This window comes from Schistocerca cancellata, chromosome 2 (genome assembly GCF_023864275.1).
Source record: "Schistocerca cancellata isolate TAMUIC-IGC-003103 chromosome 2, iqSchCanc2.1, whole genome shotgun sequence".
In the NCBI taxonomy this organism is placed as follows: Eukaryota; Metazoa; Arthropoda; class Insecta; order Orthoptera; family Acrididae; genus Schistocerca; species Schistocerca cancellata.
Genome location: NC_064627.1, coordinates 258,386,548 through 259,539,980, shown reverse-complemented (window position 1 = coordinate 259,539,980; position 1,153,433 = coordinate 258,386,548). Strand labels below are relative to the sequence as shown.

The window sequence follows — 1,153,433 nt, the reverse complement described above, 5'->3', positions numbered from 1 at the left end:
ATAGGTGTTTTAGTATTATACCTTTCATGAACAAAATTCAGCCGGCCAGAGTGGCCGAGAGGTTCTTGGCGCTTCAGTCTGGAACCGCACGACCGCTACGGTCGCAGGTTCGAATCCTGCCTCGGGCATGGATGTGTGTGATTTCCTTAGGTTAGTTAGGTTTAAGTAGTTCTAAGTTCTAGGGGACTGTTGACCTCAGCTGTTAAGTCTCATAGTGCTCAGAGTCATCTGAACCATTTTTGAACGAAATTCAGATTACTAAACAAAAAAAGACCTACTGAAAATAACGCAAACAAATTGAATCGTGTTTGATGCATTTGAAATAACTATTTTTCTGAAACAATTTTTCCTCCAATATGTGCCTATCTAGCAATAACTGAAAAGGTATAAAGAGCTAATTACCGCCCTCTCCGCGTGCCCGAATAGCCTGCGTTACGCGCTCTTTGTTGCCTTGCTGCCATTGCCGAACTAATTCCCCCAGTTGTCTACGGACATGGTCACAAGCTAGGTTACACAGCAGCTAAGACATTGAACTCTCATTCGCGAAAGCAGGGAATTCAGGGTTGCCGAATGTTTTCATACATCGTCGGCGGGATGATTTAGTTGGAAAGAACACTGTCAGTTTATCGTTCGATTCTTGTGAGATCCGAGCTTGTGCGTCTTCGTTTAAGACCCTGATGTGGATGAGTCGTTAATCACTATCTTCATTCCTTTTGAGGTGCTGGGAGAAGAAATAAAAACTTTGAGGTGACGACTTCGTAATTATGCCAGAGGCAGCAGAGGATTTGGGAGAGCAATTGAAAGGAATGGACCGTGGCTTGCAGGAGGGCATTATATGCATGTCAATAAAAGCGAAAGAAGTGTAATGCAATGCAGTCGAATAAAATCAGACGATGCAGAAGAAATTACATTCGGAAATGAGATACTAAAAGTTGTAGGTGAGGTGTACTATTTGGGCAGTAAAATAACTGATAATGGTCGAAGTAGAGGATATAAAATATAGACTGGCAACATCAAGAAACCCATTTCTAAAGAAGGAAAACTGGTTAATCTCGAACACAGATTTAAGCGTTAATAAGTCTTTTCTAGAGGTATTTGTCTGGAGTGCATACGATAAACAGTTCAGACAAGAAGAGAATAGAAGCTTTTGAAATGTGCTGTTACAGAAGAAAGCTGAAGACTGGATGGGTACATCATGAACCAATGACAAGGTAACGAACAGAATTGGGGAGTAAAGAAATCTGTGACTTTAGTTGACTGAAGAAGGGATCGCCTGACAGGATACATTCTGGGTCGTAATGGGTGCACCAGTTTAATACTGGAGGGATATGTGTGTAGTAAAAAGATATGCGTGTAGTAAAAATCGTAAGAGGAGATCGAGATGATGAATTAAGCTGATCCAGAAGGATGTAGGTTGCAGTAGTTATTCGGAGATGAAGAGGCTCGCACAGGATATAGTAGCATGCTGAGCTGAATGAAACCAGTCTTCGGACTGAAGACAATGACGACGGCGGCGACGACCCCCCCATAAAATGTCTCTTCATTTAGGAAACGCTCCACATACGGATTTTTTTCTATCTATTCGCCCAGTCGTGCTTCATATGTCTACTCAGTTATCATTACATCTCCTTCCATCACGATATTTCAAGACAAGGAATGTTAAAATAGAGGTAGGAAAATATTTTTTGTTAGAAAGGGTGACAAGATACAAATTGTAGAGCATATAAGCAGTCATCATCACATGTGGAGAACAAATGGGTAAAACTCAAAACATTATACAATATATGTTACATAAGTATGCACTGAGCAAGGTTATGAGGGATGGAAGAGACCCACTGTGCTTCAGTTTCTCCATAAAGAAAATCGCTGCGAAATCAGAGAGAGCTTGATCTTCCACTTAAGCGAATTTAAAGCGTCGTAGACAAATATAAGTTGAACGATGCCAAAATACGTATGAGGAGAGCCATGGGAAAAGCATTCAATGAACTGCTAAGTAAAATTTTGCCAAGGGATTTGTCTAAAAACGTTAAGTGATTTTGGTCTTATATGAAGTCATTAATCGGATCTAAATCATCTATTGAATCGCTCAGTAACCATAGTGCCACCAAAACAAGACGGCAGAGAGAAGGCTGAAATATTGAATTCGGTCACCCGAAACTGCTCCACCGCAAATTATCATAACATGGCTCCTGCCTCGTTCATCGCATAAATGCCCAATCGGCAGATACTTTGAAAAACTATCGCTGAAGAAAGTCAACTAAAACGGCTCAACAATGGAAAGGCAGCTGAACGGGAATCTCATGACCTACAGCAGGGGTTCCCAACAAAATTTTCTCGAGGACCCTCTCATCGAGCGTGATTGGTACCTTGTCATATCAAGTATCAAGTACCTAAAAAGCCAAATTAAGAGTCTTTTAATACATTTTCTATTTTTGGTACTTAGAAAAAAAACATTGACATATTCATTAATGAATAAATATTGAGCTTAAAACTGCTCATGCAGGAAGCGGCCAAAACAAAAAATCTGTTATCATACGAAATATATTTAATATATTTTTTATTCTAATAGCATCTTGCGGACCCCTCTGGCATAGCTCGCGGACCCCTGGGGGTCCGCGGACCACCTGTTGGGAACCACTGACCTAGAGGATAACGTTGGAGACTACGTGAAGCCATTAGCTGACGATGGTATCTATGCAAGGCTGAAACGTCAGACTGTTGCGAAACGCAGGTAGATCTGCAAAGAACGGGGGACTGGCCGTTGGCGCTGAACGTAGATAAGTGTAAAATAATGGACATAAATGGGCGAAGAGATCCACTGCTATTAGATTATACTACTGGAGCCCGTAAAATACCTGACTAACCACCCGGAGAGACCTAAAGAGCAATCAACATATAGAAGTAGGGAAGGCCCATGCCAGAATGATATTCACTGGCAGAGTCCTAAGAAGCCAAAGAGTCTACGGTAAGTAGGGAATTTAGATAATAGTTTTCAATGCATTCCTCACTGTGATGCGTTACTGACGTAGAACTTTTAACATTAAGAGCCATTTACACATTTTTTACGAATGTTGTTGATGATCGAGGTGTCGTAATAGTTATACCACTGACACTATAATTGGGAGGAGCAGAGATACGATCTTTGTCCAGTTACCCTGTTTTACGTTTCCCGTCTATACTAGTAAGCGCCTAAACCGCTTTCCCAATTTCAGTTGCACGTTGCCTATCTAACGCCTTCCACGGGCAACGAAGATTATTTCCTTAAAATGCTGTCATAAAGTACCCATTAAGAGGTATAATATTATATCTAAGGTTTACCACAGTAAGTACACACATCAAAAAAAATTTTGCATCACCCCGATTCCCAGAACTCCTGAAGATAGAAGTTGACTGTGGATATTGTATCATAGACATAGTCCCTCTGTTCAGAAATGTCACTAAACCCGCCCAAAGATAGAAACAACCATGCATGAGCAGCGCCTATTAGACGGAGGGGGTCTGACAGCCGATCAGTTCTGCTCATTCAATCAGGAAGGAAGTATACGGCTCGCGTTGTCTGCAGTTCAACCATGTCTCGACGGTCAATACCGCGGTTCGATCGCGTCTGCATTGTTACTTCGTGCCAGGAAGGGCTCTCAACGGCCGAACACGAAATGAGCAAAATAGACGGGGTCCAGATTAGGCCTCACTAATCCCAGCACACGAACTAAACAACTTTCCATTCAGGTAGAAGAGCGCAAACCTGACTGGGGCTTCCCACCTAAAAGATACGACCGGCAGCGCCTCCCTAGACCCAGTACGCTTGTTTCTGCTTTGTTCGCGTCCGCCCGTGAAGAGCACGTAGTGGCGAGTTTCAGCATAAAGTTTTGTTAGATGTATAGGAGAGTTATCTGAATATGGAGGACAGTGTAATGACAATGTTTAGTGAAAGGGGTCAGATATTCATTGTATACAAAAATTTCACCTTTAGATGCTATAGGGAGGTGAAATCGACTGGCGAGCAGGGCTGGAGATGCTCTAATAATAACTGCAATGCAAAAAATTTTACATTAGGGTCCGCAGCTCGTGGTCGTGCGGTAGCGTGCTCGCTTCCCGCGCCCGGGTTCGATTCCCGGCGGGGTCAGGGATTTTCTCTGCCTCGTGATGACTGGGTGTTGTGTGATGTCCTTAGGTTAGTTAGGTTTAAGTAGTTCTAAGTTCTAGGGGACTGATGACCATAGATGTTGAGTCCCATAGTGCTCAGAGCCATTTCAACCATTTTTTTACATTAGGGAATGATCAAGTTTTGTCGAGGTGCGATGGAAATCGTAGTCATGATCCATATTTAGTGCAAGAATTAGGAAGAAAATCAGTGTCGAATTCAATAAAATCGAAAGCTACATGTGATATTGACGAGCAACCGGCAAAACTCACTAACGAGGAGGTAGAGCACCAGAGCCATTTGGTCAACATCTTTGACTCATCGAGATGAAACATACATAAGAAACAATATTGTCAGAACAAGGCTTTTGGCGGTCAATTCTATTAACACGAAGACAATAAAAAATGAGGAGTTTCTATTGAAAAATGATCCTGACTCAGGTTTGATAATTTTTTCAACGGAGTCAAATCTTCGTTATTTACGAGGTGCATTCAAGTTCTAAGGCCTCCGATTTTTTTTCTCATTAACTACTCACCCGAAATCGATGAAACTGGCGTTACTTCTCGACGTAATCGCCCTGCAGACGTACACATTTTTCACAACGCTGACGCCATGATTCCATGGCAGCGGCGAAGGCTTCTTTAGGAGTCTTTTCACCACTGGAAAATCGCTGAGGCAATAGCAGCACGGCTGGTGAATGTGGGGCCACGGAGAGTGTCTTTCATTGTTGGAAAAAGCCAAAAGCCACTAGGAGCCAGGTCAGGTGAATAGGGAGCATGAGGAATCACTTCAAAGTTGTTATCACGAAGAAACTGTTACGTAACATTAGCTCGATGTGCGGGTGCGTTGTCTTGGTGAAACAGCACACGCGCAGCCCTTCCCGGACGTTTTTGTTGCAGTGCAGGAAGGAAATTGTTCTTCAAAACATTTTCGTAGGACGCACCTGTTACCGTAGTGCCCTTTGGAACGCAATGGGTAGGGATTACGCCCTCGCTGTCCCAGAACATGGACACCATTTTTTCAGCACTGGCGGTTACCCGAAATTTTTTGGTGGCGGTGAATCTGTGTGCTTCCATTGAGCTGACTGGCACTTTGTTTCTGGATTGGAAAATGGCATCCACGTCTCATCCATTGTCACAACCGACGAAAAGGAAGTCCCATTCATGCTGTCGTTGCGCGTCAACATTGCTTGGCAACATGCCACACAGACAGCCATGTCGTCGTCCAGCAGCATTCGTGGCACCCACCTGGATGACACTTTTCCCATTTTCAGGTCGTCATGCAGGATTGTGTGCACAGAACCCACAGAAATAATGCCAACTCTGGAGGCGATATGTTCAACAGTCATTCGGCAATCCCCAAAACAATTCTCTCCACTTTCTCGATCATGTCGTCAGACCGGCTTGTGCGAGCCCGAGGTTGTTTCGGTTTGTTGTCACATGATGTTCTACCTTCATTAAACTGTCGCACCCACGAACGCACTTTCAACACATCCATAACTCCATCACCACATGTCTCCTTCAACTGTTGATGAATTTCAATTGGTTTCACACCACGCAAATTCAGAAAACGAATGATTGCACACTGTTCAAGTAAGGAAAACGTCGCCATTTTAAGTATTTAAAACAGTTCTCATTCTCGCCGCTGGCGGTAAAATTCCATCTGCCGTACGGTGCTGCCATCTCTGGGACGTATTGACAATGAACGCGGGCTCATTTTAAAACAATGAGCATGTTTCTATCTCTTTCCAGTCCGGAGAAAAAAAATCGGAGGCCTTAGAACTTGAATGCAAGTCGTATGTGAAAAGGACAGTTCTAATGGATGGCACATTTGATTACGCTCCAAAATTTTTCTACAATTATTTACGATTCATGGCTACAGCTGTGGGATGCATATTCCACTGGTTTTCTGTCTTTTGAAAGATAAAAAGACGGCAACGTACGTCAGTGCTCTGGATTGTGTTAAACAGGAATGTTTAAACAAAGGAATGTGCTTCGAACCAAAAATTTTCGTGGTCGATTGTGAAGCATCCACGGAGCTGTTAATTCAGTCTTTCCCGAGAGTGAAATAGTTGGCCGCCGGTTTCATCTGTCCGAAGCTTGATAAGTTTTCTTTCTTTTTGCCATTTTTTTATCTTATACTAACACAGTATAGTTTCGCTTGGAACTCTATGCAATGTTGACTGTTTTTCTTCCTGCAAAGACCACAGATTCTTTTCCGACGTGAAGGTCTACACATAGTTGTCTACAGTGTTCTATGGAATGATTATTTAAGGCTATTTACAAAATCACAGAGAACTGGATGATTGAGTTTATTTCTTTGTTAATTGTCCACCACCGAATTGTAGTAACAAATCTGAAAAACGCGCCCATTCATTTTACTAAAAAATACTGTATAATATTGGGTTTGCATTCGACGTTAGTTAAATGACACTAATAAAAGCCATTAGTTCTGTACATGTTTTCAAATACTGATTGCCTGCATCAGTAAATGTTATAATACACTGATTAGAAAATGTTACGAGAAGTTTGTTAGTATTTATGGATGGCATTAAGTACTTTCATCAGTTTTCAAATGAATACCGTCTAGTGAAACTGTAACAGCCTGTATTTTCCAAAAAACTTCTTTGCTCACGAAATTATGTGAATCAGTAAAAGTTGCATAATGGATTAGTGCTAATTACTAGCAAAACAGTTGTTCGAAATTTTTCCGCTCAGTTGTACTGAAAATTGTAGGTTTTGGAATCTCTTTTTCTTCTTTCTTTGACAGGTGGCGTAAAATTAAGACACTTGGACTTTACAAGGATAAAGAGTGTGAAAAAGGGAAATGGCTTCACTACTGCTTCTCTTTAATGTACGTAAAATCTGAAGAGGTAGGGAATGCGTTTTGTGATCTTATGAGTATCATGCCAGAAGATTCATTTACTGACGCTGTTCTCCGACTATATATCGAAAAATTATATTGACGATGAAAATGCATCTTTCTCGCCTTCTATTTGGGCAGACGAATCCTCTGCACTTTGGAGAACGACGAACGCATGCGAGAGTTTTCATTCTCGTTTTAATTCATTTTTTGAATCAACTTATCCTAACATTTATAATTTTGTGAGCACTTTGAGAAGAGTGCAAACAGACACATTCGAATGAATAGCGTTGGCTGTAGTTTCTTACCAAAAACGGACAAGAGAACAAGAGAGAGACAAATACTCATCGATAGAAAAATTGTGCAATTGAGAAATGGTGAAACTAACTGACTGCACTTTTTAAAGAGTGTTTCCTACAAAATTTGTTTTTCTGTAAGTTCAATAAAGTTCCCAAATAAAAGTATTTGCAAAGGAACCTGCAGGTGCGGAGTTGTAAGCTGCTCAGTTCATGTATTGGCGGTCAGGACCGTTTGGGGCAAGTTGCTCACATCGTGTGTTGAGCAGGTAAAAGTTGCTCAGTTCGTGTGAGTCGTTCTCAACAGGGGAAGTGTCCAGGCATCTCAGAGTGAACCAAAGCGACGTCGTTCGGACATGGAGGAGAGACAGGAACGGTCGATGATATGTCTCGCTCAGGCCGCCCAAGGGCTACTACCTGCAATGGATGACCGCTACGTACGGATTATGGTTCACAGGAACCCTGACAACCACCCCACCATGTTGAATAATGCTTTTCGTGCGCAATAGGCTGCATGATTCGCAGCTTCACCCCCGACGTCCATGGCGAGGTCCATCTTTGCAACCACAACACCATGCAGCGCGGTACAGTTGGGCCCAACAAAATGACGAATGGACCGCTCAGGATTGGCATCACGTTCTCTTTACCGATGAGAGTCGCACATGCCTTCAACCAGACAATCGTCGGAGACGTGTTTGGAGGCAACTCGGTTAGGGTGCACGCCTTAGACACACTGTCCAGCGAATGCAGCAAGGTGGAGATTCCCTGCTGTTTTGGGATGGTACTATGTGGGGCCGACGTACGCCGCTGGTGGTCATGGGAGGCGCCGTAACGCCTGTACGATATGTGAATACCATCCTCCGACCAATATGCAACCAATCGGCAGCATATTGGCGAAGCATTCGTGTTCATGGACAATTCGCGCCCCCATCGTGCACATCTTGTGATTAACTTCCTTTAGAATAACGACATCGCTCAACTAGAGTCGACCCGTCGACCCTTCCCCCTTGCTCATCCTTCTCCTCGTGATTCGCACAAAGGATGAACGGACAAAACATGTTTTAAGTCTATGTCAACAGATTCCACACTTTGAAGTACACGGAAACAAAGCGGGGCCGAGAGGCCGACTACAGGGGAGAGAAATAATGACGGTCGAACTTAACTGCGAAATTATTTCCTGTGTCAATATTTTGTCTTAGAAACACTATAGAATACGTACCTTCTCTTTCTTTCACACTATCAGGTATCCACTCTTTACATGAAAGCAGCAGATCACTCCGCCTTTGCCAATTTGTCACGTGAATTTTTACTCTCACATCCTCATCCATTGTAAACGTAGTTACCAGTTTTGCCTACGATAGCGATTTCTCTTTTGTTTGGTTTCCAGTGTGAATCATCGTGACCCTTCCTTGCTTTTGTTCTCATTTATATAAAAAAACCAATAATGCTATAACGCACACTTTAACGATGAATTGATTCTATCTATACGGCGTTAACGAAACCATGGCCTGTTCGCCAACTGACCTACTTTTTAGTTTTCTACTCAACGCATCATCCTTACGGTTCGACTCCCTGTAAACCAGACACCAGCGGGTAATTCTCCAGCATGAACGAATTTCTTCGTATTCAAAAAGCGACAAAATGGAGTAGAACGAAAGATTTAATGACACTTAAGTGAACGAAAAATAGAGGCGAGGGAAATAGGTCGGTTGTGGGGAAAAAAAAAAAAACTGTACTGCAGTTCGTTGACAGTTCATGCGGCCTTTCAAGTTATTCTTCGACGTACGCAACCTAGCATCGACGTACGCAACCTAGCATCAGCCGGTACCTGAAATCACCTAGCAAATATTTTCAACTGGGGGTTACTTCTGGCCCACTCCAACCCTGTTTGAGATATCTGAAAAAGGACAACGTTCTCCAATAGCCCGCCCTGTTCAAGTTTTGCAAATTAAGTACGTAAAAAAAAATCCGGCGACAGTATACCCTGTTGATCGTTGCTATGTAAGGGCGCTCATACCAAAGGTTGTGAGGGGAAGGGGGGAAGGACGAGACAGGAGGTATGGTATATTTTCGACATTTTGGAAAAAGTATGGTGACTTTTAAATAGACTTGACAGAAAAACTGCGAACTTTCCCTAAAAGGCTGGGGGGTGGGGAAGGGAGGGGGGAAGGGTCGCAACCGACCCTTACCCCAGCGTAATGGTGCCCTTGTTACTAGGGCTGGGGCATGGTTATGGAAATGAATTGCAAGAAATGTCAACGTCTGCTTGAGCACCAACAGATAGAAACAATGTTTGAAGTTACTCCATGCACCATAGCAATATCCTTTACAACGCAGCGCACAAAATTTTCAGATGAGATCCCTCTTCAGGGGCCCTATTCATTCTACACTCCTGGAAATGGAAAAAAGAACACATTGACACCGGTGTGTCAGACCCACCATACTTGCTCCGGACACTGCGAGAGGGCTGTACAAGCAATGATCACACGCACGGCACAGCGGACACACCAGGAACCGCGGTGTTGGCCGTCGAATGGCGCTAGCTGCGCAGCATTTGTGCACCGCTGCCGTCAGTGTCAGCCAGTTTGCCGTGGCATACGGAGCTCCATCGCAGTCTTTAACACTGGTAGCATGCCGCGACAGCGTGGACGTGAACCGTATGTGCAGTTGACGGACTTTGAGCGAGGGCGTATAGTGGGCATGCGGGAGGCCGGGTGGACGTACCGCCGAATTGCTCAACACGTGGGGCGTGAGGTCTCCACAGTACATCGATGTTGTCGCCAGTGGTCGGCGGAAGGTGCACGTGCCCGTCGACCTGGGACCGGACCGCAGCGACGCACGGAAAGACCGTAGGATCCTACGCAGTGCCGTAGGGGACCGCACCGCCACTTCCCAGCAAATTAGGGACACTGTTGCTCCTGGGGTATCGGCGAGGACCATTCGCAACCGTCTCCATGAAGCTGGGCTACGGTCCCGCACACCGTTAGGCCGTCTTCCGCTCACGCCCCAACATCGTGCAGCCCGCCTCCAGTGGTGTCGCGACAGGCGTGAATGGAGGGACGAATGGAGACGTGTCGTCTTCAGCGATGAGAGTCGCTTCTGCCTTGGTGCCAATGATGGTCGTATGCGTGTTTGGCGCCGTGCAGGTGAGCGCCACAATCAGGACTGCATACGACCGAGGCACACAGGGCCAACACCCGGCATCATGGTGTGGGGAGCGATCTTCTACACTGTCCGTACACCACTGGTGATCGTCGAGAGGACACTGAATAGTGCACGGTACATCCAAACCATCATCGAACCCATCGTTCTACCATTCCTAGACCGGCAAGGGAACTTGCTGTTCCAACAGGACAATGCACGTCCGCATGTATCCCGTGCCACCCAACGTGCTCTAGAAGGTGTAAGTCAACTACCCTGGCCAGCAAGATCTCCGGATCTGTCCCCCATTGAGCATGTTTGGGACTGGATGAAGCGTCGTCTCACGCGGTCTGCACGTCCAGCACGAACGCTGGTCCAACTGAGGCGCCAGGTGGAAATGGCATGGCAAGCCGTTCCCCAGGACTACATCCAGCATCTCTACGATCGTCTCTATGGGAGAATAGCAGCCTGCATTGCTACGAAAGGTGGATATACACTGTACTAGTGCCGACATTGTGCATGCTCTGTTGCCTGTGTCTACGTGCCTGTGGTTCTGTCAGTGTGATCATGTGATGTATCTGACCCCAAGAATGTGTCAATAAAGTTTCCCCTTCCTGGGGCAATGAATTCACGGTGTTCTTATTTCAATTTCCAGGAGTGTATTTGTATCACTAAGCACTAGGCATGTAGAAGCACAGCGAACTCCACATATTCAATACTGCATTCATTTGGTGCCATACTTAGCACGATAGGAGCACATTCTAATCAGAGGAAAATATTTCTCTGTCCTACTGACCAATTACGTAAGGAAAGTCATGCAACGCGTCTAAAGACGCAAAAAGACCCGACAATCTCTCTTTACATCACTATCAGACAATTACTGCCACAACCGTCAAAGGTAAAGATGAACCAACTGACTGTCCAAATGCAATAATCATGAATGTAGATGTAGGAGTTACTATGGATTCGTGCGATGGTACTAATACCAGGGCCCTTAAGGGAAATCAATTCCAAAATTCTCATGTGGCCCACTTCTAAGAGAATTTTCAGTCAGTCTGCTATAATGACCTCTGATGATTAACAGAAAAGACAGTTTCGATCTGGAAAAAGAGATAGGCGATTCAGTTCGCAAAATGCTCAATTGCAGAGAGATGCTAGCGGCAAAACGTTGTCCATCATCAAGTGCAGATTTACAGCACACCTCTCAAGACGAGTGACAAAACATTACTTCCTTTGACACACATTTACGTAAAGTAAAATCTGAGTAATTCATTCTTATATAGGCGCTGTCGCACCCTCCGCCACACAACCCAAAATAGCTCATGGAGCACAGAGACGGGTGGCGATTTTAGCAGCTTCATGGCGCCAAACTGCTGCTCTCACCAAGAGCTTCTTAGCGGATCATTACTAATCTGATTTTCCTCCGAGCCCTAATTAACTCACCAACACCAGGCGGCGGTCACTGCTAATCGCATGCGGGTTACGCCTGGTTTCAAGAAACGGAGGTTCGCATCCGCGCGGTACTCGTCTGCCGGCCTACCAGGACACCAATGGCGTTTATACGACCTTTTTCCCGAAAGTTTATATGAGCGACTTGTCGGCCCAGATTTACAAACCGTCTTACACGACAAGTTTCATCTGAGCTAGCATTTTTCTTTGCTTAGGCTAAGCTCCACAAATTGGTACAGCAATACCGAAATAGATGCAATTTCGAGGTATATGCAGTACACAGAGTGGTCAGATCAAGTCTGAAAAGCTTGTAAGGGAGTTGCAGGGTTGGCTGTGCTGACAAATAACTGCTAAGAATAAAATTCGATACGTTGCACCGTTTCAGAGTCAGTCAGCATTGAAATTAGCCAATCAGTCCGTTGCGCGCGCAAATTCAAGCAGTGCGTCGGAGACGCCAAACGTTTACTTCGTTCCGTTGCCTAAAACCCAACAGGAAAGCGATAAAAAAAGTTATAGACATGGGACGGTAGTATGGATGGAACTCGTGCCAAAGGCTGAGCAGTCTCGCGCGCTATCATCTACCCTAAGAGAACAACTGACACAAATTGTATCTGGCTGGCCGCTTGAACTTGCGCGCGCAACGGCCAGATTGGCTAACTTCAGTACTAACGAACTCGGAAATGGTGCAACGTATCGAATTTTCTTAATTATTTCGCAGCACAATCTACCTGCAACACCCTTACAAGCTTTCTGGCGGTTTCTCATCACCTCGTATACGCTAGGATATACTACAGCCTCGTGTCCGAATTGCAATCAGGTCCAGATTAGTGCGGTTTCCAACCTGGGAAACCCTCGAAACTCTGGTTAAAAATACAGGAAGATCACGCCTTAACGTTCCATCGATGACGAAAGGCATCTGGTACAGAGCACAGACTCGAGGATGGGAAAGGAAACAGACCTTGCCGCTTCGAAGGAAACCAATCAAACAATTCCCTTAATCTTTCACTGAGTTTGGACCACACTCTTCATCCTATCCCATAGAGGTATAAGAACTACTGCACCAACATGATTGTATCTGTGTAGAACAGAAGAGAATAGATAGCTGTACAAGCTGTGAAACTCAAGAAGGATCTACAGAACCTAAACACTTACAATCATCTAGTTTCATGGGTCCTTATCAATATGTACATTTTCTTTTCGGTATCTTCATTAAAAAGTTTGGTAACCGACTTCAGATATATTCCATATTTATGTTCATTATGCCAGTTTAAGTGTCTGAATACTTACACTAGGACTGTTAAGAACGGTTTTGGCGACATGGAGTGTCTTGACCTGACTCCTGTTTCAATTCTGAAGTCTCTTTTACCCTGAAGTGTAAGGGAAACTGTAGTACTGACGTATAGATATTCTTCCGCAGACGTAAACTGAGTCAGTGCCTTGATTCTCAATTGCTGCTAGTTTCAACTTAAACTGCACAGAGTCAAAAACTGTCTCAAAATCAGTGAATACCAAGCAAAATAACTCATCCCCATTGCTCCGTTCTCTTATTTCGTTCACGGAGAGCAAGTGGTCTACTGTGCTACATATTGTGTATTTCTTACGTTACCTCACTCGTTTGCTTGATTAAAATGCAATGTAATGTATTGTTACCTATTTTGATTATTATCTTTTTGTGGGACCAGCTTTCGAACTGATTTGATGTGGTGTGTCGCAGTTTCCTTTCCTATGCCAATCCCTTCATTTGAGGGAAGCTGAAAGCGAACATCCTCAATTATTTGTGGTATATATTCCAGCTCCTCTCCTTCCCTACAATTGTTGCCATCTACAGGTCCATGTAGTGCCAAGGGGGTTATTCCGTGATGTAACACGTCCCATCATCCTTTCTCTTCTTCTAGTTGGGTCTATTACGTGGTAACCAATTCTGATGTTACGTTTGTCGCGAAACATTTCTGCTACTCCTGAGTAATTTCAGCTGTCTACGGTTTCCTCTCGATCCATATTTTGTGCTCAGTGGACTGTGTATCCCATTTAACCGGTGACGTACATCTTTCTCACTTTAACAGAGGACAGAGGCGTCATCAGCGAATTTTATCATTGACATCATTCCACCTTGCATTTTAATTCCAGTTCTGAACTTTTCTTTCCTTATTCGCTTCTTCGATACAGAGGTTGAACGGCACAGGAGAAAGACAGTATCCCCGCCTCCTACGCCTTCTATAATCGGAACATCTCTCTTTGCGCTCCACTCTTCTAATACTCTTTGGTCTTCTAAATATTGTGTGTTACCTGTCTTCCATGACGACGATTATTATTATTATTATTATTATTATTATTATTATTATTATTATTGACTTTTTTTTCTCAGACTTAAGTCTGGTTAAAAATGGAAAGTGACGCGGACCTCGGTCAAGCGTGACTTCCTTGTAACTGTATGGTATATGTTATATTGCATTTAGGAACTTTCGGGTAATTGAACATGTATCAATAATTACAGATTTTTGTAGTTGTATATATATGTTTGGATGTAGCTGTATTGCATTGATGTACTGGTGAATATTGTGAGGTATGACTCCTGTAGTTGATAGTATAATTGGGATAATGTCGACTTTATCCTGATGCCACATGTCCTTGACTTCCTCAGCCAGTTCGATGTATTTTTCAATTTTTTCTCCTGTTTTCTTCTGTATATTTGTTGTGTTGGGTATGGATATTTCAATTAGTTGTGTTAATTTCTTCTTTTTATTGGTGAGTATGATGTCAGGTTTGTTATGTGTTGTTGTTTTATCTGTTATAATCGTTCTGTTCCAGTATAATTTGTATTCATCATTCTCCAGTACATTTTGTGGTGCATACTTGTATGTGGGAACGTGTTGTTTTATTAGTTTATGTTTTATGGCAAGTTGTTGATGTATTATTTTTGCTACATTGTCATGTCTTCTGGGGTATTCTGTATTTGCTAGTATTGTACATCCACTTGCGATGTGATCTACCGTTTATATTTGTTGTTTGCAAAGTCTGCATTTCTCTGTTATGGTATTGGGATATTTAATCATATGCTTGCTGTAATATCTGGTGTTTATTGTTTGATCCTGTATTGCAATCATGAATCCTTCCGTCTCACTGTATATATTGCCTTTTCTTAGCCATGTGTTGGATGCGTCTTGATCGATGTGTGGCTGTGTTAGATGATTCGGGTGCTTGTCATGTAATGTTTTCTTTTTCCAATTTACTTTCTTCCTATCTGTTGATGTTATGTGATCTAGAGGGTTGTAGAAGTGGTTATGAAATTGCAGTGGTGTAGTCGAGGTATTTATATGAGTGATTGCTTTGTGTATTTTGCTAGTTTCTGCTCATTCTAGAAAGGATTTTCTTAAATTTTCTACCTGTCCATAATGTAGGTTTTTTATGTCGATAAATCCCCTTCCTCCTCCCTTTCTGCTTAATGTGAATCTTTCTGTTGCTGAATGTATATGATGTATTCCATATTTGCGGCATTGTGATCGTGTAAGTGTACTGAGTGCTTCTAGGTCTGTGTTACTCCATTTCACTACTCCAAATGAGTAGGTCAATATTGGTATAGCATAAGTATTTATAGCTTTTGTCTTGTTTCTTGCTGTCAATTCTGTTTTCAGTATTTTTGTTAGTCTTTGTCTATATTTTTCTTTTAGTTCTTTAATATTTGTATTATCTATTCCTACTTTTTGTCTGTATCCTAGGTATTTATAGGCATCTGTTTTTTCCATCGGTTCTATGCAGTCGCTGTGGTTATCCAATATGTAATCTTGTTTAGTGTGTTTTAACTTGACTATGCTATTTCTCTTACATTTGTCTGTTCCAAAAGCCATATATATATCATTGCTGAATACTTCTGTTATCTTTAGTAATTAGTTGAGTTGTTTATTTGTTGCTGCCAGTAGTTTTAGATCATCCATGTATAGCTAATGTGTGATTTTGTGTGGGTATGTTCCAGTAATATTGTATCCATAATTTGTATTATTTAGCATGTTGGATAGTGGGTTCAGAGCAAGGCAGAACCAGAAAGGGCTTAATGAGTCTCCTTGGTATATTCCACGCTTAATCTGTATTGGCTGTGATGTGATAGTAGAGTTTGTTTGGATATTAAGTGTGGTTTTCCAGTTTTTCATAACTATGTTTAGGAACTGCATCAATTTAGGATCTACTTTGTATATTTCCAATATTTGTAGTAACCATGAGTAGGGTACACTATCAAAAGCTTTTTGGTAATCAATGTATGCATAGTGTAGTGCCCTTTGTTTAGTTTTAGCTTGATATGTCACCTCTGCATCTATTATCAGTTGCTCTTTACATCCTCGTGCTCCTTTGCAGCAGCCTTTTTGTTCTTCATTTTTAATTTTGTTCTATGTTGTATGTGTCATTAATTTCTGTGTAATGACTGAAGTTAATATTTTGTAGATTGTTGGTAGGCATGTTATGGGGCGGTATTTAGCTGGGTTTGCTGTGTCTGCTTGATCTTTAGGTTTCAGGTAAGTTATTCCATGTGTAAGTGTATCGGGGAATGTGTATGGGTCTGCAATGTAACTGTTAAATAATTTAGTTAGATGTGAATGTGTTGAGGTTAACTTCTTTAGCCAGTAATTTGCTATTTTATCATTTCCAGGGGCTTTCCAATTGTGTGTAGAATTAATTGCTCGGGTGACTTCATGTTGCAAAATTATCACTTCAGGCATTTGTGGTATCATCTTGTATGTGTCTGTTTCTGCTTGTATCCACCCTGCATGTCCGTTATGTTGTACCGGGTTTGACCATATGTTGCTCCGGAAGTGTTCCATGTCTGTTATGTTTGGTGGATTGTCTATTTTAATGTGTGTGTTATCTATTGTCTGGTAAAATTTCTTTTGGTTTGTGTTGAATGTTCGGTTTTGTTTCCTTCTATTTTCACTTTTTTTGTATGTTTTAAGTCGTTTGGCCAATGCTTGTAATTTCTGCTTCTTTTCATCTAATTGCTCTATCGCTTCTTGTTGTGAGATTTTACCTAACCTTTTTCGTTTTTTGTCTGATATTTCATTTCTTATAAATTGTGTTAGCTGTCCGACGTCTTTTCTCAGTTTTTCTATTCTGATCTGTAGCCTGTGTTGCCATGCTGGTTTTGTGGGTTTCTTCTTTGTGTTGGTTGGTTCTGATTTCTGCCTAGTGCTCCTATATAAACCAGTAGTTGTAACTCTTCCATAGTTGTATTTTCATTTATTTTGTTGTGTATGATTGTGTTGATAGTTTTTATTGTTGTTTAGACTTGTGGGTTATTTGGCGGTCTATGCAAGAATGGTCTAATGTCTGTATTTGTGTCTTTGTATTCTATATATGTCAGCTGAAATTTTTCTTCTATATCTAACACGTGTCTCTCTTCGTGTTCTATTTGTGCTTGTTCTGGTGGCTGTCTTAAGATTTCGTTTTCTACTGAGTGTTTAATTGATGCGTGTTGTTCTCGGTTTGTTTGTTCTGGGATGTTTGAGTCCATTACCGTATTTTCTTCTTCTTCTTCTTCTTCTGACTGTACATTATTTTGTTCCAGTATTTGTTGTACTTGATAATTCTGACTGGGGTATCACGTTATTTTTGATTATTACACGGATCTAATCAGCTAGTCGTTGTCCTGTTAAAAATTTTAATTCTGGGTATCTGGTAATAAATGTTGTGTATACTTGTGATCTGTATCCAGTTGTGTTGGTTCCTAAGTTTGTTGCTTGGTAATAACAGAACATGAGGTGTCGGTTAACTTCATCAGACCATCTCATCCTCTGTCTTTGTTTTCCTTCTAGGGTGGTTGCAGGAAGCATGTCCTGCAAAACACCTCTATTTGGATTTAAATCATTTTCCGTGTGGCTAGCAGTGTCGTTACCATTGTGGGCGGGCATAGGGTTCAAGCGTCGTCCCCGACCATGACAGCGCTTGTCCGAGGCTTCTTTAGTTCTGTCCTGAACCAACTAATCACACTAAAAGGGGGGTTAGCCCTATTAGTGGTTTGTTCTTTTCGTCGCCTTTTACGACTGGCAGAATATACCGGAGGCCTATTCTTTTCCCGGGCCTCCACGGGGTTTATTATTATTATTTCAGTCCGAAAGCCTCTTCCTCTCTGCCCAAGTACTGAACCATACAGTATCCCAAACCTGCTTCCTTAGCATGTTTTTACAGTTTATATCCCCTCTTCTTCCTGTAACACACTAGCGCCCGTAACCAAACTGACGATTCCTTGATGCCTCGGGATGTGTCTTAACGTCACTCTTCTTTTTATCAAGTTGAATCGTAAGTTTTGATTTGATACCATCTCGTTAGTAATCCGATCTACCTATTTCATCTTCAGCATTCTTTTGTAGCATAACATTTAAATAGCTTCCAGGCAGCTCTTGCCTGAACAGCGTATCGTCCACATTTCACATGTACATGGCTACACTCCAGACAAATGCGCTCAGTAGGATTTTAACATATTTCTACTTTTGAGAAACTTTTTTGTTTTGCTATTGTCAGTCCGCATTCTATATTCTCATCGTCAGATATTTTGCTGTCAAAAAGAAAAATTCATCTACTACTTTTAGTGCCTCTTTCCCAGTCGAATTCCGCCAGTATCGTCAGATTTATTTTTCTGATACATTCCAGTATCTTAACTTCCTAATAGCATGACAAAATTTATGAATGAAAATATCCATATTAGGCTCACTTCACTTATTACCATACAATGCACGCTTTCACGGCTGATATTTGCGTCCTTCGTGAATTTTGTTTAATGGGCATTAGGCCGTGGTCCCAAGGTGCATTTCTGTAGCTACCGTGTCGTCTCCTACCCGAACAGTTCACACGTATCCACGCAACTGTTGGGCCATAACAGCATCAGACCGCTCACTGCCTAAGTTTGCGGAGTCACGCCGACTTGTTACTATGGAGCTTGTAGTGGAGAAGAGTTGGTGCTGTTTGCTTTACTCAGCATTAAGGCCCACAACTTGTCTAAATTCATTCCTTTGTCCTTTCTGTTAAAGCTGGTTTTGAACTTTTGAATTTTTATGACCTATGTAGAAATAAGTCTTCCCCACTGTATGCTCTGAAGATACCTCCTCAAGGACTTCGGGATTTTAACTGCGTCGTCACAGTACTCATTTTCGCTAGTGAAATTCATCATAAATAACCCATGAGAAGAACAGAGATGTACTTGCCTACAACACTAGAGAGAAAATAACCTTCTTATCACTGTTAAAATCTTGAGTGGCTCAGAAAGCTGTTCAATGAACAGCAACAAAAAATGTTGATCATTTGCTCAATAACATAAAATGACCGACAAAGAAGCAAGTCTTAAATCTAAATTAAAATCATCTCTCCTGTACAACTCCTATTACACTGACGAATTTCTACTTAGAACGGGTACCCAGTAAAAAGTCCAGTTTTTAAGTGTAGTTGGAGGAGTAGGAATAAAATGAAAATGCCTTAATTAAAGTCAACACTAATCCTGTATACATCCTGTAAACTGACTCGTTTCCTATCATTTCGATAAAAAATTGTTCAAATGAGCTGTAGAACATGTAACTAAGGTACCTCGGCGCGACTCCGCAATCTTATGCAGCGGTCGCTGTCGACGTAATCACCAACGTATGAACTGTTGGCTTGCTGAGCTAGCTTAAGTTTGGATCTGAGTCTTTATATCCTCTGATGATATCTCCAGTTAGAAGATGAAACGTAACGCACAACGTTATACGTTGCACCACGACCTAATGCGCATCAAACAAAATTGATCAAATTCACTATGTTTACATAAAAGACTTGCATAGTAATAGAATTGTTATTCTAATTTATATGCTGCGCCAGTTCTGTGTAAGGGTTGATGATACCGTACCAGTTTCGGTTTTATTGTGAAGTAAACAAAGTGAAACGCTTTCGTAACCGACATCTCGCGTTCCAGAAATGCTTTCAGTGGATTATACCATTACGGAGAGTTGCGGCGACGCAACTGCGAAGAGTCGGGAAGAGGACGGACAGGAATGCACAGTGGCGCCACAGTCCGACCGGTGGCGAGGTCACACGAGACGGCGGCCGGGTCCTGCTGTAAACATCTGCCCACGAGCGCGACCAGACAAAGGTACCACAGCTAGTGCAACAGCAGGGGGATCCAGACAGCCGCACTGGCCTATGGGCTCGGTGTCCGAGGCTGGGAACGAGACGACCCCACGCTTCTGTTTTCCAGACAAACTGAAGGAATCGTGACCCCTACAGGAAAACTTTTGGTCATCCTTGCTCTCGATGATCCCGTGCCCACTACAATCGTAACTGACTATTTTGTTGGGTCAACATGGAAACACGTAGGAGTCATTTGCTACGGAGCCCATTTTCAAAAGTGTGCGCTGAACACTGTGCACAGAAACACTTGTCTGCACCGGTATTGTACTCTTTCGCCATAGCTGCCGCGGATTGCCGCCCATCCCACTTACCAGATCAGGCACGCCCGTGACGTCCACGTTCTGTGATGAGACGTGGACGTCCTTCAACTACCGGCTGATGAAAAAGTCAGTGTAAATTTGAAAACTTAATAAACCACGAAATAATGTAGATAGATAGATAAAAATTGATACACATGCTTGGAATGACATGGGGTTTTATTAGAACCAAAAAAAAATTGTTATACGCGTGAAAGATCTCTTGCGCACGTCGTTTGGTGGTGATCGTGTGCTCAGCCGACACTTTCGTCATGCTTGACCTCCCAGGCCCCCAGACCTCAGTCCGTGCGATTATTGGCTTTGAGATTGCCTGAAGTGGAAAGTGTATCGTGATCGACCGACATCTCTAGGGATGCTGAAAGACAACATCCGACGCCAATGCCTCACCATAACTACGGAAATGTTTTACAGTGCTGTTCACAACATTATTCCTCAACTACAGCAATTGCTGAGGAATGATGGTGGACATATTGAGTATTTCCTGTAAAGATCATCATCTTCGCTTTGTCTTACTTTGTTATGCTAATTATTGCTATTCTGATCAGATGAAGCGCCATCTGTCGGAAATTTTGTGAACTTTTGTATTTTTCGGTTCTAATAAAACCCCATGTCATTCCAAGCACGTGTGTCAATTTGTACCCTCTGTCTACATTATTCCGTGATTTATTCAGTTTTCAAATTTATACTGACTTTTTGATCACCCGGTACTTTCGAGTGATGTTCACGATATCTGCACGCGAACAGTCTACCAGTTTCGCCCTTTCCGAGACTATCGTTTCCAGGGCCGGGCAATAACACTCTGCTTCCAATATCGTCGCTAGAATGATTCCCCATTAGTCTCTGCTCCGCTTATATACTCTCCTTACCGCGTCACGCTCTCGCAATGTCACCAGGCAGCATTTAATCCCGCAGTGGGTAGTGGTCATAATGTTCTGGCTCTTCAGTGTATGTTCTCTTCCTGAAGATATTGGTTTCAGGGTGTTCAACGGCATGGTTATCTACGCCTTGGCAGAATGCAAACTAATTAACGGCATCACGAAACCATCTCCAGTAATTATAATTATCTACGGTGTGCTCGGGCGATAAAGCACTTGTCTGGAAACCGACAGTTCGCTAGTCTGACCAGAGATTATTCAGATTGCGTTTTAACCTAACGTTCACCTCTCATCTATATGAGAAGTCGTCAGAACGCGTCTCGTGTTTCAGATTCCACGAGAAACTGTAGGTCCCCTTTCCCCGACTGGGTAACTGGGTTAAGTCAGCGGACACGCACGTTGTAGAATGGTGCTGTTGAACGATTTTGACTAGGCCATTGAGGCACACGAAATAAATAAATAAGTACATAAAATACGAGAGAGCAGCTTCAAGTCACGGGTAACATTACCAGATTAAAGGAGGGTTTTAACAATGAAACTGGCCAACAGCCGTGCAGTTGAGATGTTACGTCTTCGAAGGAAGCACTTGAGATGCGGTTTAGAATTCACGGCATCCAGGAGCATATGGTCCAGTATGGCAACATCCTTTATTTCTGAGAGATGCATATGGGACCTGAAAATGGCATAATGGAATTCCGAAACCGGTAGTAAGAACAAAATAAAATAACATCTCGACTGCACGGCTGTTGGCGAAATTCACTGTTAAATAGCTGACCAGCTGCTGTCCCAGGTTCACAATGGATCATCGGATAATAAATGAAGGTTCGTCGACCACAATTACATAACCCCAAGAGTTTTAGCATTTTTACACGCATCCATTACCTTATTAATTTCTTCTATCAATAACTATGTGCACAAATTGACAGTCCATTGCACTGTTCCCCTAACTGTCTGACCATAGTACAGGTATCATGAAGGAGATGATGTGAGTGGCGTGACAGTATGCAGACAATAAAAAAAGAAAACTGAATGAAGAACAGAAAGCAAACAAGAAAACAAGTAAATTAGTCATTACAAATAATACATGGAGGAGGGCGTAATTACTACGACAGTTTCTAAGTTATCCAAGTTGATCTCAGTGGCTAGGGTACCCTAGGTCCAGTTTTCTTCAGGAATGATTACCAAGACTCAGTTGTAGATCAAGCAGGTGGCAGTCTTCTGTTTATTGGTAGAATAATGCTGAAATGTAATCAGTCTACAACGGAGATGGCTTACAAATCAATTGTGCGATCCTTTCTGGAATACTGCCCAAGTGTTTGGGACGTCTAACAAATAGGACTAACAGGGGATATTGAATGTAGAAGGGCAGCACGAATGGTCACAGGTTTGTCTGACCTGCGGGTGAGTGACATAGATGTTTGCAGAGCTAACTCGCAGATACTTGAAGTTGAAGGCAAACTATCCTGAGAAACCCTACATACAAAGTTTCAAGGACCGGCTTTAAATTAAGACTCTAGGAATACACTACCACCCCATAGCATCACTCACAAAATGGGTCAAATGGCTCTAAGCACTATGGGAGTTAACATCTGAGGTCATCAGTCCCCTAGACTTAGAACTACTTAAACTTAAGTACCCTACGGGCAGCACAGACATCCATGCCCCAGGCAGGATTCGAACCTGCGGCCGTAGCACCAGCGCGGTTCCCGACTGAAGCGCTTAGAACCCCTCGGTCAATGCGGCCGGGGCAACATTCAATAAGGTTCGTGCCACCAAGATTAATTATAGCACGCAGAGAGGTAATTTAACAATCATTCTTCTCGTGTTGCATACGTGAATGGAACGGGAGGAAGCACTTATAACTGGTACAATGGGACGTATCCTCCGCAATGCACTTCAGAATGGTTTGCACAGAATAGATACAGATGTTGATGCAGGGGCGCCTAAACGTCTCTGGGCTAGGGCTACGCATTCTATAATTTCGGCCCTACCAGTCTCTCTCTCGATAGACATATCAGGTCCGAAGGTATTTCCCTTCATTTGTATGTTTGTATCGAATCTCTAAGTTTGACAGCAGAGCAGAAGTGAATTTTACTGCACACAACACTGTGACTTCAGCACAGGCATGCTGCTCAGGCCACAGCAGTGGCACTGTAGTAGCCGCAGCAACAGCAGCAAGCCAGACCATGCGAGTTCAGCTGGTGGCCTTTTACGTTTCCCGCACCGGCTGGTTGCTTTCGCAGCAACGAGCAGCTGCAGCACGCTCCTTTTAAGGGCATGCGTCGCACGTGCGTGCCACACACGTCCACAGCTTGCTGCCATTGTTCCGTGTCTCAAAAACGGCCGCACACTTGCTTCACGAATCGTGCATATAGTTTGCTCTTCTCCTCCTCACACATTATTTTCGTGCTTGTTCCTGGAAGTGTAGATGCCGTTCCCGTTTGAATCACGTAGACGTCTTCACTTCTCGCCAGACTTCTGTCTCTACAAATATTACTATTAAATGAAGTCTTGCAGTGACTTCATGTCGTGTGATATCATGTATACCTACATCAGAATAGTAAGTGCAAAGTGACACAGTGGAGCGTGGAAAGGGGGAAGGGGGTGTTGTCGGTTCTCCGTTACGAGCACGCGCAATACGGCTACAGTAGCAGTAGCTATAAAGTTATGTATTGAATAAGTTCACACGATTCCCCGTGAACGTACTGTACAAAGCTTGTTTTGCAGTATCCTAATAGTTCTACCACTTTCCCAAGCAACTTCACAGTTTGCTTCACACATTCCGCAAAAGGCACACACTGCACTGAAAAATCATGTATGAACAAAAGTACAGTTACGTCACAGAACGCAATCTATTTCGTCCGCAGCTAAACCCACGTCCACACTTGACGTAGCACACCGCAGAGCTCCGCAAAGTGCGCAAACATGCGGCGCATAACTGCGCAAATGCAGCATAGCATTCGTCGGTGCTTAGCAATGTTCCAGTGTGCGCGCGCCCGCGTCAATACCGATGGAAAACGTGAAACGCCTTCCAGAGCCGCGCACAACCGAATACTTTCTTTGCTGTACCGACACTCCGCGAAACTAGTTCGTCGTTCCGCAGAGCGGCCCGGTTTGACGTCCACGCCGGTCGCACCCAGCTGCGCCGCAATTCTTTTCTTGGCTCTTCGCAGCGCGGCCTGTGTGGATGCGGGTTAGGATAGTAGAGCGACATTGACAACTGTGCATATGACACAAGGGACGACCAAAATCGTAATCTGATTGGTCGTTGCTGTGGGGGCTGTTCTGACAACAAACTACCTATCACTCACTTTGTTAGGATAAAGGCAGAGCCAGTTCGAGAACATTTTTCCACATAACCAACATATCACCTGTGCTCCCAACCACCTTTTACTTCACCCTCAACCATTAGTTCCGTTCATTTACATCTTGGTGAGACGTTTACAAGTCTTGTGGGCGTGGAAATGAGTTATTTCTGCTACTAATTATGATATACCCATTGTATAAATTTTGCTCTAGGTGCGCCTCTCAGCCCATGCCGCTGCTTGTGTCGTTTGGGCCTTAAACCGGCTTGGATACAGGCACAGTTGCGGATTCACGCCACAGTGGTCTTTTCTTCCTTTTAAATGAAAGAGGTAACAAATTTCGTGATGGAAAGGATGGTAAACAAAATCTGTGTACGGGCGACAGGACGTGCAGCAAACAACATTACCATTTCAGCAAGACGAAAGCAAAAAATTAATTAAAAAAGCCAATTTTAAGTCTTGCACAGGGCCTACAATTATCTGAAATTTACCATTGAAATCTTTCACTATTCGTATACTAATCGAGACATCTACATCTACATCTACATCTATACTCCGCGAGCCACCTTACGGTGTGTGGCGGAGGGTACTTATTGTACCACTATCTGATCCCCCCTTCCCTGTTCCATTCATGAATTGTGCGTGGGAAGAACGACTGCTTGTAAGTCTCCGTATTTGCTCTAATTTCTCGGATCTTTTCGTTGTGATCATTACGCGAGATATATGTGGGCGGTAGTAATATGTTGCCCATCTCTTCCCGGAATGTGCTCTCTCGTAATTTCGATAATAAACCTCTCCGTATTGCGTAACGCCTTTCTTGAAGTGTCCGCCACTGGAGCTTGTTCAGCATCTCCGTAACGCTCTCGCGCTGACTAAATGTCCCCATGACGAATCGCGCTGCTTTTCGCTGGATCGTGTCTATCTCTTCTATTAATCCAACCTGGTAAGGGTCCCATACTGATGAGCAATACTCAAGAATCGGACGAACAAGCGTTTTGTAAGCTACTTCTTTCGTCGATGAGTCACATTTTCTTAGAATTCTTCCTATGAATCTCAACCTGGCGCCTGCTTTTCCCACTATTTGTTTTATGTGATCATTCCACTTCAGATCGCTCCGGATAGTAACTCCTAAGTATTTTACGGTCGTTACCGCTTCCAATGATTTACCACCTATGGCATAATCGTACTGGAATGGATTTCTGCCCCTATGTATGCGCATTATATTACATTTATCTACGTTTAGGGAAAGCTGCCAGCTGTCGCACCATGCATTAATCCTCTGCAGGTCTTCCTGGAGTACGTACGAGTCTTCTGATGTTGCTACTTTCTTGTAGACAACCGTGTCATCTGCAAATAGCCTCACGGAGCTACCGATGTTGTCAACTAAGTCATTTATGTATATTGTAAACAATAAAGGTCCTATCACGCTTCCTTGCGGTACTCCCGAAATTACCTCTACATCTGCAGATTTTGAACCGTTAAGAATGACATGTTGTGTTCTTTCTTCTAAGAAATCCTGAATCCAATCACAAACCTGGTCCGATATTCCGTAAGCTCGTATTTTTTTCACTAAACGTAAGTGCGGAACCGTATCAAATGCCTTCCTGAAGTCCAGGAATACGGCATCAATCTGCTCGCCAGTGTCTACGGCACTGTGAATTTCTTGGGCAAATAGGGCGAGCTGAGTTTCACATGATCTCTGTTTGCGGAATCCATGTTGGTTATGATGAAGGAGATTTGTATTATCTAAGAACGTCATAATACGAGAACACAAAACATGTTCCATTATTCTACAACAGATTGACGTAAGCGAAATAGGCCTATAATTATTCGCATCTGATTTATGACCCTTCTTGAAAATGGGAACGACCTGCGCTTTCTTCCAGTCGCTAGGTACTTTACGTTCTTCCAGCGATCTACGATAAATTGCTGATAGAAAGGGGGCAAGTTCTTTAGCATAATCACTGTAGAATCTTAAGGGTATCTCGTCTGGTCCGGATGCTTTTCCGCTACTAAGTGATAGCAGTTGTTTTTCAATTCCGATATCGTTTATTTCAATATTTTCCATTTTGGCGTCCGTGCGACGGCTGAAGTCAGGGACCCGAAAAACACAATTACCAGAAAAATTACCATGACTAAGAAGATCTGCTTCCTGTGTTACTAACAATGGCAATTTTTGAAAACAAAAAAATATTTTCTCTAAGCACAAAAGAGGGAAAGCTGTCTACACCACCATGCCTGGTCTAAACACCGCCGTGTTTCACTAGGTATGGTCCTACGCACTTATTAATTGATTTGCCCAGCCATTTGAAAGTTTAAGGCGAACTACGAATCAACTAGGCATTTTTCACAAGCTCGAATGACTGCCTGACGTGAAAGAGCGATGTGTTGAGGATTTAAAAAAATACTGCGAGGGCTAACTGAGAACTGAACCTAAAGTTTTGGAATTGTACGCTAACACCCACTTAGCCATCTAATACAGGACTAAAACAGAACCGAATAAATCTTACTGATACATTTCATTCAGAATGCTCCCACCGGCGGTTTAGTTACGTCACATTATAAAGGTTTCTCACTCTCCAGAAAGTTTGCTTGCTTTTACGTTAGCTTTTGGCTTAGGATCGATTAACAAATTTACACAAATTGTAGTGCCGGGAGCACAATGTTATGTATTAAGAGTGGAATATGTAGACAAGGAGACGTTAGCATAAGAGAAAGTTTTAAGCAGCCGCATCATGTGTACTCGATGCTGTTGGATTCGTAGATGCAAATCGTTCTGAATGCTGCTAAATAACAGATGCCTTGGTAGAAGTTACACGAGGATGAAGCAAGCAACCGTCAAAATCGCTTAATCGACGCTGTAAAATCATCGATGCGAAAATTATGTGATAATTTTTTCATAACGCGGGACCACAGTCATATGTCTTAAAAGGCAGTACCGCCATTAGACTTGTTTATAGTGTAAATAAACAACAGTCTAATGGCGGTACTGACTTTTAAGAAATACGAAAATTGTTTTTTTCATACGGCGTATTAACGAATAATATTCAATACGACGATTTTAGTGGTACCTAGGGTACACCGAAAGTAGTAAGCAATGCTTTGTGATCTAATACCTTCGGTAAAAAATGTATCAACGTGTTTTCGCAAATACGTTGTCATTCATTCGCATCTATATACTTGTGGTTTGGTGCTGCCGTCCTTGTATCCCTTAGCGTATCTCAGAGACTGCTTTATTCGCTGGTTTTTCTTCTTTTCTATTTATTCTTCACATACATCTGACACTGGCAGCCCGTGGTTTAAATAGTGATATCAGTGTGGACTTGTTAACAAAGATAACGAGTTTGTGTGCAGATCCGTAAACATAGGGACAAAGGCAACAACTAAGCCGATGGGCTATTTCCAGAGACTGAGATCATTTAGTTAATTTTACGTGTCTGATGTTTCAGTCCTATCCTCACTTCGGCGGTCATAACCAGAGCGACAAAATTATTTACTGTGTAACATGTGACTCAATTATTTTCGAAGGAAGGAGCGTCGGTATATTTTAATTAAGTTTCGACAACGTCATCACAGGAATCCGTCCTAGCATTCGTCTGACGCTATTTGCGGAAAACAAAATGCCAAATGGCGAGGAGGAGATTAGCGTTTAATGTGACGTCGACAACTAGGTCATTAGACTTGAGCACAAGCTCGGATTAGGGGAGGAGGGAAGCGAGGATGTAGGAAATCGGTGGTGCTCTTGCAAAAGAATCATTCCGGCATGTTGCCTGAAGCGAGTTAGGGAAATCACGTAAAACCTAAATCAGAATGACCGGACGTGTGTGTGAACCTTCACAACCTCCAGAACCACTAACTACTGCGCTACCTCGCCAGGCGCCAAACGGGGAATTTAGTTCTGCTCTTGTGTCTTCTTCACTGTGCACAGTAATTGCTCTCTATCTTATCCAGACAGTAGAACTTAGTGATGACTGCGTAGAAGGCTTATTTCAGGCACTCTGCTTCACTGAAATACAACGTTTTGGCTGGTTGCTCAGTCCCCCGGCTGTCGCGGCTGGCAGCTGCGGCTTTCAAATACTAATGAATGAACTCTTAACATACAGAAATTACATTTTGTCACTTGCCTACATCTAAATGTTGGTGCTATTCAATGAAGAAATATCACACTGTCTTCGTATATGTCTAAACCTTTCTTACGTATTTCTTCATATTAGAACCATACCTGGTGTCTCTCCTAAGCGCCGTCGGACGCTTTTTCTGTGGTGCCTCGGGAGATACACGCAGTTTCCCTTCCGCAGAGGGAAACTGGAATGAGCCCAAACAAGTACGTCTCCATGCACCGCTCTAGCCTGCGCTGACTGCTACTGCCATTCAGAAGCTCTGCTTAGTCGCTGTTGGAGTACTGGTTTTATTCATCGTATTTTACCGTCCCTGTTAGTACACACCTATGGAACAACTATCGCACTAGACCAATGTGGGACCCTCTATCGAATGGGCACGTAAAATTCGGTTTTAAAAATAGCTTTGTTTGTAACGGGAAACAAACCGACGCTTTTCGGTGACACTGGGCAACGCACGAAAAATGTGATGAGCTGTGTTTGTTTTCAATGTGTAGCTGGAGTCAATCCAAACACGGAACAGCAGATATCTGCCGAAACACAAGAGAAAATGCGCCTGAAGACTCTTAGGAGAGAGATCCCCGGCGTGCTCGTGAATCTCTACCTGCATGAAAAGTAGCGCCAGTTACGATGCAACAATCATCAAACGCCCGAAAAAGGAATCCTATGTCTAAATAGTTTTCAGTGGTTCGCTTGGAGTAATTCCACTTGATCATGGTTACTGCTTTCTTAAATACGACAGCATATGACCACTTCTAGCAATACTTTCAAATCAGAACAAACGGTTCATAGCTGGAAATTTCATTAAGAATGGGCAGTTAAAACTGAGACCAAATATGATTAATTTAAGAAATGGAAAGTCGTCTCCTGTGACAGCTTGACACTCCCGCACCTCTCCAATAATATTATCCAGTATCAGATTAACGTGACTAAAATGAAATCCCAGCGTTTCATTCAGCCTTTTAAAGAGCCAGTTTACATGTTAACATTGCCTGTGATGCCTCTTCATAATCCGAGACTGGCACAACAAACTGCTGGACCTACGAACGCAGCTTCTCTCAGCAGTTTTAATCTCTTACTGCTGGCATATACCCGCCTAGTGAGGTTCATTGTGATGGATCCATGCAACTCGATTAGATGTTAAAAAATTCCGCTTTTCAGAAATCCTTTTCTTGCTGTTGGCAGTCAGCGTCTGGTATCCTCTCTACTCCGGTCTTCTTCAGTTATTGTGCGGCCCAAATAACAAAACTCATCTTCTACTTTCAATGATTTATTTCCTCCCCATATATTGTTAATATATGGTGAGGAAATGTTCAAAAATATCTATATTACTAATCCGCTATCCCAGAACGCAATATCAGTTGCAGGCACCAAAAATTTGGTTCAATATTTTGCGTAATTACTGGCCGAATTTAAAAATTTAAAATGCTGTCATAATCTACTCCTTAATAGGTATAATATTATATTAAACATTAAACACAATAAGACAAATATTACAGTTAGAAACTGTGTCTCTTGAGGCAGTGTAAGTGACGGCAGGCAAATATCCGGACTTTATTCGTCCATCATTTGAGAATGAGAGCACTTAGCGACTTCCAACATTCACGGCCGTTCGATTCTTTAAAGGATCTAAATAAATCAACAAAAATATATCTGAAGTATTGAGTGATTAACATTCAACTTAATTACAACTGGTACTAGCTACTTCTGAAAAGGTAGGGGGTCTGCGGACGAACTACAATTGTACTTGCACTATTTTACTTTGCCACCATTAGTATGTTCATGCTACGGAATTCTCGAGTTTACGCATATCCACGTGGATGACAATTGTATTTTTATACAGATTCCCTTAGTTGCATTTTAGCCACACCTATTTTCTACTATGGAGAAACACTAATTATTCAACTTTGCTCTTTGGGACTACTGATAAGATACTCCGGAGTATCCATTTGAACTTAAGGACTGAAACCTAAGAAGTTGCTTTTATAATATACGATGTGCAATTAAATTTACTACAGTACATAACATTTATCTTTTACAGTTGTTTGCAAAACAGAATCTAATTGTCTGCATCGCTTCTCTACCTGGTCGCAAGGACAGTTGAAAACGACAAGATCATGGGAACTTCCTTCCAAACATTCACTAACTTTATAGTTCGAAGTTAAAGGGACCTAACAACAAGTTCAAATAATTGAGAGTTCGTTTTAACGGAGCAAGGATGATACAGGAAACATTCGAAATAAAAATTCGAAGAGCTGTCTCCACAACATTGGTATTTCTTTACCAATAAGCATTCAAAACATGAGAACTCGCCTCCCCGAATCTGCTTCCGCTTTGACACTTCAGCCATCTGATCTTTCTGTTTCAGGAATGTTGATTGCACGGATGAAGGATTTCCGAAAATTTTCGCTGCATCCTCTTTTACACTCCACATCCCACGACCTAAATGAACTCATGTTGTGTGGACGTCAAAATACATATACTTCTTTTGGAAACTATAACAAGTTATGCATTTTTCAGAAAACCTAGGAATGTTGTGAAGTACTCAAACTTACCTGAATAATTGGCGAAGCAATTCAAATTACCTGATGTTACATAGCCACTGACTCCGAATTATGCAGTGGTTGGAGAGTGGTCTGACAGTCGCTTCGAGTTCTAGTGTTAGATCCAAAACACACACGAGTGGACTTCAAATGGACGTTACATATTATAATGGCAGGCCAAGTAACTTTTATTGAATGCTGCACTAGATTTCTAAGGGGCAAAAAGCATTTTTCAACATCGTCACCAGGTCACCAGCTCTCTGTTATGTTAACGGCAGTCTGTATGTTCTACCAATCCTTTCTCGACGATAGAAGTCCGCTCCTGGTCGGGGAGCTATTCTAGAATAGTTGTATGAACTTCCTCATCGTTGGAAAATCTGCCCCCCCCCCTCCCCCCACCACTAATGTTCTTTCAGACAACCAGAAAGATGGATAAAGAATTTCAACAATGTACACGAAGAGACCATTGTTGATAATCTTAATTGGTCAGTGTGTCGACAGCGATCGAAAATGGAGAAAACCGAGTTCGTTGCCGTTATTAAACATTTTCTTTCGAAGGACTGGACTGCCGCACAAATCAAAATAACTGTATGAAGCGCATGCAAACTCTGCACCATCATTCACGATCATTTACTTCAGGATAAATGAATTTAAATGTGGTCAGACAAGATCCGAAGACGAAGCACGCTCCGGCCCTCCAATAATGTCACTACAAAGGAAATCATTGACAAAGTGCACGATATCGTAATGCATGACCAGCGTATAAAATAACATGAGATTGCTGAGAGTGTAGGCACCTTAACTGAGAGAATGCCCTGCACGGAAAACTGGCTGTGAAGAAGCTGTGTGCCAGGTAGGTGTCGCGATTGCTCACAGTCGACCAGAAGGGCATCCGGCACGACATTTAAACACAATGTTTAATCGCAATTCGCATAAAGTTTTGCGCTGATTTGTGACTGTTGTTGACATCTGGATCCGTCATTACACACCAGAAACAAAACACCATTCAAAACAATGGACAAAGGCTGGTTATAGCGACCCGAAAATGGCAAAGATGTTTGTCATTTGATAAGGAGATGGTCACTTTTTTTTGGGGGGGGGGATTCCCAAGGAATAATCCTCACCGATTACTTTGATAAGGGCAGAAACATAACTAGATCCTATTATGCTTCATTGCTGGATTGTTTGAAACTTTGTTGGCTGAAAAAGGAATAACGTTGGCACGAAAGAAAGTGCTGTTCCATCAGGAACATGCAACAGCCCACACATCAACGATAACAATGGCGTAAAATGCATGAATTGAGCTTTGAATTGGTTTCTCATCATCCACCCTATTCGCCAGATCAACCCCAAGGGACTTCTTCCTTTTCCCTAATTTGAAACTTTGACTTGTCGGGAAAATTTTTTCTCAACGAGTATTTTGCAGAGAACTTGTTTTTCTGATGGGTTGTAAAGTTGGAGGATCGCTGGACCAACTGCGTATCCCTCAAAGAACACTTTGTCGAGAGCGAAGATGAGTTTTTTAAGAAACGATAAACTTTTTCTTGCTTTTCTGGCAGAGTTATCAAACCATCTCGAAGTAGAGGGGATATAAAATAGAGACTGGCAATGGCAAGGAAAGCGTTCCTGAAGAAGAGAAATTTGTTCAGATCGAGTATAGATTTAAGTGTCAGGAAGTCGTTTCTGAAAGTATTTGTATGGAGTGTAGCCATGTATGGAAGTGAAACATGGACGATAAATAGTTTTGACAAGAAGAGAATAGGAGCTTTCGAAATGTGGTGCTACAGAAGAACGCTGAAGATTAGATGGGTAAACTGATGAGGTGGTATTGAATAGAATTGGGGAGAAGAGGAGTTTGTGGCACAACTTGACAAGAAGAAGGGACCGGTTGGTAGGACATGTTCGGAGGCATCAAGGGACCACAAATTTAGCCTTGGAGGGCAGCGTGGAGGGTAAAAATCGTAGAGGGAGACCAAGAGATGAATACACTAAGCAGATTCAGAAGGATGTAGGTTGCAGTAAGTAGTGGGAGATTAAGAAGCTTGCACAGGATAGAATAGCATGGAGAGCTGCATCAAACCAGTCTCTGGACTGAAGACAACGACAACAACAACAACAACATCCTCGAACTGTCTACTGTCAATGCGCCACTCTTGTTGCGCAACGGCCATAGGAAGGGACGACATGTGACTAATTTTCCAATGTCCCTACGTACGGTCTCATTTATTTATGGAAGTCCCTTTAGGGACTTGACAGCTAGTTCGATTTATAGAGGTTCGAATTAGCACGAGTCAACTGTATATCACACTTTTGATTTTCAAATCAACACCGGGCCGATAACAACCCTACCTTTTCTCATATTACACGCTGTACCCCGGAAACCCCAGCACCTAACGCTGGCAGACGCTGCACAGCGGACGGGACTCTCGCTACTACGGCACGTCAGTCCGCTGCTCCGCTCCGCCCCGGCCCGCCCACTTCCGCCGCGCCCCCGCTGTCTCCAGCGCGGCCCACGTGTTGGGCTATCTTTGCCTCCTGTCTCCGCTGCTGCGGCAGAAGCTACCCCGGCCACGGGCCGCGCGAGTGTTCGCTGTCTGCTGGCCAAAACGGCGAGGCGACGTGAAAACGCACAGGCCCAGCTGCCATCCTCTGCATTCCCTGCGGCAAACAGCGTGCAACCCACATGCTGCACTTCAATGTTCCTATGATCCACAATGGATAGAGGTCGGCGCGGATGTAGATGATTTATTATTATTATTATTATTATTATTATTATTATTATTATTACTACAAGTCTAGTTATATTTGGCAGTGAACTTCGCTTTTTCTGAAGCCCTGATTCCCTTCATTCTTTGTGAGTGGGCCTGCTTAAGTTCGTCCGTCCACTGGGCACCGCATTTTCTTTTTGGGTGTTCGTCTAGGTATGACTCGTTCATCATCATCTTGCGGAAGATGATCTGTCACAGGCGAATTCGTGTATCATTTCTCGGAACTGATGGTGGTCTTTGGCATTTCCCAACCAGGAGGGCATTGTGGTTTTCGTGTTCGAGAAAATACAGGTACATTTGGAAGCCTGTTGCCGTCCACCTTTCAGCTTTTCCATTTATGCTTCGTAATGGCTTGCTAGGTGAGTCCTTTATGTTACACAGTCACTTCTCTTTTCCTCCAAAGGATCCTTTAATTTTCCTACACGTTTCGTCTATATTTCCTAACGTTGCGCATGCGTTTACAGCTTTTCAGCTCTCCTCCAGCGATTCCTGAATTGCTATTTTCCACTTCCTATCAATCTCATTATCTGCACTTTTGTATTCCCTATTACCTGCTCCATTTTTATATTTCCTCATTTTATTAATTTAAATGACCTGTATTATTGTTGAAATCAGGCTAACAGCTTCCACTGGAACTGAACTTTTAGTTCCAGAGTTAAGCACTATCCAGTATAAATGAACACTTGCTTCTATTATTTTAAAAAACACTGTACGTCACTAGAGAACGGGCAGCATCATGATATGCTATAAATCCGAAATACGGTACAAAGACGTAACTGAATGTTGACAGTATCTGACCTTGGGGTAACACAGGCATTTTTTTTTTCACACGTAAATAAGCGACAATTGCTGCGCGGAGTGGCCGTGCGGTTTGAGGCGCCATGTCACGGATTGCGTGGCCACTCCCGCCGGAGGTTCTAGCACGCGCGCGCATGTGCGTGTGTTTTTAGCACACTTTTCAACATTAAGCAACAACTGTGCAGAGTTTAGTTCCAGTGTCCAGGGTCATGACCTATGTATAATTACGTAAATGTCTGTACGCCTAATCTCAACATGAACTTGAAATGGCTCGAAAACCAATGAATGAAAATAAAACAGTATTTCTTGTGCGACTGTTCAACCGCATAATCATTCACTTGCCCACTTAGTTCCTCGAGATCAACGACAGATTTTATGAAATCGACAGGCATTTTGTTGTAAAAGGCTCCATGCACGCGAGCTCGCTCCGTATTTCTTCGTACGTTTTAGCAGAACATGAGAAATGTTGGAGCCACGCACATGACGGCAGTGAAGCAGCGATATGGCCGTCATTGTGGGAGATATGAGCAATGTACAGGCGTTCGCAACTCTAGCAACAGCTGTCGTCAACATGTCACTGATGCAGCTAGTTTGGCTGTGGAATAATTTATTGAAGAGGGTGAATGAATATCCCGAAATATGGGAAATATCTTTTAAGGAACACCACGGTAGGATTAAGAAGGGTGAAGCATGGTTTACTGTATGTGAAAAGTTTTGTGAGGGTTTTGCTGCGAAACCCGAAATGGAATAAATTATGTAGCATGTATCACTGTTAAACATATTTCCTTATGTTCTAGTGTTGATCGAATGGGGCCTGTTGAAAATTGAAATAGCCCCAATCAGCAAATGCTTTACTTTGCGAGAGCCCTTTCTTCTGAATGTACAAAACTTCAGTCAATTGTAACAACAAAATACATCGTTATTTCAGATGATTTAGTGTAATCACTGCTTAACTGAGATGCGTGCTTTCTTCTGACTGCGTCCGTACTGGCTGCCTTCCGATCTAGTGCAGCTGCGCGATTATCGCTGTGATGTCTGTTCGTGTACACTGAAACAATGTCCGACACTGCGAGGATGCGGCTGGTGCTCATCTGCACCGAGCTAAAGCTTTCTGAGACTTCTCGTCACCGTCAGCCATTTGACATCCTCCAGACTTCTCCACATATGGACATTATTTTTAGATTACAGTACTTCAATAATGATATTCTACATTAGTCCCTATGATTTTCAGAGGTACAAGTCCACTGTTACAAACAACGCGAGTGTTTCACAGTTACTCCACTTCTTCATGAAACTGTAAAAGAACTATGCAGGTGTTAATTTTACGAAAACGGAATCGCAGGTAACATTTAAAGAACAATATACAGTCACTGCATTCGTTCAACGATGGATTATTTGTGGTTTACATCCGTGAAAACATTCACATTTGCACTTTTTCCAAATAAAATGAGACATTTGTTTGGTCTGCAATGCCTGCCTTCCACAAAGTCCTTAATAGCCGTTAAACATTGTTCAACTTGACAAGATATCCAACCAACCCAGCCAATTAGTTTCCTGAATGGATACACACAAAGATCACAAGACCGACCATCACAGAAATGGTTAGTGGATATTCCATCACTTGATGGAGTGGTCTGTTTAATACCATGTAGTCATTTGCGGGGGGGGGGGGGGGGGGGGTAATAACGTATTGTTGTCGGATGCAGTTACAGTTTTATGGTGTATTGGCTTCACTGATGGTAAGTGAAGAACTGTGACTGACCGATAATCAAACCTGAATCCCTCTTCTTAATCAGGTGTGCTAACTAATTGAGCTATCCAAAGCAAGAGGCGCGCAAAGAACGAAAACCACCAATTTGTCATTGGTTGCTTTCCATTTCTTTCAAATACCACCAAAGGAGTACCTCTAAGCATTTGCTGCGATATTCGTGACGACAGTCTAGCTTAACCACAATGGAAATGGTTGTTGGGTAAGCCGAGAACCTCAGTCGATCTGTGCGACGTCTTCACTAAAAGTGTTCCCGGCTGTAGATAAAGTGTCTGGAGTATAAGAGCTGGAGTATTCAGTATACACTTTTACTTTGCTAAAAGAAAGCAACGGCAATCAGGAACGCAGGTTCCCGAAATTAAATAATAAGTGGAGGTTCAAAAAATTGTAATGCTGCAGTATTATACATGATTGCACAAAAAATGGAAATATCAAAATACAACACGTGACAATACCTAATGCGGTGTAGGAAAGCTGGTGGCATTCGAAACAGCTTCTAGTAGTTTAGGAAAAATACAGCTACTATAAGGTCTTCAAGGGAATCTTTCAACGTTCTCCCTCCAAAATAGAGGCTAGTTCAGGCAGCGATAATGGAGGTTGATATCATGACGTACACTTCCCTCCCACAGCAGGCCGCAAACGCTCAATAATACTGAGATCTGGTGAATCAATGGAGATGCGACAATTCTTCCTTGTGCTCACTTAACCAATTCTGGGCGCTGCGAGCTGTGTGAACAGCGACCCTGTCGTCTTGGAACACAGCGTCACCATTGCTGAACAAACACTGTACCATAGTATGAACTTGATCAGCCAAAATGGTCTCTCAGTCCTTGGCAACAATGAGACATTGCTGAGTAACCACGGTGCCCGTGGAATACCACGATATGACAGCCAAAATCATCACGGAACACCCGACATGTCTCACTCTTGGGACGTAAAACCAGACAGAAGATAGAAATTGTATGAAACGAGACTCATCCGACCAAAAGACTTTCTTCCATTGTTCCGCAGCCCAGGTTTCATGGCTTCGGCACCACGTTTTCCTATTACGGGCATTTGCATCACTGACGTGTGGTTTTGGAATTCCAGCTCGCCCTGTTAAATTCCCAGCTTATGGAGTTCCCTTTGTGTTGAATTGGTGGTGATATGGTTCGCGAGTGCGACATTAAGTTCTGCAGTGACTTTTGAAGCTGTTGTCCTCTTATTTTTCATCACAATTCCCTTCAGTGACTGTCAATCACGGTCACTCACAACAGAGACTTTCGTCCGCGTTGTGACTAAGCTGACAGTTTAGCTGAAATGTTTTTCTGCTTTCCCCGTACGTATAAATCTTCGATTCGGTGCCTCTTGAAAAACAAAATACTTCGGCTCCTTTGGTCATGTAAGCACCCACCATACGAATCACAGATAACTTGGACATGTTCGAATTCACTTAGCTCCGACAAAATGCACTCACAAGTACATAAACAGTGTTGTGACACGACCGACACTTGCAACGTACTGAGGACATTGCATAGATGTCGTCATTAGTCAAATACAAAAGCGCAACCTGCAGGATTGGCTAGCATCTGCATTTTATTTCAGCAGGCATTTGTCGCGGTGTTTCGTTATTTTTGTCCAGCCGCTGTACCTTAACGCTAACCGCGTGGACACCCGTAAATAGCCCTTAATGACAAACAGAGAGCATAATTGTAGTCTCATCGTCACCGTGCCAATGACGTTGGACATATATTTTTTCTAGCTTACGGGTATTTAAAAATAAGAAAAATAAAGTGAGCACATTTTCAATAACTCTACGGACAGTAATGTCTCTTACTTCTCTGTTCTTAGAGCGCAACAGCTTTTTAGAAATGAATTCCACATCCACCCTCTCAGTACATTTCGTTCATATCTCGTGAAAATACAAACTTTTACGTCCCGGTACATCAACTCAATGCGCGGAGAGTAGAAACCACATATTTCACTATTCCGCAGGAATTTTTCGCAAGCTAGGCCAACTCGTTCACTGCCTGAGACGGCTTCTTTCGCTTTTAAGGACAAAAAGTCATCGCCTGAAAGGTATATCTATGCTGTAGTGTGTATAGGGAAGCGTCTGGATTTGAGACATCTCTGAAAATGGTTCGTGGCTTGACCTACTGTGAGAAAGTTATGTTGAAGATGATCTAATTCATCATTGGACGCTTTTCCGCTTTCTTTCAGCGCCCTTAAGATAGCATACTTCGAAACATTTCTACGGCTACATGGTTACACAAGGAGTGTTGTCTCTGGTCAACAGCTGAGGCAGGACGCCAGGACTGACTTTAATCTTCACGGTAACAACTTTCGTTTTTGGATTCATGGAAGCAATAATACACTGTGGTCCTTGAATTAAAATAATTCCTAAATGCCAAATGCAATCGCTCAATGCACTAAACCGCACACATCCGTATTCTGAGATCTTATAGAACAAAATAAAATTATCGACGTGAAATATACTTTTTTTTTCATCTTCACTTCCTACGGCGATTGAATAAGGTGAAGAGAACGAAAATGAAGAGCCCTTCACGATCTCTAAATATTTCACACTGTTTATAGTTGCAGCCGTAGATTTCATTAGATGACGCTATCGCAGTAAGTCTTGGAAGGGAGAGAATGGAGCAGAACTATTTTCAAAATGTTTTGTGTCAACCTCGTAAAACACTGGAGTCAGACGTGACGAAAATGTGGTGATACACAGTTTTCCACCGCTACACGACGGTACCAACCGGTTACACAAAGGTGACTATCGAGTGTGTGCCAGTGTGCTGTAGATACGACACATGGAACTTCCTTGAAAACTGGCCAAAAATATAAATGACAAAAATTACCGTTCATACATTAAACCAAGTAGTTTGGTTTAAAACTGATGTGCTTCACATTGTGATTCTTCATGTAGTAAACAACGATATGCAACAATGCACAATTTGCACTCAAAATCTTCAAACATTTTTTCCCGATATTTCATTATCTGGCATTTACTGGACATTAGGGCTAGTTTTTAGCGAGAAAAAACTGTCAATGGAGAACATGGGAAAAACATCTGTAACGTTTGATGGTGTACACTGTACAGTCCAGAAATTAAGCAATGGTAGTTTCATTAATTTGTCGGTATACAACCAGGGTTGTGTGTTCCATCAAAATGTGCCTATCTAAAATATTAGAAGTTGCGTTTCAGCAATCTGAAAATACCGAATCTAATTTTCAAGTCTAAAAATCTGAACTTCTAGTTAGCTATCAGTGTTTTACAATGTGTTTCCGTGTTCGACCTGGAAATCTCACACATCGGGAACAGTTTTCCTCACAAAAACGGTAGGTCCTCCGCTAACGCAGTAACAACCTTTTTGATTCGAACACTGTATTTTTGACGCGCACTTTACTCAAGATACGGGGATGTAGCTTATCTGTCAATGAATCCATTATCTCCTCAGGTATTGTGTGATAAGGCACGCGAGAAAGCTCCAGACTGCTTGGAACCACACAACACTGACGGAAAAAATTCGGAACACCAAGGAGGAGTTGAGACGCACAATCTAAACTTGGTACGGTGTTTCTACATCTGAAAGATACTGTCTATTCAAATATCGCACCAGTCGCATAAGAGTGGCGCTAGTAACGCCACTATGAGGATGCAAATCAGGTTTGCTTTAAATACACGCCGTATCGGTCGTGAGCGTTAGGATACTCATCTTTGAGATTGGACGTGGTAGCTTTAAGGCGACAAAGAAGCCATTATTAGCACATCACCGCATTGGAACGAGGCCGTGTAATACGGCAACGAGAAGCTGGATGTTCCTTCTGCCGTACTGCAGAAAGACTTGGCAAGAATGTAGATAATGTCCATTACTATTGGCAACGGTGTTCGGTGTATGGTTCGGACGCATCGTTACTGCATCTGCAGCAGCAATTTGAGCAATAGTCGGCACCATAGTGACAAAGGAACTGTTATAAATCCGTTACATCAAGGACAGCTCCGGGCCAGACGCCCAGTAGCGTGCATTCCACTGACACCGAACCACCGCCATATGCATTTCAGTGGTGTCAAGGGAGAGTTCAATGGAGGGCAGGATGGAGGTATGTCATTTTTGATTATAACTGGTTTTGCCGTGGTACCAATGGTGGCCCTGTGTTGGTTACGAGGACAGTTGAGGGCCGGCAATCAACATATCTGCATGTTAGACACTCTGGACCTACCTACACCAGGAATTATGGTCTGCGGGTGTGATTTCGTATGACAGTACGAGCACTCTTGTGGTTATCCCACGCACCCTAACTGCAAAGTTGTACGTCAGTCTTGTGATTCCATCTGTTGTGCTGTCATTCATGAACAGCATTGTACTAGGTGTTTTCCAACTGAATAACGCTGGCCCACATACCGCTGTTGTAACAGAACATGTTCTACAGTGTCGACATGTTGCCTTGGCCGGCTCTATCACCAGATCGGTCTCCAATCCAGCATATATGGGACATCATTGGACAACTGTAGCATAACTTCCGGCACCTGTACAACACAATGCATCCTCGTTTGCATGCTTGCATTCAAAATTAGTAACCGGCGTAACTGTCAGAAAGTACCAGCAATGGCTTCCTCGCGCTTACATTAATCTGTGACCTTGCAATGTTAGTCACTTACATATGTTATCTAGAAAACAAATGGTTTAAATCGCTCTGAGCACTATGGGACTTAACATCTGAGGTCATCAGTCCCCTAGAACTTAGAACTACTTAAACCTAAGTAACCTAAGGACATCACACACATACATGCCCGAGGCAGGATTCGAGCCTGCGACCGTAGCGGCCGCGCGGTTCCAGACTGAAGCGCCTAGAACCGCTCGGCTACAACGGCCAGCCCTAGAAAACAGTATTTCAGAAATTTCATTATGTTACATTAATCATTTTTTGGTCTTGCGATTTTTTTTCCACCACTGTAATTGCCAGTATGGAAATCCGAACTTTTGTGGAGTTTAGTATGATGAAGAGAGCTTTATCTCTCATGAATTACATGGAAAATAAAAGAGTGATGTAATACTTACGATTTATAATACATTAGTCTTTATATCCTCCTCAAAATGTCTTGGACGTCCTTTTAAAATCAACGGCCGCGATATCGGTAAAAACGCTACAGTAATTTTCTTCATTTTCACAAGAACTTAGCAGAAACAAAACAAATGAGGTGGTGAGACTACTTACAATATGAGAATGGGCAAACCACAGTAGTGTGTGGTGGTTTTACTCGTATGGATGTCTTGTCACCATGTTTCACATCGCCTGTTTTAATAAGAAACGTGCTTCTCCAAATTAACAAAGCTTACATGTTTCACTACGTCACAGCATGTATCGCAAACACAAAAGGCATACATTTTGGAAACTATGCTCCACTGAAGATGATATCTATGCGTAACATCGCACCATGATAAGATACCAAAGAAACGACAACTTCTATACAACTCGTAGGTCTGGGTACAAGATAACACTTTTTTCAACTGATTGTATTTCTCACTCTTTTGAACCGCATAATGTTCATCTTATAAATGTGGGAAATACCATTTCATGAGAAAGTACGCTTACCTCTTTCCAACTTACAATTCTAGTTTTTACGGAGCGTTCATTCTTTATATTACATCGAAGGCCAGGATTGAGAAAAACCCGAGTGTTAAAAAAACTAAGAGGTTAAACGTTCGTTTGTTGGGATTTTTTCGTGTTAACAAATAGCGTAATTTAAATTCTTATTAATCATTTATTCAAAACACTGAACCATTCTTACAATTACTTTATTCTAAATATGTCGAAAATGTAACAGAGCACTCTGAAGAAGTCCCTGCTAACATCAACAAAATCTTGGACAACGTTGTAATTTATAAAGATGCCACTAATCTTCAACAACTGTCAGAAGTTTAAGAGTCTTGGGCCTCCTCCAAGCAGACAGCACAAATATTGCACAGCCTGTCTAACACTGGATCGATCTTTTAGAAAGTCCTGTGAAGGCCCCTATAATAAGCTAACTTTAAAAAAGAAGGAACTAGAACTCTTTCACTATCCTGCTACTATTCTGCATCCAAGATTCAGAAGAATAACTGCAGAACAAGACGGAAGTTCAGCGAACTGGCTTATAGAGATGCATCCAGTGTGGATTGCAAGTATTATGGCTTTTAGGATTGCTGATTCTGATTTTTTTCCTCCTGCTATATTTTCTGACGCAACTATAACACAGATCCAGCCATACAAATTAAGGAAGGTAATGGAGCTGAAAGAAGCAATAAAAAACATACCAGCAGGATTTGTTACTTTTGTGAAAAGCCTCATTTCTTGCCCTGCTACCACAGCATTCATTGAGAGAATCTGCTCTACCTAACGGCTTGTTTGGTCAAAATTAAGAAATAATTTACGAGAGAACTGAGCTGAGAAATCCGTAAATATAAATTTCTGCACGATTCCAAAAAAGGACTAAATTGTACTTCAGAGTCATTACGATAATACTATTGTTTTTAGGTGTAAATGTAATTTAACTGTGCTTCTCATAGTGCAAGAAAAATTAAAACACCATATTAATAAGATAACATCTTTGACAGTAAATAGTTGGCTCCTATTAATGTCATGGCTCTTTTTAATTTGTATAAAGCTAACTACGTAGTTAGCCTTATGTTTTTTAAAGTTTATTGGGTCGGCTTAAATGGCAGCCATTCAGAGAGAGAGAGAGAGAGAGAGAGAGAGAGAGAGAGAGAGAGAGAGAGAGAGGAAAATCGCTACCCAACGCTAGCAGCTCGACGTGTGAACGCTCTAAGATTAACACAAACTGAAACAGCGACGACTAATAACATACCTGTGTTACAACACTTAATCTAGTGACTAGATTGTAGTCGAACGATTCCCAGTGAAGAGTATGCGCGATATTCGTAGGTGAGCATACAATATGACTCCCTTCCGTGATGATACTGTTATACACAGGATATTTGCGTGGTGACGATACGAATATTCGGTAATGACGTACAAGTGAAAATGTATTAATGTGAGGTAAGGAACCATGGCCCGGGAAAGACCGAGTTGGACGTCCAATGTCAAACGTTTGTGGATACACACTGCCAGTGCTCTATTTCACATGATTGTCGTGCACCTATGTGGCTCCAATTCAGCACTTTTGTACGTGTACTTTTCCTTCAGACATTCCCCAACATGTGGATACGAACAGAAGGCCTTATTTTGTTGTCATGTGCTCCGCCTTAACTGATTTAATTTTATTTTCTTGTGGAATTCGATTACTCGATAAATAGTACAATTCTCAAGGCTGTCAATTCAACTAAGTACCTGCGTGTTAAAATTACGAACAACTTCAGTTGGAAAGACCACATAGATAATATTGTGGGGAAGGCGAGCCAAAGGTTGCGTTTCATTGGCAGGACACTTAGAAGATGCAACAAGTCCACTAAAGAGAGAGCTTACACTACACTCGTTCGTCCTCTGTTAGAATATTGCTGCGCGGTGTGGGATCCTTACCAGGTGGAATTGACGGAGGACATCGAAAGGGTGCAAAAAAGGGCAGCTCGTTTTGTATTATCACGTAATAGGGGAGAGTGTGGCAGATATGATACGCGAGTTGGGATGGAAGTGATTAAAGCAAAGACTTTTTCGTCGCGGCGAGATCTATTTACGAAATTTCAGTCACCAACTTTCTCTTCCGAATGCGAAAATATTTTGTTGAGCCCTACCTAAATAGGTATGAATGATCATCAAAATAAAATAAGAGAAATCAGAGCTCTAACAGAAAGGTTTAAGTGTTCGTTTTTCCCGCGCGCTGTTCGGGAGTGGAATGGTAGAGAGATAGTATGATTGTGGTTCGATGAACCCTCTGCCAAGCACTTAAATGTGAATTGCAGAATAGTCATGTAGATGTAGAGTTACGTGCAAAGTTTTGTTTACGTCACAGCTGTCGAAACAGGACGATCTCTCGACAGAAGTTCGCGCTGCTTCTGACATGTCCGGAAAACCTTTTGGATTATACGAAAAAGTACGAAAGAACTTACTCCCGATATCATGACAGCATTGAAGATGGATGGAGAACGGGCAAAACTTTGAATCACTTTTTGTTAATACAGCATCTTGTAGAAGGTACGCAGATAAAATATTTTAGTACAATGTGTCTTTTTCATCTTTAGCAGACGAACAGCAAATCTGAATTTTTTTCATTTTCGACTCATACGTTACCGGATCTTTAATTCCTGTCTTAAATTCATACATTCGCCCTTCTAACGTTATCCATGACGTCATGTCACATCATTTAAGCATTTCCATCTAATAGTGTGTGCAACTGAGATATCGCTAAATGGTCCCAAATTTACAACTGCCAAACGTGGAACAGGCTAACCAACTAATCCAGAGGGCAAAATGAAAGCCGCTACCACGCATGTATATTGCTTCGAAACTCTGGGCATCGTCGTTCATTTTCTCATGAAATGTAGATTACAATTATGTGCTCCTTGTTCTGACTGAACACGAGTAAAGAAGTTTTATAACTGTACCCTGTCTGTCGTACTATATAAATCGTAATAGGTACAGTCTGCCAAATCGCAGCACTAGCTCCAACTTCAACCCCTCAAAAGGGGTATATGTCTTTCAAGATACTGTTAATACCATGCATAAATAATATTCATTAACATCCCCCCCCTCCCACACACACACACACACACACACACACACACACACACACACACACACACACACACACACAATAAAGCCTAATCCTACATGAGACAGAAGACAGGAAATTTGCTCAATTAACCCTTCGAACGAATAAGTTCTTGACTCTTGTTACAATATTTTTGTACGGTCCAAACTCAACGGACAGTAATTTGTTTGATCGAAATGTTTAAGAGCTATAATGTTTTCGAGTTGGGAAGAATAGGTGTCGACACGGCGCGTTGAATAGTTTTCCGTCCCTTTCGTTCAGATAGTAACCAAAACGCAAACAGCGTTACGTCGTCTAGCCGCGACTGAAGACAATTACAGAATACAGTCTTAGGTCTGTAGGCAGGACACAATTGAGCCTCCCTCTCAGACAGTTCATGACAGATTGTCCGTTTTCTTTGCTGTCATAACAAGGAACTTCGGATTATACTGTGACAGCTGTAGAGGATCGCCGCGCTCACCTGGAGAGTCGCAACCAAGGGGAAGTCTGTCAGTATCTCTGACCCCGATCTTGTGGCTGTGGACATTCCCATCAGCGCCCCGGTCTCTGTGCGACAGCATCAACGTCGGAAAAGCTAAAACCACTATCACGAGCGCAAAATTCCTACAGAATTTTGTTTGGGAAAACAGTTGGGACAACATCACGCCAGAGCTCCGAATTCTGATCCAAATTTCTATACGAGTCTAGGCATCGTGTCATTTCGCAAAAGCACAGAGCACTTTGTACATAAACAGAGCTGTCCATATCAGTTTCTGTTTTTTGTCATTAACTGTACCAAATTCACAGTATTATAACTAAGATCTCTTTTAAAAGTGCGGGTATTATGATGATGCAAGGTCTGTTTTAGTTGCACGAGACCAATGCTATGTAAGTCTGACATGTTTATATCAATCAAAAAGTTTGTTATCTAATTAGCCTGAATCTCTTGATTCCTTTTCTTTCGAATTGCTCACTTAGAAAATGATCAACGTACTGCATGAAAGCGTTTAGATGCTGGCAGATACTGTTTGAAATAATCTTACATGTGTATCAGGGCGCTGTTTTGTTTTGCACTGTACTGGGAACAGTACTGTTTGAAAGCAGTACTCTGAAGAACAAATACTGGATGTCCTTCCGATGATTGCCGTATCGTGCTTGACGAAGATACGTTGACTTCGTGTGTTTTGTGGCTCTTTTTCCACTCGATCCGGCCGCTTAACATGGTAACACTGAAAAGCTGTTGGAAAATTTAAAGCAAATTACTGTCAGTCAGATGAAGTATAAGTCGAGTGAACAACAACAAGCTATTCCCTGACAAAAGTTATCTTAAATTTAGTGCAAAATCCTCAAGCTGACTTCAGCCTACTAACCGACGTCGGACGACTCGCATGAAATGAGAAGCACTAAAGACAGTAGTCGTTACAAATGAAATCTGATAATATAGCTATCAATCGATTCGTCTTTGATATACCCCTTTCAAAACATGCTACTACAGAACACTTTCTTTTCCCGGGATGAGCAGTATTAACAGCATCTTCTCAGTCCAATAAAGATGTCAGAAATGTAATAAGATTCTTGCAAAAGATTCCCGTGTGCAGCGACATTACTTCGGCTTTGGGAACGAGCCCAGTAGTCAAGAAAAATTGCGTCGAAGCATTCCACAGCATGGCTAATCTGCTATTTGTCAGTAATTGTAAACACTGTCGACAGAAGTTTTTTCGCGAGACAAACGTTTACAGTGTGTGTAAACATATTTACATGTAGACAAACACTTCGTTTCTGAGCGCATTTGCAAATAAAAAATGGGAAGTCAATGAGTATTCAAATGTCAAGGTGTTACATACACATGTACAAACATGTGTAAGTAGGCTGTTTATGTTTTCTTATTGGCAACGTTACATAGCGCTCTGTATGAAAATCACTGGCTGTGCTGTGTGCAGTATGTGGCTAGTTTGCATTGTTGTCTGCCATTGTAGTGTTGGGCAGCGGCAGCTGGATGTAAACAGCGCGTAGCGTTGCGCAGTTGGAGGTGAGCCGCCAGCAGTGGTGGATGTGGGGAGAGAGATGGCGGAAGTTTTGAAATTGAACTGCTATATATATTATGATTATTAAGGTAAATACAGTGTTTGTTCTCTATTAAAATCTTTCATTTGCTAACTATCCCTATCAGTAGTTAGTGCCTTCAGTAGTTTGAATCTTTTATTTAGCTGGCAGTAGTGGCGCTCGCTATATTGCAGTAGTTCGAGTAATGAAGATTTTTGTGAGGTAAGTGATTTGTGAAAGGTATAGTTTAATGTTACTCAGGGCCATTCTTTTGCAGGGATCTTTGATAGATTGCGTTGCGCTAAAAATATTGTGTGTCACTTTAGTGAATGTTTGAGTACGTTCAGTTTTGCTCAGCTGTTTGAAAAGCAAATAGTGTAAGAGGTTTATCAGCACAGTCGTGTATAATTGTTCTAAGGGGACGTTTCACATGTTACAAACACATTCTATTTCTAATAGGATATAAAAGTGATACATTTTCTTGATACACAGATGTAAACACATACGTGTTGTGATATTTACATATGCTGCACCTAGAAATTGTGTAACCACTGCTAGTAACAATAAGCAGTTCTGTTTTTTGTCTGAGTTTTTACAGATACAACTGCATTTCTACCCAGTTATCACCTCATAATATACCAAGGTACTCTTAACAGAACCAATAGTAACCTGTTTCCCAAGACTGAAGTAAATCGATCAAGAACCTGAAGATGAGCCCCCAGAGCTCGAAATGCATCGTGTTTCGAAGTAAAAATCGTAATTAGTGATTGAAAACGGAAAAGCGTGTATTTTTGATTGTCTGTGTTATTCGGTTGGGTGCAGTCTTGGATTCGCAATAACGTGGATAATCTGGAGCTAACTGCATTTGAGAATAACTATACGACGATTAAGGATAGTGTTAATCTAGTTTATCTGCATGTAGATCTCTATGTTTTCAACCTGTGCGGAGTAACTGATCGGTCACTACGCTAAGCAGCTATCTTCCCTCGGCTCGCTACGGACTTCCGTAAAATTTCTATCCTGTGATAGCAGTCGTCTATAAATAACAGTATCAGGCAAGGGTCACTACCAACGGTGGCCAGTGTGAAACTTTTTTATAAACTGCGATCAGTACAGTGCCGTAATGGCTGCGGCGCCAGTATTTTCTGATACGGAATCTCCACCAAGAATAACACCGTCCAGATTCTGCAATCGCACAGTTCCCAAGCGGAACCCTAACTCTAGTAACTGTTTCATGCAAATATTGTTATCGATCAGACACTGCCGCCATATTCTCCTGCTTTTCACGCAGGTCTTTTAGAGTTTCGTGTGATTTAAAATTTGCTCAGGGAGGAAGCAATCATGATACACAACTTTCTGAAAGACAAAATTCCGGTTTGCGTAGCACTGAGCAGGGTCGCCGCAAAAACAGTTACAAAGGCAGACTAATCCTAATGAAGAATGCACGTATGCCTTTGGAAACTGACAAACGCGTTTCCATATTGGCTTTTCCAAAGCCCAAGGAAGGCTCTGCGCGTCAACAAAAATTTAAGTAATGGGGCTTGCGAGTCCACTGTGTAACCGCACAACGTAAACAAAACTGGTAGTTTACGATGAATATTATACTTGTTCGATATTAGCTCTGGACTGCAAAGTCGCTAGGGCCAACCAACAATATAATGCGTTATGCGCCCACGCTTAAAGAACGAAACAAAATAATCTCTACCGTTTACATGAACCGATTTCGATAAAATTTAAGTTTATCACCTTCGTCTCAACCACGCGTTTATCTCACGATTAACAAACAAGCACATATAGATATTTCCCCTAAGATTATCTGTTTCCTGCAGCTGTTGATTGAAACAGTTAACACAGAACTAAAAAAATGCCGTGAGTAATCTATTTCTCTAGATCACTGTCAAGTCTTAAGCCATGATACCTGAATTAGTTTCTGAGAGCGAACGGAGAGTCGTCATATTTCGTACTGGGCGTCGGCGTGACAGCTGAGCGAATAATAGCACGACGCGCGATTCCAGTGAAATTCATTGCCGCCTGATGGTCGTCTGAGACTGAGTCGAGTGTGAGCAGTAGCATGCCAACGTAGCAAGGGTGTGCCAGGGTCTACTTTAGCGTTTTCACAAATGAACAGTAGCTGTAGAGATGTTATGGTCTTCACTACGAAGTCTGACGCTACTCTGCCCGGTACATGCCTCTTCATCTCTAAATAACTTATTGCAGCCTAAATCTATTTCAACTTGCATGCTGTATTCATCTTTTGGCCTCTACAGTTTATACCTTCCACCCTTTGCCTCCAATGACTAAACTGACGATTCATGATGTCTCAGAATGTGTCATATCAACTGATCCCTTCTTTCAAGCGAGTTGTGCCATAAATTTTGTTGCAGCAGACTTTTAATCGGGGCAGCCACAGCCTGGATATAAGATTCTGAAGATAAGAACGCTTCAGCTGTTTAAGTCCTGCACAACCAGTTTCGCAGCATTTTTATTTTCGACAACCGCTACTTAGCAAAAATTACTGACTATCTACACTAGGTCATCCCATTCTCTTTTAAAGATCCGAACACGACTTTATTTTATGTGCGCGTTCATCCCGTATATATTTTCATTTTAGTTACGCTTTCTAGCTTTACATGAGTTTTTGTCTATTAATTTGTACAGACTGCACCCGATGATGCAGCTAAAGTGCCGCGTAACCGGCCATGCTTTTATAAAGGACTTAGAGCTGAAGCAGTCTCATCTTCAATATCAATTTTGTTCTTCCTAATTTGTTTCAATATCTACTAATTAGTTAGTTGATCTGCCCGTTTAATACTCTGGCTGCTTCAGTAGCGCCACACTTCAAGATAATCTATGCGCCCTTGACTGAGCTGCTTTCGTCGACGCTTACTTCCGTACAAAGCTACACTCCAAATAAATGTCTTTAGTAAAGAGTTCCTAACAAATTTATATTAGATGTCAACAAACTTACTTCTTTCCGTAATTCTTTTTGTGCTAAAGCTGCGTTTCATTTTATTTCCTCTACTTCGGCCATCAGTTTTTTATTGCCCAAAAGTGCAAAACTCGCCACTTTTAGTGACTCATTCTGCAAAACTAATTCCCTCAGCATCGGTTGACTTAATATGTCTACTTCTCGTTGCCCGTGTTTTACTTTCGTTAACGTTCATCTCAGAATCGCTCTTCAAGACACTATCCAGACCGTTCAACAGCACTTCCTTTGTCTCTGCCAAAATTACAACGTCATCGGCATGCCTCATTTTCTTTCTTCTCCCCGAGCTATAATTTCTTCTCCAAATTGTACTTGGTTTTCTTCACAGTTTTGTCAGTGTACAGATTCAACAACACTGGGGACGGGCTGCACCTCTGTCTCACATCCTTCTCAAACACAGTCTCCAACTCACGTCATTCGATTCACATAACTGCCGTCTGGTTTCTGCACAAATTTTGAATAACCTTTCACACTCTGTATTTTATCCCTGCTACCTCCAGAAATTCAAAGAATTTAGTACCGTCAACAATTTCAAAAGTCTTCTCTAAATTTACAAACGCTATGACATAGGTTTTCCTTGCTTTAACCTCCTAAAACTAGTCTTACTATCAATAGTGTCTCGCGTGTTCGTATATTTCTCCGGAAGCCAAACTGGTATTTTCAGAGATCGGCTTCTACCAGTTTTTCCAATCTTCTGTAAATAATTCCTTTCAACATTTTGCAACCATGACTTATTGAACCGGTAATATTCACATCTGTAACCACTTGCTTTCTCTGAAATCGTAATTATTATGTTCTTCTTGTACTCAGAGTATTTTTCGTATCTTGTAGGTCTTGCACGCCAGCTGGAATAGTTGTGGCGTGGCTGGCTCGCCGAACAATTTCAATCAATATGACGGAATGTCTCTTACTCCAGGTGTTTTGGTTCGACTAGGCATTTCCAGTCGTCTGTCACTTTTAGTGACAATATATCTTCCACCTCGTCTTCTTGTACCTCCACTTTCTATAATTTTGCCTTAAAGTTTATTTCTGCTGTATGGTTCTTCCATACATTCCTTGCATCATTCAGCCGTCCCTTCATTGCTTAATGCTGGTTTGTCGTCTAAGCTCTTTATGTTCAGACAGCTGCTTCTCTTTCCTCCCAGGGCCACTAATTTTCCTATAGCCGACATCTATCCATCTCTAGTTATGCATACTTCCACATCCTTAAATTTCTCGTTAAGCGATTCGTGCTTTGCTGTTTTGCACTTCCTGTCAATTTCACTTTTAAGATGCTGTATGACGATACTGTTTTAAATTTTGTCACCTGAGGTTGTTAAATATTGGCAGAGTATTCTGTTCATACATAGCTTTAAATAAATATTATTGTAACAAAACTGAGGTGTCACACGGATGTTTCCGTCGGCTGACTTCTAGATTTTCATAACACAGCAATGTAACAAAAATTCCTCGAATCGCAACGTTCCACCCTCTATTAACCATATTCAGAACTGACGGTATAGAACTGGTTTGCATGATTTCGTCCTGTTCCTGCTTCATTAGACGATTAAATTGGTGGAAAACGACCATAATCGTTATTCCGAAAAACGTTAAGTTTTGCATGACGTAACTCAAGAGGCTCGCCGTTTGACTTACCGGGGGGAGACAGAGGGGGGGGAGACAGAGGGGGGGGGAGACAGAGGGGGGGAGACAGAGGGGGGGGGGGAGACAGAGGGGGGGGAGACAGAGGGGGGGAGACAGAGGGGGGGAGACAGAGGGGGGGAGACAGAGGGGGGGAGACAGAGGGGGGGAGACAGAGGGGGGGAGACAGAGGGGGGAGACAGAGGGGGGGAGACAGAGGGGGGGGAGACAGAGGGGGGGAGACAGAGGGGGGGGAGACAGAGGGGGGGGAGACAGAGGGGGGGAGACAGAGGGGGGGAGACAGAGGGGGGGAGACAGAGGGGGGGAGACAGAGGGGGGGAGACAGAGGGGGGGAGACAGAGGGGGGGGAGACAGAGGGGGGGGAGACAGAGGGGGGGGAGACAGAGGGGGGGAGAGACAGAGGGGGGGGGAGACAGAGGGGGGGGGAGACAGAGGGGGGGGGAGACAGAGGGGGGGGAGACAGAGGGGGGGGAGACAGAGGGGGGGGAGACAGAGGGGGGGAGACAGAGGGGGGGAGACAGAGGGGGGGAGACAGAGGGGGGGGAGACAGAGGGGGGGGAGACAGAGGGGGGGAGACAGAGGGGGGGGGACAGAGGGGGGGAGACAGAGGGGGGGGGAGACAGAGGGGGGGGGAGACAGAGGGGGGGGGAGACAGAGGGGGGGGGAGACAGAGAGGGGGGGAGACAGAGGGGGGGAGACAGAGGGGGGGAGACAGAGGGGGGGAGACAGAGGGGGGGAGACAGAGGGGGGGGAGACAGAGGGGGGGAGACAGAGGGGGGGAGACAGAGGGGGGGAGACAGAGGGGGGGAGACAGAGGGGGGGGAGACAGAGGGGGGGAGACAGAGGGGGGGAGACAGAGGGGGGGGAGACAGAGGGGGGGAGACAGAGGGGGGGGAGACAGAGGGGGGGAGACAGAGGGGGGGGAGACAGAGGGGGGGAGACAGAGGGGGGGAGACAGAGGGGGGGAGACAGAGGGGGGGAGACAGAGGGGGGGAGACAGAGGGGGGGAGACAGAGGGGGGAGACAGAGGGGGGAGACAGGGGGGGGAGACAGAGGGGGGGAGACAGAGGGGGTGGACAGGGGGGAGACAGGGGGGGGAGACAGGGGGGGAGACAGGGGGGGAGACGGGGGGGAGACAGGGGGGGAGACAGGGGGGAGACAGGGGGGAGACAGGGGGGAGACAGGGGGGAGACAGGGGGGAGACAGGGGGGGAGACAGGGGGGAGACAGGGGGGAGACAGGGGGGAGACAGGGGGGGAGACAGGGGGGGAGACAGGGGGGGAGACAGGGGGGGAGACAGGGGGGAGAGAGAGAGATCATTGGACATATCCAAAAGTGCAGTACATTCGATTTCACTTGAAGATTTAGCTGAGAATAAGATCTGCCCCTGAAGGGTTTAGCTCAATTTTGATCGAAGCTCAAAACCACGGTCTTGTCAACTGGAGTATGGAAATGCATCTGTCTAGGTGTTCCAGGAACCGAACCCACCTAAAAAAAATGATCGCTTGTTTCTTTAATTACATGTCGTCGCTATTGATTTACAGAATCGAAGACCAGTCAATGCAGAATGATAAACAACATTTTGTTTGTTACAAATCAGAAAATGAAACAACCGAAAACATCGCATCAACGTTCAAAAACCATGCCAGCAGCTACAGGCAACGTCTAACAACAGGTTATAAGGGGAACAAAAGTTTGACGTTTCATTGCCTTATTCATCTGATTCGTCGCCCAACGACTTGCTTTTGTTCGGTTATACCAAAACAAAATATTCGTGGGAAGAGATTTTCATCACTTCAAAGAGTGGTTGTGTCGTTCCATAACGATATTGCTGAGGTGAAAGCATCATGATGGGGGGAAAAAAAAAAATTGTTGCTGAATTCCTTCAAACACATGCAAAAACATACAAACTTTAAAGTTGAATATTTCAATTCACAATAAAAAGATATTCGATTATATGATTCTATTGTTAATCAAAATCCTCTCCTTTAAAATTACACTAAGAGATTTACGGAATCATGGAAACCTTAAATGTGGATGGTCGGACGGGGATTAGAACCGCAAATGTGGATGGTCGGGCGGGGATTAGAACCGCCATTCTCTCAGATGCGAAAGAACTGGCTTACCACTGCGCCTCCTGGCTCGGTTTGATGATACGAGGAATGTAGTTGAATACGGTAGAGGCACAGTGTCTGATATCGCTACATGGACTCCCTCAGAAGATCTAATTAAATCAGATATCGGAATATCACAGGCATCACATAAAAGAATCACAAGTCTGATGCTGTCCTTCCTCTCAATCACAGAGAAATATGTTTCTGTAGCTGTATGAAAGACTATTTACTATGTCTCAATCATCTGGTCGATGTCTACTTCTATTACGCTCTCGTCAAAATTAAACAAAGAAATATCTAGTGTATTCGACTTTCATGATATGGCACGCCAAAAATTCTTACTAGTTATTTCCTAACATATAGTCTAATATATCTTTCATTTTGCATGTAACGGTATTATCTTGCAGCCTTCAAGATTGTTCACATTACCCTTACTACTACTTGCTGACAATGTAGTGATTTCGATTGTCCTGCTTGCATTAACACCTACTGATCTCTGCAAATTCAAAATTCCAAGTGCTACTTTTTCATAATAACCAGCATCAAAGTTTCAAAATGATACTCAGCTCGACTGAGTGGCCCAACTTCGTGCCTCATATACCGCGGTGCCACGCAAAAAATGCGATTATCCTTGGAATTACGAGTATGTCGTCGGCCTTGAACGAAAGTGAGTAACCTTACTTGCCGCCTCTATACCCTTTCAATCCTCTGTTCAACGGCTAAAGTTAAGTCCCTGACAGTATCACTGACGTGTGCGAACAGAGAGCGTCCCACATCTGACAGCCTTCTTCGCAATGTGGACAAAGTGATGACGCAGGATGTGCGCAGATGGAAAACATGTATTCCAATATGCACAGATTCTCCGGAAAATAGGCACATGTTGTACAAAGTGATAACAGCCAGCACGACACGATCAAGTTGCGCGGTCTCGCTCTAAAGCCGTATGTGTTTGTGAGAAGTACCGATAGGGTATCACTTCCACTGACGCTGAACCCGCGCATTGGAGCGTGGACGCGATGACTCTTGCATTTGCCTGCACTCCACACTCGTCTGCTAATCTCATTTTCATACTATAACATGAAGACGTCGTCACTACCGATTCATTCTTCACGTAGGCAGGAAGGCAGATAACGAGAAATAAAGAAAGAAAGAAAGCAGAATCAGACGTGGTGAAAGAATCTCTCTTGTAGCAAGTTCGCACTATTAAGCTGACTGTATTTGACACATTATAGGTACAGGTATTCTCTATTAAATAATCACATATTCCATATGGATGGTGGAGGTCTGAGAGTCTTATAACTACGGTTCACACCTTCCCACCAACCTATTTCACTCTGAAGTAGGTCCTGTGGAAGAGTTTACGTCACTTTTTAAAAGAAATGTAAAGAGGTAAAAGCGACCAAAGGTGTTACGCCATTTTTGCTGGAAGCTCTCTAGCTACAAAATATTCTTTTTTTGTAATCCACATGAGAAATGGCCGTAGTAAAACAAAGACACAAAGTCTAAATTCAATTAATAACCATTCCAAATACAGACACTTAAGTATTAACGCAAATTTCCTACAGCAGTCGTGTGTGGGCATGCACGTACGAAAGAACTCCGTAAAAATGAATTTTCGAACAACAAAAATAATAATACCTGTTAAAAATACGTAAGCATTGCCGGAGCTTTAATCCGCCGGCTTGAAATAAAAATTTTACAATATTTGCGATTCGAACACAAATTCATGGCAGTTGATTGTGTTCTGGAAACAAGCATTACAGCTTGGAGAAAGAGCAAACAGACGGTCTTCCAAAAATATATTTTGAACGGATCGAAGTCACTAATTCTTCGACTTATCAGAAATTATTAACCTGAGTACCGGTTACGCATAAATAAATTCTCTTATTTTCGAGTGTTGGAACAATTCTACCCAGTGAGGAGGACTGAATCATAACCTTCAACTTTGTTTTCTTTCGTAATCCGAAGTGTACTGGTCTAAACCCTTTTCAGGAATTATCTTCGAGTGGGCCAGACCATTTTGCCAAAGTTAGTCGAAATCTGTCGCTCACATGATCTGACCTATTCTTCGTAAGTTGAGCACATCACACTAAGTAGGTGTATGTGAAGCACTGGGCACAAGTTAACTGAAGAATCGACATTTAGAAGTACACCAGTAGCTCCCGATTCTTCACAGACTAACTCCCGTGTACAAAATGGCTTCGCACGAATTACTTCACAAATTAGTTAATGTGATAGATATTTTACGTTACGCATGTAAGCTAGAACAAGAGTTAAAAATGTTTGAAATAATACGTAAAGTTTGTTGGAAGTTGCTAAGTGCTCTCACATTCTCAAATACTGCATGAACATGTAGCGTACATCACATTATAGAAATGTTGATTGGATTTGTTGTTGTTCTTAGGCAGGCTTTAACAACTACAGCGGCAGTAGGGCGATCAATTCTCTTTAAGGGAAGCGGAGGGCAGGAATCAAAACTGACATCTGTATACAGATGAAACAACGAGGGAACTAAATGGTATCTCGATGTGGAGGTCGTCACGAGCAGAAAATCATTCCAATAACACGCACGTAACCAAAAAGAGCAAAAGTTTAAGATGCGCGATGCAAGTGTACATGTTGGACAATTAAATGCTAAATTTGGACAAGAGGTGGAGGAATTTTGCACCGCGAAAGTAGAATAGTTAAGGAACAGAACGGAAGAGAGAAACTAGAAATGATTGCGCATGCCAAAAAAGGCTTGTCTTCGAAATAAACAGCTGGTAACATACCAAAAGATAAACTCTGAGACCGGAAATAGGTTCCCGAAAAGTTGTATTTGGAGCACAGCTCCGGGGATGCGAAATGTGGGCATTGTAGAAGACAGAAACGAAACGGTGAAAAGCTTTTGAAGTGTTGTGTTACACGACACTCTGATCGGCTGTATTTATCTAGCAACGAATGAAGACGTACTGCAATGAGCCAACGAGAATACGAGGTCAATAAACAACACAATGAACAGAAGGGAGAGAACGGTTGTTTACTAATTACTGCAACGATCGTTGCTAAAACCTGAAGTTGAAGGATATAACGGCACACCTACTAGGGGAGTACGTTGAAAGACTGCGAGGGACTGCCTTATTTTGAGGTAGCACTTTGTAACACAATTTATATATCATACAGAACATCTTATATGTTCCATAAAGAGCATTTTGATTGTGCTTTGTGGTGGTTTTGATTGTAGGAGCGTCTGATGATACTTTGTAGAAAACTGGGTGTCATTTGACGAATTCAATGTGCGACGTAGATAAAAACAAATGATTCTCCAGATGAAGGGTGATGAAAGAATCGCAGAGGCAGGCCGAGCGTCAGGTAGATGGCCGATGATGTGGAAACAGCAGTTTGCTGCAACGAAGAAGCTGAGAAGTGACAGGAATAGAGAACTGCATGAAAACAAAATTAGGATTCGGTGACCAGAAAGAACACACACTGTGCCGCTCTAGTTTTGTACGGAAGCGCAGAGCACTTCAGGCGCTAGGTTAAAGCGGCCGCCGCTGGCGAAAAGGAGAGTCTGAGGCACGGTTAGTAGTAGCCCAAATAGTGTAGGGGGGCGATCGATAGCCGGAGCAGAGCAGTGGGTGCCGTGTCCCAGGCCAGTGAGGGGGAGGCAGGAAGCGGCAGCCTCTACAAATCATGCCCCTCTTCTCTCCACTCCACTTCAGTAATCTGCCTAACAAGGTAATGCCGCCGCCGATACAAGGGACTCCATCCGGGGACGCTAGACAGCAGGCGCGCGCCTGCCTGCTCTTCAAACGCCACGTCAATGAGCAAGTAGCAAATGTCCAACTACATCTACGTTTATACTCGGCAAGACACGTTACGGTAGGTGGCGGAAGATATTTCTAGTACCACTATCATTTACCCCTTCCCTATTCCATTCGCGAATGGTGTGTGGAAAGGCAGACAGCCGACAGAACTCCGTATGACCTCCAGTTTCTTTGATTTTTCATCGTGATCATTTCGCGTATATAAGCAGTGGTACTTGAGGGAGCTGTAAAGAGTAACAACTGTAAGGGAAGACTACCGCCGGCCGATGTGACCGAGCGGTTCTAGGCGCTTCAGTCTGGAACCGCGCGACCGCTACGGTCGCAGTTTCGAATCCTGCCTCGGGCATGGATGTGTGTGATGTCCTTAGGTTAGTTAGGTTTAAGTAGTTCTAAGTTCTAGGGGACTGAAGACCTCAGATGTTAAGTCCCATAGTGCTCAGAGCCATTTGAGCCATTTTTGAAGACTACCATCGCATTAAACCAGACACAGGAGGTGGAAGTAGTATGTTGCCTGATTCTTCCTGGAAAGTACACTCTCTGACTTCCACCAGTAAATCTCTTCATTAACTCTCTCACGCTTATTGAATGATCTAGCCACAAAACGTGCCGCTATCGTTGAAGATCTGATTCTCTCTCTCTCTCTCTCTCTCTCTCTCTCTCTCTCTCTCTCTCTCCCTGATAATGGTCCCACATTGATGTGTCGAATAAGTATTTCGTGAGTCACTTGTTTCGTTGATTCATTCTATTTCCTTAATTTCATCACAAAGAATCTCTGCCTGGCATCTGTTTTTCCTACAATTACTTTCATGTGGCCTTTCTACTTTAGGTCACTCCAGATGGGTACACCTGGATATTTTGTGATAGTTACTGTTTCCAGTAATTTTTCGCCAACAGCGTAATCCAACAGTAGTGGATTTCTTCGACTATTTAGATATGTGAAATACATTTGTTTTTGTTCAGGGTCAGCTCGCCTGATGGGACTTCCAGCGTAATCAAAAACAAAAAAAAAGTTCAAATGTGTGTGAAATCTTATGGGGCTTAACTGATAAGGTCATCAGTCCCTAAGCCTACACACAACTTAACCTAAATTATCCTAAGGACAAACACACACACCCATGCCCGAGGGAGGACTCGAACCTCCGCCGGGACCAGCAGCACAGTCCATGACTGCAGCGTCTTAGACCACCGGCGTTATCCATGTCCATTTTGTGGAAGCAGAGTTTAGCACAGACTTGCACCTTTTAAAATGGTTGCAGGCATTAGTTAACTCTGATTTTCAAAAAAGGTATAAATTGTTACATAAAACTTCTAGCGGAGATTATATATATCCTATAACGTTCCCTAGGATATTTCCGAAATCACCTTTACAGATGTCGATTTCGTTCCACTACGAACGTGTTAAGTTCTGTCTGTTACAAAGCCTTCAATCCAATCACAAATCTCGTCCGAAACTCGATAAGTTCGTACTTTGATCATTACAGTACGGGATTGTATCCAATGCCTTCCGTAAACGGAATTCTTGTTTATTTTAATAGGAGAGATTTTCATTCTTCGAAAAGTGATAAGGCGCTATCATCGAATACACTGATCACCCTGAACATTATGACTAACGACTTACTATCGATATAAACCCTTCCAGGTGATAACAGCGTTACCTTGCGAGGAATGGCTGTTAGTCAGACACAGGCACGGTGCGTGTAGTGTCAGTGAGCGTGTAGTGTCAGTGAGCGTGTAGTGTCAGTGAGCGTGTAGTGTCAGTGAGCGTGTAGTGTCAGTGAGCGTGTAGTGTCAGTGAGCGTGTAGTGTCAGTGAGCGTGTAGTGTCAGTGAGCGTGTAGTGTCAGTGAGCGTGTAGTGTCAGTGAGCGTGTAGTGTCAGTGAGCGTGTAGTGTCAGTGAGCGTGTAGTGTCAGTGAGCGTGTAGTGTCAGTGAGCGTGTAGTGTCAGTGAGCGTGTAGTGTCAGTGAGCGTGTAGTGTCAGTGAGCGTGTAGTGTCAGTGAGCGTGTAGTGTCAGTGAGCGTGTAGTGTCAGTGAGTAGAATGGAGAAGGCGCGCAATCTGAGTTCGACCGAGTGCAGACTGTGACGGCCCAGAGGCTCGGAACGAACATTTCGGAAACAGCACGACTTGTCGGGTGTTCGAGGAGTGTTGTGTTCACAACACGTGGCGAAACAGCATCCACACGTCGTGGGTTGGGCGACCATCCATCACTACACATGTCGGACATCATAGGCTAGGCAGACTGGTAAAAGAGGACAGGCGGCAAACTGTGGCGGAATTAACATCAGTCTTTAATGCTGGGCAGGGTACAAGTGTCTCTGAACACACAGTGCAACGAACAATCCTAACGATGGACCTCCGCAGCCGACAACCCATGAATGTGCCAATGTTAAGACAGCGACATCGGAAACGACTGAAATGGGTGCATATAGTATCGGTACTAGACGTTGGCGCAGTGGCAGAATGTTGCATACTCTGATGAATCCCGATACCTTCATCATCATGCCTATGGGAGGTCGCGACTCCGTTTCCTTCCAGGTTAAGAACTACTCCACACCTGTTCTGCAGGACGGAGAACAGCTCACGGCGGCTCCATTATGCTCTGGGGAACATTCACGTGGGCATCCATGGGTCCAGTGAGGCTCGTGCAAAGCACCATGACTGTCAAGGCGTATCATACACTTGTTGCAAACAACGTACAGTCTTCACGACGATCATGTTTCCGACAGCAATGGCATTTTACAGCAAGATAATGCGCCATGTCACAAGGCCAGGAATGTGATGGAGTGGTTCGAGGAACACAGTGACGTTAGATCCAATTGATATGTTGGCCCCCAACTTACCAGATCTGAACCCGATCGAATACATCTGGGACATGATTGAACGAGGCGTCACGGCTCATAGCTCTCTTCCCCGGAATTTATGGGAATTAGGTGACTTGTGTGTGCAGATGTGGTGCCATCTCCCTCCAGCGACCTACCAATGCCTCATTGCTTCCATGCCACGACGCTCCGCCGTTGTTGTTCGTGTCAAATGTCAACATATGGGGTATTAGGTAGGTGGTCATAGTGTTCTGGCTGATCAGTGTATGTCCCATAATTATACGACGGAGTGACGTTAACGATCCTTAAAACAGGAATGATTATGTTCCTTTCCGTCGCTTGATCCACAGATGTTAAAGTAATTTCGAGAGTATAGGGAGGGAGGAGTCATGGCCGCTACTATTCAGGATATATGTTGTTCTAGACCACACCTCTAGCCTACGAGACAACACAGCTGCTGGAAAACCATCGACAGCGTTCCACATCCCTGTACCAAAACGAAGACCCTTAGTTAGTCCTTGGGCCCATATCAGTTTCACAGGATTGTTCAACGTTCTGCTAAGCTGTGCTGTGTTTCAGGGTACCTGTATTTTATCTCAGTATTACGCCTAGATCAAAATAAAATGATTGACACTACGGCACGTTTGCCATAGGAAAGGTGTATGATGTTGCGCGCTCGCTGTTGCCCGAGCGTATAATGGAAGCACGACTAAACAGCAGTGAAAGCTAGTAAACTGATGGGCGCTTCGACCTGAAATGGGTAACGTGAATACACTAAATCGATGTCTCCGCTATTACCTTACATTGCCCATTGCAATACAATCCCGCGATCGTTTCAGCTTGGCAGATGACAAAATTGCTTTGTTATCAATTATGTTATCGGTTTCCAGTACCAAAACGGAACTTTTTCATATTGTAAACTGATATCTCCAACGCGGTGCCAAAATATGGACAGCCTCGAATCGTCCAGAAGGTCTCGGCATTCATATATCCATGAACTGAAAAAACCGTGTGCCAATATTGAATAACTAAATACTCAACCACACCACGAAGATGCCTTCTACGCCAAATATTACACCACCACCACCACCACCACCACCACCACCACCACCAGCAGCAGCAGCAGCAGCAAAAATGTCGACGACGCTGCCAACGCTTTTATGAAATACGAGGTGAGCCTTTCACGAGAGGACACGTTGATTTAGGCATACCATTTTAGATCCCAACGCTGTCAGCGATGTGAAATATCAGCACTGATTTGTCACAGGTAACTTCTGTTGCAGCCGGAAAGGTTCAGTATTACTTACCAGATGGCCTTCTGCACTACTTCATTTGCTCTTGTCAGTTTCAGGACAAATAGGTGTAGCGAAGTTCACTGCAACTTCCAACAGAAACAGACACTAATACGACAGCGACATGTTAACACACTGATAACGCGTTATGCCTACATGACGCTACGTATGCAGGCGGAAAAGCTTGAGACTGTAATAGCGGAACGGATGCCTAAGCACAAGCTCCATGCTGTGTTTAGTCGCGTTCTAACAAGGGTACCAAACTGCCTGCGCAGAACGGGCATTTGACGACTTGCCGAACAACTCCTTCACTGCTCCAGCCGTAAACTTTCGACATGTTTCGCAATTAAACATGAATTACTAATCAAACCAACGGCGATATTCTTTCCTCTCTTCGTAAGATTAAAACTCCTAATCTAGGGATAATTTAACGTTCATATTCTACTTACCCGCAAGGAAAAAAAAATCACCCTCCACCCTTTTACAAAATAGACTCAGTTTAGATACGTACATTATGTTAACTGACACTGCACGTAGTAATGTACGTTGTCGCCACTGAATTATTTATTGTACTATCATACGTAACATTACCTATATTGTTAACCGTCTGCTCACTTTGCTTAGTGCACATGAACTTGGAGTTTTTCGCCGGCATATCCTTCACTCTAGATACAACACTACGTGACGCACCTGTCTGAAACAACTCGCATGACGTACAAGAGAAGAACTCTAAACGTCAATGAGTTTCATAGGACGGTGAGAGTGGTTTAAGTAGCACTCTGAAGACTACAATGAGAGTGGAATGAAAAACTGCATCCCCAGCCTCATGCAGTCTCTAAAAGTTAAGTATAACCAGGGACCTCCCCCCCAAGAACCATGGACCTTGCCGTTGGTGGGGAGGCTTGCGTGCCTCAGCGATACAGATAGCCGTACCGTAGGTACAACCACAACGGAGGGGTATCTGTTGAGAGGCCAGACAAACGTGTGGTTCCTGAAGAGGGGCAGCAGCCTTTTCAGTAGTTGCAAGGGCAACAGTCTGGATGATTGACTGATATGGCCTTGTAACAATAACCAAAACGGCCTTGCTGTGCTGGTACTGCGAACGGCTGAAAGCAAGGGGAAACTACGGCCGTAATTTTTCCCGAGGGCATGCAGCTTTACTATATGATTAAATGATGGCGTCCTCTTGGGTAAAATATTCCGGAGGTAAAATAGTCCACCATTCGGATCTCCGGGCGGGGACTACTCAAGAGGATGTCGTTATCAGGAGGAAGAAAACTGGCGTTCTACGGATCGGAGCGTGGAATGTCAGATCCCTTCATCGGGCAGGTAGGTCAGAAAATTTAAAAAGGGAAATAGATAGGTTAAAGTTAGATATAGTGGGAATTAGTGAAGTTCAGTGGCAGGAGGAACAAGACTTCTGGTCAGGTGACTACAGGGTTATAAATACAAAATCACATAGGGGTAATGCAGGAGTAGGTTTAATAATGAATAAAAAAAATAGGAGTGCGGGTAAGCTACTACAAACAGCATAGTGAACGCATTATTGTGGCCAAGATAGATACGAAGCCCACACCTACTACAGTAGTACAAGTTTATATGCCAACTAGATCTGCAGATGAAGAAATTGAAGAAATGTATGATGAAATAAAAGAAATTATTCAGATAGTGAAGGGAGACGAAAATTTAATAGTCATGGGTGACTGGAATTCGAGTGTAGGGAAAAGGGAGAGAAGGAAACGTAGTAGGTGAATATGGATTGGGGCTAAGAAATGAAAGAGGAAGCCGCCTGGTAGAATTTTGCACAGAGCACAACTTAATCATAGCTAACACTTGGTTTAAGAATCATGATAGAAGGTTGTATACATGGAAGAACCATGGAGATACTAAAAGGTATCAGATAGATTATATGATGGTAAGACAGAGATTTAGGAACCAGGTTTTAAACTGTAAGACATTTCCAGGGGCAGATGTGGACTCTGACCACAATCTACTGGTTATGACCTGTAGATTAAAACTGAAGAAACTGCAAAAAGGTGGGAATTTAAGGAGATGGGACCTGGATAAACTGAAAGAACCAGAGGTTGTACAGAGTTTCAGGGAGAGCAGAAGAGAACAATTGACAGGAATGGGGGAAAGAAATACAGTAGAAGAAGAATGGGTAGCTTTGAGGGATGAAGTAGTGAAGGCAGCAGAGGATCAAGTAGGTAAAAAGACGAGGACTCTTAGAAATCCTTGGGTAACAGAAGAAATATTGAATTTAATTGATGAAAGGAGAAAATATAAAATGCAGTAAATGAAGCAGGCAAAAAGGAATACAAACGTCTCAAAAATGAGACCGACAGGAAGTGCAAAATGGCTAAGCACGGATGACTAGAGGACAAATGTAAGGATGTAGAGGCTTATCTCACTAGGGGTAACATAGATACTGCCTACAGGAAAATTAGAGAGACCTTTGGAGATAAGAGAAACACTTGTATGAACATCAAGAGCTCAGATGGAAGCCCAGTTCTAAGCAAAGAAGGGAAAGCAGAAAGGTGGAAGGAGTATATAGAGGGTCTATACAAGGGCGATGTACTTGAGGACAATATTATGGAAATGAAAGAGGATGTAGATGAAGATGAAATGGGAGATACGATACTGCGTGAAGAGTTTGACAGAGCACTGAAAGACCTGAGTCGAAACAAGGCCCCAAGAGTAGACAACATTCCATTGGAACTACTGACGGCCTTGGGAGAGCCAGTCCTGACAAAACTCTACCATCTGGTGAGCAAGATGTATGAAACAGGCGAAATACCCTCAGACTTCAAGAAGAATATAATAATTTCAATCCCAAAGAAAGCAGGTGTTGACAGATGTGAAAATTACCGAACAATCAGTTTAATAAGCCACAGCTGCAAAATACTAACACGAATTCTTTACAGACGAATGGAAAAACTGGTAGAAGCCGACCTCGGCGAAGATCAGTTTGGATTCCGTAGAAATGTTGGAACACGTGAGGCAATACTGACCCTATGACTTATCTTAGAAGCTAGATTAAGGATAGGCAAATCTACGTTTCTAGGATTTGTAGACTTAGAGAAAGCTTTTGACAATGTTGACTGGAATACTCTCTTTCAAATTCTTTAGGTGGCAGGGGTAAAATATAGAGAGCGAAAGGCTATTTACAATTTGTATAGAAACCAGACGGCAGTTATGAGAGTCGAGGGGCATGAAAGGGAAAGCAGTGGTAGGGAAGGGAGTGAGACAGGGTTGTAGCCTCTCGCCGATGTTATTCAATCTGTATATAGAGCAAGCAGTGAAGGAAACAAAAGAAAAATTTGGAGTAGGTATTAAAATCCATGGAGAAGAAATAAAAACTTTGAGGTTCGCCGATGACATTGTAATTCTGTCAGAGACAGCAAAGGACTTGGAAGAGCAGTTGAACGGAATGGATTGAGTCTTGAAAGGAGGATATAAGATGAACATCAACAAAAGCAAAACGAGAATAATGTAATGTAGTCAAATTAAGTTGGGTGATGCTGAGGGAATCATTTTAGGAAGTGAGACAAAGTAGTAAAGGAGTTTTGCTATTTGGGGAGCAAAATAACTGATGATGGTCGAAGTAGAGAGGATATAAAATGTAGACTGGCAATGGCAAGGAAAGCGTTTCTGAAGGAGAGAAATTTGTTAACATCGAGTATAGATTAAGTGTCAGGAAGTCATTTCTGAAAGTATTTGTATGGAGTGTAGCCATGTATGGAAGTGAAACATGGACGGTAAATAGTTTGGACAAGAAGAGAATAGAAGCTTTCGAAATGTAGTGCTACAGAAGAATGCTGGAGATTAGATGGGTAGATCACATAAGTAATGAGGAAGTATTGAATAGGATTGGGGAGAAGAGAAGTTTGTGGCACAACTTGACCAGAAGTAGGGATCGGTTGGTAGGACATGTTCTGAGGCATCAAGGGATCACCAATTTAGTATTGGAGGGCAGCGTGGAGAGTAAAAATCGTAGGGGGAGACCAAGAGATGTATACACTAAGCAGATTCAGAAGGATGTAGGTTGCAGTAGGTGCTGGGAGATGAAGAAGCTTGCACAGGATAGAGTAGCATGGAGAGCATCAAACCAGTCTCGGGACTGAAGATCACAACAACAACCAGGGACAGATGAAAATGGAAAAAAGACTGAATAACAGATTTCTCCAAAACGAATATTGGGCGGTTTGTGTAGGAAATGAACATTCCCCACTTTGAAAAAAGGCTGAAGGAAGATTAGGGTCTAACGCACCATCGACGAAGAGTACATTAGAGACGGAGTCCAAGCTCGGACAGGTGAAGAATCGGCCGTGCACATTTGGAAGGAACACTTCCGGCATTTCACTTTAAGTACTTTAGGAAAACTACGGAATACTTAAATATCTACAAGTTCGGATATAGTTTTGCACCATAGCCTGCCCAACTGCAAGCCCACTGTCTTACTGCTGCGCTACACTTCAATCTGATTCGAACAGACAAGTGACTCAAAGGTAACTAAAAACTCTGCATCCGAACCATAATGCTTCATGTTGTCTTTCAAATTCACCGCAAGTAATTGTACAATGGATGGTATTCCGTATCAAGAAAATCTGTTTCCTGCCCTATTCCATGCGCATATGAATCGATGGAAGTTTTTCTTCACTGCTTGATCAAAACTATCCGGACACTTTTCGTGGAATGTGTCCATCCTTCGCCTTTACGGTGGATTGAAGGCTACTGGGGGCACTTTTAATGAGGCGTTGCATGTCTGTGGAGGAATGGTAGCCTGTTCAAGAGCAAAAACCCAAAGAAAGTAGTGGTATTGGAAGCTGGTGTCTGAAGACAAAACAACGTCCTAACTCATCCAAAGGTGTCCCATTGCGCTGAGGTCGGGACTCTGGGCAGGCCAGTACATTTGATGGATGTTACTGTCCTAAATCACTGCCTTACAGATGCTTTTTGGCAGGGTGCACTGTCATGCTGACAATCATCGTTTCCAAACTATTGCTCTACTGTACAATACTGTAAAATTCATCCTATAAAATACTATAAAATTCATGTCCTTCGGCGTTTAGCGTTTTCTTAAGCGAAATAACGAGTCCATGCTCTAACAACGAGAAACACCCTATAACATCATACCACTTTCATTGCTGGCACTACACAAGACGGCAGATAACATTCTCTAGAAATTCTCCATCGGACTGCCACACTGTATAGTGTTATTCATCGCTCCAAATCACTTGCTTCCGATCACCCACTGTTCGGTGAGGTCGCTCTTTACACCACCTTAAGTCTCTCAGACCACAGAAATGTTCGGCTTATGCGGAGCTGCTCGATCGCTGTACCCTACCCTTATTGCCTCCCTAGGCACCGTCGTTGTGCTAGCTGAACTGCTGGTAGCACTTTCGAACTCACGAGTGCCGCCTTCCGCTGGTATTTTACAACCCTTTTTCGCGATGCTCGACGATCCCTGTCAGCACACGAGGTCGGTCCGATCGTGATTTAGCTGTGGTTGCACCTTCGCGTTTTCACTTCACAGTCGTATTACCACGACTTGGGAAGCTTTAGATGAGTTGAAATGTCTCTGATGAATCTGTTTAGCAGGTGACGTCAGTGAGTTCTCCTGACCGACCCATTTCGCTGTTGCTCCTCCTCTATTAACACGATACTCTCCGTCTGCTTTTATACTGTCGAGTCGCCCTCTCACATCTGGTGGTCAACTGCGCATTATTTAAGGGCGTCCGGATACTTTTCCTCAGACAGTGAATACGACTTTCTAATGCGCACAAATCTCTTCTTGGCCTTATGATCCCCGCAACAGATATATGATGTAGGACGTAGCATAGTTTGTCTTCCTCGAACAACGGCTCATTAAATTCACCCAGTAAGTTTTCACAAGAACGTCGCCTTTCTTCGCAAAGATTATTATTTAATCTGTTGGAGGTTTTGTATGGGATATACCGATCTGTTAGATTCAAGTCAGTGCGATATAACGCACGGCATGGCAAGCGACATCTGCTGGGTAAATATAACGTTACAATGGCTCGCCTAATAATGTGTCCATGAGATACACGATTCAGTACAACGTAAAAAGAAACGAGAGAGGCTTGTACGTTGACGTATTTATTCAGACAATTTTTCAGCAGGTAGCTCCTCTCCTCATGGTATTTTCGGGAACAATTGCTCTCCTGTTGGAAAGTCAACAGACTTGCAGAAAAAAAATATTGAGGAGGTAAAAGAATTCGGCGCAGTGCCACTTCGTGACCGACGCTTAAGTGCAAATTGCGTGACTTCCTCTCGACAGCCACAAAACGATCGTTTTTATCCGTGCCATCTTTCTGGAAAAGGGGTGCAAGAAATACGAAGGATTTTACATTCCAAGCGCGAAGCCAAACAAGACGACGGCGCGCCGCGGAGCGCGCGAGTTCCAGAAACAGGTTGCAGACAGCAAAACACGACGGCTCCGTCGCGACCTGGCGACTAGCGAGGCAGGTTCGCCCGGAAAGGCAGCAGCTGAGGACTCAGTTCAGCTGGCGTTCCCAGCCGGTGTTCACAACGCACCTCGCTCCCTGCAAGATACGGGCAGTCTGATTCGGTATTTTTCTGTTTGATGTACGACCTTCTCAATGCCAGTGGCTCTCTCGTCCTGAACTAGCTACTGACAACGTTCGTTCAAACTTTGCGAGTAGCATAGTAACACAAACTAAATTACTTCTTTCATGGCTCCTATCCGTCACTATTAAATTAATCACAAAAAATTATTATATTATTGCTCGTATCTGCCTCAAATCTTTGGTACTCACAGTACTGGAGAATAGCGTGTATCAGTGAACTTAATACAGTGCAACGTAAAACGAGCCATCCATCAGAAAAGGCTAAGATGAGCCGAGCATATGGCACGGATGGGTGATATACAGGTACCGAAGAAGATACTAATTAGAAAAAGCTGGAGGGCAACGAGGGCGCTGTCGACCAAAAACAGGATGGAAGTGGTGTTTCACATCTACAGAGATCAGGGTAAAGGAAATGGATAGCACTAGCCCAAAAATCTGGAAATACAGCAAAGATCTACAATGAATTTTACAGGGGTAACTGAATTCCCTTTAAAGACGCTGAAGACATGTAATAGGGATCAAGACGGATAAGTTTAGCTTAGGAACTCATGTCCGAAAACCTAAGTTTTCCTGCTACCCAAAAATACAACAAACCTTCAAATGTAGAGCATTTTCGGCACCACTAACTAGGGTATTACGTCCTTCATTCGCCCATCACCTGATATCCCATGCCGACTACAGGCTTGTTGACATGGCATTCAGTGATCTTCTGTTATGCTTATGATCTTTGTTCATACAGTACTACTGTACAGTATTAATCATTCACTACAGTTCAGAACGCAAGCTCTATGTATATTTCATTTCTAATGTGTTGCTGTTGACCAACATGAACTACCCTATACGTTTATGGAATACGCCGACACGATATTTTTAAGCCCAAGCTAGGTAAATTCTGCGGGCTGCTCGTCAGTTGTATGCGCAACGTTTTCCACTCCGCAAGACACCATCGTATTCCCTCTTTGCGACGATGTATCGGCGGGCCTCTGAGATGGGTATGTTCACCATTATCAGGGCCGAATGTGGTGCTCCACAGCAGCGCCACATCCGAGTCTGAAGCGCATGAACTCCACGCAGCAGAAGAGGGCGCGATGAAGAATACCGGAGACAACAGGTAGACTGAATGTGGATAACCAAACTGTCTGGTGTGTTCTGCATGAGCAGCAAACCTTACCCATACAACCTCCCAGAAGGTACAGGCAATGTAGCCACAGGATTCTGCGTTATGAGCCCACTTTTGCACTGTTGTGTGGACAGTCATATGAGGGCTAATGAAAACCCGCATGCATGCCCCCCCCCCCATCCCCTCATGGGTTTCAGGAACGATTCGGCGTGAAAAATTGGGCAGAGTTCAATAGTTATGTGACCAGGCCATACCTTCTTCTACATCTCACGAGTGCCACGTACTTGAGATTCCTTGATGGCGTACTGCATGGGCTCTTGGAAGATGTGGCAATACATGTGTATCAAAACATGAAGTTCCGGCACGATGGCGTATCAACTTCTTTTTCACGTGCAGTCTGAGATCATTGGACCTATGATTTCGTCAACAGTGGAGAGGTCGTAGTGGCTCGATTGCTTGGCCTGCACATTCTCCCAACTTGAACCCGCAAGACTACTAACAGTCGGGCTGGATGAAATCTTTGATTTACGGGCCACTGTGGCATCCTAGGAAGAAATACTGCTATGGATTATGCCTGAAGTGGATGCTGGAGGACCAGGGAATAGTGATCGTGTGTACCGAAACATGAAACGAAGGCACTGTATCTGTGATGACATTGACGGTCTTCACATTGAGCCCTACCTGTAAGTGGACGCAGACGACAAGCAGCAGGAGTCAGAGAGAAACTGTGTTGTGGCATTTTGCATGTAGCAGGAAATCAGTACGTTTTTGGACATGAGATCCTATGATAAACTTAACCGCCTTGGTCCCCAGTATGAGTGCTCATCGTCTGCAAAGAGTGTTTAGTTACACTCTGCAGAGCTGAAGAAAAATAAGAATGAGGAAAAGTGGCAGCGCAAAGTTCCTGGATTAAGTTATAAGCCCGGTCGTAGTGTCTTCAATGTCGCATGGAGTGCAATCGTGTTGATTATGATCCATCCGCCGGATGGTGTCGTTTAAGTTCACTGCTACTCGAGAAAAGTAGATTATGAGATGGCACTAGATTATACCCTATTCCTACTCTCTCCCCCCCCCCCCCAATCTCTCTCTCCCCCCCCAATCTCTCTCTCTCTCTCTCTCTCTCTCTCTCTCTCTCTCTCTCTCTCTCTCTCTCTCTCTCGTGCGAGCGACTTCATCTCTGCATGACCACTGCACCCTGCATCCATTTCTTCACGCTTACTGCAGTCAAGCTTAGTTCTCCCTCTACAGTGTTTATCTCCCCTTCTAAACTTTTTTCTCCCCAATTCGATGCAGTACCTCTTAACAGTTACTCGATCCATCCATCGAATCTTCAATATTATTTCGTAGCACCAGATGTGCATAGTTCTCTTCTTGTCTTAAATGTTTACCGTCCACGTTTCACTTCCGTAGTTCTAGAAAAATACTTTCAGAAAATACTCCTTAGCATTTAAATTTTCTCTCTTTTTCAGAAATGCTTTTCTTACTACTGTCAGTTTGCATTTTATGTCCTCTATACTTCATCATCAGTTACAAATAGCAACACTTATCTACATTTTTAGTGCCTCTTTTCAAAATCTGATCATATCAGCATCCCCCGAATTACTTCGACTGCATTCCAGTACCTTTATTTTACTTTTGTTGTGGCTGTTCTCATAACCACTTTTCGCGTTCAATCCATTCCTTTTAACTGCTCTTACAAGTCTTTCGCCGTCTCTAGCAGAATTACGTCCTCGGCAAACCTCAAACATTGGGGATAGACTACAAACCTGTCTCCCTAAATGCAGCCAGGTTTCTGAACGTGTTATAAATTAGATAACTCTTTCTCACTCCGTACTTTACTATGATTGCATTCAACTGAAACTAGGAAAATCAGACACGATGGATTATCAATGATGCGTTGAATGTTCCTCCTGAAGCAACGACAGCATAGTGAATCAAAAGAAGTGGATGGTAGCGTATCCATTCTCAGTGAAAGAGTGGCCTTCCTTCTCAGGAGATATCAACAAATACGAGTGATCTCGCCTGATTCGACTGGCCGCAGACAGCGAGGCGAGGATGCCAGCAGCTGGGGGCCCCTCACACAATGAGCGCTATTCAGCGCCGCCCTGCTTGGAGCGTTTCGCCATCTCCCATTCTACGGCCACCAACTCGACACGGCCAGACAACTGTCGTTTGTGTTGGAGACTCTTTTATGTTCCCTTCACCTCCCTGACCGTGCATAAATTGTACTGTTTCCTTTTGTCGGTGCGCCTCTCATCTACACCAGTTTATCATTCCAAGGCACGTTTTCCGCTAACACAAGCATTCCGTTAAGAATGTAGAGTTCGCCGGAATGCCGGAAATTCCAGCGACCGAGCGACAACTGCTCAAGTACCGCCGTGGACGCCTTTCGGTCGACTGGCTTCATTAAACATGTTTCGTAAGTAAAGGAAGCAGTCATCTACCCGAAGACTGATTTGAACCCCACAGTACTTTACCTGACATTGCCTTAATCAAAAGAATGTGCTGTTAATCCCCTCTAGGCCGACAACCAATAAAATCAGCTATAAAAATAGTAACAGCAGACCCACAATTTTAATGCGGAATCTAAAAGCACACCGGAACAGAAACACTGGCGGCCTTCCTGTTAATTCTTGTGAATTGCTAGGGTCAATCAGGGATCGAATCGTGAATATCAGAATTACCAAACTGGCACTAGTTTGATAGCAGGTGATTAAAATTAAACTGGAGCTATTCATGAAGGTCCCGAGTGGGCTGTAATTATTGTCTGGCAGCGAAACTACGAACACACGCTAATGCGTTAATGCGGAACCAATTTACGCTAAAAAAAATAAAAATAAAGTTTCCAATTTTGGCGCTGTACAGATTTTCGTCGATGTCTGCAGTGCTCATATTGAAAAAAACATTATGTAAGTGGCGGTTAACGATAAAACCAACATTATGCATCTCCCACTTGTTTGACCTTTTCTGTTCCCATCCCGTTCCAAATCAAAATGTACATTTCTATGATTTTACACTCACAGCGTCAGATTTGCACCTGGTGGCCAAAACTGGAATTAATTTTTTTCCAGCACAAATCGGTTCCACATTAACGAATTAGAATATCTATCAGTTTACCTGCCATACCGTAATTACAGCCAACATTAGACCTCTGTGAGTAACTGCACTTTAATTATAATCACCTAGTACATAGCTGTATTTTTCTCAAATCAGTTACATTATCGTTCATAGTCAAATACCGGAATTTGTGCTACTACTTACGTCCGAGTCACAACCATTTGCGCACAGTTATGCCTTCATTATATTCTTTACCCCAAGACAACAATCAAATGGGGAATAGCCCAGCAGTGGTTCATAAATCTGATCTAAAATCCGCACTCGGGTCCACTAATTTAGTAGAAAACTTTGTTCAGGAACGCTTTTGACAAGATACAACGGCCCCACTCGGAAAGAAAAAGATTAGAGTTTAACGTCCAGTGAACAATTTCATTCAAGACGGAGCACACACACCTGAGAAGGGTTTAGAAGAAATCGGCTAGCGGACAAGTTCATCTACGCTATCAAGGACGAACTCGTCTCCACCCAGATACAAGGTGAAGAAGTATTCTGCTGCGTATCGTCAACGTCGGAATCACGATAATGAGGCAATAGACGCAGTAAAACCGCGTATGAGGAAACCACTGAGACAAAGCAGGCATCCCGCTGCGGCTAACGCTATAAATGAGCCATGGATCGTTAATCTGGCCACTAGACCACCGTGTGCCGCCTCCTAATTGATCAAACGAAACTAGAGAATACTCCCTCGTTCCACATTGAGAACTTTCCCCTGACCCATGACTTCCTCACGCATAAAGCAGCCACCACTTTTTTGTGCCTATTGTGCTATCATTTGATAGACTTGTGATCTGGACGCCGAGGAGAGCACATCATGCTGTTTAAATGGAAACTTCCGCTCTGTCTTGAGCACTGGACACTGACAACGATAATCTCTTCTATTGGAACGGTACTAACATTATACCTGAAGTCTCAGGAGCCAACGTGATGCTTTTCTGAGCTGATTTTTAAGCACTATACCATCTATACCGGAACCTTGTTCATTACTGTTTAATATGCTTGAAGAAGCTTTATTGTTTACTCTATCTGTACAACAATTTTACTTCATTATTATTTCACATTTTTCTATTTCTACTGAAACTCGGAAATTTATTGAAAAGGTGCTAACGATAAGATCGTCGAGTGCGCTAATACCAAGCACAACTAATAAAAACCTGATCGTTTCTTTCGTACTTCCAGGCTGTTAACCAGCTCCCACCAAGGTCTATAAGAAATAAAGAATTCTGCAGTAAATGTTTGTGTACTCCCGCAACGAATTCTGTAAGAATGCGTTGCATATTTGCGTGTCATATCAAAGAAGTTCTGTACTGATCTTGCTCATAAAACATGCTCAACATCCTGCTAATAGCTCTCGGAAGACATAACGCCGTCAGCTTACCAAGTGACTACGAATTAAGCAATCGTTTTACACGGCACTCGATTGCTCGAAGTGGCTTACCGAATCCCCCATTTCTATTTTAATGCTGTTATCTGCGAAGAGTCTCAGCTATTCGAATAATACTACGCCAAATGTGTCATTTGACTTTCAAGGCAAACCAAATAGATCTGGAAAATACGCTTCTTTAAAAGATCCCGGCAATGCTTCGTTACTCATTTTGCTCATTACAGGAATGTAGTTACGAAGTGTGTCCATGTGATAATTATCGTAACAGTAACGACCGCTTCATATAAGAGACTGGCAGGATTTCATTTCCTGAACGAAGGAAATATGACAGCTACAGGCACCCGCGTTTAAATATGAGATTTACATGATGGAAGCAGGTAGCAGATCACAGGAGGATGAGAAAGTATACCTCCGATCTTCGACTATTTACAATCAACAGCGAAGCAAGCAAGCGACTATCGTTTGCTTGCTGCTAACTGGTGTTAAAGATTGATTATGCAATTAGTAACGACTATATTACCCGATGAATACAGCTGCATTGCAGTTTCCAGAAACTTCATGAAGTCTTCGCTCTCAGACAGGTAGTAAATTTCAAGTTCGACGTTGTAGAATAAGTGGCCCTGCAGCACTGAGGCTGTTTTATAGGAAAGCAGTGGAATGTTTGTACCTGGAGTGCACAACGAACCCCTTAGGAGTTGGTATTTGTGTTCGTTGGCGACGCATCGATCGAAATTCAGTTCGTGGATGGAAATTTCGTGCAGATCGGTCTCTGGTACGTCTACGTCACTTTCAGTTCTGCCCAACTCACCAACCTGCTTGCACAGAGGCAGCATAAATTCAAGTTATCTCCTCAGCATTTGGTAGGACCGTTTGTTTCGCTGCTGCTATAAATTCGATGAGCCGCAGTGCTACCACGTCGCACGGCTGGCATCTTTCCCAGAAGCAATCCTAGTTACACGCGAGCAACAAATCGTCCGGAGACAGTGACGTCTTTCTTACGTTTCCAACTCCTTTTTACTCTCCTTAAGATTACTGCCTTTCCGCTCCGATTGCTGAAAATTCTCGACGCTGGAAAGAGACTTCCTCAACCTTATACATGTGAGCGCTATGGAAAAGTATAAGCTGAGATATTCAAAAGAAGCCCAGATTCGGGACTGACGCCTAATACGACCTTTGACTAAGATTCGAATCCGCTACACCTCCTGTTGCAGCGCCACAGTGAAGCACTATGAAAGTCGTAGCTATTCGCCTTGAAGAGAGAAATCTTGGGATTGTACAGACTTATTGCAGATGTGCTGGATTAATTTCGAAACATTAGCGCAGTCTGTCATTTGTGGGAAGCACATATTGTTGACAATTATCCGCCCCCCAAATGGACACGGAAAAATCTGTTTTAATTACCCCAAATATACTACTTTGCATGCAACCCAGTATACGCCCGAGTTAGGGTCGATTCACACAGGACGCCACGGAACGGAAAGTAAAAAATTATATATATATATATATATATATATATATATATATATATATATATATATAACACACACACACCTTGTTCATGTGCTAGCTGTTGTCTGTAGTATACACTGTACAGAACTGCGAAGGTATCAGCCAATGCCGTAGACAGCAATCTTGCAATTCATGGATCTACGTTCATTGTTATGTTCACAAAACCGAGCTCACTTCAGAACACAGAATTTATTTTTGCTGTTTATTTTCACATAAAGTATTTTTCAAAAGATATTTCTATTAACCTAACAAGAAAACCACAGAATATTTTAGAAAACATTAACACGAATAAGAAACATATCTCCAGAAAGCAGGACGCGAGACGGCAAACTTGCGGTTCACAGTTCGTGTCTGTCCATTGCATTGCGGACTACAAATGCCACTTACGGTGCATGCCTCTTATCTAAATATGTCCCAAACAGAAGGGTCCCGTAAAGAAAAAGGGTTCTTAACAGTATTACTGACGGACAACTAAATGGTTTAAATTGCTCTGAGCACCATGGGACTTAACATCTGTCATCAGTCCCCTAGAACTTATAACTAACCTAAGGAGACCACACACATCTATGCCCGAGGCAGGATTCGAACCTGCGACGTAGCGGTCGCGTGGTTCCAGACTGAAGCGCCTAGAACCGCTCGGCCACACCGGCCGGCGACGGACAACAAAGCGGTAAGACATGGGCTCCGTTTTTACGGATTGAGACGCCCTGAAAACGTAGCAAACCTGTCGCGTTTTCGAGAATTCCTCAATGTGCCAATGCTTTGAAACAGCAGATATCCATAGCACAAGGGTGAAAAATAAAACCTCACAATACGGACTTTAACTACAAACGTTGTAAGCCAATATGGCGTCTCCCAGGTTCTGCTTGTGATGTAATTGGCTGGGTTGCTCTCCACGCTGTGAAAAAATCTTATTTGACTACAAATGTTAATGGTGTTAAGACAGCAACCAGCCACAAATTTGCTTTCAGTTCCTTTATTCAAAGGAAATCGTTACCGGTTTCGAATCATTGTGATTCATCCTCAGACGGTTTACATGCACACACAAAAACAGCACCCCAGACTATATCCTTAACTAACAGACAGAGTTAGCTAACACCCCTTTCGTGAAAAATTTCCAAAAATTACTTTCCAGCCTCCAAAGCAAATAATATTAATACACCTATCTGCGGATCAAGTAGCAAATTTACATGTTACTATAATTCTCATGATGCCAAATGTAATTAAATAATATACTATTTTACCTATACAGTTCTAAATATATATATAAAATCTTTATAATTAATTTAGCAATATCAACTCAAAAATTCAATGTCTCTGTACTAATGTAAAAGGCATTACAGTTGTGTAAATGAATATATGATCCTTTTCAAACATACGACATCATTGTCAAATGTTACGATATATCATAGCATCTGTGATACTCATGTTTGTAAGCTCTTTATATGTATAAAAAGATGTGGTGCGTGGTTGAAATGATCTCAGTGACAAATCTAAAGTGTACAGTGAGAACTATTTACGTGTGCAACAACGAGGATGCAGTGGGAATGCATTTACATCTGTTGGACGAATGTTATGAAAACAAACACTCGAAACCGACGTTTCACATATCACATGCAACGAAAATCTGTAACGCAACCATCAGTGTGTGGCGTGTTTATAATTATGTTTTATGTATACTTTAGGTCAATCACTATGTAAAAACACACCACATGTCATAAAGAAAGCATGTAAACCGTCTGAGGATGAATCACAACGATTCGAAACCGGTAACGGTTTCCTTTGAATAAAGGAACTGAAAGTAAATTTGTGGCTGGTTGCTGTCCTAACACCATCAACATTTGTATTCAAACAACAGTCACGGTCTCCATCATGTCATCATATGACAAAATTGCATCTTATTTGACTGTTTCTGCCTTTCACGTTTGGGAATGATCCGCAACGTGAAATCCCAGGATGTGATGTTACAAGGATAGTCCAGCTGCACATCCACGTTCGCTTTCACGTTGCGTGAAAGGAGGGCCTTACACGTTTGTGACATTTGCTCTGGATCTGTGTTATGTGGAACAGTGTCGGCAGCTGCGGTCCAGCACGCCAGGGCGCTCTGCGCTCTCGCGCTGAGGCACTGGCAACACGGCCGTTCCGGTCGGCGCTTCCCTTTCGTTTCGTTTCAGCCGCCGTCTGCTCCCCCCGCCGTGGACCATTCATCACATCTCTCACAATAGGACTTGCTCGCCAAGGCCGCCGGACAAGGGAACAACTTGTAGGAAGCACCACTTCCAACCCGCGCTCGCCACGACTGGTCTGGTCTGCTTACGTTCTGTTTTTATTTCGTTTCCTCCGTCGCCACGCCACGCATGAATTAATTCGGAGGCGCCGCCCGACGCCGCAGGTACCAAACCTGACACGACCGGCGAGATAAACAAGACGGTCGGCGAGGGGTAAGGGCTTAGTGGAAGGGAGAATCGTGCCGGACCCAGTCTTCTCGGCAATACTTTACATCGCGCATACCGAGGAGGGGGGAGGGGGGGGGGAGGCGTCCGACGACGCCCACTGACCTGTGGCACGTTTTCACGCTTCGCTCCCAAGATTTCAATGTAGATATCCGAACTTGCTCCACGGAACAGAAAAAGAACAAGCAACCACGAAGAAGACAAAACGCCTGCTGTCTATTAAATGGTCGAATTCTGAACTTGTTATCGGATCTCTGAGACGTGCTGTTTTATCGTCGTCAGCTGTGTTAAGCACATTCGACGGCATTCATCGACTTTTATTTATAAATTTCGGGTCGATTGGACCTCTGTTCAATGACACAATCGCAGAAGATGGTATAATATATAGAGAACTCATTAAAGCAAAAACAGAATATAAAACATGGAATTATGAAACGCATGAATGAAAACATTATTATTATTATTATATTATTATTATTATTATTATTATTATTATTATTATTATCATCATCTTTTTCTTTCCTTTCTCAGACGTTATGTCTGGTTAAAAATGGAAAGTGACGCGGACCTTGATCAAGCGTGGCTTCCTTTTGACTGTACGGTATATGTTACATTGCATTTAGGAACTTTCGGGTAATTGAACATGTATCAATAATTACAGATTTCTGTAGTTGTATATATACGTTTGGATGTAGCTGTATTGCGTTGATGTACTGGTGGATATTGTGTGGTATGACTCCTGTAGTTGATAGTATAATTGGTATGATGTCAACTTTATCCTGATGCCACATGTCCTTGACTTCCTCAGCCAGTTGGATGTATTTTTCCATTTTTCTCCTGTTTTCTTCTGTATATTTGTTGTATTGGGTATGGATATTTCGATTAGTTGTGTTAATTTCTTCTTTTTATTGGTGAGTATGATGTCAGGTTTGTTATGTGGTGGTGTTTTATCTGTTATAATGGTTCTGTTCCAGTAAAATTTGTAGTCATCATTCTCCAGTACATTTTGTGGTGCATACCTGTATGTGGGAACGTGGTGTTTTATTAGTTTATGTTTTATGGCAAGTTGATGATGTATTATTTTTGTTACATTGACATGTCTTCTGGTGTATTCTGTATTTGTTAGTATTGTACATCCGCTTGTGATATGATCTACTGTTTCTATTTGTTGTTTGCAAAGTCTGCATTTATCTGTTGTGATTTTAGGATCTTTAATAATATGCTTGCTGTAATATCTAGTGTTTATTGTTTGATCCTGTATTGCAATCATGAATCCATCCGTCTCACTATATATATTGCCTTTTCTCAGCCATGTGTTGGATGCGTCTTGATCGCTGTGTGGCTGTGTTAGATGATACGGGTGCTTGCCATGTAGTGTTTTCTTTTTCCAATTTACTTTCTTCGTATCTGTTGATGTTATGTGATCTGAAGGGTTGTAGAAGTGGTTATGAAATTGCAATGGTGTAGCCGATGTATTTAGAGTGATTGCTTTGTGTATTTTGCTAGTTTCTGCTCGTTCTAGAAAGAATTTTCTTAAATTGTCTACCTGTCCATAATGTAGGTTTTTTATATCTATAAATCCCCTTCCACTTTCCTTTCTGCTTAATGTGAATCTTTCTGTTGCTGAATGTATGTGATGTATTCTATATTTGTAGCATTGTGATCGTGTAAGTGTATTGAGTGCTTCTAGGTCTGTGTCACTCCATTTCACTACTCCAAATGAGTAGGTCAATACTGGTATAGCATAAGTATTTATAGCTTTTGTCTTGTTTCTTGCTGTCAATTCTGTTTTCAGTATTTTTGTTAGTCTTTGTCTATATTTTTCTTTTAGTTCTTCTTTAATATTTGTATTATCTATTCCTATTTTTTGTCTGTATCCTAGATATTTATAGGCATCTGTTTTTTCCATCGGTTCTATGCAGTCGCTGTGGTTATCCAATATGTAATCATCTTGTTTGGTGTGTTTTCCCTTGACTATGCTATTTTTCTTACATTTGTCTGTTCCAAAAGCCATATTTATATTTATTATTATTATTATTATTATTATTATTATTATTATTATATTATTATTATTATTATTATTATTATTATTATTATTATTATTATTATTATTATTATTATTATTATTATTGCCGTCAAAATTCACGACTTCCTGAAAAAAAAAAAACAACGTACCAATAGGACAGGAAGGTAACAGGCGAAGATGCAAGGGCACAAAAGATCAGTTCCTTATCGAGAAAATGATTCTGGAAGTCTTATTTGTAAATGACATGGACTGACTATAAAAAAGCCTTTGTCTCACTGCCACGCAGTTGGATCACAAAGTGCCTGGAAACCATCGGGGTCAGTAAAAACCTCAGGACATTCACAGAAAATCCGACGAAGCACTGAAGATAGCTTACTATTCGTCGAGAAACAGTTACGCACTAGTCAACATCAAGAGAGGCTCGTTGTCCATCTATTGGTCATCATCGCCTTGATTCCATTGTCAAACATCTTACAGGAAACAACCCTGGGCTATCTTCGGGAAATTTTCAGAACATATCCTACCTGCTGTACATGGGTGAAGTGAAGCTCTACGGAATATATGAAATTGAAATCAAGGCTTTGACAAATAAGAGTTTAAAACTTCAGCATGAAATCAGTATGGATTTCGGCTTAGGCAAGTGCGTCACACTGGCACTGTAAAAGGGCAAAATCTCAGAAAGTGAAGGCGTCGCAGTGCCTAATGGGCAAGCCATCACGTGCCACCGGTCAGAAGCTACAAGCATCTACGTTTATGCAGATGGACAACATCAAACACGGGAATGTAAAAGATGAGGTCAGCAAATAGTTACGCCATCAAGGCATTCACTATCTGGGACATTCCCGTCATCAGATAAACTGTAGTAATCGTTATCTTAACGCAAATAAACCTGCGTTAATCTGAATAAGAAAACTCACGCTAATTCGCCATGCACTTCAACCTCACAGCAATGTCGACAGACAGTAGTTGTCCAGAATAACAGTCGGTAGAGCACTCTTGCAAGTGAGGGAAGCATGCAGTAGAACTCTTTGTGAAAGATACCCACTAAACAGTCCTGACTGGAGTCAAAAACAGAAAGGGTCTCAAACAGCAGCAAACCGAGAATCAATACCAGATAGCTGCACTCCAACGCCAGACTATCCAGCCTATGCACTGAAGGACTACATGGGCAGTTTAGGCGATCAAGACAATAGCTAGTGGAAAAAAGAAAAAACCCTGGTCTTGGCTGATCAACTGATCCTAAAAAAGGAAACTGGAGGACTGATTTTTGCCGCACAGGAAACAACCACCAGAACTTACGCAATCAAAGCCAGAATGGTGAAATTAGCTGGAGATCCAAAATGCAGACACCGCAAAGAAGCTGATAAAACAACTGACCATATCTCGAACCGGTCAAGAAGAACACTCAGATGAATCACACGCAGAGGCAAATGTGCCAAAATCACCATATGCCACTGGAAAGGGACTGGTGGGACAAAATAAGTTGTGAAAAACGAACAAAACCAAATTAGTGTCGGACTTCCTGCTTCAGACAGAGCGAATGCTGGAATACAATATGTCAGACAAAACAAGTGTAGGGAAAAAGTGTTTATCATTGACGTCTAAGGCAATTGCAGAATCGACCAGAAACAAGTTTAAATCCTGCCAGATACGGGGACTTGAAAATCGAACTACAGAGACTCCGGCGTATGGGGTCCTAGTGGTTCTAGGCACTCTGGGAGCCAGAAGATTTTGGCGGGCACTTGAAAACAATTGGCGCTGATAAAAGAAAATATCCATCTTCCAGCTACAGAAAGTAACATTAATGAGTCTGCTCGAATTACCTTCCGAAACATCACGATGACACAGTCTATCGACACTGACTGGTAATAGAAACGTCCTTGGTCCCAGATTCTAATCCAGCCACTGCAAAAATTATAAATAAAATCATCAGCAAAGGCGGCCGACGATTTTTGGCAGAAGAAGTCACTCTCGAAATGCCAACGGCCTTGTCAAAGGCGGCAGAGGGACAGACAGGTTCAGGGCACACTCTTGCCCTGGGATGGGAAAACGCTCCTTAAGACGAAAGAATAAGAAATGACTAACGGCCTAGGAATGCAGAAGGCAATGAAAACCACAGTATTAAAGAGACACAGTGTGTATCCATAGGGCATGTTGTCTGTAGCTGAAAAGGCGTCACGATGATCTCTACATTGGCAAAAGATTCAGGATTAGTCCCCATTCGGACCTCCTGGAGGGGACTGCAAAATGGAGATGTGACCACGAGAAAAAGATGCGGATTTTTTTTTTTGAGGGGGGGAAGGGGGGGTCGGTAGTTCGAAAGTGGCAGGGAAGCTACAAAAACAGAAATGGAAATTCAGTCTATAGTGGGGGTCAGTGAAGTGAAATTAAAAGAAGAGTTTTTCCTGGTCAACGGCTGCAGAAAATGGTATAACGAAGAGGATTCGTATGAAGAGGTAGGTAGGCCAGAGTGTGAATTATGTGAAAAGTTCAGTGATAAGGTTATTCTGACCAAATTCGACAGTAAACCAATGCCGACAACACCAGTTCAAGTACACATTAGTTCTATTCGCGAGTGGAACAGGAAATGACTAGTAACGGTACAGGGTACCCTCCGCCTCGCATCGTAAAGTGGCCTGCGGAGTATACATCTAAGATACTCGTATCTTGCATGCTGAATATTAATTGGATTAGACACACAGCAGCATATTCCGAAGAGCGAAAACGTCATGGCATGGATTATCCGAGTCACTAACTAGGAGTCATCCTGATTCATTGATAAATAATCGCAGACTACAACTCACGGACAATTGTGAGAAGGGGGTTCTAGATTTGCGTATCTGAAAGAGGTTCATTGGGATGGAGATGAGGGGCATCCAGAATCACAGGAATATACGCGGACTGTTCCTCAACACGATTCAGTCACAGGAATAAACGTGGGCTTTTCCTCAATAAAATTCTCACCCATGGATTAATGCGTTTCACGCGTATGATTCAACAGTGGTTTTCTGCTGCTTTCATTGGTGAGAGATAGTGGTAGACCTATCAGAGACCCCACCTCACTGCGTGTTCACATCAACCACGCGAGAACACTCCAATAGCCCGAGTGGTGCCTAGTTGACTGGTAGGTTGGAGCCAGCATCTCATTAAGGTCAAGCGTAATCGTACCTCGTCGCTGGAGTTTTCCAGTGCGTACCACGAAGCATCAATCTGGGAGTCGTTTTTCCATGGTTGGAGCGTCCAAAAGCGATCTTTCTGCGCCCATGCTAATCTCTTGCCAGATTCAGAGAGCAGTAAATTGTTGAGGCGATAGCGGTAGTCAACGGCGATCCTGCGGCTGTTTACTATGGCGGTCGGAGTTTTTCTCGACCAGAGATACCCACAGTGCGCCCTCAACACGGTGGACATGGAACACCAGTTTGACATAAATGAAGGTAGACAAGAATTTGAAATTCGCAACTGTCGACTATCACTATAGATAAGATGCCACAGTAAAATCGTGCATGCCTGTCCTAAAATAACGAGATTCTGATGTGCTGGTCACACAGCGCATCCCGGTCTCGCCTAATGAGCGTTGTATACTCCACGAGGGTCGACGACCAACTCGCCTATTTCCTGAGTGCACTGCAACTCATTAAATGCGTTGAACATTATTTTTGAAGCCATTTAGCCAGTCAGCAACGTGACTGAAGAATAAATAGCTTATTTTTTGTCCCACTGGCATTCTGTTTTGTTACGATAACACATGTAATGGAAGATAGATTATAAAGCAAAAAGTTTCAACTTTTATTTCCGGCTGGCAAAAAGATTTTGCTCTCTCTCTCCCCGTGTGCCATTTTCTGTTCTTTCGGCTGCGCATATCAAAAGTTATATGCTGCATGTTGCTTCGATTTCCATTTTTGAAATGCTGGACCCATAAAATTTCCTAAGTAAGCTGGTGCGCAGGCATTAGAAAAGCAATGCAGTAGACACATCTTTGTTCACAAAATGTAACAGTTTATGTGTGATGTATTACGACAGAGAAAGGAGAGTGTGACCACTGGAAACAATACCACAGGTTACACCAAAGTCGTAACACAACAAAAATATATAAATCCCCCTGATAATGCGATGTTAAAGTGAAGTACACTTAAGCACTATGAACGTTAAAGGAACAAGGACTCGGGAGTAAGTCTGATTAAGAGAAGGAAAGCAACTGGGTGGGGCATATGCTGCATGGAAAAGGGATTCTTACAACAGCTCTCGAAGGCACGGTGGAAGGACCGAAAAAAATAGGGACTAGAATATAAACGCTGGATGAAGTGAAAAGAGGAAGACACCAGACTACGAAGCACTGCAGTTTTCTTGGAACAGGATCAGATGTAAACAGAAATGGTGTTAGGAACCTGCCAATAGTGAGAACACACGATGACGATGATATAGTAAGTACCCTATCATACTCCTATGGGTACACGTGAAGATACTTTAACATCTGACGATTCCTCTCCGTAGGAACGACGTACTGCATTTATCTGATAGCACCTCAATCTTTATGACTTTCAGAAGCAAAATAGTGTGCAGACGCAAAATTAACCATTATTAAGTTATCTAAACATCAGTAACATCCTATACTATTAAAAATGTACCAAATAACAAGTCACCGTACACAAGTAATTATCAAAACTGGAGAGGTAACAATTTTAAATAAGCACAACAGCAGAGCTATGAAGCCTCTCAGGTACAACACAACAAAAAACAATTTAGAACCTTAACTATACGATTTTGTTTCAAATTATCCTATACTCTCACCAGTGACGACTTTGTGATGATCTTGCTGAAACACGTGTTTTCCTAAAGCAGTTTGCGTAAGGAAATTACTAGTATACAACTCAAGCCCTTTTCACGGATGATAACTGAACATTCTCTGGAATAATTACATGAGATTAATGTCTTTTACTGATGTTCGGTTCTATCTTATTTCACTTTTTATGTGTAAGTAACTTCCACTTTGAGTCGTGCTTTTGTGAAATGACTCAGCCCACAGACGCAGCAAGATAACAGCTTTTTTCCCTTGAATTTCTGTGTCCATAATAGGTTGAATGAAGGAGGCTGCAGACGCAGAATGTTTCATGCAACGAGAACTTTCCCTCTACGGCCTCTATTATTGAAGTTTGCAAAAATTCCATCTTCAGGTTATCTTTTATAGATAACTGAATCAATCTAGTTTTAACACATCACTGCTCCGACTGATCTTAATAGCTGTACTGCAGGTACAACCTACAACCGTAATCTGATACGAAAAACCAAACACGTCGTAATTGCCGTAAATAGAAGCACACAGATATAGCAAGGCACTGGCGAGTTATATTTAACGACACTCGATAAAAAAATTAGTCACCCCCAGAGACATTTCGCTACTCCTATGTAACATCGCCTCCAGTCTTGTTGTGGCCTCAGTTTGATAATGTAGACATTCTACACGTTTATTCTGGTACGTCATATCCAAATGAACCCATTACTTTTTATTAGATCCCGCAGAGCTAACATAGTGCCGGCGTTGTTGACCGCTACGTTTCTAAATAGACCCATGCATTTCCTATGTGATTTGGCTGGCCAGTCGATGTGCGATAGGATGCCTGAATGCTCGTCATACTAAAAACGCGTGCATGCAGCCCTTTGAAGATGGATTTTATCTTGGAAGACTGTAAAGTCCACCAAACTCTTCATGAATATGTAGTAGAAAGGGAATGTCTAAACCAACTGGTTCATGTTCACGCGACATGAATAAGTGGGCACATGACATGGCACAAAAAAAAGCTCAAACATCAAAGAAACCACCTGTATACCCTTCAAACCCTACACACTGTGGCTTAAACCCCATATTTGGCCGTAAGTGCATTGCACGACTAGCATCATTTGAAACGAGGCAAAGTCCTAACTCGTCAAACAACACTACAAGCCATTACTCAGCTGCTGTCAAATTATTGAGACGTTTGGTCCACTCAAAATATGCAGTTTTATGTGGCGCTGTGCGTAATACCCTTTTCGTGGAAGTGCCCGAATCCAAACACCCATTGTGTGCAATGTTTGCTCGGACACTGGTCAAGATGGGCCCACACACACTGACCGATCGTCACTGATCAGTCGTGGCATTGTCACTTGACTGAGTGGTACGTCATTTCGCCTACACCCGATGGACAGTCCACATTGATGCATCAACAAAATAGGGTAACTTCATTCACGGTGTTGTCATCGGCAAGTCCTAACGCGATAGCTCCTTTCTGCAATTCCGTCATGTCTCCACTTTGGTCCTTTTTATTGCGTTGACTCCAAACAACCGACCGGCGCAAACACCATTTCCGTACCACGACTCGCGTCAGCGGTAATGGGTCACATCAAGTCCTAGTACCAGATCAACATCACAAACAGCGCTCCAAATACCTGGGAGAATGGATTCAAACTGGGCTGACAAAGTGAAGCAACGAGAGCACGAACGAACAAAATGAATTTAACGTACAAAGTATGAACAACTACTACAAAAAGAATAATTACATCAATACAAAATTGAGACACTAATCACCCCTGAAGCCTTTTACGCAGCAGAAACTCTTAACCTAGTAAGAACAGGAATACTTCAGAGATTAGAACTGCTGGAACGAAATATTCTCAGAAACCGCGAAGACCAGAAGATGGTCAATTTAGAAGACGAGCGAACCAAGAACTGTATACCGAGATATAGACAGTGTCTCTAACGTCAGGAAAATGCGTGCATTCTTTTGACACATCCTTAGAATGGGCCAGAACAGGTTAACAGCAAATAATACCATTTCTGGTGAGCAAGAGAACACAGTATTCTGGCGGGATCCACGAGATACAAAGGGATCTGCAAGAAATGAGAACATGTGAATCAAACACATACCGACCGGGTGGTTATAACTAAACTGACGCTGTTCCGAGTGCAATAATGCGCGGACTGTATACATTGCAGGATTCAGACATCGTAGGTATATTCATTAATCGGTGCGCTCGAGGAGCACGCTGGAGAGAAGAAAAAAGTGCCACTTTCTACCAACAGGAGAAAATACAGCGCTGTAAAGAGCCAGAATGTGAAATGTTTTCTGTTCCGAGGTCAGTGTGCTGTTTGTCGCTGGGCGATGACCGTTGATTTCTTTGGTATAAAGGGTTAAGAAAGTTAATTTTTCGTACGGAACGCAATGTCTACTGAGATGGAAGACTGTGCACTGATGGTAGAGTTGTTTTACCAGAACGGCAGCAATAACAGCGAGGTCGTGCGGGAACATCGCAAACAGAAAGAACTGCGAAGAGGCCCTTTATCAATAGGCTACATCTACATTACTCTGCAATTCACATTTAAGTGCTTAGCAGAGGGTTCATCGAACCACAATCATACTATCTCTCTACCATTCCACTCCCGAACAGCGCGCGGGAAAAACGAACACCTAAACCTTTCTGTTCGAGCTCTGATTTCTCTTATTTCATTTTGATGATCATTCATACCTATTTAGTTTGGGCTCAACAAAATATTTTCGCATTCGGAAGAGAAAGTTGGTGACTGAAATTTCGCAAATAGATCTCGCCGCGACGAAAAAGTCTTTGCTTTAATGACTTCCATCCCAACTCGCGTATCATATCTGCCACACACTCCCCTATTACGTGATAATACAAAACGAGCTGCCCTTTTTTGCACCCTTTCGATGTCCTCCGTCAATCCCACCTGGTAAGGATCCCACACCGCGCAGCAATATTCTAACAGAGGACGAACGAGTGTACTGTAAGCTGTCTCTTTAGTGGACTTGTTGCATCTTCTAAGTGTCCTGCCAATGAAACGCAACCTTTGGCTCGCCTTCCCCACAATATTATCTATGTGATCTTTCCAACTGAAGTTGTTCGTAATTTTAACACCCAGGTACTTAGTTGTATTAACAGCCTTGAGTATTGTACTATTTATCGATTAATCGAATTCCAACGGATTTCTTTTGGAACTCATGTGGATCACCTCACACTTTTCGTTATTTAGCGTCAACTGCCACCTGCCACACCATACAGCAATCTTTTCTAAATCGCTTTGCAACGGATACTGGTCTTTGGATGACCTTACTAGACGGTAAATTACAGCATCATCAGCGAACAACCTAAGAGAACTGCTCAGATTGTCATCCAGGTCATTTATATAGATCAGAAACAGCAGAGGTCCCAGGACGCTTCCCTGGGGAACACCTGATATCACTTCAGTTTTACTCGATTTGCCGCCTATTACTACGAACTGCGACCTTCCTGACAGGAAATCACGAATCCAGTCTCACAACTGAGACGATACCCCATAGGCCCGCAGCTTGATTAGAAGTCGCTTGTGAGGAACGGTGTAAAAAAAATTTCCGGAAATCTAGGATATTATCATGAAATATCAAGAAACAGATGAATTAGGTGGTGCAGTAGGGAGAGGGATGTGCCCCATTCCCATGGCAGTTGATTATCGTAACTATAGCCCGACACGGAACATATGCCTCAATTTCTGCAGCCAGTGCTCAAGCTGTGTCATGAGAATTCTCTCCCCCTTGGTCAACAGTTCAGAAGATTTTGTGGCGCATTTTACACTGGTATCCCACAAAATTCAGGAGGTGCAAATGAAGTCCCAAGATAGGCTACAACACCGTGACTTTGCCCTTCGGTTTTTGGCATGCCTGGAAATGAATAATACGTGGCAGGGGATTACTCTTTGGACGTATTTACAGAATTGTCTCATATGCGGTTCTACTCCACAACGTGTTGCGCAGGAACATTCAATGTTCTCAACTTATGTGACCGTATGGTGCGGCGTCACAAGCTCCTTCACTCTGTGCATTTTTCTTGGAGGAGACACATCTCGTGGGCCTGTTAGGTGTATAGTGACATCTGCATACTACACAAGCGTCCTTGTACAACACGCGATTCCAGTTTCGCAAGAACGCAACTGTGTCCCTACCACTATTTTCGAGCAAGATGGGGTGACACCACATGTCGCTTGTCAGACAAAAGATTTGCTTCAAGAAACCTTCGGTTACGACCTCATCGTCTCTAGGCAGTTTCTAAATGTGTGGGCTTCCAGATCCCCCAACTTAAATCCATAAGAGTTTTCTTTGTGGAACTATCTAAATGATCAAGTCTATCAGGGACGTATCCCGACTCTTCCTTCAATCTAGGGATGGCATACGACGACATATCGCTCTGATTGTACGAGATATTCTTGATATATAATTCCAATGGCTCACTGTACGTTGGATCGGCAACTGCTAAGGTTACACGATAGGTCCTGTAAATTTAAAAATTATATGTGGTAAAAATGAAGATATCTATTGGAAGTAATAATCACAGTACATCTTACACTTAAAAAAAAAAAAACTTGTACTGAAAATGATCACACAGTGACCGAAACCTGTAAAATATAGGATTTCAATATTTATGACCGATGCTCCCATTTATCCAAAAAAATATATACCGGATATGCTGCTAGCAACTATCGACCATGCCGTGTTACGGATGCAGCAGGTTGCTGAAGATCATGCTGAATACACGTTTGAACTAGTGAACACGTCCTAATAAAAGTGTCAGAACCACTGTTACAGTGTGTTAGATCGTTCCTCTCCTTTCCCAGAACCAACACCACATTCTGAGTGCTTTCAGTGCTATATTTTCAACTGGTGGCAGAAAGTGGAACTACTTTTTTCAGAATACTCCGACAGCGCACTGATTAACGAAGACACCTACGATGTTTCAACGTCCTGCAATGTATACAGCCCGCACTACAGCACTCTGAACAACGTCAGTTTAATTACAACCACCCAGTACAACCGTGTGATTTTTAAATAAAAAGTTTAGGCTTCCACAGGTTTAGAGAGCAGAGCTACACCTTCGACAAACTCGTGGACAGAAAAGCAAAGAAGACAGATAAGTATGAGAATGAATGTGTTGGAGAAAAACAGAAAGAAACGAAGCTGTCGCGAATTACTGTGGTCCTCAGATGGCTAAAACGAAAAGACGAAGAAAAGTTCAAAAACTGCCTTCGTGATCAGTAGTGCACTTTCATTAACAAAAATATTTTATGTTGGACTTAATTTCAAAATCTATCTCGTGAGACAATGTCTCATATGAATCTAAGTAGATCCACATTTTCACTAAAACCTAGAATTTTTTAACGATAAACGCTTGTTTCTAGAGTGACTTATGAGGATGGAAAAAGCATAACTAACACCAAGTCGCATTTACTCTCATCTCAATGCAAAACATGTCATATCACATACAATTTTTCCAGCAAAAAATTTCAAAGTAGCTTTGACGTATTACATACCAATGTTTCTTATATTCCATGAAGTCTGCAGGTATACACACCCCCCAGTAACTACAAATAATGTACACGCCAGTAGATTAACTGTAGTGTAGTCAAGTTTCAAAACAATGTCCAAATTGTACAAAAAAAAACACGTTTACTTGCTTCAGACATTCTTTGAACGGGGAAGACAGTGATTTGATTTTCGTGAGACAGACGCACTGACCGACACATTTGATCGCCCACAGCCTTCTGTTAATCCACCTCAGAGTTCCTAATATTTCTGAGTACCGACAGCTTCTCGGTAGAAGAGAACACCAACAAGAAAAGAAGGGCATAGACAACCCTTCCGCTTAAATCTGCTTGTATTACTGCAGTGCGACTCTTATGTCCTACCAACCACCAAAAGGTTAAGGAGGGTGACTGACATATTATCCGGTTGGCAGGTTGGCGGGTGAAGGGACTAATAGTGAGGTCTTCAGCTCCTCGGTCAAAAACACGTCGGCTGGAATTAGTTATGTCTGCAGAAATTTGAACGAACTATGGAATTACGCAGGAGTGGTAAAATCGAGACACTGAAAGCAATAATGATGACAGGAGGAGGAGATTAGTGTTTAACGTCCCGTCGACAACGATGTCATTAGAGACGGAGCGCAAGCTCGGGTGAGGAAAGGATGGGGAAGGAAATCGGCCGTGCCCTTTCACAGGAACCATCCCGGCATTTGCCTGAAGCGGTTCAGGGAAATCACGGAAAACCTAAATCAGGATGGCCGGAGACGGGATTAAACCGTCGTCCTCCCGAATGCGAGTCCAGTGTGCTAATGATGACAGAGTTGACAAATAACTAAAGGAAGCGAAAGTATATGAAATGGTTCGGTATGCAGATCAGAAAAATGACGAGGGCTCCCCAGGGTTCATCTGTATCGTGAGAAAAATCTCACCCGCATCCGACCCAAACACATTACTGGCTACGACGGTTACGCAGTAAATCATGCCTTCTACTCGGGAAGACACGTAATATTAAAAGTGAGAAGGCTACATCCGTAATGAACAACAGTTGAACCCACGGTAACAAAATAACGTGATGACAGAAATAATCTTCTCGATAGATGGGTGCGGGCCAGATGAGTTTCCCCCTAGACCTGACGGAGACTTTTGCCAAATGAGTTCATATCGTTGCAAATTGTATAAAGCGTAATTCAACATTATCTAAAATACAGATTCCGGGTTGCCATATGGAATTTGAATTGGGATCACACATACCAGGGAGAAACGGCAGATACCCAAAGTCTCAGCACGCTAAAGAAGTTTCGAGCACAAAACAGCCACGAAACCAAAGCCTAGGGTACGATACTCTGTTACGCAAGACAGTCCTCCGTACTCGACGGATCAGCCACTGCAGGTTCGCGTGGTAAGACGTTTGCCCCTGTTTGTTTATTTCAGGATCTCGCGAAGGTCGCGAAGCGACTGCGTCTCCTGCAGCCGTCGCATCTCGTCCGTGCGAGGAGTTTGCACCTCCTTTGAATATTCACACAGAGATTAGATAGCAGCTGCCCTTGCGCTGGATTCTGTCGCTAGAGAACCTCCGTACTGGGCGAGCTATCGCAACGGAAGCAGCGCAATTATGACGTTCCAAGTACACACTTTGATTTCTACGACTTATCGTACCAGATAGACTGAAAAAAGGCACTACTATTTTTACAGCAGCTGCAGATTTCGAGAAAGCTTTTGACACTATTGACAGAATTATACTGTTAGAAATTCTGATGGCAACAGCGATAAAATATAGGGTGGCGGACGATAAGTCACCCGAATGAATTTTGATCCTACAAGTATATTACTGGTCCAATAGTATTCAAATTGTGCGCTTAACTTCGTGCAATTCATGGAAATTACGCCTGATTCGTTGCGAGTTCATCGTTTCCGTTGTGAGTCCGCCGTTTCAGTTTGCAGCGATGGCTGACAAAGGACGGTTGACCGCCGCACAAAATACGAATATAGTGTTACCGTTCGTGACGACGAACAGCGTTACACTGACACAGAGGTTTCGTGCTCCGGCACACGATGGGCTCCCAGCCCACAGACAATACGCAGATTACATAAAAAATCTGAAGATACTGGATCTGTTTTGGACACGTACCGTACGTTCGCCGCAAAACACTGAAGCAGTTCGAGTGGCTTTGACTCTTAGTCCGAGTAAATCAACAAGAAGAGCCAGTGCCGAGTTGGTAATTTCACGCCGATCTGTACAAAGAATTATTCAATCCGACCTTCACTTGTATCCATATAAGATGACTGTGGCGCATAAGCTCACTGCGAGAGATAAGGAGCTATCAAAAAATGGCTCTGAGCACTATGGGACTCAACATCTTAGGTCATAAGTCCCCGAGAACTTAGAACTTCTTAAACCTAACTAACCTAAGGACATCACACACACCCATGCCCGAGGCAGGATTCGAACCTGCGACCGTAGCAGTCCCGCGGTTCCGGACTGCAGCGCCAGAACCGCTAGACCACCGCGGCCGGCGAGAGATAAGGAGCGGAGACTGCAGTTTGCAAGGTGAGCAATCGAGCAAGACCAAGAGGCAGTGTTACACAACACATTGTTTTCTGACGAAGCTTATTTGTACGTGAACGGTGTCGTGAACAAACAAACCGTTCGGTTCTGGGCACGTGAACCTCCGCGAATAATCCACACGAAATACATCAACGGGGAGAAAGTGTGCGTATGGGTCCGATGTCAAGCCATTTCATCATACGTCCGTTCTTCTTCTTCTTCTTCTATGCTACAGTAACCGGTGAACGCTATTTATACATGCTGCGAAACCAATTCTTTCCTAACTCATGACCTCATGTCTTCCACTGCAGAGACAATGGTTCATGCAGGATGGAACACGTCCCCATACTGCCAACGTTGTGCTTGATTTCCTACACCAAATACTTTGACGTAGGGTATTGTCAAACAGATTTTCTAAACATTATGGCCGGCCGCTATGGCCGTGCGGTTCTAGGAGCTGCAGTCCGGAACCGCGGGACTGCTACGGTCGCAGGTTCGAATCCTGCCTCGGGCATGGATGTGTGTGATGTCCTTAGGTTAGTTAGGTTTAAGTAGTTCTAAGTTCTAGGGGACTGATGAACTAAGATGTTGAGTGCCATAGTGCTCAGAGCCATTTGAACATTATGCAGGAGGAGGAATGTGGCTGCCCCATAGCCCGGACATTAACCCATGTGACTTCTTCCTTCGGGGGTTCCTTAAAGAAAAGGTGTACCACAGAAAACCGGAAAATGCAGTACAACTTAGGGCCATCATTGTGGTGTTATGCTGCGCCATTACAGAAGATTTTTGTTGGAGAGTCGTCACAAATGAACGTGTGCGACTTGAATAAGTTGTAAACCAAAACGGCAGTCATACTGAACATGTTATTCATTAGGCTGTATTTCCAAGGTGTATTCTTTACTTCTACATCAATAAATTACAAATCTTGTCAACAACAAACGTGTTATGCATGAAACAAAATCAAGTGACTTATCATGCGCCACCCTTTACATATATCCAAAATTTATATGCAACATCAGCCAGACTACAGCTTTAAGAGTCGAAGAACAAGAAAGGGAGGCAGTAGTTGTGAAAAGGGACTGATGATTGTAGACTATCCTTCATGTTACTCAATATATACATAGAGCAAGCAGTAAAGAAAACCAAAGAGAAATTTGAAAAGGGAATTGAAGTTCTGGGAGAAGACATACACTGAAGCGCCAAAGAAACTGGTATAGGCATGTGTATTCAAATACAGATATTCGTAAACAGGCGGAATCAGACGCTGCGGTCGGAAACGCCTATATAAAACAGGTTTATGGCGCAGTTGTTAGATCGATTACTGCTGTTACAATGGCAGGTTATCAAGTTTGAGTTAGGACGTCGTGTTATAGACGGCGCACGAGCGATGGAACACAGTATCTCCGAAGTAGCGATGAAGTGGGGATTTTACCGTACGACCATTTCACGAGTGTACCGTGAATATCAGGAATCCGGTAAAACATCAAATCTCCAACATCGCTGCGACCGGAAAAATATCCTGCCAGAACGGGCCCAACGACGACTAAAGAGGATCTTTCAACGTGACAGAAGTGCAAGCCTTCCGCAAATAGCTGCAGGTTTCAATGCTGGGCCATCAACAAGTGTCTGCATACGAACCATTAAACGAAACATCATCGATATGGAATTTCGGAGCCAAAGGCCCACTCGTGTACTCTTGATGACTGCACGACATAAAGCTTTATGCCTCGCCTGGGCCCGTCAACACCGACATTGCACTGTTGAAGACTAGAAACTGGCCGGACGAGTCTCGTTTCAAGTTACACTGATTGGAAGGACGTGTACGGGTATGGAGACAACTTCATGAATCCATGGACCCTGTATGTCAGGAGGTGACTGTTCAGGCTGGTGAAGGCTCTGTAATGGCGTGGGGTGTGTGCAGCTGGATTGATATGGGACCCCTGATACGTCTAGATACGACTCTGACAAGTGACATGTAAGCAAACATCCTGTCTGATCACCTGCATCCATTCATGTGCATTATGCATTCCGACGGACTCGGGCAATTCCAGCAGGACAATACGACACTCTACACGTCCAGAATTTCTACAGAGTGGCTCCAGGAACACTGTTTTGAGTTTAAACGCTTCCTCTGGCCACCTAACTTCCCAGACATGAACAGTACTGAGCATATCTGGGATGACTTTCAACGTGCCGTTCAGAAGAGATCTCCGCTCCTCGTACTCTTACGGATTTATGGGCCGCCCCGCAGGATTCATGGTGTCAGTTCCCTGCAGCACTATTTCAGAGATTAGTCGAGTCCATGCCACGTCCTGTTGCGGCACTTCTGCGTACTCGCGTGGGCCCTACACAATATTAGTCAGGTGTACCAGTTTCTTTCGCTCTTCAGTGTATAAACTCTTAAAATTTGCCAATGACATTGTAATTCTGACAGGGACTATATTGGAGCTGGAAAATAGGGTTCAAAATGGCTCTGAGCGCTATGGGACTCAACTGCTGAGGTCATTAGTCCCCTAGAACTTAGAACTAGTTAAACCTAACTAACCTAAGGACATCACAAACATCCATGCCCGAGGCAGGATTCGAACCTGCGACCGTAGCGGTCTTGCGGTTCCAGACTGCAGCGCTTTTAACCGCACGGCCGGAAAATAGGGTCTTGAAAATAGGTTACAAGCACTAAGGTGATGTTGAGTGAACTAGACTAAGAAATGTGACACTAATAGTAGATGAGCTTTGTTTGCTATTCGGGGGAATAAACTGTGGACGGTCAAAGTAGTGATGATAAAATATGAAGACTGGGCAACAGCAAGGAAAGCATTTCTGCGTAATGAATACGAATTAACATAGCATATAAATGTTAAGTATTCGGAAGTCTTTTCTGAAGGTATTTATACGGAGTGTAGCCTTGCACGGAAGTTGTATGTGCACGACAACTAGTACAGCCAAAATGAGAAGTGTTTGAATTACGGTGCTACAGAGTAATTAATGAACTATTGATCGAACTGGGGAGAAAAAAAAAACTTGTGGCAGAACATGGAGGAAAGTCTCTTCCTAAGGCATCAAAGAATACTTGCTTCGGTAGTTTAGGGGAGGGAGACCACAGCTTGACTACAGTAACCAATTTCAAGTGCATAAAAGTTGGAGTACTAATGCAGAGATTGAGATGCCTGCACAGGATAGACTTGCGTGGAAAGATGTATCAAACAAGCCTTAGGGCTGAGGAGTGTAATATTAATAACATTTTCGACGCAACATACCACCAACTCATTGAAGTTGTTTCGTTAGAAGTTTTGCACCAGGGCACAGAAGTTGTATGCAGATTGCCAAGTCTTCGCGATCGCGAAGGTTTTGCAGTCCGAAGAAAACCTTCTGTCTGGTAAGATGGCAAAGGTGCAAGAGACGTTTAGCAAGTAATCCAACATATTTTATGGAAACAGGTTGGTTTTTATTCAAAATTCCAATACACCGTATTATTCCCCTCTCTTTTGGTTCCTAAACCATATTTTTTAATAACCTCCGTTCAATGCGACGACCTTACGCCACCCCACTGGTGCCACTCCATGGTCGACGTCGGCGCCAATGTTCTGCTACAACAACAACAACAACAACAACAACAACATCCAACAACCACCACCACCACCATCCACCACCACCACCACCATCCACCACCACCATCCACGTACTGCTCCACGCTCAGCGCATCCTTCACGAACCTAAACACTTGGAAGTCGGAAGGTGCAAGATCTGGGCTGTAGGGTGGACGAGGAAGGACAGTCGAATGAAGTTTTGTGAGCTTCTCTCGGGTGCGCAGACTTGTGTGAAGCCGTGGAGAATGAAGTTCGTTTTGCATTTTTGTGGCGGCGGACGCGCCGTAATCGTTTCCTCAATTTCAGGGGTGGGGGGTCGGGGGTGGGTTGTACAATATATTTCCGAATTCATCGTCGACCGCGAGGGAGGGTATCAAACGCACTAATATCTTCAGAGTCCCTGACGACTGTCGCCATGACTACTGGCAAAGGGTGTCAGCACTATCAACTTGTGCAGCGAGATGTTTGCGACCTGTCAATCATCTCGAACAAGAGTGACCGCACGTTCCGACATTGGAGGAGAGAGTTCTGTGTGGCTGGCCGACATGCGGGAGATAGGACAGGTTTGCGCGACCTTGTTCCGAAGATGACACACGCCTCGCCCAATGACTAGCCGTACTTTTGTTCACTACCAGGTCGCCGTAGACATTCTGCAAGCGCCTGTGAATATCTGTGATGCTAAGGTTTTCCGCCAAAAGAAACTCAAGACAGCTCTCTGCTTCGAATGCACCTCCGTTCAGAAGCCATTTTGAAGCTACTTATAGCATCCCGAGCTAACGGGACTTTATGAAACAGCAAGAGCTGAAGCGGGAATATTCAACTATGTCCCACAATAAATTCCGCATTTTTTTCAACCAAAATTGCCGAGAAGAAAAGGTGTTGTATTACTTATTGAACGCTCCTCTTATGTAGCTACAATCATATCAGGTGGACAGGTAGATTCTGTCTTCCTAGATTTCCGCTCGACAATGTATCGTTATGGCGACTGATGACCAAATTACGCTTGTAGGAGTTCAGTGCGTAATGTATCTCCCAGAAAGCTTCAAATCAACAAGCACTCTGCTGCAGAATGAAAATTCTGTTATGGACTAGAAATCTTTTCAATGTGGTGTTACAGGACATTGACAAATGTTACATGAGCCGATCGAATAAAGATCGAGAAATTCCTGGCACGAGTCAACCAAAAAATGCTCAAACAATTTAATGAAACGAAGAAAACAAGTGGTCGATGAGAGTCGCAGCTGTAAACCGTGGTTGAAGAAATGGTGGAAGGAAAGAACTGTAGCAGCTGGTCTCTTCCTAGTGCGGCAGATCGTCGATGAACTAGAATGCAGCAGTTACGCTGAAACAGAGGGCGGCTTCAAATCTTTCTTTGGCATAACAACGAAAAACAACAACAAAATACGCATGCGTGAAGCAAATCTTTCCCTGTACTTTATCATTTAACGTCCAACATACACCACTAAACCGTCCGTGTAGCGAAATTCCAGAGCAGATCTCACGCAAGACTAAGACGCAGTATCTTTCGAAAACAATTTATCAATAGGCTAAAATAAACCGAAACATGCAGAGCGGTACTAAGAAATATACGCTTACGTTTCCTAGCCAACTCTAGCACTTTTACTACAAATCTGCAATTGTACAAAGAAACTACTTCCACTACCAGCAGCCCTGGAGTTAAATATTCTCGAACGCTTCGTTCCTATAAAGTGTAAGACTTCACAAGTCTAAAAATTTAGAACTACGCAAGACTTATCGATATGTCATTGACTTGTACAACTTTGATACACTTAACTGAGTCACCTGGAAACAAAGTGAAGTTTGGAGAGGTAACTTTAAGCTCAGAGTGGTGGCTGGAGGTGGTTCGAGTCCCATCTTGACGTACAACTTCAATCAAATGTTCGTCGTCGCGGCGTGTACTTCTGTATAGTGTAGAAAAAATAATGTGTGGTTCTTGCCAATATTACACACACACACACACACACACACACACACACACACACACACACACACACACAACCACGCGATTTCAATGACACTTATGAAGTTGTATAAGTTCCTGGAAGTGAAAGGGGAGGGCGAAACATGTCAGGTCTTTTTTCAAGAATTGTCTCTGTATTAGGCTGTACTGATTTAGAAAAATCGCGGAAAACCTAACTCAGAACAGCATTACGCGTCCAGTGATAATCAATGCACCATTTCGTCCGCTAACTTCAGGTTCAGTGGGTTGGCGCTATCCACCTACACAACTGGAGTACAATTCTTCAGGGTTTTCAGAAAAACTTATGGTCTGGTTCGCTTTTAATTATGGAAACATGTGCAATCATTTATCCACCTTTTGTACAAGGGGCAATCAAAAACAGAACACCAGCAACAACAGGTACACGGAATGGTTCCATTCAGAAGTAATCACCACGCGCGATAGGACGTTAATCCCACTCGGAGACGAGACAGTCAATTCCTGTTTCGTAGAACGCCGTCGGATCCACAACCGCAAACACTCTTGCACTTCCTCCTCCGACTGAAACAGACGTCCATACATGTCTCTCTTCAGTCGCCAAAGATGTGAAATCGCACGGTGAACAATCCGGGCTAAAAGGAGGCTGTTGCAGTGTTTCCCAATCACATCGCCTTCGTTCGACTGGCAATGAGGGGGGCGTTGTGAAAAAGGATGATTCCGTCCTGACAGCATTCCGAAAACCCGAGGGCAAACGACAAAGCTAACAGTGGAAACATCTTACATCTCCCCAGTCAAAGAACTCCAAAGCTGTTCCAGTAGCGTCACGACGACCTTCCCCGACTGCAGGGGCCCTCCGCTCGAGTTCCTCTAGTGTGAAACCACAATGAATGCGCAGCGCTATGAAGACACTTTGCAGGAAGTGCGACGCGTCTTGAAGTCGCCCAGGAATGCTGTCTGACGAAATCATCTTGTTAGACGATAACGTCCGCCTCCCACTCTGCCAATAAGAGGAAGGCCACGCGTCAGCTATTTGGTTGGGAAACACAAACATCCTCCGCGGAGTCCCGAACTCCCCCAGTGTGATGTTTGCATCTTTGGCCACCTGAAGAAAGAGTGCATAAACGTCGGTTTCATTCGGACGTGGAAGTGCAAGAGTGGATGCATCTGTGGACCGGTCAGCAGCCGACCGCGTTCTACGGAACAGGAACTTATCTCGTCTCCCAGTCGCACTTTCTGTAAAGTGTCTTCATAGCGCTGCACACTGATTGTGATTTCACACTCAAGTAACTCGAGAGCAGAGGGCCCTTGCAGTCGGAGGAGGTCGTCATAACGCTACTGGAACAGCATTGGAGTTCTTTGGCGGGGGAGATGTGGGATGACGTTTGCCCTCGGGTTGTCGGAATGCTGTCAGGATGGAATCATCCTTCTGCACAACGCTTGCCTCCTCATAGTAACGCATATTTTCAATTCACTGCAATACGATGACACTAATTTTCTTAGGCTTTAAGTTCCAATACAATAAAATTTTCTTGACACAGAAAATCTTCTGCTCACAAATCACGGATTTACAAATCATCGCACGTGAGAAACTCAACTTGCCGGCAGGGAAGCATGTAGATTCAATATTCACATACTTTTGGAAAGCGTCTAACACAGTGCCCCTCTACAGACTTAACGAAGGTCCGAGCGTACGGAATGTTGTCAGACATGTAAATGACTCCAAGACTTCTTAATCTAATACACTAAAGATGGGTGCGGGTGAGCTGTTACGTTATTGCGTCATCGTAAATTTTACTACTCCGTATTTTATTCAAAGGCAATCACAATTTATAGTTTATGCACTAACTCACTATAACATCTCCAATGGTATGTTACATTCAAAATAAGTAAAAAATGTCCAGTTTAACACCCTATACTGACACTACCAGATTGGCGGGAGCCTGATTTGGTACCAACGGCAACCGTAAATTTTACGACGGTTTAGTAACAGAGTTAAGCAATAGAACCCAGTATGCTATTATCTGCTGATGACGCTGCAATCCAAGGTAAAACGCCATCGTTTAGTGACTGAGAATACAGGATGACTTAGAATTCTTATTTGATATGATACATGTGCAGCCTGCTCTAAATACAGAAAAAAACGTAAGTTAATGCAGATGTGGGAAAAACAGTCTCATAATGTTCAAATACAGTATTAGTGATAAACAGCTTGATAAGTTACGTCGATTAAATATTTAGGCATAAAACTGCAAAGCGGTATTAAATGGAACGAGCATATAAGGTCAGTTGTAGGGAAAGTGGCTGGTCGAGTTCTTGTTACGAGGAGTGCTCAAAAATTCCACATCTGATACTCTGCTCCCATCGCCGTTTTCACTTCCGGAAGCAGTCTTGAAATGAAATGGCTCTGAGCACTATGGGACTTAATATCTTAGGTCATCAGTCCCCTAGAACTTAGAACTACTTAAACCTAACTAATCTAAGGACATCACACACATCCATGCCGGAGGCAGGGTTCGAAGCTGCGACCGTAGCAGTCCCACGGTTCCGGACTCCAGCGCCTAGAACCGCACGGCCACCGCGGCCGGCTGAATAGTCTTGGTACGCCTCTTGCTGGTTTGCGCGAAGCGCAGCCTGAGAATTTTATTTTATCTCGCTCGCCTATTTGTGCAAATCTTCATCCTGTCAGCGGGGTTTTCAATTTTGGAAATAAAAGGAAAGTCCGCAGAGGCCAGGTCTGGAGAGTACTGAAGATGGAGCAGCGAGTTCGTTTCTTGTGCAACAGTCGCGCACCAACAGGGATCTCGCCACATTTCAGGCCTTCTCCTTCCCACACTTCGTCGCAGGCGTGGGAACACGTCCCGATAGTATCATCGATTAACGGTTAGTCCCTGTGGCACGAATTCGTGATGAACTAATCCTCCACAGTCAAAACTATCAACATGCCTTTGCAATTTGATGTGGCCTGACAAGCATTTTTTGGTCTTGGAGAACCATTCCCGACCCATTATCAAAATTGAACCTTGGTCTCAACATCATAGACCTACGTTTCATCACCAGTTATTACTCTCTTAAGGAACATCTCGTTCTCATTTGCGCGATCCAAAAGCTCTTCACAGGCGGCAAACAATGCATTCCAAAGTGCTCTATCAGGGTTTTATGACATGATCCAACTGTAAAGTTACATTCTTCTGCAATCTCTTGGACAGCCAGTCTTCGACTGGCACACACAATTTCGTTGAAGTTCCTGATACAAGCGTCGTCGGTAGACGTCGAATGGCGGCGTGAACGAGGTTCTTTTTTAACTTCTGTCCGACCAATTTAAAACCGCGTGAATCATTCGTAACACCGAATACGGCTTAAGCACTCATCGCCGTAAGCCTCCTGCATCACTTGGTCTCTCTGTATAAAGATTTTCTTGAGTTTCATGCAAAATTTAATGTAGACGCGTTGTTCTTCTAACTCTGCCACTCGAAATTCGCAAGCTGTGCGACACAACGTTCTACTCAATACAGCACTGAACAATTGCTAACAGACATACAATACAACTGGTTACTACACATTAAACACACAGGCTTGTGCAGGGATGCAAACTGCATTTCACTCCACCACACCACTGGCGCGAAATTACGAATGCCCCGGAATTTTGTGAACAGACCTCGTATTGGAGAATTCTAAGAAAGTGTAGGTCGTCTATAAAGGCGACCGCGTACATAACACTTGTACGACTCATTCCTGAGTACTACTCGAGCGTTTCGAATCCCCGCGAGGTCGGGTTAAAGATATCGAGACAATACAGAGTCGTGCTGTTAGAATTGCTACCGGTTAAGTGCGATCAACACGCGAGAATTGCGGAAATGCTCCGCGAACTCAAATAGGAAATCCTGGATGAGGAAAAATTCTTTCCGCGAAGCACTACTGAGAAAGTGTGGAGACTCGGCGTTTGCGACAGACCGCAGAATAATCCAACTGCCTACATACCACTCGCGTAAGAACCGCGAAGGCAATGTAAGACAAATCACGGCTCGTTCGGAAATGTAACTGTATTCAATAGTTTTTCTCTCGCTCCACTTGCTAGTGGAACATAAACGTACACCTGTCGTTGGTCCCTCCATTCGGACAACAGGGTGTATTTGCGGTCATTTGTTACATATCCCGACAGAGTTCCATGGTCCAGTAACGACATTCGTGGCCCATGTCAATCGGCGGGCTCGAGTGTCAGCAAAGGGACACGATTTGCTTCCTGAAAATACAATCCTGGTAGAAATGAGTTCATGACGCCCCACATTCATATCAGCGGCTATCTGACACCGAACATCGCCCTGTATTGCTCTTGCGGAAGCGACATGACGTCCTGTTGGTCTGTTTGTGCTTGTGAAAACTGTGATACTGAAGATCCGCGTTAGACCATGTTAACCTTAGAATCTATCATTCATATTTATCTCTAATATGGTATGACTCACGCCTTTTGCACCGATCGTCACCCTACATTCAACGTCGATTAACTCGCGACTTGCTGCGATGTTAACAACATTGTGTTAAAGTTCCTTTATAACTGTGGTTACGAAAAATAAGTCAACTATTGTGTTCACATAATCATCGTACTTATTCAAAATAGTCTTCTGCTGGACCACATAGCTGAAATCGTTTTAAAAGTGTTTCGCAACAGTAACTGTAGTCCTTTTTTGGAGTTGCATTTAGTACATTTCTCGGACGTCCTCAACTGTGTTATAACGGTGTCTTTTCATTGCCAATTTCACTTTGGAGAACAACCAGATGTAGGTTGGGGCCTGATCTGGCCGTTACAGGACAGTGATCCATTTGCTGGCAAAAAACTGGTGAGCAATCTTCCCTTTGTCGGCTGGGGTGTCTTCATGGAGGAGCAACCAGGGACCTGTCCCTGATTCGACGACTTCTCGCCCACAAACGCTGGAGAACTCAGAACTTTATGTTGCCTCACTGCTTCACTGCCATTTTCCGACAAGTGTCCGACATTAACTGTTACATTCACGGCCAGGCTCCCTGCTACAGTTTTCGAAACTTCAAGGATCATAACGCCATCTCGTCACGAGATAACAATGCAGTTTGCAATTTCACACAAGCAATCTGACTGGCAGACAACCCAAATACCGAGTTTAAACTCGTGCCATACACGGCAAATCTTCAGATAGGAGAAGTTCTTCATGTGGCTCTTTGTAGTTTTGCTTCGGAACATTCTTTATTTAGTCTATATCGAAGCTCTTATTTTCCAGCGAGAGTTTGCCCTTATTCTACACATCCCTACCGAAACTTTTTTCTGGTATGCTGGCTCCCAGTATATTATAGAACAGCCCAAAATCTGTTAATAAACCATTGACGGATGGCAGGAGAGGGAAACCTGAGTCACACAAGCAACACCACCTATAATGGATTTTTTTCCAAGCCTCGTCCGACGCGTCGTCTGCAGTAACTCAAGCATACAATTTCAGTATCTTCCGCTCCACAGCTTCTATTTGCTTATCGTAGAACGCCTTGTGGTAACAGTAGAGCACCTGCAGACCTCTCATATTCTCCTATCCAGAACTATCACTCGCAGAACGCTGCAATGGACGGCCAAATCTCCGCTAGTTTTAAACACAGAGATGATGGAAAGATATTTCATGGCCACGTATTTGGCAGAGAGATCGGGTGAAGTTCTCTGCAAATGCAATAGCAAACTCGAATCCACATTAAAGCACAGTCTTACAAGTAGCTCGTCCGCACTAGCAGGCTGTAATGCAGTGCTGCGCAGAAATAATGGACACGAAGGGAGAATATATTTTCCCCATTGTGGGACTGGAAGCGATAGACAAGTGTACCGAGGCGACCACGTTCTCCCGACCTCATTCTTACGGATTTCTTTAGTGTGGGGAAAATGAAGCGTCTGGTGTACGAGACAGCAACACTCTCTCCAGAAGAGCTGGTGGCTCGTTTGGCTGAGGCTGCAGCAATTATTCGTGAAGCACCTGATTTTATTGTGTCTGTTGCACAACCATTACTACGCAGATGCCAGTTGTGCATTGGTTAAAGCACGGCTTACTCCACAATATTGCTAAAATAATATTCATCACTGATAGTCTGAACACTGTTCTAAAGATCACTAGCATCAAAACATTCCTGAGCCCCTAACTGAGAAACTGTGCACCTTTGTAACATTTTGGTCACACAAAGTGTCAACATTTTTTTTTTACATCCTGTACAACAGTCGCGGCTCTCAATAAATATTATTTGAAAAAAATAGTATTACACCACTCTTTTTCTCAACCCAGACTTTTCACCATAGATTTTTTAGCTGATTTGTAAAACAGAATGTGCCAATCTATTACGATCTTATCAAGTTTAGTTGGCTTCATTAGACAAAAAAATATATTTTACACTCATTTAACCAAAAAGCTGCTACAACAAAAAATATATGAACTGTAATGGAAACTATGAAAGCTAGAACTATTTGCAATACAGGGCCTACAGTCATTAAGACAAAAATCTGACAATCCTACAGCAATGAAACTGGAAATGCTTTTCATGCTAAACATATTTTGCCTGGTATACAGGCAGAATGTGATTTATGCCCCAATCATTAACAATACACTTTGCATTCAAAAGATGTAGTGAGACAACGAAAAAACTAAACTGCAAACAGTGTCTAAAGTAACAAACCAAAGCACAGCTTTTTTCACTAATGAGGGGCAAGTACCTGACTTAAATGTAAACAGACAATCTGAGAATATCATGACATACAGGAACAAATGGACTGCTAGAAACACTTATAGAAAAGAGGAGCAGTATGATAACATTTGAATACAGGCAACAGAAGCTGTGTATGGAGTACTGATGACCCTAGCAACGGACATAACACTGGGAAAAAGAACTACATATGTCAATTGATATCAAAAGCAATATCAGCTGCCCAAAAAAATTAAACTGCCCATACCTCCCAGCAGAGATAAATGACATATCATTACTACTCTTGAACTTAAATAGTTTTTCCATTTAGTCTCAATTTAGCATCTCGTTTGCAGAAGGTATGTATAGTTATAAAAATCAATCTACATATGCCATCTGCAGAGTTGCAGCATATGCTTCACATCTGTAGCAGGTGTTCCGTCATATGCAAAGTTTCTCTGATATTGGTTCAATCCACTGGTACTTGAAAGGACCTGTTGTGGAAACTATAAATGTAGATTAAAATCTCAGCCTACAAACACTCAATTTTCTTCACACAATTCAGCTCTAAAATCAATATGCAGCCAATAAAACACAAAGATATGTAGTCCTATAAATATTTTAAAATACATTATCACATGTCACTACAAGCACAGAAGGCTGCATACAAACTGCTCACAAAATGTTAGATTAATTTATTACAGAATGTAGCTGACTTTGCCTGTTACACAAATTTCGATTCTCATACGTGTGAATGAACCAGATGACAGTGATCGTCAATGTTTACCCCACCAATTAAGAAAAATTTTTAATGGTTAGGAAATTGCTGTTTTACCGATATTCAAATACATAAAACTTTATAATCTACAACTACATATGAGAAAGATTTCCGTGAGATAACAGGGGAAATACAAATGTGATAAACACACATACAAAAATTTTCAATAAACGTGCTTCTCACTACGTCACAACGAGAGAAGTCCACAGGCGTTGCCCTTTATCTGTGTGCTATTCAATCGTAAATTTACATTTATTCTTAGCCAGAATGTTCGAATCTCTCCCTCAAAGTTTCTTTGATAAAAAAAAATCAACGTTAAAAACTGCGAACACACAAGGACCAAAATTTACAAACTAATTAAATGATCACAATGGCACTTGACGGATAGTAATGCATACGCCTCGTGTAACAGATACTAACTACTGTTAACATAAGAAATTTTACAATCAAGAGATTTTGTTTTCTTCTTTATTGATTGCTAGTCTCTTGCAATAAACAAACGAGTTCTGCACCATATACTCTACAGTTAAAGCATGTAGTTTAACGCTAATCTCAAAACTACATGTTGGTCTTTAATAATGATATAAATTAAATCCAAAACATTAATCGTCAAAGGACAAACAACGAATTACACATGGTTGGGCGCGAGTACATGAGTGAAATCAAAAAGTTCCTGACAGTGTAAACAACGGGCATTACACAATTAATATGGCACGAAAGACATCGTCTGGAACGCATACCAAACTGAATTATGCAATTCGTCATACTTTAAACTGCTAATGCTATTTTTCATTACTGAAGCTTGTTTCTAGTTGTCATACAGCAAAGTAAACACCCGACATAACGATGAGTAGAAGAAGCGCCATCATCTAATGATGAACATCAAACGTATGTTTATAATATCTTTTGATAAATCTGTTGAAAATGTATCAGTGCACTCACCATTTTCACTCTGTCCAACCAAAACACCCACGCCAAGCAAGAGCCCTACATTGCCGCTCCAACCGCTACTCCGACCCATCGCGGCCATCTTCTCTTCTACTACATTGTATCTCTGACGTCACGCCTGCGATGTCGTAATTCTGTACCTGAATTTGCACCGCGCTCCAAGAACAGACGGCCGTCTATGAAGTATATGATACGTTTATCGGTCTACAATAAGAAAAATAAACGAAATGTGACTTTGAATTTGAACGTAAAGATGAATAATTTTTTCTTTAAAATACATATTAAGTTAGTCTTGTGACAAAATTTGGACTTAAAAGCTTATAAACTAGGGCGCAAACGAAATCTGAAATTTTGTCGACAGAGTGTCTATTAACAATGAATTTGTGGTACACTATGAATTCTCTGTTAAGCATGTAACACAGGAAACACACCGAAGGCGGATTCTTTACATTTGAGCAGATATATTTGAACAGCTCGATATAATTAACTCTGAGCTGTTTTGTTCCTAAAGTTTGCACATCTTTCGAAACTACCAGTTTAACTTAACATTACACGTTATATTGTAAGGCCTACACTCACTGCTCCTCGAACATCATCAGAACTAGAATTTTAGTTGTGATTTTCAGATAAACCACTGGTTATTTCGTAGTATTGATATTTAAACAGCGCTCTTTCCTCGTAGGCGCAGTGACATCGATATCCGCAGTCAACTTAAAAATCGAGATACACTTATATTTTATTGTAATTTTTGGGCAAACAACTGTCACTTGTCCAGCACTGATATTTAAACAAAGCTTGGTGTATTTACATACGTTGTGTCATTGTTATCAGACATTAATTTAGAAGTAGTGATACTTTACTGTTAAAATAACTGTCTCGTAAGTTACTTTTTGCGAACCGGATCGAAAGACTAAAACCACCGTCAATGAGCTCAGAGTCCTACAAAATAAACTGCAAGCAGTGAAGTTAAAGACTGAACTGATATAGACTACTGTTCTCAGTTATTGACAGTATGATTGCCATGATTGTTGCACATAGGCGTGAAAATGACATTATTGTTAATGAAGTAGGTTTTGGTATCTTAGTATCGTGGCAACAACCAGAGTGGATTTAGATCCACTAAGCAGCAAGCAATATAAGGAGGCTTTAGAATGATAATAAGTAAGCGAAATACCAGAACCCGAGGAAACAGAAGAAACATGCGTGTGTTAGTCCGGTAACGCATTTCAATGTAACATTAACCAAAATTTGAAGGTGCAGGTACCAAGGCTAGGGATCAGTAAGAACGTAGGAGATTAGAGTTGGTTATAGACTATAGGTATTAGAAGAATGAGGTGCTCAAGAAAAAGACAAATGTTTCTGGTGAAAGTGTGTGGGACCCATGCTGTAAAACCTAATCTGGCAGATACTTGAAGAAGCACGCCAACTACCCCTCCAAAGACTGTTACAAGAACAGTAAGAAATCTAGGAATACATTACTGCCTCCAAAGTCTCTCCCCTGCAGGGACTATGAAGACAAGAATAAACTAATCAACATGCTTAGCAGCATTTAAGCTGTTGTTTGCCGCACATTCCATACTATACACAAATAGAACAGGAAGAAACCCTAATTAATGTTTCACTGGGAAGTACCTTGTGCCATGCCCTTAACAGTGGTTCACCGAGAACGGATGTAAAGAAACAAAAGTTATATTTGATGGAACCCCTAAATTTTATTTTATGTTTTTCTTAATTATTTACACAAAGCACTTACTTGGGTGTTGTAGCTTCAGATTCCAAAGGGAACTCGGAATACTTGTAGCATAACATATTCTGAATTGAAAATGACATCATCAAGATTAATTTAAAGTTAATTATTAAGGGCTCATGCAAACATTATGGTAGTACGAATGCAGCCCTACTGCGAATGCTGTTCTTGGGCATGAGGTGACTTAGCTGCTGTTCATGAGCTATTGAGATATGACTGTTGCTCCGGTACACCTACTAATCAGTGTGGTTTTCAAGCAGTTTTCCATGCTCTATTAGGTGAATGCTCTGCTAGTTCCCAATCTCTCCCTCTGAAAATACAATATACTAACACCTAAAATACAATATCACACAGCATAAAATTTACATGACTCATAGAGCACACACAACTGCCCTCCCTCAGTTTCTTAGCTGATGACAGTGGCGATAGGAAGGGCATCTGGCCACAAAATTGAAATAAAATAAAGTTGCCACATCACGAAAACAATAGTCACCATATGATGGAATATTTGCTAGGAAAGAGGGAGATAAATGTGACATTTGAAATAATTTTTAAATGGAAACGCAAAAAAATGGGTACACTTTGAATAAGTTATCAATTTGGAGATTTTAGTCTATAAATAAATGTTTCATTCCAGTGTGGCAATATTTAGAAAACTGCAATAAACAAAATGAGGTCAGATTGTTTTGCTGGTAAATTAGGTAACAAACAGGTTGAACACAAAAAGAAAAAGCAAAGAAATACATTTACAAAATACCAAAGGTCAAATAATATCCTAGAAGAAAATTCAGTAAAGGCTCTGGATGTGTATGAAATTTCTCCACACTCAAGGCTATGTTTCTGAAGAAGATTTAAATAAAGTGGAACTCATTCAGTACTTTGATTCATGCAGTAAAGCTTACACATTTGCTGGCCAAGACCTATCTCTTACAATTACTGTACTGCTTCCATTTAGAATTATTCGACAGATCAGGTTTTAAAGGAGACAGCTGCTGCGAGATGGCAGGGAAGATGTGTCTGGACAGAAAACCAGTTGGCTAGAAGTTCAAGATGTCATATCACATCTTTTCTATCATGGAAAACAAAGTGTCTTAACATAGTAAATTCAGAAGCTAGATTCAGGATCAGAATGTCACAGTGGGCAGGATCTGATTATAAATGTTAAATATTGTTTGTTCAGATGTCATACAGAAAAGAAATAACCTTCAATTTTTTGTAACATCCTGCAAGATTTTATGAAACCATAATATTCACTCTCTGGTATCTGTGGTATTCCCCACATCCCTGTGTTAAATTTCAAAGATTGCAACTCAATAACAAATTCACGTGGGCAAGGTATACCAAAAAATTGCTGAAGCGCCTAAGCAAGTCAGTATTTGCAATGAGAATGATGTCAGATGTAGGAGATATAAATATAAAACAAACTTGTATACTTTCATTCTATTTGTCACTTGGGATCATATTCTGGGTTAACACATCAAACTGAGCAAAAGTTTTTAGCATGCAAAAACATGTAATAAGACTCATTTGTGGTGTAAATTCAAGAACATTGGGTAGAAACCTGTTCAAGGAAGTTTGTATTCTAGCCACTGCCTTTCAGTATATTTACTCCTTAATGAAATTTCTTGAAAGTAATAAGTCTCTATTTCCAACTAATAGCTCAATACATAGTATCAATAGTACGAGACAGGAAGTGAAATTGAGGAAAGCAAAGCAAAAGTTGAAATGCTTAACTCCATTTTCAGATGTTCCTTCAAAGGAAAACTGAGGAGAATTGCGCCAGTTTAATCCTTGCACCACTGAAAAGATGAATGAAGTAAGTGTTAATGTCAATGGTATTGAGAAACAGCTGAAGTCATTAAAATGGATCAAAGCTCCAGACCCTGATGGAAACCTTGTCAGATAATATACTGAATCTGAAGCTGAGTTAGCACCTATTCTAACTATAATCTGCTGTAGATTCCTCAAACAAAAAACTGTGCACAGTTTTTGGAAAAAGGAACAAGTCACACCCATCTTCATGAATGGTAGTAGAAGTGATCCACCAAACTACCATCCAATAGACCCCATATCAATTTGTTGTAGAATCTTAGAACATATTCTGAGTTCAAACATAATGAGGTATCTTGCACAGAATGACCTCTTCAGTGCCAACCAGCATGGATTTTGAAAACATCAATCTTGTGAAACAAAACTCTTACTTTCCTGATATGACAAACTGAAAGATTTCGATTAATGCAGTCAAGGAGATCCAGTATTTCACAATTTCCAAAAAAGCATTTGACTCGGTGCCACACGTACACTTATTTTCAATCCTACGACTGTATGGGGTATCAAGTGAAATTTGTGACTGGATTGAGGACTTTTTGGTAGGGAGGACGCAGCATTTTATCTTGGATGGAGAGTCATTGCCATGTGTAGAAGTAACTTCAGGGGTGCCCCAGGGAAGTGTGTGGGGACCTTTGCTGCTCATGTTGTATATTAATGACCTTCCATACAACATTAATAGTAACCTGAAACTTTGTGCAGATGATGCAGTTATGTATAATGAAGTACTCTCTGAAAGAAGCTTCATAAATATTCATTCAGATCATGATAAGATTTCAATGTGGTGCAAAGATTGGCAACTTGCTCTAAATGTTCAAAAATGTAAAATTTTCCACTTCACAAAATGAAAAAAAAAACATAGTATCCTGTGACTCTAATATCAATGAGTCCCTGTTAGAATCAGCCAACTCATATAAATACCTAGATGTAACACTCTGTAGGGATATGAAATGGAGTGATAACATAGGTTCAGCTGTGGATAAAGCAGGTGGTAGACTTTGGTTTATTCATAGAACACTGGGGAAGTGGAACCATCTACAAAGGAGATTGCTTACAAATCACTCATGCGACTGGTTCTAGAATATTGCTCAAGTGTGTGGGATTCGTACCAGATAGGACTTACAGAGGGTATTGAATGTATACAGAGAAGGGCAGCACGGAAGAGCACAGGTTTGTTTAATCCATAGGAGAGTGTTACAGAGATACTGAAGGAACTGAATTGGAAGACTCTTGAAGATGAATGGAAACTATCCCAAGAAAGTGTATTAACAAAGCTTCAAGAACAAGCTTTAAATGATTACTCTAAAAATATACTATAACCCCTTATATATTACTCACATAAGGCTCATTAGGATAAGATTAGGAAAATTAATGCACACACAGAGGCATTCTAACCATCATTCTTCACTTGCTCCAAACATGAATGCAACGGGAAGAAACCCTAATAACTGGTACAGTAGGATGTACACTCTGCCATGCACCTCACTGTGGTTTGCAGAGTGTAGATGTAGATGTGATCTAGAATACTAGGAATAAGAACAATCAACATAAAGACCAAAAATCACTTACCTTGGTCCAAAAAGGGATCCACTATTCAGGAAAACACATTCTGAATAAATTGCTAGCAACCATTAAAAGACTTGGTTTCAGATTAAGCAGAGTTTGATAGACTTTTTTGAAGGCTACTCTTCTACTCTATAGATGAATATTTTAACAGATACTGTTAGGCCAGCTTAAGTAATAAAATCTGTTAGATTTCAATTTTGACAGGACTTAGTCACAACAGTTAACATTAGATATTTTGTATGATAAATTTATTAAAAGTGCATAACCATGTTACATTCTGACAATACATTAATTCTGTAAATATTGGAGTTCCAGGTTACAGTAATGTATTCATGTATTTTGACACTCTCCTGACAAATGATCAGGGAAGTGAGTATTATATTCAAATGTTTTATGTTTTTTATGTTACATTTTCTGACTTGTTCCACACCCATGAGAATCATCTCATTTTTGGGTCTTTGGAACGAAAACTGAAGCTAATGTAATCCGGAAAAGATTTAATTCTTCTGGCATAATACTGTTGTAAGAGAGTTCATGAGACTTTGACTCGTTATAATTTGCTTAGAATGATTAGGTCAGTCATTGCAATTTATGCATTACAATCTCATACCAGAAATGTAAAACACAGTTTAGATCATCCTATATTTCCTGAGTGATCAGAGACACTTCTCCTGTTGCATGTAAGAATCACCAGCTGCAACTTATACTAAATAAAGCAAACCTGGTGAATCAATTATTCAAATTAATGTTGAATTATTTAAACTTTATTATGTTGCTTTCTTGATATCCTACATAATGAATAATACCCTGCAAAGAATGTGGCTGAACAAATTTTGTGGAAGAAGAGAAACAGAAAACAGGATAAATGGATAAGTAGATATATGTTAGGAAAAGTTTTGCTAGTTTCAGATTTGACAACAAGGTTGATACAGTTAGGATGATATTATAAAATAACAATCTAGTCAGTTACTTAAAACTTCCCAGCAGATTAAAATTGTGTGCCAGCCAGGGACTTGACCCACCAACCTAACCTTCTGTGGACAATGCTAGTACCTTTTCCCTACTTTCAAAACTTTCATATTTTGCTGAACTAGCACTCCTACAAGAAAGGATATTGTGGAGAAATGGCTTTGCCATACCTGAGGGTTGCAGTGCTTCAGATTTTAGTGAGCAGCACTGCCCTTGTTTTGTGCTTGAAGCCATAATAGTATTTGATTTCATTATGTAATTTTATTTATGTAATGAATGTACCAAAATGTGGTTGTTTTTCAGCCTGTTTCATGTTTTACAAAAGAGATCCTGGCAGGTGATTCATCAGTGTTCCACTGACGCACCAAAATGGCAGTGTGCGTCACTAATCAGAAGAATGCCAACAGTCCGCAACAGGAAGAATATTGGGTAATTGTTATCAGCATCATGTCTGTATATTATTAAAATCTTGATGTTTGAAATGAATATCTGAAAATGTATCAGTTCAAAAATGGTCTCAAGTTTGTGTCATCATTGTATATCATGTCAACATCCTGTAAATAAAAAGAGTTTTATTTAAGTGTGTCTTAATTGCATCTGTTGCTTAACATAGTCACTGTACCAATGAACAAGACTAAGATTGTTAGAGTTGAACTTATTTCAAGATACTGTTTAAAAGCCAATAATTAACACATTGTTTGAAGGATAGAGCTTCTATTTTAACCTTTTGCTGAACAATGAATGCTACTTTGAAGTTATTAGTGAGCAAGTTAATTTGGGAATATTAGTTGAGTCAAAATATATATACTGAAATCTGAATTAAGGAGAAGCATATGAATCAGAATTTTCAGCCATTAGAAGGTGTGATTAATTAACTTCCTAGAAGTGATTCACTTTGAACAGTTTTATTTTGTCGCCTGAGTGAAAATTTGACCTTGGTGGTCATTCAAAAGTAATCACTGGGAAGTAGGGCTACACAAACTTTACATCTTAAAAACAGAAATTGGAGTTCACTTCGTATTAAAGAGGATATAAAATTATTTATAAAGAAATTTTTGTACGAAGTGTGGTCCTTCCAATTAACATGGTCATTTATATTATCAGAAATAGACTTTGAAGAATATTAATTAAATTTGGTACATCTGAAGGAAGAGTGCAACATCTTAACATATCCTGAATATATTTGCCTGGTTCTGTGTGTTATTGAAGGCGAAAAGCATTCAGTTATTCAGGTCATATTGAAGGAGAGGGTATGCAACCAGCGGAAGATAGTGTCATGGCTAGTAACAGGATGGGACATCTCAGGATTGTTTGCAGAATGACTCTTTCACTGTGTTGTGGAGTGTGCACTGTTTGAAGCATTCTGGCTGATTAAAATCCATTAATTGTAGAGTGCCTCATATGGAGATATGGGGCCTTCCATTATCTATTTGAGACCCATGGTTGAATCAACAATTGGATTCTTTTAAGGAAAGCAGAGGGTATGGATTAAGTGGGACAGCCAGAATCCTCTATGAATGACAGAAGTTAGAGGACGTTGAATAACAAAGATGTGAAACATATATCATCTAAGTGAGGTACTCTTAATATTGGATGCCCACATGGTTCTGTGCTTGGTCCCTTATTGTTCCTATTTGTTATTAATTATCTCCCAATGCCTATAAGCTGTGTGACTCATTTTAGACTACCTGGTGACAACACAAATCACATGGTTAACTACAAAATTCTTGAAGATAATGCAAGTACTTTCTTTGCTGACCGTCTAAAGGGACTTCATTGAAATGGACTGTCAATAATGAGACAATACTTAGTCCATTCATTTTCATGCGAGTAAAATATCTCCTGCAAAACCCAAAGAAGGTCTGGCCATATTTGAATGCTGTTACTGGTGCCAAAGTTAGTGTCTTGAAGTTAATGGACAAGATAGAAACTGAAATTGAGGGTAGGAAAGCAGAAGCAGAAATGTTTAATTCTGTTTTCAGATGTTCTGAAATGTTTGGTTATTTTTTCAAATGTTCCATCCTAAGGAAAATCCTGAAGTAATACCCCAAATTCATTCTTGTACCACTGCAAAGATAAGTGAAACAGATATCAGCCCAGGGGTTGGAAAAAGAACTACCATACACTATCCTTGACACCCATTTGTTGTAGACTCTTAGAACATATGTTAAGGTAAAATGTAATAAGGTATCTTGAACAGAATGACTTCCTACTTGCCTACCAGTGTGAATTCCAAAACTATTGATCATATGAAACCCAACTCACACTCTTCTCACATGACATCCTGAAAGTCATATACATGGTGGGGCAAATAAAAGAGGCCAAGATGAGCAGATACCATTGGGTGTGAATGTGTGCATATAACCACACCTTGTGATGGATGCATGATGTGTACACCCGCCATATGATCCGCACAAGTTCGGAGCACAGTGCGGGCTGTGTTAGTGTGAGTGGAGCAGTGCAGAAGGGATGATGGTATTCACATTGGAGCAGCAGGTGTTCGTTGTGGAAAGTTACATGGCAACACAGTCACAGAAACAGGGAGGTTAGTTGTTCGCTGAGAAGGCCAGTAGAGAGTGCCATGCAATGCTTAGTCAGAAATTGGCATCAGACAGGATCTGTTTTGAACAAGTCAAAAAACATTCCAAAATGTGCCCACACAACAGAAAATGTGACTGCAGTTCACCAGAAAACACTTCAGAATCCCAACAAACCAATCCAACACCTAGGCCTGTCACAAGGTACTGGCATTTCATTTTGATCATGTGGACAAATACTCTACCTGGACCTGTACAGGCATCCCTACTGATTGTTATTCATGCGTTAAAAGTACCAGATGCACCTCAATGCCTCCAGTTTTGTAAGAGACTTTTCTCTGAGATAACAATGAATGACTTGTACATGGATGTGCTCTTTATGTCTGTTGGAGCCTGGTTTCACCTTAGTGGTCATGTCGGCTCACAAAATCACAGGTTCTGTGCAGCGGAGAATCTGCGTAACTTCCATGAAACACCACTGCATGGTCAGAAGGTTGGGGTTTTGTGTGCAGTGTTTGCATGTTGCATTATCGGTCCCATCTTCTTTCATCACACACTGACATCTGACATTGGTGTGTTACAATATTAACACTTTGAAACCATTTGTGGCAGCATTACAACTGCCCATACAGCCAGCCAAAACTAGGAGCACATTTACGCAATCTTCATACCTGACACAGTTATTAGCAGGAGTCAGTCTGGTTGCAGCCCTAACTGGTCACCCAGGTCACCTGATCTGTCAATGTGTGATTTTTTTGTGTGAAGAGCTCTCAAGTCTAAGATGTATCACAAAAACCCTCATAGTCTTCAAAAACAGCAGCAGAATATTTTGGATGAAACTGCAGCAGTTTTAGCAGTCCAGCTTTGATCTGCCTTCAGCAGCTTGTTGACCAGGGCCCAAAAGTGCCAAGAGATGAATGGTGGTCACTTGCAACACTGCTATAGTCAGGTTAGTACTGTATTTCCTTTCCTCTGCTGTGTTTCTTTGTACCCTGGAACTCTGTTCTCCAGGCCACTTTTATTTTCCCTACCCTTTATTAAGGGAGTCAGATAGAAGTAGAGTTCATTGACTTCAAAACGGCATTTGAGGCAGATTCACAAACAATTTTGCATATCATAGTAAATATGATCATATGGGATATCAAGCTAGGTTTGTGACTGGTCTGAGGATTTCTTGGTTGGGAGGACACAATATGTTATCCTGGATGGTGAGTTATCGACAGATTTAAAAGCAACTTCAGTGTACCCTGAGGGAAGTGTGTTGGTACTCTTGCTGTTCATGTTGTATATAAATGACCTTGCTGGCAGTATTAAAAGTAGTCTCAGACTTTTCAAGGATGATGCAATTATCTGTAATGAAGTAAGATTCATAAATATTCAGTCAGATCTTGATAACATTCCAAAGAGGTGCAAAGATTGGCAACTCACCTTAAATGTTCAGAAATGTAAAAATGTGCATTTTGCAAAATGAAAAAAAAACATAGTATCCTATGACTACAACACCAGAGAGTCAATAGGTCAAGTCACACAAATACAAGGGTGTAACAATTTGCAGAGATATGAAGTGGAATGATCACATAGTCTCAGTGGTCGGTAAAGCAGGTGGCAGACTGCAGTTCATTGGTAGAATCTAGGAAAGTGCAGTCAATCTACAAAGGAGACTGCATACAAAATACTTGTATGGTCATTTGTAGAATATTGCTCAAGTGTGTGGGACCCATGCCAAACAGGACTAGCAGAGGTACTGAATGGATACAAAGAAGGGCAGCATGAATAGTCACAGGTTTGTTTAAAACATGGGAGAGTGTCACAAAGAGGCTGAAAGAGCTGAACTGGAAGATTCCTGAAGATAGACACAAACTATCCCATGAAAGCCTAATTAGAAAGTTTTTAGAACAAATTTTAACCGATGAATCTAGGAAAGTACTACAAGCCCTATGTACCACTTCCACAGGGATCGTGAATGCAAGATTAGCATAATTATGACATGCACAGAGGCATTTATGCACACATTCTTCCCAAGCTCCATACATGATTGAAACAGAAAACAGCCATAATAACTGGTACAGTGGGACATACCCTCTGCAGTGAATTTCACAATGGTTTGCAGAGTGAGGTGATGCATAACGGACTAATCACAGGTTTCATAATGTTGTTGTTAATACTTTTTATAAGACTAGATATTTTGCTGCATAATATTTATTTCAGATAAGTCTCTGGCAGTTTGGTGCTGGCCATATATGTGTGCACATGAGCTACCCAAAAGTTACAGTAGCAGCATTAGAGTTGGTCAGTAGATGCATTCTGGAGATTTACCTAATAGAAACAGCACATACCAACAGAGTTTCTGTGTTCTGCTAATGTTCATTTAATACTGAATTAGTTTGTGTGTAATAAAAAAAGACATTATTTATTGTACTACTGACTTGAAATGTTGAAGTACATACATGATTGAGAACAGATATGTTGTCTCAACCAAATAATATCTTGACAGTAGAAATTTTTATGAAAATTTATATGTATATCCAAACTTTAAATGGAAAACATTGTAATGGAAAGGTATATACAAATATTTTACTAAAATGTGAATACACTGACTTCAAGAACAAAAGACTGAAATAAGGTTAATTTAGTCAATGAGCCTGCACAGTGAGAAAACTGCATATCATAATTTGTAATTAAGTGTTACACCAAGATTATTACACACTGAAACCACATTTAATTCACACAGAGTTGAGGCTTCATTTAACGTAACCCTCAATACCTAATTAATTTGGAATCATCTAAGACCCTGGGCATGCATTTTGACAATAATCTTTAGTGAGCTGATCACATTCTTCAAGTGCTACAAAAGCACTATTTGTGATTCAGCTATTTGTGCTATTGATGCTGTCAAAACTGTACTAGAACCATCCCAAATCACTGTTATCTTACTGCATCATATTCTGGGAAAAATGTCAACATCTGGAGAAATGGATGGTTCCAAAGGAAGAGATCCCTCCTGGTCATTCAGAGTAGTGGACACCATATAAAGCCATGAGATACAAGACCAACTTGCAGAAGTGGGGCCTTCTTGTGGAGTCAGTTTTTTGCAAGGGAGGTGCAGTGCAGACTAACAACCATCTACTACAGTGTTCTTTATCTCCAGCCACATGCACCATGAGACACTTGATGAGGGCAACACCAAATGAACTCAGTGTGGTCAGTTTCTGGTGAACTAAGGTATAAACTGATCCAGTGGTTGATTTTCTTTTGTTGATTATATGCTTTGTAATTCTGACACGATAACAAATAAAATATTCTCGGGGAACTAACTGCAAGCAACAAAGATTTGCACTGCCTAAAGGTGGTTAAACAGTCATTTCAGTGTTCACACCTAGACATTCATACAGAAACCTCTTTACAACATTAGTGATTCTGACAGTAATATCCCAATGTGTGTACTTAATGAGATGTTTCATTCTCAAGAATTAGTTCCTGGACATTCATACAGAAACCTCTTTACAACATTAGTGATTCTGACAGTAATATCCCAATGTGTGTACTTAATGAGATGTTTCATTCTCAAGAATTAGTTCCTGTACAAATCAAACAATTCATGTTAACAGCCACAATACAAGAGGAAAGCTTGACATACACTATGAACTAAAATATCTTAATATGGCGCAGAAAGGAGCGCATTATGCCAGCACAAAATTATTCATTCAGTCACATTTCATAGTTTGTAGATCCCATCATGGAGGAATGCCATCAGGGATTTGGAAAACATCAAATTATATATTAACAGACAGAAGCAAACAGTGCTGGCTATTTCTGTGTAGTATATTAAGAATACACCTACACCTACATCCACACTCTGCAAATCACCACAAAGTGCATGACAGTGGGTTTTCCATTTGCACCATTTATTAGATTTTCTTCTCACTTCAATCAAGTATGGAGTGAGGGAAGAATGATTGCTCTGTGTGCACTTTAAACATAGGAGAGAGGTCTTTTGGAGACAGATAAATCTAAGTGGAGAGGAAAATCTGCATTATATTTTTTGTTATTTCACTAGTCATTCTTGTTATCAATCAAAACACAATCAAATGCATAAAAGAATTTAACTTTGTTTGTAATACTTGTTATTTATGTCTTTTTGTTTTTAATGTACTTATATAATTCATTTTACAACTATTCTTTGTATCTTACGTATATGATCAAGTGTGATTTGCTGTGTTGAATAAATAAAATATATGCCTACATATCAGTATTGGGGCAATGCTAGAAAGAACAGCCAGTCAGCTGACTGCTGTGGGATGCAGTGCTATACTTAACATCCTCAAGGTACACATCAGTCTTGTTTCTGCTATGTCATGCAAGCACAAAATGCTGTACAGCTGTAGACATGAGACACAGAATAATAACTCTCAGCCCCAAAACATTAATAACCCAGCTTGTTTCAATCATCATTTGTGCTGTATTATGGAAGGACTTTCTTTTTCAGTCATATTCGAAAGGTGTTTTGAGAAGGTAATAATAATACTAATTGCAAGATGCAATAAGTTTCTGAAAGTGGTTGCTGGAAAGATGGAACTGAGATCTGTACAAATTTATTATTTATTTTCTACCAGTTACAGTCATAGTGATCATTTTCACAGGAAGAAAAGAAGAATTATTGAGACTGATGTATTGGCAAGTTGAACTGGAATATTAGTGAGGTGACTGTAATGAGAAATTACTTAGATAAATTTCTTAAAAGCGATTCAACTCTCCATTGGATAAACTGAAAATCATCATATTTTAAAGTGTTTAAAGAACCTTTCATGATTTCTACAGCAGTACAAACTGTCTTCACTATGATTAGTGAGGATGATCACTATGGATCCCTCTGGTTAGGCTTCCTCTTGGCTTTTTTAGAGTCAGCAGAACTACCCAAAACACAAATTAACCACGTAGAAGCAGAAGTTATTTGTTACAGCAGCCTTATTAAAGGTATTTAGATCTTCAAACTGAAATTGTTAGAGCCAGGTCTAGTGAAGCAATTAGAAGACCAAGTAGTGGAGTATGGAGAGAGAGAGAGAGAGAGAGAGAGAGAGAGAGAGAGAGAGAGAGAGAGAGGGGGAGAGGGAGAGTTAGGGCTTATTAAGTAAGGCTGGTTCAGGGCACATGGGTGACATGGGTGTGGATATTTTTGTAAGTGATCTTAATCTACCAGAGCAACTTACAGAAATAAATAGTGTGTGTTTAATGGTGTTGCTAGCTTACCTAATCCACTGTTAACCCTCTTTCAGTGGGTGGGAGAACTACCAATAGAAGAATTATTGAGACTGATGTATTGGCAAGTTGAACTGGAATATTAGTGAGGTGACTGTAATGAGAAATTACTTAGATAAATTTCTTAAAAGTGTTTGTGATTGTTTTGTACAGGACAGGCTTATGCATGAATTAATAAACAAATGTTATTCATGCATACAAGAGGAGAACAAGCCATTTTCCCACTACCTAACCAAAATTTTGACTTGCATGAAGTCACTGAGAATAAATGTTTAGGAGAAAGAGATTGCCCAGAATGTAACTGAAGACTTCAAACCAGTAGATCACTCTAGGATGATATTTCTGCCTTGCCCACAGAGCATCAGTGAGTTGGAGAGTGTGAGTTTGCAGACCAAGAGTATTAGGTTGGGTGACATGAAGCAAAGTTGCAAGGTATTGGATCCCAGTTTGGAAGGCAAGGGCATTGAAACAGAGCAGTAGGGACATTTGTCAACAATTTGTTACTGTTGTAGTAAGACCAGTCACTCGGTTTGGCAGTGTAGAGAGAGAAAGGCTATTTGATATAAGGGACAGTGGGTACGAACCATTACGGGAATCACTATCCTGCAGTGTAACTGTGTGATAGCTTATATTTGTGAGCTTCTTACCATCCTTTGCACTGGGGTTAACAAGGAACCTGTGGGTGCTTTAGTAGATTCTGCAAGTGGAGTGTCAATTATTGATGACAATTGTTATAACCACTACAAAACCATCTGCAAATTTCCCAAGTTACTGCCCACTAACAAAAAAAAAAATTGGAGTAGGAATTAAAATCCATGAAGAAAACATAAAAACTTCGAGGTTCGCCGATGACATTGTAATTCTATCAGAGACAGCAAAGGATCTGGAAGAGTAGCTGAACGGAATGGACAGTGTCTTCAAAGGAGGATATAAGGTGAACATCAATAAAAACAAAATGAGGATAATGGATTGTACTTGAATTAAATCGGGTGATGCTGAGGGAATTAGATTAGGAAATGAGATGCTTAAATTAATAAAAGAGTTTTGCTATTTGGGGAGCAAAATGACTGATGATGGTCGAAGTAGAGAGGATATAAAATGTAGACTGGCAACGGCAAGGAAAGCGTTTCTGAAGAAGAGAAAATTGTTAACATCGAGTATAGATTTACGTGTCAGGAAGTCGTTTCTGAAAGTATTTGTATGGAGTGTAGCCATGTATGGAAGTGAAACATGGATGATAAATAGTTTAGACAAGAAGAGAATAGAAGCTTTCAAAATGTGGTACTACAGAAGAATGCTGAAAATTAGATGGGTAGATCACATAACTAATGAGGAGGTATTGAAGAGAATTGGGGAGAAGAGGAGTTTGTGGCACAACTTGACCAGAAGAAGGGATCAGTTGGTAGGACATGTTCTGAGGCATCAAGGGATCACCAATTTAGTACTGGAGGGCAGCATGGAGGGTAAAAATTGTAGAGGGAGACCAAGAGATGAATACACTAAGCAGATTGAGAAGGATGTAGGCTGCAGTAGGTACTGGGAGATGAAGAAGCTTGCACAGGATAGAGTAGCATGGAGAGCTGCATCAAACCAGTCTCTGGACTGAAGACCACAACAACTGCCCACTAATCAAAAATGTCTCACTGCTAATTTGTCTGTTTTAGACTTTCAAAATTTTTTGCATGTAAAGCTTCATATGTGAGGATTTACTTGGAGGATTTTGGTTTTAGTGGCTGACATATTATCTACTTCTATTATTCTGGGTTGTGATTTCACCCAGAAGGTAGGATGAGTCATAAGTTTGTTTTTAAATTTTTCCCTGGTCAGAATTTTGCCTGTTGTCAAAAAGAGTCACAAGGGAAGTTCAGTAATGTTGCAAGTGAGCTTGTAAAAATTCCAAGAAGATTTTGTTAAAGCATTTACCTGAAGGAAAATCAAAGGTGTTCTATTAGGTCCACCAAATGTTTCCAGATGTGCGGACAAACAGATTATGTGTCACTAAACAAAACTGAATAGTGGATACAGCTCACTGACCAAGACCCAGTCAGGCAACACCTTATCGGCTACCTCCACTCAAAATGAGGGAGTAACAACAAATTATTGATAATATATTATCATCATATCCCTTTGTCTGAGGAATGGAAGGTGGATACTGCATTCTGTATGGACTGGGACCTTTATGAGTTTAATATTGTTCCCTTTGAGATGTCAACAAGTGCAGCCATACTATTGCAATATTTAATAAATTAATATTTAAGTTCTTGTATCACTACACAGACAATGTATTGACTTTTAGTAAAAGTTTTGCACAGCTTTTGGGGCATGTTGGCATGTTTGTGAGAAGTCAGATTAGTGGTGCAACCATCAAAGGTTAATTTAAACAAGCTCACACAATGGCAACTGCAATGTTTCCTCTGCCCTAAAAGAGTAAGATAGTCGCAATATTTATGGTGGGGGTAAAGTTTTTTCAAAAGCTCATACCGAATTTTGTGCAGATGGCAGCCTCATAAAATCAGCTACGAAAGGCTACAGGTTTGAGGAGTCAGAGTCACAGCAGGTGGCATTCAAAGCAGGTGGCATCCAAAGTCCTGTACTTGTAGTCCGGGATTTTTCTAAGCCTTTGTCTGCCAAACTGATGCCTCCATGATAAGAGTTGACACTATGTTATTACAAATGGGTGAACATGAGAGGAAGCCAATAGCATATGTTTCTGATGTCTTGTCACCAACTGAGAAAAAATATTCTGTATCTGACAATACCACAGAAGGAAAGTTGCTACTCACCATATAGCGGAGATGCTGAGTCGCGATAGGCACAATAAAATGATTCACACACTCATAGCTTTCGGCCATTATGCCTTTGTCAGCAGTATACACACACACACACACACACACACACACACACACACACACACACACACACACACACGTGCACGCTAACGCAACTTGCACACACTTCTGCAGTCTCAGAGAGCTGAAACTAGTTTGTAGTAATTTCAGCTCTCTGAGACTGCAGATGTGTGTGCAAGTTGCATTTGTGTGTGTGTGTGTGTGTGTGTGTGTGTGTGTGTGTGTGTGTGTGTGTGTGTGTCTCCTGCTGACAAAGGGTTAATGGCCGAAAGCTATGAGTGTGTGAATCTTTTTATTGTGCCTATCACGACTCAGCATCTCCACTATATGGTGAGTAGCAACTTTCCTTCTCTGGTATTGTTACATTCCATCCTAGATTTTCCATTGTTTGATTTTATTCTGTATCTGAGTTAGTAGTGTTAGCTGTTCTACTTGCCTTGGAACGTTTTGTTTTACCTAGAGCACAATCCAGCCCTAAGTTGAGTTCTAGGTAGACCATACAAAATGGGCAGAATATCAAGGTGGGCTGTAATGATCTCTGGCTTCCACTCTGATGTGAAACTTATGAGAGAAACTGAAAATGTGGTTTCGGATAGTCTAAGTAGTACATTCTGTGAATAAGAGAATGTGGAAGCATGCTGGGTCCATAAAACAAAGGTCTGCGGGTCATAACCACATTCTGCTACAATTGATATGGTATAGTGCCTGCATGTAGTAAGTGTAACATGCTGGTCTTAAACAATTTATTAATAAAAACAATCACAAAATTTCATTTTGCTGCAAGAACTAAATTACAATCAGCCAAAGTGGCATAGCTTAGTAACCAGATGTATTTGGGTGGAATTAGTGACAATGCAAATAAGTCTTCATCTACAAAAGCACCAAAAGGCATTTACAAATGAGTAGCAATTACTTCCAAGTTTTACCGACTAAACTTCAAAACCGGTTTTTCAAGCTCATAAGTTACAAATGTACATGAATACTTTTACATAGATGTGTACATTCAACCAACTTTGATGTAATACTGGCTCTAACAGCAAACTAAATATTTAAAAATAATTAAATGCGACAACTTTAATGAAATAATATGTTGACATCAAAATTTAAAAACACTTTAAATAAATAATGCTTTTGGTAAAATATTACATTCTTTTAATGTTACCTGAAAGGCACATAGGAGCAACACAAGTAACCAAAAGAAAAAACATTACGTTCAGCACTAATTCACAGTCCCAGGGCAGATTAAGGAAAATCTTCATTTTTCATAAGGCCGTAAAACTTATAAACTTATGCTTGACACAAATGTACTAAATGTACTGTTTTATTCAAGTAAGCAACCTCATACCATACCAAACATATGACACCAGCTGGGTCAGGGCCACAACTGAGACAAACAATGCCATGAAGAAACCAAATGCTTGAATAATAGTGTTGCCCAAATGCCGATCAGGTACAATATAACATTCCAGTCACACTAACATGTCCCCACAGCAGCAACAAACATACTGAACAGCTGTTACCAGCAATAGAAATACTGTTGAGCACCATCAACTAGCAAACAAACTCCAATGCATATTGCAGGCTTATTCCAATGGCAGCCACATTTAACACCATGCTAGCACATGACCATCTCTCTGGAGAGAGAGAGAGAGAGAGAGAGAGAGAGAGAGAGAGAGAGAGAGAGAGTTCATTTCCTTGTTGTCCAAACTAAGTCCTCAGCCACAACAGCACATGCAGTGACACTTCTCTGTAATCGATAACCAGAGTCATTCCCACACTGAATCAGTTTCCTAGCCTCCTTCATGCATCATGGTACTGGTGATTGTATAGACTGAATCTACACATCTCTTACAGTCAGCTCCAAAAAGGGCAAAAATGGTGGGTAATGGTCATTAGCAGGTGTTGTAAAATACAGGTGACAATGACAAGTCTCATCTCCAATTAGTCATTCTCACGATAGTAGTTGATGAAGAAGTTAAGAGTGTACTCTCCATGGTGACAACCATTCTTGTCATAAAGTAACAGACACCTTACTGCGTGTGGTGGAGGGTACTTTGTGTACCTGTGTCACTCTCCCCCTTTTCTGTTCCAGTTACTAATAGTTTGCAGGAAGAATGATTGTTGGTAAGCCTCTGCATGAGCTCAAATCTCTCTAGTTATGTCTTCATGGTTTTTGTAAGATACATGTGAAACACAATGTGATGACAAATATCTCTCTTGCATTTGCAGCCACTGACACCGGCTGAGAATATCTATGATGCTTTCGCACTTACTAAATGAACCTGTAATGAAATGAACTGCTCTCCTTCAGTTTTTTCCACTTCCTTTATTACACCTATCTGGTACAGATCACAGACTGATGAGCAATATTCAAATAATAGTCAGATGAGGGTTTTGTAAGGTACCCCATCTGTATGTTGGACTTCACAGCCTGATGATTCTTCCACTGAATCTCACTGTGGCATGTGCCTTACATGTGACTAGATTTATGTGTTCATTAACTTTAAATGACTCAGTATGTGTAGTCCTATGCATTTTATGGATCTGACTACTTGCAGTGATTTTTTCTGTGATCATGTAATTATACAATAATGGATCTTACTGCCTGCTTTTATGTAACATGTCACATGTGTTTATGGTGAGGGACAACTGCCAGCATTGCACCAAGTGTCAATCTTCTGCAAGTCTTCCTGCATTTCACTACAGTTTTCTAGCATTGTGACTTTCCTGTACACAACAGTCTCACCCATGAATAGTCTCAAGGAACTTCTGAAGTGATCACTAGATCATTTATATATCCTGTGAAAAATAATTATCCTATTTCACTCCCTTAGCATAAGAGCAAAGTTAATTTTACCCTGGAAATTTCTCTTCATATTTAACAGACACTCTTTAGTCCAATCAACAGCTGATCACTTATTATATATGCTTCTATTTTGTTCATTAATCAGCAGTGAGGCACTGTACTGAACATGGGAACCACATAGGTACCATATCTACCACTTTCTGAGTCTTGTGGGTGAACATAGAGAGCTAGGTTTCATACTATAATTTTTGAAACCCATGTTGTTTCCTACAGAGGAGTTTTCCAGTCTCCATAAATTTCATAATACACAAGCATAAAATATGTGCCAAATTGCTACAACAGACCAGCATCAAAAATACAAGTGGTGGTGGTGGTGGTGGTGGTGGTGGTGATGATGATGATGATGATGATGATGATGATGATGATCGAATTTATAGCTCCCAGGTTTGTGACCTTATTGTCATGGCTGGAAGTCCATGTGACAGTAATTTATGTCAGATGGTTAAAAGTGAGATGAACCTCAAGCAGCTAAAAACTTTAGCCAGTCACTCAAGGGCACTCCAAGAAAGGTCATTATAGTCAGTACAACTAAACTGGGGTGAGAAAATGAATACAGTATGGAGTAGCCAGTTAGCCAGTAGCCCTTTAGCTTAAAGTGTTAGACAAATAAAATACATACACAAAAAATTTAAAATGTGTGAGAGTGCAAGAGGAAGGCTGTAGCTGGATGCCACTTGGGGCACGGGCCACAGTGAGAAGAGCTCACCTCACATTCACCATGGACATCAAACATTGAGATGCATTAAATTTTATTCTAAAATCCAGTTTCCCATAGGAAAGTGTGACTTTATTAGCTGCTATCCCATCAACCATGAGTATCTGGGGTAGGAGGGTAGACAAGTTTGTGGCTCATCACAGAACAGTTACCAGGGAACATTTAGCAAAAATATGGGCTACTGTGAGGTGTATACCACAGCAGCATAAGGGGCAGTCGTCTTCATGCAAAACGGACCGTGAGTATCTCTGAAGTGGCCAATACACAGTTGGCTCAGTACAATGGTATCTTTTTGAGAGGTCTAGAGGGAAGTATGTCATATGTTTGGTGCCCCCTTGATCACTCATAGCTTGTTGAGGGTCATGGTAGTCTGCATGGTAGTCTGACATTCCACTCCTCAGGTTTTCAAGATTTGATGTCACAGTAACAATCATAGTTTGTGCCCAATGCTCTGAGTGCAAGTTTGTCTCCTGTGGTTGCCTCTTTAGCTAATTTGTCAACAAATTCCTTATCAGACTACCGATGTGGCTCAGTGTCCTGATGAATATTCCAGGGCTGTGGAGATCAGCCAGCTCATGGAGTCACTACAAGCCAGAAAGCTCTTTATGATGAGAGTTTTACTGTACGGCAGAGCCCGTGATATGGTGACCTACTCTCCAGTGTATACACTGCATGCATTCTGCATAGAATATGTCTCAGGCTCCTTGTGCATGCACAAAAGTATAACCAACCCTGTCATAGGTTTGTGATTCATCCATGTACATGTATATCAAATCTGAATAGCCATGGAGAAATGAAAGGAATAGGAATCTGAGATTGGTTGGATCAGCTTTTTTCGTTAGATCCACAAAAGAGACCCATTCAAATCAGAGGACTGGTTACATACCACAGGGGACGCCAAGAGGGAACTATGAATGTGGGTAAGAGGGGGCAGTTGCATGTTCTTGCACAGAGCTTCCAATCATATCCTGTCCATTTTTGGGTGATTCATAAACAGTCTTTACTGCTGGTTATGAAACAGAGTTGAGTAAGCTGGATAGGCAGACAATGGGATGTCAGCTTCCTACAGGAGGTTTTGTGCAGGACTCATACAGAATGCTCCAGTTGCCAGCTGCACACCAGTATGATGGACAGAGTCTTACAAGCTCCGTACTTGTGGTGCTGCCAACCCATAAGCTACACATCTATAGTGCAGATGGGATACGATCAAAGCTTTGTAGAATTGCAGGAAAAATGTGTGGTCTGTGCCACAGGGGGTGTTACTGAGAAATCTAAGAGTATTCAGTTTCCTCATGCAATCTGCCTTGAGCTGGTATAGTTATGGTAATCATGTTAATTTATTGTCAAATAAAAGGCCTAAGAATTTCAAAGTTTCAAGGCCTTGAAGTAATTGGTTATCAAGGTAAAGTTCTGAGTGTGGATGGACAGCCTTGTGTCTACAATAGTTTATTATGTAACAATATAATGAAAAGAATAGTTGCTACTCACCAGATAGAGGAGATGCTGAGTCACAGAAAGGCACAACAAAAATGCTGTTGGAAAATTAGCTTTCAGCCAACAAGGCCTTTGTCAAAAGCAGAGAACACACTCATGCATGCACTCATGCAAACACAACTCACACATACATGAGCACAGTCTCTGGGCAGCTAGAGCCTGATCTGGCTCTAGCTACCAGAAACTGTGATCATGTGTGTGTGTGAGTTGTGTTTGCATGAGGGTGTGCATGTGTGTAAATTTTCTCCTTTTGACAAAGGCCTTGTTGGCTGAAAGCTAACTCTCCAACAGTCTTTTTGTTGTGCTTTCCTGCAACACAGCATCTCCACTATCTGGTGAGCATCGACTATCCTTTTCATTATAGTGTTACATTCCATCCAGGATTCTCCATTGTTTAAAAGAGCATTATGTGAGATTTCATGAGAGCAACTTTATATCCATGATTCAGGGCCCAGTTTCATGCTTTCTGTATGGCCTCCTTGTGATGCACAACAATGTAAAGAAGTAATACAGGCAAAGGTCATCCACATATGGCAATGATGAGAGCGTGGGCCCCACTGCAGCCACAATACCATTGATTGCAATGGCTAAGAGGGTTATGCTCAGAGCAAATCCCTGAGGGGCCTCAGTTTCCTGTATGTATTGGTCGCTGAAGGCTGAGCCTATCTTGTTACGGAACAGTCAGAGAGATAGGAAATTCTGGATAAAAGCTGGCAAGCAGGCCCAGAAGCCCACTTATGCAGAGTAGATGGGATGTAATGGCACCAGCTGGTAACATATACCATCTTCAGGTCAAAGAACATAGCACTCAAGTTTTGGAAATGCTCAAAAGCATTGTCCATTGCAGATTCCAGACTCATCAGGTGGTCTGTGGTGTAAAGAAATGCCCAAAAGCCACTTCAAATTTGCAGTAAATGTCCTATGGCTTCCATGCACTAACACAGTCATTGGTCGACCATTATTTTTAATAAAATCCTTAGCCCATTTGTTAGAGACATTGGTCAATAATTAGTCAAAATTTGAGGGTGTTTCCCTGGTTTCAGGATAGAAATAATAATACCATCTCATCAACAGAAGGGAGCAGGGAGAGAACTCTCCTGCTCGCCAAATGTGATTGGAAAACCCAAGTATGTGTTTTATGCTGTTGTTGCTAAGGTGTTTAACCATTTGATTATGGGTTTTATTGGGTCCAGAGGCTGTGTCACAACACTCTGCTAATTCACTGTGGAACTCCATTTCAGTAAATGGAACACTGTATGATTCAAGTCCTTGTGTGTGGAAGGATAAGTAATTTGACTACACCAGGCATTTCTGAGTCAGGAAATTAGAATGGTAGTTAATGTATGTGAACAGTCTGGTGAACTGTGCCACAAAACATTCAGCAATGACCGCAGCTTTGGAACAGATTTTATCATTGATGGAGATACCAGGAACTACTGTGGACAAATGACATCTGCAAATGCAGCATATTTTAGTCCATACTTGAGATGATGGGGTGTGGGCTCCTATAGATGATGCATACTGTTCCCATCACTCCTGCTTTCTCTCTCTCTCTTTTTTTTTTTTTTTTAATTGAAAGTAGAACTGTGCCTTCACTTCACTTTAAGTCTCTTGAAGTCTATTAAATGTTCCACAGAAGGATGGTGCTTGTGTCACTGAAGTGCTCTTTGATACTCTCTGGTAGCTGCAGTTATTTCTTCGGATCACCATGGTACAGGTTTCTGGCAGAAGCTCCTGAAGAATATGATATCATTGGATCTGTAGTGTGTGTAAGTGTGTCATTAGTATCTTATGCTGCTCCTTCCTTTGATGTCCTTCTCTTTACTGGTTTCAAAGTTGCTTTATAGGTGAATGCTTGCCAGTTGGCTTTCTGAAGTGACTAATGTGGTTCATGTTCCTTCAGGCGGTGGTTCGAGAAGGTGCGAGTGATAGGAAAGTGGTCACTGTCATGGAGGTGGCCATGAACCAAATGTGAAATGCCTAAGCTGCAGACTCTAAGATCTATGGCTGGGTATGTCCCATAGGCCAAACTGAAATGTGTTGCAGCTTCAGTGTGAAGTAGGCAGACTTCCAAATCTGAAATTAGTTGTTCTATTACCTACACGAACTAGATGTGATTTCACTGATCCACAGAGGATTGTGGACATTGAAGTCCCCCAGGAGAAAGAATGGTGTACACAGCTGTTCCACTGTTTTACCAACTTGTGATATGGTACGGCTCAGTCTGGAGGTAGATTGACATTACTTACTGCTAACCTTGCTGCCAGCTTCTAAGGAGTGGTCTGAGGCACCTGTTCACTGAAATTGTCAGAGCACATGAGCTTGCAGACTCCTCCAGATGTTCCACAGAAGGATGGTGCTTGTGTCACTGAAGTGCTCTTTGATACTCTCTGGTAGCTGCAGTTATTTCTTCGGATCACCATGGTACAGGTTTCTGGCAGAAGCTCCTGAAGAATATGATATCATTGGATCTGTAGTGTGTGTAAGTGTGTCATTAGTATCTTATGCTGCTCCTTCCTTTGATGTCCTTCTCTTTACTGGTTTCAAAGTTGCTTTATAGGTGAATGCTTGCCAGTTGGCTTTCTGAAGTGACTAATGTGGTTCATGTTCCTTCAGGCGGTGGTTCGAGAAGGTGCGAGTGATAGGAAAGTGGTCACTGTCATGGAGGTGGCCATGAACCAAATGTGAAATGCCTAAGCTGCAGACTCTAAGATCTATGGCTGGGTATGTCCCATAGGCCAAACTGAAATGTGTTGCAGCTTCAGTGTGAAGTAGGCAGACTTCCAAATCTGAAATTAGTTGTTCTATTACCTACACGAACTAGATGTGATTTCACTGATCCACAGAGGATTGTGGACATTGAAGTCCCCCAGGAGAAAGAATGGTGTACACAGCTGTTCCACTGTTTTACCAACTTGTGATATGGTACGGCTCAGTCTGGAGGTAGATTGACATTACTTACTGCTAACCTTGCTGCCAGCTTCTAAGGAGTGGTCTGAGGCACCTGTTCACTGAAATTGTCAGAGCACATGAGCTTGCAGACTCCTCCAGATGCCCTTTCGACATTAATGTGACTTTTATAGTAATATCTGTAGTTTTCAATAGTAGGGAAATGGGTTTCTGAGAACCTTGCCTCCTAAAGTGCCAACCCGAATACAGAGTAAGTAGCACTTAACTGACTGAGTTCAGCCAGGTGGCAATGGTAGCCAGTACAGTTCCACTAAAGGAATGTCAGCTTGGGATCTGAGAAAGCAGCAAAGGGGAAAATGGAGTATGCATTACTTTGCTATTGAGTTGTGTTCTACCTGAACATGTGATTCTAAATCAGTATTCAAAGGCTCAGCCTCTGGGGTGGCATGGGGGCCAGATTGACAAAGGAGTAGAATTCAGTTTAATTTTTAAGTTTTCTGCTTGTCCCTGCAAGGTTTCAGTTTCTGTGAGGAATTTCCTGTCTTGACTTTAAGGATGAAGAGGATCATTCTTTTCCATGACTCACAGCCTGTGGCTCAGACAGCCACTGGTTGGTGGTAGATTGCTGGTCTGTTTTGTCCTTGGAAGGGGGCACCTTGGCAGGCATCCTCATGCCTGATGATGTTGGAGGAGAGCGAGACATCTCTAGCTGCACTGATAGAGTGGTTACCACTGGTGCTGTGGCTGAAAAGGTTGAGGGAGCTGATGTGTATCCCCTCCCAAACTGGAAGACAGGCGTTCACATGTGGATAGGACAAGGAGTTGCTGTTTGAGACCTTGCTACAGCACTAGGTGTACATTTTGGCACAATGTTTGCAAAGATTATTAAGTCTTCTTGTGCTAACAGCCAAGTCAAAGCTTCATTCTGTGGCAATGTTTTGACAAATTTCCTTTTTTTCACCTTCAGGTGAAGTATTGGGTTCATGTCCAGTTTGTATCTTTATAGCTACTAGATCACAGGCTCTTCTGCCTCATCTGCAATGGCTGAGCCAATCGTGTGCTTTCAGAAGGGGTGTCATGGACAGTGGTTGGGGTGAATCATAGGCAGTAGTGAAGGGGACTCCCAGTGTGTCCTACATCTACATCTACATCTGCATCTACATATGTACTCTGCAAGCCACTGTATGATGTGTGGCAGAGGTTACCATGTACCATTTCCTATCCTGTTCCGCTCATGAATAGAGTGAGGAAAAAATGACTACCTACGAGGGTTGGAACTTTAATAGTGGCAACTATTTATTTACAGCTCATACAAAATAGATGTGTGTTTTAAAGTTTTACTGACCTTCAGAGCTGTCACCAGCATTGTGTATAACCCATTGCCAGAGATATGGAAGTTGTATGATACTCTTAGCTGTGCCAGTTGTGTTGACAGCTCATACAAAATAGATGTGTGTTTTAAAGTTTTACTGACCTTCAGAGCTGTCACCAGCATTGTGTATAACCCATTGCCAGAGATATGGAAGTTGTATGATACTCTTAGCTGTGCCAGTTGTGTTGACAGCTCAAGCAGCACAGTCTATTGCCCAACAAATTTGTAGCAGTTCTGAAGCAAATTCTGTGAAGTGTTTCCTTCAGTTTAGAAATTGAGTTGAACTTATGAGGGCTTCAGTCAAGGGAGTGCAGTAGGCGGTATAGCACTTAGCAGCCCCATCAATCTAACAAATCAGTAACAGCTTGCGCTGTATGTGCTTGAGTATTGTCCTGTGAAATGATGGTCAGGTCCTGCAGAAAGTGTTATAACTTCTGTCTCTATGCTGTTCATTTTTGGAACACAACCTACGACCAGCTTAGAGACAGAAGTGAAGACACTTTCTGCAGGACCTGACCATAATTTCGGAGGACAATGCTCAAGCACATACAGTGCAAGCTGTTACTGATTTGTTTGACTGAGGGGTCTACTAAGTGCTATACTGCCTACTGCGCTCCCCTGACTTAAGCCCTCATAAGTTCAACTCAATTTCTAAACTGAAGGAAACACTTCACAGAATTTGCTTCAGAACTGCTGCAAATTCGTTGGGCAATAGACTGTGCTGCTCGAACTGTCAACACCAACTGGCACTGCAAAGAGTATCCTACAACTTCCACATCGCTGGCAATGGGTTATACACAATGCTGGTGACAGCTCTGAAGGTCAGTAAAACTTTGAAACATGTATCTATTTTGTAAATAAATAGTTCCCACTATTAAAGTTCCAACTCTCGTATATGCCCTCCATATGAGCCCTAATTTCTCATATCTTATCTTCATGATCCTTACATGAAAAGTCTATTGCAGCAGTAGAATAATTCTGCAGTCAGCTTCAAATGCTGGGTCTCTATATTTGTTCAAAAGTGTTCCTCGAAAAGAACATTGGCTTCCCTCCAGTGATTTCCGTTTTAGTTCCCAAAGCATCTCCATAATACTTGCATGTTGTTCAGAACTGCCAGTAACAAATCTAGCAGCCATCCTCTGAACTGCTTCAATATCTTCCTTTAATCCTACCTAGTGTAGATTCACACTAGTTTGCTATATGCAGTCTCCATTACAGACAAACCACATTTTCTCAAAATTCTCCCTACAAACTGAATTCCACCATTTGCCTTCCTTACCACAATTTTCACTTGCTTGTTCCATTTCATACTGCTTTGAAATGTTATGGTCAGATATTTAAACAGTGTGACTGTGTCAAGTGGGACACTACTATCATTGTATCTGAACTTTACAGGATTGTTTTTCCTGTAAATTTACATTAATTTACATTTTTCTACATTTAGAGCTAGCTGCCATTCATCACTCCAACTAGAAATTTGGTCTAAGTCATCTTGTATCCTCCTACAGTCACTCAGTTTCAGCACCTTCCTGTACACCACACCACCATAAGCAAACAACCACAAACTGCTGCCCACCCCGTCCACCAAATCATTTACAGTCTGTTAAATAAGAGCATGGTCAGCATTACACACAGGTGGTGAAATACTAGTATATCACCTTAGTTCTTTCACATAAACTAAGGGGACCTTTATCATTCATGCAATGTCCATAAAGCATTAGTTTAGTTTAAATTCTTGAATGATGTACACAAGAAAAGACACGAGTGCAGCTTACATGTCACATTTATCAAAGATCTTTGATGCTGCATGCCAAATGTTGGTTCATCGACAAAAATAAAAACTGGATACTACAGGAGGACAATGATCTGAAACACTGCAGCAAGCTTTGCAGCAACTGGAAAAAGGAGAAAGGTGTGGAAGTACTGGATTGGCCATCACAGTCACCTAATGCTAAGTCTATTGAACATGTGTGGCATAACATCAAAAGGAAGTTGCAAGGAAAAAAGATCTTCATTTTAAACAGCTGTCAATGCAAATTTCATATATTTGGAGGTCTCTTCACATGAACATGTGGAAAACTTGGTTTCAAGTGTGTCTCAGAGATACCAAGTAATTATCGATGCTGTGGGTGCTTGGCTGTATTATTAATTGTAATTGCATTTTCCTTTTATTCATACATGATGTATGTATATGTTTTAGTTTGTTGTCAAATACATTTTTCTGCTGATTAACCTAACCATGGTCATACTTAACAAAATGTATGTAAATAGAAAATAATAGTGGTCCTTGTAATAACTTCAAGTTGAACAAAAATGTTTCAAGGAGGACGCAATACATGAAAGTCACAGATCAAGTAAACAGAGTAAGATGTGTGTACACTTTAACAGTCAAATCATTGCTGAGTCGAAGTCTAGTGGCTGCTGGCTGGCTGGCCACTTAGGAGGCGCTGCTGCTGCATGGCTGGCAGACAGTGCCGCATGTAGAGGACGCGCGTAACTGCGCGGCGGCACTTTGAAAGATCGGTGAGTCACAACAGTCCTATCACAGTTCCTTGGTGCACTCCTGATAATACCCTTGTCTCTGATAAACGCTCACTGTTGAGTATAAAATACTGGATTCTATTACTTAAGAAGTCTTAAGAAGTCTTCAAGCAACTCACATATCTGGGAACCTGTTCCAGATGCTCAGACCTTTGCTAACAGTCTGCAGCGGTACACTGTGTCAAATGCTTTCTGGAAATGCAGAAAACTGTAAACTCCCCATTGCCATTCACCAATAGTTTCCAGTATATCATGTGAGAAAAGGACACGCTGAGTTTCACATGAGTGACGCTTTCTAAAACCATGCTGATACACTGACATAAGCTTCTAAAAAAAAAAAAAATCTTTTTAAAATTCAGAGGTAGAGAGAGAAGATGTAGGCAGAGAATCTTCATATTTAAGTGTATGCCCGTCACTTGCAGGCACCAGTTGACATCACAGCAGCTGAGAAGAATGCTCCACCTACCATCTTCGAAGGTTGCCATGGGTGTAACAAGTCTTATTGTATTTTATCCTTATAAGCATTTTGTCATATTTTATTGTCAATCTAGTAAGGTTTCTGTTACTTTCTAAATTAAATTACAGGTCTGATGATGGTCATGTGATATGACCAAAACCGTCACCCATGTTCTTGTAGCATACGTGGTGCGAGGAAGACTGACTTTTAAAAAGCAAAAGAAAGAAAAAATTTTTAAATCTTTTTTGATTGCTGTTCCAAAATTGTTTATTAAAATTGTTATAAGCTTTACAGTCTCTATGAAATTTATTATATTCAGACTTAGAGATGGTTTAGAATTATGCAGCAAACTGATGTTAAGGATATTAGTCTGTAATTTTGAAGGGTCCATTGTTTTACCCTTCTTATATGCGGGAGTCAACTGTACTTTTTTCAAGTCACTTGGGAGTTTGCACTAAATGTGAGAGTCATGAGAAACGGAAGGTAACTAAGAGGCCAATGCCATAGAGGATTCTTTGTAAAACCGATTTGGGACCTCATGACTTACTTGTTTTCAACTCTTTCAGTTGTTTCCCTACACCAGGAATGCTAATTAATATGTCATCCATATGGCACTCTGTGCGATAGTTGAATGATGGTTTGTATGATACTCCTGTGTAGATGATTTCATAAATGTAATATTTAAAACTTCTGCATTTGTTTTGCTATCTTTGTGTTGGAGGGTCCTGGAATTGCCTTCTGGTGCTGCCTTCTATTCCATCTGCTACCTTCACTGCCTTCAGATCAGAGCACTCTTGATGTATTCTTGATAGTGCTTCACCACATGTGGAGATCAGCTGGAAATGTCTATACTGGTTGACAAGACCATCATGGACCTGTATCTCTACTGCCTGTTCGGTCTCCATTGCCTGTTTGATCTCCACTGCCTGTTTGCTGATCAAGTCCCTGAATCCATTCATTTGACACAACACCTCTGTCTGTTCAAAATCAAACATATCAACTTCATTGAAGCTATGCTCTGCCACTGCAGATTTGTCCATTTGCCTGATGTGAAACTTCTCACATGTTATGAGTGGCATTGTGAAATACACCATTGCATCTGGCTCATATATATTGCTTGCCACATTCGCTGCTGATTTGAGGTGTTCATATCCTAATTTGTCTTTCAGTGAGCCAAGTATATTTTTGATTTTAGCTAATGAGTGGAAAATGGTTTTAATGTTGTTTTTGTCCAATATCCTGGCAATATCCTTGACATTAGTAGGGAGCCACTTCAATGAAGATGCTAGGGAACTGTTCACCATACACTCACTACCACCTGCCAACAATGTCATGGAAAGTTCTGCCACCAGTTAGAAAGAGTCGCTATGGCAAGCATCGCAAATCTATGTATGGAACACTTCGAGGAAACAGCTCTTAAAACAATACACCACAAACCGTACACATTCTACCTACATGTGGGCAACACATTCATGGTGTGACCACACGGTGAAGATAATCATGGTGTGGCCACATGGTGAAGAGAACCTGCAGGAATTTCTTGCCACATTAACAGAATACATGACAAAATAAATTTCACCATGGAGGTGAAGCAATGAAATCTGTACTCATCATCCTGGTGCACAGGATGTGAGATATATGCAACTAGGAGAGTCTGCCCACCGAGTTGTAGCATTTGATGGAAACCTTTCACAAGAACAGCTACTCAGAGACACAGATAAAACATATTCTCCAGTTGAGCAAGAATAAGAAATAACATACAAATGCATGAATGGATGCATGAATGAAGAAGAAAGAAGATGATATGGAAGAAGATTTATGGCATTTGGCATTCCTTCCATATACTGGGCCGACCATGGTCAAGATTGCCAGGATATTGGAGGAAAACAACATTTACACCATTTTCCATTCATTGGCTAAAATAAAAAATATGCTTAACTCAATGAAAGACAAACTATGACTATAGGTACATGGAGTCTACAGTATCAGTTACAAAAGCAATAAATTGGCCAAATGCAGTGGTGTATTTTGCAGCAGCACCAATCACAACATGTGAGAAGCGTTCACCTTGGCCAAATGGACAAATCTACAATGGAAGAGCACAGCCAATGAAGGTCATATGTTTATACTGAACAGATTGAGGTGCTGTGCCAGATGAACAGGTTCTGGTACTCAGTCATAAAAGTGGCAGCAGAGATACAGGTCCATGATGGTACTGCTAACTCAGAAAGCTGATTCCAAATGAGTGTCACATGGGATGTAGCTCTAGCAAGAATACTTCAAGAGGGCTCTGATGTGAAAGTGACAAAGGCAGCAGATGGAACAGAAAGGCAGAAAGGCAGCCAAGAACCTCCAACGTCCCAGGAGAACCCCCCCCCCCCCCCTCTCTCAACTGTCTGTGACACCTCTTCCAGAGGCATGTGATTGGCCCAACCATTGCACACAAGGCAGAGGAGTCTGCAGTCCAGTGTCTATAAAGATACATTCTGGACACGAACCTGACAGATTGCCCAAACATGATGAGTAGCAAACTTTTCAAACATCGCTGCAGACACACCTAGACTCAGCTGATAGCCTAAAAAGATTTCATCATTGAAATTCATTGTATTCCCATATAGTGTTTGTAAAGGGTCATTCAACTTTTTCTTAGTGCATTGAAAAGATGGTGGTCAAACATTTTCTTGTCTTTCTTCAAAACTAAACATATTACTAAATGAGTGTAGTAGTATTCTGGACAGTTTACAGTGTTGGCACGACCGCTTATAAGGGTGAGTTTGATCTATTTCATTGCAGACTGTCTGCCCTGATGCCCCTCACTCTGATGAGATGCTCTCCCCATGCATGCCAACTGGCTACGACAAAGGCTACATGGGAGTAGCCACTGCCCGAAGTCCCAGAGCCCCACATTGCACAATCATGAGATCACCTCGCACCCCCCCCCCCCCCCCCCTCCCCTCATGTAATTGGCTATTCCACTGGATTTCTTGTGTGAACTTGGATTTTTCTGTGAAAGTTAGGAAAGTGGAGCTGAACTCTAAAGGGGGACCATAAGTAATTAAGCCAAGCAGTTGAGGGAGAAGTTGTGAAATGAGCTAAAACTGACAGGTATATTAATAATAGAAGAGTCATCAACATAAAAGCTTAACTGAGTGTAAGACTCCTTTTAGTCACCTCTTACAACAGGTAAGTAGTACAATTACCACCAACAATGCAGAGAGTGTCAGAGATACAGACTTACAGGTTTGTGTATGTGTTTGGTGAACATTTTTGAAAATGAGAATCACCTGCATTTTTTCCAATTACTAGGAATGCTTCATTCCTACAGTACACTACTGGTAGAAGACAAGCAAGTTCTTTTGCATACTCTACATAGAATCTTGCTGGTATCCTGTCAGGTCCAGTGGTGTTTCCTCTGTAGAGCGATCTCAGTTGCTTTTCTGTCCTGCACTCACTTATCATCAGTTTGGCATTCATTCACTGATTTAAAGGAGGACCCATAGTATGACTTTCCTCAGTCAAACAGTTTTCAAAAAAGGTGTTTAGTATTTCCACATTCTCAGTGTCATCCTTTCTTCTGATGCCACTATGGTACAGAGTGTTTGGCAGATGGCTTCTAGCCATTTACCATTTTAACATAAGACCATTACTTCTTAGGATTTTCTGTCAAGTTGATATATAGAATATTACTTCTGAATTTGTTGAACACTTTATACATGGTTTTCCTTTCTCTAATTTTGGTTTTGTTCAGTTTCTGTTTGACTGTGGGCCTTCAGAAATGTTTAAATTAGTAATGAAGTGCTCTCTGCTTTCATAGCAGCTACCTAACACTACTGTCAAACTATAACAGGTCTTTTTCATCCCTTTACTACTTTGCCTGGCATGTACCTATCTAAGAAATATTCTTAAATACTCATCAACTTTGTCAATTAATGCTCAACATTCCAGTCCTGGGGATAAATTTTTCACATTGGCCACTCAGGTAATCTGATATCTTCTTCTTGTCACAGTTGCTAAGCATAGATATCTTCCTAACTTTCTTTACATCACTATTTACAGCCACATGCAGTGATTCTGTAAGTTCCTTGTGATTACTGATTTCCCATTTTAAGCTGAATTGAAAAGTCCAGGCCTGCTGGTTATCAAGGAATCTCATATGTTATTTTCATAAGTCATTTCCCTGGTTAGCTGCTCAAGGTAATTTTCAGATAGGGAATTACAACAACTTCACATGAATTCCTGTTTCTTTTACTCACATTATCACTTGACCCTCCCAGTCTATAGCTGCTAGATTGAAATCTCCATCTAACACTATTACATAAAATTATTTAATTGGATAGATAAAAAATCTACTCACCAAATCTAGATTTTTTATTTACCCACTTACATAATTTTATCAATATTTGATTGTTTTCATTGTCATAACACTATTACATGATGGAAATCCATGCAAAATTCTCTTCAAGTCTTCCCTCAAATGTTCTACTGCTATTGCTTCTGAGACAGGAAGTGTATGAAAGCATCTGATGGTCATGTTTAGTCCACTTTTAGTATTTATCTCTATCTCAATTATTTTGCATTCGGAATCTGTAGTAACTCACTAGATATATATTTTTTTTATGTAAACACACCTTCTCTGCTGGTGAACAACCTCTCTTTGCAATATACATTCCAATCAGAATTTTGAAGTTCATTGCTATTGACATCTGGCTTCAGCCAGCTTTCTGTCCCTAGTATTACTTGGGGGCTGCAACCAATTACAAGTATGACTAGTTCTGGGACTTTCCCATACATTAACTAATACTATATTAAATAATGGAGACTCTGGGTAGGAACATCAACAATGTAGGAAAAGACAGCTTCTACTTACTGTAAAGAAGACACGTTAAGTTGCAGACAGACACAATTAAAAGACACTTTCATAAAGCCTTAGGCCACAGCCTTCATCAGTAAAAGAGAGACATACACCATTCATAAACACAAGCAAGCACCCCTCATGCACACATGACTGCCAACTCCAGCATCTTGGGCCGGAATGCTGGAGCCATCTCACTCTGATTCAGTTCTTTACAGCAGCTCACCTCTCTCTGCTCTCTGGTCCCAAACTGTTCACAGCTCCACAACTGTTTCTGATGTTCCTCTGAATCTGGACAACATTTTATTTGTTTTCATTCACAGTGTATGGGACACTACAGATAAGGAGCTCCTGCGCAGCAATATAAATCACTGCTCTGCCAAGTACAAAAGTAGAAAAGTATTGTAAATAAATGTAGAATTTTCCTATGCAATTGCATCTGCAACTCAACACGTCTTTGTCAGAACCACACAGAGAACTGTGGTATACACCTGTGGTCCATGCTATAAATTGGTAACTGGAGGAGGGAGGGAGTGGGGGGGGGATGGAGGAAGAGGAGGAGGGAGAAAAGTACAGCAAGGGGGCTGAGAGAGGGGAAAGAAGGCAGGGAAGGGGAGTTGTAGGAACGTCATGAGTTTAACAGATTTAGTTTCAGTAAAACTTTCTAGTAACTTGCATAAAAAGCCTTGCACTAAAATTGTCGATGTTGTGGTCTTCAGTCCTGAGACTGGTTTGATGCAGCTCTCCATGCTACTCTATCCTGTGCAAGCTGTTTCATCTCCCAGTACCTACTGCAACCTACATCCTTCTGAATCTGCTTAGTGTATTCATCTCTTGGTCTCCCTCTACGATTTTTATCCTCCACTCTGCCCTCCAATACTTAATTGGTGATCCTTCGATGCCTCAGAACATGTCCTACCAACCGATCCCTTTTTTTAGTCAAGTTGTGCCACAAACTCCTCTTCTCCCCAATTCTACTCAATACCTCCTCATTAGTTATGTGATCTACCCATCTAATCTCCAGCAGTCTTCTGTAGCACCACATTTCGAAAGCTTCTATTCTCTTCTTGTCCAAACTATTTATCATCCATGTTTCACTTCCATACATGGCTACACTCCATACAAATACTTTCGAAAACAACTTTCTGACACTTAAATCTATACTCGATGAATTAAAAAATGATTGAGATATGATATCTATATAGTGCAAAAAGTGGCACTTGACTCTAAGTGATGAAAAGTGTGAAGTTGTCCACATGAGCACTAAAAAGAATCTACTAAATTTCAGTTAAACAATAAACAACACAAATCTAAAAGCTGTAAACCCAATTAAATACTTAGGGATTGCAACTAAGAATGACTTAAATTGGAATGATCACATAGGTAATGTTGTGAGGAAAGCAAACTGAAGACTGCGATTTACTGGCAGAACACTTAGAAAATGTAACAGGTCTACTAAAGAGGCTGCTTACAGTACACTTGTCTACCCTCTTCTAGAGTATTGCTGTGCAGTGTGGGGTCTGCATCAGATAGGATTGATGGAGGACATGGAAGAAGTTCAAAGATGGGCAGCTTGTTCTGTATTATCACAGAATAAGGGAGAGAGTGCCATGGATATGATACATGAATTGGGGTGGCAGTCATAAAAACAAAGGTGCTGCAGCAGGACCTTCTCATGAAATTTCAAATACCAACTTCCTCCTCCAAGCATGAAAATATTGTTTTGGTGCCCACATACATAGGCAGAAATGATTGTCACAATAAAATAAGAGAAATCAGAGCTCACATAGAAAGATTTAAGTGTTAGTTTTTCCGATGTGCTGTTCGAGAGTGGAATAGTAGCAAAGTAGCTTAAAGGTGGCCCAACAAACCCTCTGCCAGGCCTTAATTGTGACTTGCAGAGTAATCCTGTAGCTGTCAATCCAGATGTAATAAAAATATTAAAAGTGTAAAACACTGAAAGTATAAAAAAATAAAAGGTATAAAACAATTAAGTAATAAAAATGGAACTATCTGCAGCAACCAAAATTATGGGTAACAGGATGTGACAGTTACAGTTAACAGTATTTGCTTCTGCTTCATGATGTTGTATGGAGCACAATTCTACAGTGTGTGTGGATGCTAGTCTGGACGCTAGCTTGCTGCTACAATGTATCGCTGCTGTCCCTTCTCAGCTAGTGGGGCTATTGCTCATATGTGAGCCATGTCATTGTGGGTGACTGGAAAAGACTATGAAAAACACACTGTTGATAAAATCGTTCTGATGATTTAATGTGCTCTTGTAAATGGTAAATCTCAGTTTTTTGCAACACTGTCAGGAGGTGTCCCTTAGGTTCACTGTGTAGCTCTCTCAAATGCATGTTGTAATAAAACTAGTTATGGTGAGATAAATGTACTAACCGATCTAGTATCATATGAAATGACCGATTCCAAATTGAAGACGCAAAACCCAGAAATCCACAATGATGTAGCTATACAAAAATGTATAAACATCAACATGTATATATATATTATATATAATGAGTATGGCCTTCTTCAAAAGGTAAACAATTACTTGTACTTTATTTATATAAGTATGTTAAAAAGATGATTTTGCACAAATACATCGCTATATGATAGTATTTTCTTTGATACATTTTGTTAGAGGTAAATGTTTGTCTTTGGGGTAGTGGATATCTTTGTCTTTGGGGTAATGGATAGTACAAGATGGAAGTGGGAGGATGGAGTACAAGTTGTGTGTTGCATTACCATCTTGGATGATATTCATTTGCACTGCGAAGTGAAATGACTGAGATTATAGTACTCAGCACCAAGAAGTTCACCAGCATTCACATTATTTAATAGAATGAACCCAAATATCCTCCAGACCAGTATAAAAAGTTGTACTTTAGAATGGACTATGAGCCTTCAACTTACAACAAAGAAGAAGAAGAATAAAATATGAGTATTATAAAAATTGTTTATTCAAAGTCTACTGTTGCTATATCTCTCTGCAGTGTGTCACTAACTCAGCATGCCAAGTGCTGTGAAAATGTGATCAGCCAGCCAAATTAGTAACTTATTTCACAAATTAATAAATCAACTTTGGGCTACAAGAAGGTGGTGATGGTCAGAATATGGTGTTGTTGTTTGGGATTTTCTGAAAGTAAAATATGAATTCTGCGCTGGGCTATTCTCCATTTCCAGATTAAATATGTGTATAGTGTCAAAATTTTGTATGAACAATCTGCCAAATGTAAGCAACATGTACAAAACAGCAACAATAACAGCAAAAGGAGATCACAATTACCAAGAAGAAAAGAATGAAGAATAAAGAGTGAGGTGTACAATTAACAACACTGATGCCAACAATGAAGTTAAATATTGGAAACATTTTCTTTATTTTTTCCCCTCTTCTTTCCTCTTATAAGTGAAGTGTTTTGTTGAATAGTCATTAACAACAACAGTCATTAAACCGGATTCTGAAATAATGGGGAGTAATATAGATATAGGAGACTAAAGAAGTGTTGTGGAACAAGAACAAGAAAGATTTAGCCATGAACAAATAGAACTGAAAAACAGACACCGAAGATTCATGTACATTACTGAAATGAGTTGATAATAACAACATAAGTACAATGTTGACACTGTTAATAAAAATGAGTCATCAACAGCTTAAAAACAGTAAGGATCACATTGCAAAAATTAATGAGAAACTTGAAAATCATAAACAAGAAAATAAGAACTAGTTCAGAGAAATTGGCCATTCAATAGGAGAGTTATTTGATTACATCAGTAGAAATACAGCTCAACTAAACTATACCAATAAAAAAATTGAGAGGTTATATGGTCGAGTAGAGTTATTTGAGTCCAAAATGAAAGAAATTGAACTTAAATTTAACACTGAAGTCAAAAATATCAAAGATGAGATCATTGAAGATAGGGAAAAAAAAAAGAAAAAGAAAAATTACTTTTGAAAAAGCGAATTAGGAAATAAGTACTATTGACAAAAATGTAAACAGCCAAATTTTGACTTTGGAAACTACTGTTGACACTAAACTGGCACTTGTTGAAAGTAGTTTTGTTGAACACTTGAAGATAACAGACCGCAAATTCACAGAAAATGTATTATTACATAACAACAAAACCAGCACCCTAGAAAGTAGTGTTTCCATTCTGTGCAAAAGAATGATATAGTAAACAGAAATCTTGTGCACAATGTTGGTACCATGTTTTGCAACATTCCAGTGAAAATCTTTTCAGGTTGATGTAGTTTACATCCTATAAATTTTCTGCAGCATTGCAGAGATAATTTTGTGTCTAATAAGACTGATATTATGAAAATCAAATTTGTTAAAAAGTTTCAAGAAGGTGAAGCATTCACTTGGGATAATAAATATACTAATGATGACACAACGTAAGCATATTTTGAGAAAGGATTTTTAGACAGATTTTGGTTGGAGACTCAACAAGTCAGAATAAAAAGTGAATTTCTCAATGGGCAAAATTAGAGGGAAGGGTGTATTAGTATGAATCAGTTTTGAAAAAATAAACTTAAAAAATGAGCTCATTTGAGCAAACCTTTTGATGGACTCACTCAGATCTATGCCTTAAAAAGGAAGTTACCAGCTGAGGTACGGAGGCACCTAGTCTATTAGACAGACAACATGATAGACCAGTTTTTGAAATATAAATAAATTAGATAACGTTTTGGAAAAAAAGACAGGGAAATACAACCACAATAGGCACACACATTTTGAAAGAGGTAGTAATCAAAATTGGCACAGTAATAATCATAATGAGAGGGAACATAGTAACCCCAATGGTAACAATATCATCAGAAGGAACATAATTGAGTAAAGGACAAGAATTTTCATTCTGGAGAGCAACATTGGAACAGAAATTGGAATCAAAGTGATAATAGAAACATAAGGAAACAGGATGATGTATTAATTCAGGAAACAAAAAACTAACTTGGGCTCCATCATCAGTCTGCAAGTTAGGAGCTCATCAAACAAATAGCAGATGGACCAGAAATTACGCATATACTGACACACAAGAAAAATGTTCTAGTGAAGTGATCAACAGCTGTCTTAAATATGTGTACTATCCTGTTAATATTATATCTGTTGAGAAAAAACACCGCGTGGGATTAGCCGAGCGGTCTAAGCCGCTGCAGTCATGGACAGTGCAGCTGGTCCCGGCGGAGGTTCGAGTCCTCCCTCAGGCATGGGTGTGAGTATTTGTCCTTAGAATAATTTAGGTTAAGTAGTGTGTAAGCTTAGGGACTGATGACCTTAGCAGTTAAGTCCCACAAGATTTCACACACATTTGAACATCTGAACATTTTTGAGAAAAAAGTATGTTCACCTGGTAAGGCAAAATATGCAAATAAGATAACTGAGCACACAGAAATTGGAAAAGAGAGTACAGAAGAAATTAATTTATCAGAATTCTATAATTGGGTAGATACATGTCCTTTGTTAAATGCTGAAGTAACTGATTTTTGTTATGATTTAGAATTCAGATACTAATCGAAGAACCACTTAAGAAAAAAGTGAATACTGTATTAATGAACAGCAACTTAAGTGAAACTGGGTATTTAAACAGTAATGAAGCAGGGAATAATGATGTTGGAAATTTGTGTTGTAGTACTGATGATGTTTGTAGTATTATTGAATATAATAAATTGAAGGTAAGTGATGAAGAGTATGCTATTGAAGAAGAAAAGTATTTTGTTTGTTTTAAAGAAGAACTGGAGACATTAGGTATTTGTATGGAAATGTGTAGTAGTGGTTACAATGCTGCAGAGGTATCCAAGGACACTGTTAAAGCATTAAGGAATGTTAATTATGGTATCGCAGGAAATTCTTGATTTAAGTACTGGTAAAGAGCCATGCATAGATGATCATACTAATGCTATTACCTGTTATACAGTGATAGTAAGCTGTTTAATGTTATGAATGAGAATGAATCTCTTGTATATAACACATGATTAAATAGTGAAGCTATTGAGAAAGAGGAAAGCTTTAGAATCACGATAAAAAAATCTATATTTAACTTTGTGTCCAGACATTTTACATTCTGTCACAGACAAAAGAGTTCAAGTTCTGTTTTCAAAGTCTGAACATTGATTTCCAGGTATAGAGCTACCACATCATCTTTCTTTTCCATCCACACATTTTCCAAGAAAAGCTATTTCTTCATGCCTAGTTGGTCAAGTATTCGATATCTAAGTCCTTGGACAGCCCTATCAATGACTTCAAAATATTCCTGCTTGTAAGTTCTTCAAGTGACAGAAATTCATGTAGATCCAGGTCCTTGGACAACCACTTAGGAAGTTGCAGCTGTTCTAAGTCAAGCTCAGACATCTTAACATTACATTCTTCATCTAAGGAAGAAAAATTTAATTGTCCTGAGTTTCCTAAGGTCCACCATTAGTAATTTAACTGATAAATAAACTGTTCTTTTTTCTCCTTGGAAACTTGTTCAAGATTTATAGAAGCTCAATTACTTACTTCCTCATTATGAAAACAAGGTATGATTTGTCAACCTCAAAAACAATAAGTACACCATTGGCTCCTTTGTATTCTTGTTCTGTTAGTCCCTTCAGTGTCTTGAGGCCCAAAGGATATCTGTTCAAAATTTCATTGATTTGTGACCACTGGCATAGCCTAGCCACCTAGTATGATGTACAGGCTCAATCCTGGCAATGTTACTGACAGGCCTTCATCCACATCTTCATTAACATGTATGAACTTGTCTATTGCTTCTGTGTTTGAAAACAATATTCGTAATTGATAAGCTCATTTCATGGAGTTTTTGTCAGTTCTCAGAATTCTGCAGCTCGTTTCAAAAATGACAGGCTACAGTAATGAGTGCCACAGTGTTTCAAATGTGCCAAAGCCTGTTTGTCAATTATAACTGATCGAGTCCCTTTATGAATGCCAAGCGTTTCCTGCTACGTCATATGGCTACCCCCAGAGGTTACTTACAGGCAGCTGTAGTCTAGGAAGAATATCACAAGCGAGTACAGCTGTGTCTGTTCCACATACATAATAAGTTTTATAGAACACTAAAAAGCTTTTACAAGGTTCTAAATTGTCATTAGATCATCTTACACAAAAACTAAGTTGTTCATCACTTGAAACATCCATTGTGTCATCACAAATCACTGAATCCATCAAAGGAGTCACTGATCTAATTTTTTTTAACTGTACTGTTAACGATTTTTTTTTACTAAGAATTTCAGTTAGTTCATTTTGTATTTTTGGATGGGTGAACTTCGTTCTCTTTGGAGCCACAATTTTGAAGATGGCTTGTCTTCACTACAGGGTTTTAACAGTTCCATTAAGTTTCCTTTAGAGTTTGCGTGTCTTCTAATAGCCAATACTTGCCTGGTAAGATATTTAAGACTACTAATAATTATCATCAATGATTCTAAAGACATTTATTGTTACTAAAATTTCAGTTGAGACAGTTTCCCTTCAGTAGGTGCTTTTAACTGACTATGGCTCAATACAGCATGACAGTGGGCTGCAATCTTCTTGTTTGCTTTAAATTTTTAGATATCCTTTCTCCAGTTCTTAAATCCTTTTCCAATAAATGCTGTATCTGTGCAATAAAACAAGCTTACTCCTTGAGAATCAAGTCCAACTATGTGAAGCCAATTAAACATTCTATATCAACTTTTCTGGAACCTAAGTACTTGGCCTGGAAGATATTGCACAAGGGAACAATCTGGTGTTATTCCAGGCTGTTGTGGAGAGGGGGGAGCAATCAAAACTAGTGTTAGGCATTACGAACTCTTCTGCAGCTGCAGAAATGAATTTCAGTCTCTCAGCTGTTGATTACCGTGAGAGTGACAGGAGCTCTTCAGATTTTCCTTCGGGTGAAATTTCATCAGTATTCTCTTCCCTTACATTTGTCCTCTAGCCATCCCTGCTTAGCCATTTTGCACTTACTGTCGATCTCATTTTTGAGACGTTTGTATTCCTTTTTGCCTGCTTCATTTACTGCATTTTTATATTTTCTCCTTTCATCAATTAAATTCAATATTTCTTCTGTTACCCAAGGATTTCTACTAGCCCTCGTCTTTTTACCTACTTGATCCTCTGCTGCCTTCACTACTTCATCCCTCAAAGCTACCCATTCTTCTTCTACTGTATTTCTTTCCCCCATTCCTGTCAATTGTTCCCTTATGCTCTCCCTGAAACTCTGTACAACCTCTGGTTCTTTCAGTTTATCCAGGTCCCATCTCCTTAAATTCCCACCTTTTTGCAGTTTCTTCAGTTTTAATCTACAGGTCATAACCAATAGATTGTGGTCAGAGTCCACATCTGCCCCTGGAAATGTCTTACAATTTAAAACCTGGTTCCTAAATCTCTGTCTTACCATTATATAATCTATCTGATACCTTTCAGTGTCTCCAGGGTTCTTCCATGTATACAACCTTCTATCATGATTCTTAAACCAAGTGTTAGCTATGATTAAGTTGTGCTCTGTGCAAAATTCTACCAGGCGGCTTCCTCTTTCATTTCTTAGCCCCAATCCATATTCACCTACTACGTTTCCTTCTCTCCCTTTTCCCACACTCGAATTCCAGTCACCCATGACTATTAAATTTTCGTCTCCCTTCACTTTTATTTCATCATACATTTCTTCAATTTCTTCGTCATCTGCAGAGCTAGTTGGCATATAAACTTGTACTACTGTAGTAGGCGTGGGCTTCGTATCTATCTTGGCCACAATAATGCGTTCACTATGCTGTTTGTAGTAGCTTACCTGCATTCCTATTTTCCTATTCATTATTAAACCTACTCCTGCATTACCCCTATTTGACTTTGTGTTTATAACCCTGTAGTCACCTGACCAGAAGTCTTGTTCCTCCTGCCACCGAACTTCACTAATACCCACTATATCTAACTTTAATCTATCCATTTCCCTTTTTAAATTTTCTAACCTACCTGCCCGATTAAGGGATCTGACATTCCACGCTCCGATCCGTAGAATGCCAGTTTTCTTTCTCCTGATAACGACATCCTCTTGAGTAGTCCCCGCCCGGAGATCCCAGTGGGGGTCTATTTTACCTCCAGAATATTTTACCCAAGAGGACGCCATCATCATTTAATCATACAGTAAAGCTGCATGCCCTCGGGAAAAATTACGGCCGTAGTTTCCCCTTGCTTTCAGCCGTTCGCAGTACCAGCACAGCAAGGCCGTTTTGGTTATTGTTACAAGGCCAGATCAGTCAATCATCCAGACTGTTGCCCTTGCAACTACTGAAAAGGCTGCTGCCCCTCTTCAGGAACCATACGTTTGTCTGGCCTCTCAACAGATACCCCTCCGTTGTGGTTGTACCTACGGTACGGTACGGTATGGTATACAGTCCTTAGGGATTCAGAATTGAGATATGGTGATAATCTTGTTAATACATATAGACTGGATGTTATTTTTTTACAGATATAATCAGCTTGCTGCTTCCATGAAAGTCGATCATCTATGCATAAATCCAAGAATTTACAATTTGTACAGGTTTTTGGTAGCATTTCATCAGTCACAGTATTTTGTCTGTTTGTACTACTTGGTTTAAAATTAATAATGTTAGTTTTTTCTACGTTTACTTTTAGGTTCTCTCTTTCAAAGTGAACTCTTGCCTTTTCAATAAAGTTATGTATCTCTTCAACTAGGCTGGGCTCATTGTCTGCATAGCAGACACCAGATATATCATCTACACACACAGTGATCAATTGCTTATTGTCAAGAGAACTTGGGAAATCATTTACATAGCATATGAATAGGACTGGACCTAAAATAGAGCCCCGAGGAACACTGAAATGTATATTTCTTATACTTGACCTTCTCCTCTCCAGTATTTCTCCATTTGAGTGTAGAATCTCCATTCACTGTTGCCTACACTTTAAATATGTTTCTAGCAATTGCATGAGTTTTCCAGACACCACTCTGCAATTTTTGATAAGAGCACATCATGATGTACTCTATAAAAAGCCCTTGAGAGGTCCAGGAATACTCCTACTGCTTGGGATTTTTCATTTATATTTTCAAGTACATTATGGACAAATTGTTCTGATGCTGACATGGTACTTCGATCTCTTCTGAAACCATGCTGGAAATCACTTGATACATCATCATTGTTGTAATGTTCCAATGTTTTTTAAATATTATTTTCTCCATCAGTTTGCTGAAAGTTGAGATTAGGGTACTGGATCTGTAGCTCAGTAGACGATTTATTTCCCCCTTTTTGTGTATTGGTTGCACTACAGACAGTTTCAACTTGTCAGGGAACACACCATCTTCGAGAAAACAGTTTATTAGATGAACTAGTGGTTTCATTAGTTCATGTTCACATTTCTTCAATAGATATAGAGAAATTTCATCTCATCCTACTGATTTTTTGTTTCTGAGGTTATCAATAAGTTACAGAATGTCATATATGCTTACTGTGGCTAGTGTACTGCAGTTCTGTTTGTTACAGGACTCGAATGAGTGATGTATATCTTGTTTCATAGAGACATCATTTTCAACGGTATCTATGAAGTAGTTATTAAAAATATTGCTGACTAGAAGAGGATCAGATATATCTTCATTATTCTCAGTTAATTGTACATTATTAATTTTAGTTCCTGTTTCATTGTTTCTGATTTTATTTACAGTTGACCAGAAAGTTTTGAAACGTTATCTGAACCTCATATCTGTTGGCTGATTCTTTCTGATTTTGATCTTGACTTCTTTGTGGTACTTATATTTGTACTGCTTGTATAGTTCTTTATGTAACTCTGAGTTAGTCTGTGTAAGCTATACATGTATTCAATTTTTTCTTTCAGATTTTTTGTTTTAAAATCTAATAGCACAGGTTTTGATTTTGAAGGTTGATTTTTCTGGATACTCACTTTTTTTAATGGCATGGCTCTATTTAAGTGCTCAGTCATAATTTCTGTGAACATCTTTCATTTATTGTTGACCCCAATGGTAGTCATAACTGATTCCCATGATTCCTGGCTTAAACTGTGTCTTAGTGTAGCAGCATTGTTTGCAGATAATATTCCCCTGCATTCATACATTTTTCTTGGTCTGAATTTGATATTACATTTTAGCACTAGTGTTTGGTCTAAATGATCTGAAAGGTGACCATTTATTACATCTGTTGAGATGACGTGGTCATAATTTGTGATAACATGGTCAATTTAACTACTATGTGTGTTAGCTATTCTGATGATTACAAGTCCAAGAAGATCTTTAGCCACATAAGACAGGATACAATCTGTAAAACATTTCATTTCCTGACCATCATGTAAAGTGTTGACATTCAGATCTCCCAGTATGACAAGATTTACACTTCTACAGCCTCACACTAATTTACCTAAAACTTCATCAAGTGATTACAGAAAAGCATCGAAGTTTCCACAGAAGGATCTATATACACCTACAACATACAAAGGAACAGTCCAAATGTGATTTTAAGAACTGCAATTTCAAAATCTCTGTCAACACAGAAATTGTTCCCCCATAGCACTTTTTCCGTGTGGTTATGAACTTATATTTTGTTGAGTAGATGGCAACACCACCACCCGTATTGTGTTTCTGCAGTAAAACATAGCTAGGCTATAGCCTTCTAATTTGGAATATTGAATGTTGTTCACTGTTTTATTGTGTTCTGTAACTATTACTACATGTGAAGATAGTAGTCCTGTGATAAATGATTCAAAAGCATCTTTTTACCCCCCAAACCCTGTACATTATAATGCATAAGTGACAAATTATTGTCATGTGGACTGACTTCTGCTTGAGGCACATATGAAATACATACACTTGCTTCTAGTGTTGCGACGGTGGAAGGTTTTATTGTCTTTAAAAAATATCGCTCTTGTTCTGCCGATGCATTGTTTTACTGACCTGGCATTTTGTGGTTGATTCTCCCAAGTATTCATTATTTTTGTCCTTGAGAGGGATGGCCTCTGTAGCTCAACACTACACATTCAATTTGCGGTTCACTATTCAGATTGGCAAGTGTGTCATTTTGTTTTTTGCTACATCATTTGTTCCTGCTAAGAACATGAAAAAGTCATTATTTGTTGCTGCTGTTTTCATGTCATGGTTCATGGAAGTCACTGCCTGAAATTTTGCACTGGTTTCACTACGTTAGTTATATTGTGACTGCTTCTAGACTGAAATTCGGCTGTTAAGTTCTGTCCTTGACCGTCTGCAAATAGGTTTATTTTGCATGTTTTCTTGGCTGATGATAACTGTTTTTCAGCCTTCTGGTACTTGGACATTGCATGGTGGCACTGTTTGTTTTGTCTTTTTTGTCCATATTAGTCAATAATCTAACTTGAGGAACACTTGATTTTGATTCACTGTTGACGACTACACTCATATGGTTGATTTTTTTTTTCTGTGGTTGAAAGTGACTCTGTCATTCTTAATTTCTGACGTCCTTTTTCTTTCCATGTGATTCAATACAGCATGTTGAAATATGCACTCTGGGTTGTATCAATACCAGCACCTTCACTTCAGAAGCACATCCGCTTCTGTGCTGTTTCCATACTTTCTTGAATAAGTAATGCTAAAAGTTCTGTTTTGTTCATATTATTTGGATGACATCATTGTGTCCAGATGAACACCGGAACAGTACCTCAAAAATTTAGAATCTCTGTTTCAAGTTAAACTGATGCAGGACTCAAGTGCAATACACGAATGTTCATTTTTCAATACCAAAATTGAATAATTGGGACATCTTTCTGATGCCCACAGTGCTGATCCCCAGACTGGGCATTAGAGCTCATCCAGAGATTATCTTCTCCTCAAAATGTATGAAAACTACAAGCAGCTCTTGGAAAAGTAACCCACTACATCAATTTCAATCTGAACGCAGTGCAAATTGCTGCTCCTTTTGCATCACATTAAGAATAAAAATGTTCCTTTTGAGTAGACTGTTGAATGTGAATGATTTCAAAAGTTGAAAAATTCATTGCTTGGTTACCTATGTCTTGATTGATTTTGACCTGCAGAAACCAATAGTGATTGCAGTTGATGGATCAACACATGGGGAAGGAGCAGTTCTGTCTCACGAAGTTGGACATACTGAATATCTCATAGCATTCATGTCTAAGATGATGAATAAGGCCCCAGTTAACTGCAGCCAGTTGGAAAAGGAAGCCTTCACCTTGATATATGGCATCATGAAATTTTATCAATACCTGCACGATAGAAAATTTTCTCTCATGACTGATCATAAGCCACTGACTCCTGTTCTTCACATGAAGAAAGATGTACCTGATCGTACAGCACAGAAGCTGCAACACTGGTCATCACATATTTCAAATTACCAGTATGGAATTATTTTTCACTCTACAGCATAGAACACAAATGTAGACATTCTGTCTCACTTAAATCTTATCTCCAAATCGATCAATCTGATTCACAAGCACTGCAAGTTTTTCCCATTAATTTTTGTGGGAATGCACAAGCTACTGAATAGCATCAGTCACTATGGTCAATTACTAGGTTCACATGACTTGGTCTTGTAGTCTGAAATCAATTTCAGATGCTATATTGCAAAATTACCATTTTCAATGCAACATCTTCTCTCTTCAGAATGGCATAATTTTATTGCATACTCTCAATGAACAAACGTGCATCATTAATCTCCCATCACTGCAGTAACATCTTGCCACAATGGACCACTGGTTCCCGTCAGATCGCCGAAGTTAAGCGCTGTTGGGCTGGACTAGCGCTTGGATGGGTGACCATCCGGTCTGCCGAATGCTGTTGGCAAGCATGGTGCACTCAGCCCTTGTGAGGCAAACTGAGGAGCTACTTGAGCGAGAAGTAGCAGCTCTGATCTTGTAAACTGACATACAGCCGGGAGAGCGGTGTGCTGACCACACGCCCCTTCATATCCACATCCAGTGTCACCTGTGGGTTGAGAATGACACGGCGACTTGTCGGTACCGTTGGGCTTTCATGGTCTGTTCAGGAGGAGTTTTTTTTTTTTCAGTAACATGCTTTGAAACTTCTACTTAGTAGACACAGTGGAATTGTTAACACTAAGTAACTAGCACACCAGCATAGTACATGGCGTCAACTTGACAAGCAGACTATACAGATGACTGTCCACTGCTGCACATGTGCTGATGACAAGGCAGCATTGCGCCAAGGATTTTTCAGTTGGCCATGACTTGACAATCCTTGGAAATTCATCCACATTAATTTTGCTTGCCCTTTCTGGAGCACAAGGTGGCTAATTATCACTGATGTACGAGGTCTCTTCAAAAAATTCCAGAACATTTGTAATTTCACAGTAATGGTGTGTTGGAGCGAAATACAGTTGGCATCCCGGCACATGCCTATGTTTAATGTATAACTTCTGGAAGTTTCATTGATGTATGTCTGTTAGTTATTGCTCAGTGCTGTATTGAGTAGAATGCTGTGTCGCACAGTTTGCAAATTTCGATATGGCAACGTGTCTGCATTAAATTTTGCGTGAAACTGAGAAGATCTTTACAGAGACACATCAAATGCAGGAAGCTTATGGTGATGTTAAAATGGTTCACACTGTTTAAAAGTGGCCAGATGGAAGTTAAAGATTGCAGTGGTTAATAAAAAAAGAAAAAAAATGAGAAGAAAAGAAAAAGAAAAGGTTGAAAAAGTGGGAAGAAATGGTAAACGAAAAAGGGGGTTTTAAATTCGTAAATGACCGTGAAAAAAGGAAAGAATGAAATGCAAATCGGACTTCGTATTAGAGAAAAGCTATAGTTGGGGTGGTCCTTGTGGCGTTTTTGAGCAAAAGTTAAACCAATTTCCACTACAAAACTTACTGAAAAGAAACACAGAATAACAAAATGTAATTGACAGGGGGAAGTGGCGTAGATGAGAGATCATCCTTTACCAGGTTAACTTGTCTTCTTTCATGCGGCGTCCAGGTCTTCAAAAATCTCCTTCAATTCTGTGTGAAAAGTCTGCTCCGAAATCTTGCAATTGTCCAGGAATCACTAATTTATACCAATTAAAATCATCTTGATACTGTATGCAATTTAATTTACTTTGCTACTTCCATCCTCCGAATTTCTTAACAACTTCCACAATATGTCTACTGTTGTGTCTAGACAAGACAGCCTAGACACAATGAGAGGAAGCTGAAAGGCACGCGCTTAAACTCACGCAGGCTGGCGTGAGGTCTGAAACAGGATACGTAATGAATGCTATGAAGAAAAGTACGTAGCTTCTGGAATACTTAACTTTAATCCACATTTGTAGAACATCGCTCTTGATGATACATTAATAGAATCTCAATATCAATTGAATACGGCGCCTTGCTAGGTCGTAGCAAATGTAGCTGAAGGCTATGCTAACTATCGTCTCGGCAAATGAGAGCGTAGTTGTTAGTGAACCGTTCCTTGCAACGTCGGCTGTACAACTGGGGCGAGTGCTGGGATCTGTCTCTGGACCTGCCGTGTGGCGGCGCTCGGTCTGCAATTACTGACAGTGGCGACACGCGGGTCCGTCGTATACTAGCGGACCGCGGCCGATTTAAAAGCTACCACCTAGCAAGTGTGGTGTCCGGCGGTGACACCACATCTACACATTAAAATCAGATCAAGACTAGCTAATAAGTTTTTTTAACGTCTTCATCAGATCACGTCTGCCTTAAGCTCCGGCTATCAAGAGACAATACAAGAAACGGATAGAAAAACAAAAAAGAGTTACAATTTTAGTATTTTCTCTGCCGTCGAGCGCTCATACCGCTGCGACGGCACAATTCATGTCTGAGGGAATGAGTGGAGCGCGGCGAAATTCAAAGTCCCGCTACATCGCTCCCTCGACTGTCACGCTAAAACATTTAGCGTGGCAGGCTAGCAAACCTGAAAGTCAATACATGTATATTTTCATTGGAAAGGCCACGTGCATCCATAGGGGATAAACTTTGCCAACACTTACTTTCTAAACCTATATACTAAATACAATTATTACAGTTTTGATCCTTTTTACACAATTAATATATATTTACATACAGTTTGTTTGAACAAGCTGTTCGCCAGCGCAGTTAATGTTGTGCGCTTCCAGCGTTGGTTTCCCAATGCATCTCTGGCAGCATGTAGTCTTTGCGCATGTGCAATAGCATCACTGAATTTCGCGTGCGGCAGTTTCAAAATCGCTGTGTTATGACAATCTTGCGCAGTATTCACTTTCACATAGTGTTCATTACTGGCAGCATGTAGTCTTTGCGCATGCGCAATAGCATCACTGAATTTCGCGTGCGGCAGTTTCAAAATCGCTGTGTTATGACAATCTTGCACAGTATTCACTTTCACATAGTGTTCATTACAAGTTGTTATTCCAGCATAAATGGCGTGTTAAGTCCGGTGTCACTATAAGATTGAGCGTGTGCGTGATCTGAAGCAACGTCCATGTCTTCTGTTACGACACAACACTCCAGGTCCTTGTGCGTTTTCATGACTATTGTTCCCGGGGCATATATGGTCGATGTAGTTTTTAGCCTCCACATCGCCCTACGACAGGTGCTGAGTTTATTGTCTCCAAAGCATCTGAAGGCCGGCCAGGAACAACGGCGTCGATGTTCGCAAGGTGTATCATCACGTTGTTTACACTCGCCAACAAACGTTCAATTGCAGTGTGAAAATCCTCATTATCGTCGAAGTAAATTGCAGTTTATATCGATTTACAGTTATTTGGTTTATGCACCGTAAGTTTCACAAATGGCACAAAATTCGTCGTTTATAACGTTCACAGTTTAACACAGTTTGCAACACTTTTTTGTCATATTTACATTTTAACGAAGTTCACTGTGTCCCAGCATGTTTACATGGTTAATTATGAAAGCTTACATTTCGTGGTCACATTTCAAAATATGTTGACAACATGCAAATTTTTAACACATATACAAATACATATAAATTTATAAGAATATGCATGTGAAATATTTACACTAAAAAAAATTATACTAAGTCCCATTGGCTTTCTTTTATTGGGGTATTAATTTTTTTTTAAATTCAGGTTTGGGCGTGCCAAGGGACATCAAACTTAACATTTAAAGCACAGGCTTTCCTTCATTTATTATTTATTTCTTTCTTTTGATTCTATATCTTGGCTAGTGGTTGACCAGGCTTGTAATGCCATCAATATTCATGTCTTTTTATTCATACCTGAAAGTTTAATGTCGCACAATATATTCTTACATTCCATAAACAAACAATACCCAGCTGCAGGAGGTGGTAGGATAATGGAGAAAGAAAAAAAGATAGAATGGAAGAAACTATTCACTACCTATAAACTACCAAATCCTACAGCTACTACGTAAAAAGAGAACACAATACATTATAACGTTTGCATCACCTTCAAGGGGTGTGTGAAAGGAGGTGCTTACAATTTACCAAATCCTGGATCAATGTAAGTGTCCTTACGTCAAGTCTGTGTAGCGTAACATCATGACAGATTCTCTGTTTGTGTTCTGACTGTCCATATGACTAAGTGTATTATACATTAACAAATCCTTGCATGAGTAAATCACATAGCTGCTCAGTACTTCCTCGATATCACCACTTCTTGTGGATACCGTCTATACAAATGGAAAATATATCTCACAGAGATTGTCTCTCTCATAATGTGTATTATATAATAACATACCAAATTTCCTCTCAAGAGTTCAACCATGAACTTTCTTCTACTTCAGTGAAGGTTAAACATCATATATGTGGTATATATATATATATATATATATATATCATTTCTTTCTATAAAACATAAATAAAGAACATAGTATTACAATTGACAGTATAATATCTCTTCCGCAGTGTCTGTTGCTCGACATTGGTTGCACAGGTGGTCACTGCTCCTTTGCACTTACCTTGCATTACCTGAAAGGTCAAATGTTGTCTTCAAAGTAGATGCAATTTTGTCATCTGTTCGCTTAAGTGGAGGTGTTGTACGAATAGCAAAACGGCCTTAATAACTCTCCTATCTTTTGTTTCCTCAGGGTTTTCTGTCATGTGTAAGTATAATAAAGGCTAACATGGCACTAAATTTCACTTTCATACAAAAAATTTATTCACATGAGGGCTGTGTAAAAACTATATTTCAACTTAAGTTCCTTAAAATATCATTCTCCTGTCTGTATAAATGTTTTCTTCCACACAGTGGCTTAACAAAACTTAACAAAAGGTTACCAAGTTACACTTCTAAAATAAATTAAAGCTAATGTGTTTCCAAGTTACATTCTTATTACATTTCTTTCAACAGCTGTAATCATCATTATGTTCACTCTGCTTTTCTTGCATTCGTTCATTTTCAAAAGCACTGAAAATAGATTCACATTTAATGTCTTGTACTCACGTGTTCTAACTCATCACAAATGTTTTCTTTCAAACTGAAATTCTTACGTAATCTTAAAGATGTAGACTGTTTACTCTATCTCCTGTCATTAGAGTGCCTTGAAATAACCAACTAATTGTTCATTCACTTTATAATTTACAATTAACAACATATGTAACCTGCGTAGATCTCATTCCTATATGAATATCTTTTCTCATTCAGTAAGTGTACCCACCTGGGTTTACATTCTCTTCATAATTATGTGTACAAGTGTAACTGCAGTATATAATTTCCATAAATTAACGTTTGTGTTCTTAGGCTGTATAACTTAATGTTCCTGTATTCAATAGAAATATTTACGATCTCGTTTTCACAGCAACTTGCTCATGTTCAACTTAGTTATCATTATATTATGTTGTTTTAGTGCACAAAGGGTTTCAAATGTCTGTGGGGATGCAGCGCCCTCGGCTTGTGAGATAACGGGTATTCTAGGGAGTAACAACCTGGGTGAGGTATGCTTGCTATTCTGAAAGAACCTGAATATAATAGCTGCCATTTTCTGTTCAGTTGTTTTAATTTTGTAGACTTGGGATGTGAACGCAACAGAACAAGGTCATCAACCTGATAGGTTTGTGTATTTGTAACATGTTTGTCATACTTCTCTTTCCTGATTTTGGCTTTATTGCACAACGTAGTGTATGCCTGTCTTACTTTCTCTTCTAAAGGTGTATGTGTTATGGCTGCGGTTAGCTTTGGAATGGGCATAGCCCACTTGTTCTGTTCAGGTTTGTTTAGTAATAATTCCTGTGGTGGGTATCCTGTTGAGGCATGAGGCAAATTGTTTACTATCTGCTCAAAGGGTGCTAAAAATTCGATCCACTTTGTGTGTTTGCGAGGTGAATGTATTCTCATAAATTGACCAAACTCTCTAAAAATCCTTTCTACAGGGTTCCCTTCCGGGTGAAATGCTGATGTAAGAATATGTTTGATGTTATGTGTGGCAACAAAAGATTTCCATTTTCTTCCCGTAAAATAGGGTGCGTTATCCGTGATAATGCTGTGGGGCTTGCCAAACTGTTAGTCAAACGTCTAGCAATAGCAGATGCGTTGACAGTGCGGATAGCATACAATTTTAAGTATTTTGAGAAGACATCAAATACAGCAACGATGTATTTCACACCTCCACGAGCTCTGGGATAAGGTCCGGCGATATCCAACGATACTAACTCCAAAGGTCGGGTTGGTACAATAGGTTGTAATTCATTCAAAGATGATCGGTTGGAAAATTTTGCTTTTTGGCAGATGATACATTTACGAACAATTTGCAACACTCTCCGACGCAGATTGGGAAAACAACAGTACTGTACTATTTTATCAGTGCATTTGGTGACTCCGTAGTGTCCCCAAGTTTTGTGTGTGAACAGAATAAAATCGTCAACATGCGCGTCGGGTAGACAGACACACCAATGGTTCGAGTCTGGGGTACGCCTATGAAAAAGTACATTTTTGTGTATTGTGTAATATTTTTTTAAATATGAAGAAGGATCTGTACGTAATTTCTTTTTGATATTTGACCACCTGGGGTCGCTGTCCTGAAGTGAAGCAAAGTTTTGCACATATTGCGGTAGTATGGGGCGTATGTACCATCATACATAAGTAAGATGTTAAAGTCTGATGTTTGCTCGGAAAGTTCCGAAAAATCCTGTATGCCTTGGGGCAAACGGGACAGGGCATCGGCTACTACGTTTGATTTACCTTTAATATAAATAATTTAGAAGCTGTATTCTTGGAGTGAAAGGCACCACCGGGTGAGCCATGAATGAAGCAGTTTGCATGATAGCAACAAAGAAAGGGCTTGGTGGTCTGTGTATATGCGCGTATGTTTACCCCAAAGAAAGTAGCGAAACTTACGGAATGCCCAAATAATGGCAAGAGCCTCCCGTTCCGTCACCGAGTACGACCTCTCGCATTCAGTGAGCGTGCGGCTCGCAAAACTTGTCGGTTTGATGACAGATCGTCTTGATTCGGATTGAATTTGAAATAGAAAAGCTCCAAGGCCGTATGATGACGAATCCGTGGCTAGGCAAAAATCTGACGTCATGTCAGGATGGCAGAGGAGGGGTGCGTTCGCCAATGCATCTTTAATAGCCTGAAAATCAGCTTGGCAAAACTCTGTCCATCTCCAAATTGCGTTCTTTTTCAGTAGAGTTAGCAGGTGAGAGCTGTTCAGAAGCTGTTTTAAAACAAACTGCCGAAAGAAAGAAGATAATCCTAATAATGCTTTCAACTGTTTGCGGTTTTGTGGAGGAGGGAATTTATGAATAGCATCAAACTTCTTAGAATCGGGACGAATGCCTTCCGGCGAGACAATATGGCCTAAAAACTTGATTTCACGCCTTCCTAGTTTGGACTTCGAAAGATTTACTGTGACTCCAGCTTGTGAAAATTTAAATAAAATTTGCTGTAACAGATCAATATGTTCCTCCCACGTATTTGTTGCCACGACAATATCATCGACGTACGCCGTGACAACAAACACGGGCCGAGAACGGCGTCAAGCGCCTCGATCACGCCCGCGCTTACGCGCAAACCAAAAGGCAACACACAAAACTGATAACTGCGTCCTTCAAAAAGGAAAGCAGTGTATTTACGACTGTTATTGTGAAGGGACACCTGCCAGTACGATAAGCGGAGGTCAATATTAGTTAGGTATTGTACATTATAAAATTTTAGCAACTGTTCGTCCAAGTTGACGAGTCTTGTGTTAACAGGTACAATAATTTTGTTGATTTCACGTGCGTCTAGCACCAATCTGACATTGCCATCTTGCTTGCCTACCGCCAGGATAGGACTGCAATAAGGGGAATGTGATTTTTCTATGACACCCTAGGTCAACATACGCTCGATTTCACGTAAAACTGCAGGTTTCTTCGCCCATGGAATATTATGTGTCCTACAATAAGTCTTATGTGGCTTAACATCCATTTTGTAGCTATAACCTCTGATTACACCAGGCCTCTCACTGAAAACTTGTGCATAATCACATAATAATTTGTACAATTCTTCTTGCTGTGGTTTCGTTAAATAGTCAGATTCGACACATTTCTGATACAATAAATCCTGCTCAGTCTGCTGATAGTCTGAATCTTCAGGTGTTAAATTACATACACTAACTATGGTAGGATATACCAATTGAAATTGACTTACTTCGTAATGTTTTTGTCGTGGTTCAATCGTCTTAAGTTCAACATTAATTAGTTGTTCTCCTACAGATAATTGACATATGCCATTTAAACCTATGATTGCTTTGTGTTCATTCAAGAAATTCATCCCTAGGATGCAGTGTACGATAAGCTTGTCTACAATCAGAAAATTACACTTGAACTGTGTATTGGAAAATGTGAAGTTAACAAGGGCTTGCATGCGTATGTTCTTAGATTTAGTACCTGTGGCACTAACCACGTGGCAATTCTGTACAGGTAATGTGGGTATGTTTATAATTTGTTTCAATTCCTTATAGAATGCGGTTGACATCACACTTGCAGCAGCACCAGTATCGAATAAAATTTGTACATCATAATCGTTAAACTTAACCCATGCCGTAGCTTGTATGAATTCTTTAACACAACTGTCTGATTTAATGTTTATCTCGTTGGTTAATTCCTGTTCTGCTGTCATTTTGTCATCGTACCTGAGGAAACAAACCGTCTCAGCCGTTGCGCTGTTACAACACCTCACGACCGAAGCACCAGCGCTTAGCTCGGTCGTCGACTGTTTTCCGTCGTCTGCTGTGTTTGGCCGGGTTCATTGACCAGCTCCACTATGTTTACATTCCGGCCGGTTGGCGCCCACGCGTCAGCTGATGGCGCGCCGCAATTGTTGTTGCTACTTCGTGGCGGGGAGTGCATAACTGTACTGGGGAACGGCGGCGGATTCAGTGGAGGGTTATGATTTGTCATGCGTGAATTTTGTGTGTTCCACATATTCTGTTGGGATTGTTGTTGTTTTGGTGGTAATTATGTCTCTTATATGTCATGTTTCTGTCAAAGTAGCCCGGGTTGAACCGGTTATTCTCACGTCTCCTATTGCTGTTGTTATCCTGTCTGTGATTTTCATTTTGCATGTAGTTACCATTTTGATATGGGTGATAATTATTGTTGTTATTATTATTCCACGAATTTCTGCGGTTGTTCCTACCGTCATACACGTTTCCATTTGAATATGTTTCGCGCGCAGGCATCATACTGTGTCGCGGCGCGGAGGGATGGTTCCACCAACCACCGTCACTACGGTTCCTTTGGGGTGGGTGCTGATTTTGGTTACTAATATGAGTAAAATTTGAATGGCGTGAATCGCCTCTGTAAACTACGTCCATTTGATCTAAGAAGTTTAAGAAAGTCTTAATGTCATTCTCCGGTACTCCTATTAATCTGTCTCGGTATGGAAAGGGTAAGTGTCTCTTTAGAGTGTCAATTATCGCTGACAAGTCGGCTGGTTTGGACCAGTACAGTGTCTTGTCTAGGTACCTCTCAAAGTATTGTCTTAATGTCTCTTTTTTTAGGGTCATAGGTCTCGGGGTTGCACACTTCTCTCCTTACACTCTGTTGCTCATTCTCGGGCCAAATTCGTCCAAGAAGGCTTGTTCGAACTTTTCAAACATAAGGCACCGCCGCTTCATAGCGGCACCCCACTTAGCCGCTCGTCCTCTCATGAGATTGGTGACGTATCTGATTTTATCGACTTCCGACCAACTACGTGGAAAAACACCGTCAAATGATCTAATAAACACAATAGGGTGGACTTTGTGCTTGTCCTCACTGGAAAATGTCTGGAAATACCCATGCCTTACAAACGTGTCATCGGCCATGCCGGTTGGTATAGCACTATTGACGTGGTTTGTGTCACTTGCTACTCTAGGTGTCGTACCGTAATATTGCTCGTTTGGTGGAAAAGAAAGCGGCACATTGTAATTTTGACTTGTAATAGGTGATTCCACAGTAGGTGTTCTGTCTGTGTCATTAGCCATGGTTTTAGCTGTTTTGTCGTTCCCTGACGATGCATTTGCACCAATCGCCAAACACGGCACAACATTGTCTCGTAATTTTGTCACTTCGTCTTCTATGTGTTTTGTCTCGTCTTTAACATGTGTCTTTGTTTTTGAAAGTATGTCTTGTGTAATTGTTTCAATTTTTTTGTCCAGATAGTCGTCACACAATTTACATTCATGTACAATTCTTACGGCCATGTTGGTGTCGTTGTTTAGTGACGTGAGGTCCGCTCGGTCTTCTAATTTTTCTATCTTTTCTTTGAGGTGGGTTTGTTCAAGAACTACCATTGTGAGTTTTGGGTAATATTTCCCACTTCTCCAGTCAGCTTTTCTTGGGTGGAGCTAGCTGAAGTGTGGGCCTGAGCTAACTCTTCCACACGGGTGTTCACTTCCTGCTGCACAGTAACTATTTGGGTTAACTGATTCTCACATCGGGTGATATTGTTTTTTGTATCATGTGTGAATGTAACCAAAGTTTCTTCCTGTTTAGTGACTCGGTCGGACAATGTCTCAAATCACTGGTTGAGCTGTTGAGTGGTGTTATTTAATTCTGTCATCTGTTTTGTCATTCGTTCAAAATTTTCGGTCATAGTACGGTTTAATACGTCAAATTTTTCGTCGCTTTTATCTAGCCTTTGTTTAAAGTCCTGACCAAGTGCGTCTAGTTTTGCGTCAATTTTCTGACTAACGTCTCGTTTCATGTCTGCAAATAACTCTAATAGTCGGTCCAGTTTGTCAGTTTCCTGCGTCCGATTTGTGTCACATTGCTGAATTTGTCTCATATTCGGTTCTGACATTGATGTTAACAATGGCGCTGACGGTCTAGTCTCGCGTCCATTCCACATTTCGACATTTAAAGTCGCCATCTGTGTATTATCACAAATGTTGCGAGTTTGAGGCAAAATCATTGCATTGATCTGTGAACTCGTCCATGGAGGGAAACGCGGACTTTCTTGTTGGTTGAAAGATGAATCTACTTCACTTAACTCATCTGCCGAAACTATCTCTACCTTACCGCGTTCCATTGTAATAGGATGTATAATCGTAAGTCAAATAGGGAATAATATAAGTCTGACTAACAAAGATTTGACTCAAATTTAGGTTGAAATATTTTCTCGTCAATGTAAATGATTGCTCTATTGCAAACAATGGTTGAGAAAGATGCAGCAAGGCGGACAAAATTTTTCGTAACAAATGACTGTTTGGCGGTCAAATTCACGATCTTCATATGCTACAACAATACTATAATTACCACAAAGTACAATAGAGACAGATAATTTTGGAAAAATCTAGAAGAAAACTACAGGATGCATGAAAAGGGAAAAATGGATTCTGCAGTTGGCTATTGAATGTTTGAATGAAACATAATTGTGTGACTCACCATTAAATATTCTGCCCTGCAGCGGCTGGTCAAACACTTCTGCGTAAATCGTATTCGTCAAAATATGGATTTTCTTAATACATCTCCATCGGATAATCACCAAAAGGTCTCAAAATAACAGTTTTGCATCAAAATATGCCATGAAAAGAAAACAGATTGAATTAGTTACAAAAATTCTTTACAATATTGTTGTTTAAACATTTGCTTAGGTACAATAAAGTTGGTGTTTTCGTTACCCTTTAAACTTCAGGATTTTTGGTTATTCTCTGTTGGGAAAAAATACAAGTTAAAGTTTCAAATTTGCTCAAAAACGACACATCCGAAAATTGAACAACGTCCTGTCACGGTCGCCAGTTGTAGTGGTTAATAAAAAAAGAAAAAAAATGAGAAGAAAAGAAAAAGAAAAGGTTATAAATGTGGGAAGAAATGGTGAATAAAAAAGGGGGTTTTAAAATCGTAAATGACCGTGAAAAAAGGAAAGAATGAAATGCAAATCGGACTTCGTATTAGAGAAAAGCTATAGTTGGGGTGGTCCTTGTGGCGTTTTTGAGCAAAACTTAAACCAATTTCCACTACAAAACTTACTGAAAAGAAACAGAGAATAACAAAATGTAACTGACAGGGGGAAGTGGCGTAGATGAGAGATCATCCTTTATCAGGTTAACTTGTCTTCTTTCGTGCGGCGTCCAGGTCTTCAAAAATCTCCTTCAATTCTGTGTGAAAAGCCTGCTCCGAAATCTTGCAATTGTCCAGGAATCACTAATTTATACCAATTAAAATCATCTTGATACTGTATGCAATTTAATTTACTTTGCTACTTCCATCCTCCGAATTTCTTAACAACTTCTACAATATGTCTACACATTAAAATCAGATCAAGACTGGCTAATAAGTTTTTTTAACGTCTTCATCAGATCACGTCTGCCTTAAGCTCCGGCTATCAAGAGACAATACAAGAAACGGATAGAAAAACAAAAAAGAATTACAATTTTAGTATTTTCTCTGCCGTCGATCGCTCATACCGCTGCGACGGCACAATTCATGTCTGAGGGAACGAGAGCAGCGCGGCGAAATTCAAAGTCCCGCTACAAGATGACCCTCATTCAGGATGCCTTCCAACATCTACCAACAACGCTCATGTCAGGAATGTTACCAAAATTGTGTATACTAATCAAGGACAGACTGTCCGAGAGATTGCAAAAGAATGTAACATTTCAGTCGGATCACGTCATGAACTCCTGACACAGCATCTTGGAATGGATCGTGTTCATGCCAAGTCCGGTCCACAGCTCATGAGTCAAGGCCAAAAATACTTTCACCTTGTAAACTGTGAAGAATTTTTGATTGTGCAAATGAGAACAAGATGTTCCTTAAGAGGATCATAACTGATGATGAGACATGAGTCTATGGTTATGATGTTGAGACCAAGGTTCAATCTTCACAATGGATCAGGAAAGGTTTCCAAGACCAAAAAAAAGCTTGTCAGGTCAGCTGTCGAAGCTATGCTGATAGTTTTCTTTGACTCTGAAGGATTGGATAACGATGAATTCATGCCACAGGGATAAACTGTTAATCAGTGGTACTATTGGGACATGTTGCGATGCCTGTGAGAAAATGTGAGAAGAAAACAGCCTGAAATGTGGTGTGACAATTGCATCACAATACTGCATCTGCATATTCACCCCTATTGCTGTGTGACTATTGAAAAAAAAAAAAAAAAAGGAAATCACTGTGCTGTCTCATCCTCTGTACTCTCCAGACCTGATGACCTGCCCCTGCGAACTTGTTTTTATTTCCAAAGCTCAAAATCCCATTGAAAGGATGAATATTTGCAATGACAGATGATATAAAAGAAAATTTGCAGATGGTACTTCACGCGATCCAGCAAGAGGTGTACCAAGACTGCTTCTGGAAGTGCAAATGATGTTGGGAGCAGAGTATCAATGGTGGAGGAGAATATTTCGAAGGAGGCCATGCAAAATAAGTAAAAGGTAAGCATAGAAAAATTTTGTGCATAAAGTTCCGGAATTTTTTTGAATAGACCTCATATACCGGAAATATTGACTTGTATTTCCAGTGAATTCAACATCTAATGCTAGCACTATAAAGGCACTTGCTTCTGTCTTTTATGTAGAAGGGTTGCAATAGACAATCATTTCAGGCAATGGTCTGCAGTTTTCTTCACTCAAATTTCAGCAGTTTTGTCAAGGAAATAGAATTCAACTTATTCCAATGACTCCAATCTTTCTTCAATTGAAAGGTGAAGTTGAACATTTTATTCACACTTTCGTGGCTTTCCAATCTTCTTGTTTCACAGTCGAAGGAAAATGTTTTGTTGTTCTTGCTCAGCACATATCAGCCTCTAACTTTTCACAACACTTTATGGGCAGAATTGTTACATGGACATCATCAACACTTTGCTGTTTCCAATGCCAACTTCACAATGAAGCTCTACATGAAAGAAAGAAAGTCTTTCGACATGTCTACAACAAGCATAACAACTGGGAATATGGCATCATCATTCAGATAACTGGTCAAGCTCATTATACCATTCGTCCACATTGCTACCCCAGCAGCTTTTGGGCATGCTTCACATTCAGTTACATGGGTCAACAGACAACTCTGCTGTGGAGGTTGACCACCATATGCCTATGCAGTCACTGCCACAGCCACCATGCCTGTTGCCATTCAAAGTGGGTTAGTCATGGAGTTCAAGCCTGCCCTGTTGCCATTCAAAGTGGGTTAGTCATGGAGTTCAAGCCTGCATCAGCCTTTGGCGTCCTCAGCAGTGCCAATCGTGTCCAATTCGTGCCACTGGATGGACATCCTACTTCTGGTTTTATGTAAGATGTTTCCAGTGGTTCACAATGTAAATGTTGGAACATGGGTTGCTTGACACCATCTGCCATTACACAGAAACCAGCTTCATCAGCTGCATCCTTGGTACACATTTTCCCCATATCATCACCCAGACCAACACAATGCAACCAAAGGGTGCAATTTTGGGTGGGGAGAATGCAATGTTGATATTTTCTTTGTTCACTGCATATGACACCCCATGCCACACACATCACTGCAGAATAAAAGACATTTAAATAGACCACAGTGCACCACCACCCTCACTCTCACCAGAGCTTGCTGGTTTTGGATGTATGGCACCACAGATGCCACTAGAGGGCCCCGTCTTCATTTAGACTCATTGATTGCAAATGTAACCTTCTGTGTGTCTTTTTAAGTCGCCACAAACCAAGCTGTGCCCAGATCTCAAAAGACTCACAGTGAAAAATAGAAGGACATAGCATGATGCTACTAATCTCATAACAGGTAGCAAGTGATAATACTTTGTAACTGCCTGCTGGTGATCCACTGAATGAAGCCAGTGAAGAATATTTAGAACCAAGGGTCTCAAAGTTCTTCTACCTTGTAAATAGTGTAAATGAATATGCTCATGTTTCAATCATTTAAATAAATGTTGACATGTCTTGCCCTATTGTTGACTTATTGCCACAACTGTTGGACCTGAGCAGTCCAAATAGTCATGGTGAAGGACAATATGATGATTACAGCAAAGGAAAAATGATGCAAGGGAAGAGAGAAAGATTTTGAGAGAAATAGTGCTGAGAGGGAAACCTAGAGAGGAGTTTGTGTGAGGTCTGAACATAGATTCAAGGGTCTGATGAGCTGATACCAATCAAACGGGAGATGAGAGAGGGTTCTCAGATTATAAGGGAAAGCCTTTCTGAAGAAACAGAGACCAAAAGCAAAGCTCTATAATGAGTGTTGAGATTAAGGGTAGTGAGGCAGTAACAGTCATTGATACATGTAGTGAATTGTGTGATCTTGCAGAAGGGCAAATACTGGAGAAAAGAGAAGTATCTGTGTTACCCAGCTAGTTTCTTTTGATGTTAGCAACTTATTCACTAATATACCTGTCCAGGAGCACCTAAACATTCTCACAGACATATTAGATAAATCAGGAGGTAGCTTGTTTGTCACAGATGACAAAGTTAGCTACAAAAACCTGTCTGACACAAAATTATTTCCATTTCAATGGCATGATATACAGTTGGATGGTCTAGCTATGGGATCCTCCCTCAGTCCAGTTCTTGCTGAAATCTTTACGGACAAATTTGAAATTGTAATACCTGCCAATTCTCAACACCCAGTGACCCACAAACATGCTACCTTTCATTCAATGATACATTGCCTAATATCTGTCCCCATGAGTGAAGATGACTTCCAAATGAAATTAAATGCAGTCAAATAAATAGCATCAAACAATGACTGCCACTCTACATTAGTGGACTCCATAACACAAAAAAAATCAGAAACTATGGTCATACTCTCTTCCTTACCGTATTCTTGAACCACCACCTCAAGAATTCAATAAATGTAAAAACACTTTTAGCCCAGTGGTAAAGACAGCACTCTAGCTTTCGAAAAGAGTGGAATATGTACATTACTTGTAATTGTAGCAAATTCTATATTGGTCAGTCTGGCAGGGCAATATGTACCCCACAGAAGTTGGAAACTTATAGAAGACTCTACTTTGGCAGACCACCAGCTAAAAGAAAGCCTTAGTTATGAGGTGAAACATGGACTATTGTATCACAAGCATAAAGGAAGAAAGATGAACTATATTGAAATTAATAAACATATGTCCATCAGCCTCAGCTTAGTACTGAATGACCAGCCACAGTTACTCACCACTTCTCACTGCAGGCACAACTCATAGTCCCATCCAGGGGATGTTGTAAATTACCCCTCTTACTCACATGCACCATTTTCCTTTATTTTAGTTACTATAATTTCTCTTTTTGCGTTAAAATTTTACCTTGTATAATATGTTATTTTGTACAATCACTGCTGCTTCATTCATTCACCTGCTTAATATAATTATTATATCTCATCAGTAGTCCACATGCTTAGCTGAGTGGTAACGTGTTTGCCTACTATGCAGTGGGCCTGGGATCGATTCACGGCCAGGTTGGAGATTTTCTCCTCTTGTAGACTGGGTGTTGTGTTGTCCTCATGATCATCTCATCATCACCGATGCGCAAGTCGCCCAATGTGGCATCACCTGAAATAAGACTTACAAACTGGCAGCCAAACTTCCCGATTTGTAATTTAGGAACTTTTAAAGACATTATTTTATTCAGTCACATCTTTGGAATACATCACGGAAGTTCATTGTTCAGTTTGTTTTCTTCTATGAACAACTGTTCTAATTTGCATGAAATTCATTAGTTAATGAGTCACATATTTTATCTCAGTTAAATAACCTTACATTATATTTACACTGAAATAACCCCTTGTTTTATACCTAAATCTAACATTAACATTTTTCATCTCTGGAATGGAGATACTCTGTATATGCAATAGTTCAAAATCTTTGTCCTAACAAAGTTTAACTACATCACATACTTATCTTTGTACCAGATTATGGTGTAACAGACAAAAAGTAGTTTATGAAATAAATAATAAACATTTTAGAGTATTGTAACAGTGTTGTGTGTGTTTTCATTCACAAAAAATCAGTGATAATGGTCTTCGCTTTTTATATAAATCCTGGAAAGACAGGCTGGAAAGGTTATATAATTCTCAAATAGGGGAGAATGTAACAATATTATGAGAAGGAAAGTTGCTACTCACCATATAGTGGAGATGCTGAGTCGCAGACAGGCACAACAAAAAGACTCTCACAATTATAGCTTTCAGCTGTTAAGGCTTTCATCAACAACAGACAGACACACACAGCTATAATTGAGAGCGTCTTCTTGTTGTGCCTGTCTGTGACTCAGCATCTCCGCTATATGGCGAGTAGCAACTTTCCTTCTCATAATATAGTCAAATAGGAGAGAGCTAAGTCTAGAGGGGAAAAGGAAATTAGCTTTGAACAAGCTGTTAGAAAAAGGTGAATCTTGAAAATCTAGTTAAGAAAAAAAATTTCTACAAAAGAGTAATTGATAGGAGATATTGTGCTGATTAGAACACGGGAAGTTAATGCAAAGATAAGAAAATTTTTGAAGGTCCATGTGTGGTGATCACCTCATCAAAATGCTGTAGTGCCACATCCTATGTCCAGTCAGTAAAATGAGTGTGTAACACTCCAGATGTCAAAAGACAATGTCATAATAAAAGAAATCTGCTTAGCTGTGATAACATGAATACCATGTAGAGGAAGAAGCATCTCTTTTGTGGATAAAAAAATAACTGTTACAGAACAGAATATTAAATAGAGTTAATAGTATACGACGCTTCCCACGCCCGGGTTCGATTCCCAGCGGGGTCAGGGATTTTCTCTGCCTCATGATGGCTGGGTGTTGTGTGCTGTCCTTAGGTTAGTTAGGTTTAAGTAGTTCTAAGTTCTAGGGGACTGATGACCATCGATGTTAAGTCCCATAGTGCTCAGAGCCATTTAATAGTATACGAGGGTTGTAACTATAATAGTGGCAATTATTTATTTACAGCTCGTACAAAACTGATACGTGTTTCAAAGTTTTACTGACCTTCAAAGTAGTCACCAGCATTGTGTATAACCCATTGCCAGAGATGTGGAAGTTGTAGGATACTCTTAGCAGTGCCAGTTGTGTTGACAGTTCGAGCAGCACAGTCTATTGCCCAACAAATTTGCCCGATGAATTTGTAGCAGTTCTGAAGCAAATGCCATGAAGTGTTTCCTTCAGTTTAGAAATCAAGTTGAACTCACACGGGCTTAAGTCAGGGGAGTGCAGTAGGTGGTACAGCACTCAGCAGCTCCATCAGGCAAACAAATCAGTAACAGCTTGCACTGTAGGTCCTTGAGCATTGTCCTGCAAAATGATGGTCAGGTCCTGCAGAAAGTGTCATCACTTCTGTCTCTATGCTGTTAATTTTTGGAACACCCTACGACCAGCTTAGAGACTTTCTGCAGGACAATGCTCAAGCACGTACAGTTACTGATTTGTTTGACTGATGGGGCTGCTAAGTGCTGTACCACCTACTGCACTCCCCTGAATCATGCCCTTGTGAGTTCAACTCAATTTCTAAACTGAAGGAAACATATCACGGCATTCGCTTCAGAACTGCTACAAATTCGTCAGGCAATAGACTGTGCCACTCGAACTGTCAACATAGCTGGCACTGCTAAGAGTATCCTACGACTTCCACATCACTGGCAGTGGGTTATACACAATGCTGGTGACTACTTTGAAGGTCAGTAAAACTTTGAAACCCTTACCCATTTTGTACGAGCTGTAAATAAATAGTTGCCACGTTCCAACACTCATATATTGTAAACTAACAGGACATGTTTCACATGAGATCTACATCTACATATATATTCTGCAAGCCACCAAGCAGTGTGTGGCGGAGGGCACTATTCGCACGAAAGTCATATTCCCCCCACCTGTTCCACTCGCCGATCGCACGACGGAAAAACTACTGTCTGAACGCCTCAGTATGAGCACTAATTTCCCTTATCTTTGAATGGTGATCACTGCGTGATTTGAAAGTTGGTGGTAATAATATATGCTCTATATCCTCGGCGAAGATCTGATTTTGGAATTTAGTGAGCAGCCCTTTCTGTTTAATGTGTTGTCTATCTGCAAGTGTGTCCCACTTCAAACTTTCTATGAGATTTGTAATGCTCTCACGATGGCTAAATGTACCAGTCACAAATCTTGCCGCTCTTCTTTGGACCTTCTCAATCTCCTAAATCAGACCCAACTGGCAAGGGTCCCATACAGAGCAACAATACTCTAAGACTGGACAAACTAAAGTATTGTAAGCAATTTCCTTTGCTGAAGGACTGCATCGCTTCAGGATTCTACCAATAAACTGAAATCTACAGTTCGCCTTACCCGTTACTTGTGTAATCTGATCGTTTCATTTGATAACATTTCAAATAGTCACACTCAGATTCTTCACGTATGTTACCACTTCCAAAAACTGGGAATTTATTTTTTACTCGTACTGGGATTTTCGCTTTGTTACACGCAGTAGGTTACACTTACTAATATTGAGAGACAACTGCCAGTCATTACATCATACATTTATTTTCTGCAAGTCCTCATTGATTTGTTCACAACTTTGACGTGATACTACTTTCCTGTAGACTACAGCATCATTAGCAAAACAATCTAATGCTGCTGTCAATACCATCAACCAGATCGTTCATGTAAATTGTAAAAATCAGCAGATCTATTATGCTGCCCTGGGGCACACCTGAGGTTACGTTTGTTTCTGTTGAAGTCTCCCCATTCAGGATGACATACTGCTCTCTGTCTGTTAGAAAACTTTCTATCCAGCCACATATGTCATCAGATAGACTGTAAGTGCACACTTTTTGGAGCAAGCAACAGTGCGTAACTGAGTCAAACGCCTTTCAAAAGTTGAAGAATTTGGCATCAACCTGGGAGCCAGTATCTACAGCCTGTTGTATATCATGCACAAACCAGGGCCAGCTGTGTTTCGCATGACCGCTGTTTTCTAAAACCGTGCTGGTTTCTGCAGATGAGCTTCTCAGAGTCTAGAAAGGTAATTATGTTTGAACACAAAATATGTTCGGGGATACCGTCTGAGCCAGATGCCTTCCTGGCGTCTAAGGATCTTAAGTGTTTTACAATCCCAGATACACTAAACACTATGCCAGACATCCTTGGATTTGTTCGATAACTGAACAGGGGAATGGTGCTGCAGTCCTCTATCATAAAAGAGTTTTTGAAAGCTAGGTTTAGAATTTCGGCCTTCTGTTTATCACCATCCGTTACATTACCCACACTGTCAGCAAGAGAAAGTATTGAATTATTTGTAGCGTTCATACATTTTACAAGCGACCAAAATTTTTTGGGAGTATTTTTAGAATCTGCAGATAAAATATTGCTTTCAAATTCATTAAAAGAATCTCTCATTGACATTTTGACAGCTGCTTTCATTTCGCATCATTTCTGTTCGTCAGTGGGGCATAACAATGTACAGTCATACGTTAATGAGCCAATAATTATAGGTAATATTTGTTTTGTTTAATTTTTATCAATGTATGAGAGTAGTTCACTGCTTAATGGAAAACCTTATGAAGGATAAATGAAGCAGAGTACAGACTAGCAAGATGTTTAAAGGGCAACAGACAGAGGTGTGTGGCAATACTAATACGAATGGAATGTCACAACTAACTTTCAGTGCTGATGCAAGCAGGGATTTCACAGTGACATACGCAAGGGCATGTCACAGTAGGTGGTATTTGTAAACAAAGTGCAGAAATTGGCATTATCATGGGATCGACTGATATCCTTGTAAGACCACTTAACTATTATTTTATGTATTAAGAAAGTAAATTCTATAACTAATTACTTGGCAATTTTAATAACATGTGTGAGTCACTTGGTCAAGATTGGTTAATAATACACACATCAAAAAGTTTTGCATCAGCTCGGTTTCGGAATCGGGGAAGAAAATTGGAATAGATATCAACATAAACATCATTTCCGTCCTTTTTATTGCTCATGAAAACCGTACATTGCATGTTGTACAAACATACAGTGAGACCTTCAGAGTTGGTGGTGGTCCAGATTCCTGTACACACCAGTACCTCCAATATCCAGTAGCACATCCTCTTGCACTGATGCATGCCTGTATTCGTCGCAGTATACTATCAGCAAGTTCATCAAGGCACTGTTGGTCCAGAGTGTCTCACTCCTCAACAGCGATTCGGCATAGATTCCTCAGAGTGGCTGGTGGGTCACGTCGTCCATAAACAGCCCTTTTCAATCTATCCCAGGCATGTTTGATAGGGCTCATGTCTCGAGAACATGCTGCCCACTTCAGCTGAGCGATGTTGTTACCCTGGAGGAAGTCATTCACAAGATGTGCATGATGAGGGCACAAATTGTCATCCATGAAGACGAATGCCTCGCCAATATGCTCCCAATATGTTGCACAATTGGTTGGAGGATGGCATTCATGTAATGTACAGCCGGTGCCTTCCATGACCACCAGCGGCGTACGTCGGACCCACATAATGCCACCACAAAACAGCAGGGAACCTCAATCTTGCTGCACTCGCTGGACAGTGTGTCTAAGGCGTTCAGCCTGACTGGGTTGCCTCCAAACAGTTGAAGGCATATGCGACACTCATCAGTGAAGAGAACAGGATGCCAATCCTGAGTGGTCCATTTGGCGCATTGTTGGGCCCATCTGTATGGCACTGCATGGTGTCGTGGTTGCAAAGATGGACCTCGCCATGGATGTCGGCAGTGAAGTTACACATCATGCAATCTACTGCACACAGTTTGAGTTGTAACACGATGACCTGTGGCTGCATGAAAAGCATTATTCAACATGGTGGCATTGCTGTCATGGTTCCTTCGAACCATAATCCATAGGTAGCAGTCATCCACTGCAGTAGTAGCCCTTGGGCGGCCTGAGCAAGGCATGTCATCAACAATTCCTGTCTCTCTGTATTTCCTCCATGTCTGAACATCACTTTGGTTCATTCCAAGACACCTGGACACTTCCCTTGTTGAGAGCCCTTCCTGGCACAAAGTAACAATGCGGGCATGATTAAACTGTGGTATTGACCCTCTAGGTATGGTTGAACTACAGACAACATGAGCTGTATACTTCCTTCCTGATGGAATGACCGGAACTGATGGGTTGACTGACCCCATCCGTCTAATAGGCGCTGCTCATGCAGGGTTGTTTACATCTTTGGGCAGGTTTAGTAACATATCTGAACAGTCAAAAGGACTGTATCTATAATACAATATCCACAATCAACATTTATCTTCAAGAGCTCTGGGAACTGGGATGATGCAAATTTTTTTTTTTTGATGTGTGTAATTTATAGCATTATGGAAAATATTTTGCATACACTGTCTAAAATATTTTTCTTTTGATACTTGTAAATTTAATGTAACCAAAGATGTCTCAAGTCATGGGAAAAGTTTAAGCCATGATGACCAAAGTTCAGGGTCAAAGCCTAAGCCTAATGATAAGGAATAACAGTAATGTAAGAGAATGACAAACAGCATCTGAAGCTTACTGTTATTTGAAGAGATGAATGTTAGTATGAATCCAACATATTTACACAGTTTTGTAAAATTTATTTATTTTGTAGTAAGACTCTCAAGGAATCAGTTAATGAAGAATTTGTGTATAGTGAAATTTGTAACGAGAGTCCATTTCTTAATTAATATACTTAAAGGAACAATCAGAAAGCTTCATTTAAAATTTTATTTTTGATACTTAGAGAATGTATAATTTACTGTGTAGAGAAAATATAAGATGGAAAGGTTACCCTTACATACTCTAATACCAAAACTCTACTTATTTTCAACAATGGAATTTTGTTTCAAAAAAACTGCCGTCCAAAAAAGTAAACACTGAAGGGGGTATGTGAATTTCCTCTTCGTTTGTACACTTCTTTAACACTGTATTGGGATTATGAATTTACTAAGCATAACTTGATATCTTACACAGTAATATAGATTGCTACTGTGGCAAACAGGAAAACAGTCTCCACAACTGGAATACGCTCAGCGAGGCTGGCATTGTAATATAGCACTAAAACTCTGCCAGTGGTGTTGACGAGCTATGAGTAAACCATGAAAGCAGAGCCAATTTGGTGATCTTAAATGCCAAGAACTCACTGAAATTTAGTTGCGAACCAAAAACTTTCCTATGTTAATCATTAAAAGCCATTTCTGACATCTTAAATGCTAGGGGAAGCCTAATTGTCATTGAGGCTTTGTTACTTTAATTCCACTATACAGTAAAGTTATCTTAGAAGAAAGATTAAGGAAAGGCAAACCTACATTTCTAGCATTGGTAGACTTGGAGAAAGCTTTTGACAATGTCAATTGGAATACTCTCTTTCAAATTCTAAAGGTGGCAGGGGTAAAATACAGGGAGCGAAAGGCTATTTACAATTTGTACAGAAAACAGATGGCAGTTATAAGAGTCGAGGGGCATGAAAGGGAAACAGTGGTTGGGAAGGGAGTGAGACAGGGTTGTAGCCTATTCCCGATGTTATTCAATCTGTATATTGAGCAAGCAATAAAGGAAACAAAAGAAAAGTTCGGAGTAGGTATTAAAATACGTGGAGAAGAAATAAAAACTTTGAGGTTCGCCGATGACATTGTAATTCTGTCGGAGACAGCAAGGGACTTGGAAGAGCAGTTGAACGGAATGGACAGTGTCATGAAAGGAGGGTATAAGATGAACATCAACAAAAGCAAAATGAGGGTAATGGAATGTAGTCGAAATAAGTCGGGTGATGCTGAGGGAATTACGTTAGGAAATGAGACACTTAAAGTAGTAAAGGAGTTTTGCTATTTGGGGAGCAAAATAACTGACGATGGTCGAAGTAGAGAGGATATAAAATGTAGACTGGTGATGGCAAGAAGAAAAATTTGTTAACATCGAGTATAGATTTAAGTGTCAGGAAGTCCTTTCTGAATGTATTTGTATGGAGTGCAGCCATGTACGGAACTGATACGTGGACGATAAATAGTTTAGACAAGGAGAGAATAGAAGCTTTCTAAATGGGGTGCTACAGAAGAATGCTGAAGATTAGATGGGTAGATCACATAACTAATGAGGAGGTATTGAATAGAATTGGGGAGAAGAGGAGCTTGTGGCACAACTTGACTAGAAGAAGGGATCGGTTGGTAGGACATGTTCTGAGACATCGAGGGATCACCAATTTAGTATTGGAGGGCAGCGTGGAGGATAAAAATCGTAGAGGGAGACCAAGAGATGAATACACTAAGCAGATTCAGAAGGATGTAGGTTGCAGTAGGTACTGGGAGATGAAGAAGCTTGCACAGGATAGAGTAGCATGGAGAGCTGCATCAAACCAGTCTCAGGACTGAAGACCACAACAACATACAGTAAACTATTTATATTAAGAAACAAATACACTGGACTCGCATTTGGGAGGACGACGGTTCAATGCCGCGTCCGGCCATCCTGATTTAGGTTTTCCGTGATTTCCCTTAATCACTCCAGGCAAATGCCGGGATAGTTCCTTTGAAAGGGCATGGCTGACTTCCTTCCCTAATCCGATGAGACCGATGACCTAGCTGTCTGGTCTCCTTCCCCAAAGAACCAACCAACTAAGAAACAAATGATAGGTAACATTCTGCTGGCAATGTGTGATTCGTGCCAAAGTTATGTGAAGTGTGCTAGAGAATTCTGTTAAGCACCAAAATCTCCAGTCAGCCATCAGTTCTTCTCTCACATCATATAATAATAATAATAATAATATAGACAGTGGCAGATACAAAAATAATTTATAGGTGTACAAAATACACGTTTTGTGATGCAGTGAGTTCTGGGGAGAGGAAATTTAAGGAGACTGGACCACTAAGAATACTGGGAAATAAGAAAGAGCTGGTTGGAAAGAAGGACGTACATAGATAATAAGTGTGTACAGGGACAAAGCAATCATTATTGTTGCTTTAGCAGATATGCATTAACTGTCTTCTGAATCTGGACATGTTATTCAGCTCTCGAATATAATGCAGGAGGTTATTCCAGAGTCAGGTTCCTGCTACTGAGAAGGACTTTGAGATAGTGGCCGAATGATGGAGTGGAACATAAAGGAATTTGCTGTGATAGAAATGAGTGTTTCTGCCATGTCGTATTCACACAACAGTTGAGGAGACAGAGGAGGGACAGTGTACGTTGATAAGACACTAGAGAAGACAGAGGATATGGACATTTCTGTGGTTGTATGCACACAGCAAGGATAGCTGTGCATACGATGGTAAAATATGATCAAAGAGTAGAACATTATAGATATAGTGAACACAGGCATTCATAAACACTTACAGGTGCCAAGAGCTTTTTGTGAAATATCTTGCAGGATAACATCACTGTAATCAGTAATTGGAAGTATAAGTGTTTGCACAAGTTTCTTTTTCAATTCAAGAGGGATGAGCTTTTTGCATTTTTGTAGTGCATGGAGAGATGTTAATATCACACAGTTGTGTGTCCAGACAAATTTCAATTTCCATCTATTATTACTCCTAGACTTTTATATCAACATCTTCCATCTTAGCCCAGTGCTGTTTTCCTTTTCTCTATTGTTTGACTACTCCTAGATTCTTAGCTGAGGGAGAGAAGTTGATACTTGCCCCATCTAGGATTGAAGATGATAGGGATTCCTGATATTTTGGAGTGATGCGCCTAGAATGACCAATAAGTAGTTTTTGGTTGGATTAAACTTTAAACCTGTACCCTGTGCCCATTTTGATTCTGCACACAGGTCGATATTGAGATTCTCGATAGCTGTCTTCAGGTTTATTGGTATTGAATTAAGATAGAACTGGAGATCAGCAGCATACATGTTGTCTTTGAAGTGAAAACTGATGTCACATCGTTGACATACAATAGAAACAGTATAGGACCTATACTCCTTCCATCATAAAAATAAACCTGATATAAAAAAAAAAAAAACACAAATGCAATGATTGGTCAGAAGCTGCAGCACATGTACACTGCTGGTGTTACGCTCTTGGAAGTAGATCCTACTTATGTATTAGGTATATTATTACTAAGTTACGTTAAATGAAACTTTAAGAGATTCAAATGTGTTAACAGCTATAACCACTTTTCTTTCTCACATTTTACTTAGGTAATTTTTATTTCAAAAAATGTTTATAGCCACAACCTCTGCAGTGTTGTGCTCTGATTGTCGTTCTCTTACTATGCAATGTTAAAATGGCTGAGGCTGCATCCTGTTCTGTAGTGAAACATGCGTGTGGAACATGGCAGTCTGCCTTCAGCGTTGTAGCGGCTCGGACATGCCTAGTGCACCGGCCGTGCTCCGTTTAGCATGAGCTTTGTTTATATCTGTGAGGGTTCGCGGTGGTACATTGATTACTACAGATCACAATGGCTCTTTCTTACCAGAATGCGACTACCAATTTCACGTTTGATGCACAATACGCAAGACCAAAGGCACAAAAAATCGAACGTTTCATGCACGAAGTGGTGCAACTAAATCCCTGGGAGCTGACAGAAATTCACCTACCAACAGTAGAGAGCGTCACACATGTAAAACTCATAGACGAGGCTGCATGCATCAGACTCATTCGTCAATCCACCAACAGTTACCATTTCTGCCACGCCATCAGGAACTGGGTGTTGTTTCTGTTGATAATGCTGGTCTCGGAAAGAGTACAGTATGCGTATTCGAACTTCCGTTCAAAGTTCCTGCGGACATGGTTATCATAGCTCTTCGAACCTTAATCATGCTGCAGAGAAATGGACCAGCTTTGAGATGTATCCCACACTCAGCAGAGTGTAACAAATAAGAATTGATCTCCAGAAGCACATACCATCTTATGTGTCAATAGGTGGCTGTCGACACATCGTTATATATGATGATCAAGAAAAAACCTACTCTGGCCGTGGGTAGGAAGGCCGTGTCCGAACTGACTGTCTTCATCGACGTCTCGTACAGCTACCTCAGAACACCCACCAGCCGCCACAGCAGATGACATCACTACCTATTACGTACATGAAAGCATTATGAAGCGACTTGCATGAGAGGCTGCTGCCCATAGAGTCTGCGAGTATCGAAACCGATCCCATATCACTGGCGGTGCGAATGACCTTGTCACACCATCAGCCAGATGCCCCAAACAGCTGTGAAGTCATGGTCCTACCACACTCCAATTGAACCCATCTTCACATATGGAAGCAGATCCGCAAGAGGATTGCACTGAACAGCATCCCTCAGCAGACGTGGGAGCTCCATCACGAAAACAGCGGTCAAAGAAGCGAAAGAAGAGCCACCACAACCGAAGCTATGAACAAGACAGTGGGAACGATCATGATACGTTTTGACCGACCGGCCAGGACGACGTCACACACACAGCATCTGTGCTATGGACCATGGAGAAGATGCCACATCAAAGAGACACTATGGATACAGTTATGCAACAGGATGAGGCCCCATCTGCAGGTGAAGGTCTGTCCACAGCGAGAGTCCTCACCAATGCATTATGAGATTGGGCACAAGAAATGGAACAAACTGATGAGATGCAGGAGGTCGAAGTTTAGTTACTGGCTCCCACTGACAACAATGAGGCCGTGTCGTGTGTTCCCAGTCCAGGATGAAAGCTCCATAGACAGCAAATTTCCATAGACAGCAAATTCCTTGGTGCATGACTTCCCAGCAGTGCACAACTGATATCACACGTCTACCGTATTGATGCAGTTAACATAAATGGTATTCACACCCCAGTAAAGATCCAAATGCTACAAGATATACTGTGGGCAACAGATGTAGACATAGTTTTCTGCAGGAGGTACAAAACAATGCCACAGTTGAGTTTTATGGTTATGAAGTCTATCACTTAACAAGTTATGACGGTAGTGGTGGCAAAGCCATACTGTTACGAGAAGGGATAGTGGCGGAAGATGTGGAATATTTACCATTGACCTGTAGTGTTGACCTGACTGTAGGGACGTCCGCTTGGTGAATGTTTATGTTCTATCTGGCACAACAAAGAGACATGAACACACAAACATTTACACGGAGTCAGTGTCACCGCTATTTCAGGGATGTCATTAGAATTATATTGTCAGCAGTGACTTCAAGTGGTCTCTGCAGCCCGAGGACTAACGACCACACTTTGTCCCTTGCCTGGCGTTACAGATGCTGGTCCAGGATCTTGCACTTCATGACACCTGGGAAATGACACACGGCAACAGTCGTTGATATAGGTACTTTATAAGCCACTTGGCCAGTTGACTGGACAGGGTGTATGTGTCACATGGGGTACGCAAGGCAATAACTGACGCCAATCTGTGGCCAATGGCCTTTACATACCACCAGGCTTACATCTGCACAATCACCCTGCCACGACAAAAAGACATGATGCAGTGGGGGCCCATACGTCAATGTCAACGCTCGTACGATTCAATGCTTAAATGGTGGCTCTAGAGTGTCAAACCAGTTTTATGTAGAATGTTCACATGATATGGCCAAGATAAGTCACATTGGCAATGGGTGACTTCCGAATTTTATTACACAGCCCTACGTGAGTTGGCGGCACAACCAGTCTCCCGTCCGTCAGCAGGCTGTCCAACATATTAAAGCATAACTGCTGTGTTTTATAGGGCAGTGAAGATGGAAGGAGTTAAAGTATGTGCGAGGACGCTCGACAGATTATGTAATGAATGACCGTCATTAAATTATACAATGAGAGAAAGAAGACAGTGGCAATGCACTTTTATACGGGATGACGAAATTGCCGATGGATTGCGGACAATGTTACAGAAGGATATTGCATGTGCTTTCGCTCACCACTATCACAGTTTCTATGCAGAGGACCAGCTGGACAGAACAGCGGACGAGCGAAATGCCAGCGGACGAGCATCCCATGAGGTGGATGGCCTTATGGCTGAAATTACCATAGATGATCTGAATGCTGTCCTGAAGTGTGTTTCGTTAAACAAAATCCACTGGACCGGATGGGCTCAGTCTTGAGTTTGACCGCAGCTTTGTTCCTCTGATGGGATCACCGTCAGTACAGATGTACAACGAACTCTTAAACACCTACCTCACGTGTCCCTACTGAGTTCACAGAGGGTATCATGATATTTGTTCCAAAACCAAGTGGTGGTTGTAGACCCCAACACCACCAGCCTTTGACATTTTTGAATGCAGGCCACAAAATCTTTGCACATATCCTTCACGCTCGCCTTCAAGCAGTGATAAAAGGACAAAATACACTTATATCAAACATGTTTACATGGGAAGAGCAATATACACACAACACTAGGGGCATACAGGGGTGTCACAGCCTTGATGTATGCATGTAGATTACGAGGAGCCCTCATGGCAGTGGATTTCGATCACACTTTTGAGTGAGTAGACCATGTCTCCCTATGAGGGGTCATGGAACAGATGGGAATCCCCCTCATGTTTGTGGACATGATCTTGAGTTTGATTCACGACATACACTTGAGTCTTGGTGAACGATGTTAGCTCAGAACCTTTCACGCTCCAGCACTCATTGTGGCAAAGTGGTCCCCTTTCGGCCATCTTATTTGCAGTCACTCTCAAATCTGCACTAAACGGCCTCCAACGACGCCTTGAAGATGTCCAACTACGGATCACATCTTTCCAATGGCACACATATAGTGTGTAAACTTTTAGATGGCAGACCTCTCCCTAGTCCTGAATCGGTAGAAGTCGGTAAACGTCGGGAGGCTTCGGTAGGCACGCAGTTTCAACTGCTGCCAACATCACGTAGCAGACTGTGTTGTACAAGGTAGCCATTGTCATCTGCTTCGTTATTGTTTTGCGCTGTACTGTTCTGCATGTTTTTATTGTGCAGTTGTGCTAAACATTATCAAAATGAGTGAAGAGGCAGTTGCTGGCCCATCTCTGGAGTCGCCAACAACCCCTACCGATATGCCTACGGTTTGAAGGAAACCAGTATTACGTAGCGATGCTCGCAAAATTATATTGCGTGTGATTTAATGCTGTGAAAGGGAAAGGGAGCAGAAAAAATTGCTTCCCCCCCATTTGCAAATCTTCAGTGAGAGCTGCTACATACACAGGACAAAGCATGCATAGAATTTGGAAGATTCAAACAGTTTTCCAAGAATCATCCTGGCGTATCACCACAAAGGCCTGGCAAGAAAAGGTGAGTTTCCATTTCAGATATTTTGTTCGCGATCACTTTGAAGGAGCCCCCTATTTCGTCCGAATTACCTTATATTTCATTTTTCCTTGCTACCATATTGCATTGTATGGAAACACCACTGGTTACTGTATTATATATAGAGATTGACAGTTACGTTGTACTATATGACCTGTTTTAGTATATTTTAATTTTATAATTAATAGTTTCACATTGTGGGGAATGAAATAAAATGAAAGAAAAAGTTACGAGCAGTGGGAATCAAACCCGGGTCCGCTGCAACACTTGCCTTTACCTAATCAATTGCGTTACGCTTGCTACAGTGAAGCAACTGTTGAAACATTGTCTATTACTCTTTTCGGGCGTTCGGAGAACAACTCATTTCATTGCAATCGGATGAATGGTTTGCGAGCACATAGTAGACAAACACACATACATTCATTTATATATATATAAAGTACGTGACGATTTCAGTTTTGTTTACGAACAACATTTAAAGTGAGTTTTACTTCCAAGCCTTTCGTCTGCTTTCGTGTAAACATAATGCACAATTTGTAGTGCCAGCACTGCAAACTGGTAGGCGTGCCACCGCCCCCAATGGCTCCTCTCCCCTCGCCAGCCAATGCTTGCTTCCTCCTCTCCCCGCACAACTCTGCTGTCTTAAAGTTAACACACTGTACACTGACAACGATGTTCTTTTGTCAAGTCAGGAGACGAAATCCAGGCAGTGCTGGAATGGTTTCAGCAGTATGGAGTAGTGGTGGGTAGTGCCATCAAACTATGTATGGAAGTGGACAGAGGGCTGCAACCAGGGACAGCAGTGCCCATCACCAAGGTCCCCAATTCTCAGTTGTTTGGGAGTGGTATTCCATGGAAACAAATGACGTACAGCGGAGGATAATTATCGACAGCTACTGTGACAGATTCGTGCATTAATACGACAAAATGCACTGGACGCCACAGATATGATCCCACGCACATTAGGTCAATGTCTATTTGGCACCAAAAATAAGTCACTTGGCACACATGTTGCTGTTGCCAAACACGATTGTGTCACGATTACTACCGGCCCTCTGACATTTCATAAGTGCTGACCATCTTTTCAAAATCTGCTACAATATATTTACACTGCCACCAAGAGGAGGAGACATCGGACTCTTAAACATCAAGAACAGGGCACATGCACTATTTCTTAGTAAGATGCAATTCAATTGGAGAACCGAGCATGTCACCTTAATGGGCACTATGATCAATGCAGTGGCTCCCCATCCACTCTGTCAACCAGTCAATGTTGGCCACATCGTGGTACCACTCACACACTTTTGGGACTTCTTCGTCGATTACAGTTATGTTCAGGACAGTTTGCCAGATAACAGGCTGCCTACAATGAAAGACATATCGAATTTTTCTTCAGCAACAATCTTGCAATGTGGCCACACAGAAGTACCCGGTGACACAGTGGCAGAGAATACGAAGAATGGTTGATCTTCCATCTCTCCGTACAGAGGTACGTGCATTGTGGTAGGTAGTGGTGAATAGAAAATTCTTGAACTGTCAATGGCTGCAGTCTATTCACCTGGTCTACACGTTGATATGCCCCCCTGCGTGATCGTCAACTACGAGCACCGATTGATTTGTTGCACGGCAACCAACTGTTGGCTTCTAACAAGGAAAATGCTGGCCCTTTTACTGCGTACAGCGCACATGGCGATCAAAGCTAACGACCTACTGTCCCTGGACAAAATATACTTTCCCACTGTCAGGACAAACGCCGTACACTGGATAAAAGGGATGGTGATGTATTATCTGTATCGCACCGATGACAAGAACGTCAAAGACTTCTGGTACACACTGCAAGAGCAACATGTGAACTTCTCGTGACACCTGAAATATAGAACGTGTTTTTCCAATTACTTGGGTCCGTTATTCACAGACGCTTTGGCTTGTTGGGGTGTTCTGCGTATGGGAAGTGAAATGAGAAGACAGCTCAATGTTCAGGAACTAATGTTCCTGCCCGATGTATTTAGGGGACTATAGATCATTTGTAAGTTAGCGAGAAGCCAACCTGGATACACACCAACAGGACCATTGCAGAGTCCCATTTTCTTTTCTTTCTTTTTTTAGTGCAGCCTTTAAAAGTAGACACCATTAGGACACGTTTTTATGTTTGGATGTGTTGAATGGCACCTTTAGTTTCTGTAAGTTGTGTTTAGCACCTATAAAAGGAAAAAAATCAATAGCCACAAAAAACACGTAAAATAAATTTTAAAAAAGTAGTTAGTGTTTGAGCCAAATAAAATGGTCGTGTGCGAGGGGACAGTTCGAATCCTACCAACATTTTTTTTAATTTATACTTTTATCATCACTGTTCATATTACTTACTTAAAAAAAGAGAAATGAACTGTAGAGTGGTGGACTGTAGTGGGCTCATACACAGATATCCGTAGGTCGCTGGTGCAAATCCAGCCCAAAGGAAAATTTTTTAAATTTCAGTATCCATTGAGTAACTATGCTCTCAGCAATCCTCCGTGTGGAAACACTACTACTTTTTTCTCTCTCTCTTCTCCTCAAAATATTAAATTATTAATGTGTCACAATATAATGTCATTGACACGCTGATACCCATTGTGTGTGTTGCGTGTTCTAAAATGTAATATGTTATCAGTTTATGTTTCACATGGATATTTTATTTCCTTACATAACATAACGTTTTCTCCTTAACTATTCATATACATGCGCTTCCAAGTCCTTTTTTAAGCTTGTTTTAAATTGTTTCAATTTTTTGTCTTCTATCACTATTGTGATTAAATGATAAGCTAAAATGAAACCCCACCTAAAGTCACTATGATAAAAATCAGAAAAATTTGTGTTACTGTAGTGCACCAAAAACTACAATTCTTCAGTATAACTAAATCAAGACTCCACTCGTCAATAAATGAAAATAGCAGCAAAAAATGTAAAAACTCAATGCAAGACAATTGGAAACTTAAGAAAATTTGTGTGCTTTGTTGATTTCTTGTAACAAAGTGGAAAAAAAAAGATCTTGCCTGAGTCAACATTTTTCTTGTTCAATTTGAAATACCTACATCCCATAATTGTAAAATTCACCATTATTTTTATGAATAATGCATATCTTTTTTTAAATTACATACTGCACGCAAAATTCCTGTTTTCTATACTAAGATGGTATCTGTTCTTTCGGACATGTCCGAAAGAACAGATATCATCGGTGACCACGCAGCTCGTTAGAATGAAATTACAATGAAATGAACACCCTTAGCTGCTTACAGGCATTGACATATGTCAACGGGGACAGAGGAAAATGTGTGCCCCGATGATATCTGTTCTTTCAGACATGTCCGAAAGAACAGATACCATCTTAGTATATATATGGTTAAGGCTCACCAGCCACTTGACGATCTTCTTCTTCTGTGCGAATGCACAAACAGAGCCTGAACTCTTATGGGAATCGCCAACGTGCCGCGAGTAATGAGTATGATGGGCGGGGGCACTGTGAATGTAGTGCGGGACAATACGTTGAGAATGTGGCTTTCGCGGGAGGTGTGCCAGAGATAAATCCCTGCAGTCGCGCTATCCTCTGTGGCTCAGATGGATGGAGCGTCTGCCATGTAAGCAGGAGATCCCGGGTTCGGGTCCCGGTCGGGGCAAACATTTTCATCTGTCCCCGTTGTATGTCAATGCCTGTAAGCAGCTAAGGGTGTTCATTTCATGGTAATTCCTGTTTTAATTTCAAATATAAGTTCTCAATTATCAATATTTTATGAAATACTGTTAATAAAGGTTGCTGAAATTAAGAAAACCTAACAACTTTTTAAAGCAAAAATGAAAAACTAAATACTCCTTATTTGGACTATGTCCACTGTATTACACCCTAGATGTAAATATGTCTTAGAAACATGAAAATCATATTCACAGCACTGAGCACACCATACAAAAGCTGCATTTTTACATTTGCCACTGTACCATTACAAAATGAAACCAACAGAACTGATGCGGAGCCAAGTTACAGGATTTGGCCCATGAAATAACAAGACTGTCAAGCTGCCAGATGTACTGGAACTAACGCGCGCAGCTTTTTCACATGTCACTGCCAAATGTTGGTGGGATATAGAATATCACATCATAAAAGAAGAGGACAAAATGCGGCACCTGAATGGCTTCGTGGATGCTGTTGTTGACCCATTCATTATCGATGTAACAGATGACAGTTTCAGTACTGAAATGTATTTCTCGGATTCAGATAAGGAAGGAGCTAAGAGATTACCAGATGACTGACTAATTAATACAGTGAGGCACACTGTCTGGCTCCTCTGCTGACACCTGCCAGTAGCTACGCTACCGCTGATATAGCTCTCAGCTTCCTTGGAGCACACACACTCTCCCACCCACACGGACAGTGCTACGATAAGGTAGTGCGTCATGGGAGAGTAGTAATCATAAAGCCGCTGTAAATAGTCGCACTTTGTGACACTTCTCTTGGTTCTCATATTATGTGACAGTGTGCAGCTTTGTTGATATGCTTGTCAAACATATTGTGTGTTCAAGATATCTTGATTGATGGCCAATTTGACAAGATGTTGGGTGTTTTTGTTGATCTGCTGTGGATGTCTAGTGTATTTTGTTCCATTGTATGGTGAGTGTCCACAACTGTGCTAACTATGATAGAGCACTGGCTATTACCAAAATGGTTGAGGTGTTGGATCTTTCCCTGCCATATATTTCACAGGGAGACATTAAGCAGAAAATAAATTTTCTGCATCAGAGGGAGTGCGATAAAATAAATGAACTATGTATACGTTACCACATAGTGATATTTAAATGAACATTCATTAGATTTTGTTGGGTATGTTTATATATCAATTTCAGCCATTTCCTGGACACGTGTCATGTCTTGTTTTCTTTCTTTATACAAAATGCTAAGGTCAGTGCAAGAAATTAAATTCTTTGTGTTGGTAGCTATTCCCACTTGCATCAAGATACTCTATCATGACTAACTTTATTGGTATGCCTGCTTGTCTGACCAACCTGTTGATAGGAAACAGTGAATTTGACAAACAAGCTTGATTTGTTTTCAGAGGAATATAAACTCAGCTGATGAAAGGGTGCCAACGAGTATAAAAAAAATGGACACTCAGCTGTTTCAAATATAGAGAAACTTAAGGTAACAATTCCGTCTCGTCAAATTTTAGTAGTAGCACTTTGTGAAATTTGGCTTGAATCTCAGATAAATGTAGTTTTAAAAGGATTTCATGCAATTAGTGATGACATCTGAAGAAAGAGGAGTTGTGTAACAATATTAATACAAGGAACAGTTGGCTTAAATAAAAATTACTGAACTCTAGTGATTCCTGTCAAGCATTAGCAATTGAAGTAATTAAACCTTGGGTAATTTTACTATTCCTTTTGTCCACGTGTATCCACACAAGAAAATCACTATTAATATAACAGTTTATTGGCAGGTTATGATATCCTTTCATTATCCGTGTTCTTGATACATACAACTTTGGGTTGTGCAACCACTGATGCGGTTGGGACCTTTTTGATCAAGCTGATTGATAGTTAGAATCTAGTGGTCTGAATGACGGAAATGTGCTATGATCATCCATATAAAAAGCTGATGAGATTTAGTTGTGATCAACAGATTCCATGCAAATAATTTACAAATGGATCCAGTAACCAATAGGAATGTCGATCAACTATGGCCGCATTATTATAAGGTAGGTAGACAAAGCCAACACTCACCACTGTAGTAGAAATGTATGTGGAGACTAGTTTGTTTTAGCCACTCATTTTTTAATAAACATTAAAAGCATAAAAGAGAAAGTGGCAGCAGGTAGAACTAAAGAATAACACTACAGAAAAGGCCTCTGCATTGAGATTGATTTGTCCATTCTCTTGAAACTACGTGGAAGTTATTGGAATTCACAATATCTAGTCAAAATTCTAGCCCACTTCGATCCATACAATTAAAACGGGCCTGACACTTGAGCTGCAACTTTGAAGCTCGGTGGACATGCCAGAAGCAGCAAGATTTCCAGTTTAACACAGGGTTTTAGTTTTTTGTCTTGTGCTTGTGTGAAGTGATTTTTGTCTGTATTTTACTGTGTTGGGTACTGTCTATTAACTTATTCTAAGTTTTTGCATATATTTTAGGGCATTTATTTTGAGAGCTGGTGCTGGGGTTTATACTAGAAGTAGCATCCATTGACTGCTTGGGTTAATGTTACATTTTTTGTGGTATAGACAAACATCAATGAAAGATGGGTAGAGTCTTCACCCATTGTACAGCTGCAGGTGGCTATTCGCCACAGTCTTAAGCAACTGTAAACTGTCAGGCAGTTGAAAGGCTTCAGGCTGCTGTGATGTTATTGAGGCACGTGGACCAATTCCCTGGTGTCTGTTATATTGCTGGAACCCAGGACGTTGCAGCTCCTTCAGATTTGATCCTCCTGTCTGGTTGACACTTACTGATGGTGGTGTGAATCTCAGGGCAAAAGTGAAGATGGGTACTAACTGTTTCATTGTTCCGCTATACCTCCTTGTATAGGTTCGAAATATTGCCCACTGCTGAAGGCAAATCTGAGCCAGCACATAATGTCTTGTCTCATGAGCAGATTTTCATGGAAGCTCTGAGGGTGTCATTGCTTGTGTTTGGGAGCTGCAGCTCAGAGTAGGTGATGGAATCCCTCCCTGTCGACGGCAATTCAGCACACTGGGTGCACTGAGTTTGCATGTATGCACAAGTGACACCTTCTACCAGGGTCAGAGTAGAGGTGGGCAAAACCATTCTGGTCAGGTGTCAGATCAGAACATTCTCATTAATGGGGGTGTACTATATAGCTCTTGTTAATGACTCACCATTCACTTACTAAAATAAATCAATTAATAGGTGTCTTGCCTTTTTAATTGAGACCTCCATACCCGTATTTTTATCTGTTTTGAAAAGTCATAGAAAGTGGGTTAATAATTTTCCTTTACATGTCTCTTAGTTAAGATACGACATGCCCTACTTTTCATCTCAGAAAAAATGAATATTTTTATTAAGTTGGGGAAAATGTAAAAATTAAGCTCATTCTTACTTTTCACAGTTCTGTTAAAATATAATAAAGAGCTACAACATAACTGAAATTAATTTTGTACTTCCTGAAGTTATCTACAAGGATCATCTAGTAAATAATGCCCCAGATTTAGTTTTGTAGTCGTTAACTATATAGGGGAAAAGTCCCTTTGGATGCTCTAATCTGATGTTTCTTCTGCACATGTGCAAAGTTTTGAACAATTTTGACACAATAGATCCATGGTGATCCATTGAAGTGGCATCTATGCATGATAAGCAGTGTAATATAATTGAATTCTTACTGGAGGAAAAAAAAAATCATTGTGTACATGCATAAACATTTGCATGCAGTATATCGTAATGATGCATTTGACAGGAAAAATGTTAGGGGATGGGTAAAGAGAGTTAAATTGTTTGCAAATTTGGAAACTGAGGTCCATAGCAGGCCACATTTGGGACATGCTGTAGGTCCATCTACCCTATAACACTGATGCCCTCAGACTTCATGCATTTGGGCCAATTAAGGATTCTCTATGAGGCAGACTGGAGGTGGTAAGAGCATAGTCTGTGCAGTGGAAAAGTGGTTACGAGCCCAGAGCAAGAACTGTTTGTCAACAGGGAGTACATGCTGTCAGGAACGTGTTTTGAGACAAGAAAGATAATACATGAAAAATGTTTAGAGTAGTATTGTCAGATTGTAACTCTTGAGAATAAATGTTTCATGAAACAATTAGTAGGTCATTATTTATTGAACAAGTCAGTGTGTGTGACAGTACACATCTAGTTTGACGATCACTGCAGGTCATTGGTTGTAACTTTCTTGGAGAAGAATGATGGTATCACCCTCCTATATTGAAGAATTCAACCAGTAACGGCAGTTGTGGCGATTCATTGGTGATTGGTCTTTTCATTAATGTCCTTGTATTTCAGCAATTTTCAAAGGCAGATTGACTTTTTTGGAAAAACATGACTGCTTTTTGACCTCGTAAATAGTTGTCTGCATTTACTTTTGTAATTCGTGTTGCACGAGATTTAAAGAATGTACAATGGAATGCATTGAAGGTTCAGAAACGTGGCAGCAGATTTCTTGTTTGAAGCAGTTTATTATTTGATTTTAATTTGGTTGTTACCTAATTTGAAATATTGTCTGCCGTGTCTCTTTCTTCACACTGACAGCACCCGAGACTTCTTGTATAAAATGTGCTGTGAGTGCACAGAAACTATTATTTATAGTTGTCCACCCATCATTGCCTTTGAAGTGGTCAAATTACTTTTAATTTCATCAGATAAATTGGCATTTAAAAGTTTGGTAACATTTTTGAAGTTGTGAATTAAAATTTGTGTCAGTAATTAACAATTGTTTAAAATTTTGAGTATGGAATGTCATAATTGTATGAACACCAGTCAGGTTTCCATAACCATCACACCACAACATTTATCTTAGTAAAGGTAATGGATGACCTCAAGTTTGCCATGGATGCAGAAGAGGCTTCTTAGACTCCAGCAAAGCCTATAAGACTGTCGACTTAGAAATTTTACTTGCCAAACGTAGCAGACTTAATTTCTCATAGAGTGCAGTGCTATCATTTCATTCATACCTAATGTCTCGCCAGCAGCATAATATGTCCGGTGCCATAAAGAGACAATGGAAGCAGGTAGCATCAGGCATCCCCCAGGATTAGGTATTATACTCTGTTCATCATAAGAATAAACCTGATGTAAACGTTATGCCATGTATTCTTCCGCATTTCCTTGAGTCTCATTGGATTTCGTTTCACATGGAGCAGAAGCCAAGTTGTGACCACTACAGTCAAGTATGATCATAAGGACACGTTTTATACTGCATTACATGCACACAGACTGAGCGATAATGTGTAGGACAACAGCTTTACTGGCACATTAAACTTTGACAACAGTGGCCAATCAGCAGTCCTCTGGCATGCAATGATGTGAGCAGTTGCAGCTCAGATGCAAAAAGATTCGGGCAAAGAAACAATACAGCTTAGAGTGTCATTTAATTTTTAAAGAGTATGAAATAATATTCGGCAGAACGCCAGCACCACTGTGCTTCTTAGGTGACCAGGCAGAAAGCATAAAATGCTCTTGTTCTCACCTTGCATGGTATACTAATCATAAACAAGAGTGATGAAAATTCCTAACTGAAATACAGGGTAATTTTTCTGAGTGAGCTGTGTGTGATGCAAAAGCATACTCCAGGGATTTCACTCTAGTGTTGGATACTGAAGCCATTAAGGTAGCAAGGATGTATGTGATGCCATCTAACACATGCCAGTTATGGAAGAACTAGATGCAATGCCTACTATGGAAGAACTTAGTGGAGAAATAGATTCTCTTGCTAACAGAAAGGCCCCAGGTGAAGATGGGATCCCTGCAGAGGTTATTAGGCATAACAAGTCTGTTCTTCTCAAACATTTATATTCACTTACCACAATCAGCTGGGAGGAAGGTTATGGCCTGATGAGTGTGCGGAATTTGAGGATAGTTACTCTATATAAACAGAAAGGGAACAGAAGTGACTGTAACAATTACCGAGGCATTTCATTACTAAGTGTAGCCGGGAAAGCTTATGCAAGAGTCATCCTAATGCGATTACAAATCTTAGCTTCCAGAATCTGTGTGTGGCTTCAGGCCCGGCCGATCAACTGTAGATATGATCTTAAGACAGCTAAAAGAGAAATGTCGTGAGCAGCAGAGGCCACTTTACATTGCTTTCATTGACCTTGTTAAAGCGTTTGATTTAGTGAACAGAAATGGGCTTTTCAAACTGTTGCAGAAGATTGGATTCCCACCTAAACTACTACAGATAATTGTCTCTTTCCATGAGAAAACACAAGCAACAATCTGCTTCAACAGTAAAACATCAGAAGCATTCCCTGTTAATAGCAATGTGAAACAGGGGTGTGTGTTAGCTCCTACATTATTTGGGATTTTCTTATCCCTTCTGCTCAGATTTGCCTTTGAAGACTGTGAGGAGGGTGTGTATCTACATAGGAGGTCTGATGGAAATCTTTTCAACATTGCTCGCCTCAAGGCCAAGACCTCTACATCTACATCCATATTCCGCACGCCACCTGACGGTGTGTGGTGGAGGGTACCTTGAGTACCTCTATCGGTTCTCTCTTCTATTCCAGTCTCGTATTGTTCGTGGAAAGGATTGTTGGTATGCCTCTGTGTGGACTCTAATCTCTCTGATTTTATCCTCATGGTCTCTTCGCGAGATATACATAGGAGGGAGCAATATACTGCTTGACTCCTCGGTGAAGGTATGTTCTCAAAACTTCAACAAAAGTCCGTACCGAGCTACTGAGCGACTCTCCTGCAGTCTACCACTGGAGTTAATTTATCATCTCTGTAACGCTTACGCGGTTACTAAATGATCCTGAAACAAAGCGCGCTGCTCTCCGTTTGATCTTCTCTATCAACCCTATCTGATACAGATCCCACACTGCTGAGCAGTATTCAAGCAGTGGGTGAACAAGCATACTGTAACCTACTATATCTCAGTCCCTATGCGTACTGAACATTGGGATCAAGCCAGCTTTTGCCCTTTTGCTCCACATGAGGTTTCTGTCCTCGCTGAGCCCTTAGGACACCTGCGTTATTCTTTTACAGATGTACCGCCCCAGTCAAACTCCCCGCCTGGCAGTGTCCTCGAATCGGATCAGGCGAGGGATTTACCAAAGTAAATACAGTTGTTATCCATGAGTTGTTATATGCGGACAATGCCGCTCTAGTAGCGAACACTGAAGAGGAGCTGAAGTATATAATCAATAAATTATCAAATGCCTGTGAAAAATTTGGTCTACTCATCAGCCTTCAAAAGACTAAGATCATGGCGCAGAGCACTACCAACCTTCCATCCATCAGCATTGATGGCAATCCTCTCCAGATAGTTGATGACTTTACCTTCTTGGGATCCACAATATGTAGCAACTTGTCCATGGACACTGAAATTACTAACAGAATCGCAAAGGCATCATCTGTCATGGTTAGATTGAAAAACACGAGTATGGAACAACAGCCTGCTTACCACAAAAAAATAAATTAAAAGTCTACAACACTTGTGTTATAAGCACCCTTCTCTATAGCTGTGAGACAGACAATTCTTTCTAGGCATGAATCTCAACTCAACAGCTTCCATCTCTGCTGTCTCCGGAAGATCCTTCAGATCTCTTGGAGAGATGGAGTACCCAACACCGAAGTCTTTCACAACCAGCATCTTTGCACTCCTGAGTCATCGATGTCTAAGATGGTTGGGACATGTCAGGCACATGGATCCTGAACGGATACCGAAACAACTGCTGTACGGAGAACTTCAGGAGGGTGCGAGGCCAGTGGGGTGACTGCATCTTCGCTTCAAGGATGTCTGCAATAGAGACCTGACCAGACCAGAATCAATCCAAGTCACTGGGAAAGCATTGCAGATGACGGTGTCAAGTGGCGAGTAACTGTGCGCAGCAGCATCAAGCTCTCAGAGGACAAACGCACACAGGAACAAATCAGGAAGAGGACAAAGCGAAGAGACAGAGTGGCTTCTGTTCGAAGTCCCTCAAATTTCATATGTACAAACTGCAGTATGGACTGCCACTCTTGAGTGGGACTTTTTAGCCACAGCAGACTCTGAACCAAGCATGTTACACCATCATCCCTCAAGGATGGACGGATGTCATTATATGATTACTAATTATTGTGGGTTTAAAATAAGTTATTCTCATAATGAGCGATGTTACTTTTTGGGTAGTATAATGGAAACTTATTGTATACTTCTACAGGGACCACATTTTTTACTGGCAATTGATGTGCCGTATTTAATATATAAGTTTGTCAGTCAGTGATGTGTTCTTGTCTTCTCTTTTAGTACTCCAACTTTGTTAGCGACTTATTTCAGCCTGATAGTTTGAAATAAATATTAGGTTTAGGTACAGAGGAACTCACCACAACAGCATTAGTAAACTAATGTATCCTCGGAAATAGGGGAGCAAGAGGCAGGGAAGACTTTGTAGTAGTAGACTGAGAAAGTTTTCATTACACAAATTCACAATTGCAATCAGAGTCTTGTTTTTAATCCAGTTTAACCCCATTGTGGTCTTCCGCATAAAATAGGCACTTTGTGTCTTCCTCTGCTTCCTTACATCAAATATTGACAGTAGCTGTTTTGTAACTTGGTGCTGTTCGAGGTAATCTCAACAGGATTTGTTCCTTTGACTATCTTTGGTGTCACAAACACTGTGGTATTAAGAAGTGCATCTACCTCCCCCTCCCTCGAATCTTTAAATGTCAAACCTCTATTTATATATCCTAAATTGAAAACCAATAGAATTTGAAAATACTGGTTTACAGTTCTCCTGATTTTCACTAATTTTAAATAAATTCTTTATAATCACAACAATATTTCCATGCACGAAAAAAGGAGACATATAAGAGTTATAATTACAACAATCATAACTACAGTTGTGCAAGGAATGTCACAATGCCAACATCAACCCTATTTCTTTGATGGAATCTAAAGCCTAGTGAGTAAAAGTGGAATCTATAGTAGTAGTTCAATTAGTAGCAGTTGGCTTGTCAACAACATGATTTATTCACAGAATGTACACTAACCTGTTAAACTGCCATGTCACTCATTGTCAATAAACATACTCAGATATATCTAGTAAGCTCTGAGATGATCACACCAGTTATATTGTAATACCAATACTTCCCTACTAGGCCACAAACAGATGCAGATGACCCCTTCTTTTTATAGGAAGCGTGGTAGTCACATTTTGCTGACTCCAAGTGCTATTTCACTAAGCAGGACATAGCTGTGATGTCTCCTAAAGTGTCAAACCAAGAAGCCTCTGCCTGTCATGCACAACAGAAGAAGAATGTTATGTTAGTACTGTAAAAACAATTACCATGTGCACCTCAAATAACATACTAATATGTTTCTTACTAAGAAAGACTTATTTTCAGAAGGACAAGAGAACTGCAGACTTTCCAACATCCTATGCACTTCCTCTTTTCATAACTTTTCACCACAAAAGGCAGACCTTAAAACTGAAGTGACAGCCTACACTCAACCTCTTGATGGTAAGAAAGTATCTTCATGTTGTTATGCTTCTCTCTCTCTCTCTTTTTTCTTTTTTTTTTAAAAAAAAGAAATATATGCTGGGGCAAGTCTGTATGTGACTGGTATGAGGCAGTTAAGTGACAGTTTAAAGTTTCAGTGTGTGCGTGTGTGCACGCGGTGGGGGGGGGGGGGGGGGGGGGCATGTGCTCCCCAATCACCCTACATTAAAAGAGAAAGGTAAGGCAGCGTTCTTGCCCAGTCTTTAAAGATATAACAAACATCCAGACTAACAACAGAAAACCCCAAAAATACAAGAAAGCTTGTGTGTGTGCAAAATCTCATTACTGAGTAACTTTAAACCCTTCTCATATTTAAGACAAAATTCACTATCGTCACTAAGTTGAAGGAGCTGTTCTGATCAATGAGCAGATCAACTCTCCACACAAAATTGTAAGTCACGAAAGAATACAGGTATCATTACAAAAAAAATCAGTTTAATAACTTTTATAGTTTATTAAATATGTCCATTGATAATTATTTATCAGCTTTCTTTGCATCTCCAGATGACTGACGAGCCTTCAGCACCTCGACGACTATCTTCTGTTCTTCAATGAGGAATGCACGAATAATTCTGGAAGGAAAACAAGGTGCATTCATTAAACTGACACTCAACATAACAAGCTAAGATCAGATACTGTGATTCAAATACAATTTGCACCACAAAAATAACCTCACTGCATTTTATAATACTGGCTTGAAAACAAAAATCGTTACCAGGCGTTTAAATGCACAAAAATGTCAAATGATGACTACATGTTACCTCTATGAAATTTATCTGTGCCAAAACAAATACTATTCCACCAAACAAAAACTTTTTAGAAAGATTCTGTTGAACAAGGCAACGTAACTTGAGCACACTATGCAAAACAATGTTGGCATATCTTCCCGCTGTTCAATGTACAATAAATTCCCAGTTAACAAAAAGCAATACCAACCTTTCCTTTACACATTTATGACACAAGACTCCACCATATGCCCTTTTCACAGTCTTTTTCCTGCGACACATTCTTGACCTTTCCATTGGCCTAGCTGGAACTATGCCCCTCAGCTTGTCCTTGCATTGTCCACACCTTGGGATCTTCTTAGGTTTTTTCAAATATTGGTATACCAGCTTTCCACCCGGAGTACGGACACTGCAACAAGCAAGATATTTTATTTTACCAACTGCCTATTCATATCTAAATGAAAGCAAATAATTCAATCAGTCCATTCTCTTATCAAATATTATGGGAGAACTGCAGAATTGTCTATGAACTTCATTGCATTCCACAAACAGAATAATAAATAGCAAATATTTTGTGTAGGCTGTGTTTGCCAACTGCCAATAATGTTAGTAACTGACGATATAACACAGAACTGTAGCTACTCATTTTATTCTGACTATTCAGTCATTAATCTGCGGGTCATCCCTGTCAAGGGGACCAGGAGGTCCCCATTTGACCACCTCCAAATCTAACAAAATTTGGTGTGGAAGTTTATATATAGTGTTTGATGGCTATATACCAACTTTCAGTCCAGTATCTTTATTTTTAGGGGCTTTTAAAGAGAGGCCACTTCTCCCCACATCACATATGAAGGTGTAAATGTGCCAAGTTTTCTAGGCTGCTGTAAAAGTTGTAGCATACATTTGGTTTAATATACACAGATACTTTTTTATGCTGAATCACACTACGGAAAAAAATTGGGAATTTAGTCACACATAAATATAGATACAAGCCTGTAAAGTGGATCAGAAATTTGTCATACTATTCTGATAGCCTATGTTTGACCGACAACTGCTACTTTTCATACGAACCCATCACACCACAACTTCAGAAGGTTATTCCTACCTATGATATTTACATATGGAAAAAATTAACAATGGATGACTAGATGAAAATATATGCATGCATCTGCAAAGTTGGCCAAAATTTTCTATATGCAAATTGTTCCAAAAAAATTCCATTTGGCAGTGATGCCAAAATACTTTTCATGCAAACAAGAATTGATGAAATTTTTGAAATTCTTATACTGAGCAGCTGAACCATCACAAAAATAAGAAACATTCTTAATGTTTTCAATCTTTGTCTTTAAATATGTTATTAAGTTTATCTGAAACACATGGACAGCAATGGTATCATGACGAAACAGTTGCTGATCACACAAATGCTACCAAAATAGGCAACAAATAGATGTAATGTGTCCTGAATATTAACCCAATGAAATCCTTGCACAACACCTTGAACAACAAATAAATAATTCTCAGCAAAATCCATCAACATAATTATTTTCTGTAAGATTTCTTTTTAGCTGTTTAATGTATAGTCTTTGGTGTGTTCACAAAATGTGATGGCTTCTTAAACCAGTAATTTTCAAAATCAATGTCGCCATGAAATCTTTAACAGTTCTCTGACATGTTTCCAATGTATCTGTCAGTATGAACCCACTGCTTGTATTCCACTGTTTTTTCTGGGTCATAGTCTTTAAAAGCGTCTTCAAGAAAAACCTCTAGTTGCATTTTTTCCTGGACATTACTCTCAATGTTGCAGCATATAATCTTTTGATTCCAACCTGCATACTTTTTTAAAAGTTAAATCCCTTTAATCACCTTGGTTGGATATTGCTGAAGCCAACATTAATTTGACATTTTGGTGAACTGCACGCACGCACTGAATGTGATACCAGAAACACCAAATTATAGTACACCATTTCGGCCTGATCTCAGTTGATTTCCTTATTGCTTACAATAAGCAATGAACATTTCTTTCAAGTCACAAAGGAGTAGGTGTTTCTGCTTATGAATCTCTTCACCATTATTCTTATGCAACACAATCCTTTTTGCCTCGGCATAAACAAGAAAACTCATTTTTAAAAAAAGTGCGGACATTTTGTTTTACTTCATCATTGAGATTTTCCTTTTCTCGGTTTGCAGGTGTTGCCCAAACCCATCTTCTATCTTTGGTTTCCTAGCCTTCTTCGCCATTTTAGTTGAAACAGCAAATTCTTTAACGGCTTTTTCAATAGTCCAACTGCACAGGGCCAGAGTTCAAATTCGAACTTTACTGCAATTGCTTGAAGTCTGAAGCTTAAGATCAAGTTTCACCAGCTGTGGCAAATACTTTAGTAATGCTGCCTTTGGCTTACAGAACTTTGCGCTTTATGTACAATCTAGGATTTGACTACGGACAATTCTGCGGTCGTACGCTGTTGATGGAAAGGGAGGATATTGCTGCATGGCGATGCTGACTTAAGATAAATGTTTAGCATAAGAAGTGGTTTGGCTTGATGAAACATGGGCTAATTCTGGTCACATAGTTAATCAGGGGTGGACAGACAACACGATTAAAGGAGCAACGCAGATGCCGTCTGGTAAGGGGAGTTGATTGATTCTACTGCATGCAGGCACCTCACAAGGTTTTGTACCAAACTGTCTCCTTTTTAAATCAAAGAATACAGGAGATTATCATGAAGATATGAACCACATTACATTCACAAAGTGGTTCGTAGAAGCTCTTACCCAATCTACATAAACCGTCAACAATCTTTTAGACAATGCTCCATATCATTCGGTGGTGGTTGTTGATAAAGCACCTACCATAGCAAAGCGAAAGGAGGAAATGATTAATCAGCTTGAGCATCTTAACAAATATATCTCATGATCTTAAGGAGGTCGAGCTTGTGGAAAAAATAAATTTCCATAAAACGCAATTTCCAAAATACGAAATCGACGAACTGGCAAAAAAAATATGGACATACAATCATCAGGCTGCCACCATACCACTGCTACTTCAACCCTATTGAGTTCATATGTGCCCACATTAAAGGTTCCGTTGCCAGGAACAACCAAAACTATACGCTCTCTGCAGTAGAAGCACGCACTACAGAAGCTATTACTCATGTTACCCCTGAAGACTGGAAGAAAGCTGTCAAACACACACACACACACACACACACACACACACACACACACACACAATAATGGAAAGAGCATGGCAAGATGAAGGTGCTCTGGAGACTTCAGTGGAAGAGACAATTATCTCTTTAAATGACAATAATGACAGTGAAACTAAGTGTCTGTAACAGTGACGAGAGTGATGTCAGTGGAGTTTTAACATTATCCACATAAAGATGCAGCACAAACAGATTCAGCTACACATTTGGAGCGTGCAGTTTGCACTTTTAAGTACTGGCATAACAAAATCAATCCACACTAAGTTTTGAAATTTGGTGTGATTCAGCATAAAAAGTTGTCTATGTATATTAAAGACAATGACAAAATATTTGCTAGAACTATTAAAAATGTCTAGCGAACTTGGCACATTTGCACCTTCTTATGTTATGAGGTGAGTAGCCTATCTTTAAAAGTCCCTAAAAATTCAACCACTGAAGATACTGGACTGAAAGTTGGTATATAACCATTAAAGACCAAGCAAAACTTCCACATCAAATTTCAATACATTTGCAGATGGTTGAGGGCACTTTTAAATATTGGGCCCCTTGATGTGGAATGACCCTGTATCTCTCAACAATTCATGAAGTGCAGTCTCATTACTATACTTTCACTGGGACTTATGATGAATCTAATGTAAGTAGATGGTCAACTGACCTTTTTGACAACTTGGATTTGTTACTGGTAGTTTCTATCAGCCAGCATAGGTATGCTTTCTGAACTCAAATAGGAATTTAAAAATAGAAATAAAATGCAAATGGCCAGCATGTAGCCATGTTTATATATGAATATGAACGCAAAATAACATGTTCCACCCAACTAACACCTGGAGGGAAGAAATTCTTTTATGTAAACAATACTGCAAAAATGTAGAGAAACAATATTTGCAGTAGACTGCAGAAGGATTCTTCTGCCACCAACATATAATTCACATAATAATTGCAAAAAAGTCCGGAGAAATTAGGCCATGTATGGAGGCAAACAGACAAATCATTTTTCCCCTCGCTTCATTTGTGAGCAGTACAGGAAATGTAATGACCAATAGTACCACAAGGTACAGTCCACTATGATCAACAGGGTGGCTTGCAGAGTATGAATGTGGATGTAGATTAATAAATTCCAGTATTCTTACAACATCTGATGCTCAAATTTATGAACATATCATGGGAAATCACAACAATACCACAGCAATCAGTGTATTCTGCAGTCTGAAATGGCAGCTGGCATGCCTGAACTATGCTGCTATCACATTATTAAGCAATACAAAGTCGACGTGATAAAGTCCATTATAATATTAAAATTACTTCACGTTCTCTAAGAAGTTTAGTATACAACATTCTCCATTCCACCTATCACAGAAACTAATCTTTTTGCTGCTAATGAGAGTAAATGCTCTGCATTTCTGTTTATCCTTGGAACACAGTATGCACTGCCAAAACCTACAGATTGTTGCACTACAAAATTGTTGGTGCGTATTTACATACAAGCATTTATTTATGTTCAAACTCCAAAACCCATTTAAGGTAAATGGTAACTTCCGACTGATTATCTGTATTATTTGCCCCAAAGGAAAGATAGTATCAGAAGTCCTCTGTATCCACTAAATACTATTACTGTTATCTGGCACAATCCAAATGAAGCAACAGAACTTGGCATTGAAATGCTCTTCTGACACCAACAGCCCACCCCAAGTTAAAAATAAAGTGCAAGTGACAAACAATACAAAGCGACCTTGAAACATTAGATAGTCAACTTATGACACTTGACTAGCACAGAACAAAAATATTACAAGAAATGCCAACTTTTAGTTACTATTAGGTCTCTACCAGTTATCTTGGCAATCAAAGCTGCCTCACCTATACTGAATTGTGACAATGTAAGCAGGCAATTTGTGGAGAAACACATTTACAACATCATCCTCAGCTCCAAAAGATTCAACTAGAATACACAACAGAAAACATTCTTCAAAGAGCTGAAGCAAATTTGTACAAGTTAAAATGTTGCTGGAAAGATTAACACCCCATAAATGATGAGGTAATGTGGATGGTGCATAATTTTGGATTGGAGAATGAGATTTACCCTGCCCTTATCAAAGAAAACTATCATAGCACTTGCCTTAAGGGATTTAAGGAAACCACTAAAACATTACACCTATAAGGGCAGGCAATGATTTCAGCTATTGTCCTTGACAGTGAGAATCCAGTTTCTTAACCACTTTGTACACTGCTGGGTCAGCCAAGCATGAATAATATGCTACAAATCAACCAGTGGCAGTTAACTCTGTGGAAAGAACATATTTTTGCAAATGCCTCCTTGCATTCACATGTTGCTCCATGCACAAGCAGCCAGCTATGCATCCCCTTCTTTTCTCAGGAGCTGGTGCTGCATTTATTGTGACAAAATGCAACAGAAAAAGAATAGAGGAACAGAAAAAAGTGACAACTATTTGTTTGCAAATTTCAGGTCACAGCAAGATTTTAGATCTAGATTTTCAGCTTGGGTCGCACTTTCAACATGCCAAATGTGCTGTATTATAGAGAGAGAGAGAGAGAGAGAGAGAGAGAGAGAGAGAGAGAGAGAGTTATGTAGGCTAAAGAGCTTCAGAGCTTTAATGATGGGTTATATAAATAATAATAGACCTGGACTCAAATTTGAGGATGTCACAAACCCCAGAAGCCACTGGAACAGAGATTTCATTTTCAAGTTTAGTATTTCTTGCATCACCAATGTCCATTTCAATTTCTAGTCATTTGTTGCAGATCTACACATAGGCTACCTCCTCTTTTGTTCATATGTCAGGCTCTTCAATTGTAGTGCTATTAAGTTGCCACAGCATGAATACTTGTTCATGGTTTTCATTCACACACTTCGTAAATTTGTAGACTACGACTCCTCTCTACAGTTATATGAACAGAGACTTTTTACCTATTATTTGAGGCTTAGGGCATCAAATAAAGACATTTTTATTCCAATAATCTTCAGAAGCAGAGTTCCAAATGACTTGTGTGTTTGTTATCACTATAAATTTCAGCACGCTTTCTTTGGAGTCTATGTACACTATTGCAGGTAAATTGCCATAAAACAAAACATGTGGTCCTCAGCTACCTGGCATCTGCTTAAGAGCACAAGAGATTGTCATCTAACCTGGGAAGCCACACACACACACACACACACACACACACAAATAAATAAGAATGCGTGTTTGTACTGTTGGAAAAGGCACATGCAAAGTTGAACAGAAGAATAAGCACTTTGTTCATGCAACAGTAATACTTTTTGTGGTGGGAAGGCTGAGTTATTTGCAATATTTAATGTTTAATAATATATATAACTATTTTTCATCTTTCACACAGTTTCCAATTGTGACACCAGTATGAAAATGTCTGTGCGCCTATATTGGACACAATCTACCTGCTTGAATAAAGCCACTAAACTTTCCACTACACATGTTTATGTAGTTGAAATCACATTAGATATAAAGACTGCCACTGCGTGTAACTGTGAGCCTTACATCATTGGCTCAAAATAAACACTATCAAGGGGGATGTCAGTATTTTAGTGCTTTACTGCACACACCCAGACAAGTTTGTTTGCTTTTTTCCCCAAGGTATATTTACAGGGTACCAAGGAAAAAACGTTTTAACGACAAAAATTTTGTCTTTGTACTTAAAGACAGAGAAAAAAAAAAAAATCTGCTGGAAGAGTATGTGTAAAATGCCACAGAAAAATTTGTTCAGGATCTTGATTGTTCAGCATTCAAAACTAGTGATCCTGGAGAGAGACCACAAGTTAGTGTCCTGAAATTCAGTACATTTCTCAGAGTGAAACAGACAGAAAACAACTTCGGAAATTGAATCGTAAAATATTCAACGAGTGCACAGTATGACACTATGAATGGAATCATGGTGTAAAACCAATAGATAACAGGAAAAAACAGAAGATTGCAATGTGTACAACCATCAGCTCATCCCAGAAATGAGCGAAAACTATTTTTATTTCTTTGAATATCATTGTGTAGCACACACGAAATGGATTAACAGGAATATCTGATAGTGATATTAATTATTGGCTTTGACAATGACACAGGATATGAGCGACAAATGTTGTAAAACATATGGTAACCATAGTGTCGTATAAGTGGAAACTTTAAATAAAAACAGGTTGTGCTACAGAACAGCTACGACATCCAAGGTTTTTGTTTCCACAAATTACCAACCAAACTGCGAAATACGCACCAGAAGATGACATGATAGCAATCATTTACATTACTTCACTGGTTGAAGATGAGGTATCTAAGATTCCTCTTGACCTGTGTAAACTATATGCAATAGTATACAGCTGGATAATGAGCGAGTGAAACGATACAAGTGATTATGACAGCAACATCAACAAAGGCTAACATTTTATTCGTAAGTGAAATATCAATACACATATTGTTCTGAGGTGACTTTTATATACACAACTCACATTGGTAGATAAATGACTGTGTTGCAATTACAGGGAAAAGGTAAACTACTTAGAGCACTGAAGGTCAAAAGCTTCATACAACCTTCAGCACGAAACCAAACAAAATGTGGTTTGTTAAGCAGAAAGTATGATGTAGGTATCACAAATATGTTGTGCTGTTATTAACATAGCCATCTACAAAATTGCAAACAAAATATTTACTAATAGAAGTATGTTTCATAGCCAACAGAGAATAGCAAATTGGCATTTAAGGAAGAGCAAGTTGTTGCACTGTAGGTGATTTACAAAGGAAGAAAGTATTACCTATCACAATAGCCGATGGAGTAGTTCCTATGAACATACCTGATTATCCTCAATAGCATAGAATCTTAGGGCAATTTAAAGCCCACACAAATTAGTAACATAAAATGAACCAAATAAAATGCTGAGTAGTATAGCCTGAAAGATGTAGACTGAAGACGAGCCACCTAACCCAGAGGACAAAAATGGACTTAAAACTTCAGGATTTATTGTTAACAGCAAAAGAATTACAGAACTAAAATGTACCAGTAACATATTTATCCAAGTATCAATTACAATGATATAGGATCCATCAGCCTAATATAAGCAAAAGGGTCGACAGAAGCGTCCGATCCCACGCGTCGGCTTTGACCCGTGACATAAGGGTGTTGTCGTGTGTGACGTCATGACGGCGTGGACTTTGGTTTGAGTGTGGCTGTCTCCAGTTCTGTTTTATCTTATTTTATTTACTTTTCTGATCTGTTCGACCTATCTCGTGAGATTTTTTTAAAATTTAAAAACACTTATTACTTATTTTAATTATCTGTTTCCTCCAATTTCTGTTTTAGTTTATTATATTTATCTTTCTGATCTGTTCGTTCTATCCCGTGAGATTTTTTTTTAAAAAGACAAAAACACTAATCAGCTACTGAAGCATCTTTATCTTCTATGGGTTGCAGGGGTTACGACCCCTGGGGAGGTGGGTGGGTATTCATGCATGGCTGTCTTCACTTACACGTTGTAGCTACGCAAAGCGTCTAAATTTGTTTAGTTTGCCCCCACCCAAAACACCCCATTTCCCGCGCTTGTCCCGTTAGTGTCATTAGGCTTCTTGTGGAAAGTGTGTGTGTGTGTGTGTGTTTTTGTTTCCACCATATTTGTGATGTCATGGGTCAAAGCAGACGGGCGGGATCGGACGCTTCCGTATTTCCGAGCAAAATTTAAGTAATATAAACAAACATATGAATAAACGATTGAGGAAAAACACGGTAAGCCTAAATCACTGAATGAAATACCTAAGCTAGTTTTTAACAATAACTAACCTTTCACAGAACAATTTGGGCTTGTGTTACAAGGACTTCCAGTAGCACGTAATGTTCTGATCATTAACAGATATAAAAAAAATTACTGAACAACACTTGTATTTTGCCAAGCTAATTTCTAAACTATCTCCTGCAAATTCTTCCACGCACAATCATAAGTTATCCATTCACCAAAGGAAAAATGGTGATGTTACTGTATTAAGTAGTATGAAAAGCAATTATCTGCACACGGAGATTCAAGATTCTTTCAAAACTAAGAATGTATTTCTACTTAATTATACAGCAGTATATGACAACAAAACATCTCGTCCACATTTTAATGGAACCTATGATTACATCATAAACTTAAGCAGTTCGAATACATTTTGAAAATCGTTTGGCTCCGTAACTGCTTTTTCCACAAACAATGTTTTGGGGCACTTCACTTTTAGGATCTTTCCAGCAACGTTACTAAGAAAGTTTATCACTTAACATTCTCTATCATCCAGTACAGCAGCATGGAGTGTCTTATCGTGTATCCTCAGGTCAGAATTAATCTAGGCCTATTTCCCAGTACGCTATTTAAAAAAAAAAAAATCCTCGGAGAAATTAACCTTTTATGGGTCGTGCTTTTTCCACTAACAGTACAATGAAAGTAGTAGTATTCTTCGCCCATTGCCTAAATAACGGACACTGCATTCTATAAACAGAATAAAATGATCTGACCACGCGCGATCCTACTAAGTATGCTAGCAGGCATTTATGATCGCGGAAGATCCGTATAAATTACAAATGCTTTGTTTAGAACTGATTTTCACATCTTGGACAAATCTGTTTCACAACCACGTATCGGGCAAATATTTAGACTCTCTACGAGATTTTAATGAAAGCATAAGGTACTTACACACGCCTCCTGTTGCTTTTCGTGTTGTACGACAGGCGTCGTCGATACACCAGACGCTGAACCATTTTTATCACCTACGACAAAAACTAACAGTGAAGTAACAAGATTTGGTTGACTTACATACAACTAACACCAAACACTCAAAAATAAAAAGCTCGCCGTAAGGATTGTATCAGATACTAATAACAAATTGCACACATACCCCCTAGACCTCCACCGGAAGAAGAACTGATCAAAGAGTAATCTCTAATACAGTCACCAGGGGTACCAACAGTGACTTGTATTCTAAAAGAAAGATCCAGTCTGAAATCTTTCAAATAAGTGTACCTGAATAAACATGTAAATTTCGTATAGCCAGTATTTAGACATTTTTTGAATGTATCAAAGGAAATTATAAGACAAAATTCGATGGACTCGAAGAACATATTCAAAATTTATTTTGGATTGTCTTTTTATGGCTGATACATGTACAGCATCAGCAAATAAAATATGGGCACTCGCTGTGTTTACAATATTATGTGAATTTGTCACAGATAAGAAAGAAGCTTCTGTTCAGTATCCCATTACTTGAAACAGCTGTTGAATGTCAGTTCAGAACTCCAGCGCAAATGAAAATCGTTGGTATTTCGTGGGAAAGAATGCATACAAAGTTACAAACTGATAGGCGTGTCTGTTGTAGTGTGAAGTGTTCGTAGGGAAGCTTCAGTTTCTTACTTAATTATGTACAAAAAATAGGGGTACGAATATGGTAGTGTAGATACTGTTACGTCGGTATAATTATGTGGCGAGAAAATCGGGTTTGTGAAATGTTAAAGACAAAATAGATTTGTATGGTTGTGCTATACAAATGTGACAAGTTTTGCGAAGAAAAACCTCAGGGGAATGGCGTCACTAATAGAAAGCCACGCGCAACAATATGCTGTTTTGACAGCAGATATCACAGCCAAAATAGGAAAGCTGGCAACTCATGGTGGGCTGTAGTTTCTAATTCAGTCGGGTTTCCATTTGAAATATGAATATGGAATGAACTGTGTCGAAGTGATGTAAAATTACAGCTGCACATTTAATTTTATTTCTGTTGAATGTTATAGCGGATAAAAAGAGTATTATTCAGGAGATCGAAAGACATGTCGAAGAGGCTCAAGAGCTGGTACGTTTATTTTAATATTTAAGTGTGTACAATATCGAATTCCGCAGTATTTTTCTGGTGTGTCACGATTTGGTACAGCCATATGTTTGATTGCATGCTTGCCCTGCAATCGCTACTGTTCATATTTTCACTTGGATTTGGGCATAATAGTTAAGGTTGCTGTTTTATTGGCCCAACAGATAATGCGTATCACATTTTATGTAGTAGGCACATATTTCATCCAATATCTTTTTGAATACTCTATGTACTTTCTGTTCTTTCTTTGTACTATTCAGCGTGTCCGAGAAGGAATGATCAGTGTTCTGGGATATGACACGAACAGTCATTCAAAGCAAAAAGTTTAGTAAACATGGGCTCTATAATGCATACATTAAGAGCTATGAACATTTGTTCACCTTTTCTGCCTTGAAACACATCTCTTTCACTGAACAAGCACTCATAACTTTTAAGGTATGCAACTTGGGAGCTCTTGTTTTCTAGACTTTTCGGCTTTGAATGATCATTCCAGTAGTATCCCTGAGTAGTGACCCTTATTCTTGGGACATCATGTCTTGTTTTATGGTTACAATTACAATACAAAGTAGTGAAAGTTCCTGGCAGATTAAAACTGTGTGCCGGACCGAGACTCGAACTCAGGACCTTTGCCTTTCACGGGCAAGTACTCTACCAACTGAGCTACCCAAGCACGACTCACGCCCCATCCTTACAGCTTTACTTCTGTCAGTACCTCGTCTCCTACCTTCCAAACTTAACAGAAGCTCTTCTGCAAGGTTCACAGAAGAGCTTGAGTCTCGGTCTGGCACACAGTTTTAATCTGCCAGGAAGTTTCGTATCAGCGCACACACTGCTGCAGAGTGAAAATCTCATTCTGGAATACAAAGTAGTGTTTTTGATGATTAAAATATACCAACAAAAATAGTTCTGTTTCTCTTGTTCAAAGGGCAACTAGTAACAATGAAATATTTGTATCAACAATGGTTCAAGGCAGATTGTTGTGGTTTTGCAAGCCTTTGTTTACATTTCTCTTTTTATCATAGAGCCGATTCGATTTGAATAAGGAAATGGAAGAAACTATTTCATTAGTGAATTCAACTATTTTCTGTTTAGCAATATTGGGGAGCATCTTTAGGAAAACGGAAGTGTCAGATTCCAAGCATCTGCTTTGACCCATGACATCACAAATATGGCGGAAACGACCATACAATACGACTCCGATATGGCACCTATGACATTTCGTAAACATGACAAAACACACACATTCCACAAAAAACCTAATCAAACTAACGGGACAAGTGTGGGAAATTGGGAGTTTTTGGTTTGGGACAAAAAATAAACAAATTTAGACACACACCACCATAACAAACCACACAAAACGACGAAAAAAACCGACAACACACAACTCCCCAAATTCCACTACACACATACTCTGGAATCGGACACTTCCCTTGACCTATATAGTTCAACAGTAAATCCCGGTACCGGAACACCCACAGCCACAACCGCCTATTAGAATCAAACAGTTCCCTTCACCCATATAAGTCAACAACGACACCCAATGCCAAAAAACCCACAGATACGACCACAAATTGGAATCTAAAAGTTCACACACACACACACACACACACACACACACACACACACACACACACACACACACACACGCCAAAAGGAAAGAACCTCTCCCCCCCAACCTAATCTCCCCCCTCTCCCCAAAATAAAATACCTATAAACAAAAAGTAAGCAAATCTCAATCACACACTACAACTCAACAAAAACTGCAACAAAATAGATCTTCCACAACTAAATCACAAACACACACACACTCCCCCCCCCACAAACACTACGAACCATTAACCCCCCCCCTCCTCCAGTCGCAGCCACCCACCCACACATACCACCTTCGACCCGTACATCTTACTGTTAGCTCTTAAACGAAAAAAACAAAAGCCCTCATGATCGATCTTCTGCCAACAGTACTCATCTAAATTAAGCTGAAGGTTAGAAGAGTGCCTCTTCCCCCTCACAAGAACTGACTTAACGGCCCTCCACATTCCCTCTATGATATTCGTACAAGGCCTCGTCTCATAATTTTGTAAACTTTAAACTATGGTTCAGTACTAAATGATTGTAATCCCTCTCACCCAACCCCCTATAAGAGGAAAAAGCGTCAGAAACTACAGTAGAACCTGGTTCTATAAACTCCTCAATTAACCCCACTAATTCCCTCTTAACCCCCTGCGGGTTCGGGGGTAAGAATAGGCCCGTGGTATTCCTGCCTGTCGTAAGAGGCGACTAAAAGGAGTCTCAACTGTTTCGGACTTTAATGTGATGGTCCTCTAAGGGGTTTGACCCCTCCATTTCAAAATTTTCCGTTAGTGCGTACCATTTGGGAAAGGACGCCTTACGTGGTGCATTTTACATCCATCTTGCCCTAAGATCTGGCACACCCAATATTGTCATGGAGTTGGACTTACACCAAGCTTCCAGCCACATCAGCTGCAGTGTGTTCCGGGTAGCATACGTTCCCTCCGTTGTGCACTTCCATCTTTGCCCTCGTGATATACATGGATATTAGACACCCAACATCCAGCACGGTAGCCAGTCCGTTGTGGTGGGGTCGTCATGTAACCTCTTGGTAGTTGCCCCCTCACTACACAGGGATCGCACTGCTGATGCCTAAGCTGCTACCTCCCCATGTATGCCGAGCAGTACATGCCTATCCCTCTGGGGCATCAGGACTCCCAGCAAAAGCCATCCTGCCAGGTGGTCTTTGCTTTGGCTGGGTGGCGCCCGTGGGGAGAGCCCCTGGTCGGAGTGGGTGGCATCAGGGCGGATGACCCGTATTGAAGCGTGGTACATCATCTCTCGCTGGTGGGCCTCCACCAGCAGTCTTAAGCGATAGAGGTCTAACCTCAATGGCAAGAAATATGATCAGAGATCATTTCCCTCCCTGGCCACTCCATGGGAGGAACGTATGGCTAAAGATGGCAGTGAAGATTATTCACCCCGGTACCTCGTCTGCACGCAAGTTGATGGTGAATCATTTATGTCGACGAAGCCTCAGTTTTTTGTGGAGCATATAGAGGACAAGTTTGGGGAGGTGGAGGGCTTGTCCAAAATGCGCTCTGGTTCAGTTATAATCAAAACAACATCCTCTGCCCAGGCATGGAGGTTGCTCGCTTGTGACAAGTTGGGGGATGTTTCAGTTACCATAATGCCCCATAAGAGTCTAAACATGGTCCAGGGTATTATATTCCACAGGGATCTTCTTCTGCAGTCAGACGATGAACTATGCGCCAACCTAGAACGACGAGGTGTTCACGTCGTCCGGCACGTCCATCGGGGTGCGAGGGATAATCAGGTAGCCACCAGTGCCTTCATCTTGGCCTTTGAGGGTGATATCTTACCTGAAAAGGTCAAGGTGATGGTTTACCGCTGTGATCTGAAGCCATATATCCCTCCTCCGATGCGGTGTTTTAAATGCTGGAAGTTTGGGCATGTGTCACCTCGATGTACTTCCGGCATCACGTGTCGAGATTGTGGACGTCCTTCGCATCCCAATACTCCATATGCCCTGCCTCCCATCTGTGTTAACTGCGGAGAACACCATTCCCTCTGCTCGCCAGACTGCCGGGTATCCCAGAAAGAACGGAAGATCATGGACTATAAGACCCTGGACCACCTGACCTACACTGAGGCCAAGCAGAAATATGAGAGGCTACATCTTGTGCCAATGACGTCAACCTACGCCGCTGCTGCAACAACGGTTCTCCCGTCTCCCGTGTCGTCACATACGGTTGGCTCTATGATCCGTCACAATCCAGTGGCCCCCTTGATTATGGGGGGGGCACTTCACTCCCTGTTGCTCCTGCTCCATCTACTTCAGGGGCAAACCCCCCCCCCCCCCCCCCCCCCAACCATCAGGGACATCAGTTCCCGCTTCCCAGCCGGAGAAGTGTAAGACTTCTTTGGCTCCTTGCGCCATGAAGGGGTCCCTTGTGGACCTCCCTTCGCAAGTTCCGACCTGCGGAAAAGCGGACACCCATAAGTGGCTGAAACAACCACCGGTTGCTGGTCGTAGGGCCTCACGGTCGTTGTCCGTCCCTGAGACTGACCCAGTGAAGCCCTCCCAGTCTGAACAACCGAAGGCACAATGCAAGAAGCAGAAAAAGAAAAAGGTTCCCAAGAATCCTGACATTGTGGTGGCACCCGTCCCACCGCTTCCTACAAGCTCCGCGTCTGAGGATGAGGTCGAGATTCTGGCGTCTGCTGAAGACCTGGATCTCGCCGGACCCTCGGACGCAATGGATGTCACTCGCATGGATACTGAACCGGTGGCAGCAAGTGACCCAGCGGCGTAATCTGCCTCTCCAGTCCCTTTACACCTTTCTCAGCCATGGACAATGTCATCCTCCAGTGGAACTGCGGCAGTTTCTTCAACCACCTTGCTGAGCTCGGACAATTTCTCAGCCTGCACCCTTTCTTCTGCACTGCTCTTCAATAAACTTGGTTTCCAGTGATACGAACTCCCGCCCTCCGTGGCTTTCGGGGTTATTATAAGAACTGGGCAGCTTATAAAATGGTATCTGGTGGCATCTGCATCTACGTCCTTCACTCTCTTCACAGCGAGTCTGTCCCTCTACAAACACCTATAGAGGCTGACGCTGTTCGGGTGTGGACGCCACAGGCTGTTACTGTCTGCAGTCTCTATCTTCCACCGGATGGTGATGTCATGCAGCATGTCCTGGCTGCGCTGATAGCCCAATTGCCGCCACCTTTCCTGTTACTGGGCGACTTCAACGCCCATAACCCTCTGTGGGATGGGTCAGTGGCAACAGGTTGAGGCGCCACTGTTGAGCATGTATTGACACAGCTCGACCTTTCCATTTTAAATGATGGTGCCTTCACACATTTCAGTGTGGCCCATGGCACGTACTCAGTCATCGACCTTTCGATCTGCAGCCCTAGCCTCTTACCGTCTGTCCAATGGAGTGTGCATGATGACCTGTGTGGTAGTGGCCACTTTCTGATCTTTCTGTCACTGCCACAGCGGCACTCTTCTGGGCGCCCTTGCAGATGGGCTATGAATAACGCTGATTGGGATTTGTTCTCCTACATGACCGCTATTGCGCCTCGTTCTAATGAGGCCGTTGATGCGGTGGTTCACTCGGTCACCACCGGCATCGTTACTGCCACCGAATCTGCCATTCCCCATTCTTCTGGGTCCCCTCGGCGGAGTACTGTGCCTTGGTGGTCACCTGCGATCGCCGAGGTGATTAAAGATCGCCGGCGGGTGCTCCAGCGCCACAAGCAACATCCCTCAATAGAACACCCCATCACCTTTAAACGGCTGCGTCCATGGGCTCACCGCCTTATTCGCCATCACAAGCAGGAGTGCTGGGAATGGTATCTCTCCACCATTGCCCTCCATATCTCTCCGTTGCAGGTTTGGGCCAAGATTAGGCGCCTCTAAGGCTATCGGACCCCTGTCAGCGTCCCTGTGCTCTCACTGAATGGAGCAGTTTGTACTAACTCCGACCATTTTGCTCTCAGTTCCGCTTCTGCGAGTTACCCACTGGCCTTCTGCTCCATTAAAGAGCAGTTGGAACGTCGGAGCCTTTCATTTCACACCCACCATCCTGAATCCTACAATGTTCCATTCAGTGAGTGGGAATTCCAAATTGCCCTAGCCGCTTGCCCTGATACAGCTCCTGGGCCAGATCGCATCCATTGTCAGATGCTCAAACACCTTTCAGTGGACTGCCTCCTCGACCTTTACAACCGTATGTGGGTCGAGGGTGAGTTTCTGTTACAATGGTGGGAAAGTATTGTTATCCTCGTTTTGAAACCTGGCAAGAACCCATTGGAAGTGGACAGCTACCGCCCCATTAGCCTCACCAACGTTCTTTGCAAGTTGCTCGAACGCATGGTGAACTGGCGATTGAGTTGGGTACTCGAGTCTTGGGGCCTCCTGGCTCCGTCTCGGGGTGTGTTCCGTAAAGGCCGCTCTGCTGCCAACAATCTGGAGAGCCTGGAGTCAGCCATCCGTATGGCCTTTGCCCGCCATCAGCACCTCATCGCTGTCTTTTTTAGACATGACATGCGGAAGGCGTACAATATGACATGGCGCCATCACATCCTCTCTACACTTCATGGTTGGGGTCTTTGGGGTCCGCTGCTGATTTTCCTACGAAATTTTCTGTCGCATCGTACCTTCCGTGTGCAAGTCGCGGCCTCCCATAGTTCCCCCTGAGTTCAGGAGAATGGGGTACCACAGGGATCTGTCTTAAGTGTCTACCTGTTTTTAATTGCAATTAACGGGCTCGCTGCGGCAGTGGGATCGTCTTTCTCAGCTTCCTTGTATGCTGACGATTTCTGCCTCTACTATAGCTCCATTGGCATTGCAGCTGCGGAATATCAGCTGCAGGGAGCTATCCCCAAAGCGCAGCCTTAGGCTGTAGCGCATGGCTTCCAGTTTTCGGCTGCCAGGACCTGTTATTCATTTCTGCTGGTGACGCACTGTCCATCCTGAGCCGCAGCTTTATCTTGCTGGCGAACTTCTTGCTGTGGTGGAGACACATCGGTTTTTGGGTGTGGTTTTCGATGCCCGGATGACTTGGCTCCCACATATTTGGCAGCTTAAACAGATGTGTTGGCGGCATGTTAATGCTCTGCGATGCTTGAGCCACACCAGCTGGGGCGCCGACCGATCTACCCTCTTATGGCTCTACCAGGCGTTAATCCAGTCCCATCTGGATTATGGGTGCCAGGCTTATGGCTCAGCATCCCCTTCTCTGTTGTGGGTGCTGGACCCAATCCTTCACAGCGGGATCCGACTTGCTTCTCGTGCTTTCTGGACCGGCCCTGTGAACAGCATACTTGTGGAGGCAGGTGTCCCTTACTGCGGTTATGGTGCCAACGTTTACTGGCCGCTTATGCTACACATGTTTGTAGCTTGCCTGGGCATCCTAATTATTGTCTCCTGTTCCCTCAGTCGGCCGTCCATCTCCCAGAACGTCGGCCCCAGTCGGGTTGTACGATTGTGGTCCGAGTTAGAGAGCTTCTCTCCGGGCTTGGGGTTTTCCCTCTTCCACCTCCTTCCCCCTGCGGGTTCGGGGGTTAGAATAGGCCCGCGGTATTCCTGCCTGTCGTAAGAGGCGACTAAAAGGAGTCTCACATGTTTCGGCCTTATGTGATGGTCCCCTTTCGGGTTTGACCTCCATCTTTCTAAATTATTCCGAAGAGCGAGCCAATTGGGGAAGGGCGCCTTACGTGGTGCACTGTATCCGTCGTGCATTGAGACCTTTAGCCGGCTTTTTCGTCGTTGCAATGGTGTCCCGCTCGTTTTCCATCTCTTGGGCGAGGATACGTCCCTGTGTGCGATTCCCACGCTGCACTCTGCAGTGTTTCTTTTAACTGCGACGACGACCTTGAACAGTTTTGCACCTAAGATCCAGCACGGTAGCCAGTCCGTTGTGGTGGGGCCGCCATGTACCCTCTTGGTTGTAGCCCCCTGACAACACAGGGATCGCTCTACTGATGCCTGCGCCGTTAACTCCCCACGTATGCCAAGGAGTAGATGCCTATCCTCCTGGGGTATCAGGACTCCCGGCAACGGCCATCCTGCCAGGTGGCTATTGCTGCGGCTGGGTGGCGCCCGTGGGGAGGGCCCTTGGTCGGAGTAGGTGGCATCAGGGCGGATGACCCGCAATGAAGCGTGGTACATCATCTCTCGCTGGCGGCCAGCCGCCAGCAGTCTCTAAGCGTTCTCGGGCTCACTTTAATGCTGAAAAGTACAATCCGAAAACGTTCCCCTCTCTGGCCACGCCGTGGGAGGAGCGTAAGTCTCAGGATGGAGGTAATAGTTATTCGCCCCGATTTTTAGTTTGTACGAGAGCCGATGGGGAGTCTTTTCTCTCTACAAAGCCTCAGTTCTTCGTCGAGCATTTAGAGGACAAGTTTGGGGAGGTGGAGGGCTTGTCAAAAATGCGCTCTGGATCGGTCCTGATCCAAACGGCATCCTCTGCCCAGTCACGACGGTTGCTTGCTTGTGACAAGCTGGGGGATGTCGCTGTTACGATCACGCCGCATAAGAGTTTAAATATGGTTCAGGGAGTTATTTACCATAAGGACCTTCTTTTGCAGTCTGATGACGAGCTGCGCGCCAACTTAGAGCGCAGGGGTGTACATTTCGTCCGGCGCGTTCATCGGGGTCCGAAGGAAAATCAGATAGCTACCGGTGCCTTCATCTTGGCCTTCGAGGGTGATACGTTACCGGAAAAGGTCAAGGTGATGGTCTACCGATGTGACGTCAGGCCCTATATTCCTCCCCCGATGCGGTGCTTCAAGTGCTGGAAGTTCGGCCATATGTCTTCCCGCTGCACTTCCAGCCTCACATGTCGAGATTGCGGACGCCCATCTCATCCCGATACTCCATGTGCCCCGCCTCCCATCTGTGTCAACTGCGGGGAGCACCATTCACCTTGCTCGCCTGACTGCCAAGTCTTTCAGAAAGAGCGCAAAATTATGGAATATAAGACCCTGGACCGGCTGACCTATACTGAGGCCAAAAGGAAATATGACAGACTCCATCCTGTGAGAATGACATCCTCTTATGCAGCTGCTACGACAACTGTGCTCGCTCCATCAGTTTCGAGACTTCCAGCCAGCTCGATAAGCAGTAAGATTCCTCCTGCCCCCTTGCCTGTGGGGGGGCTCTACCCAACCGGTTGCTCCTGCACCACCTACCTCAGGAGCAACCTCCTCCCACCCGTCGGGGACGTCCGTCCCCACTTCTCAGCCGGAGAAGCGTCTAACTTCTTCGGCTACTCTCGCCCGTAAGTGTTCCCTTGGGACCCTCCCTTCCCAGGGTTCCACCAGCGGGAAGGATGACGGCCGCCAGTGGCATAAGTCCTCACCAGCGGCCGGGCGTAGGGCTTCGCGATCCTCCTCTGTCCCAGAGACTGAATCGGTGAAGCCTTCCCAGCCGGTGCACCCCAAGGTTCAGCGAGAGAAGTCCAAGAGAAAGACCTCTAAGGCCAAAGAACTTGCGGTGGCGCCAACCCCACCGCACCTTTCGCGCTCTGCGTCTGAGGATGCAGTCGAGATTCTAGCGTCCGCTGAGGACCTTGATCTCGCTGGTCCCTCAGACGCCATGGATGCCTCTCGTACGGGTACTGAATCGGTGGCAGTGAGTGAACAAGCGGCGTAAATTGCCTTCCCAGTCCTTTCACGCCTTTCTCAGCCATGGACAATATCATCCTCCAGTGGAACTGCGGCGGTTTTTTCCACCATCTAGCAGAGCTCCAACAACTTATCAGCCTTCACCCTTTCTTCTGCATTGCTCTTCAGGAAACTTGGTTTCCAGCAATGCGTACCCCCGCCCTCCGTGGCTATCGGGGTTATTATAAGAACCGGGCAGCATATGAAAGGGTGTCGGGTGGCGTCTGCCTCTATGTCCTTCACACTCTGCACAGCGAGTCTGTCCCTCTCCACACACCTTTAGAGGCTGTCGCTGTTCGGGTGTGGACGCCACAGGCTGTTACCGTCTGCAGTCTTTACCTTCCACCGGATGGTGATGTCTCGCAGCATGTCCTGGCTACGCTGATAGCCCAATTGCCGCCACCTTTCTTGCTATTGGGCGACTTCAACGCCCATAACCCTCTGTGGGGTGGGTCAGTGGCAACAGGTCGAGGCGCCATCGTTGAGCATTTATTGTCGCAGCTCGATCTCTCGATTTTAAATGATGGTGCCTTCACACACTTCAGTGTGGCGCATGGCACATACTCCGCCATTGCCCTTTCAATATGTAGCCCTAGCCTCTTACCGTCTGTCCAATGGAGTGTGCATGACGACCTGTGTGGTAGTGACCACTTTCCGATCTTTCTGTCACTACCACAGCGTCACTCTTCTGGGCGCCCTAGCAGATGGGCTATGAATAAGGCTGACTGGGACTTGTTCTCCTCCACTGCCGCTCTTGAGTCTCTCTCTAATGCCGACATTGATGCGGTGGTTCAATCGGTCACCACCGGCATCGTTACTGCCGCCGAATCTGCCATTCCCCGTTCTTCTGGGTCCCCTCGGCGGAAGGCTGTCCCTTGGTGGTCGCCTGAGATCGCTGAGGCGATTAAAGATCGCCGGCGGGCGCTCCAGCGTCACAAGCGACATCCCTCCTTAGACCACCTTATCGCCTTCAAACGGCTGCGTGCGCGGGCCCGCCTCCTTATCCGCCAAGGTAAGAAGGAGTGCTGGGAGCGGTATGTGTCCACCATTGGCCTCCATGTCACTCCTTCGCAGGTCTGGGCCAAGATTCGACGCGTCTACGGCTATCGGACCCCTGCCAGCGTCCCTGCGCTCTCACTGAATGGAGCAATTTGTACTGACTCCGACGTCATTGCCAATCGCTTAGCAGAGCATTTTGCTATGAGTTCCGCTTCTGCGAATTACCCCCAGGCCTTCCGCTCCATTAAAGAGCGGATGGAACGTCGGAGCCTTTCGTTTCGCACCAACCACCCAGAATCTTACAATGCTCCATTCAGTGAGTGGGAATTTCGCAGTGCCCTAGCTGCTTGCCCTGATACCGCTCCTGGGCCAGATGGCATCCACTGTCAGATGCTGAAACACCTTTCAGTGGACTGTCAGCGGCGCCTTCTCGATCTTTACAACCGTCTTTGGGTCGAGGGGGAGTTTCCGTCGCAATGGCGGGAAGGCGTTGTCATCCCCGTTTTGAAACCTGGAAAGACCCCTTTGGAGGTGGACAGCTACCGCCCCATTAGCCTCACCAACGTTCTTTGTAAGCTTCTCGAACGGATGGTGAGCCGGCGCTTAAATTGGGTACTGGAGTCTCGGGGCCTTCTGGCTCCGTCTCAGGGTGGGTTCCGGAAAGGCCGCTCCGCCGCCGACAATCTGGTGAGCCTGGAGTCGGCCATCCGTACTGCCTTTGCCCGCCGTCAGCACCTGGTCGCTGTCTTTTTCGACATGCGGAAGGCGTACGATACGACATGGCGTCATCACATCCTTTCTACGCTTCATGGATGGGGTCTTCGGGGCCCTCTGCCGATCTTTATCCGCAATTTCCTGTCGTATCGTACCTTCCGCGTGCAAGTCGCAGCCTCCTATAGTTCCACCCACGTCCAGGAGAACGGTGTGCCACAGGGTTCTGTTTTAAGTGTCTGCCTGTTTTTAATAGCCATTAACGGGCTCGCTGCGGCCGTGGGAACTTCTGTCTCTGCTTCCCTGTATGCTGACGACTTCTGCCTTTATTACAGCTCTACTGGCATTGCAGCTGTTGAACGTCAGCTACAGGGAGCTATCCATAAGGCGCAGTCTTGGGCTGTAGCGCATGGGTTTCAGTTTTCGGCAGCCAAGACCCGCGTTATGCATTTCTGCCGGCGCCGAACAGTCCATCCTGAGCCGCGGCTTTCTCTTGGCGACGAACTCCTTGCTGTGGTGGAGACCCACAGGTTTTTGGGGGTGGTTTTCGATGCCCGGTTGACTTGGCTGCCTCATATCCGGCAGCTTAAACAGACGTGTTGGCGGCATCTAAACGCTCTGAGATGCTTGAGCCACACCCGCTGGGGCGCCGACCGCTCTACCCTGTTGCGGCTCTACCAGGCGTTAATCCAGTCCCGTCTGGATTATGGGAGCCTGGCTTATGGCTCAGCATCCCCATCTGCGTTACGGGTGCTGGACCCAATTCTCCACAGCGGGATACGCCTTGCCACTGGTGCTTTCCGCACCAGCCCTGTGGACAGCGTACTAGTGGAGGCAGGTGTACCTCCACTGCGGTTCCGGCGCCAACGTTTGCTGGCCGCTTATGCTGCCCATGTTCTAAGTCTGCCCGGGCATCCAAATTATCGTGTCCTGTTCCCGCAGTCAGTCGTCCATCTGCCTGACCGTCGGCCCCGGTCGGGTTGTCCGATCGCCGTACGCGTCAAGGAGCTTCTCTGCAGGCTTGGGTTTTTCCCTGTTCCACCTCCTTTCCGGGCGCCTCTGCGTACACCCCCGTGGTGTGTTCCTCGCCCTTGCCTTCGGCTCGACTTGGCACAGGGCTCGAAGGACTCGGTCCCTCCAGAGGCCTTCCGCCGCCGCTTTTATTCCATCCTGGCCACGTATCAGGGCTCTGGAATTGTTTACACCGACGGTTCGCTGGTTGCTGGTCGTGTCGGGTATGCGCTAACTCTAGGGGACCATTTCGAACAACGGTCCTTGGCGGCTGGCTGCAGCGTTTACACTGCTGAGCTCGTCGCCATCTTTCGAGCCCTAGAGTATATCCGCTCCTGCTCAGGTGAGTCCTTCGTTATCTGTAGCGATTCCCTGAGCGGTTTACGAGCTCTCGACCAGTGTTTTCCTCGTTCTCGTCTGGTGATGGCTATCCATGAGACCCTGCATACTCTTGCGCGTTGCGGCCGCTCTGTGGTCTTTGTGTGGACCCCCGGTCATGTCGGTATCCCAGGCAATGAACATGTTGACCGCCTGGCGAAAGAGGCCACGAGTAAACTATCTCTGGATGTTGGCCTCCCAGAGGCTGATTTGCGGGCAGTCCTCCGCCGAAAAGTTTTTGCGTTTTGGGACGCTGAATGGCGCGATCGGATTACACCCAATAAACTCCGTGCCATTAAGGAGGCGACGACTGTGTGGCGGTCCTCCATGCGAGCCAACCGCAGGGACTCAGTCGTCCTTTGTCGGCTTCGCATTGGCCACTCCCGGCTAACACACAGTTATTTACTGCGCCGGGAGGACCCTCCTGTATGTCGCTGCGGGGCGGCTTTGACAGTGGCCCACATTCTGTTGGCCTGCCCCCTTTTAGCTGTGGTCAGGCAGACATTTGCGCTGCCTGATACGCTCCCTGCCGTTTTATCTGATGACCCTGTTATGGCTGCCTTAGTTTTACGTTTTATTAGGGCAGGGAGTTTTTATTCTTTCATCTGAGTGTTTCTGTTTTATTTTATTTTTTGTGCTGATTCTGGCCTTTGGCCTATGATTTTAAACTGATCTTTTAAGGTGTTTCTAAGTGGTTGGCTTTTCCTTTTTTATTTCTATGGTCGGCCAACCACTGTCACACACCGTGTGGTTTTAGTTCGTTTTGTCTTGTCCCTGTCTCCGTTTCTCCTGTTCTGTATCGTCTGTGATCTATTCTGTTCCTCGTTTTTATTCTCTGTGTGTGTTCTTTGTCTTTGGAACAAGGGACCGATGACCGTAGCAGTCTGGTCCCTTTCATCCCCCAAACCAACCAATCTTCCACCTCCTTTCCGGGCCCCTCTGCGTATACCCCCGTGGTGTGTGCCCCGCCCTTGCCTTCGGCTCGAATTGGCACAGGGCCCGAAGGACTCAGTCCCTCTGGAGACTTTCCGCTGCCGCTTTCTTTCCATCCTTGCCGCGTATCAGGGCTCTGGCGTTATTTACACTGACAGTTGGATGGTTGCCGGTCGTGTCAGTTATGCTCTCACTCTAGGGGACCATTACAAACGACGCTCATTGCCGGCTGGCTGCAGCGTTTTCACTGCTGAGCTGGTCGCCATTTTTCGAGCTCTAGAGTATATCCTGCTCACGTGAGTCCTTCATTATCTGTAGCGACTCTCTGAGCAGTTTACGAGCTATCGACCAGTGTTTCCCTCGCTCTCATCTGGTGATGGCTGTCCAGGAGTCCCTCTGTGGTCTTTGTGTGGACCCCTGGTCATGTTGGCATCCTGGGCAATGAACATGAACATGTTGACCGCCTGGCCAAACAGGCCACCAGTAAACCAACTCTGGACATTGGCCTTCTGGAGACTGATTTTCGAGCAGTCTTGTGCTGCAAAGTTTGCCCACTTTGGGATGCTGAATGGCGTGATCTGACCACACCCAATAAACTCCATGCTCTCATGGAGATGACGGCTGTGTGGCGGTCATTCATGCGAGCCCCTCGCAGGGACTCAGTTGTTCTTTGTCGGCTCCGCATTGGCCACAGCCGGCTGACGCACGGATATTTACTGTGCAGTGAGGACCCGCCTCTCTGTCACTGTGGGGCGGCTTTGACGGTGGTCCATATTTTGTTGCCCTGTCCTCTTTTAGCTGTGCTCAGGCAGACATTTGCGCTGCCTGATACGCTCCCTGCCCATTTAACAGATGACACTGCCATGGCAGGCTTAGTTTTGCGTTTTCTTCAGGCAGGGGGCTCTTATCACTTTATCTAAGTGTTTGTCTTTTTTTGTGTTGAGAAGGTCTACGATTTTAGACTGAGTTTTTAGTGTGTTTCTTGATGGTTGGTTTTTCCTTTTTTGTCACTATGGTCAGCCTACCACAGTCACACTCTGTGTGATTTTAATTCATTTTGTCTGGTCTCTGTCTAAGTCTTTCTTGTCCTGTGTCGTCTGTCATCTTTTCCATTGTTCGTTCTTATTTCGTGTGGGTGTTTGTATTTATGGAAAAAAGGACCAATGACCATCGCAGTCTGGTCCCTTCAATCTCACAAACCAACCAACCTAATTCCCTCTTAGACCGCCCCTCCACAACCCTAAAAACACATTCTGAACGCCCCCTCTCTGGTACAACAACCCCTTACACCCAGAGACCAACCATAGACTTACTCCTCCCATACTCCCTTTTCCCAGACTGCAACTCAGTTCACCTCCACCACAACCCCAGGCCCACCCAACTTACCCCTGTACTTAATAAACTCAGAACGTACTTCACAATAAAACAAAAACCAGTCAAGCACACTCCTCTCACTCACACCAGTCTCATGAGTGCAAAAACTGTGAGAGGATTTATAACAAAAGTAGTACGTCAACAACACAATCTCCCGCATGCCCAACCTAGACTCCTCAAACCAGGAACCGCGACGTATGGAGTGCCATGGTTATCCCACACAACACAAAACCCCTGAACACACCACCAGAGGGCACCACAAACAGCAATACAGTGACACCTACAAACACACCACAACAGCCTTACATCACGGGTCAAAGTCGATGGGTGGGATCGGACGCTTTGGTTGACCCGCATCTTTACTATTATTCTGAAAAGTAAGAAACTGCTTGGAAAAGTTTTGCATTTGTGAATATGGTTGGGATAAATCATGGAGAGTCGGGGGAGGGGGCGGGGGGGCATTAAATCTGCACTGTGAAACGAAAGATATAACCCAAAAATTACAGCAACCTGTTTTAAAGAGCCCTTTAGTAAAATCAAACTCTGTTACTGGGAGATATCCAATACTGTTTTTCTCCACCAAGCATTGTAACATGCTTGAAATTCTTTTGGCATACTGTCTAAAATGTGATCAAGACATTATTACTCAAATCTGTCCCCCTTTTCAACAGCGGCTCTACTGAGGTCAGTGAATGAATGAGAGAGGTGATGCTACTTGTAGAAGTGTCAACTGGTCCCAAGCTTGCTGAATCCGGTTCATGTCAGCATTCCATTCATTCGATTGCTTCATGTATAGCATAGTTTGCACGAAGTGAATGTGGTGGGATTGTGCATTATTGGGTCGTATGGATAAAATAGGGAATATACTTTATTCTCAGAATTTCACATGAAGAAAGTGAGTCAGAGAATATAATTCTCAGCTTGAGTAAAAGGGTGGCAGAAGTTGCTCAACGTGAAGAACATTCTCTGGATACACCAGACACCTGTGCCAATGACATTTTCAGATGTTCATCATACTAACCAAAAAGCACCTTTGTGGATCCGATTTCCCATAACATAGCTGAACTAGGAACAGTAAAAATTAAGTGGTAATCAAGGTACCAGTGTGTGTTGAGGGGACCCTTTATTGCATGCATGTGCCAGTCGTGGAACTTTCTGCACATGGACATAAATATATTAACTAAAATGGCTTTCCAGGTATCAATGTGGAGGTGATATGTAATTATAGTGACATGTTTTCTAGTATTGATGCTTCATCACATGGGTCTGTACATGATGCAAAGACATGGAGAAACTCTGACGTATAGCAGATACTAAGAGTGAGCCAGTATACTGCTTTATTTTAGGAGACAAAGGCTGTGGCATTGTAGCATAGTTAATGCTGCATTCCAGAAACCACAAGCACATGATGAGAAGACCTTCAATAGACTTCAGCATAGAATGAAGCTGTTTTGGAAAACTCAGTGGAGGAGGTGATCAAATAATTAAATAACTACGATTACAGTGACGTTTTGAGTAGTTGCCATAGTGATGAGGCTGATTTTAGTGGGGTCTTTCCATTCTCACCTTTGGAAAGAAGCTCGGGGGGGGGGGGGGGGGGGATTCAGCTGTATGTTTGGAGTGTGCAGTTTAGAATTGTAAGCAGCTTCAGTAACATAATTATGCTGTCATACAATTTGGAATTTGAGTAAGAAGGCCTTGTCAGTAAGTAATTCCAAATGAAGTTCATCACAGGAATTCAGTCTGTGTCACACAATTTAAATATTGCTGCAATCTGAGGTACTGTTTTTTTTCTGTCACTTTTGTTCTTTCTCCTAATACCAGTTGGCATATTTCAGATAAGATTTCTCACAGAACTTACAAATTTTTTGTTAATAGGTAAGCAGATCAGAAAAATTAGTAACTGGTTGATTACAAACCTAGCAGCTGTTTCTCATAATGAAACCACATGTACGTCCACTTAATACTTCACACACACACACACACACACACACACACACACACACACACACACACACACACACACACACATATATCGGATGAACATTGGGCGTCATATTCAACAAAAATTATCTTGTGTTAGGAAACTTGACAGTTCTGGTTTGTAGTAAGATGAAAATGAGGTGTAGTATTAGGAATTTGTTTGCATAGCGTGCACATCTAATTTCAGTAACAATAGAAAGTTTCCAGCATGTGAAAATTGAGTATAATCATCAGAAAATTATACATTTTCGTAAACAGACCATATGACCATATATCATCTTAACAATTTGTTGCTGCGAGTATTTTGGCTATTTGAGCGAGCTGAATGAAATGCATAAGTACGTATGTGTTCTGTGCCAGATTTGGCAACATGACATACAGTGAGAACTTGTCCAAGAAGGAGGGGAGGAAAAGAAGTACCTGGTCAGAGCAATTACTTTGAATTCTTTAAAGATATGAAACTGAGAACTTTATCTGTGTGTGTTCTCTTTCTCTGCGAATCTTCTCTGGAAAATGTTCTCTTTATTCTTATAACTCATTTCTTGAAACATGAACCCATTGGTGAAATGTCAGCTGTAAGGTTGGACGTTAATTTGGATGGTCCTGTCCCCATACTGCACACCCAGTTACCCTAAGCAGTGGTGAGACATCATACATCTATACGTGATAGTGACCCAAAAGTGGCTGAAATATGTCCCCACTGAACTCTTAGTAGTGCATGCCTGAGACATCTGTGTACCTTGTTGCTTACACTCTCTTCAGTGAAAATCATCAGATGTCAAACAATTCATGTAGTTATGCTAATAAAAGATAAAGATCATACAAACTGTGTGGAACATAACACCACCTTTTTTTCCCAAAACACCTATTTTGGCTCAGTAATGTTTCATTCTGTCCATGCTATGATTAAAATGCGTATTTAGTTTTGTGGAATTAAACTGTCCACCATTTTAAAAATAAGGGAGAGCAGTATTTTAAAAACTTACAGGCACACTGTTACTGTACATATGTTAAGATCAGCTACAGGAAAGTCACGAAAGCAGCTTCGTGCATCTTTAGTTATTTATTGAAGGGGTGTTGAGTCAGGCGTATTTTTTAGCTGGCTGCAATTTCAATTATACACCAATTAGGAATATCTTTCCTTGCGCTTAAAGTTTCTCTATCAATTCTCTTTTGTGAAAGACAGAGTAATCATTTCATTTTGTGAAAGTGGTGGGTGTCACTTCAGATGGCGCCACAGTTAAAGCTAATGTCACTTGTAACATTGGAAAGGCATCAAGGGAAAGAGTCAGAATTGTGACACCAGTGAAGCTGCACTTTCACAGATTAGGGAACTTACTCATCATTGTGGATATCCCATCTACAGGTGGGCAGACAGTATGGGAGAGACATTTTTCCACTCAGGAAAGCAGTTTTGTAATACTTTTAATTCTTCTGCTCTGCTGTAGCTATAGAGAATAATCAATCAGCTGTCCTGTCAAGTGAATGGTCCGTTAAAATTATGGGTAAGAGTGAAGTTGGGCAGTCAGTGGCAAAGAGTGTCACTGAACACAATGTGCTAGGGTTCAATATATGCTTCACAACTTGTGCCGTCCACATCGTAATATCATCTGAAGACCACTGCTTTCTTGGAGAGAAATGAGTTTGCTGTGAACGCTTCAACAATTAACCAAACCGAGTGAGGTGGCGCAGTGGCTAGCACACTGGACTCGCATTCGGGAGGACGATGGTATAATCCCATGTCCGGCTATCCTGATTTAGGTTTTCTGTGATTTCCCTAAATCGCTCCAGGCAAATGCCGGGATGGTTCCTTTGGAAGGGCACGGCCGACTTCCTTTCCCGTGCTTCCCTAATCCGATGAGACCGATAACCTCGCTGTCTGGTCTCGTCCCCCAAACAACCCAACCCAGTTAACCAATTCTATTTCAATATTGTCTCTATCTTTATTGGATATCCAATTATTTGTTTCTGTGCATATTTCTGTCGGAAGATTTTGGAGTTTCACCATACCTTAACTTAAGTAGAGGTACAGTAATGTGGATTCCTCAGATACTTCTGCCAACTGAGTGCTCGCTTTTTGTTTATAGTCTAAATTGAATCTATCTGGCGTGGCTGGCACAAATCAAGGAATTTACAGCCACAGTTAACGTCAGAGCCAACTGAGCCTCTGGTTTTATATCCTTCATTTCTCTGCCGGCCAGAGGTACCTAAACAGCTGTCAAAACAAAGTGGTACAAATTGACAGCACTCCTGACACCCATGTGTGAGGCCTGTCACAGCTTCAGCTTATCTACGAAATAACCAAAAATTGTCTCAGGTGAAGGTGTGATAGATGAAATTGATTCTGACATGAGCAACTACCTAATATTGACAGCATTTTTTCTTTTACTCGCTCCCAAATTAGCTTCTTTTGTCTTGTGTATAATTCCTCATGAAACACACAGAAGAGCATTTTGAATATCTTATGCTCTCTTAGTACTATTTCCCTAAGTGGGACCATTGAGCACCTAAAATTCAAATTGAGGGACTGTTGCTTCATTGGCTTAGTCAGGACATGCTACTTGTCTCTTCATCAGTAGGAATTAATGCCTCAAATCTACACATTTTAGGAAGTGTGAGTTGGTTGTTTGCAAGTTTCTCCTGCTTTATGAGTGAAGCTAGCGGCTTTTACTGCTGCTTTCAGAGCCCAGAAAGACTGAGGAATAGCGTCAGAGAACAGGCAATAGACAGTTTTTGATCTGATATAATCAAAAATACTTTCAATTGCTTTTCAGCCTCTTGGATGATTCCTGTGGACAAAAAGTGAATGCAAATTTTCTCATCTCTCTTGGTGCTATTTCTCATAAGAGGAGCAGTCGTATATGTAACATTCAAACAGGATCCTTGAACCTGATTTACATATGGGAATGTTAGTTTATATGTTTGGCATAGGAAAAGATCTCGTAGCAAATAAAAATACGTAGAATTTATCACCTTGTCATTTGTTCTGTGGTTTAGAACATATTTGTTCATGATTCAAAGTCATAGCAACCTGCCAAAATCTACTGACAAAGCTGAAGTTAGTTTCCAGTAGGGACTATATAAATAAGTAAGTTAATAGTTTGAACACAGTGACTCTTCACAACTTTGCTGTGAAGCTTAAAAGTGTCAAGGTGTCTAAAAATTAATGCTATAGGGAAATGAATTACATGCAGAGGAACAAAAGGAATTTAAAAATTTTGTTGGTAGTGTTTATTTTAAATACCAATTTAGCAAACTTCATTATCAGAAGTCAGATGTGCACATCACAAGCTGTCAAACAGGGTCTTAACTTCTGACGCAGGTGAGAAAATTTGTTCTTGTGGAAAGGCAAACAAAACTCTGCTTTAGGTATCTCTGAAATAAAGAGACTGTCTCTGACACTTAAATACAGTAATTATACCTGGATGTTTAGTAGGACTTCATTATTTGAGTAGCCTAAGAGGTGTCATAGGAAGTGGCAGTGTTTACAAAGTATTTTTTTGGCTTCCCAATATTAACTTTCAGACTGTTAGAAATTTATTCCAGTAAAGGACAGTTTCCTTACAGCTGTATTGTATTATTTTGGTATTTATTTCATGTATGAACAACCAATTTCAAGACAATATTGTTTTGTCTTTGGATACCAGTTAGGCATGCTTCATGAATCCAATGCCATAAATACTGTAAATGTCATTCCATTGAAGATGACAAGTATGATGAGTCTGTGACACAGCCTGATAATTTGTGTCAAAGTACCATATATTCTCTGTATCAAAATGATATTTTTGTTTTGATGCAGAGGGTAATGGGTGTCTGACATGAATTATCAAACGTTGTTGCAGAAATATTATAGGCACCTCCCTTGATGGATTTATTTATTTACTTATTTATTTGTCACTCCGTAGACCATACAGTAAAACAGTATTTTACATGTCAGAAACATTCCAGAAATGTATACCAGAAGAACTCAACAGTAAATGAGTGCTTAGTATTCCTGTAATTTAACATATTCACTTACATTGTAGTAACCCTTCTTGACAAGAAATTATTTTAACTATGTTTTAAAAGATGTTCTATTCTTCAGCCTCTTTTGGCAGTGCATTATAAAGAATGATTCCAAAGTGGATCATATGTTTTTGTATATTACTTTTTCTGTATGGCGGGACCCACAGTTACAAGTATTAAACCTGTGGTAATTGCAAGTGATTTGCTGGCCACGAAGTCTAGCTTATTCCATAAGCCACAAGGGAATGGAAGTAACTAAAAGAAGCCGTTCTAGCACCATGAGCAACATTCATTCATAAAATGTTTGTGCATCATACCTATCTAACTCATTTCAGCCCAGTAACAGTTGCAGAGATGCGTTTGATTCATGTTTTCAAATTCAACACAATTTGTTTTCTTCACATGGCGGATCAACCTGTTCGCATTGAAGCATGAATGTGAGGACTAGAGAACTTTACTAGGTATTGTGTACAGAGATTCCCTAACAACAGTCACTGTTACACTGTCATATGCGAACATGTTCTTTACTGCAGTTTCTGTGTGTGTGTGTGTGTGTGTGTGTGTGTGTGTGTGTGTGTGTGTGTGTGTGTAAGAAGGGGGGCTAACACACTACTCTGTGGTACACCTAATTCAACACTTTTCATCAGACACTCATCTGATTTTATGATTAGAATGAGCTGATGTGACATTGACAGCCTGTGATCATATTTTTCAAATATGATAATAATCAATCACTTATTTACTATCCCTTTTATCCTCACTGCCTCCAACTTACCTAAGGGAATTTCATGAGTGATTGTGCCGAAAGGTTTCGATAGATCTAAATCAGCTGCTACAACACTGCTGTTGTTATCCGTGTTTAATTGTTCCATCTGTGTAAACCATTGTCACTGTTTCTTTACTTCTACATATTGTAAATAGAGTTACTGTACTTATATTCGATTAATGAAGCATGCACAACAGCTGTGTTAAGATGTACCCAAGAGTCTGTAACATTATGTGTTCATATTTTGCAATGAATCATGTAGCACCTTTTAATTGAACATAATAATTTTTGTAATCACTCAGTATCAACTGTGTGTGTTTCTTTGTACTGCGTGGGTGCAAAGTGACAAATTCTATCTGCCTTCCGAATGTCTCTCCCTATCCTCTCTCCTTACTCCAGATCCCAAAATACACACACAACTATGACAACATTTTCACATACAAACATGTTACTATTGTGTTTGGTGGACATACACACACGTGAGAGAAAGAAAGAGAATGGCTTTTAAACACATGCTTTAATTGCAGCTTGAGCAGATGGAGCTGGAATCACGGGAGGCTGAACCTGCCATTAGACCCAGGCTGAGAACGCAGCTTGACAGTTACAGAGCAGAACTCAAAAGATTGACCCAAGAGTTTACAAAAGTTCGCAACACACAATTTGAGGATGGTAAGTGGTGTTTGTTGCTATCATTCATCAAATTTTATTCATAATGCTCCCTACCCAATTCCACTCTCACCAGAAGGGTCATGTGGGAAATATAAGATTGCATTTGTCAAATTATTGTTCAGTAACTCTTTCCTTCATAGTAATCATTCTCTCTGTACTTATCTAGTATAATTTTGTACAACAACTTAATGTAGATGTCTTAAATTACATAAATTTCAAGACTTTTGCTACAGTCCAGTGTAGTTTATGAAAGGATACGGAAAGAGTATATAAGTTCAAAGAAATACAAAATGCAATAATTTGCCAGTGGAATGATTGTTCCAAGTAATGATTGAGAAGCATGAAAAGTGGCAATGCATTCCTAGTGCTGAAATAGAAACCATTCTCTTCTTTGCTGTTATCACTACAATTTTGACTGTTTTTTTTTCTGAATATCTCAAGAATTATGAGGTTGTGGCTACGCTGGAACCCTATGCCCAACTTCAGACTGTTTTTAAAAGAAAAATACATGATCCACTTCCTGGGAAAGGAACCAGTACAATAACCATAAGAGATTGCCGATGACAGAAGCCATTATTACCTGCGTTGAGTAAACAGTAATAAAGCTTCCAGTGGAATTGTGTAGAAGTCTGTCCAAATAACTCTTTGAAAGCACAAGATCATACTTTGAAAACTGTGCCTATAATAATCTCAAGATGAACACACAGACTGCAGTTAGAGACAACAAGAACTTCCAATAGGTAAATCCAAAGTAAGTGTGATGCAACAAGAAGTGACTGTCAGTGCTTTGCATATTGTTAAGGGACAGCCACAAACACAGGTTCTGCAATGACGTGGCAGGCATGTGCGACACAGCTAGTAACATAGGGCTGTCACGGGAGTGTAACCTGCTGAACACATCAAACAAACATTGAAAGCTCTCTGTATTTGTTAGACTTAAATGTGTAACATTTTGATATTCTTTTTGTAGTACTCCTTTTCCACTTAGTCAAGTGCTTTAGATTTACAATCAGTTTGCATTTTCTCCAGATATTGTACTTTTGAGACAGCACTTCCAGTCAATATCTTCAGGAGGTGAAGTTTATAGTATTAATACACACACATAGAGGACAAGTTTGTTAAATGGAGACAAATTACAGGAAATGATCTCTGAGAGGATAAGGAGCAAAAAGTCACAGGGGCATATGACCGGAAATTTGTTCTGTGGGAAGGACACTCCACTTGAAAGTGGAGATAAAAGATTTTTTGACAGTGTAGGTTACAATGATTGAAAGCACGTATGAAAATACATCAGGGAAGTGGGAATGTTCTGTCTACTGGTGTTTTAGCTCCACACTCACAAGGGCAGTGAGCTGGAATACCATCATGTTGTAGCCATGTTATCCTTCAAACCACCAAAGGCACGTGTTCCAGCAGGGGAGGCAGGGCCACATGGAAGAAGTACAGAAATGTCTCACCAGTGAAACATTGTGGAAGGACGACTGGCTCCTCAAGGCAGTCACCAGTAATCACTGCCCCACACATCCGAGGCTGAACCTGTGCTGATGGTTTGCTGCCACCATACCCTGGATGGTCTCCATATCCCACTGGGTGGGGGTTGGTAGAACTTTCCATTGCCTCCTCCTCTGACCAGGCCGGGCTGCAGCTTTACTCGTCTCCCCCCCCCCCCCCCCCCTTCCTCTCGTGGTCCTCCATGTGTCTGTGTCTGTGCTTCTCCTGTTCTGTCCGTGTTGCTAGTCTTCGCAAGGCAGTCTTGGAGTAGAGTACCTCTAGTAAGTGACAGGGGCTGGGGAATGTATGTCCTCTCATTCCACTCTGCTTTCAGGGGCTTCCGGCTGCTACCTAGATGGTCCACCTTTCTTGCTTTTCTTCCTTTGTCTCCCTTTCTTCTTTTAGTCCCTTACCTCATATCCACTGTCATTGGCTGGTAGACCTTGCGGTTTTCTTCCCATTGGTCTTGCGCAGTAGGTGGTCTCTGATCTGGAGTCATATAGATCTTTCTTTCTGTCTGGGGACAGAGAGACTGATGACATAGTAGTTTGGCCCCTTCAAGCATCCTATCAATCCACAGGTGAGTGGACCGAGCGAGGTGGTGCAGTGGTTAGACACTGGACTCGCATTCGGGAGGACGACGGTTGAATCCTGCGTCCGGTCATCTTGATTTAGGTTTTCCGTGATTTCCCTAAATAGCTTAAGGCAAATGCTGGGATGGTTCCTTTCAAAGGGCACGGCCGACTTCCTTCCCCATCCTTCCCCAATCCAATGAGACCGATGACCTCGCTGTCTGGTCTCCTTCCCCAAACAACCCAACCTCACAGGTGAGTGGTGTAAAGGCTGATGCTACTGGCCCTTGTAAAGATGGCCCCATCTGTGAATAGGATGGGTGACAGACAAACGAGCACTATGATAGATTGTGTGTTGAACCAGCATTGAAACTGTTGCCATAGAGGCCAGTCTGTAGGTAATACAGTCTGCATGAATTGTAAGTGATACAGATAGTGGTAGTTATTGTGGAGAACATTCTGATGGTCATCTGGCTTTCCCCATGCTGGCAGACCAACTGCTCGGTGCTGATACTGCAAACACTGTCAAAGATCTTTTCTCTCCGCCTTCAAGTGACCATAAGTTCCTAACTGTTTTTCAGGAATCGTTTCTTCCTGACTGTTTTTCGGGAATCGTTTCCTGCAGTTTGCACTCCTATTTAGCAAAATCACACTTTATAAGTAAAGATGTATGTTTTGTGAGCAGTACTCTAAAATGTTGCCTCCTGAAAGTGAGTACTAGCCAGCAGTTCAGTCTTGTAAGTTTATAGTTTTCTCTGGTGACCTTCCCTTTCAGTAAAAAAGTATTATCTTGAGAGTGTTTCCACAAAAAGATTAATTTTATCTTGCCTTGTGTTGTTTCATATATGTTGTTGTTGTTGTTGTTGTTGTGGTCTTCAGTCCTGAGACTGGTTTGATGCAGCTCTCCATGCTACTCTATCCTGTGCGAGCTTCATCATCTTCCAGTACTTACTGCAAGCTACATCCTTCTGAATCTGCTTAGTGTATTCATCTCTTGGTCTCCCTCATGATTTTTACCCTCCACGCTGCCCTCCAATGCTAAATTTGTGATCCCTTGATGCCTCAGAACATGTCCTACCAACCGGTCCCTTCTTCTTGTCAAGTTGTGCCACAAACTCCTCTTTTCCCCAATTCTATTCAGTACCTCCTCATTCGTTATGTGATCTACCCACCTAATCTTCAGCATTCTTCTGTAGCACCACATTTCGAAAGCTTTTATTCTCTTCTTGTCCAAACTAGTTATCATCCATGTTTCACTTCCATACATGGCTAAACTCCATACAAATACTTTCAGAAACGACTTCCTGACAGTTAAATCTATACTCGATGTTAACAAATTTCTCTTCTTCAGAAACGCTTTCCTTGCCATTGCCAGTCTACATTTTATATCCTCTCTACTTCGACCATAATCAGTTATTTTGCTCCCCAAATAGCAAAACTCCTTTACTGCATTAAGTGTATCATTTCCTAATCTAATTCCCTCAGCATCACCCGACTTAATTCGACTACATTCCATTATCGTCGTTTTGCTTTTGTTGATGTTCATCTTATATCCTCCTTTCAAGACACTGTCCGTTCCGTTCAACTGCTCTTCCAAGTCCTTTGCTGTCTCTGACAGAATTACAGTGTCATCAGCGAACCTCAAAGTTTTTATTTCTCCTCCATGGATTTTAATACCTACTCCGAATTTTTCTTTTGTTTCCTTTACTACTTGCTCAATATACAGATTGAATAACATCGGGGAGAGGCTACAACCCTGTCTTACTCCCTTCCCAACCACTGCTTCCCTTTCATGCCCCTCGACTCTTATAACTGCCATCTGGTTTCTGTACAAATTGTAAATAGGATTTTGCTCCCTGTATTTTACCCCTGCCACCTTTAGAATTTGAAAGAGAGTATTCCAGTCAACATTGTCAAAAGCTTTCTCTAAGTGTAAAAATGCTTGAAACGTAGGTTTGCCTTTCCTTAATCTATCTTCTAAGATAAGTTGTAGGGTCAGTATTGCCTCACGTGTTCCAACATTTCTGCGGAATCCAAACTGATCTTCCCTGAGGTCAGCTTCTACCAGTTTTTCCATTCGTCTGTAAAGAATTCGTGTTAGTATTTTGCAGCTGTGACTTATTAAATTGATAGTTCAGTAATTTTCACATCTGTCAACACCTGCTTTCTTTGGGATTGGAATTATTATATTCTTCTTAAAGTCTGAGGGTATTTCGCCTGTCTTATACATCTTGCTCACCAGATGGTAGAGTTTTGTCAGGACTAGCTCTCCCAAGGCTGCCAGTTGTTCCAGTGGAATGTTGTCTACTCCCGGGGACTTGTTTCGACTCAGGTCTTTCAGTGCTCTGTCAAACTCTTCACGCAGTATCGTATCTCCCATTTCATCTTCATCTGCACCCTCTTCCATTTCCATAATATTGTCCTCAAGTACATCGCCCTTGTATAGACCCTCTGTATACTCCTTCCACCTTTCTGCTTTTCCTTTTTGCTTACAACTGGGTTTCCATCTGAGCTCTTGATATTCATACAAGTGGCTCTCTTTTCTCCAAAGGTCTCTTTAATTTTCCTGTAGGCAGTATATAACTTACCCCTAGTGAGATAAGCCTCTACATCCTTACATTTGTCCTCTAGCCATCCCTGCTTAGCCATTTTGCACTTCCTGTCGATCTCATTTTTGAGACGTTTGTATTCCTTTTTGCCTGCTTCATTTACTGCATTTTTATAATTTCTCCTTTCATCAATTAAATTCAATATTTCTTCTGTTACCCAAGGATTTCTACTAGCCCTCGTCTTCATACCTACTTAATCCTCTGCTGTCTTCACTACCTCATCCCTCAGAGCTACCCATTCTTCTTCTATTGTATTTCTTTTCCCCCATTCCTGTCAATTGTTCCCTTATGCTCCCCCTGAAACTCTGTACAACCTCTGGTTTAGTCAGTTTATCCAGGTCCCATCTCCTTAAATTCCCACCTTTTTGCAGTTTCATATATACGAGAAGGAAATTTCTTTATCTGCCGACAGAAGAATCCACAATCTGTCAAGTCTTATTTTATTTGGATGGATAACCAGGTTCATCCCTGTAGATATCATCAGTTCTTAAGAGGAGCCTAAATATAAAGTTGCTTCAGAATTTTTGAAACATGAACATATTCATACAAACTGAAAGACAAGTAGTCTTATTGCCTTATAAGACAGCAAAACAGAGGACATGAAAGTTGTTAACTGAATTGACTAACAAGTGACGTCATGCATAAATAATGATACTTTGTAATTGGATGGAGTAAAAAGAATTAAAAAATGTCTACTCACCAAGTGGTGGCAGGAGTAACATGCGCGTGAGCGAGCGAGTGAGTGAATGCGCGCACGCGCACGCACGCACACACACACACACAAAGGCTTAACTCATGCAAGAGTTTAGAGCCAATGGCTGCTTCTTCTGGCAGAAGAGTTGAAGGGGAAGGAAGTGGGTTGAAGGAAAAGGGCTGGAGAGGTTTAGGAAACAGGTTACAGTTCAGGAGTCACCCAGAACCCCAGGTCAGGGGAGACTTACCAGATGGGATGAGAAGGAAAGACTTCTCAGTCCATCCAGTAAGTCTCCCCTGACCCAGGGTTCTGGGTGACTTTTCTGAGCTGCAGCTCCTCCGCTTATGACTACATAAAGTGCGGCTGTTGCTGTATCGGCAGCAACAACAAGCAGCCAGATGCCACCCGGAAACATTTTTCTGGTGCGCCCAAGCTGCCACATCCGTGCATGCACAGAGCAATCTGAGCTGTTGTGGGGAGGGGGGGTAGTCTCCACTCGACCCATGTTTAGGTTTAGTAATTTTGCTGTCCCTCTACGTTTATAGCTCTCATGTCAAATGAAAACAAAATGGATTTCTGTTGCTGGGAGCTAGCAGTGAATTAAAATACTTTCACATAATTATGGAAGGCTAAAATATGTTATTAGTTTCAGTTTCCAGATTTTATTTTATTTTCAGGTTTTTGGCAGTTGCACATTAATTGCCTACAGAACAATGAAATTATTTTCATCAATTTGCCAAAGAAATTTGGCTTTCATTAATATTTTTCACTGAGGCAGTCAATTTACTTGAAACGACGTGTTTCATCTGACACTTTTGGCTAGTGACAACTGTTTGTTGAATTACAAGTGCTCATTTTTATCTTCCGGCACATATGGCATTATGTCGTAATAAAGAACTAAATGTTAGATATTACAATACTGGTAATCCAAGATAATTTTGCAGCCCAATAAGCTCACTGAAAAGCTTAATATCATGTTAGGGCCTTTTTCTTTGTGAATCTGGACAAACGAATGTGCACTTTAAACCAAATCGTGCATTTAATTATGGGTTATGAAATACTGTTGCTCTTGGAGTATACCATGATGCCCTGTTTTGTTTATGATATAATGTAAGATCTCTTAATGCTATATAGGTACGAGCATGTGGGTTTCCTATGTCATTGTAGCTGCACATGTGCAGAAACATCATTTTCTGATATTCTGACAACTGCTGGAACGAATTCTATTAGGTCACGGGAAAATACAGCGAATATTGGTTGAAAAGCATTACTTTCAAAGTAAATTTCATTTTACGCAAGATGAATTATGTTATATGTTTGCATGTGCTTTGAATTTCGTAAATCGCAGAGCATTTGATTCTCATTTAAAGGTTAACACTTTTGAGGGCCAGCCACTTAGAAGAATTAAAGTGTAATGTGCAAAAAAAGATCAATATTATATTTCAAAGCTTAGCTTTTCTTGTAGCTACGCTATGTATATTAAATAAAACCATCAACTTTTCCTATTTGTGTGTTAGCGTTCCTGAACAGTGAAGTTGGTGTTGGCTTACTATATCACGTGTCCTCAGCTCTGAATTTCTGCTGTCATCAGCTGGAGGGATCTTGTGACGTGAGCTATGATTGGCTTATTAAAGCACAAAGCAATCTCGATTTCAATGCTTCAGAAACTAATGTGCTGTGTTTGGTGGAATTCGAATATATGTTCTTTTGTAGTATGAAAATATTTTGCTGCTCATCAAAGACCTTTCCAGAACATGTAGTCCCCACCCCCACAGTTTCGAAGGAAAATATATGTCACTTAACACGGAAATAGTAGTGTATTTTCACGTGGAAAAAATGTATTTTTAACTGGGAAAAATTCAGGAATTTCTTTTCCTTGTCCCCATACAGAGGAGTCCAAAAAATGTATCCACTGTTTAAAAGTCCATAACTTGCAAACTAATTGACGGAGTTGTCTCATTTTTGGTGAAAGTGTAACTTAAAGTCCAACTCAGAGATATCACTGTAGGTGTTTGAAATGGTCACCATTAACATCCACACACAAACGGTGCCGCCGAACTGCAGCATGAACTATTGACTGTAACGTGTTCAGTTCGATGTTTGCACATGAATGTGCAATGGATTCTTGAAGTTCATCCAATGTGCGGTGCTTTTGTTGATAAACGACATCCTTTAGTGTTCCCCACAGGTAAAAGTCCAGAGGAGTTAGGTCTGGCAAATGTGGTGGATACTCCACAGCACCTCTATGGCCTTTCCATCTTCCTGGTAGATTTTCGTCGAAATACACCCTAACAAGATTTTGATAGTGCGCTGGGGCACCATCTTGTTGAAAGTAAACTCTTCCGTCTCCATACAAGTCTCTGATGGCAGGTAGAATGGATGTCTGAAGCTTCTGAAGGTACATCTCACTAGTAACTGTGCCGTCAAAGAAGATTGGCCCAATCAAGCCCCGGTAAGACAACCCACACCACACATTTACTCCTGGTAAATTCACGGCTTTGTCTACATGGACGTTCGGTTTTTCAGTGGCCCAGTGGATGCAATTGTGGCGATTTACTGTACCATTGAGTTTGAACTGTGCCTCATCAGACCACACAATCATCTCTGCAAACTCTTGATCGTTGCGCACCATGTTAGTAAACCACTCACAGTACTCCATTCTACAATCTGGGTCATCCTCAATTATTGTGTGTAGCAGTCGTGGGATGTAGCACTTCCACTTTGCTGTCTTCAAAATTCGCCAAACACTTGTGCAACTCACTCCAGTTTCATGGTCACACTGTCTCATAGACTTCTGTGGTGAGCGAGTGAATTGTTGTAACACACGACGGGAGTTAGCTGGACTTGTTACTGTTACAGGTCGTCCAAATCGTTATTTGTGTACATCTTTAAACACCCTTTGGCTTCAAATTTGTCTCAAATGCGACGAATCGTTAAACGTGTCTGTGGCTCTGTTTGATACTCATTTCACCATTGCTGTTGAACCTCATTAATGTTTTCGTACTTAAAATACCACTTCAAAACTGACATTCCTTTCATCGAATGTAAACACTGATTATTTGGCGACTGTCATCTGACAAAACAAAACAACGCAATACTACACTTGTGTGGCAATTGCCGGAACTACAAACTATTACACTACCAAAGATGAGACAACTCTGTCAATTAGTTTGCCAGTTATGGACTTTCAGACAGTGGATACATATTTTTGGACCCCTCTGTATATATCCTGTTCCTTATCTGAGTTTCATTTTTTCCTTAACATCATTTCCACCACTCACATTATCTTGTGTGTGTGAAAAATACTATTTTATATATGGCTTTTGATGGAGTGTCAAATTCTAAGCCCCTCTGTAATTAACAGTGTGAGTTGGTGTCCAGGTTGAAGGAAATGAGGGGCATTGCAATAAGACCATACTATATGGAACCATGAAATGGCAAGCGGAGGTACCACTTTTCCTTTGTGTGTCGACCATTGGAATTCTCGCAGTATCCCGTAGTTGGCAGACATTGAAACACCTCAGACCCATACCTGAATGGGCGAAGAAGCTTACTGCACCATGCCGGTGCCCCCAGCACTGTCGATCAGTGAATAAATAAAACCTGAAGTACTTGACAGCTATACAAAAGTACTTTCAAAGAAGAAAACAGTGAGTGAAGAAGAGATGTGTGCTGAAATGTTGCAAAAATTAGATGCAAGGAAGGCTTGGTAATGAAATGATGCTGGTAAAGACAAAAACCTCCAGACAAATAGTATATTTTATTCATTGCTAACCAATCATCATCATAAAACAATATTGTAGGGGAAAAAATATGATTGGTCCATTGTTAAAACTTCCTATTTTTAATGTTCTATTTTTGTGGGAAATGTAGTGTGTAACCAGATACAACATTATTAGTCATCTGTTAATTTATAAAGAAATTGCAATTTCAATTAGAAGAAGAGTTGAGCATTTTGTATGCAAATTGGCTAATATTTCTCTTATCAAAGATGTCATCACCAGTAGAGTATTCACCAACTCAACGGATTATCCATTTGCTGTTGATAATAATTTTCCTTGTGTATGTATGTTGTGTGGCATTTTATAGTTTGGATTAATATGGCTCAGTCATATCTATGATGATGAATGAGTGTCTCCATGACAAATGGCATTGCAGAAGAGTTTAAATCCTGTTGACACTGCAGAGTGCAACAGCAAAGGCATATTATGATATACTTTGAATACCACAGAGAGAATGTACAGAAGCATGACAAATGGAATTATGTGCTGAAGAAACTAAACTTCAGTTTGAGGCAAAAATGTTATCGAACAAGAACTGCCACCAATCTGGAGATAATTTATTTAGAATTCTGTGATCGTGAATAGTACACCACATACGAAAAGATGGCTGGTGTCAGACATGTATATTTGTTAGATGACCGTCAGAAGGAAGGCATCAAAGATAATTTCATAGGCAATATTATCATTGTTTCAAATGATTTTATACTAGATTTTCAATATACCTTAACAGTTCTAGAGAACAGGGCAATTACAAAACCAATAAATTGACAGTAACTGTTAAGTGATATTTATTGTACCTGTTCTTAAACAAACTCTACTCCCTGCATCAATTTTGCAGCTCATGGCAGAAGAGCTGTTGAGCATACACAGTCTGTTGTGGCGTGTTTGCCAATTTTGAGACAAGGGGAACAGTGACATGCTTTATACTTTTACTGAGGTTAAAATTTACATGCAGTATTCGGAACTTACCACCTAATTGAAATTGCTTTATAAATTGACAGTTGAAGAATAATGGATCATTTGATTACAACCTGTGTTATCATTCTCACAAAAATGCTTTATAGATAACTGCACCATCTGCAAAAAGCCAGAGTAAGGTTACTATTTTCTGCCAGGTCATTAAAACGCAACATGAACAGCAAGGACCCCTATATGCTTCTGGGGTGGGACACAGCTGTATTTACTTCAGCACCTGCTGATTACTCTCCAACCAAGAAATCCTCAATCCGGGCACATGTTTCATTTTATGACCAATAAGATAATTTGGTGTGTCTACATAGAAATGCCGTATTTTCAGTTTGATCCCAGTCCAGAATTAAATGAAATAAATTTCCTTCTCAAAAATAAGTTTTATGACTAGTTAAGTTAAAAGAAATAGATCAAATCAAAAGACTTCCATGTGAGCCTGAAAGTTTGGAGGTATTGAAGGTTCTGCACTGCAGAGACAAACACCCTGTCCTTCATGTAGCCCCAGAGAAAAAAAACCAGTGGTGCGATGTCATGAGAATGGAGGTCAGTTCACAGCCCATCTCATCCTGTCTAGTGTCCTGGGAATTTTAGATTCAGAGTTGTTCAAAAGTCTAACAAAGAGCGAAGTGGAGCACCATTTTGTTGAAACCCAGGATTTGGTTGCAGGTCTTCAACCCGGGGAAAAGCAAACATCTCCTGGTACGCCATTCCTGTGACAATCTCCTCAGCAAAAAGAACGGTCCAGTGATCTTGTCACACATAAGGTGGCACAAAACATTCACTTTTGGGCTATATTGCACCTTTTGCCTCATCCTGTGTGGATTGTGACGTGGAATGTGGCCTTATCGCATATTATAAAGTAAGATTCTAATGATTCAGTTACGCATTGCACTTGCAAATTCATATTGCCATTTCTTGTCATCAGGCTTTATGGCCTGCAGAATCTGCATCTTCTATGAATATAGATACAGTTGCAGTTTGAGGACCGTATGAATTGTTGCACATGACATCTGAAGTTCCTGTGTAGTCTGAAAAATTAATTTGCTTGGAGTTCATTGGAATACTTGGTGAACATCCTGAAACTTAGTCTGCAGAGACTTGCTGACCCCTGCATGCTACCAGTGTCCAGGAAACTGCCAAGCTATGCTTTCATCCTCATCCATCTATATTCTTGTAAACAGAATGAAACTGCCTTTGCACAATAACTGTATATCAAAGATCAGGATGTGCCTTTCTCCTGAACTGATGCCATTTTCACATGGATGGACAACAGTGAATCAGTAAAAAAATTAGACAGCATTTTCTGGTCCTTCTCCATCCAACAGATAAGTCAGATGTGAAACAAAGATAGATTTACTATTTTTAATTTGCCTCAAAAAATAGGGCATTTTGGCGTACTTTCATCAATAAATGTGGATGCAGTACGGAGTCAGATGTGTGTCTGTAGTCAAGAAATACCGTTTCTACCTGATTGTATTGATTCGTGTCTTCTGGGCTGTCATGTATGAAAGCACAAATTCAGTTGTACATGATGAATGTTTGTGCAACCCATGTTTGTTGGTATTTTGTTCAAAAAATCTCGTTACAATTGAGCTCATAATTATGCTCTACAATTCTACAATCGTTGTATCTCATTGCTCCTGTGTAGTAGTTTTGCGGATCATGTTTGCTGTCCCTTCTCGTAGACAGGTGTGACAGTTTTCTGTTCAGGGAATCTATCATCATATCAATGAGCAGTTAATCACTGTGCTTGAAAAGATAGCTGAGAAATGGAATGTAGGACAAAAGGTAAGAAAAAATGATAATATTGTCATTTGGAGACCATCTGTAACTAGATAAGATAGGTTTCTTCCCCCATCTGTTATGAATATATCATTTTTACTGCACTATCTTAGCGAATAGTGCTTGGTGTGGCTGATTATTTATTTGCAAATGCACACACATGAAAAGATTATGACTGTGAATAACTTTATATGTATATATGAAAGTAGAGTGTAGATGGTTTCATTATTCTGTGAATGTAAAGACAAATAATAGCAGATAAATGAAAATTTAAACAATGATACATTTGAAAAAGGTGTGGATAAGTTTCCAAATGTTGTACTTCACTACTGTTCTTTAACTATCATAAATTTTGTAGAGATTTTCATATTCTCTTCACATACATAGCTGCTACTTATGTGTTGCACACTTTGTTTTAAGGTCTTTACTCTCAAGATGATATTTACAGTAACAATGTCAATGTTACTGAGGAACAAAAGCGATCACTGTTGGATAACTCAGAGAGACTGGAGAGAACGGGAAAGCAATTGACAACAGGCTATCGCATGATTTTGGAGACCGAAGAAATTGGTTCACAGGTTTTACAGGATCTGAATTCTCAGCGGGAAACTATACAGCGATCACGAAATAGGGTAACGATAGTTATGCTCTTTATTTGTGAAATGTGACGTAGTACTTTATTTTGCCTCACTATAATCTCCTTATTTTTCAGCTACGAGAAACGAATGCAGAACTTGGCCTTAGTTCAAGACTGATAAGTGGAATGTTGAGACGTTCATGGATACATCGATTTATATTATATGGTGTTGCTGTGGTCTTTATTGTCACAATTGTTGTCGTCATCAGTTTAGTGGTAATGAAACATACTAATTAAAATTGTATTTAATGATGGAACTTCTGAGTTTCTGAGAGCCATGTATGTAATTAATATGGTGCCAATGTAGTATTCATTGTATGGTTGTGGCATGGCAACTATGTTTTTAAGGTTGTAAACATTCCTGATTTTACATATTACTGTGAACTTATTTCAAGTGAAAATTAATGTATGAAAGACTGGCAAGAAAATAGTTGACTGTTTTGAAGCAAAATCTTCAGCGAATATTTAATGGTGTTTGCTAAAATTTGTGAAGAAACCACTATCAGAAATTTTGTCATTTCTTAATTTTGCATCTTTGAGGATTTGCTTTGGCAACCAAGAAAGGCTAGTTGTTTGGTGCAGCTACAAGAGTCCAGTTACATCACCTACTGAACTTTGGCTTGTTCTGTTTTTATTTACTCAGCTAACACCACGAAGATCTGACATCATCACTGCATGAAATAACATTTGTTTGTGCTGTGCAAGTGTATTTGACGTTACCTGCTCACACGTAACATTGAGACAGATGTACCTTCGAGAGTCAAAATTCCTAGTAATGCCAATACATGCATAGAAAAGTACAAGAAACTATCCTAGTTTTTGGAACTATTAATTCTTTCCTTGAGGAGGAAAAAGTGATAAGTTAGAAAGGTAGGGTAGGTCACTTTGTCCCAGAACCTCATTCTGCGTTTCTTACATTTTCTTGTGTGTTATTGACAGTACTAAGAATTTCACTTCCTGAAGGCAAGTACTAGCCAGCCATTCTGTTTCAAAATCTTATTATTTTCTGAGGTGAATTTTCCTTTTGGTGCTATTAAGTGAACAGTATGTTCCATTTGAAGAATACTGCAGTGAGAGAATGCCTTAACACAAGAGAGAATGTACAGTTGCTTTAGATTTCAAGTTGACTTGATCTATCCTACATTCTTACTTTCAAACATATGTACCCCTGCTCTTAAATCTGGCATGCATTATTACAAGCATATTGAAATTTCAGAAAGAATTTAAGTTGGGGAGAGATGAAAGATTTGGAGAATATGAGGTAGTACCCAAAAGAAACTGAACTTTTTATTTTTTTTAACTTATTTATTCACATTTTCAGAACAAACCTTCACACCCCTTCAAAGTACTCTCCACTTGCACTGATATACACTTGTCTAATCTTTTATTCTATTTTTAAAACATTGTTTAAATTCATCTTCTGTGATGATTGGCAGCACCCCTGTCATATGAGGTGCATTCAAGTTCCAAGGCCTCCGATTTTTTTTTTCTCCGGACTGGAAAGAGATAGAAACATGCGCATTGTTTTAAAATGAGGCCGCATTCATTGTCAATACGTCCCAGAGATGGCAGATGCACTACGGTAACAGGTGCATCTTACGAAAATGTTTTGAAGAACAAATTCCTTCCTGCACTGCAACAAAAACGTCCGGGAAGTGCTGCGCGTGTGCTGTGTCACCAAGACAACACACCCGCACATCGAGCTAACGTTATGCAACAGTTTCTTCATGATAACGACTTTGAAGTGATACCTCATGCTCCCTACTCACCTGACCTGGCTCCTAGTGACTTTTGGCTTTTTCCAACAATGAAAGACACTCTCCGTGGCCCCATATTCACCAGCTGTGCTGCTATTGCCTCAGCGATTTTCCAGTGGTCAAAACAGACTCCTAAAGAAGCCTTCGCCGCTGCCATGGAACCATGGCGTCAGCGTTGTGAAAAAAGTGTACGTCTGCAGGGCGATTACGTCGAGAAGTAACGCCAGTTTCATCACTTTCGGGTGAGTAGTTAATTAGAAAAAAAATCGGAGGCCTTAGAACTTGAATGCACCTCGTACGTTTCTTCACCACAGCAACATCAGCAAAACTCTTTCCTTTCATGTCTCTCTTCATTCCAAGGAATAAAAGAAATTGCACTGTGAAATGTCGGGTGAGTATGGGCTGTGAGGAACATGGTCATACCATTTTTGATCAAGAATAGTCGTATGGACAGGACGGTGTGAGCAGGGGCATTGTCACGATGGAAAAATCATTTACCCAACTGCCACAAATAGGGCTGCTTTCGTTGCACACTGTTGTGCAATCTTTTCAAAACTTCCTAATAGAAAGCCTGGTTAGCTTTATAACCCTGTGGAAGAAATTCTGAATGAATTACTCCTGTCACATCAGAAAAACAAAGCAGTATTGTCTTAATGTTTGATTTCACCCTACGAGCTTTCTAGGAGTGAGGCGCCTTTGATGTCTTCAACTGGCTTGATTATTGTTTTAATTCAGGACCATAAGCATAGCACAAAGTTTTGTCACCTTTGATAATTTCTGAAAAAAAGTTTGGATCATATCGAGACTCTTCTTTCAACGCACAGCATGCTTTCATGCGACCTTGTTTTTATTCCACAGTCAGCAGGCGTGACATGAATATGGCAGCCACGCTTTCATTCTCAAATTTTCTATCACAGTTCGCTGCACTGAACTTTAAGTCACTCCGTACAGCTCCGCAACTAATACAGTGGTCCGTCGTCAATCTTCATTGATGATTACATGTATGTTTTCTACATTTTCACATGTTTGGGCCATGGAAGGATGATCAGAACATGGTGTGTCATCAGTTGACATTTCACCAACTCTCAGACATTTGAGTTTTCCCCATAACATCATCCTTGTATTTCACTGCTGCATGATAATCGTGAAAATCAGCCATTGCAAAAACAAAAGTGTCACGAGACAGTTGGCACTGTAAACTTTGCTGAAACCAGTCCTGACCTCCTTCAGCGACAAAGCACTTGGCTTAGTGGAAGGTTCGCTCTGTGCCTCCTAGTGGAAAAATGCGATACTACAAAAGCTCTGTCTACCAAAAGTTTGGTTTGGTTTCTTTTGGGTGACCCCTCATATAATTCTGAATTTAACATTTTTTTATGTTCTCAGGCTTTAGTTTCAGCAAATTCATGTAGCTTAGAATAACTGGAGAGAGAGAAGCTTAGGAACAGTCACACTAGTGAAGGAAGGTAGGCTGGAGCATTGATTCTAAACAAAGCCACCCAGTACTGCAGTAAGAGGATGGTCATCTAATGATAATGTATGGAAGAAATGATTTGTGGAAAGAAGTTGCAACATCTAAAACAGTATTAGAGACTAATGCAAGGCCACATAAATAAGGTGTGCATGTAAGAAACCCAAGGAGATTTTAAAGCAAAAGGGTAAACAGAGTGATGAAATTGTAAATTTGCTTGCATGGAGAACGTAGAAATTTATGTACATAAATACAGATAATTTGTAGACCATAGAAATGGTTCTTAGGTGAGATGTCTGATGCTTTGAAAGCCTCACAGTATTTCATCATCACACCTGACCAACATTTCAAAGTGCTACACACACACATTGCTGAGGAGTGACTGACGTCTCCTACATCTACATCCACATCCATACTCCGCAAGCCACCTGACGGTGTGTGGCAGAGGGTACCCGGAGTACCTCTATCGGTTCTCTCTTCTATTCCAGTCTCGTATTGTTCGTGGAAAGAAGGATTGTCGGTATGCTTCTGTGTGGGCTCTAATCTCTCTGATTTTATCCTCATGGTCTCTTCACGAGATAACGTAGGAGGGAGCAATATACTGCTTGACTCTTCGGTGAAGGTATGTTCTCAAAACTTTAACAAAAGCCCATACCGAGCTACTGAGCGTGTCTCCTGCAGAGTCTTCCACTGGAGTTTATATATCATCTCCGTAACGCTTTTGCGATTACTAAATGATCCTGTAACGAAGCGCGCTGCTCTGTTGGATCTTCTCTCTCTCTTCTATCAACCCTATCTGGTATGGATCCCACACTGCTGAGCAGTATTCAAGCAGTGGGCGAACAAGTGTACTGTAACCTACTTCCTTTGTTTTCAGATTGCATTTCCTTAGGATTCTTCCAATGAATCTCAGTCTGGCATCTGCTTTACCCACGATCAACTCAGTCTGGCATCTGCGTTACCCACGATCAACTTTATATGATCATTCCATTTTAAATCACTCCTAATGCGTACTCCCAGATAATTTATGGAATTAACTGCTTCCAGTTGCTGACCTATTTTGTAGCTAAATGATAAGGGATCTATCTTTCTATGTATTCACAGCACATTACACTTGTCTACATTGAGATTCAATTGCCATTCCCTGCACCATGCGTCATTTTGCTGCAGATCCTCCTGAATTTCAGTACAATTTTCCATTGTTACAACCTCTCGATACACCACAGCATCATCTGCAAAAAGCCTCAGTGAACTTCCGATGTCATCCACAAGGTCATTTATGTATATTGTGAATAGCAATGGTCCTACGACACTCCCCTGCGGCACACCTGAAATCACTCTTACTTCGGAAGACTTCTCTCCATTGAGAATGACATGCTGCATTCCGTTATCTAGGAGCTCTTCAATCCAATCACACAATTGGTGTGATAGTCCATATGCTCTTACTTTGTTCATTAAACAACTGTGGGGAACTGTATTGAACACCTTGCGGAAGTTAAGAAACACGGCATCTACCTGTGAACCCGTGTCTATGGCCCTCTGAGTCTCGTGGACGAATAGCGCGAGCTAGGTTTCACATGACCGTCTTTTTCCAAACCCATGCTGATTCCTACAGAGTAGATTTCTAGTCTCCAGAAAAGTCATTATACTTGAACATAATACGTGTTCCAAAATTCTACAACTGATTGACGTTACAGATATAGGTCTATAGTTCTGCACATCTGTTCGACGTCCCTTCTTGAAAACGGGGATGACCTGTGCCCTTTTCCAATCCTTTGGAACGCTATGTTCTTCTAGAGACCTACGGTACACCGCTGCAAGAAGGGGGGCAAGTTCCTTCGCGTACTCTGTGTAAAATCGAACTGGTATCCCATCAGGTCCAGCGGCCTTTCGTCTTTCGAGCGATTTTAATTGTTTCTCTATCCCTCTGTCGCCTATTTCGATATCTGCCATTTTGTCATCTGTACGACAATCTAGAGAAGGAACTACGGTGCAGTCTTCCTCTGTGAAACAGCTTTGGAAAAAGACATTTAGTATTTCGGCCTTTAGTCTGTCATCCTCTGTTTCAGTACCATTTTGGTCACAGTGTGTCTGGACATTTTGTTTTGATCCACCTACCGCTTTGACATAAGATCAAAATTTCTTAGGATTTTCTGCCAAGTCAGTACATAGAACTTTTCTTTCGAATTCATTGAACGCCTCTCGCATAGCCCTCCTCACACTACATTTTGCTTCGCGTAATTTTTGTTTGTCTGCAAGGCTTTGGCTATTTTTATGTTTGCTGTGAAGTTCCCTTTGCTTCCGCAGCAGTTTTCTAACTCGGTTGTTGTACCACGGTGGCCCTTTTCCATCTCTTACGATCTTGCTTGGCACATACTCATCTAATGCATATTGTACGATGGTTTTGAACTTTGTCCACTGATCCTCAACACTATCTGTACTTGAGACAAAACTTTTGTGTTGAGCCGTCAGGTACTCTGTAATCTGCTTTTTGTCACTTTTGCTAAACAGAAAAATCTTCCTACCTTTTTTAATATTTCTCCTATTTTTGCCAGTTAAAATGTCACCCTTAAATGTGAGAGAGGAGGGAAGCATTTTAGTTACCACTGACACTGAGTGACCAAAAAAAGGATATACACTTTCTCTAGTTCTGACTATAGTTGGATGGTATAATAGTGAATTCTCAGTCATACCACCAGAGAAACTTAATAGGTTTGGCCTCCACCATTCATAGGTACAAAGCCGAGTGAGACTAGAAAATTTCAGTCACAGTTATAAAAGTTCCCGTAACAACTTCGCTGCTTCATATGATTAGACACACAACTTTGATATCCTCTTGGGAGGGAGGGGGGGGGGGGTGTTTCAGAAAGTCCCGGAATCGTGCATTGCAATTGTACTAATTTTTAAATAAAACACAGAGTATAACACTTTCCTTGTCATATATTGTGATTGATTATCAAGTTCTTAAGTGGAATATACATTTGCCATCTCACAGCCTCCGAAGGACAATAATGCAGACCGACTGCGTGGCTCATGCGCCATTTCCTTTTGTATAAAGCAAAACGGTCAAATACATTACACAGTTGTTTATTTGGTTCATTCAGGCAGTTCTTGCCACCATTTCATTTCTGAGAGCTCTTTCAGCAAACAGAAATGTGAAAAAATTTGTCAAAATAGATTTTGTGAAGTTCAGAAGATTGCAGAAGAGAGATCATTTTCAGTACAACTGATCGTCGAGCCCCAAAACTGAGACATCACTTTAGTACTTCGATTTTTCTTCATACATGGATATAGTATAACAGTAACCGCTTTGGGAAGAGCACATGATCCACTGTTTGAATACAGTTCACTGTTTTCTGGTTAATGAATTGTTTTAAATAATGGTGTCCATAATATTGAATTGTTTGCTCATCAGTGCTCAGACTATTAGGAAAAAAGCTAGACAATTCATGAAATTTGTATTCAGAAAATCTATCAAGGGACAAATTTTGAAAAGTTAATCCCACTTGTCACCTGTATTTCTGTTCAGATGTATGTTATTATTGAAATGAAGGTGGCACTTGATTTCCAAATAACTGTTGCTACACTGTTGTGCACACCTTATATCAGAATACTCATATTAATTCCAACATAACTACTCCTGGGGAAGAGCAAGGCATCCAGGGAAGAGCAGTATATGTAATAGCTTTTTATTCCTTCATTGGATAACTTACTGGACTCGAATTTGGAAGGACGACGGTTCAAACCCACATCCAGCCACCATGATTTAGGTTTTCTGTGATTTTCCTAAATCACTTCAGGCAAATGCAGGGATGGGTTCTTGAAAGTGCACTGCCAGTATCCTTCCCCAATCCGAGCTTATGCTCCATCTCTAATGACCTCAATGTCAACGGGACGTGAAACACTAATCTCCTCCTCCTCCTCCTCCTCCTCCTCCTCCCATTGGTTAACTCAAATGTGTGATTATTGTTCTGTGTAGGATTCAGACACTTTCACTGGCAGGCAAGTTCAGTACTTCATAATAAAAAAAGAAGAATTAATCAAAGCACTCGACTGCAGACTTTCCTTTTAATGCTGCTACCAAACAGCATTTGCACTGTTCAATTCCTGCGAGACAGGAATAGGTTTTACTGTAAGTTGTGTCTTCTATTCTCCAATTTGAAGTTATATTAGCTTCCATTTTCTTCTTGTGATGGCAAGCATTTGCCCAGTCCTCCATTTCTTCATTATCATGCACTTTTAAGGTACCCAGCACATCAGCCCATACATTTTCTTCGATTTCATCACAGACATCTTACCTACGCGACCTGGAGGGATCTCGACAGTCTCAGTTATCTCATTCACTTCACCCTCATCCTCAGAGGAAACCATAAAATTGGGGTCATTTACATTTCTTTAATTTAACCCCTAGAACATGCTTTATAGTAGCTCATTGGGCCTGGGGAGAAAAGAAAAACAAAATGTTGTTTTACACAGAATGTGCCACAAGCCCCACATAGGGATTGAAAGTCAGAGAGCCCTCGTGGGGAAATAAAATATGCCTTGGAAATAAATAATTGATAAACATCTTCTAAAACCATTTACAAGGCAGGCCAGTAATAACTAATGGAAGTTATTTACTTGTTAATAAAACTTAACGCTATTTTGAAAATGGTCAACTATTGTAAGTCTGAGAAACTTTACCACTTCATACAAATAATAGTGCACAGTTCACTCAACACAAGCTTGACAAAGGTCCAGACAATAATGCCGAATAGTAATAATTGCTGCCAACATAATGATAAATAAAAAATTTCCATTATAAAGGTGAATCCCCAACTGGTGATTATGGCGGGTAATGGGTTAATATTGCTTGTGCTGGAGCCCATGCTGTGTGCAGTTGGAACCCAGTACTATCTTCATTGAGCTGTGAATCTTCAATGATCCTTTAATTATACTGTCCTATATGAAGTCACCTACGTGAGAATTTGGGTATTTTTGTAGTCCATATTGTGTCCCATACTAAGATAATGCTTGACCACTGCAGATTTCTCTGGTTGATAGAGATGTGTGTCGTCAATGCTTGATGCATCTGTCTTCCACAGTATGATAAGTTTGTCCATTGTATGACTTCCTGCAGTTACGAGGCACTGTCAAACCAGAATTTTCCTTCATTGAAACTAGAAGACCTCAGTGTTTCATTGGTGTATAGAAGATGCATTTAACATTGTTTCTTTGGTGATCATATTTTTAGGAAATACTGCCAATGTACAGCAAGACAACCATTCCTCTTTGTTCTTCACTTCCTCCAATTTGCCACATTCTCTAACAGACACTGGGTGTAAGGTACAACAAATCTCCCATTCAGAATATCCGTTTGGCCAGAATACGGTACAGAATGATGGAATTGCTCATCATATTACCTGCCCAAATCCAATACGGCTCGCGCTCTGTGGGACAATGTCTTAAGCATGCACTTTGTTGCCAAAGATGGTTGCAGCTGGTAGATTGTAAATAGTAGTCCACGTGTTTTGGTTTACAAAATGCATCATCATACAGGGTACTGTTATCTTTTCTCCACATGAGTAAATCTATAAATGGTAGTTTACTGTTTTTATCCATTCCTATTGAAGACCACCTGAAAGAAGGGAATGTAGATGTTGTAGGAATACATCTAATTAGGCAGTGCCATTGGGCCATATTACAAATTGACAAGTTTCCCTTACAGTTCCTTGCCAATGAGCAACAGCAATTTCTGCAATGGGGTTGGAATGAAAAGTGAGATCTCTTCGGAACTCATGAGTATATCTGATGGTGCAAATCATAACTACTTGAGCCATTGAATGAAATGTTTAGAAATGCAGATGTAGTGCTCACAGTTCTCTACAAAAGGGCTCGATTATGCTGCAGATATTTTGCCATGTTGGGTGTTGGCTCGTGAATATTACTCATAACCGGTCAACCTGGCATGCTGTTCTTATGAATTTTAGGCAATCCGTACAGCCTGGGAGTAATGGGTGCTGGTGTAAATAGTCTCCTGGACACAATATCGAAAATTTTACTGTTCTTGAGGAGCTATGTGGTGAAATTCTGTGGCTCACCAGTAGCTGTGAACTAAGGACCATAGTGTTAGGTGGCTAGTTCTTACAAGGGAACCTCCCCGTCACATCCCCCTCAGATTTAGTTATAAGTTGGCACAGTGGATAGGCCTTGAAAAACTGAACACAGATCAATCGAGAAAACAGGAAGAAGTTGTGTGGAACTATGAAAAAATAAGCAAAATATACAAACTGAGTAGTCCATGCACAAGATAGGCAATATCAAGGATAATGTGAGCCCAGGAGCGCCGTGGTCCCGTGGTTAGTGTGAGCAGTTGCGGAACGTGAGGTCCTTGGTTCAACTCTTCCCTCGAGTGAAAAGTTTACATTCTTTATTTTCGCAAAGTTATGATCTGTCCGTTCGTTCATTGACGTCTCTGTTCACTGCAATAAGTTTAGTGTCTGTGTTTTGCGACCGCACCGCAAAACCGTGCGATTAGTAGACGAAAGGACGTACCTCTCCAATGCGAACCAAAAACATTTGACCGCAAGGTCATAGATCAACCGATTCCCAAAAAAGTGATGAAAACGTAATAGTTTGTCACATAAACTGAAAATAAAAAATTAAACTTTTCACTCTAGGGAAGTCTTTAACCACAGACCTCTCATTCCGCAGCTGCTCACGCTAACCACAGAACCACCGCGCTCCTGAGATAACACAATCCTTGATATTGCGTATCTTGTGCATGGACTACTCATTTTGTATATTTTGCTTATTTTTTCATAGTTCCACACAACTCCTTCTGCTTTTCTCGATTGATCTGTGTTCAGTTTTTCAAGGACTATCCACTGTGCCAACTTATAACTAAATCTGATGGGGGTGCAATGGGGAGGTTCTCTTGTTAGAATGCTGACCATTACATGCACTTTTTTGCCATTTCTGGGACTTACCCAGAATTACATTTTATGGCAAGATAACTTTATTTTACACAGTAGCTTCAAATCGATATGTTCTGCAGGGAATGCAAGCACCCTGCATTTTGCTTATTTACTGGAAATTTTGACTAAATTGTTGAAATGTGCTCATTGCAGCTCTTCTTGGTAGATTATAACATGTATTTTTTTCTGGAACTTCAGTGTACGCAGTATTACAAGAGCTTCCATAGAAAAACACTGATATCTTACTGCTGATTCAAAATAATTATGGTATGCAATTTTTCATCTGTGCATGTGACTCAATGCTTGCAATGCAAAGGCAAAGCTGCAGTATATACCTTCCTTAATAAGTACTCAATATTCATATTCCTTTTTAAATTCTTATCCATATTTAGTCCTTGAAATTTGAAAGAATCAGGTAAGTTGAGGCAGCTCTAAGCTATTAAGTCACATTTTCCCAGTATTTTCATTTAAAATAAATGTATCATCAATAAATAAGGATGGAGTGGAGCAGAAATAGATGGGTAAATTATTAGCATGAAACAGAATTTTTCTACCTTCATTGTCATGTTTGTTGCAAATCTTGCTGCAGTGTATTTACATTCTTATTCACTAAGTTGCTCCATGTATTCCTGCAGTGAAATAGTATTGCTTCAATTACTGTTTCAGTATACTAGGGAAAAATGGGACAACATCTCTTGTGGATATTAAAGGTAGATGCTTGAATCCATATAGAAAAATTGTACTGTAGAAATGAGGAAACATCAAGTCAATAAATGGAGCTTTAAAAATACAGAATTATCATTGCAGTGAAAACTATACACATGGCCTTCAGTCTCCATGTGTCTGAACATCAGTGTACATCAAACTGAACAGTAGACTTATGGCAATAAAGGAAGTGGATAGCCATCTGCCCTTTCCTGCATCAAGAGCTGATTAATACAGTTAATGTGACTTCAAAAACTAGTAGTCCTAAAGATACACCTACACTTATTCAGAACAAAGTATTTGACGCATTTGCAAAATGCCAACAGAGTATTACATTCAGAAAACATATCTATATCCAACAAAGAAAGGAATTATGGATCCCCACAAATTGCTAGTTAGCCCAAGAATAAGCTTGGAAAATGCAGTGTCACTAAAGAACTCACATTGATAGACATTTAACCCAGTGGAATTGTTCCTTGAGAAAAAGAAATTTAAGGAAGAGAACATTGGCAGAAAACCTGTCAGTACTTCTTGTAAATCGCTTTTTTGTGCTCTGTTACTGAATGTTTGAAGGTTGAGCTTTTAAAGAATACTTTTATCTTAAAATAAGGAGGTAACTGTTATATTAATCTGAACTGACAGCAATGAACTTAAGATATGACCATGTGGAATCAATTAAAGATTATCTGATTTTCTACATTACTTTTATGAAATTTAGAAGAATTAATTTGTGAAACCATCACCATCACCATTAACTTTTATGTGACATTTTGGATTGGCATAACTTTCATCAGCCAATATCAATAAGTAGTCAGAATCCAATTCCCCCCATGCTAATCCTGTAACACAGAATATTTTTATTCTGTTGTTTTGTCAAAGAACTGAATTTAATTCTTAAGTAACTTCAAACCCCAGGGTTTTTTTTACTACTTTCACTACCAGCATAATGCAAAACCTGTTTTATTATTTCTAGCCTTAGTTTTTTGATCCTTATATCTAAAATTGCACGCCTGTCTCTGGTTTCCTTTATCTATTTATTGCATTTAATATCCAGCAGAACTTTAACAGTGACACCATTCACTTCTGAATTGTGGTCAACTGACCCATTCATATTACTTTCTGATGTAACATATTCTTAAAAGGAGAAAGGTCCTCTACTACAGAAAGTGAGCCAAGATTATCTAAAATAACATTTACAAAAATTTAGGTTTTAAATTTGTGAAGTAAAATACATTACCTTTTTTATGTAGAATATCATATAAGAGAAGGTATCAAGGGAATATATATTATACAGCATATAATCCTGGTGATGTGAGATCATTTATTTTCAAATCATAGTCACATACACAATGAACTAAAGCCAAGAACTCTGTGCATAGGTACGTGGCCAGATATTTTGGAGCAATACAGAAAATAGTTCCAAATTTATGCTGCCACAGTTGTCTTTCCTTACGTCATGGTTCAAGGCTCTACAGTGAGCACTTTGATCTTACATGTTGTGTATGACCTGAATCACTGGTTTCTTTTTAATCAAATCACAATACAGCAAATTCTTAGCTCAAATGTTAACTGATTAATTTCTACCAGAGGAGCAGCTTATTGATGCTCAACGGTGATGTTATCGACAGTTTCTACCAGAGTAGTTTCTCAAGATGTGTGAAGCAATTATTGCAAGAAACCCAGCCTTGAGACTGTCACTGCTCTGTCAAGGTAAAGTATGGTGCCCAACAAAGTGTGGATGACTGGCTTGCTCTCAGTTCACTCAGATTCTTGCAGCTAAACAATCCAGAATGCATCAGTTCACTCACAAATTTAGTCCTGGACAACTACATGCAAACAGTAGTATTTTTGATTATGGCCTCCTTGTGAGTTTCAGAATGTGTACCTTTGCTGACAGCATATCACAGGTCATTTGTTAGTATATGAGCAGGACCACTGACAGTGGACGATTTAAGCATAGAAAAAAGTTGTGTGTAAAGATGGATCATGCTGCATGTTGGTGTGAACAAACCACAGCATACAGTTTCATCAGAAGGTGCCAAGCAAAGTATGCCTTGTACAGACAGGGTCAGTTGAAGCTGATGGTGATCCCTTACTATGGAGAATGTGCCTCAAAGGAAAAACAGAACAATCTCCTAGGCGATCTCAATAAGAAACACTGGAGATCTATATGTTTAGCAAAGCGATACACCACATTGACACTGTTGAATGTTACCAGAGTAATTTGATGATGAATCTATGGGAAAGAAATTATTCCCTTGCCCTCGCAGTCACCTGGCCTGAATCACCACCGCTCACATAAGGGTATATAGTGGTGCACAGTGTGACCCATGCCTGTGCAGAGGATGACTAGAGATAGTGTGTGTCTTACAAACAGCCAAAGCACAGTGGGAGAAGTACTGTTCAACAAATTAAGCTGCTTCGGACAAAATTTAGTGAGACTACTCAGTCTCATAAATGGCTATATGAAGTACACTTCCTGCACCTACAGTGCTTGCAGAATGAAATGCAATGTCACGTAGATGTAGGGGCATAAAACTAATGACATTCGAAGTTCACTGTCTAACAGCAGTGAGAAACTGCGGCAGCAATCCGTAGGAACAAATTAATTTAAATGTACCTTCTGCACTTGGCCACTATATTGTGTGTGTGTGTGTGTGTGTGTGTGTGTGTGTGTGTGTGTGTGTGTCATATGCATTAATTTTTATTATTTTATTTGTAGCTGTTATTTTTACAGCAACTGTAGTGTATATACTGAAGGGAAAAAAATCTGGACATCAAGGAGGAGTTGCGCAACAGAAATGAAAGTAGGTAGACATGTTTCCACATTTGAAAGATGATGTCTATTACAATTTTGTGCCAGTTGCATAAGAGTGATGCTAGTAGCACCACTATCAGGATGCAAGTCAAGTTTGCTTTAAATAAACGTTGAAACGATCATGAGCATTAGTTACCTCAGAGATTGGACATGGTGAGTAGATGCTAGTCAAGAATGGCTTTAAGGTAACAAGAACACCTTTATCAGCACCTCACTGAAGTTAAATGAGTTTGTGTAATAAGGCTATGAGAAGCTTTTTGCAGAAAAGCTTGACAGCAGTGTAGCCACCGTACATTATTGCTGGCAGCATTGGCCACAAGAATGAAAGGTCACATGGCTCTGGTACATCATATTGCATCTGCAGCAGCAATTTGAGCAGCAGTTGGCACCACAGCGACACAAAGAACTGTTAAAAATTAGTTACTTGAAGGACAGCTCTGAGCCAGACGCCTAATAGTATACATACCACTGACCCCAAACCACCACCATTTGCAACATCAGTGGTGTCAGGTTAGAGTTCATTGGAGGGCAGGTTGGAGGCCTGTTGCGTTTCTTGATGAAAACTGGTTCTGCCTTGTGCCAGTAATGGCTGTGTGTTGTTTAGGAGCAGGCCAGTTGAGGGTCTGCACCCAACCTGTGTGTGCTAGACACACTTGACCTACACCTGGAATTATGGTCCGAGTTGCAGTTCATATGAAAGCAGGAACACACTCGTGGTTATCCCATGCACCCTGATTGCGAAGTTGTACATCAATCTGGTGATTCAACCTGTCTTGATGCCATTAATGAACAGCATTCCAGGGAGTGTTTCCAATCAGGTTAACGCTCTCACAAACCACCGTTGTAATCCAACATGCTCTACTGAGTGTTGCCATTTTGCCTTGGCCTGCTCGATCACCAGATCTGTCTGCAATTGAGCACATATGGGACACTGTTGGGATGACAACTCCAGCATCATCCATAAACAGCTTTTAACTGTCCCTACATTGACCAACCAAGTTCAACAGTCACAGGACTCCATCCCACAAACTGACATCCACCACCTGTACAATACAAAGAATGCACATTTGGAAGCTCACATCCAACACTGGCAATTACATTAGTTATTAGTGTACCAGCATTTCACATTCACGATGGCTTATTTTGTACTTACATTACCTGTGGTCTTAACATGTTACTCACTCACATATGTTACCAAGAGAAATGTATTTCCAGAATTTCATTACTGCGGTTTTATTATTTTTTGGTGTTGCAATTTTTTTTCAGTCAGTGTATTTCAGAATAAAATTGAGTCATCAGTTGCACAGATCTTTTTACTTCAGTGTACAAATTCCGACAAATTAATTTGTCACCTTCACAAACTTACTATTGGTTTAGCAGATGCCAATATCTTCCTCACAGTTATATACGTTCCCTGCTGTTGGCACAATAACTTGACATGTACACAGATGTGATTCATTTACTGTAAATTTATCAGTCTGTAGTTATAAAAATTACATAGAATATGTGCAGTTTTGGACACATCATGGCATTAAGCTTCAGTGAAGAAGATATTGACATCTGCTAAACCAATACTAAGCTTCTGAAGAAGACAAAATAATTTGTTTAAACTTGTAAAGAGAAATAAAAATGTCTGTGCAACTGATGATTTAATTTTATTCTGAAAGATGTAGTAATGTTTATTAGTAGGGCTCCTTATCTGGTTGTAATTATGTAGACCTACTTGACTGATCAGCCTCACTATCAGTTTTTTCATGAAGGCCACTTTTACAGACTCTAGTTCTCCTTGCCCGAGAATCACAGTTGTCAAATCCTTCAGTTAATCAGCCATTTCAACTACTTTTTGCAAAATCTGACTCTGTGTGTGTGTGTGTGTGTGTGTGTGTGTGTGTGTGTGTGTGTGTGTGTGTGTCACACATAACCACAAGTACTTGTGTGTAGCTTTCAGTTTTTATTTTCTCTGATATCACATGAGGAAAGATGCACAGTTTTACAAGGTAAGTATTCTGTGTTCCTGGGTCAGCCGTAGATTAGCAGCCAGCTGATGCAACATAAAAAGATTGAAAACAAATATTTCAATATCTTGTGCACCAAGTATCTTTGTGATGTTGAAACCATTTTATGGATTTTATTAAAAACAGTTGAATTAAACGTAATAAAGGACTTTACTAAGAGAAAATCACAAACTATGGAATTTTATTTGAAGTTGCACTGATCTGACTTGGTGTAATTTTTTTTTACAATCATATATTGTGTTAAGTATTAGAAAGGCACATGCAGTAACATCAATAATTCACATATCTGACAGCAGAAGGGAAAAAAAATATATTTAAGGAAGTTTAAAACAACTTCAGTACCTATTTGTGTTTAGTGCATATTTGCACAAACATCATTCTCATTGAGTAAATACTGACAATATTTTGAGATTATAATCAAGAAGATGGTCTTTAATGATAGGAATCACAGTACTAAATAGAACTAAATTTTACCTATTTTTTTTTTTTTAAACCACACACATCTGAACCATTTGAAATTTGCAAGTGAATAAAAAAAAGGTAACAATCACTATATTACACATGTATACAACAGAACACATCTTTAAATAAATCATTTTAACTATAAAAATGTTTTGTTCTAAAGCTGAAGTATGTTAAATAATTAAAAAGTATCTTCTTTTTAAATAAAAAACAATGTGTGTAAACATTATTTTCTACAAATGAAACTGCAATTAAGAGCTTAGATGCAGTTTTTTTTTTTAAAGAATCAGCCACTCACTTGTGAAGTTTTTTAACAAGCAGTAATAAATTACACATGATCATTCAGAACATTAAATTGTTAACAGGACGAATGCTGTTTCTTAACATTTTTGTCATTCCAAGATCATATGCACTTTTCTTTCAGACATCCACATTCATTTATCATATTCACAAGTCTCTCAAAATAATAGTCACAGATAGTAGATCCATCATTTTCACAAAAGAATGTAGTTTTTGTCCTCATGAAAAACTTATCACATTGTTTTATGATCTTTAAATATATTATAAATAATGGAAATAAATATATTCGAGAAAAATGTAGAAACATATTCCCATGATTCTTACATGGTATCAGTATCACCTTCTCAGTTTCATAACTTGATCGGTTTTATTAACTTTTTAAATGATATGTCTATGCGAGTTTTGCATACATATCTTCAATTTGAGGTTTGAAGTAAGCTTTCAGCTGAGGTCGTTTACTCTTCAGTGTTGGTGTTAATAAACCATTTTGTACAGAAAATGGATCAGGATGCAAATACACATCTTTAACCTAGACAAAAGAATAGCAATTTTAATTAAATGTAAGAAGAAAGTACAGTTAACAATATGTTACAGAAAACAGATATTGTGAAAAAGTTGCCAACATTCCAAGCACTGGAACAGATGTACACATTGGTATGGTCTTAAGAAATAACAACAAAATACTTTGTAAAATGCAACATAACTATGATTTTGCAGAATGCTGTAACTAGTGTAATAATTATTTTTTCTTTTGTTTAACCAGATGACAGTTACAGTCACCAATTTCAGTGGAAATCTATAGGCATCTTCAGATCTGAACACTGGGTCTAGAGATTATAGTTTAAGCAGGTAATAGCTCGAGTGAAACCTGCAGTTCTTGTCCGGTTAAATAAAATAAAAAAGAATACCAAGATATGTACCACGGAAAAAGAGATATGTGATGAATGAACAATGAGTATATGAAGCAAAACACACACACACACACACACACACACACACACACACACACACACACACACATTTTTACAAATGTAAACAATATTGTAGTAGAAATACTACAAACAAGATCTTAAGTCCAGGGTAACTAAAAATATGCCAACAGTGAGAAGATAATAATTATTATAATTGGCTGTGAGTACATGGTTTAAACAGAATAATAATTACACTTGTCAAAAGCCAATATCTGGCAAAATCACAATAAAAAAACCAACTGGACAGAGCAAAATTTTAATAGAATACACTTTCTCACCACTATTTGATTGTACTAAAATACCATGACAAAAATAGTTTAATAATTTACTGCACAATTACTGTTAGCTTAGCTTAGTGTAATGGTAATAACTCTGTTAATGTTGCAATATCAGGATGCTGATATAGACTCAGGCATAATCTTTGCTTTTTGTTGCCAACTCCATCCTTCTGTATACGTCATAGAACTGCAGTGACACCACTGCATGTAATTTTATTGTATGATAAAATTAGTTCATAAACCTAACTGAGGAAATATGAAAATAAAATAAATTAAATGTAAAAGCAAGCAGCAGTGTAAAAACAGAAGTAAGGCAAAAGAAGGACAATGGTTGTGATAAGGAGTAAAAGGAAAAGTATAACAATGGAGTGGGGAAGAAGAAAGAGGAATGTTGAGAAAGAATTAAGGAGCTTTTGCTTCAAGCCAACAATACTGATATCAGCATGAGTTGCTTAAAAATTATCATCCATCCATCCATCCATCCTAAATACGTTAAAGAAGGGCAGGATTCTATTACTATCTATTTGTGAGCTGTACTGTTTATATTAGTTTTTTTTATGTATTATTGCTTTTGTCAAATAAATGTTAAGGGAAGCTTCTGGAAATTAGAGAGTGTTATAAAATGCTACTCACAAAAGAAGCAATAAATGGACACCACACAATGAGAGGGGAAATAACAACCAATAAGCCTGTGTTGTTCTCCTGCTCCACAATGTGCGATATGAAACTTCCTGGCAGATTAAAACTGTGTGCCCGACCGAGACTCGAACTCGGGACCTTTGCCTTTCGCGGGCAAGTGCTTTACCAACTGAGCTACCGAAGCACGACTCACGCCAAGTACTCACAGCCTTACTTCTGCCAATACCTCGTCTCCTACCTTCCCAACTTTACAGAAGCTCTCCTGTGAACCTTGCAGAACTAGCACTCCTGAAAGAAAGGATATAGCGGAGACATGGCTTAGCCACAGCCTGGGGGATGTTTCCAGAATGAGATTTTCACTCTGCAGCGGATGGTGTGCTGATATGAAACTTCCTGGCAGATTAAAACTGTGTGCCCGACTGAGACTCGAACTCGGGTACAGCACTTGCCCGCGAAAGGCAAAGGTCCCGAGTTCGAGTCTCGGTCGGGCACACAGTTTTAATCTGCCAGGAAGTTTCATATCAGCGCACTCTCCGCTGCAGAGTGAAAATCTCATTCTGGAATGTGTGATATGTTACTTTTTTCTTTAGTACGAAGCCTTTCTAATTTTATATAAAGCGAGGGTGTAGTGAGGAATTACAATCTATTTAACCCACTTAAAATGCTCTTTTCACTTTTATTTGTCTAATCTTTTATGTTCCTTGGGATTAGCGTATCATATTACACATCTTTGTTGTAAAGAAAGTGGCTTTGTGGATTTTGTGATTTTTGCGATGGTTCTGCAAGCATTTGGGTGTATGAAAAGTATCCACCTGCCTGGAGAGTCCAATTACATACTAAATTGCAGACACCCATTAATAGGATGGATGAGAGAGTTCTCAGGTCATAGGACTGTTCCTCCTGCCACCGAACTTCACTAATTCCCACTTTATCTAATTTCAACCTATCCATTTCCCTTTTTAAATTTTCTAATCTACCTGGCCGATTAAGGGATCTGACATTCCACGCTCCGATCCGTAGAACACCAGTTTTCTTTCTCCTGATAACGACGTCCTCCTGAGTAGTCCCTGCCCGGAGATCCGAATTGGGGACTATTTTACTTCCGGAATATTTTACCCAAGAGGACACCATCATCATTTAACCATGCAGTAAAGCTGCTTGCCCTCAGGAAAAATTATGGCTGTAGTTTCCCCTTGCTTTCAGCCGTTCGCAGTACCAGCACAGCAAGGCCGTTTTGGTTAGTGTTGCAAGGCCAGATCAGTCAATCATCCAGACTGTTGCCCCTGCAACTACTGAAAAGGCTGCTGCCCCTCTTCAGGAACCACACGTTTGTCTGGCCTCTCAAGAGATACCCCTCCGTTGTGGTTGCAGCTACAGTACGGCCATCTGTATCGCTGAGGCACGCAAGCCTCCCCACCAACTGCAAGGTCCATGGTTCATAGGGGTAGGGAATACCATTAAGCAGTATAATGATTGTTATTACAAAGTACAGACTAAGTTTCTATGATTTCCTTGTCTTTTGCCAGTGAATACCTTGACTTACTCTGCATCCCTGAAAGTTCTCCTTCTAGATGGATCTACAGAACATAGTGGATGAATGAACGAATAAAAGACTGCCGCAATATAAGAGCATTCCTTCCATGTGTACTCTGCCCCATGCTTGAGAGGAATCTTATGATGGGTACCAAGAAAATAAAATACTTGGGGTGCGCTAAAATAAGCACTGCTGCCTTATGGTAGGTTGAGGAATTCACAAAGACTAAGGGAGAAACACCCCTACAGAAAAAGACCCGGTCCTCCAGGTTGAGGATTGTACGCAGGGCCAATAACCCATGTACGGAAAATTCTAATATTACAAATATCTCACATATGCCTCGGATGAAAAAATGGACCCCAAAATATGATGACCTTGCAATGGAAATCAAACATGAGAGTCGGAACATGGAATGTACGGAGTATGTTTAAAACAGTATCCTTCAGAAGACTCAGCAAACAACTAGACTTAAGTACACAATATTCAACAGTGATAAAGAAAATGGTTATCACAAATTTGGAACAGCCTTCTGTGTACTAAATGATGTTCTCCATACAGTAATAAAGTTTGAAGCCATTGATGAAAGATATGCTACCTTAGAATCGGGTTCAAGTGGTTCAACTTGTCACTAAAAAACTTTCATGCGCCAACTAATGACAAAGATGATATAACAAAGGATAACTTCTATAAAAACTTACCAGACCTGTGGAAAAAAAAGACTACCAAAACATGATATCAAGCTAGTAAAAGGCGATTTTAATGCAAAAATAGTAAAAGAGGATATTTTCAGACCAACTATTGGAAAAGAAAGTCTGCATGAGGTAAGTAATAATAATGTCATTCGGCTGATAAATTTTGCTGCAACAAATATGATCATTAGCAGTACTACCTTCCCTCATAAAAGAATACAGGAAGAAATATGGTACTCAAGTGATAAGAAAACAGCAAATCAGATTGATCATGTTTTCATAGATAGTAAACACAGAAAAACAATTAGTGATGTACAATTCTTCCAAGGAGCTGAAATGGGGTCAGATCATAATCTAGTAATAAGCACAATGAAAATCAAGCTGAAGGCAGCACCAAAAGTGAAATCTAGACTGGGAAACGTGAACAGATGAAGTTTCAAACCTGTTTGAGGCCTTAAGTAATATGGAAGAAAGCCTTGAAATGACCAGTGATGAATACTGGAGAAATGTAAAAGAAGTCATCCTCACAGATGCAAATAATAAACTGCAGAGAGCTAAGAAAGGCAGGGAGAAATGGTTCAGTGAAGAGTGCGAAGAAGCTGAAAACAACATTATGAAACTACAAAAGAAATGGTTGCAAACAAATAAGAATCCTGAAACAGAATTTGATTATCGGCAGGCTCAAATGCAGGCAAACAAAATTAACCAGAAGAAAAAGAAACAATTCCTAAAACAACAGATTGAATTGATTCATGACTATCATCAAAATAATAACAACATGCGGAAAATGTATGGTACAATCAACAAAATTGGAAAAGGTTTTAATCACAAAAGCAAGGTGATGAAGGATTTAAATGATTGAACCAAGAAAAATTTTAGCAACAAGCAAGGAGTATTTTGACAACCTGCTGAATCGTTCTGATCCAGTTGCTAGTTCCGGCAACAGTCACAACTGTGAGGAAATTCCAGAACCCACATAGGAAGAGGTAGCAGAGTGTGTCAAACGCCTAAAAAATGGTGAAGCAACTGGCAGTGACAGCATCCCAAGTGAAATACAAGCACTGCACATACGTTTACTTCACCTTATACAGATAATCTAGGAAACAGAGGACATTCGAACGGTGGAGAGAATAAAGGAGACAGGGAAGATCTCAGAAACTATAGAGGAATATCATTAGTCAATACAGGTTATAAATCTTATCTTGTTTATTGCTATGCTGCTTAAAACCATATGCAGAAAGTATAATTGGGGATTATCAAAATGGCTTCCGCAAAAACAGATCCACCACTGTCAACACGTTTGCAATCAAATCAATAAATGAAAAAGTTTGTGAATATAAAGAAAAAAATGTATTATCTGTTCATTGATTTCATGGAAGCTTCTGACTACATCCATAGACAAAGCTTGTGGAATGTAATGCCAGAATTTGGTTTTACTAAATCAATTAAAGTCTGACCATTAAAAAAAAAAACTGGGTTCAGACAAGGAGATGCTTTGTCCCCCCTTCTCTTCAATATAGCTTTAGAAAGAGTTGTGAGGAAACTCAAACTGGTACCTGCTGGGATCCTCCAAGAAAGGATACGCAGATGACATATTGCTCATTGGAAACAGTGAAATAGAGATTAGGCAATTATTTGTGGAACTTGCAACAGAAACATCAAGACTTGGCCAGAAAGTAAATGATGAGAAAACAAAATACATGATAGTTCAAAGATGTAGCGATCAGTGGGATAACCAATCACATCTAATAGTTGGTGAACACACATTCGAACATGTTGAACAGTTCAAATTTCTGGGATCAGTGATAGATTAACAATATCAGAGACAGGTAGAAATAAAAGCGAGACTGCAAAATTCTAACCGAGCCTATTATGCAATACAAAATCTCTTAGAGTCCAAACTGCTGACTAGGAAAACTAAATGTTATATAATGCAATCATCAGACCAGTTATAATCCATGGGGCAGAAACATGGAGCCTAACGAAAACAGAACACCACCATTTCCAAGCGTTTGAGAATAAAGTTTATAGAAAAATCTTTGGTTCATATTATGACAATGAATCACAATGCTGGAAGAGAAGACACAACATAGAAATCCCCAAGCTATCACAACAACCAATGATAGTGAATATAATAAATGCTAGAAGACTGCAATGGGCTAGACATCTGATGAGAATGAAAGAAGATCAAATTGTGTTACGAATATTCAGGGAAAATCCATACGGCAAAAGACCAAGGGGGAGACCCAGGTGTACTTGGTGCAATGAAATTGATTGCATATGTGAAAGATTGGGAATAAACAACTGGCAAGAGGCAGCACAAGACAGGAGCATCTGGAGGAATCATGTGAGACAGGCACAGGAGCTTCGAGTTCCTTAGAAGCCCACTACTACTACTACTACTACTACTACTACTACTACTACTTGCACAAGTGGAGAGCTACTTACCTGTTCAAAGGACTTGAGGCCTGCTTCCTTGCCCCATGATATCATATCATCAAAAATTAGCTTTTTAACCTCTGGGTGGCTGCATAGCACAGAAAATGTTCCTGGTATTCCATTTTCAAGAGCCCAGCATTTTATAACATCAACATCAGGAACAACAACTGCCACTATGCATGACTGCAAAAATAATAAGACAAATATTTAAAAAAAGTGAAACATGGTATATTTAAAAGAACTGACAGTACATAATGTGACACTACACCACAATCTCTTCAGTTTCATAATTAGTAGGTGCAGATTAAGAGATTCATTTAAACCGAAAGCTACTGAATACATCCCCTACTTTCCGAAGAGTAGTCAGAACTGCCATGGGCTTCATCAGACAGACATCTTTTACCTGATACGCCATGATCATATTTTATGGTTTTTGATTACTTGCATATCAGTGATTTTGATGTTGCAGTCTAAGACTGACTCAGTAAAGGCAACCGAATGGAAGTGGAAACCTACATTTTAATTTAAACCATCATAGATTGTAATAGCTAATGTCTAGGTTCATGCTACTATACTAAAATTTGTTACTGGTTTCAGATCTGTAGTCATCATCTGATTTAATGATTACAGAAGCAACACATAGGCTTGTAGATAGTAAGTACATGTATTAACTATGTGCCTGTTTTGTTGCTGTAATAGTTAGATCTGATGATGGTGGGAAATCTGAAACATGTAATCAATTTCAATAAAATAGCGAGTGAACAGGCTGTTGACTTTTATGATCTACTCCAATACAAAGCTCCCAGATCTCTTCCTCAGGTCCAAAATTAGTGAATATCAAACTAATTAATGTAACCACCTTAGAACATCAGTTACATCACAAGCATTCAGTACAGGAAGTTTTTAGTACCAGAAACAATCTTCTTCTTGTAAAAGCAGTTCAATTAAGCAATTATAAACAGAAACTTTTCAGCATTTCTGTGAGCGACACTATTTTAAATTTTAATCTATTTATTTAAGTCTCTGAATCTGATCCTCAGTCAACAACAATATTTTTTAAAATGTCTTTGGACTCCAAAATGATGATACAGATCATCATCATCGTCATTGTTGTTGCTGTTGTTGTTGTTGTTACTACTATAGTTTGAGAGAGATCTGTCACCATCTGCTAGCTTGCTTTCTTTTTTTCTGAATTTCACACTGGCCATTTGTTAGCCATGTTGAATTGTAAGCAGAAATGGTGTTCATTTTGTTCACTTACAAAATAAGCACATCACCAGTTAACTACATTTCCTTAAATTAATGAGTTGTCATCAAAACAAGTCATTAATTTTCAGACAGTGAACCTGTGCACAATGCTGGTCGAAGCAACCATGCCTATATAAAACCCACATCCTTTCGTCTTTCCCTCTCCTTCCCTCTTTCCTGATGAAGCAGCCGTTGGTTGCGAAAGCTAGAATTTTGCGTGTATGTTTGTGTTTTTTTGTGTGTCTATCGACCTGCCAGCGCTTTCTTTTGGTAAGTCACATCATCTTTGTTTTTAGATATATTTTTCCCACGTGGGAAAAATATATCTAAAAACAAAGATGCTGTAACTTACCGAACAAAAGCGTTGGTATGTTGATAGAGACAATAAAAAACACACACACACAAATTTCAAGCTTTTGCAACCCAAGGTTACTTCATCAGGAAAGAGGGAAAGACAAAAGGATGTGGGTTTTAAGGGAGAGGGTAAGGAGTCATTCCAATTCCGGGAGCGGAAAGACGTACTTTAGGGGGAAAAAAAGGACAGGTATACACTCGTGCACACACACGCACGCACGCACGCACGCACGCACACACGCACGCACACACATCCATCCGCACATACACAGACGCAAGCAGACATTTGTAAAGGCAAAGAGTTTGGGAAGAGATGTCAGTCGAGGCGAAAGTACAGAGGCAAAGATGTTGCTGAATGACAGGTGAGGTATGAGCGGCGGCAACTTGAAATTAATAGAGGTTGAGGCCTGGCGGGTAACGGGAAGAGAGGATAAACTGAAGGGCAAGTTCCCATCTACGGAGTTCTGACAGATTGGTGTTAGTGGGAAGTATCCAGATAACCCCGACGGTGTAACACTGTGCCAAGATGTGCTGGCCGTGCACCAAGGCATGTTTCGCCACAGGGTGATCCTCATTACCAATAAACACTGTCTGCCTGTATCCATTCATGCGATGGACAGAGTGTTGCTGGTCATTCCCACATAGAAAGCTTCACAGTGTAGACAGGTCAGTTGGTAAATCACATGGGTGCTTTCACACGTGGCTCTGCCTTTGATTGTGTACACCTTCCGGGTTACAGGACTGGAGTAGGTGGTGGTGGGAGGGTGCATAGGACAGGTTTTACACCGGGGGCAGTTACAAGGGTAGGAGCCAGAGGGTAGGGAAGGTGGTTTGGGGATTTCATAGGGATGAACCAAGAGGTTACGAAGGTTAGGTGAACGGCAGAAAGACACTCTTGGTGGATTGGGGAGGATTTCATGAAGGATGGATCTCATTTCAGGGCAGGATTTGAGGAAGTCGTATCCCTGCTGGAGAGCCACATTCAGAGTCTGATCCAGTCCCGGAAAGTATCCTGTCACAAGTGGGGCACTTTTGGGGTTGTTCTGTGGGAGTTCTGGGTTTGAGGGGATGAGGAAGTGGCTCTGGTAATTTGCTTTTGTACCAGGTCGGGAGGGTAGTTGCGGGATGCGAAAGCTGTTTTCAGGTTGTTGGTGTAATGGTTCAGGGATTCCAGACTGGAGCAGATTCATTTGCCACGAAGACCTAGGCTGTAGGGAAGGGACCGTTTGATGTGGAATGGGTGGCAGCTGTCATAATGGAGGTACTGTTGCTTGTTGGTGGGTTTGATGTGGATGGATGTGTGAAGCTGGCCATTGGACAGATGGAGGTCAACGTCAAGGAAAGTGGCATGGGATTTGGAGTAGGACCAGGTGAATCTGATGGAACCAAAGGAGTTGAGTTTGGAGGGGAAATTCTGGAGTTCTTCTTCACTGTGAGTCCAGATCATGAAGATGTCATCAATAAATCTGTACCAAACTTTGGGTTGGCAGGCCTGGGTAACCAAGAAGGCTTCCTCTAAGCGACCCATAAACAGGTTGGCCTACGAGGGGGCCATCCTGGTACCCATGGCTGTTCCCTTTAATTGTTGGTATGTCTGGCCTTCGAAAGTGAAGAAGTTGTGAGTCAGGATGAAGCTGGCTAAGATAATGAGGAAAGAGGTTTTAGGTAGGGTGGCAGGTGATTGGTGTGAAAGGAAGTGCTCCATCGCAGCGAGGCCCTGGATGTACTCTTGAAAACAATAAGGAACACATTCTCAGAGAGAGAGGGAGAGAAGTAGTTGTGTTGGAATTTACAATATGTTTCTGATATGGAGCTCCACATATGCCCAGTGACAGGATTGTTTTTAGGTATAGTCTCTACAAGATATTAAACTGAAATGTAAAACTATTTTCCTGAACTGAAAAGATGCTCTAGCTCCAGCCACCAAGGTAGGAGCTGCTGCCAACAGAAGCAGCAGTTTCTATTTCTACACAGTGATTAATTTAGTATTTTTCTGACTTGTTTCTGTGAAGAAGTAAATATTATGTGAGTGTTTCCCTGTACAATTTGCTAATTTTTTTCTAACTGTGCATATTTTTTTCCTCAATAATTGTGTGAACTCACTTAATTTCATATAGATAGCCAGAAGCAGTGTAGAAGCTGCACCCCGACTGCATCTAGCAACTGCTGTGTGCTGTTATATTCCTTGTTGTATAGACAAATGTAGTTTCATGGTGGACAGGGTCTGAAGCTGTTGTTTATGAACACAGAGGAAAATGGTGACTGTACAGTTGGAAGCCATGTTGACCATGGTTGACAGGCTTTGGGCTGCTGCCGTAACCTGCAGTGAAGTTTAAGCACCTGAGGTGAAAGCTATGGCACCTCTTGTGCCTGTAGCATTGTCTGGAACTCCTGATGTTGCATCACATTCAGATTCACTTGTTTTTGTAGGTCCACATTCATCTGACTGCGCATGGAAAACATGGTGAAGTCAGGAGTCTCAGGGTGGAAGGCATAAGTGAGTACTGGCTACACAGCTGACCCCTTTATACTTTGGAAACATAATTGAGGTCTTGTCCATTGCTGAAAGTACATGTGACTCAGCACAGGACATTTTGTCTAATAGGACTGGGGATGATCTTCATGAAAGGCATGGATAAATGGATAAGTGGATAAGAGAAGAGGATGGGTTTGCTGGTCATTGGGAGCTCCAACATAAGGCAGGTGTATCCTCTTAAAGAAATAGCAAGCTTGCCAGGAAGATAAGCAAGTTTCAGTCCTGTACGGTTGCTAGGGGTCTTATAAAAAATGTGGAGGGCGCTGTGTTGACAGTGACTGAGTGCACTGGGCACACCTGGGTGTAAATCATGGCTCCTGTTGGCATGAATGCTGCCTAGCACTTAAGCTCTGAGGCCATCCTCAGTTCCTACAAGCAGCTGGTTGAATTAGTGAAGATAGTGTTACACATCATGCGGAAGCAGAATTAGCATTTTTGAGGATCATTTCCAGAACCGGTTATGGTACACTGGTTTGGAGCTGAGGGGAGGGCTTCAACCAGAGACTTTTGACAATTCTGTCATAATGCCCAAAATTCATAAACGCCCATGCATTTATGCATTTTAAAGATTAATTGACAAGCGGCACTTCTAAAAAAAAAAGTTTAAGCTGATTTTTGTATTGGAAAAGATGTTTTGCAACACTGCTTTTCAGTGACTGGGTAACAAAGTTAAAAATGCTCTTTGAGGGTTAGGGGAGAGTTATTAGGAGAAATAAATTGGACTCTAACCATAACTTTTTACATCTTTAATGTGGTCAAGTCTTGGGGTAGTGCATAATAAAAAAGAATACAACACTCAAGTTAAAACTTAATTTTTGAACTGAAGTGTAGTTTATATCAAGTAGCTAACCAGTAGGTGGAAATCAGACAATGGAAAACCTTGTATGGAATGTAACAATATTATGAAAAGGAAAGTTGTTACTCACCATATAATGGAGATGCTGAGTTGTAGATAGCCGCAACAAAAAGTCTGTCACAAATAAGCTTTCAGCCAGCAAGGCCTTCTACAAAAATAGACAACACACACACACACACACACACACACACACACACACACACACACGACTGCAGTCTCTGGCAACTGAAGCCACACTGAGCAGCAGCAGCACCAGTGCATAATGGGAATGGCAAATAGGTGGGGGTAAGGAGTAGTCTGGGGCATGGGAGGGGAGGGATAGCATGGTAGGGGTGGGAGGCAGTGCTGCTGAGGAGTGCACAAGGACAATGTGGAGAGAGGGTAGGGCAGTTATATGTAGTCGGGAGGTTAGGCAGAGGGCAGGGGAGAGGAGGGGTGGGGGCGGGGGTAGTGGAAAACTAGAGAAGTAGGAAGACTGGGTGTGTGGTGGAATGATGGCTGTGTAGTGCTGAAACGGGAACAGGGAAGGGGCTGGATGGGTGAGGACAATGACTAATGAAGGTTGAGGCCAGGGGGGTTACGGGAATGTAGGATATATTGTAGGAAAGTTCCCACTTGCACAGTTCAGAAAAGTTGGTGTTTGTGGGAAGGATCCATGTAGCACAGGCTGTGAAGCAGTCATTGACATGAAGAATGTCATGTTGGGTAGCTTGCTCAGCAACAGGGTGGTCCACTTGTTTCTTGGCCACAGTTTGTTGGTGGCCATTCATGCAGACAGACAGCTTGTTGTCTGTCACGCGCACATAGAATGCAGCACAGTGGTTGCAGCTTAGCTTTTAGATCACACGACTGGCTTCACAGATAGCTGTGCCTTTGTTGGGATAGGTGATGTTTGTGACCGGGCTGGAGTAGGTGGTAGTGTGAGGATGTATGGGACAGGTCGTGCATCTAAATCTATTAGAGGTACATGAGCCATGAGGTAAGGGGTTGGGACCAGGGGTTGTGAGGAATGGATGAGTATGTTGTGTAGTTTTGGTGAATGGCAGAATACCACTCTGGGAGGGGTGGGAAGGATAGTGGGCAGGACATTTCTCATTTCAGGGAATGATAAGAGGTAGTCGAAACCATAGTGCAGAATGTAATTAATTTGATCCAGTCCTGAGTGGTACTGAGTTACAAGGGGAATGCTCCTCTGTGGCTGGAAGGTGAGGGCTTGGGAGGTAGTGGGAGACTGGAAAGCTAAGGCTTCAGCGAGACCCATGGTATATTTTGAGAGGGACAGCTAATCACTGCAGATGTGACAACCGCAGGCGACTAGGCTGTATTGAAGGGACTTCTATGGAATGGGTAGCAGGTGTTGAAGTGGAAGTATTGCTGGTGCTTAGTAGGTTTGATATGGACAGAGGCACTGATGTAGTCACCTTTCAGGTGGAGGTCAACGTCTAGGAAGGTTGCCTGTTGGGTTGAGTAGGAGTTTCTGGGGGAATGTGGATAGGGTGTCCTCACCCGCAATCCAGATCTCAAAGATGTCACCAATGAATCTGAACCAGGTGAGAGGTTTAGGATTCTATGTGTTTAGGAAGGATTCCTCTAAATGGCCCGTGAATAGGTTGGCATAGGATGGTGCCATGTTGGTACCCATAGCTGTACCCCAGATTTGTTTGTAGGTAATGCCTTCAAAAGAAATTACAAACTAAGCATGACAATGAACAGATGTCAGATTACTTCAGGGGTCAGAATCAAAAATGTATCTCCGAAAATGTTGAATATAAATGTTCATAGTGCAAGAGCACTGTACAATATGCCTCAGACAAATATGTGCTAAGAAAAGTTATGACGGATAGGAAAGACATCCTACGGTTCAGCAACCAAAACCACATTAGAAAGCTGCTCCAAAACTGAAGAATGCTTCACTGCAGATTTAAACAGAGTCAAAGTCTCATTGATAACAAAAACTTAATGAAACCAAAACCAGCCTAAAGAGAGCCTTACATGAAACATTCAATGAATTTGAAAGTCAAATTCTAACTACTGATTTGACAGAAAAGACTTAGAAGGTTTGGTCTTATGTTAAATCAGTAAGCTGATTGAAACCAAGTGTCCAGACATTCACTCAGTGACTAAAGTGGCATCAAAATGGACGACGATGGAAGGCCAAAATACTAAAATCTCTTTTTCCAAAATTGTGCGATTAATGAAGATCGTACGGAGGTTGCTCTTCTGATTCAATGCACAAATACCAAAATGACTTATCAAACTAAGTGGCTGTGGGCTAGAAAATTAAGTAAAATCATTTAAGAGGGAAAAGGTGACTGATACTGGTGGGATATCTGTACGATTCTATGTAGAGTATGCAAAAGAAATTTTAACTCTACCAGCAGCAATTCTTGTAGATAGCTGGAGGAATGAAGCATTCCAAGTAACAGAATTAATGCACACACATATTTTCAAAAAAGAATCATCAAAGACATGCACAAAACTACGGGCCTGCATCACAACTGAGAATTTTGGAACACACATTATACTGCATATTATGACCTATCCAGACACTAAAAATAGCCTGAGCATGTGAAACCTGGCTCACTCTGTTTACAAAATCCAGAACACAGAAAATTCAAGCAACCAGATGAATGCCATGTTCATCTTCAAGAAGGGGTTTGATACAGTTTCATATTACCTACTAATGAATTGAATATGACTGTATGGAATATTAGACTTGCTTTGCAACTGGACTGAACTGAAGAGCTTTTTGCAAATAGAATACAGCACATCAATCTTAAAAGAGACTTATCTTCAGAGGTAAAAGTAACTTAGGGTGTACTCCAAGGAAGTGTTATAGGGCCATTATTGTTCATACTTTTATTTAAATGGCTTGGTAGATAATGTCAAAAACTTCTGGAGAATGTTCTCAGATGCTGTTGTTGTATGTAGAGAAGTTGCAATGCCATAAAATTTTAATGAAATGTAGGACAATCTGTATTGGATTGACACTTCATGCAGGAACTGGCAGTTGACCCACAACATAAATATGAGCTATCGCACAAGGTGCCTTATTGTATGATTACACAAGTGTTGCACAATCACTGGAAGCAGACGCACCCATTACCTATCTGGGACTGTGCATACAGAATGACATCAACTGGAACAACAAAGTACAACTAATAGCAGGAAACACATCTGCCAGACAGATCCATTGAAAGAATCGTCAGGAAGTATAGTCCATCCATGAAGAAGATAGCTTACAAAAGCATTGTTCAACCAATATTTTAATACTGCTTGTCAGTAAGGGAAACTGAGGAGATACAAAGATGAGAAGCACATTTCATCACAAGTTTGTGTAGTAAGGGCAAAAGGTTATGAAGATGCTCATCTGACTCCTGTTACAGACTTCACAAGAGAAGCATTACGCATCATAATGTCATTTACTGTTAAAACTCTGAGGGTGTACATTCTTGAAGGAGCCAACTAAAATTGCTTTCTTATGTGTGTATGTCATGAATAGACCATGAAGGCAAGATTAGGGGTGTTCAGGCTCACATAAGAGATTACCAATGATTGTTCTTCTCATCCACAATTGTTGACTGGCACAGAAGTAGTAACCATAGTACACAAAACAACCTCCCCCACATATCACAAGGCGGCTTGTAGAGGATAGATGCAATGATGAATATTTTGTTCATAACTGGTAATAGCAAGGAATAATATGTGATTTAGAAACACCATCAAGTAAATAGTTGACAGCCACTGATCACAACTTAACATGCTCTATCCTCGACATGCCGTCTACATACAATACAGCCCAATACAAATTTACTTGCACTAATTTATAATTTTGTTTATACAACACTGACCTTTAGAGATTCACCACAAACAAATACTTGCTGTACATACTGGCTTCGAATGTAAATATTTTCAATTTTTTCAGGAACTATATATTCTCCCTGTGACAATTTAAATATATGTTTCTTCCTATCAATAATCTTCAGTGTGCCATTCTGAAAAAAAATTAGAAAATCTATGATCATCCAGAAAATTTTCATTTGATAATTACAACAAAATTAAAATTATTTTACAGTATACCCACTGGCAGCCATTGCCCAACATCGCCAGTATGGTGCCATCCATCACTGTCAACTGTTTCATTTGTTTTCTCTTCATCCTTGTAGTAGCCTAGAAAAACATTTGTGCCTTTGACACAAACCTCGCCTTGGCCATTGGATGCATAATACTCCATCTCAGGCACATCCACTAATTTGACACAGCAGCAGGCAACTGGAGGCCCTACATGGTCTGGAACGTGATCACCTTGTACAGTCAGAGTTACTGGTGCAGAGCACTCTGTCTGCCCGTAGCCCTCCACTACCTAAGGAACACATGTGATACAACAATAAGATCATAAATTTTCAGCCCATCAGTGAAACAATAACAAAGTTTATATTATCGGATTAAAAGAGAGGGGAAGGGACCAAACTACGAGGTCATCAGTCCCTTGTTCCAAATAAAACAGTGCCACAAGTGTGAGAATAAAACAAACAAGACTGACAACACAAAACAGAGTGAAAGGAAAAAGCACAACAATGATGAAGGACAACAAACATGTAAATGGACAAAAGGGGAACAAGAAAACCACAGAAATGAAAGGAACGAGATGAAGACAGTAAAACAACAAAGCAAATGACCATGGCTGGCAGACCATGAGAATAAAAAGGAGAAGCCAGCCACTCTGCAACACATTAAAACCTCCATCCTAAAAGCACTAGGGTGGAGGACAAAGATGGACAAAGTACATGCACTAAAACTTAGATCAAATGATAAAACCCACCCTCATGAATAACATGTAAAACTAATTCAGCCAATGAGGCATTGTCAGATAAAATTAGCGGCAACAAGTCTGGTGACCTAAGATTGTGTCTCTGGGCAGTCAAAGCAGGACAGTGCACCAGAAGATGGGCCACTGTCAACCGGGCGCCACACTGACACTAAGGCGGGTCTTTAAAGCGCTGGAGGTAACTGTTGGTCCCCCAAGTGAGGCCAATGCGGAGCCGGCAGAGGACAACTGATACCCTGCAAGAGGCCCGCATGGAAGACATCCACACATTCAGTCTCCTTAATGACATGCAGTTTGTTGTGCATACTGTTATGCCATTCCACCTCCCAAATTCGAAAAGCACTGTGGCATAAGTCCGAATGAAGATTAGGTTCAGAGATGCCCATCTCCAGAAGCGGTTTCCGTGTAGCCTGTTTGGCCAGCCTGTCGGCAAGTTTGTTGCCTAGACTTCCAACGTGACTTAGGTTCCAGACAATCACCACCGAATAACTGGACCACTCCAGGGCATAGATAGACTCCTGGATGGTCGCTACCAAAGGATGACAGGGGTAGCACTGGTCGATAGCTTGTAGGCTGCTCAAGGAGTCAGTACACAGGAGAAATGACTCACCTAGGCATCAGCGGATATGCTTAAGACCATGAAATATGGCTGCTAGCTCTGCAGTGAAAACACTGCAGCCATCGGGCAAGGAGTGCTGTTCTATATGTTCTCCATGATCATAGGCAAAGCCAACGTGACCTTCGGCCATTGAGCCATCAGTGTAAACCACTTCATGACCCCGGTACATGTCAAGAATCGAGAGGAAGTGACAGTGGAGAGCCGCGAGGTTATCTGAGTTTGATCTGCAATGGAGGGACACCAGCCTCCACCAGTACGCTGGCCACCGGACTCGTCCTAAAAGTTCCTGTCGCTAGTCGAACCCCACAGTGGTGTACAGGGTCAAGTAAATGCAACGCTGAAGGCGCTGCCAACCCATAAACCAGACACCTGTAGTCAAGACGGGATTTACAAAGGCTCTGTAGGTCTGCAGCAGCATAGAGTGATCTGCACCCCAGTTGGTGTTACTCAGGCAGCGGAGGGCATTGAGATGCTGCCAGCATTTCTGCTTAAGCTGACGAAGATGAGGTAGCCAAATCAATCAGGCATCAAAAACCAGTCCTAAGAATTGATATGCCTGCACTACAGTGAGTGGATCATCAGTAAGGTAAAGTTCTGGTTCCGGATGAATGGTACGATGCCAACAGAAGTGCATGACAGACGACTTCACGGCTGAAAACTGGAAGCCGTGGGCTAGAGCCCATGACTCAGCCTTGTGAACGGCTCTCTGTAGGCAGCATTCAGCAACACCAGTACTGGAGGAGCAGTAAGAAATGTGGAAGTGATCCGCATACAGAGCAGGCGAGACGGAAGGCCCTACAGCTGCCACAAGACTGTTCATGGCCACTAAAAATAGAGAGACTCTCAATATGGAGCCCTGCAGGACTCCATCCTCCTGGATGCAGATGGAACTATGGGAGGCACCAACTTGGACACAGAAAGGACGAAACAACAGGAAATTTTCGATAAAAATCGGGAGCGGGCCTCAGAGACCCCACTCTTATAATATGGCAAGTATATGATGTCACCAGGTGGTGTCATACAGTTTTCGTAAATCAGAAAAGACAGCACTAGGTGTTGGCATCTGGAAAAGGCTGTGCAGATGGCAGACTCGAGGGACACAAGTTATCAGTGGTAGAGTGACCCTGGCGAAAGCCGCCCTGATATGGAGCCAGTAGACCATATGACTACAAGACCCAACCCAACCGCCGACACACCATACATTCTAGCAGCTTACAAAGAACGTTGGTGAGGCTGATGGGCCGATAGCTATCCATATCAAGCGGGTTTTTACCGGGTTTGAGCACTGGAATGATGGTGCTCTCCCGCTATTGCGATGGAAAGATACCATCGCACCAGATCCGGTTGAAGATGATGAGGAGATGTTGCTTGTAGTCAGATGATATGTGGATCCGATCTGCCCCAGGAGCTGTGTTGGGGCAATGTGCAAGGGCACTGAGCAGCTCCCACTTGTAAATGGGGTGTTATAGGATTCACTGTAGCATGTAGTGAACAAAATTACTTTCCCTTCTAGCCGCTGTTTGAGAGTGCGAAAGGCCAATGCACAGGCTTGAGCATGGGGCTCAGCAAAGTGCTCGGCAATTGCGTTTTCATTGGTAGATAACACACCATTTATGTTAACACCGGTAACATCTGTTGGGGTCTGGTACCCGCAAACACATTTGATCTTTACCCAGACTTGGGAAGGTAATGTAGCACCCAATGGTCAAGACATATCTCTCCCAACACTCCTGCTTCCGTCATTTGATAAGATGGCAAACACAGGCACGGAGCCATTTAAAGGCTATGTGGTGCTCCAGGTAAGAGTGCCGCTTATGCTGCTGTAGAGCTTGCCGACACTCCCTAATTGCTTCAGTGGCTTCCGGTGACCACCAAGGGACTGACTTTTGCTGGGGGCACCCTAAAGAGCGAGGGATCGTGTTTACTGCCACAGAAACGATAGTTGTAGTCACTTGCTCAACCATCATATCGATGGTGCCGTGTGGGGGAGATTCAACGGTGACATCAGAGGTGAAAGTTTCCCAGTCCACCGTATTTATAGCCCATCTGGGTAGGTGTACGTGGGCAGTTACAGGAAGATGGGGAATTGGTCACTACAACACAGGTCGTCATGTGCTCTCCAGTGGATGGATGGGAGAAGGCCAGGTCTGCAAACTGAGAGATCAATGGCCAAATATGTGCATTGTGCCACACTGAAATGTGTTGGGGAACCTGTATTGAAGAGGCAGAGGTCGAGTTGTGACAATATATTTTTGACATCTGTGCCTTGGCCACTAAGCACGGTGCCACCCCATGAGAGGTTATGAGCGTTTTTATCTCCCAGAGTAGGAAAGATGTAGGGAGTTGATCAATCAGTGCAGCTATTGCATTCAGGGGTACTGCACCATCTGGAGGAAGATGTATGTTGCAGTTATTTTCTGTGTCACCCTTATCCTGATAGCCACAGGTTCAGGAGGGGTTTGAAGGGGCACAGGTTTACTGCATACTGAGTTCAAGACAGACACGCAAACTCCACCTGACACTCAATTATAGTCGCTACAGTTCCTGTAATATCCCTTATAGCCACGGAGGGCAGGGGTCCGCATTGCCGGGAACCACATTTCCTGGAGGGCAATGCAGAAAGCAGGTGTAAAGCTTAACAGTTGCCATAGCTCAGCCAGGCAATGGAAAAAACCGCTGCAATTCCACTGGAGGATGATGTGATTGTGAGGCTGGGAAGGCATGGAACATTCAGTGAGGCAGTTTATGCCTCAGGGTCACCTGCTGCTGATTTATTTCCTGAGCAGTCTGTATTCATGGTGTCTGAGGGTCTGGTGAGATCTAGGTCCTCAGCAGATGCCAGAATCTCCACCTCATCCTCAGAAGCAAAGCTTGTAGGTAGCGGTGGTGTGGGTGCCTCCACAAGTTCTTTGATCTTGGGGGTCTTCTTGTCGGATTTCTCTAGTTGCTCCTTGGGTTTCTCCGGCTGGGAGGGCTTGACTAATTCAGTTTCTGGGACTGAGGATGATCGTGAAGCCCTACAAACTGCTACTTTTCGGCTCTTCAGCCACTGGTGGGTATCATCTTTCTCACTACCAGAAACCTGGGAAGGGAGTGACCCAAGGGACCCCTTCCTAGCGAGAGGTGCCAAAGAGGACTTATGCTTCTCTGGCTGAGGAGTGGGGACTGGTGTTCCCAATGGTTGGAGGGGGCAGTGCTCCCGAGGTATGTGTTGTGGGAGCAACAGGGAGGGAAGTGCTCCCCACCATCAAGGGGGCAGGTGTAGTCTTCCAGCTTGGAGAGCTGACCAGAATTTATGAAACGGATGGGGCTACAACTGTTCTCATAGCGGCGGCGTAAGAGGTGGTCATAGCCACAGGATGTAGACCCACAAATTTCCTCTTAGCCTCAGTGTAAGTCAGTTGGTCCAGGGTCTTTTATTCCATGATTTTCCTTTTGCTCTGTAAAATCCTGTAGTCTGGCGAGCAAGGGGAATCATGCTCTCTGCAGTTGACACAGATGGGAGGCAGGGCACATGGAGTATGGGGATGTGATGGATGTCCTCAATCTCGACATGTGACGCTGGAAGTACAGCGGGAAGTCATATGGCTGAACCGCCAGCACTTAAAGCACTGCATAGGGGGAGGGTTATATTGCCTTACATCACAGCAGCAGACCATCACTTTGACCTTCTCGAGCAATGTGTCAGCCTCGAAGGCCAAGATGAAGGCATCGGTGGCAACCTGATTATCCCTCAGACCCTGATGGATGCGCCAGACAAAATGAATGCCTCGTTGCTCTAAGTTGGCATGCAGCTTGTCGTCAGACTGCAAAAGAAGATTCCTGTGGAATATAATACCCTGGACCATATTTAAGCTTTTATGGGGCATGATGGTAACAGAAACATCCCCCAGCTTGTCACAAGTGAGTAATGCCTGTGCCTGGGCAGAGGATGCTGTTTTTATCAAGACTGACCCTGACCGCATTTTGGACAAGCTGTCTACCTCCCCAAAATTGTCCTCTAAATGGTCTACAAAAGACCTGTGGCTACATCAAAACAAAGGAGTCCCCATCAGTTGTCGTACATACAAGGTACCGGGTTGAATAAGGTTCGCTGCCATCCTTAGCCTGGCATGGTGTGGCCAGGGAGGGGAATGATTTAGGGTCGTACTTCCTTGTGTTGTACTGAGACTTACAATGCTTAGTGAGTGCTGGTGGTTGATCACTAACAAGTGATGACGTGGAACGTTTCATCACATTTCATCCACCATAATTCCACCCACGCTGACAAGGGGCCCTCCCCGAAGGTGCCACCCAGCCGCAGAAAGGCCACTTGGCAGGATGACCATTGCCGGGAGTCTCAGGTGACAGGCATCTACTACCTGGCATAAATGGGGAGTTAACGGTGCAGGCATCAGCAGAGTGATCCCTGTGTTGTCAGGTGCTACAACCCAGAGGGTACATGGCAGCCCCACCACAACGGACTGGCTACCGTGCTGGACATGAGGTGCAAACAAGTCCATGGTCATCGTCGGTGCAGGAAGCTACACTGCATAGTGTGTGGTGGAAAATGCACCCAGGAAGGTGTCCTTGCCCAAGAGATGGAGGATGAGCGAGACTGCAATGCGCCAATGAGAAAGCAGGCTACAGATCTCGAGGCACAATGGACACGATGCACCATGTAATGCGCGCTTCCCCCATTGGCTCACTCTTTGGGAAAGTTTTGAAAAATTGAGGTCAAACCCTACAGGGGAGCATCACTTAAAGGCTGAAACTTGCAAGTCTCCTTTTAGTCATCTCTTATGACAGGCAGGAATACCTCGGTCTTAATCTTACCTCCGAACCCGCAGGGGGGAAAGTTTATATCTTGGTGCTCAATATATATCATGAACTCTTAATCACCACACAATAAACCATGCAGATAACACCTTACTCTTAGAGTTACAGAAATAACTAAGTATGTCAATGATTAGAGCTTGAAGATGAGAATCAGTGACTTTCAGTTATCGGCATTTAAAACTGGAAGTTCTCGCCACAACAAGGTAAATCATGTATGTATTATCTTGACAACATCTTGGTGCATGTAAATGATACAGAAGCTCTGATGGGAAAACCAAATTGATTTTGTTTGTGGAAAAATCAATACTAACGTCTATCTCTTGACAAAGACAGTCCAAAGCAAAATGTTAAGAGTTACATATTATGAGATAATTTATTATTTTATTAACTATGAGATTGAATTATGTGGCTGTGCTGTTGATATACTCTTCAACAGAATACTGCTGTTACACAAAAAATGACAATAAGATGTACACATGGAAAATGCCACACAAAATCTTGCTGTGATGTGTTTGTGTATACACAGGATAAATTCTCAACAATGTATTATCCACAACTTTTTGAATTAATTACTCTTTTGTGATAGCAAATTGAAGCAACAAGTGTAAGTGATTCCAACATTCTTCTTTAAATAAAGAATATTAAAATTGACAGACCATAGTCATTTATGAAGGGTTTGATTTAGTTTATTGAGCTGCTGAACCCACTGGAAACACTTAAGGCAAATGATTTCTGCAAGCTCTGTCTTCCTCATGTAGTGCTGGTACTGTGTGTTTGCTCTGTACCAGTCATCTATAAAAGCAAATAAACTCTTTACTACCTATGGTAACCCTATTTCTTCAAGGATTCTTTGGTAATGTTCGTGACAGGCACATCATACATTCAAAACAGCATAGTTAGTTAGTTAGTAACATGTTCCATTGATCTATTGCACCAAAAGGAAGCTCAGTGATCAACTAAAGTTTTTCAGGCAGTATGTAATCTCTCCATTGTTTATAACAGTATCCCAGCAAAATTAACTGCTTACCTGGACAGGTGGCAACACCGTCATGTTTACACCACAGAAGGAGAGCAGAGGTAGTAACAGCATGCATTCCACTACACTCTTGCAAGTGCAATGATGTCACATGACACATCTTTATGCACCACCAAGCCAAGTGCATGTTAACAACAAGAGCTGAACAGGGTGCACAGTGTATCTCACCTTGACTGTTCACAATGCTTTGTTGGCAATCTTTGTTAAATCACTGTGCCCAGTGACAAATATCTTCCTTAGCTGTGTCTGTTGAATTATCATCAATGACAATGCCAACTTGTTGCTCAAATGTTGACTGATTTTATTACATTTTGAGTTTCTTCACCAATAAAAGTATATCTCCACTAATAGTCATCACACTTATTTCTGGAGTGATACATGGCCTTTCAGGTCTTCAAATGCCATGATAGTAAAAGCTAATGACATAAAATCAGTTTGTGTGGTATAGTAGTTAATATTTTTGGCTATTAACACTGAGGTTCAGTGTGTAATTTCCAGTGACCACTTCTAATTTTTCTCTGGTGGAAAATTCTGGAAGATGGCTCACTCAGCCTTGTGAGACCAACTGAAAAGCTACCTGAATATAAGAGCAGTGAAGTTGACATGCAAGTTGCTGAAGTAGCATTATACTGAAAGGTTTGCACCAAGCTAGGTGACACTCAACATTTATTTATTAACAGCAAAAGCATCATCTTTTTTTTGGGGGTTACAGAGTGAGATGTTTTCGAAAATATAATGCAAGTTTATAGATAAAAAATCTACTACCAAGGGTGACAGCTTTCAGAGCCAGTGGCTCCTTCTTATGGCAGATAGGCTGAAAGGGGAGTAAGAGGGGTAAAGGAAAAGGACTGGTAAGGTTTGGGGAAATAAGGTAGAGTTTGGATGATGGGATAGATATAAAGAAAGACAGACTGACTGCTGGGGCCTGCATCAGATGAGATTTGAAAACCCGAGAGCTTAAACGCAGAAGACGGAGTAATACACAGCTGTTATGTAAACATTGTTCAGCCTTTTACACTGGCATGACCACCACCAAGCAATCAGTTGGATAAGTGGGCACAGGCAGAGGCTGTACTCTGGCAACAGACAATATCCTGTTGCAGAGCATGCTTTACAACATGTTCTTGGTTCTTGCCCCCACCTGCCCTTAATTTATGTTAATTTTTTCCATCTCAGCATTTCTTCACAGTAACTATTTGTTTATTCACTTCCTTTTAGTTTTTATCTCTTTCATTTTCTGATCTGTCTATTTTTTGCCAGCCCCTCCCACCTCTATGACATAAAACCCACTTAGCTTTTTAACTCACGCATGATGTTCTGGTGTTTCGGCAGTATTTTTTGTTTGTGTATGTATTACCCCACTTCCATCTTTAAGCTCTCTGCTTTTCAGATCTCATCAGGTGTATTCCCAGCAATCAGTCTTTCCTTCTCATCCTGTCTGGTAAGTCTCCCCTGACCCAGGGTTCTGGGCTACTTTTCCACACTCACCCCTTTGCCTGAATCTCATCAGTTCTTTTCCTTCACCCCTGTTCCTTCTACATCAACTCTTCTGCCAGGAGGAGCCATTGGTTCCAAAATCTTGCAAACTTCAATTTCTTCTATATATGTGTTCTTCTGCCACTGATAGCAAGTACATTTTTTACATCTATCCACTGACATTATATTTTCAAAGAGTGAGCTGTTTGATGTATCATGACTATGGATCTTATTCTTTGCAAAATTTCAGACTAGTTCTATAGGATTTAGGTTTAGTTGATATGATGGCAGTAGAAAGGGAAATCATTTTCTTTGCAAAATTTTCTCAACTGTGTAAAAAGAAGGTTAAAGCCCTTTAATTAATGCCAAAAATTTGCACTCCTTATTTCTATGCACTTTTAATTCTTTTTTGTTTATTTTTACATGAAAGTCTAAAGTTTTTCTGTTATAGAGAAATGAACACAAAATAATGTGTGCATTCACAACAATGAAACATTGCCTGACACCATCATTTGACAACACTGATCACACACTGTCACTTTACAGCATTTATTCACACAGCAGTGTTTTTTATCTAATGTATTGTGCTCTTATTTGCTAATATGTACTCTTGTCCACACATAATTACTCATTCATTCTGGTAGCTTTTAAAATCTGATCCCATGGAACAGCCTCTGTCACAGTTTCTTTGCTAGCCTGAAAATTCAATTGTGTGTGACAAAAGCTGCTAAGCTTTTTTGCAAAGATGTTATTCCCATGTATTGTTTTTAACATCACAGAAATTGCTAATAACAACTGACTGTATCATTAATGAAATATGTACTGTGTGTATATCACTTGGTCTGCTTTTGGGCAGACACTTGAATCCTGCTCCACTCAGCATCATGCTCCACCTTCTGCAATTAGAACACCATTCCATTGCCTTGTCTGTCAGCACTATCACACCTTTCTCATTATCATTGTCAGTAGAATTAATGACATTAACAGCAAGTAGTTGTGGTTTTCTGCAAATGTATTTTCCATGATGACTTTTCTTGCCTGCACTACGAGGTAGCAACATGCCCTACTGTAAACTGGAATGTGACTGTACGTAGTCACATGAACAAGTTATTTCCCATTATGGCCAGGTAACTACTTCAGCTTGCTGAGTTATACAATATATGTCTATTTCTTTCAAAGTAGTAGTTTTTCTCCTAATGTAAATTAACATACCTCAGGCAACCTAGAAGTAATTTCCAAATTACCAGCATAGTATTTTATCACTCACCACATTTTTTTTTTAGTTTTAGTTGCAGAATTAGCCTGCAGTGTGTGCTTCTGGCTGTTATACATTAACTTGACTCACTCCACATTCCTAAAGGCTCTTCTTTATGACAGGATTTATGAAACAGCATGTGAATGAATGAAAATTGATGAATAACTATTTTTAGTAAATATACTTGGAGACAAATTTAACACATTTATTTCCTTTATGTATTTTTCTTGTTCACTGAACAATTATACTCATTAGTAAAGCAGTGCTTTTTTCTTAAGAAAGTAGTCACTGTTGGACTGTGTGCTGAGCCATTTACTACATACTGTTCAGTATTTTCCTTTACAAATAAATATTGTAGCAGATGATGTACAGACCTGTTATACACTCAAGTTTACCTAGCACCATTCTTTACCTGATTGTTCACTGTCTCACCTGGCCTTACAACGATTTATATTTCAAAATTCTCTCTCTCTCTCTCTATTTCTCTATTTCCTTTCCTTTTATTATTTATTTTGCCATGTGTTATGTGGCACACTGTTACAATGACTCTATGCTAACGGACTGTCAGCCTCTTGCCTCAGTGACCTCAATACTTGAACATGTATGCTTTTTGCTTGTCTCATTATTTAAGTATGCTCCTATAGTCACTCTGCAGCCCTAGCATATTTCAGTGCTGCTTTCAACAGTGTTTTAATAAAGAACATGCCCTTAGCAGCAACTCTACATTTTAGTGTTTGCATTCAATACTTTCCAATACCTTGCACCTCTTGTGGCTTCAGACGCTCAGTGACTTTTACTTCCTCATATAAGCACTGCCATCTGTTTTACTTCCAGTTACATTAAATATTAAAATGATTAATATGATAACAGATACTTATGCTAATCATTTAATACCAGGATCTTTACCTGCAACCAACAACTTATTTGCACATGAAGCTATCACATATCTGACATGAACATTAAATACATTGGATAAATATGTTTAAAAAAGTTTATATTCAGATTTTCATAAAAATGTTACTCACTAGACAACCGAGGGCACAGCGAATGAATGTGAGCACATTACCAGCAAGTGGTGCAGAGCCAACAAGCATGAGTCGCAGACGGCCACCAACTTGCTCTTGCACCTTTCTGAAGACAAGTTTGTCCCAGATGCTATTCCGCCTGATGACCCCCCTGCAAGATCAAGTTTAACATTATCAGTATTTTGAGAGAGGAAAAGAACAGTAAAATACAGTGGAAGCTCCTAAATTTTTGTTCAGGGAGAAAACTTATCTCAAGAATAAAATACAGACCCTACTGTTAATTTCAGTCGTATATTCACTGGCAAGCAAGAAAAAATAAGGTAGAGGACTGCAAAGGAGTAATAATTACAAATTACCGTATATTTTAAAACAATGTAAGCAAACAATTCACTGTATCCCAACCCCTAATATCAAGTCAAAGAGAGCCGTAAGAATATGAAACTGATACAAAATGCATGGTAAGTCACACATAAAAAACTGTGTGTGTCATTACCAAGACTGCTCTGTGTAGGGTCTTCTAACCAGCAGTAAAAGTTCTTACACCTGCAGTCACATTTCCGTAGCTTCCTGGCTAGTGAAAAGCAGAAACTTGTTGTCTCATATGAAGCTATGGGTGGTTAACAGAAACCCAAGTCAAAACTTTTTTGAAAACCTGAGAGAGACAGGAATGGAGAGGGGGCAGGGATGTGGATTGTACTGGGGGCTTATTTATAAGTTCTAACCAATTTGTTTTGTGCATGGCAATAAACAGAATTACCCCATATACTATTAAAAGATATTAACGAGTACAACACTAGAAGAAAAATGTGATAAATTTTAACTTTGACATAGAAAGTGGGTGAAATATGTAGCTATAAAACACTTGACATTCTACCCATGTAAATAAAATATCTTTTAGATAGCAGAAACATTTTTGAAAGTAGATTAACCCTTCACTATGCTGCTTTGTGTATCTGCAAAGCGGAATTAAACAAAATTTTCTCAGATGTCTTTGCTAGTGTAACACTGAAGTCCCCTTTACACAACTGCACTGCTGAATATCTAAAACTGTGTGCAAAAATTGCCACTGGTCCACACCACTGTTGACTTATATGACCTACATTCGACATGTACACAAAAACTTCAGTTTGGCATGAAGCGCTATCTTGTAAGAGTCTGTACACATGGTGAAACATCCTGGGGCAAGACCCCCAGTATGGGCCCTCTCAATATTTTTTGTAAGTCGGCACCCCTGTCTACACCATACCAATTTTTAAAATATTTCCTCACTGATAAAATTATATCAAAAACTTAGGATGAAACAAATTTATACGCTACTCAACAAAATCCAAACAAGCCAACTGATTATGCAAATTATGACATTTATAAATTTTTTGGTACATGCATCATCAATACTTTGGCCTCACCAGCCCACAATCATGATCTACGGAACTAAACAATGGAAAATCCAGGATGGAATGTAACAATATTATGAGAAGGAAAGCTGCTACTCACCATATAGCAGAGATGCTGAGTCACAGATAGGCACAACAAAAAGATTTTCACACTTAAAGCTTTCGGCCAATGGCCTTTGGCCGAAAGGTTTAAGTGTGAAAAACTTTTTGTTGTGACTATCTGCAACTCAGCATCTCTGTTATATGGTGAGTAGCAACTTTCCTTCTCATAATATTGTCTGATCTAAGGAATGATGTCTTTGGAGTTGAGTTGGTAAAACAGACTATGTCACAGAAGTACTTGCAGAGACTGCATAGTACTTTGCATTTCAATGATAACGTGAAGCAACCAAACCCGCAAAATCCTGAAAGAGAAACTATGCAAAATAAGGCCAATACTGGACTATTTGAACCAAAATGTCTTTCAGTACCCATGGGTGAACGACTTTCAATTTATGAACGGATGTGAGCTACCAAGGCAAGACGTCACATGAAAATGTATATGATAGATAAACCATACAAATGGGATTACAAACTCTATGCTTTGTGATGACTTGGGGGTTTGTTCAGAAATTTGAAATTTACAGTGGACAGGAAAATGATCCTAAATTTCAGGCTTATGAGGAACCTGGTATCGGAGCTAGTGGAAATGATGTTATTTGGCTGTCAAGAGAAGTGCCAAGACACCGGAATTACAAGTTATATTTTGACAGATGATATACTTCTGTGGATTTAGTGGTGTATTTGATCAAGAAAGGAATTCAGTGAATTGGTACAATTCAATGCAATAGATTTCCTAACTGCTAGTTCAGTGACGAAAAAGAACTCAAGAAGGAATCACATGGTTATTCAGAGGAATTCACAACAAATTTTGAGTCGGTTGACATTTCTACTGTTTTGTAGAAGGACAACAGCAATGTCAGTTTCCTCTCCACTTTTGTTGGAGAACTTCCAAAATCAGAAGTGAGAAGATTTGATAGGAAGAAAAAGGAGCACATAATGGTGCCTTGTCTAGCAGTTGTCTCTACATACAATTCTCACATGGGAAATGTTGATTTGCATGACAGCAATATAGGAAGACACCACATCAAGATAAGATCAAAGAGATAGTATCTTTTTTCACCTGCTTGATACAATGGTAATAAATTCGTGGCGACTGTACCAAAGAATGCTTCTTGAAACAAGATTAACAGACATGCCCATGAACCAAAGAGGTTTAGGAATGAGTCAGCCCAAACTCTCTACCAGGTAGGCCAAGAGCCAAGAAAGTGTGGAAGATCAACCAGCTTGGACCCAACAGAGAACAAGAAAATAAAAGTCAAGGGATCTTCGCTACCAGTAAACCACTGGCTGATTTGGAATGAGAAAAGATTAATGTGCAAAAATCCAGAGCACAAAGGCTACACATTTGTTGCATGTGAAAAATGTGAAGTAAATTTGTGCTTGAATAAGACAAGTAACTGTTTCACCTCATTTCACAAAAAATGAAATCACTTATACATATTTTGATTACAGGACATTTAAGTTTTTTCTCTGTTGTAATATTGATAGTTTTGTTTCAATATTTTGTTTTATAAGACAAATATGAAATAAATATTTGTTCAAATAAGGAAAATAACTGTGTCACCTCATTTCAAGAATGTAAAATCAGTTAGCTGCATGCAAATATACTGTAACTGAAGATAACATGTCAGTATTTTTCACTGTTATTGTTAATTCTATAGTTTTGAAATGTTTCAGCTTATTGCTGTTGAGTTAACTTTGTCACTTAGTTCAATTATAAATGTGCTGCTTTGCTTCTGTGGAAAGTGTCAAAGAATAAAATTTATCACTTAATTTGACTATATATGCATGGCTTTGCATCTGTGCAAAGTTTCAAGACATCAACTTCTCAAAAACTGTAAGCAGAAGATTTTTAAAATATTTTTCCAATTTTCTGAAACTCTTCCTAAATGTGTATCAAATTATAGTTTCTGAGGAAAAACAAATCACGTAATGAAGGGTTAAACATGTTTGTTCTTAACAACTCCTCCTAAACCATAGATGGTTTCTTGAACAGAAAATTAGTAATTCCTTACAGAGGAAGCTTGTAAATGACCAGCATGTACCCATTCAAATATTTTATAAAATATGTATTTTATGCTTCTTCAGTTGATACATTCCACATCACAAAATTTATCAAGAGTATTATATATGGAACATGTAACAAACTACCTAACACAATTTCATGATTACTGCAATACATAATACAGGCTGTTTCAAAAAGGACTTTACAACTTTGAGAATTCATATAAATTAATTCATATTTAATTTTTATTTATTTATCTACAAATTCCATAGATCCTATTATGCGTATGATGCTAGGATGTGGAACGACTTGAGTAATATATGTTCACAGACCATGGTATCAATTAGTTTACAAGAGCAGAACTAGACATAAATTACATAAGACTTGCAAAAATAATAATGAACTAAAATAAAGTCATAGGAATAACACATTATGCAAAGTTTATCACATTGCAAAAGCCTATTTGTCACAGTAAGTACATGGTTACAAATTGGAACAAAAAGAACATAAACAAACAACAGTAAATATAAATACATACAAAGACTACTTTTCTCTGTTGAAGTGAGTAGAATGTTTTCTCGATTAAATATGTCTTTAGATTGTTTTTGAATGATGCACTGTTGCTATGTAGACTTTATATATAGCTCAGTAATAAGTTAAATATTTTGACACTGGAGTAATGCACTCTTTTCTGTACCAGAGTTAAACTTTTTAGTTCAAAGTGGAGGTCAGCCTTCTTTTTTGTATTGTGATAATGGAAGCTTTCATTGGTTTCATGGTGGGCAGGATTGTCAACCAAGAAACTCATTAGGGAAAAAATATCCTGGCAGGTTGTGGAAAGTATTCCAAGTTTTTTAAAGAGCATACGGCAGGAGGTTCTCGGGGGTACTCTGCACATTATACGGACTACTTTTTTCTGCATGAGGAAGATTTTTTTAGATGAGGGGGGTGAATTGCCCCAGAAGATGATGCCATAACACATAATGGAGTGGAAGTATGCAAAGTATGTGGACTTGGTGACATTTATGTCTCCAAATTGTGAGATTGTCCTAATGGCAAAAATTGCTGAGGACAGCCTTTTTACAGTCTCGAGGACATGGTGGTCCCAGTTGAGCCTACTGTCTATGTGGAGGCCTAAGAATTTGGTGCAGTGTACCCTTTCTATCTGATTATTGTTATTTAAAACAGTAATCTCCTGGGGGAGTTTGTGGTCAAGGCTGAAATGGATATAATTTGTTTTGCTCAGGTTTACTGTGAGCGAGTTCACTTGGAACCAGGTTAATAGCACTGTAAGTAATTTGTTGGCATCAACCTCTATATCAGTGAGCTGTTTGTTACTAATCAAAATACTGGTGTCATCAGCAAACATGGCGAACTTGCACGTATTGCATGAAAAAGGTAGGTCATTTACGTATATCAGAAACAGCAACGGACCAAGGACGGATCCCTGGGGTACTCCATGGAGTACAGTGCTCCAGTCTGACTCTACAACCTCCCCCTCTTTATTGCACCCACTGAGAATTACCTTCTGCTTCCTGTTTTGGAGGTAGGATTTTAGCCAGCTTTCCAGTGCCCCAGTGATCCCATAGTGGCATGCTTTGTTGAGGAGTATTTTGTGGTCCACACAGTCGAAGGCTTTGGACAGATCACAAAATATTGCAACTGCCATAGTACCTACAGAGGTAACTGTAGTGTCAATTTGTAGGTAAATACATCAAGTTTTGCCTCACATTGTTTGCTAGTGTCAAATCACAGTGTAAGGAATGCTAGCAGCAGTTGTGTTAAAAATGGCTGCCTTCACTGGATCCAAGCATGCTAGCTGTGTTTTTTGGTTTGAAGAATCGAAGTCGGCAACAACAGTTCACCGTAATTTCCATACCAAATACACTAAAGAGTCTCCTAGTAGGCCAACAATTTGTGAGTGGCATAAATGTTTTGTAGAAACAGGGTGCTCGGTAAGACATGGGGAATCGTCAGGTCGTCCAAGCACATCTGACAGTGTCATTGAGCAAGTGAGACAACGTTTTGCCCAGAGTCCTACGAAATCAACCCAGCATACATCTCGTGAATTGAAGATCCTACATCAATGAAATGTTTACTTCATGCAAGATGGTGACCACCCCACAACCTGGCTGATGTCTGAGATTTTCTCAGTGACCTCTTTTCAGGTCAATGGATTGGCCATGATGTGCCAATTGCATGGCCCCATCATTCACCAGACCTGACACCACTATTTCTTTTTTTTATGGGGATTCATCAAGGATATCACATTTTTACTTCCTGTGCTGGCTTCTCTACCTGAACTTAGAGCAAGAATTTACGTTGCCACTGAGAAAGTTACACCTGCAATGCTGCAGTGAGTTTGTGAAGAAATTGACTTCTGATGGGATGTGTGCAGGGTAACCAACAGAAGCCACATACAACATCTGTAGAGTAAGGTAAAAAAACTGTGTGTGTTTCCCCACAAAATAAGACTAAACCCAGCTCTATATTTTCTTTCAATAAATTTATATGAATTTCTAAAGTTGTAAAGTAACTCTCTGAAACACCCTGTGTATATCATACTTCCAAAGGAATTAGAAAGATTTATGTCACACAAAAATATATCATGTTTAATTCAAAGAAATATATAGCCTTAGGGACTGCACAAGACAATGTAACTTCCCATAAAAGAAACAGCTGTGAACATATCTGCATATAAACATTGAGATTAGGAAAAAAATTAATGAGAAACTGTGTTTGAAGCACGGACAATGAGGAAAACAAATATGCTGATAAAAGGCTGTTGAAGATCGGCTGGATTGTTTAAATAAGGAGTGAAAATGGCCTAGGGTTTTTTAGATTAGGCAACTGTTCATCAGATCCAGGTATGATAGCTGTAGGAAACCCAGAAGGATCAGTGTAAGATCGCAAAAATGTTTCCCACAGGTGAGAGTATTAAAATTCTAATGGTAAACTACTGAAGCATTCACAACAAAGTTCCTGAGTTTGAAGTGCTCATGGAAAGCAGTGAAGCTCACATAACAACAGGTACAGAGAGCTGGTTGAAACTTGAAATTGATAGCAGTGAGGTTTTGGGGAAAATTCAAGAGTATATCATAGGATAGGCAAATGGAAAATGCAGGTGGTGTATTTGTTGCAGTAGACAAAAAACTCAGATCCATCAAGATAGAAATTGAAGTGGCATGTGAGACTGCTTGGGCAAGACTCAGTATCAGGGATGGGCATAAAATGATAACTGGATCTTTCTATCACCCACCAAACTCATCTCTTGATGTAACCAATAACTTTAGAAAAAATCTCAATTCAGCTGTACGTAGTAAGTTCCCCAATCATACTATAATCATCATTGGAGACTTTAATCATCCAACAATTAATTGTGAAAATTACAGTTTTGTTAGTGGTGGGCATGATAAAACATACTGTGAAACTTTGCTAAATGCCTTATCTGAAAACTACCTAGAACAGACTCATGGTGGAAATATATTGGATTGGATGGCAACAAAGAGACCTGACCTCTTCGAGGATATCCACATCAAAACTGGTATCAGTGACCATGACGCAGTTGTGGCAACAATGATTAACAAAGTACAAAGGACAACTAAAACACACAAAGATATATATGTTCAGTAAAGTAGGTAAAAAATCAGTAATGTCATATGTCAATGAGGAACTTGAAACTTTCAGCACACGCCAGCAGCATGTAGAAGAAATCTGGATCAAGTTTAAAAGAATAGTTGACTACACACTGGATAGATATGTACCCAGTAGAACAGTTCATAATGGGAGGGAACCTCCATGGTATACAGTCACTGAAAAGAAACTTCTAATGAAACAAAGATTACTGTATAATAGGTGTAAAACAAAGCATCGGGGTACAGATAGAGAGATGCTGAACTAAACATGTTCGGCTGCCAAGAGAGCAATGCATGATGCACTCAATGACTAATGTAACAGAATATTGTGAAATGACATTTCACAAAATTTAAAGAAATTCTAGTCCACTGTAAAAGCTGTCAGTGGCACCAAAGTCAGTGTCCAGTTCCTAATGAATGAGACATGAAAAGAAATTGAGGATAGCAAAGCAAAAAAAAAAAAAAGAAATCCTTAACTCAGTTTTGAAATGTTCCTTTACAAAGAAAAACCCAGGAGAACTGACCAAATTTAATCCTTGTTTCACTGAAAAGATGTATGAAATAAGTATTGATGTCAGTGGTGTTGAGAAACAGCTGAAATTGTTAAAATTGAAGAAAGCTCCAGGGCCCAATGAAATCCCTGTCAGATTCTATACAGAACTTGTGACTGAGTTAGCCCTTCTTCTCACTATAATCTATCATGGATCCCTCTAACAAAAAAATCATGCCCAGTTCTTGCAAAAAGGCACAGATCACACTTGTCTGCAAGAAGGGTAGTAGAAGTGATCCACATAACTGCCATTCAATATCCCTGAAATCGACTTATTGTAGAATCTTTGAAAATATACTGAGCTCAAACATAATGAGGTACCTTGAACAGAATGACCACCTCAATACCAACCAGTATAGTTTTCAAAAACATTGATGATATTAAACCCAACTCTCACTTTTCTCACATGACACACTGAAAGCTTTGGATCAAGGCAACCAGCTAAATGCAGTGTGTCTTGATTTCGAGAAATTGACTCAGTACCACACCTACATTAATTGTCAAAAGTATGATCACATGGGGTATCAAGTGAAATTTGTGACTGTATTGAGGACTTTTTGGTAGGGAGGACACAGCTTGTTACCTTGGATGGAGAGTCATCATCATATGTAGAAGTAACTTCAGGTGTGCCCCATAGAGGGTGTTGGGACCCTTGCTGTTCATGATATATATTAATGACCTTGCAGACAATGTTAATAGCAAAATCAGGCTTTTTGAAGATGATGCAGTTATCTATAATGAAGTACTATCTGAGAGAAGATGCATGAATATTCAGTCATATCTTGACAAGATTTCAGCATGGCACAGAGACTGGGAACTTGTTCTAAATATTCAGAAATGTAAAATTTTGCACTTGAAAAAGTGAAAAAAATGTAGTATCCTATGACTATAATATCAATGATCCACTGTTGAAACTGGTCAGCTCATACAAGTACCTGGGTGGAACACTTTGTAGGGATATGGACTGGAATCATCACATAGGTTCAGTCGTGGGTAAAGTAGGTAGCAGACTTCAGTTTATTGATAGAATATTGGGGAAGTGCAATCAGTTGAGTATTACTCCCAAGTGTGTGGGGCCCTTACCAGATAGGACTAACAGGGATTTTTGAACATATACAGAGAAGGGCAGCATAAATGGTCTCAGGTTTGTTTAATCCATGGGGGAGTGTCACAGAGATACTGAAGAAACTGAAATGGGAGACTCTTGAAGACAGATGTGAACTGTCCCAAGAAAGTCTATTAACAAAGTTCCAAGAACAAGCTTCAAATGATTGCTCTAGGGATATACTACAGCCCCTATGTATTGCTCCTACAAGGATCATGGGGATAAGATTAAAATAATTACTGCACTCACAAGAGCAACAGAACATCATGAGCAAGAAAACAGCAACAACAACAACATTTTACAATTGTCTCACTAAGTGTCAGACTATGAATACAATGATCTAAAGCTCAACATCTGGACAGCCACTATATCAAGAGTCTAATTATTCATCAAGCAGTACATCCCTTCAAGTATGTTCCTATGTCAAAGGAAGCAGAGAGCATGCCACTTTCAATAATCTTTCCTTGTGAAGTTCTGTGGCATTCAAGTCAAGCTTCACAAAGAGAACAGCTTTACTTTTATGTGCAATATATTAATGTGACTTCAAAATGACTAGTTAGTTAGTACACTCTCTGTAAAAATGTGTCTGGAATTATCAGTTTTTCTATAAAAAATAATGGGAGTCTGTTTTAATGTTTTCAGTATTGTAGTCACTGCTAAAACCTCAACTGCAATTTTTAGTTTCTTTTTGTAAATGTTCCTTTTTGCTATAACATACACTGTATAGATTTGTAAACGGCAAAATTATTTGCAATACCAGAAATTCTGGTATACTGTTAATAGTAGCTGCATGTTGACAGTTTCCTCATGACAATTTGAAATATTTTACTGCATTCAAATGATATCACTGAAAATGCATTTTAATTCTAGTGCTTTTAACTGCTTTTGATACATCAGAGGCCTGGCAACAGCAGAGTTATGGCTAAGATTCCAAGTCTGTATTGGTAGGCTTGTAGCACCAACTGACACATGGCAGATGCAGTGCGTGACCCTTTCATGCCAATCCTATTATACTCAGCTAAGATAGGGTTTAAATGCAGCTGCTCGGCACTGATTTTGTGGAAGGGCAGTGTTTGTGTGTCACCATGAAAAAGTATGGAACAGGGTTACTAACTGGCATCTGTCTGTTTTAGACAGCTGTATGTCAAACTACAGAAGCTTCCTGGTGGCTGGTCTACATCCTAGGTGATCAGCATGTGGACGTATGAGAAAACACAAGAGGGCATCTGGCAAGTGGGGTGCTTCTTTCAGCAGGACATCAACTGCAACTGCTGGCATTCTAGGTAAGTTATTCACACTGGCTGTGGCTTAAGCCCTTGCAGTAGTTACTGCATTTTCACAGTATACTGCCACAGAACGCAAGTCTGCCGCCTAATACACCTACCTACTTCTCATACTACAGTTTTGCATTTTGTGACATGGGTAATTCTATATTTTTGATCGTTTAAAGCAAGATGCTAATCTTTGCATCAATTTGAAATCTTATCAAGAACTGAATTAATATTTATGCAGCATTTTTCAGACAGTACTTAGTTATAAATAACTGCATAATCTGCAAAATGTTGGAGGGTACTATTAATATAAAACATCAACAGTAAGGGCACCAACACATTACTTTTGGGTATACTTGATATTATTGTATATTTGTTGATAATTCTCCATCTGAGAGAATATAATGTGTGGGTTCTATAAAGAAATCCTCAATCCAGTAATAAATTTTGTTTGAAACAACATATGATCACACTTTTGTTAATAAAAGTCTGTGTAGTATTAAGTCAAATACTTATTGAAGGGCACAAAATACTGCATCATCCTATTTTTCTTGATCCACAACTTTCAGGACTTCATAGGAGAACAATAATGATGGGTATCATTATCTTTATAAGAACTTTCCCCTCTCCACAAAGAACAGACCCTTTAGTGAAATAACAGCATCTGGCTTAGTGGATCCAAGTACTAATAGATAGACAGATAAAGTCCTTACTGTGCCACAAATCAGTATGTGCACCATTAAGAACAAGATAGCAGAATCAGAACATTATTCTAGATGTAAAAATGTGAATGTAGTTTGCAGATCAGATCACTGGCTAACTGAATCTGAAAGACACCTTTGTTGCTCAAGGATATATTGTTACCAGCATTATGTGTTGGAAACAGAGAAAAATGGTGGAGTTTTAATTCTTGTCAAATGTGCTCTGAAATTCACAAAAGTTTTTGTAAGCCAATTTTGTGCTGAATTAATAATGAGTTCAGCTGTATAAAGCTGATTGGCCAGAATAGGGTAGTTCTAAGTCTTTATAAGCCACCAAATAAAGCTGTAGAAATGTTCTTCAGAAATTTTGAACTTCTTGTGAAAAAAGTATTGGGGGGGGGGGGGGGTGAAAAAAAAAGAGTCACCATCTACGATAACCTCAATAAAGTCTGTCAAATTTAAATTTATTCTGTACAAACAAAATTGCTACTCATCAAGAAGCATTTTTGTAACGAGATTTTTTACTGTTAGTCATTCACATGGATGTTTCACTGACCACGAACCATTACTCATCACACTCAACAGCAGTGGTTCCCAACCTTTTCTAGAGTTGGCACAGGATATATTGGCCAAAGCACAGTGACCAATTTCATCCAAAGAACTGGATGAGTTCATTCATTTGTTCAGAAGGGGATGCCAAAAATGTTTTGCCACCTATTGGCCAGTCAGTGATGACAGAATTGAGGCGCATGCCCTGCAATCTTTTTCAAACGATTTTAGAGAAACTATTCAGGAAAAAAAAAGAAAAATCAGTATTGAGGTACTTACAACTTTATTTGTGAGGTTCATGATGACAAGCTCATCAATTCATTAATGGTCATAGTTATTGTGATATTTACATGAATGTAACACATTGTACAAAATTCAAAAAGCTTGCAATAATAGGGGTCACTATGATTTTGTGTTTGGTGCATATTACATAATATGTTGCTGAATATGAAATTTGGCTAACTGTCACCAATTTTGAGACAATTGATCTGATGTAACACATTTGCATCATGCTGTGCAGGCAATACAGCTAGACTGAAACAGCCACAACATTCTTCAGATTTCATGAACAGTTTGAGATATCGAAATGAGATTTTGGAAAATGATAATATGCAAAGAGGAGAGTATTTTTCTATGTTGTTATTATGCAAAACTTCATTAACTACCATTTTATACCACTAACTGCACTCTTTTCCAACGAAAGAACATAATTTTACGACCATTGATAGCTGGTGAAATGAGAAATGTTATGGTTTTTGGAATAACATAAGTGATGACATTACATGTTCATTCCATATTGAGGACATGCTTTTTCATAAGCTACTGACCTTACATTTCCTCAGTCCCTCACTTAATAAAGTTAATAAACCATTGTTTCAGATTATGCTCACAATTGCTTCTGCGCATGTTAGAGAGGTGGCACTATGTAAATTCCACTGTTTTTGACAAAAGAAGGAAATTTTAACATGGCAACAAGAGAAATATGTAGGTTTTACTCAAGATTCACCACACGTGACATTCTTGAAAGTTACAAATTGTTAAAAGCCAAGCAAAAATAATTTGTTGTGTTTTCAGTGGATTTCTTTCTAGATACTAACTAAAACAGAGGTGACAGATCACTCTGAATGGTCACAATGCATGAGTGGGTGTGAATGGGCCCCACTTAATATTTATGAAAAAATGTGAGCATAGGCTTCAGTTTAGAACAGCATTTGCCTCACGGTGCTCAGTTTCCCCCTAGAGTGTCTGCCTGTAACCCTCGCAACTACCATTCTCCCCATGAATGCCCTACCAGCTGTGCATCTACTGGCCATGGTATTCTGCACAAACACTACCTGGTGCCCCCTTTGCAACTCCAAATAACCTGAAGCTCCCCTATGTTTATTTATTTTGTTTACTAATTTTAACTTCTTTTGAAAAACTTCTTTTGAAAAACTTTATTTGACCATATAATCTGTGATACACGCTTTAGAAAAGGAGGGTCATCAAACTTACCAGAATAGAAACCTTTTTTTGTAATGGAAGCCACAAAAAAAAAAAAAAATCTCAGAACATCAATGTGTTGGTTGAAATTAAACAATGGAAACTCCAGATAGGAAAATGAACAATGTACAAAAAGATAGATTGTTAGTTACCATAAATATGACATGTAAGTTACAGACAGGCACAATTAAAATACATTTACACACAAGCTTTCAACCACAGCCTTCATCACAAAATGACGTGTGTATGAAATATCAAAGATTGGTGCTCAGCACTGAGATCATTACACAGGACTCAGAAAAAATGAGTGTTCACACCACTTTATTTTATTGACAACACTGATAGCCACTTTCAGTGTATTATTCAATTTCTCAGGAAAAATTTTAGAAGCTAGAGCTTGTCAGTGGATCCTACAGTGAGAGCCAATAAGATTATGATTTCGTTTCTTTGGCAATAATCAGGAGCCAGAACGTGAACCTAAAATGGTTGGTGCTCTGTCATTACAAATTCCCACAACTCTGTCCCAAGGCAAACACTTTTCAACCAAAAATTTCATTATCAGCAGAAAATACATCAGAATCTTTTGATGTTGTTTCCAAGTTTTTAGAAAAAAATAGTTCTTCCATTATTTTCTTCTCATCCACAGATCAATAGTATACTGTGAAGTAATATTGATGAGCTGTATTAGTAGAATAATCACACTGCAAGGCAAAAAATGGGGGCATATTTTCAGTCTTTTAACTACCCGTTCCTTTACATTCAGTGCCATTTGCACACTGTTGTTTGAAAGAGGCTTATTGTCCATTTTTCACTGGATATCTTCTGCAAAAACAATTATGGTTGCTTTGAGAATGGAAAGTTTGGGTAACGTCTCACCAATAGTATGAGACTTTTGTTTTGTTTTTTGCTATTAAGAGAGAAATGTCATATTATGATGCTTCAATAACTTTTCATTTTCCTGCTGAAAGACACCAGTAGAGTCCAGTCTCATGTGATTTTAATTTTTTTCCCAACAAAACGCTATTTTAGTTTATTTTTCAACACAAAGTGAGCTATTGTTGGATGATGTTCCAGATGCACATGCTGCAGTGAGTCATTACTGAGGATATTATCACACAAAACACACTGTGGCATTGGATGTTATCTTTTTCAATTAAGTTGAATCCGTACTTAATATATTCTTCATTATACAATGTTCTTTTAGCAGACATTTTCACTGAGTGCACAAAACCAATAAAAATACTGTTTAGGTCTACAGAACACAATAGACATACGACTGAGCTAAGAATGCATATTTCAGATTGAACGAATGTGTTGTACCAACAGTCACTTGGCGATGTTGCCAGCTCTACAAAAAAAAATGCACTTGCTACAGAAATAAGAATATAAAATTCTTGACCTATCTAACAGAATGATCCTGCTTCCTTCTGAACCATCTACAGCCCCTTCCCAAATACCAATAAATCTCTCATCCCCCCCCCCCTCCTTCTCCCCCTTGGGTTGGAAACCATTGCTATACAGCAAACTGTCACATCACACTAGTAGTACAACCCAAGAAGAAAATTCAAAGAGTTGGGCAAGAGGTTGGAAAGATAAGTCTGTGAACTTGTTTACTGATGCACTAAGCTGTATGAAATGGGATTTTTCTGTATGAAACACAGACTGGACAAATTAATGTTAAAATTATGTTTGATAGATTCTTCACAAATATTATTGATATGTGGTACACTTTTTCATCTGTAAGAAACACTCATTTTACAGATAAGCTTTAAACAAAGCTGCCAGACTGTTATACTAAAGAACTTAAAGCACTGGGGAACAAATTTTGTTACTACAAAGTGTATATAGAAATAACTGTAAGATAGATACTAAATAGGCTGATATGGATTGTAGGATGTACCTGAAGTACAATTTTTTGTAAAACTATGATGCTGAAGCAGCAAAAAAAGTTAGTCTTTGAAAGCTTTACAGAAACTGCTCCAAATAAGAGCTAAGTGGCTTGGCAGATTATCATGCAGAACACTCTTCTGCCCACACAAATGAAGTGCCACTTGAACCAGAGACAAACTGAACAAGTTCTGTGTGTCCTCAGCAAAAGAAATTGGAGACAGAATCAACGTGGCCAACACATCTGTAAATTAACTGCTTGGCAAGCAACTGCCACTGAATCAGTCTTTACAGTGGAAAATTATCAATCAACTACTGTCATAATTGCTGTAACAAATTATCCAACTCTAAAAATATGTGTAATTATTGACTATCCAACTACATCATCAAGAGAACTTTTCATTTGATCAGTGAAACTTTAGCAAACATTTTTAACTAATGTCTTCAGTTTGGAATTTTTCATGAATCATTAAAAATTTCAAAAGTCATACAACTTTTTTTTTTTTTTAAAGGAGGCAATACTCCTCCAAAAATTGACACCTGCCTCAGTAGTTCCTGCAATTTCCAAAATATTTGAAACTGTTGTATACAGTCTAGTAAGTGATTACTTTGAATAAGATAAACTCCTTTCAGACAATCAGTTTGGATACAGATGGGCAAAAAATACAACTTCCGCATTTCTTAACATCATAAACTAGATAATCACTGCTTTTGAAAATAACAAAAATAAGGGCTCACTTACATGATTTAAATGAAATCATCATTGCATTCCTTATGAAATATTGCTTGAGAAACTTGAATTCTGTGGGGCACTAAATACATCAATGAAAATAATTGCTTCATACTTAAGTAATAGGGAACAGTATGTCTCAATGAGAGATGGACATTCTCTGATGAAAATTATTGAGACAGGGATACCACATAAATCAGTTATTGGACTATTCTGTTATGTAATTGCAATCAATGATTTGCCACATCATGTTTCTCAGCTATACATATGACAACAATAATTGCATCTCTTCAAAATACACCAGTAATGCAACAAATGTCAATGGTATCACTAGATGCTGCGATGGAATGGTTCGCCACTAACAAACTTCTGTGTAACCCTAAGAAGAACATGACTCATCATTTTCTGTTAGGACTATCTAATGATACAAAAGGTATAACAGATCAACTTACAGCATTCCATACTAACACCAAGTCACCCCAGGGAGAACACATCGGTCATATATGCAAAAGAATATCAAAGGTAACATACATAATATGGAAAGTGAGATATATAAGTACTTCAGAATATTTAAGGTAGACATATAAGGGTTGGCACTTTAATAGTGTCAACTATTTATTTACAGCTCGTACAAAATAGGTGTGTGTTTCAAAGTTTTACTGACCTTCAAAGTAGTCACCAGCATTGTGTATAACCCGTTGCCAGCGATTTGGAAGTCGTAGGTTACTCTTAGCAGTGCCAGTTGCGCTGACAGTTCGAGCGGCATGGTCTGTTGCCTGAGGAATCTGTGTAGTTCTGAAGCAAATGCCGCAAAGTGTTTCCTTCAGTTTAGAAATCTAGTTGAATTTGCGAGGGCTTAAGTCAGGGGAGTGCAGTAGGTGGCATAGCACTTAGCAGCCCCATCAGCCAAACAAATCAGTAACAGCTTGAACTATAATGCTTGAGCATTGTCCTGCGAAATGATGATCAGGTCCTGCAGAAAGTGTCATCATTTCTGTCTCTCTGCTGTTCATTTTTGGAACACAACCTATGACCAGTTTAGAGACAGAAGTGATGACACTTTCTGCAGGACCTGACCATTATTTTGCAGGACAATGCTCAAGCACGTACAGTGCAGGCTGTTGCAGATTTGTTTGACTGATGGGGCTGCTAAGTGCTATACCACCTACTGCACTCCCCTGACTTAAGTCCTCATAAGTTCAACTCGATTTCTAAACTGAAGGAAACACTTCACAGCATTCGCTTCAGAACTGCTGCAGATTCGTCGGGCAATAGACCGCACCGCTCGAACTGTGAACACAACTGGCATTGCTAGGAGTATCCTAAAACTTCCACATCGCTGACAACAGGTTATACACACTGCTGGTGACTACTCTGAAGGTCAGTAAAACTTTGAAACACATATCTATTTTGTACGAGCTGTAAATAAATAGTTGCCACTATTAAAGTTCCAGCCCTTGTATTTTTGACTGTTACAGTCTCATATTTCTTATGAACTGCTGGAATGGGCACACACTGCACATATTTAGTAACATACTAAAGATACAATAAAAGAAAGTCATAAGTGAAATGTATAGGATTAGATCACTGTTGACCTGTACATCAGGACAACACTAGGGGAAAAATTGCAAAGGATGTTCCACGAGATATTCCAAGACAGAGACTGGTAAAAGCAGCTCAATTGCCCAAAGTCAGAGTCCTAAAAGTCTTTAGCAAACTAAAATTCTCAGCACAGTCCATGTCATGCAAATAATTACAAATAAAATTGTGTAACTAGTTGGCTAATATCTATATTATAATATAAAAAATTTTTTGATGCACACATTGAAACTTAAAATGTATGGCTCTATGTATGTAATTGTGTCATTATGTATATTGATGTTATCTATATGAGAGGAAGACTATTCAATTTCATATATGGCCTATGGGGAATAAAGATGAAGAGAGCATGAGTTGGGTTTCACATGAGTGATCTTTCAGAATCCATGCTGACTGGTGTGAAGAAACTCATTTCATTTGAGATACTTCATCCTGCCTGAACTCAGAACGTGTTCTCCGATTCCACGAACATTCAATAAATGAGAAGGGACATTAGGTCTGCAGTTGTGTATGTGAAATGAAGATGATTATTTTATGCAATAATCTATTTCCTAATCTCATTAGTGCCCAATTATAAGGAAGTGATTTTTGTCACATATTTATTCTTTCATTCACTTATTCATGCAGACTGTTCTGTAAATCTCATCATGAAAGAGAACCTTCAGTGATGTAGGATAAGTCAATAGGCTGGAGTAGCTATTGTAGGCTTAGTAACGTAGCAAGAAAGCTACTTGGAAAAAAGAGCTTCTGCTCTTAGACTATTCATCTTCCATGTGTAATATGCTGTAGATGAATGTGTTACAAAAGAATATCAAGTTAAAATGGTTTTTAGTAGTAGAGTATAATAGAATGAGCTATATAAAATTATTTAAATATAGGACGGATGGAGTTCATAAAATAAGAACTCAAGAACTTTAATGAATCTTTATAGTCACTGGGTTTGCTTGACAATGTAACGTTTTATGTATGTTATCAGGTACTAGGAGACATTCAGAAATGATGATGATTGCCATAGGACTCACAAAGTGGAATGGTTTCCAAACTGGCACAAAGAAAAGAGAAATTTTACAGTTGGGCATAGACTATATTTTATCTTCACTGAAATATGTTGTTTTCACTGTATTACTAAAACATTTAATGCAGGATAAGATAGTTAAGGTATATCTCTGTACCCAATTAGAAAAAGATGCCACAATTTTTGCTTCTTGACTTATCACAAAAGAACAAACACTGCTTAATGGAAGATTGACAAAGAAATCCTACATTGCAGCTGTGAAATGTTTGGCTGCTAAATGAGCCAGGAGGGGGAAATGGGGAAAGAACTCTCCTTTGGATAACCTGAAAATGAATTTTCTTTTGATGCAGTTAGCCCTCTTTCTGGAGAAGTTTCCTTTTCATACGATGATCTTAGGCACGTGCTTGTGTATAAATAATATCAGCTAATAGACTGTGTAAATATGTAACACCATTACCTTTTAATTTCACTTTCCTTAGTTCTCAGTGCCATATTGAATAACAATTTCTTAATTAATGAACCACTTATTTCAGCCATCACTTTGTCATAGATGCGATTTAGTAAGCGTGGAACTGCAGGCATTACTGTTGGATGAAGTGCTTTGCAGTCATCTGACAGTCTTCGAATATCTCCAGTGTAAAAACCAACAGCACCACCAACCAGATACATGCCATTCTGTAACAAGAAAATTTCAAGACTTTTCCCCATTCATATTTTATAATTCTCAACAGAACAAAGACTTCTTTGTCCCAAACAGTAACAATATGAATATCAATATCGACATCAACATCAACATAGCTTCCTACAGTAACTGTAGAAATGGCAGAAGTAGGTAATAAAGTAACAATGAATATAAAACAGTAAATTATATTCACCTCACAGCATCGTTCTAGCATATGTGCCAAAGGTAAGAAAGATATCATGACGTCATTGCAATTTGGCCGGTGATCTCCTAACTGCAGGATTACAGCACACACTGCAGCTACAACATTTGAATGAGTCAGCATTACACCCTTGGGACTACCTGTTGTCCCAGATGTGTAGCATACTGTGCAAAGGTCAGTTGGCTTTGGTGGCTGAACAACATAAAAAACAAATGAATTTAACTGGGTTTGTATTCTGAACTATGCACTGATATGTTAACACAATGAATATTTTTCATACAAATAATGAACTACTAATGGGAGTTCCTGATGCTGGTAAATTTATTTTTCTTTGTTAGAGCAGCACCCGCAGTTTCAAATGTACTTTTGCATGTTTGATACAATATTAGAATGTGCTTAATACAATGAACTTACTGTCCTTCAGAAATATACAAAAAACAAATTCTGTTTATAGTTTTGCACATTTTATATAAAGGTTCACTCACCTGCTCTCTGTTATCTTTCTGGGCTCCAAGTTTCTCAACTTCTTCAAAGCGGATTATTTCTACACCTCTGTTTTTTGCCCTCTGATTTGTAGCTGGCCGAACCTCTTTGATTACTATTAATTTCCTTAAACAACGTGGTGATCGATCCAACAGCATATTACATTTTGCATCATCCTCACATATAACTAAATTTATTTCCGCTATAAGGAAAAAATTTTTTTTTAACTTAGATTTTTTTCAGTTTTATTGTATGTTTAATTATTTAGCATGAAATTGATACAAGAATAAATTCAAAAGATTTATACATTATAGATATACTTTAAGTGGTTTGTAGTGGAGTGCAAATAAGTAAATACCACATCTTATTTTTGTTGCAGGCTTTTCTTTCTATTAAGAAATCAACATAGAGACATACCTTGTTTGATTATATAAGCACAAGCATCAGGTCCCAAAGTATCATAAAGAGGTACTATCACCATTGAATAGCAATATGCACCCTGCTCTGTTATGATCCATTCAGGGCAGTTCTGACTGTAGATACCAACAAATGTTGTTGGTGAAGGTGTCAGTCCCAAGGCCACCAGCCCCGAACCAAAATTTTTAGCTCTAAGGAGAGCTTCATTGTAATTAAGCCACTGATATGGTCTGTTGGGTCCCTCACGCCATCCAAGGCATGGTCCATTATCTGAAAATTATTAGGTGTCTTATTAAAGGACAACTTAGCCAGAAAATGAACAACAATATTTTTAGATAATTCTACTATACAACAAATTATATAGACAGCTAACAGTGTTCATTGTAGCTATATAAACGTGTTGTGTTTTTGACATAGTAAATAAAGCAGCAGATAGGTAACTTATGTTAAGCAGCAGTGGCTGTTCTCAAAGTAGGTGTTTTCTTCCACATGTGTAAATTAATCTAGAAATAATTCCTATGACCATCAATTAGAGCAGACTGGCATATAATAATAAGTATATAATGAGTTTCTCGTGCCACCTACAAAATTTCGTGCTCTACCATGTCATCTGTGAACTGAGTGACTCATTTACAAAAAAATGGTAATTTCAGAGTCTTACCACATCCCCAGACAACCATTGAATTAGTCATAGTTGTTTCATTAGTATACTCTACAGGAATATCCTGCAGAGGCTGCTGCCACAATTTTATGTAAGAATTTACTTGTTCTGCATCCTGGAAGGATCCTTCATTATGAGATTTTCAGAATGTGATATATGAATTAAAACAGCAACTGTTAAGAGAAACATGGTATGCAACCTATGTGTACACCAAGTGATCGAAAGTATCTGGACACCTGGCTGAAAATGGTTTACAAGTTTGCGGTGCCCTACATTGATAATGCTGGAATCCAACATGGTGCTGGCCCACCCTTAGCCTTGATGACATCTTCCACTCTCACAGGCATATGTTCAATCAGGTTCTGGAAGGTTTCTTGCAGAATGGCAGCCCATTCTTTATGGAGTGCTGCACTGAGGAGAGATATCGATGTTGGTTGAAGAGGCTTGGCAGGAAGGATTCAGGTCAGGATTCTGTGCTGGCCAGTCCATTACAGGGATGTTATTGTCATGTAACCATTCCGCCACAGGCTGTGCATTATGAACAGGTGCTCGATTGTGTTGAAAGATGCAATCGCCATCCGTGAATTGCTCTTCAACAGTGGGAAGCAAGAAGGTGCTTAAAATATGAAAGTAGGCCTGTGTTGTGATAGTGCCATGCAAAACAACAAGGGGTGCAAGCCCCTCCATGAAAAACACAACCACACCATAACACCACCGCCTCCGAATTTTACTGTTGGCACTACACACGCTGGTAGATGATGATCACCGGGCATTCGCCATACCCACACCCTGCCATCAGATCGCCACATTGTGTCTCATGATTTATCACTCCACACAACATTTTTCCACTGTTCAATCATCCAATGTTTATGCTCCTTACACCAAGCTTGGTGTCACTTGGCATTTACCAGTGTGATGTGTGGCTTATGAGCAGCCACTCAACCATGAAATCCAAGCTTTCTCACCTCCCGCCTAAGTGTCATAGTACTTGCAGTGGATCCTGATGCAGTTTGGAATTCCTGTGTGATGGTCTGGATAGATGTCTGCCTATTACACATTATGACCATCTTCAACTGTCGGCGGTCTCTGTCAGTCAACAGACAAGGTCAGTCTGTACGCTTTTGTGCTGTACGTGTCCCTTCATGTTTCCACTTCACTATCACATCAAAAACAGTGGATGAATGGATGTTTAGGAGTGTGGAAATCTTGCGTACAGATGTATGACACAAGTGACACCCAATCACCTGGCCACCTTTGAAGTCCGTGATTCCTGCAGAGCACCCCATTATTCTCTCTCACGATGTCTAATGACCTCTGAGGTCACTGGTATGGAGTACCTGGCAGTAGGTGGCAGCACAATGCACCTAATATGAAAAATGTATGTTTTTGGGGGTGTCCAGATACTTTTGATTACACAGTGTATTTTCACTGAGTGTAAGACTAGAAGATGAGGAAACTAGTTAGTACGTTTCTACTTTGTTTCACTGATCATTTAATCCTGCACAGGGCCAGGTACTATTTTTTTTGTGCAGCACTTCTCTGCTATTTTTGACAATTGTATATAGTTTGTTACTCAGAAATTGTAGCGAGATTTAAATGAAGTGACCCCAACTGATAATGTCAAAATTCTAATGAACCATTTGAACATACAAGTTGCAAAAGAACAACTGTTTCAAAATATTGTTGCCAACTATCCTGCCCACAACAGAATAAATAAAAATGGCAAAAGACTTATTGACATGTGTGATGCCTTTGATCTTATCTTTAACTTATGTCTACTTATTTCAAGAGAGATCACAGGAAAAAGAAAATTTGCACTCTTCGTAAGAAGATTTTGGTGATACTCAGTTGGACCTTATTGCAGTATGTGGCCATGGTGGTCTAGTAGGTGGGGCACTGGACTCCAGTTCTGAAGGTTTCAATGGAATGGGTCAGCGCTCCCCTCCCTCCCTACACCCCCCCCCCCCCCCCCCCCCGCGCTCTCTCTCTCTCTCTCTCTCTCTCTCTCTCTCTCTCTCTCTCTCTCTCTTTCTCTCTTTCTCATATTGTAGAGAAATGATACTCACATTGAATTTATGGAATCAAAATTAAAAATCTAAGTTATTCACACCTGATACGTAAAAATATGGGTGTGGAGTCTGAGAAGAATTTTGAAAAAATATGTCTAAGGACCTGATAGTGGTCTTTGTAGACTTTAAGAAAGCCTATGTTTCAGCTGACCAGGAAGTATTGTTTGACATATTTTAGAATTTGGAAATTATCAAGCAAACTTTGATACATTCAAAAATAAAATTCATGGGAGAACATTCCAACGTGTTTCTAATTAAAACTGGTGTTCAACAGGGTGATGGGTGGACCCAAGTTCTGTTCAGTTATGTGTTAAAGAAGATCATCTGAGAATGAGAAAAGGAACTAGCCAGAAAATATTTAATGAACAAAATTTATATTGGATTTTTGAAGAATGGTGTTTTAAGTCAACTGCCTTGCATTTGGAAATGACTTGGCGATCTTGCAGAAACACACAGACAGTTCTGCAACAGGTAACTTTGGTGAAGAACAAAAATCTGACCTATTTCCTTCCAAGAAAAAGTACACAACGAATGCCTGAAGAGCACCTCATCACCCATCAGAATATGATAAAATGGAAAAGTACATAATTTCAGTTACCTTGGTGAAATCATACAGAAGAAAAAATAGTGAAAACAAGCCCATGTCAGCAGGAGAGAGAATAGTACTGCCACTTTTCATAGGGCACATGTCCCATACAAGACAAAGACAATCTCAAGGAAAGCTGAATTCAGGCACTGTACCACTGATTGTTTATCTATTGGTTGGAGTAAGAGAACCCAAAAAGTGAGAGTGCAAGATCCTTCAGAAAACAATTGTTCCAAAGATAACAGACAAACCATAAGACTGTGAATAAGAGAAGAATTATATGTAGATAATGAAGTCAGTAAGGAAATTATGACAAATTCTACAATCTAAGGATGTGGTTGGTGTTGAGAAACGGCCGGTGGTGAGAGAAAGAATGTAATGCTTTTGGGCTGCAAAAAAGGCTTCCTAATATTCATTATAATTACTTAACATGGTATCTAATGATCCAAAATGAGAGAAGTAATGTTACTGAGCAGTTGGACCTGAAGTTGAGGAAAACAGCACAATGGGAAAGAAAAAGAGGGAAGTGCATACGAGCATTGCTACAATATAAGGAGATGACAAGGATGGAAATACCAAAAGAGAGAATTTAAGACATGTCAGCCATGTGTTAAAAAGCTAGTTCTAATGTGCAATATTCTAACAAGTCCACTATAGGAAAAAAAATTATTAAATCATTCATTTAGTGAGCAAAGATACTATCAAGATTGAAAAAACTTTTAATAAAACTTTGTGATCTGGGTAGTAGGTCAAGTGACACTTTGTAGAACACTTCTTAGTTCAGTTCAAGCAAAAAGAAAACATAATCGGACAATTCTGTAAGGGGTCCAGTGAAAAAGCAGTTATAGTGAGGCAATGCAGAGGCCCTTTTTGACAGGATGTCTAACTCTAAATAGGTAAGTTCTGTGTGAGTACATGGCAAATAGCTCAGTAGTAACTTTGAATTACTTAATAGGGTGTGTTTTGGAAGTTTCTATGGTGAGAGTTCTGTTTTGTGTGAATTAACACTCCAAACAAAGAATTTGAGAAGAGCAGCTTGCTTTTGTCTGGGGATGGGGCTTTTCTGACAGTACTACACCACTAAGAAATTAACTGTTATTTACCTGATTACATTTGACAGACAAAAATAGTATTAGGATGAAATTAAATACCTTTACCTAACTAAGTTTGCTTAAAGAAGAGGAAGATGGCAGAAGCTGGGATGCAAAAGGACTTTTGGAAAGAGTAAAATAAAAAGAAACAATGAAAATATGAGGTGGGATCAAAAAATACAGTGAATGAATTTTTGTAGCAGCAACTGCTGATGCTAAAACTATGTCATGCAATTAGTCTGATGGCCTGATCTGTTTAGATGGACAGCAACATCAAGTAGGAACACATTCTGACTTGTCAGTCAGTGTCCAGAGATGCTAGAGTGAGGTGGTTTACCAAGTTTATCGCACATCATGGATTTAGAACATTAAGTATTGATCCAAGTTGCAAGAAAGTGCCTAGAAACACAAAGTATTGAAATAAGTATGTGGTAATAATTCTGTAACCCTGAAAACTGTTTAAAAGTGATATGAACAGTTTAAAAGTGTAAATGAGATGGCAAAATGTGAGCAATGTTTGGGACATTCATTAACACCAAAAACAGTAGAAACATGTGAAAAGGTGCCAAACAGGCAAATAACTATTTGAAATCTTAACTAAGAACTTAGCATCTTGTGTAGGTCTGTACAAAGCCTTTTAATGGATAATTTACAAATGAGATGAGTGAGCACAAAATCCCAGACTTTTGAGTGATGAACAGAAGGAAAGTGATATACTAGTTTGCACATAGTTGAAAGATTGTCTTCACTCAGGTCATGTCAAAAATTATAACTAGACATGACACTTGGGCCTAGGGGTACAGCCCTGAGATGAAAATTCAGAGTTCCCAATGGAAAACCAGTAAATCTCCTTGCCATAAAAAAGCCTGTCAGTTAAAATTGAATATTAAAGTCATGCTCTTATGTTGAGGACTTAGTGTGACCAGAGCTCATTCCAAGGGAACAACTGTAAATGCCATATTTTACCTTGGTGTACTGCAATGTTTGTGAAACAATGTTTGGAGAAAGAGACCAGAAAAAATGGGCCAGTGGCTTCCTTCTTCATGACAACGCACTGTGCCACACCTCACTTTTGATTTGTGAGTTTCTGGTCATGAAAATGTTCCTGTCTGTCCACATTCGCTTTACTCATCAAAGTCAGCACTATGTGACTTCTATCTCTTCCTAAAAATTAAAAGTGTGGTCAAAGGAAATTGTTTTAGCACTATTCCTGACTCTGAGAGGGCAACGACACAGCAGCTGAATGCTTTTCAAAAGAAAACTTGCAGAAATTCTTCTAGTCATGGATTCAATGTTGGACTATGTGAACTGCAAGGCAGGAAACTACTCTGAGGGAGATTAAATCAAGTTCCATGTAAGCTTATTACTTTGTTTCCAATAAAATTATTCATCATATTTTTAATCACACCTCAGATATTCTACATGGTTAACATTCTGAGAGGAGCATGTTTTTTGCTATCAGGGTTTTTTTTTTTGTGGAAAAAGAGAGGAAAGTATTGGGGAATAACAGATTGGTAAAACTGAACTCTTGGGTGACCATATCGTATATGATAAAACTAGAGACATTGTAACTGCTACTGCAGGCAGCCTTCATCAGCTACCCTGCAACAGCAGTCAAAATTTCAGAAGTTTTTTCACATATGATATGGTCACCAACCACAAAGAATTTTATTGGCTTGAAGACTGTAGGCTTGCAAATCTCATACTGTACAGACAGTCCCATATACCCTCCTTTCCCTGGATCCTTCTCTCTTCCTCAATAACTTCAGTATCTTTATCCACGTAAGGAACTCCTGGTTCTAAAAGACAGATATTTGATATCTTTTCATTTGGCACCACTTGATACCAAAACTAGTTCTACACTCAGTCAATGTTTGTGAAACACCATTCATTCATTCATTCATTCATTCCATTTTATTCTTAGTATTCTGTTGATCCAGTATAGATGATTCTGTAATGAAGTACTGCCTGAAGAAAGCTACAAAGATATTCTGCCAGACCTTGATAAGATTTCAAATGGGTGCAAAGTTTGACAACTTGTTTTAAATGTTCATAAATGTAAAAATTGTGCATTTTACAATATGCAAAAACATAGCATCATATGACAAATTGGAAGCAGAAAAGCAAAATAAAAAATGCTGAACACAGTTTTCAAATGTTGCTTAAAGCAAATCTAGGGGCACTGCCCCAATTTAATTCTTTCACCACTGCAAACATGAGTGAAATAGATATTAGTTCCACTGGGTATTGAGAAATAGTTGAATTCACTAAAATTGAAAGCCCCAGGGCCTGATGGCATCCCTATTAGAATCTGTACTGAATTTTCAGCTGAGTTTTGGCCATAATCTATCAAAGATCCCTCTAACAAAATCTGTGCCCAATAGTTGAAGGATGCAAAGATAACACATCTATAAGAGGAGTAGCAGAAGTGACCCACAAAATTATCATCCAATATCCTTGACATTGATTTGTTGTAGAATCTTAGAACATATCCTGAGCTCAAACATAATGAGGTATATTGAACAGAATGACCTCTTCTATGCCAACCAGCATGGCTTCCAAAAACACCTGTCTTGTGAAACCCAACTCACACTTTTCTCACATGAAAACTGAGGCAGTCAGGTAGATGCAGTATTTCTTGATTTCTGCGTTTGACTCATTATGACACCTATGCTAATTATGGTAAGTACAATTGTATGGGGTATTAAGTGGGATTTGTCACTAGACTTATTGCTTCTTGATAGGGAGGAAGCAGCATGTTTTCTCTGATGTATTCAAAAGCTAGCACTGTGGCTACAGAGCAACAGCAGTGAGAAAATGAAATTGGTACTTCCCTCAACCAGCCAAGAACAAGTTGGCCACAATTAACATGTGCTTAAGCATTCAGAAAAACATTGCAGAATGATATAAAGTACAATTAAATATTTAAATGTTGTCACAATACTGTGCCATGTGATGTAAAACCATACACATGTTACACATTTTGAGTTGATCATAGCCTGCTGATTAGTTTCCACAACAATCCACTTTTTATGAAGTTGCAAAAGTTCAAACTACTAGAACACTGCAATTTTGGATTTAGATCCCTTTTTATGTAAAAACTTACTGTAGAGATTTTTTTAATGTTCCTCTTATTTGTCAAGTTATTAAGTAAAAACTTATTTTTGTACTAAAATCTGTAAAATCGTAATAAATTAACTAGCCTTTACAAGTATGTTACAATGACAAAATTACAGCAATATGTTCATTGGGAGAAATTATGGAGCTGTATTGCATTTCAGAATAGTTATGTAACTTTACAGTGGAACAGAGATCAGAGGTCGCATCATACTCTCTATTCCTTTAGAAATATTCTTTAAGAGTTATTTAACTAATGATTTTATGGAACATACATGGCATGCAGTATTGCTCATAGAACATATGTGATGTAGTTAATCTTCAAAAAACAAAAATACCTAAGATCTTGCAATCAGAAAGAGCGCCATTCAATCATTGCCGCAGGCCCTTAAGGTGTTCTAATTGCAGTTATTCTATTTTCTGTCTGGTGTGAAACCAAATTGACAGAATAAAAGGACCACCACAGCAGTATATGAGAATTTATTCGATTGTCATCAGTTGCTCATGATGTATCTTGCAACACTTCAGGATGTGCTGTACTTCTCTCTGCAACCATATATGCTAAGCCTTGAATGGCATTGAAGACGACTGACTTATTCTGTATCTGTATTATTTTAGAAAACCACGTGATACATGGTGTAACTCATTCAGCAACTTTAAGGCAAGCAATCAACTGTTCTTAATTAGGATATGAAGTGATAATTAACTATACTTGGAACTTAGAGTAGAGATCATCTCTGAACTGTACTAAGTGTTGATTACGGTGGGAAAACTTTACCGCATTTCAAATATATTAATTTGTGTATGTGAATTCTTCTTGAACACACAGATTTGTTAAAACAGTAGACTTTCATTTATTGCCATTGTTCTGTGCTGCTTTGGATTATAAATAGTGAGTTAGAAAATGTTATTCCAGTTCAGTGAGATGGATTGTGGATCAGAGATTAAGGACAACAGGTGTCTCAATTACTTTCTGGCTGTTTGCACAACACCAGTGGTATTTCAAATTGCACAAACACAAACTAAATGCCGTAAGTACAAACAATATCTCATAAAGCAATAAAAAACTTTAACCTATTAGCCCACAGACAGAGTGTCAACAACAGCTGTACAAATAACTTTGGGTGGGCTGCAGGGAAGCATGTTGTGTTCCTTGCTGTTCATGTTTTGTACTAATGACCTGGCAGATAATACTAATACTAACCTCAGACTTTTTGCAGATTTTGCAGTTATCTATAATGAAGTACTGTCTGAAAAAGTTGTACAAATAATGTGTTCAGTTAGACCTTGATAAGCTCTCAAAGTGGTGCAAATATTGGCAACTTGCTTTAAATGTTCAGAAATGTACCCTTTAAAAAAAAAAAAATTGTGTCCTATGACTACAACACTAAAGAACCACAAATGGACTCTTGTCACCTCATAAAAATACCTGGGAGTGACACTTTGTTGGGATATAAATTAAACGATCACTTGGGCTTAGCCACGGGTAAAGCAGATGGCAGACTGTGATTCATTGGTAGAATACTAGGGATATGCAATCACTTTACAAAGGAGAGTATTTGTAGAACATTCATTGCCACCCATCCTACAATATAGCCCTGGTGTTTCCTTACACTCATAGGATCAACAGGAGATATTAAATACAAACAACGAATGGCAATGCAAATGATCATGGGTTTGACCATGAGATTTTGACATGGAGACACTCAAGAAAATTAATGCAAATTAACCAGAGAAAGCCGACTTACAACGTTTCAAAATCAGCTGTAAATGATGGCTCTAGGAATATGCTACAACCCCAAAAGTATTGCTCCCATGGGACTAAATTAGATTAATTACAGCTCACGGTGTTTAAAAATCATTTTTCCATGTTCCAAATGTAAAGGAATGGGATGAAGGCCTGATAACAGTTGCAGTGAAGTTCTAACTGAAAAAATCTGCAGAGTATTCAGTTGGAACTTTATCAGATTTTACCATGGTTTGCAGAAAACTGATTTAGATGTATATGAGAAGGTACATTCGGGAAAAAGAATCTCTTGGCTGAAGTGCATATCTTTAATCATAACACATCTTCACATATAACCTAAAATTGCTCTAAAGCCCCTATCAGATTACAAAGTAGTTCAACTGAAGCTACTGGTGGCAGACAATGTCTTTATCCCATGACAGTTATGTTGCAGCAAGTGATGATGTATGTGGGTTAACAAAGAGAACAAAACACTGAAAATATTTATTTTGTTTCGACATTATTTTTGGAATGTATGATTAGATTAGATTAGAGATTAGATTAGTACTTGTTCCATAGATCAGGAATACGACACTTCGTAATGATGTGGAACATGTCAGGTTAATAAAAGGTGTCTATACATTACATTACACAAAATATTACATGACACTCAATTTTTTTTTCTTTTTTTTGTGGGGGTTGGGGAAATTACCCACTTACTACATCCAAAAATTCATCTAATGAGTAGAAGGAGTTGAAATTAACAAATTCTTTTCATTTCCTTTTAAATGCCATATGGCTATCTGTCAGACTTTTTGATGCTTTTAGGTAAGTGACCAAAGACTTTTATGGCAGCATAATTTACTCCCTTCTGAGCCAAAGTTAAATTTAACCTTGAGTAGTGAAGATCATCCTTTCTCCTAGTGTTGTAGCCATGAACAATGCTATTACTTTTGAATTCATTCGGATTGTTAATAACAAATTTCATAAGTGAATATGTATATTGTGAGGCTACAGTGAAGATCTCTAGCTCTTTAAATAAATGTCTGCAGGACGATCTTGGTTGAGCTCCAGCAATTATTCTGATTACATGCTTTTGTGCAATAAACACTCTTTTACTCAATGATTAGTTACCCCAGAATATGATGCCATACGAAAGCAGAGAATGAAAATAGGTGTGGTAAGCTAATTTACTGAGATGTATATTGCCAAAATTTGCAATGACCCTAATAGCATAAGTAGCTGAACTCAAACGTTTCAGCAGATCTTCAGTGTGTTTTTTCCAGTTCAACCCCTCATCAATGCATACTCCTAGAAATTTTGAATATTCTACCTTAGCTACTGATTTCTGATTGAAGTCTATATTTATTAATGGTGTCATTCCATTTACTGTGTGGAACTGTATATACTGTGTTTTGTCAAAGTTTAATGAGAGCCCATTTGCAGAGAACCACTTAATGATTTTCTGAAAAACATAATTTACAATTTCACTAGTTAATTCTTGTCTGTTGGATGTGATAGCTATACTTGTATCATCAACAAAAAGTACCAGCTTTGTATCTTCGTGAATATAGAATGGCAAGTCATTAATATATATTAAGAACAGTAGAGGACCCAAGACCAAACCTTGCAGCACCCCATTCTTGATTGTTCCCCAGTTTGAGAAATCACCAGTTTTTTGCATATTATGTTAACTGCTTATTTCAACTTTCTGCACTCTTCCATTTAGGTATGATTTAAACCATTTGAGCACTGTCCCATTCATACCACAGTACTTGAGCTTATCTAGAAGTATTCCATGATTTACACAATCAAAAGCCTTTGAGAGATCACAAAAAATCCCAATGGGTGATTTCCGGTTACTCAGAGCACTTAATATTTCATTAGTGAAAATATATATAGCGTTTTCCATTGAAAAACCGATCTGGAAACCAAACTGACATTTTGTTAAAGGTTTATTTTTACAAAGGTGTGAAGCTACTCTACAATACATTACTTTTTCAAGAATTTTGGATAAGGCAGTCAGAAGAGAGATTGGGCGGTAGTTGTTGACATCAGATGTATCCCCTTTTTTAGCAACTCTAATCTCTTCTATCCCATATATATTAAAAAAATAGAAATACTGTAGTCTTAGGAGACTTTAACATTATCTTTCTAGATTATGATAGTAGTAGAGCTGACCTGTTATATATAATGAATACATACAACCTCACACCCATGGTACATTTCCCCACAAGGTTTACGAACTACTGTTCAAGTCTTATAGATAATATTTTCATTGATGAGAATGGAAATACCACTGCAACAGTAAAACAAGTCCTAAATGGTCTTTCAGACCATGATGGCCAATTGCTAACTATCAATGATATATGCCCACACAAGAAGGACAAAGTCTGTAAAAGTCATTTATTTATTATTTTATTTATTTATTTATGCATTTATTTTACCTGGCAAGGGTAATTAATAATGAAAATCTCATGATTTTCAACTGTTATCTTCAACTCATTGACTGGAGTCCAATTTATAAGAGCACTGAAAGTCAATGACAAATTTAACCTATTTATAAATGAATTAATGTGCCACTTTGAAGCTGTCTTCCCTCTAAGAACTGCAAAGAACAAGCACCAGAGTCATACCAGCAAACAGTGGCTCACAAAAGGAATAAAAACATCATGTAGGACTAAAAGACTGCTTTATGTTTCTCTCAGAAATACAAATGATCCTGAAATAAGAGCTCATTTTAAAAGGTACTGCAAGATCTTGAATGAAGTTCTAATAAAGGCAAAAAGTATGTTCATAAAATCAGAAATATAGGGTTACTACAAATGATTGAAGCGATTTCACAGTTGTACAATAACTTTATTATTTGAGGTATTTTCACAATGCTTTGCACACACATACAAAAACTCAAAAAAGTTTTTTTAGGCATTCACAAATGTTCGATATGTGCCCCTTTAGTGATTCGGCAGACATCAAGCCGATAATCAAGTTCCTCCCACACTCGGTGCAGCATGTCCCCATCAATGATTTCGAAAGCATCGTTGATGCGAGCTCGCAGTTCTGGCATGTTTCTTGGTAGAGGAGGTTTAATCACTGAATCTTTCACATAACCCCACAGAAAGAAATCGCATGGGGTTAAGTCGGGAGAGCATGGAGGCCATGACATGAATTGCTGATCATGATCTGCACCACGACCGATCCATCAGTTTTCCAATCTCCTGTTTAAGAAATGCCGAACATCATGATGGAAGTGCGGTGGAGCACCATCCTGTTGAAAGATGAAGTTGGCGCTGTCGGTCTCCAGTTGTGGCATGAGCCAATTTTCTAGCATGTCCAGATACACGTGTCCTGTAACGTTTTTTTCACAGAAGAAAAAGGGGCCGTAGACTTTAAACCATGAGATTGCACAAAACACATTAACTTTTTGTGAATTGCGAATTTGCTGCACGAATGCGTGAGGATTCTCTACTGCCCAGATTCGCACATTGTGTCTGTTCACTTCACCATTAAGAAAAAATGTTGCTTCATCACTGAAAACAAGTTTCGCACTGAACACATCCTCTTCCACGAGCTGTTGCAACCGCGCCGAAAATTCAAAGCGTTTGACTTTGTCATCGGGTGTCAGGGCTTGTAGCAATTGTAAACGGTAAGGCTTCTGCTTTAGCCTTTTCCGTAAGATTTTCCAAACCGTCGGCTGTGGTACGTTTAGCTCCCTGCTTGCTTTATTCGTCGACTTCCGCGGGCTACGCGTGAAACTTGCCCGCACGCGTTCAACCGTTTCTTCGCCCACTGCAGGCCGACCCGTTGATTTCCCCTTACAGAGGCATCCAGAAGCTTTAAACTGTGCATACCATCGCCGAATCGAGTTAGCAGTTGGTGGATCTTTGTTGAACTTCATCCTGAAGTGTCGTTGCACTGTTATGACTGACTGATGTGAGTGCATTTCAAGCACGACATACGCTTTCTCGGCTCCTGTCGCCATTTTGTCTCACTGTGCTCTTGAGCGCTCTGGCGGCAGAAACCTGAAGTGCGGCTTCAGCCGAACAAAACTTTATGAGTTTTTCTACGTATCTGTAGTGTGTCGTGATCATATGTCAATGAATGGAGCTCCAGTGAATTTATGAAATCGCTTCAATCATTTGTAATAGCCCTGTAGATAATTCTGGCAACAAAATAAAAACCATCTGGGGTATTATTAAGAGAGAAACTGGTAGTTACTCAAACAATGCAGAAAATGTTTAAGTTAGACATAATGGGAATATCATTGATAAAGGTGAAAATGTTGCAAAAATTTTCAACAAGCATTTTTTGACTGCAGCGGATAAAATAGGGTGTAATGGTTCTATAAATGAGGCTCTGACTTAGTGCAACACCCCAGGTTAGCATGCCTCCTGTCACTATTGTAGAAATTAAGAAGATAATAAGGACCATGAAAAACAAAAACTCAACTGGTATTGATGGTATTTCCATCAAAGTGTTGAAACACACACACACACATTTTCATTTGTGAAGTCCTGTGCCACATCTCTAATGAATCACTGAGTCTAGGAATTGTCCGTGATAGACTTAAATATGCAGCGATGAAACCATTGTACAAGAAGGGTGACAGAAATGAAGTAACCGATTATCATCCTATTTCACTCTTAACTTGTACACAGAAGGATTATTGAACATCTTAGTAAATACAATATTCTCAATAAAAGTCAATTCGGTTTCCAGAAAAACATCTCAACAGAAGATGCAATATATTCTTTCACCAATGCAATTCTTGAATCAAACAATAATAAAATGTCTCCAGCTGGAATTTTTTGTGACCTTTCTAAGGCATTCGATTGGGTGAACCATGATATTTTTCTGAGAAAGGCAGAGTTTTATGGGTTAACTGGAGAAGCAGGAATGTGGCTTGCCTCCTATCTAAAGGACCAGAAACAGAAAGTCATGGTAAACAACACTAATGGTGAACCATTGTTCTCTTCTTGGGGCACAAACTGTGGAGTCCCACAGGGCTCTATGCTGGGTCCTCTACTTTTCCTTATTTTCATAAATGACCTTCCAATGTGTACAAGGGCTAACATAAAATTTACTTTGTTTGCCGATGACACGATGATTCTGGTAGACAATTCAACAAATATTTATCTTGAGATCACTGTAAATGTAATTTTTCAGGAGACCTTTAGCTGGTTTACCTCTAATGGATTGTCACTAAATTCTGAAAAAACTCAATTGATTGAATTCCATACAAGCCAAAATATCGAAGGTGAGATTAATGTTAAATACAATGATGGGAATTTAGCAAGAGTGGAGTCAACAAAGTTCCTGGGTCTACTTGTTTAATAGCAATCTAAACTGGTCCTTACACATTTCTTACCTATATAAAAAACTAAGCTCAGCAATTTACGCTATTCATGCGATTGCTTCCTTCAGTGACTTAAATACTTTGAAAGCTGCCTATTTTGGTTATTTTTATGCCCTGATGGCCTATGGAATTATATTATGGGGAAACCAGCCAAAGGCAAACAAAATCTTCATAGCCCAGAAAAGAGTCATTAGGAATCTGTGTGGTGTCAATTATAGACATTCCTGCAGGAAAATCTTCCAAGAGCTGAGAATACTCACAACAGTATCTCAGTACATTCTCTCTCTCATGTGTTTCTTGTGTAAAAACCATTCCCTTTTTGAAATGAACAGCATGTATCAGAACTACGACCCTAGGGTAAAAAATGACCTACATCTTGAACAAAGGAATCTAAGTATAGTGCAAAAAGGAATACACTACTCTTGGATAAAAATATTTAATGCTCTCCCCCATGCAATAAAAATGTCAGTTACTGATCCACCTACTTTTAAAGATCAACTTAAACAGTATCTTCTAAGTAAAACCATTTACTCACTGGATGAATTTATGTATGAGAACATGTGAATTGATTTTGATCTATTGTAAGTCTGTTCAATGTAATTTGTAACTTTTTACAAAAAAACAATTCTTGTAAACATTTTTTCTATGTAATATATTATTCATTGTACAACCTATTATTATAAACAAATGTAAACAAATCTATGTAAATGACACGTTCTACACCCAAGTGATTTATCACTAATGGGTCTACAGAACACGAATGAAATAAATAAATAAATAAATAAATAAATAAATAAAATAAATAATAAAAGAACAAATAAGAGAACTACAAAAACAAGCAGCCAAAGTAGGACTACAAATATCCTATGAAAAAACAAAGTTTATGACAAACATCTGTGATGCTCCTCAAAATATTGCAGTTGACAACAACACAATACACAAAACAGATTCCTTTAAATACCTAGGAGAGTGGATTACATACAATGCTAAAGGAAAGATAGCTATAGAAACTAGAGTGCACAAAATGGAAAGTGTGTTTCATATGACCAAAAACGTTTATAATAAAAAATCCTTGTACTGGAACATGAAATTAAGATACTACCAAACAGTGGCCAGACCTGAAGCGCTCTATGGGTCAGAAACACTTAAACTAACAAGAAATGGAGATCTTGAGAAACTAGAGAAGGTAGAAAGAAGAATTTTAAGGAAAATACTGGGAGCTAAAAGAAACGATAATGCTGAATACAGGTTAAGAGCAAACAGAGAGCTATATCTGAAAACGGAGAAACTAACTGATGTAATGAGGAAGAGGAGACTACAGTTTTTTGGACATATATTCAGAATGGATAGCAACAGACTAACCAAGCGGATATTCACATTACTCAATAGCTAAAAATCCAAGCCAGCATGGTTCATAGAGACTGAAAAGGACATTGAAAATGCTGGAGTTACAATAGACACAATAGAAAACAAAACACATTTCAGAAAGGCAGTTCAAAAGGCAGAATTTCAGGAGAGAAAGAAAATAACTAGATGAAAGTGGACTCAAGAAGAAAGGGAACATCATTCTAAAGGGATGAAGGAAATTTGGAAACTGAAGAAATCTAATACAATGAAGAGTAGCCAAAGTTGATTCATTGTACCCTCCAAATGGGTTATTCGGAAAAAAAAAAAAACTAAATACTTCAGTCTATCTGGGAAAATACCCTGCTTCAGAGAGCTATTACATATGTGGCTAAGACTCCCCCTCATCTCTTGGGAACAAGCTTTTATTATGCTGCTGGAAATGCCATCAATTCCATGTGAGCTTTTATTCTTGAGAGAGTTTATAATCTTCCTAATTTCAGAAGGAGAAGTGAGTGGAATTTCAATTGTATCAAATTGTGTGGGTAAGGCCTCTTCCATTAACTGCCTTGCTTCTTCTAATGATCATTTAGATCATATTTTCTCTACAACATTTAAAAAATGATTATCCAAAATGTTTTTGACTTCCGGCTTGTTGTTTGTTAAGTTTCCATTTGCTTGATGGTAATGCCATTATCCTGTACTCTTGGTTGCCCTGTCTCCCTTGTAATAATATTCCACATTGTTTTGATTTTGTTATCAGAGGTATTAATCTCAGTCATCATGCACATGTTTCTGGACTTTTTAATAAACTTTCTTAATGGAGCACAGTAGTTTTTACAATATTTGGCTGTTTCTGGGTCATTACTCTTTCTTGTTGTTAGATACAGTTCCCTTTTGTGGTTACAAGATATTTTTATTCCTTTAGTATGCCAAGGTTTTTTTGCATGGTTTCTTATAATTAGATTTAACTACTTTCTTGGGGAAACAGTTTTCTCTTACAAGTGTATCATGAAATAAGTTATATTTATTAAGTTATATTTATTAAAATTAGAATAGGGTTCATTGTACACCTCATCCCAGTCTAACTGCTGAAGATTTTCCCTGAAATTTCTAATTGTTGAGTCGTTAATTGAAGGCACAAATTTGGAGGGCAGTTTTGAATTACTGAATGGAGCTATGTCATATACTGTAACTAGCTGAGCACCATGATCAAAAATGCCATTCTCAACAAGACAAGAATTTATGTTTTAAAACTTATCTTGGTCTATAAAAGTATTATCTATCAATGTGCTGCTGTCCTTTACAAACCTAGTAGGAAAGTTAATGACAGATGTCAAATTGAATGAACCGAGCAAGACTTCCAGGTCATTCTTCCTATTACACTCTTTCAGTGAATCAACATTGAAGTCCCCACAAATAATAATTTGCTTTCCTCTGTCTGACAGATAGCACTACAAGGCATCAAAGTTTTCCACGAATAAATGAACGTTTCCTGAAGGGGGCCTATATACTGTTACAATTATAAAAGTGCCCTCCTTCAGTTTAAGTTGACAGGCACATGCTTCTATATGTTGCTCTAGACAAAACTTTTTTTCTATCTAAGCTTTTTACACAGTGATAACTTTTGACATATATGGCAACTCCTCCTCTCACCTTATTCTCTCTACTCATATGTGCAGCTAGTTTATAACCACTTTTCCATATCAGACACAATGTGATGCTCAGGCATAGTATTTGTATTACATTATCAGATTCAATGTCATCTAAACAAACAAGGAGCTCATCTACTTTATTCTTCAATCCCAGAATATGTTGATGAAAAATGATAACATTTTTCACTTTACTTTTGTGAGAACCTACTTTTTTGTTTAATCCAGCAATATTTTGATTAAATATGTTAATATTATTATTTACTTTACTGTTGTGAGAATCTTGTGAGTTTTGGACCTCTTTAGCACCTCCTGCCTGAACTTCTCATTGGACAGTGATATTAGTCTAAAAAAAAGAGGTACATCGATGAGTATTAGTGTCCCCCCTTATGGATTTCGTTAACAACCCTGCCAGTTTACCCTTCCCTTTCCTATTGAGGTGTAGGCCATGCCTTGTGGAATCCTCCCTATCAATAGCCTCGACAGGAACCAATCGAATGTCTAACAGAGTGGCCGCCCTACGCATCTGATCCAACTCCATATTTAACGGTTCAACTGGGGCTGATCATGCCACACAAAAGTAGGCACCAGTCCAACATTGGTAAGGGTCGTTGCAGAGGCTATTTTCACCAGGTCACACTCAATATTGTAGACCTGATCCCTATCAATACTGTTTCCCACTCCATCCACTATCATCATATGATCCTGCTTTGAGAAAACCTTGCACAAGGAACTTATATCCTCTACCACCTGGCTAAGACTTGCACTTGGCTTGAAGAAGTTTGTAACCTGCTACCTGTCACCTAATTTTTCCTGCAAAATCTGGCCCACACCTCTTCCATGGCTACTACCTAGCAAGAGAACTTTCCTTTTACTTTCTACTAGTTGTAGTGACAGTTGTCTGTAGCATAGCCCAAGGTCTAGGTTTACTTGTAAGGTGACATTTTGGTTGTGGGTTGGTGAAGCAGTATTGAAAGTATCAATTAATCCTACTTGGTACAATTATTACTTGTTCCATTAGTGTACGAGCTAACAGGAAAAATTTGAGTACGCCTTGCTTTAATTTCACTTACCTTGTTTCTATGATCCTTACACAAAACATACTGACATTCACATTAAATGACTGTGGAAACAAGAATGTTTTTATATTGAAAAATTGCCTGTTAAGTCTCTAAGAGAACACTCTGGAAAGCATCTGAAAACTCCACTTTTGCCAGACATTTTATTTCTTACTTTTGGGGTGCTCAAGCACTTTTGGAAAATGATGATGCAGAGTAGTCATGATAGGCTATGTATCAATGATGAGGTTCAACATTTCATACAAATATCCAAGATGACAACCATCGAACATTGTGTCAGTGATTTTATTGGAATGGTTAAAGCTATGTTGCAAGTTCCTCCACAAGTGACAACTTCACCATTATTAAAGCAGTGAGATTAGGTATCAAAAGTAATATAATGTGATGGTTGGCTTGGGATTAAGGGGCTAAACAGCGATGTCACTAGTCCCCCAGCCAAGAGATAGTTCATCTATAATTAGTGGCATCTACCAGAAATTTCAGTGAAACGTGAAAGTATGTGGAAATCGTAAAATCAGGCACTGAAAGCAATATTGCTGTCAGTGATAAGAAATCATTTAAGCATAATTAAAAGACAGAAACCCCACCTACATCCGGGTCCCACCAACCCGATTAAGGATTAAGACAATTACAGAGTAAAGAATGCTTTGCAGCATGAATATTATAATAGTAAAAGTGAAAACACTAAAAATGTAATGGCATTAGTTGGACCAACAATAATAAACTAAGGTGAGAGAAATAATTAGCTCAGTAGTTGAGTGGGGTGAGATGAGTATCACAGGGACCTGCGTGCAGTGGGGCTATTCCTCTCACAGCCATCTCAAAATGTTAAAGATGGAATATAAAATAAAACTTAATTTTTTATAACTGATGTGGAGGCAACACAGGATCACATTGATGAAAATGTTGCATGTAGACTGGGCTTTTGCAGTATGTTTCACTTTATTGTGCAAGGTCATAGATGTTGCTGTCTACAAGAAGATAATGAACTGCAGAGAAGATGATTATTACTATTGTTATTATTATTATTATTATTATTATTATTATTATTATTATTATTATTATTGCACATAAATACATGAAGAGATCCATTACTGTTCAATTACAGTATTAGCTGAAACAGTAACAACCATATAATACCCATGAATAACCATTCAATCTGATCCAAAGTAAGAAGACTAAATGAGTGAGTGTAATTCATCCATCAAAGAAGTAGTGCAGGGCTATATTTTGGCACATGGAACATGTGCAACTGCACAGAGCAGCAAAATTTTTGGGGTGGCAAAATGTTGCCATTGAAAAATTATTTTTAAGTGTAATTTTGATGTACATTGCATCAGTCGTCTGGCATTTGTGCTGTATAACCTATATTCAGGTATGTGCTTGCACAGAATTTTACAAGATACACTGTAAATCATACTTAAAGTGGCACAGTATATGCTTCATAAATTATGGCTGTTACAATTAGGCTAAAAGCATTTAGTCATGAATCTGACTTTTATAAACTTAACTAAGGACACAAGTAAGTAACCTTTTTACATAAGCGTTAAATTACGTGGCCGAGTGGTGGGTTTGTTTACATAAGGATGCTAGGTCAGGTGGTAGGTTTGTTTACATAAGAACAATGGGCCCTTTGTGCCAGAACACCCTTTGCTTCACTATTGACAGGCTGCCCAGCCCATTTTGTTCTCCAAGTATACTCTCTGAATAAATTATTTTTCCAGGATGAGTAGATACAGTTGTACATGATTTATGTTTATCTTTCTTTTATCCGATAGAAACTCACATTCACCCAATACATATTTTGCATCTGTTTGCACACGTACGTATTATTTTGTCCTTATTCCATGTATTTTAGCAGTGAAGATACGGGAAGGATAACATGGGCAACCTTTAACTAAGATGGTATAAAATAAGAGCTTTACAAGCATAAATGTAATTTTTGTCATTAATCTTCAGAAATCAGTCTATTTTATCAGTTTAGATGTGCGTGTTCACAGTCTCGACAAATTGTAAAGTCCCTGATACATATTGCGAATTTGTCTTTCAGCGAAGGTGTTTCCAAAGAGGTTGAAAATCTCTACGGTTAGATCTCTGTTTAAAAAAGGAGATCCACACAAGGTAGAAAATTATAGTGCAATATCCCTTCTCCAATCATTTCTCAAAATTCTAGAGAAATTAATGAAATCCAGATTCGTAAATTACTTAGGTGCTTACAAACTTCTGAACTGCAATCAACATGGCTTTTGCTCGGGCCACAGCACAGAGTCAGCTTTCCGTGCCTATACTGAAGAGATTGTCAAGAATCTTGACACTAAAAAATGTGTACTATCTAAAGCTTTCGATACAGTAAATCACCAAATTCTGTTAAACAAGATGGAGGTGTAAGGGGAGTTGTGAGGCAATGGTTTGAATCTTACCTTCAAGATAGGACTCAGGTGGTAGAAACCATCACAGAACATAAAAATCAGAAAATCAAGTGGGTTTCAGATGCAAAGAAATTGGAAATAGGCGTCCCACAGGGCAGTGTTCTTGGTCCCTTATTATTCTTGCTTTTATAAATGACATACAAAATCCAAGTATTTCTACCAAAATAATGTTGTTTGCAGATGACATGAACATAATTATAAGTAATGATAAAAAATCATTAACCACCACAACTTACAGTCCTGAAATATATACAACAATGGTTTAATGCTAACGAGTTAACACTTAATCTAAGTAAAACAAATTATATACAGTATGGCGAAGCAACCCAAGATATAGACCTCTAGTTAAAACCAATTGATAAGGAGATAGAGAGTATACAATCCATAAAGTTTTTGGGCATGAACATTGAAAACTTAAGCTTATCCCACAGGCTCAGTTCGGCACATTTTGCATTGAGGATACTATCTAGAGTATGCAGCACAGACTGTACTAGACTGTTGTATTTTGATTACTTTCAGTCCATCATGTCTTACGGCATAGTGTTCTGGGGTAAAACTAAATCAAGCGTAATAGATATCTTCAAATTTCAGAAAAGGGCTACTGATATACAAATCACAACACACAATTCTCCAAGAACTCATTGTAGGCCTCTTTTCAGACAACTACAAATACTCACAATACCATCACTGTATATATTTAAAAGCATTCTGTGTACAAGAGCACATATGAAAAATCTACATACAAATGAGGACTGCCATAATTACAATGCTAGAAGTTGTAAGAATTTTTATGTAGAAAGGGTAAGGACCACACAAACCCAAAAACATGTAAGTTATTTTGGAATAAAACTTTACAATGCTCTGCCAGTGTACATAAAGGAAATAATAGATGAAGTAAAATTTAAGACTGAGCTTAAAAATTACCTTTTAAACAAAACTTTCTATGACATAGATGAGTACTTTGAATGTGTGTAAATTTATTGCCAAAAATTTAGATTTATTTGCCTAAATTGTACTTTTAAAAATGCCTTGAAAGTGATATTCCATTATTATGTTTGTAGTACTAGTACTTGTATGATAACTTTGTAGTGACAATTCCTACATCATGTAAATTATTTACAAGAAGATAATGAAATGAAATGAACTGGATAATGGGTAGCTCGCTAACTTGCAAGTTAGCTTCTTTTCAGAGATTCAGGTTGGAAGTGACAAAGAGAAGCAGACACTTTGAAGTTAAAATGCATCATGGTCCCGCAGAGAACGTCTTATTTGACTAGAAAAAGGTTATACTCGTCGCTATTGGCCAGCTTCAACCAAATAGTCATTACCATTTCGACCTACGGGGATACTGGAAAACGAATTTGCGTTATTTGTTCCATACGCCAATACATATGAGCAAAGCAACATAATCTCTGTCAAAGTGAGACAGTTGGGTACTCGATGAAACCAGACATACTTCAGCATTTTATTTTTATTTATTTATTTATTTTTGGGTTGGGTACGTGCTATCTGCTGTTAGTTTATGCAGAGTGAATCAGAACTCTGCCAACAACATTTCGGAAGTTGTTAATGGATATTTTTTTGAATATTTGGTATGAAGGACCCATGGTCTTCGGTGGCTCGCTGCAGAGTAATTGCGTTAAGTTTGATTTCTTGTCCTCATTTATCTTTGTATCTGTGTTTCGCTGAAACTATCTACGTAACACTGCAAATGGCGACGGTATGCACTGTGTGTCACGTTTGAAAATACACTGACGGAGAAAAAAAATCGCAACACCAAGAAATAGTTGGGCAACTTAAACGAAAATTGGTAGGTGTGTTTCGACATTAAAATTTCGCGCCAATACGCTAGGAGCGCCTATGAGGATGCAAATCGGTTTTGCTTCAAATACACGCTGTAACGGTCGTGAACGTTAGTCGCCTTTGAGATTGGACATGGTGGTATGATGTGTCAAAAATGCCTTTAAGGCAACAAAGACGCCATTATCAACACCTCACTGAGTTTGAACGAGATCTGTAATAGGGCTACAAGAAGCTGGATGTTTCTTCTGCGATACTACAAAAGACTTGGCAGCAATGTGGCCACTGTACCCGATTGCTAGCAGCGGTGGTCTCAAAAATGCACGGTCGCAAAAAGACGGGCTTTGGAAGGGCAAATGCTGTCGAGAGGGAAAACCATCGTGTTCGGCGTACGGCTTTGGCACATCGTAGCTGAATGTCAGCAACAATTTGGGCAGCAGTTGGCACCACAACGACATAATGAACGGTTAGCCAGAGCCAGAGCGTGCATTCCACTGACCCCAAACCACCACCATTTGCGATTGCACTGGTGTTTAGCCAGAGCCCATACGAAAACAGAGTGGAGGTCTATTGCGTTTTCGAATGAAAGGTGGTTCTGCCTCGGTGCCAGTGTTGGCTGTGTGTTGATTAGAAGGTGGCCAGCTAAGGGCCTGCAGCCTGTCTGTGTGGTGGTCATACTGGATATTCACCTGTAGTTATGGTTTTTTTTTTTTTTTTTTTGGGGTTTAAGGGCGCTCAACTACTGAGGTCATTAGCGCCCAGTCACAATTGTGAGAGCACATAGAATCTAGTAAAACTCAAGGGGGGGGGGGGACACCAGAAAGTTCTTACAAAGATGCAGATAAAGTAAGTGAAAGAGTTAGATGTCTTTGGACAAGCCAGTCAAAGTAATGAAACGAAGAACACGAAAAGCTGCTTGAGCGTCATCAGCTAAAATATCCTGTAAAGTAGATGGCAGAGACAGGACAACACGAGATTGACTAAAACGGGGACACGACAATAAAACATGGCGCACTGTTAATGCATGACCACAAGGGCACTGTGGGGCTGGGTCACCGGAGAGCAGGTAGCGGTGGCTAAACCGGCAATGCCCAATCCGCAACCTGGTCAGAAGGACCTCTTCTTGCCGAGATGGTCGGGAGGAGGTTGTCCAAGCAGTTGGGAATGGTTTTACTGCCCGGAGCTTGTTTCCTTGAAGTGATGACCAAGTATCCCACCACAACGACACAAGCCTCTTACAAACAACCCCACTAACGTCAGATGACGGGACACAATGGGAGGCTGGCCGAGGCAGGAGGACTGCAGCCTTGGCTGCAGCATCAGCAGCCTCATTCCCAGGCACTCCTACATGGCCGGGAACCCGCAGAAAGCTGACAGGAGAGCCACCATCAGCAAAAGAATGGAGGGACTCCTGGATCCGTTGCACCAAGGGATGGACCGGATATGGAGCTCCAAGGCTCTGAAGAGCACTGAGTGAATCAGAGCAGAGTACATACGATGAATGGCGGTGGCGGCGGGCATACTGAACGGCCTGATGGAGAGCAAAAAGCTCGGCCTCGGCCGTAAAGCTGGAACACTGGTCGAGGAGCCGGTATTTAAAGGTGACGGCCCTGACGACAAAGCCACAGCCGACACCATCGTCAGTTTTGGAGCCATCAGTGTAAATAAAGGTGTGACTGGCAAGTTGCGCACGAAGTTCGACAAACCGTGAGCAATACACTGCAGCCGGAGTACCCTCCTTCGGGAGCGAGCTGAGGTCGAGATAAATATGAACTGGAGCCTGGAGCCAAGGTGGTGTCGGGCTCTCACCCTCTCTGAAGGTGGTAGGGAGGGCAAAATCCAATTGTCGAAGCAGGCGACGAAAGCGGACTCCAGGGGGCAGCAGGGCAGGCACATACAACCCATACTGATGGTCGAAGAAGGACTGATAAGAGGGGTGGTCGGGCATTGACAACAGCCGGCAGGCATACTGACAAAGCAGTACGTCGCGCCGGTAGGTCAATGGTAATTCGGCAGCTTCAGCATAAAGACTCTCGACGGGACTAGTGTAGAATGCTCCGGTCGCAAGACGTAACCCCCTATGGTGGATGGAGTTGAGACGGCGTAAGAGGGATGGCCGAGCAGACAAGGCTCCCATAATCCAGCTTTGATCGGACTATGGACCGATACAAGCGAAGCAGGACAGTGCGATCTGCTCCCCAAGATGAACCACTAAGAACTCTGAGGACACAAAGGGAACGTGTACAACGGGCAGCCAAATAAGAGACGTGCGGAGACCAACAAAGTTTCCTGTCCAGTGTGAGCCCTAGAAACTTAGTTGTTTCCACGAATGGGAGAACAACGGGACCGAGATGTAAGGATGGCGGAAGGAACGCTTTATATCGCCAAAAGTTGATGCAAACCGTCTTCTCTTCAGAGAACCGGATGCCATTTGCCACACTCCACGAGTATAGGCTGTCTAGACAATGCTGAAGGCAGCGCTCCAGGAGGCATGTTCTCTGGGCACTGCAGTAGATCGCGAAGTCATCGACAAAAAGAGAGCCTGAGACATTAGGTGGAATGCAATCCATAATTGGATTGATCGCTATGGCAAAAAGGGCTACGCTCAAGACGGAGCCCTGAGGCACTCCGTTCTCCTGGAGGAAGATGTCGGACAATACGGAACTCACACATACCCTAAACTTTCGATCTGTTAAAAAGGAATCAATAAAAGGGGCAGGCGACCGCGTAGACCCCACCTGTGCATAGTGCGGAGGATACCTCCTCTCCAACAGGTATCATAAGCCTTCTCCAGATTGAAGAACACGGCTACCGTTTGGCGCTTTCGCAAAAAGTTGTCCATGATGAATGTCGACAAGGTCACAAGGTGGTCAACAGCGGAGCGGCGGCGACGAAAGCCGCATTGAACATTGGTAAGTAGCCATCGAGATTCAAGAATCCAAACTAACCGAGCATTAACCATGCACTCCATCACCTTACAGACACAGCTTGTAAGAGAAATGGGGCGGTAACTAGAAGGAAGGTGTATATCCTTCCCGGGTTTGGGTATAGGAACAACGCGTCACGCCAACGCATGTGGACCTGACCTTCGGTCCAGGCGCGATTGTAGGTACGAAGAAGGAAGCTTTTGCCTGCCGGAGAAAGGTGTGCCAGCATCTGAACGTGAATGGCATCTGGCCCCAGAGCAGAGGACCGGGACAGTGCAAGTGCACGTTCGAGTTCCCATCATAGTAAAGGGGACATTATAATTTTCCAGATTCAGTGAGTGGAAGGAAGGTCGCCGAGCCTCTTCTGCCTCTTTCCTGGGAAGGAAGGCAGGGTGGTAATGGGCGGAGCTTGAAACCTCCGCGAAAAAGCGGACGAAGGCGTTGGAGACATCCACAGGATAAACAAGGACCTCATTATCTGAAGTCAGGCCAGGTACCGAGGAGTGGGCCTTAATGCCCGACAGCCGGCGCAGGCCATCCCAGACGACAGAAGAGGGAGTAAAACTGTTAAAGGAGCTGGTGAAAGAGGCCCAACAAGCTTTTTGCTGTCTTTGATGACTCTACAGCATTGCGCTTGGAGTCGTTTGTATCCAATACAATTCGCCAACGTAGGATGGCGGCGAAAGGTGCGTAAAGCACGTCGTCGAGCTCGGATAGCATCTCTACAAGCCTCATTCCACCAGGGGACGGAAACGCGACGTGAAGGAGAGGTAGTACGAGGAATGGAACGTTCGGCAGCATTGATGATAACAGCTGTGAGGTATTCGACCTGACTGTCACAACTGAGAAAATCGTGGTCCGGAAAGGTCGCCAGGGAGGAGTAAAGTCCCCAGTCAGCTTTCACTATGTTCCAGCTCGAAGGACGTGGGGATGGGGTATGGTGCAGGAGACGAACGACACAGGGGAAGTGGTCGCTCGAATAGGTGTCAGAAAGGACATACCACTCGAACTGACGGGCAAGAGTGGTAGAACAGATCGAGAGGTCCAAGAGTCCGAGAGGAAAGTCGGGGCGCCAGTATTGAGGCAGACAAGATTGAGATGGTTGAAGACATCCGCCAAGAGGGAGCTTCTCTGACAGGATGGAGGAGAGCCCCAAAGGGGATGATGGGCATTGAAGTCGCCAAACAATAAAAACGGCGGAGGAAGCTGAACAATCAGGTGCATCATGTCAGCCCGACTAACTGCGGACGACGATGGAGTGTAGACGGTACAAACAGAAAAAGTAAAGGCAGAAAGAGTAATACGGACAGCTATTGCTTGGAGTGGGGTGGTCAATGGGATGGGATGGTAATGTACATTGTCCCGAACGAGCAACATGACCCCACCATGAGCTGGAATACCGTCCACAGGGGTGAGGTCAGACCGTTCCGAGGTATAGTGGGTAAAAGCAATACGGTCAGTTGGGCGCAACTTGGTTTCCTGGAGACCAAGGACAAACGGACAGTGCAGGCGGAGGAGCAGTTGTAATTCCTCCCGATTAGATCAAATACCTCTTATGTTCCAATGTAACAAAGCCATCGCTAGTCAGAAAAAAGGGGGAACAACACGGGTGAAGAGCTGGTCACCTCGACGGCCGTGGAGGGCCAGGTTTCGAGGGAACAATGCTACAACTGGCGGGAGGCGGATCCTGTTCCATCGAGTCGTCGCCAGCTGCGGCCGCTTTCCCGGGTTGCGTAGGAGGGGCAGCATCATTCGCCGACAAGAGGCCAGCTGAGCGCCTGGCAGCAGAGCGTCCCGGCGAAACTGAAGACGGCCGGGAGCAGCGACTCACGGATGGAGCGTCAGATGAAACGCACCGGGGTGGAGAGGGGGATAAAGACTTCTTTGTGGAGGCCTTCTTGGAAGTCCGATGAGGCACGGGGATGGTGGGCTGGACCCGAAGAAGGTCCTCACGTGCGGGGTCCATTTTGGAACGCTGGACCTCGGAATCCGGGGTCTGGGACGTTTCCCCGATGGACGCCTGAGAAGAGGATCGCTTCTCAGGCGGCGGAGGGGGAGGAGGAGGAGGAGGAAGGGTGGCCCCTGGGGCAGAGGGGGCAGGGGCCACGAGGGAGGAGGATTTGGAAGGGAGGGATTTGGGAGGCGGAGGCATAGACCCCGGATGGGGTGAGGAGGTGGAGGGGGGACAGGATAGGGGAGAGGATACTGTGGAAGGAGTGGACACGACTGAGGCAAACGAAGTTGTCAACGTCACGGGATGGAGGCGGTCATACTTCTTCCTGGCCTCACAATAAGAGAGACGATCCAAAGTTTTTAATTCTTGAATCTTCTTCTCCATCTGATACGTGGGGCAATCTAAAGATCTAGGCGAGTGGATGCCAGGACAATTGACGCACTGAGGTGGTGGGGTGCATGTATGTTCCTCACGAAGAGGACGTCCACAATCGCCACAAAGGGGCTCAGCCTCACACCATGACGGCATGTGCCCAAAGCGCAAACACCGAAAGCAGCGCATAGGAGGTGGGACGTAAGGTCGCACGTCGCACCGGTAGCACATCACCTTTACCTTCTCCGGGAGAATGTCCCCCTTGAAGGCGAGGATAAGGGCCCCAGTGTCATTGCGACAGTCTTTGGGGCCGCGGTGGACTCGCTGGACGAAATGCACGCCTCGGCGCTCCAGGTTGGCCCTGAGCTCCTCATCAGATTGCAGCAGGAGGTCCCGATGAAAAATAACCCTCTGTGTCCTATTCAGTGCCAGATGCGGGACAATGGACACTGGATGTCCCCTAGTCGGTCGCACACCTGGAGCGCCACTGACTGTGTGGCGGAGGTGGTCTTTATAAGAACGGACCCCGAACGCATTTTACTGAGAGCCTCGATTTCCCCGAAGATGTCCTCTATGTGCTGGACAAAGAACATGGGCTTGGAGGTGGCGAACGTCCCCCCCATCAGTCCAAGAACAGACTAAATAGCGGGGGAAGTACTTCGCCCCAAGCCGACGGGCCTGTCCTTCCTCCCAGGGAGTGGCCAAGGGGGAAAGGGCAGGAGAACCAGAACCAGAGACAGTACCTTTCTTTTTAAAATACTCGGCCGCAGATCGACCTGATACATGTTGACGTTTCATCTGTGAAACGTCCGCCCTGATACCACCCACTCTGATCAGGGGCTCTCCCCACGGGCGCCACCCAGCCTCAGCAAGGGCCACCTGGCAGGATGACCGTTGCCGAGAGTCCTGATGCCCCAAGGAGACGGGCATCTACTCCTTGGCCGACGTGGGGAGAATGCAGCTCAGGTATCGGCAGTACCATCCCTGTGTTGTCAGGGGGCTACAACCTAGAGGGTACATGACGACCCCACCACAACGGGCTGGCTACTGTGCTGGATTTCGGGTGCCATGGAAAGTCCATCATGATCGTAGGTGCAGATGGGGACGCACTATGGGCGTAACTTGTGCAACACATCAGGCGGTTAGGCCCAATTTGAGGAATAATGGGTGTGGGTACAACGCCGCTACAATGCTGAGTGCCAAGGTCTTAGTGCACTGAGGACCAGTGATACACCACGTAAGGCGTCCTTCCCCAAAAGGCTCGTACATCTGTAGAATTTTGAAAAAAGGAGGTCAAACCCCAAGGGGGACCATCACATGGAAGGCCGAAATGGTTGAAGCTCCTTTTAGTCGCCTCTTACGACAGGCAGGAATACCTCGGGGCTATTCTTACCCCGGACCCGCAGGGGGGCTGTAGTTATGGTGTGGGGTGGTGGTGGAATTTCACATGACAGCGGGGAGCACTCTCGCGGTTATCCCATGCATCCTGCCTGCAAATTTGTGCCTCAGTCTGGTGATTCGATCTGTAGTGCAGCCGTTCTTGAACAGCGTTCCAGAGAATGTTTTCAAACAGCATTGCGCTCGCCCACGTACCGCTGTTGTGACACAACATGATCTACAAAGTGTCGGCATGTTGCCTTGGCGTGCTCGATCACCGGATGTGTCTGCAATCGAGCGCATACGGGGCATCTTCGGACGACAACTTCAGCATCATCCACGAACAGCATTAACCGCCACTGTACTAAGTTCATCAGGTGTGGATTTCAATGCAACAAACTGACATGCGGCACATGTACAACACAATGCATGCACGTTTGCATGCTGACATTCAATATTCTGGCGGTTACACTGCTTATTAATGTACCCGCTGTTCACATTTGCAATGGCTTACCTCGAACTTCCATTAATCTGTGATCTTAAATGTGTGACCTAAACAAAAGAATTTCCGAAATTTCATTACCCTACATTAATTATTTTTTGAAGTGGCGATTTTCTTTTCCCGTCAGTGTACTTGTGCCATTACTCGTGGTGCCTGTTGTTGACAACAGCAGTAGAGTCCAATTTATTCTTTGACCTCACGACTGCATTCTGTACTCATTGATTATGTCTCTTTTTGGATGAGTTAGCTGTTAACAATGATACATAGCATTACGGATTGTTGCACTGGTGGAGTGTTTGCCGAAATGCATCTTATGTGTGGTCCATTAAATGTAACAGAAGAGAGTAATAACGGCGCTGAAATGTTCGTCTGTCGACATCAACCCAATTAACACTTCTTTTGCATCTGTTTGAGAATTGTTGTATTAGTCTCTGTTGTGCGTAGTATTATAGACCTTCTCACTGTTGTGAAAGTATTTTCCCACAAATAAAGATAACTGGGGTGACAAACTGAATAAATCTTACATCATTACTCTGTAACGAGCCACCAGAGAGCTCGTGTCCCTTGTACCAAAATACTCAGAAAATATCGCTGAAGAACCTCCGAAATTTTCTCCATGGTGTTCTGGTTCACCCTGAATGTGGTCATATGTACATGACACTTGATAATGACAATGTGGCTGAAACTGGCCGATATTTACGAATAAAATATTTGATTGAAATATGGCAGCTCCAGTGAAACTGTTGCATTTTAAAGTCATATCTTAAGTCTGTGGGCGAAAGTATTAAGAAAATTTAGAAGTACACATACTTGATTCCTTGGCGCCTTTTCTGAATGTCTCGTACAGGGTCCGGACGTCCTCATCTAAGAAGCTGACGAACTTGCCCTCCTTGCTCTCCTTGTAGAATTTGGACACACGTATCAGCTCAGGACCCTGTAGACAAAAGAGAGTGAGTTTGACATAATGTTCAAGAGTCACTCAGGAGGAATGCCTGTTGTACGATTTTTAAAACGTGTGTATTTTAACTAAATAATTTCATTTCCCGCTTGGCGAGTGCGTTCACACATCATATTTAACATGAAAGCTGTTTTCACAGCATTCAGTGCTTCATTATGCTTTTGCTTAGGTGGGCACCAAAATGTGCTGGCTCGGCAAATCTCTGGCACGAAGGCTGTTAAGGGGATAATCTATCGTCGGAACTTGGTCAGCAGGAGGAGGTAAGGAGAGAGGAGGTGATGACGTAGAGTTCCAAATCACCTAGTCTCCTCGTAGTGCGTCTTTGAATGAAGCAAAAAGTCTTTTCCACGAACTCGCCTCATGATTTGGTAACATCCACTGGTCGGAGCAAGGTAACAGCGAACTGTCTTCTCTAACACATCTAACACAGAATAACGGAATTTTCGCGTTACTGACACGGTTTGTTGGTAAAGGTCTAATTTTTTTTGTTTTATTTATTTGTATTTCACGAGAACAGGAAGGTTCCCATAAAGAATTACCGCTCTGAAGCGGAGTGTGCCCTGATTTGGAGGTTTCTGGCAGCTTAAAAATGTGTGCTGGACCAGGACGCAAGCCTGGGACTTCTGCTTTTGGTGGGAAAGTACTTAACCAACTGAGCTGTCTGAGTACTCATGTGAGACAGTATTGTTAGCATCTGGAAGGGTTTCAAAGTGTCCTCATCGTGGGTCTCCATTTTGCCGTCCGGACGAATCGTGCAATATCTAGATTAGTGGTGATCTGATTTGGATTGCATGGGAACGTGAGGGCAGGCAAACTCGTCGCCAAGATTCCAGTTGTGCACTTCTGATCATCACGAGGGAGAATCCCCAAATCGTACCAAAAAAATAAATAAATAAAATAAAAAATAAAAGCTTCCTAACGCCTTTAAATATGAGACTGTCATCCAAGAATTAGTAATTCACTTCCGCAACATTCTGTGTCATACCATACCATTGGTGGAGACTAGCAGTAGGCATACTAGGGCATTGTGTAGCATGGCGTTAACACCATGACATCACAAGGGACTGCTGATGAATGGTGATTCATTGTGTTCAGCGATGAAATGCAGTCCTTCACTATCCCGGACGACCATTGTCGGCGAGTATGGTGGTGACCCGCGACAAGATTCCTTTCTTCTAAAGTTCTGGAGAGGCACAGGGGTGTTACTACCGCCATCATGCTGTAGACCGAGAGGTTCATCAGGAATAAAATTTTGGTATTTAACGTTTAGACATGCTGAACAAGGAATGCTCGCAAGAGAAGCGACCAAGCAACCAACTCATGATGTGAGAGCCATTGGGCAACATTTCAGATCACAGCTGGTGGTGACAGAACTCTGACGGCTTAGCAGTGCGTCATGGGACATCCTCCATCCCCATGGGTTACCCCTCATGTGACAGTATCGTGGTGCTGTTTTTCAGCAGGACAATGCTCATCCATGCATAGCATGAGTGACGTTGAAGTACTCCCGTGGCCAGCAGGATCCCCAGATCTGTCCGCAATAGAACGTGTGTGAGATCCACTTGTACATCATCTCGGTCCCATTGGCAATAACCAGTATTTCAAGTACCAGTCGCAAAACTTGTGGGCCAGCTTGCCTGGAGAGAGGATGGAACAGCTTCTTGTCACCCATCACAAGCGAATCAGTGCATCGATCCAGGCCAGAGAGGGTATGACGCAATACTGCATACCCTCTCAAACAGTGAAGTTACCCTCCTCCCCTTCTGGGTGCTTAACTTTTTTTATGTGGCAGTGTATTATTCTAGAACTTTGTTTCCCTATTTGGGTGGCACCCTGTATAATCGTATTGTCATCTGTGGATAGCGTGGTGCGATGTTCTCAAGTCAAAGTAGACAGAGTATTCCGGTTCGCTTATGCCATCTATTTGTAACATACTATTTGTATCGTGGGAATTTGTATGTATCATGCTGACATGAGAAATTTAAATATTACGATGAGTTCTACATAATTTGAAGCTTCTGGACGCTGACAGCCACTGCTACAAGATCAGCTAGCAGGACTCGGGTGGATACAACATATTCCTGTAGAATAAACTGATCGTGTATCAGAATAAGGAAAACTAATTTCCGAAGAAGTTTTGCCAGGAGGTATCGAAATTACGAGATATTAAGCAAGCGAGTTACTTGAGAAACAAACAGTGGAACCTCGCACAGCGAGCATAATTCGTTCCAGAATCTTATTCGTAGTGTGAAACACTCGTTAAGCCAATCAATTTATCACACATAAATTAATGTAAAATACGATAATGTGTTCCATGCAGAGAAACTACTAAATGCTTTATCTTATTCGTGCCATTTATTCAAAGAAAATTATACATGAAGCATTATGTGCTTTATTATTCGCTATACACAACTAATTCTTTTTTACTAGGAAGCTATCTATAGTCATTTGTTTCTGCCAACACTTCAACACTTGGAGAAAATGCGACACAGCAATATAGTCAAATTTATAGCGTGCGTAGCCACTGCTTTATTGGGGTGGTGATTTTCAGTGTACAATGCAACCGATTCCCAAGCTTTAAGCATTTCTCTTATTGCGCCAGAAGATACTGTTTTGCTGTTACCGCCTCCCCCTCCTCTGAAGAACTCCTCTCCCCACTTCCTGCTGTGAAACACACTACAACTCCATAAGCTCTTTGGTGGTCATTTCTTGGCTGTGATTTTCCACAAGCTCATCGATATCATTGTTATCCACTTCTAGTCCCCTGCCCTTGGCCAAAGACACAATCCCGTTGACTACAGGCTCCACAGGTACTGACTCAAATGCCTCAGAATCACATTCGACAACGGATTCCGGCCAAAGCTGCTTCCACGCAGAAGCGAGAGTTCTCTTGGTTACGCCTATTCGACCAACTTGACGCAGACAACGATGTTGAAGTGATATTTGCAAACCTCTCTCAGGGTGAGATTGGTAGCTTCAGTCAACTGAAAGCAATGCTCAAAGATTGATTTAGTGTAGAGCTTCTTAAAGTTAGAAATAATCTGCTGGTCCATAGGCAGGAGTAACAGAGTGATGTTGGGAGGCAGAAATTGCATTTGATGAACTGAAATTCTTCAACGAGAAATCGCTGCTCGCATTGGCGCAGAATAGCAAGCAGTGTGAGACGGTTTTTCATTGCCTTGTGACCGGGCAATGCATCTCCTCTGCTGTCATAAAACTAGGCTTCGGCATCTTTTTCCAGAACAGACCCGTCTCGTCACAATTAAAAACTAGTTGTGGCAGATAACCCTCAGAATCTACGAGCATCTTGAAGTTGCTGATGAAGTTCTCTGCTTTTGTGTCGGAGCTGGCTGCTTCGCCATACCTCACAACGCTGTGGATGCTGGTTTCTCTCTTAAACTTCTCGAACCACCCACGGTTTCCCTTAAACACTTCTTCGGCCGATGATGATCCTGGCGTCTTCTTAACGACGTCGGCGAAAATCATTCTGTCCTCACAAATGATGTTCTTAATAGTGTTGCCTTGCAATTGCTTTTCATTTATCCACATAAAGCGCAACCTTTCGACATCGTCCAGAATATTAAACGTTATTTAGATACTTTGAAGCATCTATCTCCTTAATCTTGACCTTGCTCTTGAGGATAGTGCAAACAGTTTATGTAAACCGACTGTATGTGCATTCTAAATCAGCAACGCTCACATCACGTTCGCGTTTTTCAGTGACTTAACGTTTCATTTCTAAGATCATTTTCTTTCTCTTATGGTCGTCTTCTTGCAGCTCTCTCTTCGGGGCCATTTCTACGAAGGTTATTAAAATTTGCATAAAAAAAAACACTGTGAACACGAGTTTAGAAAACTGTGTGATCACAAGCTTCACTAAGATGGTAGCAGAAAGAGCGCTAAGCCCAGATTGCAGTACGTACTAAAGACATTGTTCATCTGCCGCTGCCGCCGATGAAACATGTTCATATTGTTGAAGGTTTCCCCCTCTGTGACTGACGGCTGATGACGTCACGTTATATCGTCGTCCCTCATTATGCGAAACATCACTGGTTAAGAGAATCATTTTTTTTGTCAATTTTTTAGCTCGTTATGCGAATTGGGCGTTATTGGAGGTCCTCGTTAAGCGAGGTTCCACTGTACTGTAGTTGGGTTCTTTCCTCTCTCCTCTATTAACAGTTACAATTCCTCTGAGTAGAGAATGGAAAGTAAAAAAAAAAAAATTATAATAAAGCAAGTGCTTCGGATGCCTTAACTGTATGGAAATGGCGTCACTGACAAACTAGTCACTACTATATTGAAAAATGGTGAGTTAATTGTTTAATAGTGTGGTAGAAAACGTCAAACCTTTGTCGGTAAAAAAAGTGGGGAAATGTATCGAATTTCTTGCAGACATAGAATTGTTGTCAACATTTCTTTTGTCCGTATTCCGAAGGAGCTTGAAATTTTAAATCTGGTCGTGTTCAAGTATCTGGTTTGTGGTTGAGAAATTAAACAGCGAGGTCATCAGTCTCTCGGGGACGAGGTAGATTGGTCTGCGTCATAGGGCTGCAAACCAGGTAACCTGCCGGCGAAGCACCAACGCAAACCAACAGCAATGGAAGCGCTGTATTTTGTTAAGAAGCGCACAGAAATTTTGAAATGGGTACACGTGTTGAGATTAATTAAGGGTACCTTCTCTCTGACAAGCAGCTTTGGACACGATCCAGAAGTCAGGATCTTTAAATGCCTCGTGAAATAAACGGCTGCAATCCCTCATTTTCACAAATAAATAACACTGTACCAGAATTTATAAGGGCGAGTGTCTTGGAAAGAAACTCGAGGAAAACCATTAGGAACTGAAACAAAACGCTTGTTCAAAGCGGTACGAATGACTGTAGAACTGATTTGAGATTTTACTTTATTTTGCACTACATTTATGGGTCCTAGTTTCATCAACTTTCAGGTATGTCCTAACGCTTCTAACTAGCTGCAGCACCAGGGAGAGTCCTACGGGGAACCACATACTCTGAGGTAAAGAATGTCACAGGATATGTCCTAATGTCGTGTCTGACCTTTTGCCCCGTGTAGTACAGCAACTTGACGTGACATGGACTCAACAAATGGTTCAAATGGCTCTGAGCACTATGGGACTCAACTGCTGAGGTCATTAGTCCCCTAGAACTTAGAACTAGTTAAACCTAACTAACCTAAGGACATCACAAACATCCATGCCCGAGGCAGGATTCGAACCTGCGACCGTAGCGGTCTTGCGGTTCCAGACTGCAGCGCCTTTAACCGCACGGCCACTTCGGCCGGCCCCTGCAGAAATATTGAGCTATGTTGCCTCAATAGCCGCCCATAATTGCGAAAGTGTTGCGAGTGCAGGATTCTGTGCACGAACTGACTTCTCGATTATGTCCCACGAATGTTCGATGGGATTCATGTCGGGCGGTCTAGGTGACCACACCATTCGATCGAACTGTCCATAATGTTCTTCAAACTAATCATGAACAACTGTGGGCCAATGTCTTGGCACATTGTCATCGATACAAATTCCATCGTAGTTTGAGAACATGAAATCCAAGAATGGCTGAAATGGTCTCCAAGTAGTTGAAAATAACCATTTCCAGTCAATGGTCGGTTCAGTTGGACCAGAAGACCCAGTGCATTTCACGTAGACACAGCCCCTACCGTTATGCACAGCTTGCACAGTGCCTTGGTGATAACTCGTGTCTGTGGCTTCGTGGATACACACCACTCTTGAACATCACCTCTTACCAACTGAAATTTGGACTCATCTGACAAGGCCACATTTTCCAAGTCGTCTAAAGTCCAGCCGACACTACCACGAACTCAGGAGAGGTGTTCCAGGCGATGTCGTGCTGTCAGCAAAGACACTCGCGTCGGTCGTCTGCTGCCATAGCACATTAACGTCAGATTTCACCGCACAGTATTAACGGGTACGTTCGTCGTGCGTCCCATATTGAGTTTTGCGGTTATTTCACGTAGTGTTGCGTGTTTGTTTACACTGACAATTCTACGCAAAGGGCGCTGCTCTCGGTCGTTAAGGGAAGGCCGTAGACCACTGCGTTGTGCGTGGTGAGAGGTAAAGCCTGATATTTGGTATTCCCGGCACACACTTGACACTGTGGATCTCGGTATACTGCATTCCCTAGCTATTTCCGAAACGGTATGCTTCTAGCTCCAACTACCGTTCCGCGTTCCAAGTCTTAATTCCCGTCGTGCGGACAGAATCACGTTGGACAATTTTTCACACGAATCACCTGAATACAAATTAAGCTCCGCCAATGAACTGCCATTTTATACCTTGTGCATGCGATACTGCCACCATCTGTATATGCGCGTATTGCTACCGCATGACTTTTGTCACCTCAGTGCATAACGCCAGCTTACAACTGATGCCAAGGTAATCTTTCAGTTCCGTAACGTAACTTAAAATTTACCACAAGTACCATATTAGTGGTGTACGCTCTAGGGATTTTAACAGTGAACCAGGCTGTGACACACACCGCCCTTTGTAATGCCAGCCACAGAAGTTGGATGCCCATCTCTCGGCTTTCGCGCTTTGTAACCTTCGTGGTAAGAGTCCAAGACTAATGAACTATACTCAAACTTCAGTTTGGTTATTTTCATGTCTTCGTTCTACTTTAAATCGCTACGTACGTGTACTCACTGCTGCCATTGGTTGTTCGGCAGCCACGTTTGTGAAAGACAGTCATTATAAATTTTACTTTGGCCTTAAATACGTTTAACTACTAACAATACAATGACCTGACTTCCACATTTCAGTTCTAGGAAGAGATGGCGACGTTCAGTTTTTACAAAGTTCTGAACGTTGCCGTCTCTTCATAGAACTGAAATGTGAAAGTTAAACATGCCACTGTTTTCACAAGACGTCCACTGCGAACCGGCTTTTACTTGAAATCAGGAAAGTGATCCAGTCGCGCGGCTGTGTAGGCGATAAGATTCGCCAGCGAGAAATGAGCCGATGTAGAAATCTACAGTATAAAAGCGTGACATTCACATATGTCGCCGCCTGTTTCGTTGTGATCAGTGGACCACTCGTTGACATCGAAGTACACTATAGTTAACTTCCAGCAACGGCTCTGTGAGAATACTGAAGACGCAAAAATTGAAAGAGTTGTTGCCCACTTTGAAACGTTCATGTTTCTACGACTGTGGAGGAAAGGAGGGGATGCAGGAGAGCACAGGACGACACAATGAAATTGCAAGCGCGCGCGCACACACACACACACACACACACACACACACACACACACACACACACACACACAAAGCTATTTTCTTCGTTAAAAAATAGCGTTGCCAGTCACGATTTTTCCTTTATTTTCTGCGGGATGCATTTCGGGAAATAATTCTCATTATCAATTCCGTACGTATGATTATGACATTTAGGAGTTATGTTGGCGATATCTGAGCTGCTGCGTTATATAAACGCGCATAATTTTTTACATTAATTATGCATCTTTCAAAAAATGGTTCAAATGGCTCTGAGCACTATGGGACTCAACTGCTGTGGTCATAAGTCCCCTAGAACTTAGAACTACTTAAACCTAACTAACCTAAGGACATCACACACATCCATGCCCGAGGCAGGATTCGAACCTGCGACTGTAGCGGTCGTGCGGTTCCAGACTGCAGCGCCTTTAACCGCGCGGCCACTTCGGCCGGCCTATGCATCTTTAAAATAGCCGTTGTTTTCAGTCCTGAGTCTACGTCCTATTGAACCCGCTAAAACTATTCATTCTTTAGTGTCACTCTACTATTTTTAACCCCCTCCCCCTCTCTCCCCCCCCCCTCCCCCCGCCCTCATATGATACCTTGATGTATCAGGATGTATCTTATCAACCGAACCCTTCTTTTAAACGATTTGTGATTTCATTTCTCCCCTCGATTCAGTACTGTCTCATTAGTTACATGATCTACCCGTCTAATATTCAGGATTCTTCCGAAGCAACACATTTCAAACGCTTCTGTTCCATTGCTGTCGTATTTGCCTACTGTCCATGTTTTCAGTTCCGTACAAGGCTGCACTACAAGCAAAGATCTCCAGAAAAGATGTTAAAAAATCGTCTTTTTGAGAATGTTTTTCGTGCTATAGCCACTCTGCACTTTATATCCTTCCTACTTCGACAGTCATCATTTATTTTGCAGCCCAATTACAGTAAATCATCTACTACTAATCGTGTCTCAATTCCTGATCTAATTCCTTCAGCATCATCTGATTTACTTCAACTGCATTCCATCACCCTTGTTTTACTGTTGCTGAAATTCATCTTAAACCTCTTTTCAAGTTCTATCCATTCCATTAATCTGCTCTTCCAAGTCCCATGGCGCCTCTCTCAGCTTCTATTTCTTCTTCCTGAACTTTAAACCTTTCCAAGTTTCTCATTTGATTCCTTTAATGCTTGCTCAATGCGTTGATTGAATAACATTGAGGATAGGCTACTACTGACTCACTCTCTTCATGACCACTGTATTTCTTTCACGTTGTTCAGTTCTTTTAATGGCAACCTGCTTTCTGTACAAGCTGTACATAACATTCTGCTTTCTGTATTTTATTCCTACTACCTTCAGAATTTGAAAGAGTAATTAAGTCCAGTCGAGATTGTCAGAAGCTTCCTCTGAGCCTACAAATGCCAACTCACTGGCATGCTTAATGTACGTGATGCAGCGATATTTATTACGCTCCCCAACCATGATTCTCAGTCACTGATACTGCAGGAGCTGCGAAGAAAGTTATCTCCATTGGTCTTGCACAGTAGTACGAATGCAGTGAGCTTGTTTTATTACGCACTAACAGGCGGCTCTTAACACCCTCTGCTTATTTGATCAGCGTCTCCAGATGCTCGCTCTGTTTGTTTCCGTGATCTGCTCAATGGGGCCACACGGCTTTCCTGCGCTGCAGGCTCGATCGTTCTTATACTAGCAAACATCTGAAGTCGTTTGGGTGGCAACTGAAGCGTGGGCAAAGAGATACTGATGTATGTCGTTCAGTCACAAGAAAGCGGAGAATGCACGTTTTGTGATTTCTGCTGTTTTCTGAGAGTGATAGATGGTACATTTTCGGTTCTAGAGGTGAGACGACATTTTCATGCATTGGAATGACGGATAGTCCAACAGTTGAAATATTCTGGACGAGAATGGAACAGCCAATCCAACTCGACGCACGATGACATGCCATCAATTCAGAATTATGACGTGACAATAACTTAATTTTTCTAGTCAACTGGAAGTACAAATCTTTTTATTGGGCAGCATCACCGTACATATATTGAATGAAGGCTGCATTTTTCGTTTTAAATAACATACGAAAAAATAAACGAGACTAGTGGAAGTCTCTTTTGCGCTGCATCTCATTAACAACAGTCATACGCTCCGAATCATTAGCTATAAGATCCAAATCTTTTATCATCCAAAGAAAGGGAAGGAAGGAAGGAGATCGAAAGTTTTAGTCATTTCCAAAAATATCCGGGTAAAGTCATCTACCAACAAACTGACACACAAACCTGAACGTTTCTCGATATTTTAGCCTCTTTCTGGTTACCAAAATATAGTTCTATTCGTAGATTCCACACACAATAGTATTATTATTTACATCACTTATAACCTGGGTGAAACATCAAAATTTTTGAATATCCCTTTGCGCCTCCATATCCTTTTAGTATTTTTAGTCTTTTTTAGCTTTTAATTACGGATACGAATAAAAAAATAAAGAAGCATAGATCTCTGACATCTTTAGTCGGTCCTCAGCTTTATTCTTTGCTTTGTGTTATATCTTTCTACAATGCCGAGAAAGGAACTGTTCGGAACGGTCTTTGTTTTAGAGAACTTTTAGTGAACTCCTCGCTTCCCTCCCTACTAGAAATTTGAATGCGCTTTCCACACCAGGGGCTTAAGAGTCTGTAATTCTGAACTTCTGAAGGTGACCTGTGCCAACTGCATCGGATCGGAAGATCGAAACCATTACGTTAATTCACTTACTTCAGTTCAGTTTCCATTACTTGTATCTAAAAATTTCTTTTCCATCTTAAGAATTAATTTTTGCAAACTATTAAATAAGAATGAGTCATTCCTTTTTTTAAGATCTTCTCAGGCAAGAATAAGAACTCTGAAGCAAATAAACGCTCTTAGAGACAATGAGAGTACTTAAATCTTTAGTGCTTCCCACTTCCAAGATTCCCAAGTAAAGCCCTGGGTTATGATTGAAAGCGCTCAGCCTATTTTGACAAAAAGATTGTATGTTTAAAAAAAAGTCTCAGAAAAATGCTCGCTGGTTTGTTCCTAAGGGTCATTCCATCGTTTTAGGCAATAAAATATTGGAATTTTGCTTTATAATTTAGTAATTTAAAGATTTTTGTTAGCGCTCTTATTTACTGGTACTTAAACATTAAAAATGCACTATGTACACTACTGACCATTAAAATTGTTACACCAAGAAGAATTGGAGATGATAAACGGGTATTCATTGGATAAATATATTATACTAGAACTGACATGTGATTACATTTTCACGCAGTTTGGGTGTATAGATCCTGAGAAATCAGTACCCAGAACAACCACCTCTGGTCGTAATAACGGCCTTGATACGCCTGGGCATTGAGTCAAACAGAGCTTGAATGGCGTGTACACGTACAGCTGCCCATGCAGCTTCAACACGATACCACAGTTCATCAAGAGTAGTGACTGGCGTATTGTGATGAGCCAGTTGCTTGGCCACCATTGACCAGACGTTTTCAATTGGTGAGAGTTTTGGAGAATGTGCTGGCCAGGACAGCAGTCGAACATTTTCGTATCCAGAAAGGCCCGTACAGGACTTACAACATGCGGTCGCGCATTATCCTGCTGAAATGTAGGGTTTCGCAGGGATAGAATGAAGGGTAGAGCCACGGGTCGTAACACATCTGAAATGTAACGTCCACTGTTCAAAGTGCCGTCAATGCGAACAAGAGGTGACCGAGACGTGTAACCAATGACACCCCATACCATCACGCCGGTTGATACGCCAGTATGGCGATGACGAATACACGCTTCCAATGTGCGTTCACCGCGATGTCGCCAAACACGGATGCGACCATCATGATGCTGTAAACAGAACCTGGACTCATCCGAAAAAAATGACGTTTTGCCATTCGTGCACCCAGGTCCGTCGTTGAGTACAGCATCGCAGGCGCTCCTGTCTGTGATGCAGCGTCAGGGGTAACCGTAGCCATGGTCTCCGAGCTGATAGTCCATGCTGCTGCAAACGTCCTAGAACTGTTCGTGCAGATGTTTGTTGTCTTGCAAACGTTCCCATCTGTTGACTCAGGGATCGAGACGTGGCTGCACGATCCGTTACAGCCATGCGGATAAGGTGCCTGTCATCTCGACTGCTAGTGATACGAGGCCGTTGGGATCCAGCACGGCGTTCCGTATTACCCTCCTGAACCCACCGATTCAATATTCCGCTAACAGTCATTGGACCTCGACCAACGCGAGCAGCAATGTCGCGATACGATAAACCGCAATCGTGATAGGCTACAATACGATCTTTATCAAAGTCGGAAACGTGATGGTACGCATTTCTCCTCCTTACACGAGGCATCACAACAACGTTTCACCAGGCAACGCCGGTCAACTGCTGTTTGTGTATGAGAAATCGGTTTGAAACTTTCCTCATGTCAGCACGTTGTCGGTGTCACCACCGGCGCCACCCTTGTGTAAATGAAAAGCTAATCATTTGCATATCACAGCATCTTCCTCCTGTCGGTTAAATTTCGCGTCTGTAGCACGTCATCTTCGTGGTGTAGCAATTTTAATGGCCAGTAGTGTAGTTAATTTGAACTAGTGCAATAAGAAGAACTAATTCAAAAGGAACAGTTCCGTAAAAAGTACTAATTTGCCCATCTCTAGTTGTTAACAATAGAGCCTTCAATGTTCTGGCGACGCCAAGAGGTTGTCTGGAACTTTTCAACATGAGGTAAACTGCTATAGCCTGGGTCAAAATATCGCTCGGTGTGAGATGCTTCTTACACTCCAGCGGTGCGGTAATTCTCGGCGTGTGCCAGTATTACATAACGCTGCGGTCGTATGTGGGTGTGTGGAGCTATCTCTGGGGGAAGCTGCCAGCTGGCAGGGACACAGCAACCCAGAGACAACTGCAGCCTTAGCCTGTCCACCCCCTAGTGAACAGCAAAATTTTGCTGTGCTGATTAACGCCAATACAGAGGCACAGATGATGCCATTGGCACTATAATTCGGAAAAGAAAGTGCACCAAATCTGGAACTTTTGATGTAACTGGCGTGAACTGCAAGCAAACTTTTATACAACTAACTAACTGTATATTCAGGGTGAACATTCGCTGATGACACTGCTATCCTCAGTGAAAGTCAGGAAAAACTACGGAATCTATTGAATCGAATGAACATTCCAATTGATCGAGAGTAAACAAAAGAAAGACCAAAGTAATCAGGATTAGCAGAAATGAGATTAACGTATCAAAATTGAGATCACGAAGTAGTAACGCTTGACGGACGAAGCAGTGACCAAAAAGTAAAGTAGCACACAGATGAGATTTCTGACCAATCTTAATTTGAGGAAGAAATTTCTGAAGATGCACTTGAGGAGCACAGCATTGTATGTTAAAAAAATGTGTGTGAAATCTTCTGGGACTTAACTGCTAAGGTCATCAGTCCCTAATATTACACACTACTTAACCTAAATTATCCTAAGGACAAACACAGGCACCCATGCCCGAGGGAGGACTCGAACCTCCGCCGGGACCAGCCGCACAGTCCATGACTGCAGCGCCTGAGACCGCTCGGCTAATACCGCGCGGCTACAGCATTGTATGAACGTGAATCATATGCTGTGGGAAAACTGGAAAAGAAGAGAATCGAAGCGTTCGAGATGAGGTGCTATACAAGAATGATGAAAAATTTGATGGACTCTTAACATAAGAAATGCCAAAGTTCTCCACAGAACACACGAGGAGAGGAATAACTGGAAAACGCTGAAAATAAGAAGCTACAGGGTGGTAGGACACGTATTAAGAAATCAAGAAATAGCTCCCATGATACACGAGGAAGCTGTAGAGGGTAGAAACTGTGGGGAAGACAGAGATTAGAATACATCTAACAAATAATTGAGGTCATGGGTGCCAGCACTACTTTGAGATTGAAAGTTGTCTGTTATTATTGTACTTTTGCCAACTTTCATGAATTCAGTTTATTCCGTATCAAGTGTCTGTGAGCAACTTTTGCTCTTGCCTCTGAAGCTCCCGATACATTTTCGCTGTGTTGTCTGCTGAAGTACTTTGAGGCATGAGCGACTAAGCAAATGTGGGTGCTAAGGGGAGCGTATACTAACCACGCGACGAGTTTCGAAGATGAACTTTCTCACGATGTGAAATGGTGTGTTATTGAAAGTGACATGAAGGAGGGAGGGGGCGTGAGAGAGAGAGAGAGAGAGAGAGAGAGAGAGAGAGAGAGAGAGAGAGAGAGAGAGGGGGAGGGAGGGAGGGAGGGAGGGAGGGAGGGAGGGAGGGAGGGAGGGAGGGAGGGAGGGAGGGAGGGAGGGAGGGAAATATAACTGAGAATAGACAGACTGCATTTTGTTAATTTGGGCCTCATTTTTTAAAGTAATGCTAATCTCTGATTGGGATTTAGTGGCCATGAGGTGCCGGCCGCGGTGGCCGTGCGGTTCTGGCGCTGCAGTCCGGAACCGCGAGGCTGCTACGGTCGCAGGTTCGAATCCTGCCTCGGGCATGGGTGTGTGTGATGTCCTTAGGTTAGTTAGGTTTAAGTAGTTCTAAGTTCTAGGGGACTTATGACCTAAGCTGTTGAGTCCCATAGTGCTCAGAGCCATTTGAACCATTTTTTGACCATGAGGTGCTGCGGTTGAGATAAGTAATAGCTATTCACTGTACAGACACCCAAACAACACTAAGAGGTTCCCACTCGAGAGTAGTTCGTAGCTTGCTGCATCAAACTAGTCAGAAAACTAGTGACACAAAAAATAAAATTGCCCTCGTTCTTGGTGGCGAATGAAAGTGTATGTGTGTATGTCTGGGGTCTTTGCAACTAAGATCTTTAAAGATTCCTTTAAAATTTTTTGTTACAATTAACTTTTTAAATATACAGTACTTTCGGCTACGGAATCTTACTCTGAATGAAATCAGCTCCAGAACCGTATTATACAATTAAATGACTTCTTTTGGATACTACAGTATTTTAGTTGCTGATTTAAGTGCGTTCAATAGGCAACCAGTCGCTTTTTTCAGTTTCGATATGGTTTATTTTCTGCACCGGTAAATAGTTTTCGAGCCACGTAACTAGTTTTCGAGTCACTATAGGCTCATCATCAGATAAAGGCATGTTAAACAACAGTGAATTTGCGTAATTCAAGTTAGCAAAAATCATGTATCCTATACACTAGAAAGTGAATATCAAGCAACGTTGTTAACAAGCATCGAAAATATAAATTGATTTATGATGTGCTAATTGGATTGAGGTAGGCATATCTGTGATACATGATTTGTCTACTAAAATTTAGCTTGTTACAGGATTGGACACCTGCCTTATAATACCGGTTTTCATATCAATGTGTAATTAGCTGTTATTGAGAAAAAAAAATTATGTATTTGTGATCAAACTGCTATACTTTGTGTGAATTTTTGACGTAAATTGTTCTCTCTCATATCGCGAAATTTCACTTATCTTTCAGGGAGAGAATTCTAGTCAAAGTATGTTTCGTAAAATTGAATGCTATATACAGACAATTTTTAAAGCCTATTACTGAACGCTATGCAAACATAATACCACTAGGAAACATAGGTGTAATAGAAAGAACAGATGTAAAATATCTTAACACAATTAGATTGTTACATTTGTCCAGTGGCAATACGCAGTCTAATTGTGTCAGTTGCAGTTGAGAACTAAAATAATATTTTATGTATGATGTATTGTTATGAACTTGGTGATAATACTGCATGCATGTGACGATGTATGTAGAAACCTCAAGCGAATAAAATAAGTGTCGTTTCCTTGTTTAAACTATGACCTCTAACACACAGTATGAGACTCGGTAGCAGTTAAAAACCCACCTCCTGATCTGAAGCTGAACTTTGACATAATGAAGCTAAAATCTTCAAAAATAAAGAAGTAAATTCACTGAAAATACGTTTAATTTGTAGTTCATTTCATATTAATGACGCTTGAGAGCGTTCGTATTTACTCAGGTGGCAATTATTGTCTAACATCTTCGGTTATTTATGAGTCAATCGGTGGGATATTAAGTTACAACCTAAACTACGATCAACTTGCAGGTTGTTTGTGAATTTACAGAAAATTACTACATTTATGTTATGTCCTTAGCCTGCAGCGCATTTGCAACGGAAGGAGCGAACAAAAAATCTTTCCAGAGATTTTCTGTGCAGCTCGTCGTACAACATGCTGTTCACAAGGCAAGCACCCCAGTTATAACGAACAAAACGAAATTAAAGTGAATTTTCGTGTAATAGTTGCACCGTTGCACTGTATGACGAGCCATTTTCAAGGAAAATGACATTAAAGGCGAAATCGCGAACATAGTGTGTAGTATCATTGCCACAGATACTATTACAACGCCGCGCCAACACAAGGTTGGCAGCCCGTCGTCTGCCGAGCACAGCGCACTATAGAGGGCTGTGCAGCTCGACGAAACTGGAGTGTGCCTCGTTCACTTCTTAGCTAGATTTCAACCTAGGCAGACGCACTTTCATAATCGCCCTCAGCCAGTTCTGTTTGCATTGATTCTCTGAGGAGGGTCCATCAGGCTTAGTCCCTGAGAATATGTTGTATTAGTTCATGGTATTCATGTTTCGAGATTGTCAGTTCATAGCCGCAGCTGCAGTCCTACAAACTAATGAAGATAAGTAATTTTCATTGTACTATGTGTTTCTTCAATAATAATCCTTCTCTCTAACAGTGTGCCGTACCGCATATTATTGCAACCTGGACTCCTTCAGCTCCCATCAACTCGGCTTCCTACTCATTTGCATTTAGTAACGAGCTGAAAACACCCATGCGTTTTGTGCCTCTAAATAGTGAGACACAATATAGTGGATAGGTAAATTCTGTCCTTTCTTAATATTTCTGGAGTGTGGACACAAGTAAATACAAAAAGAGTAAAATGTCGAATCAAATTTCCAGCTGTTATTTTATCTGAGCAACAAGTTTTAGCGTAACATCTTCAGGCCACCTGACCGACGTGTAGGAAGAATCCCACATCTGGTCCAGCCAAAAAAATGGCCAGCATTCACTGACTGATATCCGTAGATACATTTTCCCTTCGATCATTCCGGCGGTTGAACAGAATAACTGGAATATCATACGATATATGCTTGTGGGAACCATGCAGAAACCCACGTTTGAGATGTTCCGTCTCCACGAAAGTCTTCATATGTCAACCACATATGTTCTATAATTATAGAACATGTTTACGTCAATGACATAGGTCTACAGTTCAGCGTATCAACGAATAGCACGAAAGTGCAGGATGTAAGCCGCTTTTCATTCATCCCTAAATTACTGTCTGAAACCAGGCGAAGAACGATTCATCGGACCAAATTATTATTCTCCATTTCCCGTTCGTCCCTGCTCAATGATCTTAGCGCTGCTTGCGAGAATGAACCTAGTACTTTTCGTTCATCAGACTTTACGTGTGTTAAGAACAGAGTTAGCGCTGGACTGCAATTACAGATCCAGTATGAACGAGTTGATAATTGAGTTATAACTTCAGTTTCGCTATACAAGGTCTAAAGTTCTTTTAGAGGATCACCTTCGATGCACGACTATTGGTTTCCATTCGGTATAAGAAAGTTGGTGTCAGATGAACATCGATAGATAGCGTAATGGTATGTAATCGAATTAAATCAGGTGACGCTGAAGGAATTAAGTCAGGAAATGAGACATTAGAAGTACCCAGTGAGTTTTGCTATTTAAGGAGTAAAATAACCGGCGATGGTGAAAGCAGAGAGCATACAAATTGCAAACTGGCAGCAGTAAGAAAAGCGTTTATGTTTAAAGAAAAATATTTTAACATGTAATTTTTTGTGTTAGAAAGTCCTTTCCCAAAGTATTTGTCTGGAGTGTAGGTTTATGCGAAAGTGAAACGTGGACAATAAACAGAAAAAACAGGAAGATGACAGAAGCTTTTGAATGTTTTCTATGTGCAGCCATAGTACAACTGTATCATGGTATCGGTGTGGAGATTACGACGCATCAGTAGACCAACTGCGCGATTTAATAATTTAAAAATATAATATATTGCTGGAAGACGTGATTCCCTTATCAAGTTCTTAACAGTGTTACTTCATTAGGCACAGTCAAGAACAAGTACACAGCAAACGCGCATTATCGAACAGCATAAGGCTAAACGTTTTACATATCACTGTATACAATTAGTAACCAAGCGCCACAAGTAATTACTAACCTCGTACCATTATATACAAAATGCATGTTTACTACTTGCTTATTTTTGACTGTGCCTAATGGCATAATAATTTTAAGAACCTGATAATGGATCATTAATTCCAGAAAAAGTTACGTATTTATATTAATTACGAGGGGCGTTCCAATAGTAATGAAGCACGTATTTTTCCTCGGCCAGTTTCGGTTGAGAAAATGCTGAATTTATTGCGGAGCATCGTGGAATAATTCCACTTCCGCGTTACAGTTTCATGAAGTTCCGATAGGTGGCGGCGGCTTCAAAATGACGTCTGTAACAGGGCCGCAGTGGCGGATACAGAAAAACCTCAAGGAGGGGGCGCTAAAGATATCTTGAGCTACCTTTACTTTTAACGTAATAAAAAAAGTCACATGCAAAGGATAAGAAAGTTTTATTTAGACTGATTACACACATATATAAGATAATGCCATCTTACGATATAAAAAAGTTACAATTGTGGTTCTCTTCCTTAAATGATGAATTCTATGTGCCTATTCTTCCTGTCAAATTGGTTAAATACATTGTCAATAGGACAATCAATGTCAGGGTGTGTTTTCAACAGAGCTAAGCCATTAAGTCGATCCTCCTCCATAACGTATCGAGATCACTAAAATAGCAGCGACTTTTCTCGTAGGTAGTGTTAGCTATCTATGTGCCAGGCAGGAACGTATAAAATACGACGACGCGGACGCGCGTGCTGCATAGGAAAGTACAACTACTCGATTAAGTCGATTCAGCCGAGTCGACTGACGAAAGAAACGAACGAATAGCGTGCGGCCTAACTGGTGTGGCGAGGGCGGGGGGGGGGGGGGGGGGGGAGCGCGATCGGCAATGCGGGTGGCCCCGCAAGGGGGGGGGGGGGAGGGGGGGGAAGCGCCACGCGCTCCCCCAAATAAGTATCCGTCTTACAGAGGTGCGGTCCAAGCAGTCCTGTTTACGGGAAAGCAGAGCACCACAGATAGGCGCTTGCAGAATTTTTACGGAGCCCTGGCAGTGAACAAAAGCATGATGAGTTGTTGGGCAGGGCGCCTGCCATCAACAAAGTCGCGCAAACCTGTTCGATCTCTGGCAAGGTGTTAGACGGATTACAATGAAACACCTCGTCGCTCAGCTGCACGTTTCTGTTGGTGTCGCTGACACACTCGTCACCTGTTGGGGTACTCAAAGGCGTGTGCCCGTGTGGTTCCTTGCCATCTAACAGAAGACAAAGAACAACGAAGGACCATTTGTGTGGAATAGCTTGCGCGGTAAGAGACTGAACGTGACAACTTTTTTTGTCCAACATGGTCACAGGCAATGAAACATGGGTTCATCAATTAGAACCGAAAACAAAACGGCAATCCTTGCAGCGGCGCCGTTTCACCACTCCTCCGAAGAAAAAGTTCAAAACTGCGCCCTCAACTGGTTAACATATGGCGACCGTCTTCTCGGATTTTGAAGGGATTATTCTGTCCGATGTCCTTCTTCATGGTGGAACGATCCACTCTGAAGTGTATTGTGCTACTCTCGGGAAATCAAATAAACGACCTCAGCGTGTTCGTCGCCATAAAAATACAAACGAACTACTTTTCTCCATAACAATGCAAGGCCGCACCCACATCTGCGCATCCGAGAACAGCTCACGAAACTCCATTTGGACTGTCCTGCCTCATTCACTCTGTAGTTCGGATGTCGCACCTTTCGGCTTCCACCTGTTTGGCCCGATGGAGGACACACTCCCCTGGAAGTCGTGCAATGCCGTCGCACTGAACGGAGATAATGTTGAAAAATAGAGTTTCGTAGCCAGAGGAGAGGGGAATAATATGATGTATTGGAATCCTGAATAAAAGGATGTTTTGCTTTACTTATTGAATGACCCTCGTAAATTACAGATTTCGACAACTGCTCCTTCATAATCTCTCCACTTCTGAAATGTAGTGTCTCAAAAAATACTGTCTTGTCAAGGCTCAGGCTCACGTCTATATGTAGTAAGATAATAAACTAGTGGATGCTACAAAAGTTTAAATACGTGTTCCGAGAATTTATTTATGAAGAATTATGTGAATGAATTAATAATATATTTGACAAGATTACTAATTTTTGACAACGTTCATTGCGAGTTTGAAACTCGAAAGTTTATTCAATGTGGTTCTAATATTTATTAAATCAGATAACGTGCATCAATATAATTTCTGAGGAGAAACAAACCGACATCTAAATTTAAAAAAGTTTACGCAAACCAATTGGCCTGAGTGCCGTAATTCTGCGCATACGACTCAAATGATGTTTTACAGTTTCGTTCAAGAACCATTCTGAGACAATTTAAAAAGAATATAAATAATTTTGAAGTGGGTTGTAACTGACGTAGGTAACGAAGTCTACACATGGTCATATGTCAAAAGAAAATCATTTATAAAAAACTTACGTCGTTACACTACAACAGCCTGGGCGATGTTTCCAGAATTCAGCCATCGGATTGCTACATCACTGTGTACATCACTACGACCCAGAGACAAAGGAGCAAAACAAGCACTAGAAACACGTGAATTCACCACCAACAAAAAATGCGAAGACCAGCCATCACTAGGCAAGCAAAATCTCCTGACGAGGATATGGGAGTCCGACAAGACGAAGCGTAGTGGAGAGCAGCTCAAGGGGATATTTTTGTTCCATGAAAACTCACCAGCTCATTTTGCACAGGGTGCAGTGTTCTTTGGGTCTTCGGACTAACAGATTTCGGCCCGGCCCAACCGATCTTGCTCCCTCCCACTACCCCTTCCCCCCATCTGTTCTCCCGACATGGGATCCTCCGATCAAGAAATTACTGCGCGCCAGGTATTCCCACAGTTGGAACGTTTCCTGAAGGACCAGTATACAGACACATAGAACCAAAGTCCCCTCCAAATCATCCACCGTTGGGAAAAAAGTGGCTCTTTAAAGAGTTAACATGTAGAGGAGGACTAAGGCCATCACAATGTTTCATGGTCGGAGCTTGATTTTTTGAATGTATAATTAAAACTTTACGACAACCCCTCGCACATTTTTATTCAGCTGGTCACATGCGACCATGAGGCTGCAGAAAGTCTAGCGTATGATATATCACATTTTTCTCTAGCTGACTTCAAATAAGTAGTTTATCGTCAAATGTCTAACAGGAGCACGTAAGTTTTTGACATTCCTGTTCGTAGACGAAGAACAGAACATTTCGAAGCGCGCAGACCTAACGCACTGACAGAGGCCGTTGAGCATTGTTGAGGGTGACTGTAAGAATCCGCATGAAATCAAAGGAAGGAATCATTAGTGAGTTCCTAAGTGTTACCAGCCGTCCACTTAGCACAATGTGCGTACGGAGTTAAAAGGAATGGGGCACAGCGGTCGGGCGGCTTCTTGTAAGCCACACATTTCTGTAGTCAGTGCTAAGCGACACTAAGCGGTGTAGAAAACGATACCACGGGACGGCCAATGATTGGAAACAAGTGATGTGGAGTGATGAATACCCTGTGGCAAATCCGATGGAAGGGCCTGAGATTGGCGAATGTCTGGAGAACAGTTCCTGCCAACATGTGTACTGCCAACAGTGGAGTATGGAGTAGGTAGTCAACCATAGTGCCAGTAGTGCTAGAGTTTGTTTTCAATACAGTCCAGAGACAGGTAGTGCTATTTTCATTGTTTTCTACAAGAAGTGGCTAGCAACCATAGTTTAGTGAATAAGCAGCCGCCTTTAGTGAATTAGCAGTCTAGTTAAAGGTTGATTAACTCTCTTCAGTAAATTGTTTCCTTAGGATGGATAGGATGTGTGACTGCTGTGTACGGACGCAGGAGGAGCTGGCCACTGTTCGCGAACAGCTGAGCGTGTTGATGGCCGCGGTCAGCCGTCTTCAGGCTGCTGCCTCGGAGTGTAGCGGCAGTGGGGAGTCTGGTGCGTCGCAAGGTACACCCCAGGTGTTACATGCTTCACCCACTGTCCCTGCTGTCGAGACATTTTCGCGGGTACCGGGCGTGGTTGGGCCACCCTCTCCCCAAGGGGAGTGGCGGGTTCAGCGGCGTTCGCGGCTCACGAGGCGGAAGGTCAATGTGGAGGCTGGCCGTGTGGCATCGCCCGCTCTGCCTGTGAGGGGACATGTGGCTGCTCCTTCAGCAAGGTCCGAGCAGGCACACGGGGGGAGGGGTTTATTAGTTATTGGGAGCTCCAACGTTAGGCGGGTGATGGGGCCCCTTAGGGAAATAGCGAGAAGGTCGGGGAAGAAGGCCAGTGTTCACTCTGTCTGCTTGCCGGGGGTCTCATCCGAGATGTGGAGGAGGCCCTACCGGCGGCGATAGAGAGCACTGGGTGCACCCGACTGCAAATTGTTGCTCATGTCGGCACCAATGACTCCTGCCGTCTGGGTTCAGAGATCATCCTCAGTTCGTACAGGCGGTTGGCGGAATTGGTGAAGACGGAAAGCCTCGCTCGCGGGGTGGAATCAGAGCTAACTATTTGTAGTATCGTTCCCAGAACCGATCGCGGTCCTCTGGTTTGGAGCCGAGTGGAAGGCTTAAACCAGAGGCTCAGACGATTCTGCGGAGATCTGGGGTGCAAATTTCTCGACCTCCGCTATCGGGTGGAGAAATGTAGGGTCCCCCTGAATAGGTCAGGCGTGCACTACACGCCGGAAGCGGCTACAAGGGTAGCGGAGTACGTGTGGAGTGCACATGGGGGTTTTTTAGGTTAGAGAATCCCCTCCCTAGGCCCGACAAGACGCCTCCTGAGACGCGGCAAGATAGGAGTAGGCAAAATGCAACAGGGAATAACAATATTAATGTGCTAATAGTAAACTGCAGGAGCGTCTATAGAAAGGTTCCAGAACTGCTCTCATTAATAAACGATCACAACGCCCATATAGTACTAGGGACAGAAAGTTGGCTGAAACCAGACGTAAACAGTAACGAAATCCTAAACTCAGATTGGAATGTATACCGCAGAGACAGGCTGAACAGTGAAGGGGGAGGCGTGTTTATAGCGGTAAGAAGTGCAATAGTATCGAAGGAAATTGACGGAGATCCGAAATGTGAAATGATTTGGGTGAAGGTCGCGGTTAAAGCAGGCTCAGACATGGTAATTGGATGTCTCTATAGGCCCCCTGGCTCAGCAGCTGTTGTGGCTGAGCACCTGAAGGATAATTTGGAAAATATTTCGAGTAGATTTCCCCACCATGTTATAGTTCTGGGTGGAGATTTTAATTTGCCGGATATAGACTGGGAGACTCAGACGTTCATAACGGGTGGCAGGGACAAAGAATCCAGTGAAATTTTTTTAAGTGCTTTATCTGAAAACTACCTTGAGCAGTTAAACAGAGAACCGACTCGTGGCGATAACATATTAGACCTTCTGGTGACAAACAGACCCGAACTATTTGAAAAAGTTAACGCAGAACAGGGAATCAGCGATCATAAAGCGGTTACGGCATTGATGATTTCAGCCGTAAATAGGAATATTAAAAAGGGTAGGAAGATTTTTCTGTTTAGAAAAAGTGACAAAAAGCAGATTTCAGAGTACCTGTTGGCTCAACACAAAAGTTTTGTCTCAAGTACTGATAGTGTTGAGGATCAGTGGACGAAGTTCAAAACCATCGTACAATATGCGTTAGATGAGTATGTGCCAAGCAAGATCGTAAGAGATGGAAAAGAGCCACCGTGGTTCAACAATCGAGTTAGAAAACTGCTGCGGAAGCAAAGGAAACTTCACAGCAAACATAAACATAGCCAAAGCCTTGCAGACAAACAAAAATTACGCGAAGCGAAATGTAGTGTGAAGAGAGCTATGCGAGAGGCGTTCAATGAATTCGAAAGTAATGTTCTATGTACTGACTTGGCAGAAAATCGTAAGAAATTTTGGTCTTATGTCAAAGCGGTAGGTGGATCAAAACAAAATGTCCAGGCACTCTGTGACCAAAATGGTACTGAAACAGAGGATGACAGACTAAAGGCCGAAATACTAAATGTCTTTTTCCAAAGTTGTTTCACAGAGGAAGATTGCACTGTAATTCCTTCTCTAGATTGTCGCACAGATGACAAAATGGTAGATATCGAAATAGACGACAGAGGGATAGAGAAACAATTAAAATCGCTCAAAAGAGGAAAGGCCTCTGGACCTGATGGGATACCAGTTCAATTTTACACAGAGTATGCGAAGGAACTTGCCCCCCTTCTTGCAGCGGTGTACCGTAGGTCTCTAGAAGAGCGTAGCGTTCCAAAGGATTGGAAAAGGGCACAGGTCATCCCCGTTTTCAAGAAGGGACGTCGAACAGATGTGCAGAACTATAGACCTATATCTCTAACGTCGATCAGTTGTAGAATTTTGGAACACGTATTGTGTTCGAGTATAATGACTTTTCTGGAGACTAGAAATCTACTCTGTAGGAATCAGCATGGGTTTCGAAAAAGACGGTCATGTGAAACCCAGCTCGCGCTATTCGTCCAAGAGACTCAGAGGGCCATAGACACGGGTTCACAGGTAGATGCCGTGTTTCTTGACTTCCGCAAGGCGTTCGATACAGTTCCCCACAGTCGTTTATTGAACAAAGTAAGAGCATATGGACTATCAGACCAATTGTGTGATTGGATTGAGGAGTTCCTAGATAACAGGACGCAGCATGTTATTCTCAATGGAGAGAAGTCTTCCGAAGTAAGAGTAATTTCAGGTGTGCCGCAGGGGAGTGTCATAGGACCGTTGCTATTCACAATATACATAAATGACCTGGTGGATGACATCGGAAGTTCACTGAGGCTTTTTGCAGATGATGCTGTGGTGTATCGAGAGGTTGTAACAATGGAAAATTGTACTGAAATGCAGGAGGATCTGCAGCGAATTGACGCATGGTGCAGGGAATGGCAACTGAATCTCAATGTAGACAAGTGTAATGTGCTGCGAATACACAGAAAGATAGATCCTTTATCATTTAGCTACAAAATAGCAGGTCAGCAACTGGAAGCAGTTAATACCATAAATTATCTGGGAGTACGCATTAGGAGTGATTTAAAATGGAATGATCATATAATGTTGATTGTCGGTAAAGCAGATGCCAGACAGATTCATTGGAAGAATCCTAAGGAAATGCAATCCGAAAACAAAGGAAGTAGGTTACAGTACGCTTGTTCGCCCACTGCTTGAATACTGCTCAGCAGTGTGGGATCCGTACCAGATAGGGTTGATACAAGACATAGAGAAGATCCAACGGAGAGCAGCGCGCTTCGTCACAGGATCATTTAGTAATCGCGAAAGCGTTACGGAGATGATAGATAAACTCCAGTGGAAGACTCTGCAGGAGAGACGCTCAGTAGCTCGGTACGGGCTTTTGTCAAAGTTTCGAGAACATACCTTCACCGAAGAGTCAAGCAGTATATTGCTCCCTCCTACGTATATCTCGCGAAGAGACCATGAGGATAAAATCAGAGAGATTAGAGCCCACACAGAGGCATACCGACAATCCTTCTTTCCACGAACAATACGAGACTGGAATAGAAGGGAGAACCGATAGAGGTACTGAAGGTACCCTCCGCCACACACCGTCAGGTGGCTTGCGGAGTATGGCTGTAGATGTAGTGTTGCGGCAGGTGGTGTCTTCCGTGATTAGGGTGCGGTCCACCTGTTGCGCTTAGGAAAACTCTTAAGAACGAAAGCATATGAACACACTTTACATCATTGTGGACTCTCTACAGCATAGGAACTATTCAGAGATGTGGATTGTTTGTATCACTATGATAATGCACCCTGTCATAAAGCAGCGTTTGAGGCAACGGTTTGTGGACAATAACAGCCCTGAAGTTTGGCCAGAGTTCAGACGTGGAGCCAACGGAACTCCTTCGGTTTCACTCTAAACTTCAGTATCCAACGCAACTACTTCCTCTGGGTTTTTTTTTTTTTTTCTCTCTTGAGAAAGAATGGGCTGGCATTCCTCCACAGACATTCAGATACACCATTGAAGGTTTCCCAAGCAGAATTCAAGCAGTCAAAGGCAAAGGGTGGACACACAACATATTAATGCCCACTGATAGGTGTCCGGATACTATGTATCAGATGGTGTGGGTCCGCACTGTCGCCTAGCGAGCAATACACATGATTAGGAATTACAAGACCAGATTTGTAACGGGATCTAAGACTTTGTAAGTGTACCACTAATCTCAGCCAGGGGGAATTATCCTTCCCTCCACCACCTTCTCTTTGAACTTCAGCGTGACTAGTACGAGCGATAGGCATCGTTTTGAGTGAACAGAGTGGAATTGGCGGCCAGAATACATAAGTGAGGCGAGGGTCGCGTTAGAAATATTAAAGTGGTTATTATATGATTAGTTAACTGAGGAGAGACGAACCGATAGGTCGGTTGTACTTAAAGTGCAGCTACTGACGGAGGTCCAGTGTGGGTTGTAATTACCGTATGGCAGAAAAACTTGTTAGATATGCTAATGCGTTATGCGGAGCCAATTTACGCTGAAAAAAAAAACAGTTAAAATTTTGGCAACCAGGTGCAAAACTGTCGCTGTTTGAACTAATTTCTTTTTAGCGTACATCGGTTCCGCATTAACGCATTAGCATACCTGCCAAGTTCCGCTGCCTACGATAATTGCAGCCAACATTGGACCTCTGTGGGTAGCTGCACTTCAATTACAGCCATCCGGTGTATCAACAACTAAGAACCTGGAAGGAGGGTTCTTCGAACCACCTTCAGACTATTTCCCAGCCGTTCCACTCTCTAACAGCGTGCGGTTTAAATGAATACTTAAACCTTTCCTTGTGAGTTCTGATTTATTTTATTATGATGATCATTTCTCGCAATTTAGGCTGGTGACAGTAAAATATCTTCACATTTAGAAGAGAAAGTACGTGATTGAAATTTCGTGAAAAGATCTCGGCAAGAGAAAAAACGCCTTTGTTTTAACGAGTGCCACCCCAGATAGCCTATCACGCCCGTGGCACACTCTCCACTATTTCGCGATAATACAAATCGAATTGTCTTTCTTTGGAATTTTCCGGTATCCTCCGTGAATTCTATCTAGTAAGGACCCCAAACGCACAGAAGTACTCTAGCAGAGGACGAACAGCCGTAATGTAGGCAATGTCTTGAACTGACATCTTGCAGCTTCTAATTGTTCTGTCAATAAAACTTAGTATTTCGTTTCCATTTCCAACTTTAACTATGCAATTGTTCCAGTTTAAGTTGTTCGTAATTGAAATTCCTGGGTATTTCGTTGAATCGACAGCTTTTAAATTTGTGTGATTTATCGTGTTACAGAAATTTAACGCAGTTCTTTTCGATGCCATGTGGATGACATCAGATTTTTCCTTAAGCGGAGACAATTGCCACTTTTCGCACCATAGATATTCCTATCTGCGTCATTTTGAAATTGGTTTTGAACTTCTGATGACTTTACTAAACGGCATCATCTGCGAACTATCGAAGAGGGCTGCTCTGATTGCCTCCTAAATCATTTATGTAGATCAGGAACAGCAAAGTACCTACAACAATTCTTGGGGAACGCCAGATACTACTTCTGTTTAACTCGATGACTTTACTACGTCAGTTGCTACGAACGGTGACTTTTCTGACATGAAATCACGAATACAGCCGCGTAACAGACGATATTAAATAAGCACGCAATTTGATTATAAGCCGCTTATGAGATATGGTGTCAAAAACTTCCTTGAAATCTGAAAACGTGGAATCAGTTTGAGAGTCACAGTCGATAACACTAATTATTTCGTGCAAATAAAGAGTTTGTGTGTTTCACAAGGACGGTACTTTTTGGTAAATGGACTTACGTGCATGAAGTCGGAGAAGTGCTTTCACTAAGGTGACTGTAAAGTTTAGGAATCATAACGATATTTGATAAATTCCAAACGTATCGTGATAACTCAATTGTTAACATTGAGTAGTTTCCACAGTAATTAACAGCGTATACTCGTAATAGGGACATACCGTTATTTTTAGAAGCGAATAAGATAAACGGATGTGAGATATTACTTTGTTTATTACCAATTCTATGTCATTCATCAGGCACAGCTGGACAGTCAGATATGCTACTAATTAAACAATTCAGTTGGAGAAAATCAGTTAATTGTGATAATTTACCAACAGAGAGCTTGCAACTTTCTAGTCATAAGAACTCAGCTCGTCGATCTTGGTGAGGTGATACTATCAGACGTACAAGTAACTTCGGGAGTCTCACGTGGAAGTGTGATGGGGACACTACTATTTACGATAAGCAAAGAAAATGGTGTGGAAAATACTCGTTCTACCGATACTTGAGTACAGCTCGTCAGTGTGAGAACCCTTCCCATCTACGCAAAACAGAGAAGATAGAGAAGACCTAATGAACCATGGCGCATTTCGTCAGTAGTTTGGTAAGCCGCCAGAGTGTCGTGGATATGCGCAGCCAACTCCAGCGAAAGACGCTACAAGAGGTGACGCAACAGAGTTGTTAGGCTTTTGAGATTAGACGTGGTGAGTTGATATTAGTCAAGAATGCCTTTAAGACGACAAACACGCCATTATCAACGCCTCACTGAGTCTGAATGAGGTCGTCTAATAGGGCTCCGAGAAGTTGCAATGTTGCAGAAAGAGCTGGCAGGAATGAAGCCACTGTACATGACTGCTGGTAGCGATGATCGCGATAATGTACAGACGCAAGAACACCAGACTCCTGGAAGTCAGATGGTACTACCGAGAGGGAAGACCGTTGCGTTCGGTGTATAACTCGGGCGCATCGTTACTGCATCTGGATCAGCAGTTTGAGCAGCAGTTGGCACCACAGTGACACAACGAACTATTACCAGTCGGGTTCTTCAAGGACAGCTCTGACCCAGACGCCCTTTAGCATGCATTCCACCGGCCCCAAACCACCGCCATTTGCTACTTCAGTGGTTTCAAGCGAGAGCTTATTGGAGAGCAGGGTGGAGAACTTGTGTTTTCTGATGAAAGCTGATTCTGCTTCGGTGCCAGTGATGGCCGTGCTTTGGTTAGGAGAAGCCCAGTTGAGGGGATGCAACTAACCTGTGTGAGTGCTAGACACACTGCACCTGCACATGGAGATACGGTCGGGATGAGATTTCGTATCGAGCAATCTCGTGGTTATCTCACGCACCCTGACTGCAAATTTATACGTAAATCTGGTGATTCGACCTGTCCTGCTGCAGCTCATGAAGAGCGTTCCAGAGAGTATTTTACAACAGGATAATGCTCGCCCACGTACCGCAGCTGTAACACAGCATCCTCTACAGAGTATCGACAAGTTGTCATGGCCTCCTCGATCGCCACATCTGTCGCCAACCGAGCACATCGGACGGCAATTGCACGCGCTGTACAAACACCATTATCCATCCATTTATTGGCCGACCAAGTGCAACAGGCATGAAACTCCATCCCACTGACACCCAGCACCTGTACAACACAATGTATGCACGTTTGCATGCTTGCATTCAACATTCTGGCGTTTACACCTGTTATTCATGTACCAACATTTCATATTTGAAATAGTTTATCTTTGCAGTTACATTAACCTGTGATTTGGCAATGATAATCAGTTAAATATGTTACCTAGACAAATGTATTTTTAAAATTTCACTATTCTACATTATTTATGTTCGGATGTTGCGATGTTTTCCCGACATTATAGTATTCCCGCCAATTGTTTCGCTAAAGAGCCGTGACGAGAAAAAAAAAGAGAGGGTATTGCCCACACGCAGGTTTGTCGACAGTCCTCCTCAAGCACCATATCCCAACGTGACAGGAAAACTGGCCAAGTGATGGTTGTACCAGAGGCTTTCTCAGTATGGTAGCTAGCATAGATAAACTTTTCATCCCTAACAGTTACGTTCGAGTCCTTTGTATTGACTTCAGGTGCTTTCCTTGTAAGGCTTAACATCTGCATCTACGTGTCTTCTCTATAATTCACAGTTAAGTGTTCATAGAACCACTTTCAATCTATTTCTCGATCTTCCCATTCTCGAATACTAAGTGGCAATAATTAATACCCAAATCTTTCCACACGAGTCTGATTTACTTTATTATGGTGGTCATTTCTCCCTAAGTACGTAGAAGTCCACACACTATTTTCACAATCCGGAGGGTATAGCTGGTCATTTAAATTCCGTGAAAAGATCTCGGCCCAAGGAAAAACGCCTTTGTTTAAATGTTTGCCACCCCAACTTATTACGTCCATCACAATCTCCCCTATTTCGCGATAGCCTAAAATGAGCTGCTCCTCTTTGACTTCTTTCGACGTCTTTTGTCAATTCTATTTAGTAAGGAACCCATAACGCGCAGCAGTTTTCCATACGAGGACGGACAAGCTTTGTGTAGACAGTCTTTTTACTGTATTTGTTGCATCTTCTAACTGTTCTGCGAATAAAACACAGTATCTGGTTCACCTACTCCGCAGCGTCTTCTGTGTGACAATTCCAGTTTAAGTTGTTCATAAGTGTAATACTTACATATTTAAATGAGCCTACCACCTTTAAATCTGTGATTTATCGTGTATCGAAATGTAATGGATTGTGGGGGATCCTATGCTTTATATTTTTTAGAATCAATCACACACATATATTCTGTCTATATCATTTTACAATTCGGTTTTGTCTTGTGATGTCTTTCCTAGAGGGTGAACGATTACATCATCTGCAAACAATGTAAGAGGGGTGCTCCGATTGTCTCCTAAATCGTTCATATAGAATAAGAATATGAGAGAACCTATGACATTTCCTCGCGGAACCGCGGACACTATTACTGTTTCACTAGATAACTCCCCGCAATTACTACGTACTATGACCTTTCTGACAGAAAATTACGGATCCCGTCCCACAGCTGATGCTATACTTTACAGGCACACAATTTGATAAGAAGCTGCTCTCTGAGGAACTGTCTCGAAAGCCTTCTGGATACCTATAAATACATATGGACTCAACGTAGCATCAATTACTCCACATCAAGAATCATACAGTATGCTGTGTCCCAGATGAAGGAATATCCCAGGCATACCGCTACGTAAATCACTGTTTAGACACAATACTACAAAGCTTAATGAGGTGACCAGAAGGATTTTGGACGCCACTCCTCTCCAATAAGAGTGGCATTATACCTTTTCCTTCGCCGTGACACATAAACCTAAACACTTGGCGCTTTTTCCTGAGACGCCGGGGCAGCCATTACTGGCAGGCGGTTTAGGTAAGCTTTATGAAATGCAGTCTAGGTGAGCCCCAGAAATATCTCCAGGGAGAACGTGGATGTGCAACTAAGTGATGAAACCAGAAAACAAACTGGAGACAATCAAAATATTATTTTTAGTTGTTTTCCAAAGCGCTGGCCAGATCGCCGCCCAATAATATATATTTATCGCCCTGCTTCTGGTCCAAAGATACACTGCGGCCGCGGTGGCCAACACAAATAACGGACGCCTCTGCGCAATATATGCTTCGGAGAGCGGAGCATTTGCGGCGGCAGTCCTCATCTTCTCTCACCTCATCTCATCACATCACATCACATCTCGGCCAGCTGAATTTCTCGCTGCCACATCTGTACTGCAGCCAGCACATAAGCGTACCGCAGACTGCAGCACTGACACACGTCTCTGACGCGAGACTCTCTTGGCAGGAAATACAATTTATAGACGTTCCAAACTCTAATGCCTTCAACAACTGCCTGAGAATAACACCTCTTTAGCGTCTTTTGCATGAACCGACACTGTTGGCAGGAAATACTGTTTCCAGACGTTTCAAACTCGAGTGCTTTCGACAGCTGTCTGAGAATATCGCACTTTAGTGTCTTTTGTGCAGCTATATACAGACACACTTAACTTCTGGAGATATATTCCGTCGTATGTTGAGTGGACGCATCGTTGCTAAGTACCTACATTCACATTTTAACTTATTTAGCCTAACGAAACAGTGAACTTTAACTAGGGAACCAAAATTGTTGGCGAATGTACCACAAAGAGAACTGCAGATAAAAATTATACAATCGTATTTGTTGAGAAAATGATAAGATACAGGGATTCGATAAAAGTGTGGAAACACCGCGACAAATGTATGCTTGAATAAAAATGCAGATGCTAGCCAAGCGGGCAGGTTGCGTTGTTTTATTTCACCACGAACAGCAACCTGCGATGTCCTTGATACGGTGCAAGTGTCAGTCGTGGTCGGAACATTATTCTGTGTAGTTGTGAGTGCAGGCTGTCTGAGCTGAGTGAAGTCGAAACGTGTGCAATTTGTTGGTGCTCGTATGGTGACTGCTTCCGTAACCACGGTAGTCAAAGTGTTTGGTGTTTGAAGAGGCACCTTATCGAAGATGTATACCGCATACAGGGAAAGCGGAAAAACACAACATCCGCTAAGTCACAACACGGACGAAAAATGTGTGTGTTGAGTGATCGTGACGGACCGTCATTGAAGGGGACCGTAAGGAAAATAAGACAACAAATGCAAAAGTGACTGCAGAACTGAATGTCGCACTCACAAACCTTGTCAGCAGCAAAATAACGCAAAGTGATCTTCAGAAGCAGAGCATTACAAGGAGAGCTCGAATTACCAAAACCAATTATCAGTCATGCGAATGTCCGTAACAGGAAAACGCGGTGCCAAAGCTATAAAACCAGGACTATGGAGCAATGAAAGAAAGCCATTTGGTAGCACAAGTCTCATTTCACACTGTTTACAATGTCTGGCCTAGTTTATGTACCAAGAGAGACACATGGCCACATGGGGGAGGGGGGCGGGTATGTGGTGTGGTTCGGCGATGATTTGGACAGCCATACAGTACTATTCCATGGGTCCCATGGGTATTCTGCGAGGTCGCATTACTGCCAAGGATAATGTGAGCATTTTGGCTCATCAGGTCCATCCCACAGTACAATGTTGTTCGCCAGTGGTGGTGCTGTGTCCCAAGAAGACACAGCCACTGTTCGTACAGTTCGAATCGCCCATGACTGGATTTGTGAGCACGAGGATGAATTGTCGCTTCTCCTCTGGCCGCCACAGCCACCAGATCTCAATGTTATTGAGCTTTCGTTGTCTACTTTGAAGTGAAAGGCGCGTGATCGCCATCTTCCCCCACACCGTTACCTGAATTTCCACTGTTTTTCAGCGAAACGGCGTAAGATTCGATTGACAACCAAATGGGGGCTGTATTTATCCATTCCGAAACGACTAGAGGCGGTTTTGAATGCCAACGGTTTTCCTACGCCATATTAAGCACGGTAATGTATTGTGTTTGTGATTTTTCCGTACTTTTGTCTACCCCCTCTATGTGGCGTTTGCCCATATATGCGATCCTCTTGAACGATGGTGACGCTGATCTCTCGTCCTTCCGTCTCTTCTAGTTGTCTTTCTTTATCTTTCTGTACTGGGCTATGCTGCGTATTAGTATGGACCGTGAACTGCCTTGGAATTGAATAATCAATTCACCACTCCTGGAGCGGCTCTGGTGCGTGATTAGAACGATTGCGAGTGGAATGAACAAAACGTCTTGACGAGAAACGTCGCGCCGAGATTGGCAAATGGGGTTGTACAGCTACAATTACGAGTTGTTTGACCAGCCGACTTCAAGACATTCTTGAATTCACTGAATTCACACGGCAAATAATTGTATTACACACTTTTGGAGACGGAACTAATTAGCTTACTTGGATCAGTCATTCCCGAACATGATATCGCGAGAAATTGTAAGGGTGTAACGTCACCGTTCGCCCTGCCGACGGTGGCGACGCGTAGCGGCATGGACTTCCCGAGTCACTGTATGTGCTGAGGATCCACCACATACGTGGGCCATCAACCCGCCACCCATAGTTCTCGGCAGGCTTCAAGATGCATACATCGCATTCCATGGCTTCCCAGATATGTTCAGCGCGTTTAAGGTCAGGTGTATCCTCACGAACGTGGACAGTTCCTCAAGCTATTATGTCAATTCGTTAGCAATGGAATGGCGCATTATCTTGCTGGGCCACTGGATGCTGTAGATGAATAAAACTATATGCACAGGATCTGATAGTAGATTCCTGTGTCGTTCGTCAGTAAGATAAGATGAGAGGCCTCATAGCACCCCATTACAGAATATCTTCACCCGCTACCAGTAACAACCTCCCCTCGTACCGTAAGCCCTTGCTAAAATGAACGCCCCCTTTACATCATCCTGTCCCAACGGTGAACCAGGCATCAGTTGCCTCTAGTGCTTGCAAGCAAAAGTAACCCTGACCTCTCGCTTTACCACAGTGATTACGATCAACCTACAAGGACAGGTAGGGAAGTTACAAAAGGTGAAATGAGTCGGCCACTAACGTACCGACAGATCTCGTAAGTAGCTTCACTTTTAGTGTCCGGGGGAGGTTAAAGACGAAGGAAATTCATATAGTTGTCTAAATGATTAACGTTTAGCACATCTGAAGGCGTGTTCCCCACTCCATAATATCAATCTGGTAATTTTAGCTGATTGCTTTTAGTAGTGGCTTGTAGAAATCTCGCCAACTTTCAAACGAAATTGTGTAGCTTCGCTACTGTGGTTTAACACACAAGTCTCCGATCAGAGACGTCCGCGAATCTGTAGAAACCTTCTCTGCCGAAGTTAGCGATAACAAGATAGCGGTAAAATCACGCGAGCTAGGTACTGCTAGAGGGGCGAGCGGCTTCGCCAACAGTCAAAAGACACTTGTTCTTTGGGGACGCTGGAGGGCGGACGCGGGTGCAACTGATCTGCATAGGTTAACTTTGTCCAGCCTCAGGAGGTGGTGTGTCACCTCCATGCGGAGTTCTGAGTGCTATTTCACTGTTTAAACTATCAAGTAAATTGATATCGTTTTCTTAGACGTACATTGTATCACTTGGATGTAAATCAGCCTATTCACGTTGCAATACCAGTAAATGTTTCCAGACTGCTTTCATTCATTATTTAAAACATCGTAGGAGTATTTTGTTTAGTTATTTTAAGAAGGTTAAGGTTTAATAAAAATTTGTGTTACTTTTCTTTGTGTATTGAATCATGCTGTCGCAGTTTCGTCGGGCTATGTTAGGATACGATTTGAACTCACACAACGGTTTAGGTGTGCACATAAATTCTGATTCGCATGCTTCCCTATTACGCAGTACCAAACAAATAGTCGTTTCTTCCAGAAATTCCATTTCATTAAGACGAATAACAGACTATCACATAAAATTTTTCCATTGAAGTTTTAAATGTATGTGTTTTGTAATTGTAGGAAGTACAATGCGCTTAACATCCAAATATTTAATAACGATAATGTATTTTATTTCGTCTCAGTGAATATACCGTCACTGAATTTATGTTTCTGGTGCATTGTATCGCAGATTCAAGGTGTGGGGCTTTCAGTTTCCCGTACCATGAAAGCCATCAAATTTAATTATTCTTTTTATTCAACAACAAGTACCTAAGGCACCGCACCGACAAGAATTAATTAAAATTGAAATGTGGCTTACCGTTTCTGCTTCTGAGGACGATGGTCTCTAAAATTTTCAAGCGCCCTCTTGCAAGCTATGTAAATGAGAATCTTAGAGAAACTCGTACTGAATAAAGACTCAAGATACAAGAAGCTCAATAGCGGGAACATGCTCCTGTTCATTAAAAGACTGACTGAAAAGTGGGATACCAGCTGCTTCATTCTACCTTCTTCAGTATCTTTAAAAATTTTCCGAAAAAATTGGCATGTGAACATATTTGCGCTCTTTTTAACATAAAGCTCACCTCTCACTCCCACAAGCTCCCGTAACAGTAACTCGCTCACACCCACTAGTCTATCGCTGTAAGTCGCTCATACTCACCCACTCCCATATGCCCTTTCTCACTCACTCATTCAGTCTGTGTGTCTCTGTGTCACTACCTTCTGTCTCACAGCCACAGTCTCCTTCATTCTGTCCTACAACTACAGTCTCCTTCCACTGTCACACACTCCCACTGTTGTCGTCTCTTCTCATTGTCACTCTCTCTCTTCCTCGTTGACACTGTCAAGCTCAGTCTCTCATTATCACTGGTACTCACTCACTTCCACTTGCTCCTTGTCTTTATTCCTCTCTCACTGGCACTATCTCCTTCACTCTTTTCCTAGCACTGTTCTGATTCTGTCAACTATGTTCCACTGCGACTATGTCCCTCTCTTCCCTCACACAGCCATCGTTCCCTTCGTTCTTTCTGTACCACAACCACTGTCTACTGTCTTCTAGTATTTATAACTTTTCCCCCTCTTTCCCACTGGCACTGTCCCCTCCTCTCTCAACATAAAATACTGCGAATGTGTCGGCATGCCAAAATTTTTAGAATTTTTTTTAAAGGTGCTGAGGAAGGGAGAACGAGGCAGCTAGTTTCCCACTTCTCAGTCACAGTCTTTTAAATGGGAGCATGTCAGCCTTTTTTTTGTACTCCAATAGGAGCATTTTTTCGCTGGCTTCTTCCTTTTACCTGCTACAACAGTGTATGTCATTCGTTCAAAATAACTTGATGTGTCACTAGAATTTTGAAAGTTTCCTTATGTGAACCTAAAATAACACAAAACTAATTTCACACCCCAGGCCAGATATTAGGTGCGCAAAAATTTATGCATGTGTTTCTGTGCAACAACATGCAGTTCCCAAAACCGTTCCGATGATAACGGACAAGTAGGATAACTTTGAACCTGTCTCTCGGAAACTGATGGAGATATCACGAAAACTTTCAAGGCTGTTCGAGATCACGATCTTAGGAATTCATCGCGAAAGTTTCAGCAATTTTCTGTGCATAGCCATTTTGGACTCAGCGTCTCGGTTTTGGTGTCCAGAAATGATGTTTTTGGGATGTTTCTTGATAACTAGTAAAGATTTTTGGAAACAGGAAGTCAGGACTCCTAGATAAATGCCTAGAGAATATACTATTAAAATTTGGGCGATTAGGTGCTATTACTGAACTGCATATTCCTGACGACGAAAAAATTGTGAAAAACGCTTTTATCGAGTTTTCTCAGGAACAGCCCATGAACAAATGGTGCCTCGGCAATCCCCTAAAGGTGCACCGTAGACCACATCTAATGAAAAGGAACCAACCGATTTGCTCTATTTGCCTCAGCTGGAGGATGTGTGTAATAGTGGAACTTTATCCCTGCACTATAGGATAGTTACAGTAAGACGATCCTTCTGCTGGGTGTGCAAATGGTCCCTAGCCCAAAGATTATCCAAAACCTCTAACCCTACCTTTCTATCACCAACAGAACCCGAGGTATGACATCCGCAAAAATCTTGTTTTTATGTGCGGCGTTGGTAGCGCAAACTGCCGCATGCGTACCTGTACCTTAACAGCTGAATGCTATATCTTCGGTACCATGAAACCAGTCTGCTATACTGCAATGTCTCAGCTTGCCATATTTTGAGAGATGGTGGCATGGACGAAAACAATAAAAAAATGTACAGTAAACAGTTGATATCGTAAAAGCTATGAGCACTTGTTCATCTTCGCTACTGTGGAACATCCCTTCTACTGAAGAAGTGCTCATAGCTCGTAACGTATGCATTTTAGAGCCCATGTTACTAAACTTTTCTGCTTCTTATGATCGTTCCTGTCGTCTCTCTGAATATTGACCATTCCTCCTGGGACACCCTGTATAGGAGAAATGAATGGAGGGAGAGGGAGACTTTCTTTTATTTCTTTATAGAGGTTCAAAAGAGTCAGTGAGAGCCACTGTTGCTTTGGACGGTATTTAAAACCTCGGTTCCCAAAGAAAACATTTTACAGACAGAAGTGGCACTGCTTTTTTATGTCTTTTGAAGCAGTTCTAGAAAGGCCGCCCTGGGATGTTATCAGGCACTGACACGTCGCTTAACTGTGAACTTAACCAGGTACTTCTGTCCCTGTACGCGGTAGCGTTCAGGTTCCTACACCTCAAAGTTCTTTCGTTTTGAGCTTCTGTTCCTCAAAACTGAAGGGAAATTCTATGAGACGGACTAAGTAGGACAAGCAGACAGAACAATGGCATGACGCAATAAACTAAACAGACAGACATGATGCAAAAGCTAAGAACAAAAGTAACTTTCTCGTGATGTGTCACTGCCAAATAATATAGCTCGAGGCAACTTTGACCGTACATAGAAAGAACTCCTACGGTTATAGTACAGACTGCAACAAAGAAATATGCAATGAGACGAATAGAAATGATACTTTTATTCAAAGACAATAATTACACTGAAGCCACCGCGATTCATGATGCTCTCCTAGATAATACACACAGCGGGACATGGTTCTCTATAAATTCGTCAATAACTAACTTATGACAAATATATATCTGTTCTGACTGCCTTTTAAACGTCTAATGACAGGATCGGGCCAGTCAGGTTTAACGCAAACTAATGTAGAGTGTTTTTTTCTATTGGTGCTTCAAAGCATTTATTTCAAAGCAATAATATTCAGGATACTCATAAAGAGTTTGAAATTGTTTGTAATTTAAAAACAAAAGATACCGACAACAGTTGTTAAATGAACGAAGCGGTTTCCGTGGCAATGATTTTTCCCAAATATTTTCTGCTTTGTTATGATGTCTTTTCTCCTTGTTTTGTGGTTTTCTTTGCTGAGATTCCTTTTTTTTGTCGTCTCACAGCTGTCTAACAGTATGTTGCTGTAACGGGTGTTTTATTCTGGCTATTTGCTGTGCCTTGCGACAGCCAACACTATTCTGCTACTCGCGTATGGCGTCTGCAGGCAGACATCATCTATCCTGATGATCTTATCTTACCTACACTAGTAATTTTTCCCGAGTTTTCACTTTGAGAAGGTTTACTCTCAGTATGTTTTATATTGCGAATATTTTTACTCCTAAACTGCCTTTTAAGAATGACGAAATTCATACTATAAATTTACTTTACTTCTATGGTCACAAATTTTTATGTCGTCAGACTTTCCTTAACACATTTCTCATGCTCTTTGAGAGTTGCTTCCCATTAGAACATTCTAAACGGAGTACTAGCAGTAATAGGCAGTCCGGGTGGCTGACTAGTGGGATAAGGATATCTTGAACAAAGTGGGAATTATATCAAAATGTTAGAAGTACAATCAAGCTACAGTATCCCATTACAAACAGTATTGTAAGGTGCTTAAAAATGTTGTTAGGAAGGCAAAAAGTACGTGGTATGCAAATAGAATAGCTAATTTACAGGATAAAATTAAAACCACATGGTCAGTTGTGAAGGAAGTGTCTGGTCAGCAGCACATGGTCGACGATATAAAGTCAGTTCGCAATAAAAATATTTTGTTACTGATAAATCTGATATATGTACAGTATTTAACAATCATTTTCTGAGCATTGCTGGTGAATTAAATAAAAATTTAGTTTCTGTAGGAAATCTTATAACTTTCTTGGCAAATGCCTTTCCGAGATTGATGTCTGAATTACTTCTCTGTGATGCAGACAAGTGGGAGATTGAGTCAATAATTAAATCACTGATGACTAAGGACTTTCATGGTTATGATGGAGTGTCTAGCAGAATATTAAAGTGCTGTGCTGCACTTTTTAGTTCTGTATTTAGCCATATTTGTAATTTTTCCTTTAGGAATGGTCAGTTTCCTGAGCGACTAAAGTACTCAGTAGTAAAGCCGCTTTATAAAAAGGGAGAATGGGATAATATAGATGATTTTAGACCTATTTTTATGCCATCAGTGTTTGCAAAAGTTATTGAAGAGGCTGTGTATGTAAGGATAATTGATCATTTTATATCACACGATTTGCTATCAAATGTACAGTTCGGCTTTAGAAGTCATTTAACAACTGAAAATGCTATATTCTCTTTTCTCTGTGAGTTACTGGATGTGCTAAACAAAAGGTTTCGAACGCTTGGCATATTTTTTTTATTTAACTAAGGCATTTGATTGTGTTGCTCACAAAATATTGCTCCAGAAGTTGGACCATTACGGAGTACGGGGAGTAGCTCACAATTGGTTCATCTCTTACTTTAGCAACAGACAGCAAAAGGTCATTATTCACAATGTTGATAACATCTGTGATGTGGGGTCTGAGTGGGGTACTGTCAAGGTGGGGGTGCCATTCCTGTTTCTTATTTATATAAATGATATGCCCTCTAGTATTTCGGGCAACTAAAATATTTCTGTTTGCTGATGACACTAGCTTGGTAGTAAAGGATGTTGTGTGCAACATTGGCTCGGTTTCAAATAGTGCAGTACATGACCTAAGCTCATGGCTTGTAGAAAATAAACTAACGCTACATCACAGTAAGAGTTTTTACAGTTTCTAACACACAATTCAACAAAACCTGACATTTTAATTTCACAGAATGGGCATATGATTAGTGAAACTGAACAGTTCAAATTTCTAGGCGTTCAGATTGATAGTATGCTGTCGTGGAAAGCCCACATTCAGGATCTTGTTCAAAGACTCAATACTGCAATTTTTACTATTCTAACGGTATCTGAAGTGAGTGATCGTTCGACACGAAAAGTAGTCTACTTTCCCTGTTTTCATTCGCTTATGTCGTATTGTATTATATTTTGGGGTAAATCTTCCCATTCTAAAAGGATATTTTTGGCTCAGAAACGGGCGTTTCGGGCAATAAGTGGTGTAAGTTCACGAACCTCTTGTCGACCCCTCTTCACGAGTCTGGGTACTTTGACATTGGCCTCATTATATATATTCCTTACTGTCATTTCTTGTTAACAATATTAGCTTATTCCCAAGAATAAGCAGCTTTCACTCGGTTAATACTCCGTGGAAATCAAACCTGCAACTTCCTTAGCTCTTGTGCAAAAAGGTGTGCAGTATACTGCTGCATCCATTTTCAATAAGCTACCACTCGAATTCAAAAATCTTAGCAGTAATCCAGGCGCTTTCAAATCGAAACTACTGTCGAGGAGTTCCTTGAAAAATTAAGCTGATTCTTATTGTATTGTTGATTGCGTTTACTTAAACTTAGGCCTATGGACTGACTTTTTTCCGGTTCATGAACATTTATTTTCATCTGTTATTACTTTTATGTTGTAATTTCATGTACTGACACGTTCCATGGCCTTGGAGATTTACTCCCCAATTTGGTCCTGCGTAACATGACGTATAAATAAAATAAAAAACTACCGGTTTCGGTCTATAATGACCATCTTCAGATCTGTTTTATAAAAACATGTTTTGAACAGTAGTGCCGCTGACAAGATGACTCTTGTGCATATCATGATTTATACATGTTTGACGATGCTGGCGCTTATTTTGTGTTTAGCTTTTGACGATTCCACTTTGGCTCCAGTATATTAGGACATGTTTTTGGGAAACAGATCCGAAGATGGTCATGTAGCGATCGTACAGTAATAACCTGTACTTCCGTGCATACCTATGTATATGTCTTTGCTATATTTACGATCTTTGGGTCTGCTTCGCCTAGAGAGTTAGAAGCAGTCGAGTGTTTACTCTTGCACTGTGATGTTAACCTGTGAACGTCATCCGAATAAATAGTTATTGTGCTGTATGGGACTCAATGCCTACCAAAAATCTACTGTCATACTGACCGACAACTGTATGTGTGTCCATAGACGTGAATTAAAGGAATTTTATCGTATTTTCGGGTCACTGTTCAATTCGCGACCATCTTGCAGTTTGTGAAACTTCATGCTGTTTCGTAGTTAAGCGCAGCGTTCGGTTCCAACAATCACAGCACAGATGCGTAGACATCGTGACCTTTCTCCGGACCTGATCAATCGGAGAGTTACTCTGTGACGCATACAAACACGAACAGACTTAAATAGAAAGTAGTTTATTTTTTAATTTAGTCTCCTAGTAATTTACTACCCACTTGTTTCTTTCTTTTTAAACTGACTTCGTAGTAAGTCAAAACTGGTAATGGTACCATTTACAGTTTGCGTAAACTAAGTTGAGAGTCGCTCCCATTGGCTACCGAGCCGAGGGCCAATTTTGTTTGCGCGAATAATATGTGACCTGAGGCTAAAGTAAAAAACAAAAAAATTTCAAGAGTGTCACTGTGCTTCCCTACGACAGTGTTTCAAGTAGAAATAACTTGGAACCTCTCGCAAATATGTAATTACGTATTTCAGCACTGGCTTCCAACGTTTGACTGCGTATTATTTCGCGATGGAACCTTCGTGTGTCCACAGTAGCAAACCATCCGAGCCTGGTCTTGGATATGAGTAACCGCATCGTCCTCCTCCGGTACTCTGGATGTGTTTGTGGAGCAGAGAGAGAGACATCCTCGTGCGCGAGTCAAGCGCTCCCTGATGAATGGCGCGCTTCACTGCACGAGATGATGGAGCACGAAACACGAGAACTCAACCAAAACAGTGTCCAAGCCGCGTCCTCTATTTCGAGCTTCACTTAAGCGAGCTATGTTAATCCAACGAGCAGGAATGTAAGCGAACATGCACCCGACTGAGTGCGTTTTCAGTCTTCCTGGCTGGGACCCGGACACGGTGCTCTTTCCTTCTCCCCGAGCTTGCGTCACGCTAGCCAGTCGCAGTATACGTCTTTGGGGCAGGGCAATGGTACACATCTGGATGTTGTGCCTCATCGTGCACCACAATGAAAGCATACACCAAACAATTTACGCATTAGAAGCTTACGTGTTATTTATACACTCCTGGAAATGGAAAAAAGAACACATTGACACCGGTGTGTCAGACCCACCATACTTGCTCCGGACACTGCGAGAGGGCTGTACAAGCAATGATCACACGCACGGCACAGCGGACACACCAGGAACCGCGGTGTTGGCCGTCGAATGGCGCTAGCTGCGCAGCATTTGTGCACCGCCGCCGTCAGTGTCAACCAGTTTGCCGTGGCATACGGAGCTCCATCGCAGTCTTTAACACTGGTAGCATGCCGCGACAGCGTGGACGTGAACCGTATGTGCAGTTGACGGACTTTGAGCGAGGGCGTATAGTGGGCATGCGGGAGGCCGGGTGGACGTACCGCCGAATTGCTCAACACGTGGGGCGTGAGGTCTCCACAGTACATCGATGTCGTCGCCAGTAGTCGGCGGAAGGTGCACGTGCCCGTCGACCTGGGACCGGACCGCAGCGACGCACGGATGCACGCCAAGACCGTAGGATCCTACGCAGTGCCGTAGGGGACCGCACCGCCACTTCCCAACAAATTAGGGACACTGTTGCTCCTGGGGTATCGGCGAGGACCATTCGCAACCGTCTCCATGAAGCTGGGCTACGGTCCCGCACATCGTTAGGCCGTCTTCCGCTCACGCCCCAACATCGTGCAGCCCGCCTCCAGTGGTGTCGCGACAGGCGTGAATGGAGGGACGAATGGAGACGTGTCGTCTTCAGCGATGAGAGTCGCTTCTGCCTTGGTGCCAATGATGGTCGTATGCGTGTTTGGCGCCGTGCAGGTGAGCGCCACAATCAGGACTGCATACGACCGAGGCACACAGGGCCAACACCCGGCATCATGGTATGGGGAGCGATCTCCTACACTGGCCGTACACCACTGGTGATCGTCGAGGGGACACTGAATAGTGCACGGTACATCCAAACCGTCATCGAAACCATCGTTCTACCATTCCTAGACCGGCAAGGGAACTTGCTGTTCCAACAGGACAATGCACGTCCGCATGTATCCCATGCCACCCAACGTGCTCTAGAAGGTGTAAGTCAACTACCCTGGCCAGCAAGATCTCCGGATCTGTCCCCCATTGAGCATGTTTGGGACTGGATGAAGCGTCGTCTCACGCGGTCTGCACGTCCAGCACGAACGCTGGTCCAACTGAGGCGCCGGGTGGAAATGGCATGGCAAGCCGTTCCACAGGACTACATCCAGCATCTCTACGATCGTCTCCATGGGAGAATAGCAGCCTGCATTGCTGCGAAAGGTGGATATACACTGTACTAGTGCCGACATTGTGCGTGCTCTGTTGCCTGTGTCTATGTGCCTGTGGTTCTGTCAGTGTGATCATGTGATGTATCTGACCCCAGGAATGTGTCAATAAAGTTTCCCCTTCCTGGGACAATGAATTCACGGTGTTCTTATTTCAATTTCCAGGAGTGTATCATGTTCACGAAATGGTCTGGGAACAGTCTTGTCGCATTTGTTAACAACGTTACATTATACGGTGCGTGGCTATAAAATAACGGGACTATTGCTGTAAAACATTTTATTTAAAAAATTCATTTAGTTATAGTCACCCTTAATATACTCCTCTTCTCTATCCCTACAACGCGAATTTTCCATTTATGGAAACAGTGCTGAAGTCCTCCTCTGTGAGCTCCTTGACGCGTGCCGCTTTTTCTTTCACTGCTTCAGCGGACTGGAGTCTTGTTACTTTTAATGCAGATTTGACCTTGGGAAATAGACAAAAGCCACATGGTGCTAGGTCAGGCGTGTAAGTTGGGTGGTCTAACAACGGGAATCTGTACTTCGCTTCAAACCTCTTAGCAGACAATGTGATGAGCCGGAGCATTGTTTTGATGCGGAACCCAGGACTTGTTCTTCCACAGTTCGGGTCGTTTTCTTATTTTCTCACGGAGTTGAGAAATAACCTCAAGGTAGTAACATTGATTAATAGTTTGCCCTTCAGGAACTCAGTGAAGAGACACAATTCCCTGAATATCGAAAAAAAGACAATCATCATCGCTTTGAATCTTGATTTGTTCATTCGAACTTTATTCGCTATAGGTGAAATTGCGTCCTTCCATTGTGTGGATTGACATTAAGTTTCTGAATCATAAGCGAAAACCCAAGATTCGTCACACATTAACGTTTTTCTTTTTTTTCAAAAAATTAGGATCATCATCTACGGTATTTAAAGTGTCAGTACCAACATATTCTCCAGCTGCTTTCTGTTCGATCGTGAGAATTTTCGGCACCAGTTTCGTACAGTTTTCTGATGTTAAACTGGCTATGTAAAATTTGCCTCACGCATTATTTGTCAATTCGTACAGTTTCAGTAATCGATCGAATACTCAATCGATAGTCAGATCGAATCAGATTACCAATTTTTTCGATATTTTCATCCGTTTTCTGATGTTGAAAAATGTCCGCGTGCGAGTTATCTTCAAACTCTTCAATTGGTTCAAATGGCTCCAAGCACTATGGGACTTAACATCTGAGGTCATCAGTCCCCTAGACTTAGAGCTACTTAAACCTAACTAAACTACGGATATCACACTTTTTTCCATATTCTTCGTTGTGGGTACCACGGTCATAAATGTGTTAAATGAATGCGGCATTTTTTCACTTAGTGTGTTACTTAAAATTTTCCTTCCTTTTGCACTTAGTTCTGAATTTTTAAGCCATTATCCACTGTTTAGCTTTAATGTAGTGCTTTTTACTACACCTGAACACTGGATAATGGCTTAAAAAAGCCAAAACAAGGTGTGAAAAGAAGAAAATGTTTAAATAAATAATAAAGTTCAGTAGATCAATAGTAAGGAGGCATTCGAAAATGTAGAACATGTCACGACAAGAATGTATCATACAAAACACGAAGAGGAGTAGAAGCTAATCTTCCTTCAGCATTTTCTAAGCGAAATAGTCCTCACGGATGTGGAATGTCAAAAAATTTTGACACAATTTCATTTAAAACATTATTCTAAATATGTTACATATATGTAAATGTATAACAGACTAAGTTGCATATGATAATTTTTAGGCTGTTGTAAGCAGTGTGTCATCAAACAGAGAGCTGTTTAAGAGACTTGTTTACACTGATCACATTACTGCACTGACGATATGCATGTGGCAGAATTTACGTAACAGTCACGTTATTTAGATTAGATTAGATTAATACTTGTTCCAAGGATCATGAATACGACACTTCGTAATGATGTGGAACGTGTCAGGTTAATAAAAGATGTCTGTACAAGATATTACATTACACTAAATATTGCATGACACTAATGTTTAAGTTTTTTTGTTTTTTTTTCCCTTAATTTATATCTAAAAATTCAGCCAATGAGTAGATGGAGTTGTCATCTAGAAATTCTTTTAATTTATTTTTAAATGTTAGTTGGCTATCTGTCAGGCTTTTGACGCTGTTTGGTAGGTGACCAAAGACTTTTGTGGCAGCATAATTTACCCCTTTCTGTGCCAAAGTCAGATTTAACCCTGCATAATGAAGATCATCCTTTCTCCTGGTGTTATAGCTATGCACACTGCTATTACTTTTGAACTGGGTTGGATTATTAACAACAAATTTCATAAGTGAATATATTTACTGTGAGGTTACTGTGAGGATCCCTAGATCCTTAAATAGATGTCTGCAGGATGACCGTGGGTGGGCTCCAGCAATTATTCTGATTACACGTTTTTGAGCAATGAATACTTTTCTACTCAACGATGAATTACCCCAGAATATGATGCCATGAACCATGGACCTTGCCATTGGTGGGGAGGCTTGCGTGCCTCAGCGATACAGATAGCCGTACCGTAGGTACAACCACAACGGAGGGGTATCTGTTGAGAGGCCAGACAAACGTGTGGTTCCTGAAGAGGGGCAGCAGCCTTTTCAGTAATTGCAAGGGCAACAGTCTGGATGATTGACTGATATGGCCTTGTAACAATAACCAAAACGGCCTTGCTGTGCTGGTACTGCGAACGGCTGAAAACAAGGGGAAACTACGGCCGTAATTTTTCCCGAGGGCATGCAGCTTTACTGTATGATTAAATGATGATGGCGTCCTCTTGGGTAAAATATTCCGGAGGTAAAATAGTCCCCCATTCGGATCTCCGGGCGGGGACTACTCAAGAGGATGTCGTTATCAGCAGAAAGAAAACTGGCGTTCTACGGATCGGAGCGTGGAATGTCAGATCCCTTAATCGGGCAGGTAGGTTAGAAAATTTAAAAAGGGAAATGGATAGGTTAAAGTTAGATATAGTGGGAATTAGTGAAGTTCGGTGGCAGGAGGAACAAGACTTCTGGTCAGGTGACTACAGGGTTATAAACACAAAGTCAAATAGGGGTAATGCAGGAGTAGGTTTAATAATGAATAGGAAAATAGGAATGCGGGTAAGCTACTACAAACAGCATAGTGAACGCATTATTGTGGCCAAGATAGATACGAAGCCCACACCTACTACAGTAGTACAAGTTTATATGCCAACTAGCTCTGCAGATGACGAAGAAATTGAAGAAATGTATGATGAAATAAAAGAAATTATTCAGACAGTGAAGGGTGACGAAAATTTAATAGTCATTGGTGACTGGAATTCGAGTGTAGGAAAAGGGAGAGAAGGAAACGTAGTAGGTGATTATGGATTGGGGCTAAGAAATGAAAGAGGAAGCCGCCTGGTAGAATTTTGCACAGAGCACAACTTAATCATAGCTAACACTTGGTTTAAGAATCATGATAGAAGGTTGTATACATGAAAGAACCCTGGAGACACTAAAAGGTATCAGATAGATTATATAATGGTAAGACAGAGATTTAGGAACCAGGTTTTAAATTGTAAGACATTTCCAGGGGCAGATGTGGACTCTGGCCACAATCTTTTGGTTATGACCTGTAGATTAAAACTGAAGAAACTGCAAAAAGGTGGGAACTTAAGGAGATGGGACCTGGATAAACTGAAAGAACCAGAGGTTGTACAGAGTTTCAGGGAAAGCATAAGGGAACAATTGACAGGAATGGGGGAAAGAAATACAGTAGAAGAAGAATGGGTAGCTTTGAGGGATGAAGTAGTGAAGGCAGCAGAGGATCAAGTAGGTAAAAAGACGAGGGCTAGTAGAAATCCTTGGGTAACAGAAAAAATATTGAATTTAATTGATGAAAGGAGAAAATATAAACATGCAGTAAATGAAGCAGGCAAAAAGGAATACAAACGTCTCAAAAATGAGATCGACAGGAAGTGCAGAATGGCTAAGCAGGGATGGCTAGAGGACAAATGTAAGGATGTAGAGGCGTATCTCACTAGGGGTAAGGTAGATACTGCCTACAGGAAAATTAAAGAGACTTTTGGAGATAAGAGAACCACTTATATGAACATCAAGAGCTCAGATGGAAACCCAGTTCTAAGCAAAGAAGGGAAAGCAGAAAGGTGGAAGGAGTATATAGAGGGTCTATACAAGGGCGATGCACTTGAGGACAATATTATGGAAATGGAAGAGGATGTAGATGAAGATGAAATGGGAAATACGATACTGCGTGAAGAGTTTGACAGAGCACTGAAAGCCCTGAGTCGAAACAAGGCCCCCGGAGTAGACAACATTCCATTGGAACTACTGACGGCCTTGGGAGAGCCAGTCCTGACAAAACTCTACCATCTGGTGAGCAAGATGTATGAAACAGGCGAAATACCCTCAGACTTCAAGAAGAATATAATAATTCCAATCCCAAAGAAAGCAGGTGTTGACAGATGTGAAAATTACCGAACAATCAGTTTAATAAGCCACAGCTGCAAAATACTAACACGAATTCTTTACAGACGAATGGAAAAACTAGTAGAAGCCGACCTCGGGGAAGATCAGTTTGGATTCCGTAGAAATACTGGAACACGTGAGGCAATACTGACCTTACGACTTATCTTAGAAGAAAGATTAAGGAAAGGCAAACCTACGTTTCTAGCATTTGTAGACTTAGAGAAAGCTTTTGACAATGTTGACTGGAATACTCTCTTTCAAATTCTAAAGGTGGCAGGGGTAAAATACAGGGAGCGAAAGGCTATTTACAATTTGTACAGAAACCAGATGGCAGTTATAAGAGTCGAGGGACATGAAAGGGAAGCAGTGGTTGGGAAGGGAGTAAGACAGCGTTGTAGACTCTCCTCGATGTTATTCAATCTGTATATTGAGCAAGCAGTAAAGGAAACAAAAGAAAAATTCGGGGTAGGTATTAAAATCCATGGGGAAGAAATAAAAACTTTGAGGTTCGCCGATGACATTGTAATTCTGTCAGAGACAGTAAAGGACTTGGAAGAGCAGTTGAACGGAATGGATGGTGTCTTGAAGGGAGGATATAAGATGAACATCAACAAAAACAAAACGAGAATAATGGAATGTAGTCGAATTAAGTCGGGTGATGTTGAGGGTATTAGATTAGGAAATGAGACACTTAAAGTAGTAAAGGAGTTTTGCTATTTGGGGAGCAAAATAACTGATGATGGTCGAAGTAGAGAGGATATAAAATGTAGACTGGCAATGGCAAGGAAAGCGTTTCTGAAGAAGAAAAATTTGTTAACATCGAGTATAGATTTAAGTGTCAGGAAGTCATTTCTGAAAGTATTTGTATGGAGTGTAACCATGTATGGAAGTGAAACATGGACGGTAAATAGTTTGGACAAGAAGAGAATAGAAGCTTTCGAAATGTGGTGCTACAGAAGAATGCTGAAGATTAGATGGGTAGATCACATAACTAATGAGGAAGTATTGAATAGGATTGGGGAGAAGAGAAGTTTGTGGCACAACTTGACCAGAAGAAGGGATCGGTTGGTAGGACATGTTCTGAGGCATCAAGGGATCACCAATTTAGTATTGGAGGGCAGCGTGGAGGGTAAAAATCGTAGGGGGAGACCAAGAGATGAATACACTAAGCAGATTCAGAAGGATGTAGGTTGCAGTAGGTACTGGGAGATGAAGAAGCTTGCACAGGATAGAGTAGCATGGAGAGCTGCATCAAACCAGTCTCAGGACTGAAGACCACAACAACAACGAAAGCAGTGATTGAAAGTAGGCATAGTAAGCTAATTTACTGGGATTCTTATCACCAAAATTTGCGATAACCCTAATAGCATACGTAGCTGAACTCAGACGTTTCAGCAGACCATCAATGTGTTGCTTCCAGTTTAACCTCTCATCAATGGACACACCTAAAAATTTTGAAAATTCTACCTTAGCTACAGACTTCTGCTCAAAGTCTATATTTATTACTGGAGTTGTGCCATTTACTGTACGGAACTGTATATACTGTGTTTTATCAAAATTTAAAGAGAGTCCGTTTGCTGAGAACCGCTTAATAATTTTGTGAAAAACATCTACATCTACATCCATACTCCGCAAGCCACCTGACGGTGTGTGGCGGAGGGTACCTTCCGTACCTCTATCGGTTCTCCCTTCTATTCCAGTCTCGTATTGTTCGTGGAAAGAAGGATTGTCGGTATGCCTCTGTGTGAGCTCTAATCTCTCTGATTTTATCCTCATGGTCTCTTCGCGAGATATACGTAGGAGGGAGCAATATACTGCTTGACTCTTCGGTGAAGGTATGTTCTCGAAACTTCAATAAAAGCCCGTACCGAGCTACTGAGCGTCTCTCCTGCAGAGTCTTCCACTGGAGTTTATCTGTCATCTCCGTAACGCTTTCGCGATTACTAAATGATCCTGTAACGAAGCGCGCTGCTCTCCGTTGGATCTTCTCTATCTCTTCTATCAACCCTATCTGGTACGGATCCCACACTGCTGAGCAATATTCAAGCAGTGGGCGAACAAGTGTACTGTAACCTACTTCCTTTGTTTTCGGATTGCATTTCCTTAGGATTCTTCCAATGAATCTCAGTCTGGCATCTGCTTTACCGACAATCAACATTATATGATCATTCCATTTTAAATCACTCCTAATGCGTACTCCCAGATAATTTATGATATTAACTGCTTCCAGTTGCTGACCTGCTATTTTGTAGCTAAATGATAAAGGATCTATCTTTCTGTATATTCGCAGCACATTACACTTGTCTACATTGAGATTCAATTGCCATTCCTTGCACCATGCGTCAATTCGCTGCAGATCCTCCTGCATAACTTAGTTCTTGGTTTTTGGATGTTATTACTATACTTGTATCATCAGCAGAAGAACTAACTTTGCATCTTCATCAATGTGGAATGGTAAGTCATTAATGTATATCAAGAACAGTAAAGGACCTAAGACCGAACCCTGTGGGACCCCGTACTTGATAGGTCCCCAGTTTGAGGAATCAGCTGTTGTTTTAACATTACATGAACCACTTATTTCAACTTTCTGCATTCTTCCAGTTAAGTATGAATTAAACCTTTTGTGCACTGCCCCACTAAAACCATAATGATTTAGCTGGCCGGCCGATGTGGCCAAGCGGTTCTAGGCGCTTCAGTCCGGAACCGCGCGACCGCTACAGTCGCAGGTTCGAATCCTGTCTGGGGCATGGTTGTGTGTGATGTCCTTAGGTTAGTTAGGTTTAAGTAGTTCTAAGTTGTAGGGGACTGATGACCTCAGCAGTTGAGTCCCATAGTGCTCAGAGCCATTTGAACCATTTGATTTAGCTTATCTAAAAGAATTCCATGATTTGATATTATTAAAAGTATACACATCAATTAGGTGTGCTAAGAGCTATGTCAAATAAGTTGCAGTTGGCAGTCAACATATCCTTTAGGCTCCTTTGCAGCTGAACTTTATTAGCAGATAAACTTTTTGAAGTTGCTGGCAAGTAACTGAAAATGTTTATTCCTGAGTAATGGACACCTTTCTGGAACAAAGTACGTGGCTTTAAATTTTTTGTGTAAATTATTTTGTTACGAGTATTGATCCCACAAACTAAACTGAACAGATCGAAAAACGGATTATTATTTATGGCAAATACAACTGAGAACCAAATATTACTTTGGTGCACAAGTTCGTATAATTTTCCCACAAGTTTAATAAACAGAACAGATACAAATAACAGAGACTTTAGTCATCAATAATATATTCTTCTTTACTATTTCCAGCAGTCTGCCAAAGCTGGGGTAACTTATCGATTCCGCGACTGTGGAAATTCTGTGGTTTTCATGCGAAGAACTCGTCAAGCCATGTTCGCAGCGCATTTTCATCCGGAAAGGAAGTTCCTCGAAGGTTGTTCGATAGAGAGCGGAAAAGGTGAAAATCGGTGGGGGAAAGATCAGTTGAGTAAGGTGGGTGCAGAATGACCCACGTATAGTGTTTTTTGACAGTCCAGCAGAACTATAGTGGGCGTTATTGTTGAGTAGAATCACTTCCCGCAGTCTTCCTGGCCGTTGTTCTTGGACTGCGTCTGCAAGACGTCTCAGTTGTTGACAGTAAATGTCAGCAGTGACGGTTATACCTCGTGGAAGCAATTCGTAGTACACCACACCGTCGCTGTTCCACCAGATGCATAACATTATCTTTTGTGGATGCTCAAAGGTCTTTGTACGCGCTGTTACTGCTTTGTTTGGGCTCAACCATTTCTTTTTCCTTATTTTAGTATAAAGACACAATTTCTGGCCACAAGTCCGATACAGGATAGAAACGGTCGGTGTTGTTCTCTAGCCAATTGATGAAGAGCAAGCAGCGCTGCACATGTGGCCACTCGCTGATTTTTGTAATTTGGCTTAGACCACGCGATTCCCGTACATCCGATTTTCGAACCTTCCCCTTCGCATGAAAATGTCGCACGATGGCGAACGACCACAATTCATCACATCTGACATTTCACGAGTGCACTGACGTGGATCATTGTGGATTAATGCGTTTAAACGATCTGCATCAAACACCAAAGATCTTCCTGAATGTGAAGAGTCACTAATGCCAAAACGATCCTCCTTAAAAAGAGAAAACCATTTTCCTGCCACTGTCCAGTGGCATTATCCCCACACAGGGCGCAAATATATCTGGTTGCATCGGCCTCTTTCACCCCTCCACTGAACTCTGATATAAGAATATGTCGGAAACGTTCCAATTTCATCACCTGCCACTCCATTTTCTAGTGTCCACAGCTCCACTCACCATCGCCAAATGACAGGATGTAAATCCAAACAGCAACAGTTCACAACAAATAAAAAATGACAATCGATAAATAAACCAATAGCAACCGGAATACTAAACAAAATCGCTTCGAACTTTTGCACCAACCTAGTATGTGGAGTATCAGTAGTTCCTATCTCCAATTCCCTGAACGGGTCTCTAAACGAAAGTCCTGAGATCACGTCACAAATCATTCGCATTACCAGCCTTTGGAATGAAAATTTTAGCCAAAGTTAACCCATTCTGACGTTATGCAATGAAAGAATGTAAAGTATGCAAGCTTTTCTTATTTTTATGTCACCTGTGTGACACCATTTGCATTGCAAATAAAGTCTTGTTTACCTGGTCCAGCAGTTACGCGGTATTCTCCTCGCAGTTGAATTTGTTATTACGTTTTAATCTCAATAGTTTAACGCAGTTAAGTTCTTCTCTCTGCTCGTAATATTTTAGAAAAATACTGCAGTAAACCTCTTACATATTCTGAATTGAATGGAATGTGTCCTTCGAAGTTTAGTGACAAAGATTTGGCTGGGAACCATCAATAACATTGTTACCCTCTAGGAGGACATACAGGCACACTAAGACAAACAATGAAATAGACTCTGCCAAGAGTATTAAATAGAATATCATATCTGCATTATTTTATACATTAATGTAAATAATTTCAAATGGCTCTGAGCACTATGCGACTTAACTGCTGAGGTCATCAGTCGCCTAGAGCTTAGAACTAATTAAACCTAACTAACCTAAGGACATCACACACATCCACGCCCGAGGCAGGATTCGAACCTGCGACCGTAGCGGTCACGCGGTTCCAAACTGAAGCGCTAGAACCACAAGGCCACACCGGCCGGCAATGTAAATAATTTAGTAATGAAAATAATTTCTTAATAATATTTCAGTAAATGGAATTAAACGAATCAACATGGACACTTCGAGCACTCCACTCAGATTACAGGCGCGAGTGCTGCCTATATGAGCCGCTGCAGACTTACTTTGAGGATGTCTGACTGGCTACTGAGGTCGATGGGAATCTTCATAGGCTCCTGGAATGCGCAGCAGCCGCTGGCGGGCGCCATCTTTCCTATAATTAATGGTGGTCAGTCTTAACAACACATTCACGGTGTGGAGCGGTTCTGCCAATATCTGTCCCCTTCCGTTTCGCAGGCGGCCGAGGAATTTGCTCTTATAACACGATATATTCCACTATTCACCGTTTACAAGAAGTCACGTGATCATCGGTATGTGTTAAGTAAGATTCACTTAAGCAACTGCTTTGTGCTGCTGAGGTTCCAAATAAGATTAAATATCTTTAACTGGTACACTTCGCCCTTGGAACTATATCAGCTTCGATGAGAGAACTACCTAACACATACTGTATACATATCAAATCGTTCATGCAGTGACTCAACCATTCTATCATTCAATTGCAACAATACCAGTTACAGATAATTCAGTTCATACTGTCGATTGTCAAGCAGTGTGTGCGCGTACTGTCTCTAATGATTATTATTTTCGTTTATGATGCGTAAGATTACATTTGATCCACGTAATATCTGAATGAAACAAACAGATCTTCAATAAAGATTTTTCGTAAGTTTTTGTTACGTCAGTTCTTAAATAATTTTACCCTATTTGCTACGTTGAAGATCATTGATAGAAACAATAAAAGTTTTCAGCTTCCTTTCATTTTCTAGTAGTCTGTGTTAACATTAAAGAAGATTACAAAATTACACGGCAGTGTAGGAAGGTCGTATTCGCCGTCGAGCATTGTCAGCCGTTTTCTATCATTTATTTTTTAATATTTTTGTACTCTTGAGTTGTCATGAAACCGCGGCAGGAGTTCCGTATTACGTAAGCGTGGAGTGAACAGTAAGAGTCACTTTATATCGCGATTACTGAGACTAACAACAGGTAATAAAAAAGCATTACAGTATGTAGAAAAAAGATGTGGGATATGTAATGTTAATTATTGCTGTAATTATTGATTAATAACTTTGATATTAAATATGTTTGTACATTGCAGTTTACGCATTCTGCAAGTTTATAATTTAACATCGAAGTTTAGGGGCAGATTATTATCGATTACTGACGTTTAGACGTCGAAAATGAGATGAAATTATCGTTGCCAACGTCTACCATCCCTAATTGACAAATGTTGAACGTGTGCAGGCTCTTTTGGTCCACTGTGACCTCGTAATCTTTATTTATTAATACTGGCTGAGGTAATTAGTTTAGCAGACACGTGAGGGAGTTCTTCCGGTGATGTAACAAAGCGAAGTGCTTTAAGTTAGCCAGTCTGAAAACCGGCCAATGGTTACGAAACAAAAAAAAAACTTATGGAATTAAGACGCTCAACTGTGGAACGTTGTTCGGAATGGCAGTCACAGCTCGTAACAATAAACACTCGCCTCGAGAGTGCGCCATTCTACGGTAGCACTCCTCAGCACCCCTGAAACACCGACCAAGCTCACTGGCACGATCCCATTTGGAACGGTGCTCGTGCCACTCAAGCGCCAAGGTGGAGAAGCTTCTTAGTGAGGGCGATGGTGGGGGGAGGGGGAAAGGAGGCAGGTGTGCGGGGTCTGTGTCACACTTGCGCCAGTGCCAAGCTGCGGACCAAGGTTAACAATGGGGACTCTGCAAATACCAGACAGCCGCCGATGACCACCACGCGTTGTCGGACGCACTTGCCAATTTATAAAGAAGACATAAGGGGTGGTAGTTGCGCGGGGGGGGGGGGGGCGAGAGGGGAGTGAGTCGGCAATGGCGTGTCTGACAAGGGGGGGTGACGACGTTCGGATCACGGATTTAGTTCAAACTTCATGCACTTTCAGTAGCCAATTAGGAAAACATAACGTGCAAGTAGTAAGGCGTACCACTTAGGCGATTACGAGAAAATGGCAAAAAAACGTTGTACGCGTTAGTGATGTACTGGTGCGTAGGGACCATGAAGACGCGATAGCAGCGGTCATGTGGTTAGCGTTCAAGCTCAGTAATCGATGGATCACTGGACCGAGTTCTCCTAATCTTTTTTTTCTTGAAATTTATATTTTTTCAACACTAATCATATTATTTCATACATACCACACTTGAAAGGTAATATAATGAAGACATGTACATTTCCATGACCTTTTCTTGAATTTACAAATTTATTAGAGTGCTTGCTAATATTTACTATCACAGCAAATACTGAATTTACAATGATCGACTAGTAAACGATCAAATGGATAAAGTTTTCCTGAAAATATATGTCTGTCAGTTTTCTGAGATCCCTTATGCCTGCAGTTGGGTTAGGTACCGAGAACCGCTTTCCACCTAGAAGGTTTCACGGATGAGGGGCTGGCCTGGAAAGCCGAAGTCGAGCATAGATAAATAAAGGTGTAAAATAATTTATTCAATAATAAAATGAGTTACAACATGCCAGAATGTGATGGTCATTTACGATTAATCGTCGGATATGCTTTCGATGTTACTAGTTGCAAGATGGAATCTTTCATATAGACATGGGAAACAAATTAAAACGGTATCTACTACATCGAATGAATGCAATTTTCCCGCACGCACAAGGAATCTTCACGCTTCTAAGGAGAACCAAGGCTCGGTGACATTTAGAAACATGTCTCTTTATTCCGATAATATGGAGCCAAACCATGCGTAACGCAACATTTTCGTAAACATCGGTGACAAAAACTGGCGATGTAGGATTAAATGCATTTTAATAGAATCTTCACGAGGAGTAATTTCTCGTTCGTAGTCAATCAAAAATGAACATGTTTGAAGGCGTTGATTAAAGTTTTTAACTTGCCTGTAGAAATAAAAGTCGCATAAAATTTATTGTAATAATAAAAATTAGGAAACAGTGAAATAACATTGGAAATTCAATAAATGTTGACGCAAATACATGCGTCTTTTCATCATATTACGTTTTGGATCCGATATACATGAAATAATATGACTAATGATGACGAAATCTAAATAAAAAAAAGCCAACATGAGCAGGGCTTGGTCCAGCGATCCACTGAATATGGAGCTAGAACGCTAACCACCTCCACCACCACCTCGTCCTCAGAATCGCAACGCGCCGGTGTACATAATTGACACGTTAGACTTGTCTTGCGATTTTCTCGAGATCGCGTAAAATCTGTGATCCGAAAATCGGGGCCGCCTCTTGTGAGTACATCCTTGGGACATAACCCAGATACTTAGGCGTCTCTTTCTACCTAAAAAATATGACCTGGCAAGAGGTGAAAGCATAACATTAGACAATGTGCAGCTGAATCGTTGAGGAATGTGCACTCCGCAAAGAGCCCGGAACACGTTAGGTAAAGAGTAATTAACCGTGTCAAGCATTTCCACACATCGGGGACTCTTGTCTCTCGCAGTCGGGGCATTTTTCAGTTTCTGACTGGGCGCAGCACTTGACCACAACATACAGCGACGACAGAGAGGAAAATGCAATTCTGAAACGGTATGTCCTACGATTCCAAATGTCAATGTTAGAGATACGAGACTTGCCTTTCAAGTTTTTAAAGAACTACTGAATGTGGCATTGCTATCGATTTAAGGGTTTTCATTTTTTACTGTTAAAACAATGGTAGCTCAGAAATTGGTCGAGTAATTTATTTGCAACAAAGCTTAGAGCAGCGTTTTTATGAAAAAAGTTTGAATTTAGCATAAAGTCTTTCGCTGGCTTGTTTTTTTAGATTCTCGCCGAAGGCTAACTCAATAATGGCACGAATCGTTTCGTTCAACTTTTGGTGTCCACATTCAGATAAGACTACAATCGTGACAAAATTCTCTGGAGCTTCCATCTGTGTCAAGTGGTTCAATATCGACGAGATTTCGGCAGTATGCTCCATGGACGTTGCCAAGCGTTGACTGTCGTGGATTTTCTTTTATTATTATTATTATTCATTTCATTCTCCACTCCTAGGAGTAGAGCGGGCTGTTCGAGATCCGGATCATTTAAGAGTCACGGTTCTATTCAGCCAATTATCAGGCAAGCTGATAATGGGGCAATGGGAGATCCCAACGGGGAATAAATGGGAGGGGCTTTCCAGTTCCGGCATACGCCTTACCATCAGGGAAACATCCCGTAGATCTTGGTCGGAACCAGGTGATTGGAACAATATTACTTTATTACTGGGACAACGTCCTCGTGTTTCCCTTGCGCTCCTGCCACACCCCTTCAACCCTTCGATGGCCAGCTCTCAAGCTGTGAGCTACCGTGTTGATATCTCGTTCGCTTCTTTTGTGACGCTATCACAGAAACCATTTGTTCGCTTAATAGCATATGTTTCTTCTAACGCAAATTTGTGTCTGTTTTCCAGAACATGTCCTGTTGCAGCTGATGCCGTAGGTGGCAAACCCCTTCACATTCCACACGGCGCTTTTCACTAGCACGCAGTTTGTCCGACATAAAACTGTCATCACCCACACGGTATTTAAGTATTTTACGCGTCCTTTGACTTTTGTGGGTTATATCGTGTCTCTCTCAGGCCTCAAGAGCTGTCGAATGTTTTGCTGGGGCCCCGAAGACAAATAGATTTTTTGCCTCTTTAGGACCCGGCTAATCTTTCCTGGTACGGGCCTATCGCAAGGCAAAAATGCAAGCTTCTACGTGTCGTCCTCAGAATCCTCCCGCCGGCCGAAGTGGCCGAGCGGTTCTCGGCGCTTCAGTCTGGAACCGCGCGACTGCTACGTTCGCAGGTTCGAATCCTGCCTCGGGCATGGATGTGTGTGACGTCCTTAGATTGGTTAGGTTTAAGTAGGTCTAAGTTCTAGGGGCCTGATGACCTCAGATGTTAAGTCCCTTAGTTCTCAGAGCCATTTGGAATCCTTCTGCCTACGTGTCATCGGAGAGATGGCTTGCGCAATTTGTCGATTTGTTTTGCTTGAATGCTTTTTGTAAGTGGCTCTGTTCCTTCGACAGGTTTTCAGAGCTTGGAACTGTTTCAGCTGGATGCACCAAGGTACTCATAACAGATCGTCTTTGAGATGGGCGCGGGTAGCGGGTAGCGTGCAGATACCGGTCCCTGTGGGTGTGTTTCCAGTAAACACTGTGGCTGAGACACTCATTTACTTTTCGCGAACTTTGTGTCGTAGATGCTGTTGATGCGGTCCAAGAAATTTCTCAGATTTCTATGCCCATGAGGCGAGGCAACGAATGTATTACAATTGGTTTGCAGGATTTCTTCGTGGACACCTTTCCGTCAGTGGTGAATTCCGTGGAGGTCAACCAAAAGCGGTTTGTTGTCTAAAAATAGTTCAAAGCTGTGCACAACATAATTGAATATCGGCATGCAATTTACCATGTGACGGAGGTTTTCCTCAGGCATATGGAAGACTGCAGAACATTAGTTTTGGTACGAACATTTAGCTGACAATAAAAAAGTCTGGTACCTTCGGATTCTGCACAGTTTGCCTGAAGCCCAAAAAACAGGCTCGTGTCAAACGTTGTAAGGAAATTCTCAAATAATTCGACGGAGAAAATACAAATTCCATCCACGACACTATAACAGGAGACGAAACTTAGATGTATTCGTACAAACCAGAGACTAAGAAACAATAGACGCCGTGTATTTCAAGACGAACAAAAACCGACAGAAGCACCTCGTTCGCGAAACACTTCCAAGAAAACGCTCCTTCTTCCTGGGTATAAAATGAAAATCTCGCCGCAATTGCTTTAGCCGGATCGCGATTGGATTTACTCCTGCCCGAGGATTAAATTTGTGGGAGAAAGACCGAGATGCTCGGGTTGTCCTCCACCTAGAATGCATTTTCGGGCATTTCTGCCGACGCTCGTCTCGCCCTGGGTTTGCAGCTCGTGACGCAGACCATAGAAACGTCTCGTTTTTCCAGTTTGACTTGCGTATAATGCAGGCGATGTACGCTAAGTTCAATTTTTTAAAATGAACAAAGAAATGGTTCAAATGGCTCTGAGCACTATGGGACTTAACTTCTGAGGTCATTAGTCCCCTAGAACTTAGAACTACTTAAACCTAACTAACCTAAGGACATCACACACATCCATGCCCGAGGCTGGATTCGAACCTGCGACCGTAGCGGACGCGCGGTTCTAGACTGTAGCGCCTAGAACCGCTCGGCCACCCCGGCCGGCGAACAATGAAATGTTGGCCTAATTTAGTGTTACAAAAATGCCTACGTGATTAGTCAACAAAAGCGTTTCTGGTCAAATACTTAAAAAAATTCGTGCTACTAGTGTTTGTGAATATTAACACACTGAATTTCAAACACTCGAATGACCTGAACGAGATTTTCACTCTGCAGCGGAGTGTGCGCTGATGTTAAACTTCCTGGCAGATTAAAACTGTGTGCCGGACCGAGACTCGAACTCGGGACCTTTGCCTTTCGCGGGCAAGTGCTCTACCACTAACACTCTAGAGCACTTGCCCGCGAAAGGCAAAGGTCCCGAGTTCGAGTCTCGGTCCGGCACACAGTTTTAATCTGCCAGGAAGTTTCACTCAAATGACCTGATTGTGGTTAAAAATCGCCAGGTTACTCCTAATTGCTTGCCAGCTGGAACTGCCTATCTCAGTGCCGTATTTTGTTTTTCTGTTCTTTTTCGTATTAAGATCAGTAAATATTTCTTATGCTTTCCGAACGTAATATAATGCTGCAACTGTCGAAACTGAAGCATCTTTAAATGATTTAGTTGCAACCAGTTGCTTTTATAGGCGTTTATTTTTCCATGGTGACTTTGAAGATCGCATCTTGAGAGGTTTCCATTTTTTACGTTGTTTCTTTCCTAACGGCGTTGCAGAATTTTGCGAGGGAAATTTTTAAGAGGGCTGCTGAGGAATGTCGTAAGTAAAGAAACAATGTTCATGACGGGGAAATAAGTATAAATATCTGAATACGAGGTGGAAAATGTGTTTTGAGCATAATTTGTCAGCGTGTCGTGTCGGGAAAAGGGTGCCATTCGTATCGGTACCTTGCCCCTTTTTTTCTTGTTCTGTGCCTTGCCCTACAAACAAACGTCACGGCCGCTGCAGTTTTACGTTTATCCGCTAGAAGCGCTGCTGTCGCGTCATGTGACGAGGCGTACCGCGAGCTTTAGGTGCTCAGATCACGTAATATTGCCCATGTCTGCTCTGGGGAATTAACAACAATTAATACTGAATGTTTCCCACAAGCGATTGAGAAACTCAGGAAACAACTGAAAACTTTATTCTTGATCACATTGCCAAATGTCACACACTAGGGCAAACAATTGATTATTTGAAGAAGTAAACAGCGTATCATTGTTTCATTGCCCGTGATCTCTCATGTTCTCTCTGCGTGATTGATTGACGGTGTGCTTCTTGGCACTCTGTCGATCTCCATTTTATGCACAGGGGGGGTCGGTCCCTCCTAAAACCCGTCAGGTGCATTTTCTCTGGTGGTTTGACAGATATTTGTAATTTCGTTTTTTGCAATGTGTCAGCTCAAACAAAACTGCTCACCATATCTTTCAAGTGACGCTCAGTGTCGACGGAAAGCGTCGGTTTGTTTCCTGTTACAAACGAAATGATTTTTAAAGCGTAATTTTACATGCCCTCCGATAGCGTGGTCCCAAACAGTCCAGTTGCGAAATTCGATTTATCGGTATGTACTAACATGAACTTTCAAAAGCGTAGAATAATTAGTACCGCAGCAACGACTGAGCAGTATTGCTGCTTGGCGGTAGTAATCAACACGGGCAGGCAGTGCTGTCGTTGCTGGGGTACTGATTATTCTTCATATTTTACTGTCCCTATTAGATGAATACCGCACTATAGTAATATGCACCGTTTTATCGAATGGTCACGTAAACACTGGTTTTAAAACAATTTTGTTTCAACGGGAAACCATCCAATCCTTTCCGTCGACACTGGGCGTTGCATGAAAAGACGTGACGATCAGTACCTGGCTGGGCTAACTCCAGTTACACACTGCAAAGCGTAACTGGAAATATCTGCCTAAACACGAGAGAAAACTATTGCCAGAGCGTCATATGTGCATAAAATGGAAGCAACAACTCGGCGAACACACTGTGGTAAACCGTTAATTCTCGTTGACGTATTCACCTGACTCGTTTGTTCCTGTATGCGACACAAAAAATGCTTGGACAGAGATTTCCACCGGTTCAAGAAGCTGCTGGTTTGTTCCAAAACCATACTTTTGAGATGCAGAGATCAGAGTGGAAAGAAACGAATCAGGAATTTGTTCGAAGGCATACATATATTTTACAGGAGAATTTTTTAATACAATAAAAGAAGTCGCTTCAAACATGTTTACATGTTTTTCTTTCATTGTTTATATACCTAGGGGATGTCTGTCATATACCTAGCCACCTTTTATTACCTGAAGAAAGCGACCTCGAAAGACCTAGAATAATAACATTGAAATTTGAGAAAAATGGAGTAGAAGTGCTAAATAGTGGATGCTTAGGAAACGGACCGGGTTATGGAAGTCTTTCAGACTTCACGTAGTTTCAATCCCCGACTTGAAATCAGTTGATTAGAAATATAAAAAGTTGTTACAGGTTTTGGTAGGTCCACCATGCTTTTTCAAATAGTGTCTCAAAAGCTTGTAGTCCTAATTTGTTTCTCTTGTGTGACGTGGACTGCTGTGTTACATGGGTAGATCCAGCAAGTAATGAAGATGTACCATACTGACTCGAATTGCGGAAAAAAGAGGTTCATGGCATAAATTGACTAAATCAAGGGATAGATTGATAAGGAAGGGTTGGGGGATAAAAAATAGTAGAGGGAGGGCAAAGGATGAAAACAATGAGCAAGTTCAACTGGATACATTTTGCACAGAACAGAGCAGCGAGGAGAGTTGCATCAAACTAGTCATCGGATTGAAGACCACAACAACAACAACACCACCACCAACCTTTTTTTTTAATGTGTATAACTTCTTGCACCATTACATTTTCCATGACGGGAATATACTGTCACGGTAATACGGCCAAACGCTGGATATTAAGCGGCAGAGCAGTGTCGTACTAAATTTGTTTTTCATATTCCACCATAAGCGGCTGTTAAATAATATTTTAACCCACTGCGACTTTGTCGACATAGCGTCGTCATCGGGCAGACTTATCTCATAGTGGTAAAATCATGAGCCAATGATTACATATGCAGAGGTTGGACAAAAATGTGAAAATTCCAAAAGCACAACATAATATCATAGCTGCCAGTTATCTCGGAATGGATAAATACAGGTCCTTTATGATTTTCACGGAAGCCTTCCACCACTCTTTCTGCAAAATACTCGCTATTTCAGGTAAAGATGATGGAGTTGGATGGCAATCACGCACCCTTCTCTCCAAAGTAGACCACAAAGGATCAGTAAAGTTGATCTCTGGTGACTGCTATCGCCTGGGGAAATGGGATAATTCATCCTCGTGCTCGCAAAACCAGTCCTGGACACCGCGAGCTGCGTGAACAAGGGGCCTGTCTTCTTGGAATACGGCATCACTACTGGGGAAGGAGCATTGTACTACGGAATGGATCTGATCAGCCAAAATGGTCACATAATCCTTGGCAGTAATGTGCCTTTGCAGAGCAACCATGGTGCCCACGGAATACCACATAATGGATGCCCAAATCATCACGGAACTCTTGCCTTCTTTCACTCCTGTGCTGTGAATTCGGCCGGAATTTGGAATCAGTGTGAAAGAAGGCACATTCTTCCAAAACATATTCATCCCTTGTTCCGTAGTCCATGTTTTATGGCTCCGGCACCACGTTTTCCTGTTACGGTCATTTACAATGATGAGTGGTTTTGGAATTCCAGCTCGCCGTGCAGTTCCCTGCTTATGGATCTTTACTTGTACTGTTATAGTCTGACAGGGTTAGCGAGTGCGACATTCAATTCCGCAGCGACTTTCGCTGTTGCAGTAATCGTATTTTTCGTCAGAATCTTCGTCAGTGACTGTCTGTCACGATCACTCAACAAATGCTTTTGTCTACATAGTGACGTAGCGACTGTTTTTCGGCTTCCACTGGATGATGATGATGATGATGATGATGATGATGATTGGTATGTGCGGCGCTCAACTGCGCCGTCTTCAGCGCCCGTACAAAGTCCAAATTTTTACGCAGTCCAATTTTTCTCACAGTCCAATCTAGCCACTGTCACGAATGAATATGAAATATGAGGAAAATACAAACACCCAGTCCCCAGCAGCGAAAATCCTCAACCCGGCCGGGAATCGAACCCGGGACTCCGTGATTCAGGGGCAGCAACGCTAACCACTTTTTTTTTTGTATTGTTCGTTGCGTTTGGTCTGGGCGGACGTCACAAACCATCCGATGAAGTTGATCGTTGATTCCTTTACACAGTTTTTTTTTTTTTTTTATTACAGAGGGCGAGCAGCCCTCGGACCGAACACGCTGAGCTACCGTGCCGGCGTCCACTATATGAGGTGTAAAAGTTAGATAGGAGCCTCTTGAAACAACAGACATTTCGGATACCTTGGTTACGGAAACACCCACCATGTGAGCCACGCTATAATGCACTTACCTCCGACATAATGCGTTAACAACTACAGAGAACACTGTTCTGACCCCAGTTGATACTTGCAACATATTTTGGATACCGCACAGGTACCGTTCATGATCAAATACGACAGGGGAACCTGCAGGCTTGCCTAGCACCTGCATTAATGTTCACTGATGTTCAAGCAAGCATTTCTCGCAGTGTTTCCATATTTTAATCCAACATCTGTACCTCAAACTTTTATTCAATACTACGGTACATTTTTATCAGTCGTAGCGTCTGCCCTACGATGGCGTTATGTCGACACTAGTCGCTAAAACAAAGTTTTAACACTAGCTTCTGATGGTTCGAAAACATGTCTTTGATGTAACATATCGAAGCACTGGAGCACAATTCGAAGATTCAACGATGTCACAAGAGTTTTTACAGAAGCTGGTTTGCCAAAAATGCTCCCATATATGACGGTACTGTTGTTAGTTACAGACACGTATCTGATGAGAAAGACCATGGGCGATTTCAGATCTCGAAAAGCTGAAGCAGAATAAACTTCCCTTAGTGAATACTTTTTCCACAACGCGTGCAATGTAGGTGGATTGATGAATTAGTTCCGAAGGCGTTCATTGGCAGGTATAAATGTTTAGACCTCTCTTCCTGTAGAATTTCCACTCTATTAAAAACTATCGAAAGCACTTCATGGCGCAGACGAAATTGGACAGTGTTTTCCAGACAACATTCGCGTACAACAACTGATGCTCATAAACCCGATATTTGATCGGACTACCAAATCTCATGCCGTAATTACTAACATGTAAACGCGACAGCAAAAAATCTTTTCCGAAATATGGGACTTTCTTCCGCAAATTGGGTGGCATATAAACGTTGTGACTGTTCTACGGCGATCAAACAGATTTTATCGGGAAATAACAATAATATCGTTGACAGCGAAACCTCTCTGGCACAGCGTATGTATTCCTTGATTTGATTGAAATAAACTGTTGTTCCTTGTGTTATGTGAAATATTCGTTGTTGCTCTCACAAATTGTCTGTTCAGAAACACGGGAGCAAATAAAGGAGTTAAGAACACGAGAACATCGAACAGGATGACACGCTGAGGGAGAGGCTTCGAGTGGCTTTAATATCTTAGTACCGCCACGCCGAACACCGAAGCGGTAAGTTGCCGCAACGCTTCGGTTGCTTCTTGAGATTGTGAGAGTACAAAAGAGAGAGCATTTTCTAGTTTTGTATCGCATGCAAAAATTCTGTAGTTACGAAATAGCGGAGTACGACATTCTGTTGAGTACGTGCCATGTGCTGTACGGGAAGGAAAGCTGAGAACGCTAAACAAGGTCTATGGAAGCATTTTTCCGGATGATGTATGGCTAGTTTCAAAAATGGTTCAAATGGCTCTGAGCACTATTGGACTTAATATCTGAGGTCATCAGTCCCCTAGAACTTAGAACTACTTAAACCTAACTAACCTAAGGACATCCATGCCCGAGGCAGGATTCGAACCTACGACCGTAGACGTTGGCTAGTTTCAAATCGTCCTGTATGTATAGCCTCTTGCGGAATTACCTGGGATTTGTGGGGTTATTATTTCATATAGAAATGCAATAATTTTAATGTGCAGTGAGAGTTTATTAAAGAGTTTATAACGTACGGTATTTGCATACAATGAGGCAAGAGTGGCTACCGGCCTCTTAGCAGCAGCAGCAGCAGCAGCAGCAGGCCCGGGGGACGCGAATGCTAGTGTAACATTTATCTCGTCACAAGTACGAATCCAGATTATGCATGTAGCGGGAGCCCAGCTGTTGACCAACGGATTGCAACTACATTACGCCAATATTGACGCTTGGCCCTGATTTTGGAAACATTTTATCGCGTACGTGGCTAGCAATCCAGTGGTGTCAGCGATCAACAAACAGGTGCATCTGTAAGTTTATTTAGAACATAAGAACAAGGTTAATAGCATTACGACCCCTGCGAATACATAGTGTAAAAAAGCACAGTACATTCTCATTTTTAATTTATGGTAATACTGTAAGTAGGCTGTTTAGGTTTTTATGTTGGTAATTCCACGTAGTGCTCTGTATGAAAATCGCTGTGTGCAGTTCGTGGCTGGTTGGACTCCTTGTTGGAATAGTCGCTTGTGTAGTGAACAGAGCATAGCGTTGGGCAGTTCGAGGTGACCGCCAGCAGTGGTGGATGTGGAGGGAGAGATGCTAGAGTTTTGAGAGCGGACGATCTGGACCTGTGTCCGCCAGAAAAAGGAAATTTGTAAGACTGCATGATGACTTTTGAACACCATTAAGGTAAATACATTGATTGTTCTCTATCAAAATCTTTCATTTGCTAACTATGCCTATCAGTAGCTAGTGCCTTCAGTAGTTAGAATCTTTTATTTAGCTGACAGTATTGGCGCTCGCTGTATTGCCATAGTTCAAGTAACGAAGATTTTTGTGAGGTAAGTGATTCATGAAAGGTATAGGTTATTGTTAGTCAGGGCCATTCTTTTGTAGGGATTATTGAAAGTCATTGCGTTGCGATAAAAATATTGTGAGTCAGTTTAGTGATGATCAGAATAAGTGAAGAGAGAACTGTCTGAGTACGTTCAGTTTTACTCAGTTGTTTCTGGATCAAATAACGTAAGAGTTTTTCCAGCACTGCCATTCACAATTTTTCTAAGGGGTCGTTTCAACACGAACAGAATTATGCAAAGCCATGTTTGATTGTCTTTTCATGACTTAAATGCACTCCCTAGACGCTAAACACTGTATGCTGAATGTTGGAAACAACTCAATAGCTACAAACGTCTTACATCCTAATGTCATTCCTAACAGATGTCATGAGTGACTATTATTAAGGATTCCTCATTAAGTTGGTCTTCTACAGAAGACATTAATTATTTAGAATTTCGTAACTTGAATATTTAGTTCTATATTTGCGTATTATGACGCTCTCAAGTGACTAGAATCTCAATATAATGAACATTTATTTCAGAAACAGGGATCTTCTAAAACCTACCTATCTGTTTGACTATGAGACCCATAGGGCCAACAGGGCCGTGGATCATGGCGTGTACTTTGATGTGTTAACTGACTTTTTTTTGGGGGGGGGGGGCGGTATTTGATCATGTTTTGCACTGTTGCACAGTGGAAAAAAGAAGAAAAAAAAACAAAAACCGAGGTTACCGGAATATAGCCAAAACTTTGTAAATTTGTGTTTAGGATTTCTTAGCAGATTAAATATGACGTTTATAACGGTGTAAAGTGGTCAAATGTTAAAATAATTGATCCGATGGATTACGTAGGAAGCACCCCTCAGGCAGTTCTAGGATGATGTAGTTGTAACGCCACGAAACTGTAGGGCAATGCAGGAAGGCGTGTGGAGGACTGATGCTTGGCACAGAAACTAACATTTGATCCTGAACAAAAGTGCCCAGGCATTGGACAAATATGGGAAACTTTTGTTCTCTGGGGCCCGCAGTGCAAAATACGTCTTTTAATAAAATGATTATTTTCATAATAGCCAGTTAGACTGGTTTATATTTTATGTCATTCACTATGAGCCCATTTCGGTATATTTTTTCAGTCATCACGTGCTGTGTAAATACGTAAGTAAGCGATCGTCTTAATAGAATGGTCTGTAACTACGATCTAAAAAGCTATAATACATCGTTAGGTGTTTTTATCTTACATGTAACATCGTTGCTCTCATGTCTTGTCGGTTTTAAAATTATTACTTTCTCCTAGGTGTACACTGGAGATGCGTATCGGATTGTAGTTGGTTTCCATGTATGCTACTTTTCTGACAGCTTAGATGGTAGTACATCAGCGATAGTACATATTTACACAGTTATCAATATAAGTAAGTGGTGTGTGAAATTCGTTTTTTTAAATTATTTTTGTACGTTTGGTTCTATTTATGTTTTTTCTCGAGTTTTAGTTTTACTTTAGATTTTTATTTAACATTTTTAATTTTTTTGTAATAGTTTTGTTATTGTCTATGATTTATGTTGGTGTTATGTTCTGATATATACTCTTCATGTTGTATACTATGGATGTGTTATTTAGCATATCTGATTTATGACTTTACCCGTTTTATTGATTTATAATGTGAATAATGTTTTCTATGCACTTTTTGTGCTTTAGGTCGGGTTGTTCGTTCTGTAAATTTGTAGGGTTGCTTGTGCACGAGGATGTTAATGAATGTTCCCTTCTGCGTAATATAGAGAGTTTCTGGTTCCTCGTTTAGCCTATAGATTTTACGTCGCGCTTTTCTGCTTGCAGATGTTGAAAAAATGTGGCTGGTTTGTTTTCACTTTCCCTGGTGTGCTCTTTATATCTGATTTTGAAGTGTCTAGCGCTTTGTCCTATGTAGAATTTCTGGCATATATTACACGAAATTTTGTAAATGCCGAGGTGGTTGTGCATGGGAATTTTCGAGCTGCATTTGTGAATTGTGTATTTCTACATCTACATCCATACTCCGCAAGCCACCTGACGGTGTGTGGCGGAGAGTACGTTGAGTACCTCTATCGGTTCTCCCTTCTATTCCAGTCTCATATTGTTCGTGGGAAGAAAGATTGTCGGTATGCCTCTGTGTGAGCTCTAATCTCTCTGATTTTATCCTCGTGGTCTCTTCGTGAGATATACGTAGGAGGCAGCAATATACTGCTTATCTCCTCGGTGAAGGTATGTTCTCGAAACTACCGAGCTACTGAGCGTCCCTCCTGCAGAGTCTTCCACTGGAGTTTATCTACCACCTCCGTAACGCTTTCGCAATTACTAAATGATCCTGTAACGAAGCGCGCTGCTCTCCGTTGGATCTTCTCTATCTCTTCTACCAACCCTATCTGGTACGGATCCCACACTAGTGAGCAATATTCAAGCAGTCGGCGAACAAGTGTACTGTAACCTACTTCCTTTGTTTTCGGATTGCATTTCCTTAGGATTCTTCCAATGAATCTCAGTCTGGCATCTGCTTTACCAACGATCAACTTTATATGATCATTCCATTTTAAATCACTCCTAATGCCTACTCCCAGATAATTTATGGAATTAACTGTTTCCAATTGCTGACCTGCTGTATTGTAGCTAAATAATAAAGGATCTTTCTTTCTATGTATTCGCAGCACATTACACTTGTCTACAGTGAGATTCAATTGCCATTCCCTGCACCATGCGTCAATTCGTTGCAGATCCTCCTGCATTGCAGTACAATTTTCCATTGTTACGACCTCTCGATATACCACAGAATCATCCGCAAAAAACCTCAGTGAACTTCCGATGTTATCCACAGGGTGTGTGTCTTGATATGCAAATGCGACGTCAGATTTGTTGAATAATTTATTAATTTTGTTCGAGATGTTTCCTAGATAAGTTGTGTTGCTTATTTTTTTCTTTTTCGTTCTGTGGATGTTAAATGTTATTTCTTTATGTATTTTACTACTTTCTGATTGTATTTTACTATGATGTAATTCTACTACAATTTTGGGGCCATAATATGGGGAAACCACAGAGACAACACATTATCAAAATCGTTGGCATTCAAAACAAATTCCAGTCGTTTTGGGATGGATGAATGCAGACTCTGTATGGCTGTCAGTCGAATATTATACCGTTTTTCTACAAAATAGTGACAAGTTCAGGTCACAACACTGGAGGTGAATAGCGATCACCCACCCTTCTCACGCAAGTAGACCACAAAGAGTCAATAATATTGAGATCTGGTGACTCTAGTGGCCAGGAGAGATGCGACAGTTCATCCTCGTGCTAAAAAAACCAGTCCTGGACGATGCGAGCTGTCTGAACAAGGATACTGCCGTCTTTGAACACAGCGTCACCACTGGGGAACCGGCCGGCGTGGCCGAGCGGTTCTGGGCGCTTCAGTCTGGAACCGCGCGACCGCTACGGTCGCAGGTCCGAATCCTGCCTCGGACATGGATGTGTGTGATATCCCTAGGTTAGTTAGGTTTAAGTAGTTCTAAATCTAGGAGACTGATGACCCCAGATGTTAAGTCCCATAGTGCTCAGAGCCATTTGAACCATTTTGAACCACTGGGGAAGAACGAGTGTACCATGGGATGGGCCTGATCAGCCATAATGCTCAAATAATCCTTGGCAGTAATTCGACTTTGCTGAGTACCAATGGATCCCATGCAATACCACGACGTTTATGAGGTAGCCCGAATCATCACAGAACCACCGCCTTGTTTCGCTCTTGGGATGTAAACTCGACAAGAAGTTGGAGACAGTACGCAGCAAGACTCAACCGACCAAATGACATTCTTCCATTTCTCCACAGAGCTTCAGCATCTCGTTTTCCTCATACGGACTTTTGCATCACTGGTGAGTGGTTTTGAAGTTCCAGTTCGCCCTGCAATTCCCTGCTTATAGAGCTCCCTTCCTGCTATTTTCGTGCTAACAGGCTTCGCGAGTGCGTCATTCACTTCTGCAGCGCCTTTTGCAGCTGTCGTTCTCTTATTTTTCATCACAATCCTCATCAGTGACCGTCTGCCACTATCACTCAACCAACACCTTCTTCCGCATTATGGATTTTTTTCACTTTTCCTGTATGCGATATAAATCTTTGATCGGTGCCTCTTGAGGCACCAAAAACTTCAACTCCCTTGGTTACGGAGGTACCCACCATACGAGCCACCAGCAATTTGCACAAGTTCAAATTCACTTAGCTCCGACATAATGCACTCACAACTACACAAAACTGTTCTCCAGGAGTGACATTTGCAACGTATTGAGAGCATTTCATTTCACAAGTGCCGTTGGTGGTCAATTACAACAGCCTAACCTGCAGGCTTAGCTAGCATCTGCATTAATTTTATGTCCACACATACATTTCTCGCAGCGTTCCCATATATTTGTCCAACCCCTGTATGGAACCGACGTAAATAGATGGAAAGATCCACTACACCGCAGGGAATAGTATCAGCCCAAAAGAGGAACAACCAATCAAACCGAGTCGTACAGAAGTAGATGACGGGCTGAGATTGACTGGAAGAATCTAAATAAGTATAATAGATCAACAATTGTAGCAACTTGCTAAAGTCTCGTTCGACTGATTCTTGAACGCTGTTCACCAGAATGGGATTATTACCAAGCACGATTAGTAGAAGAAAGAGAAGATGCAAAAAAACCGGCACGATTCATAAATGCTTCATTTATTAAGCTCTAGAGCGTCACGGGGATGCTCAACGAACTCGAACGGCCATCGATATGAGACACATGATGTATATCACAGTGAAGTATGCTGCTGATATTTCGAGATCGTACGTACCAACAACAGACATATTACTTCCACATACATGTCGCAATATGTCTGCGACGGCAAAACAGAGAAATGAGGTCCCGTATGGAAGCTGAACAACATCTGTCATCGCCAAGCATTATTTACAATCTGAACAAGAGAACAAAAGGGGATGATAGTCGTATCAGACGAACCCAAAAGTTGGTTGCGGAATGTAGATACAGACGGAACCCAAAAGTTGCTTGCGGAGTATAGATACAGACGCGGTGAACCTACACGCATTTTCGTAGAATATCGATAAAGATATGATGTTGCAGTGCCTTTGTTTAGAAGTACGACGCAATGTTCCTTCAGATGAGGATGCATGTTCGATGGAACAGGCACTGCGGCGACTACAGCCGTTATGAAATACGTATAATGTATTCGCAATTACGAGTAAGGATAACCATCAACTGTGTAATGAAACGACGACAATGACAATGTCATTAAACCATACAGCTGATGGTTGTCCGTATTGGCAACTGCAAATACAGTTCATATACCTCTAAGAGAAATACCAGGGTGATTAGGCGCCTCAGTGCGTTGTAACTAACTTGTTGAGAACACTCCAGTTGTAAGTTGGGTAGCCAAGTTTTCACTTTAGCGCTTTGTCCCATCATCGGAAGGAAAATTATAACTAAACATTCCGCTGACGTCGAGGTTTCAGAGACGAAGCGCTATCTGAATTTGCCGTTGGCTTCTCGAATGGACCTCGCTTATATAACCCTGAACTGCATGACACAAACCATGAGATATTTGAATCCGCATAGCCAGACAGGCATTTGAAGTCGTCTCTCGCCAGATATGAATCGTGAGTGTTGATCACTGCGGCACAACGCCCGGTGCAACAGTACATATTGTTACGGGTGCATTACGGGCGCAGGAGGTCATTAAGAGCCCAGTTATCGAATACCAAGGTCTACAGAGATTCGGATTCAGCAGGATTAAATTGGGAAGACGACGCGGAGGAAGTATGCATGCCAACGAGATTATAACAGATTTCCTGCCGCTGCAAAGGTGATGGCTCATCGGTTCCCGAAATATGCTCCTCTGGGCAAATAGAAGAGCTGACATCCTCCCTCTCCTACCCAAACTAAATCCGAACTTAGAAAAGACGTAACTGCAGCGGCAAAGGTGACCCGTCTCTATATGGATAGCAGGTCTCAACAGACAGTAACTAAATTTACAATATGGGCACAATAAGACAGGCTTGGAAAATGTCTTGCTCCTTAAGATAGACAACTCACCTTTTATCATCCATCTACGGTGCATATGATGTAAGCTGGATTGTCTACCTTTTCGGGCCGGTCTTATTTTATCTACCCTTTACTCTGAAGTTCACAATAAGGTGGATGGCGGCGTACTTTATGTACTAGTCACTTCTTTTTTTGTTCCAGTCTCGACCGGTCCTCAGGAAGATCGACTACTGGTAATGCTCCATGTTAACTCGAAACATGATTTCACTTTCATGGCCTTTTCGTGAGATGTATTAGGAACCAGCAGTAATTTGGTTGACTCTTCTAGGAACGTACGCCTCGGAATTTCAGCAATAAACGACACTGTGATTCACACGCGTCTCTTGTCATGTCTGCTATGAGAATTCGATGAGCAGCTCCATGACTCTTTCACAATTACTAAACGAACCTGCGACAAAATGCACTGCTATTCTTTGCATCTCCTCTATTCCTGTACCAGTCCTAGCTGGTATGAGTTCCAGATTGAAGAACAGTAGATAAATGCTTGTCGAACGAGGGAAATTCTAAGCTACCTCCTTCGTGAGTGTACTACACTTCCTGAGGGTCCTTTCAACGAATCTCTCTCTGGCTTCTGTCTTTCCCACGTCTGGTTTTATGTCATCCTCCCATTTTAAACTGCTCCGCACGCATAGTCCTAGATATGTAATGGATGTTACTGCTTTCAGAGATTGTTCAGCTATCATGAAATTATACAGCAGTGGGTGTTTCTTCTCGTTTTCATGTTACAAGTTACGGTGTTTATGTTGCGCTAAGCGTTTATTATCAGTAGGTCTTTCTGCTTTTCGCTAAAATTCTCTGGCCTTGCGACTTCGTTTGCCTAACAACAGCATCATCCATGAACAGCCTCAAGGAGCCTACAATATTATTCACTACTTCATTTATATATTAAATGAACAAACACCGTCTGGGTCATTAAATCTTTTACTAATGATTACCTGTTTCGATCTGCCCAGCAGACCATCTTCAGATCTGGCGCAAAAGGTGCAAAATGCAACTGTTGTATTAAATAAACCTGCCCTGAAATTACAAACATAAAAATACTTCCTTTAATTTTATATCAGTGATACCACTGTTGACGAACTGCAAATCTTGCGGCGCCAGATCTGTAGATCTGCTTGGCAGATCGAAACCCATATTCATTAAAAACAGAAATAGTTATCTAGGCGGTGTTTGTTCATTCATTACAACTGTGATCACAGTTCCTGACTCGAGGCCTCAATTACATCATTTATAGATACTGTGAACAGTTATGGCTCTTATAACTCTCCCTACATTCATGTCTACATATTTCTCTCTGTTACGAGTGACATGACGTGTTTTGTTTCCTACGGTCTTCTCAATCCAACGATACAAGTGGTCTGATATTCCGTACGCTCATGCTTTTTCGCTAGGCGACCGTGCAGAACAGTATCTAAGACCTTCCGGAAGTCGAAGAACACAGCATCAATCTGAGAGCCAGTAACTAAGCAATCTGATTTTCGTGGACAATCAGAGCGAGCTGTGTTTCACACTATCGTTGTACGGGATCCATGTTGATTCCTACGCCTATGGTTTTGCCCACCTATTCGATAAATCTTTTTGAAAACAAGAAGGGCCTGTGAATTTCTTCATTCACATGTGACTCTCTCTTAAGTACCGTTGTGGTTTTGACAGTTCATAATATAATGGCTCGATCATGAGCTTCAAGAAGCACATTAGAATAACACAAATGTTTCGAAGTTCATGTTTGCCAACAGAGGAACAAAGAGCACGCAATTTAACAACGTTTAATTTAGTCAAAGCTCTGTTAATATTTCTGTGGGTAAATCTTAAGACTGCGTCATAATATGTAGAATCTCGTCGTATCTGCGAGTCTAGTGAAAGGAATGGAGCACCTTTAAGCAAAGACTCATTCCATTCGCTATCGGAAATGAATATAAGTCGAAAGCTGACTTCTAAATGCAATAAACCGTAGTGGAAAAATAACTTGACCGCTACTTATTCTCTAGCTACTCTATTACAAATCTACTCCAATATAATTTTCATTCAGACTTCGTTGAAGACAAGACACGAATTTGTTTCATATGATTGATACGCGTATCGAAATTTCTGTTACCGGCTCCCTCATTTCTGACGACGCCAAACTGATAACTGAGCAAGCTCTGTCGCGGATTCAATGTGAATCTCAAAAAGGGTCATGTTCTGAACTGCTACTGAATTATCGGCAAGGTCTTCGAAGCTTTATTTTAGTTGCGGAGAGTGCCAGTGGATACTGTTGTGTGGCGCATAAGTTTTGTACTATAGTAAGTTAATGACCCGTTACTGATCTTATGAGAAACGCAAAGCGTTTCTGCATGTACATTCAGCTAATATTAGAAATAAATCAGTAGTAACGATATCGTTAAGCGTCAGAAGAGCCGACGGAATCAATACTTGTGATTTACAGGTTGTTTCACAAAGTTTTAACGACTTCAAATTTTAACAACACGCAAACTAATTGCATAAAGTTGAACATTTTACACAGGGTACGACATTTATTCAAGTTTACTTACGGAATACTACATCGGATAAATGACAACCATTCGCAGCTACAAAATACTCGAGGCGTTTCGCCCAGTTTTTGAACACCTCTTTCGTAAGTGCTGGAGGAATTCTGGAAATTTATCGTGAATTCGATCTTTTAAGTGTTACAGGCTTCATGGCCAGTCGAGGTGCACCCTCTCCTTCAGATAATCCCGCAAGTAAAAGCTTGTCACGGTTAAATCAGGCGGGCGAAACGGCCATTCGACAGAAGAGCGTTTGAAAGTTATACATTTACCAAACGTTTCACGGAGAACGTGCGAGGTCTTGCTGGAACCAAGTTTTCGTTACGTACGACGTCGTCTTGCCTGTAAACCGCTACGTACATGTTAGATGTTCCCCGGAGTTCGGACGGTTTTCTGAGGGCCGGTTGATTTTTCAATTTGATGTACTAGCAGCTGAACGGAAGTTTCTTACCCAATTAAATATTGCTCCACGAACAGGTATTGATATTGCGGCTGAATCTTGAAACGCTTACGATAGGCGCGTTGCACGCACAAGACAGATTCGCCCTAGCGAAAACAGTACTCCATCAGAACACACGATGTTTCTTGGACCAGTACGGGATGATTACTGACCTGTATAAGGGATGAAACTTCTCATTCCGCACAACTAATACACGGCGCCACCGTCACTGTATCTTGGTTTTAGCACGCGTTATTCAAATCTGAAATCGTCAAAACATTGTGAAACACTATGCAATAAAACTGATTTTCAGTGACGAAAAGGCAAACAAGAAACATACATAGCCTTGGGAGCGCCGGTCAATACAAAACTCTTCCATCTGCTGTGCAAGATGTATGAGACTGTCAGAATACCCTCAGCCTTCAAGAACAACGTAATAAGCCCAATTCCAAAGAGAGCAGGCGCTGACGAGTGTGAAAGTCAACTATCAATTTACTAACTCATGGTTGCCAAATACAAACACGAATTCTGTACAGAAAAATGGAAAAACTGATAGAAGCCGACCTCGGGGAAGATCAGTTTGGATTCCGGAGAAATGTAGGAACATGCAAGGCAAAATTCACCGTACGACTTATCTTAGAAGACAGGTTAAGGAAAGACAAACTTACACTTACAGCATTTGTACACTTAGAGAAATCTTTTGACAATGCTGACTGGAATGCTCTCTTTGGAATTCTGAAGATAGCAGGGGTACAATACAGGGAGCGAAAGACTGTTCACAACTTGTACAGAAACCGGAGGGCAGCTATACGAGTCGAGGGGCATGAAAGGGAAGCAATGATTGAGAAGGGAGTGAGAGTTATAGCCTGTCCCCCAATGTTATTCAATCTTTACATTAAGCAAGCAGTAAAGGAAACCAAAGGAAAATTTAGAATAGGGCTTAAGTTCAGGGAAATATAGGATTTGGGAGAACAGATGAACGGTATGAGCAGTGTCTTAAAAGGTAGGAATAACATGAATATCAACAAAAGCGAAACAAGGATAATGGAATGTAGGAGAATTACACCAGGTGATGAAACTTCCTGGCAGATTAAAACTGTGTGCCCGACCGAGACTCGAACTCGGGACCTTTGCCTTTCGCGGGCAAGTGCTCTACCAGAGCAAAGGTCCCGAGTTCGAGTCTCGGTCGGGCACACAGTTTTAATCTGCCAGGAAGTTTCATATCAGCGCACACTCCGCTGCAGAGTGAAAATCTCATTCTGGAAACATCCCCCAGGCTGTGGCTAAGCCATGTCTCCGCTATATCCTTTCTATCAGGAGTGCTAGTTCTGCAAGGTTCGCAGGAGAGCTTCTGTAAAGTTTGGAAGGTAGGAGACGAGATACTGGCAGAAGTAAAGCTGTGAGTACCGGGCGTGAGTCGTGCTTCGGTAGCTTAGATGGTAGAGCACTTGCCCGCGAAAGGCAAAGGTCCCGAGTTCGAGTCTCGGTCGGGCACACAGTTTTAATCTGCCAGGAAGTTTCATATCAGCGCACACTCCGCTGCAGAGTGAAAATCTCATTCTGGAAACATCCCCCAGGCTGTGGCTAAGCCATGTCTCCGCTATATCCTTTCTTTCGGGAGTGCTAGTTCTGCAAGGTTCGCAGGAGAGCTTCTGTAAAGTTTGGAAGGTAGGAGACGAGATACTGGCAGAAGTAAAGCTGTGAGTACCGGGCGTGAGTCGTGCTTCGGTAGCTCAGATGGTAGAGCACTTGCCCGCGAAAGGCAAAGGTCCCGAGTTCGAGTCTCGGTCGGGCACACAGTTTTAATCTGCCAGGAAGTTTCATATCAGCGCACACTCCGCTGCAGAGTGAAAATCTCATTCTGGATACATCAGGAGATGTTAAGGGAATCAGATTAGGAAACGAGACACTTAAAGTAGTAGATGAGTTTTGCTATTTGGACAGCAAAATAATTGATGATGGCCGAAGTGGACAGGATATAAAATGTAGAATGGCAATGGCAACAAAAGCATTTCTAAAGAAGAGAAATTTATTAACACAGTAGTATAGATTTAAGTGTTAGGAAGTTTTTTCTGAAAGTATTTGTCTGGAGTCTAGCCTTGTATGGAAATGAAATATGGACGATAAACAGTTAAGACAAAAAGAGAATATAAGCTTTCTGAATGAGATGCTACAGAAGAACGTTTAAGATTGCATGGGTAGATCACTTAACTAATGATAAGGTACTGAATAGAATTGGGGAGACAAGAAATTTATGGCACAACTTAACCAAAAGAAAGGGTCGGTTGCTAAGACACATTCTGAGACATCAAGGGATCACCAACTTCGTATTGGAGGGAAGTATAGGAGATAAAAATCAGAGAGATACCAAGGATGAATGCAGTAAGCAGATTCAGAAGTATGTAGAACGCAGTAGTTACTCAGAGATGAAGAACCACCACCACCACCACCACCACCACCACCACCACCACCAACATAGTATGTCACAATGAATTAAGTGATATGCAGTTAAATCAGAGAACCTTTTTGTGTTAGCTTGTTATTCATAGGTAATGACGTAAACATCATGGAACTTACAAGAATCTATCTACAGAAACTGAACTGAAGCACATTTACCACTGAAAAAGTTCTTTCACTTTGTGGCTACAATATTGTCGAGCTTGGATTTTGCATACCTTCTTGAACTAGTTACATATGTCGCAGTACTGAAGCAAAAGTAAGTCACTGTGATAATTGCAATGAATTTCATAAATGAAGGTTAAACGGAACGATAATATAGAAACTTGCGTTTCGGATATACTGAGACTTGGCCGTAGTGGAGAGCACATGACATGGCACAAGTGAAACATGAAAATATAACACCAGACGAAAAATAATATCCAAACATAAAGTCTAAATTACATGAAACAGATGTTTGCTATAGTAAAAGAAAGGAGCACAGGCTGGAACGATGCCTAGCAACAAATCAGCACACACAGATGGATGCAAAATTCTTGCAAAACTGCTTTTAGCCCAGGATTGCGAGCGACAATAAGCCCTATCTCTCCCTCTCCTTATACCACTCATTCCTCTGAAACAGCATAGGATCTTAGGATCTGTAAGATTCTAGACAGGAGAACGGCCTACAAATGGTTTCAACAAACGCTGCAGTGAGTTGCTTATTTAAGTAATACGTCTACGTAATCTGTTGTTGTCAACGTGGGTAAAATCAACAACTGCTCCAACAAAACGACGTACATATGCATAACAGAAGTCATTTCTTCAGCTCTGCTCATTCATAGTGGCATATGGAAAGAAGTTGAGATCCTTATGCTCAACTCGAGCAAACTGCGTCATCCGACGACACCCTGCTCCACGATGTTCCTCGCTGTTTATCCTCTTTAGCAGCGCCCACTACTTCTCGACTTGTCGAGTCTTTCTGGGTGGAGAGCGACGCTGATGTCTGTGTTAGTGGCGTCCTGTCAGGTGTTTTTGGGTGGCTCACATGTGTAGGCGGTCCACGTGGTCTCCTGCAATGTGGGTGTATCGGCATGACACAAAGATGCTACAAAAATAAGTCAAACATGTGGTTAAGTTTCACGGCGAAACCACTTTAAGCGTTAGTAATAGTCCTCCACTTCTCCTAGTACTAGTAAACTAGCGTGGTATGCTGGAGAAGCCCTGGCATGCAACAGAGGGCTACTAGCAGACGGAAGCTTTGATCCCAGCCACGAGGCTTGGTCGGAGCGTTCGAAAAACAGAGATGCACGCTTGCGCAGTTGGCCAGTGTACAGTTTTACTTTGTCACATAGCTTCGTTATAGCTCAAACTGCGATGTCTCTATTTCGCCGATTTTTAGCTCATTTTAATTGCGCAAATGTCAGGAAAGTCTGTAATAACTATATCCCACCCCCCCCCCCCCCCCCCCTCTCCTGGCAGCTATATATAAGAAACACACTTCGAAAGTGGTAACTGAGGTAAAGTAAACTTCGGCGCTTGCGCAAAGCAAAAGCAGACAATACTCTTAAGGTAACTACATAGGTCAACGAAGAAGTCATTAGTTGATAACTAATGTTATAGTTTTCTTCTCTAGCACGTACAGTTGTCATAACATCAAAATAAACTAAAAAATGAACAAAACAAATGTAATTCGAATGGAACGTAATTTAAGATGGAGCTTAACGTATGAACAAAAGTTTTATTGAAGTATAAACATGAAAAAAACTATTATGTAAGTGTGCGTTTATTATATTTCCTTTCGCTCGTTTCTGTGAATAATGTAATATAGCTTATTCCTGTGAACTGCCTGTTCAGTGTATTGGCGAAGTGATAAACAGCAGCCTCACACTGGTACGCCAGCGGCCCTAATAACCGCCTTTTCACGACTCTGACGTCTCGATAAAAGAGCTCACCTTGTTCATCACCGAAACCAAACAAATTTTCAAGAAAAAAAAAATCAAAGTGGCTGAGGCTCATCAGACTAACAGAGTAACAGGCTGTTACTAACATCTTAGGTGCCAATGAAAACCCACATTATATCTGTGTCGCAGCTCGATATTCTCTAACCGTTCAAGGCCTAAGGTCTTGAACGGTTAGAGAATATCGAGCTGCGACACAGATATAATGTGGGTTTTCATTGGCACCTAAGATGTTAGTAACAGCCTATTCGAAAGATACCCAAGCATCCCCCTCACTCAGTCATCTTTGATTCAAAGATGGAACTGAAACTAATTTCTCAAAGAGAGCGCTTGGCGCACAGTTGTAGGTAGCTGTCTGTGAGGGAAAGACGATGAAGTAGGCAGTTTTTGTTGTGTGCTATGTGAAATCACCAAGCGTTAGATTAATTTAGGAATGTCAGTATTGTTGAACATGGAAGCAGAAGTCTTCATGTAAGCAAGGTAAAGATGTTCAATAAATATGATTTTTGTTAGTGTAGATGAGTTGGCTGATAATTTGCAATTGTTGAGTAACCCCAAAATGTACGTAAACGGTTTTGATAATGGGGCTAGTTAGATATTTCATTTTTGTAATGCTTTTAAGATTTGTTAACAGAGCTATGTGTAATTTGATGATTTGCATTTATGTTGAATTAATGAAGTTAGATAAAACTTTGTTTGAGTCTCATTGTTAGTGAATCAATTGAGAGTAATGTAACTTCAATTGTCAGATGTTTTTGAAAAACCAAATTTAACTTGCTATATAATTTTGCTAAAAAACTGAGTGTTAGTAATTCACCCTAATCAGTACCGCCTCACTGTCCAGGTAATATATTTTTCAAGGATGTTGGATTTTCATAAATGTTTTCGTTTATCAGCCAAATGAATTTCATGGCCAACATTGCACCGTGCTGAGCCTGTAGATAGCGCATTTATATATTTTTATGAGAGACCAGAATATACCGCGTTACTCCGTTGCTGCTTTAGAAGTAAGACAATTTAATTTATTTGCTATGTGTACAGGGACCAAAGTTATCAGTTTTAGACAGGACCAGATGATTCAGTGCCTAAGGGGCTGAATGTATTTTGCAATGACTGTATTTCTTTATTGGTGTTGGGAGTTGCATTGGCCAATCAATTCGTGTAAAGTTTTGCTAACAATAACAAAGAGTAAGGACACCACTTGTACTTACAACACGACATTCGAGTTTTGTATCCATTCTACAGTTCAGACATTAATTCAACGTAATAGTAAAGTTTCCTCATTATTTACTAAAAAACGTTAAAATAACTATAACTGAAATCACTAAAGTATATTTGTTTCATTGTTGGGATGGTTGCGTGTAAAAATGTTGTATGAGAAGGCCTTTTTGTTGTCACACGAGTATTAGGATTAAACACACTAAGCAAAAGAATAAGCCAATCTGACTAAAAAATTAGTTCATCGTTGGCATGTGTAACTTTTTTCTCCACCAAGAAGAACGTGATAGCTACGGTGAAGTGATTCACTCTGCCGCTTGGTCAATGCAGCAGCAGTCTATAGTGGTGAACTAACTGTTGGAGTTGTCGCAAGAACCCGACACACGCCTGCAGGCGGTGGGTGGGCAACGCCAGCTGTGTACCACTAAGCGGCTTCTGTACGGACCACGAATTTCGCCGATGGGCCAGCAGCCACAGTTGCGTTGCCAAACTGCGGCTTACTGAGTTTGGCGTGCGGCCCACGCACCGGATTTCATCCTTTCGGTTTCCAATTACTCGTGCACGAGAGTCTACGTGGCTTATGGCAGCAACTGAAAGTGAGCGCTGTTAGTCGTAGGACGTGTCGATTGCAACGCTGTATCTCAGGATGCCGTGAACTGTTTCGAGAAGTGTCGACTGAGTGTCTCTAAGTCAAAACTCGGAGGGGAAAACGAATATGCACAACTTCAGATTTACGCCATGTATCTGCTTTTGAGCGAAATTTCGAAATCGAGCATGTCTGGTAGGTGAAAACAATATTATTGCTCACTGTCACCGTGCCTTGTTGTTATACGAGTACATGCGAGATCACAGTGTGCAGCTTTTCTGTTGATTAATGTGTTGTCGTACCAGAATCTACACCATCTAAATTTACATACACAAGCATACAGCTGTTGTATAGTGAATCCGAGAGGAGTAATATAGATCAAACTGCATGTTAGTGTACGTCCGGTATGAAAGAAGTTTTGGGTCGTCTCCAGAATGAATGTTCACTCTGCAGCGAAGTGCCAGTCTAAAAAGGTATTCAGGAGAACTATGCAGTCTGGAAGGCAGGGAATGAGGTACTGGCAGAAGTATAGCTATGAGGGCGGGTCTTGAGTCGCGCTTGGAGAGCTCAGTCTGTAGAGCAGTTGCTCGCGAAAGGCAAAGGTTCCGAGTTCGAGTCCCACTCCACAACACTGTGTTAACCTGCCAGAATGTTTCAGTTTTTGGGTTTCTTAATTTTGTAGCAATTCATTTTAATTTATAATCATTTTAATATGATCGTGACCGTACCACGTATGTCTTTGTATGGTGAAAGACGCCATGAGTGTTGGGATACCTCCGCTTGGAGGGAGTTGGCTGTTACCGCCAGGTCAGGTAACGGCAAAGTAACAGATCTGTGGAGTTAGTACAATTTACGTGATCAGAAAATGAACTGCCGACGCTCTGCTGGAGCTCCATGTCGAAATGCTGCCGCCTAAAGGCTAGTTCGCACTCCGCCATGTTCTACAATTGTCCATCATTGCTCACAGTTATCTCCCCACCCCCTTTTCCACCTCCCCTCCCAAAACAAATCCCTATCACCTTCCCCTGTCCCCAACTCATACCCCCTTCCCAACGTCGCACCCTCAGAACACATCCTTTACCGCACACTGACATCCACTGGGTCATACACTGTCCAGTCAATGTGAACAATCTTCAAAAGGCTTTTGCAGAGCGGACTGCTGCGAAATGTGCAGGAAGAGTATCAGTGAGATTCTGGAAGGTACTGAAAGGGATGTGGAGCCATTCTGACTCCATATGGTTACTTGAGGGTCCCTGGTACGAATGGCCCGATCAAGATGGTTCCATAGATTCTCGATTGGGTTTAAAATCGGAGAGTTTGGTTCCTAGGGGAGTAAGGTAAACTAATCTTCATGCTCTTCGAACCAAGCATGTACACTGCGACCTGTGTGACACGTTGCACTGTCCTGCTGGTAGAGGCCTTCGAGCTGACAAACACATTGCATGCACTGATGGATATAGTCCCCCTTGGATAGATGCGTACTTGTGTTGATACATTGCGCCTTCCAGAAAGACGAGATAATCCAGGGAATGCCATGAAAACGTTCTCCAGACCATAACGCTCCCCCATTGTTTGCGTTTAGACTTTTCATATCGTACACGCCAAAGGCATCTGTCCAGTGGACCATAAAGCGTGATTCATTTGAAAAAGGCCACGTGTCGGCACTCAGTGAAAGTACGGTTGCCGTATTGGCGAGCAAATTCCAGCCTTCGTCGCAGATGAACAGCAGTCAGCATGGGTGCATGAACGACGCGCCTGCTGTGGACACCCATACGTAGCAACGTTCGCTTAACGGTGGTTAGGGAGACACTGTTGGTAGCCCCTAGGTTCGCCTCGGTGGTCAGTTGCTCAACCGTTGCACGTCCATTCGCCCGTACACATCTTCGCACTCGTCGTTCAGCCCTGTCATCTATGGTCTGTGATGCACAACGGTTGCCTCGGCGCCAGTTTCGGACAGCGCCATTTTGCCCTGCACGGTATACTTTAACTGCGGCAGCATGCGAACACTTACGCCGTTTTGAAAACGCTTCGCCGGCCTGTGTGGCCGAGCGGTTCTAGGCGCTACAGTCTGGAACAGCGCGATCGCTCCGGTCGCAGGTTCGAATGCTGCCACGGGCATGGATGTGTGTGATGTCCTATTTTAGTTAGGTTTAAGTAGTTCTAAGTTCTAGGGGACTGATAACCTGAGAAGTTAATTCCCATAGTTCTCAGAGCCATTTGAGCCATTTTTGAAAACGCTTCCATCCTTGCCCCAAAAGCCAATGATTACGATCTCTTGTGCATCGGATAAATTGCTCCGTTTCCGCATTACGACAGCGACTGCACCGTCTTTCCGCGTCCCCGCCACCCACCACCACCCACCCCCACCCCGAAACTCTTTATATACTATTCACTGCTAGAACTGCCATCTGCCGTGCGTGAGTGGTTATTGCACGTTGATATCGAACATGGGGGTGGTGGTCACATTAATGTGACGCGTGTATACGTAAAAAGTAACCACACATTCATACGCCCTTGCGTTACTTCACGTTTTATCTTTGCACATGTCACTTTCTCCCTGCATGGATGGATGCAATGAAATGTAGCAAGGAAGGAAGTGACGCAGCAGGTCGCGAGGAAAATATGAGAGTGGGCGCAGTGCACCGCCTCTTACTCAGAGCCCTGGAGACCACTTCCACGTGACTAAGAATTACTGTGAGACACGTGCCTCAACCCACATAATGGCAACACTCAGGACGTTTAGCAGCTGTTTATGTCCGACTCCTGTTATAAAGGCGTCTTCTGTTCCACCGCCTCTCCAGAGGCTGGCCGAGAATGTTCCGGAACACAAATAGAGCCGCACAAAGATGTTTACTTCACGCAGCGTAACTCTGCACTTTAGTCTACCAACTTCTCTACCACTGGTATGAAGGTCGCCTTGCGCCATATACCACATTCTGCAGCATGCTGTATTTGAAGGTGCTTTTTAACAGACGCTGTTTTATTTGCTGCCGATGCAACCTACTGATATATTCACCCGCTCACTCCACAACCCCATTATACAGTGCATTGTCGAGGGCATCTTTTACTGCAGTCACTGGCTCCTTTTCCTGTTCCACTCGCAAATGTTGCGAGGCAGAACTTTTTGTGTGTGTGTGCCTATAGTGCAGACAACAGCGTCATCTATGAACAATCTCGGATTGCTGTCCAGTCCACCCGACACATCATTTATGTCTCTGTGTGTCCATCTTTACGGAGATGGTAGCCGGACTCGGTTGTTCAGTACAGAAAGTCAAATCGAAGACCTTTCAGCCGTATAATTTCCAAACTTATTCTACTTGGCTACCAGTTACAGCGATTAACTACGCCATTTCAGGCCGCCATACCGATGTGTAGGAAGCTTATAAATAGGGGCCAGCATTCAAAGACTGGTATCTGTAGATTTCTGCTTGATACAGCAGACATCCTGATCATTTATGTATGTGGAGAGTAAGTCACACTACCTTGGGGCCCCTTCTGCCATTAGCTTTCTCCGACTAACAATCGTCGCCCAAAACAATGGATTGGCCTATTAAGAGCTGAAATCCGCCAAGAGATAAACACTGTGATTGAGACTGTCAAGAAAACTTCCTATGTATTTGCGTATAAGAGATTATCTATTTACACAGTACACAAGAGCGAATGGAAGCAACATAGATCTGGAGGCTCTCCTCCCTCCCCCCCTCCCCCCCCCACCTCCACCTCTCACCACAGTGCTCAAGTCGTATCGCCATCTTGCGATTCTCAGCATGCCACATGGATCATGACTAACGTGACCATACGCCCGCTTTGAGCGGGACAGACCCGCTTTCAGGCTGCCTGCCCGGTTACCACCAGCCAGAGCAGAACTCTCCCTCTTTTGCGAACAGACCAAATTGATTAGACGTACCTTCCATCTGCCTGTGTTCTTTACATTCTAAATGCGCGGGTGGCGGCGGCAGCGCAGGCTGCGTGGAGAAGAGCGAGTAACATGCGAGAGCGAGACAGATGTCGCTAAACTCAGCCAACAATTACATCGCACGAGTGCGAACTTGACATGCGGCAACATGTTTTAGTTTATATTGTAATGTTCGGGCGCCCATGCACAGTGAAACAACTCATTCAACGTTATTTTTGTTTGTAATATTAGAAAAATGTTTAAACGCAATTGTACCCTTAACATCACCTTGCAAAATAAGTTTCAATTTATAAAACAAAGTGGCATATCAGATGTCGGCCGCGCGGTTATAGGCGCCATACACGCATTGCGCGGCAGCTCCCGCCGGAGGTTCGAGTCCTCCCTCGGGCATCGGTGAGCGTGTTGTTCTTAGCATAGGTTAGTTTAAGTAGTGTGTAAGTCTAGGGACCGATGACCTCAGTAGTTTGGTCTCTTAGAAATTCACACACATTTGAACATTTTGAACATTAGATGTTCCGTGTGAAAAGTGGCTTACTGATTTTGGTGTTGTTCATGGTGGTATCAGTGATATTGAGAAACATTTAAAATCGGAAAAACACAGGCTTTCCGACCAAACTGCTGCTTCCAACTTGTCAATGCTCGCTTTTCTCAAAAGAACCGATTTGCCAACTTCGAAGGATTTGGATGTCTCTGCAGAGGAAGGTGTATGGGCGTATCACACGGTTCAAGAAAACTACAGCTTTCGCTCAAATGACTGTGCCTCTAATTAATTCAAACATGTTTTCTGAAAAAATTTAGATGCGCTCGTACAAAAACCCAGGCTATTGTTGATGTGCTGGCACCTGTGGTGAAGGATGGATTGAAAGAGAATCTGTATGAAGCCCACTGATGCCTCAAATCATGAATCAGTAAAATTATTCGGCATTTTGATTCGATATGTTTTACCTTACGAAGATGTGAAAGTCAAGCTTTTAGAGTTTAGAGAGTAGCATGGTGAAATATCGGATAGTTTTATTGATTATTTGAAGTTGGTGTTATCGTGCGATGATTTAAATAAGAAAATTGTGGCATTTTGGGGAGATAATACTAACTGCAATTTGGTGGAAAGAATAGAAAAGGGAGTAGCCATGTTTACGCAAAATTGAACCTATCACTCGGAGGGCAACTCATTGCGATTGGATGTTGAGTCCATGTAGTTCAGAACGCGATCAAAACAACTTTAGATTGTCTCCCCGTGGACTTCGAATGTATCATTGTGAATATTTACTCTTTTTTTACGTCTTTAGCGTTCGAGTGGAAACACTCAAACAGTTCTGTGATTCCAGTGACAGAGTATCAGAAACTGCTGGGATACAGCAAAACCGGGTGGCTCGCGTTAATGGCAGCGCTTGAAAGAGTTTTAAAAACATTTCAGCCTTTAAAAATCTATTTTTGAGCATCTATAAATGCCCAAATATTTTTAAAAAATTTCGAAAATCTCATCTCTGAATTATGGTTATACATTTTGTATGCACAGGCAACGGCTTCCTATCAAACGGTGTTAAAAACTGAAACACAATGCGTGTTTGCTGCAGAACCTTCAAAGGAAATTAAGCGGCCCCGAGATAACTTGGCACGTAAAGAGAGTTCTCTTTTTCTTCCTCACGCCGTTCGTAATCGAATAACAAAATTACGACAAAGTCACGCTGTTGTTCAGGGTGTAGAAACAGCGGCAGCTGAATGTCATAAGGCTAGCAAAGGATACTTCGATCAGTGGTGTCAGTTCAATGCAGACTTTGAAGTGTCTGAATGGGCGACTTTGACAAAGTACCTACGTGGGGAGAAATACAGAATGTGATCGATTTGCTGATTACACACAGATTTCTTAGCGACGACCAAGATACGAACGCATTCGATGAGTTTGCGCTTTATTTCAAACTACATCACAGATGAAAAAATATCAAGGTGGAACCCTAAAAATATTGCTACTGAAGACCGTTGGGTGGAGTTCACACATTTCCGTGACAACATGAACAGTGTGAAATTTCGCATAATTGGTGAATAAGTTTTATGTTTGCCTGGAAGTAACGCACCTGCCGAAAGAGATTTTTCTCTAATGAGTAAGATACGGACAAATCAAAACACAGCTAAGTATCGCAGTTTTGAAAGCCATTCTGAATACCACGACTAACATCAACAAATCATGTGATAAGGTCCATTCCTACTTGAAAACTAGACCAGACATTTTGAAACTTCATTTCCTCTGCCGACAAATATAAAAGAAATGCGTTTGCAACTGCAATCTAATGTTGATTAATTCAAATTATACATAATTAATACATCCGTCACATGTCTCTTTGAATAAATTATAAATAGTAAAATAAGTTTTATCCTAAATTCTGCAAGCGTCCCTCTCTGCAAAAAAGAAAAGACGTTAGCCATGACTTTAGCCGTGATGGCAGAAGGCCGCAGAACCACCGCTCCATACTTACTGCAGTGACTTACTTTATAAGACACCTACGTTACTGATATGTCACGTACAAGGTAATGACAGCGACGTCTTTCCTATTCTCAGTTCAGAAACACCCCTTCCGTGAATTCCTGTCATTAACAACTGTTTTCACAGTATGGATTTTCGATAAACCCACACAGAACATACTCGTGACACGTGTCAACAATGAAAACAGTCTTACTCAAGTGGCATATTCTTGTGGTTTTTAGCGTGCTGCACCTTCGTATGATCACTTCCCAATATATTTATTCCTTAATGAAATTTGTCATTAAAAATATATCACTTTTTCAAACCAACAGCTCAATTCATGGAATCAATACTAGAAATAAGAATAATCTTCACGAGGATTTAAAGTCACTTAGTCTTGTACAAAAAGGTGTGCATTATTCAGGAAAACACATTTTCAATAACTTTCCAGCAGCCATAAAAAGCTTAACAACCAATGAAATTCAGTTTAAGAGAAGCCTAAAGGATTTATTGGTGGCCCACTCCTACTCCATTGATGAATTTCTCAGTAAAACCAACTGATATATATATATATATATATATATATATATATATATATATATATATATATATATATAACTTCTGCGCAATTTCAGTGCAGTAATGTGTTCATTGTAAATGTGTGTGTGTGTGTGTGTGTGTGTGTGTGTGTGTAAGTACAGTCTAACTTCTACACCATTTCAGTACAGTAATGTGTTCATTGTAAATAAGTACTATAGTAGTTGTATTACATGTTTATTACCTTATAAATAAATAAAAAACTTCATTTTAAATTCAGTGCATTAGCATTTGCAAAATGACTTTCATATAGTGTTCATTAAAAAATGACGATCATTCTACTTGGGACCTGTGGAATGGTACATTAGCTTATTTGTTTTAGTTGTAAATATGTCATGTATTGTTGTTTTTCTGACATGTTCCACATCCTGGAGGACCTCCTCACTACGGATCAATTGGAATGAAAGTTAATCTAATCACAAGAAGTCGTATCACACATTTCCTACTATCAATGTTTACGAAATATTGTTTTTTCAGTGAATTAATTATGTGTATCTAAATATTATTTAAATTGATACAATATGAAGTTGAAATGTCGGTGGCAGTGGCTACGCTGGCTAGTATGTATCATATAACTATTAAGGCTAGCCCTCTGGCTCTTCATTTTGCGTAATAACTTACAGGATCTGAAGAAAATTCGTTACTACCTTTACACGCCAATTTGGACTAAATGAGAGTCTGTGAAAACCTTACCCAAAGATGGGGAAGGTTTCAAGTATCACTAAGGAAAGTTTCTTCGTCTGTCTAAAGTGAAGTTGGGAGGAGGCGTGTTTTTAGGACATAACATCCAAAAAATGACTTTCAAATTTGAACCGAAAATGACTGAGTAAGGGGATGCTTGTATGTCTTTCATGGAGGTTGTTATGATCTCTTTTGCAACAAACAGGACCTATATTTTATTTCGTTGTTCCCAACATGCTAGAAAGTTCAAGATGTGAGGTTTGTTTTATGAGCGTCGAGATAAAAACTTTTTTGAACAGTTACAGTGCTTTTATCCCTGCAGTTTCGGGCGATGTCCGTGAGCAACAAAGTGAGCGCTTTCAACAAGACGTCGAAGTAATGGAAGATACGTTATTGTTTGGCACTTCACCGAGACGTACAACAGGCAATTGCAGAAAAATGATATATTAAATGTTTTAAGTAGATCAGAGGCAGGAAATGTGAGGAGTCAACCTCTCCATGAAGCACAACGGTTCTTTTGCAGCGTCTGCAGTAGATTTAGATGGAATTTTCTGCGACGCCCTGGCTTTTGCTAATGAAACCTGTGACGAAACTCGCTGCGCTTCTTTGGTTGTTCTGTATCTCTTCAATAAGTCCTACATGATACCAATCCGTGCCCAGTATATTATTTGGCGTGAACTCTCACCTTCAGTGTATTTGACCTACTCTTACAGTATTTGCTGACAGCTGATGATCAATATTACTGTGTATAGTTTTACATCGTAGCCTCTTCTCCCTCTACGTGCCAAATTCGAAAGACAATACTTCGTGCACTACCAGAATTCTAATCAGCTTCCTACGGGTCTGGTGACATCACATTATTGGGGTTAATTCAACTTGATGCCGCGGAACATGGTAACTACCAGATGAGCAGAAAGTGTACGCCACCGTCGTTCGTACTATTTCCTTTAAATTATCAGGAAACAAACCCCTTTTAACTTCCATTACTAACAGCGTTTAAAGGACAGCCACATTTGGTGAGTTAGTAAGCACCACACGTGAAACGTGTAACGCACTTTCTATTTATGGATATCGGACAGCAGAAATTGAATTAGGAGTAGAAGTAAGAGATTTAAAGCGCAAAGCTGGAAGAAAAGGTAAAAAGCTTCGAATCCAACGTAATTGAAGAGGCACTGAAACAATCAATGGAATAAGTCTGCTGTCCCCGTTCACTGTGCAAATAGCCGCATGCGGTACGTGAAATGAATTCCACAAATTTCTGTCGAGGCTGTCCGATAGCGTTTCAGGATAGAGAGAGAATCGTGTCTGCTCGATGGAAGCATGCACAGGAGCTACCATTGGAGCACAGGTTTAGCACGCTGTTCGACGACAACCTCCAACACCTGCCAACTATGAAGCTACACTGTTTTGCGCAGTGGCTAAATGCAACGTGGCGGCCGGGTTAATTCTGACCCGCCAAGTCTTCCCGAAGCTATGGTGGTCACGTCCGCAACATGCGCGAAGAATAATAGATACTTTTGCTTCTGTTTCGTCGACCGAGAGAAACAGTCCATACAGCATGGACATCATGGTGTATCTTTTATCATATATGCGTATGTTTACAGGTTTCTGCTTTCTCGTTATTCAAGAACATATCCTAGAGACTTTCTGAATGAATGGAAAAAAGAAAAAGATGATTCTGTGTGAGACAGAAAGACTCATCGCCCGTATTTCCCAGTTATGACCTCATTTCTGAACAGAATTGTATGCATACATATAATATATTAATTTTTGCTTGATGGTCTTAAACAGCATTAGAATATGTCCGCCGGCCGGAGTGGCCGAGCGGTTCTAGGCGCTACAGTCTGGAACCGCGTTACCGCTACGGTCGCAGGTTCGAATCCTGCCTCGGGCATGGATGTGTGTGATGTCCTAAGGTTAGTTAGGTTTAAGTAGTTCAAAGTTCTAGGGGACTGATGACCTCAGAAGTTAAGTCCCATAGTCCTCAGAGCAATTTGAACCATTTTTTGAGACTATGTCCATTAACTATGCAAGCTCTAAGTGGTTGTGACGAAAGTTAATGTGTTTATGAGACATAAAAATCCAAATAATACTTATTACAAGCACAATTAATGTAACTGTATTAAAAGTCATAAACTAGACGCACACTTAAGTATATCCAGTAATGACATTAACACGAAGGCATATTTCTTACGCAAATTTCATACTGTACTAATAGTAACATTTTTTGTGTCAGTAAAGTATGTAATCGTATCCCTTTCTGTTCTTTTTCTGCAGACGAAGATTACCCATTGTTACAATGCAACCTCAAGATTTGATAGAGTGCCACAAGAAACCAGTGTGGTTTAAATGCATACACACTTTATGCAGTCTTAGTACGGCATTTCATCATCGGTGTGCTACCGCTGTGAACAAATCTTGTGCACCTCAGTCTTCATCCGAATATTAAGTAGATACCGAAAGTAGAATTAATTACGCAGATGCACAGATAGTGGTAGAAAACACATCACCTATTACTGGAACAAAAAAAGGCCAGTCACTAATTCGATTCCAGTAGACCTCACATTTGTGAAGAATGGGAAAGTCAGGAACGGGGTCAGTTCAATCGCAGGAAAAGTTTCTTGGATGAATTTAAGCAGAGAAGTTGACGCGCAAAGTGTCGAAACGTCAATTTGTTATGCTTCTGTGCAAAACGAAGAGTAAAACAGCAGTGAATTGTTCAATTTGCTCACAGTGAATCAGTAGTTTTGTTTCACTAGCCGGCAGTTTTGTTCACTGTCCAAGCTGGAGTTAAAAAATATGCCTGAACTGTAGTATTCCAGAAAAGTTAATGCTCATAATTCTGCATCATCGAAATTGTCATTGGTAAACATTACGTGAGGCGTTAAGCTCTACTAATTCACGACTGCTCGCACAGTTTAGCTGAGGCAGAACTGATATTTTGTGCGTGAGAGCATTGAAGTAAAGCTATGAAACACTGAACAATGGTGTATTTTGCCGTCAGAAAGGAATTAAATGATTGCCTTCCATTCATCGTCATCGCTTATTTGTACATTACAGGATACACCTCAGCGTAATACTAGCAAAATTTTACACGACTACGCTTCTATCAGTTCATGTAATTTATCACTGCAAATGACGCCTACTCATTTAATAAAAGTACTCTTTATTATAGTCCATTCATTCTCAGGACCAAGTCTACGCGACCTCCGCCTACATTCAGGGGCTAGACAAGAATATCGAAATATCGCAAGAAATGCATGGTTAAATATAAATGGAGATTCTAGCAAGCCATCAGGTTGCATGTTTTATCTGAACGCGAGCAGCACCTGTGCTGTGTCATCAATACTTTGCAAGTGTCAGTTGTGGTCAAAATTGTGTCCCGTGTAATCGTGAGTGCATTATGTCGGAGCTAAGTGAATTCGAACGTGGGCAAATTGTTGGTATTCGTACGGTGGATGCTTCCATAACACAGGTAGCCGATGTGTGTGGTGTTTCAAGAGGCACCGATGAAATGTTTATAACACATACAGGGAAAGCGGGAAAACATCACAATGCGGATGAAAGAGCACGTTGAATGATGGTGACAAGCGGTCATTGAAGAGAATACGTAACTCTTATCACAGAACTTAAGTTACGATGGAAGAAACAATCAAGTAATTTCGGTAGACACAGAGGGGATGGTTTCTATTATCGTTAAATTCTACTAGCGTGAATGAACTTCTTGTTAATTGACGATGTAAGTGGTAGTTAGCCTTTGTGGCCTGGAAAAAGTTAACGTTTGATGAATTCGCTGAGCCCAAATTTATGTTCACGTCACTCACCAAACATTGTAGCAGTGCGGTTCAGATGCATGTACAGATTACCTTTCTTTTCTTTTTTTTTTCCTTTCTTTCGAAGCGGATTACCTGGTGGAACTGGCAGTTTCTAGATATCGCATATCAGTTCTTTCCTCTTCGCCTCACATCGACCCTGAGCAGACAATACTGCCTTCTCTGGTCTTTATCCTCGCTTATATCCGTTATCTTCACGGTATCGTCATCTTAATTTTTGGATTTAATATAAATGGTAGGTCACGAATGCCTTTCCCATCGCAGTTTTTCTGTTCCATACCAGGTTTAAAAGCAGAAAGTAACAAGACGTAACAGCCTTGCGCATTATCGAATACACACTTACATCACTTAATAACGCATAAAAATGGTTCAAATGGCTCTGAGCACTATAGGACTTAACATCTGAGGTCATCAGTCCGCTAGACTTAGAACTACTCAAACCCAACTAACCTAAGGACATCACACACAGCCATGCCCGAGGCGGGATTCGAGCCTGCTACCGTAGCAGCAGCGCGGTTCCAGACTGAAGCGCCTAGAACCGCTCGGCCATAACGGCCGGCAATAACGCATAGAAATAAGGACAAATATTAGCTTCTTATCGCGTACGTATCAAATTTTGTACACTAATGAATGATTCCCGTCGTTTGTGAGTTTAGGCGAACGCTAAGCTTTTCAATGGTATTATGCACGTTCGAATAGGAAGCACTCAATCTGTTGTGGTGTATGACTATATCTCACTTTGACTGTGTTATTTTGGAAGAGAAATTGCATTTCAAAAGCCAGGAGTCACCGTGTTTGGAAACGGCGGAAATATGGTAACAGAGCAATAAAGTCAATAAAAGATATATGTCTAACAAATGTGGTTTCATACAGTGAGAATGTGACCCACTTGATATTGCATCACGTTGAACAAAGAGATGCGTTACTGAAACTGGCGAAAGTTACTAAGCTGCATTAAAATGCTATGAAAACATGCGACTTGTTAAGACAATGAATGAAATTTTATATCGAGATAGTGACTTTGTGGATAGAACAGAAGAAATGGAATAGCTTTTCATGGAATACGAAAAAGTGCTGTACAGACGGTTCTGAGACGTTAGGTAATGTAACTATACTAGAGGTGACCAGAAGATTTCAGGCGTTCTTTTGACGTCTTAGTACAAGAAATATAGAATTTTTCCCCTTTCTGGAATCAACGAAAAGTGTGTTAAAATTCGCTATGGAGCGCACCAAGAGGGCTAGTGAGAATGTCGCGTCGATCACCCTCACTTTTCACCCAGAAAGGAATTAATATAAACTTTGAACATTTCGAGACTTTAGGAAGCGAGTATCACTTCAAGTGGAAAGACAAAGATTTTGATATTACTCGACAAAGCGAATCGTCGGCCCATCAACAAATGTTGTCACATGACATTGTACAGCCATTGTTCCAGTGGAAAATATTGTGTGTTGTTATATACCTCGGTCAGAACAAGATAAACTACTGCGAGAAATGCCATCTCGATCCGCGAGAACTTGCAGTTGTCTTGAAATTTGCAGATGATGAAAAGGAGAGAAAGGAGCGATAGTGCTGACGGGAAAGGTGCAGAATGTGAAAGTGAAATGATGAAGTTGAGAAAGTCGATGGTGTGCATGAGGGACACGATGCTGGGTGAAGTGGGATCCAGGTATCTACACCAAACAAGAACTAAGTACACCCAAATGCCCCATTGTCGATGTGGATAAATGTCCAATAGCAATTTATGGGACACCTATCGTATTATAAATTAAAATACCTCCACCGCGTTTTTCTGTCTGTATGTGAAAGGTAATCTCAAACTACGGCAGGGATTTTGGTACGGTTTTCATAGAGAGACCGATTCACAAGTTCACGAGGAAGGTTTGTGTATATAAATTACAAATATTTCGTGCAAACTGACTGCCCTATCACGATCATTGTCAATTAAGTAGTGCTTCTGAGAAATTTGCTTTGATCGTTGAAGTTATTCTAGAATTTGGAGGTAATATTCATTTATCTAACGTTGTTTTGCGAGTATTAATTGTAACTGTGCGCAGGAGCCCGCAAACAAAGTTACCGCTACGCCAGACAAGAACTTAGTGCTACCTGTGCGAAAGTGGAGCGATTCACAAGTTAAGATTAATACGTACTTCGCAGCTTTTTATCGAACAGAACAGCAATGCTAGCAAGTAAACTCGTCAAACGATTTTTCTCTCTCTGGGATTTGTTTTGGCACCTTACAATCATTTACGAACGAGACGACAGTTTCAAAAATGATCTTGGATTTATTACATAAAAGTGAAGCTCTAAAATTAAAACGGACAGTTGCATAAAGACAAAAGGGGGATTCATACACGTTACATTGTGAATAAATGTTAAAAAAGTGACTGTGTACGAGGCATATTGTTAAAAAAAAGGGGCCAGACAGTGTTTAATTATTGTGCTATACAGTGCATTTTCTTATAGGCGTACATAGTGTGACAGCGCTCTCTGCCCCTCTTCCCTGTTTTTCGGGTATAAACGCGATGGTGCTGCCACCCTGGGGGGGCAGGTCTTAAGTTTGATTTGCCAGGTAGTACAAGGACGTTTCCACAAAAACAAGAATTCATAACTAATTTGTGGAAGGTAGACATATAACATCGAGCAAATTGCAAGAACCACGACGTTGTGGTTGGGCGCTCACGGTGTTGGACTGCAAAGCGGAAGATCTGTGTTCAAATCGGCCTGGTTTTTTTTTCCGTTGCAAGTAAATATGTAATGAATAGTGAGAGCAGGCGAGATGCCGCACAGACTTCTCATACAAATCAAACCAACAAACAAATGGATGTGAACTATGTTACAACAAAGGAATTCAAGAGTCAAAACTACCAAAACTGAAGGCAAGAGTCATAACATGTGGTACTTGCGTAGAACAAATACAGTATGAGTTACTACGTCTGAAGGTCCCTTCATTACACCTGGCTTTGCAAACGTTACACCACGACACAGAGAGAAATTTGAAAGCAGTGAACAGACACCTCAGTGACCGGACAGACAGTTCATAATTTAGTGAAAAAAATGGGGCACGAGGGAGATTTGAATACAGATCTTCCCCTTCGCAGTCTATCACCGTGACCACATAATCACAACGCCGTGGCTATTCAAATTTGCTCTATACTGAATATCTTGAGCTTGGACTGTGCACTGTTTCTATTTTTCTTTTTTTCGCAGTTCAGTGCACCTTCTTCCTGTTTTCATGCTTGATCTGTGTTCAGTTTTTGACGGGCTATCCACTGAGCTATGTTACCGCTTAAGTCTGTGGGGAGTTGCGATGGGGAGTTTCCCTTGTTAGTAGTAAATGTTACTTTCCACAATGGATGTCGTATTCAGTATTATTCAGGTTCAGGATCCGACTTACACTTAGCACCTCCCTGAAATGCATGTTTTTTTTTAATTTAAGTCAACAACAATTAACGAATTCTTAATAATATTTTATTGTATTATATTTTTGTATTATATTGTATAATATTTTATTGTATAACGCAGTGCGGAGGGTGATTACTTGTACGGGAAATCTAGCGGCACCTATCACATTCAAACGTGCATACTATCCACGTGTAAGGAAACGGTCCACTGCATCTGCAAGAGTACACATGAGGCATGGGCAGCCTTTGGTGATCCGCAGACCTGATTCACGTTCCTACTTCACCTCGCCGGCCGCCTCATCACGTGACGCTAGAACAGCGCTCCTAGCGCATGAAGTCAAAACTAATGTCCATGACAATGTTTACGAGGTAATGCACCGATATGAATGGTAGCCTTTTCGCAACACGCTACAGCAACAAAACTCTATGCCTCAAAGCATCCGCTTTTTTTTTTTTTAGTACATTCATTTTATTTTCACCCCATCTTCAGATATATACACTTATTTACGCGCCGTGAACATTTCTTTCCTTACGACGTTTTGCAATAAATGCTTTAAAAATTTTCGTTGCAAAATTTTGTAAAACCGTTAGTAAAAAAAATGTTCACAGCTGAAGACACGATATATAAAAATAAACGACTATAAAAGCTACTGGCTGCGAGTAACTCATTATAAATTACCTTCAGTTTCAGCAGCTGTAGACGTAACAGCTGACAAGAATCCATACATCCACGGATAATATAAAAAATGAATGTATGCATTTCGGTATGTATGTACTACATATCCTCCTAAACCACTGGACCGATTTCAACCAAATGGTTCAAATGGCTCTGAGCACTATGGGATTTAACATCTATGGTCATCAGTCCCCTAGAACTTAGAACTACTTAAACCTAACTAACCTAAGGACAGCACACAACACCCAGTCATCTCGAGGCAGAGAAAATCCCTGACCCCGCCGGGAATCGAACCCGGGCGCGGGAAGCGAGAACGCTACTGCACGACCACGAGCTACGGACGATTTCAACCAAATTGGTACACAGATCACTTACTGTCTGGAGAGAATCGCTGTGGGGGTGAGAACCACCAACCTATCAAAAGGATGGGGGTGAAAAAGCAATGTAACCCACGACACGTGAATTCCCGTACTTTAGTCATTTACTTGAGAATGAGAGCTCTTGGTGAACTGCAACAAACTTTGTAGATAATTTCAAACCTTTACGAAACTTTTCTTGTTAACAACCCACACAAAATGAAAAAGAAGAAAAGTTTATCGCTTACTATGTTCTCACTGATCATGCAGTAAAACTGATGCCTGAAGCATGACGTTTAATTTATTATTTCTTTACTTGCAACCCATTTTGCAGGCAGCATTCACATGTACCATTGAACGTTCCACGAAAATTATATCAGTTCAGGAGATATGACGTCATAAGCACTGGGTTTCGTGAAAAACTGCCGTATCATACAAAACGTTTAAATTTATCACTTCGTTGTTACGAACTATATTCATAATACATTTCGCGGAGAGCAGCCCCGCGTATCACTAGATGTGCCTGGAAAAATATATCACTGTACAGCAAATAGTTCAAGGATACGATGTCAAACATTGAGCTGCGTGAAAATGAAACTACAGTTCAAGCCTCGCTATAGATGCAGTTGAAATGTGTTAAATGTATGTAGCACAGCTGACATGTGCATACGTGGGCTAATCCTAGACATCTGGAAAGATATCAGTGAAACTTTGTACATATATTAGTTGCCATCTGGAAAAGAATACTGTGCGAACAAGAACCATATGCAGCAGAGAGAGAGAGAGAGAGAGAGAGAGAGAGAGAGAGAGAGAAGCAACGGATGAGCAGGGGGGGGGGGTGAAGGAAGGGACGAGCAGAGAGGAGTGAAGGGGGGATGGACAGAAAGGGGAGGGGGGGTTAGTTTCGCTGGAATAAATACACTCTCTAACAGTGCTAGGCACTCAGCTAGTTTTCTTTTTAATAATGTCAACAAGAGGAAAAAATAGAAGAAAATATGGTAACGAGACAGGCAAACCTAGTAGTAAAAACAATCAGGAGTAACTTTGTGATATTTGGCCACAGGCAGGTCATATTAGAATTTGAAATTTAGTGCGTTAATTTCCACAAACACTGACAGCAAAAATTTCTTATATATTTCTTCAAAAGTACTTCTGACGACTGATCGCTTGGGTGAGGACTGTTGCTGTAACACTAAGAAAATTAACATTCACTGGTCTGCGTTATGGGCTGCAGTCTCGAGGCGAGTCGAGGGCCGGCGGAAAAAAATACCGAAAAAGTGTACAGGGTGGAGTACAATACGGATGCCTCGCTCTCCCAGGAGTTTCTTCCCACGCCGGATTGAAACCAGTCGGGGACGGCGCCGGTTTTCCACCCAAGATATACATGAAGACAGCAGCAGTGCTCGAAAATTTATTTACGCTTCGTCTAAAGCGTTCCAAGTGTCCGGGAGGTACTTCCATAATACTGTAAATAGCTGTAGACATCTATAGACTAATGACGACGTGGAACTCTATGTCAGACGGGTTATAGTAACGTATAATCTTCACCACATGGCGGCACTGGTCGACACTGATTTAACTATCTTCCATTGCTCAGAGCTATTCTCGAGCTCTCGACCCTTTGACGTCTAGTCGTCTTAGCTAGTACGGCTGATCAAGACAAAACTGATTATTCTCAGCTCATCTCGTCTGACTATGCCCACAGCTTCCTCCGACCTCAATTTTCGAGAGTGGAATGTGATTACCACGCACTCCGTTCTAGTTTTCTGCTTCACCACACTGATTACGAACTTTATCAAGGGAATAAAAAAATAAGTAAACTTTTAATACGCTCGCGTTAATGAGCGAGTTTAGGTCAATTCCAGTAGTCAGCTGTGTTGTCGAAAGCCGAACGTATTTCCTACGAAGTGCGTTGCGTCAGCGACTGAACACAGTCGGTCGCGAAATATATACGTGGGATCTTTTAATATTAACTAGTTCCCAAACCGTTGATATCCAAACGAAGCTTTCAATAAGGCAAAGTATAGAAAGGGTCCGAGGATTTTGTAATGTGGTAGATACACCAAACATTTTCCTTTTCCGAGATAATTTAACAAAGTGGTATTAACATGTTTAAAGATTTTTACGTTTTTCCAGGACTCTCGAATAATGTTAGAATGATCATAGTTCCATTACAACACGATAATAGTGTTTGTACATGGACAAATGTTAGGAACATTGGCCATATGCAAAATACTGACGTCCTTTGTATGCACACACGTGGACAGGGAATAATAAGACACAAAGACTTACTATCCCTTTTACATCCTGAACATTTCAAAATATTTAAACGTGGTTTGTAGCATCTTACAATTTATGTAGAGTGGGTTGCATAACACGTTACATTATTTTCAGTATAGCGAAAAGGGTTCGACTTCTGATATTACGGAAAGGGGGCACATAATTTTGTTATATGATTTATATTCTTAACTTACCGACCGCGTTACTGAAGGTTCCATAAATTGAACTCTATACTTTTTATGGTATTAGGAAGATCATCGTGAAAGATTATTGTGAAATAACGGTGGTTAATGTTGTCGTTGAAATCTTTCGCAAACGTATCCAAGAAACGAGTGGGATGGCTGCCTGTATTCCGCACTCCAGTGTAATTAGCGCCAAGCGAGGCACTCCCACGTCGTTATATGCAGCGGACATTAAACACGAGCACATACATCTATTTGAAATGTGTTTTCCTAATTTCCCTCGGATACGCTAAATGTTAACGCACAGTTGTAATCGACCCCGCATGTTGACCTATAAAGTACGACAAAGTAGATTTAACTTTGTTCTCAGAAGACCAAGACCATGTTCTTGTTGCCTGCAACAGCCTGTCACGAAATCCCCACTTGGCTGTGTTTATACCGCAAAGTAGATTCCAGCCGCCTCGCCTCTCGTTTGTAGCACGTCTAAGATAAATTTTTGGGAAAATGTTCAGTACTAAAAATAAAAAGCGTTGTATCACTGTATTCACCTTTTCAAGAGCTTTCGAAAACTTAAATTAGCTATATTAACGCATTGAAAATTGCGCACTTGCTCCAACATCTGAGCTGATTCGCTAATTAATGGTAATACCCGTACAACAAAATTACCTTATCTTGTGCTTGCTGTAATTTGCGGAAAACGTTATTTCGATATCAGAATATAGAAGGGGTCATCGTTTCACTATACATTGAGCGTGTCAATTTGTTCTGGCCATCATAAATAACATTGTCCAGAAGCACAATACAGGGACATCAACCAGCACGATCGCCTTTCTTGTAGTTTTGTTCGTCACGAAGATATGGACAGCAGTAATTAGCATCATATAGCACTATTTACTTGGTAATCCACTTACTCTCAAAGTCCTGTTCAGAAAATGATCACAGTGTACCACTCGCGTAACACATAATTGGCTGATACTTAGGGTAACGTAACTCTTCCACCCGCTGAAGGCGACAGTAAATAATGAAAATTCCCAATGGTCATTCCGTAAACCTTCTTCAGTTGAGTCTTTGTTGAACACTACGTACAACAACGAAGTGATGCAGTTTCCAATCGAGAACTGTTTTTACTATACAGAACGTATCGTTTAAAAGTACTACAATACCGTACGATATGTATCTGTATTGTCAATAAAAAACATTAATGCAATTACTGTTTTGCTATATTGTATTCCCCATAAATGAGTAGAACTTCCACCGCCTCCTTGTTGGTGCACGTTGTACTGTCACAAAACTTCAACTGATGGCTGTTGACTGAATGAGTGGTGTGTATTTTCCCTGTGTTTCCATTTGTTTACTGTCACGTAGTGGCCGAGTTACGTTATTCCGGCTAGCTGCACTGCGTGACAGCACAGTAGAATAAAGTTAGTTTGGTCTTACGTTTTTAATAACTCAATTTTTACGTGAGAGGCGCACTATGATAAGTTTTTGAGCAGATGTTGAGGAAACTAGGTTACGAGATAAATAATTAGGGTGCTATTCAAAAAAAGACACTGTTGTTCATAGCGTCGTTAACGACCAAAGTTACAACAAAGACAACCGTGCTGGTTGACGTCCATCTGATAGCTACACGTTTGCTTGATATGCTTTTTATTTCGCTTCTGGATGAAAAGTTATTTGGTGTGTTCAAGACATATGGGGCGCATACACACACACACTATGTATACAAGTCGAAATAATGCTCATGATATAGTATAGCACTAAACTCTGCACTATTGTCACAGTCTCCGAAGTCTCAGTAGCAGATTCCTTCCAGAAACACGTCAATAACAGCGAACTTTCGCGGAAGCCTTTGCCACCAACCCTCAAACACACATCCCGATTGTCCTCGGCCACCTGCTGAAACGACGGAGAACAGATACTGGCGTACCGAGAAGAAGAAGAAGAAGAAGAAAGCTGGCAATGTGTGCTGGTACCTGAGCGCGGTCAGACGATCGGGGCAGGCGTCGGCACACCAACTAAAGTAACCGGTCAGGCACGGCAGAGCGCGCGTCTCATGGCTACGCCTCGGCGCCGCGGACAACACTGGCCTAGGCGGCAGCGTCCACCCCGCCGCGGGCACAATCGCGCACTCTCCACCACCGGGGCACGCTGCCAGGGGCCCAAGGACGTCCCGCCGCCGAACTCACCTATATCTGGCTGGCCGCCTCGCCGTGTCCGTGACTCACTCGTCACTTGTATCCGCACTACCAGCAGTTCGATTACCGGCCGGAATCATCCTGTCGTTGGACTTTCACTGTTTCTATAAACTGAGACGGAAGAGTCATGGCATACCTGCTTATAGCGTGTCCCACATCCTTTTTCCAGGCCCAGTGAAGCAACTAGACTGGCTCTGAGCACTATGGGACTTAACATCTGAGGTCATCAGTCCCCTAGAACTTATAACTACTTAAGCCTAACTAACCTAAGGACATCACACACATCCATGCCCGAGGCGGGATTCGAACCTGCGACCGTAGCGGTCGCGCGGTTTCAGACTAGAACCGCTCGGCCAACAGCGGCCGGCCGACCAGCTTCGACATCTCATTAATGCCATCTTCAGGCCCCTGTGCGCTCTTTGTGTAATCAGATACATCGACGCATGTATAACCACAGCCATCAATATCTACATTCCATGAATTTTTTGTGGAGTGTGTACTTAATTGCAGTTGTTGTCAAGTCTTCGAAGTACAACGGCTCCATTTATGCTTACATCGATGTACAGCACATGGAGTGCTCAGGGTCCTGAAGACGGCATCAATGAGATGCCGAAAGTGGCTGTAGAAATAAAATAACTTCTGAAAACATACGACTGACGGTGACTTTTCTTTGGTAAATATCTGACTGTCGCTACACCGTATCCACAATGGATCAACAGAGATTAGAACTGGTTCCAAAGTCATGGAACACGACAACGATCGGGAAAGCGGTGCGCTGACTAGATGCCCCTCCATACCTCATCAAGGACGCTATTGGCAGAGGATGACATGGCGGTAGGTCGGTTCCTATTGACCCATCTAGAGCAAGAAAGCAGAACTTTCCCTTTACTCCCACCTTTCTCCCCACGCCTCTGGCTACTTTCATTTGCAGAAAAATTTGTTTAGATACCTCGAACCGTTGACGCTGTATAGGTAATTATGGTGAAGTTGCCAAGTCATTAAGGTTTGAATTTGCTCCTAGTGTTTTGTTAAAACGGTGCTTATGTGATGTAAGCACAACATCGAAATTAAAACAGGACTTCCCACTGTAATTCGACATTATTTAACCTTTCATTTAAATCGTCCAGTGCTGTGATGTGGAGTCTTGTAACTTGATGAGGACAGGGAAAGTTATAACGTCCAGAAATTACTCCTGCGACGCCTCTCTTTTGAGTCGAATGGAGGCAGTTTCTCTGAACAGTGACATATTTCAGCGTGCGCCAGTCGCCGCCAGCAGATAATTTTGTCCCAAGTTGCGACACGATTAAGATGTCGTCATCTACTCCATTGACAGCTGCTTATGACAAGACGTCACCTAAACTGACTTCCTTGGCGTCTCAGATCTGCTGACAAAATGAACGCAGCAGCGACAGGAAAAAAAGAACGCTGTGACAAATGCATATCACCAGTGACATCTGGAAAAACACTGTCACGTATATACGGAAATACATCATTCATGTCTGACCGCGTCTTATATCACTGCTTTATTAGGTCGCTGAAATCAACAGATCACTTATTACTAATAATTTACGTTCGCTGACGTAGCTCATCATTACAACATCTGCCAGAATGAGACAAAATTCTCATGGAAGCACAAACATTACACATACATGGCAATAACGGTAGAAACACTTACAAACATTTACATTTGAACCCACGTAGCATGTAAAACGCCCTCATACACTGTACTGTGTCACAAAACAGTGTGAAATGTATTCGCAACAACCATCAGCTCTATAATGGAATGACAACAATGTAGACTTGTTCCTGTCTCTATGTATCTCCTCCATGTCCGAACAACATCGCTTTGGTTCACTCCGAGATGCCTAGTCACTTCCCTTGTTGAGAGCCTTTCCTGTCACAAAGTAACAATGCGGACGCGATCGAACCGCGGTAATGACCGTCTAGGCATGGTTGAACTACAGACAACATGAGCCGTGTACCTGGAAAAGATCGGCTGTGGACCCCTCGTCTATTAGGCGCTGCTCATGCATGGCTGTTTACATCTTTGGGCGTATTTAGTGACATCTCTGAATAGTCAAAGGGACTGTGTCTGTGATAAAATATCCAGAGTTAACGTCTATCTTCAGGAGTTCTGGGAACCGGGGTGATGCAAAACATTTTTTGATGTTTGTACATTTTATTATCTTTGCAATAAGCACTGAGGTTCTTTACATCTAAATTATGAAAATACAGTGAAGACTTGATCAGACCGTGAAGCCATTAGTTGTGTCACCAGCTTGTTCAGTGAAGTTAGGAAGCCTGTATTTTACGATCTACGCAGATCAAAATGCCTTACAACTAGAGGGAACATCTTGCCGTTTTTCTGGTTGAAGGCACCTGCTGCAGCAGAGAAGAAGCTGCTTGATTTAGTTGGATCTTTCAAGACATCAATGAAGTCCTTTTCCACAACTGCTTCTGCCTTAGTTCGAGCACATATCAGCTTCTTAGCCAATTTAGAATGATAAAAAAAAACTTACATAATTTATTTCGACAATCCATACTTCTGTAGCTGATATTTTGTTTGAATGTATGAAGAACTATTGTTAGCTCACCTGCAACATTTTCATGTCGTTATTGCCATTACCAAAATATATTGTTGTTGTGGTCGTCAGTCCAGAGACTGGTTTGATGCAGCTCTCCATGCTACTCTATCCTGTGCAAGCTTCTTCATCTCCCAGAACCTACTGCAACCTACATCCTTCTGAATCTGCTTAGGGTATTCATCTATTGGTCTCTCTCTATGATTTTCACCCTCCACTCTGCCCTCCAGTACTAAATTGGTGATCCCTTGATGCCTCAGTACGTGTCCTACCAACCGATCCCTTCTTCTGGTCAAGGTGTGCCACAAATTTCTCTTCTCCCTAATTCTGTTCAATACTTCCTCATTAGTTATTTGATCTACCCATCTAATCTTCAGCATTCTTCTGTAGCACCACATTTCGAAAGCTTCTATACTCTTCTTGTCTAAACTATTTATCGTCCACGTTTTACTACCATACATGGCTACACTCCATACAAATACTTTGAGAAACGACTTCCTGACACTTAAATCTATACTCGATGTTAACAAATTTCTCTTCTTCAGAAACGCTTTCCTTGCCATTGCCAGTCTACATTTTATATCCTCCCTACTTCGACCATCATCATTTATTTTGCTCCCCAAATAGCAAAACTCATATACTACTTAAACGTCTCATTTCCTAATCTAATTCCCTCAGCATCACCCGGCTTAATTCGACTACATTCCATTATCCTCGTTTTGCCTTTGTTGATGTTCATATTATATCCTCCTTTCAAGACACTGCCCATTCCGTTCAACTGCTCTTCCAAGTCCTTTGCTGTGTCTGACAGAATTACAATGTCATCGGCGAACCTCAAAGATTTTTATTTCTTCTCTATGGATTTTAATTCCTACTTCCGAATTTTTCTTTAGTTTCCTTTAATGCTTGCTCAATATACATATTGAATAACATCGGGGATAGGCTGCAACCCTGTCTCACTCCCTTCCCAACCACTGCTTCTGTTTCATGCCCCTCGACTCTTATAACTGCCATCTGATTTCTGTGTAAATAGCCTTTCGCTCCGTGTATTTTACCCCTGCCACCTTCAGAATTTGAAATAGAGTATTCCAGTCAACATTGTCAAAAGCTTTCTCTAAGTCTACAAATGCTAGAAACGTAGGTTGGCCTTTCCTTAATCTTTCTTCTAAGATAAATCGTAGGGTCAGTTTTGCGTCACGTGTTCCAACATTTCTACGGAATCCAAACTGATTTTCCCAGAGGTCGGCTTCTACCAATTCTTCCATTCGTCTGTAAGGAATTCGTGTTATTATTTTGCAGCCGTGGCTTATTAAACTGATAGTTCTGTAATTTTCAAATCTGTCAACACCTGCTTTCTTTGGGATTGGAATTATTATATTGTTCTTGAATTCTGAGGGTATTTCGCCTGTCTCATACATCTTGCTCACCAGATTATAGATTTTGTCAGGGCTGACTCTCCCAAGCCTATCAGTAGTTCTAATGGAATGTTGTCTACTCGCGGGGCCTTGTTTGGGCTTAGGACTTTCAGTGCTCTGTCAAACTCTACACGCAGTATCATATCTCCCATTTCATCTTCATCTACATCCTCTTCCATTTCCATAATATTGTCCTCAAGTACATCACCTTTGTACAGACCCTCTATATAATCCTTCCACCTTTCTGCTTTCTCTTCTTTGCTTCAAAAATATCTGAGCAAATTTGAGGACACCTTCACTTCTTTTTCGTTCCGATTATGAACCTCCACAAATGACTGTTGGCTGCAGCCGACATTACCATTCTTAAGTCACGATTACATAACGCACAATAACACTGCGTGAGTCAGTTGAGGATTAAATATTGTAACGAGTGTGGTTAAACATGAATGTCTGTATAATTCGTTTCAACGTGTCCTTGTTACTTCCGTGTCTTATTTGTACCATACCTGTCGATCGGTACGAGGCGAGCGCATCCGTTGATTGGCAGTACTGACCGAGAAAACAAGTAAACATTCCCGCTCTCACGATCCGTCTAGACGGGTAGGCTATGGCTTCTTTTACTCTCCCGGCATTGGCTTGGACCAAGGCTTTTTCTTTCCGCCGAAGCATTAACAAAATTGGTTCAATTGGCTCTAAGCACTATGGGACTTAACAGCTGAGGTCATCAGCCCCGTAGAACTTCGAACTACTTAAACCTAACTAATATAAGGACATCACACAAATCCATGCCCGAGGCAGGATTCGAACCTGCAGTCGCGCGGTTCCGGAATGAAGCGCCTAGAACCGCTCGGCCACCACCGCCGGCTGAAGCATTAACAGAAAAAACACTATATGGCGACAACTATATCGATTAATATAGCAAAATGATTCGAGATTTGTCTGCCAGGTATTTTAAACTATCGATACTACTTTGAGGGATTAATATTAATAACAGTAATCACTGACGAAATATACAGGAGAAAGAGGTGGTCAATAAGGGAGCCGGGAGGATTGAAGAAAAATTGCTGTAAACGGGAGATCCCGGGAAAAACGAGAGAGTTGGTCGCCCTAGATCCCGGCAGAGCAGCGAGACGAAAGCAGCGGCCGGCGCGGACTCGAGCCTCGGGTCAGACCTGGCGGCTGGTCCGGTGCGCAGGCTCAGCACATGACGCGGAGCACGTGAGCGCGTGATGCCACGTGCTGTTTTGACGCCCGCCACAGAAATACCCTCGCCGCTTCACTTCACCTCTCTCCTGGCAGCCGTTGTCCCTCCACAGCAGCGCTCTACTCTTTCTACGCGATCTTCCGAGTCTCTGACCTAGGGACTACAAGGAGACTCAAAAGGTTAATCTCTGTCCACGTAACGTATTGCGAATACATATGACCCTTTATTGCATGATTAAACCATTGAAAAACGATCACTGGAAGCAATTACTTCCATAAAATATATAGGAGTATGCGTATGGAACTATTTGAAGTGGAATGGCTACATAAAACTAATCACAGGTAAGGCAGATGCTAGACCGCGATTCATTGGAAGAATCCTCAGGAGCCGGCCGGGGTGGCCGAGCGTTTCTAGGCGCTACAGTCTAGAACCGCGCGACTGCTACGGTCGCAGGTTCAAATCCTGCAACGGGCATGGATGTGTGTGATGTCCTTAGGTTAGTTAGATTTAAGTAGTTCTAAGTTCTAGGGGACTGATGACCTTAGAAGTTAAGTCCCATAGTGCTCAGAGCCAATCCTCAGGAAATGAAATCCATCAAAGAGGATAGTAGCTTGCAAAACACTCGTTCGGCTAATACTTGAATACCGCACGTCCCTCTGGGATCGGTACCAGATAGGATTGGTGTAGGAAATAGAGAAAATCCAAAGAAGAGCAGCACTTTTCGTTACGGGATTAGTAAGCACGAAAGTATCACGAAGGTTTTCAGTCAGATCCAGTGGCAGACGCCGCAAGAGAGCAGTTCTGCATCACGGAATGCTTTGAATTCCGGGAGTGTAGTTCCCTAAAAAAAAAAAAAAGGTTCAAATAGCTCTAAGCACTACGGGGTTTAACATCTCAGGTCATCAGTCCCCTAGACTACTTTTCTTTCTTCTTTTAGCGTTCAACCATGAGGTTGGTTTGCAGCAGAGCGCCATTCCTCTCTTCCTCTCTTCTGTCTGCCTTCCTCTTCATTTTCGCTAAGAACTACTTGAACCTAACTAACCTAAGGACATCGCACACATCCATGCCCGAGGCAGGATTCGAACCTGCGACCGTCGCAGCCGTGTGGTTCCGGACTGAAGTGGCATAACCGCTCGACCGCAGCGGCCGGTTGTAGTTCGCTAGAAGAGCCAACCAGTATATTGTTTCCTCCTATGCATATTTCGCGAAAACAACATGAAAAAAAAAAAAAACTTTGAGAGGTTCGAGTCCGCGCGGAGGCTTAGGAGAAATCCTTCTTCCCGCAAACCATACACGACTGGAACAGGAAATGAGGAAGTGCCACTTCAAAAAATGGTTCAAATGGCTCTAAGCACTACGGGGTTTAACATCTGAGGTCATCAGTCCCCTAGACTTAGAAACTACTTAAACCTAACTAAGCTAAGGTCATCACAAACATCCATGCCCAAGGCAGGATTCGAACCTGCGACCGTAGCAGCAGCGCGGTTCTGGACTGAAGCGCCTACAACCGCTCGGCCACGACGGCCGGCAGGAAGTGCCACTGGTACATGAAGTATTCTCCACCACATACAGTAAGGTGGCTTGTGCGGTGTAGATGTAGATGTCTGTACTCTCTGGAATCTGGGAGTACTGTTCCCAGAATTCATATCTGAAGTGCAAACGGTTGCAGGCGATAACAATTGCTATCTACAGAGCAGCAGCAACACTTGGCGTTACCTTAGAGTTGTATACAAAATCGCGGTAGAAATCGGATGAGGCAACCGCACGAAACAGTAGTCCCAAGCCCACAGCACTTCTCTCGCCGACGTTACTATGGACGAAATTATGCACATTCGACTCGGAATAGTAGCTAGCGGGAAAGTAACTGTCAAATATGCAGGCCAAGGAGTAGATTTGTTCAAGCATCTATCAAAGTCAATTCCTGAACATGTCAGAAAAACTCAGATGAGGATTGTTGGCTGCAGTCACCACATAAACGTTTTTAAGTGCTTGTGCATACGTTTATGAAAATTAACGGCGCACTTCGGAGAAGCTACTTGCAATCTGTCTATGTGAAGGGCAGGTTCCACTGTCTTCGTCAATGGACATAGGCAGTGGCATTTTGACCACGTGTGTCGAGGGAAAGATGATGACAAAATAAAACAAGCTAGTATCTGTTATCCAATAAACGACGAAATGAGTCAATTTCATTTTTCACTGTCCATTTCCGACCATCCACACGTCATCGATAACAAAAGAGAACAAACTACACATCTCGCATAAGGACCGGAAAGACAAAATAAGAGAAATTAGGATCCATACGGAAGCATAAAAGCAGTTGTTTTTCCCTTCCGCCATGGTGGCCTGAGCAACACACACACACACACACACACATATATATATATATATATATATATATATATATATATATATATATATATATATATATATAGAGAGAGAGAGAGAGAGAGAGAGAGAGAGAGAGAGAGATATGTAAACAGGCAGAATACGGCGATGCGGTCGGCAACGCTTATATGACAAGTGTCTGACGCAGTTGTTAGATCGGTTACTGTTTCTACAATGGCAGGTTATCAAGATTTAAGTGAGTTTGAAAGTGGTGTTATAGTTGACGTACAAGCCATGTGACACGGTACCTCCGCCGGCCGGTGCGGCCGAGCGGTTCTAGACGTTTCAGTCAGGAACCGCGCTGCTGCTACGGTCGCAGATTCGCATCCTGCCTCGGGCATGGCTGTGTGTGATGTCCTTAGGTTAGTTAGGTTTAAGTAGTTGTAAGTTCTAGGGATTTGAAGACGTCAGATGTTAAGTGCCATAGTGCTCAGAGCCCTTTGAAACATTTTTGAACACAGCACCTCCGAGGTAGCGATGAAGTGGGGATTTTCCCGTACGACCATTTCACGATTGTACCATGAATATCAGAAATCCGGTAAAATATCAAATCTCCGACATCGCTGCGGCCAGAAAAATATCCCGCAACAACGGTACCAACGACAAGAGACTCGTTCAACAAGACAGAAGTGCAATCCTTCCGCAAACTGCTGCAGATTTCATTACTAGGCCATTAACAAGTGTCAGCGTGCGAACCATCCAACGAAACATCATCGATATGAGCTTCCGTAGCCGAAGACCCACTCGTATGCCCTTGAAGGCTGCATGACACAAAGCTTTACGCCTCTCCTGGGCCCGTCAACACCGACGTTGGACTGTGGATGACTGGAAATATGTTGCCTGTTCGAACGTCTCGTCTCAAATTGTATCGAGCGAATGGACGAAGTATGGAGACAACCTCATGAATCCATGGACCCTGCATGTCAGCAGAGGACTGTTCAAGAATGATGGAGGCTCTGTAATGGTGTGGGGTGTGCGTATTTGGAGTGATATGTGCCCCTGATACGTCTAGATACCACTCTGGCAGGCGACACGTACGTAAGCATCCTGTCTGATCACCTACATCCCATTCATGTCCATTGTGCATTCCGACGTACTTGGGCAATTCCAGCAGAACAGTGCGACCCCACACGTCCAGAATTGCTACAGAGTGGATCCAGGAACACTCTTCTGAGTTTAAACACTTCCGCAGGCCACCAAACTCCCCAGACACGAACGTTATTGAACATACCTGGGATTCCTTGCAATGTCCTGCTCAGATGAGATCGCCACCCCCTCCTACTCTTACAGATTTATGGACAGCCCTGCAGGATTCATTGTGTCAATTCGCTCCAGCTCTACTTCAGACATTAGTCGAGTCCGTGACTCTTCGTGTAGCGGTACTTCTGTGTGCTCGCGGTGGTCCAACACGGTATTAGGCAGGTCTACCAGTTTCTTTGGCTCTTCAGTATACATACAGGGTGTTACAAAAAGGTACGGCCAAACTTTCAGGAAACATTCCTAACACACAAAGAAAGAAAATATGTTATGTGGACTTGTGTCCGGAAACGCTTACTTTCCATGTTAGAGTTCATTTTATTACTTCTCTTCAAATCACATTAATCATGGAATCGAAACACACAGCAACAGAACGTACCAGCGTGACTTCAAACACTTTGTTACAGGAAATATTCAAAATGTCCTCCGTTAGCGAGGATACATGCATCCACCCTCCGTCGCATGGAATCCCTGATGCGCTGATGCAGCCCTGGATAATGGCGTATTGTATCACAACCGTCCACAATACGAGCACGAAGAGTCTCTACATTTGGTACCGGGGTTGCGTAGACAAGAGCTTTCAACTGCCCCCATAAATGAAAGTCAAGAGCGTTGAGGTCAGGAGAGTGTGGAGGCCATGGAATTGGTCCGCCTCTACCAATCCATCGGTCACCGAATCTGTTGTTGAGAAGCGTACGAACACTTCGACTGAAATGTGCAGAGCTCCATCGTGCATGAACCACATGTTGTGTCGTACTTGTAAATGCACATGTCCTATCAGCACAGGTAGAGTATCCCGTATTAAATCATGATAACGTGCTCCATTGAGCGTAGGTGGAAGAATATGGGGGCCAATCAAGACATCACCAACAATGCCTGCCCAAACGTTCACAGAAAATCTGTGTTGATGACGTGATTGCACAATTGCGTGCGGATTCTCGTCAGCCCACACATGTTGATTGTGAAAATTTACAGTTTGATCACGTTGGAATGAACTCTCACCCGTAAAGAGAACATTTGCACTGAAATGAGGATTGACACATTGTTGTATGAACCATTCGCAGAAGTGTACCCGTGGAGGCCATTCAGCTGCTGATAGTGTCTGCACACGTTGTACATGATACAGAAACAACTGCTTCTCCCGTAGCGCTCTCCATACAGTGACGTGGTCAACGTTACCTTGTACAGCAGCAACTTCTCTGCGCTGACATTAGGGTTATCGTCAACTGCACGAAGAATTGCCTCGTCCATTGCAGGTGTCCTTGGCGTTCTAGGTCTTTCCCAGTCGCGAGTCATCGGCTGGAATGTTCCGTGCTCCCTAAGACGCCGATCAATTGCTTCGAACGTCTTCCTGTCGGGATAGCCGGCCGCGGTGGTCTAGCGGTTCTGGCGCTGCAGTCCGGAACCGCGGGACTGCTACGGTCGCAGGTTCGAATCCTGCCTCGGGCATGGGTGTGTGTGATGTCCTTAGGTTAGTTAGGTTTAAGTAGTTCTAAGTTCTAGGGGACTTATGACCTAAGATGTTGAGTCCCATAGTGCTCAGAGCCATTTTTTGAACCTGTCGGGATACCTTCGTTCTGGAAATCTGTCTCGATACAAACGTACCGCGCCACGACTATTGCCCCGTTCTAATCCATACATCAAATGGGCATCTGCCCACTCCGCATTTGTAAACATTGCACTGACTGGAAAACCACGTTCGTGATGAACACTAACCTGTTGATGCTACGTACTGATGTGCTTGATGCTCGTACTGTAGAGCAATGAGTCGCATGTCAACACAAGCACCGAAGTAAACATTACCTTCCTTCGATTGGGCCAACTGGCGGTGAATCGAGGAAGTACAGTACATGCTAACGAAACTAGAATGAGCTCTAACATGGAAATTAAGCGTTTCCGGACACATGTCCACATAACATCTTTTCTTTATTTGTGTGTGAGGAATGTTTCCTGAAAGTTTGGCCGTACCTTTATGTAACACCCTGTATATATATGTATGTGGGAGCCGTAGCACTGACTAATATATATTTGAGCATACTGACATAGGTTGAATTAACACCTTGTTTCTCGAGAGCTGTTAGTACAAGTTTTTTTTTGAAACTATACTGGTTCAAAATCTATGAGTCCCAAGCAAAGTGGTGATTACAGTTATTGCTCTTTTCTATAATTTCGTTCAGGAGTTGCAAATGGTCCATTGTGCTATATCCACTTCTGAATCCAAGTTTTTCCTGCGCCTGATTAAAACGTGGTGTGCAGTTTGTGAGCCGGCCGCGCTGGCCGAGCGGTTCTCGGCGCTTCAGTCTGGAACCGTGCGACCACTACGGTCGCAGGTTCGAATCCTGCCTCGGGCATTGATGTGTGTGATGTCCGTAGGTTAGTTAGGTTTAAGTAGTTCTAAGTTCTAGTGGACTGACAACCTCAGAAGTTGTCCCATAGTGCTCAGAGCGATTTGAGCCATTTTTTGCAGTTTGTGAATTTCTTGTACATTAGAGAGGGAGCAGAAAGGTCTGTACCTTTTTATGTCTTTTCTTGTGATAGTAGAGCAAAATGTCTTTTCTGGAACGTTTCGTAGCAATTTCGTTTCGTTGCGTAATCGATCGGAGATAATAGTGTTTACAAACTTACTGTGTCATGAGGATGACTGTGGACACTTTTAGCCAGATCGCATCAGTAAGATCTGTCCTATAAATACGGGTATGTGGATGAGAGCGACTGATTGCTACTTCCCGTGTCCCAAGACGACCACGTATCGACGCGCGATGTACTCAGCACTCAAAGCAATGTGCAGACGTCGCCCAGCTATTCCTGGGGGTCCGTTTATTTTCGGTTCAAGAGCTAAATGAGCTACATTCAAATATAAATTGTGGAAACTATTATGGCACGCGTGCAGGAGGTGGCCGGCGTATAAATAGAGCTCTCTCCAGTTGCCCGCGTAGCTTCATTCACTGCCGAGCACGACGTCGTCTGTGTGTTCGCGAACGCGCGTTTGTTTTGCCAGGAAACATTTACGCGAGGAACGGGCAAGGAACGCCGCGTTGCGAAACTGGGCCGACTTTTTTTTCACAGATTAGCCGCGCGCAACAATTTTTATGTTCTCTTCGCGAGTTCTCCGACATGAGGCGTAAAAATTGCGGGTCGGCCGCTTTACTACCGGGTTGACAAATATGTTTGTTTTTTGACATTACGTACCGAGTCGACTGTAAAATATGATGTCTCCATTACTGTGTTTAGCGGAACGACGTGGGAAATGTTTTAACTGGCATTTCCATGTCAAAAATTGTGCCAACGGATACAGAAGATAAGTTGTCTTCTCTAAAATTTCGCGGTTGTTGTTACAGAAAGCACGACCCTCACACCGATTTTTATTTCGGAAGTAGGGATACGTGTAATGTTCCTAATTTTACCTGTACACAGGAATTGCAGTGTATGAAAAACTGGTGCGTACTGCACCTCAGGAATGACTATCGAAACATTCCATTACCTTCATTTATTGAAAGAAAAGAAAAGATCATCATGTAGGCAATGAAGTCATTGAACTATACAGACACTGCCAAATACAGTCTTTACACTAATGTACAGGGTGTTTATAAATGAATATCGGGGTTTTAACGATTTATAATATTTATTATATTAAACTTACAGTTATAAACGATATGTCAAATGAAAGAGCAACTCAAACAGTTTTACCAAGAACCTGAGCACCGTTTGTCACACGGCACACATCAAGCGCTCGATAGGCCGCAAGGGGCCCAATGAAAGGGCTTGCTTTGCATGGCCTCCACGTTCACCCGACCTAACGCCATGCGATTTTTTCCTTTGGGGTTTCATCAAGGATCGTGTGTATGTGCCTCCTCTACCAGCAGACGTCCCTGAATTAAGAAACCGGATTCAAGCAGCTATTACTACAATCACTGAAGACACACTTACCAACGTTTGGGAAGAACTCGGCTATAGATTCGATATGTGCTGTGTGACAAATGGTGCTCACATTGAACATTTATAAAGTTCTTGGTAAAACTGTTTGAGTTGCTCTTTCATTTGTCATATCATTTATAACTATAAGTTTAATATAATAAATATTATAAAGCGTTAGAACCCCGATATTCATTTATAAACACCCCGTATTTCGTGCCAGAGTCAAGGCAACCTGACGAGAAAATAAATAACTATCTCCCTGTGCGGTTACCATAAAATTTTGCGAGCATTATGCGAAGCAGACTGGGACATATGGAGATTTGTACGACATTGCAGTGCCTGTGTTATTCTGAAAAAGATGCAGAGTTCCTTTGGACATGCATGCATGGCTTTCCGATCGCGACACACGCCCAGACCCAAACTTACATATGTCATCAACAATGTGTCTATAACCTGCACTCGTACATCCATTATGCAGGTACAGGTGAAACATTTTACTTGAAAGTCGCTTGCCCGATGTCGGCGATTAAATACGATATTGCCGTGCCTGTGTTGTTCAGAAGTACGACGTACTGTTCCTTCGGACATCCATGCATGGCCATGGAATGTGCTCGGGTAGCCTTATGGCAAGGAGACCGCTCGCGACAAGCGGGAAATCCACGTTCGAGCCTCGGTCCGGCAACAGTGTTCACGAAGTCCACAGCTCATGATGCCTTCGATTACTACTACAGATCCCATGGGCGTCCAGGAGAATGCTACCTCGGTGCAGTGTACCTTTTGAGAAGCAGCTTGCCTGGACGCCGGAACATCCGGACATTACCTGGTGTAACCAGAAACATGATTAATTTGTCCAGATGACAATTTGTTCATTGGACATTTCATCCAAAAGCCAAGGAAACCTGACGACAAAAATAAATAGGTTTCTCCCTGTACAGGAATCACATAATTGTGCGACTACTGTGGGAAGCAGACGCTAGGACATTTGGATATTTGGGTTAGAGCAGGAAGCGTGGTCACATAGCCGACATTGCTAAGGCGAGAACTTGTGACATGCGTAAAATCTAGGTTCGAATCCCAGTCAGGCACAAATTTTTATGTGTTTCCACTGAACTGTACAGTTGTGGTACCATATTCGCAGTTTGCGAATACATTTCATGATCTTCATAGACGAGTAGCATTTCTACTTTCTCTTCGTTGGTGTACACTATACGCTCATAAACCTTTAACCGAAGACAGATGACTGAATGAACGGGTGCATTTTCCTTCTGTTCCTACTTGTTTGCAGTCAACTCCAGCAAGACGACGAGTTTATTACCATGGGTGCCTTCATTGTGTGCTGGTGCACATGAGTAAAATTAGTTTTTTTACGTGAATGGTATACTGTGATACATTTTTGAAAAGGTGCTGAGGAGAGGATGTATAATACTGAATAAAAAATACAGAGTGCGGTATGAAAAACATATAGGCCGATTGTTGTTCACATCTGCTTAACGAAAAAAGATACAAGAGAGGCAATCATGATTGACGTCCCCTAGTAGCTAACCAGCATTTGTTTGATAATTTTTTTTTATTTTGCTTCTGGACGAAAAGTGATTTGTGATGGTTAAGATAAATGGGATATCCTACATATTTTGGAAAACCAATTGAGGAGTAAAAGATTATCTTCCGAAGAGGGGAAATTGATTCCAGATTACTAACCTGTCGACGACGAGGTCATTAGTGCATATAACTGGCGGAAAATAATACAGGCCTGTCAGCATCCTGTACGTAACGTGCAAGATATTCACTAGATGTATCACCAGCTGCATAGAAAAGAGACACTGGACTTTAATCAGGCAGAGGAACAAGCAGACATCAGAAGTGGATATAGCACTGTGGGCCATTTTCAAGACGTGAACACAGATATAAAACACAGAAATAACAATGAATTTGTGTATTGTCTGGCACTATTATATACTAAGTTTACGACTCAGTTGTCGAATTTTACGAGTTTCTGTATATTCTTAAACTGGTACGTATATTGTGACTTAGAGGTCAAAATACCAAGTTTCTGCGGAATTTTCTACAATTGACACCAGACTCTGATAAAACGCTTCTGTATTCTGAAAATACTATCCCTGTAAGTTGAATTTTACAAATAAATGACTGCACAAATGATTATGATCTACGGGTAGCTCGAAAAACGTAAGACTTTCCACTTCTTGTATTTCATTGTTTGAGAAACATATTTCCATCGTTTGTGTAAGTCTATGAGAGATAGCGGGAAACAATGAAGATTTTCTGAATTCAATGATATTCAAATTGCCTTGAACCATCCAGAACAAAATTTGCATCGTCTGAAATTGCAGACGGAAGATCATATCCGTATATCAGAGCCAACAGAGGACCCAAAATATATTTCAACAGGATAGTGAGAAGAAGTTTTCAGAATCTCAAAATGGAAAATGTAAGTAGTAATCCTGATAATGAGTTGTGTCTGCACCACCTTCGTTTTGTGGATGTCACTATACTTTTTGTATCTAGGGCAGATCACCTTTTACAACAAATTGAAAATCTTAGAGTTGACAATGGGCCTGAAGATCAGCTACAATAAGTCTAAAATAATATGGGAAGGAAAGTGCATATCAAGACAGTGTGGCGAGACTGAACGGTACACCAGGAAATCAATTACAAACTAATAGAAGAGAAATGTAAGGCAACCGAAAAATAGCAAGCTTGAGCAAAGACAGAACGGTCAGTGAGCGGCCTACGTCATGGGGAAGAAGAGAATAATATTGGACAGCCAAAATATCGAAAACGGTGTTGTACAAATGAAAAACTATGTGAGATATGTGGCTGATACGTTTTTGCATGTAGGACAGCTGAAGAGCACGATTGGATGGAGGAGGACACAAACAAACAGAGATTAAAATTTGCCTGCAGTGCTTTCGGTATACGAAATAGAGTTTTCTAAACAATGCTTACCGTAAGCCGTTAAAGAAAGCTTAAAGTCAGAACCTGTTTCCAATTTTGACTTAGGGTGGTTAGCCGTGAACTTTTGTAAGAAATCCGTTAGAAATAAAAAGGGGGTGCTCATTGTGCCGTGTCGATAAGCAAGTTGGGAAATAGTACGGAGGACAGAAAAACAAATGTCCGAGAGAGCAGATTATACAGATTATACTGAGAATGGAATAGAGATTAGCGGACATGCTGCCAGGCGAATGGATCGCAGGGGGACTAGGATGTTCTTTCAAATGGTTCAAATGGCTCCAAGCACTATGGGACTTAACATCTGAGGTCATCAGTCCCCTAGACTTAGAACTAATTAGCCGGCCCGGGTGGCCGAGCGGTTCTAGGCGCTACCATCTGGAACCGCGCTGCTGCTACGGTCGCAGGTTCGAATCCTGCCTCGGGCATGGATGTGTGTGATGTCTTTAGGTTAGTTAGGTTTAAGTAGCTCCAAGTTATAGAGGACTGATGACCTTAGAAGTTAAGTACCATAGTGCTTTGAGCCATTTTAGAACTAATTAATCCTAACTAACCTAAGGACAAACACACACCCATGCCCGGGGCAGGATTCGAACCTGCGGCCGTAGCAGCAGCGCGGTTCCGGATCGAAGCGCCTAGGACCGCTCGGCCACAGCGGCTGGCGGACGTTCTTTGCTGGGATCCAAGAAATAGGAAAAGGCAGAAACGATAAAATCTGCTACATGTACGTCTACACTCCGCAAGCCAGATAACGGTGTGTGGTTACGGGTGCTTCTGGTACCATTAAGCCCCACCCCCCACCCACACCCCCCCGGTTTCCTGTTCCATTAACGAACAGCGAATGGGAAGAATGACATCTAGTACCTCTGAATGTTTCGTCGTGGTCGTCTCAGGAGACGTATGTCGAAGGAAGTCATATGTTGCCCGCTCTCCTTGGAATATCAACAGTAAACTTCCCCGCGCTGCACAACGCTTCAGCTGCGGCGCATACTGGAGTTTGTTGAGCAGCTACGTCAATGCGTGACGCCACTTGCAAGTAACTTACGCGTAACTTCTGCGAGCACTTGCTGAAATATTTACATTAAAACAAAAAACCTGTACAAGTTTTCTTCTGAAAGTAGCTTGCGCAAGTTAATTTCAGGAACTTCCTGCGAGTACTTGTAGAAGTGTTTCCCCCTGAGTTACGTCATGAGATAGGCAGGTGGAAGTCCAAAGTGGTTTGGTTAAAGACCAGAGCAGTCATCGACGTTGATGCATTGTTATTATTGAAGAAAGGCCAAAAGTTGAGAACAAAAAACAAATTTCTGTTTGAAGAAATGGATACAGAGGCGTACATGCACTGGCGGAAAAAGAAATCGCAAAACCAAACAATAATTAATATAATTTTGGGAATACCTTGTCCAGATAACATGTTTAAGTGTTTAACATTGCAAGATCACAGGTTAATGTAAGCGCGAGATAAGCCATAGCTAATGTGAAATGTTGGCACAGTTCCAGTTACAAAGGCTCCCAACCACGAGGTAGGGCTTCATTGTCATTTTAACACTGATTACATGGCTTGAAATCAACGTAAGTAATGTCAAAATATTTTAATGCATATAATTTATTATCGAAACGAATTTCGTATCGACAGAAATCATCGTTCTGATTATAGTTAACTACTTACTTAACAGAAAATGGTTTTGGTGAATGGCCACTCTTTTTACGTCTTGCTATCATGGTTTCGCAAACATTGAGAAACAGAAGAAACTGTATGTGAAGTTCGGAAAGATTTAGTCAGCGCATCACTGAATCTACGCACACTGCACCGTTCACGGTGACTATTACCCAAGAAAGAGATTTTTACGCTCTTAATTCAGCTGCTGAAAAAATACGAATCACACCAACATTCATACTTCGAAAACACAGTGAATCAGTCTGATTCCTGAACGGCTAGGGTACATCTACATCTACATTTATACTCCGCAAGCCACCCAACGGTGTGTGGCGGAGGCCACTTTACGTGCCACTGTCATTACCTCCGTTTCTTGTTCCAGTCGCGTATGGTTCGCGGGAAGAACGACTGCCGGAAAGCCTCCGTGCGCGCTCGAATCTCTCTAATTTTACATTCGTGATCTCCTCGGGAGGTATAAGTTGGGGGAAGCAATATATTCGATACCTCATCCAGAAACGCACCCTCTCGAAACCTGGACAGCAAGCTACACCGCGATGCAGAGCGCCTCTCTTGCAGAGTCTGCCACTTGAGTTTGCTAAACATCTCCGTAACTCTATCACGCTTACCAAATAACCCTGTGACGAAACGCGCCGCTCTTCTTTGGATCTTCTCTATCTCCTCCGTCAACCCGACCTGGTACGAATCCCATACTGATGAGCAATACTCAAGTATAGGTCGAACGAGTGTTTTGTAAGCCACCTCCTTTGTTGATGGACTACATTTTCTAAGGACTCTCCCAATGAATCTCAACCTGGTACCCGCCTTACCAACAATTAATTTCATATGATCATTCCACTTCAAGTGGTTCATGGTGTGGGTTCCTGTAGTCATGTCCTAGTTCATGAACCACGGGCAACGTATGAGTGGCCAAGTAAGTGGTCCCGACAGTCGAGATACCAGTTACTTTGGAATAAGGCTGGGCATCTCGGACATATTCTGAGTCGTGGTCACCTTTGTGCTCATACGGCAAAGACTACCAAATCCACCGGTTAGTCCCTCAGCCGTTAGGGGTAAAACCCAATGGGACTCGGGGCAAGTAAGGCTAGCAACCTGCTTCCCTGGTACTTTAAATATGATGCTGGCAACAATCAGAGCAAAATGCCTCGGACCTTTGGAGGTGACGGAGTCCCACCTCTAACTGACAAACCAGGGACTCCTAAGATACGACTTGGCAAACAAATGGTAATGAGATGGGGAGCTGTTAATATCAATGGGGGCTAGCTACTCTGGGAAGAAGGTAGAGCTGGCAGAGGCTGCAAGTAAGATGGGGCTGGGCGTTTTAGCTGTTAGTGACATTCGGGTAAGGGGTGAGAAAGAAGAGGAAGTGGGAGAATACAAGGTCTACCTGTCAGGAGTCAAAGCAGGAGTAGCACAATGGGGTGTAGGGCTTTACATCAGGAAAGAAATGGAACCCAGCGTAGTTGCAATAAGGTATGTAAACGAACGACTGATGTGGATAGATTTGACAGTGTATAGCAAGAAAATTAGGATTGTGTCAGTATATTCGCATTGTGAAGGGACAGATCAAGATAAGATAGATAGTTTTTATGAGGCACTCAGTGATGTAGTTGTTAGAGTAAATGACAAGGACAGTGTTCTGCTCATGGGTGATTTTAACGCCAGGATTGGAAATCAAACAGAAGGGTATGAAAAGGTTATGGGTAAATTTGGAGAGGATATGGAGGCCAACAGGAACGGGAAACAACTCTTGGATTTCTGTGCCACTATGGGCTTAGTAATCACAAACTCCTTTTTTAAACATAAGAACATTCACCGGTATACTTGGGAAGGCAGGGGAACCAGATCTGTCATTGACTATATAATAACAGATCAGGAATTCAGGAAGGCTGTGAGGGACACACGTGTATTCAGGGGATTCTTTGACGACACTGATCACTATTTAATCTGCAGTGAAATTGGGATTGTGAGGCCGAAAGTGCAGGAGGTCAGGTCCATATGTAGGAGGATAAGAGTGGAGAAACTTCAGGATAGGGAAATCAGGCACAAGAACATAACAGCGATCTCAGAAAGGTACCAGTTAGTTGAATGTAGTCAATTACAGTCATTGGAAAAGGAATGGACAAGGTACAGGGACACAGTACTAGAAGTGGCTAAAGAATGTCTTGGAACAGTAGTGCGTAAAAGTAGGATGAAGCAAACAGCTTGGTGGAATGACACAGTCAAGGCAGCCTGTAAAAGGAAAAAGAAGGCGTATCAGAAATGGCTACATACTAGAACTCAAGTAGACAGAGAAAGTTATGTTGAAGAAAGAAACAAAAGCCAAACAGATAAGTGCAGCATCGAAGAAGAAATCTTGGGAAGACTTTGGAAACAGGTTGGAGAGACTATGGGTCAAGCTGCTGGAAAACCATTCTGGAGTGTAATTAGCAGTCTTAGAAAGGGAGGTAAGAAGGAAATGACAAGTATTTTGGACAGGTTAGGAAAACTGCTGGTGAATCCTGTGGATGCCTTGGGCAGATGGAGGGAATATTTTGAAGAGTTGCTCAATGTAGGTGAAAATGCGATGAGGAGTGTTTCAGATTTCGAGGTAGATTGGGATAGGAATGATGATGGAAATAGGATTACATTTGAGGAAGTGGAGAAAATGGTCAATAGATTGCAGTGCAATAAAGCAGCTGGGGTGGATGAAATTAAGTCAGAACTCATCAAATACAGTGGAATGTCAGGTCTTAAATGGCTACACAGGATTACTGAAATGGCCTGGGAGTCGGGACAGGTTCCATCAGACTGGACAAAAGCAGTAATCACACCAATCTTTAAACATGGAAACAGAAAAGATTGTAACAACTACAGAGGTATCTCTTTAATCAGCGTTGTGGGTAAAATCTTCTCAGGTATTGTTGAAAGGAAAGTGCGAGTATTAGTTGAGGACCAATTGCATGAAAATCAGTGTGGGTTTAGGCCTCTTAGAGGTTGTCAGGACTAGATCTTTAGCTTACGGCAAATAATGGAGAAGTGTTATGAGTGGAACAGGGAATTGTATCTATGCTTTATAGATCTAGAAAAGGCATATGACCGGGTTCCTAGGAGGAAGTTATTGTCTGTTCTACGAGATTATGGAATAGGAGGCAAACTTTTGCAAGCAATTAAAGGTCTTTACATGGATAGTCAGGCAGCAGTTAGAGTTGACGGTAAATTGAGTTCATGGTTCAGAGTAGTTTCAGGGGTAATACAAGGCTGCAACCTGTCTCCACTGTTGTTCATATTATTTATGGATCATATGTTGAAAACAATAGACTGGCTGGGTGAGATTAAGATATGTGAACACAAAATAAGCAGTCTTGCATATGCGGATGACTTAGTTGTGATGGCAGATTCGATTGAAAGTTTGCAAAGTAATGTTTCAGAGCTAGATCAGAAATGTAAGGACTATGGTATGAAGATTAGCATCTCCAAAACGAAAGTAATGGCAGTGGGAAAGAAATATAAACGGATTGAGTGCCAAATAGGAGGAACAAAGTTAGAAGAGGTGGACGGTTTCAAGTACTTACGATGCATATTCTCACAGGATGGCAATATAGTGAAAGAACTGGAAGCGAGGTGTAGCAAATCTAATGCAGTGAGCGCTCAGCTACGATCTACTCTCTTCTGCAAGAAGGAAGTCAGTACCAAGACTAAGTTATCTGTGCACCGTTCAAGCTTTCGACCAAATTTGTTGTATGGGAGCGAAAGCTGGGTGGATTTAGGTTACCTTATCAACAAGGTTGAGGTTACGGATATGAAAGTAGCTAGGATGATTGCAGGTACTAGTAGATGGGAACAATGGCAGGAGGGTGTCCACAATGAGGAAATCAAAGAAAAACTGGGAATGAACTCTATAGAGGTAGCAGTCAGGGCGAACAGGCTTAGATGGTGGGGTCATGTTACACGCATGGGAGAAGCAAGGTTACCCAAGAGACTCATGGGTTCAGCAGTAGAGGGTAGGAGGAGTCGGGGCATACCGAGGAGAAGGTACCTGGATTCGGTTAAGAATGATTTTGAAGTAATAGGTTTAACATCAGAAGCGGCACCAATGTTAGCACTGAATAGGGGATCATGGAGGAGTTTTATAAGGGGGGCTATGCTCCAGACTGAACTCTGAAAGTCATAATCAGTCTTACATGATGATGATGATGAAGATTCCACTTCAAATCGTTCCGCACGCATACTCCCAGATATTTTACAGAAGTAACTGCTACCAGTGTTTGTTCTGCTATCATATAATCATACAATAAAGGATCCTTCTTTCTATGTATTCGCAATACATTACATTTGTCTATGTTAAGGGTCAGTTGCCACTCCCTGCACCAAGTGCCTATCCGCTGCAGATCTTCCTGTATTTCGCTGCAATTTTCTAACGCTGCAACTTCTCTGTATACTACAGCATCATCCGCGAAAAGCCGCATGGAACTTCCGACACTATCTACTAGGTCATTTATACATATTGTGAAAAGCAATGGTCCCATAACACTCCCCTGAGGCACGTCAGAGGTTACTTTAACGTCTGTAGACGTCTCTCCATTGAGAACAACATGCTGTGTTCTGTTTGCTAAAAACTCTTCAATCCAGCCACACAGCTGGTCTGATATTCCGTAGGTTCTTAATTTGTTTATCAGGCGACAGTGCGGAACTGTATCGAACGCCTTCCGGAAGTAAAAAAAAAATGGCATCTACCTGGGAGCCTGTATCTAATATTTTCTGGGTCTCATGAACAAATAAAGCGAGTTGGGTCTCACACGATCGCTGTTTCCGGAATCCATGTTGATTCCTACAGAGTAGATTCTGGGTTTCCAGAAACGACATGATATGCGAGCAAAAAACATGTTCTAAAATTCTACAACAGATTGACGTCAGAGGTACTGCATGTTCGGTCAACACTCAGTGTAATTGAAGAGTTCAAGTAACATTACATCTTGAAGAGGAACGTGAAGCCTTCTGATGTTCAAGAGGGGGAGCTGAAAACACTACACTGTGAACCTAGGTCGTCTAAAGAAAAGATAAGGGATTTAGAAGTGGCGAATAAGTGGTTTCACGAGAAACTTGTGATGATTAATGCAAGGTGAGGCAGATGGCATTATAAAACCCATAGAAGTTACATGCGTGGAGACATCAGGTGTAGGGGTTTATCCAGCAGTGGGTGTAGAATGGGCAGTGATAGTGATAATTATTGTTTTAGGACAGATATCTGTTTTCGTGCTTCTATACGACATAATGGGGGTGAGTAATTTAGACACTGAATTTTCCACGCCGTGTTTATTCTTGTAGTATATACGAATGCGATTTATATTACACCTGCCGAAAAGCGTTACGTGCAGAAGAGGGGAGTCCTTTGTGCAACCTCTGGCAGGGGCACCGCAGCCCAGACAATGAACGATGGGGATGCCTCGCGAGGTTCGGTAGCAGGCAATCTGTCGCAGGAACGCTGCCAGTCAACACTGGTAAATCTGTTCCTCTGACATTTGCGCTGAAACGGAGCCACTACCTGCGATCCGCCAACGCGTGTACAAGAATGATCGCAGATTATAATCGAATATCTGTCCGCGAAGCACTCGAAATTGGTACAAACGTTCACCCAGAAATTTAGAAACGACCAGGGCCCTGCAGTTAGACGCTTAATCTAACCACAATGAGCAACACAGTTAACTGATCACTTTTGCCGGCCGCGGTGGTCTAGCGGTTCTAGGCGCTCAGTCCGGAACCGCGCGACTGCTACTGTCGCAGGTTCGAATCCTGCCTCGGGCATGGGTGTGTGTGATGTCCTTAGGTTAGTTAGGTTTAAGTAGTTCTAAGTTCTAGGGGACTGATGACCACAGATGTTAAGTCCCATAGTGCTCAGAGCAATTTTTGAACTCATCACTTTTTCCAAGAACGAGGACAATTTCATTTATTTATTTATTGTGTCACCAGTTTTCTGACTAATTTGATATAGCCAGCTATGAACTACTCTCCAGTGTGAACCTCTTAATGTTGTTTGGGTGTCTGTATAGTCAATAGATATTACTTATCTCAACAGCAACACCTCTTGGTCACTAAATCCCATTCAAATATTAGCGTTACTTTAAAGAATGAGGCCCAAATTAACTGCAGTCTGTCTATTCTCAGTTATATTCCCCCCCCCCCCTCTCTCTCTCTCTCCCCTCCCTCATCACTTTCAATAACACACCATTTCACATGAGGAAGTTCATCTTAGAAACTCATCGTTGCGTGGCTAGTATCCGTTCGCCTTCGCCTTAGTCGCTCATGCCTCAAAGTACTTCAGCAGACATCACAGCGAAAATGTGTCGGGGGGGGGGGGGTTTAGAGACAAGAGCAAAAGTTGCTCACAGACACTTGATACGGAATAAACTGAATTCATGAAAGTTGGCAAAAGTACAATAATAACAGACAACTTTCAATCTCAAAGTAGTGCTGGCACCCATGACCTCAATTATTTGTTAGATGTATTCTAATCTCTGTCTTCCCCACAGTTTCTACTCTCTACACCTTCCTCGTGTATCATGAAGTTATTTCTTGATTTCTTAATACGTGTCCTACCACCCTGTAGCTTCTTATTTTCAGCGTTTTCTAGTTGTTCCTTTCCTCGTGTGTTCTGTGGAGAACTTCGGCATTTCTTATGTTAAGAGTCCATCTAATGTTTCATCATTCTTGTGTAGCACCTCATCTCATCTCAAACTCTTCGATTCTCTTCTTTTCCGGTTTTCCAACAGCATGTGATTCACGTTCATACAATGCTAGAGCCGCGCGGGATTAGCCAAGCGGTCTCAGGCGCTGCAGTCATGGACGGTGCGGCTGGTCCCGGCGGAGGTTAGAGTCCTCCCTCGGGCATGGGTGTGTTTGTTTGTCCTTAGAATAATTTAGGGTAAGTAGTGTGTAAGCTTAGGGACTGATGACCTTAGCAGTTAAGTCCCAGAAGATTTCACACACATTTGAGCATTTTTTTTTTAATTTCGCTCAAAGGCACCTACAACCTTCCTTAACGGTGGTACCGTGAGACATCATCCTCGGGCTCGAAGACAATTCAAACGGCAAAATGTCGACACACACGAGAAAAAAGCCAGAGCTTAGAAGTTCACTTCGCGATATGTGTGGGAATCAATGCCCCATGGTGGTTTCACTGACGCCCTTTGTGTCACAACCTGAGTCCTTTTCGTGACGATTCTGAGCGGCAGCGAGCCTGAAATGTTTTCCTCGGCCATTCATAAGAAAACCGCGTGATTTCTACGCTGGGTCCTGACCTTCAACGCAGAGGCGTCAAAAGAATGAGCGAAATGCGCTAAGAGGGGCTGTTCAAATGGTTCAAATGGCTCTGAGCACTATGGGACTTAACTTCTGAGGTCGTCAGTCCCCTAGAACTTAGAACTACTTAAACCTAACCAACCCAAGGACATAGGACATCACACACATCCATGCCCGAGGCAGGATTCTAACCTGCGACCGTAGCGGTCGCGCGGTTCCAGACTGTAGCGCCTAGAACCGCTTGGCCGTCCCGGCCGGCAAAAGGGGCTGTGAAGACCTTCCCATCGTGTGACAGGTCTGCAGTGGCGCTGGGCAGAATTGAGGGGTAATTTGGCGCCAATTAAATCACCTTACACGTAATACGAACTTCTAAGCTGTGGCCTTTTTTTCACATGTGGCGACACCTTGCAGTCTGGAGCGTCGTTGAGCCTGAGGGTAACGTGACAGGGCGCCACCCTCTTGCACTGTTACAGAGGAAGGTTGTGGGCGCATGTGAGTGAAATTACAAACTTATGCGTCTCAATGGGACATAATTACGGCACTTTGAAAAAAATGAGGCTTTAATTATGTTGCGCAGCGTAGATACTATTATATTTGTGTGGCATCGTAGTAGCAGCTCTTTATGAATCAGCAGGCGCATTGATGTAACAGCGTCCATCCAGTGCGTCTAGTGTACCCTGCTTGTGCGACCTCTTACATCAGCCGTGGAAAATTTCTCAGTTTCACTAAGCTGTGCCCAATAAATTATTTTGTTATGTAGCAGTATTGCTCGGCTCTGTTTATGCAGAACACTTCGTGAACATCCCTTACTGCTTGCACACCACTATAATTTCGGCGTACTGCTTAGCAGGTTAGTAATTTTTTTAAAACTATGCCATGGCTGAATTTTGGAAATATGGATTTCGTATCAGTAATCTCAAGCAATAACCAAGCTAGATGCCGCATGAATTGGCGGTTTGTGCATCTCTCACCTCAGCTTCTGCTGATCAACTACAACAGTTAGGTTCTCAATTTTTCAGTTTGTCTCCCTGGTAGCTTCCTCCCGAGGAATCACGTAACCTCCACTAGCTCCCCCCCCCCCCCGCCCTCCCTCTTTCAGAAGACCTTTGGCAAAATGAGGATGACTCCCCATACTAGAAGTCACTCGATGCCTTACCATTTCATTGTTGTTCAGAATCTGAGCACTGCTGTGACTAGAGCGCGAACTTTTAGGGCACGATACCTTGGTGGTGGACTGAGATGTTATCTGTTGCTATTTCACGGCACTACTCTAAACGCAGCCTTTTTGTTGTGGTGTCGCCGGCAACCTACATATATATGGGACGGTAAGTCCCTTCATAAGCTGCTTCTATTCTCTGACGAAATGTGCAAGAGTACTTTACTTGTTGTCGGATGGCAACTGCAGATGTGTAGGGGTTACGATGTGATTGGTACGCAACACGGTCATCCTCCCTTATGGTGATTAGACGTACTCGACCGTAACCTTCACGACGAGAACGCCTGCTGTCACTTTTCCATGCAGACCTACATCGCGCCTTTGTCACATCAATGAGGCCCTCACATCTGAATACTGCACGATTCGATGAGCCAGCCAAATGGAGACCCATAATGAGGTCCCTTTCAAACTCTGCGCGGTTGTGATAACGCTGTCTCATATGTGTAAATGGCATCTCCAAATCCTTCACAGAAACCAGTCAATAACTACCGCTGTTCGCGCCTCTGGCCTGCTAACAAAATAAACATAAACCATGTCCTTGCACTCTAGTGGCCGTTCCACCTGTCACAGAAAGCTGCATCTCTGATCATTGCCGTACTCAGCAATGGTGTGTACTTGTAACAAGTTACATTGATATTGGATTGGATAGGTCCTGAAAAGAGGTTGTAAGATGAACATCAACAACAATAAAGCAAGTATAATGGAATGTAGTCGAACTGAATCAGGTGATGGTGAGGGAGTTTCATTATGAAATGAGATACCAAAAGAAGTAGATGAATTTTGCTATTTGGGCAGAGCAGTAACTGACTATGGTCAAAGTAGATAGGATATGAAATGACGACTTGCAATAAAATGAGAGGTACTTCTCGAAAAGAGTCCTCGGTTACAACTAATACAAAGGGCAGTTCAAAAAGAAGGAACAGGTTTCAAACATTTATTGCTTCCAAACTACAAAAAATACAAGAATTTCTCTAAGCGCGTCGGACGTTACCAGAATGACACCATTGCAGAATGTTTTAATGGAAGAGGAAAAGCAGAAGATGAGCTTCATCGCTGGTGGCCTCCCAGGTCTCCAGACCTCACACCTTGTGACTTTTGTCTGTTGGATTACGTAAAAGACCGAGTTTTTATCCGCCCCCCCCCCCACCCTCCCCCTTATACCTGACACTCTTGAACGTTTGCAACATCGCACTGTTGAAGCTGTTAATTCAATAACGAGAGACCAGCTGCTTCGTGTGTGGCAAGAAATGAGCCACCGTTTTGATATTTGTCTTGTAACACATGGTGCTCACGTTGAATGCATAAAAATTTGAACTTCTCTCTTTCCAGGAACGTTGGAATTTTATTTGTATCTTTTGTAGTTTAGAAGCAATAAATGTTGGAAATCTGTTCCTTCTTTTTGAATACCCCTGTATATTTAAGGGTTGGGAAGTCTTTCGTGTTGGTATTTGTCTTAGGTGTAGTCTTGTACGGAAGTGAAACGTGGAAGATAAGGAAAATCTTTTGAAATGTGGTGTTACAGAAGAATGCTGAAGGTTAGATGGGAGACACTGAGTCGAACTACGAAAAACGAAATCTGTGGCACAACTTGACTAAGAGTTCGGTTGATAAGAAACAACATTTGGTAATGCAGGGAAGTATGGAGGGCAGAAATTGTGGAGGGCGACCAAGGATTGAATACAGTGAGTGGGGTCAAATGGAGGTAGGTTGCAGTAGTTATTTGGACATGGAGTGGCTTGCACGGGGTAGAGTGACGTGCAGAGCTGCATCTAACCAGTCTTCCGACTGAAGACCACAGCAACATAAAGTTGTTGCACTGTGGCCGGAGCTAACATTTATTACGTCCTTTTGCTGGTGGGACTAATCTAAATCCACGTGCCAACAAAATCCGCCACTTGTTTCAATAACTTTTGGAGCAGTAACTGACAGCCTGTACCCACTGTGGCGGTATTCTTCAGGATACTACACGTAGGTCAAATAGGTGAATTGAAATAATTTTACTTTTAGGAAAGATCTATTTAGCGGCATTAACCAAGTGAGTGTGGAAGTTGCCTGTTCATTCAGCACTTCCGTTTCTTACCATTATAATTTGCTTTTAATACACTGAGCGAGATGGAGTTAGCACACTAGGATCGCATTGGGGAGAACGGAAATTCGAACCCGCGTCTGGCCATCCTGATTTAGGTGTTCCGTGGTTTCCCTAATTCACTTATCTCTAATGACTTCGTTGTTGGCGCGACGTTGAACACTAATCTCCTCTTCCTCTTGCTTTTAATACATCGACACTGTTATCTTTGCAATACTTCACGCATATCCACTATGATCAGTTCCGATTAATCGATATAAGCACCGTGAGCAACTTTTTTTGCGTGGTCGTGGTAACGATTCACATCTCTGAGGGACAGTTTGTCTTGCGAACAAGTGGAAACGTTTGCAGGTTGCAAGCTACGAAGCTAGTATTGTTTGAAAGACTATTCACCACTCTATTCTATTCTGTGTTCTGTTGTGGGGAGGTCTATTCGGTTGGAGATAGGCCTGCCTTTGACTGATGAAGATCTGTGCTGTAGTGGAGATTCTATAATGAATAAGGAACTGTGTAACGCCATTTCAATTACCTGACATGGTGAAGTTAGTGGTTAGGTTATATGCACACTTATATTGGCATGAATGTGATCGCGGTTACTCCGCGATTAGGAACGAAGCAATGGGCCTGTGCGTGGGAAAATGGAAACTTGTATTTTTTAGTACTCACGTGGTACTGTAAACCACTTACTTGTGTTCACCAACAATATAATCGATTATCGATCTAGTTCTTTAGGTTTCGGTCCAGACCTCATCGTTTTTGTTATTAATGCATAAGGTCGTGTCACGCGGTACGGCAGCCATCTTGCCGTATGTTACGGGTTCGCCTCAAGACTCATGAATATGCTGGTGATACGGAAATAATGTACTGAGTTGCAGTGATAATACATTAATAATAAGTAGTTCTTTGCGTGCTATCAGGTTAGACGTGCTGGTAAGTTATGTCGACAATTGCTTATATGTGTGTGTGTCTATTCAGATGGCTCAATTATTCTTTGTAGGTAAAGGCAATGATTATGGAACTGAGGAGACATCATCGCTGCATATTTGGACTCTACAACCAGAAAGCAAAGATTTGTTGTATTTGCTTCAACGCCTCTACGAATCATTGCTCGCTGTGATATTCAAATGTTAAGAACGTGAGCCCATTTCCTAGTTGCGCGGGATCGTTTATGATAGTGCGCTTGTGTGCGACTATTTCTATTAATCTTTACGAGTCACATAGGCTTCCCAAATTATTTTCTGGCTTATAAGAATTGTACTTATTCTATGCTTACATTCTATATAGCGCCGTGGTCACTTATGGGAGAAGTCACATCTTTCAACTGTTCTCATATAATACCAACTTCTGCGGCACTTCTCCCCTCTCTGCGCTTTGTCGTCGTTGTATTTAAATGCTAGACGACGAGGCTGACGATGCTTGAAGTCAAGAAGAGTAAGCGGAAGCTGGCGTCGGCGATATGTGACGGGGCAACAGTCGTATAGAGCCGAAGGCTTACTAGATGTTTCAGTACACTTGATTTGTGAAACGGTGGCATCCAAACAACTTTTCTACCTCTGTGTCACGGGTAGGCGTTATAGAAAGCTGAGAAATGATGTCCACAGAGGCGAAGATATTTCTGTTCATACTGCAAGATTTCCGCTGCAGCTTTTTCGGTGTAGACTTTAAGTGCTCTGGCAATTGCCCCACGACTGTGTCAGTGTCACAGGGTTTTATTTAAGTCCCGAGCCCAACTTCCATCTGTTCCTGGCCGTAAACCAATAGCAGAATATTAGCCGTCAAATTTCCTTCCCTCCAACAGTTCCAATGACTTCATCAGTACAGTTTCGTCCGTGGTTGGCTTTAGACGAAATTCCACGTCTGAAGTATATCAAATGATGAATGAGTTAACACTTCACCCAACAACTACGTGATATCTATTATGTAAGTGGTTTTATTGCTTCCATTGCTGATTTAGAGCATCAGGCAGCCTCATCAAGTGACGAAATTTGTACTGTTGCACATACGGAGAATCACGTTAATTGTTTCACATAACTTGATGACAATTGTTTAAGCTTATTTTATGCTCTGCATTCTGTGACCGGGAGGCCTTTTCGGGCAGTTCGGTCTCATCCTGTTGCTTTGGCACTATCATACTCTGTCGCCGAATACTGTTGTCCAACTTGCATAAACAGTGCTGACTGTAGCAAGATAGATGTGCAACTCAACCAGGCAATGCGACTTATCACAGGCTGCATACGTAGCACTCAAACTGCACGGCTACCAGTTTTAAATAACATCCAACCTCCAGCTCTCCGAAGATCAGATGCTCTCCTGAAGATCTGGAGAAACATTCAGAGGAACCCCCAGCTACCCGTACACAGCGATATATTAATAGCAGAGCATCAGCGTCTGAAGTCAAGAAAACCACCCTGGCGAACCGCACAACATCTTGAAGCCTCCGACTTTAACATCAACGAAGTATGGAGAAGTCAGTGGGAAGAATCGTCAGTGATCAGTTGTTATCTGGTTGAAAAGCCTTCCATGCGAGTTCCAGGATTCACACTCCCCAGACGCCAGTGGAGAACCATCAACCCCATCCGAACAGGACAAGAGAACTGCAGATATCTAAAGCACAAATGGGGCTGGGCAACATCTCCAGATTGTGACTGTGGAGCTGCCCTGCAAACAATAAATCACATTGTTGGTGAATGCCTGAAACGAGCCTTCGGGGGATCAATAAATGACATCCACCATGCATCACCTGAAGGGCTCCACTGGATCAACAGATTGGACTTAGAAATCTAAGAACTTATATAATGTGTACATAATTTAGCGTATTACTTTGGACATTTGATTCTGTACCTGCATTTTGCTTGTCATTTCTTACACAATATACTCTTAAAACTATGTATTTGATCCAAGCTCTGTATCATCCTACGATAAATAAATAAATAAATAAGCTTATTTCATCTACGCTGGATATTGCTGAACTATACAGCCGTTAAGAATTGTTAATGGAGAAGGCTACCAGTCACAAATAATTTTTAAAAAGCTTTATTTTAAGCCATTACGAATTTCGGGCTATCATCTTCACATGCCTAACTTTCCCAATTTCAGTGCTGAATCCGTCAGCAGCATGCTGTCTACTCCTGCAATATATTCCAATGGACGGGTTTCGTCTTGATTTGGGGTTCTATGTTTTCAGAACGATGCACAGTGATATGGTTCTTATTCTGGTAAGGGTCTCCAATAAATTCTTTTCCTCACCTATTCTCTTTAGTACTTCCTTATTTCGTGCTTCCAACAGCACTGCTCTTCCTTCAGCTCACGCGTATCTCTGGTGTCGGTTGATCACGAGTGGATGAATGATGTCACTGTGCATTATTAGTCGTTGTTCCCACCGATACGACACGTCGTTGTAAAAGTCGCTCGACGCAAGACTTAACCGTGTGACGATAGAGTTCGCACTGGAGTGATACAAGCAACAAGACATGGCAAGTGGAAATAGCCTCGTAGATGGCTTGCCATCCAGCGACGTACTGCTGTGCTGTGAGTGTACCGCGGATGACAACCAAATAGGTCCTGCTATGTAAAGAAATGGCACCCCAGAACACTGCTACTGGTTATAGGGCGGTGCGGCGGGCGCGAGTCTGGTTGGTATCCCATCGCTCTCTGGGGCGTCTCCAGACACGTCTTCCGCCTGGAATCTCATTGATTGGAGTAGAATTGTCTTCAGTAATGAGTCCCACTTCGAATTGATCCCCGATAACCAACGACTCTGTGTCTAGAGACGCTCTGGACAGTGGTGGATGCTATTTCGTTTCATACCAGGAACCCTATGATTGTCATGCGCGGCACAGTTACAGCATAGCGATACGTCGTCGATATTCTACATCCCGTTTTGTTGCCCTACATGCCAAGCCATCCTGGGCTTACATTTCAGCAAGATAATACCCGACCACACACGGCGAGAGTTTCTACTGCTTGTCTTCGTGTTTGCCAAGCTCTACCTTGGCCAGCAAGGTAGCCGGATCTCTCCCCAATTTAGAACGTTTAGATCATTATTGGTTTGGACCTAAAACGTAACTTAATTACTCACATGGTTTTTACTTAATAATGGGGTTACTCATAGTTACTCATGATCTGCCGCAGTCGTCGTCCTGAATTCATTAACAGTCGCTTTAAATTTAACTATAACGTTAAATTAATAATTAATCTTGTATAATGTTTCGAAATATTTATTATACTTTTTAAAAAAATCAAAGCATCATTACAGAAGTAGTCAATACTTACAATACAAATGGACCAGCTACATGTTCACTGCTCAAAAACGAAAATCAGACTGACTTCCTATACCAATATGGCTACCCATATATATTTTCCAAACAATCCCGAACAATCCTCGGCATTGTTTAGAATTATTTTTTGATTAACTAACAATTAAAATTAACATATAAAAACTGAAAATACATATATAAACTATGTTTACTCCAGAACAGCAAGTACAGTTCTATGTTGGGTCGTATTTGTAATACTACTCGACTATAATTTCTCGAATACGCAATTACAATAATGCATTTACTTACCTCGTTAATTATTTGAGGCTCCCTTCATGGAAAATGTTCCCTTCATTTACAGAGCTTCTACACTTTTAGGTAAATGAAATCAAAGTTATTTTTACAGGTATAATTTTTTTCTAGACAAGTTACATATATTTTTTTTACATGTATAATTCTGACTTTATCTGGAGAATGTATGTTTTAAGTGGGTCTAAGTGGGCTTTTACGTTTCAGACCTTCCAACCAACTCGGTATTTTGACGGTCTAAAGCCCCAACTGAACAGAATTTGTCACGATTTCCATCAGGACGACACCCAGCAACTCTACCAATCAATGCCAAGCCGAAAAACTTCTTGCGTAAGGGCGAGAGGTGGACCGACACGCTGTTGCTTGCTCAGTTTGTGAAGATCTTTCTATTGAATAAATCATCCAGTTTTTTGAAACTGTAATCGCTTGTTTGACTGTATATGTACATCACATCTACCGATTTCTGTCTCATTCCGATAATTCGTTCGTGGTGCGTGGCTTTTTCGTCTAGAGTGTAAGTACAGAGCGATTACAATTAAAGTTCTAGTTTCAAAATGCTGTAATGTATCAAATTTGAGCGGAATATTATAAAAGAAGGAGAAAACGTAACGGAAACAAACAAAGTAACGAAAATTTTACAAATAAACAGCGATGTAAGCGGCAGAATATGCAAAATAACGTTTTTTCCTCAGTTTGCGCCTGAAATGCTCGGCAAGACTGTCTCAATTAAGGATCACGCGCTGCTGGTATGGCTCTTTTACATGAGCAGTAGCTGCGCGCCATTAGCTTTGCAGAGGTTCCATACACTGAAGGATATGAAAAAAATTATTAAAAAATACGAAAAGACAGGTTCGTTTGAAGCGCAGTGTGGCAGAGGGAGGAAAACAACAGATCCGAACTCAGTAGAACATCTGGCCAAAGCGTAGCAGGAGGGATCGAGCGGTGGTGCCTAAACATGCAGTGCACGGGGAATTGTCCGAACCTCGGACATCCCTGTGTGCACAGTGTATAAAAGTTCAAAAATGGTTCGAATGGCTCTAAGCACTATGGGACTCTGAGGTCATCAGTCCCCTAGACTTAGAACTACTTCAAACTAAATGACCTAAGGACATCGCACACATCCATGCCCGTGGCAGAATTCGCACCTGCGACCGTAGCAGCAGCGCGGGTCCGGACTGAAGCGACTAGAACCGCTCGGCCACAGAAGCCGGCTGCATAAAAGTCTACGAAGCGTCCTTCACTGCTGTCCGTACAAAATCATACATGTTCAGGGGTTGCTTCATGCTAATCTGCCAGTAAGACAAACGGTTATTCTAGAATTTATCGCTCGCATGAAAGTGGACAGTGAATGGCCACGGAACGTTCTGCGGGCAGATAAAACTCATTTCCATTTCCAAGGACATGTCTGTGGGATCCTGCCCATCGTCGCTTACAGGGTGCCTAAAGTGTGCTGCCTTCTCGTATAGCTATACAGCAATGCAAGCAAATCACACTAATAGTTTTTATTACAATAAAGAAGACTGACAATACTTAACTTTGGATTTACAGCAAGTTGTGGCAAGCGATGGGCGACATGCAATCAGTCAGTGTCCTTCACTATATACAATGTCCATGTATGTATTCACACTCGCTCATAAGTCAATGCTATCGTTAATATCACTGATCGTCTAGGCCTCTCCGCTGGTGTCCCTCTTCTACTGTCCGGCCGAGGCTGGCAGGAGCGGCGTTTGTATTCTCTTCGTATAGAGGCCGCTCCTGTCGTGGTGCAGTCCTAGTCAGGGGGCTATTGGCTGACGTTATCTCCCAGCCTTCTCTGCTCTTGCGTTCTCCATCTTCGTGCCGGCGCTTCTCGTAAGGCCGGAACAATGTCTACACACAACATATCGAACGTGTCTCGCGCCAGTCTCACGGCTGTTAAAAACTGATTTCATTGTTAATTTTTATGCGATTTTTGGCCTTGCCGTGGTGGATGGGTTTACCCGCGGGATTAGCCTAACAGCGCCAAAGTGTTGAATGCCAAACTAGTGCAGTTATGCACACGGCGCAGTACAGTTGGTTTACTGTGCAGCTCCTATCTGTCATTTGCAGCCAAACATGCTAACAGCGCCGTCTAGTGAGGATATATTCGCCAAATTTGTTTCTTTCCTTAACATTTGCCACTTCTTTTGTACTATTCATTTCAAATTTGTCTCATTCCAAGTAGTGTTTCTTGTTTTTCAGTGTTTTGAAACTGAAAATTAATTGTTATCTCCTGTTTAATCGAAACTGCAAAGAGATATGACTCTAGAGACTGCAAAAGGGTATGACTCTACTTCTGGTATTTAAAAAAAACTCGTTGCGTTAGTTACATTTTGTACACACCAATGTATGACCCAAAATGCACAAAACGTAAACTGGCCTACGACTACGTTTTTTACGAACTTTTCAAAACACGTGCCGTGTTTTGCTTAATTCAAAGTATCGTCATAAGTGTTGCCAAACGGAGCGAGGTGGCACAGTGGTTAGCATATTGTATTCGAATTTGGGATGACGGTGTTTCAGCTTCCGGCCCAACCTTCATATTTAGGTTTCCTGTGATTGTCGTAAATCGTTTACAGTGTTTGTCGCGATGATTCCTTTGAAAGGGCATGGTCGATTTCCCTCCGAAGCTGAGCTTGCGGTTCGTCTACAGTGACCTTGCTGCTAATATGACATTAAACACTAATCTTCCTTCCTTGCTTTTAACTATGGGAAACAGCAGAAAGACCAGTTCATTATCAAGCTGTGATGTGAGACTAAGATGCGAAAAAAAAATCAGTTTTTTTTCTGACTATTTTCCTTAGAATCGAATGAGAAAGGCTGTCATAGCGGAGAAGACATGCGAATTTAAAACACCATGGTTTTTAATTTTTATGCAAAAGGTAAAAGCCTTACTGTGAAACTGTCTAGACAGATGGATGTAGCTTTGCTTCATTTACATAAAACAATTTTTTTGAAGACTACATCAGATGACTCGAAATTTGTTCACTCCTCCCCTCTCCAGTATCGTACGACACTGTTGTGTGCAGCTAACACTCTGTAGCGCGCCGGTCGGTACGACAGAGATGCGGGTCGGTGTTGGATCACTCGCGTCCCAGAGTGAACCTGTTCAGTCGCTTCAACTGTGTTTCTAAGTACTCCACAAATGTGGGTTGCTTCTTAATCCTATCGAGAGTTGAATTTCACTTTTCATCACATACTCTATCGCCTCAGTGGGAACCGCGCATTATCCTCGTGTGGTATTTCGAGAGCACAGTAATTTGCTGGCACAGTGATACGAGTGCAGCTCTCACTAAAAATTGCACAATGTTGTTATTTCTCTGTTGCAAAGAACTTTTGTTTGTGGCTATTAGGTCTGCATCCAAAACGCTTTCTCTAGGCAGGAGATCTACAGGCAGGGCTCCAACTGTGTGGCGAGGGCCAGACGTCCACAGGGGACGTGGCGTTGGCAGGGTCGTAGGGTTGGCAAAGCTGGCAGCTGGCGCAACTCACGAGGGCCGCTGCGGCGGAGACTCTCCGCTAGGCGGCGTGATATGCAGTCGCGGGATAAAAGCGGCGCCAGCCCTGACATTTGTCAACAGGGGCAGCAGTGCTTGGAACGGCGACACAGGTCCATGTGCCGAGGTCGCGTCCGCATATTCGTTAGCGAGTCCGTTGTGAAAGCTATCACGCTCGTCCATCCGAAGTATTATGCTCCGCGATGAAACCCGCTGTACACGCTTACGTATTCTTGTTGGCGTAGCAACTGAGGCCGCATGGCGCACTTTAGGCTATGACTGCAAGCCGACCGGCTATTATACACATTCTCGCACAGCAATCGGCCAATCAATTGGAACTATTTATCATTCCGTGTTGCTACAGTACAGGGGATTTCTGTAATGGTACACTCTTTTAGATATGGTGAGGAAAGGCACGTATTTCACTCTGTGTTAGGGAATCCTGGTCCCAAAACGGCTTGGCCCAAGTTGGAAGCCAGAAAAAGAAAATTTCAAATCTGTCGTTGGTCTACCGACGGTGATAAGAATCCTAGTTGACAAATTATTGTAATAACATCAGTTATTGGCACAGACTGTTTCAATGCTACATTCACAACATATCAACACTTGTGGCGACCACCATCGTCTATGCAGCCATTCCGAATATCCATCTTCTGGTGGATATTGGGACAACAAAAAAAATGACTCTGAGCACTATGGGACTCAACTGCCGAGGTCATTAGTCCCCTAGAACTTAGAACTAGTTAAACCCAACTAACCTAAGGACATCACAAACATCCATGCCCGAGGCAGGATTCGAAACTGCGACCGTAGCGGGCTTGCGGTTCCAGACTGCAGCGCCTTTAACCGCACGGCCACTTCGGCCGGCTATTGGGATAACAGCTGTTATTATATTTTATATTTCGTAAGGTAACACCATACGCTGCATTTAGGTGTTTCATTCATATGAAAGCGGTTTCGGTCGTACGGTACACCATCTTCTTGCACTTGGATACAGCAACGTCGTTCCAAAGTATTAGCTGGTTGACAATCCAACGTACGACATCCATTTTAATAATTCACTACATAATTCGCAGGCACTGTGGATATGCTGATTCGGCGCTTGCTATGTTTTATTCTTAGACGCATAAACTTCTGTCTATGATTGACGCCCTTGTCTCGACTGTGTTATCTCTGACATACTCGCAACAATTCTAAGTTATATAATTGCGCCAAGTGGTTTCAGTTCGTTCAGTGACTCGCTTTGAAGACGATTGTACGGTAATCAGCCGAAATATGGGAAGAAAAATGTAACTATCGGGAATGGATGCCTGAAAGATGGTGGAATGTTCTACAGGAACTTCAAGAAAGTCCGATATTGTTAGTACAGTGTTTAATTTCTGTTAAGCCTTGTTCACAAGTTTTTCCGTATGACTCCAGTAGCAAAAAGAAGAATGTGGGATCAAAAAATGGTTCAAATGGCTCTGAGCACTATGGGACTTAACTTATGAGCTCATCAGTTCCCTAGAACTTAGAACTACTTAAACCTAACTAACCTAAGGACATCACACACATCCATGCCCGAGGCAGGATTCGAACCTGCGAATGTAGCGGTCGCGCGGTTCCAGATTGTAGCGCCTAGAGCCGCTCGGCCACACCGGCCGGCAATGTGGGATCAGATCAAGTGAATGAGCTAGGCACGGATGAGGCGTTCACGAGATAAAAAGTGCAAAATGAGCTGGAAGTATACCATGTTGAAATCATGTACGTGAACAAAGTTCACGTAAGATATCTATCAACAATATGATGAGAACGTCTCTCAGAAACAGTGTACACTAAGTCAGTGACGCCATCGACAAGTTTACTGAAAATCTGACTTGAAGGCTTGTCACAACTATAGCGTTTACTAATGAAGGTATTGTGCGTTCGGCCTTAGGTGAAACTAGCTTCATGTGAGAGAAATACACTCGTAGGGACGAAAGGATCGACCCCACAGTGCTGGCTAGCGCAACACGGGGTGAGGTCCGAAAAGCCAATGTCAGCAGGAGTTAAAGCTTGCACTGCTATAGAGAGGGAGATGCACAACCTTGTAACTGCCCTATAGAGGTATACTCAACTAACGTGTTATCTCTAGACGTTACCTATGTTGCTCTTTCACATGGTGATGAATGGTTGCTTGCATTTATTTACATGGTGTGGTGACATGGTGGGTGGTACGTAGCATAATGTTCTCTTTGCTACAAGCAAGCCGTAATATGCCAGTCCAACAATAACAAGAGGTACATCATAGACTAGATGAATTTTTATGCACATTGCACTAGCCGTAGAAGATAGGCTGTGATGACCGAAATTAGTCCACCAAGAAAGTTCGTATAAACAAAAGAAAATAATACAAGCTGCTTTTGTTGATATTTATGTGTCAAAAATGATCCTCATCACGTATATAGCACACAAACTTCAAAAGTTTTAAATATCTTTCCCTTTAAACTTTGAGTTTTGACTACTTGCGACCAGGTCGTTAATGTTCAAATTCTAATTTTCTTTGAATGTATTCATCACATTTTCAATCGCATATACAAGGCGAACGACGCCGTAACATGTCAAAAATTTCATAATCGGTTAAATATATGGAAATGAGATACTTGTCAAATGATATTACGAAAGTGATCGAAAATTCTGCTGGAGTGATACAAAGGACCGTTTCCGTGTGTATTGTTATTAAATGTACACTGATGTGCAAAACTGAATGACAAAAGTAACTCACGTGATGTGTCACTACCAGGTACCATAGCTCGATGAAACTTGGATTATACGTATAAAGAACTGCTACAGTATATCACAGAAGGTAACTGAGAGAAATACGCAATAAGATCAACAGGAATGAAACTTTTATTCAAATACAATAATTAAAACTGCGGCGGGTCGGGGTCTGTCGTCGTCGCTCTTTCGTACAGTCTCTTATTAATTGTTCACATACCTTAGTACGGCTTCCTTTCGACGTCCCTTCACTCTGCAGTAGTAGATACTCACTAGGCCGTGTAAAGCAGCATTGATGAAACCACGACCTAATACCTATCACACAAAGGCCGCGTAACTCAAGTTGCGGAGCAGTTCCTCTAATTCATTGTAGCAAATTTCGGATGGCCGTAAATGCAGTTTAACTGCAGTAAGGCTTCGGAAAATCTAGTAAACTGGTTTTTATTCTTAAGGAAGCACATAAATTTGCTGTCAAGTTCGAATTTACTATTTTAACTGCTTCATCATTCGAAGTTCACAGTCAATACACCAAAATTTCACACGGAAAAGCAGCCAGAATGACTACTAGTCCGACCCGATTAATGTTCGATCTGACAGTCACTGCGCGCGACCGCTACGGTCGCAGGTTCGAATCCTGCCTCGGGCATGGATGTGTGTGATGTCCCTAGGTTAGTTAGGTTTAAGTAGTTCAAAGTTCTAGGGGCCTGATGACCTGAGAACTTAGGTCCCATAGTGCTCAGAGCCATTTGATTTGACAGTCACTGACCCACTACTATAGCGAGCTGAACATCCGGTCGAAACAGTGGTCTTCGTCTAAAGTGCTCGCCTAAGTGTTCCATAAAATACCCGGAATTTCACTAAAACCGAAATATTACACGCTCATAACACATCAGTTAATTAATCAAATTGCCCTCAAAATGTTCGTAACTTAAACTGCCTAAGTCATGACACTTCCTAACAGCAACGAACTCAACAGTTCTTCATTTTCCGAGTTATTTTCTCGGCGACATTTAGCATGATGTTGCACGTACGAAGGTTGGCGAGCGACTCTCTTGATGCCACCCCACTCTCTGCCTATCCAACTTTCTGCACGCGAACACCTTAATTCTGATTGGCTAATGGTTTGAATGATCAGTCAGAAGGATTCTTCCAGATCATTCTCGCGGTAAAACTTGCCTGAGCGAATCACTATTTAGAAAATCTTTTATGTCATTCCAAAGTCAATTTCTGATTTAATGTTTAATGAAATAGACCAAAATGCAAAATAATCTTTAAATTAATTTAGAAACTTAATCCACTTCCGACTTCTATTGTGACTGCTTTCTTACAAAAGCAGGCATACATCGACATACGTCATCAGCATCGTGGTTGCAACACTATTTTCCCACGGTTCAATTTCATAAGTTTTTACATAAAATAGTATTAATTTTTTTCGTATGTTCCACAGGCACTCTCTCATTCATTCCCACGTACACACACAACAAAATAATAATCAGATAATAATTTTGAATGATTTTTAGACTGCAAAATGCAGAGTAATTAAAGTTTTAAAAAGAAAAATGCCAATTAAGTCATTTTATACACTGATGGTTATGACTTAAGATGATAATAAAAGACAAACTGCTATTGTTACTTACTGAGTTTTGAAACATAAGTGTCGGCTTTGGACATTTAAGTAATTTTATAAAAGTCTGAAATTTTTACAGGATCCCTTACTTAACAACGAAAGATGGAATACCAAGTTTGAACAAAATCGGTTGATAATTACCATGGTTTATTTAGATTCGTTGGGGGTACGAATTTGCTTTTTGACTAGATGCTGCTGGAGACCGTTCTCACGGCCGATAGCGTCAGCTTCGCTGTGAGTAATAGCAGAGAAAAAAATCCTGCAGCCACCTTGATACACGGCTGCATGCTATACTCTACTGAATGATATCCCGTAATAACTTGCTACGTTCCCCATGAAGTGACTGCAATTTATGATCGTCCATTGGACGTTACAAAAGGCGGGGTGTGGTTCATAATAGGTCGTGTGAGCACCACAGTGAGCAATGTATGCTCTCCAATGTGCTCCCATGATGGCCAAAATGTTGGTAAGGAGTTCTTATGGTCAGGCATTCCATTCCTACACCAGTGCGGTTGGTCGTTGGTGCGTGCAGGCGTCCCGTAATACGTCTCCCCAGTGGATACCACCAGTGTTGCCAACTTAGTGGTTTTTTCTCTAAAACTGGTGGTTTCTGCCCTCCTTTTAGTGGCGAAATATTGCCTCTAGTGGCTGGTGGATTTTGTAGTGGTTTAGTAGAATTCAGTTTCAGTTACTGAAAATGTGATCCCTCAACCACTAAGCAATTTATAAATTTCGAAATATGTTATTTCTACATTATTCAATTTCAGGAATATTTAACTTTTACTGCGAAGACAACATTGATGCATTACAATGTGACATCGAACTAACGATCACACTCGATAGACATGCAGGGATTTCCTGTGGAATGAACAGCATTAAGTAGCACCTAGTTTTAGTTCATTTCACGAGTGAAGGCGGCTTGCCCAGGTGCAGGGAGTGCAGCAACCGGTTTCAAACTATGGGTGCTCACTTATTTCATTGTCGCTTCGAAAAACCACTGAGCCCTTGATGGCTCACGCAGGGTGCGTCACGTCAGAAGCGCAGAAAATGTAACTCGACTGTCGTCGTTCGTAGTGTGCACTATACAATTGTGAGTCTCAATGTATGGTATTATTTCACGACTTAAAACGTATATCTATGCCGAGACCACTGTATAGGCAGAAGTTCCGGGATTCTTGGCTTCAAGACCCACATTTTATAGATTGGTTTCTATTTATTGAAAGTACTACGTGTCAGGTAGCGAAGTTCAAATTTTGTGGTACGGTTTTAAGAAGTCACTAAGGAGATTTGAAGCCTCGTGGGATGTGAAAGAAGCATCTACAAAATAAAACGGTAAGCAACCTTTTTTAAATTAGACATCCATTGATCGGTTGCTTTTAAGCCAGAGCCCATTGCAAATAAAAAAAAAAGGAAGAAGCAAGACTTGCATTATTCACAGCGATACATACTAGTGTACGTGTAGTCGACCATTTGGGAGAGGTAATTAATCACACTCGTGAAAAAGATATCGAAAAAGTTCAGCTGTGCCGAACTAAATGCACCTCAGTTATAAAAAGCGTGTTAGCACCTCATTTCACTGACGTTCTAACACAAGATTGCAAAGATCAACCATTTAGCTTATTAATTGATGAATCTACTGATATTGCTGTATATAAATATTTGTGATTGATTGTATTTTGTTACAGTAAATTACACCAAAAAATAGTATCTGCATACCTCGACCTTGCTGAACTGCACGAGTGTAATGCTGAAATTATTATCTCTGCTATAAAGATTCAACGATTCAATTTGCGACTTGAAAATTTAATGGGCATTGGTACAGATAATGCCTCTGTCATAGCTGGAGTAAATAACGGAGTATTTACGAAACTGATTATAGTACGTTGCTTGAGCCATTCCTTGCAAGTGGCTGTTTCAGCTGCTGCAAAAGAATTTTTACCGAGAAATTTGGAGTTTTTAATTAAAGAGACATAAAGTTCCGTTAGTCGCTCCTCTTCCAGACACTCTCTTTATAAGGCGCTGTATAAAACATGAACGATGGACATAAATTTAAAAATAGTTCAAGTGTGCCAGACAAGGCGGTTATCAATAGAATCCGCTGTATGAAGAATATACACGCAATTGTCAGAGCTAGAAACACATTTTTCCGTAGCTAAAGTGCGCGAACGGTGTCACATGGCAGAGTTATTGCACGTTATGTGTGCGAACGGGATTAATTACACATATATTTCATTTTTATATCAATATTAAATGAAATAAAAACAGTCAATAAAATGTTCGAGTCGAAAGATACAGATCACACCGAACTCTTTGATGAGTTCACCAACCTGATAATATGCTTGTCAGCAGAGTTACGTTATCTGCAAATAAATTTAATATTTTTACTCATAATATTCGTGATTTCTTCTAACCAAGATGTTATCTGGGATTCCGTTTTGAGAAGCAGTTGCTTGAAATTAGAGAAAAAGGATCACCACGGGAAGATGAATAAATATTGTGCAATCGGTGCATAACATTATAGTAAGTCTGATTGAAGAAATAAAAAACAGGTTACCAGAAAATTTGATGTTGATGAAAAAAAATTCCAGAATATGTGTTGAACAAGCACTTAACCACAACAAAGAAAATGTAATTGATATAATGGCTCAGTTCAATAAAAGTGTAGAATTTATCGCACGAGTGGATGACCACTTGCGACAAATTTATTTGTTGAACTGGAACGACACCAAACATACAAAAAAGTTTTGGAATGAAGTATTGCATTTAAAAGATGGTCAAGGGGAATCTAGATGTGAGGAATTAGCGATTTTTGCGATTACTCTCCTAGCACTGCCTCATTTCATTGCCGATGTTGAAAGACTATATAGTAGTATGAATGTATTAAAAGACAAACAGAGGAATAGAATGAAATTAAATATTTTAAGTGCCGCATTAAGAATACGCTGTGGTTTGAAGTTGGAAGGAAAATGCTGCAAGGGATATGAAATTCCAATAGACGTCCTAAAACGAATCAGTACCAAAGAAACCGACGATGATGATGATGCAGGCAAAAATGATTCATCTGAAGAAGACGAATTCATTGAAATAATTAGCTGTTGTTATTGAACTTCTTGTATGTTCCTGACCTTCACTTGGTGATTTATTTATTGTAAGTTCATTTAATGATTGTGAATATTTTATTACTTATAATAAGGAAACTAATTACTAATATACTTATTGTTTTCTTTCATAATAATTATTTGATAAAAATTTAGTGGAAATTTTAGCGATTATGAGAGTAGGGGCATTGTTATTAGTGTTTTTCTGGTGGTTATTGCATTTGAAACTGGTGGGGAGGTCACTTTAACTGTTGGCAACACTGCATACCACACGTGCTCGATGGGATTTAAGCCAGGAGGGGGGGGGGGGGGAGGAAGGACAGGCCAGTCCATTTTCCGAATATCCTGTCGTTCCAAGAGCTAGTCCACCTGCGCGCTGCTCAGTGTGGTCGTGCATTGTCGTTCATAAAAAAATGGTTCAAATGGCTCTGAGCACTATGGGACTCAACTGCTGTGGTCATAAGTCCCCTAGAACTTAGAACTACTTAAACCTAACTAACCTAAGGACATCACACACATCCATGCCCGAGGCAGGATTCGAACCTGCGACCGTAGCGGTCGTGCGGTTCCAGACTGTAGCGCCTTTAACCGCTCGGCCACTCCGGCCGGCTGTCGTTCATAAAAATGTCCGAATGAACCCATGACGAGGCCCACATAGGGAATGAGTTCAGTATCACAAAAACATTGACCGGTCAGTGCACTGTGTTCAAATACACTCTAAAACAAAAAAAGAAGCAAAACGAAAGAGTTATGTCAATTGGTCAAAAATTGTTATTCGTGCAGGTATGCAAAATGCAAAATTGTGTACTTCGGCGGTCGATGGATGAATGTGTGACACTGCAGCGCTATTTCACCGTACAGTTGATAAGGATAATAAGCAAGGAACATGTCGATACCAGGTCATAAAGTCTTTGCGAATTTCATTCCGTGTACTTAGTTGGGCGGTAACTAAGCCCTGCAGAACGACGCGTTTGCAATATACGCAGATCTCAGCAATTGAGAAAGGACATGTTGTTGGGCTCAAAGAAGCCGGCTGGAGCAATCGGCGAATGCTCTATATTTGAATAGGCGCGATGCCATTATTCGACTATGTTGGCAGGAATGGTTGAACCATGGCCAAACACAGCGGCAAGAAGGAAGCGGTCGACTTAGAAGAACGACAGAACCTGAGGACCAAGCACTCGTCAGAGAAGCACTCAGAGCCCTGGATTCATCATTACTGTCGATCCGACGTGCAACTGGTACTTCAGTGACCACAAGAACCAATATTGGGTGGCTCACAGGGAGGTGGCTGAGATCACAGCGCCCTTTATGCCGAATACCTTCGACCACTGTACACCAAGAAGCCCGTTTTCTTTGGTGTTGGGCACATTCGGCCAGGAATCTCATTGTCGGAAGTAGAATTGTCTTCAGGAACGAGTCCCACTTCAAACTGAGCCTCCACGACCACGAAGACGTTTCTGTAGACGTCCCAGACAGTGGTGAGGTACCAACCTGGCTATCGCTCTCTGTACACTCCGACAACCGGTGGCAATGGTATGGGGTGCCAATTCTGTTCGTAGTAGTACCCCTTTGGTTGTAATCCGCGGCAAACTTACAGCACAGCGGTACGTCGTCGGTATTCTACGCCCTGTTTTGTTATCCTTCGTGCGAACCCATCCTGGGCATACATTTCAACAAGATAACGCCAGCCCGAACACAGAGAGATCTTCTGCTGCTTGTCTTCGTGCTTGCCAAAGCTTACCTTGGTCACCAAGGCCACCGCGTATGTCGTCAACTGAGAACGCTAGAGCATTATGTGCAGGCCCTGCAACCAGCTCGAGATTTTGACGATTTAACCTGAAAATCGGACAAAATTTGTCTCGATTTCCCTCAGGAGGACACGCAGCAACTCTATCAATCAATACCAAGCAGAATAACTGTGCATAAGGACCAGAGGTGGGCCACTGCATTATTGAGTTGCTCAGTTTGTAACTATCTTTCTCTTGGATAAATAATCCAATGTTTCTGATATTTGAATCATTTATTTGTCCATCACAGCCACCGATTTCCGCCCCATTCAGATAATTCCACTGTGGTGCGTCGTTTAGAATGTATTTGGAGCGCAGTACACCCATGTAACATAATGCCTCCACACACCTCACTACCCGGACCGCCAAAACGTTCACATGTCAGGACGACTTTCAATCTTTTCCGTGTCTTGCGAAGTCCAAGCGATGACGCGTTGATAAAGGGCGCCACGCCCTACTCAGTGGAGAAGAGCATATGCCACTGAAACTACTCAACTAATCCTTGCTCGCGTTTCGATTATTGTCAGACGTTGGTCTGATCTCCCGACCGTAAGACTATGAAAGCCCGCTCGAAAGCTTGGAGCTGTGTACCTCGGCTTCTAGAAGGAGCAGCGACAGCCGCCAAGCGATAGCGTCGCCTATTGTCCCACCCCTGGCTATCATGCCGGCCAATCTGCAGTTGCGGCGAGCGTGTAAGAACGATTGGTACGCGATTAGAAAGGCAGTCGCTTATAAGCTTCGCTGTCATCTCGTTGACATGATGCATTAGGGGTGCTTGATCTGTTTTGTCACGTTTCTGATTTTCGCTCTTTGGGTTACTCGATGCACTTGGTTATTCAGATGTGAAGTGTCCACTTGTCTGTTTCCTCATGTTTCTGTCATATCTCTTCTCTTTCAGAGACCCAGTGTTTGCCGTCCCAGACCAGTCGGCGTGTTCTCATCGGATTCTCGTATCGCACCCAATCTTCTTCTTCCTTAGCGTTTGTCCCGCAGTGTAGCGCGGTCCGCTCTCTTGGATCTCTGTTTCTTGAGGTCTATATCGAGGATATCTAGGCAACGCTGCGTCGGTCTTCTAACAGGTCATTTGTCGATTTTTAACGAAAACGGTAGACTTCTTGTCACGGTAATCTGTCGTATACCGGTCATTGTAATAGCTGCTACAGGATGTAACAAAAAATCATTGCCAAACTTTCAGGAAACATTCCCCACACGTAGAGGAATAAATGGACACGAGTCCGGAAACAATAAATTTTCATGTCACAGTTTAATTTATACTAGTTTTCATAATCGCATTAATCTTGTCAAAGACACAGAAACAGAACGTGCCAGAAGTACATGAAATGTTTTCTTATATGAAATTTTCAAAATACCCTCTACATACGCACTTACTCCGCAAGCCACCGTTGAAACTGATACAAGTATTTTTTTTTAATTTTTTAAAAAGCTTCAGAAAACATCGCTCGGGTGAAACCCAGCTTGCCCTTTTCACACATAATATACAGCGAACTTTCCTGTTATTTTCCTGTTCCACTCGCAGGCAGGGCGAGGGAAAAACGACTATCTACTGTATATGCCTCCGTTTTAGCCTTAAATTGTCGTACCTTATCTTCGTGGTCTTTCCGCGAAATTGGCGGCGGTCGGATCGTTCTGGAGTCGGCTTCAAATGCCAGTTATCTAAATTCTCTCAACAGTTTTCCTCGAAAAGAACGTCGCCTTTCCTCCAGGGATTCCTATTTGAGTTCCCGAAGCATCTCCTTAACACTTGCGTGTTGTTTGACGCTATCGGTCACAAATCTAGCAGCCCAAGAATGTCTTGCAGAAATCTGTTCATACAGCTGGCTACTCACAATGTACACTCCCGATTGTTACTCCCAACGTGGATCCATAGTATTTTTTTATCAACTAACGTTCCTCGTTTAATATGATATATTTCGTGCCCAGTTATTATAACGAAGTACACGTGCCACTCCATCAGTGCTGAATTGGCGGAGAAAAGCCCAAGGACAGTATGCAGCCCGTATTAATTGTGTAATATTACTAAAACCTTGGCCACTGCTCTTCATACCACTTTTTCTGCAACAGTATCCAAACATTGCTGAAGTTCACCTTGTAGCGAAGAAATACGTCCTAGAATTTGTCGGGCGGAAGAGTCGGGACTGTTCTTTTTTATTTATCGTTACAATCTAGATTAATTATGGAGCTAATCTACGGGTAATTCCCCCTCTTTTCTGTTATTGTCATTCTCGGATTTTGCTTTCTCTTAATGGCTCTTGACAGATACTGGTATAGTAGTGATTGAGCATACCGAATTTAGATGTCAGAAGAATATTCGGTGGCCTCCTGGTCTTATTGGAATATCTGCTACAGCTCTTTTACCCGTCTTGCCCAGACGACAGTTCCTCCATTGTGACTTAAGATGGATGTTGATGTTCCTTTTGTTGGCTTATAGGTTCGTCTGACCGTATGTGGAGGGGATTTCTACAAGTATATCTATACATCTATACTCAGCAAGTGACAAAGAGTATTTGTGGTACCACTGTCTTCCCTCCCCCTTTTCACTGTTCCATTCGCGTGTCGGTAAACCTAAGTATGGATTTCAATCTATTTGAATTTTCTCGTCGCGTCATTTCATGAGAACTATGTGGTAGGAAGTGATATGTTGCCCGTTTATTCCAGGAAAGTATGCTCTCTTAATTTCAAAAGCGAACTCCATGATGCGCAACGCTTCTCTTGTAGCACCTGCCACTGGAGTATGTTGAACATATCCACCAGTCGCGCCTATTGAACGATCCCGTGACGAAACGTGCCGGTCTTCGTTGGATCTTCTATGTCTCTTCTATTAATCAAACCTAGTAAGGATCCCAAACTGAAGAACAATTCAAGAGTCAGTCGAAAGAATGTTTTGTGAGTGACTTCTTTCGTGAATGCATTACATTTCCTTAATGGTCTCCCAAAGAATCTCAGTTTGGCATTTACTTTTCTTCTGTTTGTTTTATGTCGTCATTTCACTTTAGGACACTCCAGATGGTTACTCCTTTGTATGTTACGGTAGTTATATTTCCGGTGATTTGTCACCAGCTGGGTATTCGAACACCAGAACACTTGGCCTATAGAGGGTGAGTCAGCTACCCCTACCGACAGGCTTTACGCAACGCGCAGTGTCTTCAAAAGCCATGTGTGAGACTGTCATAATCTCTCGCTCCCTGTGTGCTAATTATTAGTCGTACAGAAAAATTAATACGGTCTTTTTGTAAGAAAGTTAATGTAGTTAAATTTTGTGGTGGAATTCATTTCTGCTGGAGGCCACAGTTTTCGAGGTATTAAAGAAAAACACGTTTTAAGGCCACTTTTGTACGTTTTTCTTAAATAATTCAAAAGCTGCAGCCTCCAGTGAAAATGCAGTTCAGTACAAAATTTAAGTACATTAAATTTCGTACAGGAAGGTCCTGTTCGTTTTATCTACAGGACTAATAGTTTGCACATAGTGAGCGAGAGTATAAGAAAATTTAGCATGTGGTATTTGAAGGCGTTATGTGTTGCATGAAAACCATATGTAGTGACAGCTGAATGAGCCTGTATATGCGCAATACGTTACATTCATTTACGACACAACCAACTGACAGACCCTGCGCCAATCGTTGATCCTCTGCCGCTCTTACTGCACTTCGCCGCAGAAAACTCTTGCATTTGTTAGTGGAGGCCCTTATTGCAATTAAGGTATTTTTCGCGTTTTACTTCTGGCCCACACTTTTTGTCGGATACGGGATTTCTTCGTAGTCTGCTGATTCTGTGAATGTTTTGAATGTGTGGATGAAAACCTCTCTTCAGCTGGTTGTTATTCGCCTACAAAAATCCGGTTCTGTTGAGGCAGCCCGATCTGGGCGGGACGCGAAAACAGCGAGTGTGGCTCTTCTCACAGACGCTGGCCGACATTCTGAAATGGGGACGACAGGCGAGTCGAAGCCAAAAACAACGGGGGGATCCCTGCCCACTGCCATTGCATGGAGCAGGACTCGAAGTGAGCACCAGCAGGAGGGGAGTCTCATCTGATCACTTCCGGACGCTACAGTGAAATGTGGCTTTAACCAGTTGGAGTACGGTATCTATCTTAAACAGTGCTTTGTTATTCACAATTGACTTGATCATTTTTGGCGAACTTGATAGATCATTGATTTGATTTATATGTGTCACCATCAGAACTTAAAAACAAATGCGATGCATGAGCAGGCACGGCATTTGACTGTGTGTTTATTTATTTATCTATCAGGCTCACCCGCCCGGACAACTGCGGGCGTTAGCACGCCGCTTCTGCGATTTGGGAAGTCGCGTTGGTCTTGGATCGAATCCATCCCGCCGATTAACGATGAAGGCCTGGATGTAGTTTTCAGGTGGTTTCCCACATACAACTAGGTGAATACCGGACTGACACCCACGCCTATGTTACAAGATTTGAAGGCATTTAGAAAACGTTCTAGGGGACTGATGACCTCAGATTTTAAGTCCCATTGTGCTCAGAGCCATTTGGTATCACATGACGCAGACATATAATACAAAAATTCCGTTCCAAGGGGACTAATGCCTGAAGTAGTGCTGGAGGGAATTGACACCATGAATCCTGTTGGGCTGTCCATAAATTTGGCCACAGAAGTGTTTAAACTGAGAAGAGTGTTCCTGGAGCCACTCTGCAGCAATTCTGGACGTGTGGGGTGTCGCATTGGCCTGCTGGGATTGCCCAAATCATCGGAATGCACAATGGGCATGAATGGATCTAGGTGATCAGACAGGATGCTTACAAACGTATCAGCTGTCAGACTGGAATCTCGACGTATCAGGGGTCCCATTGAACAGTTCCCTGCTGACATGCAGGGTCCATGGATTCATGAGGCTATCTCCATACCCGTACACGTTCATCCACTCGATACAATTTGAAACGAGACTCGTCCAACTAGGCAACATGTTTCCAGTCATCAAGAGTCTAATGTCGGTGTTGACGGGCACAGGCGAAGCGTAAAGCTTTCTGTCGTGCAGTCATCAGGGGTACACGAATGAGCCTTCGGATGTGAAAGACCATATCGATGATATTTTGTTGAATGGTTCACACGCTGACACTTGTTGAAAGCTCAGCACTGAAATCTGCAGCAATTTGCGGAAGGGTTGCACTTCTGTCACGTTGAACGATTCTCTTCAGTCGTCGTTGATCCCGTTCTTGCAGAATCTTTTTCCGGCCGCTCCGATGTCGGAGATTTGATGTTTTATCAGATTCTTGATATTCACGGTACACTCGTGAAATCGTCGTACTGGAAAATGCACACTACATCGCTACCTCGGAGATGCTGTCTTCCATCACTCGTGCGTCGACTATAACACGTTCAAAATCACTTAAATCTTGATAATCTGCCATTGTAGCAGCAGTAACCGATCTAACACCTGCGCCAGACATTTGTCTTAGACAGGCGTTGCTGACCGCAGCGCCGTATTCTGCTTGTTTACATATCTTTGTATTTGAATACGAATGTCGGTACCAGTTTCTCTGGCGCTTCAGTGTAGAATTCCGAGATACCCGAACAATGGCATACACGAAGTTTGCGAACTGACACCGCAGGTCTGTCTGATTGCTCGTTCCTTAGTTAAGAATACACTTGGTCAGTATTCAGAGTTCCCCCAAAATACAACACCATACGAGGTGATAATGAGAAAGTAAGCAAAGTAAATAAACCTCCTCGTTTCAGGGTCAGAGACGTGGAGTTCACTCTCCCAATGAAGATAGCAGCATTAAGTTCAAGAGTTTCATGTTAGAAACTGTATTTATTATGTTTTGTTGCAGTTAATGTTCTCTGAAAGCCACATGCTGATGTTACTGACTATCCTATTATATAAATAATGTATATTACATCCGAATCTACTACAATAATACTTGAGTCATCTGCAAAGAGAAAAATTTTAGTCATCTGCAGCGTTTAGTGGCAGATCATTCGTACAACGTGAGTCAGCTGCCCCCTACCGATTTGTTTTATGCAACCGGCTCTACATGTGTATGTAGGCGGCACCACGTAATCGATGTAAGTTCCCTCTCAGAGCTTTGGGTGACTGTTAGCAAACAGAATTATAACGTAAAAAGCAAGTGAGGACTGGCCATGAGTTACACAGAATTTTTGGGCCAAGATATACCTTATTTCTGCCATACTTATCCAAGGGTCACCAGTCTTTCGTTGTGTAATTGGCAGCTGATCGTTGTGGCCGAGCGGTTATATGCACTTCAGTCCGGAACCGCTCTGCTGCTACAGTCGCAGGTTCGAATCCTGCCTCGGGCATGGATGCGTGTGATGTACTTAGGTTAGTTAGGTTTAAGTAGTTCTAAGTCTAGAGGACTGACGACATCAGGTGTTAAGTCCCATAGTGCTCAGAGCCATTTGAACCATTTTTGTAATTAGCAGTGTAGCCTTTCTACTTTTGGATGTCTCTATAATTTTATTCCGTTGACAGTGCTTGTACCAACGGCCTTGCCTCCGTTGTAACACCGGTTCCTGTCAGACCACCGCAGTTAAACGCTGTTGGGCTTGCCTAGCACTTGGATTGGTGACCATCTGGGTCTGCAGAGCACTGTTGGCAAGCAGGCAGCACCCAGCCTTTGTGATGGCTATAGGAACTAGCTGAGTGAGAAGTAATGGATCCAGTCACGAAAACTGACAGCTGCTGGGAGAGCGGCGTGGTGGCCATATGCCCTATTTTATCGGAATCCACTGATACCTATCGGGTGGGGATGACACGGCGGTCGATGGATACTGCTGGGCCTTCCAAGGCCTGTGTGGACGGAGTTAACAGTACTTAATCTCTCGTAAATGGTTCAGAGGTTATATACCAGAAAGTTGTTACTTCCACACTTTTCATTTTGATATCTCCTGTTAATTTCGTTGTTTCTGATGGTGAAACATACTTTATAAGGCAACGTTTCTGAGCCATTTACGAAACATTAAATACTATAAACAGAATAAACTTACAGAGACATCTAAAACCCGCATGACAACACCATTAATTACACAAAGAAAGATTGGAAACACTCAGATAAGTTGGTCCAAAAATACCGTGTAACTCCTGGCCAATCCTCACTTGTATTTTTTACAGTATGATGCTGTTTGCTATAAGTAGCCCAAAGCTGTGAGGGGGAAGTTACATGGATTATGTGGCTGTCGCCTGTCTGGATACAGACCCATTGATACAGATGTAATGTGGATAGCATAAAACGACTCGGTAGGGGCAACTGAATCACCCTGTGTAAGAACAGCAACGGACCAGAACAGAACTCTGTGGCACTCCCCTCCCCGACTTCCTCACTTTACTAGACCCCAGTTAAATTCAAACCTCTATCCTGTTTGTGAAAACTAGAGGACAACCTTCTGCTTCCTGTTTCTGAGGTATGAAGGTGAACATTGTTGAGCTTTTTCCCTAATCTCGTAATATTGTAAAGGCTTTATATTCAACTAGATGCCCAGAACCTATAATTACGAACGACTTAAATTGAAAAGAATACATAGAAAATGCTGTGGGGAAGGCGAACCGAAAATTGCGTTTTATTGGCAGAACACTTAGAAGACGCAACAGATCAACTAAAGAGAGTACTTGCACTATGGTTGTCCGTACTCTTTGGAATACTGCTGCGTGGTGTGGGATCCTTACCAGACAGGGTTAACGATCGAGAGAGTTCAAAGAAGAGTAGCACGTTTTGCATTATCGAGAAATAGTGGAGAGAGCGCCACGGATATGATGTAGAATTTGGGATAGACATAATTGAAACAAAGATGTTCCTTGTTGCAGCGGGATCTTCTCACGAAATTTCGAACACCAGCTCTCTCCTCCGAAAGCGAAAATATTTTGTTGATGCCGACCTACAAACAGAGAATGGTTCAGATGGCTCTAAGCACTATGGGACTTCAAAAAATGGTTCAAATGGCTCTAAGCACTACGGGGTTTAACATCTGAGGTCATCAGTCCCCTAGAACTTAGAACTACTTAAAGGTAACTAACCTAAGGACGTCACACACATCCATGCCCGAGGCAGGATTCGAGCCTGCGACCGTAGCAGCAGCGCGGTTCGGAACTGAAGTGCCTAGAACGCTCGGCCACAGCGGACGGCGCAAACGGAGAAACTATCATCATAATAAAATAAGGGAAATCGGAGCTCGCACGGAAAGATACGTGTGTTAGTTTGTTCTGCGCGCTGTTCAATAGTGGAATAATAGAGAATTATTGTGAAGATGGTTCGATAAATCCTTTGCCATGCACTTAGGCGTGATTTGTAGAGTACCTATGTAGATGTAGATGTAGACACTCCAACTTAATACATAAGTAATAGGCGCAAGATGATCATTTGGGAACTTACTTTCGTTTCAAGACAGTGGGTACATTTTTATTATTTCTGTTTATCTTAAATTTTCAAAATATTTCTTAACTTTTTATATTTTGTAGAAAATTTACATTTTTTTTCTGTATGTTAAGTTCTGATGATTACTCATATGAGCTGAAACCGTTAACTGTCAAATTCATTAAATGCGACCAAGAGAACTGTGAATTAAAAAGTATTTTTCCGTAGGCTTCATGGGGCCTCTCTGCATTGAGAAGCGAAGATAGTGGCTTCTAGTCACGCCCCGAGAGTAAATGTGGTTTTTAATGCGGCATTATGATGTGCCACTGCGTTCACGTACACAGGCTGGATTCGTATTGACAGAAGTGAGTAGGCTAATAGGTATACACTCATGCGCAGCTGAATTAGACACTCTTACCCCGTATATTAAATTAGATACCCTCGGGCTCAGAGCCAGGGTTTGGTTCTAGGAGAAGAGGGGGGGGGTTACATTTTTTGTTACAGTTCCCTCCCTCTCAATTTTAACTTCTCGTCACACCGCTTATGCCAACGGCTTTGCCGCAGTGGTAACACCGGATTCCGTCTGATCACTGAAGTTAAGCGCTGTCGTGTTTCGGTAGCACTTCGAAGGGTCACTGTGCGGCCTGCTGAGCACTGTTGGCAAGTGGAGTGCACTCAGCCCTTGTGAGGCCAGTTCAGGAGCTACTTGATGGGGAAGTAGCGGCTCCGGTCACGAAAACTGACAACGGCCAGGAAAGCGATGTGCTGACCACATGCCCATCCACTTCCGCATCCAGTCACGCCTGTGGGCTGAGGATAACATGGCGCTCGGTCGGTACCCGTTGGGCCTTCAAGGCCTGTTCGGACGGAGTTCCGTTTAGCCATCCCGCTTATAGTTACTACGTTCGCCTACTATTATTTTTCTTCAAATCTTCGTATTGACCAACTAGGATCCCGAAACATCACCACTTCTTTCTTTGTTGTTTCCTGTTTTTCCAGTACTTTTCATTTTCTCCCATGTAGTCTTTTCCTTTCTTGTGTCCATGTTGCTTGTGTGTGTGTGTGAATTCCTAAGGGACCAAACTGCTGAGGTCATCGGTCCCTAGACTTACACACTACTTAAACTAACTTAATCTATCTTATGCTAGGAACAACACACACATACCCGTGCCTGAGGGAAGACTCGAACCTTCAGCGGGAGGGATGTCCATGTTGCTGCCGATCTCTTATTTCTTCTACTTTGAAAGCCTAGTAAATTTAGTATATTATTCTCAAAAAGATGTTTTCTGATATTTCCGATTCTTTAATGCTATTTCTCTCCAGCTCTTTTCTTACTTTGTAATCCTTGCTATTGTCGATTTCTTCTTCCAGAAATACAGGAATATTTGTTTCGTTAGCCTGTTGCCATTCATTCGCTTACTTCTGATATCTTCTCTATCTCTTTGCAGATCTCATTACTTCTTATTTTCCAACCCTCTGTAGTTTGTATAGCACTCACTACTTTCCTAATAATCCGCCTTTCAAATCCGTCTCTTCTGTCCCATTAATAGGTCATCGTCAGGCATTCACTTCCATACGGGTATAAACATTGTGGCCGTACCATTGTTGTGTAGCATTTTATAGTTTTGTTTATCTAGATATGCATTTCTTGTAGTAAATGTACTTCGTCAAATCATATGGCCTCTCGATTTTGTTAACTCTTACATGTATTGTAAATTTTTCTAGTCCATTCTGTTGTATAGTTTTGCCAAGATATTTAAATTTACTTGCTCGCTGTATTTTACCTATGTGTGTTTCTATGAATCTTGGCGCATTTCTTATATTTGTCATGGATTTTGTTTTTCATCTGAAATTCTGAAATTTTTGGAGCAGTTATATTTACTATTTGTTCCAGAATATTTTTCTGAATAACTACTTCTGTCAAATTTGCTGGTGGTGTTGCCAAAATCGTCTGGAAAAGACAGGAAGTTTCTCTTAATCCCATTTTCTTTTCTTCCCAGAATTGTTGGTTTAATTTTGTGATTTATAGCTCCAAATTCCAGCTCCTTACAATTTTACCTACAACGCAGTTAAACAGCAGTGATGATAAACCATCCACTCCTAACACTAGTGCTTTTCCCGTAAATTTACCTTTAGATGTTGTATTTATTAGAGATCCACGATTTATGTTTGCTAATTTTGCTTTAACATCAAATTATTTTATAATTTCAATCTATTGCATCTGTATCTACCGAATCAAATACTTTCTCTATATCATTAAATGATACTATTGTAGGTTTGCTGGTTAACATTAGGCTGCGAATTATTAAAGTTACAAACTATTCTGTGCAGGATATTCCCTCTCACAAAACACGCTGATATTCTCCCAGTTATTTGTCTAATCTTTCTACGATTTTGTATGCCACCAGCAGAGGTGATAGTCCCTATGATTTTTAACATTTTCATTGTCTCTCTTTTTATGTAACAGGTGGATTAATGATGTCGTCCACTATTCTCGAATTTTTCAGTTTTTACTATTATATTATTAACAATGAACGAAATATTTGAACATAACAACAACGATAATAACATGACAACAATAATTTGTTTACATCAGGAGGTAATACGTCGCTTTAGCATAAATTCCGAGAAATTGAAATTTGGAGAGATACAGAGTTTGAAAACCATTTGTCTGAAAATTCGAGAACTACATGTGTCTTGCAATTGTTTTAAGAATTGTGATAGCAATGAAGTCTCCGAAGTGTGACAACATCAATTTCATCAATTTGTTCGACGTAGTATCACTCAGCACTATGACTGTGAAAAACAACCCTGAAGAATATATATATATATATATATATATATATATATATATATATATATTGTAGCCTCCCCACAAAGATAATTGAAATGGAAATTGAAATGTGAGCCAAGCGTAATCTCCCCAAATAAAAAATGAAAATGTGAATGTGAGCCAGGTGTAACCTTCCCACAAAATATAATAACTTATAATTAAATGAATTTTTAATTATTCTGAGCTCTGAACAAAACTTGGCTCCGATTTATAGTCTCTGTGCAAACAATGTATTCACACTTAATATTCCCACAAAATTCTTTTCTCATTTAATGTCAAGTTCGAAATAGAAAAATTCCTAAACACCAAAATTAATAAAAAAAAAGTTCTATAACCTGAGGACAGCAGCGCTGACCTTCGGCCCTGTATTCTGAATAAAAACCCAAAAATTCTTACCTAAATAAAACTGCAATTGTATCCGTTCTTAATTACACATATTTCGACACAGCTTCGTGCAATGCTGGCGTATATATATATATATTTTTTTTTTGATTATTGGAAGGAATGATTATGCATTTGAAATTCTTTAAATTGAAATGAATGGTTTCCTTTAAAAGAGTTGCTTTATATTATAAAATTATTATTGGGGGATTTCTTTGAACAAATTAAATTACAATTAACATACATTATTAAATATGCGCAAGGCTGCTTCTTTACCTTCTACAACAATACTCATTCTCCAGAGTCCTGACCAGAGTCGCGACCAGAGCACACAGCCGACGCATGCCGACTCCCGCCGACTAGCACGGACTAGCACAGACTCACGACTACTACTCACTCGCTACTACTACTGTCGACTCGCGCGGTCAAGCTCAGACTAGCAACAGCTAACGATAAACTACTCTCTGGTCAGAGATTCTGTCATGCCTCGCCCATCGCTGGCAATGTATATGTCTTTCATAACCCTCCACTGGGGGGGGGGGGGGCAAAAATTTGGCAGTGATGGTGAGTCAATTGGACTTACCATGAGCAACAAATTTTTCTTAATTAACTAAGTTTACAATCACGTAATATATACAGATATATAGGTCCAGAACATGAAGTAAAATATAGTGCACATGCACTGAGTACAGAACGTTCAAGCAATGATAAAATGTATACAGAATGAGTACAAAACATATTAACAAATGGCAAAAGTGCACACGCACTGTAGTTCAGAACATATCAGCAAATCACAAAATGTATATGCAATGAGTACAAATCATGTTAACAAATGACAAAAGTGCACACGCACTGTAGTGCACAACATATCAAGCAATGAAAAAATGTATACAGAATGAGTACAAAACATATTAACAAATGGCAAAAGTGCACACGCACTGTAGTTCAGAACATATCAGAAAATCACAAAATGTATAGGCAATGAATACAAATCATGCTAACAAATGACAAAAATGTACATGTACTGTATATACTTTTCTTTACTATGTTACAAGAATTAGGATAGGAAAGGGAAGGATTGCATCATGGTTGTAGCACTTTAGGTTGCACGCAGCTGCACTGAAAGTCCATATCTTTCTACAGAAGCACAACACCAAGTGAGACAATCTGAAGTTCTTTTCCTTGAAGTATTAATCATTGTAGCCAAGACACTGAACTGTCGTAGTAATATTCATGTTATCATTTTGGTAGTGCGTCTGCTACAATATTTTGTGTGCAGAGAATGTGAACAATTGTAAAATTAAATTCCTGCAAATAAAGTTTCCATCTACTTAATCTGTCGTGTGTAAATTTAGCGGAAAGTAAAAACTGTATAGCTCTATGGTCTGTGTAAACGGTGGTATGTCTTCCATAAAGAAAATGCCTAAATCTGGCAAATGCCCATACAACACATAATGTTTCAAGTTCTGTAACAGAATAATTGCGTTCAGCAGGTGACAGAATGCGACTTGCAAAAGCGATGTTTTTAATTACTGTACAACAATCTTCTTCAATTTCCTGAAAAATGTGTACGCCTAAAGTGGTGTTAGAACTGTCGGTGGCAATGGAAAAATTTCTAGTAAGATCTGGATGTGATAAAAGTGGTGCATTCAACAAGGCTTCTTTCAGGTTCATAAATTCAGAATGTGCTTGCTTATCCCAGGACCAAATAGTGTTTTTACCTGCCAATTGACATAATCTAGGGGTGTCTAAAGCAGAGTAATGAATAAATTTACGAAAAAAGTTAATTAAACCCAAAAAGCTGCGTAGTTGTTTCTTCGTCGTAGGAACAGTAATGTCACGTAAAGCTTGAAGTTTTTCCGGGTCAGGCGCAATGCCTTCTGCTGAAATTACATGTCCAAGAAATTTTATAGAAGTTTTACCAAAGTACGATTTACTGAGATTAACTGTGAGTCCTTGTGCACGAAAAGTTTGCAACAGTTGTTCAAGAATCAGACTGTGTCAGACCAGTTAGCTTCTGCAATAAGAATGTCGTCTACATACGTTGTGATTCTGTCTTTCAACGCAAAAGTGTGTATCGGATGTCGTCAAAAGTAATAACATTTTGGTGAACAACATTCTACGTGTCAAAAGTAGTGCTTACGCTACTGGAAGATGCAACTTGTACTGTATTTAGTCAAATTCTATCTGACGCGCTATTATTTTCAGGAGGATGCTGTGGCATTTCAACTATTTGTACGGTTCTGTTATTTCTTCCTGACGTATTACGTTCGGGATGATATCTACTGTCTGGTTCATTCATGGTAATATGTTGTTGCGGATGATTTTGCTGTTGGTAAGACCGACTGTTATTAAATGTACGCTGAAAATTGTGCTCATTACTTTTACGTCTGTCATGATAGTCATTTCTATACGGTGCATTGCGATAGGAATTGAAATAGTGTGTTTCCTGTACGTAGTTATTTCCTTGTTGCTGTGCGTTATTATTTGTTGGAGCTGACGCTATACGCGTAGGCGGCGAAACATTACAGCCTGGTTGATCTTGCAGACTGCATTGTTGGTTAGGTATGCTAACCGGCTGGCTATCATGCTGTTGCGGTGAAAAACGTCTATTGTTACCAAAATATGTTTCCTGTTGCTGACAATTTTGTCGATACTGATAATTAAAATTTTGTGTGTTATTAAAGTTCTGGAGGTTGTCGTTCCTAAAGCGTCTATTACCTTTGCTATTGAAATTGCGTGGCTGATCGTAATTACTGTATGTTTGTTGACCTTGGTTACTATATGAAAAATTTTTGTTTACAAAGGAATAATCCGATTGCTGCACTTCACAAAAGCTGTAACAGATCTCTGAATGCCGAAATATTTTCTTTCTGCTGACCCGTTAAAAGTGACACTCTTAATGATCGTGGTAATTTAGAGATACATAATTGAATAAGTGCAGATTCACTATATGGTTCACTTAAGTACTGGTTTTGTTGGACCATGTGCTCGAAAAATTGTGTGACAGTGGAAAAATTTGAGTTCTCATAATTTGGTAAACTAATTAATTGATCCTTAATTCCGCGCTGTGTCGTCTTCGACCAACACGCTGACAGAAAAGAATTCTGAAATTCTTCTACCGAATAACATTGTCTCGCGATCGGTCTCATACGAGTTGCCGGTTCGCCTTCCAAAAAACTGCAAATAAATTCAAGTTTGTGCGTTACAGGCCAAGTCGGTAGTAAAGCAAAGCTAAATTGTTGTATCCAATCCAAGGGGTGAATCTGTGTTCTGTCATTTTTAAATACTTTAAATTTTCTCACTGATAGAAAATGTTTGTAATCAAAATTTTCGTCTCTGTACGCCTGAACAGGTTCAGGATTGTATGAGAATCTATTTGCCTGTGACTGTTCGGAATCTAAGTCACGTACTCTGTGTAAATTACCCAAATTATACTGGCTGTGTGAGTTTGACAAATGTTCGCAAAGTGGCGTCTGCTGTGATGTATTAAACGCTGAAACATTTTTCATCTGTGTTACCTCTTGCTGTAAAGTTGACAAGTTTCTGCGTAATGTATTATTAGACGAATCTATCTCACTGATCGTCTGCTGGAAATTTTGAAATTCAGGTGTTTGGCTAAACGAAATCGGTGAAGTATCGTCTGATTTGTTATCATTATTACTTTCAATAACGTCAATACGACTGGCCAATTCATCATATTTTTCAGTCAGTATTTTTACCTGATCATCGTTTTTAGTGTCAGAAGCATTAATTTGTTTTTGTGTTTTACGTGTGGTTTCGTTCAATTTTTTAACGTCTGCTTTGATGGCATCGGAATCCTGTGTTAGTTCTAATTGTTCGAGTCTGTCGGTCACTGTCTGAAAGTCTACTGTGTGTGTATCTGTTTTTGATTTAAGATCGGTAATTTCACCACGCAATTCGGTGTTCAACTGTTTGACAGTGTTAATTTCGTCTGATACAGTAGCAATATTGTTGTCTACGTATGTTTTTGCTTTCGTAAACAATTTACGTTTATCTTCCTGTCTCTGTGCGGTAATTGTTTCCATGACTTGTCGCTTTACTTTATTTTGTTCCTGTATAAGTTTACGGAAACGCGTATCACTGTTTTGTAGGTGGTGATTAAAACGTTCGTCAATTTGACTGTTCTGTTGGTCGAATTTCGCGTCTACTTTTACATCCAGTGTGCGCGAAAGTTCTGCTGTCATTAATTTAAACTCGTCGCGTAACTGTGTTGCTTTTCCTGAACATTGTTTACCGACTGCACTAATTTCGTCTCTAAGTGATTCTGTTGTAGCTGTTTGCATATCCCTTAATTCTTGAGCAACAGATCTAATTTCTTCACTACTTTTCCTAGCACAAGCCTCAATTTCCTCACGTAATTGCTCTTTAGTATCATGACACTGCGCGCCAACGGCTGTAATCTGTTCACTAAGCTGTCTGGAATTGTTGTCTAATTTTTCATTAAGGTTGTCTTGTTTTTCATTAAGTTGTTTGAAATTCTCATTAAGTTGTTTGTTCTGTTCACTAAGTTGTTTGTGATTGTTGTCTTGTCTTTCATTCTGTTGTTTGAAATTTTCATTAAGGTTGTCTTGTTTTTCATTAAATTGTTTATTCATTTGTAGCAACAATGCCATAATTTGATCCATGCCAATATTAGCTACTGTATTCTCTGTGTTGTGTAATGGTGTATGTGCATTTGTCACGTTTTCTGTACCGGTAACCATTTGGTTATTCTGTGATTCTTGAAAAGGTTTGCTAATCGGATGTGCACTGTTAGTCACTACCTCGTAATCAAATAAATCTGTCCTACTTTGAGTATACTGTTCATTTTCATTGGAAACAATTATCTGTTCGCTACGTAAATTTTGCAAATCGGACGTGTCGAACTGGGCAGCGTACATTGTAACAGAACGTCCCGCGTCATCAATTGTCGTCAAATTAACAGAGGACACAATTGAATTCGTTTGTTCATCGTTAAGATAAAAATCATTATTAGTGGTCGGTACGCACTGATTGTCAATAAATTGAGGATTGTCATCATTACACTGAGTGTCGAAAGTACTATCGGTCAAATTATTAGAATCGGCTATTTCACTCATTACACATCGCGATGTACTGTTAACAGTTTTTCGCGGCATTATTCACAAATCAAAATTATTCACAAATGAAACAAAGACAACGCAAAAATGCAACAAACACAATTACAAGAAATAGCAACAAATTGCCGAAGATCTGTGAAAGATAGAGTGATAAATTAGTAAATGCGTTGCGCCAGATGCCAACTACATTAAGTAAATAAAAGCAGATATCTGACTACTTCTCAGAAGATTCACAAAAAAGAATACGATCCTGGCCGGATGTCGCCAAGTGTAACCTCCCCACAAAGATAATTGAAATGGAAATTGAAATGTGAGCCAAGCGTAATCTCCCAAAATAAAAATTGAAAATGTGAATGTGAGCCAGGTGTAACCTTCCCACAAAATATAATAACTTATAATTAAATGAATTTTTAATTATTCTGAGCTCTGAAAAAAACTTGGCTCCGATTTATAGTCTCTGTGCAAACAATGCATTCACACTTAATATTCCCACAAAATTCTTTTCTCATTTAATGTCAAGTTCGAAATAGAAAAATTCCTAAACACCAAAATTAATAAAAAAAAGTTCTATAACCTGAGGACAGCAGCGCTGACCTTCGGCCCTGTATTCTGAATAAAAACCCAAAAATTCTTACCTAAATAAAACTGCAATTGTATCCGTTCTTAATTACACATATTTCGACACAGCTTCGTGCAATGCTGGCGTATATATATATATATATATATATATATATATATATATATATATATATATATATTTTTTTTTGATTATTGGAAGGAATGATTATGCATTTGAAATTCTTTAAATTGAAATGAATGGTTTTCTGTAAAAGAGTTGCTTTATATTATAAAATTATTATTGGGGGATTTCTTTGAACAAATTAAATTACAATTAACATACATTATTAAATATGCGCAAGGCTGCTTCTTTACCTTCTACAACAATACTCATTCTTCAGAGTCCTGACCAGAGTCGCGACCAGAGCACACAGCCGACGCATGCCGACTCCCACCGACTAGCACGGACTAGCACAGACTAGCACAGACTCACGACTACTACTCACTCGCTACTACTACTGTCGACTCGCGCGGTCAAGCGCAGACTAGCAACAGCTAACGATAAACTACTCTCTGGTCAGAGATTCTGTCATGCCTCGCCCATATATATATATATATATATATATATATATATATATATATATATATATATACTCCTGGAAATGGAAAAAAGAACACATTGACACCGGTGTGTCAGACCCACCATACTTGCTCCGGACACTGCGAGAGGGCTGTACAAGCAATGATCATACGCACGGCACAGCGGACACACCAGGAACCGCGGTGTTGGCCGTCGAATGGCGCTATCTGCGCAGCATTTGAGCACCGCCGCCGTCAGTGTCAGCCAGTTTGCCGTGGCATACGAAGCTCCATCGCAGTCTTTAACACTGGTAGCATGCCGCGACAGCGTGGACGTGAACCGTATGTGCAGTTGACGGACTTTGAGCGAGGGCGTATAGTGGGCATGCGGGAGGCCGGGTGGACGTAACGCCGAATTGCTCAACACGTGGGGCGTGAGGTCTCCACAGTACATCGATGTTGTCGCCAGTGGTCGGCGGAAAGTGCACGTGCCCGTCGACCTGGGACCGGACCACAGCGACGCACGGATGCACGCCAAGACCGTAGGATCCTACGCAGTGCCGTAGGGGACCGCACCACCACTTCCCAGCAAATTAGGGACACTGTTGCTCCTGGGGTATCGGCGAGGACCATTCGCAACCGTCTCCATGAAGCTGGGCTACGGTCCCGCACACCGTTAGGCCGTCTTCCGCTCACGCCCCAACATCGTGCAGCCCGCCTCCAGTGGTGTCGCGACAGGCGTGAATGGAGGGACGAATGGAGACGTGTCGTCTTCAGCGATGAGAGTCGCTTCTGCCTTGGTGCCAATGATGGTCGTATGCGTGTTTGGCGCCGTGCAGGTGAGCGCCACAATCAGGACTGCATACGACCGAGGCACACAGGGCCAACACCCGGCATCATGGTGTGGGGAGCGATCTCCTACACTGGCCGTACACCACTGGTGATCGTCGAGGGGACACTGAATAGTGCACGGTACATCCAAACCGTCATCGAACCCATCGTTCTACCATTCCTAGACCGGCAAGGGAACTTGCTGTTCCAACAGGACAATGCACGTCCGCATGTATCCCGTGCCACCCAACGTGCTCTAGAAGGTGTAAGTCAACTACCCTGGCCAGCAAGATCTCCGGATCTGTCCCCCATTGAGCATGTTTGGGACTGGATGAAGCGTCGTCTCACGCGGTCTGCACGTCCAGCACGAACGCTGGTCCAACTGAGGCGCCAGGTGGAAATGGCATGGCAAGCCGTTCCACAGGACTACATCCAGCATCTCTACGATCGTCTCCATGGGAGAATAGCAGCCTCCATTGCTGCGAAATGTGGATATACACTGTACTAGTGCCGACATTGTGCATGCTCTGTTGCCTGTGTCTATGTGCCTGTGGTTCTGTCAGTGTGATCATGTGATGTATCTGACCCCAGGAATGTGTCAATAAAGTTTCCCCTTCCTGGGACAATGAATTCACGGTGTTCTTATTTCAATTTCCAGGAGTGTATATATATAAGTGCATAAGCTGATTCCTGGTATATTACAGCCAAAAATTCTGTGAATAAAAGCTTTTCAGAGAGATCGCATTACTATACTGAATCAGTGCAGACGTCAGGTATTTCGTACTACTTTTGTTACGTGATATACTTAACAATATATGCATAAATTCTTTCTGTTAAGAAATTCATCAGTGGAGTACATGTTAGGCTATAGTTTGTGATGAGATAAACTTTTTATGGCGGAATGGGACAAGTCGCGTGAAGGAAACCACGTTCTCACAAGTTAAACTCAGCATCGCGTGCTCTGAAGGACGCATACTTTAGCAATATCCTTGCTAGTGAGGAACTAAATGTGAACTGATAAACTTCAAAAACTAAAAGTTCGTGTATTATCCATTACAGTTGGTCACGCCAGTGGCTATACCGGCCAGAGCTACCCATGGTTGTTCGATGGCGCGCCGCTCGAAAGTAGCTAGTTCGAATCCCGTTGGCGTAATGAATTCTCAGCACTGATATTTGACTGGTGAGTGGAGGACATATGATGGCGTAACATTCCTGATACCACATTTTTCATCAATGTCCTTAATTAAAGGCAAAATTTCCCTGCAGTGTGCCATGAGCGGAGGGCATGTGACACTGTTGATGGTGGTCCGTGCGTCGGATGGGGATGTTAAGCTCAGCGGTCGCCTTGTTGTTATTCGAGAAAAGTAGGCTATGAGCCGGCATTGGGTTTCATCCTGTCCGTCGTCGCATCATAACCGTGCAACACAAACATGACACTAGAGCATACATAAATCCATTACAGTCACCAATACTCAAAGGGTACATCTCGCACGCACCGCAAGGGAAGAAGAAATTTTGCGTGAGGGAAGAAAACGCTTTCCGATTAAGCGGTTGAACCTATTCGCACACTCTAGGAAGACACTCGGCGCGATGGTTGCTGGGAGCAGTAGACTGAACAAAAGTCGCGAGACGTTGTTCGCCTTTTGGACCGGTATCCACTTGTTTCGGGGGTGCTACCAACCACAGTCCAGCACATAATCTAGCTAAGTTTTGTCTACGCTGCGCTGAGTTTGGTTTAAAATTAGGGAACAGATTCGTGTAGTCGCCAATTTTTGTACAGTGGTATGCAGGAGTGTCAGGAACAACATATTGAAAATATTGGCCGATAGGGTAAGGGCGTGGGGCTGAAAGGAAGCAGGGGTTTAAAGATCAATTTTTTGTGTTTGTCGTAAATAATTCGAAAATTGCGGCTTCTAGTGAAAATTTTTCCCGGTAGAAAAGTAAACTGCATTACATTTGCTACAAAAACGGCTGTATTCATTTTTCCTTTAGGACTAGTACTTTCCGCATTTCATGGGATGGGAAAATCGCAATTATTAAATTAGTGTTGTAATGGTATAAAATTATTTTTATTGTTAAACGAAGCGGTTCAAGAATAAATGTCAGATGCGTGTGTCACATATAAGTGTAGTACAACCGTATCAAGGGGTAATGATGATGATGATGATGATGTTTGGTGTGGGGCGCTCAATTGCGCAGTCATCAGCGCCCCTACGAAGTCCCAATTTTTTTGCACAGTCCAGTGTTTTACTCAGTCGAATCTAGCCACTGTCACGAATGAGGATGATGATGATGAAATGATAAGGACAACACAAACAGCCAGTCCCCGGGCAGAGAAAATTCCCAACCCGGCCGGGAATCGAACCCGGGACCCCGTGATCCAGAGGCAGCAACGGTAGCCAGTAGACCACGAGCTGCGGACGTACCATGGGATAAATTGTGTTCTAAGAGTAAGACGTACTAGGTGGAAGGGGAGGGGGGGGGGCGCCGGTGGACGCTCGAGGGAAGGTAAGTCGCCGGATTGTGGCCATACACTTCCTTCCTTCGTAGGTCTGCAAACTGAAGATCGGGAAGGTGAGTCCCCACTCTCTGTATTCCACTACGTCACAAGAAGCAACCACAGTGTGTTCCACAAAATTGCATTGTCACTTCTGCAGCTCGCCTCATGAATCACAGGCAATACAGTGTGGAGACAAAAAGTTTGTTAATACTACATGGATCATAGATATGAGTAACTAACAATACTAATGTAGAAAACACATAAGGACCGATCCTACCTAAACCTCTTCACACTGTTGTGCACTGTAAGAGGGAAACTGATTTTTAGTCATCGTGTACGGCAGCTGTAACGTTCTTCCGGGAAAGGCAACTTCCAACGATGGGTGCTGCTCGCTTTCAATTAACAGACACACTATAAATCACCAGTATTTCTTCTCCTTGCCTTTTCGTGAGCAGACAAAATAACTTCTTCACTGAGTTCGAATTTAGAAAGTGGAGTTATTTTCAATTTATACTTATTTCCAGTTGCTAAGTGACCTACTATTCTAAAAAGCTCAACAACTGGAGTTGTCAGCTGTCAGTCACACTAAAGAGCCTACCCCAAGGGTGACATGCTCTCAATATTTATTCAATATTGTCGATTTTACTGTCCTCATTGTCACTGACTGGAATACGGCAGATGGGTATCAAATGCACCTCCCAATATCCGAAGAGGCCCAGAGGCTTAAATTATCTCCTTCTGAAACAAAATTTTGTCTCCTAGGAGCTATGGAATTTCAGATATTTGAACATAAGTCAAGCATTACAGTACAGAGATTACTGTTCTTCACTTGAACATCGTTAGTGCGATCCCATCAGAAATATTCACATGCACCTTGGATGATGTACTGTGGATGTGTCGTAAGTGGCTCCACTGCCTGTAGCCTACTCTATAGCCAGCAATTTCTAAGTGGAAGAGATTTATGCAGTGTGCCACTAACACAATTAATGGTGAGAGAAGTGCGGTAACTTTCTGGTCATTTTATATCACCAAGTGACTACAACACGTTTACAATATGCTGTCAACGACTGACAGTAGCAAAATGCCACATTTACCCATGCAGCTCCCTTTCCCACCAACACTACATAGGTCTCTGGCAACCTCACACTTACAAACTGAACACTTCTCAGTCATTGCTAATAGGAGTGTTTATTATTATTATTATTATTATTAATATTAAAGCCACTTAAGAGCTGCAAACAACTCAGTTAATAATATCTCCACTATACAAAAATGAGCTCAGTGAAGTTACTTTGTCTACTCACATAAGAGAAATGGACAGGAAATACTGCGGACGTTGAGTATACCTGTAAATTGGTAAATTGAAAAGTGAACAGCACTCATGGTAGGCGAAGTCGCCTTTCCTGGAAGAATGCTGCAACTGTGTACAGGACGGCTAGAAATGAGCCGGCCGCGGTGGTCTAGCGGTTCTAGGCGCTCAGTCCGGAACCGCGCGACTGCTACGGTCGCAGGTTCGAATCCTGCCTCGGGCATGGATGTGTGTGATGTCCTTAGGTTAGTTAGGTTTAAGTAGTTCTAAGTTCTAGGGGACTGATGACCACAGATGTTAAGTCCCATAGCGCTCAGAGCCATTTTGAACCATTTTTTTGCTAGAAATCAATTTCGCCTTTAGCAATGTAGAACAGTGTCCAGAGATTTATGACAATCTATTCATATGCGTTTCTTGCATTTGTATTATTGGTAACTCATCTCTACGTTCGATGTAGTGTGAATGCACTTTGTGAAAAAAAAACACTCGTTAAACATGTGTCAACACTGCGTCGCCAGTGATTCATGAGGCGGGCTGCACAAGGGCCGGTATAACTTTGTGAAACACCGGTAGTTGCTTTTTCTGAAGCAGTAGGGAGACTGCTCGTTCTTCAGTTTACCGATCTATGAAGAAGGGAAGTGCAGGACTGCAACTTGGCGACCTACCTTTCCTAGCGGTTGTACACTACACATCGTTCCCTTCCACCCTGTTACACCCCTGGAAGACAATTTTATCCCGTAATACAGCTATACACACCTTGTCCCTAACCCACTTAATTTAACAACAAACGTTAATTTTATACCTTCAAAACACTATTTTTAGTAATCCGCGATTTTCCCATCACTTTGCATGTAGAATCTATTAGTCCCAATAAAAAAATAAACAGTGTGACTTTTGTAGTAATTTTCATGTAGTTTAATTTTGCACTGGGAAGCACTTTCGCTTGAAGCTGTAGTTTTAGAGTTATTTAAGACAAACATAATGAAGCGACCTTTAAATATCCCCCCCCCCCCCCATTCCCCTCCACAGCCTCACCCCAACGCTCACACCCTACTGGTCCGGAGTTTTAGTATGTAGTTCATCGCAGTCTCTCCTGGTCAATAGACAAAGATTTGCGACTACAGCAATTTTTCCCTAATCGACCTTTTTTGGTTGACTGTGATCAGACCAATCAAACTCTTTCCAAACAGGTCTCGGAAGGGCCAACGGTACCGTCCGATTGCCGTGTCGTCGTAAGCTGATAGGTGTCAGTGGGCACGGATGTGAAGGGGCATGTGGTGAGCACACCAATCACATGAGTCATTGACAGCTTTTGTGACCGGAGCCACTACTTCTCAGTCTCGTAGCTCTTTAATTGGTCTCACAATGGCTGAGTGGACCCCGCTTACCAAAAGTGCTTCGCAGACCCAGACAACCACCCACCTAAGGGCTATACAAGCCCGACTGCACTTAACTCCGGTGAACTGGCGGGAAACGGTGTTACCACTGCGATAAGACTGCTGGCGATTGACTGGGCTAAATGTGTCATTAACGCTAGGTGCCACGACTGCTTTCAAATACAAAAGCAGACAACATGCTAAACTCAGTGCTGTCTGCTAATGAAATCAGCTGTCAGTACCTTCTATTTGTATCGTCTGAGCTAGTTGCTGCTTAGAGTAGCTTCAGGGAGCGCCCGAGTAGTACCCCTCATGATCTGTCGTACCCCACAACGAGATTTTTCCGACCTTGAGTAGTCTGGAAAATTTTGCTCGATCCGATGTTCCCTGCCCTGATCTAACGCAAGCTTTTGTCTGCACCCTGTGCACAGCACAGCCGTTCAAGTCGCTCCCTACCCTCACCTGACACTGTGACATAGAAAGGGTAAAAGGTCCTCTACAAGACAAACTAACAAATGGCCCATTTAATGCAGCGTTCTAGTTGATATTGTGAAAGTCTGCTTCGTGTCTTACTGAGCAAGCATACCATATGAAGCTGTGGAATGCTGTTTAGCCCTCGTTTCTTTTCTTCAGTGGTAATTTATATTCACCTGCGTTTGCACTACTTCACTTCCACTATTATCCAGCAACAGATACATATTTGCCTAAAAAGCATCCAGCATTCACTTTTAAGTAATTTAGAAGCGCGACACCAGTCAGTTATTCTGGATGATCATAACTGGGTTAAAACAGCAGTCGGCATCGCAATAATATTAGTGGCCGGTTTCGACTTCATGTGAAAGCCATCTCTAGGAAATTAGTGCCATATGGCTGCCGCTGACGGCTTCTCGGATCTTCACGCAGTAACACTATCGTAAACTGTTCAACTGCTCAACTGGTTACGATCGTGTTACCCCGTGAAGATCCGAGAAGCCATCAACGGCAGCCAGATGGTGATCATATTCTGAAGATGACTTCTACACGGAGTCGAAACAGGTCATTAATAAAATATTATTTCGATCCAAATTGTTGTTTTAACCCAGTTATTCTGGATAATAATTATCTGCCGCACTCGGTGTCGTAACTTCAAGAAAAATATTCTTTTATTCAGACACCTGAAAACGGATACTCGACCGGAAGTGCGCAGTAAAGAAGAATGCAAAACACAAAGCAAAAGCAAAACTCTGCGTTTTGAGCCTGGCGGGCCAGTCGGGACCGACCACGTCAGCCTCCGCCAACGGCGTCATCGGATGGAGTATGGATGGGCATTGTCGGCTGTTTTGAACTTGGATCCTCAATGTCTCATTCTGGCAGCTCTTCAGTTGGCATCGCGAGACTGAGTGCAGCCCATTACAGTGCTCCCACCAAGGAAAATCCTTGGCAACACCAGGAAACGAACCCGGGTCCTCTGAATAGCAGCTGACCACAGAGCTACCGAGGTGACAATAAAAAAAAGATATTTTAATCTAAGCAACAAAAGCCACTGCTGGAGATTATTGTCAGTCAGAGAATTCGTTTTGTCTGTGGACCCCGTTGCAGCTAAAACTACTCAGACAGTTAGTTCCTCCTGCACCTTCTAGTTAAAAAAATGCCCCTGCTGTAATGAGGCGCACGGGGTGCGTCGCGACGCGCGCCGTTCCGTCAGCTTTAAAACTTTGGTCGCGTGCCATAATGTGCACCGCACTTTGTGCTCTTTTTGAAGCGGCTGCCGCCTTCTCAAATACCCACAATGTTCAAGGGCGGAGCATTATGACGCAAGAGGCTCTTCGTCCCTCTGTACTATTAAAAAAAAAAAAAAAAAAAAACGAAACGCCGTGTGCAGGCGGGCATCATCTTGCTGAAATGTGAGCCCATGTTGCACTGCTGTGAAGGTTAACAAAACGGGGCGTAGAATATCGCCGACGTACCGCTAAATAAATGTTGTGTGACTAGGGCCTCCCGTCGGGTAGACCGTTCTCTGGGAGCAAGTCTTTCGATTTGATGCCACTTCGGCGACTTGCACGTCGATGGGGATGAAATGATGATGATTAGGACAACACAACACCCAGTCCCTGAGCGGCGAACATCTCCAACCCAGCCGGGAATCGAACCCGGGCTCTTAGGACTGACATTTTGTCGCGCTGACCACTCAGCTACCGTGGGCGGACGACGTACCCCTGTGCTATAAGGACTTCGCAGATGACAACCAAAGGGGTTCTTCTATGAAAAGAAATGACACGCCGGACCCTCAAACCTGGATGCCGTACCGTATGGCGGGCGACGGTCAGATTAGTATCCCTCTGTTGTCTGTGGCGTCTCGAGACACGTCTCCGCTGGTCATCGGGGCTCATTTTGATACGGGACTCATCACTGGAAACAGTTCTACCCCTGTCAATGAGATATCAGGCCGAATGTGCCCGACGCCACCGCAAACGGACTCGTTGGCGTACAGAGGTCAACGGTAGCCGGCATATGGGGTGCCTTGAGCTCAGCTCTCTTTCTGTGAGCCGCCTATTAATGGTCCTTGCGATCACTGAAGCACCTGTTGCACGTCGGTTCGATAATGACGAATCTAGGGCTCTAAATGCTTCTCTGACAAGTCCTCGTTCCTCACGATCTATTGTCTCTCTAGGTCGACTGCTTTCTCCTTGCACTGTGTTCGGCTATGATTCACCCATTCCTGCCAACATCGTCGTATAGTCTCTCTCTTTCTCTCTCTTCGCACTTGAATTCCTCTTCTTGAGGATGGTATAGAGGAGTCTTTCATCATTAGACATTTACTCCACTTTGGTTATATTGAAAACATACTGGGACGTTTGGGAATAACTGGAATGGTTGTGCGTGGTTAGGTACTGATGATTACCGGTCAGAGACAGGCGGTAGGTTGCATGGATAATAGCGATGCGTCAGTTAGGGGCCTTTACTTGACTGGCCCTGTTGACGCCTAGTATAGCGTCAGCGACTGACAGGGCGAGTGGTAGATGATGATGATAATGGGTGTCTGGCGCGGTAAGGAGGAGAGTCTTCTAGGTCCTCCTGGCGCCTGGGTGCTTCTTCTTGTCCTTGTTCTTCTTCTTGGATGTATCTGCTTGTGACACTTCAGGATCTGGCACGTCCTCCCAGATAGCGGCTTCGGTGGCTTCAGCGGTCTTCGTCCCTTGTTCTTTGCTCGCGTACTCGGCTTGTTCTATCGAGGCGACGAGAACTTCCGACTCAACAGGAGTGAGAGGAGGGCGGGCGTTGTAAGGCCTGAGGGTGTCCAAATGGATGGACACTATCTTCTGCAGCTGCGTCTTGGAAAGGGGGCAGGGAGCCTCCTCCGTGATGACCTGGGTTGCCTTGGTCTTCGCCGCAACGACTGTCTGTACGGCGGAGTCTTGTGTTACCACTCCCATGGCTGCCTGTATTACTACAGGCTCCGTGGAGGCGGCAGTCTGCGTGTCGGCGTCCTTCTTCTGTACTGGGCGGGGTTGGCTGCCCAGTGCATCACGGTGACTGTGCACCAGCTGCCGAGCCTCCGCCAGATCGGCTTGGAGTGCCGCCCTCTATTCCGCCATTGCGACGTTAAGGGCAGCAATTTCTTCGTCGGCGGCGGCGCGGACCCTGGCACATGCCTCGCGAGATGTTTAGCAAATTCAAGTGGCAGACTCTGCAAGAGAGGCGCTCTGCATCGTGGTGTAGCTTGCTGTCCAGGTTTCTGGATGAGGTATCGAATATATTGCTTCCCCCCTACTTATACCTCCCGAGGAGATCACGAGTGTAAAATTAGAGATATTTGAGCGCGCACGGAGGATTTTCGGCAGTCGTTCTTCCCGCGAACCATACGCGACTGGAACAGGAAAGGGAGGGTAATGACAGTGGCACGTAAAGTGCCCTCCGCCACACACCGTTGGGTGGCTTGCGGAGTATAAATGTAGATGTAGATGTAGACTGCGTCAGGCGGAACAGCCACGTCATCGATCACCCCGGATCTGCCGAGTCGTCATATTCAAATATCGAGTGATTTGCCGATTACTCCAACCGGCTTCTTTGAGCCTAACAACACGTCCTCTTTCAAACGTTGACATCCGCGTATATTGTTCACGCGCCTGTCTGCGAGGCAAAGTTCCTGTGCAAAGAGAACACGGAATGACATTTGTTCCTCCATTTATTGCCTTTCGGGACTCGCCCATTCAGCGAGCTCAATAGCTGAATGTCAGTTATGATGATACGAACGTAAGGACAACACAACACCCTGTTCTCGAGCGTGGAAAATCTCTGACCTGGCCAGGAATCGAATCCGGACCCCTTCGCTTGGCAATCCGACGCACTGTTGCGCTACTACCGAGGCGGGCACACGGAACGACTTATGCGCCATGCCATGGTATCGACGAGTTCCCTCCATACTGCCGGTGCCAGCTGCGCGTTGAAATTGCACTGCAGCGTTACTTTCATTCATTGGCCGACAAAGCTTACAATTTTGCGTTTCCCGTTGATACCTTATGTATATCATTTTTTTTTAGAGTGATTACAGGGTGGTCCATTGATCGTGACCGGGCCAAATATCTCACGAAATAAGCGTCAAACGAAAAAACTACAAAGAACGAAACTTGTCCATCTTGAAGGGGGAAACCAGATGGCACTATGGTTGGCCAGCTAGATGGCGCTGCCATAGGTCAAAAGTATATAAACTGCGTTTTTAAAAATAGGAACCCCCATTTTTATTACATATTCGTGTAGTACGTAAAGAAATATGAATGTTTTAGTTGGACCACTTTTTTCGTTTTGTGATACATGGCGCTGTAATAGTCACAAACATATGGCTCACAATTTTAGACGAACAGTTGGTAACAGGTAGCTATTTAAATTAAAATACAGAACGTAGTTACGTTTGAATATTTTATTTCGGTTGTTCCAATGTGATACATGTACCTTTGTGAACTTATCATTTCTGAGAACGCATACTGTTACAGTGTGATTACCTGTAAATACCAAATTAATGCAATAAATGCTCAAAATGATGTCCGTCAACCTCAATCCATTTGGCAATACGTGTAACGACATTCCTCTCAACAGAGAGTAGTTCGCCTTCCGTAATGTTCACACATGCATTGACAATGCGGGACGCATGTTGTCAGGAGTTGTCGGTGGATCACGATAGCAAAATCCTTCAACTTTCCCCACAGAAAGAAATCCGGGGACGTCAGATCCGGTGAACGTGCTGGCCATGGTATGGTGCTTCGACGACCAATCCACCTGTCATGAAATATGCTATTCAATACCGCTTCAACCGCACGCGAGTTATGTGCCGGACATCCATCATGTTGGAAGTACATCGCCATTCTGTTATGCAGTGAAACATCTTGTAGTAACATCGATAGAACATTACGTAGGAAATCAGCATACATTGCACCATTTAGATTGCCATCGATAAAATGGGGGCCAATTATCCTTCCTCCCAGAATGCCACACCATACATTAACCCACCAAGGTCGCTGATGTTCCACTTGTCTCAGCCATCGTGGATTTTCCGTTGCCCAATAGTGCATATTATGCCGGTTTACGTTACCGCTGGTGTTCGTCGCTAAATAGAACGCGTGCAAAAAATCTGTCATCGTCCTGTGATTTCTCTTGTGCCCAGTGGCAAAACTGAACACGACGTTCAAAGTCGTCGCCATGCAATTCCTGGTGCATAGAAATATGGTACGGGTGCAATCGATGTTGATGTAGCATTCTCAACACCGACGTTTTTGAGATTCCAGATTCTCGCGCAATTTGTCTGCTACTGATTTTCGGATTAGCCGCGACAGCAGCTAAGACACCTACCTGGGCGACATCATTTGTTGCAGGTCGTGGTTGACGTTTCACATGTGGCTGAACACTTCCTGTTTCCTTAAATAACGTAACTATCCGGCGAACGGTCCGGACACTTGGATGTTGTTGTCTAGGATACCGAGAAGCATACATAGCATACGCCCGTTGGGCATTTTGATCACAATAGCCATACATCAACACGATATCGACCTTTTCCGCAATTGGTAAACGGTCCATTTTAACACGGGTAATGTATCACGAAGCAAATACTGTCGGCACTGGCGGAATGTTACGTGATACCACGTACTTATACATTTGTGACTATTACAGCGCCATCTATCACAAAGCGAAGAAAGTGGTCCAACTAAAACATTCGTATTTCTTTACGTACTACACGAATATGTAATAAAAATTGGGTTCCTATTTTAAGAAAACGCAGTTGATATCCGTTTGACCTATGGCAGCGCCATCTAGCGGGCCAACCATAGCGCCATCTGGTTTCCCCCTTTAAGCTAGACGAGTTTCGTTCTTTGTAGTTTTTTCGTTTGGTGCTTATTTCGTGAGATATTTGGCCCGGTCACTATCAATGGACCACCCTGTATAATGACTGCAGTGTGAAAAACGATAGTACTGCTGATATAGTCGTCGTTTAAGATCTGCATTAGTGATCCATAACTTTATCCTACATTGTTTTCAGTCTTCTGATTGGTTTGATGCGAAGAAATTCCTCTGCTGCGGCAACCTCTTCATCTCAGTGTTGCATTTACAGCCTACGTTCTCAGTTATTTGTTTATTCTACATAGGTTGCTGAAACATGTAAACTTTTTTGAAGCTTTATCACATGCGTTTCGATGTTCATGACAGCAACTTGCCAACTGTACTTTTTTATTAGGGTCTCTGTTTAGAATACTCTTCACGTCCCACAACTGAGATCTGAAGTGTATGGCATTTATAACATTCTTAGTTCTCTAGTTACGTCAGGTTGTTTATTAGGTCGTTTTACAACGATTGTCTGTACTTGATCTTGCGGTATTAGCGGCGCCGCTTGGGAAAGTCCTGTCGTGTTGGTTGAGGACCCTGTTCAAAATTGTAAAGCTCATGTGAATTAAGTCGCTACTGACATGGTACTTAAATTTTACTTAAAGCTGTTTATTTTATCTTGTGAGTATGAGCGGTTCGTTTAATCTCAAGCTGTTCAGTTCTGTATACGTATATTTTAGTTGCTTTTAAGTTTGTTGCTTCGGGTATTTCATGCATTACGAGAAGAGGACCTTGTAATTCTGTCTGTTTATTTTGTTTATCGACGGACTCCGAAACTGGGCCCAGAACATTATAAGAAAATCCTCCACTGAAACAGGCTGTTCACTTGCAACGGAAAAAGCTTTATACTCTTTGCAAACTGTATTGAGAAAATAGTGCTGCTGGCCAGCTGTTTAGTGTAGTGCTGCAAAGCCTAGCTAATTTTTTTGTTTTTGTTTTTTGGTGCTGCTACTGTTACCAACTAATGATTTCCTGCGACTCACAATAGTTTGTGTACGTTTGTACTACTTCGGGATATGATTAGCGGTGTTGAGTTTTGGTCCCGCTAATTTTGAGTGACTATTCTGTAATAAGTTTTCTGATTGAAAGTTGAACCGTTTGGTTGTAATTTCATTATTAAAGAGGACCTTCCTGGTCTAGTTCTAGTGAATATATTTGCTGGTATATTTCAGTTGACGAGCTACTCTGTGTTAAATTCGAAATCTTGACCTTCTGCAGTAAATTCTGTCGGCAGTGGTTGCTCAAATTTGTTGTGCCAACAGTTTCTTTTCTTTAGTTGCATCAGTAAAATGTAGTTGACCGTGATGTTGATACTGATGCCATTAAATTGTTTGCTTTGAAACTTACGAGTGTTGCTTTCACAATATAACAAGAGTAAATTTTGCTGCGTTTTGATTTTTAGCAAGTTCTGCTACCAGTTACCTTTCGGTAAAGTCTCAATAATTCATTAATAAATTGTGGTGGTAGCTGCCGCTCTTATTTGATGTGTTTCAGGCTTCTTTTAGGGTTAGTTTTGTGTGAATTTTTTTGCTTGCTTAAATAAAGTGATTTGTTTGCATTTGAAAAAAGTTATTACGACCCAGTACTTACCACTCTACACCCGCTCCCTTCCACTTTCAGTTCGGGATAAACACTCGTTTCGCCAATGTCGTGGATTAAGTTCCAATTCCCTCCACAGTACCTCATGAAGTGCGACCATGTGACGCAGTTGATGCTGCTTCGTCCGTCGAATGGGGTCGTTAAGATGAGGAGCCCCCTTGGTACTACTCTATAGCAGTAGCGTATGTGACGGCTCTGGGTTTCACCCTCTCCCTTCGCTATTCATCGTTATACAGCACAAACGCCAATACACGCATCTATTACATTCCTCAACACTCCACAAATACACGTACAACACAGCTCTCACATGTCCGCAAGAAAAGGGGCTCGTATGCGCTGAGGGAGAACAACAATTCTGACAGGAGGCTCAGCCCATCCCGTGGGATATCGTAATCAACGACGTCAATACCACATTTACATTTTGACACGTCACGGTGTTACGCCTGCTACTTCGACAACACATCATACGTCGCAGTGCTGGGGCTTACCCTCTTCCCAGGCAACCACTTTTCACCGAAAAGTAGATTTCGTGTTTTAGGCGGCCCTAACAGCGACACCAGGGATCGTGGGTCGCGGGAACCTACTTGCTTCTGCAATACACGTGACCGAAAATAGATCTCAAGGTACCCTGCCGCCGAACACTACCACTTCATAGCTCCTCCCGGAGAGCAGCCAGGAACTTAAAGTTACACGCGCAGCTCCTTCAACGTGAAATAAAGTTTACCACCACATGTTCCTACCAACACAGGCAAACCGGATCCACTGGTGATGATGATGTTTGGTTTGTGGGGCGCTCAACTGCGCGGTTATCAGCGCCCGTACAGATTCCCAACCTTTGCTCAGTCCAATCTCGCCACTTTCATGAATGATGATGAAATGATGAGGACAACAAAGACACCCAGTCATCTCGAGGCAGGTGAAAAACCCTGACCCCTGGATCCACTGGTGGTACTACGCTCCCAGCAGTTCTTACAAAAGCAAAAACCGTCCATTGGCTGTTGACTCCAAGCCAGAACTCCAGTTCGAACACCCATCTCACGTCGCCGCCGACCATCCGCTGCCACTACGGTCAAAACACTGGGTTGCCGCGTCGCCACTGACGGATCTGTAATTGTGGTTGCGGATGTCGTAAAGCTTTGCTGAAGTTGTTCTTTTGGTGCACTGACTATAGACTGTTCCAAGGAAACTAACTACTTGCCTAAACAGTAGAACGTAAACATTTTGTGGAACTTTAACTCTGTGCATTGACGGAAGAACTGAACGTTTAGTTGAACTTTGCTCAAAGACAGTCTCAATGAGAGCTAGCATTTTCATTTCATTTGACCAACGTGTTTGTTTCTAAAGTACGGCCTTCAGCCTACGACTTTCAGCTTGTCAGTGTTGTATTCTTATTCATAGGAGTATATGAACAGTATTTCTTTGTTTCGTTAATAGACTTTGTGAAGGGTCTTTGACATTGTTTATTTCGCCTACAGCATATTCTTCACATTTATTTGCCAGAAACTGAAGGGTACATATTGTAAATGGCACACAATCTTTTGTATTGGAATAGGTGATAAAAATTCTCAGATGAAATGCTCCGTTCAGAAGCGTGTGTCAATGTTCCTCAAAAGTGATGTATTCAGCATCATATCACTAGTTGAGTTTCAAAAGCAACTTGCGTACTTTAGAAGAAAGGGTCCAGATTTTCGATTTCTCTCTTTCCTGTTTTTTTTTCCTTGTGGAATGTAAATGCAGGAGGGTCACGTTTATTTCCAGTAGCTAGCTTTCGTCCATTTCGAAGCCTTGCGGCGGCCCATGAAAATACTTCTGGTCCGGAAATGTAATGACATAACTTTGCTGGGCAGTAATAGCCGAACATGGGGTTGCATTTTTGGAAACATTGCCGGCGTCCATTGTCGGAAATCTCACTTTGTATGGCCTGTGTAAATGTACGTTTAGAGACGTAGCGGCCCGTCTGAAGACTTCTCGTCGGGAAATGTACTACCATAGCATTGCCAGACAATAATGGCCAGCAATGCAACCGAACGTGTGGCTCGATTTCTGGCAACATTGCCGGACTCCACTGTTGCGAATCACACCTTGTATGGCCCTTATGAAAGTACCTTTTTCTCCCAAATACGAATCCGTTGTTTGGCTCGATACGATTATAGATGTGCATGTCTGGATATCTTAGACGTCTGCTTACTGGCCTACTTAAACACCATACAAAACAGTAATGCACAACTCTAGAATGAGTTTCGCATGCATTTTCTTTGGTGAAACATGCATTACATTTTCCGAGAATTCTCTCAAAAAAATCTATGTCTTCCATTGATTTTACGTGTTCGTTCCAGTTCATATAATTTCATAATATTATTTCCAGAAGTACATAGGATGGACAAAAATACGGGAACATAAATGCAGATGCTAACCAATCCTGCAGATTGCGTTGTTGCATTTGGCCACGAACGGCACCTGTGCAATGTCCTCAATAGCATCAAAGTGTCAGTCATGGTTAGAACTGTTGTGTCTAGACAAGACAGTCTAGACACTGGGCGAGGAAGCCGAAAGGGCACTCGCTTAATTCACGCAGGCTTGCTTAGGTCTGAAACAGGATACGTAATGAATGCTATAAAGAAAAGTACGTAGCTGCTGGAATACTTAACTTTAATCCATTATTTGTATACAGCATTCTTGATGATACAAGTGAGACTCTCTCTAGAAATGGTTAATGGCGCCTTGCTAGGTCGTAGCCATGGACTTAGCTGAAGGCTATTCTAACTATCTATCGGCAAATGAGAGAATGGCTTCGTCAGTGTAGTCGCTAGCAAAGTCGTCGTACAACTGGGACGAGTCCTAGTACGTCTCTCTAGATATGCCGTGTGGTGGCGCTCGGTCTGCAATTACTGACAGTGACGACACGCGGGTCCGACATGTACTAATGGACCGCGGCCGATTTAAAGCTACCACCTAGCAAGTGTGGTGTCTGGCGGTGACACCACAAGAACAGTGTTCTGTGTAGTTGTGAGTACCTTATGTCGGAGCTAAGTGAATTCGAATATGGACTAATTGCTGGCGCTCGTCCGGGGGTGCTTCCGTAACCAAGGGAGCCGAAGTGTTTGGTGTTTCAAGACGCACCGTATCGAATATTTATACCGCATACCGGGAAAGCGGAAAAAGTCATCCTTTTAGTCAAAGCGCGGACGAAAGTGAGTGTTGAATGATCGTGACGGGCGAACGTTGGACAACACTGTGACGAAAAATAAGAGGACGACGACTCCAAAAGTCACTGCAAAACTGAATTTCGCGCTTGTGAATTCTGTCAGCGACAAAACAACACGAAGGGAGCTCCACAAGCAGCGAACTGCAGTGCGAGCTGGAATTCTAAAACAACTAATTAGTGATGCAAATGCCCCTAAGAGGAAAACGTAGTGCCGAAGTCATAAAACCTAGACGGTGCACGAAAGTCATTTTGTCGGATGAGTCAGGTTTCACATCGTTTCCAGCTTCTGGCCTTGTTCATGTCTCAAGAATGAAATATGGCTGGGTTACTGGTGATGTTTTGGCAGGCATATCGTGGTATTCAGTGGGGCCCTATGGTTACTCCGCAAGATCACTTTACTGCCAATGATTGTGTCACCATTCTGGCTGATCAGGTCCATCCTATGGTATAATATTTGTTCCCCAGTGGGGATTCTGTGTTACAAGACGATAGCGTCCCGGTTCACACATGTCGCATCTACCAGGGCTGGTTTTGTGAGCACGAGGTGAACTGTCGCATTTCCCCAGGCAACCACAGTCACCAGATCTGAGCATTATGGAGACTTTGTAGTCTATTCCGTGATCGCTATCCTCCTTCATCATCGTTATCTGAACTTCTCACTTATTGCAGGAAGAAATTTATAAGATTTCCTCTAGCAAACCATACAGTAACTTCTTTATCCTTTCTGAGAAGACGGGAAGCCGTTTTGAATGCCAACGGGTTTCCTACACCGTAATTATTGGTGTTTCCATATTCATGTCCACCTACTGTAGTTTTAAATTTCCTTACGATCACTCAACGATGATACTTTCCCGTAGACAACAATGTCGTTAGCGAGCAATCTGATAACGTTGCTGATCTTATCAAATAAATTGTTTTGTCATAGGCAAACTCTTCCTTGGGGCACAGTCGATTCCAGTTTTCGTTTCTGTTGCAAATTCTTCTATGAGTTGAAAATTCTTTGAGCGGCTCGCATACTTGCGGAAGACATTGTATAGCATCTCGGTTATTTCATAACAGTGTATCGTAATTAGAGAACGCATCTCGGAATTTAGGGAAGAGAATGTGTTCCTAATTTTTTGGCCTGCATTTGTAACGTGTTTTGTAATTCTTCCTCTGTGAATATCGTAAATTTCCATCACAGGATATTCTTTCGGATTCCGCAAGAACCGGACGTTAGGAATATTGGTGTATAATTCAGTTCATCCGTTCTCTTACTCTTCGTATAAACATAGCATGGCACTGGTCGTCAATGTTACGTTCTCTGTTCGCTGCATGTCACCTAAATATGGCAAATCAGAGTTTATTAGCGTGCGACAAACCGTAGTTTATTAGCATGGGTTGTTACGAAAGTCGACATTTGGTTTGAAGAGAGAACATGTGCTGCTCATAACTTTTCATCTGAAGACTGAAACGAAGAGACACCCACCACGGGGTTTGGCTGTTGTTCCTCTGAACAGATGTCTGCTCTGACTTCACTGCGCAGAGAGCAGAGTCGTAAACGCCATTTGTCAGTGAATCGTGCTAACTCTGTTCCCCGTGTGTTTGTGTTCCAACTACTCATGCGCTGCGAGACAGTGAACTTCCACTGCAAGCGAACGAAAGACCTGTAAATTAGAGAGGACGTGTTCATTCGGTTACATCCTCTAGAATTCCCGTGGTCATCCACAAAGTAAAATCAGTAAGGAGTTCGAAATCATCTATTCAGTCACTCCGTGTCCATACAGGTACCCAAAGGGAAGGCAATAGAGAAGGCCGAAATACTGAATTCGGGCTTCTGAAATTGTTGTACGGTGGAAGATCGTAATGCGACCTCTCATTTCAGTCATCGTACTAACGTTGCAATGTCAGACATTGAGATAACGGATCGCGGAATAGAAAAGCAACTATAGTGGCACAGAAGTTCGTTGGAGCAATGAAGGGCATCTGGCGACTGGAAGAAAGCGCAGGTCATTCCCGTTTTCGAGAAGGGTCGTAAGACAGATGCACGTAGTTACATGCCCATGCTGTTGACGTCAATTCGTTCCATAGTCATGGAACACGTTATATGCTCAAGAATTATTACGTTTTTGGAGAATAAAAATCTCCTCTATAAAAATCAACATGGATTCAGCAAAGAGAGATCTTACGAAACGCAGCTCGCTCTGATCCTAGTTCAGATCCATAGCGCTGCAGACAACGGCGCTCAGGTTGATGCCATGTTCCTTGAGTTTAGCAAGGCATTTTACACCGACCCGCACCGCCGTTTAGTGAAAAACTACGAGCTTACCGAGTATCTGACAAGATTAGTGACTGGATTCAAGATTTCCTTGCCGGCAGAACTCAGCACGTCCTTGTTAACTGAATAAAATCGACAGATGTAAAGGTAATTTCCGGAGCACCCGAATGAAGTGTGATAGGACTGTTACTGATTGAAATGTTTTCATATGGTGTAGTGGAAGGCGTCGGAAGCTCTTGAAAACTGTTAGCAGATGATGCGACTATCTATAAGAAAGTAGCAACGCCAGAAGACAGTATCATTTTGCAAAATGACCTACCGAGGATTAATGAGTGGTGCAGGTTCCGGCAGTTGACAAAAAAAAAAAAAAAAAAAAAAAAAAAAAAAAAAAAAAAAAAAAAAAATCAAATCTGTGTGAAATCTTATGGGACTTAACTGCTATGGTCATCAGTCCCTAAGCTTACACACTACTTAACCTAAATTATTCTAAGGACAAACACACACACCAATGCCCGAGGGAGGACTCGAACCTCCGCTGGGATCAGCCTCACAGTCCAGGACTGCAGCGCCCCAGACAGCTCGGCTAATCCCGCGCGGCTGGAAGTTGACCCTGAACGTCAATAAATGAACCTAACATATTGCACATACACAGAAAAAGAAAAGATATAAGATGAACACCAACAAAAGCAAAACGAAGATAATGGAATGTAGTCGAATTAAGTCGTGTGATACTGAGGGAATTAGATTGGGAAATGAGACATTTAAAGTAGTAAAGGAGTTTTGCTATTTGGGGAGCAAAATAACTGATGATGGTCGAAGTAGAGAGGATATAAAATGTAGACTGGCAATGGGAAGGAAAGCGTTTCTGAAGAAGAGAAATTTGTTAACATCGAGTATTGATTTAAGTGTCAGGAAGTCGTTTCTGAAAGTATTTGTATGGAGTGTAGCCATGTACGGAAGTGAAACATGGACGATAAATAGTTTAGACAAGAAGAGAATAGAAGCTTTCGAAATGTGGTGCTACAGAAGAATGCTGAAGATTAGATGGGTAGATCTCATAACTAATGAGGAGGTGTTGAACAGGATTGGGGAGAAGAGGTGTATGTGGCACAACTTCACTAGAAGAAGGGATCGGTTGGTAGGACATGTTCTGAGGCATCAAGAGATCACCAATTTAGTGTTGGAGGGCAGCGTGGAGGGTAAAAATCGTAGAGGGAGACCAAGAGATGAATACACCAAGCAGATTCAGAAGGATGTAGGTTGCAGTAGGCACTGGGAGATGAAGAAGCTTGCACAGGATAGAGTAGCATGGAGAGCTGCATCAAACCAGTCTCAGGACTGAAGACCACAACAACAACAGAAAAAGAAATCCACTACTGTACAAATGTCAAATTGCTGAAAATAGTATCTTCTGTAAAATATCTAGGAGTAACTATCCAGAGTGAACTTGAGTGGAAGGATGGCATAAAACAAAAAGTAGGAAAAGCAGATGCCAGACTGAAATTTACAGGAAGAATCTTCAGGAATGTAACTTATCTACGAAGGAAGTGGCTTGTAAGGCATTTGTTCGACCGATTCTTGGATATTGTTTATCTATCTGGGACCCCTACCAGGTAGGAGTGATAAAAGAGATAGAGAAGATCCTACGAAGAGCGGCGCGTTTCGTCACGGAATAATGTAGTCGGCGTGAGAGCGTCACAGAGATGCTCAACAAACTCCTGTGGTAGACGTTTTAAGATAGGCGTTGTGCACCCAGGTGAGGTTTACTACTGAAATTTCGAGAGAATACTTTCCGGGAAAAGTCGGACAAAATATTACTTCTTCCCACATACAACCGGCGAAATAACGACGATGAGGAAATTCGGGAAGTTAGAGGTAATACTGAGGCTTACCGACAGTCATTCATCCCACGCGCCTTCGCGAATGGAACATGGAAGGGGGAATCAGTTAGTGGTACTAGAATACCCTCCGCCATACAGTTAGGTGGCTGACAGAGTATTGATATAGATGAAGTTTCCATACGTGTAAATAATACGAGGGACGTTCAATAAGTAATGCAACACATTTTTTCTCGGCCAATTTCTGTTGAAAAAATATGAAATTTGTTTCGGGACATCCCGATAGCTGGCTGGTCTTCAAAATGGCGCCTGTAACGGAGCTGTCTTACGAGCTCTCATTGAATTTCTTTTGGCAGAAAACCAGAACATCACAGAAAATCATAGGCGCTTGCAGAATATCTAGGAGACCTGGCAGTGAACAAAAGCACAGTGAATCGCTGGGTGAGGCGTCAATCATCATCACAACAAGGTCGCTCAAACCTGACCGATCTACCGCGTGCCGGTCGGCCGAACACATCTGTGACTCTTGCAATGCACTCATTCGAGGTGGTCGACAGATCACAATTAAACACCTTGCTCGGCAACTGGACGTCTCTGTTGGCAGTGCTGACACAGTCGTCCACAAAATTTCATTGGACTTGTCTTCCTCATCCACACAACAGCCTGGATTTTGTAACTTCCGACTTGCATCTGTTTGACCTAACGAAGGATGCACTCCGTGGGAAGCTGTTTGTGGGTGATGGGGAGGTTACTGATGCAATCAGACGTTGGCTCCGACGTCGACCAGTGGATTGGTAGCATGCGGGCGTGCAGGCCCTCGCAGTAGGGTGGCGTAAGGCCGTCGTATTAAGCGGAGATTATGTTGACAAACACGGTTTTTAGCCAGAAGAGTGGGGAATAGTACGGTGTGTTGGAATCCTGAATAAAAGCAACCTCGTAGAGACGGTAGCCACCCGAAACGGCTGCAGGAGTTGCGGAAGCCGTTTCCTGGCGGCCAAGCTGTACAATGTCGGTAGCCGAGAGAGGTACTCACTGGCAGTTGGTCGCTCTGGTGGCTGAGGTCGACCAGCGGCTTCTCGGGCCGGGGCCGGGTGGCCAGGTAGAAGGCGGACGCTGCCGCCACGCCGGTCAGCGCGAGAGCGCCGGCTGGCCCGCCGATGTAGTCCAGGTAGTGGTCCATCTCCTCCACTGCAACACCACACCACACTTATTACTAAAACTGCAACACCGAAAGAGAATCGTCCAGATGAGTAGAGACGTGGAGGATGTGAGGGACATAGGTATGCATCTAGGGTTCAGTTCTGGGGAGGGTCTCAGTTTGTTACTGACCTCATCCCTCCCTGCGTTAAAGGTGAAGGGGTGAGGAAGGGAAGGGACATGAAGAACCTAATGACATCAGCCCGCATCGAGACTTTATGTGGAATCAGGGATGAGTGAAAAATGTGTGCCGAACCTAGGATCTCCTGCTTACTAGTCAGATGGGTTAACCACCGTGCCTCGAAAACACAGAATTCATTGTAAATGTGTGGTCTATATCGGCACGTTCCCCGGCCAACTCACAGCCCCACCTAGCGCAACCTGTCCGCAGTCCCCGTCCATTTCCTTCATACTCGCTAATTTTAGATTCCCGTGGGAGGTCGAACGTAAAAGTGCATCCACATTGGAGAGTGTGGATTCGTAATTCCCTTCAAGGCGAATCAGTTATGTAGGGTAAGGTCGGGTGAGAGTATGCGTCTGTTAAAGAGTTCGCAGTGGCATTTTCTCTACTCTGGCAACATTGACCGCCACAGAAAACTATATTCAGCTGTTGCTTTTATAGCGACGCCACCAGATGTAATATTGAAGAGCTCTGCCACATTTATTGATTATATTAGGTAAATATAATTTTTTGTTTCAAATTACGTAATCTTTAAGTTTTATATCGTAAGCAACAAGCACTATCTAGGTAAGCACTAGAAAATAAAACCATTTGCCAAAAGAATCACCGTTCCATGAGAATGAAACCACGGCACCACAAACAGCGAAACAAGGCTGTGACTGCCATGAGCGGTATTTTTTCAATCGTGTGGCTCATCTGTTAAGTTTGATCTGTGTTTCCTCTTTGTTTCTAATGGTTACTCCTGCAGGTACATCCATTAGGCAGGCAGACGTGAGTGCTTTGTTTTGAGCTGCATGTTCTAGAGTAGTCGGAATGCAAACAGATGAGTGTTCGGAATATTCCCCTCCAATCCAACCGAGTGAGATGGCGCAGTGGTTAGCACATTGTACTCGCATTCGGGAGGACTACGGTTCAGACCCGAGTCCTGCCACTCTGATTTCGGTTTTCTATCGTCTTCCTAAATCGCTTCAGGCAAATGCCGGTATGGTTCGTTTGAAAGGGCACGGCCGATTTCCTCCCCAATCCTTTCCTAATCCGAGCTTGTGCTCCGTCTCTAGTGACCTCGTTATCGACGGACCGTTAAACACTAATCTCCTCCTCCCGTTCAATCCAGATTTCACAACAGAAGATTTTGCTCATCAGAAAGTACTGAGAGAGCCGAATTTTCACCAACTGAAGAAGGCAAAGGAGTTCAACAGGAGCCCACGGACAAATGCCACTCCTCAGTGAGGTACGATTTGTCTGTCCAGTCACCAGGAGAAAAAACAAAGAATATGACACAGATGAAGTTCAGAGTGCTGATGTACGAACAGGAATAAGCCGATCCAGTATTTATTCACTGCCAAAATACGATCGACCCACAAAAAAGAAGAAAATGTGCAAAAGAATCCGAGATCTTGTCTCGGTCTCTGTACAAAATGTATTGTTAGAAAAAAAATAAACACGCTAAACCAGACGAAACCAAGATGAGACAAAATACTAGTAACGAACAACGCAGAATCTCTAGGGATAATCTGTATTAACCGTGCCATCACCTTCAGGAACAACCAGATCGAAGTCCAAGGAGGAATCTGATGTTTTGAATTGTCAAGGGTATGGTGAAGTCTACAAGGAGCCTATTACGGAAGAGACTGGGTTCATGCTCCCAATGGTGCATGAAGAATGCACAGTTTATGACGGACGCGGTGAATTTTCTTGTGATTTATGTTAGTTCGTGCTCTTTGATAAATGTCACGTACTCTTACCAGACGATGCCGCTAAGAGTACAAACGAACAGTGTCTTACACATGTTGACGTTTGTTTGTGTTAAAAGTTAGGCAGTTGCAACTGATACATGTTGTTCCTAAATAAACCAGCAATAATTTTTATAAGAAAAGTTTGTTTCAACTTTCTCATCTACTAGATACGAGCGGTTAAATACTAAGTGCTTACTCTCTCTCGACTTCCCTTATGAATGCGTGGTGCCACTTCTTTGGAAGATACAATGAACATTGTGTCCACGGGCGCAGTGGTTAACGCAACACCTTAGTAAGCAGGGGATACTGGCTTTGAGTCCTCGTCTGCCACACATTTTCTCTCGTCGTCGCTGATTCTACATAAAGTACCGCTGCAACTGATATCACTAGTTTCTTCCCTTCCCTTTCCTTCCTTCCCCCTCCCCTTCAATTTACACAATAAAGTTTATTATTATTATTATATTTAAACAATTACATAATTTGTTTACATTAGTGCTTAGTGCATCGTTTGAGCATAGCTTCTAAGAAATTGTATCCGTACATATTCTGAAAATGGATGCACGGATTTATGTATGTATGTATGTATGTATGTATCTTCCACATCTCTTCCTAAACCTCTGCACCGATTTCAACCGAATTTGGTACACGTACCACTTACTGTCTGAAGAGAGTCGCTGTGGTGGTAAGAACCATGTACCTATTATAAGAGAGGAAGTGAGTTTGAAACTCACGGCACACGAAACTGCAAATTTTATTCATCCCGTATGTTGTGAATGAGATGATGTAGTGGCTTGCAATAAACTTTATACAATGTTTCAAACAGTTACGAAACTTTTTCTCACTGGCAACCCCCACGAAGCGATGAAAGGAAGAAATATTATCGCTTATTTACATTTTCGCTGTTCATGCAATAAAACTGCCGCATCTGGCATGACGTTTTAACTTGTTAGTTCTTCACTACTAACCACGTTGTACAGATGATAGTCACATATACCACTGAATGTACCTGCAAAATTATGATGTGTCGACAGAGGGGCCGACACAGTGTTATTTTGAGGGGACCGAATAGGCACGCTATAAGCTCACCCAGAATATCGTGAAGTCTGAAACAGGACGCTCAATGAATGCTAATAAGAAAAGAACGTAATGTCGGTTTACTTAACTTTATTATCCTTGTGTGGTACATCTCTATGGTGAATACAAGTAAGACTCTCTCCAGATATGGTTAACTGCGCCTTGCTAGGTCGTAGCTATGGACTTAGCTGAAGGCTATTCTAACTGTCTCTCGGCAAATGAGAGGAAGGCTTCGTACGTCTAGTCGCTAGCAATGTCGTCCGTACAACTGGGGCGAGTGCTAGTCCGTCTTTCTAGACCTGCCATGTGGTGGCGCTAGGTCTGCAAGTACTGACAGTGGCGACACGCGGGTCCGACATGTACTAATGGACCGCGGCCGATTTAAGCTACCACCTAGCAAGTGTGGTGTCTGGCAGTGACACCACAAATTATACTGAGGTGACAAAAGTCATGGGATACATCCTAATATCGTGTCGGACCTCATTTTTCCCAGCGTAGTGCAGTACCTCGACGTGGAACGGACTCAGCAAATCGTTGGGAGTCCCCTGCAGAAGTACTGAACCATGCTGACTCCATAGCCGTCCATAATTGCGGAAGTGTTGCCAGTGCAGAATTTTGTACACGAACTGGCCTTTCTATTACGCCCCATAAACGTTCGATAGATTCATATCGGTCAATCTGGGGGTCAAATCATTCGTCGAAATGTCCAGAATGTTCTTGAAACCAGTCGAGAATAGTTGTGGCCCAGTGACATGGCCCATTATGATCGACAAAAATCCCATCGTTGAATGTTTGCAAATGGTCTCCAAGTACCTGAACATAACCACTGCCAGCCAGTAATCAGTTCAGTTGTACCAGAGGACTCAGTCCATTCCACGTAAACACAGCCCACACATTCCATGTAGGCTTTCACGGCCGGCGTCTTCATCAGTAAACACTTCCGGGCTAAATTGCCGTGGTCGATCTGTAGAACTTCTTCTCCCTGATGTTCTCCGTAGTTGAAAACGAAACGTCAGGGAGAAGAAGTTCTACCACGGCAACTTAGCCCGGAAGTGTTTGCTGATGACAGCCCACACAATTATCGACCCACCAACAACTTGCACAGTGCCTTGTTGATAACCTGGGTCCACGGTTTCGTGGGGTCTGCTCCACGTTCGAACCCTACCATCAACTTTTAACAACTGAAATGCGGACTCGTCTGATCAGGCTACGGTTTTCCAGTCGTCTAGGGTCCAATCGATATGGTCACGATCCCAGGAGAGACGCTGCCGTTAGCAAAGGTACTCGCATCGGTCGTCGTCTGCCATACCCCATTAACGCCAAATTGCGCGGCACTTTCCTAACGGATACGTTTGTTGTACATGGCGCATTGATCTCTTCGGTTATTTCAACCAGTGTTTGTCTGTTAGCATTAGCAACTCTACGCAAACGCCGATGCTCTCGGTCGTTGAGTGTTGTCCGTGGTCACAGGCAGTGGTATTCTCGGCACACTCTGGACACTGTTGATCCCGGAATATTGAATTCCCTAACGATTTCCGAAATTAAATGTTCCATGCATCTAGCTCGAACTACTATTCTGCTTCAACATACACTCCTGGAAATGGAAAAAAGAACACATTGACACCGGTGTGTCAGACCCACCATACTTGCTCCGGACACTGCGAGAGGGCTGTACAAGCAATGATCACACGCACGGCACAGCGGACACACCAGGAACCGCGGTGTTGGCCGTCGAATGGCGCTAGCTGCGCAGCATTTGTGCACCGCCGCCGTCAGTGTCAGCCAGTTTGCCGTGGCATACGGAGCTCCATCGCAGTCTTTAACACTGGTAGCATGCCGCGACAGCGTGGACGTGAACCGTATGTGCAGTTGACGGACTTTGAGCGAGGGCGTATAGTGGGCATGCGGGAGGCCGGGTGGACGTAACGTCGAATTGCTCAACACGTGGGGCGTGAGGTCTCCACAGTACATCGATGTTGTTGCCAGTGGTCGGCGGAAGGTGCACGTGCCCGTCGACCTGGGACCGGACCGCAGCGACGCACGGATGCACGCCAAGACCGTAGGATCCTACGCAGTGCCGTAGGGGACCGCACCGCCACTTCCCAGCAAATTAGGGACACTGTTGCTCCTGGGGTATCGGCGAGGACCATTCGCAACCATCTCCATGAAGCTGGGCTACGGTCCCGCACACCGTTAGGCCGTCTTCCGCTCACGCCCCAACATCGTGCAGCCCGCCTCCAGTGGTGTCGCGACAGGCGTGAATGGAGGGACGAATGGAGACGTGTCGTCTTCAGCGATGAGAGTCGCTTCTGCCTTGGTGCCAATGATGGTCGTATACGTGTTTGGCGCCGTGCAGGTGAGCGCCACAATCAGGACTGCATACGACCGAGGCACACAGGGCCAACACCCGGCATCATGGTGTGGGGAGCGATCTCCTACACTGGCCGTACACCACTGGTGATCGTCGAGGGGACACTGAATAGTGCACGGTACATCCAAACCGTCATCGAACCCATCGTTTTACCATTCCTAGACCGGCAAGGGAACTTGCTGTTCCAACAGGACAATGCACGTCCGCATGTATCCCGTGCCACCCAACGTGCTCTAGAAGGTGTAAGTCAACTACCCTGGCCAGCAAGATCTCCGGATCTGTCCCCCATTGAGCATGTTTGGGACTGGATGAAGCGTCGTCTCACGCGGTCTGCACGTCCAGCACGAACGCTGGTCCAACTGAGGCGCCAGGTGGAAATGGCATGGCAAGCCGTTCCACAGGACTACATCCAGCATGTCTACGATCGTCTCCATGGGAGAATAGCAGCCTGCATTGCTGCGAAAGGTGGATATACACTGTACTAGTGCCGACATTGTGCATGCTCTGTTGCCTGTGTCTATGTGCCTGTGGTTCTGTCAGTGTGATCATGTGATGTATCTGACCCCAGGAATGTGTCAATAAAGTTTCCCCTTCCTGGGACAATGAATTCACGGTGTTCTTATTTCAATTTCCAGGAGTGTATATTAATTCCTGTCGCGCAGTCATAGTCACGTCGGAAACGTTGTCACATGAATCATCTGAGTACAGATGGCAGCTCTGCCAATGCACTGTCCTTTTATAGCTTCTGTATGGGATACTACCACCACTTGTTTATATGCATATCGCTATCCCATGACTTTTGTCAACCCATTGTATATAACTGTACAATATATAATTCATAAGATGCGACACTGTAAACACTGACATGTGTGAAAACTCGCCGCATCAAGCGTTACGTTTAAATTTATTACTTCTCTACTACTGACTACTTTCGCAAAAAATGTTTCAGGAAGTATCCAAATATGCCGCTATAAGTATGTACAAAATTATGTCTTTGTACACACACAGTTCGGAAGACATAACGTCATAAAGAGAGAGGTCCGTGAAAAACTCCCCCATCAAACATGAATTTTTAATTTATTACTTCTTCACTACTGCTGTATCCACGACACATTTTGCGGACAGTATTCACCCATACCGTTGAATGTACCTGCAAAATTATATCGTTGTATGACACATTATTCAGGAGATATGACGTCATTGTTGTTGTTGTTGTGGTCTTCAGTCCTGAGACTGGTTTGATGCAGCTCTCCATGCTACTCTACCCTGTGCAAGCTTCTTCATCTCCCAGTACCTACTGCAGCCTACATCCTTCTGAATCTGCTTAGTGTATTCATCTCTTGGTCTCCCTCTACGATTTTTACCCTCCACGCTGCTCTCCAGTACCAAATTGTTAATCCCTTGATGCCTCAGAACATGTCCTACCAACCGATCCCTTCTTCTAGTCATGTTGTGCCACAAACTTCTCTTCTCCCCAATCCTATTCAATACCTCCTCATTAGTTATGTGATCTACCCATCTAATCTTCAGCATTCTTCTGTAGCACAACATTTCGAAAGCTTCTATTCTCTTCTTGTCTAAACTATTTATAGTCAATGTTTCACTTCCATACAGGCAACACTCCATGCAAATACTTCAGAAATGACTTCCTGACACTTAAATCAATACTCGATGTTAACAAATTTCTCTTCTTCAGAAACGCTTTCCTTGCCTTTGCCAATCTACATTTTATATCCTCTCTACTTCGACCATCATCAGTTATTTTGCTCCCCAAATAGCAAAACTCCTTTACTACTTTAAGTGTCTCATTCCCTAATCTAATTCCCTCAGTATCACCCGACTTAATTCGACTACATTCCATTATCCTCATTTTGCTTTTGTTGATGTGCATCTTATACCCTCCTTTCATGACACTGTCCATTCCGTTCAACTGCTCTCCCAAGTCCTTTGCTGTCTCTGACAGAATTACAATGTCATCGGCGAACCTCATAGTTTTTATTTCTTCTCCATGGATTTTTATACCTACTCCGAACTTTTCTTTTGTTCCCTTTACTGCTTGCTCAATATACAGATTCAATAGCATCGGGGAGAGGCTACAACCCTGTCTCACTCCCTTCCCAACCACTGCTTCCCTTTCATGTCCCTCGACTCTTATAACTGCCATCTGGTTTCTGTACAAATTGTAAATAGCCTTTAGCTCCCTGTATTTTATCCTTGCCACCTTCAGAATTTGAAAGAGAGTATTCCAGTCCACATTGTCAAAAGCTTTCTCTAAGTCTACAAATGCTAGAAATGTAGGTTGGCCTTTCCTTAATCTTTCTACTAAGATAAGTCGTAGAGTCAGTATTGCCGCACGTGTTCCAACATTTCTACGGAATCCAAACTGATCTTCCCCGAGGTCAGCTTCTACCAGTTTTTCCATTCGTCTGTAAAGAATTCGCGTTAGTATTTTGCAGCTGTGACTTATTAAACTCATAGTTCGGGAATTTTCACATCTGTCAACACCTGCTTTCTTTGGGATTGGAATTACTATATTCTTCTTGAAGTCTGAGGGAATTTCGCCTGTCTCATACATCTTGCTCACCAGATGGTAGAGTTTTGTTAGGCCTGGCTCTCCCAAGGCAGTCAGTAGTTCTAATGGGATGTTGTCTACTCCCGGGGCCTTGTTTCGACTTAGGTTTTTCAGTGCTCTGTCAAACTCTTCACGCAGTATCATATCTCCCATTTCATCTTCATCTACCTCCTCTTCCATTTTTCATAATATTGTCCTCAAGAACATCGCCCCTGTATAGACCCTCTATATACTCCATCCACCTTTCTGCTTTCCCTTCTTTGCTTAGAACTGGGTTTCCATCTGAGCTCTTGATATTCATGCAAGTGGTTCTCTTTTCTCCAAAGGTCTCTTTAATTTTCCTGTAGGCAGTATCTATCTTACCCCTCGTGAGATAAGCCTCTACATCCTTGCATTTGTCCTTTAGCCATCCCTCCTTAGCCATTTTGCACATCCTATCGATCCCATTTTTGAGACGTTTGTATTCCTTTTTGCCTGCTTCACATACTGCATTTTTGTATTTTCTCCTTTCATCAATTAAATTCAGTATCTCTTCTGTTACCCAAGGATTTCTACTAGCCCTCGTCTTTTTACCTACTTGATCCTCTGATGCCTTCACTATTTCATTCCTCATCCCTCAGAGCTACCCATTCTTCTTCTACTGTATTTCTTTCCCCCATTCCTGTCAATTGTTCCCTTATGCTCTCCCTGAAACTCTGTACAGCCTCTGGTTCTTTCAGTTTATCCAGGTCCCATCTCCTTAAATTTCCACCTTTTTGCAGTTTCTTCAGTTAAAATCTACAGTTCATAACCAATAGATTGTGGTCAGAGTCCACATCTGCCCCTGGAAATGTCTTACAATTTAAAATCTGGTTCCTAAATCTCTGTCTTACCATTATATAATCTATCTGAAACCTTTAAGTATCTCCAGTTCTTTCATGATTCTTGAAGCAAGTGTTAGCTATGATTAAGTTATGCTCTGTGCAAAATTCTACCAGGCTGCTTCCTCTTTTATTTCTTAGCTCCAATCCATATTCACCTACTACGTTTCCTTATCTCACTTTTCCTACTACCGAATTCCAGTCACCCACGACTACAAATTTTCGCGTCCCTTCACTACTTGAATAATTTCTTTTATCTCATCATACATTTCTTCAATTTCTTCGTCATCTGCAGAGCTAGTTGGCATATAAACTTGTACTACTGTAGTAGGCGTGGGCTTCTAGTCTATCTCGGCCACAATAACGCGTTCACTATGCTGTTTGTAGTAGCTTACCCGCATTCCTATTTTTTTATTCATTATTAAACCTACTCCTGCATTACCCCTATTTGATTTTGTATTTATAACCATGTATTCACCTCAACAAAAGTCTTGTTCCTCCTGCCACCGAACTTCACTAATTCCCACTATATCTTAACTTTAACCTATCCATTTCCCTTTTTAAATTTTCTAACCTACTTGCCCGATTAGGGGATCTGACATTCCACGCTCCGATCCGTAAAACGCCAGTTTTCTTTCTCTTGATAACGACATCCTCTTGAGTAGTACCCGCCCGGAGATCCGAATGGGGGAGTATTTTACCTCCGGAATATTTTACCCAAGAGGACGCCATCATCATTTAATCATACAGTAAAGCTGCATGCCCTCGGGAAAAATTACGGCTGTAGTTTCCCCTTGCTTTCAGCCGTTCGCAGTACCACAACAGCAAGGCCGTTTTGGTTTGTGTTACAGGGCCAGATCAGTCAATCATCCAGACTGTTGCCCCTGCAACTACTGAAAAGGCTGCTGACCCTCTTCGGGAACCACACGTTTGTCTGGCCTCTCAAGAGATACCCCTCCGTTGTGGTTGCACCTACGGTACGGCTATCTGTATCGTTGAGGCACGCAAGCCTCCCCACCAACGGCAAGGTCCGTGGTTCATTGCGGGGCATATGACGTCATAGATTTCATGCATTTCAATTTCTATATGACGTCATAGAAATTGACATGCATGAAATCGAAACTGCAGGATGAAATTCGCTAGGGATTCAGGTGAAATATGTACGTATATACGCGAAATATGTTAAATATATGTGAAATGTATATGAAATGTGCGTACACTGACAAAGAGGCGGGTAAAAATCTCCCTTCAAACCCCTGGATACATTTCAACCAAATTTGGTAGACACATTAATATCTGGAAAAAAATACTGTGAGGGTAAAAACCACTAACCCCTATTGGGCTGGGGCTGATAACGAGGAGACAAAACGGGGAAGAAGAGGTGGACAGACAGAGAGGGGGAAGGAGGACATGGATACAGGTGAGGGAGGAGAAGCTGGACACAGTAAGGTGGGAGGGGAAGTGGATGGAGAAAGGAAAGAGGAGGGGATGGACAGAGAGAGTTGGAGGAGGATATAGACACAGGGAGGGGGGAGACGGCGATGAAGGGTATGAGAAGGCGATACAGAGGTAGGAGGGGGAAGGAGCAAATGGACACAGGTAGCAGGAGCAGATGGACAGGGAGTGGTAGGAGTAGCAGACGGACACACATAGTGATGGTGGAAGATAGACAGAGAGTGTGGAGTTGAGGAGGTGGAGAGAAAGAGGGAGAGGGGGGGAGGAGGAGATGGACAGAGAGGAGGGCAGAGGAGACAGACAAAGAGATGAAGGAGGAGATGGGCTAATGGAATATATACATACCCGGGCAACGCCAGGCACTCAGCTAGTTTCATATAAATACATAATCAAGAAACCATTTGTCCAAAAAAAATTGAGTAATACCTATGTCGTACAGCTGTTTTAAGAACCATAATAGGAAGAAACATTCACAACTTTCTAATTTATAGGCATAAAATCGAAGTTTGCACTCACCATTATCAACACATTGTTTAACGTAATGAGCCTACGTCTGGTACCGCAGCTATGCGGCCATTTAAACTGTTGAATACTGACTGCACCCTTCTGTTGGTGGGAACCAATGTTAGGAAAAGTCAGTCTTTGTGTTATGTTTCTTAGTGGAGTATCTCTCCCTTTCTGCTTTGCCTTCCCTCGACTTTGTTGGCTGCATCTGTGGATTCTAAAACCGTGTCAAATTTGTTGTTGGCAGCCTGCGAATGGGCGGATTTTCCTGTCTGGAATGTTTCTACAGCAGGTGAGGCCAGAAGAGCATTAAAAATGCAAAGGAGGTCGTGTTGTGGCGCTATAAATCTGAAAATTTGTTTCATAATCTGGGATGAAATAAAATGGTTTTCCTTTCTTAGGCAGGAAGATGGAAAATAACTCTCTTTTTTTGAACCCAATTAAAATAGTTTCCACTGACAGATTTGTGTAAGAAGTCAAAACCACGAAAGATGTGAGGCATGTCTATTATGTCCATTGCCACCACTAAAGTTTATTTCTTCACTGGAAAGGGAATTAATGGATTGTTGTTGTTTTTGTTGTTTGCCAAGGACAGAATACTGACACAATACGATTCACTGATGATGCAGCAGTGGGAGCTGAAAGTGAATAGAGGTTGAATTTTGTGCTAAACGCAATGGAATATGTTGTAGCTGTGGATTAAGATATGCGCATAATAAAGAAACCGTCACAGTCGGACATGCTAGAGGACTAAAAGTTGCAGCCTGGAGAGAGAAACTTGATAGGTACACGCAATACACGGAAGCAAGGACAAGGCCAAAAGGTCTTTTTTAAACAAATTAGCAGCTAATAGCCAAGAATGTAAAAATAGTGTGTAGGTTTGAATGTATTAAAATGAGTCTGAAATCTCACGGAAACTCAGGAAACGAACTATAGTCGGCATAAAGCATCAAAAAGTATTTGGGAAGCAAGTGAGGATACTCAGTTAGCTCCTTTTGAAATTAAGCCCATCAGGTCACAATTCATTCTTCAGTTTAAAGGATTTTCGATAGTACGATTACGACTCGGCTATGGTGAACTGTATACATTAGACTGTATTCAGGTTTTATTTTATGTATTAACATTAATAGGAGGAGGGATATTAGTTTAATTACATTTAGTATTGGAAAAATCACTGCCCCATTTAATTTAAATGAAATTAATAGGAACTACGACAGATTGTTTACCAACAGTGTGACATTCCTTTCCGCACCCCTCCAGATATCAAAATGGTTCAAATGGCTCTGAGCACTATGGGACTTAACATCTGAGGTGTTCAGTGCCCTAGAACTTAGAACTAATTAACCTAACTAACCTAAGGACATCACACAGAATTTTGATGGTGTAATATCGGTCTTTGGAATACATCTTAAAAGTATCGTGTGTTAAACGAAGCTTGCATTTTTTTTTAGAATATCTTGCCATTTTCGAGACTATTATACTTAAAAATGTAATCGCTTTTAGTAATTAGAAATGTTGTTTGGAGGTGCCTCATGACTGCTTCCCCTCACCCATCCCTCCTTAGATCCGTGCCTGGACTAGGTCAGCAGAATAACTGACTGAAATTGCGAACAAATGGGGTGAACGTAGCCCCAATAAGGTGCTCTCTAGAGTGAGCAGTGTCACCAATGTTACATTCATCTCAGACAGTTAAGAATCGTAAAACCGCAGGGAAACAAAAGCAAGAGCCAGTATTCCTATCGACGTCTAAAGATCCAGTACCAGCGTATGGGTGAGTATGAACAGTTCGGATAATATATTGGTCATATTCCGATATTTCGACTCCTACAAATCTCGCTACTATTGCAGTGACGCGGTGTGGAGGAAGTAAGCGACCAGCTTTTCTCTCACATGTTTTGAGATTCTTTACGGTGCCCGAATGTTGCTAAAGACGCACAGATTAACGAAAAAAGTCAAACGTCCCATTTCTCGCCACGCTCCTTAAATGTGACAAATGGGACTAGAAGCTCATTCGTGCACGATTTATTTTCCTGAACGCTACGTAACCTGCCTCTGTCCAACTGAATTATAAGGTAAAGGACTCAGGTGGCACTTACGTCAGCAACAATTGGAATTCACTGAGTAAAATGAGACGGCTGAGCACCATTGTAAGAGATGGCAGCACGTTAGCCAGGTGTAAACCAGCGGAATAATAAAAGTCATCAGCGAAATTTTCAAACGATACTGTATAATTTACGTATTACGTATTAGGCAGGAATCAGTGAAGTTCACAAATGTGAATAATAAAAAATTTATTTCTTTTTTCGGTGTAAAACGCAAAATTCATAGCGTCAAATACTCACTTCCTCCATTTTTGTATGCTGAAAAAGAAAACACGTGAGCAATATCACATAAAAAAAGTGCAAATAGTCTAAAAGAATGTAATTTATACTGTTCGTAAGAGACAATGAGTAAGGTTCTTGGATGCGTCTGTGGTATGTATTTTAAATTAAATGTGGACCATAAAAGTCCTAGCTAGAACGGCGGAGTTATCATATTATTTTGGAGAAATAAAAAGAAGGAAGATTAGATTCGACGTCCAGCCGACAACGAGATCATTAGAAACGGAAAAGAATAATAGAAAGCTTTTTCAAGCCACTAGTAATTAAAAACGAAATTGTTATTTTGATAAAGAATACGATTCTTGGATCATATGTTGAAAACAATAGACTGGCTGGGTGAGATTTAGATATGTGAACACAAAATAAGCAGTCTTGCATATGCGGATGACTTAGTTGTGATGGCAGATTCGATTGAAAGTTTGCAAAGTAATATTTCAGAGCTAGATCAGAAATGTAAGGACTGTGGTATGAAGATTAGCATCTCCAAATCGAAAGTAATGTCAGTGGGAAAGAAATATAAACGGATTGAGTGCCAAATAGGAGGAACAAAGTTAGAACAGGTGGACGGTTTCATGTACTTAGGATGCATATTCTCACAGGATGGCAACATAGTGAAAGAACTGGAAGCGAGGTGTAGCAAAGCTAATGCAGTGAGCGCTCAGCTACGATCTACTCTCTTCTGCAAGAAGGAAGTCAGTACCAAGACTAAGTTATCTGTGTACCGTTCAATCTTTCGACCAACTTTGTTGTATGGGAGCGAAAGCTGGGTGGATTCAGGTTACCTTATCAAGAAGGTTGAGGTTACGGATATGAAAGTAGCTAGGATGATTGCAGGTACTAGTAGATGGGAACAATGGCAGGAGGGTATCCACAATGAGGAAATCAAAGAAAAACTGGGAATGAACTCTATAGATGTAGCAGTCAGGGCAAACAGGCTTAGATGGTGGGGTCATGTTACACGCATGGGAGAAGCAAGGTTACCCAAGAGACTCATGGATTCAGCAGTAGAGGGTAGGAGGAGTCGGGGCAGACCGAGGAGAAGGTACCTGGATTCGGTTAAGAATGATTTTGAAGTAATAGGTTTAACATCAGAAGAGGCACCAAAGTTAGAACTGAATAGGGGATCATGGAGGAACTGTATAAGGGGGGCTATGCTCCAGACAAAGTTAGAACTGAATAGGGGATCATGGAGGAACTGTATAAGGGGGGCTATGCTCCAGACTGAACGCTGAAAGGCATAATCAGTCTTAAATGATGATGATGATGATGATGATACGATTCTTGTGAATATTTGTGAGCTAGCACTTCAATTTCATAATAAAAGTGGGTTTGAAAATAGTTGCCTCTACCGAGAACCGAACCAGCGACCTCGTAATTACGAGATTAAAATTCTATGGGCATTCCATTAATTCGGATGAAATGTCCAGTGAACAAATAAATTTGACAGTACGATCTAGACGGGAGTCCGATGACTACTACAGAGTAGACTTGCAGTTTATTGGTAATACAATTATTGACCGAAATTTTGCACACTGCTGGCCACCAAACTCCCTAGACATGAAAATTATTGAGCAAATCTGGGATGCCTTGCAACGTGCTGTTCAGATGAGATCTCCACCCCCTCCTACTTTTAGGATTTATGGAAAGCCCTGCAGTATTCATGCTGACAGTTCCCTCCAGCACTACTTCAGACATTAGTCGAGTCCATGCCACGTCGTGTTGCGGTACTTCTGCGTGCTCGCGGGGATCCTACACGATATTAGGCAGATGTATCAGTTTCTTTGGCTCTTCAGTGTATCAAAGTCGTTGATATTCCTTGGAGCCGCGTACTGCGCTGCAGTCTCTTTCTGCACTTAACGATGACGTCAAGCGGAACGCTACCGTTCTGGTTACCACACGAAGCCTATAACGAGTGCCTCAGTAAATAAATAGAACACCACAGCAGAACGTGCTCCGTAATTAGCCTTCATATATTATAAAGATAGTTCCAACCCCGCAATTACCATTCTGTTTAACTTTAGCAAAACGCACAACTATGAATTCTTGTTCACTTGTATATAAAACTAGTACCGGAATTTCCTATTAGACAGATTTTTTTTTTTTTTTTTTTTTTTTTTTTTTTTTTTGTAATTCTTACCACCATAGTAGCGGAAAGTTTCGTACTTTCTCAAGTGGATGATGATATTGATTATCGTATCAAAACATCATTTCTTATTTCCACTTGCCCACTGTAATAAGTACTACTTGATTTTAAATTAGGTGTTGGAAATTCTACGTTCTTGTACTCATTCCAATCTAACGGCAGCAGAAGACGCCACGAAGTCCGAGGCAGGTGAAAACAAATGTTGTCACAGCTGAGGAATCCGAGAATAGACGTATGGGTGCCAAAATACAAGCCGTGTGGGCAGGCGTGACTCGGGTTCTTTGACCGGCCGGGATGGCGCGCTATGGCAGGCAATAAAGATCACGACGCGAACACGCTTCGGAGCAGGCCGAGGGGCGGGCGCAGGGAATTACGACACGCTCTCCCGGCCGTGGCGGTTGCCCCATGTTGATGCATTGCCCAGATTTGTCCGCAAGGCACGCGCTAAACGAGGTTCTTAATCATGCACTAAAAATTACGACCTCTTTGACAGTAACATATTTTTCACTGTATCTTAGAAATATCGACAGAGTGATCAACAACGGACGCCCTGATTTTAAAATTAAATAATATGAAAACAGACATCATTAGAGGAATGCAAAAACGATGATTTTATTATGAAAGATGTACCTGAAGAAGTGAAACACCCCCTTAGAAAAATTTATAAATGACAGTGCTGGAAAACCTCTACGTTATTTGATTTTCAAACAGCTGAGCAAAACTGAACGTACTCAGACATTTCTCTCTTTACTTATTCTAATCATCACTAAACTGACACACAATATTTTTTTAGCGCAACTCAATCTTACTTTCAATAACCCCTACAAAAGAATGGCCCTAACAATAACCTACACCTTTCATGAATCACTTACCTCACAAAAATCTTCTTTACTCGAACTACTGCAATATAGGGAGCGCCAATACTGCCAGCTAAATAAAAGATTCTTACTACTGAAGGCACCAACTACTGATAGGCATAGTTAGCAAATGAAAGATTTTGATAGAGAACAAACAGTGTATTTACCTTCATAGTGTTCAAAAGTCATGATATACATATTAGTTCATGACATCCCGTCATACAAATTTCCTTTTTGTGACGGAAACACGACCAGATCGTTCGCTCTCAAAACTCTGCCATCTCTCTCCCTATATCCACCACTGCTGGCGGCTCACCTCCAACTGCACAACGCTAGGCGCTGTTCACATTCAACTGGCCAACACTACAATAGCAAATATTCCAACAATGCAAACCAGCCACAGACTGCACACAGCACAGTCAGTGATTTTCATACAGAGCGCTAACTGGCGTTACCAACATAAAAACCTGAACAGCCCACTTACAGAGGTTTCGAAGTAGTAGTTACAAAGTCATGAAGTCATATCTGTACCCAGTGTGCGATAAAGAGCTAACTATGTGATCCTGATTCTCACAGAGGTTGGTAATGAAGGACCCGTGAATAAACAAAAGTGCGACTTTGGGGTTCCGAAAATCCCACTTTGTGTCAAGCGAAACAACATTATTTGACCGATTACAGTTTGGGTTGCGGTGTGCACCAAGATCATTATTGGCCCATTTTTTGGTTTCCGCGCCTCAATCGGTAAAAATGGATCCCTTACAGGATCGCACTGTTATCCGTCTGTTTGTGTCTCCGACTGTTAAAAAAAACTTTTCCTCACAAAAGGGTAGAGTCTAAAAGTTGGAATTTATGTCGCATACGTCTATGGTTCGTTAGCGGTGTAAAAAATTTAAGCCGGCCAGTGTGGCTGAGCGGTTCTAGGCGCTTCAGTCCGGAACCGCGCGACCGCTACGGTCGCAGGTTCGAATCCTGTCTCGGGCATGGGTGTGTGTGATGTCCTTAGGTTAGTTAGGTTTAAATAGTTCTAAGTTCTAGGGGACTTATGACCTCAGATGTTGAGTCCCATAGTGCTCAGAGCCAAAAAATTTAAGCTAAGACAATACAGTCGAAAGATACGGCAGTTTATTTCACATATTTTGATACTCGCTAATTCACTCATAAACACTTATAGAGTACTTCCTGTTGATCTATCTTCATGAAATTTGTCAAGAAACAAGGTTTTACAATACAAGTAAAGGAAAAAACTCAGAAAATTATTAATTTGTTATTACACCACACGAAATAAACGTTCTCGAATGTGTTGGAATTCCCACGACTGATATCTTACCAGTATCAATATGGATAAGAGACAAAAATCGTCGCTATTCTTGATTCCCGGAATAGATGAGCTGTCTATATACATAATTAATTTTGTACGACAGAGCGAGGTGGCACAGTGGTTAGCGCACTGGAGTCGCATTCGGGAGTACGACGCTAACTCTGACGCTAATCCTGATTTCAGTTTTCCGTGATTTCCCTGTATCAATTTCGACAAATGCCGGAATGGTTCCTTTGAAAGGGCACGGCCGATTTCCTTCGCCATCCTTCCCTAATCCGATGGGATCGATGAAGTCGCTGTTTGGTCCCTCTCGCCCAAAGCAACCAAACAACAATTTTGTACGGAACCCTCAGTGCGCAAGTCCTAAACGCAGTTGGCCAATTTTCATATGAGAATCGACAAGTAGTGAACGTTACGTTGCAATTTTGGAATAGTTTGTCGCCACAGAGGAAGTGTCGGTGGTACCGAGTGTTTCATGCAAGGTGGGGCCTAATCACATCGCGCCGAACAGACATTTCGCTTTCTTGGCGATTTCTTCGGGAATAGAGTCATCACGCTTGATTGTCCTCAATTTTCTGAAGAGGACTTGGATTTGGCTCTATGTTAACTCGATCAGTCTCCTTGTGATTAAATTTGTGGAGCACACTGAAAGACACAGTCTATCGAGACCATCCTATCACGCAAGACGAACATCAGCCGTCGACTTGTGTGGTATTTGAATCCATTTCTGTTGAGACACTACAGGATGCGATGGCAAATTTCACTGTTCGACTGGGTCACCTCTCTACTGTGAAGGGTACAAAATGGTTCAAATGGCTCTAAGCACTATGCGACTTAACTTCTGAGGTCATCAGTCGCCTAGAACGTAGACCTAATTAAACCTAACTAACCTAAGGACATCACACACATCCATGCCCGAGGCAGACTGTAGCGCCTAGACCGCACGGCCACACCGGCCGGCTGAAGGGTACACATTCCGAAAACACTGTCATCTGATTGCAAGACTGCTTGTACAGGAAGAGTTTGTTTATGGTTGCTGATGCGAGCTGCATAGCGTACGGTGCCAACTGTTAGCAGCTTTTGTAACTAGTATTTTGAAACTTCAGTATAAAATTGTTACAGCTTTCATAATAAGCATAAACGACATATTCTAACGATCTTTGTTTTCATGGTGTTTGGTTTTAAAAGCAGTGAGTCTTCCGTTGGACACACTGTACATGGGAATGGAACTGTTTGAAATCTGCAATTGCCTTAAAGTTTTTTAAAAAATAAACACAGCCTTTTTATTTATTTTTACGATACCAGCTTGAATGTAGCGTTTCTGCAGCATTCTGGCAGCCTCTGGGGCCCAGATGTTACTGTTTTACATCTACAGCTACACAACACAAGCCAATTTATGATGTGTGACGGAGGGTACGTCTGGTGTCACTGTATTATTTCCCCCCATTCGTGTTGCGCAGAAAGCACCACCGTCGGCACACCTGGATGTGAGCTCTAATTAATCTCTGATTTTCTTATGGCGGTCGTTCCTCGTCTAGGGACGTACGCTCTCGACATTACAGCAGGAGACCTCTCCGTAGTGCACTTTGATCCTCTTCTGGCATCTGCCACAGGAGTTTACACAGCATCACCGTAACGCTTTCCCGGATGCTAAACGAACCTGCTACGAAGCCCACCGATTTTTGTTGCCTGTTCTCTATCTCTTCTACTAATACCACGAGGTCAGGATCCCAGATTAATAAGTAATACTCAAAATAGTTGAATTAAATCAGGTGGTGCTGAGGGAATTAGATTAGGAAATAAGACACTTAGTAGATGAATTTTACTATTTGGGCAGCAAAATAACTGATGATGGTCAAAGTAGAGAGGATATAACATGTAGACTGGCAATGGCAAGAAAAGCATTTCTGAAGAAGAAGAATTTCTTAAAAACTAATATAGATGTAAGTGTTAAGAAATATTTTCTGAAAGTATTTGTGTGGAGTGTAGCCATGTATGGAAGTGAAACATGGACGATAAACAGTTTAGACAAGAAGAGAATAGAAGCCTTTGATATGTAGTACTACAGAAGAATGATGAAGATTAGATGGGTAGATCACATAACTGATGAGAAGGTACTGAATACAACTGGGAAGAAGAGAAATTTGTGGCACAATCTGAGTGGAAGAAGGGGTCGGTTGGTAGAATACATTCTGAGCCATTATGGGATCACCAATTTGGTACTGGAGGGCAGTAAGCAGATTCAGAAGGATGAAGGTTGCAGTAGTTACGCGGAGATGTGGAGGCTTGCACAGGATAGAGCAGCATGGAGAGCTGCATCAAATCAATCTTTGGACTGAAGACCACAACAACAACAATGAAAATTGCGTTTTGTAATCCCCTCACTTCGTATATGATTGTGTTTCCTTATGATACTTCAGTAATCTCAGAGTCGTACCTGCCTTTTCTACAACTGCAGTAGCGTGCAAAACTAAGGGCGACATTAATTTTTGTATGAAATGTCACTCCCAAGTAACATAGCTCGATGAAACTTGGACCATATATAGAAAGAACTGATACCGTACGGTAGGAAGATAACTGAAATAAATACGCAATGGGACAAACAGAACTAACATTGTTATTCAAAGACAACAATGACATTCAAGTCGCCACGATTGATGATGGTGCCCTGCACACTACAAAAGGCGGGGCTTGGTTCTTAATAGTGTACGTGATCGCCACGGGCTAGAACGCATGCTGTGCGGCTTTCTCCCATGCTGGCCACAAGGTTGATTCAGATAGTTCAAATGGCTCTGAACACTATGGGACTTAACATCTAAGGTCATCAGTCCTCTAGAACTTAGAACTACTTAAAACTAACTAACCTAAGGACATTACACACATCCATGCCCGAGGCAGGATTAGAACCAGCGACCGTAGCAGCCTCGTGGTTCCAGAATGAAGCGCCTAGAACCGCTCGGCCACAGCGGTCGGCTAAGAGTATGTGTGTCAGTTTGTTCTGACTTTGATTTTTCAGGCACACATGGAAACGAACGCACGCGATTGTGTGTGTTGTGTGTCAATGTCATTGTGCGCGCGCGCGCGCTCGTGTGTGTGTGTGTGTGTGTGTGTGTTCTTCTTTCCCAAGTATTTAGAAGTTTTAGTGCACTTGCCGCGCAGTATATATGGAATACTGTGTTGCGCATCAGAAGTATGTACTCGTACAGCGAATCAACACTACCTAAGCTGTACTTTAAACTACGAAACATTCATGTTTTTGGTCAGATAGTCAGAGAGAGGGAGGGAGAGAGAGAGAGAGAAGAGCGGGAGGGCTGTGAATGAAGTAGGAAGGGGTGGGGGGGAGGGCGGGAACGGAAAAGAGGAACAGGGGCCTCATCTCTGAGAATAAAGGCTTTCATCATTAGGCATGCAACCCATTCATTCAGTCGATAGAAACACAGACTCGTTGAATGTAAATGTAAATGAGTCTCACATCTGGAAGAATAAGACAGCAGACGTTGTGGTAATTTGACTGCAATAAATTTAAGGATGAAGCGTATCGTGCAAAATAATTAGCCCATAAATTTTGTTCTGAGTAATTCACATGGTTGTAGCTTCACAATCGGAATTATTTGCTAGAAAAGTCGTGCAAGTATTTTGCAATTCACTTTTTAGCGTTCGTTTAAAGAGACACGACTTCATACCTGTCACTAGGATCACAGAATATGATAACAATTACTAGAATAGGAATTGGCGCTCTTCACAGCTCATATACGTAATGGATATATATATGATCCAGCGACCTCTCGGTTTACGTGCATGTGCTTTACCATTAGACCAACAGGCGCTGCACTTGCTCATCGAGCCATTAATTTTTTAAAATTATTTATGATCGCGAATTCGCTTTTTCTGTCATTCTCAAGTTACAGTTCAGCACGAAGTGCGGAAGTGCATTGAAATTCCACATGTGCTTTGAAATTCCACATTTGGTGAATGTAGAGTTATAAATAGGAATATGGTATTTACATGAATTCGGTAGGAATTATTATATGAAGTGTGCGTCCTTTATTGGACTGACATATAAGTTCCAAGTGTTTTCCCACAATTTTAATAAACACAACAGATACACATAACAGAGACTTAAGTCACGAATTTGACCTTCACTATTTTCGAAAGTCTGTCAATGCTTGGGTAATTTTTCGATTCCGTGACTGTAGAAATCACGTGGTTTTGTGGCGAAGAACCCATGGAACCATGCTAGGAGCGCAATTTCATCCTTGAAGGCTGTTCAATAGGGAGCAGAAAAGGTGAAAATCTGAGAACACAAGATTAGCTGAATAAAGCGTGTGAGGAATTACTCCCCAACACAACTCCTGTATAGCGCCTTTTGCTAGTCTATCGAAATACGAGCCGGCGTTATCGTGGAACAGCGTCACTTCATGCAATCTCCCTGATTGTTGTTCTTCGATTGCGTTCAAGACGTCTTAGTTGACGATAAATATCAACAGCTATGGTTACACCTCAGGGAGTAGCTCATAGTACATTGCACCGTTACTGTTCCACCAGATGTATAACATCACCTTTTGTGGATGCGTGCTGATTTTTGTACAGAGAGTTGCTGCTTTGTTTGGGCTCAACCATTCCTTTCTTTTCCTTGTATTAGCGCAACACAGGAGAGGAATGGTCGGTGTTTTTCATGAGCCAATTGATGACGAGCAGAGATGCACGTATGGCACACGCTGATTTTTGCCATTTTGGCTTAGGGCGTGCGGTACCCACGCAACCGATTTTTGAACCTTCCCCATTGCATGAAAATGTCATGATATGGTGGAATGATCACAGTTCATCACAGTTGCCAGTTCTCGAGTACACTGACGTGGATCATTGTGGATTAATGCGTTTAAACGATCTTCATCAAAACGTGGAGGTCTTCCTGAACATGGAGTGTCACTAATGTCAAAACGATCTTCCTTAAACCGAGAAAACCATTTTCTTCCCGTTCTCTGTCCAATGATATTATCCCCAAACACGGTACATATGTTTCAAGGTGTCTCCGCTGCTAAACTCAAACACAAGGACATGTCGGAAATGTTCCTCTTTCTCCACTTGACACCCACAGCTCCACTCGTTATCTCCAATAGACAAACGTACAACATGTAAATTCAAATAGTATCAGTAAACATAAGTGCACACACACATACACGCGCGAACGCGCGCGCACGCACACAAACTAAAATAAATGAAACGCTCAATTCTAAAAGATCAACTAAAAGAGAAAAGACGCAACGAACGATGTAGAATAGTGCAGCAGAAATTGTAGTGGACTGACCCGACAGCCAATCCACTATGACTTGTAGCCGAATAGCACGCGTTTAAGCTCACGCAGACTGGCGTGAGGTCTAGAACAGATTAAAGGAGTTGAGTCTAATAAATAAAGTACGTTGTTGATGTAATACTTAACTTTAATCCATAATTGGAGAACATCGCTCTTGTTGATACATTATATAATCTCAATATAAACTGGTCATGGCGCCTTGCTAGGTCGTAGCAAATGACGTAGCTGAAGGCAATGCTAACTATCGTCTCGGCAAATGAGAGCGTATTTGTCAGTGTAGCTTCGCTAGCAAAGTCGGCTGTACAACTGGGGCGAGTGCTAGGAAGTGTCTCTAGACCTGCCGTGTGGCGGCGCTCGGTCTGCAATCACTGACAGTGGCGACACGCGGGTCCGACGTATACTAGTGGACCGCGGTCGATTTAAAGCCTACCACCTAGCAAGTGTGGTGTCTGGCGGTGACACCACAGAAATCGTCCCTACCTAATCATTGGCCTAATAAAATATGAGACAGCCATTCTGGAACACACTAAAACCTCTATCCAAGAGTTTAGGGTGGAGTCTACACAATTCACAAAATTTTAAACTGCCGACTACACTTGTCTCATCATCTGCTAAAATACAGGGTGAAAAGTATTTAAACCGACAAACTCTGGGAGGTTGTAGGGGACATCAAAACAAATACACTCCTGGAAATTGAAATAAGAACACCGTGAATTCATTGTCCCAGGAAGGGGAAACTTTATTGACACATTCCTGGGGTCAGATACATCACATGATCACACTGACAGAACCACAGGCACATAGACACAGGCAACAGAGCATGCACAATGTCGGCACTAGTACAGTGTATATCCACCTTTCGCAGCAATGCAGGCTGCTATTCTCCCATGGAGACGATCGTAGAGATGCTGGATGTAGTCCTGTGGAACGGCTTGCCATGCCATTTCCACCTGGCGCCTCAGTTGGACCAGCGTTCGTGCTGGACGTGCAGACCGCGTGAGATTACGCTTCATCCAGTCCCAAACATGCTCAATGGGGGACAGATCCGGAGATCTTGCTGGCCAGGGTAGTTGACTTACACCTTCTAGAGCACGTTGGGTGGCACGGGATACATGCGGACGTGCACTGTCCTGTTGGAACAGCAAGTTCCCTTGCCGGTCTAGGAATGGTAGAACGATGGATTCGATGACGGTTTGGATGTACCGTGCACTATTCATTGTCCCCTCGACGATCACCAGTGGTGTACGGCCAGTGTAGGAGATCGCTCCCCACACCATGATGCCGGGTGTTGGCCCTGTGTGCCTCGGTCGTATGCAGTCCTGATTGTGGCGCTCACCTGCACGGCGCCAAACACGCATACGACCATCATTGGCACCAAGGCAGAAGCGACTCTCATCGCTGAAGACGACACGTCTCCATTCGTCCCTCCATTCACGCCTGTCGCGACACCACTGGAGGCGGGCTGCACGATGTTGGGGCGTGAGCGGAAGACGGCCTAACGGTGTGCGGGACCGTAGCCCAGCTTCATGGAGACGGTTGCGAATGGTCCTCGCCGATACCCCAGGAGCAACAGTGTCCCTAATTTGCTGGGAAGTGGCGGTGCGGTCCCCTACGGCACTGCGTAGGATCCTAAGGTCTTGGCGTGCATCCGTGCGTCGCTGCGGTCCGGTTCCAGGTCGACGGGCACGTGCACCTTCCGCCGACCACTGGCGACAACATCGATGTACTGTGGAGACTTCACGCCCCACGTGTTGAGCAATTCGTCGGTACGTCCACCCGGCCTCCCGCATGCCCACTATACGCCCTCGCTCAAAGTCCGTCAACTGCACATACGGTTCACGTCCACGCTGTCGCGGCATGCTGCCAGTGTTAAAGACTGCGATGGAGCTCCGTATGCCACGGCAAACTGGCTGACACTGACGGCGGCGGTGCACAAATGCTGCGCAGCTAGCGCCATTCGACGGCCAACACCGCGGTTCCTGGTGTGTCCGCTGTGCCGTGCGTGTGATCATTGCTTGTACAGCCCTCTCGCAGTGTCCGGAGCAAGTATGGTGGGTCTGACACACCGGTGTCAATGTGTTCTTTTTTCCATTTCCAGGAGTGTATTTTTCCCTAATGTCATTTTTTCCTATGAGGAGTATTTAAACCGGCAGAGGAAGATTTCTCTGGCGGCAAATTAATTAAACCAACAAACACTCTGCCTCTGCCAATCCACGTTTCTGGGAACCGTCGGTCCAAGAATCGACGCACACGATGACTGAAATGTGCCGGCGCCCCGTCGTGTTGGAACCACATACGTTGTCATGTAGGGAGCGGGACTTCTCCAGCAACTTTGGCAATGCTCTGGCGAGAAAATTCCAATAGTGCCTGCCATTTAATGGCCTATGTGGAAGATACGGCCCAATTAAACAGTCCCCAACAACACCGGCCCACACATTAACGAAGAACCACACTTGATGAGCGCTAGTAACTGTGACATGTGGGTTACCCTCACTCCTAGCATGCGAATTGTGCATGTTGAAGACTCCATCACGCCCGAACGTTGCTTCCTCGGTAAACAACACAAAGGATGGAAATGTAGGATGCATTTCACACTGTTCCAGGTACCACTGCGAAAACTATGCTCTGGGTGGATAATCAACTGGTTCCAGGTTGTGGACGCGCTGTAAGTGAAATGGACGTAACAATCGCTCTCGAAGGACTGTTCTTACATTCGTCTGATTCGTCCCCATGTTACGTGCAATTGCACGAGTGCTGATTGAAGGATGCCCCTTCACATGTTCCAAGACAGCTTCCTCAAATTGCTGCGTTCTTACCGTGCGACGGCGTTCCTGTCCAAGTAATCTGCTAAATGACCCGGTCTCACGCAGACGTTGGTACACAACAGCAAAGGTCGTATGATTCGGGATACGGCGATTAGGATATTATTGTTGATAAACCCGCTGTGCAGCTCGTCCCTGTGGTGCGCTACATAGTACTCACCAACTGCATCATTGTACTCACTCCAGGTGTATCGCTCCATTAGTAAACAGAGACAGTGCACTACTACACTGGTGGACAGCAGTTTCCTACAATTCAAGAGCATAATATGGCCCCTAACAACTGAAGATCGTAATACGGCCTCTAACAACTGAAGAGCGTAATACGGCCTCCACCTGTTTAAATAATCATCATAGAAAAAAAAGACATTAGGGAAAAACATTTGTTTTGATGTCCCCTACAACCTCCCAGAGTTTGTCGGTTTAAATACTTTTCACCCTGTAGAAAGCAGTCCCCCACTTAATTCTACTGTCGCCATCTCGTCAGAATGTAAAACGCACTTCGTTAAAACAGGACGTACCGACACGTGTACACTGCAGGCGTCACATACGGAATCGAATACGGAAGACTTTGTCCAGCTTGTGTGACTGGAAGGAGGAACGACCACTGCTTGTTGTTCCTCACGTCCAGCCTTCTTCCTCCGAACTGGTGCATGGCCTTTTGGCAACAGCGGATTCACGGCCTACAGGGGAATGCCACATTGTTCAACTTTGTCACCCCGACAGGCCTCCGTGGCTGCTGTGTCAGCTTGCTTATTACCCTGTATTCCCACGTGTTCTAGTACCCAGCAAACGTCACCGCCTTTCCACGTTGTCGCAGAAAGAGAAGAGCACCTTGTACGCTCTACAAAAACTTTCCTGCTGCGCGCACTTGTTGAACGGCCTGTGGAGCCCTGAGGGAATCGTATGAGAGGAGAAACATGTTTCCTTCATCTCGCCTTGTCTGCTCCAGAGTCTTCAGATTCGGGGTACAGCTCAGCACGGTAAATAGTGAACGCATCTGCTGGACGGATCCTGAACAAACGTTCAAGGAAAATTATTTAGCAGCCAACGGATTCTCCCTGTTTTGATCCACCTTTATATACAGTTTTTCAAAAACAGACATAATGTCTAATGGGATACTACAATCACTGGTTATAAAATATTAATTATAATCCGTCTTGATTGCAAAAATATTTATGCACATGACCGGTTTCGGTTCCTCTAGAACCATCTTCAGATCTGAAACGATAATGATACTAATTTATTATTCCACTAATGCAAACCTTTTTAATCCTATCCGATCAACATCAAATGTACCAGAACATACCGGCAGTTTCGGTTACAGGAATCAACCTTCACATGCTGCGTCACATGAAATTGGTTGGCAGAATGCACGTCATTTATATTAATTATAAAACTATTATCCAACAGGTGCCGTCTGGTGCATTTGTTACATTACACATGCACATACTGTATTAAGTAGATTTTTGTAATTGACTTTTATCTTTAAAAATACTTAATTAAAATCTATAGATGTCAATGTTAAAATATGTACTTGTCAAAATTAAAATACGGAATAAAATTATCATTTTTGTACGATCTAAAACAAAGGGCGATTTCTATATCTTGTTTTCCTCCATGGTCTGCCTCCGTGGTTCCCGCCATTTCGGTGTTGTGCCGCGAGACCTTCAGTCGTCTGATGTCCATCGCCGTGGGTAAGAGGGCCGTGCAGGAGGGCCCCGTAAACGACGCCAGGTGCTGCACGCATCTTCCAGCATTTTCACCATGCACCACCTTTCATCCTTCGGCTTGGACTTCTATACGCGACAGTGATCATCTCAGTAACTCGTCATAAATACTAAAATAGGCGTTATGGTTAAACTCGCTTTTCTCGTTGAGGATTAAATCCAGATCTTTCTCAACTTTTTATACTCACGTCTTTAGAGTCTAAAACATTTAGTGCATCGTGACAGAATATTTCTTGTTTTATACCCTTATAAAATGGAAGCACTGCGGTTTATGTTTTTGGTATAGATATGTAATGATGAAATGCTGATAAATTTTTGAAAATAATTTTTGTACTGATAGCAGCTCTCTCTGATTTTGTGTGGACTGCCTTTTCATTTTTAAGTTTTCTGATGATGCCCTAGAAAATCGAAAGCCGGTGCACAAGGAAATATAATGTTGTGGAACATTAATACCGTGTATTTAAGTTTCAATATTATGGAACATTTTCTATGCTCAAGAATTATGACGTTCTTGGAAAATGAACATCTTCTCTATAAGAATGAACATGGATTCCCAAACAGAGATCCTGCGAAACTCAGCTCTCTCTTTCCCTCCATGAGATCCACAGCGCAGTGGACACCGGCGCTCAGGTTGATGCCATGTTTCTTGATTTCAGTAAGGCATTTGACACCGTCCCGCATTGCCGACCAATGAAAAAATTACGAGCTTACGGAGTATCGGAGCAGACTTGCGATTGGATTCAAGACTTTCTTGCACATAGAACTCAACACGTTGCTCTCAACGGAAGTAAATCGACAGATGTAAAGGTAATATCCGGAGTACCACAGGGAAGTGTGATAGGACCGTTGCTGTTTACAATATATATAAAGGATCTAAAGCGTCGGATGCTCTTTAAGGCTGTTCGGAGATGATGCAGTTGTTTATACCAAAGTAGCAACGCCAGAAGATAGCAAGAATTTGCAGAAATGAATGTAACATACTGCGCATACATAGGAAAAGAAATCCACTACCGTACAGGTACACTATTGATAACAAAGAGCTGTAGATAGCGTTTGCCATAAAATATGTAGGCGTAACCATCCAGAGCGACCTTAAGTGGAATGACCATATAAAACAGATAGTGGGAAAAGCAGACACCAGAGTCAGATTCATCGGAAGAATCTTAAGGAAATGTAACTCAGGGAAGAAGTGGCTTATAAGACGCTTGTTCCTCCGTTTCTTGAGTATTGTTCATCTATCTGGGATCCCTATCGGGTAGGACTAATAGAGGAGATAGAGAAGATCCAACGAAGAGAGGCGCGTTTCGTCAAGGGGTCGTTTAGTTGGCGAGAGAGCGTTACGGAGATGCTAAACAAACTCCACTGGCAGACGTTACAAGAGAGGCGTTTTGCATCACGGAGAGATTTACTATTGAAATTTTGGGACAGCACTTTTCAGGAGGAGTCAGACAACATATTACGTCCCCCCACATACATCTCGCACATTGATCGCGAGGAGAAAATTCGAGAAATTAGCCTCGCGGAATTAGCCGAGCGGTCTCAGTCCTCCCTCGGGCATGGGTGTGTGTGTTGGTTCTTAGGATAATTTAGGTTAAGTAGTGTGTAAGCTTAGGGACTGAAGACCTTAGCAGTTAAGTCCCATAAGATTTCACACTACAGAGTCTTACCGACAATCACTCTTCCCACGCGCTGTTCGCAAGTGGAACGGGGTTGGAGGGATCAGATAGTGGTCCCAAAAGTACCCTCCTCCACACACTATTAGGTTTCTTGCGGAGTATGAGGTGGGTGATGTAGATTATTTGTACGTTCTTCCAAGTGGTGACGGAGTATTCCATAAATGCAACATCATTTATTTAGCATGTTTATGCGTCGTAAAAACGGGGAAGCTGCACCGTTGCGAAGGAAAAAAAGAGCGCGAGTGTGTTATGTGGAGAGGAACGCGTTAAATCTGTGACCTGGCGGGCAGGCGTCCAAGCGGCGGCGCGCGCTGTCGCAAGAATAACAACGACGGCGGCCGGGCGCGCCGGGCGTGGGCGGCGCGGCGGAGCGGCCGCGAGGGGGCGTGGCGGCGGCGCCGGACTCCCCTCCGCCGGCGCGCTCGCCCACTGGCTGCCGCGGCGGAAGTACTCTGGGGCAATTCTCGGCGTCGACGATGGGAAAAATAATAGAAAACGATCGGCGCTCGTGTCGAAACCATATTTCTAGGCCGATTGTGGCGGCACCGACGACATTCACGCCACGAATTGTGAGTAGTGGTGGAAAGAGAGTTGTTGTTGTTATTGTAGTCTTCAGTCCAAGCCAGCCGCTGTGGCCGAGCGCTTCTAGGCGCTTCAGTCTGGAACCGCGCAGCTGCTACGCTCGCAGGTTCGAATCCTGCCTCGGGCTTGGATGTCTGTGATGTTCTTAGGTCAGTTGGGTTTAAGTAGTTCTAAGTCGAGGGGACTGATGACCTCAGATGTTAAGTCCCATAGTGCTTAGAGCCATTTGATTTGAGTCTTCACTCCAAAGATTGATTTCATACAATTCTCAAACGCACTATCCTATGAAAATATCTTCAACTCTGCACAATTGTCCCAACTTACGTTCACTAGAACCTGCTTACTGTATATCACGCATTGGTCTCCCTCTACAGTTTTTACACCCCACACTTCCATCAGCCAGTTCACTATTCCTTGATGTTCAGGTTGTGTCCCGTCAATCTAGCTCTTCTTTTAGACCGAGCGAGGTGACGCTTTGATTAGCACTGTGGACTCGTATTCAGGAGGGCGATGATTAAAACCCGCTACCGGTCATGCTGATTTAGGTTTTCCGTAGTTTCCCCAAATGGCTTCAGGTAAATGCCGGGATGGTTCCTTTGAAAGGGCACGCTCGAGGTCCTTTCCCATCCTTCCCTAATCCAATGGTACCGATGACCTCGCTGTTCAACCGCGCGCCTGCTGCGGTCGCAGGTTCGAATCCTGCCTCGGGCATGGATGTGTGTGTGATGTCCTTAGGTTAGTTAGGTTTAAGTAGTTCTAAGTCTAGGGGACCGATTACCTCAGATGTTAAGTCCCATAGTGTTTAGAGCCACTTCAACCATTTGAACCTCACTGTTTGGTCCCGTCCCCCAAATCAACCAATCAACCTTCTTTTAGTGAAGTTCTCCCAAAAAGCTATTTTCTTACCCGATTCGATTCATCCTCTTCATTTGTCACCCGCTCTACCAATCTAATTTTCAGCATTCTCTTATAGCACTCTTTATTCTCACGAAATAATGAGTTCTATTGGCAGGGGATGTCAAACTGATTCCATATTCTTGGATTTCCAGAAGGTTTTTGACACTGTACCTCACAAACGATTTCTAATCAAATTGCTTGCTTATGGACTATCGTCTCAGTTCTGCGACTGGATTCGTAATTTCCTGTCAGAAAGGTCACAGTTCGTAGTACCTGACAGAAAGCCGTCAAGTAAAGCAGAAGTAATATCTGGCGTTCCCAAAAGAAGTATTATTGGTCCTCTGCTGTTCTTTACACGCATAAACGATTTAGAAGAAAATCTGACTAGCACTGTTAAAATGTTTGCAGATGATGCTGTCATTTATCGACTTATAAAGTCATCAGATGATCAATACGAATTTTGAAATGATTAAGAAAATTTATCTTTATGGTGCGAAAAGTGGCAATTGACTCTACGTGATGAAAAGCGTGAATTCACCCACATGAGTACTGAAAGAAATCCACTAAATTTTGCTTTGCACGATACATCACACTACCATAAAAGTCGTAAATTCATCTAAGTACTTAAGGATTACAATTACGAAGAACTTTAATTGGAAAGATCACGTAGATAATATGGTGAGTAAAGCAAACCAAAGACTACGATTTACTGAGAGTACGCTGAGAAAATGCAACACGTCTACTAAAGAGACTGCCTACACTACTTTTGTGCGTCCTCTTCTGGAGTAATGCAAATGCGATGTGGGATCCGAATAAGATAGGATTGCCGGAGGACATCGAAAAAGTTGAAAGAAGAGCACCTTGTTTTGCACTATCGCGAAATACAGGAGAAAGCGCCACAGATATGACACGTGAATTGGATTGGCAATCATTAAACAAAACCGTTTTTCACTGCGGCAGGATCTTCTTACTAAATTTCAATCACCAACATTCTCCTCAGATTATGAAAATATTTTGTTGGCGTCTACCTACATGGGGAGGAACGATCATCGTAATAAAATAAGAGAAATCAGAGCTCGCACAGAAAGATTTAAGTGTTCTTTTTTCCCGCTCGCTGCCCGAAAAATAAATGGTTCAAATGGCTCTGAGCACTTAGGTCATCAGTCCCCTAGAACTTAGAACTACTTAAACCTAACTAACCTAAGGACATCACACACATCCATGCTCGAGGCAGGATTCGAACCTGCGACCGTAGCAGTCCCGCGGTTCCGGACTGCACCGACTTTCATAAGGTTGTATTTTGACTTACAATGCTACACTCCAGACGATTACCATCAGAAAACACTTCCTAACACGTAAATTTATCAAATGAAACTGAATGGTTTCAGGGACCTGTTCACCTCCAAAACACTTGTGATGTATATATGCAGACTGAAGACACGAATGAAAATTGGTACCAAGCCTGGAACTCGATTAGCCAAGGATACGAACACGGGTCTTCTGCTCACTAGGCAGATGCGCCTAGTGATAATATAATTTAAATTTATATTCGATGTACACAAATTACTCTTTTTCAGAAAAGCTTGTCTCCTTGTTGCCAATCCACATTTTAAATCCTCTTTCCTGGCAAAATAACAAAACTCACATACTACTTTTAGTGTCAGGTTCCGTATCTAATGCTTTTAAGATCGCTTGATTTTTATTCAACTGCCCTCCTTCAATCTTGTTATAATTTTATTTGATATTAGTCTTATAATTTCTATTCACGACGCTCCGCGTATCATTCAACTGATCTTCCAAGTCGCTGCCATCTCTGCCAGAACCATGATGTCACCGCCTAACCTCAAAGTTTTAAATTTCTCCAACATGAACTTTAATACCCTTTCCAAATTTTTCCTTAGGTTCTTTTACTGCGTGCTCCATCTAGGCATTGAATAACATGGTGAACAGGTTTCTCTATTTTTGTCTCTACATGACGTCCTTCCACTGTTGCAACTGCAGGCTGTTTTCTGCAAAAATTATAGATAAATTTTCCCTCCCGGTATTTTATCACTGATAACTTCGTATTTTTAAGAAAGTGTATTCAAGCCAACATTACCAAAAGCTTACTCTAAATGTACAAATGCCGGAAACCTTGGTTCACCTTTGTTCAGTCTGCCTTCTAAGATAAGTCGTAGGATCAGTATTGCCTCGTGTTTTCCTACATTTCCCCGGAACCCAAACATATTCTACAAGGTCGGCTCTGGAAGTTTTTTCATTCCTCTATCAATAATCCATGTCAGTATTTTGCAGCCATGAATTATTACTCTGATGGCTCGGTAATATACCTGTCGCCATCCGCCTTCTTCGGAATCAGGATTATCATAATCTTCTTCACCTTTGAGGCTGTTTCTCCTGTCTGATATATCTTGCATAAATACTTTGTCGTTGGTGACCCACCCAGGGATCTCAAGATTCTGAGAAACTGTCGACTAATCCAGTGCCTTATTTCGACTTAGATCTGTTAGAGACCTGTCGAATTCTTCTCAAAATACCATATCGTCCATCTCAGCTTCCTCTGTTTCCTCTTCCCTCCTCTCAAAACAATCTTCAAGTTAGATTCAGCACAACGAAAAGTCAGTTCAAATTTGCAAATTTTTCTTTGTTTTTTTATTCATTCGATAGTAGTTTCAGGCTGAGCCCTATTTTTAAATCATCGTAACATTTCCATAAATAGTATTTCGGAACATGGGAAAATCATGTCAAAAAGGAACAATTATAGCTCATACAGATAACTATCTGAATGCGCTGTAACTGTTCGCTGCACATCTTTGACGTGGTTTTCACATCTTCGAAAATACCATTTTTGACTATGTTTCAATGAATTGAAAATGGGTCTCGGCCCGAAACTAGTCATCGAGTGAACAAAAAAAAAGTAAAGTTTACAACTTTGGAAGGGTTTTTCGTTGTACTGATTAATAGAAGTTGCTGACCTACATCTACTCCAGCATGCTGCAAGTTCATTCAAGTTAGATTTTATTTGTAAGAAGAGATATATAGGTGGCGAGGTCCATGGTTCGTGGGAGCACAGAAACGTACGATAGAATTTAGAAACATGACACAAGATTAAAGTTAGCTTGTAAACACTAAATGAAGATACTGAAATTAGCAGCTGTACACTTTGTTATCACGAATATTACGATAGTGAAAATTGACATTCAAAGGAAAACATTTCCATATACTAAAGAAATTAGGAAACAAGTGGTAGCAAGTACAGTCTTAAATTATCAATAAAGATCTGTTTTACATACTTCATTTACAAGCTGCTTGGTTCAAATAACTTACAAGTATTCGGATTGAGAAGTTATCGCCATTTTTGAGTTATTCGTTTTTTGTTTCTGCCCTTTGTTTTTTATATTCCTTACACACTATAAAAAAAATGCAGGATGTCATCTTCAACTGCATAACAACAGCAATCCGTAGGGAGTGTTGAGTTAAACAAGTTTGTTGCCACGTGGCCTTGTCACAACCTACGACTGACGACAACTTCCTTCCGCTTGAGATCGTAATTAAGGGACCATGGGGTATAAGATATGTGCTGTTGGATAGCCCAGTGCCAAGCTCTTTCCAAATTAGTGTCCTGATTATACAGCATTGATTATTCTGGTTTTTCCATTACTGCAAGCCATCGATGGCAATCAGACACTGGAGTGGACGTACTAATTTTATTACGGATTATATGCATGCTTAAATTATTGGATGGAAATACACACAGATTGATTGCTCACACACACCATGCGAAATCTTTTCACTTCCACTTCTGCAGATAAGGAGGCCCAGATATCAGGCATTTCCCAATGGGGCATCTCAGGTATCTGCAGTTTGGCTTCGGGCGACGGGAATGGAATTATACTGTCTCTGCTGATGAGTAAGTTACCATAATATGTACTTTTTTTTACCGTCAACACAAATCAGCTGGAGCGGAACTACAGCATTTATGGGCGCGGTAAGATTCGCCTATGTGGATAGGCTACTCTGCAAGCCGCTTCAGGAGACTTCGAAGGGAGACGTATTGGGTACATCACCCAACAGTTAATTTTGAAACACGACAGTTTCACATCCCATACATGATCTAGAGGTAGCGTGTCTGGCCGGTATGGCAACTTAGCGTGTTCGGCAAGAGCGCCAGCTGCCCTCTGTAATAAAAAAATAAAAAATCTGAGTACAGTGGTCAACAGTGAGCTTGAAGAGGTGTCATGTGGCGTCCGCCCAGACGAAATGCCGAAAAAAAAGGAGGAGCGGATATTGTAGTGTGTTCGACTAGTGATCAAAACATCTTGGGTCCCTTGTTCTAACTCAAAATTTCGAATAAAAATCGTTGGCAACAGCTGCAGAAGACTTTCGGTAGGGTCACCTTCATTCCGCCAACGGCAGCTTCTTGCCCAAGGCGAAAGAATCGGTTGAAAGAACTAATGTAGAAATAAGTGGGATACTGAAGTACTGCGAAAAGATGTGCTTTTGAAGTTCTCTAAGGCTGTGGATACTGCGATAGTGGATACCACAGTAGGCAGTGCAGTTGATGAGCAATGGAAATCTCTAAAATGGGCGGTCACAGAAGTTGAACAGACAAACATATGTACAGGGAAGATAACTGCGTAGAAAATTTGAGTAACAGAAGAAATTACCCGAGTTCAAAATGGTTCAAATGGCTCTGAGCACTATGGGACTCAACTGCTGTGGTCATCAGTCCCCTAGAACTTAGAACTAATTAAACCTAACTAACCTAAGGACATCACACACATCCATGCCCGAGACAGGATTCGAACCTGCGACCGTAGCAGCAGCGCGGCTCCGGACTGGAGCGCCTAGAAGCGCACGACCACCGCGGCCGGCAAATTACCCGAGTGACCGATGAGAGAAGGAAGTACAAAAATGTTAAGAAAAAGACAGAAATATAACAATGTAAGTCCGTTAGGAATGATATAAAAAGGAAGTGCAGGGAAACTAAGCCGAAATGGTCACAGGGATAACGCGAAGAAATCGACAAAGATCTGGTCGTCGGAAGCAGGTACAAGAAGCGCAAAACAACCTTCGGTGAAATTAAAAGCAAGAGCATCAATATTCTACATCTACATCTACATATATACTCTGCAAATCACATTTAAGTGCCTGGCAGAGGGTTCATCAAACCACCTTCACAATTCTATATTATTCCAATCTCGTATAGCGCGCGGAAAGAACGAACACCTGTATCTTTCCGTAGGAGCTCTGATTTCCCCTTATTTTATCATGGTGATCGTTTCTCCCAATGTAGGTCGGTGTCAATAAAATATTTTCGCATTCAGAGGAGAAAGTTGGTGATTGGTATTTCGTGAGAAGATTGCGCCGCAGCGAAAAACGCCTATGTTTTAATGATGTCCATCCCAAATCCTGTATCATTTCTGTGACACTATCTCCCATATTTCGCGATAATACAAAACGTGCTGGCCTTCTCTAAATTTTTCGATGTGCTCCGATAATCCTATCTGGTAAGCGCAGCAGTATTCTAAAAGGGGACCGACAAGCGAAGTGTAGGCAGTTTCCGTAGCTGATCTGTTACATTTTCTAAGTGTCCTGTCAATAAAACGCAGTCTTGGTGAGCCTTCCGCACAACATTTTCTATGTGTTCCTTCCAATTTAAGTTGTTCTTAATTGTAATTCCTAGGTATTTAGCTAAATTTACGGCCTTTAGTTTTCAAATGGTTCAAATGGCTCTGAACACTATGGGACTTAACATCTGAGGTCATCAGTCCCCTAGAACTTAGAACTACTTAAACCTAACTAACCTAAGGACATCACACACATCCATGCCGGGGGCAGGATTCGAACCTGCGACCGTAGCGGTCGCACGGTTCCAAACTGAAGCGCCTAGAACCGCTCGGCCACACCGGCCGGCGCCTTTAGTTTTGACTCATTTATCGTGTAATCGAAGTTTAACGGATTCCTTTTAGCACTCATGTGGATAAACCCACACTTTTCGTTACTTAGGGTCAACTGCCAATTTTCGCACCATACAGATATCTTTTCTATATCGTTTTGCAATTTGTTTTGATTGTCTGATGACTTTATTAGTCGATGAACGACGGCGTCAGCTGCAAACAACTTAAGACGGCAGCTCAGTAAGGAACAGCAAAGGGCCTATAACACTACCTTTGGGAACGCCAGGAATCACTTCTGTTTTACTCGATGACTTTCCGTCAGTTACTACAAACTGTGACCTCTCTGAAAGGATATCTCGAATCCAGTCACTTAACTGAGACGATATTCCATAAGCACGCAATTTCACTACAAGCCGCTTATGTGGTACAGTGTCAAAAGCCTTCCGGAAATCCAGCACAATGAAAATTCTATTGTTAAAAGCAGAGGATACGTTGAAAGATTACATTGAAGGCCTTTACGAGGGTAGAAGAAGAAATGGGTGTTAATGGAGGAGACATCCGGGATCTGGTATTAAAGTCAGAGTTTAATAGAGCAGTGGATGAGTTACGATGAAAAAAGGGAGAGGGAACAGATAATATTCCTTCGCAATTTGTAAAATCATTGGCTGAATTGGCAACAAAAAGACTATTCGCGTTGGTGTGTAGAATCTCTGTGCCTGGAGACATACCATACCATCAGACCTTTGAAAGAATATCATACAGTTGCACGTCTATTCGCCCATTGACACCCCATGTTATCTACGACTATTGGTGCACCAAATTTGTCTCTGCGCCGATCTTGAATAGCGCTATTTTTATATGTACGGTATACTTTAACTACGGACCCACGCGAACAGGTTACAAAGTTACCCACAGATGAATCGCTCCTTTTCCGCATTACGACAATGACTGCATTGCTGTCTGCGCCCCCCCCCCCCCGTCCCCAACACGCTTTATACCGTACACCCTCTACTGCTAGTGCTCTTAGCTGCCCTCTGTGAGTGGTTATTGTAAGCTTTAAGTTCATGTCGAATGTAGGGGGTGGTCACATTATTGTGACTGGACCATATAATAAGCCGACCACTGCCACACACTAACCGACGGGCAGTACATAGTTGAATTACTTACGAAAAATATTGTAATTGAACAATAAATGATTACCGTTATTGAAACAGACTAACATGTGTGATGACTGATGTCTGTCAATAACTGTTACAAACTTCTGTGTGAATATGCGCTGTACTAAAGACCAGAAGAAGTGAAAAATATTGATCGTAAGTTTCATTCAAGACACATACAGCGATTATTCATTTTGCAAGAGCCTACCGAAAATCATTTTACCAGTGTTGAATAATAATTACTGCGGTTGTTTGAAAATACTTTCAGACTGATGATCTACGAAAATCTGACAGTTCCGCCAGAGAATATTCACGGCACTGCCCATTCCAGAGACAGGTTTCATCATTGACAATTTTTGGTGGAGGCAACATTTTTATCAGAAGAACTGATTGTGCTTTTGCTCAAGATTTGAATATGCTAATTGTCTTCTGAAAACTTCAGAAAATCTTGTTGTGGCTTCCACCCTGAGTAACAGAAATCCGAGCACGGTCAAGAAAGATTATACAAAATATTTAGTTGAGTGCAAGACTGATTAACTGAAAATTGAATTTCCGTCATACTAGTACATTGGAACCAGTGGTGTAAAGCCGCAATGGCCAGAAGAGGATTTGAACCGCCGAATACGAGCCCAGTGCCTTAAAAAGGAGCCACATCTCCTTGTCTCTGCCAGTAGAGATAATCATGTTCCTTGCAGTTCGGCAGTGTTCAGGATTCTGTTTTTTCGAAAATCGATAAATAACAACTGGCTAATGTTTTCGCTGAAGTGTCATTCTGCTTTGTATCGGATTTGGTTTTAACTTCTATAGTGGCGCTGTATCGTTAAATTCAGTATTCACAACCCAGTTACTTCAACTACGATGATGATCAGCGCTACCTTCTCAGTGGCATCACGGGGAAAGCTGACGAGAAAGTGATTTTAACGCACCGAGCGTCGTTTCAACGAACTGCAAGCCAGAACGAGCAACCAAAAATGTCTGGTGGACTGGCTAAGCAGCAGTGCCCGGCTCCTTGCGGATGATGCTGTCTTGAATGGGAAGGTGACGTCGTTGAGTGACTGAAGTAAGATGACGTAGGTAAAATTTCTAGCCAGTGTGGTGAATGCCAAGTAGCTCTAAATGTAGAAAAATGTAACGGGAATGTGTGTAGGGAAGGCGACCTTCTTTTCGAGGAGCAATTTTGAGAAAATTTAGAGAACCGGCATTTGAAGCTGACTGCAGAGCTATTCTACTGCCGCCAATGTACAGTGCGCTGGACCATGAAAATAAGATAAGAGCTATTACAGCTCGTGCGGGAGCATAGACAGTCGTTTCTCCCTCGTTCCGTTCCCGAATGGAACAGGAAAGGAAATTACTAGTAGTGGTAGAGGCTACCCTCCACCATGCACCATACGGTCACTTGTGGAGCTTGTATGTAGATGTAGATGTAGGTCGCCAGGATCGTGATCTCAGGCAACAAATAATTACAGTGGCGTGAGGCCGGTTTATGCGTAACGTGGGTATAGCTACAGGGTGTTTCAAAAATGACCGGTATATTTGAAGCGGCAATAAAAACTAAACGAGCAGCGATAGAAATACACCGTTTGTTGCAATATGCTTGGGACAACAGTACATTTTCAGGCGGACAAACTTTCGAAATTACAGTAGTTACAATTTTCAACAACAGATGGCGCTGCAAGTGATGTGAAAGATATAGAAGACAACGCAGTCTGTGGGTGCGCCATTCTGTACGTCGTCTTTCTGCTGTAAGCGTGTGCTATTCACTATGTGTAAGTGTGCTGTGGACAACATGGTTTATTCCTTAGAACAGAGGATTTTTCTGGTGTTGGAATTCCACCACCTAGAACACAGTGTTGTTGCAACAAGACGAAGTTTTCAACGGAGGTTTAATGTAACCAAAGGACCGAAAAGCGATACAATAAAGGATCTGTTTGAAAAATTTCAACGGACTGGGAACGCGACGGATGAACGTGCTGGAAAGGTAGGGCGACCGCGTACGGCAACCACAGAGGGCAACGCGCAGCTAGTGCAGCAGGTGATCCAACAGCGGCCTCGGGTTTCCGTTCGCCGTGTTGCAGCTGCGGTCCAAATGACGCCAACGTCCACGTATCGTCTCATGCGCCAGAGTTTACACCTCTATCCATAGAAAATTCAAACGCGGCAACCCCTCAGGGCCGCTACCATTGCTGCACGAGAGACATTCGCTAACGATATAGTGCACAGGATTGATGACGGCGATATGCATGTGGGCAGCATTTGGTTTACTGACGAAGCTTATTTTTACCTGGACGGCTTCGTCAACAAACAGAACTGGCGCATATGGGGAACCGAAAAGCCCCATGTTGCAGTCCCATCGTCCCTGCATCCTCAAAAAGTACTGGTCTGGGCCGCCATTTCTTCCAAAGGAATCATTGGCCCATTTTTCAGATCGGAAACGATTACTGCAATACGCTATCTGGACATTCTTCGTGAATTTCTGGCGGTACAAACTGCCTTAGACGACACTGCGAACACCTCGTGGTTTATGCAAGATTGTGCCCGGCCACATCGCACGGCCGACGTCTTTAATTTCCTGAATGAATATTTCAATGATCGTGTGATTGCTTTGGGCTATCCGAAACATACAGGAGGGGAGGCGGCGTGGATTGGCCTCCCTATTCGCCAGACATGAACCCCTGTGACTTCTTTCTGTGGGGACACTTGAAAGACCAGGTGTACCGCCAGAATCCAGAAACAATTGAACAGCTGAAGCAGTACATCTCATCTGCATGTGAAGCCATTCCGCCAGACACGTTGTCAAAGGTTTCGGGTAATTTCATTCAGAGACTACGCCATATTATTGCTACGCATGGTGGATATGTGGAAAATATCGTACTATAGAGTTTCCCAGAGCGCAGCGCCATCTGTTGTTGACAATTGTAACTACTGTAATTTCGAAAGTTTGTCTGCCTGAAAATGTACTGTTGTCCCAAGCATATTGCAACAAACGGTGTATTCCTATCGCTGCTCGTTTAGTTTTTATTACCGTTTCAAATATACCGGTAATTTTTGAAACACCCTGTAAATCTACATATACATAATTCTAAAGTCGCTGTACGATGCGTGGGACATCGTACCAATATTATTGATTTTCCGTTCTATTCTATTCACTTGTACGAGTGAAGTTTCTGCAAGCGCTTTCGTCGCTCTTACTTTATTCTTGTTATCCCTGAAGATATACGATGGCGGCAGCATGATTCTAGCACAATCGTCTTCAAACACACGATCTCTAAATTTATCCAGTAAGGTTTCTCAAGAACTACCTTGTCTTTCAACGACGGATCTGCATTCAAGTTCCTCGACCATCCACTTTACACTTTCACATGAAGTATACCGATCTTTTATTATACTAACAGAGCGTCTCTGAATTCTTTCGATGCCTGTTGTCAAGCCCACCTGAGAAGGGCTCGACACACTCGAACAGTACTCTAAAATGGCTCGCACTATCCTCTTGTAGGCGATTATCTTTATGCATACGATGCATACAATTTTCCTAATACAAATTTTACGTATCATTCCATTTCCTATCACTTGTTATACGGTTTGACGTGTGTTAGTTGTATAATTAGTCAGTTACTATCGGTTTCTTTCTCTTTCTTATAAGCACTATTCTTTCTCTTTCTAATAGGTATTATCTTACAGTTAACCTCATTTTTAAAAAAAATCTGCCATCCATTACACTAAGTGACACACAAAGGAGACGGTTTATATCGGTCGAATGCTTAAAAGCGGACTGGCGAAAAGAATTCCACTCGCAGATGTCTCCCACAGACAGCTCGCAGGGAAGAAACCCGCGTTCCGGGGCGTGGCTCGACACATGCTTGAGAGTTTGGAACGAATACGGCGAGTGTTCGCCAGGGACCCACCGCAGTTATCAGGCTGTCCTGAAAGGCTGGCAACGCGCTTTCTCAAGTAATAAGCATTGCAAATCGCAAATGTAATGTAATGCCTGTCCGTCCCGCACAGCCCATAACATAAATATCTTACGTCGCACCGTGACCCATACGTCTTTCTCTCCCAAGTCTGCAACGTCTCTCCACCATCTTCTCCTCATTTCTGACCACTTTCTCTCATATGTCGCTTTCTATGTCTCTTCCTCACTCTTTCCACTTTCTTTGCTTTTCCTACTTCCTGTCAGTTCATTTTTCTCTCTCTCGAATCTATGTATGCGTTAACGACGGTAAAGAATTTAATCCATATTCCGAGTTTTCACTTACGGCTTGAGACAGCAATTTTTAATAGGAAACCCGTTCAATAACTGTTACTCAGAGAGAAACGGCCTAATGACTTCTGGGAATTACCAAGACGGGTTGAAAACTTACATACGGTCAGACGAATGGGCTGCAGTGAGCCCGTAATGGAAATGTAATGAAGGTGGTCGGGAAATATAACTAGGCAAATGGAAGGTTGCTGGATAAACGAAATTCCTTGTTGCATTCCTATAGGCCTAAATCAAAATGAATAGAATAAATAGAGGAGCAAAATAGAATCGTACACATGAACACTTTTAATGCACTGACATGTCTTGAGAAGACATTCATCCGACGTGAATGTCGGATGGTTGATGGTGATGAATTAGATGACAGTAGTTGATGAAACCTACTTGGGTTATCTGCCGAGTCGTGCTCCCGTGTTGTGGCAATGTTTCGACGATTTTCCTACTCGTCATACTCAGGCGAATTACACTACTGGCCATTAAAATTGCTACACCAAGAAGAAATGCAGATGATAAACGGGTAATCATTGGAAAAATACATTATACGAGAACTGACATGTGAATACATTTTCACGCAATTTGGGTGCATAGATCCTGAGAAATCAGTACCCAGAACAACCACCTCTGGCCGTAATAACGGCCTTGATACACCTGGGCATTGAATCAAACAGAGCTTGGATGGCGTGTACAGGTACAGCTGCCCATGCAGCTGCAACACGATACCACAGTTCAGCAAGAGTAGTGACTGGCGTATTGTGACGAGCCAGTTGCTCGGTCACCATTGACGAGACATTTTCAGTTGGTGAGAGGCTGAGTTGGCATCCATTCGCTCACAGTTGCAAGCGGCGCTGACTTCGGTCGCGCAGCTTGAGGCTGTTGCCAATGGGCACCACTGTGGGGTGCCGGACTTGGGTATCACGGGGATGTCAACCTCGTCCCGTCTGTCCCCAGATCGGTCTGCCGCTGTGGTTGCCCCGGTTGCTGCCCGCAGCGGGGCTGAGCTCTCGCCTGTGGTTGATTGGGAGGTCGTTCCAAGGCGTGGCAGCCAGCGAAAGACGTCCCCGGAGGCTGATCAGAAAGCCTCCCCGGTGCGTCTGACAAACTGGTTTCAGGCACTGTCTTTGGATGAGACAGATGCAGCTGCCTGCCCTGTTTCAGAGGATCATTCTCAGCCTTCAAGGTCCGGGTAGTCGCAGAGGGTGGGCTTATTGGTGTTTGGGGGCTCCAATGTTAGACGCGTAATGGGGCCCCTTAGGGATATGGCGGCTAAGGAGGAGAAGAAATCCAGTGTGCACTCCGTGTGCATTCCGGGTGGAGTCATTCCTGATGTGGAAAGGGTCCTTCGGGGTGCCATGAAGAGCACAGGGTGCAGCCAGCTGCAGGTGCAGGTCGGCACTAATGACGTGTGTCGTTTTGGACCTGAGGAGATTCTCTCTGGATTCCAGCGGCTATCTGATTTGGTAAAGGCTGCCGGTCTTGCTTACAAGATGAAGGCAGAGCTCACCATCTGCAGCATCGTTGACAGAACCGACGCGGACCTTTGGTGCAGAGCCGGGTGGAGGGTCTGAATCAGAGGCTCAGACGGTTTTGCGACTGTGTTGGCTGCAGATTCCTTGACTTGCGCCATAGGGTGGTGGGGTTTCGGGTTCCGCTGAATAGGTCAGGAGTTCACTACACTCAGCTGGCGGCTACACGGGTAGCGGAGGCTGTGTGGCGTGGACTGGGCGGTTTTTTAGGTTAGAAGGCCTCGGGAAAGTACGGGTGGGCTGCAATCTCAAAGGGTGCATGGCAAATACAGGACGTGCTTGGATCAAGGAACAGACGGAATTGTAGTTGTAAATTGTTGTAGTTGTGCTGGGAAAGTCCCTGAGCTACAAGCGCTAATAGAAAGCACAGAAGCTGAAATCGTTATAGGTACAGAAAGCTGCCTAAAGCCTGAAATAAGTTCTGCAGAAATTTTTACGAAGTCTAAGACGGTGTTCAGGAAAGATAGATTAGGCAGAATTGGTGGTGGAATGTTTGTGTCTGTCAGCAGTGGTTTATCTTGTAGTGAAGTCGAAGTAGATAGTCCGTGCGAATTGGTATGGGTGGAGGTTATACTTAACAGCCGAACTAAGTTAATAATTCGCTCCTTCTACCCACCCCCAGACTCCGATGATATAGTTGCTGAACAGTTCAGAGAAAATTTGAGTCTCCTAACAAATAAATACCCCACTCATACGGTTATAGTTGGTGGGGACTTCAACCTTCCCTCGATATGTCGCCAAATATACTTGTTCAAAACCGGTGGTAGGCAGAAAACATCTTCCGAGATTGTCCTAAATGCTTTCTCCGAAAATTATTTCGAGCAGTTAGTCCACGAACAAACGTGAATTGTAAATGGTTGCGAAAACACACTTGACCTCTTAGCCACAAACAATCCAGAGCTAATAGACAGCATCATGACTGATAGAAAGATTAGTGATCACAAGGTCGTTGTAGCTAGGCTCAATACCGTTTCTTCCAAATCCACCAGAAACAAATTTTATTTAAAAAAGCGGATAAAGTGTCATTAGAAGCCTTCCTAAGAGACAATCTCCATTCCTTCCGAACTAACTATGCAAATGTAGACGAGATGTGGCTCAAATTCAAAGATATAGTAGCAACAGCAACTGAGAGATTCATACCTCATAAATTGGTAAGAGATGGAACTGATCCCCCATGGTACACAAAACAGGTCCGAACGCTGTTGCAGAGGCAACGGAAAAAGCATGCGAAGTTCAGAAGAACGCGAAATCCCGAAGATTGGCTAAAATTTACAGACGCGCTAAATTTGGCACGGACTTCAATAGGTTCTTCTTCCTTTAATAGGTTCCACAACGAAACATTGTCTCGAAATTTGGTAGAAAATCCGAAGAAATTCTGGTCGTGTGTAAAGTACACAAGCGGCATGACTCAGTCAATACCTTCGCTGCGCAGTGCCGATGGTACTGTTACCAACGACTGTGCCGCTAAAGCGGAGTTATTGAACGCAGTTTTCCGAAATTCCTTCACCAGGGACGACGAATGGAATATTCCAGAATTTGAAACACGAACAGCTGCTAGCATGAGTTTCTTAGAAGTAGATACCTTAGGGGTTGCGAAGCAACTCAAATCGCTTGATACGGGCAAGTCTTCAGGTCTAGATTGTATACCGATTAGGTTCCTTTCAGATTACGCTGATACAATAGCTCCCTACTTAGCAATCATATACAACCGCTCGCTCACCGATAGATCTGTACCTACAGATTGGAATATTGCGCAGGTCGCACCAGTGTTTAAGAAGGGTAGTAGGAGTAATCCATCGAACTACAGACCTATATCATTGACGTCGGTTTGCAGTAGGGTTTGGAGCATATACTGTATTCAAACATTATGAATCACCTCGAAGGGAACGATCTATTGATACGTTATCAGCATGGTTTCAGAAAACATCGTTCTTGTGCAACGCAGCTAGCTCTTTATTCGCACAAAGTAATGGCCGCTATCGACAGGGGATCTCAGGTTGATTCCGTAGTTCTGGATTTCCGGAAAGCTTTTGACACCGTTCCTCACAAGCGACCGAGCGAGGTGGCGCAGTGGTTAGACACTGGACTCGCATTCGGAAGGACGACGGTTCAATCCCGCGTCCGGCCATCCTGATTTAGGTTTTCCGTGATTTCCCTAAATCACTCCAGGCAAATGCCGGGATGGTTCCTCTGACAGGGCACGGCCGACTTCCTTCCCCTTCCTTCCCTAGTCCGATGAGACCGATGACCACGCTGTCTGGTCTCCTTCCCCAAATCAACCAACCAACCAACCTCACAAGCGACTTCAAATCAAGCTGCGGGCCTATGGGGTATCGTCTCAGTAGTGCGACTGGATTCATGATCTCCTGTCAGGAAGGTCGCAGTTCGTAGTAATAGACGGCAAATCATCGAGTAAAACTGAAGTGATATCAGGTGTTCCCCAGGGAAGCGTCCTGGGACCTCTGCTGTTCCTGATCTATGTAAATGACCTGGGTGCCAATCTGAGCAGTTCTCTTAGGTTGTTCGCAGATGATGCTGTAATTTACCGTCTAGTAAGGTCATCCGAAGACCAATATCAGTTGCAAAGCGATTTAGAAAAGATTGCTGTATGGTGTGGCAGGTGGCAGTTGACGCTAAATAACGAAAAGTGTGAGGTGATCCACATGAGTTCCAAAAGAAATCCGTTGGAATTCGATTACTCGATAAATAGTACAATTCTCAAAACTGTCAATTCAACTAAGTACCTGGGTGTTAAAATCACGAACAACTTCAGTTGGAAAGACCACGTAGATAATATTGGGGGGGAGGCGAGCCAAAGGTTGCGTTTCATTGGCAGGACACTTAGAAGATGCAACAAGTCCACTAAAGAAACAGCTTACACGATTGTAGTGTAAGCTGTCTCTGTTAGAATATTGCTGCGCGGTGTGGGATCCTTACCAGGTTGGATTGACGGAGGACATCGAAAGGGTGCAAAAAGGGCAGCTCGTTTTGTATTATCACGTAATAGGGGAGAGAGTGTGGCAGATATGATACGCGAGTTGGGATGGAAGTCATTAAAGCAAAGACGTTTTTCGTCGCGGCGAGATCTATTTACGAAATTTCAGTCACCAACTTTCTCTTCCGAGTGCGAAAATATTTTGTTGAGCCCAACCTACATAGGCAGGAATGATCATCAAAATAAAATAAGAGAAATCAGAGCTGGAACAGAAAGGTTTATGTGTTCGTTTTTCCCGCGCGCTGTTCGGGAGTGGAATGGTAGGGAGATAGTATGATTGTGGTTCGACGAACCCTCTGCCAAGCACTTAAATGTGAATTGCAGAGTAGTCATGTAGATGTAGATGTAGATGTAGATATCTGGAGAATGTGCTGGCCAGGGCAGCAGTCGAACATTTTCTGTATCCATGGAGGCCTGTACAGGACCTGCAACATGCGTCGTGCATTATCATTCTGAAATGTAGAGTTTCGCAGGGATCGAATGATGGGTAGAGCCACGGGTCGTAACACATCTGAAATGTAACGTTCACTGTTCAAAGTGCCGTCAGTGCGGACCAGAGGTGACCGAGACGTATAACCAATGGCACCCCATACCATCACGCCGAGTGATACGCCAGTATGGCGATGACGAATACACGTTTCCAAAGTGCGTTCATTGCGATGTCGCCAAACACGGATGCGACCATCATGATGCTGTAAACAGAACCTGGATTCATCCGAAAAAATGACGTTTTGCCATTCGAGCACCCAGGTTCGTCGTTGAGTACACCATCGCAGGCGCTCCTGTCTGTGAAGCAGCGTCAAGGGTAACCGCAGCCGTGGTCTCCGAGCTGATAGTCCATGCTGGTGCAAACGTCGTAGAACTGTTCGTGCAGATGTTGTCTTGCAAACGTCCCCATCTGTTGACTCAGGGATCGAGACGTGGTTGCACGATGCGTTACAGCCATGCGAATAAGATGCCTGTCATCTCGACTGCTAGTGATACGAGGCGGTTGGGATCCAGCACGGCGTTCCGTATTACCCTCCTGAAGCCACCGATTCCATATTCTGTTAACAGTCATTGGATCTCGACCAACGCGAGCAGCTATGTCGCGATACGATAAACCGCAATCGCGATAGGCTATAATCCGATCTTTATCAAAGTCGGAAACTTGATGGTACGCATTTCTCCTCCTTACACGAGATATCACAATAACGTTTCACCAGGCAACGTCGGTCAACTGCTGTTTTTGTATGAGAAATCGGTTGGAAACGTTCCTCATGTCAGTACGTTGTAGGTGTCGCCACCGGCGCCAACCTTGTGTGAATGCTCTGAAAAGCTAATCATTTGCATATCACAGCATCTTCTTCCTGTCGGTTAAATTTCGCGTCTGTAGCACGTCGTCTTCGTGGTGTAGCAATTTTAATGGCCAGTAGTGTAATTTCATCAATGAAATTCGCCGAGAAAGACTGCATTCCCAAATACTTGGCAATGTTTCTGATCAGCGAAATGAAGCAGAAAATTTTCATGGTATTTAAATTTTTTTTTACATTCTCGCTGCTTTCTATGACTTTGGGGGGGTTTTCTACTTTGGAAGAAAAGTGAAATGCGTACATCTCCACAAGATGGCTTATGGTGAAATGACACTTCAGTTATTCAACTTGCCTGTATTATGACGACGGTCATGTACTTCACACGAGCTGATTACGATGATGTGCCATTTCCAAGCTCGTACTCTTATCCTCGTAATCCTATACGATCATTGAAATATATGTTTTACAGTTTATGGTAGACCGGACAGTGTGAAATCAGCCCACACAGAGAAATGTTATGTGCAATACATAGTATGCTTTTGTGTTTCTGTGCGTTTTCCAGTACGGCAGCAGCTATATATTTAACTGACTGCACAAAATTAGAAAAATGAGACAGACCTGAAAACAGTGCATCGCCGAAATCAGCTCATCATGTGAAATGAGTGACTGTAAACATGAAAGCCAAAGTGGAAAATGGAAGTGTCTTTTAACAAATGTGTCACCTTAGCACACGATGCGGAAAACTTACTGGCTTATGCTAAGGGTCACTCGTTAGGAACTCAGTTACTCAGCTTATTCACTGTAGTTTCCAAGTTATTCATGTACGGATCTGTCGAATAATGTGCATTTTTACACTAGTGCATCTAGCATATATAGGTGAGAATCTGACTCTACTAATACTATCGTTATGTGGTTGTTGCCGGCCGGGGTGGCCGAGCGTTTCTAGGCGCTACAGTCGGGAACCGCGCGACCGCTACGGTCGCAGGTTCGAATCCCGCCTGGGGCATGGATGTGTGTGATGTCCTTAGGTTAGTTAGGTTTAAGTAGTTCTAAGTTCTAGGGGACTGATGACCTCAGACGTTGAGTCCCATAGTGCTCAGAGCCATTTGAACCAAAAGCAGCTCGTGTTGTGTTATTGCGAAATAGGAGAGAGATTGTCACAGATGCGGCACGCGAGTGTGGGGGCAATCATTAAAACAAAGGTGTTTCTTGTTGAGACGAGATTTTTTCACGAAACTTCAGTCACCATCTTTCTCCTTCGAATGCCAAAATGGTTTATTTAGTCTCACCTACCCAAGTAGAAACGACCGTCATGATAAAATAAGACAAATCAGAACTCCCACGCAAAGTGTCAGGTAGTCTGACAGGAGTTCTATACATCATCGGCCATACACTCGACAAGGACGGAACAAGCAGTCGGCCGTGACCTTATGGTAGGAACAATCCCATCATTCGTATGAATTTATTTAGGGATCCACGCAAACATAAATGAGGATAGTGTCACGTCGATTACGTCCAGTCTCTTTAAAGCGGCGCAGTCTTCTTCCTGTTGTCAGCCATGTAAAATACAGTCTTGTTTATACATTCATGCAACGACGTTATTCCTTAATGTAAAAAGCTACACTAAATACGTCTTCAAAAAAGTGGTAAATACATACGTTTAAATGAATCTATTTGTCCCATAAACTAACCGGAGACGCACGAGTAACTGGCTAGCCCTCCACACACACCTTCACGGCCGGCCGCGGTGGTCTAGCGGTTATGGCGCTGCAGTCCGGAACCGCGGGACTGCTGCGGTCGCAGGTTCGAATCCTGCCTCGGGCATGGGTGTGTGTGGTGTCCTTAGGTTAGTTAGGTTTAAGTAGTTCTAAGTTCTAGGGGACTTATGACCTAAGATGTTGAGTCCCATAGTGCTCAGAGCCATTTGAACCATTTGAACCACAACTTCACGGTCTGACACCAAAGTTGTGATTTGCACAACTGTTTAATCTCGTTGTAGACTGCGAGTTACGAATGGCTTTCATTACATTTCACATATACGGAGTATTCTTTGACGAACTTGAACGTGGAAAGTGACAATGGGGAAATAATGATATGTTCGGTTTTCAGCCGCGCGAAGTTGCCTAATGCGGCCTGCTGACATTGTCTGAAGTTGGCAGTTACTGAACAATAGCCTTTCGCCGAGACAAAGGTGCCCCGCGCTTTTGGGAACCACTGTGAATTATGGAAGTGGCCGCTGCCGACCCTTAACACAGGATTCCTTGTAAGAGCATGGGCTGGAGGCTTCATTTACTCCTGACTGCTCTGAGTGAAAGATCTGCTGAACAGAAAGCCAAAACAATGAACTCTAACTTGGTTTATTCAGAAGTTCATGACGCTAAGGTAGAATCGCTGAAGCTTAATTCTTGTTACTTTACGACACAATCATTTCAACGTCCCCGTTTTTTAAGTAGAAACTTGTCTTTGCGATATTAATTTTTAAGGGCGGTGGTTCACCATTACAAATCGATACGCCCGCATCTCGTGGTCGTGCGGTAGCGTTCTCGCTTCCCACGCCCGGGTTCCCGGGTTCGATTCCCGGCGGGGTCAGGGATGGCCTCGTGATGGCTGGGTGTTGTGTGCTGTCCTTAGGTTAGTTAGGTTTAAGTAGTTCTAAGTTCTAGGGGACTGATGACCATAGATGTTAAGTCCCATAGTGCTCAGAGCCATTTTTTGAACAAATCGATATATTTGTTTTCTTACCACTGAAGCACTACCATGTTTCACGAAGTAAATGTCTAATTCTTCTTCGCTTGAAGCATTAAGCGGTTCATCAGATTTTAGTACTTATCTTTTTAGTTGTTTGACCACCTTCTTTTGCTTTGATATTTATAATTGTTATCTTTTTGGGTAGTCTTTTGTTATCCATTCTACCATAAAAATTAAAAGATTCTAGTCACTTTCAAGAGGATTTTTTTCTTTGCCTATTTATTTAAAAAAATGACTTTATTTATGTTATCTGCGATAAGCAAATCTTATATACAAGTGCAAATGTTGTACATGCATATATTTTGCAATTTATACAGTGTATCGCGAAAGGAATTGTCAATATTTAGGGACCTGACATAAATGATTATTCGAAGGAAAAGTATGTAGTAAACAAAGGTTCTAAAACGTACACACTTTTACATCTACGATGCTGTGAAACAAATCTCTTTTGTTGCACGCTCTTTGCTTTATATATTTTGGGAGGATGTAGTATGGGCCAAACAAGGAAGCTGTGAGCACTTGTTAATCTTCGCTACGTGAGTCATCTACCTTCTAATGAACAAGTGTTCACAGCTCTTAAGGCATGCATTTTGGAGCTCATATTTACTAGACATTTTTACTTTGAATATTCCGTCAATACTGACCATACTAAGCCCAGAGAAATTAATACCAATGTACAAGTAAAATCGAGGAACAAGGAGATGTGGACAATGAACGACAGTAGTGCGTGGAGAAACGTGTACAGACGTTTGTTGCGCTTATGTATACTTCAGTTCGCGAGAGAAGCATAAAATGTTGTAGTAAATGACATTAATATTTAGTTATCGGAGTGGAATATGATCTGAAGTAAATGAAGAGAGTGGGATTGTGTTGCACGAGAGACTACTAATGGCGTAACTGAGGCAGGTTGGTGACAATTTGAGCGGTATATACGTGGAGATACTACAGAAGATTGTAAAATTTGTCAGATGTGTCCAACAAAGTTTAAAGTGAGTTATTCTTTTGGATTTCAAAGGGTAGCGTTTAAAAGGATCTGTTAAACAGCATGTGTATCCAGTAAGCTGTTCGTAAACAAGGAAAATGGTTGTTTGGAAGGGCACTTGTACAAACAGTGTTGGGCAACGAAAAACATGTTGCAAAAGTTAAAGTTTAAGCGTATCTTGATCAGTGTGATATGGAATTAAGAAACAATCGGCCTTTTGTTCAAATAAAAAAAACTGTATGAGAGGTCTATACTACTGAAACCGGTTCTGAATGAATTTACTATCCAGCTCAACTGAAAATCCTGCCATAGACTATATATACTAACATAGGTTTGATTTTCGGGAACTGCCGAGTCGCAGCAACCATCCCAAATTTTCCAGCCACCTATAAGCTTAACAGAGCTTGCAACATCAGTGGCCATCTTCATACTTCACGAGGTATGTGTAGCATACTTGCATGCATCAGTATAAAAGATTGACATAGTGCATTTAGACTGTAGCTACCACAAATATTTTGAAACAATACACAGACGCAAGACTTCTCTCTCATACTTAATTAAACAAACTTTTTTTAGAAGCATTCTCACGGGAGAAATTACTTGAACAGTTGTTATATTTACTTAGTGGTTCTGTAGTTAATGTGTTCTGAAAGTTGTCGAAAAGAATGTTGCAGTACATAGCCAAATTATTTGTTGTATCTTGTAGCCGGGAGCATGGTAATGAGGTTTTGTTTTGTAGCCATTAATAACATCATTTACGACGCATAACAATTCTGCTGGTAGAAATTGTTTTTTATAGATGTGACTTTGTGTATTTGAATGACTTTTATGTGTTTGTATTGAGTTCAGTTTTATTCTGAAGCGATTATTAGCAGTGGAACGACAGTTTAATCAGTGGTAGATGATATCCTAAGTAGCTGACACCCCAGTGGCTGTAATCGCATAGCGAGTGCTTGGAAATTTTACAAACTTCACACAACTCTGATGTATAAAATTTCTCGAAAATACCCAGTTCAAAGACAGTTATTTTCACTGCGTAACAGCATGATTTAGCATTATCAGCAGAATATGGCAAACTTGTGTACTACAAGATAAAGTTAATACGCATAGCGACACTCGTTCTTGCCTACATGTGATAAAACCTGTTTTTATGTATTTTGACGAATATGATGCATGGCACTAGGATGGACGTACGGCCATCTACTAACCTATAACTTATTTCAGTAGCGCCAATAAGCAAGCTGCGGTGTATTTTAAAGTTATACAGACAATTTAGTTTTGGAAATATTTAACTCGAAGGTACACTGTGGTTGGAAAATGTAATGCAGCAATCGAACTTTGGTCGTTAGCAAGTGCTGTTTAACCCAAAAGTTTTATCAGCAGTGCCAGTGCATAAGTTATGTGTATTTTTAATTAGATTATGGAACAATTATTACATAATAGAAGTGCTTAATGTGTTTTGTTGTCGATATCTTACACATTTTGAGAAATAATACCATTTTATTTTGCGGAAAATTCGAATTTTGGTTTGCAGTCAGAGCTCTGTAATTGTTCTTACATATCAAAGATTTTATTTTAGAGATGTGGACCCTCCATTTTCATCTTGTTGCACCATTGCCTTTGATGATGTTTCATCTCTGTCTTCTTGAAGCACTATCTTTGTTCATGTTTTGATGTTTGTAAACATTTCGTGTTTTGTCGTCCCCCTTTTGTATTACGAAAATATGTACTTTAAGTGATACAAAAGTTACCCGTTTCATCAAAACGCATATCTTTAGCATGACTTGTGTTAAAGTGACTTTGCTGGATAACTTCGCTGTGACAAGTGTGTTCAACATCAAATATAATAAATATATCGATAACAGCCGTTTAATGTTACTGTATTGCCAGATACATGAGTTTTGTACTGTTATAGGACAATTTATATATGGCAGTCTCATATTGACAATTAAAATGGGAGTATTCTAGCTATCGTTTTGGCACTACCTATAATATACTTCCATTTTTTAGGAGGAATTGACTAGGAAGGACTGCCTGCTTAACATGATATATGTGTTTTGTACTGTGAAATGAAAATAGCATGGGGCACTTAATTTGACAGTCGAAAATCTTGCTTTAGACATTAATTTTGACATCTATGGCATCCCTCGCTTATTAGCTACATGAATGTGTATTGCTACCATCTCGCAATGTTTGGCATTATTAGCCTAAGGTGGCAATCGTTTTTGCTGCAAGATAAACTTAATATCCTAGCTTGGAGTCGGTATAATGTTTGACTGACTTTGAAATAATTGCAGTCAACGTTTCTTACCTATACAGATGTGTATTACTACCTTTCAGTATGCTGTTACCTCGAAGTTTCGTGTAGTTTCCACTGTGTGACAGCAGAAGATGATAAACAACATTCTGAACTGCAAGATGAAGCTAATACTCAAACATGAGGTCACTATAATGTTTAGTTGAGTTTGTTTTAGAGACGGGTTTCTGACGAACTTAGACATGAGTGTAACATAGTTTACTTCGGTAATTCTCATCGACAAATGCACTTTAAGCTTAAGCTAGATCAGCAGTAGTGCTCGTGTGTATTTTGGAATGCAGCATGCATGGTCACATTACGTCAACATGTAAGTCAAATGCAATGGATCTCAGCAAGACTTATAGGAACAAGCAAAACGGTCAATTAGTGACTTCAGTCATGGCAATGTCTGCATGCCTGTCTTGTGACACTTAACAAGAATCACAGAACAATTAAGATGCCGAAAATAATCATGTGGTGGCCCCATTGTGCCTTGCATCATCTATGTTAAAGAAATCGAACTTTTCACGTATGAAAGTGCTGTTTTATGCTGCTTTACATAACTTTTTAGATAAATACTTTTGAAAAAAAATACTTTTAGAAAAAACAAATTCAGCTCGTTTTGATACTTTTGAGCACAGCTAAGATGGCTACATCGTGACTAGGTATTTCATTTTAATGGCCTGTAAAGTAATTTTAGATGTGGAAACACTGCAAGCTACACCGTTTGTGTAATTCTTTGGATAAATACTTTTGATAATGGTGAAAAAAAGAAAGGATGCAAAGCATTCACATTCTTTTGAGCACAGCTAAGATGGCTACTTTGGGGCAGCTCTGATTGGAGGAGAGGTGAACGAAGGAAGCGAGGAGTTGTTACAAAGCGCAACTGGGCTAGTTCAACCATCTTAGATTCATGATATTTTCCTTTTTTCTGTAATTTTCCACCATCGTGAATTTATGGATTTACGGACAGTGCTAACTTTCATTATAAATTTCCTCCTTTCATCCACCATCTTGGATTTTGAAATTTCTCACTATCCACCATCTTGATGTCATGCATTCAAGTAACTGATGATGTCATTACCCATGGCATATGGGCAACCTGATGGGCAAAATTAAAAGTGGAAAGAAGGTTAGGGTTTAAGATCCTGTGGACATTAAGGTCATTAAGAATGGAGCACAAACTCATATTATTTCAAGGAAGGGGAAGGAAGTCATCCATGCTATTTCAAAAGAACCATCCTATCATTTGCCTGGAGGGGTTTAGGAAAATCGTGAAGAACCTAAGCCGGCCGCGGTGGTCTAGCGGTTCTAGGCGCTCAGTCCGGACGCAGGTTCGAATCCTGCCTCGGGCATGGATGTGTGTGATGTCCTTAGGTTAGTTAGGTTTAAGTAGTTCTAAGTTCTAGGGGACTGATGACCACCGATGTACACCCATAGTGCTCAGAGCCATTTGAACCATTTTTTTGAAGAACCTAAATCTGGATGGATGAACGCGGATTTGAACCATCGTCCTTCGTCCAGTGTCCAGTGTGCTAATCATTGCTCCACCTCAATCAAAGAGGACAAGAGACTGCATAGATACACTACTGTTGTTACATGTATGTTCTGGAGATCTGGCGAGCACTGAAGGCTATACTTTGCAGGATATGAGTTAACACATTGCTGTATACAAAATCCAGCTGTTCGATGGCCCTCCACTGCAAGAAGAAGCCTGAAGCTATACCGAAACCCCTGTGGCAGTTACGACTTGGTTATGGAGCAAAACAGTACGTGTTCAATGTAACGTGTATCTGTAAAAATGTATTTCATCTCTTGTTTTTATTGGATGTGTAAGGCTTTTATTACGTAAACAAATGTTTATCGTTGGTGGAAATGAACCATGTATATGTGTTATGAAACATAAATAATATTCATTAAAGGAATTTGTATACCCAAAGATTATCTCAGTTGTGCCTGTTATGGAATTTTAATTCACTGGTTAGACGCATATGAAAAAGCTGTTTAATTTTGAGAAGTGACAGAACTCAGAAGTATATCTCTGCCTTTACAGCACTTCGACGATAAGTATTTAAGGAATAGCTTTTTGTTTCAAGGACAGGAAAGAGATAGCACCTGTTTGTTGATGAAAAGCTTACAATCAGAGTACCTGGGGACTAATTCTATGATCCATTAATGTTGGAAAATATTAATTTCACTTATAACTGCAGTGACAGAAACCAACGATTCACCGTTTTCGTTGAGAGCCTGTTTCAACAGCGTCACCAGACGGAGACAATCAATAACTGAATTTTACGACAGTTTATGAAAGTGACCATAGAAAAGAATTTTCCTTGCTCTACAATATTCTTTCTCAAATGAGACGAACCCGCAGATATTTACGAATGTAACGAAAACCTCCAAACCTTTTTAGCATCCAAAGATATAGCAACGTATAAACTACTGTACGAGTTCGTCAACAGTGCCAACATCAAGATGCTGATCTGATTCCCTTGTTAATTAGAATGTCAGGGGAAGACCAAAGCTTAAATTACTGAATATATTGCCAAGTGCTACTCAGCAGAATACGGAACGCTCCGCCTCTGAATGTATGTCACTATGTACCTTCTGTATATACGTGTCTGAATACTTGTGTAACTATACGTATGGCTGTAATACCTAAATCTGGTTCTCGTAAACAATTATTCTGTTCTGTCTAGGTGGCATTTATAGACCTGCCGAAGTATTCAATTCTCTATCCACAGCTTTCGAAACAATTCTTGCAGAGCATACAAAAAACAAGTTATTGTTAACTTAAACCTATAGTCATTAATATGGACTGAATTTGGTAATATCCCAAATGTGTACCAAAGGTGATTTATCATTTCTCATTATGTTCCAGTAGGATCTTTATAGCATACTACCTCTGCTGACGGATCAGTCCTTTGTTCAGCCTGTGTAACATCGTACCACGGTACGAGTTAAACTAATATGTACTTTAAATTGTCAAGATAAACTGTAATCTATAATATAACATTTCCATTGTTGAGATATCTGTATGGAGAAGTTCCGAAAAAAAGTAACGAAGTGCGGCCAAAGTATATCACGTACGGAGTAAGTGCATTCCCACTGGTCATTCGATGAAATATAATGAAACAAAAATTGTGGAGCATACGTCAAACGTTTGGAGCTCAGTCATCAACGAACCAGTGGGGGAAATACGACTGGCTGAATCCCTTATGAAACAAGAATGCGGTTTCCAGTTAAATTTTGCATGAGATCCGATTACACAGAATCTTCATTCTCTGCGTAATCGGCATCTTCCTGAGATCTCACCGTGCGAAGACGATCGTTTTGATATCGTAGAGGCGAGCTTTCATAGCGGAGGGCGCGCAGAGCAGCGCACAGACTTAACAGCAGAAGCGCATGCGCTTAAGCAAAGCATGCGCAATGCCGACTAGGACATCGCGCACGTTCAAAAATGGTTCAAATGGCTCTGAGCACTATGGGACTTAACATCTGAGGTCATCAGCCCCTAGAACTTAGAGCTACTTAAACCTAACTAACCTAAGGACATTACACACAGCTATGCCCGAGGCAGGATTCGAACCTGCGACCGTAGCGGTCACGCGGTTGCAGACTGAAGCGCGTAGAACCGCACGGCCACACAGGCCGGCTCATCACGCATGTGCCATCGGGATTTTAAATAGGAGAGCTTAGTGACCTCGTCAGTGTTCACGTGGGAATGGCTAGAAGACTCTGCCCCAAAATATCATACCACCAAGTTATAGACACCCGGCAGTTCTTCAGAATCTTATAGAACGTGTACGCCGGGAATATTTTAAATTTCACATCAAAACAGAGTTATTCCACAACACTTTCCATCATCTATCAGTGTATAAGCACTCGTCGCGGTCATCCATACGATTCAGATACACACCTGATACTTCATAACAGGTCGAGGGAAGTCAATAGCAAACGATCTGCACAGGAACCTTGCACAGGGCGACAACGTAGAATTCCAACACCTGACATCAGCGCTCATTTAATTGAGTTAGTGACAACCGTGCGGGGATGGACTGCGTTGACATTTCTGCGAAGCCCAAGACACTTCAGACTCTGTAGTGACAGGTAGTGTTGACTTCGCCAACTCACAAATAGACTACCACACATCCAAACAAAAGGCCCGGGCTCTACAGAAAAAGCCATCTGCAGAAGTGTCACTCCATACAACCGTTCCAATGTCCATATTTGGAGCTTTGATTCTGGCTTGTTTCAACATACACTGACTGAAAAAATATCACAACATCAAGAAGTGGTTGTGCGACATACACGAAAGTTGGTAGGCGTGTTTCTACATCTTAAAGACGATGTTTATTCAAATTTAGCGCTAGTCGCATAATAATGGCTCTAGTAGCACCACCATGAGGGTGCAAACCATATTTGCTTTAAATACACGCTGTAATGGTTGTGAGCGTTTGTTACCTCTCGGATTGGACGTGGTGAGTTGCTGTTAGTCAAGAATGGCTTTAAGGCGACAAAGACGCGATTATTAGCACCTCACTGAGTTTGAACGAGGTGGTGTAAGAGGGCTACTAGAAGATGGATGTACGTACCTTCTGCGATACTGAAGAAAAACTTGTCAGGAATGTAGCCACTGAACATGTTGCTGGCAGCAGTGGCCACGGGAATGTACGGCCGCATGAAGAATTGGCTCCGTACAGCGACGTGTCACTACCGAGAGGAAATACTATCGTGTTTGGCGTATGGCTCTGTCGCTTCGTATTGCATCTGTAGCAGCAATATGAGCAGCGGTTGTCACCACACTGACACAACGAACTGTTACAAATCGGTTACTTCATAGACAACTCCGAGCCAGACTCGCCGACCCCAAACCACTGCCATTTGCGACTCCAGCGGTGTCAAACGAGAGCATAAGGTGGAGCTGCAAGGTGGAGGTCTGCTGTGTTTACTGATGAGTGCTGTTTCTGCATCGGTGCCAGTGAAGGCCATGTGTTGGTTAGAAGGAGGCCAGTTGAGGGCGTACAACCAACCGGCTTGTCTACCCAATAGACAGACTGGGCCTTCACCTACAGTTACAGTCTGTGGTGCGATTTTTTTGCATGACGGCAAGAGCACTCTCGAGGTTATCCCACACACCTGACTGCAAATGTGTACACCAGTCAGGTGATTCGACCTGTTGTGCTGCCATTTATGAACAGCATTCCAGACGGTGTTTTTCAGCATGATAACGCTCGCCCACATACCGCTGTTGTAATGCAACATGCTCTACGGAGTGTCGACATGTTGTCTTGGCATGGCATGCTCGATCACCAGATCGGTCTCCAATCGAGCACATATGGGTCATGACCAGGCGACAACTCCTGCGTCATCCACAACCAGCATTAACCGTCCCTCTACTGACCGACCAAGCGCAACAGGCATGGAACTCCATCCCACAAACTAGCATCCAGCATTTGTGCAACACAATGCTTGTACGTTTCCATGCTTGCGTTCAACATTCTGGCGGTTACACCTGTTATTAACGTACCAGCATTTCACATCTGCAATGGCTTATCTTGGACTTTCATTAACCTGTGATCTCGCAATGTTAATCACTTTAATATGTTATCTTGACTAACATATTCCCGAAATTTCATTACTCTGCATTAATTATTTTTGGGTGCTGCGATTTATTTCCCGTCTTTGTATTTCCCAAGAGAGCTGATTTTGTGGAACAAATGCATTGAAGAAGGCAACAACAGTAGGGGTGTTTTTTTTAAAGAACACGGTCGATTTTCTTTCCTATTCTCCACTAATTTGAACGTCGCCATCGACGTTCCATTGCCTGCACTTCAATGGTAGGCGCCCAGAATTCACGGAAGCAGCGGCTGCAGGCAACTGGAGCGAGCCGGACGCAGCGTTGCCCCTGCAGATTGGGACCTGGCCAGGCGGCACGAGCGTGCCATTTGCAGCGAGCGTAAGAGCTCAGCTTCGTCCCCCTGCAGCCCGGCTCCGTGGGTTCAATGACCCAGGCGGGCGCCGGTCCTGACGTGACGGGAGGCGAGAGAAAGCCAGGCCCGGCCAAGGCTCTCTCTGCCACCTACCTCGCCAGAGTTATGCTCCCAGCGCGTCTCTTACGCTAGCAGTAATGGCGACAAAATAGCCCATTATGAACGCCTTGGACTCCCTGCCTTTCCCTAAAACAAAATAAGAGAAACAGCTCGTCTGTTAACTTAATGACACCAAACATCAGCTATCTTTCACTGTTTTTCATGTAAATATTACTACGCCGATGCGAGAGAAATGAGACTCTTACCAAGGAACTATTGTATTACTACTATTACCTTCTATAGGTGTGGTGCGTTTATGCTACTAAATAAAGGGCTGTTTACTTTTACGCCATAAATTCAAATGTGTGTGAAATCTTATGGGACTTAACTGCTAAGGTCATCAGTCCGTAAGCTTACACACTACTTAACCTAAATTATCCTAAGGAAATCATGCCCGAGGGAGTACTCGAACCTCCGCCGGGACCAGCCGTTTACGCCATAAGGCTTTCGCTTCCTTTTATATACGAAGCGTCATCAATGGTCTGTAAATGCTTACAGATGTATCACGATATTACAGTTTCTTGCTATTCTCTTATTGTAGATAAGAAACAACTTTTTGGACCGCACGTTTTGTCAGGTTAAATTACTGTTTACTCTACTTACAAGTAATTCAACCTTACGAAACTTGCGCTCTAAAAGAATTGTTTCGTTCTTATAATAAGAGCATAAAGAAAAACTATAATATCGTAATATACCTGTAAACATGACAAAACACACTTTTTAATATATGTGTACACATGACACAACACACTTTTGATACAAATACAAAAAATATGTACACTCCTGGAAATGGAAAAAAGAACACATTGACACCGGTGTGTCAGATCCACCATACTTGCTCCGGACACTGCGAGAGGGCTGTACAAGCAATGATCACACGCACGGCACAGCGGACACACCAGGAACTGCGGTGTTGGCCGTCGAATGGCGCTAGCTGCGCAGCATTTGTGCACCGCCGCCGTCAGTGTCAGCCAGTTTGCCGTGGCATACGGAGCTCCATCGCAGTCTTTAACACTGGTAGCATGCCGCGACAGCGTCGACGTGAACCGTATGTGCAGTGGACGGACTTTGAGCGAGGGCGTATTGTGGGCATGCGGGAGGCCGGGTGGACGTACCGCCGAATTGCTCAACACGTGGGGCGTGAGGTCTCCACAGTACATCGATGTTGTCGCCAGTGGTCGGCGGAAGGTGCACGTGCCCGTCGACCTGGGACCGGACCGCAGCGACGCACGGATGCACGCCAAGACCGTAGGATCCTACGCAGTGCCGTAGGGGACCGCACCGCCACTTCCCAGCAAATTAGGGACACTGTTGCTCCTGGGGTATCGGCGAGGACCATTCGCAACCGTCTCCATGAAGCTGGGCTACGGTCCCGCACACCGTTAGGCCGTCTTCCGCTCACGCCACAACATTGTGCAGCCCGCCTCCAGTGGTGTCGCGACAGGCGTGAATGGAGGGACGAATGGAGACGTGTCGTCTTCAGCGATGAGAGTCGCTTCTGCCTTGGTGCCAATGATGGTCGTATGCGTGTTTGGCACCGTGCAGTTGAGCGCCACAATCAGGACTGCATACGACCGAGGCACACAGGGCCAACATCCGGCATCATGGTGTGGGGAGCGATCTCCTACACTGGCCGTACACCACTGGTGATCGTCGAGGGGACACTGAATAGTGCACGGTACATCCAAACCGTCATCGAACCCATCGTTCTACCATTCCTAGACCGGCAAGGGAACTTGCTGTTCCAACAGGACAATGCACGTCCGCATGTATCCCGTGCCACCCAACGTGCTCTAGAAGGTGTAAGTCAACTACCCTGGCCAGCAAGATCTCCGGATCTGTCCCCCATTGAGCATGTTTGGGACTGGATGAAGCGTCGTCTCACGCGGTCTGCACGTCCAGCACGAACGCTGGTCCAACTGAGGCGCCAGATGGAAATGGCATGGCAAGCCGTTCCACAGGACTACATCCAGCATCTCTACGATCGTCTCCATGGGAGAATAGCAGCCTGCATTGCTGCGAAAGGTGGATATACACTGTACTAGTGCCGACATTGTGCATGCTCTGTTGCCTGTGTCTATGTGCCTGTGGTTCTGTCAGAGTGATCATGTGATGTATCTGACCCCAGGAATGTGTCAATAAAGTTTCCCCTTCCTGGGACAATGAATTCACGGTGTTCTTATTTCAATTTCCAGGAGTGTATTACAGGTCACTGATAATGCTTCGTATATAACCGGAAGTAAAACGCGATTGCGTAAACATAAACAGTTCTTTATTTCGCTGGATAAACGGACCACACCCCCAAGAGGATGATGATGATGATGATAATAACAGTAATAGTAATATAGAAACAGTGGAGGATCGACAGAAAATGTAACAAATAAGGAACTATTTGTTACAATAGATGGGACCTTCAATAAGCTTACAACAGAAGATATAAAAAAAATGCAACTACTGGAAGTCATATAATAACATTTTTTTTATATACGCTACTGGCCATTAAAAGTGCTACACCAAGAAGAAATGCAGATGATAAACGGGTACTCATTGGACAAATATATTATACTCGAACTGACATGTGATAACATTTTCACGCAATTTGGGTGCATAGATCCTGAGAAATCAGTACCCAGAACAACCACCTCTGGCCGTAATAACGGCCTTGATACGCTTGGGCATTGACTCAAACAGAGCTTGGATGGCGTGTACAGGTACAGCTGACCATGCAGCTTCAACACATACCACAGTTCATCAAGACTAGTGACTGGCGTATTGTGACGAGCCAGTTGTTTGGCCACCATTGACCAGACGTTTTCAATTGGTGAGAGATCTGGAGAATGTGCTGTCCAGGGCTGCAGTCGAACATTTTCTGTATCCAGAAAGGCCCGTACAGGACCTGCAACGTGCGGTCGTGCATTATCCTGCTGAAATGTAGGGTTTCGGAGGAATCGAATGAAGGGTAGAGCCACGGGTCGTAACACATCTGAAATGTAACGTCCACTGTTCAAAGTGCGGTCAATGCGAACAAGACGTGACCGAGGCGTGTAACTAATGGCACCCCATACCATCACGCCGGTTGATACCCAAGTATGGCGATGACGAATACACACTTCCAATGTGCGTTCACCGCGATGTCGCCAAACACGGATGCGGCCATCATGATGCTGTAATCAGAACCTGGATTCATGCGAAAAAATGACGTTTTACCATTCATGCACCCAGATTCGTCGTTGAGTACACTATTGCAGGCACTCCTGTCTGTGACGCAGCGTCAAGGGTAACCGCAGCCATGGTCTCCGAGCTGATAGTCCATGCTGCTGCAAAAGTCGTCGAACTGTTCGTGCAGATGGTTGTTCTCTTGCAGACGTCCCCATCTGTTGACTCAGGGATCGAGACTTGGCTGCACGATCCGTTACAGCCATGCGGATAAGATGTCTCTCATCTCGTCTGCTAGTGATACGAGGCCGTTGGGCCAGCCGGAGTGGCCGAGCGGTTCTAGACGCTACAGTCTGGAACCGCGCGATCGCTACGTTCGCAGGTTCGAATCCTGCCTCGGACATGGATGTGTGTGATGTCCTTAGGTCAGTTAGGTTTAAGTAGTTCTAAGTTCTAGGCGACTGTTGACCTCAGAAGTGAAGTCCCATAGTGCTCAGAGCCATTTGAACCATTTTTTGAGGCCGTTGGAATCCAGCAGCAGGCTACATTCGACCCTTATCAAAGTAGGCAACGTGATGGTACGCATTTCTCCTCCTTACACGAGGCATCACAATAACGTTTCACCAGGTAACGCCGGTCAACTGTTGTTTGTGTATGAGAAATAGGTTGGATACTTTCCTCATGTCAGCACGTTGTAGGTGTCATCACCGGCGCCAACCTTGTGTGAATGCTCTGAAAAGTTGATCATTTGCGTATCAGAGCATCTTCTTACTGTCGGTTAAATTCGCGTTTGTAGCACGTCATCTTCGGGGTGTAGCAATTTTAATGGCCAGTAGTGTACATGTTACTAACAATATGCTTGACAATCGTTCTAGATACATATATCACCCTTTCATTTAAGAGCATGGAAGTAAACATGAAATTGCTAGCCTACTGTATTAGATAACGTAAGCGCTGTCATCTTCTCACTTACAAATAATACACTGTTTTAATTTCATTACACAGACTCCTCTGTCGTATAGTTTTGTAATGAACTGTTGGCACTAGTGAACTAATGGCGGATGCACTATCTGTATTTTACAATAATATACCAAATCATAATATACGGCAGTTAGGGTATGGATGTATTTGGGGCAGTGACATTCCCCCACAATTTTTATGCTGCGTTGTTTTGCATATGGTTTATTATCTAGAGGTGTAAAATTCCTTCATGTACCTGTGTGATAGTAGCTGATGTCTTCTGAACGGACTAAAGCAAGTGGAATGGAACAGTGTACTTCGAGTCTTGCCAGTTACATAAATCATGTGCTTATTTTTAGCTGTAAGCTTTAACCTAATTTTACAATTTCTACAGAGACTATTCCTTAAGTAAACTTTTTGTCTAAGCCAATATTATTACTGTTAGCAGATAGAAAAAAGGACATTTAACTAATTTACTAATAACCCAAAGATATGAGTTTCGTTTCTCAAAGAATATTATCTCGTATTTAACCTGACTTTCGCCTCCGGCTGATGTGCCGAGTCTATGTTAAACTATAGGTTCAAATGGTTCAAATGGCTCTGAGCACTATGGGACTTAACATCTGTGGTCATCAGTCCCCTAGAACTTAGAACTACTTAAACCTAACTAACCTAAGGACATCACAAACATCCATGCCCCAGGCAGGATTCGAACCTGCGACCGTAGCAGTCGCGCGGTTCGGGACTGAGCGTCTAGAACCACTAGACCACCGCGGCCGGCAAACTATAGGTACCAATCTAGCAGGGTAAGGTAAAACATCAGAAAACGTATAATTCGACCACGTCTGACATCTCATAGAGCTAAAATATTTGAATTGCACGCATTATTCCACTGTCAGTCGCAACAGTTTTCGATGGAACTGAACGAAGAATATGAGCCTTGATGCACTCTAATAATAAAAAAATAAAAAAAAGCAAAATCGATGAACCACGAAGAAATCATCCGAATGGGGTGGAAATCAATAGATGTGTTGTACATGTACAGACAAACAAATTATTACAATTTCAAAAAAAAAGTGGAGGATTTATTCAAGAGAAACAGCTGCACAAACAGTAAGTCAATAACGCTGGTCCACCTCTGGCCCTTATGCAACCAGTTACTCGGCTTGGCACTGATTTACAGAATTATTGGATGTCCACCTGAGGGAAATCGTGCCAAATTCTGTCCCGTTGGTCCGTTAGATCGTCAGAATCCCCGAGCTGGTTGGAGAGCCCTGCTCATAATGTACCACACGCGTTCGCAATTGGAGAGGCATCCGGCGATCTTGCTGGCCAAGTTATGGTTTGGCAAGCACTAAAACAAGGAATAGAATCTCTCGGCGTGTGCTGGTCGTGTTACCGGTTTCATATTTCATATTTCTCAAGACGAAAAAAAATTTCAACGCCGTTTAATTACTCATGGCGCACTGAAGACATATAATTTTTATCTGCTACAAATTGTAGGTATGCATACAGAAGCAGACAGTTTCACAGATTTTCGCACTGAGGTTGCCACGTAACTGTGCCCTATTTAGTTTCATAACAAAAAAAGGTCTTTCACACATCTATGTTGATCAAAATATTGTAACACTTTCGTAAAGTCATTACAGAGACGTGGAAGCTCTACCTGAGGAACACACTGTAGATGTCCTGGAGAGTTTTAAGGTAAAAAGAAAATGGTTCAAATGGCTCTAAGCGCTATGGGACCTAACATCTGAGGTCATCAGTCCCCTAGACTTAGAACTACTTAAAGCTAACTAACCTAAGGACATCACACACAACCATGACCGAGGCAGTATTCGAACCTGCGACCGTAGCAGCAGCGCGGTTCCGGACTGAAGTGCGTAGAACCGCTCGGTCACAGAGGCCGGCTTTAAGGTAAAAGGATCTGTCTTTAAAATAGGACTTACGATGCAGATCAGTCAATTACATCTGCACGTACACAGGGGCGCTTTCAACTGAAATGGCAAACGGTTTCAAAAACAGTTCGAAAACAGTTGTAAGATTGGCAGTGTCCACGAAACGTTTAGGAAACCATCCGTGTAATTCTTTCAAGGTTACAATGAATTCTTCAAACCTGACGTTTTCTGTAACACCAGTGAGTTTACGTAACTGGAATGTGTTAGTTAGAATTTGTCCCTTCTACAATGCGATTTTTTTTAAAAAAAGTATTCCCATCAAACCAGAAATAAGTTGTTTCTCACCTTGCAGTGTCTTACTGTGGGCAGTGTTCAGTCACGTCCACTTAAAATGCGAGGTCTACAATCTGTGCCGCATGTTCTTGTTTTCGTTCATCTACTCCTTTTTCCTACACATATTCAACAACAGAGTGTTCTTAAATCGCAAAATCGTTCCAGGTATACCCCTTCATTTTACCAACGTGCTTTGCAGTAATGCACTTCGAAGGATTTATGCACCTTGCTCACAAATTGATATTCATGCAAGTATCGATGGAAAATGCAAAATTATAAACTTTGGAGGCCGATGGATGTATCTGTGACACTGTAGCGCAATTTCACCGCGCAGCTGGCAAGGACAGGAAAGAGGGGACGTGTGGATGCTGGGGCATAAAATCTTGGGAGTTTCATTCCATGTACTCAGTTGGACTGTAACAATGACCCGGAGACAGGCATGTGAATACTATGCGCGGATGACAGCATTTGATAGAGGACGTCTACTTGGGCTCAGAGAAGTCGGTAGGAGTAATCGGGGGGGATCGCTAGACATTTGAATAGGAGCGATGCCGATATTCGACGATGTTGGCAGGAATGGGTGAACCATAACCGAACTCAGCGACAGGAAGGAATCGGTCGACGTAGAGAGACATTTGAACGAGAGGACCGAGTAATCGGCAGGGCTGCGCGAAGTGGCCGCGCGGTTAGAGGCGCCATGTCACTGACTGTCTCGGGCATGGGTCTGTATGTTGTTCTTAGCGTAGGTTAGTTTAAGTAGTGTGTAAGTCTAGGGACCGATGACCTCTGCAGTTTGGCCCCTTACGAACTCACACACACAGTAATCCTCAGAAGGGCACTCAGAGCCCAGGATTCATGACTATCATCATCGATGTGCAACTGGTGCTTCAGTGACCACCAGGATCATTGACAGGTGGCTTACAGAAAGGGGACTGAGTTCGTAGCACCTCTTTCTCCGACTGCCATTGATTTTTGTATACCAACAAGCCCGTTCGTTGTAATGCCGGGCACATCCGACCTTGAATCTCATTCACTGGAGTAGAATTATCGTCAGTGATGAGTATCGCTTCGAACTGAGCCCCGATGACCAGAGAAGACGCATCTGGAGACGCCCCGGAGAGCGGTGGGGTACCAGTCTGATGGTTGCCCGCATGTCATATGCAGTGCGACAGCATCGCGATTTAAACAAAGCACATTCGCAGTCTCCGCCTCTTCCCCCTCTCCCACTCAGACAGCACGGCGTGGTGGTGGGTGTAGTGTGCAGCCACACCGAGTACAATGGCATTCGAATCAGGGCTTGGATCATGAATCCATTTCTCGCCTGCCCCTGATTTATAGTATATCATTCATAAACAAATCTGGATAACAGTGTAAAGTTAAAAGGGAGGACACAAACCAAATCCCCACGTGTTGCCACTGGACCAAATAGAATTTTTTTTTATCTTGTATATGACCTCGTCAGATCCAACTCGTTATTGACAAACAATACCTTTAGCAAGTTCAAATGGTTCAAATGGCTCTTAGCACTACGGGACTCAACATCTGAGGTCATCAGTCCCCTAGAACTTAGAACTACTTAAACCTAACTAACCTAAGGATATCACACACATCCATGCCCGAGGCAGGATTCGAACCTGCGACCGTAGCGGTCCTGCGGTTCCAGATTGAAGCGCCTAGAACCTCTCGGCCACACCGGCCGACTTAGCAAGTTTATCTTTCCCTATTATGATATGAAATCTCAGTCCATCAAGTAAATGGTCGCTCATTAAGTCGCTCTCACAATAACCGGAAAATAACTATGCTAACCACTGAGGATCACTCACCGTTGACTTCATAAACGCATCACTTTCGAAACCTCAGCTCCATTCCACAGAATCCACGATTCTCGTCTTAGCATCTGGAGCTGCCAGCTCACTGATAATTTTACGATCCACCCAGATCGCTCCACGAAGTTACTTTCAAAGGCAGGCTTATCGGCCAGGCAGCCTTCATCGCAGAATGTGGTCTCTTCAAGTGGCCATTTCCAGCTGACACTCACAGTACTTGCTGTTTCCTGCTGACACTTTCAGAATTTTGTTTCTCAGAGGGCATCAGGAAATTCTTTATTTCTGTGGCTATATTGTCCATAGTTGCTTTATAATTATTTAAGCTATTTGAAACGTATCTGTACAACTACAATAAAATATACAGTTTGGTCACCAAACATGAGTCGTTACTGATGTAAAACATCATCAGTGTTCTAGAGTGAAATGTATTCACAATTCGACTTGATTTCTAGATCTAAGCACAGCTCTCTCCAAAAGATGTTGACTTTTCTTAAGGTATTTTGCGTCCGATTTTCGCTTACATCAGGGAACGTGGACAGGTTGCACGTTTTTTGAGATACTCCTCGTTTGGCTCTGCTGTTTTCTACTTAATCTCACATTACTTTTCACAGCTATGCTTTTCTTGATGTGAAATACGATTCAGTGTAGCACCACTACTGTTTGTTTGCATCCTTCTAACTAAGCATCTCTCTGTGTGTTTTTGTGTAAGTAGTGTTGCCAACTTAACCGCTCTTTTTTCCTCTGTGAATCGTCAGATGTGTTTTACGTCGTTAAATTAGGTTAGTTTGTCATATGAAATTCTATGCTCCAGAGGCATGTTAAGTCTCAACTTTATCTACGATAGCGAATATAGTCCGCAGTAATGAATTAAAATTTGTGCGAAGGCCGAGATTCTAGCCTGGGTCTGCTGTTCACAAGGCAGACGCACTGCGCGACCCTGGTACTGCGACTCACACAGTTGCAAGCTTTACCCTACTGTCTCTGGAACATATAATTTTATATGATTACTATGTCACCTGTGCATGGGGTACAGGCAGGTTTTTCTCCATTTCGTTCAATACTAAAGTGCTATTACAATGTTGGAGAGACTCTGCAATAGTGATACGAGTTACGAAGGGGAACATCCAAGATGAGCTGAGGCGTGAATTGGAGTTTATATTAGGGAAGGAGACGTACTGGAGTAATCCGTGCATCTGTGGCAGTTGCAGTGCCAGGGTGGCGCAGTGGTAAGTGCCTCTGCCTAGTGATTAGTACACCCGCATTCGAATCCCTGCCTTGGTACAATTTTTAACTCATTGTTATGGTAATTCATTATCAAGGATGTTACTTTGTGTTTATTTAATATGTAAGCGAAGTGAATAAGTGATGATGGACTTCAAGTGAGTAGTTTGGGGAAGGGATCAAATGGTTCAAATGGCTCTGAGCACTATGGGACTTAACTTCTAAGGTCATCAGTCCCCTAGAACTTAGAGCTACTTAAACCTAACTAACCTAAGGACATCACACACATCCATGCCCGAGGCAGGATTCGAACCTGCGACCGCAGCGGTCACGCGGTTCCAGACTGTAGCGCCTAGAACCGCACGGCCACCCCGGCCGGCTGGGGAAGGGACAGACACAGACAGGTGAATAGTCAATGCAAAGTGACGAATGTGTGTGTGTGTGTGGAAATGAGAAGGAATGATATGTTTTACTTGGCAAAACTTTTCTAAATCCAAGATTGCATAAAATTCTTTATTTGAAAACAACCGGTTTCGACAGACTTCGCTGTCATTTTCAGATCTTAAAAAAAATTTGTTATAAAACTGTTCATTTTGGGTTAGACTTCACATCAAGTTGCCATGTAGATACAATGTAGCACATTATACACTGAAGCGCCAAAGAAACTGGTATAGGCACGCCAATTCAAATACAGAGATATGTAAACAGGCAGAATACGGCGCTGCGCTCGGCAACCCCGATACAAAACAACAGGTGTCTGGCGCAATTGTTAGATCGGTTACTGCTGTTACAACGGCAGGTTATCAAAATTAAGTGAGTTTGAACGTGGTGTTATAATCGGCGCACGAGCGATGGGACGCAGCATCTCCGACGTAGCGATGAAGTGTACCGTGAATATAAGGAATCCGGTAAAACATAAAATCTCCGACATCGCTGCGGCCGGAAAGGGATCCAGCAACAACGGGACCAACGACAACTGAAGAGAATCGTCCAACGTGACAGAAGTTCAAAAATGGCTCTGAGCACTATGGGACTCAACATCTTAGGTCATAAGTCCCCTAGAACTTAGAACTACTTAAACCTAACTAACCTAAGGACATCACACACACCCATGCCCGAAGCAGGATTCGAACCTGCGACCGTAGCAGTCCCGCGGTTCCGGACTGCAGCGCCAGAAACAGAAGTTCAACCGTTCCGCAAATTGCTGCGAATTTCATTGGTGGGCCATCAACAAGTGTCAGTGTGCAAACCGTTCAACGAAACATAATCGATGTGGGCTTTCGGAGCCGAAGGCCCACTAGTGTATCCTTGATGACTGCACGACACTAAGCTTAACGCCTCGCCTTGGCCCGCCGACACCGACATTGTACTGTTGATGAATGGAAACGTGTTACCTGTTCGGACGAGTCACGTTTCATATAGTGTCGAGCCGATGGACGTGTTGAGTTTGCTTGTAAAGGTTAGCCTTAAACGCTGTGAACAAAGCGATAGTGATATTAGTTCTGTCGAACACTGTTGATCGCCGTTTCTGGGGTACATCGCACATCACGAGGTTGTGGTTAGGTTAGGTTCAAATGGTTCAAATGGCTCTGAGCACTATGGGACTTAACATCGGTGGTCATCAGTCCCCTAGAACTTAGAACTACTTAAACCTAACTAACCTAAGGACAGCACACAACATCCAGCCATCACGAGGCAGAGAAAATCCCTGACCCCGCCGGGAATCGAACCCGGGAGCCCGCGCGTGGAAAGCGAGAACGCTACCGCACGACCACGAGATGCGGGCCGGTTAGGTTAGGACACGAGCTTAAATTTGGGGCTACAAAATGCGCCGTTTGCCGCACGCAGTTCAGACATTGGTTGCTTAAAATCGGGTGTCGACGGAGCATCTCCCATTTCCGTCGTACCTCTCGGCGGCCATTTCCAACATTGCTCCGCGTTAGACTCTCGTGAAGTGACACGCCGTGTTTGTGTGTCGCCTGTACTGTATTTTGGGGGCTATAAGGCGCACTTCTTTCTTCTAAAAATTGCCTCCAGAATTCAAGTGCGTCTTGTACTCGAAATTAATATAAACATGTTCAGTGTTTGGTTTAAAATTCCCGATAGTCTTAAAACTGGCCATATACTCGATGCCGCGGTAAACCTGTCTCTATCTGGCAACATTGGATTCATGTGGCAGCAGCGGTGCAACTACGCGACGAACATGAGTTGCGGAGATTCACAAGCATGCTGACACTGTCTCTCTCCCGCCCCGCCATCACAAACCCAGAACACTATCTAGCCTATGATGCGTCACTGCCGTCTACGGTGCTAGTGAACTTGAATTGAAAGTGATTTGTGTTTTCGGTAAAAGTACAATATTTTTGTTACTAGCTAGTTTCGTAATGGAAAAAATAAGCGCTATTCATAGAATTCGGGTTATAAATTGAAAGTAATAGCATATGCAGAATGTGGAAACAAAGCAGCTGAGCGGCATTTCCGCCATCCACCAATAGAGAAAAACCATTCGCGATCGGCGGTATAATAAAGAAGAACTGAAAACAATGAGTAAGACTAAATGTGCAAATAGAGGACTGAATCCAAATTGGCTAACAATAGAAGACTACGACTTTCAGGGATTTTAAAGATCGGTTCGGTTTTATAAACTATGAATTTTTTTAGTCTGGCTTTGCAATCTAATAATAAAAACGGTAAAAATGTTAATTTTTATTTAAATGCTTAAAAATTAACTACGTCTTTAGTCCGTAAAATCTTACAATCCGTAAAATACGGTAAACGAGTGGATGTGGCAACACTGTAACGGCAAGTGATAGACTTCAACTATCAAGTAATTTTAATCGGACTATAGTTGATACCAGGAACTGATACGTTACAAACTGATTCGGTCTACAACAGGGTGCAGTGTGTGACAGGTTCGTCAGTAAAAATGGAGCCTGCTGCAGTCCCGGGGCGCCGCGCCCCTCGCAGTGCCTGCCTGCTTTCTCTGGTTTAATGGGTCGGCGGTCGCAGTGTATTACGGCGGGCAGCTGGTTTGCGCGCTCGTCTGCCCACGCCGGCCGCAGCAGATGTACACACGTCCCCATTACTTCACGTCCCGGCGCCCGGCGGACGCTAGTATTAATTTAGAGGCGCGATTAGCGCGGCCGGTGCCGCTATCTCCATCACCACGGCGGATAAATAAAGCCGGTTGCGAAGGCGGCCCGCGCGTTCGTGACGCGTAAATCAAACGGCAAACCGGCCACTTCCTATCGTGCCCGCCTCGGCGCACCGTCTCTTCTACCCTGCGCCCTGCGATAAAGGATCGTTTGACCAGCTGTCAAAAAAACTGCTAGCTACAAGCGAGAAAACAAGCTGACGTTCCTTACGCGGATGCACTAAGGAATGAAGACATGTGCCTCAAGTTCGCTGAGACTGTAGACACTGCCAAAAGGAATAACTCCTTAGGCAGTTCTATTGAAGAGGAATGGACATCTCTCAAAAGGTCCTTCACAGAAATTGTAGAGAAAAACATAGGTACAAACGAAGCTAAATGCTAAGAAACCATGACAAACAGACGAAATTCTTAGTTAATCGACAAAACAAGAAAGTACAAAAATGTTCAAGGAAATACAGAAATATAAGTCACTTCGGAATGAAATACGTACGAAGTGCAGGGAGGCTAAGGCGAAATGGCAGCATGAAAAATATGAGGAAATGAAAAAGAAAAAATTGTCGAAAGGACTGACTCACAATACAGATAAGTAAAGACAGCCTTCGGCGAAATTAAATGGAAGATTACAATGGGAATTGGCTAAAATGGTTCAAATGGCTCTGAGCACTATGGGACTTAACATCTGTAGTCATCAGTCCCCTAGAACTTAGAACTACTTAAACCTAACTAACCTAAGGACAGCACACACATCCATGCCCGAGGCAGGATTCGAACCTGCGACCGTAGAGGTCACGCGGTTCCAGACTGAAGCGCCTAGAACCGCACGGCCACACCGGCCGGCTACAATGGGAATTCCACTGTTAAATGCAGAGGAGAGAGCGGATGGGTGGAAAGAATGCATTGAAGACTCCTATCAGGGGAAAGACTTGTCTGACGACATGGTAGAAGAGGAAACGGAAGTCGATATACACTGAAGCGCCAAAGAAACTCGTACAGGCACGTGTATTCAAATACAGAGATATGTAAACTGGGGACCCGCGCGACCGCTACGGTCGCAGGTTCGAATCCTGCCTCGGGCATGGATGTGTGTGATGTCCTTATGTTAGTTAGGTTTAAGTAGTTCTAAGTTCTAGGGGATTGATGACCTCAGATGTTAAGTCCCATAGTGCTCAGAGCCATTTGAACCATTTTTTTTTATTGTAAACTGGCAGAATACGGCGCTGCGTTCGGCAACACCTATGTAAGACAACAAACGTCTGGAGCAGTTGTTAGATCGGTTACTGCCGCTACAATGACAGGTTATCAAGATTTAAGTGAGTTTGAAGGTGGTGTTATAGTCAGCGCACGAGAGATAGGACACAGCATCTCCGGGGTAGCGACGAAGTGGGGATTTTCCCGTAAAACGATTTCACGAGTGTACCGTGAATATCAGGAATCCGGTACTACATCATATATCCGACATCGCTGCGCTCGGAAGAAAATCATGCAAGAACGGGACCAACGATAACTGAAGAGAGTCGTTGAATGTGACAGAAGTGCTACCCTTCCGCAAATTGCTGCAGATTTCAGTGCTGAGCCATCAACAAATGTCAGCGTGCGCACTATTCAACGAAATATCGTCCGTAAGGGCTTTCGGAGCCGAAGGTCCACTCGTGTACTGTAGGTGACTGCATGTCACAAAGCTTTACACCTCGCCTGGGCCCGTCATCACCGTAATTGGACTATAGATGACTGGAAACATGTTGCCTGGTCGGACCAGTCTCGTTTCAAATTGTATCGAGCGGATGGACGTGTACGGGTATGGAGACAACCTCATGAATCCATGGACCCTGCATGTCAGCAGGGGACTGTTCAAGATTGGTGGAGGCTCTGTAATGGTATGGGGCATGTGCAGTTGGACTGATACGGGACCCCTGATACGTCTAGATACGTTTCTGACAGGTGAGACAAACGTAAGCATCCTGTCTGATCACCTGCATCCACTCATGTCCACTGTGCATTCCGACGGACTTGGGCAATTCCGGCAGAACAATGCGACCTCTCACACATCCAGAATTTCTACAGAGTGGCTTCAGGAACACTCTTCTGAGTTTAAACACTTCCGCTGGCCACCAAACTCCCCAGACATGAACATTATTGGGCATATCTAGGATGCCTTGCAACGTGCAGTCAGAAGAGATCTTTATCGCCTCGTATTCTTACGGATTTATAGACAGCCCTGCAGGATTCATGGTGTCAGTTACCTCCAGCACTACTTCAGACATTAGTCGAGTCGATGCAATGTCAAATGGTGCAAGTTTTCGAAATTGTGTTAAAAACAGGGTAATATACAATATGAACAAGAGCTAAGAGGGAGCAATAAGAGTGCAATACCAAGAATGAAGCGCTCGGATTACAAAGGGTGTAACACAGGGATTTAGTGTTTCGCTCCTACTGTTCAACCTATACATCGAAGACGCGATGACGGTAATAAAAGAAAGGAGAAAGATTCAAGAGTGGAATTAAAATTCAAGGTGAAAGGAAATCAAAGATAAGATTAGTTGATTCAATGCTATCCTCAGTGAAAGTGAAGAAGAATTACAGGATCAGCTGAATGGAATGTGTGGTGTCACTGCCAGACACCACACTTGCTAGGTGGTAGCTTTAAATCGGCCGCGGTCCATTAGTACATGTCGGACCCGCGTGTCGCCACTGTCAGTACTTGCAGACCTAGCGCCACCACATGGCAGGTCTAGAGAGGCGGACTAGCACTCGCCCCAGTTGTACGACGACTTTGCTAGCGACTACACTCACGAAGCCTTTCTCTCATTTGCCGAGAGACAGTTACAATAGCCTTCAGCTAAGTCCATGACTACGACCTAGCAAGGCGCCATTAACCCTATCTGGAGAGAGTCTCATTTGTATAGTCAAGAACGATGTACCACAATGATGGATTAAAGATGAGTATTAACTTAGGTGCATACTTTTCTTATTAGCATTCATAACTTATCCTGTTCCAGACTTCACGCCAGTCGGCGTGTGTGTACGCGTGCCTTTCGGTAACCTCACCCTGTGTCTAGACTGTCTTGTCTAGACACAACAGAATGAACAGTCTAATGAGTACAGAATATACAGAGTGGTCCATTGATAGTGGCTCTGAGCACTATGTGACTTAACATCTCAGGTCATCAGTCCCCTAGAACATAGAACTAATTAAACCTAACTACCCTAAGGACATCACACATATCCACGCCCGAGGCAGGATTCGAACCTGCGACCGTAGCGGTCGCGCGGTTCCAGACTGTAGCGCCTAGAACCGCTCGGCCACTCCGGCCGGCTCCATTGATAGTGACCGGGCCAAATATCTCACGAAATAAGCGCCAAACGAAAAAGCTACAAAGAACGAAACTCGTCTAGCTCTAAGGAGGAAACCAGATGGCGCTATGGTTGGCCCGCTAGATGGCGCTGCCACAGGTCAAACGGATATAAACTGCGTATTTTTAAATAGGAACCCCCATTTTTATTACATATTCGCGTAATACGTAAAGAAATATGAATGTTTTATTTGGACCACTTTTTTCGCTTTGTGATAAATGGCGCTGTAATAGTCACAAACGTATAGGTACGTGGTATCACGTAACATTCCGCCAGTGCGGGCGGTATATGCTTCGTGATACATTACCCGCGTTGAAATGGACCGATTACCAATTGCGGAAAAGGTCGATGTCGTGTTGATGTATGGCTATTGTAATCAAAATGCACAACTGGCGTGTGCTATGTATGCTGCTCGGTATCCTCGACGACATCATCCAAGTGTCCGGACCGTTCACCGGATAGTTACGTTATTTAAGGAAACAGGAAGTGTTCAGCCACATGTGAAACGCCAACCACGACCTGCAACAAATGATGATGCCCAAATAGGTGTTTTAGCTGCTGTCGCGGCTAATCCGCACATCAGTAGCAGACAAATTGCGCGAGAATCTGGAATCTCAAAAACGTCGGTGTTGAGAATGCTACATCAACATCGATTGCACCCGTACCATATTTCTATGCACCAGGAATAGCATGGCGACGACTTTGAACGTCGTGTTCAGTTCTGCCACTGGGCACAAGAGAAATTACGGGATAATGACAGACTTTTTGCACGCGTTCTATTTAGCGACGAAGAGTCATTCACCAACAGCGGTAACGTAAACCGGTATAATACGTACTATTGGGCAACGGAAAATCCACGATGGCTGAGACAAGTGGAACATCAGCGACCTTGGCGGTTTAATGTATGGTGAGGCATTATGGGAGGAAGGATAATTGGCCCCCATTTTATCGATGGCAATCTAAATGGTACAATGTAGCTGATTTCCTACGTAATGTTCTACCGATGTTACTACAAGATGTTTCACTGCATGACAGAATGGCGACGTACTTCCAACATGATGGCTGTCCGGCACATAGCTCGCGTGCGGTTGAAGCGGTCTTGAATAGCATACTTCATGACAGGTGGATTGGTCGTCGAAGCGCCATATCACGGCCGGCACGTTCGCCGGATCTGACGTCCCCGGATTTCTTTCTATGGGGAAAGTTGAAGGATATTTGCTATTGTGATCCACCGACAGCGCCTGACAACATGCGTCAGCGCATTTTCAATACATGTGCGAACAATACGGAAGGCGAACTACTCGCTGTTGAGAGGAATGTCGTTACACGTACTGCCAAATGCAATGAGGTTGACGGACATCATTCTGAGCATTTATTGCATTAATGTGGTATTTACAGGTAATCACGCTTAACAGCATGCGTTCACAGAAATGATAAGTTCACAAAAGTACATGTATCACATCGGAACAACCGAAATAAAATGTTCAAACGTACCTACGTTCTGTATTTTAATTTAAAAAAACCTACCTGTTACCAACTGTTCGTCTAAAATTGAGAGCCGTATGTTTTGTGACTATTACAGCGCTATCTATCACAAAGCGAAATAAGTGGTCCAAATAAAACATTCATATTTCTTTACGTATTATGCGAATATGTAATAAAAATTGGGGTTCCTATTTAAAAAAACGCAGTTCCCCCTCAAGCTAGACAAGTTTCGTTCTTTGTAGTTTTTTCGTTTGGCGCTTATTTCGTGAAATATTTGGCCCGGTCACGATCAATGGACCACTCTGTATATTAAAAGAAAACCGAAGAAAGGCGAAAGCTATGAGAATTAGTAGAAATGAGAACAGCGAGAAACTTATCTCAGTGTTGATGCTCATAAAGAAGATGATGTTAAGTAATCCTGCTAAATCTGCACAAAAATAACCAATGATATAACGAGCAAGTAGGACATTAAAAGCAGTCTAGCACGGGCAAAAAGGGCTTATTTGTCCAAGAAAACCCTACTAGTGTCAAACATAGGCCTTCATTGGAGGAACAAATTTCTGGGAACGTACGTTTGAGCACAGCATTGTAGGGTAGGAAAGCATGGACTATAGGACAACCGAAAAAGAAAAGAATCGAAGGATTTGAGATGTGATGCTATGGAAGAATTTTGAAAATTAGGTTAACTTATGAGGTAAGGAATGAGGATTTTCTCCGGAGAATCGGTGACGAAAGGAATATATCAAAAGCACTGACAAGGATAAGGGATAAGGGTTAAGGATTGCGTTTAAAGTTGGCTGTACTATAGTTCTTAACCTTGCGTTTCAAGGACAGATAAAGTACAGTAGTAATTGATGTCACCGACAGTGCCCAATGTCATCATTTAAACGTAAGTTTAAGTACTGTAGTAGAGCCAGTTTAATCCTTTGAGCTGTAAGATAACTTTAAACGCAATCTTTAATGCCTTCAGCGAACGTTAAACTGTATACTCTGATGATGCTCTTGTTCATTTGAAGAGCTAAACTGGTAAATAAAAAACACAAAGTGCGACTTGGGGCTGTTTTGAAAAACTTAGCTTGGTCCGTACTACGCTGCGATCCAACCAATAATTAGAAGCTCCCACTTGTTTCGAGTATTTCAGGCGAGCAGAAAGTTGATATCCACCTTGGTACGAATACGTAGCAATAATGGCTCAAACTCTTCCCACTTATATCCAACCGCGACTAATGATAACCCTTTCTGCGACAGTCAGAGAAAGGACATGTAAACCACCTGCTATTTCCCTGCAGTTTCCTTGAAGCACAGGCAAACTGTTTCCTACGAAACCTTGTGACATTGAAGACGTCGCAACAAGTGCTCCTTTTTTATTGTGCTATGAAGACCCCCATGTATACAAAGCCCCTTTTTTATTTTATATGAGATAGTAACGTGTACATACGAAATTTGGCATACTTTCTGTATTTGCATTAACAGTCTAATTTCTCGGTTTATGCTTCCCAATCTCTATTGAGTTCTTTTTTTATGTTCTGTTTTGTCTAGAGTTGATATTTCCACATTTCTTGGGTATAATTACTGTACCTGTTCGGACATTTTACAAGAACTTAAATCACGTACTAATTTCATGGAAATATGTTCCGTCTTAGCAACAAAATAAAAGGCAGTTTGTTTTTACCCAACGCGTTTCGCTTCTTTTATTTATGAAGCATCTTTAGTGGCTTGCAATACATGTCTGTTTTTATATATAATAATACATTATGTAGAAGTTACATATAACAAACAGAAAGGTAAAACAAAACCATAATAAATAATTAATCACTCCCCCCTCTCCCTTTCACCAGCTTTGCTGTAGCAGGCATTTGTGTAGTTGTCGAATTATGAACGTAAAATTTTAACATCTACCATAGCTCCAGCAACATGAAAGGAGCAAACTTGTACAACAATAGGACCGCAACTGAGACACTGATGTCGTATGGATATTAAGATCACCTGATATCACATCAAGATGGCAACATGGCAATCACGGCGAAATAGGCCTATAATAATAAATAGTATAATCAAACACAGCAAGCGTCTTGGTTTATAACATAATATATAATGTCCATATAAGACAATTACAACACAGCGAGCCAGGTGAGTACATTTCTACTAATTATCCAGTACTTGATACTGAAATCAGTGATAGTTCGTAACTACACATTTATTTTTATTCAGCAAGCAGATTATTAAGGCCAGTGTTTACTCGAACGTTTTGGCTTCTCTTATCGCATACTTTCATTCGTGCTAGTTTTCGCTGTTAAATATAATGCACCCTGTATGCTGTAAACAATAGCGGCCCTCTAAAACTCCGTCAGCCACTTTGCCGATTCTGTTCCACTAAAAACGACGTGTTGTATTCTGTCTGCGTGGAAGTCGGGAATTCAGTCACAAATCTGGTCAATTACCCGCTAAGCTCGTCTTCACTAAATCCGTCACAAGTTGAAATTATATTAGAAATTAATGATCTTCTTTACATAATTCTTATTTGTGCGCTATTGCTATCTCAGGCTCTCAGTTTCCCGGGCGCTAAAACGATAGTGGTTTCACTGTGATCGAGCTTCCCGTTGGCTCTGCATGATTCAATAATAATGAGCAGCCACCCATGACCCGCTACATATCCTGCATTTTTCATTGACTAATTAGAAACCTAACACTAGTGAAGTCGGTGACGGGTAGGCACAGCAATGGCGCGTGTTCTCCTTTAACTAGTGGGTGGTCGGGTAGCATCGGATAGCGGATTGCATCGAATATGAGCTGTTTCTAATCACTACTACTAATGGAAGCTGTCACGCCACTGCGTTGTGAACTATACAGGAACAAGAGCGATCACGCAACTTTGAGTCAAATCGCAGTGCGTTTCGGATGGCCGCCAAGTTATCTGTTTCTAGTGAGTTTTTCGGTGCACAAACTTAGCTTTGGAGTGTAGTGTTCTGTTTGCTAGAAAACAAAGAGGTGGCGATGAAATCTGTTTTTGGAACTACCAAGATTTTTCCAAGAATATTCAGTGATGAACAGGAAACAATATTGTACGATCAATGAAGCCTCCCACGAAGAATGGATTCGGTGCCACAAATGTGAGGCAAGAGTAGATGAGTACTGTGCCCATTCAGAGCTGAGCAGTCTTTTCTGTACGTGTGGTAAATGTTGTACTAATATATTGACTTAGGCCGACTATATTCAGAATTTTCAGTTAGTAAATTTATTGTGATTTTTTGCTTATCTGAGTCAAGTTTCTCTTGACGTAGAAAGTCGGTACTAAGGTGTGTAACATTTACTTCCTTTATTTTGTTTATAATAATTTACGGACGAATTAAAACTTGTTAGTAACCAAAATAACGTTTCCACAGGTTACAATTTCACGTGTTATACAACTCGACAGAAACTTAAACGACCAAAATGCAAAAGATGGAAAAAATATATCAAACCCAACTTATGGCTCTGATATTTACAACACTATTACGTAGCGTACCACATTATTGTGTAGTGAGAAGAATATTCCAAAATAGCCTCCAGAAAACAATTGTAATTCCGACAAAGCTCGTGTCCGCTACTACTTGAGCTTCCCCTAACAAACACAACATTCAGCTGAAGTGACTTAGGAAGGCCACGAGTAACGTAAATCGTATGGTCGGTTGGCGTTGTGAGAAAGAGGAGAATATCAGAGTTTAGCGTCCTGTCGACAACGGGGTCGTTAGAGACGGAGAACAATCTCGGATTAGGGAAGGATGGGGAAGGACGGGCAAAGGAACCATCCCGGGAAACTACGGAAAGCCGGAATCAGGATGGCCTGACGCGGGTTTGAACCGTCGTCCCGAATGTGGGTCCAGTGTGCTAACCACTGCGCTATCCTGCTCGGTATGGTGATGTGTGTGTATGTATATTAAACCGGGGACCTAGAAACGACGGAGAGGCTTCGTCCCGCCGTGGTCCTCAGTGGTTCACAACAGGACACAGCAGTCCACCCGCCCCACCGCCGCCCCACAACAACGAACCCAGGGTTATTGTGCGGTTCGGCCCCCACAGGACCCCCCCCCCCCGGCCCTCGGAAACGTCTCATACCAGACGAGTATAGCCCCAATATTTGCTTGGTAGAGTAATTATGGTGTACGCGTACGTGGAGATAGTGTATGCGCAGCAGTCGCTGACATAGTGTAACTGAAGCAGAATAAGGGGAACCAGCCCGCATTCTCCGAGGTAGATGGAAAACAGCCTTAAAAACCATCAACAGGCTGGCCGCCACACGGGACCTCGACACTAATCCGCCGGGCGGATACGTGCCGGGGACCGGCACGCCTTACCACTCGGGAAGCAGCGCGTTAGACCGCGTGGCTAGCCGGGTGGGTTTGGTAATGTGAATCAAATCTCTCTCGGAAGACGAGCCACGACCCCTGTCCGCTGTTATGGCAAATATTCGTATTGGAGAGAGAAGTAGTAGCTTTGTTTTCGCGCCCCGTTTCTTTTCGCAGACACGCAGTACTGCCTCTGCGTGGCCTCCTTTCTATAGTCGTCGCGTCGGCTGCGCTAGGTTTGCTGGAGAGTGCAGCTGCCAGACCTAGAGCCAAAACAAACACAGGGGTTGCGTCAATCTACTCCGCCGTACGGTATGTCGTGAGGTATCAAATGTAATTGTGTGCAGGTTTGAGAAAAGCTCAGTTTATTGAAGTAACAGGTTCTTGTAAGGACTAGAGATATACATCTTTTATGCTCGCACAGGTTACATAGCACAGAGTAGTTTTTCTGCATAGGGATACGGAGGAAGAGTCGATACTTATTGGTGCCGAGGACTTTCGTATTACTTTGTTATTTTATACTTTTGCTGTATCAATACTCAGGATAGGCGGGCGCGTTTGCATACCACTTCCGATCCAGTAGGGACCATGGTCGAGTGGGGCTGACAAATTAACGACCAAAGTCCATGTGCCGGCCTGCCTGGATGTGGATTTTAGGCGGTTTCGCACATCCGGCCAGGTGAATAGGAGGCTGTAGCCCGCGTCCTGCTTTAGTTACAGGATTCGCAAACATTTAGGAAACGTTCGGACACTTCACGTGACTAACGCTACAGGCAGGTACACAAACTCCATTCTGTGGGGTAGCCTGACCAGACGGAGGGAGGTTGGGGGGGCTGAGGGTCTGAGGGAGGGTACTAGTGGTGAGTTCAGGAAGAACTTCCGCCCACCGTCAACCACTGACACTGCCACATGCATAAATTTACAAGCAGACATCGTGTAATAAAAGGCCGGAAAAAATAAGACTGATTTCAGTGCTTTACAGCAGGTGTCATATCGACTGTTCCTGGTGTTAATTTATTAAATTTTTATTATTTACGCAAAATACCGGCCGCATGACTTATGATACAGCCGTATCGATACTTGCTGATTCAAAGATTTTAGCCACGTGCTGGTTGATATGCGAGCTCACCGATGCGGAATGTAGCTATGCCGTTACGGGTCGAGTAAGGAGATCGGTCATATGGGGAGTGTTGGTACCAATTTGGTATCGCTGAGGCCGAATGGTTAATTGCTGGGCCCATGTTGTCAAGCAGGCAGCAGTTCTGGAATGGACAGACAATTTGTCGATTCGCTTGTGGATGCATTGCTGTAAGCTCGTGAGTGAAGTGAGAAGCTGCACACGAGGGCTTGAGCGCCGGACATTTTTTCTGATTTCTGTGAGCCTATTCAAGTCGTTTGTCTGGGCTTAGGCTCCTTAGGTTACTGACTGTCAGACTTGGGAATTCCTTGTGATTCTGCAAGATTGCATTTGCTCGCTTGTGTGCTTTCTAAAAGGGGCGCGAGTGCCGTGTGCGCGTGGATAGAATTCTTCTTCTTCTTCTTCTTCTTCACTTAATGTATTAGGCAAATTCCCTATTATGATAACTATCTCTTGCACAGTCTCCCTACACTGCTTCCTCCAGAGTGCTTATAATTTAGAGCCATACTGGGAACCTTTCTCCATCTATGCGGTGCACATGATCGTTCCATTTTCTCCTATTTTCCTTCTCCTTTTTTAATGTTTATATATTCCTAAGTCTTTCCTTATATCTTCATTTCTTTTTCTACCATTCCTTGTAAATCCTTCCTCCCTTCTTAGAAATCTCAATTCTTGATCCTGTATTCTACTTCGTCGGTATCTTGTTGTTGTCCATGCATCACTTCCATAAGTAATGGATGGTATTGTTATTGTTCTATAAATCTTCAGTCTAGTTTCTTTCCTGGCTTTATGATGTAAGCATTTTACAATGGTTCCACATACGGATATATTTAATTTTTTGTCCATGTCATACTTATTATTCGTGAGTGATGTCGAATTCTTGATATTTAAAATGTTTTAATTGCTTCATGATTTTATTATTCAAGCCTATTTTATATCTTACTGGTTGTCTGCCTTGAAATTCCATCACTTTCGTTTTACCTACCGAAAATGTCAGTTTGTAATTTGAGGCTATCTGTTGCAACATATAGACTCCCATCTGAAGCTCATCAGTGGTGCGGACTGACATAGATTGTTGCAGCGAGTCCATTACCTGTTCTCAGACGGCAGGCACATATGTGAAGGGGTTACAACGTGCTCGGTGCACAATATGTCTGTCATCCCTTTTGTGGATCAGACGTGGTCGACCAGAAACCTCACGAAGGGAAACTGAACTCAGTTTCCCACGCAATTCACTATCACACCAAATCTGGAGACAGCCGACTCGACCAGGCAGCCGAAAATACACTAACAATTTCGCCCCTATCGAATCTGTCAGGTGCTAGTAATATTGCCTCATACGAATACACGGCATCTCAGCATCCTTCACAGTGATCACCCAACACCTGAAACTGTTCACCTGCCTAACAGTGTAGGGCGACCGCGTGCACGCAGAAGCTCCGCAACACGACGTGGCATGGACTCGACTAATGTCTGAAGTAGTGCTGGAGGGAACTGACACCATGAATCGTGCAGGGCTGTGCATAAATCCGTACGAGTACGAAGGGGTGGAGACTTCTTCTGAACAGCACGTTGCAAGGCACCCCAGATACGTTCAGTAATGTTCGTGTCTGGGGATTTGACGACTAGCGGAAGTGTTTCAACTCAGAGAGTGTTACTGGGGTGACTCTGTAGCAATTCTGGACGTGTGGGGTGTCGCATTGTCCTGCTGGAATTGTCGAAGTCCGTCGCAATGCACAATGGACATGAGCGGATGCAGGTCATCAGACAGAATGCTTACCTACATGTTGAGGCGTGACGCCTTATATCACTCCTGTCTAGAGCCTGTGTATCGGGAGAATGACTTATGCGTGTTGCAGATGGTCTGAAGCGCGTTCAGTAGAGTACGAAGTTCTAATTTGCATCCACCAGAGGACAGTAGCGGACAGAGACATTCAAGAAACAGGCCAAGAGAATATTTTTGTGAATTGTTCTGTTTATTTCTTGAAGGCTTTTTTTGTTCATTTATGTTTGTACAGTTTTGTATATGCTTTTAGCTGTGTGAATGATGCATGAATGTGGTCTAAATTAAATATGTAGATCATTGTTCCACTAATGGACACTGTAGTGTGAGAAAGTTTTAAGACAGGGAGCATGCAGACGACGGGGAGTTTTGTATCATAATAGGTTAAGTTAAGTTTATGGTAAAAGGGAAGCTAATTCGAGTGTAAATGAAAATAGTTAATAAAGTAAAGTATAAACAAAATATCAGAATGTTAAATATTTATTTCGGGAAAAAAGTACAGTTAGAAAGTGTGTTATTTGTTGATTGGTTAGTCATGAAAAGCGCGGACTAACGCGATAGAATAATATTTTTCTATTGGCCTTAAAGAAAACTGACCAATCAGAACGGAGTGTTCTTCGCGCGTCTTTTCTCTTGGAGATACAGAATACTTACAGCAGTCGAGGTAGTCGGAGCTCAGCCTCTCAATGGTACTCTCGTATACAGTATGAGCTCCGAAGGAAGTTATAGTTTGCCGGTTTTAGTTGTGCTACATGCTTCAAAAGTGCTTTCAAGTGAAGGCATATTTATTCCCTTGTGTCTTTTAGAAAGTACGGATTTTTAAGTAATTTTGCGGATGAGAAAAGACAGTAATTCCGCGTAGCATATTGATCAGATCGGTGACCAAAAACTTGAGTGCATTAGATACCGATAAACTTAATAGTGTGGCGATCATTTTCATTTAAGAACAATTCGTGTTTAGTAGCTGTTCATATTTTGGGAAATACGTTACCATAAACTTGCTAACGTGAATAAAAGTGGGCGCTGATGACCACGCTGTTTAGCGCCCGTAAACTGCAAACACACACACGTGAATAAAAGGATTTGTGAATGGCTGTGTTGGATTAGTACGAGCTTGGCAGTGAACGTGTAATTCTCAACTTCAGAATATACCGAAGTTTTGCCAGTATTTCCACCTTTCATTCAAAATTAAGACCTTTTCCTGGTTTTTAGAACAGTCACGTTGGATGCAGCCTGGTGCGAGTCGCAGTACGGTAGGTTCTCCTCGGCTTTCCTACCGGCGATCTGCTGCGACGAGTTCACAGGTACACTATGTGATCAAAAGTATCCGGACACCCCCAGAAACATACGTTTTCATATTAGGTGCATTGTGTTGCCACCTACCATCAGGTACTTCATATCAACGACTTCAGTAGTCATGAGACATCGTGAGAGAGCAGAATGGGGCGCTCCGCGGAACTCACAGACTTCGAACATTTTCAGGTGATTGGGTGTCACTTGTGTCACACGTCTGTATGCTTGATTTTCACACTCCTAAACATACCTAGGTCCACTTTTTCCGATGTGATAGTGAAGTGGAAACGTGAAGGGACACGTATAGCAAAAAAGCGTACAGGCCGACCTCGTCTGTTGTCTGACTGAGACCGCCGACATTTAAAGTGGGTCGTAACGTGTAATATGCAGACATCTATGCAGACCATCACACAGGAATTCCAAATTATATCAGGATCCACTGCAAGCCTACTATGACAGTTAGGCGGGAGGTGAGAAAACTTGGCTTTCATGGTCGAGCGACTACTCATAAGCCACACATCACGCCTCGCATGGTGTAAGGAGCGTAAACATTGGACTACTGAACAGTGGAAAAATTTTGTGTAGAGTGACGAATGACGGTACACAATGTGGCGATTCGATGACAGGGTGTGGGTATGGCGAATACCCAGTGATCGTCATCTGCCAGCGTGTGTGGTGCCAACAGTTAAAATTCGGAGGCGGTGGTGTTATGGTGTGGACGGGTTTTTCACGGAGGGGGCATGCTCCCCTTGTTTTTTGGCGTGGAACTATAGTAGCATAAGCCTACATTGATGTTTTAAGCACCTTCTCGCTTCCCACTTTTGAAGAGCAATTCGGGGATGGCGATTGCATCTTTCAACACAAGTGAGCACCTGTTCATAATGCACGGCCTGTGGCGGAATGGTTACGCAACAATAACATCCCTGTAATGGACTGGCCTGCACAGAGTCCTGGCCTGAATCCCATAGAACACCTTTGGGATGTTTTGGAACGCCAACTTCGTGCCAGGCCTCACCGACCGACGTCGATAGCTCTCCTCAGTGCAGCACTCGGCGAAGAATGGGCTGCCATTCCACAAGAAACCTTCCAGCACCTGATTGAACGTATGCCTGCGAGAGTGGAAGCTGTCATGGAGGCTAAGGGTGGGCCAACACCATATTGAATTCCATCGTTACCGATGGAGGGCGCTACGAGCTTGTAAGTCATTTTCAGCAGGTGTCCGGATACTTTTGATCACATAGTGTAGGTGCTGGTAAAAAGGACGAAAGGAACCGCGCCGCCGCAATGTCATCCCTCAGAGTCGTTTCTAGACGTATCAGGGGTCCCAATCACTCCAACTGCACACGCACCACGCTATTACAAAACCCCCACCAGCTTGAACAGTGCCCTGCTGACGTGCAGGGTCCATGGACTAATGAGGTTGTCTCCATACACGTACACGTCCATCTACTCCATACAATTTTAAATGAGACTAGTTCGACCAGGCAACAAGTTTCCAGTCATCAATAGTCCAATATCGGTGTTGACGGATCCAGGTGAGGCGTAAAGCTTTGAGTCGTGCAGTCATCAAGGGTACACGAGTGGGCCTTCGGCTCAGAAAGTCCATATCGATGATGTTCCGTTGATTGGGTCGCGCGCTGACACTTGTTGATGGACCAGCAATGATATCTGCAGCAATTTGCGGAAGGGTAGTATCCGGCCGCAGCAATGTAGGAGATCTGATGTTTTACCGGATTCCTGATATTCACCGTACACTAGTGAGATCCCCACGTCATCGCTACCTCTGAGATGCTGTGTCCGATTGCTCGTGCGCCGACTATAACACCATGTTCAAATTCATTAAAACCCTGATCACTACGCCATACACTCGTCGTCTTCTACAGGCGTTGCCGACCGCAGCGCTGTATTCTACCCGTTTACGAATCTCTGTATTTGAATACGCATGCATATACCAATTTCTTTGGCGCTTCCGTATATAACCTACCAGACATGATAACAATGGTCACGAACAACATTAATGCAATCTGGTGGCTGGTATATCTATCACAGAGAACTGAAACTGTAGTAGTTTACATACTTGCCAATGTGTGTACGAATTCGAAGTTATTTTGACATTTGACTTTGTCATTGGAGGCTTTACTTTTTTGTCAGATTGTATTTAAAACTTATGAAACTGACTGTCTCTCTATGTTATAGATAGATTTTAAAAACAGAGATAGGGAGATAGCTGCCGACAGAATACACTCAGATGCTTCTGAACGCTGGGAGCAAATGGTTTCGATTCCGTTCACGCTAGTTTGGACATCCATTTTTCCGGTGGCCCGACCGTCCAGAATCCGATCGCTGCTGTTTCACACTGCACGATCGTGGCTTCCACCTCTCGACCGCGACGACTGTCATAGTGAAGTTCTTATTTCAGAAAGCCTTTTAATGACAGATGATTCAATGAAGAAACTGTTTTATAAGAGGCAGTCAAATGAAAACGAGTCAGAGGGAAAAATGTAAGTAAACTGTGCGGTTGCCAACTGAATCACAAAAAATGTACCCAAGAGAGCACCCTTTCGTCCGAAGCAAATCAGCGGCCACGAATTTCATTTTTCAGGCCTCCAAAAACATGGAAATCGCATGGGGAGAGATCGGGAGCATATGGAGGTGTGCAAGGGCTCCCCAGCAAAACGTCTGTAGGGTAGTCGAAACAACGTTGGCAACATGTGGGCCAACAAGTGGTCGTTTCAATTAAAAATGGTTCCAATGGCTCTGAACACTATGGGACTTACCTTCTGAGGTCATCAGTCCCCTAGAACTTAGAACTACATAAACCTAACTAACCTAAGGACATCACACACATCCATGCCCGAGGCAGGATTCGAACCTGCGACCGTAGCGGTCGCGCGCTTCCAGACTGTAGTACCTAGAACCGCTCGGCCATCCCGGCCGGCTGTTTCAATTAGATTGCAGAATTTTCACTGGGAAGCTCCTACACATCTCCCATAGTGCCAATCTCTTCCGACACGATTTCCATACAAGAAAGACACTCATGGCCGTCGATTCGCTTTGGTCGAAGAGATGTACCGCTGGGTACAATCGTGGTTCCATAGGCAACAGCAAAAACTTTTCTACGGAGCCATTGACCGTCTTGTCTCACAGTTATGGCGATTACTTTGAAGTAATGAACAGTTTAGTTACTTTCTTTCCGTTTGTCTCGTTTTTATTTGACTGCCCCTTATATTTAGTAGATAGTAAGCCACCAGCAAGACAAACCTGGAAATAGTATATTTCTTCGCATAGATAATACCCGAGACCATCATACCGCTGAAAAGAAGATAACGAGGCCAACTTCAAGATAAGCAACTAAGAAAAAAAAATATCTTTTAGTAAAGTTAACATGCCATTCTATTATACTTATTTCAAAATAACGACGAAAGTTTGTTTAATGGATGCGTCATTGTACAGACGTTATTGACTGAGCGTGTTCAACAGTGGCACAAATTTTACGTTCTTGTAAATCCTCGCAATAAGCGACAGTAATTCCACAAAATATGGCCTGTAATGTTTAAACCTATTACAGAAAAACGCCAAAATATAAAACAATAGTCCAATAGTAATAGATTCTGGCACTTTCTGGAACTTATCCGCATTGAAACAGAGCCAACGTACAAATCGCACAATCTACCATTAATAAGATTGTGGCCTGGAGATAAAGGCACGGACGAGCCAAACTAGTGCTACGACATCTGTTGGTGGACAGCATAATTGCGTGAATTGGTGTTTGACCACTTGCATCAGTGGATCCAGAGCAAAACAAAGGATTGTAAAGTGCGTACAAAAAATGCAACGGATGAAATTTCACTACTCAAAAAACGCATCCCTGTGCCGCAAAGAGCTGATGTTCCAACCGGCTTTATCTGGGTCTAAGGGCATAACGAGTCCGGGGAACTCAAGCGCTCTAACAATAATGCGGACTATAAGACTAAGCCGTGGCGGTGTTGTGCTATTTTTGGATTCTCTGATGGACTGGCGTTTCGGTAAGAGGCGCGAGTGCCGAGCTGATTCGCTCCTTTTATCGCTGTTTGCTAGTGAGGAAAAGGCGAAACCCGTGTCGCGGTTGGCAAGATGGTGTTGGTAAGAGGCGGCAGCTGGTACGGACAGAGCGTCCAGTCCGTCGACATGGTGGCCGTTGGGGCCTCTTTGTGTTCGGAGCTTTGAACGGTGGTATATGGAGTATTAACGAAGTTATTGTGCGTATTGTGTTTATTCCCTCGGTGAGCCTCGCCCGTGGAGTTTGAACAATGCAGGTTTCTTGCAATTACTGCAACCTATTTGAAGCCGCGAGTGTAGCTTTGCTGATTTCCTTAGTGACTTCTATTTACGTGTGTATAAGAATTGTGTGGGCAGCTGGTCTGTTCGAATATTCGAGTTAGTCTCATGTTACATGAATGTCTAATTAGATGGGCCACTGACTTTGGACTGTTCTGCTCCGATTCGGCCGGCGGTTCTCAATGTGCACTGGTGTTTCCATTTGTTGTTCCTTATCTTTAAGTCATCCCGTGTCTGTTGTAAGTTTGGAGCAATGTAGAGTCAGCGTTTGGTGTTTTAAACTAATGTTCTTTTAAATTTGTATTAGATGGGTTTAAATCATAAGGGTCTGCAATGTTACTGTAAATGTTAAACCTAAAGTACGCCCCAGGCGGTTAAGCTTGTATCTGTTATTTTGTAGCTTCAAAAGAGCATTCGATGTCTATTGGTAAATCTGCTTATGGTTATCACAAGTGTCTCATCATTTTATATTAGCAGTTTTAGTACAATAATTGAAATTTCTACTTATAATTAAAAGGTTTAAGCCTTACTTACTTGCCGGCCGGAGAGGCCGTTCGGTTCTAGGCGCTACAGTCTGGAGCCGAGCGACCGCTACGGTCGCAGGTTCGAATCCTGCCTCGGGCATGAATGTGTGTGCTGTCCTTAGGTTAGTTAGGTTTAATTAGTTCTAAGTTCTAGGTGACTGATGACCTCAGAAGTTAAGTCGCATAGTGCTCAGAACCATTTGAACCTTACTTCCTTAACTCAGAGTTAAATAATTGTTTGGCGAACGTTACGTTAGTTTAAGGGCTTTTTTTAGGTATTGAAAGACCTGAAGACCTTAATGCCGGAGCTCTTGACTTTTAGTATCGTAATGTGTATGCTATTTGTTGACAGCCTTGGCTTCTGAGCCGTGACGTTGCAACTGACGCGGCGCTTGCCCGCGTTTACGTTCTCCTGTGTTTCGAGCTGTACAGGTAGCCGGAGTGCGTCTCCGGTGGCCGTTAGCTCTCGCTGGAGTTTTCATTCCAGCTGCAGCTGCTAAAAAATTTAAGTTTTCCGGATATTGTATTTGATTGGTGGGTTTGAGTAACTGCCTTTTCTAGTTTGCCTTGTCTTGTGATCTAACGTAACAAACCTAAGAATCTTGAGTTTACGAATATTTTCTGCACTTAAATTTTTTAACGTTTAAATTCCATCTATAATCCACTGCTCCCCATAGTCACCTTGGCCTAACTTGGTTGCACACTTCTTGTAACTCACTGGAAGATTACCCGGCTTTAAAGCTGTAAATTTTCCCTCTTTCTCGGTGGATTTATTCTTGTTCTTGGTTGTTGTCTAATTTAAATTAGGAACCTTTACATAATTCCACTGTTATACTTGTGTGGGTTTTGTTTAGGGGCCTTACGGACGTTTAAAATTTATGGTTACTCTAACTTCTCAACCGTTGTCTTTTAACAATGGTGCCTGCGGGGGTAAGGGTTGCTTCGGCCTACTTATTGTGATAAACAGTAATTATTTTAGTTATTGTTTCTCTGTTTTAAATTTGCTTGTGTAGTGAAGCTTATTGTTTAAAATTATATTTCTCTTGTCTTAAAGACTGCTTATATAAGAGAAACTTGCTGTTCGTTATTATATATCAGGTGCAAGAGGAGATTGTGGTTTTACTTATCATTCTGATTGCTGGCATATTTTAAAATACATTTGTAATTTCTTAAGGAAAATGATGTACTCAGTCTTGTTCACCCTTCCATGTCTCCTCTCCTTTGTCCATCCTATGTTCGTACAATTTCAACGACAGGAGCATTTGGTGAATTTGCCGCTACTGCGAAAACTCTATGGTCAGAAAGATCTGAACACGACGATTGCTGGGGCTCAGCCCAGCACATGCATTTGTGGTCTGTAGCAGTCCTGGACAACTGTTGATAACAATTCTGAGACAGGCAGTCTGGACTGTAGCTGTTCACAGGGCAGAGGAGAGGACCGGTAGACGAAGTGACATACTGGTGGTACAGAATGGAAAAGTGAGCAGTTGTCCGACTGAAATACTGACCTTTCGATCCATTTCATTCGAAATAGAGAAGTGTTATTGAAAGGAGACTACCGCGAACTGCGAGACACTCTGTTGTTAGGTAGAACAGTGCACGTGTCTGCAGCACTCATTCTCGATATGTGTTGGAGACACGATCTATTTCCTGACGTAGAAGGATACTAGCAGTGCCTCCCCACTCCGATTTTTAAATAACCGAACTCTCATGTATAAAACCCGTCTCATTGTTTATGATGTCATACCTCCTGCAGTATGTGTCACACGATGATACAAATTTGCAGGTACATTCAGTGGTGTATGTGGATCGTACGTGCAAAATGTGCTGCGGACAGAGTTAGTAGTAAAAAAGTAATGGATTAAAACGTCATGCTTGGTGCTGCAGTGTCGCTGCATGAACAGTGAAAATATAGTAAGCGATATTTTTTTTCTTTTTATTATTTGTTGGAGGGAGTCAGCAAGAAAAGTTTCGAACAGTTTTGAAATTATGTTTGAAGTTAGAGCCAACTGGGGTGGCCGAGCGGTTCTAGGCTCTACAGTGTGGAACCGCGCGACCGCTACGGTCGCAGGTTCGAATCCTGTCTCGGGCATGGATGTGTGTGATGTCCTTAGGTTGGTTAGATTTAAGTAGTTCTAAGTTCTACGGGACTGATGACCTCAGAAGTTAAGTCCCATAGTGCTCAGAGCCATTTGAACCATTTAAACTTAGATGGAAGTCGCAGAGTGTTCTCATTCTCATAAAACCGACGAATACAGTTACAGTGTTTCGAGACATCAGGTTGTTTCCGTAAGAGCATGGAAAAATATAAGAGGACATAGAGAATGCTCCACTGAACAGTCTGAAGTAGGAAACCTGGAGTCGGAGAAGCCAGCTTAAAGAGATAAGGAAGTAAACTTGTCTACCGCTTTGCTTAGCATTACTGTTTTCCAGCTTATTTACAACTAGCTTGGGTACAAGTTTACACGTACTGTGCTGTTTATTTGCATGTAGATTCTTTATTTGATGCAAGCAAACAAGGAGGACGAGCCTAATTACTAGGAAATCATAGTGCAGGTTTTGTTTACTTTACTTGTCCATAATTTGGCTTTGTTGTATCGTATTTACATTGGTCCACGAGAGAATGTGCTATAATCAACGACAGACGATGCATCGCCTCACTTCAGTGTGGATTGGAAGGGGAGGCCTGTTCCATGGCCTGCGAGGTCACCTGGCCTGAATCCCCTTGATTATTTCCTATGGGGATATCTAAAGTCACTTGAATATGAGACCCCACTGGATACAGAGATGGAATTAGTTGTCTGAATAGTAGCTGCCTGTGATGTGATTCGAAACACACCAGGGATATTAGTATGGGTGCGTCAGAATCTTGTTCGCGGATGTTATGCTTGCATTGAGGTTGATGGCCGCCAGTTTCAGCACATTTTGTAAGATACAGTAAAGAAGGTACGTCCACTGTGTCAATGACGATATTTGCAGTTAACTAATGTAAATAAAAAAGTACACAGCAATGTGATTTTTACCTCAAACTGTTCAGTGGAGCATCCTCTATGTCCCGTTAAGTTTTTGCACGCTCTTACGGAAACACCCTGTATACACAGTTTCTACCCTTAATACTTGACTTATAGCGTTAAACCTTAAATGTCGGAGTATACCTCTTAATAAGGAGATTATGACAGCAATTTAAATTTTTAAATTCGGTCAATAATTATATGAAATACTGAAAATAAATGTTCTGATGCCGCTGGAAGAAGTTATATATAGACAGCCTCCAACTGAGACAATTCATTTTAGCCGTTTAGTAATACAGACGTAGGCACAAACCTTGTCATGTCAAAAGAAGTAAATGCAGAAGTAATCGCCATCCGCCGTACAGTACGTGATGCCTATCGCCTTTCAGATTACGCTGATAGAATAGCACCATACTTAGCACTCATATACAACCGCTCGCTCACCGATAGATCTGTACCTACAGATTGGAAAATTGCGCAGGTCGCACCAGTGTTTAAGAAGGGTAGTACAGACCTATATCATTGACGTCGATTTGCAGTAGGATATTGGAGCATATACTGTATTCAAACATTATGAATCACTCGAAGGGAACGATCTACTGATACGTTATCAGCGTGGTTTCAGAAAACATCGTTCTTGTGCAACGCAGCTAGCTCTTTATTCGCACGAAGTAATGGCCGCTATCGACGGGGGATCTCAAGTTGATTCCGTATTTCTAGTTTTCCGGAAAGCTTTTGACACCGTTCCTCACAAGCGACTTCTAATCAAGCTTCGGACCTATGGGGTATCGTCTCAATTGTGCGACTGGATTCGTGATTTCCTGTCAGCAAGGTCGCAGTTCGTAGTAATAGACGGCAAATCATCGAGTAACTGAAGTGATATCAGGTGTTCCCCAGGGAAGCGTCCTGGGACCTCTGCTGTTCCTGATCTATGTAAATGACCTGGGTGCCAATCTGAGCAGTTCTCTTAGGTTGTTCGCAGATGATGCTGTAATTTACCGTCTAGTAACGTCATCCGAAAACCATTATCAGTTGCAAAGCGATTTAGAAAAGATTGCTGTATGGTGTGGCAGGTGGCAGTTGACGCTAAATAACTAAAAGTGTGAGGTGATCCACATGAGTTCCAAAAGAAATCCGTTGGAATTCGATTACTCGATAAATAGTACAATTCTCAAGGCTGTCAATTCAACTAAGTACCTGGGTGTTAAAATCACGAACAACTTCAGTTGGAAAGACCACATAGATAATATTGTGGGGGAGGCGAGCAAAATGTTGCGTTTCATTGGCAGGACACTTAGAAGATGCAACAAGTCTACTAAAGAGACAGCTTACACTACACTCGTTCGTCCTCTGTTAGAATATTGCTGCGCGGTGTGGGATCCTTACCAGGTGGGATTGACGGAGGACATAGAAAGGGTGCAAAAAGGGCAGCTCGTTTTGTATTATCACGTAATAGGGGAGAGAGTGTGGCGGATATGATACGCGAGTTGGGATGGAAGTCATTAAAGCAAAGACGTTTTTCGTCGCGGCGAGATCTATTTACGAAATTTCAGTCACCAACTTTCTCTTCCGAATGCGAAAATATTTTGTTGAGCCCAACCTACGTAGGTCGGAATGATCATCAAAATAAAGTAAGAGAAATCAGAGCTCGAACAGAAAGGTTTAGGTGTTCGTTTTTCCCGCGCTCTGTTCGGGAGTGGAATGGTAGAGAGATAGTATGATTGTGGTTCGACGAACCCTCTGCCAAGCACTTAAATGTGAATTGCAGAGTAGTCATGTAGATGTAGATGTAGATGTAGATGATGGGTAGGCTGCCCATCTCCCCACACTGGAAGGACTCGTGCAAAGAGCGCTGGCATGAAGATCGTGTGACGTACTCGGAACATTTTGATCGAAATTAAGAACTTCTATAATTTTTACCGTCGTTCTGGATCGCGATATTGTTTGTCAACGATCTGTGTTAAATAAGAACATTTTTCGCAGTGTCTGAGGGAATGAGATCAGCTTATTTATTCACTTTTTCTTTGTGTTATATGCGTTTTGTTAAATTAAGTATTGTTTTTGCAGTTCATTTTTAATGGCTATCCGAACGTCGAATATGGTCATTCGAGAAAAAAAGTTTTAGTAAAATAAGATTTCCCAGTACTGCTCCTATAAAAGGGGTAAGAGCGATAAACAGCAGCTTGAAAGGTCGATCTTCTAACACAGAAAGAATCTGCAAGTCGGTTCGGAGATTAATTTTCCCTTGCGTCTCGGATCGAACGAACCGTTACACTTGTTAGGATCCCCATCGGTCTAGCCTAATATGTACTTTTTAAATTTCTCCCTAAATCAGGGAAGACGAATGTAGGAATGGTTCCTCTAAATATGTTAGGCCAACCTCCTTCCCCTTCTTGTTCATGATGAGTGTATGGCCCTTCACGTGGATGTCACACCATAACATCCCTTCCCCGAGTTTGCCTCGTGGTTTCCTTGTTTTCTACCATAGATCTAGAAGTACTTCTGGCAGAAAGTTCTCTGAATCAGTAGCCATAAACAAACAGTTAAAGGATTAGAAGCTCTCGAATTTCACTTTCAACTTAGCATATAATATTTTAGCTTTATTGTCAATGAGATTAAAAGCCTTATAGTATACAGGACTCTTCAAGAACTGGTGTCAATAGAGAAGACGTCGAATTTGCCTCTCGTACGTAATCGTTGGTGAATAACGAGTATTCCACGAAATTCTAAGTAACGTTTCGTTACTGCCTGAACGTTTCGTTACTCGCATTTATTGTTGCTGACGTGGTGTTTGTGCCCGACTCGGCAGATATCGCAGGCCTACATATACATCTGCGTCTATACGCCACAAGTCACCCTACGGCAAGTAGTGCAGGATTCTTTGTGAATCAGTCTCACATCCCTCTTTCCTGTTGCAGTCGAGAACGGTGCGCAGGAAGCACGATTGTTGGTATGCTTACGTGTGAGCTCGAGTCTCGCTAATTTTATCTTCATGGTCTTTTCGTGAAATGTGCGTAAGATACAATATATTGGTTGTCTCTCCAGGAGGTTACGCTCTCGGAATTTTTACCACGTGGCGATGCACAACGCCTATCTTTTAGCTCTGCGACTGGGACTGGATGAGCACCTCTGCAACGATTTCGCGCTAACTGAATGAACCTGCGACGAAACGCGCTGATTTTCATTGGGACACCTCTATGTCCTGTGTCAATACTGTCTGGTAAGGGTGCCGGCCCGAGAACTATACTCAAGTATCGGTCGAACGAGGACTTTTTAAGCTACCTCCTTCACGTGTTCTCTCTACTTCCTGAGGATTCTTCCAATGAATCTGTCTGGTATCCCCCTTTCGATACAATGAGTTTTATGTGATCGTTTCACTTGAAGTCTCTCCGAACGCATTCTCCCAAACATTAGGTGGATGTGTCTACTTCCAGTGACGTAATAAAACAGAAATGGGTCTTGCAGCCTCTTTATGCGTAATACGTCGCTTTGTTTATGTATTGTGTCAATTGCCAAAACCTTGTAGCAAATGACTATCCTGTGTAGGTCTTCCTGCATCTCGCTACATTTTTCAACTGTAGCAAGTTTTCTGCGTAAATACCGAGCGAGGTGGCGCAGTGGTTAGACACTGGACTCGCATTCGGGAGGACGACGGTTCAATCCCGCGTCCGGCCATCCTGATTTAGGTTTTCCGTGATTTCCCTAAATCGCTCCAGGCAAATGCCGGGATGGTTCCTTTCAAAGGGCACGGCCGACTTCCTTCCCCGTCCTTCCCTAATCCGATGAGACCGATGACCTCGCTGTCTGGTCTCCTTCCCCGAAACAACCAACCAACCAACCATCTGCGTAAATGCATCACCGCGAAAAGCTTCATGAAACTTGCGACATTATCTACTAGGTCTTATATACAAGGTGTTTCAGATAAAGTGTTTTCCTCTGTTATTTTAAAAATAAGTGAAAGGAGTATTTTATTTAGAGATAACGTAAGAAACGTTACTCTTTCTACGGAGCTAAGAACGTAGTTTATTTAGCTATCTTCCACAGATTTAGAACAAGGTGTTATAATTTTTTAGTAGAAAATTGTTTTATTCTGTATGTAACCGACGTATTTAAACCAACAATGTACAAATCAATGTAACCCAAATTTCTATCACTCTTTGTTAGAAAGCTAGAAATTTTCAAAGTTTTAGGGGTGGGTGTTGCAGCTGATTTAAATACACAAGTTACATGATAGAGAAAAATAATTTTCTGGTTTAAAAATATTATAATTCATTGGTATAACACTCTGGAAAATAACTAAATAAACTGTATTCGTAGCTCAGAAGAAGTGGAACATTTATTTCGTTTATGTGTGTAATAATAAGTACTTCTTTCACTTATTGTTTTTTTTTAATTTACGGAGAAATATACATTACTTGAAACTGTCTGTATATACATAATGTGATAAATAATTGTACTTAGACACATGCAGCGTAACTTTACACGGTAGTCCTGCACCTCAAAAGAAAAGTACACTCCATCCCTTTCCCTGCCTAGCTGTAAACTATCTACGTCCAAACACCTACATCAGATCCACAGATTTTTTCCTGTATGTGTATTTTCGGGTATTATGACATTTACAGTGACGGAAAACCCCATCTGCAGGAACCCACACGGATTCCACAAAGATCATGTGAAACCTAGCTGGATCTCTTCGTCCGCGAGACCCAGCATGCAGCAAAAACAAGCGCCCGGCTGGATGACGTGTTCCTTCACTTTCGGAAGTTTTCTATATAGTTCCACAGTATCACCTAAAAAATGAAACAAGAGCGTGCAGAATATAGAACAGTTTTGTGATTGGATTGAAGACGGGGTCAGGGATTTTCTCTGCCTCGTGATGACTGGGTGTTGTGTGGTGTCCTTAGGTTAGTTAGGTTTAAGTAGTTCTAAGTCCTAGGGGACTGATGACCATAGCTGTTAAGTCCCATAGTGCTCAGAGCCATTTGAACCACTTCTTTTTTTTAATTTTTATTTTTTTTTTTTGATTGAAGAGTTCCTGTCGAAGAGAATACAAGCTGTTGGATCTTAATGCTGAGAAACTTTCAGACTAAAAGTAATTTCGCACTTACGAGAGGACATTTAGTTTTCACAATATATATAGGTGACATAGTGAAAAACGTGGAAAATTTCATGACGTTGTTCCCGCATGATGCTGTTGTATGCAGAGAAGTCGCAACTCTAGAAAAATTGTAGTGAAATGCGGAGAATCGAACTGGGTGGAAGGATTCACCCACAATATTAACGTATTGCTCGTAAATATGCGGAAAGACGCATTGTTATGCGATTATACGATTGTCGAACAGTCACTGGAAGAGGTCATAGCCGTTAAATGCCTGGGAGTGTACGAGCTGAGCGATATCAGATGGAACAATCACATAACAGAAATTGTAGAAAAGGCCGATGGAAGACTTACATGCATGGGAAAAATCATCTGGAAATGAAGTCCACCAACGAAGGCCATAGCCTACAAAAACGTCGATCGACCTGTGCTAGATAGAACTGATACGGTAAACAGAGAAGAGCATCACATTTCTTCACAGGTTCGTTTAGCAAGCCCGAAAGCGTCACTGATATGCTCAGCCGTCTCTAGTGGTGGACGCTAAAAGAGAGGCGATGTGCATCATCATGTCGTTTACTGGAAAAATTTAATAATTCCAAGAGAGTACTCTCCTACAAGAGTTAACAAATATAAGAGTTCCTTACATAAAAATTTCGCGAAAAGACAATAAGCCCAAATTAGATTCGCACAGAGGCCTGCTAACAATCCTCTTTGCAGCGCACCATTCGCGGCTGGAACAGGAAAGGGAGGAAGTGGTAGTGGTACACGGTGTACCCTCCGGCACACACCATAAGATAGCTTCCGCAGTGCGATAAAGATGTAGAAGGACTCAGCCCTGTTAACCCTTTCACTGCCGCATGCGCCATGAAAGTCCGTACAATGTGCGGTTGGGCCAGTCCCACGTGGCATTGCTCGCCGCGCTAGGCACGATATGGCGCTGACCACTTCAGCGCCTGTTGCGCTAAGCTATCATTATCGCTGCTTCTTCTGTTTTCAGTCTCAGCAGAAGGTTATTAAAATAACGTATACTTTGAATATTCTTCGTTGTTGAAGTTCCTAAAAGTGGACAGCTTCATGAAGAAGCGCATTCCAGAAAGTTTTTTTTTATTTTTTATTTTTAGAAACAAGTCACAACACACAGTCCCACATCACGTTGTTTACAGTAGTAATGCAATTCCGTTCGTTTTCGTTCTTCTGCATTCGATGCTCCTCCTTACAGGTCCGTGTTGTACTGACGATTCGACGTTGCTTGAAAAGTGTGTTTCTAGAGGCCGCTATGGATTATTCTTGCCTGATCGACGACCTGATGATGTCATTATTTATTGTGGTATATCTCCAAAATCTTACGAACGAGGCTAAGATGAAATTCGGCGACCGAAATATTCTTTCGGGTAAGAAAGTGTACGGAGTATTCGGAAATTCTCGTTAAACATTTCTATAACTTGTAGAGGGGGTGAGTACATAATATTTTGAATAAGAACCCATGCTCAGAAAAGTCCTCTAACGCCGCTACAGAACGTCAAAGTTATAGACGCCGGCGCTTGTAAATGTATGTCTGTATGTACAGCGTGATTAAACGATGATGTTAATAGACTTTCAAGGATGATGGAGAAGGACAAATGTACACTACAGGCCATTATAATTGCTACACCACGTTGATGACATGCTACAGACGCGAAATTTAACCGACAGGAAGAAGATGCTGTAATATGCAAATGATTAGCTTTTCAGAGCATTCACACAAGGTTGGCGCCGGTGGCGACACCTACAACATGCTGACATGAGGAAAGTTTCCAACCGATTTCTCATACACGAACAACAGTTGACCGGCGTTGCCTGGTGAAACGTTGTTGTGATGCCTCGCGTAAGGAGGAGAAATGCGTACCATCACGTTTCCGACTTTGATAAAAGTCGGATTGTAGCCTATCGCAATTGCGGTTTATCGTATCGCGACATTGCTGCTCGCGTTGGTCGAGATCCAATGACTGTTAGCAGAATATGGAATCGGTGGGTTCAGGACGGTAATACGGAACGCCGTGCTGGATCCCAACCGCCTCGTATCACTAGCAGTCGAGATGACAGGCATCTCATCCGCATGGCTGTAACGGATCTTGCAGCGACGTCTCGATCCCTGAGTCAACAGATGGGGACGTTTTCAAGACAACAATCATCTGCACGAACAGTTCAACGGCGTTTGCAGCAGCATGGACTATCAGCTCGGAGACCATGGCTGCGGTTACCATTGACGCTGCATCACAGACAGGAGCGCATGCGATGGTGTAGTCAACGACGAACCTGGGTGCACAAATAGCAAAACATTTTTTTGGATGAATCCAGGTTCTGTTTACAGCATCATGATGGTCGCATCCGTGTTTGGCGACATCGCGGTGAACGCACATTGGAAGCGTGTATTCGTCATCGCCATACTGGCGTATCACCCGGCGTGATGTTATGGGGTGCCATTGGCTACACGTCTCGGTCACCACTTGTTCGCTTTGACGGCACTTTGAACAGTGAACGTTATATTTCAGATGTGTTACGACCCGTGGCTCTATCCTTCATTCGATCCATGCGAAACCCTACATTTCAGCAGGATAATGCACGACCGCATGTTGCAGGTCCTGTATGGGCATTTCTGGATACAGAAAATGTTCGACTGCAGCCCTGGCCAGCACATTCTCCAGATCTCTCATCAATTGAAAACATCTGGTCAATGATGGTCGAGCAACTGGCTCGTCACAATACGCCAGTCACTACTCTTGATGAACTGTGGTATCGTGTTGAAGCTGCACGGGCAGTTGTACCTGTACACGCCATTAAAGCTCTGTTCGACTTAATGCCCAGGCGTATAAAGGTCGTTATTACGCCCAGAGGTGGTTGTTCTGGGTACTGATTTCTCAGGATCTATGCACCCAAATTGCGCTAAAATGTAATCACATGTCATTTCTAGTATAATATATTTGCCCCATGATTACCCGTTTATCATCTGCATTTCTTCTTGGTGTAGCAATTTTAATGGCCAGTAGTTTATTAATTTGAGGTAAGAGTCCCTGTTCCGGAAACGATGGGATCGAAAGTTATAAGCCAAAATCGTCTGAAAGCTCTGGTATTGTTGTTGCTAATATTTTAGGATAGGAAACACTCAGACGTAGTAGTATGGACGAAAATAAGAAAAAACGTTAAGTAATAGAAGAGATTTGTTTCACTTAGCGCCGGCCGGAGTGGCCGAGCGGTTAAAGGCGCTACAGTCTGGAACCGCACGACCGCTACGGTCGCAGGTTCGAATCCTGCCTCGGGCATGGGTGTGTGTGATGTCCTTAGGTTGGTTAGGTTTAAGTAGTTCTAAGTTCTAGGGGACTTATGACCACAGCAGTTGAGTCCCATAGTGCTCAGAGCCATTTCACTTAGCGAAGATGAACAAGTGACCCTTCCACCCAGTTTTTTATTGCAGAGGCCAACCGGCTCTCTGACCGAACACGCTGAGTTACCGTGCCGGCTGACTGAAGCGCCTAGAACCACTCGGCCACGGCGGCTGGCGTGGCGCAGTTCGATGACGTTTCCGGACATGGATTCTTATTCAAAATATTATGTACTCACATCCCTCCACAAATCCTAGAAGTCCGCAATGGGAATTTCCGAACGCCCTGTAAATCTGACATCAGGACTCCACGCACAGCTCCTGTCGCATATATATGCGTTAGCACAAGAGGCACGACGCCTGTGCGCAGTTGAAGGGTTAACAAAGGAGGAAAGAAGCTCTCCCCTGGAGACGTCACAAGAACTGGGTACAGTTTTTTCCCACGCCCGCGGAGAAGCAGTATTCGCAGACGGTGAGGCCCGCTTCCACCTGGCCGCCACGAGCTCACCCACCGTGACGGGAACCAGGAAGCCCGCTGGCCACGCCCACCGTGTTTACCGCTAGCCCCGCCGCGCTGCTGCGGTCGATGACCCGCCGTGACGTCACAGGGCGTCAAGGACGCCGCGCACTCGGTCAGCTGACGCTCCGCGCGCAGAACCGGCACGATTCCCTCCTCCCCCACCCCGCACCCGCCATCCCCCCCACCCAAGGCTATGTGGCCAATCCGCGCAGACGCCGTTCAGCTCCATCAACAAGAGAGCTCAACGTCATCTCATTGAGGCTGCGAGCAGCAACATTCACCGTTGTTCATGTTTAGGTAGGGTCTCTTAAAGTTTTAGCGGTTTCCGCAATCAGGAACTTGTGGACCTCTTCAAATTACATTGGTAAAATGCAAGTGATAAATTACATTGCTAGCTATTATCCCTTGGCATGCCGTCCTTAGCTTGATAGTACTCAGAGACTCCGACGGATATATCCGTCCACAGCATTCTGTAGCTGTACCTCATACGAATCATGAGTTTTAGAAGTGGCAGAGGCTGTTATGCTATTGGTTAATGCTTCCTCCACTATACACCACCTTCCATCAGTCAAGATAATATATTTTATGAATTGTGTCAAAGCTATTTTGGATACACAAGGTGTTTCACTAAATGTGTTTACCTCTGTAAGTTACGAAGTAAAAGGCGTCGGAAATATTTATTGAGGTAGGAATAAGAAACTTTATACTGTCTGTGGAGCTTTGAACATAGTTTATTGTGTTATTATCCAAAGAGTTACAGCAAAAGGATACAGTTTTTTAAATGGAACAATAGTTGTTTCTATCATGCACTGGAATCAGTAACACCAGCTGTGTATACAGCAATTTAAATTACATTCCCATCACTTTTAGTTTGGGAGCTACAACCCTTCAAACTTTCTGGGGCAGATATTACACACGCTGCGCAAAACGCAATGCGCCTTCTAAATGTGGTGCGGCTGAGTTGTAACGTCGCCGGTGTCACGGAGCGAGAAGATTCCTCGATGCGCTGTTAGACTGCCGACTGTCGCCGCACACGGCCGTATACCCGACAGTTCGAGCCACACAAACGAACGGGGCTCAATATACCACAGGTACTGACATCGGATGAAGATGGCATACACGAACAACGAGTACGGTGATATGTTGCTGATGCTCGGCGAGTGCCGACACGATGTCACTGAAGCAGCCACGGCGTACGCCATGAGATATCCTAGGGTGTATCGAAGAGCTCCGGCAGCCATTACGTTCTTACGTGCCGAACAACGACTTCGGGAAGCAGGCAGCTTGGTAATGCGCCGCAAGAACAGATGAAGAACTGCAAGAAGTGAGGAGACGAAGGTGTTTGTTTTACGCAGTACACCACGATCCTCATGTCAACTTACGAGCCGTTGCTGCAGTCGCTGGTGTCGGTCTCACATCTGTGTGGTGTATAGTACACGGCCACAAGTTTCACCAGTACCGCCTGTCACTGACCCAGGAGCTGCATGGGAACGATTTCCGTGCGAGAGTGACATTATGTGAATGGGCCATGCTGGAGTCTTTACAAGGTGTAATGTTCTCTGATGAGTCCACGTTCACAAATTATGGTGCACTGAATCGCCATAACGTGCACTGCTGAGCTGCAGACAATCCTCGGTGGATACGATCTGTCGACCGTCAACGTAGGTGTTCTATTAATGTATGATGTGGAATCCTTAGGGATGAAATCAAAGGCCCACACTACTTCCAAGGTACTCTGACAGGTAAGTTATATCGTGCGTTCATAGTCGACAGTTTGGGTGGTCTCCTTGAACATGTGTGTCTACACCCGAGAGTCCATATGTGGATGCAGCACGATGGTCGCCCAGCCCATTCTGCGCGTGCTGTTGCGGAAGAACTAAACAACAGGTTTGCAGGAAGGTGGTTGGCGCGCCATGGTCCTCATTCATGGCCCGCAAGATCGCCCGATTTAACACCATTAGATTTCTTTTTGTGGTGATATATAAAGGATCGTGTTTATGTCACTGAGACCACATCCCCAGAAGATCTAAAACGGTGCATCGAGGACGTATGTTGCTCCGTGATACCGGCGATGTTACATCTCGTACGCTGATCCTTTAGAAGGCGCATTTCACTGTGCATTCAGGAACATGGACACATATTTGAATATCTCATTTAAATCAACTTCCCACCGCCAGAACATCCATCACCCACCACACAGCCATGTATTATGTACAGCGTGTGGTATCTGCCCCTCAAACTTTGAAGGGTTGTTGCTCCCAAACTAAAAGCGATAGGAATGTAATTTAAATTGATGTATACACAGCTGGTGTTACCGATTCCAGTGCATGATAGAAACAAGCATTATTCCATTTAGAAAACTGTATCTTTTTGCTGTAACTCTTTGGATAATAACACAAAAATTATGGTCATAGCTCCGCAGACCGTGTAACGTTTCTTATGGTGACCTACCGCAAAAAATACTTCCGTCGCCTACTACTTTGTAACTTACATACACATTTAGTGAAACACCCTGTATATGGGTCTTCATTGTTTATGCTAGTAAGGACTCATAATATGACCGTTGTTATCCTCTTCTTGTTTTACCTGGCCTTATCCCGTGTCTTCACAGGATCAGCATGTTAATCTGGATATGGCAATGTTACGGGAGCGTGGCGAAAAGTACACTCCTGGAAATGGAAAAAAGAACACATTGACACCGGTGTGTCAGACCCACCATACTTGCTCCTGACACTGCGAGAGGGCTGTACAAGCAATGATCACACGCACGGCACAGCGGACACACCGGGAACCGCGGTGTTGGCCGTCGAATGGCGCTAGCTGCGCAGCATTTGTGCACCGCCACCGTCAGTGTCAGCCAGTTTGCCGTGGCATACGGAGCTCCATCGCAGTCTTTAACACTGGTAGCATGCCGCGACAGCGTGGACGTGAACCGTATGTGCAGTTGACGGACTTTGAGCGAGGGCGTATAGTGGGCATGCGGGAGGCCGGGTGGACGTACCGCCGAATTGCTCAACACGTGGGGCGTGAGGTCTCCACAGTACATCGATGTTGTCGCCAGTGGTCGGCGGAAGGTGCACGTGCCCGTCGACCTGGGACCGGACCGCAGCGACGCACGGATGCACGCCAAGACCGTAGGATCCTACGCAGTGCCGTAGGGGACCGCACCGCCACTTCCCAGCAAATTAGGGACACTGTTGCTCCTGGGGTATCGGCGAGGACCATTCGCAACCGTCTCCATGAAGCTGGGCTACGGTCCCGCACACCGTTAGGCCGTCTTCCGCTCACGCCCCAACATCGTGCAGCCCGCCTCCAGTGGTGTCGCGACAGGCGTGAATGGAGGGACGAATGGAGACGTGTCGTCTTGAGCGATGAGAGTCGCTTCTGCCTTGGTGCCAATGATGGTCGTATGCGTGTTTGGCGCCGTGCAGGTGAGCGCCACAATCAGGACTGCATACGACCGAGGCACACAGGGCCAACACCCGGCATCATGGTGTGGGGAGCGATCTCCTACACTGGCCGTACACCACTGGTGATCGTCGAGGGGACACTGAATAGTGCACGGTACATCCAAACCGTCATCGAACCCATCGTTCTACCATTCCTAGACCGGCAAGGGAGCTTGCTGTTCCAACAGGACAATGCACGTCCGCATGTATCCCGTGCCACCCAACGTGCTCTAGAAGGTGTAAGTCAACTACCCTGGCCAGCAAGATCTCCGGATCTGTCCCCCATTGAGCATGTTTGGGACTGGATGAAGCGTCGTCTCACGCGGTCTGCACGTCCAGCACGAACGCTGGTCCGACTGAGGCGCCAGGTGGAAATGGCATGGCAAGCCGTTCCACAGGACTACATCCAGCATCTTTACGATCGTCTCCATGGGAGAATAGCAGCCTGCATTGCTGCGAAAGGTGGATATACACTGTACTAGTGCCGACATTGTGCATGCCCTGTTGCCTGTGTCTATGTGCCTGTGGTTCTGTCAGTGTGATCATGTGATGTATCTGAACCCAGGAATGTGTCAATAAAGTTTCCCCTTCCTGGGACAATGAATTCACGGTGTTCTTATTTCAATTTCCAGGAGTGTAATTTCTCTTACTTTTTGTGTGAAAACTCAAAGCTCTTTTAAATAAAACAGATATTATTAACTATCTACATCTCGATTCCTCATGTCTACATATTTGCAGCCCGCTACCGCTAGAGGGCTCCGAATTGCAGCATGTAGCATGGCGACGTGTATGAGAAACGGCGTGCTATAATCGAGTTTCGAATTTGAAGAGTTCGTCCACACACGGACCACCCTCTCCTTCAGCGCGACAATCCCATACCGCACACGAGCGCTGCGACGTCGGCAATAATCCGATGCCTTGGGTTCACTCTCATCGATCATTCTCCAAAAAGTCCCGATTTGGTCCCATCCGATTTATATCTGTTTCCGAAACTTAAAGAACATCTTCGAGCTCATCATTTTGATAGTGTTGAAACGGTGCAAGCAGAGGTGAGGTTATGGTTCAGTCAGCAAACATTCCACGGTGAGGGTACCAATAAAAAGGTTTTCGGTTTGGAGCATTATGCTCGCCGCCAACGAGACTGTCAGAAATAAATATCTAGGCATGAGAAACGAAGATCTGCAATGTCAATTACATCTGTATTATTTGAAAATCTTTAAAAGGTTTCACACAAAAAATTCGGAGGCATTACTTTTCAGCGCGTCCTGGTAGTAGCATTGGATGGCCGGATGCCTTGCTGCCGCCACTCTTTCCCCGCTTGGACGGAATTTGTGTACCCCACCTGCAATCATCTAATATTATCCCACGTGAAAGTGCGTGAACGTTTTCCGAAATGTTGGCAAATCGTAAATCGCATAACTAAGGCGGGACGTGCGTTCTAGCCCTGTATTCACCTAGTTAGATGGGGGAAACAGCCTAAAAACCACACCGAGGCTACCTGGCGCATCGGTCCTTGTCATTAGTCCGCCGGGCAGTTTCGATTCGGGTTCTGCGCGTCTCCCCGAATCCTGGAAGCGGCGTACTAGCACACGCGGTTATCCGGGCGGGTATACCAGTCATTATCCAGAGGAGAAAAACTGTCGAATTGATTTGGAGCTTGCTCATTATTCGCTCAGAAATTGATACTTTGTTTATCTCGACAACTAGTACACTGCCGTTCGGGGTGGCCGAGCGGTTCTAGGCGCTTCAGTCTGGAACCGCGCGACCGCTACGGTCGCAGGTTCGAATCCTGCCTCGGGCATGGGTGTGTGTGACGTCCTTAGGTTAGTTAGGTTTAAGCAGTTCTAAGTTCTTGGGGGCTGATGACCTCAGAAGTTAAGTCCCATAGTGCTCAGCGCCATTTGAACCATTTGAACTAGTACACTAGTCTAAATTTGGCTGACAGACTAACGAGTAAGGACACCGAAGTTGTTAGCGCAACATGGAAAAACAGAATGGAGTTTCCTGACCATGAACAAGAAAACACTGAAAACGGTGTACAGAAATAAGATGTTGATGAAATGGAAGGAGAAGAGAGACATTGTATGGTAAACAAGTCTCATGACGATACATTTCAAGAAGTAAATTCAAAGAAGACCGTCTAAAAGCCAAGTGCTATCACCAATTAAAACAAGAAGTTTTGAAGCGTGGTCAGAAGCAATTCCCAGTTGCAAAGTTACCAAATCACCCGGAGCAGCCAGAAAAAATATTACCAGTTACTAGGGTCTGCATGCTTCAGTGTATACGTTTTGTACAAAATACATCGGAGCGAAACAAGAAAATACATCACAGCGAAACAAGCATAACAAAGAAAAGACCAGCAAGGTGTCGAGTATGTACGAGAAAAGGCCTTCGAAAAGAGAGATTTTATTGGTGTGCAAACATAAAAAACTACCTTTAATTACGTGAAAATAAAATTTCATTCGATCCTAATCCACAAAGAAATGTTTTAATGAGTGAGTAGGGCATGTGGCGCTAGAGGAAATTACGCACTGAGGCAGAGGTGCGTGCATGTAATATACCCACTTAAGGGGATAGAACTGCATCACCGTGAAGACTATTTGCAACAACATTGGCATAAAGTTTACTACAAACTTGGAAGTGAAAATAATTAACATTTCAACGCAATCGCACAAAAAATAGGAGTGATGCCATCTACGTTCTAGCTATGTGGAGGGTCGTACTTAACTGCAAGAAGGATCTCAACGTCCCCACCCGACTAGCGCCCGAAAGAACCGATACATTATTCACTGGACCCTTCAGGACCCTGCAGCCAAATTCCACAGGGCCGTATTTAGGACGTACAGACCCATAGGCTAAACCTGTGATCCGTGCGCCTCCAAGGGAAATTACACGTAAGAATACCATTTTAGAGAAATTTTTGAATAGAAAGTCTGTATCGCATTCTTTAGTGTATATTATTTAATTGTATAAAATTTTACACTGCAACTTATGAATTGATGTAATAAAAATTATAAAAGAATTGCAAACATTAAGGTTTCCAATACAGTTTATGAACATCACTATCAAAAATTATATTTATTTTAAAAAGGTCCCATGCGAATCTCGCCATGATTCCCTTTCAAACATCTGCATCTCATTTCTAATTCAGTGGTTTGTCCTCCCTCTTCGTTGCTTTTGCCATTCCTAATTTTTTTCGCGCGTCACAAAACTGCGACCCCGCGGAAGTGAAGCCCAGGGCGCGCGCTCCGGCTGCTGCATCCTAGTTACGCCACTGAGTAACTGTGCCAAATTACACAGTGATTACGTTTTATATTTTTAATTTCATTATCAGTGTGTCACTTCAGGAGATTGAGAACAGCATTAGGCGAGCTTCACTCGTCAGTAGTTTGATTAGAAACATCACATGTGTCAGAAATGTTATTTGAAACAACACAAAATTTGCTATGTAGGACATTCACAATTGAGAGATATTATAATTAGTTTAGAGAGTTCCGCTGCAGTTGCACTAATATTTATTTAAACCACTACCGGTTTCAGGGTTTTAAAATCCGATCTTCAGATTGCGAAATTGTAGAATTTGGTAATACACCCAAGGATTGGAACTCTTGCACTGGCTGGCCCGACCGCATGTTATTACTAGATACTATGATTTCTTACACTTGAAGACGGGATTTTAAAATCTCGAAAACGGTCATGGTTTAAATAAACATTAGTACAACTAATGCGGACCTCTTTAAATTAGTTATTAGATATGCATTATTCTTTCCTGTGCAATATTCTAGCGGGCTTTATCCACGTGTGTCTGGCAGACGAATGCTACATGGACAAGAGCGCAAGTAAATCAATCAATTGATTAACAGTCAATCAATTGTTACTTCTGAGACATTGTGTGCTCTGTTAGTACCCTATGTTTCTCTATTAGTACCCTATGTTGCTCTATTAGAAGAAGTGCTACGTACGACGCCCAAATGTTGCGGCTAGGTGCGGTTTACAGATTGCAGCTGTGTAGTGAACGTTGAACGTGGCAGCAGGGCGACAGTTAACCAACTTTGAACGTGGGTTGATAAACGGAGCAAGACGCCTGGATCATAGTATATCGAATATTACATAAGAACTCGTGTTTCCGAGTTTGCAGTGTCTAGGACGGATCTTCAATATAGCGGAGACAGTGTTTCCATACGTATTAACTTCCGCACAGGACGATCACGACTGTTTAAACAATGGACGTCACGTCACCTCCGCAGAGCCATGGGGGACGAACAGTGGTCTACAGCAAGTCAGGTTGCTGCCGATTTGAATGTGGGGTGTTAGGAAGGCATTTCTGATAGGACTGTAGAGAAACAAATGCGAGGCATAAGTTTCCGCAACCGACAACGGAAAATCACATCCGATGCCTTCCCATGACCGACGGCTATTCAGTTTGGAACAGAGATGGCTGCATATTTGTTACGGAACGGTTTGTCTCTGTCACTGTAGGCCCAAAATAATGACGGAACGGGTGCAAGCGCACAAGCATCTCCAACTGAATCTTTTCTATCAACAGAAAGGCGATCTTTTTTTCCCCACAACTCAGTAAATTCGTTCTTCAGTTTCATGTAGAGCGTGGCCAGGAATAGTCTGAAAAGTTTGTAAGGGTGTTGCAGGGGAAGTTCTGCTGAGAAATAATAGCTGTGAAAAGAAAAATGCGTGGTTTGCAAGTTATCTGGGGTTGGAATTATCGAATAAATTCGTAGCTCGCGCAAATTTAAGCAGCTTGCCAGAAGCGATGTTGTCGTATACAGTCAACTTCAGATTTCCTCGAAACGTAGCTTTTTCGCTGCCACCTTATACTGATCACTTCGTAAAAGGTACATTTTAACTGTTAATGAGCATTTTAGCACGTGGATGTGCTTGAATTCCAGCACGAAATGACCTGATTCGCTAACTTCAATGCTAAATAACTCGGAAACGGCGCAACGTATCGAACGTTTTTCGTAACAACACCCTTACTAGCTGTTCAGACTGTATCTGACCACCCTGTACAGGATCTGAAAATCTTTTAAAGGTAGCGCATTGGTAAATAAGTAGAGATCCGCTGGAAACGCTCTTATCTTTCCACCCACACTCCACTGAGAGTGAAAAGTTTATTCTGGAAACGGCCAACCCATTTCTGTTTCATAACTAAAACTTAGTATAATTGTTTTCTTAGCTCCTCAGCTGGAGTAACTTAAACGTCCAGTGTACCATACATGTGCAGTATGGAAATATTTTAGATCTGGTTGCCACGAACAGACCAGACCTCATCGACGGTGTCAGTGTTGAGACAGGGATTAGTGATCATGATGTTGTCATTACGACTATGGTTACGAAAGTTAACAAGTCGGTCAAGAAGGCTAGGAGAGTATTCTTACTAGAAAGAGCAGATAAGCAGTTGTTAGCATCCCAACTTAGTAAATGAATCGACTTCATTTACTTCAGGTACGATGGACGTGGAAGAATTATGGGCAAATTTTAAACACATTTTAAATCACGTATTGGACAAGTATGTGCCGAAAAAGTGGGTTACGGACGGAAAAGACCCACCATGGTTTAACAGCGCAATTCGGAGAATGCTCAGGAAGCAAAGGCAGTTGCACTCGCGGTACAAGAAAGATCGGGAGAATGAGGACAGGCAAAACTTAGTAGAGATTCGTGCTGCTGTAAAAAGAGCGATGCGCTAAGCATTCAACCACTACCACCGTCATACCTTACCAAAAGATCTTGCTGAAAACCCAAGGAAATTCTGGTGTTACGTAAAATCGGTAAGCGGGTCGAAGGCTTCCATCCAGTCACTCATTGATCAGTCTGGCCTGGCAACGGAAGACAGCAAAACGAAAGCTGTAATTTTAAATTTAGCATTTGAGAAATCTTTCCCGCAGGAGGATCTTACAAACATACCGCCGTTCGAGTCCCGTATGGAGGACATAGTGATAGACATCCCTGGGGTTGTGAAGCAGCTGAATGGGTTGAAAATAAATAAATCGCCAGGTTCTGATGAGATTCCAATTCGGTTTTACAGAGAGTACTCTACTGTATTGGCTCCTTACTTAGCTTGCATTTATCGCGAATCTCTTGCCCAACGTAAAGTCCCGAGCGACTGGAAAAAAGCGCAGGTGACGCCTGTATATAAGAGGGGTAGAAGGACGGATCCTCAAAATTACAGACCAATATCCTTAACATCAGTTTGTTGCAGGATTCTCGAACATATTCTCAGTTCGAATATAATGAATTTACTTGAGACAGAGAAGTTGCTGTCCATGCATCAGCACGGCTTTAGAAAGCATCGCTCCTGCGAAACGCAACTCGCCCTTTTTCCACATGATATCTTGCGAACCATGGATGAAGGGTATCAGACGGATGCCATATTCCTTGACTTCCGGAAAGCGTTTGACTCAGTGCCCCACTGCAGACTCCTAACTAAGGCACGAGCATATGGGATTGGTTCCCAAGTATGTGAGTGGCTCGAAGACTTCTTAAGTAATAGAACCCAGTACGTTTTCCTCGATGGTGAGTGTTCATCGGAGGTGAGGGTATCATCTGGAGTGCCCCAGGGAAGTGTGGTAGGTCCGCTGTTGTTTTCTATCTACATAAATGATCTTTTGGATAGGGTGGATAGCAATGTGTGGCTGTTTGCTGATGATGCTGTGGTGTACGGGAAGGTGTCGTCGTTGAGTGACTGTAGGAGGATACAAGATGACTTGGACAGGATTTGTGATTGGTGTAAAGAATGGCAGCTAACTCTAAATATAGGTAAATGTAAATTAATACAGATTAAAAAAAGAAGGAAAAAGAATCCCGTGAAGTTTGAATACTCCATAAGTAGTGTAGCGCTTCACACAGTCACGTCGATTAAATATTTGGGTGTAACATTGCAAAGCTATATGAAGTGGGACAAACATGTAATGGCAGTTGTGGGGAAGGCGGACAGTCGTCTTTGGTTCATTGGTAGAATTTTGGGAAGATGTGGTTCATCTGTAATGGAGACCGCTTATAAAATACTAATACGACCTATTCTTGAGCACTGCTCGAGCGTTTGGGATCCCTATCAGGTCAGATTGAGGGAGGACATAGAAGCAATTCAGAGGCGGGCTGCTAGATTTGTTACTGGTAGGTTTGATCATCACGCGAGTGTTACAGAAATGCTTCAGGAACTCGGGTGGGAGTCTCTAGAGGAAAGGAGGCGTTCTTTTCGTAAATCGCTACTGAGGAAATTTAGAGAACCAGCATTTGAGGCTGACTGCAGTACAATTTTACTGCCGCCAACTTACATTTCACGGAGAGACCACAAAGCTAAGATAAGAGAGATTAGGACTCGTACAGAGGCATGTAGGCAGTCATTTTTCCCTCGTTCTTTTTGGGAGTGGAACAGGGAGAGAAGATGCTAGTTGTGGTACGAGCTACCCGCCGCCACGCACCGTACGGTGGATTGCGGAGTATGTGTGTAGATGTAGATGTAGATGTAGAAGTGTTTATCCCAGACGATAAACAAATAACCTCTTACATATGTATAGCAATATACTGACCTGGCGGTGGGAAGTCCTTTGGTCATTGTCCATAGCAGAGGTGAACACAGACAAGAAGTGCTTAATCATCTCGCCTTTCAGTTTCAATTAGTGGCTCGACTCGGTGGTACGTTTTGTAGCGGTCACTAGCTAATTACGAGCAACCGCAAATAGAAGGCGGATTTTGGCCGACGTCTGATGTCTGCCAAGGCACTCGTAGAGAGGCACTGACACCCTGTGAGACTGCTATTTCGCTTTCGACGTCGAGATTCGTTTACAGTACTAAAGGAGTTATTAATGATCACACTAAACGTTTCTCAACCTCTGAAAGACGCTCTCCGACGACAGACTTAGCAGAACTAACGGCAGAGAAACATTTTCTGTTGCTGGCTTTCGAAATACATAGCCTTGGTGTTCAGTCTCTCAGGCACTGACTAGCCAAATGTCTCATGAACTCCTTGATCCTGGTTATTTATTATTCTGCTGGTCATTGGTGGTCGCTCCTGACTCTTGGGCAAGATGATCTTTCAGTGTTTTCTTTCTTTCTTTCCCAAAGAAAGTCAGCTCACAGACAGGCACGAACTACGAAAGGTTTAGTTCTTAGAAACTGCTGGTCATTGGCGTTAGCAAAATTTTAGGCAATTACACAAACCGGTAGCGAAAAATTTCACTTAATTGTATGGAGCGATCTTATATCCAGATGCATGTGAAACCGATAGTTCATTTATACACTGCTAGCTATATCTACGCTTGAAGTTGTGGATTATTTCTTTCCCTTGAGTTCAGAGGTACATATTATGATAGAATATCGTGCATTGGGCGTTCTGAAATAAGAAGGCTATGAGTTGACTCAAGAAAAGTACTGCCTTTGGAAAAAAATAACCTGTTTGTGAGATAAAGAGATTAACTTACGTTCTTTTACTTTTCTATTCTTCGTCACAGTCACATGAGCATTTCACAGCGACGTTACATTTGGACCAGCCAGTGGTCATCTTAACCGTGGAGAAACATGTTGCAAGTGGATTGCGTTGCACTGCCAACAGTACTGACGATGTCAGTGGGCGGAGACCGCGATTTTGTACACGTAGTGCAATCTTGTCTTTGTTTATATTCGTGGAACGAATATCTACTCCGGAAGATTTTATAGTGACATTCATTAGTGTAATGTCGTATCATTTTAACAATTTTGTTAAGAATTCATACATCACAGCCGTATGGTCATTTTTATATTCGAACGCGCTAACAATCCGTGATACCAGTTTTTATTATAGCGTAGATGTTGTTGTGTATTACGTCCGCTCCTCGCCAGTTAGATCACTCCGTTGAAATGGTTGACGATCCTTTTTAATATGTTTTTCTAAAAACTGAACTCTGCCAAATTGTTGATAAACATCGCACTTGATCTTCGTGCAAATATTTGTGTTTGGGACATCCATCTAGACGATTTTGAGGTAAACATTTCAGCTGCTTGTGACAGTGGACCTGCGACACTGGATCGTAGCCGCCCGCGAGGGGAAGGGTGGGAGGAAGCAACAGGGGCCCAGTTGCCCCTCCTGGAATTTGGGTACAGCCGTTTTACTCATTGCAGAATTCTCTCGAATAGCTGCCAATCATCGTCTGCGACTCCACTAAACTGCAGATTTAACACCGCTAACCGTGACGATATTGACCACAGCTATAGCAGTCACTATATATCGGGTGGTTATAATTAAACTGACGGTGTTGCGTGTGCTGCGGTGCGGGTTATATACATTGCAGGACGCTGAAACATCGTTAAGTACTTTCATTAATCGATGCGCCTGCGATATACAGGGTGTTACAAAAAGGTACGGCCAAACTTTCAGGAAACATTCCTCACACACAAATAAAGAAAAGATGTTATGTACACATGTGTCCAGAAACGCTTAATTACCATGTTAGAGCTCATTTTAGTTTCGTCAGTATGTACTGTACTTCCTCGATTCACCGCCAGTTGGCCCAATTGAAGGAAGGTAATGTTGACTTCGGTGCCTTTACAAGTACGACACAACATGTGGTTCATGCACGATGGAGCTCCTGCACATTTCAGTCGAAGTGTTCGTACGCTTCTCAACAACAGATTCGGTGACCGATGGATTGGTAGAGGCGGACCAATTCCATGGCCACCACGCTCTCCTGACCTCAACCCTCTTGACTTTCATTTATGGGAGCATTTGAAAGCTCTTGTCTACGCAACCCCGGTACCAAATGTAGAGACTCTTCGTGCTCGTATTGTGGACGGCTGTGATACAATACGCCATTCTCTAGGGCTGCATCAGCGCATCAGGGTTTCTAATGGACGGAGGGTGGATGCATGTATCCTCGCTAACGGAGGACATTTTGAACATTTCCTGTAACAAAGTGTTTGAAGTCACGCTGGTACGTTCTGTTGCTGTGTGTTTCCATTCCATGATTAATGTGATTTGAAGAGAAGTAATAAAATGAGCTCTAACATGGAAAGTAAGCGTTTCCGGACACATGTCCACATAACATATTTTCTTTCTTTGTGTGTGAGGGATGTTTCCTGAAAGTTTGGCCGTACCTTTTTGTAACACCCTGTATACATACAGCGTGTCCCATTTATCTTGACGACCCTAAATAAGTGTTTGTCAAGATGAAAATTACAAAATGTTTCAAGCAAATGTTCTTTAGCCGTCAGGGGGACATCAATCAGCATGATTTTCGTAGTATTGACCAACATCATAACGTATGTGTAGGAGCAATTTTGTAAAGAAACGTCCAATTAAACTTTCATATTATTGTGCTTAGGATTAATGTAAAGAAACTTCCAATTAAACTTTCATAATATTGTGCTTAAGATTAAGGTTATTTCATAGAGTTAATATTTAACATTGTTGTGTATAAGCTTATTTCACTTTTTGATGTTGGCAAGATGCGTTATCCGTTGCGCTGTTTTTATGTTGGCGAGTTGAAAACTGTGTAAAAGCTGTAATTTCGTAAGAAATATTGCGACAATAAACATGTCATTTCACCTCACACAGTTGTTCTCAATTCTAGAATAAGCAAGCAAAAACAAACCCCTGCAATCTTACAAGACGTCGTCTATCGCGATATTCCAACAACTCCAGAGGACATGCTGGAACTGTCGTCTTTGCTTGTAATTCTCTTCAGCAGGCAATACTGGAGCAGTAAATAATTCTTTCATTCAACGAGTGCACCAGTGTATCGGTGTCCAGAGTCACCACTTTGAGCACCTTTGAATGTTCTACTCCTGGGCAGTCGTACAGGAGAGCCAAATTCAATTTTGAGTTAGGGTTTTACTTGGTTTTCATTTGTTTTCTGACAACTCCAGCAAGTGGACGAGTTTGTGATCCAGGGCTCAACGTCAATGTTGTATTATGTAATTAATAACGTTATGTTTCAGTGAATTGTACGCTATGATACATTGTTGAATAGGTCTTTAGGAGAGGAAATGAATTACTGAATAATAAATACAGGGTGCCATTTAAAAAAATCATACCGCTGTTCATATCTTTGTAAAAAACAAAGCTACAACGTAGGCAATCATACTGATTGATGTCCCCCTGTCGCCTAAAGAACATTTGCTTGAAACATTTTGTAATTTGCATCTGGACAAACAGTTATTTAGGGTGGTCAGCAATAGCAGCGGGACGTTGGGGCAATATCGCCGACACAAATAGCTGCAAAGAGGCCCCTTTTCAATAAATGGGCTAAGAGTATGATCAAGAAATTTGAACAAACTTGCTACAGCTTTGTCGTGTAAAAGTAACTTGCTACAGCTTTGTCGTGTAAAACTAAATGCATATTTTACAAGCAATTATAGATTTTCTTTTCCCACAAACAAATGATAAACTACTCTTGTGCACCAATCTAAGATCTGCCCTTAAGGGACGCATATTGATATAATGTTTAGGAGTTGGGAATCGGCGATGGAATCTATGCGCCGTGGTGTTTGACTCCTTTCTAGAGCTCGGTAAGGGCTGAATGAGAAAGTGGTAGAAAAAGATTAAAGACAGTAATTCGACACAGTTCTATAAAGCTTCGTATATTCAGAAGGACAAAGTCACGCTACATAATACGTGTGCATCTATGCATCTATGCTTAATCCCGAATATATCAATCGAAAAAAGAAGACACCATTTTCTGCGCTAGAAGAGATGACAAAAGTGTGAAGTTTCAAAGTTAAAAAATTTGCTCTCCACGTCACGGACCTTCTCAAAGTCTACGGGTGCAACACAGCGCCAGATGCAGTTACAGAGCTACGATGTTGGCGTGTTGCACAATAATGTGGCAAATTGGGGGGGACGAGGATAACCTTGGTGCAGTGTTAACCTGCATTAGTTGACTTTACTGGTCAATCTGAAACTGGATTTGGAATGTTTTCCACATTCATCTAATTATATATTGACCGTCGGCTACACTTTACATAAGAAAAAAACGTAGCATCCAAAACACATTTTGTTTAACTTCAGTACTGCTAGCTGGCACTAAAAATAGAACTCATGGAATAGTTGCAATAAATCAATCAGTGTAAACAGATGTGAAAGTTTTAAGCAAAACAACGGTTATAGATGGCATCACTAGGACGAGGAATTTCGCCTTATGCAAGACGCCTTTTCAGCTTCGTTTTACCGAGACATGTTTCAGAACTTTTTGTGCTGTCTTCAGTGGTTTATTTTATTTTCTTGTTTACATGAAGCTATTGGGTGTTTATATTGGCAGATAGTCTGCTACACAATCTACAACTTGTCATGGCTTTGATGTTGTAGTGTTTTGTCATATGTTTTGGCGAGGTGAATACGCTGCTTTCTGTAACTTATGGTCGTTTGACAACGCACTTTTAAACATGGGCCCATCCGAAGAACCTAAAGTGGAATGACTGCATAGCATAAGCAGATGCTAGGCCGAGGTACGTTAGGGGAACATTAAGCAAATGTAATGCATCCACAAAAGAAATAGCTTGCTCTAAAAGCAGTTAAATACAGCTGATATGAACTTTTACCGACAATCGTTCTTCTCGTGCATTATTCGCTGGGGAACAAGGAAGAGGTGAAAATACAGGCACAAACCATAAGTTGGCTTGAGGAATATATATATATATATATATATATATATATATATATATAAGTAAACCTTGGTTCGATGAACAATGTCGAGAATCTGTTGAGATTAGATCAGCGAAGAGGATAAAATGGCTACAGCAACTCTCGGAAGAAGCAAGGGTAGCTTACTACGAAGCGAGGCGTAACACGGACCAACTCATGAGAAAGAAGAAACGGGACCACCACAAAAGTCTGTTGATTGCAGTCGAAGAAGCAAAGTCGTCACGCTCGTTTTTCCAGGCCTCAAGATTCGCCAGAGGCGCATACAGACAACGTACATTGGTCCTAACGAATGAGACGGGTGAAGTCGTACCGCCAGAAGAGCAAGCAACCCTATTTAAAAAACATTTTGAAAACCTATTGAATCCCGACAACCCACCAGTAGGGACAACACAGACGGATGCCCGTTTTGACAGAGTTGAAGTCCCTGAACCATCTGAGGAAGAAATCAGTGTTGCCCTAAAAGCACTCAAGAACAACAAGGCTCCAGGAGGTAGTGGTATCACAGCTGAGATGCTTCGCTTGGGAGGGGAAACACTGGTGGGTGCTTTGAAACGATTAATTTCTACCATCTGGGAAGCAGAAGTTATTCCTGAGGAATGGAAGGGAGCAATCATATGTCCCATATTCAAGAAGGGAGATGCTACTCATGTATCCAACTACCGAGGGATTTCGTTACTTGAAATTGGCTACAAAGTTTTTACAACACTGCTACTAAACCGCATGAAACCACTGGCTGAAGGAATTGTAGGGACCTATCAATGTGGGTTCGTTGCTGGACGATCGACAATTGATCACATATTTACTCTGAGGCAGTTGATAGAAAAATTCTACGAATTCAATAAGGATCTACACCTCATCTTCATCGATTTTCGACAAGCTTATGACAGCATTGACCGCGCCACGTTATGGGAAACGTTAGAGGAACTTGGCATCCCATCAAAATACATCCGCTTAATTGCTGCTTGCTACTCTCAGTCTACGGCCCAAGTGCGGTTTGGTAATCAACTATCACCATCATTCAGTATACAAAATGGTTTGAGACAAGGAGATCCATTGGCGCCAATATTATTCAATTTGGCCCTGGAAAAAGTAAGCCGTGACACTTGTCGAACCAGAGAGATGGAGATGGTGGGAGCAGACACAATCTTGGCATTTGCTGATGATGTTGTGATCCTTGGCGACACTCTAGAGCAAGTACGCAGGGATACTTCCCGATTCCTCCACAATGCAGAGAAAATTGGGCTGGTGGTGAACGAGGAAAAAACTAAATATCTTGTTGTATCACGCCGCCGAGATCTCCCTCCTTCCATTGATGTCGACAGGCATACCTTCGAACGAGTTGAAGAGTTCAAGTACCTGGGCTCCATACTAACAAATAGAAGTGAAGTAACGAAAGAAGTACAGCAACGTATAACAAATGCTAATCGCATGTTCTTTAGCCTGAACAATCTTTTCAGATCTCGGCTGATATCGCAGAAGAACAAGATCCACCTATACACGACACTGGTGAGACCAGTACTTTTATACGGCTGTGAAACTTGGGCAACATCAGCAACAGCAGAAGAAGCAATATGTGCATTTGAAAGGAAGGTACTTCGGAAGATATATGGACCCATCTACAATGCCATGGAAGGTAAATGGGAACGAAGAAAAAAAGAAGATTTATACCAGCGGTATGGAAAGCCACACATTGGACGAATATTGGCACAGAAGAGACTCCAATGGTTTGGCCACATCCTACGGGCAGACGGATCCCTTCCAAACAGAGTCCTCCACTCTCAACCCACAGGAAAACGCCCTAGAGGACGCCCAAGAACTCGATGGAAGGATAGGATAACAACGATCCTGAAAGAAGTGGAACCAGCAGCCGTGGAGGAGGACGCCAACGACCGGATGAGATGGACTGCCATCTGCAACAGCTCCCTCCTCTCGTGTAATTGACAGACACTGCGTGTGTGTTTTTTTTTTTTTGTTTTTTGTTTCTGTAATGTATCCCTCTTGCCTTTTAAACCTTTGATTGAATGCCCTGTTTATTTTTTCGTTTCTTCTTTAAGCTGTAATGTACATATGTAACTTTTACTACTGTATAGAGTACTTTTGTAAGTCTTTTTGTCTTTACTTTTCCTTTTGTTCTTCTTGCTGTAGGCCTTAAAGGCCCGATAAGGCAATAAATGATGATGATGATGATGATGATATATATATATATATATATACCTATGTTTGAGACGCAGCATGTTTGAGAGAGTCTAATGCTGACTAGTAGTACAAGAAGTAATGGAAAGGCAGCCTGTGGTGGGTAAAGCTCATTGCACACGGTATGGAACTGGAAGCTGGCAGGATCGACGTGACGTGGTGACGCCTGTGACTGAGTATCGGCCGACAAGCGCGTGATAAAGGCGAACGGCAGAGGCGCTGCCCGCTGTTGGGCGTGCGAACAGGCGGGCCGTCGCTCTCACAGCGAACCTCATGCCAGACTGAACAGCACGTCTGGTTAAGCACGGGCTCAAAAGGCACACAAGGCAGTGGAGACACGCGCCGAAGACAGCGAAGCGGGAACGGTCCACCCAGCTGGGCGGCAGTTCTAATGTAGTTGCCGACGTTGTGCGGTATTGGATACACGATACACACAACTAATACAGAGCACGATACACGTGTATGTTTCATATTCGTAATTTATCTTTTAGTCCCTACATTACCTTCAACTTTCGCATTGGTATTCTTCTATTCTGATCAATCTCTGTCATTTTTATTTCATTTATACTGGATTCAGTATAGGTACAGAAAGCTGGCTAAAGCCTGAAATAAGTTCTGCAGAAATTTTTACGATGTCTCAGACGGGGTTCAGGAAAGATAGATTAGGCAGAATAGGTGGTGGTGTGTTTGTGTCTGTCAGTAGTGGTTTATCTTGTAGTGACGTCGAAGTAGATAGTGGTAGGCAGAAAACATCTTCCGAGATTGTCCTAAATGCTTTCTCCGAAAATTATTTCGAGCAGTTAGTCGACGAACCCACGCGAATTGTAAATGGTTGCGAAAACACACTTGTCCTCTTAGCCACAAACAATCCAGAGCTAATAGAGAGCATCATGACTGATACAGAGATTAGTGATTACAAGGTCGTTGTAGCTAGGCTCAATACCGTTTCTTCCAAATCAACCAGAAACAAACGCAAAATAATTTTGTTTAAAAAAGCGGATAAAGTATCACTAGAAGCCATCCTAAGAGACAATCTCCATTCCTTCCGGACTAACTATGCAAATGTAGACGAGATGTGGCTCAAATTCAAAGATATAGTAGCAATAGCAATTGAGAGATTCATACCTCATAAATTGGTAAGAGATGGTACTGATCCCCCATGGTACACAAAACAGGTCCGAACGCTGTTGCAGAGGCAACGGAAAAAGCATGCGAAGTTCAGAAGAACGCGAAATCCCGAAGATTGGCTAAAATTTACAGACGCGCGAAATTTGGCACGGACTTCAATGCGAGATGCCTTTAATAGGTTCCACAACGAAACATTGTCTCGAAATTTGGTAGAAAATCCGAAGAAATTCTGGTCGTATGTAAAGTACACAAGCGGCAAGACGCAGTCAATACCTTCGCTGCGCAGTGCCGATGGTACTGTTTCCGACGACTGTGCCGCTAAAACGGAGTTATTGAACACAGTTTTCCGAAATTCCTTCACCAGGGAAGACGAATGGAATATTCCAGAATTTGAAACACGAACAGCTGCTAGCATGAGTTTCTTAGAAGTAGATACCTTAGGGGTACCTACCGATTGGAAAATTGTGCAGGTCGCACCAGTGTTTAAGGAGGGTAGTAGGAGTAATCCATCGAACTACAGACCTATATCATTGAAGTCGGTTTGCAGTAGAGTTTTGGAGCATATACTGTATTCAAACATTATGAATCACCTCGAAGGGAACGATCTATTGACACGTAATCAGCATGGTTTCAGAAAACATCGTTCTTGTGCAACGCAGCTAGCTCTTTATTCGCAAGAAGTAATGGCCGCTATCGACAGGGGATCTCAGGTTGATTCCGTATTTCTGGATTTCCGGAAAGCTTTTGACACCGCTCCTCACAAGCGACTTCTAATCAAGCTGCGGGCCTATGGGGTATCGTCTCAGTTGTGCGACTGGATTCGTGATTTCCTGTCAGGAAGGTCGCAGTTCGTAGTAATAAACGGCAAATCATCGAGTAAAACTGAAGTGATATCAGGTGTTCCCCAGGGAAGCGTCCTGGGACCTTTGCTGTTCCTGATCTATATAAATGACCTGGGTGACAATCTGAGTAGTTCTCTTAGGTTGTTCGCAGATGATGCTGTAATTTACCGTCTAGTAAGGTCATCCGAAGACCAGTATCAGTTGCAAAGCGATATAGAAAAGATTGCTATATGGTGTGGCAGGTGGCAGTCGACGCTAAATAACGAAAAGTGTGAGGTGACCCACATGAGTTACAAAAGAAATCCGTTGGTATTCGATTAATCGATAAATAGTACAATTCTCAAGGCTGTCAATTCAACTAAGTACCTGGGTGTTAAAATCACGAACAACTTCAGTTGGAAAGACCACATAGATAATATTGTGGGTAAGGCGAGCCAAAGGTTGCGTTTCACTGGCAGGACACTTAGAAGATGCAACAAGTCCACTAAAGAGACAGCTTACACTAAACTCGTTCGTCCTCTGTTAGAATATTGCTGCGCGGTGTGGGATCCTTACCAGGTGGGATTGACGGAGGACATTGAAAGGGTGCAAAAAAGGGCAGCTCGTTTTGTATTATCACGTAATAGGGGAGAGAGTGTGGCAGATATGATACGCGAGTTGGGATGGAAGTCATTAAAGCAAAGACGTTTTTCGTCGCGGCGAGATCTGTTTGCGGAATTTAGTCACCAACTTTCTCTTCCGAATGCGAAAATATTTTGTTGAGCCCAAAATAAGAGAAATCAGAGCTCGAACAGAAAGGTTTAGGTGTTCGTTTTTCCCGCGCGCTGTTCGGGAGTGGAATGGTAGAGAGATAGTATGATTGTGGTTTGATGAACCCTCTGCCAAGCACTTAAATGTGAATTGCAGAGTAATCATGTAGATGTAGATGTAGATTCAGTGACTTGAGAAATTAACTGTTGCAAAATGTAAACTTTCACTGCCTGAAATGTCGTAAAAGTAAACTGAGTTCGCAGGCCCTGGTAGGCTCATGGGCACCGACTGACCACCGTTTCATTCTCGGCCACTGGCGACATTGGGTGTTGTATGGAAAGACGTGGGATGAGCGCATTCCTCTCCACGCCGTTGTTAGCTTTCGAGACCTGGAGCTGCCACTATTCGATCAAGTAGCTCCTCAGTCGGCATTTCAAGGCTGAGTGCACCCCTTCCAGTCTTCCCAGTACGGGGAATCCTCAAGGTGGGTTGTAGCTTCTTCGAAGGGACGATGCAGACGCTGGATCGCTACTAAGTCAGGAATCAGACCTTGGTAGACGCTACAAGGAAAGTTCAAATGTGTCTGAATTCCTAAGGGACCAAACTGCTTAGGTCATCGGTCCCTAGGCTTACACACTACTTAAACTAACTTAAACTAACCTGGGCTAGGAACAACACCTCCCCCCCCCCCCCCCATGCCCAAGGGAGGACTCGAACCTCCGGCTGGAGCGGCCGCGCAATCCGCGACATGACGCTCGAACCGCGCGGCCACTCCGCGCGGGAAAACGCTACAACCCCACTGTATATGTCCTCCAGAGATAGGGTCGGAACGTTGTGTTTCAATAAGGAATTCATCCGATCGTGGAACAATAGCCCGGAATATTTTAATAAGTCTGAAATTAATAATATCAAGTCATTAAAAAGCAGACCCCAACGGCTAGGTTCATCCACCGCCGCGCACAATGGCAAAAATGTGAGATGTGTGTTATGTGTATTTCGAGAGTGTAGATGATAGGAATGGATGCGTGTAGAATAAGGCGTTATGTTTGTGTTGGATGATGATGATGATTAGAGAAATAGAGGAGGAAACCCAGTACTGCCACATAGCTTACGCCTTTCGAATAGCAACAAGGAAGCCGCAGAACTTAACGTTCCCATTCAACAGATGGTACCATCGCGTCACATGCTCTCGCTTGATGAGAAACTGCTGAGAGATCTCCAATTTAATGCAGGACAATCACGCAAAGATTGGTGATCAGAAACTTTACGCCACGACACCTCCTCCACTTTCCTGCGAAATACAGGCAGTGAAAATTTCATCCACTATAAGGATTCGAACAGGCTTACTTCCGAGTCGAACGCCTTCCGACAGGCATGCGTTAGGGCCTCAGTTACGGAGGTGGTTTTTTGAATCAATAATTTTTCAATCAATAATAATCGCCTGAACGTCACTGAATCCACACAGTTTACACAAAAAGGCATCAGATTTGTACAAAATTCGTATTCACTGTAACGGCGAACATACTGACTAATGTTAAAACTTGTTGTGGGCGGATGCTAATGCTCTTGATGAGTAAGAAAAATGTTAAATTGAAAGAAGAGTTGTAGAAGTGTAGGAGGGTTTGCAATATCGTCAGGAGGGAAATGTTGATAAAAACATTTTGGTCGTAATTATGTTTAAAGTGTCAGGTAAATAATAATAAGAATCCTGTTGCAAAATTACTTACATAGCAAAAATCTAATTCTGTTGTAAATTTTAACAAACAAGTAAGGGTCATTTTCAGTGTCACAGAGTCGAATGCGACTGCCACCGCATGAGTTCGGTTCACATTTTTGTTGTTAATACTTCTTGTACTTCGTGCTTTGTAGTGATATTGAAGATTGGACTCAAATTTGTTTGTAAATTGGAACTGATTGTTTGGACTGTACTGAATTTATTTGTGACACCTGGAATGAAGACATGGTGAGTTTTATAAATTCTAAATCCGGTTATTTCTTACAATTAAAGAGAATGAAAATATTTGTTCAATAAGCGAGGTAAACATGATTTTTGTTATTATTCTAACGACATCCGTTTCATCGCTGGCATATGGTGATATGTACTGGGATGTTTTTTCCAGAACGATGTCCCGCCGGATGAAATCTTTCACAATATTTTAAAATTCAGCATTGAGTAGATGAAACAATGGATTTTATGTCAGACGGTCAACCGAGCGCCCTTACGGTTCAACCAAAGTGCACTGTCAAGCGTAAAGTCCCAAGCAATATCTCTCTCTTTGGTCCAGAGATGCCACTATCAAAAATGCAACGCCTTGGATCATTTAGCTACTTTGTTTCTCGAAAAAGCGACCTACAAACCAGGATGCACCAATAACTAGCAGATCACGTGGCTCGTTCCAGTTCAAAGTAGTGCACATTGTTACCAAGATAACCGTGGGGTGACCATGAAGTTTTAATCGTTACGTCAAAAAGGTAAGGTTACTTCATTTCTTTTCCTTTGCAGGTACATATCTGTAGTCATGGTATGTAATCCACACGTTACAGTGCCGTGGAACGCCGATAGAGGAGACAAACGTTATGGGACAGCCTATTGGTAAAATGGAGGTGGGCAGCCCCATCTCGTTTTGGTTCCTCCAGTGGCGTGGGAATTTCATTGTGTACCACGACTGCAACATGTACCTGCAAATGAAATGAAATTAAGTAACTTTACTTTTTTGAGGTAACGATAAAAACTTTGTGACTGTCCCTCATATTTTCAGGGAAAGAGATTTCGTTTCTCCGGGTATCGGTCTTTTAAATTATTTCCATGAGGCGCCATTTTCGTGACGCTGGATTTCAGAACGATTATTTACATTATGTAGAAACAAATGTATCATGTGTTACTTCCAGAACAGCTATGAGATAATTGATATATTACACTCATTTTGTAAATTTTCAATAATTTAAATAATTATTACAATTTGAAAAACCAAATATTTAATTGGAAAACTCGCGCTAACATATTTCAGTTAAAAACAATCGTAGATAATAAAAAGACGCTCCACGAAGGAATTGTCAAACTGGGATGTAAATCTGTAGATGTGATGCACATGTACAGACGAACAAATGTTTGTAATATCAGAAAATTGAATGATTCATTCAAGAGAAAGAGCTTCACAAACTGTACAAGTCAATAACGCCTTGGTCCACTTCTGACCCTCATGCAAGTAGTTGTTCGGTTTGGCATTGACTGACAAAGTTGTTGGGTATCCTTCTGAGGGATACCCTGACGGATGTCCAATTGGCGCTTTAGATTATCAAAATCCCAAGCTGGATGGAGAGCCTTGCCCATAATGATTTACACGGTCTCAATTAGGTAGATATCCGGCGACCTTGCTGCCAAAGTAGGGTTTGGCAAGCATGAAGACAAGCAGGAGAGAGTATCGCTGTGGGCGGGCGGTTGTTATCTTGCTGAAATGTAAGCCCAGTGTGGGTTGCCATGACAGGTAACAAAATGGGGCGTAGAATATTATCGACATATCACTGTGCAGTAAGGGTGCACAGACGACAACCAAATGCGTCCTGATATGATAAGGCACCGTCCGATGTGGCCGAGCGGTTCTAGGCGCTTCAGTCCGAAACCGCGCTGCTGCTACGTTCGCAGGTTCGAATCCTGCGTCGGGAATGGATGTGTGTGATGTCTTTAGGTTAGTTAGATTTAAGTAGTTCTAAGTCTAGGGGACTAATGACCTCAGATGTTAAATCCCATAGTGCTTAGAGCCATTTAAACCATTTTATGATAAGGCACTCACTCCTGGTTGTCGGGCAGTATGGCGGGCGACAGTCAGGTTGGCAACCCCCTGCTGTCAAGGGTGTCCCCAGACACTTCTCCGTCCGCCATCGTGGCTCAATTCGATTCTGGTCTCATCACTGAAGATTACTGTATTCCAGTCAATGAGATTGCAAGTCAAATGTGCCCGACGCCACTGCAGACGGGCTTGTTGGTGCACAGCGGTCAATGGCAGTCGGCGCAAGCACCAGTTGCACCTCGGATCGATGGTAATGATGAATCCAGAGCTCTGAGTGCCTCTCTGGCTACTCCTTTTGTTCTGTAGTCTCTCTAGGCTTCATTCTTGACGCTGTCTTCGGCCATGCTTCACCCACACCTGCCAACATCGTGGAATAGTGGCTTCTCTTCAAATGTCGAACGATTCGCCAGTTACTCTAACCGATTTCTTTGACCCCGACTATACCTCATCTCTCGAATGTTGACGTCTTTGTATATTGTTCACGCGACTGTCTACGAAGCAAAGTTACTGTCAAACTAAGAACAATGAAAGAAATTCTCAAAGACTTTATACCTTATGTCAACATATCCCATGTTTACCGTTCTTGCCAGATCCGCGGTGAAATTGTGCTGTAGCGTCACGGATTCATCCATAGGGAACCAGATTTGCATTTTCCGTGTATGAGTATCATTTTTAATCAATTTACGTAATTCCTTCGTGGAGGGCCTTTTATTTGTCTTAGAATGTATATTTTGTAAAACAATTGTGTTAGAAAACATATTTAACAATATTCCTTTTCTCAGCCTGAAATGTTTACCTGCGCGGCCCCTCCCGCCGGAGGTTCGAGTCCTCCCTCGGGCATGGATGTGTGTGCTGTTCTTAGCGTAAGTTAGTTGTCGTGTGATTAGGGCCTCCCGTCGGGTAGACCGTTCACCGGGTGCAAGTCTTTCGATTTGACGCCACGTCGGCGACTTGCGCGTCGATGGGGATGAAATGATGATGATTATGACAACGCAACACCCAGTCCCTGAGCGGAGAAAATCTCCGACCCAGCCGGGAATCGAACCCGGGGCCTTAGGATTGACAGATTGACATTCCATCCCGTTGACCATTCAGCTAACGCGTAGTCCGCCCACGGTAGCTGAGTGGTCAGCGCGACAGAATGTCAATCCTTACGGCCCGGGTTCAATTCCCGGCTGGGTCGGAGATTTTCTCCGCTCAGGGACTGGGTGTTGTGTTGTCCTAATCATCATCATTACATCCCCATCGACGCGCAAGTTGCCGACGTGGCGTCAAAGCGAAAGACTTGCACCCGGCGACCGGTCTGCCCGACGGGAGGCGCTAGCCACATGACTAGAGAGAGCATTAGTTAGTTTAAGTATTGCGTAAGTGTAGGGACGGATGACCTAAGCAGTTTGGTCCCTTAGGAATTCACACACATTTGAACATTTGAAATGTGTACCTACGGGTTAACACCGTCTTTGGCAGACACACGTTCTGTAGTACATTTCGAGTTGGTTTGTAGACTGGCTAGGAAACGATTGGGGGATGGAGTCGTGGTTGGAAGCAACGTATTGTGAAGAACAGAAATAAACATGTGTTTGTAGAGAATTTAATCAGACATAACGTTTTTTTATTTAAACCTGAAACATTTGCTCAACATGAAAAATGTAATTTTGGGAAAAATACGAGGATACATTACGGGCATCTTCAACGACTGGCTACCATGTTACCTTCATCGAGTTGAACCTTATAAGTGAAAATTTAGTTGGACTGCTTGTTCTCAACCACATTTTAGAGTATCAGGATAAATTGCAATCGACTGCAAATTTTTTATGGGTAGATGAAAAAAGCGGTGCAAGAATGTAAAATTATCGCAGAAATTACTTTCACAGGCAACTGCGACAGTTTGTGTAAACTTCTTTAATTTATTTACGGTAACAAGGAGGAATGTGTAATAGTAATGAGGGAAAATGTGGTGGAAGATGTAAACAAAATGTTACTGCTGAGTAAGTTCATAGAGTGTATTGCTTAGCGGAGTGCATCATCTACCCGAAAGAAGAAGCAAAGTACACACAGTAAATATCCAATTGACGATATGGATAAATGAATCACTCGAAGAAATTTCTACGATGTTATAAAGTACACAAACACCAATTTTGCGAAAATTTCACAGTTTCTTGTTACACAGAAATTCTCAGAAAAACTGTTCTTCCTTTGGAATTTGGTTTTGAAAGGTGCCGGAATAAAGGAACTGTCGTGTGTGAACGAGACGGAAAAGTTCGAAAAAAGGTGTACTGGATTACAGTTTTACGAAAAGATGAAGCATCAGATTAAAGCAAAAGTAATTTATTCACAAATTACATTGTGAACACTAGTCGTTGTAGTGACAGGGAACGAGAAGTATTGTCAAATAAAAGTGGCGGTGGACGTTTAATTGTTGTACTATCCAGGGCGCTGGCGCTGAAAACGTGTGGCTATTGAAACTCGTCTATGTGCCTTCCCCTCGAACAACTATGGGTGACATGCGGCGCCCAATAGTAACTCTACTGAATGCAGTAACGTCGGGCATGCTCGCAAAAGTATAGGAGGAGTTGGCTGTCGTTGTGAACCATTAACGAAAACTTTCATCGTAAACGTAATTGTAAAAACCACCCCAACATCGTATCTCCATGCGTGTAAAAATATACGCCTGTAAAGTAGCGTGTTTACATTGATAATAAAAACTTATTTCAAACGTATTACGTTATAACAACTATTACCGGATGAGAATTGAAGAAAGTCGTCAGTACATCTCTCAGATCGAAATATTACCATCTGTACTGACGAATGGTACTCTTTTGATCTGAGACGATATACTGAGCACCGCCTTTCATTTCTATCTTATAATGGCTGTGAGGTGAAACAATTTACTTAACTGACTTAAATAATGTTTTCTACAACCACTCAACAAAGTCATGCTGGGAAAACTGACTTATGGTAAGGTCATAAAGAACCATTCTCAGTAGCTTGTTGATGCAATAATTTACCAACAGCCGTATGTATTGTAGAAATTTATTTTATTTTATGAACTTCTATGTGCTACCAGTTCCGATGTTATATTGATGCCATCTTCAGGCCCCACTCGTCATAGTTGTAAAATCGCTATACACGGTAGGAGCCACATAACTGGATACGGCCGGCTGGAGTGGCCGTGCGGTTCCGACCACTACGGTCGCAGGTTCGAATCCTGTCTCGGGCATGGATGTGTGTGATGTCCTTAGGTTAGTTAGGTTTAATTAGTTCTAAGTTCTAGGCGACTGATGACCTTAGGAGTTAAGCCTCATAGTGCTCAGAGCATTTTTGAACTGGATACGTGAATGAAGTCTGTGTCGCCTGGCCACCAAGAGCTGTTGCAGGACGAATTGATTCACGAATCCAGTTATATGGTTCCTTCGGTGTATAGCGATTTTACGACTATGACGAGTGGGGGCCTGAATATGGTATCAATATAATGCCGAAACTGGTAGCACATAGAAGTTCATAAAATAAAATAAATTTCTACAATACATACGGCTGTTGATAAATTATTGCATCAAGAAGTTCATGCCAGCCGTCGTCCCACGATCCATAATGGATCAAGGAAGATCATTCTTAGTTACGTGAGCAATACGTAAACGAAGCAGAACTGACCATAAGTTAACTGGTTGGGTAGTTTTGGGGAATGGGAACAAAACAGCGAGGTCATCGGTCCCACCGGATTAGGGAAGGATGGGGAAGAAAGTCGGTTGAGCCCTTTCAAAGGAACTGTCCTGGAATTTGCCGGAACAGATTTAGGGAAGTCACGGAAAAGCCAAATCTGGATGGCCGGACGCGGGTTTTGAGCCGTCGTCCTCCCGAATGCGAGTCAAGTGCAGTAATCTCTGTGCCACCCCGCTTCGTCATGGCTTAATTCTGCATCGCTTGTCTCCCATGTATAACAAACAGCTGACTTCGTCAGAAGAAAACAAGACGGGGAACCCGTTAGCATAGCAACTGGTCCTGCGAGGCACAGTGTGTAGCGGCTGGCGACTGGGACTGGAGGAGAGTGACATTATAGGCCTGTACTGTCCTGCAGTGGGTGAAAGCCGTGTTGCGCCGCTTCCTTGCACTCGGCTGAAATGCAGCCACACACGTAGCAGCCGAGAGTGTCACCATGCGGAAAAGGCTGCGCTGTTCATTAAATAAACGACGCACACAGTCTCATAATTTTGTACGCTGACAGAAAGAGTTTGAAAAGACGGTAGGCAGGTATTACATTACGTTGTGCATTAGTTCGTAGCGTTTCGGTTTTACATGTTGGTATTCCGATTGCTATGCGTTTATTTATCGACTGTTATTTTTTATTTGTACTTCGTTGCTGCTATCTGAGTGTAAATATATTCATTTCTTCTTTTGGATATAGTGAGTGGAGCTGTGGACGCTAGAAAATGGAGTATCAAGTGGAGAAATCAGACCATTCCAACATTCTCTTCTGTTTGAGTCCAAAAGAGGGATGACAGCAACGGAGGTGCCCAGAAACATTTTCGCTGTATATGGGGATAACGGTACTGGACAGAGTGTGGGAAGAAAATGGTTTTCCTCGTTTTAAAGAGGATCGTTTTTTGACATACGTGACTCTCCACGTTCAGGGGATTGATAAAGATCGTTTAAACGCCTTAACTGGCAAATATGATGAACTGTGACCATTTCACCACCGTGTAACATTTGCATGAAAAGAGGGACGTTAAGAAATCGGGTGTATGGGTACCATAGGCTTTAAGCCAACATCACAAAAATCAACGGGTGGCCATTGTGTATCTCTGCTTGCTCTTCAGTTGATTTGTAAACAACACCGACCATTCATATTCTGTATCGTTACTGGTGACGATAAATGGTGTCTTCATGCTAACGTAAGGAAAAGGAAGGAATGGTTGAAACCAAACAAAGTAGCAATTCCCTGTACAAAGACCAGCGTGCATCCACAAAAGCTACTGTTATGCATATCGCGGAACAGCGACGGTGTGGTGTACTACGAGGTGTAACCATCAGTGCTGACATTTACTGTCAGCAACTGAGATGTCTTGCAGACAGGATCCATGAACGACAACCAAGGAGACTGCGCGAAGTGATGCTACTCCATGATAACGACCGCCCGCGTCTGCTAGACTGACAAAAAACAATATACACGAGTTGGGTTTTGAAGCCATTCCGTACCCATCTTATTCACCTGATCTTGTGCCCTCGGATTTTCGCCTTTGCCGCTCTCTATCGAACTACCTTCAAGAAACTTCCTTTCCGGGTGAAAATACACTCCGAACATGGCTCGATGAGTTCTTCGCCTCAAAACCACGTGATTTCTACAGTCGCAATATCACAAAGTTACGCCAGAGTTGGCAGACCGTTGTAAATAGCGAAGGGGAATATATTATTGATGACCGAAGTCTCTGTTATGTGTATTTTCTGTGTTTATTAAACTTACAAAAAACGCTACGAACTTATGCACCAGACCCATAAATCCATTCCCATTCGGAACGGTATCGTCAACGTGTATGTTAAGTGGGACAACAGCTGTGACCTCATAAAGCGGAATTCGCCCTTTCGAAGCATTCGTGATCGTGACACACAGAATAACACACGTCGGAGCTTCGTAGCGTACCGCGAAACGCGACCCAAGCAAGACGGTTTTCTACGAAACGTGTCCAACTGAATAGACACCATACTGATAACTTTAAGCTCCGTATTTCGTGGTTTTTGTTTTATTATGGGCTCAATTGATGCCTCGATCCCTATAGATATTATTTACAATATTTCTTGTCAGTACGGAATCAAAATATGGCTCAATCCTTCCATACCGAACAATTTGGAGAACACCAACAGTGCACTGAAAACATGGATTCGGAAAAAAGTCAGCAGCTGCTGAGCACAGCCTCATGGATACACAGAAAGGAATAAAAATCGTGACGGACCCATCTACCCGTTGTGGCTCTATTGTAAATGAGGACGTAGAGATCAGAACGTGGAACAACTGCCTTAGCCGGGACGGTGGCATAGAAGCTGTCTCTAGGCACTGAGAGCCTACAAAGAAACTCTTCAATATGTGGACGTCGCTGCGGAAGCGGTGATGCAGCTAATATTCCTACATCGCAGCCCGCGACACGATCTCTGGCAAAATGACGTCCATCAATCACAGGCCGATTATCTATATCTATACTAATAATAAATATACAATACAAAATTATCTTGTCTATCTGTTTGAACACGCTTTTCCAAAACTACCAGACGGATTTTCATGGGGTTTTCGCATTTAACTTGAGCATAGCTTCGGACATCGTGCAGTCCTTTTAGTTCATCAAAATCAGATTACGAAAAAAAGATATCGTGATTAAAAGTTTTACTATAACCGTCTTGTCTGCCTGTTCGTAGGACGAATTTCTGCAGGTAACTTGAGTGTAGCTTTGGAGACCGTATATGCTTCATTTCTTCAAAATGGGATCACAGAAAAATGATATCGTGATTTCAAGTTTTATGATTCTGTCTGTTTTTCTGTTAGAAACTACTTGACGAATTTTCGTGAGGTTTTGTGGCACCGTGTAGGCTGTTTTGCATTGAGGATGTGATGCTACCCTGAGACGACGAAGATCCGCAACAGTCACTGGTTAACCTGATATTCGATCATCTTAGGTTATGCTAAAATGTGACGTTATGAATATCAACTGAAAATACAAATTAGTGTAACCGGTGACAATTGATTATTATTTTCACTAAAAGTTTCGGAGGGTCAAACATCCATCACCATTGTACTTTTTTTACACGTTCACTGAACTATGCATGGACGGGTTATTATAAAAGTAAGTGTGACTCAAAAAGACCAGAAATCCAGTATATTACCAATGAAAGACAGTGCCGTAAGTTACCCTAAACTCTAAAATACAATAATACATATATTCTTCATTGCTGTTACGGTCTATGGTCCGAAGACTCGTTTCATGCAGCTCTCCACGCTAATCTATCCTGCACACACCTTTTCATCTCTGAATAACTACTGCAGTCTAGGTCCATTTCAAACTGCTTACTTTAACACACACACACACACACACACACACACACACACACACACACACACAACACTTCCTTCCAGTACAAACCTATTGCCTCATGCCTCTGCATATGTCCTGGCAACTGAAACCTTCTTTTAGTCAAATTGTGCCATGAATTCCTTTTTTCTCCACTTAGATTCAGTAACTCTTCATTAGTTCTTCGATACACCCATCTAATTTGCAGTATTGTTCTGTAAACAAATTCCTCTTTTAGAAAAGTGCTTGCCTTACTATTATCAGTCTGCATTTTATGTTCTTTCTACTTCGCGCATCATCATTTATGTTGCTGCCCAAGTAATAAAACTCATGTACTACAAAAATGTCTCGTTACTTAGTCTACCTTCCTTAGCATCACCTGATTTAATTCGACTACATTCCATTACCCTTGTTCCATTTTTGTTAATGTTCATCTTATAATCTCTTTTCAGGACAATGTCAGTTCCAGTCAACTATTCTTCCAAGTCCTTTGCTGTCTCTGCGACGTTGCAAAGTCATCAGCAACAAGTTTTTATTTATTTTTTGTTCCTCTCCAAGTTTTTTCTTAGTTTCAATGTATAGATTGAATAACAGTTGGAATAGCCTTCAACCCTGCCTCACTCCCTTCTCAAACACTACCTCTGTTTCATGTCCTTCATTTCTTATAACTGTAGTATGGCTTCTAACAAGTTGTGTTTTATCCCTGCTGTCTTCAAATTTTCGAACAGAATAGTTCAGACAACACTGTCGAAAATTTTCTCTTCATCTTCAAATTCTATAAACGTAGGTTTTCTTTTCTTCAGCCTCTCTTCTAAGACAAGTCGCCTCACATATTCCTACATTTTTCCGAGGTCCAAAATTATCTTCCCCGTCCACGAGCGTAAACCATACACCTGTAAATAATTCGTGTCAATATTTTGTAACCACGAGTTGTTAAACTGATGGTTCGGTAGTATTCAAACCTGTCAGCACATGCCTTTTTTTTATTGGAACTGATATATAAATTACTATTATCGTTACATAAAGCCGTTTCACGATATGCAGAACAGCACACCGGAAATAATACGAGGGTCATCCAGTAAGTAAGTTTCTCTGTTTTATTTCTCTCAAAATAAACTGTGCTGGTGACATCTGATGGCTCGCGAGATCGACTGGTGTGTGATGTCAACGCTCACACCGGTCTGCAATGAATAGCGCAATGCACTGATGAGCCAAAAAACTATAACCACCTGCTTAATAGCTAGTTTGTCGGGCTTGGGAACGAAACACTTCACTGATTCTTCGTATCAAGGATCCGACAGTTTGTTGGTAGGTTTGTCGAGGTATGTGGCAATAGATGTCTACGCACAGGTCACGTAATTCGTGTAAATAACTGATCGCTGACTTGAGTGCGCAGTGATGGCACCCGATAGAGACCCAGATGGGTTCCGTAGGATTTACATCAGGCGAATTTGACCGCCGAGACATCAGCGTGAGTTCACTATAACGCTCCTCAAATCACTGTAGCACGGTTCTGGCTCAGAGACACGGAAAATTATACTGCTGAAAGATGACGTCACCGTCGGGGAAGACAGCATGCATGAAGGGATACCGGTGGTTCACAGCATCAGCGTGTCTTCGATTACCACCGCAGGTCCCATGCAAGTGCAGGAGAATGTCTCCCGTACCACACAATACTGCTCCCACCAGCCTGCGCCCGTGGCGCGCTGCACGTTCCGAGCCACCGTTCACCTCGATGACATTTGTGGAGGCTACCACATGTCTAGTGTAGCAGGAATGTGATTCACCCGAAGAGTCGACACATTTCCGTTGATCGACGGTCGAATTCCGATTGCCAGGCGCCCACTGCAATAGTAGCTGACGATGTCGTTGGGTCAATATGTGAACACATAGGTGTGGTCTGCTGCGGAGCTCCATGTTCAACAATGTACGATGAACGGTGTGCTCAGAAACATTTGTCTGTGCGCCAGCATTGTGCTCTTTCGGCAGAGATGTCACAGATCACCATCTATCACACTTTACAGACCAGACAAGCCACAGAACCCCACGTTCTGTGAAAAGTCGTGGACGTCCAATCATTTAGCACGTAGTGGTAGATTCACTGTCATACCAGTTTCCGTAGATGCTCACGACAGTAGCACGTGGGCATTCGACCAGCTTCACCGTTTTCAAGATACTCGTTCACAGGCTCTGCGTGATAATAATCTGCTTAATAATAATAAATCGCTTATCTCAACGGATTTCTCCATTTTCAGCCCATACCTTCACTAGGGTGATCCCCCGTCCGTGTCTTCTCCGCTTACTTCTGTTAATGGGTCAGACGCCCGAAACGCCACCAGGCGGAATCTAACGTCGCGGAGGGCAGTGGTCTTAATGTTCTGGCTTATCAGTGTATTTTGTCAGTACGCTACCAGATAGCACGGAGTTACCATTACAAAGTGTGTCCGCTTATAGGATGCTCTCTGTCATTTGCTTTTTTCGCAGTAAGACAACTATCTGCTGTCGATGTCCATCAGGAATTAACCTTTGTCTATGGGAGAAGCTGTATAAGCATTCTACTTGTTTGACGTTGGAGTGTACAGTTTGTGGAAGGGCGTGAAGGTGTGCATGACCAACATCGCACAGAAAGCTATATGTATGATACCATCACAATAATTGTCAATATTGCGGAGGAAAATCGTTGGATTACCGCGACAACATTCTGCTGCGGCTACCTTCTGGGGCTGAAATTGGACGCTCATCCACCGCAAAGTTTCTGACAGACCATCTTCGTTACCGCAAAGTCTGTTCAAGATAGTTGCCACGTTTGGATGGATCCGGCCAGAACGTTTTAGGAAAGGTATCAGAGACAGAGAGAGAGAGGGGGGGGATATCTGCTCTTCAAAGGGCTTCTCACTGGGGATGAGACCTGTGTCCGACTCCTGAGACAAAATGTCAGGGCACGGTTTGGAAGAAACCAGGAGAAAGTGTCTCAAAGAAGGCATAGGTCATACGTTCGGAAGGGGAAGTTACGCCAACCAACTTTTGGGACTGTCAGGACGTTTCGCTCATTCACTACCTGACTCTTAGCACAATGAATACAGAGGCGAACTGTAATGTCTCGAGGAATTTGCTAGCTACCATCAAATGAAAATGTCCGGGCCCCAAACTTATCTTCCTTAATGACAGTGCTCGGCCTCATACAGTTCAAATGATCCAGGGGGAGCTCGGAAGATTTAGCTGGGAAGTGTTCCCGAATCCTCCGTATTCATCAGATCTTGCACCCTTTGATTTTCACATGTTCCCCAACTGAAAGGTCATCTTGGGGGGTAAGCACTTCAGCACCTATTATGAAGTCACATCAGCAGTGGACAACTAGTTAGGAGCACAGGATCAGACCTAGGACAACGTTGGTTTAGAAAAACTTATCACGTTACCGTAAATGCTTGGAAAAACATGGCGACTGTGTACAAGAATATCAGAAGCAATGTGCAGTCTGAATAAAAATATTTCGACGTGGTAAACTGTTTGTAATGGCCATTAAAATTGCTACACCAGGAAGAAATGCAGGTGATAAACAGGTATTCATTGGACAATTATATTATACTAGAACTGACATGTGATTACATTTTCACGCAATTTGGGTGCATAGATCCTGAGAAATCAGTACCCAGAACAACCACCTCTGGCCGTAATAACGACCTTTATACGCTTGGGCATTGAGTCAAACAGAGCTTGGATGTCGTGTACAGGTACAGCTGCCCATGCAGCTTCATCACGATACCACAGTTCATCAAGAGTACTGACTGGCATATTGTGACGAGCCAGTTGCTCGGCCACCATTCACCAGACGTTTTCAATTGGTGAAAGATCTGGAGAAAGTGCTGGCCAGGGCTGCAGTCGAACATTTTCTGTATCCAGAAATGCCCGTACAGGACCTGCAACATGCGGTCGTGCATTATCCTGCTGAAATGTAGGGTTTCGCATGGATCGAATGAAGGATAGAGCCACAGGTCGTAACACATCTGAAATATAACGTCCACTGTTCAAAGTGCCGTCAAAGCGAACAAGTGGTGACCGAGACGTGTAACCAATGGCACCCCATACCATCATGCCGGGTGATACCCCAGTATGGCGATAACGAATACACGCTTCCAATGAGCGTTCACCGCGATGTCGCCAAACACGGATGCGACCATCATGATGCTGTAAACAGAACCTGGATTCATCCGAAAAAGCGACGTTTTGCCATTCGTGCACCCAGGTTCGTCGTTGAGTACACTATCGCAGGCGCTCCTGCCTGTGATGCAGCGTCAAGGGTAACCGCAGCCATGGTCTCCGAGCTGATAGTCCATGCTGCTGCCAACCTCGTCGAAATGTTCGTGCAAATGGTTGTTCTCTTGCAAACGTCCCCATCTGTTGACTCAGGGATCGAGACGTGGCTGCACGATCCGTTACAGCCATGCGTGTAAGATGCCTGTCATCTCGACTGCTAGTGATACAAGGCCGTTGGGATCCAGCCCAGCGTTCCGTATTACCCTCTTGAACCCACCGATTCCATATTCTGCTAACAGTCATTGGATCTCGACCAACGCGAGCAGCAATGTCGCGATACGATAAACCGCAATCGCGATAGGCTACAATCCGACCTTTATCAACGTCGGAAACGTGATGGTACGCATTTCTCCTCCTTACACGAGGCATCACAACAACATTTCACCAGGCAACGCCGGTAAACTGCCGTTTGTGTATGAGAAATCGGTTGGAAACTTTCCTCATGTCAGCATGTTGTAGGTGTCGCCACCGGCGCCAACCTTGTGTGAATGCTCTGAAATGCTAATCATTTGCATATCACAGCATCTTCTTCCTGTTCGTTAAATTTCGCATCTGTAGCACGTCATCTTCGTGGTGTAGCAATTTTAATGGCCAGTAGTGTATATATATATATAACAAGGAAACTTCCTAATTTTACGCCCCTCGTAACAGAACATCATGACTGGTTACAGTAAGTCTGTGGATTCAATTGTGTCCCTTAATACACTGCCACTTTAGTGAAGCCGGCGGCCCGTCAGCATGGCCGCTCATAGTAGCTGGTCGTAAAATCTGTCTGCACCCTCGGGCGGCGGACTCCTGTAATAACTGTAATACGCGAGCTAGTCTCGTGCTCTCGTAGGCCAACATGCTGCACCAACTCCGTGGCGAGCGAGCCCACTTACTCGCCCATTTAATCGCTCCCGTCCGTAATACACCACGCCATTAAGTCAGAACCGGATGGGCACGGCGAAACCAGATCTGTCCGCGAGCGAGGAACACGAGGTCCATTTTATTTCTTTTTTACCTTTCATTTTTCTGACAGCACGCGATCCGCCGCCAACGCCGTGCCTCCGCGGCGGCTCGATAACTTTCCCAGTTTCCATGGTCTGCGTCAGCGTCAGGGGGCAACGACCGACCCAACCCGGATTCGAGCTTCGGTCTTCCTGTCGGCAATCTGGGACAGGAGCGGCGGCTCGGAACAATCGGATTCTACCGTCTCGTGACTCCCTCTCGTCCAACCGACACCGCGTGCAGGTTGGATGTGCAATTGGGACGAGCAGGGGCCACTACAGTGATTTGCTATCCATAAGTTACTCATGAAATACTGCGAAATAGTGACAAAAATTTTGCTAGAGTATTTATATTTTCCTGTTAACTTACTCCGAGAACTGACATAATTTTCACAAGAACAATGGAAAAATTCTTTGTATTAGTTGCTTCATTGTTAGGACCAGGCAGGGTGGTATCGGACATACTTTTTCGAAATGACAATACTTTCCGAAGGTTTTATTGGAACATTCGTCACACCAACCAGTACTATGATACTTTACTTAACAGGATTATAAAACTCACTGACATAACAACATATGTTCTTTGGTTTTTTTAAATAGCTTTCCATCCTTTGCGTAGTAGTCGTTTCAGTTTTTGGAGGGTTGTATCGCACATGAAATTTTAACGCGTACAGAAGTCATTTTTATTACAAAATGTTTTAATTGGATCGTAAATGTTCAGAAACATTAAAGTAAACCAAGTACAAGTTTCACATCCTAGCGATGATTTTCCACGGTGGGAGAAAGTTGACACAAATAAGCAAAAATTCATAATAAAATTATTCGAGTATTGAAGAGCAAAGGCCTAAATCAAAATATTAGTTTAACCTTTAGTAAACGATTTATCACACGTATAGAAACGACTGTTCGCCTTTGTATGGTACTAGCATTAACAAACGTGGCATTGAACTCATAATCTTCGATGGTTTCATTCGTCATACAGTAGTTTCCTGTCAGTCACTGAAAGTTCTTGGCAAAAGTTGTTTTATGCTAAAACAGATTTCACGGCCACCTGTTTCCTATCCCGTAACGCTTTAAGTGTATCACCTAGCGTACTTCTTGGAACAATATATCTGAATCACTTCCATGAGTGTCATTTCAATAAGTGTGACATTTTCTACAGCTTCCTTCATGTTATTTTCATCCTATTTGTGTCGTGAGCCCTCCATATCTACCTGTTAACGAAAGAAAGACGATAATCTTATGTTTTATGATACCTGTTTTTTTTTTTCGATGCAACCCGAATTGCCTTGTCCGATATATCTCGAATGTACTTTTGTGATATTGTAACATTTACATCGTTATTACTTCGACTAGACACAGAGAATGATATCTGTTGTATTTAAAGACATAATAAAAATATAGTGTGCAGACAAAACACAACTCTCCACAGTTAAGTTCGTGTAACGAAGATCTCTCTAAAAACAAATAATTTGTGTCCACTCCGCACTGTTGTTTTGACTCAGAATCGCTCGAGTGGTCTTGTTCTTCCATGGTTCACCCTTCAGTGGTACTTTAGGTGCTGTTGATAAAAAGTTTTTGTCCGATACAGTCCTCTGTCCGATACTACCTGACGATCCCCTTAAAATTTCACACTATTCCATGCTTTTATACCAGCTCCTGAGACATTTAATTCCGCTCTGATGTTGGTACGCCAAAAGCAAGATTTTGGAAGTATCCCATATTTTCTTGAAGAGATAGAAATCTCTCGAAACACGTTTTTCTGTTTGACGCAAGGGAAAAAGGAACACGTCACGCGATAAATCAAGCGAAGACTGGCAATAAGACGTTTTTTACTCCGTCAAATAATCTGTTGTTTGATGCTTTATTAGTTGGTTGGCGTTGTCGTGATGAAGAAAGATGCGACGTTTTCCGCTGTTTCCCCTGACGTGGTCGATGTCTTGTGGTAAACAAATTCAGAATTGAAGGGGTCGGCAGAAGGACGTGCAAACCCACGAGTTGGTATATGCGTTATTGTAGCATATATGCTTGGTTAAATTCATAGGCAAGAACATCAGTACAATTCTCATAGAAAACAGTACCTTGTAGCGGTACAGAGCGAAATACACAAACTGACCAAATGTATTTGGACACTTACTAGTGGACATTAATATGTGGTGTGTCCACCATTAGGACGACTTGAATTCTGCTGCTGAATGTTTGTGACGGAATGGCAGCTTACTCTTCCTCAAGAGCCGAAACGATGTTGGAGGCTGGGATTAGGAACGAAATCGACGTTCTAGCTCATCCCAGAAGCGTTACACTGGATTGCCGCCGGGACTCTGGGCAGGGCAGTCCATTTCAGGACTGTCACTGTCCACAAACCACTGGCTCGCAGATGCTGTTTTATGGCGGCGTGCATTGTCGTGCTGGTACAGTCGTCATGTCCGAACTATTCTTCTACTGCACACAGTACACAATACTGCAAAATGTGTTCATAGCCTTTAGCATTTCGCGTTTCAAGTGTTCCTGACGGATTTCTCACTCAGGTGTTATCCAATGAGTAGCCCACCTTCAAAGTGAATACTTCACCTGGCAGACACATATTGCTGTTACTAATTCTCTACTGACAAGAAAGTACTCCCCTTTCCTTTTGCACTGGCGGGCCCGCCTCTCGTGATATGTATTGCTCGAGTCCGCGCTACATAGGGATGTCCGCACACTTTTGATCAGATAATGTACGTGGCTGTTGAAGGGTATTCGTAGTTTCAGCCGTGAAAGGCGGTTTTTGAAATTTTACAAACAGATTCATGCAAGATGTGCGGCGCCTGTCTTCGAGTTCTCAGCAGTAAGGATTTTCCAACATTTTTGTTACTTTTCTCTCCGGTCAGACAACGCTGTGACCATTCTCTCCCTTCTTTCTCGTGTACACTCGATGTACTGTGTTAACACAACCTGTATAACATACCACTCTTGGCCGCGTAGTTCGGTAGTCCTCTTAGCTGTTGGGGATGCCAGAACTGGTTCCCGGCATCCAGCGTGGAGATGATGGGTCGGTATTTCCGTAAACCATTTATGTGGTTTGTGGTTGGAGCCTACTAAGCTGGATTAATGGCTAGTGGCTTTCCCATGAATGTTTTCCAGCACCCGCTGTAAATAATGCGGAGAAATGTCCTGGCAGAAAGCGGCACTTTGCGAATGAATGCTATTGATGTGAGCAGGAAACAATTCTGAGGCTGACTGGCTGAAAGATCTGAATCGGACAAAGATTGTGTGGAGCTTCTCAGAGATCGAAATCGAGGAGTCACTTGGCAGCCCTTAGGGATGTAAGTGACAAATCGTCTGTATTCTGTTTAAAAGTGCTTAACATTTATGAATTTGGGAGTTACTGATACTTCGTGATCAACAAACTTACTTTACCGATGTGGAACGCCTACCAGAACTCCAATACGCGTTCCCATGTGCGGGAATGGAATTCTGTTCATAGACATTATTCAGTTTTCTAGACGAATATTTCAGAGTACTAGCGTTCACGTGGTGGTTACGAGGTAGCGTCTTACCAAAGCGCGGAGCCCACTGATGTTTGGTAAAAGTGGTGGACCTGAAACCAGTACACTACATTTATTTCCGCAGAACTTGGAGTGTGGTGCTTTTGTGTGACTTTTTGCCTACTGACGTTAAAACTGTTATTCTGTTCTGTTTTTATAGAGATTTACGGCGTCAGTTGTTAAGAGCCAGATGGATGTGGTGTATTGACTGGCAGCCGAGTAATATTTTCCAATCCAGCAGTTGGACCTAGGAGTCAATCTGAATATAGTCAGATAGGTGTTGTTGTTTTGGTCTTCATTCTGAACTTTGATACGGCTCTCTGTGCTACTCCATCACGTTAACTACAGTGATGAATGCTGCAATTTTACGGGACTGACATTAGTGATAAGTTCCACATCTGTTCATTAGAAGATCTACATCGAACCATCCTTTTCTTTTAAAAAATAAAATATAAAAATAACGAGGGCGTGCCGAAAAGTAATGTATCCGAATTTATATGTGAAAATTCTTAAAGCTTTTTAAATAAAACAAACGTTGATAACATTCTACATCTTTATCCTTCATGTCTACGTATTTGCAGTCTTCTGCCGCTAGAAGGTTCCGAAATTTGGCGTTTAACATTGCGGTGTGTAACGTAACTATGTCGATGCCTGAGAAACGGCATGCTGTAATCGAGTTTCGAATTTGAAGAGTTCGTCCACACAAGGGACACTCTTTCCTTCAGCATCACAGTGCCAGACCACACACGAGCGTCGTGACATCTGCAACAATCCGACGTCTTGGGTCTACTGTCATCGATCATCCACCATGCAGTCCAGATTTGGTCCCATCCCAGTTTCATCTGTTTCCAAGACTTAAAGAACACCTTCGAAAACTTCACTTTGATAGTGATTAAGCGGTGCTAGCAGAGGTGAGGCTGTGGTTACGTCAACAAAGTCAAACACTCTACAGTGACGGTATCAGCAAACTGGTCCCTCGCTGGGAGAAATTTGTTCCTCTTCAGGGTGTCTATGTTGAGAAATAAATATGTAGGCAAGAAGAATAAAGATGTGGAACTTCAAAACGTTTGCTTCATTTAAGAGATTCAAAAGTTTTCACACAAACAGTTCGGAGGCATTACTTTTCAGCACGCCCTAGCGTTAATGGTTTCTTTGAAACTACTATGTTTTCATTTTAGTGTTGTTCACCTCAGGTAAAGAGCACTAAAATTAAATTTTAGTATTGTTAGTTTTGAGAATGATCGTAGTATAAGAGGTCAGTCTAATGGAAAATACCGCAACGAAACCGTTTTCTGGACTGTACATCTGTGAACTCGTAATTCAGAATGCATATAAAGACCGCTTTGTGATAGTCTTAGCATTACCACCGTGCCCGGTTACCGAACGTTTGCTACACTGTCTCTCACAAACGGTGAAACAGTACAAAAACAAACAGAGAAGTTTTAATGAAGATGTATGTTTATCCAACAAAATCGAAATTACCTAGCTGTAATACTCTAACCGGTAATACTTTTTTATTGTATGCTATACGGTTTGCCCATACCCGAAAACTTGATAGTTTATTCTCATAAATGGAGCAATTATTATTCAGAAAAAGTTGGGCGACTTCAACGCTAGACTGGGACAGGAGCAGTTTATCGCAGGCCCCGTACGCGTTACAGCGCTTCACTGAGACCACACTGCCAATTGATAGAACTGTGTGAACAGAGCATACTGCTGCGAACATATTCATCCTACTGTCAGAGGCTGTAAGCTGAATTGCTGAACTCTACGATGATTACGCAGAAATATTGTCGAATTGTATTGTCTAATCCACATCTTACTGTGATATGAAACGTGTACGTATTTCATAGATGTTCATATTTTTTGACATATAAGTAGGCACAAAAACTTCCACTTGAAAATCGACATAACTTCTAAATTGCAATCGTGCTGGTTAAATTAATGTGACAAAGCTAAAACGTGGTCACTCAAACGGACTACATTTTAAAAGAATTCTACATGAACAAATTAGTAGCCATCCATACAAAAAAATTATTCAGATACTAAACAAACCTAACAGCGCAGAGAAACTAGCGCAATCTGTAGTATATAAAACCAGCAGCCAAATCTGCTATCATTTGTATACAGGTCAATGCCATGGAAAATTTGAAGATTAATGGACGTCTTGCATATCTCATGACAAGGAAATAATTCAACAGTAGCTGCCCATTTGCTGGAAACTTGACACAGGGTTAACCAAATGGAAACAAGTTAAAGGTCCCCCGTGTGCAGTAGAGAAGTTGCAAACTGGAAATTCTACGAAATCTATAAATTTTCAGAGGCCACGTTACTGGACCAAATTATATGAGTACTGGAGAGACTGCGAATATACTAGAATTCCAAATCGTTTCAAGAAATTGTGGCTCAGAGGATCCCACCTACTGTAATTACCTATTACATTTTATCTGTATTTGTTCCTTCTAAAATCAACTCGTTACAATTTTTTCTTTTTCTTTTGGACAAGTACTTCGTTTCTTTATCATTTACATAATCGCTTATATTTGTGAGAATTTATAGTCCTTGACAGCGATTTTATTTCTCCAATGTAGTATATTCGTAGAATAAAACTACTGTTAAGTGGGTGTCTTTGGTCGTATTGGGTGTTTGATTTCTATGTTTTCATTCACCAATTTTCTGACGATATGTGTGTCGTGAAAATCAAATAACGTAGACATTTTCCCTCAGTGGGCCAATAGGGAAGCAGATTCTCGCAAAATAGGCACACACACACACGTTTTAAATTTTTGTCTGTGATAATGGACAATATTGTCTCAGAAATGAAATAGTCCCGAACCGCCACTCTAACTAATATTTTTGTGGGTTTTCCTTGGTTACTAGGCAAATGCCGCAAGTGGAAATCCTCTCTCAGTCTTCTGGGATATTTGGATAAAAATAGCATGTTTTTTCAACAGCTCAACCTGGTCTAATAAAGAGGCAATAAAAAATGTAAAAAAAGAAGTCACATAGTAACGCTTCAGTGACACTTGTTAAACCTGATGCTGAAAATTCGATAGGAAATAAAAATCTAAATACAGAGTGTCGACAGGCATTTGTTCTTAAAATGCAGTATATGTGTCTTTCATTGTCCTTGTGAGTCACATTAAATCCGTCACGAGCAGGGAAAAAAGGATCCATACTTGCCCTACATGCGCTTTTCTGTCCCCTTCTAAGTGGTACGACGAGGGTGAAACATTAATAACGTTTGGTGAGCGATGGAACTAAAATAGCCAGTGAGGGAAAATCTATTAATTGTTTTGAAAATATGTTACATGTTGAATACGAAGACGCCACCCAGCTGCAATCAGCAAGCGATTGAGGGCCTTTACGGAGAAGCCGTGTGCGGTGAGGCCGTTACAACAAGGGGCCGAAAGCACGCCGGTCTGAAATAAGAACTGAATTAAATTTGTTAATCGAAGTCAGGGCACCGGACTGACGTAACTCATCACAAGCGCCAGGCCAAGCTAATACATACTGCACATAAACTTGACAGAATCTCAGTTAAAGAAAGATAGATACATAATACAACACGCAGCCACTGTAACTGTGGTTTCAGTATATATGAGGCTATTTTTGTGTTCAGCATTTCAAGGCTATTCTTTTACAGGATGACAGATACGAGTGACCTTGTCATGATTATTTATTAGTTTACAGAGACGTGCAGCCTTTCTTTTCATTTAATGATTACATGAAGTATGAATGATTATTTATTCCTTGAATTAACACTCAGTAGTATTTTTTACTTTATTATATGGTTGGAGCTGCGGAACCTTCACGACGGAGTATTGAGAAGTAATGATTTCAAATTTTTTATTTCAAAACTCTTAAAGATTTCTAAAAAAACAATCGTTATTAATATTCTACATCTTTATTCTTCGCGTCTACGTACTTATTTCTCAGCATAGTCACCACGGCGAGAAACCCATTCTTTCAACGACAGACCTGTTTGTTGATATGTCACTGCAGAATGTTTGACTTTGTGGGCGCAGCCACAGCCTCACCTCTGGTTGCACCTCTTCGTCATTATCAAAGCGAAGTCCTCGAAGATGTCGTTTAAGTTTTGGAAACTGGCGAAAATCGAGTGGGGCCAAGGCGAGACTGTATAATCAATGACAATGAACACAAGACGTCGGATTGCTGTAGATTTGGTCTGGCATTGTCATGCTGAAGGACGAGAAGGTGCTGCAAGTGTGGACGAACTCTTCAAATTCGAAACTCGATTACATCAAGCTGTTTGTCACGCATTCACATAGCTACTTTGCACAGCGCCATGTTACACCATACAATTCCGAGCCCTCGAGCGGCAGAGGGCTCCGAATATGCAGACATTTAGAATAAAGATGTAGAACGTTGATACGTTTGTTTTAACTGATATGTTTTGATTCAAATTGCTCTGAGCACTATGCGACTTAACATCTGAGGTCATCAGTCCCCTAGACTTAGAACTACTTAAACCAAACTAACCTAAGGACGTCATACACATCCATGCCCGAGGCCGGATTCGAACCTGCGACCGTAGCGGTTGCGCGGTTCCAGACTGAAGCGCCTAGAACTGCTCGGCCACACCAGCCGGCTGATATGTTTTAAGAGTTTCACATGAAACATTCGGAAAATGACTTTTCAGCATGCCATTGTATTATCGTGGGAAGTGGTTAGAATACACAGATAGGTCGCTCCAGTAGGACTTAATGTGCTGCGTCTGTTGCTATAGTCGGGGATTTCTATGGTGGGCCATTGTTATCACTTGATTTGTCTCGGATGAATCGTGTATATTACTCATTAAGTTAGTGCTCGGGAACTGGAGGGAGGAACTATTGAAATTAAACCGAATCTTTCAGGCATAAAAATGTTTACAGCAGATAATATACAAGATTTTTGCCGTACGACGAGGGACTTTATCTGTCAGAGCGAGTGTGGCGTAAGACACCTGTCGGGTGAGGGAACGCAGGCGTGACACGCGACGGCTGTGGAGGCGCGCCCGGGCACTTACGGGGTGGGCCGGCGGGCGGGCGTCGCTCGCGGGCCCGGCGCCCCGCGTCGTCGGGGGCGGCGTCGGCGTCGCGGCGCTCGGGGCGGCGCCGGCGGCGGCAGCGGCGGCGCAGCAGCGTCGCGACGGCGGGCTGCGGCATGGTCGGTGGCGAGCGCGGTCCCCACTGCAGACTCCGCGGGCGGCTGCGGCTGCGGCGGCCGCTGCGGCTAACGGTACGCAGCAGCGCAGCTCTCACCTGCTGGTGGGGGCCGCCGCTCCACGCCGCCCCTGTTCCATTAATTTTCGCGATAGCCGCCCACCCGGAGCCCTCACTTCCGCCGTGCCCGCGGCCCGCGTGGCGGGGGATCCCTAGTTCCACGTGCGAGCCGACCACCCGATACCAGCCACCAGTGCCGTGCATAGCGGCCGGGCTGGCTGCCGCACTAGGTGCAGGAGTCGCCCGTACTGTTCACCAGGATCGCTCCTCGACAACTGTTGGCACACGTCGGCTGCGCCAGCGGGGACGCGTGCCTCGGAGTCAAGTACAGTGAGCGCTTCTCTGCTCACTCCCGATGTGAAAAACAATAAACACAGCAAGAGTCGTCGTAAGATGCGCTATACCAACAGGGAAAACTACACAGTCCAGAACAAAAGCAGGGTCGTTGTATGCGCACCAACATGACGAGATTCCGAGCTTTTCATACAGCACGCAGCAATTGATTACTGGTCGCCCAGCCAGCCGCGTCGATACCGGACCGGCATACAATGTAGCACCCTGCCGCCGGGACCCAAGAGAAACACAGGCCCAGCAACGATCTTGTGACGTCACACTAGTCGCCTCGAGGCCTACGAGAAATACAGGCCGCGGCACGTACGTCACGAAGGTAGGCCTGAACTCGCTCGCTCGCTCAGCTCAGCAGACAAAATGCGTTTCTAAATACGTTAACACGAAAATTTATGTGTACGCACTAACGAGAATTGCTTCTTTTACTGGAATCTGCTGTTACGAAGTCCTACTAATTACTAGCCATACAAGAAAACTCTAGATCAATTCTCGACATAAATCGTATAATGGCTTGTTTCTAGCAATTAGTCTGTTCTGCTTAAGTCATCGTGTCAGACAAGATGTGGTGCCTTGTGCTACAGATAATCAATTTGGCATCGTTTTTATTTGATTATACTGCAGTACAGCCGTAAGAAATATCGACTACCTATTATTGTAGGGATAATACCAGACGAATGAAAAACTAGTAGAAGCCGACCTCGGGGAAGATCAGTTTGGATTCCGTAGAAATTTTGGAACACGTGAGGCAATACTGACCCTACGAGTTGCCTATCTTGGAAGCTAGATTAAGGAAAGACAAACCTACCTTTCTAGCATTTGTAGACTTAGAGATAGCTTTTGACAATGTTGACTGCAATACTCTCTTTCAAATTCTGAAGGTAGCAGGGGTAAAATACAGGGAGCCAAAGACCATTTACAATTTGTACAGAAACCAGATGGCAGTTATAAGAGTCGAGGGACGTGAAAGAGAACCAGTGGTTGGGAAGAGAGTGAGACAGGGTTGTAGCCTCTCCCCGATGTTATGCAATCTGTATATTGAGCAAGCAGTAAAGGAAACAAAAGAAAAATTCGGAGTAGGAATTAAAATCCATGGAGAAGAAATAAAAACTTTGAGGTTCGCCGTTGACATTGTAATTCTGTCAGAGACAGCAAAGGACCTGGAACAGCAGTTGAACGGAATAGACAGTGTCTTGAAAGGAGGGTATAAGATGAACATCAACAAGAGCAAAACTAGGATAATGGAATGTAGTCTAATTAAATCGGGTGATGCTGAGGGTATTAGATTAGGAAATGACACGCTTAAAGTAGTGAAGGAGTTTTGCTATATGGGGAGCAAAATAACTGATGATGGTCGAAGTAGAGAGGATATAAAATGTAGACTGGCAATGGCAAGGAAAGCGTTTCTGAAGAAGTGAAATTTGTTACCATCGAGTATAGATTTAAGTGTCATGAAATCTTTTCTGAAAGTATTTGTACGGAGTGTAGCCATGTATGGTAGTGAAACGTGGACGATAAATAGTTAACACAAAAATAGAATAGAAGCTTTCGAAATGTGGTGCTACAGAAGGATGCTGAAGATTAGATGAGTAGAATACATAACTAATGAGGAGGTACTGAATAGAATTGGGGAGAAGAGAAATTTGTGCCACAACTTGACTAGAAGAAGGGATCCATTGGTAGGACATGTTCTGAGGCATCAAGGGATCACCAATTTAGCATTGGAGGGCAGCGCGAAGGGTAAAAATCGTAGAGGGAGACCAAGAGATGAATACACTAAACATATTCAGAAGGATGTAGGTTGCAGTAGGTACTGGGAGATGAAGAAGCATGGACAGGATAGAGCAGCTTGGAGAGCTGCATCAAACCAGTCTCTGGACTGAAGATAACAACAACAACAACAACAACAATACCAGCAAGTAGTGGCTTCCAGTAGAAGATGCAATTCTCGTTTGTACATACTCACCCAGTCACTAGTTAACAGGTGTAGAAACGCCGTTTGTTTGCTGAGTTGAGCGAGCTCGGCCTACCTTCATGACGTGCGCGCCGCGGCCTGTGCGTCTCGTGGATCTCGAGTAGGCTTGTCCGGCAGACTTCGGGAACGCTCGGCTACGTGCAGATCCCACGGGAAATCAATATGTAATTGAAAAGGTACAGACGAAAGATCTTAATTTTGCCGTGTGCTACCGAGAACTTGCGTGCGTTTAAACGTGCAATTAAGAATTATTAAACTCGTCTGAAACAGTTACTCGCTTTCCGCCGGAGACGGCTGCTGGCACTCGTATGACCTGGGATGTCACGTACTGTGACGTAAGCGCCACGGCCTTTCTCGTGGGCCTCGAGCCGACCGGTGTGACGTCACAAGTTCGTTGCAGGGCCCCTGTATCTCGTTCGTCCCGGTCGCCTTGTCGCCACACTTGGCGACCGCTCGGCTCTGTGCCGGGGCCAATATGTAAATGAGAAGGTATCCACTAAATGTCTTAACTTTGTTGTGCGCTATCGGAAGAGCGCCCAACCCCTGCAAAATAATGAAGGGTATAAAGTTTATTTGTTACTACGGCTATTCGCAACACATTTGAAGACAATAGCCAGATATACCACTCGATGTACCTGCAAAATTATTTCATTGTACCTATCGAGAGCTTGCATCCATTTAAAGGCGCAGTCAAGGATTATTTCATTCGTCTTAAGTCAGGGGCGGGCAGGAATCCTGCACATGTGCAGTGCACTTGCACGCGTGCAGTTAACAGGTGTTCCGCGTGCACACAGGGGCAAGCTGGCCACCCGCTTATCTCCCATCCCCACCATACCTTCTGTCCGCTCCTTCCTCTGTAATGCGTTTTGTTTCCTAGCTTGCTTTATTGAGTGAATGAATAAGGTTAGTAGGAGTGCTTGAAAGAAATCATGGGTTGAAAGAGTACCTATTACCTACGATACATTTTATTTAATTATCACAGGTGGAGTTTACAATACTTTAATATCTGGAACAAAATTTCTACATACAGACAAACACAAACAGTTACGTTAATTTTCATCACTGATGTTTGCTCTTAACCGAGACTTATTAATTCAGCAAATGGTTTTTCCAGCTCTCGCTATATTAAGCGCAGTCTTATAACTTGCACATACCGCTGGGCTATTATTGTTGTCGTCTTGAAAACTTGAAAACAGTGCTCCATAAAATGTTAAATCAGTTAGATGAGAGACATGACGAGAGGAAGTCGCAGATCTCTCATGACAACAGCAACTACGACAAATTCAAATGGCTCTGAGCACTATGGGACTTAACTGCTGTGGTCATCAGTCCCCTAGAACTTAGAACTACTTAAACCTAACTAACCTAAGGACATCACACACATCCATGCCCGAGGCAGGATTCTAACCTGCGACCATAGCGGTCGCGCGGTTGCAGACTGTAGTGCCTAGAACCGCTCGGCCACTCCGACCGGCCAACTACGACAGATTCATCTGGTATCGTCAGATCGCTCTTCTTAAGCTCAGTCAATTCCCCATCCGCTCAGAATCCGACAATAAATTGTACTCGTCCTTGTGAAATTTATTATAATGGCCTTCAATACTAAACTTCCGTTGACCAGCGAGAATACCGCCACATATTAAACATTTCAAATTTTCACGTTTTTGCACAAAGAAAAAATGATTCTCCCAGTACTTTTTAAAAGATAGCAAATCTCCACTTCTCCGTTTCTTGAAATACAACGTTCACTACATAGTGCTCGGTTCGCATCAACGTCCGCAGCTTAGCCTGGCACTACACTGCCGCAACCTGCCGGCTGTCGCCACAGCCCCGGTCGACGCCTGCACGCGAGCAGCACACGTGCAGCGCTGTGCGTTCATGAGCCGCGTGCAACGTTTGCCCGCCCCTGGTCTTAAGTAGTTAATTCACTCCCCTCCAGAAACGGCTGCTACATATTTATTCTTGCTGCTGCTAGAGGGCTCCGAATTGTAGTGTGTAGCATCACGGTGTATAAAGTAACTATGTGAGTTACTCGCTCCCCGCCGGAGACGGGGAAGACATGCAGTGTCATGTGCTGTGACGTACGCGCCACGGCCTGTATATCTCGTTGGCCTTGAGCGCCACGCACAAACGCGCAGAACGGCGCTGAACAGCGCAGAATGGGGCAGCGTGTTCGTAGGTGCGCAGCTTAATGGCTTTGCGCGGCGTGGCGGGTGTAGACGCGGCGTTAAGTGTGAGAGGCGCCGCGAGACGACTGTTCCGCCTCTTGCAGCCAGAGGCGCTGCTGTCGTGTAGGGAGGCTCACCGTCATCTGACAATGGGGCTATCGTTATCCGCTGCAGGCGGTGGGGCTAAAGGAGCGCAGATTAGAGGGGACTTGAACTGCAAGGGGGGTGCAGTTGTATGAAGGAGTGCAATGAGATTCCAATAGCATTGAGCTAAGTAAAATATTCTGTAGTCCTAACTGGTAAGGAAACGCTTGTTTTTCATTACGCCAAGTGACACAATGCAACGAACGTATAGACAAGGATTATAATTTTCTCAAAAATGGTTCATTGGCTCTGAGCACTATGGGACTTAACATCTGAGGTCATCAGTCCCCTATAACTTAGAGCTATTAAACCTAACTAACCAAAGGACATCACACACATCCATGCCTGAGTCAGAATTCGAACCTGCGACCGTAGCAGGCGCTCGGTTCCGGTCTGAAGCGCCTAGAACCGTTCGGCCACCGCGGTCGGCCTATATTTTCTCGTTTGCTGTTTCGTTCGTTACGAGTCTGCATTGATCGGCAAGTAAACAATGAAAAAGAAATTGCGTTAATGTCGCAAGCAGTGCGACTCTGGACTGTGTGTTTTCCATGTTTTTAACTGTACCATAGAATTACTCAAATATGTACCTTCTACAAGCAAGTCAGCGAGTGGATGGCAAGAGGTGGTAAGTTCCTATGGGACCAAACTGCTGAGGTCATCGATCCCTAGGCTTACACTCTACTTAATCTAACTTAATCTAACTTACGCTAATGACAACACACACACACACATGCCCGAGGGAGCACTCGAACGTTTGATGGAGAGAGCCGCGCGAACCGTGGCAAAGCGCCCAAGACTGCGCGGCTAACCCGCGCAGCAAGTCGGCGAGAAAACGAAAATAAGGAAAACACCGTCAATAAGGAGGGACAGGATGATAGGGCATGTGCTACATCAGAGAATAACCTCCATAGTACTAGATGGAGCTGCAGAGGGTAGAAACTGCAGGGCAAAACGGAGATTGGAAACAGGACAAGAGATTCTAAGACGAAGATGGCTTGAAGAGGAATTCGTGACTGGCCGCATCGAACCCCTCAAAAGACTAATTAAAACAAGGACTAAATAGTGATCAGAATTAAACTCAAAATATTTGTGAGAGGTTGGCAGGCGGTGATGGGATGCAAAGTTGAAATTTGGCCTGGACTGCAGTCACTCAAGACACGCGTGTCCGTAACTACCACGTTGTAGACGGTTTCATCGAACAGTAACTCAGTGAGCAGTGCAACAAGGAAACTCTTCCCTGCATCCCTGGATAGGCCAGCAGTCGCCCTCGTGGATTTCTCTCATTACTACTAGCCTATTCACAGGTGTCAGTTCTTCGTTGCTGGCGGTTTGTTATCAATTTCGCAATGGCCGTGAATTAACAACAGTGTTCATCCAGCCATCCGCGTACATCGAAAAAGCTGTGGTACCGCCCATTGTTCTATTGAAACATGGCATCTGCATCAGGGCATTCTATTCCAGAAGACCTGCAAGAATCTGTATTACTAAACGGCTAAAACGATCAACCGATAACAGTTGCAGGTTGCCTATCTAACAGCTACCACGGGCAACAAAAATTTGGTTTTCCTTGTCTCATATGATCATAGACGAATTCAAAAATTTATATTGCTGAGGTACTCTACTCATTAAGAAACATAATCTTACGTTAGAAATTTAAAGCAATTAGTCAAGTATTAAAGTTACAAAGTGTGTAAATGTCTTGAGGCATTGTAGCTCACGGCGACCAGAGTATACATACATCCAGTATACGAGAATGAGAGCACTTGGCGACTTGCAACAAGCTGAACACATTTCAAATCTTTCTGAAACTTTTTCTCACGGACCCCCTCCCCACCCCATGCAAAATAATGAAGGGTAAAAAATTTATTTGTGACTACGGATATTCGCAACACATTTGAAGGAAATATCCACATATACCACTCAATGTACCTGCAAAATTATTTCATTGTGCGGTACAAAATTCAGGAGATATGCTGTCATAGACTATAAAATGCCTGAAATCTAAAATGTCTACAACCATAAAGATTTCTACGTGCTTTGCGTTAAATGTTTAACGCATTAACTCATGTAGAGTAATTAATTTCCCCAGTAATGCAATGTAGAGTCTCTACCGTTTGTATTGTTCACTGACGAGGACTCTTTCAACTGTGGTGGTGCTGCAACTGCCGAAGCTGTAGGGATGAAAGTCCATACTAGGTACTGTAACATTTTGTCTTCATTGCTTTTTTCCTTTTTTAGGACCTTTTGCTTTCACTCGCTTTGACTTAATCCAGTATCAGAATTACGTTAAAGATCTCGTCAAATTCCCATATACAAGGCTAGAATGGAATAGTGTTAACTGCTTAGTGAATGAGCATTTGAAAAAAAAAAAAATTAACGTAAGGCAGGCTGCCTCGCTGAAAACGTAATCCGCGGTAAGGTTGTACATGAGAATTTGCCGTGATACAGTGTATAAACCTGAGGCTCTTCCGAACCTGAGAGACACGTGGAGAGTCCTCAAAGAATATTTTGCCTAGTCATTACAACGAAAGACTGCCGAATTGTTCAACTGGTATAAAATACAATCACAGATTCATACAGAAGGGGAAATTACGACTCCAATGACCACAATAACGGGTCGACTGTCAGCACATCAAAAGAGTTGTAAAGCTTTATATCGAATTTCCCCTATAAAGTCAATTTTGCTTGGGATTATGGGCCTACTGATGTGTCACTGAAGTATCTTCTGGCTTCCATCACCTTCTTCTCAGATGTCCATGGAGTAATCATGATAGGCACCCAATCGCATAGCGAGAGGTCGCACATGACTACCGCAACAGCCGAAACTGAACGCGCATGCGGTCTACTCTATAAATCGACTGCACACCACAGGCCGACGCTACTTTGGTAAGAGTTGCCGCCCTTTGCCTTCGAATCTCATCCGCTCTCACAGTCAACCAAAATCTCCCCTCTCACAGAGCTGTTTGCTGCTCATTTTACCAATTACAATTCCCTAGGGAGTGGACGAACATTTTATTCGTCTTCTGCATTCTTCTTCTATAAAGTTATAATCCAGTGGAGGACAAGCGATTACTACGGAAAATCCAGCAAAGTAGATTGGCGCTGTTCCGCTATGAAGAAACTGCCTCGCGTTTCATTTGTATTTATTGTTCAGCATATACAAAAACTGCCTTTCTGCCCCTCATTTACTTGCTTGTGGCTCCTGTCCCTAATTCTGCAACACTTCCCAGTTCAAACAACTGCTGCAGGTTCCCTTCTCCGATGCTGCTACGATGGAGGAAAGAGGAAGTTCTAAGATAACTTGCTATATTTTTCGAAAAAGCAGGAGGAAGTTACAGTTCCACCATTTAATTTTGCTATCTCTTTGACATTGTTGTACTGAGAGTAACTTACCCACCTTCCACTTAATACTGACCTCTTGAGTAGCCGGCTCTGTAGCGAACCACTTACAGACTGCCCAAGGTTATATACAGGGTGGTCAGGAAGAACCTGATAAGCTTGTAATGGTGTTGTGGGTTTGGTTGCGCTGAGAAATAACTGTTAAGGGAAAAATTAGATACGTCGCACAGTTTCCGATTTCAATACCATTGAAATTAGCGACTGAGGTAGTTGCCCACGGAAATTCAAGCAGCCTGCCGGAGACAGTGTTGCCAAATGTGTTCTTCATTGAATTTCCTCAAACCGAACAAGAGAGTGCAATTTTGTCATATGATGACTTTTGGAGACCGTGGCTGTTTTTGAAGACAAATGTTGATGGTGTTAGGACAGCAACCAGCCACAAATTTACTTTGAGTTCCTTTATTCAAAGGAAACCGTTACCGGTTTCGAATCGTTGTGATTCATCATCAGACGGTTTACAAATGTCAGAAAGAAAGCGTGTAAACCGTCTGATGATGAATCACAACGATTCGAAACCGGTAACGGCTTCCTTTGAATAAAGGAACTCAAAGTAAATTTGTGGCTGGTTGCTGTCCTAACACCATCAACATTTGAACAAGAGAGTGATGCAAAAATTGGACATTTGACAGTAGCAAGGATCGGACACACTACCGTCCAATGGTTTCCAGTGTTTTTTTCTTTTTTTATGGTTTCAACTAACCAGTCGAAGAACACTGAAAAGCACCGCGACGACTTGACTGGCTAACTTCAATGCTAACTAAATTGGAAACGGCGCAGTATCGAATTTTTTTCTTAACAGTTATTTCTTAGCACAACCTACCCTGTAACGCCGTTACAAGCTACTCAGACTGTTTGTAACCACCCTGTATAAAAACCAAACAAGACAACCACAGGTTTATCGCTGTTATTCCAGTGTGATTTTGTTGATCGATTAAGCCGAAATGCGTAAAGGCATAAAGGTTCTCTCTCTCTCTCTCTCTCTCTCTCTCTCTCACTCTTTTAATGACGTTTTAATTTATTCCTTCTTTAATACTAACTCTATTCGGTACACATTTTACACACAGTATTTATATATACCATTGAATGTACCAGAGAAATCATTTCATTGTAAGACACATAGTTCGGGGCGTATGGCGTTTTGTACGTGGGAGTACGGTTCTTTACAGAATCGGATGTGATGCGTTAGTGATACAAACTAGTTGCAAAGATCGCAGTCTCATATCCTGATTTTATGTCATTTATTAACGAAAATATTCACAATGATCGCGGACTCATGTACTGATTTTGTGTCATTTATTGACTAACACCTATACGCCACGCGCGCCTCACCTCACCAGCAACAATTATTTTTTGATAAAGCTGTACAAGTTCACGTGATTTCAGCATGACGGCGTGCCAGACTAGTTCAATATTAATATCTGCGAACACACGAACAGAATATTCCTTTGTGACTGGATTGGAGTGGAAAGCCTTGTTCCATGAGCAACGGCGTCTCTGTATTTCACTTCTATGGATTTTTTTTTTCCGTGAGAGATTTGTTACATGAATTCGTTGACGTATGGAACCGCAATAGACTCTGGGAGGATCTGGTTGGTAGGGTTTCTTCTGAATGTAGCATTACACAATAGAAACGGACATATCTTTTGGAGGGAGTCTGACAGAGTTTTGTGTGGTGTTGCAAAGCATGCAGTGAGATAGGAGGTAATTACACAGAGCTGAATCTGTCGTTACAAGGCGTTAAAAAAAATGTGAAGTAAGGTCGTGTGGCATTGTTGAGCGGGATGAGTTCAGCCGCCGAATCGGAAACGGATTTTCTTTCGCAACGCATTATGGCGCCTTTCCTTGCGGATATGTGAGCGGTGTGTATTATACGTATTTTTGGAGTGTGGCTGAGTGTAGTGAACGCCTTCGTATTGTGGTCGACGTGACGTGACTGGCTAACTTCAATGTTAACTAAATTGGAAACGGCGCAGTATCGAATTTTTTTCTTAACAGTTATTTCTTAGCACAACCTACCATGTAACGCCGTTACAAGCTACTCAGACTGTTTGTAACCACCGTGTATAAAAACCAAACAAGACAACCACAGGTTTATCGCTGTTATTCCAGTGTGATTTTGTTGATCGATTAAGCCGAAATGCGTAAAGGCATAAAGGTTCTCTCTCTCTCTCTCTCTCTCTCTCTCTCTCTCTCTCTCTCTCTGTCTCTCTCTCTCTCTCACTCACTGTTTTAATGACGTTTTAATTTATTCCTTCTTTAATACTAACTCTATTCGGTACACATTTTACACACAGTATTTATATATACCATTGAATGTACCAGAGAAATCATTTCATTGTACGACACATAGTTCGGGGCGTATGGCGTTTTGTACGTGGGAGTACGGTTCTTTACAGAATCAAAAATGGCTCTGAGCACTATGGGACTCAACATCTTAGGTCATAAGTCCCCTAGAACTTAGAACTACTTAAACCTAACTAACCTAAGGACATCACACACACCCATGCCCGAGGCAGGATTCGAACCTGCGACCGTAGCAGTCCCGTGGTTCCGGACTGCAGCGCCAGAACCGCTAGACCACCGCGGCCGGCTTTACAGAATCGGATGTGATGCGTTAGTGATACAAACTAGTTGCAAAGATCGCAGTCTCATATCCTGATTTTATGTCATTTATTAACGAAAATATTCACAATGATCGCGGACTCATGTACTGATTTTGTGTCATTTATTGACTAACACCTATACGCCACGCGTGCCTCACCTCACCAGTAACAATTATTTTTGGATAAAGCTGTACAAGTTCACGTGATTTCAGCATGATGGCGTGCCAGTCTAGTTCAATATTAATATCTGCGAACACACGAACAGAATATTCCTTTGTGACTGGATTGGAGTGGAAAGCCTTGTTCCATGAGCAACGGCGTCTCTGTATTTCACTTCTATGGATTTTTTTTTTCCGTGAGAGATTTGTTACATGAATTCGTTGACGTATGGAACCGCAATAGACTCTGGGAGGATCTGGTTGGTAGGGTTTCTTCTGAATGTAGCATTACACAATAGAAACGGACATATCGGAGGGAGTCTGACAGAGTTTTGTGTGGTGTTGCAAAGCATGCAGTGAGATAGGAGGTAATTACACAGAGCTGAATCTGTCGTTACAAGGCGTTAAAAAAAATGTGAAGTAAGGTCGTGTGGCATTGTTGAGCGGGATGAGTTCAGCCGCCGAATCGGAAACGGATTTTCTTTCGCAACGCATTATGGCGCCTTTCCTTGCGGATATGTGAGCGGTGTGTATTATACGTATTTTTGGAGTGTGGCTGAGTGTAGTGAACGCCTTTGTATTGTGGTGTAAATTGTTTATGTTGATAAAAAACAAATGTTAATTTCTTACCATTAGCTATTTATCTCAAAGAACTTCCTTAAGTTTCCTCTACCATCTTTATTGTTTTGTCCATAAATATTTGATACACACTGTGTAACTGTTATGAGTCCAACGTTTTCAAGCTCAGTAGATGGTCTCTATGTCGTGCAGAAAAATGCGCTGTGAATTATTGTCATTAGAATGTTCCACTGTACCCTGTGCAAGTATGTTGCTTCCACGTCACGTCTTCACAGACAATCATTTTTTACATTTCGTTAGTGCCACAAAATCGAAGACTGATATGCATGGAGATTCACGCCTCACACCCGAGACCCACATCTTCGGACAAATGTATTGTCGATGTAAACGACTTTCACAAACTGCTCTTGTATGTAGCATAGTAAAGAGCAGACAGTTAGCCGCACAGGTAGAATGCATTGTCATGTATTTCAAAACATTTCAACGCACTGAGTGACGTCGCCTTTCACGCAAATCCCTTGTTGAAAAAAGTTAAACATACACACTCGATTTCTCAGGGAATGGAAACAATATTACTTCCACCGTAGGTTGATGGTGAACTATTAATTTCAACTTCCGTTACACGGGTTGTTACGCTGACAGAAGTCTGAGCTAAGATGCCTATATCATCGGCAATGTATTCTCTACATTATTACTACATATGGGACGGTAATCATTACGTCTTAACAATTTGCTGTTAAACAAACAATCACCGCCTGAACAGGCCTAGAAGGCCAAACGGTACCGACCGGCCGCCGTGTCATCCTCGATCCTAAAGCGTCACGGGATAGGATACGGAGAGGCACATGGTCAGCGCACTTCTCTCCCGGCTGTTGTCCGTTTTCGTGACCTGTGCCGCCACTTCTGTCAAGTAGCTCCTCACTTGGCCTCACAAGGGCTGAATGCACCCTGCCTTAGAGATGGGCAAAACTGTTCTTTTCAGAGATCGGATCAGAACTGTTCACTCCCTGAAATGAATTAGCTCTTTTTCATGACTCACCACTCATTTACAATAGAAAATAAATGGAAGGCACATTGCCCTTTAAACTTGGTTTATTCCAGTACTATACCTGTATTTTGATCTTATTTGATCCTATTTTGAAGTAACACAGATAATGAGTAAGAATTTTGTATTGTTTATTGAAATTTACACGATATGACAAAGTTTTTGATTATTGATTTATTTTGCACTATCGCGGTTTTTTGAGTGATTGGAAAATGTTGTAACTTGAGATTTACATTAACAATATATTTGGCTATAATGTATTAAAATTTCATTAACCTCATACAAATACATCGCAAGCCATATATTTTTAAAGTGAACGTTTCCTTCCGAAGACGCCTAAAATCGCAAAATCCGTACCAGAATAAGAAAAAAAATATATAAATTTGACTGTAAAACGAAAGTGCTGCATATAGCCTTATGCAGAATAAAACAAGGAAAATAATGGTGTATCACATTTTGTGATACATTTATCGGTTCGCTCGTAATTAAAGCGTAAATTCGAGTGTCCATAATAAAAATCCTATAGTAAGAGGAGTCGTCAGGAACCTAATCTGATCAGTTTAAACAAATAAAAATAAAATAAAAACAAATGATGTATACATAACATAATAATGTAATATACATAGCGGTATTACTACGAAGAACAATATCCAGTAGAGACGAACGCCGATGCAGAAGCACTGAGTCGAGCAGGTCGAGCCACGAGCTGTATTACTGCGTGAGCTAAGACCGCAGAGACCAGAGTGACACCTGAGTTGCTTTGCTCAACGCTCTGGCTAGAGTCGACAACGGTGGGGGAGCGTTGAGCGGGCGAGTTCCTAGGGTGGGGGGAGCGTTGAACTCACCCGCTCCGAGACAAATTGTCCGTTCCCTTGCGAGCAGGTTGTTGCAAGTAGTTCCTATGTTACCCGCTAGGTGGCTCTCTGTCCTGTTGCTCACATCAACTGCCCAGAGGGCAGGACGTGCGACTGAAACGATCGCCGACAGAGTGCGATGCGAAGTTAAGCTGCGCCAGACACTGCACGCGGCAGACGACGCACAGAGACGGCACGGCATATGTGAAACACAAAATCCAATGGGGCACTGCACAATGCAGGCAGCCAAGGTAGAAGCAGGGCAGAGGCCGGCGCTGGCTGTGTTGTGTGGCGTGCACTGTGCTGTGACCAGCAGAGGCGCTGCTGATATGCCCCGTCTGTCTCTCTCTCTCTCTCTCTCTGCCGTGGGAAACGTTTGGAGCTACCGTTCTTTTTTTCTGAATCACTGATTGTTCACTCCTTTGAAAGATTCAACTCTATGAATCAGTTCAAGAGCGCATCCCCTATCTCTAACCTGCCTGCCAACAGCACTCAGAAGACCCGGACGGTGACCCATCCAAGTGCAAGCCAAGCCCAACAGCGCTTAACTTTGGTGATCTGAAGGGAACAGGTGATACCACTGCGTTAAGGCCTTGGCATCTATTTGCTAATGCAATTGAAAAGTTTGTAGAACGAAAAAAAAATTTCTAACTGAACTTAGAATATCCGCTAAGTAAACTATTTCCTTAATGTTGCAAATACAGAGAGGTTTAAAGACGCCTGCCGTGTACCCAATGCCCACATCCAACGGAAAAGTACCGAAGAATGTAGAGACTCCTTGATTCTCCCAAAATGCACCTGCTGCTGAACGTAACTCGTCAGTGAATGTAGGGAGGCGTTAAAGTGTCTTAATTGAGTGAAACATTTCTTGGTTAATGTTTTTCTCCTTTCTGCCTAAAAAAAAGCTATTGGCTGTAGGAAAGTGTCCAAACTGAAATTACTGTTCCCTATGCGCAAACAACATTAAAGCAAATCATTATATAAATTTCCCATGAGTTTATTCAGACTAAGGAAACAAACTATTGAAACACCTATCGTATACGATGTCAACAAAATATCAATTCATACCTTTTTTTATATTGAAGAAGAAATAAATGAAGTGAAAATTTTGATCATCTTAACACAATCCATCTGTTTACAGTGATTAAGCAGCACTACGTGATACTCCCTTGACTGAAAGACACCCCTTGATGCTAGCCACAACTAGCTAATTTTCGCAAAATAATGTTGGCCGTGTATCATTATGCGTCCAGTTTTCTAAGCCGAATTCGTCTGTTAGACCTAGCAACAGCATCAAGAAAATTACTTTCGCTAATTTTGGCAAATGCGGCATGTAGCGTATCGACATCGTTGTCTCTCAGGAGGTAATAGTCTGAGTTATGATATGGAATGAAACATTATTGGTTTCTACTCCCCGTTGCTGTAGTACAGGAAATAGACACTGACATGAAACTTCCTGGCAGATTAAAACTGTGTGCCCGACCGAGACTCGAACTCGGGACCTTTGCCTTTCGCGGGCAAGTGCTCTACCAACTGAGCTACCGAAGCACGACTCACGCCCGGTACTCACAGCTTTACTTCTGCCAGTACCTCGTCTCCTACCTTCCAAACTTTACAGAAGCTCTCCTGCGAACCTTGCAGAACTAGCACTCCTGAAAGAAAGGATATTGCGGAGACATGGCTTAGCCACAGCCTGGGGGATGTTTCCAGAATGTTCTGGAAACATCCCCCAGGCTGTGGCTAAGCCATGTCTCCGCAATATCCTTTCTTTCAGGAGTGCTAGTTCTGCAAGGTTCGCAGGAGAGCTTCTGTAAAGTTTGGAAGGTAGGAGACGAGGTACTGGCAGAAGTAAAGCTGTGAGTACCGGGCGTGAGTCGTGCTTCGGTAGCTCAGTTGGTAGAGCACTTGCCCGCGAAAGGCAAAGGTCCCGAGTTCGAGTCTCGGTCGGGCACACAGTTTTAATCTGCCAGGAAGTTTCATATCAGCGCACACTCCGCTGCAGAGTGAAAATCTCATTCTGGAAACATCCCCCAGGCTGTGGCTAAGCCATGTCTCCGTAATATCCTTTCTTTCAGGAGTGCTAGTTCTGCAAGGTTCGCAGGAGAGCTTCTGTAAAGTTTGGAAGGTAGGAGACGAGGTACTGGCAGAAGTAAAGCTTTGAGTACCGGGCGTGAGTCGTGCTTCGGTAGCTCAGTTGGTAGAGCACTTGCCCGCGAAAGGCAAAGGTCCCGAGTTCGAGTCTCGGTCGGGCACACAGTTTTAATCTGCCAGGAAGTTTCATATCAGCGCACACTCCGCTGCAGAGTGAAAATATCTCATTCTAGACACTGACATATTCGAAAATGATTCTTTAACACAAGTATGTTCCACGCAATTAAGGGTCTGAGAAAAAAAAAATCCGAGCAGGTGTCCAGAGACGCCACAGCATGGTTATTCAAAGTATGAAAGAATGCTTACCGAATGAGAAGCACGTAAACACAGCAACGCAGTTGTTGTAAAGGGAATGCCTGTGTGTGTTCTGTACAGCAACGCCACAACTGACAACTGACTGTTTAGCGAATGGGACCAGACCACGTGACGTTCAGAGAGGCGTTAACTGGGCCGTTAATGAGCCTCCTGTACCTGGCCAACATCTCGAGGAGATAAACTTCTGGCGTGAACTGTCACCCACCGCAGACAGTAAAAAGGTACACCAATCAACATTTTTATTGTATTAATTTGGTCTGTAGCTGGCCAACTGTTTAGCCAACGAATTTATTATTAAAATTTTTTACAATTTTATATTCATTTGTTATGTTTACAGTGAAGTTTTCATACATCCCATTCTTCCTTATTACTTATTATCTCTCCAAATGACACAAACATACGAACTTTCTTGTTCTTAATATAATTTTTTCTTTAGTATATCAGTTTTATACTGACGAGATTCACAACTAACAATCCTAAGTTATGTATGGTTCATTACTAGAAGTTAATAACTAATATTGGTAGAAATTGAGCCTGTGCACTAATACCCAGTTATAACCATGACTGCAGATGACTGTGTAATTATGGAGTTCGAATTGTGTACAGCTAGCACATGACTTTTCATCAATGCTCTGTTTATTTGACTGATTCGTGTATTGTATGCGCGAATAACACTGATGATAGCTGCACTGTTAACTGAAATCTAGACCTGAAATAAAAGGGACAGTGGATAATACGATCGATGCTAACCTTCTTTCTGTCCCTGGACCTCAAAGATGTAATATATATATATATATATATATATATATATATATATATATATATATATATATATATATATATATTAATCAGGGTGTCCCAGGTGGGATATGGCAAGAACGATATTCAGATCAAGTCTAGTAAATGAGGACCCTAAAATGCATACCTTAAGATGTACATTGTAGAGACCATCTTTACGAGACTTTTTTTTACTTCGAATGATCGTTCCTGTCATATCTCTGAATACTTACCATTCCTCCTGGGATACCCTGTATAAACAGAGAGAACGGCTCTAAAGAGAGCAATTAAACAAATTAATAAACGTTCGCAATGACGCAGCTGTCCACAATGTGAGCATACTGTACCCACCAAGGCCGAGTTTGTTAAGAGGCAGACTTACAATCGTTGGTCATTGTGCTCTTGACAGTGCTTGGTTTTTCATTCGAGCGCGCTGTCGGTTTCATGTAGTATAGTCAGTGAGTCGTTCGAGTCGCGTGGGGCTGGCCAAAATGTGAGTTGGTCGGAGGCAGAGGACTGGTAATTTCGAGACGGTAATCATTATGAAATATGAATAGGGATTGTTGTAATCCACATCGATCGACACGTCCACATGTCACGGGATCGTGTGAGCAAAGCCGAGGACAACTAGGTGTGTTCGAACCAATTTGTCATTCTTTGTGAAAAAGGGCCAAATGATGTGTAAAAATGAGTGGTAAACATACTGAGCAGCCCCTATAGTATCAATAAGATTTCTTCCACAGGACAGAATAACCCCTATCTCAACAATTGTTTGCTTCCAGACATGTGCTTATAGGACGTTTCTCTAGTTTCGACCAATAGTAAGTCTACACATAAATGGAACACATTTTTTAAAACCCCTGTACACCATATGGTGACATACGGAGTACACATTTGTACTTATTATAAATTAAAGTCTGCGACCGTGTTTTTCTGTCTGTACATGAAGGCGTATCTCAGGAACTCCTGCAGGATTTTGATACGGTTTTCACTACTAGATGGACTGATTGACGAGGAAGCTACACTAGACGGCTTAAGTGCACTTACAGTGTCGGCGGATTTTCATTGCGTGCTGCTGTTGCAAATTCATTATTGCTGGTCGTAGACTATCAGGTGACAGTCCACGGCAAACAGTGAGAAATGTTCAGTGTTGTACTTTGAGTTTTCACTAGTATTTGGTTCCTTCCGAATACGTCACGATTTCTGAGGTTGTGGTTAGGTTGGGACCTAACAGCACAGCTTAAATTGCTGTGAGTGTAACACAAATATGTGGCTATTCCTCTCGAACATATAAGGATTTCCGAGTTAGTGGTTAGTCAGGAACCTAATAGCACAGTTTAAATTGCTGCAAATGAAGTAAAATACACTTCTGGAAATGGAAAAAAGAACACATTGACACCGGTGTGTCAGACCCACCATACTTGCTCCGGACACTGCGAGAGGGCCGTACAAGCAATGATCACACGCACGGCACAGCGGACACACCAGGAACCGCGGTGTTGGCCGTCGAATGGCGCTAGCTGCGCAGCATTTGTGCACCGCCGCCGTCAGTGTCAGCCAGTTTGCCGTGGCATACGGAGCTCCATCGCAGTCTTTAACACTGGTAGCATGCCCCGACAGCGTGGACGTGAACCGTATGTGCAGTTGACGGACTTTGAGCGAGGGCGTATAGTGGGCATGCGGGAGGCCGGGTGGACGTACCGCCGAATTGCTCAACACGTGGGGCGTGAGGTCTCCACAGTACATCGATGTTGTCGCCAGTGGTCGGCGGAAGGTGCACGTGCCTGTCGACCTGGGACCGGACCGCAGCAACGCACGGATGCACGCCAAGACCGTAGGATCCTACGCAGTGCCGTAGGGGACCGCACCGCCACTTCCCAGCAAATTATGGACACTGTTGCTCCTGGGGTATCGGCGAGGACCATTCGCAACCGTCTCCATGAAGCTGCGCTACGGTCCCGCACACCGTTAGGCCGTCTTCCGCTCACGCCCCAACATCGTGCAGCCCGCCTCCAGTGGTGTCGCGACAGGCGTGAATGGAGGGACGAATGGAGACGTGTCGTCTTCAGCGATGAGAGTCGCTTCTGCCTTGGTGCCAATGATGGTCGTATGCGTGTTTGGCGCCGTGCAGGTGAGCGCCACAATCAGGACTGCATACGACCGAGGCGCACAGGGCCAACACCCGGCATCATGGTGTGGGGAGCGATCTCCTACACTGGCCGTACACCACTGGTGATCGTCGAGGGGACACTGAATAGTGCACGGTACATCCAAACCGTCATCGAACCCATCGTTCTACCATTCCTAGACCGGCAAGGGAACTTGCTGCTCCAACAGGACAATGCACGTCCGCATGTATCCCGTGCCACCCAACGTGCTCTAGAAGGTGTAAGTCAACTACCCTGGCCAGCAAGATCTCCGGATCTGTCCCCCATTGAGCATGTTTGGGACTGGATGAAGCGTCGTCTCACGTGGTCTGCACGTCCAGCACGAACGCTGGTCCAACTGAGGCGCCAGGTGGAAATGGCATGGCAAGCCGTTCCACAGGACTACATCCAGCATCTCTACGATCGTCTCCATGGGAGAATAGCAGCCTGCATTGCGGCGAAAGGTGGATATACACTGTACTAGTGCCGACATTGTGCATGCTCTGTTGCCTGTGTCTATGTGCCTGTGGTTGTGTCAGTGTGATCATGTGATGTATCTGACCCCAGGAATGTGTCAATAAAGTTTCCCCTTCCTGGGACAATGAATTCACGGTGTTCTTATTTCAATTTCCAGGAGTGTATTAGCCGATTAAACTTCTGCGAGTGAAACAAAATATCTGCTGATTAATTTGCTGCAAGTGAAGACTAAGTATCACTTAATTTACGAAACAAAGAATATTACAACGAGAATCTCATTGGTTATCTACATCTGATTCTTCTCGATTTTTAAAAAAAAAAAAAAGTCCACTGATACCGTAAGTGCACTTTTACCAAACCTGTGCGAAACTGGGCAGGCGCATTTTCTCTGGTGTTTCGGCAAATATTTGCAAATTAGTTTTTGCAAGGTGTAGTTTTGGTCAACCGAAACAAGTCAAAACAAATTCTTCAGCTCATCACGTCTCACATACCACGTCCAGCGTCGACGGAAAACGTCCGTTTGTTTCCCATTACAAGCAAAATGATTCTTAAATCGTAATTTTAGATGCCCATTCGATAGAGCGGTCGCAAATTACTCTAGTGCGTTATTCGTTTTATCGATTGTATTAACAGGAACAGTAAAACACGAAGAATAATCAGTATTCCAGCAGGTATTGAGCAGTGCTTGTACACGGAGGTAGCACTTAGCACGGGCCGGCCGGTGTGGCCGTGCGGTTCTAGGCACTTCAGTCTGGACCCGCGTGACCGCTACGGTCGCAGGTTCGAATCCTGCCTCGGTTATGGACTTGTGTGATGTCCTTAGGTTAGTTAGGTTTAAGTAGGTCTAAGTTCTAGGGGACTGATGCCCATAGATGTTAAGTCCCATAGTGCTCAGAGCCATTTGAACCATTTGAACCACTCAGCACGCGCTTAGGCAGTGCTGTCGCTACTCTAATAATGGTTATTCTTTGTCTTTTATTATCTGTGTGCTGGTCTCGTAGATAGCTGCCATTACCTGTGGACTGGCTAAAGTATATGTAAGTGTAATTCGTGTGTACAATCAATCCCGCGTCCGGCCATCCTGATTTAGGTTTTCCGTGATTTCCCTAAATCACTCCAGGCAAATGCCGGGATGGTTCCTCTGAAAGGGCACGGCCGACTTCCTTCCCCATCCTTCCCTCATCCGATGAGACCGATGACCACGCTGTCTGGTCTCCTTCCCCAAGCAACCAACCAAGCGTGTGTACAAATGTGCAGTTAGAATTTCAAAAAAATTTTACGTTTATTAGACTTTCTACTTTAAATACTTATATTTTGATATTGCTTGTGTTAAATGTTGAATATATAGATAAAACTAATTCAACAGTAACCACCACAGAAAAAAATGGGAAAAGAATTCAGGAATACAAATATGTAAACAAACAGGTGACCAATTTATATTTCTTTTGCAGCCAATCCACGTCTAAAGAAACACGCAAAACAGAAAGCAAAATTTTTCATTCTTAATGGAGTACAGTGTGATGCAAACTCAAACATGGAGAGATACCCAGTCCATTCATTGGACTCTTATGCTCACATTCATTTCCTGGTGTACCTGAAGGAGAGTTCTTCATAAAAACACAATCTGTCAAACAAATACGATAAACGTATGCAGCAACTCGTCTTCAAAAAAGTATAGAATTACTACAATCGTTAGATGACGTGTGATCTTAGTCGTCATCAAAGACTTCGTTTTCATCGTCTATAGGCTCGTCAAGGGCTTTGCAAATCATTTTCTCCAAACATTTCTCCTCTTCATTGCACATTTTGAACGCAACTTCAACTGGAAAGCACATAATACAAACGAAACAGGGAGAACTCGAACATCACCTAATGCCTACGAAGCAGTTGAAGGCCTCAAACACGATGAATTGTCCAAATGATACCGCTGTTGTCATCTACGAAGGCTGTAGACCACACAGATGATTTTCGAAGCCGTAAAAATACGTTCTAAACGGCGGAATTTCATCGTAACTGGCATGACGTAATACTACGTCCGCAGCACATTCTCATAGCCCGCAAGGGCTATACATCAGCCGCACATCGATGAAGCGAATATCACACTAAACTAATTTGGGGCGCTCTATCGTATTACCACATAAAATTCCACTTTAAAAATCATTTTGTTTGTGATGATAAACAAACCGATGCTTTCCATCCATGCTCGCCATCGCAAGAAATACGTTATGAGCAGCACTTCTTTCGGTTGACTCCGGGTACGTTTTACAATAACTAATTTGTAAAAATCTGCTGAAACGCCTGAGAAAATGTGCCTGACGACTCAATAGAAACAACTGTCAGCTGTATAAGGGAATGACGACAGCGAAAACTTGTGCCGGACCAGGCCTCGAACCCGGATTTCCCGCTTTTCGCGGGCGGTCGTCTTAATCGCTTTGGTTCTCTATACACGGCTCACTGTCAGGTCCAAACTCCTGCATGTCGTCGTCCCTGCTTTACAACCCGGTCTCACCCACTACGTAATTCCCGTGCAAGAGACGGCATTTTAATTGAAAGTCGCTGACGGGTGTCGGCGAATAAATACGATATTGCAGGACCCGTGTTGTTAAGAACGATGCAGTGTTGTGCAGGAGATGCATGCTCGTCGCAAGGAGCCGGTACTGCGGCGACAACAGCCGGTATGTAATACGTGAAATGTACTCGCAGTTACGAATACGAAGAACCATTAGTTGCATAAGAGAATGACTACAATGAAAATTTGTGCCGGACCGAGCCTCGAACCAAGATTTACCATTTTATGCGAGCGGTGACCTAACTGCTTTGGCTAATTGCCGCAGTGCCCATTCATTCGAACACGCATGCATATCCGAAGGAACATTACATCGTTCTTCTTAGCAGAACAGGCCCTGCAGTATCATATTTATCCGCCGATACCGGGTAGCAACTTTCGATTAAAATTGTCCTCCCCTCTACGGGAATTACACTATGTGATCAAAAGTATCCCGACAACTGGCTGAAAACGATTTACAAGTTCTTGGCGCCCTCCATAGGTAATCCTGAAATTCAATATGCTGTTGGCCCACCGTTAGCCTTGATGACAGCTTCCACTCTCGCAGGCATACGTTCAACCAGGTGCTGGAAGGTTTCTTATGGCATGGCAGCCCATTCTTCACGGTTCCTCAGCTCGTGGTCTCGCAGTCGCGTTCTCGCTTCCCGAGCACGGGGTCCCGGGTTTGATTCCCGGCGGGGTCAGGGATTTTCACCTGCCTCGAGATGACTGGGTGTTTTTGTTGTCCTCATCATTTCATCATCATTCATGCAAGTGGCAAGACTGGACTGAGAAAAGGTTGGGAATTTGTACCGGTGCTGATGACCGCGCAGTTGAGCACCCCACAATCCAAACATCATCATCATTCTTCACGGAGTGCTGCACTGAGGAGAGGTATCAATGTCGGTCGGTGAGGTCTGGCACGAAACGGCGTACCAAAACATCCCAAAGGTGTTCCATCGGATTCAGCTCAGAATTTCGTGCAGGCCAGTCCATTACAGGGATGTCATTGTCGCGTAATCACTCCGCCACAGGCCGTGCGTTATGAACAGATGCTCCATCGTGTTGAAAGATGCATTCGCCATCCCCGAATTGCTCTTTAACAGTGGGAAGCAAGAAGGTGCTTAAAACATCAATGTAGGCCTGTTCTGTGATAGTGCCACCCAAAACAACAAGGGGTGCAAGCCCCCTCCATGAAAAATACGACCACCGCCTCCGAGTTTTACTGTTGGCGCTACACACGCTGGCAGATGACGTTCACCGGACATTCGTCATTCCCACACCCTGCCATCGGATCGCCACATTGTGTACCGTGATTCGTCCCTCCACACAACGTTTTTCCACTGTTCATTCGTCCAATGTTTACGCTCCTTAGACTCAGCGAGGCGTCGTTTGGCATTTACCTGCGTGATGTGTGGCTTATGAGCAGCCGCTCGACCAAGAAATCAAAGTTTTCTCACCTTCCGCCTAACTGCCATAGTACTTGCAGTGGATCCTGATGCAGTTTGGAATTCCTGTATGATGGTCTGGATAGATGTCTGCCTATTACACATTACGACCCTCTTCAACTGTTGGCGGTCTCTGTCAGTCAACAGACGAGGTCTGCCTGTATGCTTTTGTGCTGTACGTGTCCCTTCACGTTTCCACTTCTCTATCACATCGGAAACAGTGGACCTAGGAATGTTTAGGAGTGTCGAAATCTCGCGTACAGATGTGTGACACAGGTGACACCCAATCACCTGGCTACGTTCGAAATCCGTGAATTCCGCGGAGCGCCCCGTTCTGCTCTCTCACGATGTCTAACGATTACTGAGGTCGCTGATATGGAGTACCTGGCAGTATATGGCAGCACAATTCGCCTAGTATGAAAAACGTATGTTTTTGAGGGTGTTCGGATACTTTCGATCACATAGTGTGCATAATGTATGAAAGGATATAGGTTGTGACGCATGAACGTCGTCATATGGAGGTTTGGGTCTGGCCGTGAGTGGTGCATGGATAGCCGAAGTAGTAAAGAGGGAAATCGGGGTTCGAATCCCTGCCCGACACAGATTTTCATTGTCGTCATTTCCTTGTACAACTGATGGTTGTTCGTATACGCAACTGTGAAAACGTTTCATGTAACCCTGTAGATATTTTAGGCAGACAAGGAGACAGACCGCGCCATCCGCGTGGCGCGACGTAAACACACACACGGCGAGGAGGATGCGGTAACGGCAGCTCGGCGCAGCGGCTGTGCCCGCCTGGCCTTCACCTACATACGGCGCCCTTGCTACGCCGCGTCTGAGATAAGCGCCTCGCTACTCGCTCGCTTCAGACCCACTGGCGGCACAGCCGCGCACACGATCTGTGCTTCGCACGGCAGCGCGCACGCTGACACTAGGCCAGTGTTACACTATCATATTTATTTGTCAAAGTTGATATGTCAAATACACTGGAGTCCAAAATTAAGGCAACAAACCACTATTTTGCCGCGCGGGATCAGCCGAGCGGTTTCAGGCGCTGCAATCATGTACTGTGCGGTTGGTTCGAGTCCTCCCTCGGGCATGGGTGTGTGTGTTTGTCCTTAGGATAATTTAGGTTAAGTAGTGTGTAAGCTTAGGGACTGATGACCTTAGCAGTTAAGTCCCATAAGATTTCACACACATTTGAACATGTTTTGAAACCACTATTTCCCCATCCTGATTCTAATTGACGATACAATCGTACAAACTGAGAATATATGTCCGCACGATAGTGTCCTGCACGGAAGATGGCATTATGGTCAGCGGAGAACCACGCCAACGATGACGCTAGGGCACCTATGAAACGGAATAGTTTTCCGGGCAGTCCCACATCCACAATCGCTGCATAACAGTCACAGACGGTACAGTATGGCACATACAAGACACCTGTACGGCTCTCTGCGGTGGAGGGCCATGGGAAGAATGAAAGCAGGACAGTCGCCAACTGATGTGGCCCTATGGCTTAACGTGAATCACTCTGTTGGTTTTCGGATACGGCGATAGTTTATAGAGACCGAAACTGCTTCCCGAAGACCAGGGAAGGGCCAACCACGTGTAATATCGGAAAGAGAGAACCGCTTTCTGGCTGTAAGGGCACGACGGTACCGCCTTAATACTGCACGGCAGCTGGCATCTGACCTCGCAGCATCCACTAAACGTGTTGTGTCAAGGCAAACAGTGTACAGAAGGCTTTGTTGTCGGAGACCTACTATATGTGTACCTTTGACTCGTCTTCACAGAAGGAACGTGTAGAGTGGAGCCGTCAACATGTCCGCTGGTCAATCAAACAGTGGGCCAATGTTATTTCCACAGACGAGTCCCGATTTGGTCTGGACAGTGATTCTCGACGGATTCGCATCTGGATGGAGCGTGGAACACGATTTCGGCACCCAACCATTGTGGAAAATGGTTCAAATGGCTCTGAGCACTATGGGACTTAACATCGGAGGTCATCAGTCCCCTAGAATTTAGAACTACTTAAACCTAACTAACCTAAGGACATCACACACATCCATGCCCGAGGCAGGATTCGAACCTGCGACCGTAGCATTCGCGCGGTTCTGGACTGAAGCGCCTAGAACCGACGGTCACCGCGGCCGGCAACAATTGTGGAAAGAGGGTGATATCGAGGCTGATCCTTAATAGTGTTTGCAGGGATTATATTGACCACTTGAACACCTCTTCATGAAATTGTACGGTTACATCGGCAACATCGGCAAGGTTTAACTACTGTCAGGCATTGCGACAAGATCTTGGGACCTCATATGCGGTTGTTGTGAAGTTCTGTGGGTATAGTGCTCTACTTCATAGAGCACGCATTTTTGATGCTTTCTTGGAAAAGGAAGATATTGCACCTTGCCGTGGGCTGCTCGCCCTCCCGATTTGAATCCCACAGAGCACGACTGGGATGGACTAGGGATACGAGTTGCGTCACTTCAGCATCCACTAACCACTCTCCAAGTCTTGCGAGCAGTGCTGCAGGAAGAATGGGCGCTATTCCCTCAACATGAGATTGACGGCATCATTCACAGCATGCCCCGTCGTTTGTCAGGCCTGTATTGCTGCCAGAGGTGGTCGCACCCCTTACAGAGCATATTAACCAGTTATCGGAATGCGTGTGTAAATCCGTTAAGTTGGAAAAAATGATAAACATTTTTGTCTACCGTTATGCATGTTGCAGTTTTTTACCTTCTGTATTCTTTATATTGTTTCTACGTTACTATCAACTGATTACACTGCTTTGTGGCAAAATAAAGTCAATCTTGCAACATTTCGGTTTGTTGCTTTAATTTTGAAAACCAGGGTACTTATATATATGACGGTAATATCTGTTCCCGAAAGAACAGTTACCGTTGATGACCATGCAGCTTTGCTAGAATGAAATGATAATTAAATGGGCACCCTAGCTGCAAACAGGCGTTGATATACTTCATTGGGGACATGTTAAAAATGTGTGCCCCGACCGGGACTCGAACCAGGGATGTCCTGCTTACAAGGCAGACGCTCTATCCATCTTTTTTTCCATTTTGTTCGTTATTGATCGTTGCGTTTTGTCGTTGCGAACGTCGCAAGACATCCTGTTCAAGTTCGGTGGTTGATCCTTCCACTCTATTACAGAGGCCAACCGGCTCTCTGACCGAACACGCTGAGCAACCGTGCCGCCATCCATCTGAGCCACCGAGGGCACAGAGTATAGTGCAACTGCAGAGACTATCTTTCGCACCCCTCCCGCGAGACTCACATTCTCACCTTGTATGTCCACACACTACATTCGTAGTGTCCCACCCCAATACACTCATTACTCGTGGAAGACATTCTTACCAAGTCCCGTAAGAGTTCGGGGAATATGTGTGCATCTGCACAGAAGAAGGTCATGGCCGGTGTTGTCAGAACTATATACTTATATGGAAATGGTGGTCTGTTCTTTCGGACATGTCTATATAAGTATATCCAGCTATATGCCTAAAAACATCCAGGCAGCTTTTCAACAAGCCAGAATAGAGGAGGGCATTCTCTAAAATAAAACTAATTCTTAGCTCTACATTCTATTTTGTTTAATTTTGATTTCTGGACGCCACAATTTAAAAAGTGCGCCATCTGTTTCGTACTTTTTATTAATTATAATTAAATTATTCAAAAATAAAAATAGTTCGTAATGTCCATATAGTTTTGTAAACATTTACTTACCTTCAGATGTGTCCTGCTTCAGTGCTCTATAAATCGCTTCACTCGTTTATGGAATTATTTTGGTTAATGTGCACCGTTGTATTCGAGTGCTGTATTGTTAGCTAGACTAGCTCTCTCCTGTAGTAAGAAATCTCTCTGTTATGGTCAGCCTGTCTTCTCAAGTGAGTATTCTGCTTTGTAATATGTGTAGCCACTTTACTAAGCAAACATTGAAACGCATCCATTCGTAAGTAATTTATATAAGACTTGACGTCTCCCACTTCCGGGTATCGTAACAAACATTGATGAATACTTTTATTTTCTCGACGTAAAACCCACGGCTTCACCCACGTATGTTCCCCTTTTTATTTCGCCGCTTCCTTCCAAATACACACACAATGCAATTGTGGTACAAGCAACTACAGTTCTTAATAACAAGTTGTTGTTGTTGACTGCTATCTTGAACTTTGATGAAAAATATGACAATGTTGTACCCCTTTTTAGCGCCATATCAAAGGTCTTTTTCAAAGAAATTTCACGATTATTTGATCATATTTCATTGTCAAACAAATATGATAGCGTAACACCGGCCTTACGGAGCGTATTTGCAAGGAGAACCCGTCCGTGTTGACAATCGTTTTTGCTCATGTAAAGTGTCTCAGTTACCCGTTGTATCTGACATACGTCCAATACTTTTTTACTGCGTGCAAAAGACGTGAAAAGCGGTCGAAGATCATTTGCAGAGTTGTGTGGTTTACGGAGAATACAGAGTGGGAAGGAAATAGGTTAGATCAGTAGTCGTCCGTTTTTTGTTGAAGAGCCAGTCTTGACATTATGTGGCGGTATCTCGGGCCGAATGTGGAGATGGTTAGATGGGTGAGGAGGTGGTGGCGGTGGTGTGTGTGTGTGTGTGGGGGGGGGGGGGGAGAGGGGGTGTGGCTTCTCAAAGAGAAATTCAGTTTTCACCATACCGTGGTTGTCGATGGAAGCTTACCAGTTACACATTTTGAATCTACATACACTCCTGGAAATGGAAAAAAGGACACATTGACACCGGTGTGTCAGACCCACCATACTTGCTCCGGACACTGCGAGAGGGCTGTACAAGCAATGATCACACGCACGGCACAGCGGACACACCAGGAACCGCGGTGTTGGCCGTCGAATGGCGCTAGCTGCGCAGCATTTGTGCACCGCCGCCGTCAGTGTCAGCCAGTTTGCCGTGGCATACGGAGCTCCATCGCAGTCTTTAACACTGGTAGCATGCCGCGACAGCGTGGACGTGAACCGTATGTGCAGTTGACGGACTTTGAGCGAGGGCGTATAGTGGGCATGCGGGAGGCCGGGTGGACGTACCGCCGAATTGCTCAACACGTGGGGCGTGAGGTCTCCACAGTACATCGATGTTGTCGCCAGTGGTCGGCGGAAGGTGCACGTGCCCGTCGACCTGGGACCGGACCGCAGCGACGCACGGATGCACGCCAAGACCGTAGGATCCTACGCAGTGCCGTAGGGGACAGCACCGCCACTTCCCAGCAAATTAGGGACACTGTTGCTCCTGGGGTATCGGCGAGGACCATTCGCAACCGTCTCCATGAAGCTGGGCTACGGTCCCGCACACCGTTAGGCCGTCTTCCGCTCACGCCCCAACATCGTGCAGCCCGCCTCCAGTGGTGTCGCGACAGGCGTGAATGGAGGGACGAATGGAGACGTGTCGTCTTCAGCGATGAGAGTCGCTTCTGCCTTGGTTCCAATGATGGTCGTATGCGTGTTTGGCGCCGTGCAGGTGAGCGCCACAATCAGGACTGCATACGACCGAGGCACACAGGGCCAACACCCGGCATCATGGTGTGGGGAGCGATCTCCTACACTGGCCGTACACCACTGGTGATCGTCGAGGGGACACTGAATAGTGCACGGTACATCCAAACCGTCATCGAACCCATCGTTCTACCATTCCTAGACCGGCAAGGGAACTTGCTGTTCCAACAGGACAATGCACGTCCGCATGTATCCCGTGCCACCCAACGTGCTCTAGAAGGTGTAAGTCAACTACCCTGGCCAGCAAGATCTCCGGATCTGTCCCCCATTGAGCATGTTTGGGACTGGATGAAGCGTCGTCTCACGCGGTCTGCACGTCCAGCACGAACGCTGGTCCAACTGAGGCGCCAGGTGGAAATGGCATGGCAAGCCGTTCCACAGGACTACATCCAGCATCTCTACGATCGTCTCCATGGGAGAATAGCAGCCTGCATTGCTGCGAAAGGTGGATATACACTGTACTAGTGCCGACATTGTGCGTGCTCTGTTGCCTGTGTCTATGTGCCTGTGGTTCTGTCAGTGTGATCATGTGATGTATCTGACCCCAGGAATGTGTCTATAAAGTTTCCCCTTCCTGGGACAATGAATTCACGGTGTTCTTATTTCAATTTCCAGCAGTGTATGTACCACATTTGAAGATGGCCGTCTCTATAATGCACATTCAGGAATCCATGTTACTTCCGTTTGACATTTATACCATAGCGGCTCATCGATGCTAGCTGCGAACGCTCGGCCGCATTCACCGATACCAAGAAAAATTAAGAACATCTTAAACTATTGCTGTCTCTGTTAGTATTTTTGTTTCTTACTGAGCAAGAAAAATACTCTCTTGAGAAGTTCTTAACGTTAGTTGACGTTATTAGCAGCATTTTATCTTGCCACACTTCAAGAATATTTTACCTCGTATACTGGCAATTACTCCAAACATATTTCCCTGTTTTGTACTACACGGAACTGTCCTGTAGCTGCAGAGACTTCTCCTTTCTCGTAGCTCAACTTCAGGGGAGGAGCTACGGACCGAGCATAATTGTATGGTTGCTGTAGCATCGTGACGTCATCTACCTGAGTAGTCTGTGGGCAGGGCACGCAGTGACGTAGATGGACATTTCATTCCCAGTTACTTCCAGTTTCAGATGGCAGATTGTAAAGCAGTGGTGGTTGTGTGCTTGGAGCACTGCTGTATGTTTTAAGTATGGATCATGCTTATGATATAGTGTGTTATTACACACAACCTTTTCGCGTTATATTGATACTTGTGTTACGAAATTTTTGACAACGTTTCGTTGGAAATGAAAGACAAAATTTCGAGATTAAAAAGATCAGAAAGTCTACCTTGTCGATGCCACAAAATTTTAAGAATATCCACGTTTTCTTCCTAGTGCACTTCAAAACTTACAAAATTTCTTTGGGGCTCCATTCTTCAAGGCACGACGCCTTGAAACGACCTCTCTGTTTTTTATGCCGATGAGAAGTACAGAAAGATTTCCACCTGATATATGTTAGAAAGCTTAATGAGGATAAAAACATTTTTATAAATACTTATAAATTGTTGTCCATTACTCTATTCATCTCTTCTATTACAGCAACTGTGGAACGAAGATTGTCTTGTTTGAAGCGTATAAGAACATACCTTAACAATGTTGTTACAGAAGAAAGGCTTTATTCTTCAGCGAAAATTTCAGTGCACAAAAAAATTACTTTGATGTTACAAAAGTCATAGGATAGCGGTACAGATGGCGGTAGTATCGCGTACACAAGGTATAAAAGGGCAGTGCATTGGCGTAGCTGTCATTTGACTCGGGTGAGTGATGTGAAAAAGTTTCCGCAATGATTGTGGCCTCACGACGACAATTAACAGTCTTGAATGCGGAATGGTTGTTGGAGCTAGACGCATGAGACATTCATTAGGGAATTCAAAGTGCGCCAACAATACCTTCAGGCATTGCCTCTGACCACGGACAACGCAGTAGCCGACGGCCTTCACGTAACGACCGGGAACAGCGGCGGTGATGAAGTGTTGTCAAGGCCAACAAACAAGCAACATGCGAGAAATAACCGCAGAAATGAATGTGGGACTACGACAAACGTATCCGTTAGGACAGTATGGCGAATAATAGGCTATGACAGCAGATGGGCAACGCCAGTAACTTTGCAAACAGCACGACATCGTCTTCAGCGTCTCTCCTGAGTTCGTGACCATATCGGTTGGGCCTCAGACGACTGTGAAACCGTTGTCTGGTCAGATGAGTCCCGAATTCAGTTGATAAGAGGTGATGGTAGGCCTCGAGTGTGGCGCAGACCCCTGAAGCCATGGTCCCAAGTTGTCAACAAGGCATTGTGCAAGCCGGTAGTGGCTCCATGATGGTGTGGGCAGTGTTTTCATGGTACTGACTGGGTCTTTTGGTCCAAACGAACCAATGATTGACTTGAAGCGATTATGTTCGTCTACTTGGAGACCTGCGGCCGTTCATGGACTTCATGTTCCCAAACAAAGAAGAAATTTTTGTGTATGGCGATGCGCCATATCACCGGGCCACAATTGTTCGCAATTGGTTTGTAGAACATTCTGGATAATTCGAACGATTGATTTGGCCACCCATCGAACATTCATGGGACGTAACTGAGAGGTCAGTTCGTGCAAAAAAGCCTGCACTGGCAAAATTTTCGCAATTGCGGACGCCATAGCTCAGTATTTCTGCAGGGGACTTCCAACGACTTATTGAGTCTACGCCACGTCAAGCTGCAGCACGATGCCGGGCAAAAGGAGTTCTGACCAAACTGACACTACACCCAGCGACTTCTTCCTCTTTCCTCGAATGAAAAAGCAAAGCGTGACAGGCATTTTCAGAGGCATGATGGCATGATTTCGCGCTTGAACGCTTCCTGAACAGCAAAAATTAAGACTTGCATGACCGATGTCTCGAGCAAGTGATCTACCTTGGGAAAGATGTGTCACTTCAGACCAGTTTTCATGGTCACAGCTTGAATATTTGGAGATGCTAATTAAAATGTAGTGACAAATCCTCGCAGGTATAGCTGTGTTACAATGGTATTGACAGCGCCTTTTTTGGCACTCTTTGACGCAACCTGCTGTGTCCAGCACCTTTCAAGAAAGACAGGAGTCCACCTGTTGGGCTGGTGATGCGTCAGCTGGCGGCTGTTGTTGGGCCAGTCCTGACGCAGCTGTCGGCGAGCTGCTGCCGCTGCCACGTGGCTAACTAGCCCTGTGCCCCAGAAAGCCGGCCATTGTCTGGAGGGGCCTCAGCTCGAAGCACAGGGCGTTGACCCTCCTTTCTCTCTCTCTCTCTCTCTTTCTCTTCCTGCACCGCCAGATCGCGACGCGACCTTCTGCTGTCTTCACTGCGCTCCCGCTTGTTTCACGGCCTGGACGCGCCACTCACAGTTAGAAACCAGCTGCTAGGTCACCACTACCCTACCTTTCTGACAAAGAAGCCTTATAGAGATAGCGCAAAAGTCTAGAAATCCGAAAGTCATTGGTACGAATGTCTTTGGAAACAATCATTTTTATCTTTCATTTTAATTTCATATTTATTAACAAATTAAAATGTTAAGTAACAGATAAAGAATCATAGCCCTTCTTCTTTCGTTTCACCCTACTTTGGGGTACGTTGGATCAACCAATTTTTAATGTTCTGTGGCTGTCTGTTAGCCCAGTACTGTTTCATTGTTTCTGATCTTGCTTTCCTTTCTTCTTCTGAGATCTGGATTGTTCGTTTGCTTCTCATTTTGACTTGGAACTTCTCTTTCTTGTCCTTGGTTTTTTTTCGGTTTTATCTCTGAGAATATTTTCTGTGGTTTGAACTTTTCTTAAGCCCTTCTCCGTTTGTTTAAACCAGTTTGGTTGTTTTTTTGTTACAGAAGTAGTAAATTTTTTTATTTATCTATTTGGTTTCATTCTGAGAATGTGTCCATAAAAAACAATTCTTCTTTTTCCTGATTGGATATGAGCATTTTTCGGTAGTTTGGTAAAGGGTTTCATTTTTGATGTGCGTTAGTTTGTCATTGTGAAACCTGAAACCAAGGATTTGTATTTGATCTCCAACCTTTCAAGTGGGCCATTATTGATGGTGGACAAGGTTTCGGCTGCATACAGTGATTCCTGTTTGATTACTGTATTGTAATATCTTATTCCTGCATTCCATGAGAGGGACTTTTTGTTATACGTGTTTTGCGAGCTGGGAAGCTAGTTCAACTTTACTTCTTCCAGATTCCATTCCTTTTTTCTCGAGGGCGTTCAAGCTGATCCATTCTCCAAGATATTTCAATTCTTTGACGATCTCTATTTTTCTGTTCTTCCTCTTTATTATGTTTTGGAGTTTTTTATGTTTGTCATTATCTTGCTCTATTCAAAGGAGATTTTAGGAACTATTTTTACAGCTTGTTTTTATAGTTCGAGGGTCTGTTCTTTGGCTTCTTCACAGGTCTCACTTAGTAGGCCCGTACCATCTGCAAAGGCTAGATGACTTCGATGCCTCTGTTTTTTTTTCATGGTCGGATTTCACTATGAACCATCGTGTTTCACTCTCTGAGTACTTTTTCTAGGGCGCAGTTAAATAGCAGTGGGGAGAGACCGTCTCCTAGCCGTACACCAGTTTTTATCTCAAAAGTTTCGGAGAGTTCTTCCAAGAATTTTAGTTTGAGTATGTGTTCGTACGGCTTTCTCTGCTCAGGTTTAATTCTTTCAGTACAGACATGAGGCATTCCCGGTCTAATGAGTCGTATGCTTTCGGAGAGTCTGTGAGAGTGATAATATATGACTTAACTTGATTTTTGATTGGCCATGAGGTTTTTGAGGTTTAGGATTTGTTCTGGGCAGGATCTTCCTTTACGGAAACCCGCGTGGTATTCTCCAAGTTGACTGTATAATTGGGTTGCAGCCCTGTTTACTAGGACTTTAGAGAATATTTTGTACGTTACATCTAGTAGTGAGATCCCTCCGTAGTTGTTGGGATCAGTATTAGCCACTTTTTTATGGAGTGGTTCGGAACTGGGGTTGGTCATTGATGATGTCTTAAGTCCATTTCTTTTCTTCAAAGTTGAGAAGGCTTCTAAAATATTCTGCCAATATTTTGCAAATATCCCTGTTGCTGTGGGCAATATTTCCGTGTGTGTCTTCGAGCTGTAGGGTCGTTGGCTGTATTTGGTTACTTTTTGTTTAAAAATCTTACAAAATTTCCTTGTCCGCAGCTCGTAGTCGTGCGGTAGCGTTCTCGCTTCCCACGTCCGGGTTCCCGGGTTCGATTCCCGGCGGGGTCAGGGATTTTCTCTGCCTCATGATGACTGGGTGTTGTGTGATGTCCTTAGGTTAGTTAGGTTTAAGTAGTTCTAAGTTCTGGGGGACTGATGACCATAGATGTTAAGTCCCATAGTGCTCAGAGCCAAAATTTCCTTGTGTTTTTCTTGAAGTCTTCGGTGATCCGGAAGAGCAATTGGTCTTCTTGTGCTTTTTTTATTCTTCTGATATTTTTGGTCACTAATTTTGTTATGTTTAAGAAGTTTTGTCTGTTGCATTGTTTTTTCTGTGATTGCCGCTGTTGCCAATTTCTTCTTATCATTTCAAAGACTGTCAAGATCTGCTGTCCACCAGGCATGTTTCTTGGGAGCTAATTGTTTGGCTTAATTTAGTAGGATTTCTTTTATTTGGTCCCAGTTTTCGGTATGCATGTCTTCAGTTGCGAGGGAAAACTCCTTGGAGTTTATTTTATTTTATGGATCGTATTTTCTTCTTTTGAAGTTGTCGGCTCCATTTCTCTTGGGAATGATTTCGAGTTTTATTTTAGAAAGGCAGTGATCAGAATGTAGGATGGCTCCTCTGAGTACTTTGACACTTGGTATTTCTTTATGGAACCTCAGTTTGATTCCCACATGATTCAGTTATAATTCACCTAGAAAGACCCATGTTTTCTATTGTCGAGGTAGCTTTTTAAAGGGTGTGTATTTCAGGATCATGTTGTGTGCCTGGCATAATTCTATCAGTCTGATGCCATTTTGGTTAGTTCTGTTATGTGCCAGGTTATTTTCTGTGACTGTCTTGGATGTGGATTTTCGACCTTCACTAACGGATGAAAAATAATAGTGCCCCCGCCCCTTAATAAGTCAAGTGTGGACTACATGCAAGAAGCAGCTACTGGGATAGTGATGTGTGGCATGCACATGTCATTTTCTTAGGATAGAGAAGTTCCTGAACAGGTCCAATAATATATTTTCTAATAAGAATATATGGGAATGATTTGCACAGAAGTTGATGACCTTTTTGTAAAATGCTGTTTACGAAATGTACATACCTAGCATTTGCGACAAATTGTAGAAGAAATGTACTGCATCCAACGTCTTTGCACGAAGAGCAAAAGGACAAAATAAGGGAGATTTGGGCTCGCAGGGTTGCATGCAGGTATTAATATTTTCATTGTTTCATTTGCAAGTGGTACGGGGAAGGGAATGACTAGCAGTGCGACAGCATATCCTTCCTATGCACCGTATTGTGGCTTAAGGACTGTGTCTGTAGGTGTGGGGAATTAAGACGTCACACAGGAAATCAATGAGAAAATATGGCCAATACACATTATAGTATGAGGCCTCATTGTAGTTGAAGAATCAGGTAAGAACGAATTGCAGGAGAAAGCCTAGGTATAATTGTGTATGGCATAATGATACCAAATAGAAGAGATTGCACAGCGAACAATTTGAACAGAGAACTGCATCAACTAACCTTATGGATGATGAACGAAAGAGTGTACAGAAACCCTCTCCAATTCGTACTATTTACTACTTCTATGCTATTTTATTTTAGTCGAAATGTTTCACATGAATTTGTATGTATGAATATAACACAATGTTTGACCATAAAATTTTAAATGTATTAGTATAACTCGGCATTATGGAATTTAAGGAAAAATGAAAGAAATACCTACATATAAATTCTATATACTACCTTTTTGCCAGCTGGCACACAGATACATGCTCATCTGGAATCCAGAAGGCACATGCTACAGCTGTACTATACTCTAACACATCGCTACATCAGAGATTTTGTAATTATAGACTACAATATATTATGCAATGTTAAACTACACAGCACTACACTACACCACTGTACTTGGTATCAGAAGCAAAATTGGATTTCCTTATTTTGTCCGGATTGTTGGCCACTAGCACATTGAGGCACATATCAAGATTCACAGGGGCTGTGCTGCCATACAACCCCTAAAGTTTAAAGATTGGGGGATGGCTGTCAGATTCCCAGGATATCCTCCCTGACCCCCCTTATGGCTCATCTCCTCACTCCCTACGAAGGTTATTGTAGTTGGGTGTTCCGCTATGGTGCATCTCATTATTATGAAGTAAGCCCTCTGCTTGGTTGTCTCTCGGCCACGCTTGCGTGAAATTTATAAGCTTATATTCGGATTGTCAACCAGTATAACGAGTGCCGTAGCTCCTCGCTCCTATTTATGCTATAGACTGATGTATAACAGAAGACATTCCTGTCCTGATCTGCAACATCTTGTCCAATGCCACACTCCCAGACGATGTGGTCTGGGGTGCCGATTGCTCTGCATTCACAAGTGTGGCGTATTTCCTGTAAGTACCTGGGATGTGGACCATGTCTCAACAGGTAGTGTATTGCTCCCTTGATTGGAAAGTAATACAACATTCTTAATACTTTATGTTAGGAAAGAACTGGTAGGTATGAGACATGGCAATGGTAAATCATCTCACTGAGTACACTCATTTCGGAGTTACTAAGTTTGTAGATTACTATAATTGTTAAGTTACTCCGTAAGTGAATGTGAATTTTTATTTAAGTGAGTTTGGTGAAAACCACATCATGATCCGAGCTTGGAATCACGAGGTATGTGAATTTTGATTGAGCATAATAATCAGGATAGACGGTAGCTGGCAGCAGCCTCGAGAAGATATTGTCGCACAGTGGGGAGCAGGGCGCACAAAAAATGCGAATCATCATGGCGAGAGTGCCGAGTGTGGCACTGGGTAGTTTGGAAAGCCAAAAATAAAAATATGGTGTAGTCTGCAGGACCGGACGCCCCCTCGTCTATGATCAGGTAGAACTGTCCAAAGCAGTGCAGCACAGAAAGGAAAAATAGTCCGCCATAAAATTACGTATTGTCAGAGTTAGGAGGTAGGGAAAAACATTTCACACAGTGCTCTGAGAGTGTCTTATCTGGAGAAATCGAGTTAGCTCACTATATTATGAAAAGGATTAATATTCCTAAAGTAGACTACGTGATGTTATTGCCGCCTAGAAGATTTAGCCAGACCAAATTAGGACCTGAAGGCCCTCTGACATCAGACCAGGAACAACACATACAAAAAACGTATTACGTAACAGTAATAATAATAATAATAATAACATTAATAATGATAAGATAATACAGGAATTAAGCATTGAAATAAAGCATTTGTTCAGAGAGAAGGTGCTATGTGTTGCGAGAGATCAGACCTGCTTAGAATGACAGCTCCACTTTTTGGCATAAACAGCTTTGTTTTTGCTCATGTCGAGTTAACACAGTCTATTCAAGAACAGTCGCATAGACAGTGACTTTGACTAGTGTTGATAAAGTAAATTTTGATTGTGACAATCTACACAGACTTATTCAACGAGAGATAACAAGGAAAGCTTATGCCGTGCAGTACTCCATCACTCCAAAGGATGTCAGGAAGTGGTACGATGTGGACTATCTAGTTTTTACTGCCTCAGTGTTGAGACTATAACCTCGCTGATGATTTCTTGGTCGCGGCGGCGGGTTTAAATCACTTTGTGTTTCTTGTAGCCAGCAGGTGTAAAACTGTTCTGGCGTTGTGGTTGTAGGTCTCGCAAAGTACAGAGCACAAATCATATGCCGCACAGTATAGCAGTATTGTAAATCCAGGTGTAACTTCTTCGTTAGTGAAGGTAGTGCTGAGTTGATCAGAAGCAACTGTGGTTGCGTGAGCATCTTGTATCTCATAATTGCTGTAAGGAACGTACATCTTCCAAACTGGAGCACACTGGGCCTCAACAACACATTATATTAAGATTTTACCATACTAGTTTGTTCTTCATTTGCTGGTATACCAACCTCACACAGATTGTTCTTGTGTTAGAGTAATTCGCCATCGGAGTTCACATACTGGAGCGCAACGTACGAACAACTGCATTACAAGTAGGGGCAGCAGAGGTTAACAGATAGAGTACGTGCGGATGGGCTTCGAGGACGTGGTACCAATAAGTAGACCTGTGAGGCAGTTCAGTCACGCACCTATGTTAGGCTCCCACTTTCTGGTACAGGCAGTCGGTTCCGTAATACGTTATTGGTTGGGGTCTGGTATTTATTTTCTGTCGGTGTAAACTGATGTATTTCGTTCTGATTACCACCAAAAAGATTTAAATCTAATTTACTTTTAACACGAGAGGATTTAAAATGGTCCAGGTTCTCTTTCCTATTTCTGCCCTCTCCCAAAGTTTTTGTCATTCTCTCTCAATGCGTGTCTTTTTTTTTTGTTTCGATATGACTTGTGCCCAGTATTTCGTTCACCTTATCATTAGAGCTCGATTTTCTATGCAAGTGCCTGCTGCATAGTTTGGCCATTTGGGGAATAGATACATGTTTCGAAGATTTTTTTGATATAATCAGATGAAACTATGTGATGTATATATGCAGACTGAAGTGGCGACTGAAAATTTGGATACTCGGGTTCGAAACCTGGCCTTGTACAAATTTTGCTTCGTCACTTCAGTTTGCATATGTACAACATTTTTTGATATAATAGCATGAATATAATGCCTACTACAACATTTTCTGGCTTGTATGATAGCACCTTTTGTTTATTTTTTCATACGAATTATGTCAAAAGTGCAGAACATGTTTAACTTCATGAATTTTGTTACAATCTGTAAACTGCATAGTTAGCTCAAGCGCCCTAGTTCTACAAAGTAGATAACGGTAGAAGTCAATGAACTAAACGCCATCAGTCCCCGCTACCAATCCTTGCTGCTTGCAATATGCGGTACGAATTATTGTACTTGAGCTATGCAGCAAGAAAAGTATGTTGCCAGGCCAACAACTGATTCTCCCCGCACCATACAGACTCCACCTTTCAGAAAGTTCATGTGCTCCTTTACCTCTACCTGCAATCCAAGGGAGACTGGGTTTGCTAAAACGTTTAAAATGTAGCAGTAATCTGATATTTTTGTTTTTTGCAAATACTGTGGCTAATAAATTTAGACAAAAAAGGGTCCTATTGTTGTTAAGCGATGCTACCCCGTATATATGAAGGTCAGGAAAGCAATTACAGTATTTTATTCTTTACACGTTTAGCCCATGTGCAACATCATGCAGCTGAAATAATAGGTCTAAAATATGATAATGTGAAGATGGTTCAAATGGCTCTGAGCACTATGCGACTTAACATCGGAGGTCATCAGTCCCCTAGAACTTAGAACTACTTAAACCTAACTAACCTAAGGACATCACACACATCCATGCCCGAGGCAGGATTCGAACCTGCGACCGTAGCGGTAGCGCTGTTCCAGACTGTAGCGCTTAGAACCAGTCGGCCACCCCGGCCGGCTAATGTGAATATGCTGATGTCCTCCACAAAGAAGGCAAATAAGTGAATAAAATACAAAGGTTAGATAATTCTGACAGAATTAATTACTCGTAAATCATTTTCTTGTTAAAGCTGTTCTTGAAAGCACCTGCCCATGTTGTCGCGTTTAGAGAGAGACTGCCAGATTTAGCTTAGCCACCACAATATATGGTAACCATATGAGGTAACTGGATAAATGATACCATCTTTTACTGTGACACAAATTTGATGACATTAAATCGATAAGAAGGCGAAAATTCCTGCAACTAATTGAGGTTAACATCTCTTTGCTTCATTATGTTGGAAAGTCTTGCGTTAGTGCCCCCACTGACTTTTGTTATGTCGTAGACTCTTTTGAAGCAGGTTGATGCAGGTTCTATTAAAGATGGGCAAGTGACATTCAAGAAAACAAATTTGAAACAAGACCTGTTTACATCAAATCAGATTGTCCGGAAGAACAGATACCATCTTCGTATAGTTAAGGCTAACCGGCCATTTGATCTTCTTCTTCTGTGATGGATGCACACTCATTGCCCGAACTCATACGGGACTCGGTAAGATTGTCTGCCGCGAGTAATGAGTGTAATAGGCAGGGGCATTACGAATGTAGTGTGTGGACAATAAGTTAGGAATGTGGGTCTCACGGGGAGCGTGCAAGGGATAAATCCCTGCAGTCACACTGTGCCCTCGGTGGCTCAGATGGATAGAGCATGTGCCATGTAAGCAGGAGATCCAGGGTTCGAGTCCCGGTCGGGGCACACATTTTCAGCTGTCCCCGTTGTTGTATATCAACGCCTGTCGACAGCTTACGGTCTTGATTTAATTATCATTTCATTGTCAACATGTTGTCCTTCATCAGCACCATGTGGCTGTTTCGTGCTTGGAACTGGTTCAGCATTTTCATACAACTCCTGCGATTATCAACATGTATTGGCAATAGAAATATTGCCATGGCAACAACATCATAGTAGTGCCTCTTAGGCTACTGTGTATCATATCACTGTAAATCCAGTTGACAGAAGCAAATAACTGTTAAGGTACCTAATGGTCTATACTAAATGTAGCTTATTAATTTCTCGTACAGGCTTATTTTTGACTGAATGCAGTAAGTATATGTGCAGTACCGTATTGTACGGACTGTAAGACGCACTTTTTTCTTCAAAAAATTGCCTCCAAAATTCAGGTGTTTCTTGCACTCGAAATTAATGTAAACTTTGGTGGAAAATTCCTGTCAGTCTTAAATGCTGCGGGAAACCTATGTGTATCTGGCAACATTGCATTCAGCTGCCAGTAGCAGTGCACCGATGCGCTGAACATGAGTTGCGGGGATTCACAAGCTTGCTGACGTTGTCTCCCTCCCGCCTCGCCACCACGAAACCAGAACAAACACCGTCTAACCCATGATGCGTCATTGCAATCTACGGTGCCAGTGAACTTGAATTGAAAATGATTTTTTGTTACCGGTAAGAGTAGAATATTTTTGTTAGTAGCTAGTTTAGTAATGGAAAAAGAATAAAAAGTATCCATATGGTGCGGTCTATAAATTGAAAGTAATAGCAGATGCAGAAGAACCTGGAAACAGAGCAGCTGAGCGGCATTTCGGCCCTCCACCAACAGAAAAAACCATTCGCGGTTGATGGTCTAGTAAAGAATAACTAAAAAAAAAATGGGGAGGACTAAATGTGCAAATAGAGGACTGAATACAAAATGGCCAAAACTAGAAGATAGCATATTAAAATGAATTCAAAGACACAGTCAGAGTGTCATTGGAGATAATACAAACATGATGCAAATATACACGCTCGTAAGCTAGCGCTACAGTGGAACTTAACAGACTGTAAGGGTGGAGTTGGTTAGCGCTACAGGTTTATGAAGCGGCATGGACTTAGCATGCGAACAAAACCAAAAATCTCAGAAAATGCCGCAAGAGTATGAAGAGAAAACATTATGTTTCCATCACTTTATTATTCAGCATCGAAAGAAAACCAGTGTGGCACTAAGCCGAATACCGAATGTGGACTGCACCCATCTGATGTTTGATGCGTTGAGTAACAGAACTGTTTCCATGAAAGGCGCTAAAACTGTAAATATAAAAAAAAGTGGACTTAAAAAAAGGCACTATACTGTTGTCCTTTCATGTTGTGCTGACGCTATTAAACTTAATCCAATGATCATTTTCAAGAGCAAAACAAGGGCAAAACCTCCTGAAATACTGCCAGGTGTTGTTGTTCACGTACATGACGAAGGTTGGTTAGGTGGACGAGGATGACATAAATTTACGGATTAACAGAGTGTGGGAGAGAAGGAAAGGTGCGTTATTGAAGAAGAGTTCTCTTCTTGGGCTAGATCAGTTTAGTAGTCATTTGCAAAAATTCTGTGAAGAGAAATTGAGATAGGGAAATACAGAGCTTGTTGTTATTCTTACTTGACAGTTGCAAGCTCTTGAGAACTCGATAAGTAAATATATGAGTATATGAGAGAAGAATGGAACAAATGGATGATGGATGAAATTCAACATGAATTCACGCCGAGGGAGCTTTAAGCAGTTCTGGTATAGAGTGAGGGAAGACATTATTGTTGAATCTTTCAAGAAGTGCAGCACAAGTAACGCTCTCAACGGCAGCGAAGAAAAAAATGTTCAAATGTGTGTGAAATCTTATGAGACTTAACTGCTAAGGTCATCAGTCCATAAGCTTACACACTACTTAACCTAAATTATCCTAACGACAAACACACACACCCATGCCCGAGGGAGGACTCGAACCTCCGCCAGGATCAGCCGCACAGTCCATGACTGCAGCGCCAAAGACCGCTCGGCTAATCCGGCAACGAAGACCATAGTATATAGGAAGAGAACAACGATGACGACGAAGAGGAAGAAGAAGAAAGTTCAGATTTCGATTTTCAGGAATTTTAAAGGCCAGTTCGGTTTTATAAACTAAGAATTTTTTTAGTCTGAATTTGCAATCTAATAATAAAAATGTTATTTTTTAAAAAACTACTTAAAAAAATAAGGTGCGTCTTATATCCGTAGCGTCTTATACGCCGCAGAATGCGATGGTGTATATATCAATCTTGTCTAATGTAACCTTTGAACAGATTGTAAGATGTATGCTTCGCCGGCGATGGGCGAGGCACGACAGAATCTCTGACCAGAGAGTAGTATGTAGTTAGTTGTTGCTTGTCGCTTGTCTGTGCGAGTCGACAGTAGTCTGTAGTCGTCTTCAGTCCATGCTAGTAGTCTGCGTGAGTCTGGTGGAGTCGGCATGTGTCGGCTGTGTGCTCTGCTCGCGACTCTGGAGGATGAGTATTGTTGTAGAACGTAAAGAAGCAGCCTTGCGCATATTTAATAATGTATGTTAATTGTAATTTAATTGTTCAAAAAAAATGCCCCAATAATAATTTTTATAATATAAAGCAACTCTTTTAAAGAAAAGCATTCATTTCAATTTAAAGAAAATTTCAAATGCATGATCATTCCTTCCAATAAAAAAAATAATATACGCCAGCATTGCACGAAGCTGTGTCGAAAAATTCCAACTTAAGAGCAGATATAATTGCAGTTTTTATTGAGGTATGAATACAGGGCCGAAGGCCAGCGCTGCTGTCCTCAAAAAATTTATCAGGTTACTAACCTTTTTTATTATTTTTGGTGTTTAGGAATTTTTTTTGTTTCGAACTTGACATTAAATGAGAAAAGAATTTTGTGGGAACATTAAATGTGAATGCATTTCTGCGCACAGACTATAAATGGGAGCCAATTTTGTTCAGAGGTTACAATATTAGAAAAATTCATTTAATTATAATTCTGTGGGAGGTTACACTTGGCTCATTTACATTTTCATTTTCATTAATAATTTTTTGTGGGGAGGTTACAAGATAAGTTTAATTTGTTTATTCCTCTTGTTCATTATAGTGATAATATTACATTAACTGTTTTTAAATTAAACTGTGTTGCATTTCATACAGCAATACAGTTCGTCTACCGAGAGAGGTGGCGCAGTGGTTAGCACACTGGACTCGCATTCGGGAGGACGACGGTTCAGTCCCGTCTCCGGCCATCCTGATTTAGGTTTTCCGTGATTTCCCTAAATCGCTTCAGGCAAATGCCGGGATGGTTCCTTTGAAAGGGCACGGCCGATTTCCTTCCCCACCCTTCCCTCACCCGAGCTTGCGCTCCGTCTCTAATGACCTCGTTGTCGACGGGACGTTAAACACTAATCTCCTCCTCCTCCTCCACAGTTCGTCTAGTTTCCCTTTAAACAGTACTGTATGTTATGTTCCTAATTATAACTTCAGATAATTATTTCACAAAACATTTCTGTAATTCGGACTTTCAATACTTCGGACCAGGACTCGCCCTAGTAGATACGATTTAGTGAGGTTTCTCTGTCAACCCACCCGGACAGCCGCACATGTTAGCGCGCCCCTTCTGGGATTCGGACAGATGCACGGCCAAGCATAGAATGCTCCCGGCGGATTAAGGGGTGCCGGAGGTGCCTATGCTGCCCATGTTAAAATCACTAAGTTTGAGGAACATTTATGAATAAACTACCAAATAGAAAAATTTGATTTTTTTTACATATAGAGTGGTTTAGTATTGCAGTTATGACAGAGAGATTTTGGAGTATCTTTTCTAGTTTCCTTCCAATTATTTTTTTTTATTAATGACCCAAATTTTTTTACAAATAATTGCTTTATAATTAAACTGAAATGAAACTACTGAACATATTACCAAATGGCTGTGTTACAATGTAAGTTTGACCACTAGGAGTGCTGTATAAAAATTTCATCTCTCTAGCTTGAGTGGATTTTGAGAAAATGTTCCTTATATTCGAAAAATTCTAATTTATGGGAAATGGCTATCAAAGTTTCTCAATACATTCCAGCACTATAGGATGGATTATCAGGGTCTTCTTCTTCATCCTCCAAAAGCTTCCTCTTCTGTCTTCTTTTCTGGCCTGTTGTTCCATCATACTTCATATGCCTTTCTCTTCTTTCTGCTCCTCTTATCCTTTCTGTGTCAATATTTCTTAGTGCTCGTACAGTGTTCACCCCAGCTGTAAATCCTAATGCCTTCAGAACTTTACACTTCACACTGTTTCCTTGGTTGTAGGTTGCTATTGCATCATAAATGCCAAAGTGCGGTGTTTTTATGCTTACAAACACCCTATTAGGAATCACTTTCCAAATCAAATTGTTTACACTCTCATTAGGATTCTGCGTCTTTCCGTGTAGACATTTGTGTAACAATTCTGGCTGTGCTAAGTCATGAAAAATTGGTTTTATTGCATATATTTCTTAGTGCTCATACAGTGTCACTAACATATTCACGAAATCTGTCACTTCCACCAGTCAGCTTCTTGCTAGAAGATGTCACAGGGCTATGGCCAGCCATGTGTTGCTTAGCAGAAGAGCGCACTGTTTCAGTAATTGTAGTACTGCAACTTGGTATTAGTGTTAATTTTCTTTCCCCTACGTTCTTCCTCTTCTTATATACACGGTTACTAAAACGTGGCATCGTAACCAGAACAACGCTTTACACAAGAAGTATAATACTACCAACAACAGGCGCAACACTGAACTAATTCGAAATGGTAAACAGCAAAGAGACGATGTTCCGCGCTTTTAGCGCTTCATTTTTCACAGAAAACAATGTAGCCAACCCTTGCACACTCGCTGTATGCGTAACATAAGGCGCTGTATGCGTAACAGGCCGAGAAAATCCCAAGCAGTTCGCCAGGAAGTCACGAGAGGGTGTTAGACGCATTCAGCGGCCGCCCATTTCCTCTGCAGGCGTGGGGGAAAATGGTAATAACACCACTTATAGGGCGAGTAGAACAATAATTCAAAGTTTACATTAAAGAGGAATGTTCCAATTAATTTTCGGTAGCAAAAAAAAATCGTAATTTTTTGGATTTGACCACCTCCGGCTCCCCTCAGACGTGGGCCGGTGTGCTGGGCAGCCTGGACAACGTTTCCAGGTGGTTTCCCACATCCGACTAGGTGAACATCAGGCTGGCACCCACGTCCCGCCTCAGTTACACGATTCGCAAACATTTAGAAAACTTTCGCACAGTTACACAGGGATAAGACTACACGCAGACCGTTGGGGTTCACATATTCCGCCGCAAGGGGTGGCGACAGGAAGGGCATCCTCTTACTATCTAACATTAACATTATGCCAAACCTGATAATAACCTTGGCGACCCCGAGCAGGTAGGGGATAAAAGAAGAAGAAGAAGAAGAAGAAGAAGAAGAAGAGGAAGATGAAGAATGAGGTTTCACTGTACAACAGCTCGCCTTATCTCTAGACGAAGTGGCCACAGTGCAGTTTCGGCAACGAAAAAAAGAAAGCCTGCTAAATTTTTCGGTCGTTATGGAATATACTTATCTATTTGTGGTAATTCGAGAGAGCTGCATCCGAGCTTCCATTGGCAAGACTAAATGAGCGCGGAAGATAGAACACAGGAATTTTCTTCATCTGTTATTTCGCTTTTTTCTTTATCACACCTTTCGTTCCATTACGACCGACGGTTAACGGCCCCGGACCTCATTAACATTCTGTAACACCGAATTCCTCCGACGAATGGTGTGACCTTGGCACAGTTTCAGAGACTTTGAACCCCTGTTTTGTTGTTGTCTTTCCCTGTGACTAAGAAATGAGACAAAGATAGCAGCGCCTTACTGCTGACTTCACACAAGTGGCCTATGCTGAAACGAAAAATCGAATTATGCAACCTTCAACGATAACATTGGAAATGCACACAGCTTGTAAAAACTGCCAATGACATCCTTTGTTTCAACGGCATTATTTAATTGTGAACCACAGCAACAACTACTGTCGCTCATTCTTTATGTGGTTTTGTAACTCCATCGTGCGGACGAAAATTGTGGAGATTAGGGCTATGAGCGTCTTCTATTCACGTAACTGGGGAAGCTTTATAATTTTGCCGCATTTGTGACAGCTACAACTGGTTAACGAAAATGATAAAACTTTCAAACACTTTGTGTTCAGCCATTTGTCTAACACTGCTAATGGTAGTATATTTCTGTTGTCGTCTTCAGTCCGAAGACTGATTTGATGCAGCTCTCCATCAAGCTGGTGTATCTTGTGCAAATCCCTTCACATCTGCATAACTATTGCAATCCACATTTTGAACTTTGAACCTGTTCAATGTAATCGACCTTTAGTTCCCCTGCTACCGCCACCGCCCCCGCCCCCTCCCCCAACACACAAACACACACACGCGCTCGTGATTTCCTTCCATTACCAAAGTAAGTAATACTTGAAGCCTTAAGGTGTGTACCATCAATCTATCCATTTTTAAAAATTTCTGGCACATAGATCTTTTATCTTCTGTTCAACTCATTACCTCTGCATCGGTTATCCTGTCTCTCAAACTTACCTTCAGCATCCTTCTGTAGCACAACGTTGCAAAAGCTTCCATACTCTTCTTGTCTGCACTGTTACTCGTCCATGTTCCACTTCTGTACAAGGCTGCATTCAAGATAAATGTTTTCTGAAAAGACATCCTAACACTTAAGTTTATATTCGGTATTAACATTTATATTCGGTGTTAACATTTCTTTTTTTTAAGAAAGAGGTAACGATGGGAAAGGTAATAAGAACTCGTGCAGCAAGTACACTATAGCGGCACCTGAAGCAAAAGATCTCCCATTACATTGCCGACATGCACTAAAAGCCCATATCACTACGTAACAAATTAAAACTGGTAATGCATATGTGTCCTTTCCTGTCACTTCTAAATCTTTTGATGTGAAAGCTGTTACTTACAAGAAGACTACACCGCAATTGGATTTTTGCAATTTTTTTACGTTTATGGTACGCGAAGTTCAGAACTCAGATATTAGTCTACCAAAGTAGTTCGAGGCAATTCTCAAAAATACTCGAGAAAATCAACTTTGAAGTTATCCGATTATTATTAATATACTCAAATTGGGGGGGAGTTCTTTTGACTAGCCGTCTGGCTCTGTGTTAGAGTCGTTGGCTGATGTGTGAGGGGCATGGGTTCGAATCCTAGCGAAATCAAATTTTTAAACAAAGGTGCTTCTTCTATGAGCATTTATGTGAAGCGTAAAATACATGAAGACAGAAATTTGTAATTTTTAAAATTTTGCAATCTTGATTAACAATCTCTTATAAAAGGCCAGTAACTAAGAATCTTTTTTTGCAATGAAAACTGGATATTTGTATATTTGTGTGCAATATGTATTCAGGAAAAAGAAGACGTACAATTTTACAAACAATGATAATTAAGTGTCTTAAATAGTGGTTATAATTAAAATACAGCTACTCCTGGAGATCTAGTAAGGGCTATAATTTTCGTATGGCAGCGAAACTTGGTAGACATGCTGGTGCGTTCATGCAGAACCAGTTTATGCTGAAAAAAAATTAGTTCTAATTTTGGCCACGAGGTGCAATGGCGCTGTACACTGTTTGTATGATGATGGATGTGACATCCACTCTGTCATTTGAAAAGCAATAACATGAGTGAAAAGTATCGTTACCGAGAAGATAGACCGAGCGCTGTTACTGAAACTGTTTTATTTGAACGGCAGCAATTACAGTGCTTCATTGAGAGAGTATTGCCGAGTGATAGGTGTGAGGAGAGGCCCGATGTCATTAAGTGGATTAAAGAAGATGGCAATGGAGTTCTAAAAGACGATAGAGTTTGGTGTGACGCCTGGAATAGGGAGGCGTCATGCTACCACTGTGGAAGTTATTGACGATGTTGCTGTTGCTGTAACGGACCATGCAGCACTTTCCCGGGTAGTGCCAGTCCTCGCGCAGTGTCACGAGAATTGTCTATTCCATGATCAACAGCACAGAAAGTTGTGCAGTCAGTTTTACACTGGTGCCCGTATAAGATCCAGGCGGTGCAGCAACTGAAACTTCATGATCCATAGCACCAGCGTTCTCAATTTGCTCATCGCTTTCCGGCACGGATCGAAATTGATGACATGTGGCTGGGCAATATTCTACAGGCTGACGAGGCACATTGTACAGCATGTGGTTCCTGCTGTGGAAGAGCGCAAGTAGAGAAAGAGCTCACGTCGCTAGCTTAATGCAAACTTGCACGAATGTAATATCTCCAGTGGTTTTCCAGATGCATAGCCTACAGAGTCACCCCTGACATGAATCCATACGACTTTTGGCTCTGGAGATATCTACCGTAAAAGAATACACTCCTGGAAATGGAAAAAAGAACACATTGACACCGGTGTGTCAGACCCACCATACTTGCTCCGGACACTGCGAGAGGGCTGTACAAGCAATGATCACACGCACGGCACAGCGGACACACCAGGAACCGCGGTGTTGGCCGTCGAATGGCGCTAGCTGCGCAGCATTTGTGCACCGCCGCCGTCAGTGTCAGACAGTTTGCCGTGGCATACGGAGCTCCATCGCAGTCTTTAACACTGGTAGCATGCCGCGACAGCGTGGACGTGAACCGTATGTGCAGTTGACGGACTTTGAGCGAGGGCGTATAGTGGGCATGCGGGAGGCCGGGTGGACGTACCGCCGAATTGCTCAACACGTGGGGCGTGAGGTCTCCACAGTACATCGATGTTGTCGCCAGTGGTCGGCGGAAGGTGCACGTGCCCGTCGACCTGGGACCGGACCGCAGCGACGCACGGATGCACGCCAAGACCGTAGGATCCTACGCAGTGCCGTGGGGGACCGCACCGCCACTTCCCAGCAAATTAGGGACACTGTTGCTCCTGGGGTATCGGCGAGGACCATTCGCAACCGTCTCCATGAAGCTGGGCTACGGTCCCGCACACCGTTAGGCCGTCTTCCGCTCACGCCCCAACATCGTGCAGCCCACCTCCAGTGGTGTCGCGACAGGCGTGAATGGAGGGACGAATGGAGACGTGTCGTCTTCAGCGATGAGAGTCGCTTCTGCCTTGGTGCCAATGATGGTCGTATGCGTGTTTGGCGCCGTGCAGGTGAGCGCCACAATCAGGACTGCATACGACCGAGGCACACAGGGCCAACACCCGGCATCATGGTGTGGGGAGCGATCTCCTACACTGGCCGTACACCACTGGTGATCGTCGAGGGGACACTGAATAGTGCACGGTACATCCAAACCGTCATCGAACCCATCGTTCTACCATTCCTAGACCGGCAAGGGAACTTGCTGTTCCAACAGGACACTGCACGTCCGCATGTATCCCGTGCCACCCAACGTGCTCTAGAAGGTGTAAGTCAACTACCCTGGCCAGCAAGATCTCCGGATCTGTCCCCCATTGAGCATGTTTGGGACTGGATGAAGCGTCGTCTCACGCGGTCTGCACGTCCAGCACGAACGCTGGTCCAACTGAGGCGCCAGGTGGAAATGGCATGGCAAGCCGTTCCACAGGACTACATCCAGCATCTCTACGATCGTCTCCATGGGAGAATAGCAGCCTGCATTGCTGCGAAAGGTGGATATACACCGTACTAGTGCCGACATTGTGCATGCTCTGTTGCCTGTGTCTATGTGCCTGTGGTTCTGTCAGTGTGATCATGTGATGTATCTGACCCCAGGAATGTGTCAATAAAGTTTCCCCTCCCTGGGACAATGAATTCACGGTGTTCTTATTTCAATTTCCAGGAGTGTAATTTAGCAGGGACACAATCTCTCTCTACCCGGTCGGAAAGCCAGTACACGGGAACACGTTGCTCAGATTCCACCAGAACTGAAGCAAGCAAATGTTGATCACGTTGTTTTACGGATGCAGCTTCTCGTCGGCGTCTCCGGTCCTGAACAACTTGTGGAAGCGGCGGTTAACAATAAAATCAATATTATACCTTTCTTACTTGTTTGAGATTTTTTGGCCACGTTCCGTTCCTAATCCGTTACATACAGAAACATATCTATACACCCCTCTCGTATTCACAGAGACAGAGTTGCACCAGGCGGCCAAAATTCTTCCCAGCATAAATCGGTTTCACATTAACGCATTAAAATATCTATCACGTTTCGCTGCCATACGGTAATTTCAGCCCACACTGATATCTGTGACCAGCTGCACTTTAATTATAAGCACCCAGTATCCGATAAATTTCATATTTACATGACTTCGGTGAGCACTCAACCACACAGCCACACTGCTCGGCGAAAAAACATACCTTATTTTAGCATATTAAATGTGGTTGGAAAACTTCAAGGTCGATTTTCTGGAGAATTTTTGAGAGTTGTACTGAACTGCTTTGGAAGACGTGCAATTGAATTCTGAATTTCACGTACCAGAAGTTGTTAGTTAACCAAAAGCACTGATTGTGCGGATGATCATGGGTGAGACTGGGAGAGAGTGAGTGCGAATTTATCTCAGATTACTTTATATTTCTTTTCTCGCATTTCCTCTGCTATAACCACATTCGTTTTTAATAATTTCTTCAGGGCACTGATAAATCCGTCGCTAAGGGTCCCTAACTAGAGAAACACACACACACATACACACACATCAATAGCAAAATTCAAATGGCTCTGAGCACTATGGGACTCAACGGCTGTGGTCATAAGTCCCCTAGAACTTAGAACTACTTAAACCTAACTAACCTAAGGACAGCACACAACACCCAGCCATCACGAGGCAGAGAAAATCCCTGACCCCGCCGGGAATCGAACCCGGGAACCCGGAAGTGGGAAGCGAGAACGCTACCGCACGACCACGAGATGCGGGCACACATCAATAGCACTCCTGGCCATTATTAATCCACTCTTTGCATAGAACCTTTAGTGTCGTTAACTGCAGTAAATACAACGCCTGATTAATTGTAGCTATTACTTCATTCTCATTTTGTAGCATTTTCTTTTCGACAAGTTGATTGTAAATTGTTTTAGCCTTATTGTAGTTGATACTCAAACCTTCGTTATTGTAGTTTATCTGCGCCGGAGGCAAACAGTTCCACGTCATTAGCAAATAAGAGTGGTTTTGTTATGTTCTAATAACATGTGTTGCTACTCTGCCCTCTCAGTTTAAGGACTTGATAACTTTCTCTAGGGCGATTGACGATAATTTTGGGTGACATAAAATCACCTAGCATAATTTCCCTTTCAGTGTTCAATTTATCACTGCCATGGTGATGTTCAAAGAAGCTGAAGAATTCACGGTGAATCAGAATAACACAGACAAAATTTCGGAGGTTGTTTTGAAATACTTTCTAAGCATATTAGTGTAAGGGGTCTCAGGTGGCTTGTTATACTGTAATTGAATTTCATTTGATATCTAACCACCATTTGCGTTTGATTCTGTATTGCACAGAAAATGTCTGCACAGCAGTGTAAACGAGGTTGTTTAGCTGTAATTTTTTAATGTTAATTGTATCTTAACAAGTGTAATATAATATTTCCATTTGGCCTAATTATATTACTTGCAGTCTCTGCAACTACGTGAAAAAGAGAAGTGCCTAAGTGAATTTTCCTCGAAAGTTTGGATGCGAACAAGTTACAATTTTTTACTCAAGCGCCCATATGACGACGTAGATGTGTAATATGGTAAATCACCAAAAACACGATTCGCTTTAGACTTTAGGATCCTAGTTTCTTTTGGTTGCTGCTATACACCCCCACCCCCCCTCTCGCCACCTACTTAGAAAAGCTCCCGAGTAGCATTCCGAAAAATAAGTTAAATTATTCATAGCTGCTGCACAAGGGCAGAATTGACCTCGTTAGGATAGGCATAGTGTGGACATCACTTAGGAACAGTTGAATTATAAGGCGTAGTTGTCACGAACAAAAAGTAAGTTTATTCCCTGTTCACAATGCGAATGGACTCGCCGAGGTTAGTTTATAAAGTCATTAGCCAGTTACGGCGATCCTAAGAAGGTAATTTCTGTGGCGGGACGAAGACCGAGAGAAAGGAGTAGGTAAGGGATTTCGTCATTGCTGGCTTAAAGCCGTGGCCAGACAGACGACAACGAGAGTCCAGCGTGGAAGCGACGGCCCGGTCAACACGCGATTTCTCTGCCACATTCCCTATTGGCTGCCGAGGAGTGCCTATCAAGCATGTCATCTGCGGATTACGTTCTACAGGAACAATGAATGTTTTCTGAAGCGACGCTCCTGTTCTGCACGTAGGCCACAATGAATTGTAACTGAACATTACAGCAGAAAATTAATGTGAAGAAGTGAAAATAAAATTTTGAAATACCAGTCAGACTGGCTAGGCGACCTGCACATCTCCATTTCAGAAGGAAAAACACGTCTACTTTCTGTCTTACGATCTTAAAATCTACAATATTCCAAATTTTTTATTATACCCTCCTTTTTCGAGTGGGCTTATGAAAGCAGACTTACGATTTACTCAGCACAAAAAAGGGTAGAATTTTTAAAACTACCTTGTTAAAAGATACTGGATATTAAAGCGACGCTCATGCTTTAATTAATACGTATTATAAAAAAATTCCTACAGCATTATTAGTCAGAGGACGGAGCTTCGTGTAATGACACTAATTTTTCGTTGTTTCGTCCAATATTTATCATCAACTATCTCAAATAGTCTCATTGTGTCAGTGAAAAATGTCCCTTTTCACCTGCGGGGGCCCATCGTTAGGTTGTCTCGTGCACTGTGTGTTCAGACGCACTTGTACTCTGTCCAGCATTGAAGTCTGGCGTTAATTCTGCCACAGTTTGCTTCCTGTCCTGTTACACCAGCCTGCCCAGCCTACGACATGCGACATCTGTAATGAGGGATGGCCGCCCAATCCCACGATATCTGGGAGTGATTTCACGTTGGTTTCGCCACGTGTTGAAGACACTCACCATAGCCAGGTGACGCTGCTATCGCCTGGACGGTTTATATCGATAGTAGGTAGGTGGTCATAATGTTCTGGCTGATCAGTGTATACTATGCATGTGTGGTGTCTGTTCTGTCGGACCACACATATACAGTATATTCATATAAATGCTGTCATGATCCACTCCTTCACATGTATAATCTTAGGTCAAAGTTTTAACACAGCAAGTCAAGTATTAAAGTCAGAAACTGTCTTGAGGCATCGTAACTCACGGCACGCAAATTACCGGGTAAATGAGAATGGGTGAAATCAGCGGCTGCCTACAAATATTACAGGTTTTGATTTCCATTATTATATAAAAGGAAATGTCCTGACTGACTCAGTGACTCTTCATCGCCCAGCCCCAAACGCTAACTATAGAAACTCGAAGGTTGGAGATGGTGTTGATCTTACACCGTAAGCATCGTTTAAGAAGGAAAACTGGTATTATGTGTTTCTGCATTTTTGTAATTTAGTCCCTAACGGGGAGAAATAGGCGAAGGATTTTTTAAAAAAAAACTTAATCTAAAGCAATACTAAACCGTTTTTAAAGCTACATTTGTGAACATTGGTATTTGATTTCTGGGTTAGTAATAAAAATACACATGTTTCTGTTATGGAGGTGAAATAGGATGAAAAAATGTACGAAAATATTTCATTATTAAAGCAGAATCGCTTTTTGGTCAGAAGTACATTCGAGAAAGAGGGTAACCGCCTTAATTAGCGTGAGAAGTTTGGAAGGTGTTGCAATTTGTGAACTAAATCAAAGAAAGCTGTTTAACAGTCACCAAAACAAATCGACTTTGTCAGTCAGAATCGCGTAGAAACAGATCTGTAATTCTTTAATTTTTATTAGGCGTGGCCGGCCGCAGTAGTCTAGCGGTTCTGGCGCTGCAGTCCGGAACCGCGGGACTGCTACGGTCGCAGGTTCGAATCCTGCCTCGGGCATGGGTGTGTGTGATGTCCTTAGGTTAGTTAGGTTTAAGTAGTTCTAAGTTCTAGGGGACTTATGACCTAAAATGTTGAGTCCCATAGTCCTCAGAGCCATTTCAACCATTTTTATTAGGCGTGATATATGTCCATAAAATTGTGATTACTATTGAAATTAATCATTACTGATGATAAAATAGGTACCACGTTTATATGCGGTTTCATGTACTGGAACATCCGTTTAGGATGAGAAAATTCAGTACTGGGTTAAAGACTGGCGCTAATAACTATACAACCACTTATCCGATTTGTCTCTTCCTTTTTCTACTCGCAGTATGAAATTACATTAATTGATTAATTTTAAGTAATTAACTTTTAAACATATATTGTTTTAGTTATGCAAAGACTGGCAGTCCTGTAAAGTGTCAGTAACTATTTTATAGTGGGTGGACTTACACATGGGCAATGGGCTTAATAACATACAAATATGATTAAAAAAAAAGTTTCAGCAGTCGATATAGTCTACTCTAGCGAAGCAGCGGGCGTTTAGATGGTTTATTACTACCAATTCCATTTGCAACACATTTTGGAGGCAGTGTCCACATATACCAATGAATGTACTTAATAAATTATCATTCTACGTCACCTAGGTTAGGAGAAAAGGCATTATAAACATTGAGAAATTGAAAAATTATCTTACTTTAAAAACGTAGTACACATTGCCCAGATTATACTCATCCAGGGTTTGATAATGAGAGCGCTTACCGATCTCCAATAATCTGTAAAGTTATCAGACGTTTAAAAACGTTTTCTACCTGGAAGTGGGGGGATGATTGGTTTTTGGTACAAACTAATATTGCTTAAAAACATTTAGAACTATTTTTTAAACGTTTAGTAATATTTTAATGCCCATGAAACTTCTCAGGGCGTTCTTTCGCGTATTTCCCAGGTTGGGAGGGGGGGGGGGGGGGGGGGAGAGGGCTGTATATAGGAAGGATAAAAGAACGGACGCGCAAAATTATAGACCAATATCCTTCACATCGGTTTGCTGCAGAATTCTAGCACGTATTCTGGGCTCGGATATGATAAATTTCTAGACACAGAAAAGGATACGTCCACGAATCAGAACGCTTTTACAATGTATCGCTTGTGTGAAACTCAGTTTGCCCTTTACTCAGATGATATATTGCAAAAAATGGATGAAATGCAACAGGCGTATTCCACATTCCAAGATTACCGGAAAGTGTTTGAACGATGCTCCACTGCAGACTGTTACGAAGGTACTAGCATTTGGAATAGGTCCCCAGATATGTGAGTGGCTCGAAGTCATCTTAAGTAATAGAACCCAATATGTTGTCCTCGACGGCGAGCGTTGACAATGGTATCGTCGGGAGTGCACAAGGGAAGTGTGGTAGGACCCATATTACTTTCTTTATGTGTAAATGATCCGGCGGACATGGCAGGTAGCAATCTGTGGTTGTTTGCTGATTATGCTGTGGTGTATGGGAAGGTATCGAAAATGAGTGACTGTAGGTTGATGCAGGACGACTTAAAAAAATTTCTAGTTGGTGTGATGAATGGCAGCTAGCTCTAAATGTAGAAAAATGTAAATTAATGTGGATGAGTACGAAAAACAAACTTATAATGTTCGGATACGGCATTAGCAGTGTCCTGCTTGAAACAGTCAAATTGGTTAAATATCTGGGCGTAACGCTATAAAGCGGTATGAAATGGATCGAGCATGTGAGAATTGTAGGGAAGGCGAATGGTCCTATTTGGTTTATTGGGAGAACTTTGTAAAAGTGTGGTTTCTCTGTGACCGAGACCGCTTATAGGACGCTAGTACGACGTACTCATGATTAGTGCTCGAGTGTCTGGTATCCTCACCAGGGCGGAGTAAATGAAGACATGAAAGCAATTCCGAGACAGGCTATTAGGTTTCTTACCCGTAGGTTAGAACTAAAAACTAAACTAAACTCCTCCCGAACTGGCCATCGAGGCCCAACCGCACCTACCGGCAGCCGTGTCATCCTCAGCCCATAGGCGTCACTGGATGCGGCTATGGAGGGGCATGTGGTCAGCACACCGTTCTCCCGGCCGTATGTCAGTTGCCGAGACTGCAACCGCTACTTCTCAATCAAGTAGCTCCTCAGTTTTCCTCACAAGGGCTGAGTGCACCACGTTTGCCAACAGCCAACAGCCCCCTTCAGATCTCTTCAACGCCCAGCGCTCGGCAGACTTCGAGCCACCCATCCAAGTGCTAGTCCAGTCCGACAGCGCTTACCTTCGGTGATCTGACGGGAACCGGTGTTACCACTGCGGCAAGGCCGTTGGCACCCGTAGGTTAGAACAACACGCAAATGTTACGGAGATGCTTTGGGAACTCAAATGGGAATCCCTGGAGAGAAGGCGACGTTCTTTTCGAGGAACCCTACTGAGAAAATTTTAAGCTGACTGCAGAAGGATCCTACTGCCGCCAACATAGATTTTACGTAAGGACCACGAAGATAAGATACGAGAAATTATGCCTCATACTGAGGCATATGGACAGTCCTTTACCCTTCGCACTATCTGCGAGTGTAACAGGAAAGAAAACGACTTGTGGTGGTATACAAGGTACCCTACGCCAACTACCGTACAGTTGCTTGCGGAGTAGTTATGTAGATGTAGGTGTGTAGGTGTAGGGCTATTGATTCGCAATGCCCCGTAAATTTACCTTGAACCAAGGAAGCCCCCTTCAGATCTCTTCAACGTCCACCTTTGAGAGGTATAATCCTAGTTGGAAACGACAGCTCTGGCCTATATGATGTGCTTGTTCGGACTGGCCGAGTGGCGTGACGCAATGGGTAGGACGCTGGAGGAGGACGGTTCAAATCGGAGATACCGATGCACTGGGCGAAAACTCATTCACGGCTGCAGCCTGAATCCACGCACCGCTAGCGAAGCAAATGTCGCTGTTTACTGCTCCGAAAATATTCTCGGAAATGGGTACTAGCGGATCCAGATTTCTCCTCGACGCTGCTACACTATTAAACCTATCTGAGTAAAGATCGCCAGCCTTGCTTTGACACCAGTAATACTGTCCTTCTAGCAATCCACCCACTTTCGAAAGGATTCTCAGATCCGCCCGCCTGATGTAAAACATACACCGCAGTCGCTATACCGTTCGCAGCTGGTTTCTAGCAACTAGCATCGGTAATCCCATCCCGAACAAAGGAGAATGGCAATTCAAAGTAAAAAAAAACAATAAATGAAAAAAATCTCCACATTTCAAGTTTCTACGTGAGCGAATGGATGTTGTTGCCTTCAGTAAGTCCTTGCTAAATCCATTTCGTCCATTAAAACTCCTTGCAGCTAGCGAATTGTGTAACGTTCTAATATAAGACATCTGCCTACCAAGCACGTGTTTCTTCACTGAAATTGCAACCCTCGCCCAGAACACCAGAAAATGACTATGGAAGAAACGAAAAAAAAGGAGGTGAGCACATATACTAGTGGTGATGGTGCTGTATAAAATCAGTTTGCTGATTTCCATATATTTTACTTTTAAAAGAAATTTATCGATATTTCCTACTATTACATTGTCACGTTGATCGTAAAGATTATCTCGATCTCGTAGCTTCGGTGGAGATGGTTGGGGAATGAGCCATGATTAAATCTCATGCGACTTACGATACTTAAAAACATCTTGTTAGCCTTAACTACGAGGAACTAGGGCTTGGAAGGAATGCTTGGTCATAACAATTCCCTTTATTGTGTATCGATGCTTTATATTCGCCTTCCCATTGCATTTTGCTCGTCTATACAACGTAGTCCTTGGGTCGGATGATAAAAAAATCTTTCTAAAAGTGCCACTTCGGTCTTCGTTAAGTCAGCGGCTATTTCAATGTATGCTATTTGATCAAAAGTATCCGGACACCCCTACGCAACTCGGAATTGACCACTAGATGTCACTATTATTATTATTATTAGTAGTAGTAGTAGTAGTAACAGTAGTAGTGGATGGATGGATGGAGAGGGTTTTAATGGCGCACGACGGCAAGGTCTTTATAGCCCGCTCAGTAACAGATTGAGACGCGTGTCAAGAAAAGACTCAGAACAGTAAGATAAAAGAGAACGTAAAGCACAGGTAACAAGCTTGGAAAAATATGTGCATACCCACACCGAAGCGTGGGGCGAAACATGCCGTCAGCAGTAGAACATGGACAACACAGGAAGAAAGTGGTAGAGGGAGCTAAAACAATATAGCAGATGGAAGTGGCTGGCTGACCGCAAGGAAAAACGGGAGGAGTCAGCCACTTTGCAATACACTAAAACCTCCAGCCTAAAAGTTTAGGCCAGAGTCCAAACACATCACAAAACTTTAAAACCCTGGCCTAGACACATACATCTCATTATTAGCTAAAACACAGGGCAGATCCCCATCAACTTGTGCTTCTGCCCTTGCATCACGGTATAAAATGCAATCTGTTAAAATGTGCCGGACAGAGATGCGCACACCACAAGCATCACAAAACGGGGGATCCTCCCACCGTAATAGAAAGCTATGTGTGAGAGGACAGTGCCCAATCCGAAGACGCGTGAGGGTCACTTCTTCCCTCCTGAGCACCCGCCAGGAGGTACGCCACAGCCGAGTTGTTGACTTCATCAACCGCAGTTTATTGGCCGTCACCGCCAGCCATTCTTCCTCCCACAACTCCATGCACTTCTTGTGGAGTGCAGAAACGACAGACTCTAAGGGAACAGGACACTGGACCACATCCTGCTCTCTGCAGGCCTCGTTGGCAGCCCGATCGGCCTGTTCATTGCCCCATATTCCTACATGACCAGGCACCCAGCAGAAGGACACCTCCTTACCCCGCCGTTGGAGCAAGAACAGTTGGTCATATATCATCTGGACCATCTCCTCAGTTGGGTACAGATTCTGCAGTCATTGTAAAGCACTAAGAGAATCGGAGCAGAGGAGAAATCGATTGCTCCGAACACGATTCATCCGCTCCAGTGCCTTCAGGATCGCGTGGAGCTCCGCTGCGAAAACGGTGTATTCATCAAGGAGTAGTAGCAGCAGTATTAGTAGTAGTAGAAACATTTATGGCAGTCGGAGATAGTATTGTATAAGAAAAAATTAAGTATTAATGTATATTACATAATTTCAGTACAACCTGTTTTTAAATTATGGTAAGAAATGGAATGGAATAAATAAAATCCCAGATGTGACCACAGGCTGGTCCGCCAGTATAAAAGGAGGCGGAGAGTATTGTACTGTCAGCAGAGAAGCAGTAAACAGCAGAATGGGTCGGGCGGGAGAGCTCATTGACTTCGAATGTCACCCGAGTAACTACTCCATCAAGAACTTTTCAAGCCTTCTAAAGTTGCCCGAGCAGACTGTTGGTGATATGATAATGAAGTGGAAACGCGAAGGAACGACGACAGCAAAACCAGGCAGACTTCCTGTACCGACGGAGAGGGACCGTGGAGCACCAGTTTGTGACACTTGTACGGAGAGGGAATGTGTTGACATTTGCGCGGAGCCCAGAACATTGTAGGTAATGGACAGGGTGTTCCAGAAATAGGATACTCCGGCCTGTCCGCCGCTATCTGCAACGTATTCTGGAGAAGGCCAAAGCCCATTTCATGCACAAAGTTCCCTGTCCCCGCACAAGCTCGTAGTGTGCGTGGCTTTCTCGCACTGCAGTGGACTCCTGACTGCCAAGTAGTGTTTCGCGGTTTAGTCCCGAGATAACAGAGTTCACTTAAAGCACCAAACGGAAGCTTCTACTCATTGACAACGGGCACCAGTACGTAGTGGACTGCACAAACAAACAAGAAGTGACTTACTGTCGTTGCGTAAACTTCAAAAATAATAAATGCAAAGGAAGAATATCCATGTAAAATAACAAAGTTTTTTGTATTCCACTGAAGCAGCAAATGTAGTGCTAAAACGTTTTGTCGGCGCAAAGAAGCGGATAAAAGAAACAGAGGCTACAGTATCGTCAGTTTACGTTGAAGAATTAGTGCAGCACTACAATTAAGGCTACGACTGAGTAACGTTATACCGTCATGCTGAAGTGCGAAACAATCATTACATCGAATTAGGTGGAAATATCTAAGAACTACACAAGATCTCAACTAGTCTGGAGGAATATTCTTCGAAGAAAATAATTTACTGATGAATGATGGTAGCAATTCTTTACTCGCAGTTCATAACAGGGGACCTAATGACAAAACATTGGAGTTTGCCAGCGAAAAGAGAAAAGGGTGTTTATTAAACTGCTAATCATTCAACGTGGATGGAACTTTCAGGAGTTCTAGCAAACAATTTGGGCATTTGTTTATTCTCCGACCTTAATAGTTCTTGGGAGGAAACAAACACCATTTCAGCTTTTAGCGTTTTGCTACCAAATAAAAAGCGAGAGACATATCATCTTTTTTTAAAGCTATTGAAACTAACGTGCCTGGATGGAACTCTACATCTCTGATGGTGCACTTCGAAATTGCCATCGTTCAAGCAGCTAACAGTTTGTTTCCTGGAACAGAGATTACTGGTTGCAATATCATTTTAATCTATATCATTGAAAACAAATTCAGTGTTGCGGCCTCGTTCCATCTTATCAGGAAAACGAGGAAATACGCTGTCACGTAAGTATGTATTCTGCTCTAGCACATCTTCCCGTGGAAATGTTGGATGATGGTTTCCTGTGTATTCAGGAGAGAACACCTGAAAACCAGAAGATTCAGGACTCAAATGATCAAATGCGTGTGAATTCCTAAGGGACCAAACTGCCTAGGTCATCGGTCCCTAGACTTACACACTACTTAAACTAATTTCAACTACCGTATGCTAAGAACAACACACACACCCGTGCCCGAGGGAGGACTCGAGCCTCCGGCAGGAGGGGCCGCGCAGACCGTGACATGACTCCTCAAACCTCGCGGCCACTCCGCGCGGCGATTCAGGACTTACAGTGGACCAGTGAGTGACTCGATAGCGAGCATATGCCAAGGCAGACGTGGAATTGCAATGGAAGACGCCATCGCACTGATAACGTCTCAGAAAGATGGAACCGAAGAATAAATATTAATATAAAAAAAAAAATGCCCGCATCTCGTGGTCGTGCGGTAGCGTTCTCGCTTCCCACGCCCGGGTTCCCGGGTTCGATTCCCGGCGGGGTCAGGGATTTTCTCTGCCTCGTGACGGCTGGGTGTTGTGTACTGTCCTTAGGTTAGTTAGGTTTAAGTAGTTCTAAGTTCTAGGGGACTGATGACCATAGGTGTTAAGTCCCATAGTGCTCAGAGCCATTTGAACCAATATCAAAAATTCATCTGAGTATTTACTCATCATAAGGCTGCAACAGTCATAAGAAATACCTGAGCCGTGTGGCTTGACCAGTGATATTCCCGCCGCCGTATGGGTCATCTTTCCGGTGGTGTGCGCAAATGGTTCAACTGGCTCTGAGTACTATGGGACTAGCATTCGGGAGGACGACGGTTCAATCCCGCGTCCGGCCATCCTGATTTAGGTTTTCCGTGATTTCCCTAAATCGCTCCAGGCAAATGCCGGGATGGTTCCTTTGAAAGGGCACGGCCGAATTCCTTCCCCACCCTTCCCTAATCCTATGAGACCGATGACCTCGCTGTCTGGTCTCCTTCCCCAAACAACCCAAACCAACCAACCAACCAACCACTATGGGACTTAACATCTGAGGTCATCAGTCCCCTAGAACTTAGAACTACTTAAACCTAACTAACCTAAGGACAGCACACATATCCATGGTCGGAACCGGATTCGAAACTGCGACCGTAGCAGTCGCGCGGTTCCGGACTGAAGCGCCTAGAGCCGCTCGGCCACTGCGGCCGGCGTGGTGTGCACAGGGCGCTTGGTGGCGCCACCTACCGGGCCGATCGGGGAGCGAGCGGTAAGGTCTAGCAAGTAGCGGGGATTTGGCTTTGTGACGCCTAGCAGTAACGTCGTTTGCCAAGTCTGGCGAACAGTATAGGTGCCATGCGAGGCAGCAGGAAGAGCACATCTAAAAGGGGCTGTTTACCCGAGTGACGGCGCCGTAGGAAATAACGCCGGCGTCGAAGCAGTCACGTTACTGGGAAGCCGTTGGTGTATTTCGCTTCCTGCATGTCTCCTGGTACCGGGATCTGCGGCGGCTGGCTTCGTCAAACAAGCAAGAGGGTAAGGGCCTTGCTTGTGCTGCAAATTGTGGCCGGAATCGACTACTGGGTTCTGTGCTGTTGACTTCATTTTCTTGGCCGGCCGTTGCTACTCCTACTGAGTGTGGCCTCGAATGTGTTTAATTTCAACTTGCTTCGTACGCAATGTAAGAGCTGTAGGTAATGTGATGAATAACATTTACTATGGCCTAGAGTGCTGATACATTCTGTTTGTAGGTTGCTACTGTCAGTGTTTAATCGTCATTGAAATCAGTTTGGCTGATCCTTGCCTAAGTGCCGCCTGGTTATTTATTGTATGTATATCACACGACGGAGTTAAGCTGCTATAGATATACATGGATAAAATTTTCCCTGGATATATTTTGCCGTGAACTGCAATAACATTAGTGTTACGTTTCTACCTGAAGTAAAGTGTGTCTGAGAGACACGTGTGTAATTCTAAATGAGTAGTTTCATAAATTCATACGAGTTATAGAGAGGCCAGTTGTTTTGTGTTTAAATAGTTTCAAACTGATTCTATTAATGAAAGTACAAGAATTCCTACAATGACAGTATGTGGATATTGTAATTAATTCTGATTTAATCACAAATTTAAATGTGGTTATTTGCTGTAAGTCGCTTTGTGTTTTGCATCGGGGGAAGGGAGGGGGGGAACTCGGTATACCGTTAGCCTCCACGCTAGTTACTTGCATTTTGATTTTGTTTTATCGAGACTTCTGCTGTTTGTCTTGGTAGCGGGTGCGGGATACTGGGTTGTGTCCTGCTTGTGCTGTTGTGAATTTTCCGCCCCCGTTGCCCGTGCGTGCCAGCTGGCCGTGTATCTAGTTCACTCGTGGTTTAATGTATAATTGGCCTTACGCACATAAGATAATAGATTTGTACTGCGTAGCTGATGTTCGTTAATAGGTTGATTAATTCTACAGATGATGTGCTGTAATGAATTATTGTTTTTCTAGATACTTAAGGCAGATGTGAGTCTGTTGTAGGTACCCACTAGTTCTGGGATTATTCGTGACGTTAATGCTCCCGTTTGGGGGTCCGTGCTGAGCCTGTATTGGAAACAGCTGAGTGAGCGGGCGTCCGCTTCTGGGCGTAGTTTGTTGAATCCCACGAGGTTGCTTGGTCACATGAAATTTTATATTTTATCTCCTACATTGTAGGATGCCTGCTATTTACGTAACGTGGTTGTGTGCCGTGGTATCTGATATATTGTTGCCTGTACTCTGAATTATTTTCGTAATACCAATCACTGCAGTAACGAAAGACTACATTTTCTCGTTACGTTTTAGTAAATTGTTCTTCATGTTGATCATAGTTTTGAGTAAATAATTTTAACTCATTTCACTAAATGTGTAATAGGCCATAAGTGCCGTAGTTCATAAATGTTTAAATTTTGAAGTAACTTGCCCTCATCTAAAAGGTAAATTTAAAGATGTGTGGTAATTTTAAAAATATGTTGATAGTTTTATTTGTTATTTGTCTTGTTTAAATGTGCCAAATAAATGTGCAGTACAACTGTCGCTGGTGATTGCTTGATGTGTCACTTGATCCAGTCCTACCACCCCACAGCCTATTCTGCTGAGCCTGTGTCGTTGTGTAAAAGGTTGAATTCCATGCTGTGCTGACACACTTCGCTGGTCCCCTTTCTTTGCACCATCAATATATTAAAAGAGATGTTGAATATCATAGTCAGTTCTCATTATGTTTAATTTCATATCGGTTCTCATGAAAACAACGGTGTCAAAAATAAATTTGGCAGGAAACGCGTTAATGAGCCAGTGCGATTGATAATTTTATTTGTTATTTGTCTTGTTTAAATGTGCCAAATAAATGTGCAGTAAAACTGTCGCTGGTGATTGCTTGATGTGTCACTTGATCCAGTCCTACCACCCCACAGCCTATTGTGCTGAGCCTGTGTCGTTGTGTAAAAGGTTGAATTCCATGCTGTGCTGACACACTTCGCTGGCCCCCATTCTTTGTACCATCAATATATTAAAAGAGATGTTGAATATCAGTCAGTTCTCATTATGTTTAATTTCATAGTCGGTTCTCATGAAAACAACGGTGTCAAAAATAAATTTGGCAGGAAATGTGTTAATGAGCCAGTGCGAAGCGAAATATGTGAGCGGGAGCCAACTCGTATTTGGAGCTGTGCTGAACTGCTAGACTTTGTTTTGATTTGGCGAATGCTTGGAGGACGTTAGCTACCGTAAATTGTAGTGTCAACATTGAAGAAAGGCGTAAGCGGTGTTATGGTATGGAGGTGTTTCTCATCGTGAGGGTGTAGCGCCCTTACTGTTCTCAGTAAAGCAGTAATTTTGGAAGAATATGAACACATTTTACAGCAGTGTGTACTGTATGCAGTAGAGGAACAGTTCGGAGACGATGATGATAGCAACATGACACTGCACCGTGTTATAAAGCAGCATCTGTGAGGCAAATTTTGTGGACTACAACATTCCTGCAATGTAAAGGCGTGCCCACAGTACCAATCTGAATCCAACGGAACACCTTTAGGATGAGTTACAAAGTAGATTTCGCTCCAGGTCCCAATGCCAAGCCGGTCGGGGTGGCCGAGCGGTTCTACCGGTACAATCTGGAACCGCACGACCGCTACGGTCGCAGGTTCGAATCCTGCTTCGGGCATGGATGTGTGTGATGTCCTTAGGTTAGTTAGGTTTAAGTAGTTCTAAGTTCTATGGGACTGATGACCTCAGAAGTTAAGTCCCACAGTGCTCAGAGCCATTTGAATTTGAACCCAATGCCAAACATCACTACCTGGGCTTGTTTCGGCTTTTAACGATGAATAGCCTGCTATTCCTCCCGGACATTCAGAAACCTCTTACCAGGTGTCCCCAGCGTAGTTCAAGCCGTCAGAGTGAAGGATGGACACACCACGTATTAATATCGACTAATAGCTGCCCGATACTTTTGATGAGTGAGCTGTGGCGCCGTTGAGTTGGTAGACTGTTCTGTCTGACGCCAGTGGCTCAGGTGTAGTATCGACTATCCCTCTTGCGGCCCCACTGCCAATATCAATGAGGGAGAGTTGGTGGCGTGTGTCCTTAGAAGCTCTTTGCTTGCCGATACATATACGTAGTTCGCTGGCTCGAGAGGGAAACACGAAGTTTGGGGATTGGCGGTAGCGTCGCGACAAGAGGTGGTCACGAGGTCCGAGCTGCCGAAGCCGCGAACTGTGCAAGGAGGGCCTGCGCAGAGCGAAGATACCGGAGTACTTCACCGGTGTCAGTGTCGAATACAAGCAGCAGGCCGACATCCAGTCGGTTGGTTGGCAACATTCGTGTCGGACGACCTGGTTTCATCGCTACCACTCAGTAACCGCTGCGACGCACCGTGGATCCATGGAACTGCTTGCTGACGAAGAGAAGTAACATTCTGTAATCCTCCTGGTGATTTGTTTCATTGTCTACCTGCCCTTCTTATTATTCGGCTCTTTGGTCGTATAGGCAGTAGTAGTGTACTGAGACACCAGTTGTCGTTTGAAAATTTGTCACGCTATTATATTGCCTTTCCTTTCTGGTTTGTACCCGATCATTAATGTTCTAATTAATCAGCTCTTGGTTGTAAATACGCCAGAACAATTGTACTAAGGCACACGTTGCCGTTAAACAAAAGAGGGACCGTGTGGTTAGGTTTAGCTGTTGCTGGTTCAGTTCTTTGACTGTAATTACATCTGTCGCTAGTTATAATCTGAACAACCTGTTGTACTGAACTGTTCGTTACTGTGTTCGAAAGACCAGGTCATTATTGGTGTATTTTAGCTGCATTTTGTGTTCCGCCGAGTGAGTTCTCTTATAATAAGTGTTCACAAGTAGTGTTTTAAGACGTTTCTTCAGAGCGGCTTAATAATTAACAATCACTTTAACTCTGAAAATATTAGCAGCCAACTGTCACCAGGGCTTTAGTCAAAATAAAATTGTCAGAAGGGACGGGTTGGGATCCAGTCGCACCTTGGTTGCCGATTGAAATTAAGAGGTTGGTTGTTTGCTAATCTGTTTAATCTTTAAGCACAGGTGCGCATCTTAACCCCAAACCTTTCGACATACAGCTTTCAAATTAAAACTTAAGTCATCTGTTTTGGAGTAATTGAATCACTCTTGTAATCAATGGTGCTTACATAGTTTCATGTGTTGCAGAAGGGCATTTAATAAGAGAGACTGTGTCCAGCGCGGAAGTAAACACCTCTATTTGACCCGATAACGGGCGGGCTGCAGGTCCGGCCGTCTTGTAATCATTGTCATATTGTTTGCCGTTTTGTAAAACAGCAGTGCAGATTTCTTTTGCAAAGAATGAAACTTATTCAAGTTTAGGTTTAAGGTCAAGAATTTTGCAAATTTGTTCATTTTGTTAAAGACAATTTTATAGTTAAATGCTTAGATTATCTACAAAACACAGTTTATATACTGTTAAATAAACAGGTTGTGGGAAAAGAAAGTTGTGGTGGGTCCTCCCTTCCACGTTTTCCTTGATTCCAGTAAGCACCTCGTATCAATGAGACACTGTTGTTTTATGTCAGCGTGTCCGTTGATCCACATGACTCTAATTAAATTAAACCCTTACCATCCTCCTCCTTCTGTTCGTACTGAGACAATTTCTACTCCTTTGAAGAGAAAACCCCGTCATTAGGCCCCGCAGCTTCTATCGGCTTTCCGACTTGGGCGATGCTGCTCTGTCTTTTAGCGCGCCGTCGTAGTCCTTCCAAGAGGGAAAAACGCCTCGCCGTTCCAAGAATCGAACCGGATTCAGCCGCTCAGCGACGGAAGCGGACACACTAGTTCAAAAAATGGTTCAAATGGCTCTGAGCACTATGGAGCTTAACATCTGTCGTCATCAGTCCCCTAGAACTTAGAACTACTTAAACCTAACTAACCTAAGGACATCACACACATCCATGCCCGAGGCAGGATTCGAAACTGCGACCGTAGCGGTCACGCGGTTCCAGATTGAAGCGCCTAGAATCACACGGCCACAGCGGCCGGCGACACACTTGTCAACAGCACTACTAGAAAACGAGGTTTTAACGTAAGAAAGCGGCCTGATTTGAGGACACAAACGACCTGATTGGCTCATTAAAACAGAGTGCGTCGCGACGTTTGTGAAGTCAATGTTTCATCTGTCAACGGTGTGTCGCCGGCGACTGGTTTGCACACACTGGTCGATGCCACCGGCGAGGGGTCTTGTTTACACGGGGCAAATGTTTACCCTGAGTTGCGAGGCGAGGCGCACTCGCGAAGACTTACGCTGGACGCTGGGGATATTTTTTTTTTTTTTCCTCCGGCACGAGTCGTTGCTACTGCTAAACAGCGCGGCTAACAAGTTTTAAACGGCGCGGTGTGGCTGTTTGCCGTCTCTAACGATCAAATTTGCAGACTGGATTGGTTCTGGCAGTTAGATGTTCTTACCAATCTCCTGGCACAGTCTATACGATAGTGTATTTTACTTCATTGCCACTCTGATGGACGAATTTTGCCACTGGAGCAGGGAATGCTGGATTGATCCCGTCGGAGTAACTTCACACTACTGTGCTTGAAAGTCCAAAGAAAGTGAAGCAACAGCCATAGTTGCTTCGCCACATAATTGATATCCATATATTTCGTAGCACTGTTTACGAAAAAAAAAAACAGTATAAAGATAGGTAAAACGCATCAGACTTTCTCTATCAGCAAAGCGCAGCATTTTGTGAGTCCAATAACAAGACAAAAGCAACACCCGTCCTATTTCAAATTAAAAATATCTGCCTAAAGGCGTTCTGCGTCTAGTTACTCGCCAGATGTTGTACCAACGACACGGTCTTCGCGCGACTGCACACCTTTGGATCTCACACCACAACCACTCTACATAATAGACGACTTATGTAAACTAGATGTTTCAGGAGGAAACACACGTATGTTAAGAGGTATACTATTGGTATTGACCATTCTGAAGAGTAAATGTCAGAGAACCGTAAGCTCTATTACCGACAGTTTCAAAGAAGCGGCTGGGTATTTGAAGTTACCAGAAACTGGAACGATGTGGTTCATATCAAGTTGCAAGACCTCTGATTCTTATCATTAAACGTTTCGCTTTAAGATCAGTTTTTCCTTAAAACCCATGTTCTTCAAAACTTCCTTCACCAGCATCACTACATTTTTCAGCCCGTTTAGACATGTGTTCTTAATCGTGGTTGTAGACAACTGCTCCAATTAGCAACTACCATCTGTCCACTCTGCCCGCAATTCTTACTAAAGTGCCAATACCATTTTTGAACATGAATTGTGGAGGTAAACAGTCATCAAAACGCAAACACACACACACACACACACACACACACACACACACACACACACACACACACACACACACACACACACACACACACACACGAGAGAGAGAGAGAGAGAGAGAGAGAGAGAGAGAGAGAGAGAGAGAGGGGGGGGGGGTCTGAACATTACGCAACATTGGGCATGTGACAATTCATCCAGTTACATCGTGTTCCGTATTACATACATAAGTAAAATACCTACTTCATATACATAAAGGGCCATTACCCTTACTTCTACACTACCTTACTGCCACTTTTTTTTTAATACTTCGACCTAAGTAATTATGTTCTTTTACAGAACATTATTAGCTTTCTATATATTGAAGAAGTGAAAAACCTGTATGGTATGATTTTTACGTAAACCGTTAATTTAAATCCCTGAGTCCAGCCATTCTGATAAGTTTTAGGAGTGCCAAATAGTGCACACTCTTAGTTTGTGTTATATTTGGGCATTTCCAATTTTCTGTTTAAAAAAGTCAAAGGCCGCGTATATCATAAACTTCATTAAGACTTTTTCATATATACTTCATTGGTTACAGAGGTTCTGTGTCTTTCATTATGTTAAATCGTCTTTTTGATCGAGAGAGTTATATAAATATAAGTCGGAGAACGGAAACGATAAAACAAAGTAAAAATAATTGAAATTAGAGCTCCTATGCTGTCACCAAGTTTAGAGTTTGGCTCCAGCTGCCATAGACAGTGGTCACGTCACGTATGTGTGTGTGTGTGTGTGTGTGTGTGTGTGCGTGCGTTGCTCATCTTTGACAAAGACCTTGTTGGCCGAAAGCTAACTTTCCGACAGTCTTTTTGTTGTGCCTTTCTGCGACTCAGCGCTCCGCCATATGGTGAGTAGCAACTACCCTTTTCATTATATGTTGCATTCAATCCTGGATTTTCCATTGTTCAGGTTTAGAGTTTCGTTATCTTTGCACCCTTTTAGTGAAAACAATACTGCCTTGTGTAAAAAACTATATTTTAGTCTGAGGAAAGAAGTTGTGCTGTTAAATATAGTAGTCTTTTGTTAAGAGGTAGAACGTTCGATGTCATTCTAAACCAATTGTCTCGTTTCTTTTTGTTGCAGGATACGGTCTCTCATCAGGGGTCAGTATATCAGCAGGTTTTGTGTATGCTGCTGTGGCTCTTCTTTTGACTGCAACTCCTTGTTTAATGAAATCCCATATCTGTTTCGAGTTTATACACGCAAATGTGTGTTCATCGGTGTCTCCTAGGCCACATGTGATGCACGTGAGTGAAACTGCTAGGTGGATTTCATGGACCTAAGAATTTGTTGGAATTTTCCTATTGACTGCGAAGTACCATGTGTCGTCAAGTAAGATGGCAGATGTGAGCTATTTATGTTTTCCCAAATGGCTGGCCATTACTTATGTCCACATTTCCGCTCTTCCACGTTCATTGTCTTAAGTTCTAAAAGGTCTTTATAGATTTCATTGACTTTCATAATCAGTTATTAGGTACCCTCATGCACTATACTCTAGTAACAAGCTTTTAAAATGGCAACGCTCATATGGTATGTGTCCCACATTCATCGGTGGAATGATGTTCGTAGGAGCGATTTCGTACAGTAAGTGTGAGGTGAGGTTGTCTGGAGCTGATCAGCACTGTTTAAAGTGGTGCGAATGTAATGAGCTTGCGCGTTGCTGAACACATCTCTTAAATTCACTCCTCTGTGTCGTGTTGGTAGTGTGAGGATATCACAATCTTACTTTCAGATTGTGAAAACTACAAACGAAACGCACGAGGGCCACTAGGATACCTTTTGCTCTGTTGCAAGGCATAGGGAGAATATGAGCAACATAGTTTATCTTTGATAGCATGAAGATGTTTACCGGATAGACTTTTTGCAATTCATCTAACTGCATATTACACGATTGAACACACCATCTTATACGGTGCAGGACACATTTGTGATTGGCAGCGATGGTGTGCTGTAATCTGGTTTTGAACTCTTTCCCTGGATAATTCATATTAAGGATTTCCGGAAGTTGGTCGTGTTGTACAAAGTGCAGACTTCTTACGCTTCAGCTTAGTCATTGATGCAGCTTCACATCGTTGTGTTATCAGCAGTGTGGTTTGAACATCACTGGTACTTCTTACTAAGGAACCGTCAATATCTGCGTACTCTCAACCCTCAATGTTTTGTCCATTTATTTGTAAACTTTTCAACTGCTTCATTAGTGTGGCGAGGAATGGCTGTATTGCGGTTGCGAGTAACGTCAGTGATACTGGGCTCTCTTTCTTTACGGAGCTGTTAACTTGGATGGCTGAAAGCTGACAACTTGTCACAATTTGTGAAGCGATAACCTCTAACAAATTCTGTATTACCTCGATAAAGCTATAAAGGAAGCCCATCTCCTGCAGTGTGTGAAACAGATTAGGTGAATGACCCTGTCGATGCTCTATCAGTGTTTATAGTGACTATGGCGCGTCCTATCTTGCAAACTTTGTCTATAGCTAAGAAGTCTCTGTAGTTTGCTAAGGTCTGAATATGGTATCGTCCAAAGATTGCGGTGCTACACCGAAGTCGGCAACAATCATCGATACCACACACGTTAGCTATGTCTTGCTGCAAGCCGCAACGATGAATGAGAGAGGTTGAAGAAGACTCGCCTTCTCAGCACAGCAACGGCCTCGAACGGAAGTCAATATAGAGCCGAGCATGGATGCGCTGAGCCCCACTTCGTGACATCAGCTAAAGCATTCGGCATCATCAAACAGGGAAAAAGAGTTATTCGAGTCTCAGAAGGAAATGTGCTTCAATAAATGTTGAACATTGTGCTTCATGAGAACAGTTTATTAATTTGTGCATCAAGTGATGCTTTAATAGTCAGTGACAGTTGCAAATTTTCAAGCAATCATGTGGCAAATGATTGTATAAAGTTCAGCAAATCTTTTTATCATTCATATAAGAAAGTGAACTAATACTTCATACTCTGTTGGTCCATCATGGCTAGGGGACATCGACTGGTTAATTAATTGTCAGTGTCAATAAAATTCACCAACAGCCATGTGCTTTAAGATATTATTTTATTTTATTGTGATAGCTACAAGTTTCGGCATTTTATTATGCCGTCTTCAGGCCCCGTATGCATCACTCCAAATAAACGAACTTGTCGTATAGCGCCATAAATCACTGAATATCGTGAATTCAGCGTTATACAATTGTGTAGTGATAGCACCTGTTGCTATTATATCTTAGAATGAAGCAATTGTATAACGACTGAATTAACGATATCCGGTGATTTATGGCGCTATATGACAAGTTCGTTTGTTTGGATAGACGCGTATAGGGCCTGAAGATGGCATGATAAAATTCCGAAACTGGTAGCCTCACAATAAAATAAAATATTATTTTAAAGTACACGGCTGTTGGTGAATTTTATTGGCACTGACAATAATACTTCATATGTTGTAGTTCCAATTATCCATCTTCCAGAGCAATCGAACCCGCAGTGCCTGCTGCTGTGGCCGTGCGGTTCTAGGCGCTTCAGTCTGGAACCGCGTGACCGCTACGGTCGCAGGTTCGAATCCTGCCTGGGGCTTTGATGTGTGTGATGTCTTTAGGTTAGTTAGGTTTAAGTAGTTCTAAGTTCTAGAGGACTGATGACCTCAGATGTTAAGTCCCATAGTGCTCAGAGCCATTTGAACCGTTTTTGAACCCACAGTTGCCACCGGGGGATTGCAGTTTTGTCTGCTCATAACACTGAAGAATGGATCTATTGTAACCAACACTAGTTTTATGAGGTCCTATGACGACATTCATCACTTTTTTTCATTCTTCGTGTTAGAAAGATGTTCATTAGTGAGAAAGGCGATCGGTCACAACTTTTCAATTGAAAAACTGCCTGGCCTTTCGAAGCAAATTCGACTAACCCTTCTCTGAATTCTTGGGGAATTGTTGTAGTGGGATTCATTAATTCGTTGTAAATCAGTATTAGTTTGTTTCATTTCATGCCAGAATGTTTGGCGTATTTGTACCTGGTTTCCGTCAAGCTCGGGAAATTTATTTTTCGGAGTAACGAAGACGATAGTTTTCAGGTTCATCGACTTCTCGTGTAAGACGTTCTGCGTCCACTGGGGTGAGTCCTCTTATCAGGTTGGTTCTCATTTAGACCAGTGCATTCTCATCAATTCCTTTGTTGGTATTCAGGTCAGCGTAATGTCTGTGAATTGTGTTTCTGAAATCTAGTGCCGTTTCATCAGGTAACTTTTACTATCGTCAATATTTTTCTAGTGTCCTTTTCATTTCACGTGTGAAGTGGAAGACAGACGGTTCCTTCTAGCTGTTCCTTTCGTAAGAGCCGAATTTTTGCATGGATTTCCTTATTTTTGGTTTAATTTTCGACAACGGTGACATCAAGTTCATAACGTTAGAAACAAATTCCATTGTTCGTTTGTACCACTAGTTTCTATTGCGTGAGTAGCTTATCAAACACCTCCGAATTTTTGATCTTACACATTTCAGCCACCAGGTAAACACTGAGTAATAAGAGTTAAATCTAGTTTCACAGTCCGCCCACGTCTTGATAAAAATTTCTCGGCAAATGCGCAATGTTGAACTTCCATAGATCTCTGCGTCTGTAGATTTCCTGTGTCTTCATATTTATGGTGAAAATATGCACAGCGTGGTCAGAGAAACACGTCAGCCAGATTTCGGTTTTAAAACGTATTTCTTAAGACTAGATATTAGGTTCTATCCAGCCTACCTGACGAATGGTTAGTGACTTGGGTGAAACCGGGTAGAGTGCCACTCTCGTGCTCCCAAGAATCAATTAAAAGTAATTCTTTACTGATCTGTTCAACTTCTGCGGACTAATTAAAATTTGGTGTTTGATCTTTCGGATTATTTACAAAATTAAAATCTCCAGTCATGTTTATATCATCGCAATGGTTTCTAAAAAGAGGAACAATCTCTTGTCTAAATAAATTCGGCCTGACGGCTCCTGTTGCTTGTGCCTGTCATAAGTAACCATAGACTAAGATATGTTTCCTAGTAGCTTTGGTCGGTTAAGGTTTTACCCACATTATCTGTACGTTAGGTGTGTTGCATACCTATCGGTCGTTGTAACGATGTCTTTCTCTACGGATGTGACCAGTGTCTTACTAAATTCCCCTAAAAACTGGAAGCAGTGCACGTTTAGAAACAAAGCGAGGATATACAAATGGCTGGGTAACTTATGGAAAGTTTTTGTTCTACATAGGTAGCCTCCTATCTGTTATGTTAAAAAAAAGGACTTACAGCGTAATTGAAATTGTCAATGATTAATTCAGGCTTTATTCATAAATTGTCCACGTGTAATATGAAACAGAGGGCTGTTGTAGTAAAAATAAGGAAACAATATAGATTTATCGTATAACGCTAGAAAACGTAATTACCTCAACACTGAAGTAAAATAGAAAAACCACAAAACAGCAGTGTATCAAATATCCTTCAGTACTTGGTCGAACTTATATAAAACTTGTTTCTGTTATTCAAGAACAACTTTCACATTTATAAGTTATAATACTAAACTCATGCGTTTGATCATGATGAAGAACGTTCTGTTGAGAGAGAAATAACAGTAATAATTATATGTACTTTTATATGTTTGTGCATGTAAACTGTACTTGGATCAAAACTACTTGCTTTGGTCACATAAAAGCGCAGAAGTTACGCCATCAACTGACTTTTATTACTTATAAAATGCAATTTATGTTCTGTACGGATATAAAATACACAATTACTGGCGCTGCATGACGTGCGGTTCTAATTATGTGCAAGAAAAACAAACAGAAGAACAAAAAGCAAAGAGACGTCATCGGTTCCCAGTTTCTCTTATCCATTCATATATAATGTACTTCCTTCCCTACCAATGCTACCAATACTGCCGGTAATCTTACCATTAACTGCATCATCTAGTGCATAACTCTCGTTGTTTCAGATGGCGCGTATATGTTTGTTAACCTTAAAGGTGCTGGAGGTGCCCATATTATTTTCAAGGCTTTCTGTATCTTTCACAATAATGCCTTCTTAAGAAAGGACCGCGGTTCCTAGTTCTGTTGGAACTACTGGATTTGTAATAACGTTAGATCCGTGTATTCGTTCTAGATTTATGTCAGTGACCTGTTGGAACAGCTTAGTGTCAATGTCAGCGGCATAATAAAGAACCTGAACATTGTTTAATTTTAACCCATTACAGATCTTAATTTATGTTTAACTTAGCGATTTTGTGTCCGCAAGAGATCATATCTTCAGCTTCGACAACATTGGTTTTCGGAAGTAATTCCTTGCATCTGTGGTCTGTTGAGATTTCTGCCATTCTTAGAGAGGGATTTTCTTCTTCTTCTGGAGCCGAGTCGGTTACATGTGTATTCTCATTTAAATTCTTAGAATCCTTTGTCTGTGTCTGTTATTTCTCTTCGTCGTTGCCTTCCTTTCATACCTTATCAGATGCTTGTTTGGTGCTTGATGTGGAGATAGACATTCTCTCTTGAGTTTGTGTTTTGTTTGATTTCTCTGAGTTTAATTTTTAAGTGATGAGCTTGGTTTCCTCCGCTCCTTGCTGTGCAATTCTTTGCTCCTTGTTTTTTCTCTTCGGTGTTGAAGGTGAGAGACCACCTTCACTGCCTTCATCTACATGTGTGTGTTGTTCAGAGTTTTGTTCCTTATCAATAGCTCCTTGTTTGTCAGTTACGTCCACCTGATCTGTTGATGGAGAGCAGGCTTTTTCTGTTTCTTGAGGAAAACGGATGTGTGCTGCTGATTCCTCGGTGAGTTCCGTAGGAGTTACTACTTCATTTGGGCTGCAGTCTTGCGTATATTCAACGTTGTTCGTTTCTAATGCTAACGTGGTAACGGCTCGCCATTGTGGATAAACTGGGCAATATTGACATCTGAGGTGCTTGTGCGGGTTTCTTCTCTAGGTAATAGTGCTACGTGCCTCTGAATCCACTCTGCACGAACGTGACCAGTAGGACTACAATTATTAAAAGTCCTAGACCGACAGTCATGGATTACTACCGCACGGTATCTGCATACGGTAATATATGATGGTATATGCCTGTGAAGTTCCATTTTTATTTGTCTACTTCCTTTCAGCATGGGGCGCTTTGGGAAACTAGATCGTTTCTCTGCGAAGTCATTAATGACTTTTTCATACAGTGACACTCCTGCGTTTATTCAATCTGCGGGGCCTTCAAGTGTCAATTTGAAATTCAGATAGTTCGAACCTCAAGACCAGCGTGAGTGATGAGATTTCACCAATGTTGCCAACACTGTGATTGAACTTAATTGAACCTCCAGAGGTTTCAATAGTTTTCTCGTATAGGTTAGGTGTTTTTAGATTAAGGAACACCACATTACTGACATTCGAAAAGTAAATTCCTATAGCATGATCCATTAAAATTTTCACAATCGCTTCTAACCGGTCTTCAAATTCAGATGATTTTGGCTTTGCAAATGATCTATCGAAGGTAAACTTAGGGGTGTCTTTTCCGTTAACAACAGCCGTTACTTAATGTTAAAGAACACGGTAAAGTCACAAACATAGCCAAGCGACACTGCAAGCTCGCAACTTACCGCACCGATGTATTCAATGCTCTCGCAGCGTGCTGCACAACCAGGTCCACACACCGTCGCTGCGGCAGGCAGACTGCGGAAGAATGTTGCAGATTAGATAGGAACAATGGATAACTTAATGGAGAGTTACTGAATCGACTTGGGGAGAAAAGATATTTATGATACGATTTGATGAAAAGAAGGGGTAGGATGGTAGGAAACATGCTGAGGCATCGAGGAATAGTTAATATACAAGGTATACAACTTTGCTTCCGCCATTTGCCGATAGGTGACGACAACGGTATGTAGCGATCGATAGAAACCGATCGCAGACGTCAGGCAGTTAGCTTGGACCTCGGTCAACACAGCCCTATTCAAACATTAGTCGATTTGTGTCTGCGTCATTAAGTTGTTCTTCATTGAAAATGTCGGTTTAAGGACCTAATTCTCGTCATTGGCGGGAGGTGTTACATTTTTGTTTCAAATATGAAGAAAACAGCGGCTGAGTCTCATCGAATGCTCTCAAGTACTTATGGTAAGGGCGCTATTAGTGAAGGAACGTGTTGTGAATGGTTTCAACGCTTCAAGAAGGTGATTTTAATGTCGTAGACATTGTGTGGTGGAAGAGAGAATGTTTTCGAATATGCAGAATTGGAGACATTGCTGACTGAAAACTCGCGTCAAATTCAAGAAGAATTGGCACGATTAGTGGGAGTGACACAGCAAGCCATTTCAAATCGTCTCAAGGCTGTGGGCATGATTCAGAAAGTAGGAACTTGGATCCCGTGTGAGCTGAAACCAAGAAACGTTAAACGGCTTTCATGTGTTTCTGAACAGTTGCTTCAGAGGCAAAACCGGAAGGGATTTTTGCATCGCATTGTGGCCGGGGACGAAAAATGGGTTCGTTACGATAATCCTAAATACGAAAAATCATGATCATATCCCGGCCATGCTTCCACGTCGACGGCCAAACAGAATATTCACGGCTCCAAGATCATGCTCTGCATTTGGTGGGACCATTTCGGCGTCGTGTACTATGAGGTGTTAAATCCAAGTGAAACAATCACAGGTGCTCGTTATCGAACGCAATTAATGCGTTTGAGCAGAGCAATAAAAGACAAACGGCCAAAATACAGCGAGAGGCACGATAAAGTGATTTTGCAGCACGACAACGCTCGACCCCACGTTGCAAAAGAGATCAAAACGTACTTGGAAACGTTAAAATGGGAAGCCCTACCCCACCCGCCGTATTCTCCAGACGTTCCTCCAGACGCGGGATTCGTACACTGCCCGAAAGATGGGAGAAAGTAGTGGCCAGCGATGGAAAATACTTTGAGTGATACATGTGTAACCAATTTGTTTCATTAAAGCCTCAGATGTTTGGGAAAAAACGGCGGAAGTAAAGTTGTACACCTTGTAGCATTAGCTGAATTGACTGTCAGTGCTTCACAGAACATGGCAACAGTGTTTAACTGGAAGAACACTTTCTTAATATTCTGCAAATTTAATTGATTTTGATCTGGCTTTCGGCTCATTACAACACCAGCAGGTGACAAATGAAAGTGACAAACACATATAAAATGATGTGATACTTACAAATTACTTATACAGGAGATACAAAAATGACGACATGTAGAGTGTTTACCAAGAAAATTATTACATTTTTAAATCAATAAACACAAATAGTTACGCTTAACTAAAAATAAAGTTTTTTGTTTGGATATCATTACATTTAACAATAGAGGTAAAACAAATTTAAATTTACAGTGTTACCGACTATTTATAGATCTGAACAGCTTCAAATGTTTTCTTCAGGCAACTGTCAGCAGCATAACTTGCGAATTCCAGCTGTGTGTGGATGATGAAGGCTGCTGATTTGGGAAAATTACTGCTGTTCTGTATTATTATTCATAAACTTGACAGCTAATAAGATTGACATGTGACTTGCATCAGCCGATTTTTCGTATCAGATGATGGTCGTTGACCGAAACTGGTAGCAAATTCACCAATTGTGTTAATGCAGTAAAGTGTCATGAGTCTCCTGAACAGTTTCAGCTAGACAAATGTCATCATCATGATCAGGCACTTAAGGCACAGCTTTGTTGATGTAGTCATCCGTCTCTCTTCCTCACCACATGCACCATTTGGATGTAGTTGCTGCAGTTCATTCCACTAAGAACTCTGCAATGTGGATGTTTTCCCAGGATTCTTCCTTCCAAGATGTTTATGTAGCTATTATTTCAAATTAAGTGATTTGTTAACTTTGGTTTTTGTTTTTGTTACATGTGGTTAAATGGCTTATATCTTAAATTTCTTTTATGATTTATTCATTAGGTTTCCTTTCAACCCAGGGTATATTTGTGGCTACTCCCCTTATCCACGTCATTATTGCTTCCAATTTTTTCGTTTCCCCTCAGTCCAGCCTTCACAACTATAGCTTAAAATAAGTACTTACGTAGTGTCAGATCTACATTTAAAGGTTCACTTCTCCCAAGATACTGGATTTCAAGGGAAGATAACATGAATTAAAGGGACAGTACTTGTCCATCAAGTTACGCTTCCAGTGTCAGACTGCAAACTTGGGTCAGTTGTATTCAAGGTAACCCCACAGTACCCTCTTCCCGAGAAATCGTCAGCATATCTATGATGCACATTCAAGATCACCCAGGAGATTTCGTGTCCTACCCACGCACCTTAGGCGGTTGTATGAGGTATATTCAAGCTCTATACCGGTCATGTGGCCTAGTGTGATATAAAATAAGCGAGAAAACCCATTTTCAACCAGTGGCACCAGATTAAAATGGCAGGAAACCCCTGCCCTCCCGCCTGTACAAAGATGATTCGAGCTACCCTCAACCTCCTCATCCTTTATAACTAGTTCAGTTGCATAGGTCTCTACATTAGATGTCTGTGCATCATGGGGAAAGGTTCAGGTTTGTTGCATCTACATTATTGTTAACAATAATTCTATGGTGAAAGGATTCGAAATAATGGTGATGATATAAAAAATTAACTAAGGTTTTGTAAATAACAATTTTCTTTTTGCAATACAATTAGATAAGAGCATTGTATGATTTTTCTTGTTAACAGTTTTGTCTTTTGTCGCTTATTTACAAAGCTATTTGTTTCTGACGCCATATATATACTGCTCTTTTACGATATTTTTGTTGCTTAATTTACAAAGGTATGTTTAGTTGTATACTATAGTGTGTGTATATACTGGTTTATTTACAAAGCTATTATTTTTCTGGTACTTTAGGTAATTACAAATATTATCAGGTACACTAAGAACTTAAATACTAGATTTCCCATAGTATTTACTGAATTTTTTCATTTTTATACAATATTTACTTTTTAATCACTGAGCAGTCTCCGTCAATTTTGTTGTACATATATTTTCTGTATATATATTGTTGTGGTCTTCAGTCCAAAGACTGGTTACATGCAGCTCTCAATGCTACTCTACCCTGTGCAAGAAGCCTCTTCACCTCTGCGATTTTTACCCCCTCCCTCGCTTCCCCCCACTTGGTGATCCCTTGATGCCTCTGAATGTCTCCTACCATCCGATGCCTTCTTCTAGTCAGGTTGTGCCACAAATTTCTTCTCTCCCCTATTCTGTTCAGTATCACCTCATTATTTACGTGATCTACCCATCTAATCTTCAGCATTCTTCTGTAGCATCACATATCAAAAGTTTCTATCATCTTCTTGTCTAAACTGTTTATCGTCCATGTTTCACTTCCATACATGGCTACACTCCAAGCAAATACTTTCAGAAAGAACTTTCTGACACTTAAATTTATACTCGATGTTAACAAATTTCTCTTCTTCAGAAAAGCTTTCCTTGCCATTGCCAGTCTACAATTATATCCTCCCTATTTCGATCATCATCAGTTATTTTGCTTCCCAAATAGCAAACCTCATTTACTACTTTAAGTGTCTGATTTCCTAATCTAATTCCCTCAGCATCATGTGATTTAAATGTACCACGTTCCATTATCCTCGGTTTGATTTTCTTAATATTCATCTTAATCCTCTTTTCAAAACACTGCCCGTTCTGTTCACTTCTCTTCCAAGTTCTTTGTTCTCTCTGACAGAAGTACAACGTCATCGGCAAACTTCAAGGTTTTTATTTCTTCTCCCTGGACTTTAATTACTACTCCAAATTCTTCTTTGATTTCCTTTCAAATGTTCAAATGTGTGTGAATTCCTAAGGGACCAAACTGCTGAAGAACACCCATGCCCAAGGGAGGACACGATCCTCTGGTGGGAGAGCCGCGTAATCAGTGACATGGCGCTTCTAACCGCGCGGCCACTCCGCGCCGCTGGTTTCCTTTACTGCTTGTTCAACATACAGATTGATTAACGTTGGGGATAGACTACAACCCTGTCTCACTCCCTTCTCAACCACTGCTTCCCATTCGTGCCTCTCGACTCTTATAACTGCCATCTAGTGTCTGCACAAATTATACATGGCATTTCGCTCCCTGTATTTTACTCCTGCTACCTGTAGGATTTGAAAGAGAATATTCCAGTCAACAATGTCAAAAGCTTTCTCTAAGTCTACAAATGCTACAAGCGTGGGTTTGCCTTTCTTTAACCTATCTTCTGTGAGAAGACGTAGGGTCAGTATTGCCTCGTCTGTTCCTACATTTCTCCGGGATCCAGACTGATCTTCCCCGATATCGGCATCTACTAGTTTTTCCATTCTTCTGTAAAGGAGTCGTGTTAGTATTTTGCAACCGTGTCTTATTAAACTGATAGTTTGGTAATTTTCACACCTGTCAGAACCTGCTTTCTTTGGAATTGGAATTATTATATTCTTCTTGAAGTCTGAGGTATTTCGCCTGTCTCATTCATCTTGCTCACCAATGGAAGAGTTTTGTCACGGCTGTCTCTCCCAAAGCTATCAGCAGCTCTAACGGAATGTTGTCTACTCCCGACACCTTGTTTTGACTTAAGTTTTTCAGTGCTTTGTCAAATTCTTCACGCAGTATCATATCTCACGTCTCATCTTCATTTGCATGTTGTTCCATTTCCATAATATTGCCTTCAAGTACATTTCGCTTGTATATACCCTCTATATACTCCTTCTACCTTTCTCCTTTCCCTTCTTTGCTTAGGACGGGTTTTCATCTGAGCTCTTGATATTCATACAGATGGTTCTCTTTTCTCCACAGCTCACTTTAATTTTTCCTGTAGGCAGCATCTGTCTTATCCTTGATGATCCTTACATTTGTCCTTTGGCCATTCCTGCTTAGCCATTTTGCGCTTCCAGTCGATTTCATTTTTTAGACGTTTGTATTCCCTTTCGCCTGCTTTATTGCATTTTTATATTTTCTACTTTCATCAATATCTCTTGTGGTACCCAAGGATTTCTACTAGCCCTCGTCTTTTTACTTATTTGCTCCTCTGCTGCTTTCAGTATGTCATCTCTCAAAGCTACCCATTCTTCTTCTATACATTCCCTGCACTTGTCAATCTTTCCCTAACGCTCCCTCTACAACCTCTGGTTCTTTCAGTTCATCCAGGCCACTTCTCCTTAAATTCCTACAAATTTGCAGTTTCTTAGTTTTAATCTGCAGTTCTTAACCAATAAATTGTGGTCAGAGTCCCCATCTTCCCCTGGAAATGTCTTACAATTTAATACCTGGTTCCTGACTCTCTGTATTACCATTATATGATCAATCTGAAGCCTTCCGGTGTCTCCAGGCCTCTTCCACGTATACAACCTTCTTTCATGATTCTTAAACCAAGTGTTAGTTATGCCTAAATTATGTTCTGTGCAAAATTCCACGAGTCGGCTTCCTGTTTCATTCCGTTCCCCAGTCCATATTTACATATTACTTTTCCTCCTCTTAGTTTTGCTACTGTCGAATTACAGTCCCCCATGACTTTCAAATTTTCGTCTGCCTGCAGAGGCGCACACGCACACGCGCGCGCAACTACACTGCCGCTTGTCAAAAGTACAACACTGAGAAACTGAGAAGAAATTAGCCGAACAGCGCCACACTCGGTGGAAGTGGGTGTGCAAGCAATACTACACGCGCAAACGAAGTTGACACTCGGCGCGGTGGCTGATGGGAATGACCGTAAAGGCATTTCCGAATTACAGTCGCTCCCATCAGCTACCGCGCCGAGTGTCAACTTTGTTTTCACGAACAATACGTGATAGGTTTTTCAGCGAGATGGAATACACGTTGGCCGACCAGAGCCCTCTCGTGTCGGTCCGACCGGGTCGGTGTTGCGCCTAGCGTAGTCGGTGCAGAGCTGTCACACAAAGTGGAAACAATACAGTGAGTGCCAGTATGCCTCGTCGACGTCAAAGGTAGCCATATTGGCATGTGAGCGAGTTCGAACGGGGCAGAATGATCGGTCTCCGGGAAACGGGGTTGTCATACCGTGACATTTCGCCTCGCACAGGGAATTCTGCTACGACAGTGATGTGTGTGTGGAAGCAGCGACGAACGGGAACTGGACCACCGAACATGACCACAGCGCGGGATGACCGTCATCTTGTCCGCATGGCCGTTACGGACCGTACACCGTCATCCACAGTGTTGATTCGTCGCTGGAGCACTGCAACAGGTGTGAAGCTGTCTGCATCGACTGTTCGTCGCCGTCTGCTGCAGGTTGGACTGGTTGCACGCATGCCATTACATCGGCTTCCATTGTCCAGAAACCACTAGCTCCTCCGACTACAACGTGCACGTGAGCACCATCACCGGGGTGCTGAGTGGCAACATGTAATCTTTTCAGATGCGTCCTGCTTCAACGTGTTCTACAGTGATGGCCACGTACGTGTCCGGCGGTACCGTGGTGAGCCCAACCTGGAGGGCTGCATTGTGGAGCAGCATAGTGGACAAACACTAAGTGTGATGGTTTGGGCCTCCATTGTTTAAAAGAATCGATCTTGCCTCGTACGTATTGCGAGCACTTTGAACAGCAACCGATACCTAACAGAGGTTGTGGATCCTGAGCTAATCCCCCTACTTCAGGCATCTCCACAGGACAATGCCCGGCCACATATTGCGAGGAATGTATTGGCCTTCTTGGAAGAACGACTGGTACCATTGATTCCCTGGCCTGCACGTTCGCCAGACATGTCACCCATCGAACATGTGTGGGATATGGTTGGTCCGAGCCTGGTGCGTCACGGTCCTCCAGTAACTGGTGTCACGGATTTGTGGGCTCGGATACAAACTGCGTGGAGGGAAATCCCTCAGGAACGTATTGAGAACCTTATTGATTCAATGCCACGGCGTATAGCAGCTCTAATTGCAGCGCTTGGTGGCCACATGACATACTGAATAGTAGAGCTCAAAGGACATGCACAGATTTGAAAAGGTAATCATTTGTTACTTTTCATGTACCTAACCTGCGGTATTAAGTTAATTGAACTCATGTGTTTCCTTCTTGGTGCTGCAATTTCGACAAACGGTAATGTATGCACAGTATTTACACACAGTGTGCTATTAGCCAAACATACAAAACTATAACAAGCAGTTCATTCAACTACTACACACACCCTCATGCACACGTGATCACTATTTACAAATGAATACACAACCACACACACAATTACTCAGTGAATAGTGTGAGTACGGAATGGTGCCGATCCCTTCCCCATACATGGACCATTTGTCAAAGTGAAAAAAGTGGTCCAACTAAAACATTCATATTTCTTTATGTACTACACTAATATGTAATAAAAAAGGGGGTCCCTATTTAAAAAAAGCGCAGTTGATATCCGTTTGACCTATGGCAGCGCCATATAGTTGGCCAACCAATGCGCCATCTGGTTTCCCCCTTCAAGCTAGACAAGTTTCGTTCTTTGTAGTTTTTTCGTTTGACGCTTATTTCGTGAGATATTTGGTTCGGTCACTATCAATGGACCATCCTGTATATATCTGGAGTTTGGAGATATCCAGAACATACTTACCGTTATAGAAAGATTTCGTGAACTACACTGAAATCTTAAACATCTCCACAACGACTAGTCCTTCATTTAACATAGTGGCCCGTTTGAAATTTGGTCTTGCGATGTAATGTCTTGTGTCAAAACGACCCAGCCACTGGTAAACTACATGAATTTCGCGATATTCTGTAACGTTTTCCATTGTTTTCCCGAAAACTGAATTATTCATTAACTTCCTAAATATTTTTCAAAATCACATGTTGTATGAGCTCTCCGTATTGAATTCACATCATTTGTACTCCTTCAATCAGCAACACTTATTGAAGGAGATGCTATGGGTGATAATAATAAGTGCCATACCCAACATGTCAGCCGGCCGGAGTGGCCGAGCGGTTAAAGGCGCTACAGTCTGGAACCGCACGACCGCTACGGTGGCAGGTTCGAATCGTGCCTCGGGCATGGATGTGTGTGATGTCCTTCGGTTAGTTAGGTTTAAGTAGTTCTAAGTTCTAGGGGACTTACGACCACAGCAGTTGAGTCCCATAGTGCTCAGAGCCATTTTTGAACCCAACATGTCACATTACTGGAGGTTTCTGTAGTGCTCCTTATTCCCCAGCATTGTCAACAGCTTCAGGGTGCAAACCTTTCGTGGGTCTAGCTGGTCTGGGCACAGCGCAAGTCACAGTGCATGTCATGCAACTGGATAGGGTATGCCAGTTTTACTTTCTGAACATATCCCTCAGCAGCATCCTCAGCCACATCTTGGGTCTCATCCTTCAGTCTGACAATTTGCTCCTCAGGTTATTGTCTAAAGCTTCCAAATGGTAGACTCCGTTGCATGACATATCTCTAGAGTCTGGTTTCATCCAAGTAAACGATGTAGCTGTAATCGTCAGATAGTGTGTACTCCTCTTCACCTATTCGCAGATTGTCCGCCTTGGCTAACTGTGCATGCACTGGAAAATCCGCCCCTGAATCCAACATTCAGAGAAGAGCAACATCTGTCAACTGTTCGGTGCTGACATGCGTTCTTCTTAACACTTCATCCCATGAAAGTCCTGGCACAGTGTAATAGAAGGCAGAATCCAGAAAGTATGTGCCCAGGCATACACTCAGTAATTTCTTGAAAATGTCTGCTAGCAGGTGTACATCACTATTCATGTATAATTTAACATATGCTTGTAAATCAGAGATGACTAATTCCTACCAAACATTCACTCCATGTTCATACTCCGATACCGTTATGGCAATGCCTGTCAGTTTGTTCGAGAATGTGGATGTGTTGGGTAATGTGGTTTCATGGAGTCTCTCCATCGAATTCAAATATTTCAACGTAAAGGCCCCCTTCCTTGTCACAAGTTGCAACTTTGCATCATCGTGATGTGCAGCACAGGTAATGTGAATAATCTCCTGACACACTGTGTAAGCAGTTCTCTGAAGAGATGTTTGCGTGAAACGGATCGAATCCAGGAAGCAGAGAATTATTTTCATGGGATTCACAAGAAAAATGGAATGTACTGTTTAACTGTGTCAAAGATGTCACTGACGTTATCTTTCAGGCCATAGCCCCACAAATGTTCAACAAGGAGGTGAGCATCATACCCACCCACAGGTGTGCGTCATGGTGGTTGGTATTTCAAGTGGATGCATTGTGACCTGCACCATGGAACTTCCCCGATAGATAACAGTAAACTCTCTGTGGAGTTTCAGCTTTCCCATCCAACAGAGGGCCACAAATATGACACCCAACTGCCCTCTTGTATAATCCATCATTCTCCTGCGAGGTTGTCAGGGTGTGTTGTTGTGTTAAGGTTCATCAACTTTCGAGCATAGAGAGCAGCCATCTCTCAGGATTATGTCTGACATGTGATTCAAATCTATTGCAGTTAGAGTCATACTAACAACGTAATACGGTACTGTACACAGTGCATGCCAGTCTGTGAAGGTAGCATCAGAGGCATTGGGGTTACCTTCATAACGTGCTTCAGGAGTTAAGACTCGCTTGAAGCCAGCGTATACCATGGAGGGCTATTGCTCCTAGTGGTGGGCGTTCTTAAACTTTGAGAATGTTTTATCCTCAGTAGGAATTTCCCCACATACCAGTTAATGGCTAGAGCAATAAATGAGGTGTCTTTCTAGATACTAAGTATAGGTAAAAAGAGTTGAGGCGTCTGTGACAAAAATATCGTTTATGTTCTTGTTTACTCATCTGGACGATATGTAAGCATAACATGCTTGTGATTCATATGTAGTGTAATTCTGAATGTAGAGGGACCAACCACTTTATGCTTGTTTTCTTTCTTCTGGACAATGTGGTCATGGGAATCTTCCTCTGACTTGTCAACATCCAACGTGTATAAATAAACTGAATAATCGGGGTTCTGCCTCTCGAGTTTCGGTAGGTCCTGGAGTTTTACAGTGAATGAGATCTTTCTGATTTTATGATGACTACAGGTATTAGATGTACTGTAAGTACACGGAAGCATTGTTTTGTGAGGTAATTTCTATCGATAGCCAGAAGTAACCATGTGAAGCAACATTCTATCCCCTCATTACAGTCTGGACATTAATACGTACTTTTTTTCGGCGATATCTTTTGGAAGATCGATGAAACTGGACTCCCCTTTCCCCCATTACGTGGATGAAAAACATGCGAGTATATGTCGAGGTTGGGTACATGTTTGAGGGCCTTACCCGCCTCTCTTTCCTGCACTTAGAAAAAATGGTCGAGTATGAGGATCTCGGTACAAGTTCTGAGCCACTCCGCAATTGACTCATCCCATGATATCCCACCATTATTCCCTCTAATTTGGACAATGCAATTTTCCTCAACTGCATCACTGCACTCTTTCGGAGACTGCATGAGGTCACAGCACAGAACTGCCTTACAAATATTGGAGGGATACTGGGGTTCATTAACGAATCAGGGGAGCTCTTCTTCCAAAACGGCTTCACAAGGATTAAGAAATGTATGAGGATCTTGATACCCCACATTAATGTTCTCAATGCGAGCTTTTGAGGTCCTCTCCCCAATAGAGCCAGCAACCACAGCGTAGCCCATTCCGGCTGATCCATAACAGAGTGGGCAGTTGGACTGCTTCTAGGTCCGTGGCAGTATCGTGGCAAGTGTCTGATGGCGACGACTGTGAGGCTCTCCAGTGAAACTTGCTGCGATGACAAATGAGCTGGTATTTTCAGCCTGTACCACGTTGATGATGATGGCGGATTGGGTTGTTGCGATGTTTGCAGGCGTGGTGAATATATGATCGACGATCCAGGCTGGGCTGACAAACGCGTCATTATCATGTCAGGACATGGAGTTGCTTTTGGAGGAACTAAAAACACACACAAATATGGGTAAACAAAAACATGTTTCTTACATTCCTGCAGGATGACTAGAGTCAAACTTGGGAGCGCTTATTCGCCACTGATGAACCAACATCACAATCATTTTATATTGTTTCAACTTCGCTTATACTGTTGAGTGGCTGATGTTAGTGCTCGCAGGTCTCAGCCTGGAATGACTTTCCGCTCGCATTTAAAACTGAAAACGGCTATTTTTCTTATTTCAACTAGCAGGAATCGAGTATGTTTGTTAGTCACAAGGGTTTAGGCAGGATAGCACCCGCTTACGGGTGTAAATAGGCAACGCCATCTTACACTCTTTCCTGCGGAATTATTAAATATAGGATTATATTTAAGTGCAGGTGTTTGCAGTCAGTCCATCACATAGGCGATTGAGAGACAAATGACAAATATTTTGCTGATTCTTTGAGGCCTGCAGTGTGCCCGACCATAATCGGCAGAGTGCTGGCGACACATCAGATGTTGCGGGCCACAGAGCGCTGAGGTAAGTGACTCTGTGTGGCTGTATAAGGTTGGGAGACAGACACGTCGAACAACTGGAACGTCGTACGTAAGCATCAGGCATTGCACGAAGTCCGGTGGTTATCACGCTATGCACCACTTCTGCAATAACAGTAACAGAAAGCAGAAAGTGAAAATAAATTTTTACTCCGCCAGCAAGACAACACAGAACTGCAGATCGTCCAGTAGCAGACAGCCTTTATCATGCCCCTGCCACTTACGATTCTGAGCATGCTCTCATCAATTAAATTCAATATCTCTTGACTTATCCAAGATTTACTACTACGCGTTGTCTTTTTACCTGTTTGCTCCTCTATTGCCTTCAGTATTTCATGTCTTAAAGTTAGACATTCGTCTTGTACTGTATTCTTTTTCCCTGTTCCAATCAACCGTCGTATAATGCTCCTCCTGAAGCTCTCGACAACCTCTGGTTCTTTCAACTTATCCAGGTCCCATTTCCTTAATTTCCTACCTTTTTCTAATTTCTTAAATTTTAATCGACAGTTCATAACCAATAAATTGTGGTCTGCGTCTATATATGCCCCTAGAAAGCCGGCCGGTGTGGCCGAGCGGTTCTAGGCGCTACAGTCTGGAACCGCGCGACCGCTGCTGTCGCAGGTTCGAATCCTGCCTCGGGCATGGATGTGTGTGATGTCCTTAGGTTAGTTAGGTTTAAGTAGTTCTAAGTTCTAGGGGAATGATGACCTCAGAAGTTAAGTCCCATAGTGCTCAGAGCCATTTGAACCATTTTTTACCCCTAGAAATGTCTTACAATTTGAAATCTGGTTTCGAAATCTCTGTCTAACCATTATATAATCAATCTGAAACCTTCCGTGTCTCCAGGTCTCTTCCACGTATACAGCCCTATTTTCTTATTCTTATTCTACCGGGCGGCTTCCTCTTTCATTTCTTCAAAAATTCAAATGGCTCTGAGCACTATGGGACTCAACTGCTGAGGTCATTAGTCCCCTAGAACTTAGAACTAGTTAAACCTAACTAACCTAAGGACATCACAAACATCCATGCCCGAGGCAGGATTCGAACCTGCGACCGTAGCGGTCTTGCGGTTCCAGACTGCAGCGCCTTTAACCGCACGGCCACTTCGGCCGGCTTCATTTCTTCCCCACAGTCCATAAGCACCTATCATTTTTCGCTCTCTTCGTTTACCTACTGTCGAATTCCAGTCGCCGAGCACGATTAAATTTTCGTCTCCCGTAACTGAATAACCGAACTTCACTAATTCCCATTATATCTGACGTAAACCTACGCAATTCTCTTTTTAAGTTTTCTAACCTACCTGCCCGATCCATAGAATGCCAGTTTTGTTTCTCCTGATGACGACGTCCTTCTGTGTAGTCATCGGCCGGAGATCCGAATGGGAGACTATTTTGCCTCCAGAATATTTTACCAAAGAGGATGCAATCTTCATTTAACCATACAGTAGAGCTTGGAATAATTACGGGTGTAGTTTCCCCTTGCTTTCAGGTGTTCGCAGTATCAGCACAGCAAGGCCGTTCTGTTTGGTGTTACAGGGTCAAATCAATCATCTAGATTGTTGTCCCTGCAACTACTAAAAAGGCTGCTGCCCCTCTTCAGGAGCTGCACGATTGTATGGCGTTTCAACAGATACCCCTCCGTTGTAGTTGTACCTACAGTGATCTATATCGCTGAGGCACGCAAGCCACCCCACCAAGGGCAAGGTCCGTGGTTCATGGGAGGGGAGAGGAAAAGATAGTGGTACTTATAGTATATAGCGAAATCAGAAGAAAATTTTACATTTGTCGTATCTGTGTATGAAGAAACCGGGATCAATAATATATTAAAAATTCATATCAAACACTTCATGAAAAATGAAGAACAACCTCCTGTATGCATCGTAGCAGTGTCATTGATAGAGACTTTGATAGAGACTTGCAATTTTTCTTTGTTTTTGGGCTGAACAGTGTGTGCAGTTAGGATCGCAGCGTTGTCTGTCGTTACAGCATTTAGGAACGACTTAAGTGGTCATCAAGAAATGGTAACAGCTGGAACAATTAGGAGAAATGTCAGACGGGCTATTAGTAGTCCCGATGCTCGGCTGTTGCTATCCGCTAGTAGCTTAGTCGGCCGCCAGATTTGTCGAGCCGCAGCCGGCGTCAGGCGGATTTCTCGAGGGTGCGGTCGCTCCTGGGAACGGCGTGGAGGGGGGAATTTATTTACCTCAATGAGGGCGGCATGCGGAAAGCTTTTGATGGGCGGCGTAGCGGAACGGCGCATGGCGGAAGGTCAACGAACCCTAGTGGCGGCGGCCTTGCGCGCTGCAGTCATGCCTGGCCGCACGTACTCACATGCTGACGTGGGGAGCCGGGGGGGGGGGGGGGAGGTGCAGAAAGGGGTGGGGAGGCGAGGGAGAAATCGCGAAAAATGATGCCACACTGCGGTCACACCATCCGCAAGTCGGTGGGCATCCTGCGCTGCTGGCCCAAAAACACAAAATATTGGAGTGTTATCCACTGATGCAAGGACTGTCAGTGGTAGCAAAGTTCGAGTCCAAACCATCGTGGACTGCATAGGAGCTGAAATTGAGGGGAACAGAACTAAAATAAACAACGCGAACTGTGTTTTCATGTGTCCTTTACTAAGGAAGAAGTTTCTTTCTTTACCGTGCTATCCCATCTAGCACGGTGTCCGCATCTACAGAATTTAGAAAATTCGATTTCTCTGTTTTACGTTGTGGCTGGATGTCCTCGACGCCACAGGAAAGGAAGTAGTGTGCGCCATCTGTCTGTCCTGTGTCTACCGTATTTTCTGAGGCGGAGGTTGGGAACCAGCCCAGCATTTACCTAAACGAGCACGAGAAACCGCCTAGAAACCGCACTCAGGCTGGGCTATGTACCAGCGCGCGTTTTCTGTCTGAGTCTGGCGCATAACCTACGGATTGCGCTTACCGTTGTAGGAGAAGGCAAGCAAAATATAGAAGTACTGCCCTAATTTATTCCTCGAATTAGTGCAAAGGTGAGTGAAATAAATATTACTATCAGTGGCGCTGAGACAAAGCTATAGTCTCTAAAACTGAACAAAGCTCCAGCACCCAATAGAATCCACGTCATATTCTGTATAAAATTTGTGTCTGACTTAACCACTCTTTTAATCGTAATATATTGCACATCCCTTGAACAAGAAATTCTGCTCACTGATTGGAAGAAGGCACTGGTCACATTCGAATACAAGAAGGGTAGCAGAAGTGATCCACAAAAATACCGTCTGATTTCAATAGCATCCCTATCGTCGTACCTGACACGAAAATCACCTGAATGGCCTGTGTAACTTCGTATCAGGGTACTGCTTGACCTAATGAATATTCTGAATTGAGGAAGCGCACTCTCGCATCGTCTTTCCACTGTTTGAGGTGGCTGTATGATCACGTATCAAATGCCAATAATTGGGAAAAACTTTCACAAAACATTTATTATTGCTTCTTTGCACGGGTTTGATCTGCAAACAGGACTTAATTGTGGTACTGGTAGATCCGTAACATAAAACATGAGTTGTAATGGGTGAGTGATCGAATCTTGTGAGACTCGTGTACCGAGTTAAAGAAAGTGACCTCTCTGATGTCAAATAGAGAATGAATGACGCCATTACCACCATTGATGATGATCTGTTACGGCGAATATGGCAAGAAATAGAGTTCTGTGTCGATTTGCTTCGTGGAACTTTCCATGACCGTGTAGAGGTGCATCAACTGGGAGGAAAAAGACTCATCGTCTTGTCAATTTCATGTACCTGTTTTTTTTCGTTTGCCTGCGTATTTCTTTATTTGTGAAGATGTTTTATGGGTAACTTGATTTAATGTCACGTTTCTCTTAATCCGTAATTCGGTCGTCGTAACACACTGGAAACTCCAGGTTGTAAAATAATAGTGTTTATCTAAAGCTACTTCACACGTTTCCCAACTTTCGAAACAGGCTGCGACGCTGACAAATATTACTCAAGCGTAGGAGTGCATAGTTGAAGGAGAAAAGAGAAGGCACAACGAGACCAGGGATCGGCGACCAGTGCCAGCACCGCCGTTTCTGTGACGGAAAACATCTCTCTGGGGAGAAAAGGTCGGCCGGAAGGCTTGCCGCAAGTTTCTGCCATATCAGGTGAACTGGTCGAGCGCGACTGGAGAAAATAGACGTCCCAGTGCGTGGCGCAGAGCTGCAGCTAACACGTGCAGCCGCCGCACCCAGCCGACCGCTCTCTTCCGCCGACACGGAAAAGCAATTCCCCTCAGACTGAAATGTACAGCACACAGTAATTGAAGTAAGTACCAGTGAGGGAAATGACGTTCTACAGTAAATTATTCTCTACGCACCGAGTCAACTGAACTTACGGAACTAGTCCCCTCAAACATTTTTTACAGTGTTTATTAGTATTAACAGCGTATACAAATAACCGATGTACTAGTTTCCTCTTCTTAATCTTCTTTCAAGGAGCTAGCGATTCACCAGTTCCCGTCACAGACCAAGTTATTGCCAACGTTTAGTTGGTTGGTTGGTTGGTTTGGGGAAGGAGATCAGACAGCGAGGTCATCGGTCTCATCGGATTAGGGAAGGACGGGGAAGGAAGTCGGCCGTGCCGTTTGAAAGGAATCATCCCGGCCCAACGTTTAGTTCATTGGTTTGATTCGTTGTTTGTTGAGGGAAGTCAACAGCGAAGTCATAAGCTCCCTTACTAAACAAAGTTGAAACGAATGTGGCTAAAATGTTGGAAAATTCAAGTTATGGAAGTTCTTGTCTAGTGAACATTTTGCTATTAGATGTGTCTGAACAATTTCCTACTTGGCCGATGTGGCCGAGCGGTTCTAGGCGCTTCAGTCCGGAACCGCGAGACCGCTACGGTCGCAGGTTCGAATCCTGCCTCGGGCATGGATGTGTGTGATGTCCTTAAGTTAGTTAGGTTTAGGTAATTCTAAGTTCTAGGGGACTGATGACCTCAGAAGTTAAGTCCCATAGTGCTCAGAGCCATTTGAACCATTTTGAACAATTTCCTAGTTGATTACCCCGTCGGAGGTTCGAGTCCTTCCTCGGGCATGGGTATGTGTGTTGTTCTTAGCGTAATTTAGTTTCAGTTAGATTAAGTAAGGCGAGAGACCGATGACCTCAGCAGATTCGTCCCATAGAACCTTACCACAAATTTTCGAACTGATTATCGTGTCACGTAGTTTTATCAGATTACATCACTTTCGTATTAATGAGACACTGAGCTCGAAGGAACATATTACAGAGCTGCTCAAGCAACTAAGTTCAGCAGCTTTTCATATTTCTATAATTTCGAGTGCTGGAAACAAACGAATCAACATCTGAATAAGTTATGCATGTTGCCACTCATTAATATCTTATACCATATCTTTCTGGGATAAATCACCACTTAGAAAAAGTTCTTGATCGCTCAATCATTTTGCCATCACTACTTCAACCAGTTAAGTATTTTGACCCGTCCATCACAAAATTACTTACTAAAATTGTCATAAATAATGCATCAGATTTGAGAAGAAATGTCCACAGCCGCAATAAAAAAAAAAGAAAATAATAACACACCAGAATTCACCAATTAGCAATTAGCAATGAGACTAGCAAACTAAATCAAATAATTTTCCAAATGAAAACCATCCAAAATTTTTGCGATGTCCACAGGTCGTTACAAATATAAAAACAATAATAACAACAAATTTAGCAGGAAAATATAAACAAAATATAGCTCAGGTCAACTAGTGCTATACTAAGATCCAAAAAAGGGAGCGTTTGCCACTATTTTAGCGGGATATGTAGTTTAAATGTTATATTGTAAGCGAAAGTTCATTTCAGACGTTACCCGAACATCCCTGTATTGCAGAAGACATGCTGTGTTAATTTAGACTTGTGGCTGATTTCTGTTGGCGGCCACAGGGCACAGATAATGTGAAAACAGGCAAAATAAGAACAAACTCTGATGTCAACATATCCCTAACTTACAGAGTCTTGCCGACAATCATTCATCCCACGCGTCATTCGCGAGTAGGACAGGGAAGCGGAAATCAGTTAGTAGTACGAGAAGTACCCTCCGCCACGCATTGTTAGGTGGCTTGCAGAGTATAATGTTCAGGCACTCATAATCGTAAGCAGTTTAGAAATTTTCATCGGCCATTGCCTACTCCCGTTTATAGCGCTTCTCCAAGTTTCTCTGTAAGGGGTGCTGGAATACACCGGCCATCTTGGGAAAATTACTTGCCCTTAGAACAACAGAAGTTCAGTCATCGCCAATTTAGGAGGATTATGGAAAGAGTGACACATAATCTTCGGGTCGAATAAAAACCACCTCACCCCCCCCCCTCCCCCAAGCACCCGGAAACTGGCCGTGAGCGTTACAGTAGCTCACAGGAGCTCAAAAAAATGGCTCAAATGGCTCTGAGCACTATGGGACTCAGCTGCTGTGGTCATCAGTCCCCTAGAACTTAGAACTACTTAAACCTAACTAACCTAAGGACATCACACACACCCATGCCCGAGGCAGGATTCGAACCTGCGACCGTAGCAGTCGCGCGGTTCCGGACTGCGCGCCTAGAACCGCGAGACCACCGCGGCCGGCTCACAGGAGCGCCAGGAAAGATATGTTCGGGCAGGTTCGAGAACTTTTTCTTCCATAGACGCCAAAGAAACTGGAATAAGCATGCTTATTCAAATACAGAAATATGTAAACAGGTAGGATACGGTGCTGCGGTCGGCAACGCTTATGAGACAACATGTGTCTGGCGCAGTTGTTAGATCAAAAAAATGGTTCAAATGGCTCTGAAAACTATGGGACTTAACTTCAGAGGTCATCAGTCCCCTAAAACTTAGAACTACTTAAACCTAACTAACCTAAGGACATCACACACATCCATGCCCGAGGCAGTATTCGAACCTGCGACCGTAGCGGTCGCGCGGTTCCAGACTGTAGCGCCTAGAACCGCTCGGCCACTCCGGCCGGCAGTGGTTTGATCGGTTACAGCTATAACAATGGTAGATTGTTTGAACGTGGTGCTATAATCGGTGCACGAGCGATGGGACACAGCAACTCTGGGGCAGCGATGGAGTGGGGATTTTCCCGTACGACCCTTTACGAGTATACCGCGAATATCAGGAACCCGGTAAAACATCAAATCCCCAACATCGCTACGGACGATAAAAGATTCTGCAAGAACGAAATCAACCACGACTGAAGAGAATTGTTCAACGTGACAGAGGTGCAAACCTTCCGAAAATTGTTACAGATTTCAATTCTGGGCCATCAACAAGTGTCAGCGTGCAAACCATTCAACGAAACATCATCTAAATGGGCTATCGGACCCGAAGGTCCACTTGTATACCCTTGATAACTGCACGACACAAAGCTTTACGCCTGGGCCTGGGCCTGTCAACACTGACATTGGACTGTTGATGACTGGAAACATGTTTCCTGGTCGGACGAGTCTCTTTCCAAATTGTATCGAGCGGATGGACGTGTACGGGTACGGAGACAACCTCATGAATCCATGGACCCTGCATGTCAGCAGGGCATTGTTGTAGTTGTTTGAGGTGTGTACATTTGGAGTGATATGGGACCCCTGGTACGTCTTGATACGGCTCTGGCAGGTGACACGTACATAAACATTCTACCTGATCACCTGCATGCATTCATGTCCATTGTGTATTCCGACGGACTTTGGCAATTCCAGTAGGACAATGAAACACCCCAAACGTCCAGAATTGCTACAGAGTGGATCCAGGAACACGATTCTGAGTTTAAACACTTCCTCTGTCCACCAAACTCTCCGGACATGAACATTATTGAGCATATCTGGGATGCCTTGCAACGTGCTGCTCAGAAGAGATCTCCAACCCCTCGTACTCTTACGGATTTATGGACAGCCCTGCAGGATTCGTAGTGTCCGTTTCCTCCAGCACTACTTCAGACGTCAGTCGAGTCCATGTGACGTCGTGTTGCGGCACTTCTGCGTGCTCGCGGGAGCCCTACACGATATTAGAGAGGTGTTCCATTTTCTTTGGCCCTTCAGTGTATTATTTGCTGACCCCCTACCCTTCCCCGTCCTACCATCTGTCGTATACTTCCACCCATGTCAGTTACACAATCAAGGTGGCAAGTCGTGGGGCACCTCATAATATCGTGTCGGACCTCCCTTTTGCTCGGCGTAGTGCAGCAGCTCGACGTGGCTTGGACTCAACAAGTCGTTAGAAGTCTCCTGCGGAAAAACTGAACCACGCCGCCGCTTTAAGCCGTCCATAATTGCGAAAGTGATGCCGGTGCAGGCGTTTGTATACAGATTAATCTCTCCATTACGTCCCACAAATGTTCGATGCGATTCATGTCTGGCAATCTGGTGGCTAAATGATTCCCTCGAAATGTCCAGAACGTTCTTCAAACCAATACTGACCAATTGTGGCCCAGTGACATGGCGCATCGTTATCCATAACATGAAGTCCACGAATAGTTGAAAATTGTCTCCTAGTTGCCTAACATAACCATTTCCAGTCAATAATCGGTTCATTTGGACTAGAGGACCCAATCAACTCCATGTAAACGCATCACACACCATTACAGAGCCACCACCAGTTATCACAGTGCCTTGTTGGCAACTTGGGTCCGTAGCTCCCTGGGGTCTGCGCCACGCTCGAACCCTACCATCAGCTCTTAGCAACTGAAGTCGGGACTCACGTGACCACTCTACGATTTTCCATTCATAAAGGGTTGAACGGACTTGGTAAGGAGCCCAGGAGAGGCGCTGTAGGCAAGGCACACAAGCCGGTCGTCTGTGGCCATAGACCATTCACGCCATATTACGCCGCAATTGCCCCAACGGATACGTACGTCGGGCGTCTCACACTGATTTCTGCGGTTATTTCATGCGCTGTTCCCTGTCTGATAGTACTGACAACTGTACGCAAACTCGGCTGCTCTCGGTCGTTAAGCTAAGGCCGTCTGCCACTGCGTTGCTCGTGGTGAGAGGTAATGCCTGAAATTTGATGCTATTTGCAGACCCTTGACACTGTGGGTTTCGGAATAATGGTTTCGCTAACGATTTCCGAAATGGAATGACCCTTGCGTCTAGCTGCAACTACCATTCCGCGTTCAAAGCCTGTTATTTCCTGTCATGCGGCCATAATCACGTCGATAACCTTTTCACATGAGTGATCTGAGTACAGTGATAGCTCCGCCAATGCACTTCCCTTTTATACCTTGTGTACGCGATACTGTTGCCACCAGTATATGTTCATATCGCTGTCCTATGACTTTTGTCACCTCGGTGTATACACCTAGGGGACTGATGACCATAGATGTTAAGTCCCATAGTGCTCAGAGCCAATTTGTATACACCTCTGGAGCCCCTCTCAGCCTGGCGCCCCTAGCGACCGCTTATATGGCTCGGGCCTAGTGTCGATCATTGATATAACTCAGCAAGCGGCAAAGGCCTCTACCAAGGTTATTAAAACCGCCGCTGGAGGACATGTGAGGCAAACGGAAAGACTCGGATGTGGCCAGCAGGTGTTTAGATGAGCGACTCCAGCGGTCGCTATGGAGATGACACGAGTGTCGCGAGATTCGGCACCGGCCGCGTCCGTCCCGCTGACTCACATACACATACAGTCAACAGGAGGCTGGTACACAGCACGGACGGGCTCCAAAAGCGGCCGATCCAGAGTAGACTATGCGGCGGTCTTGCCAGTTCGGAACTCGCCCGCTACGCACCACACCAACTGTTACTAGGCCGTACCAAACGACATTTTTGACTGGATGAAGATATCTCACAAGGAAGCCACAAGGAAATCGAATTTTTGTATTTTTGTTATATTTACTGCTCATCGATTTCAGAATCAATCATCAGGAGCAGTTCGATGCAACTCTAAGAAATTGTCGAGAAAATCTACTTTGAAATTTTCCGAACGTCTTTAATATATTAAAGAAAGGTAAATTTTTCTCGACAGCTCGTGTGGCTGTGTGGTAGAATGTTAACTTACCAAGTGTGTGGCCTTGTTTCGATTAATGGTCCTTGCATAGTTTTAAACAACCTGCGTTGTACATTCTCATGAAGCAAAAAAAATATATAAGAATGACAAAGAATTTCTAATGTTATTTTAATTTAAACACTCGTTTATAAAAGGTCAATGAAAACTGAATTTTTGGTGCGCAAGATGTAATTAGAAGGTGTGCATTATTCATGAAAGTAGAAATTAAATATCAGTTAACTAGCATATATTGGATGAGTGTTATATTTAAATGGCGTCGGTATTCGAACTGAACAGAACAAAACGAAAAAAATAATGACCAGAACTAGGCTCGAATCAGCGATTCACAGTCTCTAGAGCTACTGAGTTTTTCCATCTTTGTGCATTTTAAACTTCGCAGAATTGCTAGTACAGCGTGCACCTATGTTTAAAAATTTCCAACAGCTTAAAACGCTTACGTGGAAGCGAGCGTTCTATCGGACAGCCACATTGCCTGTCGAGAATAATAGAGCTTGCTTTGCTTTACCATACGAATGTTAACGAGCGTTGGAAAACTTTAAAGTCGATTTTCACGAGAATTTTTGAGGGTTGCATCGAACTGTTTCGGACAGTTAATATTTGGTTTCTGAACTTCACAATCCATAAATATAAAAACTTAATGTCTTTCTAGTATAGAGGACGAAGCACGTTTTCTTGCATGGAGTCATCGACAGAAATAAAATTAACTTCTGTTGGGCATAGCGAGCTTTATGGAGACTCTTGCTGCTCATGTCGTACATTAATGACGTGTCAGACTATATTAAAGGCTTTCTCAGAAATTTTACCAACTGATGCAGTTATATGTAGCGAAGCAACGTCTGAAACGCTGTAAAAATATAGAGTTAGATGTTAAAGGTTTTAGGAATTACTGCAACCAATCGCCGTTTTTCCTTCAATTTTTATTTATTCATGGCCGGTTTCGAATCGCCTGGCGATTCATCATCATATGGTACAATTTAGTTTGGAGTATTGTGGGGGTCGTGCATTGTTTGTTTTTATTCTTGTGGCAGGCACTGCTCTGGAAAACATAATGTATGCTTTCCAGTATCGTTAAATGTCAAGTGAAACAGGCACTTTTCAACCGATGGCGACTCCCGCATACTTTACTTTTTTTTTTTTTTTGTAAAGCATACACTGCATAGTGGTTTGCAGAATATGACTGTAGTTGTTGTTTTAGGTATTATTCGTTGATGTTTCAGAATGTGGTCGAAATGAACTTGCTGACAGTACTAGAGAAAAAGAAGTAGATGACGATGAGAAAGGAGATATGTTATTATCAGAAGAATATGACAGAGCAGTGAAAGACCTAAGCCTAAAAAAGACCCCTCGAGTAGAAGATATTCCCTCAGAATTATTGAGGTCCTTAAGTGAACAAGACAAAACATTTCCACCTGGTGTAAAAACGTATGAGATTGGTGAAAACTGGGAGACTTCAAGAAGAATGTAATAATTTCAATTTCAAAGAAGACAGGTGCTGACAGTTGCGATTATTACCGAACTATCACTTACATAAGTGATGGTTACAAAATGCAGACACAAATTACACTCCTGGAAATTGAAATAAGAACACCGTGAATTCATTGTCCCAGGAAGGGGAAACTTTATTGACACATTCCTGGGGTCAGATACATCACATGATCACACTGACAGAACCACAGGCACATAGACACAGGCAACAGAGCATGCACAATGTTGGCACTAGTACAGTGTATATCCACCTTTCGCAGCAATGCAGGCTGCTATTCTCCCATGGAGACGATCGTAGAGATGCTGGATGTAGTCTTGTGGAACGGCTTGCCATGCCATTTCCACCTGGCGCCTCAGTTGGACCAGCGTTCGTGCTGGACGTGCAGACCGCGTGAGACGACGTTTCATCCAGTCCCAAACATGCTCAATGGGGGACAGATCCGGAGATCTTGCTGACCAGGGTAGTTGACTTACACCTTCTAGAGCACGTTGGGTGGCACGGGATACATGCGGACGTGCATTGTCCTGTTGGAACAGCAAGTTCCCTTGCCGGTCTAGGAATGGTAGAACGATGGGTTCGATGACGGTTTGGATGTACCGTGCACTATTCAGTGTCCCCTCGACGATCACCAGTGGTGTACGGCCAGTATAGGAGATCGCTCCCCACACCATGATGCCGGGTGTTGGCCCTGTGTGCCTCGGTCGTATGCAGTCCTGATTGTGGCGCTCACCTGCGCGGCGCCAAACACGCATACGACCATCATTGGCACCAAGGCAGAAGCGACTCTCATCGCTGAAGACGACACGTCTCCATTCGTCCCTCCATTCACGCCTGTCGCGACACCACTGGAGGCGGGCTGCACGATGTTGGGGCGTGAGCGGAAGACGGCCTAACGGTGTGCGGGACCGTAGCCCAGCTTCATGGAGACGGTTGCGAATGGTCCTCGCCGATACCCCAGTGTCCCTAATTTGCTGGGAAGTGGTGGTGCGGTCCCCTACGGCACTGCGTAGGATCATACGGTCTTGGCGTGCATCCGTGCGTCGCTGCGGTCCGGTCCCAGGTCGACGGGCACGTGCACCTTCCGCCGACCACTGGCGACAACATCGATGTACTGTGGAGACCTCACGCCCCACGTGTTGAGCAATTCGGCGGTACGTCCACCCGGCCTCCCGCATGCCCACTATACGCCCTCGCTCAAAGTCCGTCAACTGCACATACGGTTCACGTCCACGCTGTCGCGGCATGCTACCAGTGTTAAAGACTGCGATGGAGCTCCGTATGCCACGGCAAACTGGCTGACACTGACGGCGGCGGTGCACAAATGCTGCGCAGCTAGCGCCATTCGACGGCCAACACCGCGGTTCCTGGTGTGTCCGCTGTGCCGTGCGTGTGATCATTGCTTGTACAGCCCTCTCGCAGTGTCCGGAGCAAGTATGGTGGGTCTGACACACCGGTGTCAATGTGTTCTTTTTTCCATTTCCTGGAGTGTATTTACGCCAGAATGGAAAAGCGAATAGAAGTTTACCTCGGGGAAGATCATTTTGAGTTTCTGCATCTGCATCTACTAAAGTGATCCGCAAGCCACAGTACGTTAGGTGACGGCGTGTATCCTGTACCACTACTAGCTATTTCCACTTCTGTTCCACTCGCAAACAGAGCGAGAGAAAAACGACTATCTATATCCTCCGCAAGAGCCGAAATTTCTCTTATCTTCGTTGTCCTTACACGAAATATACGTTGGTGGCAGTGGAATTGTTCTGCTGTTAGCTTCAAATGGTGGTTCTCTGAATTCTCTGAGTAGTATTCCTCGAAAAGAACATCGCCTTCCCTCCAGAGATTCTCATTTGAGTTCCCGAAACATCTCCGTAAGACCTGCGTGTGGTTCGAAACTACCGATTACAAATCTAGCAGCCCACCTCTGAATTGCTTCGATGTCATCGCTCAGTCCGACCTGGCGCAGATTCCAGACACTCAAGAATGTATCGCGTTAGTGGCCTATAGGCGGTCTCTTTTACAGATGAACCACACTTCATGAACCACACTTTCCTAGAATTGTCACAATGAACTAAAGTCGCACCTTACCTACTACAATCCTTATATGCTCGTTCCATTTCATATTGTTTTGCATCGTTACGCCTACCTTTTCTTTGTACATACGTTGAAGACACGCAAACCTACGTCTACAAGATTTTAGACTTAGAGAAAGTTTTGGTGATGTTGAATGGGATACAATCTTTCAGATTCTAACGCTAGGAGAGATAAAGTACAGGGACTGAAAAGTTATCTGAACTTGTACAGAAACCAGACAGCAGTTAAGAGTCGAAGGACATTAAGCGGAAGCAGTAGTTGAGAATGGAGTGAGACAGAGCTGTAGCCTATCCCCGATGTTAAACGGTATGTACATTGAGATAGCAATAAAGTGTGCGAAGAAGAAATTTTGAATGGTATTTAAATTTGGGAAGATAAATTGACTCAGAGACGGCAAAGGAGTTGTGAAACTGTTTAATGGATTGGATATCGTCTTGAAAAGAGATTAGAAGGTGAATATCGACAAAAATAAAATGAGGATAATTAAATATAGTTTAACTAGCGAAGAAACCGGTGTTTTCCAAGTAATTAAACTGAGGTCACAGAGTGATGGAATAGCGATACACACATATAAAGATAGCAGTAGTATCGCGTACACAAGGTATGAAAGGGCAGTGCATTGGCAGAATTTTCGTTTGTAGTCAGGTGATTAATGTGGCCGCAGGACGGGAATTAACACTTCAAACGCGTGAATGGTAGTTTGAGTTAGACGGACAGGATATTCCATATCGAAAATCGTTAAGGAGTTCGATATTCCGAGATCCACGGTGTCGAGAGCGTGGCGAGAATATCAAATTTCAGGCATTACCTCAAACCACGGACAACGAAGTGGCCGACGGCCTTCACGCAACGACCGAGAGCAGTGTCGTATGCGTAGTGTTGTCAGTGATAACAGACAAACAACAGTCCGTGAAATAACCGCATAAATCAGTCTGAGAAAATACGACGAACGTATCCGTTAGGTCAGTGCGGTGAAATTTGGTGTTAATGAACCATAGAGCTTCCAGCATGCTGGAGAAGCTTGGTTCAGCAACTTCTGTTAATCAGTGCCACTATAAATGTTCACGAGTTTTCTGATATCTTCGAAAATGCCATTTTAGACTTTGTTATGATGATTTGAAAATGAAACTCATCATCGAATGAATAAAAAGAAAAAACTTGCAACTTGAACCTGTTTTGTGTTCTACTGATTAACGAAGTACGCACGACTACATCTACATGGTTACTCTGCAATTCACACTTAAGATCCTGACAGAGGGTTCATCGAACCATTTTCATGTTACTTCTCTACCATTCCACTCTCGAATGGTGCGTGGGAAAAAGGAACACCTAAATCTTTCCGTTAGAGCTCTGATTTCTCTTATTTTATTGTGATGATTATTTCTCCCTAAGTAAGTGGGTGTCAACAAAATATTTTCGCACTCAGGGGAGAAAGCTGCTGATTGAAATTTCGTAAATAGATCTCGCAGCAAAGAAAACTGCCTTTGTTTCACTGACTGCCACCCCAACTCGCGTATCATATCAGTGACACTCTCACCTCTATTGCACGATAACACGAAACGAGCTGCCCTTCATTGCACTTTTTCGATGTCCTCCGTCAATCCCATCTGGTAAGGATCCCACACCGCGCAGGAATATTCCAGCAGAGGACGGACACGTGTAATGTAGGCTGTCTCTTTAGTGGGTTTGTCGCATCCTCTAAGTGTTCTGCCAACAAAGCACAGTCTTTGTTTCGCCTTCCCCACAATATTATCTATGTGGTGTTTCGAATTTAAGTTGCTCGTAATTGTAATTCCTAGGTATTTGCCGGCCGCAGTGGCCGAGCGGTTCTAGGCGCTACATTCTGGAACCGCGCGACCGCTACGGTCGCAAGTTCGAATCCTGCCTCGGGCATGGATGTGTGTGATGTCCTTAGGTTAGTTAGATCTAAGTAGTTCTAAGTTCTAGGGGACTGATGACCTCAGATGTTAAGTCCCATAGTGCTCCGAGCCATTTGAACCATTTTTCCTAGGTATTTAGTCGAACTGACAGACCTTAGATTTGTGCGATTTATCGTATACCCAATATTTATTGGATTTCTTTTAGTACCCATGCCGGCCGTGGTGGCCAAGCGGTTAAAGGCGCTACAGTCTGGAACCGCGCGACCGCTACGGTCGCAGGTTCGAATCCTGCCTCGGGCATGGATGTTTGTGCTGTCCTTAGTTAGTTAGGTTTAATTAGTTCTAAGTTCTAGGCGACTGATGACCTTAGAAGTTAAGTCGCATAGTGCTCAAAGCCATTAGAACCATTAGTACCCATGTGGATGACATCGCACTTTTCTTTGTTTAGTGCCAATTGCCAGTTTTCACATCATACAGAAATTCTCTCTAGATAATTTTATAATTGGAATTAATTACAGCGTCATCTGCAAACAATCTAAGGGGGCTGCTCAGATTATCACTTAGATCATGTATATAAATCAGGAACACAGAAGGCCTATGACACTACCTTGTGGAACGGCAGATATCACTTCTGTTCTACTCGATGATTTACCGTTTATCAGTACGAACTGCGACCTCTCTGAGAGGAAATCACGAATCTAGTCACACACCTGAGACGATATTCCATATGCACGCAATTTGATTAACAGTCGCCTCCTGGGTTCACGGCCACGTTGTTTGAACCCTAGATGAGTTCCTGTTTCAGTTGGCAAGAGCTGACGGTAGGGTTCGAGTGTGGCACAGACAGCACGAAGCCATGGAGCCAAGTTGACAACAAGCCACTGTGCAAGCTGGTGGTAGTTCCTTAATAGTGTGTGCTGTGTTTGCATGGAATGGGCTGCGTCCTCTGGTCCAACTGAAGTGATTGTTGAATGGAAATCGTTATGTTCGGGTACGGAGTACATTTGAAAAAAATAAAAAATAAAAAAAATAAAAAAAATTGGATTTTTATGGATGACAATGCGCCTTGTCGGCTGGCCACAACTGTTCGTGGTTAGTTTGAAAAACATTCTGGAAAGTTCGAGCGGATGATTTTGCCATCCAGATCGCCATGTATGAATCCCATCTAATATTTATGGGACATAATCGGGAGGTCAGATAGTGCACAGAATCCGGCACTGGCAACACTTTCGCTATTATGGGTATCTATAGAGGCAGCACTGATCAATATTTCTGCAGGAGACTTCCAACGTCCTGTTGAGTCCGTGGCACGTCGAGCTCCTCCACTATGCCGAGCATAAGGAAGTCCGACAAGACATCAGGGGGCGTCCCATGACTTTCGTCACCTCAGCGTATAGCTGTGCGTAGAAACCGGTACCACACAGCGTCTGGCCTTGTGCTTAATCTTCATGAAGTTATTGCTCGTGAATTATGTGTCATTTAGTAATATAATGTTTTATGTGCATTCAATAGCATATATGCATACTGTCGCGGATACAGTTAGTAGTAAAGAAGTAATAAATTATAACGTCATACCTGATGCGGCAGTTTTACTGCATGTAATAAGCTATAAACATTTTTCCTTTCATCATTTTGTGGGGGTTGACAGTGAGAAAATTTTTTGTAAAGGTGTGAAATTTTGTGTAAAGTTTGTTGCAAATCGCTAAGTGCTTTCATTCTCGAATATTGGATTACTAAAGTATGGGAATTCATGCGCCACGGGCTACCCTTATTTTTCATGTACCCTTATTTTCCATCCCCACTCCCATCCCCAGCACTTTGATAGATACGTGGTCCCTAACCCCACAGCGATTGTTACCTGATAGTAAGGTATATGTATACCAAGTCAGGTTGGACTCGGTAAGGTGGTTTAGGAGGAGATACGGAACCACACACACACACGCACGCACGCACGCACGCACGCACGCACCACCACCACCACCACCACCATTTTTATAACATGTATGTATTAAGTAAGGAAACGCTGAGGGAAACAGATTAGGAAATAAGCCCCTGAAAGTAGTAGATGAGATCTTATATTTGGGCAAAACTGATGAAGAACGAAGTAGAAGTAGAGACGATACAAATGCAGACTGGCAATAACAAGAAAAGCATTTCTGCAAATGATAAAGTTCTTAACATTGAATGTAAGTTCAAGCAGTCTTTTCTAAGGTATTTGTGGTACCAATCAGTATTAAATCTCCACACCGAGCAGCGCATTTCTCCGTGCGCCGCCCGTTGCTAGCATTCCAGGCCACCTTAGCGCACGCACGCGCGCGCTTCACAAAAAAATGGTTCAAATGGCTCTGAGCACTATGGGACTCAACATCTTAGGTCATAAGTCCCCTAGAACTTAGAACTACTTAAACCTAACTAACCTAAGGACATCACACACACCCATGCCCGAGGCAGGATTCGAACCTGCGACCGTAGCAGTCCCGCGGTTCCGGACTGCAGCGCCAGAACCGCTAGACCACCGCGGCCGGCCGCGCTTCACCGTACAGCAATTGACCACTATAACAATCAGCGATAGGCCGCCCAGAATATACAGAACGGTGGTATATTTATTGTGTTATTTCTGGTTATAACAGTGTTTGAATGGAGTACACTCTCATATGGAAGAGTCCGCGCCGATAGCTCGCCGGCACGGGAGCTCAGCGTGTTCGGTCAGAGGGTTACGTACCCCCCGTAATATAAAAAAAAACTGAGTTCATCGATCTTCAACGAACGTAATCGGATGACTTACGACGTCCGCCCCGAGCAGATACAACGAACAACAAGCGAACAAAAAGAGATTATATATATATGTTGAGGTTACGGATATGAAAGTAGCTAGGATGATTGCAGGTACTAGTAGATGGGAACAATGGCAGGAGGGTGTCCACAATGAGGAAATCAAAGAAAAACAGGAAATGAACTCTATAGATGTAGCAGTCAGGGCGAACAGGCTTAGATGGTGGGGTCATGTTACACGCATGAGAGAAGCAAGGTTACCCAAGAAACTCATGGATTCAGCAGTAGAGGGTAGGAGAAGTCGGGGCAGACCGAGGAGAAGGTACCTGGATTCGGTTAAGAATGATTTTGAAGTAATAGGTTTAACATCAGAAGAGGCACCAATGTTAGCACTGAATAGGGGATCATGGAGGAACTGTATAACGGGGACTATGCTCCAGACTGAACGCTGAAAGGTATAATCAGTCTTAAATGATGATATATATATATATATATATATATATATACAGTATATATGAGTGGTCAGCGTGACGGATTGCCGTCCTACGGGCCCAGGTTAGATTCCCGGCTGGGTCGGGGATTTTCTCCGCTCAGGGACTAGGTGTTATGCTGTTTCATCATCTTTTCATCCCCATCCGGCACGCAGGTCGCCCAATGTGGCGTCGAATGTAATAAGACCTGCACCAAGACGGCTGGACCTGCCCCGCAAGGTGCCTCCCGGCCAATTACGCCAAACGCTCATTTCATTTCCATATGGAAGTGAAACGTGAACAATAAGGAATTCATACAACACCAGAGTAGAAGCTGTGGAAATGCGGTGCTAGGTAAGAATACTGTAGATGAATGGCTTTTTTTTTAATGGCTCTAAGCACTATGGGACTTAATATCTGAAGTCATCAGTCCCCTAGACTTAGAACTAAGTAAACCTATCTAATCTAAGGACATCACGATCCATGCCCAAGGCTGGATTCCAACCTGCGACCGTAGCAGCCGCGTGGTTGCGGACTGAAGCGCCTAGAACCGCTCGGCCACAATGGTCGGCTAGATGGGTGGATCCAATAACTAATGAGGATGTACTGCATCGAACTGGGGGAAAAGGAAACTTGTGGCGGAAAATGAGTAAGGGAAGTGGTCGGTTGACAAGACACAGCCTGAGGCATCAAGGAATTGTCAATTTGGTACTGGTGGAAAAGTTTGTGGCATAGGGGAAGGGGACAGGTGGGTAAAAATTTCAGAGGTTAACGAAAGCTTGAATACAGTTAGCAGGCTCAAATCAATGTCGGTCGCATCGTTTTCCAAACAGGAAGAGACTTACGCATCACGGAGAGCAACAACCTATCAGTCGCCGAACTGAAGATCACAACAACAACTTGTTTTCACATCTACACCTTCCCGTCAGCGCTTAGTACTACATTAAATGAATTTGCAATTGCGGATAAGGACAACCATCAGTTGTAGGATGGCATGACAACAATTTGCGCATGACCGGGACTCGAACTCGGATTTCTCACTTATCGTGAGCGGTCACATTATTATTAAGCTAACCGAGCGCGAGTCACGGCCCCATCCAAACTTTCCTATGTCAACCATGTGTCTACAACCTGTACTCGTGTATCCATTAGGTACTTTCCCGTACATGCATGTATGTTCAAATGGTTCAAATGGCTCTGAACACTATGGGACTCAACTTCTGAGGTCATTAGTCCCCTAGAACGTAGAACAAATTAAACCTAACTAACCTAAGGACATCACACACATCCGTGCCCGAGGCAGGATTCGAACCTGCGACCGTAGCGGTCTCGCGGTTCCAGACTGCAGCGCCTAGAACCGCACGGCCACTTCGGTCGGCTGCATGTGTGTCCAAAGCAAACTTTACATCGTAATTCAGAATAACACAGGCACTGCAATATCGTGCTTTGTACCGGTTTGTAATCCGAGCTCTAGATGTGCATACTTCTGCTTCTCTTTTCTAGAAGTGTTTGTTCGATTCTCCTGACATTTACCTTTTCCATAGTCATTTTTTTCTGCTCTTGGCAGTCTTGCTTCGGATTTCCTATTTTTTCTCACTCAAAGTAATTAGATGCCTATATTCCCATTTGGCTGCCTCGCCTGCTGGATCTTATAAAGGTCATGGGATACCGCCTAATATCATGCCGGACCTCCTTTTCTCAGGCGTAGTGTAGCAACTAGACGTGACGTGGACTCAATAAGTCGTTGAAAGTCCTCTGCAGAAAGCTGCAGAGGGCGGATGTGAAAATCTCATGAAATCAGCGGAAGGAATCACACCTGAGTTGTTAAGTGCTACCAGCATTCCAGCTACACTCATGCTCATAAATTAAGGATAATTACAGAATGTGGTGCGATACAACATGAGAAAACCGTCCCGAAACACATCTGCTACAAAACGCCCCTGTTTCCTGCGCATGTACCGCTGACATCAGTATGGGATACGATCACCATGCTCACGTACACAGGCCACACAACTGGTTGGCATACTCTGGATCAGGTGGTCGAGCAGCTGCTGGGGTATAGCATCCCATTCTTGCACCAGTGCCTGTCGGAGTTCCTGAAGTGTCTTAGGGGTTTGAAGACGTGTAGCGATACTTCAACCGAGAGCATTCCAGACTTGATTGATGGGGTTTAGGTCTGGAGAACAGGCAGGGTACTCCATTCGCCTGGTATCTTCTGTTTCAAGGTACACCTCCACGATGGCAGCTTGGTGGGGCCGTGGGTTATCATCCATCAGGAGGAAGGTGGGACCCACTGCACCCCTGAAAAGGCGGACATACTGGTGCAAAATGACGTCCCGATACACCTGAACTGTTGCAGTTCCTCCTTCAAAGACATGCAGGGGTGTATGTGTACCAATCATAATCCCACCCCACACCATCAAACCACGACCTCCATACAGGTCCCTTTCAAGGACATTAAGGGGTTGGTATCTGGTTTCTGGTTCACGCCAGATGCAAACCCGGCGTGAATCGCTGTTCAGACTATACCTAGACTGACAAACCGCCTATTGGCTTCTGCCTCGGGTTCTTCGGCCGACGTTCATCTAATGATTTTACTGACGTTTCGCCAGCACGAGTGGCTGGCATTGTCAAAGCTTCACCCTCCATTGCCGGTGATGAAGCTTGGTCATACCCCGAGGTAATTTTGTAACGTCCCCTTAGAAAAATTAATGAATTGCTGTGCTGGTAAACCTCTTACATTATTTGCTTTTCAAACAGCTGAGCAAAACTGAACGTACTCAGACATTACTCTCTTTACTTATTCTGATCAACACTAAACTGACACACAATATTTTTAGCGCAACGCAATCTGACTTTCAATAATCCCTACAAAAGAATGGCCCTGACTAACATTAACCTATACCTTTAACAAATCACAAAGATCTTCGTTACTCAAGCTACTGCAATACAGCGAGCGCCACTACTGCCAGCTAAATAAAAGATTCAAACTACTGAAGGCACTAACTACTGATAGGCATAGTTAGCAAATGAAAGATTTTGACAGAGAACAAACAATGTATTTACCTCGATAGTGTTCAAAAGTCATAATGTATATAGCAGTTCATGACATACAGTCTTACAAATTTCAAAACTCCATCTCTCTCCCCACATCCACCACTGCTGGCGGCTCACCTCCAACTGCGCAACACTACGCGCTGTTAACATCCAGCTGCCCAACACTACAATGGCAGACAACAATGCAAACTAGCCACACACTGCACACAGCACAGCCAGTGATTTTCATACAGAGCGCTACGTGGCGTTACCAATAGAAAAAACCTAAACAGCCTACTTACAATTTGAACCCACAAAACGCCCACCAGAGCGTTGTTTCACCATGTATCAGCATTCTCCTTAATTTATGAGCATGAGTGTAGCACGGTTACTGTCGGTAGGGAGTTAAGAAGAATGGGTTGTAATGGTCTGGCAGCTCCTCATTAGCCACAAATTTCTATAGTCAGAGCTAAGCGGTGCTTGACTGTAAAGCGAGTTGAAATGATGAATCGCGCTGTACCTCGTGCAAATCCGATAGCAGGGTTTGGGTTTGTCATATGCCTGGAGAATGTTACCTATTGTCACGTCTAGTACCAACAGTGAAATACGGAGGAGGCGTTATAGTACTGCGCTGTTTCTCGTAGTTAGGGTGCCGTCCCTTTATTGCTTTATTAGCTTAAGAAAAGGCTAAATTCGGAACGATATGAACGCATTTCACGGTTTTCTGTACTGCATACAATAGAGCACGATGATTGTTTTCATCAGCATGAAAGTGCACCCTTTCATGACGTAACATCTACGCCCTACGAGGTGTTCAAGAAGTCTCATCGCAGTGCCGTGTGATTGTTAGCCGCGCTTGCCGTTAGATTGTTCGCCTGCCTGGGTTACTTCCCTTCAAGTGGACTCTCCCAACATCGCCGGCCAGTGTGGCCGGGCGGTTCTAGGCGCTTCAGTCTGGAACCGCGCGACCGCTACGGTCGCAGGTTCGAATCCTGCCTCGGGCATGGATGTGTGTGATGTCCTTAGGTTGGTTAGGTTTAAGTAGTTCTAAGTTCTAGGGGACTGATGACCTCAGATGTTAAGTCCCATAGTGTTCAGAGCCATTTTAATCATTTTTTTCTCCTAACATCCCACTGTTTCGTTTATGTGAGCCGGCGTCAATAGTATCTTTGGTGCGCGTCTTTACGTGTTGACATGAAAGTTTAAGTTTAGTTCCTTTGTTCGTCTGTTTCGTTTTTGTCACTGTTAAAATGATAACCATTGAAGAACGCGTGTTTTTAGTCGAACAAATGTTCAAAGCTGGCGGTAAATAACAGTTTCAGTTTCGTCAAACATTTAATTCAGTTTTCCCGGGGACAACACTCCCACATCGCGATACTGTGCGAGATTTGATTAACAAATTTCGAAGTACGGATTCAGTGACAGATGCACCGAGAAGGGGTCGTCCTAGCGTTTTGTCTGACGATAAACTATTCGATATTTCCGATAAAATGTCCATGAGTCCGAACAAGTCAGTAAGAAAACTCGCCCAGGAAATCGATGTTAGTTTCGGAACTGCCCACACAGCTGTAAGGAAAAAATTAGAACTTTTCCCATATAAAGTGACAGTCGTGCAACAATTGAAAAGTACTGATCATGGCAAGAGACTACATTGTTGTCAATAGTTCTAAAATCTCGTTCAACAAAATGGAAGGGATATTTTTAATGAAACGTTCTTCACTGTTGAGGCGTGGTTTCATTTATCCGGGTACATGAACTCGCAAAATTCTCGTATGGGGAAGACTGCAAATCCATTGTGTATTCATGAGGAACCACTTCATTCTACGGAAATACGAGTTTGCAAGGCAAATTCTAGTCGCCGGTTTGTGGGTCCCATATTTTTCGATGAAACAATGAACGCATAACGATACTGCAGTGATATTCTGTACCCATTCATAGGAGAACTTGTGTTAAGTGAAATACTGAACGGTTATTTTCAACAAGATGGTGCAACCGCTCATACAGCTCGCGTTTCAATGTCACTACTTGTTGATGTTTTTGCTGATCGCACGATTTCACAGGGACTTTGGCCTCCACGATCGCCTGACCTAACACCACCTGACTTTTTCTTCTGGGCTGCAGCGAAAGCAACTGTCTATAAAAACCGTCCAAAATCCATCGATGAACTGAAAACTGCAATATCCTCTTTCGCTGCTTCTGTTACAGAAGATATGTTACAGCTTTTGTGTTCAACAACAGGAGGAACATTTTCAACATTTCATGTGAAAATTTGTAAGTAAAACTGAATATTCAATAAATTAATAACTTGTATTTCACTGAGTTTCATTGCGGTGTATTCACTGTGGCATACGGCACTCGCAGCTAACAATCGTTCGGCACTGCGGAGAGACTTTTTGGAACACCCCGTATGAGGCATTGGCTTCTGAACAATAACATTTCTGAAATGGACTGGCCTGCCCCAAGTCCCGATCTGAACCCAATGGAACATTTTGAGACGAGTTCCAAAGGCGACTTCGCTCCATATCCTAGCGTCCAACATTACGACCTTCTCTAAATCGGCTGTTTCTCCACAGATATATAGTTTGAAAGTGTCCCCAGCAGAGTTTAAGCCATCATATAGGTGAATAGTGGACACAGGGCATATTAGTGCCCACTAATAAGTGTCCGTATAGTTTTGAGCCTGCCAACGAGTTCCTAAACAATGCATAATTTATGTGTCGAATGGCCCCAGAGAATTATTCCGTATGAGATCAATGAATGGAAGCCGTTACATGCAGAGAAAACGTTACTATACTAAAGCGATTGAGAACGTTCCTAATATTTGATTTTTAACTGACGTTCTGATCAATATGCATACCCAGGTGTTGTGAATAATCCGTTCCAGACATTTCCTTTTCTTCCTGGTGTGTTGTTATAGGTGATGTCACAGCTTGCCTTGTACAGAAGTGAATAAACTGTGACTTCCCTAACAAGGGAAAATCCCTATCGCACCCCCCCTCCGATTTAGTGGGAAGATCGCCCAGTAGATAGCCCGTCAAAAACTGAACACAGATCAAGCATGATAAAAAAAAGGAAGAAGGTGTACTGAACCGCGAAAAAATTGAACAAAATAGAAACAATGAATGATCCCCGCTTAAGACGTGCAACATCGAGCGAGCCTAACAGTCACAGCGGCGTGGTTATTTGCTCACGGTGTTGGGCTGTGGAGATGGGAGAAAAGTGTTCAAATCTGCCTCATACCTCCATTTTTTTTCACAATTGGTTCAAATGGCTCTGAGCACTATGGGACTTAACATCTGAGGTGATCAATCCCCTAGAACTTAGAACTACTTAAACCTAAGTAACCTAAGGACATGACACACATCCATCCCCGAGGCAGGATTCGAACCTGCGACCGTAGCGGTCGCGCTGTTCCAGACTGTAGCGCCTAGAACCGTTTGGCCACGCCGGCCGGCTTTTTTTCACAAAATTGTCAACTGTTCGGTCACTGAAATGTCTGTTAGCTGTGTTCAAATTTGTGTCTATGTCGTGGTGTAAAGTCCGTTTGCAACAGCGCCTAGTAAGGATTGGACCTCCAGACGTGTGTACCTCCTACTTATTCTACACAAGTACCACATGTTATGATTTCTGCGTTCCGTTTTGGAAGTTTTGACTCTTGAATTCCTTTCTGCATAAATAGTTCACACCTGATTATTTGTCGTTTTCACTTCTGTGGGAGGTCTCTGCAGCGTCACGCCTGCGCTCACCATTCGTCACATTTACTTGCAACGGTAATATATTCTTACCGCATGACTCATGTTCCATAACCTTTGTATAGTATGACAGTTGCCAAGACTACCGAAAGAGAACAGACACGTCACTGACCGAACGGAAAGTTCATAAGTTTTTCAAAAAAAAAAAAAAAAAAGAAAAATTGGGCGTGAGGGAGCTTTGAACACAGATCTTCTGCTTTGCGCCGCGCGACTGCTACGGTCACAGGTTCGAATCCTGCCGCGGGCATGGATGCGTGTGATGTCCTTAGATTAGTTAGGTTTAAGTAGTTCTAAGTTCTAGGGGACTGATGACCTCAGATGTGAAGTCCCATAGTGCTCAGAGCCATTTGAACCATTTTTTTGCTTTGCGCCGCGCGGTCGAGACGCCTTGCCACGGTTCGCGCCCTCTCGCTGTCGGAGGTGCAAGTCCTCCCTCGGGCATGAGTGTGTATGTTGTCCTTAGCGTAAGTTACTTTAAGTTAGATTAACTAGTGTGTAAGCCTAGGACCGATGAGCTCAGCAGTTCGGTCCCATAGGAATTAAAAAAAAAAGAAAAAAACTGTTTTGCAGTCCAACGCCGTGACCACACAACCATGTTATCGTGTTTCCTGTAATTCGCTTGATGTTGCACATCTTGAGCTTCGATAGTTCAATGTTTGTATTCGGTTTTTGACGGGTCCTAACCTAACCTAACCTAACCCCCCATTGCGCCAATTTACTACTAAATCTGACGGGAGAGCTATGCGGAGTTGCCCTTGTAAATTAGGGACAGAATGTTTACTCAGAAACAATCAATAACACTTCATGTATTTCATTTTTCGCTACTACTGCAGCTTTGTTAAATTTGAATGATGCTTCAACAAAGAAAGAAGGGAGTTTATTTACATACAGGAAGTGCAGGTGTGTGGAACGCCAGTTGTAATTTGTCCCAACATAGAAAAATAATTAACTAACTTTTTATACCTGGGTTCACAGTCATGTAGAACTTTATAAAATATATAATATTTACGCCAGTGACTGTAACACTTTTATTTATTTCACGATTACAATTTCGGCCTTAGGCCATTGTCAAGTGCATATTTTTGTGGCTTGTTGACATGGCTTAAAGTCACAAAAATCTGCACCTGATGATGGCCTAAGGCCGAAATTTCATTCGTGAAATACAGAAAGTGTTACAGTCACTGGCGTAAATATGATATCTTTTATATAGAAAAATAATCTTCATGCCTGTACGGTAGCTCGCGCTACCGCTGCGTGGCGACGAGAACGGCTCTACTGGGATTACGGATTCGCAGGTAAGCTGACACTCGCGGCTGTGCGCAGCCATGCTCAGAGGCGCGAGTAACGGGCGCCGGCGCATGCCGTCAGACAGGAAGAGGGCACAAAAACGAGAAAACAAAACAACGCGGAGCAGCTGCGGGCCAGGCCGCGACAATGGCTGGTCCACCGGGGCCCGCAGTGCCGCAGCGTGGTAACGGTACGCTCGGATTCTGCCGGCTGGCTCTCCACTCGCGGCGGCCTTGCCGGCCGGGGTGAACGATCTCTGTGACTCACGCGACGAGATGCGGGGTGGGCGGCGAGCACGTGCTCGCTCCACAAGTCCCGGCGCGCGGGCGCCTCCTGTCCGGAAAGCGCCGATCGGTAACCGGGTGTAAAGCCGGTAGTACACGACGGTCCGCCGCAAACGATACTAGTCTACCGCGACAGCCATCTAGCGGTAGAACGGGCGAAACTACGAAAATTAGCAGACACATTATCTGCATGCAGGAATAGAGAGCAGTTCTAAACTGCCGGCAATCCGTGTATGTGCAGTAGGCAGCGATAATTCGCGCATGCGCAGAAGGGTGTACCATTGTGTTTACTGCTTGTTGTTTGGTTATTGTTAGGCATCTAGTGGCTAATTTCAGACGTTCGTGTTGGGGATTTCTCGCGTTGGGGATCTTCTGCATTTTTTTTTCAGTAAACAGGTTCCACAAATGCAGAAAAGAAACTTTTTTTTGCAGTGGACTCTCATATACTAGCTGTTTGTGAAAGGAATTTTTGCCGGCCGCGGTGGTCTAGCGGTTCTGACGCTGCAGTCCGGAACCGCGGGACTGCTACGGTCGCAGGTTCGAATCCTGCCTCGGGCATGAGTGTGTGTGATGTCCTTAGGTTAGTTAGGTTTAAGTGGTTCTAAGTTCTAGGGGACTTATGACCTAAGATGTTGAGTCCCATAGTGCTCAGAGCCATTTGAACCATTTGAAGGAATTTTTCTATTGATAGCTTCGTATTCTAGAAATGAAATGGAGCAGAGAGGAATTAAGCGTCTGAAACCAGGCATACAGCGAGGAAAGGTATATGCATGACCCACTGTATCATAATAAGGTAGTCGGACATCGTTTCTTTCTGAGGAATGTGCATATAACGTTATACGGTGATTTTCGATTTGTATCGTCATGCCTTAGTTTACGAAAGTTCAGGTTTGATTTAACTGCACCTCTTGCTTGATTTCAACTTGCCAGGAAAGAGAAACTGGCAGTGAAAGGGAGAAAGTCCTTGCAGTTTGCCCCAGTGCGACAGACGAGGACTGCAAAATTCTGAGTATAGTTCAAACTTGGAAAAATAACACAAGGTCACCTAAGTATTGGTCATTTAATGTGTTGCAAATTGCAGTGCATACATCCACAGTAACTTTTGAAATGGTGGGCTGTGCTATTCTGTGGCTAAAAGCGAGACTCTTAAAAGATTCCCCATTAGCCAGGAAACGTAATGTTACAACCAGCCAGCAACATAACAGGCCGTTCATCGGTATTTTATTAGTGATCTAGGCTGGTATGATCACAAAACATAACCAACCGTGGCACGGCAGCCGGCGCGCGAGAAAAGGGGCAGGGTGACGGAGCAGGAGGGGCAGCAATGAGAAGAAGAACGGAGACTATTTGAGGGCACTAAAATTGAAGAAAGCAGAGAGCATAAGGAGACCTGTATTGGAATGTCACGAGAAGTAGTTCCATAAAGGTATGTCCACACGATGTCTCTTCCCTTGTGCGCAATCACAGACGCACGGGAGTAAGTCTCCGTTCACAGTGGCACCGACAACTGCCGTCAGACACCGTCGCCAGATCTCAGCCGATAACATCGGCCGAGCACTTCGTACGATCTCCGTCATTTTTTGGCGGGGTCAAGAATGTTAGACTAGGTTAAAATCTGTTCCATGTACGAAGTAGGTTAGAGATTAGCCTCTTAGCACGGGATGGATACCACGACGCCTCTGTCCTTGGAGGCAAGTCTTGTATTTTTACCCACACTCTGACGGCCTTAACACGTAATTTTAATAATAAATAAAATTTAATTAGTTTAATTGAAATATTTAAGTATCAGTTAAAAAAAGGAATACAGCATAATCTTAAGAGAGTAGAGGAGTAAGAATATTTTAGATTACAATTAGTGTGTTGGTATTCATCTGTAAGTAAAAGAGACAATACTGTCTCGCTTTCACTTTCTTCAGATCATTCTGTTAGCTCATTTTGGTTCGATCACCTTGTTTCCTCATTGAATGTTCCTTCTGGTTCAGTGTTAGCTCGTGTGAGCGATATATATCTTGAGCTGTGAAAATGTTTGAGATCGATAGGTTCGACAAACTTTAATTTCTGAAAAATAGCGTACCTATGTTATGAAGACGTAAAATGACGAAAAGTTATCTAAAAAAAGAGTTTCAGTTTTATTTAAAGTTAAATTGTACACTAGTTATGTGAAAAATCAGTTTATTAACCTTGAATGATTTACTTCGAAACTGTATTGAGAAATTATAATTGTTAAATCGCTTCGTAATGCAGCGCAGCCATTGTCCATTGTTTAATAACTGATCTATATTAACTATCAGCCAAGCATCTCTGATCGCAGCAGAAAGCAAACATTGAAATCATTATTACTACGAAAAAGTAGTTTTAAAATATAACCAAATTATATTTCAGTTTACTGGGCCCAGATAATGAAAGACATTTTTTATCTGTGATTAATTTCAATCATAAGTAAATCAACCATGTTTAGTTCAAAATAGAAGTAAACTGTATTTCACCTGGATCCTGGATAGTTTTGACTTCTTCCACGCCCCTGAAATATATCGATGTGTGCTTCATAATAAAATCTAGTCCTAGAACTTAACAAGATGATGATGATAAATGTCGTCTGACTAGGGCAACCTGCCGGGTGCAAGTCTTTCGATTTGACGCCACTTCGGCGACTTATGCGTCGATGGGGATGAAATGATGATTAGGACAACAGAACAGCCAGTCCCCGAGCGGAGAAAATCTCTGACCTAGCCGGGAATCGAACCCGGGCCCTTAGGATTGACATTCTGTCGCGCTGACCACTCAGCGGACGATGATGATGATTATGTGTTTAGAGGGACTAAACTATTTGGTCATCAGTCCCTCATTATCATGAGACAAACACGTAAAAAGAGATAAAAAGCGGAAAAAATGGGGACTTGGCTGCTCTAACTATACAACCAAGTGAAAGATTTTAAAAGGGCGAGATAGTAGTTGTATCACGATAGATAAAAGACGACAGAGATAACCCAGGCAGCATCTTTCACAAGAGGGTCTAAAGGCACAACAAAAACAACAAGAAAGAACTTTTAATATTACTATCAATAAAAAATAGCCAGGAGAATACCAGATTAAATACATTTTCAGCTTTTGCTATTAAAAAAAAAAAACACCGAATTCATGTGAATGAGCTATATCTGTCTCGAATAGAACGTGGCGAGTACTATACACTCAGTCCTCAGTTATCGCGATAAGGCAAGTTTAACGAATGTATGAGATGACGGCATTAACATTCTGTTACATACTCGAGATCATTCGTGGTGACCTGAAAATCAATTTGGAAACATTGTTTGCTGTATTTATTTAAAGTTGTGCAGACAAACGTCAATTAAGATGCAATGGCTGCCATTCAGCATACGTGCGAAAGACAAGCACAAAGTTTAGCATATCGTACCCTGAACACCTAAAGCACTGAAAAGTGGAAATACGTACAGTACACTATGTTTGAAATCACCTTCATATTAACAGAATCACCACCCTACTAGCATAAAAACGGAAGTAATCAGTAACGATACCACTACAAAAACTATAAACATAAGATACGCCACCCTCATCAGTTGAATAAATTATTTTTGAGGCTATAATTGACAGCCAAAATTTCCAATGAAGTTTTTTGCCTACTTGTGTTTTCCAAAAAACAAGCGATTTCAGTCCATACATTCCGAACTATATCCCGATTATGATATTTTCATCCTCAGGATGCACAAGCTCACTCTTTCGTGGACTAACTTGTCAGTTTCTCACACTCCATATCTCGTGTTTGGGAATGTCGGTCAGTTTGACCGAAGAAAACAAACTAATTTGAATTTTACCATCTGTCGCCCAAAGTCTGCACGTTCGGACGATTAGATCGGCTACAGCGTGACAGCGCTCGCAGTGCGAACTGATTTGAAAAGTTCGGCCGCTTTCGGCCAGAGTCGGTCGGCGGCGGCATCGCCAGATATCGGTGCCAGTGTGACCGCAGGCTAAGAGCGCGCGCACAAAAATTAGTGGAAGGGACGCGTGTACACATGGGCGTTCTCGCGTGCACACGTTGCCTCAGGTGCAAGCAGTTCGCTGTGGATCCCCTTCTTTGCTTGAGAGTTTGTGCTGTGTTTATTGTGGTGAATACGCGACTGTGTGTAAAAAAATGTGTCTGAATGATAGTGGAAGGAGAAATATAAAGCGTCGACGACGTTTTGTTTGCAAATTTCTGAAGGAAGTCACAGCGAGATTTTAGATTTTCTGTTTGGTAAGCTTTAGCGATAAAATAGTGGCAATAATATTTTGTTAGTGGTAACCGTGACTTGTGTACCAGTTTCAAATATTTATTTCGCATTTCAAAACAAAGCACTTCACTGATTATTCCCGAAACTTAATGGAAGTTACTAGTCAATATGTGGAGCTTTCAATGTGTAGTTTTTATTTTATTTTATATGATACGTGTATGAGGATATTGAAAGGGTAACGCAGTATGTAAAGGGAGACGAAAATCTAATAGTCATGGGCGACTGGAATGCAGTTGTAGGGGAAGGAGTAGAAGAAAAGGTTACAGGAGAATATGGGCTTGGGACAAGGAATGAAAGAGGAGAAAGACTAATTGAGTTCTGTAACAAGTTTCAGCTAGTAATAGCGAAAACCCTGTTCACGAATCACAAGACGAGGAGGTATACTTGGAAAAGGCCGGGAGATACGGGAAGATTTCAATTAGATTACATCATGGTCAGACAGAGATTCCGAAATCAGATACTGGATTGCAGGGCGTACCCAGGAGCAGATATAGACTCAGACCACAATATAGTAGTGATGAAGAGTAGGCTGAAGTTCAAGATTCAGGAAGAATCAATACGCAAAGAAGTGGGATACGGAAGTACTAAGGAATGACGAGATACGTTTGAAGTTCTCTAACGCTATAGATACAGCAATAAGGAATAGCGCAGTAGGCAGTACAGTTGAAGAGGAATGGACATCACTAAAAAGGGCCATCACAGAAGTTGGGAAGGAAAACATAGGTACAAAGAAGGTAGCTGCGAAGAAACCATGGGTAACAGAAGAAATACTTCAGTTGATTGATGAAAGGAGGAAGTACAAACATGTTCCAGGAAAATCAGGAATATAGAAATACAAGTCGCTGAGGAATGAAATAAATAGGAAGTGCAGGGAAGTAAGGCGAAATGGCTGCAGGAAAAATGTGAAGACATCGAAAAAGATATGATTGTCGGAAGGACAGACTCAGCATACAGGAAAGTCAAAACAACCTTTGGTGACATTAAAAGCAACGGTGGTAAAATTAAGAGTGCAACGGGAATTCCACTGTTAAATGCAGAGGAGAGAGCAGATAGGTGGAAAGAATACATTGAAAGCCTCTATGAGGATGAAGATTTGTCTGATGTGATAAAAGAAGAAACAGGAGTCGATTTAGAAGAGATAGGGGATCCAGTATTAGAATCGGAATTTAAAAGAGCTTTGGAGGACTTACGGTCAAATAAGGCAGAAGGGATAGATAACATTCCATCAGAATTTCTAAAATCATTGGGGAAGTGGCAACAAAACGACTATTCACGTTGGTGTGTAGAATATATGAGTCTGGCGATATACCATCTGACTTTCGGAAAAGCATCATCCACACAATTCCGAAAACGGCAAGAGCTGACAAGTGCGAGAATTATCGCACAATCAGCTTAACAGCTCATGCATCGAAGCTGCTTACAAGAATAATATACAGAAGAATGGAAAAGAAAATTGAGAATGCGCTAGGTGACGATCAGTTTGGCTTTAGGAAAAGTAAAGGGACGAGAGAGGCAATTCTGACGTTACGGCTAATAATGGAAGCAAGGCTAAAGAAAAATCAAGACACTTTCACAGAATTTGTCGACCTGGAAAAAGCGTTCGACAATATAAAATGGTGCAAGCTGTTCGAGATTCTGAAGAAAGTAGGGGTAAGCTATAGGGAGAGACGGGTCATATACAATATGTACAACAACCAAGAAGGAATAATAAGAGTGGACGATCAAGAACGAAGTGCTCGTATTAAGAAGGGTATAAGACAAGGCTGTAGCCTTTCGCCCCTACTCTTCAATCTGTACATCGATGAAGCAATGATGGAAATAAAAGAAAGGTTCAGGAGTGGGATTAAAATACAAGGTGAAAGGATATCAATGGTACGATTCGCTGATGATATTGCTATCCTGAGTGAAAATGAAGAAGAAATAAATGATCTGCTGAACTGAATGAACAGTCTAATGAGTACACAGTATGGTTTGAGAGTAAATCGGAGAAAGGCGAAGGTAATGAGAAGTAGTAGAAATGAGAACAGCGAGAAACTTAACATCAGGATTGGTGGTCACGAAGTCAATGAAGTTAAGGAATTCTGCTACCTAGGCAGTAAAATAACCAATGTCGGACGGAGCAAGGAGGACATCAAAAGCAGACTCGCTATGGCAAAAAAGACATTTCTGGCCAAAAGAAGTCTACTAACATCAAATACCGGCCTTAATTTGAGGAAGAAATTTCTGAGGATGTACGTCTGGAGTACAGCATTGTATGGTAGTGAAACATGGACTGTGGGAAAACCGGAACAGAAGAGAATCGAAGCATTTGAGATGTAGTGCTATAGACGAATGTTGAAAATTAGGTGGACTGATAAGGTAAGGAATGAGGAGGTTCTACGCAGAATCGGAGAGGAAAGGAATATGTGGAAAACGCTGATAAGGAGAAGGGACAGGATGATAGGGCATCTCCTAAGACGTGAGGGAATGACTTCCATGGTACTAGAGCGAGCTGTATAGGGCAAAAACTGTAGAGGAAGACAGAGATTGGAATACGTCAAGCAAATAATTGAGGACGTAGGTTGCAAGTGCTACTCTGAGATGAAGAGGTTAGCACAGGAAAGGAATTCGTGGCGGGCCGCATCAAACCAGTCAGTAGACTGATGACCAAAATAAAAAAAAAGAAACGTGTTTACACTAATCATAAGAGTATATGTTCATTAACACCCTCCGACTCGATAAATTCGAGGATGCCATAGCCGCAGAATCCATCCACTACAAAGGAGGTCGGGTTTCTCAATTTAGTATTTTTTTGCAGCATCATTGTCTTTCATTTTAGTTTCTAGTAGTTTGTTATGGAGCTCCACCTATCCCATTTTTTCTTTTGTTCAGATGTCACGCTTCTCAATGCTATTAAGTCACAGTGACATTAATATTCGCCCACAGTTTTCATATGCACTTTTATACATTTTTAGGCTTCTTCTCTTTTTCCCTACTTCCAGACTAATGTTGTTCCTTACAGTGAATTGATCGGAGACCTTTTATCTAATACTTGACGCTCATGGCAGTACATCTCAAACTTTTATAAACTTTAGAAAGTGGCATTCAATTAGGCTTCTCTTTGTGTGTAGTCATGAATTTCAGCATGCTTTCCTTTGAGTAAACATGTAGGGAGATAATTATTGAACTATATGAAACCAAATTGTCATAACGACTGAACGGATTGCGTTAGGACGTTCAAACTGCACGGTTGACCGCAGGCCATGATGGAAATTAGTATGCGCTTGTATGGTTTGGTTTAGCACCGAAGCCCACTTTCATTTGGATGGGCTCATCAATAAGCAAAATTTGCGCATTTGGGGGACTGACAAACCCCTATTTCGCGTTCGAGAAGTCTCTTCACCCTCAACGGTTGACTGTGTGGTGTGCAATGTCCAGTCACGGAATAATCGGTGTGATGTTCCTTGATGGCACGGTGACTACCGTGGGGTACGTGAAGGTTTTGGAAGATGATTTCATCCCCATTATCCAATGTGACTCTCATTTCGACGAGATGTGGTTCATGCAAGACGGAGCTTGACCCCATTGGAGCAGGGACGTATTGGATGTCCTGGAGGAGCAGTTTGGGGACCGCATTCCGTCTCAGGGGTACCCAGAGGCCACTGGAATGGGCCCTCGATTTGCGCCATTATCTCAGTATCTGAACACATGAGACTCCTTTTTTGGGGCGATATTAAAGACTTGGTGTACAGCATTAACCCAGAACCACTGCTCAGCTGGAAACAGCCATTTAGCACGTCATCGATAGCATCGATGATCTGACACTTCAGGGGGTCATGCAGAATTTCGCTATTGGTCTGCGCTACATCATCGTGAATGATGGGAGGCATATAGAACATGTCATAACCTAAATCTGAATATCTATAGTGACGTTTACATGCTGAATAAAGTGAGTGCATGCCGCAGTTTTTAAGTAATTTACGTTTTTTTTTCATTAGTCAGCTTAGAGCGTAACCTCAACACTTCACCACGAAACACACATGGCCCTGAGCTGCCTGTCGCCTGCTAAAGAGATTCCCACAGAACCACGGTAGCAAACGTGGAGGTATAAGAAGGGGAGACGGCGCTACAGACTTATCGCTGTACGTTGCTTTGATGCCGGGGCGCCGGCCGAAGTGGCCGCGTGGTTCTGGCGCTGCAGTCTGGAACCGCGAGACCGCTACGGTCGCAGGTTCGAATCCTGCCTCGGGCATGGATGTGTGTGATGCCCTTAGGTTCGTTAGGTTTAACTAGTTCTAAGTTCTAGGGGACTAATGACCTCAGCAGTTGAGTCCCATAGTGCTCAGAACCATTTTTTTGATGCTGGGGCCTCCGTGTTAGTTTGCCCAAAACATCAGCAGACAATTGCTTCTTGTTCTTAATATCTGTCTTGTCCACGCAACAGTTATTTTAAACAGTAGCTATTACAGCTCTTTCCTGAATAACACAATCTCAGGAAGGCGTTTTTAGACGTTTTTCTGGGATATTTGATCCAGTAATAAAATTTGGCCTCGTCAGTGTACCACAACTTTCTATTTCTTCACTTTTCAAATAAACAAGAAGGGAAGTAAGTGATGTGAAAAAATTGCTTTCGTAATGCAGTATTTTCCTTAATATGGAATGAGGAAATTGATGTTCTTTTGCGTCTCCCCTGGATAGGCGGTGCGTGGGTCTGCTTCTGTGAGCTACTTCTGTAATATAGGCCAAGGCTGAAGGAAGCGAGTAGGACCAAGAGAGGTGAAGCACTTCGGTACTGCATGTAACTATAACACTTTTAATAGTCAAAAACACTGGTAAATATCAAATGCACGCATAACTTGGGCTAGGATGAGCACGTAGGTATCAAGCCGTAGTCCACGTCTAATCCAGTGAAGTTAGGATGACTGTTCTGTATAACCTCAAAACTAACAAATACTCGTTGCTGTCCAAACTTTAACTGAACGTAACTAATACAAAGTCTCAATAGCAAGCTAGCCCACTGGGTAGTAGAAGCGATATTTCCAGGCCGTCTACTCTTGAAGAAATTGGCGAAATCAAGACGGCACTCCCTGAGCTCCACAGCGACGGCCAGAGGGTGCTGTGGTCGGCGTAGTTAGGCTTCTGTCGTAGTGTGCACCTACGTTGAGGCATCGTAACTACCGACGCCACATGTTCCGTCTACGTCTTCTTCCTGAAAATGCTGAGAACATATTTTGCTATATCTGCACGGTTTGCAATATTTCCTTCTGACAGCGTTCGTCCGCAGCTCGTGGTCGTGCGGTAGCGTTCTCGCTTCCCGCGCCCGGGTTCCCGGGTTCGATTCCCGGCGGGGTCAGGGATTTTCTCTGCCTCGTGATGACTGGGTGTTGTGTGCTGTCCTTAGGTTAGTTAGGTTTAAGTAGTTCTAAGTTCTAGGGGACTGGTGACCATAGATGTTAAGTCCCATAGTGCTCAGAGCCATTTGAACCACTTTGAACAGCGTTCAACCAAAGCGCTCTTCGAGTTGTATTGATAGGAAATCTAAGGTCAAGTTACAGAAATAAAACTACTACAGTAGAAGTAACCAGTGCAGATAAAATCCATGTACAAGCTGTACCAAAAGTCCCATTACGCCCCATCTGTGTACTTATTGTTTTTTCTTGTTTCAGGTGATATTGATTGGTGAGAAGAAGGGCTGATGAATCCAATTACACTCTGGGAGGACGAATCGTCATGAACATCTGGGTTCACGATCGGCGTCACACTGGGAAAACACTGAGATAGATTCAAAATGATGTCACCATTAGGTTTAATATGGCTGCACCACGGAACCTAACAATATTACGATGGTAGAAGAAGCTGTTTGAATCTGGTTCCGTAAAAGACCGACCACGCACTGGAAGACCGAGAAGAAGCAGAAACATGTGCGAAAGTTGCAGCATCAGTGGTACGTTCACCGAAAATGTCGCTACGCAAGTGATCACGGGAAATCCCATTAACGACTTTACGGTGACATATGCGAACAGACTTAAACCTAAAACCGTTCATATCCTCGTTTGGAAACGAATTGAGTGACCAAGACTTGGAGAATTGGCGTGGCATCTGTGCGCGGTTATTAGAGGTGTTTGACACAATTCCCGAACGTGGGAAAGTTATGTTCTCAGACAAATGTTCCGTGTACCGTAGTGGATATGTTTATTTCTGGAGCAAGGAGAACCCGCACTTCTTAGAGGAACAGGTTTTGAACCCGCCCCATGTCATGACATAGGCTGCAATGTATACCACCCATTTGACTGGTCCATATTCCTTTGAAAATCCCGAAACTCATGCTGTCTTGCCAGCGAATCAGGGAACGTATCTCTCCATGCTACATGAGTGGTATGTATCGGAATTGGAACGTTTGGGGCTTCTTGGTCGTATCTGGTTCCAAAAAGATGGAGCGCCAGAGCATTTGATCGATGTGTTCAGATACACATGGATTGGAAGAGGATCACCAGCGTTACCAGAACCTCTGAAATGCCCTCCCCCCCCCCCCCCCCCCAAGTCCCGGTTTGACATCGTGTGACAATACATTATGCCGACTCATCAAAGTTGCCCAGAATCATTATCAGACAACTGACGTAATCAAATGCGCTGTTCGGAATACATTTTCTTCTATCACGCCAGCAATGCTGAAGCGAATATCATACCGTACCTGGAGGCGAACAATTTTTTGCCATGAAAATGACGGCTTGCACACAGATGACCTGGATTATACGGTGGTAATCTGATGGACACTCTCCCCTCATGACACCCATGCTGTTAAAGAACGTTTCACACGGATGTAAGCAATGTAGATGGGGTGTTGAGGGGTAATGAGACTTAAGGAATAGGCTGTACATAAAAGAAAACATCGCTTGAAGCGGTCCACTTACGAATGAAATATGATTCCTTTACACTTTAATCAGAAAGACTAGTACACGTGTAAATGACGCAAGTTGGCATTTTTTATCTAAGTACTTAAACCAGAAGCTAACGTTTGGCTCTACTAAAATGGCGGACAGCGGCTTCTAGTTGTGCTGTCATGAAAACTACCCATATTATACCACCACGGAAGCAATGCAGTATGAAGCACGGACTCCATTTCCAAGAAATTACGAACGTTGGGAGCGTAAGCGCTTGCGCAAAGTTGAACAGAAGAAAAAGGTATCGTGTGCACCTGGAACGGTGACGCTTATTTTCAGCTACTACGAGAGACACCCATATTGCTTTAGCAATGGCGTCGAAAATCAAGCTGTGTTCGTGAAACTTGGTTGTGGTGTTAGTCCTTCTCAACATACGAGGCGCATTCAGAAAGTAAGGTCAGATTCGGCGCGAAATGGAAACCAGTGTGAAAATCAGATGGAACTTTGCACAGATGTGTTGGGCAGTGTCTTTAGTGTGCCAGTCGATCGCTTAGCGTCATTCGTTTCAGTTCAGAGCGCAAAGTGATTGCGTATAAATTCCTAAAACAACAGTGTCCCCCGCCAAGTATGTGGTTCTGGTGAGAGATTTCGCCTGAAGCTATGCAGCCCACATAACATAAATGTCGTATGTTTCTTTCTTCAAGACAGTTCTCAGCCTCATTCTGCAGGGGCAATGAAGACACTCCTGCAGTGTGTTCGATGGGAAGTGTTTGATCACCCACGATACAGCCCTTAATTGGCATCCTTCGATGTTCATCTGTACTCACATGAACCGCTGGCTACGAAGACATTTTGGCACAAACAACGAAAGGCAGACCAGCGTAGAGAATTGGCGGAAAGCACAGGCGGTTGCTTTGTTTGTCGAAGGTACTGGAAAGTTTCTGCTGCGCTACGACAAATGTCTAAGTCAGAGTGGCGACTATTTAGAGAGGTAGCTGGGAGGTGTGGCTAACTGTTGCGAATAAAAAAAAATTGATATTCACTGTGGTTTCCATTTCGCGATCGGTCAGACCTTACTTTCCGAACACCCTTCATATTTGTCGTTCAATGTGAGACATTTTTTCCAATGCTTGGCTGAAGCCGTCTACATTTTTTTTAACGTTCCAACTCGGAAATAACTACCTCAACATAATAGAAATGTGAGAGGTGGCATGAGCCCCCTCTCATATTTCTATCTTACTCTAAGTAATTCGATTTTCCTCTCTAATTGCATTTGGTGAAAAGTTGCTATTCCTTCACATGCGAACTTCCCACGCAACATCTCTCGTCACCCAGGTGGTCGGGTGACAGGCAGGTTCTGCTGATCTTGGAAGGGTTGGGCCGACGGGTGTGAGGGAGTCGAGTGGATGCTTTCCAGACGCCGACATTGTCATAAGAGCGGGGACGGCACGCCCACAGGGGCCTGACGGAGCGGCTGGGCTACAGATTCCGTTACTTCGCAGAAAGTTAGTGAAAACACTTTCTGGTGGGCTACCAGCGAGGTGTGGGAATGACTTGTGTTCCCAGGCAGTCTTGGCGGGCAAATTCCCGCGTTTTCTGCAAAATCATAACTGTGATTGGCTTGCTCAGGGGATAGCTCCGTGACGTAGCAAAATCGGCGCCAAGTATCTCCATTGGTGGAATAGTAGTGCGTCGGCAATAGAGTGGAATTTTCCGCCGGTTTTCGTGTTGCTGATTGGAACGTTTAATCATGGCCACTGTCATGGGGGCGGGAATGTTCTGTGTTCGGCTTGTACAGGTGCTCTCGAGAGGGTCAGTTCTCGCTTTTCGGTCGCTCTCACTGCTCTGGACAGCCTGACTTCTGTTGGCTGTCTAATATACTTTCATTTAAGTGTAAATGTTTGACGAAGTTGTTGAAATTTCGACTTCAACGTAACTTTCCAAGTACAGTTGGCAATTGAGCGTTCTGTGTACAAGCGGCCTATTTTGTCCGTCTTGAGCAGTTTCGGCTAATGTTGACTGTATCGGATTTACTGTGTGACTTCGCTTGTTAAAATCAATCACTGTACCATCAGTGATTGTGTGGCGAGCCTTCTTCGTCTCCCTCAGAGGCGCATTTCTATTGATAGGAAGTCTTTAGTCTGGAACAACCGGACCAGGATAATTTGTTTCGGGCTATACTCGTGACATTATCATCACGACGACGGGATGTCGAAGCAACCAGCCATCGCCTCCGGTACGTCAGATCATGTCCTTGCAGTTAAGAAGACAGCTTGGTAATGTATGTCCGCAGCACCGGTAGATTAGGGAATTTTGCTCTGTAATAATCAGAGCTCAGCAGAGCGCGCCTGTTCCCGTCTTTTCTTACGTGGTTCTTTCTTGGATGTTCATTGTCTGAGTTATCACTACTGTAGCAGCAACTAATGTTGGGTTGGCTGGGTGTTTCTCTTAAGACTTGAGTTGCAAGGAATTGGCTCCACATACCACTTGGTCATAAACGTCACATGCTAGTTTATGGACAACTTCACCTTCACAGCATTTATTTGAGTATCCAATTTGACGCATTGTAAATGCTTCATGTGTTTTGTTTATTATTTTGAGTTTAGTCACAATAAATGAAATTGTTATTTTGGACAGAACTTCCATTCTGTGGATCGGTAAAGCAAACCTTTCATTTTTTTCCTATGTTAATGAAACTTTCCTTTATCAAATTAATTTCTTTCAAATTAAATTACTGCAGGTGCCAAATTCTTTTCTACTCCACTTGCAGTGTCGATTACAGTCAGTTCGCATTTCTTCTTAATCATGTGCAACAGCAAAAGTCGGAGTTAGAAAAGGGGGGGGGGGCTTATAGCATAATTTCCCTTTGAAGATTCTAGAAGAATTTAGTGTTAAATACACTGCTAGCCCCGGCACCTCGCAAATGCTTGCCATGAAATGGTTTCCTCATCTGAGCAGAGAGGAAAAAGTCACAGGATATCATGCCAGGAGGGTGTGGCGGAACTAGTAATATTTTGATAGCACAAGGAGAGGGACATGTGTTGTGTCCTATTCAGAATTAGTTGTGACGTTGCTGAGGCGTAAATACACCACCTTCAACAGCTTCCGACGACACTTTTTCTTGCTTGCCTCCCGTAACATCTTTAGAAGATTTCGATATCGTCATGTGACCGCTGGCATCCACACCATGGCAGACAATAAAAAAAAAAAATGCACACGGCATCGCCTTAGCCGATGGTAATTGGCAACACTAGTCCCTATTGATTATGCAGCTAGTGAAGTATCTGCACTGGTCTGAGGCTGCAACATTTACTTAGCTGTCTCGGTTCGGCGTGTTTTTTAAATGGGTATAAGCAGTTACAAGCGGCGACCATCGTCATGTTCAAAATATCGTGCTACACTGTGACACTGAATTTCGCGGCACGGTTGCCTTCCTTCCCACCCAGTTTGCAATGGCAGTGATGCTGTGGTAGTCTAGTGGGTCAGAGGTCGCGGTTGGCGGCGTTTGAGGCGCTGCACACCCTCGGGGCTAGCTGGGCGGCGCGACACGGTACAAGTCAGTCACTGTACCGAGAGGTAACGACATCATCATCACTAGGCCAGTGTCGTCCCCGCAGTGCAAAAGGCGGAGAAACCTCCAGCGCGTCGTCGGGACCGAAGACCGGCGCGACGGCCATTTATTCCGTATCGGCGGAGTGTCTTCAGTACGTCGGCCGGCGCGGTGGAGAGACGCGGCAATTACCGCAGCCACTGCTGGAAGCTGGGGCGAACGAGTCATGGGGACCGATCTTGTTGTGAGATGCGTTCCGAACTTGTTCTGGGTGCAGCGCGGCGGGCGCAAGTTGCGGTCTTGCGCCGCAGGTGAAGCAGACTAGAGCAAGAAGGCTTTTTTTAATCTTTTTGTTTGGCTTTCGGCACGTGCCCATGCAGCCATCTGAAGAGTATAATGTCAACTATAACGATATTTGTATAAGGAGAACACAACACCCACTCCCCGAGCGGAGAAAATCTCTGACCAGGCCGGGAATCAAACCCGGGCCCCTTCGCTAAGCAACCCGCTGCGCTGACCGAGCAGCTAGCGAGGTGGACTGGAGTCGGGTGTTTCCAGTCTGCAACGTGGTGCGTTGCACAGCCGTGCGGCCTATAGTACGGAGCGTGTAAGGCGTGAGAAAGCTGTCATGGACATCGCCTGCCTGGAGCGTGGACATTGTCTTTTCCCCGCAGGAGAGCTTCTGTAAAGTTCGGAAGGTAGGAGACGAGGTACTGGCAGAAGTAAAGCTGTGAGGACGGGGCGTGAGTCGTGCTTGAGTAGCTCAGATTGTAGAACACTTGCCCGCGAAAGGCAAAGGTCCCGAGTTCGAGTCTCGGTCCGGCACACAGTTTTAATCTGCCAGGAAGTTTCATTGTCTTTTCCCGGTGACCAGAGAAGACGGCAACCAAAGCCAAAGAGGGGGAACAGCAGAGATTTGTTGTTGCTGTAGTGTACAGTGCAGTAGGAGTATGTTCTGGTTGTTCGCAGTAACTGGTGGGCGACTGACAACTGTCAGGCTGCTGCTGTTGTACGGAGAGTACTGAGCGTAATGAATACAGCCAGTGATTAATGTGTGCTTTTCAATACGGCACGTTCGTTACAAGTGTGATATTGTACGGCGTGCGTGTGAGACCGCAAGGGTGTTTATTGTGTATGGTGATTTTATTTTCACGCAGCCATATATAAGAGAGAGTTTTCTATTGCATTTTGCAGTCACGCTGAAGAGGTGCACAGCTGTTACACACAGCCGTAAATTCAAATAGCTCTGAGCACTATGGAACTTAACATCTGTGGTCATCAGCCCCTAGAACTTAGAACTACTTAAACCTAATTGACTTAAGGGCATCACACACATCCATGCCCGAAGCAGGATTCGAACCCGCGACCGTAGCGGTCACGCGGTTCCAGGCTGAAGCGCCTAGAACCGCACGGCCACACCGGCCGCACAGCCGTAAGTTTTCTGAATTTCATGCTGATGTTTGTTGTCCATAGACTGGGTAGCCTGGTGTAGTCCTGCTGTCTTTAGTAGTAGTGAGTAGCTAGTGGAGGCTCTTCATAGTAGAGGTAGCTGCTGTTGCCATTTTATCCACTTATCTTACTGTGATATTGTGGTTGACCGATTATAAAGTCCTGCCGACTGAAATTGTGAATATCGTGATTTCTGTTCCTTTGCTCATGGTTCGTGGCGACTTGTGTGTCACAGGAGCTCAATCATATTAGAGTTGTACATATTATATTTGCATGGGATAAGTTTTTTGTCCCCCCCCCCCCCCCCATGAACCATGGACCTCGCCGTTGGTGAGGAGGCTTGTGTGCCTCAGCGATACAGATAGCCCCACCGTAGGTGCAACCAAAACGGAGGGGTATCTGTTGAGAAGCCAGTCAAACGTGCGGTTCCTGAAGAGGGGCAGCAACCTTTCCAGTAGTTGCAGGGGCAACAGTTTGGATGATTGACTGATCTGGCCTTGTAACACTAACCAAAACGACCTTGCTGTGCTGGTACTGCGAACTTCTGAAAGCAAGGGGAAACTACAGCCGTAATTATTCCCGAGCGCATGCAGCTTTACTGTATGGTTAAATGATGATGGCGTCCTCTTGGGTAAAATATTCCGGAGGTAAAATAGTCCCCCATTCGGACCTCCGGGCGGGGACTACTCAAGAGGACGTCGTTATCAGGAGAAAGACAACTGGCGTTCTACCACTCGGAGCGTGGAACATCAGATCCCTTAATCGGGCGGGTAGGTTAGAAAATTTAAAAAGGGAAATGGATAGGTTAAAGTTAGATATAGTGGGAATTAGCGAAGTTCGGTGTCAGAAGGAACAAGACTTTTGGTCAGGTGAATACAGGGTTATAAATACAGAATCAAATAGGGGTAATGCAGGAGTAGGTTTAATAATGAATAAAAAAATAGGAGTGCGGGTAAGCTACTACAAACAGCATAGTGAACGCATTATTGTGGCCAAGATAGACACGAAGCCCATGCCTACTACAATAGTACAAGTTTATATGCCAACTAGCGCTGCAGACCACGAAGAAATTGATGAAATGTATGATGAGATAAAAGAAGTTATTCAGGTACTGAAGGGAGACGAAAATTTAATAGTCATGGGTGACTGGAATTCGACAGTAGGAAAAGGAAGAGAAGGAAACGCAGTAGATGAATATGGATTGGGGGTAAGAAATGAAAGAGGAAGCCGTCTGGTAGAATGTTGCACAGAGCATAACTTAATCACAGTTAACATTTGGTTCAAGAATCATAAAAGAGGATTGTATACATGAAAGAAGCCTGGAGATACTAGATGGTATCAGATAGATTATATAATGGTAAGACAGAGATTTAGGAACCAGGGGCAGATGTGGACTCTGACCACAATCCATTTGTTATGAACTGTAGATTAATACTGAAGAAACTGCAAAAAGGTGGAAATTTAAGGAGATGGGATCTGAATAAACTGAAAGAACCAGTGGTTGTAGAGAGTTTCAGGGAGAGCATTAGGGAACGACTGACAAGAATGGGGGAAAGAAATACAGTAGAAGAAGAATGGGTAGCTGTGAGAGATGAAATAGCGAAAGCAGCAGAGGATCAAGTAGGTAAAAAGACGAGGGCTAATATAAATCCTTGGGTAACCGAAGAGTTATTGAATTTAATCGATCAAAGGAGAAAATATAAAAATGCAGTAAATGAAGCGGGCGAAAAGGAATACTAAGGTCTCAAAAAGGAGATCGACAGGAAGTGGAAAATGGCTAAGCAGGGATGGCTAGAGGACAAATGTAAAGATATAGACGCGCATATCACTAGGGGTAAGATAGATACTGCCTACAGGAAAATTAAAGAGACCTTCGGAGAAAAGAGAACCACTTGCATGAATATGAAAAGCTCAGATGGAAACCCAGTTCTAAGCAAAGAAGGGAAAGCAGGAAGGTGTAAGGAGCATATAGAGGATCTATACACCGACGATGTACTTGAGAACAATATTATGGAAATGGAAGAGGATCTAGATGAAGAAGAAATGGGAGATATGATACTGCGTGAAGAGTCTGACAGAACACTGAAATTCCGCAGCTCGTGGTCGTGCGGTAGCGTTCTCGCTTCCCGCGCCCGGGTTCCCGGATTCGATTCCCGGCGAGGTCAGGGATTTTCTCTGCCTCGTGATGACTGGGTGTTGTGTGATGTCCTTAGGTTAGTTAGGTTTAAGTAGTTCTAAGTTCTAGGGGACTGATGACCATAGATGTTAAGTTCCGTAGTGCTCAGAGCCATTTGAACCATTTAGAACACTGAAAGACCTAAGTCGAAACAAGGCCCCGGGAGTAGACATCATTCCATTAGAACTACTGACAGCCTTGGGAGAGCAAGCCCTGACAAAACTCTACCATCTGGTGAGCAAGATGTATGGACAGGCGAAATACCCTCAGACTTCAGGAAGAACATAATTATTCCAATCCCAAAGAATGCAGGTGTTGACAGATGTGAAAATTACCGAACTATCAGTTTAATAAGTCACGGCTGCAAAACGCTAACACGAATTTTTTACAGACGAATGGAAAAACTGGTAGAAGCCGAAATCGGGCAAGATCAGTTTGGATTCCGTAGAAATGTTGGAACACATGAGGCAATACTGACCCCTACGACTTATCTTAGAAGAAAGAGTAAGCAAAGGCAAACCTACGTTTCTAGCATTTGTAGACTTAAAAAAAGCTTTTGACAATGTTTATTGGAACACGAGCGAATGGTTATTTACAATTTGTACAGAAACCAGATGGCAGTTTTGAGTCGAGGGGCATGAAGGGGAAGCAGTGATTGGGAAGCGAGTGAGACAGGGTTCTAGTCTATCCCCGATATTATTCAGTCTATATATTGAGCAAGCAGTAAAGGAAACAAAAGTGAAATTTGGAGTAGGAATTAAAATCCATGGAGACGAAATAAAAACTTTTTAGGTTTGCCGATGACACTGTAATTCTGTCAGAGACAGCAAAGGACCTGGAAGAGCAGTTGAACGGAATGGACAGTGTCTTGGGAGGAGGATATAAGATGAACATAAACAAAAGTAAAACGAGGGTAATGGAATGTAGTCGAACTAAGTCGGGTGATGCTGAGGGAATTAGATTAGGAAATGAGACTTAACGTAGTAAAGGAGTTTTGCTATTTGGGGAGCAAAATAACTGATGATGCTCGAAGTAGAGAAGATATAAGATGTAGACTGGCAATGGCAAGGAAACCGTTTCTGAAGAAGAGAGATTTGTTAACATCGAGTGTAGATTTAAGTGTTGGGAAGTCGTTTCTGAAAGTATTTGTATGGAGTGTAGCCATGTATGGAAGTGAAACGCGGACGACGAATAGTTTAGACAAACAGAGAATAGAAGCTTCCGAAATGTGGTGCTACAGAAGAATGCTAAAGATTAGATGGGTGGATCACGTAACTAATGAGGAGGTATTGAATAGAACTGGAGAGAAGAGAAATTTGAGGCACAACTTGACTGGAAGAAGGAATCGGTTGGTAGGGCACATTCTGAGGCATCAAGGGATCACCAATCTGGTATTGGAGGGCAGCGTGGAGGGTAAAAATCGTAGAGGGAGACCACGAGATGAGTACACTAAGCATATTCAGAAGGATGTAGGGTGAAGTACTTACTTGGAGATGAAGAAGCTCGTACAGGATAGAGTTCCATGGTGAGCTGCATAAAACCAATCTCTGGACTGAAGACTACAACAACAACGTGCGCATGATAATTCTTAGGCTATTGTAATCACGCATCATCAAATAGAAAAATCATTTTACAGCACTTTTTTCTTTGATTGCACTACTGCATTAAATTGAATACAGAAGGCATGTTTTACGTCATACTTATATTAACTGATATTGTTACTAACTTAAGCAGATCAGCTGGTTCTGCTAAGAAATTAATAACTGGAACAGAAGGAGCTGGCCGACGATAAACCCTGTAGACTCCTCGTAAACAGAACTTTATTAACAGTTACCTTTTACAATTTCTGGTAACTTATTGAGATGCGTCTACCTGAATAATGGAGACCTTTATGGACTAAAGTAAGTGACTTCTAGTCTTTGTGATAACTATGCTTGTTTCTACCATTGATTCCATAAAATGAGATGTTGGTTTGAAAAAGAGATGTATTTTTATTGGAAAATTTCATTTGTTCAGCGCTTCAGCAGTTCTGTGCCGTGCTAGTCCCAGTTGAATTTGTAATCAGGCTGCAATTCTAAAAATTTAACAGTGTCAACGTCTATCTGGTTGTCATATTTTAGGCAAATAATGGCGGGCAACTGCATATAGTGTATTTTTCAATGCCTAGTGACAAATAATTGGATAGGAACCATTTATAATGTCCATGAAGATTTCATTAACTGATATTTATAAGACTGTACTTGATTTTGTACTTACTGTAATGTTTGTATCACCTGCAAACGTATTAACAACGCCATCTGTTAATATTACTGATGACAGGTCGTTGATAGACACGAGAAAGTAAGAGTCCTAAGATCAAACCATGCAATAACTTCGCAGTTGGATGATGCGTGATAATTGAATACAAGTCTCATTTCTTCTGACACCCTTTGCTTCCTGTCAGATAAATACGATTAGAACAATTATGCAGCGTTTTCTTTTACACCGCAATATTCTAATTTACTTAATTTGACAGATCACAAAATGTACCAGCAGCTTGTAATTTATTATCTTATGTGTTATGTGCCTTCTCGCTGAATATTTAGATAACCTTCTCAATACCGGAAACGTCTAGAAATCCGAACTGTAACTTTGACGATATATTGTTTGTTGTCTGATGGTTATTACTATTTCTGTATATTAATATTTAGAAAAGTTTCAAGACTGCTGGTCAAACTGAAACTGAACGAGAATTTGGCGATATTTATTAATCTCCTTTGTTAAGCAATGATTTCACATAATAATATTTAAAATATTCAGGAAATATTCTATAGTCAAACGACTGGTTAAACAAATAACTTAATATGTTAACAAACTGAGAAGCACACTCTTCAATTAACGTCGTTCATACTTTATCATAATTACTAGAATTTGTTTTTATATCAAATATTTTATGGCAGGCATTAATCCTACTGGTGTAGTTAGGGCCACATTTCATATTACTAAAACTATTTGCAACGACTGGTCTGACAAGGAACCCTTTGATTGCGCGGTCGGCAGTTCAATCTTTAGCAAGGATCAATGACTCACCATGTGCGACAGAAAATGATTGTCCGAGAGGTGCAGCCTTTTATGGGATGTATGAATTGCTTTTGTTGTGCTCTCCAGTCAAAGATTCAGCTCTCCATGCAACTGTAACCTGTGCAAATTTCTTCATCTTCGAATAACTACTGCGACGTACATCTTTTTGAATCTGTTTACTGTATTCATTTCTAGGTCTCCCTCTATGACATTTAGCACCCACACTTTCCTCGAGTACTAAATTGATGATCCTTCGATGTCTCAGAATGTGTCCTGTCAACCGATCCCTTCTTTTGGTCAAATTGTGCCACACATTCCTTGTCTCCCCAGTTTTGTTCAGTACCTCCTTATTCGTCACGAGAACGACCAACCTAATCTTCAAGATTCTTCTGTAGCCAACATTTCGGAAGCCTGCTATTCTCTTTCTGTCTAAACTGCTTATCGTCTCGTTTCACTTCTACACGTGGCTGCACTCGAGACAAATACTTTCAGAAAATACTTCCTATATTCGACATTAATAAATTTCTCTTCTTCATAAAAAGGGAAAACAGTTTTCAAATACGTCAAGGGCTGTATTAATAAAAGATATGGCGCTTCCCTTTGATGGAGCGTCGTGCGGTAATTCGTTTTCTGGTGGAAGTGGGTGACAGTGAAACATCATCTGACACAACAGTTAGTTGGTGTAGATACTGCCAGTGTGAACAGGCAAATCTGAATGGCGAGGAACGAAATGGTAGACCGTCTCTGTGACAAGCCGTGAGTCATAAGGGACTTGGAGGTACCGATAGTCGAAGCGATAGTGGACAGTCAGAATCATTCAAGCATCAGTTTTTAACATTTAGGTTTTCGATTGAGCGGGCTTTAGAGTTTGTGGCCCAGCAAGTGCAGGCCTTAATTTACAATAACATAACACAAGAATTGATTCGCAGTTAATAAGAGATGAACAGCATTTTCCCACGAACAGTTATAATGTAAAAATGGGCGTCGAATAATCATAACACAAAAAACTTGTTGTTGTTGTGGTTTTCAGGCCAGAGACTGGTTTGATGCAGCTCTCCATGATACTCTATCCTGTACGAGCTTCTTCATCTCCCAGTACCTACTGCAACCTACATCCTTCTGAATCACTTTAGTGTATTCATCTCTTGGTCTCCCTCTATGATTTTTACCCTCCACGCTGTTTCGACTTAGGTCTTTCAGTGTTCTGTCAGACTCTTCACGCAGTATCATATCTCCCATTTCATCTTCATCTAGATCCTCTTCCAGTTTCATAATATTGTTGTCAAGTACGTCGTCCCTGTATAGACCCTCTATATGCTCCTTCCACATTCCTGCTTTCCCTTCTTTGCTTAGAACTGGGTTTCCGTCTGAGGTCTTGAAATTCATACTTGTGGTTCTCTTTCCTCCAAAAGTCTCATTTTTCTGTAGGCAGTACCTATCTTACCCCTAGTGATATGCGCCTCTATACCCTTACATTTGTCCTCTAGCCATCCCTGCTTAGCCATTTTCCAATTCCTGTCGATCACATTTTTGAGACCTTTGTATTCCTTTTTGCCTACTTCATTTACTGCATTTTTATAATTTCTCCTTTCATCAATTAAATTTAATATCTCTTCTGTTACCCAGGATTTCTGCAAGCCCTCGTCTTTTTACCTACTTGATCGTCTGCTGCCTTCACTACTTCATCTCTCAAAGCTACCAATTCTTCTTCTACTGTATTTGTTTCCGCCGTTCTTGTCAATCGTTCCCGAATGATCTCTCTGAAACTCTCTACAACCACTGGTTTAGTCTGTTTATCCAGGTCCCAGCTCCTTCAATTCCCACCTCTTTGCAATTACTTCAGTTTTAATCTACAATTCATAACCAATAGATTGTGGTCTGAGTCCACATCTGCCCCTGGAAATGTCTTACAATTTAAAACATGGTTCCTAAATCTCTGTTTTACCATTATATAATCTATCTGAAACCTTCCAGTATCTCCAGGCTTCTTCCATGTATACAACTTTCTTTCATGATTCTTGAACCAAGTGTTAGCTATGATTGAGTTATGCTCTGTGCAAAATTCTACCAGGCGGCTTCCTCTTTCACTCCTTACCCCCATTCCATATTCACCTACTACGTTTTCTTCTGTTCCTTTTCCTAATATCGAATTCTAGTCGCCCATGATTATTAAATTTTCGTCTCCCTTCACTATCTGAAAAAGTTCTTTTATCTCATCATACATTTCTTCAATCTCTTCGTCATCTGCGTAGCTAGATGGCTATACTTGTATTAATGTGGTAGGCCTGGACTTCATGCCTATCTTGGCTACAATATTGCGTTCACTATTCTGGGCGTAGTAGGTTACCTGCGCTCCTATTTTTTAAAATTGATTATAAAACTGAAAGGGTACAGTACCCCCCGACATTGAAAATAGGTACAACATACTTCATTATTTTTGTCAGAACAACATATTTTTTTTGTAAAATAACTCAATTTCAATTAATACAGCGAAGCCGGATACCAGTGTAGGAAAGAATGACAATTTATTTATTTAATTTATCATATGTGCACTCCCACAAAATAAATCCCTACATCCAGTTTGGTGAGATCTTTTGAAATGAATGAATGTATGGTCGTCTGCTAACCACAGATAGTAAATGTGAATATATGATCATCTTTGAGTCGATCCTTTGGCCACCTTTGGTGGGACCAAAGAGATGAAATTTACCTGAGCTTTGAGCACCTGAAATGTGGCTGACCAATACGGTAGCAAGGTGCTCCCCCACTTTGGCAGAGGTGCGAGAGGACCTAGAGAACGGCCATATTTCAGCACTCTGCCGCTGGATCTTGTGCTGTTAAGACCTGTTTCAGTTGTGCTCCGTAATGACGAAAGAGTGGAGACATGGTATGCATGTGGAATATTTAAGAGTAGTTTGAAATAATAATTTCTCTATTTCAGGAACTTTTGTGGGGAGAATTAAATGTCAGGCAGGTAATATTAATGGGATTGTAGTAATCTTCGGAAGTGACCAACGGTCATAATGAAACCACGTGTAGCAATAAGTTGAAATACTTATGTGTGCTTAAGTTAAGATGAATTACTAGCGTGTGTACAATAAGTTGAAATATTTAAGAAATAGCGTGTGTACCATAAGTTGAAATTTTTAAGAAATGGCGTGTGCAGGACTTGAAATTAGAGACGAGTACTTCCACGTGGTGAGTACTGTGTGAGTCTCAAACTGTGTATGAGACAAAAGATAAAGAGAAGTACTCGTCCGTGGTATCAGTTGAGGACTCGCGTGTGTGATGAATACGTTCTTAATATTACTTTGCGTGATATGATTCCGTGTGCCGCTAGATTCAAACTCTGAGAGAGAAGCAAGGTGAGTCGGCCGTCTATCCAGCAACGCCACTTGGCTTGCATTGCACAGGAAGACGTGCAAATATCTCCAGAGTTCATAGTAGGAAAGTAGAATTACGAAGTGGGGCAGTGTCATGTGAAACTGGGACAAATATTAATTGAAGTGGGAAAGCTGAAAGTGATAGTGTTTTATATTTCTTATTACAGTGTGATGTATGTCATGTAATTTGGGTATGTGTGGTTTGCATGGGAGAGTAGCAGGGTAGTTTCAAAAGATTAGTGGGTTATGCTTGTTCCTTCTGTACCGCTCGGTCTGGAGGAAAGTTTCGTGATGATGATTGTGAGAGTCGAAGTGTGAGGTATAATAAAAGATCCACCATCCTATCCAGAAAGTGCACTGTAGTGTTAAATAATTACGAGACCATAATATAGAGATTCACCAATGTAAAGTCATGCCCACTGGGCGGAATTTCTCATGTGTTATTGTTGTAGGTTATAAAATTTGTGTGTTTAGGTTAGAGAATTTATCGGAATAAATAAGATAGTGAAAAGAAAAAGATTGGTGGACTTTTCCATTGAATTGTATGTTGCCATAATGTCCCGAATTTATAATGTGTGCGCCATTCATATTCAGTGCGGTGGCCACGTGTAGACAAAAGCCGTTAAATAAAAAAGGAAAGAAAATGTGGTATTGCCAGTGCGTAGTGTACAGTCAGAGTTCTGTAAATTACTGTTAGTCAGATGCGTGTTTCCGTTGCGTATTATTCATACAGGAGGATAATTTGTAACTTAATTGTGAGTACGAGAGTTCATGTTACTTGATAAATAAGAATGAACCCATTCGCTTGGCAGACCATAATCTTGCAGGCCTGACTGCTTGGTGCCACAGTATGAGCAAGGCATGTGGGTGCCTCTCAAAACCTACTCCTGCTTTGCCCCTCTCTGATTTTGTATTTATAACCCTGTATTCACCTGACCAGACGTCTTGTTCCCCCTCCTACCGAACTTCGCTAATTCCTATTATATCTATAATCTATCCATTTCCCTTTTTAAATTATCTAACCTACTTGCCCGATTAAGAGAGCTGACATCCCACGCTCCGATCCGCAGAACGCCAGTTTTTTTTCTCCTGATAGCGACGTCCTCCTGAGTAGTGCCCGCCAGGAGATCCGAATTCGCACCTTAGTGTATTAGAAAGTCTCTAATTATTTTTTAAATAAAAATACGTTTAAATTTTTTTTTACTTGAGGATGTCCATTAGAACATTACGGTAACGTGCGTGCACTGATTAAAACAACGGCTAACAAATTTGGCAATACGCCTCTGAATTGCTTCAATGTCGTCCTTTAATCAGATCAGGCGGAGATCACAAACACTCGAGAAGTACTCAAGAATGGTCGTACAAGCGTTCTGTACGCGATCGCCTTTATAGGTGATTTACACTTTTCCAGAATTTTTAAAATATGTGGACTATGAAACACTGAACAAATTATTTAATCGCTATAATACGCACTTCTTTAAAAAGAGTTATTAGTAATTTTCTGGGGTAATACCATTTTGTTACCATGTTAGGATTCAGCACAACGAAAACTACAAGTACAAGCCAGTTTCATTAAATTTTTGATCATTAGAGTTGCATTAGGCTACCATGTCTGATATTTTATAACGACTTATGAATGAATAAACAAGTAAATAACTCAATCATTATCGGTTTCTCCGTCTTAAGCTTACTACAATTAATTAAAGAAAATTTTACTCCAGACGTGTTTCGCTTTTGTTTGCAAAGCGTGTTCTGTGGTCATTCTGAAAATATGGACATCTATTTTTTAAATAAATTTCAGCTATCTTGACCAACTTTTTATTATTGTCCAAACTGCCTTACACGTTTTGACATTCCGTCATTTTCAAAGGCAATGGTATGTCAATCAAACAAAATTGTTGAACAGATACATTGTATCTAGTCAATACTGACAATCAAGAGACAAGTGAGTGTCTCATAGTATTTTCATGCTAATTACACCAGTTTCTCAGGTTAGTAAATCGGAAACTACAGTGCGCATAATGGTCCTGGCATCAGCTGATACTGTGTGTAGTGCTATGAAACAATGTGTGTATAGTGTGTCTAGTGCGTGCAGTGACTGGGAGTGAGAAATGGAATGAACAGTGTAGCGTTAGCTTCTTCCATTATTAAATAACTTATTTGTAGAACAGTCTTGTACACTACGGATAAACCGAATGAGGTAGCACTGTTCTAAACGGAGACGCCTTGTATTGACAAGGGTGGAGACTCCATAGATCATAGAGCCATCTTGATTTACGTTTGCCGAGGTTTCCGTGAATCACTTCAGGCAAATGCTGGGATGGTTCCTACTACAATGTTACGGACGACTGCCTGTCCCATACTTATCTTACTAGACCCGTAAGTCTCTATATGTGATTTATTTTATTTTTCCTCTTTTTAAATTGTAATACCAAGAAAAGTCCAATATCCTTGTAAAAGAGGTCTGAGGAGGATTAAAACTACTACTACTACTACTACTACTACTACTACCACCACTACCACCACCACCATCACCATCACCACCATCACCAGCAGCATTTTGGTTAATCAGATCCATCCCATGGTACCATGATAGTTCCCCAATGGTGACACTGTGTTCCAAGACGGCAGAACCCCGTTACGCATCTTCCAGGACTGGTTTTGTGGGCACGAGAATGAATTGTTGCATCTCTCCAGGCACCACAATCGCCAGATCTCAATAGTATAGAGGCTTTGCGGTCTGCTTTGGTCAGAAGAATGTGTGATTGTTATCCATATCCATTCCTCGTTACCTGAACCTTCCACTATTTTGCAGGAAGAATGGTATAAAACCTGTATTTATCCATTTCGAGACAATTGTAAGCTACTTTGAACACCAAAAGATTTCGCACACTGTATTAGGTATGGTAATATGTTGCTTTTTTGGTTTCTCCATAAGGGGGATGGAAATTTAATAGCGACAACTATTTATTTACAGCTCGTACAAAATAGATACATGTTTCAAAGTTTTACTGCCCTTCAGAGTAGTCACCAGCATTGTGTATAACCCGTTGCCAGCGATGTGAAAGTCGTAGGATACTCTTAGCAGTGCTAGTTGTGTTAAAAGTTCGAGCGGCGCGGTCTATTGACCGATGAATCTGTAGCAGTTCTGAAGCGAATGCCGCGAAGTATTCCTTCTGTCGAGAAATAAAGTTGAAATCCGAGGGCTTAAGTCAGGGGAGTGCAGTAGGTGGTATAGCACTTAGCAGCCCCATCTGTCAAACAAATCAGTAACAGAACTGACCTTTTGTCAACTGTACGTTCTTGAGCATTGTCCTGCAAAATGATGGTAAGGTCCTGCAGAAAGTCATCACTTCTGTCTCTATGCTGTTCATTTTTGGAACACAGCCTACGACCAGCTTAGAGACAGAAGTGATGACACTTTCTGCAGGACCTGACCATCATTTTGCAGGACAATGCTCAAGCACGTACAGTGCAAGCTGTTACTGATTTGTTTGACTGATGGGGCTGCTAAGTAATATACCACCTACTGCACTCCCCTGACTTAAGCCCTCGTGAGTTCAACAAGATTTCTATACTGATGGAAACACTTCACGCATTTCGCTTCAGAACTGCTACAAATTCGTCGGGAAATAGACCGTGCCGCTCGAACTGTTAACACAGCTGGCACTGCTAAGAGTATCCTACGACTCCCACATCGACATCGCTGGCAACGGGTTATACACAATGCTGGTGATTACTTTGAAGGTCAGTAAAACTGTGAAACACGTATCTATTTTGTACGAGCTGTGAATAAATAGTTGCCCCTATTAAAGTTCCAACACTCGTATTTTTGTCCACTTCCTGTAGGTTGCAACAGTTATGCCGAGATGAAGACGTATTCACGGGACAGACTAGCGTGGAGAGCTGCATCAACATTTTTGGAAGACTGTAGCAAAAACAACGGCATACATCTCTAAAGTCTTGCTAGTCTATCGATTTTCCTTTATCAACGTGATTTTAGCATCTGCTGGGTCGTACAACACAATCAACGTAATTAGTTTTCAAGCTTTAGAGTGACTTCCCACATCTTAATTATTTCTGTTTTGTGTGAACAGAAATGTCTCAATAGACATCGATATTAGGAAAGCAGACGTGTCAAATATTGTTCATGTTATCGGATGAGTTCCTTAGATGTACCGAAGTTTCTGGTTAGAGTACATGCATTTTCCGATCAACTACTGTCACGTTGAGCTGTATAAATTAAGCTATCCTGGCGATGCACACGTCTCTTTGTGATTTCTCTCGCCGTCATTACATCTGGCTATGTTTTCTATTGCAGTTGTCAGTTTCGTACGTAAGATTTGAATTGCACCACTTTCTCCGTGATGTGTGTTAAGTCGCTGCTGCACCTGCGGTCAGTAATTCCTGTCTCATTTGCGGACAATGAATGGAGATGAGGTTCTCAGTCATTACTGGCGCTTTCTCTCTGAGTATGTGACCGGGGAAAGCTCGGGAACAACTTCGTGACGAGGAAGGTGCGAGGTTAACGTGCGAGGGCAACGCCACGCACGCATGCTGAGCGGATGGGTGATTTGTGACTCGAGTTTCTGGCGTGTCGTGCTGCGCGAAAGGTGTGAGAGGCCCCCACTGCTGGTGTGCGATCATACGTGCCTGTGCGGCGGTGAGGGGGCGGCAGGACGGGGGAGGGGGCTTTATATCGCTTCGTGGGGCAACAGAGGCCAGCCGTACAACTCGGGGGGCCGCCCTTTCTGGAGGTAACATTCCATTCCTTTTTGTTTGTGCCGTAATATCTAGTGACGTTATCTCTACAGTTATACACAGGGTTATTACAAATGATTGAAGCGATTTCACAGTTCTACAATAACTTTATTATTTGAGATATATTCACAATGCTTTGCATACACATACAAAAACTCAAAAAGTTTCTTTAGGTATTCACAAATGTTCGATATGTGCCCCTTTAGTGATTCGGCAGACATTAAGCCGATAATCAAGTTCCTCCCACACTCGGCGCAGCATGTCCCCATCGAAGAATTCGAAAGCATCGTTGATGCGAGCTCGCAGTTCTGGCACGTTTCTTGGTAGAAGAGGTTTAAACACTGAATGTTTCACATAACCCCACAGAAAGAAATCGCATGGGGTTAAGTCGGGAGAGCGTGGAGGCCATGACATGAAGTGCTGATCATGATCTCCACCACGACCGATCCATCGGTTTTCCAATCTCCTGTTTAAGAAATGCCGAACGTAGTGATGGAAGTGCGGTGGAGCACCATCCTGTTGAAAGATGAAGTCGGCGCTGTCGGTCTGCAGTTGTGGCATGAGCCAATTTTCCAGCATGTCCAGATACACGTGTCCTGTAACGTTTTTTTCGCAGAAGAAAAAGGGGCCGTAAACTTTAAACCGTGAGATTGCACAAAACACGTTAACTTTTGGTGAACTGCGAATTTGCTGCACGAATGCGTGAGGATTCTCTACCGCCCAGATTCGCACAATGTGTCTGTTCACTACACCATTAAGAAAGAAATGTTGTTTCATCACTGGAAACAAGTTTCGCACTGAACGCATCCTCTTCCATGAGCTGTTGCAACCGCGCCGAAAATTCAAAGCGTTTAACTTTGTCATCGGCTGTCAGGGCTTGTAGCACCTGTAAACGGTAAGGCTTCTGCTTTAGCCTTTTCCGTAAGATTTTCCAAACCGTCGGCTGTGGTACGTTTAGCTCCCTGCTTGCTTTATTCGTCGACTTCCGCGGGCTACGCGAGAAACTTGCCCGCACGCGTTCAACCGTTTCTTCGCTCACTGCAGGCCGACCCGTTGATTTCCCCTTACAGAGGCATCCAGAAGCTTTAAACTGCGCATACCATCGCCGAATGGAGTTAGCAGTTGGTGGATCTTTGTTGAACTTCGTCCTGAAGTGTCGTTGCACTGTTATGATTGACTGATGTGAGTGCATTTCAAGCACGACATACGCTTTCTCGGCTCCTGTCGCCATTTTGTCTCATTGCTCTCTCGAGCGCTTTGGCGGCAGAAACCTGAAGTGCGGCTTCAGCCGAACAAAACTTTATGAGTTTTTCTACGTATCTGTAGTGTGTCGTGACCATGTGTCAATGAATGGAGCTACAGTGAATTTATGAAATCGCTTCAATCATTTGTAGTAGCCCTGTATAAGAGGCAATGTCCTGACTGACCGACGCATCATCGCCTTGCCCAAACCGCTAAGGACAGAAACTTGAAATTTAGACAAGGTGTGGATCTTATACTGTGACGACGTTTAAGAAGGGATTTTTTAAAATTCCAACCCTAAGGGAGTGAAATAAGGGACGAAGTGTTTTTCTTTTAATGTCACTTCCGAAGGTGTAGACGGGATGCATGGTCCTCATTGGTCCATAGGCTGAGGGTCTCCGACCATTTTTATGTCGCTTACACAGTTGTCTGGGTGATTCCTCTGGGTGATCTTGATCAATTCCGGTGGTTCCCCGGGGGAAAGGGAGCGGGGGAAGCAACGAGCCCAAGTGTGTAACGCGACACCGGATGTGTAATATGACACTGGATGCGATAAGATCGTTATCTCATCCAGAACCCACCCTGCTGTCGTACTAACGTTCTCACACTTGCACGTACCTCTAAGTCCAGATGCAGACAGATCAAATGCACAGATTTCGTCCTACAGAGCAGACAGAAATGGCTGTTGTGAGTGAACGCGGGATCATCTCAGCCAGTTTCCAAACAAATCTTTTCCAAGGGAAAAGGCCATTGCTCACAGCAGCACTTATCTGCACGTTTTAAACCGGCCAAACAACACAGAAACCGGACCTGCAGCAGTGTACAGTGTTTCGAACAATCCCGAGATTGCTTGTGTTCGAATTATGCAAGGCGCCGACTGTACCGACCTTTCAATGACGAGTTTAACTAGCTGTATATAGATGATGTAGTTCAGACTGGGGTAGTTCTGTGATGTTTTTGAGTTGTTTTTCGTACTAATTGCGCCCAGTTATCCAGGTTTCCTTGAACATGAACCCGACTGTTCCTCATAACACTAGCTGAACTGCCAGCGTTGCATGGGTATGTATGTAGTATTTGGTATGTTCCTTCACGAACTACCTCCCGCCATCATTGGATTACTGTTGGTAGTGTGATTCCGAATCCAGTGATGGATCGGTTGATACTGAATATATGAAATCATTTTACTAATCCCGATACTAGAACTATTGCTCCAATGTTATACTACTCGGGCCTCTCCTTCCCCTCTCTCTGTCTATCTCCTCGTGCCCTCTCACTGTCCTCGTACCCCCCTTTCTCTGTCAATCTCCTCCTCACTCCCTTGCAGTCCATTTGCTCCTCCCCCTCTCGCCCTCGCTGTTCATCTCATCCTCCCCATTCCGTCTGTCCATGTCTTCCTCCCCCCTTATCTCTCCATGTTGTCACTCCCAACCCAAAACGAAGCTGCTGGCTCTTAACCCCACATTGTTTCTTTCCAAATAGTAATATGTGCACTAATTTTGGTTTCGAAGGAGCTTTTTACCCGTAGCTTTGCCCATGTACATACATGTTACATATTTGTCACATATATTTTACATATTTAGCACATATTTCTACATATATTTCATCCGTATCTCTAGCGAATTTCACCCTGCAGTTTAGTTTTCACGCAAGTCAATGGTATGACATTATATCTCCTAAGCTGTGTGTTGTGCAGTGGTATAATTTTGCAGGTACCAAATGGAACACATACATACTGGCTGCGAAATGTGTTGCGAGTAGATTTGGTAGTAAAGAAATAATAAATTAAAATGCCAAGCATGACGCTGCAGTTTTCGCACACCTCATTGTTAATGCGTCATATATCCTGAACTAGGTGTCTTACAATGATATTTTTGCAAGTACATTATGTGGTATATGTGAATGTTGTTTACAAACTATGTTGCAAATAGAGTTAGTAGTAAAGAAGTAATAAATTAGAACATCATGCCTGATGCGGCAGTGTTACTACATGAACAGCGAAAATGTAGTAAGCGATAAACCTTTTACCTTTCATCGTTTTGCGGGGGATGTCTGCGAGAAAAAGTCTAGAAAAGGTTTGAAATTACGAATAACGTTGGTTGCCAGTGGCTAACTGCTCTCATTCTCAAAAACTGGATGAATATAGTCTTTTTTTTTTTGCGCACCGTGAGGTACGCTTATTTTTCAACCCCAGCCCCACCTCTTTGAGAAGCAGGTGGTTCTTATACCCACAGTGGTTCTTTCCCGACAGTAAGTGATATGTGTACCAAATTTAGCTCATATCGATCCAGTGGGCTATGAGGAAATATGGAACATAAATACATGCATCCGCTTTTATAATAGGCATGGCTTATCTGTGAACGTCAGCAGTTCGTGGTCTTGCGATAGCCTTCTTGCGCGCGAGGTTCCGGGTTCAATTCCCGGCGGGGTCAAGGATTTTCGCTGCCTCGAGATGACTACGTGTTGTTGTGTCGTCTTCATAATCATCATTCATCCCCATTACGATCGGAAGAAGTCTATGGCAAACTACCTCCGCTAGGACCTTGCCTAGTATGGCGGTGCGAGTTTCCCGCATCGACCCCTACGCTCCTCGGAGTGTGGGACCTTATCATCATCTCTGTGCTCAGTTGCTGTCCCTTTTTTCTATATCTGCATGATGAGTAATCTGTGAACGCTCCCATGTTGCAAAATGACAACAGCCATCTTCACTGTGCTGCACTCATATGTTCCTTTGCTCGACAAACATTCAGGCACCCATCACACCTCGACTGGCCCGCTAAATCGCCCGATCTTAGTCCGTTAGCTAACTAGAAGAGTGGGTGAACTTAGCAATCAATGTCCTTACAAGTTCATAGCTGTGCGGAATATAATAATCTACGAGTGGCTTCAGCTGGGTACCTGACAAAACTTGTGGAATCTTTTCCTCTACAGCGGAGGCCATTATCAAGGCTGGGGTCGGTGTTGCACGGTATTACCGAGATGTTTCCTGGGGGTGAGTAATTTTTTATAATGTGTTTCTACTTCCTCATAAGAGTCAAAAATACTTGAATATGAAACTTCTGGATTTTGAATACGTTTTGTCGCCATATTTTTTTTTGTATTTTGGTGTATTTCCTTCTATGTAAATTGAAGATGGACGGGGGGAAAAGGAAATGAAACGGGAGGAATTATTGACGCCAGCTGCATAGCCGCTCGGTTTGAGGCGCCATGTCACGGACTGCGTGGACCCTCCAGCCGGAGGTTCGAGTCCTCCCTCGGGCATGGGTGTGTGTATTGTTCTTAGAATAAGTTAGTTTAAGTAGTGTGTAAGTCTAGGGACCGATAACCTTAGCAGTTTGGTCCCTTAGGTACAAACACACACACACATACACACACACACACACACACACACACACACACACACACACACACACACACACACACACACTCGCCAGCTGTATCGGGACTTTATGCGGAAGCAGCGGCGACGAGAGGAAATGTGTGCCGGAACGGAATTTCCTGCATACTATCAGTTTCGTTCACCACTGCGCCATCCGGACACCATGTTTATCTCAAATGCGTGGACTAACTCGGCACACCTCTAGGCCGATCCCTCTCCCGCCGAGCGCCACCTATCCGCATGTGGTCCATGCTCGCTACTTTGAGATTCCCGCAAGAGGTCGGACGTAATTGTGCACCCGCACTGGAGATGGTGGATTCATGGCCCATCACGGCAAATCAAATTATATGAATGCGTGGTGTCCGTACTTTTAGATATGTCCAAAAGAACAGAAATCATGCAGTCATATTACTATTTCAATCTGAAAAGCTCAACCAATCCTTTGTCCGAGTATGAACGATCCTCAACAAATCAAATCCAGTGAAGAAGAAATTAACTTTAAAATACACTACTGGCCATTAAAATAGCTACACCAAGAAGAAATGCAGATGATAAACGGGTAGTCATTGGACAAATATATTACACTAGAACTGACATGTGATTACATTTTCACGCAATTTGGGTGCATAGATCCTGAGAAATCAGTACCCAGAACAACCACCTCTGGCCGTAATAGCGGCCTTGATACGCCTGGGCATTGACTCAAACAGAGCTTGGATGGCGTGTACAGGTACAGCTGCCCATGCAGCTTCAACACGATACCACAGTTCATCAAGAGTAGTGACTGGCATATTGTGACGAGCCAGTCGCTCGGCCACCATTGACCAGACGTTTTCAGTTGGTGAGAGATCTGGAGAATGTGCTGGCCAGGTCAGCAGTCGAACATTTTCTGTATCCAGAAAGGGCCGTACAGGACCTGCAACATGCGGTCGTGCATTATCCAGCTAAAATGTAGGGTTTTGCAGGGATCGAATGAAGGGTAGAGCCACGGGTCGCAACACATCTGAAATGTAACGTCCACTGTCCAAAGTGCCGTCAGTGTGAACAAGAGGTGACCGAGACGTGTAACCAATGGCACCATACCATCACGCCGGGTGATACGCCAGTATGGCGATAACGAATACACGCTTCCAATGTGCGTTCGCCGCGATGTCGCCAAACACGGATGAAACCATCATGATGCTGTAAACAGAGCCTGGATTCATCCGAAAAAATGACGTTTTGCCATTCGTGCACCCAGGTTCGTCGTTGAGTACAGCATCGTAGGCGCTTCTGTCTGTAATGCAGCGTCAGGGGTCACCGCAGCCACGGTCTCCGAGCTGATAGTCCATGCTGCTGCAAACGTTGTCGAACTGTTCGTGCAGATGGTTGTTGTCTTGCAAACGTCCCCATCTGTTGACTTAGGGATCGAGACGTGGCTGCACGATCCCTTACAGCCATTCGGATAAGATGCCTGTCATCTCGACTGCTAGTTATACGAGGCCGTTGAGATCCAGCACGGCGTTCCGTATTACCCCTCCTGAACCCACCGATTCCATATTCTGCTAACAGTCATTGGATCTCGACCAACGCGAGCAGCAGTGTCGCGATACGATAAACCGCAATCGCGATACGTTACAATCTGACCTTTATCAAAGTCTGAAACGTGATGGTACGCATTTCTCCTCCTTACAAGAGGCATCACAACAACGTTTCACCAGGCAATGCCGGTCAGCTGCTGATTGTGTATGAGACATCGGTTGGAAACTTTACTCATGTCAGCACGTTGTAGGTGTCGCCACCGGCGGCAACCTTGTGTGAATGCTCTTGAAAGCTAATCATTTGTATATCACAGCATCTTCTTCCTGTCGGTTAAATTTCGCGTCTGTAGCACGTCATCTTCGTGGCGTAGCAATGTTAATGGTCAGTAGTGTAATTATAGTGTGCATCTTTTATTAAGCCATATTTGCAGTTAACCATGGCTTACTTTTCTGAAAGAAATGATCATATCCTTGTGATAAGGAATGTCACTCCATTCCAAATAACATCGTCGTTTGTGGAAAGTTAGAAATCTATTGTTCATTCATTTTAACTGAAGCCTCTTCCAAGCGCAGCAAAGGCTACGCGAAGTTCGTGGAGTGCACCTGATGTCGCAGTTCTGCAGTAGCGAGACAGCCAAAGAAAGTTGCAGTTGCAGTGGGGGTAAATCAATACGACACACAGGGTCTGCAGAGGATGGCAGGTGCCTACACATTCCTCTGCGTGCTACTCAGGAGTACACAGTGGATATCAGTGGTAAACGACGCTCGGAACTTCCGAAACTGCTTGAAAGTTTCGTTCAAGTGCTATCAAACAGTCGGTTTCAGCAGCGCGGTGCCTGGTCCTACCTGAGGTGGCGTCACCTTGCCTTTGTTGCCTTCTTACCCATTTATGGAGCGACCTACAGTACTCGTGTGGACTCTGAACCTCAGTGCAGCTTAGTAGTTAACTTGTTGACAGATCACTGACAGAGTTGAAAGGAGCAATAAATCACAAATAAAGTATTAATATCCACTCCTGTTTTATAATACAGGCGCACCAAAAGTCACAAAGGAGTAATAACTGTGAATAGAGTTTTATTTATTCGTATCTCCTTTTGTTTCAGATTCAGAGTTATAATCCTTTCTTGACTTTATTCTTCTTTTCTTCTATCTCAGACCCGGCCTTGCAGACTTCCTTTCTTCCGCCAGTGGTGGTCTCTCGGCGTGGCTTCTCTGCGTTTGGTTTCTACTGTAGCAGAAAAGTGACTTTATTGATTTTTGACATTATATTATACTTTTTAGTTTGCAATATCGTCTCCAACTGAAATGGATCGCCTTCTTCGTTTCAATATGTCGATCACACCTCTCCATAGAATGGAATATCAGAATTCGATCTTTTCCATAATTGTAGAAATTCTTCTTGAAAAAAGAACTATATTAATTAAACGTTTAAAGGAGCTTTCGTAAATAAGATAGTGTTTTACCTAAACAAAAACGTCTTCCTCTTCTTCAATTAAAAATTTTGACTTTTTTCAAAATGAAATGTTAAATTTATACCTTCTTCGCGATTAAAAGTTCTTTTGTAAACCAGAATTAAAATCTATTTTCTTGAAGAAAGAAAGAAAGAAAATAATAAAGGAGAAATAAAGAACAAAGGTAAAAACACTTACTCAAGAAATTATTTTCTTCTTAGCTCCTTTCTTCATTCGCTTTCCTGAACGTACGTCTTTCTTCCATCTGCTTGGCCCCGTTCCCGCCGTCTTATGTTCACCCTTCCTCCGCCCCCCCTCTCTCTCCACCTCTCTCTTTCCATCGCTCTCTCTCCCTCTCTCTCTCTTGTTCCTGCGCTCAAGAAACGGGGATCAATTTTTGTCAAGATACATATCCTTTTGTTGAAGTGACAAACTACCTGCGACTACGTTGTGGAGGAATACTTTGCAACATAAAGACAAGAACGTAAATTCTAGGTGAATTAAGCTTGAATAAAGACAGACTGTCAAAGAAATGAAGTCACAACTGTGTAATATGTATGTTAACCTACTGTTAACATGAACTGACTAGGTGCCAGTTACGTATAAAATATACACTGAGGTGACAAAAATTATGAGACAACTTCTAATATCGGTCCGCAGCTCGTGGTCTTGCGGTAGCGTTCTCGCATTCTGCGCTTTGGGTCCCGGGTTCGATTCCCGGCGGTGTCAGGGATTTTTCTCTGCCTCGCGATGACTGGGTGTTGTGTGTCCTTCAACATCATTGACTCACAAGTCATCGAAGTGGCGTTAACTAAAAAGGCCTTGCAATATAGCGGCCTCCCGGCCAACAATGCCACATGATCATTTCATCTTTTTTTTACTTTCAATATCGTGTCTGATCTCTGTCTGCCCGGCATACTGCAGCAACTCGACGTGGCAATGACTCAACAAGTCGATGGAAGTCCCCTGCAGAAATACTGAGCCACTCTGCCCCTGTAGCCTCCTGTAATTGCGAACGTATTGCCGGTGCAGAATTTCATCCACGAACTGACCTTTCGATTATGTCCCATATATGTTAGATAGGATTCATGTCGGGCGATGTGGGTGGCCAAACCATTCGCTCTAATTATCCAGAATGTTCCTCAAACCAGTAACGAACAGTAGTGGCCCGGTGACAGGTTTGGGAACATGAAGTCCTGGAATGGTTGCAAATGGTCTTAAAATAACCGAACATAACCATTTCCAGTTAATGATGGTTAAGTTGGGTCATTCCTTGTAAACACAGCGCGCATAATTATGGAGCCACCAACAGCTTGTACAGTACCTTGTTGACAACGTGGGTCCATGGCTTCGTGGGGTCTGCGCCATACTCGACACCCATCATCAGCTCTTACCAACCGAAATCGGGACTCAGCTGATAAGGCCACGCTTTTTTAGTCGCCTAGGGTCCAAGCGATATGGTCACGAGACCTCAAGAGGAGCTGCAGTTGATGTTGTGCTGTTAGTAACGGCTTTCGTGTCGGTCGTCTGCTGCCATTAATGCCAAATTTCGCCGCACTGTCATAATGGGTACGTTCGACGTACGTCGCACATTGATTTCTGCGGTTATTTCACACAGTGTTGCTTGTTTGTTAGCACTGACGACTCTACATAATCGCCGCTGCTCTCGGACGTTAAGTGAAGGCCGTCGCCACTGCATTGTCCTTGGTGAGAAGTAACGCCTGAAATTTTGTATTTTTGGCACACACTTGACTTGAGGACCTCGCAACATTGAATTTCCTAACGATTTCCGAAATGGAATGTGCTATGCGTCTAGTTCCAACTACCACTCCGCATTCAAAGTCTGTAGATTCCCGTCGTGTGGCCATAATCACGTTGCCAACCTTTTCATATGAATGACCTGAGCAGAAATGACAGCTCCGCGAATGCACTACCCTTTTGCCGGCCGCGGTGGCCGTGCGGTTCTGGCGCTGCAGTCCGGAACCGCGAGGCTGCTACGGTCGCAGGTTCGAATCCTGCCTCGGGCATGGGTGTGTGTGATGTCCTTAGGTTAGTTAGGTTTAAGTAGTTCTAAGTTCTAGGGGGACTTATGACCTAAGATGTTGAGTCCCATAGTGCTCAGAGCCATTTGAACCATTTTTTTTAGCACTATCCTTTTATACATTGTTCACGCGATACTACTGTCATATGTTTACGTGCATGATGCTATCCCATGATTTTCGCATCTCAGTATATGTGCTGAAAAATGAGTAAAATTTATGAAGTGTGTTGTTAAACGGTTCAAATGGTTCAAATGGCTCTGAGCACTATGGGACTTAACATCTTAGGTCATCAGTCCCATAGAACTTAGAACTACTTAAACCTAACTAACCTAAGGACAGCACACACATCCATGCCCGAGGCAGGATTCGAACCTGCGACCGTAGCAGTCCCGCGGTTCCGGGCTGCAGCGCCTAGAACCGCATGACCACCGCGGCCGGCTTGTTAAACGGTACAAACATGCTACATCACCTCATTAATCCAAAACACTTACAGTTATAATCCATAGTTTGAGTTATGAGCATGAGAGAGTCGCTTTGGTCGTGGTAGACAACGCACTTAAGCCAACGCGATTCTGAGCCTTCAATATGCATTTTTGTTCGATCTGTTTATCGTCCATGTTTCAGTTCCGTCCAAGACTACACTCCAGACAAATACGCCGAGAAAATATTTCTTGGCACTTAGATTTGTGTTAGAAGTTAACATTATTTATTTTTCAGAAACGCTTTCCGTCCTATTGCTAGTCTAAATGTAGAGGAGTTGGACAAAAATATGGAAATATATAAAAAACACATTACCATGCTTAATATGATGTAGAAAACACGATGGCATTCTAAATGGCTTTCTGTCGTCTCGGAATAGATAAGCAGAGGTCCTGTACGATTTTCAAGGGACTCTTGCACCCTTCTCCGTGCAAAATAGTGGCAAGTTAAGGTAACGGTGATGGAGATCGACATCGATCATGTACGCTTCTCTCCAAAGTAGACGACAGTGAAATGATGACTGTGGTGAGCAGGGGAGATGCAACGAGTCATCCTCGTACTCGCAAAACCGGTCCTCGACGGTGGGACAAGGGCATTGTCGTCTTGAAAACAGCATTACGATTGAGGAACAAAGATTGTGTCATGAGATGGACCTGATCACCCAAAATGGTCACATAAACCTTGGCAATGCGACCTTGGAGAGTAACCGTGAGGACCACGGAATACCACGATATGACGGCCCAAATCATCACCGAACCCTTTCCATGTATCGCTCTTGGGACGTTGGAAACAGTATGAAAAATACCTCATGCGACCGTATGAGTTTCTCCCATTGCTTCATAGTCCACGTTTCATAGCTTCGTTGCCACGTGTTCCTGTTATGGGCATCTGCATCACTGATGAGTGGTCTTGAAATCCCAGCTCATCCTGCATTTCCCTGCTTGTGGAAATTCCTTCCTGTTGTTTTGGTACTGACAGGATTCGCGAGTGTGAAATTAAAATCTGCTGTGATTTTTGCAGCTGTCATCCTCCAGTTTTCCGTTGCAGTCTTCTTCAATGACTGTCTATCACGATCACTCAAAAATTCTTCCTCGTTGTAACGTATCGGATGACGTTCCTCCGCTTTCCCTGTACGCGGTGTTAAATATGAAATACGTTGCCTCTTGAAACACCAACTTCGGCTACCATGGTTATGGAAGCGCCAACAATTTCCCCAAGTCCAAATGCACTGAGCTCCGACGTAATGCGTTCGCAAGTACACTGTTCTGACCGGATCGGACACTTGCAACATGTTAAGGACATTGCGCAGAGGCACAATGGTATTCAAATACAATAGCGCAACTCGTAGGCTTGGCTAACATCTGCATTTATGTTCAAGCATTCATTTCTCGCGCTGTTTCTGTGTTTTTGTTCAACCCTTGTAGATTTCTAAACGTAACAATGTTTAGTAGCTCTGCTGCAGACAGTCACTTGACACTTGTTTTGACACGTTGTTTATTTGCATCTGTTGCACTGGGGAATTTAAAGCAAGGCGCTAATGTCCCGTGCTATTGGAAACTGAACAGCGGGATAAGTACGGCGATACCAGAATGAGATTTTCACTCTGCAGCGGAGTGTGCGCTGATATGAAACGTCCTGGCAGATTAAAACTGTATGCCGGACCGAGACTCGAACACGGGACCTTTGCGTTTCCTCGGGCAAGTGCTCTACCATCTGAGCTACCCAAGCACGACTCACCCCCCCCCCTCCTCACAGCTTTACTTCTGCCAGTTCTCATTCTGGAAACATCCCCTAGGCTGCGGCTAAGCCATGTCTCCGCAATATCCTTTCTTTGAGGAGTGCTAGTTCTGTAAGGTTCGCAGGAGAGCTTCTGTAAAGTTTGGAAAGTAGGAGACGAGGTACCGGCAGAAGTAAAGCTGTGAGGACGGGGCGTGAGTCGTGCTTGGGGAGCTCAGACGGTAGAGCACTTGCCCGCGAAACGCAAAGGTCCCGAGTTCGAGTCTCGGTCCGGCACACAGTTTTAATCTGCCCGGAAGTTTCAAGTACGGCGATGTTTGACTATACTAATGACGTCATATTAGAAAGTACATTACATAGAAGCGACGTGGTTGGCGCACTGCTTTGTTGAGATAAAAACAAACGGAGAATGTAGTCCTGCTGCCGTTTGGAACCAGCAAGAAGTGTTCGCGAATTGTGTTTTGTCACACGCGGAAGCGACAGAAGTGGGATTTGCGCTTTGTTCGGCGAATTCGAAAGCGTGACGGAGTCGCTGACTCACCACTATGCGACAACTCTGGCGACAGTGATCGCCGCTTTCACGACGAGTGCACACGATAACCATTGTGAGCGGGCGCTGGTTGTACCTGTGTCAGCACGAGCAGCTGTGAACCCGTGGTCAACTTCTCGCGAAGTGCATCAGAAGTAGCTGCTCACGTCGCTAGTTGTATGCATTACTTTAAGCGGTGCGAGGCGAGTACAATAATCTGTGCGTGATCTGACGAGAATGATAGTAGTTCGTTCGCGACAAAAATTTAGTGGCTGCCAAGGAGAAAGCGGGGGAGATGTGGACCACACCATATGAATGCAGAAGGTCCACAATACAGATACTTTTATCAGTTTTGTCAAAAAAAAATGCAGATCGCTTTTTCAGTCGTTTACGAACGCCACAGCAAACTTAAGAATATATTTTAAATATTATCTAATTAAAAATATTTAAACAGTGGAATACGTGAGGCAACATTATTAATTTAATTTCTTTGACAGAGCGACAGGTACTCACTCTGAGGTAATACTTCGTCAGCTTTAATCTGCATTTCCTTCGTGTACTATATCTATCACGTGTAGATGGTCTCCTGATAGTAAACGGAAGTTAGGTGAAACCGTGGTACCAACTTAATACGAGGGTGGGCTGAAAAATGCCTCCATTTTTTAAATGTGAAATCTGTTACAGATTTTTAAACAAAACAAACATTATGACGTATGTCTACATATTTGAAGCCCCTGCCCAAGAGGCCTCCGAATTGTAGCGTGTAACACGCCAGTGTCTGACGTAACTATGTCGATGCGTGAGAAGCAGCATGTCGTAATCGAGTTTAGAATTCAGAGAGTTCGTCCCTTCTCCTTCATCATGACAATGCCAGACCACACACGAGCCGACGAATTGGGTTCACTGTCATTGATCAAACTCTATATAGCCTCCACTTGACCCCATACAATTTTTGTGTTTCCAAAACTGAAAGAACACTTTCGAGGACCACTTCAATAGTGATGAAACCGTGCAGGCAGAGACGGAGTTGTGGCTCCGTCAACAGGGTTAAACTTTCCACAGCGACGATATCAACAAACTGGTCTCTCGTTGGGAGAAATGGACACGTCGCCAGGATGTTTATGTTGAGAAACAAATATGTAGAAAAGAAGAACAAAGATGTGGAATGCATATAACGTTTGTTTTATTTAAAAAGCTCTAAGAGATTCCACATTAAAAGATTCGGAGGCATTACTTTTCAGCACGTCCTGGTATCCTACACGAAGAAGCGAATGCGATGATCTTATGCCGCTGGTCCCAGGTATCTTTTCTTACAAAATCAGCGGAATTAAGTGCCTACTTAAAATCACGTCCTGTAGTTCTCGCTCTTGAAATTATCTGCTAAGCTCATAACGATCATTATGGACTACGTATGATAATTTCATTGGTAAGATACTAGGAAACTACAGTCTATAAATGAGATGGACCATAAAACACTCGTTCGGTCCATCCTAGGAGAAAGTTCAAATATATGGGATCCATACCAGATGTAATTAACAGCAATATTGATCTCATACAAGGAAGGGCAATAGGAACTGGTAGTTGCTTGAAGATAGATCCCATGACAATGGCCGGCCGTTGTTGCCGAGCGGTTCTAGGCGCTTCAGTCTGGAACCGCGCGACCCCTACGGTCGCAGGTTCGAATCCTGCCTCGGCCATGGATGTGTGTGATGTCCTTAGGTTAGTTTTGTATAAGTAGTTCTAGGGGACTGATGACCTCAGTTGTTAAGTCCCATAGTGCTCAGAGCCATTTGAACCATTTGAACCCACAACAATGTGTAAAGAGCCAGTATTGGCGTATCACCCCTGTAGGGACATAAAGACAAGATTAGACTATTTACAGCGCGCACAGAGGCATTTAAATGATCATACGCGAATAGAAAACAGTAATATGTGTAATAATGTTAAGTACCCTCTGCCATGTGCTTCACAGTGGTTTTCGTAGTATGGATGAGGGTGTAGGATGGCCGAGAAACCGCACAAACGAGGAGAGTTTCTGAAAACATAGACAAGGTTATAGTGACCTTGCGGCAGCCAGTCACAGCTCTGTTTTCAGGACGGCCGACGATGGTCGTTGATCGGAGCACAAACCAGCATACCATTCTCGCCTGGAGAGGATATTAGCCAGTAAGACTGAGTGGGCTTGTTTCATCATCGCCAAACCGCGTCGGCGATGTGCGGACAGGGAAGAAGCAGCATAAACGTAATGTTAAATATTCGTCTACCGGAACAGGGATACTAGAGTTCATTTTCTTAAATTTATTTTGAATGACCATTGATCCACAGTCGAACTCTTCTGCTTTTACTTGTAAGGAAGTTTCGTTTTACATCCCAAGAGGCAATTAGCACCAGGCTCGGATCTACTTTAGGCAAAAGATTTTAGCCGGGACTTCAGTTCACACGTCAAGCACGGCAGTATTGTGGGATGCCTAACAACCAGGCGACGACTTGTTTGCTTTTCACGTAAAGCCCAGTATGTGGTTTTGCATATGCATAATAATTCTGTAATTCACATGTAATTGTTTTCCAGAGGGTTCATCGAACTACTTTCAGAGTTTTGTTTCGTTCGTTCCACTCTCAAATATTACTTTGGAAACATGAACACCTGAGTATTTCCGTGCGAGCTCCGAATTCACGTAATTTATTATGGTGGTAATTTCTCGCTATGTAGATGGGAGTCGACAGATTATTTAGACGTTCGGAAGAGTTGGTGAGTGCAATTTCGTGAAAAGATCCGGCCGAAACGAAAATCGCCTTTGTTTTAATAATTACCACTCTAATAAAATTATCACATCCGTGACACTCTCCATCCCCCAATTTCGTGATAATACGAAACAAGTGACACCCATCCGGAACAACGCTATCAGAAAGAAGAACAGAGGACATATCCCTTTGTAAGTTCCATAGACAATTTCCTTTCATTCCACTCTACGTAGATTGCCTGTAAAAGTAAATCATTATTCTGAAGCTACATTTCTGTTACATGTATGGCCACAAAAGAGTGTTAGATGCTATACGCCATTTTATTATTTTACATAACACGAAATAACAAGGCGTTTGCATACAACAGGTCGTAATAATTTGATGCAGTGTGTGATTGTAATTTCAGCTAGCAAATTTGAAGAAAATTATTCTTGTGGCATAGGCAGCTGAAATGCATTGGTACGTTTAATGTTTAGTGTAAAAGTGAACATACAAAAAGCGCTATAAAAATTAGTTATAGACGATATTGTATAATTTAACGATGTTATACAGTATTGCTTGTACCTTTATGACTTCCATGGCGTCTATTATTTAGGTAGTCTCACAATGTTTTTATCGCTGATATACGATAACCATAAAATATAGTCTATTATGGCATTAATAACGTTGTATAGGTTAGTACAGGCATTCAGGAGTCTAATTTCGTGCAATGTTGGTATTTTATCAGTAGTTATTAGAGCTTTGCAATGCCTTAAGGTTTCCATTGAATGTCTTTTCCTTCTCACTTCAGTACACGATAACAAGCGCACACAAGGGTGTCTGAGGTTGACAGAACGCATATGTGATGAACATACAGCTAATTTTTATATTGGAGCAGTGCAGTGAATGTTTGGGTTTCGCTACCATTTGAAAGAGCATATTTTCTTACGAATACGTAGTTCTACATTTCCATATTGTTATACACGTTTGCATTGCATTGCATTGCATTGTTATTAGCTGTAATAACATTTATTCGATTTGTGTAAATGCATAGCTATTGAGCTTTTATATTAATATGTGATGTGGTACATATAATGTTTATTCACATAGTAGCTGTGTATTGTAATGGTACACACTTCTTATTTGTGTTTTTCTTCTTTGGTGAAGTGGACCCGATGATGGTCTGACCTTAGACCGAAATCGTGCATCTTTAATAAAAAAAATTAATTTCTCTTACAGCTGTGTATTTCACTACGGAATTTTTAACCTCTATTAATGCTGTACAACAATACCTACAAAAAAAGTCTTATGATTCACAATACTGGTGTCACTGTCACTGAGATCCATCTGTTGTAGAATCTTAGATCGTATTCTGAGCTCAAATATGATGAGTTATCGCCACAATTTTATCGAAACACGTGTATGCTTCCTTGCTATGCGTTCCTCGTTATGGCCGCAGTAAATTTTAACTTCTCGTATTGAATATAATTACATTACAAGTACATTACATTGTGGTTAACCTTGCAAACGCTGAATGTTTGGGTTTCGCTACCATTTGAAAGAGCATATTTTCTTACGAACACGTAGTTCTACATTTCCATATGGTTATACACGTTTGCATTGCATTTCACATAACTACATGTACAAACGGAATCCATGAATTCCGGGATACTATGACCACTCTCTCAGCATTACGACTGCAAGGACATCATTTTTGTCAACTAATGATCCTAACTCTGCGTCGTCAACCACAATATGCTACGACGTTTTTTGGATCTCCTCAAGCAACTACTTCAAGCTCAGCTGTTATACATTTCTGATATTATACCTTTACATTTTTTAATATAAAATAAAGAAAAAATTGTAATATTAGCTTCTGTTTTATTTCAGATTGTTGTCACTCGTCTAAGCTTAACTAAATTGTTATATTATATGTCATCCACTATTTATTCGTCTGTTGTAATATGATTACAGTTGGTCATACTCATGTAACATTTCACGTTGTGAAGACTGTAAACTGATAACAGCTTGACTTATATACAATCTAATACTATACCATTACGCTTTTAAAAAAATTACAAAACTCCCTTTTATTGCATAATAACTTCTTTCTGTTTCAAGTTTTTACCACTAATCTAGGCTCACTTAAATAAATATGTTATAAGCCATATACTATATGTTCGTCTTTTGTAATATGACTACGTTAGGTGATACTTACGCAACGTATTATTTGGTGACTGTTGTAAACTTTTTCTTTCACAACTTTTATATGTTCATGTTGTTGAATGCCAATGTGTCTTTTGTTTTGGTTATTGACTATCGACTATATATGTTGTTCACAATGCTGCTTAGCGATGCACATCTCACGCTGTCAGTACATGAGTTTCTCCTCCATAAAAGTAGCATAAATGTATCTTTGTCAAGTTGTTCACGATGTTTGATATGTAGTTAATAGCAATGCATAGTTGTTTGTAAAGTTGCTCTTTGACTTTTTTTCTATGGTTCATGCTAGCGTCACCTACTGGCCTTAGTTTACTTCTTTGACAGAATGATCGCCACACTCAGTTTGAAACTGATTCTCTTCGAACAGACAACGACACTGTCAAATATGCTTTCATGAGATGAGATTGTCCACCAAACAATTTTAATACAGCCCCGCCTACACCATATGGACCCCGCTCCCATAGCGCCCCACCGGCAGACAAACGGAGCATTGTTATTAGAAATTGTTCCTCGAGACATCGCAGCACCTGGTGAACAAAGACGCCACACTCTGCGCATAATGTCAGCAGTAGAGATCAAGCTACAATTGGAATCATTTTCAGTTGCTTGCCAATATTAAGTTTGATTTAAGGGGAGTTGGAACGCCCTATCCCGACAATGTTAAATTTAGTTACTTGGTTTCCCTGTATTTCAGGAACCACTTTAGGCATTGACATGAAACTTTTACAGGACATTAAACTGTATGTTCTGAGTCTACTGAACTATAATAATTGCATTTCAGCTACTGCTTTCGAAGATACAATTTTTTAACTACACGGTTAAAATTTTGTGAACTTTTTGTATGTTATCGTAAATAATTTTAATTATACGTGACATTATGTTCTTCTTTTATTTCAATAGTCTCAGGATATGTATGTTATTACTCTCCGAAAATCTGAATACTCTACTTGAAGTGGTTTCTGAGATTGAGGGAAAAATGTAAATTTTCAGAAATGGCTTCTAAGGTTTCAGAAGAAGGTATCCCACTTAATATATGCTTAATTTTTTATTTTTAGTCACTCAGAAGCACCCTGCACCATACTGTATATCATCCTCTTGATCTCTTTGCAAGTAGTTTCTACTTTTCGTCTTTCTGGACTCCTTAGTGGCCAACTGTGCTGTATACTCTGCTTTATCAACGCGAACCTTGCCCATCCGTTCAAGTACTCTGATGCAGTTTGCTCCAGGATTAATTCCAATATGCTGTAGCACTTTCATCCTACCAATGTTGCCATCATTAAAAGCAATAACAGCATCAATGAGCCCCCCCCCCCCCCCCTTTAGTGTCTTCATTCCAACAAAAAAAATTTATGGTAAGCGAGTCCATTTAAGATTATTGAAGGACTCATTGGGATTTTGAGTCTGACCATGCAGACACTTCTTCAGTAATTCAGGATTTGCCAGGTCTCTGTAAATAGGTTTTATGATATCCATGACTGCTGTTGAGATGGAATGTTTATGGCTGTATGATCTGTTTTCGTACTGTGCATTGCGATAATTGCACCATTAATCAAGTCCAGGAGGGCAAAGGTGGTGTACTGGTTTTTCATCAGTTGACGTCTGTAGAAGAAGGTAGACCATACAACCTGCTTCATTTTCAACATATCCTCAGTATTATTTCTAATCGCCATCCCATAATACTGCTGTAGTCATCAATCATTTTGTCTGTCAAACTGCCTCTTATGGTTTTACCATCAGAAAGTTTCTTGGCTCTCAAACTTCGTATCAACATCCTCAACCTGGTGCCCATTCTCTTCTGGACATGACCAACACATTCCAGTTTTGTGATAATCTTCTCACCACAAGGCTGAGCGGCTGCTACACTGTTTTGTGCTTTTGAGTCTCAATCACCCAAGAACTTAGTGTAACACACTTCCCTTTCGTTCACAGATCGACTAAAAATTCAAGAGCTGCACAGGCCTCCATACCACCACTTGTTCCTTCATAATTTCTGTCACAGATATACCCTTCTTCATTCCCTGATTTACACTTGTAACAATGTTTGGTTAAAATCTGGAAGTCAATTCCCTTCCAGTATCCACATTGGTCACCGTAGCAACAGAATTCTTAGAGCTGTAGCTGCACTTCTGCCATGTGCCATAAAAAGCTACTGGTATGAAAGTCATACCATCATTTATTTCAACAGTTTCGTTTGCAGCACCCTTCATTGACTCACATGCGACAGATTCCACAGCAGCTCCAATAAATCCTGCATACTTGTCAATTTTAAAAGGTTGGTGTGGCATATTCATCACGGCACACATTGTTTCTGCTGCACTTTGTCCTTTGCCAATAGCTCTCAACCCATAAAACCTAATAACATTTACTTCAAAATAATTATCTTTACACTTATTCCAAAATGAATGAGTATATTTACAACCGGCACAATTAATGATAAGTTTCCTGGCTAGTCCATTTGATGCCTCACTGTCTTCATGTAAGCCCGCATCTCGTGGTCGTGCGGTAGCGTTCTCGCTTCCCACGCCCGGGTTCCCGGGTTCGATTCCCGGCGGGGTCAGGGATTTTCTCTGCCTCGTGATGGCTGGGTGTTGTGTTCTGTCCTTAGGTTAGTTAGGTTTAAGTGGTTCTAAGTTCTAGGGGACTTATGACCACAGCAGTTGAGTCCCATAGTGCTCAGAGCCATTTGAACCATTTGTCTTCATGTAAACTAACTGGCCCTCCACATATTTTACAACACACATATTCACCTGACACCCTTGTTAGGATGTGTAAATCGATCAGAATATAACCTAACCTATCATTCACATCACTTTCGTTTTGAGAAAACCGTCTATCACAATGTTCTATTTTAATCTTCGAAGCACTAATGGGTGTTTCTCTAGATACTGACGAGTTTGCCTGTATTTCATTGTCTGTAACTTCACACGCCTTTATTAGAAAAACTATTACCATGAACCTCACGTTTCTTAAAAACACTTCGTTTTGGCGTCATACTTTACTTTTTGAGAGATTTACCAATTTATTCGTCACTTTTCCTCAAAAAACCGTTAGCACTTCGACATGCAACGCGTGTTTATGCTATGAAACGATACGATACCGTTATTGGCAGTGCTACCAACACAAACACGTAATTTTTCCTTTATAACACAGCAATCCACAGCTTTGTATGTAAAAATTTACCGATTTTATTAGATCTTGAAGTAATGCACGTAAAAATTTTAACATTTTCAACTGGTGTAGATTATATTTAAAAAATAAAATAAAATACCTCCCATGTGAATTTATAAGTGATCATTTTTTTTATAAAATTGAAAATTTTATAATGAGATAAAAATCCGAAAACGTGAATTTTTTTCCGTTCTAACTCCCCTTAAATGTGAGTACAACACTAACAGAAATTTCTGTTAAGGAATACTAAGATGCATACTTATGTACATATTTGCCATCGTTAATTTTCTTGTATATTTTATTCCACAGATTCAGTCTGATGATGAAATTTTGAAAAGAATTGTGCAATCAAGACCTTTCTATACTTCAAAGTTGTCACATAGACATCTTAGGTAGTGCTGCAACATTGTAACGGTTCTGCTATGTTTTGACATTCGTCAGAGTAATTAAATATGGCGCAATAATGTTGAAGGGAACGAAAATGGGAAAAGCGAGTGCCAACAGGCTACGTAGAACGCACACAATAAATTTTGGTGTGCCGATTTTGTATTATTGAATCTAAATGCCATAATTAAAACGGAGTCCAATAGCATAAAAATTGTTGTGACCTGAAGGAAAAGGCAGTTTTTGTGTCAACTAGTGCTTGGTGCTTTCTAGGCCGTGTTTAAATAGTCCAGGCGTATGGGAACCCTACGACATGGTAGCCTCATTTTTTTAATTGCTACTTTAATATATTTGTATTTTAGTCTTTGTGATAAATGACCAGAAATACGTTTCAATATATTATTATACAATATAATAATACCACTCTCTCGAAATAGTAATGCCAATATTTGACATGCCTTCCCGTACAACCACAAAGTTTTTGATGATTCCTTAGTTGTAACATGCTGCAGCTGATGTTCGTATCACCTGTCCTCCTGTACTTTACGTAACTTGGAACATTTACAAATTTATATGTCTCATGTGATAGTGTAAGTAGATTAGAGGATACGCGATAATTTGTATTTTTGTCTTGCTTTATTCTACTGTTTGTGTAAAAAAAAAAATATTTTTGCGTTTTGGAATGAATTTTATTTATTCTTTTATATGTATGTTATCCCCTTCAAAATACTACCCAGTGGATATTATATACTTATATAGCGCTTTTTCCGATGCACGAATCGCTTCTGGAACTCGATATTTGGGATAGAATTTTACTCTCTCAGCGATGCGTTTTTAATCCCACCAGTGCTCGTAAAACGAAGGTATTTCAACATTTTCTTTATTCTTGAAAACAAAAAATGTCGCTTAGGCGCTTGCAGAGCGAGTAAGGAAGCTGTGAATCACTACAGTACGGTTCCACAGGAAAGACAACTCACATGCCAGCATCACTATCGACTTCTATCATAGCGATCTGGCGATCATTCATAGTAATGTCTTTCACTTTTCCCTCGATTTCATCGGTTGATGATGTGCTGGGGCACCGAGGGCGCTCGTCTTCCAACACCGTTGCACTTTATTCCGTCCTTAAACCAATGCCTAATACAAATTCATTGATCCATTTTTATCAAAAAGTAAACGCCAACAGTACCAAAATACATAAAATCTTTTTGATAGTTGACAGCAGACTAAATATCGAATGTGGCCAACACTGTACAGATACTTTTCAGAGCTTGTAACCAAATCCAACAAAGATCGCGCATATCGGACAAATACAACACTTCTTTTTATCAATACAGCTCTTACTTTTAGATACCGAGAGGACTTCATTCAGTGGTACCTGTTAACTACGGTTATATAAAATGTAATATGGACAGTTTTCTTTTACAATTTGTCCTGCAGTTTTAAAATTTCTAGATAGCAACCCTGAGTGTTAAGTGCTCATCGTCTGAATACGAAAGCTGATTGGCTGTTGAGCAGATCCATTCACGAGTTGGGCGGGACCTTAACGAGGTAAGAGTGAGTTTGCGAGGTGCGCGCCGAGAAACAAGCAAACACGCGAGACACCTGCCGGCCCGACGCTCGTCTCCTGCTGGCAGCTGAGCAGACTGGCAGAGTAGGGTCCCTGCGGCAAAGTTGAGCGACTCTTCTCGCCCACGGCCTGCAGGAATAGAATAGCACGCGGCGCGCTGCCCCCAACTATGCGACCACTACCTAGGGATTACGGTTATCGCTGAAACAACCGTTTTTCCGTTATATCGTTTTTTATCAACACAAGTTTAACTGGCTGTTAGAACCGCTCAAAATAACCGGTTTCTGAAATAACCTATTTTCGGTTTCTATCTTTTTATTATTTCCTGTTATAAATTTAGAAATCGAACAAAGATTGAAAAATTTTGACTCCATCAGTTTCACGATACATAAAATAAACATATTAAATTAAATAGGGAAATAAAACTTAGTCTACATCTACATGGATAGTGTGCAAATCACATTCAAGTACCTGGCAGAGGGTTCATCGAACCACCTACACAGTTCTCTTATTCCAATCTCGTTTTGTGCGTGGAAAGAATGAACACCTATATCTTTCCGTACGAGCTCTGATTTCCCTTATTTTATCGTGGTGATCGATCCTCCCTATGTAGGTCGGTGTCACTAAATATATTTTCGCATTCGGAGGAGAAAGTTGGTGATTGGAATTTCATGAGAAGATTCCGTCGCAACGAGAAACGCCTTTCTTTTAACGATTTCCAGCCCAAATCCTGTATCATTTCTATGGCACTGTCTCCCATATTTCGCGATAATACAAAACGTGCTGCCTTTCTTTGAACTTTGTCGATGTACTCCGTCAGTCCTACCTGGTAAGGATCCAACACCACGCAACAGTATTCTAAAAGAGGACGGACAAGCGTAGTGTAGGCAGTCTCCTTAGTAGGTCTGTTACATTTTCTAAGTGTCCTGCCAATAAAACGCAGTCTTTGGTTAGCCTTCCCCACAACATTTTCCATCTGTTCCTTCCAATTTAAGTTGTTCGTAATTGTAATACCTAGGTATTTAGTTGAATTTAAGGCTTTTAGATGAGACTGATTTACCGTGTAACCGAAGTTTAACGAATTCCTTTTAGCACTCACGTGGATGACCTAACACTTTTCGTTATTTAGGGTGAACTGCCACTTTTCGCACCATTCATATATATTTTCTAAATCATTTACCAGTTTGTTTTGGTCTTCTGATGACTTTACTAGTCGATAAACGACAGCGTCATCTGAAAACAACCGAACACGGCTGCTCAGATTCTCTCTAAAATCGTTTATATAGATAAGGAACACAAAGGGCTTATAACACTACCTTGGGGAACGCCAGAAATCACTTCTGTTTTACTCAATGACTTTTCGTCAATTACTACAACTGTGACCTCTCTGACAGGAATTCAAAAATCCAGTCACATAACTGAGACGATATTCCATAAGCACGCAACTTCACTACGAGCCGCTTATGTGGTACAGTTCGCTACTTTTTACGAAAAGTGGTAAGTAGTTGAGCACTACAAAAAATCACCAGTATTATCCGATTGATTCAAATTTTTTGAAGCTCTGCTCAAAAATCGGGCATCAAAACACTGTTTGGACATAGTCATTGCTAAAGAATGGAAACTGAGCTACAAGAATTCTATTTTCCCTGTTAATTTGTACGCTTTCAACGACTACAAGCAGAGGCATCTTATGTAGACACAATCAGCAGATCAGCTACTTCCCATTTTTTTGTAACTTTGAAATAACTATCAAGTTTTAAGTTTCCTCCTCACGCTATATCACAAGATTGTTGTGGATTCTCCCATTTTTCATCTATATTTGCATTCTGTAATACACTATGTCCTACGATCACAGCGAGAAACGACCACGTAGACCAGATGGAGTGTCTTACACATTACATGTACACGCGTATCATCTAACACGCCACCACACTTGGTTCAAATGGCTATGAGCACTATGGGACGTAACTGCTGAGGTCATCAGTCGCCTAGAACTTACAACTACTTAAACCTAACTAACCTAAGGACAACACACACATCCATACCCGAGGCAGGATTTGAACCTGCGACCGTAGCGGTCGCGCGGTTCCAGACTGTAGTGCCTAGAACCGCTCGGCCACTTCGGCCGGCCCACACATGGTAACATGTACGTTATTGCCTCAGCAATGGTGTACCAATTCTTATGCCATGTGTTTGTTGCTTGTTTCTGTCGGCATTGTTTTTAAAATAGCACTGATCGCCTTTCCCATTTCCTACAGTAACGCAATATTTCAAAACAATGCAAACATTAGGAATAAAAACTACTCGTTCTTTAAAAGAAATTTAGTATTGCTGCTATGGCTAATTGATGTTTCGGTTTCTTACCCTGTTGATTGTAAAAAATAAAAACACCTGTTGTAACCGAAACAAAACAAATACCGAAAAATATCAGTTATTCAGAACTAAAATACCGATATCGGTTTTAACCGGCCGTTTTTTCCCCATCCCTACGACTGCCGAAGAGTCTGAGCCAGGTGCTTACGAGGGAACTACCAAACCGCTCTAGGTGTCTCCTCAAGGAAATACGGGACACAGTCTATATGGAAGAGCGCCGAGATGCCTGTGACTCAGCACAACATAAAAAAATGGCTCTGAGCACTATGGGACTTAACATCTATGGTCATCAGTCCCCTAGAACTTAGAACTACTTAAACCTAACTAACCTAAGGAGAGCACACAACACCCAGTCATCACGAGGCAGAGAAAATCCCTGACCCCACCGGAAAACGAATCGGGAACCCAGGCGCGGGAAGCGAGAACGTTACCGCACGACCACGAGCTGCGGGCTCAGCACAACATAGTTTAGGTTAAATTCTAGAGAAGCATACATTACACAACTAGTTTTCAAGTAGACATCGATCAGCCAAACGAGGATACAAGCACACAAAAACGGCTCCACTCACTAGTTAATTAGTGAGTACCTCGAGGATAGTACCTCAACACAGGACCGTGTCTCAGCACCTGTCTTATGACTAGTGTAAAGTCGACGACAAGAAGAGCTGAACTGAACAGTACATAAGTAGTGTTAGTCCTTATTAACTAGCTCTATATCAAGTTTAAAGACAGACCCTTGGCAGGGAACAGTTTATATTGCCATGCACAATCTATACACTCAAGTTTCTTTCGGTAAACCATTGCAAATTGTAATTAATCTGTGATGTCATATATTTTTACCATAACTGTCGCTAACCCTATTTGATCTTGTGATATAGGTGTCTAGTTACTGTGTACAACCAAGACACTTCGTAACGGCAACTAATTTCGCTGGTGAGGGGGGTCTCTTCCATCCATTTATATATGTTGGACGCAAAGTGCCTTTGCTGCGAGTTACACAAGTTCAAGCTGCCATCCATTTCTCTAATGTTATTGCATCGACGTGTCCGACATCGATCAAAAGGCTCCAAAATAAGAGAGGGCACTGGCTTCACCCGTTCTGCGACGATATACAATCATCGGCTATGTCCAAACACTCTCCTGCTTCAATGGGGTATCTCCATGGACCACATCTTGTCAAAATCAGAGTCACTTTGGGTAACTGAGATGAAATCATCTTTCAAAACCTTCACGTATCGTTCTGTAGTCACCGTGCCATCAAGCAATACCACACCGATTATTCCGTGGCTGGACACTGCACACCACTCGGTCACCTGTTGAGGGTGAAGAGCCTTCTCTATAGCGAAATGCCAGTTTTGCTTATGGGCGAACCCATCCAAACGAAAGTGGGCTTCGTCGCTAAACCAAACTATATAGCGCATACTAATTCCCATCGTGCCCTGCGGACAACAGTGCAGTTTGAACGTCCTAACGCAAACCGTTCACAAGTTATGACGCTTTTATTTTATGTAGTTCAATAATTGTCACCCTTCATATGCTGCTGCATTGCAGGTGCGCTGTAGGTATAAAAGTTGCAGTTGTTGCTAAAAAGTTGGGTTGACTTCATGGCACTGCTAAACATGTGTTCTTTTGTTACCTGTACCTGAACAAGCGCCATGTTAACTGTGAAGGAGAGGACAGCCATTGGAAGTGGAGGTTGCAGAGTTTGTCGTACCGTGAAATTCGGACAAAATTTGATCACCGCGTCAATAAACATGGACCTACTGATAAATTCAATAATTATTGAACAAATTTGAGTCCACTGATACCGTTAAGAAAGAGACCGGACAATGCTATTAATCATCTTCTGATGACCGAATTGAAAAGATTGGAACATCCGTTGATCACAGTCCAAAATCGGTGGGGCGATTGTCGGTGGAACTGGATACTCATGGCTCGACGGTATATAACGTGTTGCGACACACGCTGAAAAACTACCGTACCATTTGCAGATTTTCCACTAGTTAAATGACGAGGATTTGGTAGAGCATATGAACATATGTCAGGATATGCTTGAAGCAGATGTAAATCGCAACATCCTCAGCCAGACCCTACTGCGTCTGAAGGGTTAACTGACATAGCTGCATTATCTGGGCTAACTCACCGCCAGTAGAGCACCTGAAATTCCAGCGAGACTCCCCCGAAGTTAATGTGTAGAAGGGAGTATCCACTGACGAAATCTAAGGCCCGTTCTTCTTCGCCGAAAACTCGATCAGTGGGGCAGTGTACCTGGATATGCTGCAACAGTCCCTTTTACCATTGCCTGAACAGGGAGGACCCGTGTACAATGTTTATTTCCAACAGGGCGGGGGGCATTGGAAGTCGTATTGTGTTTCCTGGATTATGGATTGGGAGCGCACGACCAGGATCTCGGCGGCGCGTTCTCCCGAGCTCACGCCCATGGACTTCCTCGTCTGGAGATTTACCAAGAGTCGTGCGGTACGCCGTTACCGTATCAGATCATTGGCGGAGCTCCGAGACCCTGCTGCTGGTATAAAGCAACAAATGCTGTGGAATGTCTTTCGTGTCACAGCCGGCATATAGAAGTTGTGTCGGGATGTGAATGGTGCTCATGTTGAAGGAGGAAGGAGCTTGCGCGCGCTCAGCGCCGTCGACGTGCTCGTGTTGAATGTAACATGTGATAAACATATGCCACAGTATGTAATAAGAATACAATAATTATTATTTCAACAAAATTGGTATTTAATTTCTGGACACCCTGTACTACAGTTTTTTGAAAACAGTGATATAAGTGGCAACATCGCTGTAAATGTAGACGTTTGACTTGTGTTAAGAAGCCTTCACGCCTTGGCAACTATAAATACCGTTGCTAACCAAATATATGAAGAGCTCAGATGGAAACCCGGTTCGAAGCAAAGAAGGGAAAGCAGAAAGGTGGAAGGAGTATATAGAGGGTCTATACAAGGGCGATGTACTTGAGGACAATATTATGGAAATGGAAGAGAATGTAGATGAAGATGAAATGGGAGATACGATTCTGCGTGAAGAGTTTGACAGAGCATTGAAATACCTGAGTCGAAACAAGGCCCCGGGGGTAGACAACATTCCATTAGAACTACTGACGGCCTTGGGAGAGCCAGTCTTGACAAAACTCTACCATCTGTGAGCAAGATGTATGAGACAGGCGAAATACCCTCAGACGTCAAAAGGCATATAATAATTCCAATCCCAAAGAAAGCAGGTGTTGAGAGATGTGAAAATTACTGAACTATTATTTTAGTAAGTCACAGCTGCAAGATACTAACATGAATTCTTTACAGACGAATGGAAAAACTGATAGAAGCCGACCTCGGGGAAGATCAGTTTGGATTCCGTAGAAATATTGGAACACGTGAGGCAATACTGACCTTACGACTTATCTTAGAAGGAAGATTAAGGAAAGGCAAACCTACGTTTCTAGCATTTGTAGACTTAGAGAAAGCTTTTGACAATGTTGACTGGAATACTCTCTTTCAAATTGTAAAGGTGGTAAGGGTAAAATACAGGGAGCGAAAGGCTATTTACAATTTGTACAGAAACCAGATGGCAGTTATAAGAGTCGAGGGGCATGAAAGGGAAGCAGTGGTTGGGAAGGGAGTGAGACAGGGTTGTAGCCTCTCCCCGATGTTATTCAATCTGTATATTCAGCAAACAGTAAAGGAAACAAAAGAAAAATTCGGTGTAGGTATTAAAATCCATGGAGAAGAAATAAAAACTTTGAGGTTCGCCGTTGACATTGTAATTCTGTCACAGACAGCAAAGGACTTGGAAGAGTAGTTGAATGGAATGGACAGTGTCTTGAAAGGAGGATATAAGATGAACATCAACAAAAGCAAAACGAGGATAATGGAATGTAGTCGAATTAAGTCGGGTGATGCTGAGGGAATTAGATTAGGAAATGAGACACTTAAAGTAGTAAAGGAGTTTTGCTATTTGAGGAGCAAAATAACTGATGATGCTCGAAGTAGAGAAGATATAAAATGTAGACTGGCAATGGCAAGGAAAGCGTTTCTGAAGAAGAGAAATTTGTTAACATCGAGTATAAATTTAAGTGTCAGGAAGTCGTTTCTGAAAGTATTTGTATGGAGTGTAACCATGTATGGAAGTGAAACAAGGACAATAAATAGTTTGGACAAGAAGAGAATAGAAGCTTTCGAAATGTGGTGCTACAGAAGAATACTGAAGATTAGATGGGTAGATCACATAACTAATGAGGAGGTATTGAATAGAATTGGGGAGAAGAAGAGTTTGTGGCACAACTTGACAAGAACAAGGGACCGGTTGGTAGGGCATGTTCTGAGGCATCAATGGATCACAAATTTAGCATTGGAGGGCAGCGTGGAGGGTAAAACTCGTAGAGGGAGACCAAGAGATGAATAAACAAGCAGATTCAGAAGGTTGTAGGTTGCAGTAAGTACTGGGAGATGAAGAAGCTTGCACAGGATAGGGTAACATGGAGAGCTGCATCAGACCAGTCTCGGGACTGAAGACCACAACAATAACAACTAAATATCCCACAGTGAACTTCTAAGGTTCAGGGCACAAAGAAATTTGAACAGCTGAAGCGTCACGCACATCAAATGTTACCGTAGTCACATTTTCAGAGAATTATTATTGCCTAATATATTGAACTATATGTTGAACACTGTCTTTTATATGTTATATTATGGTCTGTAATTAGATACATTATTTACTTTTGCTGTAGACTGACTATTGGCACAGAATAAGTCGTGTGGGCCGGCCGGAGTGGTCGAGCGGTTCTAGGCGCTACAGTCTGGAACCGCGCGACCGCTACGGTCGCAGGTTCGAATCCTGCCTCGGGCATGGATGTGTGTGACGTCCTTAAGTTAGTTACGTTTAAGTAGTTCTAAGTTCTAGGGGACTGATGACTTCAGAAGTTAAGTCCCATAGTGCTGAGAGCCATTTGAACCATTTTTAAGTCGTGTGCATCTCGTGCTATGTACCACACAACTAAATACCTGGAAACTCATGAGACGTGATGAACCGGGCTGTGGAGAGTCCCACAACAATACAAGGCTTTACCTGAACAATAGAAATTGTTGTCAGGCACATTGTGTGCAGCGGCTCGAGTTTTACTGAGACCGATTCGGATCCAGTGTGTAATAGAATTTTTGATAGAATTAATTTTGCGGATTGGTGAAGGTATATATACATTGTATTTAAGGTATAGTTTTAAGATTTTATCTCATCCTTTTTCAATAAAGTTTTGAGAATTATTAGTATTGTACGTACCGTAGCTGAAAATACTGTAAATTTCTAAACATAATACCATAAGAATTTACAGGACATAGTTGTAATGGTTGTTTATAAGACCTGTTAGTGGCAGGTAGAGAATTGGTCGTATCAGGTGAAAGACTTAATAAATGAATAAGCGTTACAGATTCAGAGAGTGCTCTGATAAGCCTATAAAAACAAGACTGGGACTCCAAAACTAGCGCCATATCCTTTAGTGTGACTGACGTCCAAATTTACCACGGCCCGCCAGCATAGCGTGTGTGTTAAAGAGCCGGTTCGAGATGGGGTGAACGGATGGATAAACGACGAGTGTCGGTGTACCGGCTGGATGTGGCTTTTACGCGGTTTCCCACATCCCAGCAACTGAATACCAGGCTGGTTCCCAAGTTCCGCCTCAGTTACACAATTCGAAAGCATTTCGAGAAACTTTCCATCGCTTTCAGATGAATAACAGTACACGCAGACTGCTGGGTAGACTCATTCCGTCCTGTGGGTTAAACGGGTGGCGACAGGAAGGGCAACCGGTCACCATTTAAATTAACCGTGTCACATCCGTCAATAACCATACCGACATATTCAACTTTACTGCACTGGTCTACCGAATACTGACCTCATTGCTGGTTTATGAAGCAAGCCTAAGAATTCAATCCTGCTTTACTAGAAAGTCGCTCGTGTAAAGTGGGCTCAAGTCGCCTGCTTATTTTAGTCGGCTTCCCACGCCTTTCGTTTGGTTTATTCAGCGCCGTCGCTGGCACTTAGGCGGGTGACCCGCGAAAGGAGGGGGGGGGGGGGGGGCTCCACGGCAGTAAACAGTCAGTCAGCTCTCGCTCTGTGTGTCTCTGCTTCTGCTTACACCACCAGCGCTGCAGCTGCTGTGCCGGTGCAGGGGTGGGGCGGTACAGGACATCCTCATCACCCACCTCGCTGCTTTCCAAACACACGCTATGTACTCCCACGGATCGGCTTTTACGCCGTACTCTGAAACTAGACACTGGCGAGATAATTGCAAGCGCGAGTGAGGAACTAGCTCAGTCGGAGAAGTGGGGCGTAAGAAGCAAGGAAGGAAGAGCGGTTAAGTTTAACGTTGCGTCGACAACGAGGTCATTGAAGACAGAGGGCAAGCTCGGATGGGAAAGGACAGGGAACAAAATAAGCCATTACCTCTCAAAGTATCCCGGAATTTGCCTTAAACGATGTAGGTAAAACTAAATCTGGGTTACCAGACTGAACACTGAGCGACCGTCCTCTCTTTTACTAGTCCACTGTCCTGCCACTGGGCCACCTCGTACTTTGAGTACAGTTATTGCTGATGACGCAGTTACGTGTAATGAACTACGACTGTCATTCTAAAAATAAAGAACTTTTGTTTCTCCAGACATTTTTAACCAAGACAATGAAAGAACACATTTTACAAAATATTTTGATGTCTTTGCTGTTTTTTCTCATAGTCGGTTTTCGAATTCAAACATTTGTCGTACCGCTCCACAGTCTTTCTTATGCCTTATGCATACTCGGTTATCGCCTCGTTGTTGAACCAGTCACTAACGTCCGCCATCAGTCCGCTGTCATTTCCATAGCGCTTTCTTCCCAAAAGAACCCTTCGATTTGGAAAAAAGATAGCAGTCACGTGGTGCCAAGTCCGGCCCATAGGACAGTTATTCAAAATCTTTCCCGAAGCAACTCCTTCGTCGACGCGGCAGAATGCGCGCGAGCATTATGAAACGTCCCCTTATGAAAAATTGTACATGACTGTGCTTGAACTGACACACAATATTTTTTAGCGCAACGCAATCTGACTTTCAGAAATCCCTACAAAAGAATGGCCCTGACTAACATTAACCTATCTGCACACAGCACAGCCAGTGATTTTCATACAGAGCGCTATGTAACGTTACCAATAAGAAAACATAAACAGCCTACTTACAATTATCGTGAAAAAGCACAGTCACGCTAGGCAACAATCGACAGCGTTGGTTGCATTGACGGTCTCTCCTCTAGGAATAAAGTCGATAGGTCGGACGCCCATTCGATCCCTAAACACTGTGGCCGTATCCCTACTGGTGCTCAGAACTGAAATCAAGAGAACAGGAGCTCGGTCCATCAATAGTAAACGTCTACCCCGCTGAATTTCTTCGCTTATACTTTATTTGAGTTCTTCGGCCGTTACCGAAGATCGGCGCTATCCTTTTTCATCACGAACATTCGTTCTTTCGCGCCGCGCGGAGTGGCCGCGCGGTTGAGGCGCCATGTCACGGATTGCGCGGCCCCTCCCGCCGGAGGCTCGAGTCCTTTCTTGGGCATGGGTGGGTGAGTGTGTTCTTAGCACAAGTTAGTTTAAGTTAGTGTAAGTAGTGTGTAAGTCTAGGGACCGATGAACTGAGCGGTTTGGTCCCTTACGAATTCACATACAAACACACACACACTATTTCGCCATTACACACGATTCATCGCTTCGGAACTGAATCTTTATTCACTAAATTTCCATAAACTTCTGTTATTAGCTTGTAAATTTCAATAGACAGGGCATTTTTTACATTCAGAAAACGCATTATACTACGTACCTCAAACTTGGGCGATCCTTAATTTTTTTTTAATATTTTAAAATGGCACAAATAAACAATAAATGACCGTACTTGCACGCTTGTAATGTTATAACGGAATCAACAATTAGGATGGTTGAAATTTCTGAAAATTAGAGATTGGCAAGAGCAATCTGTGTTTGCTTTTAAGAAACTTTTAACAGCGAAGATCATCTTGAATACCATGACCGGTTTCCATTACGACTGTAGCACACATGCCGTGTTGACATTATAGTTAATAGTGTGTAGGACATTTCACACACATTTGTTAAAAATAATTTGATTTTATTTGTGAAAAACTTCTTTTTATTTTTAACAAACTTGTGTGGAATGTGCTACATACTATCCACTACAATGTCAAGATGGCATGTGTGCTATAGTCGTAATGCAACAGGATGCATAGCAAGCTTTTTGGAGACAAGAAGATGACAGTCTTAACTCTTGAAACCGGTCATCAGGGGAAAAATCGTATTCAGTGTGACGTTGGTTATTAAAATTACTCCAAAGATTAGGAAGGTCTATACAGGGCGGCACGTCAGATGTACTTTCCAGTACTTTCGGTATCACTCTGGAAAGATGCTATTATTCTTAAAAACTACTAACTTGACTTGGACTGAGGTTTCACTTTCGCTCGTTACTACTGTCCAGCAACTTTGATGCTGTACGGCCTTAATGTCTACACTGATAGGGAAGGCAGTATGCAACGGCCCACTGTTGGTTCATGGTTCTGCAAACGCCTTTACACCGACAGTGTATCACTTCGTTAATATCGCAACAAAGGGTAGCTCCACAGTTACATTGTCGTTTCTAAACAAATACTGCTAAGTTTAAGCCGCGGAGGAAATAGTTAACCGCTGAAAGCTTAGCAAACGTTAGCAAATAAGATGAGTTTTTACCGGTGAGAGGAGTAATTCTGTCAATATAGTAAAACTGGTAGGCCTATAAGAATTTTGTTAATACAAACATGTTCGACATCTCAGCTGCGACAGCGTACGAAAGAAGTGTATGTCAGGCATCCGCCTCGACGGCACACGTTAATGCGATAACTTCCGACCACGCTTGTAAAAATATAAGCTCAATACACACAAGGGGGGAGGAGAGGGCAAGAAGGCTGGAGAGGGAAGGGATTGGCGTGCGATGCAGATGGCTGCCAGAGTTCAACTAAGAAGGCAAGCAAAGCAGTAGAACCCTTTAAATTAATTCAATTTTAATTCAGCCTGTCACAACGTATTTCTATGATTCCAACAAGATGGATCATTTATTTTATTCATTTGCTGGCACTGATTTTTTATCTGCTGCCTAGGTACTATACCACTTCGTGTTACACTTATTATTGCAAATGTTTATCTGATTGCAAAAAATGAGGATACTGCCCTGCTGTTTATGTAAAAGAATTAGCAAATTACAACTACGTGTCTTACGGTAATATGTTAGTCTGTTGGTATACTACAGATAAGTTAGAAATACACTGATGAGCCAAAACATTATGACCACTGGCTTAATAGGTTGTTTGTAGGTTGTGGAACGAAATACAGCAATGATTCTGCGCATTCAGGGATCTGATAGTATGTTGGTAGGTTTGTGGAGGTATGTGGCATTAGATGTCTACGCACGTCATTTAATTCGCAAAAATAACGGGCCGCTGATTTGCGTACACAGTGATGTCGCTCGACAGCGACCCCGATGGGTTCCGTGGGATCTACATCAGGCGAATTTGGTCGCCGAGACATCAACCTGAGTCCACTGTAATGCTCCTCAAACCACTGTAGCACGGTTCTCGCCCCGAGACTCGGACAGTTATACTGCTGAAAGATGACAACGCCGTCGAGGAAGACATCAAGCATTAAGGGATGTAGGTGGTTCGAAGCTGTCTGCGTGTCTTCGATTACTACCACAGGTCCCATGCAAGCGCAGGAGAATGTCTCCCACAGCATAATACTGCTCCACCAGGCTGCATTCGTGGCGCGCTGCACGTTTCGAGCCGTCGTTCGCCTCGATGACGGCGTTTGTGGAAGCGGCCATCGGCTTAGTGTTGGAAAAATGTGATTCACCCGAAGAGTCGAAACGTTTCCATTGACCGACGGTCGAATCCTGATGGCCCCGTGCCCACTGCAGTCGTAATTGACGATGTCGTTGGGTTAACGTGCGACCACATTGGGGTGGTCTGTTGCGGAACTCCATGTTGAACAACGTACGATGAACGGTGTGTGTGCGTGCACCATCATTGTGCTCTTTCGGTGTAGATGCCACAGATTACCATCTATCCTACGGTACAGAGCAGACAAGCCTCCGAACCCCAGGTTGTGTGAAAAATCGGAGACGTCCAACCTTTTAGCTCGTAGTGGTAGTTTCACTGTCTCAACTCTTTTCCGTAGATGATCGTGATAGTAGCACGTACAAAATTCGATCAGCTTCGCTGTTTTCAAGATACTCGTTCACAGTCTTTGCGTATTAATAAGCTGCCCTTTGTCAAAGTCGCTTATTTCAATGGATTTCCCCATTTGCAGCCATATCTTCGCTAGGGTTATCTCCCGCCAGTGTCTGCTCGCTTACTTTCTTTTTTACCGCCTCACGTGCCCACAACGCCACCAGGCTGCATCAAACTTCGCGGTGGACAGTGGTCGTAATGTTTTGGGTGATCGGTTACACTGTGTGGTAAACATGTTGATGTAATCAAACTGTTTATACATAGCTACGTATGTTTGTGACATTAGAAAAATCTTTATCACTTATTTTATAGTAATATTACACTACACTTCTACTTTTTTATTTATGGATTCTTCCGTCGCTTTTTGATGGAACAATTCAATATTGAGGGTTGAATAACACTTGGACGGTTTTTTGTTCTACTGATTTTTATTTGTATGAACTAGTTTTCGTCTTATTAGGCCATCTTCAGATAACTACTGGCTATTGTTTATAATGAGCTTGTGTTCTTACGAACCAAACATTCTGGACTAAGATACAACGCACTTACTTACGATCTTTAGTTGTGGTATTGTCTTTGGAATTGTCAAACGGGTCTTTTAACTTTTTGTTCTGTAAAACTGTTCTTTAACATAATAAATCACATGTTATGGTTTGTCAGTACCATGCACAACGACAATTAGAATTGTTTAGAATACACATTATTACAAAATTACAATTTTTTGGTATTTGTTTTGAACAGTTACACTGGATACTAATTGTTGGTTGTAGAACAGCGATGTTTTCTTTGGAAGTTACACTTTGCTATTAGAAAACTTGTGCATTAATAAATACCAAATATTACATTGTTACAGTTGAGTTACAGTTAGGAATGTAAACACATAAGGGATATTAAATTATATTGGGGTGTGAATTTGTTTGCTATTGGGACAATTTGTGATTAATAGCGGGTTTACTGTATTGTGTAAAGTTTAAGAGTGGTAATGCGCTCAGTTGCAACTGGTCATTTAGAACCAGCTGGGGATTTAGGGCTACGTGTTTTTTAATTTAAATGTTTCTAATAGGCTGAGTTTTCTGCCTTTGTTAGCTATATGTAACACTTCTGTGTGTGTTTGATATTTGTATCCTTCTGTGAGCACATGTTCAGCAAAGGTGCAGTCTGTTTTATTTAATCTCCAGCTGCGTTCATGTTCAGGCAGCCTTGTTGATATGGCCCAGCCCGTTTGACCAATGTACAGTTTATTGCAGTCAGTGCAGGTTATTATGTAGACCCCCACTGTTGCTTAGTTTATCTGTTTTGTCCTTGCTGTAGTGCCTCTTACATAAAATGATGTTTTATAGTTTTGGGATTTCAGTGTTTTGGTTAGTTTATCTGATAGCTTAGATATGGAATAGTACACCAGTTGGTTTTTTGTGTGGTTGTTGTTGCAGATGTGGCATAAATGTAGGGCAAGATTTTCCTTCCTTGTTTCTTGTGCAGGATTATGTCAACTAATTCAGGGTTATAGCTATTGTTATATGCAATATATTTAATGGCGTCAACTTCTGTTTGGAAATTTTGTTTTGACATTGGTATGAACATGAACGCAGCTGAAGATTACTCTACTGGCCTTTAAAATTGCTACACCAAGAAGAAATGCAGATGGTAAACGGGTATTCATTGGACAAATATATTATACTAGAACTGAAATGTGATTACATTTTCACGCAGTTTGGGTGCATAGATCCTGAGAAATCAGTACCCAGAACAACCACCTCTGGCCGTAATAACGGCCTTGATACGCCAGGGCGTTGAGTCAAACAGAGCTGGGATGGCGTGTACAGGTACAGCTGCCCATGTAGCTTCCACACGATACCACAGTTCATCAAGAGTAGTGACTGGCGTATTGTGACGAGCCAGTTGCGCGGCCACCATTGACCAGACGTTTTCAATTGGTGAAAGATCTGGAGAATGTGCTGGCCAGGGCTGCAGTCAAACATTTTCTGTATCAAGAAAGTCCCGTAAAGGACCTGCAACATGCGGTCGTGCATTATCCAGCTGAAATGTAGGGTTTCGCAGGGATCGAATGAAGGGTAGAGCAACGGGTCGTAACACATCTGAAATGTAACGTCCACTGTTCAAAGTGCCTCAATGCGAACAAAAGGTGACCGAGACGTGTAACCAATGGCACCCCATACCATCACGCCGGATGATACGCCAGTATGGCAATGACGAATACACGCTTCCAATGTGCGATCACCGCGACGTCGCCAAACACGGATGCGACCATCATGATTCTGTAAACGGAACCTGGATTCATCCGAAAAAATGACGTTTTGCTATTCGTGCACCCACGTTCGTCGTTGAGTACGCAATCGGAGACGCTCCTGTCTGTGATGCAGCGTCAAGGGTAACCGCAGCCATGGTCTCCGAGCTGATAGTCCATGCTGCTGGAAACGTCGTCGAATTGTTCGTGCAGATGGTTGTTGTCTTGCAAACGTCCCCATCTGTTGACTCAGGGATCGAGACTTGGCTGAACGACCCGTTACAGCTATGCGGATACGATGCCTGTCATCTCGACTGCTAGTGATACGAGGCCGTTGGGACCCATTACGGCGTTCCGTATTACCCTCCTGAACCCACCGATTCAATATTCAACTAACAGTCATTGGATCTCGACCAACGCGAGCAACAATGTCGCGATACGATAAACCGCAATCGCGATAGGCTTTATCGAAGTCTGAAAAGTGATGGTACGAATTTCTCCTCCTTACACAAGGAATCACAACCACATTTCACCAGGCAACACCGGTAAACTGCTGTTTGTCTATGAGAAATCGGTTGGAAACTTTCCTCATGTCAACACCTTGTAGGTGTCGCCACTGGCGCCAACATGTGTGAGTGCTCTGAAAAGCTAATCATTTGCATATCACAGCATCTTCTTCCTGTCGGTTAAATTTCGCGTCTGTAGCACGTCAACTTTGCGGTGTAACAATTTTAAATGGCCAGTAATGTAATTGAAACAGTCTCCGCCTTTGCTGACCTTGCGCTGAAAGAAGGATACAAATATCTAACACACACAGAAGTACTACGTATAGCCAACAAAGGCAGAAAACTCAGCCTATTAGAAGCACTTGAAATTAACAAAGACTTAGCCCTAAATCCCTAGCTGGTTCTAAATGACCAGTTGCAACTGAGCACATCACCACTCTTAAACTTTAAACAATACAGTAAACCTGCTACTAACCACATTGTGTCGCAATAGTAAACAAATTCACACCCCATTATAATTTAATATCCCTTATGTGTTTACATTCCTAACTATAACTCAACTGTAACAATGTAATATTTGGTATTTATTAATGCACAATTTTTCTAATACCAAAATGTGACCCGCAAAAAAAAAAAAAAAAAAAAAATCGCTGTTGTGCAACCAACAATTAGTGTCCAGTGCGGCTGTTCACAACAAATACCAAAAAATTGTAATTTTGTAATAATGTGTATTCTAAATAATTCTAATTGTTATCATACATGCTACTGACAAGCCATAACATGTGATTTATTATGCTAAAGAACAGTTTTACAGAACAAAAAGTTAAAAGTCCCGTCTGACAATTCCAAAGACAATACCACAACTAAAGATCGTACGTAAGCGCGTTGTATCTTAGTCCAGAATGTTTGGTTCGTAAGAACACAAGCTCCTTGTAAACAATAGCCAGTAGTTATCTGAAGATGGCCCAGTAGGCCGAAAACTAGTTCATACAAATAAAAATCAGTGGAACAGAAAACCGCCTAAGTGTTATTCAACCCTCTACACTTCTATGTTTCTGCGTCAGTGACTCATACGCAGGAGGGTCTTGAAAAGATATGCCGATGTTACAACGCTCCTCGGTTTCAGCCCATAACCGTGTGACACGTACTCGCTCTCTAATCTCTGGAGCCAGTACGTTCTGTGCTGTTGTACTGAACTGTGAAGCGGTCAGCTGAGGTTGAGTGCACCTGGCACAGGGCCAGGAACCTCCGCCGACACCTCCACGCAGTACTCAGAGTCATTGCCAGTTCGCCCATGGCGGCCGTGCGGTTCGCCCTATGCTACCTCCACGTGTGTCTGCGTTCTCCATTTCCTTCGACTTCGAGGACTAAATCCCCAAATTAATCTCCGGCAGATACCCACGATCACAGCGGGTCGGTGTCAGTGACAGCGCATTTCGCTTTCGACCTTAACGGCTCTACGACTGGGAGATTTGCAGAGTCACTGTAGGCGCTAACTGTGTCGAGGCCTTGCAGTGCCAAGCATTCGAATATCCTGTCGCCGTCCCATGGGCTGGAACATGCCGTAAGCTTTCCACGCTAAGCTTTGACTCACCTGCGAGTTCTGGAGGTATTATGGCAACGGAAACATAATCACCCATCACAAAGGTTATCAGTGCGCGTGGAAGCTAATCAACACTAGAAACTAATAAATGCGAAGCCAATAGCAGAGATTGCTTACTGATACTTTAGTTGCAGCGCTATGATCTAGAAATTATGTCGTTGTGAATATGTACACTGCTGACATTATTCTCTGTTACTGCCTAATCGGCGCGTAACTGAATTAAATAAATGCCTGTCTAGTTTCCGTCACTACTCAGTATAACCTCCGAACATTTGACATGATTTCAGTTCCTCAGAGCTCTTGAACAATGGGTACCTTCCCTCCAGAAATGTAGATCACCATTAACTAGGCTAATTGAATCTGTACACATTTTGAGCAATTTTCGCTTGCAGCTAAGATTTATGACAGTTTGGGTCATTACCTCCGCAGTAGCCAATCCAGTAGCCACAACATCAAACTATAGCACTAGTACCTATGACGTGGAAAATGGGTATCTGCTATAAGTATTTTAGATTTTTAGGGATATTTCTCTAAGGGTGATAGATTAAACATGTGCCATCAGCAAGTAAAAACGGAACAATTTCTTCACATCTCGCTGTCACCAGCGTTGTGTAGAACCCGTTGCCAGCGATGTGGAAGGCGTAGTATATCGTTAGCAGACCCTGTTCTATTGGTGGTGCGAATGGAGCGGTCTACTGCCTGTCGAATCTCTGGAACTGTTCTGAAGCGAATGCCACAAAGTGGTTCCTTCATCTTCGGAATCAAATCAAATTTCCGGGGAGTATGGTGGATGGTACAGTACTTCCCAGTCGACCGAACAGAGCAGCCACAGCTTGCGCTGTATGCGCCCGCACATTGTCGTGCAAAGTGATGGGTGGGTTGCGCAGAAAGTGTCACCGTTTCTTTCGCAAAGCTGGTTGCAAGTGGTGCTCCAAAAACGAATAGTAATACTGTGCATTGACGATCTGCCGTGGAGGAACGTAACGCGTTATGATAACACCATCACAGTCGTACACGAGAATCACCATAACTTTCACCATACTGGGGCTCTGATGCACTTTCGACTTCCGCGACAACCCATAATGACGCCATTCGTTGGATTGGCGTTTCAGTTTTTGCTCGTACGATGTGGCCCACGTCTCTTTCAGTGTTATGATACGGCGTAAGAAAGTCTCTCACTCGCGCTCATAGCCCTCTCCAAGTACGTCCGAGCAGCGTCGTAAAGCACCCATTTCTGCATTTCCGTCAAGTCATGCGGAACCCATCGTGATGCAGTTTTTCGCGTGCCCAGGCGTTCCTTCAGGATGCGAAGCACAGTCGCATGCGCTAATCCGGTTTCGTGGGCGCGCTCACGAATCGTATGGCGTCGATCACTGTCCACTAACGCGGCAACAGCAAGCACTTCTTCTTTAGAGATTCTAGGACGACCTGCCCGATGCATGTCTGCCACAGTTTGCCGACCGTCGTCGAAGGCTTTTACCCAACGTGCCACTGTTCTATACGGCAATGCCGATTCCCCGCACGCCTCTCGAAGACCTTGATCACACTATCCTACTGTACGATCTCTGGCACATTCAATCTTGATCCAACTCCGTTGTTCCTGTTTCGAAAACATAGTGACAACGTTACGTTAGACCGCTCGCTCACAAGTGACTGTGTTTCCCTCGATTGTGCACATGCCGGTGACGTGGGACGGGCGTGTCCATTTGCTCGGAGTTAGGGTAGGTACGTCAGCGACGTATGCTATCAGCGACAATAGTAGATTCCATTGCATAGTGTCTCCACAGCAATGTTGCCACTATTTAAATTCGAACCTCCGTACAATAAAGTGCAGCAGAAGACTTAAAAAACTGTGGTGGCTTCTCTCCCAATACCAAAAATCGAAATATCTGACCTGGGACATTTGGCCGAAATAAGCGAGATTCCCTTGCACTTATCTCTCTAAAGCTTTAAAACAAATTGTTTCCAGATATTGAATGCCTATGAAATACGGGTACAATGTCCATGATATCTTTTATCTATACTAAAGATGTCATCGCGTTCAAAAGCAGAGCGGTTATGGGCAAAACTAACCCCCGTAGTCTTTGGAAGCAATATATGTTACCGACAAATATTCTGTTCAGCGCATCTGAACCCTCACGTCATACACTCCTGGAAATGGAAAAAAGAACACATTGACACCGGTGTGTCAGACCCACCATACTTGCTCCGGACACTGCGAGAGGGCTGTACAAGCAATGATCACACGCACGGCACAGCGGACACACCAGGAACCGCGGTGTTGGCCGTCGAATGGCGCTAGCTGCGCAGCATTTGTGCACCGCCGCCGTCAGTGTCAGCCAGTTTGCCGTGGCATACGGAGCTCCATCGCAGTCTTTAACACTGGTAGCATGCCGCGACAGCGTGGACGTGAACCGTATGTGCAGTTGACGGACTTTGAGCGAGGGCGTATAGTGGGCATGCGGGAGGCCGGGTGGACGTACCGCCGAATTGCTCAACACGTGGGGCGTGAGGTCTCCACAGTACATCGATGTTGTCGCCAGTGGTCGGCGGAAGGTGCACGTGCCCGTCGACCTGGGACCGGACCGCAGCGACGCACGGATGCACGCCAAGACCGTAGGATCCTACGCAGTGCCGTAGGGGACCGCACCGCCACTTCCCAGCAAATTAGGGACACTGTTGCTCCTGGGGTATCGGCGAGGACCATTCGCAACCGTCTCCATGAAGCTAGGCTACGGTCCCGCACACCGTTAGGCCGTCTTCCGCTTACGCCCCAACATTGTGCAGCCCGCCTCCAGTGGTGTCGCGACAGGCGTGAATGGAGGGACGAATGGAGACGTGTCGTCTTCAGCGATGAGAGTCGCTTCTGCCTTGGTGCCAATGATGGTCGTATGCGTGTTTGGCGCCGTGCAGGTGAGCGCCACAATCAGGACTGCATACGACCGAGGCACACAGGGCCAACACCCGGCATCATGGTGTGGGGAGCGATCTCCTACACTGGCCGTACACCACTGGTGATCGTCGAGGGGACACTGAATAGTGCACGGTACATCCAAACCGTCATCGAACCCATCGTTCTACCATTCCTAGACCGGCAAGGGAACTTGCTGTTCCAACAGGACAATGCACGTCCGCATGTATCCCGTGCCACCCAACGTGCTCTAGAAGGTGTAAGTCAACTACCCTGGCCAGCAAGATCTCCGGATCTGTCCCCCATTGAGCATGTTTGGGACTGGATGAAGCGTCGTCTCATGCGGTCTGCACGTCCAGCACGAACGCTGGTCCAACTGAGGCGCCAGGTGGAAATGGCATGGCAAGTCGTTCCACAGGACTACATCGAGCATCTCTACGATCGTCTCCATGGGAGAATAGCAGCCTGCATTGCTGCGAAAGGTGGATATACACTGTACTAGTGCCGACATTGTGCATGCTCTGTTGCCTGTGTCTATGTGCCTGTGGTTCTGTCAGTGTGATCATGTGATGTATCTGACCCCAGGAATGTGTCAATAAAGTTTCCCCTTCCTGGGACAATGAATTCACGGTGTTCTTATTTCAATTTCCAGGAGTGTATTATGATTATTGAGGTAAATACATTGTTTGTTCTCTATTAAAATCTTTCATTTGCTAACTATGCCTATCAGTAGTTAGTGCCTTCCGTAGTTTGAATCTTTTATTTAGCTGGCAGTAGTGGCGCTCGCTGTTTTGCAGTAGCTTGAGTAACGACGACTTTTGTGAGGTAAGTGATTGTGAAAGGTACAGGTTAATGTTAGTCGGGGCCATTCTTTTGCAGGGATTTTTGAAAGTCAGATTGCGTTGCGCTAAAAATATTGTATGTCAGTTTAAGTACAGTCTTGTATAAATTGTTCAAAGGGGACGTTACAACTATTGTTTTTCTTCTATTTAGTTTTAACAAAATATTTTGACCCTATTTAATTTATTCATTTGTGTTTTATTATTAATGCAAAAATAATAAAAATGGTTCAAATGGCTCTAAGCACTACTGAACTTAACATCTGAGGTCATCAGCCCCCTAGACTTAGAACTACTTAAACCTAACTAACCTAAGGACATCACACACATCCATGCCCGAAGCAGGATTCGAATCTGCGACCGTAGCAGCAGCGCAGATCCGGACTGAAGCGCCCAGAACCGTTGGGCCCACAATCAGAAGTGTATAATACGTGTATGATAATGCACTAAACACTATGACGATTTGGTAATTACGATTTTTATTTAAAGTTTTTCCAAAATAAAATGTTTTCCGAATTTATTATAACTATAAAATACTTTTGATCGTAACTGCTCCAGATGACGACAGATGCCCCTTAGTGCTTGCAACGGCTGCGCATCGACTCCTCGAGGCACAAATTCAGATAAATACTATGACTGAAACTGGGAATGAAAAAATTAACACCATTTGTGATCTAGCCTCGTTGCTTTTTGTTACGCCTATTAACTCCTATTGCTGTCACTGAAAGAATTATGACTCTTTGAATTCCTCTCACTGGAGACAGTATCGTCACCCTCGTTTTTACCTATGTTTCCCCTTTAGACAGTGATGAAGAGCCAAAGAATCAGTTCTACCAGCAACTGAACAATGGTCTCGTCAAGATACCTACTAAAGATAAACTCTCGTTGCTTGGAGACTTTAGTGCTATAGTGGGAAGAGACTGTCTGCGTTTGTCTTCGAGTTGTTGCTTTCATGGAGATATGTGGGCCGTGTATACGAGTGGCTGTTTTAGTGATGGTGCTAATACTCAGGACAACATTTGCCAATCCATTTTAGTTGATGATGATGTGGATGCAAAGGAAGAAACCATACAATTTTACTGTTATTATTTATACTTCAATTTAAAAGGTTTTAGAGATTCTGATGATGAAGTCATGACCTTCGAAACGCGTAAATGTTACTGTTTTTTACTCGGTGAATAGGTGGTTGAGCCCGAATTTCAACACACTGTAACAGCAAGATCTCGTATCCATCATAGATAAAATCACAATATTCGGACTTTGTACAAAATTGATGCCTGTCAAAGAAAATGCCAATCATAAGAACAATCTACAACAGAAATACTACTTCTAGATGAAACGCTTTGCTCGTACTATATTGCTTTCAGTAGAATAAGATGCATTATTACATGCAATTTCGAGAGTATTTCTTCTTGGAGTATATGTAGCACGTGTCACTTCATTCATGAGTTTTGGTTCTGTTTACGTTTCCTTTACGACTATTCAGGTCTCATGATATTTTACTAACGCTTGGTCTGCAAAACTACAATAACTGTTTCGTAAATTAAGTAGAAAAAAATTGCAAACAAGCATTAATCTTATAGCACGGAGACGTTAAGTGACGAGTCGATTTCTTGCCGCTAGGGGCGCTAGTGCGTTTTCAATTGTCAGACGGTAGCAACATTTACAGCAGAGAGTGTCGCGACTGTATACGTAAGGCTGTGGTGTGACGCTGTCGAGACCTGGTGGTCGTTTCCAGACGAGGGTTGCGGTCCAGAGCAAAACGTCGGTCAATTTGGTTCTTACGTGATGCCATGTGGGTATAACCCAGGAGCTGTTATGCTGGTAGCGGACGCGCGACTTCAGGCTTCGCGCACTGCCCCTGCTCGGGATACCGGATATCACGTTAGCGGCAATTGGCCAGTGAAATGGCGTGCGCCGCGCCACCACCGAAGCGCGTCAATTCTCGTTTACACCGGAGCGAATGGAAGCGAACGGAAGCGAACGAGCGTTCGTTAGTGCTCATTACCATTTCCTCGTATCCGTGAACAAGCGTTAGCACTGCAGGGAACGGAACAGCGCGAGAGAATGGACGTAAGCGACCCAAATGAATTGACGCTACGTTATGGTTTCACTTTATTTTATTTATATATTTATTTTCACTAAATTGGCAGACAAGTTTCTCTAGATGCAAGGCAGCTTATAGCTGAAATGTCAAACTTTCAGATAATAGTAATAGCAACCTTAGACTTTTTGCAGATGATGCAGTTAGGTACGAGCGCTATTCGGAAAGTAAGGAACGACAGGTCGCGAAATGGAAATAACTGTAAAAATCAGAACTGTTTTATTTGCAACAGTTAGCTACGAATTCCAGCTACTCCATAGTCACCCATCCGACTTAGACGTTTGTCGTAGCTTTGTACCAACTTTCCAATACCCTCGTTATAGAAGGCAGCCGCCAGCGCTTTCCGCCAATTGTCTACGCTGGCCTACAGCTCGTTGTCTGTGCCAAAATGTTGTATTCATAGTCAGTGGTTCATGTGAGCAGAGATGAAACTCAGAGGGGGACAATTACGGGCTGTATTTTGGGTAATCAAACATTTCCAATTGAAAATGATACAGGAGCATCTTCATTGCCCCTGCAGAATGCGGTTGAGAATTATTGTCTTGAAGAAGAAACCGTAAGACATTTATGTAATCTTGGCTGCATAACTTCAGGCGAAATTTCTCACCGGGTCCTCGTACTTGGCGGGAGACACTATTGTTCTGGGTATCTTTATGTGCTCCCTGTGTGCTCAGAACTAAAAAGAACGACGTAACGTGATCGACGGGCATACTAGAGACACTGCCCAACACACTGTACAAAACTTCATCGGATTTTCACTGTGGTTTCCATTTCGCGACCGATCGTTCCTTACTTTTCGAATAACCCTCGTATAATGAAGTACTGTCTGCAAAAAGCTGCACAAATGTTGAGTCAGATCATGTTAAGTTGCCAAAAGTGGGTCAAAGCTTGGCAGCTTGTTGTAACTGTTCAGAAATGTATACTTCCGCACTTCACAAAACGAGATAACGTAGTATCCTATGAGCACAGTATCAACTAGTCACAAATGGAATCAGACAACTCATATAAACATCTGGATATAAAAGTTTGTAGTGGAACAATCACATAGGTTCAGTAATACGTAAAACAAGTCGCAGACTTCGGTTTATTCGTAGAATACTATGGAAAAGCAATCAATCGATGAAGGATATTGCCTACAAAACGCCTATCTGACACATCTCAGAATATTGCGCAACTGTGTAGAACCCGAATTAAATAAGACTAACAGCGGATATCAACCGATTGCATAGAAGGGCAGCACGAGCGGTTGCAGGTTTGTTTCAGCCATTGGAGAGCGTCACAGAGGTGATGAAAAAACTGAATTAGCAAACGCTTGATGTTAGACGCTTGGACGCAAATTGAAAGCCAGTTTCTCTCACAACTCCGTCCGAACACGTCTCGGAAGACCCTAACGCTTCTGGCCGACCAGCCTGTAGGCCTCACTGGATGCGGATACGGAGGGACATGTGTTCAGCATGTGTTCAGCACACCGCTCTCCCAGCCGTTGTCAGTGTTCGTGACAGGGCCGCTACTTCTCAGTCGAGCAGCTGCTCAGTTGGCCTCTCAAGAGCTGAGTGGACCCCGCTTGCCAACAGCGCTCGGCAGACCGGACGGTTACCCATCCAAGTGTAGCCAGGCCCGACAGCGCTTAACTTCGGTGATCACACGAGAACCGGTGTTACCACCGCGGCAAGGCCTTTGGAAAGCCGACTTAGTAACTTTCAAGAACTAACTTCAAACTATGATTATACTAGATATTTCTCCTGTACGGATCGCGGAGACAAGATCAGGCTAATCACAGCATACACAGAGGCATTTAAGTAATCATTCTTCCCTGTCTCCGTACGTAAATGTAACGGGAAGAATTCTTAATAAATGGTACAGTGTCAATTACGCTCTGCCATGCGGTTTTAAATGTAGATATAGATGAGGGTAAGATTATTCTGAGTGTCGAGTGCGCCTTTTTTGGCGAATCAAGCAGAATGCCGTAGGGGTAGAAGTACCGGTAGGTGTCTCGACTTTTTTGCAAGTGTGAAACGCATGGAGGTAGTGCACCTACAGCGGGACTGCAGCTCCAGCCTTCCTTAGCGTTATTCCAAAACCTTGCACAAACGTCGGTTATCGCTTTTCATTAGCTTCTCATTGCAACTGAAGAGGAAATATGAAAATGGGCCAAAAATGGTTCAAATGGCTCTAAGCACTTAACATCTGACGTCATCAGTCCCCTAGACTTAAACTACTTAAACCTAACTAACATAAGGACTTCACACACATCCATGCCCGAGGCAGGATTCGAACCTGCGACCGCAGCAGCAGCGCGGTTCCGGACTGAAGCGCCTAGAACCGCTAGGCCACAGCGGCCGGCTGAAAATGGGCCACTAGGATACTATTTACGGACGAGCTACATAACTTGACGGAAGTCTCGTACTTACCATCTGATCCTTAAAAAATGGCGGCAGCTGCGTTGGTAATCGTTTCGTATTTCAACAGTTTCTACAAATAAATCTCCGGGCTTTTAAGCAATGGAACTCCCATATATGAAACATCTTCTAACGACTGATTATGAATGAGCTAATGTGTCAAATATTTGACGTTAAGTACGTAAGCTAGAAAAGGTTTAGGAAAGGTTCTAAATTATGCTTCAAGTCGCTAAGTGCTCTCGTTACGAAACACTGGATGAATACAGTCTGCATAATTTGCGCTCAAATTTTGAACAAAAGCTAGTTTTTCACACTTACGCTACTTTTTCACGCTAACGACTATTTATGAGTCGTATATCCTGGTAAATTCAGTGATATATGTATAGATATTGTCTGAAAACTTTGCATCGAATAAAGTTAATGGTAAAGAAGTAATAAATTAAGATGTCATGTCCAAAGATGAAGTTGTACTGCATGAACAGCGAAAATGTAATAAGCGATAAATTTTTTTCCTTTCATCATTTTGTGAGGGGATGTTGGCGAGAAAACATTTAGCCTGCGTTTAAAATTATGAGCAAAGTTTGTTGGAAGGCGCTAATGCTCTCACTCGCAAATACTCGATGAATAAAGTCCGTGCATCTGCCCATCGTCAGTTATACTGCTTCAATGCAAACACAGTTCCTATCTTTAATACTTTCCTTATTGCGTTAAACTTTTGACATAAGATTATACACCGAAGCGCCAAAGGAACTGATATAGGCAAGCGTATTCAAATACAGAGATTGTAAACAGGCAGAATACTGCGCTGCGGTCGGCTATGCCTATATACGACAACAGGTGTCTGGCGCAGTTGTTAGATTGGTACAATGGCAGGTTATCACGATTTAAGTCAGTCTGAACGTGGTGTCATAGTCGGCGCACGATGATGGGACACAGCATCTCCGAGGTAGCGGTGAAATGGGGATTTTCCCGAACGACCATTTCACGAGTGTACCGTGAATATCAGGAAACTGGTAAAACAGCAAATGCCCGACATCGTTGCGGCCGGCAAAATATCCTGCAAGAACGGGACCAACGACGACTGAAGAGAATCGTTCAACGTAACAGAAGTGGAACCCTTCCGCAAATTGCTGCAGATTTCAGTCAACAAGTATCAGCGTGCAAACCGTTCAATGAAACGTCATCGATATAGGCTTTCGAAGCCGAAGGCCCACTCATGTATACTTGATGACTGCACGACACAATGCTTTACGCCTCGCCTGGGCCCGTCAACACCGACACTGGTCTGTTGATGACTGGAAACATGTTGTCTGGCCGGACGAGTCTCGTTTTAAATTGTATCGAGTGGATGGACGTGAACAGGTACGGAGACGACCTCATGAATCCATGGACCCTGCATGTCAGCAGGGGACTGTTCAAGCTGGTATAGACCCTGTAAAGGTGTGGGGCGTGTGCAGTTGGAGTGATATGGGACCCCTGATACGTCTAGATACGACTCTGACAGGTGACATGTACGTAAGCATCCTGTCTGATCACCTACATCCATTCATGTCCATTGTGTATTCCGACGGACTTGGGCAATTCCAGCAGGACAATGCGACACCCCGCAGGCCCAGAATTGCTACAGAGTGGCTCCAGGAACAGTTTTCTGACTTTAAACACTTCCGTTGGCCACAAAATTCCCTAGATATGAACATAATTGAGCATACCTGGGATGCCTTAAAACATGCTGTTCAGAAGAGATCTCCATCCCCTCGTACTCTTACGGATTTACGGACAGTACTGCAGCATTCACGGTGCAAATTCCCTCCTGAACAACTTCAGACATCAGTCGAGTCCATGCCACGTCGTGTTGCCGCACTTCGGCGTGCTCGCGGGGGTCCCACACGATATTAGGCAGGCGTACCAGTTTCTTTGGCTCTTCAGTGTAAATATCTCGGATAGTTTCCGACCTCTGCAGTGTCATATGCGAAGCCTTCAAGAATTTTATAAAAGTGCTTTTAAGGCAAGTACGCCACAGCAGCTGAGCGGTCGGCGCGGGTGACTGTCATGCGCAGGGCCCGGATTCAATTCCCCGTACTGCCTGGAACTTTTCCTTGGTGGGAGGATTGGTGTGGGGTGCACGAGAGTCTCGTGATGCCAACTAAAGAGCTGCCTGACGGAGCAGCGGCGCTCCAGGTGTCGGGAACTGACGACGGCCAGGAGAGCGGTGTGCTGACTCCACGCCCTCCGTAGAGCATCTGCTGACGCTATTGACGGAGAAGGACGCGGTTATCGGTCGGTACCGATTTGCCCCCCCCCCCTCTCCCCCCCTCCGTGTCTGTGGACGCAGTTTACATATACGGAAGATAATGTAAAGGACGAATGGTCAATGTAATGTAAAAAATATACATACGACTGTAACTTCACAGTTTTTTTACTCCATAGAAAATTGATAATAACTCTGTAAATCAAATACACGTAAAAGGATTAAAAGCAGCCTTAAATGTAACAATCAATAGAGGAGCTAATGTCCTAGATGGCGTTCATGCTGAATTAATCAAATGTGGAGGAACCATTTTAGAATTTTGCTTCCTCCTTTTTTTTATTATGTGCTGGAAGAATTGTTCTGTACCTTAAGAATGGAGTACTGCTAAAGTAATGTCTGTATTTGAAAAAAAAAGGCAATAGGAAAGACGCAAGAAATTATCGAGGTATAAGTACCAGTATAGTAAATGCACGATATAAAACTTATGCGAAAATTCTTAACCAAAGGTTGCAAACTATTGGTGATGCGATAATCTCAGAAGAACAATCGGTCTTCAGAAAGGGACGTTCGTGCAATGATTATACATTTATAAGATGACAAGTTACTGTAAAACTTCGGAAATTTGGCTTATAAACGCATTTAGCGTTTACTTATTTTGAGAAAGCCTTTGTTGAGGTAAAAAGACTTCTTTTGTGGAAAATATTGGAAATAAAAGCTTTTCCTAAACATCTTATTAGTACCATAAAGAGTCTATTTGTCGACACAAAAACAGTTATAAATTGAGGTTCGAAAATGTCACTTGAAACACAAATAAATGAAGGTGTTCGACAAGGATGTAGTCCACCCCTACCTTTTCTATTTTATATATTGACGACCTAGTTATCAAGTGGAAAGATGAAATATACTTAGGAATTAAAATAGGATCTAGCGTATTATTAAATGCTCTGGTATATGCTGATGACCAGATAATTATACAGGAAACAAAAGATAATTTACAAAGACCAGTATACAGATTGAGTCAATAAGCAATACATTACGACGTAAGTACATCTACAAATAAGACAAACATAATGGCTTTCTTTGATTGGCGACTCCATGTTGTCTTGTGCACTACGACCAGATAACAGGTATACTTGCATTATCTTTTGCTTTTCATGTGTTCTGCACTCTAACAACTTATCATCGATCTATTTTATGTTTTATAGTTTATAAAAAACAATACGCCAATGTATTTTAGATATTCCCCTGCGTCTGCTATGTCTTGTACGTACTTTTTAAATTTGTATTACTACACCATTCACAAAAGTACAAGAGTTATTTAGTGCTAATAATTCGCAAAAACAGTAATACTATGTCTTCACGTGACACATGTCACATAGAGGGCGTGTCAAGCCCCGTCACACCGAGGTCTGCTGAACAAGTGCAGGTAAACAGCGACCTCAGTCTATGTGATTGCCGTAAGCTTAGTGACAACAGTGCATCCTAATTTAAGTTATACAATATAGGTTTGTTTCTAACAAGTGTTATGTTCATATGCAGATGTAATTGTGATTTTCTATGTTGTACTCTCTGATCGTAATGTGAAAAAAATTTTTAACTTCTAGCACTGAAGATGGTCACTCAATGACAGAAAATCGATTTTGCGATAGTAAAAAATATACGACCAATGCTGTCTCTTTTTTCAAGTATACCTGTTATCTGGTGGTAGTGCACAAGACAACATGGAGTCGCCAATCAATAAAATTTTGCCTAGCTGGGCTTGTGCAGCGTATTTTAAATACAAGAAGTTAAAAATCAAGCTGGCGATCACAAGTCAACATATCCAGTTCAACAAAGAGTGTATTAAGAAAAATGTTACCCCACGGTATGTAAAAAGTTATTTTAATATACGAAGACAAATGTGCGCAGTGACAATGAAAAAATGCGAACTGGTTTTGATGAGAAGTGAAATTAGGAAACTGTTTTATAAAAAAACTGTTATTAATTCTCAACTGTTCGAAGCACACGCCAATTTGGGTGAACTTGTCTCTCCTTTAACCTTAGATTTGCTACTCTCAAGAGTAAATGAGATTGTGTATAATGTAGTTAGTAAAGTAAGAGCTAAACATATCAAAAAAATAGCTAAGCTAATGGGACAAGGGAAAAGACAAATGTTAAATAGCGAACATAAATATAACTTCTATCCTAGAGTTAAAAATTTAACGGATATAGTATTTAATCAGGAAGAAAAGGAACTTTTGAATAAAGGTTTAAAGTACAACATACATAAACAATTATATAGGAGGGCAATTAAGAATACACTAGTGCAGGTAAAATTCGGGATGGATAGTTGTAAAATAAATAAGGTAGAACAGAATAAAATGGCTGTAGCAGTAGAAAAGCTATTAAAGAACGAGGTAGAAAAAGAAAATAACCAAAACAGGAGGGACCATTTGACAGTGAAAAGCTTGAATAATAAATTACAAGAAAGTAATGCAATTGTCACAAAGGCAGACTAGGGAATTCTGTTATTATTGTTACAAAAGAAATGTATGTAGAAAAAACTTCACAATTTTTTCAAGAAAACGGTATTACATTAATTGCGAGAGACCCAACGAATGAGATCCAAAGAAAGTTAAATGAAAAACTTAAATCACTTTCAAAGATAATAACCCCTCGTGAGATACAGTATCTCAAGATAATGAATCCAAAAATTGCTAAGCTACGATCACAATTCAAAGTTCATAAGCAATCTAATCCCGTTAGACCGATAGTTGATGGGAAAGGGGGCCCGTTGGTGAATATTGCGAAAAAATGCCTAACTATTTTGAATAAACATTATAAATTTGTGCAACAGTTCTCGATTAAAAATAGTACCCAATTAGTAGAGAAAATAAAAGATATACCTATTACAGACACTATGACGTTTCTTTCGCTGGACATTGTCAATTTATATACGAATATCCCGATTGATGAAACAATACAAATTATTGACACTAATCTCAGAAACCACAGTAATATGTCCAGCGTGGAAATAAACGAGTTCATAGAATTATTATCATTCTGCTTAAAATATAACTACTTCACATTTAACGATAAAATTTATGTCCAAAAAGACGGACTCAGCATGGGAAACTCTGTATCAGGGATTATGGCAGACATCTTTATTAACTATCTTGAATTGAAATTACTAAAAGATTTTCCAACATTAGCTAAAAAGATCGTATACTACTATAGATATGTGGACGACACGCTATTGCTTATTAATGGTAGTCAATCTGATATTGACGAAGTCGTCAGTACATTTAATAGCTTACACAACAAAATTGCTTTCACAGTTGAAAAAGAACAGAATGGAGTCATTAATTTTTTAGACCTAACCATTGGAAGGGAAAATGGAAAACATACGTTTGACATTTACAGAAAATCAACATTCACAGATATCATCTTAGATTATCGTTCACAACACACAGACCAACACAAAAAAGCATTTTTCCACTTTGCATTTCATCGTATGTTCCGATTACCATTATCTAATGAAAACCATGAGAAAGAGTTAAACATAGTTAAACAAACTGCAAGAAATAATAATTTCCCGTTGAAATACATCATGAACATTTATGAGATGACATCCAAAAAATATAGTAAAGACAATTTAAGGCGGAATGAGACAAGCGAAACTAAAAATCAAAAATTTATCACATTGCCTTTCTATGGTCCCATTAGCAATAAAATTGCCAGTGTATTCAAGAACAGAAATATTAATGTAGGTTTCTCGACGGCGAACAGACTGGGCGTGCTTTTAAGAAATAACATTCATGAACGCAAAGTCTTACATGAATCAGGTGTTTACAAACTTATGTGTGCCACGTGTAATGCAGGTTACATAGGGCAAACCGGACGAAAATTAGAAACAAGGTTCCGTGAGCACGTTGCACTTGAGAGGAAAGATATTGCTGAAAAATCGAATTTCGCAGACCATCTGGTAGCAACTGGTCATACAACTCCAGATTTGACATCGCAATTGAAGTTGTTGCACAAGGGTAAAAAAGGTCGCCTCCTCGACCTTATGGAAGAGATGGAGATCTTTTGTCATAATAAAGCTCCAGATATCGCGCTACTTAACGAGCAAACGATATCGAGAAGCACACATTTTTGGGAATGCTTCTCCGATTTCCTATGAAATAAAGTCAACTTGTGGTCAATTATCACAATTAGCAATTCATAGTCAGCTGCTTGTTATCCCTTATATACAACGCCTCAGTCATGATCGCTACGAGAACACGTATAATGGGCGCTATTTCAACCATCTCAACACATTGACACACATGTTTTCAGTTTGTTTTAATAACATTACTAATTTCGGTTTTTTAAAAGATGCTTCTTCCTTCTTTGTTCTGTAATTTGCAGAAATTATGGACGCCTACTGAACATAATTTTCCTACAGTCGACATCTCGTAGGTGTTGACATAAAGTAATACAAACCGGTTATCACTTTACGTAATTATTTTTAATGTATGTTAACAATTCCTTTGCTATTTGAATAAGTGCTGGATATCGTGCATAGTCTATGTTTAATTTCTCTAAAGTACGATGTATATTTTGGTATAAGTGACACTATTACTTGTCCTTCCTCATGATGGTTTCTCGATGATTGATGTATACTACTTGTTCGCACCTTATATTTGCACGGCATTTTAATTATTAAGTAACGGCAGTTTCGTACTGTTATTATATTTTTTTTATATATTTGACTCCTTGGTATTAACGGTATTATTTTTTATATATTTGACTCCTTGGTATTAACGTTTGTTACATAAATTACGAACGTTGTACTTCTGACTTCCCACGCCAGATGGTGGGTATTATGTTTTTTAAAAAAACCTGTGTTACGCCTCTTTTTATGTTATTCATTTATTATTCTTTTGCATTATCTTTTGCTTTTCATGTGTTCTGCACTCTAACAACTTATCATCGATCTATTTTATGTTTTATAGTTTATAAAAAACAATACGCCAATGTATTTTAGATATTCCCCTGCGTCTGCTATGTCTTGTACGTACTTTTTAAATTTGTATTACTACACCATTCACAAAAGTACAAGAGTTATTTAGTGCTAATAATTCGCAAAAACAGTAATACTATGTCTTCACGTGACACATGTCACATAGAGGGCGTGTCAAGCCCCGTCACACCGAGGTCTGCTGAACAAGTGCAGGTAAACAGCGACCTCAGTCTATGTGATTGCCGTAAGCTTAGTGACAACAGTGCATCCTAATTTAAGTTATACAATATAGGTTTGTTTCTAACAAGTGTTATGTTCATATGCAGATGTAATTGTGATTTTCTATGTTGTACTCTCTGATCGTAACGTGAAAAAAATTTTTAACTTCTAGCACTGAAGATGGTCACTCAGTGACAGAAAATCGATTTTGCGATAGTAAAAAATATACGACCAATGCTGTCTCTTTTTTCAAGCATAATGGCTTTCAAAACAAATAATGAAGTCAGATCGAAAGTAATAACAAATGAAAAATTTAAGTACAAGTATCTCACTTCAGTAATCCAGGATGTGATATTAGTTTTAACTTTGTCAAGGGTATTGAAAAGAAGTTTAATAAATATCAAGCTATCTGCGGAACAATTGGAAGAACTTTGGGAAGAAAAAGAAGAAAAGAAACACGAATGAAATTAAATAAAGTTATGGCTGTACCTACTCTTTTATGTCGTTCCGAATCATGGAGGCCAACAAAAAAATGAAAAATCACTTATACAAGAAACAGAGATAAAGTTCATTAGATATGTAAGGAGCTGTAGTAAAATTGATAAAATAAGGAATGAAACAATAAGATCAGATTTAAAAATATTTTCAGTTAATGACAAGAGAGAAGAGAATAGAATGAAATGGAAAGATTATGTTGATAGAATGACAGAAAACAGATTGCGAAAAAAGATAGTGAATTATTGGCCGACTGGAAAGAGAGAGCTAGGTACACGTCGCAAGAGATGGATGGAGGGATGGATGGATAGATGGATGATAGAGACCGGAACGGATGACTACAGCTCCTAATCCTTATAAGGATATTATGATGATGATCATGATCATCATCTGCTCCAGCAAAGTCATGAGCATGATGATGATGATGATGATCATCATCATTATTATCATCATGACTTTGCTGGAGGGGGAGAGTGTATTTGTGGGAGTAACAAATTTATTTATTGCTTTATTACACCATAAGTTTCTAAAATAAAAGTGATACATTTGCGATGTAATTACAACTATCTCGAAGGTAAGCTACAAGAATGATGAAATCTTTCGTATATTTTTAATTTTATCTTAATTAACACAATAAATGCATGTTTGTCTTTTTTAACTTTGAAAGAGGAAGTTGGATGGCCGGACGGGGTTTTTAACCACTGTCCTATGGCATGTGACTCCAGTGTCTTACCGCTGTGACACCTCGCTCGCTGTGAACTAGTTAACTTCACTTGTACATCAAAACTTTCTGCCGCATAATCCATGATGTCGACGTTCATGGTCTGTACCATTCGTTCGACGGCTGATGTGAAACTCGGCATTTGAAACATTTTGATGGATCGGACTTGAAAGAGCACTGAACACGAGGCGTTACGAATGCTTTTGAAACAAACAGTAAATTTTTGTACAATCCTAGTGGCATCGCCATAATATTATCTTTGAGTAACTAGATGCTACTGTCAGATCCTTTTAGGTCATTGCATGCAATGTACAGGGGTGGGACAAAAATACGGGAAAACCGCGAGAAGTGCAAGCTCGAACATAAATGTAAATGTCAGCCAAGCTGCAGGTTAGGCTGACGTATTTAGCCACGAACGGCACCTGTGCAATATCCTCAGTTCGTTACAAGTGTCAGTCCAGGTTATAAAAGTGTTCTGTGGAGTTGTGAGTGCATCATGTCGGAGCTCAGTGCGTACGAACGTGAGCAGATTATTGGTGCTCGTATGGTGCGTGCTTCCGTAACCAAGGTATCTGAAGTGTTCGGTGTTTCAAGACGCACCGTATTAAACATTTATACCACATGCAAGGAATGCGGGAAAACATCATCCGCTAATCCACAACGCGGAAAAAAAGTGTATGTTGAGTGATCGTGACGGACGGTCATTGAAGAGGATTGTGACGAAAAATAAGAGGATGATAGCTGCAAAAGTCACAGCAGAACTGAATGTCGCAGTTGCGAACCCTGTCAGCACCAAAACAACATGAAGGGAGCTCCATAAGGAGGAAATTAGAGGGATAGCCGAAATTCCAAAATCAGTCATCAGTGATCAATATGCCCATAACAGGAAAATGTGGTGCCGAAGCCATAAACCTGGAGTGTGGAACAATGGAAAAAAATCATTTTGTCGAATGAGTTTTGTTTCACACAGTTTCCAACTTCTGGCCGAGTTTACGTCCCGGGAGTGAAATGTGGCAGTAGTTCTGTGATGATTTGGGCAGCCATATCGTGTTATTCCATAGGTCACATGGCTTCTCTGGAAGGTCGAGTTACTGCCAAGGATTATATGACCATTTTAGCTTATCAGGTGCGTCCCATGGTAGAATGTTTGTTCCTCAATGGTGATGCTATGTTCCAAGACGTCATAGCTCCTGTTCACACACATTGCACTGTCGAGGACTGGTTTTTTGAGCACGAGGACGAATTGTCACTTCTCCTCTGACCAACACAGTCATCAGAATTATTGAGCCTTTGTGGTAGGCACTGGAGAGAAAGGGGGCGCGGTCGCTGTCCACTAACATCATCGTTACCTGAATTTGCCACTATTTTGCAGGAAGAATGGTATAACATTCACTTGAAAACCTTACATGACCTGTATTTACCAATTCCGTGACGACCGGGAGCTGTTTTGGGTGCCAGTGGTTTTCGTATACGCCGAATTAGGCATGATAATGTGTTGTGTTTCTGATATTTCCATAATTTTGTCCTTCCCCTCCGCTGTATTTTTACCCTGTTAAACATAGAAATTGCAAGCTGAGGTAACAGAATTCAGGCGTTGTTCGTGTAAGAAAGTAGCTATCATTTCGAAATGGGTTTTACCTGTCAGTGAACTGTGAACGTTACATAAACTAAATGGGCAAGAGACACGGAAAAAGTTTCTCGAGCAGAGTAGCCGCGGGGTTTGAGGCGCCACGTCACGGATGCGCGTCCCCTCCGACCGGAGGTTCAAGTCCTTCCTCGGGCATGGGTGTGTGTGTGTTGTCCTTAGCGTAACGTAGTTTAAGTAGTATGTAAATCTAGGGACCGATGACCTCAACAGTTTGGTCCCTTAGGAATTCACACACATTTGAACATATCTGAATGGAAAAAGTTCTCCCATCTGTAGATGTGCCGCGTATGACGGACGAATATTGTGGCAGAATGTCGCTTGTGGCGCGAGTGTAGACTCAATACCTGAGCTGTATGTTATAGGCAGGTGTGTACTGAACATGTCATCTCGTCGCGAGCTAACCGACTTTGAACGTGGTGAGATAATAGGTGTAAAATGCATCGGTCATAGCATTCGGGTTTCCGAAAAATCATTGTCTGGGACAGATATCGAATATCACAAAATGGTTCAAATGGCTCTAAGCACTCAGGGACTTAACATCTAAGGTAATCAGTCCCCTAGACTTAGAATTACTTAAACCTAACTAACCTAAGGACATCACACACATCCATGCCCGAGATAGGATTCGAACCTGCGACCGTAGCAGCCGCGTGGTTCCGGAATGAAGCGCCTAGAATCGCTCGACTACAGCGGCCGGTGTGAATATCGCAGTGACAGTGTCTCCACTCCTGTAAGCCCACGCACAGGACGTCATAAGCGTGTGAAGAAGGAAGTTGCGTCACCTCCATGAGACATACTGGACGATACGAGACAGCTCGCCGCCGGTGTTCCAGGAAGCTTTTACCATGAAGACTGTATACAGACAAATACATCGAATACGCTTCAACAACTGTCGACCGACTTGTCTCCCTTTGCAGACACAGAGCTCAGCGACAAACATACCCCAACCAACCTCGCCACTGTGTCATGAAACAGTGGCGGCGTTCACTTCTCAGTAGTAGCGAGCTGATGAGGATGTGAGAGTGTGGCATGTGTCTCATGAAGCTATGATAATCGAGGGATAGTAGGTTCAGTTATGGCCTGGGCTGTATTCACGTAACTGCAAGTGGGTCCCACTCCAGGGACCAGTGAGAGAGGCACATTATGTTGAGAGACCATGCGTATCCCTTCTTGGCACTACAGTACTCTGATGGAGAAGCAATGTTTCAAGCAGAACACAGCGACATGTAATCGCTTTTTGTTTGCACGCAAGTGACTTTATGGACACCTCATTGAATTCACGATGATGGCGATCGATTTAGGGGATGCTGTTGTTACCCGTGTAGGCCCCATGCGACCAGTACACTACACAAGAACAACTGTGCGTAGCGCTGCAAGATAGGTGGCCGAATGTCTTTCCAGATCGATTTCAACACCTCGAAGACTACGATAGTTCAAATCAAATGGCTCTGAGCACTATGGGATTTAACATCTATGGTCATCAGTCCCCTAGAACTTAGAACTACTTAAACCTAACTAACCTAAGGACGTCACACAACACCCAGTCATCACGAGGCAGAGAAAATCCCTGACCCCGCCGGGAATCGAACCCGGGAACCCGGGCGTGGGAAGCGAGAACGCTACCGCACGACCACGAGCTGCGGACTCGAAGACTACGACTCCATGCATAGTTTGGAGAGTGCGCGGAGGAGTAGTGTGCTACTAACGCCGCATCCGGTACCTTGCCGTGACTTTCGGCCACTCACCGTATTCCAGGCGTTTATCGTTTAGTCCATTCTGTGAAAAACTGAGAAGACTCCAGTCTCCACTGAATATATTTTCCGTTCCATTGGATATTACCCGAAACGGCCGGCCGCGGTGGCCGTGCGGTTCTGGCGCTGCAGTCCGGAACCGCGGGACTACTACGGTCGTTGGTTCGAATCCTGCCTCGGGCATGAGTGTGTGTGATGTCCTTAGGTTAGTTAGGTTTAAGTAGTTCTAAGTTCTAGGGGACTTATGACCTAAGATGTTGAGTCCCATAGTGCTCAGAGCCATTTGAACCATTTTTGATTGTATTTCCATGGTTACCTGGCACGATCACTCAGTGCAGGGGGCGAGCTATAGCCTAATTTTCTATTGCAGTCTTCTTTTGAAAACCAATTAATTTGCAAAGTTCTTTGTTAACCCAATCATTGAATTACTAGTTTCTGCAGTATGTATTGCCATTTCATGTCCATAATAACGGGCAGTGGTAGTTACATCACACAGTCCTCATGCATGGACTGAGGACTATACAATAAGCATAAAAATGTCGAAGCGTTGCAGTGACATTTTAGTTGTTCTATCATAAAGTACATACAATTTTGAGTATACGTGGCAGGAACAAGGCAGACCCATGCCACATACTGTCCCTTCGTGATATAAAGCCATGCTGAAGGCGACAGAATAGCTGACGACTGTCCTTTTGTGACAGAGTGGTGTAGACACCTAGTAATCGTGTTAAAACAGTGAAATAAATTGGTCTGAAAAAGAAGAATACAATACAATTGTATTTTCAGTTGGCTATCAGAGAAGTCGTCACGCTTTTTTGAAATCTGCGTTGTCATCTAAAGTATCAGTCTCTGGAGTGCGGGAGAGAAAGATGAATTTGGAAATTCCGGTATGAAATTACTCGATAACACCGTGTCTCAAAACGAAGACAGAGTGTGACGATATTGCTGCAGCGGAGAGCCTTCAAAAAGTTTCATGGCCTCAGCAACTTCATAACGGAATTTATCCAATAGTCGTGTCACGCTATAAGTCTATGGAGAATCAGAAAAAAAAAGATCGTCATGTATGTGGTACAATTTTAATTGTGTCTGTATGTGCACAAACCTCTCCTGTATATACATATATTTGCTGCTATTGCTTTAGCAGATCGATGTGTCCACGTAAACAGAGATTCACTTCTTCTACTACCGACCCTTTCAAAACGAGAAAGTCTTTCAGCCTGAGCCATGTGTCGGAAAGACTGGTCAGGGTGGTGATGTGACAGCAGTTCTGTCTCAGCCCAACGTAGGTAGATACTTTGGCAAGAAACGAACATTACTGCCGCTGGGTGTTGGGTAGCAACGTCTGCCTGTCCCATCATGCACGCCATTCGCTACCGACTGAGCCGCATGTCTTCTACATCTACATGATTACTCTGCAATTCACACTTAATTATTTGGCAGATGGTTCACAGAACCGCTTTTAGACAATATCTCGAGTGTTTCACACTCGAATATGATGTTAGAAAAAAATGAACGCCTGATTCTTTCCGTGCGAATTCCGATTTTTTAAAAAAAATTATTACGATGGTAATTTCACCCCATGCAGGTGGAACTCAACCAAATATTTTGGGATACGGAGCAGAAAGTTTGTGGTTGTAATTTCGTAAAAAAGCTCTCACCGCAAAGAAAAACGCCTTTGTTTTGATGAGTCTGCCCCAACTCTCTTATCATATACGTGACCTCTCTCCATTATTTCGCGATAATACGGAAAGAGCTACCCTTCTTTGAGCCTTTTCGATGTCCAGTAATCCAGAAGATGTTGGACTAGCGTAGTGTGGACAGTCTCTTTAGGAGACCGGTTGCATCTTCCAAATGTTCTGTCAATAAAACAAAGTCTTAATTTCGTCTTCCCCACAACACTTCCTGTATGATAATTCCAGTTTGTTTGTGATTGTAATGCCTAGGTATTCACATTGGCGTCCGCAAGGTGGCGAGAGGGAAGAGGGAAGAAAGCGGCACTTGCCTCCTCCCATAATTCTAACACCGACTGTTCATGGAAAATTATGCCTTGCCTTCGGCACAGTAGTGGTTACGGTGTTGTCAAGACGAATATGACAATTTACAGAACTGTGTCAAAATACAGTCCGCAAACTACTCTCTGTCCCTTCCCCACACAGTTCTTATAGACCTGGGGGGAGGAAACCATTTCAATACGGTTGTGCGCGAATTCCAGCAAATATCTCAGCTCAAAAATTAACGTGCTAGCAGTATACCCGCCTAGCATTTCATTCATAATTCCTTCAAGGACACTCCCTCCTCCTACTGGACAATTTAATCGCAACAGTTCTTTAACATTTGTCTGCGGTCAAAGAAGGTTCGTCGCGGCTTGCTGAGACCACATTCAGTTTTTCAGTCGCATACAGATTATATACTATCCAGTCACATTAATGTGACCATCTGTCAAAAGCTTGAATAACCACCTTCCGCAGCGCGAACCGCTGATACACTTGTCGGAAGAAACTCAACAAGGTTCTGGAAATTACCAACAGGGATGTGGAGCCAATGCCGTGGTCAGCTGCGCTAGGTTTCTTGATTGAGCATCCAAGGCACGAACAACCCGATCGAGGTAGCCCCACAGATTCTCGATTGGGTTTTAATCCGGGAAGTACAGTGGACAGGTGAGCACGGTAAACTCACCCTGGTGCTTTTCGAGCCACGCACGTACACAGCGAACTGTGTGACACGTTCCATGGTCCTGCTGATAGATGCCATCGTGACAATGAAAAACAAACTACAAATACGGGAGGATATGGTCCCCAAGTAGTGATACGATACATCCACTGTGCTTTCCAGAATGACGAGATCACCCAGAAAATGCCACGACAACACCCCGCAGGCCATTACGTTTCCTTCTCTGACGTGGGCCCTTGCTATGATCAAATGGTCATCTCTCAGATGGAGTATAAAGCATGATTCATCTCAAAAGGCGACCTGTCGCCAATCAGTGGATGTTCAGTAGCGGCGTGGGCATGCAAGTTCCACCCTTCGTCGCCGATGAATAGCAGTCAGCATGGGTGCATGAACCAGGAGCCTGCTGCGGAGACCCATTCGCAGCAACGTCCATAGAACGGTCGTTGATGAGACACTGTTAGCACTTGATTGACGTGACCAGTCAGGTGCCCAACAGTTGCACGTCTAATTGCCCGTACACTTCTCCAGAGCCGTCGTCCATCCCTGTCATCTATGGCTCACGGTGCACCTCGGTTACTTGGCTCCAGTTTTGGATAGCCCTATTTTGTCGTACACGGTATACTTCAACCACGCCGGCACACGAACAGTTTACAGACTAAGCCATTTCTAAATGCTTCCAGCCTTTGCCCGGAAGCCAATGTTTCATGCCCTTTTGGACTTCAGATAAAGTCTCCATTTCCGCATTTCGACAACAACTGCACTGTTTTCCGCGTCCTCCAGACACCCTTCACATACCTTCCATGCTAGTGTTATCACATGCCGTCCGAGAGCGGCTACTGTACATTGACGTCGAAACTGGGCAGTGGTTACATTAATGTGACTGGACCATGTAGTAGACTCTGAAGGGCACGGTTTTCTATACCATAAATGTGTTCACTCGTGACTAATATGGCCCCAAATGCGTGCATTCCTTTTTTTGTGAGATAACAAGACATAACAAAATGTGAAAAATCAAGGTCGAGAAGATCTCCAAGAAATGGGATCTTCTCAAACTCCGTGGGGTCCATCACAGCACAACGTAGTCGTATTACAAATTCAGCAGTCCAGTTACCATGGGTGCCCAGTTACGTGTCAAACTCTCTGGTGTGGTGGGTTTGGAAGGGGGTGGGGGGTGGGAAAATACCCTTCTTGGTTCAATCCCAGGCTGTTAAGAGCCAATTGTACCTGGCAATTTGAGGTTGTTCAATTTGAGGTTGTTTCGGGAGGCTTCCTACATTCATCTTGTCGAATGCTGGCTTGGATTACATTTTAGCCAGACAACTTAAAATGTAGCTTTCAAAACAAATTTCATTAATATTTAATTATGTCAGCCAACGTTATATCATATGTCATGAAAATAATGCAATAAAGTCCATTACTATGATCAAATGTGAACTTCTGTAAACAAATATTGTTATAAGCTGCATAAGTTGAATGAGCGTTTCAGTTTATTTCTTGTTTCGTCACTTTCAGGAATGCTAATCAGTGGCAATATTGCTGGTTATTTTCGTTAAGAATCAGCAAGAATTTCTCAAGTTCTCTGATACCAAAAATGGCAATTTTAGAATCTTGCCCTGCCATGCATAAATTTCTGCTCATTGGTATTTAGTTCAATCTAAAACTTTTAAATTAGTCAGTAAAAGAAAACATGGTTAGTAGGATGTAACGCACACAATCTTTATTTAACTCGTGCAGTTATCCAATTTCGACAATGTCTCATTTTCAAGCACATGTGTCATATTGCGTAGTACATACTGTAATTATAAAATTATTTTTTTACACACAGAAGAAAAATTTTAAGTTGGTGTCATTTCCTGTGTAACTTAAAATTTAACGGTATTCTTTTAGCAGTTATGTGGAGGAACTCAGACTTTTCATTGCGGTCAACTACTACTTTTCGCACCAAGTTGGTATCTGTCTAAATCATTCTTCAATGGATTTCGATTTTCTAATGAATTTACTAAAGGGTAAACGAAGGAATAATCTGCAAACACTCCAAGGGGAGTGTGCAGAATGTCTCTTACATTATGTAAATAATGAACAACAGAAGGTCTATATCACTTCCTTGGTAAACCCATGGTATCACTTCGGTTTCACTAGATGACTTCCCAGCAGTTACTACAAAATCACGAATTCAGTCGCACAACTGAAACGATGCTCTGAAGGCACACATCTCATAAGAAGCCACTTGTGTGGAACAGTATCATCAGAGGCCGTCCGGAGGTATACACTGAAGAGCCAAAGAAACTGGTACACCTGCTTAATATCGTGTAGGGCCCCCGCGAGCACGCAGAAAGCCCGCAACACGATGTGGCATGGGCTCGACTAATGTCTGAAGTAGTGCTGGAGGGAATTGACACCATGACTAATCCAGGAAGAGTACGACGGGGTAGCACGTTGCAAGCCATCCTAGATATGCTGAATAATGTTCATGTCTGGGGAGTTATGTGGCGAGCGAAATTGTTTTAACTCAGGAGAGTGTTCCTGGAACAACACTATTGCAATTCTGGACGTGTGGATTGTCGCATTGCCCTGCTGGAATTGCCCAGGTCCGTCGGATGCACAATGTACATGAATGGATGCAGGTGATCGGACAGGATGCTTACGTACGTATAACCTGTCAGAGTCGTAACTACCCGTATCAGTGTTCCCATAACACTCCAACTGCAAACGTGCCACAACATTACACAGCTTCCAACAGTTTGAATAGCCCACTGCTCACATGCACGGTCCATGGATTCATGAGGTTGTCTCCATACCCGTACACGTCCATCCGCTCGATTCAATTTCAAACGAGACTCGTCCGACCAGGCAACATGTTTCCAATCATCAACAGTCCAGTGTCGGTGTTGACGGGCCTAGGTGAGGCGTAAAGCATTGTGTCGTGCAGTCATCGAGGATACGTCAGTGGGCCTTCGGCTTCGAAAGCCCATAGCGATGATGTTTCGTTGAACGGTTTGCACGCTGACACTTAATGATGGTCCACCATTGAAATGTGCAGCAATTTGCGGAAGGGTTGCATTTCTGTCGCGTTGAACGATTCTCATCAGTGGTCCCGTTCTTGCAGAATATTTTTCCGGCCGCAGAGATGTCGGACATTTGCTGTTTTACCAGGTTCCTGATATTCGCGGCACACTCGTGAAGTGGTCGTACGGGAATATCCCCATTTCGCCGGTACCTCAGAGATGCTGTGTCCCATCGCTCATGCGCCGATTATAACACCACATTCAGACTGACTTAAAACTTGATGACTTTCCATTTTAGCAGGAGTAACAGATCTAACAACTGCGCCTGACACTTGTCTTATATAGACGTTTCCGACCGCAGCGCCGTATTCTACCTGTTTCCAAATCTCTGTATCTGAATACGCATGCCTATACCAATGTATTTGGCGGTTCAGGGTGTAAATACAGAATCAACTTGAGATAAACTTGAATAGTGAGCCAGTTTGGCAACAAAGAGCGTTATGTGTCCGGTGAAATGGCCTTCAATATATTAGTCGTTTGAGCGCAAACTTGCTGTAGTGTAAACAGTTGATCACTCTGATGTGCTGTTCAGATTTTGCGTTAATACTACGTGGCTCGAGTCTGCTTGTGAGCCTTCAGTAACTCATTATACTTAAAAAGTATAACTGAAAGTGAATGGAGAAATTACCAACCGCGCAGAACTAGGAAAAGGATTAAGACAAGGTCGCTGGCTGTCTCCTACCTTTTTCAAACTGTACTTAGAAAGTATGATTGACCATGTTCACAAGATAACAAGGAGTAAAAACTGGAGGAAGAAGAACATTGTAGTTGAGATTTGCAGGCGACGTGGTTTTTCTAGTGACATTAAAAAATGGCAGAATTTAGAGGGTACCGTGGAAGTTAAAAACATTTATGGAATGAAAATCAATACAAAGAAAGCAAAAATTATGACACTAGGAGAAAATAAAGGACAAAGATAATGCATTAAGGAGAAATACACTGATGAACCAAACCATTATGACCACCTGCTTAGCCGCGCTGGATTAGACGAGCAGTCTCAGGCGCAGCAGTCATGGACTGTGCGGCTGGTCCCGGCGGAGGTTCGAGTCCTCCCTCGGGCATGGGTGTGTGTGTTTGTCCTTAGGATAATTTAGGTTAAGTAGTGTGTAAGCTTAGGGACTGATGACCTTAGCAGTTAAGTCCCATAAGATTTCACACACATTTGAACATTTTTGAACCGCCTGCTTAATAATTAGTTTGTCCGTCGTTGGAACGAAATACATAACTGATTCTGCTTATCAGGAATCCGACAGTTTGTTGGGAGGTTTTCGGAGGTATGTGACAATAGATATCTACGCATAGGTCGTGTAATTTGCGTAAATAGCGAGCCGCTGATTTGTGTGCTAGGTAATGGCGCCCGATAGCGACCTATATCATAGGATCTACATCAGGTGAATTTGGTCACCGAGTCATCAACGTGAGTTCACTATAATGATCCTCAGACCACTGTAGTACAGTTCTGGCTCCGAGACAGAAATAATTATACTGCTGAAAGACGACATGCGTGTCGGGGAAGACATCAAGCATGAAGGGGGTTGCAGGTGGTTCGCAGTTGTCAGCGTGGCTTCGATTACCGACAGAGATCCCATGCAAGCGCAGGAGAATGTCTCCCATTGCATAATACTCTTCCCACAAGGCTGCGTCCGTGGCGCGCTGCACGTTTCGAACCGCCGTTCACCTCGATTACGGCGTTTGTGGAAACGATCGTCGACCTAGTGCAGCAAAAATCTGATTCACCCGAAGAGCCGACACGTTTCACTGATCGAAGTCGAATCCTGATGCACCCATGACCACTGCAATCGTAATTGACGATGTCGTAGAGTCAAAATGTGAACACGTCTGCTGCGAAGCTCCATGTTGAACAATGTATGATGAACGGTGTGCTCCGAAACATTTGTGTGTGCACCAGCATTGTATTCTTTCGGCAGAGATGCCACAGACCGCCATCTATCCTACTTTACAGAGCAGACAACACTCCCAGCCCCAAGTCCTGTGAAGAGTCGTGGACGTCCAACCATTTAGCGCCTAGTGGTAGTTTCACTATCCTTCTACCTTTTTCCGTAGACGCTCATGGTAGCAACATATGAGCATTCGACCCGCTTCGCCTTTATCGAAATACTCCTTCACAGGCTCTGCGTAATAATAATCTGCTCTTTGTCAAAGTGACTTGTTGTTGTTGTTGTTGTTGTGGTCTTCAGTCCTGAGACTGGTTTGATGCAGCTCTCCATGCTACTCTATCCTGTGCAAGCTTCTTCATCTCCCAGTACCTACTGCAACCTACATCCTTCTGAATCTGCTTAGTGTATTCATCTCTTGGTCTCCCTCTACGATTTTTACCCTCCACACTGCCCTCCAATGCTAAATTTGTGATCCCTTGATGCCTCAAAACATGTCCTACCAACCGATCCCTTCTTCTAGTTAAGTTGTGCCACAAACTTCTCTTCTCCCCAATCCTATTCAATACCTCCTCATTAGTTACGTGATCTACCCACCTTATCTTCAGCATTCTTCTGTAGCACCACATTTCGAAAGCTTCTATTCTCTTCTTGTCCAAACTATTTACCGTCCATGTTTCACTTCGATACATGGCTACACTCCATACAAATACTTTCAGAAACGACTTCCTGACACTTAAATCTATACTCGATGTTAACAAATTCCTCTTCTTGAGAAACGCTTTCCTTGCCATTGCCAGTCTACATTTTATATCCTCTCTACTTCGACCATCATCGGTTATTTTACTCCCTAAATAGCAAAACTCCTTTACTACTTTAAGTGTCTCATTTCCTAATCTAATTCCCTCAGCATCACCCGACTTAATTTGATTACATTCCATTATCCTCGTTTTGCTTTTGTTGATGTTCATCTTATATCCTCCTTTCAAGACACTGTCCATTCCGTTCAACTGTTCTTCCAAGTCCTTTGCTGTCCCTGACAGAATTACAATGTCATCGACGAACCTCAAAGTTTTTACTTCTTCTCCATGGATTTCAATACTTACTCCGAATTTTTCTTTTGTTTCCTTTACTGCTTGCTCAATATACAGATTGAATAACATCGGGGAGAGGCTACAACCCTGTCTTACTCCTTTCCCAACCACTGCTTCCCTTTCATGCTCCTCGACTCTTATAACTGCCATCTGGTTTCTGTACAAACTGTAAATAGCCTTTCGCTCCCTGTATTTTACCCCTGCCACCTTCAGAATTTGAAAGAGAGTATTCCAGTTAACATTGTCAAAAGCTTTCTCTAAGTCTACAAATGCTAGAAACGTAGGTTTGCCTCTTCTTAATCTTTCTTCTAAGATAAGTCGTAAGGTCAGTATTGCCTCACGTGTTCCAACATTTCTACGGAATCCAATGAATTTCCCCATTTGCAGCCCATATCTCCGCTATGATGACCTTCCGTCTGTGTCCGCTCTGCGTACATCCTTTTGTTACCGCAAGTGCCCGCAACGCCACTAGACGGTATCCAACGGCGCGGTGGGCAGTGGTCATAATGTTTTGGCTGAACAGTGTATAGAGAATATATAAGGCCTTAAGTATCTAGGAAGAATGATAGGAAGCCCGCTCGGCTAGCCGCACGGCCTAACGCGCTGCTTCCCGAGCAGGTAGGCATGCCGGTCCCCGGCATGAATCCGCCCGGCGGAGTAGTGTCGAGGTCCGGGGTGCCGGCCAGCGTGTGGATGGGTTTTAAGGCGGTTTTCTATCCACCTCGGCGAATGCGGCCTGGTTCCCCTTATTGCACCTCACTAACACTGTGTCGACGATTACTGTGCAAACACCATCTCCACGTACCCGTACACCATAATTATTCCACCACGCAAACATTTGGGGTTACACTCGTCTGGTATGAGACGTTCCCGGACGGGGGAGGTGGGGGGTGGGGGGTGGGGGGGGGGGGAAGGAAAGAGGGGTTTCCACTGGGGGCCGAACCGCACAGTAACCCTAGGTTCGGTGTGGGGCGGCGGTGGGCTGGTTGGACTGCTGTGTCCTGTTGTGGGGGCCGGCCAATGTGGCCGAGCGGTTCTAGGCGCTACAGTCTGGAACCGTGCGACCGCTACGGTCACAGATTCGAATCCTGCCTCGGGCATGGATGTGTGTGATGTCCTTAGGTTAGTTAGGTTTAAGTAGTCTGAGTTCTAGGGGACTGATGACCTTAGAAGTTAAGTCCCATAGTGCTCAGAGCCATTTGAACTTGTTGTAGGGTTGTGAACCACTGAGGGCTACGGCGGGACGAAGACTTTCCATCGTTTCTAGATCCATTCAGAAATACATACATACATTATAGGAAACGAGTGGAAAAGTTGCACAGAAAATAACATCAGGGTAGCAATGGCGAAACAGGAATGGGCAAAGATTTGAGGAAAAGATTAATAAAATGTTTGGTATTATGTGACCTCTTGTATGGTGCTACAACATGGACACTAAGGAACAAAGATGAAGCAAGAATGGAGACTTTTGAGATGTGGACATGACGGAGGACGGAAAGAATAAGTTGGATGGATAGAACGAAAAATCAGGATGTACTGAGAAGAGAGAGAGAGAGAGAGAGAGAGAGAGAGAGAGAGAGAGAATTGTTGAATGTAAATTTAAAAAATGAAAAATATTGGACTGTACAGATATTAAGAATGAAAGAGGGGTTTATAGAATAGTCTTAGAGAAGTTATGAGACAGTGAAAAGGTGCTATGGAAACAAGAGATTTCATATCGTGGAAGATGAGATGGACGGCAACACACACAGCAACATTAAGAAGGAAGCAATGGAGACACAGAACAGAAAACTTGTGTTAGTGATCTCTTAATTACATAGGAATTGAGTGTCCTTAATTTATGTTTCCTCTATCCTTTGAACTTAAGACGTCTAATATAGCTTTTTCTTCGATGGTCCAACTGTTGTACGTGAAAATGAATCGACAAGCAGTAGTTTTCCATTATATAAGTATTCCAGCGTCCGTAATATCTTGATGAAATTGCTCACCTTGTTCCTCACTGGAAACACCAAAAATGCAGGCAAAAAATCAAGGTGAATGTTCAAAAAGTGGCACTTGATTCTCATCAGCCTACCTCTTCATTTATTCAGGCATGTTGGTTGAAACATAACTATGATATTGGTCCTTTTCGTTGCCTAAGAACGTATAAAAAAAGCTGCTTGTATGATAACCAAGCCTCACTCTCAGCCTCACTCAATTTTGGTTCGCAGTTCGAATCGAACATCAATTTTTGAATGTCCTGTCCGATAAACACGGCCTCTTTCACTTCTGCTTGTGATGCGTGAGAATAATTCTCACAGAGATACTTTATTCTCCCTCTTTGCGTAACGCTTTCACAGGCAGTTTCATTAGGCACAACTTAATGTGTAGGGGTGGCAATAGCATTTTTTATCGGATCGTGCGATTCTTGTGCAAAATAATAGAAGAGCCAAAGAACTTGTCGTGGTAGTCGTGATATACATTAACTCAACCACTGACACCGGAATACCACATTGATGTTATTATCTGAAGTAGTATATGTAATACGCATAATTAAAATCGCTAATGAGATACTTTTTTGTCAAGGTTAACTGTTTTTGTTCAATTCATTTTTGTTTATTTCTAACCGGTTTTCTGCTTATTGGGCCATCCTAGTGTTCACAGGGGACATCTTATAATGAAATTGTTCTACCAAGAAGTGACGAAAGAATCCACAAACAGCATTTTTGTAGGATCGAGTATAATTATAAGACTGCTGAGATGACGCCAAAGCAACGAGAACTCATTAAAAATTTTTCCTCGTTAGGATGGAGCCTAGAGCTGGAATTGCAGTTTAGCCTAAACTCAGAGAAAAACAAAATAATTGCATTGCTGGTAGATTTGTATTTGAAAAGAATATTTTACAATGAGGGAAGGGGAGAGACACTAACTTTTTTGACGGCATAACGAGACAGCCAAGGAAGCGTTTGACAAAATGAGCAAATTGTTGTGCAAGCCACCGAATAAAAACCATTGAGGAGAAGATTGGCCAAATTTGGCCAAATGCTATGTGAGGAATCATTGTTTGCTATGGCCCAGAGACAAGGACTTTGCAAGAACTGGAAATGCGGGTGTGGACGAAACTAGAGGGTGGAAGTTTGGAAGACAGGATGAAAACCGAGGACATCAAATGACTTCACAAGTGCGAATAAGGACTACCATCAGCTGTAGAATGGAATGGCGAAAATGAAAATCTGTGCCGAACCGGGACTCAAACCCGGATTTTCCGTTCATCGCGAGGGGTCGTGAGTCGTGCGCAGATAGCCAAATGGTAAGGCGACCCATCGCGATGAACGGAAAATCCGGGTTCGAGTCCCGGTTCGGCACAGATTTTCATTTTCGCCATTCCATTCTTTAGTTGATGGTAGTCCTTATTCGCAATTGTGAAGTCATTTGTGTGTTTTGTAACACCTGTGGTCGCCGCAGCGCCTCGTCCTTTGGAGATACATGTATTTCCGAAGTAAGTCTGCATCGTAATCAGAACAACACCGGCACTGAAATATCGAAAACCGAGGAGGCGCTGAGAAGAATTGGGGAGAACAGGAAAAAAAAGTAAGAGAAATTGGCTAGGTGAAGTACTGAGACGCTGATGCTTACTTTAGCAAGGAACTGAAGGAGTAGTAAAGGGAAAGAGAAGCAGAAGAAGAAGAAGAGGAAGAAGAAGAAGACAGTTGGAGGGAATAAATCAGATAAATATTTTCAGAATGAAAGAGGAAACTACAAGTTCGGAAGAGATGGCAGAGTACCATGCCTAGACCTGCCGCAAGGTACAACAACTGATGACAGAAATAATAGTGGGTAATATTTTCCTTATCACATCAGGATTCAGCAAAATAAAAATCACAAGAATAAGCCACTTTCTTTTAATTAAATAGTTTCAGAAATGAAGGCGCTAGCTCGGGACTCGAGAAGAGTGGAGCCGAGGGTGGTGAGCCAGTGCTTACCTTCAGTCTACGGCAGAGGCGGACACTGCGGGCATGTCGCGTCGAGGCAACCACACGCGTCCCGCACGTGAGCGCGCACCAGCTGCGGACGGTAACGCCGGTATGCCGAGCCGAGCGCCGCCGCAACCCCAGCCGCGCCGCCATTGGCCGGCGCGCGAGGTGTGCCTCCGTGACGTCACGCCGCCATCGATTCCCCTGACCGAGATACGGTGCACCAGCCCGTGCAACCCCGTCTGCCGAGGCGAGGTCGATAGCGCCGGAGAGGGGTGGGGTAGGGGGGTTGTGCATGTGTTGGGAATGACGGATCAGCCGGTCGCGCTCCGCCAATATCTGTCATCTGTCGTACGTCCGCCGCCGATGCAACGCGAAACGGTCTCGTTATACGGCGGGCTCCCATTCCGAGCCGCGCTGTTTGTGCTGCGGCCGGGCCTGTCAGCTCGAACGCGCTACAAAGCACTTTTATTGCTGCGGGCAGGTTGTCCGCATCCTGCACTAGGCAATAACACTGATTACGAGGCGCCATAACTTTGAAGCGAAATGTTCTTCTGTCGTGAGATAGTGAGTGAAAAAAAGAGAAAGTTATAGCAATATAAATACGAATTCAAGTCAGCTGCTTCAGTTGAATTTCTTTGGTGCGATAAGCCTATTTCGGCTATAATTGCAGTTGTCAAGCTATCTGAGAATAATAAATAGAATTTTATCATTCTTTGCTTAATTTTTTTGTATTTACATGTTGTGGCTATATGGTGTCTATATACAATGGTGCTTACGTTTAGTTATTCTTGCTTTTCATTTCGCTGCAGTGTGCACTACACTAGACTCTGCCTGATTTTATTACGGGAAATTAAGAAATTATCTCCCTAAACAATTATTGGGAAAGCAAGAATAAACACCTATTATTACTTTATGAAGTCTTGCTACATTGAATAACTGTATGTTCAATTGAAATGTATATTTACTTTATGTAAAGAGAAAATACCGTGATGCTAGGAATTATTATTCTGAGACCACAAGTGTATTTAATTTCTTCGAAAAATTAACTCTGGCGTGAATATTAAGAATTTTTCTTTCTGGCTCAAAATAAATTGAAAATTCTTTTATTTCTGAAATATTACTTCGTCAGGCTCAAGCCAAAGTTAATGCAAGCTCCTGCTAGTGTGGTTTTAAGTAAAGATACATTTTCAACAATCAAAGATAATCCTACTGTGTTAACTAAAAATCGGACTTCCTAAATAACTTGAAAATGCAGATTGTTAAGAACGTAGAGCGCGAGAAATGAAAGAAAACCAATCTCAAGCTACTCTTGGGAATTAAAATACAACACGAACTTCCACCCGTACAAGGAAATGGCCACGTTTGCGTAAATGGAAAGTACAGAAAAGGTTTCCGTTTCACAGCAAGAAAAAGTTTTTTAAATTCAACTTTGATAATTATTATTTAATGGTAATTCGACATACACGAATAGACAGCAAACCTCTATACATTGAATTGTATACGAAGCCACGAGCGCAACACAAGAGCTGAGCAACAAGATCAAAAGGCAAGCGATAAGAAAAAGATAACATGGGGTCTTTCCTTTATACAGTAGTTCATAGAACCTTTATGTCACCAACAAATCTAATGTTTCAATGCACTCCTTGAGACAAAGATTCTTTGTTAAGTGTATATCACTGTTATTACTTTTACCACTAAGTAGGGGCGTCACACAGCCCGCTGTGAAGTCACCCTGCCTTCAGGCTTCCACAAACAACAATCATTTTTTAATTCAGATTGTGAAAAGTCTTATCTGTTACAAAGGAATTCTGTCGACTGATACTTAGCATCAAATATCATTTTCTCTGCACAAGAGTAGTGTTTGGTATGCAGTATATTACAGTTTTTAAAACACTTTTACATATTGTAAGAGCAAGTTCATGTGTATCAGTACACGATTTTCAAATCTTCGCGTTTTAGTTCATTTCTTTCTTATTACACATTCACGCCAAGTTCATTTAATTCAGTAATTCTCCGTTTAAGTATTCACTATTTGGAATTAGTTTGACTAATACGTGAAACATTTGACATAGTCTTTAAGTTACATGCTACTTGTCTGACTTCTAATGCTACTGCACCGGAAGGAGAATGTCAAAAAACTTTTTATCAGCTATACCCAGGAAATTCAATCTTCAGCTGTCCCATTCGGGCTATCGTTCATATATACTTACAATGATTTTCATACAATTTTCTTTGCTAAGATAACTCCGTACAGAAATAAATCAATTTTGCATTCACACGGTAGGTTTTACATTAAACAGGATTGCATATAAGCTGACTACAGTTAAGTGTTTACGTAGATAAAAGTTCATGAGAATTCACGGATAAATCAGCTATGTATAGTTTTCGGTTGAAGCTCTCATAGTTCCAGTTTATGAGTTTCGAATAAAATTTGATTCTATACAATGCAAAATCTTCTCCGTCGGATCGATGCCATTGGTCGTTGAATTGGAATGGCGTCGTGACGTCACTGGAGCGTGTGGTGACGTTGCGATGAGCCATCAGCTGATGTCGACGGCGGGTCCCCTCTCGTCTACAGTTGGCTCAGAGTTTTGTGCATGGCTGCAAATCAGCATCGGGTTGACATTAGGCTCGTTCCCAGTGTGACATGAAATGATAATGGCAGTATCAGCTTTTCCGATCCGCGTGTTACAACAAAATTATACACAAAAAAATTTATATCATGATGGAAGGACTATGTTATTGTATTCGATATTTTCATCCGTGTTTGAACCATTTATTGTATTCGTATTACAAATGAATACATAACGAAAACTAAAATTTTCGCAAATGTTATCGGTTTGTATGTGCATTTTACGATAATCTACCAAGGAAATTGTTACATTAGTAGTATCAATGTCTATAGGTGTCTCTAGAATCTTTCTCTTGTGCTTTTGCCCCGCACCGATTCGCTGATGATTTTTAACAGAGTAGACCAAAATAGAAATTTTTAGTCACATTTTTTAGTGGCTTAAAATGTTCCTTAGAGAGTCTATTTTTAAGATTCATTCATATAAAGGGTGCTGTAAATGTTAAAATATATTAAAACTGCCATTTACTGCGTGTGAGTCTGGCGCATCTAAGCACTCGAATGAAATAGATGTGGTACAAGTATACTGACGGAATAGGGGTCCTGCTAGTTTCGTGCAGTATCACACAGGGCATTAGTACCAACTAAAATACTATTCTCAACAACAATTGTCTTTGTAATATGATTTGTTTATGGTAAACAGTCTGAAAGCACGTACTCGTCTTGCGTCTGCTTAACTTGTCACTCCACTTATTTTTATTCGAAGTAAAACGTGAGTGCTTGAAAATGACAAACAAACGTATTTATACGAATATAAATGATTCGAAAAGTGATCCTAATCGTGCAAAAAACACTCCGATTGCTTAGCCGAAGCTACTTTCTCGATATAATTTCATAAAAAAAACATTTTTAAAATTGGCAAGATCTATAACTTGTGACATATACGTGCAGTTACATTATACCTTTTCGTAACTTTTTGAGTAGCCGTTTTTTCTACTGTAGTACGTAGATTTTTTGTGATTTATTTTAATTTCGATTTTTGGTGCACGTTCTTACTTAAAAAATACATAACACAATCTTAAGAGGGCACAATGAAAGTCTAAAGTCAGTTTTGTAATTTGTTTGTTATTTTATTGAAAAAAAATCATGAATATCGATTCCAAAATCGAGTGTCAGCCTTGTCCACACCTTAACGAACTTGGAAAGGTTAGTTTTAAGGATGGCCGGATACCCTTCCCGCCAGCCCTCCGGGACTGATCATGTGCACACCAACTGTCTGCGTACAGTGCTACTTCTATGAAAGCGAGCGACAGGGATATATACAACGAAAATTTTGGAACTTTGTGGTAAAAAGATCCTATGGGACCAAACTTCTGAAGTCATCGGTCTCTAAGCCTACACACTACTTAACCAAACTTGAACTAACTTCTGCTAATGATAACACACACACACACCCATGCCCGAGGGAGGACTCGAGCCTCACACGGGGGGAGCCGCGCGAAACGTGACAAAGCGCCCTAGACCGCACGGCTACCCCGCGCGGCTATATACTAGGGGAATTATCCGGGGGAGGTGTCATTTTACGAGGCCTGGCCCAGTGTCTCCATCGCCAAACAGGAAGATTTGGAAGGGTTAAATAACACAGGAGAATTCTCATTTATTTATTGACAAAAATAAAATCGCCTTCTCGACGACATGTCTCTTTCGTCAAGATTTTAAAAGAAGAATGGATACCTACAACTTGCATGGAAAAAAAAAACGAACAAACAAACAAAGGTATCACTTCTGGAACACACACACGTGGCGTCGATACTCCACGGATCCTACCGCCCCATCTTCATGGCATGTGTTCTCATAATGTCGTGTAGGTACTGTTATCTGTTCAATATTCTGCGTGTGGACGTTTCAAATTCATCTCCTGCCATGAATGAGCCAGTTCTGGTGCGGATTGTAGAAGATTCTCCGCAAGAAATTCGAAAAGTATTGTCCGTACTTACGGCTCTCCACAATGACACAATGACAATCGTTCAAATAGTTCCAAAAATCCATGAATCCTATGACACCACCATCGAATAAATAATGAATCGCGAGACCGCTGATCCACGTGACAGCATTGTGTTTTGTCCTCGGGTAATAAACAGCGTCCGGGTAGAGGAGAGTCCGTGAATCGGCATTAGCGGGCGATATCCGTAAAAAGGTAGCCAAAATTTGACACACAAAATACCAGATCTCTTCCGCCGGCCAACAATGTAGCCGGTGTTCGTCTGTATCCTGAACGTTGCAATTCACACACAAAGGCGAACCGGAAAAATGGATCCTATGGAGTCTATCTCGAGTAGTCTGTTTTTTTGTTCCCCGTCACGTACCTGGTCGATCGTACGTCTGAATCTAGCGTCACCGCGTTCACAGTATGCCATACTACCTTCCAATGTCCAATGCTCGGTACGATACGTCAATTCGACTACACTAGACGACCGGTGGCAAAGTAAGGTGCGATAGATGTCGCTGACTTGGTAAGCGAGAGATAGAGAGAACGTCCCGTAGGTAGCTATGCTCCATACGAAACCTCACAAAATAGGAAAATGGCGCCGGTATACCAGCAAGCGCCAAGGGAGGGTCAAGGGAAGACGGTGCCAGAACCTCCATCATTAAGTCCATGAGACTGGTCGGGCAGTGCCGCCAAAGCTCGAGGTGCTTACCAACGTATAGAGACACTACTCGATCTTGAACGTTGACAAGGCCAAGCCCACCGCTTTCTTTATGAAGAGTTAGAGAGTCGTATCGAACCTTAAATATCATCCCAGCGCTGACAAAAGAACCGAATGCCACCATGAGGCTCCGAGCTATGTGTTTAGGCGTTGGTAGCGTCTGCGTTACATACGGAATTCGTGATGCCTGCTAATTAATAAATTCAATTCATTGATGACTGTCCAAAACACGAAGACAATGACACACAGGACCAGGACCGTATGTTGCGAGAGTCTCCGATAGTTAAGGGTCGTCGTGCGTGATTTCGTCCTTGAAATCGATACCAAGACAGCGGATTGTATCGCACAGTCCGGGTGCGGCGACGCTTGCAGGTGTCATCCCACTGCCAATATCCAAGGCCTCCGATTTATGTGCATTTACATGGCTCCCCGAAAGTGGCTAACCAATGCATGGCTGTGCGGACATCATGTTCGACACGAAGAGTTAATATTACATCATCTGCATACGCGGTGCACCTAAAAGCGATTCCACCAAGAGATGAACCCGCGAGGCGGTGTCGCAGGTCTACAACAAAGGTTTTAGTGCTAAAGCGTAATCCTCGATAACTGGAATTCATGATTAACAGGGCGACTAAGGTGTTCTACAGTCTACTGTTTACAAGCACTTTCGATGTTGCGCCACGTAGGAGATGGGGCACCACCTCGACGAAAGCGCCCTGGTAGTGCATGATCTGAAGGTCAGAAGTTAAGTACATACGACTGACGCGATCAAATGCTTACTACAGTCTACAGTAGCCAGCGCTCCCGGTACACGACGCACCTAAGCGAGGGCAATCAGGTTCCTGTAGCAACACAGGGTGGAGGGCATATTATGCGTCCCACCCATCCATGCCCGAAGCATTGATAAGAGACGAGACGTCGTACGCCCAATTCGAGCTGCCGTGTGAAGTTTTCCAGATCTCAGTTCAACAATGTTAATTGTCGGTAGTCTGTAACGCGTGATCCTCCGTGTGGTTTACGGATTGGGATGATGACATCTTCGACAAAGACAGCCGGAAGTTGCACCTCTGGCGTCATGAGCTTCTGACACGTAGGCGCCCAATAGGGTACCAATATTCTCCGGAACGTCCTATAAAATTCCAAGGATAACCATCCGGTCCTGGTGTCTCATTGGGTGCCCAGGTTCCTATGACAGCCAACAGTTCTTCTTCACTCACGGATTCTAGCAGTTCCTATTGGAGTTCCGGAGTAATCGTGGAGTGTGTCAAACGAGCGACAGCAGCAATGATCCATGGATCGGATCTCTTCTCCACGTACGGCTGAGAATAATGGATAAAGAATGCATTGCTTATGTCTCCTTGCGTGTCGTGACGCAATCTATCTTCTGTTGTCCCGCCATGGATCAAAGTTCTATATCTGCGCTTTCGTTCCATAGCTATATGGTACATGGAGGGCCGTTCGTTGGTGATTCCGACGGTTCGACGTGTACGACTGATGGTCCCTTCCAAGTATTGACGCGTCAACGTCACAATCTTCGGTTTTGCACGATTGATAAGCATCTGGCGGTCCATTGATGGGAGAATAACGGAACACTCCCTGAGGATGGCATAGTAGAACTCTGTAGTGCTTGGGATCCACCCCGCAGCTTCCCTACGAAACGTCTTCAAGATGCTTGACACAATCCACCCACCTCGTCGTCATAGACACAGTCTCCACGTGTCGCCCACCGCCGCCTGACATTTCGGTGAGGTCAGGTGAACGATGTCAAATTTCCATGCACTGCAGCTTATAAAGGCACATTTGCATGCCGTGCGTGAGTTTCCTCGGAAACGCGAAATCTTAATTAAATAAATAATCTCTGACAAATAAATAAAGCCTATGGCACAGAACTGCAGCGCTATGCCGCTGATAAAACAAAATACATTTATGACACTCTTATGTTTGATTAAGAAGAAGGAGGTCGAGGAGTATAGCTGAGGCTGGAAGCACGTATATTTTATTAACTGGCACACCGCCATATTTGAAGTTATATAAGAACACTGCGAGTTACAATCTTACTAGGCATTCGATTCTGTAAAGAATTTATATTTATGAAAGTAAGTAGAATTATTTAACTGTAGGCTTATTCGTTGAATATATCTGATTTAACTAACTGTGTAAACTTTTTTTATGTTTAGTAGACAGTCATCTCTGTACGACGTATTGACATGACTGGCAAATTATACTAATATTGAGATTTAGATTTTGAGTCCGCACCTACCGCAGCAGTCTTTGGAAACGATTTAAATACGAAGTCCGATTATTTGAATCACATTTCACGATCAACTACGAATAACATTGCATTTACGAAAAAGCCATTGTCAAGCGTCTGATACCAAATAATTAAACGTCCACGTTCCAGATAAGCAAATATTAATTACAACCAATCACTATCATACATATACAATAAATTAATATTTTATTTATTTTATTTATTTTATATTGGCGACTGCGTGTCGGACTTGTTATTTTGTCATTTGTTACATTGTTATCTTTGTTTCATGTGAAAAATCAACTTTCTGGACCTGGATGTGAATGTATGAGAAATAACAAAAATCTGAAGATATTTTCCAATTCTAAAATTTTGCGGGAAGACGCAACGAAGCTTCCAGCAAAATAAGGTAAGACGCAGCATCTTTGCATTCGCAGGCTTGACCAGACGCATAATTCCGTGTATTAGCTCTTCAGTAGATTCTGTAGTATTTCTTTCGCGCGTAGCAGTTTTCAGTGATAAATTTCATTCTCAGTGCTTTTCCTTAAACAATAACTTCTTCAACAATACCAATACACGAGTGTACCATATGGCCGACTTCTGTACGATACGTTGTAACATGGCCTGCAGCCATTAAGAATAATCCGATATTCAGTTTACATTTTTAAATTAACAAACAGTCTTTGTTGCTCAGAGCGATTCATGTTCAACTGCATTTTATTTTAAAACCAGTGTAAACTTTATTTTCTTGAAGCATATCTTACGTGTGGCATGGTCATAACAAGAAAACAATACGCAAAGATGGAACAGCAAAGACATACTATTCAGACGCAATCCGACTCGGACGAGAGACAAATTTTAGAAAATGACTTTACGACAGCAACCGGTAGTGACGATTCATCAAATATTGACGCAAGTGTTAACGGAAATTTTGACAATAGGCCGTCCACCACAAAAATTTCAGAGTCTCAGTCAGAGCCCATGTTAATACATGACGTCACGTCTAATGACGCGGCGGGGGCAGAGACCTTGCAAACAGTAAACATTGCCAACATGTTACAAATGCTAATGAAACAAAACGCAGAAAATATGGCAACCTTAAGGATGCAGAACGCGGAAACCCTGACAACCTTAAAGACACAAAATGACGAAATTAAATCTGACCTCATAGCAATCAAGGCATATAATGACACTTTATGTAAACGTGTGGAAATTATAGACGCCACACTGACCAAACAGATGACTGAACTCAGTACGAAATTTTCCAAGCTTAATACGAGACAAGAAAAGACTACAAATGACGTGGCACTTTTACAGACACAAGTAAAAAACCTTAATGTCACGTGTGAAGCTCTTACTGGACAAATTCAAACATATCCTTCAGTACATGACAACCTTGATAAACGAATTACTGACGTGCAGAATAAATTTGGCGATGTTGAACAACAACTGACTGACAGATTACAATCTGATGCCACAGCTCATTTTCAAAATGTTAATAAAGAATTTCATGATTGGGTAGAGAGCAAAGACAAACATTTTGATAGATGCATACGTGAAAATTTACCAACAATTGTGCACGACTCCGTAGCGGAATACATCACTAATAACAAACAGCTGATTAGTGACGCAGTACAATCCGTCACTGCACCCATAAGACAATACACCGATCAACCACAGTCTGAATGTAACGAAAATATCAGTCAAAATGTACAGTTCAGAAACCAATATACATTCGAGTATGACGCACACATACCGCACACGACAAACACACAAGAACAAAACACACCACGACTACAACACATACCACGACGTGCAAACACAAACACAAGCTATTATCATGGTAAACCACAGCAACATTATCGTAATTACTCGCCATCTGAACATTGCAGTAATTACAGTGGAACAAATCCATATCATAATGCAAAGGAAGAAGAAAGCTTAATAAAACACAGGCAATTTCAGACTTTTATCCCAGAAAAACGAACCATTCATCCGGTGATTTTTCTTAAATATTTTAGTAACGCATTTCCACGCACTTGGAGTGACCGGAAAAAGATTTCATATATTGTCGGTTACATCCAAGGCGATGCAGCTGTCTGGGCATACAGTCAAGCTGACGTATGTACCACGTACAGTGAGTTTGAGCGTGCCTTTCTGAACAAATTCTGGTCGCAATCCGTCCAGGAGCGACTCAGAAGACAAATTTTAGAACCTGAAACTTTTAACAGTAAAAATGGTAACTTACGTAGATATTTTGAAAAATACTTGAACATGGGACATTTTTTGGACGAACCAGTCGCAACACGTGATATACTCCGTGCGTTGAAGGCCAAATTGCCTTTCAACATTAAAGAAAAACTCTTACATATTCCGGATGACGACCCAAATTATTTTTTAACAGCTTTAGATTCGGTTGACATGTTATTAGAAGATCAGCGCTTCGTGCGGCAAAACAGCAGCCACAATGTTTATACTAGTGGTATGCAAAACATGCAGGCTTGCCAACTCAATTCTGGCGCGCCCACAGTTGGATATGCGGTACAGCAAAAACAGCAAACTCACATGCCGTCTCAATACGGAAATCAAAATCAACACGCGTATTCCAATACAAACAACAGTTACAACAGTAATAACATTTCATGCGGCAATCCATACAAAAGGCACCGCGGTAATAACAACAATGGTAACAACGGATACAAATGTAACAACAAAAACACAAACAGAAATAGAAATAATAATAACTACGAGCCAAGACAGCATCAAGGCTGGACTCGTAGCGATCAATACTTTCATTCAAACACTGCTATACCACAGCAGCCAATAGGACAAAATTGGAGCATACCTTACGACCGACAGGTAAGTCATAATGCGCAACAGCAACAACAACTGCAAATGTTTGGAGATCACAACAGGCAATATCCGAATGTGAATATAATAGAAGTGACACCTGATACACAACCTCAATCTCTGTCAGTACCCAATACAAATGCTAACCCAACAAACTAGAAACAGTCACTTCTATGCCCCGGGTTGTGGCTGAAGAATTCTTGGGGAGCGACTTCAATGTTAATCAGTAATTTGACACCACAATTCAACAACAAAATATTGATATGCCTAATAATTCTAAACAAAACTACCTGTTTTATTTATAAGATACAACAACAATGACAATATATCAGATGAACTTTTGCAAGACAGTACACACTGGTGTAGTACGTGGGATTGCAACTACTATTATCTTAGATACAGGTGCAGCTGTGAGCGTTTTGTCTTTTAATTTCTATAGAAAGATGTGTGAATTGGAGCCTGTGCCTGAGTTTCCCGCCCAAAACTGTAAAATAACTACTGCTCTAGGTAATAAGTCATGTAGGGTTACGAAGCAAGTTTTTGTAAACATTAAAATAGGTAATGGAACCGTACAATGGCCATTCCTGGTTGTACAAAACCTAGTGACAAACTGCATATTAGGATTAGATATTATGAGCGAAAAGGACTGCATTATAGACTTTTCGGTAAATGTATTTTAAATGATAAAGGCAGTGTAATTATTATTGATTTGGACAGGAGAACTCTAAAGCATGACAAACACTGTACAGGGTACAAGGTTCAGTTAGTACTTGACAATGACATTCAAGACATGCAAACACACTCATCTGACACAGAGCTAATGGACTTGAAAACATTGCTTGATCATAAGATAAATGAAGCTACAGCTCTCAGTGTACATGAACGTAAAAACTACAGGAAGTGTTATCCAAATACACTCCTGGAAATGGAAAACAGAACACATTGACACCGGTGTGTCAGACCCACCATACTTGCTCCGGACACTGCAAGAGGGCTGTACAAGCAATGATCACACGCACGGCACAGCGGACACACCAGGAACCGCGGTGTTGGCCGTCGAATGGCGCTAGCTGCGCAGCATTTGTGCACCGCCGCCGTCAGTGTCAGCCAGTTTGCCGTGGCATACGGAGCTCCATCGCAGTCTTTAACACTGGTAGCATGCCGCGACAGCGTGGACGTGAACCGTATGTGCAGATGACGGACTTTGAGCGAGGGCGTATAGTGGGCAAGCGGGAGGCCGGGTGGACGTACCGCCGAATTGCTCAACACGTGGGGCGTGAGGTCTCCACAATACATCGATGTTGTCGCCAGTGGTCGGCGGAAGGTGCACGTGCCCGTCGACCTGGGACCGGACCGCAGCGACGCACGGATGCACGCTAAGACCGTAGGATCCTACGCAGTGCAGTAGGGGACCGCACCGCCACTTCCCAGCAAATTAGGGACACTGTTGCTCCTGGGGTATCGGCGAGGACCATTCGCAACCGTCTCCATGAAGCTGGGCTACGGTCCCGCACACCGTTAGGCCGTCTTCCGCTCACGCCCCAACAACGTGCAGCCCGCCTCCAGTGGTGTCGCGACAGGCGTGAATGGAGGGACGAATGGAGACGTATCGTCTTCAGCGATGAGAGTCGCTTCTGCCTTGGTGCCAATGATGGTCGTATGCGTGTTTGGCGCCGTGCAGGTGAGCGCCACAATCAGGACTGCATACGACCGAGGCACACAGGGCCAACACCCGGCATCATGGTGTGGGGAGCGATCTCCTACACTGGCCGTACACCACTGGTGATCGTCGAGGGGACACTGAATAGTGCACGGTACATCCTAACCGTCATCGAACCCATCGTTCTACCATTCCTAGACCGGCAAGGGAACTTGCTGTTCCAACAGGACAATGCACGTCCGCATGTATCCCGTGCCACCCAACGTGCTCTAGAAGGTGTAAGTCAACTACCCTGGCCAGCAAGATCTCCGGATCTGTCCCCCATTGAGCATGTTTGGGACTGGATGAAGCGTCGTCTCACGCGGTCTGCACGTCCAGCACGAACGCTGGTCCAACTGAGGCGCCAGGTGGAAATGGCATGGCAAGCCGTTCCACAGGACTACATCCAGCATCTCTACGATCGTCTCCATGGGAGAATAGCAGCCTGCATTGCTGCGAAAGGTGGATATACACTGTACTAGTGCCGACATTGTGCATGCTCTGTTGCCTGTGTCTATGTGCCTGTGGTTCTGTCAATGTGATCATGTGATGTATCTGACCCCAGGAATGTGTCAATAAAGTTTCCCCTTCCTGGGACAATGAATTCACGGTGTTCTTATTTCAATTTCCAGGAGTGTATTTACAAGTTTTTACCAAACGATTAGGTGTTATCAACACGTATGTGTACAAGATTGAAGTTAAGCCTCACAAGATCTTCTACCACAAGACATATAACGTACCGTTATCTCAACGACCTGCTGTGTGGCAAGAACTAAAACAAATGTTAGACTGGAACATCATTGAACCATCCACCTCACCTTACTGTAGTCCTCTACTTGTTGTCAAAAAACCAAATGGTAGCATTAGGCTAGTGTTAGACGCACGAGCAATTAATGAAATAATTTTACCAGTTCACACAAAACCCGAAAATTTAGAAGAGCAATTACAGAAATTTCTAGATGCAAAATATTTTTCCACAATAGATCTCGCTAATTCATTTTGGCAAGTAGGTATCACTCCTGATTCTCGGAAATATACTGCATTTATATTCGGGGGGCGAACCTATCAGTTTTGTGTTCTACCCTTCGGATTGAATGTCAGTTCTGGAGTATTCATTACAGCCCTGAATACCGTGCTTGGCGATGATTTAGTTGAGACGGTCACACACTATGTAGATGATATACTGATAGCTACACACTCTTGGAATGAACACATTGACACACTTCAAGGAATTTTAGAAAAATTTGCACAAGCTGGAGTCACAGCCAATCTTAGAAAATCAAAATTTGGTTGCAGTGAAATAAAATATCTAGGACATATCATTAATTCACAGGGCATACGTCCTGATCCCAGTAAATTAGATGCTATCAGAAACTTTCCTAGCCCTCGAACAAAAAAGCAGTTAAAATCATTCCTTGGGCTATGTTCATTTTTCAGACGTTTTTTACCACAACCAGTTTTGAACAGTAAACATCTGCTAAATCTACTCAGAAAGAATCAAGTTTGGATCTGGTCGGAACAGTGCCAGAATGACTTTAATACAATTAAACATGCTTTAGTGAATGCAAACATATTGAGTCATCCAGATTTCAATTTAGATTTTTGTATGACTTGTGACGCTTCATGTTCTGGCTTGGGCTGTTGCTTATTTCAAGTTGTAAAAAATAAAGAAAAGGAACAGATAAGAATTATTGGTTTTGCAAGTCGTACTCTAAGTGAATGTGAGCGTACATACTCCACTACTGAGTTAGAAACACTTTCCATAGTCTGGGCATTCAAGAAATTCAATTATTATTTATTTGGAAAACATACAGTAATTTATACCGATCACCAGGCCCTGACATTTTTGTTTACTTGTAAACTTGTACATCCTAGACTATCACGATGGGCAGTTACTCTTCAGAACTACTCTTTTGAAATTAAGTACATATAAGGTAAGGACAACACCATTGCCGACGCTTTGTCTAGACTTCCACAAGATATGAATGAAACCAACAGTGACTTAGAAAATGTCTACAGGATTCTCTTAATGCAAGACAAGCAGTATCACCAATATTATATTGGTATGTGCAGAAACATGGCTAAATTACAAAAATCTAATCCTCACTGGTATAAGATAATAACATTACTGGTAGAAAAACACAATCATCCTTTGACTAAGTATTACAAGTTACACAATGATGTATTATTTTATCGACGACATCCAAATGTTACTAACTGGTGTGTATGCATTCCCAAAGAGTCTGAACGTAATTTGATTTGGCACACACACTTAGTTTGGGGTCATTATGGGACGAAAAAGTGTTTGGCAAAGCTCAGCACATACTGTTATTTTAGCAATATGAGAAGAAAAATTTACAGGGAACTGAAAACATGTGTCATATGTCAAAAATCAAAACCTCAGAATTTATCCACAAAAACAGATTTACATTCTATTTTACCGAGTAAACCCCTGGAAATTCTGTGTACTGACATCAGTGGACCGCATCCAGCAAGCTCTGGAGGCGTCAAATATATCTTAGCTTTTTACGATATATTTTCTAAACATGTAAAACTTTATGCTTTAAAATCCGCCACTGCAAATGCTATAATACGAAGATTCTCAAGTGATTACCTGACGCACGTGGGAAAACCTAAAGCAATTCTGTCAGATAATGCAGCATACTACTCTGGGTACAAATGGAGAAATTTCTTGAAGGACAATAACATTAAAAGTATATTTATTTCAGGGTTTAGTCCACAATGTAACGCGACTGAGAGACTTTTCCGAGAACTAAACCGATTCATGAGGACCTATATTTCATCAAAACACACTAATTGGGTGTCCTACCTAAGTCTTTTCGAAGACGTACACAATAACTTAAATATTTACAATACAAATTACACACCTAACGAGATCATGTTCAATTGCAGACAGAACGATCAATGGATAGAACCATTACGTAAGTTGTCAGACAAGGAAATCACACCTGAACAGAAAATAAAAGAAGTATTGACTACACTGACACATCACGCACAGATACGAAACAAACATCACACAAACATAATAAAAAGAAAACAAAAATTCAAGGCAGGAATGCTTGTACTACTTCGTACTCATCATAAATCTGTAGCACTCAAACGACGCAATGCTAAGTGGCGTTTGCTATATGAAGGACCTTATATAATTGTTAACATACCGCATCCTGGTGTGTATCTGTTACAACATCCTAGAACTAACAAAATTATTGGGCTATACGCACACCGAGATCTTAGAGCATTTCATGCTAAATAATGTCAAAGTCATATCCATGAAAACATTGCTAAGCAACTCGCAAAACTCTGTTTGCTACAACACAGATAATAAGTAGTATAGAAATTTTCATTTCAGTTGTACCAGTGACGCAGTTGAAGGCAGAAGAACTTTTCTTTCAACGACGCGGCACCACCGAGAAGACTGACTGTTAAAGTAAAATTTATGATTACGTAGCAGTGAATGATATATTAATTTTTTACGGAACATTTGTGACTGTAGGTACCACTGACTTGGTATGACACCTGACGAACCGACAGGCGTCATCTGTGAAGGGACCTTTTACTTCGAGAAATAGATTAGACGCACATCTCTCTGCAAGAAAAGCATCTACCAGTAGCCAAGGCCACACAGACACTGTAAACACACTCACAAAACGCGAGGAATCTAACAGTTTTACTTCTCTTATTACTTTGAATATTTATTGAGTAGTGAAAACGCCTGGTCTTGCCTACTGATGTAATGAATATTGTGTCTAACCTATCTTAATTTCAGATGACATCACAAAAAACATCGATAAAATCCCAGCAAAACCGTTAAAGAGAACGTAAATATCTGCAATTCATGTAATCAAATGTGACACAATGTAATAATTTATAGCTATGTAATGATGATGTAAACATGTTTATGTGTAACTGTATTATGTTCATGCTAAGAAAATATGTGACGTGTATATGTATGATTACTTATGTTTTTTTTTAAAAATGATGTATAATGTAACTGTTACTATGTGAAAATTTGAACGATAACGAGTGCCAAAATGGGAAAAACTTAAAAAAAAATTGCGTAGTGAACCACTGTTCACGGACATTCACGTACATCACTAAGTCCGCAACTACGCAGAAACCTATGTGAAAGAAACTGTTAATGCCATTCATCATGGATCGTACCTTTGTAAACGCGATGAACGATTTCTTTGATAAGTAACTACGAACATTTGGGTGAGCTATATTCAGCAAAAAAAAAAAAAACAACTGAAAATGTGAAGTGCGTAATTGGTGCATCGTCTAGTGACATTACTACAGTACCTAACTTCAAGATGTTAACTGGATTAAATGGTCACAACGTGCCTGTCCAGAAAACAACACGACGAGTGGAAGAATTTTGGTTGGAACTTCAGGGAATGGAATGTTCTCGAAATGTGACGGACACACTTACCTGGACTGTCCAAGGATCGACGCCAGCTATGTGCCGTCCGAGGTTCTGCAACCAAGCTTCCCGGAATATCGAAAACAAACTGCATATGGACCAATTACTCGACGGGTCACGTCTGATCTGTAATAAACAATGCTTTTTGTCACAACGAACTGCATCACAACGACTATAATGGAAATAGGAAATGGACATGCTTATGTATCAATTACGTTGTTATACAGCAATGTTACTGTGATCAAAAAACTTTACCACCACGACACTAACCTGTGAAAAATTATTGTGCAGCAGATGAATATGAACTGTAATAACGACACGATGTGTATAGGTCAACGCACCTGAAACAAAAATACATTTTTCTTTGAAGCATTTCAATGCAATACTATGTAACTAAGAACATTCAACAATCTAAAGTTGTATTGTATTACAACAAATATTGTAATTTTAAAATTAAGTTACCTGTCATAGAATGTATTCTTCATATGTCATCTTGGTGGAATATTTTCTTTGTGCAACGACTAAGAAACGCGCACACACGAACAATATGAACTGTAATACTGTGCCGCGTGATCTAAATTTACGATATAACGGCAGTGCCGGAGTCACACAGACGCTTCTGCGCATGCGCGCACTCTATTTTGCCAACATAAGAACTTTTACGGCGCGCGCGCTTCACTCAAATTTTGTATATAATATACTGTATAATGTATGTCATGTAAATAGTTGTAGATAACTTAGATTTTCTTGTGCCTTTAGGTGAATTGCTCGCCTGCAGGTGTGTCCTTTCGCCTCGCAATTCAGGGGGCAATATAAAGGCACATTTGCATGCCGTGCGTGAGTTTCCTCGGAAACGCGAAATCTTAATTAAATAAATAATCTCTGACAAGTAAATAAAGCCTATGGCACAGAACTGCAGCGCTATGCCGCTGATAAAACAAAATACATTTATGACACTCTTATGTTTGATTAAGAAGAAGGAGGTCGAGGAGTATAGCTGAGGCTGGAAGCACGTATATTTTATTAACTGGCACACCGCCATATTTGAAGTTATATAAGAACACCGCGAGTTACAATCTTACTAGGCACTCGATTCTGTAAAGAATTTATATTTATGAAAGTAAGTAGAATTATTTAACTGTAGGCTTATTCGTTGAATATATCTGATTTAACTAACTGTGTAAACTTTTTTTATGTTTAGTAGACAGTCATCTCTGTACGACGTATTGACATGGCTGGCAAATTATACTAATATTGAGATTTAGATTTTGAGTCCGCACCTACCGCAGCAGTCTTTGGAAACGACTTAAATACGAAGTCCGATTATTTGAATCACATTTCACGATCAACTACGAATAACATTGCATTTACGAAAAAGCCATTGTCAAGCGTCTGATACCAAATAATTAAACGTCCGCGTTCCAGATAAGCAAATATTAATTACAACCAATCACTATCATACATATACAATAAATTAATATTTTATTTATTTTATAAGCTGCGCCACACCCGTTGGTGTCCAAGCGTGATGGTGTAGAACTAAGCAATGTAGTCAGTAAATACTGTCAGCCACAACTCGGCTGCCGTAACAGCATCCCTGAGAGAGGCGGAGGTATATATCCTGTCCGTTATGCTAGACAAATGTTCCGTGAGGTGCGTCAAACCCGGTCTGTCAGCACTGATGATGTCCCAAGGGTCTACCAAACCCAGGTCAAGTATGACTGAGCCGTGTGCTGGTCATGATGAATAGTGAGGAATTTGATCCTTGGGAGGTTGTGTAAAATTAAAAGCGCCCCCGATCACCATATCATCTATCCAACTCTGGCGCAATTGCGTTAATTCCTCTGCAAAGAAGAGCGATCGTTCACTCCTCTTGCTGGGACGGTGCGTAAACATTCACAAAGTATGCCGCTTGGTCAGTAAGCGCTATGCACCTGACATTTGGTACGTAACGTACACCGGTAGTTACTAAACCTTCTTAGAGAAGAATTACGACGCCACTGGCCGTATCCGACGGTCATGATATACATGTTGTGTATCCAGAGATGTCCAGGAAACCAAGAACGTATACTTCTTGCAATAGGACCAGTTCGATAACAGCTTCGCCCGCGACCGCATGGGTTGATGTGGATAGTCGCGAAACGATATGACTGTCGTTCGTCCTCTAAGGCAGTGGCAGTCATCAGTGTGAGCAGTGGTGACAAGATTTATCACCACAACGCCACCCTGTCTGCTGCAGATTGTAGGGGGGGGGGGGGAGGGTATAATTCCCCCTCTTCTACAAGTGCTGTGCTCGCCAAAGTGGCGTTTTCCTTGTTGTCCGCCCACGAATCACTGGAGAGAGCCTGCCAGTGTGTTACAACTACTACCAAAGACGCCCTTGTGTTACCTTGCGGCTGCGATGGTGTTCCAGCCCCCTTCCACCTCCGAAAGGATGTCCGGGAGAAGAAGAATCCGTTGTCTCAGTTCCGAAAGGGCAGACGGAATCGGTCACTTCCGTAGAAGGTGAAACCACGACATGGCTGGAATCAGTACGATCATGTCTATCTGTCCGCAAGAAATATTCGTCAGGCGGCGACTGTCGGCGTTTCTTGTATTTGCGGGGTAAACGCTGCTTCCGGACAAGCCTCTCCGTATCAGAATGTGAGTGTAGATCCGACTCCACCACGTCTTCCGAGAGGAAAGCTTTGGCTGTCATGTCTCGTGGACATCCGTCCGCTCTTTATGTTCGGAACCATCTCCCTGCAGTGGCATTTGCCGTTCGAGGCTATCTATTGATTACCTCTGCAGTGAGCGGGCGATATGTGCCTCGTCAATAAGGTACTCGTCTGTCTACTGTGGTAACCTACACTCCTGGAAATTGAAATAAGAACACCGTGAATTCATTGTCCCAGGAAGGGGAAACTTTATTGACACATTCCTGGAGTCAGATACATCACATGAGCACACTGACAGAACCACAGGCACATAGACACAGGCAACAGAGCATGCACAATGTCGGCACTAGTACAGTGTATATCCACCTTTCGCAGCAATGCAGGCTGCTATTCTCCCATGGAGACGATCGTAGAGATGCTGGATGTAGTCCTGTGGAACGGCTTGCCATGCCATTTCCACCTGGCGCCTCAGTTGGACCAGCGTTCGTGCTGGACATGCAGACCGCGTGAGACGACGCTTCATCCAGTCCCAAACATGCTCAATGGGGGACAGATCCGGAGATCTTGCTGGCCAGGGTAGTTGACTTACACCTTCTAGAGCACGTTGGGTGGCACGGGATACATGCGGACGTGCATTGTCCTGTTGGAACAGCAAGTTCCCTTGCCGGTCTAGGAATGGTAGAACGATGGGTTCGATGACGGTTTGGATGTACCGTGCACTATTCAGTGTCCTCTCGACGATCACCAGTGGTGTACGGCCAGTGTAGGAGATCGCTCCCCACACCATGATGCCGGGTGTTGGCCCTGTGTGCCTCGGTCGTATGCAGTCCTGATTGTGGCGCTCACCTGCACGGCGCCAAACACGCATACGACCATCATTGGCACCAAGGCAGAAGCGACTCTCATCGCTGAAGACGACACGTCTCCATTCGTCCCTCCATTCACGCCTGTCGCGACACCACTGGAGGCGGGCTGCACGATGTTGGGGCGTGAGCGGAAGACGGCCTAACGGTGTGCGGGACCGTAGCCCAGCTTCATGGAGACGGTTGCGAATGGTCCTCGCCGATACCCCAGGAGCAACAGTGTCCCTAATTTGCTGGGAAGTGGCGGTGTGGTCCCCTACGGCACTGCGTAGGATCCTACGGTCTTGGCGTGCATCCGTGCGTCGCTGCGGTCCGGTCCCAGGTCGACGGGCACGTGCACCTTCCGCCGACCACTGGCGACAACATCGATGTACTGTGGAGACCTCACGCCCCACGTGTTGAGCAATTCGGCGGTACGTCCACCCGGCCTCCCGCATGCCCACTATACGCCCTCGCTCAAAGTCCGTCAACTGCACATACGGTTCACGTCCACGCTGTCGCGGCATGCTGCCAGTGTTAAAGACTGCGATGGAGCTCCGTATGCCACGGCAAACTGGCTGACACTGACGGCGGCGGTGCACAAATGCTGCGCAGCTAGCGCCATTCGACGGCCAACACCGAGGTTCCTGGTGTATCCGCTGTGCCATGCGTGTGATCATTGCTTGTACAGCCCTCTCGCAGTGTCCGGAGCAAGTATGGTGGGTCTGACACACCGGTGTCAATGTGTTCTTTTTTCCATTTCCAGGAGTGTATTCCGATCAACACCGTCAAACAACGTAAGTGTCCTCACTTGTGCTTAAGTAACTGATGGAATCGAAGAGGGAACATGTTGTACCGCTTCTCTTGATGGAATCTGAGTGATTCGCCGCTGCAAACAATCGGAGCAAACATGACCCTCCTGTCCACATCCTGAGCATGTGCGCGGTTGTCCATCGTACATGATAATTGCACAACGGTCAGCAATGTTCTGTATGAAAAAACATGCTTCGTGAGTTCGATTTTGACCTTCTTACTCCACTGAGGATGGGATCTGTTGTAAAAGCCTGCCATTTATCAGTCACATGGCTAAGGGCAGACGTAATGGGATCGGGTGGTACCCTTCGTTGATCATCTTAACGCTGACGACAGTGGCCGTGATCGGAAAGTGAATACCAATGATGTCCTGCGGATCTAGATGTACGAGGTGCATTCAAGTTCTAAGGCCTCCGATTTTTTTTCTCTGGACTGGAACTAGATAGAAGCATGCACATTGTTTTAAAATGAGGCCGCGTTCATTGTCAATACGTCCCAGAGATGGCAGCACCGTGCGGCAGATGGAATTTTACCGCCAGCGGCGAGAATGAGAACTGTTTTAAATACTTAAAATGGCGACGTTTTCCTTACTTGAAGAGCGTGCAATCATTCGTTTTCTGAATTTGCGTGGTGTGAAACCAATTGAAATTCATCGACAGTTGAAGGAGACATGTGGTGATGGAGTTATGGATTTGTCGAAAGTGCGTTCATGGGTGCGACAGTTTAATGAAGGCAGAACATCGTCTGACAACAAACCGAAACAACGTTGGGCTCACACAAGCCGGTCTGACGACATGATCGAAAAAGTGGAGAGAATTGTTTTGGGGGATCGCCGAATGACTGTTGAACAGATTGCCTCCAGAGTTGACATTTCTGTGGGTTCTGTGCACACAATCCTGCATGACGACCTGAAAATGCGAAAAGTGTCATCCAGGTGGGGGCCACGAATGCTAACGGACGACCAGGGCTGCCCGTGTGGCATGTTGCCAAGCAATGTTGACGTGCAACGACAGCATGAATGGGACTTTCTTTTCGTCGGTTGTGACAATGGATGAGACGTGGATGCCATTTTTCAATCCAGAAACAAAGCGCCAGTCAGCTCAATGGAAGCACACAGATTCACCGCCACCAAAAAAATTTCGGGTAACCGCCAGTGCTGAAAAAATGATGGTGTTCATGTTCTGGGACAGCGAGGGCGTAATCCTTGCCCATTGCGTTCCAAAGGGCACTACGGTAACAGGTGCATCCTACTAAAATGTTTTGAAGAACAAATTCCTTCCTGCACTGCAACGAAAACGTCCGGGATGGGCTGCGCGTGTGCTGTTTCACCAAGACAACGCACCCGCGCATCGAGCTAACGTTACGCAACAGTTTCTTCGTGATAACAACTTTGAAGTGATTCCTCATGCTCCCTACTCTCCTTACCTGGCTCATAGTGACTTTTGGCTTTTTCCAACGATGAAAGACACTCTCCGTGGCCGCACATTCACCAGCTGTGTTGCTATTGCCTCAGCGATTTTCCAGTGCTCAAAACAGACTCCTAAAGAAGCCTTCGCCGCTGCCATGGAATCATGGCGTCAGCGTTGTGAAAAATGTGTACGTCTGCAGGGCGATTACGTCGAGAAGTAACGCCAGTTTCATCGATTTCGGGTGAGTAGTTAGTTAGAAAAAAAATCGGAGGCCTTAAAACTTGAATGCACCTCGTAGTTCGTGGCCGGCCGATGTGACCAAGCGGTTCTAGGGGCTTCAGTTTGGAGCCGCGCTGCTGCTAGGTTCGAATCCTGCCTCGGACATGGATGTGTGTGATGTCCTTAGGTTACTTAGGTTTAAGTAGTTCTAAGTCTAGAGAACTGATGACCTCCGATGTTAGGTCCCATAGTGTTTAGGGTCATTTGAACCATTTGTAGTTCGTCACGCAAGAATTTTTCTACTTCATATGCTCGCGGTCGTGAGTATTCAGCTTGGAACGTAATCTTGATGGTGTTCTTCCTATAGGAGTTCGCCATGTTACTTCGGTGAACTTGTGGTAAGCGACAAGTGCTCGCGGGAACTAAATAAACTCGCGCACGCCACTAGGCCGGCGAGGTGCTAAGCACACGTCCGCACCGCTCCGTCGCAGACGACAAACTGAAAGCAGGTCCGTAGAGCTTAGTATATTATCATGCTTTAATAATAAAAAAAACTTTAAAATACCTACGAGAGTTAGTTCGATTACTACCCCCAAAAATTAATGTTATGCAATTAGTTTTATTTGTTTGTAGTTACAAGTCTTCAGTCTTGGTGCACATTGAAATCCACGCGTTGTAGCAGCATACCATGCCGCTAGATTAGAGGAAGCCGAGATAAAAGGGCGTAGCCGAGTGACAGAGTATCGTGTGGTAACCGTTCGTCAGCAGCAGCTGTGTCAGGCACGAACACCACACACGTTTAAGGCAAAACGTAAAATCAGCGGTAGCAGAGCACCAAGAAGAATGTGACCAGATAGTGGAGTTTAAGAACACACGGCTGCTAGCCAGACAAAGTAATTCTTACAGAAGGAAGGTCGAAATATCGAAAAATGAATACGATTTAAATAGAAAACGCGGCTACACGCTCATGTGTTCGTGGCTCCCCTCTGTCAGCGACGTAGATGGCCAATCATAGCCGGCGAGGAAAGTAACAACTGCCAGGAAACAACCGAGGAGACACAACAACGGTAATATTTTGGATCTCCCCCCCCCCCCCCCCCTCTGTTTCAATATCTGCTTTCAGCATTTGCCCAGTGACGACGGCCCACCAATTGTAGCCTGAAGGTTTTGTACCCATTAACCCCACGTTTCAGTAGACATGTGGGAAAACTGCCTTTAATAAGTGAACGTGACGCTGTCTTACGACATACAGCGAGGGTTGGAATCCCTTAATCCTACAGTACTAAATCCTACGACTGCTGCTAGCACCACCAACCTGGTGGTGTCACTATAGGATGGAAAATAGAACATTCTGTACTTACTCGTATTTTGTATGTGACATACCACTGGAGACCTTATAATAGTAATTTGCTATTGCATAAACTATAGATTATGACTCCCTGTGAATAAAATGTGGAGTAGTAAAATTTACGATGGTTTACTAACAATTTAACATTTTCCATCCTTTAACGTTCTAGGGTTAAGTCTCACGAGGAGAACAAGGCAAGCGCCATAACCTGATTTCTCAGAAACTTCGCTCAGTGGAAGAGGAGTGAAATAAGCAAACCTATATCCCAGATTATTCTGAAAAAACATTGGCCAAATTTTTGGAGATATTTTCCAGTTACTTTACGTGCCTTTTACCAGGCTATCTCCTGAGAAGGAATGGTGACTCAGTGGTTAGTCTCGCGGCTTATTAATTTCGCGCCCCGTGTTCGAAACCCAATTACAATTTTTAGTTTTGTTTTTTATTTATGTAGCCATGTCTGTAGAAGATTACTACACGAATGTATTCAAGTGTATACTGTTATAACGTAGTCCTTATACATCGACTTATTGTATTTAAGATGAATGAATTAAAAACAAAGTAAGAAAAGTTATTTGAAATTGGTTTCGATGAAACTCCCATAGCGTATCTTCATTCACAGTTCATCGCGAACGCCAGCTTTTGAAAAAAGTGATCCATTGTGTATGGTTTCCCAGACATTATTGCTAACGCCCAAATCGTCACCAGTGTTAACGACATTTATATCCAGAGTTAGAATCATACGAATAAATGTTCAAATGGTTCAAATAGCTCTGAGCACTATGGGACTTAACATCTGTGATCATCAGTCCTCTAGAACTTAGAACTACTTAAACCTAACTAACTTAAGGACATCACACACATCCATGCCCGAGGCAGGATTCGAACCTGCGACCGTAGCAGTCGCGCGGTTCCGGACTGCGCGCCTAGAACCGCGAGACCACCGCGGCCGGCACGAATAAATGTCACTGTGGCAAACCTGCCTTCGCGCGTTGCTCATGGTGTTCAGAATATATGTTTCGAATGTTTCTGCGATCGGTATCATCCAAGGGAATGCACCAAATCTTCCTGAAGAATAAATATGTGAATAAAGTTAATTAATATATGAATTGACATGAGAACGAAATGTCAGAATTTGAGAATTTAGAAAGATTGTAACCCCTCAGCATACCATACACACACACACACACACACACACACACACACACACTGCGGGAGCTGCGGGACAGTTATTTCCAGGAAAAAGAAACAAAATACGTACATCCCATTTTACTTGTAACCAACTGAATACCTTTGGCCCTAATGCTATATAAATGTAAATAATTAATTTCTGTATTCCAGAAATATGATCTTTTGCTGTTATTAATGATTTTTGTTTAACCACTCGGTCTAGATAAACAGACATTTCACTATACAGAGTTTATTGAATATCAGAATAAACATATAAAATGCTTCTTGAAAAAACCTTACCACAGGACCTTCACCTTCACTGCCAGGCCATTACATGACTGTAAATATTCAGGAGCCAGATAAATTGATGGCAGCGCTCCAAATAATATTACACGTGATAAATTGATTGCAGTGTTTTTGTTTCTTCACATACTGCATTAAACTACCAGCAAAAATATCTTCAGCGCACCAAAGTTAACTTTCCCAGGTGTGATATTTGCGCACAAAGTAGTGCGCATCCTTTGGGAAATCGACACGTATTTGATAATCATATCCCATCTAGTCAGAGGGAAATGACATAAAGCTAAAATGTTTTTTTAACTCACTTAGTCAGCGTAATTACGCTCTTAGGATTAACGTAAATGTTCCGACACAAATTAACGCAAAGTAAGAAGTTCTGCCGAGCTTAAAAAGTCAGCCGGCCGCGGTGGTCTAGCGGTTCTAGGCGCTCAGTCCGGAACCGCGGGACTGCTACGGTCGCAGGTTCGAATCCTGCCTCGGGCATGGATGTGTGTGATGTCCTTAGGTTAGTTAGGTTTAAGTAGTTCTAAGTTCTAGGGGACTGATGACCACAGCAGTTAAGTCCCATAGTGTTCAGAGCCATTTGAACCATTTGAACCATTAAAAAGTCAGAAAATAAATCCGAAAAGAAAGTGAATATAACATAGGATATTTCAAACTGATTTATACGTTTTCCCAATATACAGGGTGAGTCATCTAACGTTACCGCTGGATATATTTCGTAAACCACATCAAATACTGACGAACCGATTCCACAGACCGAACGTGAGGAGAGGGGCTAGTGTAATTGTTTAATACAAACCATACAAAAATGCACGGAAGTATGTTTTTTAACACAAACCTACGTTTTTTTAAATAGAACCCCGTTAGTTTTGTTAGCACATCTGAACATATAAACAAATACGTAAACAGTGCCGTTTGTTGCATTGTAAAATGTTAATTACATCCGGAGATATTGTAACCTAAAGTTGACGCTTGAAACCTCCGACGTTCAGTTGCGTGTTGCAACAAACACGGGCCACGGTCGGCGAGCAGCATCTGCAGGGACATGTTTACGATGACGACCGTGTTTACGAGTGTGGCTGTAGTGCACTGTTGTGGTCTGGTCTAGCTGTCGCAGTGTCCGCATGTAGCGCTTGCTGCTATTGTTATTCTGCATTCGTCTCCGCACGCAGACCAGCTGTAGTACACCGTGTTACCAGACGTCTGTGATAGTGTAGTGTTGTAGGAACTGTGACCATGGTGTATTCGAACTCTGAAAAGGTGGAGATGATACTCATCTATAGCAAGTGTCGACGAAATGCAGCTGAAGCCTGCAGGGTGTATGCAGAACGGTACCCGGACAGAGAGCATCCAACATGCCTCACAATGCAAAACATCTACCGCCAACTGTATGCAACAGGTATGCTCGTAGCACGCAAACGGGTCCGTAACAGGCCCGTCACAGGAGAAGCGGGTGCAGTTGGTGTGTTAGTTGCTGTTGTCATAAACCCACACATGAGTACACGGGACATTGCGAGAGCCGGTGGACTGAGTCAAAGTAGTGTCATGCGCATACTGCATCGTCACCGCTTTCACCCGTTTCATGTGTCGCTACATCAGCAATTACATGGTGATGACTTTAACCATCGAGGGCAATTCTGTCAATGGGCATTAACAGAGAATGCGTTGCAGTTCTACCTGTTTACCGATGAAGCGGGTTTCGCAAAACACGGGGCAGTGAATCTACGGAAAATGCATTACTGGTCCGCGGACAATCCTCGCTGGCTCAGACAGGTAGAGCGACAGCGACCGTGGACTGTAAATGTATGGTGCGGAATCATTGGCGACCACCTCATTGGTCCTCACTTCATTGCAGGGGCCCAAACAGCTGCAACATACATCGCGTTTCTACAGAATGATCTGCCAACGTTGCTCGAAAATGTCCCACTGGAAACGCGTCAACGTATGTGGTATCAGCATGATGGTGCACCTGCACATTCCGCAATTAACACAAGGCTGACGCTTGACAGCACCTGCCTCGAGATGACTGGGTGTTTGTGTTGTCCTCATCATTTCATCATCATCCAGGAAAGTGGCGAAATTGGACTGAGCAAAGATTGGGTAATTGTACGGGCGCTGATAACCACGCAGTTGAGCGCCCCACAAACCAAGCATCATCATCATCATCATCACGCTTGACAGGATGTTCGACGGGCGTTTCATAGGACTTGGAGGACGCATAAATTGGCCAGCCGGTTCTGCTGATCTTACACCTCTGGACTTCTTTCTGTGGGGTACGTCAAAGGAGAATGTGTACCGTGATGTGCCTACAACCCCAGAGGATATGAAACAACGTATTGTGGCAGCCTGCGGCGACATTACACCAGATGTACTGCGGCGTGTACGAAATTTATTACGCCAGAGATTGCAATGGTGTGCAGCAAATGATGTCCACCACATTGAACATCTATTGACCTGACATGTCGGGACACACTCTATTCCACTCCGTAATTGAAAACGGGAACCACGTGTGTACGTGTACCTCACCCCTCATGGTAATGTACATGTGCGTCAGTGAAAAAGACCAATAAAAAGGTGTTAGCATGTGGACGTAATGTGCTGTACCTAAGGTCCATCACCGTTCCCTCTGGATCCCTACATAATTCGGTGCTCTCCGATACACACGATCGAACAGCGGAGGAGTGGTACTCAAGCGTCAACTTTAGGTTACAATATCTCCGGATGTAATTAACATTTTACAGTGCAACAAACGGCACTGATTACGTATTTGTTTATATGTTCAGATGTGCTAGCAAAACTAACGGGGTTCCATTTAAAAAAACGTAGGTTTGTGTTAAAAAACATACTTCCGTGCATTTTTTTATGGTTTGTATTAATCAATTACACTAGCCCCTCTCCTCACGTTCGGTCTGTGGAATCGATTCGTCAGTATTTGATGTGGTTTACGAAATATATCCAGCGGTAATGTTAGGTGACTCACCCTGTATATGTTTTACAAGAATTAAGACTGGAAATTGGGATACATCGCAACTTACACGTCTAAATTAAAAGTTCAACTTGGCACCAGTTGTTAGTATTTGTTCGTGTGATTGCCAGTAGAGTACTTCATGGTGAAGCTAAGTTCTTTGCGCATCCGTTCATTGTCGATTGTGTGTAGATTGTGGATGGTGATAAAATAGCATGAAAAGGTGTTTTCTGTCCTCCATTTCAACAGGTGCAGTTCAGTTACAACCGTGCGACGTTATTACGCCACTGCACCTCTTACACCATGACGGCGTATCGTTGTTGTTGTGGTGGTCTTCAGTCCTGAGACTGGTTTGATGCAGCTCTCCATGCTACTCTACCCTGTGCAAGCTTCTTCATCTCCCAGTACCTACTGCAACCTACATCCTTCTGAATCTGCTTAGTGTATTCATCTCTTGGTCTCCCCCTACGATTTTTACCCTCCACTCTGCCCTCCAATACTAAATTGGTGATCCCTTGATGCCTCAGAACATGTCCTACCAACCGATCCCTTCTTCTGGTCAAGTTGTGCCACAAACTTCTCTTCTCCCCAATCCTATTCAATACTTCCTCATTAGTTATGTGATCTACCCATCTAATCTTCAGCATTCTTCTGTAGCACCACATTTCGAAAGCTTCTATTCTCTTCTTGTCCAAACTATTTACCGTCCATGTTTCACTTCCATACATGGCTACACTCCATACAAATACTTTCAGAAATGACTTCCTGACATTTAAATCTATACTCGATGTTAACAAATTTCTCTTCTTCAGAAACGCTTTCCTTGCCATTGCCAGTCTACATTTTATATCCTCTCTACTTCGACCATCATCAGTTATTTTGCTCCCCAAATAGCAAAACTCCTTTACTACTTTAAGTGTCTCATTTCCTAATCTAATTCCCTCAGCATCACCCGACTTAATTCGACTACATTCCATTATCCTTGTTTTGCTTTTGTTGATGTTCATCTTATATCCTCCTTTCAAGACACTGTCCATTCCATTCAACTGTTCTTCCAAGTCCTTTGCTGTCTCTGACAGAATTACAATGACATCGGCGAACCTCAAAGTTTTTATTTTTTCTCCATGGATTTTAATACCTACTCCGTAATTTTCTTTTGTTTCCTTTACTGCTTGCTCAATATACAGATTGAATAACATCGGGGAGAGGCTACAACCCTGTCTTACTCCCTTCCCAACCACTGCTTCCCTTTCATGTCCCTCGACTCTTATAACTGCCATCTGGTTTCTGTACAAATTGTAAATAGCCTTTCGCTCCCTGTATTTTACCCCTGCCACCTTTAGAATTTGAAAGAGAGTATTCCAGTCAACATTGTCAAAAGCTTTCTCTAAGTCTACAAATGCTAGAAACATAGGTTTGCCTTTTCTTAATCTTTCTTCTAAGATAAGTCGTAAGGTCAGTATTGCCTCACGTGTTCCAGTATTTCTACGGAATTCAAACTGATCTTCCCCGAGATCGACTTCTACTAGTTTTTCCATTCGTCTGTAAAGAATGCGTGTTAGTATTTTGCAACTGTGGCATATTAAACTGATTGTTCGGTAATTTTCACATCTGTCAACACCTACTTTCTTTGGGATTGGAATTATTATATTCTTCTTGAAGTCTGAGGGTATTTCGCCTGTTTCATACATCTTGCTCACCAGATGGTAAAGTTTTGTCAGGACTGGCTCTCCCAAGGCCGTCAGTAGTTCCAATGGAATGTTGTCTACTCCGGGGGCCTTGTTTCGACTTAGGTCTTTCAGTGCTCTGTCAAACTCTTCACGCAGTATCGTATCTCCCATTTCATCTTCATCTACATCCTCTTCCATTTCCATAATATTGTCCTCAAGTACATCGCCCTTGTATAGACCCTCTATATACTCCTTCCACCTTTCTGCTTTCCCTTCTTTGCTTAGAACTGGGTTTCCATCTGAGCTCTTGATGTTTATACAAGTGGTTCTCTTATCTCCAAAAGTCTCTTTAATTTTCCTGTAGGCAGTATCTATCTTCCCCCTAGTGAGATAAGCCTCTACATCCTTACATTTGTCCTCTAGCCATCCCTGCTTAGCCATTTTGCACTTCCTGTCGATCTCATTTTTGAGACGTTTGTATTCCTTTTTGCCTGCTTCATTTACTGCATTTTTATATTTTCTCCTTTCTTCAATTAAATTCAATATTTCTTCTGTTACCCAAGAATTTCTACTAGCCCTCGTCTTTTTACCTACTTGGTCCTCTGCTGCCTTCACTACTTGATCCCTCAAAGCTACCCATTCTTCTTCTACTGTATTTCTTTCCCCCATTCCTGTCAATTGTTCCCTTATGCTCTCCCTGAAACTCTGTACAACCTCTGGTTCTTTCAGTTTATCCAGGTCCCATCTTCTTAAATTCCCACCTTTTTGCAGTTTTTTCAGTTTTAATCTACAGGTCATAACCAATAGATTGTGGTCAGAGTCCACATCTGCCCCTGGAAATGTCTTACAATTTAGAACCTGGTTCCTAAATCTCTGTCTTACCATTATATAATCTATCTGATACCTTTTAGTATCTCCAGGGTTCTTTCATGTATACAACCTTCTATCATGATTCTTAAACCAAGTGTTAGCTATGATTAAGTTGTGCTCTGTGCAAAATTCTACCATGCGGCTTTCTCTTTCATTTCTTAGCCCCAATCCATATTCACCTACTATGTTTCCTTCTCTCCCTTTTCCTACATTCGAATTCCAGTCACCCATGACTATTAAATTTTCGTCTCCCTTCACTACCTGAATAATTTCTTTTATTTCATCATACATTTCTTCAATTTCTTCGTCATCTGCAGAGCTAGTTGGCATATAAACTTGTACTACTGTAGTAGGTGTGGGATTCGTATCTATCTTGGCCACAATAATGCGTTCACTATGCTGTTTGTAGTAGCTTACCCGCATTCCTATTTTCCTATTCATTATTAAACCTACTCCTGCATTACCCCTATTTGACTTTGTGTTTATAACCCTGTAGTCACCTGACCAGAAGTCTTGTTCCTCCTGCCACCGAACTTCACTAATTCCCACTATATCTAACTTTAACCTATCCATTTCCCTTTTTAAATTTTCTAACCTACCTGCCCGATTAAGGGATCTGACATTCCACGCTCCGATCCGTAGAATGCCAGTTTCCTTTCTCCTGATAACGACATTCTCTTGAGTAGTCCCCGCCCGGAGATCCGAATGGGGGACTATTTTACCTCCGGAATATTTTACCCAAGAGGACGCCATCATCATTTAATCATACAGTAAAGCTGCAGGCCCTCTGGAAAAATTACGGCCGTAGTTTCCCCTTGCTTTCAGCCGTTCGCAGTACCAGCACAGCAAGGCCGTTTTGGTTATTGTTACAAGGCCAGATCAGTCAATCAACCAGACTGTTGCCCTTGCAACTACTGAAAAGGCTGCTGCCCCTCTTCAGGACGGCGTATCAACAGCAGTTAATTCAGAAACGCCAGACATGCTCACAAAAATTGAAACTGTTGATTGTCGTCTGGATAGTTATCATTCGTCGGGTGGAAACGCACTGAACATTTGTGAAGGCAAATGAAAACTTTGATAGATTTGCCACAAATATAAATGCAAAAAGTATTCCAAAGTTGTGAGTGTATGGATTTAGAATAGACACCCGTGCAAAATCCGTTAGTTCTTCTGAAAACTAAAACTTTGTAGAACCATGCGTAACTTAGCCCGCCCGGTTGGCCGTGCGGTCTAACGCACGACTTTCCGGGCGGGAAGGAGCGCCGGTCTCCGGCACGAATCCGCCCGGCGGATTAGTGTCGAGGTCTGGCGAGCTGGCCAGTCTGTGGATGGTTTTTAGGCGGTTTTCCATCTGCCTCGGCGATTGTGGGCTGGTTCCCCTTATTCTGCCTCAGCTACACTATGTCGGCGATTGCTGCGCAAACAAGTTCTCCACGTACGCGTACACCACCATTACTCTACCACGTAAACATAGGGGTTACACTCGTCTGGTGTGGGACGTTCCCTGGGGGGTCCACCGGGGGCCGAAACGCACAGTAAACCTGGGTTCGGTGTGGGGCTGCGGAGGGGTGAAGTGGACTGCGGTAGTTCTCGTGGGGTTGCGGACCACTGCGGCTGCGGCGGGGACGAAGCCTCTCCGTCGTTGCTAGGTCCCCGGTTAACACAACATAACATGCGTAACTTAAAATCTACACCAAGTTTCTGTCTGACTTCATTCATGTAGAAGACAGTCTTGTGAAATCCGATGCATCTTTATCAAATGTCCTGTATATTAAGGTCAGTGACGTAGCTGAAACAGCAATGCTGTTCCATGTGCCATTTGTTACTTATGTAGGTGTTCCGAGCAGAGACACCTCTCCATTGTCAGGACGGTTGTGGAGCATGCAGAGTGTCTTTTGGCTCTAATAAAATACACGAGTAATTAACAATTTAATATTTATCACTTCAGATTTATTGAACTGTGTCTTCTTGTTAGCATTCGCTGATGCCTTGTGCCAGTGACAAAATGAAATCCTGATGATTCCTGTTGTCGGTTCAGTTGGCTGGTCGCCATGGTTGCTACACCAGTATTCAGGCCGAAGTCTTGTGGGCTGGTGGCTGGCAGTCGGTAGGTGAAGCCATAGCATGAGTATGTGGCCCACATTGTATTAGAGCATCCTTGATCCCACTCTGGAAGATGATGATGAGTCATAATGGCCCATCTGGATGTATACACTGCTGTCGATAGTTGGCTGATGCTAGACCCACCAGACAGGTAGGCTCTTGGCACCCAAAAGTGCATGCAGTGATTATTAGGAGCAGAGACACCAGATGGCCCTCTCACCCACCAGTGATTATGACATTAGTGTTATAAGCACCATGAGAAGTTGGAAGATCCTCAGTCTCCCCATCAGTGATGCGGTAAATGGCAACCAAAGCAAAGTCTCTTGAGTGAGGGGGGGGGGGGTCATCGTTACATGGATGTTGCCATCTTGGGAACAGGAAGCAGAAGTGCTGGAACATCTAACACATGGCTGCAGCTACAGTGTAATAATCATTGTATTGAGTGCTATCAGTACAAGCACTGTCGAGTGTAATGGCTAACTGAATTCAGACCTGAAAAACTGGGGTATTTATGGACATGAGGGGGGAGGTAATTACTTAAGACTCTGTTCATTATAACAGAACATGACCTGCTCCTTTACTAGTGGTCAGTGGTTCTTGTTCCACTGTGTTTGCTTAACAACTTGTTACAGGTTCTTAAGTGCACTGACAAGTCTCTGAAAGGTGTTATAATGTCTGAAGTACTGCTTGCTGCTTCACGTAACAATAGCTAATGAGTCTGTCTCTCAATCAGTGGACATTTTACTGAATGATTAACCTGTGCCTGGCAGTTGGTGCCAATGTAGCAAAGTGTGTTAATGAAAGTAACCAACATACAGAGTTGTTGTTTCTCTCTGCTGCATAGCTGTCACCACCTCTGCCTATTGACATCTGTGGCTCAGCTAGTGTGAACTTAAGAAAATTTTTAATTTATTTCCCTTTTCTGCTCTGTGACATAACATTCCCCTCTTCTTTAAAAAAATTCAGGCCGAATTTACTTTATTTATTTGTTACTGAACTAGTCTGTACACGTTTTATATCTACAATTCAATGTTACTCCAAGTTCAATTCCTTGGTTTCTTTCGAGCTGAACTGTAAGACTACTAATCTTATCCAGTGTTAACTTAATTGTCTAACTTTACGTTGTCTTTTGGGTCAGTTTCGCTATCACTAATATACAATGGTGTCCAAAATTAAAGCAACAATTTGAAATTTTGCAAGGTTGCGTTTATTTTACAACAAAACAGCATAAACAGCCGATAGTAAAGTAGAAACAATGTAAAGAATACAGAATGTAAACAATTGCAACATGCAGTTTTTTGCACCTTAACGGATTTTCGCACACATTCCAACAACTGATTGATGTTCACAGTATTGTGTGTGACCGTCTCTGGCAGCAACACAGGCCTGACAACGACGGATCGTGCTGTGAATGAAGTCATGAATGCCATGTTGAGGCAATAGCACCCACTCTTCCTGCAGAGCTGCTCGCAACTCTTGGAGAGTGGTTGGTGGATTCTGACGTGATGCAACCCGTCTCCCTAGTGCATCCCAGACATACTCTATGCGATTCAAATCGGGAGAGCAAGCAGGCCACGCCATCCATCAACCACCTGTGCTTTATAAGGTCGAGCATTATCATCCATCAGTACGAAGTCTGGGCCCACAGCAACTCGCAACAACCGCGCATGAGGTTCCAAGATCTCGTCATGATGCCTTACTGCATTTAAATATTGCCGATTCACCCGTACAGTTTCGTGAAGCGGTGTTTGAGTGGTCAACATAATTCCTGCCCACAGCTTTAAGGACCCTCTTCGATATAAATCTCTTTCCACAATGTTTGGAGCCTGAAATCGTGTTCCACATTCCCTCCAGATGCAAATCCGTCGAGAATCACTCTCCAAACCAAATCGGATTCATATGTGAAAAGAACACTGGCCAAGTGTGCGATCGTCCAGGTGGCACGTTGACGACCCCTCCCCCCCCCCCCCCCCCCCCCTCTAGACGTTCTCTTCTGTAAAGACGTGTCAGGAGTCCACTCTGCCGAAGCCTTCTGTACACCGTTTGCCACAATACAACTCGTCCTGTGATTGCTGTGAGGTCAGATGCCAGTTGCATTGCAGTACTAAAACGATATTGTCTGATCCTTACAGCTAAATAACCATCCTTTCTTTCTGATGGCACACATGGTAGATCCTACTCTGGTCTTCGGGACACAGTATCAGTCTCTATAAACTGTCGCCACATCCAAGAAACAACAGAATGATTCACATTTAGCTTTCGCGCCGCATCAGCTTGTGACTGTCCTGCTTCCATTCTTGCTATGGCCCTCCACTGCAGAGTCTGGTAGGCGTCTTCTCTATGCCATACTGCACTGTCTGTGACTGTATACACAGTGATTGTGGATGTGGACTACCGGCAAACTGTACTCCGTTTTATAGGTGCCCTGACGGTATCTTTGGTGTTTTTGACCATTGACTCGAATGCCATCTGCATTGCGGAACACGGTAGCGCAGATGTCTGTTGACAGTTTCAATGTTTGTATTGTGAATTAGGCACAGGACAGGGAAATAGAAGTTTGTTGCTTTAATTTTTGGACTCCAGTGTACTTTACTGTTTCTAGTTCAAATGGCTCTGAGCACTATGGGAATTAACTTCTGAGGTCATCAGCCTCCTAGAACTTAGAAATACTTAAACCTAACTAACCTAAGGACATCACACACATCCATGCCAGAAGCAGGATTCGAACCTGCGACCTAGCGCCTAGAACTATTTCTAGTATCTATTCCATTGGTACACTATGTGATCAAAAGTATCCGGACACCCCCAAAAACATACGTTTTTCATATTAGGTGCATTGTGCTGCCACCTACTGCCAGGTACCCCATATTAGCGACCTCAGTAGTCATGAGACATCGTGAGAGAGCAGAATGGGGCGCTCTGCAGAACTCACGGACTTCGACCGTGGTCAGGTGATTGGGTGTCACTTGTCTCATACGTCTGTACGTGAGATTTCCACACCCCTACACATCCATAGGTGCGCTGTTTCCGATGTGATAGTGAAGTGGAAACGTGAAGGGACACGTACAGCACAAAAGTGTGCAGTCTGACCTTGTCTGTTGACTCACAGAGACCGCCAACAGTTGAAGAGGGTCGTAATGTGTAATAGGCAGATATCTATCCAGACCATCACACAGGAATTACAAACTGCATCAGGATCCGGTGCAAGTACTATGACAGTTAGGCGGGAGGTGAGAAAACTTGGATTTCATGGTCGAGTGGCTGCTCATAAGCCACACATCACGTTGGTAAATACCAAACGACGCCTCGCTTGATGTAAGGAGCGTAAACATTGAACGATTGAACAGTGCAAAAATGTTGTGTGGAGTGACGAATCACGGTACACAAAGTGGCGATCCGATGGCAGAGTGTGGGTATGGTAATACCCGATGAACGTCATGTGCCAGCATGTGCAGTGGCAACAGTAAAACTCGGAGGTGGTAGTGTTATGGTGTAGTCGTGTTTTTCATGGAGGGGTCTTGCATCCCTTGTTGTTTTGCATGGCACTATCACAGCACAGGCCTACATTGATTTTTTAAGCACCTTCTTGCTTCCCACTGTTGAAGAGCAATTTGGGGATGGTGATTGCATCTTTCAATACGATCGAGCACCTGTTCGCAATGCACGGCCTGTGACGGAGTGGTTACACGACAATAACAACCCTGTAAGGGATTGGCCTGCATGGAGTCCTGACCTGAATCCTATAGAACACCTTTGGAATGTTTTGGAACGCTGACTTCATGCCATGCCTTACCGGCTTGCAATGTGTTGGATTTGTTAATTTTGAATGCGGCTAAGGATAACGTTCTGACTGTCTTCTCAAGCCCAGGGTGGTAAACAGACATTCCACATCAAAGTAATCAAGCATTATACTGTGACATTCCAAGAATACATAAATTGATATTAATGACAAGTTTGGGGTTTAACCTAAAATGATATCACAATCTATCCCTTTTCCATACTACATGTAATTTACCAGAGCTGTCAAGAATCAGGTTATAATCAATAAGCAAGTTTAATTACTTCTTCTCTCAATAAATCAATTAATATTTAAACTGTGAATATGTGATTAATCAAACTATATCTCTATATGTGAAAATGTTATCAATTGAAACAAGTAAATCTTTAGCAGTGAACTAAGTTGGGGGAGAATGACTTAATGTAATCTATTCTCATGTACTCATTGGAGGGGAGGTTACTAATTAGCTCTTGAATTTCTCTACTCAATGTGTACGCATGTTGGAGTATGCAACTCTTACAAAATTGGACTCAACATTTAATTTCGCCAAAAGCGCTTTGTACATTACCAAACGGCAGCTGCGGCGGCGTTGTCTCCGTGCTGGATCTGAAATCGTTAATTCCCTATTCTGGCCTCGACTGAAAGTAATCAGTCTCAAACACTATGCGATCTGTGGAACGTTCAAATTTCGCTAGTCGAAATTAATGGCAATTGCACACTCGCTCTGGGTTGAAGCGACGTGCACAAAATTCAAACAGAAAAGATTCCCGCAGGAATATTGAAATATCGTTTTACGTTTGTCGCCATGATACGTGTAGCGTATCGCCCTCACTTCGCAAACGTAGAGTCAGAGTCACGCCTTTACCATTCGCAGGTGTGTGGCCCACTGCTAGACATGAGCGCCCGCTCTCTCTGTGTCTTAATTGAGTTCTCAAAGTGCTTTTATATGACGTTATCATCCCCCACCTTGATTCTACTACGTCACACGTCTGGCTTCAGCCGACCTCTCCCACATTAAAGGTAAATTCTTATTTTTCTTTCCCAGGTCTCCACTCGTTAATGTACTCTGGCCACTTAGTTGCGTCTCGCCTTGTTTATTCTGATAGGTATTATATTGATTTTCCCTCATTTCTTACTGCAGTGCACCTGGGCTTTCTTTTGTTAGAACTAATTGATCGTTCCAATGTCGTTAGTCACCTGCCCTGTCTCTCTCCAAGCTGCCTTCACTTTGTTACATCACTCACGCCCCTGTCGTTAAAAGGGTAAATCGTTTGTTATTCTGTACATGAGATGGCTCTAATTATTTCCTGTTGTCAATAATATCGTTATTTGCTGGGGATTTTATTCGGTATCGTCGTTACGTAGCTTATGTAAGGCCCGAAAATGTCGGCACCTTACAGGCTGACTACGATGCTCCTCAGTGCAGCACTCCGTGAAGAATGGGCTGCCATTCCCCAAAAAAGCTTCCAGTACCTGATTGAACGTATGCCTGCGAGAGTGGAAGCTGTCATCAAGGGTAAGGGTGAGCCAACAGCATATTGAATTCCTGCATTACCGATGGAGGGCGCCACGAACTTGTAAGTCATTTTCAGCCAGGTGTCCTAATACTTCCGATCATATAGTGGATTGATTTTTCGCTTGAACAGGGTATTTTGCATTTCAAGCAGAAGTAAATTGTACAAATGAGTACTAGAATCAGGATAACACTTGTTTTGGGCACTCTAACAGTTAGTATGTTTTGTTGGCCTTTCTCATGATACTGCTTTACATGTTGTAGCATCTGGCGAACTGAAGTTCTTTCCTTTTCTGAGATTTATCAGTTCACCTACGGAATGTAGTACAATGGAATCCAAGGTTTTCTTAAGGAAGGTTATGTTCTGTGCAGGGAATGTGCATAATGGTTCTTCCATCCTCGCTTCATTCCTCCAGTCTCCTATCCTAAGAGGTTATTACACTCATAAAAAAGACGCAATACTAAAGAAATATCTACATGGGACGGAAATCAGTAGACGTAATTGTGATGTACATGTACAGACAAATAAATGATTACAATTGCAGAAGAATTGGATGATTTACGGGGTTTATTCAAGGACAGTGGTTCACAAATTGAGCAAGTCAATAACAAGTTGGTCCACCCCTGGCCCTTATGAAGCAGTTATTGGGCTTGGCGTTCATTGATAGAATTGTTGGATGGCCTCCTGAGGGATATCGTGCCAAATTCTGTCCAGCTGGTGAATTGGATCGTCAAAATCCCGAACTGGTTGGAAAGTCATACCTGTAATGCTCCAAACGTTCTCAACTGGATAGACATTCGGCGATCTTACTGGCCAAGGTAGGGTTTGTTAAGCACGAAGTAGAAACGTCGCCGTGTGTGGGAGGGCATTATTTTCCTCAAATGTAGCAAAGGGATGGCTTGCCAAGAAGGGCAACAAAACGGGGCATAAAATATTGTCGATGTACTGTGCTGCGGATGACAACCAAAGGGGTCCTGCTTTAAGAGCAAATGTCACCCCGGACCTTCACTCCTGGCTGTCTGGTCATATGATAAGCGAGGGTCAGGTTGGTGTTCCATCGCTGTCTGGGGCGTCTCCAGACACGTCTTCATCTTTCATTTGGGCTCAGTTCGAAGCAGGACTCATTACTGAAAACAATCCTACTCCAGTGAATGTGATTTCAGGCCGAAGACGTGTGTGTGGAAATGCCCAGACAGCGATGGGATATTAACCTGATTGTCACCTGTCGTAAAGCCCAACAACCATGAGTGACGGTGTAGTGTGTCATTTCTTTTCACAGCGAGACCCCTTTGGTTTTCATCCACCATAGATGCGCCCCAACAGAAGGAGACATTCATCTGTCATGTGATCAAATAGATCAAATAAAATTGTGATTATATTGAGGATTTCTTGGAAGTGAGGACACAGAATGTTATCTTGGATGACTAGTCGTTGTCAGATGTAAAATCAACTTTAGTCGTGACCCAAGAAAATGTGCAGGGACCGGAACCATTGCTATTCATGTTGTACTCATATGTTAATGACCTAGGTGAAGGTATTAGTAGTAACCTCAGACTTTTTGTAGATGATGAAATACTGTCTGAAAAAACTAGTGCAACCCACCCTAGAATATTGCTCAACCTATAGGAACCAACCAGCTAGGACTATCAAGGGATAATGGACGTATGCACTATCAGATCGAAAGTATCCAGACACCTATTAGTGGACACTAATAAGGGTTGTGTCCACCCTTGCATTTACTTCGCTGGGGACACTTTCAATGTGTGTGTGTGTGAATTCCTAAGGGACCAAACTGCTAAGGTCATCGGTCCCTAGTCTTACAAACTACTTAAACTTAGACTAACTTATGCTAAGAACAACACACACACACCCATGCCCGAGGGAGGACTTGAACCTCCAATGGGGGAGCCACACACACTTTCAATGAGGTGCATGAATGTCTGTGAAGGAATGGCAGCCCATTGCTTCACAAGAAATGTATCCAGGTAATGTAGTGATGTAGGAATGTTACTGTCCACAAACCATTGCCTCACAGATGTTGTGCATCATGCTGATAAAACAATGATTGACTGTGAACTGTTCCTCTGCTTCACACATACACAGTGCTGTAAAATTTGTTCATTTACTTCGGCATTCTGCGTTTCCTTAAGCGCAATAAGGGGACCACACACTACCAAGAAAAAAAGTCCCATACCGTAACACCACCTCCATACTTTATTGGTGCCACTACAAATGTTGGAAAGTAATGTTCTCCAGGCATTCATCAATCCAAATCCTTCCAACAGATTGCCATAGGGTAGAGAATGATTCATCACTCCAGATCAGTCGTTTGTTGTCATTCACTGTCCAATGGCGTCGCTCTTCACCCCAACTTAATCATCACTTAGCATGAACTATACAAATGTGTGACTTATATGGAGACGCTCGATCATTGTACCCCATTATTTTTACATCCCTATGCACAATCACTACGGTAGATAGTCTAGTGATTGCTAGTGTACAAGAGTACGTGGTTTAGGGATGGGGAGCACCAATTTAAAAAATGGCAGGGAAGGTGGATGAAGGCTGTTAAATATGCCTTGTGGCGGCAGTGTGCAGGAGCTCGAGCGGTCAGGATTAGAGAGTGGGCATCCAGGGATGCCGTTAAATGACAAAACAGAAATTAAGTCCATTAAAAGGATATGTTTCAATATACAGAGTACAAAAGGCGCTCCTAGGGTCGGAAGTTAGCCTGTTTAGGCCAGTATAGTAAGTCGAACAATTAAATTAAATGGGCAACAGAAGGGGAAGCGGTTCATATTAACTTACGTTGGTGGCCGGTCATGAAAAGCAGAGCCAGAGGCTCTGCCTTCCAAGAAGACGTCTGTACTGCTCGAGGCCTGGATTACAAGAGAGGGAAGCAACTGTGTTCTGCTCCGCAGGACACTCCAGCGTCCACACGCGTGATCGGTATCCCGCACACGCTATTGGCTAAAATCAATGGCGTGATTTCGCTAGCAGTTTCAGCAGAGGGCTCAGGGCGTCTCCTGTCAGCAGCTGTAACTGGACAGAACTGCCTCGGTTTTGAAAGACAAGCGACTTGTGTCACGTAGACACAGCGTGAATTACTCTGGGAGAAAACTTGTAAAGATTCCACTGGGCCTTTGACATAATTTTTTTTAAACCAGTTCCCTAAAATATTCCTTGACTGGTTGCCATCCTGTACACTAGTGATACCTTCCGCTGATTTTTCATGATTTCGTACAGCCACATTCTGCAACGCTCGACGTTCTCTGTCCGACAGTACATACTACGTCTCCCTCGTCTTGGTTTAGCTATGGTTGTTCTTTCGCATTTACACTTTACAGTCGTGTCAGCGACAGTGGACAGGAGCAACTTTAGAAGGGTTCAAATTTGCTGATGGGATTTGTTATTCAGGAGACACCCAGTGCAGAGTCCAGATTCGAATTCACTGAGCTCTCATGACAGACCCAGTCCGCAGTTAGTGCTTCTCTACTGTCAACATAATACTCCTCGCCTCCTTTTATACTAGCAGGTCCTCCTCTCGAGACTTGTAGTGGTCAAATGCGCGTTGCGCAGGGATCTACGAATAGTTTTGGTCAGATACAGGCAGTGTTTTTTTCTAAAAAAAAAGTTTGAGGGTACTCTGACATTAGATATAATGCAGCGAAAATTACTTATAACTAAAGCGGGGGATACTACCCATCTGCCTTTATCCTTGACGTCAACAACATGTCGAACTACCAAAAAAACATGGTACCGGACTCTTCAGTTGACATTATGCAAAGAAACCATTTATTCTTTTCTGGAACCACCTGAGGGTGACACAGATACTGTAGCCCAAGGCTGTGCAATGTTCATGCCTTGTTTATTTCTTTCTACATCTAAACTTCCAACTTCTTTGCATATTCTGCAGTCAAGTTCTTTGTTCGAAACGATCAACCAGTCATTTTTCTCACAAAATGCGATTTGTTGTTCCAAAGTCCAACATTCTGGACGATCATTTAATTTTCTATCATGCACATATTCGTGCACTGCATTTTCACATGTAGGTTCAGTGTACATGTCTACAGTTTCACTTTCATCATCCACTGATATTGTACTTCCTGGCTTTTCACTCGCACACGAATTATTGACAGTTTTTGGTTTTTTAGATGCAGGAGAACAGGTAAAATAGTTTGTTAGTTTTCTGCTCATCTCACACCTCCAACTTAACCTACAAATTGTAACGAAAGACACACTGTAAAACTTTGCACAACCGACAAGAACAGAACACCAAAGGCAAACGAATAAAGAACACCAACACAAAGATGGCAATGAATTGCGAAGGATCATCGTAGTGGAACTGTAGAGACATCTATCGGTAGCTCGGCGTTTGAGTGTATGCAAATCCGTTTAGCACTACTATCGCCCACTATTAGTGGGCGAGGACACTACATGCTTGTCGAACTGGCTGCCAGCAATTCAGTTGTCGAGTACGGTTGCTGCAGTTTCGAAATGCTTGAAACAGTCAATGACATCGCTTTTCCTACCAAAAACTGCACTGGTATCGTTTGTATTGCAATTACCAACACGAAAAAATGAAATAAAAAGATTACGTCCAAGAAATAAATCTTTGGCACTCTTCCAAGTTCTCAACATCGTAAAAAAATTACTTTGTCGACGAAAAAGTTTAGGGGTATGCATCCCACAGCGAACCCCCAGAAAAAACAGCACAGGATACAGGCATCTCAATGGGGTGTAAGAGAGGCCAATTACCCCATACCTGGTGTAATACAGAGTAAAGAGTATTCATTACAGAAATCCATATTATTGTCCAAGTGAGTGAATAACGATAAATTCTCCAGAAGTAATAATTTCTTTGTGCCACACATAAAATATATTTTTGTGGCGTTATACGAGGTGCATTCAAGTTCTAAGGCCTCTGATTTTTTTTCTCCGGACTGGAAAGAGATAGAAATATGCGCATTGTTTTAAAATGAGGCCGCATTCATTGTCAATACGTCCCAGAGATGGCAGCATCGTACGGCAGATGGAATTTTACCGCCAGCAGCGAGAATGAGAACTGTTTTAAATACTTAAAATGGCGACGTTTTCCTTACTTGAACAGTGTGCAATCATTCATTTTCTGAATTTCGTGGTGTGAAACCAATTGAAATTCATCGACAGTTGAAGGAGACATGTGGTGATGGAGTTATGGATGTGTCGAAAGTGCGTTCGTGGGTGCGACAGTTTATTGAAGGCAGAACATTGTGTGACAACAAACCGAAACGACCTCGGGCTTGCACAAGCTGGTCTGACGACATTATCGAGAAAGTGGAGAGAATTGTTTTGGCGGATCGCCGAATGACTGTTGAACAGATTGCCTCCAGAGTTGGCATTTCTGTGGGTTCTGTGCACACAATCCTGCATGACGACCTGAAAATGTGAAAAGTGTCATCCAGGTGGGTGCCACGAAAGGTGACGGACGACCACATGGCTGCCCGTGTGGCATGTTGCCAAGCAATGTTGACGTGCAACAACAGCATGAATGGGACTTTCTTTTCGTTGGTTGTGACAATGGATGAGATGTGGATGCCATTTTTCAATCCAGAAACAAAGCGCCAGTCAGCTCAATGGAAGCACACAGATTCACTGCCACCAAAAAAATTTCGGGTAACCACCAGTGCTGAAAAAATGATGGTGTCCATGTTCTGGGACAGCGAGGGCGTAATCCTTACCCATTGCGTTCCAAAGGGCACTACAGTAGCAGGTGCATCTTACGAAAATGTTTTGTAGAACAAATTCCTTCCTGCACTGCAACAAAAACGTCCGGGATGGGCTGCGCGTGTGCTGTTTCACCAAGATAATGCACCCGCACATCGAGCTAACGTTACGCAACAGTTTCTTCATGATAACAACTTTGAAGTGATTCCTCATGCTTCCTATTCACCTGACCTGGCTCCTAGTGACTTTTGGCTTTTTCCAACAATGAAAGACACTCTCCGTGGCCGCACATTCACAGTCCGTGCTGCTATTGCCTCAGCGATTTTCCAGTGGTCAAAACAGACTGCTAAAGAAGCCTTCGCCGCTGCCATGGAATCATGGCGTCAGTGTTGTGAAAAATGTGTACGTCTGCAGGGCGATTACGTCGAGAAGTAACGTCAGTTTCATCGATTTCGGGTGAGTAGTTAATTAGAAAAAAAATCGGAGGCCTTAGAACTTGAATGCGCCTCGTACATCTCGAAATCGGCAGTAGTTACAAAATGTATGTTGTGGGACATCACTCACGATTTTCTTATTTTTCACAAATTTGTCCTAATCCCCAGAACATACATTTTGTAACTACTATCCCTTGTTATCTAATAATAGTATAATATAATATAATAATACATATCTTCTACAACATTGTGAAAATCCACCGCTTATTCCAGTTTCAACCATTAGAAGCATATCATAGTCATACAATAATTCAAGTTTTTGATTAGTGATTTTTAACATTGCATCCCAAGATAAAGCTGGTGCTGTAAAATAACAAGATGGATCTAAATTATATGTATTTATACATGTTTTTCCAAAATTTTCCAAAACATCACTTAACAATAATACATCAGTTTTATGATATAAATCATGATATTCACCAAGATTTTGAATATTGAATTTTTCCGAAACTAATTTTACATGTTCATAATCTTCATCACTTATGTCACAATCGTTTAATTCACTCTAAAATTTATCTTTTGTTGGTAATTGTGTTTCTTCAATTTTTTTCCAAGAATCCATATATTCATATGGATAAAAACCTTTTCTAATTACTAAGTTAAATAATTCTGGAGAAACATATTTTTTAATATTTTTTAAATGATTTTTCTTTAAATTTGATGAAAGTTTGTCAAGTGAAGAAGCCATAAATGTAAATGTATCAACAAATCTCATTTTTAAAGTTTTTGTATTTTTACTAAAAGTAATATGTTTATTTTCATTATTCAGTATCAATTATATTTCTTTATTATCATAACCAAGTTCCTTTACAAAAATATGTGAATCATAACCATATAAATTATGTAAATAAATAGGTACAAAATCAGGTTGTCGTAGTTTTAAATTACACATATTACATAATGGAGCAACATATTTTCCAGTTAAATGATCATGATGAATTCCTTTTTTATTCTTTTTTGTATAAGGACATTTACATAGTGTACAATCTGTAGATATACGAAACATTTTATATTCATCAAGTGTAAGTGGTTTCATTTCTTCAATTTCAGAATAAATTCTTCCAATTTCCTCAACTTCTTGTTTTATACATTCTATAAATTATTATGACAATTTGGTCCTCTATAAACAACAGGATTCTTAAAATTTCCATATATATATTTAATATAATAACAAAATCCACTTGGTTCATGTTTTTGATATTTCATTGTATATGGTGTTTTGGGATTTGGTTCACAATTATGCATCTTTAAAAGTACACTTTCAAAATCAGCATAAGTAACAAATACAACTCTTTGTGTAAAATTTTAATTTTAAAAATAGACATATTCTCCTTGACCTGGCACTTCAACTGTTAATGGTTTATTAGTTAAACAATTTTTTGTGTGTTCATCTAATTTTTTTTCTTTAAATGTAGTAAACATAAATCACAAATAGATTTTACTTCAGTATGTTTAGTCATTTGACTTGATACAAGTCTTGATAAATTTTTATGTAACAATAATGTGAATTATTATCTTTCTTAAAATAAAGTAGATTTTCATGTTTTTCTTTTTATGATTTTGTTATTTTTAATTGATACATGTGATAATTTTCATCTTCATCATCAAATGAATAAACATTAATAGATACATTAATTATATTTTCTATTTTTGGAATATGACCAACTAGTACAGGAAATTCAATATTATCAAGTTTTTTTATCAAGCTCAAGAGCCACGTTTTTGTATTTTGTTATTCTTTCTGGATGTTCATCTACAGGAAACAAAGCTGCTTTTATAGACCATAAAAAACGTTCTTGATAATTATTTTTCATATTAACACACGCTTTTTTATTTTTAATATTATCTGGTAAATCAATTTAAGATGATACTCTTAGTAGAAGATATTTATTAATTGCTAATTGTAAACCAATTATTATATTTAATGACCATCCAGATACCTGTGCTTGAGAATTAGATATTTTTCCTAAAACATGTCTTTTACCAAATTTGAATTTTTTATTAAAATCTTTTTCCGTTAAAATAGTATAGTTTGGTGTTTGTTGTCCAAATTCTTGAACTTTTTCATTAATTTCCCCTGTTTGGAATTTATATTCACAATATTAATTAAAATTTTTCTTTACTCCATGATGTACTTTCAAATAGTCTTAAACAATTTTAAAATTTTTTATTTTTACTGCATTTAAGAAATGATTAGGATCAAGTATATCTGTATTATTTTCTAGATTTATAGTTTGTAATCTGTCTGCAACTAAGTAATCTTTAATTGTTTCTCTGTCTCTTGGGTTCTGAAATATATTTGTAGAAAATGGAAATATTCCTTTTAATGAAACTTCCTGGCAGATTAAAACTGTGTGCCCGACCGAGACTCGAACTCGAGACTTTTGCCTTTCGGGGGCAAGTGCTCTACCATCTGAGCTACTGAAGCACGACTCATGCCTGGTACTCACAACCTATTTCGTCTCCTACCTTTCAAACTTCACAGAAGTTCTCCTGCAAACCATGCAGAACTAGCACTCCTGAAAGAAAGTATATTGCAGAGACATGGCTTAGCCACAGCCTGGGGGATGTTTCCAGAATGAGATTTTCACTCTGCAGCGGAGTGTGCGCTGATATGAAACTTCCTGTCATATTAAAACTGTGTGCCCGACGGGGACTCTAGTTCTGCATGGTTCGCAGGAGGGCTTCTGTAATGTTTGGAACGTAGGAGACGAGATACTGGCAGAAGTAAAGCTGTGAGTACGGGGCGTGAGTTGTGCTTCAGTAGCACAGATGGTAGAGCACTTGCCCACGAAAGGCAAACGTCCCGAGTTCGAGTCTTGGTCAGGCACACAGTTTTAATCTGCCAGGAAGTTTCATATCAGTGCACACTCCACTGCAGAGTGAAAATCTCACTCTGATTCCTTTTAATGGTTTTTCTTTAGTTAGAAAAATATCATATATATCATAAAATGGTAACTTTTTCCAAAGATTTTCACTAAATTCAGCTTTATTATTTTTAATAATATTTGTTTGATTATCACTTACTTCTTCAACGACAGTGTCGTAGTCTTAGAACTGTGTTCAGGTATATAAATATTGACAACATTTTAATAATTTTTACTTACTTCAGTTATATAATTTTTACCTACTTCAGCAACATTATTTGTATCATTTTCAGATATATTATTTTGAACAATATTTGTATTATAATTGAACGATTACTAATAATTAATCTAATTAAATCAGCTTTACATAAACATAAATAAGCTCGTAAATTATTTTCTTTACAAAATTCACAAAGTCTTGCAACAGTATGTTGTTGTAGTCGATGATCAATTTGTTCTAATTGTACAGCAGTGTATCTTTCCATTTTGCAATTTATTAGAATTGAAATAAATATTTTTTGAATAGAATGATAATTATTTAATAGATAGATAAGGACTATTATTTAATAAATAATTTATCAAAAAGAGAATTAGTTTATTATTTAGTTTATTAATCAATTAGGTTTTAAACAATTATTTTATTATTTAGTTTAACAATCAATAAGTTTTTAAATAATTTGTTTATTATTTAGTTTACAATCAGTTAGTTTTTAAACAAGTAGTTTATTATTTCATTTAAGATTCAATTAATTTGCTTTCCTATTTAATAAAAAAAAATCATTAGATTTGAAAAAATTATTTTTATTAATAAAATGATAATTATTTTATAGATAGATAGATAATTTATCATAAAGGATTATTATTTAAAGTTAAAGCTTTATTATTCATAATATATTCTAAAGCACATTTCTTACATTTATTACTATGTTTATCTTTATGTGATAGATTTATGTAAAAACAATTTAAATCTTTAATTTCTTGACAAATTTTACATTTCTTTTTTTCTTCACTTATAATTTCTTCATTTTTCATTGTAGATTTAGATTTTAGTTCATTTTCCATTTTCGTATGTTCTTCACTTGGATTTCGTCTTAAATGTTCTTTAAAATAATATTTAGTAACACTTTTTCCACATTCGCAAGGAATTCGATTTTTATTACAATTTTCTACATGGTGTTCATTTAAACATGGTCTACATATAGTTCTATAGTTTTATACTTTTGTAAAGTGAAAATATCACTTGATTTCTCTGTATTACAATATTTACAAAATTTAGTTTTTGGGGAACAAACTTGTTGAACTTGAACGTGCTCCTTTTATATAGAAAAAAATTTATTAGAATTGTAAAAAAGTAAATTTCTATAATATTAAATTATTTATATAAATTATTTTAAAACTAATCATCACCAAGAATTATCATCATAATCATCATCAGATTCATAGTCCTGATTTCTAAATTGTCGATTTCTATCAAATAAAGGATCGAAAGAGCTTGTAGTTATTGGTAAATAATCAAGTGCAGCTAATGTATCTTTTAATGTCGGTACTTTATTTTTAATAATATTTCTACAAAGTGGACAGTTTTCTTTTTCCTTTAACCCTTCATCAATACATTCTTTAAGAAAACTATGCTTGCAGCTTTTTTTAACAAATTAATTTTTAATTTCATCAGTTAAACAAATAGGACAATCAATATCTTTTTCACATACTTCAATTAAATCATAAGTATTTTTTTTTTTAGATTGCATTTCGTTTTGGTTCTCCATTTATAAGAAATAATTTTTATTAGATTTATAAAAAAGTTAAATTCTCCAAATTTTGTACTTTATCTTTCAATATATTTATTACTTTAGGGCTTAGTTCAGATGTTTTGCGTCAATCAATATCAAATAAACATAAATCAGTTATTCCAGCTCTAACTACTTTTTTTGTAAATTCACTGTATTCATAGAATGTATCATTAAAAAAATACAACAAACCATTTTTTGTATCTAAATGCAGAATTCATTTTTGGTGGTAATCCTGGAAATTTTCTAGTTATAGTTCCTCATGATTTGTATATAAAAGTACATTCATCTAATTCTCCATAGAAATATTCGTTAAAGAATAAAAATGTTCTAATTGAATACGTGTTTACTATATCATTGAATAAAATTTTTTTACGTAATCCTATTGTAGTTATTGACTTTGGATATCCTGAAATTAATTGTAATGTGTGTAAATCTACCATATAAAACATACTGTCTATAAATATTACAATTTTAGCACTTTGTCTTTGATATATTCCATCTACTTTCTGTAAACCTTGTAGTAAAAATGTTAACCAATTAGTTATTAATTGTAACTTTTCTCACTTATGGAAACCCTCTTATTATGAAAAATATACAAAATTCCATTTGAAAATAGTAGATGATCAAATTTCTTAAGTTCACATATTGATTTAGGTGACATATTGATTTAGGTGACATAGTAGTAGTAGTAGTAGTAGTAGTAGTAGTTGCTGTTATTTGTGTTCCACATAAACTTTTAATAGCATCTTTAAATAATTCTAAATGTTAACCATTATAATAAGGATACATTCTTGATTCAAAATCATATGAATGTTCTAAACCTAATGCATGACCAATTTCATGTACTAAGACTTCAAATTCATTTGTTTGATATTTTGGTGTATTTTTATCAGTTTCCAAGTACCAGTTTTCATCTTTATCCATATGTATTTCTAATGGATCATTATTCCTATTTGCAGAAAAAGCATGACCTAACACATTTCCTTTTCCATCTAACTCCTTTGGACAACGTTGACCATTAAATTCATATAAATGTATTCGTCTTTTACCTGTAATTAAAATATCAGGATCATTGCTGCATTTGTTAATTCCAATTCTCTTTTATTTATAATCCCATTTTATATTTTTTTTATTCCATTGATACATACTAGTTCTATAACTATCAAATGAATCTTTTACACCACATCTTGGTTTGTTCATAAAACGTAACATTTTTTCATTTAATTTACCAGTAACCTCAAGATTGTGTATTAGTTGAATTAACATTAATGATTCTCTTAATAATTCATCTCTAACTTGGGTTATTTCGGGTTTGTTGAAATATGTAAGTAACAAAAATCTTTTAATATTAACTACCTTGTTCTTTTGCAGTTCTAAGTCTCGTGCAGCTACTATTATTTTCACAAACAGTAATAACAGAAGTATCTTCATTTAAATAGAATTAAAAAATAATATAATACATAAAGTTATTTTCATTTTGCAATTTAATTTAATCATAAATACAAACTACAAATTTCACATAATGTTTCGTTTTTGCAAAACTAATAGAAATTATTTCTCTTAAATGGATTCGGTTGAAGATATGTTCAACAACAAGTTTACATACATCAATAAACATGTTTTTATGATTATTGATGATGAAATAATCAATGGTTAAAGGCAAAATAAATTGCACAGATATTAGATTATGAAGATACTGATGATGCAATTAGTAAACATGTTGATATCGATGATAAAGTAAAATATGAACATTTATCTAAACCTGGTAAACTACCAGGGTTTAAAGGTAATGAAAAATTTTCAATATTTATTAATGAGTCTGGATTATATTATCTTATTCTTTAATCTAAAAAAGAAGAAGCTAAACAATTAAAAAGATGGATTATGCATGAAGTTTTACTATCAATTAGAAAACATGGTCAATATAACATTAGAAAAGAGATGATTGATGCTTATAAATAGAATCCTTACAATAAATACATAAATTGGATAAAAAACAAATCGAAAATTTACGAGAAACATTTAATACAGCTTCGGAAACAATAGGTAAAAGAAATGAAGCAATAAATATTTTATTACCACATGTAGTTCCTTAAACAATTGATGATAGCTTAAGACCAACAATCATTCTTTTAAAATTATTTGATGATTATTGTGAATATGATTATTATGTCATTAGTAAACAACGAAAACATTTACAGAAACAACTAAATTAAATCGAAGATAAACATCAAATTGGTGAAGAAATATTAAGATTGAATTACAATCCTAATTCAATAAATCTGTCTCAAAGAATGAAAGAAAATTTAAGGATTGGTAGTCATATGAACTATTTAAATATTTTGAATTACTATATACAATAACATTTGATTCATGATTTAATTTGTCTTAATCAAACTGAACTACCATAAAATTACTTTATCTTTATCAACCCAACTATTGTGTGAATTATCAAAACTAACTGTTTAACATAACCTTTATTATATTTCTTTCTTAAAACATTTTCAACTAAGTATACATCTGGATATTTCGTTTTCTGTAGTTATTGTTCATAAAAATTTCCTTTTCCATCTTTTAATTCATATGCTATTGGATTAGAATCAATAACATCTTAAATTTCAAATACCTCTGTTGACCAATTATATGTATATCCTTTTTCAAAATAACCTTTAAGTTTACTTATTCTAACTTTATGACCTTTTTTAAATTGACTAGCTTTTTGACTAGATATAATGTTACCTATTTTTAAATTTTTTCATTTACTTCTATTGGCTTCATTTTTATTGTAGAATGTTTTGTGTTATTATATTCATCAATTAGATCTTTAACTAAATTTATCTATTTATAATTTCCTTGTAAAGAAAATTTCATCCACACATTTTCTTTAAGTGTTCTGTTAAAATGTTCAACAATTCTGAAAAAGTAGAATAATCACTAATGTTGTATTTTTTCATTAATTCTTTAAATTCTTTGTTATAGAATTCTTTACCATTATCTGTCTGTAAATTATTTGGTCGTCTATCTATAAATTTTTTTGAAAAGCATCAACTACAGTCTTACTCCTTTTATCTTTAATAGGAACAGCACATTATGAAAAGACATCAATAACAGCCAATATATATTTATATGCCTTATTTATTTTAGAAATACCTTTTAAATTAACTTAATCCTTTTCAACTAAATCATCTTGCCCTAAATCATCTATACTAAAAGAGACAACATTTCTTCTTTTAAAATTCTTTCTCATTGGTTTATGTAATTCATTAATTATATTTTCACGAATATTATTCAAGCACTTACAAAATTTTTTAACAAATATACTCTTTTTAGATTTACAAACTGTACAAAGATCTTCAATTCTTTGTCTTTCATATTGAGTTGTTACTCCAAGCAGATAATGTGTATCAGTAACCTTTTTACACTTCAAACAATAAATATGATAATCATGTGAAGTATGATTTTCCATTTATATAGATAAAAAATTTATTGAACTTTATTTTTTTACACCAAATACAATTATATTTACATCTACAGGAACAGTTTTGACAGAAGCTTTCAATATTACAGTTATAAAATTTAACTTATGGACCGTTGTTGATTGTTTATTATTTATTTGATATAGTTTAACAGTTACACTTACTGTTATATCAAAATAATCAAAGTTTAAACCTCTTTTTATATTTTTACCAACAATAATAATCCTTTTAAATATGAAATCATTTCAAAATTATACATTTTTTCTTCACCACCCATCATAAAAATAATTTCAATTATTTGTTTATCATATAATTTTTCTTTAAGATTACTTAACTGTTCTAGGGTATGGAGTTAAAGCTGTTTTTGTAAATAATCTGAAAAAGCTTTTTCTATTTCTTTTTTGGTAAAAGAATTATTTAATTGTGTTAAAATGTTTGTATATTCAGATTCTGTAACACAATCTTTTTCTAAGTATTGTTTGTTAACTATATCTTTTGCATCAATTGGATCATTTATGTTAGCAAGTCTTCTATTTTTAAAACCTATATATCCTTTAGTTACTTTAAAAATAGCACTAATTTCTTTTTGAAATTTTTTTAATTCCATTAGTTATCTTTGGATCAAATTGTTTGATCATATTTTCAATTTTCTCTAGATCGATTGTAGATGTATTGACTTCATGTTCACTTTGTTTAAATATATGTATCTTATTTCAAATAAAGGCCAATTATTAAACCTAAAATATTATTAAAATTATAATTGTCTCAAAGCAATTTTAAAACAAAAAGGCAAAAATGACCACATATTACTTCATCAAAATTTTGTATTCTTTATGTATTGTAATATAGTTCATTTCTTCCTAAGTAGTTAACTAATTGTTTTGGTATATTACCACCAAATGAATCAAAAACAACTTTTTTATTTTTATTTTTGTAATAACTAATTCAATGTGTACCAGGACTGTCATATGTATCTAAATTGACTATACTACATTCAATTGTAAATGGTTGATTTATTAATTCACCAATCCTATATACACCATGAAAGTATTAATACTTACTGTATTAGGATATTTAGTAATTACTTTTTCGAATTTTTTTTGTTTTCCTTATTCCAGTTCTAGCTTTCTTTTCCATTTCTAAGTAACGTCATTTTCGTTCTCTATTTCTTTATCAGCTTCCTTCTTGTTTAAAACTGCGTTTGCAATTGCTGCAGATCCACCAGCTAAAGAACCAATTGTTGCTAAATATGGTAAAAATCCGCCTTCGTTTTGTGTTAGTCCTTTAACATTTTTCTTTTTTGTTAAATATTCAATAATTTTTAAAACAGGCATACCTAATGTAATAAGTAAATTTCCAACAACTTTCTTTTCTTTTTTCCTTTTTGAACCTCTGTTAAGAATGGTTCAAATACATTTAATTGTTCATTATTTAACTTTAATTTAATTGACTTTTATTCTGTTTTCCCACTAGGTAGCAAAGTTTAATCAATTGAAAAGTTATTCATTTATATAGTTAAAAAATTTAATTAAGATATCTAATATATTTTAAAAATTGATAATCCCCAACCATTTTCATCAACATTAATTCCCATAGCTAATTTTCGTTTTCCATACATTATTCCTCTAACTGCTGCTGCTGCTACTTTTTCACCAAATGAAGCATCATCAGCACACATTCTTTCTTTTGCAGCTAACTGAAGTTCTTTATCAAATTCATGTCTTTTTTCTAAATCTTTATTATCTCTATAACCAATATAATGGTTTTTTACAAGCTTCATCTAATGGATTTATACCTTTATCACCTTTAGCTAATCTTTCTTCTAATATTGTACCTGGACCACAATAATTATAGCCAGGAAGATGCATTTCAAATGGCAATTTGTTAATTAAAGTATTAACTAATCCTTTTCCATATTTATCACTTTTCCAAAACGTATGTGGAAGATTATTCAAAAACCTAATTTAATATGGAATGCCTTTTGGATTATCAACTATGAAATCACTAAATTTATTTGTTAACATTTGTGCAATACTAACTTCATCTTGAATTACTGCTAATGTATCAATTAATTGTCTAACATCATTTATCCAAACATATTCAATTGATTTATCTGTATATTTTTTAATTAAACCTTCACTTATTTTTTCAGGAGAACTTGGTTCTGAATCACCTATAGTATGTATTCTTATGTTTGAAAAATGTTCATCAACAATCGGTTTTATCAAATATTTATACTTATTACCTTTACTTGATCTTATTTTATTTGGATTATTATCAGAATGCAATGTACCTGAATTATATAATATATCTGCATAATTTGATAAATCTACACCATCGAATTTCTCATTTATATCATCTGCAGTAATTTGTTTTTCAGTTAGAAGTCTCATTAATCCATCTGTACCTTAATATGTTTTTTCACCAATTGTTAATTTATGTCCACTGAATTCAACAGGTAAATTACCAACATATTTAAACATGCCAACAGGTTTTAAGTCAAAAACTTTATCTTCACTATATTTAATGTACTTCAACATTCTTTCACTAACATTACCTTTTTAGTTTCATTTACCTTTTTATTTTCATTTTGATGATTACTTGATTCTGTTTCTTCTTGATATTTATTTAATACATCTTGAATTTCTGATTCACTTAGTGAATAATCATATTCTCCAGGAGTATCATCTAGATAATATTTTAATGGTTTTGTTGGTGATAAATCTCCAAAGCTTCTATGTGATGATGATATGGAATCATTTGTTTTTCAACTTCTCTATTTTCTTCAATTGCTTTCAAAACATTATCTCCTAATCCTTCGATTCCTTGATTAACTTGTTCAATTGCGCCAATAACAGGTTTAACTTCCTTTCTGTATTTTTCATATTCTGTTCTTGGTTGCTTATGCCAAAGCTTTAATTGTACTTTTAATTCTTCAACGTTCTTTTTATTTTATTTAGATTGTGTAAGAACTTTTTCATCGTACTTTGCGAACATTTATTAAGGAAGAAAAAACATTAATTATGTTTGTGTTTATGTTTAACATGTATGTTTAACGTTAATGTTTATGTTTTTATTTACTGTTTATGATGTTAAGAAATGTATTTTATTTCTGCACTTATCTTCATTTGGTTTTCTAGACATATGTATTGTGAAAAATCCAAACTCATCATCCAATATTTCCTACACATTTCTTTAAAATTATCGAACTTTACATCTCCAACAACAAATTCATGATAAATATGATTTAAATTTGTATCATCTTGTGTAAAGATATTTAAATAATTTAGATTCATAAATAAAAGCAATCTATACCTTTGTGTCTGCCTCTAGTAAAATATTCTCTTACAATATCTTGATTTTCTAAAATGAAAACATCGAATACCACAACTGAATAATCTTCACATTCATCTAAATGAATAATTTCTTCGATATTTTCAATAAAACTAACAATATTTTCATTAATTTGATCTTCAATTTCTTTACATTGTTTTATAAATTCTTGGTACGTTGGCTGATCTAAGCTTTTTGAATAAACATATAAATGATTAATTTTATTCCAATTTAGCCATCCTGGAGCTAAAATATAATTATCAATCATTAATGTTGTTTTTCCACAACCACTTGGTCCAATTATTGCACATGTTATAGAATTTGGTAACAGTTTACCATGTTTGTTTTTCGACGTCTTTTCTGGAATTCTTACTTTAGGCCCCCTATCTGTTTTATTCATTTATACAATAATTTTTTCTCAGTAATAAATGAGCCGCCTTTTTCAACTTAGTGATAAAACTAGTATACTTAGAAAAAGATTAACTGATCCAATACGTGATAGTTATACTAATCTTTCATTAGTTAGTTTTTATTCAACTTTCTTAACACCAAATATTACAACAAAAAATTATAATCTTTATTGTGATGGAGAAACGACAGAAATTCCAATAGGTCAATATAGTTTTAAAAATTTAGAAAAATTTATTCATTCAAAAAAAGCCTAATATACATATTAAAGCAAATGAAATTTTAAACAGAATTGTTACTGAAAGTTTTGTAAAATTATATATAGATATAGAAGATAGTATTGGAAGTTTACTTGCTTTTAGTAATCAAATTATTTTACGTAATGAAAAAGCTGTAGCTAAAGATGTTCCTAAAATAATTCCTCTTCATATAATAAATGTATGTAAAACATAATGATCATTTTCATAAAGTAACTAATATTATTGCTTCTTTCAAACATAATGTAGAATTTGGTGGACGAATAATTTATGAACCAAAATATCCTGTAAATGTTCCTATTTTTGATACAATTCAAGATTTAGAAATTACTATAACTCACGAACACGATAATTTAATTGACTTTAATGGTGCTTCTGTAAGAATTGTTTTAGAAGTATCTTAATAAAATTTTTCCTTAATAAATAAGTAACTGCTAAAACAATCTTACACTGCGCCATGAATAAAATTGGAAGTTAGAATTCTATTCATTCCCTGTGAATGAGAGAACTAAAAATAGTTTAAATGTTCCTAACAAAGAAACAGAAATTGAAATAAATATTGGTGATGCTTGGCTTCATCCAAATCATGCACAATTATACATGACTTTTAGTATTATTGGAAATGATGGCAGAGATTATCCATCTTATGATGGAAAACCAAACAAAATATTAATTGATAATTATATAGCAAAACTGTTTGATTTTATAATGATAAACAATGGAAATAATATTTTATCTAGAATTGAACATGTTTTATTTCTTCACCTGTTTTACTTCACCTAAGTTCATCTGTTACTGACAAAATAAGTTTAGAAGGACATATAATTAATACAGGAAAAATAAATATTAAAAGAAAGGAAGTACTTTATCCATTATCACTACTTGGTGGATTTTTTAAAGATTATAAAGAAATTATGTGGGAAGGAGATTTAACTGCAATTTTTACACGTAGTTCATCTTCTGGAGACGTAATTCTTCGTTGGTCTGAAAAAAATGGAATTGAAATAAAAGATACTCCTCCTAAAGAAGGTAAAATTATTATAAAATCTATGCAAATTTGTGTACCAGTTGTTAAATATGAACCAAATTATGAACTTGAACAATGTGAAATTATTCTTAAAAATCCGAAAATTCCTATTTCTTTTTATGAACTTCAAACACAAGAAGTTGCAGGATTACCAGGTAAAGACAATTTTGAACTAGATATAACAAATTACTATAACTATACAGAATTTGATATGCCATACTTCGTATTTGTCACATTTCAATTAAATCGTAAAAATAATCAGTTAGTTCATTTGTCATTATTTGATCATGTTAAACTACAGGATATTAATTTAAAACTGGTAGAAATCAAGTTTTTCCTCAAGAAATGTGGAATATTAATCCACCAAATAATTTTCTTAAAGCCTATGATGCATTTCTTGATTTTAAAAGAATTGCTTTACTAAAATCAGATATTGATATTAGTCCATTTAGTATTATAAATAATTATCCAATTTATGTAATCAATATGACACGCAGAAAGAATGTTCTAACCACACAGAAAACTACTATGAAACTTTGTGCAACTTTTAATGATAAAATTCCAAATCATACACTATTTGTGTAATTATGTATGGCAAAAAGAATCTTACATACGATGCACAACATAGATTACTTACTGAAAATTTTTAATTATTAACATTTGGTTCTATATAAATGAATGAGAAACTTAAAAAATTTATAAAAGTGTTAATTTCTTGCTTATATACATTTCTGAAACATTTTAAGAAACATAGAAAAAATAAAAACTGAAAATTTTAGTATCTTACTTATCAAATGATTTCCAATTTATTTTATTATATTTTTTTCTAGATAGTTCTTTTTATGTAGATTATGTTAGCACTTTGAATTTTTAAAATCGGTTAATATTTGAATGAGAAATCGTCACTTAATGTAAAGTCAAAAAGTGCTAAGTCATGAAAATCAACTTTTTTGTTTATTAAGGTATTTTGCATGAAACTCGGTTTATGGCTTACTGTGAGTATGGGACTAACATATTTGAAGAAAAAATTCAGTTTGTTGCATTTTAAAACAAAAAATTGGGTTTGTTGCATTTTGTATATTTCAGGCTATCCACTTGTTGCATTTTATATGTTTTGAGCTGTACTTTGAGACCTGTAGAGACATCTGTGAAAAGTAGTTTGAACTAATTAGATTCCAACTTCTGCTAAAAGATGGCACTGGTGTATGTTCAATTGAAAATAACTTTGGAACATACTTCACTTTAGATGTAATTTTCTCTATTTTCTGTTTCTAATTTTGTTGTTCAAATCACATTAATCAATTGTTCAGGCTTGTTCTCCAATTTTAAAATGGAATAATGTTTATAAAATAATGAATTTGAGCCTTAAATAAATTGATGAAGAAGTTGATTTTTAAAAGATACTTTGTTAGTAGAACTCCAGCTACATATATACATTCTTCAATCTCCTTTATTTTAGCCAAACTTCACACAATCGTTGACCAATGAGAGTATGCATATCAAAGGTCATTATAACGTATTTGTGTGGACAGTGCTAGCTATTTGGCTAAAATATCCAACACACTCGCCTATGTACTTAAAAGCAGCCTGAATAAAAGAAGCAGTTCTGTTAATTCAGAACTTAGTCTTCACATAGCACTTTGTACATAGGGTCACAGAAGTCCAAAACACAGAAAATATGTAGGACATTGTGTTGGATGTTATGCAATTTTCAAATAGTGAAAAAAAATTTATATTCTTTAAATTAACAACACTAAGCAACAGCTAAAGCAGACTTTAGGCTGCACCAAGCCACAATTAAGACAGTGTAGTAAATGTATGATTAAAAAAAGTATTGAAGAATTTTATAAAGATAAATATCGAACTGGTGCACATTCTTTTGTATGTATAGAATGCTGGAATGAACGTCAGAAAATTAAAGTTACTTGTAAATGTGGTAGAATTGTAAATAAATCTTCCTTCATCAGTAAATAATTATATATACTTATTCTTTAATACAATTTTAAAAAACATGTTTTTCACAAAAGTCAAAAATAGTATAATTTTTGGTACTAAGAATACGTTGTAAAAAATATTTTTTAAAACTTGCTTTCTAAAATAATAGTTAATTACCTAATATATCTAATTACATTACACTCACCTATTGGAAATGTATATAGAATAAATGGTTTTTTATTATAGTTATTATTATATTATATTATATTATTATTAGATAAAAAGGGATAGTAGTTACAAAATGTATTTTCTGGGAGATTAGGACAATTTTGTGAAAAATAAGAAAATCGTGAGTGATAATGAGCGATTTTTTTATTTTTTATAAAATTGTCCTAGTGTCCCAGAACATACATTTTGTAACTACTATCGGCCAACTTATTTACTTAAAAACTGGCAGTTTTAGGGTATTTCCCCTTCCCCTTCTATATTTCTGCGAATGTCCATGAACGTATAGAGGGATGGGCAGCACAAATGGTCACAGGTTTGTTTGGCTCATGAGGGAGAGCCACAGAGATGGTGAAAAACTTGAACTGGGAGACGCTTCAACACAGGCGACAAGTATCCCGTGAATCCTATTTACGAGGAATCTAGGAATATATTACAAGGTGGCCACAAAGAAATAGGCTTGGGAAACATTTATTAGAGTCACATGAAACTAACTCCAGTTAATCAACAGGAGATCTGTCCATTACAGTAAGTGTTAAAAACCGTAATTTCAGGGCGCCAATCGGTTGCTGTCACATGTCTTCTCGTCTACATCTCCCTCGTGCTCTGTCCTGAGTACTTCTTTGTGTCATTACGTTTTACTGAGTGAGATGAACAGACGTGTTTAGTGATCAGCTGAATGCAACACGAAATGATGTCCACAATAAAACAGCATTTGTTCATTGTCGAGTATTAGGTGAAGCACAGTTCTTGTAAAACATGTGTGGAACTGTTGGTGCAAGAGTTTAAGAATGGAATTGTTTTGGCAAAACCTCCGGCACAAAAATTTCAAAGGAGCTGTCCAATCCGACATGTCGAAACCAGCCCAAACATTTTCTAAACAGGAAAAATACACTGGAAGAAACGCAGTGTCAAAGTTTTAGCTGCAAAAACGCACTGCAAGTATTTTTAAAAAAACGTTGAAAATTGCCAAATTCATAGTTCCCCAGGCGGCTGGAGAAACGTACATTCCTACCCGTTCTGTAGCAGGCAGTGCATGCACAACACAGCAGGTACAGAAAGGTATCCTTGGTTCACAGTACATCAGTAAACAGATAACCAGGCTCAATGCGATCATAATTTGTAAACTGTAATCCGAAAACAAAGAAAGTAGGTTACAGTACGGTTGTTCGCCCACTGCTTGAATACTGCTCACCGGTGTGGGATCCGTACCAGATAGGGTTGATAGAAGAGATAGAGACGATCCAACAGAGAGCAGCATGCTTCGTTACAGGATCATTTAGTAATCGCGAAAGCGTTACATAGATGATAGATAAACTCCAGTGGGAGACTCTGCAGGAGAGACGCTCAGTAGCTCGGTACGGGCTTTTGTTGAAGTTACGAGAACATACCTTCACCAAGGAGTCAAGCAGTATATTGCTCCCTCCTACATATATCTCGCGAAGAGACCATGAGGATAAAATCAGAGAGATTAGAGCCCACACAGAGGCATACCGACAATCTTTCTTTCCATGAACAATACGAAACTGGAATAGAAGGGAGAACCAATAGAGGTACTCAAGGTACCCTCCGCCACACACCGTCAGGTGGCTTGTGGAGTATGGATGTAAATGTAGATGTAGATGTAAAGCGAATTTCAGTTTCCATCGATAGAGTTTCTGTGACACAATTATTCACAGTTGCCAATCATTCGAATTTTCAATTCATTTACTATCTGTAATAACACAGCGTTGCGAAATTAAATTTTTGTTCAAGGCTTTTAATCCTGAAAGGTGATCTTTATTAATTGCTGACCTCTGTTGACGAATGTGAAGTGAGATTTTGGCTGTCACGTATGAGAAAACTGTAATAATGCTATGTCATATTTATACAATATCAAGACATTATAATAGACACAGCTATACTAGTAACTCGTAAAATGTATGCAAGAAACAACATCAAACACTACTCACTTTTTCATCGATCTAATCACAATTTAAGTTCAAAATATTCCAAGTCTTATGGAGACCCTGCTCTTTTTGCAGTACCACTTTCCCTTGACACTGAAATTTTGTCTTCGAGATTTCCTTCTAAGCTGTAGCTCCACATTATCTTGTTTTAGAGACCAACAGTAGTCAGCCGCCATCCCTTCATCCAAAATGGCTTGATAACGTGATTCTGTTTCTTTTTACATCTTGATGAGCCCTTTCTCCATGTTCTTCACTAACATCTACAATCCTGTCGGGGAAGAAATCAAGATGGCTAAGAAGACAAAGCGTTTTAAGGCTCGTATTGCATCCTAAATTTTTCAGAGTTATCAACATATTAACCACCATGGCTTTGAAATCTGGGTGTTTCCTGTTCTCAAAACTTTAAACAATGCTTTGACGAACTGTTTCATGGTTCTTAGTTTAATATGAAGGATGATTTTCTCTCGTTTCGTCAGAGATTGTCTTATTACATTTTTCTCCCCAGGATTCATTGTTGTTCTGGTACGCGTTTCTATTGTACTCCAATTCGATTCATGAGCACAACTATTTCAAAGGCACATGAAGCAAGAAAACTTTGTAAAGTCTGACTATTGTCTCCGCATACAACCTAATGGTGTTTCGAATACTTTAATACCTTCAGCAACATCTCAATTTTCTTAATTTCTTTTAAATAAACAGAATGTGCTACTGACACTGAGTCATACTTATCTCCAGTGCGTAGAAGTGTGGTCTTGAGGCTTCCTTTGTTAGAAACTATAAATAGCCTTCATTCATTCGTGTTGTATCTCGTACCATATCTCGATAACACACTCCAGCCTTCTTACAATCAACTAAAGAGCCTTCTGTAATGAAATGCTCACGAAATTCCGATTCTCCTGACCTAAACCAGTAGAATGTTGTGCCTGCGGTAAGCAAATGCTTTTCCTTTAATTGAGACCCGGATCTCTTACCAGGTCATTCAGTTCTTGTTGTGTAAACTATCCTGGTTGTCCTTTTATAAGCGTGGAGTCATAATCAGTTTCGCTTGACGATGGTGATGTTGAAGAGTCTAAAGTAGTAGGCAGTTCACGTATGAGAATGTTAAGACCATGTGGTCGGTTAATGTTTGGATAAACAGTTCCCTTCATACTTTTCTTGTCGTGCCCACAAACCTTCACCACACAAAAATAGTAATAACCTACACAGTTTTCTTGTCTCTCCATTCCACTGGAATCCTGAATGGCAAAGATTTCTGCTTACCTTTTGTCAATTTCCTCAAACATGCAACACGCGTGTGACAGAATGTGGCGCAAAAATTTCGTCCTGGTCGTCTAACTTTATACCGAAATAAGATAGGTATGTTCAAAAAATGTTCAAATGTGTGTGAAACGTTATGGGACTTAACTACTAAGGTCATCAGTCCCTAAGCTTACACACTACTTAACCTATGCTATCCTAAGGACAAACACACACACCCATGCCCGAGGGAGGCCTCGAACCTCTGCCAGGACCAGCCGCACAGTCCATGACTGCAGCGCCCAGACCGCTCGGCTATTCCCGCGCGGCAGGTAGGTATGTTTTTTTGACAAATAAGGTTATGTTCTGTATCTTGCTTTTGACAGTCGGAGAGGCATAGATGTAACAAAATCCATCACGATCATTCACACAAGATCTTCTTGATGAAGTCACCTTTATTAGGCTGATTTGAAATAACCTGGTAGCGTTGACACATACAAATTCTACTTCAAACTTGTATTCAAATGACTGTAATATGTTTGCATAGTTCTAAACAACTCGAGGACTATAGATCTTATCACAGTCGATCATGGTGAATCACTTCACGATCTATTGCAGTATATATTATATGGGAAAGTTAAAAATTAGGAAACTTTATGGAATTAAGGAAAAAGTGTGATGTCAGAAGAAAACAGGATATATTTCCGTAAAAAGCGTTAAAAAGCCGCTGTATTGACACACTTTCATGTAAAGCGCCGAAACGTCGCAGTCCTCTGTTATTAATGGTTGTCTTTGCGGTATTGCTATGTGTTAATAATGAAGATAAATCTTGCTAGTGGCATCTGCCTTTGTGCAGATTCCAAAATTTCACAGTAATGTGGAATCCGATTAATGTTTTCAACTTTGCAAACATCAGATATGAAGAACGTGATATGTAATGGAAATCACTAGCTTCTCCTGTATTATTTATTAGTTAATTTCTTGGACATTCAATCGAATTATGTTGACATTTCATTAGAAATTTCGGAAATATTACACAAAGTAAAAATAACTCTGACGATTTCCTGAACTGTAATTTGAAAGATGATTGCTGGGCTAATTAAATTCCAGAACGAAAATACAGTACCTTCCTAGCCCAAAGCAAACACGTACAGTAATAGTTCTCAGTGACAAAGAGAAGGCTGTAAATTTTTTGGTAAAACGGAAGAGGGGGGAATCACTTAAAGTTATGCAGTGTGCGAAGTCACTTTCGTTTCATAAAATCTTAACATGAATTGTACAAATGAAACAAAGATTTACATTAAGTACGAAATATGCATCAAAATGTAACTCGCAAAAGAGTGAAATAAAAACTATTTAGATTTAGAACTGCTCGTGAGAGTCAATGTAGTCTGAATTGCAAGTGAGAAGAACATTATCTATTTTCAGGGTTTCTAGTGCCTGAATGCATTAATTTTTCTTTTATCAGGTGTGCCTGGTGTAAGGAAAATGTTTCTTTTCATTTTTGTGACGACCACAGCTAATAAACAAGGAACTGGTCGTCTGTTAGTAAAATATGCATTATTCAAAAATAATCATGCCAACTGCGCTACAGGAATTGTTGCAAAATATTTCATGTCAGCAAATTAAAGTCGCGATTGATGGGAATCATCCGTAATTTTTTGTATAAAGCGGGACGTGCCTAACGCCGAAAAGGAATGCAAATTTTAAAACTTAATTAATAATTTATTGCGTAATGCAGAACGTGACCCATGATCTAGGGGTTGCGTCTTTAATTAATAATCAAAACGTTCTCGGTCCGAGGTACGAACCCCATCACCGCTTCAATTTTGAATAAAAGAGCATCAGCAATGACCGGCAGAAGAAATCACCCTCGCTGAGCCATCGGTCTTATCAAAGAGGGCAGAGAAGTGGACAGTGGTCCAAGGCTCTCTCTAGCGCTTGGAATGGGAAACTGCCCTTAAACACGGATGAATCAGCCACGATCAATGGCATGAGGATGCAGAAGGCAATGGAAACCACTACATTGAAGTCACATAATGTCTATCCACAGGACATGCGGCCTGTAATTGAAAAAGTGTCATGACGCTCTCTCCATTGAGAAAAAATTCCGAAATAGTCCCCCATTCCGATCGCCGGGCGGGACTGTGAAGAGGGAAGTCACCATGACAAAAAGTTTGAATGAACGACGACGAATAGCGTTCTACGAGTCGGGACGTGGAATATCGCAGGTTTGAACTTGGCAGGGAAGCTAGAAATTCTGAAAAGGCAAATGCTAAGGCCCAGTCTAGGTATAGTGGGGATCAGTGAGATGAAATGAAAAGAAGACAAGGATTTCTGGTCAGATGAGAATAAGGTAATGTCAACAGATGCAAAAAATGGTATAACAGAAGTGGGATTCGTTATGAATAGGAAAGTAGGGTAGAGAGTGAGCATTTCATTGACAGGGTTGTTCTCATCAGAATCGACAGCAAACCAACACCGTCAGCGATAGTTCAGGTGTACGTACCATAGTCGCAAGCTAAAGATAAAGAGATAGAGAAAGTATATGAGGATATTCAACGGGTAATTCAATACATAAATAGTCATAGTCGACTGGAATGCGGTTGTAGGGGAAGGAGAAAGAAGGCTTATAGGAGAACATGAGCTTGGTACTAGGAATGAGACAGGAAAAATGCTAATTGATTTCTACAATAAACTGCAGCTAGTAATAGCGAATACTCTGTTCCAAAATGAAAGAGGAGGAGGTATACATCGAAAAGGCCTGGAAATACGGGAAGATTTCAGTTATATTACATCATGGTCAGGCAGAGAGTCCGATATCAGATAATGGATTGTAAGGCGTCATATTACAATTAAGTAGTGATGAAGAGTAGGCTGAAGTTTAGAGACTAATGAGGAAGACCAATGTGCAAAGAAGTGGGATACGAAAGTACTAAGGAATGAAGAGACACGTTCGAAGTTCTCTACAGCTATAGATACTTCGATAAGGAACAACTCAGTAGGCAGTACAGTTGAAGAGAAATGGGCACCTCTAAAAAGGTGTATCACAGAAGTTGGAAAGAAACACATAGGCACAAAGAAGATAACTGCGAAGAAACCATGGGTAACAGAAGAAATGCTTCAGTTGATCGATGAAAGAAGGACTTGCAATATATATTTGTATACGATTCACATAATACAGAAGATTGCAAGAAAACAGCTCATGCATCCAGACTGCTGACAAGAATAACGTACAGAAGAATGGAAAAGAAAATTGAAGATATGTTAGATGACGCTCAGTTTGGCTTTAGAAAAGATAAAAGCACCAGAGGCAGTTCGGATGTTGCGGGTGATAATGGAAGCAAAACCTAAAATCAAGTCACGTTCGTAGTATTAGTCGACCTGGAAACAGCGTTCGACAATGTGAAATGGAGCAACATGTTCGGAATTCTGAGGAAAATAGGGGTAAGCTGTAGGTATAGACTAATATACACTATTTAGAAGAACCAAGAAAGAATAATAAAAGTGGAAGATCAAGAACAAAGCGCTCGTGTTAAAAAGGGTGTTAGACAGCGATGTAATCTTTCGCCCCTGCCGTTCAATCCATACATCGAAGAAACAATCGCAGAAATAAAATAAAGTATGAAGAGTGGAATTAAAATTCAAGCTGAGAGGATATCAGTGATAAGATCCGCTGGTGATATTACTATCCTTAGTGAAAGTGAAGAAGGATTACAGATTCTGCTGAACAGAATGAACAATCTAATGAGTACAGTATACCGACTGACAGTAATTTGAAGGGAGACGAAAATAATGAGAAGTAGCAGAGATAAAAACAGCTAGAAACGTGCTAACATCGGGATTGGTGGTCACAAAGTAGATGAATTTATGGAATTCTACTTCCAAGGCAGCAAAATAAGCCATGACTGACAGAGCAAGGAGGGAATGAAAGGAGATTAACACTGGTGAAAAGGGCATTCCTGGCCAAAAAAGTCTACAAATATCAAACATAGGCCTTAATTTGAGGAAGAAATTCCTGAGAATGTTCGCTTTGAGCACAGCATTGTATGGTGGTAAAACATGGATTGTGGTAAAAACGGAACAGAAGAGAATCTAAGCATTTGAGATGAAAATAAGGTAGACTGGTAAGGTACAGTATGCAATGAGGAGGTTCTCCGCAAAATCGCCGAGGAAAGCAATATATGGAAAAACTGACAAGAAGGAGGAAGAGGATGGTAGCACATTTGTTAAAAGACCTCACGGAACAACTTCTATGGTACTAGAAGGAGCTACAGATGGTAAAAACTGTAGAGGAAGACAGAGGTAGGAATACATTCATCAAATATTTGAGGACGTACGTTGCAAGTGCTACTCTGAGATGAAGAAGTTGGCACAGGAGAGGAATTCATGGCAAGCCGCATGAAGCCAGTCAGCAGACTGATGAAAATAATAAGTTATTCATGACGCTACTTAGTCTTAACACAAAGTCTGTGCAGCCCTGACAATGCTGTTACGGGGCGCAAAGCGAAGAACAGAGGTTCGGAGCACTGCGGCGCTGGGTGTATGGACTTGAAACCGCGTCTTTCTCTGCAACAACGATCAAGCGTCGGTACATCAAAGGGAATCGTTCGTTCGTGAGCGCTATGTTTGTCTGCTTATCTTGTTTTTCATTATTACTGACGCTCGCGGGCGCATTCTGGAACATTGTTGCGCACCTACGAACACTGCAGCAATCTGCACAGTGAAAGAGGTGGGTGTTTTTCTATTAAACTCTGGATTTACCCAGCAAGGTCAAGCATTCCAAAGAAATGCACTACTTGCACTATCTTCTGCCAATTTCAGTTCACTAGTAGCGCTTTATCATGACGTCGAACAAAATGTATGTGTCGTTAAAACTTATGTAATCAAGGCGAGTGGGAAAGAGAAAATCTCTGTGCGCGAGATAATGTTGCGTTTCAGATGCGATAAAACTCAAATTTATGGTACTTTAAAAAGGATGAAAGAGAAAGGGCAAATGAAAAGAAAACTGAAGATGACGGGCTGTTGTTGTGATGTCCAGTTCAAAAAGTGGTCCGATGCAACTCTCCGTGCTACTCTATCCTGTGCAAGTCTCTTCACCTCCCAGTACCTACTGCAGCCTACATCCTTCTGAATCTGCTTACTGTATTCATCTCTTGGTCTCCCTCTACGATTTTTACCCTCCATGCTTCCCTCCAGTACTAAATTGGTGATCCCTTGATGCCTCAGAACGTGTCCTACAACCGATCCCTTCTTCTAGTCTAGTTGTGCCACAAATTTCTCTTCTTCCCAGTTCTATTCAGAACCTGCACTTGGCGGCCGAACGTCCGTCCCCGGACGGGGCCTCTCGGCCAACGATGCCATACGCTCATTTCCATTTCAGTTGCATGATCTACCCATCTAATCTTCAGCAGTCGTCTATAGCACCACATTTCAAAAGCTTCTATTCTCATCTTGTCTAAATTGTTTATCGTTTCTGTGCGGTTCTAGGCGCTACAGTCTGGAGCCGAGCGACCGCTACGGTCGCAGGTTCGAATCCTGCCTCGGGCATGGATGTGTGTGATGTCCTTAGGTTAGTTAGGTTTAAGTAGTTCTAAGTTCTAGGCGACTGATGACCTCAGAAGTTCAGTCGCATAGTGCTCAGAGCCATTTTTTTGTTTATCGTTTGCTATTACACTACTGGCCATTAAAATTGCTACACCACGAAGATGACTTGCTACAGACGCGAAATTTAACCGACAGGAAGAAGATGCTGTGATATCCAAATGACTAGCTTTTCAGAGCATTCACACAAGGTTGGCGCCGCTGGCGACACCTACAACGTGCTGACATGAGGAACGTTTCCAACCGATTTCTCATACATAAACAGCAGTTGACCGGCGTTGCCTGGTCAAACGTTGTTGTGATGCCTCGTGTAAGGAGGAGAAATGCGTACCATCACGTGTCCCACTTTGATAAAGGCCGGATTGTAACCTATCGCGATTGTAATTTATCGTATCGCGACATTGCTGCTCGCGTTGGTCGAGATCCAATGACTGTTAGCAAAATATGGAATCGGTGGGTTCAGGAGGGAAATACGGAACGCCCTGCTGGATCCCAACGGCCTCGTATCACTAGCAGTCGAGATGACAGGCATCTTATCCGCATAACTGTAACGGTTCGTGCAGCCACGTCTCGATCCCTGAGTCAACAGATGAGGACGTTTTCAAGACAACAACCATCTGCACGAACAGTTCGACGACGTTTGCAGCAGCATGGTCTATCAGCTCGGGGACCATGGCTGCGGTTATCTTTGACGCTGCATCACAGACAGGAGCGCCTGCGATGATGTACTCAACGACAAACCTGGGTGCAAGAATGAAAACGTCATTTTTTTCGGATGAATCCAGGTTCTGTTTACAGCATCATGATGGTCGCATCCGTGTTTGGCAACATCGCGGAGAACGCACATTGGTAGTGTGTATTCGTCATCCTCATACTGGCGTATCACCCGGCGTGATGGTTCAAAAAATGTGTGTGAACTCTTATGGGACTCAACTGCTAAGGTCATCAGTCCCTAAGCTTACACACTACTTTACCTAAATTATCCTAAGGACAAACACACACACCCATGCCAGAGGGAGGACTCGAACCTCCGCCAGGACCAGGCGTGATGGTATGGGGTGCCATTGGTTACACGTCTCGGTCTTGTTCGCATTGACGGCACTTTGAACAGTGGACGTTACATTTCAGATGTGTTACGACCCGTAGCTCCACCCTTCATTCGATCCCTGCAAACCGTTCATTTCAGCAGGATAACGCACTACCGCATGTTGCAGGTCCTGTATGGGCCTTTCTGGATACAGAAAATGTTCGACTGCTGCCCTGGCCAGCACATTCTCCAGATCTCTCACCAATTGAAAACGTCTGGTCAATGGTGGCCGAGCAACTGGCGCGTCACAATACGCCAGTCACTACTCTTGATGAACTATGGTATCGTGTTGAAGCTGCTTGTGCAGCTGTACCTGTACACGCCATCCAAGCTCTTTTTGACTCAATGCACAGGCGTATCAAGGCCGTTATTACGGCCAGAGGTGGTTGTTCTGGGTACTGATTCCTCAGAATCTATGCACCCAAATTTCGTGTAAATGTAATCACATGTCAGTTCTAGTATACTATGTTTGTCCAATGAATACCCGTTTACCATCTGCATTTCTTCTTGATGTAGCAATTTTAATGGCTAGTAGTGTACATAATTTTACTTCCATACACGGCTACACTCGATACAAATACTTTCAGAAAAGACTTGCGGACACTTAAATCTATACTCGATGTTAACAAATTTCTCTTCTTCACAAACGCTTTTCTTGTCATTGCTAGTCTAAATTTTATATCCTCTCTATTTCGACCTAATAGCAAAACTCATCTGCTACTTTAAGTGTCACATTACCTAACCTAATTCCCTCAGCAGTATCTGATTTAATTCGACTAGATTCCATTTTCCTAATTTGCTTTTGATCCTGTTCCACTTATACTCTCCTTTCAAGAACTGTCCATTACATTAAACTGCTCTCCCAGGAAGTGGCGGATTTAAAAAATTCGCGCCCCCAGGGACACCATATTATACGCCCTCCCCCCCCAAAAAACATGTTTTAAATAATAACTAATACCCGATCACTTCATAATTGCCGTTTTGGGTGGGAGCGCTTGAGCTGTTTCTGTACTCTGCTATTCGTTGTTCTGAAGGACGCAAAAGCGCTCTAGTCGCTCTCGATCAAAATGTAATATAGTTCCTGAACTGTACTTGGTGTACGGCAGCGGATAAAACAAACTTAAAACTGCATTGTGCTAACACATTCTTCTGCCGAAAGACAACAGAAACGAACACAAGGAAAATAACTTTTCTTTTATGGCCAAAATATGAGGCAGAGTGTGTAGGAGACAACGGATATTTGTTATACATTCACTTTTAATATATTCTTTTACAAGAAATCCCCCCCATGAACCAAGGACCTTGCCGCTTGTGGGGAGGCTTGCGTGCCTCAACGATACAGATAGCCGTACCGTAGGTGCAACAACAACAGAGAGGTATCTGTTGAGGGGCCAGACAAACGTGAGATTCCTGAAGAGGGGTAGCAGCCTTTTCAGTAGTTGTAGGGGCAACAGTCTGGATGATTGACTGATCTGACCCTGTAACACTAACCAAAACGGCCTTGCTGTTGTCGTACTGCGAACGGCTGAAAGCAAGGGGAAACTACAGCCGTAATTTTTTCCGAGGGCATGCAGCTTTACTGTATGGTTAAATGATGATGGCGTCCTCTTGGGTAAAATATTCCGGACGTAAAATAGTCCCCTATTCGGATCTCCGGGCGGGAACTACTCAAGAGGATGTCGTTATCAAGAGAAAGAAAACTGGCGTTCTACGGATCGCAGCGTGGAATGTCAGATCCCTTAATCGAGCAAGTAGGTTAGAAAATTTAAAAAGGGAAATGGATAGGTTAAAGTTAGATATAGTGGGAATTAGTGAAGTTCGGTGGCAGGATGAACAAGACTTTTGGTCAAGTGACTACAGGGTTATAAATACAAAATCAAATAGGGGTAATGCAGGAGTAGGTTTAATAATGAATAAAAAATAGGAGTGCAGGTAAGCTACTACAAACAGCATAGTGAATGCATTATTGTGGCCAATGCATTATTGTGCATAGACACGAAGCCCACGCCTACTACAGTAGTACAAGTTCATACGCCAACCAGCCCTGCAGAAATTGATGAAATGTATGATGAGATAAAATAAATTATTCAGGTAGTGAAGGGAGACGAAAATTTAATAGTCATGGGTGACTGGAATTCAAGAGTAGGAAAAGGGAGAGAAGGAAACATAGTAGGTGAATATGGATTGGGGCTAAGAAATGAAAGAGGAACTCGCCTGGTAGAATTTTGAGCAGAGAGTAACTTAATCATAGCTAACACTTGGTTTAAGAATCATGAAAGAAGGTTGTATACATGGAAGAACCCTGGAGATACTAAAAGGTATCAGATAGATTATATAATGGTAAGACAGAGATTTAGTAACCAGGTTTTAAATTGTAAGACATTTCCAGGGGCAGATGTGAACTCTGACCAGAATCTATTGGTTATGAACTGTAGATTAAAACTGAAGAAACTGCAAAAAGGTGGGAAGTTAAGGAGGTGGGACCTGGATAAACTGAAATAACCGGAGGTTGTACAGAGTTTCAGGGAGAGCATAAGGGAACAATTGACAGGAATTGGGGAAAGAAATATAGTAGAAGAAGAATGGGTACCTTTGAGGGATGAAATAGTGAAGGCAGCAGAGGATCAAATAAGTAAAAAGACGAGAGTTAGTAGAAACCCTTGGGTAACAGAAGAAATATTGAATTTAACTGATGAAAGGAGAAAATATAAAAATGCAGTAAATGAAGCAGGCAAAAAGGAATACAAACGTCTCAAAAATGATAACGACAGGAAGTGCAAAATGGCTAAGCAGGGATGGCTAGAGGACAAATGTAAGGATGTAGAGGCTTATCTCACTAGAGGTAAGATAGATACTGCCTACAGGAAAATTAAAGAGACCTTTGGAGAAAGGAGAACCACTTGCATTAATATCAAGAGCTTTGATGGAAACCCAGTTCTAAGCAAAGAAGGGAAAGCAGAAAGGTGGAGGGAGTATATAAAGGGCGATGTACTTGAGGACAATATTATGGAAATGAAAGAGGAGGTAAATAAGATGAAATGGGAGATATAATATTGCACTGAAAGACCTGAGTCGAAACAAGGCCCCTGGAGTAGACAACATTCCATTAGAACTACTGACAGGCTTGGGAGAGCCAGTCCTGAGAAAACTCTACCATTTGGTGAGCAAGATGTATGAGACAGCCGAAATACCCTCAGACTTCAAGAAGAATATAATAATCCCAATCCCAAAGAAAGCAGGAGTTGACAGATGTGAAAATTACCGAACTATCAGTTTAATAAGTCACAGCTGCAAAGTACCAACGCGAATAATTTACAGACGAATGGAAAAGCTGGTGGAAGCCGACCTCGGGGAAGATCAGTTTGGATTCCGCTGAAATGTTGGAACACATGAGGCAATACTGACCCTACGGCTTATCTTAGAAGAAAGATTAAAGAAAGGCAAACCTACGTTTCTAGCATTTGTAGACTTAGATAAAGCTTTTGACAATGTTGATTGAAATTCTCTCTTTCAAATTCTGAAGGTGGCAGGGGTAAAATACAGGGAGCGAAAGGCTATTTGCAATTTGTACAGAAAGCAGGTGGCAGTTATAAGACTCGAGGGACATGAAAGGGAAGCAGTGGTTGAGAAGGGAGTGAGACAGGGTTGTAGCCTATCCCCAATGTTATTCAATCTGTATTTTGAGCAAGCAATAAAGGGAACAAAAGAGAAGTTCGGAGTAGGTATTGAAATCCATGGAGAAGAAGTAAAAACTTTGAGGTTCGCCGATGACATTGTAATTCTGTCAGGGACAGCAAATGACTTGGAAGAGCAGTTGAACGGAATGGACAGTGTCTTGAAAGGAGGGTATAAGATGAACATCAACAAAAGCAAAACAAGGATAACGGAATGTAGTCGAATTAAGTTGGGTGATACTGAGGGAATTAGATTAGGAAATGAGACCCTTAAAGTAGTAAAGGAGATTTGCTTATTGGGGAGCAAAATAACTGATGATGGTCGAAGTAGAGAGGATATAAAATGTAGACTGGCAATGGCAAGGAAAGCGTTTCTGAAGAAGAGAAATTTGTTAACATCGAGTATAGATTTAAGTGTCAGGAAGTCGTTTCTGAAAGTATTTGTATGGAGTGTAGCCATGTATGGGTGTGAAACATGGACGATAAATAGTTTAGATAAGAAGAGAATAGAAGCTTTCGAAATGTGGTGCTAGAGAAGAATGCTGAAGATTAGATGGGTAGATCACATAACTAATGAGGAGGTATTGAATAGAATTGGGGAGAAGAGGAGTTTGTGGCACAACTTGACTAGATGGAGGGATCGGTTGGCAGGACATGTTCTGAGGCATCAAGGGATCACCAATTTAGTACTGGAGAGCAGTGTGAAGGGTAAAAATCGTAGAGGGAGACCAAGAGATGAATACACTAAGCAGATTCAGAAGGATGCAGGCTACAGTAGGTACTGGGAGATGAAGAAGCTTGCACAGGACAGAGTAGCCTGGAGAGCTGCATCAAACCTGTCTCAGAACTGAAGATCACAACAGCAACATGGCGTTCCGCCATATGGCCTACAAAATAGAGTTGAAATATTATTCTTATTTACAGTTATTTACGCATATGCGGCTACTACAATAATGAATTTTTTTCATTTATTATAATATTATTGAGGTGCAAGTTCCTGACACACTATAATTTTAATTGTAAGTTTCAATCAGTTCAGTTAATACAATAATGTGACTGCTTACAGTTAACATAGTAATACTCGTAATTGCACAGTGCACATCACAAATACAATGCCAGATGAACAATGAGACCTAACCACGTTAACGTTAACGCAACATTTCTGCGAAGCCACTTCACCTTCAGGGCTAACGAAGTAGTTTGCAAAGTCATCTCTGATACTGTACGCAATATTTCCTTCACGGACTAAACGAGGTGACATGTCCTCCAATTCCTGAGTAGTTAACGTATCCTCGAACGACATAAAGAGTATAAAACAATCCTTTCTCCAGCCGATAATGTAGCAGTGGATGTACGTGTAATAAACGTTTTGTCTTCATTCTCCTCCTCCTCCCCCTCCTCCTCCTGCTCCTCCTTAGAAGTACCAACCAAAGTTCCTCCTCACTCGAGTCCATTTCGCTACCGAATCAGTCTCCTGCGGTGTCGGAGACTGGTGGTGAGCACTCCTGGGAGTGTTCACCACAATTACCTGTGACCGTCACTGGCGACCGTTACCATTGTCCCAGTGTGAAACGGGGCTTAAGGTTACTGAAAACTGTGAAGGAGTCCAACAATGTTCGATAGCTTTCCTTCCTCCTCACTAATTCGGCGTACAAGTTGTCGAGTACTGGGAGAAATGTTTCGGCTCTAAATTTTTCACTTTCAGACAGAAAAACTTCTTCAGAGTCCGCTACTTCGTCATCATGAAGTTTGCCTTTTCGTGATCTTTTATAGGTGCATTCATAGTCTATATCAGTCACAATCTCCATGGATTTATTTTCATAATAGTCGAACATTCCACGAGTAGATGCAATAAATCCTACAAGTGGTTCATATAATTCATTCACTATTTTAGTAACAATATTTACACTTTGCAGTTTCAGATTTACGCTATTAAATTTCTGGAGTATGTCCTTCCAAACTGTCATCATGAATACTGTTTCTAGTCTACTGAGTTGATTCAGTAAGCCTGAAGCCTCATTTCGCACAAGTGGTTTTTCAAACGTATTATTGGCAATATGTGTGAGGGCATTCATAACGCCCTCCCAGTTTTCATATAGACGTACACACGCTTTCTCTCTTGCTGACCAACGTGTTTTCGATAAACTTTTTACCATTTTGTTTCCTGGTTTCATGAAAGAAAGAAGTTTATTTCAGCGCTGTGTAGAAGCACAGAAAAAATTATAAAGGTTTTGCACTACATTGAAAAATGAACATGCTTCCCGACAACAGCTTGCAGCACTAGTGCCGACTAAATTCAAAGCATGTGCTGTGCAAGGCACATAATGCGCTTTCGGATTTCGTTCTTTAATGCATGCCTGCAAACCAGTGTAGGTTCCTGACATATTGGTTGCATTGTCGTATGACTCTACAGTCAGTAATATCAATGGAATTTGTAGACAGGACTTCTAGTACAGTCTCAGCTAAGTTTTCGGACTTAGTCCCAGGTTTTGGGAAAAACAGAAGGAAACGTTCAACCTGTTCTCCATTCTCGTTCACATATCTTAGTATGAAAGATAATTGATCAATATGTGAAATGTCCACAGTAGAATCTACTATAATAGAGAAATATTTGGTCTGTTTTATTTCACTTATGACGATTCTTGTTATTCGTTCACAAAGACGTTCTATTATTTCATCACAGATTGTTTAAGAAAGATAATTACTATGTCCCAGCTCTGGATTTCCATATCGTTCAATGTGCTCTGCAAGAAATGGATCAAACTCGGCTATAAGTTCAAAAGACACCACAAATTGACCATTATGTAATGAATGGAATCTTTCAACGTGTCCATGTTGGGGAAGACCACGACTTGTTAGCTTCTTCACTACTGCAAACACCCTTTTCAACACACTGCGCCAGTACATTTTTTCTGTCTGAACATATGACTCGAAATGGTTATCTTCTTCTGTTCCAAGTGACTTTTTTCTTGTTAAGAGTGATAACACAGAATTTTTGTGTTCAAGTGAATTCTCACGATGAGATAAAACATTAGAAATATTTTTCCAATCTGCAATACCATTAGTAGCAATCTGGCCTTACCTCCGAACAATTTACATGGTGCACAAAGAACAGCGCCGGTGCTACAGGAGTATACTAGAGAACTACACAAAGTTGATTCACAATTTAAAAGTTTAAGGTAAAATACATTTTTTGTTAAAATATCTGGTTTTATCCCCTATTGATCTTCTTGAATTAGAAAAAGCACCGTTGCAATTTTGATTAATGCCACGTTGTAAGAGAATGTCGGTTGTTGATTCACTGACACACTATTCTGCAGGATCGTCACTAACGAGGTTATTTCTTTTTGTAATATATGACTCGACACAGTTTTTCATGAAACTCTAAATCATGAACAATTTGCTTTTCTTCATTTTTAACTTATGTTTCGTCTGTATTCACTTTTTTTACAACAGCTGCAGTGCCAGAAATATCATCCGTACTACTTGAACTTGAAGTCGAACCAGCAATATTTTTTGCGAAAAATTTATCTACTCTGCCAAGCGTTTTTAGAACATTGGCTTCTCGTTCTCGCCTTTCATTCGATATTTCCGAAATGCCTCTCCACTTACTTTTGCACGTTTGCTTTTTTCACTGTTATTCTTGTTAAGGCACTTACAAAATTGTCAACCAACAGTCAAAACAAAAGAAAAAAATTATAAAAGGAAAGAAAGAAAGACTGTATCCAGTTCCCATCGTATTACACCGCACATGAGCACAAAGCTTTTTACTTTAATCATGGCACACGAGCACAAAGATTTTTCCGTTAAACACGGAGTGATGAACTGACAAACTCGGATTACTCGAGGTAACTGTGCTATGAAAGAACGACAATGAAGAATAATTTAACTTCATTGTCGCCTGTTTCTCTGTTGTCAGTGAACAGTAGAAGCACACCTTCTGGCTGGAATTCGCCTCGGAAAGAAAATGGGACAGTCCCTTTTTTGGTTTCGGTTTCCCGCGTCGCCGGAATTTTAGCTGGGACGCGGATATGTTCTGAATATTCTTGACACTGTCTTTCTAATTTAAAAAGCAAATAAATTTTGCAGTTTCTTGCGTTGAGGTGTGTTGGATCGACTCTTATCCCACTTATTCTTATAATATTTTAGCAGTTTCTGTGGTCAGAGAAGACAGACTACAAAGTCTTGTTGGCAGTTAATGTGGTGTGTTGTCATTTTTGTGAACACTGCTGTTATGTCTACACGCAAATGCACCTTTTGTTCCAACTTAAAATAAAAATAACCTTTCCTCGAAGAAAAAAAAGTTAGTTAAGAAGTTTAATATAAAATTTATAATGCCACGTACTATTGGACTGCACAGAGTGGGAACTTTTGATATCGTGCAGGCTGCAGCACAATAAATGAGACAAACGAAAGTTGGTTTCTTCTTCTTTTTTCGCAAAAAAAGTGACTAAGTAAATAAATAAATAATAATTTTAAACTGTTGTGAAGTGTATTTCACACATTAGTAGATATTCTGCTTATGTTATTTTCGTATAAACATGTGTTTAAAAATGTAAAACATTCCCAGTATCAACATGTTTTGTTAAACGGGGATCATTAAATTAGATCTCAGATATTGAAGACCACGGTGCTTTCACATTAATTACAGTAATGGAGGGTTGACTTGATACTTCCCGTAATTTCTACAAGAAATTTAAGTAGAGTCAGGTTTTACATACTGAGGCCCACACATGTTATAGTATTTAAGAAACTGCTGATTAGTTTATTTCAGGGATCCCGGTATTTTCATGGGGAAAATATGCTAGGATTAATTAGAAGCCAACAACATTCTCGGAATAATAACGTTTCGAACATTGTATTGTAGACTGCCGTCCTGACAGCTTATTTCAAAGTATTTTGAACAATCATTAAGATGATGCCAGACAGAAATCCAATGTTAAATTCCCATTCAGTCACAAAGTAAACTATGTATATTTGCAAGCTTGTATTGTCGAATTTCGTTCCTAAGGCTTATTTAAACTAGCAAGCTGTTTAACAATATCAATTTTTTTGTGCTTTGTAAGTGCCGTTATTTTAAAACGTAAAAGGTTAACATGAGTACAGACCAAAAAATTCCGTTCCCCTTAAGGTGCTGCCCCTAGGCCCGTGCCTAGTGGTTCTATATGTAAATCCGCCACTGCTTCCAAGCCCATAGCTGTCTCTGACAGGATTACAATGTCATCGGCAAACCTCAAAGTTTTTATTTCTTCTCCCTTCACTTTAATTCCTACTCGAAATTTTTCTTTTGTCTGCTTTCTGCTTGCTCTGTATACAGACTGAATATCATGGGACAGGCTACAACCCTGTCTTGCTCCCCTCTCAACCACTGCTTCCCTTTCCTGCCCCTCGACTCTTATGTTGTTGTTGTGGTCTTGAGTCCTGAGACTGGTTTGATGCAGCTCTCCATGCTACTCTATTCTGTGCAAGCTTCTTCATCTCCCAGTACCTACTGCAACCTACATCCTTCTGAATCTGCTTAGTGTATTCATCTCTTGGTCTCCTCCTACGATTTTTACCCTGCACGCTGCCCTCCAATACTAAATTGGTGATCCGTTGATGCCTCAGAACATGTCCTACCAACCGATCCCTTCTTCTGGTCAAGTTGTGCCACAAACTTCTCTTCTCCCCACCCCTATTCAATACTTCCTCATTAGTTATGTGATCTACCCATCTAATCTTCAGCATTCTTCTGTAGCACCACATTTCGAAAGCTTCTATTGTCTTCTTGTCCAAACTATTTACCATCCATGTTTCACTTCCATACATGGCTACAATCCATACAAATACTTTCAGAAATGACTTCCTGACACTTAAATCTATACTCGATGTTAACAAATTTCTCTTCTTCAGAAACGCTTTCCTTGCCATTGCCAGTCTACATTTTATATCCTCTCTACTTCGACCATCATCAGTTATTTTGCTCCCCAAATAGCAAAACTCCTTTACTACTTTAAGTGTCTCATTTCCTAGTCTAATTCCCTCAGCATCACCCGACTTAATTCGACTACATTCCATTATCCTTGTTTTGCTTTTGTTGATGTTCATCTTATATCCTCCTTTCAAGACACAGTCCATTCCATTCAACTGTTCTTCCAAGTCCTTTGCTGTCTCTGACAGAATTACAATGTCATCGGCGAACCTCAAAGTTTTTATTTCTTCTCCATGGATTTTAATACCTACACCGAATGTTTCTTTTGTTTCCTTTACTGCTTGCTCAATATACAGATTGAATAACATTGGGGATAGGCTACAACCCTGTCTTACTCCCTTCCCAACCACTGCTTCCCTTTCATGTCCCTCGACTCTTATAACTGCCATCTGGTTTCTGTACAAATTGTAAATAGCCTTTCGCTCCCTGTATTTTACCCCTGCCACCTTTAGAATTTGAAAGAGAGCATTCCAATCAACATTGTCAAAAGCTTTATCTAAGTCTACAAATGCTAGAAACTTAGGTTTTTCTTTCCTTAATCTTTCTTCTAAGATAAGTCGTAAGGTCAGTATTGCCTCACGTGTTCCAGTATTTCTACGGAATCCAAACTGATCTTCCCCGAGGTCGACTTCTACTAGTTTTTCCATTCGTCTGTAAAGAATTCGTGTTAGTATTTTGCAACTGTGGCTTATTAAACTGATTGTTCGGTAATTTTCACATCTGTCAACACCTGCTTTCTTTGGGATTGGAATTATTATATTCTTCTTGAAGTCTGAGGGTACTTCGCCTGTTTCATACATCTTGCTCACCAGATGGTAGAGTTTTGTCAGGACTGGCTCTCCCAAGGCCGTCAGTAGTTCCAATGAGATGTTGTCTACTCCGGGGGCCTTGTTTCGACTTAGGTCTTTCAGTACTCTGTCAAATTCTTCACGCAGTATCGTATCTCCCATTTCATCTTCATCTACATCCTCCTCCATTTCCATAATATTGTCCTCAAGTACATCGCCCTTGTATAGACCCTCTATATACTCCTTCCACCTTTCTGCTTTCCCTTCTTTGCTTAGAACTGGGTTTCCATCTGAGCTCTTTATGTTCATACAAGTGGTTCTCTTATCTCCAAAAGTCTCTTTAATTTTCCTGTAGGCAGTACCTATCTCACCCCTAGTGAGATAAGCCTCTACATCCTCTACATCCCTGCTTAGCCATTTTGCACTTCCTGTCGATCTCATTTTTGAGACGTTTGTATTCCTTTTTGCCTGCTTCATTTACTGCATTTTTATATTTTCTCCTTTCATCAATTAAATTCAATATTTCTTCTGTTACCCAAGAATTTCTACTAGCTCTCGTCTTTTTACCTACTTGGTCCTCTGCTGCCTTCACTACTTCATCCCTCAAAGCTACCCATTCTTCTTCTACTGTATTTCTTTCCCCCATTCCTGTCAATTGTTCCCTTATGCTCTCCCTGAAACTCTGTACAACCTCTGGTTCTTTCAGTTTATCCAGGTCCCATCTCCTTAAAATCCCACCTTTTTGCAGTTTCTTCAGTTTTAATCTACAGGTCATAACCAATAGATTGTGGTCAGTGTCACATCTGCCACTGGAAATGTCTTACAATTTAGAACCTGGTTCCTAAATCTCTGTCTTACCATTATATAATATATCTGATACCTTTTAGTATCTCCAGGGTTCTTCCATGTATACAACCTTCTATCACGATTCTTAAACCAAGTGTTAGCTATGATTAAGTTGTGCTCTGTGCAAAATTCTACCAGGCGGCTTCCTCTTTCATTTCTTAGCCCCAATCCATATTCACCTACTATGTTTCCTTCTCTCCCTTTTCCTACACTCGAATTCCAGTCACCCATGACTATTAAATTTTCGTCTCCCTTCACTACCTGAATAATTTCTTTTATTTCATCATACATTTCTTCAATTTCTTCGTCATCTGCAGAGCTAGTTGGCATATAAACTTGTACTACTGTAGTAGGTGTGGGCTTCGTACCTATCTTGGCCACAATAATGCGTTCACTATGCTGTTTGTAGTAGCTTACCCGCATTCCTATTTTCCTATTCATTATTAAACCTACTCCTGCATTACCTCTATTTGACTTTGTGTTTATAACCCTGTAGTCACCTGACCAGAAGTCTTGTTCCTCCTGCCACCGAACTTCACTAATTCCTACTATATCTAACTTTAACCTATCCATTTCCCTTTTTAAATTTTCTAACCTACCTGCCCGATTAAGGGAACTGACATTCCACGCTCCGATCCGTAGAATGCCAGTTTTCTTTCTCCTGATAACGACGTCCTCTTGAGTAGTCCCCGCCCGGAGATCCGAATGGGGGACTATTTTACCTCCGGAATATTTTACCCAAGAGGACGCCATCATCATTTAATCATACAGTAAAGCTGCATGCCCTCTGGAAAAATTACGGCCGTAGTTTCCCCTTGCTTTCAGCCGTTCGCAGTACGAGCACAGCAAGGCCGTTTTTATTATTGTTACAAGGCCAGATCAGTCAATCAACCAGACTGTTGCCCTTGCAACTGCTGAAAAGGCTGCGGCCCCTCTTCAGGAACCACACGTTTGTCTGGCCTCTCAACAGATACCCCTCCGTTGTGGTTGCACCTACAGCCCGGCTACCTGTATCGCTGAGGCACGCAAGCCTCCCCACCAACGGCAAGGTCCAAAGTTCATGGGGAGGGGGAGGAGGTAGGAAGAAGACAGGAAATGAAGAAATTAACGAGATGGTTTGGGAATGGTTCTTACGTGAAAAAAAAAAAGACAAACGAAAAAACCTACCTGTCCCTGAGCTCTGAGAGTCGCTAAAGAGCTTCAAAATTTAGAGTTTAAGGCACCCACAATATGCTGACCAGTTTCAAAGCTAGATACAACATTGTGTAGGATGAAGTGCATGGGGAAGCTTAGGATGTGCACGAAAGTGTATTAACGGAATCGAAGACAATACTGTACAACCTAATTTGGAATTATGACCCGAAAGACGTGTTGAATGTCAGTCAAACGGGGCTTTTTTAATAGTGCGCTGCCTTCAAAATCTCCAGCAATTCGAGGTGAAACGTGCACCGGCGGAAAAATATCCAGATAAGACTCACTGTTCTGCTGTGTGGAAACATGTTACGTGAAATGGAGAAGGCACTTGGTGATTGGAAAGGCGGCAAAACGCGTTGTTTCAAAAACATAGAGGGCAATAAGCTTCCACTCACATGACGAAGCAATAAAAGGCGTGGATGGTAAGGGATCTTATGGAAGAATGGCTGGGCTCTTTCAATGCCATAATGAAAAAAGTAGATGGCCAAGTTCCTTGTTTCCTAGCCAATGAAACCTGCCACCCGAAAGTCAAGTTATCAAAAGTGAAACTGGCTTGGTTACCATCAAATTCAACCAGCCTCACACAACCCATGGAACAGGGAGTTATTTACACATTCAGGCCCCACCACAGGCGACTATTGATGCAGTCTCTTATCTTAGCGTTGAAGAAGCTGTGCATTTGCTGTTGCATGGTCAATTTCTGTCCTGGTCGCAGTAAACTGGATTGGCTTGGCACTAACGGAAATAAAGCCTGGGGACTGTCACCAAGTGCTTCAACAAAGCGGGTCTTGGAGGTCAAGAACAAGACGCTTCTGTGGCCATCGAAGCTCAAGAAAATGCAGCAGCAATTACTGAATTAATTAAAATGAGAAACATCTCATGTAGTATAGATGATTGCATTCAAAGTGATGACTTTGTGTCATATCACAACAGATTTAATAAAAATCCGCAACTCAGAAGATGATCAGGAAGAAGAAGAGGGGCAAAATGATGCCCCTAGAAAAATTAATACGCCTGAAGAGGCATAAAAGATGTTATGCAATTTGCAGCACACACAAATTCTGCCAAGCTCTTAGAACTATAGTATAGTACAAAAAATTGGGTAGAAAAAAAAACAAATTTGAACAGGAAATTCAAAGAGATTTCCCTCCTTGATATGTGGCGAAAATAGTGAAATGTAAAGCAATAAACAAGGGAATAATGTGTATATAAATATAAAAATAAACGAATGTAAACTTAGAGTAGAAAGACAAAAATGGCATATTATTTATCAGTTAGTGTAACAGTCTATTGGTCTATTGTACAACATACAGTAAATGAACATATAGTGGGCAGGAGTGAAGGTACGTAAATATATGTATAATTACAAATTTATACTTTTGTGCATGATACCTGACAATCTTATAGGCTACATAAAATTTGTCTGGTATCATGCACAAAAGTATAAATTTGTAAGCACAGGTCACACCAACACTCATTAAAAAAAAGCAGGAATAAGTACAGAACCGTATCACTGACGTCAATTTGCTGTAGGATTTTGGAACATGCACTGTATTCGAACATTCATGAATTACCTCGAAGGTATTGACACACAGTCAGCACGGGTTCAGAAAATATTGTTCTGTGAAACATAAGCAGATCTTTATTCGCACATGTAATGACTGCTATCGACAGAGGATCTCTAATTGATTCCATATTTCTAGATTTTCAGAGGGCTTTTAACACCGCTTCCCTTAAGAGACTTTTAACTAAATTGCATGGGTATGGACTATTGATTCAGTTGCGCGACTGAATTCGTGATTTCCTGTCGGAAAGGTCACAGTACGTAGTAACTGACGGAAAATCAACAAGTAAAACAGATACGATGTTCCCCACGGAAGTGTTAGAAGACCTATGCTGTTCCTAATCTACATAAACCACTTTAGAGATAATCTGAGCAGCTCTTGTTTGCAGATGTTGCTGTCGCTTACTGTCTGGTAGAGTCATTAGTAGATCAAAATCAATTGCAAAATGACTTAGACACGATATCTGTATGGTGCGAAAAGTGGCAATTGTCTCTGAATAAGGAAAAGTGTGACGTATAAAAAGAAATTCGTTAAATTTCGGTTGCACTATAAATGACACAAATTTAAAGGCTGTCAGTTGTTGTGGGGAAGGCAAACCATAGACTGCGTTTTATTGGCAGAAGGCTTAGAAGATGCAACAGATCTACTACAGAGACCGCCTACACTACGCTTGTACGTCCTTTGCTAGAGTAGTGCTTCGCTGTAGGATCTTGCCAGATTGGACTGACAGAGGACATCTAAAAAGGTGGAAGAAGAGCAGATAGTTTTGTATTATGACGAAATAGGGGAGAGAGTTTCAGCACATGACAAGCGAGTTGAGATGGCAGTCATTAAAACAAAGGCGTTTTACGTTGCAGCGAGAGTTTTTCACGGAATTTCAATCACTAATATTCTCCATTGAATGTGAAAATATTTTAATGTCGGCAACCTACATAGCGTGAAATCGTCATCATAATAAAATAAGAAAATTAAGAGCTTGTACAAGAAGATTCAAGTGTTCATTTTTCCCACGCGCTGTCAGAGGATGGGACGGTAGAGAAATAGTCTGAACGTGGTTCGAAGATTCCTCTGCCAGGCTCGTAAGTGTGAGTTTTAGAGTAGTCACGTAGATATAGATGTAGATGTAATCTGTTTGAAGTGTAATTTTGTAAACAAGTTGTCCTTCTTGCAGCGAGTAACGCAATCAGCTTTCAAATGCGACATGTAGCACATTTAGTAAATACCGAAAATGGCAGTTTCCGGTAGAAAACGTGTGTTCATAAAAAAATTAATTCCTGTATGAGTCCGCATCACTTACTAAAATTTATTCATTTACTAGCTGGGGTACCTGACTTCGAATAGGGAGTTGATATGAGTTTGTATGGTAGTCGGAACAAAAGGATAAACTATAAAGTATAAGAGGTAAAAACTTTTCATTGAAAAAGCATTTTTTGCAATACTCGTTAAATTATAAGAGGTAAAAATTATTGGAAACATATTCTAATTGTTTACAATACTTGTTTGTAAAAAAACATATTTAATTTTGGTATCCAGTGTATATATGCACAAATTTTTCGAATTGCTACTCGAGTGCAAACTATGCATGGTTGACTATGAGGGGAGCATGAGTCTTTGAGCTTGATGCCTGAATATTTTAAAGTTTGTTCTTGCACTTTGTTAATTGTAAAGTTGTAGGCTAATTTGATCGGAAATTGCACTCTTTTAAATTGGAATGCCAGGTCAGTAGAGATCACTGGTATTCTGGGGATAAATAGTGTGTGTCCTTTGTACTTTCCAGTCATAAGTTCGGCTTCGATGATGCTATTCGATAGTTTGTTTGACGACCTTCATTGTTCCATTACATAGCTTCGGTGAATTGAGATTTCTGAGTAGTACGATCGGAGATCCAATTTTAAGGCGAAGGCAGTGTAATGGCATTTCTGGTACTTGCAAAGAGTTTAGAAATTCTCTAGGGAAGTTCAGACTTTCTTCAGCGTTTAATATCATTTCGATCGATTTGTTCATTCTCTCTTCACTGAGAATTTTCTTCTGAATGTTAAAGTTGATATCGTCGACAATATCATTTTTAGTTGACAAAATTGCCCTTTCAGATAGCTATTCCGGATTGGTATAGTTCTGAGCAATGTTTAGATAAATTTGGTCGATAGTTGCCGGCCGCTGTGGTCGAGCGGTTCTAGGCGTTTCATTCCGGAGCCGTGCGACTGCTACGGTCGCAGGTTCGAATCCTGCCTAGGGCATGGATGGGTGTGATGTCCTTAGATTAGTTAGGTTTAAGTATTTCTAAGTTCTAGGGGACTGATGACCTCAGATGTTAAGTCTCATAGTGCTCAGAGCGATTTGAACCTTTTTTTTTTTTTTTTTTTTCACTGTTGAGTTTAATCAGACTGGTCGTCTGGTCAGTAGGCCTTCACCTATTTGTAAAAGATATTGAGCAAAATGTGTCGTTGTTTCGTCATACGATGGTTCAACTCTCATATTTTTTGTTAGTCACAGTGTTTGTATGCGTGGCCAGAGTTGTTATTTCTCTTAAGCACGCATTGATCTAGTCTGCTGGTGTTAACTTGGGGATAACTGGAAGTTTTCATCGAAGATGTCTTGAGAGTATGAACAGAGCTCCTCCCAGCACTTCAGAGGTTTCTCGCAAGTCTTGTAATGTTCTGTCCTTGGCTTCAAGTAATTTTTTTGTCATTGTGCATTCCTCCCTGAAGATATTAGTGTTGTGGCGTTGCAAGACAGCCACACCACTCGGAAGTAGCCGAAATGCATGCGTACACACACGCCGGCTGGCGTGAGGTCTGAAACAGGATACTTAATGAATGCTATAAAGAAAAGTACGGAGCTTCTGTTTACTTAACTTTAATTCATCCTTGTGGTACATCGCTCTTGATAATACAAGTGAGACTCCCAGATATGGTTAATGGCGCCTTGCTAGGTCGTAGCCATGGACTTAGCTGAAGGCTATTCTAACTGTCTCTCGGCAAATGAGAGAAAGGCTTCGTCAGTGTATTCGCTAGCAAAGTCGTCGTACAACTGGGGCGAGTCATAGTACGTCTCTCTAGACCTGCCGTGTGGTGGCGCTCGGTCTGCAATTACTGACAGTGGCGACACGCGGGTCCGACATGTACTAATGGACCGCGGCCGATTTAAAGCTACCACCTAGCAAGTATGGTGTCTGGCGGTGACACCACAATTAGCTTGCTTTAGAAGTTCACCCCGTCCAGATACTCTTGAGATTTTACATACTGGGTGGCTGCAACGCCGAATGATGCTAGTGCAAGTACGATGTGTTGTTTAGCACGTATTTCCGCCAGCAATAGATTAACGTTTTCCCAATACCGTCTGGTGCGCCTAAGCAAATAATTCCACCAGTGTTGTTGTGTGTCCGGTCCATGATAATGATGTAAATTTTCATTTCATTGTCATTGAGGAGTGGTTTGTTGTGACCAATGTATTGAAGTAATTCGTTTATGATGTAGCTTTTTTCGTTTGTAATTTTGAAATTTAGCGCACTGACAGAGTCTTTTCGTGATGCTTGCATCCCAAATTGTACTACGGTCTGGCTGTTTACTGATAAACATTCACCTTCTAGGGAAATGAGTGTTTCATTGAAGACGTCGTTCTTGAATTCGACGATCACATTAGGATGAGCTTGTCGGATTTGGTATCTACAATCTCTTTAGCCCCATAGATGTTTTGGATTCGATGGGTTACATGTTGTTAGAATTATGGCGAATAAGTCTCAAATTTGTTCAGCTGAGGCTGTGAGTGCCAGCCGGGGTGGCCGAGCGGTTCTAGGCGCTTCAGTCTGGAACCTCGCGACCGCTACGATCGCAGGTTCGAATCCTGCCTCGGGCATGGGTGTGTGTGATGCCATTAGGTTAGTTAGGTTTAAGTAGTTCTAAGTTCTAGGGGACTGATGACCTCAGAAGTTAAGTCCCATAGTGCTCAAAGCCATTTGAACCATTTTTGAGGCTATGAGTGAGGCTTCCTTCTGTGTTAATTCCCAGTGGTTGTCGTTTACCAGTAGTCCTAAGCGTTGGCGTGCTACTCTGTACGTCTGCATAGGTAGCCGTGAAACTTGTTGGTACCCAAATTTGGTGTAGCAACATCCGGAGATAGAAACACTGAGCTTTTTTTGGATGTATGGCGTATACTTGGCCTAGTTCGCCAGTTTTCATGTTTCCTGGATGATCTTCTATTGGAATTTCTTGTTTCCGCCGTTGAAATATTTTCTTGTTGTGTTCCACGTATAATATGTAGGGACGTCGACATACAGTAATGTTTTCGTGAATGGGTCCGCTTGGCACAGTTGGTAAAAAAACTGTTAATGTTGTGTTCTGAAGTGTTTCGCTTGCAGTTTTTCTCGCGGTGTCTTTTGTGAAGGAAACTCTCTGTCCATTCTCAAAATGTAGTGCTAAATGTTGCACTGTTGGTTGGCGTTCGTGTAAGGAAAAACCGAAATCCGCCGCGCTGCTTCGTTACTGTTGATGTACTCGTATCTTCCCATTTGGTACATGAGGATCTCGTAGTTTCTGTTTTATTGTTCGCTGTCTTTGGCTGTTTGAAATACTGCCATGTCACTGTCTTTGTTCACATACTTACAGACATATTTGATGGACTTCACTGAATCGCAGTATTCTACGTGTATCAATGATTGGAACATTTCGGAAAGTAGTGTGTTGTATGGTACTACCTACTGATTATCTATTTTCATTTCGTCGCTGCCTCGTATTCTTGTTTCTGCTGTGAAGCCTCCGTTTTTGGGTGATCGTCCTCTGTCTCTGGGCTAGCTATCAAGTCCGGTTTATGTGTCATTCTAGTATGGTTTTGGGTATTTTTTGTACATTTTCCATGACTCATACATGGCGAAATGGGGTTTAATGGCCCGCAACATTATCATGTTTCTCACTACTATATCGTACAGTTCCGGATCGTCTTGTTGATTGGGAAATTCAACTTGGATGATTTTGTCGACATCTGTGGAATGACGTCTGACGTGTAGCCATATGAAATTGTGTGAATGAGGGAGTCCTCGTTTTTGCCATTCGATTGTGTACATTCAGCATCTAACGGTTGCAAGGATATTGCATTTTGTGATGATTTCAACAAATCTCATCTGTTGTTAGAAAATTCGGGCTATTATGATGTGTCGATGAATGAGGGCTTGTCCGTCTCTTAATTGTTCTTTGATTTCCGGCCACGACGAGTTGCACGTGAATGACCAGGAAACGGCGAATGCTGAGAATGTGATTGTATGTTTCATTGTCTCTCATCATTAAACGGTAAGCATAGAACTCCTTGGAGGTGACTTTTGTTTGTTTCTACGTCTGTTTCAGGCTGAATTTATTTCACATTAAAACGATATCCGTCGTCTCAGTGAAGAAATATTAATAGATATTGGAGGGCATCATACGAACGGTACGTCTCTGCAGTGTGTTGTAGACCTATTCTTCGCTGTACAATTATGTCACGGCTTGTGTTTTCATTGTCCACAATTACGATGGCGACTTTATCTGAGGTGCATTAAATCGACGTTCGTATTCTCCAGGTGGTCTTCTGTCAGCTCGAATTATAACTTTACAGCCATCAGAAATCATTCGGTCTAGTGCCGTTTTCAATATGTCAATCAGTTGACTGTATTTGTGTAAGGTCCTCTGTACATCTTGGACTATTTCTCATCTCAATCCACTGACACTGTGCATCGTTTATCAATATCTGTTGCTCCATTTCCGATGAAATATACTTGCAAAAAATTATGGTCTTTGTTGGGTAGTGGTAGTAATGATCCCGTGTTGAGATAGATTTGTCCTTGGATGGAAAAAAAAACGATTTTATCTCTGTCAGTGCTGATGGAAGTGATACTGAAAGAAGGCATTTGGATGCAGGCGTTACACGATTTTATATTTTGAAGAAAGTCACCTGTAATGTAGTGTAAAAATTCCTGCGGAAGTGCTTCATCCTGACGTTTCCCAACTGCATTTTTTGTGTTGCAAAATTGGCAGATGTTATCCATTTTTTCCAATTATAACATGTATGTGTTTGTTATATTCTCCCGTCGGGTCGTAGTGTAATAGTTATTTGTTAGGTTTTACCGTTTGCTTGTCCTCGTCCGCACTTCTCGCAGAGTGATATTTTCATGGCTGGCATGAGTTCGTAGTCTTTTATTATAAGATTGTGAAACAGTTCTTGATTCCTCAGTTCGTTCATTTCATTGTTCAGTTTCTCTGCTTCTCTCGGCGCTCATTCTCGTTCACTGGCAATTTAAAAATGTTCAGCGCTCTTCGTCTGTTTAGTTTTTCGCTGTTCTTTTTGTTTTCGCGTTTTGCTTCAGGTCTGGCAAGATCTCCTCCTCTTTTACGTTTGGGCATTGTCTCAAAAGTAAATCAAATCGACTTTTTATTAACAAATAAACTAAGTACACTTGACACACACTTTAATTTCGATTTATATTAAACCACTGTATGAATTTGACTATTTACACTTCACTGTCTGTTTTTATTCACTCACTACACTTTCTCGGTTCCTCCCTTCGTCACTGATTAGAAACTGACGTTCGAACCCACGACGGCTCGTTTTTGGTTACCACACCATATAATTCCCTTGATTTTACTGAGACTCGTTTCTGAGTTTTAGCGGCAGACGCATTGTACACTTACCTTTATAATATAATATCATCAGATACCTGCAGTTAAGATTAGAGGAACATAAAGATTAAAGGAAAACTAAGGAAAGGAACATTAACATCCGTCGACATCGAGGTTATTAGAGACAGAGCTGGGACTGTTTAAGAATGGGGAAAGAAGTCGACAGTGCCCTTTCGAAGGAACCATTCAGGCATTTGCTGGAAGCAATATAAGAAAATCACGGAACACCTAAATCTGGATGGCCAGACACGGATTTGAAACGTCGTCCTCTCAAATGCGAGTCCAGTGTACTGACCGTTGTGTCACCTTGCTCAGTAACACAAATAGTGGCAGGCATGTGTTATACGATACTGAGCTACAAAAAATGGAAGCACCGTTATTTGTCTCTAAAAAAAGTTGGCAACACTAGTCATGGCACAAGTACACCGGAAAAGAGTGAAGTATGTGTGTATAGTATGCAAGCGAAAGCAATCCTCCTCTCCAGAGGACACCACCTTGTTAAAGAACCGACTGTGCAGATGGAGAGACTTTCGTGTTAATGTGAAGCTGAGGGCCATGCCAGCAGTAACGCAGTTACTGGCTGTGTCTCCCATGCCATACAGGCCTCAAAGATAAGGGAAATTAAAGCTCATACTGAGGCGTTCAGACAGTCGTTTTTTCCTCGTGCAATCCGCGAAAGGGTACAGAGGGGGGTGAATATGACTTCGGCGTGAATTGTGCCCTCCGCCACACACCGCTTGGTGGCTAGTGGAGTATGTATGATGTAGCAGATGAACCAGACGAAGAATGTCTCACAATGCACCATCTCTCCCACAGCCATTCTCATAGTCCCTCCCCATATCCCCAGGTACCCAGCACAGTGTGTGATGCAATCTGTGCCGAGAGGTGTGTGGCATATGGGGAGATGTGTGGTGAACGGAGCCTCAGAGACACCAGGTGACCTCCCTGAGTGATTAGGCTTGCACTGTGTGAGTTCTGTGGTGTCAGTCTAATAAATCCACAGTACTCGTGGGACCAAAATGGAGAGTACCGAACAAAACAAACAAAAAAGATTGAGGGACATGAAGAGGCACCAGAGTTGGAACCAATGGAAGTTCTTTCCACAACTGGATAGAAAGTCACTGAATCATGACTGAGAAGTCAGACAGGGTCAACATCAAATCCTTGTCTGAGGCTCAGAGAAGAAAACTTCTCAAAGAATAAAGAGAAAAGGAAAGAAAAAATGGCTTCCCAAACGTAAATGGAGGAAATTAAAAGGTCTCAAACCTACAACAATCAAAAAAGACTGTCTCAGAGTGAAGAAGGCGCCTTCTATCTCCAAGACAGACAACAAGAGAATACAGGAGTGGTGCACTACTCCTGCTTCTCAGGATAATCGAATCCAGACAAATCTGAGGCAAGAAATAGGGGAAACAGGCCTATAGTATAGCAGTCTCTGTTTTGAGGATGGCAGTTATTCAACTGAGATACTACTGATAAACATAAAACTGTAGCAGGTGGAGGTTGTTGAGATGGCTTTCTTTGAGAAGATCTGAGGTAGTGGGAGGGGGAAGGGGGGGATGATGCAAGTCCACGCCCCAAATTTACGAGGGTCTGTCTGGACAAAGGTGTTCAAATCCTCGTCTATGACTGCATGGGAACCCCAACTTCTCCAAAGACTCTGTTTGAGAAAGTATGGGCCCCAAACGAGAAGGTCAAAAGGCAACTGGAGGGTAATCATACAAAAGTTTGCACTAGATGGGCCTTTGGTAAAAACCAGGATTTAAGCCTCAGGAGCATCTACTGGATACACACCGCTGTAATAAGACCTATGATAAGCTATGGGGCTACAGTATGGTGGAATAAAGTAGAACATAAGGTGGTTGTTAAGGAGCTTGGCAAGTACAGAGAGTGGCCTGCTTAGCTGTAACAGAGCAAGTAACAACACAGCCACTACTAGGATGGAGACCATGCCAGACACATGCCCGTTAGCTCTTTAGGTTACAATGGAGGCAGTACCAGGGGCATACAGGTCAAAAACTGAAAAATAACAGGAAGTCTTTAAGAAATTCAGAATCCCACACCAATATAATGAATGTGGTAAATATATTAATGATCATGGAAATACTTGCTGACCTTACTACAACTTACAGCTGCTTCAATAAACATTTCAAGGCAATAATTGTAAGTAGGGAGCAGTGGAAGAACAAACCTTGATACCTCTCAGGACACAGAGTCTGGTTTACTGATGAACCGAAGTAGACAGAGGAGCTGTGACCAGGTCGCATGAGGCACAGCCTAGACTAGATGTAGCAGTCTCTCTAGGCAAGCTGGCAACAGTATTCCAGGCAGACATATCTGCTATCACAGTCTACACAGACGAGAATTTGTATAGATGCTTTGAGGATCATGGCACTTACATTCATGCAGACAGCCAAGCGGCTGTGAAATCTTTCTGCAGTGAGTTCAAAGACCATTTCTGAATGCCATGAAGCCCCTGTGATGCTAGGGGAAGGCAACAGGATAAAACAGCTGAAGGTTCTTGATCACTCAGGAATCTCTGGCAATGAAGAGTCTGATGGGCTGGCTGGGACAGGTGCGATGACCCAATTTGTTGGTCCAGAACCTGTCCTACCCATCACTAAGGCAATGGTATGAATTAAACAATATAGCTGGATTCAGAGGCAGCATGCAGAATATAGGGCTAAGATCCAAAAACAGAAACATGTCAAGCTAATAATCCTCAAGTCATGTTTCAAGAAAAGAAGGTCTAATCCTGCGCTGGAACAGCAGACAGATTAAACTTATGGTATGACTCATGTCTGGCAATGGAAACTTTAGAAAATACCTACACATGATGGGTATAGAGAAAAAAGTACTGAGTACAGACTATGACATGAAGAAAATGAAACAGGACAACATTTAATCTTTCAATGAAAGACCAAAAGACAGAATAATCAGTTTATTAATTGCTAAAAAACTGTATAATAAATTACTAGTAATAGCCCAGCCACTACTCATTAAAGGTAGTGGCTGGCATTACTAGAATTACAGGGAAAGAAATTGCACAACAAACTCAGCTTTGGTTCAGGCTGTAGTGACCTAAGATCACCCTTGTTTTGTCTCCCTGCGTAAATCAAACAGCCAATCAATCAAATACTCTTTTTCCATTGACTCAATGAAAACATTAATTTAACTGATGCTATTGACAGACACTTGAATTGGTCAGATACCTCACACTAATGCTAGTTTTCCACATGTGTGTATGAACTTTAAAGTGACAGTGCATGACTGACCCATCTGATACTAAATAGTCAAGCCAACAGATTAGGTCATATACCAACCACACAAAAGGCAGCCACTACAAAACCTTGGGTGCACATGTAATATATTACAGTTACTGTACCTGATTGCCTTGTTACTCATGAGACTGTTACAACATACATCCATTTGAATCTGTTTACTGTGTTCAATTCTTGGTCTCCCTCTACAATTTTTACCTCCCGCACCTCTTTCAGTTTCCAGATTGATAATTTCTTGATGCCTCACAATGTGTCCTATCAACAGATCTCTTCTTTTAGTAACATTGTGCCATAAATTGGTTCATTGTCTCTTCATTAGTTACTCAATCTACTCATATAGCCTGCAGCATTCTTCTAATCACATTTCAAAAGTTCCTTTACTGAAATACTTGTCATCCACATTCTAGTTCCACATGAAACTACACTCGAAACAAATACCTTCAGAAAAACTTCCTAACATTTAAATATATATTCAGTGGTTATACATAGCTATTTTTAAGCAATGATTCTAGTGGTGCTGCCAGTCTCTATTTTACATCCTGTCAACTGTCATCAATTATTTTGTTGCCCACTCAGCAAAATTCATTTACTACTTTTAATGTCTCACTTCCATATCTGATTTTCTCCACATCACCTGATTTAATTCAAATACACACTATTAATTTTGGTTTTCTTTTGTTTATGATCATCTTATAACCAGATTTCAAGACACTATCCATTCTGTTCAGCTGCTTTCCAAGACCTTTTCCATTTCTGTCAGAATTACTATGTCATTGGTAAACCTCAAAGTTTTTATTTCTTCTCTCTGAATGTTAATTTACTTTCCACAGTTGTCTTTGGTTCCCTTGCAGGTTGCTCAATGTACAAACAGAGTAACTCAGGTTACATACTACAAACCTATCACATTTCTCAACTACTGCATCCCTTTCATGTCCTTTGACTGTTACAATGGCAGGTTGCTCTCCATACAAGTAGTGAATGCCTTTTGCTCGCTGTATTTTATCGCTGCTATCATCAGAATTTCAAAGAATGTAGTATAGTCAGCATTGTCAAATGTTTTCTCTAAATCTACATATGTGAGAAACCTAGGTTAGCTCTTCTTTAACCTATCCTTTAAGATAAGGTGAAATGTTAGTACTGCCTCATATTTTCCTGCATTACTCTTGAACCCAGACTGACCTTCTCCTAGGTCATCCTCTGCCTTTTCCACCATGACTTATTAAGTTGACTGTTTGCTAATATTCACAATTTTTTTTAACTTTTGGAATTGGAAGTGTTATATTCTTCTGTAAGTTCTAATGGTACTTACTCTGTCTCATATATTGTTGTCACCAGATGAAGTAGTTCGGTCATGACTGGGTCTCCCAAAGATCTGAATAATTCTGAGGAAATATTATTTCCTCTGGAGGCCTTGTTTTAGATTAGGTCTTTCAGTAATGTGTGAAATTCTTCTCGCAATATCCTGTCTCATATGTCACTTCATCTACTGTCGCTTCTATTTGTATAAAACAGAGTCTATGAAAAAGATCATCCAGTTTTAAAAAATCGTAACTCTTATGTTATTTGAGATATGTGCCTGAACTATGTACTGTTGGAAAGAGCAAAGCCTTGAGTTTTACATGGTTCCCATCAGGTAGCAACAGTGTGCACCCACTTCAGTTCTAGTAAAAATGGTGTCAGGACAACAGCAAGCATTTTGTGTTCTACGTTTTGCACAGTGTGGGTCAGTAATAACTGTCAGGCATGACTTTCATACTAGGTATGGTGTGGATCCTAAAGAACAGAGCATTAGACATGGCATGAACAATTTTGAGAAACAGGTTGTTTGTGTAAAGACAAATCACCAGGCCATCTCAGAGTGTCTGACACAGATGTCGAATGAGTCTGCCATAGTTTTGCAAGGAGTTCACGATTATCTGTTAACCATGTAGCGCAACAGCTGAACATGCACCCAATGTCTGCCTGGCATGTGTTGCATCAATGTTTACACATGAAGCCATACAAAATTCAGCTACTGGAAGCTGTTCGTGAAACCGACAAACAATGTGTGGAGTTCTGTAATTTCGTTCTTGGCAAGATGAATGATGACAGTTTTCGTCCACATTTATTGTTTAGTGATGAGGCAACATTCCATTTAAATGGAAAGGTGAACCATAATAATGTCATAATATGGGGTATCAAATAACCACATGAAGTGGTACAACATGAGAGGGTCTCTCCAAAATTTAATGTGTTTTGGACAGTTTCATGAGAAAAGGTGTATGGTCCATTTTTACACATTGAGAACACTGATACATGAAACACATATCTCAATGTGCTTGAGAACTTTCTTTTCCACTGACGGTTGGAGACTGATTTGAATAACTTCATTTACCAACAGGTTGCGGCACTGCCACACTGGCATCTGAAAGTGTGGGAATTTTTAAATCAAAAGATTATTGAACAATGAATTGGTCACACTGGACCAAATGATTCAGCCTTACATTACAGACCTCCAAGGTCATCAGACCTGACTGTATGTGATTATTTTTTATGAGGGTTCATAAAAGACTCTGTTTACGGGGTTGCATTACCAACAACAGTGAAAGAACTGAGGCATAGCATACCAACAGCTGTGGAATCTGTAACTGAGACTTACCAAACAAAAGCGCTGGCATGTTGATAGACACACAAAAAACACACACACAAAATTCAAGCTTTCGCAACCAACGGTTGCTTCGTCAGGAAAGAGGGAAGGAGAGGGAAAGACGAAAGGATGTGGGTCTTAAGGGAGAGGGTAAGCAGTCATTCTAATCCCAGGAGCAGAAAGACTGACCTTAGGGGGGAAAAAAGGACAGGTATACACTTGCACACACACACATATCCATCCGCACATATACAGACACTAGCAGACATTTGTAAAGGCAAAGAGTTTGGGCAGAGATGTCAGTCGAGGCAGAAGTACAGAGGGAAAGATGTTGTTGAATGACAGGTGAGGTATGAGCGGCGGCAACTTGAAATTAGCGGAGGTTGAGGCCTAGTGGGTAACGCGAAGAGAGGATATACTGAAGGGCAAGTCCCCATCTCCAGAGTTCTGACAGGTTAGTGTAAGTGGGAAGTATCCAGATAACCTGGACGGTGTAACATTGTGCCAAGATGTGCTGGCCATGCACCAAGGCATGTTTAGCCATTGGGTAACAGGAAGAGAGGATATACTGAAGGGCAAGTTCCCATCTCCGGAGTTCTGGCAGGTTGGTGTTAGTGGGAAGTATCCAGATAACCCGGATGGTGTAACACTGTGCCAAGATGTGCTGGCCATGCACCAAGGCATGTTTAGCCACAGGGCGATCCTCGTTACCAACAAACAATCTCTGGCCGTATCCCTTCCTTCCATCAGTCCCTATACCAGTCCCAAACTGAACAATCTATTGCCCTCACCCACCTAATGCTTCACCTACACATCAACTCAGCCAATGAACACACCAGTCAACTCCTATCCTTAATAAAAGTCCTCAATCTTTCCTCTCCCATATCCACACCGGTTGTTCAGAGCATCCTCCTACAGGCCAACCGCAAATTAGAACAGCATGCCACCCTCCACCTCAAAAAACTATCCAATCTCCTGGTTTCCCACCTCTGGAAAGGCAACTCACTCACCCTCCACAACCTTTCCAGCAAACCTCAACCTCTTCTCATTGCACACAGATCCAGTCTCTCCCATCTACCCAATCTCCCACTTCCAGCTCCACTCCCCCCAAAACCTCAAAATTCTAATCAACACAATCTGGAACCACAACACCCTAATTCAGTAGTTAACCTTTCCTCCAAACCTCTCTCCCAATCCAAAACCTCTGTCCTAGCCAAAGGCCTCACCTTCAGCCCTACTCCCAGATTCAACCAAACAGCCCTCGTCAAAGATTTACTCTCCTACACTCATACTCTCTGCTGGAAATATCACTTTGCCACAAAGAAAAATAATCCTAATCCTACTCCTAATGATCCAACTCCCCAAGACACTATCCAAATTGAACCCTGCCTGGAACAGTTCTGTCCTCTGTCACAGTGGGACCCACCTCCTCTTCCTCAAAATCACCCTCTCCAAACCTTCCAGGAATTTCTCACTTCCAGCCTTGCCTCTCAATCCTTCTTAAAAAACCTTAATCCTACTCCCAACATCACCACTGCTGAAGCCCAGGCTATCCGTGATCTTAAGGCTGACCGATCCATCGTCATTCTTCCGGCGGACAAGGGTTCCACGACCGTGCTACTTGATCGTCGGGAGTATGTGGCTGAGGGACTGCGTCAGCTTTCAGACAACACTATATACAATGTTTGCCAAGGTAATCCCATTCCTGATGTCCAGGCGGAGCTTCAAGGAATCCTCAGAACCTTAGGCCCCCTACAAAACCTTTCACCTGACTCCATCAACCTCCTGATCCCACAGACACCCCACACCCCTAACTGGTACCTACTTCTTAAAATTCACAAACTCAATCATCCCGGCCGCCCCAATGTAGCTGGTTACCAAGCCCCCACAGAACGTATCTCTGCCTGCGTAGATCAACAACTTCAACCCATTACATGCAGTCTCCCATCCTTCATCAAAGACACCAACCACTTCCTCGAATGCCTGGAATCCTTACCCAATCTGTTACCCCCAGAAACCATCCTTGTAACCATTGATGCCACTTCCTTATACGCAAATATTCTGCACATCCAGGGCCTTGCTGCAATGGAGCACTTCCTTTCACGCTGATCACCTGCCACCCTACCTAAAACCTCTTTCCTCATTACCTTAGCCAGCTTCATCCTGACTCACAACTTCTTCACTTTCGAAGGCCAGACATACTAACAATTAAAGGGAACAGCCATGGGTACCAGGATGGCCGCCTCGTATGCCAACCTATTTATGGGGCACTTAGAGGAAGCCTTCTTGGTTACCCAGGCCTGCCAACCCAAAGTTTGGTACAGATTTATTGATGAAATCTTCATGATCTGGACCCACAGTGAAGAAGAACTACAGAATTTCCTCTCCAACCTCAACTCCTTTGATTCCATCAGATTCATCTGGTCCTACTCCAAATCCCATTCCACTTTCCTTGACGTTGACCTCCAATTGTCCAATGGCCAGCTTCACACATCCATCCACATCAAACCCACCAACAAGCAAACAGTACCTCCATTATGACAGCTGCCACTCATTCCACATCAAACGGTCCCTTCCCTACGGCCTAGGTCTTCGTGGCAAACGAATCTGCTCCAGTCCGGAATCCCTGAACCATTACACCAACAACCTGAAAACAGCTTTTGCATCCCGCAACTACCCTCCCAACCTGGTACAGAAGCAAATTACCAGAGCCACTTCCTCATACCCTCAAACCCAGAACCTCCCACAGAAGAACCCCACAAGTGCCCCACTTGTGACAGGATACTTTCCGGGACTGGATCAGACTCTGAATGTGGCTCTCCAGCAGGGACATGACTTCCTCAAATCCTGCCCTGAAATGAGATCCATCCTTCATGAAATCCTCCCCACTCCACCAAGAGTGTCTTTCTGCCTTCCACCTAACATTCATAACCTCTTGGTTCATCCCTATGAAATCCCCAAACAATCTTCCCTACCCTCTTGCTCCTACCCTTGTAACCACCCCCGGTGTAAAACCTGTCCCGTGCACCCTCACACCACCACCTACTCCAGTCCTGTAACCCGGAAGGTGTACACAATCAAAGGCAGAGCCACGTGTGAAAGCACCCACGTGATTTACCAACTGACCTGCCTACACTGTGAAGCTTTCTATGTGGGAATGACCAGCAACAAACTGTCCATTCGCATGAATGGACACAGGCAGACAGTGTTTGTTGGTAATGAGGATCACCCTGTGGCTAAACATGCCTTGGTGCACGACCAGCACATCTTGGCACAGTGTTACACCATCCGGGTTATCTGGATACTTCCCACTAACACCAACCTGTCAGAACTCCGGAGATGGGAACTTGCCCTTCACTATATCCTCTCTTCGCATTACCCACCAGGACTCAACCTCCACTAATTTCAAGTTGTTGCCACTCATACCTCACCTGTCATTCAACAACATCTTTGCCTCTGTACTTCCACCTCGACTGACATCTCTGCCCAAACTCTTTGCCTTTAGAAATGTCTGCTTGTGTCTGTATATGTGCGGATGGATATGTGTGTGTGTGTGTGTGTGTGTGTGTGTTTGTGTGTGTGTGTGTGTGTGTGTGTGTGTGTGTGTGTGTGTGTGTGCACGTGCGAGTGTATACCTGTCCTTTTTTCCCCCTAAGCTAAGTCTTTCTGCTCCCAGGATTGGAATGACTCCTTACCCTCTCCCTTAAGACCCACATCCTTTCATCTTTCCCTCTCCTTCCCTCTTTCCTGATGAAGCAACTGTTGGTTGCGAAAGCTTGAATTTTGTGTGTGTGTTTGTGTTTGTTTGTGTGTCTATCAACATGCCAACACTTTCGTTTGGTAAGTTACATCATCTTTGTTTTTAGATATATTTTTCCCACGTTGAATGTTTCATTAGCTGAAAAGTTTGTGTGACAAATGTTGCTTGGGACAACAGGGACCATAATATGACATTGCTTTTTGTTGCTTGGTGGGGTCACTTCATTCATATATATCCTTCTCATACCGTCCGGTACAGACACTCACATGGTTAATGGCGCCTTGCTAGGTCGTAGCCATGACTTAGCTGAAGGCTATTCTAACTGTCTCTCAGCAAATGAGAGAAAGGCTTCGTCAGTGTAGTCACTAGCAAAGTTGTCGTACAACTGGGATGAGTCCTAGTACGTCCCTCTGGACCTGCCGTGTGGTGGCGCTCGGTCTACAATTACTGACAGTGGCGACACGCGGGTCCGACATGTACTAATGGACCGCGGCATTTGCTACCACCTAGCAAGTGTGGTGTCTGGCGGTGACACCACACTAACCATATTAATTATTTGTTTAAGGCACATCAATATATGGTGGCTAATTTTTTAACAACACATAATGCACTAGTTCATGCTTCACAACTGGCAGTATTACATAAATGCTACTGTACCTTTAATTGCAGTTAAGAACAATGAATATAATGAATATCATAAATGATGCTCCATTAAACCTATGTTATAGACTGAAAGATCTTTATAATCATATTATTCATAATACAAATATTCAGTGCGTGTCTGTCTTGTTGGATGCATTGATGTAAGCACCTCTTGCTATTAGCATGGACACCTACCAACACTGGAATGATGTGCAAGCAGGATGTATTTGTTCTTTTAACACACCTGGATTTTCCAGTTCCATTTTGTAAACCCTGGCTTTGATATAACCTCATAAGAAAAAATCCAATGGTGTTAAATCAGGTGATCTCACAGGCTGGTGAATGCAACCACCAAGACATGTCCACCATTTGGAGTACACATTGTTGAGATATTCCTCTACAACAATAGGATGGTGCACCATTGGACTGAAACCAGTGCCTCTCAGCTAACTGAAGAGGGATGTCTGCTAGGAGATCCCCAAGATTCAGCTCATTGTGTATATACAGCCGACAAGCTAGTCTGAGAGCCAAATAAACTGGTCCAATGATGTGGTCTCCTAGAATGTCACACCATATATTATATCTCCAGTGCACTTACATTGATGTGGTTGTAACCAGTGAGGATTTTCAGGATCCCAGTAATGTAGATTGTGTCTATTGGCAGTGGCTCCATTGACGAAATAGCATTCATCTTCACATAAACCTACCTAATGAAATCTGTATTTCCAGCTACGTTATTTATGAGATGTCTCCAGAATGATAACTGATTTTGAAAACCATTCCCATATAGCTGTTAGTGCAGGGGCAGCTTAAAGAGATGTTATATTTGTTCCTTCAGAATCCTTTGTACTGAAGACCTCTGTATCCCCAGGTCCACTGGAGCTCTTCGTTGTCCTAATTAGAATGAGAAATAGGTATTACTGGGCAAGATCTAATAGCTTTCATAATATTAATAATAATGACCACATTATTATTATTATTGTTATTATTATTACTATAGGTACAAAAAATACTGCATGGTAACACTTTCATTTATACTACATTGTATGTATACATTATTTTCATTTCTGCTAGGCTTACTGTGCGTGGGATGTGTTCCAAAATACTCAGTAAAATTCCAGGTAACATCGGGTGCATCACAGGTTTGTCTTTGCATGACACATTGTACATGAAGAGCTCCCTTGGTTATTAAATGCATCTCTGTACATCTAAAAATGTATACAAAAAGTAGACGTCACATTGGAAAATGTTGTGAATACAGACTTCAGGCCTCAGCTTCATTGCTGTGCATCTCCCTATAGTTTTGTATCATATTGGTGTAGACTTCGCTGGATTACATTGACTGTAAAACATGACTTGAACAACAAACAGACAACCATGTGACCTTACCAGAGTGGAACTAGGAGGAAAACACACACAGATCGTGGCGTGGCTTTCTGTGTGTTCACTTTTAAGTGCACTTCCCCATTAGACTGCAGTGACAAAGTAAACCTTCTTGCACTAATGTATGCACGAAACATAAACTACAGAGGATGGCATGTGTGGACCACCTGGTGTATATATATATGTATATATATATTGTGTCACTCCTTGAAAGATGGTTCTCACAAATAGACTTAATTACACTTATTATGTGCTGAGGTATTCTTACCTAAAATTTCCCATAATGTAGCTCTTTTAACTTTATCAAAAGCCTTTTTATAGTCAATGTTTGTGGGATAATGGTATTTTCCCTGTTTTTCAATAATTTGGCAGAAGGGATAAACACTATCCAAGCAAGGGCTTCCCATCTGAAATCCATTCTATCCTTCTGAAAGAAAGGTTTCTCATGGTATCTTTAGTCTCTTTGTGAGAAGGTTTGGTTATATCCTTTATCCAGAGCTCAAAAAGCTAATATCTTGATAAATGTCACACATTTTTCAGTCCCCTTTTTTAAATAATGGGGTAACAAATGCAGTTTATTGATCTTCTGGTGTACTGCTGCATTTCTGATACGTATTTACAAAATTTAATAGCCTTAAGAGTAATGATTCTGAAGCACATTTAAAAAATTCAACATTGAAGTGTCTTCCCCGGGGATTTCCTTTTTTGGATGTCTCTAATAAATCCTTCAGTTCTTCCATTAATACAGGAGCAACATACTCATCACTAACTGCAGTTTTCACATTTTCCTCACCACCTGTCCGTAAACTTTGGAAACAATCCAGCCACTCATTATCTGAAATGGGTTTAATTTGAATCCTATCTGCTTCATTTTTATTAAGTTGTTTCAGCACCTTACAGGCTTTAGTCTGTTGCCCATGTACATCATTGAATTGTTTTATTTTATTTTATTTTTTTGCTTCTCTTCTAACCACTGCTGTTTGTCACTTATACTCAATATAATCTTTTTATTTCCTTGACTGGAGACATTTCAGATAGGCTTGTTTCTCACAATGTATGACATTTGCTAGTTCTTGGTTCCAGATTGGGAGTCTCCTTTTGTTTAAATATTTTATCCTTTTCCCTAAAGCTTCACCATCAGCTCCTTGAACTGCTTTTTCTTTTTCTTCCCATTCTTCATTAATGTCCTGTTTTTCTTAATTCCTTTCAGTATTTCATCTAAACATTTTCTGTATAACCATGTAATGCTTTGATCTTGTAGCAATGTATTGCATTAACTTCCTCTTGTGTTAGCTTTTTGCAGATGCTTTTATTTCTATCCAATGGGATGCTTACTTTTGATATTACCCGGAAATGGTCAGTACTAACATTACTAACTTCATATCCTCTGTAAACTCTGGTACATTCTGTTAAATAAGTGACTTTGTCATTTGCAGTAACATATTTTATTATAGATCTAATACCCCTAGCACTCCATGTAAATTTATGTGGGAAAACTTATTTGTTATTCTTAAGTTGTTGAAAACAGAAAAATCTATTAACTGATCTCCATTACGGCATTTTGTGTTCTTCATGTGGCCCCACTATTGCTTTAATGGTAGATTTACCTATACTAGTATTGAAATCCCCATCAATTATTAATTATTCTGCTTTAGATATTCCATTAATTGAATCGTTGATAATAGGCTGAATGCTTTTGTTCTCTCTTTCACTTCTCTGGTGCATACACACCAGTTATATTCACCTCTTCCACAAATATGTTTAACCTTACACATGGTCCACTAACATTAATGTGACTAGTACCTTTGAAAAACATCAACATGCATCACTCACAATCAGCACTAGGAATGGAGGATATATAAATCATATCAAAGGGACATGGAAAACAGTGCATTCGATTGTGGAAATAGAGCAATTTATCTGGCATCGAAATGGGCATGATCATCAGCTTTCAAGCCAAGGATGGGAGCATTTCCAAACTAGCTAAGTTTGTAAAGTATTTGTGAACTGCCACGGTTAAGTATACTGTGCACGATAATGTGGCACTATCCAAACCCAGCACCAAGACAACCACAAGGCACAGATGATTAGGGGGAATGACAGCTGAGGAGATATGTATGGGTGAGTAGATGTGCAACTGCTGAGCAACTCATCACCCACAAGAAAAAGGGGTGACAAACAGTGTCTCCTCAATGACCATTCAGTAAATGTTATTGCCTACACAGCAGGCACTTGGTTCATGCATCCATGCTGACTGTTGTTCATCAGTGATCAAAGTTGGAATTTACACACCATTACTGCAACTGGATGTCCACTGAGTGATGAGGTGACCTTTTTGGATGAATCATCTTCTATACTCCAACAGACAGATGGCCATTGGATCATCGGAAGAGTCCAGGCCAGAGGAGGCTGGGAAACATTTTCATGGCATTCCCTCTGGAAGGTACATAAAAGTGTGTATCCTTCCTTGGGGACCATGTCCACTCCTACATGCAGTTTGTTTTTCCTCAGTATGATGGCATCTACCAGCAGGCTAATGCAACATGTCACACAACTCACAATGTACACGCATGGTTTGAAGAGCACCAGGATTGGTTTACCATACTCCTCTGGCCACCAGACTCCCTAGATTTAAATCCAACTGAGAATCTGTGGGGCTCAATAAGGCTATTCACACCATGGACCCTCAACTGAGAAACCTAGCGTAGCTGGCCACGACACTGTGGTCAGCATGGCTCCACATTCCTGTCAGTACCTTCCTGAACCTTACTGACTCTCTTGCCACAAATCTCTCAGTGGTCTGCACTGAAAAAGGTTGTTATTCAGGCTTTTGACAAGTGGCCACATTAATGTGACTGGACAGTGTATGTATTAGTCTTTCATTTATAAATGTATGTGATTGAGGCCATTTCCTGTGGGTACTTTTGATCATAACAACAACTCCAGCTCATGCCTGGTCAGTTCTGCTTACTCCATTGTATATCATAATATAACCATTAATGTCTTTAGAGCCTTGTGATTTCTTCTTTGTTTCAGATATTACAGCTCTATCACTTTTTGCAGTGTTTAATTCTCTTGTGCTCATTCCTCTAACATCACACATGGCTACTTTTCAAAATTTTCCTTTCTTTTATTCTTATCCTTTCTTTGCAAAAGTTACGTCTATTTTTCTACTTTATTTATATCTAAAAACAAAGATGATGTGACTTACCAAACAAAAGCATTGGCAGGTCGATAGACACACAAACAAACACAAATATACACACAAAATTCAAGCTTTTGCAACCAACGGTTGCTTCATCAGGAAAGAGGGAAGGAAAAGGAAAGACGAAAGGATGTGGGTTTTAAGGGAGAGGGTAAGGAGTCATTCCAATCCTGGGAGTGGAAAGACTTACCTTAGGGGGAAAAAAGGACAGGTATACACTCGCACACACACCCAAATCCAACCGCACATACACAGACACAAGCAGAAATTATTTTTGTGAGTAATGTCATAATTTCTCTGCTGCAGATACTGACCTATAGGCACAGTAGCTAGGAGATGAGGCTGCCATCTTTATGTGTTCCAGTACCATCTTTTGTCTCCTCTTAGATGGCTGCTTTCACTATGGCTATGGATCCATCTCTCCAGGTTTGTAGCTTCTCCTTCCACATTTTTTATTGAGGTTGTCTTCTCTTGGAGGGTTGGCTTCCCTTAAGAGCCCCCCTGCTCACTACGTTGTGAACTCCTCTTCATCTGACTTCTGCCCAAGAGATCTGTCTGGCTAAGGTGACCATGCCAGGGGGCTAAGCTCCCACCAGCATAACACTCTGGGCCATAGCAGAGTGCACAAACCTTTTGCCATGGTAAGGCAGCAGTCCTCAATGAGGAATCTTTGGTGTGACGTCACATGTGCTGAACTGCTGTTGAAATTGCTCGTCAATATTTTATAAAGTTTTAGTCTTCAGTAACTTATTTTAAAGTTTATTTATGTTAATATTTGCTGTAAAAGTAACTTGTTAGTGGATTTCCATTAATCTCAGTCTTTCTTCCTGTGTTATTGACTTGAGTGGTCTGTTATTCATGAGTCTGCTTACGTTATTCATCAAAGCATCACACCTCATAGCGTGTTTAAATTTTGTGGCATGCAGTTGCAGTTGTAGTGGTTATAGAGCTAGGTACTGACAAAGTTATTTGTGCACTGTTATAATGTTATTAAATTTAATAGTTTTCAGCGGTGTGCTGTTTGTGGTGAAATAATGGTTTAATAAAATTTTGGAAATGTTTGCTCGCTGTGTTTCCTTGAGCTTTCTGTGTGTGAAAGTCACTTAGTAAATTTCATACTTTAGTTTTCAGCTGACATTTCTTACTGTTTCTAGTGAAATATTTCAGTAAAATTTTGTTGAGTGTTTTACCTTCGTTGAGTGTTCCAGTGGCTGCTTGAGTTTCTGGTTCTAGCTAATAATTTTGTTAAGTGTTGTTGGTATTGGTATTAGTTGTGGTTTAGTAGTATTAATACAAATAGTTGCTTTCTTAATAGAGAAAGAATTTTGAGACCACTAGTGTTAGTTTTATAAATAGTTCTACTAGTGTAACTGAACTTAGGTAATGTAGATGTATAGTTTCTTTCAGTAACTGTAAAATTTTACCATGAGTGAGAAGTGTGGGCTCTGTCATAAATTTGTGAATAATGGGTTACAGTGCAGGATTTTCATTGGGGAAGCCAGTGGGCACTCTAGCGAGATCCCCTCCTGGGAATGCAGAATCTGTAGTAGAAATAAGTTGATAGAAGAGCAGGACCATTAGATCTGTGCCCTTCACATGCAGTTACAACACACAAAAGAGGAACCAGTAGATTGAGGAGGGTGAAGGGTGCTGGGGAATGGGAACTGGCAGTTGGCAAGAAGGCAGCAAGGAGGATGAGGTATCCAGACAGTTATATTTTGCGTATACGCAATAGATTTGACCAACTGTCAGAGTTGAGTGGAGTGGAGCCTCTTGTAGCTGTAGGTGTAGGGAACATGCAGCAGTCCTCAGCAGTTAGGAGGCCTAGGACAGTTGCAAAGTCTAACAGAAAGAAGGAGGTTCTGATGCTAGGTAGTTCACAGAGTAGAGGTGTTGCAGGAAGTGCTGGGGAGTGAGTACCAGGTCATCGGCATTGTGAAGTCTAGTGCAGGTTTGTCTCAGGTGACTGACAGCATAGGGGAGTTATGTAATAATTTTACAAAGGAGGATCAGGTAGTGATAGTGGGTGGGACAGGGAATAGTCATGATAGGGACAGGGAACATGATGTAGTGTAGTGCCCCCAGAATTTTACAAAAGTCTGGAGACATTTGTGTTCCAGCCGTTTCGAACACGCATTATTTTAAAGCAGGGCATAAGGATGAGCATGGGATACTGCACCCATTTATTGTTTGTGCAGGCGAAACTGGAAGGGAGATAATTCGTCGGCGCTGACAAGTGTTCAGCACGACCTGCCAAGAATAAGCAAATACAGCCCAGAAGCTCCGTGGCCAGCTCCAAAGAGTAATGTAGCATTGTACTGTTAAAAAACAAATGGAGAGACTTGAAATAGTGACTGTTTATTAGACGTTGAACTGCTGTTGAGAGTACGTGGACTGGATGTGGATAGTTAGCCACGATAAAAGCTTATGTATTAATTGTGTTCAAAAATATGTAATTAACTAATTCTGGGTGCCCGGTAATGTGTGGGCTTACATCATAAAGTTTAGTTGTTTTTTTGTACAAAGTGGAAATAAATATGTGCTGGTGCATTGAATGATATTCCAAGAGTAGCATATATTTTAAATAAGAAGAGAGTGCAAGAGAGTGAAAATTTCCCCTTCCTAGCAGTGAAATCTTTGGAGAAGCATCCGGTGCTAGCAGAAGACATCGGCACTGCAAGAAAGCAGAACCAGCATTCTTCAACTAGTAAGTCCATGAAAACGCTTAAGCTGTATAGCGAGAGCTTAACATTACACAGGGCCAACACAGTAGGTGGTGACTTGATAATGATAGCTACTCAAACTGGCGGCACTAATGCAGTTTTGTGCAACTGTTTCAGCATCATGATCAGCCTCATCTTAATGTGTCTGATAGGCACTTTAACAAGGGACTCAAGAGGGCACTGGCAGCAGAGGGCATGGGTCAAATTTCAGCGGTGCCAATTGAGTATATCGGTAGATTGGGTTTCACTAGGCATGCATGGCCTGCAGCTCAATAAGTTTGGGAAGAGGAGGCTGGCAAAGCTTATAGGTGACAGTGTAGTGGGTGGTGGTGGGATCACTTATGGAAAATATCCCATAGTAGTTGGTGTCAGAACTGCACCTTTTTTAGATTGAAGTCAGCTGATAAGTATACCTGCTTAAAGGAAGTCCCTCTAACTAAGGAATCACCTTCAGAGGATATCATCTTTCCAAGTAGAGAAGGAATTAGAATATTTCATCAAAATATAAGAGGTATCAGAGATAAAGTTAGTGAACTGCTTATAGATGTTGACTCTGAAATTATTGATATATCGGAGCACCACTTAAATAATTTGACAATCCAGAGGCTTCCTTTATCAGGATACAGATAGCTGGCTGTTTTTCAAGAAGTTCCTTGCAGGGTGGGGGAGTGGCCATGTATGTGAAACCCAGCTCGCGCTATTCGTCCACGAGACTCAGAGGGCCATAGACACGGGTTCACAGGTAGATGCCGTGTTTCTTGACTTCCGCAAGGCATTCGATACAGTTCCCCACAGTCGTTTAATGAACAAAGTAAGAGCATATGGCAGACCAATTGTGTGATTGGATTGAGGAGTTCCTAGATAACAGGACGCAGCATGTCATTCTCAATGGAGAGAAGTCTTCCGAAGTAAGAGTGATTTCAGGTGTGCCGCAAGGGAGTGTCATAGACCGTTGCTATTCACAATATACATAAATGACCTGGTGGATGACATCGGAAGTTCACTGAGGCTTTTTGCAGATGATGCTGTGGTGTATCGAGAGGTTGTAACAATGGAAAATTGTACTGAAATGCAGAACGATCAGCAGCAAATTGACGCATGGTGCAGGGAATGGCAATTGAATCTCAATGTAGACAAGTGTAATGTGCTGCGAATACACAGAAAGATAGATCCTTTATCATTTAGCTACAAAATAGCAGGTCAGCAACTGGAAGCAGTTAATACCATAAATTATCTGGGAGTACGCATGAGGAGTGATTTAAAATGGAATGATCATATAATGTTGATCGTCGGTAAAGCAGATGCCAGACTGAGATTCATTGGAAGAATCCTAAGGAAATGCAATCCGAAAACAAAGGAAGTAGGTTACAGTACGCTTGTTCGCCCACTGCTTGAATACTGCTCAGCAGTGTGGGATCCGTACCAGATAGGGTTGATAGAAGATATAGAGAAGATCCAACAGAGAGCAGCGCGCTTCATTACAGGATCATTTAGTAATTGTGAAAGCATTACGGAGATGATAGATAAACTCCAGTGGAAGACTCTGTAGGAGAGATGCTCTGTAGCTCGGTACGGGCTTTTGTCAAAGTTTCGAGAACATACCTTCACCGAAGAGTCAAGCAGTATATTGCTTCCTCCTACATATATCTCGCAAAGAGACCATGAGGATAAAATCAGAGAGATTAGAGCCCACACAGAGGCATACCGACAATCCTTCTTTCCACGAACAATATGAGACTGGAATAGAAGGGAGAACCGATAGAAGTACTCAAGGTACCCTCTGCCACACACCGTCAGATGGCTTGCAGAGTATGGATGTAGATGTAGATGTAGATGTAGATGTGTAAAAAACAATATTCCATTTGAGTCCATAGAAGTATCACAGCACTGCACTAAAGAGATATTTGAATGTTGTGCAGGGGCAGTTGAATTTAGTGAAACTAAACTTCTAATTGTTGTTGTTTATAGGTCCCCTAACTCTGACTTCAGAGCATTTTTGCTCAAGCAAGAGAGGGTTCCAGAATGAGATTTTCACTCTGCAGCGGACTGTGCACTGATACGAAACTTCCTGGCAGATTAAAACTGTGTGCCCGACCGAGACTCAAACTCGGGACCTTTGCCTTTCGCGGGCAAGTGCTCTACCATCTGAGCTACTGAAGCACAACTCACTCCCGGTACTCAAACTTTACTTGTGCCAGTACTTCATCTCCTACCTTCCAAACTTTACAGAAGCTCTCCTGCGAGCCTTGCAGAACTAGCACTCCTGAAAAAAAGGATATTGCGGAGACATGGCTTAGCCACAGCCTGGGGGATGTTTCCAGAATGAGATTTTCACTCTGCAGTGGAGTGTGCACTGATATGAAACTTCCTGGCAGATTAAAACTGTGTGCCCGACCGAGACTCGAACTCGGGACCTTTGAAATTAGTTACATGTAGTGACTTCAATATAAATTTTGTATATGATGGTGCAAGAAAAAGGATGTCGGTAGATCTCCTAAATTTATACGATCTGATGCAGACTGTGTTTTTTCCAACTAGGGTGAAGGGGAACAGTAGCACAGCCATAGAAAATATTTTTATTCATTCTTCATTACTATATTGGCATTCTGTTAGTAAAAGGTGAATGGCCTTTCAGACCATGATGCACAAATTTTAACACTAAAAGCCTTTTGTACTCAATCAAATGTCACATATAATTACAAACTATGTAGGAAAGTTAATCCAATAGCAGTAGAGAGTTTTTTAAACTTCATCAAGGAAAAAGAGTGGCAGGATGTTTATAGTGCCAATGACATACATGAAAAATATAATGCTTTTCTTAACAGATTTCTCATGGCCTTTGGGAGTTGCTTTCCATTAGAACGATCTAAATGGGGTACTAGCAGTAAAAGGCAACCCAGGTGGCTGACTAGTGGTATAAGGATATCATGTAGAACAAAGCGAGAATTATATCAAAATGTTAGAAGTAGTCCATTAAAAACAGTACTGTAGGTGCTTAAAAATGTTATTAGGAAGGCAAAGAGTATGTGGTATACAAATAGAATAGCTAATTCACAAGCTAAAATTAAAACCATGTGGTCAATTATGAAGGAAGTGTCTGATCAGCAGCACAAGGTCAACAATATCAAGTCAGTTCACAGTAAAAATATTTCTGTTACTGATAAATCAGATATATGAGCAGTATTTAACAATCATTTTCTGAGCATTGCTGGTGAATTAAATAAAAATTTAGTTTCTACAGGGAATCATATAACTCTCTTGGCAAATGCTTTTCCGGGATTGATGTCTGAAATACTCTTCAGTGATACAGACTGAGTCAATAATTAAATCACTCAAGACTAAGGACTCTCACAAATATAATGGAGTGCCTAGCAGAATATTAAAGTACTGTGCTGCACACGTTAGCCTGTAATTAGCCATATTCATAATTTCTCCTTTAGAAATGGTCAGTTTCCTGAACAATTAAAGTACCCAGTAGTAAAGCTGCTTTCTAAAAAGGGAAAAGGAACACTGTAGGCAATTTTAGACCTATTTTTATGCCACCAGTGTTTGCTAAAGTTATTGAAAAGGCTGTGTATGTAAGGATAACTGATCATTTTTATCACATAATTTGCTATTAAATGTACAGTTCGGCTTTAGAAGTTGTTTAACAACTGAAAATGATATATTCTCTTTTCTGTGAGGTACTGGACAAGTTAAACAAAAGGCTTAAAATGCTAGGCATATTTTTTTATTTAACTAAGGCGTTTGATTGTGTTAATCACAAAATATTGGTCCAGAAGTTGGATCGTTATGGAATGCAGGGAGTAGCTCACAACATTGGCTCGGTTTCAAATAGTGCAGCTCATGACATAAGTTCATGGTTTGTAGAAAATAAATTAATTCTAAATCATAGTAAGGCTCAGTTTTGCAGTTTCTGACACGCAATTCAACAAAACCTGACATTTTAGTTTCACAGAATGGGCATATGATTAGTGAAACTGAACAGTTCAAATTTCTAGGTGTTCAGATAGATAGTAAACTGTTGTGGAAAGCCCACATTCAGGATCTTATTCAGACTTAACGCTGCCATTTTTACTATTCAAACAGTATCTGAAGTGAGTGATCGTTCAACACAAAAATGAGTCTACTTTGCTTATTTTCATTTGCTTATGTTGTTTGGTATTATATTTTGGGATAACTCTTCCCATTCTAAAAGGATATTTTTGGCTCAGAATGGGCAGTTTGGGCAGTAAGTGGTGTAAGTTTATGAACCTCTTGTCTACCCCTGTTCATGAGTCTGCATATTTTGACATTGGCCTCTCAATATGTATATTCGTTACTGTCATTTCTTGTTAACAATATTAGCTTATTCCCAAGAATAAGCAGCTTTCACTCAGTTAATACTTGGCAGAAATTAAACCTGCATTTGTATCGGACTTCCTGAACTCTTGTGCAGAAAGGTGTGCAGAAATTAAACCTGCATTTGTATCAGACTTCCTTAACTCTTGTGCAGGGAGGTGTGCAGTATACTGCTACATCCATTTTCAATAAGCTACCACTATAATTAAAAATCATAGCAGTAATCCATACAATTTTAAATTGAAACTAAAGAGTTTCCTCATGGGTCACTCCTTCTATTCTGTTGAGGAGTTCCTTGAAGAATTAAGCTGATTCTTGTTGTTTTGATCGCATTTACGTAAGCTTATGGCTTGACTTTTTTTGGGTTCATAATTGTTTTATTTTTATCTGTTATTACTTTTATGTTGTAATTTCATGTACTGTCACATTGCATGACCTTAGAGATTTGCTCCTCAATTTGGTCCTATGGAACTTGATGTGTAAATAAAATAAATAAATAAAAACAGTCCATATTATACTATTTTTCTTTCTCTTCCTTTTCTTGGTATTGAATTCCAGTTTTGTAGCACAACCAAATTTTTGTTTTCCTTAACTATCTGAATAATTTCTTTCAATCTAATTGTAGATTCTTTCAATCTCATCTTCTGTAAAGCTAGTAGGCATATAAACTTGTAATATTGTAATAGATGTTGGCTATGATGATGCTGCTCATAGTACCTTACCCACATTCCCATCTCCCTCTTCAGTATGAGACTTAATGCCACATTACCCATGTTTGATTTTGTGTTTATAAACCAATTACCTGATTAGGAGTCTCATTTCTTCTGCCAGTGCACTTCACTAATCCCCACTACAACTGACTTCACATATCCATTTCTTTTTCAAATTCTTGTTCCATGCTCTATCCCTGTAGAACAACAATTTTGTATTTCGTGATCACAAACATCCTCCTGGAGATCCAAAGGAGGGACTATTTTACCTCCAGAACGTTTTACCCAAGAGGATACCATCATCATTAACTATACAAGTCTAGTAGACCTGCATACTCTGAAAAAGAAAAGTGGTAGTAGTTTTCCCTTGCTTTCAGCCATTAGCAGTGCCAGCACAGCAATGCCATGTTAAGGACGGGTTTAAGGCCCATGTGATATGAGCCGCTGCTTGGGTCGCTAAGGTGAGAGGGGCACCATAGTCACCACAGCTGTACGATTTCTGTACAGGATGTATGACAATAAGTAGTGGCCACTTATGGCACCAAGCTGAGAGGTTTGTTAGTGGCATCAAGTTGCAAGATTGGTGTAAATTGCATATCACAATTAGTAGTGAAAACTGAAGTGGGTAAAAGTGAATGAGGGAAAAGGGGAAGAGAGAGGGGAGGGTGAAGGGGGGGGGGTATCACATGATGACTTGCTTGTGTGAAAAAATGTTCTCGAGCTGGCTCTAGCCATGTTCAGTCATCCATACTGTTACCCCGAAATTACTTAAAAGGTTGAGGCTGCTTTCCATTTTCATAAACTCATAGCTACCCTTTGCTATGGCAGTACCTATGGTATGACTATGTATATCATCAAGAACACAAGCCATTCCATTTTGGCAAGGTTCATGGTTCATGTGTTAGGGGATGGGGGAAAGGGGGGAAAAGAGTGGGGAAACTGAGGCATGTTGTGGTTAAAAGATTCCAATTGGATAATACATGTTTTATCTGACCATGACAGTCAAATGGCAGCAATGAAACATACCTTTCAATGAAGTTAACTAAGAAAGGAAAACTCAAAATTCACAGACTAGAAATGATGATTCGGTTACACTATACACAGAGAATTTACTCAGTGATAAATGGGAGGAAGTATATCCCTGATAAGCTGTAGATGAGAAATTAAAATCCTTACTAAAAATACTCTTACAACATAATGAATCCAGTTTTATTTTACAGTGGATCACTGGAAATCAAGAAGAAAGGTGGCTAACTTCTGACATCAAAATACCTTGCACTATGAAGAGAGAACTTTATTTCATGTCAAGAACATGCTCAAGACTTAAAACTGCACAACAAGCAGTACTGAAAAATTTTTCAGCATGTCATAAAAAAGGTGAAAACAAAGTGTTATGCACAAAAATTTCCAATAACTATTTAAAGATAATTAGGAGCATTATTAGGAATGAAATGAACAAACACAGCAAGACAAACGATATTGAACTCCCAGATGACAGTAGCAGCATGACAGATGACATGAAATTCAGAATAAATGAATCTTTCCTAACAGCAGCTGAAAACATGCAGGCAAAAAAGCAAATTCAATAACCTTACTTGGGCAGGTAATGCATACATAGTCCACCACAAAACATTAATTTTGTCATCTCATCCATTAGCGATATCACAAAAAATCATTAGGTCACTAAACAATCTTCTGGTTATGATGGTATCTTAGCTTAAGTACTAAAAGCTTGTCTTAACTTGGTAGTTCCATCCTTGAGTTAGCATTCTAATCAGCTAATGAGCCAAGATGTATTTCCTGAAAGACTTAAGTAGACAGTACTAGCCACCATATACAGCCCTGGAGATAAAAGCTAACTTCTAATTATAAATTAAAGTCCCTCCTTTTAGAGAAAGTAGCTTAGAGCAGAATACTGAACCATCTTTCTGAGAATAACCTCATAATAATAGCTCAATGTATGATCCCACACAATAAAGTCCAGTAGAACTGAACTATTAAAATCACCATGTTGACATTTTCTGTGACTCGCCTTTGTATTTGACTAAGTCAGTTGTGAGCTCTGCAAGATCCATGTACTAATTTATATGTGTTGATATGTTGCCATTATTGTCTTACATTTCTATCGGGGATGAGGTTTTTACATGTGTTTTAATTATGTATTATACAGTGTTTTTCCTCTTTCTCCTAACACATTAATTGGACTGAAGCATTGTCACTCCTTTATGTTATATGTTTTGCTGTGTGTCTTTGTACACGTCATGTTTGTTGTCTCACTAGGGGAGCTATGTAGCAACAACAAGAACAAGAACATCAAAAGTTAAAGTCAGCTGAAGCAATCAAGATCAATAGAGTAAAGAAACAAACTTTCCTCTGCAAAGGACTGAGAAGTGTATGCTCTTTGGGAAAAAGAGGGTAGTGTGCTCTGGTAATGCAATGTGTTTGTAAGTGTCTTACGTTATGTGAAGCAATATTCAATGAAGTAGTTATTGTTCATCAAACAGTTTATTTGACCCTTATTAGTTCTGATTGACTAAGTCATCAGTATCTACAAGTGTAATGTGGAAGCCTTTAAAGACTTTCGTAGCAGAGTCTTATCAAGATGACTCTCATAAAACCCAAAGACAGTCTGGTTGTATGTGAAGGCTGTTAGTGGCACCAAAATTAATTTGTACTCGTGGGTGATGAAGGAACTGAAATTCAGGATAGCAAAGCAAAAGCAGAAATGCTGAATGCTGTTTCCAAATGTTTCTTTCCAAAGGAGATCCCAGGAGTTCTCTCTATATTAATCCACACAACATTTTAAAGACAGGTGATACACAAGGAGCATTCAGTAAGTAACCCAACACATTTTTCTGAAAGCAGGTTGATTTTATTCAGAATTCCAGTAACAATTTTTTCGCCACTCTTTTGGATTCAAAAACCTGTTTTTCAAAATAATCTCCATTCAGTGTGACAGTCATGCCACATTACTGGGAGAGACTGTCTGCCCCCTTAGTACCACTCTGTTACTTGACATCAGAGCCATCATCTTGCTGCATCAATGACCTCCTATCATCCATGTACTGCTTCCTGAAAATTGCATCCTTCATTGAATCAAACAGAGGGCAGACCTGGGCTGTGGAGCGGATGAGGAAGAACAGTCCAAGATTTGTTGTAAGCTCCTCTTGTGATGCCTTGCATTGTCATAGAGAAGGAGAAATTCATATGCATTTTTGTGGTGACAAACACACTGAAGTAATTTTTTCAATTTCCTAAAAGTTGCACAAAATACTTCAGAGTTGATCATTGCATCATAAGGGAGGACATCAAACAGAAACAGAACAACCCCTTCAGAGACCCAGAAGATCATCACCATCATTCTACTGGCTGAGGGTGCAGCTTTGAACTTTTCCTTCAGAGGAGAGATGGTGTGGTGCCACTCCAGTTATACATGCTGTAATCATCTGGCAGGAATTTTAAATATGCCTAAAGTTGGTGTCAAGTGTTGGCCTATTTTATTCTTTTGACACTCCACACAAACCTGTTTCTAAAGGTGGCACTGCTTCTTCATATCTGTCCATACAAAACGTTACACCAACCTGACTGATGTGAATATTCCTGGGTGAGCCAGTCCATGCAAGTTGCTAAAGATTGTTTTTCTGTAATTTCTGGGTATGAATGAGTGCATTGAAATGTAACAGTCTAATTGAAACCCATTTAAACATGTAAATTTTAACCATAAACAGTAATATCTGACATAGAGGTGCATGGAAATATGTACTTGTGAAAAAGTTATGAAGAAAATAATTATGGAATCTTAATTACACTAGGGTGTAGAAGCTCTGTAAATGAAGGGAACATTTTCCATGAAGGGAGCCTCTAGTAATTAATAAAAAATGTAAATGTATTATTGTAATTTCTTATTTGAAAAGTTATACTCAAATAAAATAGCAGACATGTACTAATATCATAGTGTACTAGCTGTTCTGGGGTAAACAAACATTTATATGTGTATTTTCAGTTTTTATATGTCAATTTTAATTGTTAATTAATAAAAAAATTATTCTAAACAATGCCGAGGATTGTTCGGGATTGTTAAGAAAGTATAAATAGTTACAGCCCCATTGACAAAGGGGGTCACTACTTTGTGAGTATTTGGACAGAAAGCATGTAGCTTGTTGACCATAATTTTTTTCATTATTGTAAGTAAGATACAACTTATTTCAGATTTGTCATGATGCTTTTATTTATTTACAGATTGCAGGCTATGATGAGTAAAATGATGCATAGAACATTATAGTAAGTGTCCTTTTGATGTGACACACCATACCAATCACTTGCTCATATTCTAATTTTAAACTCATTGTATTGTTTTTAATAACTTTTGGAGTTCCTCATCAGTCTCTTGTGCTGCCACAAGGTCATCAAAGTTAACACAAACTGCCTCACAACTGATTCTGGAAAGGTAGTCATCAACCAAATTATCTGCCTCCTGTATGTGTACAATGTCCATTGAGAATTGACATCCAGGAGCCTAAAACATCATTGAGAACAATCCTTGCTCAAGTTTTTTATTGCCTACACTAGCAGGCAGTGGTCAGTAAATTTCTGCCTTGAAATATCTAATGACCTCATAAACCATCAACTCCCAATGAAATATAGACCATTTGCCAAAGTGAACTTTTTTGAAAAGAATATCAGTGGGTAGTGTTTTCCATCAACTATCTGGTGCAATACAGTGCCAGTCACCATATCACTCACATCAGCTGTTAAGGTTAATAAGACATCCTCTACTGGATGGTCTAGTGAACCACCTGTTCTCAGCTGATTTGGATCTTTTCAAATGCTTGTTGCATGTCATCTGCCCATTTAAGCACTCACTTCCCAAGATTATCTTTTCCTGCCATAGCATCTGTCAAAGGAGTCTGAATTGCACTCCAGTGGAAAATGTCTCCTATTAAACTGACAGTCCTTAGGAATTGGTGCTGCTCCTGGAAGATTATAGGTTTAGGCATAGAGCAGAATGTTTCAAAGTGTTCACTTGTGGGTTTAATCATGGTGCTGCTTAAGGAATATTATTTCATTTTTTCTAAGTTGGCACATTTCCTTGTTGATTTCAATGCCATGTTTCTGTAGAGTAATGAATATTAATGCTAAGTACCTTTCATGCTCTTCAGTAGTTCTCAAAACAACATATAACAAAAACAGAATGAAAATTCTCTTAATAGTGATTCAGTAAAATGCTCCCAAGTCTTGGCAGCACTTTAAAGCCCATAAGACATGTGTGCAAATTCAAACAGCCCAAATGGGGTGAAGACCGCTATTTTGGGTATGTCTTTTAGGAGCCATTGGTGTTTGGTGGTAAGCCTTCCTACAGCCTATTACACTAAACATGGCTGCCCCTGACAGAGCATGTGAAAAAGCTTACAAGTATTGTATTGTATGGGAATGAAGTGTTTGATAATCCCTACATAACCTAAAAGAACTGTTCTTATTAGGTACTAAGTAGGTCAGTGAGACTCACTGGTTTGCTGAGGGGTGCAGTACACCTGTCTGCAACTGTTTCTCCATGATTCATTTAGCTGATCCTGCCACTCTGCCTGGAGGAATCATTTTCAACTTTCACTGCACTAACCTGTGAGTTCCGTAGCAGTTGACTTGGTGCACTGTTACTCTGCACCACTGTTGGTTGCAGCTGCTGATCCTGCTGCAGGAAGTTGGCTACCCTTATGCATATGATATCCAACTATTTATTTATTTAGCATCCCTGTCATTGTGCAAACAATATTGGATTTACCATCCACAGAAATTAAAAATATGAAATATACAAAATGAAATTGCCTCCAACATATACCAGTAAATTTACATTTTTTAAAAATATGAATGATAATTTGTTTCTTAGACTCAATACTATATTTAGAATGAACAGTAATAGAGGCAGTAAAGCAGTATAGTACAAACTGAAATATAGAAAAGATAGAAACTTCTCACAGGATTTATCACTCAGTTGCATTACATATATTAGAGATTAGTTAATAAAATCATTTTCTTCATCTTCAAGCAGCATTTATCACTTAAATTAATTTAAAATTAATATTATCATTTAAGTCTTTAATTTACTGAGCTTAATGCTTATATGACTTACATGCTTCAGAGTTTTTGCTCTTTTTGTTTGTTCTACGTGGACATCATTTATGTGCCTTGTGTTACAATTGTGACAGTCAGCATTCATGTGAAGATTGCTTATGTTTGGTTTGGTTAAGAGTACAAATTTAAATATGTAGAGTGATTCCTAATTTCCTGAAAGAGATATGCAGTGTGCTTGTGTAGGACTGTGGCTAATTACTCAAACATACCATTTTTGTAAGATAAATATTCCTTTTAAATTAGATTTTAAGCTGGTCCAGAATGCTATTCCATACAAGGCAATGAAATGAAAATATCCAGAGTATATTATTCTGATATCTTCTAAAGCACAAACATTTGCAATAACTCTCAGTGCAAAGCAGTCCAAGTTAAGTCTCTGTGTAAGGAATCTTACATGGTGTTTCCAATTCATAGGCTAACAGTTTTGCAAACTGCACTCTCTCTATTACTCTATCACCCAGTTCATGATTATTGTTTCCATCCTGAATAATTTTACCAAATTGTGCGTAGTCTGTTTTATTTTTATTCAGTGTAAGTTTACTCGTGCTGAACCAATTCTCAATACTTTTTAGTATTTTATCAGGAGTGGAATGTAATGAGTTTTTAGAGTCACTCACTATTAGACTTGTGTCATCTGCATGTAATACAGTTTTGGCAGTATCGTATTGTAACTGTAAACCATTTACATATATGAGAAAAGTAGTGGCCCTAAGATGCTGCCTTGGGGTACTCCTAAAGAACTTCTTTCGCTTTTGAAACTAACCTTATTTTTTGATTTGAATTAACAGTGGTAATCTCTACAGTCTAAGATCTGTTTTGAGATAGGACAAACCACATTTTAGCTCTTCCTCTGATAACTATTGCTTCCAGCTTATCAAGGAGGATTTCATGGTAGACAGCATCAAAGGCTTTACACAGATCTAAATTGATTCCTACTACATTTTTGTTTCCCTCCAAATTTTTAATTATTTCATGAGTGTAGTTTATGACTGCAGTTCCTCTGCTGAGTTTTGCATGAAAACCGTGTTGATTACAATTTCAGAGTTCATTGTTGTCTAGGTAATTACTGACTCTCAGTTTCATCAGTTTCTCTAATATTTTGGAGAAAGTAGAAAAATAGTGGTCTCATTTTTGAGACTTTTACTGCTGAGGAAACACACCTTCAGTAAAGGATAATTTTGCAATTGTGCTAAAGGTTTTGGAATCTGCACTACAGTCTTTATTATGACTGACACCTGCTGCCATTTCTGGTTTTAAGCTTCTAGTCACCCTAATTACTTCTTGTTCATTTGTTGAAGGAATGTTCATGCTACAGGCAACCTTTGGAGCTTGCATTACCTTTATTGGTAATTTTTAATTAATGAAGCTTTAATTGTACTTGTACTTATGTATTTTGTTGATCTAATAATACTCTCTGTTGTACCACTTACTTTACTTGTTAGTGGAGGTTATCTCCTGTTTCATTGTGTGTGTGAGATTCAAGGTTTTGTCTTTACTCTCTTCTTGTGTAGCGATACCCAAAGTATCCATGTTTGTGGAGACCTGTATGATTGTCCTGTCACATTACAATTAATCACTCTCCCAGCTATGTCTAATGACAGTTTGTAATGGCAGAGAAAGTCCACCCCTATAATTGACACAGTTACATATGCTACCAGAAAGAGCCAGTTGCATTTTCATTTGAGTCTGAAATCCACTGTCAACTGTCTTATCCCACAATGACAAACAGGTGTGTCATTAATAGCATGTAGAATAGTCTTCTTTGAACTGCAGTCCAAATGAGTTTCTCCCAAGGCACTGTGCTAACTGTGGAACCGGAATCAACCAGGAACCTGTGATCTGACAATCAATCCCACTCAAAAATTCTGGTGTCAGTAGGATTAGATGACCTCAGGGTGACATCCTATATTTGTGAGAGGTCAGCTGCTTCCATGACAGCTCTGTCAACCTGCCATTACATGTTGTTATTGTGGGTCCCTCGATCCATCTCTCCATGTCTTGCCAGCCTCAGGTGAGTTCTGAAGTGCTCATGTTTTCCTGGGTTCACATTTTTCTTGCTATACAAAATTTGGCTGACTTCAAGACACATGGAAAATATTTGATACACAAAGCAGTTTTGTTATGTAGCTGAAATACTGTGTGGATTGTGTTGGTGAAGTTCAGTTTGACTTCTGTAGGTTCCTGTTCCCCTGCAATAGGTGTGGCTTGTAGTGAAGTTGGAAGTTATAGTACCCCCACTCTCCATAAGGTGTCGCAGGAAAAGATGTCCAATCATACAGCTTGCTGAAGGTGCCACCATAGTTGAGAAGGAATTCTGTTTCCAATTTCTTCTTCATAAAAGATCTGTTGTACTTGACATTGAGGGTCTTTGATAAATGTTTTAATAAAGCCTCTTTTGTCATATCAGACTTGTTTGATAAAGTTGCAGAGGCAATGATGTCACTAATGAGGTGAAAATGTTTTGCCAAATTGTTCAGCACTGCTACCAACTTTTGAGTATCATCTTTTATTCCATAACTTTGTAGAATTTATCATACAATTTGAAACCAAGCCTGCAGTTGGTTGGGCTGGAATGCTGATAATTTAGGAATGTTTCTTGATCTCAGTGGCTTGACGTATCATTTTGTCAGGTTCGGACAGCAAAGGTAGTACACCCGGTGCACACTCACATGGCTGTGCATAACTAGCACAGCAGTAAATTTGTAATACTCATCACATTTCTTGAACAGTCGAGTGGTATGCTGTGGTGTGAGTGGAAATGTTAGTTGCAGTTGAGTCTTGTAATGAAATACCCTGATGCTAAATGTGTTCCACATGTGCCATCTTGTAGAAGGTTTGATGGTTTGTGGCACAGTTTGACACGTTTGCTCCCACACTGCATGATAGTTGCTGTTGGCTTGGTACGCTAAAACCTCCATGCTCTGTGTAGTTTGTAGCTGCATAATCTTGCTGCTTCCAGTTTTTATCATCCTGTGCTGATGGAATGAGAATGGTGTGCAATTTGTCATTTGAGTCTGCATCCTGAGTGGCAACTTCCACTTTTTGCTAATGCTGTAAGTTACCCATTGCAGCGCAGGGCTGTGCATTTGTTGTTGTGGTGACTTAGGATTACTAATCCAATTACCGACATCTTACTGGATTGGAACTAAAGATGGTTGAACACACTGTTTAATAAGCAATAACTGATTTATTTAATATTGCTTCACACAAAATAAGACATGTAAAAATACATTGCATTACCAGAGCATACTACTCTCTTTTTTCCCAAAGAACCCACTCTTACCAGTCTCTTGTGCAGGAAGTTTGTTCCTTCATTAATCGATCCTGATTGGTTCAATTATCTTTAACTTTTGATGTTATCATTCTTGTCATTGCTACCCAGTTTTGACAACCAAATGCATTTCATTTAGCATCTCTCTACCTGTAACACTATGTTTTGTTTTATCACTAAGTTGCAGTGTTCACTGTTTCTTCAAAGAGACTGCAAACCATTTAGGGTCTCTCCCATCACAAACTGTGCTCTTTGTTACCTACCAGTTCAGCAGTACATCAACTAATTTCTTAAACTTGAGCCAGTTCCTCCTCATGCTTCTGCTCAAAGCTAAATGTTAGAAGTTCCTTCTTGAGATATGTCCCTACCGTCTCTTTATCACACTTACTGAACATAAAAATCTTTCTATTTTTCCTTTATACTTTGATAATAATTGTTGCTACAACTGCCTCATAGTCAATGATTCCAGTTTCAAAGTGGTCATTGTCAAAGAGGTCAGTGCCTTTTGTTGCCATTAGATCTAATATGCATCTAAATTGTCTGCTGAAGTAATTTTCAGAGAAAGGATTTAGTATTATTATACAAGATGTCTTGTCTCAACCACCATTTACACAAGTGTAATTATCTCAACTGATTGATTTTTAAAGTTTCCTCCAATGATCATAGTGTGACTGTGTGAAATATTCCCAGGCTGAATGGAAGAAATCAATACTTTACTTCATATCCCTCATGAAAATAAAGAGTGGTGTGACTTGTTTGATTTTATAGCTCCTCTATTAAAGATGTTGCTGAGGTCCATTTCCTTGCAATGTCATGCAATTTTTTATGTGCTAACTATAAAATAATCTACACAAAACTGAGAATTTAATTTCAGAACAATTTATTACAAAATTTTAGCATCACTTAACATAGTCTTGACACCACAAAATCTCTTACAATACTCATTGAACTAGACTGACACTGATTAATGCAATATAGTTACTGCCACTAGTGCTTATGTAAAGTTACAATAATGAAGATCAAGCCTATGCCTTGTTACCTGACTACAAAACATAAATTACAATTTAGGTTTTACAATTTAAATATACAGTTTTATTTGTTCAGAAAATGCTTCATAGAAAAATCTTAATTAGTTCAATATTATATAAAAGTATTTGCTGGTAGCATGTTTCTGCTGCAGTATCAACATATATCATTTAATACATAAAATAATTAGTATAGCAGTAACTGTGTTTGTTTACTTCACGAGGCTACTGCAATAGTCTTTATGGTACAGTATTCATCCTAGTTCATAGAAAATACATGACAGGTTTACTAATTACATCAAAATCTGTCTGTTTTATCTAATAACATTATTACAAAGTGCAGAAAACTGAACACGTTTCCCGTATGCAGGGGGTTATATGAATGTCACACTCTCTGATATACCTGGTGTCATTCTGCTCATTGTGTTCTATCTCATTCTATTACACAACATTAAAACATATATGCTATTGAGCTGAGATTTTCTCTGAAGCTTTTGGTTACATTTGGGGATGAGTCTGGTGGTTGGTAGAAAGGTACAGTTATATATTTGTGCACACTGTTGGTACCAAATCTTGCCCAAGCAATCTCACATGCAGCCTCAATCTTAGCAGATTTGAGTTTCTTGTCTACTGTGATGAATACACAACCTCCTTCTAAATACACAACCTCCTTCATGCATTGGCCTATCCTTTTGACATATACTTCAGATTATCCAAAGATATCCCTGTTGTCAATTTTGAGTTTTAACCATTTTTCTGTACCTGGTATTATGTGATCACACCTTTTTTTGGGAGTGGTTGCAACTTGGGCACATTGTTGTGCTTTGGCTGTTGAAGACTAGGATCTCAATAGTCTCAACCTTTGGGGAGGGAGAGAGGAGGGATGGGAAGAATAGTTTCTTTGGGTCTCACACTAATACTTCAGGAAGTCATGTAGCTGCAATTACCTGTACTGGAAAAGAAACACATAGCCAATTACCTGTCTTTTTCTATAAATTTGATTTGAACAGAATTGCGACTCCTTTACCCTTCCCAGGTGCTGCTTCTCTTCAACCAAACAGTTACCTCCATCTCACTCATAGTTGAAGACTTTAAGCATGTCACAATGAGTGTCCTCCACAACATACATAATCTCAAACATCACTCATGCCCCCTCACAAAAAATACTATCTCCCCACTACATTTACCATCAGCATATAAACACATCCTACTCCAAGAACAAGTCACATTTTGTCTTGGGGCCAATTCATTACTTCAGATTTAGTTTCTTCCTCCCTAATACCACTCCCCTCCCTAACACCATACACACTACATGCCACTGCCCCTTGTGGTTCCACATCCTGCAGCTTCCTCCTGCAACAGAGAAGTTTGAGGAGAACAGCCCTGCTCACAGAGATCCAATGAGGCTCGCAGTCTGCAGCTTGTCTCCAGAACTGATCAGTGCACTCTGATTCTGAGTAAAATGGAAGGCTTGAACCAGAGACATAAGAGGTTCTGTGATAAGCTAGGCTGTGACTTTGTACACTAACACTATAGGGATGAGAAGCACAGGGTTGCTCTAAACGGGTCAGGTGTGCACTACAAAAGAGGCTGTTAACTAGTTAGCAAACTGTGTCTGAGGTGCTGACTACGGTTTTTTAGATTTGGCATCTCTTCATACAGTCCAGACAATAATAGCTGCACAAAACTTGAAAGTATCAGTAAGACCAAAAGAAATGCCCCCTACAGGTGAGAGTAATAAAAGACTAGTGATTAACTACCAAAGCATTCACAGTACCGAGCGAGGTGGCGCAGTGGTTAACACACTGGACTCGCATTTGGGAGGACGACGGTTCAATCCCACATCCGGCCATCCTGATTTAGGTTTTCCGCGATTTCCCTAAATCGCTCCAGGCAAATGCCGGGATGGTTCCTTCAAAAGGGCACGATCGACTTCCTTCCCCGTCCTTCCCTAATCCGATGAGACTGATGACCTCGCTGTTTGGTCTCTTCCCCCAAACAACCCAAACCAACCTACTCACAGTACCAGAGTTTGAAGTACTTCTAAAAGCATTGGAACTCACATGGTACTGATGTGGAAGTGGTGTTCATCACATTAGACAGGAAACTCCAGTCCACCTAGATATAAATAGCAATTATATGAGAGACTGTTTGGGCAAGACTGAATAGCAAGGTTAGGCATAAATTTATAACTGGATTTTTCTACTGACCACCAGACTCACCCCAGATGTAACCAAAAACTTTAGAGAAAAGCTAAATTCCCTAGTGCCTAAGTTTCCCAATCTTACTGTCATCAGAGGAGACTTTAATCACCAAATAAATAATCATTTGGGGTCATTACAGTTTTTTAAGTGGTAGAAAACATTTCCAAATGTCTTCTCTGAAAGCTGCTTAGAACAGATAGTTCTGAAGCCCATTCATGATGGAAATATACTGGATACAATGGCAAAAATTAAACCTAACCTTGTTAAGTATATCAACAATGAAACTATCAGTGGTCACGAGGCCATTCTGGCAGCAATGTTTACCAAACTTCAAATGGCAACTGAAACATGTAGGATGTTTAATATGTTCAGCATACTAAATAAAGAGTCAGTAGTGTTGTATATCAGTAAGGAACTTGAAACATTTAGCTTTGGACAGGAGCATGTAGTTCAACTGTGGCACAAATTTAAAAGAGTAGTTGACCATACATTGGATAGATATGTATCCAGTAGACAGTTAGTTGGATGTTCCATTAAACATTGGAATAATTCTTTTATCAAAATGATGTCGAACAAGTCAGTTTACACAATATTTATACTTGTTTAGTGTTAACATTAATGAACACATTATCATTTTATTTCTACTCATGCAACTACATTTAAAAACAAAGATTTTTTTTTATGATAAGAGGGACCCTTCATGGCACAGGCATACAATGACTGTAAAGAAACTTCTAAAGAAACAGAGACTACTGCATAATAGGTGTAAGTTAAACCACAGAGCAGTACACACAGGATGCTTAATGAAATGCTTGTCTCTCAAGAGAGAAATGCATGAAGCCTTCAGTTACTATTGTAGCAGAATACTGATGAAAGATTTCTTGCAAAATCCAAAGCACTTCTGGCCATATGTAAAGGCTGTTAGCAGCACCATAGCTAGTGTCCAGTCACTCACAGACAAGACAGGAACTGAAGTTCAGGGTAGCGAAGCAAAAGCAGAAATACTTAACTCTGTTTTCAAATGTTCCTTTGCAAAAGAAAACCCAATTTAATGCTCATACCACTGGAAAGATGAGTGAAACAGATATTAGTGTCAGTGTCATTGAAAAACAGCTGCAATTGATAAAACTGAACAATTCTCCAGGACATTATTGGATCCACATCAGGTTTTATACAGAATTTGCAGCTTAGTTAGCTTTCTTTTAACTATAATGTACCCTAGAACTCTCAAACAAAAAACCATTCCCAGCAATTTGAAGAAAGTACAGGTCACATTTGTCTACAAGAAGGGTAGCAGAAGTGATCCACAAAATACCATCCAGTGTCCCTGACATCCATTTATTGTAGAATCTTAGAACATATTCAAAGTTCAAATGTAATGAAGTACATGTAACAGAATAATCTCCTCCATGCCAACCACTGAGGTTTCTGAGAAATGGAATATGTGAAACGAAATTGACACTCCTCTCACATGACATCCTGAAAACCATGGAACAAGGCAGTTATCTTGTAAACAGATGCAGTATTTGTTGACTTCTAAGAAGCATTTGACTCAGCATTACATCTATGTTTATTAATGATAGTATGATTGTAATGGGTATCAAGTGAAATTTGTGATTAGATTGATAATTTCTTGGTAGGCAGTACACAGTATGTCACCTTGGACTGACAGTTGTCAAGAGATGCATTCCTTCATTCATTCATCCAGTTATTGAGTTCCAAAGATCCTGTCAGCAAGAAGAATGTTCAGGGATGTGGAATGGGTCAAGTTACATGTTAACATGATACCTGCTCCATTCACTGCCAGCACCTGCCATCATGGCTCATATAATATGAAGATAGTCACTATTTGACCAAAACTGGTTGCCATTTTTAATAAAGGTTCCATCGTGATCAAGACTGTTTTAATTTTAAAACATCACTGCACTGCTTAATGCTATTCACACTTGACATAAGTTTAATCAAGTGAATTAGCAGGACAGCTGGTACTTTGAAAAAAGTTGCTCTCTCCTCCATTTTCTATGTAGCTGTTGTTTATCTGCTACTAACCTTTTCCCAAGGGCTTTACCCATGTACATGTTCAACTAATATGCTGCACACATACCACGCTCCTGCCTCTCTATGTCCACCCCTTCCTCACCCACCCCCCTCTTCCCCATCTCTCTACCTCATCCTCCCACTTAAATCCATCTATCTTCCCCTCCACACTCTCTCTGTCTCTTCAACTCCTCTTCCTCCATCTCTTTGTCTATCTCCTCCTCCTCTCACTATAACCAAATCTTCTAACCCACCTCTCTGTTTGTATCCCCCTGCCCCCCCCCCCCCCCCTCGGCACTGTCCATCTCTTCTCTTCCAGCTCCTCCTCCCCGCTCTCTCTGTCCATCTCATCCTTCCCCTCTGTCCACCATCTCCTCCCCCTGTCTGTGTGTCCATCTCCTCTTTCCTGCTCTTCCACTATCCATCTCCTCTCCTCCCCCTCTCTAAGCTTAGCCATGCCCACTCACACATGCACAAGGCATGTTGGCACGACCCACACAACACATCCTCTCCCCTCACTGTCTCTCCATCTCTTCCCCTCTTGCTCTGTCCTTCCCCTCTCAGTCTGTCCATCACTTCCTCCCCCCCTGTGTCTGTCCATCTCCTCCTCTCCCTCGATCCTTATCCCATCTGCACATGAAGCCCATAAAAGGTATGCTGATACTACATACACAACAGGGCAGCCTATATGCCAGGGATAAAATACCCCTTTTTTGCCCTCTTATCTCCTTACACACACACACACACACACACACACACACACACACACACACACACACACACACAAATGCACATGCAGTGACCAAATCCTTATAAACAAAGACTGGAACATTCTAAATATTGTCCATTTACATCTGCTCCTTGGTCATAGAGGCATTCAAAAACCACCATGTAAACAGCCTCATCATTGGAAACTCTCTTTTCCCCTCCCCAGCTGTTCTTCCTCAATTGCCTGGACACTGTCATCTGTAGTCAATGCTGATGACCTTCCATTCCAATCAGCATCACCCATGTCTGTGTGGCCCTGGTTAAATTGTTTCACTACAGCTGAATGTGATGTTCCATTTGGTCCATATACTGCTGGAATTTCATTGTGAAGCTGTGTGCAAATAAAACATTTTGCCCACAACAAACACGCAGACTCCTGCACTTCAACTTTGGAGTATGTTTCCAGTTGTCGTGCCACTTCACTCACACATTGACGTGCACCTGTTATCCATACCACAGCAGAACTAGTCTGCAGCAAACCCAGAATGTATAATGTGCCATTCTTGTTCTGCAATGATTTTAGCAAGAGATGATGTGTAACTTGCTTTCTTGATGTCCAAACTTTTCAAATCTTGAATTTAGATATTCACATGACTTTTTTTGAAATAATTGCTAGACGCTGAATTATGTTTTTAATTTTCTTTTGAATTGGTAAAACTTCCCAATACCATGCTCTGTCTTAGATTGGAATTTGTTGAATGTCTTACCATGAGTGTACAATATCCCTTTCTGAACTCTGGACAAGAAGGCAAAGTCTACATAAAAATTACTTTTTTGTCTTGTATTGTGATTTCGTGTATCACAGTTCAGCTGAAATTGAATTTAATTATCAGCAACAAACACTGTTAATTAGTAAATGTATTGGGAAGTGAGTATAATAATACTAAGATTCTTAAAAATATGTCTGCAATATGTACAGTTGCCTGTTTTACACAATATTAATATTGCTCACTTCTGCTGAATAACAGTTACTCCAGAAGATAGTTCCAGATTTTGGAATGAATATATGCAAAATAAGCCAGCACACTCTTTAGATAAAAACAATTTCACTTTTTCATGGGGCTTTACCTCACCATTTCCAAACTGCATCTCCCTTGAAAACTATAGTTATGAAAATCAGTGCTAGTGTAGCAATTACAACTGGTGATCACACAGTTCAACCAGCTACCGTACTACAATCTGCAGGCCAAGTCGTGAACATACAGAGCTGGCTGACAGGTAGCACTGCCAACACAATCAAGCTGTCAGCTTAGTGTTGGTCACACTGTGGCCTTGTTAGTACGTGAATGTGCCAGCCCACACTAATGTAACACAAGATACCAATAATACTGGCTGTCAGATTAGTGTCCAATTTATATTAACAGTATTTTCATTCCACTGTGTGCCCAATTTAAGAGGGCCAGCAGAATTATGGAGCAGAGGCTTCAGATGTCCCCCCAATGCAGAAGCTTTCCTAGACCTGCATACTCCCATAAAAAATAAAGCAGAACTTGCTGGTTCATTATATGTGCCGTGAATATGCTGTAATTTCAGTGGTTGCCTGAGCACAGATTGTGCAGTGTCAGTAGTGGTCACTTGTGCATCGGGATATGCTGTGGTTCCTGGGGCCACATGAGTGATGGCTTGTGTAGTGCAATAGTGGCTGATTGTGTGATTGGATACGTCACTGAGTGCAATGGCTGTCTGAGCGATGGACTGTGTACAGCGTTTTTCAGTGGTTGTTCCTGTGACAGGCCCTTGTACAGTGACTAAGTGGTTCTGTGACTAGTTTCTTGTACCAACAGTGCTATCAATAAATATTAACTTAGTGGACAATTGTGACCTTTATGTGGCAGAATGGGCCAATTCTACTTACTATGTAAATCATCCCAAAGTGGTGACACCTGGCTGGCACAAACCAATTGTTCTGTTAGTGTGTGCACATCATGTTACTTCTGATGAGGTGCTTCTTGCTGACTATGTCACCGCTAGTGACATTGTTGCCTCATCATCATTCCATGGTCTCCTGCATCGCCATCAGACTATCACCTTTCTGACCTACATGCCTCTGGCTGAAGCAGGTCGAGTCATCTTCCATAGCAGTGACATAACATTAGAACATACATAGTACTCCTATATTGCTGGCCATCTTGACCAACACTATGCCTGTGAAGTCACCAACATCATCACTGTGCCACTACCCACTGAGCCAAACCATCACCTCAAGAGGGACTTACATGCTGTCTCTTTCTGCCCTCAGCTGAGAGTGTATGTTGGCTGACTACTTGCAATTACATTTGCAACAGAACTCCATCACATCTCATGCACCATTTCCACAGCATGGACGACATTGGCATAGTTCCAGATGAGCTGATCTGTGTGCTTTGGCTGTACCAACTATCTTGTCAGGCATGTGCCAACCTCATAACTCAACAGCAGTTTCCATCGCAACAAGCTATGACCTTTCCTGGCACTGTGATAGAGGCCCTCACAGCAGCTCCATGTTCCGGCCCAGCTCATGTTGCTGCTACCAGCCTAACCAATATCAACTCAGACATGACAGCTACCTTGCCTTCTTGCTCAGTGGACCACAATACTTTGGAACAAACTGTGGGCAACATAGAATTCCAGCTACTTTTGGTTCAGATTGATGCCTGCACTTCCTGCCCAGCCAGCTGCTGTTCCCACACTGTCACCTCCTCACTAGTGCAAATGCCGTTGTGCCAGAGACAACACTATATGTTGGTACCACAGCACATTTGGTGAGCAAGCTCCCTGGTGCCACCCACCCTGCCAAGCTGCCTCAAAGTGTTCATATCAGGCAGATAGTTTTCCCAGCACTTCCATATAGACACTGGTTCGATATGTGCGTCTACCCTTCACACTGCTCCTTTGGGTGTTGACCAACAACACAATTTCAGCTGTCAGCTGCCAACATCTCATCCATAGTCGCCTATGATATCTACACAGTGCAATTGGATCTAGGTCTGCTCTGTACTGGACCTTCAGTTTTAAGTTCACCATTGCAGATATCACTGAGCCACTCATCGGTGCTCCTCCCTAACATTTCCAGCTTTCATCTCATCGATGAGGGCTCCAGTTGCTTAGCTGTCACATCTGCTGCATTGGGCAAAACTTGGCACTCAAGCTTATCCATGCAGTTAATGCAGGACAGTACTGAGACCTTCCTAATTGTCTCCCAGCCACTGCATGCCCACCTGGAGCGACACTGTCCATCATATCCACATCACACCTGGCTCTCCAGTTGTCAGAAAACCACTACACCTCACACCAGAGTGACTTGCTGCTGCTAAAGTTGAACTTAGGGCTATGCTTTGTGATGGAATAATTCACCATTCAGACAGTCTTTGGTTCTTTCCTACACATTGTATGGAAGTAGAATGGATCCTGTCGACTGTGTGGTGACTATCATGCTCTTAAAGTATGTTCTCATCCCAGACAGATATCCAGTCCAAAACCTTCATGACTTCAAACATGCCCTCAGTGGCACTTCAATGTTGCCCATCCTCAGCTGCATGAAACCAATCACACAGACGCCAGCCACCAAGGAAGACACTCCGAAGAAAGCCATCACCACATTCCTTGACCTCTCTAAATAATTTTACATGACATTTGGTCTCTGAAAAGTTACACAGACATAGCAACAATGCATCAACAGTGTGTTACATGATCCATACCTTTGCTCTGTCTATCTTAACAACAAACAGCAGCACTGTGAACATCTGAGAGCAGTGTTTCAATGGCGAAACAATTTTGGAGTTATCACCATTTCTGGTATGCAATACCCATGTCAGACTGTCTGTAGTATGAAGCACAGGGCCAAAGGAAGATTGAACATCATTTGTTTTGTGAATTTTATCTTTATTTTAATAGAACACACTAAATTAGATTTATTAAATTACTAAGAAACAGAATAATTTACAATCATAGAACTATAGCAGACTGATTAACAGATTAAATACAAAAATAAAAACTCTAGCAGTACACTAAAAGAGCTAAAAAGTCTGTCTCAAAAGAAACATTAAGATTTACAATCAAAAATAGAAGTACTCTCTACAACATAGCGAGTAGAAGAAAAAGTGTGCCGCCTCCGCTAGTTCACAGGTTCTGCCGCGAGATGTCAGTTGCTCTGCTTGTGACCCACGGAAATACATGTTACTATGCCAAACGCTGCACACAAACTTATTCACTCATAAAATTTATGTAATCATATGAAAAGTAGATGGATTTAATTATCTTACCTCAGTAGACATCAGTTGTCAGCTAGTTTGGATAATTTCCGGGCAGTCTTGGAAGTTTTTGAAGGCTTCAGCTCCTTCCGAACTTGTTTAATGCCAGTGTAAAACCAGCATTTCATACAATGAAAATCAGCTTGGGAACAATGTCCATCACATGATCTTTGCAGCATGCAATGGAAGATATTTCAATACCTATGTGGTCCAAACTATTGAGGCAATCATAAAAAATGTCACCCCATAAACTGTCCTCACAGAGTTTTACCACGACTATATTTTCCACCTGCATAAGAACATTGAAGACACTTTTTGATGGATATGTGAGCAATGTCTTTTCTGTAGAAGAGCCATAATCCTCTAATAGATGTAAGTAAAGAAAATGGGATGTCAGACGAATTTCCACTTCGAAGGCACAAACACTTATGGCATTTTATGGCTTTTCTTGCTTGATGCACCACATAACCTGCCAGATGATAAACTAAACATTCCTTTCCTGTGGTGCTTTCAAGACACTCTGGAATATGTTGTGGATTGGGATGAGCCTCTGTGAAGTTATGTGGAATAAACAGCATTTTTTTTAATTACGTCTTCCATTTCCAGAACTCTGTCTCTGTTCTTTTGCTACAAATGTCTGGCTAATGTCCACATTTGGCATACATACGACGTCATTGAAAATTCACATTTATGTTCCCAGTTTCTGCCGGAAGATAGGGCTAGTTTTACAGGAATGTAAATGCAATGTGATATGTGCAAGCTCAAGAAGTCTATTACTGACATGTAATCATTGCAACTCAGAGACCTTACAATACCAAAATGATGTTCAAGTGGGTCCTGATTAAATTTTGCAGTCAAGAAATAGCTGAAACCTTTTCCCCAAAAAATATTCAGATATCTCCAATGTACTTTCAATGATTACTCTTAGAGACTGTGGAGAGTTCTTTCAGAAGCAAAGCTGTTACTTTTATCGATGAGAATGCTTTTCCATTTCATTAATGTTTTGTGAGCCTCTAAGTTTTTGTACAATGCATCCTTAGGAAACGAAGAATTAAGTGCATCCACTACATTGTCCATACATGTAGTGAATGATTCCATTGATTCACTGCCCTCAAATTCTGTTGCTTTAATTTCCCTGAAGAATATTATGCCGTTCGCTGCTGAGATACTCAGTAACTGCAGGGCTAATCTTACATTCATTCACTGAAATGACGTCAGGTTCAAGTGGGTGGAAGTTAACTTGTGGCAAACTGTAAATTCGGCAAATCCTGGGAAATTACCTTCTTGATAGATTCTGTGATAAAAATTATAGTTGATGATCTCATCATTAAAAAGTACTTCAGTTTTATCACAGAAATTATTTCTTACATGCTTTATTGTGTGAACAGCGTCTGAAAATGCCCAAACTCTTCTGGTTTCATCAATAGGGTTTGATATAGAGCAAGTTACTTTTTTTTTTGCCACTAATTCCAAGACATTTCCAGACCTTTTTATTCGGTTGACTGCCGTCACAAGTAAATGAAATAATTCTTGTTCCGGCTTATTCCAGCAGGATAATCACTTGAATTAATATCTGCAAAATGACGTCACCTGGAGTTGCACTGCGACTTGCATACACAGCAACAGGTTGGATCCAGTTATGCAACAGAGGAGCAAACATGAACATGAGAGCATGATTGGCAAGTTTATTCTTACAGTTGTCTGGAGTATACTCTCCTAAATTGACGAAACCATCAATTTTCAGGGAATTGTTATTAAATTGCAGTTCTTCTTGGAGCTTAATTTCATCAAAAATCAGCACACTGAGCGTTTGTTTTAATCTTGTTCTTCCCGAAAATAATTCTTAATGGCCTCCACAACATGTGTATTGATTTCATATGAGCATTTGAGACCCTTTACTAAATTTTGAAGATGTGTTTCAGAAGGAAGTGGCAACAAATCATGCTTCAAACAATGTATCCTTTGGGCGACTTAATTTTTAAGAACATGCTGTCCAGTAGAAACTCGTCATCATACCGCATTCCCTTAGTGCTTTTTAATTGGCATGTCTTTATCATAGTGTCTACTATCATTTTCTGTTTCTTACTCAGTTCGGAATGATCTAGGAGATTTGATTGAGCTGTCTGATGCTTTTTCTCTGAGAGCTGCTTTCACAGTAGATGGATTTCTGCATTTGCTGTTCTTATTTTATTATGTAACCGCACAACTTCCAACTTCTTACACTTTAATGTTCTCTTTAGTGAAATGAGCACTGCACCCGGTACCTTCCGTACATTTTTCTTGACAGATGAAACACTGGGAAACATCGGAACTTCTTGTTGAACGTTTCCTGTACAGCAGCTACTCTTTTGTGAGTATTTTACTGGGGGTGGTTTTCTTTTGTGTAATATTTTCGACAGATATTTCGGTACATTTTGAAATAAATGAGGAACTGCCCCTGATTTTAGAGACCACCTTTGTCATGTTTTGTAATAAGTTCCTCACAGAAATGTGAATAACATACGAAACAATTGAAAGTTAGAGTTCTGTCTTTCCGAGGAATTGCTGTGACCCATTTTGCAAATTCTACTTCGTCTTTTCAAGGCCTAAAAAAATGTTTACTTTTACTTTCTCAGTAGCCAGATCTGCACGCTGGAATCGGCATTTTTTATCCTTCTTCAAATATGAGTAACTATATCCCTAAACACCACTTATTCACCACAGACTTCAACTCTTCAACGTTCACTCACAACACCATAAATACACTCACAAACTAAGCACAGACAATAGCGAAACACACCTTGGGATAAAGCAAAACTGTGCAAACTTGAGTCTCAAGCGACAGTGGTGCTCGTAGTTCGCAGGCATGTCACCCGTCCTATGCTGCCTGTGTTAACGGATGGGGAGTCAGTACACTTTCTCTTCTGCTCTCTATGTCTGCAAATATGCACCATATCTTATATGGTGCTTACTATACTGCCAGGCAGTGGAAGTGTGCAAGGCATGCAAGAGAAGTAACCAGACAAAATTGATGAAAACTGTGTCCTGAATGGTATAAATATTCAGTGAGAACCTTCATGAAATTAACAGGTCTTAAATCTCATAGTGTTTGGCCAGTTCAAAAACCAACAATGTACACAAGGGGCAAGATTAATACCCATTCAGTTGGTCAGGCCACACTTGCATAAACACATTTAAGTAAATAAATCTATTAATTTCTCAACTGGCAAATTAGCCAGTTAACATTTCAACAATTTACATGAGCTAAAAAAAATTAAAAGGAGAGCTGCAGCAGGCACACAATGCTTAAGACACAAATAAATACATTGACATGCTGTACAGCCCTGTCTTGGCAAGGTGCAGTGGACTCAGAAAGATTAAGTGGTACAAGACCATGTGCACCCAGCTGGCCATTTGGTTGAGTGCAGACTTGGCTCCACTTTCAGATGCTGTACCTGCTCTATCAACTTCGCAGATTTCACCCAAGTCCCACCAAAACAAACACAAATGGTAGCCTAATTAACAGAGAAATACAGAATTTAGTGCAGGAATTGGGCCAGGCATCTACTGTATAGACAAAATGCCACCACCCTATAGTCAAAATTCAAGCAACAAGAAAAACAAGTAAATAATTTTTCAATGAGCCCCTCTACCAAAGTGAACTGTTTCACTTTCCTGGTCTCACTGTCACTGCTCTCACATCTCTGATCTCTGCGCAAACTGTGCCCTCCTAAGGCAGAGATGTTCTAGAGACCATGGTATGAACTATCAATCACACAGTGGTTCAGTTCCCCAAAATGCATCTTTGGTGGCTCTCAGGTGACACCAACTTTGTAGAGACACATCACTCCCCTCTCTGAAATTTTGGGAAATTCAATTCCCATGAACTTTTAGAGAATTCTACCAGTTCCTTGGTATGCTGAACTTCTACTGCCATCATCTCCCCACCATAGCCTCCTCTAAAGAGCAACTGGTGGATGCTCTTGCTGGTCCTAACATAAAGGTCAATGATCCAGCTCCTTGGATAGACCAAATGGCTGTTGACTTCACTGCTGACAAATAGCACCCTAAGCAATGCTGCACTTCTGGCTTACCCAGTACATGATGCCCAGCTGACCCTGGTGGTTGACACAACCTTGTGTGCACCATTGCAGCAATGATTCAATGGTTCCTGACAACTGTTAGACTTCTTTTCAAAGAAGCACAAACCTATGCATTGCCAATGGAGTGCCTATGACACGGGTGACGTCAGTCAGAAAACCATCGATCCAAGACAGTCAGTCCCACTCTGGGTGACAGATGCGCTTGCCAGCCTGATTTTCCTCCACACTCTGCTACTCCATGGAGGGGGAGGGGGTGGGCGTGGCGGCTATGTAATGATTGCAACCACGATTGTGCAGTTCAGTCAGCCACAGTGCTATGATCCATTGGCTATGTCATAAATTTATGGCAGAGGCCGAAATAAGACACTGTCAGGACAGTTAGTCAAACAATCAGCTTACAACATTGGCTACAGTGTGGTGTTACTAGCAGGTGGACACAGCAGTCCCCATATTGGACTCCAACCATTGAGACTGTGAATTTGATGTCCAATTTATATCAATAGTATTTTCATCCCACTGTGTACCCAATTTAAGGGGATCTAGCAGAATTGTGTAGCACAGGCTTCAGGTTTGTTCCTACTGCTGCAACTTCATGGGACCTCAATACTCACACAGACACAACACAGAATGAGCTGGTTCGTCATTTGAGCTGTGGTCGTGTTATGATTTCAGTGGTCGTCAGATCGATGCATTGTGTAGTGTCAATAGTGGTCTCATGTGCAACATAATTTGCTGTAGTTTCAGTGGTTGCTTAAGTGACAGATTATGTAGTGTGTTGGTCGTTGTTTGTGAGACAGAATATGTCAGTGAGTGCAATGTTTGCAGAAGCAACAGATTGAGTACAGTGTTTCCCAGTGGTTGCTCCTGCGACAGGCCCAGTACAGTGACTATGTGTGTGATGTACCTGGTCATATATCTGCTTGTACTTCAAAATCATGGCAAAAAATTGGCTGTAAATATGGATGGGTACAGCACTATCTACATCCAATAATATGGTTGACATACATACATTTTTTTCACAAGTTTCACTTCCATAAACATCAGAACACTCTCACTGAATTAGTTATTGCCAGTTCATGTCTTAGTTACATAATTAAATCTCATTTAGCAGGTATGCACACACCACATTCTGATCATTTCTGTGACTACTTTCTGTACTAACAGTACTCTCAATAAATCAAGAATCAAGAACTTTATTCAAAATTGATCATTTTACAGTGACATTGGCTTTGTCATACAGGATATAGTAGTACATTCATAATAATAAAATAATGTCAGTGTTAACTTAGTGAACAATTATGTTTTTCATGTGCCAGATCATACCTTTTCTACTTAGTAAAAGGTGTACAACTTTGCTTCTGCTGTTTTTTCCCCAACATATGGGACTTTAATGAAACAAATTGGTTACATATGTATCATTCAAAACATTTTCCATCACTGGCCACTACTTTCTCCAATCTTTTGGGCAGTGTATGAACCCCATGTCGAAAAAATTGTTCATCTTTTGAAGCGATCCATGAATCGATCCAGTTTGTGACTTCTTCATGAGATCGGAAGTGTTGGTCAGCCAGGCCATGCACCATTGATCTAAACAGGTGATGGTCAGAGGGAACAATGTCTGGGTAGGACTCCCCATCTGAATGTTTTCAAGTACAAATGTTCAAATGGCTCTGAGCACTATGGGACTCAACATCTTAGGTCATAAGTCCCCTAGAACTTAGAACTACTTAAGCCTAACTAACCTAAGGACACCACACACACCCATGCCCGAGGGAGGATTTGAACCTGCAACCGTAGCAGTCCCACGGTTCCAGAATGCAGTGCCAGAACCGCTAGACCACCGCGGCCGGCTTTCAAGTACATTTTCACCTCTTCTGCAATGTGGGATCGAGTGTTGCCATGCTGCAAAATCACTTTATCATGCTTCTCACTGTATTGCAGTCGTTTGTCTTTTAATGCTCTGCTCAAACACATTAATTGCATTCAATAATGAGCATCTGTGATTGTTTCATAGTACACAACGCTGAGCTGGTCTCACCAAATGCAGAGCATGATCTCGGAGCCGTGAATATTTGGTTTGGCCGTCGACGTGGAAGCATGGCCAGGATATCCCTATGGTTTTTTGCATTTAGGGTTATCATAATGAACCCATTTTTCATCCCTGGTCACAATGTGATGCAGAAATCCTTTCAATTTTTGCCTCTGAAGCAACTGTTCAAAAACACACAAATGCTGTTCAATGTCTCTTGCTTTCAGCTCACACGGGACCCAAGTTCCTTCTTTCTGAATCATGCCCAGAGCCTACAGATGTTTTGAAATGGCGTGTTGCATCACTCCCACTAATCGTGCCAATTCTTCTTGAGTTTGACGCAAGTCTTAACTCAGCAATATGTCCAATTCTGCATCTTCAAAAACATTCTCTCTCCCACCACTATGCCAGTCTATGACATTAAAATCACCATGCCTGAAGTGTTGAAACCACCCACGATGTGTTCTTTCATGAGACTCAGCTGCTGTTTTCTTCATATTGAAACAAAACAGTAACACCTCCCACAAATGATGAGAATTAGGCTCTTAAACTGACATTTTCAAGCAAGATCAACTTTATGATGCAGACACAAATCCACTAATGTTTGAATGAGGTTATGTTGACTGAGGTCCAAGCTAACTGCCTGATATCTGCAATCCGTTTGTTTCAACCACTACTTACCATTGTCGCCACCTATCAGCAAACAGCAGATGCAAATTTGTACACCTTTCATGTAAATTATCCCACATTATTAACAATAAATGGATCACTGCAGAGATTAGAACATCTCGCCATAAAAAAAGACTTCTCTACAAATTGTACAAACAGCATCTGACCTACATGCTTATTATGAAACATAGATGAAAATGCAAAATAAAGCAATAAGACTTGCTAAAGGAATGAACAATTGTGATAACATGAACAGTGTAGCAAATAAAGTGAAAGCCAGTAAGGAAACTTAGAAATATACTACTCCCTACATACTGCTCCTCTAAGGACTGAACAAAACATTATATTAGTTACAATGTGAAAAGAGGCTTTTAAACAGTCATTGTTCACAAACTCCTTACACAAATGGAATGGGAGCAAACCATAATGCATGGTACAATGGGGATCACCTTTTGTCTCGCCAGATTGGACCCTTTTTGATTTTTTTCCTCTGAAGAAAGCTAAATGACCTCATTTACAAGGACATACAAACTATACCACATGATATAGAATGATGTATTACTATTGCTTGCACTGAAATTTCAGATAAAATGCTGTGCATCAATACCAGGCAGGAAGCTTGCACTGAGGTGGCAGTTAGCATTCTGAACACCTCAAAGGAATGCCAATTCTCTTTTGTTGTTCAGAATTCAAAGCGTCTGTTTATTCACTTTTTGTTTTAAGTTATTGTTTACACATGGAGCAGGCATCTGCCGGTACTTACAAATTTCAAGTTATGATTGCTCATGCACTGCCTGTACAAGTATCATGAAAGAAAAGAAAACCACCAGCATTCTAATTTACTCTAGTTCCTTTTTGTTAATGTAAATGGCCATTGACTTTTAAAAACAAACACACATTCTGGTGATGCTTAAAATCTCTACATCAGCTGAAATTGTGAACCTTTGGTTAAAATTAATTTATGTGAAAACAGTGCTTTCCATTTCACAAGTGTTTGGGGAAATAAGTAATTGACCCTGTATATATTAATGAACTGCATCCAAACGTGTATGCTAATAAAACTATATTATTATCAGACATTATGACAGTTTTCTTAATGGTAAGAATTGTAAGGAATTGCAACAATCTGTAAACAGTCTCACTAAGGGAATCAGCATTTGGGCACGTGGTGAACATTTAACCCTCAAAGACTGTCGTATTAAATTTTCATACTCATCAGATGTATTGTTTCACTTAAGAGTGAACCAGTGTTAAGCAGTTCATAAACAAAATTCCCATTTATATGGCAGGAAGATGATCTAAATTGGGTTAAGCGTATTGAGCACACTAACAGCAAGCTTAGTAGAGGCTGTCATATCTTAAGAGCTCTGAAACCTTGCACAAATATGGAAGGAACTATGAGTGCCTCCTATGCCTACATTCAGTCTCACCTAAATTGTGACACAATATTCTGGAGAAACTCTCCAGTATCACTCAGCAGAAGAGGGTCATTACTTTAATGAATGGAATTAAAATATGGCAATCACACAAATCTGCTTTCATAACACTTAAAATGCTTCCTTTACTCCATATTTATACCAGAGAAGCACTTCTATTCTTTAAAAAATAGAATTAATAAAAATAAAAGCCTATAAAGAAACTGTGATATTCACAGACATGACAGCACACTGAATGAAGATCTCCAAATAATGTAAATGAGAAACTATTCCATGCACATGCAAGCACCCACAAGAGAGGTCACAATGACTATTTTGATCAGCTTGGCAAAGAAAGAGACTGACTGATTCAAAATCCAAGTACAGATTCACCTCTAAGAGAGGTGATGAATCAGATGTCAGCAACCACAGGAGGATAGCATGCACAATTAATGAGCTGATAAATTTTATAGGCAATTTTCACCCTGATAAATAATTTTTCTGGCAATTCTGTAGTGACCAATTCTTTTCCAAGATAAAGAACTGCCAAAGGAGAAGGTCCACACGATTTTCAATTTTCTACATGCCATGTCTCTAAAATAGTCCCAAAATGGCAGATCTGTTGAACAGGTAGGCTCCGGCCATTATGAGTGAACTTTGATCATAGTGATGCTTCAGCAGAGGAAGGTGCTGTCTTTTGTGGGAGTGCCCATTTGGCACTTCCTCAGAATGACTACTTGTCTGACCTGCTGCAGGGTGGCAACACTGTCTCCCATCAGGCTGGCGGTAAAGAACTACCTTTTATCTGGAGTAGCAATACTAGTGTGTTGCACCAGGGGTAATAAAACCAGGTGACAAATGCTCCAATGCCCATGCTGAAGCAGCTTCTGGATATGATCAGTCACTTACAGGACATCGGGAGACTGGTACGCAAGTCAGTAGCCATCTTAATCGTAGTTCTAGGTTTCATTACTTTGAAGCTATATGTGTCCAGCAAATATATGAATAGAACCTGTTTGCATTTTACAATAATGCATTCTAGGTTCCAGATCATGGCATGATGCTCTAGTTTCTGGACCTGTGGGTTGTCCACCGACTACTCTACAATAGTAAGTAACATGCTGACGCACTTGCAATCTCTTTTCCTCATGTAAATCTCTCTCATGGCTCATAGGTGTATGCATATCCTCCCTTGTCTGGTTCTCTCTTAACACTCTGTCTATTTTTCCCATTAGGCTGGATGAATTCTCACTATTACTTATTATTTATTATTATTATTATTATTATTATTATTATTATTATTATTATTATTATGTTACTATTATTAAACAACGGAAATTCTACATAAGAGTATTAACAATGTAGGAAAAGATAGATTGCTACTTACCATAAAGAAGACACATTAAGTTGCACACAGGCACAATTAAAAGACACTTGCACAAAGTCTTCAGCCACAGCCTTTGTCAGCAAAAGATAAACGGGGAAACATACACCATACCTACATGCAAGCAAGCAAGCACACCACAAACACACATGCCTGCCTACTCCTACAGTTCAGGCCAGAATGCAACTATAATGTTGAAAGGGTACACTACCGCCCGACATTGAAAATAGGTACAACATACTTCATTATTTTTGTCAGAACAACACATTTTTTTTTGTAAAATAACTCAATTTCAATTAATACAGCGAAGCCGGATACCAGTGTGCAAAAGAATGACAATTTATTTATTTAATTGATCACATGTGCACTCCCACAAAATAAATCCCTACATCCAGCTTGGTGAGATCTTTTGAAATGAATGAATGTATGGTCGTCTGCTAACCACAGATAGTGAATGTAAATATATGATCATCTTTGAGTCGATCCTTTGGCAACCTTTGGTGGGACCAAAGAGATGAAATTTACCTGAGCTTTGAGTGCCTGAAATGTGGCTGACCAATACGGTAGCAAGGTGCTCCCCCACTTCGACAGAGGTGCGAGAGGACCTCGAGAACAGCCATGTTTCAGCACTCTGCCTCCGGATCTTGTGCTGTGATGACCTGTTTTAGTTGTGCTCCGTAATGAGGAAAGAGTGGAGACATGGTATGCATGTGGAATATTTAAGATTAGTTTGAAATAATAATTTCTCTATTTCAGGAACTTTTGTGGGGAGAATTAAATGTCAGGCAGGTAATATTAATGGGATCGTAGTAATCTTCGGAAGTGACCAACGGTCACAATGAAACCACGTGTAGCAAGAAGTTGAAATACTTCTGTGTGCTTAAGTTAAGCTGAATTACTAGCGTGTGTACAATAAGTTGAAATATTTAAGAAATGGCGTGTGCAGGACTTGAAATTAGAGACAAGTACTTCCACGTGGTGAGTACTGTGCGAGTCTCAAACTGTGTATGAGACAAAGGATAAAGAGAAGTACTCATCCATGGTATCAGTTGAGGACTCGCGTGTGTGATGAATACGTTCTTAATATTACTTTGCGTGATATGATTCCGTGTGACGCTAGATTCAAACTCTGAGAGAGAAGCAAGGTGAGTCAGCCGTCTATCCAGCAACGCCACTTGGCTTGCATTGCACAGGAAGACGTGCATATATCTCCAGAGTTCATAGTAGGAAAGTAGAATTACAAAGTGGGGCAGTGTCGTGTGAAACTGGGATAAATATTAATTGAAGTGGGAAAGCTGAAAGTGATAATGTTGTGACTATTACCTGTGTAGTATTTCATATTGTAGTGTGGTGTATGTCATGTAATTTGGGTATGTGTGGTTTGCATGGGAGAGTAGCGAGGTAGTTTCAAAAGATTAGGGGTTATGCTTGTTCCTTCTGTACTGCTCGGTCTGGAGGAAAGTTTCGTGATGATGATTGTGAGTCAAAGTGTGGGAAATAATAAAAGATCCACCATCCTATCCAGAAAGTGCACTGTAGTGTTAAATAATTACGAGACCATAATATAGAGATTCACCAACGTAAAGCCATGCCCATTGGGCGGAATTTCTCATGTGTTATTGTTGTAGGTTATAGAATTAGTGTGTTTAGGTTATAGAATTTCTCGGAATAAATAAGATAGTGAAAACAAAAAGACTGGTGGACTTTTCCTTCGAATTGTATGTTGTCATGATGTCCCGAATTTATAATGTGTGCGCCATTCATATTCAGTGCGGTGGCCACGTGTTGATAAAAGCCATTAAATAAAAGACATAAAGAAAATGTGGTATTGCCAGTGCGTAGTGAACAGTCTGAGTTCTGTAAATCACTGTTAGTCAGATGTTCACTTCCGTTGCGTATTATTCATACAGGAGGATAATTTGTAACTTAGTTGTGAGTACGAGAGTTCATGTTACTCGATAAATAAGAACGAATCCACTTGCTTGGCAGACCACTCATCTTGCAGGCCTGACTGCTTGATGCCACAGTATGAGCAAGGCATGTGGGTGCCTGCCAGGATTATTGCTGTTAAGATTTTTTTTTGATGGAATATATTGTGATAGCGCTAAGAAGTAAAAATTTTTTTTGTTTGCAATTTATTTCTGGATTGGTGAGGATCTTTTATTTTCTTTTATGTAATTAATTGCTATATCGTCCAAGGCTGGAAGATCGTTGTATAATTTTTTGTTGCGTAATGTCCGTAGTAACTAGGTCACAGTCGAAAAGTGTAGTCACCATAGAGAATAGCAATTCTGGGGTGAACGTAGCAGTGCAGCAGGAAGTAGCTGTTGACCATGGGTTAATGAGCGAGAACAACAAACACTCAGAAGGGGCTGAATTGTTCAGCGGACCGCGGCTAGGTGATCCTTTATGCGGCGGGCTTTGTCCACAAGTGGGGGCTTTTCCCGACGACGCGGACAAGCCGGGACTAGGTCAGGTATGCAGTGAAAGTGAAGCTACCCTTGGCGAGGCTACGGTTTCTCAGGCAAACGAGGTGAGCGCACCGAAAGTAGCAAATGGTGATGTGCTACTGCAGTTTTTACAGGGGATGGATAGAGATAATAAGGAAAGACTGGAAGCGATGAATAAAGATAATAAGGAAAGATTAGAAGCGATGAGTAGAGATAATAAGGAGAGAGATAGGGAGAATAAGGAAAGATTTGAAGCTAATAAGGAAAGACTGGAGGCAATGGATAAGGGAAATAAAGAGGCAATGAGGAAGCTACACACGATGAGCATCTGTCCGCAGTTAATAATCGGTTAGATGAGGGGGAGAAGAATCTGGATGCGTTGAAGCAAGTATGTGAAGCCGTGAAAGAAAAAGCCAATAATTTGGAGGTACGAATAAGTGCAATAGAGAGCAATATTACAGAACGTAGGGACGTGTTGCCGGATGAGCGAATCAAAGAGATAGTGGAGGACTTACTTGCAGATAAACAAGGGGCATTAGACAGCGTGGAAGCTCAAGTCACCCGGCAGGAAGTGGCGCTAAATAAACACAGGGATGAAGTTGCGGAGGTAGTGGACAGAATGAATACAATTAGCGCAGATGTAGAAAAGATCAGTATGAGAGGCGAAACAGGCTCTGATAGTACACAGCGAGAGATTTATGCCAAACAGGAGGAGATACAATCACTATTACAGTTTAAAGAGGCACAATTAGAAACAAATAGGAAACATAGGGAAGAACTTGCAGAGTTGCAATTAGCATGCAGAAGTGAAGGTGAAACACCACCAGGTAGACTGCAGAGGGAGAGTGAGATAAATTCAAAAAACGAAAATAGGCAGAAAGAGGAAGACGAACTCAGAGAGTTAGAAGAACGGTTGTGTCGGATAAAACAGGTGGCAACCCAACTGGGTATAGTCCAAGGTCGGAAAACATAAATGCAGAAGAAGAATGTAGAAGGCACTTCGTGTCGGTACAAACGTACACTTGTTTTCCGGATCTATTTATTTTTATTTATTTATTTATTTCTTGTTCCGTAGATCCAGTTAGTGAGTCAATCACAAGGATATGGAACGTGTCAAATTGTACAGGGATCCTGATAATTACCAACATCCATGCCTGTGGCTGTCTCAATTTCAAGATTCATTACCTTCATCGTGGGGACCGCTCCTCAAAATGAAGTTTGTCTGTAACCATTTGAGGGACGAGGCTAGAACAAAAATGCAGGAAGTTATTAAAGACTGTAGTAGCTACAAGATATTTTGTGACAAGTTTTTAAATGAATTCTGGTCAAAAAGTAACCAGGACCAGGTTAAGCAAAGCATATTGATGATGCCAAATTGTAACGAAGGTGGTATAAGAGATCCAGTGTCATGTTATCAGGAAATGCTGAGACGAAATAGGTATTTGGATGTGCCATATGAAACTGGGGAGCTCATTAGGATCTGTATAACGAAGTTGCCAGTGAAATTGCGCAGAGATATAGTGATAGCAGGCAGAGGCTTAGACGATTCCGCATCATTTCAGCACTTGTTACAGGAACTGGGTAATGAGAGCAATATTGTGAACGGCGACACGACTCATAGGTCAGACAGAGTCGAGGATAGGAATGGCAGAAACTATCACAATGACAGGAGAGCATGGAATCAGAGGAATGATGGAAATGGAAGATGGCGAGGAAATAGGGGGCAGAATTCATGGGGATATCTACCGGCAAACCGGGAAAATAGAAGATGGGACAGAGATGGAAGAAGAAGAGAAAATGAAAATGATGGGCGAAGAGAGGATAGGCAGTCATTGGGTTCACGACAGGACAATCACTGTCACAATGACGGAGGGACAAGAAGGTGACTACATGATAGGCGGGTACAAACCAGGACTATTAATGATGTGAATATTAGGTATATAGATTACAGAAAACTAAGGGAGAATCTGTTAGAGGAGGTAGGAGATGTGGGGAGTGAAGTCCACCCAATAATTAGCGTAGAAATAAATAATATAATCGTACCTTGTGTCATCGACACAGGCAGTGTAACGAGTGTTTTGAGGGAAGATGTGTTTAAGTGTTGTAGTCTTACAAAACCATGGCCAACGTTGCCATTGCAAAGGACAACAGTGAGAGGGGCAGTTACAGGAATGGGAATTGAGGTGAAGTTACAAGCGCAGGTAGACTTTGTGTGCCAGGCGAAGAGGTTTAGCACAGTGTTCATGATTGTGTCATCGCTAACTGTTGAAGGGATATTAGGCGTTAATTTTTTGAACCAATATAAAGCAGTCGTTAACATGAGAAATGGTTCGATGGAGCTGAAACGAGATTCGGAGGAAATTACATTAAGATTCGACGATTGCTTATATGCTAAAGATAACGCACACTTAGCATTATGTCTGGGGGTAAAGTCCGGTAGACAGGCACAGAATACGGGGTTCGAACAAGAGAAGAAGGAAATTCAAAAATGTTTGGAGGAGGAGATCAGGGAGAAAATCTGGCATTTACGAGGGACCACGGTCTACGGTGAATTGCAGAAAATTTTATACGAGAATAGAAAGGTATTTAAACATGCTGTGGGTACAATAAGAAATTTTGTGTATAGATTCAAGGTCAAGCCTCATAAACAGTTTAGGGCCCAAGTGTACCCGATACCTGTTGTGTACAAAGAAAGAGTGGAAGCTGAGATCAAAAGCATGCTACAACAAGGGATTATCGAGCCAGCATCCAGTCCATACAACAGCCCTTTAGTTTGTGTTGAAAAAAAAAGGATGGGTCAATTAGATTAGTTTTGGACGCAAGAAGGATTAATAAGATAATAGAGCCAGAGACAGATCGGCCGCTGACACTTGACGAATTGCTACAAAAGTTCCATGGGATCAGAGTTCTCAGCTCAGTTGATTTGAGAATGAGTTTCTGGCAGTTGGAGTTAGATAGGGGGTGTAGAAAATACACCACTTTCTTGTGCTACGGGAAATCGTATCAATTCCAGAAACTACCATTTGGGTTAAATGTATCATCTGCGGCATTTATCAGAGCCCTAAATACTGTCATTCCTAATGAAATAAAAGATAAGGTAACACAGTACGTGGATGATGTCCTGATAGCTGAAAGAAACTGGGAAGACCACAATAGAACGTTAAGCATATTGCTCGGTGCACTGGAGAGACATGGGGTAACCGTGAATTTGGGAAAGTCAGAATTTGGACGAAAATAAATCGAGTTTCTAGGTCACATTGTGACACCAGAGGGAATAAGACCAAATCCAGACAAACTCTAAGCAATCAGAGATTTTCCGGTGCCAAGAACAAAATGTCAGCTACGGGGTTCTTTAGGATTAATCAATTTTTACAGGAGGTTCATTAAGATTGGGGGTGCAGTGACATCCAGACTATGTCAGCTGACTGGAAAGAAAATGGTATGGAATTGGGACCCTGTCGCGCAGGAAGAATATGAGGCGTTAAAGAAGGCACTGCTATCGGCACCTCTTCTTGGGCATCCAGACCTAGGGAAAGAGTTTTGTATGGCCACGGACAGTTCCCGTAGTGGACTTGGAGTAACATTGTTCCAAGAGCAAGAGCAAGGAGGAGAAGTAATACAACAACCTATTGCATTTGCGAGCCGAGTGCTTAGCAAAGCTGAGAGAAATTACACGGTAACTGAGCTTGAAGCTTTGGCAATAGTATGGGGTTTTAGTAAGTTTAGATACTATTTGTATGGAAGGCATACTAAAATCTATACTGACCACAAGTCACTACAGTTTCTGATGTCGGCCAAACTTAACCATAGACGACTCGCTAGGTGGGCACTCTATTTACAGGAGTTTCAGTTTTCGGTTATGTATATTCCTGGGCCACAGAATATAATGGCAGATGCGTTGTCAAGGAACCCAGTAGGTCATGGTCAATGCTTTGATGAGGAGGTAAACGAGAATAGATATGATATATTGTATATGCAGGGCGTGCCGTTTGAGAAATACATAGGGGCGGTACTCACAAATATCGCGAAAGAGCAGGATAAAGACGCGTCATGGAGAATGGTGAAGGACAGAGTTAGAGCGAACTTAGATGCCAATATAGCGCGCTTTTATACAATTCAGAACGGGGTCCTTTTCTACCGTAGAAATCTGAACACACAGGACTGGGTGTTGTGTATACCAAATGAAATAGTCAACAAGTTGATCTGGTACACGCACCTAAGTTACGGGCATTACGGGGCAAGGAAATGCTATAAGAAATTAAGGGAATCAGTTTATTTCATTAGTATGGAGAGGAGGATCAAGAACGTGCTTGGTAGTTGCAAATTGTGCCAGAAGGCAAAATCGTTAACTATCTCATGCAAAGCACCACTTTTTCCGATAGTGCCAGGTAGATTGAGGGAATTCGGAGCAAAAGATTTGTTTGGCCCGCTACCTAAGTCAGTGCAGGGATATAGATATATTTTAGTACCAGTGGAATTGGTGTCAAAGTATGTGACTTTTACCGCATTGAAACATGCGACGGGAAAGACAGTGGCAGCAGCGATTGTTAAAAACTTTTTGGGAGAAGTAGCAACTGTAGAAAAGTTCATAGCTGACAATGGACCACAATATAGATCCAGACAATGGCTAACCACACTGAAGAGAAGAAGGATAAAACTGGTGTTCATATCTCAATACCATGCTGCAAGTAACCCCAGTGAAAGAGTGGTAAAAGAACTGGGAAAGTTGTGTAAGATCTATTGCCATAGGCAACATAGAAGTTGGAGTATTTTTCTCAAAGATTTTCAGGACATCCTCAATGAGCTACCACATGAAGCAACTGGTTTATCACCAATTACGGTACTAAAGAATGAACCACCACCAGATCGAATCAGAGAGCTGGTAGATTTTCCGCGATCAGGAAAGCAGAGGCACACAGAAATTGTCAAGGTTGCCATAGAGCGTATTAAGAAAGCAGCTAAGGATAGGCAGGAGAAGCAGAAAGGAAAGATCCGTAAGATCGAATTGGCAGTAGGAGACAAGGTTCTAATCAAAACTCATCGATTATCAAAGAAGCACAGATTCCTAACTAGCAAATTCTTTACAGTGTATAGTGGACCATTCAGAGTGAAGCAGATTGTCCATGAAAATGCTGTACTGATTGAGACGATCAAGGGAAAACAATCTCGTGGGCTTCATCACATTTCTAACATCAAATTATGGAAAAGTTAAGGATAGATCGAAAGTAGGCAATTTATGGTAGATAGTCAGTGTATTTATTTGTGGTGTGTAACACGTTGTGCAGGGGCAAATCGAACATAAGAATTTTCAGGCGGGATGTCAGGAAGTATGATGGAATAGACTGGTCAAATGAGCCATGAACAGGAGTCAACAGAGTGGTGTATGTACGTATTTTTTGTCATATGAATAAGGATCAAGCAGAAACAACGTGATAAATAGTAGTGGATAAAGGTGATATTTAAGGAGACAAGCGATGTGAAGCAGTGTGATTAATAAAGAGAGATTCGACGTGATGAAACAGTGGTAAATAAAGGTGAGTAGATCTAATAATGTGGAGAGGTCTTAGAGGTATGTTACAGAGAGGCCTGTGTATGCTGCAATCGAGATTGATGCGAATGGTGAAGGAAGACCAGGAAATGATGGAGTAACCGACGGATGGAGAGCTGAAATATGAATGAAGAGATGAGGATGACTGCACAACGTGAAGGGACATAAAGGGAGTATGAGATCCCGATGGTGAATGTTGTGGAATACTAACGTAAGATGTAATATAAGTGTAAATTTAATTCTTACCATAACATTTGCTATATGAAAAAAATAATTTTTGTTGTTGTTGTTGTTGTTGAAGCCTGGTACCAGTATAACTAAACAAAACGGTACCAAGAATGTGTACAGTTATTTTGCAGGATGAATAATTTGTGTATTTTTTGTTCTTAGATAAAATGTCACAATTCTAAGTTGATATTTAGCAGGATGAATAATCGGTAAAGTGAATGCAGAGGTAAGCCAATGGAGAGAGGTGCTAGAGTGAAAGGATGAATTCGGAGACTGGAATGCTATCTCTGAAACAACTTCATGTGTTATGTGGTTGAGTATAAGGGAGCAAAGGTATGGTACGTTGTCATGAGTGTGGTGGTGATAAGGTTAGCTGACTTCTAGACCTATCCTGTTAGTGTATTAATGGATTGAATGAGGAGGAAAATGTGATGTCTGGTGAGTGAGAGTCGTAGAGTAGAGTGATCAATGCGCGCACTCCTGTAAAGGGGATGCTACCGATCCATAACTAAAATATTATTGTGCTTTATTGTGTGATTTGGATGAACCTCGATGGCAGGTCAGGATCTGACATCATGTGGATGGTTCATACATGTCCTAGAAATGTTGTTATATTTAATAAAAAGGTAAAATATATAAAGAGATACTAATTTCAGTCTGTCACATGCACAAAGGTGCATTGTATGTTGTAGATTTAGAGTTATCAGTTTCTAAAATGTTTATTGTGTTAGGATGTTAAAGTAGTTTACTATTTAATAACATGTGGTAGGTAATTGTGAGCTGTGTAGATGATTTCTTATTTTTTTTGTTAGAACACTTTCAAGGGGTATTAATTTCAGTCTGTCACAAGCACAAAGGTTCACCATATATTGTAGTTTTAGAATCAACAGTTTCTAATATTTTCACTGTGTGGGCTGTATATAGAAAAGGGATAAATGTTGATTTTTATGTGTAGAAAACTAGGGTGTATGATTTTATGTTTTTTAGAACAAAGATTCTTTTATTACCAATGTATCTAATAGATCATACATGTAATCAATGAGTATTTAAATACTGTAAGAATATCCTTTTGTCTGTAATGTTGCGAGATGCATGGAAGGGTCTCACTGATTGGGTGTTGTAGTGCTGAGGGGCTACACCGAACGCGCCTGTACCACATAAGCCAAGCAGACGTCGGCAACAGAGCTGGTGCGCTCCCCACTCCACTGCCGGTCGGGGTACACTCCACGCGCCCGCTACAGCAGTTCAACAGCCTGGGGCGACACGCACGTACCACTGGCCATTCATAATTTCCGCCACCCTTACGACTGGGGAAAGTATCCCGCAGAGGCAACAGCGGGTGCTTTCTTCTGCTCAACGGCGCGCGCGGCGGCGCCACGGCAGAATGAACGACGCACGGCAGAATGAACGACGCATGGCAGAGTTCGGCGGGCATTTTTTACCAGCAACTATTAACTAGTACTGGACTGTGGAGCCGTGAAACAAGATGACTGCTCGTATGTCTCCATAAGGTGGAAAGTGAGGACTGGTGTTTCCACGTTGTGAGTGGTGGAAAAGATTTTGTCTTTAGCAGACAGGACGATTGTTTTGTTTTGTCTTGACCACTGAACGGTGGGATCCATAAGCTTTTGGCAGTGACTTGTTAAGTGTGCTTTGTGAATTGCATGTGGGACGCTTGGTATACTTAAAGAGGACACTTGTCGTTTGGTGACTAATTACTGTACGAACGCAAGAAACTAAAGTGGGACATTGACATTTGCATTTGCATTTGTAGTAGGAGACATTTCTTTAATTGGTGCGGGAATAAGTGCTGGTTGTTGGAACTTACGACTTTTAATTACACCATGAACTGAAAGGACAGAACTGTGGGTAATAGTAGTTGTAGGGCTATTTCTGGACGACCAGATTCGTGTGGATGGTACTCTGAGAGTGACTATGACATTTGTGTTTAATGTGAGATACAGTTTACTGTTCAGTGCGTGTTCAAAATGCCGATTTGAGTGACTTAAAGACTTTCGTCCGGATAACCATGGGAGAGCTTCAACACCGAGACAGTGTTTCTAGGGAACCGATCAGCAACTTTTTTGACCCCAAGAAAATCACAGAATGAAATGATTCCGTGTGACTCGCAAGATAAGGAATAATGTATTTGTAATTGTAATTGTGTAAATTTTTTTTATGTATGTTTCATTCCTGAAGGGACAGCAAGTGTAATTGTATTTTATTAACATTTCTGTTTAGAATAGTTAGTTTTTTTTTTTTTTGTTTGTTCTGGGTTATCAAGTACACGTAACATGTTTATTAGAATATTTGGTACAATGATGCTTTAATTATTAGCCAGTGGCGCAATACTAATGTAGTGGCTCTTGTTGCATTGGTCAGTAAGGTTGTCACAGGGGACAAGAGTTTGCATTGCACAACAAATATCGGAATCAACTGATGCATTTTGATGTCGTGGACAGTAATGATCTTGTTGGTGCGTTGACTGAAGCCACTTATTTGCATTATCACAGTGGTGATGTTTCACATTAAAGTGTAAAGAAGGCTAGTCGAAATGCAAGTTCTTGTCGTCTAAATGTGTAACAACAGAGAAATGAGCAGTAGAGTAATATACGAGAGCTACTGGTGGATTCAAGCACTTATTGCTAACTATTTATTGTGTGTCTTGATCAAAGTTGATGGACTGACTGGCTCAGCAGCAGGTATTTGTACTGGTGGACAAGGAAAAGGTTAAACTCACAGTCGAGTAGTGGTGGCAATTGCTTAAGTGATGATAGATAATGAGGTATGATGTGATGTCTTAGGTTGACTATATTACGTAACCAGTATGAAACTTGTGGTGTATATCATTGTATTTCATCTCAGTTTTATTTCTCTGTAGGTTTGATGTATATTTTAGAGTACTGATATGGAGCCTGATATTTTACATGTAACTAGTGTACGCAATTTTTTTTCTTGTGTTGACTTTGTTTTCTATTTAGACATTGCCATGTAAAGATTATTACAACGCAATTTGTGAATGTCAGATTACTTGTTCTGTGTTTGGACGGTGAGCTATTTAAAATTTCATGAGTGCAATTAGTATTTTTTTAATTTGTCATAGAATTAGTGAAGTTTGGATTACTCATAAAAATAACGAAGATCCCAGTAACTAAGCAAATTTTTACCTCAACATTATTTTTTTATTTGTATGATGTAATGTTTTATTTGTCATGTGGATTATTGTAAATTTGTATGTGTATGTTACTCCGATTTGTGGAGAGTACAATAATGCAACAACTGTGTCAATAATTTGGTAAAGTAACAGCATTTGGTCGTCTATTTGAGGTCACCAGGGGCTAAGGTCTCCTCCTGGTTATTTTGATGACTTGCTACGTTTGTTCTAATACAGTTTTCTTAAAAAAAAAAAATGTTCGGAACTACCCTTGCATTGCAAGGATAGTACCATGCCATTTTATTCTGCATGGGTAGCCGGTGGTGAAAGGGTACAGTACCGCCCGACATTGAAAATAGGTACAACATACTTCATTATTTTTGTCAGAACAACACATTTCTTTTGTAAAATAACTCAATTTCAATTAATACAGTGAAGCCGGATACCAGTGTGCGAAAGAATGACAATTTATTTATTTAATTGATCACATGTGCACTCCCACAAAATAAATCCCTACGTCCAGTTTGGTGAGATCTTTTGAAATGAATGAATGTATGGTCGTCTGCTAACCACAGATAGTGAATGTGAATATATGATCATCTTTGCGTCGATCCTTTGGCCACCTTTGGTGGGACCAAAGAGATGAAATTTACCTGAGCTTTGAGCACCTGAAATGTGGCTGACCAATACGGTAGCAAGGTGCTCCCCCACTTCAGCAGAGGTGGAGAGGACCTCGAGAACGGCCATGTTTCAGCACTCTGCCGCTGGATCTTGTGCTGTGATGACTTGTTTTAGTTGTGCTCTGTAATGAGGAAAGAGTGGAGACATGGTATGCATGTGGAATATTTAAGATTAGTTTGAAATAATAATTTCTCTATTTCAGGAACTTTTGTGGGGAGAATTAAATGTCAGGCAGGTAATATTAATGGGATCGTAGTAATCTTCGGAAGTGACCAACGGTCACAATGAAACCACGTGTAGCAAGAAGTTGAAATACTTCCGTGTGCTTAAGTTAAGCTGAATTACTAGCGTGTGTACAATAAGTTGAAATATTTAAGAAATAGTGTGTGTACCATAAGTTGAAATATTTAAGAAATGGCGTGTGCAGGACTTGAAATTAGAGACGAGTACTTCCACGTGGTGAGTACTGTGCGAGTCTCAAACTGTGTATGAGACAAAGGATAAAGAGAAGTACTCATCCATGGTATCAGTTGAGGACTCGCGTGTGTGATGAATACGTTCTTAATATTACTTTGCGTGATATGATTCCGTGTGACGCTAGATTCAAACTCTGAGAGAGAAGCAAGGTGAGTCAGCCGTCTATCCAGCAACGCCACTTGGCTTGCATTGCACAGGAAGACGTGCATATATCTCCAGAGTTCATAGTAGGAAAGTAGAATTACAAAGTGGGGCAGTGTCGTGTGAAACTGGGATAAATATTAATTGAAGTGGGAAAGCTGAAAGTGATAATGTTGTGACTATTACCTGTGTAGTATTTCATATTGTAGTGTGGTGTATGTCATGTAATTTGGGTATGTGTGGTTTGCATGGGAGAGTAGCGAGGTAGTTTCAAAAGATTAGTGGGTTTTGCTTGTTCCTTCTGTACCACTCAGTCTGGAGGAAAGTTTCGTGATGATGATTGTGAGAGTCGAAGTGTGAGAAATAATAAAAGATCCACCATCCTATCCAGAAAGTGCACTGTAGTGTTAAATAATTATGAGACCATAATATAGAGATTCACCAATGTAAAGCCATGCCCACTGGGTGGAATTTCTCATGTGTTATTGTTGTAGGTTATAGAATTTGTGTGTTTAGGTTATAGAATTTATCGGAATAAATAATATAGTGAAAAGAAAAAGACTGGTGGACTTTTCCTTCGAATTTTATGTTGTCATGATGTCCCGAATTTATAATGAGTGCGCCATTCATATTCAGTACGGTGGCCACGTGTTGATAAAAGCTGTTAAATAAAAGACATAAAGAAAATGTGGTATTGCCAGTGCGTAGTGAACAGTCTGAGTTCTGTAAATCACTGATAGTCAGATGTGCATTTCCGTTGTGTATTATTCATACAGGAGGATAATTTGTAACTTAGTTGTGAGTACGAGAGTTCATGTTACTCGATAAATAAGAATGAATCCACTCGCTTGGCAGACCACTCATCTTGCAGGCCTGACTGCTTGATGCCACAGTATGAGCAAGGCATGTGGGTGCTTCTCAATGTGGGATGGCAGCAGCAATCTGGAAGGGGTGGGGAAGGGTGGGGATGGTAGTGTACGGGTCAGAAGACATAGGAACACTGTCTAGCGGAGTGTGTAGGGATTATAATCCCAACAGGTGCTGTATCATGAGGTTGTAAGGCATGGAGGTGGGAAAAAAAAGAAGTGAAAGGGAGAGGGGCATGGAAAAACAGGTAGGTGTGATGGCAAAGGGTGGCAAACAAAGAGACTGAGTGCCTAGAATGGGGAGGAGATGATAGCACAGAGATGGTGGAAACTGTTGCATGGGGACAGTATGTTACAGTAGGTTGAGGCTGGGATAATTACAGGAGTGGAGATTGTGTTGTAAGGATAACTCCCATATGTGCAGTTCAGAAAAGCTGGTGACGGAGGGGAGGATTCAGATGGCTTGGGTAGTAATGCAGCAATTGAAATCAAACTTGTTATGCTCAGCTGTGTGTTGTGTCACAGGGTGGTCTACTCTGCTCTTGGCCACAGTTTGGCAGCAGCCATTCATCTTGGTGGACAGCTGATTGGTAGTCATGCCAATATAAAAAGTTGTGCAGTGGTTGCAGCAGAACTGGTAAATGACAAGGCTGCTTTCACAGGTGGCCCGGGCACTGATGGGGTAGAATGTCCCTCATTTCAGGGCATGGGGATAAGGAATCAAAACCCTGGTGAAGGTTGTGGTTCAGCTGCTCCATCCTTTTCCTAATATTTTCATTACTCCATCCTGGATTTTCCATTTTTTGTTTTATTATTTACTTCTATTATTCATATATAAAATTTCCAAGGTTAGGCTGCTGGGATGATTTGTATTCTAGATTTTTGTATTTTAGGTTACTCCTGCACTGCTGAGTCTGTGTACATTGTTCTCGAGAGCAATATACCGATTTTAATTCAGTTTGCAGTATCTCAGATTTCTTTAGCCCTTCCCCTGTCCCTCAATAATTTCAATCATGCTGCAACTAAAAAATCTGATTTTGTTTATGAGGTTTGATGCTACCAGTCAAGGAGACAGGCAGTTTATTTGTTAAATTACCAGGTGGTGCTCCAAATACATTTTCAATTAATCATACTCAATATTTTCTCTTAAATCTCCACATACGTAGACACTCTGAAAGGGTGGTCATCACTGTAGCTAACCACATATTTTTTGCACACATAGAAGGAGGTTATAATTAAGCAAGCTTTCAGAGCCACTGGCTCCTTCTTCAGGCAGAATGGTTGAAGGGGAAGGAAGATGGGTGAAGGAAAAGGACTGGAGAGGTCTAGGAAAAGGGGTAAATTTTGGAAAAGTCATCCAGAACTGTGGATCAGAGGAGACTTACTGGACAGGAAGAGACAGAAAGACTGATTGTTGCGGAGTGCACCAAAGGCAATTTGAAAACCTGAGAGCTAAGAAGGTGGAAGATGGGGTAATCTGCAAGACCAAGATTACTGCTAAGTACAAGTTAATAAGAGTGGAAAGCTGTGTGCATTGTACATAACAGAGGTGGGAGGGGGATGGCAAAAAGTAAACAGGTAAGAAAATGAAAGATGTAGAAAACTAAAATGGAGTGAAGAAAGTATTAGGTCCTGTGAAGAACTGCTTAGACGGAAACAATTAATGTAAACTGAGGACAGGTGGGTGGCAAGAATCAAGGACATGTTGTAGCACTCATTCCCACCTGCAGAGTTCTAAGAAACTGTTGTCTGGGGATAGAATACAGATGGGGTGTGTGGTGAAACAGGCACAAAGGTCCCAATTATCATGTTGTAGAGCATACTTTGCAACATGATATTATATGTTGCAGTACACACCCTCTGCCTATGCCCATTCATCCTAAATGACAATTTGGTGGTAATCATTCTGATGTAAAAGGCAGAACAAAGTTTCATAAGACATATGACATGTGTTGTTTCACAGGTGGCTGTGCCTTTGATAGTATATGTTTTGCTGTTATTGGGCAGGTATAGGTGGTGGTAGGAGGGATCGTAGGGCAAGTCTTACAGTGTGGACAGTTACAGGGGTAGGAGTCATAGGATAGCAGTCTGCAGAAGGAGCATAGGGTCTGACAAGAATGTTGCAGAGATCGTGGTGGCCACGAAAAGCTATTCTAGATGTGGTGGGCAAAATCTCAGATGGAATGGATTTCATTTCAGGGCATGATTTAGGAAGTCTTGGCCTTGTAGCTGATCAACACATTCCAGACCAGGATAATACTGAGTGATCAGTGTGGCGCTCCAAAGTGTTTTTTGGAGGTATCAGCAGTACCAGGATTGGATGTGATGGCCCAGAAAATCTGATTCTGAACTAGGCTGGTGGGGTAATTACATCCGGTGAAGGCTGAGGTGAGAATGGTTGTTGCATTGCTGTAAAGAGTCTGCATCCAAACAAATACATCTGCCTCAAATGCCAAAGCTGTCTGCGAGGGAACATTTGACATGGAAAGAATGGCAACTGTCAAAATGTAAGTACTGTTGTTTGTTAGTACATTTAATGTGGACAGAAGTGTGTAGCTGGCCTTTGGTGAGGATGAGATCAACATCAAGAAAGTGACTTGGGATTCGGAATAGGACCATGTCAAATTTAATTGGGAGAAGGTAATAAGAGATTCCAAGAATTTTAACAGGTCAGTCTTACCATGAGTCCATATGGTAAAGATGTCATCCATGTATCTAAACAAAACCAGGGGTTGAAGGCTTATAGGTCCCAGTAAAGCCCCCTCCAAGTGACCCACGAAAAGGTAGGCATAGAAAGGAACCATCCTGGTTCCCATGGCTGTGCCCTGATCTGTTTGCATGTCTGCCCCCCCCAAAGGTGAAGTACTTGTTGGTAAGTATAAAGTTGATTAAGGTGAGTAGGGAGGATGTCACAGGTATGGCATCAGGTGAGCACAGACTGAGGAAATGTTCAGCAGCAGACAGTCCACATATGTGTGGGATGTTGGTACAGAGGGAGGTGGCATCAATGGTGACAGGCAAGGTGTGTGATGGGAGTGGGACAGGCACAGATTTCAGACTATCTAAGAAATGGTTGGTATCTTTGATGTAGGAGGGAAGTCTTTGTACTATGGGTTGTGGGTGACTTAGGCAGATACAAATTCAGTGGACACTTTGAAGCCAGCATCTATAGGACGGCCAGGATGACTAGGTCTGTGGATCTTAGGAAGAAGGTAAAATGTGGGGATGCATGGTTGGGTGGGTTGAGAAGATCTATGGATTGAGGATTAGTCCTTGTGAAAGGCCTGAGGTTTTTAGGAGGGACTGCAGGTCACTTTGAATCACGGGGATGGAAGCTTGATGGCAGACACTGTATATAGAGGTGACAGACAACTGGCATAGACTTCACTAACATACTCCTTCCAGTCAAGTACCACAATGGTAGATACTTTGTCTGCTGGGAGGATAATGATGGAGCCATCAGCTTTTAGGGAACATGCAGCCTGGAGTTCTGCAGAGGACAGGTTAGGGTCACGTTGCAGGGACCAGAGAAGGGTTGTGAAACAAAGCTGGATGTGAAAAACTCTTGGAAGGCTTGGAAGGGATGATTTTGAGGTAGTGGTGGTGGATCAAGTTGGGATCATGTTTGGAACTGTTCAAGACAGGATTCAATGTCAGGTTTACTGTTGGATAGGTTTTGGGATTGGGTTGCAAGGTGATATTTCCAGTTGACATTACTTGTGAAGGAAAGTAGGTCCTTCACCAAAGCAGTATGATCAAATGCAGGTTTAAGGTTGAAAATGTGACCCGTGGATAATACAGATAATTCAGGAGGGGAATGTGCTTTAGATGAGAAGTTGAGGACACTGTCCTGTTGTAACTGGTTCTTGTGATTATGAGTTATTCTTGGTCCGGAAGGCAGTGATGAATGCTGCGGGATCTTCAGGAGGTTGACCAAGCTTGGTTTGTAGGAGTGGAGTGGTGGTTGATGGAGTGGTTGTTTAGGGAGCTGCAAAGGGACAGTAAGGGAACACCACTGTTCAGATAGTGTAGGAAAAGGTGGGATAGCTTTTTGAGTGAAGTCTGGCATGTTGTTGCAGTTTGAAGTTGTCTTGGTGGATGATACAGTCCAAGGAAACATAAGGGGCAGATAACTGCAGAATTTTGTAGAAGGAGAGATTTCTGATGGAGTGGAAATTGGATAATGAGACATAGAAGTAATAGATTAGCCAGGCAGGAGCAACAGATTGCTGTATTTGAAACTGTAAAAGAGCCTGTTGCAGAGTAGGATTACAACCAGAAACAGGGGTTTCAATGTTAGGCCTTTTGGAGTAACTCCAAGGGACAAGCTGGTTCCAATAAACAGAATTTGAGGCCTTAGTTTTGATAGTGCAAAAGCATTTTTCAAAAAGAACGGATGTAATATGTGATGGGATTCATCATGGTGAGGGAGGACATTCTGGAGTGTTAGAAATCGTGGGTGTGACAAAAACGATAAGCAGAGGGTGGATAAAAGAGAATTTCTCACCAGAAAAGTGGTCTATATAGGCTACATGAAAAAAAGATTGGCAAAGAAAAGAAAATCGATTGGGAAATTTGTGTAAACTGGGTAAACAGAACAAGAAAGTTGTAGGAGAAAACGTAAACAACTTAGATTAGCAACACAGACAGCAGTAAAAGACGATCAGTGCAGTATGGCGAAAAACAAACACACAAAAACATGAAAGAATTATGTACGAGGGTGGTTTGAAAAATTCTAGGAATCACCACGAGACGTCAGCGCTAGCGCAACGAGTTGTCCACATGATATTCATTGGACTGTTTATTTATTTATTTAGTTTTGGTCCTGTGACATCTTGTACCGAAATTGGATACAGAATGTTAAAATTTACACACACACACATACACACACACACACAATAAGATCAATACAATGCTGTGGACTACAAATATCTACATTAATACAATGTTATATCTAAAAAGAAAGATGATGAAACTTACCAAACAAAAGCGCTGGCAGGTCGATAGACACACAAACAAACACAAACATACACACAAAATTCTAGCTTTCGCAACCAATGGTTGCCTCGTCAGGAAAGAGGGAAGGAGAAGGAAAGACAAAAGAATATGGGTTTTAAGGGAGAGGGTAAGGAGTCATTCCAATCCCGGGAGCGGAAAGACTTACCTTAGGGGGAAAAAAGGACAGGTATACACTCGCACACACACACATATCCATCCACACATACACAGACACAAGCAGACATTTCAATGTCTGCTTGTGTCTGTGTATGTGTGGATGGATATGTGTGTGTGTGCGAGTGTATACCTGTCCTTTTTTCCCCCTAAGGTAAGTCTTTCCGCTCCCGGGATTGGAATGACTCCTTACCCTCTCCCTTAAAACCCATATCCTTTTGTCTTTCCTTCTCCTTCCCTCTTTCCTGACGAGGCAACCATTGGTTGCGAAAGCTAGAATTTTGTGTGTGTGTATGTGTTTGTTTGTGTGTCTATCGACCTGCCAGCGCTTTTGTTTGGTAAGTTTCATCATCTTTCTTTTTAGATATATTTTTCCCACGTGGAATGTTTCCCTCTATTATATTAATACAATGTTACATGTACAACTAGTACACTTTAATAAACAAATAATTGCCATAAATTGTTTATTAATTTAACATTATAAAATTAAATTCTGTTTCATTCTGAGAGGTATTCATTTACAGAGTAGAAACTGTGGTCCATCAGAAATGACTTCAGCTTTTTTTTTTTAACAAGCTGTCTTGCTTTACCATCTTGATGTTTTTTGGAAGGTGGTTATACAATTTTGTGCCTCTATGAAGGACACTCTTCTGGTAGGCTTATGTTCTGGCATATGAGACATTAATGTTATTGCCATTTCTTGTTGTGTAATTGTGCACAGAGCTGTTCAGCTGATAGGCATTGGAGGTTCTTAAATATTCTCATACAAAGACTGTAGTTTCAAATATATATAGGCATGGAAGGTTCAGTACCTTTAGAGTAGGAAAAAGAGAGCGACATGAACCTTGCCTTTTTATGTTGCAGATGATTCTGACAGCTTGTTTCTGGGTTTTGTAAACAGATTGACTACAGAGTGCATTCCCCCAAAATATTATTCCATATCAGATTGCTGACTGGAAATGTGTGTGATTTTCCTATTACAGCTTGTGCTTAGTATCCGTAGTATGTAAGAGATTGATGATAGCTTGGTTGTAAGAGCTTTAATGTGTGTATTCCACTTGGGATCACTCTGGAGATATATTCCTAGGAACTTAACATTATCAATTAATTTTATAATTTTGTTCTTTATTTTCAATGTGTGTTCATTTTGTTGTTTATAGTGGGATATATTAAAGTTCATGGCCACTGTTTTCCCAGTGTTAATTATAAGTTTATTTTTTTCAAACCAGTGTGTTATCTCCAGCATCTGTAGTTAATTGAAGCTCTTTTTGGTCTGACCCTGTAATCAAAATACTGGTATCATCTGCAAATAAAGTTTTCTGTTTAGCATGGGCAGTGTCATTCAGGTCATCAATATACAAAAGAAAGAGGATAGGACTTAGTGTTTATCCTTGTGGCACATTGTATTTGATGGTAGTTTTTTCTGATGAGTATGTTGTTGTTCTTGAAATGTTTTCTGTTTTTGTGTCTTGTTTGAGAACAACTTTTCGTTGCCAGCTAGTAAGATATGATCTAATCCATTCATTTGGAATACCTCTAATTCCCTTTCTTTCCAACTTATGTAGTAGAAACCACGATCTAAAATGTCAAATGCTTTGGATAGGTCAAAGAATATTCCAGTAGCCATTTCCTTTTCATCTACAAGTTTTAGAATGGAGTGCAAATATTCATAGACTGCTGTGGTTGTGGATCTAGATTATCTGAAGCCATGCTGATGATTTGACAGCAATGAGTTTTTGTTAACAAACTCTAGCAACCTATTATAAAAGAGCTTCTCAAAGATCTTTGAGAAGCCACTAAGCTGTGCTACAGGTCTGTAATTGTTAATGTTGTCTGTAGCTCCCTTTTTGGGCAAGGGGGTTACTTTTGCAATCTTTAGAAGATTTGGAAAGGTACCCGTGAAAAAGGAGTGATTAATGATATACTTCAGAGGTTCTACAATATGATATCTTGTTTGGTTTATAGTACAATCTGTAATCTTATCAAAACCATATGAAAGTTTCTGTAATGAGCCCACTGCCAGTTTGAGCTCACTCTGTGTGACCTGCTTGAGAAACGTAGACCCCATGGGAGCTTTACAATTCTCACTGTAGTGCAACTTGCTTTGTATCAGATCATATGCAGCTTTGCCAAAGTACTCACTGAAAATGTTAGCTATTGAGGTAGCATCAGATACTTGTTTGTTTTCCAGCTTTAAGTTAAATTGCCACTGGTTCTGTGTGTGTTTCAGATCTGATGATGTTCCATGCGGCCTCTGTTTTGTTTTTTGATTTGCAGATATATTCATCATTTCCCCTTTTCTTTGCCTCTTTAAAGCTTTGTGGTAGATCTTCATGTATTCTTTGATATAATTTTGCATTTCTAATGATATATTATTTTGTTTTTTATATGAATGTAGAAATATTTTCCTTGCACTGGAGATTTTTATGACCTTAGCAATCCAACTTTTGTTTCTGGCTGGTTTCCATTTACATTGCTTTAGCGAGAAGACTATGTCAAAGTAGTACTTATATGATCCATGAAAGTTATCAAACATTCTACACTCCTCGAAATGGAAAAAAGAACACATTGACACCGGTGTGTCAGACCCACCATACTTGCTCCGGACACTGCGAGAGGGCTGTACAAGCAATGATCACACGCACGGCACAGCGGACACACCAGGAACCACGGTGTTGGCCGTCGAATGGCGCTAGCTGCGCAGCATTTGTGCACTGCCGCCGTCAGTGTCAGCCCGTTTGCCGTGGCATACGGAGCTCCATCGCAGTCTTTAACACTGGTAGCATGCCGCGACAGCGTGGACGTGAACCGTATGTGCAGTTGACGGACTTTGAGCGAGGGCGTATAGTGGGCATGCGGGAGGCCGGGTGGATGTACCGCCGAATTGCTCAACACGTGGGGCGTAAGGTCTCCACAGTACATCGACGTTGTCGTCAGTGGTCGGTGGAAGGTGCATGTGCCCGTCGACCTGGGACCGGACCACAGCGACGCACGGATGCACGCCAAGACTGTAGGATCCTACACAGTGCCGTAGGGGACCGCACCGCCACTTCCCAGCAAATTAGGGACACTGTTGCTCCTGGGGTATCAGCGAGGACCATTCGCAACCGTCTCCATGAAGCTGGGCTACGGTCCTGCACACCGTTAGGCCGTCTTCCGCTCATGCCCCAACATCGTGCAGCCCGCCTCCAGTGATGTCGCGACAGGCATGAATGGAGGGACAAATGGAGATGTGTCGTCTTCAGCGATGAGAGTCGCTTCTGCCTTGGTGCCAATGATGGTCGTATGCGTGTTTGGCGCCGTGCAGGTGAGCGCCACAATCAGGACTGCATACGACCAAGGCACACAGGGCCAACACCCGGCATCATGGTGTGGGGAGCGATCTTTTACACTGGCCGTACACCACTGGTGATCGTCGAGGGGACACTGAATAGTGCACGGTACATCCAAACCGTCATCGAACCCATCGTTCTACCATTCCTAGACCGGCAAGGGAACTTGCTGTTCCAACAGGACAATGCACGTCCGCATGTATCCCGTGCCACCCAACGTGCTCTAGAAGGTGTAAGTCAACTACCCTGGCCAGCAAGATCTCCGGATCTGTCCCCCATTGAGCATGTTTGGGACTGGATGAAGCGTCGTCTCACGCGGTCTGCACGTCCAGCACGAACGCTGGTCCAACTGAGGCGCCAGGTGGAAATGGCATGGCAAGCCGTTCCACAGGACTACATCCAGCATCTCTACGATCGTCTCCATGGGAGAATAGCAGCCTGCATTGCTGCGAAAGGTGGATATACACTGTACTAGTGCCGACATTGTGCATGCTCTGTTGCCTGTGTCTATGTGCCTGTGGTTCTGTCAGTGTGATCATGTGATGTATCTGACCCCAGGAATGTGTCAATAAAGTTTCCCCTTCCTGGGACAATGAATTCACTTACATAAAAGGAGATTATAATTACACAGGCTTTTGGAGCCAGTGGTTCTTTCCTCAAGCAAATTGGTTGAAGGGGAAGGAAGAGGGGTGAAGGTAAAAGACTGGAGAGATCTAGGAAAAGGAGTAGATTTCGGAAAAGTCACCCAGAACTGCAGGTCATGGGAGACTTATCTGATAGGTTGAGGAGGAGAGTGATTGTTGGGCACTTCATGGGATGATATTTGAAAACCTGAGAGCTTAAAGATCGAAGTTAGGGTAATATTCAAGACAGAGATTACTGCTAAAACATTGTGTACAAGTTAATAAAAGTGGAAAGCTTTGTGCATTATATGTAACGAAGGTGGGAGGGGGATGGAAAAAAGTAGACAGGTAAGAAAATAAAAGATGTAGAAAACTAAAATGGAGTGAAGTAAGTAGTAGTTCCAGTGAAGAACTGCTTAGATGGAAGAAATAACATAAATTGAGGACAGGTGGCTGGCAAGAACTTAGGATGTGTTGTACCACTCGTTTCTGCCTGCGGAGTTCTCAGAAACTGGTGTCTGGGAGAAGAATGCAGATGGTGCATGTGGTGAAACAGGCACCAAGGTCACATTTGTCACATTGTAGAGCATGCTCCGCAACAGGATATTGTGTGTTGCCAGTATACACCATCTGCCTATAGCCATTCATCCTAACTGATAATTTGATGGTAGTCATGCCGATGTAAAAGGTCGAACAATATTTAAATAACAGCTGGTATATGAAGTGTCATTTCACAGGTGATTCCTTTAATAGTATGTGTTTTACCAGTTATGGGGCTGGTATAGGTGGTGACAGGAGGGTGCATAGGGAAAGCCTTGCAGCAGGGACAGTCAAAGGGGCAGGAGCCATAGGGTAGGGAGAAGGGTGCAGGAGGAGTATGGGGTCTGACAAGAATATTGCAGAGATTGGAAGGATGAAGAAAAGCTATTCAAGTTGTAGTGGGCAAAATCATGGACAGAATGGATCTAACTTCAGGCATGATTTTAGAATGATGTCAAAGTATCTGATTAATGTATTTCACACCAGGATAATACTGAGTGATCAGTGGGGTGCTCCAAAGCTGTTTTTCAGAGGGATCAGCAGTACCAGGATTGGATGCGATGGCCCAGAAAATCTGATTTTGAACTAGGCTGGTGAGGTAATTTTGTCCGGTGAAGGCTGAGGTGAGAATGGTTGTGTATTGCTTTAAAGAGTCTGCTTCAAACAAATACATCTGCCTCAAATGCCAAAGCTGTATGGGAGGGAACGTTTGACATGGAAAGGATGGCAACTGTCAAAATGTGTGCTGTTGTTTGTTAGTAGGTTTAATAAGAATAGTAGTGTGTAGCTGATATTCAGTGAGAGTGAGATCGACATCAAGGAAAGTGGTATGGAGTTCAAAATAGGACTATGTAAAATTAAGTGAGAGAATGTATGTAGAGATTCCAAGAATTTTAACAGGTCAGCCTCACCATGAGTCCATATGGCAAAGGCATCATCAATTTATCTATACCAAACCAGGTGCTAAAAGCTTATGGATCCCAGGAAAGCCCCCTCCAAATGATCAATGAAAAGTTGACGTAGGAAGGAGTCATTCTGGTTCTCGTGGCTGTTCCCTTGAGCTGTTTGTATGTCTGTCCCTCAAAGATGAAGCAGTTATTGGTAAGTATAAAGCTGATTAAGGTGAGCAGGAAGAATGTCATAGGTTTGGAATCAGGTGACTACTGATTGAGGAAATGTTCAGTGGCAGACAGAACATGTACGTGGTAGATGTCTGTATAGAAAGAGATGGGATGATTGGTGACAAGCAAGAATTGTGGTGGGAGAGGGATGGGCACAGATTTCATGAAATGGTTGGTGTCTTTAATGCTGGAGGAAAGTCTTTTTACTATGAGTTGCATGTGTTAATCAACTAAGGCAGATACACATTTGGTGGGTGCTTTGTAGCAAGCAACTATAGGGCAGATCTTTCCTTCTCATCATGTCCGGTGAGTCTCCCCAGATGCAGAGTTCTGGGTTACTTTTCCAAACTGTACCTCTTTTCCTGGACCTCTCCAGTTCTTTTCCTGCAGCCCTATTCCTTCCCCTCCAACTCTTCTGCTGGAAGAAGGAGCCATTCACTCCAAAAGCCAGCATAAGTTACGCTTTTTTGTGCGTGTGTTATGCTGCTGCTGTTAGTGAGCAAATTCTTTTTTTATGTTTTCAATTATATTATATTGTCAATAGTCAATTATTTTCATTGTTACAACAGTAGATGATGATTCACATAATATATAGGAGAATTTCACTTTGGGTCAAACAACTCAAACAAGAGAACTTCCCAAAAATTTTTAATTTTTTTTAAAGATGTTATATTTGCTGATGACACAAGCATACTAACCATGAGCCCAAACTGTTATACACAGCTGAGATGTTTGGTGGAACGTCTTATGATCTGTTCACAGCACACAGGCTTAAGCCTTAATCCCAAAGCCACATAAATTATTTTAATTTAAATAACTTGGTGGTCTATAAATACATGTGTTGGATAAACAGTTGTGTGATCACTGCCATAACATAAAGAATGTATGTCACTTGGAATGTCCGCTGTCTGTAGTTGACAGCAAAAGGTCAGTTGAAGTAGCACAGTAATTGGCAATGGCTGTGTTTGAGTTGATTGCTGTGTGTACTGCCTGAAAGTGCAGCAGGCCAATTCAAGCACCATAACAGTAAATTTTGGAAACATGATCAAAGTGTGTGGATAAAGACTAAAGTGGCATATGATCAGAGTGCATAACAATGTTTCCTTCTAGCACTGCATCCCATCATCCTTAATGACAGTCAATCCCCTGCAAGAGCTCTTGCATATGTGGAGGGTGGGCGACATTGGAACATCTTCCATATTCACTCGATATGAGTTCATGCGAGATGACATCATCCATGCCATAGGACGGCCCTAGCAAGACATCGACAGACACAGATGCACTGATGGTGTAGGATGCCTTGGATCTCTCTTGGGGAAGGTGATCAAGATGTGGGTGATTATACTGAGGGCACGTAATATGGTATAGATCTGTCAATAAAGTTTGGAATGGATTATAACTGTGTTGCCACTACTTTTTATCCAACCCTTGTAGAAATCAATGCTCACACATAAGGGAATTACTATGTGTAAAATTTCTTGGAGTCTCATGATTGACAAGCTAAAAGAGAAGTAAAACAGAAATACTTTAGTATGACATGCTTCACAGTCATAAATATCTTATTGTGTTCATTTGATTGAATATACTAGCTTATTTTACATATTTTCACTTCATTTTGTCTTACAAGATTATTCTTAGAATATTATCCTTGGGGACAGTGTTGTTAATGTAAACACAGCATTTATTCAGAAAAAGCAAATAACAAGAATATTGCATCAGCTAGGTAATGTACTTTGCAGGACCTCTTGAGAGTTCCTGGTATTCTTACACTCTATTCCATTCACATTTACTTCTTAATGTTGTTAACTATGAAATTGTTTCAGTTGAACTACGGTCATGCAATCACAACACAAGACACAAAACTGGTGTCAACATGGATTTTGCCTCCTTGTCTGGGTTCAGATTTGGGTTTGTATGATAGTGACAAGACCTCTCACAAGTTCCCTCCAGACAGGAAATCATGAATTGTGAATTGTTACAAATGCAAATGAAAATTAAACAGATGTTTTACCAGCCACTCTTACAAATTACATAATTATACAGAATTATGCTGGTGCAAGGACTGACGACTGTAGCCAAGAGACACCTGGACCACATAGCTGATAAAAATGCTGCCCAACACACAGCCTGTGCCACCTGGATTCTTCCCACAAACACCAGATTTTCTGACTTGCACAGGTGGAAACACTTGCTGCAATTTATCTCATTTCCAGTCCATACTCCCCGCTCTCCATTCCAAACCCGTATCCCCGTACGGCCACAACATTAGCTAGTACTTGTCTCTCACCTGTCCTTCCCTGCTGCCACTGCAGCCCTATATATGCTTATAGCCTGCCAGTGAATCTGCATAGTCATTTCCCTTTCTCTATTTCTTTCCTCTCCTCTCCTCTTTTCCCATCACCCAGCACAGCCTCTCAATGCTGCCCCTAGCAACCTACTTCAGGTACAGTCAGAACAATATCTTCAGGCCTGGAGACTACAATGGCCAAGTATGTGTGGGTTTTTTTTGACTAAATCTTATGAAGGAGTTATCCCAATAGTTAATAATATTCTGCAGCCTTCTTTCAACGTACCTGCATGCACTCAACACCTGTGCTACATGGTGAGTAGTAATCAGTCTTTTTCATATTGTTGTTACTCCATTCGAGATGCAACATCACTTCGTCAACAAAAGTTGTCATTGTTGTGTGTTCCCTGAGGTACTGACTTGTCTGGGAAGCTGCTCCTCCCTTGATGTGTGCCGATTAGTCCCTCCCTTTGCCTTACTATAGCCTTGCAGTCAATATTCTGTAACTAATAATTCCCAGGTGCTCCTGGGTTCTCTGTATAATGTCTGAGTCCACAGGTGGTGGCTGGCACCCAGACAAACTGAAGAAGCTGATTCACTAGTTAGTGTGTCCATGTGAGCTTTCTTCCAGTGACAGCCGACTTGCTTGTTTACACCAGACAAGTGTGCCCTTCAAACTCCAGGTGTCATCCATTCACTTGCCTAGTTCTTTGACTGATGTATGATACACCACACCGACACAGAAAGCTGCACATACCAGATTTGTATTAACCTAAGTAGTCTTTAGTGCTTTTGAATAGGTTACTGCTATTATTCAATGGACATGCCCTACAATGTAGATAGTTGAAGCATATATACTGCAATGAAAAATAATCTCTTTGCTTAAAGTTAATTTATTTTATACAGATCTTAAGAGTTGTTGCCTAATTCATGTAGACATAATTTTCATCTCTTATGTGTGAAACATAAGAAAATTTTAAAATATAAAATAATGAAGCAGAATTGCTGGCTAGCACTCAGGTCTCAGGAGGCAAAATTTCAGTATTGCCAATAGACACAAATACAGATACATATACCACCTTAAATTTTGGAGCTATTAGGTCTGAAAGCTTGGATAGTATATATATACATTTACCTATTTCTACCAGCAGTACTGACATTTCACTTCCTGAAGGAAAGTATCAGCCGACAATTCTGTTTCACAATTTTATGCAGCTGGTAAGAGTGTGCGAGCTTTAAATGTTCATCAGTCTAATTAAAGAAATATTCCCATCTATTACAGTGTTTTAGCATTGAGTTTTCTACTGCAAAACAGTAGTATTTTCCTGATGAACTTAAACTACATTTTGGTAAAAATAACTTTGGGATTGACATTTCAGTGAGTCCAGAAGTAGGCATCAGCCAACTGCGTGTTGTTCTAGAGTGTCACATGCTTGTCAAGTTGTCTGTTTTGCAGGCACATGCAGAGCCTTATCATGCATGGCTGGCTACATGCTGCTCCACACCACTGTAATTAGTCAATCACAAAGTTATTTTATTCAAGCTGTAGCACATTTAACTCATTTTGTTTGACAGGAGACATCTAATAAAAAAATGTGCCACAACTATTTCCAGTCACAGGGGAAGTGTCAAATAGGTGTAACAATAATGTAAATACATGAAGAAATGTAGTTAATCTATTTATTTGTCTTTTGAACATTTTGTACTATGATATTGAACACACGAAGTATATTGCCAAAATAGTTGTCTGTAAGAATAAGGATGTATATCACAAATATCAGTTAATTCCTGTAACCTGCACAAGCTGAATATCTCGGAAACGTTTCTAGGTATCAAAACAAAGTTTCTGGCATACGATAGCACAAGGAGGATGGTAATTTGCTGTATGGGTAACATTTCTATATTTTGAATTATTAAGGCAATCATGATTTTCTTAAATGGAAAGATATGCTTCTTTAAAGGTATTTAAAACGTATTTAAAGAGTTCAGTGACGCAACATTTCTTAATCTTCACAGTGACATTTTCACGGTAACAGATCAATAATTTTATAAATATAACAGCCAATGTCTGTGGTACAGTGCTGCAGATCCTCTGCTGAAGAGATAAATGTCACTGAACAGGGCTTAGCCTGATGCTAGAAACAGTGTACAACAGTCATTGCCACTGTCAGTGAATTCTCCTGTCTCCATTTGTGACAAAGTGACACTCAGTAATGTTGAAGAACTCTATATTATTGTTGTTAATGGTGAATGTGATAGAAATTCTGCACAAACATGCTTAAAGATGTCCTAACTGGCAACCCATTTTGCAACAATAGTGCCAACTTTTAAAAATGTGTCATCACGAGATGATTTCCACAACTCAGAGATGGGAAAAAATTATGTTTTTAAAGGGAGAAAAACCGTTTGTTGGTCACCCTACATACATTAAGGACACACATGAAGAATTAAAAGAAATCATAGGAGAAATTGAAAACAATGTTGACGAGTCAGAATATTTAAACTCTAATCAACAGCAGCAGTTGAAACACTAATACAATATGCACCTGTATTTTCGGAGAAGCCCAGCATCAAAAAAGGTTACATCTACAATATGCAGGTCAAGGAGCACAAAATGTTAAGTTGTGCCGCATATTCCATTCCTCACTTAAAGAAAGGATCTGTCTGGTAAGAAATAAAAAAGATGTTAGAGTGGGAGTGGGATAGAAACCTCACTATCCCCTTATAACAGCCCCTTGCTTCCAGTTCAGGAGGCTGATGGTAGCTTAAGATTAGTACTGGATGCCCAGGATATAAATCAAATTATATTGCCTGTACGTACTCATTCAGAGAACTTAGAAGAGCAAATTCAAAGATTTCAAGGAGTGAAATTTCTTTATCACAATTGACCTTCGATCGTCCATCTATCCTCACAAGGATTTAAAATCATGTATAAGAAATTTATAGAACTAGCTTGATATGCTGGGAGGGCTACTTGGCCAGAGTAATTAAGGATGAAAATTTCATTGGTTTACAGGATTATAGTGTATTTCATCTGTGTTTTTTAAAAATTACTGTGTATCTAATTTGTGCTTTTACAATTACTGTGTATATGTGAAAATGTATGCAAGTGAAAGAATAAGATTTTCATATTAGTATATACCATTGACTACAAAGTCAAAGCATTGTTTCTGGAAGGAATAATTTCATGGAGTCAGCGTCAACCGATAATGAAAAGAAGAAAGTTATTAGGACTTAGAAGCTTTTTCTGGTAAATATTGTTAAGATAGTTAGCAAAAAAAATAATAAAAAATAAAAAACCCTAAGATCATTTGAAGGTCAAATCTATTTCTTTAAATTTTGCAATTTCAGTTAAAGAGATTTTATTTTTTGCAATTACTATTTTATGTTCTTTGTAAATATATCTTGAATGTAAGTTTGAATAAGTGCACCTTGGGTGAATAAATAGGCCATGCACCATAGGGGGGACTTGTTACCAATCTGGATTGCATGACACTGTTCCAAAGTTACATAGAGTCCCATCTTGATAACTTGTAAGAATCTGAAATAATGTTTTGTAACCGTGACTGTTTGGTTAGGGACTGGTAGCTGGTTGTACTTGGACTAATGTCCTACACACCATGAATAAATGACAAAACAAAAAATGCACAAGGGACAAATTAGTAAATAATCTGGGAAACCACACTGTAAGCCTGAACCGTTGGCTCGTCCAGATGGCTATTTAGGTGATGCTTTACTGAGACACTATGAAGGATGTTTATTATGTGTAACACTGGATTGCCAGTAAACAAACTTCACTTGATTATTGTCATTATTAAATCATTACAGTTTCATTTTGTAAAAGACTCTTGTCTGGTGGGCTAGTGTAGTCTGTAAAAGGACTGTTGCTGTTTCAAACGACGCAGTAGCGATCTGTAAAACAAACAGCGTTATACAACTGTATTAAATGTTGTGGTCACCGTATATGACAATTTTCAGAAAAAGAAGTGCATAATCTAATGTGATGGATCTGGATCAATTATACAAATCAGTGCACGTAGTCGTAAACATCAGTGATGGTGTAGCCAACCACATCCGTTGTGTGTCAACACGGACTGGTGAAATGCATACAGGAAGCATACATGGACACCCACCACAGTGTGTGTGTGCTGAATGTACCCACTTTCTTAAATTGTGCTGTGTGTAATGTGGAGAAAGATTGCTACACTTTTAAATAATTAAGTTAAGTGTAGACAAAAAGAACTGGATGAACTAAATAAGTTCACTAACATACACGAACATTAATTACACGGAAGGGGCACAATATAAAATGTGCTAATAAAACTTCTTTCCAGATGTAGGGTGTATAAGTGTGAATTCTAATGTGTGTGTGACATATTTCATGTACATGACTGTACTGCTGTGGACGAGACGCGAGTGGGCTAGTGGACGGACAACAATGCAGAACTGCAGTTTCAATGCCACAGCAGCATACCGTCTTCATCTCGCCGCGGACTGACGCAACACATCATCACCAGTGAAAGAGACAAACTTTTTGGGAATGAAAAATAAATAATGACTTTATTGTTTCTACCATTTCCATTTCTATGATGGCAACCTAACAATTTTCTACCTATATTGTAAATGTGAAACGTTTCTATAACAGGATTTTCTCATATAATATGTTGCTTGTCATAAGAACTAAATTCATGGGAAATTATAATATTTGTCTTTGTATTAAAGCAACTCAGACACTTGTTTTGTGTGTAGTCTGAGGGCCTGGGGTGGTTTTCTCCTGGGTTTTCCCACTCCAGGCTAAGCCTGAATAAGGAGGGCCTTTATTTTTTTTTTAACTCATGGACTTTGTTATCTTCACAACAGACTACACACAGCAGGGGAGTAGGAAAGATAATTGAAGTAACTAGAGGGATAATACTTGTTACTTTGTACAACTTATCCCTGTAAAATACTAATGCCTAATTAAGAGTGAATGTAGTAATATATATTTTAAAATGGACTCTAGATCTAAAAATGTGGGTAGTTTGCTAAGGGACAAATAACAACCACATTTTGGGGGGCCATGTGCCATCCCCATGACATTATTGTGAAAATTTAGGAAACTAGTGTGACGATATAAAAACAATCGTAATAACAAAAATATTGATAAAAGCCATAAAGAAGATGTGTTCTGATTATTGCAGTGAAATATTGTAAAATAATATAGAAAAAAGAACATTTAAAATTACCATTAATGCCGTCAAATGGGGTTACTTGGGACGGTTTCATTTTTCAAATTACTGCACAATGTAGAAATTAAGTGTCACAAAGACATCGATTGTGCATAAATACCAGTGACCACATGTTCTAGTTAGTTTTGATCATGAACTGAGTATTTATCTTTTGCTTATATCTGAAAAGTAATATTTTCTTGCTGTCCCAAGTTATCCTTGGTATGGGGTAACTTGGGACAGTAACTTTAATATTAACAGTATTCCTATATCTTTATGTCTGTGTTCCAAGTTAACCTATATTTTTGGTTATTTGGGACATTGCAGAAACAGCCAATAAGACAAATCATTGATTTATTTCCAAACTAATGCATGTATCTCACCTTTATTACACAACATATCAAATTACAGAATATGACACTTGATTCAAATAAAGTCAGGAACATTGAATACCTATCTACCCCTACTCATTACTTTAGTTGGCACAATAACTTCCATTATTTGAGTTGTCTTAACGCTGTCTATGTCATCAACTGTACAAAATACAAATATATTTCTTCTCTTTCCTTGGTAGCTACGAAGGAATTTGCACTTGTGGGTTCCATCAGTTTTTATTGAAAGCACTTGCCCTACAAAAAACGTTTCCTTCTATATCTTGGTGCCTTCATTATACAAAAGTTGAATAATCACAAAATCATTAACATTTGGCTGGATGTTTCCATAGGGTTCTTTAAAATTTTTGTTATCATTTACAATTGGATCTGAAAACTTGGAGTCACATTCTTCATCTGATGTACCAAAATTATCAAAGTAAAATTCATCACCACTCGTGTCATGAACTGAGAATGATGCATTATCAGATTCAGACTCTGAGGCATCATTGTTACAATGCTTCTGTTTTTGGGTCTCAGGCAGAACTAAATTGGAGTCAGATGAAATTTTCACTCTGCAGCGGAGTGTGCGCTGATATGAAAATTCCTGGCAGATTAAAACTGTGTGCCAGACCGAGACTCGAACTCGGGACCTTTGCTTTTGGCAGGCAAGTGCTCTACCAACAGAGCTGCCCAAGCATGACTCACAGCCCGACAGCTTCAATTCCACTAGTACCACATCTCCTACCTTCCAAACTTTGCAGAAGCTCTCCTGCATACCTTGCAGAACTAGCACTCTTGGAGAAAGGATATTCCTGGGGCATCAGGACTCCCAGCAACAGCCATCATGCCAGTTGGCCTTTGCTGTGGCTGGGTGGTGACCGTGGGGAGAGTGCCTGATTAGAGTAGGTGGCATCAGGATGGATGACCCGCAATGAAGCGGACTAAGTCATCTCTTGCTGGTGACCTTATGGCGCCAGCAGCCTCTAAGACGGGCAAGATTGAATACAATGCCGACAGGTATGACCATAAATAGTTTCCCTCCCTCGATAAACTATGGGAGGAATGTAGGGCTACAGAAAGGAGAGAGCCATATTTGCTTCAGTTTTTAGTCTGTAGCAGTACTGATACGGACTCCTTTCTACCTACAAAACCTCAATTTTTCACTGAACGCCTTGAGGATAAGTTTGGAGAAGTGAAAGCACTGTCTACGATGCAAAACGGAGCAGTCTTGTTTCGGACCGCATCCCTAGCCGAATCTCGAGCATTACTCACCTGTGACAAGCTGGATGATATTCCTGTTTCTGTTACTCCCCATATAAGCCTCAACATGGTCGAGGGGACATTTTCCATTGTGATCTCCTCTTGCAGTCTGACAATGAGCTCTACGACAATTTAGAATGATGGGGTGTTCATTTCATCCGGTGCGTTTACAGGGGACCCAAAGACAACAGGGTTGCTATCGGTGCCTTCATCTTGGCCTTTGAGGGTGATCCATTGCCTGAAAAGTTCAAGGTGATGGTTTACCGCTGTGATGTTAAATCATACGTCCCTCCCCCGACGCAGTCCTTTAAGTGTTGGAAGTTCCGGGACATGTCTTCCCGCTGCACTTCCAGCGCCACATGTCAAGACTGCATACGTCCACTGCACCCAGATACTCCATGAATGCCTCCTCCCACTTGTATCAACTGTGGAGAGAGGAAAATCATGAAGTACAAGACCCTGGACCAGTTGACTTACACAGAGGCTAAACGTAAATTTGAAAGATTACACCCCATTTGGTTGATGTCAACATATGCTGCAGCTATGTCACCATCGCTGTCCCAAGTACCTCACTCTGTGCCACGAACAGTGGGCCCTCCAGGCCACTGGAATACATCTGCCTCCTTGGTGGTAGGGGGCAAATCTTCCTCCATTGCTCCCAAAGCACCTACTTCAGGAGCAAGCCCCCTCCCCACCCCTCAAATGCAGGGGGAATCAGTGACCCCTCCCCCACCAGAGAAGCAACAGCCTACTCTGGCCCCTCTTGTGCAGAAGGGGTTCCTTGGGGACCTCTCTCCCAAGGTCTCCACTAATGCCACGGCGGACACCCGCCAGTGGCTCAAGGAGCCAAAAGCTGCTGGATGGAGAGATTCACAGTCTCCCTCTGTGCCTGAAGCTGCTTCAGAGAAGTCCTCCCAGCAAGCCCCTAAAGAGAAGCGAGAGAGCAAGCAAATTAAGAAGTCTGCTAAGAAACAGGACCCTCTGGTGTCCCCAACACAACCACTCCCTACCAATTATGCACCTGAGATTTCGAGTGGGATGTCTTGTCAGTGCAGATGCGATGGCCATGGGTGGCTTGGCTGTATGGAAGGGACTTCTTGGTTTGGAATGAGTGGCAGCTGTTGAAGTGGAGGTATTGGTGGTGGTTAGTGGGTTTGATATGGACAGAGGTACTGATGTAGCCATCTCTGTTTGGGAGGTCAACATCTTGGAAGGTGGCTTATTGGGTTTATTGGGTTGAGTAGGACCAGTTGAAGTGAATGGAGGAGAAGCTGTTGAGGTTCTGGAGGAATGTAGATACGGTATCCTCACCCTTTACCCAGATTGTAAAGATGTCATCAATGAATTTGAACCATGTGAGGGGTTTAGGATTCTGGAGGTTTAGGAAGGATTCCTCTAGATGACCCATGAATAAGTTGACATAGGATGGTGCTATGTGGGTGCCCATAGCTGTACTCCAGATTTGCTTGTAGGTAATGCCTGCAAAGGAGAAGTAACTGTGGATGAGGATATAGTTGATCATGGTGACTAGGAAGGATGTTGTTGGTATAAAATACATTTGGCATTGGGAAAGGTAGTGTTCAACAACAGTAAAGTCATGGGAATTAGGGATGTTCATGTAAGGGAGATCAATAGTGACAAGCATGACACTGTGCCACAAAGATACAAAACTATGGAGAGACGGTGAAGGAAACGGTTGGTATCTTTGTGAAGAAGAGTAGGTTTCGGGTAATATGCTGAAGGTGTTGCTCTTTGAAAACAGAGATTCTCTCAGTAGCTGTACAGTAACTGGCCACAATAGGGTGTCCTGGGAGGTTGAGTGTATGGATTTTAGAAAGTGTGTAGAAGGTAGGAGTGGGGTGAATGGTAGGGGTGAGGAGAGAGATCGATTCTGTCGAGAGGTTCTGAGATGGGCCTAAGGAATTGAGGAGAGACTGGAGAATGTGCTGGATTTCTGGAATGGGGTCAATGTGGCTAGGTTTGTAGGTGGAGGTATCTGACAGCTTTCATCTCATCCAGTTACATCTACTCATCCCCATTCTTCATACTTATCCACCCTCAGAACTGCAAACCACAGTAATATTATAGTAACACTGTTCACGTTACGTCGCACTTCACTTAGCGTAGACCGGGACTGTGTCCTAGGCATGCCCGATGTTGACTGACTGTGGTCAGCCTGTCCTGCCGGAGTTGTTGTTGTTGTTCTTGTTATGCCGGCAGAGGGCGCGTCCGAATTCTCGCGTGCCCTCTGGTGGACGGGACTCTACTTGCGGCAACTACCGTCCATGACGCGCCGTGCCAATGTGCGCCTCCCGCGATCTTTCTGGTGGCTACTACAAATATATTTTTTATTTATATCTTTTCTTTTATCTCATTGTGACTTCACATCAATTTGAGTGAGTTTTTGCCTTTCACCATCGTTGTACTCCCTCTGATTTCTTCTTGTTTCATCCATTCAATACATTTCATCCTTTTCATGATATTTACCATATATTTGGGTCTATTTTTGGGAATTTTTTCATATGTAATTCTACATTATTTACATAAGTTTTTGCGTTTTTCCCACAACCATGGATCATTGCACCTTCCATCTGTGTCAATACAGACAAGTTTGCTTGACCCTAGCCAGAACCCAGCCCCACACACTGTTCCTGCATTGTTGTTTGGCTCATGGATTCCCCCCTCAAAACAGCCTTACCATCAAATTACCCACCTCTGTCTGCCACCCTTCCTTGCACAATGGCCTCCAGCTGTCCAGATTCTGCCTATCCTTAGCCCTCACCAACATAGACTTGCAAAACCATATCACTCAAGCTCAAACATCGTTGCCATACCTTTTCTCCATCTGTAAAGTTCTCCTGCTATGAAATCCCAAATTCCTGGAACCCATAACATACATTGAACCTCTTGCCCTCCAGGAACTAGAGCAACATACACACCACCACCTTAAAAAGCTCTCCATCCTGCTCACTTTGTACTCCTGTCTTGGACTAGCACTGTCCACCACCTCTACAGCAATGTCCAACCCCCCCCCCTTCCCCCACCCCACGTCCCTTCATAGCTGACAAATCCTGTCTCACAGATCTTCTACTTTTACCCCATCCTCCAAAATTCCCTCTGACCACCACACAAAACCCAGAACCTAAACAGACCTGAAACACAGTCATGGCCCTTTCCTCCAAAAGCCTTACCCCCACAGAAATATCAGTCCTTTCCAAAGGCCTCACCTTCTGCCCCACTCCCAAATTCAATCATGCAGGACTTATTAAAGACCTTCTCTCCTTCTTCTGGTCCCTACAGTGGAAACACTTTTCCACCACCAACGTCACCAATCAGACTCAACTAAAGACCAATGTTGAACCCTGCCTGACTCAGTTAACTAGTCCATCCATCCCCATTGCCCTCAGATCACTTCCTGTTAACTTCCCAGAACTTTTTAACCTCAAACCTTTCCTCAATATTATTCTCCAAATCCCTTAATGTGCAAACTAATGTTATATCTGCAGAAAGAACAGCAGTCCACCAGCTAAAACTGATCCTGCTCTTACAATTCTACCTGCTGATAAAGTCTCCTCCACTGTTGTTCTGAACCACAAGGATTACATAGCAGAAGGACTCCACCAGCTGTCACGTACATCCACCTACAAACCTTGCCACAGTGACCCCATTCCAGAAATCCAACAGGATCTCCAGTCTTTCCTCAATCCCTTAGGCCCATCTCAAAAGCTCTCCACAAAGTCCATCTCTCTCCTCACCCCTACCATTCACCTCACTCCTACCTTCTACATGCTTTCTAAAGTACATACACTTAATCACCCAGGACACCCCCTTGTGGCCAGTTACTGTGCCTCCACTGAGAGAATCTCTGCTCTCATAGACTAACACCTTCAGCGTATTACCCAGAACCTACTCTCCTCCATACCAACCATTTCCTGCACTGACTCTCCACAGTTTCTGTTCCTTTATCACATAGTGTCCTGATCCTCACTATTGATGCCACCTCCCTTTAGACTAACATCCTGAATACCAAAGGCCTTACTGCTATTGAACATTATCTTTCCCACTGCCCAATGGATTCAAATCCAACAACCTCCCTCCTAGTCACCATGACCATCCATATCCTCACCCACAATTACGTCTCCTTTGAAGGCATTACCTACAAACAAATCCAGGCTATGGCTGTGGGAACTTACATGGTGCTGTCCTATGCCAACCTATTCATGGGCAAGCTAGAATAATCCTTCCTAAACATCCATAATCCTAAACCCCTCAAGTGGTTCAATTTCACTGATGACATCTTTGTGATCTAGATCGAGGGTGAGGGCACCCTATCCACATTTCTTGGGAACCTCATCAACTTCTCCCCCATTCTCTTCACCTATTTCTATTCATCCCAACAAACCACCTTCCTACATGTTGACTTCCACCTTGGAGATGGCTTCAGCAGTACCTCTGTCCATATAAAACCTACTAACTACCCACAATATCTCCACTGCAATGGCTGCTATGTGTTCCAGGAAGTTTCTTCCGTATGGCCTAGCCACCCTTGTGTGTCATATCTGCAGTGATGAATGGTCCCTCACAAAACACACTGAGGCTCTCACTGAGGCCTTTACAGACTGTAATTATCCTCACAGTCTTGTACAAAAACAAATCTCCTGCACCTTATTTTTTCAGTCACCCACCACCTCCAAAAGTCTCACCCTCTGGTCACAGAGGAGCATTCCCCTCCTAAGTCAGTACTAACCAGGACTGGAGCAACTGAATTACATTCCAGGTGTTTAGGAAGCATTCCTCTAGATGGCCCACGAATTGGTTGTCTTAAGATGGTGCCATGTGGCCGTCTGTAGCCTCTCATCATGCTCTGAAATGTGAAATGTCCCACCCATTATCCTTCCCACACCTCCCACAGTGGAATTCTGCCATTCACTGAACCTACACAATATACTCATCTATCCCTACACCACACCTGATCCCAACCCCATACCTCATGGCTCATATCCCTATAATAGACTTAGATGCTAGACCTGTCCCATACATCTTCCCAACACTACTTATTCCAGACCTGTCACAAACATCACCCACCCCATCGCACACAGGGCTACCTGTGAAACCACTCATGTGATCTACAAGCTAAGCTGAAAGCACTGTGCTGCATTCTATATGGGCATGACAACCAACAAGCTGCCTGTTCGCATGAATGGCCATTGCCAAACTGTAGCCAAGAAACAACTGAACCACCATGTTGCTAAGTATGCCACCCATCATGACATTCTTCATTTCAGTGACTGCTTCACAGCCTGTGCCGTATGGCTCCTTCCTACTAACACTACCTTTTCTTATTAGCACAGGCGGGAACACTCCCTACAATATACCCTATGTTCCTGAAACCATCTTGGCCTCAATCTTCATTAGTCATTGTCCTCACCCGTCTAGCCCCTTTCTTGTTCCCATTACAGCACTACACAGTGCTCTATTCCACTAAAGCACCCAGTCTTTTTACTTCTCTCCTTTTTTGCTACCCACCCACCTCCTCTCTCCCCCACCCACTGTCCAGCCTCTCTACTGCACCTAGCTGTTCAACCCTCTCTCCACCTCAACCCTGCATGCTCCCCAGCAACAATTCACCATCTCCCCTCCCTGCCCCAGCGTCCTGCTTACCCCCAACCAGTTGCCTCTCCCACTCCCATCATGCACTATGTTGTGTCCATATGTGACTCAGTATCCCCGCTATATGGTGAGCAGCAACTATCCTTTTCATAATATTCCATTCCATCCTGGAATTTTCATTGTTTGAAGATATACTTAACATGAGTTATCTGCATTGTAGAGCTGATTTTCTGCTGTTGCTGTTGCATAGAAAAAAAATCCAGATCCTGGTATAGAAATGTCTAACATAAGTGGGTAAAATGCTTTCATTAATTCCTGACACATATCGTTTTGAGTTACAGTGTAATTTATTTCTCTCTTGGAGTATTCAGGCAATGAAACAGGCCATGGTACAACTGAAATAAATTGGCACAGTGTGTGCCTCTAAGAGTTGATTGTATATTTACAAATCAGACTGGCATGGAAGCCACCTCAAAAGACTGAGCAAAACTGGCATACAGCAGTGGTCCCACGTGGTCCTTATATACATTTTGCTACACTGATAGTGATTATAGTAACACAAAATTAATGAAATACAATTAATTTTGATGCATAGTAGAATGGAAAACAATAACAATACGGGAAAATATAGAGTGCCACTTTCCTTAAAGAAGACATGATAAGTCACGGACAGACACAGTTAAAGACAGTTACATAATGTTTTCAGCCACAGCTTTCATCAGCAAAGGTAAACAGAGAATCACACACCATTCATACACACAACAAGCAGACCTCAGCACTCATGACCACCAACTCCAGCAGCTGAGTGTGTCTTCCTTACAGTATGAGGGTAAGTCAATTATTATCCACAACTTAGTTACATTTTTGTTTATTTTGGTAGTACTGTCATTTTACATTGATGACACATGCTTTGTTTATTTGTTGTTATATCTTTGCAATTTTCAAGCTGCTAGGTTAGTTTTATTATCAATGCTGTGTTGTTAATCATGGCTGCTCTGCTGATATTTGCACTAAAGATGAGCAACATTCAGTGATCCGTTTTCTGTGGTTGAAAGGCGTATCGGGCTGAAATTCATTGAAGACTTTCAGTACAGTATGGGAACAGTGTTTTGTCAAAATTGGGGTGTCTAAAAATGGATTGAAAAATTCTGAAATGGTTGCACAACTGTTACGCACGATGAAGAAGTCAGACGACCATTTATCACCACAAATAAACCATTTAGTGTTCACGTGAAATGATTCTCTTAGACAGACAATTAACTATTGGAAAATTGGAACATCATCTGCAAATTAGTCATGATTCTGGCTATGAAATCATCCACAACAGACTTGGGTTCCATAAAGTTTGTGCAAGATGGGTCCAAAAACATCCGACATAGCTGCATAAACAAAAGCGCTTGGACATCTGAAAAAAACATTTGTATGGCTATGGTAATGAAGGGGACAATTTCTAAGACAGGATCATTACTGGAGATGAAACATGGATCCATCATTATGAACCAGAGAGTAAATGGCAGAGTATGGCATGGAAACATTCACATTCGCCATGCAAGAAAAAGTTCAATACCCAACTGTCTGCAGGAAAAGTGATGCTTACAGTTTTTGGGGCACACAAGGTCCAGTACTGAAACATTATGGGGAAAGGGGCACAACAATAAACATGGTACATTACAGTGAGATGCTTACTACCAGGCAACAGCCTGCAGTTTGAAGCAAACGTTGAGGATTGCTGTCAAAAATGTGTTGCATTGTTGCACGACAACACCTATCTGCGTATTGCTGCCCACACTGCTGAAACGCTCCAGAAACTCAAATTCGAAGTACTGGATCATCCTCCATATAGTCCCGATTTTGCCCCTTCTAACTATCATTTGTTTGGTCCACTGAAACAGGCATTATGGGGCCATTGATTTGCTTCAGACGAAGCAGTGAAAGAAGCCGTGCATTCCTGGATCAAAGCTCAACCAAGAACCTTCTTTCATGAGGGCATCTGAAAGCTTGTACAATGATGGAGCAAGTGCATTGAAATGCAAGGAGACTATGTTGACGAATTATGTTCTTGTAAGTTTCCTATTTGTTTACAATAAAATTTTATAACTACTTTGCAGATAATAATCGATTTGTATATAATAGATATTTCAGCTATCAGTCGTCCATTGGAATTTTTTTATTGGCAGATCTAGATTTCAGCTAGAAACTAGCCATTCTCATTGCAGTGGAATGTAATGATAGTGCATTGAGAATGGCTAGTTTCTAGCTGAAATCTAGATCTACCAATAAAAAAATTCCAAAGGATGACTGATAGCTGAAATCTATTATTTACAAATAATGGTCGCTGCATGCAACAGCCTCTGAATGGAGGGTAACCTGACGGAGATAATAACTGACTTACCCTCCTAGCAATTTGTCATTTCCTGAATTGCTGATATTCCTATTTGGACTTTCTATTGTTAGAACAGAAAATAATGTAATATAAATAATAAAAAGTACTTCATTTCAGTAGTAACAGTCTTTTGATAATAGTTCAGAAATCCTCAAAGTAGTTTGTTTACATTATTTACAATTATCATTCTTGTTAACTACAACAATTATGTATCAAACAGACAGGATAATGCTTTGTAGTCACACAGTCAACCTATATTTTAATTTAAATCTTTTTTTTTTCAGGTAAGAGACAATCATTGTAACCATATTTCAGTCACTCTTCATATTTGTTAATTGATATTTATTGATCATCCATTTTATCATATACAGAGATATGGACTTGTTGATACAAAAAATTTAAATGATAGTTTCTGTATACATAACATACAGATAACCAAATTCATAAAATTTATGTACTCATCAGCACTGTAAAACCTTTCATTTATGAGCATTTTGTTAAACTCACTTTTAAAGATGTGCAGCTTTGATATATTTTTAATTCAAGATACTGTGCTTTCTTAGTAATTTCTCCATGAAACTCGAGTTCTGTGTCTAGTTTCATAATCGTGGTTATCACTGTTTAAAGAAAAGACCTGGGAATAGGATTTCAAAAAGCACATATTTTCATAGGTATATACAGGGTGTTACAAAAAGTTATGGCCAAACTTTCAGGAAACATTCCTCACACACAAATAAAGAAAAGATGTTATGTGGACATGTGTCTGGAAACGCTTCATTTCCTTGTTAGAGCTCATTTTAGTTTCGTCAGTATGTACTGTACTTCCTCGGTTCACCGCCAGTTGGCCCAATTGAAGGAAGGTAATGTTGACTTCAGTGCTTGTGTTGACATGCGACTCATTGCTCTACAGTACTAGCATCAAGCACATCACTACGTAGCATCATCAGGTTAGTGTTCATGACGAACGTGGTTTTGCAGTCAGTGCAATGTTTACAAATGCGGAGTTGGCAGATGCCCATTTGATGTATGGATTAGCATAGCATGGGGCAAGAGCCGTGGCGGGGTACGTTTGTATCGAGACAGATTAACAGAACGAAGGTGTCCCGACAGGAAGACGTTCGAAGCAATTGATCGGCATCTTAGGGAGCACGGAACATTCCAGCCTATGACTTATGACTGGGGAAGACCTAGAATGACGAGGACACCTGCAATGGACGAGGCAATTCTTCGTGCATTTGACGATAACCCTAATGTCAGCATCAGAGAAGTTGCTGCTGTACAAGGTAACGTTGACCACGTCACTGCATGGAGAGTGCTACGGGAGAACCAGTTGTTTCCGTACCATGTACAGCGTGTGCAGGCACTATCAGCAGCTGATTGGCCTCCATGGGTACACTTCTGCAAATGGTTCATCCAACAATGTGTCAATCCTCATTTCAGTGCAAATGTTCTCTTTATGGATGAGGCTTCATTCCAACGTGATCAAATTGTAAATTTTCACAATCAACATGTGTGGGCTGACAAGAATCTGCACACAATTGTGCAATCACATAATCAACACAGATTTTCTGTGAATGTTTCGGCAGGCATTGTTGGTGATGTCTTGATTGGGCCCCATGTTCTTCCACCTATACTCAATGGAGCACGTTATCATGATTTCCTACAGGATACTCTACCTGTGCTGCTAGAACATGGGCCTTTACAAGTACGACACAACATGTGGTTCATGCACGATGGAGCTCCTGTACATTTCAGTCGAAGTGTTCGTACGCTTCTCAACAACAGATTCGGTGACTGATGGATTAGTAGAGGCGGACCAATTCCATGGCCTCCATGCCCTCCTGACCTCAACCCTCTTGACTTTCATTTATGGGGGCATTTGAAAGCTCTTGTCTATGCAACCCCGGTACCAAATGTAAAGACTCTTCGTGCTCGTATTGTGGACAGCTGTGATACAATATGCTATACTCCAGGGCTGCATCAGTGCATCAGGGATTCCATGCGATGGAGTGTGAATGCATGTATCCTTGCTAACAGAGGATATTTTGAACATTTCCTGTAACAAAGTGTTCGAAGTCACGCTGGTACATTCTGTTGCTGTGTGTTTCCGTTCCATGATTAATGTGATTTGAAGAGAAGTAACAAAATGAGCTCTAACATGGAAAGTAAGCGTTTCTGGACACATGTCCACATAACATATTTTCTTTCTTTGTGTGTGAGGAATGTTTCCTGAAAGTTTGGCCATACCTTTTTGTAACACCCTGTATATGGAAGACTCATAACTTTCAGTTCTTTGAATATTTATCTGCAGGACATACTAAGTGAAACTTCTTTTATAATTCTTATTGTTTGGTTTTGAATAGTAAAGGAATGCTTTGCTATACTTGAAATACCCAAAAATAAGACACCATATCACAGTAGATTATGCAAGAATGTAGGCACTCATAACTGTTTCTTCACTGCAGGAGTTTTTGAGAATTCTAAACACACAATAGCATTTACTTAATTTTTTATTGAGCTTTTCTAAATGTTTATCCCATTCAAGATGCTCATCTACACAAATTCCTAAAAATTTAGTATGTGATGATTGTAGTATTTTCTGTTCATCTGACTTCACTATTATATTAGGGTTTACTTTATTTAACGTATGCCTGAAATTCATCCACAGCATTTGCTTCTTGTTAACAAATATATTGTTATATCTAAACCATTTAACTGCTTCTTCAGTTGTTATTTAAATTTTTTGTGTTGGTCGGTTACATTCTGAGCTTTAACAAAGAGACTTGGGTAGTCAGTAAACAGTACAGCATCAGCTTATGTTAAATAACTTGGTAAGTCATTTATGAATATTGAGAACAACAGGGGTCCCAAAACCAATCTTTGGGGTACTTCATGAGTGACTTTCTCATATTCAGAAAAGTAGTATTTACCTTCATGAATTATTTCCACTTTATGGTAGCTATCAAATACATATGATTTAAACCACATACGAGTGGTTCCATGGACTCCATAGCATATAGTTTGTCAAGCAAAATTTTATGATCAGTAACATTAAATGCCTTCGATAAATTTAAAAACTATCCATAGTTTACTTCATAATGAGCAATGGAATTTAGAATAAGTTTTAGGAAATATATCAATTTCTATTGATGTATTTTTTTCTAAAACCATTTTTTTCATTGTCAAATATTCCACTTTTGTTCGAAAAAGCAGAATGTCTTTCATACATTATTCTTTCAAAAATTTTTGAGAAATAAGGTAAGTTTGATAAAAGATCTGTAGTTTTTTGCATCATCATAACGATCACTGTTTTTATATAATGATTTTATTATTGATAGCTTAAGTTCCCTAGTGAAAGTACCAGTGCTGAAAGAAGCATTAATTATACCAACACACAGAGAAACACTACATTTGCTGTGTTTAATTACTTTATCTGGAATGCCATCTGTACCACAAGTATATAGTATGGTTTCAAACATACCTAACAATTACAGTGTCTACATAAGACACAAGGAATACTTTGTACAGGTTTATTTCATCATAACAGTTTCCAAAGTGTAGCATTACTTATGCTGTCCATATCTGGTGATGCTTAGGATTGCTGTTGAAAAGTTATATGCTTTTCAGTTAATTAATTTGAGTGATAATCTGTTGCTAACAAACTTTAAAGAAGAGGAAAGGTCCTAGCTGTTAGATTTCAAGAACTGCTCTTTCTAGATCACATGTTGCATATTGTCCCACCTACCTCTGACTGGATGAATAGTGGACTTCGTCAAACAGGAAAGCCCCACAAGTTTTTCTGAACAGTCTTGACAGCCACATAAGCATAGCAGCAGTATCATATGCAAAATACACTGGTATTATTTGCTTACTCTGCCACCTTACACAGGCCACACACTGCAGCTTCTGGGTTTGGGAAGTTTGCTTCTTTCAAGAAATTCCATAATACAGCACACTGTGAGCTTATGGCAAACAAATAGGTATCAGTCACAATCTATGATGTCAGTTGACTAGTTAGCAGAGAATTCCCTTTTGCCTTCGCCAACCTAATATATGCAGCTGTTTTACAGCATGCAGAACTGAACAACTGAACTAAGATATTTCTCAGAAGACTATCAGCCAGATCATTTGAATAATCAACTTTTGCCAACTCAATATGATCAATGAATTGATTTGTCACCTACTTCCTCTCTTGATTGTTCTGACTAGACCATAAACGCATATCTCAACATTCACCAATGTTCTGAAGAAGCAAGACTGGGGGAAAAAACTGAGGCAATATCACTAGATGACACTTGGTCTAACCCCAAAACCCTTCCTCTGGGAAGAATACAGACTAAGAAACATATATCAATGATTTGACATACACTTTATTGAGAAAGAGTCTTTAAGAAGAAGCAAGATTAGCACAAGAAAATAAAATGAAGAAATCTAGTAGGCCTATAGAAAAGGTGTAAAAGTGAAATCTTCAGCAGTGATTCTCTCTTCAGATGAAGAAAGTAAGGTGTATTCTTCAGGAAATTTCATGATTATTAAAATCTATGGAAAATATCCTACAACTTTCATACATTATGTTGCTAAGGTTTTGCGAGTTCTAAAACACAGAGATCAAGTGTCATTTCACATGTACATGTGACTAGACAATAAAATTCATGCCAACACATGAAAGAAGTTTTGTACATAAGACTAAGGATTTAAATCTAATTCATCTGAATTAAAGGCAATTCTGTACACAAATATGTTATCTTTTAATTATGATTTGCATAACTTTAGTTGTATTAGCTATTTATTAGCCTTCCAAGGGCTGTTGTGTTTCTATAGTTTATTGTTTGTATGTAATTATATTGTATTCTGTAGCATCATTGGCTACTTTGTATATTTTGCATCTGAATTCCTCACTTGAACACTTTTGTAGTTAATATTTCCGATCAGTACAACCTAACAAACAACTCATCTGTAAACCAGGAAACAAAATAGCAAATCAGGAACTAAGAAAAGTTTGTAACAGTTTTAAACATGTTAAATTTATTGAAATAGACGGTTCACTTGGGGAACACTTCACAAGATGGGCTGGTAGGAATTCTAAGGGGAAGAGAAAACTATGTAGACAGGTCGTAAATGCTATTGCCGATACAAAAACAGAGAAATATCAACACTTGAACTATCTAAATTGGCATCTTATGCAGCATATTCAATGAAAGGTTCAATTACAGAGGTACAAAATCCAGTTTTATCAGCAGTAGAAGAATTATTGACAACACACATAAGTGCAATACCATGTGCCAGTGGCACACAGGGCGCTCAACCCATTGGAATCAAGACACACAGAATTATTTAAATCTCCAGCAGCAGTCCAGCAGTAACCACAAGACTAATGAAGCTAAGAACAAAGAAGACTTCGACACTCCAGGATGAATTTTGGTTATCTTTACTGCAGAGCAAAAGGGTAGGGCTTAGAGCACAAGATCACAGGCACAAATCACCAACACATGTTCTCACTGAAACTAGACAGACATCTCATATTTCTAAAAATGGTGTAAATATAAACAAGTGTATGTATTTAGCAATTTTATACAACAGCATAAGTGGACTTAAAAATAAAATAGACAATTTAGTAATGAAGCTAAATGATACTGAGTATGAAATGCAGCCTGTTAATAATTTTTTTTAAAACTGCATCAAAGTAGCCCCTAAATTTGGTTACTTCACTCTCTTCAATATAAACATTATTTTATGACACGATAATAGCTTGGGGCAATGTCACCCTCTTTAAAATTTGTGTTACCATATAGGAACTTGTAAACCAATGTCTATGCACATTTTTGGTATTAAAGGCGCAAAAGTAATAAAAGTTTGGTGTTGGGCAACTAATTTGCTTAAGTTGTAAATAAAAAGTAACAAACATGAACAAAATTCAGCATTGTTTTGCTGTCGAAGAAAAGGTCAATGTTTCATTAGGTATGTTGGTGCATCAAAATGTCAGTGACTAGTTACACCGTGGGTTAGAACAGGCCCCAGGTATTCCCACCTGTTGTAAGAGGCGAGTTAAAGGAGTCTCCCACTTTTCGACCCTACAAGTTCAGGTCTCACTTTATGGTTTGACGTGCCACTTTCCAAATTCCGCAGAAGTGCCAGTTATAGGGGGAAGGACACCTACGTGGTGCACTAGTTATCCATAGCACCCTTAGATTCGATTTCCTGAACCTCTTCTCATCATGGCTTTGCATCTTCTCCTGCAATTCAACTATATGGGCGAGGACACTTTCCGGGGTCTGTCATCTTCTTCTGTTGTCTCCTGTCCTCTTTCACCCCATGACAATATTTTATTTCTCTGCACCCAATATACAGCACGGTGGCCAGCCCGTTGTGGTGGGGCTTTTTTGTTTTTTTTTTTTTTTGGTTTGTGGTTTTAGGGCGCAAAACTTCTATGGTCATTAGCGCCCAGCCCGTGACTTAAGACAGTAAAAAACCGAAATTGAAAACCAGCAGCAATGGGAACAAAGTCAGAAAATTGGAGAAACTAAAAATAGAAGAATGCTTAAAAATCTGCTACAGAAAGGGGGTGGTTGTCCCCAAAAAAAGCTTCAAATGACTGACGTCATTTCACTGTCACTAATAAACTGGAGAACGCGGTCGGCTGAGCGCGTGTCATCTGCTAAAATCGACGATAAATCAGGCGATAGCTGTAGACGGGAGCGTAACGGATTAAAATAGGGGCATTCAATTAAAAGGTGTCTTACCGTCCACAGCTGAGAGCAGTGGGGACAGAGTGGGGGAGGATCGCCGCTTAAAAGATGTCGATGGCTAAAACGACAGTGCCCTATCCGGAGTCTAGCTAAAATTACCTCCTCCCGACGACGCGTTCGGGAGGAAGAGGTCCAAGCGCAAGGAAGGGCTTTCACTTCCCGCAATTTATTACGGGGAAGTGCCGACCAATGCGCATGCCATAAATGAGCAACTTGGCGACATAAACCGCTCCGTATATCGGTGAAGGGAAGCGACTGAATAGCTGGCCGAGGAAGAGAGACTGTAGCCTTGGCCGCTATATCGGCCGCCTCATTCCCACAGATACCAGCGTGTCCTGGGAGCCAGAGGAACGCCACCGAGACGCCCCCCAGGTGGAGCAAGCGCAGACAGTCCTGAATCCGGTGGACCAGAGGGTGCACAGGGTAAAGAGCTTGGAGACTGAGGAGAGAGCTGAGAGAATCTGAGCAGATAACGTACTGTATCCGCTGATGGCGGCGGATGTAGTGGACAGCCTGGAGAACAGCGTAAAGCTCCGCAGTATAAACCGAACATTGGTCGGGAAGCCGAAAGCGATTTGGGGTGTCGCCAACAATATAGGCACTCCCTACACCTAACGATGTTTTCGAGCCGTCGGTGTAAATAAATGTGGCGTCCGTCATTTGTGCACATAGAGCAGCAAATGCCCGACGATAAATAAGTGTAGGGGTACCATCCTTGGGAAATTGACAAAGGTCACGGAGCAGGCAGATCCGGGGACGGAGCCAAGGCGGTGCTGTACCCCAAGTTGTCAAGAAGGTTTTAGGAAAGCGGAAGGAAAGAGAATGGAGCAGTTGACGGAAGCGGACTCCCGGGGGTAGTAGGGAGGAGGAGCGGCCTCCATACCCTACATCAAAGGAGGCGTCGAAAAAAAGGTCGTGGGCTGGATTAGCAGGCATGGAAGACAGATGGCTAGCATAACGACTCAGGAGGACTGCTCGCCGATTGGACAGCGGAGGTTCAGCAGTCTCAGCATAAAGGCTTTCCACAGGGCTAGTGTAAAAAGCTCCAGACACTAAACGTAATCCACGGTGGTGGATAGAATCGAGACGCCGAAGAATAGACGGCCGAGCAGAGGAGTAGACTATGCTTCCATAATCCAATTTCGAGCGCACTAAGGCGCGATAGAGGCGGAGAAGGACCACTCTGTCCGCTCCCCAGGAGGTACCATTCAGGACACGGAGGGTGTTAAGCGATCGCAGACAGCGAGCCGAAAGATAGGAAACGTGGGAGGACCAGCATAGTTTTCTGTCAAACATAAGACCCAAGAATTTAGCGACGTCTGAAAACGGAAGGTTGACAGGACCTAGATGTAAGGAGGGCGGAAGAAACTCCTTACGTCGCCAAAAATTGACACAAACGGTCTTACTGGGTGAGAAACGGAAGCCAGTTTCGATGCTCCACGAGTGGAGGCGATCGAGACATCCTTGAAGACGTCGTTCAAGAAGGCTGGTCCGTTGAGCGCTGTAGTAGATCGCAAAATCGTCCACAAAGAGGGAGCCCGAGACATCATGAGGGAGACAATCCATAATTGGATTTATGGCGATGGCAAACAGTACAACACTCAGCACGGATCCCTGGGGTACCCCGTTTTCTTGGGAGAAAGTACGGGAGAGAGTAGTGTTCACCCGCACCCTAAATGTGCGCTCTGCCATAAATTCGCGAAGAAAAAGGGGCAGCCGGCCTCGAAAGCCCCAAGAGAACAGTGTGCGGAGGATGCCTGTCCTCCAACAGGTATCGTATGCTCTCTCCAGATCAAAAAATATTGCTACCGTTTGGCGTTTCCGGAGAAAATTGTTCATGATGTAAGTGGAGAGAGCAACAAGATGGTCAACTGCAGAACGATGCTTTCGGAATCCGCATTGGGAAGATGTTAAAAGACTGCGGGATTCCAGCCACCAAGCTAAACGGTAATTCACCATACGCTCCAAAACCTTACAGACACTACTCGTGAGAGAAATGGGACGATAGCTGGAGGGGAGATGTTTGTCCTTTCCAGGTTTCGGAACGGGAACGACAATAGCTTCCCGCCACCGTCTGGGAAAGGTACTGTCGGTCCAAATTCGATTATAAAGGCGAAGGAGGTAACGCAGACTATGGGTTGATAAATGCAGCAACATCTGGACATGGATTCCATCCGGTCCTGGGGCGGAGGAGCGAGAAGAAGAGAGGGCATGTTGGAGTTCCCGCATGGAGAAAACAGTATTGTAGCTTTCGTGATTTGGAGAGGAGAAAGCAAGATGTCGCACTTCTGCTGCACGTTTCTTCGGGAGAAACGCTGGCGGGTAATTTGAAGAGCTCGAAATCTCAGCAAAGTGCTGACCCAACGAGTTAGAAATTGCGACGGGGTCCACTAAGGTATCATGCGCGACAGTGAGCCCAGAGACCGGGGAGAAACTAGGCGCGCCTGAGAACCGTCGAAGCCGACTCCAAACTTCCGAGGAGGGAGTGAAGGTGTTAAATGAGCTAATAAAGAATTTCCAGCTTGCCTTCTTGCTATCGCGGATGACGCGACGGCATCGCGCACGGAGCTGCTTATAGCGGATACAGTTGGCCAAAGTAGGATGGTGACGGAAATTGCGTAGAGCACGTCGCCGCTCACGTAGTGCGTCACGGCATGCCTCGTTCCACCAAGGAACTGGGGGGCGCCGGGGCAATTCGGAGGTGCGTGGTATTGAACGTTCCGCAGCTGTAAGAATAACGTCGGTAATATGTGTGACCTCATCGTCGACGCTGGGAAAGCGACGGTCATCGAATGTCGCGAGAGACGAAAAAAGTGTCCAATCGGCTTGGGCAAATTTCCAGCGTCGCGAGCGCATATATGGCAGTGGAGACTGCAGTCTAAGGACACATGGAAAGTGGTCACTCGAGTGTCTATCATCAAGGGCGAACCATTCGAAGCGCCGAGCTAGCGGAACAGTACCGACCGCAAGGTCCAAATGAGATAAATTTGTCGTGGAGGCAGACAAAAATGTGGGGACCCCAGTGTTGAGGCAAACTAGATCCGCTTGGTGGAAGACGTCTAGCAATAGAGAGCCACGTGGACAAGGATGAGGAGATCCCCAAAGCGGGTGGTGGGCATTGAAGTCCCCAACCAGCAAATAGGGGGGTGGAAGCTGACCAAGAAGATGAAGGAGATCAGCTCGTGCCATTGGTGTGGATGATGGAATGTATACAGTACAAAGAGAGAACGTGTATCCAGAAAGGGAAAGACGACAGCTTGGAAGGAACTGTTTAAGGGGATTGGGTGATAATGGAGAGTATCATGGAGAAGAATCATGAGTCCTCCATGGGCTGGAGTGCCTCCAACAGAGGGGAGGTCATATCGGACGGACTGAAAGTGAGGGAGAACAAAGCGGTCATGGGGACGCAGCTTTGTTTCCTGAAGACAGAAGATGACCGGCGAGTAGGAGCGTAAGAGGACCGACAATTCATCCCGATTGGCTCGAATGCCGCGGATATTCCAGTGGATAATGGACATGGGGTGAAAAGAAAATGGAGGAATGTGACCAAAGGTGCTGTCAACTCAAAGACTGCTCGGAGCTAGCAACCGACAGCATGGAATGGCATTCAGCCGAAGGCAGAAGATCCTGATCCATAGGTTGGTCAGGAGCAGTCCCTGCCACCAGCGATCGGCCGGTTGACCGGCCACCAGCAGTGCGCCTCGGCGACAGAGAAGATGGCCGAGGGCGATTTCCGCCAGGTGGTGCTGTAGAGGGGGCACGCCTTGGCGGAGAAGGAGAGGAACTGGGTTTCTTTGTAGCCTTCTTGGAAGAATGTTGTTTAGATGAAGGAGGAACCGATGGTTGTGAAGTTGCGGTACGTAAAAACTCTTCACGAGTATGCTCTTTTTTCGAAGACTTGGCGTCCGACTTTTGGGCTCGAGATGTAGCAGAACCCGACGAAGGGTGAGCCATAGAGTGGGCAGGCGAAAGTGGTGAGGTTGAACGAGCGATCTTTGCGCTGGCCGATCTGACGACCGTGGTACTAAAGGTGAGGTCGCAAGTCTGCGTGGCCGCCTCCTTTGTTGGCCGAGGAGAAGCAAGGACAGTGCTGTATTTTCCTGTCTGAGGCACGGTGGGCTTGCGACTGGCGAATAATTTTCGAGCAGCAAAGGTCGACACCTTTTCCTTCACCCTTATTTCCTGGATGAGCTTCTCGTCCTTAAAAACGGGGCAATCTCGAGAGGAAGCAGCGTGGTCACCCATACAGTTGATGCAGCGAGGGGATGGAGGTGGACAAGCACCCTCATGGGCATCCTTGCCACACGTAACACATTTGGCTGGATTGGAACAGGACTGGCTGGTGTGATTGAACCGCTGACATCGATAGCAACGCGTAGGGTTTGGGACGTAAGGGCGAACGGAAATTATCTCATAGCCTGCTTTGATTTTCGATGGGAGTTGAACTGTGTCAAATGTCAAGAAAACAGTGCGGGTTGGAATGATGTTCGTGTCAACCCGTTTCATTACTCTATGAACTGCCGTTACGCCCTGGTCAGACAGATAGTGCTGAATTTCTTCGTCAGACAATCCATCGAGGGAGCGTGTATAAACGACTCCACGCGAGGAATTTAAGGTACGGTGCGGTTCCACCCGGACAGGGAAGGTGTGGAGCAGAGAAGTACGCAGCAATTTTTGTGCCTGGAGGGCACTGTGTGTTTCTAACAACAGGGTGCCATTCCGTAATCTGGAACAAGACTTTACAGGACCTGCTATTGCGTCGACACCTTTCTGAATAATGGAAGGGTTGACCGTGGAGAAGTCGTGACCTTCATCAGACCGAGAAACAACAAGGAACTGTGGCAACGATGGAAGAATCGTCTGTGGCTGAGACTCAGTATACTTACGTTTGTGAGCAGACTTAGTGGAAGGTGAGGAAACCATTGCGGAAGAATCCCCCATGATTACCGGCGTCTCCGATGGCGCGCTCCTCCCTTGTGGGGGCCCTCTCTGAGGGCACTCCCGCCTTAGGTGATTGTTCACACCTCAGGTCACACCTCCCGACAAACGGACGGAGGGACCAATCGGCATTTTCGGAAGGTATCAGCTCGGGTAATCACCCCTCCCTGGGCCTGGCCGTTACCAGGGGGTACGTACGTGTCCTACCTGTCTACCCGGGGCGGGGAATTACGCGTTACCCCGTCACCGGCTACGCACAAAAGGCGTGGGTCGGCCTTCAGACACGCACAGGGAGGAAGAAAGAGAAAGGGAAAGGAAGGAAGAGAGGTCTCAAACGCCGCAGCGGAGAAAAGGGAAAGAGAAGAGGTAAGGAAAAGAGAAGGACAAAGGAAGGAAGAAGACATAAAAGCAAGGAAGGCAAAGAATGCAGTACATTTACGAGCGTCCGTCTCCGGACGTAGGCACAAACCATACTCCCAGATGGGGAGAAAGGGAAGGAAAGAGCCAGAGGTGAGGGGAGGAGGGGCGAAGATAGGGATGGGGAAGGATGCGGAATGGGAAGGTATGCAGCCCGGAAAGGAAGGAAGGCCACATTAGCTCGGGGTCCCGTGCTCGCTACGCACGTATCCACAAAAGAGTTGTGGACCCCCTGCGGGGTGTGGTGGGGCTGTCATGCACCAATTTGGTGGTAGCCCCCTGACAACACAGGGATCGCACTGCTGATGCCTGAGCTGTAAACTCCCCACGTATGCTCAGGAGTAGATGCCCATCTTTGAGGGGCATCATGACACCTAGCAATGGCCGTCATACCAGGTGGCCTTTGCCGTGGCTGGGTGGCACCCATGGGGAGAGCCACTGATCAGAGTGGGTGGCATCAGGGCAAATGACCTGAAATGAAGCAGACCAAGTCATCTTTTGCTAGTGACCGAATCGTGCCAGCAGTCTCTAAGAAGGGAAAGATCAAATACAATGTTGATGGGTATAACCCTAAATCATTTACATCCCTCACTACACCATGGGAGGAACGTAGGGCTACAGGAAGAAGAGAGCCATATTCGCATTGGTATTTAGTCTGTAGCAGAATGGATGGGGACTCCTTTCCAGCTAAGAAGCTTCAATTTTTTGTTGAACATCTTGAGGATAAGTTTGGGGAAGTGACAGAGCTGTCCAGTCTTGGTTCAGACAGCATCCCCAGTCCAATCCCGGGCGTTACTTGCCTGTGATCAGCTGAGTGATATTCCTGTTTCCTTCACTCCCCATAAAAGCTGCAACATGGTCCCAGGGATTATTTTCCATCACGACCTCCTCTTGCAGTCTAACGAAGAGCTCCATGCCAATTTAGAATGGCGGGATGTTCATTTCATCCAGCATGTTTACAAGGGACCCAAAGACAACAGGGTTGTTGCCGGAGCCTTCCCATAGTCCCCCCCCCCCCGTTCCATATACTGACCTTTACATTTTGTACTGCTGCTCCAGTACTGGTGTTGCCGAGTGGCACCTACAGGCAGCCATCCACAAGGCGCAGTCATGGGCTCTAGCCCACGGCTTTCAGTTTTTAGCTGCAAAGTCGTGTGCCATGCACTTCTGTCAGTGTCATACCATTCATCCGGAACCAGAACTTTCCCTTACTGATGATCCACTCACCGTAGTGGAGATATATCGATTCTTAGGGCTGGTTTTCGACAACCGCTTAACTTGGCTTCCTCATCTTTATCAGCTTAAGCGGAAGTGCTGGCAGCACCTCAATGCCCTTCGCTGCCTGAGGAACACCAGCTGGGGTGCAGATCGCTCTACGCTGCTGCAGCTCTACAGAGCCATTGTTCAATCCCACCTTAACTATGGGAGTCCAGTTTATGGTTCAGTATCGCCCTCAGCAATGCATTTACTCGACCCAGTGCAGCACTGTGGAGTGCGACTAGCAACAGGAACTTTTAGGTTGAGTCCAGTGACCAGCGTACTGGTGCAGGCTGGAATCTCTCCACTGCAGATCAGACATGCGCAACTGCTCACCAGTTATGTTGCACACATTAATAGCGCTTCTGAGCATCCAAACTACCATACCATCTCCTTTTCCCAACCATGACAGTTCATCTCCCGCATTGACGGCCCAGGTCAGGACTTATGATTGAGGTGCACATCCAATCCCTTCTGTCTGAACTGGAGTCCTTCCCTTTACCACCTCCACTCAAGGTCCATTCACAAACACCTCCATGGTGTAAGCCTAGGCCGAAGCTTCATCTGCACCTTACACACAGCCCTAAGGACTCAGTTAACCCCGCAGCTCTCTGCTGTCAAAATGGGTTCAAATGGCTCTGAGCACTATGCGACTTACTTCTGAGGTCATCCGTCGCCTAGAACTTAGAACTAATTAAAGCTAAATAACCTAAGGACATCACACACATCCATGACCGAGGCAGGATTCGAACCTGCGACCGTAGCGGTTGCTCGGCTCCAGACTGTAGCGCCTAGAACCGCACGGCCACGCCGGACGGCTCTCTGCTGTCACTTCCTCTCGATTCTTGACATGTCCTGGGGCTCTGAAGTGGTTTACATTGATGGCTCAATGGCTGACGGTCACATTGGATTTGCCTACGTTCACAGATTACTTATTGACCAGGACTCCTAGCCAGATGGCTGAAGTATTTTCACTGCAGAGCTGGTGGCCATGTCTCATGCTCTTCAGCACATCCTCCCACGCCATGATGAGTCGTTTCTTCTCTGTACTGACTCCTTGAGCAGCCACCAAGCTATTGACCAGTGCTACTCTCGCCATTCTTTGGTAGCGACCATCCAGGAGTCCAGCTATGCCCTGGAATGGTCCAGTCAGTGGTGTTTGTCTAGACCCCAGGAAACGTCGGCATGCCACGCAATGAAGTTACTGACAGGCTGGCCAAACAGGTTACATGGAAACCACTTCTGGAAATTGGCATCCCTGTAACTGACGTGTGTTCATTATTATGCCACAAGATTTTTCGGCTTTGAGAGACAGAATGGCATAACCTCAGTACACACAACAAGCTGCATCCATTATATGTATACGGGCAAATTAACGTGCCTGCGCTGTTAGGACACTAACCAGAGTGGTTAGCTGCATTCACCTTCCTGGCAATACTTAACGTACTTTTCTGCAAGCGTCAGTCGAGCAAAGTCGGAACAAGTCGCCCAAGAGAGGCAACAAAATGGTGAATTTCCGGTACCGGGAATCGAACCCGGGCCTCCTGGGTGAGAGCCAGGTATCCTAGCCACTAGAACACCGGACAACGACGCATACGCTCCTCCAGCGAACGCAGCAAACCACCCACCCGCTGCCTGACGAAAGATGTATAAATTAACGTTTCCACTTTGCAGAACGGCATGCTCGGGACATATTTCTTGGGGGCGAACGCCGACAGTCACGAGAGCACACTGCGCCTATGAATCCTGTTCGCTGCACCACGCACTGTGCTACGACAATTTAAGAAACAGACGCTCACGCCGTGTTGCGCTGTTTCCCTTGCGGGTAATCAGTTCTCCTGCCTTCGAGACAGAAAACATTATACATGTGGCAGCTTTTTTTTTTTTTTTTTTTTTTTTTCTCCCCAATATGTGCCGTCTTCGGCGGGCTTCTCTGGCTGTAATCGTTGATTTGAACATCCCCCCGACGTTTTGTTGCTGCTGGCTGCGTCGCAAATTCGACATGAAATCGCATCCTCCTTCGGTGGTCGTAATTAACATGAATGAAACAAGACGTCGTCTTCTTAATTTTGCCTTGTGTGAGGAAAATTGAAGACTTCCGTTAGTGGTTATCTATCGGAGTATAACCACGTCAGTTTCTAAAGGCGACACAAATTGCAGCAGACGGTGGAGGTAGCTTGAGGAAATTGAGAAGAAAAAGGGGAAGTAAGTCCAAACACAATCCTCTTGAGGTTTCTTGAGTGCCAGACGTAGCTGTAACCACTGTAAAATCCTTCTTATTGTGGTAATGGTAAAATAAAAGATTTCTTCCGCAAAGACTAATTAGCTTCTGAAGTAGTGAGGATAAACGAGTCTTCAAAATTACTACCGGAACTATAACTTACTGTCGGAGATGATAATTAACACCGTCCTTTCGGTGGCTAGCTAGAGCCAAAATAAAGGTAGATCGAATTGAGAGGCCGGTTGCACACTATAATAACGATAATTCACTGAAAAATCAACGTGTTGCTGTCCGTGATATGACTGGGAAAGAAAACGCACTCTACATAATGTTCATCCCACGACACATTCACGATCGCACTGCAGGGGTGCATGTAACAAAAGATTGTTAAATGGTACCAACTTAATTTTTGAAAATGCTACGGAAATTGGCTTCCGGTGAATGTAAGAAACACAAATAATACGACCAAAATTGCCTCCATACAGGAGCCTTCAGATAAAATGTATCTAAAGAAATAGGCCTTCTCCTTAAACAGGAATACTTCGTGCCACTCCTCAAGTTAAATCACTGTATACAATCATCTACGGAAAACAAAATGACAAACTAACGGCGAATTAACAGGCGAAACTCAAAACAATTCGCAGACTCGTTCTCTGCCTACACCATATCAATCAGAAACATAAAATGATAAAAGAATAGAAATGATAATATAATGTAATATAAGAACAGAATAAATAAATTTCACTATAAAACGACATGCACAAGATAATTATCCTGTTCTTCAACTGAGAAAACATTTCGTCCATTAATTGTACTGTATAGTTATCAGTCATAACATACGTTTCATAACACAACAGAAAGTTGAGAAGAATTTGCGAGAAACGCGAAATAGACTACGCAGTCCCCTGTTAGAGCAGTTTTTCAAACGCATAGGCTAAGGTAACATTAAGAAAATTTGCAAGCGTTTGATGATACTTCTGCAGTTGCGTCTTATCGTGTTCAGCAGACAAATACACGACATGCAGATAAGCGTCCGTAATCTGTAAATAAAGCATTGCATATACGGTATGGGCCAGAATCCAAGTGGTGGCATCTCGTTTTGCTGGAAGAAAGGGCCGGTAGTCCGGGATGAGTGCAGTGGTAGCGCTAAAACAGTCTTCGTGAGTCCTATTGAGTAGGGCGAGAAGCCGCACAGCAACTTGCCAAACCGACGTAAAACGCGCACAAGTAAAACGGTGTTCCAGGGTGTCTTCCTGCGGACAGCTGTCACAAGAGCTGGATGGCCTTAAATGAATGTGATTCAGCTTGGCATTGGTGGGAAGAAGACGGCTGACCACCTTGTACCAGAAGCTGCTCACTGCCGATGAGAGATATGTGGCATGAACATTCGCCCACACCACCTGCCACGTAACCGTCGGGTAAAGACCCTCCAGTTTATGTCTGGCTGGTTGCCCCCTCAGACCTTGGTAGATCACTCGTGCATTTCGCGATCTTGGGTCCAGATCGTCACTGTCGAGGTAACTTTTCTGAACATAAAATTCACGAAGATACCGCAGCCGATATGGAATCTTTGTCGGATCAACCGGGGCTGCCTCTGACGGAGGGCGATAGGTGTCGAACAAAAAGGCTGTGGGACTCGTGGCATGGACCTCGAGCGTGCGACATGTACGATGAATGAGTAATGCTGTAGCTTTCGTAGCAAAGTGGATCAGGCCAAGTCCCCCTTCCTTCCGCGGCATAGTACACGTGGCGTATGACACCTTGAAAATACCGCCCCTCCACAGGAGCCAGTACACAGCCTGTGTGATGGCTCGACCCAAGTCCTTTGGCACGTGAAAAATCTGGGCGAGGTACCACGCTTTGCTGAGGACGAAGGAATTGAGCAAAAGAACACGTTGATGCAGTGTTAAGTTGCGGGTGGCATGCAAATGAACCATCGCTCGAATTCCATATAAAGTGAGACGCCAATTGTAAACAGCCGTTTTCAAAAGGTTGGCTTGGAACTGAACCCCTAAAATCTTATGTTCCTGTTAGACAGTGAACCAAGACCGCTTAAAGCCACGAATTGCATTATGAATGGGCAGAAAAACAGTTTTCCGGGTGTTAATCTCCACCCCCGAGGCGCGCGCATAGAGCATAAGAACATTGTGGATGATGTCCAGATCGGAGGGCGAAGACACGAAGAGGCCCAAATCATCGGCATAGGCCCGACAAACATGTTTGACTCCCCCAACACGTATTCCCATGCAGGAGCTGTCTAATTTACGTAAAAGTGGATCCATCGAAATGGCAAATAACGCCATGGACATCGGGCACCCTTGTTTAACCGAACACTTGAGACCAATACTGTCGGATAAAAATCCATTCACGTAAACACGAGAAGATGAGACGTGAAACAGATTGGAAACCATTGTCACAAAGTTTGTGCCGAAACCAAATTTTTGTAGGACGCGCCGAAGATAAGTATGGCTGACCCTATCAAAAGCCGTAGCGAAGTCAACAGATAGAATTCCAAAACGGATTTTCTCCACTGTGGCGTAAGCAATGACGTCTCTATAAGTCAACACAGTCTCATAGATTGTCCTATGCGGCACTGCGCAATTCTGAAAATCGCTGATAATCTTTGACATGACGCTGCGTAAGCGTGTTGCAACACATTTCGTGAAAAGCTTGTAGTCGCCATTAGGAAGAGTAATAGGACGAAGATTGGACATCTTATTGTTCACCCTGGTTTTCGGAGCCAGTATAATAATCCCTTCAAGAAAGGATGCAGGAACCGACACCCCGTTTAAAATTTCATTAAAAATATCAGTGATAGTAGTACCAAATAAAGGCCAAAACCTAAGATAAAATTCCGGCGGTAGACCATCTGCCCCAGGTGACTTATGTGTAGAACACGACCGCAAAACATCAGAAACTTCTTCCACCGTAAAGGGAGCATTAATATGCGGCGATCAGTAGCTGTTAAAACACGTGGTGTCACTTGTAAAAGATCCGCAATAGCTGCAGCGTCACTGCGTTTGTCACTAAATAAATCCACGAAGTGACGGTGCACTTCCTTAAGGATTGCTGACTGTGTACGGAGACGCTCGCCATCAGCTGATTCAAGTTCCGTTATACAACTGCGCGCGGTGCGCCGACGTTCCCGTAACAAGTGGAACATTGAGGGTGTTTCATCAGTAAGGTGACCAGGAGCCTGGCTCCGCACAACCGACCCAGCAAGTGATAACGTCTGCAGTTCCATAAGGCGTCCCTTAATTTTGCGAATTCGCGCCGCCCTGAGAGCAGGGTCATCGGTCTGCATGTGAATAACATCTTGCAAACAGAGCTCATAAAATTCAAGAGTGGATTTTTCCCAGAGCGCGACGTTTGAACTAAATTCCTGGAGAGCTTTCCGCAAAGCTGGCTTTGCATATGCCACCCACCAAGACAACGTCGTTTCGTATATAACTCGATATTGTAGAACTCGCCGCCACACATTGACAACGATGGGTTCTAAAGTAGTATCCGGTAAGTGGCGGGTATTCAATTTCCATAGGCGTCTCACGCGAGGTGGTGGTGCTAACAGAGAACGGAACTGACAAACATAAGCACAGTGGTCAGAGAAGATTACAGGATGAACCACCGACGTCAGAATACAACGCTTCCTGTCACTGGATATATACACTCCTGGAAATGGAAAAAAGAACACATTGACACCGGTGTGTCAGACCCACCATACTTGCTCCGGACACTGCGAGAGGGCTGTACAAGCAATGATCACACGCACGGCACAGCGGACACACCAGGAACCGCGGTGTTGGCTGTCGAATGGCGCTAGCTGCGCAGCATTTGTGCACCGCCGCCGTCAGTGTCAGCCAGTTTGCCGTGGCATACGGAGCTCCATCGCAGTCTTTAACACTGGTAGCATGCCGCGACAGCGTGGACGTGAACCGTATGTGCAGTTGACGGACTTTGAGCGAGGGCGTATAGTGGGCATGCGGGAGGCCGGGTGGACGTACCGCCGAATTGCTCAACACGTGGGGCGTGAGGTCTCCACAGTACATCGATGTTGTCGCCAGTGGTCGGCGGAAGGTGCACGTGCCCGTCGACCTGGGACCGGACCGCAGCGACGCACGGATGCACGCCAAGACCGTAGGATCCTACGCAGTGCCGTAGGGGACCGCACCGCCACTTCCCAGCAAATTAGGGACACTTTTGCTCCTGGGGTATCGGCGAGGACCATTCGCAACCGTCTCCATGAAGCTGGGCTACGGTCCCGCACACCGTTAGGCCGTCTTCCGCTCACGCCCCAACATCGTGCAGCCCGCCTCCAGTGGTGTCGCGACAGGCGTGAATGGAGGGACGAATGGAGACGTGTCGTCTTCAGCGATGAGAGTCGCTTCTGCCTTGGTGCCAATGATGGTCGTATGCGTGTTTGGCGCCGTGCAGGTGAGCGCCACAATCAGGACTGCATACGACCGAGGCACACAGGGCCAACACCCGGCATCATGGTGTGGGGAGCGATCTCCTACACTGGCCGTACACCACTGGTGATCGTCGAGGGGACACTGAATAGTGCACGGTACATCCAAACCGTCATCGAACCCATCGTTCTACCATTCCTAGACCGGCAAGGGAACTTGCTGTTCCAACAGGACAATGCACGTCCGCATGTATCCCGTGCCACCCAACGTGCTCTAGAAGGTGTAAGTCAACTACCCTGGCCAGCAAGATCTCCGGATCTGTCCCCCATTGAGCATGTTTGGGACTGGATGAAGCGTCGTCTCACGCGGTCTGCACGTCCAGCACGAACGCTGGTCCAACTGAGGCGCCAGGTGGAAATGGCATGGCAAGCCGTTCCACAGGACTACATCCAGCATCTCTACGATCGTCTCCATGGGAGAATAGCAGCCTGCATTGCTGCGAAAGGTGGATATACACTGTACTAGTGCTGACATTGTGCATGCTCTGTTGCCTGTGTCTATGTGCCTGTGGTTCTGTCAGTGTGATCATTTGATGTATCTGACCCCAGGAATGTGTCAATAAAGTTTCCCCTTCCTGGGACAATAAATTCACGGTGTTCTTATTTCAATTTCCAGGAGTGTATATTCTGTCAAGCCGACTCCTACCAGTGGGATAAAAGTTCGTAAACCCATGGTCATGTGGGTGTAAATGCCTCCACGAATCGGTCAACTTAAGATCCGTAACCAAAGCCTGCAGCTTAAGACATTTGTACGCTCGCGGCTATTGGTCCCTCTCGTCGAGCACACAATTAAAATCGCCTCCTAAAACCACAGGGAGGTGGGGACCTTGCAAAAGATGACACAATTCGCTGCCATAAAAAACACTCCGTAACGGCTTTGCATCAGCACCAGAAGGAGCGTATACATTCACGTAGCGGACGTTGTTGACTGTGCATGCTACACCTCTACCGTTTGGAAGCCTCGCGATGTTTGACATATCATGCCCCAAACGAACGAGACTTGCTGTACCACAACGAAATTCAGGATCAAAATTCACAAAAACCTGATATCCTGGCACCGTGTGAATCAAATTTGAGACCACTTCTTGTAGAAAAACGACGTCTGCACGAACATAATGAAGAAAGTCAACCAAAGCTAAAAATTTTACGTTTGACTCAATTCTATTAACATTAATTGTAGCAACAACTGATGGTGGATGTGCTACCATAAAGTATTTGAAGAAAACACGCGCTACAGGGGGTGCGACACCCGTTTCTTATTCAACATCTTCGAACCAGTTTATTGGCGTACTCAACTCCGGACAGAGGGGGCCCACCTCCATAGCCACATTAGGTGTAGTTCCAGACGACACATTCGCGGTAGTGACTGGTTCAGAAGTAGCTTCCGACCCAGCAAAAGGCTGTTGTGGGCGCGTACGCTTTTGATAAGAATCCTCCGACTTGCGTTTCACAGGCGGCTGTGTAGGTTGCGTCGTGGGAACACTTTCACCTCGAAATTCGACTCCCTGTCCACTTTCCTGTTCTCCTTTGTTTAAAATTTCTTTCAGCTGACGAACCGTAACGTCACGGCGGCTTTCTGACGCACTTTGCTTTTGCACGGGCTGGCTACTAGCTAACGGACGCTGCTGCCGCCGGCCGGAATCAAGCACCTGCTTCGAGGTAACATCGGTGCGGTTCGGTAATCGTTGTGAATTTTTCTGCTTCTGTTTCGGATTGCGACGCGAAACAGGCGCCCTACCAGGAGAAGAACTCCGCTCCCTTCGAACCGAAACTCCTTCCAAAATTCCGGAACTACTGGCGCTACGGAATCTTTGCGAGCCACTGTTTCTACCCATATAGCTTGCACATGGCGGTTTTGGTTCTGGTCCGGCGGGGATGGTTTCCCTTTTCTCACGCCTTTCAATATCAACAGAAGAAACCGACGCACCCTCGTTTACATAAGCATCATCAACTACAGAAGTGGACGAGCCGATATTTACGACAGGTGAAGCAATAACAACAGGATCGATGTTGGAAACAGGCGGTACATCACTAGCAACTGCAGCCTGGGGCACTATTACAAGTTCTCCTTCACTTACAGACGCTGAATTTTCAAACATTCCCGAAACAGGAGCAATCTGAGACGTGGTAGGAGTAATTTCCATCGCTTCGGCCTCGGTCGTGTTTGTATTTTCGGCATGCCGGCGTGTGGGCGAATGGCCCAGTGCGACCGACGCATACGTCAAAACATCAGTTTGACCACTGTCCTGACCAGCTAATGGTAACTGTACCGGGCACCTACGTCTCGGACAATTTTGTCCCAAATGATCACTAGCATTACAAAACGAACAGGTCTGTGGCTGCCCGCTGTACGAAATAAATGCCCGGTGACCAGCAATGACTAAAAACGACGGCACGTGTTTTCGGACAATCATTTTCACACTCCGAATACCATTTTCCACCTGTTAAATGTAAGCAGACGACCATTTTTCTTTAGTTACCGAGAGCACAGTACCATAAGGCATTAAGCTCCGAGCTATTGTCTCGTTACGGGTTTCAAAAGGCAAGTTAAAAACACGAACACTTCGAATCCCATAACCAGCATTTGAAACAGTCACATCACTAATGTTACCATCAATGTGCTTAAATTTTCGAATACCGCCACTCATGTTCACTAAGGTATCACAAAGTTCGGGAGACTTAAGTTTCAAAAATAAAGAGTTCAGAAAAGCGTCCAACTGCAATCCTAGTACTTCGGTTTCCGGTAATTGCAACTCTTCCTTAATCCACTGATGAATTTCGAAAGCAGACGGCCTAACAACGTTCCTATCAAAGGCGCACTGAATGTTATTTTCCCTATTTTCTTGATCCATATTACTCACTGTTCAGAAGCAACACAGTCGCAGAAGAACACGCCGCCGCGACGAACCGCCGCCCACGAGGCACCAGCAAGCACTGCCGTACGCGCCGCTCCCAGGGGGCGATGCGCACGAGCCCGCGCCTCCAAAGAGACTGGTGCCTGAAACCAGCGCCCCAGACCGCTCGGCCACGCTACCTGCGCCATCGTTCTTCGTATCTCCAGAAACCACTGCACGACACAGTTTCCTGTTCTGCCGCGACTGGCTGCTCATGCATCGCACCTCAAACAACTGCCCGTTTCGACTATAGATTTAACCTCTCAGGCAGCTACCCACGCTCTGGGGCGGCCGAATTTCTTGTTGATAATGAAATGGTAGTGCAACCTGCGGCCTGCGGAACATGAGTGTAAAATGATGGGAGCATTGTGATTTCAAACACTGGGTGACTATCACGATTGCAGCAACACCAAGGCAAAACCTTCAAAATTGCTGTGACCAGGATTCGAACCTGGGTTATTGCGGCCACAAAGCAATGTCCTAACCACTAGACGATCACGGCCACGGAGGCACCCTCGGAAGCAGTTGTCGCGACTGCACCCGCGAGATACACAGCAAAGCTCAGCCCACTGTGTCAGACGCGATCTCCGTTATATGTATATGAGCAAATGAACGTGCCTGCGCTGTTAGGACACTTACGAGAGTGGTTAGCTGCATTCACCTCCCTGGCAATGTCTTGCAGTCCTCCAAGTCTGTTGACCACAGGTACGTGCCCCGATAAGAGGTGGACAGGTGTCGCATCTCTCTCGCCGTCACTTGTGGCCGTGATTCATACTTAACGTACACTCTTTGACATAAAACTAGACCGGCGGCCGGCCGCTTCAGAGGCTCTGATTACGCCTGTGGTCTAGCGGTAGTGTGCGTTGTTTCTGTTCATAATGTCAGCGGATCGAGAGCAGCTGGCATAAAATATTTTTTTAGCCTCTTCTGTCTGAATGCTGAAGACGTGAATGTAATGGTAGCGCAGATTCAATCTGTTTCGCTTTGTGACACAGCGATATCAAAATTTTATCTAGTAACGCTTTTGCGGCAGATTTCCTGCAGATTGTCCTCCTCTGGACGCCGTATGCGGCAAAGCTCCGGGATCCATTTGCTGGCAGCGGCCGTGGCGACAGCAGCGGCGCTGCACTTCCCCGTTCTTTATCGAAAGCGCCTGCTACCGCTCATCGCTTTTGATGATTTAAAACGCTTTATTATTAAATGTTGCTCCACAGAAAATTTCTACAATTTCCATTCACGCTCAAAAGCAACGGAGACAGACGCCCTGATTAGTAGGCGGGTAATCGGCAAGAGCTGAGTATGGCCCTAAATTAATTTTATAGACTGGGACGAAATTAAACCACCTCACTACATTCGATGAATTTATAAATGCTTCATACCTCGTTTCTTTTCCTTTCAAACTTAATTATTTGTGCAACTTTTGGTCAATGTTTGGATGTTTTCGTCAAGCCAGAGTGAGCGTCTGTGGTGTAAAGTGTATTATAGTTCTTGTTTCATTCCTTATGCTAAGTCTATGCGATAAACTGTGTGAATACCTTGCAATGCATGCTCTGTAGCAGTGCAGGCACACTGCACATTTGGAGTTCCATGTATGGGTTCATGAAGTATTTATTGTTGATCGGAAGTGATAGTTAAGGTCATCAGATTTAAACCAGAAAAATTTGTCGTTTTGAAGGTTTCAGAGAACGGAAAGGAATTGCTAACGCCGGTGTTAGAAAACGTCTACAGTTAAATGCTATTGCAAAAATTTAGAAGATGGGAACTATATTAATGAACATGTGCACTTCATAAACAACCTTCCGACATGTTAGACCTATATGACGAACAAAGCTCAAATTTATATCGTTGACAGTCGGTTTGAATCTTTTCAGGACCTATTTTACAGTGAAGCACCTTGGAATTTGCAAAGCAGAAATCCATGATATTAACTTAATTTACTAAGTCGAAATCGGACGAAGATTGATGTTTAAAGGCATTCTTCAGATTTCGCATAAGAAATTTTTACTAGTAGTTTGCAACTCCATTAATTAAAATGGAAAATAAAAGGTTGTAGTCAGCGGCTTCTACCGTGATTCGAACTTACAGTACAAGCACTGCAACGCACAAGGGAACCTCTGAGCTAACGACACACTGGCGGCCAGAGGCGGACTATAGTCACTGCGATGTTGCCTGAGCCTCAAAACGCAACCTTAAACACACAAACAGAGGAGGTGGAGATTACTGTTTTAACGTCCCGTCGACAACGATGTCATTAGAGACGGATCACAAGCTAGGATTAGGGAAGGATGGGGAAGGAAATCGGCCGTGCCCTTCCTAAGGAACCATCCTGGCATTTGCCTGAAGCGATTTAGGGAAATCATTGAAAACCTAAATCAGGATGGCCGGGCGCGGGATTGCACCGTCGTCCTCCCGAATGCACACACAAACAGGTGTTACTTATGTGAAGAACGCCGTTCTTGGAGTCCAGAAATTAAATATACTTTCTAATTGTGTCATCTTGCAGTGGATTATATCGTACGAGTCTTCGATGTGGAAAACGAATGTCAAGTGAATTTAGCGAGGTAACGCCGACCTACACCCGGAAGTAAATGCACTATCAGAGTGTTGACAAATACTTGCTACGACGCTGCCATTTCTCGGCTCTCTGACGAGGCAGCTCTTCAGCGAAATGCTTGCCGTGATTCTCCGATACGGTTCTTCAGAGTGGAGACGCGCGCGCACGTTTGGTTTTTATGCGGCGTTCTCCCCTGATGGTTTCTGACGTCGCCTTGTGGGCTATGTATACATATGAGACATTCAATTATCATTAATCCAGAATGATACAAGTTTCAGCTTCCGGCGTGGAAGAAGGCTGTTGACGCCGACATTATATAATTTCAACGTAGGGAAAGCAAAACGGATCATTCAATGTTTCTCATTCAACATAAAGCATGTGAGATAAATTTCCGTAACGTTCATAATCATCTACAAATACAAACGAAGTAAAAATACACCGGAAGCTTATTCGAATTGAATATAATGTAAGATACCAAACGCTTTGCACCTCGATGTCGAATTTGTCCACTTGCAATCGTTTGCAGCATGCACATAGAATGTCATGATTACCACGAGAATGAAGAAATATGTTGGTAAGGATGGAAGCAAGAAGAGACGCAGTCAACAAATATTCTATTCCTCATGGCATTCATTTCATTTGACACGTAAGAAGAGGTAAAGCGGGAATTTACTTTCGTTAACACGAAAGATATGCCGCACATATTGATAACGAGGAAGTCTGCGTCTTCATACGTTTCTTCCTTAAAATCTGTATGCTCTATTATATACTAAGTAGCCCGATCATTGTTTCAGTAATGTTACCCTCTTGTTTGACCCCGTAACGATGAACAGATTCCAAATGCATGTCTCTGCGTGAATGTAGCTGTTCGAACCCCTCCTGGGTTGTTTTTTGTGTTTTATTGCTTGGAATTCCTGAAGCAGACCACTGTGCCTTCCCCCCTCGTGGGTTAGGTCTCAAAACTAAACCGCTTTGTATCCAATGGCATAATTTATTCATACAGCATCAGCATAAGACTCTTGCTAGTGAGAGAACGACAATAACAATCGTAACTAGAACAAGCAAATAATGAATGATGTTTATTCCAACGCAGAACGAGAATGGCTTTAAATATAAAAATCTATATCTATATCCATATCTATTGATCTTTGAGTTGGCACAATGCAAATATATTCTTAGCATTTAGTTACTGAATTTAGTTCTGGATGTTTGCAGAGTAAAAGGAAAAGTCGGTACTTCTCGCTAGTGTAATATAATGTGAACCAGCAACTACCCTTTCCTTAGAACACGACTCAAGCAGGTCCTCAAGTAGGCACTGCTGCATTCTGTTCCCTGACATTGCTCTGATGACGGTTAATGCAGATAGTACCGATTATGAAATACAAAACGTATTGCAGGTTAGTTCCTAGGATAGTAACATTAAATTTGCGTTGTAGACGCCACATGAACGTGACGACTATCCATATTACACATCAATATAAAAAGACAATATTTTGGGAATTTAGCAGGATTACTCAAAATGAATTCTGAAATTGGGTGACTGACCGCACAGGTGCTAAAGTCGTCAAGAGTATACGATGTCCTAATCGCATTAGGAATATGAAGATCGTCTTCGACAGCTCGCAACTTTCACATTGCTATCTCCACCCTACTACAGACAGCTCTCGGTGGAGTTGTACTACGTTGCCGATGTTATGGAAGGCCTTCAAACCGACAACAGACCACATATTGAAAAATACAAGCGAATTCTCTTGCAGCGTAAGCTTGTTGTAACTAATCTAAAAATTATTGGAGAGGAACATTGTCCTATTCAAAAAAAGTAAAATGTTACACACTGTTGACGTCAAACGGACATTATCTATGTCCTGTCTTGTGTCCTACTCATCTATAATATCAAGTGTACTATGAAAATGATTATATATAATGGATTATAAGGTAATGCATTGATACCAGATGGTGGGGGCCGACCGATGTGGCCGTGCGGTTCTAGGCGCTTCAGTCTGGAACCGCGTGACCGCTACGGTCGCAGGTTCGAATCCTGCCTCGGGCATGGATGTGTGTGATGTCCTTAGGTTAGTTAGGTTTAAGTAGTTCTAAGGTCTAGGGGACTGATGACCTTAGAAGTTAAGTCCCATAGTGCTCAGAGCTATTTGAACCATCTGAACTATTTAACACAAAATGACATTAAAATTTTAAGTTATTCACGAGCAGCTAGTTGAGAATATGTATGAACATTAAATGACACGACGAACCGTCTTGTTCTGCATATGGATTCAAACCCAGCTCATGCAGACTAAGCAAAGATTTCGTGACTGACGGAAACTAACAGTCATTCCTGATTAGGCATACAGAGAGTGATATACCTCGATTTTAGACAGTATCAGTTAGCAAATATCAACTTTAAATTGCATAACGCAAACATTTTTAACAGACGCGAATTCCTACCCAGCATCTATTGTCCCTGTTAACGAACTAAGAGAGATGTTAAATATTGCTTCTTCACAAGTAACTTACTTGAAATGCCGTGAGGTAAAGCTGTGTGTTGGACACGGATTCGAACCCGGAACCTAATCGGATTGCTATCGAAGCACAGTCAAATGTGACATATCGGAATTTCGCGGCAGTAACTATATGTTTTAACTGAAATGACGAGACGAAACATTAATTTTTTCCTTCCCAGGACTCCAACCCGGCACCTATCGCTGTTATATTCTAGAGAAAACTAACGTTAAATATGGGTTTGTTGCACCAGCAGTGACATGTGAGCATATTTGAACTGAAATAATATTACGAAGAGTTCAGCGCTCACTGGGAATAGAGCCCCACACATATCGTTGTTGACTACACACAAAGAGACGTCAGCTACCGAATTTTTCTCCACCAGCTGCTCAGAATAGCATCTTGAACTTACAGTCATCTCGCAAATAGTTCTGTGTCTCACTGGGAGTTAAAAACGTCGGATATCGTTAGTGTTGACAGCGAATGAAAATACATTAAAAATCAAAATTATTATCCACCAGCAGATAGGTGTTCTCATGCTAGAGCTTGATAATACATAATTAAATCTTTAGTGCCGGGCCAGGATTCGATCCCATTCACGCATAATATGTGAAGGTGTTGAGGAATCTGCAGTTTTGAACAAACAACAAATTGTAGCCGAGCTGTATTGCCACGAAGGGATCAAATTCCGCGTTAAGGGCGGTCTGAGTTGCATTCCCAGTTCAGAACCAATTTTATCGACATACAGAAGCTCAAATAAAAGATGGAATAAGTGTCCTGTGACCATACATAGCGTTTGTGTCGTCACTTGAAATAAATAACTAGTATAAGAAAGGTTACTGGTGATAGAGTTTCTACATGTCGCCACTCCAGACTTCATTGTGGTTCAACCTACCGTCTACTTGGTAAAGAAGGAATATCATCTTTAATGTGAATTTTCAGACCACGCAGCCATTATATCTCCTTCACTTGGTGTAGCCAGGAGAGAATGGAATCTGTCTCTCCCTATCTAAAATCATTGACAGAAGTGGGAATCGAACCCAGACCATAGGTATAACAACCTACCATCCGTCCAACAGACCACGAAATCCTCTTCGCTGCGAGTCATTTTTCTATCGTAACGCAGTTGCGCCACACTGGATGAGAATTCTGACACACAGGCTCCCTGTAGTAATTTGCAGCATATTCAGTAAATTCATTTACTTGGTTGACCGAATCACCATGAACTAGCTGCCTCGGCTACCCAGTGCATACATTCGACTATTTTGTAATCACAGAAATAAAATCACGTTACTGCCACCTACACACAACTGCCAACATTGTAGGATGCAGAAGTTTAAATAGGAAGTGTTCCTTTCCACTTGGGCTATTCTATTGCGCTATCTGTTACTAGAAAACGTCGTTCAGTCCAAAAGAAAAGCTGTAACTGTTTGTCTCTCAGAAGTCAAGACCTGGCCATATGCATAATCTCACAGTGCTGTGGAATCCAAAAGTTCTGAAGGAATAGTTGCCGAGCTCTGGAGCTGTTGTAGCTACGTGTCAGCTTGTAGCATAGATAAGATGTCGCGAGTTCGAATAAATTCAATGCTACATTTTTTAAAACGCAATTCTGCTCTCTGCTGAAGTTATCAATCTAATGGAACTTTGAACATAATTCCCTTCACTTCTCAACCCAAAGTAGTCGCATGTGGAAAAAAGACTAACTACTGTGACATTTTGTTCTATTCAGGTTTAATAGACAGCAGGCAGCAGATGCATCTCGAAGATGTGCAGGGAGAGCGCATCGTGCCATAATATGTCAGAAAAGTATTTCCTACATTAGCCGTCGTGTGGTAGTGATATTTTATTCTTCTTCAAACTTTGATTGACAGCTTTAACTCAGAACAAATTTTCTACATGCATGTAATCAATAAACTGCATGTGCATTGTCAGACTGTCATAGGTAACATCAGAGAATTCGCATATATCGTTGATGATTAATTTCTCTCTCATGTTTACTATTGTTTTAACAACACTAAAGGAAACCTTACGAAAATTGTGCACTGTATTATAAGAAATGAAATAAAACTAACCATGATAACCTTACGACGAAAGTATCTGTACACAAGCATGCCTCTATCGACACGAATTAGTAAAATACTACTCACTTAGATTTTGATTGGGTCTGTGTTTAATTGGTATGCTGTGTCATACTCAAGAGGTATGCAAATGTGGCATTTCATAAATATAGTTACGTATTCCTAGAAACCCAAAATTCGCTTGTCAGCAGCGGAAAGAGGCGTTACCTGTTGTGCAGCATTGTAAGTTTTTCAACATTGCACTATGAGCTGAAAGCATTTTCTTGCGATTTTCTTATTGATGTTTGATCTGACTGCTTGTAGCTCTTCCACAGAAGGGATAAAAACGTTTCGGTCAGTGAGACTGGAACTGCGAACCGTAACAGACGCTGTTTCACAGGTCAGCAAGTTACCACAGAGCTGGCGAGGAGATATGGGTTTCCGCTTCCTATTACGACGGCAGTAGTAACTAGAACTCGTAAACCGCTATTTAAAGGTCGAGATTAGTTGAGATTTCCACCTTCAACGACTTTCCTGGGCTGAAAACCGTAAATTTTCAATCTTTTGTTACCCTTCAAGCTATAATAACTCAGATTATTCAATGGAAATGACAGTTAAAATCAAGTGAACTTTGAGGCTTAATTCCGTGCACACCAGGAAGTAACTCGTCGATCACAGAGTTGCCAAACATACGTTGCCTTGTTGCCAAATCTCAGTTACAGTACCAGCAGGAAGAAGACGAACCGATGTGATCCTACAGCGGTCTGGGAAGTGACCATAGCTGGTGTCTCCAAGTCTCGGCTGCTACGGCCTGGAATACGTAATGCGTCTGATTCGCTTTCTGTAACTAGGTTTAGGGACTGGAGCGTAGTTACTAATAATACTCAGAACTGACTGCAAACTGAGCATCATAAATCAGTAACTCTCATTGTTGTTTTTATATTTCTTTCGTAAGTGCACTCAAAACTAAGAAAGTCATTCACAGGCGTTTTCGTGCCTCGCCGATAGTCGAGCACAACATACAAATAAAAATACAAAAGAAAGTGTGTGTGTCTGTGTGTGTGTGTGTGTGTGTGTGTGTGTGAGAGAGAGAGAGAGAGAGAGAGAGAGAGAGAGAGAGAGAGTGAGAGAGAGAGAGAAATAAAAAGCAATGAGAGAGAGTGTAAATAATTGTTGTAAAGAAATTGAATCATGGTATTTCAAGAAATCTTTCATTAAAATGACACGCATCACATCATTACGAAATGTCGTATTCATGGTCTATGGAACAAGAGTTAATCTAATGTAATCTAATCTAATCTAATCACATCATATTGATGATTAGCCATGAAGAGTCATGAATTACCGAAAGTTTTGCCAATACCAGTAATCAAATCAAAACTTGAAAATAAAAGACGACAATTTTTGTAATAAACCGTGACTCCTATCAAGACCCTTTCATCCCTGTTATCTAACCACGAAAGATGTCTGATATACCTCCATTCTGAAGTAACAAAGTGTGCATGCATTTAAAGATGAAGTGCATGATGTGAAGTTCTGTGACGGAGATACGAACCCAACACGTAATCCGATTGTTAACTAAGAAAAATCAAATGTTACGTATCGGTTTTTCTTACGAGCCGCTAGGTGTCTGAATCTAAAATAAGGATACAAACTTTTGTGCCTAAGCGACAATCGAACTGCACACCTACCGTGCATCCACGAATATAGCTTAAGTATCAGTTGCTTACTCATGAACAGTAAGATGTGTGCGTGTTTGACCAGAAATAACGACACCTGTTGCGATTGTTGGCAACACATGAACAGACATTGAAATTGCGCGTTAATTTTCACTAGCAGGTGGGTGTGCACTTGATAAAGCTAGAAATGAAATTATGAATATTTTTGTACTGGATCAGGTTTCAGACCCACATACTTACCTTTGGAGGAGACCTAGAGAAGATTGCAGTCTTGGGAAAAGGAACGAAATGACTAAACTATACTGTTCCGAGAGATTCAGATCCTCGAAAGAGGAGATACGAATTCGAATCACAGTCCAGCACCAAATTTTTAAACGTCTCTAGTTCAATCAAGTACAAGTAAAATAAGAACCCTGTCCCTTTAAATGGCTATCGGTTCATCAAATAAAATAAAATTTTCTAATGTAAGTAAGCTTACTGGCGACTGTATTTCTTTTTACCATGACTTCCGCTGTGTCATTTCCCAACGTAAACCGGCTCTGCCCAGTTGGTAATGAAGGAACGTGATGTTTAATGCGGATTCTGGATTATAACGTCTTTCTCTTGAGGTTACCAGAGGTAAAATAAGTCTGTTTGTGCCTCTTAAAAGTAAATGCCTGAACCCACGCAATGCACCTGTGATAGCTCGTTCCACCAGACCATTGTGGCCACATTACCCAGCCCCAGGAGTGTGCTGTAACGGATGATGTGCTTAGCTTACAAAATTAGTCACGGTGGAAAAAATGCGAGTCTATTAAATGGTCAAGAAGAAGCAAGCTTCTGACGCAGAGATTATGCTATTCTCATGTCAGCAGGATGTAAAGACTCTTCTAGGCATCATAGGCTGGATGTGAAGCCATTTTGATTTTTCACAAATTCAGCAAATTTCTTAGTTCGAGAAAATCCACTGTGAAGTGTGAAGTTGCCGGATAATTCGATTATTACTGTTATTATTAATATCATTTTATTCATACTGCTGCTGTAACACAAGTGCTTGAACATCATTTAGTGCCTTTTGGTCAATATAGAAGTAGTTTCCCAAGAACAGGTTCTTTCCCTGTCTACGGAATCCTTTTCATGTTAATATCAAACACCAGCAATTACTCGTAGATTACATTAAAACTAAAGTAATTGACGAAGACGTTACTTGGTAACAAAAACGCACTGCCTTTCTTCATTTACTTTCGCCTAGAAATGGCTATCGAGTACTGACAAACCAAAAGGCAAGAGATCTTACTGCCTTCCGATATACGTTGCTGTTAGTTCTTCCACATGATTTGGTCGACATGACCTGTTTCAAGTAGTGTATGACAGACAGTGTTTTAGAATATCTATTGTTTCCCTTTGCAATAAACAGAAGTATTTTCATTCTAAGCTGTCCACGTACAAAATTTTCGCAATATTAGTGCAAATTTAATATTCGCTTCTATAATGTATAAAAGTATTTCACAGTCGCAAAACTCGCATCCGAAACGTTGACCTTACACTTAGTCGCTGACCATAAATTCTAGCTCAGAGTGACACCAGTTTAAATAACCTAATGTAGCGAAGACTGTTTGCCAGTGCTCTTTCTCACCGGAAAATACGCAATTGACTCATTTGGCTCCATAAGTACACTGTAACAGTAATTTCTGTGTGAAATTTGTCAGTAAGCTTTCGCCTTCCAACCGGCAAAATACGGAAGAGTACGGCCGGTAAACAATTCACAAACCACGATTTAGTGCCGATAAGACGATTTCTTTAAACATTGTCGAAGCTGAGGGAATTTAGTTTCTGCTTAAATCGTCTTAAGCAGCAACGTTCACAGATATCTCAAATAGGAAAAAGCTGAATATCCAGGTACGAAGGTTGTAAAACAAACTTCCCACAGTTTGTGTCAGGTTGATCTTTTCGTCTGATAACACTGCTTAAGTATTTTGTCTAAGAGGTATCACAAGTAGTATCCCTGTAGCTGTGGGAATCATTGGTTGAAAACGAGTTTAACACCAATGGGTACAGTGGTGCTATATTTTCACAATTATTATCAACCTAACCAGGGGAGGCCGCCAATTGTGAAATTCAGATTCGATTCATACTGCGCGTAATAAAAGCTCATGGCCAGAGGTGTAATGTGGCAAAGCACCAAGCTGCACTTCTCAGCCGTTGTCGAGAAAATCGACAGTTAAAAGAACCCGTTGCGGTGAAATACTCTCTACCATTAATGATTTTCTGCAGCGTCATAGCGCAGCGGTAAGCGCTGGGGTTCGTAATCCGAAGATCGCCGGATCGAATCTCGCGCCATGCAAAATTTTTTTATTAGTTTTTTGCAATTCAAATATATATATATATATATATATATATATATATATATATATATATATATATATATATATATATATATATATATATTTGAATTGCAAAAAACTGTAAACTATATAAACTATTTATGAATTGCTTATGCATGTTGGTGACGGCGGATCGCTCTCCAATTGTACCGCCTCCATTTTTCCGTTTGTTTAACAGGGTGTACCAAAGCTGTCCCGTCCGCACTGATTTTCGACGATGTTATAAGTTGCGCTAGGGACCGCATCTACTTTCTTTCGAAGTTAGCAGGCAACTACGCTGTTAAGGGGCGGCTCGTTTCGGCCCATTCAACATCTGTCCTTCAAGTGTAACGAGCAAGTAACGGAGTTTATATTTCATACCTGCCACAGCAAGTTTGTGTTCGTGGGGTCTCTGTTCTAATTCGAACGTTTGACTTACGCTATACGTATTAGTTTCTACGTCTTCCGTTAACTACACGTGGTTAACATTATGAAGACAATTAATAACATTTGTGAAATACAACTTTGTTTGCGGAAAACATAATGATGTTCGAAGTCGGCAGTTTTTCCACGACAAACGACTTTCAACAACTTATTATATGCGTAATTGTTGTAACTGATTGCCGGGAATTTTATATATATATATATATATATATATATATATATATATATATATATATATCTAAAAAAAAAGTTGCATCCAGCGACCTTCGGCTTACGAACCCGAGCGCTTACCGCTGCACCACCACGCTGTAGAAAATAACTAATCGTAGAGAGTATTTCACCGCAACGGTTTCTTTTAACTGTCGATTTTCTTGACAACGGCTGAGAAGTGCATCTTGGTGCTTTGCCACATTACACCTCTGGCCATGAGCTTTTATTATGCACAGTATGAATCGAATCTGAATTTCACAATTGGCGGCCTCCCCTTGTAAGTCTGAGTTCATCCACAAACTGAGGCGTATTTATAATATTGCAGATAGACTGTGTATCCTTGTCTTTCTTGAGTGGTCATTGGAAGGCGTTTACACACACGTATACAATACTATGAATACTTCGAACGCTATGGTTAACGTTGCTCTCATAAACTACTTTTTTTTTAAAATTCTTCTGGGTCTTAAGCGTGCAATATGTGTTGTAGATACAGTCTCAGACCAAAACATTGACCGCCGAGTCGTTCACGTAAGGTGGACAATACAGTCATATTCCTCTCAGAATTCTATGTCTGGCAATATGCTCGATCTAGCAACATGTAGACTGCGGCACTTCCCAGAGGAAGTCTTGACTCCAGTCTTAGTACATTACTCTTGACTACGACCGTAGTCTTGAGGTTAAACGCGAGACCAGCTAATATGATATTGTAAATTCGCTTGAATTACACTCATAGCTTCAGCACCGAGAGGAAAGGGGCGATAAAAATGTTGTCGATATGTGCTTTCGGTCGCCAGACGTCATATTAGCTGGTCTCGCGTTTTACCTCAAGACTACGGTCCTGTTCCATCAGCGGTATGAATAGAATGATATTAATAATAACAGTAATAATCGAATTATCCGGCAACTTCACACTTCACAGTGGATTTTCTCGAACTAAGAAATTTGCTGAAATTGTGAAAAATCAAAATGGCTTCACATCCAGCCTATGATGCCTAGAAGAGTCTTTACATCCTCCTGACATGAGAATAGCATAATCTCTGCGTCAGAAGCTTGCTTCTTCTTGACCATTTAATAGACTCGCATTTTTTCCACCGTGACTAATTTTGTAAGCTAAGCACATCATCCGTTACAGCACACTCCTGGGGCTGGGTAATGTGGCCACAATGGTCTGGTGGAACGAGCTATCACAGGTGCATTGCGTGGGTTCAGGCATTTACTTTTAAGAGGCACAAACAGATTTATTTTACCTCTGGTAACCTCAAGAGAAAGACGTTATAATCCAGAATCCGCATTAAACATCACGTTCCTTCATTACCAACTGGACAGAGCCGGTTTACGTTGGGAAATGACACAGCGGAAGTCATGGTTAAAAGAAATACAGTCGCCAGTAAGCTTACTTACATTAGAAAATTTTATTTTATTTGATGAACCGATAGCCATTTAAAGGGACAGGGTTCTTATTTTACTTGTACTTGATTGAACTAGAGACGTTTAAAAATTTGGTGCTGGACTGTGATTTGAATTCGTATCTCCTCTTTCGAGGATCTGAATCTCTCGGAACAGTATAGTTTAGTCATTTCGTTCCTTTTCCCAAGACTGCAATCTTCTCTAAGTCTCCTCCAAAGGTAAGTACGTGGGTCTGAAACCTGATCCAGTACAAAAATATTCATAATTTCATTTCTAGCTTTATCAAGTGCACACCCACCTGCTAGTGAAAATTAACGCGCAATTTCAATGTCTGTTCATGTGTTGCCAACAATCGCAACAGGTGTCGTTATTTCTGGTCAAACACGCACACATCTTACTGTTCATGAGTAAGCAACTGATACTTAAGCTATATTCGTGGATGCACGGTAGGTGTGCAGTTCGATTGTCGCTTAGGCACAAAAGTTTGTATCCTTATTTTAGATTCAGACACCTAGCGGCTCGTAAGAAAAACCGATACGTAACATTTGATTTTTCTTAGTTAACAATCGGATTACGTGTTGGGTTCGTATCTCCGTCACAGAACTTCACATCATGCACTTCATCTTTAAATGCATGCACACTTTGTTACTTCAGAATGGAGGTATATCAGACATCTTTCGTGGTTAGATAACAGGGATGAAAGGGTCTTGATAGGAGTCACGGTTTATTACAAAAATTGTCGTCTTTTATTTTCAAGTTTTGATTTGATTACTGGTATTGGCAAAACTTTCGGTAATTCATGACTCTTCATGGCTAATCATCAATATGATGTGATTAGATTAGATTAGATTACATTAGATTAACTCTTGTTCCATAGACCATGAATACGACATTTCGTAATGATGTGATGCGTGTCATTTTAATGAAAGATTTCTTGAAATACCATGATTCAATTTTTTTACAACAATTATTTACACTCTCTCTCATTGCTTTTTATTTCTCTCTCTCTCTCACTCTCTCTCTCTCTCTCTCTCTCTCACACACACACACACACACACACACACACACACACACACACACACACTTTCTTTTGTATTTTTATTTGTATGTTGTGCTCGACTATCGGCGAGTCACGAAAACGCCTGTGAATGACTTTCTTAGTTTTGAGTGCACTTACGAAAGAAATATAAAAACAACAATGAGAGTTACTGATTTATGATGCTCAGTTTGCAGTCAGTTCTGAGTATTATTAGTAACTACGCTCCAGTCCCTAAACCTAGTTACAGAAAGCGAATCAGACGCATTACGTATTCCAGGCCGTAGCAGCCGAGACTTGGAGACACCAGCTATGGTCACTTCCCAGACCGCTGTAGGATCACATCGGTTCGTCTTCTTCCTGCTGGTACTGTAACTGAGATTTGGCAACAAGGCAACGTATGTTTGGCAACTCTGTGATCGACGAGTTACTTCCTGGTGTGCACGGAATTAAGCTTCAAAGTTCACTTGATTTTATCTGTCATTTTCATTGAATAATCTGAGTTATTATAGCTTGAAGGGTAACAAAAGATTGAAAATTTACGGTTTTCAGCCCAGGAAAGTCGTTGAAGGTGGAAATCTCAACTAATCTCGACCTTTAAATAGCGGTTTACGAGTTCTAGTTACTACTGCCGTCGTAATAGGAAGCGGAAACCCATATCTCCTCGCCAGCTCTGTGGTTCAACTAATCTCGACCTTTAAATAGCGGTTTACGAGTTCTAGTTACTACTGCCGTCGTAATAGGAAGCGGAAACCCATATCTCCTCGCCAGCTCTGTGGTAACTTGCTGACCTGTGAAACAGCGTCTGTTACGGTTCGCAGTTCCAGTCTCACTGACTGAAACGTTTTTATCCCTTCTGTGGAAGAGCTACAAGCAGTCAGATCAAACATCAATAAGAAAATCGCAAGAAAATGCTTTCAGCTCATAGTGCAATGTTGAAAAACTTACAATGCTGCACAACAGGTAACGCCTCTTTCCGCTGCTGACAAGCGAATTTTGGGTTTCTAGGAATACGTAACTATATTTATGAAATGCCACATTTGCATACCTCTTGAGTATGACACAGCATACCAATTAAACACAGACCCAATCAAAATCTAAGTGAGTAGTATTTTACTAATTCGTGTCGATAGAGGCATGCTTGTGTACAGATACTTTCGTCGTAAGGTTATCATGGTTAGTTTTATTTCATTTCTTATAATACAGTGCACAATTTTCGTAAGGTTTCCTTTAGTGTTGTTAAAACAATAGTAAACATGAGAGAGAAATTAATCATCAACGATATATGCGAATTCTCTGATGTTACCTATGACAGTCTGACAATGCACATGCAGTTTATTGATTACATGCATGTAGAAAATTTGTTCTGAGTTAAAGCTGTCAATCAAAGTTTGAAGAAGAATAAAATATCACTACCACACGACGGCTAATGTAGGAAATACTTTTCTGACATATTATGGCACGATGCGCTCTCCCTGCACATCTTCGAGATGCATCTGCTGCCTGCTGTCTATTAAACCTGAATAGAACAAAATGTCACAGTAGTTAGTCCTTTTTCCACATGCGACTACTTTGGGTTGAGAAGTGAAGGGAATTATGTTCAAAGTTCCATTAGATTGATAACTTCAGCAGAGAGCAGAATTGCGTTTTAAAAAATGTAGCATTGAATGTATTCGAACTCGCGACATCTTATCTATGCTACAAGCTGACACGTAGCTACAACAGCTCCAGAGCTCGGCAACTATTCCTTCAGAACTTTTGGATTCCACAGCACTGTGAGATTATGCATATGGCCAGGTCTTGACTTCTGAGAGACAAACAGTTACAGCTTTTCTTTTGGACTGAACGACGTTTTCTAGTAACAGATAGCGCAATAGAATAGCCCAAGTGGAAAGGAACACTTCCTATTTAAACTTCTGCATCCTACAATGTTGGCAGTTGTGTGTAGGTGGCAGTAACGTGATTTTATTTCTGTGATTACAAAATAGTCGAATGTGTGCACTGGGTAGCCGAGGCAGCTAGTTCATGGTGATTCGGTCAACCAAGTAAATGAATTTACTGAATATGCTGCAAATTACTACAGGGAGCCTGTGTGTCAGAATTCTCATCCAGTGTGGCGCAACTGCGTTACGATAGAAAAATGACTCGCAGCGAAGAGGATTTCGTGGTCTGTTGGACGGATGGTAGGTTGTTATACCTATGGTCTGGGTTCGATTCCCACTTCTGTCAATGATTTTAGATAGGGAGAGACAGATTCCATTCTCTCCTGGCTACACCAAGTGAAGGAGATATAATGGCTGCGTGGTCTGAAAATTCACATTAAAGATGATATTCCTTCTTTACCAAGTAGACGGTAGGTTGAACCACAATAAAGTCTGGAGTGGCGACATGTAGAAACTCTATCACCAGTAACCTTTCTTATACTAGTTATTTATTTCAAGTGACGACACAAACGCTATGTATGGTCACAGGACACTTATTCCATCTTTTATTTGAGCTTCTGTATGTCGATAAAATTGGTTCTGAACTGGGAATGCAACTCAGACCGCCCTTAACGCGGAATTTGATCCCTTCGTGGCAATACAGCTCGGCTACAATTTGTTGTTTGTTCAAAACTGCAGATTCCTCAACACCTTCACATATTATGCGTGAATGGGATCGAATCCTGGCCCGGCACTAAAGATTTAATTATGTATTATCAAGCTCTAGCATGAGAACACCTATCTGCTGGTGGATAATAATTTTGATTTTTAATGTATTTTCATTCGCTGTCAACACTAACGATATCCGACGTTTTTAACTCCCAGTGAGACACAGAACTATTTGCGAGATGACTGTAAGTTCAAGATGCTATTCTGAGCAGCTGGTGGAGAAAAATTCGGTAGCTGACGTCTCTTTGTGTGTAGTCAACAACGATATGTGTGGGGCTCTATTCCCAGTGAGCGCTGAACTCTTCGTAATATTATTTCAGTTCAAACATGCTCACATGTCACTGCTGGTGCAACAAACCCATATTTAACGTTAGTTTTCTCTAGAATATAACAGCGATAGGTGCCGGGTTGGAGTCCTGGGAAGGAAAAAATTAATGTTTCGTCTCGTCATTTCAGTTAAAACATATAGTTACTGCCGCGAAATTCCGATATGTCACATTTGACTGTGCTTCGATAGCAATCCGATTAGGTTCCGGGTTCGAATCCGTGTCCAACACACAGCTTTACCTCACGGCATTTCAAGTAAGTTACTTGTGAAGAAGCAATATTTAACATCTCTCTTAGTTCGTTAACAGGGACAATAGATGCTGGGTAGGAATTCGCGTCTGTTAAAAATGTTTGCGTTATGCAATTTAAAGTTGATATTTGCTAACTGATACTGTCTAAAATCGAGGTATATCACTCTCTGTATGCCTAATCAGGAATGACTGTTAGTTTCCGTCAGTCACGAAATCTTTGCTTAGTCTGCATGAGCTGGGTTTGAATCCATATGCAGAACAAGACGGTTCGTCGTGTCATTTAATGTTCATACATATTCTCAACTAGCTGCTCGTGAATAACTTAAAATTTTAATGTCATTTTGTGTTAAATAGTTCAGATGGTTCAAATAGCTCTGAGCACTATGGGACTTAACTTCTAAGGTCATCAGTCCCCTAGACCTTAGAACTACTTAAACCTAACTAACCTAAGGACATCACACACATCCATGCCCGAGGCAGGATTCGAACCTGCGACCGTAGCGGTCACGCGGTTCCAGACTGAAGCGCCTAGAACCGCACGGCCACATCGGTCGGCCCCCACCATCTGGTATCAATGCATTACCTTATAATCCATTATATATAATCATTTTCATAGTACACTTGATATTATAGATGAGTAGGACACAAGACAGGACATAGATAATGTCCGTTTGACGTCAACAGTGTGTAACATTTTACTTTTTTTGAATAGGACAATGTTCCTCTCCAATAATTTTTAGATTAGTTACAACAAGCTTACGCTGCAAGAGAATTCGCTTGTATTTTTCAATATGTGGTCTGTTGTCGGTTTGAAGGCCTTCCATAACATCGGCAACGTAGTACAACTCCACCGAGAGCTGTCTGTAGTAGGGTGGAGATAGCAATGTGAAAGTTGCGAGCTGTCGAAGACGATCTTCATATTCCTAATGCGATTAGGACATCGTATACTCTTGACGACTTTAGCACCTGTGCGGTCAGTCACCCAATTTCAGAATTCATTTTGAGTAATCCTGCTAAATTCCCAAAATATTGTCTTTTTATATTGATGTGTAATATGGATAGTCGTCACGTTCATGTGGCGTCTACAACGCAAATTTAATGTTACTATCCTAGGAACTAACCTGCAATACGTTTTGTATTTCATAATCGGTACTATCTGCATTAACCGTCATCAGAGCAATGTCAGGGAACAGAATGCAGCAGTGCCTACTTGAGGACCTGCTTGAGTCGTGTTCTAAGGAAAGGGTAGTTGCTGGTTCACATTATATTACACTAGCGAGAAGTACCGACTTTTCCTTTTACTCTGCAAACATCCAGAACTAAATTCAGTAACTAAATGCTAAGAATATATTTGCATTGTGCCAACTCAAAGATCAATAGATATGGATATAGATATAGATTTTTATATTTAAAGCCATTCTCGTTCTGCGTTGGAATAAACATCATTCATTATTTGCTTGTTCTAGTTACGATTGTTATTGTCGTTCTCTCACTAGCAAGAGTCTTATGCTGATGCTGTATGAATAAATTATGCCATTGGATACAAAGCGGTTTAGTTTTGAGACCTAACCCACGAGGGGGGAAGGCACAGTGGTCTGCTTCAGGAATTCCAAGCAATAAAACACAAAAAACAACCCAGGAGGGGTTCGAACAGCTACATTCACGCAGAGACATGCATTTGGAATCTGTTCATCGTTACGGGGTCAAACAAGAGGGTAACATTACTGAAACAATGATCGGGCTACTTAGTATATAATAGAGCATACAGATTTTAAGGAAGAAACGTATGAAGACGCAGACTTCCTCGTTATCAATATGTGCGGCATATCTTTCGTGTTAACGAAAGTAAATTCCCGCTTTACCTCTTCTTACGTGTCAAATGAAATGAATGCCATGAGGAATAGAATATTTGTTGACTGCGTCTCTTCTTGCTTCCATCCTTACCAACATATTTCTTCATTCTCGTGGTAATCATGACATTCTATGTGCATGCTGCAAACGATTGCAAGTGGACAAATTCGACATCGAGGTGCAAAGCGTTTGGTATCTTACATTATATTCAATTCGAATAAGCTTCCGGTGTATTTTTACTTCGTTTGTATTTGTAGATGATTATGAACGTTACGGAAATTTATCTCACATGCTTTATGTTGAATGAGAAACATTGAATGATCCGTTTTGCTTTCCCTACGTTGAAATTATATAATGTCGGCGTCAACAGCCTTCTTCCACGCCGGAAGCTGAAACTTGTATCATTCTGGATTAATGATAATTGAATGTCTCATATGTATACATAGCCCACAAGGCGACGTCAGAAACCATCAGGGGAGAACGCCGCATAAAAACCAAACGTGCGCGCGCGTCTCCACTCTGAAGAACCGTATCGGAGAATCACGGCAAGCATTTCGCTGAAGAGCTGCCTCGTCAGAGAGCCGAGAAATGGCAGCGTCGTAGCAAGTATTTGTCAACACTCTGATAGTGCATTTACTTCCGGGTGTAGGTCGGCGTTACCTCGCTAAATTCACTTGACATTCGTTTTCCACATCGAAGACTCGTACGATATAATCCACTGCAAGATGACACAATTAGAAAGTATATTTAATTTCTGGACTCCAAGAACGGCGTTCTTCACATAAGTAACACCTGTTTGTGTGTGCATTCGGGAGGACGACGGTGCAATCCCGCGCCCGGCCATCCTGATTTAGGTTTTCAATGATTTCCCTAAATCGCTTCAGGCAAATGCCAGGATGGTTCCTTAGGAAGGGCACGGCCGATTTCCTTCCCCATCCTTCCCTAATCCTAGCTTGTGATCCGTCTCTAATGACATCGTTGTCGACGGGACGTTAAAACAGTAATCTCCACCTCCTCTGTTTGTGTGTTTAAGGTTGCGTTTTGAGGCTCAGGCAACATCGCAGTGACTATAGTCCGCCTCTGGCCGCCAGTGTGTCGTTAGCTCAGAGGTTCCCTTGTGCGTTGCAGTGCTTGTACTGTAAGTTCGAATCACGGTAGAAGCCGCTGACTACAACCTTTTATTTTCCATTTTAATTAATGGAGTTGCAAACTACTAGTAAAAATTTCTTATGCGAAATCTGAAGAATGCCTTTAAACATCAATCTTCGTCCGATTTCGACTTAGTAAATTAAGTTAATATCATGGATTTCTGCTTTGCAAATTCCAAGGTGCTTCACTGTAAAATAGGTCCTGAAAAGATTCAAACCGACTGTCAACGATATAAATTTGAGCTTTGTTCGTCATATAGGTCTAACATGTCGGAAGGTTGTTTATGAAGTGCACATGTTCATTAATATAGTTCCCATCTTCTAAATTTTTGCAATAGCATTTAACTGTAGACGTTTTCTAACACCGGCGTTAGCAATTCCTTTCCGTTCTCTGAAACCTTCAAAACGACAAATTTTTCTGGTTTAAATCTGATGACCTTAACTATCACTTCCGATCAACAATAAATACTTCATGAACCCATACATGGAACTCCAAATGTGCAGTGTGCCTGCACTGCTACAGAGCATGCATTGCAAGGTATTCACACAGTTTATCGCATAGACTTACCATAAGGAATGAAACAAGAACTTTAATACACTTTACACCACAGACGCTCACTCTGGCTTGACGAAAACATCCAAACATTGACCAAAAGTTGCACAAATAATTAAGTTTGAAAGGAAAAGAAACGAGGTATGAAGCATTTATAAATTCATCGAATGTAGTGAGGTGGTTTAATTTCGTCCCAGTCTATAAAATTAATTTCGGGCCATACTCAGCTCTTGTCGATTACCCGCCTTCTAATCAGGGCGTCTGTCTCCGTTGCTTTTGAGCGTGAATGGAAATTGTAGAAATTTTCTGTGGAGCAACATTTAATAATAAAGCGTTTTAAATCATCAAAAGCGATGAGCGGTAGCAGGCGCTTTCGATAAAGAACGGGGGAGTGCAGCGCCGCTGCTGTCGCCACGGCCGCTGCCAGCAAGTGGATCCCGGAGCTTTGCCGCATACGGCGTCCAGAGGAGGACAGTCTGCAGGAAATCTGCCGCAAAATCGTTACTAGATAAAGTTTTGATATCGGTGTGTCACAAAGCGAAATAGATTGAATCTGCGCTACCATTACGTTCACGTCTTCAGCATTCAGACAGAAGAGGCTATAAAAATATTTTATGCCAGCTGCTCTCGATCCACTGACATTATCAACAGAAACAACGCACGCTACCGCTAGACCACAGGCGTAATCAGCCTAGAGTCTCTCTATCTTGGGACAAGTTTGCCTCCAGGAAGTGCCGCAGTCTACAGTGTTGCCAGATTGTGCAGATAACCGGACTTGGAGAATTAGCGAGTTGGCCAGTTTTTTTGTCCCATGTCGCGATGGGCGCGGACTTAGCCTCTGAAGCGGCCGGCCGCCGGTCGAGTTTTACGTCAAAGAGTGTACATTTCTGCAAGCGTCAGCGAAGCGTCAGTCGGGACAAGTCGCATAAGAGGAGCAACAAAATGTGCACTTCCGGTACCAGGAATCGAACCCGGGCCTCGTGGGTGAGAGCCAGGTACCCTAGCCACTTTTTTTTTTTTTAGATCAGCGCTCTGCCACTTTTTTTTTTTTGCATCTTTTGCAGAACAGGAAAAATTCGACCGTGACAGGATTCGAACCTGCAATCTTCGGATCCGAAGTCCTACGCCTTATCAATTTTTTTTGTTTTTTTTAGTTCTGCCAATTTTTTCCTACTTTAAAGCCTTAACCACTTTTTTTTGTTTTTTTCCCTTAACCACTTTTTTTCTTTTCTTTTCTTTTTTTTTTTAGTTGTTGTTTCTGTGGGTTTCGGTTGTTTCGTATATAATACCGTGTAGAAGCCGTAGTCACTTCTCAATGATCAATAAAATAGTTTACTGAGTCCACTGTTTGCTTGTGACGTCCTTATAGTTTCTATCGTGTTGTGGTTCGTTTTTATCCTATGCCTGTTCTCTCGAAGACTATATTCAACATGTTTCCGTAGAGTTTGTTATGGTTACTGAATTTTTTGGATTCCCAGTAAGCTGATTCCATGTAGACCATGAAATCAATTGAATTGTCAGATCCATTTCTACCAATTACGTAATGTGTATAGTGACCCATGAGCCACATGACAGTGTTATTTTTCCGTTCTGGGAATAATATCTCTTCAGGCCGTAACAGCATTTGTGGCGTATAATTGCGGCCATCACTTCTGGTGAGGAGTGCTATCTTTCGTCTGATCCATGTCCAATTGTGAACTAGTCCACTGCACGTGAATCTGTGTTGAAGTGTGTCCACGAATCCACACTTAGTGCAGTTATGTGTATCACTGAGTCCTATTCGATAAAGTTTTTCATTGGTTGGTACTGTGTCGCTGACTACGTTGTACCAAGTGGAAGCCACGTCTGTCGAATGGATTTTGAGGCTAATATTTTTCCATACAGCACGCCATATGACGTTCGGATATTTGATTTCTATGGTATTTTGTGTATCCGATTTTTGCCATGTATTTAGTATCTCTCTTGTAGTTATATGTGACTGGTACACCGTGCCTGCTTCTAAGTAGCTGACCTCAATATAAAATTCCTTAACATGCGTGAGTTTGTTGTTTAGTTGGCCCACATTCACCGGGGGTTGCAGGGAACCTGGCTGGACAATTGTGAAGAGTCTGGAGGTAATGTTATTTCTGTCCTTATTAAGCATAAACAGGGTTCTTTTGACGTAAAGTGCAGATGCTTTTTGAACCAAATTAGTTAGCCCTAATCCGCCCATCAGTCGTGCTTTGGTCACACTGTCGAGTCTAACTTTAAAAATGTTGCCTTTCCACAAGTAACTATTGGCAAGTCGCATTACCTTTTTCACCTGTAATTTCGGTGCCGGGAATATTTGTGCTGCAAAACAGGCTTTAGAAAACATGTAGGTGTTAAGCCTTACGTAAGCCTTTGCAGTTATGCCGGTCATCATCTGATGGATTACACTAACTGCTCGATCGTCAAAAGCCAGGTGTTTAAATATGAGATCCACGTACCGGTGGCTGACATGGTCAAATGCCTTGCAGAAATCGATGAAGTATAGCGCACACCTGATGTCGGTGACTGCTACGATAGAAACAAGGTCTCTGTATTCGGAGATGACTGACATGATTGTCCTGCCCGGGAAGCAGGCTTGATGGCCTTTTATTACTGTTCTGAGAAGTGGTGTGAGTCTCTCCTTAAGTGCTCGGGCAATGGTCTTATAATCATAGTTCATCAACATTAATGGGCGAAAATTATTAATTTTCTTTTGTCCTGTACTTTTCGGAATCAAGACCAGTTTTCCTTCCTTAAGTGCAGTTGGTAAGTCTCCTCCATGTAAGGTTTCGTTTATTACATCCGTGAATGTTGACCCAATTATATGCCAAAACTTTTGATAAAATTCTTTTGGTAATCCATCTGGACCCGCCGATTTGTTGGAAGGTGACGTCTTTACGAGATTAAATATTTCGTCCTCTGCAAATGCAGCAATCAGACAGTTACTTTCTTCAGTAGTGATCCGTTCCGTTAATAAGTGCAACATTTCAGTACTTGCAGTCTCGGCAGTCTGGTCTTTAGTGTAGAGGTGAGCGAAATATTGTTGGATTGCGCGCACTATGTCATTTTGGTCTGTAATTACAGTCCCGTCTTCGAGTTTGAGGTCTTCAATAAAACTGCGTCGCCTATTAAGTTGGTGTTTGATCAGGTGAAACATTGAAGTAGTTTCTTCTTGTAGTAGAGACTTTGCCTTTGATTTAAGCTTTAATCCCTCTAACTGCTGTCGTGTGATGCTTAGAAGCTTCGCTTTTATTTTTCGAATTTGCTCTAGATGAGTAGTAGCTACGTTGTGTTGGTCATGTAGTTCTCGCAATACCGTATAGTAAAATTCGATTGTCTTTTTGCCATCTCTAGTTTTTTGAGAACTGTATGATTTTAAGGTTTGCCGAAGTTTAGGTTTGGCAAACTTGACCCACCATTCGATCTTAGATCCGTATTTATGCACTGCTTTCAAACATGCCGTCCATGTGGCTTTGACCCACCCTTCTAGTTCGTCATCATTGAGATGGGCAATATTAAGCATCCACTGATTGCGGTAAAATTTTGTAGGTTGCTTTGCTAAATTGATAGTCACAGAAAACCCACAGTGATCCGAGCAGTATGTCGGGATTACTTCCACATCCAACACGTTATGACTTAGATTCTCCGACACATACTGCCTATCTATCCGACTGCATGATGTCGAAGTGAAATGCGTGAATTTGACTAGCGTAGGGAATTTGACTTCCCATGCATCTTTGTACTTCATGTTTTTGATTAAGTCATGCAGCTCCTTGGAGTAGTTAAAATGCGGTACCTGATCTTTTCTGTTAACTACACAATTGAAGTTGCCACCAATTATTACAGACGCAGGATTTTTCCTCAGCAAGTAGATTATGTCTTCCTTGAAGAATTGAGCCATCTCAGCTCTATTGGTGGTACCGGACGGTGCATAAACATTTACAACAGTGACATCAAATATTTTACAACTGAGGCCTCTTCCTGTAACTAGTTTATCCAACAACATTACCGGTATACCTTCACGAGTTAAAATTGCGGTTCCTGTAGTTGCGTCCGGTGGGACATTATAAAATATTTGAAAACCGGGCTCGATGAAATCAGTGAATAACACTTCTTGCAACAAAGCAACATCCGCCTCTGTTTCATAGATAAATTGTTTTAACACAACTTTTTTCAAATCTGACGTTATCCTGTTAACGTTAATAGTTAATATTTTATAAGCTTGACTCATCCGAGAAGGTTAATGGTCATGTATGGGCGTCAAAGTAGAGTGAGTACAAAATCCGAGATTTGCACTTCGCCCAATGTGTACAATGTATTGTAGGGGAAGAAGTTCCAGTCGGAAATCCGCTGCTATTTCACTACTGTTTGTGAAGCTGCGGAGGCTGTATGTCTATCTTTACGACTGTCTTGATCTACACTGACTGACACGTCAGGATTTCCAACTCCTTTACTGTCAGGTGAGTTTTGCCGTTGTGTGCTCCCGTTGCGTTTCGCCTGCGCCCTGCCGACGTTAACGTTTGGCTGCGGCTTCAGGCGGCGCCGCTGTGTGTCTTGCGCGGTTCCGGCTGTATTTGGAATGCCTGTCCCTTGTGCAGGTCCCTCTTGCTTTTGGGCAGCACTGTGGGGGTCATTTAAGTCGTGAACGTGATCACTACTACCGACTTGATCAACAAGTTGCACCTTAGTGCCTTGTCCTACCGTAGGCGAGGAGGTGCCGTCAGTATGTTGAGCACATTCCTGATTCGTTTTTTCGGGTCCCTCTGGAACTGATGCCTGCATGGCTGCCTCGGCCGGTTCCATTTCAGCGACTGCATCATTAGCTGATAATGGAACATTGGCATTAGGGTGGCCTGATGATTCCGCCTCCATCTCAATGGCTGATTCCAGTGCCGGTTCATTACTGGCTTTTTGCTTTTGCACAGAGTGGGTGTGACCGGAACCATCCTCATCTGAAGAAATATCGGCTGAGTCCCGAGGTCGCTTATTGCCGGAGGCACTACGGTCACTAGCAGCAGGGGCAGATTGCACCTCTACAATAGGCATTATCATTGCACTGTCATTCACTAAAGTGGGATCTTGCGCGGTATCGGAATTCAGAGAGACAACGGGCTGTTCTACATTACTTCGCATCAGGACATCACTAAATGTAAGCCGCTGTCGCTGTTGCAAATTGTTTTTTAAAACAAACATGCGACGGGGACAATCCTGCCTCAGGTGACCACTCTCGTTGCAAATATGGCACGTGGGAATTTGTCCGGTATAGGTAACTAGCCCCTTGTATCCACTCACCATTATGTGCGACGGGATATTAACCTTTACTTCCATTTCAACGGATCGCACCCCGCTATAACACTGCAGCTTATGTTCCCTGGACCACATTTCATTTCTAATAGACCGGACGTCACCGTACTTCGACAAAACCTCCTTCATGTAGCAATTTTCTTCAGGTGGGAGATTGAAAACACGGACATTTTTCAACTCTACATCAGCATTTGAAAGCGTAACGATACTCACAGTTCCGTTCCGATGGCAAAATTCAATGCGTCCCCCGAATTTCAGCAGCAGTCGCTTCATAATAACAGGATTGTGCAGCTTGACGAAGAAACAGTATTGTTCCAAATCGTAATAGGCAGTGTGGACCTGTTCTGTCGTTATCCCGAAGACGTCGACAATCCACTCGTGGATCTCTAGTGAGCTTGGTTGCAGAGCACGGGTTGTCTTATCAAATTCAAATTTCAGAGTATTCTTCCTGGGACACTGACGAGACATATCGCTAATTAACCCTTAACGGGCTAACAGCATCCAACGTTGACACGAAATACACAACAACACGCAGGCACAGAACAGTAAGACGACACGCGACGGACACAAACACCACTTGTAAACAATCGCTAGCTTGGCGGAGCGGACGTTACCTCCTCACACTAGCGCGTCTCAAGCGCAACTTGACCGCTCGGCCATCCCGACACTTGATTTGATGCTTCTCGTTTGTTCTATCAGAGAACTTACAGTTGATGTAGTTGTCGCATCCGCGTTGCCACAGTACACCGGCATGAGTTCTGCACCCGTTACACGTTCGCCAGGTGCAGCCGCACAAATATAGCGCAGAATGTACCACCAAAAGAGTTTCTCAAATCCGTATAATCACAGCACTCAATACATTTTGTTCGAAACTAAGTCGTCTGTTACAGACATCAGAGATTAGACAGAATGCAGAGGTCTATCTGTCGAGTAATATCTCAAGTTTTGGTCACGTTGTAATCTCCATAAAGTAATATTTTGAGTATATGAATGTATTTCGAGTTCTGTGTATTTCATCAGCGACTGTTATTGTACAGAGGATGTACTGGTCAGCCTGCACTGTTTCCTCACACTGTCGTTAGCACTCTGCATCTCCAGACAAGAGTCGTTTTCATACCACAAGTGTCCCTTTTGACGTGTTTGCGGCTGTGGCGCGGAAGTAGCCTCACGAGGGAACGTCGTATTTACAACCAACACTCTCTGTTTGTAGCTCACACTCCCGAAGAAACAGTTTGGTTGCCGTAGGTGCGCTTGTGTTTGATACAAATTTTTGATTTCACTTAGGAGAACACGGCCAGTATCGTGCTGTTGCACTTTACAAAGGATCTCAATGATACACAGGGTGCTCCAGAGAAGCGACAAAATCTGTGTCAGGAGTGGGATTCGAACCCATCCTATTATGCTACGCTTCGTGTTCCTTTGTGTTTCGACATGGCCGACTTAGCTCAACTGTCGCGAAAGCTGACGCTTACATTTCGCCTTTTATGTACTTGGTTTGTGTAAGAAATGACTGTGAGAATCTGTCGTCGTAGAAATTTTCTATTTTTGTTCTATGGTTCGGCTGTATATGCCGCAGTACCTGTTCCTTCTGATATTCATTTACGTCCAAAGTACTTTTCATAGTTTTTCTTAGCAATAAGAGCCATGTAATATCGTAAGGATCTAACACCCCAGTTTGATAGAATTTCACGACGTCCGTCAGAAAGCATCCCTATACCGCTAAAAATCGATGGCAATCCCTCCCCCATCTCCAGTTGTACAAATTACCGCACCAGGTGAATCCGTGATGAAATTTGTCGGCTAGACCACATTGAAGACATTTATCAGTAGCATGCATCGAAATTGGAGTGGTGGTGGTCAGTGTTTAACGTCCCGTCTACAACGAAGTCATTAGAGACGGAGCGCAAGCTCGGGTTTGGGAAGGATTGGGAAGGAAATCGGCCGTGCCCTTTCAAAGGAACCATCCCGGCATTTTCCTGAAACGATTTAGGGAAATCACGGAAAACCTAAATCAGGATGGCTGGAGACGGGATTGAACCGTCGTCCTCCCGAATGCGAGTCCAGTGTGCTAACCACTGCGCCACCCAACGAAATTGGACGTAATTTTTTAATAGTAGCTACCGTATTGTTCTCCACCGCATGCCACGTTGTTTGTTTTTTTGTGCTTACATTCTCCCAAATAAACTTCCAGTTACAAGATGGGAATTTAGATTCAGATTGTTGGATTTATCCGTTTAATGGCATTTCTGCAATAATTCACTGGTTGTTAAGAGCGTTTTTCTCAACCTGGCTTCGCTTACATAACTTGCTAAGTTGTAAGGTTCACGTTGGTTATATACTTTACTTGGAACTTTATATTATTTGTGTCAGTCGGGTGATGAATACGTTCGAAGAAAACTACATGGAAAAGTCATGCTGTTATGTTTTGTGCGTGGTTGGGTATGAGTCTGGAGGTTCATTTCAGGAAAAGTGCAGCAGCCTTTCACCAGCTAAATTAAGTTCCATTTCCACACCAATCTATTGGCTAGTTGCATCATCTTTCTCGCCTGTAAATGCTTCTGATCACTATGGGACTTAACTTCTGGGGTCATCAGTCCCCAAAAACTCAGAACTACTTAAACGTAACTAACCTAAGGACGTCACACACATCCTTGCCTTAGGCAGGATTCGAACCTGTGACGCGGTTCCAGCGGTTCACGCGGTTCCAGACTGAAGCGCCTAGAACCGCTCGTCCATTTCGGCCGGCTTTTTCGCCTTTAATTTTCATTTTAGAATACTCGTTTCTGGTAGCAGGCTTTGTAAAAGATGCATATGTTAACAGTTTTGATTTTTCATGTTACGTTCACGGCTCGCCGGATGATTTCTACTACGAGTCGCTGTGTACTGTTCGTTACTTCCTTCCAATTTTGTTGCCGCCATTGTAAATGGGCATTTTTAGGGATGATGAGAAGCGTTTTATATTGTCCACTTTCTGGGCCTATGGTATTGTTCGATATTGGAACCTTCGCATGTTAATTTACTGTTTATCCTTCACAGATTCCTTGAAATTTTGGGTTAAGGTTGCATGGGACCATCAGTCATCGGTCCCTAGGCGTACACACTAATTAATGTAACTTAAACTAACTTACGCTAAGGACAACAGACATACCCATGCCTGAAGTAGGACTCGAACGTCCGACGGAGGAAGCCGCGCGAACCGTGACAAGGCGCCAAAGTCGCGCGACTACACCGCACGAAACATGTTAGTGTACATGTTAATCTCCATTTGGACCTTTGTGTTTCATCGTCACTCGTAGGACTCCGGTGACATCATCATTTTATAATCTCCTAGTGCAAAGCTGCACCTGATACAGATACACCTGGTAATTTACACTCCACTTTTTAGAGTAGCCAACACGCAAAGATCAACATTGGAAGAGTGCTGCTGTATGCTACCACTCTCCTGAGGTTGATGCTTCCGTCATTTGCCCGTTGATAAAGAATTTTGGAGTAATACATGTGATGATGTTTCGGGTCACTTTAACTGCTCTGTAATCTAGAACAATCCGTTTCGTGTACTAATGACTGACTAGATCGAAGGTCTTAGGAAAGTCGACGAACATGTGATTTTGATTGAAGCAGCAATGGCTTTTATGCCCCTGATTTATGTGTTTGTGGACATGATGCTTCTAAATGTGATACGTGACAGGCAATTTTTCGAAATTTGTACTAAGGTCTTATGGAACCAAACTACTTACAAGGGAACCTCCCCATCGCACCCCCGTCAGATTTAGTTATAAGTTGGCACAGTGGATAGGCCTTGAAAAACTGAACACAGATCAATCGAGAAAACAGGAAGAAGTTGTGTGGAACTATGAAAAAAATAAGCAAAATATTCAAACTGGGTAGTCCATGCATAAGACAGGCAAGATCAAAGACAGTATACGCGCTAGAGCGCCGTGGTCCCGTAGTTAGCGTGGGCAACTGCGGAGCGAAAGGTCCTTGGTTCAAGTCTTCCATTGACTGAGAAGTTTAATTTTTTATTTTCAGACAATTATTATCTGTCCGTCCGTCCGTCCGTCCGATGCGAGGTAACTGCGCCTTAGTATGGGGACGCTCCACCCAAAGAAACATATGTTTTGACAGAGCACAGGGAAAACTGTGCGACTGTTAACTGTTGCATTCATTTGTTGCAGTTTATGTGACAAACTCTTATGTTTTCATCTCTTTTTTGGGAGTGATTATCACATCCACGAGAAAACCTGAATCGGGCAAGGTAGAAGAATCTTTTTACCCATTCGCCAAGTGTACAAGAATATATCAGACTTGTTTTCCTGTGGAGGAATCGGTTGACCTATGAACTTGCGATCAAATGTTTTCGGTTCCCATTGGAGAGGCACGTCCTTTCGTCTACTAATCGCACGGTTTTGCGGTGCGGTCGCAAAACACAAACACTAAACTTAGTACAGTGAACTAACGGACAGATCAAAAATGAAGAAAGTAAACTTCATACTCTAGGGCTGACTTGAATGAAGGATCTCTCGTTCCGCAGTTCCTCACGCTAACCACAGGACCACGGCGCTCGTGAGCTCACATTCTCCAGATGTTGCCTATTTTTCACATAGACTACTCAGTTTGTATATTTTGCTTATTCTTTTCATAGTTCCACACAACTTCTTCCTGATTTCTCGATTGACCTGTGTTCAGTTTTTCAAGGCCTATCCACTGTGCCAACTTATACCTATATCAGAGGGGGAGGTTCCCTTGTTAGGTCATCGGTCCCTAAGCCTACACACTACTTAAACTAACTTGCGATATTGGCAACACACACACCCATGCCCGAGGGAGGACTCGAACCTCTGACGGGGGGAGCCGCTCGGACCGTGACAAGGCGCCTAGGACCGCACTGCTACCTAGCGCGGCGGTGATTTTTGATTACCTTACAATCTATCAGCGTCATTCCAGTATTTATTGCCCTAGTTATGATGTTGTAATCAAAATTTTAACAGTGTTATATGCCGGAAGCTGTAGTTTATGTGTTGGCCTCGCGTTTTTGGTACTTGGACTACTTTACCTTATTTCAGTTTTTCTGATAGTGTGTGCCTCTCAAGATTTAATTTAGTAGTTTCTAAGGATGGGCACAATGATATAAAAGAATTTGAAAAAGAATGCTGTAGGAAGACCGTCCGGCTGAAGGGATATTTTTCTCTGCCTCGTGATGACTGGGTGTTGTGTGATGTCCTTAGTTATGTTTAAGTAGTTCTAAGTTCTAGGGTACTGATGACCATAGATGTTAAGTCCCATAGTGATTAGAGCCATTGTTTTGACGGGATATTTTTGCTGGGCTTCGGTGATTAATCATAAAATTTCTTCACTTGCGAAGTCCGCCAAGATTTCATCGTTTTCTTCTGCAGTGTCGCCTGCAATTGGCACCTGAATTATTTCAGACGCCAGACTTTTGTCAGTTGGGTGCGCGGAGTTCATGTTGTCATAGTAACAATGAAATTCTTGCACGACGGCTTTTTTTTTTTTTTTTTTTTTTTTTGCAACGAATTGGTCACCTTTCGTCGCAGCCAATTTTCTAATGAAAGTACGTGCGTGGCTGGACGAGCTTTGATTAGGTGGAACTACGATCTGTTTCTGCTTCATTAACAGATTTAACTTTCGATTTACGTTTTAGGCGTCTAGTGGTCTGGCTTAATTTTAATCAGTTTTTCCTTTATCATCTTTATTTGTGCTTTCATATACACTCCTGGAAATGGAAAAAAGAACACATTGACACCGGTGTGTCAGACCCACCATACTTGCTCCGGACACTGCGAGAGGGCTGTACAAGCAATGATCACACGCACGGCACAGCGGACACACCAGGAACCGCAGTGTTGGCCGTCGAATGGCGCTAGCTGCGCAGCATTTGTGCACCGCCGCCGTCAGTGTCAGCCAGTTTGCCGTGGCATACGGAGCTCCATCGCAGTCTTTAACACTGGTAGCATGCCGCGACAGCGTGGACGTGAACCGTATGTGCAGTTGACGGACTTTGAGCGAGGGCGTATAGTGGGCATGCGGGAGGCCGGGTGGACGTACCGCCGAATTGCTCAACACGTGGGGCGTGAGGTCTCCACAGTACATCGATGTTGTCGCCAGTGGTCGGCGGAAGGTGCACGTGCCCGTCGACCTGGGACCGGACCGCAGCGACGCACGGATGCACGCCAAGACCGTAGGATCCTACGCAGTGCCGTAGGGGACCGCACCGCCACTTCCCAGCAAATTAGGGACACTGTTGCTCCTGGGGTATCGGCGAGGACCATTCGCAACCGTCTCCATGAAGCTGGGCTACGGTCCCGCACACCGTTAGGCCGTCTTCCGCTCACGCCCCAACATCGTGCAGCCCGCCTCCAGTGGTGTCGCGACAGGCGTGAATGGAGGGACGAATGAAGACGTGTCGTCTTCAGCGATGAGAGTCGCTTCTGCCTTGGTGCCAATGATGGTCGTATGCGTGTTTGGCGCCGTGCAGGTGAGCGCCACAATCAGGACTGCATACGACCGAGGCACACAGGGCCAACACCCGGCATCATGGTGTGGGGAGCGATCTCCTACACTGGCCGTACACCACTGGTGATCGTCGAGGAGACACTGAATAGTGCACGGTACATCCAAACCGTCATCTAACCCATCGTTCTACCATTCCTAGACCGGCAATGGAACTTGCTGTTCCAACAGGACAATGCACGTCCGCATGTATCCCGTGCCACCCAACGTGCTCTAGAAGGTGTAAGTCAACTACCCTGGCCAGCAAGATCTCCGGATCTGTCCCCCATTGAGCATGTTTGGGACTGGATGAAGCGTCGTCTCACGCGGTCTGCACGTCCAGCACGAACGCTGGTCCAACTGAGGCGCCAGGTGGAAATGGCATGGCAAGCCGTTCCACAGGACTACATCCAGCATCTCTACGATCGTCTCCATGGGAGAATAGCAGCCTGCATTGCTGCGAAAGGTGGATATACACTGTACTAGTGCCGACATTGTGCATGCTCTGTTGCCTGTGTCTATGTGCCTGTGGTTCTGTCAGTGTGATCATATGATGTATCTGACCCCAGGAATGTGTCAATGAAGTTTCCCCTTCCTGGGACGATGAATTCACGGTGTTCTTATTTCAATTTCCAGGAGTGTATTTCTATCATTGAATTTCATATAATTTTCTGAAGACGGCGTCACAAAATTCTGTGGTCCCTTTTTGACCATTTGCTTTCTGGCTATAGTGTGTGATTAAATAATCTCAATTTTTTTAGCGTCGGGAGTCCAGCACTCTATTTTAGTCCGGTATATGATTATAGAGGGCAAACAAACGGTGCAAGCTGTTCTAACAACTTCATCAAAGTCTGTGTCTTGGAAGTGTATAATATTTAGCATGCACTATCCCTCTGAGCCGTTTTGTTGGCTGCTTAACTAGATTTACTGTCACGGCGTAGGCACAGTGGAAGATGAAACGTTCGCTTATGTGAGACGCTGCAAAAAATCTGTCGAGGCAGGTACTTGATACGGAGGGCAAAAAATGTAAATTTCATTTCAGTAAGGTGAAACAATTTCCACTTGTTCTTGAGTCTAATTTTTAACAAGGTCATATAGTTCTTTACAGTAACTGAAATATGGCCTCTGATCTTTCTGGCGAACAGCACAATTAAAATCCCCTCCTATCACGACGTTGGATGATGTCTTTTTTAAAGATGCGTACACATTTACAACGGATTCTAGGTTTTCCTCTTCTGCTATGGGAAGGCCTTCATGAACAAAATGGCCTTTGTTGTGTTGGCTGAAGAGCCAACACCGGGTTACTATCGGAGGCCGAAATGCACGCGTTTAGCTCACGCAGGCTGGTATGAGGAGGGAGGACTATACTGACGTGAGGTCTAGATCATGACAGGGAATTAGAGTTCAGAAAGCGGACGTAATTACTTTGATACTTAACTTTAATCCATTAATGATGAACGTCGCTCTTGAAGGTACATGATTCACAATATTAATATCAATAGTAACTGAATATGGCGCCTTGCTAGGTCGTAGCAAATGACGTAGCTGAAGGCTATACTAAACTGTCGTCTCTGCAAATGAGAGCGCATGTAGGCAGTAAACCGTCTCTAGCAAAGTCGGCTGTACAACTGGGGCGCTCGGTCTGCAATCACTGTTAGTGGCGACACGCGGGTCCGACGTATACTAACGGACCGCGGCCGATTTAAAGGCTACCACGTAGCATGTGTGGTGTCTGGCGGTGACACCACAGCTTTGCCTGCATTTACTTCGTGGGATACGTTTACTACGATTGGAAACCGGGTAAGACAAGGTTGGAAGTTATGACTTCCAGTAGTAATGGGTACGTCAGCCTCAAACCCGTCCTCGTTTGCCGTAGTCTTACTGGTCTGAAGTTAGGTTTCAGCTTGCTAATTTACGATCAGCAGTTTATATTCTTGATTCACGCACTTACAGTGCTTATTTTAAGCATAACGGGCCTTCACTCTCTCAACACTAGTCCATTTTTGTTTCAACTTCAGAGTCAATTTCTTGGCTTTCGTTATCTTTGTCGATTCTTTACTTTGTTTCTTATTACGTTTTACATTTGGTTTTATCTTCATTTCGTTCTCCCATGGTTGGTCACTTTCTCTGTAGAATTCTTTGACTCACTTTCCTTTCGGCTTCCCTTTCTCAGCGTCTTGTTTGCCCGCCTTATCGTGTTTCTGTTCCTGTGAGTTCCTGCGTTTACTCTCGCATTTGTTGCTTGTACACTCTCGATTTCAGGTCGTTTATTGCCGCTTTCCTCCATTCTTTTCGGGCAGCAGGTGTGGGCCAAGGGGTGTTATACTGTTTATATTTCCCTTGTTATAGGCTTATACTTTTAATAATTAAAAAAATGTTCTTCTATAATTTTACTCTTAAACTTTCAGAATCAGAACTTATGACCACTGGTAGGTTGTGTATAGCTTCAGCTTTGCTGAGTTTGTCTTCTGTCTCGTATTGCCATGACACAGATTACTGACGCTCTCTCACTTCCCTGTTGTGTATGTTTACTACTGGCGTTGCGTGTTGTTCAGTTTTATGTGGTACCTGGCACTGAGGGTTTGATTGCAGTGCACACGATAAATGGGACACTACATTCTGCTGTTCGGGCTGTGAACTTTGGCCTTATGTCGTGTGATTCCAGGCGGTATTACTGGCCAAAGGTATGTCACTCTCCGTTCTATTAAGTCTGTCTTTTTAAACTGGTCCAGTTTATTGCTTAGTAAACAGTGCTACTTCCATCACAGTTCTTGCGTCTCTTGTTTCTTGCTACAGGTAAGAAACATTTAAAGGGTTTGCGATCCGCCTCCGTTTTACAAGGCAATTGGGGAATTTCTGTCTACCCTCCTTGGTTTTGGTAACTGCGGGACCAGGTAGGGTGCTGTCTACTATTTGATTCTGAGTGACCATGTCCGGAACAGTTAACGTTGCTGGAGGGCAGTTCTGAGTACTGTTACCCGTTTTCGACAGTCTTGTTGCTTAATACCTTTCTTACACCCTGTAACCGGGAACCGTAATATCCGAAGGAATATTTAACTTAATTTGATTCCAACTTACTTTACTCTACTAAAACATTGTAATGTAAGCTGAATAGGTACGTTTCGTGCGTAATACTCCTGACGTCACCGTATTGCAACAAGGTTCCTTTAATAAAAATAGTTTTCCACTTTCAGGAGTCTGACTGAAATTACGGACATTTTCATATTCAACGTCAGTATTCGAAATGTCAACAGTACTCACCGTTCCGTTCCGTTTCGGCGGTGGAATTCAGCCTTTTATGGATACTATAGCGGTAGTATTTTACCGCAATACATGGGTTAGATAGCTTGACGAAGAATAGGTATTGTTCCAGATTTTCACCTTAATCAATGGTTAATACAGTGGTGTCTACTAGCCAAGGGTGTACTTGTAGAGAGTTGGCTTGAACGGAACTTGTATCCTTGTCAAACTTAAATTCCAGCCTGTCTTTTCGTGGGAAACATACGGGACATAGTGTAGATTAACCCACGTGGGCTAATTTCTTAGGACTCAGACGAGCACAAACGTCAGCTCACGGTTGAACAACATCGCACGAGACACAATAACACCACCATTACTAAATAAAGAAATGCAGCTGTTTCGGAGCGGTCAGGAAGCTCCTTAGTCTACCACTTTTCAAGCGGAACTGGTCGACTATCATGACACTCCATTACGGTCTTCTTATTTACCACATTTACCGTACTTACAGTTCATATCGTTGTCGCATCCATACAACAGTAAGCAGGCGTGAGCTCCGCAGACTTTCGACCTTCGCCAGACGCAGCCGCACGAATGTAGCGCAGAATGTACCACCAGATCAGACTGTCTAGTCCATACAGTCACAACAATCAATACATTTTGTTCTAAATTAGAAGGGCTATTCAGAAAGTAAGGTCCGATCGATCACGAAATGAAAAGAATTGCGGAAATCGAAAATGTTTTATTTACAGCAGTTTGCTACACCTTCCAGCTACTTCTCTACATAGTCACCTCTCCGACTTTGGCATTTGTCGTAGTATTGTGTCAACTTTCCAATACTCTCGTCATAGAAGGTAGCCGCCTCTGCTTATCGCGAATTCTCTATGCTGGTCTGCAGCTCGTTGTCTGTGCCAAAATGGAGAACTGTCATCAAAAAGGAGACGCATGACATTAGTGTTATGTGGGCTGCATGACATCAGGCGAAATCTCTCACTAGGCCCTCATACTTGGCGGGAGACACTATTTTCTAGACACCTTCACGTGAACTCTGTGCTCTCGGAATTGAAAAGAGGGACGTCACGAGATCGACGGGTGTACTAGAGACAGTGCCCAACACATCTGTGAAAAGCTGAATCGGATGTTCACTGCGGTTTCCATTTAGCTGCCGATCCGACCCAACTTTCCGAATAGGCCTGGTCATTTTCAGTTAAGGACATCAGTGATGAGGCAGAGAGCAGGGATCTTTCTATCGAGATATATCTCAAATACTGGGCAGGTTGTATTGTTTTATTTTCTCCACGTTGTCTTTATCATTCCGTATTTCTAGATACGAATCGTTGTTACACTACTGGCCATTAAAATTGCTACACCAAGAAGAAATGCAGATGATAAACAGGTATTAATTGGACAAATATACTATACTAGAAATGATATGTGATTACACTTTCACGCAATTTGGGTGCATAGATCTTGAGAAATCAGTACCCAGAACAACCACTTCTGGACGTAATAACGGCCTTGATACGCCTGGACATTGAGTCAAACAGAGCTTGGGTGGTGTGTACAGGCACAGCCATCCATGCTGCTTCAACACGATACCACAGTTCATCAAAAGTAGGGACTGGCGTATTGTGACGAGCCAGTTGCTCGGCCACTATTGACCAGACCTTTTCAATTGGTGAGAGATCTGGAGAATATGCTGGCCAGGGCAGCAGTCGAACATTTTCTGTATCCACAAAGGGCCGTATAGGACCTGCAACATGCGGTCCTGCATTATCCTGCTGAAATTTAGGGTTTCGCAGGGATCGAATAAAGGGTAGAGCCACTGAAACGTAACTTCCACTGTTCAAAGTGCCGTCAATGCCAACAAGAGGTGACCAAGACTTGTAACCAATGGCACCACATACCATCACGCCGGCTGATACGCCAGTATGGCGATGACGAATACACGCTTCCAATGTTCGTTCACCGCGATGTCGCCAAACACTGATGCGACCATCATGATGCTGTAAACAGAACCTGAATTCATCCGAAAAAATGACGTTTTGCCATTCGTGCACCCAGGTTCGTCATTGAGTACACCATCGCAGGCGCTCCTGTCTGTGATGCGGCGCCAAGGGTAAGCGCAGCCATGGTCTGCGCGCTGATAGTTCATGCTGCTGCAAACGTCGTCGAACTGTTCGTGCACATGGTTATTGTCTTGCAAACGTCCCCATCTTTTTGTTGACCCAGGGATCGAGACTTGGCAACACGATCCGTTACAGCCATGCGGATAAGATGTCTGTCATCTCGACTGCTTGTGATACCAGGCCGTTGGGATACAGCACGGCGTTCCGTATTACTCTCCTGAACCCATCGATTCCATATTCTGCTAACAGTCATTGGATCTCGACCAACGCGAGCTGCAATGTCACCATACGATAAACCGTAGTCGCGATGGGCTACAATCCGACCTTTATCAAAGTCGTAAACGTGATGGTACGCATTTCTCCTACTTACACGAGGCATCACAACAACTTTTCACCAGGCAACGCCGGTCAACTGCTGTTTGTGTATGAGAAATCGGTTGGAAACATTCCTCATGTCAGCATGTTGTAGGTGTCGCCAGCACTGCCAACCTTGTGTGAATGCTCTGAAAAGGTAATCATTTGTATATCACAGCATCTTATTCCTGTCGGTTAAATTTCGCGTCTGTAGCACGCATGAACTAAAAGGTATCAGATTGATTATATAATGGTAAGACAGAGATTTAGGAACCAGGTTTTAAATTATAAGACATTTCCAGGGGCAGATGTGGACTCTGACCACAATCTATTGGTTATGACCTGTAGATTAAAACTGAAGAAACTGCAAAAAGGTGGGAATTTAACGAGATGGGATCTGGATAAACTGAAAGAACCAGAGGTTGTACAGAGTTTCAGGGAGAGCATAAGGGAACAATTGACAGGAATGGGGGAAAGAAATACAGTAGAAGAAGAATGGGTAGCTTTGAGGGATGAAGTAGTGATGGCAGCAGAGGATCAAGTAGGTAAAAAGACGAGGGCTAGTAGAAATCCTTGGGTAACAGAAGAAATATTGAATTTAATTGATGAAAGGAGAAAATATAAAAATGCAGTAAATGAAGCAGGCAAAAAGGAATACAAACGTCTCAAAAATGAGATCGACAGGAAGTGCAAAATGGCAAAGCAGGGATGGCTAGAGGACAAATGTAAGGATGTAAAGGCTTATCTCACTAGGGGTAAGATAGATACTGCCTACAGGAAAATTAAAGAGACCTTTGGAGAAAAGAGAACCATTTGTATGAACATCAAGAGCTCAGATGGAAACCCAGTTCTAAGCAAAGAAGGGAAAGCAGAAAGGTGGAAGGAGTATATAGAGGGTCTATACAAGGGCGATGTACTTGAGGACGATATTATGGAAATGGGAGAGGATGTAGATGAAGATGAAATGGGAGATATGATACTGCGTGAAGAGATTGACAGAGCACTGAAAGACCTGAGTCGGAACAAGGCCCCTGGAGTAGACAACATTCCATTGGAAATATTGACGGCTTTGGGAGAGGCAGTCCTGTCAAAACTCTACCATCTGGTGAGAAAGATGTATGAAACAGGCGAAATACCCTCAGACTTCAAGAAGAATATAGTAATTCCAATCCCAAAGAAAGCAGGTGCTGACAGATGTGAAAATTACCGAACAATCAGTTTAATAAGCCACAGCTGCAAAATACTAACACGAATTCTTTACAGACGAATGGAAAAACTAGTAGAAGCCGACCTCGGGGAAGATCAGTTTGGATTCTGTAGAAACACTGGAAAACGTAAGGCAATACTGACCTTACGACTTATCTTAGGAGAAAGATTAAGGAAAGGCAAACCTACGTTTCTAGCATTTTTAGACTTAGAAAAGCTTTCGACAATGTTGAGTGGAATACTCTCTTTCAAATTCTAAAGGTGGCAGGGGTAAAACACAGGGAGCGAAAGGCTATTTACAATTTGTACAGAAACCAGATGGCAGTTATAAGAGTTGAGGGACATGAAAGGGAAGCAGTGGTTGGGAAGGGAGTAAGACAAGGTTGTAGCCTCTCCCCGATGTTATTCAATCTGTATATTGAGCAAGCAGTAAAGGAAACAAAAGAAGAATTCGGAGTAGGTATTAAAATCCATGGAGAAGAAATAAAAACTTTGAGGTTCGCCGATGACATTGTAATTCTGTCAGAGACAGCAAAGCACTTGGAAGAGCAGTTGAATGGAATGGACAGTGTCTTGAAAGGAGGATATAAGATGAACATCAACAAAAGCAAAACGAGGATAATGGAATGTAGTCGAATTAAGTCGGGTGATGCTGAGGGAATTAGATTAGGAAATGAGACACTTAAAGTAGTAAAGGAGTTTTGCTATTTGGGGAACAAAATAACTGATGATGGTCGAAGTAGAGAGGATATAAAATGTAGACTGGCAATGGCAAGGAAATCGTTTCTGAAGAAGAGAAATTTGTTATCTTCGAGTATAGATTTAAGTGTCAGGAAGTCATTTCTGAAAGTATTTGTATGGAGTGTAGCCATGTATGGAAGTGAAACATGGACGATAAATAGTTTGGACAAAAAGAGAATAGAGGCTTTCGAAGTGTGGTGCTACAGAAGAATGCTGAAGATTATATGGGTAGATCACATAACTAATGAGGAAGTATTGAATAGGATTAGGGAGAAGAGACGTTTGTGGCACAACTTGACCAGAAGAAGGGATCGGTTGGTAGGACATGTTCTGAGGCATCAAGGGATCACCAATTTAGTATTGGAGGGTAGCGTGGAGGGTAAAAATCGTAGAGGGAGACCAAGAGATGAATACACTAAGCAGATTCAGAGGGATGTAAGTTGCAGTAGGTACTGGGAGATGAAGAAGCTTGCACAGGATACAGTAGCATGGAGAGCTGCATCAAACCAGTCTCAGGACTGAAGACCACAACAACAACAGCACGTCATCTTCGTGGTGTAGCAAGTTTGATGGCCAGCAGTGTATATCACAAGTGTACAAGGTAACGTGCGAGTGGAAACGACGACAACGACGAAGCCGACGACATTTATTACGGATAGTAAACGTATATCATATAAAATTTAGTAAGTTTTCACCAGTGTTTATTAAAGTACAATTCGTAAACTGATCAATGTTTATTTTTGTTGGCATGATCGTTAGTGAAGTGTTCCTCTAGACATGATTTGATTTTAGATCGCGAGTGGTCATTATGGCGGTATGTTGCAGTTAATCGGTCGTATTCTTTTGGAAGGAAGCGTCCCTGTATTTGTCTCGGGTTGTTTGTGTAACACACGGAAAATCTAAATTTCGTTGTCCAATCAGAGAACTGAACTATGGTCCTCATGACTGTGAGCTCATTACAGCACCACCTCATTTGGTAAGCACTCAGATCTTCAGCTATTCAGATGTACTTTAACATGAAGTGAAATTACTATAAAAAGAAATCGCCGTGGTGCTTTTTGTAGTGGTCCCTTTTCTGATGGGTGATAGTGCCTAGCTCAATACTATACAGATTACGTAAAATCTGATGGAAAATCTGTGTCAATCTGTTGGGACTAGAATGAATGGAGGGTTGAGAGGGGGCGGGGAAGAAGCAGTATATACAAGGGTTATTTGGAAAGTAAGGAACGATCGGTCACGAAGTGGAAAATACAGTTAAAAACCTGCGAAGCTTTGCATAGATGCGTTGGTCACTGTGTCTAGTACGCCCATCGATAGCATCATGTCGCACTTCTGAGTTCTGAGCTCACTGTGAGACCGTAATGATGGCTAGAAGTTAGCGTCTCCCGCCAACTATGAGGGCCTGGCGAAAGATTTCGCCTGAAGCAGTGCAATCCAAATAACGTAACTATCATGCGGTGCGTTCTACACGACAATTCTCGGCGGTACTTCGCAGGGGCAATGAAGATGCTCCTGCAGCGTTTTCGACTGAAAGGGTTTGATCACGTAGAATACAACCCGTAATTGGCTACCCCTGAGGTCTATCTCTGCTCACATGAACCGCTGGCTATGAAGGCAATATTTTGACGCCGACACGGAGCGGCACTCCAGAGTATAAAAATGTCGAAAAGCACTGGCGGCTGTCTTCTATAAAGAGATAATTGAAAAATTGGTACAACGCTACGACAGATGGCTAAGTCTGAGCAACGACGCGACTGTGTCCAGAAACAGCTGGAAGATGTAGCTAACCGTTGCAAATAAAACAGTTTTGATTTTCACTGTGGTTTCCATTTCACGACCTATCGTTCCTTACTTTGCGAATAGCCCTCGTATCTTACAGTACCGATCTCGCACAGTCCGATTTCATATACTTGAATTGCTGAAAGGCCCTAAGTTCGAAGACAACAATGTGATGAAGCAAACTGTGCAGACACCGTTGTCAAGAATTGTTTTCTAGTGGAATGGGAGAGCTCACTGAAGGGTGGAATAGTGTTCTAGATCAGGGCCAGTCATGGCGTGCCAAACGACACCCGAGCAAGGCGTGTGGGTCACGTGCGGACGAGACTCGGCCCGTCTCGGCTCTGAAAATTGAAATTTGTGGTAAGTTCCTGTGGGACCAAACTTCTGAGGTCATCGGTCCCTAGGCTTACACACTACTTAATCTAACTTCAACTCTAACATACGCTATGGACAACACACACACCATGCCCGAGGGAGGACTCAAACCTCCAGCGTGGCCAGCCGTGCTAACCGTGGCAAGCCGCTACTGACTGGTTTGATGCGGCCCGCCACGAATTCCTTTCCTGTGCTAACCTCTTCATCTCAGAGTAGCACTTGCAACCTACGTCCTCAATTATTTGCTTGACCGACCGTATTCCAATCTCTGTCTTCCTTTACAGTTTTTACCCTCTACAGCTCCCTCTGTTACCATGGAAGTCATTCCCTCATGTCTTAGCAGATGTCCTATCATCCTGTCCCTTCTCCTTATCAGTGTTTTCCACATATTCCTTTCCTCTCCGATTCTGCGTAGAACCTCCTCATTCCTTACCTTATCAGTCCACCTAATTTTCAACATTCGTCTGTAGCACCACATCTCAAATGCTTCGATTCTCTTCTGTTCCGGTTTTCCCACAGTCCATGTTTCACTACCATACAATGCTGTACTCCAGACGTACGTCCTCAGAAATTTCTTCCTCAAATTAAGGCCGGTATTTGATATTAGTAGACTTCTCTTGGCCAGAAATGCCTTTTTTGCCATAGCGAGTCTGCTTTTGATGTCCTCCTTGCTCCGTCCGTCATTGGTTATTTTACTGCCTAGGAAGCAGAATTCCTTAACTTCATTGACTTCGTGACCATCAATCCTGATGTTAAGTTTCTCGCTGTTCTCATTTCTACTACTTCTCATTACCTTCGTCTTTCCCCGATTTACTCTCAAACCATACTGTGTACTCATTAGACTGTTCATTCCGTTCAGCAGATCATTTAATTCTTCTTCACTTTCACTCAGGATAGCAATGTCATCAGCGAATGGTATCATTGATATCCTTTCACCTTGTATTGTAATTCCACTCCTGAACCTTTCTTATTTCCATCATTGCTTCCTCGATGTACAAATTGAAGAGTAGGGGCGAAAGGCTACAGCCTTGTCTTACACCCTTCTTAATACGAGCACTTCGTTCTTGATCGTCCACTGTTATTATTCCCTCTTGGTTGTTGTACGTATTGTATATGACCCGTCTCTCCCTATAGCTTACCCCTACTTTTTTCAGAATCTCGAACAGCTTGCACCATTTTATATTGTCGAACGCTTTTTCCAGGTCGACAAATCCTACGAAAGTGTCTTGATTTTTCTTTAGCCTTGCTTCCATTATTAGCCGTAACGTCAGAATTGCCTCTCTCGTCCCTTTGCTTTTCCTAAAGCCAAACTGATCGTCAACTAGCGCATTCCCAATTTTCTTTTCCATTCTTCTGTATTTTATGCTTGTAAGCAGCTTCGATGCATGAGCTGTTAAGCTGATTGTGCGATAATTCTCGCACTTGTCAGCTCTTGCCGTCTTCGGAATTGTGTGGATGATGCTTTTACGAGCTTAGAACTACTTAAACCTAACTAACCTAAGGACATCACACATATCCATGCCCTCGACCCTAGTAGTCACGCGGTTCCAGACTGAAGCGCCTAGAACCACTCCGCCACTCCCGCAGGCTATACAACCCCGGGCGGCTGCCTCGCCTTTGCACTGTTCTTCTCGGAAGTGCCGGGTACGGGCAACATTCCATTTAGTGTTACACTGTGCCGTCTTTCGGTCGGCACATCTGTCTTCAGTTTGGCAGACTCGTGGTGTCAGCGCCGTTTATCCTTCGTTGTTTGTTTTTTGTGGTACGAATGACGTTCACAGGTCCAGTGGCTGTTTGCACAAAAAGAGACAGTCTGGTGATATAACGTCACAAACCTTTAAATATGAATGGGAATGACAGAAGAGAGGAATCTATTATGCAGTTACGTAACTGATGAGTACTGCAGATTTGGTATGAAGCGACATTACAATCCAATGCAGACAGAATTTAAAGAATTATTTGACAGTGGCAGAGGGGAAAATACAACAATCGATAGACAAGATTCACTGTTCCATGTATCAGGAAGGAATGTGCATCATTGAGCATGTGAATATGTATTGCGAATACATAGAAAGAAGGATCCTTTATTGTATGATCATACGATGGCGGAACAAACACTGGTAGCACTTACTTCTGTAAAATATCTGGGAGTATGCGTACGGAACGATTTGAAGTGGAATGATCATATAAAGTTAATTGTTAGTGAGGCAGCTGCCATGTTGAGATTCATTGGAAGAGTCCTTAGAAAATGTAGTCCATCAACAAAGGAGGTGGCTTACAAAACACTCGTTCAACCTATACTTGAGTATTGCTCATCAGTGTGGGATGCGTACAAGGTCGGGTTGACAGAGGAAATTGAAAAGATCCTGAGAAGAGCGGCGCGTTTCGTTACAGGGTTATTTGGTAAGCATGATAGCGTCACGGAGATATTTAGCAAACTCAAGTGGCAGACTCTGCAAGAGAGGCGCTCTGCATCGCGGTGTAGCTTGCTGTCCAGGTTTCGAGAGGGTGTGTTTCTGGATGAGGTATCGAATATATTGCTTCCCCCTATTTGTACCTCCCGAGGAGATCACGAATGTAAAATTAGAGAGATTCGAGCGCGCACAGAGGCTTCCCGGCAGTCGTTCTTCCCGCGAACCATACGCAACTGGAACAGGAAAGGGAGGCAACGACAATGGCACGTAAAGTTCCCTCTGCCACACACCGTTGGGTGTCTTCCGGAGTATAAATGTAGATGTAGATGTGAACAAATTGGTTAAATCAATGGGCTTGCCTGGAGCGGTTTTGCGATTTAAAACTCGCTAATACTGAATTCATGAAGGAAAAGGAGTGCAGGAACGAATATTGGAACATACGGAACGGATTGCAGACCTCGCATTTTAAGCGGACTTGACTGCCCACTGCCCACAGTAAGACATTTCGCGGGGAGAAACAACTTATTTCTAATTTGGTGGGGATGCATTTAAAAAGAGAATCGCATTGTAAAAAGGACAAATTCTGCCAAACATAGTTTAGTTACCTAAGCTCACTGTCTGTAAAGGAAGCGCAAGGTCTGAAGGATTCACTGTGTCATCGAGAGGATTAAGTGGATGGTTTTGTAAACGTTTTGAGGGCACTGCCGATCTTACATGTTTCCGATCTGTTTTAGAGAATATTAGCCATCTCAACTGAAAGCTTTGCTGTGCATGCTCAGATGTAACTGATTGATCCACAACATAGTTCCTTTAGCGTAAAATTGTCCAATAAGTCTTCATTGTTTTCCTCAGACATTGTTTCCACATCTTCATAATGAGGTCGCAAATGTGATCCAATGTTTCGATTAACATATGAGTACATGTGTGAAAGACCTTTCTCCGATTATGAAAGTAAGTAAGTAATGATCACGTGACAACTGAGTGCGAAAATCTGTGAAATTGTCGCCCCCTGCCCATATCCGCACTGGCGGAATGTTGCGTGATACCACGTACTTATACGTGTGTGACTATTACAGTGCCATCTATCACAAAGCGAAAAAAGTGGTCCAACTAAAACATTCATATTTCTTTACGTACTGCACGAATATGTAATAAAAAATGGGGGTCCCTATTTAAAAAAAAAAACGTACTTGATATCCTTTTGACCTATGGCAGCGCCATCTAGCGGGCCAACCATATCGCCATCTGGTGTCCCCCTTCAAGCTAGACAAGTTTCGTTCTTTATATTTTTGTCGTTTGACGCTTATTTCGCGACATATATGGCCCGGTCATGATCAATGGACCACCCTGTATATATATAGGGTGATCGGAAATTCCCGTTACAGACTTATAGGACTTGTAGAGACAAAAACGAGAAAAAATGTCCAATAGACGAGGGCTCTAAAGTGCGTACCTTAACAGCTATGAACATTTGCTCAGTAGAGGAGACGTGTTTCACATTAGCGATGATGAACGAATGGTCATAGCCCCTCAGGTATGCAATTTAGAGCCCACGTTTACTGGATATTTTTTCTCGTTTTTGTCCACACTACCACCACTGAAAGTTACCAGCCCTGCACTCTTCGCAACACAAGAACCGGCACATGTATTCAACTGTCAGAGGCATCAGAACGGTTTTCGTTTATAACCTTCGACTCGTTCGTTTCCGGTAGAGGGAAATGAATACATTTATTGTTCTCCGTCATCATAGAAAGTATGTAACATCATCACGGAATCACCCCTTGTATACGTACATTTACAGACGCCCGCGCCTAAAACTTTGACGCTCTGTAGTCTCGTTGGATGACGTTTTCCTATTCAAAATACGATGTACTCACCACTCCCCTGTACAAGTCCTAACGAGAATTTCCGACCACCACACACACACACACAGTATATATATATATATATATACTCCTGGAAATTGAAATTAGAACACCGTGAATTCATTGTCCCAGGAAGGGGAAACATTATTGACACATTCCTGGGGTCAGATACATCACATGATCACACTGACAGAACCACAGGCACATAGACACAGGCAACAGAGCATGCACAATGTCGGCACTAGTACAGTGTATATCCACCTTTCGCAGCAATGCAGGCTGCTATTCTCCCAGGGAGACGATCGTAGAGATGCTGGATGTAGTCCTGTGGAACGGCTTGCCATGCCATTTCCACCTGGCGCCTCAGTTGGACCAGCGTTCGTGCTGGACGTGCAGACCGCGTGAGACGACGCTTCATCCAGTCCCAAACATGCTCAATGGGGGACAGATCCGGAGATCTTGCTGGCCAGGGTAGTTGACTTACACCTTCTAGAGCACGTTGGGTGGCACGGGATACATGCGGACGTGCATTGTCCTGTTGGAACAGCAAGTTCCCTTGCCGGTCTAGGAATGGTAGAACGATGGGTTCGATGACGGTTTGGATGTACCGTGCACTATTCAGTGTCCCCTCGACGATCACCAGTGGTGTACGGCCAGTGTAGGAGATCGCTCCCCACACCATGATGCCGGGTGTTGGCCCTGTGTGCCTCGGTCGTATGCAGTCCTGATTGTGGCGCTCACCTGAACGGCGCCAAACACGCATACGACCATCATTGGCACCAAGGCCGAAGCGACTCTCATCGCTGAAGACGACACGTCTCCATTCGTCCCTCCATTCACGCCTGTCGCGACACCACTGGAGGCGGGCTGCACGATGTTGGGGCGTGAGCGGAAGACGGCCTAACGGTGTGCGGGACCGTAGCCCAGCTTCATGGAGACGGTTGCGAATGGTCCTCGCCGATACCCCAGGAGCAACAGTGTCCCTAATTTGCTGGGAAGTGGCGGTGCGGTCCCCTACGGCACTGCGTAGGATCCTACGGTCTTGGCGTGCATCCGTGCGTCGCTGCGGTCCGGTCCCAGGTCGACGGGCACGTGCACCTTCCGCCGACCACTGGCGACAACATCGATGTACTGTGGAGACCTCACGCCCCACGGGTTGAGCAATTCGGCGGTACGTCCACCCGGCCTCCCGCATGCCCACTATACGCCCTCGCTCAAAGTCCGTCAACTGCACATACGGTTCACGTCCACGCTGTCGCGGCATGCTACCAGTGTTAAAGACTGCGATGGAGCTCCGTATGCCACGGCAAACTGGCTGACACTGACGGCGGCGGTGCACAAATGCTGCGCAGCTAGCGCCATTCGACGACCAACACCGCGGTTCCTGGTGTGTCCGCTGTGCCGTGCGTGTGATCATTGCTTGTACAGCCCTCTCGCAGTGTCCGGAGCAAGTATTCTGGGTCTGACACACCGGTGTCAATGTGTTCTTTTTTCCATTTCCAGGAGTGTATATATATATATATATATATATATATATATATATATATGTGTGTGTGTGTGTGTGTGTATATATATATATATATATATATATATATATATATATATATATATATATATATATATATTGTCTTCAGGGTGCCAAACATAAACACGTAGTACTCAAACTCTGTTTCGTTGTGATATCTATTGCTCAGAAATATGAGATATGAAACCAAGTGATATGCACTGCCATCTAAATATGGCGCACCTGTAGTTTCTTCCTCTGCCTCTACCTCCCACTCAGTGTGACATGGCAGTGGGAGACGTGTGCAGGAAGACTGCTACAAGCCAGGGCACAGGTCGCCAGCTAAATTCCTGGCTGCCCCTGTTCTAGATATTTCTAGAGACTTTAGCGACAGATGTGTAATATGATTGTCATTAAATGTATAGCTTTCTGCGCTACATCGGTCTGACTCTTTAATCGTTTAAAGTATTTTATTCTCTTATTGCTCAGACAGCTGCTGTGTTGCACTACTGTGCTAATCATTCTTCCAGTACTCCACTTTTGTACTCCACTTTCAGTTTTCTTTGAATTACATTCATAATGAAAGGAAGGAACTCTCTTCTCCTATGAAAAGAACACACAGGATTTTTGGGCCATTTACAGTTATTGTTGAACATTTACATGACTATTTTCCTCTTTTCAAAATTGTGCTTAATGTCTCATGTCTAGTGTAGCTTACTTTAGTTCACTGAGAAGGAATTTATCAATTATTAGCAGAAAAGAAAGTGTAATAGTTTGTCATTCAATCCGGTGTTACACTGAGATTATCTCTGTTACTAACAATGAAGGAAACCTGGAAGGAAAGCGATTTCCGAAGTGAAAAATAATCGCCAATAACATAATTCTGGACGGTTTTAAGATTTATTCCGAACAATATGAGGACGAAGTCGTTGTGATGACGTTCTTATGTAACAAAAAGTCTGCATTTTCATACACGTCTGAACATTTCTGGACGTAAACGATGTTTATCGTTGTCGGGAGCAAGCTCGCACCTGAGTAGCACTGGAGTCGGGCGGCCAACGTGGAACCGTAGCCTGAGCCATACTGCCAATGCACTTGGGTGGACCAGGTGTAGCGGTATCTCGCATCTAGCATCATAGCCACTGGATCACTCCAAACCCCAGTTACATATGAAGCAGATGACACTCTTGCCTCCTGAAAGCTTTCCTGGTGCGCACTGCTTACATCACTTAAGTTTTATGAAAGTAATGACATTCAATTACCTAACATTGTTCTGCGAACTTTAATGGTAACTCTTCCAGTTTCCAGTGAACAATATTAACAGTACGCCAGAACGGCATCTAGTCGCAGAAACATAGTGTTACGCCCTCAAAGCTGGGGCAGATCGATGGTGTTGTAAAAACAAAGCACTTTATTTTTGTATGACACAAGTGAAGGTTGTACGTCAATTTTCCTGCACACATCTCATTACAAAGCAGGCACCCAAACAAGGGTGAACACGTACCAATTCTTTTAATGTAATGCTTTCGGACTTCAACTATAGAAGTTACCTCTGTTCACTATTTTAATGACGAAGAAGTTACAGTATATTTCTACTGTAGTACTACCTCACAATATTAAACAGCATAGCATTTACTCTGTTTCTAAAAATATAATGGATCAGAGCTATGTGCGCAGGAATCATGATGCTACTTATGTAAATGACTATATGTGTTATAGCTGTTTATGAATGATGACCACCAAGTTTCTGAAACAGTTACCGGCTTCGTTCCTATGTATCAGTTACAATACTACTTAAGAGGGTTGAAAATTTAATTTACCCTGCTCGTTAAGTAGTAAATTTGTGGATTCACACATCTGTTTATTAAACTTCTAAGGTTTCTAATAGAATCAACTTTGCAGCCTTTCTCTCTATGCGTAGGACTTCTACATTTGTTATATATTTGGGCTTCTTATCCAAGTGAAGTGCAGCAAATGATGAATGGTTTGTTTAATCTCCACTTTCTGTAGTATTTTTTGTGCCTAGTACAGATTGACCTTTTATCTGTATAGCGCGACTGATGCTCTTGGCACATCATCTTTTCAACCCCATATCCACAAAGAGTTCTTCTGGTCAATTGCTGGGTCGATGGAATGTTGATTTACTGCAGTCCTTTGACAGTTAGGAAGTGTGACATATTCTTGGTATGTGATTTTTGTCCTTTGATCATGTGTATAGGGCTCTGTTTGTATCAAGGTATCAATGACCAACTTCAATAAGGTCATGTTAACATGCCACATTTTTGTATGGTCATATATGCCAATAGTGACATTATCTCCTTTTTTCATCTGTCACACTGTGGGGTGATTTTTTCACAGCTAAAGTTGTTTCCTTAAACAGTGGTTTTCAGGATATCTGTTTGCGATATAATTCGAGAACATTCCTAGAAAAAATATATAGTTCACCTGCAGGCTGAGTGTAACAAAGCAAGCATTAAGAAGCCAGAAAAACAGTAAATAAATTGCAGTAACATGAGCAACCACAGTTCTAACTGATTATCAGACAATTCAGAAGCATGAATTAGGTAAGTAGTTGACGACGCGGGATCATCAGCGTCAATATTTCCTTTAAAAGGATAAGTCAACATTCTACACATTATATGTCTAGTTTTAGTGTCGGTTTTCAAAGAACATCGTGAAAGTTTTCGGGGCGCTGTCTAATGACAATCATCATAATGGGAAATGTGATGATGTGCATCAATCATATCCTTTTGTCCAGGTAACGTTTCCGTCCGTCAATGGTGTTGTGTTGGCTGAAGAGCCAACACCGTGTTACGAATGGAGGCCGAAATGCACGCGTTTTAGCTCACGCAGGCTGGCGTGAGGCGGGAAGGAATATACTGACGTGAGGTCTGGAACATGACAATGAATTACAATTCAGAAAGCGGACGTAGCTAGTTTGATACTTAAGTTTAATGAATTAATGATGAACGTCGTTCTTGACGGTACATGATTCACAATATTATCTGTTCAGCAGACATATAGTAAGTGAATATGGCGCCTTGCTAGGTAGTAGCAAATGACGTAGCTGAAGGCTATGCTAAACTGTCGTCTCTGCAAATGAGAGCGTATGTAGACAGTGAACCATCGCTAGCAAAGTCGGCTGTACAACTGGGGCGAGTGCTAGGGAGTCTCGCTAGACTAGACCTGCCGTGTGGCGGCGCTCGGTCTGCAATCACTTATAGTGACGACACGCGGGTCCGACGTATACTAACAGACCGCGGCCGATTTAAAGGCTACCACCTAACAAGTGTAGTGTCTGGAGGTGACACTACAAATGGTCCTCAGTCATTGTAACCAAGCAACTTCGTTGGCAAATGTGAAGAAGGGTTCCTTGTACATAACTCTGATCTAAACATATGTGTTATGATTTTCTCTTCATTCGAAAAAACGTTATTCTGATCCTGCATAGAAAATTATTTTTAAGTCTCAACCGGGGCACGCACCTGTTGTCCGTGATACTCGAAACCGACATTCCGCAGCAGTTCTGAAACGATTTCTGTGTATGCTCAGATTTGTCCCGCTCTGCAACCCCATAGACCATTTTTCGAAATGCGTTTCTACTACTACAGAGCTACCTTTTGTGAGTTGGAATCCAATCAAAAACTTTTTGAGCAGAGTTATGTCAATACATGGACCCGTATTAAACACGATTAATGAGGCAGCTATTGCGATATGATATCTCCAGCTGAAACTTCAGAAACTACCTTCTCCACCTTGTTTCACAATCTATACAAGGGCTTGAAGCTACTATTTGCTTCCGCGCGTCATATTGCCAACAATTTGATCCTGTCAGTATTTCTGTGTTGCCTGTCAATATCAAATGCGCACTTTCAAGGACAGTGTTGGAAATAATCACACTCCCTGTTTAAGTCGTTGATACACATTAAATTTCAATGGTCAGCTAAGCGATGTAACATGAGTTCATGCGGACAGCAACTGTCTCATCTCATGATATGTTCTAAAATGAATTAGATGCTAACGGTTGGTTATAAGAGTAAGCTGGCCGTCCGACTCCAGTGCCCGTCCGGCATGGACGACATTTCCCGCACTTACCTTCACATCCGTTAAACATTAACTCTGTACTGTAAGCTCTGTCCTTGTCAGATTAATATTTGATATCTCGGTGGTAGTTCTCACCAGCCTAACGGTAACGGTAGCTCGTGCTGGGCTAGCGCAGCAGTCAAGCGGCCTTAACCATGTCTCCCATTTTCACAAACCTTCCTTGTGAATCAGTATATTCGTGGAAACCCTAACAAAATTCTTGCGGTAGTCCCTGAGGTTAGCCTTCACATATGGGCTAAAGAAGTAGTGCGGGTCTTTAGTTGTGTGTGAACGATTCCAAAGCTTCTCCTGTTTTCCACTATATGGAAATGGAATTGTTTTCACAGTGGGGGGGGGGGGGGGCGGAGGGAGTTTAATTCGTTATCGTACGGTACATAAACCTCCATCATGAACCAGTATACCTCTTGGTCAAAGCCGTATTAAATTACCCACAGTACTTTCTGAGATTAGCTCCAACATACCGACAGAAGCCGCTGTGGGGGACTTCAGTTTAAAAAAGGCATCGCTGTTTGGAGATAACGAATTCTGAACCCAAATACATCTTGGCCGTGTCTGATGAATATTTAATAATACTCGAAAAGCATTATCGTTGCAGCCAAGTCAATGTATGAGATTCTTGAAGGCACTTATTAAATAATTTTTGGATTTGGGGAGGAGTAATACCTCGCTAAAAACCTTGGTTCATCTGGTCCAGGGGATAGTACCTCGTGAGGTTGCGACTATACCACGGACTTTAGCGAATGCTGTGTTGGGTGACGAAGAAATGTTTTGTAAAACTTGTCAAAATTAGTGTCAGTCAGTTCATCTAATCAGGTCGGAGCTGCTATATCCTAATGAACGAAAATATCAATCTCACACAATCCAGCACAACATTATTTAAAGAACCTTTGTAGAATGTGGCAGGGCTTAATAACGTAGGTGCGTTTTATGCACGAGGTGCCAACTCACGCCTGTCACGATGTACACAATTTTTTTTTAAATAAATTCAGGCAGGAATATATATGCTTTCATTTTGTCTGCATGAGCTCTTTTCCTTTTCTCTGTCCGTTTTGTTCCTCCTTTCTTCGGAACTTCGTTCTCTGACTTAACTTCCCAACTGTCAACTTTCTGCTTAAATACTTTTGTGTCCAAAACATCTGAATAATTTATCTGAGCTTTTTGTAGTATGTTTTGACCTCTTGTATTTGGGAATAGTTTTACGTCCTTCTATGCGTTTAAGAATTTTCTGCTTAAGTCTTGTTTGAGAAGCCTAGAGACGTGCCCATAAAATTTCAATCGCCTTTTTTTAATGCCTGCCGCAAGGCTGGACAATTTCTCAATTGTTTGACGAGATTGTAGTCTATAGCCCCCTTCTGTTTTCTTTGGCCCTACTACCTTTCTGATTTCATGATTTTAAACATGGCTGCGGCAGCAACTGTTAAAATTCTTCACAATAAAGGATGACAGCCAAAAACAGTTAAAGGATAAAATTTTTTATTAAAATTCTTGACCAAGGTTTCGGTACATATAAATATACCTTCATCAGAAGTAAAACTTCCTGAACAGAAAGACAGTTCATTAGAAAAGCTATATCAACGAAAGTGAGAAACAGAAGCTTAAGTAACGGTGAAATTACTACAGTAAAGTAGGCACAAAATCATTAGTACTTACTAAAATTACATCATGCAATGGAGAGTAATAAAAACAATTATGCCAAAGGCGTCGTCAGTAATTAAAACATCATCTCCATTTGTACAACATATGTAATGGACACAGGGTCAAAGCGAACAGTATTAGCAGCATTACTTCACTTATGAACTATTGAGACACGAGTGTGAAAGCACTAGGGCAGATGGTTTCGCCGAGAGAGGGAACTTGCATGTGCCAGACTCGCGCATATTAAAATCCATAAATACATACATAAGCGCATCAAAAAATTATTAAAGATTGTGTTAATTCAAACTCTGTCTTAATAAGTAAAACGTATCAGGCCAATTAAAGACATTTATGTAAAATAGAAATATAGAACCAATTTATCTGTATCCTAGTGTCAAACGGATAAAGCTTGCGCTTGGAATATCTGACGAGAGAGGGCACTAGTGTAATGCGCGAGAGTCTCGCGTAACATAGGCAGTGAAATACATACTAGCGAAACGACCAAAAATGTTATAATAAAACGAAAACATCTGTCATTATGAATAAAACATAGTAGTCATTTAACCATACATACTGATTGAAATTCATAACAAACAAACATCACAATACGTAGAATCCCAACAAGACAGGAAAAGCGCATTTCACCGGCATTAACAAGCAAGAAAATAACTACTAGTCAGCCAGACTATGTTACATTAAGGCAATGAGGGGTTTGAAACTATCTAAAAAATTTTTGTTTCGAAGCTGCACCTGCTCATTAAGAACAAAACCATCTTTTAGAGACAGATGCTTGAAAATCTCTAATTCTTCGAGTAAGTCCAGTTTGTAACCTTTATTAGCTTCATGAAGCAGCTCTACGTCGTCCAGTTCACTTGGCGTGTGCCGTAAGAGCCATAGATGTTCAGCTAAGGTGGAATTATATACGTTTTCCCCATTTTTACCTAACAAGTGTTCTTTATACCTAACTTTAATGGGTCTACCTGCCTGCCCTATGTAATAGTTTGGGCAGTCGTTACACGTAATTTTGTATACCCCGGACTTAGTGCTGAGTTCTTCTCGTGTTCCAATATTATGAATTACTCTACATTTCAGGCTATTATTTACGGAAAAGGCAACTCTATAACCGTATTGTTTCTGTAAAAGTCTTCTTATCTTATATGAAACGTTCCCTAAAAATGGAATAGAAATAAAGTTATTACTCTCATACTTTTTTTCCCTGTTATCTCCTAAAGTAGAAAATTTTACAGCTGTTTTTTTCTTAGAAATTTGGTCAATTAATTTAGGGTCGTATCCATTGTTAGTAGCTATTGATTTTAATAGAGATATTTCATTTTCAAAACAATTCTGTGCTAAAGGTGTGTTCACAGCGCGATGAACTGCGGAATGAAAAAAGGCGATCTTGTGAGTTTGAGGATGACAGGAATCTGCTGGAATAATATTATCAGAAAAAGTTTCTTTACGAAAAATGTCGAAGCTAATAGTGTTACCCGATAACTTGAGTTTCAAATCAAGAAAATGGAGTTCTCTCTCGTTATTTTGAATCTCTTTTGTGAATTTCATTTTCTCATGGAAACTGTTGAAAACATGAAACAGTTGTTGTAGATCTTGGTCACACCCTTGAAACAGTATGAGTATATCATCAACATAACGAGCATAAAAAGAAATCTTATTGCCTAACGTAGGATTGTTTTTGAAGAAATTTTCTTCTAGTGCATTCACAAAGATGTCAGCTAAGATGCCAGCTAACGGGCAACCCATGGCTAAGCCGAATGGTTGTTCATACATTTTACCATTAAACTGGAAGTAATTGTAATCTAGTACAACATGCAGTAGTGACATAAGTTCCGACAACTGTAGCTCACTTAGAGTTTTATGTTGTCGAATGTTACCTTCAATAATCTTAAGAGTGATATCCACTGGAACATTAGTGTATAAACTTACGACGTCAAAAGAAACCAAACGAGAGGAAGAAGTGATCTCTATCGATTTTAGCTTGTTTATTACCTCAGCACTATTTTTAACAGAGTAGTTGTTTCCAAAAACAAAGGCTTCTTTAATTTTAGTGTGTAAAAATCTCGCTAGTTTATGATGTGGGCTCTTTATTCCGTTAACGATGGGACGAACTGGGTGTTGACTTTTGTGTACCTTAAACTGACTTCTAAGCATAGGTGCTCTAGGGTTCATATTAATTAAGGTTTTCTTTTGAAACTCTTTCATAAGATGTTCACTTCTTCTTAACG

At 42.1% G+C, this 1,153,433-nt stretch overlaps 4 protein-coding genes across 5 annotated transcripts in view; 1 reads left to right on the top strand and 3 right to left on the bottom strand.

Moving 5' to 3' along the window:
• LOC126161600 (bone morphogenetic protein receptor type-1B) overlaps window positions 1–107,028 on the bottom strand; it is a 183,329-nt gene extending 76,301 nt beyond the window's left edge. Inside the window, 1 exon segment of the mRNA XM_049917548.1 lies at window positions 106,918–107,028. Coding sequence (XP_049773505.1) covers window positions 106,918–107,005 — 88 coding nt within the window. The 5' untranslated portion in view covers window positions 107,006–107,028.
• A 90,880-nt stretch (window positions 107,029–197,908) lies between these two features.
• On the bottom strand, window positions 197,909–208,369 carry LOC126161599 (60S ribosomal protein L34-like). The gene is made up of 4 exons (XM_049917546.1): window positions 208,294–208,369; window positions 208,092–208,165; window positions 198,427–198,624; window positions 197,909–198,062 (listed from the first exon to the last, which is right to left on the bottom strand). The coding sequence occupies exons 2-4, from the start codon at window positions 208,154–208,156 to the stop codon at window positions 197,966–197,968; spliced, it is 360 nt and encodes a 119-aa protein (XP_049773503.1). The 5' UTR covers window positions 208,157–208,165; window positions 208,294–208,369; the 3' UTR covers window positions 197,909–197,965.
• Window positions 208,370–208,586: 217 nt separating this feature from the next.
• On the top strand, window positions 208,587–244,200 carry LOC126161598 (vesicle transport through interaction with t-SNAREs homolog 1A). Its single transcript, XM_049917545.1, has 5 exons — window positions 208,587–209,061; window positions 209,183–209,241; window positions 231,151–231,292; window positions 243,612–243,823; window positions 243,904–244,200. The coding sequence occupies exons 1-5, from the start codon at window positions 208,974–208,976 to the stop codon at window positions 244,063–244,065; spliced, it is 663 nt and encodes a 220-aa protein (XP_049773502.1). The 5' UTR covers window positions 208,587–208,973; the 3' UTR covers window positions 244,066–244,200.
• An 11,815-nt stretch (window positions 244,201–256,015) lies between these two features.
• On the bottom strand, window positions 256,016–749,704 carry LOC126161596 (long-chain-fatty-acid--CoA ligase 1). 2 transcript variants are annotated; one of them, XM_049917543.1, is made up of 12 exons: window positions 749,643–749,704; window positions 525,053–525,207; window positions 337,572–337,695; window positions 306,720–306,989; window positions 306,305–306,504; window positions 305,811–306,011; window positions 305,393–305,610; window positions 286,911–287,061; window positions 275,938–276,216; window positions 275,705–275,848; window positions 266,869–267,042; window positions 256,016–260,838 (listed from the first exon to the last, which is right to left on the bottom strand). In XM_049917543.1, exons 2-12 carry the CDS (start codon window positions 525,197–525,199, stop codon window positions 260,701–260,703), a joined length of 2,046 nt encoding a protein of 681 aa, XP_049773500.1. In that variant the 5' UTR covers window positions 525,200–525,207; window positions 749,643–749,704; the 3' UTR covers window positions 256,016–260,700. The 2 variants fall into 2 exon arrangements, with proteins under 2 accessions (XP_049773500.1, XP_049773501.1); XM_049917544.1 differs by lacking the exons at window positions 525,053–525,207; window positions 749,643–749,704 and adding exons at window positions 390,831–390,919; window positions 439,412–439,545.
• Window positions 749,705–1,153,433: the final 403,729 nt, after the last annotated feature.

Bases quoted from the DNA above. Each gene is read 5' to 3' on its own strand.
- LOC126161598 (XM_049917545.1), top strand. From the start codon at position 208,974: ATGGCGTCACTAATAGAAAGCCACGCGCAACAATATGCTGTTTTGACA. The intron at 231,293-243,611 runs GTAAGTGGTGTT...CTTTGTTTTAAG, and splicing joins CAACACACAATTTGAGGATG to GTCTTTACTCTCAAGATGAT. The intron at 243,824-243,903 runs GTAACGATAGTT...CTTATTTTTCAG, and splicing joins TACAGCGATCACGAAATAGG to CTACGAGAAACGAATGCAGA.
- LOC126161599 (XM_049917546.1), bottom strand. From the start codon at position 208,156: ATGGTTCAGCGTCTGGTGTATCGACGACGCCTGTCGTACAACACGAAA. The intron at 198,625-208,091 runs GTAAGTACCTTA...TGCTTGTTGCAG, and splicing joins AAAAGCAACAGGAGGCGTGT to TGTCCGTACTCCGGGTGGAA. The intron at 198,063-198,426 runs GTTGGTATTGCT...TTTTCCTTCCAG, and splicing joins CATAAATGTGTAAAGGAAAG to AATTATTCGTGCATTCCTCA.
- LOC126161596 (XM_049917543.1), bottom strand. From the start codon at position 525,199: ATGGACCACTACCTGGACTACATCGGCGGGCCAGCCGGCGCTCTCGCG. The intron at 306,990-337,571 runs GTATGTGTACTT...AATAATTTTCAG, and splicing joins AAAAGGCGCCAAGGAATCAA to ATAATGGACCATGCCTTGGA. The intron at 306,505-306,719 runs GTATGTCTCTAT...TTTTCCTTATAG, and splicing joins TGCTTATATAATCAAACAAG to CGGAAATAAATTTAGTTATA.